Source organism: Eutrigla gurnardus (genome assembly GCF_963514095.1).
Source record: "Eutrigla gurnardus genome assembly, chromosome: 12".
Lineage (NCBI taxonomy): Eukaryota > Metazoa > Chordata > Actinopteri > Perciformes > Triglidae > Eutrigla > Eutrigla gurnardus.
The window spans coordinates 9,151,237-10,304,669 of record NC_139926.1 but is presented as its reverse complement, the minus strand read 5'-3'; the positions used below and the strand labels follow the sequence as shown (position 1 = coordinate 10,304,669).

Below are 1,153,433 nucleotides of genomic sequence, written 5' to 3'. Positions count from 1 at the left end.
AGAGCTATATTATGATTTGGATTATTTTGCGTGGATGATGCCTAAGTAATGCAATTTGTTGTGTTTAATCACATATCAACAAAGTGTTGTGTGAACACATCATTGCAAGTGTCTAATTTTGTATATAACGGTACGACTTAATCTGTCAAAGTGGAGTCCGCAAATTACATTATGTAAAATATATCTCAAAGAGACAACCAGGAAGGATTAAAATGACCACAAAGAAATACAACAGCTACAAATAGACACAAAAAGACTACAAAGAGACACAAAATAACTAAAAGGAGACACAAAGCAACTACTAAAAGACAACAAAGCAACTACTAAAATACAACAAAGCAACTATACAAAGAGACACAAAATATCTACAGAGACAAAGCAACTACAAAAAGACACAAAACATACAAAGAGACACAAAATAACCAAGAGACTCAAATCTACGGAGCCCTGGAGAGGACATCCAGAAAAAAAAAAAAAAGTTTTACAATTTGTTCCCACATTTTAGTTCATTTGTGGCCAAGTTTTAGTTAATTAGTTCCCACGTTTTTGGAGCAGTGTGAGTGGCCACAAATTAATTAAAATGTGGGAACGTAGTTAAACGTGGCCTCAATATATCCATCCAGCCATCCATCCATTTTCTACCGCTTATCCTGTATTCAGGGTAACGGGGGGGCTGGAGCCGATCCCAGCTGTCATTGGGCGAAGGCAGGGTACACCCTGGACAGGTCGCCAGTCTATCACAGGGCTAACATGTAGAGACAGACAACCATTCACACTCACATTCACACCTACGGGCAATTTAGAGTCATCAATTAACCTATCCCCATCCTGCATGTCTTTGGACTGTGTGAGGAAGCCGGAGAACCCGGAGAGAACCCATGCTTACACGGGGAGAACATGCAAACTCCACACAGAAGGAACCCGGGCCGACCCGGGAATCGAACCCAGGACCCTCTTGCTGTGAGGCGAGAGTGCTACCCACTACACCACCGTGCAGCCCCTGCCTCAATATATATATATGTATATTTACAAAAGACATACAATGACTCCAATGAGACGCAAAATATCAACAGAGACACAAAGCAACTACAAAGGGACAAAATGCAACCAGAAAGAGGCGCAAAATGAGTGCACAAAACCTTCACACACATTGCACGGACTGCAGGGGTTCCCAACCATCCAACGCCTGCAGTATATTTTTGACCCCTAACAGATTAATCCAACCACGATCCGTACAGACACATATAGAAAGACAAACAGTCCCCATGTTTGTTTCTGCTTTCTGCTGGCCTCCAGCAGATTGCTTGGCACAGTACAATGATCATAACAGTCAGCATTAATATTTTTGTGCTTGCTCTGCTCGCAGAGAGAAAGAGACAGAAGAGGCATTGTGACTAAAAGGGAAACCTTTTATGTTGTGAAGTAGGAGGTCGTTGTGGAAGCTGGGAACAAGTGCTGCAGGTTCAGTTTAAAATCCTGGTTGACATCCATTTCAATTTCCCAACACAAGTGCTGAATGGGAACAGACACAGAATCCAGTCAAGATGATGAACAGATCCCTACAAATGTTTTCATTTTAGCTAAGCATGAGAGCACATAATCTGAAAAAAGGCACACATTGCAATTGTATTTGTTAAGAGTGTAATCTTACGTGTGTTGTTACATACATGTTACATTGAAGTCTGCAAATTGCATGACATATTTATGATCAGGGTCCTGTCTGAGTTCAGCTTTTTGTGATATCAATTTCTCCTTGTTCTTGACTTCAAGCAAGCCCTATCCCACAGAGAACTTGAGATATTTCAAGTCCAAACTTTGCAGAAGCTGTGACCTCTTTAAATGAATTCTCATGAATGGAAGATCACTGGGAATTATAAAAGGAAACAGCTTCACTGTCAATAGTATGCATCATTCTTGGGTTCACTCATGAGTTAACTTGAAAAGTGATATGTGGGTCCATTTCACCATTTCTTCATCATCTGGATTAAAAAAAACTTTTCAGTAAAACGTGCATGTCTGTTTGACCGCCTTCTCAAAGCCAGTCAAATCATTGCACAGCATTTTCCTCCAGTGAGTAATTTGTAAATCTATTGGTGTTTTACCTTTATATTTAAATAAGGATTTCCTTTCAAATGTATGGCAAAGAACATAATGTGCTCTGATTGTGGCGTTTCTCACTTTGGTGGAAAACAGCACTATCTTTGAAATAGTTGTTGTTTTTAACAGTTCAAAACAAAGTCAAGTAAGGCTCATTTTATTTCTCTCAATATATCTTGGAACAAACTCTTAGATGGCAGCAATCAAGGTCTTTTGTGGAAAAATAATGGCACAATTTAGAGGAAAAACTCCACATATAGTGGCAGGTGTGGATTACTTAAGCAACTATTTCATGAATGGCTGATCTTCGTTCACCTTTGGAAATAAAAGGAATGTTTACGTGACTGCAGAGTTGAAATCAAGGAAGTCATTTAACTGGAATGTGTTTGACTTGGTCACAGAGCATTTTAACAGACAATGACTTTCCTTGTGAGAAAATGGAAAATTATCAACGCCCACTGCAGTTCTGCATCACAGAGCACTAATGAAAGCATTGTAGATAAAATTAAGGTACAGGTACAAACACCTCAGGAGAATGAGGTCGCACAAATTAATTTCAGAGATTCCCAGTCAGACAAAAACCCAACGAGCAGTGAAATCTGACTCCCCCTGCCAAACAGTATTAAATTGGCTCATTTCGTCTTCGCTCTTACTCGCTTGCCAGGTTTCTGATAACATATTCAATATAAAGCTGGCAACAAATTAATGCCTCCTGACATAATAAACAAAACTCGATACTGTTTGCTTCGCCTGCGGGCGTGAAAGCAGTTCACTTTATAAATGTTGGCAATAGACTGTCGATATCTGTAATTAACAAGGAACAACAGGAAAGTGATTATATGACCAAACTGCAATAAGTATTTACAGGTTTATAAGGTTTGTTTGACCAAAAATAAGATAACAATATTGAGAGAAATAGCAAATCTTTTTTTTAACTTCACACTGATCTTTGGCTGGAGTTAGCACCTGAGGCTCAAAGTGGCCCAGGGGCCCAAAGTGGGAGGGGTCCCTCAGGGGCCTTCACCTACAAAATGTCACTCAAAGAGACAACTTAGACGAGAATCAAAAAGACCACAAATAAACATAAAACTACTATAAAGAGACACAAAGAAGACATCAAAGAGATGCAAAATAAGTACAAAGAGATGCAAAATTACAACAAAGTGACAAAAAAGAGATGCAAAATGATCACAAAGAGATGCAAAATAACTATCAAGAGATGCAAAACAACCATAAAAAAGAACAGCAAAAAGACCAAAACAAAAAACAAACGAGACAAAAAAATGACCACAAAGAGATTGTAAACAGATGCAAAATAGCTGCAAAGAGACACAAAGAGACCCAAAGCAGCTATGAGAGACTCAAAATTACACAAAGAAACATAAAACCACTACAAAGCGACACAAAAAGTCCACAACAAGATGCAGAACTGATGCAAATATCCTCACAACAAACTATGAAAAGAGTCAAAACAACCACAGGGACACAAAAAGACCACAAAGAGACACAAAACGACCACAAAGAGACACAAAACGACAAAGAAGCTACAAAGAGACATAAAGTGATTAACAATGACTATAAAAAAGGGGCAGAACAACTAATTGACTACATAAGAGTCATGAAAGTGACAAAAAAAAAAAACTGTACAAAGAGACACAAAATGTCCACAAAAAGGGAATTTGTTGCAGACAGCCACCTGATACACTTCAATATCACACCAAGCTATAATTCCACATCCTTTTTCCAGGCCAGTTCTATCAGTGCCGACTTCATCCTTTGAGATTTAGTGGTATTCAAAGAAGGGGTCACAAATCCGGTAGAATAAAACAGGTTTATCCTTTAAGGCTGTGGAGGAAGCTTCAAAAGGGATACTGTTATAGTACGTAGCCACTGATTCATAGTGGGAGTCACATGACTTGGATATGTTTCAGTGCAACAGAATATGCAAAAGGTCTTGGTTACAAAAATCCACATATAACTCATCATTTAGTCACAGCAGAAAAGTATTTGAACCAAGATGTAAAGGGTGCTTAAAAATTTGATTGAACTGTTGAACATGTGGTTTGTTTAGTGTTAAATGTTCTTTTTTAAGGCCAACCTAAATAAATGAAGTATTTTCCTGTATGGTGGTCCATTCTTCACACCTGTACTACCAACCATCCTCAAGCTCAATTTGACGTGTTCATGACCTTTTTTCTTAAACCTAACTAATCGGTATTGTTACCTCAGCCCAACCCACAAAACAAAAAGTTCTACTCAGTGACAAACATTTTTTAATATTTGTGTCCATGTACACAAATCAATTGATGACATTTTGTGACTATTTCACGAACTGCCATGAGACTAAGCCATACACAATCAGCAGATTGATCTGGATTCATTCTTTGTCTGGTTCCAGGAGTAATCAAATCAAATGTAAATTCTGCCTTTACAAATATCTCATGAAGCTGTCTAGTTATGAAGTGAAACTGCATATTACTTTCAGAGGCTATATGGGAAGATAGCAAGTTTCTTATATACTGTATACATACAGTATACAGTATATATCATGCAAGTTCACACTACTACTATTACTGGGGATTTTTTCTTAGTATAAAAGTACTGATATTTACTTTTATTTACCTCATTTTTATGGGATATTAAATGTGGGTTACATTAAAGGTTAGTTAAATTCACTAACAAAACGCCATGTCTTCAGGTCAATGACATCAGACCATATCCATCCAAAGAGGTTTTTCTTTTCTTTCCTTTTTCTCTCTCTCATGACAGATCATGAAGCAAAAGCCTCAAAAGATGCCCTATAAAGTGAATGTTCCTTGCATTTCTCTCTCCTGCCAGATATTCTGACTGAAGCCAGTCACTTTCACTGGTTTCTGCGTCCCTGAAATCTAATTTCATGCTGCTCTCACCGTGCTCTATCCTCTGTTACGCTGCTGATCTAATATCTCAGCCGTTAGATTGATTTACAATTGCTCAGCTTCTATTTGGAATGCTTCTGTGTTCATATAACAACTGAACTTGCATGCTTTTTGTATTGATGTTTTAGGCAATTTGGGATTGGTCTTGATTACATATTGCACCACCACACTGCATAAACTACATCGATCAATACACAGTTAAAAGATTTCCTCGAAAAAGCAATCTGTGCCGAAACAGAAAAAAACCTCAAAGAACGGCACAAACTGTCCAATAGTCAAATTTGTCGAAATGACAACAAACTTTTCTGTCTGCAGCAATGTCACCTAAAAGTTCCCATCCAAAGAAATCACATTGTCACAAGTAAGTTTTAAATTAGTCTTCAGGGTGGTGCATGAGACAACAAACATAGCGTTTCCACCAAAGAGACGGTGGTTATTTTGTTGCCTAAACATAACCAAACAGTAGTTTAGATTATTAACCAAGAACTTGTGTGGCATTTTGGTTTTGTTTCAATTTCACAGTGCATTTAAGCCAATTTACAATGTTTTGTAGGAGACGACGTTGCTTTCTGAATACAGCGGTCATGTATATAATGCATCATAAGAACATTTATAACACATTTTAATGCATTTATAAGACCAAACTTCAGAATTTATAATCTGTTATGATACGTTAGAGCAGTTCTCTGTGTCTTTATAGCTGGCTTAAGTTTGGTAGTTATAATGTGCTGTGTAACACTGGGGTCACTTGAGCATGGAGGTATAAAGCTTTATGAATGCTGAACTTATAACACATGTCCACCACTTATAAACCTTGTTATAAGGTGTCATGCATCATTATAACTATTCATTACAACTTTTATAAAGCCTTATAAATGCATTATAATGTGTTATGAATGTCCTTAGGATGCATTATATACATGACCTTCGAAGAAAGTGTTACCAAAATAAGTATATAAACGACATTTCTAGGAGTCCATTTTATATCCAGAATCAATTTGGTAAAATACAACCTCAACAAACCTGGGCTCTGGCCTCTGGCCTCTGGCCAACAAAACAAGATATAACAGAGTTTATATTTTATATGCAAACTATTATCAGCGCTAAAAAGGGTTTTGAACCACAACCCTAAGCCTTTGAAGCATTTTCTCTTGTATTTTCTGATCATTAACCAAAATTGAGAGCTAAGAGAGGTCGCAAGGAAATCAAAGCAGCTTCATACAGCACAGGGACATATTTCTCCATTAACGACATAGAATTTTTTAATTTGGTCGATATTTTGCCTGAAATAAAAGCATCTCCGGGGATCGATACCATTGATTGCTTCAAGATATTTAGTTTGTCTGTCCTCTTAACCCAGGCTGAAATAAAAGCAGCCCTTCGGACCAAGTTGGTTTTTTTTCGCAACTAAAACTGTATAAACAGATCTTAGGAATAACCCAGTGGTTTGGTGTGACAACCGCCTGCCTTTTCACTTCAGCCGAATCGATTCAGCAGCTTTTTTCTTTAAAAAACCCCATTAGAGCACTTTGATTATTTGCTCTCTCTGTAAAACCAAAGTCTCTGCAGACACTCACAAGCCTGTCCCCCCTCTTTCATAAAAAAAGTACTCTCAGTCAAGAGTACATTTAGAAGACAGGTTTAGTTCAGCCCTACAAATATCATGAATATAAACTCTGGATGGGTGGACTTTTTAAAAGGTCATACTTTTCCAATTTTCTTTTCACACCAAAAACAAACAAAAAAAAAACTAATTTTGATTGAAACAAGAGGAGTAAACATAAAGTCTTATGGAGTAGTATGTATTTCTTTGAATAGTTCTAATGGCTTCCATCCTGAATCGTCATGGTTATTTTTATTCTGCACTTTTCTAAGCTGGTTTGGTTTATTTATCACATCACAAAGAGCTCACTTATATATTTTCAAGGTTGCAACTGGACCTCACATGTCGTAAATAAAAGAGGCATCTGCAGGGATTCTATTTCATAGTACTGCACTGCTTCGAGGTTCCCACACAAACACATCTATACGCAGTCCACGAGCGAGTCAGCCTGCAGGAAAGCACCAACATTCCTGATGCAACACCACCTTAAAATTCAAATTAAAAAACAACAGTCAGCTAAATAATAGGCTACACTATAGTTGCTACAAGTATCTTAATATTACTTCAGGAACTGGGGCTATTGACATTTTGGAGGCACTTCCTATTCACAATATGCAACCAAGGCAACGTCAATCCAGCACTCCTTTCAACTGACAATGATAAATTATAAACGGAGTGCCCTCCTATTCAGTCAACTGAATATAGGCCTGTAATGTCACAGAAAAGTTGGACTCTTAATTCATCACATTGACATTTTAAGTCTAAATCAGTTTTTAAATTCTGTCTGTCTATTCTGTATAAAGCAAATATTCTGCACATTTGCTGATAAAGATCAGGACACTCTCATATTATAAACATTTACAATAACTCCAGAGCATTGTAAAGATTGAAAAAAAAAGATCATCATTTCCAAAATTCACAATATGATTTTATCAAACTAAATGTTTTGCTTCAGTCCATATTTGTTGCCATTCAGCCTTTCAGAAACTACATTTTCACTGGCAGTCCATGACCTAACAGTGACCTATAGCCAGTGAAGTTAACGTCAATCACCGGCCTTGAAATGCAAGTAGCGTGTGACTACTAGAAATTATTAAATAGTTCATTATTAAATAAAAAAATACAGGATCTGTTGTTGGCACAATTTTATTTCAAGATTAAATAACAATAATAAAAAATGTATACAGTTTGTATTGGATTACGGCAGCCACGGCTGGTGAATAATAATGCACAGGTAGAAGCAAGACAGTAAAAATACAAACGCAACACAAGCTGAACACATCTTTGTTTTAAGTTCACTTTCTAATGCATAAATAAGTATCTCTGCATTCGATCCCACGATCTGCAGAAGGATAGAATATACTTTAATTATTGGAAGCTGTTAATTATCAAATAAATCCCTTCATCAAACTAAATCAACAACTGCAACAGAGTTCAGTTGAAGCTCACCGGTTAAGTGTGAGAGCACCCTTAAGCTTTGCATCCCCCTTATAGGTCAGCCCAGTGAACAGTGAGGGCTCATTCATCATCAGCGGGCCCTATTAGACCAGCACTGATGTGGTGTTAATATCAAATCCCAAGGTCAGTATTGGTGAAACACACCAGCAGTACCTTACTGATTTAAATCTACAGTGTACTGTTCATTAAATAGCGAGCAGAGCTGAGGTAATAAGAAATACAATATTCCAAAATGTATTATATAGTCAGCAATATGGGAATGAAATGAAACCACATTAGAATGTGTTACCTTCAGCAAACACTCACTGCAGGCTGATGAGATGCATGAAAGATAAGACAACATGCTGGAGAGTGGTATTCAACGCTCACTTCAATGATCTTTCCCTCTTCACAAAGAAAGAGCTATAAGAGGAAATGCTGTTCGTCCATCCACCGCCCCCGCACTTATGAGCATACAGCCCTCCTACATACTTATATTCAACCAGCAGCGAGGCTGACTTGGCTTGGTTTCTCAGTAGACGCTTGCGTTTTTTTTGAGAGTTGCCGGCCTTCTGTCTTGACTCGTGTATCTGAAGCTACTTTAAACTTGGTGGAGTAAAAATAGTTGCTTACATTTCACTAGAACTAATTAGATCTAAGTATAAACTATGATGTTCACCATGGCCACTATGGGGCCAGTATAATCGTCACCATATTAGATTAGCATGTTTACTTGCTAACATAAACTAATCTGCAGCTGAGGGATGATGGGGACACCATTATCTCACACAAATGTTTTGTTAAAATCCAAAGTATTGGACAAATTCACATTTTGACCTGATAATGGTGGTTTATAAAAAGTTAGGGTTAACCAAAGTGATGAGAGTTCATCCTGTGGGGGACATGAATGTGAGTACCAAATGTCACGACAATCATTCCACAGTATAAAACACAAATTCTAATCCTGTGTTAGAAAAACAAATCAGGGGATCCCCAAATTCAGTATAACGTACTGGAACCACGAACTGTTGCAGTTTGTGCCAATTCATCCCGTAATTGTTGGTAGACTGGAACCTGGTAACACCAGAGTAAATCCAGTAGTTCTCGAGACATTTACACATTAACTTTAGCATTTCTGTAAAGCTTTTCATAGTTTCCTAACTAAACACAATCAGTTTGTCTTTTTCCAGTTTTATCAAAGTGTTACAAAATGATTTGGGAGCAGTGGATCCCCAGAGTCCCAACAGACGCTATTATTTCAGCAACTTTGATTTGCCTTTAGAGCAAATATTACCTGCAAATCTCAGGCAAATGTCTGTACAGAGGAATTCCTCCTGTTGATTCCTTTTAATTCTTTTACTGAGGTCGAAGGCAAATTAAATAAATAATGACTAAACGCTGCAGTTTCCAGTGGGATTTCAAAGCTTCTTTTTAGGAGAAAAAATGTGAGGTAGAATAAAGACTGTAAAAAGCACTTTGATAGTGTTCTTCTGGGCTCATAAAAGGTACAGTACATTGTATAATAATTCAAGCTGGTTCAACAAATTCCCTCGCTGCCTTCAAAACAAGAGTAAACTCAAAATAAGGATAGCCTTTTCCTCAACTCAAAAAGTAAAGTAGGAGAAGTTGATTTCCACTGACTCGTGTTCAGTTCCAGTCATGCTTGTTTTACAGTTGCCAGTTTGATAACTCAGATGCTCTTGGTTTAGGGTAAATTTTTCGGTTGACTTGTACTTGATCTTGTGCTTGTTTTTTCAGGTCAGATTTCACTTTTCAGCGATTCTTCAAAGAGCCAATTTCCCCCTGCTACCGCACGGTGTACATTTGGCATCACTGATTCTTCAGTCTGCATCCTGTCCCCCCATGACTTCCCATTATGGATGCAGAACTGTAAGAAAATTAGGAAAATTAATTGAATCTCAACACAGAGGTAACCTTAGCTAACCTTAACCACATATTTGTTGTGTGTAAACCTAACCCAACCTTAAACATGCAATTTACAGGAGACATTGAGCAACATTAGTATCATTTTGGAGTTATATCCAAGTCCAATATTCACCCTCTTTTTAGCTGTTTTTCTCCACCAACTCCTTAGGGAAATATCTTGTTCTTTAGCTGCTCAATGCTCCACTGTGTTCAAAACCTTGTTGCTCAATGTGTCTGTTTACAGAGTGGTGCTTAGCAGTCAGTGTCCACTGGGTTTTAGAGCTTTTTTGTTGTTGTTGCTGAAAACAGCTGACTGCTGGGGCTGAAAATGACTGATGAAAGTGGTCAGAGCGACCCACAACCGATTGTCTGATATTTGACAATAGTCTGGTAATCCATTGATAATATAATATATTGATCTTAGACTCCCCCTCCTTGAACCGACACCTTACCGTGGTGGAGGGGTTTGAGCACCTGAATGATCCTAGGAGCTATGTTGTCCGGGGCTTAATGCCCCTGGTAGGGTCTCCCAAGGCAAACAGGTCCTAGGTGACAGGTCAGACTAAGAGCGGTTCCAAAGCCCTTAATGAAGAAGTTAAAATCGAGGAAGTTCACGTCGCCCGGATTGGCGTCACCGGGGCCCCACCCTGGAGCCAGGCCCGGGGTTGGGGCTCGCAGGCGAGCGCCTGGTGGCCGGGTCTGTGCCCACGGGACCCGGCCGGGCACAGCCCGAAAGAGCGACGTGGGCCCGCCCTCCTGTAGGCCCACCACCCGCAGGAGGGTTCAGAAGGGGCCGGTGCGGTGGGATTTGGGTGGCTGTCCTGGGCGGGTGCCCCGGCGACCCAATCCCCGGACGTGACATGGAATGTCACCTCACTGGGGGGTAAAGAGCCTGAGCTAGTGCGGGAGGTAGAGCGCTACCGGCTACAGGTAGTCGGGCTCACCTCCACGCACAGTCTGGGCTCTGGAACCCAACTCCTTGAGAGAGGCTGGACTCTCTTCTACTCTGGAGTTGCCCGCGGTGAAAGGCGCCGAGCTGGTGTGGGCTTGCTCATAGCCCCCCAGCTCAGCCGGCATGTGTTGGAGTTTTCTCCGGTGAACGAGAGGGTCGTTTCCCTGCGCCTTCGGGTCGGGGATAGGTCTCTCACTGTTGTTTCGGCCTATGGGCCAAACGGCAGTGCAGAGTACCCGGCCTTCTTGGAGTCCTTGGGAGGGGTACTTGAGAGTGCTCCAACCGGGGACTCCATTGTTTTACTGGGGGACTTCAACGCTCACGTGGGCAACGACAGTGTTACCTGGAGGGGCGTGATTGGGAGGAACGGCCTCCCCGATCAGAACCCGAGTGGGGTTCTGTTATTGGACTTCTGTGCTGGTCACGGTTTGTCCATAACGAACACCATGTTCAAACATAAGGGTGTCCATCAGTGCACATGGCACCAGGACACCCTAGGCTGGAGGTCAATGATCGACTTCGTGGTTGTGTCATCTGACCTCCGGCCGTATGTTTTGGACACTCGGGTGAAGAGAGGGGCTGAGCTGTCAACTGATCACCACCTGGTGGTGAGTTGGATCCGCTGGCAGGGGAGGAAGCTGGACAGACTTGGCAGACCTAAACGCGTTGTGAGGGTCTGCTGGGAACGTCTGGTGGAACCCTCTGTCAGGGAGGTCTTCAACTCCCACCTCCGGGAGAGCTATGACCAGATCCCGAGGGAGGCTGGGGACATTGAGTCCGAATGGACCTTGTTCTCTGCTTCCATTGTTGACGCGGCTGTTCGAAGCTGTGGCCGTAAGGTCTCCGGTGCCTGTCCTGGTGGCAATCCCCGAACCCGGTGGTGGACACCGGAAGTAAGGGATGCTGTCAAGCTGAAGAAGGAGTCCTACCGAACCTGGTTGGCTCGGGGGACTCCCGAGGCAGCTGACGGGTACCGGCAGGCCAAGCGTGCTGCAGCACGGGCGGTCGCTGAAGCAAAAGTTGGGGTCTGGGAAGAGTTCGGGGAGGCCATGGAGGAGGACTATCGGTCGGCCTCGAGGAAATTCTGGCAAACCATCCGGCGCCTCAGGAAGGGGAAGCAGCCCTCCACCAACACTGTTTACGGTGGAGGTGGGGAGCTGCTGACTTCGACTGGGGATATCGTCGGGCAGTGGAAGGAATACTTCGAGGATCTCCTCAACCCCACTGACACGTCTCCCATTGGGGAAGCAGAGGCTGGAGACTCAGAGGTTCATCCACCCATTACACGGGCTGAAGTCACCGAGGTAGTTAAGAAGCTCCCCGGTGGCAAGGCACCGGGGGTGGATGAGATCCACCCTGAGTACCTCAAGTCTCTGGATGTTGTGGGGCTGTCTTGGTTGACACGTCTCTGCAACATCGCGTGGCAGTCGGGGACAGTGACTCTGGACTGGCAGACCGGGGTGGTGGTCCCTCTATTCAAAAAGGGGGACCGGAGGGTGTGTTCCAACTATCGGGGGATCACACTTCTCAGCCTCCCCAGGAAAGTCTATTCCAGGGTGCTGGAGAGGAGAATTAGGCCGATAGTCGAACCTCGGATTCAGGAGGAACAATGCGGTTTTCGTCCTGGCCGTGGAACACTGGACCAGCTCTATACCCTCCGCAGGGTGCTCGAGGGTTCATGGGAGTTTGCCCAACCAGTCCACATGTGTTTTGTGGACTTGGAGAAGGCATTCGACCGTGTCCCTCGTGGCATTCTGTGGGAGGTACTTCGGGAGTACGGGGTCGGGGGCCCTCTGCTAAGGGCTGTTCGGTCCTTGTATGACCGGAGTAGGAGCTTGGTTCGCATTGCCGGCAGTAAGTCAGACCTGTTCCAGGTGCATGTTGGACTCCGGCAGGGCTGCCCTTTGTCACCGGTCCTGTTCATTATTTTTATGGACAGGATTTCTAGGCGCAGCCGTGGGCCGGAGGGGATCTGGTTCGGGAGCCACTGGATTTCATCCCTGCTTTTTGCGGACGATGTGGTCTTGTTGGCTCCTTCGAGCCAGGACCTCCAGCATGTCCTGGGGCGGTTTGCAGCCGAGTGTGAAGCAGCCGGGATGAGGATTAGCACCTCAAAATCTGAGGCCATGGTTCTCGACCGGAAAAAGGTGGCTTGCTCCCTCCAGGTTGGGGGGGAGTTCCTGCCTCAAGTGGAGGAGTTTAAGTATCTTGGGGTCTTGTTCACGAGTGAGGGAAGGATGGAACGCGAGATTGACAGGCGGATCGGTGCAGCGGCTGCAGTAATGCGGTCGCTGTATCGGTCCGTCGTGGTAAAGAGAGAGCTAAGCCGAAAGGCGAAGCTCTCGGTTTACCGGTCAATCTACGTTCCTACCCTCACCTATGGTCATGAACTTTGGGTCATGACCGAAAGAATAAGATCCCGGATACAAGCGGCCGAAATGAGCTTCCTCCGTAGGGTGGCGGGGCGCTCCCTTAGAGATAGGGTGAGGAGCTCCGTCACACGGGGGGAGCTCGGAGTAGAGCCGCTGCTCCTCCACATCGAGAGGAGCCAGTTGAGGTGGCTCGGGCATCTGTATCGGATGCCCCCTGGACGCCTCCCTCGGGAGGTGTTCCAGGCATGCCCCACCGGGAGGAGACCCCGAGGAAGACCCAGGACACGCTGGAGTGACTATGTCACCCGGCTGGCCTGGGAACGCCTTGGGGTCCTCCCGGAGGAGCTAGGGGAAGTGTCCGGGGAGAGGGAAGTCTGGGCGTCCCTGCTCAGGCAGCTGCCCCCGCGACCCGGTACCGGATAAGCGGAAGAAAATGGATGGATGGATGGATGATCTTAGACTCTTTACTTGTTGCAGTGGCACATGAAAACGTGGTCATATGAATACATTTTTGAAATGGCCTTATGTGACAGTAATAGGTCTGTAGCCTCAGTGGGTCCTTGAAAACATGAGGAACTAGTGTTGAAGTCTTACCCCCTCTAACCAAAGCAGCCTCCGATGACGCAAAATGATGATAATTACGTCATCGGAGGCTCTTTTTCAAAATAGAAATATGGAGATCTCCCGTCTCTGGGGAAGATGGCATGATGCACGACCATTCAAAAATACTGCTGGGTTTCTAACGATACAAAGCTTAATGCAAATGGATGAAGTATTCCTTTAAGTTCTTGCATGTCTGTTGGCTCACTTTCTCACTACATTATACGTCTTGGTATTAAGACAAATTAGCACCCTGCTGTCCTAATATATACATTAAATACATACGGTGCAGAAATGATTGGCAGAAAATAAGAGAAACTGCAATTTTCACACTATAATTCATAATAAGAATGAGAGATGTTTTAAAACTTTTGATAATCACCTTTGAATCATAATTACATGATATAATATTTCAACATTGTGTTTCCACATATTAGATTTAAAAGTGATGGATTAAAGTGTGAGTGAGTGTTTAAACGGTGATTTCCTAAAGACAGTGTTTTACCTAACTTTATTAATCTCTACGTACACTTTTGAAATCCACCTTATATTTAAAATCCATACAGCACCTCGCTCCTTTTACTTTTCATTAGTGGAAATGAAAAAGCGTGTCAGCTCAGCAGGGCTTTAGCAGCAGGCAGTGGCAAATGAAGTCTTTAGATTTTATGATCCAAATGCACAGTATGTCTGCAGATTCAAGACAAGACCATTAGTGAACCGTGCAGTCATTTTTTCTTTCCATATTAAAAGAAGGAGGGATATGGATATGTCCCCCCAATCAGCAACACTTGCTTATATCTAAATAGTTAATAGCTGAACACATGGCAAGCTGACTAAAAAGGAATTAGGGCGGTTGGAATGAATATAATATTTTTTTAGAAAGGTGTTTTCTAACGTTAGGAAATCTCGCCCTCCTCGCCTTGGCCTATCCGCATAAACAGATGCTTTAGACACATTATAGAGAAATATCTGAGCATTAAATATTCAAATATAATTTGAATATTGAAAAAATGTGGAATGAAATTTGAATAGTATTAGAGAGGAACACTGACAACTCTAGAAGGAATGAGGAGTAAAAATGAAAGGAATTATGACCAAGAAGGCTCCACTGCTCTGTGTGGATGAAAGCAGACAGATGGATAATTAGATGGATTACATTGCTTTTCCTAATATTTGAGCCTACCTGTAATGTATCTGATGTGAGAACGCGAACACAGATCAGATGAGGCTAAAAACCACATTTCCTGGGATACTAATGCTACAGAGCACACTAGATGATCTGGCTAGGAGAACTGACCCTTGCCCTCCATCAAGATGTCAGACCATGGAGCACACACTGTCACTAATTACACAGATATATTATCTTATTTCTGGAATGGTGAAAACAGGCTAAAAAGAACACCATCAGATCACGAACCAACACATCAGCTGGCGAGAACAACACTGTTCATGTGAAGCCGGGTCAGCTTTTACTCACTGTTATAGTCTAAAGCAGCTTGTGTATACATTTAGGGCGCACTCACACCAGGGCCATTCGATCTGCACCGTGCCTCGGCTCCATTGCCCCCCCGCCTCAGGGGGACCCCAGCCAGCTTGCACTCACACTACTCCAGCCTAAACGGGCCTCGGCCCGATTTCCTCTTGTACGTCATCATGTCGCAGTATGACACACGCATGGCTTGATGTTGTTTTCAAGAAGCGCCGTCTCAAGTCATCACAATTGAGAACAACACAGAGAACATGACTTTACTGACACGTCCCGTCTGCACATATTTCTAGCAAACACTCGGCCTGCATCAGCACATGTGAGTGCGAGCAATTGCGAGCTGACACCGCGACCCATGTGGAGCGGATTTTGGACGGAGAAACAGAGCAACATTTTTATTCTAAAAGTACCGGTCCGGTTCCGCTCTGGTACCACTCACACCACGAGTTTGAAGCCTCAAGCCCGACCCAGAATCCCGCTGTGTCCTACACACTCAACAACAGTATTTTCAGTCATAAATTGGCTCGAGGGGGGAAATCCGACAAAAATCCTGTATTTTTAAACACTGAGTGATAATGAGAGGGACTATCGATCAAAGCCTACGTCATGTCCACATTGCGTACCGATGTGCTCGTTCAGGCTACTCAAGTCCACCTCTTCCAAGCGTGCCGGGGCCGAGGAAGCGTACCGTTCTTAAGTATGGAATGGTGTAGTGTGAGTGCGCCCTCAGTATACCTTCAGTAGCTAGCATAGCATAGAAGTGCTAATGTTAGTTAATGATGTGCTCATGTACTCATATAAATGTGACAACTCAGAAATAGGACCCAAATGCAGACATGCTGAAGAGGAGGCAGCAGGAAGAACTCCAATGATTTATAAAGAGAAACATCTCGCAGTATGAGAGTCCAAATGGAAACAGAAATAAATCCCCCCCCAATAAAAGCATTCTGAGAATACTCTTAGAGAGATCCTCACTTAGACTAAACATAGCGCTATCTCAGGATGGATTTAAGAAACTTCTCAGAGCAACTCTGACCATAGAAGGTACAGAAACATTTGCCTCAGTGAGGAGTGTTGGACCCTCTTGCTAGGTGACTCTTTTAAAGAGATTGGATTGGTTGATCAAAGAAATAAGAAGAATGCCCTCAGGGGTCACATAATGATATAATTTAGATGCTGTAATCATGAATACTTTAATAATAATGTAGTAATTGGATGTAATGAACATCTCTGTTGAATGCACTCTAAGTCAAAGGTCTACTAGCCAATTACCATGTTGTGTTTATATGTATTTACTATGCTGGAAATTCTAATCTATTCGATATTAATAGGGGGAACATGGCTCAGGTTTCATCTGTTTCTGTGATTGCTAGCCAGTCTAAATAAGTAGCTGTGTTGATCTGTATGTAAATCTATAAACCAACCAACGCCGTTTGTCTTTCCGGTTTCCAAATCTTCGTTTTGTGAAATGTCTGTGTCTGGTTTATTGCGCTGAGAGGGTGATGTCAATACGTCCACCCCAAACATTATCCCTGCAAAAGCAAATCTGTTTTTCAGCGTTATTATTTTTTGGTTAATATTTCTCCACACATATGTCTTTCCACCATGTTCTCCTTTGCTTAAGAAACTCTTAAAGGTCATATTGATAACATTTTTATGTAAACGAATAATAATAAAAAAAAAAGAAACATCCACAATTTCCACTTCTCGTGAAAACATTTTTTGTTTGCAAAGTAATAATTAAAAAAAAATGTGTCGGCCTGTAATTAATGTTTTATTTAAATATCTATGTAGATGTGTGATGTGTGGCTGTGGCTTTGAGCAAGGCTTGTGAGCCAATAGAATAACGACGATGGTATCACGTGGTATCTTTGCGTAGTCAGGGGTTGCCAGTTAGTGTGGGAAAAAAACTTGCTGGAGTCAGCTGAAGGAGTTTCAAGGACTAAAAAGCCACACCGAGGTGGCTACTTTTCTCCTTGACCGGTAAGATATTGTTAAAGCTAGCTTTTAGCTAACACGAATACTGGAAACCCATTGAGGGCGCATGCGCTTCGAGCGATAGCTGTGTTGTGACATGAATGCAATGGAAAGGGGGAGTGCAACATCTAGTGGCTGGATGTTATCAATGTTGTCAATAGCACCTTTAAGCCTCTTACAAGTCCTCCTAATAGTGTTTCATCTTAGGAGCTCTCTTAAAGCTCTGGTCTACGATTTGAAATATTTGTCAATTGAGCCAAAATTCATTTTGCATTTACACCGATAATGTTTCATCATTCGTGGCCGTAATACACACTATTACTGCTTTGTGCATGTTGTGGAAGTCCCGGACACACCGGGAAACTAAACGGCGTCCTGTCTGAATTCATACCCAGAGGGGGATGTTCCTATTCATTGTCTATGTAAGAAGCCGTACAATGCCTTCACGTCGCGGGGAGTTCGAGACGGGCAAGCTCTCGAAAATCTTTTAAACTGACCGTTGTCGATCTAAAATAAAGACAGATTCAGCAACTGCATAGTTTATTTCCTTATGTGGTGAACTAAAGATCTGCATGGGCTGTTTTCCCTCTTCCTCATCCTGCAGAGGCGCAACAGCAATGTGTCTGCTTGAATCCACATTTGATAGCCTGGTTGTGCACGCAACCCCAATCCACAGGCTCATCAGTGTTTTGCACGTACTTTGCCAAAGGGTGTTTTTGAAGGGGCTGTGCGTTTTTCTTGGTAAGCGGAGCCTAAAAGGTGGGTAGCAAAAAGGGAGAAGCCTTCAAAACCTCTGTCTCTCACTTTCTTTCTCATTTGAGGCATGCCACACAGCCAGATTTGACAGAAACAAGTGATAACGTAACTTACTAAATGATTGATCGATTCATACGAACTGTAACCGGCAAAGCAGGAAATTGAGAGTTGGGGAGCGAGCTACATAACTGATCATCCAGCAGCAGCACCACGCCAAGTTAAAATGAACACACAAAGCATCTCAAATTTACAGTGAAGTCTTAGAAATATTACAGGAATAGGCAGTGTGTCTCTCATAGACTGTATATAAGAATTGGGTGTAGTCACCGTGACGTCACCCATTGGTTTTGAAGCCTTGAGTTCGGCATTTTGCCCATTTTGGTTTCTGGCTTGTTGTGTTGGAACTAGAAGTGACATAAGAAGCCAACCAAAATTGTTACATTTATCTTTCATGAAGTAAAAACACACTGTTAAAGGGTTAAAGTACTAATTCTGACAACTCCCAGATGGGACAATCTGCTGTATGGTCTATTTGACTCTAAATGGACCATCATTTAGTAAATGAACATCATGCTGTATTGAAGAAACCCTTAAAATTAGAGATTAAGACCATAAACTCATGTTTACAATCTTTACTGAGATAAGACATCAAGTGAGAAGTAGGGTGATTTTCGCATTGACTATTTATTTATTTATTTCGGGCATGTCAGTTAAATCATCATCATCACACATCTTTGTTCAAATAATACAATACACATGGCCGAAAGGGAAAGCGGGAGAAGCCAAGGCTTATCTAGTCCCGCCCCCATTACACACAGGATAAAATCGTCATCATAATATTATCTTATCTTTTGCATTTTTCATTTGACATAACATTTTCTTTTACTTGTGCACACCTCTGCACAGTATTGCAGGTGCGGAGAGACTAGTGCGCAGTATAACAGATGAAGTGCTTTTTGATTTAGTATTTTTCGTACTTTCCAAAGTATGGACACACTCCTGGCCAACTTCCTTTTTAATTGTGTTATGTATGGCTTCCAACTTAACATGTCATCGATAATCACTCCCAGTACTTTATTCTCACGGACCCTCTCAATATTAAATTTTAAATATTAAGTAAGTATGATCTCTATTATAGATCATACTTCTTTTTGCAACCAGGATAGTCGCCCCCTGATGGTCAGCAGAGAATGCAGCATCAGCTTCACTTGTCAGAAAAGGAGGTTGCCTTGCAGTTATAGCCCTCGCCAGTCCAGCACTCCTGTTGCTTTTTTTGTTTCCATTTTTGTGACCATTTTTCTGTAACTACTTTTCATGATCATAGCTAGCTTAGCATTCTTAATTCTTCACCATACTCAATAGGTCAACAAGCACATCATCAGATCTTTGAAATAGTAAAGTAGCAGTTTAGTTCTTCCATTAAAGAAGCAAAGCCAAAGAAAGTAAAACTTTGTGAACACTGTTTGCAAGATCATAATTTCCTCCTGAATTTCTCATTATTCATATGCAGCCTTTTAAAAAAAAAATATCCCACAGGTATTCTCAGAATCATTCTTCAATATGTTTGATTAATGACACATAGAGTTGAGAGTGACTCTTACTGATGAAATGAAATACTATATTTGTTGTTTCAGATTCAGTATAACTCCATCCACATTCGCAACACAGCGATTCACACCGCTTTATATCCAACAGCTTCTTTAACTAGTTAAGATGAAACTCAACTGGTGCACACCACATTATTGTGTGATAAAAGCTGATCAAACAGCTTTAACATACATTTAATGTCTTGAGAGCTCCATCTCTTCGTCCCACATTGACAAACACCAACGTGTTTGAGTAGTTCTAATGTGTTTATCTTTGTGCTCCAGGCCTCCGGGTGAAGGAAAAGGACAAACCTTCCTTGATAAGGTAACTGACATAATGAAACGTCACTTTCAATTAATCTGCAGCAGTCAGTTCCGACAAAACCCTCAGCTGCACCACCCAAAATCCAGGCCACGTTCATGTGGAGCTGCTGCAGCTAAGCAATTCCCTGCTCAGCTTACTTAATTCGTTAGAGGTGGCAGCCAATGGGGAAGGGCAGGATGTGAATGTCATTTCACTCTGAGTGTCATAGTGGAGAGTGTAGGATAAAAGGGTCTGTAGGATTCATCCTCTGGGAGCCATGAATGTCCGTACAAAATAGTTCAGCCTGCAGCAAATTTCTGGATCGACTGACTGACTGACCAGTCACATATCCATATAGTTATCTTGAATTATTCAGCCCTCCCTTGTATAATGTGTTAATATTACAGAACCTTGTAGCAGCAGTATATTTTTATATATTTTTACATATATGTAAAAAAACGATAAAATAAAAATGAAAAGTGGCATACGGTTATTACATTTAATAATTGATGTATAGTTTTTGTAGTGTCAAAAAAATGTAAACTATGATGGAGGTGGGTTTGCCTTATGAGGGCTTATATAGCAAATAACACCAGTTCTTATTCAATGTTTTTTTCTTACCCTTTAAAGAGAGCCAGGCAAGCTGAAACTTTCAAAGAGAAGACCAAACAGTGTCATAATCTCTGAAACTACTTGTGATGAGAGCCAGAGAATCCAGTAATGGACCCAAAAAGGCCAGCCTCGTAGGTATATTAGCAACAAATTAAAAAATAAGATCAGTGTGACAATGTCTCTGCTCTTATTTCCTTCCTTGCTTTTATTTTAGGTAATGCACATGTATAGCTTCTTCAACAACAATTGAGTTTGTTGAGCGTGTTAGAGTAGAGCACATTAGTTTGCCAAGTTTCAGTGATCATATATTGTTTGTGAATATATAAACCAAGCACAACATTCCTTTCTGGTTAAGATAGCCCTCTGTGTGGTTGTGACATTTGTGTTAAACAACACTGGTCAAAGGTCTTTAAAAAAACTCTAAGCCCTTAGCAACCTGATCTGTCTGAAGAAACAGAAGGCTTGACACTGGAGCTTTGGGCAAAAAGGTGAGTCTCCCTCGTAAATAGAAAAATAGATGTAATTTCCTAATAATTTATGAGGAAGATTCCTGGAGAGAATTATAAAATTAATTTGGTATTAATTATAGGCTAATTTGTTTGCAAGAAAATATTCATTTATCATTGAAATTATTTTATTTTGAAATTCAGATTTGCTTGTTGACATATTTTACATTTTTGTAAGCAGATAATTGTAAGTGTATTTATTCAACATTTTTGGTCAGATATGATGAAGTCCTTTTATGTCTTTTCACACCAGGTGATGGAAGAGGAAAAAACGTGGGCATTGATTTCAGAGGTGGGGGGCGATAACGGTTACCATAAAGAGCTAGTTGACATTTTGAAGCGACACTTCAGAATCATCTGCTATGATGAGCTGCTACAAAACCCCACGCTTCACGGCCCTAAAATCCAGGTCCTGTTCATGTGGAAGTACTACCCTGCAGCCGAGCCGACTTTGCTCAGATCGCTTCCCTCCCTCAGACTGGTTGCCAGTGGAGGAGTGGGCATCGACCATCTGGACATACCGTTCATTAATGGTCTCGGGGTAAAGGTGGCCAACACCCCGGGTGTGGTCACCAACTCCACTGCAGATCTAGCCATGGGTCTGCTTCTGGCATCAGCTCGCAAGATCCTTGAGGGTGAGATCAAAGCTCGAACCAATGAAAAACAATATTCATGTTATTTCATTTCCACCTACAGGTCCTTATTCCCAAGAGGGTTAATATAGAGCAACTAGCTGATCTGTCCTAATGATTACTGCACCTTGGCGGTGTGACTATCATAATAATATCAGGACAAATATGGGTGTTAAGTTATAATTAAGTTACATTAGTGATGTTTGTGACATGTTTATGTTACGTCATTTACTTTGTTTATGTAGTCATTTTATTTTTCCTAAACCTAACACTAAGTGTTTTTGTTTAAGATTCAGATTGCACTGGGCTACCCAGTGTCATATACATATATATATATATATATATATATATATATATATATATATATATATATATATATATATATATATATATGTCATGTTGGGAATCTATAACACAGAAATAAAATTGAATTTAGACTCTTTGTTTTTTTTTCTCCATCATAGGTTATCAAATTGCTATTGACCCAAAGACAATCCACATACCAAAAAGCCTCATGGGAGTTGAAGTCACAGGGTCGACTCTCGGGATCATTGGAATGGGAGAGATTGGTTACAAAATTGCCCAAAGAGGCCAAGGATTTGAAATGAAAATCCTGTATCACAACAGGACCAGAAGGTACAATAAAGAAACAAAAACACACACACACACATGTTCATATATTCATATTTGCAGACAAAAAATTTGTTTCTCGCCCACTGTGTGAAAACACTACACACAGGAGTGTGCAGAAAATCATTTACATTGACAGTGTTACTAGCTAATGCTTAACATGGTAGGATTGCTTTTGCAGGGTTAATACAAACCAACTGTAGGCTACCCATGCTTGTTAAAGCTGCCCCCATTCTTAAAAAAAACAAAAAAGCTACCTTGAAAATGGGATGCAGTCATTAACCATGTTCATTACACTGTAGAAGGCAATCAATCATTCATTGTTCTCTTCAGGAGTGTAGACGATGAGCAGGCACTTGGAGCCAGTTACTGCGAGACCCTGGACGACCTGCTGAGGAGGTCGGACTTTGTGGTGATAGCCGTCAAGCTGACCTCGGAGACAGTGGGCCTCGTCGGCCACAGACAGCTGTCCCTCATGAAACCCACAGCAACGCTGGTCAACATCAGCAGAGGTGGGGACGATATTATAGCATAATATCTATAACAATAATAATAATGCTCTTTTCATATCTCAGGTCAAGTTGTGGACCAGGACGCGTTGGTTAAAGCTCTCCAGTCAGGAAAGCTTCGTGCTGCGGCGTTAGATGTGACTCATCCTGAACCTTTACCGAGGTCTCTCACACTGAAAATACAAACACAGGAATCATGCACGACTTTTACGCAGGCCTACTTATAATGCAATACTCGTTGCTCGCTCCAAACAGACCCTTTGTTTCATTTCGTGCAGGGATCATCCACTCCTCGGCCTGCCTAATGTGCTGATCACACCCCACATCGGGATCAGTACCTACAATACGGCGAGAGGGATTGTGGAGAAGATGGTGGAAAATGCTCTGGCTGCAGTGAAAGGCTTACCTGTTCCAAATGAAGTCAAGCTCCAGTGAAACAACCAACGTTAAAGCATTCTGCAGTGGGTGTTCTCAATTATTGGCATTATCTTTTCCTTAAGATAATAAAATGTGAACCTAAGCAGTGGAAACAAATCAAGCTAAAGTTTAATTAAAGTGAATAAGCACGCCAATGTCTCTCTGCATACTTTAATGAAATTATTAGTGGTTCATACATAGCTATGCATAATTTAAGAAATGTCTTGCAGCAAGGTTAAAATAATCAGAAAATAGTCATTGTATTGCTGTTGTCAACATTGAATTTCCCTTTTAACTAAACGTAGATGTTGGATTCCAAGACCAACATATTCATTTCATGTACTTGGTATATTAATCTACACTATAGCTCGGAGCAGCAAACCAAACATTCACAGGTCCAAATCTAGCTCCATCCTGTTAAGTCTGTCACCTGAAATTAACATGACACTCAAATATGTTTTACGTGATGCTGCCTGAAATAAGTTTTGTAGCCACATGAGGAAACATTAAAGCAACTGGGAGAAACTTTCATGCTTTTGTCTTTGGCATTCCCTGTGGACAAAAGCAGTCGTGTTTTCAAGAACCAAATTCCATCGGGTAAACCTTTAATTAGACTACCCCATGGTCTGACAGTTCACTCTGCACAGTCCTGGTTCTGGTTTTCCTATGCCCCCCTTCCCTCCAGTGGGCCCAGCGAGACGGCGCTAGCCTCCGTTAGCATGGCGCCGGTTTCGGCTCCTTCAAGGAACCAGCTGAGCAGCAAGGAGAAGTTCTGCTGCTGGGCGGACGAGGAGCCAATCAACACCTTATTCCAGGCATCTAACTAAAGACACATTCAATAAACGAATTGACTTTGAGACAAAGGTACCGGAAGTGCAAAAATGCTGAGTCATTTCTAGGTTTAAAGACTCATACCTGCAGCACTCTGTGGGGACAGACAACAGTGAGGCTGCCACTCACGCTATCTATGATTGTATTTTAAAAAGGGCATGCTGTCTAGAAATGAAGGGCACCCTTTCAGCCGGCAGCCCACACAGGCCTCCCTGAAGCCCACAGCTCAGCTGACTCTGGCTGGCCTTTTCCCTTAAGGCTGCTACTATAAACTGTGAAGGTGAGAGCTACATTAGTCTATTACAGATGTGACCTTACTGAAAACTAGAAGTGTCCTTGAGATCTTTTGATCGTCCCACACCTCCTTATTTTTCATTTTCTCGACAGCCTTTTCCTTTTACACATTAAATCACCAAACGGCTTTGCTCATATAAAGGCGTATTTGCATCTGAACATGGTGGATGGTGTTTGAAAAAAAAAAAAATCTATTCCATAGCCTCTTGAATGGCATTAACATCAAAGGGGGAAGTAGGGAATAAAATATTCTCTGTGCCCCTTCTCTGTAATTCAACTCATTGTTCCAGGCAGCATTTTAACCACTGTGAAATACAGTCTGTCATAGACATGGACCGTCTGCCAGTATCTTAGCTGACTTTACAACAGCCTTTTGGATGAGCTTTTATGGGCTCTTGCTCACCTGATGTCTTTTAATTTATTCCTGTCTTTGTTGGTTCCAAATAGGCGTAAACGCTTCAGTAAGGTAAGCAAAAACATTTATAAATGTTAAAATCACCCCACCACCCCTGAAGAAATAAATCCATTCGGAATGGGCCTTATATCTACCATTTCTCTCCTGATTTATCATGCATTGCAGTCTGCTGCTAATTTATTAAATATATTACTATGGCTCTATATTTCATTACAGTCTCCGTCTGACTGCTTCTGCTCCCCACTCATGGGGCCTTTCTCATTTTTTCGATTTTGTGCCTCTTCGCTCCTCCGGCTTGTGACCCACAAATCGATCTTGAAGGACGTCCTGTTCCTAAAATGCATCTTGAGGATCGAGGATTGAGGATGGAGGATGGAAGAGGCTTGCCGGAGGAGCAATAAGCAATGAAACGCTGCTCTATCCTTTGTAGAAGTCTTTTCTGCCTCCGCTGCTGATATAAGAGGTGTGACACACAACTGGAATAATCTCATACCATGGTGGGACTCAACAGATGTAACAGTTCTTTTCCCTTCCTTCACCTTGATACAACTCATGTTTTTATCTTGAAAGAAGGATTCACCCCCTGCTTATATCAACAGCAACATTATATTGCATTCAGCACTAATCTGTTATATTCCATGCGGTCATAATGATAGACACGAGTGTTAGTGTGTTACAATACATATAACTCAATCTCATATAACATTTGTTTCTTTATGTGCATACATTTCATACATACAATTGTAGTGCTTCACACAATGAAAGGCTTATGTGTATATGTGTGTGTGTGTGTGTGTGTGTGTGTAAAAACATGTGAAATCCTTACATTCTTGTCACATTATGCAACATTGTAATCTGAATTTTAAATGTATCCGTATAATGTAAACATATTAACTGTCTTGAACACTGTAATGCTCATCTGACAGAGATTATAAAATATGACCAGACAGACGTTGTGACACACGTCATATTTAATTGACGCCACTTTAAAATAACGCTCCGCGGCAACGACGTCTCATTTTGTCAAACGCCTGCTGCTTTGACTCCTGTCTTCTCACGTCTCTTCCTCACCTCCTCTATACCCACATCAGAATCTCCCAGCAATCATTCTGTTATTTCTGAATATGCTTTTTAATTTAACAATAATTAGCTACTTGAAAGGCTTTCTGCCAGAATGCCCATGGCAGAAGGATTTAGGGGTAGCAGCAATATATAGCAACAAAGTTTGTGTAGGTGGATTAATGGGTTAAACTCAGGATTTTCACCCAGAAGACTTGAGTTTGACAACAATTTCTCTCAAGTACAGCAGTCTCCTGGACAAAAGTTGGGTTAAAAGGACGGGAGAAGTCTATTTTTGCTACACAATTATTATTGTCTGGTTGTTTTTTATTATGATTTTCAGCTTTCACAAATTGGTAAAGTGTGAGCAAATGTACAATGCCTACTGTAGAGCACTAACTAACTAACTAACTAACTAACTAACTAACTAACTAACTAACTAACTAACTAACTAACTAACTAACTAACCCTAAAATGGTAAATCGACCTGCATTTATAAAGTGCTTTTCTAGCTACTCGCTACTCGAGCTGCTTTACACTAATTCAGTCTCTTTTTGCACATCAGGAGCTACACATTCACACACATTGGCACAGCCTTCGGGGGCAATTTGGGGTTCAGTATCTTGCCTAAGGACACTTGACACAGACTGGAGGAGCTGGGATTCCAACCGTCGAGCTTCCAATTGGAGGACGACTCACTCTAGCTCTGAGCCACAGCCGCCCTACACACATACAGTATCTCATGTGTGCTGTGTTTTGGCTTCAGGCACCTGGCTGCTAATAACATCTGCTTTATTTATTTTTCTCATATTTATTTATTGTCATAAATGGCCACTATGTATCATGTGATATTCCTACAGTGTAATGATTTTTCCTCTCTAAAAAAAACAAAAACAAATACTAATAATATTTGGTGTGATATCAGTATTTGTTGAAATACTAACAAGAACTATTGCTATCGTTTGGTATAAGTTATCCCTAATTTGTACTATCATCTCTCCCGACTGTCTGCGAGTCTCTTTTGTGAAGCAGTTAACATTCACTGCAACACATTCAGGTTGGTCACTAAAGTTGAATTTTGAAAAAATATGCTTGTGTGTGTCAGTCTATTGTTTCATTGCTCTGTCAAAATATTCCTAGACACAAATGTGCCTTAAAAACACATTTTCAAATATTATGGGCCTGTTTTTCTGTGGACGGAGATCTAAACATGGCTAATTGCTAAAAGTTGGTCAGGTTTGTGGCTCCTGTCCTAGTTTATAATAGAATCACGTCAGCGTCATCACTTCAGTCAATATATTGATTTTGTGACACTTTAGAGTCATTTTAATTAGTGTTCCAACATCCTAATGAAAGGCACTTCACGTGCTCTCTCCTTTGTTGTTGCTGTATAAATCAAGTGAAACCTCATGTCGGTATGTATGTCTGCGTGGGCGGGCGAGTGGGAGGACGAGTTTGCAGGGAAAAGCTCAGTGAACTGTGCTTCAAGTGTGACTCAGTGTGCACAGTCCTCCACACATGACATTAACATAATTTTATCATGTCTTTTTTTATCTTTCTATCTTTTATGTTGTGGGAAAAAACATCTGAAAATAAGATGAACCTACACATCAGAAATGTTGGAATCTGCGGGGAATTGAAGCGCTCACAGTGAGTCACAGAAAAGGAAGTGCCTGAACCAAAAACAGACATCAATCCCTCCCTTCCTGTTTTCTCTCCGGCTCCGCTGGATGCTTTTATTTGTTCACGGCTTTGACAGTGGCCCATTCTCATGTTCCACTTCTATTTTTGCATGTTAACTACAGTAGATGAAAGCATATTGAGATTTTTCACTCAAGTTCTTCTGCAAGAGAACTTTTTTTTTGTGAGAAGAGACAGCTCTGAATTATTATCCAAATGAAGAGGAGGAATACTCCAAGCATGCGAGAAAGACCAAATTAATTGATTAAGATTGAGACTCATAGAGCTGTATGACCTCATGTTATTAGTCTACTATATGTTCAGACCCTATATCCATTAATTCAGTGATAAAGGGGGTCAGAACAGAACTTTTTATTTATTTGTTTGATCTGGTAAAAGTCCCAACAATTGTTTTAGAATTAGTGTTGCCACAAGATAACGGTAAGAACATTCACAGCAATTATCACAAATACTAAGGAATTCTGTTTTGAATTTTTTGTGTGAAGATTTTTTTTTTTAAATGTGGGAAATTAAACACTTGCAACAGATGTGGAATCGAATGAAACACATTTATTTATAAACTGAAATCCAGTTATGTTGACTAAATTTCTTCAGGTCTCTCGGTAATTTTAATTAACACACTTTGAGAATGCGCTAACAATGTTGTTGAATGTAAGAGAGCCGTTAGTTATTTATGTCAGTCCCAAGGGGATTAACGAGCTTCAAGGTAATTAATCATGGAGCTGACGGAGCTGGTGAGGCAAGGCAGAAACGGCAAAGATTCAAGCTGCTGTAAGCATCATACTTGGTGTGAAACGAACAAAAGCAGAGTTCAGGGTGTGTAACCAGCCTTTACTGCTCAATGATACCGTTCAGCTCCAGCCTCGTGAACATCCTCAGGTCAAATGTCACATCCGTGTCACATCCGCGTCTCATCCACGTTAATGTTGTGGGAGAAGATTTCACATCCTTTACTGAAGTATAATGTGATACTCTACAAGTAAAAGTCCTTCATTCTACATTCTAACCATACAGTATGTAATATCATCTAAATGTAGTGAAAGTACTTAAATGTAAATGTATTCACAGTGCAATAACATGATCCTTGTCAGTGTTTAACTATTGTATCTGATGTTTCCGGATTAATATTACTGCTGCATTAATATGTATGTTGCATATATTTTTAACTCCTTCACATAACGTTGGCTCTTTTAATCTACAGCGATGCATCATATTCTATATGGTTTGTAGCATGGCTGTCCTCTGAGAACCACGTATCTCTAAAAAGTAAAACAGCCCAGCTGTTTCCAGCTTTGTGAGTTGCATGCAAATGGAAATACTCAGTAAAGTACTTCCACCACTGGTCAACCAAACATAATTTTTGTATGTAACACATATTTTCAGGCATCCTGTTGCCTTTATTTGTGAGGAGCAAACCAACCTGAAATCTGTTTCTGTCTTTCACTGAATCCTTTTAAATCATGCTCAGTATCTCCTGAAACAACCTGTTGTTTTGATTTACTTTTAGGTCCCTAGTGGGATATGTTTTATTTTTAGTTGTGGAGGTTTCTCCCCGCTGAAGTGTTGAACCAAGATCCTTCAGTAGACCTTCAGTGTGTCCTGGGCGCTGTCAGCTGTACAGCATGTGGTGACATAGACTGTGTAGACTTCAGACCCACGTGAGAAACACAGTAAGTGATCACATCAACACAGTAAAGAGTGATTCCTAAAACCCAGAAAAGGCTTTTGCACTTCCGCTTCCTTCATCTATACATCAATAGGTTTTTGAATGTTTTTGGTCATAAATATAGAGTGAAAAAATGTCTGTGGTTAACACAAGCTTAAGAGATTTTAACGTTTTGTTCTAAGATATAAAATAAATGCTTTGAAGCTTGTATGTGTTGAACAAGGTGGTTGGTAACAAGTGGCAAAATGAGGCTACTTAACATCATCACATTCTGCTAATTTTCTCATGTTACAGTGGTGTCGCAATATTTGATTTGTACTTCTGCCAAATAGTGGCAAATTTGCACTGTGATGTTGCGTTGTGATCCATTAATTAATTAAATAAATGTGACATTCATGAGAAGTTAGCTAGCATAGATGCCGGTTGTTAGCATAAATCAACAACAAACAAATCTGCGACTTTATAATGTGGCAAATTTGTGACTTTTTTTCTCTGAATATTGCCCACCTCTCTTTTTTTTTTTTTTTTTTCTATAGTGGCCCTAATACGGCGTTGTATTCAAGAGATCAGAGAAGTATTATAAAAATACATTGGTGCTTTTTTTGAGGAAATCAGTGTGACGCTAACTTCCTGTGGCTGATATATAATCATCCCATGCATCAATTCATTAATGCATTGAAAAGAGAATTTTGAGCATTTAAGGCTGCTTGAGTGTCTCCCCAGCTGGTGTTGTGTTTAAAGAGAAGCTTGTTGCCGCACTGAGGCACATTCACTGACGAGATGACAAGTCTCCAGGCAAATGACACCACGGTCCCCCTCAACCCCTCTCACCACCCTGCCTCATGTTTCTGTCAGCTCGGATTGTGTAGCAGCCCATCAGTGTTGTGGCTGAGAGCAGAGTCCAAGGAGTCAGACACCTCTTGTTATCCTGGGGACTGAACTTGTGGGAGGACTGGCTGTCAGAATCTGGCAACGGAGCGCACAAGGCCACAGAGGGCAGTTTTTTCTTTTTGTCCAATTCACTCAAATAAAGAATGAGGCAAAAGTGGCCCAATTTTGGCAGTTCACTGTCAATTTATCACCATTCATTCTTCACCATCAACAGCATGCAGCTGGTATTGTTTTCACCTTGTGAGTCTGTGTGTGAATCATCATGGCAACATGTGGTCCTGGAGACACCTACTGTGGCGAGAAACTACCACAGAGGAGGGTTTGAGTAATTTCCCAGATGTTTATATTTCTGTGTGGCTGTCTGTGGAGAGATTTTGTCAATGCAATAGTGTCACAACCTCACTGAAATCTCACCTGCCACTGTGGAATGTTACCATTTCTACGGGCCATTCATTTTTTATTATGTTCCTCACTTCTAAAATCTCAAACAGAATAGACTGGGAATACTGAATCAGCAGACAGTAGAAACATGAAATATATCATGTAACGTTACAGGTGTGAAGGTCGAGTTTGAAGAAGGGTGTGGTCTGAGCAAGCGGCCCAGCTGGCGTGATTTCATCACAAGATGGTCTTTTTTATTATTATTATTATTATTATTATTATTATTATTATTATTATTATTATTATTATTATTATTATTATTATTATACAGTATTTTATCATTATCCAAGGCCAACCTCCCCCTGCCAACTAAACCCAGCATATTGCCTAGAAATATTAGAGAGGGATTTTACGACCGCACAGGATTCCCGTGAAGATGACTAGACAAACAATTTGCTGTCGGTACTGTACTCTTGATATTTTCACCTTGGTGGTCTGCAGCAGCTAGCAATTTATTGAATGTGGTAAAGATTGAAGGAGAAGGACGGACATACTTACTTGTCAGCCCAGTAATATTAAAGGTGACTTTAATATAAAACTGCTTCATGGATTTGTGCACTTGTAAACTGAATTAAGTTGAAGACGGATTTGTAGCTTTAAACTAGTCTAATTTAATTCTAAATTCTAAATTCTTAATGTGTATTATTGTTGTATTTTTCAACTAAAATTGTGCGCCACAATAGATTTTGTGAACGAAGGTGGACTCACTGGATGTTCTTTTTCCAGCTATCCACCAAAATAAACACTATTGTAGTGTTGTTATTTGATGCTTTACTGAATCCAAATGTGAAACTGTAACATATCTGCACATAAATAGATATAAGGTAGGGTTCAGTTACATGGTATGTACATTTAGGATAGAACAATGTAATAATAATAATAATAATAATACTAACATTTACATTTATATAGCGCCTTTTGAGGAACACAAGGACGCTTTATACACAATGAGTGTGTAACGTGGTTGGTGTAAATAAAGGTAGTTAGCAGCGTGGGGTTAGTTAGCAGGAACACTGGGATAGCCAAGTAGCTTAGACAATGGACAGAATGGAGATTTCCTATCCTCCACACTACATAACATTGACAATACAATGCCAGGTCTATGTTGTTTGTTCACTTGTCATACATGTGCAGTAGAACTTAGACAGCATAACCTGCACAACTCAGTTAACACATGACGTCCGTCAGGATATTAGCAGTACTGCCTGTACAACTCTCAACTCAACTCTTACTGCTTTAAAACATTAGGAGGCACCACCTTGTGGAGGTACTTGGCATTACAGTACTTGCACAACTCTGGCTGTTTCAAGTGCACAATTTTTTAAGAAAACATCATTTTTAGCCTAGCCGGTAAGTAGCAACATGTAGCTTTAGCATCAGATACTCAAAAGTACGTGTACTTGTAGGATTAATAATTTTTGCACCTCAAGAACTAGGAATGATTGTAGTTCTTAAAACACCATTTTTTTTAGTAGGGACCCATCACAAGAGGAGTGTTAAGTGTTATAGCCTAAGTGTATTGCGATTGGTCAAACATACAAGCCAATGCAGCATAGGCTTAAAAACCTGTCACTGTTGTCACAAATAACAGCACCCAATGAAGAAAATGGGAGAAAACATGGCCAAATGACAGGGAAGACGACAGTGAATCCTGGTAGCACAGAGGCTAACACAGTAGCGTGTAACAGATTTGTTTATGAAGGCTATTCGTATGACTATAGAGGAAGGCTTAGAGAGCTTGTAGCAAAGGTAGCAGCCTCGTCTCCAGTCGGCTTACTTCACTTCAGGGTTTCTATTGGTGGTGCGAATGATAAAACAACAACAACAAAAAAGCGAACAATGGAATAGTGGTGCGAACAATAAAAAAAGCTTTTGAAGGAATGTAGTTCTTGGTGGAACTCCCCAGCAGGCAGTTCCTCTCAGAACTGTTTGGTCCGGAAGCTTCTCTAAACATCTTTTATTTATAATGTCCTGGGTCAGCTATTGGTTGTAATGATTTAATTTTAAATCTGCAAACCTTCTGGGTGGCTACCTTGAGATAAGAACCCATAAGCTGCCATCACAGATGAAATGCAGTCCACGTAGACATGGTATACCGGGGTGATGTAAAATAATTGTTTTTCTGCTAGGGAATAAAGGGCAGCAATAACCACATCCATATTCTGCTCCAGTTTTGTTGAACACGATGGAATTATATATGAAATGTTTGTGGAAAGCTCAGCAGGAAACCCGTGGGGTAAAGGTACCTCATTACTGGGCATGCATAGAAACATTCCTCATTTAGTAAGTGCTTCTCTAAAATGTTGGCTTGTTCATCTGTTTGATGAGGTGGGTTTATGTTACTCTAGGATTTATTGAGACGTTCAATACTAAAGTGCTTTGGATTCTGTACATCAAGGTTTGTGTATGTGTGATGCAATCTGTACAGGGTATGAAGAGAGCAGCTGTTGAGGAAAATAGGCATGTGGGTGTGTGAATATCTGCTGGTGAGCTGAGTGAGGGCGAAAGGACAGAAAAAAACAGCATGTAAAAAATATGGACGCCTTGAGTGGAAATGATGGGTCAAGGGTCAAGAGACATGTTAAATACAGATTCACTGTGAAGACAAATGGATAAATTAAGGATCAATGTCATAATGGCATTGTGATACATTTATTAAGACGTTTCTTGTAACAGCAGATAAGATCAGCAGGGTGTGAGCTCATTGTTACTGGAAAATAATTCTTAATAAATCTTGTCAGTATTTTTTTGACAGTACAGGTCATTACTGTTGACGTTGCCTCATCTTCCTTCCTTCCTTTGGGTATAACCAGCTCACTGAGTTTAAAGTGCTCTGATTTGACAATAATTGGTGTCTAATGTTGGTGCTTCTTTTCTTGTTAATGAAATGGGATTCCATGGACTAGCTTCTTATGTTCAGTGGTCATGAAATATCTTGACATTTTGTCTTCGTTGGAGGGAGAATGAGCAGGAGACTCTGGGACTTGGGTATGAAGCAGTCTCAATGTAATACCGATGCCTCTATATGACCTACATAAATGAACGAGACCATCAGCGAGAAGATTGGCTATTTATATGTAGTTATTCTTGCTCCCGGGTCTGATTCCGGTGAAATCATGCAGGTTCACTAGAAACTCCCTCAGCTCTGATTCCAGCGGGGCCTCCAGCACCAACCAGCCCACCACGGTGAGACCCAGATTTGGCGGTTCCTTATCTAGCCAGGAGCAAAGCTTGCTAGCTGCTCTGCCGGTGCTCCGCAGGGAGCCGCAGACACCACGCTGCTGGAGGCCCAGGCCGTATCGCTGGGAGGCATGGGAGGACCAGAACCAAGAGCTCTTTGCAGAGCTGAATTTCATTGATTGATGGATGGATGTAATGGATATTATTGTTTTAAATTGGTTGGTTCTAGCTGATTCGCTAGCAAGTGTCATATTTTGTTTTCTAGCAATAAAAGAACATTTGATTTTGAGTTAAAAAATATGAAGAAATTGATTTAAAACATTTGTTTTTGTGTATTGTTCAATAGCTACCCTGGAATTTGATCATTTCAGCTCAAAGTTTTTGCAAGTGGTTGATGGTTTGTCTGCTTCAAACAAAATTTTCCTCATCTGTGTCCTAGTACACTGAGTACACTGAATGATTCCTCCAGTAATACTTCTTTTTATGATACAATTGGCTGGAAAGCTGTACTGCTACTGCCAGTAGAAGTACAAATTAATATGTAATGCAAAGTGCTAAAAAGGTTAAATACTGTAGTCTTTAGCAAACATCACCAGCACCACCTATCGACCACCTATCGATGAAAACAACTTACGACATCATGGGTCATGTCAATTAATGCAAAATTAAACCATACACTTACCAAAGATTAAGTAGTGTACATACTAAACAGACTTGAACCCAAAAGCACAACAATGAGTCAGAGTCAGATGCAAGAAATGTTCAGTTTACTTAAACAATTCAGGCAAGATCGAAACCAGGGGATCAGGCACTCAGGCTAGCAAATCCAAAAGGAGTCAGGCAGAAAATCCGAAATCCAAACAGGCAAGCAGGGTGAAAACAGGCAAATCAGATTATGAAGGCAAGGAAAACATTGGAAAGCGGAACAGTAAAACAAGAGACAATCTGGCACTAAATGGGAAAAAGGGACTAAATGCAAAAGGACTGGTATAAATACTGAGGGACTAGTGGGAGAATGAGCTGCAGGTGAAGAGCTGGGCAGGGAAGACCTGATCCCTGAAGCAGTATAGGTTTTCATTCCTATTAAGGTGGTAAATGGTAACTTATGCTGCACACCTGACCTGTTTCAGAGAGATCAACTCATAGGCTACAAAAGCACCACTGCCTACTGACCAATCACAACGCAATGTAAGCCGTGAGATAATATTACACTAATAAGAAGGTGGTTCAGTCATTAGTTCAGACTAAGCAGCAGTTTAACTGCCAAATGCAGAAGAGACAGCTACAAAATCACACTGTGTCAATGTGTAAATGAATAGATCACTGCAACACTAATGTGTTGCTTAAAATATATTCTCATGGTATGTATTATTCACACTTTATTCTTTCTGCCACTGTGATGTAAATCTCTTGTCATACATTGATTTAGAAGTGTCAGCTTCTTCAGCCGTATGTTGCAGTGTGTGAGTCATCCTACAGACTGCATCATTACCCTGCCTTACTGATGGGGACTTTTATGCATGCTGTGGTTGATTATAGCATGTGGAAAGAAACATTCTTAGTTCTTTGAATTATGGTATGTTTTTGTTTTGTTGATGCATTTTTTTTTTTTTTTTCTTCCAACACCAGTGTGGTGGCAGCTGAAATATTGAGGCTGAAATTGTCCTTTCCTGGCAATGAATGAAGTGTTTTCTATTCTATAAGAATATATAAGCAAGACGTTGATTTAATATAATACACAAATGCACTAAATGTCAGATTGATCATGCTTTATGGGGCAGTGATGTTATAAGCTTATTCATTTACACATTCACAGTCTGTGATTATTTTTTTTATCTGTCCTAACTGCATTTGGCAATTTTAACTGTGTTGATTTAAATCCAGATTATGAGTTTCCCACATCTTCTTTTTTGTAGGACCATTTTCAAATGTGCATTATAAACATTTGGTGTTCTCGTGAAATGCAGCAGGATGGTCTAAGTGGGTATTACTCAGAATAAATGCCCAATTTTCATTGTAACGGGGGAATGATATGGCTCATCTGTGTTTAAAAAAGTTTTTTTCTGACATTAATGTTGCTCTAAGGCACGGAGGAAAACAATATATTGACAACACAGAAAATACTAGTAGAATATTATTATATATACTGTATATATTGATACAAATCACTAGTTTTATACTATACTGAGTGATGAATTGAAAAACCGAACTTCACTGTAAAAGGGTTATTTGAGTTAAACACCACCTGCTACTATTTTATTATTCTTGGTACTCTTCCGACCAGAAACCTTCGCCCTTGTTACGGTACCTGACACCTCTGTGGGTTTTTCTTTCTGAGGCTACATTTAGATTACATTAGTGCAAACTCCAGAAAGTTAACTCGCCCTGGAGGCTCTTCGGAACATTTTTTCCATCGTTTACATTATGGAGGTTAACAGATGGACCCCATCGTGCCAGTCCCTATGAATGTGTCAGCAAGGCTAGTTTATTTCAGTATGACATTGACAGAGATGATCAGCTTATATTAACTTGTCAAAGCCTTCTCCTTGTTAGATTTATCCAGGTATTAGAATACAACTGAACACTGTTCCGCTACCATTTTTCTTTATTTGTCTTGTTCCATTTGGCAATCTGAGAACAATCTAAAGGGAGTTCATGTTTGTGTTGGGTGGGAATGCAGACACATTTAGCACATGTTGCATTTAAGAAAAAATGAAATGAAATTATGATTAAATGAAGAAAAGCATAAACGAAAGAATCCTTGAAAAGAAGACCACATTAATGGATGCTCACTCGAAGGGGACTCGGTTCACCTCTGTGGTAACAGATAATTTACTGTGGAGTGCTGAATAAATATATGGATGATTCACTCTGGATAAAAAAAAAAAAAAAAAACAATGTCAGAGTGACTGTGTTGCCCTGTTCCCTCAGCTATCCAGATCCTCATCACACCACTGCTGAGCTTTTCATTTTTATATATACTGTTGGGTGCATTCATCTATAACAAGTGCATCATATTTCATAGTGTGGGATAGTGTGATACTTGCCATGGACACATAGTCACATGACCAGTTGATTGCCTGCGGCCATGTGACCAGGTGTTAAGCAGATGAAATGCTGTGTGTCCCAGTGGAGAGCCCTTTTTGCCTTTTTGACTTGGCTGCAGCACCTGGTGTGGTGTACTCTCCCTCTCATACAGGGTGAAATCTGCAAAACGGATGGTAATGCTCAGTAGTTTTAAACATGGTTTAGCAGAGTAGCTCAGGTTTGTGCTAGCCTATTGTTTGTGTCTCAGCAAGGTAACCATGTGTCTGTGTGTGGCCAACGCTCTTTGTGTTAAGTATTTTAACCTGTGTGGAAATGCTAACATTACATGAAAGATATTTTAAGTAGATTTTATTTATTTATGTTTCAGTTCAGGACTGACGTGACCACTGAGGGATGCTGTGGCACAGATACTGGTAAACAATATACATGTGTTTATCTGTATTTTAAACATATTTTTAGATTGTGGTATTTATAACTTTGTTTCCTTTTTAAAAGTTGATGCACTGGATTGCTCTCTCTGCTCCCGCACTATTAATTACGGGAGTTTGTGTACCCTTGCAAAGTAGGCGTATCATTTTATTTTATTTTTTTAGTGTTTTACTCATGTGCAATTTCTTCTTTGGGCTGGCAAACTAATGCATTTGTGTTTTCTTTAAAGGACCAGGCCAGCCACTGTTTTCTACTGTCAATTTACTTTTTGCTGTTTATTTGATTTGTAGGCTTGAGGCAATTAGTGTATATTTTCTACTATAATTGATGTCCTGGGTGGTAGTCATTTGGATGGCAATGTCATCTAATGTTCCTGTTTTCTTTTGTATCTACAGCTTGACTCTGTGAAAAGGCCGGGTCCGCACTGACACACAGCTTCCTTCTGTGGTGGGACTGCATGGGTGACACTCTAGTGGTGTGTATATTTGGTCGTGACACTGCATGTAATTCATCGCGATAAAGCATATGTAAATAGAACTTAAGTGTGTAGTGCATGTGTGTGGTGGTAGAGTTGCTGTCTCCCTTTTTCTGTCTCCTACAGTCATCTTATGGTTGCTGTGTATGGCTGACCCGCCCTTATTGTGAGGAGAACTGATTGACTTTAACCACCCAATGAGATTGTTGTGGTGATTGCCTCATGCCTATGTTTTATCTACATATTGTAATAAAGCCAACTTAACTTTTGCACAGGATACGCCTCTGGTAAATTGTTTCTGCTCGGGGAGGTCAGAGTGGGTCATAAATTGCATTGTAGATATTAAAGGTTGAAGGGGTCCTCCTGCCCCTTAGTGGGAGGTGGCGTTGTCATACATTTTTAAAGGTAGTCTTAGTACCAGGCACTACAATAAGATCCTTGTAAAATCTTCTACTTCAAAAGTAGTTAGCCGCATAAATGTAGCGAAGAAAAAAATGCAATATTAAGGGACAAAATTAACGTAATACTCAAATCCAACATCAGATCTTCATGAAAAATGTTTTGACTAAAAAATATTTACTGATGTATGTTTAATTTGTTGAGACCAAAATGAAGTAACAAGGTTCAGAGAAAACCAAAATCATCACTTATTGAGGACTGGATTCAAAATCAGACTGAAAATCAAAGTGAAAAAAAAAATCAATCACAAATGGATCCAGCAACTCATAATGTGACTCAGTATTGTGTTTGGCCCCTGCTTGATTGCATGCAATTCCGAAAACATCTGTGCTCCTGATGAGTCAGCGGCTGGTGTCCTGGGGATTCTCCTCAAAGTCCTAGATCAGGGCATCAGTGAGCTCCCGGACAGTCTGTAGTCTAATTGGCGGTGTCAAATACACCGATACATAATATCCAATAGGTGCTTAATTGGATTTAGGTCAGGGGAAGGTGAGGGTCAGTCAATGGCATCAGGGCCTTCATCATTCAGGAACTACCTACACACTCTGGACACATGAAGTGTGAAGCTAATCATGCACCAGGAGGAACCCATTTCCAAATGCACCAGGAGGAACCCAGGACACTCTGCACCAGGAGGAACCCAGGTCCAAATGCACCAGGAGGAACCCAGGACACTCTGCAGCAGGAGGAACCCAGGTCCAAATGCACCAGGAGGAACCCAGGGCCCACTGCACAAGCGTATGGACTGACAATTGCTCTGAGGACTTCATCCTGGTACCTAACAGCAGTCAGGGTATCGTTGACTGTGACATGAAGGGTTCTGGCAGTGCTCCTCCTGTTCCTCCTCCACAAAGGAGCAGATCCTGGTCCTGCTGCTGGGTTGATGCCCTTCTATGGTCCTTTCCAGCTATCCTCATGTAACAGCCGGTCTCCTGGTATCTACTTTATGGTCTTGAGACTGTGCTGGGAGACACAGCAAACCTTCTTGTTCATCACGTATGGATGTGGCATCCTGTAGGAGCTGGACTACTTGTGCAACCTGATTGGCTGCAGTTACGACCTCATGCTACAAGTAGTGACAAGGACTCTAGCAGAACACAAGACTAGAGAAGAATCAGTCAGGGAGGAGAAGGAGAGAGAAGCTGTCTGTACCACCACATCAAAAACATTCCCTTGTTGGGGGTTGTCTTGCTGTTGCCACCTGTTCACTTTCATTTGCACCAAAGGAGTTGAAGCGGATCACTTGAGCTTCATAAATGAAAAGATTGATATCCCAGAAGTTTATCTGACTTGGTGTTATACTGTCATGATTACGTGTTCATTTTATTGAGCAGTGCAGCAGTGACAAAAATAACGGTTTATAAAATGATATTAAAGTGCATGAAGAAAATCCGTCTGGTGTGTAAAGGTCTTAAATGCAGACATTAAACTCATATTTCACAAAGTATTTTATTTTTTCCAATGCATCCTGTTTGGTCTCAAATGTGAGAGCTTAGAAACCTTGGCGGAGGATGACACTTAGTCAACAGGATGTGTTGTAGCTTGTGAGAGGGGTTTGGGAACAAAGATAAGGACCCATGTTGCAGAGCAAAAGTTTCAGGTGTGGATGACATCTTAAGCGACCCCTTTGGACTCTTTTGTAGTATAAAAGACACTTCACTGTGCTATATTAAGACTACTTAGTTAAAATATGGGAAGGAACCGTGTTGTGAACGACAGATAAAGCTGTTAAATCACATTTAAACTCTACTGCGATACGTGTCGTCACATTTTGTGATGCGCTCTCTTCATCAAAGAGACCTCTACATTGCAGATACTGTTACCAGACAACTCAAATTGATAAAGAAGTGTACATAAAAAGTACAAAGTGCATCAAATCTGCCACGGGGATTTTAATAATAGCACATAAATGATTTTCTTTGTTTCTTTTTCCATGCCTCTGCAGCCATTCATTTGACAGCCTTTGTCTTTCTGAGATAAATGGTTTTATATTCAGTCCTAGTCTGCGCTTTGAATTACTTTCAGCTCCGTAGATGAAAGAACATTGATTGAACTACTGTAACTATTTCATGAATATGGATGTAAGTACATCTTATGTATCTCCTTTGCCTTGGATAAGGAATTATTCCCATAGTTATTTGAATTACAACGAGATGCTGAAAGGATCCCCATATACTACATGTAGGCCTATATACTATTGTGAGTGAAATTTGATCAAATAAGCTGGGAGGTTACACCCTTTGATTTAAACCACAAAATAACTTAGATGGCCACAATAAAGAGAAAATTATCTTTTCTCTTCAAGGATTGTCGTGCTATGTACTTTCTTCCCCCTTCATCACAGATCTGTATTTTAAAGCCATTTAAGATTTCTTTCATTGACATTCTGCATAGATAAAAAAAAGAAACATTGTATGAGAAGGTGCAGTTCATATGTAGATACATTGCTTTCCAGTCAAACATAGCGAACATCTCAGTTGAGATAGAACATGGAATATTAAATACAATGTGGAACCTTTCAGTCCTCCTAGAACTGCTTTGTGAATTTTGCCTTGAATTCTGTTTGCTCTTGGCGTATCCCAAATACATTTAACACGAGTCAGCAGAAGACCATGTCGGGAAAAGTTTGGGCTGGTGGATGTGTAAAAAAATCCAAGGCTTTCCCCCCAGGAGACTGCTGTTCCTGTCCTGTGTGGACCAAGCATTTTTGTTTTGTGTCAATTTTATAGTAATTTTAAGCCGAACCATAATGTTTTGCCTAAACATAACTGTCGTTTTGTAGTGTTTCTGTTTTTTGTTGTCAGTGTTTCACACGTGGGTAGAAATAATTGACTGCAGTTTAGTTGTTTTGGAATGTAAATTAATAGGAGACAACACACATTAAAATGTCCATAAAAATGTCCTATTACTTCTGCATTCGCACACAACAATAAGCAAACACACACACACACACACAGACACAAACAACCAATAGCCAGAGGGCAGAAGGAAGCTTTTAAAAGAGGATACAGATGATACAGTTGAAGCAGATCTCAGGTCATCATTGTTCCAAAGAACAACACTTTCACCTGATTTGATTCTGATTCTAGGTACTTCAAGACACGCTTGATGATCTGAGGGATGTGATTGGCCGTAGAGCAGGTCGGAAAAATATTTAGGAGCCATCACATTAAGGTCCTTGTAAACAAGCAGCACTACTTGTACTACAGTACCGGCAACCGTGGACTGTCCATACAGGTGTATTGTGTTCTTTTTTCTAGTACCAGTTGCACTCTGGCCACAGCATTCTGACAGAGCTGGGTCATGAGTCGTTTTAGGAAGTCCTGCATGAACGGCATTGCAGTAACTCCCACTTTTTTGTGGGAGTGTATTTCAATTGGAGGTATCATTCGTACCTGCACCACATTTTCCTGTCAGTCGGGAGGACAACAACATAAAGTTAGGTTGAGGCAACAAAACCACTTAGGTTGAGGAAAAATGTCACGGTTGGACTTACTATAACATTCACAGTTAAGTTTAGACAACAAATGGACCGTTGGATTAAGGCAGCATAAACGTCAGGTTCACTTTGGGACACAGTATTAAATATTGGTCTCATGGTTGATAGGCCAAAAAAATTGACAATTCATGTCCCATACATAAAACCCATAGATTGTATTTCGTGACGTAACGAAATCACAACAACTGGCTGGTTGTGTTTCCTTGGTACGGTGAGGAAATATGAATAGATTGAATAACAGTTATCCAAGAACTGACCCCTGTGCAACCCAACATAAAATACTGATCTCATCATTGCCATGGGTTAAAGAGAAAGTCCTTCCCTTTTGTATGTTGACGACTACTAAAGGACAGGGCCAGATTATCCAGTACAGTTTTCATAATAATAATAAGTACATTTCTTAGAAAAAGTCCTGTTCAATAAATATGTAGAAAAAATGTACTGTGATTGTTTAAAGCCATTCCTTTCACTTTAAGTGAGTCTATAAATTATATTTTTATAAATGTTGAGTTCATTTTAATTTCCTTTTATTTTTAAACCACTGCAGAACTGAAAGGAATTGAACTCCCGATTGTTCACTCAACAAATGGATGTATTATAAAAGAGAGAGGAGATCTGGCGTTAAGGTTTTATCGGTTTATCACCTCTGGAGAACAAAAAGAGTCCATTATGTTTATTTTAATTTATCATTACTGAGGTATGATGCGATCTGGAAATGTTAATTTCATTGCAATATCAGTTAAGTGTATTTTTTTATCTATATTTCGTAATGTACCTGCAGCTCAGCAGCAGGATCTTTTTAGCATCCTCACTTTCCCCCCAATTCCCCATCCAGCTTTGTGTTTCCGAGTTGCCTCTTTAGTTCTAATGAGAGCAAAGCTGTTGATAATCTAATTGACAACAGAGATGAAGTTTTCCATCATCTCATCACATGATGACATGGTGGGCTTTTGCTCTGTACATTCATAAATGAACATATCTGAAGTATTGTATGTAGTCATGAATAAAATGCTTTTCATGAATCTGACTACATCGTCTTGTCTCTGAGGAGACGTATCATATTGAAAAAGATAGTGATAGTGATCCAGAATGGCAGTTACTGTAACACTCGGGCCTTTAGAGATAACCAGGTCGACGGGTGTGTCCTCGTTGATGATTCGATGATTGTGCTTTGAAAATATTAATGCTTCCAGCACGGGTGGCCAAATGCAGCAATTACACTGCATCAATCTTGATTTGCAGGCCACCCTGGCATCATGATGAGTTTGTTATTTAAATAGTTTCAAATTCATACTCAACACATGTTTTTGGTTTTAAGGAAAATACAAAAGCTTTTAAAGGTGCTGTGATGGAGCTCTGCTGGGTGCACTCCTCCACACTCATCATCAAGCTGTCACTGACTGTTTTCATCCTTGGGATTTTTGATAACAGTTAGTTTGGTAAAAACATTTTGTAGTCCTGTGTCCTGCTGCGTTGCTGTTATAATGGTGGCCATGTTGGTACTTTATGTGTCGCTGATGTCTTGTGTGTGAAGCTCAGCAAACAGCTGAAAAGAAGCAGACATGTCTGCAGCCCCATAAGGTTGTCTGCAATGCAGGGACAGGATGCTGTTTTTGGATGACAGTGGTCTCTACTGGGATCTGTCTACTCCCTTAAAGATACCATTTTTGTGCGACTAATTTGCACGTGAATATTAACGTTAACATCAGCAACAAAATTATTCGTAATGATGTGCGGTTTATTCCTAAAGTCAGGGTGCGAACTACGGGGGAGCCAGGGGGGTCTCAGCCCCCCTTAATGAGATGAGCTCCCCTGAAAATATGATTTGTGAAATTTTTGGGGGGTCTCTAAAATATTGGCAAAATGCTGTTTTTTCCCATGCATTTCCTTTTTGTTTTGTTTTAGTTTTTTTATTTTGTCATAATCATGGATCATGTGTAAAATTAGGCTATTTTTAATGTATGATTTGCGCATGAGGGTGAGTGATCACTATTTCACTTTAATAAAGATACCGGCCTGCATGCAATTCTTGTCCTCACCATTGAAGGGCGGTATAGTTTGCACACTGCCTAAAGTGTTCCTTTTTATTTCATCTATTAGCCTACTGTGTTTAGTTTAGATTTATTAATTATGATGTACAGAATACAGGGACTGGATGTGTCTCTACCAATGTTGAGATCAAACCTACGCCCACGCATACTTTTGATGATGTCGGCTGTAAAAGGATCTATTTTAGATATCTACATCAGTAGATAGGCTCAGACTCAGGCTACGCTTATAATATATCACTGATAATAATATTTTCAACACATTGGGCCCTAGTTTCGTAGACCAGGCGCAGTCAGCTTTCAGCGCACCTGCGCCGCGCCGACGGGGTGTGTCCGCCTGGACTTTGCAAGTTTCGTGCACCGCGCAGGCTCGCGCAGGCTCGCGCAGGCTCGCGCAGGCTCGCGCAGGCTCGCGCAGGCTCGCGCAGGCACTCCTCCCGTCTCGCCCACCGGCGCAAGTGGGAAAGAGGGAGGAGAAGAAGGCGTGAGTGGGAGACGAGGAGGAGACGAGGCGTGGACTGGGATTAATACAGCCGATTCAGATCTTCACCAATCAAATGAGCTCCTCTCCTCTCCTTTAATGCGTTAGGGGAGGTTCAGTGCAAGTTCCGTCACTTGACAACCCGATGACAGAAGCAGCGCCGCTGCTCCCACCACGCTCATCACGCGCTGTGCGCGCGTATCATAATAATAACAATGCCGATATTATAAAAAACAGGAGAGAGAGAGGGAGATGTTTTGGTCCGAGAGGCTGAGTTTCCGTTACGCGTGCCATCCGCCTTTGATCTGACGTCAGATGTGACGGGACAATCTATATAGATATAAATTCACGTGTTGATTCAATTAGTTGCATTAAATAGTGTTTGTTGTGATTATTTATTGCATTTAAATGTGCCTGGAACTGTGGAAACCTGCCTGTGAGGTCTCGGTGACTTGTACGCACTGCGCGCCGTCAGCCAAACTTCCACTCTGCCAGCTGTGATTCGCATTGAATGAATGGACTTTATTTACGCCTTGCGCCTTGCGCCGAAAGTAGACCAGGTTGGAGCTGGCGAGCTTTCAGCGCAGTCTCGGCGAGGCTTTTTGCCACGAAACTTCCGCTACGCCAAGCTGAATCTGTGACGCCTCCCTCTGCTGCGCCGCCACACCCATCTTGGCGCAGGCGATCCACCAAACTGCCAAACTGACGGTGCGCAAGGCTGCGCGGGTCGAAACTTGCATTGCGCCGGCTCCGCCACCCTGCGCCGCCCTGCGCTGCGCCACGAAACTAGGGCCCATTATGTTGCCATCTCAACTTATCTATGCTCCTTTCAAAGTCACAAGACTCCATTAAAAAAAATGAGTTTCACTTTCATTTCAATTCCCTGGTGGAAAATATTCTAAATAGCGTGGGCTCCTGGTATTTTGCCTGTTTATCCAAACTGGGGGGCGTGCCGACCGGCATACTGTTGGAGTACTTCATACAATCCACTTCAAAACATCTGAACTATCCCTTTAATGGTGAGAGATCCAGATCAAGCACATGCATATTGCTCTGCAGATTCCGCAGTGCTGATTTTATTTTTTAAAAACAATCTCATGGGTCATTTTGACTCACTTCAGATGCTGATTGCCTGCACACCTGTATCATAAGGATTGGCAAGGCGTGAGTATTGATCAAACCGAGTTCATACAGTCCATGAGGCGAGGCCTTTCTCTCACCATTTAACTGCAGAGGAAAATCCCACAGGACTCAAGCAGCATCTTTAGTTTGTGTTGCGACAAAGATGTAGAGAAAGATATTTCACAGTCAGAAGGAATGTTGGTGATGATTCTTCCTCAATGAGGTTTTGGTGGAAGAATGGTGCAAAGCGCGGTGTACATTTCAATACAACGCTTGCAGGCATGCCCTCCACTGTGCACTGCTTCCTGTAATAAAAAGACCCTGAGTCATTTTTCTGTAAAATCACGATGGCAGCCTGATAAGATGCAGTTGCATCGCTGGAAAGTCTGGAGCACAAATACACGTATATTAGAGACGGAAGTATTAAATGCATGCAGACAGTGTTAGTACATTTCTCACATGCATTTCTTTTGCGCAGGGGGAAGAATGTACAGTAAAAAAAAGTGCAAACATTTCCATGAAGATGTTTTTCCCTGTCAGCTAATCTTCGCTCATTAACTCATGTTAAGTTTTAAAAAAAATTATCAAAGGAACTGGAGAGCATCTTGAAACTAGTGTGTGAAAAGATATGTCTTTGGAAAATTTACTCTTCCAAACACTGCAGAACTTACCACAATTTCCACATACTAATGCTTCAGACCGTCAGATCTGAAGGGTTAGTATGTTACAAGTTGGGATGAGAACATGTTGCAAACATAGACTGTAGATAAGAAGTGGAATAAGTCGCCGTGACAATACCCATTGGTTTTCTGGACTACGGTTTTGAATCCTCTAGTTTGGCATTTTAACCGTCGCCATCTTGGAATTTCCGCAACTAGTGAAGGAAGTGACTTCTGGTGTGAAGCTGTTCACAACATCAGCTTCCGTAATTCAAGGTAAACTGTACAGTCTATGGTTCACACAGTTTGGTCTGGTCTCTGTAGCCCACTAATGAGCTATATATCTGGGTGACTACAGGCCGCTACAATATGTTTTGTCTCCATTTCTGGTCAATCTGAGGTCAATCACAGCGCTTAAAAGTCTTTCTGTGACAGCGTCACACATATTTCTCGCTTAAATTGAAATATTTCAACTTGCAGATTGGCGCTGAGTTATTCTCATCATCTGCGTTGCCCGGCGCAGATTCAGGTTTCATTGTTCCTTTGCAGTGACTTTTAATGTAATTGCGCTGCGTGAAAAGTGGGCTCCGCGTTTGGCATGAACACACAATGGGCCCTAGTTTCGTAGACCAGGTGCAGTCAGCTTTCAGTGCACCTGCGCCGCGCCGACACGGTGTGTCCGCCTGGACTTTGCAAGTTTCGTGCACCGCGCAGGCACACCTCCCATCTCGCCCACCGGCGCAAGTGGGAAAGAGGGAGGAGAAGAAGGCGTGAGTGGGAGACGAGGAGGAGACGAGGCGTGGACTGGTATTCGGCGCGTTTCGGATCGCATGCATTTGCGCCGATGCATGCACGAGACTTGAGAGGATCCACCGGAACTCGTCATAAACACGTCAAGTTCCCACCATGTCAAGTCGGACACAGGTGCACTTCACGGGCCTTTTTTTTTTTTTTTTTTAATTTAAACTTTATTAATAATTGTATACATAACAAAAACTATCGCGCCAGGGGAAACTTCACGGACTTTGCACAAAGAATATGGCCTGCCCAGTGGCGCTGGCTTTCTTCGTCGCTGACGAACTCGAGCCGAGGCATTTGAAGTCCCGTTGTTGACGGAGGCTGAGGAATTTTCTCACGTGGGAAATACCACGTGATAATTCTAACCAACTAGGGCAACGTTGAGGGGAGTGTCTTATGTCCGCACTTATTTCAGACCATCTGCAGAGAAACGCATGCGAAGGGAGGTACCCTGGAGATACCGCGAGTTTTTAAAGCCATGTGACATGTCGCAAAGGGAAGTTATCACCAGCATTTGTGACGTTTTTTTCCCAGAATGCCTTGTTTTGCGAGGCAAATGCATGTGCATGCTTGATTCGAAACAAGCCTATTAATACAGCCGATTCAGATCTTCACCAATCAAATGAGCTCCTCTCCTCACCTTCAACCCGATGACAGAAGCAGCGCCGCCGCTCCCACCACGCGCATCACGCGCTGTGCGTGCGTATCATAATAATAACAATGCCGATATTATAAAAAACAGGAGAGAGAGAGGGAGATGTTTTGGTCCGAGAGGCTGAGTTTCCGTTACGCGTGCCATCCGCCTTTGATCTGACGTCAGATGTGACGGGACAATCGAATAGATATAAATTCACGTGTTGATTCAATTAATTGAAAATTATGACTAGTAACAATTGGATTGAAGATATCTGAAATGGGAGTTTCTCCTAGTAAGAATTCAATTGCAGATATCCAGAATGTTCATTCTAGATATCCAGAATGTAATTGTGGATATCTGAAATTGAAAGCCCAATACACATGAATGGCAAAAGTGACGTAATCTGTCCTAGGAAGAATGCCATTGTGGATATCTGAAATGACAATTGTGGATAGGAAGAATTTAATTACAGATATCTACAATACATATCCAGTCTAGCTATTAAATGATAAAACGGCCACTTATACTTTTTAAGGATTTAAAGATATCTTGAATTTAGTTTTGACTAGTACAATCGAAGTTGTAGATATCTTAAAATATCATTTCTACTAGTAAGAATGTTATTGCGGATATCTTTAATTACCATTTCTCCTAGTCAAAATTACATTTTGACTAGCAGAAATGCTATTATGGATATCTAAAATATAATTACAGATAGGAGTGTGGTTCGATTAAATGTTAAAACGGCTTGCCATAGGCGTGAGTGGGAGACGAGGAGGAGACGAGGCGTGGACTGGGATTAATACAGCCGATTCAGATCTTCACCAATCAAATGAGCTCCTCTCCTCACCTTTAATGCGTTAGGGGAGGTTCAGTGCAAGTTCCGTCACTTGACAACCCGATGACAGAAGCAGCGCCGCCGCTCCCACCACACGCATCACGCGCTGTGCGTGCGTATCATAATAATAACAATGCCCATATTATAAAAAACAGGAGAGAGAGAGGGAGATGTTTTGGTCCGAGAGGCTGAGTTTCCGTTACGCGCTTTGATCTGACGTCAGATGTGACGGGACAATCTAGATATAAATTCACGTGTTGATTCAATTAGTTGCATTAAATAGTGTTTGTTGTGATTATTTATTGCATTTAAATGTGCCTGGAACTGTGGAAACCTGCCTGTGAGGTCTCGGTGACGTGTGCGCACTGCGCGCTGTCAGCCAAACTTCCACTCCGCCAGCTGTGATTCGCATTGAATGAATGGACTTTATTTACGCCTTGCGCCTTGCGCCGAAAGTAGACCAGGTTGGAGCTGGCGAGCTTTCAGCGCAGTCTCGGCGAGGCTTTTTGCCACGAAACTTCCGCTACGCCAAGCTGAATCTGTGACGCCTCCCCCTGCTGCGCCGCCACACCCATCTTGCCGCCCTGCGCTGCGCCACGAAACTAGGGCCCCATAAGTTCAGTTAACTCCTACATTTTAAGGCAGCAGGGGAACTTAGATTTTCAGTTGAACCAGCTTAAAATGATTTACTGTGCGAAACAATGAGGTGTTTGGAGTTAAGGCCCGACGATAACCTTTACTGACCCCTGGCCACTGATGGCAGTGGTGTACTGTCACTGAGATTCAAGCTTTATTCTGTTATTACATAAATCACTGTTGACCAAAGGAAAAACAAATTCAAGCGTCCATTTAAGCAATGGACACACATTTTACCTGGATTTTAAAAAAATGGTTTCCTTTTCCAAGATGACCACAATGACAGAAAAGATGCAAGTCTCATCTATCAATACATGTATTACATGTTTATATTCATGTTCATTGTAGAACCACTCCAGGAAAGTTCACAGTGTTACCATCCTGCAGGCAGAACAGTGGGTGGAAAAGGGCTGAGTTTCTCCTTCTCGTGGTTTTGGCGTTGCGCTGCGATTGTTGAGCAGCGGAGCGGCACAGGAGGGGAATGATCAGCAGCGTCCTGCCAGGGAAGAGCTCATGACCCCTGAGTCAACCTCATCTGTTTTCCCCCTGTGGACAAATACTGCAGGAGCTTGGAGCAGGCTGCTGCTGCTGCTGAGCTGCTGTTCATGTATCACCAACAATATCTGCTTACAGCAGCCGGCGGCACTTCACACATCACACTATAAAGAAGGCTGTGGAAGCAGCTACACCTGTAAGATATGGTAAGTCAGGTTAAAAGAAAAAAGGGAGCTGATAAAAAACTAATGGGGAAAAAAAACCTTCAAACGTTGTACTTGAAGCGTGCCTGGGATTTTATCAAACTCTCGACACCATGAATAGTGACTGTGCGGCGCGCTGATTTCCTACTCATAGATTACTCCGACTTCTTTGCTCTGTGTGTGTGTGTGAGCGTGAAAGAGCGAGAGCGCAAAACTACAGGTCTTCATTTCTCAAAGGGAAACAAGCAGTCAACAGATGAGAAACGATGCTCCCTGGATAGTATTTTCATAAGAAAAAGGCTCATATTTTGTGTCATGCATTTTAAAAGCCACATCATTCCTAACAAATACTGTTTCAAATGACGATCACTCAGTAAAAAACTGTTCATAATGCTGCAATCTGCGGTAGATCAACCTGACACGGCGGAATGAAAAGTACAGCAGTCTTGGATAATGTGCTGTGGCTGTTTGCCAAGATATTATGTGACCTTTAAAGGTTCATGGATGAGCCCGACTGATGCAGAAGAGCCAGCTCAGCAGAGAAGAAAGAGGTGGAGAGCCCATTAACAGAAAATTGATCAGGCCTGGTTCTACCCAGCGCTAATGCCAATACTCTTCCAAGGCTGATGTCTTTGCTAAGACCAAAACAAGTCATCAGCGGCCCTATTACACAGACTACAGACGTACACATGGCCCACTAATGATTTTTTTAAGACATAGAATAACGATAATTATGGTGCGAGTGAGCAGGCTGCAGTCTTTTAATTTATCCACACAGGGAAAACATCCTTTGGGTGAATTTATATCCCCTTCAAAGTAAAATAGTGAGTCACTTAATGTGTTTTAAATGATCTAAAAGACAAAAACACTGAAGATCATTTCTAAAAGTCATGGTTTGGGTTTATGGTCTGCATGTTTGGAAAGGTTGATTTTTTAAGGTTCTAAAATGATGGTGCCATCAGTATAAAAGGCATTTGAATTGTAACATTGTCAAATTTGATGTTACCATTTTTAATTTGCATATTTATTTTTTTTATATTTGATTTAATCTCCCTCTTTTTTGAACAAGTTTCTAGTGTATGACGTGGCTGTTTGGCTTCTCTATCTATTCGATGATGTACCCACTTTCGTCTACCGTTTAATGACAGAATAAAAGAAAGAATAAAAAAATTATATTAGTATTTACATAAAACAAGATGAAGTCTATGAGGTATCCTCTTATTGCCACATAAAGCCTGCCTCCCCCCTAAAAACATGGCAAGATATCAAACTAATAAAACTTTGCCTGAAAGAAAACCAATGTAAAAATAAATTGACATTAGCATTCTAAACCCCACAACACACACACACACACACACACACACACACACACACACACACACACACACACACACACAAAACAGCACAAAAGAGAGATGGAAATACATTGGCAGCTGTCTCCTCCAGAGCTTCTTGGCAAGGAGTTAAATCAAAAACAACAAAATAACCTTTAGTTTAAAATAATTATTAACCGATTAACCAGAATGTTTTTGACACTGAGCTGGCAACAACACATGAAGGAGAGCAAGATTAATGACCTCCCGACTCAAATCGCTCATTACATACAGTAGGACCCTGACAGACCATGGAAAGCAACACTGTCACTCAGACCACCCCGAGATGTAAACAAGAAGAAATGAAAATCAGCACTTTGCTTCAATATATATAAATACTGTTATATATATATATATATATATATATATATATATATATATATATAGCCTATATATATATATATAACAAGACACCTGCTCAGTTGAAATTAAATCAGCATTGTTTGAAATGCACCAGGCTGAAATCCATTGTGTTTTACAGCAGTGTGTTTAGAACAAAGTGCTGTAAAGCCACAGTGCTGTGCAGGATTGTTAAATCCATGGGGGAAGTGTGTAGAGGAACTGTGTTCAAGCTATGAAAAACAAACTAGATCTGATTCTGTTCGGTCCACCTGAACTGCTGCTGTGCAGACTTTTGTCCGAGTTTTGCACATGTGGCTCCAGTTGTGCCCGCTGCCGTTTAGCAATCAAAACTGTCAAAAAGAAAAAAAAAAAACTGTAATAACACAGCGTCTCCTTTCAGCATAAAGAGTAAATCGACAGTGTTCTGCCAGTCTTTGAGTGGGTGTGTTTCTACAGGTGCAGCTAGCGGAATACATCCATAACTGTGACGGCTGAACATGCTAATTTACTGCACTCCGGGATATTAAAGCAGAAGGAATCATTTTCTCCTCCGCCTTGTGAGGTAAACACTAGAATTACCCTACTGTGTAAGAAAGTCAACTTTTTCAAAGGCTGACTTTGTGTTTCGTGTGGTGTGTCAACCTGTTCTCCTACCCAACTTGGTAAATACTGTAGCTTGGTGAGATGCACCAGGCTATCATTTGATTCCAATGCAAACCCATCCACGTCAGTGTTAGAAGGTCAGAGCAACTGACGCAGTCGTGGGGTGAGGTACCATACTTATTTTAATTCCAACCACGACCTTTTCTTTCAGGCTGCTCTCACTCAGCTTTCGTACTAAAAAGTACGAAAAGTAAAGCACGATATTTTCGTTTGATTTCCTACGTATTACACAGAGCCGTAGTCACGTAAACGATGCGCTTTATGCTGGTAGTTAGAGACCATCAGACCTAAACCTGACCATAACCTTCGGGGGTTTAGCTCAGGAGGTAGAGGGGGTTAGCCGGCGACCGCAAGATTGCCAGCTCGATCCCAGACTTCTCCAATTCTAACCCTAACCTTAACCTTTACCCTAACCCTAACCAATAAACGAAAGATCATATACATTTACTTAAGGATTAATATGAGAACAAAATACATATTTTTCGCTAGGAATGTCATCAAAACGTACTTTAATGCCGAAACAGCTTTAAAATGCTTTCCTTTGCACATGGAAGTTTATTTTGCAAAGACACAAGTAGATGTATGTTACAAGTAGAATCCGACACATCATTTTGACATGTCAAAACTGACACAAGGGTAGAACCTAGAGTGTCATATTTTGATGAGTTGGGAGTGAAAACTGAAAAAATCATGCCATGGTTACAACAATGATAATATTGTAAAATCATAACAAATAAATATTCAGTTTTAAAGACTACATTATTGAAGTGACTCTTGTCGACCAGAGATCCAGCTTTAATTGGGCAGATGAGTCATTTTTACATAGACAAACAAGTAAATCTGGACGGCATAGATGTTGGAATCAAAGAAACACCAGTGTGCGAAGCAAGGAAGGTCCACAGAGGCATACAAAATAACCACAATTAGTCACGGTTCAAAAGGATGGACGAACATGAGAGATGATCAAAGTGTGAAGCCGAAACGCATTAGTTGGGACAGGAAAGGCTGCGGGGAGGTGCTGTTGGTTGCAGGGTAACAGATGAAAAAGCTCTCTGTAGTTCCAGGCATCTTCTGGCAGCCAGAAGAGGATGTCACATTACTTCTTCTGTGCTTTCCCAGCTGCTGCAGGGAGAATGTAGTCTGTCAGCGGCAGCAGCAGCAGTCAATCTGTTTCCAAAGCCCTCAAGCTCAGACAAAGAAAAGACTTTGGAGAGTAGGAGTCTGTATATATAGAAGCACCATCGCTCTGGTTTGTTGTATAGAGGCTGCTCATGCCTGACATGTTCAAGACTCAAGGTTATTACAGTACACAACGAGAGTGACTGAAGGCCACATCCACGAAAGCTTTACCAGCAAATGGGATACACACACACAAGACCAACTGCATGTCAAAATGGGCATCAAAGTATTCAGCCTTTGTCGAATGAAAACTCCATTGAAACTAACTTTTGGCCGGGAAGAAAAATAGGGCCAGCGGATAAGAGATGTGGACTTGCGACACTGATTTGATGTCGTACAACTTGACTTGACAGACTTAAAAGACATGGATTAGGAAGTTAAAGAATCATGTCTTACCTTGAGACATGACTCAAAAGACTGTGTTAATTTCATGTTTTCAGATTCTATCACCAGTTTAACAATACAACACTTTTTTTGGTATACTTTTTCTGGAAATTTATGTTTTAATATGCAGGTTCAGCAATGCTAATTTGCATACATTTGCTGAACAACAAAAACATGGATAAACATTGGCTAAAGCCATTCTTGTTTCATTTTTTTTAACACATCTTTGCAAGGGGGATTTGGGATAGCTCTTTGTGTCACTCAATAAATAAGAAAATACTGTCAACAGCCATATAGGAATAAAATGTTGTATAAATCAGACTATGAATGATTTATGAACATAAAAACCTTCAGAATATAAATTGGAATGAAACTGCAACATTTTGATAAAGATACGGATTGTGGAATAACAGATGAAGACACTCCAAGTGAATAGGGTGAAAAAAATATCATCATGAAACTTCCCTAGTTGAGTTAAGACAATTCTTATTAGTACACTTTTTCTGAAATGTTATGTTTAAATGTCCAAACGAGGCATTATCTAATGGTAACTTTTGGAGAATTTAGGATAAATCTACAGGCAAAATAGACAAAGCATCAAAATAAACATCTAAATGTGTGTTTTCTCTCCACTAGTCGGAAAGAAAACATGTTATGTAAGCAAATTAGCCCCAAATCTCTAAACTGATGAGTGCAGGAAAAACACATTTTTTGCCTGTTGTGTTTTCCCATAAACTATTACATTTCAAATATTAGAAATGTTCATGTTAAAATAAATGGCATTTTCATGACTGGAGGACTACCCTCTCAGTTGAGCCCCCAAGGGCCTGGGATGCATGAGATTTCTGCCTGAAAGCCTATTAAGGCAGTTTTTTCTCACCACTGTCGCTGTAACGCTTGCCCCTGGGTGATGTTGGGACTTTGAAATTGTATTGACTCTGGAAATCTTGAGCGTATTCTAGTCCTGCTCAATGTGTTAAGTGTCCTGAGATGACTTCTGTTGTGATTTGACAGTATAAATAAAATTGAATTGAATTGAGTTCCTTGAGCTGCTACATGACGACAGATATGATCAGATCTTCTGGCTTCAAGATGTTCACATGTTAAGACGTTGAGAAGTAAATTACAGCTATTTTGCTTGATTACATGAATTTCACTGGATATCAGTCATTAAAATACAAATTCATTGTTATACTTTTTAAACAGTTTCGATAAATAGGCCAATAATATAATTAAAAATAATTATTAGACATAATAACATCTTTGCTTTTGCTTAAATAAGGACTTGAAATCACTTGAAATCACTTGAAATGACAAAGCACAAATATATATATATATATATATATATATATATATATATATGGGCTGTAAGAATAAATAATATTATTAATGTATGCATTCAGACAAAGCAATTTAGCTATTGCACTATATTAACCATTTACAATTATACTAATACGCTTATCATTACCCAGCTTACATGGCCCACTGTCACCCCAGTAAGCAGCTGCATTAACGTTTGCTGATTAAGTGACTATGAGTTTATGAGTTATCAATAATGAAATCCGATTCTGTATTATGGATGTAAATATTAACAATATAGTGTATTTCTTTAATCAAAGGATTCATGGAAAAAAAACTATGAATGAACCAGTCATGTGGTACAATGTTCAAGTAAATATACAGATGAACCATAATGGATGTTTATATGCATGTCATAGGTTGGTAATTTCCACTGGTGCACCGTCTTATTTGTAGTAGCATATAACATAGGAACACATACACAGCTATACTTGTGATTTATGGTCAGTGGCACGAGCACTATATGCTAATAAGCTGTGGGTGTCCATGTGAACTTCTGCATCAACATTTTTAATATTTAACTGTGACCACCTTCAACAGGTGATATTGACCGATTAATGTGTTGCTACTCATATACTCACGATGTGTTGCAGATATTGATGGAATATCCAATTGACCTTTTTACACCGGAGACATTTTAAAACTATTTTTATCACTGTAGAAAAATACAGGTGCAAATAATAACAATTAATGGCTTTGATATATTTAATATTTTCGTTTTATGTATTTTTTGCACATTTTCATTCATAATCGAAGCATGCATTTATTCATGTGTTCATTCATTACCACTACAAGCTTATTATTATATATTTACTGTATGGTGATGTAGATAATGTTATTTATTTTAAAAAATGTGTAGAAACCAGAGATTTAGAGTTTGCACCCCATGTACGCACCCAGGCTGAGCCCTCAATGCAGCAGCCGAGGGTTCCAGTCCAAGCTGTGGTCCTTTACTGCCCGTCATCCCCTCTCTCTCTCCCCCTTCCACTCTGTCTCTGTCCTCTCTGTTCATAAAGGCAATGGGCCAAAAAAAGTATATGATAAAAACAAAGCAAGCTTTTTAAATGTGATTTGCTTGTTGTCCTGCGGCCCCTGGTCCCTGATCTGAAAATGTGGCCCCCAGCTGAATAGCCCTGGCATAGACTGCACATTAGAAGTGGACTCACTCAAGCAGAATACAATTAAATGTGACCAAAATTTCACAATCAGGTTCCATGAACTAAGAACTCACTGTGAAAAGGTTAAAGTTCCAAGATGAGAACACGGACAACACCCACACCGGACAACGTTGTGGTAGTGACCTGTCAATCCCAACGTAGCCCCGCCTAAAGCGTACCTTATGGTCTATTTGAGTCTAAATGGAATATAATTTACTAAATGAAAATCATGCTGTGTTGAAGAAGACTTGAAACTACAGATTGAGAAATATAATTAAGTGTAGAATAGGGTCATTTTCTGATAGACTTTTATACAATCAGACTTCTTTTTGTAATCAGAGTCGCCGCCCCCTGATGGCCAGTAGGGAGAATTCAGGTTGAAGGCACTTCAACTTGGCTTCACTTTTCAGATCCAGACGTTGCTGCCAGGAAAAAGGCTTTCTGGTTTCCCACCCAGTGGCGCAAAAAGGGGGTATGCAGTATATGCGGTGCATATGGGCGCACCGCCAGGGGGGGCGCCAAAACAAGGATGGGAGAAAATATAATGGGCCCTAGTTTCGTGGCGCAGCGCAGGGCGGCGCAGGGTGGCGCAATGCAAGTTTCGACCCGCGCAGCCTTGCGCACCGTCAGTTTGGCAGTTTGGTGGATCGCCTGCGCCAAGATTGGTGTGGCGGCGCAGCAGGGGGAGGCGTCACAGATTCAGCTTGGCGTAGCGGAAGTTTCGTGGCAAAAAGCCTCGCCAAGACTGCGCTGAAAGCTCGCCAGCTCCAACCTGGTCTACTTTCGGCGCAAGGCGTAAATAAAGTCCATTCATTCAAGGCGAATCACAGCTGGCGGAGTGGAAGCTTGGCTGACGGCGCGCAGTGCGCACACGTCACCGAGACCTCACAGGCAGGTTTCCACAGTTCCAGGCACATTTAAATGCAATAAATAATCACAACAAACACTATTTAATGCAACTAATTGAATCAGCACGTGAATTTATATCTATATAGATTGTCCCGTCACATCTGACGTCAGATCAAAGGCGGATGGCACGCGTAACGGAAACTCAGCCTCTCGGACCAAAACATCTCCCTCTCTCTCTCCTGTTTTTTATAATATCGGCATTGTTTTTATGATGATACGCGCGCACAGCGCGTGAGGGGAGCGGCGGCGCTGCTTCTGTCATCGGGTTGTCAAGTGACGGATCTTGCACTGAACCTCCCCTAACGCATTAAAGGTGAGGAGAGGAGCTCATTTGATTGGTGAAGATCTGAATCGGCTGTGTTAATCCCAGTCCACGCCTCGTCTCCTCCTCGTCTCCCACTCACGCCTTCTTCTCCTCCCTCTTTCCCACTTGCGCCGGTGGGCGAGACGGGAGGTGTGCCTGCGCGAGCCTGCGCGGTGCACGAAACTTGCAAAGTCCAGGCGGACACACCCCGTCGGCGTGGCGCAGGTGCACTGAAAGCTGACTGCGCCTGGTCTACGAAACTAGGGCCCAATATGTTCTTGCGCTTTTAACTCGTGACTATTCTCAGAATATGTTTCAAATAAAGGCCTGGCCACTCTTAAATTTGCTAGATGCTATATAATCAGCGACGTTACTGTGGTGGGCGCCCTCAATCTCCTTAAGGCTTTTCGTGCTTATAAGCCCCAGTTGAGCGAGGAGGTGGGGAGGGGGGCGCTGCTGAGCGTCCTTTTAGTAGCTATTTGGCTATTTGGCCATTGACGTGAGGCATGCTTGAGGAAAGATGGAGAAGGCAAAAAAGTTGTCAGGTGCACAGTGTAGGAAGAGGAAAAAAGAAAAGGAGAAGGCGTCTGAGGGAATGCGCCAGAAAATGCTGAAATGGATGAAAGACAGCAACAGGTATGAACTAACCTACAATGAAACAAATGACTTCACAGAAAACAAGGCTAACGTTAGATGTTGTGCTGCTGCTGGCTAACATAACTTAGTTGGGTTGTCATTCAAACTGAAAATGTAGGGATTTTTTGCTGATGCACACAGTTATAGGCTAGGATTTGGAAACTGTTTGTCATATTGATTGTTATCTGGGGCGCGCATTGTGAATGAAACGAAACGACGGTCAGACTAGCACCTGATCATGATTCATGATAATCACTTCACTGTTTATAGCTAACATGCTCGCGGAAAGTCGGATGAAAGTAACGTTAGGCTAGACCACAGGTGTCAAACTGATCCAGTAAAGGGCCGCTGTGGCTGCAGGTTTTCATTCCAACCAAGCAAGAACACAGCTGATGTAGTTGAGGTACTTTTTGAAGCATCTGCACTTTGCTGAAGTATTTACTTTTTGGCATGTTATAATTTTGTTCCTAACAGTATCCCTGGCCAGTGATGGGCTGGATAGTAACTAAGTGCTTGTAATTAGTTGAGGTACCTTTTTGAAGCACCTGGACTTTACTGAAGTATTTACTTTTTGGCATGTTATAATTTTGTTCCTAACAGTATCCCTGGCCAGTGATGAGCTGGATAGTAACATTGTTGTAATTAGTTGAAGTACTGAAGTACATTTTTGAAGCATCTGTACTTTACTGAAGTATTTACATTTTGGCATGTTATAATTTAGTTCCTTACTACAGTATCCCTGGCCAGTGATGAGCTGGATAGTAACATTGTTGTAATTATGTAGTTGAGGGGCTTTTTGAAGCATCTGCACTTTACTGAAGTAATTTACATTTTGGCATGTTATGATTTACAGTAGGTCCTTACTACAGTATCCCTGGCCAGTGATGGGCTGGATAGTAACTAAGTGCTTGTAATTAGTTGAGGTACCTTTTTGAAGCACCTGGACTTTACTTAAGTATTTATATTTTCTTTGGACTTTTATCTCTCCACTTACAGTACTTACTGTACCTTTGCAATGTAAATGTAAAGTACCTCAGTTGTTATAGTATATATGGAAATATGTGAAATCTGTTTCAGTAAACTTCTGTAGCCTAACTAAGATGTGCATTTTTTTGATTTTTCAAAATTGATGTTGCATACCCCCAAAAAACTGTGTAGTTGCGCCCCTGTTCCCACCTCTCAACAAATATCTTGCATTCTGTCTGCTGTAGCTCAGCAGCCACCTCTCGTCTAAAGGGATGCAATCTCTCTGACGTGCTGTTAAATAACAACAAGACTGACGGAGATTGAGCATCAAAGTTCACAGGTTTCAGAGGACCCCACAGCACAAATAGCCGTATATCATCATCATTATTCTGAAGGGCTGAAGATCAGTGACAGGAGGGCATACAGCCATATCACATTACAAGTGACATGATAACACAACAACGGAGAGAGGTCAACACGGCGAGGGGATCCTGAATCACTGCAATGTGATGGTGATCACACAGCTTTATGTAAGTATGGGGAACGTGGATTAAAATCCAATCCATCTGATTTATAGACATGAATAAAACGAAATTAAATGGAGAGCAGTGGTCATTACCTCGCTTAAATCACAGTTGTCAAGGATCTGGCAAAATTGCTCTTTCTTCTCATTTGCATGGGTCACACATCCCATTTATCTGCTTTGATTTAATTGGACAGTGACCGCAGAGCTTTGCGATGTCTCTGAATGTTAAGGTATTTTTTTTAAATGTCTCTGGCTAACTAGACAATGCCTGTAATGTGTGTCAGGGAACAAAGGACTGTAGTTTGATTTGTTGTAAGTCAATTGATGATTTGCAGATCACTTATTTAACCCTGACCAACTAAATACAACTCATTGGCAAATTGTATTGTAAGAAAAAAAGCTTTCCAAACACTTTTTTTCTGGCATAGACGCCTTTTATTTAGCAATGGACAGAGAGGAAACATGTGAGAGAGAGGGGGATGTAACATGCAGCAAAGGACCTCCGGTCGCGATATATATACCTACATGCGTACATGGGTACATGGAATGCGCTCTAACCACTCGACCACCTGCACACCCCAAACACATTTTTTATAGAAGTATACTGAACGTTCGCCAAGAAAAAAAGCCACGTTGCTTCTCCGTCACATTCTCAGAGCTACCATGGAAACCACACTGCACGGAAAACAATAAAGTGATTTCAGAGAGAAGCAGACAGAAATGTCAACAATTAAATAATAATTAAAAAAAAATAAAAAATTTAACCACAACATAGCCTGGTGATCAAGACAGAAGAAAAATTGAGCAGAGGGTCTATTAGGAAACTTTTTAACGTGATTAGTAGATATTAAATTCTATCTTTATTATCTCCCAAGTTGTGAATTTTCACGCTGAATGAAAAAGTTTTCACTGGCAACACATTGCATTTGTTGCGCCTACACTATTTACTTGTATCAATTTAAAGGTGCTATTGTTCGTTGCACAACTAGCTAGCTAGCTTTAAAGGGATAGTTCGGAATTTTAGACATAAGACCTATTTTTCAAGTGAGCCGGTGTGTTCGAGACGTCTGGAGACGTTTTCAAGAAATTTCTTTCAGTTCTTCTAGTTGCCGAGTTCGCTTATGCTATGGCTAGCGCAAGTCAACAGTTCTTAGCTAGACAGGCATTAAAAACAGTCTTGCCCACTCCACAGTGCACCCGAGGCAAATCAATTAAAACACTACACTGTCGATGTACATATCTGTGTTGATAGAATAATATTTGAAACAAAACTAACCTCGCATCGCATGAATCATCCATTTTTTGAGGAACTAGTTTCTCAGCAGCAGCGGAACTTTACTTTGCACCGTCGGACTCAAGACGCGCCGCCCGAAATACTGCACGTAAATAGGCAATCGAACCAGGACGAATTGTCGGGACTCATGCCCTCAGACCTGGGTGAAAAGCGCTTGGACCTCACGCAAACACCGGGCAGCCCACGGCCGCGCGAAGCCACAATTACGCACCGCAAAGCCGGACCTCTGCTCCGTCCATAGACCCGTAAACCCTCGGACGCATTGCGGGGAATCCCGCCGTTAAATAGAGACCTCACCCACGCCGAACTCTCAGGCGTCGTGCCCTCAGAGCTGGGTGAAAAGCCCTTGGAACGCAGACCAACACCGGGCAGCGGGCGGCTAAGCGAATCCACACATGCGGACTCTCCGTCGGACTCAAAACTCTAAGACGCGCTGCCCGAAATACTGCACGTAAATAGGCAATCGAACCAGGACGAATTGTCGGGACTCATGCCTTCAGACCTGGGTGAAAAGCGCTTGGACCTCACGCAAACACCGGGCAGCCCACAGCCACGCAAACCCACTCGAAGGATGAGACACATCGTACAAAACTGTTTTGTTGCCTAATCCTAAACACACACACATCAACATCCTACGCCTTGAACACTCGTTTTTTTTAGAAAAGTCACCCAGGCACAAATTATGTTTCTATCAAATGTATTTGTGAAAACAAAGTAGTAATGAATAAACTAATAAATAATTTCCTGGACATGGGGTTACTGTCATATGAGATATGGGTTTTCGATCTCCAATATTATTCCACAATAAATATGGGAAGATTGTAACAAGATATCACTTTTTAATATTTTACAGGAAGCTGTGTTTTCTGTTGGCTTTAGCTAATTGGAAGCAGTGACGACTTTTCCGTGGATCTTCAAAATCCTGTTGCCCCTCTAGTCCTATATACGCTGCAGCTACTTGAAACAATCCTCAGATGAAAAGAATCTGCTACGGTGAATATCTTTGATCTCATCTGATATCTTTGATCACCGGTTTTGAGCCACTGAACCTTCAGCAACTGAACCACAACGCATTGACGATCTTTCATTTTTCCACAACGTAGGTTGTCAGAAGAATTGAGTTGTTCAATTTCAATTGTTAATATTTTGTTATCAATGGAAAAACTAGAAAGGAAAGAAAAATAACAACAATGCAATAGCTCATCCATAATGGACAGGCTCCCTCCCAGAGTGTAGGGGGGCAGGCCAATATGAGAGGCAGAGAATGACCCTCAGTAGACCGGCTTCCTCCTGGAGGTCTGGGGGCGGCCCAAAGCAATGACACCCCTGAGACAAAGATAAGAAAACTAAATACAAGGAGATAAGAAGCTCTCGTCGGCTGCCTCCTTCGCTGGCACTGAATCCCTGCAAAACCCGGGTCGCCGTCATTTGTATTAATATATTTGTGTGTGTGTGTGTGTGTGTGTGTACAGTATGTCATGTATGCATTTTACTTTCATCACTCTCTCACATTCCTCTCATCTCAGTGAGGCACCAGTCCAGTTGCCAGGACTAGTTTCTGCGACCCGCACATATGGCAAATGTCAACGTTTTTGCATCAGAGCTAGTGATGTTGTACCACGAATGGTTTGTGGCTTGTTACATAACAAAGCCTGAATGTTGTTTATTTCCGTTAATTACATTGTGACATTATTTTAACAAAAACCATGATCATTTCTAACTTTAACCAAGTAGTTTTGTTGCCTGAACCTAACCAATCATTTTACAACGTTAACCATTTTGTCATTGTGCGTGATACAAAGATAATTCAGTGCTTTACATAAAACATTAAACGCATTGCAAAGAAAAAAGAAAGAAACAGAAAACTACAGTACATTTTTTTTTCTGGTGACATATATGCTTACTGGTGATCGTAAGCATATATGTACATATATGTGACACCCTTGCACACTTCACCCATGCAATCATCTAGAAATGTCATCGGGCGGAAACCTTTTATGTCCATTTTTCAGGAAATTACTTAAAAAAATTAACTCTGCATCATCAAAGTTGGTACTGTGTCCTTATATATGGTCAGATATTGGCACGTGTCATATAATTAATATTTTATCAAACTCAAGCTCAGATAAGTAATGAGGACCAGTGAATATGGAGATACCTGTTTTGTTCATCACTGATTATAACGGCAGTAAGAGCATCGCATCATATTGTCATCCGCTTACAGCTTACAAGTTTATTGTAGCAGGTCTCAGGTTCCAGATAAAAAGCTAAAAATTCAAAAATGTCATGTAAAACTCCATGTCTATTAAGAATAATACCAGTGAAATTGTGTAGCATTGTCCCATCATGCTTCTCCTTTTCTGCACTCTTCTTCCAATTACTTTAATTCTTGCACGTTCTTCCTCCAACTGCCTCATCCTCAGCTCCATCATGGTGAATCTTAAAAATGCAATAACAAATAAACAGTAGCGTGTTATGCACTGTGACTTCTGCTGTGAAATGCGCCAATCTATCAACTTAGAAATTGTAATAGCTATTCCTTTACAACACCTCTCTGTAACAGGTCACAGTAGCATCACGTCGAGGCAAGAAATTTGATATCGAGCTAACTAGATGACACATCTGTAATCTTGTGACAAAGTTTCTGTTTTATTTTCCACAAGGTTTGCAGGTGTACATCAATAAGTTACATCAGTCAATAAAATGAAGGTGTACAGGGACACTGACAGACAGGCAAATAAAAAAAAAACGAATAACAAAAATAATAACCCCCCCCCCCCCACACACACACACACACATTAAAATAAATCATATTGAAGTAGTGACTGATCAATTGAATATGTTATAACAATAGTCTGATCATTTCTTGTCATAGAGCCTGCTGCAGCAAGTTAACGTAGCTGCTAAAACCTACATCATCATCGTCGTTCCAATAATGGACCGTTTTAACAGAGTTTTCTAAAATCACAATGTTAACCTGCAGAGCTACATTTAATGAACAGGCACACTGCATAGTTTTTACTGAGTTTGCAACATTTTATAGAGCATAACTGAAACTACATCACCTCGTTAAGTGTTGACAGTTTGAGGATCCAATGGACTTACGAGATTTAGTCACAAGCTGTTTTGAATACTTTTCATTGGTTAGAACTTTATAAAACCCACACACCTACGTAAAGAGTTACCAGTAGCACTGATTTATGAAGAAAAAGAAAAATGACAAAATATGCCAGACAGCGACAACATGTATTTCATCATTGAAATAGCTGGTTAGACAACATGAATTGCTTCTGAATGCCCAATGGTAGTCTCAATTCACCCTTTGCTATGCCCTGCCCCCCACTACACTGTGATTGGCCAGTTTTCATTTGAGGGGGTGGGACTTGCCGAAGGGTCAATTGTTTTTGTATACCTGGTCCTCATGGTTTTATGTACTACTAATTCATCAAAGCCTTTATGGTCACTTGAGACAGCGTCAAAACATTGCTGCCGGTGGTCCCACCTTAATGATCTCAGTGCTTCCTGAAGGCCTCAGTACCTCACTGTTCATCTGTCAGCATTCACCATCAGGCTGTGACAGCGCAGCAGTAATGGTGCAGCGTTTCTTATTTTGAAGGTCAGTTACCAGTTTAAAGTGACAGGGGAAAGCGAGGGCCCTGTGTGTGTCATTCCGGGCCAACACCAGTTTGACATCTGCTTCCCTCGACGTTCAATCACTGTGATTTTCTGTTTCCCACTCAGGCTCTGTGATTCTGAAGCCCAGCTCTGCTCGGGCAGGTGGGAAGTGATGAATGTGACTCGGGTCTCAAACAAGCGGAAAATGATGAATGGCAACAATCACACACCTGACCATCAATGGAGGCTGCACAAAGCACCAACACAACACAAAGAAAATTATTACAATTGAGTTACTCACACATATATATATATATATATATATATATATATATATATATATATATATATATATATATATATATATATATATATAATATACAATATAAAACAATAACAATAACAATACAAATTACAAAATAAAATCAATGTCTACATTTAAGTGCAATCATCTTTTCTTCCAGTAAAACAAAACATGCTTAAGCATATCGACCAATTTCAACCATGAATATCATGACATCCATCAATCAATTAATCAGCTTTGGAGCCACAGTCTTCTGTATCTCCGTATCGCATAGAATTCTAAGCCTGCTCATTTTTTAGCGGTCCAATCAAATGCAAAGGTTTTTAAATCAATTTTAATCGCTCTTGTTGCTGTACATCACTTAAATATTCTGCCTGACTAAGGACAGTACAGATTTTCAGTCATAATTCTCATCTACGCAACAAAACTACTTTCTTAGAGCTCGAAAAAAAACATGGTTTGGTTTAAAACGTCTGTTACATAACTAAGACAACAGACGTAACATCATGTGACTCAGTGTTGTAGTGTAACATAACGCCAGTTCAAAAGAAACTACAACTTTTGGTTTTACATGGGACACAGATGTCAGTCTCCTGGGTGAAATTCCTGTGCTTGTTTTATACTGTCAGTGGCTCTGCCGGGTTTATATTGGATGTAAATGAAAGCCTGGTGTGTCACGTTTTTCCATAATATATATTTTCCTAAAACCAAAGAATCTCAATGAAAATATTTTTTAGAGGCTCGCTTAATGAGAGGAACAGCTTGAAATTATTACAGTCATTCTTTTCGAGTCATTTGATTTTTCTGTACTGTTTTTTTTAACTTTTGAATAAAGGGGGCCTATGAGAGCATGAATGTGCTTTGCAAATTTATATGGCAATCTGCACATTCCGAGCCGTATGTGCAGAGATGACTTTTATACCGAAGGTGGCACTGGAGGAAATGGAGCTAATGGAGTGAAAAACACTGTAAAAGGGTTAATTATCTGGGGAGCATGGATGTTAGTAATGTTAGTAAAGTAGTGTAAATCTTTGTTGCGTGTACACTTGAAAAAAGATCAAGGAGTCAAATATTCACAGCAGACGTCATGGAAATATGACGTGCCATTTAATAGATTCTCCCGCGACCCTGAATACAGGATAAGCGGTAGACAATGGATGGATGGATGGATGGATGGATTCTTTGTTCTGGAAAAAAGTGTAAAGTTTTCACTTTTGTTTTGACATTACCAAAATCATAAAGCTCCGTACTCTGGTCTTCATGACAATCTGCTTAGCAGTGATCGCTCTGAACCAAAATGTTCCCTGAGCCTCGGTAAAAATTCAGTATTACTTTTTCCCACTATTTCAATCCAGCAACATGCAAATTTGTCTCCTAAAGCTTTAAGCGTTATTACAGATTGCCGAATCCTTCTCAAGCAGCAATCTCAAAATATGTGATTATCTCATTCGGTTACCATTTAAAATTCAACGGTCTCATATCAATCCTCACCAACCCGAGATTGATGCTTGCAGCAGGAGAACCGGCAGGACTGTGCTACTCACATTTGTCTGGCATGCAAAGCAATGATTTATTTCTGAGGCTATTTTTTGGGATCTGCTTAATTGTAGTGGATCTTAAGTGAATGTTTAAAAACTCATTGAACAGTGAGATGTTAAAGAGTAATCAATAGAAAAATAAATCTGATGGGTTCTACCCAAAGTCGCAGAGAACGGCCTTTTAAAGAAAAGCGTATATGTGGTCCATAATGTGTGCATAAGAACATGATTTCTATTGAAAAAACATTCTACAATATGTATGTATGTGGTAAGGAAGGGTGGTTGTCAAGTTCCTGTCTAAGATCCAATTAAAAAACACCCAAAAATGAGACCTTTGGGGGAGCTTAGTGTCTCATTTAGGGAAGCTAAACTCCCAGATTAAACACTGAGCCTGAGGATACATACACATACAGTATTAATCAGACTATCGTTTAAGATTGCAAAGATAAATAGATAGACAAGATTCTGCTTCTCCTAGAATTAATCTAGTTGGTCAGAAAATGTTTAACGTGTCTGCAAAATGTTCACTAACGATGTATTTCTTTTTTTCCCCTATAATATCCACCTGTAGCAACGTAAGCGGGATGACATGTTTAAAAAGATTTTTCTTGGCAGTCAAAGTACAGGCTCTAAAATGTACCCAAATGGCCCTATGAAGGACATTTCAAATGGCTGTTTATTCTTGCAAGGCTAGCTGAATCTGGCATCATATTAATAAGAAAAAAAAAGGATATTGGCGCCAAATAGCTCAGTGGTAGAGTTGGCGCCACACGTACCGAGGCTAAGAAAAAAATAAAAATAAATACTCAAGTAAAGTACAGACACCTGGAAATTCTTCTTAAGTACAGTAACAAAGTAGTTGTGCTTTGTTTCTTCCTACCAAAATCAGAATCTTTCCCTTAACCTTTAAAGGTGCAATGTGTAAGCCACATGCTCCAAAGAAACATGGGGCAGCATTTCACCTCCATTGCTGGGTCCATACCATGTACATTTATAGTCATCTGTTATTTAAAAAAGAAAAAGAAAAGCCAACTACTGAGTAACAGCAGAGCAAGAATACAGCAGGAGAAGTCAAGATAACACTGCTGTCTTCAAATCATCATGTGTGTTCAGCCTGTATTTTACGTTAGCCATCTCAGAGTTAACACTCCCTTATCACTCCCTGTTTACTATACAATGCACTAGACCGTCCACCATTTTATTAAAAGTATCTCAATTCTGAGTGTAAACATGTATCTACTACCTAGTTACCTAAAAAAATATCACAATGGAACCAAAAAGTAGCAGCATCCATGGCATGAGCACTGCATGTGGTCATTTGTAGTTTGCACTATACTAACTAGTATTCCGTGTTGTGTCTCCTGTATGTAGGGTGACCAGATCCCAACAAACCAAATGTGGGACAAAGATTATGTTTGTGTGGGACAATGTGGGACACATTACCAATGCTGAGAGGGAGTCTAACATTTTGATATAATGTATATCTAACTTAAAAAATTAACATTTCTATTACATCCCTTAGCTCGTAGTACAGCCAAAAAAGAAAGGTAGGCTACAGTACATTTAGTTCAAGGAACTTTAATGGAGCATTTAAAGTGTTCATATACAAAAATGGCGTGTGTGTGTTTTTGTCACTTTGGAGCTGAACTATTGGTGTTTTTAATTCTCTCAAACAAGTCTCTACAGAGGCAGGTTCAAGCACATCTGTAACTATGGACGCCGCTTTTGTGCGACCACAGGAATTTTTTTTTGCAATCTCTGAGTCTGGAAAAATGACCGGTGCTAGCTTATTACCACAGTCTTCTGATCTGTATGACTGAGAGTGCTGCACGGTGTGGTAAACGTTGGTTATGGGGGAACGCTGCGATACAACCAACGGCAGCAAGGGATCATCTCCATGACATGGGAGGAATCCAGTCACTCGTTTCTTGTTGACTGAGATGGACAGCATAGCTTTGTGCAACATGTGTCTTTCAGTTTAAAGGCATTTATTTTTAAGGATATTGTTGTCGCATTTTTAATCCGTGAATTAATAAGAAATATTTTCCAAAATGTTTGGTGGGGGAACGCTGCGATACAACCAACGGCAGCAAGGGATCATCTCCATGACATGGGAGGAATCCAGTCACTCGTTTCTTGTTGACTGAGATGGACAGCATAGCTTTGTGCAACATGTGTCTTTCAGTTTAAAGGCATTTATTTTTAAGGATATTGTTGTCGCATTTTTAATCCGTGAATTAATAAGAAATATTTTCCAAAATGTTTGGTGTGTTTTATGCTTGTATATATTCCTGAGAGTTTTTTTTATTTTTTTTTTTATAATAACCGAATATCTACCTAAAGAAGGAATAAGTAAATACTCAGATATTCTGGTCCAGCCTTCCATGTGACATGCTAGTTACACGTGGTTATGCTAAATTTCCGTAGCTGTCATTCTGGTGATGGGTGGCTGAGGCCCAGCAGGTAGAGCAAGACGATTCCTAGGCGGGTCAAACACCAAAAGCTGAAGCGTTCTTTGGCACGACACTGAACCCGAAAAAGCTCTGGATAGGGTTGGTGTGTGAATGTTTAAAAGTTGGACATTGGATAAAAGTGCTGCATAAATGCAATGCATATGCCATTCATCCCTTAGGCTACATGCTAATGGTAGTTACAAAAAGCATATGGTTACGTTACAGGTTTGGCCCAGATTTGTTGGCAACCAACCACAGTGTGTTTCTTTTATACTTTAAAGCCTTGTGTTGGCGATGACAGGTGCTCTATACAGACAGTGTAGTTTTATTCCAAGATGAGTACCAAGGTCCCACTGTGCCACCTGATCTGCATAAACACACCCTCAGTTACCTCATTCCACCAACCCAAGCAGACAACACGTCTGGAGCCAGGAAATTACCAAAGAATGAAGGTGAATTGTGAAAAAAACAGGACCCCAAAATGTTTGAACTTTACTTCTGTCTTCCTGCTGAACTAGTCACCACCTTTGCTTCTGCTTGTTTGTGTAGAAAATTCACTGGATGACGAGGCAACACTTCTCTTGATTATTCTTTAGGTCGGATTGTTTTTACCAGAGAATCGGCATTTACTGTCTGAATAAACATTAGAATAACACTGCCTTCAACAGCAAATGGATTCCCAACTGTTGACTAACACATTAGAACATAACTGCTGAAATGTTGCTCCGATTGAGCTTCCCATGTTTTGTGAATGAGACACGAGGGATTATTTTTTTTTATTATTTTTATGAGGCAATTACAAGAAATGGAATGCAGCATTCCTGAATTATGCTTGTGGTCCCACTGGCTCAGACAATATATTTCAGAGAGAAACAACAGCTTCACTCCGAAGAAAACACAGCAGTGTTCCAGCAGAATGTGCTTTGTTGTCAAGCAGGATGATAGGTGCTGCTTCTTGCTAAAATGCTGTTACATTTTGCACTAAGGTAATTTAACTTTTAGTGAAAAGCTCAGGTTGGGGCGTGCAATATGATATGATACATGAGCTCGGCGGCTGGGCTGGTTTTGGAGGTTATTGGACTTTCAGCTGTGATGATACACCGCTCTCATTGTAGACTTATATATGCAGCACTCACAGATTGAAACCGAGAGCTCCTCTGCAGTTAGCAAGTCTCACAATCTACCAGCTTTGCAACTTTTTAATAACATTTCCTACTCTGCAAGATGTGCAGTATTGGATAATGTAGCACCAGCTTTATCCATAAGAGGATGATTAAAACCTGCTGCCAGCGCTGATAGCATTAGGCAGTCACCACTATGATAAACGACCTTCGCATCTATCAAGCTTATTGTCAAAAAATGGGGAGAAAATATTTAGTGATGATGTGATTAGCGAGGCTGAGAGAGGAGAAAAAGACAATGCAGGAGGACATCTGGGGGCTTCATTACCATCATTAGCTCAGATCACTCTCCAAGGTCGTTTCTTTTTTAACATTGAATCGGCAGTTCACAATAGCCAGATTTGGTCATGTTGACCCTCCCATCATCATTTTCACCTAAGAAATGTCTTCTTAAAACCCACCTACTTGCAAAAAAACTAACATTTACCAATTTTTTTTTTTAAAATTGGGATTTATTTTAAGGACAGAATCTACCTACATTCAAACGCACGCTTAGCACGCACCGCTTTTGCGGTGTGCTATAGTATACAAAGTCAATACAAGATGCAGATATACTCAAATGCAACATTTGCTTCATTCCCTTATTGGCGTGGGTCACTAAATCAGGAAAAATAATATGGTAGTGGTCTGCGGTCTCCCAGAGCTCCATGATCGAAACTAGAGGTTTCATAGATTGAGCGAAGCTATGTGTAGAAACCACAGACTGTCTACAAACAACAAGGTTGATGCCGTATTTAAGTCTAGATGATGAAGTGTTGATGGAGCAGCTATAGTATTAGTTATTTGATTATCAACTTGCAGACAGACCTAAAAAAACATGACTTCAGACTTTTTACAAAGTCGTCATTATGTAGTTACTTCGGCATCCTTTTTTTAATCAATTTATTACAATTAAATTACGACAAAATAGTATATTTTGGGATCATACCACTGTGGTTAACCAGCTGTGTCTTGCTATTCACAGTAAATACACCTCAGTGAATACAGCTCAGTGAAATTCACGAGGACAGCTCAAAAACACGGGGAATCCACCTAGACGATTGCATAACCAAATACTTTTGTTGTTTTTGTTTCATTTCATAATCATTCAAGCCAAACCATGCATGTTTATTTTATGAAACCTACCAAGTAGTTTTATTGTCGAAACCAAATTATGGAGTGTTATTCTGTTTTTTGTTGTTGTTTTTTTTCCCGTGTGATAATTGATAGTGCAGTTTAGAGCTATGGGAGTGCATTTTTTTTTTTTACTATTTATTAATCCACTACTGACACTTCTTAATATGACGGTTCATTTGGCATTCACTTCCTGCAGAAGTAACTCCCCTCAAAAGTATGTTTTTTGGATTTCTTTTTCTTTTCTATATTTACCTTTGGAGTCCAATGTTCTCCCCTCTTATGGACTTCAGTTGGACTTAATTCTCTTAACTTTTTTCTGCAGGCTCGTCACAATTTCAGAGTTCAAAAGAGGAGTGCAGAGGAGTTCAGAAACAGGTCAAATTAAGGCAAGCTTTCATAAGAGAACGCTGGTAGCATACTGGAAACAGGAAAACTAAAACTGAAGGAGCAGGAAAAATAACCAAACTATGGACAAACCGGTAAGAAACACGGAAGAAAGGCAGGAAGGCACAAGACTAAGACAAATGACTTGACACTGACAAGAAAAAACACAGGCTAAATACACAAGACATGACTAAGACAACAAGACACAGGTGGGCAGACATAAGGGCGGGATATGGAAACTGATTGTTGGGAACAAAGGGAACAGAGCGAGGCTGACGACACAGGTGATTAACAGAAAAAAAGGAGGGAAAACCACAAACAGGGCCGGGAGGAAGGAAAATTCATAATAAAACAGGAAAATAACCAAGCAAAAACCAAGACCATGCCATTCATGCCCTTTAATGTGGATTGGCAGGGAGTTTACCAGCTAAATATAATCGACTGGCACACTTCAGTTCACAAGGACAATCAGTCAGCATTGTAAAAACACAGGTACAAACTATTCTGTGATTTAAGAACACGTCCTGAATCTGACATAGGCTTTTTTTTTGTATTCACAGCTTACTCAAGAATAAGAAAAAAAGGAAGATTGGTGCCTGTAGCCCACTGATCTGGAATGTCGCACAGAGCAACATCTCTCAGAAGGCTCCAACAGCTTTATGATGATCCTCTCATCACAAACTGCAGGTGCCTCACCTGGAAATACCAGACTGGGTTTCTAATGATGAGTAAGTCGTGCCAAGACCTTTGATGTAACCTTTCTATTTCAGCTTTTTTTCACCACACACATGCGATGAATGCCATCTTCCATCTAAAGGAATTGTTCACATGCAGGTGAAGGATAGAAAATAGCAACAAAGCCACCATGACTGCTGTTCTGTAGGTATTTCTTGGAGACAACAATAGTTGATCACATGAAAAGTGGTGTGACACCTCTACTGTTTGCAGTTACAATCAGGATTGCAGGAGGCTGGAGTTTATCCCAGCTCATGCCCAGCTTAGATGAGAAGCTGCTGGTGTATCACATGCCTGCTCATATATTAGCCCTTTTTCAAGACAGGCCCTTAACAAGCCTTAACTTAAGGTCATGGGTTCTGCTTTTTTTTCCACTGTTCCCCCGCTGGGGGACGAGTTCCTGCCCCTAAATTTCAGCACAGCTTGTGTACTGACTTCTGTTTTCTCTTGTTTTTGTCTGTTGTTGTTTCAGTTGTTTTTGTTCTGTTTTTGTATAGCCTAAACAGAGCAGTAAATGAGTTGCTTATTAGAATATGCTATGTAAAAAGGGTCAGAATAATATGCTTAAGCTTCAGCCTTTCCATCAACATTTGTTTGTTTCCTATTTTGACTTTGTTTTGCATCTAAGTTAATGCCTTTTTGCTATTTATTCTTCATTAAGTGGATTCCTTTTGGAAATGTTAATACGGACTGAAATAAATGACGACTTCTATATTGGTTCTCTCAGGGGCAACAGCTGGTCTGAAGCACTGCAAACATCCTCAATTAATACTGTAGCGTTATGGATTTGTCCGTGTGAACTGAGAGGCAACACAGTCTCAGGTTCAGGAAATCAACCGCAAACATGTCACTTAACACCGACACATTGGGACATGTGGTGTCTTGTGAAAGTCATGTGTTGTTTGACCCGTCCACCTTCCCACCATAGTATTCTCATCGTCTTCTACTACGTGACTAGCTCTGGCCGTTGCCTAGTCCCGTGGATTAATTTCATTTGTGTGTCCAACACGAAAAAAAGGATCCTAATTGAAGTTCCATTGGCGTTGTTTTCATGCCGAGAGAAAATTGACAATTTGTATCCCTGTAAAATATTAATGACATTTCACAGTAATGTTCATGTTGCATTGATATTTTCAAAGTCGTCTAACATTTCGAGTAGTGAGCCATTTCCAAGACTTAGAAGTGTGACCAAACGCTGCATCGCCATATTTTCACTTTAAGAAAAAACGCTTCGTCACGTCTTCGTTTTCGAGGAGAAAATCAAGCAATGGGATGTTTTTCTGACGGTGTGGAGCAGAGAGAGAGATGAAGCAGGACTGGTGTCCAGTCAGCGTGTCCCGAGGGACGCATATGACTCTGGTGAGGGGGGGGAGCTGGTCAGGTGCAGGGATTCTCTTTTTGGGCCATTCTGTCTACCATCTACTGCAGGCTCTTCTATTAATTAACTGCACAGACATTTAAAAGTCAGCACATGTAATAGTAAAAGCAAAACCATATTCGCACCACTTTTTTCAATGTGGAAAATGAAGGAGAAGCTACAACCTAGACCTGATTGGTGTTTATAGGGGTTTCAGGTTATGGGAGACTGGATGAAAGGTCTATACAGACAGACAACCATTCACACATACCCAAATCTCAAATTAGACTACACGGAAAGTCTTTTACCTTTGGAGCCCATAGTGTCAGTGTCTCCAAGTCTGAGGTTTCTTTGTTGAAAAACGGTGGATTACGCTCTCTGGGTTGGGAGTGAATCACTGCCGCAAGTGGGGGGGGGGGGGGTCAAGTGTGTTGGGGTCTTGTTAAATTAACCAGGAGATGGGTGCCTGTGGTTTACCAGTCCAGCTATATTCCGACCCTCACCAATGGTCAGCTTTGGGTAGTGACCTCCAGAACAAGATCGTAGGTTCAAGCAGTTCCTTTGTAGAGCGGCTGGGCTCAGCCTTAGACTCGGAATAGAGTTGCTGATGATAAGATGAAAGGTTTTATTCCCAGCCTATTAGGCGATCAATAAAATGAACTGAACGGATGGCACATGCAGTTGAAAGCCATGTTTTCTCAACTCATTTTCCGACCGGTGGCAGAGGCCCACTGATGGACACTTCCATATTCAGACAGCTGACTGTGTTTAGCAGATCAGTAAACTCTTGCTTCAGTACTTCAGACTGCTGTTTCACAATATCATTTGACGCTATGTGCAACATGATGTATTTCACTGTTGGGTGCTCAGTCAGGATATCCATGATTTTTTTCTTTCATGTCAGATACCATGTCCTTGGGGAAGCATAAAACTTGTTGGTGTTTTTACTGCAAAAGCTTCTCATATCTTTAGTAGCAGAGTCACCCACAATCAGTCTCAGGCTCAGCCATTAGCTTTGCCTGTAGCCTTATACTCTCTGAGTTTCTTTCAGCTCCTTCCCCGTTTTGAGTAGATCAAAAAGTATCCAGGTTGTTAGACGGGGATCCAGGATCCTGCAACTGGGGAGCAAATCTGTTCTCCAGTTGTACACATGGCTGTTTAGGAAGTTTGTTGTTATTCCTCCCTTTAGCAGCTGTCCAGGGCCCTGTCCTGCTAGCAGGCATTGAAGAGGTGCTATGCCCGGATGGTAAAGAAGGCCAGCCGGTGGCATCACAAATCTGTGCTGGGCTCTGCCTGTTAATTGCCCTCGCATTTCTCTGGGAGGTGATTTACTTTTAGGCTTAGCACCAAGAGACTTCCAGAGATAACTTGTAGATCTATTACCTTGCACACGGCTCTCCTGTTTTTCTGTAGTGCTAACTAGCAGTGTGTTAGCATTATCTTGTCCGCTGTTTTAATGTCCATGGTAATGTGGTGTCGTTCCCACATTGTCCATTTACTTCCACATTCACTTCTAACCTGTGCATTTTAGTTTCCAGTACTGCAATCTTCTGTAGAAGTTTGTGGTAGTCGTCTGCAGAGAAGGGAGGCATCTTGCTACTAATTAGCTTTAGCTCCGTATCACATCTCCCCACGTCTCAGTGCAGGCTTGTGCTATCAGTAGGCCAAGCTTGCACAATGCTAAGGAGGTTGTAAAATTGTTAAATTAAGGCAATAGCCTACTATCTACAAAAAATGTATAGTCTCAGTGATGTATAAGTGTCCAGGAGCCACTGCTCGTAATTTATCACAAAAGAAAAGCTAAAATATCAGCCGAAAATCGCAAGCAGAGGTGAGAGCAAAGAGGAAAAACCTCTGCACTGTAAGAAAGCCGGAAGTGTACAGAGGGGGGACGTCTGGAATACCCTGCTCCCAGATAAGAGGAAGATAATGGGTGTGTGGCGGTACGAGGGGGTGGGACCACAAGAATTAATTAAATTAATAAAGTTAATGAAAAGGGAATTTACTCAATCTATAATTTCTATATCTTAAACCCACAACGCCACCTGGGGGGTTTCACCCCAGGACCTTTAAAGTGAAATGTACTTATAAACAGTAAAACAAAAAGGACACACAGGTACGTAACCCAAAATGGCAGGAGACGTGTTTCAATAAATTATAACAATACGTTTATTTTCACAACCAATATTGCAAATTTAAAAGTTAAGGGGCAAAGGAGGGAATAAAGGGTTCCTGCAACAATGAGGAGACACAGCCGGGAGGGGTAGGAGGGGAAGGGAATCCTTCAGTTTAAGAGCACCCCATTCACACGTGAACAACTCAAACTATAATGTGTAGAGAAAACAAACCAAAAGGTGTCACACAGTACGCAGAGGGAAACCGTCACCCAGGGACACCACCTCCACCGCTGGCTCTCAGATGCTAGGAACAGGAAACAAAAAGGGAACAATTAATAAGGGAACCACCATAAACAATAAACACAATCAAATAAACAAATAATATAACAGTTATCAAGAAAAACCAAGAGAAATGAAGAAAACAAACAGAAATCCTAAATCTAATGGTTCACCTGGGCCCCATCATAACCCCTGGAGTCACACACTCACATACACACTCATACTCAACACGTTTCTCCCATTCACACCCGCACGCACATGCACACACTCACACGCACACGCTCACATGGACACCAAACAACCACGAGTCCTCGTGGTGCCGCCGCTCGGCCCGTGACTGAGGATGGGGCGGAGGTAACGTTGCAGGCAGCAGGTGTCGCAGTTTATAGCGAGCAGAGAACGCGCCGAGGCGCAACGTGGAGCCGCGGTGAGCTCCGCCGACAACAATTAAACAGTCACACAGTCTACAGTCTTCACCGAGTCGCGGCTCGACTCGGGGCCCGGCGAAGCAGCAGTGATCCCAGGCTACTTATCTTTAAGCTGCGACTATTTTGCAGGCGTCCTTGTGGTCAACCAAAGAGGGAGAATGTACTGCTCCGTGGAAGATGGAGCGTCTCAGGTCTGCGGATGGAGCGTCCGGAAGCTTAGTCCTCCAGTCACAGGTGCGTACCGGAACGGGGACAGTAACCGCGGCCACAACTACCCGCTGTGTGGAAGTGGAAGGCTGCAACCAGGAAGTGGGTGGGGCTCAGTGCCATGGAGCAAGAGGAAGAAAGGGGGGGGCTAGAGCCTCCCTATATGCCCTCACTCCCCTACCTCATAGGCCAATCAACTCACATCAATTAAGGAGGCAGAAATGTGACTGCCCATACCATTACAGGTGGATGGATGGGTGGATGCCGTGTGTTCACACTGGAAAAGTGACGGAAATTAGTATATTTGAAAAGTTTCAAGTTTTAAATTGAATGTTGATGGACACTATTATCCTATCATGCATCAAGGAAATGGAGAAGCTGCTCACAGCTGTAACAGATTAGAAACAAATTAGATATAGATTGCAGACGATGGTGAGACACCCACTGAAAGACTTCCATTTCCATAAAACACATTTTGCTTTGATTATTCAATGTTTAATTGGCGATGCACATGCTGCCTCTATCGATTCCAACCTCGTACCTTCCAACTGTGAGGTGACTCACCACTGAGCTATAATGGCTGTGTCTGTATTCATGTAATAAGCAAACCAAGTCGGTCAAGGAGAAAATCCTCCTTTATCCCCATTTCCCCCGATCTGGAGAAACATCTGTATTCCATGCTCTAGTGACTTGGGCTTTAACATTTTGGCGAGAAATTGTATTAATACAATTGCAGATTTATAGTTTTGAAGATACAAGACAAATACTTACAGAAAAAGCAAAGTTGGGTTAATGGCTTCTTTCATTGTCTAGCTATGGACTCGTCTCGCTTTGCCAGCCTCTTCAGGGGGGTGGGGGAGGGGATTTTGCTATGGTCTTGTTGTTAATTTTCTATTTACTCTTTTGTTTTTTGAGTGGTTTTGTTATCATTAAGTGTCAGATGATCCGACAGGATGGGATTTGAATAGCATGTCAACAAGTAGGACAGCACAATGTTCCATCTTCCATCATATTAAAATAGTTTCATTCTGTTGTTTTAAGTTACAATCATTACCTAAAATAATTTGAGGGATGCTGGGCTCAGAGGTAGAGCGAGTGTGTGAATAGGTACAAGTGACTGAATGTAGTGAGAAGTGCCTTGAGTATAAAAAAGTGCTGTATAAATGCAGGTCCATATAAAATAAGTTTGTTATTTAAGGGATTTCCCTGGTTTGTGCTATTATGTAAGTTATGGGCATATATGAATACAGGGTTTTGTTGCATTATTTCAGTCAAGGATATACATTTAAATGGCTCAAAGCTGACTTTTGGTTTCACACCAAGTCACAGGACTGCCGCGGAGTGTTATTACATTATTATTACCAAAATCTGGGAGAAAACTTGGAGAACAGGTTTGTTATTTGTTATGTTACCTGGAAAATTCAATCAACATATTAGTCAAAAAAAAAGTCTGTCATATTGCCACCCTAATGTGAAAAAGGATCAGTGAGGAGAAGAAGAGGAGTGTAGAGCTCCACTGGCAGCAGGCAGTCAGACAGTAAGCAGATGTAGCTGTCTGTTGATGTTTAAATGCAAAGCTGTCCTGATATGCCAGTTCAATTATTTTTCACAGAAGCTGATGTGATATGGATGTTAACATGATGTACAACTTCCTTCTCATGCACTAATCGAGGCTGTTATTGAATGTGTGTGTGTGTGTGTGTGTGTGTGTGTGTGTGCATGCGTGGGTGTGTGTGTTGTGTACATACGTGTTTGTGTTTTCTTGTGCTTGACTCAGTTTTCATATTCTGAGTTAATCTCACGATACCCTGCAGGCATGTGGCGGTTATGCAGGAAGCTGATGTAAAACAAGGTGCTCTTTACAGGAGTACATTTAAAAAACTGGGTCTTTATCTTTGGATACAAAAAAATATATATTTCACTGTGGTCCTCAGCTCGGCTACATTCATATCGAGAGTCTCTCCCTATAAACAGAGCTAGTTCACAGTAATGGCTTCCTGAGGGACCGATAGGAAACAGACCCTACAGAGGCAGATAGTCCTCCTCACACAAGTCTCATCGTCTTGTAAATTTGCAGCAGTCTCAGTGGGGTGATAAAACAGATGCACAATTTACAAGCTGTGGCACAGCAACAACACACATTTGATTTATTATAGAGAGCACAAATTTGAAGCAGGAGTCATGTTTTATGCAAACAACTAAAGTATCCCTGTCTACCTCAATATCATTCATGTTTACAGTTCAAAGAGACTTTATTGTTTGTGGAAACACTGAAAAAAACAATGCCTCTTATTCTGTCTCAAGAAGTCTAAATAATAACATGCTATTGATCTCAGAGCCTTACCGCTTGTTGATAATGTCAACCTTGTCCTAAGGGTGGCGCTAGAGGAGAGTTATTAAGATAAAAAAAAAATTCTTCAGAGCATGAATGTGCTTATCAAACTTAATTGAAGACAGCGGAAACCACCATCATCGCCATACAATATTTCATCCAACAAGTTGCAGTGCAGAGATAACAGCTGACAAGCTTTCGCTTCTTTCTTGATGCAATCACTCTTTTTTTAATTAAGGAAATGTCTTTTATTAAAAAGGGGCTTGTGGCAGATCATTAAAAAAGAATCACCATTACAAACAGAGTATAATTAACCCAGATGTGAGAAAAGCAGTGGTGCTCTGAGCTAAATGCTATAGCCAGAAATTGCTCATAATGAAAATGTAAACACACCAATGTTTGTCCATTCTAATTACAATACAAATCACAGTTTGATGTTTGTCATCATAGTTTAGCATGTTAGCCTACTCACATTCTCTAGTTAGCACAAAACACACAGTACAGCTGAGGCAGATGGAAACATGGTCATATACCAAAGTATTGGAGAATTTTGGAACCAGGAAGCCGAACGCCATACACCAATCCAATAGTTGGAAAGGCCTTTACACACCGGGGGACATCACAAATAAATAACAAGAATACTCTTCTCGTTTGCATCAAAACTATTCATACCTGCAGCGTTGCAAATTTGTGACAGTTTTTTTTTTATTAAAAGGTTAAAATAGATTCACGTGGGCAACATGCCAACCAACAACCAGGATCCTATTGACCTATAGCATTTTTTTATTGAATTTCCTTTAAGCAAAATGTAAATATCAGTTCAAAACGATATATTGACCCCCAAACCCCCCAAACCTCCAGCGCGTCATGCCAGCGTGAGCTCTGACCTTCACAGCTACATCAACATCAGTGCAAATTAATCACAAAAACCTTAAAGGAAAAACCTTACTGGACTGACCACCGTCCCGAAACCAAAGTCACTTACTTAAAAACAGATAAAAACTGTGCATGCTGCAAAGCTTTTAGGGATGATTGACCAACGTGTGACTGTCACTTTAAAGATTCCTTTTTTAATGAACGAATTCCACTGTATTATTATTATTATTATTATTATTATTCTGCACATAGATTTCCATCAGGTCCGTCATTTAGAGACTCTTTTGTTGAGTCAGGGGGATTGAATGTGAGTACCTCCATGGAAAGAACCAGACTGGCAGCCACTTCAGCATGCACTTATTGGCAGATTGTATTGACACTGGGATGCTGAGAGATGAGCTCACTGATTTGAAGTCTGTGTTGCTCCGTGTCTGAGAGAGGGTTGGAGATTAAATGGTCCATGGGTATTATCCTGGTGCTGTTGTTTAGTGTCTTTTTAGCCCATGCTGGTGAGGCACCATGTAGTGAAAGGACTCTTAAAAAAAAATCAATGAGTCAATCATTTAAAAAAAAAAATCTTGTCCTTTGCAAAGTGCTAATGGTTAAGACAGTAATGTGGGCATGTTGTTGGTAAGAAACATGCATGATTTACTGGTGCTGCACAGCACCTTCACCTTGCCTCTAGTATGTGACGTTCAATATAATTCAACAAAATTTCATCAATGTCACATATGATGAATTTAAACCGAGGGGGACATATGCACTGCTGTAGACTGACTACATTTTAAGTAGGACCCTATCAATTCCATCAAATCCTCCATCACTCAGATTTTTACACTGATTATTCATGTGACGTTATTTAATGTATGGAGCAGGGGCGGTTTGTGTCTTGGGGCCATTTGGGTGAGGCAGTACCAATGGGGGAAAGGAGGGAATTTTTTTCTAATCAATTCTATCACAGCAACAGTCGTTATCAGTGTTATAGACGTTTGATCTGCCAAAAATATCATTGTCCAATCAGATTAAAGTCGTATTTCAAATGGTCCCAGCTCTTTGGGGGCGATTTCAGTCATGTTGAAAATCACCCCGGCGGTCTCTCATAGACTCTCATGCAAAAAAAAGGTTTTTAAATATCTGAGCTTTCAATGCAATCTCTATGAGTTCCGGGAGGGCTTACCCTTATGCGCTTTCATCATACAGAGAAGAAGAATCGCCACAGTCTGAGCCAATCAGAGGCAGAGTAGGGGCGGGCCATCGTCTCTGATTGGCTCTGACCCCTGTCTCGCTGAATGTTTGTGGGCAAAATAAATTGGGTTGAGTGTATTAGCCTTAATATAATACATGTGAAACTGTAGTTATCCTTCTCCTCCTTGAGCAGCTAAAATGAAGAGAACTGTAGATTGTTTTCCCTCAAGAAAAAACATTTATTTAAAAAAATCTTTATTCCTGTTTATTAAATCACTAGTATATATGGGAACTGTAAATAAAAGGTATAATATGTGTATTATTGCAGTGCCATAAGGCGCAGTGAACATGTTTGCGTGCGCCTAAATGATGTGCTGGTGCACCTAAATGAAAAAGCACCGAAATGAAAACCAGTGCGACCAATGTAAAAAGTTAGTCTGGAGCCCTGATGTACCTGTTGTATGGTTCACCTTAATCATTATCAGAAAAATTGATTTTTGACCAGAGATTTTTTTTGGGAGCCGCCACTGGTATGGAGCCTTCAGACCTTTTGGCTGAAAGCAGACATTTGAAGTTAGCTGTAGACAGGCTTGCACTGGCAATGTGGAAAATGCCACTAGAAATTTAGGGGGAAAACAATCAGTTGGTCCTGGCCCACTTGACGATGGAACAACCCATTAAATTCAAGGTTATACCATCCATGATCTGTCAACAGTACCAATACAACAGGCAGGGTTGCCAGCTCTCACGCTCCTGGCGTGACACTCATGTTCGTGTGCGTGACAGCGTGAGATTGATGGTGAAAGCGCCATGGAATGCCAGGAGCCTGAGAGTTGGCAACCCTGCAACAGGTGCAGTGGTGGCAACTTAGATGGGAATCTGACAACAACAGGTGATGTAGATTTGCAGAACCACAGTGTAGTGCAATTGTTATATCACCCCAAATTCTGAAGCTGTCTTCCTGGTGGAGATAATTCAACCATTACCAGACTCACACGACTAACTGTGTAAAGCTTCGATTGGATATGGCCTGCTAATCAAGAAAGCATGATTACCTAATGAACCAACCTGTTGTATGTCCCTTAGATCTACCAGGAGGATTCTTGGCCGTTGAAGTTGGAACAGCCCATCAAATTCAGGATTATACTATCCCAAAATTGTCAGTAGTACCTATACAACAGGTGCAGTGATGCCAACTCTGATGTGACTGCAGTTCATGTTGTGGTTTAAGGAATATCTGGAGACATTGATGGCTTATGCAGAGGCATCTATTGAAGCACAACCAAGCAGAACATGGATGTGCAGTACCACAGTGTAATGTCGCCCCAAATTCTGAAGGTTGTTTCCTAGCATTGGGGAGGATTTGACCCCATTACCAGACTTACTACGTGAGAAGATTCTATTTAATATTGGGAGCTAATGAAGAAATATGATTACCTAAATGAACCGACATATTGTATGTCCCTCAGATCACATGCGGTGACAGTCTGTTTAGGACAGATTACAACATAGCCTCTACAAGGCTGCACCAACCAGTCATCTCAGCAGACTGCCAGTAGAAGAAACATTCAGAAGTCAAACTGGAAATGAAATCAAGACCGAAAGGGTGCAATTGAATGAAAACACAATCTCAAGGCTGAAGATACATTTATTATTCAAAACTATTTGTTACAGTTGATGATGATGCCATATGAAATTCTGCTAGCTGCAATGGTGATAACATTATTAAATTGAGAGGAGAAGGCAAGTGACCCAGTCTAACCAAAACACGTATGAATGACAAGACAATTTGTATTGAGTAGGGTAGGTTGAGTGCACCCTAAAATACATTACAATGACGTGAAATGTTGTAAAAATGACGTAAAAAGTTGTGCTATTTATATGCCTTTGCATGAAGGCGTCTGTGGCCTCAGCGGGTAATTTCATGAATGTCTATGACAAATGTGATAAAGTTAAATTGAAGGGTTGAGGAAAGAGTCTGGACAGATGAGCAGCTGATTCCCGCAGAGAACAAGGGCAAGAAGAGGAGGCTGCTGCCTAGGACCTCCCTGCAGCTGATACATCAGTGACAGTGTAAACGGAGCTTGTGGAGCTAGGTCTGAGGGGAGTCAGACTGAGGAGCCTGCCATGAATTATTCTGCTTAAACTGTGTCCAGTCGAAAATGTTGTTCCCAGTCCAGTCGAAAATGTTGTTCCCATTCCGACCCTGACTGTAGACTTCTGATAGCACCAGCTCTCTTCAATCACACACCTACTTCTGAGCCTTTGTTTTTAAGCCCTGGTTGTCTTTCAAACCAACAGTAAATAAACGGACAACTAAGATAGTAAAAAAGTTCATGTTTAACCCAGTAGATGCTCGCCATAAAAGTCAAAGTGAATAATCCGAAGGGGCTCCAAATTTTTCTATCCATCTTAACTCAGGAGTTTTTCACATCTGGGATGATTCTCAAACTGTCCCTGAAGGAACAATCTGTTCCACATGCATAAATCTTAAACAACAACTAGCTCCTGTTTTGACAGGTTTGAGCATGTAGGTTATTGTAACTGTGGCTCATGTTAATTGTGGTTCGGTGTTTTCAGTCTACATCCGCAAAGCTGCCTGGGATGAGACACTGTTCTGCATGGTTCAAGGGGGATTTGCTGTAATTGGCTCCCTATGAGTTTTGTAATGGTAGCTGAATGTGTGTTTTGTCTGTTAGGCACTATTAGTGTAATGGTCCATTTGTACCTGGGATGTGCTGAGGTGAGCACAGACGAGGTTTATGGAACATAACTATTTTTTGGCTCGTAGGCAACAAACCTACCCACTGCTGTCATCAAGGGCTCATGTTGTACTTGTTTTGCAAGTGGTTAGAGGTAGGGCACACTGATGATAAAGACATTCTGGAACAGCCAGTGGAAGTAGTCTAAAAAAATAATATTTTTATATTCCTTTTACTGCATTAGTCATGCTGTTGCGACCATCTCTTCTCCAGAAACTCCACCACACTGTGTCTTCAGACCAATATATGCATAAAAAATTAAGAGGAAATAAGGTGATGTCCTTTCAGCAAGTGACCCACAAGATGAGATGCCATCTCATCTCTAGTTGTCATATTTTGCCTATAGAGCAGAAGCCCCCAGAGTCATTATGTCAACCTTTTGCGAATGGTTCTAACACTGTAATCAGTGTGCAAATTGCGGGGGGTCTGGGAGGGTCCAAGACCCCTTAATTGACAATTGAGACATCCTGAATGCCTGACAGCAAAAAGTATTTAATTAACTCCAGAAAAAAAAAAGATTCATCACTGGCACCAGACACTAAAATGTTTTTTTTAAAAGCTCATATCCAGCTAAGGCCTTATGCCATGTGGTGCTGTTGCAAATGGTGTGTCGTTGAACATTACCACTGCGTTGTTTAGTTGTGTAAGGGGCCTTGTTGTTGTACAATTGCATATAAAGTCAATGCAAAAATGCGAATAAATGTGAATGATATCAATGACACGGCGCAAATGATGCAAATTCTGCAGTTTTTTTTTTTCGAGTTGAAATATTGAAAATATTTTCAGTGTTTATAGAACATGACCTCAGACTTTTTACAAATCACTGTCATTAAGTTTTTACTTCGGCATACTTTTTATCCATTTCTTGCAATTCAATCACAACAAAATTGTTTGATTTGGGTTAATACCTCTGCAGTTATCCAGCTGATGTTTGGCTTGCTATTCACAGCGAACAAGCCCAATGAAATTCACTGAGCACCTCTGGGTGATGCTTTGAACTCAGACAGGATGACGTTTGATTACCCGGTGACTGGGAGACAACATGTACAAAGGAGGAAATAAATCAACTTTTGGTTTCACACAGGACACAAACCCTGGCCCCCTGTGTGAAAGTCCTGGCCCCCTGTGTGAAAGTCCTGTGTGTTTGCCCCAGCAGTCCAACACCCTGAGCAGACTTCCTCACTTTTTATATAATGTCCGTTGCTCATGATGTGGACGAGTTTACATCTGAGTTTGTTGAAAAACATTATTGCAAGCAGAGATGAAGGATGGATTACTGCTTAAATGATTGACTGCAGAAATAATTTGATGAGAGACTGAGGAACTATGACTCTAGACCTTGATCTCGGTACAACAACAGGACGAGTCAGCATGAGAGGGTTGTACAATGTTTCATAATGTAAGTGAATAGGAGAAATATTCAAATGGTATCAACCTACTCCACTTTGAAGTTCTTCTTCTGCTGAATTCTTAGCTTAGCTACAGACTCCATTTGAGCATTAAATGGGTCACTAGACTTTGAACTATTCAACTATTAAGTGGTTTTTTGATATCTTTTATGGTTTTTGAATTATTACAGTTAGTTTTATGCTCTTTTCAGACCTTTGATCCTCTTCTGCCCTGAAAAATGTTCTTCTACAACTTTATCTTCTCATACACAATTCATACGTCAAATTTTCAAAAACTGGTATCTAAGCAATAGGATTGACAGAGTCTCTGCCACAAAGCAACAAGAGCCTTTATTTAATTTATTTTTATATTTTGGTTTGAGCAAAAAAACAAATGTGGGGACATTTTAAATTGGGATTGCTCAGTCATTTTTCATGTCATCCACACAAATTATGGTGATGATAGTTTTGTGATTGGCCCACTACTGTAGCAGCTACAGCTCCTATGGCTAGAATGATCTACCTGCATATGGATCTGAACATAGTGACGTCTGAGCCGGCAGCCAACAGCTAACGGTGCTGACAGAACTAACAGTTTTAACCTGATATATTTTATATCAAATGCAAAAGGTTTGATTCAAATCCCTCTTGCATCTGTGCACCACTCAAATGTCTCATCCTGAGGTTTAAATCTTATCAAACATATTATTGGTATGTGTGTTATTGCTCTTCCTTCACTGTTTATGATACATCTTAAACATATGGTGCACATTCCTGTGTTGACCTTGTGTTGTTAAGGTAACTGTGTAAAAGTGCCATGACAACCCTGCCTGGAGCCATGTAGCATTCACATGGCTGTTATAAACTCAGGGCTGCTCTTACATTATTCCTGTCAGGGAGTAGAAAACTAGGTCTTAGGCAAGTAAACTGGTGTATTAAGAAACTGTTGAACTACATGCAGGTAATCAAATGGTACAGCTTTGGCGGTGGGTGGTAAATTTACCAAAGTTTCTGGGCACCTAGATGTAACTTCCGTTATTTTGGAGACACATGATGCTGTAGAACTTTTTCTGGTGAAGTAGTTCAAGTGAAAAGTGGTGAATTGTGGCATTTAGATGCCACTGTGACACTGTACATTGTGAAATAGTTGTCTGACTGTGTAAGAGAGGAAGAGGGAGTCAAAAGCCTCTCCAGGGGGTGGTAAGAGAGTTGAGGGGATGGGGTGGTGGTGCTGAGGCAGAGATGTATGGCAGAGATAATGTGTGAGGTGAATTTGAGTCAAAATTTGTAGCCAGCTCCATCCATCGTGGATCAAAATTCAGACACCTGCTTTGATACTGAAGGGAACTTCAAAAGGCTTCAAAAGCAAGCTTTTTCTATGATATCAAAGTGTGATAGGAACCCAGTCTGCGGGGAAAATGTCGACATTGTGCGACAACAAAAGAACTTGGTTAGGATTAGAGAAAAAGATCATGGTTTGTGTTTGAATACTAACACAAACAGAATTTTTCCTATTAAAAAAAAACTTTAACGAGATCCAACTTAAAAGGACATCCCTCTGGACAAGATTTAAATTACAGGGGACCACCAATTCACCGAAAAATTATAGGGAATTGTAAATATGACTTGGATGGGGGTGAAAAATGACCCATATGCACTCCAGGCAGGATTAAAATCACTGACCAGTGATTTTAATCTTCCCTAGAGAAATAAGTCTGAATGGGGATTTTGTTGTAAAATGCCTACAACTCTAAATGCCCTAATAAGAGACAATAATTTGTGATGCTTTGTAATATCTACACATATTTGAGTAGTATTTTTCTTAATGTAAATACTGTATTTGGAGAGAAACTCCCTTTTGGTCCTTAATTTAAGTAAAGAAAGTTTTTTTATTGAAAAAATATTCAAAATAGGAAATAAGACAGCAGGATCTAATTTAATGTAGGTTCAAGCGTACATGTTTCCCATTGTGGCCTGGTGGCTGTCAGAGATGGCTGTGTTCATAAACCCTCAAGCTGCAGTTAAAACCAAAGAGGCAGAACACTTCAGCTTGCGTTCAGCTAGACTGCAGGGCTTATTTTCCAATTTCCTTCAACAGAAAATACATGTTAAACAACTCATGACTTCAAAGCTATATTTGTTAACTATGCTAACTATAACAACAGATCACAACTGATCTGATTCAACACTTCATAGTTATAGTATTTTCAGGTATTACAGATGTAACCTATATATATGAACACCTGGAAAACACAGTGAAATAAACTTTGTAAATCTCATTAAATATCCTCATTTCTAGTTGCACTTGAATAACCAACTGGTTCTCACTCCCAGTCGCACCGAGGCAACCAAAATAACCAAATATACCAATTATTGTAGGGCCACTGAGCAAGCGTTTTTGACGGGTTGGGATCAGTGGCGTCACTAGGCTGTTTTATACGGGGCTAAAGCCCCGGATATTATTTAATTAGCACCGAATATAAATTTTGGGTAAAAGAAAAAATCAACGCACGACAACAGAGCAACAGTGTTTACAACAGGTTAGTAGTGAGCACAAGCTCTAGATTTCACTGTCTTTATTATATGTCAGTAATTCAAATGTCTGTAAACGTTTTGAAAACCTTACTTAAGGTAAATGTATATAATGTAAATATATATAATTTATTGTAAATGTAGCCAACATAATTTACTTTGTCTACCGTTAGAATGTTAGCTAGCTAGCTAACGTTGACTGTAGTAATGTTATTAGAGGCATTAAGCCTCTTATTATATTTATTATTTTCGTCTGTAGTCATGCATGCGCAATAGAGCATACAACATTTTTTTTTATCCTTTTCCCTCTGGGCTGAGCCCTGGATGTTTCAGAAACCTAGAAACGCCGCTGGTTGGGATGTGCTGGACTAACATATATCATTTGTGAACATATAAAAACAAAACATGTATTCTCCTTTCACTACCTTAATCAGTTATGTTGCTTCAACATTTATTTCATCACTTTTTTTTACATCAAATAGCAAAATAGAACAGCTCAGTGGTCACAAGTTCACTAATTGTACTATTCTCTATTCAACAAGAAAAACATATAGTACAGAAAAACATAGGCTAACAATATTAGACTTTGGTTCTCGGTTTTATTAGCAACATTGTTTAGGGGCTAATCACAGCAACAAGTGTCGCCCTCAGAACCATTGTTTTCCTATGTTATGGCCTGGTGAGTGCCGCTCAATTTATACTTGCATAAAAGTTGAAATATTTATTCAGAACTTTTCAGTTTCAAGCGTGTACTTGCGCCACTCATCAATGTCACACTTGACTCAGAGGCGGGCTTTACTACTGAACCACCTCCTTCCTGTTGATGCTGGTAGATGCAGACAAAAGGTTGATGTTAGTGTTTTTTTAATTACAATGAAATAAATGTATGTTAGTATGTAAGTGTGTCATGTACCCATACCTCCACTTTGAATGTCCTTTTTTCCCTCCTCGTCAACAAACAGCAGAGCAACAGCAAGGGCTCGATGTCAGCTTGAATCTATTTTATCCCTGTTAATAACATTTGATCGCCTGGTTGCTTACACACAGAGGCTCATCAGTTGTTTGCCCAACACACTCTGCCACGTATCATCTTTGAAGCGGCGGCGCCTGTTCAGACGTGTCTTTGTGTCACCTTATTTTTCAATGTATTTTTCACGACATTACTGCAAAAGTATGGAGTCTTAACATTATTTCCAGGGATTAATAACACCTTTACACTGAGGTTTATGTGTCACACATGCAGGAATGTTAATCCATGTAGGTAAAAAAAAAAGAAAAAGAAAGAAGCAGAAACTTTAGCTTCAATTTAGCTGAATTGCAGGATTTATTCTGCAGTACTTTCCCTTTGAGGGGTTTTACGTTCCTTTTCAACGATGCATGAAATCTAGAGACCATGTTTTATTATTGCGTTGCCACAGTAACAAGTAGAGGACAAAACACAATGAAATTGACATTAAATATATTTTATTATCTTATCTAATGGAATTCAGAATGAGCTTTAATTACCTTTTCTGGATGCTATTAAAGTCAAGCCTTCACACATATTCCACAATGAATCATAATGAGAATAAAGCTGTAAATTAGAAACACTGGCATTTCCACACTTATGTCACACCCTTCTTCACCTTGTGGGGTTTCAGTTAGTCTAACTTATTATATTCCGTGAGTTCAGAGCATTGAAACGGGGCCGGATCCTGCTGCTTCCCCTCGAGGTATCAGGGGTCACGGAGGCGACGGAGCGTCCCCTCTGATCCAGGAAGGCGGCTCACCATGGGGATCTGACAGGCTGACCTGCCTGGCAGCTATGATAGATACACTGGGACTGGTGTGACCTCTCTGGCTGACATCCACCAGCTCAGTGTTGGCCCCGGTCATCATCTCTGGGTTGAAGTGCCTGTTTGGGAATGGCCCATTTCTGCAGGTCTCCTGAATCACTTCTTTGCGTGCCAGAAAACGACGTGTGCTATGAGGATTTCAAAGTAACTCAGTATCTATGTGCTCAAAGGCCACAGAGAAGCAATATGTCCTTTCCAATGCTGTGCCTCCGAGGTCAAATGACCAATAACCAGGAAAAGGAATCAAAATATTCTCCTGAAAAAGATGGCAAGACTTCCAGCAGAGCCCGTGGGGGAAACGGAGCAACAGAAACCTTTGAACCATGACTTTCTACCCATAAATGTCACTGAACCCTCTTTTCACGTGTGTAATTTAAGATTCTTCCTCCCTGTTGAAAGTCAATCAGATGGAGCTCTGGGGATGGCAGAGTCGGTCTGTTGGTCAGTCAGTCCACCAGCATGAAACATCTCAATAATTATTCAATGAGCTGAAATAAAATATTGAACAGATGTGTTTTAGGCGATGAATCCATGTGCCTTTGGTGATCCCAGAGGTTGAAAGTTTTGATGTTTACTGAAATATCTCAACAACTATTAAATGGATTTACATGAAATGTAGTACAGACGTTAATTACCCCCCTTAGTTTTAATTTTAATTTTAATCTTTTCATTTTTGGTGATCCTTAGCGCCATCATCGGGTCAAAATTGTAATTGTTAGTATCAAATATTGTTTATGATGAAATAACTGCAAAACTAATGACAGTCCCATCAGCCTCAGGTGCACTCTTTGTTAAAAGCTAATCAGCAAATATCATAGGTACATTGACAATAACAATCTTTAATCTCAAGCTTCGCCTAATAATGCTCATGAAATATGCAAAAAGGGGTATGGAGGGGATATCTAACACATAAAATCAAAAGTTCAAATAGAATATAACATAGAAATTATAGATATAAATTATATTAATCCTAATATTAAATTGTGTAATTGCAAAATGAATAAATGTATATTACAAATTATATTTATATATATACAGTATATATACGTCATCTATATCAGAAAATTATTATTATTTTTCCGGTGTCGTGCAGAATACTGCTGTCTACTGTAGATCTGAATTCATGTGAATGCCGCAGTCTTTTTCATGAATAAAACCTCAACTGAACAATAGGCAGATTCAATATCGAAGCATGTTAAGAGTTTAGGGGTCATTTTAAATTCTGACCCTACATCAACAGTGTTACAGAAACATTCCAAAAGGTCATCCTTCCTGACCCGTAATGATGCAAAATAAACTAATTCTTTCTTTTATTTCAAGCAGACTGGATTATTGTAATACATTATTCATGCATGGTCCCTCTGAAAAACTCCTCACAGAATTTTGTTGAATCAAAATTATTCTGCTAGATTGCTAACTAAAACAAAAAACAGGGAAAATGTCAAGCCAGTTTGGCCAGGCTCCACTGGCTTCTTGTATACAAAGCTCTAAAGCTCAGTACATATTTCAGATTCTTTTTTATGCCTCTTCATGCTCTCTCAGATCATCTGCAATATACTGGATCCGTCTACCACTCTCAGAGGGAATTTGGCAATGTGGGTTTCATAAAAATATACTTCTAAACCATAGCACACTATGCAGTCTTGAATACAACTTGTATCTTCAACTTATTTATATTTGTGGAAATTAAACATTTAATTAGCTAAATTATTTGATTTTAATTATATATTATTAGTTTGAACCTAATTACATTTACACCTATTATTACATTTTGTGATGTATTAATTTATTTCTTATTCATTATTTGGATGTGTATGTAGAGGACTGCACACAATTCAATGCATGGATTATGCTCTATAAGTGAAATGTATTATTAATTACTGTGATTTAATTCTAGCTGAGCTTTTTCCCTTGCAGATGGAATTTGCTCTCGCCTCGTCTGTTCCCCTCCTCCTCCCTCTTTGTCTTTGTCCCCTTGACAACCACTTTCTGCTCTGTAGGACAAAGTGAAAATGATTGAAAAGTCAACAGTGGCGTTCTCCAGCGTGTATTCAAGCATACTGAACGCCCACTGGTCCGTCAAAAGCTTTGTTCTGCAGTGGACTCACACATGCAACAAACACCTGAAAAATATTAAAGGAAATGATATACAGAGACTGCTAGACACCAAAGAAATCCCTCCTCCCACCACAGGAACCTTGAAAATATGAGAATCTGTTTGCTGCACATCGAATCCCACACACAAGCAATCTAAAAGAATTGATTCAGCCAGTCAGTCAATAAAAGAGATTCAATTGTTTGGCCCTTATTCACTTAGCAGTCAGCAAAACTTAATGTTGCTCGGCTGTAATCTGAATGCACTGGTGTGAAAATGCATAAACAAATGCATAACAATAACATTTCCAGAAAGGTGGATGCTGCTTGTCTGCCTGGGGCAATATGTGATGTAGAGCACAGTATGGCAAGCTGAAATATTATTTAAATGGACGCTTCGTTAAGTCCCGTCCTTCAACACAGCCTGGCCAATCATAGTGTTGCATCAGCCCGCTCAGACCAGGGTCCAACAATGATCCGGCTCTTCCATAGATTCTCATGTAATCATTTCAGGTTTTCTTCATTTCAGGCTGGTTTTGTAGATTTCAAGCTTAAACATTGTGTAATAGTGACACTCGTTGGAGGGAGATATATATGTTCCTAAAAAGATACATTTCAATGTATAAACTTGTGGGGCTAACATTAGCAGAATCCGTTAGCAGCTAGTGATACTGAATGTATTCACATACTGATTTAGGTTTTAAATAACTGTAACAGTGGCCCTGCGATAGATTGGCGTCCTGTCCAGGGTGTAACCTGCCTTCGCCCAATGACAGCTGGGATCGGCTCCAGCCCCCCCGTGACCCTAAAATACAGGATAAGCGGTAGAAAATGGATGGATGGATGGATAACTGTAACAGTCAATTGAGACCTACTCACCTGTGTTCTTTTTCTTGATCACCAGGTGATGTGGTGGCTGACTTTTATACTGTGATCTACAGGCTTTAGCTTCTATGTTTATCTTTCTTTATCATTTAACGTTGTTTTCATGGTTGACATCCTGGATATCCTTCAAACATATTGCAGACCCTTCTGTCTGCTTCTCTCTGAAATCATGTTTTTGTTTTTCCTCAAATTTGATCATATTTCTGAAGGGAGTGCAGTTAGTGACAGTCAGGGCCCTGTGGCAGCAGCGGAGAGCAGGGCTTAGCAAAGGGTCAATTGGAGAAAAAGAAAAGTCATGCTCATGGTCATGGACCGTGAGATGAGGTCAAAAGCTCAGGGAAAAAAGATGAAATAAGTGGGCCTTGAGTTGACTTTGTCACGCTACTCTTTCCATTGGACTTTCACGTTCGATGATGACCCTCTATGTACGTTAGCCATCTTGCTACAATGAGCAATATACCATATATTACCACTGTAGTGTAGCCTTTACAGAACTTGTTCTCTTCTAATGTATTTACACTAAGATATCATTCAATTAAGCTATCTTTTGGTTGAGGTCAGTTATTTTGGGAAGTTTTAGGAAACTATTTTGATCATGGTTTTGCTTTCATTAGCCACATTGTTTTAGAACAGCAGTTGAGTCCATATGGTTTGTTCCTCTCAACACTTTTCATGTGGCAATTATTTCTGTTTGAGCAGGTTGGAATGTCCCATGAGATCATGCAGCTGGGTGACACGTAAATTCAGGTTATTACCGAATACCTCTCCTGCTGGAGAGCTACGTGAAGCAGGGCCGAAGACAGGGCGTCCAACTCCAAGCAATTTTATTATTTCAAAGGAGATTCTTTTAAATTTCGCCGAGAGAGATGGGGGAGATTGATACCACTCTTATATAGGTCCACTGAATATGAAGCTCCAGCCGGCTGAAGATTATCTTAGTTTAGCATCAATAATCAAAACAGGGAGAATCAGTTGGCTGACTGGAAGCCTTACAACGCCATATGTCATCTTTTTTCCCCACAATAATCAATGCTATTGGTCACCCTTGACATCTATCTGTTAGCTTTCAACCAATGAAAAGTATTAAAAAGGGACAACAGGTGCATTTGAGCTTCGAGCTAACTGGTGAAATTAGTTTAATTGTGTGCTGTCCCTGCAAAATATAAGTAATAAATAATATAAAAAACAAAATATAAAAGAAGTTGTAACCAAACTGAATCAGATCTTCAAACTGTTAAAGGGTGGGTTAAAAGGGTCCCACCTGACAGCATCAATATACCGTATGTAAGTGCTACATCCCACTGTTTGTGATTTAGAAGCTGGTATGATAAAAATAATTGAATGTTTGTATGTCATTATTGTAGGCTATTTCTTCATTTTCATTGGCTTAAAAATATGGAAATTAATTTTGCCTCAATCACTGTGAACAAAAGTGAAGAGTGTGACCTCTTGGTGCAACAGAAAGGATCAATAAAAATGGAGGCAGGAAGCAGCCTGAGGACGAGTCTCCATCTGAACAGAACTGTGAAGGTTTTCTCCTCAGCTGCTGCGTATTTATTCCCTGCCTGAGATAATATCAACCATGTTGTCATTCTGCCTTCCCTTATTCTCTCATCCCACATGTTGGAAGCGATCCAAATCCTGCTATATAATCCAGCAAAGCGGATGTGAAAAGCAGTTTCTGGCATATTCACTGCAGAATGTGATTAAACACCTGCACAGCATCAGCAATTCATATCAATTTATTTGCTACAATTACCAGAATTTTGCTATTAACTCAAACATGGCATGACATGAAAAACATTATTTCTTTGTCCCTGATATCTGCTGGGTCCGACCCTCGATATTGAATACAACTGTTGCTGGTCCTACATGTCTTTAGGGAGGGCCGCTGTCGGCATGAGTGGGCAAATTCTTAATGGACTGTAGAAAGAGCAGATTAGTTCCTTGACATGTCTTACCCGCGCTCTAATATTCAATTATCCTCTCTCTTGAATTAAATTATCACCTGCTTGTCAGGACAGATGTGTTGCTGTTGTAGGTGGAGAAGGTAAAGTGTAATTAGGTGTATGCTGTGTGTGTGTGTGGGGGGGGGGGGAGGGGGGGGGGGGGGGATCAAATTCAGACCGATATCTTTGAACACAAGAGATTACTTAATTCAGCTGTGCAGTAAAATATTTCATCTGTCTGGATTTAGGCAATGTTTGCTTAAGACGTGGGCCATCAAGATGTGCTGCATGATTAATCCTATGTAATGCGGGCTATTTTTATGGAGGTGACATTTGCATTTTGTCATTTTCTGCCATGGAGTACCATAAAGATTGACATTTGAGCAGCTGTGATGCTCGGGGCAGTGATGGAGTGGAGCCATTTGTTTCTGACTGCAGGGACCGATTGCATTCTCGCTGTCATAGATCCTGGAGAGACTTGTATAAATTGTATACATTTTGTATACACTTTTGCATTTATTTCTAATCACATTAAAATATCTACTGGCTAAGTTTTACCATCTTCTCAAGTGAGCAATTGTGGCAAATGGATTCAATGGCCAAAAGGCTTCTTTTAATTATTTGAGGTTGGCATGCCATCTCAATAAAACTAGGTCCTCCCAATATTTAGAAAGAATCAATCGTCCCCCTCAGTAATATAGATTTTTTGACCATTTTTATGCTCTTATAATGTGCATAAAATTTGGCACCAATCGCCATCAAGTTGAGTTGAACCTCAAACACATTTGACAGTGACGAATCTGGGTTCAAGGGAGAAAGAACCAACGCTTACTAGCGTTGTAGATTTGTTTTCAAGAATCAGGGGTGTCAAACTCACTTTTCAAGTTAATCTGTACTGAATTTGATAAACATGAACATAGCTGATAAATGTACAAGCTCCCTTAACAAGGCGAGACACTACAGACAAAAACGTTTTGCATACACTGGTCACAGAGATTTTGGGCTGTTTATTTTCCATAACATGTTTTCTTTCAGACAAGTTGAAAGAAAACATTCGAAATATACATTTAGGTGTTTATTTTCCTACTTTGTGTAATTTGCGTCTGTAGATTTTTCCCTAATGTCACTTTAACAGTTTCATGGTGATATCAAGCGGCAACTTTTGAGTGCAGCAAATTGCCATTTGAAGCGAGTCAGTCCCCATAGACCCCTGTGTTAAAATGCCCAACTTTACAGCAGAAATAAACAAGTTGGACTGTTAAACATTTTCAATCTAATAAAAGTAAATCTACCCATTTTGCTATGGGATCCCATCAGCTGTGACGCCAAATCGAGCTTGGGGCATAAAGTGGGCTGACCAAAGTTCCCTTCACCATTTCAGACCCCTTTACTTCTGGTCCCCTTGCTCGGACCACACCCGTCCCAGAACCTCTCCTGTGGTGCTCCCTGTTACAGTAGGCGTGTCCAGGATCACATTTTGTCATGATGAAACAAACTCACAAGATTAAAAGAAAAGACCAGCATCGCTGTCGCCGCTGGTAATTAAATTGATGTGGATTTATGTTGTTATTTGCCCTACGGTGACAGCCACTAGTTGGCGATTACCCATTTTTAACACAACAACTACAATCAATTTAGAAGATCGTTTGAGAGTTGTCAAGTATTATTATCTCAACTCGCTAACAGGCTGGTGGCAGAAGGGTTGATATGAGCACATAAAATAGGTTGAAAAAACTGTTGTTGGCAGGAAATGACTTGCCACAACTGTCTCCGTTGCACCAATGATTTATGTCCCAGGATATCACTGAGCCACGCAATGAATCTTCATTCGATAGAGGGCTTCATGACTCTCCAGTGTTTTACATGGATACCCAAGCATGCTGAGCTGGGAGAGTGCTGCTCTGTGGAGCCTGACATTCAGAGCAGAAAATAAAGTGTCCTTTTCTCATAGCCATCCCATTGTTTTCATATTTTATTCACTGTGTTATATAGTATTAACAATTAAACACTAACGGATATTATAGCTTACATAATATTGTTTTGCAGGCAAAATCCCAAGTATATCCAAGTTTCTCATCAAAACAAAACTGCCATGAATTCAAGCTGCTCATTTAGATTAGAGCGTCCATGTCCCAACAGCTTTCACTGTTTATTTTCCTCTGCATCAGAGTACACAATGGTATATGCGCACATCGCTGATAACAGCCGAAGTTGGCAGGCATTGGTGAAAATGTAATACATCATAAGCGCATATAACATTTGTTGTGAAATCAACCTGTAGAGAACTGAAACTTGAGTTTTGAAAATTGTCACAGTAGTTAAAACTACAGTTGTTAACTGCTTTTGTTGTCAGCATTACTGTTGATTATCAGAATACAATAGCTTGTGATTTTCACAAGGTTGAATAACTTAAACCCAGAGGGCCCTAGTTTCGTGGCGCAGCGCAGGGCGGCGGAGGGTGGCGGAGCCGGCGTAATGCAAGTTTCGACCCACGGTGCGCACGGTCAGTTTGGCAGTTTGGTGGATCGCCTGCGCCAAGATGGGTGTGGCGGCGCAGCAGGGGGAGGCGTCACAGATTCAGCTTGGCGTATCGGAAGTTTCGTGGCAAAAAGCCTCGCCGAGACTGCGCTGAAAGCCCGCCAGCTCCAACCTGGTCTACTCTCGGCGCAAGGCGCAAATAAAGTCCATTCATTCAAGGCGAATTACAGCTGGCGGAGTGGAAGTTTGGCTGACCGGCGCGCAGTGCGCACACGTCCCCAAGACCTCACAGGCAGGTTTCCACAGTTCCAGGCACATTTAAATGCAATAAATAATCACAACAAACACTATTTAATGCAACTAATTGAATCAACACGTGAATTTATATCTATATAGATTGTCCCATCTGACGTCAGATCAAAGGCGGATGGCACGCGTGACGGAAACTCAGCCTCTCGGACCAAAACATCTCCCTCTCTCTCTCCTGTTTTTTATAATATCGGCATTGTTATTATTATGATACGCACGGTGTTATTATTATGATACGCACGGTGGGAGCAGCGGCGCTGCTTCTGTCATCGGGTTAAGGGTGAGGAGAGGAGCTCATTTGATTGGTGAAGATCTGAATCGGCTGTATTAATCCCAGTCCATGCCTCGTCTCCTCCTCGTCTCCCACTCACGCCTTCTTCTCCTCCCTCTTTCCCACTTGCGCGGGTGGGCGAGACGGGAGGTGTGCCTGCGCGAGCCTGCACGGTGCACGAAACTTGGCGGACACACCCCGTCGGCGTGGCGCAGGTGCGCTGAGTGCTGACTGCGCCTGGTCTACGAAACTAGGGCCCAGAGGCGCCATAAGTAAGAATGTGGCCAAAAACGGTATGACACTCAAATTCAAAACACTGCGGCGAGTCGTATCCGCCTCCCGGAAAACGGAAAAAACGGAAAACGACTCGTTAACTGATATTAGATATTGTGTTTATGAATGGGATTCAGGGATGAAATAACATTTTTCATTCCAGATTTGCCGTAGGCCTACATCTTTTTTAATGACCCGGAAGGCTGACGCTCGCGTTTTGAACTAAACCTACTGTTTTAAACACGCACCAAAAGCGTTATGACGCGGACATAAAAGCGGAGCCTCCGCCTCTTCGCCGCCGCCACTCAGCTGTTGATCCTCGGTGTGCCGGGTCGGCTGCGCTCTGACCGACCGGGAGCCGCTCCGTGAATCGGTGTCCAGCTCATGGAGCCTGCTAACAACAGCGTTTAATTAACATAGTGTAGAGTTATGATTAGCGTAATGTGTAAGTCTTTCCTGCTTCCTAGTGTTGCGCAGCCAGGTTTTCAACCTGCGCAAGGCTGGGAAAGAGCGCCGCGGGGAGGCTGATGGAGGGCGGGGGACTTACCTGTCTAGGAGAAGTGTAGCCAATTCTGCATCCGATTTCAAATTATTCTAAATAAAGCATTTAAACTGATATTGAAAACGCGAACATGGGGAGCAGACAGTGACATGGTCTGCTGTGCTTGTTCAAATTACAAAGAAATGTTTCAAAGAAGAGGTTGGCTATACTGATGAAAAATACACAAGAATTCAGCCTTCAATGCATTTGAGTCTATTAAGGCTGCTGCTGGTGGAGAGATTGGCACCTCTGCCTCTTTGCCTGTGGATTTATCCCTGTGTGATTGGGTGCTCCTGTAAGATGGCAAGTCAAGAATGAAAGAGCCTTTGCTCTTTATAAGATTTTCTTTGGAATCGGGTTGTTGAAAAGCCTTCAGCGACATTACCTTCTGAAATAACAAAAAACACCATACAACTAATTTTTTGACCCTTCAAGGCAGAATGCATCAGCAAAAGAGAGGAGAAATATTTTCTGTAAATTAAAGTAATATGTCATTGCAAAATCATCATCTCTGGACATATGAGGGAAAAGTAGTTTCATCTTGGTGTCTGAGTGCAATGGTGGAGAAATCCAGTGTTTGTTGTGTGACTGGGATAATGGCTGTGAATCAGCCTCTTTACAGTTCAAAGATTGCACCATTTACAGTTTTTTTTTTTTTACGATTGCTATGACAATTTTTTCAATACTTTTAACAAGTTCCTAAAGTCTTACCACAATGTTAGCGTAACATCCGTCTGTGTAAGCTATACAATTATTAAATTTCTTGGTGCTTTGACACAAAATGCATACAGTTAACACCAATTTAAAATGCTTGAACTTCTTTTACACAAAAGCTCAACCATGACCAAAACAATGGATTTTTACTGCCACATTTACAAATTATTTCACACAGTAAACATCAGAACAGATAACATCATGTTCAATAACAGTATGAACAGGTTATAAGCCTGTCTGTACTGTTGTTGTTGTGTTTTACTTTGCAGTTTCTGCTTTTTGCAATTCTGGTTAGACGCTAACAGCTAAAGCTGAATCTGATCTAATCTAAACAATTTATAGGCTAAAGTCAAAGTGAACAGCTGTTCATACTGTAGATTGAAACACAAATATATGCATGCATTATTTTACATAGCTACTGAGAAACAGCAGATTGAAGATATGCAAATATATCAATCACATAGAATGTAGGAAACACACTCAGGTGTAGAGGTTCTTTCAATCACATGACCATGTGGGATCCAGTAGAAGAGGAACTCTGGGCTGATCTTGTGCGGAAAAGGAACAAAATAGAGCAACACAAAGAAAGTAAGAAAAATGCCTGCAAGAGGGAGAGGAAGACGAGTACTGGGACAAAGGAGAGGAAGACGAGTACCAGGACAAAGGAGAGGAAAACAAGTACCAGGACAAGGGAGAGTAAGATGAGTACCAGGACAAGGAAGACGAGTACCAGGACAAGGGAGAGGAAGACGAGTACCAGGACAAGGGAGAGGAAGATGAGTACCAGGACAGGGAAGAGGAATACGGCTACCATGTTATCTTGCAGTAATGTCCTCTTGCACATCAGCCTTTACTGCAGCAGTTCTGTCTCTGCCTTTTTTTTTTCATAAACTGTAAACTGTTCTATAAAGCTAATCTGAGATGGTTCATTCATTTTTTGAATTTTATTTCTACAGAAAAAGAAACAACATGCAAGCATTAACTAAACCCAACAAAACACAAATGTAGAGTCTTCAAAAGAAACACAATCTTTGCCCTATACAATATACTGTGTATTGTATAAGGGAAGACCTGACACACATACAATAATGCAGTTTCTGTAATTCCATCTGATGTTCGTCTTTTTATGAGATTGTGCTATGATCGACTAAATGTTCCTTTTGGAAGAGAACATGTTAGTGTTTGGTAGACATAATATTGTTTGAGTGTATTATTGTATTTTGAAATGAATGTTGGAGTTTAGTTTACAATGTATGATTTTGAGCATGAAATGCCAATTGTGTGTGGTAGGTGTGTTTGTGTGTTAAGAGTTAAGGAAAGTTGTTTTGGCTATCATACAGTGTCATCAAAATGAGAAGTCTTGACACCATCCTTTATGGACAATAGTCAAATGGCTTTGTCATGTTTTCATTATGACAGTTTATTCTCTCAGTGTTTTCCAATGCAAAAAAAGGTCAGAACTCAGTGACACATACCTGAAAATGCTCAAGACAGCACTATACACTACTTGTATAGCCATTTGAACACTACAGTAAAGTTACACATTGTTGTAGTTAGGGGAGTAAGTTAGTACAAGACACTGAATACTTACGTTTCACATTTTTACTGTATATGCTGTATATAATAATCTACAGCATTGTGCAAAAGAAAAATACACTACAGTCACTTATTTAGAACAAACGTAAGAAACACCCTTTTGGTAGAGCTTCAATTCACAGTGGTTCTTCCAACATTTGGTTGCACCCTCCGACCAGCCTCAGCTGAGGCCGTGATTGACAACATGGTCCACAATTGATGGATGGATCAATGAATAGATGGATGGATGAATAAATGGATGGATGAATAAATGGATGGATGAATATATGGATGGATGGATGAAGAGATGGATGGATGAATAGATAAATGATGGATGGATGGAAAGATGAAAGGATGAATACATGGATGAATGGATGGATGGATGAATATATGGATGGATGGATGGATGAAGAGATGGATGGATGAATAGATGGATGAATGGATGGATGGAAAAATGAAAGGATGGATGGATGAAGAGATGGATGGATGAAGAGATGGATGATGGATGGATGGAAAGATGAAAGGATGAATAGATGGATGGATGAATAAATGGATGGATGGATGGATGGATGGATGAAGAGATTGATGGATGAATAGATGGATGATGGCTGGATGGATGGATGGATGGATGGATGGATGAATATATAGATGGATGGATGAAGAGATGGATGGATGGATGAATGGATGGTTGGATGGATGGATGGATGGATAGATGAAGAGATAGATGGATGAATAGATGGATGATGGATGGATGGAACGATGAATAGATGGATGAATGGATGGAAGGATGAATATATGGATGAATTGATGGATTTATTGAACCCTAAACTGTGAAATGAAAAAAAAAACATACGCAGTGATTCTACACATCAACACAAGATATCTATAGAATACACAACATAAATAATACATTAGAATACAGTAAATATACGTAAATATACCAAACTACAACTACAGTTTAAAATATAAACATAGGATAATAGATTATGACATACAGTAAGTGTGCCTATTTATTGCTGTTTGCATAATGATCTAACAATGTGCAAACTCTTCATTTGTAGGTTATTGAATGAGCAGAAGAAAAACAATACAGGTGAGAGTTCTCTGTTCAACAGAGCTGAGGATTCTACAGGGTTATTGCTCTGGACAGGAAGAACCAGTCCATTAGAAGCGGAGCTCCGCTGTCTGTCCAGAAGGTGGTGGGGGGCTGCTCCGGATTATTACCCATAATGGGTAACAGTCTGTTCAGTGTCCTCCTCTCCAACACAACTTCACATGTATCTGGTTTGCATCTAATTACGGAGCTGGCTTTCTTCATCAGTTAATCAAGACTTTTGGTGTCCAGGCTCTGATGCTGCTCCCCCAGCAGACTACAGTGAAGTGCAGAGCAGAGGTCTCCAACAACCTGCTGCACACATTGAATCATCTCAGCTTCCTCATCCCCTCCTTATAAACAGCCTCAGAGTTGATCTTCCCGTTGATGAGTCCATGTGGATGCCCAGGTACTTGTAATCCTCCACTACGTCAACATCCTGTCCCAGAATGCACAGGTGTTGTGAAGCCTCCCTCCTACTTCTGAAGTAAATCCCCACCTCCCTGGTCTTGGCAACGTTCAGAAGTGTTTCTGTCACCTGGGGTCTAAGGTGGGCCAGGACCAGCCTCTCCAGCACCGTCGTCACATTAGATGTAAAGTCACTGAGAGAGTGAATTATAGTGATGCAGATTTGAAGGAAGGAATTGAAAGGAAAATGTTTCATTATCAGTTCATTTTCCTTTATAATGATTTTGCAGCTCATGTTTTACATCCATATAAACATTTTGTACCAGCCTGTAAATATGTTTATTTATACTTTAAGTTGGGCATTTTAACATGGAGGGTCTATGGGGATTAAGTTGCTTTTTGAATCGGTCTCAAGCCTTTTGGTACTTCCATGCTGGCTTCATTTCTCAGCACCAGAGTTTGCCACTTGGTTTTTACAAGCAGAACCACGATCAATCTCACTCGTTCACTGACTGTAGTTCCAAATATCCACATTCTGTCTCAGTTCATTAAAAACACCACCTGATTTACACCCAGTAGACTGGTGTTCCAGGCTGGTTTCCTAAAGAGTTGGGTTATTTTTTTTAAAGTTACCAACATTTTTCCCCCATATGTTACCTTGTCAAAATATTCAACAAATAAACTTTGCAAATGATGTATTTGAGGGAAATGCATTAAATGTGTGAGTCACAGTAAACAGAAAACTGTTTGTCTTAAAGAAAACTCCACCATGTTGTTTCTAGTTTGGTTTATTTTGACAGATGCCAGTTGTAGCTGCACTAAATAAGCCAACACGGAAAATATGATGAAATATGACAACACACAAGAGTTTACAAGGAGACAGGTCGTTAATAAATAAACATAAGGTTTCTTAGAGGCCTCTACCATGAAGCAGGATTTGTGTTTAGTTTAAGGTTTCACTCTGGGTTTGCTAACAGCTTCACACCATGAAGCCAGATGCAGTAAGGTCGCTGCTCTGCTGCTTGTGTTCGTCAGAGCCACCTGGCGCTCCACAGCGGTCCAATATGGTCACTTCTGCAGAGTCCACAAATCAACGGGGGACGTCACGATGGCTACGTCCATGAATTTTATACAGTCTGGAAAGTGCTTGGAGTGAGACTGAGAAACCTTGGAGAGACGAGTTGATAACCACCGTCGTAGGATCCTTATGTGCAGGACTGGCATGATAAGTGGCACGATGAGTGGCTCCCAGCAGGTGCATGTGGCTAAGTGATTGGTAGAGTCACATACACACACATACACACACACACACATACAAACATACAACCAACTTACATACATATATAACTTACATATATACATATTATTATTATTATTATGTTCTACATTGTAGATTGAATCTACAGTGTGTGTGTGTGTGTGTGTGTGTGTGTGTGTGTGTGTGTGTGTATATCCCAATATTTCCCTTCTTTACTTATTTTATCAATCTTTTTTTTCTATCTTTGGAATTTCTTCCTCTCTTTCAAAGTTCACCTCTTTCCTACCAACAGCTCGTTATCCCTGCTGCACTCACTAGTTACATGTGTTTTGTTCAAGAAAATGTTGACCTTTTCAATTTATTGTTAATCTGACAGGATGCCTTTTTAAACCTGCCCAACAAAGAGAGTTACAGCTTGTGTTTGCAACCCTGCATGGTTTAGCCCTGGACGTTTTCCAGATTGGACCAAATCAAACACACTGCTGGTGTAATCACAGTCTCACAGACAAACCCTGAAGTTATCAGGTATTCCCGATGCGCTAAGCTATCAAACCTCGCTGTTTAGAGGGCCTGCGTCAGTAAAATATACTCTGTAATAAGGCCATCAGGGGAACGATCCAATCCCTCTTCTTGAGGGAAAACTCCTGCAGGACAAAATTATTTTTTTATTTTTCTTTATATTTAATTATTTACCCACATTTCTTTTGACATGCTGTGCCTCTGCTTGTTACAGTAAATCCATGAATGATTAATGGCAATGCATTAATTATAGTGTTCTATTCTTAGTCACCATACTCGGATCACTGAAACACACACAACAGTCGTAATGGAATAGGCCATCACTCATAGAAAACTGCTAAAAGGCTAAAGAACCACTGAGCAATCTTTCCACCTGTCTTGGTACTGTAGGAAACGACTAAAGCAGCTGAGGCGTCCTCCTCTGTTGGAAGCTTTGTCCGAGGAAAAGCGAGCGCGAGAGTGTCAGGATGGCTATTAATTCATTGTCCTGCATGGCAGTTTTAGAGAGCTGTGTTAACGTTCCCTGTGGTTGAAGGCAAATGCATTTTGTGGGCTGAGAACACAGAAGAGCTTCCATACAAACACAAACACACATAAATCCTCTAACAGCTAAAGTCCACAGCCAAGGGGAAATCAATTACCAATTACATGGAAATGTTTGGTTTCTCTATCTCTTGACTGTAGATTGAACTGTAACGTGAAGAAGAAAATAAAAAAAAAAAAAATGTGATGTCATTATCTCCAAATCATTTTGTTCTATGAACAACATTCACAGACATCACTGTGCTCGCTCGCCGACGAGCATCGGTCATGGAAGCAGGGTTCTTCAGAGGGAATGTGCAGCGTTGCATCAGCCTGACAAAAAGCTCCTGGAGCTGCTCAATTTGCAGGTGATGCCATGATCTCACCTCTAATTGATTCAAATACCTGCGGGTGAAAATCCCACATCACTCCATCAGCAGCACTGCTACTGGAAATAGCACAGAGGTAAGGGCTTGTCATGGCTGCTACAGCTGGGTGACGGATATTCTGACAAAATAAAATTCCTGATTCATTGTTTGAACTAGGCTGCTTCTGCACTGCGTAATTTTGTGGTCTTACTCCTTACTAGAAGAAAGGCAGTTACTTTGGTTAACGTCAGTTTATCATCCTGTAGCTAACAGTTTTCAAGCTTAAAAAAGCTGTCATTAAGTTTTATTAATATCACAGGTGAGAAATTGGGATTTAGATTCCTAATATGTGTTGAATTTATCCAAATAGGGCCTATTTTGAGCTGCTGGCTGTGTGAGACCGGCCGGATGCTGTACAAAAAGCACCTGCCCACAGTGATATTTTTTCTCTACCAGATTGATAAACACAGTTCAATGCTGCATGTTTAACCATGCAGGATTAGGAATAAGACAAACGGACAGGGTAGGTTATGGTAGATTGGCCAAACTTTCATGTGGGAGACATCTGTTCATGTAACCTGTGAAACCAAAAGTAAATGTTGACTTTATGTTTGTTACATCAGTTTACGCTTGTTAGATCCTCAAATGGCAGTTGTATTTTCATCACGTTACAGTACTGTATAATTTTAACAAAAAACATCTCTTTTTTCTAAACCAAACCAAAGCAGGAGGATGCATGGTACCTTCTTGCCAGTTACATGCTAACAGGTACATGCTAACAGGTACATGATACCAGTTGGTGCCAAGAGGTTTAGCAATGATTCTGCAAAGCCAGAGAGAAGTGTAAGTTAGAAAAATGTTAACAATGACTTGAAATAATGAAAAAAAAAAAAATCTTTTATGTAACACCGGAACCACAAGAGGTCCTTGAGCATAAACTCATATCTGAGCACAAAAGAAATATGAGGCTGATTATACCTCCACATCAAAATATGTTTCAAGCTGTCCTGTTATACTTGCTAATTAATTATGTTTGTCTCTGGAAAAGAAACATCAGAAACAATTTTGCTCATAATTTAAATAGCTATATTGGAATAGCAGAAACAAGCCAACTGTGTTCGTGTAAAGGTGGTTGAGCCTTCCAGCAGCTTCAGGACCGAGTATAGCTCTGCTTCTAGGTGGTTGCATTTATTAACGGTAATGTCCACACTTGAGACACACTTATTATAATAATGAGCCAAATGGAAATACTGATTTGCATCAAGGCAGCAAACCCAGGGAAGCCTTTGAAAACAGTAATGCAGCTGTTTAAACAAACGAGCCGGGCTGAGCTGCGGAGGACGGCAGCAAATTCTCTGCTCCAAGATGAAAGTGAGCAAAGCACCAAACAGGCAAACTTTGTTTTGATAAATGAGAGAATGAAACTCCAGTAATCTGTGAAATAACTTATTCAGGTCATTAATTAAACATGTGAATTAGTAAGATGAAAAGAAAAGTCACATCAGAAAATTACCATTTATGCTGTGAAACTATAATATTTATAATCTTATACGGATAAATGCACAATACATTATTGTTCATTGCTCCAGAAATGAAGTCATAGCATTCTCCTGTAGGCTACATCACATTAATGTTAAAAGGCTAACAAGGCTAATCATTCTTTTTTTAAACTGCTTTCTCTTTGATCTGTTACAGTGTATGGGCATATTCAATAAGAACATAATTAATACACATTCCTGATCTCTACCCGTTATTATATTCCAATAAATATTAATATGTTAAAGTTATGAATGCAGAATATACTGGTGCAAATCCAGCTAGCTCCCACCCACATGCGTGCTGTTGTTATAACACATGCATATGCACATGCATATGCACATGCAGACGCACGTGCATCTTCTTGCACTCCAGTCTGATTCATAAGCCACAGAATGATTATTATTATATTCATCAATACAAATAATAATAATAATAATAATACATCTGTTGTGTAAAGTGCCTTTCCCATATATATATATTATATTCATATACAATAGTGTGGAAACATTTGCTGTGAAACACTGATTGTCACTAATGTGTTTCAAACTGAGAGCAGTGAGACAAGGAAGTGTGTTTTTCTCAGTGAATATTAACATCAGGCTGATAGTGATAAAAAATAAATAAATAAATAAATAAATAAACCACAACCCTAGCCTGTTTGAACAAAGTGACAGTATTTGAGTTTAATATGATGTCAAAACAACTCCTTTTTACGGAGAAGCCCAAAGCTGGAGGCGATAGGTGATGCACCTGACAGAAATCAGAGATCATAGGGCGCTATTTTAAGTGTGCAGTGCCTAATGCGACATGGGCATGCTAATGCACAGGTATTTTGGTTGACATAGGGTTACGGTTAGGACACGGGGTTGGGATACGTAAGAATCCATTATCATACATTAAAGATGTCTGTGTGTGTGTAGCCGGTCATATGTGATCTCACCTGCTCGTTTCAAGCCTCATGTCCTCAGCCTGACGTGACTTGAGCTGACAATTTGGTGATAGAGTCTTAACCAGCTCTTCTTAAAAGAGTCAAAATTGTTGACATAATGGAAATCTAGTAGTCAAAAAAAGTTTATGATCCACAGAAGGGTTAAACTTGGAGCCCAGAGACATATTTATCAACAAAAAACTAGGTCGGTACTAGCTGATGTAAGCATGTGCCATATTTTGTTTTCCAGGAAGTAAAAGATGTTTGATTCTGATTTTTTCCTTTTTAATTAGGTGCACAATATGATTAGGGATGTGGTCTAAAAGTGTTACACATCATGATAATCACGAGAAAAAATACTGGTTATTTTTTTCCTGCTTTAAATTGGACACAATATCAACATAAATTTTCTTTTTTTAAATATTTATTGATCTTTTAAAAGTTTGTTGGCTCAAGGCAACGTTGTACCATAATAGACCAAAACATTTGATATTTTCATGTAGAAAAAAGAAATACATTCGTTGTAAACATCAATTTATTTCATCAACTTGACAAAACGGATTTATCTGTTTTTTAATGCATTATGCATGTCAAATTTGACAAAAAGTAACATGTCGGATCAGTTGTTGTTTTCAGGCAACACTGTACCATCGTGGAACACAAATGTATCCAATGCATCATATCACCAGATTATCATATCAAAACATTATAATCAATGTTGTTTATCCTAATATGCACCTTATCCTTGCAATAATGCACAAAAACACAGAAGACCTTCATGTACAAAAGCACAAACGCACAAAATCTCCTTCCTCCCTAATGCAACCCCAATGAATTGCTCAATCTCCTCAGCTGTGACTTAGTGGATTGCTAGGATCACACTGTTTGGCATAGAGGTTGGATTGCTCCACTATATTGTCAATACAGCTGCTAGTGAGAAGGCCTCTCAAGTATTCTGCAGGATGCTTCACTTCTGTTGCCTTCGGTAATCTGCCTCTCCATTGTGGTGCTGGTAGGATGGCCCTGAATTTTTTCCATCCTTCTTAGCTCGAGTATATTGCTGCTGGGAGGCATCTGGAAAAACCACTGTGATAACATGGAAAATGTTGCAAATGACATGATTGTAATGAAAAACAAACAAATCGTCCTACTCCAATCAAGCCTGCTACTCTACCTCCATTCCCATTATCATTCCTGTTGAATTTCCTGTTGAATTTCTACCATTGTGGTGCTTCTATCTTCATCCTCATCTCCATCCTCACATTCACTCTCCCTGCCGGGTTGCCATTATGACCTCATCTTCCTCGTCACCACTGTGTAACACCTCATCCTCACTCTCATCAACTGGCAATGCCACCTGTGCTTTATAACTTGTTGATGTGTCATAGAAAACTTGTGGATTCATATCCTGCATTAAATAATAATATGTGCATGATGTGAATTACATATTCTTATAGATGTACTCCAAAATGTTATTCATGGCAAATACATTATAAAATTCTTACCTTTCCCCAAAATAAACATTTCAACAGAGTATGGCCTTTTGCGATTCCATTACGGTGCAGTTGCAGTTTTTTGACATTTCATTTGAAATTCGTTGATGTTTTTTTTTATATACTTCTAGTGAAGAATAAGTGAAGGTCACTCAGATTTTTGGAAAGTGATTATCTGGATGAAAATTTGTGAAAAATTCACTTTTTCTGAGAGAAAATAGGGCGGTGTGGGACAAATGCACATGTGCTGAAAGAGGAAAAAAAATACCCCTGTGGGGCATGTGAGCACTTATTTTTAGGGTCACTGTAGAAAAAAAAGAGTGAAAAAAGAGAGAGGTGGGCAATATTTAGAGAAAAAAAGTCTCAAATTTGGATATTGTTGCTGATACAAATATTAAAGGAGTCATCACCCGGAAATCGCAATTTCTCTTGTTAAAAGATGCATATCTGTGTTTGACCTCAGTTGAAACTTGCCTGAAAGGCTGGAGTTTGAAAGTGGCGCCGTTTTTTCGCTTCTGCTCTTTTTCCGAACAGGAATAGCACACAAGGGTGTGCATTCCTAAAGCACGAGATTTTGATTCTGCGCCTTCGGTGACGTCACCGTGGCGGCTACTTGCATAAGCCCACCCCTCTTTCACCACCCAACCCCGCCCCGTCCGCTACCTGAAATCGCCGAAGCGCCGCCATTATGTTTTGGAGTCTGCATGCAGGCAAGCCCCCCCGGCTCTGTCCTTCCTGCGGCGAATCAACGCGCGCCTCATTACATATTATACAATGCACATCCGGACCAGTCAAAACCTCGCGCGTAATCTCGCGTGATAAAATCGCGGTACGAAAAAGGGTCAGAACAAGCTCAATGTTTGATTAAATTTTTTTTTTTTTTTTCTAATAAGTTTTACGAATTGATCCAAAGCGATCCAAGGGGGGCTGGATACGTATAAAACCAGGTGATGACTCCTTTAAATATTTGCAGGTGTTTTGTTTTTGATCTCTGACGCACAGAGTGACACTGAATTATACGCCATGGTATTTGGTTATTATATCACGGCCATGGACCAATCAAATTGCTTGATTTGAGCTACCCGTTTGAAAATACAATCTTCCTACACTCTGTAGACTGGAATGAGCTTAAACTCTGTCGCCTCACATGGGCAAAGGCCCGGTAGCTCCTCGATTTTGTTGACGAACGGGGACATGCACCAACACGCCATCTGTGCAGCATTAAGGCGCTATAGAGGCTGTCATGATTGACAAAACTGGTAACAGCGACACCCATTCCAAACTCCTGTCTGGCTTTGGGTTGCCTGAGATGAAGAGTGATGGCCTGTCACCGGGGCTCTCAGCATACGACTGGAGCACGGCTGCAGACGGGGAGGAAACAAGCTCATCTCTGGTTTGGATGAGGATGACAACATGCCAGACACTTGATAATAGCTCCCTCAGTTTAGGGAATAAACAGAGGGATGTTTATAATGAGATTGTGCTGCAGGGCCTCTGATGGTCCCACGCTGCAGGAGTCTGAACACACCATTTAGTGTGGATGCTTGCACTATAATATACAGGCCTGAAACCTTTTTGAAGCTATTTATTTATCAGCACAGAGAGGAATTACAGGGAAGATGGGATAAGGTATCAGGGGGATAACATCAATCGAGATGTGCAGGTAAATAAAGACACAAGGACTGAATGCTCAATGCAAAATCCCAGCATCTATAAAGTTTAATAAGAGCGAAACAATGAAGATTTGTAGGACCAGGAGAACCAAGTGTAACAGCAGGGGAACTGCCACATTATTTTCAACATTTACCACAAAACAGGGATAACATTAAATATGCAGCAGAAGTCATATTGCAGATCACAGTGTGCATTTGTCCCTTTCCACATTACAGTATCAGAAATATTCACTTCCTGCATCAAATACCAACCGTTGAGCATTTAGCATCTGTTTGAGTGATTTAGCATCAGCTCTCTCTCAATACTGGACCAATTTTAAACATTGGTGTCCCCATTTGTCAGTTTGGACACAAAAAACAAGGGAAATTGAGTCCAGAGGCCTGTAGTAGGAAGCAAGATTTGGGTTTAGCGAGGTAACTTCAGGTTTAACTCCAGAGAAGTTTTTAGAAAAAAAGCACCGCCTACTCAGTGATCACAGCTCTAACATTACACAAAGAAGGTCAAGTTATAATCCAGAATAAAAGCAGCACAGTTTAAATCACCATATGCAGAAAGGGCAGATGGCAAATAAATCGCAGACTGTGTAAATGTGAAAATAAATACTTATAATATCACTATAATTAGCTTCATGTATGTATTAGAATAAAATAACGGGTTGCCTGTGTGTATTCTCATGACGTATGACGTGTATTTAAGCCTGCAGAGGCGATGTAAATCACTACATATTCTCTCATCATATATTCATATCATATTTCATTCATGTGTGTCAAATTCTTCAGCCAGATGTTGCAGTGAGACACGTGTGAGTCACTGGTGCCTTTCAGTCCTGTGGACCGTCTGTATAACCTTGCATTACTTTACCACCGGTGCTTTTATGTATGCTGTGGTTGATTATGAAATCAGAAAGTAAGCCTGTTCACCACTTTGAATGTTCTCATAGTCATACTATTTAGTATTTGCTCCCACTCAGTTTCACACCTCCAGTGTTGCTGCTTCAGAGAAAAGGCTTCGATATTGTCAAACACGGCATAATTCCCCCAAGGAATGAATAAAGTCATTTCTATTTTATTAGAATACATGTAAGTAGTCCAGACTCTTCTCTGTTCTGGTGCCTCAGCAGTGGAACGAACTCCCGACCAATGTCAGGACAGCAGAGTCACATGCCATCTTCCGAAAAAGGCTCAATACTCACCTGTTCAGACTTCACCTCGACTCTGCATAGCATGACCCACTAACACCCCCCCCCCCCCCCCCCCCCAAAATAAATAAATAAAAAACCTTACCTATAGCACTCTGATCATAGCACTGTTGTTCTTAAGGTATGTTTGCTGAACAGCTACTACTTTACTCGACGACCTAACACTGTTTTGTTCTATTTTTTAGCTCTTACTTTATCGGCAATGATATGTTGGGGTTTCTTTCTTTTGACAAATGTACTTATTGTAAGTTGCTTTGGACAAAAGCGTCTGCTAAATGCCCTTACTGTAAATGTAAATGTAAGTAACACATTAAATGAAATGAACAAATTCCTATAGTAACCATAGTATATTAACAGTAGTAGTATTAACAGTAGCAATAATGTTAACAGTAGTAATAATATTAACAGTAGTAGTATTAACAGTAGCAATAAAGTTAAAAGTAGTAATATTATTAACAGTAGTAGTAGTAGTATTAACAGTAGTAATAATGTTAACAGTAGTAATAATATTAACAGTAGCAGTAGTATTAACAGTAATAATAATGTTAACAGCAGTAATAATATTAACGGTAGTAGTAGTAGTATTAACAGTAGCAGTAATGTTAACAGTAGTAATAATATTAACAGTAGTAGTATTAACAGTAGCAATAAAGTTAAAAGTAGTAATATTATTAACAGTAGTAGTAGTAGTATTAACAGTAGTAATAATGTTAACAGTAGTAATAATATTAACAGTAGTAATAATATTAACAGTAGTAGAAGTAGTATTCACAGTAGTAGTCCATGGTGGCAGGCACAGCCATGTTGAGATGGATCAGTGGATGTCAGTGTTGAGCAGCCTCACAGCGGGCAGATGGTGCCACAATACGGTGCTTCCATCATCAGGCCACTTAGCAGGACCTCAGATGACAAGAAAGCACAGCCAGACTCCTGGAAGTAATCCTTGAGTTAGTAACAGTAGAGATGCATATTTTTATGAATTTCTTCAATCAATAGTCAGCCGCTTTAATAATACTAGCAGTAAGAGTCAAACAAGACCAAGGTGTCGGTGCAGTCAGGATCCGGTTCCACCATGATCCAAACCTGCGAGACGAGAAAGCACGAGGACTCCGGGGAACATACACAGAGAGAGAGAGATAGCTCTAGATGGGGCAGTGATATTATAATTCTATTCATTTACACAGAGATTGTTTTGCCAGCTGTCCTTCCTGTATTTGGCTGTTTAAACTATGTAGCTTTTATCCTGGATTTATGGTTAACTTCTTCTTATTGGTCTCATATTATATGCCGCTCTGCTGACAGTGGACTTGTCTATGTTTATCATCAGTCAAATGCTGCAAACTCCCTTTTATGTGAACACACTCATAGTCAGATTGAGAAACCCTGGTTGATTTACCACCATTTTAGGATTGTTTGTTGGGATCGTTTATTTAAATCCAAGCTGAAACAGCACTTCAAGAGCAAACTACCTTCCGTACTATGACATGAGTGAAACTGGATAGGCATGTGGGGCATAATGTTGGAGGAATTTGATTTGATGGTTAAAAGGATTAGCTCACAACGACCTTCTCTAGCTCGGTGCTGCTAAAAGATGCAGATTGATTTATGGATGGATGTCACAATATTATTGGTAGAAAATTGGTTGGTACTAGCTGAAGTAAGCATGCATCATATATTGTTTAATAGGTGTACGATATGATGGGATGTGATCTAAATGGGTTAAAAGTCCTTATTTCATTTGAATTTAATATCTTGTTAGAATTGAAAGAAATAATTTGCCAAAACTATGGAAATAAACATATTTTGCTGTTTCTGATTTTAGTATAACATCAACAAAAAATATACTACATGAAAACAGGCCAGAGTTGTATTTTTACATTTTATAAGGAAATTGTTCAAAAGGATACCACAAGCTGAAAAATGCATTCACAGAAACCAGCCTTAAAAAAAAGACTCCCCTCAAACACTGAAGGCCTGTTCACATTCTATTTACAGCATCAAGAGTCAAGAGTGAGAGAAATGCTGTGTGTATATCTGCCTGCATATGAGTAATGTTGAAACATGTAATTACATCACCAAGGCGCCTTGGGATACACCCTGTACTCGTGTTTAAATTAATTTTTCGGATGCCCTCTGCTTGACATTTCTGTGAGGAGGCTGGAACCCCGTCAAGCTATGGCTGTTGAAAACCGCCCCATGGGGCAGAAAGCCCAAAGCAGAAAGGAAATAAAATTCCACTGGCTCATACCTGCTCTCCCCTGTACTGTACCTGTATCACACCCCCAAGGTGTCCTTCTCCCTGTTTACTGACAGACCAGAGGCCTCACATGATTAATCACTGCTGAGACACACTCGTTCACTAGTTAAAACAACAGCAGCTCTCAGCTCCTTCACCTCTACCAAGGTTAATTAGCATCAGTGTCTCACTCTTAATTACATTGCCCGTTTCCAGAGAGCAGATAAGAATAATCATAAAGATCTCTGACAGAGCCAACTGCATTAAATTACTTATTCACAAATGGGGATAGGCGTTAAGAAAACACTCAATTATTAAGCGGGTGTCGGCTGAAATACGTTGTGGGTGTAATTTAGTGAGGCTGCATGTGCTGGGGAGCGATTGCTGAAAAATGCCGTTTCAGCTTCCCTTTGAAAGAACTGATTTTTGGTGAGATGGCAACGCTGGTTGGTGGATTTCTATCAAATTTTCTACAGACAATCATGGTCCCCAGAAGATGAATTATATTGTAAATGGTGCTCACACTGACCACGAGCAGGTTGACATGGATCAGAGTGAAATGTATTTCCCATCACCTGATAAAAATGTAAATCTGTCTGTGGTTATATACAGTATATCCAACAGTTTACTTTCCTTACAATGAGCATCACAGCTTCACCGAGGTGCTGGTGTTGCTCTTCTTTTCTTGTGCTCTAATAACAAACAACATGAAAATGCAAAAGAATAAACTCCTATGAACATTTTTCACATAATCCACACGGGCAGCGATGTGCATTTGTGACAGTTGCAGTACTTTTTCAAAAATATTGTGTAATATTCACGTTCTGTGTGAAAGTACTCACGACAAAAACAATTTTGAATAATAAGCGCAATTAAGTGCAAGCACACACATGTAAACACACGCAAATTCCCTGGTGTGATAAGGCCTTGAATGTCATTTTGACTGTAATAAACAACATTGATGGGAAAGAACCATTTAAACCGTCAAGGTATTCATAACAGGAGCACATGTAAACACACGCAAATTCCCTGGTGTGATAAGGCCTTGAATGGCATTTTGACTGTAATAAACAACATTGATGGGAAAGAACCATTTAAACCGTCAAGGTATTCATAACAGGAGCTTTGAGGAAAAACGGAAAACCACATTCAAACTAATTTACTTTCAACATGAGAACTCTAAGTCTACATTTGACATTCATCATTCTTGACTCACTTTTCTGCAAACTGTAATTATGATGGGATCGTTTATTTCCCACTAATTAGAGCAATGCCACCACCAAGCTTCTCTGAAAAGGTTCACATGACCCCTGAGGGGGGTTGGACCAGAATAGATGAGAAAATAACTTCTCTACGTTTAGAAACCGCCGATACAGGCGACTTCTGCCACCTTGCTCAGAAATCTCAGTTAAATGCAGCTCCTGGCAGCCGCCTGCTCTAAAAATAAGCCCTGCTTGTTCCCGCACTGTGAATATGAGATTGTCATATCGCTACCTCTTCCCATAACAATTAATCAAGTGATGAAATGATGTTATCCTTTCCCCTGGAATCAGAATGGCTGACGCTATTGTGAGGAAATTGCCTTTTGAGAAATGGCTGCATCGCCCGCTACAATATCCCAGTCAGTCCTGAGAGAATCGTTTTCCTTTTCTGCAACAGGATTGTGCCAACAGATCCTGGTAGCACTTTTAAAAGAGGAGGGCTGTTAGTCCAGGCTGAGGGATACATGTTTACTGGCAGCTTGTTCCCAATCAGTGGAGAGGGACATGCACCAATGAATCAGCACTCAATACAATCACTATCATTATATGCTTCTCTGGACCGTGTTTCTGTTGATGACTGTTTCTGTTGGACAAACTTCAGACGGCTCAGTGTTGCCATAGCGAATCATGTTACATCCGTTGTTTAGTCTGAGCCAGAGTCCCGCTAACAGACCTGACAAAGTTATCTGCGACTGGCTCTCAATTTGACGCAATTTGGTTAATTAAGTTGGCTGTATAATATCAATGTGTTGTAGCCTATATTTCTTTTAATTAACTGTTGCTATGAGACTACCGTGGAAGTAAAGGACACGTTTACTCTCAGCGGCTGGATTCATTATGACGGGAGCAAATGAGATGATGAAGAGAATCAGTTATTTTCTGGGGACCAATTGTTTTAAATTGACCAACCATCGGGATCGGACCAAATTAGTGCAATTAACATTCTTGACCATGTTCACTGCCATTTCCACATCTCCTTATATTATCTTGAAAAGGTAAACCAGCCATTGAGTAGAGAAATATGTTTAAGGTTTACCGTTTTAACTTTGTTTTGTGTTATAGTGTCTGTGTAATTGAAAACATATTAACATGTTAAATACGTTATGAGACCAAATAAATGCATTTAGCCAACGTTCAGGCTCTCATTCTTTTCTTTCCTCTCATCAGTAAAACAAACAGAATGTACACTAGCCGATCATATTAAATTCAATGGTATATGTAGGCTGCAATTATCAGAAGAATATGAACATTCAACATTCTCTCTCATATGGCTCAAAAGTGTACTGTAGATATACATGTTAAATGATGGACCATGGAAGAAAATGAGTGACCCTTATACAATCTAGACCCATGAGACTGACTGATGTAGAGGAGGTCAGGGAGGATGGATGGGTCAACATCAGACTAACATGGGAAAAAGCTATTTGTTTCCTTATTCGTTGATCATGATTGTTAACAATGTTTATTATTGTCACCATGAAGCTCCCCTAACCTTGACAAAGAACTTAATTCCAGTTGTTGTGCCTTACCTTACGAATCTTCAACGAGCACTGTGGTATCATAAAATTATTTATTATTCAACGATGGATTTGAAAGAGAAAGGCATAGACAAATGATGTGGACCCAACAGAAACCTTTTCTATGTATCTGTCAGGGTTGATGAAATGCAAAAGACCCAAATGCAAAAAGGAGTCAGACAGGTGAAACTGAACAAAAGGCACATTTTAATGACTTGGCTCAGGGAACAACAAAGTGAGGAGGAAGGCTTAGGCAATAAAAAGTGTAAAGAAAAAAATACCAACTAGAATGCGATCAGGAACATACACACGGGACCAAAGCAGACTGGGGAGACACAGGAGCAAGAGAGGAAAGGCAGAATAAACCCAGCAAACAGAGTATGGAACACAGAAACAATAAACAGCAGGGATGAAATACACAAAAAACTAATCAGCCAACAAAACACAGGTGGGCAGACAAGAGGGTAGGCTAAAAGCCGATTGGAGGAAACATGAGCCGCCCTGACGAGATTACTACCACACAGGTTACACACAGAAAAAAAGGAGGGAGAACCACAACGACAGGAAGTCAACCAAAACACAAAAGGCAGGGAACTTTTTAATAAAACAGGAAATAACTGAACATAAACCTAAGAGCATGACAGTACCACTGTAGAGTTACTTATTTTTGTTGTTGTCAAAGTGAGACATGTTCTGTGGTTTACTGTGGTAAACAGTCCCCCCTGTGTCATGCTAAGCTAAGCTAACCACTCGCTGGCTGTAGCTTCATATGTACAGTACAGATGTGAGAGTGGTAGATTCTCATTTAACTCGGCAGGAAAGGGAACAAGTGTATATCCAAAATCTCATACTATTCTTTTGTTGTTTTTTTAAACTGCAGTTGGCAGTTACAAGTTGCCAAGAACTTCTTGACTACTTGCTTTCACCAGAGCATTCAATTGCATCTCCCATCTCTCATCCGAAAATCCACGTGAAGTAAATGAAAACGTGATTCATCAGACCGTTCTACCTTCTTCCATTGTTCCATGGTCCAGTTCTGATGCTCATGTGTGGCTATTGTTTGTGCTTTCGACCGTGGACAGGGGTCAGCATGGGCACCCTGACCGCGGCTACGCAGCCACATACGCAACTAATTGCGATGCACTGTGTGACACCTTTCTATCAGAACCAGCATTCACTTTTTCAGCAGTTTGTCAGTGCTCATAATGATCAGTGTATAGTCAATTACAAAAGCTTTCTACTCTTTATTGTACCTCCTGCTGCCTAGAATGACCCCTACTTAAGAAGAATACCTAATAAGTTTATAACAATACCCAGGGCTCATGCACATTAATCTTTACCACACCACCAAATATAAGTGAAGGGGCGCCGGATCCCCTTCTCTCTCCCTCCTTTCACTATATTGACAGCAAAATGGAAAGGATTTCACGAGGGAACCAAATCAAAGAAAACCTGAGTGGCTGTCGACAACCCAGATTACAAAAGTAAACAGTGACACACGGCAATTGAGATGCATCAAGGCCTGGGAATGATCTGTCAGAGATCAGATATGGAGGTACATGGATCATAAAAGGGACACTGTGGAATCAACATTTCCTCCCGGCTTGGTTTGCAAACACACGGAGGTGTCTTGGCAGTCGGCTATATTCCATCTAAATGAGTTTGCTCTCCACTCTGGGAAGCCAAATCTATAAAGCAGTTACTTTGGCATTTAGAAAATCCATTTACCATGATTGAAACTATCCAGCTGAAACCACTACAGTCAGTCTTTTCATTCTCAAGAGCTAGTACATGGCAAGTATGATTTATTTTTTTCAAATGCATTGAGAAGAGAGGCAATCTCCATATCAATACCAAAAATATTATATATTTTTTACTATAATACCAGCAGAGTGTTGAATCCTTGGGACTGAAAGAGTGACAGCGAGATTTTAAGCACATGTAATAGTGAATGCATTGCCCCAGCAAGGCTTCTTCTCCTCTCTGTGTTTTTTGGCAAGTGTTACCTCCTGCACAAAGACATCACTTTATACTTATAAGCAGCAGTTTAGAAGAATATTCTTTCCAAGCTGCTTGCCAGCCAGATTAAAAAAGATATGGCATTTTATTTTTAAAGTTGTAAAGGCTGGATTTAATGTTCCTCTGCAAAATAAGAGTTGTAGTGTAATGAGAGACCATTTGTAGCTGTTGGACACATTACATAAGCATACTTACACCAAACCATGATGGGTTTTTTTCTAACCTTAACCAAAGGTTCTGTTGCTTGAAGAGGATCTAAAGTCTACACTTAGCATTACAATTACAGCATTTTTCTCTCTTTTCTGTGGACTTTAAATCAAACCATCAGCATGACAACGATCTGGTTAAATCTGGAGCTTCCCTCTGCTGTGACAAGACTCCCGAGATGAAGCATTAAGTTGTACAATTGTACCCAGATACATCGGTTTCTGGCTGAAAAAGGTGATTTGGGAGTTGAGTTATTTATTCGTTAACACCACAGTTTCACTACGTTAACCACATTAACCACACGCCAACCTTCAGTCTCAAGATACTTTACAGGCAAGGCTGCCCCTGGTGTCATTACTGAGGCGCCGGACGAATGAGTTCACGTTGCACTTTGAGAGAGAGGGGTGGGATTGACATCTCATTCGGGACAAATTACGATGTGGTTATGGTTATGTGTTCGTTTATAGTGTTGCACAGTGAAATATTATAGGCTGCACAGCAGAGATGAAGGGATGCTGCTTGGTTGTAGAGTGCAAGGACAGTAAGGCGTTTGATAAGAAGCTGTAAAAATTAACAACTTTGTGGACTGCTGTTGTAAGCCTGTTACGCCTCAGTTAACACCCTTCCCCCCACTATCTCCTCTATCCCCTACTTTCCTCTGGAATGAAAGACACTATTATTACTAAGTCCAAACCATTGTGCAGTGTTTCGGTGTCTCATAAGCTTCAAAAGATATGAAACTGTGACTCAAAGTGGCCTTCCGGTCCACTCCAACATGTAGAATGATGGCTTCCACCATCTTTGTTGCCAAATGTGAGGCTGTTTTGTGTGTGTGAGCAGTGCAACTCATTGAAAGGGAGGAGAGCTTGTGATTAATGGCAGTCAGCGAGTACATTTGAGGCATATTGGAATTCAAACAATGGGTCCGACTTGAATGTTTTGATCAGTCTGAACAGGTACGCTTGTTCTCAAGGTCTTTTTGATGATGTCTCTTTATGTTGGCTTGCCTGTGAATTCTGAAGTTGTGTAGTTCACCATCCAAGGTATTCTCATCTCGGAAAAGTGCAGAAAACAAGGTCCTCTGGCTGTGTAAAAAGAGGATTTTACCTGCAGATGGATTTTTTTTGGTATAATCCTATTCTCATTGGGGGGTTTGGCACCCTTGAATTCCATAACGTTGTTAAGAGTGTGACGAAGAACGAGAGACAGCGATAAGGACGTGTGTGTGTGTGTGTATCTGTGTTTAGGGAGAGAGAGAGGGTGGAGGGGAACGCAGAATTTTACGTATATTTAAAGTTATCTCCACTGAAAAGGGAGTTTTAATATTATTTTATAGCATGGCAGCAACATTCTCTATTTTTGTAGCGTTGTAGAGTTTGTTCAAGACTTTATTGCAATCAGTAAAAATGTATTTCCCTCCCTATTTCAAAACTGAATTAAAAAAAGTGTTCTGGATGGACTTTCACTCGCTATTCATAAATCCATCACTAAGCCTGGGTGTAAAATCCTTCCTGACTTCTTTACTATAAGTTTAAAACTAGTGATTTCCCTCATTTGTTGTTCACTAGTAGCTATTAAGACTTAATTAAATGACATGATAAACACTGCAGAATCACAAGCTGTACTTCCAAAAATTATCAGTTTTGCGAGGATGAATGAGAAATCAAACTTTCTATTTTTAAACGGCTGAACATTATGTTGCTAGTAGCAACCACTACTGGCAACATCTTTTATAAATACCCTTGTTTAAGTATCTTATAACTATCTTTAGAAGGCGTGGCGACGGCTTAAAGGGCTAAATGTGTTATCTGTGTGGTCGCCATATTGGGGAGGTCAGGAATCACAGCAAAGAGAGCTCACAAAAAATGCTGCAGGCTTGTGCTGCATTTGGCTGTGCAAACAACTTTTCACAAGTAAGTCATTTTTTTGTTGTTGTATTTTATCATTATGTAGGTGAGCGCACTTTGCCTAACGTACAGATGTTTATTTTTTAAACTATAACATTACATGAGTAGGGTTAAACAATGACCTCAGTTTTCTAATTTAAACTTCAGTTTATCGTCTCAATCTCTTATTTCAAGTCTTCTTCAATACATTATGATGTTAATTTAGTAAATTATGGTCCATTTATAGTCGTAGACCATAAAGCAGGGGATGATTTAGGGTGGGGCTACCTTGTGATCGGTACCACAGTGTTTGTCCAGTCGTGTTGCAGCTTTAACTCATTCACAGTGTGCTTCCAGTTCATGAACGTTAATTAGAACAGTTTGGTTGCCGAAAAACGTCTCCACCACTGAGCTCCACCAGCTCGAGTCACATCTGGTTGCAAAAAAACAAGATGGCGACGACCATGCAACTTGGTTGGTGGATGTAAACAACCGCGAGGCGGTACAGAGTTTTATGTATTTAAAGGCAATATGAAAGTGCAGCCACATCAACTCATGGAGAGCCATGAAGGGAAACAGACATTTTGAGATGCGGTAGCTACTGTCTCTGCAATAAAACAGGATTCCAATAAAAAAAAAAAAAACACTTCACAGTAAACTTTGAGGATTACCTGAACTTGAAAGACAAGTTGCTGTCAGTTGTTGTCAAGTTTCTCAAATGTCATTTTCTTTGAGAGGCACAAACAAATTTCCTCACACCTCCCCTGCATGGGGGTGGCAGCAGATATAAACAACAACAACAACAACAAAACCGTAGCAGATAAAACTAGGTGAAACTGAGAAAAATGTATTTGTGATGTGAGTTAAGAAGCCCTTTCACAGAAAAGGCAAGCAAGAGACCAAACAGCTGCAGCAACCAGATTAACATACATGCAGTGCATGACTCCTCTTCTGCTAAATTGGATTAGTAATTGCAACTTTCACTCTGACAGGAAAGTACATGACAGCACTGAGCTTCTAACAGCCTCTCAAAGTGCCCTCAGTGGATTAAGTGGTAAATATGGCAGATGAAAGGGAAGCTGACAGCCGTCTTTCTTTAATTGGCTGATGAGACACCATCAATCATACATCTTTTTCTCACACATAAAGGAACTTCCCTTAGCAAAGGCCAATTTAGCATCTAATACGGTATCATTTATTTATTTATTAGGCAGGGCAAAAAAAAGTCTCTTCTGTGCCCTCTCTTGTCTGGAGGGTACAGACACTACAGAATACGTGATCTCAAACGTGACCTTAGCAAAACTCTAGGTCAACTCTCTCATTAACCACAAACCCTAAGATGAACCCGCAGGAGAATGTGAATGTGGAGCTTTGATGGAATTTTAGTCAATTACAGGAAGCACAAAATCAAAATGAGATTGCCATATATATGAATATATCTCTATATATATGAATGAACAAATAATAATATATATATATATATATATATATATATATTTATATATAAATGAAGGTGGGCAGGCAGATGGAGAAATCATCCCAGTAAAACCATTTCCAATAATGTTGGAGAGCCAGACACACAGACTGGAATTTAATGCTCAGGATGAAATCCTGGGCTCCTGGTGTGACGTTCTGCCTCATGTATTGTGTGATGAATCCATCACCCATTTTCTGGCTCGGCACTGTCATCTGAATTCATAAAAGGACAACATTAGCATAAATGTTCATACAAACTTAAAGGGCTCTGACAGACTGGTCCACCTTGCACCAGTGGGGGAACAAATAAAATCTCTCCACAGTGACGTACAGAAATCTCAAATCAACCAGATCTCAGTGACATGTTTGTGCCGTTTCAGTAAATGAGCTGTTAATAATTCCTTTCATGCTTTGTATGACTCCATCTCGATGGCAACTCATCCATAGGCGCTATCAGCTGCCACAATGTGGGAGCATTAGTAACCCCGGTGCTGCGTCGCTCTCTGTCCTTTTTTTTTTTTTAATTCTGCATTTGTGATGAGGCCTCCCACTGTTTCTCTTTAAAGCTGCATTTCACAGCCATGGAGTCACTCTCTGTTGGAAAAGTATTTTTCCGAACCCGCAGCGGAGCTCAGTAGAGATTTGAAGGACGTCTATTTCATGTACTTTATCGTCACTATTCAGACAGGGAAGATTGTTTACTATTTGAGGCTTTGAAACATGTTATCCAACAGTCTAATGGAGAATTTATAGAATTCATGCAACCACTGGTTGTCCCACTCGACTTCCACTGTTTTCTCGAAGCAGGAGGGCAGATCGGGTTGCTGTAATGGGGCAGAGGCTGAAGACACCATCCCTTTGTTATCTCTCAGCATGAGGACATTGTCCTTCGAGAGGATGTGGCTGCTGTTATCTTTGTCACCTGACACACAAACAGCTGTGATACATCACCCTGCTTTATCATTGTGCTTTTCAAACATAGTGGCCAAATCTGGCCCATTGCAGCTGTGAACAGCACATTATTGTTTTCACAACACAAGAGAATCAGATAGCAGAGGCCGCCAGTTAGTGATTCATTACAAAAACATGGAATCTTATCGCCAAAAGCGAAAACATGCCAGCTTATCATCGACAACAAAGAAAATTGGAAAAGAGACAATATATCCATGTTTACATGTATTCATTGACCTGATGTTGATCTGGGTATCTATCAGATGGCAGAATACATTTTTTTTCCACACATGGAATAGCAATTTGTGAAAGCAGCAGGCTCACGTGGGGAAAAAAAACAAACAATAGATCCCATATCTTTCCAGGAGCCATTGCTGTGGAGGTTACAGTGTGTCCCTGAGATGATGGGTCATTAACAGCTGCCTTCTGGATGCAGCCTCCACCTTCGTAGCCGGGAGAAAAAACAGCGTCCTTCACTGTGGCCTCCACCCTCCAAAGCACAGAGACAATATTTTTGACTTTCACTGTAACAGAAGGAGACAAAGTATTTCATTTTCTTTACAATGCCATAAAGCTGCACTAAAAACCAATGCCACGTTGTTCTTCCAATTTAAATTGCTGCCAGCACAATTGACAACGTAATCTACCACATCAGCCCTGTCTTCTGCAAAATGATGCTTCCATACAATTAAACTGCAATATCAATTATGTTTCCAGAGAAACCGAATGGTGGCAGTTTTGAGCAGCAGTTTGAAATATGTGGCAAACGAACACAACTAAGAAAACTCAAAACACAAAAAGAGTTATGTTTTTTTTTATGGAAAAAAAACCCATCATGGGTTGGCTTACGTTACTATGAAATTAAAACAAAATAAAAATGAAACAAAAGTCAACAAAAACACCCACAGCAGTCTCCCGGGTGGAAACCCTATAGTTTTTTTACCCGTCTGCCACTCAGACCTCCAACACCAACAGAGCAAAAGACATCCGTGACACGTTTACCTCAAAAACTAAATCACTGTGCAGTTTGGTGGTGTGGGAACTATATTTATAAGAAGCCAGTTCGACCACATCCTAACCATGACAGAGCCCATCTGAAGAATGCAGGTCTGTAATATTCAGTAATCATACAATAATCCCGTAGATTTCACCACTGCATGTTTGTGAAATGAGTTTCGACTGCATGGGATTTCATAACTTGAACATTTTGCTGGCGGAACAGAAGTTTTCACACCTCATGTTTGAAAGGACGGAGGTTATACCTGCAGATTGGTGCTTGCAAACACTAATCTTAGGATGCCGAAGACATCTTTCACCAACGGTCTCCTTCAAACTTGCCCTCCCATACAACTAAACTGCTTTCTCAATTATATTTTGTGAGAGAAAAATATTTTCTCCCCAGGTAAGAGTAAAAGTTTTAAATGGTTTGATACACATATTTAACGATAATTGGAAAAACAACACCGCACACAAAAACTCCTTAGTTAAGTTTAGGCAACATGCATTCTGTTACTAAGGAACGTCAGTTTTAGACATTAACTGTGAAGAAAAATGACAAACTAATAAAAACAACTCCACAAGGAACCTTAACTAAGGAATAAATGAATAAAATAATTGTGTTTCTTCCAAGAGCTACAAATGATGTTGATGTTGCAACACAACAGTGGTGAAGCTTCCTTTCACAACTGCCACGTCTGACCTTTAGACATGTGGGTAACATCTCAGCCGTGGAAGTAATTGGACGGCAGTTGCTAGAGTTTTACTTTGTAATGTATCCTTATTGTTGCATTGTGACGGGGTTAAATGAAACTGACACTTTGAGCCTCTAATGCAGCTTGAGTGGGTCTCTGTGGATTAGGTAGCTGGCTCGTGGCGCTGCATCGCCACAAAATGTTGCGTTACCGGCTCCAGCGGGATCGGACACAGCTGTGCAGGCAGATGTACCGGGGACATAGTCCTCATGTGACATGTTACATTTCTCATATGGACGGTGATAAACATAAACAGAAATGGCTCCTATTTAAAACACAATGACACTTTCAAATCAACCAAATATTATATCAACAAGGTTTGCCATCTGATAGCAGAGTGAAGCAAAGCGATCATTAATAGAATATCTGCCTCGGAGAAACACAGAGCGTCTTTAGCATGTTGCTCGAGGATCCAGAGAGATAAACATGCATGAAACACAGTGGTGGAATGTAATAAAATACATTTACTGTACTACTGTTACTGCACTGTAAGTATTTGTAGAATCGAGTACATTTTAGTGGGAAATATTTTACTTTTCACTTCACTACATTTATTTGCAAGCATAATACATTATGATGTATTGTCATAGATGATACATGCAGTAGTATATAAAAGTAGTTAAAAGTATCCCCATGTTTGTCAGGCTTGGACTAGAAGGAGGACTCAGATGCAGGGCAGAGGCAGTATTCAACAGGCTTTTATTGTGAATAAAATAAAAAAAAGTATAAACAAAAGAAAGAAAGAAAAGACAAAGAAAAGAACGCAAAAATACCAACTTGAAGGCACTGCAGATTGATTGATGGATGGTGTCATGATAGGGGTTGAAATCGGTTGGTACTAGCTGTTGCAAGCATGCGTCATTTTTTATTTATTTTTTTTACAGGAAGAGAAGATATTGGATTTTGATATAAAAATACAAAGACATTTGTTGTATTTTTGTCATGTTGTATGTTGTTAAATCAGTGCACAATATGCACTGGATGTAAAAAGGTTTATTCAATCATAATCTAATTTTATAGTATATTTAGTTCTGAAATTTGCCATCCTGAGTATGCTACTTTGCATGTGCTACTTGACATACGTTATATTTTGAAGCTAATACGTGTGTATTAATTAAAGTAAGATCTTGAATGCAGTACTTCCATTGTAGTTTGCTACTTTTACTTTAATCAAAGATCCAAGTACTTCCTTCACCAATGATAAAAGTAAAAAAAATGTTTTGGGCAAAAAAACAGCAGGAAAGTATGAATTAAAAAAAAGTATCCTACATTAGATATTCAAAGTTTATTGTCATTGTAGAATAATTCTGCTGTCGCATCCAGAAAATAAGTGACCCAAAGAGTTCACCTTTATAGATTTTTGTAACAGCACATAACATTTCATTTAAATGTCATTTACTGACTGGCTCTCTTTGCATGTGACCTTATCTGGCTCTGCTCCATAGACTCTCATACAATCAATTTCTTCATTTTCAGGCTGGTTTGTGGATTTGGAGCTAGTCATGGTTAAAAGTTGTGTAATAGTGATACTTGTTACCTGAAAGGTTGGAAGGAGATATACATTACTAAAATGTTACAGTCTGCCCATAAACCTGTGGAGCTAACATTAACAGAGTTTGGTATTGCATCATTAACGAGCGTAAGTTTGTTAAACTACGCTAGCTAACATATTGTGTTCTTTATCTGTGTTGTCACTGTGTGTAATGCTGCTGCTACACTCTAATTTCCCAGCTTGGGATCAATAAAGTCTATCTATCTATCTATCTATCTATCTATCTATCTATCTATCTATCTATCTATCTATCTATCTATCTATCTAAGGTAAACTGAATGTAAACACGCTGCTTTTGCTTTTTTAGTATTGTAGAGGTCTGTGGTCCTCACTTTAGTATAGAGACTAAACCAAACTATGTGTATAAAGACTGTCTATAGTTGCAAGGTCAAAAAGGTCGCAGCCATATTTGTCTCGATGACTTTACTTTATGTGTTGATGGCCTAGCACCTATCGATCCAAACTCCATTCAGAAAAAAACAATTTAAAAGTTGTTTGCTTATCCTCGATAGGACAGACCTAACAAACCATGCCTTCAGACTTTTTACAAATTGTCATCATTGAGTTAAGTCGGCATCCTTTTTATCTGTTTGTTGCAATTAAATCACAACAAAAATGCTTGATTTGGAATCATACTGCTGTAGTTACCCGCCAAACTGTGAACATCTCCCTCTTTATTCTACGTCAGTTCATCTGCCAGTAATGCAGCGGCTGGCTGCATCAAATAGACATGGTCACATGCTAAATGAGCATCGGTGTCAGAACAGGTTGGCTTGACAGAGCTGCAGTGAGGGGGCGGTACAACGCAAAGGGTCAATTGTGTTTGACCCCGAGGGAAAATCAAAAATGCGAGAAAATGGGTTAATGTGGCAAATCACCCGTTCAAGCCACTTAAAAACGACTTTGTTCACATGAGTTAGGGGCATGAGGCCCATTGTCTCCAGGAACACAGTCAGGTTCATCCTGGAATGTTTTCGAGTGGAGGAACTGGACTGGTCTGCACTGAGCTCTGTATGTGTACAATGTTTGAAATCAGTGGTTTAAGAGAATATCAAGAAGCAGAAGAGGAGCCAACAGTTGTCAGATCTTGATTGATTAACAAGTAAACTTCAGAATGATTGAGATTTTCATAATGATATGACATGTGTGTGACGGAACCAAGCGGGTTGCGAAACACAAAAAAATTGTGGGTTTGGCCAAGGATGCAGAGGCAGTAGTAATTTTGGACAATACTTTATTAAGAGGGCTTGCAGCAAAACAAGCAATTCCAGTCCAAATATGCAAATACCAAATGACTAGATTAAATTTAGAAAATACCAAAAATACCAAAATAATAAAGTACTACAGGCAGTTCAACGCTCTGCTGTAACCTCAGGCAGCGAGGTCTACAGCTCTCCAATAACCTGTCCCGTGACCAGTACATATGTGTCTCACACTGGACTCCAGACCACTCGCATACAAGAAACAGGGGGGTAGACATATAGAAGGCGGCCAGCACCATTATGAAGACACAGGGGAACATTAGACAAACAATTACACGATGACAACAAATAACACTCTGAGACTATACATATATATCTATTGCACCTGCCCACAACAATTAATATGCAATATACATGTCGCATAATTTACTGTATGAAGTGATTCCTAACAAAAAAAGTTGGCTTGATCAGGGCCTACTCTCCCCGGAAACCCCCATACTAAACTCCACATTGGTGCGGAACCAATCACGCACGGAACCAATAAACGCTCCGTTGTTTGTCGTCGGCACCCTTTGCAGGAGCCAAACGAGACGGCAGCCGGTAAATGTTTTGTTTGTTCATTAACTTTAACGTTGTGATATATCTTTAACAAATAAAAAGGCGCAACATTGCATTTCAACATTTCATTGTTTGTGTCGTTCTTTAAAAGAAATGTCCATGACGTTGTGCAACTAAATGTGACATGATCACTGCAGATGTGGCGGTAGACGCATAGCTCCGGCCAGTAGCTTTAATGCGTCTTCCGCTGGCACCAAGTCCGTGAGTCTGTGTTGTCAATATTGTGTCGGGTCTTCACCTCCATCAGAGCACCACGTAATGGGAGTGTCATGTAGCATCAGTATAAGTGTGAGACCATCATATGTATAGAGCGTGTAAGTGCGTGCACGTGCGTGCCGCAGCTGAGTCGGGCGTCTTCCTGTGCGGTCCTCTGGACCGTCACAATGTGTTAACAGAATACACAACTTTGTAAGCACGATTCATTACTTATTCTCTTCAGCCGGTAAACATAAGACTTATTGATGCGATAGAGCTAATGACACATTAACACTGCTTAACAGAAGATAACTTAATTCATCTGATTCGAGTACATATATGAGACTTCTAATACATTGTGGTAGCATTAAAGCCTTGTGTTTAGTTCCTTTCAGTTAAGCATAATGAGGACTGTGACTGAACAGCTTCTTGAAATGAGGTCATTGTCGTTTAGTAGCCATTTCTGTGTGGCTTTCTTTTTGGGGCTAGTTGTCTTGCTATAAAAATAAATCTTCTCCCAAGTGGCAGATCTCTGTCAGACTGCAGCAGGTTTACTTCTAGGTTTTTCTCTTGCTATTTTGCTGCATTCATTCACCCACCGTCACTATCCCTGCAGGGCTTGCAGCAATGAAGCATCACTGTGGAGTGGTTGTGCCTTTATCGGGCTTTATTGTGGGGATTTTCCCTTTGTTTTTTAGGCTTCAGTATGCTCTAAACAAACTAGGGCAACAGCATGTGAGCATCCGACCAAGTTGAAGGGCAAAGTGTTTAAGCCTATTTTGAATGGCCACACTTGAAGGAGGAAAGGGGGGGGGGGGGGCATGCCTGCCAGAGAAAGTGTTGAGAAACAATGAATCGTTCACATGGGGAAAATTTGCACACTTCTGGACAGTCTAAATGCGTGAAGGCTTTCATGGTGTTCCCTCTGGTTGTACACACAACAAAGGGATGGACGTAGTTGTAAAGGATGAAATAGAGGAAGCAAGAACTATATTTGAACAGGAAGAATTTTAAGAGTATGTTGTACTAGAGTGAGTTTGAAGAATGGACCAGCATACAGGCGTTGATTTTACCAGGAAAAGACAACATTTATTTTAGACCGGCCCCAAAAAGGAGAAGCATAAATCATTTCGTTAGGTTTGACATTTAAGGTCCTCTGCAGACAATGAGAAAAACCTGCCGGAACACAGATGAGACAGGCCTTTGCAGAATTGGTCACCATTGAGCGCTGTTTGATGCTTGCTGGTTAGATTTGTGTTCAACTTGATCCCAACTTGCTCTGGCATCATTGGCAATGAGAGCTTCACGAAACCAAGGTGGTCGCAGTTTTTAGAGCCAATTTTCTGTTCTGTGTAATTATAATAATTTATGCTATGTTGTAGATCTTGTCTATTTTCCAGGCTAGGTGTTATTCATCCCGAACCAACATCCTGGCATTCCTCCAGTTTCCTTGAGTGAAAATCCACAGACCAACGGGTTTGCTATCTTCCAAGACATTAGGCTCGTTCGAGATGAGCCAGGCCTGCACAGAATCGATCGCCGCACAGTGCATGCCGGTTAGTTTTGTGTCCAACTTGATCCCGACTTGCTCTGTCGTCATGAACACGTTGGCAACGATAATCTCACCAGATCAAGGCGGCCGCAGTTTGTGGAGCAAGGCGTTACTTTTGCTCTCATCCAACTGCCATACACGGGGCATGATGGGAAACGCCTGGCTCTCACCTCATCAAAGAGCTGATTGGCTCTTAGTTTCGACAACAAACAGCACCTTCAGTAGAAAATGGAAATTTCCTGTGTGAGCCTAATATTGAACGCTAGATTGTTGGCTCATGTTGATCAATAAAAGTTAAATCTGTTAACAAACATATCTCATGTGGTTGATAATAGTAATAATAATCACTATAAAGACAATAAAAGAGGTTATTTATGTAGCCCTTATGAAAAAGAGAAATTAGCCTAGTGTGCTACTTTATATTTGTATACTTATTTGACTCGTTTCTTTCTTCTCTTTCTCTTATGAAGCAACTGCAGCTCCATAACTTTCCGAGGGATTACTAAATTATTCTGATTCTGATTTCCACAGATATTTCTGAACAAATACAAATAAATGTGAACGTGGCCGCAAACTACAAATAGCCTACAGGTTGCATCTAACAGGTTGTAACTTTTTTTATGACTTTCTCAAATCTTCAAAGGCCGATGGAAACTGTCAGACTGGAGCGCAGCTTTTAGGCTCCGCCTCCTGCTGCCTGCTCTTGTCTACTTTCCAGGTGAGGCGCAGTTCATCTCGAACAGTATAAAAATCAACAAGTCCTCCAACTCATACGACCACAGTTGTCGTTGGTCCATGCACTCGAATACGACCTCTGGGAGCGTATTGCGGAGATTCTTCCGCAACGATAGTAGTGGTTAAGGTTAGGGTTAGGTCGACGTGTGGAGGCGGTCTCTGCCGATGATGCACGCGCGGGGGGGGGGTAGGTTTAGGGGGGGGGGGGGGGGGGTAGGTGGGGGGGATGGGGGTGGGGGGGGTTAGGGGGGGTGGGGGGGGTAGGGGGGGGTGGGGGGAAGATGTCGTGGAATCGGGGTAGGTTTAGGTCGACGTGTGGGGGGGGCGATCGTCTGAGACACCGGAGTGTCGATATTTACTTGACCGCTAGAGGGCGCGCTATTTTGAAACGTAACATATGGTCGTAATTCGGTGCTTGACACACGACCTATGTGGTCGTTTTCTCGAGGAGGACAGTCTGATAAAAATCTATTAAAAACAACACTATAACGGAAATTGAACGAGAGCTATAAATGTAATTTTATTTGTAACAGCAGGGCTCCCTCTTGTGTACCAGATGTCAAATGTAGTACGAACACTGCAATTTCAATCTATGCTATCTTGTTTGAATAGCGCCATTACAAACCATTTACATAACTGAGACCTATGATGTAAAAGCATAAAAAGTCATTTGCTTTGACACCCAGATGAAGCTTACTCATTACATTTTGATTGCACACAGATGATCGCCGCACAAGGGCACTTCTAAAAACAGGTGGCTCCACCTGTGATGACTCAGCTGTTTCACAGCCAAGGGGCTAAGCACTTCTAAATATACTATACATCATGGGCCTCAGACCTGTTTTAATGAGGGTGGGACAAGTACTACTCACTTTTTAAAATATTATTTTGGACCCGCCACATTTACCGTGTCAAATGTCAGCGCAACTGTCTGTCCACTATTTTCAGTTTCATTTGAGAATCAGTTAAATTCAGCTTAACAGCGGAGTCCCTTGTAACCCCTGTGGTTTTGACACAAATAAATGACATTCTCCAATCATTTGTATTATAAAAAAAGCACCAGGATCTAAGGCCTGAGTCAAAAAGTTAGATTATGTTGTTAGCCAGTTATCTTGGTGGCATTAGAGCTAATTTTCTCAAGTGAGAGAAATCAACATCATGGCTGGTTTCCTTCCAGTCTCGTCCTGCAGGTTTCAGGGTGAAGAAAGGTGAGCTTGGTCAATAAACATTCAAGTGAGTACGTTTTAATCCACACAAAGAAGATCCAAGGTCTGTCTTTCAACAGGCAGAATGCCAGTCTGCTGCTCTGGACAAAACCATCAAACTGACCAGGTACTCACAGAGGAAAACATCTAACCATAGAGTAGTTTTTCTATGTTATTATGTCATATGACATAATACATTCTACCCAAAGAAATTTGGTCTGCACTGTAGGGTAGGCGTCATTCATTGTTGAAGGACAGTGTTGGTTCTGGTTTTGAGACTCTGGAGTGTGGTGTGCCTTTGGGGTTGTAGATCAATATGCTTCTTAGCTGTTGATAAAATGCAATTGGTTGTTTTAGCACTTTCTCAATTTGTTGTGTTTCTGATTTGTACTTTTACAGCAGGAACTAAATGAAAACCATTTAAGAGCCATTTGATCAAATATATGAATTAATTATTTCACAAAATAATCACTAAAGAAGAAAATGGAAATTCTCTTCTTGAGGGAAATTATGGGATTTGGGGATGCTGGTTAGCCGATTGAATGCTTAAACTTAATATTAGACCTTTTACAATGATAGAGAAAGTTGTGATAGTTGATATTGTAGCCTATATTTATTATATCTATGATTAGTTTTGATGTATAACGACTGTTTCCCTATAAGAGACGTTTATGATGAAGCTTGATGGGTACTGTTGTGGGGTTCTACTCCAAACTCCTCAAGACTTTACAAAAACACTGGCATAGTCGGAAATGTGGCAATGGTGTAATTTATTATGCCGGCCTCCCAAACTGCAAACAGTGAAAATATTTATGAAAGATGAGAAAGTGAAAAGAACACTATACAAAAATTACAAAACAGCACTGACAGGAGTTCCTCAATAACTCACAAACTTCAGAGCAGGGAAAAACACTGTAATTGGATTTTGTAGTCTGGACACTGAAATAGCTGTTACCTCATCGTAACCACTTTTGCCAAAATCGCCCCCTTTAAACTAATAGCCCCTCCAACCCAGGGGGAGTATATTCAATTCAATTCAATTCAATTTTATTTATAGTGTCAAATCACAACAGAAGTCATCTCAGGACACTTAACACATTGAGCAGGACTAGAATACGCTCAAAATAATATACCATTTATAAATCTCACTAGAGAGGACATTTATAGCTACATAGGCTTTAAAATGCATTTAAATTGTTCACACTCTTCAACCCAAACAAAACACAGGAAATCATAATTAAGAAAAAAATATATTTAAACTGGTCACGTCCGTTGAACATTTGGTCAATTAAAAAGAGTTATGTGCCTCGAACAAGAGTTATTATTACTAATCTTTAATACGTAATTAGTTGTGTAATCTATTTAAAATTGTTAAGTACACTTTACCTGATTGATGTGTTTTTTTGTAAAATGTAGGTAGTCTTCACTTAAATAAATTAGATAACATTTACACGATTGAATAGAGTGGAAATTGTTATGTCAATTTTATTGAGTTGGTTTTTTTATATAGTGTGTTTTAATATGAAGAAAATGCAATAATCAATTATTTAGCACAAACATGTCAGTTTGAGGGATTTCTGTTCTAACAAATCCTAAGTGGGTTTTGAGAAGAAATGTCTTTTGTTGTAAAAAACAATTAATTGGTGAATATGGATAACTAAACTCTTTACTAAACCACTATTTGTAATTGCTCATCACTAGCCAGACACTGAATGCAGAAAACATGTTTCAATTTTACATCTGCATTTATTTCTAATATTTATATTATTCCTATTTTATATATTAGTAACCCAAATGATGACTAGCCTAAACGTGTATGGGGGGGGGGGGGGGAGAAATCGACAGAATAATATCACAGCTCACATCAAAAGTTGTTTCCTCATGACATTCTGTGATTAATTAGCAGCGGTTTGGAAAATGGCCCGAAACCCTAAAGGGAACTGGACATAAAAACCAAGTTTAAAATGAGAACAAAGAAACAAAGCTGTCAAGTCAAGATTTATTCATAACGTAGAGACTCACTTCACAAGGCATATCTCAAAGGACTTTAGTGAGAACAAGTCCACCTAGATCTGATTTAAGTTGGGAAACCATGAATCAACAAAAGAGGCAGGAAGGACTCCAGAAAGTTCCCTTTTGAAGGACACCACGTCTGAGTAAAACAGAATTTACATACAGGTTTGAAATTAAGAAAACTAACAGAAGAAGTGGAGGCGTTTTCTAGCTGTTGTGTTTGTCAGGAATAGAACCAGATTGCTGCCATATTATGTATTAACACCTATGAATGCTGATCATCGTTCTTTCACCAGCACAGATGGTTCTTTCTACAGCTCACCTCACAGTCCCTGGGGTATGTGTTGGCAACATTCTCTTGGACTGTTTCTGATTTCCTTCTCAAACCTACTTTGACAACATGTGGGACTTTTTTCACCATTTGCAGGTAGTATTTATACAGATTCAGTGGGTGGAATCCAAATCTTCGTTTGATTTCATTACAGTATTTGTATATAATGTACAAAATTGGAATATTAATGTGGCAGCAAACATCGCGAGGGGGTAATGTCCACTCTGCCATTCCACTTAGGCCTGATCGCATGATGATGCATCGCAACAGGCACAGCCGCTTCAAAATAACCCCTTGGCAAAGTGCCTCGGTGCAACAGCTGATCAGCCGGGAATGCTCGCGCAATCTGGCGATCAAATGTGGATTCATTTGTGGAGCTCTTGCTGTTGCTCTTCTGTTGCCTACTTTGCTCTTCAGGCTGCCTACGCGAGCACCTCGCTTCTCTACTTCAGCTGGCCGGCTGGTACCAGCATCGCTGAAAGTCCCGACTCTTCTCTGTTCTGGCGCCTCAGTGGTGGAACGAACTCCCGACCAATGTCAGGACAGCAGAGTAACTTGCCATCTTCCTCAAGACTCACCTGTTCGACTTCACCGTGACTCTGCATAGCATGACCCCCCCCAAAAAAATGCACTTCTATGTTCTTACCTATGGCACTTTGATCATACCACTGTTGTACTTAAAGTATCCTTGCTGAACAGCTACTACTTTACTCAGACGAGAACCTAACACTTGTTTCTATTTTTTCACTCCTACTTTATCAGCAAAAATATGTTGTGGTTTCTTTCTTTTAACAAACATAATTATTGTAAGTCACTTTGGATAAAAGCGTCTGCTAAATTCCCTAAATGTAAATGGATGAGGAAGAGGGGGGAAAGCCCATAACAAGTGGAGGTTTTCATCTCCTTTTGCAACTGTCTGTTCCTACCACATGTACCAGCATCAAAACAGGAAGGATAGTATTTTAGTAGTAAAAACTGCCTCTTTCTCAATTTGATTGGCTGCCCAAGCCAATTGTGACATCAACGAGTGTTGCAACTGTGTGTCCAGTGCTGAAAAGTTGAGAATACTTTAACTTTTATGACCATATAAAAACCCCTAGACACGTGGCACAAGAGAGGAGCGCACTGCAGGCATGGCATGTGATAGGCAGGTGATTTTATTTATTTATTGCATAACATCTCAGTGTGATTGGCCCCTTACAGTTCGACTCGGCCTGCCGACTGTCCACCTCTGACCGGAGTCTGAGTGAGTAGTACCCCGAGCCTGACCCCAACCAGACAGGGATTCTTGTCTGGTTGGGGTCAGGCTCTGTGAAACCAACGGCCACACAGATAATGTTAGCTGAAGCACAGCGTTTGTGTTACAGTGGTCCATTTGTAAATAGTCACACAAAAAATATGGACAATTGGTACATGTGGCTGCACGGTGGTGGGTAGCACTGTCGCCTCACAGCGAGAGGGTCCTGGGTTCAGGTTCCTTCTGTGTGGAGTGGGTTCTTCCCGGGTTCTCCGGCTTCCTCCCACAGTCCAAAGACATGCAGGATAGGGATAGGTTCATTGATGACTCTAAATTGCCCGTAGGTGTGAATGAGAGTGTGAATGGTTGTCTGTCTCTACATGTTGGCCCTGCGATAGACTGGCGTCCTGTCCAGGTTAGACCCTGCTTTCGCCCAATGCCCAAAGTAGAAATTTGTTTCCAAATGACATTATAAATCTATGGACATCTGTGATATATGATGTGAGATTTTTTGGGTGATCTTACTTGAAATATCTCAGCCAGTATAGATAAATCCCATATTCACTCTGCATTTATTGCTCTTGATATCATTAATCATTTTGCAGTAGTTTTGTGTTCAGCAATGAAATAATTTCATATTTTATCATATTTTAAAGAGAAAATGTGGATTTCCTCATTGATTTGCATCCCTCATCCCATAATAACACTCTGCCCATGACCTCAACCTTTCACTATTCTGTTCCTTTACTGCAGACAAAACATTTTTGAATAAATAAATAAATATATATATAAAATCCCTGATCTTTTCCTTAACCTGCTCTTGCCATTTGTACAACATATAAGAGTGGAGCACTGCTACAGCTTCAGGCACAAACAGAATATTTGACAGCAGAGGAGCCGTGGCATCACCTTGATAAGGGAAACTAAAACCTCACTATTACCTATCGTGCTTCTCAAAAAGCACTTCTCATGAACCACAATCTGGAGAATACTGAAAGACTTAAAGTCTTCCATACTGCTCCCAGCGATAAAGAATTAACACTGGGAGGGCACTGACCTTTTCAGAATAAATGTGATGTGGTTGCATTTGCATCATACAAACTGTCATCCATCTATGTTAAAAGGTAACACTCCAGTCTGTCTCATGGCACATTTTCACTCAGACCTGTCACTGAGGTATATAATACCCTGATTAACAATTCACCTGGTGAGGAAGATTGTCAGCCTGTGGATCTATACTCCTCTACGCTGCTGTTATTCTATCACTTTTACACACGCTCATTCTACTTTGCACTATAGCAATATAGTTGCTGCACAAAGTTGGTGAGACTGTAACACAAGGGCATAGGTTTCAGACATGTTTTGATTACCTAAAAACACATTTAATTAATTGAGCAAACAAAACAAATAGGAGGTTAAAATTCTCTGTTGTGTGTTCCATAATAACGGGAGTAACATAAGGTAAGATAACAGCTGACCCGTTTTCCAGTCAAAGAAAACACATTGAAAGTGAGGGAAAGATTCAAATGTCCTGGAAAATCTTGTGTTGTCCTGGAAACTTCTTAGAAGATTCTCCTCAAGGAACTACATTTCTATAGGGGTTTCACATAGGTTTATCATGTTCAGGATCATATTGACATTCAAATGTAACTTAATGGATCGATTAAAGATGGTTAACATGTTTGGATCAGTCGTTGATGTGCTTCCTCGCTTGTTTTGACTGCAAACGTCAAACGCAAACTAGGAGCAATGGTTTCAAATGTATTGCATTGTACATTACCGAGCAAGTTGGATAATAATGAATGGGAAGCCAGCTCAATCAATGACTGGGAGCCCAACTTTTTACTTTCCAAATCTTGTCTTTTTAAACCCAATGCTGCTGCATTGTTGAGGTAAACTGGACCATTACACTGGGTTTGATGAGCCTTATTAAAGTCCTAATATTAATGTCCATGGCAGTTAATACTCCTAGCAACTTTAAAACATGTTTAGGTAAATTTCACTCTAGAATTGTCAGCAGGTAACTGTGTGTGTGTGTGTGTGTGTGTGTGTGTGTGTGTGTGTGTGTGTGTGTGTGTGTGTGTGTGTGTGTGTGTGTGTGTGCATTACAAGCAGCAACAAAAACCTCTGCATCGTGACCCTAAAACCACTTTATTTCATTTACTTTATTATTTCTGACAAATTATTAAAATATAAAGATAAATAAAGTACAGATCAAATATATAGGGTTTCTTTTCAACCAGGGAAAAACCCTCCGATCACACCTGAGTACTGTCTGCAAGTAATCATTACAGGCTGCATACTGCCCAACAACCTTCACCAATGGCAGCAGGTATGAAGGCAAGACCCAGGGCAAAGAGATTCCCCTGAAGCACTTGCAGCAAAGCTCACTGCTGCTCATTAAAGGTGCCCTGCAGAGTTTTCTTGGAAACAAACAAAAGTTATGTTGACATTCAGTCTTGTGCATTAAAATGTAGTGTGTGTGTGTGTGTGTGTATCCAAAGAAATGTGCCGAACGGTCTTCCCTCATAAAACATTTGCAAAGACGATCGTTAAAGTATCTTCTTTTCAACATTATTTCTGGAGCGTAATAATGTCCTTTAGGCACACTAGATGGGCTTTTGTGAGCAAGGGCGCAACTGTATCCCAATTATTTCGAATTAAAGTTCTGCAACCCAACATTTTGTCTTTCCAAAGATAAGCTCATCGTCATACTGACCCTGCAATCAGGATTCTATTTAAACAGCCACATCGATGATCATTTTACTGTTTTCAGCAACTGACCAAATAAAATAGAAAAACTCATTTTTGAACCAACCTTTGAGTTGGTTCTGTAGCAGCACACAGGTGCCATCTATCATTCCGGGCCAGTATAAAAGCCACCACCCTCCACGGGCTATTCCTTTTGCGCCTCTGTCGTCATCGGTGCGTCATTTCCGAGTCACAGGTTGTTGGCCCGACAGGTATGGTTGCCCGCTGCTCCACCACACTGGTCGCTCGGTCCTTTTCTGCGTGCTCACGGCATTTGTGCTTGTTTGTAGGGCAGCTGCTGGCGTGCTGTTTTTCGTGCGTCCCATATGTGTGGCGTAGTTTGTGTGGTAAGTGTCCTCCCTTTCTTGCCATTGTAGTTGATGCTGTCTGAGGGCTAACGCTAGTGTGGTCACAGGTAAACACCAGCCGTGGCCGCTCTCTCTCTCTCTCCCTCCTCCGGTGCGAATGGGTGTGTCCCAGGTATGTGTTGGTATAGCAACCGACCGCAGTATTTGCTGTTAAATGTAGTGACGCTAATTTATTTATTTTCTTCTATCATTAGGTGTAACGTGCGATCAGCTGATTGGGGTCGCTGCTGCTTTGTCGCTGTTTTATCTCTGCTTCAACCGCCGATGCTTTGCCCTGCTCCGTTTTGACTGTTTGTTCTGCTTTGCGTGGTCTTCACGCTGCTTGGCTGTGTGGCTGCTCTTGCTCTGCTTGGCTTCACCAGGCGGTCGCCGCGGCCTGGCGTCTGCGGCCCACATTATGCCCTAGAGCGTCTCTGTTAGACTCACACCTGGGTGTTTAGAGCCTGGCCTGTGTGTGTGTGTGTGTGTGTGTGTGTGGATAAGTGTTGGGTTATTCGAGTAATTTTGTTATTTTGGATTGATTTCATATTTAAATTTGTTTTGTTCTTTTAGTTTATTCTTCAGTTTTCAAAGTGGGCACGTATTGATATTGGTTAAGATTATTTGCCCCTTTTTGTTTTGTGATTGATCTATTAATTTGTTTATTTCTCTTCAGTTGCTGGAGACTGGTGGTGGCAGTGCTGGTGCCCGGGTGGTGGTATCCCCTTTTTGTTTGCAGTGTCCGGGGAAGCAGGCTTCGCTTCACTGAGTGTGTGTGTCACGTCGGGTGTTTGAGTTGATTTCTTTTTGGTTAACCCCCCCCTCCTGCACTACGCTCCTGTCCATACACTCAGCTCCAACCTCCCTTTTTTTTGATTTTTGTTTTGATTTTTTTTTGTATGAATGAAATTGATATTTTAAACTAGTCAGTTAACAATAAAAGTTGTATATTTTTCTAAATATCTGAACCACGTCTCATGCCTGATTGAGTAAACTTACCTGTGTGCCTTCCAAATTAATTCCCTGGGCGAGATTCCCAGGGTGGCGTTGTCGGTTCCTTTTCCTAATTTGGTTGTTGGTCAAATTATTAGGCTTAATTTTTCTTTTTTTACTTTCACCTTATCCTCGCCACAACAGTTCCTTCGAACCGTCGTTGTTTGTTTGCTACAGAATTCTTTGGCTCTCAATCCGCACAAGAGTCCGACTGTTTACAAGGGTAAACAAACACGAAACCACCAGAACAGGAAATGTTAGACCCCACATTCTGCACGACACAGATACCGTAGTGACAATGGACTGTATAAGAAGTAACACTGTGATGTGGTTTGTGGACTACGAGTTTTCTACTTCAGCACTTTGGCCGATTGCCATCTTGGAATTTTGCAAAATCACTGGGGGGATGTCGCACTGAGATAAAAGGCGGGTACCATATTTGGACTGCAACTCAGGGTTTACTAACTTTTTTATGACTTTGCTGTTACCTAGCAATGGACAGCAATTTATAGTTTACCCGCATTTTATTTCACCACGACATCCCCCCAGTGATTTTGTCCAATTACTGTTAATATCTCAGCCTCATTTGCTGCCCTGCTCTCTCCCTCGCCCCACACAGCAACACCATTATTGGTTTTCACAGCACTCTCAATCTACCTGCTACAGACAGCTTTTTCTTGTAGAAACGCAGGGAATTTATTTAAAACATAACAAGGACCTCAGGATTTAGATATGTATATTACAATGACAGCTGCAACACTGTGCACTCTCTCCCATTGCTGACAACACGTGTCAAATAAGCTGCTCTCCCCTGGTGTTGATTCAGATGAAAGCTGGTCACATCTTTGTGGTGGAGGCAAGATGATGGTTTCCAACCTCCATCCGACCGTCACTGTGCTCATCAGCTGTCCTTTCAGCAGCACGGTTCTATACATCAGTGCTAAAGACTGCAGCTGGCGCGGGTTGTCTTCACCGGGATGATGTCAGAAAAAAAATATGCCATTTAAATTATTGATCGTTGCAGTGGACATGACAGTTTTCAAGAAGACTACACATGTACACAGGATGAAAAGGGGGGGGTAAATATAGTAAACAACAGCTGAAACTAAAAAAGTATAGAAACTGAACCTGATTGTGCTATATTGTGATTAACATACTGTATTTGTGTTGAAATCAGCAAGAGGAGAGCTAGTAACGTTGCACCTGAGCTAACAGTTAACATTGACGTTCAATTGAATTCAGTTAAAATTTGTATTGGGTGAAGATACATTCTAACACCATCATGTTATCTGGTAAAATCTACTCTTAATACGGTTGTTTGAAGGAGACGTTTTCAGAGCAATATTAAAATAATTGTGGCCTAACTTCATTAAAACTTTTTTTTATCAATTTACACAGTATTTCCTAATAACTTGAATTGTGTGTTTTTATCTAAATAACAACAACAGATGACTTTAAGTAAAAGGAGAAAATGTAGAATTTTTGACTTTGAGATGGTTGATATGATGTTTTGGGACAGTGGTGAAAAGACAGACTTGTATATCAGCTATAACAATGACAAAACTGTATCTGTATCGGCTCACTGATGAAGCAATTGGTATTGGCGGCAAAAATGCGCTGTTGGAGCAGCTCCCTTTTCTTCTGCTGATCCAAACGGTGAGTTTTGTGATCTGTTGCACCCCCAGCTAAAACTAAGATTGGGGTTTTCGATGAATATTGAAAAGCATACATGTCCTGACTTACTCCAAGCTAAATCCATAACCATAAAAATGTTAATTATAGGGGCATGATTAAACCTAAATCACAAATCCCTTTAGAAAGAAAGGTAGAATGTTTGGACTCATTCCATTATCCAGTAATAAGAATAATAAAACCAAGGTTGAGATCCTTTTTGGGTTTGATGGTTTATTAACATCTAGAGAGCTAATTTGTAAAGTTCCAATCTGTCCTTATTATCTATTTGGTACGTGTTATGCAGCATTTTTGTCTCTGCTATCAACGTGGGTTCACTTAATCAGCTGCACATGTGGTGACAAAGGTGACCAAACAAATTAAGTAAGATGTTTTGTCTGAATATTTGAACCTTGCAACTGTGCATCTGTCAAAATATTAAAATGTGTATTTAATTATCGTCTTCCTTCTTGTGAACTTTGATTGGTAATTAAAAAGTCGGATGAGCTTTGCTGTCGAGGAGCATTCAAGATTATGTGTCCAATGTATTAATATGATACTAAAGGTTTGAAATAAAAGTCACAATATGCACATTAACCTGACAAATCATTAATCATGATTTAGTTGCCACAAGCTGTTATGGAAGGGTTAACAAATGAAATATGTTGACAGATTTTGCAGATATGTTGATTAAAAATGTGTCAGTCCAACATTGTACTTCTTTCAAAAACAAGATTTCAGTTTTTTTCTGTATTTAATATAATTGTAATGTGTACAATTGTAATGAGACACAGTTGCAGAAATATCTGAATGCTGTTGAAGTTGAAGGTTGTGCTTTAGAATGACTATCATCCTTTACTGTCAATATAAATCCCATTCATTATAATACTGTACATACTCACCCAGCCCACCTATATCCATTCAGTATTTGTTTATTTACAGTAATTGTATAGTTTACATCTTTTAGAGCAATAGGCTACGACTAAGACATTTCATTTATTATGTTATTGTTGCTTCATACATACATATAGTCCTGTCTGCTTTGTTGTCCTTGTCCCGAGCTCTATTTCTCTGTAGCATATTGACAGAGATGCAAAAAAAAGAAAAGACGAAAAAATGATTTTGATTCTGGTACTGTTAACTTCAGTGTGGCATGAGCCCAGAACACAGCACACAGGCTGATCCAGCGGTTGATCCAGCGGCTGAGCAGACGGGGGCGGTGAGCTGGGTCTGATGGCTGACAAGGTCAGCAGGCAGGTGAACTGGAGACTGGAGATCCAGGACAGCTGACAGGCAGGCTTGAGCACAGGCAAACAGATGATTAACTCAGATGCAAAAAACATGGCAACTCTCAGAAATTGTCTTTGTATGGAAGGATCAGACCAAAGGCTGGGAGTAAAGCTGGGGTTGCTATACTGCAGCGGTTGATAAGATGATGAGACTCAGGTGCTACAGCTCAGGAGGAGTAACCACGCCCACAAACAGACAATCCCATAGGGAGCCTTTTCTCGTCGCCAAGTTGTGTGCCTCCTAGCTCATCCTGCTAGTGACCTTGAAATCAATCTCAGCCCTACATCTTGAAAGACATCCTGAATCCTAAAGTGCATCTCAGGGAGGAAGGAGGCTTGGAGCAAAGTGAGCACACACCGCTGTGGAAGGCTTCTGAGCACCAGTGACATATTAGCTGTGTCCCTATTCAGTAGCCGCATCCTTCAGAGGACCCGGCCTTCGTCTAGTCTACGGGATTTCCCGTTTGCGTCACCTTTGTCATTCCCATCGCCTAGCAAACCAGCTGTTGACTAGAAAGCATAGAATAGGTCACAAACATCTGATTAAAATGAAGCCAGAGATCATGTTCTATTGTTTTTATTTTCATTTTATGATGGAGGATGTGCTTCTTGATGTATTTCAAGCTGAGGGTGTATTTCTTCTAAAGTAATTGTAGACGGCAGGTCGATCTGATCATCACTGGCTCGCAATGAATCTCGGGATGGGTTGGGCCGTCAAGGATCCTCTGAATCCGGGAAAAGTGCTGAATTGGGGCACAGCGATAAAAGAGGCTTGACACACAGCTGGAATGATCACCAACTACGGCAGAACTGTACAAATGAAATCGTTATTTAAGATGATGAAACTTTCTGCCCTTCACCAGTTGTGTGGCCCCCTCGCAAAGGCTGTTCCACCCGCCTTAACCTCTGTATCATTTACATTTTTATCGTGTAAGTTCAGTTGTTACAACTTGATGTTTACAAGTGCAAACAGCTGCTATGCCAAATGATTATATCAATGCCAACTTGCTCTCGTATTCAGCTCTAATTTGCTGTATTTCCTGTCATCATATAGTCCAGGGGTCTCAGATTCGCAGCCGAACAATATTTTGCGGCCCCCTACTTGAAATCAAAGCTTGGTGTTCTTCACTTTATCTGCGTGAGTCTTGCCCTGTGCGTTTTGTATTTTTTAACACCTGTGGGCTACCATTATCTCAGGCTTGTGACAACAACACCAATTAGAAATGTTGTTCAATTGTACCGTAATTTCCAGACCATTGAGCGCGCCTGAATATATTAGTAGGAGGAAGTAAGAGAAGCCTATGTTCTGAAGAACCGTTCATGTTCTGCATGTTCTGAATTGTTATAAGTAACATAGATTGGATCGGTTGTACTTTTTTTGGAATACTTGAACACAGGGTGGGAATTTCACGACGGCCATGGCGATAATGAGAGGGACTGCATAACGATTAAAGTCTACGTCATGTCCACATTGCGATTTCATACAATACGTTTTATTGCTTTCAAGTCATGATTCCTTTGTAAGATGTTATTTAAAAAAAAATCCATTGTAACATTAACTTGATATTGGTATTGAAAATGTTTTAATACATAATTCATGTTTCGTTATGAATTAGGATGTTATTGGTATTAGGATGGTATTAATCTGAAAGGTAAAACCATCTCATTTTACTCAATGGCCTTTGTGCCTGTCATGTGGCCTTGGTGCCCCTAAAAAAAAAGGAAATTGAAGGCCAAATGGCCTTGCCCCTAAAATGACGAAATTCCAACCCTGCTTGAACCCCCTTTGTTGTGGAATATTTGATGCGGCCCAGCCTCACCCAGACCCTACCTCCAGCAGCCCACAGGTAAGTTGAGTTTGAGACAGTGTCGAATCTAATACATGTCTCACTTCCACGAAAACACAAGACAATGATTCACACGCCATATATATGTGTGTTAAAGGAACAAAATAAAATGTGTGGCATGCATCTTGTCACATTATGCTGTGTTGTGCCCTGAATTGAAAGTAAATATGAAATGTAAGTCACACATCATACGCATATTTAATCTAAAAAGGATGTCTCATTTTGCTAAATGCCTGTTGCCTGGACTCTTTTCCCTTCTCGTGCCTCTTCCTGTGCTCAAATCTCCTGTGGAACCACGACGCGAGGAGAGGATATGAGGAAAGGAATGGAGGATGCACAAAGTGGGAAATGTCCTAGGGAGACCCAGGGAACACAGAAACCCAATGAAAGTCCAGAGGAGAGGCTAGACAGGAATGAGCTGTAATTTAGCAGCAGCTCAAAGCAGGAGCATGAGTGTTCAATTACAGCCACGAGGATGTTTTATCAGAGCTGTGAGGTCGTCTAAAAATAACACACACTTTCAGCCAATTATCAGTCCCCTATCTCTGTTGGCATGGTGTTAATCTATATTAACTTGTGTAAGAACATCTATTTATGAGGCAGGCACTCCTGAAGAAAAGTCTCCCTGAATTACTGCTCTCTATACGGTCTCCAGTTCTATAGTATCACAGCCCTGCAGAACAAAGTGTCAGCGACTGCCGTTGATTGGCAGACTCTCTCCTCCCCGCTGTTATCTGATCTCACAGGCCAGGCTCTTAACCGACCGCCAGTCAGCACCCGTAGACGAGGGAGCGCCCAACCCCCCCAAAACAACCACTTTGTCATCCAAGACGCCTCTCTCAAGTTCTTCATCTTAATCACATCTCCGGCATTCGCTTTTCTGATAGCACATCGAGGATTCTGACCACATCCGCTGCCATTTAGCACACGACCAAAACATCGGGCCGTCGCTCAAGTCTAGTCAGCTTTTGTAGGAGAAGAAAAAAAAACATGCAATACTTTACAGTACCTCGATGAGAAAATGTGATCATTAAGTGCCTTTATGCAAATGAGGCTGCTTTGTTAGAGTGATGGTAGGCAGGGATCTGCAGCAGCATAATCAGGCATGTAAGGTCATGAGAAGTGATGGAGCAGCAATTCCCTCTCTCTCTCTCTCTCTCTCTCTCTCTCTCCCTCTCTCTAGGAGAGAGAGCGTGCCACCTGGCTCATCTATCACAGCTGGAACTGCTGAGACGGTGAGGGCTGCCAATAAACAATCCACACAAAAATGGAGGACACAGAAAATCCACTTAGAAGCAGAGAGAGAGAGAGAGGGCCTCTGTGGATCCCATTACATCATATGTACAACTATGAGAGTCATTCACAGGAGCACGAATGCATTGCAGTGTTTTTTTTAGGTTTATCAAATAATGGATGGATATCAGTCCCTCCACAATTTCGCAGGCATTTTTGCATGTTGCAATGTTTATAAGTGTTGCTTTCATTGTTCTAAGTTACCTCAGTAAAGAAGACATTCTCACATTCATTACACATCCAAGTAGTTATTTTGATAAAGCTTTCCAAACCATGTTTGAGACTTCTTGCTCCTAAACTATTTTCTTTATCACACACAGTGGGGCTGTCAACAACAAAAAAACAACAGACACTGAATGCACTGCGTGACATGAATCATGCAGCATAATTTTCAGTTACGATCAGCTGCTGGAGATCAGACTGGAGACGTAACCACTTAACAGATGGGTGTGAAGTACTTTATATCTCCCGACGTTTGTACTTTTGAAACAGAAAACACACATTTTATATTGCGATATTCACTGGAAATTACAAACAATAAAGCCAGCAAGTTGAAGACGTTCAGGTTATCTACACCCTGCCAGCTACAACCGTATTGAGGATATTTTCTGAAACGTTGCTGAGATGGAACAAAATTGCAAGCTTGCTCATAATTCCCAGTGATCAACACAACATCCCCTGGATGGACTGGCGTATATATTTAACAATATACACTAAATGCCCAGAACTATGTGGACATTCATGTCTTTTACTTTGTGTTTTTTTGGTGCAAGGCTGTGGTTTGTGGTTTGGGCTTTTTCTACTTAGGAGAAATCTTAATGCTACAGCTCATATTTTAGTCAATACTGTGCTGCCTGACATTGTGGCAAAGGTTTCCACAAGACCATAATCAAAAGACGAGGTCATAAATGGTTTCTCCGGAGTTTGGTGCGGAAGAACTTCCTCAAAGAGCACTGATCTAAAGCCCATTGAAAAGTCAGGCCTTATCATCCTGCACCAGCTCCCGACCTCACTATGATGCTTTCAGGGCTGAATGAGAGCAAATCCCTCCAGGCAGGTTCCAAAATCATGTGAAAAGTCTTTCCAGAAGAGTGGAGGCTGTTATAGCTGCAGATTAATTCTTTCGGTTTTATAATAAGATGTTAAACACTATTGGTGTAATGTTTGGGTGCTCATGTGTTGTGTGTATCCTGTCGTATATTAATTATTACAAATTACTCTTCTGTAGTTATCTGTACTGTAATTATGATAAATGATATAGTACACATTAACTTGGCAGTACCATTACCACTAAGCATTTTGTCATCAACAGCAATGTTGTCCACCTGCTCCAAATTTATTTCCCAAGATTTAAATTATTTGACATCTTAAAAACGAAAGTAATTAAGATGTGTTCATACTTATTATAATGACAGATGAGAGCTTTCCAATCTTTTGTGCAATATATATATATGAGATGTGATAATAGCACCAAAAAATATCTTCATCTCACCTCCAAATGTTTTCTTCACTGTGGTTCTGCTCTACTGAGCCGGTGTAATGTGGCCTTTGCCATATTCTCAGAAGTAGGTTTGAGTAACCATAGAAGTAATGGATATGCTGGAACACCAGGAACATCCATCCCATCTGAACACTGGGAAATAGGGGGGCATTGTGAATCACATGCATCCCGTCCCAGAAATCCTTTGTCCACAACACCTTTGAAAAATAAATTGTCGTCATACAGGGAATTCATTCTTTGTTTGGAGGTGAAAAACATTTTCAGCCACCTTTTCTTCCTCACATTTGTCAGTTAGAGTCGGAGCCGTGTTTAACCTAACTTGTTACCTGTTCAAATGTCAATCATTTTATTCCTGTTTTGTCTTTGGTTGTGTTAAATCCTCACGAGCCAATCCGAGTAAAGTCACTGTGCAAGGGGCGGGACTAGCAGCACAGGTTAGTGTGGAGAGCAGTGAGTAGCATGAGGAGAGAAACAGATGTTATCGCCAGAGAGCTAAGAGAGGAGGCATCGTGGTGTGGGGAGCATTTAAGTTGTATCGTGAAGGTCGACTACTCGTGGTCCTGAAATACACTTCTGTGTGACCTGCAAGAGGTGAATATATGTATGCCTGTATTTTGGTGCTATATCTAACCGTTATAGTGAAAAGAGACTGGATGTACACAGTTAGCGACGTGCTAGCCAGCGGTAGCATTCGGTGCTAATTCCTGAAGCTATGCTAATTCAACATGAGATAGCATTTGATATTGTGGCTCAATTCAGATAATATGCTTCAAGGAGACGGACGGTGGAGAGAGAGAGATTGCCATTGTCTTTATCATCGTGAGACTCTCATTCCCCTTTTACTCCTACCAATAACACCATGGACTCGTGAGTACTAACATACACATGCACGTGCTTTTATTTTGTGTTCAGCTCTGAGTGAAGCAGCCATTACAGTTTTCAGGCCCCACCACACACAAGCTTCCATAAACAGGCCTGCAACGGGTTCAAATATAATTTAATGTGTATTTCATATGAATGTGTGTGGGCCCACGGGTAAACTATTGAGTTTTGAGAGTATGAAGTAGATACAGTACAGTTGCGGTTGTCATTATTAAAATAGCAAACCTTATCAAGGGTACCCATTATTAAAGTTACATTTTAAAAATGATTTTCCTACAATGAGCCCAGGCCCAGTCTCATTGTATTAACCACTCTAGCTTTATTTTAACTACATGGGACCTGGGTTTCATAAGTTTTTTGGGGGGAAGAAATAAGCCTCCAAGAGCAAGGGATTATAATTCTGTGATTCCGGTGCAGCCAGCAGATATCTTCTAATTTATCTGCAGATACAGATAAATTGCTAAATCCAATTAGCAACTTCATATGTGAGACAGGAGTTGTGATTGAGAGACACGTACGAACATAATTTGTTTCACAAGTAGACAGTTTAAACCAATAAAACCGAACTCCTCTTCATCCCAGGGAAAGACTGCCCTCACATGGACCTGTCGGTCACTGTTGAGGGCATCACAGTATTTCCTTCCTCAACTGCGAGGAACCTGGGTGTAATCCTCGATGACCAACTATCCTGCACCCCCAACATCACTGCTGTGGCCCGATCCTGCAGATTTGCCCTCTACAATATCCGCAGGATTCGGACCTTCCTCACAAAGGATGCAACGCAGCTCTTGGTCCAAGCACTGGTCATCTCCCGCCTTGACTACTGCAACTCTCTCCTGGCCGGACTCCCGGCCTATGCGATTAAACCATTGCAGCGTATCCAGAACGCTGCAGCACGCCTTATCTTCAATCTACCCAAATTCTCCCACGTGACCCCCCTCCTCCGTGACCTCCACTGGCTCCCTGTTGCAGCACGCATCCAATTCAAGACGATGACACTGGCCTTCAGGGCCATCAATGGAACGGCACCTGCCTACCTTCAAACACTGGTCAAACCTCATGCCCCGAAGCGAGCACTCCGCTCCTCTACTTCAGCTGGCCGGCTGGTACCACCATCGCTGAAATCAAACAAATGTCGCTCAGCAAAGTCCAGACTCTTCTCTGTTCTGGCGCCTCAGTGGTGGAACGAACTCCCGACTAATATCAGGACAGCAGAGTCATTTGCCATCTTCCGAAAAAGGCTCAAGACTCACCTGTTCAGACTTCACCTCGACTCTACATAGCATGACCCACTAACACCCTCCCTCGACCCCCCCCCCCCCCCCCCCCGCAAAAAAAAAAAAAAAAAAAAAAACTCGGATCGTAGCACTGTTACTCTTGAAGTACTACTTTACTCAGATGAGGACCTAACACTTGTTCTATTTTTAGCTCTTACTGCATCGGCAATGATACGTTGTGGTTTCTTTGTTTCCTTCTTTTGACAAATGTACTTATTGTAAGTCGCTTTGGACAAAAGCGTCTGCTAAATGACCTAAATGTAAATGTAAATGTAAATAAAAAGCGAAGTCATTATCAGACGACAGCCGTTGGGTTTCCACATTGCATTTCCGTGAATGCGTACCTGATTTCAACTAAAGATTGCACAAACCTGATTGGTTAATACAACTTCAAATGCAAACCAGACCACTTCAGTGCTAAAATCTTGTCCTTTTGTCTCCAGATTATACATGTTAATGCAGAATAATAGAGATTATTGAAAAAAAAAGTGATAATGAGCTTTTTCAACAACTTGGATTACATGTGCTGCTTCTCACACAAAAAGCAACATAAGACTTTTAACAAGGAGCAAAGCTGCTGTTGCAGGTCAATCCTTTTAAATTATAAATGAGCTCATTAATTGATTTTTGCAGGAAAGTGTCAGGAGTGTGTCTGGTTACATCTGACATTCAGGTTCTTCTTAGGTATCTGAGCCGTATAACTTCTTTTAACTCATGTTATATATTTTCTCATGTACTTACTTAATATGTGCTCAACTACATATGTGTTACGGTATAGAAAGGCTAAGTCCCGCCCCTTGTAGTGGATCACCATGGGATGATATTTTGGAGAAAAAAAAGTGCGTGGTGGTCAATAGCTAGAGACAAATAGTTGCTTGACTTGCTTGAATTGAGGCACAAATGTGATGTCTGTCAATGTAAAAGATAATTTTGCCTGTGGAGAGAGTCACATTTTTTAATTTAGTATAAGACTGAAAATATGCAATTAGAAAGACTACATACACAAAAGTTGCATCAATGACGTCTCTCGCTGAAGCTACGATGCCTTAAACAGAATCAAGTCTCTCGACAGTGACTACTGCACATATTTTGGGTGTTAGTGGGTCATGCTATGTAGAGTCGAGGTGAAGTCTGAACAGGTGAGTCTTGAGCCTTTTTCGGAAGATGGCAAATGACTCTGCTGTCCTGACATTGGTCGGGAGTTCGTTCCACCACTGAGGCGCCAGAACAGAGAAGAGTCTGGACTTTGCTGAGCGACATTTGTTTGATTTCAGCGATGGTGGTACCAGCCGGCCAGCTGAAGTAGAGGAGCGAAGTGCTCGCTTCGGGGCATGAGGTTTGACCAGTGTTTGAACATAGACAGGTGCCGTTCCATTGATGGCCCTGAAGTAAGAATTTACAGACAGCCAATTAAGAAAATAATTGGACTTGCTATTTACAGTCCTGCCCCTGCCACAGAGGACTTTATTAGAACCTTTTTTTATGTCAGTGCTTTTAATGTATATACACCTATCGGTATGTTACAATGATTTCAAGCAATATAACAGAAAGTGTTCTGAATAAAATCTCCTAATATGCCTTTAAGTTAAAAGAATACATGCAAATGTGACTTTGCAACAAATGTGATCATTAAATTTAGTTTAGTTTGGAGAATATTCAGTAATAAAGACCAGCAAGCAATCTTTTATTGCTGTCACTGTCACACAGCCCTATGATGTTACAGCAACTCCCCTTCACAATACTTCACATATCTAGCCAGATGCTTTTTTCCTCTGTTCTCTGAACCAATTAGGTGGCTTCTCTATAAATATCACCGTGATCCTGTCTTTCAGAATGACTAGAGCACAACCTTCGCATACCCCCTCATCACCACTGTGATCATCAGATTGAGATTCTGCTGAGGGGTTCAATTTTCCACCTACTGGTTTTTTCTGCCACCATGTTATTTACTCAGGGGAATCCTGTCCTTGTTGTCTTCATTTACCAAGATGGTATGCATCATTATAGTCTAGTAGCCCAAAACGTTATATGCCACATCAATAATTATTTTATATTCATTTCCAGTTGATCAATCCTTATTGAACTGATTTAGAAATAATTTAATCTGCAGGCTGAGCTTTCAGTCTGAGTTGCACTAACAAGGATTCATTTTTATCAGTTTTATTCATTTACATGTTGCACAGATTACATTAGCCACTGTTGCACTGCTTTTTCATTGCTGGAGTATCACTCCTTTTTTCTGCACCATCGTTATTGTAAAAGGTACTGAGACGGAATGGGGTGTTGGAATTTTCCGTCCCAAAGTTGGCAATGAAGTTAGTCTCAGAGCCACAACAGAGGCGAAACGAGAAGACCTCACTGTTGATGGTAAGAGCTGGAACGGAAGGGGACGTTCTGAAGACGTGTTAAGTGGGCGACCCGCCATCGAGGGATATAAAAAGCTCCGAATGTTGATCCGGAGAAGAAACAAAGCCAGTAGTTGCTCATGCAAGGCAGCCAATGTATCATCAACATGTTGTTTATGATATACAGTACCTTCGCTTGAGCTTAAAGAGTTGTGTAAATGTGCACGAGCAAAAGTTCACCTTCCATTGTTTTGGTGGGATTGGTGTAATCGTATTTCCAATGCATATTTAATACATCACACTACTGCAAAGCCAGGTGCTTTTGTAGAGGTAGCCACTGTGGTGGTCCCAAACCAAAGTTCTTTAAAAACATTGCAATATTGGGGGCTCTTCTTTGCGTAATAATGAGTCTCCTAAAAGGACCATACCAGTTTAATTCTGACTTCTCTCCATTAGCAGAGATTTCTCTCATCTTCAACCCATTGTGTGTACATCTGTGTCTGCAGTGTATGCTTTAGTAGAGCTCAGTTTACCAGTTTTAACTGCCGTCCACTGGCATTCATGTTGAAACAGTGTGTAGAAACACTCTACGAGACTATTCATTCTCTGCATTTGTGAAAATCACTGCATTGGTTATTTTATGTAAAATGACTTATGTACTGTAATAAAAGCCATTAAAAGTCACGCATTGATATTAAATCACGGCTGCGTCTGAAGCTAGAAGCAGGTTCTGGGTTCACTTGTTGTTAAAGTCCAGCTCCTTCCAGTTTACGTAAATGACCCGGATGGAGCTAGATGCTAATATCAAGTTCAAGAGAGTCTCATTTGGGCATACGCTGAACTCAATAACAAGTTCTCCTTTGCTACATCACATTGGCCAAGAGTTCTCTGCTGGCTCTGATTGGACTTTGTAACCAGGAAGTGTTGAGATAAACAACCTTGTCCTTTAAAATGGCCCTTCTCCTCACACACAAAGCCCTCCATCACCAGGCCTCCTCCTACATCACAGGCATGCTCCACCACCACACTCCGTAGCGCAGCCTCCACTCCTATGGTGCCAACTTCCTGTCTCCACCAATCAGAACCAAGCACCTCTCACCTTTTCAGAACTACTACTAATAAGTGTTATTGATACATTGTGGAGGTTTAACCTCTTAAATGGCTGCCATTTTTTAGATGGATTGAGCAAAAATAATCAAGTTCCCTGAAGACATTAAGGCATAGACTCAACCAATTGATTTTTATGATGCTGCTGCTGCTGCTGAATGTCTCTCAAGATACCTGTTCAGCTAGGAAACTGTTATGAGCTGAACAGGAAGATTGGACCAACTGTGCTGTTGTCCATTTTATTTTTGTATTATTTTGCTATATTGCTCCATTAATTCGGCCAACAAGTTTTTCCTCCCCTTTACAGCCTAATTACTGGGTCCCAACAGTATACAAACTTATTTATTTTAATTTGGGGAAGCAACTATCCAATCTTGGTTACTAAACATATTGGCTTGTAATTGAACAACAGAGCCCTGCTTAATTTTATATCAGGATTTACTGATTTTAGCTTTACTAAACTCAGTATATATATATATATATATATATATATATGCGTAATCTTAGTTGGTGTAACTTTGCTAAACTTTCAATATGTGAGACCTGTTTACTTGTCAACTTTATATCGTGAGAAGAATTCACCATTCACATCGCCAGAGCCTCTGCCTGTGGTTAGGTCAGCTCACCTCCTGCTTTGATGATCACTCAGCTCAGTTTTCTTACACCTGTTGGTTCCCCCACAATCATGACCCGACCTTTTCAGTGCAAAGCTATATTTGAGGTTGTACAGCTCACTGTCATCTTCTTCTTAACCTGGCACAGCATGTCTCCTATCGCTTCAACCTCTCAAAAGTGTTGCTGCCTCTCTCGGCAGTGGCTCAAAGACTTGAGAGCTCTACAAAAACAAGGTCGACAGTTGGTTTGTTCTTCACTTACAAAAAGGTTATTATGGTTAAGCTTTGTTTCTGGGCTTTTTTTTTTTTTAATCCAGCTATTTTTTTGCAAGCAGCAGGCTCACACATGAATTACCATTACTAGTATGGATATTCATAGTACCCTAACAATTATTCTTAATGGTTTGGGTAACCTCTTCTCTTGCACAATGATCAAATAAAAAGAATGTCCCCTGATCAAAACATGTCCATGAATATTAATGATTCCCAGATTTTATAGTAATGACTACTAGACTAATACTAATAATGAGGCTTTTAGTTCAAGAAGGGAGACTATTATCATTCTATTTCATCATCTCACTGGAGCTCCAACTCCTCCTCTCGGAAAAATGAAAGGATTTGAATACCGTCTACATGCTGTTATCATATTCCAGCTTCTTAAAAGAAGCACATTATAATTAAGAAGGCTTTCATGCTGAGCTGAATCATTCTGCCAGAAAAATGGGAAATATGCATCAGAAAAGCCTGCATGTTTAACCCAACCGAACATCACACACTTCAATTAGAGGTTTAAGCTATACTTTAAAGAAGAGGGTTGTTATATCTGTGGCATATTATTTACGGCACTATCAACAGATAATGTAGGGAAGAGCATGTATGAAAGTAATACATTTCAGATAAACATTTTGTTCAAAGATAACATTACAGACAGCATTTTTTGTTGTTGTGTTCAACAATTTACACATATGTGCTTTTAATACCAGGTGTTTTTTTGCACAAATGTGAATTTTTGAATGGACATTAAGCATTGTCGTGGTCGAAAGTAATCGTATGAACATTCATTTTCGATATTGTAATCCTAGCTCTAAATGCGCAGGATTCACCCTCCACTGGACTCTTTCATGAATACTCTCCTCCAATCATGAGCATGCATCGGGTTTTGCCGGCTACACAGCCCTTTCAAGGGAAACCTATTTTGTAGTGGATAATGTTGTCTCTTGGAGTAAAGTGGTAGCCCGGTAACACAGGGCTTTCATCCAGGACTCTCCGTTTGTGTCCCATGAGTACTTTTTCACCTATTTGTTTTCTTTCCATTTAATATTTTTTTCATTTTCAGCCAAACCATGATGATTTTTACTGAACCTAACCAAGGAGTTTTGTTGTCTAAACGTAATGTAGTTAGGCAACACCATCTCCTCAGCACATGAAAAGTTGATCAGTTTGTCTGATTGGATTGCGTCAAACATAACGTGCCAAAAACAGCCTACTTTATTAAGGGGTCAGTTCAGTCTCATTAATAATGAATGCACAGAGAAGGATTCACAAATGTATTTTGTGATTTATATATAAATGACTCTCTTCTCACAAATACATTTCGTTTTAAATAAATGTAATATAAATTTATAAATATATGAATTAAAAAATATTTGCAATTTTCATCAAAAATGTATTTGTATGTTGTTACATTTATATACAAACTGTTAAACTTAAATTTACATAACGCTTTTCATTTGTGAACTTGTTTGCATTTGTTCGTGAACTGGTCTGTATTTATTTGTGGATTTTTGAGACTCTCCTGACGTGGCTGGATTCACAAATGCATTTTTTTCAACAAGGAACTCTCTGTAGCCAATCAGATGCCTCCCTCGTTTTCAGCCAATCACATGACTGCATTCCCACGAGGGGTACCTCACCATGGCCAGAGCACAGCTTTTTCTTTTCTTTTTTTAATTCATATATTTATACATGTATATTACATTTATTTAAAACGAAATGTATTTGTGAGAAGAGAGTCATTTATATATAAATCACAAAATACATTTGTGAATCCTTCTCTGTGCATTCATTATTAATGAGACTGAACTGACCTCATACTTTATAACCCTCGACCGAATCCTAATATCCGCGGAACAAAGGAACACCTTGGCTGTGATCAGTGCAGGCAACAATGTTGCTGAAGATGAAGATGCCTTCAGAGAGGAACACTCCAAAGTAACCCTTCAAGAATGGCTCATGTACTGACAACATTTCACTTGATGGTGGCCAAAGACTGTCCTTGGCCCTCACAACCAAAACATTGCAATATCGTTCCACTGCAAACAAGACCTTTCTGTTGACACGTTGCCCTCTCTGTGCTCTTCTGAATCCATTGACCTTGGTCAAGCAGATGGCGATGCTGGGAGATGTGGAGGGAGTAAGGCCACCCTATTCAACATTCTCTCTTTGCCGTTGCGTTGTTTCACTCCGACTTAACTTTCCTCTAAGGCTGAGCAGGCGACAGATGACTGCTGAATTCTCCTCAATATTTTGAAAGCACCAAATGACAGATGCAATTGATCCAAAGAGCCAATCTGTGATGATGGTGGCTCCCAAGAGATCGGCCGTCCTTCCTCAGGAGGGATTTGAGCCCCAGACACACATGGTGAGAGCCGACTGTGGCGAGAAACATTGCATAATATTTTGAAAATGTCTCCCCTGTACCCAGATGTTGTTATGCCCAACACAGCAGTTGGGTTGGTGAAGGTTTGGGATAGATTGTAGTCAAGGAAAATAAAAGGTGGTTAATGAATGATAATGGTTAGCTGCTTAGGTTAAGATTTATTGTAGATTGCAGACACAAACTCTCGCCAATTTGCTGCATCTTTTATGTTATGTATTGTTGCTTAGCAGCCAACTAACGAGTGCTAATGTAAACTTGAAATTAGTGCTGTCAAAATTAACATGTGAACGCGGGATGTTTAATTTGTTGAATGCCCAGAAACAACATGTGTACATTTTTTTTAAATGCTGGTCAAAAAACAATCAGTAAATCATCATCTCATAACACGACGAAGATACAACCACACCGACACCACTGTAGCAACGTGACATTAACCTCTCACCATTGACCCTAAGCTGCCCAGCTGCAACGATAACCTGATGAACAAACATGTTAAATCAGCAATGATAAGCAGCTGCACTATGTAGATAAAAAGGTGAGTCTCCACCACATCAGTTAATTCAGCAAGTTGCAAACTGTGTCTGCTGATAGAGTTGGTCAGGGTTTCACCGATGTACTACAGCTGTTACGTTAGCGAGTGTCCGGTAGAAGGAGAGATAGGAGAGGGGGAGTGAGCATGTGTGACTGCATTACAGCTGTGAATGGAGCAGTGTTGCATGTGTGCAGTTTATTTGTCGGTGTATAAACGCTACAACTAGACAAAAGCTAAGGTCCTGTCTACAACTCTGGCTCAGGAACACTGAAGGTGGGCTGACCTTTAAGATGGACCAGCACTATTCTCCTGAACTACAATTCAGAACAACTAAGGGTTCATTTGCAGGATTGATTGCTTAATAAGCCCCATGAAGGTGTAGAACATAGCCTACATACATATTTTTATGAAGTTATTTATTGAATCTTCATTCTTTTTTTACTTTTCATGACTTTGACTTTCATTTGTAGTGATAGTCTCAAAAAGTGATTTCCCTCTGAAAAGCAAAGACCTGCAGTGTCCTCTCCCTGTCTTCACTGGGAAATGTGCATTTAGGTCCATGCGTACATCCAATGGGGGGGGGGGGGGGGGGGGTGCACATCTCTTGAATAGTCTCTTCTGAGCATTCAGAGGGCTTCCTGATGTCACTGTCTGTGTTGCTGGGCTCCCTTTGCCTGAGGAGGGTCATCCTGCATTTGGAGTTTGGAGTGTTACTGGTGTAACAGTGTCACTAGGACCACCTGCAGGCATTTCTCTCTGAAAGAATCAAGCCACGGTCTGAGTTCCATCCAGAGGATGTACTTTTCCGTATCTGGTACTGTCAAGTTGTTTATAAAATGTAATGAACTGTTGCATGGCGACACCTCAGCAACAGGGGAGTGTCGTGTCTCTGTCTCCCTATACATATGGGTTCCAGCCATTTGTAGCCTACGAGGCCCATCTTCAAGACCATGCCAAAATGTTCTCAATTTCCTTTGCAGTGGTGTTTACAGATACTCTGTGTGTTTGAAAGCCGTACTTTGTGTTTTGTGTCAGAGCCTGAATCATGTCTTCTGACACAAACTTCTGGAAGACGAACAGGTTGAGGAGGAGGAACTGGACTCCTTATCTCACCCAGGTGGTCCTACCAGGCCCTTTCTCTGGACCACCGATCTGCACTTGATGTCATGATCTGTGTTTGTTTTGATCTGTGTTGTCTTGATTTTGATTCTCTGGCTTATTTTGTAATTTTGCCCTTGGTGTGATTCCTTGTCTCGTACTTCCTGGTCCTTGTTGTTTCCGCTGTCTTGACTCCCCCTCCCTCTCGTGTTGATTACCATGCCTGCCCTGATGTGTTTCACCTGTCCCTCGTCAGCTCCCTGCCTCCCTGTGTATATAGTCTGTGTGTTTCCCCTGTCTCTTGTCGGATCATTGTCGATGTCGTTTGTCGCTACCCTGCACCACGTCATGTCCCTGGAGTTTGTTTTTGTACCTCGTCCTGCCTCCCGTGTCCCTCCATGTCTTGGTTTTTCGTAAGTGTTTCTTTCATGACCGTTTTTGCCCTTGTGGTTTCCTTTGTTGTTACTTTGTTTTAGTATTAGTTTTTGGTTTTGTATTTAGTTTATCATTGAAATAAATCCCTTTTAACTGCACTTGGGTCCTCACCTCCTGTTTCTGAGTCCACGCCTGACAGAACCGTGACAGAATGATCCGACCGCATTAAGGACCCAGCAGCTAACCATGGACTCAGCAGCCTTTTTTTATGTGGCTCGACACACGAGCTCCGGGAGGTTACCTACCGACTCCAGTGTCTCCAGGCCGAGCACCGGCATGCTCGTCACCCGTTCCTGTCCAGACGGGGGGCCGTCCTACGCCTGCTCCGCGCAGCCTTCGGGAGGTCCGCTCGTCGCCCGTTCCTGTCCAGACGGGGGGCCGTCCTACGCCTGCTCCGCGCAGCCTTCGGGAGGTCCGCTCGTCACCCGTTCCTGTCCAGACGGGGGGCCGTCCTACGCCTGCTCCGCGGAGCCTTCGGGAGGTCCGCTCGTCACCCGTTCCTGTTCCGACGGGGGGCCGTCCCACGCCTGCTCCACGCAGCCTTCGGGAGGTCCGCTCGTCACCAGTTCCTGTTCCGACGGGGGGCCGTCCCACGCCTGCTCCACGCAGCCTTCGGGAGGTCCGCTCGTCATCCGTTCCTGTTCCGACGGGGGTCCGTCCGACGCCTGCTCCACGCAGCCTTCGGGAGGTCCGCTCGTCACCCGTTCCTGTTCCGACGGGGGGCCGTCCTACGCCTGCTCCACGCAGCCTTCGGGAGGTCCGCTCGTCACCCGTTCCTGTTCCGACGGGGGGCCGTCCTACTCCTGCTCCACGCAGCCTTCGGGAGGTCCGCTCGTCACCCGTTCCTGTTCCGACGGGGGGCCGTCCTACTCCTGCTCCACGCAGCTTTCGGGAGGTCCGCTCGTCACCCGTTCCTGTTCCGATGGGGGGCCATCCTACGCCTGCTCCACGCAGCCTTCGGGAGGTCTGCTCGTCACCCGTTCCTGAGCGGCCCCGCCCGCTAGGTCGCCCTCATGCCCGGCCTCCTGAGCGGCCCCGCCCGCTAGGTCGCCCTCATGCCCGGCCTCCTGAGCGGTCCCGCCCGCTAGGTCGCCCTCATGCCCGGCCTCCTGAGCGGTCCCGCCCGCTAGGTCGCCCTCATGCCCGGCCTCCGGCCTGTGGTCTTCAGTCGGCGGCTCGGCCGACACCTGCCAGTGGTCTTCAGTCGGCGGCCCGGTCGACACCTGCCAGTGGTCTTCAGTCGGCGTTCCGGTCGACACCTGCCAGTGGTCTTCAGTCGGCGGTCCGGTCGACACCTGCCAGTGGTCTTCAGTCGGCGATCCGGTCGACACTCTCCAGTGGTCTTCAGTCGGCGGCCCGTCCGTCACCAGTCCCGGCGGAGGATCGTCCGGCACCAGCCCAGACAGGGGACCGTCCCACACCTGCTCCTCGCAGCCTATTGGGGGTTCGCCTGTCACCAGTTCCTGTTCCGACGGGGGACCGTCCCGCGCCTGCTCCACGCAGCCTTCGGGAGGTCCGCTCGTCACCAGTTCCTGTCCAGACGGGGGGCCGTCCGACGCCTGCTCCACGCAGTCTTCGGGAGGTCCGCTCGTCACCCGTTCCTTTCCAGACGGGGGGCCGTCCTACGCCTGCTCCGCGGAGCCTTCGGGAGGTCCGCTCGTCACCCGTTCCTGTCCAGACGGGGGACCGTCCTACGCCTGCTCCGCGCAGCCTTCGGGAGGTCCGCTCGTCACCCGTTCCTGTCCAGACGGGGGGCCGTCCGACGCCTGCTCCGCGGAGCCTTCGGGAGGTCCGCTCGTCACCCGTTCCTGTCCAGACGGGGGGCCGTCCTACGCCTGCTCCGCGCAGCCTTCGGGAGGTCCGCTCGTCGCCCGTTCCTGTCCAGACGGGGGGCCGTCCTACGCCTGCTCCGCGCAGCCTTCGGGAGGTCCGCTCGTCACCCGTTCCTGTCCAGACGGGGGGCCGTCCTACGCCTGCTCCGCGGAGCCTTCGGGAGGTCCGCTCGTCACCCGTTCCTGTCCAGACGGGGGGCCGTCCTACGCCTGCTCCGCGGAGCCTTCGGGAGGTCCGCTCGTCACCCGTTCCTGTTCCGACGGGGGGCCGTCCCACGCCTGCTCCACGCAGCCTTCGGGAGGTCCGCTCGTCACCAGTTCCTGTTCCGACGGGGGGCCGTCCCACGCCTGCTCCACGCAGCCTTCGGGAGGTCCGCTCGTCATCCGTTCCTGTTCCGACGGGGGTCCGTCCGACGCCTGCTCCATGCAGCCTTCGGGAGGTCCGCTCGTCATCCGTTCCTGTTCCGACGGGGGTCCGTCCGACGCCTGCTCCACGCAGCCTTCGGGAGGTCCGCTCGTCACCAGTTCCTGTTCCGACCGGGGGCCGTCCTACTCCTGCTCCACGCAGCCTTCGGGAGGTCCGCTCGTCACCCGTTCCTGTTCCGACGGGGGGCCGTCCTACTCCTGCTCCACGCAGCTTTCGGGAGGTCCGCTCGTCACCCGTTCCTGTTCCGATGGGGGGCCATCCTACGCCTGCTCCACGCAGCCTTCGGGAGGTCCGCTCGTCACCCGTTCCTGAGCGGCCCCGCCCGCTAGGTCGCCCTCATGCCCGGCCTCCTGAGCGGCCCCGCCCGCTAGGTCGCCCTCATGCCCGGCCTCCTGAGCGGTCCCGCCCGCTAGGTCGCCCTCATGCCCGGCCTCCTGAGCGGTCCCGCCCGCTAGGTCGCTCTCATGCCCGGCCTCCTGAGCGGTCCCGCCCGCTAGGTCGCCCTCATGCCCGGCCTCCTGAGCGGTCCCGCCCGCTAGGTCGCCCTCATGCCCGGCCTCCTGAGCGGTCCCGCCCGCTAGGTCGCCCTCATGCCCGGCCTCCTGAGCGGTCCCGCCCGCTAGGTCGCCCTCATGCCCGGCCTCCGGCCTGTGGTCTTCAGTCGGCGGCTCGGCCGACACCTGCCAGTGGTCTTCAGTCGGCGGCCCGGTCGACACCTGCCAGTGGTCTTCAGTCGGCGTTCCGGTCGACACCTGCCAGTGGTCTTCAGTCGGCGGTCCGGTCGACACCTGCCAGTGGTCTTCAGTCGGCGATCCGGTCGACACTCTCCAGTGGTCTTCAGTCGGCGGCCCGTCCGTCACCAGTCCCGGCGGAGGATCGTCCGGCACCAGCCCAGACAGGGGACCGTCCCACACCTGCTCCTCGCAGCCTATTGGGGGTTCGCCTGTCACCAGTTCCTGTTCCGACGGGGGACCGTCCCGCGCCTGCTCCACGCAGCCTTCGGGAGGTCCGCTCGTCACCCGTTCCTGTCCAGACGGGGGGCCGTCCGACGCCTGCTCCGCGGAGCCTTCGGGAGGTCCGCTCGTCACCCGTTCCTGTCCAGACGGGGGGCCGTCCTACGCCTGCTCCGCGCAGCCTTCGGGAGGTCCGCTCGTCGCCCGTTCCTGTCCAGACGGGGGGCCGTCCTACGCCTGCTCCGCGCAGCCTTCGGGAGGTCCGCTCGTCACCCGTTCCTGTCCAGACGGGGGGCCGTCCTACGCCTGCTCCGCGGAGCCTTTGGGAGGTCCGCTCGTCACCCGTTCCTGTTCCGACGGGGGGCCGTCCCACGCCTGCTCCACGCAGCCTTCGGGAGGTCCGCTCGTCACCAGTTCCTGTTCCGACGGGGGGCCGTCCCACGCCTGCTCCACGCAGCCTTCGGGAGGTCCGCTCGTCATCCGTTCCTGTTCCGACGGGGGTCCGTCCGACGCCTGCTCCACGCAGCCTTCGGGAGGTCCGCTCGTCACCCGTTCCTGTTCCGACGGGGGGCCGTCCTACGCCTGCTCCACGCAGCCTTCGGGAGGTCCGCTCGTCACCCGTTCCTGTTCCGACGGGGGGCCGTCCTACTCCTGCTCCACGCAGCCTTCGGGAGGTCCGCTCGTCACCCGTTCCTGTTCCGACGGGGGGCCGTCCTACTCCTGCTCCACGCAGCTTTCGGGAGGTCCGCTCGTCACCCGTTCCTGTTCCGATGGGGGGCCATCCTACGCCTGCTCCACGCAGCCTTCGGGAGGTCCGCTCGTCACCCGTTCCTGAGGGGCCCCGCCCGCTAGGTCGCCCTCATGCCCGGCCTCCTGAGCGGCCCCGCCCGCTAGGTCGCCCTCATGCCCGGCCTCCTGAGCGGTCCCGCCCGCTAGGTCGCCCTCATGCCCGGCCTCCTGAGCGGTCCCGCCCGCTAGGTCGCTCTCATGCCCGGCCTCCTGAGCGGTCCCGCCCGCTAGGTCGCCCTCATGCCCGGCCTCCTGAGCGGTCCCGCCCGCTAGGTCGCCCTCATGCCCGGCCTCCTGAGCGGTCCCGCCCGCTAGGTCGCCCTCATGCCCGGCCTCCTGAGCGGTCCCGCCCGCTAGGTCGCCCTCATGCCCGGCCTCCTGAGCGGTCCCGCCCGCTAGGTCGCCCTCATGCCCGGCCTCCTGAGCCCTGCCCCCAGACCCCCTCCACCCACCCTACGTATCCTGAACCCCTCCTCCTGGCCCCCTCCACCCGCCCTACGTATCATGAACCTTGGGGACGTCTGGGATCCGTCCCTTGAGGGGGGGGGGTACTGTCATGATCTGTGTTTGTTTTGATCTGTGTTGTCTTGATTTTGATTCTCTGGCTTATTTTGTAATTTTGCCCTTGGTGTGATTCCTTGTCTCGTACTTCCTGGTCCTTGTTGTTTCCGCTGTCTTGACTCCCCCTCCCTCTCGTGTTGATTACCATGCCTGCCCTGATGTGTTTCACCTGTCCCTCGTCAGCTCCCTGCCTCCCTGTGTATATAGTCTGTGTGTTTCCCCTGTCTCTTGTCGGATCATTGTCGATGTCGTTTGTCGCTACCCTGCACCACGTCATGTCCCTGGAGTTTGTTTTTGTACCTCGTCCTGCCTCCCGTGTCCCTCCATGTCTTGGTTTTTCGTAAGTGTTTCTTTCATGACCGTTTTTGCCCTTGTGGTTTCCTTTGTTGTTACTTTGTTTTAGTATTAGTTTTTGGTTTTGTATTTAGTTTATCATTGAAATAAATCCCTTTTAACTGCACTTGGGTCCTCACCTCCTGTTTCTGAGTCCACGCCTGACAGAACCGTGACACTTGAATTCCAAGCCGTCTCTGTCACCCTTCCTTTTAAACTCAACATCATAGTGATCTATCGCCCACCCGGTCCTCTCCATGACTTTTTAGATGAAATGGATGCCCTCCTAAGCTGCTTCCCTGATGATGGCACACCATTTGTCGTCCTTGGTGACTTCAACATCCACCCGGGAAAGCTGCACTCATCTGAATTCATTGACTTCTTCTCCACATTTGACCTCACACTCTCCCCCTCTTTACCCACCCACCAGGCCGGGAACCAACTTGACCTTGTCTTCACAAGATCCTGTGGCATCTCGGCACTCTCTGTTACCCTGCTCACCATGTCCGACCACCACTTTGTGACTTTCTCCCTCCCCATGAAGTCCACCACATCCCTCCCCTCTATGCCTTGAACTGTCACCAGCCGCCGCAACCTGAAATCCCTCACTCCCTCCGCTCTCTCCTCAACTGTTCTTTCCTCACTACCATTCTCAGAACAGTTCTCCTTAATGCCTACTGAGGAAGCCTCCTCCATCCTGATGTCCTCACTCTCCTCTTCTTTGGACACTCTCTGTCCCCCTATCTCACGACCAGCACGATCATCTCCCTCCCCTCCCTGGCTGTCCGAATCTCTGCGAACCAACAGATCAGTGTTGCGAGTGGCAGAGAGAAAATGGAAGAAATCGGGCCAGGATGAGGACCTTACTCACTACCACCACCTCCTCTCTGACTTCACCTCAACTGTTTCGGCAGCTAAATCTGCCTTCTACCTGGCAAAGATCAACTCTTCTGCCTCCAACCCCAGGAAACTCTTCTCCATGTTCTCCTCCCTCCTCACCCCTCCTACTCCTCACTAGGGATGTCCCGATCCGATATTTGGATCGGATCGGCCGTCGATATTAGCAAAAAATGCATATCGATATCGGATCGGCCTGCACGGGAAAATCCCGATCCGGACTCCCGATCCAGTTTTTTTTTTCAAAACTCCGGTCCGTGTTTTCCAGCGCACCGATGTAGGTAATCCATTCCAGTTTTCAATTCATTCATAAATCAATAAACATTTTCATTAGGAGCGCCTCCGCGCAGCACAGTAGACTTGCTCCGCAAGACGCGCAGCCACAACAATCCTCGCCGCGCGCTCCCGCTACGTTCTTCTTCATGTACTTTACGCGCTTGATGTTGTTCTGATGCCGTTCCGCCTCGTTAAACCACCACAATGTCGCTTTCTACTAAAACACGGAGTTGACACTGTATTTTGATAAGCTGTTGCACTCTTCAGACTCGTGGTGTGAGCGGAACCGGACCGGTACCGGAACCGGACCGGTACCGGAACCGGACCGGCTTCCGCGCTGCCTGCTCGCACAGATCCGCTCGTGCGCACATGCGCTGATGCAGGTCGAGTGTTGTCGATAAATATATGCACTCCTTCAAAACTGTTGTGGTCCGGTCACAGTCACAGCGACACACCAGAGACGCATCTACAATTAGTGCACCAGAGGTGACAAGAGGAGACGCTGCCGTGCAATCAGTGCCAGATTGTGCCGTCTAGTCCCGGTAGTAACTTGTGATAGCAAGACTCTTGTGTTTTTCCGCTCTCTTGTGACCCTGAGACTAGTTTTGTAGCTAATCAAAGCCTCTCTCTCTCCTCCAGACGATCCAGGACGCTTGGCTTCCTGGGCTCAGGCTGTCGGTGCCCGCTGCGTTCTCCCTCTGCCCCACGCTGCTCCTCGAGCCGAACCCAGCCAGGATTTCCCCCCCCCACACGCACGCCCCCACCTTTCCCTGCCGTGAGGGTTTTCTCTGAATAAAAGTGCCCCTGGGCCTTAACCTGCCGGAACTGTGTCCTCGTTCCTCGTCAACTATAACAGTACAATCTGGCCATGAGTAAGGAACCTGGACAGACAGGAACGGCAGCCGGATCTCCAGCTGGAACACCGACTGCTTCAGCGACCCAGTCCACCGACCCTCCTCTCCTGGTGAGACTCAACGCTGTCGTCCAACAACAAGGCACACGGATGACACGGATGCTTTCGCCCAGGTCCTCGCCTGGCTGGACCGCCTGGACCTGACGGTCCCTCCACCGCAACCCCCACCTTTGGTGAATCAACCAGGTCCAGATCCAGCCGTCGCCCTAGGTCCCGCTGCTCCTCCCCTGCTCGGCCCCGCCTCCAGAGAACCTAAGCTAACCCCCCCGAGACCCTATGCTGGTGAGTTCGACCTCTTCCGAGGCTTTCTTGTTCAGTGTGAACTGGTTTTTTCGTCACCAACCCAGCCGCTACACTTCTGATGGCGCTAGGGTCGCCTTTGTCCTGTCCCTGCTAACTGGTAAGGCTCTTAGATGGGCCACTGCTGCTCTTGACCTGAGGCCCGAGTTATCATCTGATTATGCAGCCTTTTGCAGAGAATTTAGGGGTGTGTTTGACCACCCTGTTGGCGGCAGCGACACCACAGCCCGTCTTCACACCATAAAACAAGGGGCGCGCTCTGTGGCTGAGTATACGGTCGATTTCCGAGTTTTGGCAGCGGAGTGTCGTTGGAACGATGAAGCTCTACTAAGCGCTTACAGGCGTGGTCTAAGTGAGGAGGTCAAGGATGGACTGTTCAGAGACTGGCCTGAAACTTGTAATGAACTGATCGACCATGCCCTGAAGATGGACCAGCGTCTCCAAGCAAGACGAGACGAACGAGCTCGGGCGCAGCGCCACCCTTTTCCCTCATCTCGTGCCGCGCCCCAGTCTCCTCGCCCACTCCCAAGCCCCCAGCCTGCCTCAGCCCCACCTCCCGCTCCCCCGCCGCGACCACCGGAGCCAGGGGTGGAGCCCATGGAGGTGGCTCGGTCTCGTCTCACTGGGGCTGAGCGCGAACAGCGCATGCGAGGGCGGCTTTGTCTGTACTGCGGACAAGGAGGCCACTTCATCCGAGACTGTCCCTCACGCCCAAAAGACGGGGCTTACTAGAGGAGGGGCTCCCAGTAAGCTGCACAGCTCTGCCCCAGAATCCGCCTACCCCGTCTCACCGGTTCCCTGCTTCCCTCACCTGGGGGCAACGGTCTCTCCCTGTCAGTGCTTTCATAGACTCGGGCACAGATGAGAGTTTCATTGACGGGGCTCTCGCTCGGCAGGCTGGCATCACCCTTGTCCCCCTTGACACCCCCCTGGAGACCCGTGCGCTAGATGGGCGCGCCCTTTGCCGTATCACCCTGACTACCGAGCCCCTCAGGTTAACAGTCTCGGGAAACCATGTTGAGACAATCCGCCTCTTTGTGTTCACCGCGCCCTCCTCCCCTCTGGTGCTAGGGAGGCCCTGGCTGCAGAGACATGACCCCAACATCTCCTGGTCCACCTCCCAGATCCTTGGATGGAGCGTTGCGTGCCACGCAAACTGTCTCCGCTCCGCCCCCTATCCCCCTGGAGCCCCTAAGCCCGAGCCCCCACCCCCGGACCTCTCCAGTGTTCCTGAGGTCTACCATGACCTCACGGCAGCCTTCAGCAAGACCGAGGCTCTCTCTCTCCCGCCCCACCGCCCCTACGACTGCGCCATTGAGCTCCTCCCGGGTGCTCGCACTCCACCGGGTAGGCTGTATAACATCTCGCTCCCAGAAAGGAGGGCCATGCAGGAGTATATCACGGAGTCACTAGCCTCCGGGATCATCAGACCCTCCAACTCTCCCATGGCAGCAGGTTTCTTTTTTGTCAGTAAGAAGGACGGCTCACTCCGCCCCTGTATTGACTACAGGCAGCTGAATGACATAACCATCAAGAACCGGTATCCGTTGCCCCTCATGAGCTCCACCTTTGAACCACTCACCTCAGCCACCATTTTCTCAAAACTGGATTTACGCAGTGCTTACCACCTCATCCGTATCCGGGAAGGAGATGAGTGGAAGACGGCTTTCAACACACCCCTGGGTCATTTTGAATATTTAGTTATGCCTTTTGGCCTCACGAACGCCCCCGCTGTTTTTCAAGCCTTAGTTAATGACGTGCTCCGAGACATGATCAATGTTTTTGTTGTGGTTTATTTAGACGAAATTTTGGTTTTCTCCCGTTCCCTTGAGGACCACATCCAACATGTGCGGCTGGTGTTGCAGCGCCTCCTGGAGAACCGCCTGTTTGTCAAGGCAGAGAAGTGCATGTTTCACACTCCCTCACTTGAGTTCCTGGGCCACATTGTGGAGGCGGGGCGCACTCGGACCGACCCAAGGAAAGTCAAGGCGGTGATGGAGTGGCCCGAGCCCCAGAACCGGACCGAGCTGCAACGTTTCCTGGGTTTTGCAGGTTTCTACAGGCGGTTCATTAAGGACTACAGCCGCATTGCTGCACCCCTCTCCGCTCTCACCTCCACCCTTCGCCAGTTCGACTGGACTCCTGAGGCTCAGTCCGCCTTCACTGACCTCAAGAGGAGGTTCTCCGAGGACCCAGTTCTTGCCCACCCAGATTTGACCCGACAGTTTGTGGTAGAGGTGGACGCGTCTGAGTCTGGATTGGGGGCTGTCCTCTCTCAGCGCTCTGCAGAGGATCACCGACTGCACCCCTGTGCCTTTTACTCTCGGCGCCTAACACCTGCAGAGCGAAATTATGACGTTGGCGACCGGGAGTTACTGGCTGTCCATGCTGCCTTGACGGAGTGGAGGCACTGGCTCGAGGGGGCGGAGCATCCCTTCCTGGTGTGGTCGGACCACCGCAACCTGGTCTACATCCGGTCGGCAAAGAGGGTGAGTGATCGTCAAGCCCGTTGGGCCCAATTTTTCAGTCGGTTCAATTTCACCTTGTCCTATCGCCCAGGCTCCCAGAACTCCTGTGCTGATGCGCTCTCCCGCCTCCATCCGGGGCCTCCTAGGGGAAACGACGCCCAGGAGGGCGTCCCGGACACCATCCTGCCCCCAACTCGTGTTGTGGGCGGTGTCACCTGGGACATCGAGTCCTTGGTCAGGACCGCCCAGGAGACCCACCCCAACCCGGGTAACGTGCCCCCTAACTGTTTGTTTGTGCCTGCTCCTGTGCGTTCCAGAGTCCTCGAGTGGGGCCACTCCAGCCGTGTCGCCTGCCACCCCGGCGCCACTCGGACTCTGTCCTTTCTCCGCCGGCGCTTCTGGTGGCCGACCATGGAGGCAGACGTCCGTGAGTTTGTGGCAGCGTGCGCCACCTGTGCTCGAAGCAAGAGTTCCCATCGCCCACCTGCTGGTCTCCTGCGGCCCCTCCCCGTTCCCAGCCGCCCTTGGTCCCACATTTCGCTGGACTTTGTGACCGGGCTCCCAGTGTCTCAGGGTAACTCAGTTATACTCACCATAGTTGACCGTTTTTCCAAGCAGGCCCATTTTGTGGCACTCCCCAAGCTCCCGTCTTCAGCTGAAACAGCCGAACTCCTGGTGGTCCATGTGGTTCGTCTCCATGGCATACCCCTGGACATTGTTTCTGACCGTGGACCCCAGTTCTCTTCCCAGGTGTGGCAGGCCTTCTGTAGGGGAATTGGGGCCACGGTCAGCCTCTCGTCGGGGTACCACCCACAAACCAATGGACAGGCGGAACGGACCAACCAGAGCCTGGAGTCTGCCCTGCGATGTGTGACCACCAGCAGTCCCTCGACATGGAGCTAACAACTAGCCTGGGTCGAGTATGCACACAACACTATGGTGAGCGCGGCCACAGGTATGTCACCATTTGAGTGCTCGTTGGGCTACCAGCCCCCCATGTTTCCCCAGCAAGAAACGGAGGTGGCGGTTCCTTCTGCCAGGGAACATCTACGCCGGTGTCGTCGCATGTGGAGGTCCGCACGTGCGGCCATGTTACGGGCGAATGACCGGTCCCAGCGCTCCTCCAACCGGCGTCGCACCCCAGCCCCAGTTTACCGGTGCGGTCAGCGCGTCTGGCTCCTGGCCAAGGACCTTCCCATCCCGACGTCCTCTCGTAAGCTTGGACCCCGCTACGTGGGACCCTATACAGTGGAGAGGATCATCAACCCCACTGCGGTACGTTTGTCCCTGCCCTCATCTCTTCGGGTCCATCCCGTGTTTCATGTTTCCAAGCTTAAGCCGGTCGCTGTCAGTGCCCTCTCTCCTCCTGTCACAGCTCCACCTCCACCCCGGGTCCTCCAAGACGGTGACCCGGTTTGGTCCGTACGGAAGCTGCTGCGTGTGCGCCGACGGGGAAGGGGCTTCCAGTTTCTAGTGGACTGGGTGGGCTACGGCCCGGAGGACCGGAGCTGGGTACCCCGATCCTACATTGCCGACCCTGCCCTCCTGACAGACTTCTACCTGGAGAACCCTGACGCTCCGGGGCGGTCGCCCGGTGGCTCCCGTGGAGGGGGGGGCACTGTTGTGGTCCGGTCACAGTCACAGCGACACACCAGAGACGCATCTACAATTAGTGCACCAGAGGTGACAAGAGGAGACGCTGCCGTGCAATCAGTGCCAGATTGGGCCGTCTAGTCCCGGTAGTAACTTGTGATAGCAAGACTCTTGTGTTTTTCCGCTCTCTTGTGACCCTGAGACTAGTTTTGTAGCTAATCAAAGCCTCTCTCTCTCCTCCAGACGATCCAGGACGCTTGGCTTCCTGGGCTCAGGCTGTCGGTGCCCGCTGCGTTCTCCCTCTGCCCCACGCTGCTCCTCGAGCCGAACCCAGCCAGGATTTCCCCCCCCCCACACGCACGCCCCCACCTTTCCCTGCCGTGAGGGTTTTCTCTGAATAAAAGTGCCCCTGGGCCTTAACCTGCCGGAACTGTGTCCTGGTTCCTCGTCAACTATAACAAAAACAACATCAAGCCATATTGTGTGTAGTATAAGGACGTAATGACGTGTGTACGGGCTAAAGCCCGTTTGGGCTGGAGCAGTGTGAATGCAAAGCAAGGGACTCCCTGTGGGGGGAGGATTGTTTTTGATAAGCTGTGGAACTCTGAGTTAACCTATTTCTACCTGAATTTCTATGAACTATTAGGCTGTTGAGTAAACCTATAACTTATATTTTACTTGATATGCACTCATGTCGTTGTAGTGTTTTACAGTATCTGTAGCTATTAATGTGATGCTCATCATTTTCCAGCCATATTTTTCCAGACCCTAATTTTGGATCATTTCCATCAACCGGCATTTTTAATCTTTAATACATGCTTGGATCGGCCGGTATCGGTATCGGCCGATACTTAAAGCTACAATATCGGTATCGGATCGGAAGTGCAAAAAGCTGGATCGGGACATCCCTACTCCTCACCCCTCCTTCCTCCCTCACTGCTGATGACTTTGCAACTTACTTTACCAAGAAAGTAAATGACATTAGCTCCTCATTCACTCCTATAACCTCCCAGAAGACATATCCACTAACTCTAAACTCTGATGGTCTTACCAGCTTTAGCCCTCAAACCTCTGAAGACATTCACACACTTGTTACGTCTAACCATGCCACCACCTGCTCCCTTGACCCGATTCCCTCCTCTCTTCTCCAGGACATCTCACACGACATATTGCCATTCCTCACCACCCTGATCAACTCCTCCCTCACCTCAGGTGTCATATCAGCGGCTTTGAAGCATTTAAATCTGTCAAATTTGACCAGAACACAAAACAAAAAGAATTGAGTGTAAAGTATGTATTCTGTCCATGTATAAGGAAAATCCTATAGTTTCAGACATTGGAGGGAATACAACCTGTTTGTGCCCACTGCAACAAACCTGCAATTTTGCCTACCACACCCAGTGATGTAGAATTGCAACAAAGATATAACAAGCTCTAAATGAAATTTGATTAATCTATTCCACAATAACTATGTACATGTTCTAGACATTGTTATAATAATTGTTATAATAGTAATCTTGAATCTGATGAATCCAGTCCAATGACACAAAGAGATGTTGATTGAAGGAAAACTTGAGAGGTTGTCTGAGTTCATGGTAAAGCGGGATCTATAAACTAATGTACTATCCAATAGCATTGTGAGACTGAACAATAGGACCCAATGACTATGTAAATATGGTAAACATTTAAAACTTAAAAATAAGACAAAATATAACAGATTGTTTTTTAGGATGGCTAAAAGTTATGTTGTAATTTTGCAACAAGGGGTGTTACAGGTTAAGTGACAAGCTGCTCCTCTGAGCCTCTTAGTTTTTTATCGTTAATATTTATTTTAACTGTGTAATTGATGGCAGGTAAAATGGCTGATTGCTAATATCCCTGCTGCAAACTGCTCTGTTTTTATCAGGAAAACACAAAGTCGAAAGTTATTGTTAGAACTGTAATGGTATTATTATTCATATCAGTACTCGGTATCAGCAAGTATTAAGAACTTGTAGCCTACTTGGTCTGAAAAAAGTGTTCTTTGTGCATCCCTATTTGTAGAGGCTGTAAAATTCTGGTCCATATATGCCTGCTGTCATTTATCTTTCTGTCCCCACAACAATATATGGAGAAAATGGACATGGACGGGTATATTTATGAATGGTGATTAATCGTGATTAATCCACAACTACCCTGTGATGCATCTGATTCAAATGTCTAATCGTTTGACAGCCCTACTTAGAACCTACCCTGAACTTTACCATACCTGTAGACCCTTATACAATTTGTAAAAAAATTATGATATACGTTAGTGTTCACATGCAGTTTGGCAACGGAGTGTAATAGCTTATCAAGCTATACAAGGATATTAATCACCAAAGATCGCAAATGGAACAGAAATAAATTGAGTTTACACATCTGTGTACTATAAATGAGTGGTAGAATACATTATCAAGTGGCCCAATAATTAGCGGCCAGGTGTATACATGTATCCGGTGGAGAAACCTAGCTTGTAATGTTACACCAGTGCAACATTTCAAGCATAACTCACTACACTATCTGTAATCATGTACAGAACGTCTAAAACCACGACATAGAGTTTTAAAATGAGCGCTACTACATACATATACACTACACGGACACATGTATTTGGCAGAGAAACCAACCGTTATCAGCTGTAACTGCTGTATGACAGTACAGAGCAGCGTCCTTGAGCTAGCCATATGCTCACATGTACAACCATGCACTAAAAGCACATGTGGCAGTACCAGGCATGCAAACTTGCCACCTTTCGGCGAAATTTCGCCGTTTTGAAATCAAAATGGGTCATTCTTCTGAATCGCGTAGATCCGAGGAGAAAAAAAATTGGGGGGGGGGGGGGATGAGCACGTCAACGAGCGAGTGAAACTGTGAACCTCAAAACCGTAGTCTATAGGATGTCTATGCTCAAAACACTCTAGTCCTATGACCTAGACCTATCACCGCCACTCTCTTCTCGTGACAACAAATGACTGACAAGAGTGAAGCACAATTATCACCAATCAGCAATGAGGAGGGCGAACCCCTCTCCATATCAGCTTCTCACACAGGGCTTTGCTAGTAAAGTTAGCGAACGTCAGTTGGGATCTGAATTAGGGGTGGGGAAAAAAATCGATATTGCAATATATTGTTGTGCTCTCTGTCGCAATAAATTAATCGATACACTGACGGCAAATATCGATATTTTGGGTCTACGGGTTTTTTTAGACTCCCGTCGGTGCGTCTAAGAGTTTACGGTTCTCCGGAGCGGATCCGCGGGGGCCGCCCGCTGCCCGGTCTGATTGCCTATTTACGGACAGGATTCCGAGCGTTTAGAGGCTCACGGACTCACGGACTCTGGCATCGGGTACCCCGAGGCGGAGGAGGAGGGTCCGCCGACATGACCCGCCGGCTCCCCGCCGGCGCTGCCCTCGTTTCCCCCGCTAGAGCAGCACCGGTTCAAAAATGAGCGTCATGCGCGAATGAAGCGAATAATCCAAAATGATCAAGCGGCGCGCGTCTCACGCGATTGTATTCGGTACAACAGTATTCACCCCTAATCTGAATTGTCGCCAGTTGGCTTTGTGACGAGTTATTTAAGGCCCCTCTATACTCTCCGATAATTGCGGAAAGGGAACAGTTTTGCCTTGTTGCGGAGGTCGTTTCATTTGACAGTTTACCCATCGAGAGTTTATCAATCCGGAGAGCTCCGCTACAGGTCGTATTTGAAAGTACCCCCATCCCCGCGCTGTTCGTACACACCCCCGTTCATAATGACAGCCTACAGGTGTACTTCTGTTTATCCAGTATGATGCCCTATCAATCGAAGTTAAGGACCATGGGACTAATTGCTTTAGTTGAATGTAAATAAAGTTATGATCACTACAGTTAATGCTTTTGAAGACCTGTGATTTTTGATTATATACTGTATATAATCTATATATATATATATATATCAAACACATAATAGTAAAGTGAATGGAATTGATACTGTACCTGTAAATTCATATTTTATGCTGTACAGCTGTTCTCTGCTTAATGCAAATGGGACATACTGTATATTTTATAATTTATATTTTGTATAATTTGCAACTTAATGCGTCTTATATGTTCTGATTTCAGGATGAGAGATTTAGGAGTGAAGGATGCTATTATAATAAAGCACTTTGCCGTGTGTCCATGTTACCTTGTCACCTTTTTCACCCCTAACCAGTTTGCATGCCTGAGTACACATAGCAGACAAGCTCTGATAACGCTCTCCATTCTCTGCTCAGGTAGACATTACTCCACCATTACATAGATAGATAGGATATATAATAGTTGTTTGCTGATATATTCATTCTCTGAATGTTAAATACAACACCTTGAGTGATCGTGTTAAGTGGTCGCAGCTGAATGCGTCTGTGGTTGCTCATAGTGACGGCAGCTGTTGGAAACATGAACAGTACATGAAGGTGTCCATATACAGGCCTTCAATCAATATGAAAAATATAATAATTTGGGTTCATCATCTACCCCTGCCATTTACAGAAGTTACTACAGGCAACCACACATCTGGTTAAATGTCACGAGTTTACATGGCCAGGGCACTCCTGAAACGGTCCGATCAGAGCCTTAGCCTTTCCTCACTGTGTGCACACCTCTGCCTGCACCGGCACCAACTGTGAGGTGTGGAGCTGTCCAACATAAACATACATAGTTGTGTGGTCTTTGCACCACACTAATGTGACGTGTCATTTCAGCATTTACACAATGTCTACTGAGGCTCAAAGCTGCCAGTTTATGTTTTATCATGTGCATTTGCCAGTGGCAGACAAGCTAGCATATAAAACAGAGATGAGAAGAGGGACCAAATATTATCCAGTGACTGACTCCAGCTGCGTTTGGTGTGATACCAGAGGGGACGATTATTTGCCCCCAAAGGGCCAACCACAGTTAAAACCATGCCCGGCTCCTTGGCAGACAACAGTGATAAAGCCCCATGGAGGGTTGAAGAGCTAAAGAAGCCTACTGATCCTCTTTTCACAATTCCTTTTGAAGCTGTAGTAAATTAATTACGGAAGCAGTTTCCCTCTGTGGACACTGTTGAGCTAACATCACATAATGGTCAGCTCAGAGGTTCCACCCAAACCGCCACTGGTGTTTATTATGAGTCCAATTAATAAAAAAAAAAAAATGCTGGGATGCCCTGCTTGCAAACGTCTTGGGTAATTGGATGACACTATCATCCCAAGTTAATTTCACAGACAGAAACACAGCAAAACAAACCAAGCCATTTGGAAACCTTTTTATCAGAGCTCAAGTTCTGGGGCTCAATAAGTTCTGCCCTAGTTTCCACAATTACATTTTTTTTCTGCTACCTCATTTAGCCCATCCTTTGAAAATAAATTATCTTTGCTGTACTATTTGACATATCTTAATGTTTAGCAACCAGGCGTTTCCATCTTTAAACTGTTCCCTTCAAAATGTCAGTGTTTCCAAGTAAACATGGAGGTAAGGCGGAAGGAGGAAATGGGATTTTTGTAAGGGACAATTTGTCAGATGACAACAGACTTGAGTGCGAAGATAGGAATATTGCCTTTACTTTTCAAGAATCCAAGAATTCAGCCTGATGTTGCTGTGGTTTATTCTAACAGGTTGTTGTGAGAAGAGAAACAAACAGCAATCTTTTCACACTCTTCACAAGGTAGTTTTAGTTGGCTAAACGCAACTTTAATGAAAGGGGGCAGATCAGGTTAAATGGGTCATTATGGAAGGCATCTAAATTTAGCCTTTTTTATTGCTACGTGATGAGAACTCAAATGTAATCCAGCCAGTGAACAATAGAAACCAGAATAATTCTCAGCATAGCTGTGGTATTGAAATTTAAGGGGAAATAGCCCAGCTGAATAGGATAAAACATTCAATGCATAGATATCACCACGCAACGTTTCCAGTTGAGTACAACCACGCCGACGGGATGTGTCCACCTGGACTTTGCAAGTTTTGTGCACGGTGCAGTCTGGCGCAGGCACGCCCCCCGTCACTTCTACCCCCACAAGTGGGAAAGGGAGGAAAGAAGGCGTGAGTGGGAGACGAGGAGGAGACAAGGGGCCCTAGTTTCGTAGACCAGCGCAGGGCGGCGCAGGGTGGCGCAGCCGGCGCAGTGCAAGTTTCGACCCGCGCAGCCTTGCGCACCGTCAGTTTGGCAGTTTGGTGGATCGCCTGCGCCAAGATGGGTGTGGCGGCGCAGCAGGGGGAGGCGTCAGAGATTCAGCTTGGCGTAGCGGAAGTTTCGTGGCAAAAAGCCTCGCCGAGACTGTGCTGAAAGCTCGCCAGCTCCAACCTGGTCTACTTTCGGCGCAAGGCGTAAGGCGTAAATAAAGTCCATTCATTCAAGGGGAATCACAGCTGGCGCAGTGGAAGTTTGGTTGACGGCGCGCAGTGCGCACACGTCACCGAGATCTCACAGGCAGGTTTCCACAGTTCCAGGCACATTTACATGCAATAAATAATCACAACAAACATTCTTTAATGCAACTAACTGAATCAACACGTGAATTTATATCGACATAGATTGTCCCGTCACATCTGACGTCAGATCAAAGGCGGATGGCACGCGTAACGGAAACTCAGCCTCTTGGACCAAAACATCTCCCTCTCTCTCTCCTGTTTTTTATAATATGGGCATTGTTATTATTATGATACGCGCGCACAGCGGCGGCGCTGCTTCTGTCATCGGGTTGTCAAGTGACGGAACTTGCACTGAACCTCCCCTAACGCATTAAAGGAGAGGAGAGGAGCTCATTTGATTGGTGAAGATCTGAATCGGCTGTGTTTATCCCAGTCCACGCCTCGTCTCCTCCTCGTCTCCCACTCACGCCTTCTTCTCCTCCCTCTTTCCCACTTGCGCCGGTGGGCGAGACGGGAGGTGTGCCTGCGCGAGCCTGCGCCGGCCTGCGCGGTGCACGAAACTTGCAAAGTCCAGGCGGACACACCCCGTCGGCGCGGCGCAGGTGCGCTGAAAGCTGACTGCGCCTGGTCTACGAAACTAGGGCCCAAGGCGTGGACTGGGATTAACACAGCCGATACAGATCTTCACCAATCAAATGAGCTCCTCTCCTCACCTTTAATGCATTAGGGGAGGTTCAGTGCAAGTTTCGTCACTCGACAACCCAATGACAGAAGCAGCGCCGCCGCTCCCACCATGCTCATCACGCGCTGTGCGTGCGTATAGTCATAATAATTATAATGCCAATATTATATCACTATAGAAATTGTAGGCACATTTTAGGCATGTCTATCACAAAACAGGGTCAGGGCGCACAGCAGTAGACATAATAGTGGCGAGAACCCGGTGATTGCACGAGCCGACCAGGCCATTCATCATCATCACCGTCTTCATCATCTGCGCTCCACAGCTGCACCGGATTCCCCGTCCAACACCAGAACGGTGGGACACCGGGACCTCGCGCCGCTCAGACCAGCTGCAGCCCCAACTCCGGTTCCAGCTCTCCAAGTCCAAGTTTCAGCTGTGTTAATTCAGTCAGGCTGAGTTTCCGTTACGCGTGCCATCCACCTTTGATCTGACGTCAGATGTGACAATCTATATAGATATAAATTCACGTGTTGATTCAATTAGTATTAAATAGTGTTTGTTGTGATTATTTATTGTATTTAAATGTGCCTGGAACTGTGGAAACCTGCCTGTGAGGTCTTGGTGACGTGTACGCACTGCGCGCCGGTCAGTCAAACTGCCACTCCGCCAGCTGTAAATCGCCTTACGCCGAGAGTAGACCAGGTTGGAGCTGGCGGGCTTTCGGCGAAGTCTCGGCGAGGCTTTTTGCCACGAAACTTGGCTGCGCCAAGCTGAATCTGTGACGCCTCCCCCTGCTGCGCCGCCACACCCATCTTTGTGCAGGCGATCCACCAAACTGCCAAACTGACCGTGCGCAATGATGCGCTGGTTGAAACTTGCATTGCGCCAGCTCAGCCACCCTGCGCCACCCTGTGCTGCGCCACGAAACTAGGGCCCAGAGTCTGAGAAAAAACTAATTTACTGTAGAGACAACGTCATTTAAAGATACACGATTGTATAAGTACATACACATAAAGACACTACATATGAATAGGGTAAAAAGAACATTAGCACATGGATTACATGAAGACAATTCTTACTCGTGTTACATTTTTTCCGAGATTTTCTATTTGAATATGCAAATGAGTCATTATCTAATGGTAACTTTTGGTGAATTTAGTAGAAATCTATAGACACAAAAAGACAAAACAGTAAAATAAATACCTAAATGTGTATTTTGGATGTTTTCTTTCCACTAGTCAGAAAGATCTACATGTACAAGAATACAATCTCAACATTGATCAGTGCATAAAAAATTGTGTTTTTGCCTGCAACTCCCCATAATATAAAGATGACATTAAATCAATTATATCTCAACAGTTATTAGGTTCAGGGTCAATACGTGCTGTTTACGAGGGCAGAGCACGAGGAGCTCATTAAATCAAGCTACATGATTGACGTCAGTATTTATCCCAGTTAGTATCCTGTCCAACCTACAAATAACCGTGACACAAGAATATGGCCAACACTTACAATGAATGCATCTTATGAATGCATCTTGTTCATACAATATATAAGCAGCATTTGTTAACCGAATCCTATAGTTATATTTCTGTAAATGTTATAATAGGCCTGATTATTTTTTAAATGTAGAAATACACTATATGCCAGAAGTATTCGCTCACCTGCCTTGATTCGCATATGAATTTAAGTGACATCCCATTCTTAATCCATAGGGTTTGAAGACGTCAGTCCACCCTTTGCAGCTATAACAGCTTCAACTCTTCTGGGAAGGCTTCTCACAAGGTTTAGGAGTGTGTTTATGGGAATTTTTGACCATTCTTCCAGGAGTGTATTTGTGAGGTCACACTGATGTTGGACTGGAAGGCCTGGCTCTCAGTTTCCACTCTTATTCATCCCAAAGGTGTTCTATCGGGTTGAGGTCAGGACTCTGTGCAGGCCAGTTAAGTTCATTCACACCAAACTCTCTCCTCCATGTCTTTATGGACCTTGCTTTGTGCACAGTCATGTTGGAAGGGGCCAAGCCCAGCTCCTGATAAACTACCCCACACCATAATCCCCCTCCACCAAACTTTAGGCATGGCACAATGCAGTCAGACAAGTACCATTGTCCTGGCAACCGCCAAACCCAGACTCGTCCATCAGATTACCAGATTGAGAAGCTTGATTCGTCCCTCCAGAGAACGCGTCTCCACTGCTCTAGAGTCCAGTGGCAGCGTGCTTTACACCACTGCATCCAACGCTTTGCATTGCACTTGCTGATGTATGGCTTGGATGCAGCTGATCGCCATGGAAACCCATTCCATGAAGCTCTCTACGCAACGTTCTTTGGCTAATCTGAAGGCCACATGAAGTTTGGAGGTCTGTAGCAATTGACTCTGCAGAACGTTGGCGACCTCTGTGCACTATACGCCTCAGCATCCACTGACCCCGCTCTGTCATTTTACGTGGCCTATCACTTCTTGGGTTGCTGTCGTTCCCAATTGCTTCCACTTTGTTATAATCCCACTGACAGTTGACTGGAATATTTAGGAGCGAGGAAATTTCACGACTTTGCACAGGTGGCATTTTATCGCAGTACCACACTGGAATTCACTGAGCTCCTGAGAGCGACCCATTCTTTTACAAATGTTTGTAGCAACAGTCTGAATGCCTAGGTGCTTGCTTTTATACCCCTGTAGCCATGGAAGTGATTGGAGCACCTGATTTAAATTATTTTGATGGGTGAGTGAATACTTTTGGCAATATAGTGTACATCACAGGCATGCAAGTCTGACAAAAAAGCCTGCAATAAACCTGCCTAATTCTGTCTGAGCTGCTAAAACATCATATCACATATCTTCAACAGTAAAGTTATCATTTCAATAATTTAATCTATTTGTTCAAAAGGACAACACAGCATTACTGGAAATATGCCAGCTGGCTAATTCTCAACTGTAGTCCTTTGGCAAGCTGTTTTGAAATGAGAGGGACAGGAAACAGCAAAACATTAGTGTAGTAATACATCAACATCATGTGTAAGCATCAACATTAATCTACAAAACACAACCAAGAAATACTGATTATAGCCACGTGTGGATGCTTTAGACATGCAGAGCAGCAATAAGCAACACGAAAGTTAAAAAATGCAGTTAGTAAATGATATGACAAACAGAGAAGTCTTGCAGCACAGAGTTGCAAGACACATCGATAGAAGAGCACAACAGATTGTTCTTATTACACGGTTTTGTTGAGTAGGCTACTTGACTCTAATTGGTCAATTGAGGAATTCTGCAGTCTGTTATTTCTTCATAGCAATTTCATAGATATGTTTAGGAGAAAGATTTTAGCAATAAAATAATTTTAAAACAATATTTTGTGACATACTATTGATTGATTTCTTTCTTTCTCAGGTTGTTATGCAAAATGAACCCCTTCAGGTTGACTCAAGACCACTCTGTGAATTTGGACGTTCATTTGGCAATAATAACCGGCTCGCTGTACATAATTACTTACCTTGTGATTATTCTATACTTCCCCAAGCCATGCAAACCTGACCTTCTGACATTAATCCTTTAAAAGAACCAGGCACTAGAACAAAACTCTACAAAAACAACATAATGAAAAGTATTCAAAACTCCTCTTCAAAAATCTCTTGAGCTGCGGGTGAGCTTCTGCCGCAAAGAACTCAAGCAAACAATGGCGTATATATTTAAATACAAACACAGAACAATAAGGACTGTACACACTCACAAACCGTGTGCAAACACACTCACAAAAACATAAACACACAAACTGCGAAGTAGATTATTAGGAGAATGTTATTATTGTTGCACAATGATTTGTTTAAATTTCTTTCTCCCTTCATTCATTTCTGAATGTATTTAGTCAATCATCTGTTCTTTCTTTTTCTTTCAGACATTTGTTTGCTTCTATTACTGCTGCCATTTTGTTTGCTTCTATTACTGCTGCCATTTCATTAATGACTAGAATACTGTTGGAATGCAAAGCCAACATTTATATATATATATATATATATATATATATATATACAGTGTTGGGAGTAACGCGTTACCAGAGTAATGCATTACTGTAATGCATTACGTTTTGCTGTAACGCGGTAATATAAGGCATTAAAAAAAAAACTGGTAATATTTTACTCGGTACAAATCTCAGTAACGCGCGTTACAATGCATTTTAAACCCGAAATCAATTGTCTCTACATTCGCGATCGCGAGATGGGCATACGCTCCACTTTTGGAAAAGTGTGTGGAAAGCCGGTCCGTGTAACTCTACACTATGTTAATTAAGCGCTGTTGTTAGCAGGCTCCATGAGCTGGACACCGACTCCCGGTCGGTCAGAGCGCAGCCGACCCGGCACACCGAGGATCAACAGCTGAGGGGCGGTGGCGAAAAGGCGGAGGCTCCGATTCTCCCCGTCGGTTTTGAACCGCTTTAATATCCGCGTCATAACGCTTTTGGTGCGAGTTTAAAACAGTAGGTTACTTCAAAACGCGAGCGTCAGACGCTGTCAGAGCGTTTATGAACAGTGTTTTAGAGCTTAGGTAGGCTTTCAGGTAATTTCGCAGCATACGAAATTAAGGTCATTAAAAAAGATGAACGGCAAATCTGGAATGAAAAATGGCCCTGTTATTTCATCCCCGAATCCCATTCATGAACACAATATCTAATATCAGATAACGAGTCGTTTTTTAAACGAATAACGGGATACGAGTCATTTTCCGTTTTTCGTTCTTTTATTTTGAAGCGAAAAACATCACATCCTGCTGTGTAATGAGCTGCATTGAACACAAGAAGATCTATTGAGAACAAAAAATCCATATTTCCTTTTATTTTGGCGAAAAGTAATGCAAAAGTAATGTAAAAGTAGTGTAATGCCTTACAATTCAAAGACAGTAATATTGTAATGTAACTAATTACTTTGAAATGACAGTAACAAGTAATAAATAATGCATTACGCTTTTGAAGTAACTTGCCCATCACTATATACACACTCACCGGCCACTTTATTAGGTACACCTTGCTAGTACCGGGTTGGACCCCCTTTTATCTTCAGAACTGCCTTAATCCTTCATGGCATAGATTCAACAAGGTACTGGAAACATTCCTCAGAGAGTTTGGTCCATATTGACATGATAGCATCACGCAGTTGCTGCAGATTTGTCAGCTGCACATCCAGACGCTGGCTGCAGGCATGCTAATGTGGCGAGCGTAAGGAGAACACCAAACACAGCAATATCAATTGGCCTGTGTTCGGGAGGATAGTAGGGCTGGCGGGATCCCACTCGTAACCCACCAACTGCAAACAACGCCACCTTGGGGCTTTCACCCAAATATTTAATTACACTGATTTAAGGACACGCAAGTAAGCTCAACGAATTAGGCATGAGACGTGGTTCACAATTAATACACTTTATTCAATATTAAAACACTGCAGCATCGACAAATTATAAAAAGGACTATTCAAAGCTGAGGCTCGTTGGCGTGGAGAGACTAGTGAGGGAAGGGGTCCAAACAGAATATCATAAATCACCCGGGCGCGTGACAATCACACACACACTCACACTTTGTGAATAACTAAAATAATCCCAGGGGAGCACAGCACACAAGGAAGAAGGGGACACCACCACCCAGGTCACCAGCACCACCACCGGCCTCTGCAAAGGAAATGAACAGAAAGAATAGTCACACAGTGAAACAACTAATACAAAATAGAAGCTGGTCCAATTATTATCACACCAACTAAATATTAACCAAAATAAACCAACCATAAAGAAAAGAAAGAAAATAGCACAAATTATATACAACCAAAAATAAATACCACCTGCCCTAAACAAATAAATTACACCAGTTAATTAAATCAATTTAACCACACGGATATCAAAAGTCAAGACAGGTGGGGTAAAGAAAACAAAAACCAAATTAAGGTGTCAAAATGGAACTAAACACAGGGCCATGAAGGCAGACTTAAGAGTCTCGAAGCTGCAACACAGCAGCGGCGAAGCTGCGGGCAAAGCAGCGGACAAAGCTGCGGCAAAGCAGCGGACAAAGCTGCGGAAAAGCAGCGGACAAAGCAGCGGCGAAGCTGCGGGCAAAGCAGCAGACAAAGCAGCGGACAAAGCAGCAGCGGTCAGCTGATCGTGACACTTATGTCACATCGATCGTTAGGCCCAATGGCTGTATCTCATCTAAAAACAAACAACAACATTATTAGAGTAAGCCTACCATTCCTGTTTCAAGCGCTGCAGTAAAACTACAACATACCTTGGTGGCCGGATTGGATACACATACACAGAGTGGTGAGGAGGAGAGACACACACGCAGCTACCAGCATTTAACCTGTAACCATGCTAACGTTAGCTTGAAAATGTATTGACCAAGATCGTGCAGACAGAGAGGACACTAGAGATGGGACGTTTGACACCGAGACTCCGAAGCCTGCTTCACTCTATTGAAGCAGGCTGGTTCGAAACGCTGTGTCGAGGCTTGTATCAAATCTCCGCGATCACGTGACCGATGACGTTTGACGCTTCATACGTCACAACGAACCACCGGAAATGAGGTGACTGATTCGAAGTTTTGGTGCGCCTTCATTCGTTATAACGAGACGCGAGATGCCCAGTGCTCCCCCCTGCTTCATAGCGTTCTGAGAGACCTTTGACACAACTGCTTAATAATGACTTTATTGCTTTTGTGTTGGAACTGGAAGCAATGATGTGTGAATCATTTGGAGGTTCATTGCTGCTATAACTGCAGCTGACCACTAGATGTCACTGGTAGGGTCTTTCTGTGAAGCTTTGAAGCTTCGAATCTTTTTTCGGTACAATCAGGAAGAAGCCTCAAAAGCTTCACGAGGCTTCATTTGCCCATCTCTAGAGGACACTTACCACTACCACTTAACGGGACACATCAGCTCAGCCGCTCTGAAGTAAAACATATGTGCTATAAGAACAAAAGGGCTCAACACCTGGTAACATGGAAATGACGAGCAGCGTGCAATCCTACCTGACGAAAGTCAACACATCCGGACCGGAAGTGACGCGTCAGACGGGAGCGCAAAGAGAAAGTGCCGTATTTATACTCAGTTCCGCCTACAATGAGTGGCTACCACTGGTGCTCAATTAATGACGTGATACAGAGCATTCTACTGCTACACTAACATTAGGTGCTGCTGTGCTAACGTTAGCTAAAGGTAGCTACAGCTGCTGTGGGGGATTTAGCTTGCATGCTCTGATAAACGGTGCATTCTTTAGCATGTAGATACACAGTATTCTGTCCGGCTTTGTTGCATTTCACATTACAAACACTGCAGCGACTGACGTCCGTGTGTCCTTATCGAGTCTTGACCGTTTCTGTTGCTAACAATTAACATTATTTCAGAAGACTAGTTTGGGTATGTTTCCTCGGCAGAGTTTATAACTGCAGTTAGTTTTGCTGCTATCTATAGATCTTAATGTTGTTATGACCATGGTTGTGCTCTTTTGACAAAGCAGCTCGTCAAATACAACACTGCAAATCAGCTGACCCTCACCTCGTATTTTACTGACGCTGCTTTAAAATGGCGCCGCAGAGGCACCGATTTCTCCTTCTGTTAAATGCCTGTTGCCTCAACTCGTCTGTCCTTGAGTCTCTTCCTGGCGTCCTTGCATCTCTGGAGGTGACACGTTTGCATATTGAAAAGCACCCAGTGACTTTGGGACCACAGTCTACGAGTCAGTGTGGCTTTACCAACAGTCTCCTTAACGTTAGGAAATAGGTGTGAGTCATCAAGCCAATTTTTTGCATTTATCATTGCTGAGTTTACAAGCTGTGCGGAGGTGGGCGTGGTGCAGCATCTGGCTGCTGGAGAGATGGGTGTGGAGGCGGCTCCCGGGAGCAGTGTCAGCTGTTTGATGCATCTGCAGGTGATCTGGGTAATTAATGAGCATTTAGATATTCCACAAACGGCGGCCGAGAGGGACTCAGGAGGACACACTACCACGCGAATAGAGGAGCTGTGGTTTGGGTCCGGGCACTTTAGCCGGACGCGACGTTATGCATGGACAGCAGAAAGTGGAAAACTTTTGTTTGTGTATACAAGGATAATATTCTTTCTAAGAACAGAGTTGAGGGTGCTTGCAGTAAATGCAGCCCCTTTAATCAGGTAGCAATTGTTTTTAAACTCAAGCTGCATTGGTCTTTTACTATTTCCTGTTTTTTAAATTGTCCCAGATTGCTTGTGATTTTCCGTCAGACTAATAAAGATACTTGCTTTAGTTACTTCCATCCATCCATTATCGGATTAATGGATACCTGAACAGGATAAACAGGCGAAAGTAGGGTTTATCTGGTCACTGGTCTATCACAGGGCTGACACGTAGAGACAACCACATCTCATCATGCAAACTCCACACAAGGAGTCCGAACCCGGATTTGAACCACTCTTGCTGTGAGGCGACTAACTGCGAATGTTGTTTATTACTCTATAAGCCTACTGAGGAAAATGTGTCTTCCAGTCAGTAATTTAGTCTTAAACATTTTTGCAGAGCATGGTCTCTCTCCTTCATCATGCTCAGTATACCACCATTAATCCAAGGGAGGGTGTATTTACATCATCTATATTTTTACAATGGTCAAAATTATGTTTCAGCAGCTTGTCCAACTGGACAAAATACACATTCTGAGGAGACAAGTAAAATGCTACTTATTAAAAAAATTAGTACCAACCTTTTCAATATGAGTATGAGATGCTAACTGACATGAATAAGGCTGTTTATGATTACTCTTTTCATATTTCCTGCTCTCAGGTAAATTTGCAACTGTGTTTTAATGTAAAGTTACATTCCACATTTTCCAAATGCAACCAGCAAATGTTTGCTGCAGTGTTCATTATTTAGTGCCGCATGGCTTCCACCACCAGTCAGTGCTGTCAGTGTCAGAATTTTTACAATAAAAGGTGTAGTCTCTGTGATGTCACCATACGTGCATGAAGACCCATTGTGAATATCAAAGTGGACCAAAGCCATCTTAGCAGTGACAACACAGCCTAACTCCCAGGTAACCATAAAATTGGCAAAGGGTGGAATGTGGGTGGAGCTGAGGTGGGGCCAGATGGCGCAGCAGAGGACACAGGAGCCTGGATATAATTTAAATGGGTATCGGTGATGTCACATTGCAAACGGGCTTTGAACTAGAGGTATTCCATGAGCTGTTATTTAAAGCTAGTCGTAATAGTAGCAAAACAAGTTTTTTGTTGTAAAGTGCATAAATAAAGTCACTGCAAGTTAAACCACATCCCAGCATCCACCTGTGTTTCTGACCACAACATTTGCGTTAAAAGGTTAATGTTAGAGTTTGTTTTGAAATGGTGAAAAGGGTAAGGTAGTGAGTTAACATGGTGATGTATGTCATTATTGTATCCAGTGTACAAAGTGGAGATTGTGGCCGTAGCATGGCAGTTGATGAATGAAAAGGGTTCTCTGCTGAGGAGCATTAATGTACTCATTCAGTGTCTTGACAGTCTGCTGGTTACATGTTGACATTTCTGGTGAGATAGCAGAATGGCCACAAGTTGAAGACCATGAATATCCACAGCAACGTTCATCACCATCAGGCCAGTTGTTTTTGAGCCGCATTGTTCTGGACCAAAGTGCTGGCCGGTCGCCCATCGATCAGGCGTGATGGATGGATTTGACTGACGTTGCGATTCTTCTCTTGCTTGTGGGGCAAGAAAGTGGTTCTAGTATCAGCCAGCAAAAATGAATGTGTCAGTTTTTGCTTGGTGGATGCAAGCGTGCCTCCACTTTTCTATTTATGAGAAAAAGTTATAAAAATGTGAAGCTGAATTGGAAAATGATGGCACCCCAAGCCACAAAAATGACAAAACATGGACTGAAATTACTTTTTTTTATGGCTAAGTTCAGATAAATAAAGGTGCACATCACAGAACTGGAATTGGTTGAGCAGCACATGCTGTACTTGTTGCAGGAATACCCCCACCCCCCTACCGCCTTTCACTTCAGGAGAGGAGTATTAGCTCTGCTGTTTTGGCATATTTATGTTTTACTACAGGGCTGCTGGTGTGTTGCAGTGAAGATACAGCATCCCCAAAACACACGTCTTATACACACTTTTTAAAAAATGAGCATCTCTTTTTTGAGTTTACTAATTAAAAAGTAAATTCTGCCTAGAATATGTTCAGACTTTTCAAGATTTGAAGCATACCGTCTCTCGAACCTTGCATGCGGTGTGAAAATGCTGACCTGAGGCACTGTGACATTACTGCTGGGGAGGATAGTGCACAGTGTAGCTTATAGCTGCAGCTGATGTCGGTGCCTGGGTTCACTGTATAAGAATGCAGGGGTGCATCTTGGGGTTCCATTCATGCCCGACTGACACCACCATCCATCATCTGGTTTATCAAAGTCCAAACCGAAGTGGCAGTGCTGCAAGTGTCCTACAGCTGTCCATTATGTAAAGAAATGGCCACGGGTTCTGATAGTAGAACCAGACTGCTAAAGCAGCACAGGAGCTGTTGACCTTTAAAACTGGCAAACTTCAGAGAACGGATGAACTCTCACTGGAGTTCATCCAAATTCAGTAAAGGCTTTCCACATCAATCTCCCTGGCCGTTTTGCGATGCCCTTTAATCATTGCAAACATGAAAAATATCTTTGGAGAAATTCTAAGCGCAATTTACCCTCCTTGCAACACGTCTTCATACCTTAACGACGATAGGGTCAGATAGGGACTCCAAATATGACATATCTGACAGCTGTGGAGCGGCCGCTGCACGTGAAACGGCTGGAGTTTTAAACAAAAGTTTGGAATTTGAAGAAAATTATAATCTGTGTTAAAAAATGTATGTTTGTTTTCTAACTTGTGTTACATACGTAAGTTAAGTATGTAACGTAATTCAAATACGTTGAATCCGTTGATCAGGGCCTTTTTTATTGTATATTCAGTTTTGTTTATAACCACTTAATGCAGATAAACATTTTGATTAGATGCGTTGTTTAGATTTCTCCGTTTATTTTTTCATTCTTGTGGAGATTTTTTAGTTATGGATTTTCTGTGAAGGCACTGTGATGTGATAATTGTGTTACTGAACTGAAAAGTTTTGGCTCCACAACCCAATAACAGGCAGGCTTTTTGCACTTTGCAAACTGGAACACCGTTCAAGTCCCCCCGTCTGTCTGTGTCACCTATCAAAACAAGACCTTGTGTCTTTGACATATCATTCCACTAATAGGCAAAAAAGGTAATTTAATTTATGCATAATTAAATCTCTGCTAAATGGCTGGTGGGCAGGTGTGGCTCTGACAACTGATGCACTTTGAAAAAGAAGGTTCATTTTGCAGTCTTTAAAAGCAAAACAAAAATGTCAATTTGTGGATTGTATTAAAGTTTCTTCTTTTTGGAGAACACATCATCAGTTTTGACACAGTAATCAGTCTTTCTGTATAGCCTGCTGCTTATTTCCTGCTTTTTATTTTATTTTCTTGATGCAGTATGAGCGATTGATGATCGGGGCTGATTGCATCCATCATGTCTGGGCAGGGAAGAGTGTCAATTCTCTCCACTGAGCAAGTGATTGAATGTGGCAGGGGAGCAACTGTAAAACCAGCCCAGACTCAGCAGAGCTTAACACGATATTCCCACTCAAGTAGCTCTTGCAATTCATATGTGAAAAAAAGGAGAGAGAAAAAAGCGTGTTGGCCCATTGTGAGTCCTCAATTTCAACAGCTATGCATTCCTTCGTTTGTGTTTATGTATTGTTGGTTTGGTGAGATATGGATGCACATGCTATGTTTTTGCCTTTTAAAATTCTTGTGATGTTTGACTTCAAGATAAGGTATGCATTCTATTCATCCTATTTTTTTATTTTTCATCTTATTTTCACTGCTACTTTAAAAATATGGTATCTGACTTTCATTCTATGTACTGATGTATATGCATGCTTAATTTAACCTGTGTGTGACAGATTTGATATTCATTCTACATCTTTATTTCTTTAATCTTAAGTACTTGTATGAATGGTTCTATACAAAAAAATGTGTGTTGCTATTATATTATTATTCCCAATTCATAATAAATGCAGCCGCAGTATGTCAGTTTTATGTTTTCAGGAGTCACTTATGTCTGACAAACCTCCACCTACATACAATATGTGGCGCTACAGCCCTCCCGTATGTGTTGAAACTAAAACTAAAAATCTTTATAGAAGGTACTAAAAGTTTATTATGGCTTTTAAGGTTGGGGTCTTCCATTTATAAAGCATCCCTAGCACTACGATCTTTAGCATGCACGAGTCACTGCAGCAAGATAAAAGTGGCTATAATTACACAATTAATCAATTGTATTGCTTTGTAGATGCAACACGTAGTGGAGAAAAGGCCAATTTAGCCTGCGTCAAGATGAATTGCCCTATTTTCTACAACAAGGGGATTCCAAAATCAGCCTCAATACTTCAAGTGCTCTCTTGAGCATCATCAGTTGAGCAGCAATTGCAAAGGATTGATCAATGCGTTATTTAGCTACGGTGAATATGACAAAGGGACATTGTGCTTTAATCGTGTGCTTCAAGCACCATTTGTCACTGGCACTGTTTGCGAGAGAATAAACTCGAAGGCACGACTCCCACTGTTTCAGAATCAGAAAAGCTGCACAACGAGCCAGCGACCCGCACTAGTCAACCGACTCGGCATCGCTCAGTTGTTAAGGTGATTCGCACAAAGCAGTTGGATGCGTCTTTATTTAGAAAAGGTGTGAAATTGACTGTCAGACTTTGTTGTCTTGCTTGATAGATCGAGTGCTCTTCTTAAGACTTTCACCTCAGTGCCACCAGAATAACTCTGTAAGATTAGAGTCCTGACTTACTGCAATGCGTGGCCCCATCCTTAACCTTCCTTTATGAGACCAACATCCAACACTGTAATCACCGAGTCTGCACCCAAGGATAAGGCCCCTTTTCCTCCATTGCTGCATCCCATTTTTTCTTCATTTTCAAACCTTCCTTTTTCTGATTGCATGTTCGCGGGAAATATACTGCTCTTTCATAGTGACTCTTTAACTCTCTACAATCTTCCTCCAAATGGGAACTTTTGGCACTTGGCAGCTGCAATATTACATATGAAGAAAACGTCCTGCAGCAAAGATGGAGGATCTAGTGTCATCAGCCAACCAAGCAATCTGAATGCAAATGTACCAGTATATTACCAGGGAATAAAGTAAAATGTTACCAGCCTCATCAACCAGCACACAATGCAGTTTTCAGGTATTACACACTCGCCTATACAGATGACGATAATAACATATATACATATAACATATATATTTAGTAAAAGGCAAGTTCTGCAGCGACTCAGAGCAGCACATTACCAATGGTGACCTAACAATTACGGGGGGGGGGGTTTATTAAAGGGACAGTTCAAGTTTTGAAGGGGGTTGTATAAAGCAAGGTCGGTTTAAGTGCACGCTATAATTAGTATCTTGCCACTGCTTTACCTGTCAGGCACAAATAAAAGTGAAACAGTCTTCAAAGCCATTAAACTGATTTTTTAGGTGACTAGAATATATTTTGCTGCAGCCCCCGTCCACAGCAGCACAATCCTATACTCCCTTGCTGGTTCTACTGTCTGTTTCTCCAAGCTCCATCTCCTGTTAGTAATACACTGACTGTGGGGAAGTACCTCATACAACCCCACGACATAAAGAGCTGAACTATTCCTTTAATGGACAACATTACAAACAAAGTGACCATCCTGAAACAAAACTAAAACCTTTCCCTGGAGCTGGTCTCCCTTCAATTGGTTCAAACCCACCACTTGTCGGCCCCTCCCCTCTTTACAGTCCTTAAAGGAAAGAAGTGACTTATCTCATCTGCTGGTGTGCCAATAACAACTGAAGCCTAAAAAAACAGTGAACATATTGTCTTCTATGATTCCAAAGAAGTGCCGGTCTTATGAAATGGCATATGAATGCTTTTTTCATTTCTTTTGTGTTCTTTTTAATATTATTATAAATATTATAATATGCAACAATGTAATAAGCGTTGCTATGGAGTCAGTACTGATTTAAATGTAAACTGAAACAACAACAAAAATGTGAATATGCTACGTTCTGAACAAGATCACTTATGGTGGATGGTTCAAGCAAACTCCGGACTTGCAACCAGGAGAAAGTTTTCATTTTTGTCTTTAAAATTAGGTTAGTGCTGTTTGTGACAATAGGACTTGTTTTCCTGTTACATTGTTTCAATATCTGTTCTTTGCAAACCTATTTTGAGTCCAACCATGATGTTTTTCCTAAACCTAGCTTTGTGCTTTTGTCGCCTGAACCTGAACTGCGACCGTTATAATAGATTTCTTTCCAAAACATGACTGTGACCGTTTCACACTAACAACGTGGCATTAAATGACACATGAAAAGCCACACATGAAAAGCCACACAACAAATAAGCTGTTTATATGCCTTCTCATGCAACCTGTTCATCTTCCCAAGTCGTCAAATACTGATGTTCGGTCCGTGCCCCTCAGCCTCGGAAACGGATGCATGGAAGCCCCATTTAACGGCTGTATGCATCACACCAGACTTTAAACGGTATATGCTGCTGTTGTCAATGTGGAGGCAATACGCATATTTTACCTAATTAGCCAATCAATTCAAAGTACTTCATGACCATCTGTGTTATGATGCAGTGCTCTGCTCACATTAAATATATTATTTTTCATAGATTTGTCTCAATCACGCTGCTCTCTCTACCCTCATCCAGCTGTCGTTTTTCCTTCAGCACAATGCATGATGGTATGTAAATATAGATATACTCGGTCAGTGACAATCTGTTTTTTGTGGGATGCTTTGAGTCCACGAGAGGGTAATTTGGACAGCACTATAACATGACAAACTCACTATATAGTGAGTCGTTAGTCGTGTGCCTCCTTTGTCCCTAGTCAGTCAAGTTAACGTCAATCACACTCTTTTCTGAAAGCTGGTTTTGTTGCCTATCTTCCAGTGAAGATGGAAGTTTATTTTGAAAAGACGCTAGGCATGTGAGGAGTGTATATGCCATCCGATCACATTGAAAACATATATGTCGATCTCTGATGCCAACCGGCACTGACCAAGTGTCGGTACTTCACGAGTTGGCAGTGAGAATGTGTTGCCATAAAGATCTGGTTGAGTGTTTTCAAGCAATTCTAATCCAATTTTATAAATCCATCACAAAAATCTCTCGTTGTCTATTCCTCTTTCGGTTTCTGTCAGTTACTTAGTGCACCATTGGCCCTGAGCTGTCCATGGAGGAAGTGCATGACAGAAGGGTGAAGGTACGGTCAGTAGGGATTGCATTTTGTCTGACGCAGCTTCCTCCGAAGAACCTTCACTCCACCAACACACTGTCCTCATCACTATCAACTGAAACTGATCACTATAACCCTAAAACCCTAATCACAGGACACCTGAACACACTACAAATCATCACCTTGTAGGCAGCTGCTGCTACATTATCTGTAAGTGACGGTGCGTAACAATGTGATTTGACATTGTTATGCATTACAACGTAATATGATCTAAGGATCCGCGCCTAGGCTGCAGTGTACAGCAACAATTTGGACCAAAATCAATTCATTTTGATGGAATGACTCAAAGGTGAGGAAAATCCATGTGGAGCTGACATGTACACATCCAATTTCCCCCCTAAAATTGAAAAATCTCTGCACAACCAAATATGTGAAAGGTGCATCAGAGGGAAAAGTGCATGTTGAATAGAAATAAAAACTACTACACACTGTAATTTGCTGTTAGAAACTGTTTTCCTAATAATGAATACAGTTATTAATTCGCCAGACCAAATGTTTTAAGTTAATAAATGTATCAGCCGTCAGTGTTGACCCACATAAATTTGCCATGTGAGCGTTGACCTTTTGAGGGAAAAGCAGCGGGTCCAGAACAAAGGAAGGTATCCAATTAGTGCTGTGCCACCATCCAATTTTATACAATCCAACATGGTCTGCAGGGTGAGATTGTGTTTTCGATGATGTCGTGACACCTGCCAGCCAATCAGTTTTGTGTATTTCATTGGACCACGCTGTAGTGGATGTTTACACTGTGACTGTGTTAGGGGTGGCATGCTTGTAGGATCCTGGCATACTGTAATTTGCTATCTGAATACATGCTGTGACTGAAAAGACCTCCACCAGTGCTCAAATTGATATCTTACCCCTCGCCTAATGCCGTTGAGTCCGCAGTGATCTAATTCAATGAGACATTTGTGACAAGAGGTCTCCACTTTATAACCCCAAGTGGCATATCAGTAGCAGAGCTGCACACGCACAGTATACAATCCTGCATAGGTAGCCGCTGACGGATGCTGCTTTAGATTTGTGAAAACATGTCATGACATTCTTTACAGTCATTTCTGGGTTTGTCTGTCCCATCTTTGAATTGTGGATCTGGTCAAACACATTTTGGATACTAAAATTCCCTAAGGGGACAGGAGGAACGTTAGGCTATTGGTATTAGTCACGGGTAGTTGGTAACATGTTTTATACATACATGTTTATGTTCTTTTTTATGTCATGGGAGTGAATAAAGCTACTTAGAGAGTTTTATAGACTATCCCCTTAAGGCTTCATGGTGTATTTTATTTAGTTCTGCTTAATTTGTGCCTCTTTTGTATCACACAACATTTTAACCCTTGTGGCTAGTACACAACTTAAGTCCCCAAAGGCACATCTGCTTTCGAGAACTATGTTTTAGATATCAAGCAGGCTTAATATCTGGAGCTATAGCCAATGAAAGCACAAGATACAGCTGTCAGATCATTTGGAAGGCCACAATGTTGGCATTGTATGTTTCTGCAAAGCACGGATATGTTAAAAGTCAACGTTGTTGCATTCAACCCGAGCAATGACGTGCAGAACAAGCAACATAGTATATTGATCAACTGTTATTAGAAATACAGGACTGTCACCCAGGAGACTGTCAATGCCCCATGAGAAACCAAAAATCGCTAGGCCTATGCAACATTATGTGACATTACACAACGTTATGTAAGAAAATGAACACCATTACCAAGTAGATTTGTTGCCAGAACCTGAACAAATGTTTCGGAATGTGATGCGGCATTATGCATGCAAGCGTGATACAAGGCTTTGAAATGTATTCATGGGAGGTGTGTGTTGTTCAATATTCAACGTATCTGTGGTTTGTAGAAATGCAAAAGGCCAACATTTTTTCTGGTGACTGCGTTGCGAGTTGAGGGAAAACATGGCGGCGTAGTTGCCTGTAACAACAGGAACATTACTTTATGAGCTGTATTTGCAACACAGACCAAAGTTGTTGCTGCACCTACAGAGTGCATGAGTTTGCATTTGCAATAAACATAAACAGAGCCACTTGATTGGTGGTGCCAGTGGCAGGAGGCCACAGAGCGTTCAAAACTTTTATTATTATTTAATGTTTGTATATTTAACATTTCTCTGCTTCACTTTCTCTCTTGACTTTGTTTTACTGTTTGTGATTAAAGCAGCAGCTTCTTTCTCTAATGCATTCATGCTTTGTCAACTCCAGTTATCATTTTAGCTGATAATAAATCACCCCAGGATCTCTGCACTGATGATTATCACCAGAAATTATTCAAGGTCTAGATTACAACACTTACGGTTAGGTGAATGGTAATGCCATTCTTAATGTGTTATTATTCAAATAAGAAGGTGACACCATAAATCACTGCTTGGACCGCATGTCGAGTCGAGCAGATCATCAGAGCTGCATTAGGAACATACTTATATCCACAATAGTCCTTAAGAGAACACTCATCAACATATTATACTGTATACCCATGGTAACTGGTAATGAATGTTCAGCCGAATGCATCTATGGTTGCTCCTAGTTTCTTATGTAAATGGTTGGCAGTAGATAATAAACACAGATGAGTATGTATTTAAAATTAATTGAAAGCTTTTATGAGGAAACCTACAGTTTTCAACAGCTGCTGTTGCTTCGAGCAACCACGATGCATTCGGCTGAGAGTCAGTTAACACGGTCACTCGTTATGGTTCCATTTGTTGTCATTTTAAAATTTGCACAAACAAATGTGGTTGGTAGTCCCATTTCCTACAGAACTGTACTATATTGCAGAAGATGCATGAGTCACACAGCCTGTGGAAAGAAGCTGACTTCAGTCAGTGGGTTCGACAACTGATATTTCTTTATCTCTTGCCAGACGGCAGCAGGGTGAACAGGATGTAGCTGTGTGGGTGCTGTCTTTTAATATCCTTAAGGCTCTTCGCAGGCACCCCTTGTCACCAATATCATTGATGCTCAGTAGATTGTACCAATGATGTTATGGCGGCTTTTCATCACTCACTGGAACGCTCTGGGCTGTGAACATTGTGGTGGAAAGTGAAGAAATAGAGATTGTTAAAGAAGAAACTTGTCTTTGTGTTATTTATTAGCAAAGTATCAAAGGATCAGCATACAAAAACAGAGTCAGAATATCTCACAGGAGAGGGCAGTGTTCTTTACACAGAGGTTCAGAGACAAAGAACAAGCTATGCCAGCTTTGTCCCAGTGACAGTAAGCAGATAATCTCAGTTATCTGTGACTGTCCTTCAGACAATATTTCTGCTTTCCACTTAAGCTTCCCGTCTGGAAACTAAGCACCTAGTGATTCAACAGCATCCTACTCTTCCCGGGGAAGTTGGTTGTGCGTTTCAAGATGTAGAAGTTCATGCATCGGTCAGAAGTTGACACAAAGTGCACATATGCAACTCATGCATTAAAGATTCCTGTGACACACATCCCATACCATGCAGATTCCTAGGAACTTAAAACTGATCACTTCCACCTCAGCTCCAACCACGTAGTTGAGTGTGTCTTTGCCTCCCTTTTTCTAAAACAATCAGCTCCTTGGTTGTACTGATGTTGACCAGTAGGTTGTCCTATGCACCACACTGCCAGATTTTGTTTCCTCCCTGTATGAAGTCTAATAGTTGTTTGTAATCCGGCCAATGACAGTAGTGTCATCTGAAATCATCACAGCTGCAACACCGGTGGCGTCTATGGCTGCAAGCTACTGAACGTGCTTGAAATACCTTGCTGGTGTAATGCATCTACTCCAGAACCTGATAGTAATCATACTTCCATATTAAAATAATCCAGTAATGTATCAGTGCAGCTGAGTGCCTTTCAAACAGGAACTGCTAATAGCTAATTCAGTAGTTATTTGAACACTGCCAATATGGCGAAATATGCTACAGCAACTATGCTGATGCTTTACATGCACACAGGGCTGAGGCTACACAAATATTTTTTGTTGTTGTTGTTTGCTTCGTTCTCTCTCTCCAGAGAACTGAATCAAAATGTGCTGAAATGTATTCAGCATATAGATGAACTTCCCAACCGCAGTAGGGAGCAGAAGGCCCATTAAGGTAGTAAAGAATCAGGCAGAGCCGAGATCTCTCAGGTCCCTTTACCCTTTCTCCATGTTCTTAAGTGATAACAGCAACAGACAATGTTCACGCCTCATTTCATTTCATTATCGCGTCCCGTTCGCCTCATCGCCTCAGTTCCCGGACTGGTCTTTCATCTCAGCATGCGGGCAATCACTCATAGACAGAAAACATAATGGAAGTAGGGGGGATTGTCTAATCAAAGGTTTGTGAAACCAATTTACCATGCTCTAGAAAGAGTACTCTAGAGAGAATGCACCCACCAAACTACGATGGATGAGAAAGTGTGCATAATACTGTGTGAGAGGCTTTGTTTACAGCATGGCGGAGACGGGGGGGGCTCACACTGACAGTGGCTCTCAAAAATAGCACAAAATGAGGCTGTTCATCTCAAAAGAAAACTATTAAACTGATTTATATTTTATGTACAATGTCGTGTACTAATAAAAACAATGGTTTGTTTTCAGTCAGTGCTAAAACTATGACGCCCTACATTCTTCTCAGGTCACTTTTTACTCAAATCAGTCACTGTGCGTGAACATACGTTCCTTATGTGCATAGTGTCTTCTCAAAATAAGCTTTGATCTTTGCAGGATGTCAGGTTTAGGCAATAAAACCACTTAGTCAGGTTTAGGAAAAGAGCATGACAAACATGACAAAATATCAACTTTACTTTCAGTTTAGCATGGTACAGGCCTCCTTGACATAGGTCTTTTGCTTGTTTGATCCGTCCACCTCGCTCTCGCTCTCGCTCTCGCTCTCGCTGAGGTGTCAAATAATGCAGCTTGGTGGGTACTACTTTGTGTCGGACACTGACGCTCATTTAGCATGTAAGCATTATGCCTTCCTCCTGACGTAGTATGAAGAGGGAGATAGTCCACATAGATGGAGGGGAGGTGGAAGGGTCATAAACACAGGACTTTCATCCGGGACACTGCAGTTCGTGTCCCGTGTGAAACTAAAACAAAATGACTTTTCTCATTAGTCTTGAGTAACCTCTTCAAATCATTTTTGATCGTGTTTGATTTGTACCATGAATTACACATATTATCTTTGTCCATTTAAAAGATAATTTTTCATGTGAAGAAAGTGGCCCTTTGTCGCGGTATCATTTAGGTTTATATGAAACCACTTAGTGAACTTCATCTCCCATGTTGCAGATTGTACGTCACCAACATGGCCGTTAGCTTGTTTTAGCTAGCTAGCTAACTTAGCCGTGAACCATCACAAATGTAAATTTATCCTACCTGATGTGTCCAGTGACTCTTTTTATCAGCAAGAAGGAGCGAGACCTGTAAGTGTGAGAAACGTAACATCCTGGTACCAAACCAGGCAGCATAGCTTCAGAGAGATGACAGTTACAGGACTATTAGGTATGTTTGTGACGAAAGGCAACTTTCTTGACGTGTAAAATGATCTTTTAAATTGACAAACCATATGCAAAAGATACAAATAATATGTTTAATTCATGTCATAAGTTATGGTGTCAGACACCACAGAGAACTGAACAAGCGTTATTTGATGCCTTGGCGGTGAGAATGGGTTTGAATGGTAGGAAGCTGGCATTCACTTGGTAGCCTATTTCTTGGTGAAATAGGCTACATTTGCTCCCCTTACATCCATATATCAATAGTCTTGAAGAGAATTTTCCATTCAACAATTTGACTATTAAAATTACATTTAGAGTGCCGCACATTTGTTTATTGAGGTTATTTGCATCAAAAAATGAATTCCACTGTGTGCAGAACGTTACATGCTTCTCTAAACAGTGTTTTATTTTCACAGCTCACTGGCATCAAATATGGTACAAGAAGTATTGGACGACAAGAGAGTTACAAGCCTGCAAAGGTAGTTATTTAAATCTCTGAATGGGTCGATTGAGCTCTGGAGGTGTGGTGTGGGTCGGAGTGGCCTGTTGCGGTGGGACCCAATGCAATACCTTTGCACGACCCCTGTAGACTCTCAAGGTCTGTATGAAACTGATAATTAGCAAGCTAAGTGTGATGTATTAAATTCCTGTGCCACATAGCTTGTTATTTGTGAATTCAAAATTACACGAGGGACAGCTCTCGTCTATTTTAACGCCAAAAAATGGTGATTCAGAGTATAAAATGTAACTACAAGAAGAGCTTCCATCGAGCATGCCTGAGAACTGTGTTTTTTTCTTGAGGGGGGGATAGGAAAAAGACCAGTTGGCAGTGTGACCCGTGAAGGTCAGTTTTTACTCGGCCCCTCATATCTCTTCATTTGGAGGACTCATTGAGTATCACCTGGTCAGATGACACAGAAAGATAAATGTTCCAGCCCTCAGATTTATAACATTTATCCGAACACATCAACCTGCAAACTTGCAGTCCTTGACATCAGCCCATCTGGAAATTGTACTCTCTTTTTTATTATACAAACAACACTTTGTTAGTCAACATGCAACTACAGAGCTAATGCGACATTTTTTTTTTGCCATCACTCAATTTGTCATTCACTGTGAAAATCCTATTTTAATCCTCTACTGAATCAGTGGATTTATTCTGTTTTCATTTGTGAGAAAATAGGCTGCAAATTTCTTTCGAAGAAAAGTGTGAAATTGATCTGGCAGCCAGTGAAAGGCATGTGAAGACTCCACTGATTAAAGGAGACATCCCATCCCTTCCCCTGACCGCTGCCAACCTCCGAGCTCCGGACTAATAGCCATCACTGCCACTTTTCCAGAATGGCTTTGTTACTTCTATTATTAGTCACGCTAATGCACCACAACTTAAACTTTGTATATGACTCGGAGCAACTTGCTTGCGTGATTGTGATTCAGTGGCTGTATCCTCCGATCGACCAGGAGTGTAAGATTATCAGCCTGCAGGATCGATGGAAGTTATGAATTATTAGGTGGAGAGGAAAGTAATATTGGAGGACTGAGGATTGAAGACCTGCAGCAGAAATGACCAATCACTGCAGTGCCGTGGTGTAAAACAGATATTCACATGATTTATACGGTGAAGGGAGGCCCCTGGAGGAAGGCCAAAACGTATGTATTTAAACCAGACTAGTTAATCCCAGCCTTATCACAACATTCAACCTCTATTAAGTTCTTCAGTCAGATATAAATTTGCTCCATTTTACTCAGAGCATGCAGCCTTAATGTCACTGTGCTGCCAAAACAGTCACTCATGCTGTAACCCTGTGTCCTAGAGTCAATGTTTGAATACTACCAATTTGTTTGGCACAATATTTTGAAGGACCACCAATGTGTTTTTTCCAACACATTGTTTTGTCGCTATTTATTACATTGCAAACAATGTCTCTTTATATTTTTTTCTGGAATGGTGTTGAGTCTATGAATAAAGGCATCAACATTCAAATTCAAAACAAACACTTACTCCTTGTAGTCAGAGCCAAGACGGCAAACCTTGAGAAAATCAATGCAGACCAGATCTACTTCTTCCATTCTTACTTTTCACAATAAAAGCCCAAGACATTTGCACTCAAGTATCTATTGTGTTGTTTATATGTCACTTCACGTCTGCTCGGGCCTCTTCTGGTGTTAACAATCTCGCACTGAGCTTGTGTTGGTTCATTTGAATTAACACATACATACAAGCAGAAGGAAAATAAACTAAAATACTTCATGTACAAGGTTTCTTAGCCACAGGCCATCACAGTATCAGCACAAAGGTGCTGTTAGCATTAATTTGCAGTTGCCACACTTCTACCTACATGTAACCTAGCAATCCATCTGCTTTAGCTTCACTGGCATCTGCTCTCTGGCAGGTTCATATTTGATATAACATATCAAAATGGAAAATGATGCAGTGACCCTTCTAGCAATCTCAAATGTCTTGATAAAGTTATGCAAAAATGGTTTTGCTTTACAATACTTCAATAAAAACCATATGACATTTGAAACAAAGAAGAATTTAAAAGACAGACAGTGATGCATAGATGAAGACAAAATCAACCAGTGCTGTATTTTAAATTCTTAAGCAGCCACTCATATCAGCCAAGCTTTTGTGTAGGGCAAAGTATCGTGGGTACCGAACAAATTATGTCGGCAGCCGGTGCCGAAAGTGGTGCAGACTTTTTCAGACATTCACCTGCAAGCAACGTCAGAAATATTTCAACATGTGACCCAAAGTATGACAGTGTTTCCTCTATATTCATGCACTGCTGCTAAAATTTCACACAATCATTAACAGCCTCTGCTCCCATGTTTTACCACATGCAGTTGAGATCACACACACACACACACACACACACACACACACACACACACACACACACACACACACACACAGTGGAGAGAGGGTGGGGTGATAGGGGGTAGAATGAGTGTTTAATTAATTCCTTTAATGTTGCCAACATGATGGTTAACAATGAAGTAATACCTCTTATTCACAGTAACAGTTACCTACTATTTAGGTGTGAGATTTTCATTCACACAAAGTATTTTAAAATAACATTGTGGTATCGGTATCGAATTCAAAGCATCGGAATCGGTATCAAACATTTTAAAATGATACCCAGCTTTACTCTGTATGCAACTTCCATCGGGCGCAACTCTGGACTAGCGGTTCTCAACCAGTGGTCCAGGGAGCCCCAGAGGTCGTGAAAGGAGGTCCAAGGGTCCCCAGACAATTAGGGAATAGTTTATTTTTTACTGTTGTATTCAGTATAGAAATGAGACCAAAGTGAGTTAGTCATAAGTGACTATTCCGATCATAGTTGCACTTCCTCCATGATTATCTCGTCAACCTCAGTTGATAACTATAGAATTCTGGTCTTCCACCAGACCAGACCACCATTACTGCCCCTTTCTCTTTATCCTCCACTGTGGCTGGTAGGTTAATCAAATTCACCCACGTTTGACTGTTGGTGGGTGATTTCCAACCCTGAAAATGTCACAAAGGTGACGGAGATGCCACCATCTGTCCAACATGGACAAGAAGTCCGGATCAGTGCAACAAAGTATTGTTGCTCAGACTTACTGAGATGCAAAGTGGATTTCCACGACATAGAAGGAGAACATGATATAAATAATGAATATAGCTGTGGTTGTGATTGTGTTTGAAGCTGTAAGTGGATATCATCGCTGTGCTCTGTGCTGACGTGACAGAATTGCATGGTTTCTCTCTAGTTTCCTGCTTTTGAAGAGCTTACCCATAGTGTCTGTAAAAGCTGCAAGTTTCTCTTTGAAAGAAAAAGCAGGTCCCGAGCACATGAGAAGTAGTGCTCAATATAATCTCTTACTTCTATTGAAATTCCTAGCAATGCTTTTGTTCGACTCAGCCAATCTCCAACTCACTTACCGCTGACTAAACCATTGATTCTCTCGCCGAAAATTGAACCACATTTCTCATTTACACTCTGCCAGGCTGAGACACAGAAAAGCTCATTCACTTTCTAAGTAAAGTTTGTCTCAACATTAACTCCAAAGGGGGAGAAGAGGTTATGAATCGATGTTCGTCAGACATCCTGCAGAGATCTGAGCTTCTTTCGTCACTGAGAGAAGTTCCACGCGAGAGTGGATTGATGCACATACTCTGTGTCTTCCTGGACGCGTCACGGGAACTTCCCAAACTACCACCATAACTCTCTGTATTGGCACAATCTCAATGTTTCATCATCTTTCTTCCAGGTCATTGATCTTTGTTGGGACTTTTTGTTTTTCGTCTCTTTAATATCTGTAAGGCTGTTGTCCAGATTCATGGTTGGAGGATCGATCCTCCACTGTAAACATTTCTCTCTGTCAGGGTTACAAAGTTCTGTTCCGGGCAAGTAAACTCGTTTATCGATGGATTCCAACATCTTTTTGGATCTTTATTCCCACGTGTTCCTCCACATAAGGACCGTAAGTGAAGTTAGTCCTTGTATGTTGTCTCTTTTTTGGCCATTTATGTTGAAGGGTAACACTCGTACTACAAGCACCAGTAAATAAAGCGCTACAAACAACAAACAAAGTTAATCTTAAACATTTACCAATAGACTGACACAGCACTTAAAAACCCATTTACTCCATGTGCATCACACTTGCGGTATGTGACTATATTCGCCGAGGCTTTCAGATGCTGCACTGCTGTTCTGAAACGCTTTTGTAAAGATCCTCATTTATTTGAACTAAATATGGTGCGTCCACAGTCACATTGGTCATTATAATGTGACGGTGACATCATGAGCAATATAAAGCATGTCAGTTATGTTAGTGCATGAGCAGAAGTGGTGTGTTCTTACAAATTAAATGTAGTATAGTTGAAGCGATGGCAGACATGGGGCTTGTTGAGTATCATTATTGTCCTGTTGATTATTTTACAGGCAACAATTAGCAATTAAACTCTCTTGGGATCACTCAGGCCTTTACCATGATTACCAGTAAGCACTTTACAAAGTGTTATCAAGTAACCCTTAAGGCACCTTAGGGGACCAAACGTGTACATTCCGTTTTTAAATCTCAATATATCGGTCAGTTTTAAGGCTAATTGTATGATACTTGGCCAGGATATATGTTATATTATTATTATATCCCCTATATTGCAAGGTGTATAGAATAGGAGATATTCACATATTTCACCTAGGGCCCGATTTTTTGACAAAAAGGGCATAAAAACATGAACATTTAAAAAAAAACCTTTATATCTATGGTTAGGTCTGAAGTTGTTGATGAGATTTGATGCGGTGAAAATGAAAAAGAAATGTATGTATTACATTTTTATGCATTTTGGGACCTTAAGGTGCTGAGTGTAACATCATTCTTAAGGGGCCTCAAGTTTAATAGCACACTAGGTTATATTATATTGAGCAATATTGTATGGAAAATCCAGTGAATGTCAGCACGCAGAATCCATGAAGGGGAAGCCGCCTCGCGTTGGGGGAAGCAGAACACTGTTAAGAAGTTTTGTTTTCAACCGCTCATCAAGACCTCTACTAAGAAGAAAAGGTAAGTTTAATGTCTTGAACGTACCTTTTGTGTACACAGTTATGGCCGCACTTTAACCTTTTTTTAGATTTATTTGTGAACTTTTTGAGAGTGGAAAAACACACTCTGAAATCAGTATCGCTTTGCAGCGCTTTGCCGCCCCGCTGGATTTTCACAATTTCACTCATTAGTTGCATACTTTATTCCCTTGCTTTCTGTATTTCCATATTAAATATAATGTGGTGTCCTTATATGCTACTAAGTTTACACATTATATAAACTGTTGTTTGTTAATGTTCTACACATCAAAACAATTTTAAAAATGCATGTTGCTGCTCTTACATGAACTGTTGTTGACTTGTAAATGAACAATTGAATAATCCAGGGGGCTATTAGCATACCTCATAATACAGTATGCATAATTATTTGAAAAGCCTGTTTTATGGGGATGAATGCAATTATGTAGCAAGGTCACATCAAGTTTCACCCAACACTTCATTTACTGTATCACATACAATAGATAGGACATAATTTGACGATTAAAATGTGTGAATTGCGTGAAGATTGCTCGACCTGAGAGTCCTGATGCATGCTAAAACCCCTTTCACACTAAGCACTGATATTTGTCCGAAGAAATCTGCTCGGAAATGTCAAAAAGCAATTTTGTGGGATCTTGTAGAGCCCTCCAGAACATTTATGTGGGGAAATAAAATAAAAATAAATACAGTTTCAGCAGATTTCTACGGAAGCGTATTGTATTCACTTGAGTAATTTTTTTGGGGGGTTTGTTTTTTGGAGTAATTATTCCTGTTTTTCTGAGTAATTTATTTCTGTGGTCTGTTTTTCTGAGTAATTTTTTTTTGGTCTGTTTTTCTGAGTAATTTTTTTTTGTTTGGTTGTTTTTCTGACTAATTATTTTTCCTGATTTTCTGAGTAATTCTTTTCCTGTTTTTCGGAGTAATTTATTTTCTGTTTTTCGTGGTAATTTTTTTTCTGTTTTTCGTGGTAATTTTTTTTCTGTTTTTCGGAGTAATTTTTTTTCTGAATTATCGCGATACTTCGAACTCCCGCGAGAACCTCCAACCTGCTAGTGACTCCCATGGACCTGTAGTGACTCCTGCATACACATGCCCCATCTTCAGCTATTCAGCCGCAAATTCCTCAGGTGCCTGCGTAAAGTGGATACACTTATGGTAATACCATCTATATGACTCAAAGACAGGACTATCTCCCAGTGTCTTAATCCCAGATCAAAGTAGAACTTGATCAAACTAAACAAGTCGTTCATGTTGGCCTCCATTATCGAGCTTTCACAAAGGAATGAATGCGTCTATTGTTTCAAATGCTGTCTAAACTCAGAAAAAAAATTATTCAGAAAATCAGAAAAAAATTACTCTGAAAAACAGAAAAAAAAAAAAAAAATTACTCCGAAAAACAGACGAAAAAAAAAATTACTCAGAAAAACAGACCAAAAAATTAATTACTCAGAAAAACAGACCAAAGAAATAAATTACTCAGAAAAACACACCAAAGAAATAAATTACTCAGAAAAACAGAAATAATTACTCCAAAAAACAAACCAAAATAAATTACTCAAGTGAATGCAATACGCTTCCGTAGATTTCCGCCTCCAGAAATTTGACCAATGAAATCTTTTTTTCCAACTATCATAAAAAATAATTGGCAACGTGCTCCTTTTTTCAGAGCAATGGTTTCTTGTTGTTGGGGTAACTTAACGTCAAATAAATGGGCTTTTTTTTCCATTCAATGGGACATTTTTCACACTATGTCTCGGAACATTGGACAGGTCCTTTCTGAACACCCAACTGTTGTATTGCTTGAGCTCACTCAGAAAGGGATACGATGAAGATGCTTACGTAGTTGACATGCACTTGCTAACATTACTGTGGTCATGAAATAATGCAAGCCACAATGGCTAGAGTTAGCATTACATTTGAGGCCTAATCAGTTTATGTATCGTTTAGTTAATGTTAGTCCCTTAGGCATTATGTGACTAGATAGGTTTGTTGTGTGGAGTCATTAACAAAAATGGAATGGAGAGGCTGAGTCACAGCCCCTCTTAGTCTTATTCTTCAACAGTCATATGACAAAATGCAACTTCCTTGACGTGAAAAAAAAACGTTCAAATTCATACCTGTAATTCATGACACAATTCAAACGGCATCATCGTTTGTCTCTTGGCATATTGGCTTCGTATTTCTTTCCAAAATAAGGTCCCAGTGTGCTCCACTGGAAGGGGTGTGACTTTGCTGCTCTATTCGGCAACACAGATATTATGCAGTGGAACTGCAGTGCATAGTTGCACATTTTCCCACACTGCATTTTGACATTGTGCTGCTGAGAAACGGTTTTGAGGGGAAAACAGAGAAGAATCATGTTGTTTATGATTTCTTTGTTAACTGTGCTTACAGTGAACCTGTAGGATGATGAATAATTAAATAAGGAAATGTGTCACGCTTGCCTTGATTACAACATAAGTGCCAGTGAGCAATTTTAGAATTTTAAAGGAAATGCCTTTGGTCTGTACCGTACTCTTTCTGTCCATGGGCCCTTTTTTTTGGTGAAATACCTGGAATCTTTCTCTGCAGTTCAGGCGGAACAGCATTCATAAATCATGCTCTGATTTTAAAATGGCTCCATTTATGAGTTGTTTGGCGCAGCTGCCTTGATGTGAGAGGCTTGAGCTGTCCTGTGCAGAAGCCAGGAAATAACGGCTTCAGTGTCAAAGTGCAAGTGAGATAAATGACTCACGAGCATCTGCTGTTGAGCTGTCCTGCTCTCATTGTCGCTGGGTCAGGGACATTTCCTCAGCCCTGGTTGCACTAATGAGGCTAATAGGTTGCTAGGTTACTAAGGGCGTACCCAATTCTGTCTCCTACAAAATGACGTTCCCATACAACTAAACCGCATTTTCAATCACCTATCGAGGGAAGCGTATTTTTCCTGGATTACACCCAGAGTTTTAATTGGTTGGGTTTAGCAAAACATCATGGTCTGTCTAAAAATGAACATGATTGTTACATCATTCAAGGTACAGTTGGAAATAAACATACAGTATGTCAATGTTAACTTTTGTGGTCTCATTTAAAAGTCATGTGTTTGGACTTCTGCATACTGAGTAGAAATGTATTTGTGATGCATCGAAAACAAGTGTAATCTGGGAGAAAATAATGTCCCCTCAAAGTGTGATTGTCAATACAGATTCAGCATCATTTATAAGAGACCAGGATGGCATACCGCACCCCTCTCTAAGGTAAAAGCTAATTAGTGCTTGCAACCAGTCACTGCCAGCTGTTTTTTTTATTCATAAGTTGGCAAGCAAATTGGTAAAAGCAATGGGAAGAAAATAAAACAAAAGTCAAGAAAGTAAATAAGCCGGGTTGTAAAAAAAAAAAAAAAAAAATACACTGACCACAATATTATCTATCTGAGGAGTTATACATGTTCTTTGCTCAGGAGTTGAACCAAAAGCCAGAAGAGCTGTAAAGAGAGTGTTGGACGTTATCATCAACTGGAGAGAAACAACTCCATATGAATGCTAATGTTGCATGTCCGCTATGTGTGAAAATAGGCAATTGTTCGCTGACATGTCAAGTTAATAAGGCAATAATATATCTGGGATGTGTGTCTGTCAGCTCATTTGTGGGTTCTAGAGCCCCCTAGTGGCCAAAAAGATCCCATTAATGCAGTATAAAAGGTGCCCTGTGGAATTTTCTTGTAAACAAAGTTTCTGTTTACTTTTTCTGTATCCTTGTGATCTAACAAGTGCTGGGAATGAGTCCCTTCATCATGAAACATTTGCAAGGCTGATTGTTAAAACCTACATTGTTCATCTTCATGTTTGTTTGCTTTTAGTCTCCTGTGCCTTTGTTGGTTCATTGCCGCAGGTTCATTTTGGTTGAGTATTGTAAATCTATCCTTGTGTTTTGCCTCAATGTAAGGTCTTTATTTCTATGCAACCGGTATGCAGCTCTAAAAGGTTATTGGTACCTAAGTTGCCAGGAGTACATCAGAAGAAAAACAAAACAGCAGCATCATGAAATCATCCAACATCGACCCAGAACCTGGACCAGAATTTTAAGCTTGGTTAGCAGGTGAAACAGGATCGAAGGTTTCAGATAGAGGACAGTGAAAATTCTGCTTCTCAGCCTGCTGTTAAGCTACTCCTTAATTGAGCATCTAAACAAGACTGTACCTTAAACTGTACCATATATTTTCTAATGCAGTTGCTTTTCTTTGATGCGGATGCCTCAACCAGGAGTTTCATGTCTATCCAAGCATTGGAAATACTCCAAGTACTTCAACCATGGGACTTTCCATTTTTGAAAACTTGAACGCCCAAAATAACCCCCTGTTCTTCAGCACTCTATATAACATGAGCATTTTAAGATAGGGAGTATGTTTCTCTTCCTTGCACACATTTATTACACTTCATGAACTGTTTTCCAGATCTTTATGGACTTTATGTTGTGAAAACTTTAATTGATTGAAAAAACAAACAAACAAAAAACATAAAAGCACAGCTTAGAGGCGGTGGCTGTATAGGGGCTGAGGTAAATAGGGTAAGGTCAGCTTCCCTGTGACGGACAACGGGCTGAGTGCTGACTCCTGGGAGCTCACAAAGCACAGAAAGTCAAGAAATTAGCTCCAACAGTGGCAACAGTTTGAGAAGGTCAGACAGTTTTGTAAAGGTTGCTTGGGATGAAAACCATGTATAAAAATGTACTAAGAGGGCCGTAGGTTAAAAGGTAAAACTGTAGACATTCTGTTTTTATTCCTGACAAATCCCTCGATGGACTAAAACCGACGTGTTAGTCCGTCTCTCAACACTCTCAGTGACACTCAACCCGAAGCCCATGTGCTCTCACTGAAGATGTAAGTCTACGGTGTCAAACAAGTCGCATTCACGAAGGTCAAGTTACGCAGCTCGTAAAAAACACAATACGCAAATGAATGGCAAGGTATCTGTAAATCAGGATCTATATCTGTGCCTCAAATTTACATCTCATACATCATCATTTGTACATCAATTTAACTTTTTATAAAGAAATTAATTTGTGAATCGGCATCCGTTTGTCTAGATTATTTTGTTAGCAAAATGACCAAAATGCAAGCTATATTAGGCCTACTCTTTTAGTGATGAATTCCAAAGCAAATTCTTATGTTGTTTTCTTTCTAATTTCAAACTTGACGCTTTATTTTTAAAGTAAGAAGTTCAGACCTTCAGTCTTCAAGAACATTGAAAACAGACAGACATGCAGTGTGTAGAAAGCTTCATTTTCTCAGGCAGACAAAATAATGGCTTAGTGAAGTCAGGAGAAACTTTCATCAAATACTAAATAAAAGTAATTAAGCACCTGCTGCAGATGTAATCGTTCTAGATTGACTGATCAGGCTCGGTTTCTCACCTACTCTTTTGTAACAGACGATGATAATGTGTCAATTTCAGATACATGCACATCTTAGGAAGCAGCAGTAAGTAATTAGCAGATGCAGTGATCTTCCTTAGTGTTGATGGTGTCACTGATGGAAGTCAAACCTGCGTTAAAACTGGGATTCAGAAAGGAGCAGGTTCGGAAATGCACGGAGATAGTGACGAGTATCAATGGGATTATAAATATTCATAGAATAATTCATAATCCATTGATAATAAGGGGGCACCACCCTAGGATCAGGGACCAATAACTGAACTGTAGATCTAGTCTCAAGGGAAGACCAGTATTTCTAAACTCATTTAAACTCATGGGATGAAGGATAGAGTCTGAGCTGTGACCCTCTCAACCACTTGTTATCACAATGTTCACGCAGCAATGATTATGGACAGCAGCCTTTAAAAGAAAATAATATTGTTCATTTAACTTTAGCAATAAAAATCAATGACTAATAACACCACAATCAAACATTATTTTGTGATTACACTACTATCGCACTAAAATCTTGGTACCGAACACAGCCATCGTAGCTTCAGAGGGATGGCACTTATTTGTCTTCTAATAACAATTTGAGCCTGTCAGTGGCAATAATAAGCACTTTTATTGGACGTGCATTGATGCTGAGGGATTGCCTGATAGGACTGCACTGCAACCCTTTAAACAACCAGTGACTCAGTGGTAACACATATTTTAATGCCACTTAACAACCCTTCATGGTCTATCGTTCCCAAAGGCTTTTTCACAAATATTCAAATTGCAAGTGTTCTCAAAATTGCTGGTTGGAGGCTTTTATTTAGTTTTTGACACTATAATTAACATGATTTCAATAAACCATGAGAATAATGTGTGATTACGGAGTTTGGTGCCAAGACCATGAGACTGATCGACTGATGCCGGTGTGCAATCACGGACTTACTGGGATCAGATTTTTGTCCATTTCTCACAGTGACACTAAGTTACAACCAGACTGGGACTGTGAAGCTACTTGCTGGGTGTCTGTATATTTTCCGCGTGTGGGAGTTGCACGTACGATTTACTGCTGCTAACGGAATCCTGACCACACTGATTTTGACACGACTGCTCAATAGGATACGAGACGGGGAAATGTTAATGGCCAAACTCCTGCGATTTACAAGACCAACAAATTCCCAGAGTGAAACTCCAGGAGTCCGCTGGATGGAAGCAGAAGATTTACTTTTGAATTTGTAAACCACAAAACAAACACTTCGCTGCACTCTCTCCAGCATTAAATCATAGCCACTGGCTGAACATCCTGTTCTATAAAAGCTGAGGTGATTTCCAGGTCCCAAACACTACAGACAAGAGGGAACGATTTTTAGATCAGCAAATGAATTTACTTGACAGATGAATTTAATTACGCAAGCTCACAGACGGATCAGTCGCTGATATTGAACCTGATTAGCCGACGGTTCCTATAATTGAGATACCGAGTGGAAGCTTTCTAATTGAAACGATGCAAACCAGCCAGATGAAATTAAGAATCAATTAGGGCCAAGTCCATTGATGATGTGTTGATTGAAGATCTATAAAGCCGTACATTCTGACAAACTCAACAAAATTTCTCTTCAATAATGTCCTCATTAAGAGTATCTCATTATATATTGCAGCACCCAGCAAAACCCTCTTTTCGGCCTTTTAGTATTCATTTTGTTAGGATTGTTTGGCGTCCGAGAATATGCTCATGGTTTTTCAACATCATGTTGGTTCTTGATTCATCACGACACAAAAACATTAATGTACATCCTCAACATACATCAGGTTTCTTTCTCATATTTGAAACAGTTTTACTGTTCAGTGTTGATACAAATGTAGATCTTTGCAAAACGCCCCTCATTGCATGATTTCGACGGGCCGACACCTCTTCCAGGAGGTTTTTGTGACATTAAACACCGGTAATGGTAACCATGGTTAACCCGGCGGCATAAAAACACACTCAACCATTTACCAGGTGACATCAGTCATTCAGGTTTTAGGCCTCAAAATTGAGCTGAAACAGCATTCCATGAGCATCTAGCTTCTCTACAAGACGTGATTCTGAGTGAAACTTTGATTTGATCGTTGAAAAGATTAGCTCACAAGTTTCTAGCTCTGTGCTGCTAAACGTTGCAGATTGATTGACAGATGGATGTCACAATATTATTGGTCATATTTCGTTTTCCAGGAAAAACGAGATATGAGCGTTTGGTATTCAAATAGCTCCAGCATATTATTGTTAAATACATGCACAATATGACTGATATGTGATGGAAAAGGGTTAAAAGTACATTTTCATTTCAGCTCAACTTTAAGGTCTTAGGAGGGACATTGTGGTTGGGACACTTTGACATGTAGACCACAGGGGCCAGGGACTGAACCACCATCCTACCGCTTAGTGGACGATTGCTCTACTACTGAGCCGCAGCCAGCTCTAACAAATAAAATATTCTAAATATTTTATGATTTGTGCTCAAAAAGGATACTCAAAGAGGAAAAACCTATTGAATTGCAACATTCATACAAACTGCAATTTTAACGAGAGGCATATATATATATATATAACTAAAGGAACTACATGAACCTCTGGAAGCTGTGTGATGTTTTTTTGTTTGTTGTTGTTTTACTTTTACTTTAGTGGGAATAAGATCATGGTTTGGGATGAAATAAGAATGTTTATAATGGAATGCTCATACCAAAAGTAGAAGACAGGCTCGGCTGCGATATATCAAATATTCGGTGATGAATATTCTCATAGACCTCAATCATTTATGGAGTGAATCTAACTTTAAAGTAACACTCGTGTGAGAAGCACTCATACGAACAGAATCATTCTTAATTGGCTCGTGTGAGTCAGATTTCTCACCTTTTTTTTTCTCTGAAAGGTACAAACATTATTTACAAGTGTTCCAGACATGCAGCAGTTACTCTGCTGTTATCCAAGCTGGAGTTTTCCCACAAACAAATTGTACATATTACAATATGTTATCATTTTAAACACCATTTAAATTTACACTTCATAATTGATTACATCCTGTTTGGTTTATAAGCCAGTATAATTCTGAATGTACTGATATCACCATCAATTTATTTGCAAATTTACAATTTTATGTATCATGTATGCTTGCTTATTCATGCGTTTATGCAGACACAAGCATTCAAGAGAAATGTATCATAAGACTAACCAAACCTTTTTGGTTTGACTCCACTGCATTGCTGTGCTTTTTGTAGATTAAAGCCAGAAGTTAAATCATGTGATGCCTTTCTTGAACTCGACCAACTTCAAGAAGAAAGCTTCACCTTGCCATTTATTTTCAAGTCATTGTGATTTTATTAATATCATTGAATTACCTATTATTAAGAATAATCAGATTTCGGCAGTGACTCTGTTGCGTGGATCCAGGCTATCCAGGTCACCCTCATCACTTTTATGCTATTCACAGTCTAAAGTTGCAGGGAGAACTCCCTTTAAGTGGCCATTGTGAAGCCTTGAGTTTTAGGATGCTGACCGTTTGACAACATAATTTACAGGGAATGGGAGAGAAATGACATGTAATTACCAGACCTAAGTGCAGCAGAACAGAGTCCTTGTGGCTTTATGTGGGCTCGATCCTAGATTAGAGGGCAGGAGAAAAGTACAAGATTAGTTGTGGCTTTTTCTTTGAGACCTGTCACATTGGAAAGACAAATCTGACAACTCTAGAGTTGGTCATCAGTTCATTTCCCCCCCCCCAAGTTAATTTCCATTGTATTAGCGCATGTGGCAATGATCTAAAGCACCCTAACTGCGGTTTGCATTCATTGCTCAGTAGTCAAAATGCAAAAGGCAGACTGTCAGCATTAGCATATTAACCAGACTGCGTGTTTTCAAAAAACATTTCAAAAAGAGCATGCAGCGGTGTTTGGGACAATAGCAGGGTAATAGAATAAATAATAGATTACTCAAAGCTGACTTTTAAACTGGGCTAACCATTTAAAGCACACAGAGCAGACACAGTGCTGACAGGTTTGCATTATTCATGGTACGCACACACACACTTACGTGCACACACACACACACTCATGTGCACACAGACTCATGCTCCAAAGCCACAGAAACAGGGATGAATAGCGGCTGAGTTGGATGATTTTTTTGTTATTCATAAAGACAGAAAGTGGAACTAAGAGTGATTCATGCGAATGAGTCACACTTAGCACGTCAATAAGTTTTAATGGAAGGTATCATTTCAGTGTCACCTATCTTTCAAAAGGTTATATGCTTTGCACTGCTTTTTAGGACACTCGTGACTGAGGGTCTAAATTCAAATAACTGCCTCTGTGAACTAAATGACAACATTAAATATTGAAGTAAGTAGAGGGTTTTTGTTTTTTTATATTGAGAGCATCTGTTTGGTATAGATTATCCTCAGTTAAATTGTCTGCTTGATGTTGATGTACTGCAGGATTTATCTCTGCAGTGTTGCTGAACTGGACCCAAATGCAGATAAAACAGTACGCATGTCATTTCTGACTTTATATTCTTTACTCTTCTTTGCTCAGGTCGATACAAAACAAGAAAAGAGCCCAAAGATTCAGTACCTTGGTGAGTGGTCGTGACAATCACAGCAAGCGTTCTGGGGATATGACATTTCAATTTCTTTACTGGAAAAATAAAGTCCACTTCAAAAATGAGTAAAATAAGAAAAACAATGAATTCAGGTTTTTTTTTTTTTTTGCAACTAAAAAACAAAAGTGCCCTTGGAAAGATTTCTTGAAATAAGAATATATCATTTTAAGTTTCCCTAGTATATTAAATAGCGTTAAGTATCATAATAATCCTGTACTGGTCCCTATATCTCACTGTAATGTCTGAAATGAAGTAATACAAGTTATTTTGCCTTGTTATTTGACAAATATACTTGGCGTTTTTGCAGTTTTTTTTAGTGATTCATTCTAAATCATCACCTCTACTAGAATAGCTAGAATAAATCAATAACTGATTCTATTGTGATTTTCATGGACAGGATCCCAAGCACAGCCGGTGCGAAGGACGGTGTCCAGTTTGGGGCCTTCAGACGATGATTATGTTGGCACAGTCCCATTTAGTCTGGACCTTCGTACTGTGTCTAAATAGCTGAATCTGAAACAGTCCACACTTTTCCAGCTTTCCACCGCATCTCATTGTCTTCACTGGTAAACACCAGTTATCCATTCTCAACATGTCACGTGAATATTCTACTGTCATGTATGTAAAATATAAATGTTTTCATCATTTTGTTCTTTGTTCTTACTTTGACCATATTGTCATATTCATATATAATTTCACTTTTTAAGTTTATCATTAGAAGAGATTATTTAAATTTAGATGTGCTCTCTTTGTTCCATGAATGTGTGGCTACTATTGTTTTAAATTGAGATTATGAGCTTCTGCATTTTGTCTGTCACTTAATTGTGTAGAGAAAGAGGCCTCGAGAGAGAGAGAGAGAGAGAGAGAGAGAGAGAGAGAGAGAGAGAGAGAGAGAGAGAGAAAGCAAAAGCACAAGAATCTACAGAAGCAAGGACTATACATATAACTATAAAAGTGATTAACACATCCTGATATTTTGAGGTAATTAATTGTTAGTGTCGTGACCCAGAGAAACTATTCTGATAATGTGTAATAACATTTAAAAGCTATGAAAACAAATGAGTTTGATCATTTTCGGAAACGTCATGATTACGCATGTTTGGAGCTAATTGAGTCTTTATCTTGAGTTTACAAAAGGTATAAAAAAAATGAGCAATGACATGTAAATGTAGTCAGCATTTAATTATCCAAGAAACCCAAACTTTTTATTTTATCATTGGTTTGTTATCTTTGTCATTGATAAAGTTTGAGTCAGAGAACAAACCTCAACCCACACTGTCTGCTAAATCATACCATCCTATTTCTGAAAGTCTGTCACTGTTGCAAATATGTCTCTGTACACTCATGTCTGATGTCTCCTCCCAGCATTGAACAGGTGCCGGAAAAACTTTCTCCAGCCAATTTATTCTCCCAGACATCTGTTCATTGGTGCATCAGTGCCAGTTTCTTCCAAGTCACTTGAACAGAGCAGCTTGAATTTAGCATTCGCAAATCCTGGTCATGGAAGAGACGCGGGAAAGCAGAGCTGCACTGAAGTGATGGACGATGTATAATGTGTGAGATTAACCCCTTGAACTCTTCTTTCTGTAAGATTCGTTTACAACAGACGCCACACTAATAGGCTGTGCTGCTTGTTTCATTGAAGCTGTGTGATGCCTACACAGATAAACACCACGGTTTTGACGCTACATCTTCTGGACATTTTCTGGACATATTCCCAAGTCATTGTAAAAATCAAGTTACTTGTTTGGAAAATATCCTGGTACACTCCTGGTCAGAAGGTGTGGCTGTCCACATGACCTCCCACTCCGGGTAGAGTCTAGGAAGTTGGAGTCTTCCACGCTCCATGAGGATTCGTCCCACCTTCCATGTCTCAAAGGAGAGCCAGCTCCAGCCCACCTCCATTGGGTTTTGGACTCTCCGTTTTGCTTGCCCCTGCTGGATTTGTATGCTTCCTTAACTGACCACCTGGTTTGACCTCAGCCTACTCGTCTACAAGCCTACTAATAATAATACTAATACTTTTTTTGATGTGTCATAAATTACACATAGGATGTCTGTCGTTTATAAGACGATTTGCCCCTCGCCGTTGGCTATCATGCATATATTTTTCCAAATAAGGTCCCATCTGGGACACCAGCAGGCGCGTGACTAGGCTCCTCTATACAATCAGACAATCTATTTTTGCATCCAGAGTCGCCCCCTGATGGCCGTTAGAAAGAATGCAGATTTCAGGCACTTTCGCGTTGGTTTCATTTTGCAGACTCGGAAGTTGCGCCCCGGGCATAATGGACAGCCTCTCTGTATACTCAGCATGCAGCGCCAGCTCGGGAGACTCCTCTAACAAAGTTACAGTATGTAGACGCACGAGCTTAGTGTAGTAGGAGGGCTGCGGTACTCCCCTCGCTGTGCAGATTCTCTGATAAATATTGATGATGGAAGGCAGGCCTGTTGACATAGCAAGTGGCTGTGACACAGTTACAGCTGGCAGTGAGCTGGGGAGAGCTGCACCCTTGGCACTCATCATTCTCACTGAATGCCGGGAGTGCTGAGCTGTGCAACAAACCCCTCTATTAGATCACAGCAACACAATGAAATCAATCTCTATTTGTGCCTGCAATGTAGGCATCTTCTACATGTAACACCTGGAATATGTACCTACAGTATGTAACATTAAATCCACTCCCTTTGTTTGTAACATACTACTTTTATTCAGCTTATTTTGTCAACAGAGCAAAAAAATAAAACCAAACTGGAATTAAATTATGTCATTAATTTCGTTGTTTTGAGTAATTAAATCTTAAAATCCTGAATTGTAAAACTGTGAATGTCATACAAAACACATTTAAAAAACTATGAAAGAGAGTCCTTTTTTTGTTTCATAATGGATTTAATCCAATACAGTTATTCAAAAGCATTACAGACTGAGGCTGGCAATCAGGCTGTGTTGTCTTTCTTTTCCCTTCACTAATTTGCTGAACAGTTTAGAGATGTGGGAGACGATTCAAAGGACTGGAGTGTTAGTGGCATTTTGCACAAGGACCCCGCATACACAAGCCAGTAAAAGCATGAATATTACATTTACACTTTAATTACGAACAGCAGACTCCCAAACATGCAACACTGAAAGGAAAGAAATAACGGCTAAAAAGGATACAAAGGCATCAAAGCAGCAATAAATAATTTAAAAAACAAGAGTAAAAGCCAGTTAACCCTGTAAGAACTACTCTACCATGCAGGAAGCATGTATAGTAGATGAGTTCTTAAAGAGAAAGAAAGCAAAGCAAATCAACATCTAAGATGAGCGCAGCTGTTCTATGACTATAATTTCAAATGTTTACCTTAAAAGGGTTTCAGTTCAGCTGCAGGAGGATAAAACACACTGTCGATCCGTTGCCAGACACACCTCCAAATTAGATTTTCTGAAAATCAATTAATGCTAATCAGTGGCAAACACTGAATTAAAGAGTTAATCTGCTGCGCCACCTGCAGTGTGTCTTATACCTTCCTGTATACCAGAGGAGTGTTTACCACAGCAGAAACCCAGCGAAGCAAGGCGCACAGGCTCATTTCCATAACGTGGAGTCCCACAAAGCAACTTGAGCTAAGTTACCATGGAAACCGATCCTTCAAGACATTTCTGGTCCAGCTCTCGGCATAAGCTTCAAGTCAAGCTTATCTGTGATTGTGTGCCACTTGCATTTCCAAGTGGCACAATTGTGCTTTTGATGAAACACGTCCAAATCTAGATTTCATTTTATTTGTATAATAGACAGGCTTGACTAAATAGAAAATGTGTGTTTTGGAAATTCTTCATTGGTGTATTTCTCCATTGAAAACAGTGAATGTGTTAGAGTTAACATGGGGTTTTAGAAAAACGATCACAACAACTCATTCTCATGTCTGTCATAAGCATAGACCTGTTTTTCTTTGTTTAACATAACATTACAGTGACAGATACTATATCAAGGAGATGATAGTATTTATACATGTCCACGGCTGAAATAATGATGTGATGATGCAATCTACAGGCTCGTCACTTCGGCAGTCTACCTGTATGGAGGCACAGCTGACACTTTGGAGGCTTTAATAAAGCGTTGCTCGAGTCAAACATGCCATGATTAAATTACCACACGATTCTAATTAAAAGGCTTTTACTGATAAGGGAACAATAGCACCATGTGTTCCTACAGGGCAGTGGCGGTTCCTTGTGTGATCCCGCTCAGCATCAGCGACCCTGCAGATGCAGCCTCGTCCACTCGAGGGAACAGCTTGTTTACAAAAGCGCCGCCTCTCTGTGCCTTTGGTCTTGTTACGCCAAGATTCGATTTTTTTTATTGTTCAAAGAGCTCTGTTATTGCCATCAGGGTTTATATCTCATCACAGAAATACATCAAAGGGAGATGAAGCATCCTTGTGATTCTTTAGAGAGTGCCTTCTGGAGAAAAGCAGCTCCATCTCCTGGGTAGGAGGGACTCCTGAACATCCCCTGTCCTCTGCGGGCCAGTCCCTCTCCCTCACTCTTTTTTCCCTTCTTTGCTTGTTTTGGATTGCTTGCATTTGATTTCTTTTGTGTTGTAGAGAGAAGTCAAGTTGTGTGAAAAATAAATAATATTTCCGCATTCCTGGAGCATTATGTAGACTGAAATAACTCTGTTTTTGATTGTGACATTAATGTGGATAGACAGTGTTGTCTCAAAGTGGAGTGCACAGTGGTAATGAGGGGGTGAATCAAGGACTGGAACAAATCTGAACATACGTGAAGATGAAAATGAAGTTCAACAAAAACAAGCTACCAGTGGAAGGAAATCATCAAACATTGAAAGAGATGCCGTCATGTTCCCCAGAGGATCTATACTGACTTTTCCTCCAGCAGGTTGCATTTTGGGGCTTTTAGTGAAATATTCCATCAGGTCTGCCTTGGCTGCTCTTGAAGTGTCGCCCGCTGGTTGAGAAGACACTGATTATTATTAGAATAATGTCCCCCACAAAGAAAATGCTACCCAGCTGAGTCCTGATCAGCACATAGCCTTCATCGACATGAGACACGTCACATGCCTGCCCACACACAGACACCATGCGGTCAATTTGACTCTAAATTAACCATAATTTACTTAATGAGCATCAGGGGTGATTCTAGGAACAGAGCTTTAGGGGTGCTGAGCACCCAATTATCCCCAAAAAATGTCCCTGTTTTAACAAAATACTATACACTTTAATGTTATTTTGGACTATCATTCCCACATTTGTGAATGAAGAACATCAGACTTATGGGGTAGGGGAAATCACTGTGACTGGAAATCTTACTTTAATGCTGAGCCAAAAAAGCCATCACTTGGTTTACAAAGTACTAGAAATTAAACTGAATTAAAATGAATAGATAAGGAGATATATAACAGGGGTGAATGGGGCAGGTGGGAGATGGTTTTTTTACCATGTTTAAGCTTGTCAAACACGGATTTGTGTTTAAAAAACAACAACATGACTGTTATTTTTATATTGCATTTTTCTATGTGTAGGTCGAGCAGGAGAGGTGGTATATCCGAGTCAGTGTGCTGACTCACGGATCTCTGAGTCAATCACCACGCTGATCCGGATGACATGAATCACTTGAGTCACTTGAGTCAGTATCACCCAGAGCATAGAAATCCTATCTGTAAAACGCAATATATAAATATATAAACAATAATAAACAGAACAAGCAAAATAAAACATTTATTGCACAGTGAGACGCACAAAAAGTAACAAGCACATGTTTTTCCAACAACAATTGAAACAAAAATATTAAATGTGCAAGTCAGTTAGGGGAGAATAAAATAGGCAATGTTCAAATTTGTATACTTAACTTAAATACAACTGTGCCACATTGGCTGAAATGGAGGGTTATCAGGTTAAAGATGGACTCTTGGAATTTTTCACTTGAGCCAAACTTTAGCCAATTGTCAAAACCAAAGCCAAAAATCAAACCTTTCAAATCGTAGAATACAGCTTTAAGGCGGCTTGTCAAGAAATCACCCTGGCAACAACCTTTGCTGCAAAAAAAATATTATCCTTAATTATATTCATGTTATTTGTCATTACAAATCTGTACAAAGTAAAAAAAAATAAATAATAATAATTTAAACACTTTCATTCAAATTAAATTATATTTTATTTTACAAGGATGATTTATGCTTTTAATGTCTAATCCATTCCTTAAATATCAGTGATTTAAGTTTTGAGGAAGCAGATTCACTCAATCTGTCAGGCTATGCGTTATGGTCTGTTGTTATGACGTAACTTTCACTGAGTGATCCATGCAGCGAGTCTTCCTCTCTTCCGTTCTGGTCTGGTGAATCAGCGAGTGATCCAAGTGCACGAGTCTACCGCTGAGTGATACACAGTAACAAAACCTCCGCTGCTTCGAGCTACGGCCGAAGTTTAACTCCGAGGATGTCACTGAACCACCTTCTCTTGTTCGTGTTAACTTCTAGCAGCCACTTGCTCAGGTCAGCTGATGGACTAGGTAATGTTAAAATGTGATTTTACAGGTTTTTAGGAGAGTAGCGAGTCAGGCAATCAATCGTTTGAATACGTATATTTTGATGGCGTTAGCGGCAAGTGACCCGGGTGAATGGAGACAGCAGACTTGACTCACCCGGATCAGTTAAAGGTTCTGGGTGAGTTGAGTGGGTGAGTGAATCTTCTCCCATCTCTAAGTAGCAGTGTAAAATGCTAAATATACACATGAGAAGCAATGAAATGCTGCATGAGCATATCTCACCAGGATTGAATTTCCATCTGGATGACAATCCGCAAAAACAGTCTAACCAACGAGTCCGTATCATCATCGTTTACTCTTCTCAGCTCGCCTGTAAAAATTCAGCATGACCAGAGCCAACAGAACTAATGTAATGCATTCTTTTATCTTTGTTTGTGATCAATGAGGAAGTAGTGCTCACTAATAGTTCATGTGAAATGGGCACTGTTTTTTTGGGATCGCAGTCCCCAGAACCATAAAGGTTGATGTCCTCTGATCTAAAAGGTAGTTTGCAATAAAACTGACTGAGCACGTCTGTAGTCAAAATAAGGGTTTCTTAAGATTGAGACTGATTCTTGGTATAGTGGAAGCTTGTTTTTGTTTTGTTTTCCTTCATTGAAGTTCAAATGGATGAACCTTCTGCAGTCGTGGCCATTTTCATCGTGTACATCAAAATCAGTGCTGACATTCTTCCTTGTTATGGCGTTAACACCTTAGGAAAGCATTAAGCAAACACATCACAGACTGGAGGATCAATAGACAAGTGTGAACAGAGGGCTTAGTGGAGAGAAAGGCATTCAAACTCTCTGATTTGGACACAGGTAAGTGAAGTCAGTTTGACACCAGACTGAATCAAATGAACACCAGCGATTACCAAACCTCTGTTAGCTTCACCGAACGTCTGCGTTCATTCCCGCTGCTCTTCATCAAACATTTGGTGGTGATTTATATAGGAGCTTCGTCTATTTTTCTTCTTTTTTTTGTGAAAATTTGAACATGACCTCGTTCTTGTGTTGAGTGTTGTCTTTGTCTTGCTACTGTCTGTGGTTGTTTCGCACTGAAAATAGAAATGCATTCGCTCTAATGAGGACAGCAACCATTTGGGCATGTTCTATAAAGGTTACGCCGACCAGACGCTCCCCGTGCTTCTGTGTGGCTATCTCTTCCACAGAGCAACACACAGACAGAGACAGGAAGTCGATGATGAGGTTGGGAGTGTATAATCACACTTGGGCTTAAACTATTTGTCTACACAGAGTTGATATTGGCAATATCACAGTTCTAGACATTTACAGTCCACACCATCCCTTGTGGGAATGAGCTTTCGCCTTCTCCGGCATTAACAAATTGCAGGAGACGAGGTATCAGATTAGAGATGCCCTCAGGCAGCCAAAACACGCATTAATCCTGTAATGACCCACTGTGCTGAAGTGAACACCGTTATTTTTCAGATGACATGGAGCAAAAAGTTGGCAATGTGTCTGCCTACTCAATCAACTGGTCAAGACCTTGCCTCTTATAAATAAAACTAGGGGGAGTGAGACCCAAGCTTAAAATGTGAAGCATTTCACACCAATTAAACAACATTCTGACCTTCAACTTCACACCAACGGTGACAGCCGTCCACGAGGAACTCAAAGGACGAAACTAATCTGCGCTTTGACTGAGCTGCATTTGTAAATGAGAATCCTTCTAAAAAGTATTCAGGCTGTCCCCTGTCTTATCAACAACATCGGTTTAAGAACTAAAGAATATCATTATAAAATGCTACCAAACGAAAAAAGAGGAAAATCTAAATTAGACACCCCTCATTTCATTTAATTGTTTTATCATAGTGATATGCACAAACACAACAGAAAAACATAGTATAAGCCAAAGCACACTATGTCATAAATAGTCATAGTATAGTATGTTGAAAAAAGACACAAACAAATCCACAGTATGTTGAAAAAAATCATAGTCAAACTAAACGAAATAAATCAAAAATAAAACAGGCAGCTAACCAATCCGACTTGATATAGGAAGGATCATTATTTGGTTACAATAAATATGGTGGGCATTAGTGCATGACAGAATTGACATATTTATGGGTAGCTGTGGTTCAGATGTAGAGCGAGTTGTACCCAAGGATGGAAAAACTAAATTGCCCCTGAAGGCTGTGTCATCGTGTGAATGTGGATGTGTTATCAGATCCTGATGGGCAGGCGGCACCTTGCATAGCGCCTCTGTGTATGAATATGTGTGTGTGTGAATGTTAAATGTAGTGTAAAGTGTTTTGAGTGGTCAAAAAGATGACAAAGGAGTCTCTATAATTGCAGGTCCATGTACATAATACTGTACTGAACCATCAGTTCAGGTCACACATATATTACCTATATGTCTGTCCCATGTTGATTTTTCACATGTGACATGATTTACTTCTCTGCCATACCAGTAATTTCAAAAATAAATGTGTTTAATTGGACCCGTTTCATCGAGTCTTGTTGGGTTGAAATAAAATCTACAGAGCATTTTGTATTGAATATATTTGTCTCTGATATTCTCCTGCTGAAAGGAATCCTCTCATGTTTCTCCATCAAATGTACAACCCAGGTCTTTTTCCAACAACCCACTTTTTGCAACGAAGCAACATGTCCTATAGGGAGATCATTTTCCCAGTACGTCCACCAGCTCTTCTGGCTTACCCTGATGTTTGCGTATAAAGAGAAAAATGGATGAGCGTTGGGCGCCACGTGAAGACAGAAAGATAAGAAAAGGATTTAAATCACCTTGGTCCATTGCATTTTAATGAGAATTCAATCCCCATCTTGTCCATACAGGTTCTAGGTGTTGAACCTTTTAATCTGTGAGATCTGTGAGAGGTGGCGCTGCTGTCGGGGGCTGCTGTAGCGGGTAAGGTTTCATGCTGTAATATTGATATAGACTGTAAACAGTGAATGTGGTTTAAAGGGCGCCCTGGGATAAATTCTCTTGTTTTCCTCCATACTGTTCTGGGTTTCCTCGTATCTCCTTTTGCCCTTGACTAGTTTGATGGGCGAATTCCCAAAGAATGGATTGCAGCAGTTGATGGCACCGGGAATTGTGCATCATTTGCAACCACTATCTATCCGCTCTCAAAGTTTGATTCACCAAAGATATTATGCGCATGATATTCCTATGACGTTTTGCAACTGAGTGCAATTTACCTTTTATTGACATGTCATTGCAAGTATCCGTATGACGTAAAGTATGAATGTGCTTGAGGTGAGTTGAGGAGTTGAGGTGAGTTGTGAGAGGCTCATTTGACTTTAACTTGTCACCTTTCATTGTTCCCATATACACATACAAACACAACAGGATTCACAGGATGAGCAAATTAGATTTTTTGAATCCCAGGGCAGTAGCACCAATACGAGGCACAGCCTCGACACTTCAGTGATTATTTAAATCTAGTTTTTCAGAAAATTACAAAACCATCATTGCATCCTGTCAACGCATCCCAAAATAAAACCCCCTTATGAATGTGCTTCAGTTATTCTCTGAAGATGCGCATCATTTCACTGTAACTGCATGCGACTATCAGCACTGATCATCTTGAATTGGACTGTTTTTGCAATGAGGCTCATTTGCATGGAAAGGGTCCGATTTTGCACCAATTGTCTTCATCTTATCCAAATGTAATATGTGCAAATAGCACAGGAGTAGTGAGATGCTATTCATGTGACAGCACAGTCGGAGGTGAAGATTTCCTTTCTGTTTGTATTTGTGAAGGTTTAGAAGCCACAAAAGCCACACAATCATTCTGTGAATTGGCCCCTGATTTGGCAGCAGAAAAATGAAATCACAAAAACATATTTAGCAGATACTTAACAGTCTTGGGTATATTTTCCCTACGTCTGCCAAGAAGGTTATGTTTTCAGTTTGTTTGTTTGTCAGCAGGATAACAGAAACACTCTTTGCCTGAATTTCATGAAACTTGGTGGAAGGTTGAACCATGGGCCAAGGAAGAAGCCATTAACATTTGGAGCGGATCCAAATCACACAGCGGATACACCCATTATTTTTCACTTATGGCAATGACCTTGGCAAAGGTCTGTGCTCTCTTTTTCGTTTTATTTTTCTATTTAACCAGGTGAATCATTAAGAAGAAATGCTTATTCACAACGCCGGTCTGGCCGAGTGCCCTTCTTTGTGTTGGATGAGGAGAGAAGAGAGGAGGTTTGGGTTGGGACAAAAGTTTAAAAATGTTTTGGGAAATTCAACATTACAGCAGGGAAGTTAATCATTTCAATACACTGTGTGCAAAGCATTGTTTTATTGGTGAATGTAAACCAAAACTTATGGACAAGGAAACGCAGGTGTGAGTGCCAAGGCTGCACAGGTGAGCTGCATCGGCTGGCGATGCCACCACCTCGGCCTGTCCAGCAGCCAATGCTGTTGCATTGTGTAGAATTTTACATTTTAAAAGTTAAATCGTTGTTGAACTTTCTTTAGCTCATTGGACGTGTTAGTATTCACACTGTGAAACGGCTCTTTTAAAAGAACTGTCAGTGATGGGATATAATGCTGGTTAATCATGTGTACTCTGCGTTGTTCTTTTTGCCACATGCAAGTGCACGTCAGGTCTTTGTTTAATTAACTGTTCAGTTGTTGCCATTTGAATACGCAGCCATCTGGATGTAGATGTTTCTTTTTTTTGTTCATCCACGTCATAATTGCTGTAACTGTGGTCTAATTATACCACCTTGAAATATGGTAGGGCTAAACCTCCAAGTTCCTTTTGACAGTTTTATTGCTTTTAATTATATGCATTCTATTTTTTATTTTTTTAAGACAAAACAACAACAACAACATTATGCCTGGAAAAAAAGACCCATTTTAACATAAGACAATGCCACTGTAGCAGTACGGCTCGGTGTCGGAGATGTTCAGAAGGGAATCATTATAGTGGTGATGAGACAGAAGAATGTGATCGTTACTATGAATTTTTTTTTTTTCCCTGTCTAAGCAGAAACAGAGCTTCAGTTATGGCAAGGTGGTGTGATTTGCCAGTGTCAGCCAGCCGCGCTATAGAATCCCCAGTTGGGAGCTCAGCCGCTCTCAATTAAATCCACAAGCGAGCACTTTGATGGTGGAGGGCTGCACTGTGAATTAGCCTCTATGTGAAGATTTTGTAGCTCTGCCACCGGCTGAGTGCACTCACATTGACCTCTCTCCTGTCCTCAAGCAGAGATAGAGAAAATGATAATGAAAATGTATTTTATCATACACCTCTACCATATAAGCCTGTGAAAGGGACATGAATTCATGAGACACAAAGTAATAACACCATCTGAGAAGTTGTCATCAGCAAGTTGGTTTCAGAGCATGCTGGTGTGAAAGTGTCTTAATTACCATCATGAGGTCCCAGAGCACTCAACCCTCCACCATGTGCTGTGTCTCCTGTCGTGTTCTTCAGATACTAGTGGAATTCATTTATTTTTCTTTGCCCATTGTCTTTAACAAATGCTGCATTCCTTGGGTTTGTCAGTTGGCAAACAAAAGAGCGATTATACATTCTTTTGATGAGCATGACAGAGAAGAAACCTCCCAGAACAAACAGTAAAGGTGATTTGTGTCTGGTAAGTGTCAAAATTTCTTCCAATTTCAGTAATTCATTTTATACAATGCACAAGGATTTCCTTTTCTGTATTGTTTAAACATCATGGAGGCAATTTGCTGTACTATCATAAAATATTTCAAAAAAGTTTTGAATACTGTCATTTACAAGTTTGACGTTGAGGCCAACGTTGTTGTTGCTTTTCCACCAGAACAACTCACAAACAAATATTCAAATTGAGATGGTTTGAGTCGAGCTAAACTGGAATTTGTATTAGAATTTCTTTGGCGATGGCCCATTATTCTGAAACCCCAGGTCCGTAAAAATTCCCAGGAGACAAAAGCCCATTTGTCTGACAGCCCGTTATCCTGAAAACAAATTTTCCAAAGGCCCATTGCTCTGAAAATACAAACTCTCTGAGTATTGAGTATATACCGTAAATCCTCTAATATAGGCCCAAGCCTTTATTTTCTCAAGCGCATCGCGGCCCAGACCTTTATTGGAAGGAGGCCAGAATTAGAGACAGGCTTCTATTTCTATTTGAGCAAAACGGACTACCAGTAGAATGAATAAAAATGAGTTTCTGAAAACATTTTATGCCAGAAATAAGCAATGCAGTTGCTGAATCTGTCTTTATTTTCGATCAACAACGGTCAGTTTAAAATATTTCGAGAGCTTGCGGGAAGCGGTGCCCCGTCTCCCGAAACTCGCTGCGACGCAAAGGCTTTGCATGGCTTCTTACATAGACAATGAATGGGAAGCGTGGAAATAACGCTGCCTGCAGACACCTACCTTCAGCCAAAATCTCATGCTGAACTAAGTTAAAAACTTGAGAGCCCTGCCGTAGCTATGGCTTGGATTTGTTAGCAAATATTGCGCCCCTGTGGTACTTGCATGTTACTGTCACAAGCATAATGTTGAGGCCTGCCCAGAAAAACGTTGGTTCTAATAATAGCCCCCGGCCTCCATTAGAGAGCGGCTTTTATTTACCTCCGCCGACAGCGAGACCGGCCAATGAGACCCGGCCGGTAATAGAATACAGTCCAATATTAGAGGATTTACAGTACTGTAGATATATATTATGCAAAATATATTCTCACCATTATATCTCCATCCTTTATCTGTAATCCCTAATGTATTCTTACCCTGAACCTATATAATCTAAGACCTTGTGCCAAAGCCAAATGTACCAACCCAACCAAAGAAATGCCAGGAATAATAAGAGCCAAAGTGACGGGTCATGCCTTCGCCAGTTGGGAAAAAATCAAGAAGGTCTGATGATGCTATACTGCTTTGTGATAAGCTATGTTCGTCTGTTGGATGCAGAGAGACTGCATTTGATTAATAGTGAGCAAACGTGATTTCACAGACATGTGAAATGAAAGCCCCATTATATTGGGACACGTAACATGTTAAATTACATGCTGCTACCATGGAAACTAGACCAAGATCAGGGAAAACATCATGGTTGTGCTTAAAATAAATAAACTAGTTAAGAAAAACATCATGAGTAACACTAACATAACTTCACAATACATCAATAACAACATCTCCAACACAGGTCTCCTGTGTTTGTTTGATCCATCCCCCATCTGAGTGGTTGCAGTTATAACACTATTGAACAAACTAAAACAAAACTACATAGGTTTAAGCAATAAAACCAAACAAAATTGTTTGGAACAATTGAATTTAATAGTGTCATATCAAAACAAAAGGAAACGTTCCACATCGAGCAAGATTGGAACACATTCTCAGAGTCCCAACATCACCCAGGAGCAAGCGTTACAGGACGACAGTGGCAAGAAAAAACTGCTTTAACTTTAGGTAGAGATCTGGAGCGACCAGGCTCTTGGGTTCCACCTGCATTTGGCGTTGGTAGAAGGATTAACATTAGTAGTAATACTAAGAGTTAGAGTCCATGGTGGCAGCCACAGCTATATTCAGATGGTTCTAGCTCTAACATGTCGCTGTAGAACAATATACTTTCTTTCAGGGTTAACGTACTATCTGACAAATTGGCTTTTGGACCAATGGGACTGTTCTCAGGTTGGGCCGGGTAATGGGCCGTCAGAATAATGGGCAGTTCCTGCAAAGGGATAGATGGTTGGATAGACATTAAAGTGTGTTATCAATCGAAAATGCCAGGTTTTGTTCTGATTCTCTCACTTTTAAAAACATATGGTTGATGATTTGCCAAAAAAAAACAAAAAACAAAAACAAATGGAAGTGCCAAAAAAAGAGAAACATGAAAGATTTAAAAAAAATGTATGGTGAAAATTTTGGCTCTGTACAAAATCAACGTATTGCTGCCCATGTTTCCAACCCACAAGTCCATTGCTGAAAACATCTTTAAGTGGAACACCACTGAACTATAGCATCTAAAATTGCTAAAAATAAAAAGTTTTATATTTTTAAAAATAAGTTGCATCATTGACTAGTATCAAAGGTAACATAGCAGCTCAGCTAAAATAAAATGTTGACTGCGCTGAACTTTTAAACTATTTATGAAAACACGGGTAAACATCAGGTTTTGCCAGTGAGGTCGAATCAAAGAGAAAGGGCTCATAATGCTGCAGCATTGATCAAAAATTACACAGGGAAAAACTAATCACAGAAAATAAAGAGAATGCCTAAATAAACCACAATACAGTTCAGCCATACAGAGAGAATACATCAGTTTATTGCCAGGCAGTGTTGTATGTTTTAACAGGGATAATCAAGGTCTCTTTTAAAACAAAGAGCTCAGGGACCTGCAGTCACAAAACACCCTGAACAAACAAGTAGGCCTGTAGTAGGAACTGAGTAAGGAGAAACAACTAAGGCCATTGCATGTCAGTCCCAACTTCCTGGAGAGTAAATCACAAATAATGTCAACACTACAGCCTGCTCCTATTAGACACGCTGGAGATAAGTCCGCTGCTGGTGCAGTAATTGTAGGCTTTTTTCACAGCAGACATCTTGACGTGCTCCTAGCCCAGGTAGCAACACTAACGGTGGCTCTGTGAGACAAACCTGAAATCAGAGTTCATTTTTTTACACCTGTGCTACTGTGACATGTCAAAATGTCCCCCTTGGAAAAAAAGGTTTTTTTTTTATGAGGGGATGCAAGGACCTTAACAACAAATTGGATCACAGTCCTCGACTGAAAAAAGGTGTGAATTCACTTTCATTCCCGCTTTTTTTCAGCAGGAGTATACAACAGAATAAATGTACAAAGGTTCTTTTCCATACACACACACTGTTCAACAGTCTCCTAATTTCATTATAAACGGCTCAAAAAAATAAAGGGAACACCTAAACACCAAATGCTAGTTCTCAATGAATAACATATTCTATTTGGAAATCTTTATTTATTACAAAGTGCAATGCGTTCACAACAAAACAACATAAGGATGATTAATGAAATCGAAATCCTCATCTTATGGAGGTCTCGAACCATACCGAAAATCAAGTGGAAAATCAGATCGCAGGCTGATCCAACTTTTGTGGAGATTTTTGAAGACATGTCAAAATGATCCTCAGTAGTGTGTGTGGCCTCCATGTGCCTGTATACACTCCCTACAACGCCTGGGCATGCTCCTGATGAGACGACGGATGGTCTCCTGAGGGATCTCCTCCCAGACCTGGACCAGAGCAGCAGTCAACTCCTGGGGCCTCATTTATAAAACTGTGCGTAGGATCCTTACTAAAAGTTTACGTACGCCAAAAAGCCAGTTTGCGTGCGCCAAAAAAAAATCTGATTTATAAAACTGTGCGCACGCAAGCTGTACGCAATGTTTCCTTTATAAATCACAGGATCACCTACAAGTGTGCGTACCTGAATCCCGCCCTGTACACGCCCTCATTTTACTATGTTAATGAGCCGGCATGCAATTGTTTCCGTGTGGTGAATCACGGCGACAGGTCAGAAAAATAGCGAAGAAACGTAACTTTTCAGAAACGGAGAAGAGACACTTGTTGGGGAGGTGGAGGCCCGGAAAATAATTTAATTTAGTGGTCACAGCAGCGGGATCACGAATAAAAAGAAGCAGTGCGACTGGCAACACATTGCTGCTGCTGTCAACGGCGTCAGTGGGACGGAGCGGACGGTGGCGAAACTTACGAAAAAGTCGTCCGATCTGAAGGTAAATGACATCTTTCCGCTCCTTTACCAACATGTATTTAATGTATTGCTTGAGTATTTGAGGAAGTTTGACTTTGATGTGACTTTGACGGGGATTGTGTCTGAAAAGGAGGGAGACACAGACGCGACTGAGACCAGAGGGATAAGGGTAAACAGATTTTAAACTTGTATTATATATAAAACAAAACGTTAAATCGTTTCTGTCCTTCCAGAGTCTGCAGCGTTGGGCTCAGAGGAGGGTGACGTGAGGAGGATGCCGTCCTGCAACTTCAGCGAGACACAATCACCGCCATCAACAACGTTGCAGATGAGACAGCAAACGCGCACTGTGATTAATAAAATAATACGTTTACAATGAACATTGATTGTTGTCTTCCTTATATTACAAACGCATAACATCCTCACGGATTCTTGCGCCCTGTTGATACCCCTCCAGTCGGGCAGGGGGCCGAGGCTCATCATGCTGGGGACTCTACCACCTTTGCCGGGTGGTAGATTCTGCCTCCTGAAGTTCGGTAAAGTTGCGCTCTCCACGCTCCACGACTGAGCGCGCACGAGCGTGCTACTCATTATAGCGCATTTCCTCTGCGCTCTGGTGGTTTAAAAATGAGGATAAAGTGTAACAAGTATACGATGGCTTAATGGCTGTATGTATGTGCGTTGATGATGCACATAAATAAGGAGAATATTTAGTTATTCCCGCTGTGTTCTACAGTGATCTAATGGAGGATATTTATTGTATTTATTACATGCATTTGGGCCGTCTCCTCCTCCTGCGGTGACAGCGCTGATTCAATATTTCAAAATTATTTTGATTTAAGATACAAGTCAGATTTTAAAAGAAGGTGTTAATATGAAAAACTCATCACTCATTAAAAGCGTCAAAAACATTGCTGGAGTTCATCATGATAATGCAGATCTAACGTATTATATGGAGTGTAATTAAATGTGTGCGATTCATCAAAAATATATAGTTCTTCTCACGTTTACTGCTGATTCCCTTCCAGTCTCCAGAATGTGCGTACCGGTACGCATGCCTCAGAGTTTGCTTACGGGTACGCACACTTTCCCGTCAAGTTTGGTTTTTATAGATCACAACATTTGCGTGGAAAGTGGCGTACGCACGTTTCCAGCCCCGTTTTGTGCTTACGCAAGCTTTATAAATGAGGCCCCAGGGCCCTCATTTATAAAACTGTGCGTAGGATCCTTACTAAAAGTTTACGTACGCCAAAAAGCCAGTTTGCGTGCGCCAAAAAAAAATCTGATTTATAAAACTGTGCGCACGCAAGCTGTACGCAATGTTCCCTTTATAAATCACAGGATCACCTACAAGTGTGCGTACCTGAATCCCGCCTTGTACACGCCCAAATTTTACTATGTTAATGAGCCGGCATGCAATCGTTTCCGTGTGGTGAATCACGGCGACAGGTCAGGAAAAAGCGAAGAAATGTAACTTTTCAGAAACGGAGAAAGAGACACTTGTTGGGGAGGTGGAGGCCCGGACAATAATTTAATTTAGTGGTCACAGCAGCGGGATCACGAATAAAAAGACGCAGTGCGAAGGCAACACATTGCTGCTGCTGTCAACGACGTCAGTGGGACGGAGGAGCGGACGGTGATCTGAAGGTAAATGACATCTTTCCGCTCCTAACATGTATTTAATGTATTGCTAGAGTATTTGAGGAGGTTTGACTTTGATGTGACTTTGACGGGGATTGTGTCCGAAAAGGAGGGAGAAACAGACGCGACTGAGACCAGAGGGATAAGGGTGAACAGATTTTAAACTTTTATTGTATATAAAACAAAACGGGAAATAGTTTCTGTCCTTCCAGAGTCTGCAGCGTGTGGCGTAGAGGAGGGTGACGGTGAGGAGGGTGATGTGAGGAGGGTGACGTGAGGAGGGTGATGTGAGGAGGGTGACGTGAGGAGGGTGATGGTGACGGGCCCTCGGCACAGCGTCCGGGTCCGGCGCAAAGCAGCAGCGCACCCCGGGCGCATGGCACATCAAGCGGTCGGGTGATCACTGATGCCGTCCTGCAACTTCAGCGAGACACAATCACCGCCATCAACAACGTTGCAGATGAGCTACGGCAAACGCGCACTGTGATTAATAAAATAATACGTTTACAATGAACATTGATTGTTGTCTTCCTTATATTACAAACGCATAACATCCTCACGGATTGTTGCGCCCTGTTGATACCCCTCCAGTCGGGCAGGGGGCCGAGGCTCATCATGCTGGGGACTCTACCACCTTTGCCGAGTGGTAGATTCTGCCTCCTGAAGTTCGGTAAAGTTGGGCTCTCCACGCTCCACGACTGAGCGCGCACGAGCGTGCCACTCATTATAGCGCATTTCCTCTGCGCTCTGGTGGTTTAAAAACGAGGATAAGTGTAACAAGTATACGATGGCTTAATGGCTGTATGTATGTGTGTTGATGATATATGCACATAAATAAGGAGAATATTTAGTTATTCCCGCTGTGTTCTGCAGTGATCTAATGGAAGGTATTTATTGTATACTGTATTACATGCATTTGGGCCGTCTCCTCCTGCGGTGACAGCGCTGATTCAATATTTCAAAATTATTTTGATTTAAGATACAAGTCAGATTTTCAAAGAAGGTGTTAATATGAAAAAAACTATCACTCATTAAAAGCGTCAAAAAAATTGCTGGAGTTCATCATGATAACGCGGATCTAACGTATGATATGGAGTGTAATTAAATGTGTGCGAGTCATCAAAAATATATAGTTCTTCTCACGTTTACTGCTGATTCCCTTCCAGTCTCCAGAATGTGCGTACCGGTACGCATGCCTCAGAGTTTGCTTACGGGTACGCACACTTTCCCGTCAAGTTTGTTTTTTATAGATCACAACATTTGCGTGGAAAGTGGCGTACGCACGTTTCCAGCCCCGTTTTGTGCGTACGCAAGCTTTATAAATGAGGGCCCAGGACAGTCTGTGGTGCGACATGGCATTGGTGGATGGAACTAGACACGATGTCCCAGATGTGCTCAATAGGATTCAGGTCTGGGGAACGGGCAGGCCAGTCCATAACATCAATGCCTTCATCATGCAGAAACTGCTGACACACTCCAGCCACATGAGGCCTAGCATTGTCATGCATTAGAAGGAACCTAGGGCCCACTGCACCAGCATATGGTCTCACAATGGGTCTGAGGATCTCATCCTGGTATACCAGGATGAGATCAGGGTACCTCCAGCAAGCACATAGAGGGCTGTGTGACCTTCCAAAGAAATGCCTCCCCAGACCACCACTGACCCACCGCCAAACCAGTCATGCTGGAGGATGTTGCAGGCAGCAGAACGTTCTCCGCGGCGTCGCCAGACCCTGTCACGTCGGTCACATGTGCTCAGGGTGAACCTGCTCTCATCCGTGGAGAGCACAGGGCGTCAATGACCAATCTGCCAATCTCTGTGATCTCTAGCAAATGCCAATCGCATTGCACGGTGTTGGGTTTTAAGCACAGGCCCTATTTGTGGACGTCGGGCCCTCAAACCACCCCCATGGAGTTGATTTCGGACCGTTTGAGTTGAAACTTGAACATCAGTGGCCTGCTGGAGGTCATTTTGTAGGGCTCTGGCAGTGATCCTTCTGTTCCTCCATGCACAAAGGAGCAGATATCGGTCCTGCCGTTGGGTTGTTGTCCTTCTTTAGCCCCTCCACTTCTCCTGGTGTACTGGCCTGTCTCCTGGAATCTCCTCCATGCTCTTGACACTGTGCTGGGGTACACAGCAAACCTTCTTGCCACACTGCACATTGATGTGCCATCCTGGATGAGTTCTTTGGGTTGTAGAAACTGTCTCATGCTACTTCTAGTGGTGCAAACACTGCCAAAATTAAAAAAGAAAAAAATCTGCCAGAAAGGCCGAGAACAGTGAAATGGTCTGTGGTCACCACCTGCAGAACCTTTATAGGGATGTCTTGCTAATTGCCACTCGTTTCCACCTGTGGTCTGTTCCATTTGTACAACAGCAGGTGAAATTGATTCCCAATCAGTGCTGCTTCTAAATTGGACAGGCTGATATTTCAGAAATATGATTGACTTGCAGTTACATTGTTGTTTTAGTGTTCCCATTATTTTTTTGAGCAGTGTATAATTGCAAATCAGTAAATAAAAAATGATTTATGGCAATAACAAGATGGCACAGAGTTCAGTATATACAGTATATTGGTACTTTGTAGAGCTAGTTAGTTACATAATTTCTAACTCCCACTTCTGTAGCCAAGATTTAAGTCAAAATCAAATGAAAAGTGTCTTTTTAAGCCTTTAAGATCACATCCCCTGTCAAATTGTGCAGCTTTATCACAGAAGAAAAAATAAAAAAAGTTCCAATCATCTGTTCTTTCTTTAAAACAGAAATTATGGCGTTTATCTACTAGCTACCATATAATATCATGACATCCATCTATCAATCAGTCTTCACCTTTTGGCTGCAAGTGTGTGAAGCCTCAGTCCTCTGTAGCTCTTCATCGTGCTACATTCTAAGCCATGCCCACTATTTCATCATCCAATCAAAGGGGAAGGATTTTATATAAATCACTCTACTATGCACCGCTTAAATATTCTGTTTCACTGGAGAATACTCACAGTACAGTAGATAAAGACGCTCTAACTTCCGTTTCACTGGGACTTTAATGAATGTTTTATGTGAATATAGCTCGCCATTCTTCAATTACATTTGCTTTCAGCAGCCTTAAAGCTTGGGACGGCAACACTGGAGAACCAGCAAGAGTAAGGTAGATTTTTTAAAATGATCTAGCTGAAAAATCCTGCCCAGTCGGCAACACTGACAGCCCCTTCCTCCAAAGCCACTCCCCAGAATTATCATCATGAACCTCACCAAAAAAATGCAGCTAAGTTAACCACTTATAGTTATCACTTCTGTCAAATAGATCAGTGCAAACGGATGATTATTATATCTAGTCTTTGCTTTCACAGATAATAATAATAATAATAATAATGGATTGGATTTGTATGCCAGTTTTCTAGACACTCAAAGCGCTCTGACAGGGTTCCAGATTGCCATCTAATTGACATTTGTATATTTATTACATGAATATCAAGTATGAGATCAAGTTCAGTGCAGATGACCAGCGCTAACCTGGTGAATGGCATGTTGGGAAGCGAATGTCATTCATCTGCATGTGCTGTGCAGAGAGTGGCAAGTTTCATGCAAATGCATTAACAATCCTCTTGATTTGGGCGACCTAAACCCCAAGTGCTTTCCCTGTGTGTATTCGCTTTTCCCATCATTATTTGATTGGTTACCGCAAGGCAACGTATCAAGGTTTCAAAGTAAAAAAAAAAAAAAACAATTATGTTAACCAACCGTAGTTTTAAAATATCTTTCCATATGTTGTCATGTAGGAAAAGACCCAAAATTAATGCAATCAGTGGCCTACTTGATTACTATAAGCAAATTATTTGAACAGAATCGGAGTTATTCTGTTTGATTCATATAAGTAAGTGGTTGGTTATTGTAACCATAATCACTATCAGCGGTTTACACTGTATTTACAGATGCCTGGCAGGTCACTGTAGACTCCAATGACCTGCAATGAGTGCTTGCGGTAGACAAACAGGCAGGTACGTTGACAGGCAGGTAGGTAGACAGGCAGGTGCATAGACAGGCAGGTACGTAGACAGGCAGGTAGGTAGACAGGCAGGTGCATAGACAGGCAGGTACGTAGACAGGCAGGTACGTAGACAGGCAGATACGTAGACAGGCAGGTAGCCCATCCAGTCATTTCATTCTGGCCAAATGAAATGACTGGACCACTTATTAAATTCCTGCTACACTCACACATTTTTCAAAGCATTTGATTTATTGATTGCTGTCAGGATGTGAAGAAAATACCTAATTTATACGACACCACTAGATTTCGCCATGGCATAGTCACGATGGATGGGTTTAATTTGTCTTACGTGAGGCGGTAACCTCCGGTTCTAAAAAGTAAAGCCAATGCTGCGGTGCCTTCAAACTGCATTCTCAGTGTCGGCCATCAGGCAACGACTCCTCTGGTTGCAATAAGTCTGATTGCATGGAAGTCTATGAGAAAATTACTTCTCACTTGACTTATTCTCAGTGAACATTGTTAATATGAGTTTATGGTCTCACTTTGTTAAAGTCACAGTCGGCAACATTTGTTTGATCATATTCACTGAAACCGGCACTATGCTCCAATAGAACAACATAAATCATCCGTTTTTAGAAAAAAAAACGTGCCTCTACGTGCAACTAGAGCATGTTGTTATACAAAAATCCACCGCGCCCATCCTGTCTACTTAGCGCAGTTCACAGTTGGTGCACATGCCACAGATCCCACCTCCCCCTCACGCATGTTACAATATCACAGGCACACGCCTCAAGCTAGGCATACGCTAAATGACGTTAGCAGTTGCTATCTATGAGTAAGTTAGCCAGCCTACCTCTGTGTAGCGTGTTCTCCATGCCATTTGTCGATGAGAGAAGACACGGGCGTGTTCACAGGAATCTGGTGCACGCGTACTGACGAGCACACATTGGGAGGGAGCGGAGGAGCTCGGTGGTAGAGGGGGAGGGGCGTGAGTGTTGTAAACATTCCAAATGTTTACAACACTCGAGTCAACTCGATCTGCCAGACTTGCCGACTGCAGCTTTAACACCTTCAGACCAGAAGCCAGATGGATCCAGATCGTCGCCCCTCCACAAAATATTGTTGCTTCCGTAGTTGTAAAAATTCCAAGTTAGCAATGACCAAAATCCAAGATTGCGACGGCAACAATGCTGAATTCAAGGCTTCAAAACTGTAGTCCACAAACGGATGGATGATGGCTTCTTAAATACAGTCTATAGTTTCCACCATGAAAAAAGGATTGGACCTGCAATTATATAGCGCTTTACCAGTCTTGACTACTCAAGATGCTTTACACTACAATCAGTCTACATTTACCCATTCACACACATTCATATACTGATGGCAGATGAGCCGCCTGCACATCAGGATCTAAAGTAATCAAACTCATGCACGTTGGATTCAGACGCCAATGCGCAGGAAATTAGGTTTCTGTATCTTGCCCAAGGCATGCGGACTGGAGCCGGGATTCGAACCACCAATCTTCCGATTAGAGGCTGCCCCAATAAAATGGACAATTGGTGTCCCTGTACACAAAAACCATAGATTACATTTTGTGATTAGTTCATGAATTATTGTGAGGCTGTACAATCGTACTTATGAAGCATACTGTATTTGAAATTGACTTATCTAAGAACATAAGCTCTCTTCAGACCTCTCTTTGGTCAAATAATAAACACAGCTCCTGATTCACTGTGTTTGTTTCCTTTCTCTTTACCTCCCAGCGTAGGACCACACACACAATCACTCACAGACTTACACTTAGTTGCTCTGGCTGGTTCAGGTTTGTGATTTTTCAGCCAAGGTCTTTCCATTCCCCCCCTCTCTGTAATGCAAGATGGTGGGAGCCCAAGTATGACAAAGAGTGTATGTCTCCGTGTATGACAGGGTGACCCAGTGGGCGAGCAGAAGCTTCTACAACCGAAGGAACGCATCTGGCCGACTCTGTATTATGACAAATCTCCCTCAAAATGAGAGTATGCTTGCAATATATTACAATGCTGAATAGAAGCCTCACGGCCCAGAATGATTCCAGCTGCTGCGTCCACCTGCCTCCTCCATTACCTGCTTGAGAAAATGACAGCGAATAGGTCACACAGTATGCCTTTTCCCAGTAAGCAATCGGAGGATTTATTTTACATCTTAAAAAAGGGAGCTCAAAGGAAATACATACAAAAAAAAAATTGGTCTTTTTTTTAATTGCGGGGCTGATGTGTAGCATAGTAAGAGGGAACCTTTTGTTCGTGGAATGAAGCATAACCATGAAATATTGATGTACCCTGGTCATCAGCTGTGCTGAACTGTCCTCTGGCAAACCACTGTTCCAGCCATCTAATCAAATACAGGTAGAATTGGTTTAAACTCAATTGCCTTCCTTTTATTCTAAGACAATGATGAACTTTATCAATCATGAAAATGTGAGGAAAAATAAATTAAAGCACAAGCTTTGCAGCCCCCCTTCTAATCACGTTGCTACAAACACTTAATTATTTTTAAGTTTTTAATAACACATCAACCAGCCTCAGGTAATAATCCCCTCCCAAATCACAGGATAAAAAACAACATGTAGATTTACCATCTGCCTTTGAATGTGTGGTAAAAAATAAGACAAACACCTTGTAACATTCTGTACCAGTGCCATTATTATTATTTAGAATCACCTCCTCCACCTGATTTTTAGTTGTGTTAATAATGAAATAATAACACCTGGCTGGAGAGTGATTCAGTGACTTCAAGGAGTGATGTTGAGTGATCAAATGGAACTTGAGCAACAATTTCCCCAAATTAAATGACAATATACATCATTTGTAATTACCTTCCAGAATGATATGGTTTTTCTGATACGGTACTCCAACTGGCAGACAACATAATTTGTCTTGCCTTCCAAAACCGAAAAATATGTTTGATGAGCTGGCAATGCTATGGTTAGGTTTAGATGCAAACATGGCAGGTTTAAGTGGGAAAACACTCTGGTCAACAACACTACTTGGAAAGGATTTAGGAAAATGTTTGTTTCAATTCAATTTTTTGATTTTTCCATACTATTAACAATTCTCCTAACACACACACAATTGCCAAAACAGTTAATTTCATGCTCATAATCACACATTGTAAACTAAAATCCAAAATTCATTTAAAAATACAATAATACACTAAGACAATATTATGTCTACCAAACACTAACACATGTTCTCTTCCAAAAGGAACATTTAGTCGATCATAGCACAATGTCGTAAAAACATGAACATCAGATGGAATTACAGACACTGCATTATTGTATGTGTGTCAGGTCTACCCTTTAACAATACACAGTATATTGTATAGGGCAAAGATTGTGTTTCTTTTGAAGACTCTACATTTGTGTTTTGTTGGGTTTAGTTAATGCTTGCATGTTGTTTCTTTTTCTGCAGAAATTCAATACAAAAAAGGAATGAACCATCTCAGATTAGCGTTATAGAACATACAGTTTATGAAAAAAAAGGCAGAGACAGAACTGCTGCAGTAAAGGCTGATGTGCAAGAGGACATTACTGCAAGATAACATGGTACTCGTCTTCTTCTTCCTTGTCCTGGTACTTGTCTTTCTCTTTCTGTCCTGGTACTCATCTTCGTCTCCCTTGTCCTGGTACTCGTCTTCCTTGTCCTGGTACTCGTCTTGCTCTTCCTTGTTCTGGTACTCATCTTCTTCTTCCTTGTCCCAGTACTCGTCTTCCTCTCCCTCTTGCAGGCATTTTTCTTACTTTCTTTGTGTTGCTCTATTTTGTCTTAAGACTTTTGGAAACTTGTTAAAAGTATTGAAAAATTTGTCTTAGCAATCAGGAAGAAACTGTAATAGCTACAGAAGTGACGTTTCTTCAAGGAGCAGTGTCTAAGATTTAGTGGCATCTAGTGGAGAGGCTGCAGATTGCAACCAACTGAATAGCCCTCAGCTCACCCCTCCCTTTCCAAGTGTGTCGGAGAACTACGGTGGCCTTCAGTTAACATAAAATAGTCAAGGCCCCTCTCTATACCCAGTGTTTGGTTTGTCTGTTGTGGGCTATTGTAGAATCAGCGGGTTCCAGGCTGATGGTCCATTTCTGGGCATTTTGCTGTAACGGTTGATGCCGTTTTTCTTGGGAGCTCATGATTATCATGTGATAGGTTACAACCATCTATCATCTATGTTTGTGCAGCTTGATGAAGATCGTGTTAAATTAGTCACGCTAAGGATGATTTTATCATCTGTTATATTTTGTATTTTATCGTTGTGGTTTCCTGTGTTGTTTCATCACTCAACAGCTATTCATGTTAGCATTACTTTAGTTTTTGGAATTGGCAGAACTTCCAGAATGTCAAAATGAAGTTAAGACTGTAATCATGTGAGTAAATGTGCTTTCAGGAAACAGCTGTTCACAGTAAATCAACAGCAGTCAACTGAAATATCACAAGCTGTAGCAGAACTTAAAGAAAAATAATAGTTGATGATTTTCCTTGTTTTTTCGTAGAACTATTCATGCGCTTAAAAATAAGTGTGAAATACTTGAATATGCAACTCCTTTTGTGATTTAAGTTTAAAATAATAAAATGTTTGCTGTTTTCACCATTACTACAGCATTTGTCAGGAAAACTCAAAGTCCATTATTAGACAGGTAATATTTTACCAATAGTGTTGTTGATTGTTTCAGTCAGTTTGAAACAGCTGCACCTAGCAGTCACTATGAGGCAATATTAACTTATATTATGATGTCTATAAGGATGATGAATAACTTCCATTTTTGTCTGAGCATCGAGGTTTTTCTTTCCCCTGCCAAAAATGAAGAACTTACAGCAGGTATTTGTTCGAGCATGAACGCTTTTATTCAGATTTTAGTCTGCAAAATAACTGATCTTATCTCACAGTCTGTTAGAGCCATTCAGTGCTGCTCATGAGATGTGGAACTGATGCATAGATCTGAAACGGTTACAATTCCAGGTCAAAGAACTGGAAAATGAATGACATATTTTATTTTTTTATTTTTTTTATTAGCCAGATTTACCCGTAGTCGCATCGTAGCATGTATCAAGTCCTTCTGTTTTCAGCGAAAGCCGAACAAAAATGTAAGTTGCGGGCTAAGGACAATTGCAGGGGTTTGCAGTAATAATTAGACAGTTGAAAACCCTGTGAAGAAATGAATTGGAGAGTGACAATGGGAGGTGTAGAAGTACTTACATGTGGGCTGAATATCGGTTCCATCAAAATGAGAGCGAGGTGCACTGTGGATCCATTTAATTAGCTTCTTTGTGACTACACTGCGGTTGTTAAATTGTTAGATGGAAGTGTGACGTAAGTGCCCGTTCTTACAGTGAAATGAAACCCATAAACTATGTTGCTATTGTTTGTTTCTGCAAACCGCAGGATAGGCTGAAAGTATTTTCACCAAAAACAAAGCTTCATGAAGACACTTCACATATCCTTATATGGCACTTGCATAAATTGCAAAATGGTACGCGATTAATTTTGAAACAATTTGTTAGGCATCAAAACTAAGGTTGAGGTTATAAAGTTGTTTTTGTTGCATTAAAAAAATCCCAAGGTAACACAACGACACCTAACGTCCGACCTGTTTGCAGGCTTTCTTACACAAAATTCAATATATATATATATATATATATTGCATAGCCAGATTGATTTTTAGAAAGTCCAGCAAATCGGATCCAAACAACAATGGTATTTCTACAGATGCATATTGGTCTGGACACGCAGCATCTATGCTGCTGCTAGCAGAGCGCTGTGGAGGACAACGACACACAGACGCTGAAAAGAATAGTCTGCTGGCACTTCCACTCTGCTCTCACTCTGCTGCTTCTGCCCACGCAATATGTATCTGCCTCATCCGTTGCCGAGTTTGTTTGGTGTGATGGAGGAGTTCTGCACCGCATCTTGGCGAAAGCATTGTTTTGAGGGGCGAAAGCTTCCCTGTGAGAGAGCTGAATCTCCAGCGTCGCTACTTGGTTACTGGCGCCTGCGTCATTACCACGGCAACCCATCCAGATAGTATAGTGATGGCTGGACACACACATCCAATCTGATCGCTTGCAAATAACCGAACCGAACTTTCTTTGTAGTACAAAAGGAGGAAGAGGAAGTCATGAAGGGTGAAGGAAATAAATGAGAAGCACAAATGCAGCAGTTTTAGATTATCTAATCTGAAATTAAAAGTTATGAAAAGTCTACACTCAGTCATCTCAAATCCCTGGCCAAATATGATTCTCCTGCCAAGAACAGGAACAGCATATTGTTTTGTGCACAATGTGACACGGAGGGATATAGCTGACTATGGCAGCATTGCAGGAATTAAAGGTGGAAATCATGTGCACCTGAGTGTGAAATGAATGACCAGAGCCTACAGGCCAGTGTGGGCTAACATTTGAAGGTTCATTTCATATCACAAACAGGAGTCATAAACTAAAGCCTTTATTTCAGCCAGTTCCCAAGAAAGTACATTCAAACCACAGTACGGACTGATTGTTTCTTAATTTAGTACAGCCCTTGCATATTTATTATATATATATATATATATATATATATATATATATATATATATATATATATAATATTGTTATTATTTTTAGCATCAGATCCCGACCTGGTGGTCAGGAAGTCCCTCAGGAGGCTGTGAGGGGCTGAGGAGATGCGACATCATTAAAAGGATTGGGATGAACAAACATATTATTCTAATTTTTCCTTTTCTCTGATCTTTGCATCTTGTTTGAAGTAGTAGTTCTACTGTATCCATATTTGCTTCTGAAATATACAAATTTGATTTATTTTAGCTATCATGATTTTTCTTCTTTCCTTCATAGACATCAAGAGACAGTCCAATGTGTGTTCACAGATGAATATTCACAAACACGTGTAGAAATGAAAACATCAAATTCAATAAAGATAGATAGATAGATAGATAGATAGATAGATAGATAGATAGATAGATAGATAGATAGATAGAGTTTGTTAACCATGTTTTTCGTACAATTTCAAACTGTGATTGTATGGTTTGGAAAAAAATTATTTCAATGAAACCCACACAGTTCAATATGTGATGCTGTGTTCTTAGTGATAGGCTCCGTTAATCATTTTCAACATGCTGTCTTTTGTCTTGTACTTCCTTTTGTTCACCATGCATATTGTTTTGCATCCTTTGTCTCTGCATGTGATTTTTTGATTAGTTAGGTTTTCTCTGAAGTTGCTTTTGTGAGTCAGTTTTGACTTCATTTGCTTTTCAAACACTTCCAGAGGCTATTTTCTGCGGTCCCTGGAAGATATTGTCTCCAGTGGAGAATAAAATCAAGGAGTTTTGTCAGGTTACAATGAGCGACGGGGGCACTTTTGTCAATGCCGAAACCAGGAAACACCAGCTTGAAAGGACTCAAATTTCATCCAGGTTTTTGTGTGGCAAAGAGAGATTGTTCGGCTAACCTCCAGCCAGCGGATTCCAGTCAACAATAATGACCTCTTCCACATTTCCCATGTGGGGCATTTTTCTTTGGGTGACCGAAAAAAGCCATGCGATTCAAATGGAAGCATGAAGGGACTTAATTGGCTTTTCAGTGGAAAGAAAAGCTATGAGAGAGAGCAATAAAGCATGGAAGAACGTGAAAGGCAATGAAACAAGAAACATTAGCTTTGGAAACGAGCTCCATAATCCATGCAATTAAAATAAAGTGGCTGACAATGTCAGTTGGCCATTTCCGTTTGCATTGTCCGCGTTGAGCTCCTTGCAGCGACATGCTCCTTTGATCCTTTCATGACTCTCTGGAGCTCAATGCAGAGGAGGGGAACATTTAGGAACATTTGTTTCAATGACTACAGCTGTAGGCAATTTGAATATGAGAACTCTGTTTGCATTATGTGGCCGCAAAAGCCCAGATAAAGCATAAAAAAACATTAGAGCCATTCAAGCCGAGTCTAATTACTATTTTGGTGCTGGAGTGGCAGGGCTTTTGTCCACTTGGCAGCAGTGAAATCGTGTTGCTGAGGCTATCTCGGGGAGCAAAGTGTACGCTTCCCTTTTTGGAGCTCACATATCACCTGAATCTGTGACACCTATCTGATTGCAGCTTTGTCAGGATCCTCTATCTGGCACAAAACTACTGAGTGAATCGTCCTCTGATGCAGCCACTGTGGAGAATTTAATTTGGGAAGCACAGCCACAGCTGAAAGGTTCACTCTTACACATGATGGATGAGCAGGAGTTTTTGGATGCAAAGAACTCTCATATTTAGGCCTGAGCAGTTCCCTTGATAATGCGCTTGATGGAAGCGTGTTCCTCTTCGAGGTCGGCGTCAAACTAACCAGAAAACAGGCAGAAGTTACAATTTCACCTCCCGGTTGTGATGAATTTCACCTGCCGAGTTCATGGGTGGGACTGTCTGGTCCCCTATATAAATATTTAAAACCAATATAGTGATGCTCCCAAAATACTTGTTGTTGAAGCTATAAAACTATTTAATTTAGCATCAATCAATCAAACTGGTAATACAATTAGTTTATCTCAGTGGGCATTTCAAAAGAAAAGCAAGAGGGAAATTAACTTCCGAAGGTCACAGCAACAAGATAACGCTATGCTAAAATGGAGATACTAAAATGTAGTTTTATAGTAGCATAAGAAGTGAAGAGCCAAACTGACTCAATGTCACAAACACTATCTATCTAGGACTTGCTTACAGTCAACACAAGCCGCCTAGTCATACCAGACCAAGTAAAGCCGTAGCAATGAAACCCATCTCACTCATTCCATTGTATAGACCCATCCACGTCATTATTAGACGCTCAGAGCACTGAAGTAGTTTTAAGAGTGATACTAGACAGATTTAGAACATTTTACATAGCAAACTCATTCACTTAAACATCAGAGTAATTGTTGCTAAAGTAAATAAAAAATCTAATCAAATCTCTATTGGAAGTTTATTTGGAAAAGACACTATGCATGTAACAAGTGGAAAATGACCTTGATTTAAAAAAAAAACTCCATTATGCATGTAATGAGCATGCAGTGGAGTGTCATAGTTTGCATTTGAAATGGAAAAGTTCTACTACTTACTTCCAATTTATTGTTTGTAAGAGAAGAAACATTTTATTCATTTTTTCAAAAGTTACATATAGTGTCACTTTAAAGCGTTCATTAAAGAACCTTCAGAGGTCACCTCTTGAAATCACTAGAAGAGTTAATAATATTAGTTTCACCTAACTTTAATAACTGTCATGGTAACAAGAGCTCACAGTTTCAGCAGCACTATAACAGACTTGTTGCATGTTCATAAATGCAGGGGAACTTTCTGAACTTTCTGTTTACTTACTTGTCAGTAGAAACACTGCTACCTTAATTTAACCTGATCCTAATTGGAGTAATAAAGATACTGCAAGAAAATACAACTGTGTTCAACAAAAAGGTATATGGGCGAAGGAAAAGCTGCAGCAATATGCTGTGGGTACTGGAAGACATCTTCAGATCCTTTATTTAAAGCTGCTACAAATATTTTTGCCCAAATTCAGTAGGCGGCAGCGAACGTTGCTGAAAAAACGTGCCTTTAACCATTCTTTCTAGTGGCCATCAGGGGGCGACTCCTCTGGTTGATAATTTGATTGTTTAAAACTCTATAAAAATGATTCTCAAATCAAGATTCACTTGATTTATTATCTCAGTAAACATTGTAAACATGTGGCTGGTCTCAACCTCAATTTCAAGTCTTCTTTAACACAGCATGATGTTCATTTAGTAAATTATGGTCCATTTAGATGAAAATAGATGATAAATGAGGATATGTTTTAGGTCGCTAAGACAGCGTTGTTCAGTCTGGGAGTTGTCAGTGTTTTCATCTTAGTTTTCAACATTTTTGGTTTTGGTTTGGTTGGGTCTAGCATCTTTGAAGTCATTGTATTGCTTTAATGGCTCACAGCTTAACTGTTTTGGCCCATTTATCTCATCAGCAACAGTTTTATCCACATGCAACCAATTTTTTTTCAGTAAAAAAGCTCCAAAACCTTGTCCAGCACCAAAGAGCACACAAAGTTAGCACCTAGCTACTGAACGGTGGAACCTTTAGCTGCTTTAGAGCCCGGACAGAGCTACATGGAGAGTGAATAATGGACTTCCATTCATCAGGTGGACACAAAAACTAATAGCATGACACGTAGTAATATGTCAGAGTTGTGGTTACAGCTTATAGAGCTGTTGCAAAGCAGCTTGGTGTTCTAAAGATTATGTTTCCATTCAAGGAAATTGCATTGTTGATTACTTTTTTAAGGGAAACATATTATCTTCACATGGATTACGCTTGTATTTGATATATCAATCATAGACTTTGCAAGTCTGAGTCGGGATAAGGTCGGGTTGGATGGTTTGGTCCATACCATAGTTGTTATATTACAGTTAAAGTTAGCTGATTCACATACACACACACACACACACCCACACACACACAGCACACAGGAGACCGCTTTTCGTGTCCCATGTGAAACCAAAACCTGATTTTAAACTAAACTAAACTGAATAGTTTTGTTGTGTTTTTGTTTCATTTCAATGTATCTCAAAATGAAATCATCATTATTATTATTAAAGTTGTTGATTTCCAGAGGAATGTATCTGAAACATTATTCTCCAGATATGTTGTACTGGTTTGCTCGTAGAAAGCCATTTATTCAATGTGATCTCACAGAAATACATTAAAGGACCACAATCTCTTAGAAGGCAGTGGCATCTAATGTCTTAAAAATGTTTGTGTGGCGCCTCCACACAAACAATTTGAGTTTAGATTTAGGCAACACAACCACTTAAATTGATTGGACTTGAAATCAGTGGGTAAACTAAGTAAAATATGTCAACATGTCACAATTGTAACTTCACAAAATCTCAACAAAACATTGGGACTCGAAGTAATTAAAATAAGTAATAACAAGTCACTAATAATAACTAATGAGTTTTGTAGTGTCTTCTAGGAACCTCCCAATCAATTTCCATATCTCCTTTCCAGGAATTAATGGAAAATAAGACCCCTTAAAATGAAGAAAAATGGAAAACAGCTACGGCCACGTGTTTGCTTATTCAATTTATTAATGGATCTATGAACATAAGAGAGGGAGCTGTCCACAACTGTGGTGCTGAAAGGAAATACAGAGGATTCTCCTCTCTTTGATTACTACTTGATGCCTTTCGTATGGTCCTCAACATTACACACAAATGTTAATCATCTTATAAAATTGTTTTTTTTAGGATATGTTTGCAATGACTTGTTTATGCTTCATTACTGCATGCTATGCAGCATAATGATGTAGTTGTATACCAGGAAACGCCACGCATTTGACACATTCTCGGACGAAAACAAAATTCCACATTTACTTGGGGAATAAACTGACACTGTTTGGGAAGCAGCAATATGTGTCAGAGCCTGAGGGAAAACCAGTACAACAACACACGCTGAAGCTGAACTTCTTCAAAATATGCCTAGTCCTTGCTTGTTTTTTGTTTGTTTGTTTGTTTTTATCTCTTTTGTGGATCTCCTCATAGAAAGAGTCAGAACCAGTTTTAATTCATCATGTTATGTATATTCTTTCTATAGATTCATCTTCAAGAACATGTTTTTTCTAACATTTTAGTGAATTAACATGGATGTACTTAAGTAATGTTGAATAATGACTTATATAGACATGATTTGTTTGTTCTTTTTATAACATTCAAAATATTACATTGTGTACCTTATACAAAAGCTCAATGCTGTACTTTAAGGTGCTAAATTCAAAATTCAATGCTTTACTATATCAGCCAACAACTAATATGTAAAGGAGTAATGTCTGAGCAACCTCTTCTCACTGCCAAGGTGTCAAATACTGCAGCTTGGTGTTCCTTGGCATCTGACGCGACGCTTATTTAGCTTGTGAGCGTGTTTTTTTATAAAACCATCCGCTGCATTACGGTTGGATCAACTAACATAAGCCCCTTTTACCGCAGCTTTTTTATTGTGGGAGTATCACTCCTTTTTTCTGCACCATCATTATTCTAACAGGTGCTGAGACGGAAAGGGGAGTCAGAATCGTTCCGCCTCTGAGTCGGCAACGGAGGTCGTCACAGAGCCACAAAAGAGGGGAAACGAGGTGAGATGACCTCTTTGTGAAAGAAGCGAGCCGGGACGCCGGAACACAGACGGTGTTGTTTTGAAGACGTGCTACAGCCGCGATCCGCCACCCGGGGATTTAACAAGCTTGATCCAAAGATAGAAAGCCGGTAGTCGCTGGCACGAGGCTGCCATCGTATCATCAACATGTTGTATATGATGCACAGCAACTTGGCTTGATACGTCACACAGTCGCCTCCTCAATGCATTTCACATCCTCTCTGGTTTCACAAAGCCGAGATGCACGTTTCATGTCAACTTCACTGACTCACATGACCAGACAACCATGCCACTCACCAGGCTAACGATTCTCTCAGAGTCATGTGACTAATGGCAGACATGACAAAACGAATGACTCACATGACAAATGAATCACGTCACTGAAAACAATAAATGTGACATAACAAGTTGTTTTCGTTGGCATGGGACACGAGCACCAGACTACAAAAAAGTCAGTGACAACACAAGTGTCCCCAAATTAGACGTTGAGTCCGGTTGTCACAGAAAACCTTGGCAACCCAGAGAAAAATCAGGTTCCTCAGCAGAATACTACTGAAATACAGAGAATATGATATCCATCAGACCAAAAGGAAATTGAGTGTTTACTTGGGGGAATAAAACTGACCATGCTATATAGAAAACATCCACATGGTGAACCAGCAGAACAACACATAAATCTGTAATGAGCTCCTTTGAGATCTGCTTCCTCTTGTTCCTCTCAGTTCTTCTTTGACTCTCACAATTACCATAGCACCAAATTTATAGTTCAACTAAATCTCTATAAAGGTTTTATTCCATGTTTATTATTTGTTGCAACAGTTTGTGTATGTGAAATTGCATGGTGTTTATAGTGCAGTAATGCGCAAACTACTGTAACTGTTGTCTCTTTGTTCCGGTCTAGCTTAATCTGCACTAGAGGCTCCAGGGATATTGATGTCAATCAGTCCAACACTTCTGCCAAATACCGCCAAAATGACGCTAATTCCAATGGGACACAGATCTACCTCAAATGTGTTTGCTTATTTAACTGGTTCACTTGTGTCAAACTAAATAAATGGTAAATTTTTGAAAAATCATTTCACAAGGTGCTTGGAAAATTAATATAAATGTTAACTAGAAGAGCAGCAGGAAGAAGTCAGGGGCCCTTTTAAGGGGTATTGGATGGATGACAGTGTAGAAGCCCTGTCAGGTGTAGTGGGATAAGGATAGGACCCACATGCAGACACAGTCAAGGAAGTAACTGAAACAATAATTTAATGAAAAAAAGGGGCAACAAAAAGGGAAGAGTCCAAAAATCAAAGCAGGCAATCCACAAAAACACAAGAGGTTAGCACTAGGAACAGGAAGTAACTAAATAAAACAGGAAATCAAAGAAACAAAACTCCAGATACAAAAACTACAAAATAAGGTCAATGAGACAAATGACAAAATGACAGGAAATAAACCAAACAAAAACCAAGATCATGATGAGCATGATGAACATACTGCATGATATTATTTTCTACCTTGAAGTAGAAAGTGATGTCTGTCTGTACCCAGGATTACAGAAACACTAGTAGCCCAATTTACTTTCTGGCTAATTTAGATAGAAGTATAAATGGTCATCACGCCACCAGGCAAGTGGACCTTCTCCATGTATCGGTATGGGAGTATCGCGTCTCCTTTTACCTTCTCCTTGGTTAGACTGGTAAACTGCTTCTCCTCAGGGTCAGTGTTCTGGATTGATTTGATTGGTCAGGACAAGAATGTTACGGTGGCGTGATGCACTTAATAAAACGTATGCTCTGTGCAGAGACCTGGGCTATTAGAATGGTTTGTTGGTTTGTGTGCAAAAACCTGTGTACTGCACTATATCGGTGAACCTCCCAATATGGTGAAGTAATTGCTGCAGCCCTAACCTCTGGTTCCCTTACTCGGACTACCCTTATCTTCAAACTCAACCTTCATTTTCATCTTGCCTTCACACCTGTAAATGCTTAAAGCAGGGGGAGCCAATGGCCACATAACTCAACCAACTACTGTAAAGCTTTGTGACTGCATTATGTACGGCTGCGACACTGTCGCATTGACACGATCTGTCCACTGGCACATAAACACCTGGCAGAGCAGTCAAAACCTCCTCTGCTACAGGCGGTGTCCCTAGGACCACATTTAACCGTGATGACACACACACACACACACACACACACACACACACACACACACACACACAAGGTGAAAACAATACCAGCGTTGCTGTCGTGGCTGGTAACAAGTCGAGTGTGATATTATAGGCTGCTTAATGGGGCCCCTTGGTGAATGTGTCCTCTCCCCTGCCCCCCATAAAAGCCGCTATGGCTGTAGAATCCTCCACTTGTTTATGCACATATTATGCACCTTATGCCATATTGTTTGTCAGCCCTGCACTTAATTATTCTAATGCCAACAAAATAATAATTTGACACAAAAAAGACTGATCTTTCCACAAAATGCCAAGGTGGAAAACCAAGACAAAGGTTCACAATGATTGGCTGCCCACCACAGAAAGCAACCAGTTCAGTGTCTCACGTTACTCCATATACCATACTTATATATATATATTACAGTTAAAGTTAGCTGACACACACACGCACACACACAAACACGCACACACACACACAAACACGCACACACAGCTTTCCCCTTGTGGTGCATTTTCATAGCAATGTCTGGGCATCACAACACTCTTTCTGCCAATATAGACTGAAACAGAGAGAGGGAGAGGGGCAGGCAGGAAGAGGGAGGGGAGAGAGAGAGAGAGAGAGAGAGACAGAGAGAGAGGGGGAGAGAGAGAGAGAGAGGCGGGCTGTGCCTCACAGTGAGGTCGTCGTCGGAGCGGTTTGCTCTCCTCTCTCCCACACCAGACTCCTTCTATCCCTCCGTGCTGGAGGAGCGAGGAGCTCTGTTTCTCTCCCCGAACCCGTTTCTCTCTGCGGTCACACGGATAATAACCGCACCACGGCTGGGAAGATGGTTTTTCCGCTGCGTATGGTTACCCTTTACACCCTGAGCGTCTTCGGCGGAGCGTCCGCCGCCACTCACCGTGAGTATTTCACCTAAGCTCACCTGTGCGGAGCCGCGCGCTCTCCTCCTCCGGTCCGCGCGCTGGTGGCGCGAGAGAGGAGACTGCGAGGCTGAAGTTTGGACGCTTTTGTCCTCGGGCATCGTGACTGGACCCCGACGTAGGCGCGCCGCCGTCCGCCCGCTCGGTGGTTTACTTTGAAAGCGCACTTTGAGAGAGATTGACAGAGACGGACACAAACAGAGGGGGAGAGAGAGAGAGAGAGAGAGAGAGAGAGAGAGAACTAGTTGCCTGTGTTTGTGTCGAGCAGAACGGATGAAGGTCAAGCAAACAGGTTCACGTCGTTTCATTCACCGAGCTCACTCTGCAGAGGTTCACCTGGTCGTAAAGCTGTTATGCACCCCCCCCCCCCACTGTCAAGCTGTATACGTGTTTTGCTGGTGTGTGTGTGTGTGTGTGTGTGTGTGTGTGTGTGTGTGTGTGTGTGTGTGTGTGTTGGGAGGACAGAAAGTGCTGACTGGCCACAGCTGTACTGCTGCTGTTGAGACTCCCTCTAAACACTGCTTTCCCTCCCCACCCATTTGAAATGTGCTGCTGCACACTTCTGGCCCTGCATTTAATTGCTTGAGTGGTTTCCTAATGTGCTAGAATACTTGGAGGCTGGAACAATCCGTCATTTGTTTTTTTTTTACCCAAGTCACTTGCAAAACAGGTTATGTTCTAAAAAATGATGGATTTGTCAATTATCCCAGAGCAGAGTCAAGTCAGGAAAAATGACAGTTATATGTCTATACAACCTGTTTTCTGTGTGCGTCTTGGAGCCATGTTGCAGTGGGAACAATGAGCAGAGCTAGTTCCTGCTATCCAGCCTGCCCTCTGTGATCTACTGTGCTGTTGCTGTTTCCTCGGAGTGCATGCGTTTTACAGTAGCCAGGTGGATCTGGTAAACCGGCATCCGAGTGCACTTTTATTGTCGATTTTACAGACAAGACGTTCATAAAACATGAGGGGGGGGTTCACAAAATAACATCGACACGTGCATGTACTACCGACAGTAAACCTGTTATTCTCATCACATGGCAGTGCAAATGTGTTGCCGCGGCATTTAAAAGAAAACAGTGGACAAAAAAAAAAGGGTGATTAGAAGACAAAGCGCCAACACAAGGACAGACACAAGACGTGTAACGGTGATATAAGAGCTCCTCCTGTCAGTGGTGAACCTGAATGCCACAGTGGGCTTCATTACCAGGCCAGGTCGGGATATTCACACATTTTATATTACTATGATTATTAATATTATTATTTTGCTATTGTTATATTTGTTGTACTTTGCAAATGCAATATATTTGCAAAACAATTTTATATTTGTTTTCATAAAGACATGCGGTGGATGGGACGAGTCACTACAAAAATCCTGACCAGCTCAGCTCTTTTTTTTCTCAGGGATTACACACAAGGTTTCTTGTGGAAACTCATTGATCATATGTCTACTTGTACGTGAAATAATAATGGGGTCGATTTTCAACATTTGCAGAGTAAAATTTAAGGTCATGTATGGTCCCCAGAGGTTGAACCTTCCATTTTTTTTCACCAGCTCCACTTTCAAGCCAAAATGTCAGCAGTGCACACAATGTTTATAACCTAATTTAAAATTATAATATGTTCCCATTTCAATGCTTCTTGGTGAGCTCATTCTTGTGTGCACCCAACGGGACAAACAGTTTTATTTTAATGCCTCCCTGACCTTTCCCTCTGCAGCCTTTTAACAAAGTTGATAATTTTACTCTACAAGAATAACAAAATCATCTGTATAGCTCTAATTCCGCACATTTCTGTGTTGTGCAAATAAAAAAAACAAAAACAACAGAGCTTCCTAGCGGCACATTCGACCCCACATGCCCTTTCTTGTCATGTTAAAAATGTTTAAAAAAAGTCATTCCGGCAGTAAATGGACACACCAGCTGGCGTGACATCATTTGATCTCTGGGTTTATCTTTGCTCTCCGAGGGCGAAGTGTGACACCAGGCTGGTGTCGGGGTTTGAGCCGTTTGTGTTTAGGTGAGCGACGGAGCTAAACTGACAGCTGCATTACTCATTTATGGCAGTTCTGTGGTTCTCAAATGTGTGCGGTGATCAGGTCTGACATGCTGCGCTGAGATGAAATGGTGAGATGCTCCTGGAGGTCAAACAGCCGCTCTCATATTTACCAGCAGGAGACAAAAGGACGGGGGGGGGTTGCGTCATGGCTGGTCTGTGTGGCCCTTTAGGCGGCGGCCACTTCCTGCCGGGAGTCCGTCTGTACTTTCTTTGGCTTTTACAAAGAGGCGTCACTCAATACAAAATGGGTCGATCTGCCATTTTTCAGCAGGAGTTAATTCATACAGTATTACTATGACCTTTACAGTAATGGCTCAGTGACAAACGGCAACCGAGGAGCCATGCACGGATGCTGTGTTTTTTAATAATACAATACAATTTTACTGGTGGAAATGCGTCTGGCAAACCACAAGGTTCTCAACAGCAATTTGATGCAGTAAAAGTGAGAACGCTGAGGGCTTGAGTGCTTTCTTGTAAAATACACTTTGCGTTGAAAATGCATTTACCAGCAGCGTTGACCACTTCAGCTCGAGTGGTTTTGAATTTACAACTAAGATGCCCATTGCAGGGGTCTCTGATTGTAAGTGAGCAAAAAATGTTTTTAACGCCCTGTAATGAACAGGACAAAAGCCAAAGTACTATAATAATGGATACATTTGAAAACATTTGTCCTTAACAAGTAGTCCGAGGGATTACAGGTCCATTCGTTTTTTTGACCTCTCTGGGCCCTAGTTTCGTGGCGCAGCGCAGGGCGGCGCAGGGCGGCGCAGGGTGGCGCAGCCGGCGCAGTGCAAGTTTCGACCCGCGCAGCCTTGCGCACCGTCAGTTTGGCAGTTTGGTGGATCGCCTGCGCCAAGATGGGTGTGGCGGCGCAGCAGGGGGAGGCGTCACAGATTCAGCTTGGCGTAGCGGAAGTTTCGTGGCAAAAAGCCTCGCCGAGACTGCGCTGAAAGCTCGCCAGCTCCGACCTGGTCTACTTTCGGCGCAAGGCGCAAGTCGTAAATAAAGTCCATCCATTAATGCGAATCACAGCTGGCGGAGTGGAAGTTTGGCTGACCTCACAGGCAGGTTTCCACAGTTCCAGACACATTTAAATGCAATAAATAATCACAACAAACACTATTTAATGCAACTAATTGAATCAACATGTCAATTTATATCTATATAGATTATCCCGTCACATCTGACGTCAGATCAAAGGCGGATGGCACGCGTAACGGAAACTCAGCCTCTCGGACCAAAACATCTCCCTCTCTCTCTCCTGTTTTTTATAATATGGGCATTGTTATTATTATGATATGCGCGCACAGCGCGTGATGCGTGTGGTGGGAGCGGCGGCGCTGCTTCTGTCATCGGGTTGTCATGTGACGGAACTTGCACTGAACCTCCCCTAACGTATTAAAGGAGAGGAGAGGAGCTCATTTGATTGGTGAAGATCTGAATCGGCTGTATTAATCCCAGTCCACGCCTAGTCTCCTCCTCGTCTCCCACTCACGCCTTCTTCTCCTCCCTCTTTCCCACTTGCGCCGGTGGGCGAGACGGGAGGTGTGCCTGCGCGAGCCTGCGCGGTGCACGAAACTTGCAAAGTCCAGGCGGACACACCCCGTCAGCACGGCGCAGGTGCGCTGAAAGCTGACTGCGCCTGGTCTACGAAACTAGGGCCCTCTGTCTTCGCTGTGTTGCCAGTTGGTTCGGAGGGTTGGTATTGGTATACTTGAGAGCCCTCTTTGGGTTCTGCTGGGTTGGAAGGCACGTGAGCTGTGAATGTGTCGTCGCTGTCGAGGCTACGTCCAAACTGTCACATTAGGCTGCTGCTCGTTTAACCACATTCACCGCTTGGAAACTGCTTTAATATAGAAGATGTGGCATGTGGGGCTGACAGAGCGAGCTGGGAAAGTAATTTAATAAATAATCAATTATTATAAAATAATGATATTAGAAGACAAATGTTGCATTGTGAGTACTTGATTCATTATTTTTACACATATCTTTATGAGGGCTGCATCTAGAAATTATTTCCCTTATTGATTAGCCTGTTGCATGTGTGTGTGTGTACCCTAAGCCTCCACCCCTGGTGGCAACACAACAGATGTTACAGTTTGCTTTAGTAGATCAAAATGGAGAAGAAAATAAATAAATTACATACGCATAAACATATATGAGGTGAGATCAACAGATAATTGGTTCTATGCCCTCATATCTGTCATTTGCATTTTCAAACTCCTCTTAAAAACGCTGCCTGGATCGAGGGTTGTATTTTATTGGAATGTGCCACACTATTTATTGTATAACAATAATCGCATAGCGTCTGTGACCTAGTGTGGGTGGACAAAAGCTCTTTAATTTGGTCAATAAAGGAAGCCCAGGCACTGGTGTCTGATTACTGGGCATCATGCTACCAACATCTCCATGTATAGAACATCTAATTAAGATTGGCGACGATGATTCCGACAGAGATAATGAGAAGGGTTGACAACAAAAGGCTAGCTTTTTTTAAATTCTGCTGCCAACAAACAACACATCTAAAATGGAGGTTGCAATGCAATAGGAGCATTGATAGATCAGTTGGTCTGTATACAATATAAAATAAAAGAGTCAAATATAAATTCAACCATAATTTCCAAGCGACCAAGATGATGATTTCATTGTCTATAATCGAAGAGCAACAACCTTGGATTGGAGAATCTGGAACCAACAAATGTTTTGCATTTTTATTCCTAAAATAAATTGTAATATTGAATAATTTATCATTTTTTGTTGATACATTAATCAGATAATGCCTTGGTGCATGGTATAGATGGTCTAGATGTTTGTGATTGACAGAGAGAAACAGAGTAACAATTTCAGAGAAACTTTTTTTCTTAGCGTTCACATTTTTGAACTGTTTGAAACAGTTGATTAATTAACAAAGCAGAAGAAAAGTACATAGTTGTGTTTTCTGATCCATCCACCACCCAGACCTCCACCCTGCATGGACTTCCACAGACTCATATGATACAAATTGATGATACATCAAGAGCAAACGTAATCCTCGACAAAATACGTTTCATTCTTCTTTTTTTGGGAGACCAGGCTGTGTATGGCATAATTAATTTGCTCTGCTACACCACATTACCTCTGTGTATAGAGTCTACCAAGGCCTTGTCACGGGCCAACGGGAGGCTTCTAAGGGAACATTCTCTGCTATGTGGAAGCATGAGTCTCTTGGCTGGAAGGCTTTCATTACCAGATGATATGACGCTTTCCACCACAGATCTGTGGGAGGAATATTGCTACGCCGGTGGAGACCGCTGCAGAACACATCCATCTTTTATAAGCTCTAAAGTTTCCGGTTTAGCAAAGCAACACACACACACACACACACACACACACACGTATATTTACTTTGAATGTCATGCTCCAACTTAGCTCAGCGAGCGGATACTTTGCAGCTAATTATTTTCCACCTGGAACGTGCTGGAGCAGCGCTGGCATTCGGCACCATCACGGCAGAAGTGAGCGTGTGTGTGTGTGTGTGTGTGTGTGTGTGTGTGTGTGTGTGTGTGATGGAGACCATGCAGCTGCAGATTCGCTCGTCTAATGAATCTGAAGGAGGCACTCAAGGAACACCTACCACTGTACATATTCAAGGCCTGATGAATTTATCAGAAGGTAAATGAGGCAGAGCACTGCTGTGTGACAGTGCAGGCACTTTCCCTCATGTTTAAACATTTCTTTCTTCTGAGACAAAACCAACTGGAAGGAATTGTGGAGGGATGAAGGACTGACAGTATATACAGAAGGAATATGTGATTATGTCTCGAGGATTACTCTCCTCATCATCCTGATCCCACAGAGAATGAATGTGAGCTGTTTCTACATATTATGTCTGATAGACAAATTCAGACTGAAGATGGGTATAATTTGTGCATTTTAAAATATATATATTTTAGATTTATTTTTATTTTGTCATATTTTATTTTAGTTTTGCAATAAATTAGATAAATTGTATCCTTATTTGAACAAAAATAATTAACCCTCAAAAGTAAACCCACACAAATCCTTTACACATGTAGTGTTTTCAAGTGATGTCAAAATATTATTTTTATTATTTTATTTCCTTTAATATGTATATATATATATATTAAAGTTGTTTTTGTCACAAATACTTATAACACAGATCATGAATAGTACGCAGCCATAATTGGCATAATTGTTATTCAGGAATAAGCTTGATTTTTCTGAGCTTTCACAAAGCGAGTTAAGCTTCAACCAATGGGTTAATTATCGCCTGTATATATAAAACAACACAAAGCCTCCATCAAAACCAAGGCAGAAAACGTATTATTCCTTTCAACCTTGAGAAAGGCAGTGCAGACCAGATACACTCCCTTTTGTTACCATTCTATTACCTTTCAAAATAAAAGTCCTAGATATATAATATTCCCAGGTGAGCATTTAACACGCAAGCGTTAAAAATTAAATAAAACATTAAGATAAACAGTGGCACTCTTTTCATATTTACTAGTAGAAACGTTACACTGGAATAAGAAAAAGAAAAATCATCATTATTATTCATCATGAAAACCATTGAATCTACAAAGAGAGAACCAGTTTTAGAAATAACTGAAACGCAGTTGTTTAAAAAAAAATGCTTTATGTTCGCGCAATTTCCTGTGTTTCTATACATTTTGATTTTGGGGAGAGGACTTTCACTGTTGTTGTTTTTCTGTGGTTCTGGACAGATTACTGGCTTTACTTTGTGTAAAAAACCAACAAGATAATGTTTCAGATCAATCCAGATCAATCTCCATCAGGGTGACTGGATTTTCTGAGCTGACGCTGAACAGGGAGAGCTGCTCCCGAGGTCTGTGTGTTCGTTTCGTCACATTGAGTAAATACAGTATTTCAGAGCTCTCTCTCCCTGATCCCTGAATGAGTGCAGCTCTGCAGAGACATGAGATGAAGACACAGGTCTTTCTTTCTACTCATCTTGGTCAAAGCTTTTTTGTCTTGTTATTTGGCTCCATTGTGAGAAGATGCACAGACAGATGCTGCTGTCTGCAGAAGTACGAATTCTACTTCAGCACAAGTCACGACGTGTGACATTCCATATCACAACAATCGGTGGTGGCTGGTGACTCGGGAGGACAGAAGGAAAAGAAACCCAATGCCTCTTGTTATTTTACATTAGTTGACAATTTATTTATTTATTTTACTGAGCAAAATCAGACAGATTGAATAGGGTTTAGTATACAAATAGAACAACAACAAAAGAGCCAGCAATACTTCACACACAAAAATATCATAAAACATACAGATATTAAGTGTCTTGAAAGCCTTTTTGCTAGTCGAATGAGAGACATCTTCAGGATAACAACATTATAAGCCTTTTTATTGCTACATTTATATTTATGACTAAAACTATTGCCAACATCGTTATCATATCAAAAAATATCTGTCTTCTTTGCTTTGTGTTTTGTTTGTAATAGAACTAGCTGCACATTTTCTCATGATACAGGGAAAGTGTTTAAAGATAGTATCAATGACAAATCTGCAAAGGTCTTGCCAGAATTTCTTGGTGTGAGAACAAAACAGTCTCTGAATATTCATCACAGAAAGAGCTTGTGTGTATGTTCTTCTTAATCTGTGCTTGTAGTGATTGACAGTGACGCATCAGACCTTCAAATAGCCTATACATAACAGTTCCCTACTCCCTCCATGGGATGTCTTGTGTTTCCTCATTCAAACCTATAATAAAATGTAAGTACTTATTGACATTGATTATTCATTATAATTATTCAAAAATCAACAGTGGTACTATCCATCACTAAATCTCCCACCGTTAGTGGATAGAAGTTGTTAAAATGCCAGTCTGTATTTGTTTTTATTGTCCAAGTCCACAGGAAGCTTCTACATTGTCCCCTTCAGAGCTAGTGTATCGAACCAAATGCGTTTTGATTGTAATGAATGAGAAGAGAATCTAATGGACACTTGATATAAGACTATTTAGAGGAATAATATCTGCCCAGTCTCTCGGGAGCAGGGGAAAAAAATCTATTGTGATGAATGTGGCGCCAGCGGAGGCCTTTCCATTTCCAGCTGCATTGGTCACACGGTGATGCTGCACCAATTCCCAATCCATAGAGTGCAATGAATATGCTTCAAATAGCTGTAGAGTCTGTAAGTTCCATCCTCTTATTTATTTTCACTGTTACTGGCAGAGAAGGTTTGAAAGGATTATCAACACCCACTTTCCGTCGACTGTGCCAATAAGATTGATGCAATAATCAGTAAGGGGACGGTTTCTAGGGATGAAAAATGAGAGACGAAAGAAAAAAAAAACTGATTCTGTTTGAATGTTCAGACTGAAATGAAAAGAAGAAGAAAAAAAGCAGAGTCTTGCTTTCACATTCTCTATAGCATTTATTATTTTATGTAATTACATTGTGCGATTACCTGTGAATCGGACACGGACCTGCATTTCCACACTGTATGATTTGATATCGATCATGATGTATTTATAGGCGTCTGAGACAAAGCCGTGTAATCTGGAGGCGCCGGTTCAGCGGCTCAACAAGCTGCGTTAAAGAAAAAGGAAGCTGCACTGCGATGCAGTCATTCAGTTCATTTCGGCATGAGCACACGAACGCATCGCCTTAAAAATGCGTCCAGCGGTGCCTCCGACCAAACAGGGACAATATAAAAAACGGAATGCCTGCGGTATCTACGTTAGTCTGGATATTGACAGATCAAAAAGCTTCGCATTTTGTAGTTTAATTAGCAGGCTATACACGGTGCGTACATGTGGTTTTACTGTATGTGGTTGTTGTGGCTTAGTCCACCTTTTGCAGCAGTTTGGGTAAAATAAATATCTCAAAGCAGATTGAGGGCAGCACCCTGGCACAGGCATCATATCTATAAATGTGTCTTGTCTTGAGCGACTGCTCATGCTTCACCACACACTCACATATGGAATGTTATACAGAGCTATAAGAACAAAACTCAATCAACTGCTTGCACTCCACGAACCCTGTTCCTTCGAGGAAAAACTAGTTATGAAAGCCTGTTTTTAAAAAGAAATCTATACCACGCCACGAGAAACCACTCTCTCAGGATTCTTTTTGTTCTTGTCTAAAGCAAAGTCAGACTACTAAATCAATATTATTGGTTTTTTTTTTTAAAACTCTGAATAAATGTTTTTTCAGATATTTTTACATCCAAATGATATGCAGTTTCACCTCGTTTTAGCTGGAAGGAAGCATGAGCAATCAAATCATGCTTCAAACATGGTAAAATAGTTATTGTCAATTAGTATTATGATGTGTATTATTTAGCAGTCCATCTCTAATATTACCCTATTGTAGATGCACCATTGCAACTTTCTTGGCCGATTCCGATTTCCAATCTTTTAATAATCTTACCTGTTGATTCAGATTTTTGTAAATTGAGTGTTATTTCTAAACACTATTGACAGCATGGCACCAGACTCCCTTTTGTCCTGGAACGTCCCAAGAAATATTTAATTGTCAGTCAGTGACATCATAAAATAATACAAATTGTTAATCCATCCTGAAGTTGGTGTAGGATGTCAACATTTTGTAATACTCTCTTTTTACTTTGTTAATCTATAGTGGTTATTTGCATAACACATTCAATTTATCAATAAGGCAATTCATTGTGTCCTTAATTAAAGACTTGATTTGTTTCAAAAATATCTTGGCTTCAGTAGTTTTATAAATTATGTTTTATAAGCTATTTGAAGCTATTGTTAGGAAGTTAAACATGTCATAATTCCCTCTCTAATCCCTATTTTATATTTCACTGAAAAAATAGCCTTCAAACAACTGCATTTAATTTAAGTTTCAACATTACATTTGAACACATCACGATTATATTTACCTTTGTCCAATACTCATTACTATTGCAAAGCGCTTGAATGCAGCATAATGTAATTCAATGCAACCTCCATTAACGTTAGCTCCATGTTTAGCCAAGCAGGACTGCGCTGCCCACCGGCTGCTAACAGCTAGCGGCTAAAACCCGTGAGTTAAGAATTAGCATCGAGGCCAGTTGCTTGAGTTTCTTGAGAAATCGTTTCAGCCCTATGCACTGTTAAAGTAGAGTTATTCTATTGTTAAGTTGTTTTATAATGCTATTGCTGAGCATTTATTCCATTGAATATTACCCTAGTACTTAAATCTAACCCCACTGTCACAATATATGAGGTTAATACCTAAAGGTTACTACCGATATCACAGCGGTACCCATTATTGCCCATTATTACCTTTTCTTTATCAATCTGTCGCGTATGATGCTCCTGGAAATCCTGCACTTACTGAACACAAATCCTGCTTCACTGCAATCCTGGGGGGTGAATAATTAATGTCTGGCAGATGAGATGTGTATAATCACTAAAGCTGTCGATCGCCCAGTAAAACATCCCGCTGGCTGCCTGTAAATGCTCGTAGGTCCCTTTAGATTATATGCGGTGTTCAGAGAAATGAAGTGCTACAGTAAACCGCGCCGCGTTTCTCAATCATTTGTATCGATGAGAGCTTCCTTGAATTCAGCCAGCGCTTGGGACTAATTGTCAGCCGATACCTTGGCTCTACTGGGGCCGTCGCCGAGCAGAGGTCACTGAGCCCCAAAGCCTGTTCGTGCATGCAAGGTATCGTATGAAGCTTTATCGATACCACACAGAGGTCTGAGGCCACTCCGTAACAGATACTATCACTGCCCCCTTTGATATTATTGACTCTGTGGTCTGTGTTGACTGAACCTATGCACCTTCCAACTGACTGCCTTTGCTCTCGTGGTGTTAATCAGTGCTGCAGAGGTGCTATACATGGTTTTAAGTGTTTTATTGCCCATAGCAGCAAATTAGCATTAGCCTATATATGTATGCGATATTGACCGTGTGTCATGTTGAATTATTTAGTGAATTATTTAGTGTTTCCCCAGGGTTGACTACTTTGGCCTCACACCACATTAAAAGCACTGGGGCTACTATGACACCACTTCCAGCTAACCTCACAAGAACAGGGAGAACAACGGGAGAAAAACGGCATCGCGGATCGGTTTTAACCATTATTCCAGCTGCCATTTGTTTTTATTTTCTTGTTAATCAGTGTGCCTTATCAACCTAAATGTAAACGGATGTGGGATTTTATTCTATAAAAAAAGACCTTCTCCCAGAATCAAGACATTATATAAATGAAGCACTATACATGAAGACTGCCATCCTTGGAAAAACATCGACATCATTAACCCTATCAACCTTCCATCAATCTTGTCCTATAACTTAAAGAAACTTAAAGAAATACTAATAAGGCAACGAGTATGAGCCAATCAGAGGAGAGCAGGACGGGTCTTCCCACAATGCAGGATGGGGGGGGGGGGGGTTCTCTACCAAATACTTTTAAATATCAGGCCAACAAATACTCAGCCACTAATGTATTCTGCCCACTCACTAATGGCAGAAGAAGAAGACAATTTGTTTAGGTTGCACTCCTGATTGTTGGTCGTTAATGCCATTGCATCCCTTGACAAGAATGACAAGCTATTTTAATAATCTCTGTCCGGCCTCTAGACTCTGTTCTGCTTTACTGAGACATTATTCAAAATAATCACTCACAGAACATTAACAGATGACAGCACTGATAAATTGCTAAACTCATTTATCAACTCGAAAAAAACAAAACAGCTTTGTGAATTCATACTTTGAGGAGGTTTGGACTGTGTGTCAGAAAAGAAATTAGCCATTTGTAAACATATGCCGTGGTAACTTTTGTAGACTAATAATTGAACTCATTTTATTGTGTTTCAGATGTATTTTTTTTTCAAATTTCTGCTTCTTGTCCATTTGTAGTTTTTGCTCTCATTGAACGACCGTATAGCAGTCAGTGAATTTATGGTCAATCTGCTCAATCATCATTTGCAGTCAGTTGTTAAATTCTTTATTGTCTCTTCAGTGATAATTGACTTCAGAGATCAATTGCAGTTATCCATATTTCAGTTTCTTTTACCTTCTTATTTCTCATAAACTCCTTCAGAATATAAAAAGACAAGGACTGACAAGGAGACAAGGAGGTTGTAACAGAAGAGGTAATATACTGATTTACACCCTGTAAGAATAAAATCTGTAATTTATTGTATATATAAATACCAACATAGACTCCTGTGTGTCAATAGATCAATAGATGGATCATCTTAGATTGAAGTTATTCTCAGGTAAATGGAGTAAAAAGTAGAATACCTCCCTATGAGCTTAACATGGAAATGGAAAGTGCAAATACGCACTTACATTCTGTATACCGTTGCTCAACAACCTGTGAATGACTTAATCTAATTTATCATGAGTAGTAATCAGTCAACCAATAATCCAATAACCGTTGCTTCTCTGTGAAAAGGGACTATTGGTTGCAGCTGTATTGGAGCTACAAGGTTGATGTCACAGTTGCTTGGTTTGTGAGTTTCTAAGGGTGCGAATGGATCACAAAACTCACGGTTCTGATCGTATCATGGTTTTCAGTCAGCAGAATAAACTAAAATCTAACTTTTAGATGCCTGGATCACGTTATTTTGGGCCAATTGTGCCTTTTTGGTTTTTGCTGTTTTGACTGGTTTACAGACTTTATCACGATTGTTCCGAAAAATCAGTCAAGTCAGTGTGAACCATCAAAAATATGAAATTGTCCTGCTTTTACTTTATTTTTCTTTATCTATATTTGCATAAAACATGCTATTCAAATTATTACAAAATAAGTTTTTTTTTTTTAGAAATGTGTAGTTTTAACTGTGTATTATAACCTACTTAGAGCTAGTGTGAGAGTCATAATTCTCTCTCCAATATCTATTATATATTACTGCTACAAAACCTCTTTCAAACAACTATTTATTCTTTAAATATTCTAGCCAATAACAACATTACTACATATTACATTCTGACTGTTCATGACATACATGCAATCTGATTCTGCAGCTGTAACATTAATCACGTTTTGCGCCACTCAGACAAGATGATCAGGTCAGATTGAGAAGTCTTTTCTCCTGCACTCCACCCTTGGACTATCTCTATTACATGTTCTATTTTTAGGAAATCCCTTTTGGCATTTTCTCATACCCAACTTTTCCTGAGACTCGATATCCAGGTATGAGGGGACTCAGGCCTCCTCCAGCCAAATGTGTGCTACAAATACCACTTTGTTGTGATAGTCGTATTTCTTCATGGAGCACCATCAGTTTGTGCACTTGGGTTCAGGCGGGCTTGCTAATGAGCGGAGAAGAGCATCGGAAAAAGAGCTGCATGTACAGGCTGAGTCAATATCATATATATTTTTTTATTGTCAAGAAATCCTATGAAAAAAGGAAAAAAAACAACAAAGAATTGATCCTGTGAACACGTATTGTCCGTGTAGCCATGTCCGTGTAGCCATGCCTAATGTACTGCAGCATATTCCTATGTGCCAATGAGCTTCACACTGCAGCATGTTTCTTTATTATGATAAATGCAGACACTCTTATTTATTTGTAGTTGATCCACATTAACTGTTCAGGTGCTGTAGATACACAAAAGAACACCACATGTGTGTTAATCTGCAGCTGAAAATAGTCCCCATTGAAAGCACGATTTTTAGAGAAGCACCTATTCAGCAATCGAACATCTGTGACGATATCGGCCTTGCTGACTGCCGTTGGCCTATATTGGCAAATAAGATGACATTCCCCGGTGGCGGTGGCTGATTTATATCTGTTGAGTGGGACTCGAACCACAGTAGCACATGCTGCTACTTCAGCAGCTGATTCAGCCACTGGACGCGGCTCCAGCATGATGGGGGGCAACGCAAGGGCAACGCAAAGTCGGCAGGAAAGAGGGAAGAGCTAAACAAGATGAATCCATTGGTGCCAAACTTGACATGCTAACTGACATGCTAATGTGAGGGAAAACTGGCATGGCGTTAATTGAAGTGGTCCCTTGACCTCTGACTGAAAATGGACTCTGTGTAGCCACAAGTCCCCCCTGTACAGAGATGCCCAATAATCCCATGCAGTGTTTTGCATTCATGCAGTATAAATGTGTTATTTACATTTTTTATTTGAATATTTCTGAATACGAGGGACTTTGCATTCAATAAGTTGGCACATATTGAGTCCATTTTTTTTAACTTGACGTCACTGTATAAAATGACCTGTTGTGGCCTCTTGGATAACCACAGCCTCATGAAACTGAATTATGAAACTGATTTATGACACAAACAGCTTGACACATACTGCTGAGCTGCATGTCAAATTAGTCTTCAGGTTCCCAGCTTCCAGATGATTTATGCCACTTCTATGTGGCGTTTAGTGTTGACCCCCCAGAGAAATCACCTTTCCATCCTAAAAAGAAAAAAAAACTTAAGGTATTTAATTTATACTGGCAATGTCTTTGATTTCCTGGCACAAAAGGGGAATTAACAGCAACAAATACAAAATAAAGAAACACAACAAGAAACCATCAGCTATTGGCCTCATGGTTGATTTGCATTTTGATCAGTATCAGCCCAGAATTTCACAAGCGCTGCATTCGAGAGCTATCTTAAGAAACTATGTAACACCTTTATGAAAGATCTACACTAGCAGTAGGAACCACTTAGCTAGTGAGTGCAGAACAGACAATAGGGATTATATTGTTTTTTTTATGGGATACGAAGACAGATATTAACACCTGCCTTAACCTTTAATGACACAAATTAATTAAATAGACATTTCAGTTGGAATACTAGAGTAACTAAACACCTTTGTGGCTCGGATTCAGTGCTTGCTTATTTTTAGTTGTATATAATATATTATATCGCCAACATGATCAGTGATAACCTGTAGTGGGCTGCCAACCCACGTGTGTCACCATGACACTTATGTTGGACCGTGTAGACTGAAAATCCATCCTACTAGCACTTCTGTGACTGAAAGTGAAAGCTCTTGATATCAGCTGGTGTACTTATGATTTCAAAACAGATTAAGTGTTCCCTCTCGGCTCGCATGTGTTTATGTCCATGCATTCAGATGCACGTCTGGTTCATTTGGCTGTAAGATTCGAGCCCCCGAGCCTTGCATCGAGATTGTGAGTCAGCTTCAGAGGATTTTCAGTTATCCCGCAGACCAAGGAGCAGCTTTGCAGGCAAATCATCCTGAATCCATAAGTCTTCCTGACTGACAGCAAGGCATTTGGCTCAAGACCAAATCTGTAAACAACAACAGGGTCTGGGAGATGCACATTTTGCACATGGGGGGGATTTTACTGCACTCACATCAGCTGTCAGCTTGAGAACGTGTATTGTGCAGCCCGTTTTCACTCCCAATGCCAAATACGTCAGCTTGGTGGCGCTACGCGTCAAACTGTGGCGCTTTACGTGGCCATAATTATGGTGGGAACAGAGGAGGAAGTCAGGTGATGACGTGTAAAGAGGGATAACGTCTGCATCGGTAGGAGGTTGTGGTGGATGGGTGGAAGACTGGCATCCACATCCTGTGTGAAGCCAAAAGTCAACATTAACTTCCCGTCTCTCCACCATGTAAAGTAGTCTACTTAATTTATTTTGGATTTCTTGCCCACAACTTAGCAAGTTGTTTCCTATGAAAACAGGAGTTTATTTTGAAAAGAATGTAATAAACGGAAATTGACAATTTGAAAACAAAGCATCTTAGTTTGAAGTCTAGTGAAGCGCCATTGACCAAGCAGTCGAGAATGTCTGTGTTTTACCGTCAAAATGTTGTCAACAAGAAAGGATGAGTGGATAGAGATTGGAGAGAAAATAGGAAGAGTGAGAGTTATCCTGAAGGGATCAGAAAGTGGGACTTGGGAGACTTTTGACAGATTAAGAGTGCTGTGCTTTCGTAATAACCCTGGTTCCGGTGGTGCTGTGCTAAGATGGCATGCCGCTGTTCTCATTCCCCCAATGAAACATCTGCAACTGCAGCTCAGCCATAATTTGAGTCTTGGACTAAACAGCTTGATCCACTTTAGTCACACTTGAAATCAGGATTAGAGAAATCTCTTGGCAAGCGATCTGAGAGCAGTCAAATCAGGTCAGTCGAAATTCGGTGAGACGCCCAAAAGGAGAAGGAGCTCATGCTGTCAGCTCCGCTGTGCTCTTGTCTACCAGATGGATGGCCAATTGCCACTCCAGATGTGCTCAGAATCCATCTGAACTCAGAGTAAAGTAGCATCCGAAAAACAAAAAAAGCCCCTCGCGCTCAGAAGAGTAAACTGCGCGCTGATGGAGAGGGTGTGGGGATAATTGTAATCAGGCCGGTGCCAGTTTTCATTACGTTCTCAGACACGGACCTTAATGCAGCTCCGCACTCGAGTGAAGCCAAACAAGTCGCTGCTCTTATTGTGTCGGGCAGCTCGGATCAGAGGAAGAGGAGACTGACAGGTTTAGATCACTGGACGCTTAATCTGTTCTCGCCTGTTGGACGTGATGTAATCTCACACTGTGGGATTAAAAAGAACACACACACACACACACACACGCTCATGTCCACAAAAGGAGCCGTGGAGTTTTCTGTGCTATTTCCAAGGGTCACCGCATGGGTTAATAGACTGTTTGAGGTATCTGAGAACTGGATAAGTGAGCCAGCCCTGTTATTTTCTCCAGTTCTTGCTTTAAAACTACCACCGACAGGTAAAGATGCACTTTGAACCAGCATGTTTAACTCCTCAAGGATATATTTTCTGTTGTTTGTGCTGAAAAAAAACAAAACAAAGAACAGCGAGCAGTGAAATACTTTCAAAGGTGTTCTTCAAATGGTCAGATCTGCATGTGAAATGAATGATATGAACTATACGCAACAAGAAGAAAAAAACAGGTATTGAGGTTAACGGCCCATGTGTTTTCTTTCCCAGATAACTGCAATGGTCCTCTGGTGTCCACGTTGCCACAGTCATCCTTTCAGAGCTCGTCTCAGTCCTCGGTCAGTTATGCTGCGTACAACGCCAAGCTCAACAGAAGAGATGGTGAGTACGAGATTTTCTCACACGGGTTCCATATATTCCACATGCTTTAGATCCGCCCCGCTGTACCAGCCGTTACCACAGAAACGCTCACTTGCACCATTTATTAAACGGTTCCACGGGCTGTTTTTGAAGGCAATGACGAAGCAGCAATGAGGTGTGACAACTGGCTGCATTTACCACACGTTGCACTTCACACAGGCGCTGCCACATTGTTTTAAGAGGGGAGAGAGAGAGAAGGCTGTGTGGAATTACTGGTAGACTAGAGCATTTGTTTTTAAATATCTAATTGCAATTATTTTGACTAATATTAGATATTGCGATATCTTAGGGAATGATGATTTATAACATATTAAAATGGTTAGTGTGTGTTTTTTTTTTCTACCAAACAAAGATGCAGAGGTCAGGACGTATTACATTTCTGCCTGTCACAAATATTGTGCCTCGTGCAAATTGGAAGATGGAACATGAAGACTAGCTGATCAAACCATTTTCCAAACAAAGAGATAACAAAGACAAACACTACCAACTCAGACAATTAGTATAAATATTTTAGTAATGAACCAAAACAAAAGCCAATGCAAATGCCAATAATGAACAACTATTTGCATATGAGTATAAACAGTTGCACTGACCCTGAAGTGAGGCGGCTGACCTCCACTGTGTTCGCTGGAGTGTTCCTTCACCGTGAAGCCTTTGATATGCAAACACTGGCTGTATCAGGACAAACTGAGCCCTGCGGCGGCTGAGCATAAACCACAAAAATCTGCTATTCATTGTCCAAGATATCAATGTTTTATGGATCCCCCCCTCCCTCAGGAGCGGGAGGCTGGTCTCCCATGGTGACCGACCAAGAGCCTTGGCTCCAGGTGGACCTCAAGGAGCAGATGGAGGTGACGGCTGTGGCCACGCAGGGACGCTACGACAGCTGGGACTGGGTCAGCAGTTACATCCTGCTCTACAGTGACACGGGCCGCGGATGGAAACAGTACAGGCATGAGGATGGTGTTGGGGTGAGTCTGCACACAGCTGTTTCCTTTAATCAGCTTTCTAGTATGACTTCATTGGAGGTTTTCTGTATACTGTTAAATCTAGTGTTGGTAATCTTGCAAAAATTGCAAGAATGATAAAAAATGATAAAAGAAAAAGAAAAACCCAAGCGTTTGCCAACTCTTTTCCAATGAAAGTAGCTAGCAGCATTAGCTCCAAAAGTCGCTAAATCTAGCGGGAAAGTCACCAAGTCGTCAACGTCCAAAGCCACGCCCTCAAATTTATCATTATGAAAGTAAACAACGAACATGGCTATTAGTTAGTTCTCACAGCTGTCAAGCTAGCAGCTTGCAGAAGACTCTGAAGATGTGCAATGAGTGCAGGGGCAGAGTGAACGCCCTAGACTGTATAACGTACTGACGTGGTCTCTGTGACATCATCCATAGGTCTCTGAAGAGCCACTTTGAAGCTCTAGTGGTTGGCTCTGGCTCCGGGGATAATTTCACTTGAAGTCCTGCGACAGCTACAGATAACTGATCTCTCTTGTTTTTGGTCAGAGTATTTCATTTATTGATTGCTGTTGGATGTAATCAGAATTGTAACAAATATAAATGTTTTTGAAGAAAATTACCAAACCTACCCCATCAACTGAACTCAAGAAGGATTGATATGATTTTTTTAGTAGTTTTTTTGTATTACTTTTTGTTTGAAACAATTCTGGATGGAAACGTTCAGATTCAGAGGAAACAAATTGAATTCTTGGCTATTCATGGTTAAGTGACTCAGTTAGCCTAGCTTAGCATAAAGACTGGAAGGAGGGGGAAAAGCTAGCCTGCTTCAATTCAAAGCTTACGAATTACAGGCTGGATGTCCTGAGGTCAGAATGGAAGATGATGGCCAAGCTAAGATCCTGTGGCACTTCCAGATCCATACTGACAAACTGGTGATGACTAACGAACCGGACATTGTGGTAGTGGACAAACAGCAGAGGACAGCAGAAGTGATAACATCAGGAAGAAGCAACTTGAGAAGCTCGAAAAATACGGGTATTTTATAAAGGGCTGAAAGCGGAGCTAGAGAAGATGTGGAGATTAAAGGCATCAGTGGTTCCAGTGGTAATCGGATCACTCAGTGTTCAAACCCCCAAACTGGGACAGTGGCTCCAGCAGAGTCCAGAATGAACACCTGAGATCTGTGTCCAGAAGAGTTACCAGAAGAGATACTGAAGAACCCTCAGGCTCGGGTTCTGTATCAGAGACCTGGGAGCCTGAGGAAAACACAAGACTGCCCATGGGGCGAGTGTTCACTTTCGACTGTGTCACATTTCTCCTCATTAATGAGTCAGGAGTCTGTTCTGGACAACATTTGTAGGAGTAGCAAATAATCAATTTGATAACAGTCAAATGTCAATATTCAAATTATGCATAACAGTGGGTTATTGATTAAAGCACGTAGCAATGCTGCTGAACTGAAATTAAAGGGGCCAGCGAACAAATAGCAGAAAATAAATGAATGAAAGATCAAATTACAATGGAAAATAAAAAAAATATAGCCACTAAGAAAACATATAGGGCCTACCTAACTCACTAATTAATAGGGAGTCTGGACTGGGTTATGGTATTTAATTTCAACACACACTTTATATTTAAACAGCAGCAGAACTAAAAAAAAAAAAAACAACTCAGGGGAATTGGCACCAACGTTGGCCTTTTCAAGCCCGGGGGAATTTTGAGAAATATTGGTCAGGCACCGTTGCGTTCAGGCAGAGAATCAAAGATCTACACTTAGCCACACTAACTGTTTCCAGTGGTTGATACTACTGGTTGTAGCTCCTTAATGTACAGACATGAAAGAGGAGAATATCATGTAGACCCTACTAAAACTACATCTACGCCTGTCAGTTTAGACTCGCTTTTACATGGTCCGTTCCACGCTGAGCTATTTATTGATGACATCACAGGTCTGATAACACATCCTCTCGATTTTTCAACACATTTCTAGGTGTGGGTAGTGTCTGGTGTCAATGCAATTATACTGCTTTTTATGGTCCTCCATGTACTGTCACAACTCGTTAATCCATCCCATACAAGTACTCAAGGTCTGAGAAAATAGCCTCATGCTGGCACATGATATTAATCCTTTATTGTGTTCGTCCCAGTTATGTCAAAGGCTGCTGACAAGCTGTTAAATTATTATTATTTTTTTTACGTGAGTTTTTAAACTTGGCAGTCCTATTAGCACATTGTGTAGCTGCCCACTGGTATGTCACTGGCCTTTTTTTATTGTGTTGGCATGAAAGAGCACAGAGATGTGAGGGTGTACATTGCTTGAATCACTATTGGAATTAGAGATTAAATAAAACACCGACAACATAGCACGGTTCTTTACTTCTTATATTTCCAGACAATAAGTAACATCCACAAAAAAACATTGACAACCTACATTTTAAGACAGAACAAAAATATTGAAATAAAACAAAAAACAAAGAGATGCCACCTGAAACGGCTGAAAGATAATATAACACGGTTTCAGTCGATATAATATTAAATTGAGTTAGACTTAGAAAGTGGGTATCACACAGTAGGGACTTACGCTACCTACTGGGAGAGGTAAGATGTCTAATAATTGGGCCCCAGGTACTCTCCCATTTTTCATGAAAACCACGTGTTACTTCCAAGCCTCTGAGACTAGTTCCTTCAGCCATCAGGAAGAACCAGCAGCGCTGGCAGCCTAATAATAAGACAGTTCTAACTCTGAAACACGTCCAACTCTCTTGAAGTCAGAATCCCCCCATCCCGCGTTCACACCTTTACTGTCACTTACACACTGTTTGTGTGTTTGTCCTCAGGCTGGAAATAGTCCCCAACAAATACACACCGCTGTAAACACTCGAGGTGTGAATCACGATTCCATTCACCTGTCAACCATTCAAACACACCACGCATCTCAATGTGTCGCCTCCTCAATTTCCTGTGTTACCGTGCGCAGCTCCATTTTCATCAATCAATACAAGCTGTCAGATAAATCTGAAGTTCCTTTTTTATCTCAAAAGTGCCTTCAAAAATCAGACTACAACATTTAAAAAAAAAAAAAGCATAAGTGCTTCTGCAGTGCATGTGCTGTAATCTACAAATCTAGGGTTCACATAGCCATTATAAGCCAGGTCACTTCCTGCATGAGCGGGGCCTGGGTTCCATTCTGGGTTTGGGCCAGGTCTGGGTGTGGACGTCTCCTCGGTACTCCAGCTTCCTCCCACAGTCAAGTTTTTGCAATGTGCAATTGTGAAGCACAACAATCAACTAGAAACAAATACATTTCCATTTTTATGATGGAAAATTGGAATACAACAATACTTAAACACTGAAATCATGTGCAGAGCTTTTCATATGTGTAAACTGCCAATATCGGGGGCCCCTGATGAGCGTGGGGGCCTTAAGCAGCAGCTTAGTCTGCTAATGCCTCAGATCAAATTTCATGTACCATCTGGCAAAACAGTTGCATCATTTTTTTTAAAATCACTTTTAGATATTTAACCAGACATTAATTTGGTAATATAAACAAGAACAAATGATCTGAATGAATTTTAATATTTGGTAAATATATAATATTACAGCGTTTCTTCATGTGTTACCCAGCCAATCCTCATATGGCTATTTTTAATTTAAATGTTTTGCCGTGCAGTGAGAATACAAGACAGAGATATTACAACAGGACCTGCAGCTGCCATTATTTGTAAGTGACCCGTGACTTTTCACCGCGGCCGACGGCGGCGCATCATACCAGTCAAAACGGGCATCATCCTCTGGCAAGCGTTCAAACCAGGCGTGACTGAATTATATTTACTGATGTGTGTTTTATTCACACTCACAAAGTCCCTTTGGTGCTCATGTGAACTGGGATTTATAGTATAATTTATATACTGCAGGATGAGTGTCAGCCAATTAGTCAGGAATCTCTCATTCTGAAACTCACATCCTCCACAACTACAGCGCTCACCAAGACCTTTGGCTGATACTTACTCACATCCGTCTGGCATTTTAACAAGTGAAGCTCAAAGGTAACGGCTCGCTGCCAGAAACCGAACTGAGGGGGACTAATGAGAGAGCAGCAGCTGCTGATAGGACTGCGAGCTCTCAGCCATTCTTAGCTAACGGTGAGCCAAATTAGCTCCATGGAAAAAAGAGTTCTCTAAAAACACAACAAAAAAAGTGTGCGGGGGGGCTAAAGGTCGACATTCCCGCAGGCATCTTCTAGATGCTGCAGTGTTTGAAAATGAGATCGGATGGAACAAACAAAACCCTGCCCTACCTTCCAGTCATCTGGCTTCAAATATGCAGTGCTATATGAAATAATATAGAGTTATATTACATTTGTGCAGAGTGTGATGCGAGAGAAAGGTCTTCTTAATGCATCGTCAGATACTTTGTGTGCCAAGCTGCCAGTTTGTTTCACTTAAATCTCTCTCAAATCAGTGACTTCCTCTGAGGACTATGCATATTCATATTAAATATTTCTATAATCTGGACCTTATCTATGGGCAGATCTTGCTCTGGATCACGGTGTTGGAAGGACATCGCCACCCTTAAAGGACCATACCAGTCTAATTCTGACTTCTCGCCATTAGCAGAGATTTCTCTTGTCTTCAACACATTTTGTGTGTATCAGTGTCTGCAGTTTATACTTTAGTAGAGCTCAACCTACATGTTTTAACTAACGTTTACTATCACTCTTGTTGACATTGTGTAAAAACATTCTACGAGACTGTTAAGTGTCTGGGTTTAGGATATTCAACCTTGTTAATATCACTGCATTGTTTATTTGATCTAAAATGACTGTATTACTCCAATAAAGCTAGAAGCAGGATCTGGGTGCACTTGTTGTTAATGTCCGGCTACTTCCAGTTTTACATAAGTGACCCGGGTGGAGCTAGCCGCTAATATTGAGTCTCATTTGGGCGTACACCGATCTCAATAACAAACACACTCTTGGCACAAGGAAAATCTCTTGGCTGCATCCCATTGGCCAAAAGTTCTATGGCTGGCTCTGATTGGAATTTGTAACCAGTATTAAGATAAACAAGCTTGTATGAGATAAATTGCGATCCGCTGTTCATGTAGAGCAGAAGATACTGGTCAGAGAACAACTTCACAACATGTCCCAGTATGAATATGAGGAAGACGTACTGGGAGAAGTTGAAAATCATTCATTTATGGCGACCGTTGAGCCGTGTCAGAAGTCTGAGGTGTAACTTTAAGCCAATCATTCACCTTCTTTGTACTTTCTGCCCTCTGAGCTGTCAATCACAACAGAGCCAAGACAGCCGTTTGGCTAAATGTTATTACGCCTGGAAAAATAGTTCCTTACAATAACTGAATTTCAAACTAGAATTTGAGCTAAGGAGGATTTTAACGACGAGCTGAGTTTGAACTAAACTTGACAAACATTCTCAGGTACATTCTCTAACATTTATTGAATACTCCCCCACTAGTCAGTAAGAACTAAAGAAGCCTCTTGGTTGAGAGGTGAAACGTCTTCAAAAGCTGAAAGCAAGTCTAGATAAAGCTTACGAAATTTGCCATGACCTGGATGACTGAGAATCTTCACAGACACAAAATATAAACAAACTATATCATAATATCTAAAAAATAAAGCAACTTTGGTAAACATGGTAGAGGTTTATGTAAGCTAGGTGGCCGTTGTTGTCAATGACATGTAGTAACACTGGTATGGTCCTTTAAAGCTCCACCACTGGGTATTAAAACTCACCAAAACAAGTACACATGAAATCACATGTGGGCTTTGGCGTATTGTCAAACATACAGTACAGGTATATAACCCCCTCGTACTGAGCAAACAGGATGAAGAGGTTAGTTTCTCCCTCAGTTTAACTTTTTGACGATTTGCTTGCCACTTGCACTTCTTCCAGTCTCCTGTCTGTGTGAACATTGTGAACAAAGCCTCATCAAGTAGAGAAGTAACATGTGAAACAACATGAGGTTTCCAATCTACTAGCTGATAATAACCTCATTAGCGAACGCCAGGGGAGAAAATATGAAAATAACTTTATGAGATGAAATGTGTGTTATCAGCTTGTGTGTTATGAAACTATTGAATGTCGTTTCTTATGTGAGAAAAAAAAGCCTATGGAAGATTTTTTTTACTGAGCTGCGGGATTATATATTCAGCAAATTATTGCATCAAAGCTCATTTCCATTCACAGAGAAGACTCACAAAACCAAGTTAATTTGCATTCCCAAATATGAAACATATCATATTAAAGATACAGGATTTGAGAAAAATAGTAAAAAAATAAACAAACCGTAAGGGAACGGAAATATGTCAAAAAACAAAGAAAAAAGGAAATACAAAAAAATTTTAAAAAATTAAAGACTGAAAGAGATAAAATAAATGGACAAATAAATTTAATAAATAAGACAAATGATCGTCCTTATTTTGTTTGATGGTACTTTCAAAGTGTACTTTTAAAAAAAAGGCAGAGGTTTTGTTTGAATCCGGATTTAACCTATTTTCCAGTATAATATTTGCAATCTACTCCTTGGTGAATGAACTGATGCTCCATGCAAATATTCACAGGTGGGAAGAGGATTGTATTCTAGCAGGGGGTTCTAAATTACCTCCATTATCCTTGAAAAGCCCTATTCAGAAATCTATTTTTAATACAGCTGTGAATAAACGTGTGAAACAAATTCTTCTCCGCAAGGGAGGGGAATTTACACCTTCATTTCCATGCTTGTTAGCTGTTCAGGTAGATGGGGATCTAACAAGGATTAAAATGGGTATGCATGATTGCTGATTTTATCTGAGTAATTGTGTCTTGTATCAGGATTTCACTTGCAATATTATACAGCCCAGTCCCACAGGAAATACAAACAACCGTGTGGTAACTATGTGTCAAAACAGTGATGATCCTGAGACGAACCATCAGGTTCACATGCGTGCCATGACATTTGGAACAGATATTCAAGGTTCCCAGAGGATGACTCCTACTGACTTTGGTGATGATCCGGTTCCTGTTCACACTGACTTCATACAAGTGAACCAACATTCGTAAACATGAAGTTACACAGACGGACAGGCAACTCATTGATTGGACAGTGTTGGTGATTGTCACCTTGCATCGTCAGCACACGCGTGGTTCTGTGGTAATTAGCCTATAATAAGACTGCACATGGACCACATGTTGTGAATAATCACTGGCAGGTAGAGATAGGACTATACCAAAGGTCCTTTTGTGTATTCCCAGCAACAGCGGGGAGCTCACAGTGGCGTCTTGTACAGTAATGATTCGGGGCTTATTACTGTGGAATCACTGTCACACACTTTTTAATGGACTTAATGAACTGAGAAAATACAGTCTCATACAAGCACAGCCGTTTTGGAATCTTTTAAAATATTCATTAAGGAAAGTATCCACACAGATGTGAATAAATGTCTGTTTGTATAAATAGGTTTTATACAGGCCCTTATACAGACATAGATATTGCTTCCTGAACAGACTTCACGATCAGCAGTTGGATTTATTGGTAGTTTATCTTTTGAAATCACGCTGCAATCGCATATCTGCTATCATAAAATTCTGTGGTTGGTTTTCTCACCGCAAACAAACCGCACCAGAGTCCATTTGCAAGAGGGCTTAGACTCAGTTTGCTTGTTTAGTCCGCACCAGGGTGACAGCTTTCACAGCAGCCCAACGAACCGGACTGTCCGGGTGAATGGACCTGAGTTTGATTTAAGTGATCCACACGGGTTAGTTGTTAAATCACCCAAAGATGGTGAACACAGTCAACGTCATACCTGCTACAATATACACCAGCATGTAAACCAAGCCATTGTAAAAATGTTGCCTATCAAGTCGCCACACATGTCATTTCTAACATCAAAAACATTATGTATTAATTTTCTGGAACTTACACAGAAACATAAAATAAACTCCTATGGGCAAGGGAAGTTGAACAAACTAAATAAGTCTTTGGGTCGAGGCAAACTATTGGCTAATACTCCACACTAGCAGGATTCTGCACCCAGAATCAGCACCATGGACAGCGCAGGAGTTGGCCAGTGAAATGGAAGTAAGAGCATCTTTAGCATCTGTATTGTAACGTTTTCCCAGTGAAATAGTTGAGCGGTGCAGTTAAAAGAGGGAGATAGATCAAACCATTGCACTTGATTGGACTGCTACAAAGTGAGCGAGCTTCAAGTTTATCCTGATACGGAGCTACACAGGACTGCTGCCTCCACACACCCCTCCCTCACCTGCTGTTAGATCAGGAGGAGGATGAGGGACAGAAGAAAGAGAACCCGATTTTCAACCGCTTCTGTGTCACTGCAGAGCAGACGAACGTGTTGCCATGGACACAGAGCCTGTTGAAAATCAAATTAATTCAAAGTCCCATTTGAAACTACTGTTTTTCCCACTTATATCCAAGCATGTCTACTCTCTCTCCCCATATTGCTTTGTTGGCTGCTTGGATCAACAGACGGTTAAGTGCCAACCCGCCAAATAATGCAGCTTGCTCAGTGCTCCTCACCATCTGACACATAGCATGTGGTTTTACATAAAAAATAAAAACAACTTAAAATGTAAACATAAAAAAAGCTGACGTTGACATTTCGGCACAGTCATTCGTTAGTTAAATGAATCGCTGTGTCGAAAGTCAGGTAACTCCTTTGTGTTGAAGTTAATGTTAATTACGTGTTTTTGTAGTCTCAACCTAATTAAGTGTTTTTGTTGTCCTAACTTAAAGTGGTTGAATTCACCCACCTCAGTGGTTTTGTTGTCTTAACCTAATTCAATGTTTTTGTTGTCCTAACCCTACTAGGTGGTTTTGTTGTGTTAACTTAATTAAGTGTTTTGGTTTTCTAAACCTAACAATGTTTTTGTTGCCCTAAACTAAGTGGTTTTGTTGCCTAAACATAACTAAGTTGTTTTATTGTCAAAACCTAACTAAGTGGTCTTGCTGCCTTAACTTCCTGTGAAGATGGAAGTTTATTTTGAAAAGACATTATGCATGTAACAAGCTTATATATTGGCATGTCGTGAATGACACATTGAAGAGGAACGTGGACCATCATAGTTTGAAGCTTTGGAGCTCTTACCAAGCTAGGTTATTTGATGCACTTGAGTGAAAACGTGGCAGTTATATATGACCGGTGTGGCACCAAAAATTCTCTTTTGATCGGATTATTTTTTGAAACTGTAACAAAAGCATAGCACACTCCGACTTTCACACGGACTAAAACAAAGCATCACTCACAGGGCTACTAGTGTGGCTGTACGATATTGACAGAACCTTGATATAACTTTAGACAAAATGTATTAATTGAATTAAGCCAAAATTTTTATTTTTTGTTGACAAAAACAAAATGTTGTGCTACTTAATGTATACTCTATATTGCTCCTTCAGTATAATGAAGACATGTCTAAGGCCTTGCCGATCCTGGTCAGGGAACTGGCTGTAGCATTTTCTCTCATGGCAAGGTCACACACATAGATTCCTCCTCACTGAGTGTTCCCTTAGGCTGTTTGACTGGCCACTGACCTTTTGGAACATACTGTATGCATCGCCGGCAGCAGGATTCATCCCCCAGTGAATTGATTAAAATAAACTTATGCGTTTGGGCTGTGTGCAACACAAAGGAAAAGTGACACAGGGGAGCTCATCACTGGAGAGGAAGAGTAAAGAGTCTTAATGAATGGGGAGGGTGACTGTTCCACAGTGACAGAAGCATGAATAGAAATAATGAAGTCACGGTGGGGTTAGGATTGTTTATGTGGATAAGGACCTCTCGGTCCTCTGGAAAATCTTGTGCCCCCTCAGGCTTTTAGTTGACTTAATCCCCCAGCTGAAACACACAGGATGTTCTGTTGCAAGTTTTTTTTTTTTTTCTTTTTCCAGAGAGGGAGCAAAAACAAACATCATACTCAGGACAGCCTCAGCGTCGTTCTTGTCGTGGAGTTGCTCTTGAATACTAATGACTCACACTGACGTTTGTGAGTGTTCTTAGTTAATGAATAGCTAGAACGGCTGCAGTGTAGCCTTAATAAGAGTTTGTTTGGTTCATTAGATGTTCCACACATTCAGTGGGGAGTTGGGTTGGAAAGTTAATGACTAGAACAAAAATAATAAGAAGAAAGATGTTTACGAGCGGTTTCCCAAACATACATGGACGGATTACTGAACAGGACCACCTTAGGGTGCCCTCAACTACAAACTGTCACATAAAGAGACACGTAGGAAGAGACTAACTGACGACAAAGACACATAGGTTCTTTCTCCTCACTATCCAGGCAGTTCTAGAGGACTATATAGTGAGCTAACTTTCGACTGTTACTGATCCATACTCTGAACCACTACTGTCGGTGGCCCACCAATAAGAAGTACTGGAGGTGGGAGAAATAACGGTTTCTATGATGTATCACGATGCTTTGTTGAACTATTCTGCATCGATGCAGTTAAGTCTATAATCTATAGATTTGAAGGGAAGATTCTCATTATATTTAAATTCCAAAATAGAGCTGCAGCGTGATGAATTGAAAATCGTTTAATGATCAAATCGTGACGCTCTGAATTGCATTGACTGACGATTCCCACCACTAATAAATACAGACATACCTTTTGTAATAAATACATAATGTAAGTTCATTTGATGTAATTTAAGTTTCCCCGGTAAGCAGTGATGCTGCGTATATGTCTAGGGCTTTTATTGTGAAAGGTAAGACCAGAAGGAGTGGTATATATGTGGGGGCAAAAAGCGTATTTTCCCAAATTCATAAATAAATTAGTGTGTTATGATCCAGTGCTCTACTCATATGAAATATATTATTTACTCACCACGACTCATAGATTTGTCTCTGCTGTCTCTCCTCTCGTCCGTCCGTCATGTTTCCTCCAGTGCAGTGCATGCTGGTATATAATGCTCGGTTAGTGACCATCGGTTGTACACTCCTTTTTTAAGAGGAATTGTGGGATATTTCCACTATTGTTCCACCAGTCTGAAGTAAACAGTGGAAAACAGCGACACTTCAGTTTAAATTGACTCCAATACGAGACTTGGTTAAATCTTTGTCTTTGAATAATGATGTATTTGAAGTTGTAAAATGTAATATTATAATATTACTTACCTTTGGGTTATTTTATTTGTCACATCAAACCCTGTTGTATGTTGTATTTTTGGTGGAGTTTAGTAGGACATTTTATCTCACCCATGCAAACCTATACCATGCGCTAAATCGACCCAGATTTAACAACAGTTAACAGTTGTTTAATAACAGTTTAGTTTATTTAACTGGAGGCATTGTTGTATTTCCGTTTATCTTGTCGTCGCTTGTCAGGCCGTTTCAAAGTGGGCGGTGCACCAGTGGGAAGAAGGTGATGTCATGTCCTGGCTTGTCAGTCAAATCAGATTGAAGCACTCAGTCGCAATGAGAAAGGTCAACCCCACTTTAAAAATTTCAGATTTCTAGTGCGGAACAATCAAACCTTCTTCTATTGCAGTAAAGTCAGGAAATGGCAAGGTCACAGTCAGAACCCTGCATTTAAAACACTTTGATTTCTGTTTTTTTTTTTGGGCAGTTGAAAGCATTTGGAAAACGTGAATAAGAAAAAGTGTCGTGAATATGTATGTTTAGTTTTTTTCTCAAGGCCAATGTGATTCTCATACTTCGCTTGCTCTAAAAGCTGTTTTAAGTGCTAAAGTAATACATGTGCTTGGACCGAATGCATAAGCCAGAACGCCGTTTGTTAATCCCTCCTGTGCAGACGTGAATTACAGTGCATGTGTAAATAAACCAGGCTGGTACACATGTGAAGATTCCACTACAAGGCTCTCCTCTCGGTAAATGGCTCAAAATGGGAAAGCAGTGGCATAAATCACAATAACAGCCTTAGCAGTTGCACTGTTGCCTTGATTATCTACCAAGAAGCAGCATCCTGGTTCATTTAATGATGCTCCTGCTTTGCAGCGTTCCGAAGGCGCTGGACAGTCATGTGGGTGCCGCTGGTAATTGTGTCTCCGCTGTTGCGGAAAGTTGAATTATTGGCCTTGTCTGAATGTGTTGGACTGTCAACAAAAGCCCGGAGCTGCGCTGTCAATGATATATATTTTTGCTCCTTCGTAGTAGGAGTCCTTATTGATCTGATATGTCACCTGCCCAGAATCGCTTATGAAGGAGCTGGTAATCAGTCATTTGAGAGGAGAGGCTGTTTGTCTCCCTTTCTGAATCCATCTCTCTTTCTCTGTTTCTTTGTTTATGTCCCCTGGCTTTGTGTGGTGCAGAGTGAAAGTAGAGGAGGGGTGTGGAGTGTAAAAAGAAGAATGACATCTCACAAATGGACTCAGAGGTTTTTGTTTTGGGCCCTGCGGGGGGAAAAAATGATGCGAGAGCACCTATTGCCCCCGGCTGCTTCGGTGGTGGATTATTTTTCTCCCCCACACATGAACGGATATTCTTGTATTTCTACACCACAAGATGATTCTTATCACTTTACATCAAATAGTATGTTCAAGGATGGGAAGAAGACACTGCCCTTGGCTTTGCCTCTTCAGCACTTTGTTGTCGTCTGTGCTTTTTTTCTTCGAGGATTTCGATTTTCTTTTCTTTTCTTGCGCTTATATTTCAAGTATTCAGCTTAATAACAGACCGATGAAAATATTACTATTCATGTTGGATCTGAAGTCATTTTTCTTCTGTTGAGCCTTTGGTCAACCGCAATTAATCTTTGTTCCGTCTTTGCGGTTCTGCAGAGATTTGTCGGGAATGTGAATTCGGAGGCCGTCGTCCAGAACAAGCTGTCCCACCCGGTGAGAACGCGCTTCCTGCGCTTCGTCCCCGTCGACTGGAACCCCAGCGGCTGGATGGGCCTCCGGGTGGAGGTGTACGGCTGCTCCTACAGTGAGTAACACACACATGGCGACCTCGGTACACCGCCGAGAAGGATTTTGGTTCATTTATACATCCACAGCTACACTCTCTTGATGGAGAGTAATGAGAGAGCTATTTTCTCTTCACTGGGTTTCAACACGCCCTTTGATACTCCAGACAGAAGAGAGAGGACCAATCACAAAAACCTGACAGCCAGGGATTGAAACATGTATGCGCCGTAAGGGTCATCCCGTACACAAAAACAACAAAGTGTTGAGTGGAGCTCATTTTCCTGATAGATATTGCTGCAAATTACGGTGTGATTTATAAGGATTATGATGACCTACAAATACACAGTGTGGAGACGGACAAAGGAAAAACATGCCCAATGCAGCTCAGGTCATTACTTTGCTCATACTAATACTGACGTTATTAATACTTACCATCATCACCAACATCATAATTAATATATCCTCGTCTCCTGATATGAAACTTTCATTCAAAAATAGATCAAATCATTGCAGAAATATCTTCAAGAATTAAACATTGTGTTGGTTACTATTAAAATAAACTTACATCATTATGATGCAATAATGCTCTATTCAGTAAAAATGTGTATTTGCAGATAAATTATAACTTCATGATGTGTTCACGATTGTAGTATTTTTGACAGCAATATCAGATATTAGAGAGGGATTTATGACCTAATAACTGTTCATTTTTACTGCACTGTAATCCAATCAGTAGTAGGTGTCAATATATGGAAATTCAGGTAATCAGTATTAGGAAAAATAAATCATATTGTATCATCTCTATTAAAAATAATACAGTAATAAGCTAGCTGCAAGTTGTGGGTTTGTTCTTTACCCACAAGTTTGGAGATGGGATCCTTGGCTGCAGCTGTCTGCACAGCGAAACGTCTTTGAGCTGAACCCAAAGCTGCTCCAAGACTGCTTGACAAGTGAAATAAAGTTAAAGTAGTGAAGCACGCAGCAGATGTGCCTCCCAGACAGAAGAAGTAATCAAGGTCCGGTAGCCGGCATGTGGGAACATTTTCACCTTGGAAGCAGGCAGGTGCACCCAAATGCAGAGACAGCAACAGGCAGTGAATAAACTATTTATTTGACCAAGGAAGCCAGAGCAGACACTCTAGGAAACGAAGGCAGGCAGGTCTCAAGGAGCGACGATGCGAGGAACAAAGGCAAGGCTGACGATGCTGGACACTAAGCATGTGTGCAAGGGACGATATGCATAGGAAACTCAAAACATGAAAAACAACGCATGGGCAAAAACTGCCTCTCACAGGATACGCTGTAAAAATGGACGTAATTAAAAAACACATCCGAAACCACCAAGGAGTCCAACAAACGAGTCCAACGGGTCCACACCAGCCTGTGAAGCATGCCAAGATGCTGCTGTTTCAAGTGCATCGCATGCCGCCTGCGTGTGTTGCCCGAAAATGTTTATCTTGGATGTTTTCAAAGTGGAGTTGTATGAGGTACTTTTCCATAGTTGGTATATTATTAGACAGACAAAATATGTTTCAGACACCTAAATCAATTGATATATTTCTAGTCTTAGCTTAATTTAGAATCTGTGCTAATTTCCCATTTTCAAAAATGGTTCAAGTACTCCAGGAGCTAAACCATGGCTCCCTCACACCTAACCACTGCTAGCAACATGAGGCAGACTGGGGATGAATGTGAGAGAGATATTAAGAATATTTTCACCGCTCTCCGTGGCCTCTTTATCTTTTTGACGGGTAACTGAAGCCGTTATCTGGGCACTCTTCAAAGCTGCCGGGCTACTTTGACAAAGTTTCTCCAAACTCCATCTATTGTAGTTATACACAAACTGACTGAATAAGTACCCCACTTCAAAAAACATCCCTTTAATGCCTCAATAATACCATAAGTAAGCAATTTCTCAAATTAAATTATTGCCCGAAAAAGATTTAACAATAATAGAATGCACTAAAATAATTCCATATTTCCTATCGCCGTGCAAAAACAAAGCGGACCTCTTCGACGGCACAGTGCATGATGAAAAGACACACTGTAACATTCATATCTTGAGCAATACTCCATAAAATGCATGTAATGAGGATTCACTGACACACCTCTCCCACGCGTTGGAAAGCAGCACTAACCAGATGAGCCAGTGGATTAATGCACTGTGAAACACTGTCAGAATATCCCACAATAGTCGGTTTTACGATCCCCAAACAGCACGGCACAGAGTCCATGAATGTTAGATGGGCGGGCATAAAGCGGACGCTGCTTTGCGGATGCACGCGTCTGCTTTTAAACTACCGAAAACACAGAGAGAGTTACGACGTAGCCGCTGAAAGACTGAAGTTACAGTAACTAGTAATCTGCCAAGACGGACTGAGAAAGGTCACATTGCCACGCAGCTCATTCTGCTGCAGTCTAATCTATGCGACAGTGTCTCACTGAAGCAGGATTATATAGAGGTGACACTGAGAGCGCCGGTGAATCTATTCTTCAGGATTCCCTGAAATCAATTGTACATGAATGATGAGGGTGAAACGGGGCGAGGGGAATAGAGATTCCCACCATGCCACACTGCTGTTTTCCTTCCACACTCAGATTGCCGTACAGCTGTGATCAAGAGAGCCGCACGTCTCAAAAGCCGCCTGTAAAAAGGACGATAAACCGCCGCCGCTATCCGGTGTTAACTCCCACCGTTGAAATGCGGCGCTCCTGCTGCTTAAATACATTTTTAATTGTTTTGTTGTTCAGATGCTGAATGGATTATTGTGGTGTTTAAAGAAATAAATAGAATGTATTGCATATTATCGCAGCCAGCAGTTATGTCATGCCTTAAATTAGATGGCGTATTGATCTCCAAAGAGTCGTTGCCGCAGAGTCTAAATCTTGTAGCTCGCGTCGATGGGATCAATACCAAGCCTTAATGCAGCGACGCAATAGACATTTGTTATTTGCCATTAGGGATCGTCTTGTGTTTCAACATGCATGGGATGAAGTAATTAACGGTTGATATAGTAAAGTGAAATGGCTTCGTCTGGCAGATTATTTGGAAAATGAAGAAGCCTGTTAATGTTGCGTTCGGCTCATAAATCGATGCGGGCTAAATTATGAGAGCAATTTTCCAGAGCATGACACGATAGTAACTATACTTTAAAGAACACATAGTGGCCAACACTTTCAATGACGTCCATATCTACAATGCATTATTAACATACATTTACTGAGTATATGCATTATACTCTGCTTAGAGCACTGTATAATTATTGCTATAAGCACTCATAAATATGCATCATTCTTCACACATTTTAAGAATTGTTTAATGAGGTCGAGTATCATAATATAATTGGCCTTGTTGTAATCCATGATAATCACTGTTATAATGCATTATAATGTCATCATTATAAGTTACTATGAGTGGTCATTGTTTGCTTTAAGTAAAATGAAAAAAATAGATATATCTACAGTAACAACACATAAAACAAATAAACGTTAGAATGGACCAAGATCCTTTCAATTCTGAAGTATTATGATATTCATTATTTTGTATGATTGTTTTTATAAGGATGCATGCAGAATTATGAATACTTACAACTGTTGTTGTTATTATTGTTATTATGATTATTAAGATTAAAGTGAAAAAAGGAGATAATAATAAAATATAAATACACATGGACTTTGTAGAAAATATTACCAATTTTGCATGAAAATAATTTAATCCAAACAGAAGAGTAAAATATTTTTCTCCCAATCGGAGCAGTGAAACCAGAGTGTGCGGGTTGTTGTGATTCTCTTTTAGAGTCATACGTGGCAGACTTCGATGGCAGAAGCTCCTTGCTGTATCGGTTCAACCAGAAGTCCATGTCAACGGTGAAGGACGTGATCTCTCTGCGCTTCAAGAGCCATCAGGCCGAGGGTGTCTTACTGCACGGAGAGGGCCAGAGAGGAGACTACATCACCCTGGAGCTTCACCGAGGGAGACTGGACCTCTATCTCAACTTAGGTGAACTGCTCTTTCCCTGCCTCTCTCTCTCCCTCTCCCTCTCCCTCTCAAATGTATTTCCGTTTTTTTTTTTTTTTTCATTTGAACTGAGTCTGAGAGGTATCACTGCAGCGGGTTGGTTTTCATTTGTAAATCTCACCTTACTTCCAACCAGTAATGGTTTTAATACAAATATACCAAAGTTCTGTCTTCACATTTGTCAGCGTGAAGGCAAATAACGAAAGGATGTAGAGGCTCAATTTTCTTCCAGTCACTACATTTCTAAGCAAATGTATTTCTTTACAACAATGTGAAAAAAACAATAATCAACAGCAATCAACAAACTATTACATTTGAAAAGTTTAAACGATATAAAGCAGCAGAATGCTAATTGTTTATTTTTCTGTTTAGAGAGTAATATATTACCCAGATTTAAGCGGCACAGTTGCTGACTTCACACCAATCTATTCTTGTAAACATCATCAAAGTCAATGGATTGGACATAATTGTATATTCATGATAGAGTAATATGTGTTTATAATTGTTTATATATATGATATGGATAGTTACCTGAGCTCTACCTTCACACACAGCTTGACTGTGGAAGATGTGAAGCTGCTCACTGCGCTCCTGTTGTTTTCTCTGCACCTCTACAGACGACAGCAGGCTGAGGTTCAGCAGCGGTCGTGTCGCCGTCACCGTGGGCAGCCTGCTGGACGATCAGCAGTGGCACTCGGTTCACATGGAGCGCTTTAACAAGCAGGTCAACCTCACAGTGGACTACCACACGCAGCACTTCCAGACCAAAGGAGAGGGACACTCGCTGGAGGTGGACTACGAGGTGACTAACATCACTGTTACAACTTCGGAAATGTGAATGCGTGTCGTAATGGATTCATCCAGTGAGGGTCGGATCACTCAATCCTTAATAGCATAGTAATGAGCCTTGGGGCGCTGTAGCAAACCGAGCCATGTCTATGTACTTACTGTAAACCCACTGGGAGGAGGCATGTTTTGATACGACGGCTCTGTTATGATTGATGGAGAAGAGAGAAACAGAAATGTTGCAGTTATTTTTGTTATCTCCGAGGAATAACAGGCTGCCAAGAGGACTGTCAACCTCTACGGGGTTCAGCACAGCATTTAACATTTTGTGACTCCACATCGAATGCTGTGGAAAGTATTAATATTTATACCAGTAAATCTTAAACCTATTCAAATCATATTGAGAGAGATTATTAGGCAGGCCCTCTTACAGTTAAAAAAAACATTAATTAATTCACTCAGCCCCTTCCGTGGACAACGATTGTCCGATCACAGTTTAGCAACGGAGGCATACAGTATAATATGCGTATAATTTATGAAGCGTTCATATCCAATGCATGGGGTATTTTTAAAATGAATCGGCCCGAGAGATTATTTCAGAATCAGCTTTATTTGGCCTACTGTGCGCACACATGCAAGGACAAGCAAGGACTTTCTTTTTGCATCTCTCACATTGTACTTAGCAGAAATGGAAGTTAAAGCGAGAATAATATACAAAATAAGATAAGAAATAAAGAAGTTAAGTCATGTATTCTGCAAATTGTAAACAACATAAATAGCACAAATGAATAATTACTGAATGGATATTTTTTTATATACATCTAAAGATGTCTCTCTACTGTATATACAGTGAGTTATAGTGACATGACATCCATCCATCCATCCATTGTCTACCGCTTATCCTGTATTCCGGGTAGTGACATGACATATACATTAAAAATTAAATTGTGCATTTACACATTTAAAATGATCATGGAGAACGGCAGCCATGGACACTTTGTGTTCGGAGGTATTGACTGTGTATGATGTTAAACTGTATTTGTGTCTGGTTGTTTTGGTGAATGTTGTTCTGTATTTTCAACCAACTCAGGGAGCCGCGGTTAATATGCTAGGTGGCTAGCTAGAGCTGATACAATCTGGGAACCCATTGGCTATTTGTCCGATGATGGATGAGCCTCTGATTGGCTGGTATGTTTAACCTTCGATGGCTGGATTGGTTAGGTTTAGGCACGAGGAGAGAGATTGGTTATTGTATATTATATAGAGTAAGAATATCAGCCAATCAACTTCAGAGGAAGGCGGGTCATGCCTTTGTACTAGTGGGATTTATAATATCAAATAATAAAGTGTATATTTGTAAGGTTCCTGTCTCGAGACCTCTATTTTCCCTTCACTCCTTATTGTTTACAGGCTGATAAGCAACTTGAACTGTGAGTTAAGGAGATGATTTAAAAAGCTAAATCTTCGTCAGACCTTAAATGGTGGGTTGCCAGATTGCATTTCAGCCGGTGTTCTGCCCCTTATGCTCTTGACTCGGACAGCATTCAACCGAAGCCTGCTGGAACGTGATTATTCGATGCCATTCAGTCTAAAAACACAAACCAAAATGCTTCCGATGCCAAAGTCCTGCGTCCAGGTTTTATGTGTGAATGCAGAATCATTTTCAGTTCATAGATATCAGAGATGATAAATTTGTAGCGAGTTGTCATTTCAGCTGCCAAATCTTGCTATTGCCGGTTGCTTCATTCTGCCTCTTTCTGAACACAAGACCCCATTGTTTAAAAATGGACTAAGAATAGCAATTCTGCCACCGATATTATGAACGTGTCACGTGAAAAGGGAAAGCTAAGGCTTGGTTCTTAGAAGTATCACCTTTAGAACTGCTGTTTGAATTTGCATTTGTTGAAATTCAATATGCCTACCTACTCCTGGATTGAACAAATATATGTGAACACCCGGACATTTTCCAGAAAAGGCATTAATCGGCTCCTGTAGCAGCCTCCATTCTTCTGGGAAGGCATTCAAAAACATTTTGGACACTGGCTCCATCCCTTCCATTCAGCCACAAAAGCATTAGCGAGGTCCAACGCTGATGTTGGGTGATGATGGTCTGGCTCACAGTCAAGAGCTCCCAAAGGTGTTCGGAATTAACTGGGGGAGAATAAACCCTGTTCTTTAAGGACCCCTCATTGTGCACATTGGCATTGTCATGTTGAAAAAGGGGAAAATATCTTTCCCAAACTGCTGTAGCGATACGATTTCTCTGTGTTGGAATGAAAAGAAATGCACCAAACCATGAACAACAGGTCCAGACCAGAATACTGTATGCATAACAGTGGCTCTGCAGTGTATGTTTGGATCCAGTGAGTGGGTGTTGTTTTCTCACTAGCTGAATCATTGGCTCAGCGGTTCATGCAGCAACTGGTGAGAATATGTGTGTGCCTGTATCTTGAGACTTGAATGGTTTTCCATACAGTAACGTATATATATATATATAGTGAACTATTTTGTTTTCAGACACACTCCTCTGTTTATTCCTATTTAAATGCATCAGTAGTTTTGACCAGGTGCAATGATTAAATTGTGTGTATATACTGTATGTATGTATATATATATATATATATATATATATATATATATATATATATATATATATATATACACAGTATTCCTTTTTTATGAAAATAACATGCATGTATTTTTGTACTTGTTTATCGAGTGCTAAGAGGTCTACCTATTCTGTTTCCCCTTCATCAAAGCTGAGTTTCGGAGGCATCCCGCTGCCTGGCAAGCCCGGCACCTTTTTGAGGAAGAACTTCCACGGCTGCATGGAAAACCTCTACTACAACGGAATCAATATCATCGATCTGGCAAAGAGACGCAAGCCACAGATACACAGCGTGGTGAGTGTCACGTCCTATCTTCCTTTTCAAATGTGTCCTATATACGCCAATATTTGATTTAAAAACATACATACATAAACACATTCTAGGATTTCTTAAGTCTTATTGTTGAATGTACTGAGCCAGACATGAAACCGTTGAGAAGTCAAGGTAGCTAGTAAATACAGCTGTCAGATAAATCTATTGATGAAAATAAATGCAAAATGTCTAACAGTGGCACTGTCTCAGAGTGACCTCAAATGCATCCTTTCCATATCTGTATCATCATTTCTTTTTATGATAGCAACATAACAGGCACTATATCCGAGATAAGCTATCATTGGCTGATGTGTCGACCTAGTGGTCAGCTCATTTGCTGACAAAGACAAATTCTCTTTGTACCAGGTCAGGAAAAATCTTCAGATTCCCCTGTAGATCCGGGATGTGTCTGTCCTGGGGCTTGGTACGGTCCTTGTGCTTCTCTTCCAGGAATTACCACATTTGAAAGCTCTGAGATCTGAGAAACCACTTTTCCATTTGAAAGGCATCTTACACAGCAGAGAGTCTCCAGGGATGGAAACTGATTTAATGACATTTAAAGCAAGGAAAACGTAACACATGCGGGCACATACACTATGCAGACATATACATATATATTGCTTATTCAGTGTAATTTTGTGGTTTAGCGGTAATGTGCATGGAGATACAGCACAGACTGGAGTCTCTGCTAAGAGTGATCACCAGACATTGAATGAGGTCTTGTCTCCTGTATGACAGAGTTTTTGTTCCATTAACTCAAAAGGTCATCTCACACCGGCAGAGATTGATATAAATGATATAAATATGTTTAGAATCAAATAAAAGTCTACTTAAAGAGCCAAATGTATGTAGATGTTAATATATTCAAATGCAGCTTGTGAGCTGCTGGTTGTCTGTAAATGTAAGATTATATTTAGCATTTTTCATTTTCTGTTCCAACATGCGTACATCCTCCGTGCCAGCGACAGCCGGAGGCCTGAGGAAAATGTATTAAAATTTGGCACAAACGTCCACCAAGACTAGAGATTAACTGATTTTGGTGTCACCTCACAAAAGAAAAACAAAACTCTTTTGGCGATAACGCAAGAATGAATTAGCTAATTACGACCATTCACACAAATGTCTTATAGGATAAAATGAAGTGATGATATTTTGGTCGGACATGGATGTAAACTGCAGACACTGGTTGGCTGATGCATACAAAAAAAAATAATAATAAATGCGTCACTACTGGTCCATACAGTCTCATTCTAAAGAGTATACCATGCTGTGAGGTATTTTAAGCTAAATACAAACAGGTAAACTGCTTAGCCTGTAAATTGTTTCCCTTAGCGTATTTAGTTGTTGATGTAGAAGATGATACAGCGTCTGAGGCCTATGAAAGTGGCTCAGTGGGCCATGATGCCAAAAAAAGTTAAATTATCTGGATCTTCCAGCAATGTTCCTTGGGCAAAATAGAGCAAATGATCTAGCGATTCCTTTAGTGTTTAAGTGTTCGTACTGAAAGTCGATTTACCTAAAAAATATATATATATATATCCACTGAACCACAAATCTCTGTTGCGTAATTTAATTCTATTGGTAAAAGTCTTTCTATGCCACGTGGCTTCATGCGACGGACCCTTGGGAAGTCGTAATTTCCCACTTTGTCCACCTTGTAAATTGTCTTCTAAGCATGGATTGAATTGGATATCAGGAATCTTGGAGTTTTGCTGGTATTGTGGTTTATGAATCCCTAGTCATTGAGATAGTTTACTCAAAGCCACACATGTTAACCTCATGGATGAAAAATCACCGAAGTTATGAGGATACATCACTTGGTGACAATGAATGTCTGTACAAAATATCATAGCAATTCATCCAGTAGTTAGTGAGATATTTCTGTTTGGACTAAAGTGATGGATGACTGTTTCCATTTGCTGTCACATTTTTCTCTTTTGCATTCTGGTCAACTGGAAGGATAGAATAACGTTAGGAAATTGTTACCCTAACTACTATATCATTAAGTCCAAGTGTGTGAATGGATTCTTTTGAAGAGTCAACAACCCCCCTCCCACACACACACACACACACACACACACACACAAATCCGACAGGTTGGCCAAAGACCCACACGCCACATCTCATCTTAGACACCGTCTGCCTTTAAAGTCTGATTGCTGTGTTAAAAGGCCTTCACTGACAACAGAAGCAGTGAGGCTGTCATGATGGGAGCTGTAATGGAATTTCAATGGGACTATCTCCCTGAGGTTGATGGGAGAGAATCACATTGAGAGTCAAGGAGCCGTGATTGCCGTGTGCTGCCCTGCAGGCACGGGGACTAATGGGACTCTGACCTTAGCAGCCACTGCCAGCCTGTGTTTGAACGTACCTAACACAACCTCTGCTCTAGACAGAATTAAACGGAAATTTAAAATGGAATGTTTTTTATCCTGGATGTTCTACCATGCTGGCTTGCAAATCCATCTTGGTTTGAGCCTTTTCTATATTTCTGCTTCCTTTTGAGTTTAGACAGCATGGACTACTGCAGGGGAAATTAATGTTGATTCAAATTCCTACTTTACAGCAAAGTGCTAACACACAACACTTCAATTTGCTCCACATGGCACTCTGGGAAATACACTTGTTCACTTTCTTGCCAAGAAGATGGTAAGATCAACCACTTTCTTATTGGGATGAAATATGAAGCTAAAGCCAGCAGTCGGTTATCCTAGCTATCCTATACATCCTAGCCGTCCTAGCTGTCCGAGCTATGTTACATTCTAGCTATCCTAGCTATCATACATCCTAGCTATCCTATACATCCTTGCCGTCCTAGCTGTCCGAGCTATCTTACATCCTAGCTATGCTAGCTATCATACATCCTAGCTATCCTATACATCCTAGCCGTCCTAGCTATCCTAGCTATCATACATCCTAGCTATCCTATACATCCTAGCCGTCCTAGCTGTCCGAGCTATCTTACATCCTAGCTATCATACATCCTAGCTATCCTATACATCCTAACCATCCTAGCTGTCCGAGCTATCTTACATCCTAGCTGTCATACATCCTAGTTATCCTATATGTTCTAGCCGCCCTAGCTGTCCGAGCTATCTTACATCCTAGCTATCATACATCCTAGCTATCCTATACATCCTAACCATCCTAGCTGTCTGAGCTATCATACATCCTAACTATCCAATACACCCTAGCCATCCCAGCTGTCCTCGCTATCATACATTCTAACTATCCTAGCTATTGTGGCTGTCCTGGCTGTCCTAGCTGTCCTACCAATCCTATCTTAGTATAAAGACTGGAAATAGCGCAGTTAAAAAAAAAAGTGATCTCAGCCCTAATCGCCGTATTGTTCTAATCTGTCTGAAGCCCCCTGGGATTTGTGACAGTGAAGTTTTATGCATGGTTGTGAACATTGTGAAAAGGTCACGGTAAGGTTCAGGCAACACACCTACTACTAAAAAATAAAGATAAAGGTATGGGTTAAAATAAGTTTGTTACGTAACTTAAAAGCTATGGGATATAATGCAGTGTGGCTCAGTGACATAGCGTAGGGGTTTCACATGTGACTCACACGGCGGATTCCTGAGTGAAAGTCCTATATTCATTTGAACCATCCACCAAAAGCCCGGCTTTTGCAGGCCTTTCGCTCTTTATCAATCAATCAATCAAACTTTATTTATAGAGCACTTTTCATACACCGGGTGTGCAGCACAAAGTGCTTTACACAAGAAAGATAAAAACAATAAAGAAAACCCCTCCCTCCCATCCTCCATACTACATACAGGCACATACACACACACACACACACACACCTACACCCACACACACACAGACACATCTGCACACTCTTACTACTGGCAATAGGGAGACATGGCAAGGCACTGAGGATCGAGAGGATTATAGCTACTACATAGTTGGTTGACCTCGGAAACTACATGGTGCCTTGTGCGTCGGGTCCAAGAGTGCCCTTGAACAAACATGAATATGTGACACCCTTGAGTGAGACCAGGCTCACTAAAAGGTTATAATGTTGTTTGAGATATGATGTGTGAGAGAGGCTTGATGACATGGACAGAAACGAGAGTGGTATCGATCTTCTCTGAAGATAAATTAATTGTCAAATAATTCAATTAAACTGCTTGAAGGTTACATTTAATTTTTTGGGGTTGGGATTTGCTCATGATTCTTTAACCATCTGTCCCCTTTTCTTTATGACTATGAACATGACATTTATTTCCAGACATGTCACAGAGAGCTTCCCGTGAGACCAACTTGTCCTAACATGTAGCTGAGGATCGGTGTGAATCTCCGTCCTTGGGTTTTGTCATCCTCCAGGGCAACGTGACCTTCACATGTTCGCAGCCCCAGCTGGTGGCCTGCACCTTTCTGAGCTCCAGCAGCAGCTTCCTGTCACTACCGTCAGCAGCATCTGCCACGGGGGGCTTCTCTGTTCGCTTCCAGTTCCGGACGTGGAACCCGGACGGGCTGCTGCTCTCCGTGCAGCTGAACCCTGAGCCCCACAGGCTGGAGCTGCAGATCAACAACAGCCGGCTGCAGCTGACCCTCCACAGCTCAGGACGAGCCAAATCAGAGGTCTCTGATGGTGAGTGCACAGGAGAACATGTATTGAATATTATTGTTTGTGAGGACCTCAGGGCTTCATTCACCCATCAACTTTATATTTCATACCCACAGAATATTACAATTCCAATGGAGTTGTTACCTTAAGGCTGTGGGTCTGATAAACAGTTCACTTTTGAACCACGCAAGCAATCATCAAAATGTATGTTTGAAATACTAAAGAGTGTACATTCAACATGGTCACATACCAACTCGTCACATAGGCTACTGATACTCAGTCAGACCCCTTGGCGTCACTTTCGAATAACCTGTGTAGCCCGGCCTCAAAATAAGAGACTCCAATATTCTCACAGTGAACACGTGGTTACCCTGAATTCAACCAAACTTACTGTTGGGCTTAAAATAAGTGTATAGACTAAAGTAAAACATAAACAAAGTACAGAAAACATGTCACAAACATCACTGATGTAATATTGAAATTACACTTTGGGACACTAACACCAGTCTCCTGGTTGAAAGTCCTGTGTCTGTTTGACACTGTGTCCCTTCGGCCATTATACTATGTCATCACACTCCTGCAGTATTTTTTCCTGACTTGTCACATTGTCTAATGATGATGTCGATGTGTTTACGTTGCAGTTAAAGCCTGGTGCGTCTCATATAGACACTGAAAGTTCTGCGTCGTAAGCAGGCGTATCAGTCGTAATGAGGCGTGAAATGTGGACGCCCCGGGAATGAGACCGGGCTGGTTACGTTTTGGAGTAGGATGAGAATAGCGTGTATTTTGGTTCCCTGTGGATTTTTTTTTACCTCTTCGAGCGCTACGGAGCTGTGTTTCCAACCCAGTCTCCCACAAAATTACATTCCCATACAACTAACCTGTTCGATCACATTTTTATAGACCTAACGGCCGCAGTTTGAACCCAACGTGATTCACAATGCTGGGTTGTGTGGGAACGTAATTTTTGGGGGACCAGGCTGGTGTTTCTCTGGGTGGGACCCTATTTTGTTTGTGTTGCATGTTGCAACGCTGATGCAATGCTAAGTCCCACATGGTTTCAGACTCAGCTCTTCCACTGATCGACAGGCGGCAGGAGAACCAGTGAAGACGCTTGGTTTGAAATACTTGAAAATCTGCTTTGTAAATGTTTCATGATGAAGGAATAACATAACTTTTGTCTGTTTACAAAAAAAAAAACTACACAGGGTCCTTTTAAGTGAATCAGTTACTTTGTTTCCTCCACCTGGCTGCTTGGTAGTGTGCTTCGCTCTCGGTCTCATTTCTTTTTTCTTCCTGCTCACCTCGTCTCTCCTCTGTCCTTCTGCCTTTGACCAAGGCTACCAACGCATTTGTTTACGCTTTTTTATTGAAGATCTTTTCAAGAATTGCAGCACTGTAATTCTGAGCTATAAACTCAGCTACTATGACACCCTCCCTGAGGACACGTCGGTGAAATGCATCAATCATCAAGTTCTGTGAGTTCGCAGCAGCCAGTGAGCCTTTCGGCAAGTGCAGACCAGATATAACTACGCATGTGTTTGTGAAGGACATGACGCGTGACATATTCTCTTTCAACTCGCGTTGCCTGAGACCAGGAATTCGATCTCGTCTTAAGGGCTGATGTGAGAGCAGTCTTGTCGGAGGAGCAATGAACGAGGTGTATCCTTTGAAGAAGTCTTTTCGGCAGGCGTGATGCGTAAAAGAGGTATGACACATTCTTGTCACATTATGCGACGCTGTGCTTTGAATTTAAAGCGAGTATTCAAGGATAATTTATTGTTATTGTGCAACACAGGGATGCACTGCAGAAATGCAGTTGTGGCCCATTTGCTCCCCTAGAAAAACAACGATGGATCCAGGTCTCTGTAAAGATGTGGGCACATCAGTCAGCCGCCTCCTGTTGCTGGTTTAGCCTGAGGAGCCCTCTTATTTCCCTGCGACCGAACACAGAAAGGCAGCAGCATGCTGGGTAGTGGAGTAGCATTAGGTCATAGGTTTGGTTAGCTCAGCTTCCGTCTCGGCTCACCTCCCTCTCTTCCTGGGACAGTCGACTCCATTTTCGGCGGTGTTTGATCTGGCAGGTCTGTCTCGGTGATCATGAACACTGTTATGCTCATCTGACAGAGACCATAAACCACATCGGTACAACAAAACAAAAGACAGCTGACGTAGCTGTGACAGACGTTGTCTTTAATTGACATCGCTTTAAGTTGACGGCTCGTAAACACGGATGTCTCATTTGTTAAATGCCTGTTGCTATGACTCCCTCCTCCCATCTCTTCCTCTGTGAGAGGGACCAGAGGAGGCGGGGAAAGGAATCGGCGGTGTAGAAAAAAAGGAAAAGAAAAGGCGAAACTAAGAAGAAAGACAGTGGCTCACTAATCCACGATGTGGAGACAGAATACGTCCGCTCGCGCAAGCAATTTCATCCGACTTACTTTTAACACCTCTGTCCTCAATGAACTCAAAAAAGTTGATTTTCTTGGAATTGCTTGGAAGGGATAAAAAATGGTTCCATCCTCAGCACAGGATCGCTTAGCAAATACAACACAGATAACCGTGATTGTTTGGGGAAGCCAGACTTACAGCAGATGGTGGACTGCAGGGAAATATAGACGGAGAAGGCAACAACAGCCAGGAGACAATATTCCCTTTTATATAATTCACCTCAAGCTGGATTTCATTACCTATCAGCACTAGGGACCGACAGTCTCTGAGCTGCAGGACACGAGCAGTTTGACCTGGAGACCACCTGTTATTTGCATACCTGACCAAACTAGTCACCTTTTGGGGAAATTTGCCGTTTTGAACCACAAATAGGTCATTTATGTAAATCGTGTAGATCCGAAGAGGGTTTTTTTTGGGGGGGGGGACATAGTCCCTTTATCTCAGATGATGGTGGTGTCTGCGTTTAGATAGCCCCCCGGCTTTGCAAAAGGAGTAAGATGTCACACGGCCGCGGGCTCGTCTATGGATTCGTCGGCTGTTTGACATATTCAATGAGCGTCAGAAATCTGATTAGCTCCATGCATCAAAACAACTAAGAAATGTGAGCTTTTGCTAGTCTTGCATATTTATACGACCGCAAGCCAAGTTGCGATGCATCATAAAAATGTTGCTGTGTATAATGGCGGCCTCGTACGAGCAACTACCGGCGTTTTATCTGCATCAGATCTACGCTTTGAGCTCAATAAATCCACCGGCGACGTGTCGCCTTTGTAACACGTCATTAATACATCACGTCTTTTCCTCCTCGGTGGCTCGCTCCATTGACAAATAACGCCGTATCGACAAGTCTCACCTCTGATGCGGCTCTGTGACGGAGGTAACTTTGAAAAAATAGTTGTTTTTGCTCACACAGCTCCCCACTAGACCAGTTTGAATTAATTTATAGTTTCATACACTCCAGGCACCAAACCATTTGAAAACTGATGTTAATCCAATCCAATCCACTTTATTTGTATAGCATATTTTAAAAACAAACAAGCTTCCCGGATACAAAACAGTAAAATAAAAAAAGTTAGAGTTAAAATACAATAAATTAAGAGCACATAAAAGGCAATAAAAAAAAAAATAAGATCAGATAAAACACTGAGAAATATAAAAATACAGTAAAAGACTCAACTCTCACGCTGTATTAAAAGCCAAGGAATAAAAATTTGTTTTTAGGCGAGATTTAAAAGTATCCAGGGTGGGGGCCATTTTGACGTGGGTGGGTAAATGGCCTCATTACCTCTAGTAAATGGTATCTCGTTCCATAACTTAGGAGCTACCACTGAAAAAGCACGGTCCCCCCTGGTCTTTAGCCTGCTATTTGGCACAACCAGACGAAGCTGATCAACAGATCTCAAAGCTCTCGGGGGGGTTATAGATATTTATAAGATCAGTGATATACTGGGATGCCAAATCATTTAGTGACTTAAAATCAAACAATCACATTTTTAAATGTATTAATTAATAAATGTGTCCTTTATTTTCTTCTTGGAGTTCACCAGAATGCCTAATGTTAAAATCACAAAATTTGGCTGGGGGGGATAACCCCCCCCCCCCCCGAAACCCCCCTACAAGGGTTAGTTTGTCACCTTTTTCAAAGCTCATGAGTTTGCAGGTATGTATTTGTAAGGACAACGTCAACATAAAAGTTTCCCTGCAAATATATTAGTTTGACATAGGATTGACTTCTAAGTGATTTTGAGTATTTATCTATTTATCCACTTACTTTCATTAGGATTCCTTGGCTCCTCGTCCTCCCTGGGTGGAGTTTTTGGAGGTCACAGTTGAAATCATTATTGAGCAAGAGCTGCGATAGCATCTTGGGCGGCTCATCGAGCTACACAGCGCAGAGGTCGGTAACGCTTTAAACACACTGAGAGAAGATAAGCCCTCGGTTGTAGTCTGCAAAAGTGATTAAAACTCAGATTTATCCTGAGTGAATGTGTTGCATTAAACAGAGGCATGGGGGGTACGCGCTTTAATTTCATTAGGATACTTAAGTAGGGCGCCATGCTACATGGAGCAGCTGGAAATCTTCTCCATGATGGATGTGCTGAATCATAACCAAAGCGGTGAGAACCAAGCGGAGAAAACTGGACTCACTGCTGGTAAAACCGTATTGTTCCTGTGGTGCGTAAAGACCATCTGTGTCAGTAAACATGGGCATGCTGTGCGGGGCTACGCTCGTTTAAAGTTTAAAGAGTGACCCGTCGCTGCCGTTCGGAGCCTCCGGATTGTGCAGCATTTTGTCTTTTTCTTCTTTTTTTCCCCTTTCTGTACTCATTCCAAGCTCCGTTAACACTGAGAGACGAGGGAAGTTGTGAATCTCAATCTGAGAATTTGAATAAAAAAGTGAGTCCAGTTAATTAATATTATTACTGGCCCATCCTCACCTTTCTCTCTGCTCTCCTCCCACAGTGAAGTACAGGCAGCATGTAGCTGCACACACCTCGCAGCAATGTCAAAAGCCAGATCGCAGTGTGATCATTAAACTGAGCTGCGGGGCTCGCCAAAGTTATTGCAAATGATTTCAATTTTTCTAAATTTAACTCGCTCTTCTTTTCAGTTTTATTGGAAAATCACATCTTTCTTTTTTTTCTCCCCCCAGTGAGACAAGTAGAATAGCTCTAAGGAGAAATTCAATTGGCCCCAGTTGATAAAGTGCCGTACTTGAGCTAAGTGCACAAGTGCGTTAATGTGGAAACAATATCGATCTGCATCATCCTCCGTTCGGTCCTGGAATGATGTGCGCCGGCAGTGTAGTCTTAATTTTCACACAAGCAAGCGTCTTTGTCAGATGCCCGAGTGTCTACAGTGGGTATCGGCATACAAAATGAGTCTCATTCACCACTCCTGGAAATCTGCTGCCAGTCGGGGTCGTCAAGGACTCGAAGGCCTCGGCAGCTTGGTACAGTAATGGCATGAAGCTGTCACATGAAAATGTGGAGGCTCAGACAGAAGACAAATAGGCAAATGTTTTATTTTTCTTGAGCGGCCGCTTACTGATGCAATACAAAAGAAAACATTAGATGTGTCCAGGGAAGTACTTTGACACTTCAAGCTTGGCCAGAAGCAGGGCGGCAACGAGATCATGAGACACATATATCAAGGCTGGAACCTGAGAGGGGATGGGGGATGGGGGATGGGGGGGGGCGCTCCGCTGATAGTCGCCAGCAGTCACTCGCGGCTACATTTCTGATTCCATAAACAGTCAATGGATTGCAGGAAGAAACGCCAATGGCGCTCACAGGCTTCTGGGATGAAAGGTCTTCTGGAAGTGACAGGCATCATTGATAGTGAGTGAAACTCTCAAGTTGTCCCGAGAGCCTGGACGGATCTGATTTTAGGGCCGGCTGAAATAACTCCCAGTGTGCACTCTGCATGACCGTTTGGTCTCCCTCTGAGCTCAGTCTGGATGCTTCGTCATTTCCATTCATGGCTGCCTGTACTGTCAATTTAAAAGGATTCAAGCTGAGTCAGCTAATTACTCATGGTAGACTGAATAGATTGAAACAGATTTTCAGCTTGATGCATTTTTACTCCGAGGTTTAACCTTTATTTCCTTCTCCCGCTAAACGGGCTGCAATGTGATCGCTCGGGGCAGCTCCTCACTGTCAATGTACATCCATTAAAAGTGCTCGTTTTTCTGTGTGTGACAACATTATGGAAAGGACCCTACAGAGACATAACACTTTTTTGTCTGTTTATTTCACTCTGAGAAGTTTTGTTCTGAAAATATCACTACGTTGTCATCACATGACACAATAACAAGCCGCCTGGATCAATTAGCCCTGAGCGATTACATCGCAGCCGGTTTAGCGGCTGCCATCTGCGGCGTTCTCCCTCAATACTGGACCAATTTCAAAAAACTGTTGTGCTAAAATAAATGCGATGTGCATCTTTGTTTCACAGAGGAAATAAATAGTTTAGAATGTTACCATTCGGCTGAGGCTAAACTGCAAAAAATGGGTAACAGACGTTAGAATACTTGGTAAATATGGTGCTGATTTTCTTTTGTTTTTACAGGTTATTTTTAACTATGTATATGTTTTCTCAAGTTTACAACACAACTCTGATGCTCCATTTTACACAGCTACAGTAGCTTGAAGAAAATACCTCTAATATGATGCAATCTTATAGTTTGCACATTGTCAAATTTGAAAAATAATTTGATGTTAAAGCTAACCGGCAAAGTAATAATGTACATATGTGTGTTGTAGAAACACGAATCTGCTTACTAAGCAAAAAAAAAAAAAAATGTCAAGCGAGGTTATTTTCGTAAAACAGCCATTGTAACATACAGTATATGTAACATTTCAGGCTCAGTATTAGTAGTATTAGGGAGTAGTATTTCAAAAACCTTTTCAGAAATGTGTTCCATATGGTCCATTTGGTCTGTTTTATATCCCCTTTAATTTCCCCTTCAAGGAAAAATGGGTCTCGTTTCTGATGGGTTAAGTCATTTGTTTAAAAAGCAAAGTTCAGACTATCTTAACAGAATGGGAACTATTACGCTCAAAGTTAACACAGATAATTAATACAATAAAGGTAACGTTAATTATATTCTATTCACACATCACCTCCATCTCACTGATAAAATATGCAATAACAACAGCTTTGACAAGTGGCAGCGCGGCGGAGCGAGAGACTTTTGTGTAAAGTGAGAACTGTGCGGAGGAAACTGTGTTATGAGGAAACTGCAGATTTGACAGCAGCTATTGCCAAATTAAAGTGTATCTCGAACTAATCCCCAGCCCGGATGAAATTTACAATAAACCGGCGAGTTCTCCTGTGGCCGTTGTTGCGTGCGGCCCTGACAGCACAGGTATAGCAGCGGCTGCTGAGAAAGCACAACCTCTATGGCTATATCACACTCAAATGAACAAGAATGCGGCAGGAGAAATTCTTCTCAGCCTCAAGGTCTACAGGGAAATGGACACAATATCTCTTTGTGTGCTACAGACCATTAAACTGCCATTTTGCCGAGGCTTAATGTGAAATGTTGTTCTTTAGGTCACAGAGTCAACGATGGTCTGTGGCATTCTGTGAGTCTCAACACGAGGAATCAACAGATCACTCTGGTGGTGGACGGTGAGCCGTCCTCCACCACTGAACTGTGGGAGCAACTGGAATCAAGAGGCAACTTCAACTTTGGAGGTTGGTGGATTCTCCCCATGGGTTTGAAATTGTGGGGAAAATTATATATATATATATATATATATATATATACTTAGAGAAAATCCCCCAAATGAGGTGAATAGGGGAAAAAATGTCCATATCACCTTGAAACTTCCCCAGTTGATTGCTTATATTTACATAATATATTTTTTTTGTATTATAAATTTTCTGAAATGTTACGTTCACATATGCAAATGAGGAAAACATTCGGTGACTGTAACAGAAAGCTACTGACAAATCAATCGACAAGTATAGAAATAAACAGAGAAATGTGAATTTTGGATGTTTTCTTTCCACTTGTCGGGAAAAAAGCCCAAAATGTCAGATGAAACGGGGTCTGTGCCCCCCAAACTCCATGCAACCGAATATTTCTTGAAAGGGACAATAAACGGTTGCATCATGTGTCATTTCCATCCAGACTGTCCCACCACAGACTGTCGCTCCCCGAGTCCTGACTTCCAGGGGTGTGTGCGGCTCATCTTCATCAACAGCCAGCCGATTGACCTCAATCACGTTCAACAAGGATTGTTGGGGAGTTATAACGAGCTTCAGTTTGACACCTGCAACATAAGAGACAGGTAAATTTGACTTCTTTATTTACACTTTCATTTCGGGAAGGGGAGAGTTCGCACACAGATCTCTCGGAAAACTTGGACATTCACCATTCAACGTGTATCAAACATAAAAAACGTGTAAAACATGATATAAGTTGGCAGCAGAGACTTATTCATCCCCACATTGTTAATTTGTAGATGGCAGTGAGTTGCCTGCAGAACCTGACTAAAAGTCACTGACATCTTGTCCTAGAAAGACAAATACGCTGACAGGATCAGCCAATTAAATTGCAACAGAAACTCAGAAACACCTTCTTCTGGCAGAGGACTATGCTAACAAGCTGCTCCCTGCTGTCCTGCATGGCAACTCTCGCCATCCCAATCCCTCATTACCCCGCGCAGCTGTGGGCCCAGCGAACGGGACTGGCAGACCCGCCGATCTCCGCGTGGCTCGGAACATGTAGAAGAACAAGACAAACATGCAAACTGTGGTTTTTCCTTTGCGTTCGCCCCGAGGTGAATCCCTCCTTTGTCAGAGTACCTGCTTTCTAGTCCAGATTGTTCGCCGTCAGAAGATATGCAAACACAACAGTGCTGACAGTCTGTTGCATCAGCAGGCGAAGGGAAGCACTGTAGGAAATGACAGAACAATAGAATTTTTATTTTCTTTTCCCCCGGCTGAGACATATATCTTTACCGGTTCTGTCCAAGGACAGCTTTTCTTTCAAAAACACGACATATTGATGGATGGCTGCAAAAGTGTAATTTGGATTTATATTTTAAATAAACTCCTCCAATTATATTCTAAAAAAAATAATGTTATAAATAGAAATATTATAGCTTATGAAATTGTTGTTAGCATGTATGCAAACAGTAACAGTTACCTCCTTAAAGCAGGTTAAACCTGTTTTCATTTATTTTTGAGGAGGGTGACTAGCTGCAAACGCAAGAAGAAGGAAAACCTTATTTTTCCACATATAAAAAAATACACATTTATATACATGCATTCATGTATGGAGACTTGTCAGAGAGAGAGGGGGCTGTCTTATAGGATTGCAGTGGATATGACAGGATGTCATTTTTACATTATCAACTTATCCTGATATTGCCCTTTGCGTTAACATGCATGTGTGTTCACAAAGGCATGTCACCAAAATTTTAGCCAACATGATGTCGGAATAAACCGTTTTCCTGACCATTATAAAACTTGGGTTGCAGTCAAATAGTCAAAAATGAGGTCCTAACTCCTATTCCTTGACTTCGGAGGGAAAACGTCACAAGGTCAAGGAAAGGTGGAAGGAGAACTCAAAAGGATTAAGGAAAAGACGACCGCAGTGCTCAGAGAATACGACCGGACTTTCACTAAGCTACATAATCATAATGCTGCTGATGATTGACAGCTGATGATCGACGCCGGTGATTGATGTGGGTCTGCGTTGGAGAAACTACAATAATGGACTACAAAGCGCATCAACCACTTCTCCACATGTTGTCGGATCTATAAACAGCTTGTTCACTGACCGGCTTCAGTTCCAACAGCCCCTCCTTCCCGTTGCTGTTAAAATCAACTCTGCTCTGTAAACCGACAGACCAACAATGTGTAATAATACAAATTTAACCATTCAATTAATCTTAGATATGGACAGGTCAAAAAATAAAACATATTATTTAACTTTCAAGTTTGGAACTGACTTTGAAAAAAGGAATCTAGGCCTCCAGTCACAAGAGTTTTTATATTAAATTAAGTTATTAATTGTTTGAGTTATGGAGAAGGGGTTGGATCTATTTCACTCCTTTTTGGAGATTTAATATTTGTTCGTGTTGATTATGAATGTTGTTCATAATCAAGAATTGTTATTTGACAGTTTGCTGTATTTACATTTAATTTATTTTGTTGTTTTAGTTTAGTTTTTTTTTAACATTTGTAACATGAGTGAACTAAACACATAAAAATGACATTCAATTATTATCATCATCCACACACATTCTCAACACAATTCCTATGTCTGCATGAAAGTAATTGTTAAATATGCAAATGCAAATATTGTTTAATTTCATGAACGGCCGACACTTTAAATTTTGCTCTCGCAAGGAATTCTGGGTCGGCGTGATCTCCTTTCCTTTCGTATAGGAAGGTCCATTGCATCCTATGCTAAAGGAGCTCTGAGAGGAAGTATTGGAGCTCCTTCCCTTTGCATTTAAAGAATTTCAATGGCTCTCATCATAGCGGCCACTTGTTTACTTAAGGGTCACTTCTTCAGTTAGGAACCTTCCTAAGCAAAAAAGACTATTCGACTTGGACTTTGCACAGTTTTGGTTGCGTGGTTTTATCTACTTACAATATTTAAACATCGTTCTCATTCCAATCTGTGAATAAACTTAAGAGCTAAAAATCCAACCCTGCTTGAAGGTTTGCTGCTCTTATTATGCTATTATATTAGCTTTCTATCAGAAACTATCTTGACCGACCTACTTGTAGTTTACCATTGAAGCAAAAAGGCTCTGAAATCAAAATGTGGAATGTTACATTTGTATGAACTTTTATAGATGCTGCAGAATTCTAAAGATTCAAGCATAGAAGGTTGAAGCGATATATCCTACAAACGCTGTGACCCATACATTATGCAGTAGGTGTATGTAAGTGGCAACAAAGAAACTGCAGAGCTAAAATGAAATTTGTGAGTGGGTGACACCATCCGCACTCTTCATTTGATGTGCAGTGGATGTCTTCCCGTCATCCCGCACCGTGATCCGTTATGAGGACACAACACTGGAGGCTGCTGCACTCAGCTTTGTAAATGTTAATGGCATTGATGTTAACTTTCATATCACTCTCTGTGGCCTGTTCACTGACCCCCGAGTATGAGAAAATTAACTTTCATCAGAGTTAATCTCCTTTTCCTCTGTGTCTAATTAAACATTGGGACTCAATTCACGGTCAGTGTGCACTTACAGTAGGTGTGCTGGCTACTGTAAGCCCATGACCTGTAAGGGCAGCACACAACAGAAAATAGCATGATGGTAATTAAACCAATGGCTGCAACCTTATCTGTGTTGCGGCTGGCCCCGCTCCGCTGCAGTTAATAGGTGAGAGATGAAAGTGTATGAAATTATAGATGCACGCTCGAAAGGCTGGCAATTATGTGAAACTGAAGGAGGCTCGAGGAAGGGACTATTAATCAGAAGAGTGTGGTTTGAAATTTCTGTGAAGCGCTCATTGTGGTAAAATCCCATTAGCAGGCATTCTAGTCTGAAGGTGACGGTAATGCTTTTATTTTTAGAGAAACGCCGCCATCAGTCAGCGCTTTCAAATTCAAACAAGGGCACAGTATGAGACGCCGTCATTTCACACTCCTTTGGGATTTTTAATGAAACATGAATAAACAGAAAATTAGTCTTTCGGGTGAGTTCCGAAACTCGTGTTCATAATTGCATACAAAGGAATAAAGGGAACAGTGAGAAGAGGTCTTTCTTACCTGATAAATAAAAGATCAGCTTTGCAAACAATAAAAGGAGGAAGTAGCTTTATTGGTGCCTAATAGAACTGCCTGAGGCACTTTCTATGATCTTTTGTTCTCCCCTCTAAATACTTTTTTTTTACTGTTTTGAGCCGCTCCTTATAGCTATATTTGCTCATAAAGGATGAAAATCTCGGCAAAGTGGAAAACTTTTATGATAAAAATGCATTAGGAGTAAACAAAAGGTGCAAACGTCAGGAAAATATAATAAAAAACTCTTTAAAGCTGCGTTCACTCGTAGAGTCTGGAGGTGGGATGAGATGTGTGTTCTGGTTTCCGTTTTAATCCAAGTAGTAATGACTAAATATGTTCAAGCAGGCTTTGGGTGAATGCAGCGATGCTATTCGAAGCCATTCTGATAATCAATTATCTGGTTCCGGCATTGTAAATGGGATAATTGGTCTCTGTTTTACATCACTAAACAACTGCTGCTTCGTAGTGGTGTATGTACATTTACTCAAGTACTGTAGTTAAGTTAAATTTTGAGGTACTTGTAATTTACTTGAGGGCTCCCATTTCCTGATGCTTTCTACTTCCTACTTCACTATATTTTAGAAGCAATTGTCAACTCCACTACATGGTTGAAAGTAGCAGCCTTCGCCGGCTTCATTTTTGTTATATAAATGCTCAAACTCAACAAAAATACAATGATACATTTTTTTTGAAATGCTGTAATTTGCTACAATCAGGCCATGATTCATTCAAAGGCATAATGAATCATGAAAAAAAAATGTATCTTCAAAATATGCTACAAATGATGGAGGAGTTCAAACAATGTATTACTTATTTATTTATCCAACAAATAATTTAGACGGAAATCTGTCTGTCGTCGGAGCTCTGGCACCCACGAAGGCACGCGCCTCAGTGGACTAAAGGTACAGTCCGACAATCTTGCTTGGTTGACTTAACGTCAGTGATGATGATGACCCATCAGTGTCGACACAATCTACTCTCTTACCACGGAAGTTATTGTTTACATGCTTTTAGTGAGTGATTCTACACTGGGGATTTGTTACTTTACAAGCATTTATATGTATTTTTTTAATCATTTAATACTCTCCTGATTTGAAACTGTTGTGTATAAAACTTTTTCCAGATGCCTTCCTAATCTGTGTGAACACGGAGGCCGCTGCTCTCAGACGTGGAGCTCGTTCTCCTGCAACTGTTCGGGAACAGGATACTCTGGAGCGACCTGTCACAACTGTAAGCACTCCTTTGCACTTTCATTTCTTTACTTCGCCTCAAACCAGCTGCTGCGCCCGCCGCACCCCCCTCGTATAGCCGAGGTCTACTGAGCTGTGTCATTTGATTCAGCACACATGCCTTTACCTGTCTTGCTGTCTTCGATTTTGTGCAACTGAGTGGTAAAAGAGAAACTGGTCCCGCTTCAACCTCACATGACCTTATGAACATTGCTGTTATTCTCGCTTTCAAATTTGTGAGAATGTGTGGTGTGTGTTTTTTTTTTTGAGGGGGGGGGATCTCCTTAAATAGTTTATGGCTGACTTTGGATTCACTCTGGAGGAGTTTTTCATATGTCAGTGTTATTTTTTTGACACCTGCCTTGATATTTGCTGCAGAGACAGCTCTTGGAAACTACGTGTGAACTTCCCCAGCCCAAGAATACTGATTTCCTGTTTATATACAGGCAAACATGGCTTTCTTTGCATGTTGGAGGGAAGATGACAGATTAAAGTGTCTGCTGGAGTTGAAGTCCCCCAAACCCTCCACTACACCCCCCCGCCCCCCCACATGTAATCAACATTTTCCAACGAGAGCTCAAACTTACTCAAACTTGAAGATTACCAATGGATTTGGCTGGGCTGCATTGCGTGTAAAGTGTGGAGGGTAGTGTGTCTCACTTAGCCTTTCCAAAACCCGACAGCACAAGCAAAAGTGTAAGGAATGGATTAAACAGTGTCTTTTCGGCTCTGTTTCTAAGCTCCCCGTGTTAAACTGATGGCTCAGAAGTGTGGGTGTATGAGGTACAGCCAGTGTATTACCTTCAGTAGATGGAGCTTGGAGAAATAGTCTGGAGTACTGGTGCAGAAGCAAAGCAATGTACTGCTGTGGATGTATTTTAAACACCTAAAAGTAATGCTCAGCTAAAATTAGAGATGTCTGGCGATGGAATCAACGCCAAATCCGTCCTGTGGCCGTCCCTTCACCTCTTCTTGCCCCCGTTCCTTGCTTGGAATTACGTGCTGATCCAGTTTGTTGATTTCTTACAGAGACTAATGCCATGTAAATCATGAGAAAATAACATTCGGCTCATAAATCCTGATCAAATCCTCAACATTTTTGGGCCACGTGGTTTTAACTGGATTCAAAATTGTGAATAAAATCTGATTGGCGCTTTCAGTTGCTACGGCAACGTCTGCGCATGTGCTGCGTCCGGTAGCTCCCATGAAGCCTTGTGTTTCTTACTGGACCATTTATGGCGTTTGAAAATAACATTGATCATCCATCACCAGTAAGGGTAGTGTGGTGGTTGGATTAAGTGCAGCGGACCTTGCCGATCACCGTTCAGGGCCGATCAGCCAGCCGGATCGGCCAAAACGCCAAAGCAAAGTCGTCTGCCCCAGGAAGAAAGGAAGGATGCTAACCCAGCTAGGCCCTAAGGCTATTCCACTACCCAGCATGCACCTGGCTGTCTGTCTGTCAGTCACAGAATAATACGATAAATGGTGCTTGGTGCTTGAACACAGTTTGTTGGACAACGTTTCCCTGGTGTTATGCTACTGGCTGATGTATTTGGTTCGCACTGCCCCCTCACAGCAAGAGGGGGCCCTCGAATCCGAGTTTGAGTCTGCCTCCTGTGTGGAGTTTGTATGGATTCTTCTCCCCAAAGACATTCAGGATAGGTAGATTGATGACTCTTAATTGCGCGTAAGTGTGAAAGGTTTTCTGTCTCTACGTGTCAGTTCTGTGACAGACTGACGTCCTGTCCAGCTTGAGCCCTGCCTTCGCCCAATATCAGCTGACACGACCCCCACCCCAACCCCCCGCGACCCTGAACTGGATAAGCAGTGACGTGATGGATGGATGTTTACATTTGTTCTGATGCAGATTAAAAAAATGCACTTCAGTAATGAACTAGTGTTTCAGTTTTGCTTTGTTTTTTATTGGGCCTCCGTCTTGCACAAAGCAATGCAGATGACCCTTGAATCCAGTACATATGTATTACTGCAGTATGGGGGTGATTCTTGTGCTATAATCTGCATTACAGCAAAACCTGCTAAAAGTAAATAGTAAATACAGTAAATAGAACATATAGATATGTCATCAACATGTTTTTAAGGATTGAAAACAACAACTGATAAACGGTTTGTAAATAAAGATAGATTTTGTGCAGTAGGATGACTAAGCCATGAGAAAGGTGCTGGAGCTGATTCTCTGTTTAATGTCCCCATTCTGCTTCTTCCAGCCATCTACGAGTCGTCTTGTGAGGCCTACAAGCTGATTGGCAGCTCCTCTGGCTTCTACTCCATTGATCCAGATGGGAGTGGTCCCCTGGGGCCCACACAGGTATACTGCAACATGACAGGTAAGTTCATTGCAATTCACATGTTGTCACCTTTACCCTTTTTGAGGTCCTCAGAGAACTGGCAGAAAGCTCAGTGTAGAGTCCACTCACTTAAAGATCGCACAGCCATCGATCCGCGCCACAACGGCTATCTGACAGTTAACAATCCAGTAGGAAATCATTGTGGCCACTCAGGGCAGTTCCCAAGAGTTGAGAACATATGTGAGAGTCTATCTTTCGCAAGTGTCCATGTGGTTTCCCTGAGACATTTCAGCATCTCAGTGTTTTCTCACCGAACCTCTTCGGCTCGGTTGAATGAATGAACCCTTTATGGTCTGGTGTTCTCTAAAAGCTGTCAGTTGGATGGATGGATTACTGAACGGGTCTAGCAGGAGCGGGGTCCCAAAGTGTCAGGGGGCTCCCTGGCCGTCACCTACAAAATGTCACTCAAAGAGACACGTATCGACTGGCAAGAGACTCAAAACATAAAACGACTACAAAGAGACACGAAAATACTAGAAAGAGACCCAAGCGTCTATAATGAGATGCAAAACATCTTCAAAGAGATATAACGAGACTCACAATGACTACGAAAAGGAGCAACACAACCGATAAGAAACACAAATTGACTACAAAGTGACAAAAACAACTATAAACAGACCCAAAATGAGAAAAGACAAAAATGACAAAAATATCAACTACAGCCAGACCACAAGGAGACTTACATCGGCTATGGTAAGGGGACAAACAACTATAAAGAGACACAAAACAGCTGCAAAGATACTCGCAAAAACTACGAAAAAGGGCAAAAAAAACAAAAAAAAACACAGCAACTAATAGAGGCTCAACAACAAAGTCTGTGTGTCTTGCTCCAATGTAGCGGAGTCGGTGTGGCCTTTTGTATGACTGTGCCCAGGAGCCCATTGTCTCAAAATCTACCCATGTGTGGACCAAACAACCGCAGGGTCCAGATCGGTTTCCAAGTGGACTCTGGTGCGGTTCCTTTGTGGTGTGAAAGCAAACGGACTAACCACAGTGGTTCTATGATATCTGTTTTCAAAAGCTGAAATATTAAATCCATCTGCTGGTTGTGAACCGCTCTGAATGCGAGCCTATAATCAGTCTGTATAAGCCATGTATATGTTTATGGTAATCTGTTGGTAGCCGTGGTAACACGTGGAAACGTGCATTCTTGAGTGTTGGAATTGCCATTAGGTCCATTAAATTGTCAGTGGGTATATATCTCTACAAGAGACTTGAGTAGAGACTTTTTTCATCCTGTCTCTACCTGTCACTATTCATAACAAGCAGTTGATTTGTAGTCCAATAATACCAACAACTCTCATTTTTGTTATTTCTTCATCAGCTCTTAGTGAAATCAGAGAATGTACAGAAAATATACACCAGAAGCATTGAAGTGCTGCATGACCTGCTGTGAGTCATCGGAGTTTGATTTCCCCATGCTGCTCTTGAAGACTGAAAACTGGACTTGAAACTTGAAGCACCCTCAAATAGTAATTTATTCTTTCTTAAAAAAAGAGAAAACAGGCTTCCAGCTAGAGCACAAGTCATTATGGTTCTACAACATCCTGCATTATCCTGTCTTTAATTAAACAGGAAAACAAGTGAGAAAACAGTGCTATGATAATTTGGGCTTTTCAGGTTTCACTGAAGTCAGCTATGAATAAGTTATGACTTCTCGAATGAAAAAGTATCACCATTTACCAACCTAGTCTAAAGCCCCACTAGTGGCCTCTAGAGGCTGCCGTTTTCATTAGGGCTTGGATCATTAAAGTCAAAAGGGTTAATTCCCTTGGGATCCCTAATCTGCTCAGTTAATTTCATGGCACTCTGCCATTAAATTATGAGATGTATTTCTGTGCAAGACTGACATCCTTGACTGATTGTGGTGCTGTATACAAGTGTCTTTGCATTCCCCTAAAATCTGAGGTTTAGAGTTTAAGTACGTTACAAATTCAAAAACCAATCGCTTTCAAACATGAAAATGGAGACACGTATTGACAACGCAACACGGACAACGAAACCTGAAACCTCCAGCATAGATTGGTCAGGACAGAAAGTGAGGGTTTGCATTAGCAGGAGTGTGAATTTTTTAGATGCAGGGCTGCCAACTCTCATGCATTGGCAGTGAGACACATGCATTTGATTGGCTTCACACGCTCTCATGCCACACCCGCAATTTTTCATGCTGAAGTGTCCATCCGAGCAACAAAACAAATCTATTCTGCTATCTGTTATCTCTGGCCGAGAGCATCGGGGTTTTCTCTCACATTATAAGCATTTAGTGTGTTTAGTTAAGAGCACACAGCTCTTAAGGACTTTGAGCAAGCAAGAAAAAAGAAATATTTTAAATCGGGGGGGGGGGGGGATACTGTTGGGTCAATAGGTTGTATTTGTACTCTCTGATTTGGGTAAATACATTGCGAACCACTGATAAACAGAATTAAAACAATTTTTTCTGTATGGTAATGATGCTGAATGGGCCAAACAAAAGAATGCTGTGTATGCATGCAGCAACATTTTGGTTGGCCCCACCGAATCTTACTCCAAGGTTTGTTGAAAAGTTGGCAGCCCTGCAGATGTAAACCAATGCCCGGAGTTTTCTTCCACTATCTACCAAAAAATCCCTCTCATAGAAATAGATCAGGGCTAGAGCGGACATTGAACTGTGTATGGCTAGCTAGCTAGCTACATAGCTTCTCCTTCTCTGGAGGAGCTGCGCGCTAGTTGGCTAGCTAGCTAGCTTGTTAATTCCACCATGCTTTAGCCTAATGCTACGCCAATTACAGAAATCACTCATCTGGTGAAATCAGATGAGTGATACGACTTTACTGCTCATCTGCGTTGTGACTGCAAAACCTCACTGCAGTGAGTTTGCAACATGCTGTAGTTTCTATGGAAGTCAGCCCACTACATCATCCACACACCATCCTGCTACGTTAATTCACTTGTTCTGTTTTAGTTAAATTCACATTACTCTTCTTGCTATTCTGTTTTGCACTGGTGTAATTATCATTCATATTAATGTAAGATATATTACTCTTTTGTTTGTATATGTTTTGATTGGTACTATTGGTATTTATCAATCTCCGGCACACATTTCCTACGGGATTATTAAAGTACAATCTTACATGGGAATGTCTGTTCTCCTCCTATTTTAGGTCTATGATCAGTCGTCACCCACTGCCAGTTCCAAGTTCCAAGCTAAAAAGCTCACAAACAACAAAAAGAAATAAAAGCTGCTAACTACATTTAACTTCTGACCCGTCTGAGAATCTGTAATTTTGGGGAACTACAGGCTCCATCTGAATCAAATATGTGTGGCTGAATCTGAAATTAGACAGCTGTAATGGGCCGTTTGCAGAGTTCTTTTGTGTGTGTGTTTTTTTTTTACATTTTATGTAGAGAAAACCAAGTTAAACAACATAGCTGATTTTTACAGACTTTGAGATGAGACTTGAAGGTAAATTTTGGAGTGAAGAGTCAATAAAATCAGCAATCATACACAATCCATACTAAATGCCATGGTAATATATTTACATTACCACTGACCTTATCCCTAACCCTTATTTACAGTATACACAGTAGTATAATTCACCATCTCCTTTGGTCTGAATTTGGAGACTTGGACCTTCCACTGGATCCGACCTGCTCCATAAGTGTGATCCCCTGGTGGTGAGAACACCGTGTCACCTGAATGATCACTCCAGACGTGACATTTGACAGACAGGGAGCTGGACGCAACCTGATCCAAAGCTCCAGTGACATGGAGGACAAAACACATTCAGTTAAGTTTTGACACCACGGAGACAGCATTCATCTCCGAGCTGTCACAACTTTCTCGGCCACTTTGTCCTTTGCAAGGTTAATTTATCAGTGACGTTACAGAGGAGAGCACTGCCGCGGCGGCGTTTTGTGTGTGTTCAGTCTTCCCGGCACAAAGCCGAAATGTTCAGCAGCTGATATGCCTCTACTTGACCTCAATTAAGGAATCCATGAGAAATGTAAATAGCTCTAAGCCTGACAACCTGATGTGAATAATCACATATTGGAGGGGATATTTCTCTAATGCAGGGTAAACATGAAATCCAGATACTGAAAATTGAGTGGGAATGTGAAAAGGATGAAATCCTTGTCTGATTTAACTGTACAAACATTTGATTTTTACCCCCCTGTATTGTACTATATTGTACTGTACTGTACTGACTCATACTTGAAGCAGCAAATGCAGACTATTAGCAAAGAGTGTTTCTGCTGTGATAATATTTCTGTGGAACTGTAAGAATTATATTCAGGATGTTTCAAGGACCATACCAGTTACCAGTATCAGTCTGAGCTGTCAATCAAAACAGAGCTGTTGGGCTGAATGTTATACACCTGGAAAAATTGTTCCTTACAATAACTGAATTTTGAACTCGAATTTGAGCTAGAAGGAGGATTTTAATGAAAAGGTGAGATTTAACAAACCGTGACAAACATTTTCAGGTACGCTCGCTTATTGAATATGGACAAAATGTAAACAAACAAGCGAAAATATCAATCAACTTTGGTAAACATGGTAGAGGTTTATGTAAGCTAGGTGGCCGATGTTGTTGACGACCAATGACATGTAGTAACACTGGTATGGTCATTCGTAACACCGATGTTTTGTGTAAATGCCACATTTTTTAGAGTCCAAAGGTGTGATCTGTGTGCTCAGGCTAACAGATTAACCTTTTCTCCTTTAGAAGAGAAGGTGTGGACGGTGTTGACACACAACATCACGGCTCCGGTGACGGTGCAGGGCTCCTCCGTTCACAAACCTCACATCATGACGTTCAACTACAGCGCCTCAGCTGAGCAACTCCGTGCCATCGTGACAGGGTCGGAGCAGTGCCAACAGGAAGTGGTTTACAACTGCAAGAAGTCCCGTCTCTTTAATACGAAAGGTGAGTGTCGTTTAGTATTGCTTGCACTGAACTTGAGCTGAGATCAAATCGTTTAATGCCAACGTTGTTTCGTGTTGCATTTAAATGGAGCAGGAATGCATAAAGATAGAAATCACAGCGAAACAGAAGTCTTGCTAGTCGAGAAATCTTGACTCGCAAGCTAACAGTCAAGTCGGTCTTGGGGTTATCTGGGCTTTTTTTAATGTTTATGCGATATACATCAAGAGATAAAGAATGATTGACACAGGGACACAGGGTTGGATTTGAAATTGAGCGTGTGCTTTATAATTCATTTTAAACAGCCGAGACTGCACGCAACCAGGCTGTCATGTGATGCACTCTTTGGTTTTAATTACATTACGGAAGAAGCAAGAAGAGATTTCTGTTGTCGTTCTGCTGTTGGAGACAGATTGAGATCGGCAGAGGTAGTCGCTCAGTGGGTGTTCGGACTGAAAGTAGCCCTCCGTTGGAGACATGCAAGGGCCTGCGTTGGTGGAAGCGTCTGGTGGGAAACACGATCCAGGAAGTCTATATATATATATATATATATATATATATATATATATAAAATTATTGTTTAAAAAAGGACATGTGATTGTGGAAGCACTACCACAGTGTGGTCACCCATGGACCGGGCTCGTTGCTCACAAACGTCACCTTTATTGATTGAAAATTAAATGTAGCGTCAGGTCAAGCTGAACGAGGAATAATTAATTAACAACCATAATGGCAGAGAACTCGCAGAGAGAAAGAGAGAGTCATTAATTTAAGTTTCATGATAGGCGATTATTTTATTTCTTTATTTTGTAATGGGTAGTTTAATGACAATGCAAATGTATTTATGTTGTCAATAAAACAAGAAAATACTGGTCCACTTTGTAGGGAGGTGGATACTGTAAAATGTATCACTATCAAACTTCCGCAGTTGATAACTTACAAACAATTATTTGACAAATATACTCATGAGGCATCATCTCATTTAATATGCTTATTTGCGTACACCTCCCGAACAGAAATCTGAAAGTTGGATAAAGGCAGGTTCAAAGTTTTTGGTTCATTTTGTCGACCTAGTCAAAAAGGGAATTTCGGATATCTCTTTGTATCACACCATGAATAGGAAAATACTGTCAATTTAAATAGAATAATAATCCTCTCCATATTTTTAGGAATAAAATGTTGTATAAATCAGGCTGTGAATGATATGAGTAAGGCCCTGTGTTAAAGCCTTCAGACTATAGAGAGAAAAGAAACGGGTGCGTTTGGTGGATGTAATTGCTACTGAAGTGGAGATTTCTGCCTCGTAGACAAAACTAATTGAGAGAAAATTACCTTCAAAGATGTGATAAGATTTTAAAATTGCATCCATTTTGAAGACACTACAGGTGTGAAATAAAAATTAACTAACAGATATCATCATGAAACTTCACCACCTAATAGCTTGCATTAAGGCAATTATTTTTTGTATTACAAGTCTTGTGAAATGTTATGGTTGAATATGCAACTGAAGCATAATGGGGACTTTTGGTGAATTTAAGAGAAATCTACAGACGCATAGTAAAACAAAATGTGTGATTTTGTATGAATGAATTTGTACTGTGGATGTTTTCTTTCCACCGGTGCGTGAAGAAACAATGTGTTTTGCCTGGAGTGTCTCTCTGACCTTAAGTGAGCCTGAACAAAAGCAGAACTAGCTTTGGGGCTAACTCCCTTCACTTTAAACAGAAGGTGACAAGGAAGACACAATAACTCTGCTTGAGTCTCGAGGAGTTGCAGCATTTATTGGCTGACAAATAGCCTAAACTGTACACACACTGCACTTCTACGTTCCCAGCTCTGATGTTACTGAAAAATTCACACTCACCATCATCATACACACACTCTCTCCTTCGACCGCACATTCACTACTACTGCTACTTGTAAAACGCATTTCAGTTTTAAAAACTTGCAAACCACTCCCTCTGGTGTATTGGTTTCCCCCCTTGTGGATATAATGCAAAAAAATACATATGTGAATGGTTCCAACATAGAAATAATATAGAAGTAGAACATGCACATTCAAATAAATGTAGCAGGATGGTCAGAGGCTCTCAAGTCTCACGTAATTGGGAAATTACCAGGAAAACGGCACCAATTATAAGTTAGTATTTTGGATGTCTGTGGGTTCTACGGTGAGTGGTGAACAAGTTTTTTGACGTCGAACCTGTTCTGAAATGTTTTTTGATGGACAAAAGTTTCAGAGTCAGTGTGGAAATATGATTGACATAATGTGAGGTCGTAATTATTTTTTTAACATGCAAAATCTCACTCTGAACTCTCAAAACTTGAAAACTTGACTTGGTGTCCGTTGTGATCGTTGTGTTCGGATAAAGCAAACCAACTTAGCCGAGGACTCAGTGAGGTGAGGTTTTACAGCGACGAATAGTGGCGGAGTGGTAACATCGCAGAGCACATAGTGACGGACTCAATGAGTCAAATTGATTAACTTAACTAAGACTCCTATCACACCATATGAAAGCACATTGCTAGTGTCAGAGGCGTGACAATCTTGTTGTTCATTTTCAAGTGCAACGCAGTGGAATCAGCAAGCTAGCTATAGCATACAGCTGGCTAGTTAGACAGTTTGCTAATTATGTCATACGTTAGCGCTCCAGAGAGAAAATACACTTAGTCTAACAGTGATCCACCTAGCTGCCTAGCTACCTAGCTAACTAGCTAGACATCTGTCTCCAGAGCTGCATCCACTTCTGTTCCTGCTGAGCTGTGACATCACTTTACAGCCCCACTGACATGTGTTGTCACCATAACAACAAACAACAATGGCCATTTTCCTTTTCTATTCTATTACTATGAGTTTGAACCTGTACATGTTTTTTAAAAGGACTAAACAAACCACCATCATTTTTGGCTGGTTTTGACAGCCCCATATCAACGTTTATGATTGTTCAAGGCAGCACCTCACCACGTGACGTTGAATCGGGTAGTGTCTAAGTTGAAGCTTATGTTTGCTGGCCGACCGCACACCTTTGTGCCAGAACGTTCTGCATTGGCACCCCCACTATGTCGCCAGACACAGCCCCATTCAAAAGAACAAGGGTCTCACTTTTATCAGGTCAATCCGAGGTGTTTTGTATATCGCAGCATCAGGGGAGTGTTTGCTGTTACATTGTGAATTCAAAGTCAGGCTGTCTGTGCATTGTCACATTGGGAGCCGTGCCGGCCGCAACACCCTGCCTTCTGCTTCCCTCTTTCTTGTTACAATTTTCAATATAACGAGAGAGGTGGTCTGCAATCTTTTTGTGTGCATTCATCTTGAACTGCTTTGGCGCCTACGGTGTCGCAAACATCCAAACATTTGCTCTTAAATCATGAAACATTCATGAAGTCCCAGATTCCCTGTTCCCTGGTTGCCATGCATGTGCAAACAAACAAGTCCATTATCACACCAGACATCAAAGAGAAGCTGGAAACAGCAGATTTTATAGCTGCATGAACACTTTCCGAAGTGGTCTGATGTATTTATTTATTATTTTTCTCGTTGCCTTTGCTTGAGCGCAGAAGGTTAAAACTCTCAGGAATTCACTTTGCTCAGCATGTAGACCCACAATATCACTTTTAATATCATACATAAATAGCAAATATATTAAAATGAATTATTGTACTGATCATTACAAGGGGAAAAAACAACAACAGCACCTGTTGGAAGCAGCCTACTGAATTTATAGATGCAGGCATTTGTTTAGTTGTGTAACATATCTCCTCTCTGCCATCTTTACAGTCATTTAATGCCTATAATGAATTGAAGGTGACATATCATGCTCATTTTCTGGCTCTGTCCAAACATATTTTTTTTGTGTGATTTTCTGTTATTGCAGCTATATAAATGTTATTCGTGATTCTGTGTTTGGGAATCCTCCTGGAAGTGAGTTGTGAGTGTTTTCAGGCTCCGTCTCCCGTAAACGTCTCCGTCTTCTGTCTGACTGACAGCAAACATTTACTGAAGCGAAACACTTTTCATGTCGGCTCCGCGGGAAGAAAACAACAGTGTTCGTAGGCCGGCGGATTGATTAATTGATTTTATTTTTCCGACAGGCGAGGTCACAGACGAACCCGTTAATACAGGTGCATGCGAAAGAGTGGATAGATAAAATCATGTTGTTGATTTTTGGAGATGATTACATCTTTCTTTTTTCAATAAGCTGTGACCTTTGGACTGAGATAATTACATAGCGCCCCTTAGCTGTGTGAGAGAGAGAGCGATAGTGAGAGGGGAATAAAGACATCTGAAAAGTATTTTAAGGTGACGTCCCTCATTGTATCGGTTTGCCTTTTTGTGGACATAATGTGCAAAAATAGATTTTTGGCCAGTTTTGATAGCCTCAACTTTTTTGATTGGCCAGTGAGTGAGGGGGATCTGCCTGAAGTGAGACAGGTGAGCTCACAGACAGACTGCGAGAGCCGGCAGTTAATGCAGGTGCAGGTGGAAGTAAGGCAAGGCGAGTTTATTTGTGTAGCGCCATTCCTACACAAGACATAACAAAACAGGACATTTTGGTATCTAGCACACCCTTTAGCCATATTAACCATACAAAAATCACAACAGTAGCAATAAACGTATAGGCCCACATCAGAACAACTTACCAACAGAAATACATGTGATAAACCCAACAAATTTGAAGAGTACTACATAAAAAACAGCAGATAGATAGCTAAATAGCTGAGCTGATTAAAATTCACAGGAAAAGTTGCAGGAAACAATAAAGAGTTTAGTCCTGGTTTGGATGAGCTGAGAGTTTCTGCACAGCTCAGGTGTTCTTAGAGATAGAGTGTGTGGGGGGGGGCACCCTGCTTTGTTAGTCATAGATGGATAAAATCATGGTGTGTATTCTGGAAAGGAGATAATTACATTCCACCGCTTCACAGATAGAGGGGGAACAGAAGGTGGACTATTCGTCCAATGTTTCTAAACCTCATTTATAACAATGTTTCTAATGTTAATGTGACAAATTAAGCTCCAAAGCTCTCAACAGTTCAGCCCTGGTTAAAGGTCTTTCACACCCACGGTGTGGGTGTGTGCCAGGGCCAGTTAAAAGCAGGGAATGCCTCTGTGAAACAGATAGGGCAAATTAAATCGTAACAATATTATAATAATAATATTTACAGTAGTATATTTTAATGGGTGAAAAAGACAGATCTTCTTGGTATTGGTAAAAAGTAGGGTTGCACATCTCTTTGTGATATACGGTTCAATATGCATCTAGATACACAGGTTACGATTCGATTCAAAAACGATATCCTTTATCACAGACCGATTCGATTAAAAAACGATATCCTTTTATTACAGACAGTTTCGATTCAAATCGATTCCATACAGTGTAAGAACGATACGATTCGATTCTACGGTTAATATTTGTTGTAGATATTTTATAAAATAAAGAAGCCGATTCTATGAAAGTGACAGTACAATAGTTTATTTTCAAATATGTAAAATACCACATATCCCCAAACATTGTGGCTGTATGGCACTGGCAAAAAAAAAAAAAAAAAACAGAACAACAAAATCACATGTCAATGTATTTATTTTTAGACATGGACCAAAAAAAAACTCTGTCTGAATCGTTGGATGGCGGTCACAGGACAGTGTCGTGGACGCTACCCGTGCTGCGGCCGCCTCTTGTGGCGCAAGTTGAGACACAAGCGATTGACATTCAAAGCCATCCGTCTCTCACGTGCGGTCGCGGAGTGCCTGCGGTCACACGGCAGCGTCGCAGCCGCCTACCTGTGCTGCGCCCGCCTCTCCACCTCCACCTCCTCCATGTTCCGTGTTGTCCCTTGTTTATAACTCATACCAGCTAGCCAGCTACGGCGTTTCACGGGCAGCTTCAGCTCTCACGTTGTTTTAGAGACGCTGGTGTAATGCCGCCAACCGCTTCAAAGTCTTGCGATACCCGATCCATGACTCCGTAACCGATTCATCTAGGAATTCATTGATAATTCGTATCGATTGAGGAGGCTGCTACCGATGCAGCCGTATCTCTCACTTGTTGAACCGAATATCCGGTCGCATCGGTTTATCGTTTACAACCCTAGTAAAAAGGCATCGGCAAATACACAGCTCTGTTGTTGATTCCTGTGATCTCAGATTGACGTCGGCCTGTCCAGCCACCAGATGCTTGTGTTTTTTCCAAGAAAGCATTTGTCCTGTAGTGCCCTGGAACACACGTTCAGTTGTTAGTTTGATCGATGCAGTACCAATTTTTGATGACAACTAGCTCTCGTTCTGTGTTTAAACGCCACCGCCAGAATGTCAATGTGACCATTTCAGTGGTGGCCTCTCTGTGTGCACCACAGCTGCTCTTTGTTCCCAACTCTCATTACACCATGGGCGGAGTGGACATCGCAGACATTATGCTCGGGATGCACTGACTCAAATAGCTGAATCGGGTATCTGTGACAATGGGGCCAACCTATTTAATTAGGTCTCTATACGTCACGTACTGGAATTTTAATCCCTCTCTGAGTTCTGTCCAATTTGCCGCTACGTTTAAAAGGTTTACACTTGAATTGAAATCCCTGTTCATTTTGAAGATGTTTCACCAACCTGCTGATGCAATGTATTAGTTTAATGATTAATAACAATTCACTTTGTTTATTTATTTGCTACATTTTCTTTGACAAAATCGGGAAAGCGGTATTTTTAAGGCTGACATAAATAAGTGATCCCGGTCACAACCACATAGTGAGGCATATGGGTTATTGATAAGGCATCGGATCGGTACTCGGTGTGTCATCGCTGCATCCCTGCTTTATGCAGCAAATTTAGATTTCCATTCATTTCAGCAAAGAAGAGATTAAGGCAACCCCTTTGCTCGCTGTGAACAAGTCCTGTCAATATCCAGCCAATTTGAGGGAGAGAGTCAGACTTGCCTCTCCTTCAGGAAGTATTGATTGTTGCTTATTTGTGTACCTGTTCACTGTCCGTGGAGCGTTTTAAAACAAGAAGCCTGGGTAGAGTTCGAACACAGTGTGTTGTTTCCAACCTTTGTAATGCAAATGTTAGCTTGCTGGCCTGTGTTGTTGTTCCTAGCCCACATTATTTCCTGTCGTCTCTGATTCACCATTGCATACGGCATCAGAAGCCCGTCCCATTCTGTTTGGAGACGATTTCATCCAGCGTTATCTTCATATGGAGGATTCTTTGCTATACCAGTCTCACATGTGTATTGCACACATATAAATGTATGCAGCTATAATACATTCTGGGTAGGATGAAAGCATCGTGGCATGTGACACCTGATTATGTATTGTGACATGTAACTTAATGAGCTTTTCCTTGCCTGCTGGCCTCATCTCCAGTGCTCGGTCACGTTGTGTGACAGATGATTGATGCAGGACCACTTAACCCCACAGTAGTGGTAATGAATTATGCCTTTATGCCCTCTGAGGCAAATTTGTGATTTGTGATTTTGGGCTATATCCATAAAGTTGAATTAATGCATGTTCTTTGCCTCATCAACAACGTGTCATGAAATGCCGGCGGAAAATGAAAACAAATACATTTATGCATTGAATGAGATTACCAATTTGGTTAAATTGTTTTGTATGTTTAACATGGACCACACAGATAAACATTGTCACATGCAAATAAGCTATGTAACAGATGTAGCGTATAAGTCCCTGTCCCTGGTTCGGCTTTTAAATCGGGAAAAAAAAAAATATATATATATATATATATATATATATATATATATATACAAGGATCAGGACAAAAACAAGGATGAAACCTAAACATGCATGTGTATTTATTACACACTGTATTTAAGGTGACATTTATGTGTGAAAGTGTGTGTATTTTTTCATGTGTTCAGTTTTTTAACAGCTACGTCTGTGTATATATTATATCTTGTATATTGCTCTAAAGCAGACAAATAGACAAATGAAGTGTGCTTCTATTGACTACTGAGGGGATAATGGTTGAAATGTTCAGGTAATCAGAAACCTGTGAGCTGTTGTTACTTCCCTCCATTCCCAGTTGTATTTGCTTTATTTTATGCTCATTACAATGCAACACGTCTTGAGTTTATGAGCAGCAGAGGAAGGAGGACTTGAGTACATGAAGGTCGAGGCAGACAGGGACAATCCAGTGATTTAACGTGAATAGCTTACAAGTGACAGGCAACAAAAACTCCACACAGCAACGGTGATGAACCGACATAGGGACAAAGGAGGTGGAGTGGTACAAGAAGTAAGTGACTGATGAAGGAGGCGAGCAGGTGAACGAGCAGGAGGTCACGAGTTTCCATGTACATGAGAGGTGGACCGTGATTGGCTTGTGGACTAGTCGTCCAAACCATCGCCAACTCGTTTTCTTGCACCCACAAGTGACACAAGGGGGTGGAGCTTAGTACAGCCGAACGCTGAATAGAGAGGCTAAGTCACGTCCCTTCTAGTGTTCCCCATCGGACCTTATTTCAGAACCAGAGGAGTCGCCTCCTGCTGGCCACTCAAAAGAATGCAGGTTTAAGGCACTTTGATGTTGGCTGAGGGCTGCAACAGGTGAGCATATAATGAAGTGCATGACTGAGGAGGGTGTGGCTGAAGAGGAGGAACAAGGACAAACTGTGACAATAATGTCACATATGACGGAAGTCTCTCACCACAGCTGCCTCTGACAAAACAGGATTTCACTTGTGTTTGGTGCATTTGATTATCTTTTCTTTCAGTGGACTTCCATGTGTTGTTTTTATTTTGCATTTTGAGATCAAGCCGAGCAAACCCTCCCATGACCTTGACCTACATGAGCTTGAGTGGCAGCTCTGTCCACTGTGGCAAGCTGTTGCAGCGGTCGCTGACTGTCCACTTTGTTGTCACAGATGGCAGTCCGCTCGCCTGGTGGCTGGACTGGGAGGGAGAGAAGCGGAGCTACTGGGGAGGCTTCCTGCCTGGAGTTCAGCAGTGCTCCTGCAGCCTGGAGGAGAACTGCATGGACATGAACTACTTCTGCAACTGTGATGCCGACACGGACGCATGGTTGGTAGAGCAGACACGCAGTTCTCTAAAACTTTTTTTTACTATTTGTATGTTATTGAAATAGATGAGGGTAAGCAGAACCACATCTCTGTGTTACGCAATACAATACAATTCAGATCCTTGACTTCATCCATCCATCCATCCATTTTCTACCGCTTATCCTGTATTCAGGGTCGCGGGGGGGCTGGAGCCGATCCCAGCTGCCATTGGGCGAAGGCAGGGTACACCCTGGACAGGACGCCAGTCTATCACAGGGCCAACATGTAGAGACAGACAACCATTCACTCTCACATTCACACCTACGGGCAATTTAGAGTAATCAATTAACCTATCCCCATCCTGCATGTCTTTGGACTGTGGGAGGAAGCCGGAGAACCCGGAGAGAACCCACGCTCACACGGGGAGAACATGCAAACTCCACACAGAAGGAACCCGGGGCCGACCCGGGGATCGAACCCGAGACCCTCTTGCTGTGAGGCGAGAGTGCTACCCACTACACCACCGTGCAGCCCATCCTTGACGTCAGTTAAAGTAATTCTAATACCAGTTATTCGGGGTGGAAATCGCAGAGCGGAGATACAATAATATCACAATATTTTGCCCACGATAATGATGATATCACAGCGATACACGATACATTGCAAGATAATCATCTACGATATGCATCACGATATCTGTGTATCTGAAGGAGAAAAAATACCAGTGAAAAAGCAAAAGCAAGAATTAATTGTATACTGTGTTTATTAACTGCATTGTGGTGTCAGTTTCACAGAATTTGTGAAACAATGCAGTGGATAACCTCTTTAAGACACACTGACAGAACATGTCTACGTGTGCCAACATTCCAATATAGAATATAAACTTGGCAAAAGTCCAAGAAGAGTCATGAAGTAGTGACTCTGGTGAGGAAAAATGGTGACAGGCATAATGCATGGAATCAGTAAATAGCGCCTGCATATTTTAATAAAAATCAATATTAGACAATATCAGATAATATTCCTAAATTATGAATGTCTGATGTATTTCTTCTTGTTTATTTACATATCCATTCACAAAAATTTTGTCGGAATTTCTTCAACATGTTCATCTCCAAACTGATTAATTACATTTCATATAAACAATCATGATCAATCTAAAATACCTTTTAAGCAACGAAGCAACAAACAAAGGCTGCATTATTGTTCTGTTGTATGAGAAGCTGTGAATGTCTTTGTTTGCCCTACGTTAATCCACTGCAAAGCTTCTCTCGATTCAGCTCAGTTTGCATATTTCCAGAGGCGGTTGTCTGCATTGTGATAGATTGCTCCCTTTTTAATGTGTTTACTCTGCGTTGTGCGCTAATGCAGAAGAATGGATACCTTTATCTGGACCCCCCAGAAAGCCGTCCACCCCAAAGCCACTGTGTTGCTATTTATTTATTTCTGTTTTCTGTGCCACAGGGCTAATGACACGGGGATCCTCTCCTATAAAGATCACCTGCCAGTGAGCCAGATAGTGATCGGAGACACCAACAGAACTGGCTCGCAGGCCGTCTACCACGTCGGCCCTCTGCGTTGTTATGGAGACAGTAGGTGATCACCTCAGTGTTGAAAATGCTGTGCCAGATTTGGTTGCAGATGGAGGACTTGATTCCCAGGCTCAGGGCTGATCAGAGCTCACATGATGTCTTAACACCTCATGTGGTTATCTGTAGATAGAACGGTCAAATTAATCTCTTCTGTTACAAGTCAGACAAGTGCGGACTCGTAAAATCAGCTGGACCCATGTCCGGATTCTCAAAGTCATGTTGTGCAGCCAGGCGGGAGTGCCAAAACGGGGGTAGGCACAGGGGGAGGCAGAGCTGGACAGCAGCGCTGCAACATGAAAGAGGCTGTAGATATTTACTGCCTCATGTCCCAGAGTGAGCTGTGGACAAAGGGCAGGGAATTTTTAGTAGCTCATCTGCAGTCAAATGTAGTCCAGCCCCCCATGATTTTATTTTACATGCACGTGGAGATACCAGCCTTTCCTAAAGACATTAAATATGTTTAAAATTCTGCTCAACACATTTGTAGTATATTTTCAGAATCAATATTGTGACCCATTTTAGTTCTTTCTACACATTATGAGACATTCTTATCTGGATTATTATATAATGAATGCATTAACATGCCAGTTATTATAATTTTGATCTGAGTATTATTTTGGTTTTATTAATCTTGATCATGATTGACTTTAGCTTCCCACAATGAAATGAAAACGGCGATGAAAACGCTGCTGCATATCAAATCAATCCAAATGTTTTGACTTCACTTTTGAGGAGCTGTTATTCTACGTTCTAGAATGTTGCAGCTGCAGTCCAGAGCAGAGTCATATTATTTACCATAATTAGTTTAAAATACTCCTTTGTTGCTTTAAAGGTGTTATATGTGATATTCAGAGCATTTCCACACGGCTAGCAGCTAACAGTGCCACCATCGGTAACAGTGCATTAAATGGCAAAAATGTTGACAACACGGCGTTACCAACTGGAGCCGCCGTATCAGAGCAGCACGGAACAGCGGCCATTTAGCTAGCTAGTGGCGCATGCTCACATGCATTTACATGCACTGGAAGGCCAACCAGGATGTGTTAACAAAACACAGAGAAGCTCACGTCACAACATACAGAAGGAAAGTGACTTCATTCTCTGCTAAGGTTGACATTTTTCCAATATACCTTTACATAGCAAATCGTTGTTTGCTGCTTTAATAATGCTCTGAATGTTGTATAGAGAACTTTTTGATAAAAGAAATATTCTTAGAAATAGTCGTCATCATGTAGCCCTGGTGCTACAGCATTGAGCTCTGCAAACAAAAGCTAGCAAAATGTCTTTTTATGTGCTTCAGTAAAGCAGCTCATTGAAATGCTGGCGTCTTCATTCAATGTGAAATACAAAGAGCACGGAAACAACAGCATAGGTTGTTGGATTACATCATTAAAATGCTGGAAACTATTATCCGCTGTTTTGATGTTTCCTGACTCTAGACCTCTTGTTAGAGTCATGTTGTCATACTATTGCAGACACTCAAAATGTGTGGTTTTGCTTCTTGTTTCCCTTAAGGAGTCAACACCGGTGACAGATCCTGTGTCACATTTCATTACCTTGCATACACAAATATGAGGACATGATGCAAGTGAAGTAAACACATAAACAAACAATCGAGGCTCCTTATTTGATGCATGCAGCCTCCTTCAGTTAGGACTCTTCCTCCCTCCACTGTACATCTTTCCTCTCCTTTCTCTTCCTTTCAGAGTCCCTGTGGAACGCCGCGTCTTTCTACCAGGAGTCCTCCTATCTCTACTTCCCCACCCTGCAGGCCGAGCTCGCCTCTGATATCTCGTTCTACTTCAAGACGAGCGCTCCTTCAGGAGTGTTTCTGGAGAACCAAGGCCTAAAGGACTTCATCAGAGTGGAGCTCAGCTGTGAGTCGGACCAGACTAAACGAGTGGAGAGAGAGTGAAGTACATGACAAGGACATGAACGCGAATGAATGCAAAAAGGCACAAAGAATAGCCATACATAAGAACACCCGTGAAATCTGTCAGCATCATTTCTTTTTGGCTCCTCTCCGAGGGGAAGTATTAGCCGTGTTGTAGTTGACAGTTTAATTTCCCAGAGAAGCAGCCTGTCAGATCTGCAGAGTGTGATGTAGTCCTAATGACACAGTCAACGGCTACGTCAGCATGTCGCGGGAGACGTTTAAAGCCAAGCTGAATTCCTTAATGAGCACGCCAGATGGGCGACGATTACCTCGTAGATGTACTGAAGAAGCAAAGGGGATCAAATCCTGCAAATCAGATATATTTATGCAAAAAATTGACTTGTTTACACGAGCACCAATAAAGAAATATGCTGTAGTTGTGAGGTTGTAAAATCATTTTATTATGATTGTATTAAACAATTCAGTGACATGATCTTGTACTTCCCAAACAGCATATTTTACAAGTGCGCACTTAGTCCTCTGTTCTGGCTTCCTCTCTTTATTGTAGGTGTTAAGAAAAGCTTTGAAATATTTGATTACAGTGGGTTTTGTTCAGAAACCTGAGGGAGGAGTTCTCAGGATATTTGGAGCCATTATGTATTACTGCAGCGTCGGTCGCGTTGTGAAATATTGACGAGCTGTCAGCCAAGCCCCCCTCATAAATCTATTCAGGTCATCAAGTTTTCCCAGCAGCATTGTATCGCATTGCATCAGGAAGGGAGGATAGAGAGGAACATAAAACACCCAATATCGCATTCAGTCTGACCTGGCTGTCGCATGCGTGTGTGTGTGTGTGTGTGTGTGTGTGTGTGTGTGTGTGTGTGTGTGTGTGTGTGTGTGTGTGTGTGTGTGTGATATTCCCCACTGACTGTCCAGCTCCCTCGATGGTGACTTTCTCCTTTGACGTGGGAAACGGTCCAGCGGTCCTGTCTGTGAAGTCCCACCTCCCTCTGAATGACAGACAGTGGCACTACGTGAGGGCAGAGCGCAACGTGAAGGAGGCCTCCCTGCAGGTCGACCAGCTCCCCCTCCGCTTCCTGGAGGCTCCGGCTGACGGACACCTCCGCTTGCGTCTCAGCAGCCAGCTGTTTGTAGGTAGGCTCGCCGTGAGATCTGATACGCCTCCGCTGGAGACAAGGGTTTTATTTATACCTGTATTAACTGCAGCACGATGTAAACACAGCACTGATATGTGTTGGTGTGCTGGTGATACTGGAACTTCTACTGGAACCAGAAAAACAGTGAGCTGCAGGGGATTAAAACAGGGAACTGTAGTCGGTGATGATCCTCCTGGGTTTATCATCATGAGCAACGGCATTCTTTTCCATTGTCAATGTAAAAATGTTGATTGGTGCACTGAGACTCATGGGATCACCGGCAATCCTGGCCGAGATATTGTTGCGGGCTGTATCGAGTCTTTAAACTTTAAGCTCGGAACTATGAAACTAGAAAAGCTAAGGAATCGATTGGCATCAACATTGCCACACTCGTCAAAAAGGAGATTGAATAACACTCCAATCTTCAGCTACATTTTGGCGAGGGAAAACCTGCATGGCAATTTTCAAAAGGGATCCCTGGCCTCTCCCCTCAAAATGTTTGCATTAAAATGGGTTCTACAGATACCAATGGGTGCACCCTTTTACAGATAAGCCCACGTTATGTAAATCACAGTCCATTTTGGGCATGTCTGTAAAAGGAGTCAGTATTCAAAATATGTGAATAAAAAAATGCTCTGTGGGCCCACTTTGGTATAAAGTGGGCTTGTCTGTAAAAGTCAATCAATCAAATCAATTTCATTCATGATGTTTGTCCCCATAGTAGCCATTTCATTGTTGTGAGTCACTAATCACAGCCTCATGAAACTTAACAACCCCAAACTAGAGACTGAGGGCATTCAGAGGGTTTCCTGTCCTTGGTATCTTGGATAAGGAGGTTTGTGTCAGAAGTACTTGCCATCCATTCATTCTCGCAGACAACACTAAAAGTCTTGGATTCCAAATCGTAGCTTGACTTTTTCTTTGGTGTTCTATTTAAGGTTTTGGTGTCTTCATGTGATAGTTTGGAGGGATTTCTTGGTCATTTTTTAATCAGTTTTCAAGTGGGGAAAAAAGCCACCAAATCTGTATAATAAAGGAAATCATACACATCTATTGTAATGTAACTTTCAGAAATAGTTGTAATTGATTATTTATATTGATATAAATATAAATATTATATTAATTTCTGACTGATGACAAGGACAAATAGACACTTTGCCATTTAGGACATTTACCAGATGCTTTTAGCCAAAGTGGCTTACAATAAGATAATACATTATTCAGAAGAAAGTGCAACAGTATATGGCTATCAGTACAGTAAGAATTTCACAAGAACGAGTTTCAAGCGGCCCAATAAGATACAAAGTTCAAAATACTGCTGAGCTGCATTTCAAATTGACAAAAATGGGTCTTTGTCTATGTTGGGTCTCTAAGGGTTAAAGAAAAGGTCCAGATGCCTTAATAGAACACTCACATGCCACGTATACTTGGGGAAAAAATGTGTCATTGTGATAATTCCTCCTCTCCAAACTGGCCTTGAGGTGACCCCTTTGTAGCACAACAATTCTGCAAGAGATGGGAGACAAAGGTCACAATGTTCGTTTTGGTCCAAAATGCATTCTGAAGAGCTGCTGAAGTCTCCTGCTAGCTGTGGGTGCACAGAGAACCGGCTCTGTTTTTATTCCCTAATTCTCATGATAGTCGTTGTACAAAGGTTTCTCTTAAAAGCTACAGTGGACAGGAAAATTATAGCTAGCGACACTGAAACTGCTTTGGAGAGACAAAATACAAAACCTGCCCTGTAAGCTACTGTGAAAAACTCTATTTTATTATTTTCCCATTATTGCTCTGTCTCAGCAGCATTGCTGCACTCTTTCTTCTCTCACATCTCTCCAGCAGCCATCCCCCCTTTGACATTTTAATGTGTCTCCTTAATAATACACCAGTCCTCTGGAGGGGACATACCCCATTTAAAAAAAGTGTGCTCTCCACTTTCCCGTAGGCCCACAGTTCATGCACTTAATGGGTCATTTACATTCAGAAATAATTCATCAGAGCAATGAAATGACAAATGGGAGCACTACAGAAGTACTTGTCATTAGATGAAGATTTAACTGTTTTCATAAGATGGTACAGAGGTGTTAATTGAAGACATTCCTTCAGAAGATAAAGTGAATAGTAATTTGAAATGATGTCATTTATAAAGGCTACCACTGTCGTTATAAAGCTGATTGCTAGTTTGGAAATGCAGATGATACATTTCCTGAACTAAAAAATAAATCTCACTTTAGAAATAATATCTGCAACAGCAGACCATATTTTCAATTGAACAGCTAAAATACCATTATGTGATATTGCCTACATGATACTCTAAATGTATGTTATGCAAAACCTACTTTGACATAACCAGGCAGGATTAAAAAAATAACATAGTACTCCCCCGTCAAAAACGTAACACATCCTTAATTGGAGCACTATTTGACAGATGTTGGTCACAAACAACTGTTGTAATGAGTAATACAATATTAGTGTAGTACACTAAAATCACTGTCGACTTTATTACATGATCCACCTCATTATTAATATTAAGAGTGTTTAAAATATTCAATAGCATCACAGTGTATTTTGTTACACACTACGGTTAATTGTTTATTTAAAAGCTCCTTCAGGAGGATATTGTTTCAATAGCCACCATGGAAAGAATGGGACAAATAATGGCAATGATGTGGTTCTCGTTTTAGTATTTCCAAGAGGGTTTTAGAACAAACCACAGACGATCCATAGTCCTATTTTGCAAGGGTCCTATGTTACCAGGGTCCAATATATTCTGTACCTATAGACCCTGTGTCTTATATACCGGGGTCCGGGGATCCTATGTTGCTTGGGTCCATTATCCCAGGTTCCTATCTTCCCAAGGTCCTATATGCCAGGGTCCTATGTTGCCAGGGTCCTATTTCTCTGAGGTCCCATGTATCCGCTGTCCTATGCTGCTAGATATTACCAGTAGTAACACTGGTAACACATGGAATCCCTGATGTTTTTGCCAACAAAATAAACCATTAGACATCTGCCAGACAAATCAAAAACGTATCATGAAGCCTCATTTAACTATCATTTATCAGCCTTGTGGGATCATGAAAGGAAATTATACACACCTGAGTGTTTTTTTGTTCAAGGATGAATTATTCCCATAATAACAATGTGATACATTTCCATCAAAAGTCATCAGTCTGCCACCTCTCTGTCATGTTAATTTTCAGCTGTCACCATGTCACAAACATTTGTTTTCTACCTGCGTTTCACAGTGATGTCTAATCTATTACATTGTACATTTAGTCTTAATGAGGTTTCGCAAGCTTCAGTGCCTACAGAGTTGCTATAGACTGAAATTAAGTAAATGTTTGTCATAAATCCTCATCAGCCTTAAAGGGAATAAAATCATCAAAAATGCTTCTTAGCGCAGTGAGCATTAGATGTGACTAACAGCTGTTCTCCTCACAGGAGGAACAGCGTCCCAGCAGAGAGGCTTCCTGGGCTGCATCAGGACTCTAACGGTCAACGGCGTGAGCTTTGACCTGGAGGAGAGGGCCAGGATGACGCCGGGGGTGACCTCTGGTTGCCCCGGTTACTGCAGCGGCTCCAGCAGCCTCTGCCACAACAGAGGGAGGTGCATCGAGAAGAGCAATGGCTACGTGTGTGACTGCTCCCAGTCGGCCTACGGGGGGACCACCTGTAACCAAGGTGAGTGCTGATCGACAACAAAAACTTCACACTTAATGTAATTAAATAAGTTAATGTTGATTACAACAAATAAATAATCAATCACTGCCCAGGGTTATTCCATTACAGCACATCAATAAGAATGCAAGTGATGCAAGAGGCAATTAATACTTGTCCTGGTTTCAGACTCCAAGTACATTTAAAATGCATTAGACCAAATTATCTCCTGCAGTATGTGAGCACAGACCTCAACACAACCGAAACCCACCAGAGCAGCAGGCTGAGCAAACAGCCGCATAGACAGGGGAGAGAGGAACAGTTTGAAGACGTAGCGATGGGAAATTCTGGCTGCAAATGTGACAGACCACACTGCACTATTTACACAGTTTCCTCTCGCTCATTGTGCTGAATGGGGAAGTGGCGACGGTGCCAGGATACAGCTAAGCCGACTGCTGTTCAAAGATATTTCTGCTTTATTACAACTCGGATCTTACCACAGTTAGCTGGAGTGCCTATCAGATGTGTCACCTGGAGGTTATAGACTCTCCCTTTGATCCGTGTCTATATGGGAGTTAAACTTTCAGGGGTTAAAGGCAACACTTAGATAAATGCTTTCAGCTGTATGATCGTACGATGGCAGATTTTAAAAGCTCTGAAGTTCTGATGAAATGAAAGTACTCCACAGAAAAGCCACAGTGTGATTAAACCATGAGCGTTGCCTCTTTGTAAAACAAACTGTCAGTTTTATTTTCTGGTATTTTTTTAGTGTATAAATATAGCAGTCCTTTCTCAAGCAACGGTATGCAGCAGTTGCCTCGTGTTTATCAGTGAATGTGCTAAAAGCAAGAGACGTGGAAACCTCCGGTTCTGATAAGTGAAGAAAATGCAGAAGTGCCTTAAATCTGCATTCTTTCCAAAGGCCTGCGCCGATGTCGGCAACCCACGAGCAGTCTTGAAACACGGAGCCCGTCTCGTTAACCGTGCTCTGTGGTTGTGTTTTGCTTTCATTTATATCCAACAAGTGAGTTTATGAATATTCATTTTTCGACTAGAGCACACAGATCTAGCCTTTTAATTTAGCTAGACAACATGACACATACAGCGTTCCTGTATTTTTTCCTATCGTGATTTATAATGCAGAAAAAACGAAATTGCAATCAACCATCACCATAAAGCAATGTAAAGTACTTTTGCCTGTGTTTGAATTTAAATGATACATATTATAATCGCAAAACATTTTTTGCATGTAAGCTGGTGTAAAAATATGTCGCCATGTAATTAAGTTGTAGTAGTTATTCTGTAAAATGTTAGAAAATGTGACAAAATGTACACATTGTGTCAGAAAGACATCTGTTTGTGATGGCCAGCTGTGTTTCAGGTTGGAAACTTTTCAACTGGAAACATTTCTGACCTCCGAGTCGTCTGCTTTAGCTCCACCCACGTCATGTCACTGCTGGTTCCAAAAACCAAGATGGCAACGGCCAAAATGACCACCAGCTAGTGGAGGATGTCACAGTGACTACGTCCACTAGAAACAGACTACACAGACAGTGATGCAGTGGCGTCTTGTCATGTTGGCATAATGTGGCTTCCACACTTCCTTCTCCCTCTTAACTCCAGGAGCAGCGTATTGCATTTGAAAGGGAAGGCTTTCAAAAACCAGACATGGAATAAGCACAAGCCGGCTCGTTAAGGGAGTCTTGTTGAGGTAACGGTTGTCTGAATGGTATTGATCGACAACACTTGGATCCCTGTGTGGCTGTTGCAGCCCCTGGTTCCTTGTCAACATTGCTGTTCACAGCTGAGTCATCGGCTTTGGTTCGATTAAGTTTAATAATGTGATGGGTTTAGTATTTGCAGTATGATTAGCTAGAAGCTGCTCACCGAGTGTGTGTTGCAGCAAGTTAGCAAGTGATTCCGTTTATTCTTTAGATAGCATGAGTTTCCTCCGTGCAAAAAGACCACAGAATACAATAACATGTTTTGCTGCAGCTTTGCTCTGCAAGATGGATGGTAGGTAAACAGTAAATCCACCTGCCCGGAGAGTTCTCATGTACCTGCATATACACTGCTACATCTCGAAAGAAAAACATTGTTTTTGGACAGATTTTCATTCCAAACAGCGCCTTCCCTCTAGCTGTATCTAACACAAACTACATTTTTTTTTTATCCCATGGTAAAAGTTGAATTTTCCAGCTAACACAATTTATATTTGGAGGTGTAATGAATTGCCTGTGGAGGCTGCAGCGTTTAATCTTGTTTTCAGAAACAGCTGCAACAGCGCTCCCGGCACTGAAGCCATTTGTTTGTCTGTGTGTCCCCGTGTGTGCAGAGGTGTCGGTGTCCTTTGACATGGAGTCCTCGGTGACCTACACCTTCCAGGAGCCCTTCTCGGTGATGCAGAACAGACGCTCGCAGGCCTCCAGTGTTTCCACAGAAAGCAGCAGCAGCAGGGCCAGAGAGGACGTGGCCTTCAGCTTCGTCACCTCCCAGAGGCCGGCCATGCTGCTCACTGTCAGCACCTTCAGCCAGCAGTACATCGCTGTCATCCTGGCCAAGAACGGTACATGCAGTTTTCAGTTATAGCATGGAAGTAAAAAGACCAGCAGTTATGAATGATGGCGATAACATAAATAGATGTCTCCGCCAGGCGTAAGCCTGTGGGGAGATCGTGTGCATGCGTTTGTGTATCTGTCTGTCTGTCCACTGCTCAGCTCACATACCACTGGACCCATCTGCCTCATATTTTTTGTGCTTATTTTCGACTGTATGCTCAAGGACCACTCAAGGTTGTGGTGATTTTACATAACAAAATGTCAGTCTCGCAGGCCACATTTTAACTGACATCCATAGAAACTCATTATGAACTTATATCTTCCACTAAAATTGAGCTTGATATGAGATTAATTAACTCTGGTTTGTGTTATGTTTGCTGCAATCTTGACTGTAAGGGAGCCGGTTGGGGCAGTTGAGTGAGATTCAACTCCTCTTTGTTTGGGAGGCAAGAGGGAGGCACACCTGGTGGAGAGCTGCACTAAAGTGCACCTTTCTGGTTTTAGTATTTACACACTTCTTTGTTTGTTATCTGTATCTGTGTTCATCACTGACAGGGAGAATATAGTAACATATCCCACACAGCCAGACAGATACATTTAGTTGCTACATTGTTAGCAAACACGTCTTCCACCTGGTTACATAAACCAAAGCTGCCAGTTTCACTCTCAAGGGCGGTCCACACCCATTTAAAACCATTTCAAATCCTGTCGGATAAAATGGTTTACATCAATGATTTGCTTGTTTGATGTATGAAATTGTGTGATTAATATGATGACAGTGAGGTCATAATGAGGTATAAGATGGGGGGGGGGGAGGGACAGTCAGTTACCTAGTGAATCCCCACTAGGCAACTGACTGTTCAGAATAATTCAGTGCCAATGATTCTTTTTTTTCGATCTCTTTTTTAAAGATTATTTGTGCCTTTTTTCTCTCTCTTCTTGGCATTTTTTGCATCAAATTGAGCCTTCATCCACATATTTTCAGAATGGAAGCATTTATTGCCGTTATTAGCTGTGCGTCAGCATCCAGATTCACTTTAGCTCCTCTATATGACTGTAAAAAGGCTCCACACCAGAGAATAGGTTTGCAGAGACTTATGAGACGGGTCGATTGTAAAATGCTTTTGGAATAACAAGTTATTTACCTTGTCTGGTGGTGATGAAGAGATCAGGAAGAAATAGTTGGTTTTGTGTCACAACTTCAACTGGATGTCACATGTCGCAAGATAATAACAAACATGTCGAAACTGGACCAAAACAGGACCTGGGGTTGTGGGGAAGGACACATGCTCGACACACTCAGTTTCTCATTATCATACAAAATCCCTGCACTTGCAAGCTGGCCCGAATGTGTTACCATGGTTACAAAATAATTTTGCATAATCACATGGGAGATACCTTTGACAGCGGGCTCGTCCACTTTCCACTAGAAACGAGATACACCAGAGTTCACTTGGAGATTGGAGACATTTAGGCAGAACAGTCCACTTAAATGAAAAAAAGGATTCAATCAGTGTCCCTGAACTCCAGCTGCCATATATATATATATATATATATATTTTTTTTTTTACATCCAGCAAGAACTGATTGCAAGGATATGTGTATATGTGAAGGGCAAAATGTTGGGTGTCTCAAGAGATGTAGATCCACTTAAATAACACAGGAAACAGGAAATCCTCAAAATCGAAAATTGGGGAAATGTATGTTTATTTCCTTGTTGAACAGTGTTGAGCCGAATCATGTGAGACTGACAGCGAAAAGGCATTTTATGTCTATCTTACTGTCACTCACTGCCAGCATGAATGTAATACCCGAGTCGCCCACACAAACTGATTACAGGGTAATGAATCAATTTACTTTCTGCAGTTGTGCTCTGCATCTTTCTTCAGTGTGACTCTCACAGTCCAGGTTGTTAGTCCGTATCCACAGGAAAAGTAATGTAACCAAAGGAAATAATTTTAACTGGAGAAGTGCACTCAGTAGAGATGTGTCTCCCTCTCCAAAAGGAAGAAGAGTTGAATCTGACCTGACTGTCCCTCCCGGCTCCCTCACAGTCAAGCTGGTGGTGAATACGATGAAAACAGGAATGTATTCATCTTGTATCATGCCCAAATTTAGTGGATCATAACATGTCGGGTATGGACTAACTATGCAGATGCTCCGGTTCAAAAATGACAACATACTTTTTATTCGGTTTTAGAGCCTTGACAAAGGCCAAAATGTGGCGTGCAACAGACTAGTTATGTTTTTTGTCCAGCCAATTGCTGGAAATACCTTTTGCTTTTGAAGCAGTTGTTGATCGCATTTGACCCTGTCTATGGGGTGAGGAGTCAGCCGTCAATGACGGTACAAATAAATCAGTTTTTCAAAAAAGTGTGAATCACCACAACCATGAGAGGTCCTTGAGCATACAATCATAATTGAGTTATTAATATTAGGCTGATGGGTCCAGCAGTATGTGAGATTAGCAGTGGACAGACAAACACACGACCGAACGCATAATCTCCCCACTGGCTCATGCCTGTCAGGGATAAAAGATGAGATAAGACCTTAGACTGTAAATAAAACCATAAACAAATAAAAACAAACAAAAAAGTCTTTCACCTGAAGCCTGGAGAAATGTCATCAAAGAGGTCCTCACTTCTTGCAGAGCATTTCATGCCGGCGTCAACGCAGAATCTCAGTGTTGTCAGCTCCCGACACAAGAAAGGCCTCAAAGCTTTAAGCTGACAGCCTTTAAGCTGTATCCAAACTTAGAGTATCATATTGAGTGACAGTGCAGTTGTTAGTCAGAGTCGGTGTCAGTGTCCTATAAGACTCTCTTTTGTGTAAAATCAGAACTCCCATGTTCCCCGGGTCTCCGTAAACAGTGAAGGGCAGAGGAGACACTTCATCCACGGTGACCTTCATCTATAGGAGCACTCTCAGGATTTGAAATGAATCACTACACAAAGCTCTTCACCTACAGACCAGGAATTGTAATATTGACCCAGCTCCACTTGACAATGCATAGCTATCTGACACTTTGATCTGGCAGCGATTGTGTGTGTGGGAGGAACACTGAGCATATATTGACTTTTTTCTGTGTGGGAGCGAAGAGCTATGAGATAAATATTTGTGTATCTCAAAAGGCAATTGAAGTAGCTAAGATATAGCTATTCATATATGAGCAGTCTCATCATGTCAGTAAATGAGTCTTTTCTCCTCCTGTCGTTCACATACTTGAAGCCTTGACGGGTGGTTTTCACGTCAGTGGGCTGGAGTTTGAAATAGCCTTTAAAAGTGCTTCGATGGGGTTTTCTTCTTTGTTTCCAGGGAGTCTGCAGATCTGGTATCACCTTCAGACCGACCGGAGTCCAGACGTGTTCAGCCCAGTCCTCACTAACCTGGCGGACGGACGACTCCATCGACTCAGAATCCACCGAGTGGGAAAAAACCTCTATGTGCAGGTGAGCAATACAGAGCTATGGGAATTTATTCTGTTCCCTCGCATTATATTTTTGTGCTCCTTGTCAGTATTTCACATTACCTTGCAATACATTTTGCATTCCCTCAGATCCATGAAAAAGCTAAAAGTCACATTCATATCACATTTTTTTCCCTGTTGCTGTTGAAGACAAATGACTAAAGAGAACAACCAAACTTATTTAACTATTTAAAAAATACATACAGCCATACAAAGTAAGAAAACATCCAACTAAATCTGTCCTCAAATTTAACACTTTAAACTTTGTTGAATGTTTCTTTTTTACTTACTTTTCCAAATATTTGCTAGTTAATATTTGAAAAAGAGAGTTGAGCCACTCTTCACGTTGGCATAAATTAGATCCCCAAAAATGTATTTAAAAAGAAAATGTGTCAATTTTGAAGTTGATTCATTAGTCTTGTTATTTCTTGGTCTTCTTCCAAAACGGTGGTGAAGAACTCCAAGAGCAAATGCCAGGAGTTGAGTTTTCATTAAAACTAAATTATGAGTGGTGTGTCAACTGAATGCCAAATTAGAGAGTGCATACATTTAAAAGGTTCTTTTTTTTTAATGGAGGCTGGTGCAGAGCTCACTCCCCATACAGAACATCACTCACAGCGAGCTACACGGAGAACAATGTTCTCTGGTTTGGCTCGGCTAAAAACACAAAAACACTGAATCCTTCAGCATGTTAGTGACTGACAACGTTATGTTCACTTCACTTGTCTCTCCTCTAAACTTTGGCACAGTCTCTGGTTGTTCGATCTAGAATCTCTGCACGTCGCTAACCCCGGCTGCTTAAAGCAGAGATAGTGGGTTTATTGCGTTCGGTTGAGATGTTTATCTCGCAGCGGCGCTAATCATTTAGCAGTGGCTCTGCACAACTGTAAGCAAGGGAAACACTGGAGCCATAGAACTGCAACTGATAGACTGTGCACTTCAGCACGAAACCAAAGATCTCTATGTAAAGGCAGATCATGGAAACATTTTAATCATCCACAATCTAAAACCATCAGCCTCATCTAACAGTCTTTATTAGCGGGTGGAATTTGCTACAGTGTCTTGCGTTGGCAGGGATTACAATCGCCCCCTTCAATAAGAGTGACTGAGAGGCCAAGCAAGCTCCATCTGCTGTAGAATGTGTTTTTTACCAATCTCACTATATTTGATGTTGTTCAGCTGTGAGCACCTTTGTCAACCATACAATGAAGATATGTGAAATTCCCACAACGCTGGAAAATAACAGGAAGTCCTACTTAGTGTCGGGCTGAAATGAAAAATGCCTTTTTAACCCTTTTAGATCACATCCTCTGTCATATTGTGCACATATTTAACAATATATGCTGGGAAAAAGTGCCAAATAATCTATCTCCTTATTTTTTATAGAAAAATCCAGTATTATATATAAAATATAAACCGTCAGCTCGTTCCAATCAATTTCAACCAATAATATGATGACATCTATCAGTCTATCTGCAACGTCGACACGGCACAGAGTTAGAAAAGGCCAACAAATCACATTCCTCCTAACGTTATGTCTTGCCTGCCTTTCCTGTTTCGCTCAGAGGTATGGCACGGGACACGGGAACTGAGCTTGGGTCTTGAGAAGTTGTAGCATTCATTCATTATCAACAAATACATTGTAATAAACTCCATCCAACATTTAATTATCGGTGAGCATGCCTAGCCTACTGTATCCTTGGATTATATATACCAACAAATAAACGTATGTGCAAAGTGTATATTCATGAATATAATCCTGCAAAATGACACAACTGTATCACACATCAGTAAGGAACTAAAATGCCCTACCTGCTGTCCAAACACAATGGAGACACGGTGTTCAAATGAGCTTCCCCACTCTAATGAGATCTATTTATCCGCTGGTCTATTAGATGCAGCACTGTAGGCATTTTGGAAACAGAAGTGGACGCAATCAAAATCCTGCAGATTTTTATTGCAGGTCATCAAGTTAAGTGATGCGACTGAGTCAGCATGGTGGTGCAAAAGTGAAATCACTTCAAAGCTAGTGCTGGGCGGATATGGTTGTCATGAAGCTGTAGAGAAGAAAAGTCTCAATCTATAATGTATTGCTGCTGCTGGTGTTTCCTCGGTTTAGATTTCTTGTAATTGCCTTGTTATTTGATTTCCTTCCACTCAACCAGATCGACCAGGACATCCACAGAAAGTACACACTGTCATCTGATGCAGAGCTGATCTTAATCAGATCCCTGACATTGGGCAAAGTCACCAGTAAGTCCATGTTCAGTAAGCTGCTGGAAGAAATAAAACTCCCACGTCCTCCCTGATTCCATTTCTCAAAATTACTGTTATTCAAAAAATAATGTATTTTCATGTATCGTCTGCATCTCTGCAGGGATGGAGAACGCCAATGATGAAGTAATGCAAGCAGCTGCTAAAGGTTTCATTGGCTGCCTCTCCTCGGTGCAGTTCAACCATGTCGCACCGCTGAAGGCAGCGCTGACGAATCGGGGGAGCTCACTGGTCACCATCCGCGGCCCGTTGGTCCAATCAAATTGTGGAGCGCTGGCAGAGTCCACCTCGCACACACGGCAAGGTAAAGCCCTCCTACACTTACCCATCCACACTGCCACTAAATAGTCTGGTAAATGGAGCATTCACTAAATGAACATCTTGCTGTATTGAAAAAGACTTGAAACTAGCGATTAAGACCAAAAACGTATGTTTCCAAAGTTTACTGAAGAAGAAGGATAATTTTCTCATAGAATTCTCCACAATCAACTTATTTTTGTGCAACAACATTGGCTTCACTTTTCAGACCTGGAGGTTGCCTCCTGTGTGCAGCAAACACTGGGAACCACACACCTGTTAGAGACACACTCTAGTGTGTATTCTAAATGCTGACAAAAATCATGGGAGTGGTGTGTTGGAGGTCACCGGTAGGTCACACACTTCTCAATATTAAAGGAGGATTATTCCAGTTAATCAAAAAAGAGAGTTTTCTTCAGGTCTGCAAATAGAGCTGGGCTTTGCATTGATTTTATCAATTAATTTGAATTCAACAATATTTAAAAATAAAAATACATTTTTCACGTTAACTTGGGTTGGACGGTACAGAATCCCTGCAGCTTCCCGATCTCCCATAATTCAACATTCCCTTCAGACATGGCAGAACATGCTGATGCGCATTTGCTGTAATTGAAAAATAAATTACATTACTGTACAATAGTCTTCACTGTAACCAGCCACAGGGCATGCACACTAACATGTTTAATTGTGTGTTAACCATGGTGTTATGTCTTCAGGAACACAACACTTCAAGAGGTGTCTTTAATTCATAAATAAATAAATAAGTTTGGTGAAAGGTATGTGCCGAGTTTGTTTTGAAGATTAAGATTCTATGTGATGTGATAATTGGACATGATGTCTTGAGGCCATGTTACCCACCGTACCTGCAAACTGGAATGGGAAAAGAAAAGAAAAGGTGACAGTTCTGAATTAGTTGGTAACAAAAAGTGTTGCTAATGAATCGTTAAGTTATTTATTCAGCAACGTTTCCTGATTTCTTTCATGTCCTATATCACAGAAAAAACAGGTTACGTGGAGGGAAATTATGAGCACAGATTTTCACTACTAACTGACTTAAAGGGATCATTAAAAACAAATGTTTGGCTTCATTTGAAGCTCTCAGCACATCATGTTGTCAACAAATCACCATACAAAAAAAAACACACTTGCGGGTGTTTTGATGGGCATCAAACATGAGTAGTTTTGCAGCTCTGTTTCAACTAGTGTCCACTGGGAGAAACGGCTGCTTATGGTGCCACGTGTTTGTCAGGATCCTGAAGAAATTATCTAATTACTTTGGAAAAGGTGAACTCTCTTTGAGCAGATTCTAGCTGCAGCTGCATCAGGTGCTACGATGGTCTCTCTTGGTTAAATGTGACCTAGTTGTGCTGCCAGGAGCTTCAATTCACTAATTTGTCTTTGTGTCGCAGGCCCCGGGCTTTCTGACAATAAACAAATCAACTCAAAGTGGCTTCCCATTGAACTGTTAGTCTTTTCACACTGACTTGTAACTCGTGACTTGCACATTGAATTACAGTCTGTCTCAACCAGACGTGTTCCATCTGTGTTTTTCAGTCGTGCGTCTGACAGAACAGATGCTTTTCAATTTTTAACAGGGACACAAACGTCTTTTTACACTTCAAATATTTTTTTTTATTTTCAGTTATTGGTATGCATATTTGTTTTGTGTGAACGGGTGCACTGTAATGGATCCCACTCTTCCACGGTTTGAGCATTTTAATGGAGTGCAGCAACTAACGTTCCCATAAAACAGTGAGCAATCTCAAATTTTACGGACTGCCACTTTAAATATTGCTCGCACATAGTGGGCTTGATCCAGACACTGGATCTGAAAAGGGACAACAGGAAAGTCCAACAAAACCCTGTGAAAATAAAATTTTCCACAACAATGGCACAAACCCAGGGGTGTTAAAATTCAGACTGTACCACGTCATCGGTGGTGGTCTCGAAGGCCAGATGTGATTGCAAGCAAAGACCAGTTGACTGTCGCTACACAGGGAGTAGGTAGAATCCTGCAGGGGGGGCTATAACTACCAAACTTAAAGCAAAAACTAAGTAACTCTTAAATTATATTCAACCACCTTTGTTTGCTAACGTGTTAGCTAGCTAACGTTACTTAGCATCATACCTTGGAAGAAACAAAGGGGTTTTTGTTGATCTTTGGTTGGATTTAGCTGTGAGTGAGGATATCTGTTGTTGGACTTGCAGGTTCCGAAGGCCGACCCTTTCGGCATTGTTCTTTGTTCCGATAGCTTGACAGGCCTCCCGCAACTATAACTAGTTGCCAACTTAGGATTGGACAGTGGCTGTTCTACTGAGGCTTAGCGAAGGGTCAGTTGAGCACTTATGGGACGTTATGTATCGGTGCATCTGACGCCGCCAAGTACCGCCACTGACTGTCCATGATGCCCACTGATGCCCTGATCCAGGTCTGGGAGGAGATCCCCAGGACACCATCCGCCGACACATCAGTAGCCCAGACGTTGTCGGGAGTTCATACAGGCACGCGGAGGCCAAACACTACTGAGTTGCTGTGATGAAATTCATGTTGGATCAGCCTGTGATTTAAATTTTTCACTTTGATTTAGGGTCTGATTTGGAATCCAGCCCTCGCTGGTTTTTCTTTGAACGCTGTTACGTCATTATGTTCACTCAACAAATTATACAACGTACATCAGCGGAGACTTTCAACTCGAATAATTCGCTCATCAAGATCTGATGTGTTATTTAAGTGTTCCTTTAATTTCTTTGAGCGGTGTATAAATACACATCATAAAAAATGAATACATTTCAGATGCTGTCCTAATTGTCCCGTCTGTTGAGGAACCATATTGAGCTGGCTGACGCACAGACATTCTCTCATTCAGAACACAATCAAAAATGTTGGCTATGTGAAACACCTCAGCTTGTGGAGCTCTAACATGTAACAGCCACTTGCTTCAAGGCTCGTTGGCCGTGTGTTAAATGTGTCAGCACAGATCAGCTAATCCTTCATCATCAACACCCCCGTCTGACCCTCGGTCAGTCTGAGCGTCTGAGTTCGGGATGGAAACTTCAATTGATGATATTGAGATGTTGATGACATTTAAAAGTAATTTAACCATCTACACGGATATATAGTGGAATAGAAACAGATGCTGGTGCCAATGCACATAATATATGAGAAGTGAAGCTTAAAGGTTTACTTTGTTATTTTTCAACCTGGGTCTGTTCTCCTATGTCTTTGTCTTGTCCTTCCACCGGTGTGTTTCGGAAACAAGTCACATTAAACAATAAGCGTTTAAGTTCCTTTCCCATAATGGTGAGGAATTCCCTGATATGATTGCAGCACGTTAAACAGCTGCCGTCTGCAGCATCTCCCGATTTCTAGAATTGTTGTCCACGTTAGTCAGAAAGACACAGAAACACAGGAAATTAGGGTCCAGGTTGAACGGTAGCCCCTTTAATATGATATACCCTTAAGATAATACTGTGTTATCAGACATGAGCCTCATTAATGCCTGTGACTTTGTTTATTTCTGCTTCTCCAGATCAAACTGTAACAGCAGATAAAGACAAGGAGCAGCACGGCAACAGCACCCAGAGGGATTTGGCTGTGATAGCAGGTCTGTTTTTCTCTCTTGGTTAATTTTTCTTTGCTTAGTTGAAAATGAATCCCAAGCTGTTTGGTATTTGTCATTCTTTCTATTTGCCTTCATCTTTCTCTTTTTTTTTTTCGCTTGGTTTCAGGAAATCAATCTTAGCTCAAGCTCATTTTCACCGCTGCCACTCACGCACTTTTGTTTGAAATTGAATTGAAGTCGATGGAGACGATTATGTTAAAGCATTTCCGTTTGCTTCCCAAATGACAAACATTTGCTTTGCATTTTTTTAACGCCTCCTTTCACATTGTTGTTGACAATAAAGATCAGTATAACACCAATGAAATAATGAAAAAGAATAGCTCACCATTTTGGAAAACACATTTTCGATGTGACAACCGAATTAGATATAGGAGGAATGGTTAATAGCTTTCTGGGGGAGTTTGGGATGAATAATTTAATCTTCTTGCTAACCATTAAATTGCACAGATTTCTGTTTGCACTTAACAGGAGCCCAAGAGAGGCTGATCAATCACAACCCAATAAATTACCTGAATTTAAGGCTGTTAACAGATCGACTGCTGCTTTAAAAATGATCAGTCAATATTGTGACTATATATATATATTTAGATATTGTGACTTAGATTTAATTATAGATATATAGGTTTTGAGAAAGGTAACATAATGTTTTGTAGAAATCTGCAAATTGGCTTTCTTGCAGAGTTACATGAGCAGATCATACGGGGGTGTATTCCAGAAAGCAGATTTACCAAACTCTGAGTTGACCAACCCTGAGTTACGCATGTCTGCTGACTATAAAAAGCAAATCAATGGAGCTCTGATACTACGTTTCACCATGGCAAACGGGGAGAAACGAGGTCCTCCTACTTCAGGCCATTAGAGTAAGAGATGTAACTTTGTGCTTATGGAGAAAACAAGCACAAATAGCTGCAACAAAGGAGAGCCAGTTGACGTGGGAGGCAGTTGTCAATACATTAGACTGGATGAAATAATAATAGAAGCTATATGCAGACGACTGGGGTTCAATTCCCCTTGTGTACCACTGGAATGTAACAGAATTCTTTTTGATTGAGGTGCAATCCCACTGAAGCATAAGAATTGTCAGCCTAAAGGCCTTTGTGCACTAAGTCCGTTTTTAAAAGCAATTTGATAGTTGAAACTTGCAAAGCATCATACTTTTATGTATTTAAAAAAAAAAATTGTTCCTCGTTATATTTCTTTCGTCTTAAGGGTGATTATACAAACATGATGAGGATTTTCCTGCCGTAAACGGTACTTCAGTGCATCAAATGATGCTCTGCTCCGTTAACGGAGTTGTTGTTTTTAGCAAAAGTTAGATATTTTAATCACTTCTGGATGTTTCGGAATCATTTGAAAATGAAAACGTTCGTGCGGGCAAACCCAACAACATTGCAATTACATTACATTCTAAGCATAATACTAAAAGTATGTCTGTATTAATGCTGTCATGATGTCTGATATGAGGTTGCTGTATACTGAAAGGTGAGCGTGTGGTGTCAGGTTCTTCTTTGTATAAGCACACTTTTTTTTGTGTTTAAATGTTCAAAGGTAATAATTATTGCACAATTATGTTTTTTTGCAATTGTTCTTTGTCCACACAAAAAAATACACAAAACATCTTACATCTCTTGCAAAATTGTATTTTATTCTTCACAGTTTAGCGAACAAACAGCAAATAAACAGCTCTTTCCAAATTAGCACCGATGTGCACACTTTCAAACATTTATCCAGGCAATCAACACAAATGCAATGTGTTAATTCTAAATGCTCTTGTGCTGCAAACTAAATCCGGTATATTATGACTAGACTTAATTACAGTTTCTACAAAATGGGCCTGAAACTGTTGTGCTTACCAAAGAACAAACCTGATGCTATTTCAGTGTGTTTTCACAGGTGCATGCTGGGTACAGGTTATTGATAGTTGGCATTTTTGCAGCAAAATGCAACAGACACGAACCCTTTAAATTACTCTTTCAAGGCAGCAGCAACACACTGATGTCCTTTATACCAAACCTTGCTGTCTCTAGCACTTTGTGTGCTACACTGCATTTTCTCATTTGGGCTTCTGTGAAAGATTGTTCTGGACCAGTACGTCTATTCATAATTCAATGAACAGAAAAAATACAAAGGCTTCATAAATTAAAAATATATCCACCTTTTGCCGTTGCCATTCCAGGTTTTCACGACGCAAGGAAAAGTAGAATTACAGGACAGTAATCAATACAATATGTTATTGAAAATTCACGATAAAATTACAGTGATTTGAAGTGTTTTCCCAATGATTGCAAGAGAGTGTGTTTAATGAAGCAAACCGTGTGTATTGATTTTGTTGTGGAATTACAAACGAGAAGCAAAGCAGAAAATGTGTTCACTAAGCGTTTACTTTTAGTGTGGAACCGAGCGCAAAGAAACTGGAAGTGACCTCTAGGAGGGATTTAGGAGAACTCGTCACATGCACCAACTTCATTTTTAATTTTCTCTGAGGGACGAACACAATTTGAGTGGTCCAGACCAAGTGTTATCCCGGCCTGAGTTGGTCACTTAGGGATTGTATATTTCATCATATTAAACTCATATGTAAATGACACTTCGTAATCATGTCCACAACTTCTTTGAATTATAGGCTAATATAATTCTAAATGTAATAGCATATAGCCTAATTTAAATTGGCTATTGATGCTATTGTATAACACTGTGGTGACCCACAATGGGGAAAGTAGGACTGGGGCAAGGTTGACGGGTAATGATAATGAAATTAATATGAATACATTTAATTATTAAAATTATTAATTTAAATGATTTGACCCCCTCCCGCTGCAGCCTCGATGGCCTTGCTGTGGCGAGATGTTTGAGAACGCTGTTTAATATCAGAGACTTTCTTTTATGGATCTCTGAAAGCAGGACTTCAATAAAGGACATTTGGGACAGGATGTGTAGCCTTATATGGTATCATTATGGCGTTAATTAGGTCAATTTGCAATACACATGACTTCAGCATACATTTTCGGTTTAGCATACCTCCTGGTGAATAGACAGGCTGCATGAATTAGTGGTGCCACAAAAAACACCCTGTCATCTTCTGAGTCAGAGCAGATGGGTGTCGACCAGTTTAGAAAACAGGATCTGAAGAAAGTTACAGGGGACATCCACGGCCCCTGCCGTCCACTAATGCGTCTGCCCTGCTGTGTTCTCAGGTGTGGTCACGGCGGTGGTCTTCATCGCTGTGTGCGCTCTGGCTGTGATAAGCCGCCTCCTCTACCAGCAGCGGCGGGCCCAGAGGAGCAGCAGCATCAAAGAGGAGAACAGACCAGGCACGTACACAGACTACAGGACAGAGCTGCACCTCCACAACCCAGTCAGGGACAACATGAAGGAGTACTACATCTGACCGCGATGTGCACTCTGTGGACCGAAAGCCACAAGCTTATACCTCTCTCGTGTAAAGGACTAACAGGTGGATGCGCTGCTGCTGCAGGATTTCTTACACAACAAAAAAAAAACATCTCCGTGCCCTTGAAGTCTCCCAGGAACACTGCAAACGCCTGTAGCCTGTAGTCCATTCTTGTAATGCTCCAGTACAAGCAAGTGGCTGAATCTTTACAGCTGTTAGTGTATTTGATGTTGGTGAAACTGTCAAGAATCAAGCTGCTGTGTCGTCGCAAAAATTGTGTAAAGCAAAAGATGAATGTTCTGCAGGGGTGGACGACGGAGGACACCGCGAGTGCAAAACGAGTCAAAGCTGCTGTCCATCCTGAATGCGCACAACTTTAGAAAAAAAAAAAACTTTTTTGTTTGAAACCTTCAAAATGCGGAATACTTTCACATCACAAGTGGGACCCACTAAATTGTACTTGCGAGTCAGGAAATGTAGGCCAGGCCTGTAAGATATGCGTGCGTTCGCTGCTGTCTTTGTTTTTCCGGTGGTGGTGAATGTTGTAGACGAAGAAAAAGGGGGACAACACTGCCTATACTGTATGAGTGCCTAATTTGCATACAAGTTTTTATTTGAAACATTTTCGAAGTTATTCATGTGATTTGCACAAAAGCAATCACATTTACATAGAGAGGAGCTTATTGCCATTCAGTTCTGCGACCCACTCTGCATAGAATAAAAGGACATCTGAATTTCCAGCTCCGTGCACAACGTCATGCCAGTTGACCATCAGTAATGGGTGACGTGCCGTGATTCCTCCACGACTCTTTGAAGTAGCATGGGAATTATCAAACCTGAATCCTGTAATCTTTAGTTCCAGAGACGTCACTCAACACGTTCAAGTGTTTCAAGTCTTGTCCCTAAGAAAGCATTGGACACTATTCAGACCACATTTACGTCACTTGAGGGATTTGTTTCGCTGATGATTTTATTGAATTCTACAAATTTTGCTTCTGTGTTTTATTTATTTATTTATTTTCTGCAATGTCTGCAAGGTGCGATGTGTAGTTTCTGGCCACCTGCTCCTGACAAATAGGGGGCACCGTTTAATTACTGGGTCCGTAAAATCCCAATTTACAGAGCAGAGCGAGAATACAGATACACCCAAACTGCCGGTCAAAATAACCCTGCTGTCTTATAATCTTCACGTGTGGCATCGGCCTGTAGTTTAGGTTAGATATCTGTGTTTTTACTGTGACGCTGTACCATCTTTGATGGTTGGTTTATTGGATACCATTTTTTTTAATAACATAGTTGACCAACATGTTAAATTAAAAATGTCTCTCCTGCAAGCTGTAAGCCAGTGTTGCAGACTCGTGGCGGGAGTAACTAGGGACGTCCGTTTTGGTTCATTTTGCTTTTGATAGCCACCAGTTATTCACCAGTTATTTTCTAAGCTAAAAAAATTGATATTTTGAGTTGTAAATGTCTTTTATTGAATTTTTTGCTGAAGTTTATTGCCGCATTTTGATCAGGTTACAGGTGGAGGTCATGTGGTTCTCAGCGACATCAAACGCTTTCTGTCTGAACAGCTCAATTGATTAACATATATGGAAATTTTACAACATGCATAACCAGTCAATGTCCTTGTGGTTTACCGATTAACAGCTAACCATCAACATCCCTTATCAAAACACACGCAGAACACGGATGTCTCATGGACAAGCCGCCGGGCAGCTCTACTTCTTCTAGTCCATGTTGGACTTAGGAGAGACTGGAGACTACAGTGACTCACCATCGCCTATCAGCAGGCCAAAGTGGTATTAGAAGACAGGACTGGCTGCGGCTGGATGGTTGGCACCAGATACCTCTGCAGCACAATAGATAGACGTCTTTGACAAAACGTCAACAACGTAACCTTTTCACGTTCTGTGAATAATGTAAATTTTTAAATGTTTTAAACTGAAATTCTGGCCAGATTTGACATGTACCTTTTAAATATGTAAAATTTCAAAAGCAATTGTCTACATTGTATGAAAGTAGCAGATATGAGAAACTGATGGAGAGGATTATCATATTTAAATATATACAAAGCAGTCATATAGAGAAGCAGTAAGGGGTGTAAGAATCAAGCAAACTGCAGTCAGGAATCTTGCCAAACATTGCAGGCAGCTGGTGAAAGTATCTACCTTCTAAAAACCACTGCATGAGCTGATACTACAACCACGGCGCTCCCAAGCAGTGTCTTTGGTCTTCTTTGGCAAACGGGCAGCAGTTTAGTATGTACAAAAAATGTTGAGCTCAGCAAGTAGTTACAGAAACGGGTTGAACCAGCATGCGAGTTCAGTTTGCAGTAGTATGAAACAATCGCAGCAGCAGCAAGTCAATGGGAGCTTGTACAGCTCCAGTAAGCTCCAGGGTCACGGCCCTCCCCTACTACACATTGTCACAGTGCTAAATTAAGTTTGTACCACTGTTCTAATGGTTGTTATCTCAACTGCCAGCTTGGTGATATGATATGAGAAGCACGAAGACGGAAAGAAGGTTGTGACACCCCTTGAACGCATCATGGTGCCGACCCGATGCATACCAATCGCAAAAAGTACTGATACAAAAGTTTAGTTTGTCTGTTATTTTGCCATGCTAGCCAGCAGTGCTTAGACCTTTTTGCAACCAAGGAAATGGCCACAATGTCGCCTGAAATAAATTGTTAATTTATTGATTATCTGGATTACAGGGATATGTGGTCTTTTCTATATATTTCAGGCAGAATACTTTTTATATACGTCTTACACGGGGTGATCCTTAGAAAAATAATCCATAAACACAAACAAGGCAAAAACGCTAGCCTTCTAAGTGGTCCTGCGAGCCTGTAATGCACATTACGCATCAGAAAACAACAATTAAAGCATGGGTGAAAAATGGAGACTTTTTTTTGTTTTTTTTTATATACCACAAGTTGGGCTAGAATCACTAAGTTTGACCTGCAGGTGGTGCCAGAATTTCAAAATCAGCTAGTCCGGCTCAGCTCTACATATTTAGCATATTATTCGTTGGCTTCAGCTTCTCATAGGCAGATTAGCTGTTTTTGTCACTGTCAGTTGTAGATTGAATTTAACAAAAGAGTTAAGCCCAAAGAAAAGCTGACTCTGAGGCTGACGGCAATGCAGCGATTTGTTTTACTTCCCTGTCATGAATGAGTGAAATCATTATAACTCGTCCTCTTGGGATCATAAATGTCTGTACAAAATTTCAAGGAACGTGTTACAACAATTGTGAAGATATTTCAGTCTGATTCCAATTTTTGGACCAATGCACTGATGGACTTGTGGACTGATGGATGACATCCCACCACTTATGTCTGGCTGAAGACCATGTGACTGAAAGTGATACAGCAGAGTGGCATGATCAAAAGATAGGGTCTTGATCCTTTGGGCCCCATCTGTGCATGTCCATGTTATCTAGGTATGTCTCGAGATGTGATAGCGTGCAGATCTCCAGTTATCAGTGAATGATTGCATACCTCTCAGAGTGTTTTGGTTATACTGCATTGGGTAATATCACGTGGTTACTTCTTAATGATTTGTATAGCTGCAGTTTTATTAAGGATCTATTGTATAGATGTATAATTTATTAATAAAAGTGAATATATTGATTAATCCTCTGCTGTAAAATGGCTTTACTTCAACAACTTTACACGATAAGCTTGGATAAATGTATGCTAGCAATAAGTGTTTTAGCAGTCTGTGGTCACCCAGAGCTCTATGATAGAACATAATATTTGTACAGAGACCGGATAAAGCTATTAACCTGTCCATGGTATAAACAACACGGTTTTTACGAGTTGATGGAGCAGTTACAGCTGCATTTGATTCAAACTCCACTTCAAAATAAGGTCCCATGAGGAACAAAGGAAGGGGCGTGACTTTGCCTCTCTAAATTTCAATACAAGTCCAACTTTGCTCATAGTGTATGCTGGTGGCAAGCCAGTGAGGGATTACATCCTTATTGGGATCTGGAGAGGGATTGCAATAAAAATGTTATATATATTTTTTCTATTCAGGCAAAAGAGGTAGACAAAATGGACAATCTTGCTTTGAAGTTTCTGAATTGGCATTATTTTTTTTAGACTGTGGCACTGTGTCATGGTCATTTGTGTTGAAGAAAATCCGTAGTTGACCTAAATCACGTAAAGAAATAAAAGGGCTTTGGGGCAAAAACAAGTCAGACTTCCAACCGCTGACTTAAGGGCATTTAAAATGATGATGTTGTGAGAAGTGAAATTAATTTAAAATGTGCTGGATGGTTTGGAGTATAATTGAGTTGCAATTGCAAAATATGGTCATGAGTCATGGCAGTTTATGTCAAATACATCACGCTTATGCTAATTTGGCAATTACATGGGAAACGGTATGAAATATTTATAAAACGCATTAACTATTTTCAGTTGATCCAATCATATCCTCGACTGATGCTATTGAATATTTAATTTGCCAGAGAAGAGTGGTGAAAAGACTTTTGAGATCGTATAACAAAAGCATGAAGGGTTTTGGACATGGTCATAATTACTTACTCACATATCCATAAAACACTTAATTGGGTAGACCCCATGAAAAATCGAGGAAAAAGAGGAGTGACCCGGCCCGGAGGAAGCCCGGGGCCCCCGTCTGGAGCCATGCCCAAAGGGAGGAGCCGTCAGGGACCGCCTGGTGGCCGGGCTTGCCACGGAGCCCGGCCGGGCACAGCCCGAAGAAGCAACATAGCAACCGCTCCTCAGCCATCCTGCGGGCTCACCACCCCATGGCTGGGTGGCAGTGGAGGCCAGGGACCTCGACAGACCAGACCCGGGTGGCAGAAGCTGGCTCTGAGAACGTGGAACGTCACCTCTCTGTGGGGGAAGGAGCCAGAGCTTGTGTGGGAGGTGGAGCGCTACCAGTTAGATCTGGTAGGGCTTACCTCTACGCACAGCCTCGGCTCTGGAACCGTTCTCCTGGATAGGGGTTGGACTTTATTCTTCTCTGGAGTTGACCAAGGTGTGAGGCGCCGGGCGGGTGTGGGGATACTCACAAATCCCTGGCTGAGTGCCGCTGTGTTGGAGTTTACCGTGGTGGACGAGAGGGTCGCCTCCCTACGCCTGCGGGTTATGGGGGGGACTCTGACTGTTGTTTGTGCATATGCACCAAACAGCAGTTCGGAGTATTCGGCCTTCTTGGTGATGCTGAATGGAGTCTTGCATGGGGCTCCAGTAGGGGACTCCATAGTTCTGCTGGGAGACTTCAACACGCACGTGGGCAACGATAAAGATACCTGGAGCAGTGTGATTGGTAGAAACGGCCTCCCTGATCTAAAGCCGAATGGTTGTTTGTTATTGGACTTCTGTGCTAGTCATCGACTGACCATAACGAACACCATGTTCGAGCATAAGGATGCTCATAAGTGTATGTGGTACCAGAGCACCCTAGGCCAAAGGTCAATGATTGATTTTGTGATTGTCTCGTCGGATCTGAAGCAGCATGTTTTGGACACTTGGGTGAAGAGAGGGGCGGAGCTGTCAACTGATCACCACCTGGTGGTGAGTTGGATCAGAGGGTGGCGGAAACGTTTGGACAGACCTGGTAAGCCCAAACGAGTAGTGCGGGTGAACTGGGAACGGCTGAAGGGGCCCCCTGTCCGAGAGATTTTCAACTCACACCTCCGGCTGAGTTTTTCTGGCACCCCTGTGGAGGTTGGGGGCATCGAACCTGAGTGGGTGATGTTCAAAGCCTTCATTGCCGAAGCTGCGGCGGTGTGGGCTAAGGGTCTTAGGTGCCTCAAGGGGCAGCAACCCTCAAACACCATGGTGGACACCGGTGGTCAGGGAAGCCGTCCGACTGAAGAAGGAGTTATTCGGGATATGTTATCTCGGAAGACTCCGGAAGCGGTTGCAAGGTACCGACAGGCCCGAAGCACTGCAGCCTCTGCCGTGAGGGAGGCAAAGCAGCGGGTGTGGGAGGAGTTCGGAGTAGCTAAGGACTTTTGGTTGGCACCAAAGTGCTTCTGGAAAACCATCCGGCACCTCAGAAGGGGGAAACGGGGAACCATCCAAGCTGTATACAGTAAGGATGGGACACTGTTGACCTCAACTGAGGAGGTAATCGGGCAGTGGAAGGAGCACATTGAGGAACTCCTGAATCCGACTGCTGTAGAGGCAAAGTTGAAAGCTGATGGAGGATCATCGTCAATTTCCCTGGTGGAAGTCACTGAGGTAGTCAAACAACTCCTTAGTGGCAAAGCCCCAGGGATTGATGAGATCCGTCCAGAAATGCTGAAGGCTTTGGTGTTGGACGGCTTTGATGACACGTCTCTTCAACATTGCATGGAAGTCAGGGACAGTGCCTAAGGAGTGGCAGACCGGGGTAAATGGTCCTCATTTATATAGCGCTTTTATCCAAAGCGCTTTACAGTAATGACTGACGGGTGGTGGTCCCCCTTTTCAAAAAGAGGGACTCGGAGTAGAGCCGCTGCTCCTTTGCTTTGAAAGGAGACAGCTGAGGTGATTCGGGCATCTGATAACGATGCCCCCTGGGTGCCTTCCTAGGGAGGTGTTTCAGGTGCGACCAGCTGGCAGGAGGCCACGGGGCAGACCCAGGACTAGGTCGAGAGATTATATCTCCACACTGGCCTGGGAACGCCTTGGGATCCCCCAGTCAGAGATGGCTGATGTGGCCCAGAAAAGGGACGTTTGGGGTCGCCTGCTAAAGCTGCTGCCTCCGGGACCCGACACCAGATAAGCGGTAGACGATGAGATGAGACTTAATTGGGTAGTTACTGCTCACAAAGATCAACATTCAATCCAGCCATGTATTCATTCATCTATTCATCCAACCATATATCCATCCATTCTCTTCATCAATCCTTGGACGGGTTGTGGGCCGCAGCCTTAGCAGGGTATTCCAGACGTCCCTCTTCACACTAACATTCTCCAGTTCTTCCTGGGGGAGCCCGAGGCATTCCCAGGCCAAACCAGATAAATAATCCCTCCAGCGTATTCTGGGTTGACCCAGAGGCCTCTTACCAGTTGGACGTGTCTGGAAAACCTCTAAAGGCAAACATCCAGGAGGAATTCTGATCAGATGCCCAAACCACCTCAGCTGGCTCCATTTGTCCTAATGGAGCAGCAGCTCTCCTCCGAGCTCCCTCCGGATGTCTGAGCTCCTCACCCTATCTCTGAGACTGAGCCCAGCCGAGGGCTGAAGGGAGCAGAGGGAGCTTTGCCTTCCAGTGTAGCTCACTGTTTAGCTTCAATGGTCCAGTACGCCTGCATCACTACCACACCGAACCTCCCGAACTCCTTCTATTCCACATGAATGAAGACGAGCAAATCATCTTTTCAATTCAGCAAAACAGAATTTGTCTCCACATATATCCTCTCTGTAACAGGAGGGACTTTCAAAAGTGACCTGTAATCAGGCACATTATGTGGTTTATGTATATGCATTTTGCACAACTTATCAATTCAAAACTGCCTGTATAGTATATTTTCAAAGAAAATTATTTGATGTGGTGTCCGCGAGTATCTGCTTCTCAACCCTCCTTTTTATGTTCTGTATGCCTCATAGGACCTTCTTGTGAGCACAGACAAAATACAATTTCATGCTTTTTTTGCATTTAATGGCTTCTCCTTTTTTTATGTTGACCTACTTTTCCTGTTTTTTTTTTTATTTGAAAGCATGTTTGGTTTTGCTCGGCATTATTTTGAACTGAATGCAAAGGTTTTCCTGTACATACTGTATAGCCATTTGACACAAGGACAAATACATCCTGTAATGAATTACCCCTGGAAGTATGTTGAACACGTACTGTGGTCAAATATTGGGGCACATAAAAAGGTATGATCATTTGGCGTCATTCTGACGTATTAAGAGATTGAATACACAATAGGTTAGTTTGTGATGAACTGAGTAGTTTTTTTCTGCCTGTAGTTTTATTGAACATGTTCAGATAGTTTGTAATTCTACATGTGTATGTGTCATCGTAATCTGTATTCTTGTTATTTCTGCCTTGTAAAGCACATTGTAATTACGGCTTTTGATAAGTGTTTTATAACACTTATAAATTATAATATATCTATTTGTATTATTATTAGTAGCCTATTATTATCAACCCACAAGATGTGTTTAACAGAGTAAACCCTCAAGGCACAGAATGAGAAGAATAATCTATAATCTGGTGTTACATATGACAGTAACCAGAAAATTGATTTTCTACGAAAGTGATTGAAGAGCCAATCAGCTCTTTGATTAGGCAGGAAAACAAAATTTTCTTCCTGGATATTTTGGGTCGAGACCAACTATATTTATATACTATAATCATTGATTTATTTTCAGAAAGCTAAGGAACCAGGCCAGACATTTTCCCTGATCGACTTAACCCCTTTTGCCACATTAGTTAACACATCTTTGCTAATTTGTGTTTATTGGGTACAATTTCTTACATACACTACAGATATTACACATATGTTTCTTCAAAACATAGGATAATAAAGATGTATGCCCGTTACCCTTGACACCTGGTCATTTATTAAAATGAGGAACCAGATATGGGGGAACTGAAAGAATTTCCTGCAACTCTACCTCACCTAAATGTTTGGATTAAGTCAAGAAACCGCCGCCTGTTGATGAGATAGATTGAGGGTGCTATGAAAACCAAGTATGCATCAAGAGTGATGTATTACCAGAAAGATTCTGAGAGACAGAGACTGAGAGCTTGCACGTAACCATAGTAACTCACTATCACTCCAGCATGTGTGTGCGTGGTGTAAGAGGAGATGTAGAGACGGTGATTGAGATTGCTCTGATCAACATGGGAATGAATTAAAATAATAGATTCGTGTTGATTTTTCACTTTCACCTTGATGGTCTAAATAACTTCCTGCTGCACCTCCTCGTCTGTCGGTGTCGTGCTGTTCTACAGATATAGAAAAGCCTTGTTTCATTTAAAACACTTGTTTGTCACTGCGCGAAGAATTAAGGATTTATTTGCAGCAAAATAAATCTATATATCTGACCCAACCATTGGAATCCAATTTTCTTTCCAGATGTCTATTGTCGTGACTCCTCCTGCAAATTTTTCTCATCACCAAATGTGGTGAAGAACATCTCTAGAAAGTAAAAAGTTCCATACATTTCTTGCTGGCACTCAAATGTAGTTAAAATGCTGCTGGCAGGACGTATGTATATTAGAAAAAAATGTTTAGTGCTATTGCAACTGCATTTGGCTCACGTGTAGATATGATGTCTGAGTGACCATGACAAATATCGTGCCATTTAACCAATAGGTGGCCAATAGGTGCTTTTCGAGACTTCCGACCACTCAAAACACTTTACACTATATGTCAACATTAACAAGGTGCCCTGAACTCTGAGTTGACCAACACTGAGATGGCCAACTCTGAGGTTTCGGTTCCAGAAGAGCTGTTCTGAATTAGTTCATCATCGCTCATGCCTGCCGACTATACAAAGCCATCATCAATGGAGCTCCAACACTACGATTCACCATGGCAACCAGGAGAGAGTTTGAAATTGTACGTTGTATTTATGGAGGAAATGAGCTCATCCTTAGAAAGTGCAGCAACACAGCTGCAGCAACGGAGAGACAGTTGGCCTGGGAGACAATTACTGGCTGAATTAAACCAACAAAATAAAACCAACATGTGGAGAAATGGACGACGTGCTTTTTGTAGTCAATTATTGTAGTTTCTCCAGCGCAGACGCACGTCAATCGCTGGTGACGATCATCAGCTGTCAATCATCAGCGGCCGTGTTATAATTACGTAGCTTAGTGAAAGTCTGGTCGGATTCTCTGAACACTGTGGTCATCTTTTTCTAAATCCTTTTGAGTTCTCCTTCCACCTTTCCTTGACCTCGTGACATTTTCCTACCGAGGTCAAGGAAAAGGAGTTAGGACTTTATTTTTTGACTATTCGACCGTAGCCACTGTTTCGATCAGTCATACTAAGTATTGACAAAGGGTATTGAAACTCTGTTTCACTCAGTACACACGCAAACAAAAACGATGTTTTCACAAATCTACACATAAAACCTCAGTTTTCGTGTAAATGAAAGGCCACTGCATGAAAATATATATGTTTGTGTAAACGGGGTCTGAGAGTTGCCCATCTCAGGGTTTGTCAACTCAGAGTTTGTTGAACCTGCTTTCTGGAATACACCACAAGATCTAATCTAAATGTGCATTCACACACTGATGACAGACTTCTGGATTCATTTAGGGTTTAGTATCTTGCCAAAGGACACTTTGACATGCGGACTAGAGGAGCCAGGGATCGAATCACCAATCTTCCACTAAGTGGAAGAACCCCCTCTACCTCTGAGCCACAGTCACCACCAACTATAAGAGACGCATTCTCTGTCCATCTGTCTGTCTGTAAGACTGCTTTTCACATATTTCAAGAACCAATCACTGTTCATCCAATCACCCTCACACTGGGCAGGTCGGAGCAGCCATGTCCTGGTTCTCCCAACGCTGCAAGCAGCACATCGGGGGCCAAGTAATGCAGTAGTCGTGTAAATTAGCCAGCCGAACTTGCGATATTGTGTCAATTTGCACTTTTTTCTTGTTTGAGCCCAGGGTGGGAGACAGACACAGCAGGCAAAGACCAAACTTTCTGGAGAGTTTGTCATCTTTGGAAACCGATGTGACGGTGGTTCACTGGTTTACGTCTCAAATATATTACATTATGGAAACTTTGCATGTGCATCCCTGTCGCATTGTTAATATTTTCACAGCAGTCTTGTCAGCGCTGCAAAATGCAAAACTATGCACATCAGAGGATTATTCAATATTTATTGATCTTCAGCTTTTAGCCCTCAAGTCAAGTTAAGCTTCCGAGCCTGAAGGAAGAAGCATCTAAGTCAACATTTTTATACGTATACAGCATGGGTATTCTGAAGTTGCTATGGTGATGAAAACTGTAGGCCATGCATGTCCCTGTGTAACATGCAATTATACATTTGAACTCTTATACTTCACCTCTATAAGAGCTCTCTGTCCAGGTTGGTGCATGTAGGTGATAGATTTGCTGTGTGTGGTTTTATTCTGCCCCTGACGCTACTGTTAGTTTCTCACCTAGTGTCTAACCACTTTCACCCCTTTGGTGTACAGATAGTTGAAACGCTGCGGATACAAAACAACCCTGTGCCCTTTGAATACATCTGTATGCATGCAGTAGCAATTATAGTCAATGTGCCAACATTGAAGTCAGGTGTGAAAGTCTAGCACTGCCACGGTGGTTAACATCCAATCATGGAAGGTGTCACTGTTGACAGTATTACCATTTAAATCTCCTCTTTTACTAACCTTGAGGTTTAAGTGTCTTATCCATACTAACTATATGCAGAAACTTGGTCTTGCTATGACTGGCAACCTCTGCACTCAACATCTATTCAGTTTACAATATTAACGTTCATTAGTTGTTGGTGAGTCGGAGACACAGCTCAGGGCTTTTGCCTTTTTCTATCCATAAACCATTGATTGGTCAAAAGTGAGGAATGAAATGAAAGAGGAACAATATACCATAAGAAGCAGACGTAGTACCCCATTGGTTTATGGATTATGTTGGTGGTCGGAATCTTGGATTTCGGCAGAGAGGCACCCCGAGCAGCAAGCTCACTGCTTCTGTCTCCATCTGGTTTCTGGTGCAAAGCTGTTAACAAAGGTAGCTTCATAATTCAAGGTCAATTTTGCAGTCTCTTTAGCTTCGTTTTTTAGTTCATTGCATTGGTAGTGTGGTAGCGAGGACTGTCTATCATATTAAAGCAAGATTAGAAAATAAATAATACATAAATAAATAAACGAAGACAGCTTGAACACTCAGAAATGTATAGTAGAGAGACACAACACACACTCCACTCCTCCAATCACAAACCAGCTAGAGAGATGACACTTCCTCTGCTCAGGAGGATTCTGAAAGTTACTTTTAGGAGTATTTTTCTTCTGCTGTGTTAAGTTTTTATGACAGCTAATTTAAAATGGTATCATATTTATGTCAACACTATTGGTTCCAGAAGTACATGAACAGCTGATGGTAATACAGGTGGTAAAATTACATTTTAAAAGGATTGATTCAAACACCCGTTTCATCTAGTATTGCAGCTCATCAATAACATACTTATTTGTATAATATAATGTGTTTTACGTGTTCAAACAATATTAGACATTGACGGAAGGTGTGAATGTTATGTTTTTAAATAGTGCTTTTTGTTTGAGATACAGTGGTTGATATTAACATAAAACTGCCCCAACCATTGTCTGACTTTTTGCATGAAATGTAATTCTGTGTCCTTATGAGTGAATATGTCCAATGGTATTATTAATTAGTGGATGTATGTATATATTTAAAAAAAATAAGAGTCCTGTAAAAGGGTCAGCGATATACATATTACATATTTTATGGCTATTTGCATAATAAAGCATATTATGATGGAAATGTGAATGAAGGCCCACAGTGAATGTACAAGTCGCCGAACAAACTGGACACAACAGAGCATGAGCAGACCACATTTAATGTTATTTTGTCCCAAACATCTACCAGATCCTAAACATACCCTCAGCACACTGCAGATCCAGCCACTCCCTCTCCACCCACTTACTCGCCTGCTCTCCATTTCCCTGATTAGTCCAGCACTGTATAAATGTGCCGGCTCGTCTCCACTCTCTATTTGCCAGACTCTCTAGTTTGCATTTAGCTTGCGCTTCGGTCTCCCTGCCTGAGCCACACTTTAGAATGCTTATTGGATGAACCTGCTCTGACTAGTTTTGACTCTTTTGGACTAAAGTAAACTTGAACTTTCATCTTTAATGGGGTTTAGTGAGTGGCCAATGTCTGCAGCCAACATACAAGCCCACATATCACAAAGGCCATGCTAATTTAACCTTTTGAAGTGTGTGTTCATTTCATTTCATGTGCATATAGAGGTGACTGTGCATAATTGTTTGCACCAATCATGCTTAATTGAGCAGAAAAAATACAGTACCAGACACAAGTCGTGATTATCAGTTTGACGTTAATGAAATGATTGAAGTGATGTAATAACTCCATGTTGGTAACGGCCTCACAGCTGGTACTCATTTGACATCATCACAGATGGATTCACATGTATCCCATTCACCAACTGTTGCCCTCCATGTATTTGAATTTCTACCTCCTTTTGTCCCTGACACACACACACACACACACACACACACACACACACACACGTCTAACACGCCAGTGAAATGAAGTGGTTTGAATCACCTCCACGACTTATTCATTAGTTTCTGTGTTGACTTCAGGGCCACCTACACAGACTCCTGGGAGCACAGAGACTGTTTTTAGTATTAAAAAAAAGTTGGAGACAAAAGTTTCTTTGCACTAAACTTCTGAGTTAATGAGCTGCAGTGCAGGAGATGCTCCTTTTTAAGCACACTTTTAAATTCCTGTGTGAGAGCTTCTTGGTTGAAACTCGAATATAAGAGGATTCAAAGTGAAGATGTGAATAATAGTTGCGAGGCTGTATTTTTTTACAACCTGAATGTGGCCCGACCATTGTTCAGACGGCCCATTAGTCCGAAAGCCTGAATATCCTTTTGGACAGAAAGCCCATTTGTCCGACAGCCTGTTATCCCGAAAACAAACGCCGACTGTTCCCGAAAACACACAAACCCGGCAACCAAACAAAGCACATGGCTAATTATTGTGCAGAACGACCTCATCAGACGTTCAGCTTTGTTTGCCTACTGGTGAACTTTTTATTATAGAACAATTAGCTGTCAGAACAATGGCAGGACACCGCAGGAACCTCATTTTGACACACACATATAATACAGCGGCATGGAGGTTGCTCCTCTTCAACAATTACTCAACCCAGTCTCATGCCACATGGTGACATAGTGAGGAAAATTGAAATTTAGTGATTGGTGTATGTTACGTCCCAGTGAGGTCTAGAGGCAAAGGGAAGGAACATAAGTCGTTGTTGTAGGCATAAAGTTGCCGTTTATTTAAAAAGGTTGAATCAATTTGGCAAACAGAGCCATACAAAACACAATCGGCTGTAACAAACAAAGGGCTGCGCTACGGGTGGCGCCAAAATCAACAAAGGAATAAAACAGAACGGCTGCACAAGAAACTCAAAATCACAGCTGACTAGCTGGCATAGTCAGGTACGATATTAAACAAAAGATACTCACTACGCTGGCGCTATAAACGAAAGTACAACAAAAGAACAACCACCCCTCTACCTAATGGCACTAACAAAGGAAACTCAATGGGTGGCAGTAGAACGCGTTTAACGTGTGTTAAACAAAACAAAACTAAGTTCAACACAACACAAATAGTCAAATCGTTTTTTTTTTTTCCTGTCACTCAGCACAAAAGCAATGCCAATGGAGCATTAACTTTTTAATTTCAAATTTCAATTCACTAATTTAGGGTTCTAAAATGCCAAATACTGGACACACAGGTAGAAAAAAGCAGGAACATTTTTAATCTTTTCTGGAAAACTGAAAAAAAAAAAAAGTCCCACTGACACAGTTGGAACTAAGTCTAGTCAAGTGACAGTGTGGGACTCCAGTACTTCTCAGCCCGCAGACATCCACTGATGAGATGCTTCCTGTGGAGGCTCCACACTCAGGGATGGAAATACACAGAATCCTGCGAGGCCACCATGAACCCACGACAACTCCCACATTAGGCTGCCTATGGGCTGATCCTTCCAGCTGTCAGTCCAAATGCAGATCATTGCTTCTTCCACTGTGTTTTTTCCCCCAGCTCTGGTGCAAGCAGACGAATGCAGGTGCTGCATATTATTGGAGTTACTTGAGGAGTGGGGAAAAAAGTATTTATACTAAAATATGACAGTTGCCTGCGTGGGAGCAAAAGAAGAGATATCAACAAGTCAAATTACTCGCATTTTCTCTCATGCCAGGAAGAACTCCAAATTACAATTAAGTCCTGATGGAAATCTCCAAACAGTAATTTTAGAGACAACTTTCATTAAGAGTAAAAATTAAGAAGCTAGATACATTTGTCCAAAAGTAATGTTTATTTGTACTAATAAACGTGAAAGTCAGAATTCATACTGTTAATTCCTAGCCAGGTGTGAAGTTGGCAGTGCCCCCACCCCCCGCCAAAGAAAAACAAGTGGCATGATGGCTTAGCAATTGACTTTTAGCTAAGCCCCACCCCCCACTGATACTCCGTCAAGCTGTCAGAGCTAACATGGAGCTCACTGTCACTAACTGCAATCCCTGAATAAATAACATCTAATTTTTAGAAAGTGATTTCAGACAGAAGGGTCTACAATACGCATATTGAAGGATATTTCCAGGATGTCAAACTTTTTCAGCAGCAAAAACGGGTTGAAAAGAGAAGCAAAGAAGCTGAAGCCTGCAGATCACAGTGTAAAAGTGAACCATCACATCACCTGGCGATCGAGACAGAAGACAATGACATGAAGGAACAACAACGTTCTTGTAAAGGAAGTCTTTTAACAGCAGAAGCAGCATGTGTATGCATCCAATATCAAAGCAACACAAGTCACTACCAGTGTTCCGATTATTTACACAACGACACATACATTATGTACGCGTGTGACTAAACTGGATTCCCAATTGCATTTCGACGGAACAACACGTTCTCACTCCCAACTCCTCGTCCAAAAATACCAAGCCTTGATCGCTCCCCCCTGGCATCAGAGATCGACACACTAGGTAGCCTTCCCCTATAGCGGGAGTTTTCAACCAGTCTTTTGTGATGAAAAGAACAAGACCCAAGCGCAGACAGATATGTGCAAAAATAAAAGTCCTGTTATTTACAAAAGGTAATGAAGAGGATGGGAGTCCAGGGAGTAATAGCGATGAAGCTTTAACTTAGCTTACAAGTTAAACACGGGGAAAAAACAAAAGAAGTAACATGAGAAGGATACAATATTTCAGCCGTCAGGTGTTTACCACAATAGAGTTAACAACTGCAGAGCTGACGGGGAGATTGGTGTGCTGACTGACTGTGTGAGCAGGGTGAAGCTGGAAGCCCGGGAGGTGAAGACCGAGGGCCACTTCTTTCTGGGGTAGATCATAACTTATGCTTCACACCTAACGGCTCTGGAGCCAGGCTTGTGCAAAATTCAGAATTTTAGAATTGGCCTCCGTTCAATTCAGGAATTGGAATTGAATTGGCTCCGCCCCCACAGGATGTTGAATTTGAATTGGAGTTGGGAATTACAAGTGGAATTCAATTCATGGCAATTCAATGAAATTCCACACACACAGAAAGAATGTAGCCTATTGAATCCTGTATATATTCAGAGTTAGGAAGATTACTTTGGAAATGTAATTGATTGCTATAAATGATCCATTATCAATGTGGTATATTTTACTGTATTTTGATTACTTTATCAAGGCAATATCATTTGTTGACTGTATGTAATAAGACTTCAGAATCTTTAGTTCAGCCCTGAGCAACAGGTTTCCAACAAACAAGGGCCCACCATTTTGTAGGCCTATTTGTTAATGTAAAGCATTATGGGAAATTGAGTCTTTTTTTAATATGAATGAATATCCTTTGTAATTTAATGTAAAGCTTTGCTGTTAAATCACTGCACTTAAATTAAGTACATGAATTTATTTGAATTTCATTCAATTTCAATTTCACTTCCTTTAATTCAAATTCAAATTGCAATTCTACCTCCTGATTCTGACTTCAATTCAAATTCAATTACACATTCAAGAATTGAATTGGAATTTCTCAATTCCATTCTGAATTTTGCACAAGCCTGTCTGGAGCGCCGCGTACTGACCGATCAAAGCTTGTGTGAGGATTGTGAAATAATATTACTCTAATAAAGAGCTGACAAAAAAATCACAGACTGTGTGAATTTGTAAATGAATAGTCTTCTGATAGCTACCGTTAAGGACACTGAGGTCGTGCCCACCGTATTGTTTTCAGTGAGTTTCTTTTCGTTCATTGGGCTCATTCATGAACTGTTAGTATGTGAGATGATTTGCACATAAATCACCTCTGTACTAAAAACTGCCTGGCATGCGGTAAACTGACAGGATGCTCCCGTTGCTGAGCAATAAGCATAAATCCCAGCCCATGAAACACCTTCTAAGGTGATGATTACTATGGAAACTGCATCCCGTTGACCTGCCGACATGGCACAAGCAAAGAGAGCGAGGGAGAGAAAGAAAAACCTTTTCTGACGTTGAGATTGAAGTTATTTCGGATGAAGTGGAGCTGAGGAAAAATATTTTTCTTCTGTTAGTAGTGGTGTGACGGGTAAATCAAATTACTGGAGCGAGGTGACTCCTGATGTCCAAAGATCCATCCAAGAAGTACAGAAACATTGCATGCATCAGTGGAGAGACGTCTTTGTCGGGAATGATCAGCGACATGCCTCTACTGGCGTCAGCAAACTCAGAAGGTAAGGTGGTCCTGCAGAACCAAGAGCAGATACTTAATGCAGTTGAAGAAATAAACAGAACACTGCAGGAACGTAACGCCAGCCTGAGAGCTGTTTGTCAGGCACTTTTGAACACACAAAATGCTTTGTTTCAATGCACATTTTTAAGAAAGCTTAAATATGCAAATTGCCCACGACTTCAGCTAAATGGGTGCGTGTCTATATAATATATATTTCTAATCTTTGGTCATGTTTTAAAATGTGTTTTAAAGGCATCTGCATATTGTGAATATAACACAACACATTATGTGCATTCCTTATTTACAAAAGCTCTACAAGCAGTCGGAGGCAGAGGAGTTGTTTTTTTTTAGATTTTGTTAGTAGTTAGGAAAAGTTCGGAGCTACTAACATTTTGATGAATGCCGAAACACACATTTCCCTCTGTGAACACTTTACACACAAATTCGTTCTGCTCATGTTTCATGAATGATACTCTCTCCAGGCAAAGAGATGAAGAGGAGGTGAGCAGCCGAAGAAAAGGGACAGGAAGGAGGTGCTCTACATGGAACCCCCCCACACACACACACACACTTAGAAGGAAGACACGATTGGTCCGTTTCACTGTCATCAGGAAGCATCAACTTCAACAGGTGACCTGTTTTGAACTTGCAACAATGCAATCCTAAACTCAAACACTTTGCAATACAACAGGAGCAATAGCCAATCCAGACCTCGGCATTCTAAAAATCCTGCTACAGCCTTGCCCATCAGTACTATGTGTGCTGTGGGTGATTACAAGGTAATCCTTCTTACTGCCTTTAATTATACATTCATGCCATTTTTTTGGTTGATCCAAGTCCGTTTCACACCGCCAGGGTCACAGCTGAAAAAATCCTAAATTTGTCCTACAAGCACTAATTTCTTCAAGGGAATGCAAAATGTATCTTGTACTCTTCTATTCTGTAAGAATACACCAAAGCAACACATGTATTCCTGCACTTGGCAGTTTAAAGTGTTTCTTTTGGTCTGGATTATGAATTTAACTTCTTCTTGTTTGTGTAACATTAGAACAAACATATGGGACAGTGGTCCTGTTTTGTTTGTTTGATCCACATGTATTTGTTACAGCAAAGCATGTTAGATGGACTTTTTCCATTTTATTCTGAAGTCTGGACTTTAATGTGTTTCTGTATCTGCTGTGGTCATTTTAAGAATCTCAGACGTCAGTAACAGACAACTTTGACTAGAGCTGCAGTTTTATTGTAGCTGATGAATCCAGTGTCATCTGCATACATCTTATGCCTTTTGGTAGCATTGTGAGTGTGTATTGTTATTGTCATCTACAATTGCAGATAATTGTCTTTTGGTATAATGTTACATGTTATATTTATACAGGTTATACAGATAATTCATTACATGCCAAAATATGCTGCCATGTTACATTTGAAGTAACATCAGACCTGTATAAAACCAATGGGATTTATTGCTGATGATGATGTTGCTGGCTGCCACTTGAATACCGGTAAATAAGCAGCTTTACCTGAATTTAGCTTCGTTCTACAAAATGCATTCACTTCCAGTTCTCCACTGTAGCCTAGACAGTCCTGTGTGCCTCTCCATCCAGGACCTCACCCAAACGCTGTGCTCCTTTTGCTTGCCTGGTAATATGAAGAGCATCAGCCTCTGGTTGTCTTCTGTGTGTTTGGGACGAGGCCACATGACAGTCAGAGTTCCAGCGGCGTTGTCTGCCGGTGTTAAGTTAACAAGTGTTAACAGCAGCACTGACCTTTGTATGCTGTTTGGCCTTCCTTCATTTTAGCCACATAAAAAGGCACCTGTTGACATGTTGTTTAAACTGCAGAGGAAACAGAGCGAGTTGGGGTTGCTTCTAGCAACCAATGTCATTTTCATCTCCTGTCTGGTCAAAGTTAATTTCAACTTTGTCTTCCACACGGCTTGTTTCGACAAAAAGGTTAGAGATCTTCGAAGACTCCCTTGTCATTTGCCATCTACAAAAGTCAACAACAAAAAATCAACTTGTTCTTTGAGGACGATAAGGTTGGAGTTGTCTTAAAAAGTTTTGCTTCGTGCATAATACATTTCTCCACTCTGAGGACATGTACTGTATATTTCAGGCTTTCACTGTAGGGATTTTGCCACTCCAGACACGTCAAATATTGGTACAAGTGACACCACCTGTGCCAGAACAGAGTGCTGCAGGGACGACATACTTTTGTCGGCCAACCCTGCACCTTCCCATCACACTGGCACCAGCAGCAGAGAAAACTTGTAGGCCAGCTTTAAATACTGGTAGTACAGGAATAAAATGAAACAACTCTTGCTGCAAACGTAATTAATGTTATGCACATTTAAATTGGATGCTAAAGATGTTGAATGATGCTCTTCACACCTTGCATAAATGTTTACATCTGGAAGGCATAACATGGACTGTACTGTGTACGATGTTATTCCCCTTTTCTGATTTACATACTAAATAATGGCCACCCTGTGAAAGCATTTTTCCCCCAGTAACTGCCATTGTGTGAGACTGGTGTTGTAATGTGTGCTTTGTAGTATCGTTATTTATTCTAAAATGTGTTTCAAATGTTTACGATTATTATAAGATGGCGAAAGAAACCAGGATACTGGAGCCAGATTTGCATATACACCATAACCCTGCTATTTTAACCCGGTCTCCTCCAAAAGGATGTTTCATACAACTTATACTACATACAAATATACAATAAACAATAAACCCTACACAATAGTTAGGTTTAGGCAACAAAAAAAACAAAAAAACCCCGACTTGGTTAGGTTTAGTAAAAAACCCTCATTGTTTGGCTTAAAAATCCAATGAAACATAAAATATATTTCCCTCAACATGTAATTCACAATTCCGGATTAGTTGTGTGGGAGCATCATTTCTAGGAGACCAGGCTGTATCCCAAATTTGATCGTAACTAGGATAAGTCATCAACGGGTTATTTGTGTCTCCATAATCATCCTGAATGGTATTAATGGTTCTGGCTCTCTAACCTGCTTTCTCTCACACACATTCACATCAGCACCTAATCAACTCCATCACCATAATGATAGTAATTACAAGTACAGCGTGGACAGCAATTGTAATTAGCATACACTAAGATAAATACTAATGGATGGTGTGTGTCTGTGTGTGTGTGTGTGTGTGTGTGTGTGTGTGTGTGTGTGTGTGTGTGTGTGTGTGTGTGCGCGCGCTCTGCCCGTCACAAGACGGCATGTCTACTCTTGCTGGCCAAGGGAGGAAAAAAATCCAATTAACAACAGCATGTTTTCAAGTGGAAGTGAGAGATTGAGAAACTCAGACAAAAAGCCTGAGCACAGGAGTGACTGGAATACCAATATACAGCAGCTACAACACATTCCAGTAACAAGTAACAGGATGAACTGTACTCACACTGGTTACGGTGAAATGTGCACAATGATATATAGTCCGTAATACTCATATGTATGTATGACTGTATGTGTAAGTGGATGTAACCTGGTGTGTGTCATTTTGGCCATCGCCATTTTGGATTCAGCTCTCACCAGCTTTGCTTTTTGGAAACAGAAGTGACACATGGGAGGGTGGAGCTAAGTTGTTCATGTTCATGAATGGAAAACACAGTGTGAAAAGAGTTGAAAGACGAAAAACACGGACAAATCCAGAACAACGGCGAGTAAGCGACCTGTAATTCACAAGGTAGTCACGCCCTAAAAAGGTGTGGAAATCACCAGGAACCTTATATGATATCCGAAATGATGATATTACAAATTAAAATGTTGCAATATAATGCAGTTTGTCAACATATATAATCTGTATATTTTAATAAGCCAAAATCGTATTAGATTCTGTTTATCTGACTGATCAACTTCCTACCAATCCCGTTGACATTCCCCATGGCCGCACCAGAAAAAAATCATAGCCCCATCTAGTGGACTGAAAAAGCATTTGTTACCAAAATGTTTAATGCGTATTTGCAATATTAATATCTTATAAAAAAATGTGTATTGAACATACACACAAAAAGTAACACAAACACAAAAGTAAATATTGCGTTATTTTCCCCCCTACCCCTAAAGCATCCCCTGCTTTATGCTCTAAATGGATCATAATTTACTAAATGGACATCATGCTGTACTGTTGTCATGTTTACAATGTTTACTGAGATAATAAATCATCATAGACTTCGGCCCCCTGATGGCCATCAGAGAGAATGCAAGTTTAAGGCAGTTCCGCTTTGAGACTTTTCAGAACTGTAGGTGGCCGCCTGGTAAAACTGCACTAATGAATATTTATACTGTATATCAACAATGGGGGGACTTAAATGTGTGAAGTGTGAATGGGGTCACTTGTACTGACAACAAATTATTCGTTATGAAGAAAATGATCACCCCTTGCCCTCAACATTTCCGAAAATTACGAATGAGATTGAATTTAGTTGTGTGACTCTACAGCTGTTAGTAATAAAAATGATAAGTAAGCATGCTGAATCTCAATTTACCGCTCATTATGGAGTAAACCGTTGCGTGTCCATTATATAGTGAGCAGTGAAGGGGAGTGATTTTGCACACAGCCTATAGGGGTCGTTTAGAGGTCAAAAACTTCAATATTTGTCACCATACCGAACATAACAGAAATCGGTCGTTCCACATGATACTAATCCCTATGAACCATATTTCACAGTAGAGATAGTAGGAAAACACGTTACTACTAACTTAGGCGTTACTAATAACATTAACAATGGCTCCGTTCTATTCAAGCGTCCCAGTAAGCCGTGACAGCCTGACTGTGAGGCGGCATGCACACTAGTAGGACGGTGAAATTGAGGCGGCCTAATGGAATTCAACCATCATTCCTTTTATTTTGGGATGCTTTTCCTGCTGTGACATGAAAAGGACGGTTTGCATGTGGCAGCTGCAGAAAACAACGATGGCCTGAATGCAAATAGTGACAGTGGGCTCAGCTCGGGTTTTCCTTGGATAGATATGTTTACCACTTGAATGAGCACCTGTGTAATCACTCGTTCCCTTCCCGATCAAGCGGAAAGCCTTTTTGTTTTGTTTTGTGCAAAATTCTGCATCCAGTTTAGTCCATGAATTTATTTGCTCCGTTTGGATTTTTTTCCATTTTGAGATACTTTGATTTCTTCTTTGTGTTTATTTGCTCCCACAGAGGTCCAACATTCTTCATCACCACCTGGTTGAGGATGGTGCTCTCATAAACACACACAAATTCCCAGAGAAAAAGTGAATAAATATAACGGTATCATTGGAAAAAAACAGAAATAAATGTAAAATAACATGAACTGCTCTTATTGAATGCTATACCACGGTTCCTTTGTTGTCTGTAAATGACTCTGCAAAATAACACCACCTCCTGAACAGATACTGGCTAACACGAACAGAACATGAACTGAATAATGACGAGGATGCTTCCCATAATGTTAATTTCTGTGGTTCTTTTTCAGCTCTCAAAATAGCCCAGCAACAATAACTGGAAGATTGTATTCAATCAATTACCCAACGAGAAGTAGAACACTGTCCTCCATAGACCTCCTGCTGCATGGCATCGTGAAATTCACTTTGGTGGGCTGATTAAAGTGTATTCATGTAATAGTTGCTACACGTTTCCCTGTTTTTCTTGCATAGCAGGAAGCTCAATCCCAGCGCCAAGCTGGAGACCTGTAGGTGCAGTTGTTTACCACTGTACGCTCAAGAGAAAGTAATTTTGTTTTCACAGCAAGGTTGCCGGCTTGAGATAAGAAAATGTTCTGTGATCAACATAACAAGCCATTATAGCCGTGGTTTTCATGATCACAAAAAAAAAATTGTAAGCCACAGAGACACCAGACTGTTTCCAGTGTTGGAGGAACAACAAGTGGACACAACGCCGAATTACCCAAATGAAAAGAGACCTGAATTAGGGCCGATGTCAGAATTTACTACTTTTACAGACATGAGCAGGCCAGTGGCCAGGACAAAACGTTGGCCACCACGGATCCAATGACGTTTTTGCATTCAGTCAGGGCGAGTGCTGTAATACATGAATAGTTACGCAACATTGTAAGTTTTGGGGCAACTTCTGCTCAGCTTTGTTATTTCGACGAATGAGATTCTCCAAATGTGTGAAGCTTAAACATGATGAAGCACGTCCTTGTGCTGTCTAATTCCCAAACTTGACTTCTTATTCTTAGTGAAAGGCCAGTAGGTCCAGCGAGATAATTCCTGCACTCGCAGGGGAAGATTAACAACCCCACAGAGGGCTCAGCTGCAGCTTGTCAATCAGGAAACTTCACTGCTCCTTTCCGGTGCTTTGTTCTTTGAGCTGATGCAAAGGGCACCTACTCATGTCCATCACTTGCTACTTCTTGAGAATATTCTTGCTGGAGTGCTCCGAGAGCGAGAATGGAGAGAAGAGAGAAAAAGAAAACGTCACCGCAATTGTAAGATGAAACAAAGGGATAGTTGTCATTCATCTCATGATCTCATTGCTCCGCAAGTATGAGAAGCATCGCTTTTGTAAGGGCGAGCACGGCGGAGATAAAGAAATGGCTTGGAAATTACATTTGCTATACAACCATTTGTACCAGTCACAAGATAATGAAAGGAATTTCTTTTCACGTTATCGCCCCCTGCAGACTTATCAAGAACCAATTGCAAATGCATCCTGCAAGCATGCGTCCCGCACATTAATTAGCAGAAGATTCCGGGCCATGCGGAGCGTGCGGAGGACCATTAATCAGATTCACGCTGTGCAACTTACGCAATGAAATCTTCCCGTGTTCCGGAAAATCCAAGAGGAAGTTTGGACTTGAGCCCGAAGTTCTTTGAAAATACCAGATGACACATTTTAGAATATATCTTGTGGAAAGTGTGTCAAGTGTCGTAATGAAGTCGGGGAGGAGCAGCACAGGAGGACTGTGAATATGGCACCAGCTACAGGCCCGTTGACACACTATTGCTTTCCTGCCACCACACGTCCACATTCACACAGCAGGCAGGGAGTCGACAATAGTGACAGATAGAGATAGAACATTGTTGTAACACTTATTAATTCATAGACTTGGTTTAAATGCTTTTACTCGGGAACTGGCAGCAGATGCCCATAGAAGAAAATATCAATTTTGGGGACAATAGGCTCCTTATATCTATGCAAATTTTTGCAAATATGTTTTGTATTAGGCAGAGTATTATTATTATTATTATTATTATTATTATTATTATTATTATTATTATTATTATTACGATTATAATTCCTCTTGTTTACAATGACCTGCTTATTTTTATTAAAGGCTCTAGTTTGTTTTTTCTTCGAAGAATGTTGATTAGCGTCCGCTCAGTGCACATTGTAATGCTGGTGGAAACATCCACACACACCGGAGGCACTTTCGCTCAAATATCACACTTTAACCACAACAACACGAAGTACCGGAGGTGACAGATTATCAATAACCCTATTATATAGCCTGTCAGGAGATGTGACAGAGAATGCTGCCACCGTGTCACTTCGCATCATCCTGCAAACATGTTTCCTTTTGTTCGTTCTTTTGCAGTCAGCAAATCCAAATGGATGTTGCTCCATTCACACGCCGGCGTTAGCTACATGTGTGAACATTCAAAATGAAGTGTGCTTGCTGTCACCAGGAGGCCAAGTGGGAAGCCTTCAATCAGGAGTGGGCGCCTTCCCCTCCTGTCGCAAAATAATAGTGCAGGGATTTTAAGGAGGAGATGTTATTTTGGGCAGCAGGAGACTTGAGTTCTGATCATTTTCAAGACAATAGGTTTGCTCTGTTAGCATGACTGTTTGGGCATGTGTGCAGGGACGTCACTAGGATTTAAAGATGTGTGTGTGTGGGGGGGGGGGGGGGGGGGGGGGTCTTTGCAATCACATCTTTTGGTACTGTATTATAAAGTTAAAAAGAGACATATTCTCTTCTGTTGAACAAACGTCACTGTAATGTTTTTAGACACATCAAAGCTGCATGGAGGGAACTTACTCAGGCCAGACTGGGATCCTGCTGAGTTCTTCTGTAGGCAATCACTTACATGCTTAATCTGCTCGTGTAAATGTCTGATAAAGTAATACCATATCTAATCCCTCTCTATTAGATAAGTTGCAGGTCCAAAGCATATAGACAACTAAATTATCCCCTTTCCTTCACCTCAAGTAAACGTAGCTAAAGCAGCAATTAACCAGTGAAGGAAGTGACCATCATTTTCACTGCTGAGGAGCACAAGCAGCAGAACGGCACCCCAAGCAGAGACTTTACTGGATCTGGATCCATCTGGTGTGAAGCTGCGAACACAGTTAGCTTCATAATTCAAGGTCAGCTTTATAGCTAAGTGTTGTACTTGTAACAATGGTACCAAGGACATGTTAATCACAAGCCCCGCCCAAAAGCATCCCCTGCTTTATGGTCTATTTGACTCTCAATGGACCATCATTACTAAATGAACACCATGCTGTGTGGAAGAAGATTTGAAACTATCCATTGAGACCATAAACTCATGTTTACAATGTTTACTGAGATAATAAATCAAGTGAGAAGTAGAGACATTTTCTTCTTCCATGCAGTCAGACCTCTTTTTTTTTGCAACCAGAGGTGTCGCCCCCTGTTGGCTAGCAGAGTGAACGCAAGTTTAAAGTACTTCAGCCTTGGCTTCACTTTTCAGAACTGGAGGTTGCTGCCTGTTGTGCCTCAAACAGCTGAACCTAAAGAAGTCCAAGTTCCAAGTGGACTCTGGAGTATTGTAAAAACCAAGCAACCAACCACAGGACTTTATTAAAGGCAAATATCTGATTTTAAGCATGATTTGTGCTCAGTTTACTTTGTCAGTTCATTAAGTCTATTAAAAAGTGTGTGATCTCACAGTAGAAAGCCCTGAATCATTGCTGTACAAGACGTCTCATATCTGTGTGCTCCCCTCATTTAGGAGCATGCAAAGAGGATCTTCTGTAGTCCTGTCTCAAGCTTCCAATCTGCAGTCCAAACATATTTCTTTGTGAGCTCTTTGTAATGCTAAATGACTTAAAGGTGCTATTGACAACATTGATAACATCCAGCCACTAGATGTCGCACTCGCACTCACCCCTTCCATTGCATTAACGTCACAACACAGCTGTTGCTCAAAGCACATGCGCCCTAAATAAGTTGCCAGTATTTGTGTTAGCTTAAAGCTAGCTTTAACGATATCTTACCGGTCAAGGAGAAAAGTAGCCACCTCGGCGTGGCTTTTCAGTCCTTGAAACTCCTTCAGCTGACTCCAACAATCAAACGCTGAACCAATGTTCACTCTGGTCTCCTCCTTTTGTCACTTAGCACTTGGGACTGGTACCCAAATGCCGTCCACTTACCGTCAAACTCCATTTTTCCGTTATTCTTTTCCACACTAACTGGCAACCCCAAAGACTCTTGGCCCCTGACTATGCAAAGCTACCATGTGATACCAACATCGTTGTTGAATTGCCTCACAAGCCTTGCTAGAAGCCGCAGCCACACATCACACATCTACAGAGTTAAATAAAACATTAATTACGGACCGCAACATTTTTTTTAAATGCTTAATTCACAATCAAAACATTTCTTTCACAAGAAGTGATACTTTTGATTCTGCACCTTTCTAAAACTATGTGGATGTATTATTTTTTTAAATTATACGTTCACATAAACATGTTATCAATATGACCTTTAAATATACGCATCAGGAGCATTAAAGTGCCGGTTACCTTCTGTCAGTCACAGAATTGAATATCCCCACATGGGTCCTGATGATGCAGTCTTATAATTATTTATTTAAAAGGATTACCATGACCTAATAACTGTAGCAGCACCCAATTTTTCCAGTAGAAATCCAGTATATCGTATTCTTCATATACATCATCGACACATCACATCGGTAACACAGTTACGGTGTTACACTGTGTTCAACTCTTGTTCACCTTCAACTGTGTTACATAAAGAACGCGGAGATTAGAATTTTCTCAACATTTGTTCCTTCTACATTCATTTCCATAATCTTTGGTTTAGTCTTAGAATTTGTTTAAAAATTAGCCTCAAAACAACAAGAACAATACATCATACTTGACCAACACCTCCATCAGCTGCTTCAAGGCCCAGTGAAGCAGAAGTCTTTATCTTCCGTGGTGTGATGTATTTCACTGTTAAACAAAGATGGATTTGAATGAAATCCTTTGCATTCGGTTGGACAGCTAAAAGTGGGCAGGATTAGGGGGAGTACAGATGAAAGGGAAACGTCCAACCGACTCTGTGTCACTGTGGCGCAGGCGGTACATGCAGATTAACTGTTGAAAATCCCTGAAAGTTTCCCTGGAGTGAATGAGACCTCAGCCTCATTGTTTCGGGAATAAAAACATGTCTGCTTCCTTTCTTCTATATGACAGCTGTGGCTAACTAGCCATCGAAATTCTCGTTTAAATCAATTGTTTTTTGTAAACATCCCTGAGTGCAGGGTTAGGGTCAGTCATCAAACACATAAAAGTGTTTTACAGAACAGAAAAGACAGGAGTGTAAAACTACTAGGATTCTATTCTTTTGGCACATAACAAGAGATAAATTAACAACTACCAGGATTAAAACTGAAACAATATATTTTACAGGACTTTAAGTAATGGACTCCTCAAATGGTACTTGAATGAGGATTTGCTATATGATTTACATACAGTGCTATGCATAAGTTTAGGCACCCCATGCCTAAGTTATGCTAAAGAGGAATAAAAAATCATCTTTTGTGAATTGATCTTAATTCCTTAATTAAACAAATGAGGAAAAATCCTACCTTTTAGGACACCAATTTTCTTTGTGAATGAATAATGTATCGTAAAGAAATAAATGTTCTTCATTAAAATACAGGGTGCATAAGTATGGGCACCCCTATGTTAAACTCCCATAGAGGCAGGCAGATTTGTATTTTTAAGGGCCAGTTATGACATGGATCCAGGATACTATGCATTCTGATAAAGTCACCTGGGCCTTTGGAGTTAAAATAAAATCCAAATCCTCACATACCCTTCACATACCTCGAGACTGGCACGGTGCTTTTCAGATAGCCTATAGCATGCTAGTTAGCCTAATAATTTCTCAATGCAAATCAAACCAGCTAATAGGCTAACTGAAAAGCACCATGATTTTCTCTAGGTTAGGATTGGTGTCCTAAAAGGTAGGATTTTTCTTCATTTGTTTAATTACAGCATTAAGATCAATTCACAAAAGATGATTTTTATTCCTCTTTTACATTTACATTTAGGTCATTTAGCAGACGCTTTTGTCCAAAGCGACTTACAAGTACATTTGTCAAAAGAAGGAAACAAGGAAACCACAACGAATCATTGCCGATAAAGTAAGAGCTAAAAATTTAGCTTTAGCATGGGTTGCCTAAACACATATTATATTATGTATAGGGGCAGCTATATATAGATGAATGATGACCTGCGCTTAAACCCACCACTTTATAACTCTTAAAAATCATATATTTTGTATCTTTTGCACATGTAGGCCTTCAGCTTTCCTGTCTCTATTTATCAATCATGTCTTACTTTATATCTCTGTTTATATTGTATATACTATATATTATAGTCACTGTTTATTTATTATCCTCAATGTATGCACCTTAGTCACCAAGACAAATTCCTCATTGGTGTTAAATCCTTCTTGGAAATAAATGTTTCTGATTCTGACATGATAATACAGCATTATCTTTTTTTGACGAGTTGGCCATCACCTGGTGTTATAGTGAAATGAACTGAGGCAAGGCAAGTGTGTTTCTAGCACATGTTGAGTGCTTTACATAAAACATCAAAAGACAGTGCTGGATTAGATACTGCTAGCACCTTGTATGGCCATCTCTGTCAGTGTATGAATGGATGTGTGAACGGGTGGATGTTGACATAGTGTGAAGTGCTTTGAGTGGTTTGAAGACTAGAAAAGCACCGTATGCATGCAGGTCCATTTACCAGCAGAATCATCCCCAACAAATACACTATTTCATATCTACTTCACTATCTATTGCTTTCAAACATCTGTTCTCCTGCCAATCAACTTTTGTCAGCACGTGTGTCGGCAGGATTTTTTATTTATTTATTTATTTATTTTTTGTTTGTTTCAGCAACATTTCTACTAATGATCAAAACTTTCTGCACATTCAAAATACGTCCCACATATTTGCGCTCCCTGAGATGTCGATAATTTAGTCATAATATTTTGGGAAAAATGTAAATTATGAGAATAAAGCCATGATGTTTACTTCTACCTTCTTCTGTGCAGAATTGAGCCTTAATGCCTTCGTACGGCAACACCACTTGGACACAGAACTCAGTACAATACAATACAGGGTCGTAGGAATAATTGCAATTTGTTATAGACCCTTTAAGGACAACATCTACATACATATTCCAGAAATCATTATTGCACATCTGTATATGGTTTAAAGAAAACAAAGATAATAAGAAATAATTCCTTTAATTTAATATATTTGTTTATAGTTTATCGTTTACATAGCATATAATCATGTTATAATGAAAACAGAGGTGGGTTTGCATTTTTGAGGGCACATATAGCAAATGGCTCCATTTGAACATAAATGTATTCCATTCTGTTAGTAGAATAGTCACTTAAAATGGATTTGATCAATGTTTCTACGTGGTCCCCATGTTAAATGTAATTTCTGCACTGCTGCTGTTATAATTACACTGCACCATGCATCATCTAATGTTTTTATTCAGCTCTTTTATAAATTATGTTTACTTTAACGGCCTTGTACGGGTGAGAAAATGAGTTTAACTAACGCTATAGACGGATGTTACAATTTGTAAATTGTTTCAATTATTTCCCTTGGCCCCACACTGATGTAAAAAATATGTTTCCCAGTGAGTGTCTTAACTGCGTATTACTTCAGAACAAATTCATGTCAGAGCCATTTTAAATTTTAAGTACTTGAGTTAAAAATATTGATTGTCCAGTTCAGGTAAATGGTTGCTATGAGTGATTAAATTAATCTGTGTGTCACAGCAGGTCCAGAAAGAATAGTCTCTATTATCTTCTTACATTTTTAAGAGAACAGGACTGAATAAAATACTGACACATTTTATATTTGCAATGTATTAATTGATATATTACTCAGGAATTTATCTTAAGTTTTGGAGTAATTGATAAATGAATAATTAATTGACTTAGTGCTTCAAATCAATTAAGTTTTAGCTACTGCGTCAATTTTGTGCTGTTTGTTTGTTCTGTTTCACTAATTAGATATTAAAGTTGCTGCACTACTGCTTTCTTCTCAACCGTTGCTGAGGTTCATGAGTTTTTACTATTTAGAGCCATCTGGCAAAAGAAACCGGTTCGAAGATATCTTTATTTTCAACCAAGTTGGAATAATTTAGACTGCTGAACATAACATTTTTACTGAGAAAGGGCAGCGTGAGAGTTAAAGGGGGGAGAGAGATGGCGATGACATGCAGAAAGGGCAGCTGGTCTGATTCGAACCCGCTGCAGTGAGGACATCGGTACGCAGGGCACCAACTCTACCTCTGAGCTATCCGGTGCCCCGTCATCCAGTATTTCTATGTGAGCTCACATAAGGGCATATGATAAAATACACTCATCAACATTGGAAAATAATGTGTGGGTGTTGGATGCAGGACCTTGAGACAACCTCCGCCCACCAGCCAATAGCAAAGCCAGACCTGCGGGACCAAATGCCGCCGGATGTCGACCTCCCCAAGAAGAGAGGGAGGAGAGCTGAGGTGGAAGCTGAGCTGACCCAGCTAACCCCTAAGGCTACTCCACTACCCAGCATGCTCCTGCCCGCCTGTGTTCGGTCAGGGGAATGAGATAATACTTTAGGCTAACCCAACAATGGGAGGTCCACATCTTTACAGTGACCTGGTTCCATCACGGCAAACTGGATCAAGCTGCGCTTGATGAGTCGACCACAGGACAGAGCTCAGGACCCTGGAGGGATGATAGGAAGGCGGCGGCAGAAGGCGGCGGCAGCAGAAGATGGCAACCTCCGGTTTTAAAAAGTGAAGCCAACACTGAAGTGCCTTCAGGGGCGACTCCTCTGGATGCAAAGAGAAATAAGATTGCACGGAAGTCTATCTGACAATGACCCTACTTCTCACTTCTCAGTAAACATTGTAAACATGAGTTTATGGGCTCAATCACTAGTTTTCTTCATTAAAGGTGTCCAGTTATGTTCACATTTAAAGTAAAACATATATGGGACGATAAAGCAGGTTATGCTTTAGGGCGTGGCTATTTTGTGATTGACAGGTTGCTACCACAGCATTGCTACCGCAGCATTGCTACCACGCTACCGTCGCTACCACGCTCCCAATGCAATTAGCTACTAAGATGACTGAAAAACTTAGCTATAAAGTTTACCTCAAATGATGGAACCACAACAGCTTCACACCTGAATCCAGATGGATCCAGATCCAGTATGGTCTCTGCTCGGGGTGCCGCTCTGCTGCTTGTGTTCGTCAAATTCACCCGTTGCTCCTCCGCACTCCAAATATGGTCACTTCCTTCACTGGTTGCAAAAAAAAAAATCCAAGATGACTGCTTGGTACTCAAATAGTCAGCGTTGTTGGGAAATGTTTCTCTGGTGATGAATTTGTGATGTTGGGATGCCGTCCATTTTATCAGCCCAGAGGATTGTCATTGTTGCTGCTGTCTAAAACATATAATATAGGTGTGCATTCCTGTGTTGCACACTGACAATAAATGATCCTTGAATGTTGAGAATATCAGTAAAAAGAAATCATTACAATGGAAATATGCAGTGGGAAAGTGTCTCAGTAGCTCGCGTCTCCTCTCATTATCTTGTATACAGCAGCCGAGGTGGAGGGAGAAAGGTGTTGCACACAATAACTCAAGAGGCTGGGAGCGTGCATTTCTCTATTCGGTGGTGTGACTTAGAGGCACATGTGCTGGGAGCTGCACTCATGCTGTCAAAATCCTCCCTATGGAAAATCCCCTTGTCTTCAGACTGCATGCATCCAGATAGCAACACTGCCATCTGCTGCCCCCAGACGAAAGCCTGATGGATTGTCATCGGACCAGCTTTTTTTCAAGTCTTTCCCCCTGAAAAAGACACCAAGAAATGAGTTTAGCAAGCGGTTGTTTCGAGGTGCTTAATGAATGGTAATTAACCTTGTTGATTACAGCGATTTAATTTTCCCTTTCCATCCTGCTCCGGGTTTCTCTTCCAGGCTCAGGGGCTCCCATGATGCCGAGCAGCAGCCACAACTCACTGCAGCTGAGAAATGAACCCCGAGCACCAATCATCTCCCCTCAGCTTCACCACTGAGTCATTGCAGGGCTTCCCAAGGCATTTCTGTGGAAGAAAAGTGCGCTTTCTGGTGCAACATGTTCAATATCAGCCTGCTGTATAGCGTTAAATTAGTTTTAATCCTGGAAGCTGTGGGTTTTAAATTAAATTTTAAAGTCGGCTTTTAGTGAAGTGCTCCTCAGGGATGTCAAATTCCCTAATCATTAACACATGGCAAAGCTCCTCGAGCCATCATTTGCCTCCAAAAGCTAGACGCCCATTCAGCTTCTTGGTACAGCCAGTGATTAATGACAGCATTTTTTAATCTCCCAAATTCCAGTCTTCATTCATATTCAACTGTATATTACTGGATCTCTTGGGCAAAAGCAGGGGGGAATTGATTGAGCACTGTATATTTAGTAAGTGTGTAAAATAATTGGAGGAAAAATTGGGTCAGCATTACGGTTTTATCCAGTGAGTTTCTATGAAGTCAGAAATTATTCACATCTCAGTGAATGATGGCGGGAGTACCTAATGGATGGATGGATGGATCGGTGGCAAATACAAATATTACAGTGTGTAAAACATTTTTAAAACAATACAAGGCCTTTAAATTACAGCAGGATCCATCTGATTAACCACTACAAGCAAGATCAAGTTATTTGTAGGCACAGAGTAATGTTAGCTTCCATTTTTTCGAATATAAAAGTATTAAAAGTTAATATTGTGCAGCTTCTAAGCATTGGATCATTTTACAGTCGTGTCATCTTGCTAAGAGAGTGAGCTAACGTCTGCCTTGAACAACACTGTCCCCCACAAAATGACGTTGACTTCTGGGTTTAAATGGGGACAGGAACAGATTTCTACTGGGTGAAAGTCCTGTGTTTTTAGACCAGCCTGACCCCCTTTGTCCCTCTTTATACAACATCACCGTTCCTGGCTCCAGATTATGTGGATAACACTACGGATTGATTAGGCCTCGCTATGAACGGTGGGTGAGAACAGCCTGAATCATTAGGGGTAGGAGACCTGGAGTGGCTTCCTGTTTAACAGGCATCTCACCCCATTACAGGCTGCTGGTTTTCCTGGCTTCACGCTGACACACTTGTGACATCACTGCTGCTGCATTTATCTATTTTTCTCTCTACAGTCTGTGCTTTTTACTCCCACTTCTGAAATGTGACCTTTTCTCCCCACCTGTGTCACATTAACCAGACAGGATTGTGCGATCACTTCCTTTCACCAGACTTCATGTTTTTCATCCTCCATTAGTTCAATGTGACTGCACCAAGCCGTTGTACTGTCAATTATTCACACTGCCTTTGTCTGAGTAGCCCTGGTCCTCCGGCACCAGGAGTGCAAGTCGACAACCTCCTTTCAGCTCCTGGCATGCCCCTGGCCTCCGCTGTCTGACTGTCCAGAGTTGATTTCTGTCTTTATAACACTTTGAGTGACCTGTGTACTTCTTTTCTCTCTTTTTTTGCGCTTAACTCGGCCTTACTGCATGGGATGTACAGTAATTTAGTATTGTTAACTGACAGGATATCAGATTAGGACACTTTGTGACAAGCATTTATTTATTGTCTTTATGTCTGCCTTTAGGTTGCTTTTCTTTTATTTCATCTCTTCAGTTCCTAGGGCAGTTTGAACTTGTCATAAAGGATGTGACTGACTCCGAGACATGAAATATAGCAACTGCTCAGACGGAAATTTCTCCATTGCTCTCTGCAACTTCCCATTTGACATAAAGCATTTTGTCCAGGAACCTTCTGACAGTGCTCCCCTCGGGCTCCTTTGGGGGTACCTCAGGGTCTGGAGGTTTGGAAAGAGAACAACATCATTTCTGTGGAAGGCAGAACTTCCATCAACCTCCAAGGTTTACAGAGGTTGAACCAACTCTCTGTCCTTGTGGGGAGACCTCTCTGTGGGAGTGGACGTCCTCACAGAGCTCGTCCTCGCTCAAAGCAACCTCACTATCTTGTAATAGCGACAAAGGTTTGGTGTCAAATGATTAAGAGATAATCCCTGGTTTTCTTTCCAGTAGGATGGACTACAGTAATGACCTCTTAACCGGTCTCCCCAAGGGAACCATTACAGCATTGCAGCAGGTTTTAGGACTAAGAGAACTGAGCGTTACTCCAGTTCTGAAATCCTGACACTGGCTTCCAGGTATTTCCATAATAGATTTTAAAGTGCTGCTACTAATCTATAAATCACTGAAGGGTTCAGGCCCCGAATACATCTCTCATATGCTTAAAGAATACAAACAGAGCAGGGATCTCAGATCCACGGACTCAGGTCAGCGAGCACAGCCCACAGTCCAAAGTAAACATGATGAAAGAGCTTCGAGCCGTCATGCTGCATGCAACTGGAATCCTTAAAGTAGACGTCTAGTCATTCCCATCGGGGAAGTGACATCGTAGGCTCACGGCTAAGCTCAATTGACAGTTTAGTAGGTCCCGCCCGTCAAACACTGACTGGCCAATCATAGCGCGGCATCAGCTCCGACCAGGGTCTGACAACTATCCGGATCTGCTCCACAGACTTTTTTATTTTATCATTATCTAACCAGGTTTGTCCTGTTGAGATTAAAAACCTCTTTTTCAAGGGAGACCTGGCCAAAACAGTCGGCAGCAAATACACATTTACAAACATACAAATGGAGACAAACACCTTTTAAAACACTAAGATTTACATTAAAAAAACAATTGGTGAAGAAACTTTCTGTGAGCCAGTTATGGAGCCTATTCAGTTACATTGACATCTTATGGAATCTGCTTCTAAGTATTCTGTAATAAATTCCAGGCTGAGGGAGCAGAATACCCAAAAGCTCCTTTCCCAATTTCTGTCCGAGCATTTGCGACAGAGAGCATAAAAAGGTCCTGGGAGCACAATGCATATTGTCCAGTATTTTACCGATTGATAAAATCACATAAGTTGTGTGGCAGCAGTCCAAGAATTGCCTTATATACTTTATAAAGGTGTACCAATGTGTGAGCCTACGGGCTGCCAGAGACGGCATCCTACCCGGGAGTACAACTCTTACACAAATGTTTAAGCTTTTTTGTGGCTTCAGAGCTCGTCCTGGTTAAAAGTTGTTTAATAGTGATACTTGTTCCCTGGAGAGGTGGAAGGAGATTAACGTCCTTAAAAATGTTACAATTCTATGTAAAAACCTGTGGAGCTAACATTAGCAGAGTATGTTAGCACATCATTAGTGTTGGAGGCTTACTGTGAAAAGGAGCCGGTCATTTATATATGTAAAGTTAAGTCACAATTTCTTCTTTTGTAGTCCATGACGCCTGACCCATTAGTGCAAGTACAGTTATGTTCAAAATAATAGCATCATCGCTAATATAACCAGATGAATCACTGTTTTTAGTAATTATATTTCTACATGCCAAATAATTTACTAGTAGGTATAGAATAGAAAACAAACAGGCCCAACAGTCATGACAAGCATGCTGCTGATTATGTGTAATTGAATCATTAATTGAAAGGGGCGTGTTCAAAATAATAGCAGTGTGGAGTTCAATTAGTGAGGTCATTCATTCTATGAAAAAACAGGTGTCATACAGGTGGCCCTTATTTAAGGACGAAGGCAGCAAATGTTTTCCATGCTGGTTGTAGTGCATTTGTCTCTGAAAATCAGAGTAAAATGGGTCGTTCCAGACATTGTACAGAAAAACAGCATACTCTGATTAAACAGTTGATTGGAGGGGGTAAAACATAGAAGTGCTGAAAATGATAGGCTGCTCAGCTAAAATGATCTCAAATGCTTTAAAATAATAACAATTAGAAGAAGCCTATGTGAAGCCAACCTATCGGCAAGAAGCAAAGTGAAAAAACAATTTGCCAAAGAACGCATTGACTGGCCTAAAGAGAAATGGGGAAACATTTTGTGGACTGATGAAAGCAAGATTGTTCTTTTTGGGTCTAAGGGCCGCAGACAGTTTGTCTGATGACCCTCAAACACTGAATTCAAGCCTCAGTAAACTGTGAAGTCAGTGAAGCATGGTGGCGCATGCATCATGACATGGGCATGTTTCTCATGTGGTGTTTATTGCATACCAGGGATCATGGATCAGTTTAGATACATGAAAATACTCAAAGAGGTCATGTTGCCTTATGCCGAAGAGGAAATGCCCTTGAATTGGGTGTTTCAATAAGACAGTGACCCCAAACACACCAGGAAGCAAGCAGCATCTTGGTTCCAGACTAACAAGATTAACGTTATGAGTGGCCAGCCCAATCCCCGGACCTAAATCCAGTAGAAAACTTGTGGGGTGCCGTTTCTGAGGCAAAACCAAGAAATGCAGAGGAATTGTGGAATGTAGTGCAATCGTCCTGGGCTGGAATACCTGTTCACAGGTGCCAGATGTTGGTCGACTCCATGCAACACAGATGAGTTCTCAGAAACGGAAGTCATACCACTAAATATTATTTGAGTGAAAACTAAATCTTCAGGGATTTTTCCGTTCATACAGTAAATGTTTGAGTTTGTAAAGAAAAATGCAGACACTGCTATTTTTGGAACAGGCTTATATCCCCTTTTCTTCACTTTCTGTGAAGTAAGAAAGTAAGAAATTTGAGAAATTCTTCATGTTTTGATTTGGAATAGACCGCAGTGTGTAAGGAAATAAAAGCTAGTATAAGGATTTTGAGTTTCACTCAATTTTTTTTAATCACACTGCTATTATTTTAAACACAACTGTAGGAGCCACCTATCCCTGTGATGTTGAAGACTTCGTTCATGTGGAGATAATAGATATGAATTTCATTTGACTGAAGCTGGTGGCAGCATCTTAAACTGAAACTGCGATCATTATCGCGATCAGAGTGGCATTCAGGTCAGCGGCTCCCCATGCTGAAATCATACAGAGTATGAAAAGAAAGGGTTAAATTTGACCAATGTTTGAGAGAGGTAGACTGAGGAAAATTGGCCTTCTTGAATAAAAAGAAACTCCTGTTTGGCTTATCGTAACATACTGAGCCACATTTAATAGTCAATAGTTGAAAATGAATTCCACAGCAGCACAAATACAACTGAACTCAGTCTAGTCAATGTCTTTATGTGTCTACGCAGGCAGTCTGGGCTTTTGATGTCCTGAGAAGCAGCCTTTCATTTCAAACTATCATGTGGCCATTCAAGCCGAAAGAAAGCAGGGCATCATAATTCAGCCTCTAGGTTCAAGGATGTTACAATATTTCTTTCTTCTTTTTTTTGCTCTTCCTTCATCCTCGGGGCCTCCAGACGCACGTCTCCAGCTCCCCAAAGCCATTGATATGCGACGTCTTGGATGTGTTGCAATCCATTCTCTATCCAGTGGTGAGCAATTTAATATGGCTAGATTAGATTGTACAGCCTGGACGCTGCACCGGACTGTTGGTGGTGAAGAGGGAGCCCAGATCTGGCAGCGGGAAGCAAGATATTGGTGATTTCCCTGCATTCTGGTATACTCTCCCACTGAGACCAGCTTATCCTTGTATCTGTGTTGGCAATCAATTCTTGATTAGAACAAGTGCCCCCTCCTAGCAAACAGCAGCTAATAGGCCGTGCTCTATCCCTGCCTAAAGGATTTACACCAGGCACCGCAAGAATAAGCTGAGGAGAATCATTAAGGACCCCAGCCATGCGGATAACGGCGATTTCTCCCCAGTTGAGGACAGGAAGAAGGTACCGGATACTAGGCCGGCGCTGAGAGACAACAATTAACACTCTTTTGTTTTTTGTTTTTAAATATCGACAAATGACCCAACTTTGTATCATGATCCTACGTGAGGAATGTGTCCATCGTCTCGGCATGCAGATTCAGAACAAAAGACACATTTACGATTCAAAATTTTGTCTTTTAATACATAGTTATTATTTCAGATGTACAACAGGAGAGAGGGAGTTCACTCAAGGAGCCGATCAGCCGGCAACGAGGGTTGGATCAGCGACAGGGCTGTGGCCTCACTCACTTCAGCCAGATGTATTTGTCTCCGACATCTGCATTATAACCAGGGGCATACTTCTTCCCAGGGAGCTACAAGGACAAAACAAATTGGCAATCAAACTGAAAGGCACCAGCCTTGAACATTCAAAACAACAGAATCGCATACAAAACAGCTTGTTAAGATACGATCACTCTTTTTGCTTGTTGCCAAAGAACTTTGAATTTCAACTGAATCTGAGGTTAAAATCATCAAGTAAAAAAAACAACTGTTAACTTGCCACAGTTTGCACACCCTCGGGTTTTTTGACTGTTATTCAATAGTTTTTCATAAATTTAACAGGAGCTGTAATACATCAGTGTTGAGAACGTCCTTCCATGACTTTACTTCGTCAACTCAAGTGTGCGGAGGGAGATTTGCCACCACGTGTCACAGTTCTCATTCTTTCCACTGAGATCCAGGCTCAGAACTAAATGTCAGGTCACAGCCTCCTGTAGTATTACGCAGCCTGATTTTTTTTTTGCAGCAAGGGGAGACAAAAAGTCTCCAGTCAATAAACAGAAAAGGTCAGACCCAAATGTTTCCCTGCAAGACTGATGATACCAAAAGCCTTGCAGAATATTCCACATCTGGCATTTGCCTTCTTGAAACTACGAGTTGTTCGATATTTCAGCAGAAGAAAATTAGCTCCATCGCGACAGGACATCACATGGCAAATGGTAGAGAAATAAATGATTCAATATAAAAAGAACAGAGGGGACAAAGGCAGGGATCCTCAATATCATGTTCAAATAAAGGGATCATGACAAGATAATACAGCTGTTAATTATGACAAAAAATAACATCTAATTGTTAGCAGCCAACAGCAAGAAGCAGAACCACCTTTTAATTTATCAGCATAAGCTATAACAGAAAAAAACATTCTTATTCTTTGTTTACAGTGAACTCAAGGCAGGCTAATACATGAGCCCATATTAGCGATCAAAGACACATTAACATCAACATTTGACGGAATCTTTCTCCCCGGGAAGCGGCGAGGTCAAGACGAGGGCTGCTGTGGTCGGATCCGTGAGCCACCTTCAACCCAACCGTCGCTCCTACCGCTACAGGGAAATTATCTCGCTGGGGAGGGGATCCTCCCACAGAGTGGACAGTGTAAATGATCGTAAGTGCAATTTATAGAGTTCACCATTAAAGTGGGGCGGGCCGACCTAGAGTGTAATGACCCAGAAATACTGGATCAGTCTTGAAAACGATTTTTACGTGTTAAACATAATTGGCCAACGTCACACATGCTGCAATATGACTATTACACATCCACACATTGCAATGTCAATGCTGAAGCTGTATATCATGCAGCCCTACTTGTGTTACAATATCGGTGGTTCAGGGACGGCCATGAGCTTTACAGCACCCATTATCCAGGCCTCACTGTGCCCTCTCTGCCTGTGGGGGAGGGGCGGGGCCTCCTGATCCCAGCCCACCAGATCTCCACATCTCTTATCCCATGCTTTGTGCATGTGATTTTTTTTTTTTTTTGCCATGTCATCACAATTCATGTCAACCAAATTATGATTAAATTGTGTACATCTTGTCTCTACATACCGATTTAAAGGCATAGTACTTTTCATCATAGTCGTGAGCCCCGATGGTTATCTCCGGTAGAAACTTTGGTATGTGGGTCAGCGTTGCCACCTTGTGTTTGTCTTCCACGCTGTAAAACAGAGGAAAAAGACGGCAAAAACATCAGCTCAAAGCAAAGCTTGCATGCTGATCTGTGCGTGGAGTGCAGCATATAAAAAGGCAATCTGCATTTGACTTCTCCGCGTGATTCGTTTCAGGTACTTTGCATATTTATCCATAATGAGTATGACAAACGGAGGCTGAGGTTATGAATCTGACTTCACCTGTTGGAGCGCTTCCTCCGTGCAATTTGCATTTAAATGTGGAAACGTATAACATTGGTCAATAACTCACAGCATCCTCATGTGGTGGTAGGTGACGTCGTCCTGCTCCAGCCACGGCCCTTTGTCAAACTTCAAGTAATCGATGTCTTCCGCCACCTGTGGAACAGCAAGCAATAAATAGGCCGTCGACCGAAATAGCAGATAGATTTAAAGGATCAAAATGACATCCAAAGAAATGATTATTCAACCAGATAACTAACTGTCCAGTAAAGTTTTACCCTTTCAACATCTTGGGCTTGGGTTGCATCATATGCAAGCAGTTCTGATGTTTCACTAAAGGAAATAAAACACACAAACCTTAGTGAGGCAATCAGTAGGCAAAACAAAAGAAGGAAGTAAACACAAACCAGCTACGAGGTGGTTGTTTAAAAAAAATAAAAATAAATAAAATCACATAAGAATCCTGTATGATTTATGTGTAATTTATATCTCACCTGATTTTGGGCAGGAAAGTTTTCTTGTAGCTGTCCTCAATGCTCTTCAGATATGTCAGGGGGACATTCTGAAGGTTGGGCTTATAATAAAGAATAAAAGAGATTAAAATATTTCATACTATCCTTCTCATACATTTGATTTGAAAGAGTGAATTACTTTGACAGAATGACAGCATGTTATAGAGAGGCTGGTGACTGTGTCTCACTACCTCACTGCTCTGTTGCAGCTTCTTCTGCACCTCCTCGGCTGGCAGGTCAACATAGATGACGAGGTGCGGAGGCAGGAACTCACAGATGCTAATGTTTTTGATATCGTTGTAGTGCTGCACGCCTGCAAGTCACAGGATATTTCATTAACACCTGGCTCAGACGACACCATATGTACTATGTCACATTATAAATGCGGTGACGTGGCTGAGACACATGGCAGACTTCACGTCAGCCCCCGAGTAATCATCGCTGGTCGTGATCTGGAAGGAAGTGCTTCGGACTGACTTCTGGAAACATCTTAAGGAAATAATGGTGTTTGAAGCCGCCTGTATGCGACCCCATGCTACTAATGGGTCGTACGAAGAGGACAAAACGGACTGTCGATCCTTCAAATGGATGAAAATTACGACTGTGTATTGGTCAAAGGGACGGCCGTGGCCTTGGGGCTGATACTGTGTAGGCGGAACCAGCATTAGACCACAAGCACACTTTGTTTGTGCAATACACATAACCACACTTAACATTTCTTTTCATGATCGTCTCTTTATGAGACAAAAACAGAACAGGATTTCAAGGCAAAAGGCTGCTCCTTTGAATGGCTGAATACTCACACTCCTTCCTGATGTATCCCTCTTTGAACATGGCCTCCAGGAAGACAACGTCACTGAAGGGAGAACGCTCAAGGATCACTCCTTGTCCTGAGACACAGCATGTTCAATACACTGTTAATACGCTGTAACAACCAGAGGCCCCGCAATACAATATCATCACAATACCATCGTATTCACATTTTAAATATTTTTCTATATGCGGAGTATTGTGATAACATTTACTGCGATACATTTAGATCTTTTTAATGGCAAATTATACTGTTTTTATCTTTATTAAATATGAAAAACCAAACATTTTTACTCGGTTCATCTCACTCCAAATCCAGTCTTTACCCATGACGCACCAGAAAAAAAAAACTCAGCACCATCTAGTGGTCTGAAAAAGCAACTGTTACCAAGATGTTTAATTTTTATTTGCAATATTAATAGTTTATATATTAAAATATTGATACTTGACGGTCATGTATTGATACAATTGCCATGCAAAAAAAAAAAAATGCTTTTCCCCCCACTGTAAATACTCTTTCACACACATTTCTAAATGGTATTACTTAAAACACCATCATGAGGGCTGCTAATGTCCATACATGCATTATGTAAAATGCGCTCGTAGCCATGTAAATGACCTGACTTGACACTGAGGTGCATCTGTGCGTGAGCGATACCTGTTGTGAGCAGGTGTTCGATGGCGTCGGCGTACTGCAGCAGCCTCATGACGTACATCCACAGCTGCAGTCTGTAGCTGTTCCCGTCAGCGGCTTTGGGGTCCGCGTAGAACTTCTCCAGGCTGCACATCCCGTTGAAGTCGACGGGAAGGGGCTCCTTCTCCCCGGTCATCTTGTCCATGTAGAAAGTGTCTGGCTCGGGCATGTAGTGCATCCCTGTAGAAACAGAGTTAGAAGCTGTTGGCTGTATCCAAAATCACTCACTACTCACTATACAGGGACTTTTGTAGCATTCAAATGTGAGAATAATTATACCTTTTATAGTGGCTTCATAGCATCCCACAATTCAAAGCATCCCACAATCCACGAGCTGTGATGCAGAGCATCACAACACTAATAGCCACATTAATTCACGGCATGTCGATAAGAGGCAACTCAACAAAATAAATATATGTATTTATTATGACAGCAGTGACGTAACACAACCAATGTTTTCAACACAAAATATTGTCCACATTGTCTTCCCATAGAATTACCCAAGCAGCTCAGTCAATGGTTGCTTGGGTTAATGTGACATGTGAATCAATAATTGAATCATATTACTCCGAAGACAACAAGCATTCCCCAAAATGTCAAAAGGATGCATATGCAGTTATGTATAGGAGCATGACAAATACATTTGCTGACTGATATGAGTCAAAACATTTTAGCACCATGGTTCAACAAATTATTGAAGGTTTTTCGCCTGCAAACGCCTTCATCCACTCATGCATGACTATAAACCTGAGATACCTCTGCTTGAGTAAATGCTGCTGCAAACTCTGGTGAAGGATGCCAACAGTGACATAGTTACCTAGCTTGTCAGCCAGCTTCTGGGCCAGTGCTCCTTTCCCTGAGGCCAAGTTGCCATCCAAGGTGATGATTTTGCTGTTCTGCTTTAACCGCGGCGTCGTCCTCTCGCCCAGTGCATAAGACAACCAACCATACCGTAGGCTTCTCACCGAGCTTGTGTGAACACCTGCCTGGATGACCAAAAAAAAATAAAAAATTAATCTCCATCACGATTTTGGCTTGACTGCGTTATCAACGTTTAAAATTCTCCACTCATAGAAAACTGCATATCAAACCAAGTGCTTCCTATACTAACAGAAAGGCCACTAGGGCGCGATCCAGATGTTTTTTTTTTTTAATTCACTTTTGTGTGTCATGTTGCCTGAATGTTGCAGTTGCAGTCCAGAGTGGAATAGTAGAAAAAAAAACGCACAAGTACTGAACCAGGTCAAGAAGAATCTTATTAAAAAGCCTGCATTTGATTGAAAAGTGTGTAGAGTAGCAGGGATGTAACACACCATGAAATTGAGAGCAGTTCTCTGATGGTGTTGTTTTGTATCTAGGAGAAAAAGGACCAGTCCAATTTTGATGCGGAAGATTTGAACATTAGCACAACATGGACGTGAACGCAGTGCTGTTTAAACCTCTTAAGACCTGGCGACATCACACTTTGGGTTGTCTATAGTAACCATAATACTTAATTCTGCTTAACGGGGGCCTGATGTCCACATTCATGGCCATTTACAAAAACTACATCATGTCAAAAGATTATGCTTAGTTTTTATACTAATCTGGTCCCAAATAGCAAAGAGAAAATAAAAATGCATACCAATAAAAGAGCGCAGGTCTTAGGAGGTTAAATGTGAAAGAGCAATAAAGAATATTTGTTCATAAAATAATGAATAATCTTGATCATCACTTGGACCACAATCATGCAGCCCTAATGCAGGCCAAAGGCAGATTAAGCCAGATAATGTGTGCAATTGCGATATGATTCAAGATGTTCGAGGGAATGATAATTTTTTCACACAATTATTCTCATTTTCCTGGAGATCCTTGAAATGATTTACGGTGTGAACTTAAAAAAATAAAAATAAAAAAAATTAAAATGTTTTTGTAGTTTTTAGAATATGATGTGTAGGACAGAACATCTCAGCAATATGCCGATTTGCATTTTGAAATGTCATAAAGAGATATTAAAACTTGATTTGACACAAGGCCAAGGGCCTCAAGATAAGGTAAAATGCATAAACAACCACAGGTGGCCTCCCCATTTCAGTTTTTATTGTGGTTTTATATTACCGCACATATTTGATATTAATGAAAATTACAAATTAACTGCCATGCCAATAAACTGAGGCACGGCCGGCAGCATTTGCCCACCATGCTCAGTTTGTAATCCAGCCCTGACACAGACAAGACTATAGAATATACAGTTGTAAAGGTTGTCATTGCTTTTCTTCTCGGGCTGTGATAACTGATTTGTAGTGACAACAACAAACAATACGCCGCAGAGCTCACTGATAAAATGTGACGAATAACAATACAAGCAGCAGTGAGTTCCTGGTTTCTCTGGTGCAACCAGCTAAAACTAATGCAGTGCAACATCCCTGCAATAAATACCACCTTCATGAAGGTTACAATGTTCCTTTTTTTGTTGCAAACTGCATTTATATGGGTGTTGATACAACTTTATGGTCGTTCTGGAGGCTGTAGTCTGTGATGTTGCTGAGTTATATCGAGCTATAATGAAAACAACGGCCTCAGGGCTGCTGTCTGTCGCCCATTTTACAGTCTGTTTACACACGACTGTGTTGCCAAATATGACAACAATGGCATCATAAAATTCACAGAGGACACCACAGTGATTGGTCTAAAAGTGACAGTGCCGAGAGAGCCAATAGGAGGAAAGTGGATGATCTCGCCATATGGTGCCATGACAACCTCTCTTGAAATGTCATTAAGACAAAATAAATCTTTGTTAATTTTAGGAAGATCACAGTCATCTGTTTAAAGTGTGGACCATTTCAGATTTCTTGGTTTACTGATCACAGACACCCTCACATGGTCCCTGAACTGAACTGCATGCGCAAGAAGGCACAGCAGAGACTGTGTTTTCTTCAGCTGCTCAGAACTGCAGACTGTTTCCAAAGGCTGTAAACGCAGCAACAAGAATCATCCCAACGTCATGTCAACATTTACACCCCTGCTAAAGGAAAGCCCAAAACCCCATTAAGGACACAAGCCATCCTTCTCATGATCTGTTCTAGCTCCTTGCATCTAAAACACGTTATCACACACACACCACCTGTCTCAGTAACAGTTTGATTCCACAGACAGTCAGGTTACTGAGCCGATAACGCACCTACACACCCCTTTCTGTGTTATCGAGCCCCTTGTTTTAAGGCAGAGCGCACCAACGTGAGAAGAATAGTCTCAAAAAGTCAAGTTAGTTTATACTAAACCTGCACTGACTTCTGTATTCATATTGTATATATGTATGTAGCATACACACTCTTCATTCTTTGTATTTCCCTTACTGTTTATCCCACTTCCTATTTTTCTATTGTTTATTCTGTGTAAAACTTGATCATAAGGCTGCATCTAATCTAATGTTTTGTCCACCATAATGATATCAACGGTTGCAAGGTTGCCTATACCTAATATAGTCAGAGTATAATGCTTTGTAGAAATATCAAATCATTAGTGATGGGGACAAGGACTTTAAATTGACAAAATTTGGTAGTAACTCCGCATTTGGCAACACCGAGACTGGCTAGCTTAACCAAATAGCCTCCTTACAAGGTCTCGACATGACTGGGAACGTCATGTATACTTCGACACAAATATTTTAACACGCACCCAAATGTACTGACAGCTTGTTTTCTTGGCTCTCGCCTTGCCAATAACATCGTAAACAAACCAGCAGCTAGCCTGTTGGAACTGACTGATACTAGCGGCTAGGCAGCTAGTTAGCTAGCAAAGCTAGCTTGTCCTTGTAAACTTGACGCGCTTTGCAGGACAAACGAGGGTCCGTTTGTTTTCTATCCTTACCTTCTGTGCAACGTGCACTGCTTTAAAGGCAGTTACTCCCGATGGGATCACAAGTCGGATCCCCATCAGGGCCATGATTGATCTGTCCTCCAAAAACCCTCCGATCTGACCCGAGAACTCACCGGGACTCGGCGACTGAATAATACGTCAGAGGGAGTGAGGGCCTTTGCTTATTAGTTGTCTCGTTCATTTTACGTTTGAGTGTCTAGTTATTGCCTGTTTTATTTTTGTAAACGTATTTTTTTTTTCAAAAGGCTAAAAACCTACCGGTAAGTAAGAGTTCATACATCTGTCTTTGTGAAGCAATCACTTGCTTTGTCGATGAAATGTCAAAACAAATGTAAAACTATCCATTACAATTTCTCAGAGACTAAAGTGACGTTTTTAAGCTGTTTTTTTTTTTATATGACCGGCAGTCCCAAACTCGAAGAAATTCAGTTTATTATAATGAGTCAGTTTATTAAGAAAAGCTTTGAAAAATGTGGAACCAGTTAATGGTACCTTTTGCTTGAAAGCAGAGAAGCGATTATCAAAACAGTCAACGTTTGAGTTTTGTAATTAAATATGTCTGCTAAAATGCAGTTTTCTCCATAACGATGACTATTATTTTATTAGTCATGTCTTCATTAGTCATCTCAATTCTTATGGCTGTAAAGGAAACTTAAAGCAAAATCCCAGTGCCAAGTTCTTGTTAACTTTGACAGAGGAGCAATAGAGGAATTGAAAGCATCCTTACTGGTAACATAACAAAATGGTATGTGCAGGGCCCAGAACAAGAGGGCCCTACTGATTTAAACTGCCCAGACCATCAGTGGTACCCAGCTACTGAGCATCAGTGATATTAGTGACAAGAGGTGCCTGCGAAGAGCGAGATGTTCAAATACAGAACCCACCCAACCACAGAAGGCTGCGTGAAACTGTCCGACTTGTATGCTGCTTTTGGTCTTTTGGTCAGTTGCCTGATCTCATCTGCTTTCCCAGTGAGGCACAGTTCATCTTGAAGGAGCCTAACTAATTCTTGTAAGTGTCTTTAATTCTGACGATAGGCACTTTTACCGTCAATCTGTTCATACATCCTTGAGGGCCCATATGGCTACCGGAGTATAGGACAGATACATGCTGTTTGCTTTTAAGTGCCTGAATGGCTTGGCACCGTTCTACCTCTCGGACCTGCTGGAACCTTATGTTCCTTCAAGGTCCCTCAGGTCCTCTGATCAGCTCCTCCTGGCTGTTCCTAAATCCAGGCTGAAGCTTAGGGGAGACCAGGCCTTCGCAGTGGCAGCCCCAAGGCTCTGGAACAAGCTGCCTCTGCATGTTAGGCAGGCCCCCACTCTGCAGGTGTTTAAAACACGCCTCAAAACACGTTTATTTTCTTTGGCTGTTTGACATAGCTTGAGATACTTGTCTTTTATGTGACATGCTGTGTATGTGTGCTTTTGATCTCTGTGTGATTTGTTGTTTGACTTGTACAGCACTTTGGTCAACTTTGTTGTTTTTAAATGTGCTCTATAAATAAAAGTGGATTGGATTGGATTGGATTGGAAATATTTGTCCTATACTCTGGTAGCCAAAACCAGATCCATGCCTGGTGTCTGTGTCTCTGTCTATTCAACAGCAGATGGCAGTATTAATCGGTTTTAAATAAACCCTCACCTCAGATGACAGTAATCCAAAACCTGCCTACTATAGAAAGAACTTTACTTGAATATTTTGTGCTACTTTTTTTCTTCTTCTTTACTTCACTAGAGGAAAAAATTCCACTTTTTACTTTACATGTATTTGTGTGAGGACTGGCTGGAGAGCAGCTTGGTGGATTTCCCCTCTTGGCCAATCAGGGTGTGATGACACCCTTTCTTTAGGGCTTTAGATATGTGGTGAATTGCACACTCACATCCCGATCTCTCTTGACTTAATACAAATCTCATTTCAGCAGCTATTGTTGTCTTAAGGCACCAGAGGCATTTGTTTTTCTGATTGAGGTTGAATTTGGGCATGCTGGAGTGAATATTAGGGAACATCTTTCCACTTTCCCCCTCCTTGAACCGACACCCCTCCTTGAACCGACACCTTACCGTGGTGGAGGGGTTTGAGCACCTGAATGATCCTAGGAGCTATGTTGTCCGGGGCTTAATGCCCCTGGTAGGGTCTCCCAAGGCAAACAGGTCCTAGGTGACAGGTCAGACAAAGAGCGGTTCAGAAACCCCTTATGAAGAAAAACCATAAAAGGAAGTGTACGTCGCCCGGATTGGCGTCACCGGGGCCCCACCCTGGAGCCAGGCCCGGGGTTGGGGCTCGCAGGCGAGCGTCTGGTGGCCGGGTCTGTGCCCACGGGACCCGGCCGGGCGCAGCCCGAAGGAGCGACGTGGGCCCGCCCTCCTGTAGGCCCACCACCCGCAGGAGGGTCCATAAGGGGCCGGTGCGGTGGGATTTGGGTGGCTGTCCTGGGCGGGTGCCCCGGCGACCCAATCCCCGGACGGTGACTCTAGCCATGGGGACATGGAATGTCACCTCACTGGGGGGGAAAGAGCCTGAGCTAGTGCGGGAGGTAGAGCGCTACCGGCTACAGGTAGTTGGGCTCACCTCCACGCACAGTCTGGGCTCTGGAACCCAACTCCTTGAGAGAGGCTGGACTCTCTTCTACTCTGGAGTTGCCCGCGGTGAAAGGCGCCGAGCTGGTGTGGGCTTGCTTATAGCCCCCCAGCTCAGCCGCCATGTGTTGGAGTTTTCCCCAGTGAACGAGAGGGTCGTCTCCCTGCGCCTTCGGGTCGGGGATAGGTCTCTCACTGTTGTTTCGGCCTACGGGCCAAACGGCAGTGCAGAGTACCCGGCCTTCTTGGAGTCCTTGGGAGGGGTACTTGAGAGTGCTCCAACCGGGGACTCCTTTGTTTTACTGGGGGACTTCAACGCTCACGTGGGCAATGACAGTGTTACCTGGAGGGGCGTGATTGGGAGGAACGGCCTCCCCGATCAGAACCCGAGTGGGGTTCTGTTATTGGACTTCTGTGCTAGTCACAGTTTGTCCATAACGAACACCTTGTTCAAGCATAAGGGTGTCCATCAGTGCACATGGCACCAGGACACCCTAGGCCGGAGGTCAATGATCGACTTTATGGTTGTGTCATCTGACCTCCGGCCGTATGTCTTGGACACTCGGGTGAAGAGAGGGGCTGAGCTGTCAACTGATCACCACCTGGTGGTGAGTTGGATCCGCTGGCAGGGGAGGAAGCTGGACAGACTTGGCAGACCTAAACGTGTTGTGAGGGTCTGCTGGGAACATCTGGTGGAACCCCCTGTCAGGGAGGTCTTCAACTCCCACCTCCGGGAGAGCTTTGACCAGATCCCGAGGGAGGCTGGGGACATTGAGTCCGAATGGACCTTGTTCTCTGCTTCCATTGTGGACGCGGCTGTTCGAAGCTGTGGCCGTAAGGTCTCCGGTGCCTGTCGTGGTGGCAATCCCCGAACCCGGTGGTGGACACCGGAAGTAAGGGATGCTGTCAAGCTGAAGAAGGAGTCCTACCGAACCTGGTTGGCTCGGGGGACTCCCGAGGCAGCTGACGGGTACCGGCAGGCCAAGCGTGCTCTAGCGCGGGTAGTCGCTGAAGCAAAGGTTCGGGTCTGGGAAGAGTTCGGGGAGGCCATGGAGGAGGACTATCGGTCGGCCTCGAGGAAATTCTGGCAAACCATCTGGCGCCTCAGGAAGGGGAAGCAGCCCTCCACCAACACTGTTTACGGTGGAGGTGGGGAGCTGCTGACTTCGACTGGGGATATCGTCGGGCGGTGGAAGGAATACTTCGAGGATCTCCTCAACCCCACTGACACGTCTTCCATTGAGGAAGCAGAGGCTGGAGACTCGGAGGTTCATCCACCCATTACCCGGGCTGAAGTCACCGAGGTAGTTAAGAAGCTCCCCGGTGGCAAGGCACCGGGGGTGGATGAGATCCACCCTGAGTACCTCAAGTCTCTGGATGCTGTGGGGCTGTCGTGGCTGACACGTCTCTGCAACATCGCGTGGCAGTCGGGGACAGTGCCTCTGGACTGGCAGACCGGGGTGGTGGTCCCTCTATTCAAAAAGGGGGACCGGAGGGTGTGTTCCAACTATCGGGGGATCACACTTCTCAGCCTCCCCGGGAAAGTCTATTCCAGGGTACTGGAGAGGAAAATTCGGCCGATAGTCGAACCTCAGATTCAGGAGGAACAATGCGGTTTTCGTCCTGGCCGTGGAACACTGGACCAGCTCTATACCCTCTGCAGGGTGCTCGAGGGTTCATGGGAGTTTGCCCAACCAGTCCACATGTGTTTTGTGGACTTGGAGAAGGCATTCGACCGTGTTCCTCGTGGCATTCTGTGGGAGGTACTTCGGGAGTACGGGGTCGGGGGCCCTCTGCTAAGGGCTGTTCGGTCCCTGTATGACCGGAGCAGGAGCTTGGTTCGCATTGCCGGCAGTAAGTCAGACCTGTTTCAGGTGCATGTTGGACTCCGGCAGGGCTGCCCTTTGTCACCGGTCCTGTTCATTATTTTTATGGACAGGATTTCTAGGTGCAGCCGTGGGCCGGAGGGGATCTGGTTCGGGAGCCACTGGATTTCATCCCTGCTTTTTGCAGACGATGTGGTCCTGTTGGCTCCTTCGAGCCAGGACCTCCAGCATGCCCTGGGGCGGTTTGCAGCCGAGTGTGAAGCAGCCGGGATGAGGATTAGCACCTCCAAATCTGAGGCCATGGTTCTCGACCGGAAAAAGGTGGCTTGCTCCCTCCAGGTCGGGGGGGAGTTCCTGCCTCAAGTGGAGGAGTTTAAGTATCTTGGGGTCTTGTTCACGAGTGAGGGAAGGCTGGAACGTGAGATTGACAGGCGGATCGGTGCAGCGGCTGCAGTAATGCGGTCGTTGTATCGGTCCGTCGTGGTAAAGAGAGAGCTGAGCCGAAAGGCGAAGCTCTCAATTTACCGGTCAATCTACGTTCCTACCCTCACCTATGGTCATGAACTTTGGGTCATGACCGAAAGAATAAGATCCCGGATACAAGCGGCCGAAATGAGCTTCCTCCGCAGGGTGGCGGGGCGCTCCCTTAGAGATAGGGTGAGGAGCTCCGTCACACGGGAGGAGCTCGGAGTAGAGGCGCTGCTCCTCCACATCGAGAGGAGCCAGTTGAGGTGGCTCGGGCATCTGTATCGGATGCCCCCTGGACGCCTCCCTCGGGAGGTGTTCCAGGCATGCCCCACCGGGAGGAGACCCCGAGGAAGACCCAGGACACGCTGGAGTGACTATGTCACCCGGCTGGCCTGGGAACGCCTTGGGGTCCTCCCGGAGGAGCTGGGGGAAGTGTCCGGGGAGAGGGAAGTCTGGGCGTCCCTGCTCAGGCAGCTGCCCCCGCGACCCGGTCCCGGATAAAGCGGAAGAAAATGGATGGATGGATGGATCTTTCCACTAACCTCACATCAGTGCAGTTCTTTGTGTAAGAATATGTGCCCCCTTGCCACAAATGTCTTGGCATTTTTAAATGATTATAGAGGCATTATATTTAATATAAAGTAATCATTTACATTTACATTTACATTTAGGTCATTTAGCAGACGCTTTTGTCCAAAGCGACTTACAATAAGTACTGTTAGTGGGTGGGTCATGCTAGTCGAGGTGAAGTCTGAACAGGTGAGTCTTGAGCCTTTTTCGGAAAATGGCAAATGACTCAGCTAATCATCAATTATTTTGTTTGCCTGTGAGAGATAGATTTGTTGTCAAGTAAATATTTCTGTATTATATCGTTGGGAACTGGTTCTCAGGTTTCTTCCTGAATCAGCAGCACTTATTTTGCAGGTTCAAATTAGTGATACAAAATATCAACATAGTAATTATGACGTATTATTATAGATTAAACTACCAAACCACATGTATGTATGTATATAGTAGTGAAAAGAAATCAGCTCCACCCTTATCAGCTGCTACATTAGTGATGAACACATTAATGTTCTTCTGTAGAATGAGTACTTTTTGATACTATATTTTGATGCTGATGCTTATGAACTTTTATTATTTTGACTTTTGTTTGTAACAGAGTATTTCTACACTGTAGTATTGCAACCTTTCCTTAAAGAGGACCTATGATGCTTTTCTGCTTTCCCTTAGTTTGTTATAGTTTTTTGTGCGTGTAAATGTCAGTGTGAGTGTCAAGTCAATGCCAAAAAAGAGGAACTCTCCACCACAGAAACTTTGATCATGAAGTCTGAAACGCCTCTATTAAAATATTTTCTTCTGGTGATGTCACCAAGTAATGAGTTAGCATAATATCTGCCCAGCCGCTAGTTTGTAACGCCCTCAAACAAAAGCTAGTAAGAGCGGGGCTGGGAGTGGCCATGATGAGAAGACGCTGTTTTCTGCTGTGAAAACATAAATGTCCTTTGAATGAACTTTTAGAGGAAGACGGGTTGAAGAAGTGGCTTAAATTCCTCAGCAGCACAACTCCTGTTAAGCATATTTAACATTAACTTTCCTGCAGGCATATAGTAATTGGAATTGTGTTGATAAATGTGTGTGGACAGTGATAATAATTTAATGGTATTTTTTATTTATTTCAATCATGTTACAAATGTTACAAAAAACGAAAACTAAAACCACAAATGAAATGTAAATACAGCCAACGGTCAAACAGGAAGGAGGAGCTGCTGGACCTGAAGCCGATCAGTGAACCAGCTGTTTATAAATCCGACAACATGGGGAGAAGTGGACGACGCGCTTTTTGTAGTCCATTATTGTAGTTTCTCCAGCGGAGACGCATGTCAATCTCCGGTGTCGATCATCAGCAGTCAATCATCAGCGGGCGCGTTATAATGACGTAGCTTAGTGAAAGTCCTGTCAGATTCTCTGAGCACCACGGTTTCCTAAATCCTTCTGAGTTCTCGCCTTTCCTTGACCTCGTGACGTTTTCTCCAAAGGTCAAGGAATAGGAGAGTTAGGATCTTATTTTTTGACTATTCGACTGCACCCAGAGAGTTTCAGAGAGGCTGAGAGAGCAGCTGCAGCATCTCAGCCAGGATGGAAAAAGTGTGTCTTTTGAGCATTAAAGCATTTTAACATGTTCTAGTAGTAACCCTGAAATACAAGTATGCACCAGAAAAGAAGTAATAGAGTTCATCTCCCACCGCTGACAGGAATACAGATTATCAGCTTCGTGGACAGGCCTCTATGTTTTCCTCCCCATGGTTAGCACAGACAGCTAAAAGTGGGATGAATATTTGAACTGGGCCTTGTTTCCCCACAAGAAATGTAAATGGTCATAACAATACACAGACTCAAAATGTATCTGCGGTTTGTATGTGATGGTGTGAACAGCAGAACTGAATGCACATTACGTACACTGCGTAACCTGACGTGACCTCTTTCTTCTCTTGTCACTGTGGGGCCTGACTCTACATCAAAGGAGAAACGTGAGATGTAGTAAGTAATTATACAAACGTCTCTGTTTCTGCATGAACACGCTGTGGACTGGAATTTGCATAATGCGGGGTGTAAACAAAGCCGTCATCTCGTCATTGTAGTGCTGTGATGAGTCAGCCATGGGACAGGTGTAGTGCGGCGCAGACGGCGTCGAGTCGATCTCCATAAGCAAACTGTTGCAACGCATGGTAACGATACTCAAACAAATGATTGTGAATAATTCTCTGATTTGGCATTCATACAAATGACTTCACCCCTGGAGTTGCCTTGCTATGTAGTTTGGCTCATCTTTTCCTGTCATTTCCCTTAAAGCTATAAACTCACTCCACTCCGCTCACACCTGAGTTCACTTTACATAACCCCTCCAGTCTGTCAGCATACAGGCGTGACTCACTGGCTCCTCGGTAGGCGAGCAAACCACCAATGTAAACACTGCTGGCAGGCAGCGGCACCTCATCGTGTTTCATATGCCATTCAGGGTGAGCACTAGTGTTTCAGCTTTGCACGGTTTATTCTGTTGGTGCAAAAAAACACGGGCCGGATCCTGATTAAATTCAATTGAATGAATGTGAACTCACAACTGCAACAATAGTCATATCCCGATTTTTGTTAAACACGCGCTGCATCAGGTTCTTTTTGGGACACGTTTGATATAAGCAACGTTCAAAATGTTCTAATTGAATAAGAAAAAACTAGGAGTCAAAAGCATCAGTTTGCCCCCTACAGGAGATATTTTTTAGCCCTTCAACGTTGACATTAGTGGAGTTAAACCCTTTTTTTTTTGGAAGATGGAGAATTGGGCCTGAGTGGGCAATCCTGTCTCCTAAAATATAATTTAAATAAAAAAAATCAACAATAGTGCAGTCAGTTTCTCTTACCAACGTCCTGATGAATTCTCCTGCACACCTCCCTTGACCTCGTGACGTTTGCCATCGTGGTCTAGGAAAAGTTGTGAAGAAAGGCCATGACGTCTGTGACCGTAGCTTGCTATGCTTAATGACGAATCCTCGGCCTCTGATTGGCTGTACTCGTTGGGGATGTTGCAATATCTTTGCAACACTGAGAGATGAATTCATTCGACACACTCTCACACACACAGTTATGTTACGGTACCACTTTCCTGTTCACATCCTGACCCCCCCCTACAGGAACCAGAGCAATTAGTCAACAGTAAAACAACAATACTCCACATTCAGGTCTCACGGCTGTGAGGCCAGCTGAGGGGGTTTGGCAAATTTATCTCTGCCAAATTTCCACTGGTTTTACAGCAGGTTTTCTTTCACTGCTCTGCAGTTTGGGACGGTGGCTTTAAGTGCGCCAGCAGGGAGGAGGCTTGCCTGCATTGTTTATCTTTAAAACAAGTCGAACAACAATGAAAGCTTACATATTCTGCTCTGGTCTCCACCTGCCTTAAACCATACAGAGAGACCTATACGGCAGCAGTGGAAGGCTTCAGAGGCTTCTGTGTTCCAGAAGTTTTTTGTAGTGCCATTAGAAAAAAAAAACATTATTTATTGTTTCTTGAAAGATGTATTACAATTGTATTGTTATTATACTTGGGCTATGCATTTTCCATGGAAGGCCTATGATACTCCAATAATATTCCAACTGAAACATTATAGGGCTGTAGTGGTGCTTTTGTGTATTTAGTGTTAATACTTAAAGTGCTTTCCTGTGTTATTTGTAGCCTCGAGCAGCCTGTTGCTCTATAATATATGATAGGATGCCTACAGCCTGGATCAACACCTGCCAGCCAGACAGGGTGCTCAGCGGTTCATTCAAGGTTTTAGGAGCACATTCTGAGTTCCTACAGTGAATAATCGAAAATGTTTGTCCCGTAAAAATCATATTGTGTAAATCAAAATGGCAAATTGATAAAATTATTAATTAATTATACATGATGAACAGTGTCCTGTCCAGGCTTATCCTGAATACAGGATAAGCGGTAGACAATGGATGGATGGATGGATGGATGATGAGCAGTTAACTTAATTCCACATTGAAGGTGAAATTAAAAGGTTGACATTGTGCATTGTGGACTATGGCACAACACAATATAATATTATTCTATTATAGGATTCTGATCTGTGTTTCAACAGCTTGACAAACATCCTCCAGCTCGTGCCTCCTATCATTTCCTGTTCCCTCCCTGCCAAAATAATGCACTGTCAATGTGATCATGTGATCTTACATAAATGTGTGAAATTGAAGAACACAGGGGAACAGCTGGTCGTTGCTCAATGTGAAACAATTTTTGCAGAGTTGTGAAATCCACCAGTTTTTTTTTATTAATTATTTTTTTTAAATCTTTCATCAAACATTCTCCAGTCCAACTTTCCAATTTCACAGATTTGCTGTTTTTCATTGACTTGACTGGAAACTGATTATGGTCTGACATCGCCTTGGGTGGTTTTTGTTTTCGCTATTTCCTTACATTTTATAGTAAATAAATAAAAATCAGATAAATCAACATTGACCCTATTTTTGGCATTAATTGCATGTGCATCTATAGCGCTCCATCAACTTTAACCACACTGAAGCGTTTAACGGGATGTCGAGCAATAAGGAAGCATGAAACGAAGCAGCTACTGATTCAGTGTCAGTTAGAGGAGGCATGTGGCTGTCTCCTAAAACTTTACAACTAGCGGATTGGGTTTATTTTACCATCACAGTGAAACATTTATGTTAGTGTTCGCTGCCAATGCAACAAAAACAAAACGTTTGCATAGAGGATATGTGAAACTGTGAATGCGTTTCATTTGTTTTCCCACCAGACTCACTTCTGGTTACTGAAGCATAATGGTGGCTATTTCGGTATCGTACAGTCCTGCACTTAGTTAAAATTAGGGAATAAACTTAAACACACACTTTCTACTCAAAAGTACAGTTCTGCTCTACTTTCTGATGCCGAGGTCTCCCTGCAGCACGGTTACTGCAGAAACCTCCATACCGGACGAGCAACATAACACATGAAACTCATTGACGAGCTGAAATGAACAGAAATCACACCGCTCACAGGGCGCATTTTATACGGCCTTCTGTTTATTTTAATGGCGCTGTGGTTGAGGGCATAATGGATCTCAGTTACATCTCACTCTCTAAAAACTGCCCTCTGTCCTTCACACGCGATCCTTCCCCTCCCAGAGGGCAGCCGTCCTGCTTCTTGTCAAGTCATGCCTGTTGGGAACGGACTCTGCAGTTCAGAGAGCGCTGATGGCCAACAGAGGACCTGATGCTGGAGGCAGGCTTGGCTTCTCTTCCACACGATACCAGCATCCAAACAGATGAGAGATGAAAAGGAAACTCTCTGTGTTGTGAAGCAAATCAGAATGAATTTTTTTTTAAATGATTAGAATAATTATAATACAAAAGCAATAATGCCCTCAACACAGAGATCTTAACCAGGGGTCCAGGACAACCATTCACGCTCACATTCACACCTACAGGCAATTAGAGTCATCAATGAACCTATCCCCATCCTGCATGTCTTTGGACTGTGGGAGGAAGCCGGAGAACCCGGAGAGAACCCACGCTTACACGGGGAGAACATGCAAACTCCACACAGAAGGAACCCCAACCCGACCCGGGAATCAAACCTGGGACCATCTCGCTGTGAGGCAACAGTGCTACCCACTACACCATATGAATCTGTCAACAATATTATTTTTATGGCTTAGCATTGTAAATCATCACAAAGTATTTATATACAGTATATATATATATATAAATTCTGTGTCATGATTTGAAAAAATATATATACAAAATATATATACAAAATATATATACAAAATATAATTATATTATTTCATGCAGGCTATTTAACAATACCTCAGTGAGATATAACTCAATTATGAGATGAGCTCAGTGGTTGTGATGTTGTTTCTCCGGGGCTACAGACCTCATCATTCATCATCATCATCCTCATCATCAGTCACCAGCAGCATGGGACACACCTGGTCCCACTGTGCCCCATGAATAAAAGCCCCAGCAGCAGTCCTTTGTTGGCAGATCTCTTTACGTCACACGTCTCTGGAAGCCCAGCCATTGTGATGAAAAACAAGAGAGATAGATTACTTAGAATCTCAAAAATAAGGAAAAACCTCCTTAGTATTTTTGAGATGCTATAACTGAATATTTTGGGCCGGTTTCTTCACACAGCGGAAATGAGTTGTGGCTTCTGGTTATTTTCCCTTGTTTTTACAGCACAATCCCCGTGCAGCACATTTTGACTCATGTACTCTCTACACCACATGGCGTTACGGATTCTTCCCTTCTTTTTGTTTGCCTTGTTTGGAGGATTTTGTGATTCATGTGTCACTTCAGTCATCAGTGTACCTCTGTGTCTCCCATTTCTGTCCAGTCTGAGAGTCAAGACACTTCACCTTAAATCTGCAATTGAGCGTGAAGTCATTTTACCTAATTTTGTGGTGTGTGAATTTGTATTTTTATCGCATGTATTTTACCTGGGGGGATACGCTTCCATAACGCTTGGAAAGAATTCATCACAGAGCATTTCTAACACTTCCCTCCAATTGTGCAAGGCTCATTGCCTCAGCTTTAAATACTTTGTCTCTGATCACAAAAGACCCTGGGACAAGACTGAACTGCTCAAGTGGTGAAATCAAAACAGTAAAAAAAAAAAAAGTGTGTTGTAATAAGTTTGAGGGAGTATGCTATGTGGGTGGAGAACAATAAAAGGCAGTGAGGTAGCTGGCCTTCCTGAATGGAAACCACTGCTGGGCTGAATTAAAACCTTGCTCTAAAGTTAGTGTGAAATAAAGACATTGAGCCCTGTGTTGATGGCTGTGCACCGGTGGCTGTCACACAGGAATGCAGCACGGCCAAATAAACAAGCAGGCAGTGGATTAAACGCATGGGAACAGTTGCACAGGGCCTCACCAGCAACCACACGCCAAATTCTACGGCACGGCAGCTGCCGTGTTCATATTTGCCATTCAGCTCGGTGTTGTGCTGCCGAGTGTGGGGGTCTCGGTCGCAGCCTTCAGGCAGCAGCTCGGAGGTAGCAATGTCAGCCAAATTGATGGCACTGAAAGCAACGTTATGTTCCAGTTTTAATCACCACCGTCATGTTCTGCATTACCCAGCCTGACTCTCTTCAGTTCTCCCAGTGATAACGCTGCATAGTCCCCTCCAAAAATCTGTCCGCAGCTTGTTCGGCAAACAACTTTGACTATAAAGTAGATCTTCGTCCAAATTCGTCTGTTGCACAAAGCTGTGCAGAGCTACTTTTTCCATGAATTCTGGGTAAATTAAGACTTTTATTTCAGAAACAATACTCCATCATCATTACACAGTATTTTGTTCTATTTCACTTCATTCTATTTTAATGTTTTTTGTATTCTTATATTCTAATATTTTATGTTTTGTATCTTGGATTCGCATTTTTACATGCATTTTTTTTTTTATCTCCCCCTGACATAAACCTGTGGGGAGATCAGGGTGTGTGAGTGTGTGTGTGTGTGTGTGTGTGTGTGTGTGTGTAGCGTCAGTAGCAAAAGGCATTTCCAGCAAACGGCTTGGCGAAAAACAAGCCTTACATTTTACTTCGTGTCATGGCTCATAAACTGGCATCCATAGAAAAGTTTGGTTTCATTTTCAAATGGAGCTCCTGCAGATCAACTCCATGTAGCAGCTTTGGAGGCTGAGAACAAAAATGCTTATTACCAAACGACTGCTCCACTGTAATTGTTGTGCACAGGACAACAAAGACTTGCAACATGAAACAAACGTGACTCACGATGTCCTCACTGTTGTATATTTCCAAATGGTCACTGCGGTCTCAAAACTCTCTTTCCCTTCTCTCGCTCCACGACATTGTTGTCGAACCACAATTTATGAGCCACGTTGTGCTGCTTGTTATTTGGTGTCGCTAGCCGTTTCAATGGAAACACGGGTCAGAAGGTGTCACTGATTGCTACCATGGAAACGTGACTTTCAATTGTGAGTTCGCCTGTGGGTAAGGCAAACTCTTTAAGCTCAAAAGAAGGCAGTCTTCATTTTTTGTGAAACAACTTGCAAAGACCCTTTTACAGCCGGAGTCATCGGAAACATGCATGCACATGTTGGCAGTGGAAGTGGTGTTTTGCCCCAGCCATCCAGAGCAGTTAGCAAGCTTTAAACTGAGCAGAGGATAAAGTCACTCTCCCTCTGTGCGTTGGTATCAGAGCTTCTCCTTGCTTTGTGTACTGCCACGTGTGCATGTCCGTGCATGTGAGCATATGGCTAGCTCACGGACAGCAGTTACAGCTGATAACGGCGTCCTGAATCCTATGAGTCTATGTCAAGGTGTTTGACGTGACCAAAGATAACGTTGCTGGAAGCATCTAGTGTATGCTTGTAATTGTTCACTGATTTTTGACATGCTATACTTTATAACTGGTTTCGTAGTCTACTATGACTTTTTGTGTCTTTTTCCAAAATTATATACTTTGGCTTTTTTCTGACCTTTTTCGACACATACGGTATATAGTACTACATAGCCTAGGCAACTATATGATGACTTTTTTCGATATACTATACTATGACTTCTTTTGATAGGCCTACTATACTGTGACTTTTTGGCATCAAAGGAACCGCATTAAGATTTAAGTCTTATTCATCCAATTGATCTCAGTTTGTGCATGTCAATGAAAAAGTGCTCATCGAACCCTAGCCTACTAGAGCAAAAGTAGAACGGGTGCCAGAGCTTTTTAGCCATCAAGCTCCTCTCGTCTTCCGGTTCTGGTTCGAGAGGCAGACACCGTTCCCACATTAAAGAGTGGGCTTAAAATGTTTCTCTTCTAACACTTATAGTTAGGGCTGGCTCAGGCTTACATTGGACCAGCTCTTAGTTATGCTGCTATAGGCCTAGACTGCCAGGGGATTTATACTCCGCCTCCTTTGGTCTGTATGCATTCCCTGGAGTCCACATGCTTTTCTAGTTATGCGGGTTTCCCTGGATCATGGTGGAACCTGATCCTGACTGCAATAATACTAGTAGTGAGCGTCCAATAAGAACACAGGCTTGTTGGACGCTTACTGCTAGTATTATTAAGGCGGTTGGTTCAAATCTGCATCTCAACTGCTAACTGGCCTGATGATGGAAGCCCCGTATTGTAGTGCTGTGATGCTGCTCATCATTGACTGCTTTCTAGTCCACGTTCTTCTTCTGTAAATACCAACACCAAATGCAGGTGGAACCCAAGAGTCTGATCTGCTCCAGATTTCTGCCTAAAGGCTGTTAAGGCATTTTTTTCTCATCACACTTGCTCCTGGATGATGTCGGGATTCTGAAAATCTTGAGTGTGTTCGAGTTGAGATGTGAATTGGATTGACTTGGAGTGACTAAAAGCACACATATGGATCTGAAAGTGAATTTGTTTAGGTTGACTTTGTGATCTTTGGTGGTTAATGTTCTTGCATAGCTAGTCATACTTGCATTGCCGAACTGTTTGCAAACACTTACATACGTCATGACTGTAAAAGGGTCGATTAGCACACACTAACAGTCTAAAATAGCTCTGTGAAAACAGCCCCAGCTGAAGTTCTCACTAACAGGATGCTTCTTTTCCCACTGCCTTGTCTTCAGCATGTTTCTTAATATTTGTTTCATAATATTCTATTATTTATTGTCCACTAAATATTCTTTAATTCATGTAAATTCAAATTGATTGTTACCTCGTGCAGAGGATGTACATGTACAAGAATGAATATCCTTTAGTCAACACAGGTATGATATGTATTTAAGGCAATAAACTGCTGTAATTAATATAATAATATATAATCAAAAACCCCATCATTGAGAAAAATGATAATGTGATATGAAGAACATACGTGGTAACTTATGAAATGTATTAACAGGACAATGTTTTCTTTCACAACGTATTCTAATTTCAAGTTATCATCTCGGTGGAAGTGTCATTGCAGATGTTTCGGAGTTCAACACTTTAGAGAGTCCAAACAACAACAAACAAATAAACCCAAACCCTTCAAGCTTTTTTGCATGTTTGGCCTGTTGGATGGACTGTTGCCTGACCTCAAAATCAGAAGGATGTAGCTACAACTCTGAACATGTGTTTTTAGAGTCCTAATGAGGCAAAGAGAGTCCTTCCTCAGAGACATGACAGCGCTTCCATGTCAAGATCTTCACCTCAGGCGTCTCGCCATCCTCCAGCAGTAAAACTGTCAAAGTTACACTGCACACACTGCTGAAGTTCATCATGAAAACATGTCCTCTCTGCTTTTTTCTTCCTTTCTGTCTTTTTTAAAAAATGTGTCACGCTTTGAAGTTTGTTGCTATGTGTTTGTGTTACAGTTTTTCTTTGTTTACTCAGATGCAAATTAGGAAACAACAGCGAATGTTTTGACAATAGTGACACAAACAATAAAACTGTGTCTGTAAAAACACTAAACACTCGCTGACGAGAGACAGCGAAACAAGAAACAGCCCTCAAATCAAATCGTGCATTTAGAGGTGAAATCATTTAGCTGTGACACTAAAGTTTAATTAAACATATATGCTGTCATTGTGGGGAAGTAAATACAATTCCAGGAAAGTTCCAGGTGGAAACTTGTTGGAATTAACATGACTTTTTGGGAAATGACGGGAATGAAGTAGAAATATGTGGGTTTAACTGCTCAGGCTGTCAAATGCAGATAGAAGCTAACAAGCTAATATCATAAGCAGACATATCATGGCACACATTCAACCATTTGCAGAATACATTTAATGAATGAATTTCATTTTAATTATATGGATTTTATTAATGCATATCTTCATTTTTATACGTTGTACTGTGAACCATTGCTGTTCCTTGTATTTCAATTTATTTAATACCTTACATTGTTCATTTTAATTCTACATATATGTTTCTTGATCTTTGCGGTACTTGCTTTTATTTTTAATTACATTTTTTTCTTATTACAATGATGTTCATACCAATAAACAAAAGCCAATTTCTTGTAAAGGAAACATTGACAATAAACTAACCCTAAAATGTGTAATGTGTACAATACAATTTCACTTATAGGTAGAACATTTGAGCCGACGATGTGGAATGGATGGAAACAGATGAATTAAAACTCCTCACTTAGCTCAATCAAGCTCCATCCCAATTCCATTCCATTACAATTCATTTATAGAAGTCCCAACATCACCAGGAGCAACCGTCACGTAGGACAACGGTGAGAAAAAACTGCTGTAACAGACTTTTAGGCAGAAATCTGGAGAGACCAGGTTCTTGGGTTCCACCTGCAGTTAGTGTTGGTAGTTATATTACCAGTATAGTTATATTGACAGGATTAGTAATTAACAGTATCCCACATGGTAACAGCAGGTGTCAGCCTGGGTACTTTGCTTTTGGGTTTCTATTATATAAAATATATTCCCTCCAGTCATAGAAAGTTACAAAAGTTACATGGAAGCATGTAGTCCTTTGGCTCAGAGAATATAGAAGTGTTGGCTGCATGTGTGATGGAAGGATGCACCTGCATGCAGGGAACTGATTCCTGTTTAATGGGATGTCGGCCAATTAGCTCTACATGTGATGAAAGGGCAGCTGCTGAATATAGTTTCATAAATTCCCGAGCTTCCTTCCAAAGTGTTCGCGAAGCGTTACAGAAATGTACCGAACCTGTTCTGACTCTCTGTGACTTTGTGTGCGTAGCATGCAGTCGGGGTGTCATGGCCTTCTGTGTTTGGAGACGTGGTGTCTTTTTTTGCCATGGAGGAAACATGGGTTCAGCATTTGCACCAGAGACAAACGTCAAGAAGGGAATGTGAACTTGACAGAAGGCTGTTATGAGGAAGTACAGTGAGCCTAAGATAAAGACTGCAGTTTACAGAAGAATGATGGGAAGAGCTCAGGCCTGATCTACTCCTGTGTGCCTATGCAATCTGCACTGGCTGGTGCAGGCACCTCTCATGCACTGCACGCATATTTGGTCCTGCAGCACTATGCACTCGGTAAGTTCTTTTTTATTCAGACCTGTGGTTTTCAAATCCTTTGTCAGCAATTTTTGATTCATTTAATAGCCATGATTCAGTAGTTCCATATAAGTTTGGCCCAACACGAGTTACACAACTCCATAGCCATGTCTAATGTCCAATCACACTTCAGGGTGGATTATGAGACAATGGGTCCCTGGGCAAAGACGTGCAAAAGGCTCCACCAAGACTTACACGTTATAGTTAGCCTCTTTTTGTTGCTGTTTTGTGTGTCTTTGTTGCCGTTATGCAGCTCTCTGTGCCTCTTTGTATTTGTAGTCATTCTGTAACTCCTTTTTGTAATTTGGTATCTCTTTCTATTCATTTTGTGTCTCTTTGTGCCCGGTAGGCCCATTCAATAATACAAACATTCATGTGGGCGCTGTACAAACAGATATTGAGTTGTAATTATATAAAATATGTCCTCATATGTGAAGTTATTACCATTAATAAATACTGAAAATAAATTTAAAATGTCTGTACCTGATTAAAAGCACTTTATAGTGTGTTATATACCATTTATGTATTTAATATTTAAATAATGCCTATGCAAAATACTTAAGTGTTACTCAATAGTATCCATGAATGCACTAAATCTGTACTCAAAACATGCTTAGAAAATGCAATATATGGCCAAATGTATCTGTGAGTAATTTTGGTCTACGTGTGTTTTTACATGGTTTTGGCTAGACTTCCCCAAAGTGAAGTATTAATACCACAGCCTACAGAGATAGTTATGTCCTTTCAGTGTTGTGGCAGCAGTTTGGGAAAGGCCATTTCCTGTTGCAACACGACAATACCCCTGTGCCCAAAGCCAGGTCCATTAGGAACTGGCTTTATTTAGTTTGGCATGGAAGAGCTTCAGTCTTGCTGGGCAGGAAACCTTGCCAGTGGTCAGTCTCACCACGACACATGATTATATGGCTGAATGGGAGCGCATCCCTTCAGCCAGGGCCTTTACAGCAGAATGGAGGCTCAGGCTCATATTAGCATATTATGCACTTGGGTGTAGGGTTTGGGTCAACACATAGCTTGTTTGTGTGTGGACATAGATTTGGCCATGTATGTAAAATAAAATTCTTCCACTATTTTTATTTTGTATATTGTCTTTTATCTTGTTTTTGTTCTCTTTGATTTAACTGTTTTGTATGGTGTCCTCGAGTGCCAAGAAAGGCTCCTTTAAATAAAATGTGTAATTATTAATTATCATATTTTAATAGGTTAAAAGCCCCCATCATCATGTAAACTGGACATTGCTCTGTACCAGCCAGTGCTCATATGTAAATCATTAACATGCAAAGAGACTCAACACATATCTCAAGCAGACACTTGGATTTTGCTTGTTTTTTTTTTATTGATTTAAATAAATCATTTATCATGGATGTGTAAGCATTGGCTTGTTCTCAACACAAGACAAAGTGCATGGAAGAGATTATAGCATAGGTTTAAATTACAGTATGGAAAAAATACCCTTTAGTCAGACTGGAGTGAGTTATCGCAACGTGATATGTGCATCATGACGGTTTTTGAGGAAACGTTTCTGTAACATTTCCTGGTGTGTGGCAGAGAAGGGCAGAAAGTCAAAAATCACAGCACACTCTGGATATTACCAAAGCAGAAGCAACACTTGCTCCACATCAGGGAGAGTCCAGTCCACCTTAAAAACTCTGACAGACTGTTCATACACGTTTCCTGGATACGCCCCGTGCAAGGAGAGAAAAAAAGGAAAAGGTGACTCGAAATAATAATAATAAGGCTGCGTTGGGGGTTGGACTTCTATTCAATTATTTTCTTTTCAAAATTTCCCTTTCCTCGACTCACACTATTGCCTCAATCTCCCCTCGCACACACCGACCAAGGTCAACCTCAGTGACCGCCCACGGGAACTGGCAACGCGGCACTCAACCTCCACGGACCCGGCAGTTCTTTTTTTTTTCTCTTTTGCATGAGAGTTTGACTCAGTTGCTGAGTAAACAACGGACTAACAGACTGCCCCTGTACGGATGGAGAAAGCTTCAGCAACGGAGGAGTGAATTAGCCAAACGAGCGTTAACGTCAAGTTTGTGAGCGTTAAACGAAGTGACATCATGTTGGGAAACCCAGGGTCTTATGCGAACAAGAAGAGGAAGAAGCCCGTCCTCAAACAGTAAGACTTTGCTAGAAATGGTTGTTGTGTGACTTTACAGCCTATCTCTTTTACTTTATGCCTTCAGCTTGTGTGTCTATTCAGAGTATGTGAAGCAACAGGCGTGCAATTTGAAGTTAAAAGCAAAGTTAAGTACGTGAACGCACCATTTGGACACCCCAGCCGACTTTTAGTCTAATTCAATGAAGTGTTTTTAAGTGTAGTTTTACTGTGTGCTTTCTTGTAAAAAAAAAAGAAAAAAGTTGTAATGAATTAGATTTAACTCGAGTTGGATCAAAGTAGACATCTTGTCGAACCGAGTTAGGGTCCTCCTTTTTTACTTCCGTCATCGTATAAATGATAATATCTCTAAATCTAAGGCAAAAGTGCTTCAGAATAACGAGTAACGCCCGGTAAAGTGTGGTCTTGTACTCTGTGCGGATGGTTACGGTCTCTTGTGGTTTTGTTCCTCCGCTCTTGTGGACTAGCTACCTTAGGAATGTGTCTAGCTCGGATCTGGCATGGATATCTTGCCCTCGCGCATTAATCACAATCAAGTTGGAGAGTCGGCTGCTGCTCTCACGCGATGCTCCGAGGAGGGCGGAGGGAGGGAGGGCTCGCGGGTTCGGAGTATGTTATTGTAATCTGATACGGCCTCGCGCTCCATCGATGTGGGATCACTGCCGGCTGCGTGTGTGTGTGTGTGTGTGTGTGTGTGTGTGTGTGTGTGTGTGTGTGTGTGTGTGTGTGTGTGTGTGTGTGTGTGTGTGTGTGTGTGTGATGTAGTGCCTGTTTTTCTCTTTTTTTGGTTAGCCCTCTTTTTTCTTACCTTTTCTAAAGTTTATCATAGCAAACCTAGTAAGTACTGACACGACTATAGAGAAGTACTTTATTGCATATACAAGTCTGTTAGAGTTTATATTTCATCATCAAATGTGCTCAAATATCAGTTAAAGCTCTTATTGTAATATTTACACACACGCAGTAGGCCTACTTATTTTAATGTTGGAGATTGTTCTTGTGTAATCTGACTGCTGCATTAGAGAGTATATAATGCATATATATATATATATATATATATATATATATATATATAGAGAGAGAGAGAGAGAGAGAGAGAGAGAGAGAGAGAGAGAGAGAGAGAGAATGGATTAATCTGCAGATTCCATTCTGAAATTTAATGGGAGGAAAAGTGTTCATCACATTCTCAGGTGACAAGTCCCAAAAGCCATAGATTCTCAGGAATTGGTGGAGAAAAATATAGTTAAAAGGAGAGTAAACATTGGAGATTTGTTTAAAATTAGATATGAAACTTATAATGTAAATTAATGCCACTTTTTTCTCATTTAAGTAATCCAGGCCTTGCCCTCACAATTCATAACACAACACTGCTGTCACTTTTAAATGGATTGACACTTCTTTTAATATGGGCATTCACAACAGACAAGAGAGTTAATCTAAGTGAAATTTAGGGCTAAGCGGAAGTAATATTTGTAAACACGTATCACTACTTTTAACAATGAATTTAAATCGTATTGTTTAGCACAGATGTGGCACCGGAGTGTAGTATGGCTATGTGCGCTTATAGGCTGTTCCCAGTTTAAATCCCAAAATAAAGAGGTGGCCTGTCGGCAGACGTCTGTGTTCCTGAAGATGTGGGACTGCGCAGCGAGGACTGAGGTTTCCTGGACAGCCAGCTGGGCTCAGCTGCACAAAGGCACCATTGAGCCTGACTGTAAAAAGCTGTGGTCACTACACAGGGGCATTCCGTGGCAGATCCGCACATCCAAATCCTCCCTTTTATTACTATGGACGCCTTCTGTGTGTGTTGCCAGTCTCCTTTGCCATGCATGCATGCTGCTACGTTATTAAATAGATCCATGTAATTTACCTACTGCCAGAGAACAGGCCTTTCACTCTTACAGCAGCCATTTCTTTAGTCAGTTGCAAGCAACATTGTTGTCGTGCATTTAACTGCTCAAACAATGGGTCATGTACTTAACCTTCCCCGTCAAAAATGCAGCTCCAAACTGGTGACCATCATGTGGTCACAAGCAGGGTTGGAATTTCGTCATTTTAGGGGCAAGGCCATTTGGCCTTCACTTTCATTTTTTTAGGGGCACCAAGGCCACATGGCAGGGCACTTTCAGATTAATACATCCTAACATCCTAATTAATAACAAAACATAAATTATGTATTAAAATATTTAACCATAGCATATTATACCATGGGCTGGGCAGTGGTGACTGTCACCTCACAGTAAGAGGGTCCCGGGTTCAATTCCTGGATCGGTTTCAGGTTCCGTCTGCGTGGAGTTTGCAGGTTCTCTCCGGGTTCTCCGGTTTCCTCCCACAGACATGCAGGATGGGGATAGGTTAATTGATGACTCTAAATGTCCCGTAGGTGTGAATGTCTCTATGTTAGCCCTGTGATAGACTGGCGACCTGTCCAGGGTGTACCCTGCCTTCGCCCAATGACAGCGGGGATCGGCTCCAGCCACAATGCCACAATGCGGTAGACAATGGATGGATGGATGGATATTATACCAATATCAAGTTCATTTTACATTGGAATTTTTTTTTAAATAACATCTTACAAAGGAATTACTACTCGAAAGCAATAAAACATATTCTGTATGAAATCTTTATATATATATAAAGATGCACAAGCACATACACGGGTAGGCAATGTGGACATGACGTAGACTTTAATCGATAGGCCGTCCCTCTCATTATCGCTCAGTGTTCAACTCTTTTCCCCCGCTATCGAGCCGTTTTATGACTGAAAATACTGTTGATGACTGTAGGACACAGCAGGATTCTGGGTAGGGCTTGGGCTTCAGACTCACGGCGCCATGGCCGTCATGATATTCCCACCCTGTTCACAAGCCCACACTTCTACTCAAACTCTCCTAAATTGACAGCGGGACAAGAACTGACAGTGATTTATTGCATTGCTTTTGCTACATGGTTTCTATGAACCTGCAGTGCAGGCTCACCACTAACTTTTAAAAGTGGCTGCCAAGCTGGCAACCAGGCATCAGCTTTTTGGTTGCCGAAGTGATTTTTAGTCACATTATATTTTGAATTACTAAGCAATGCTGCGTCATTTTAAGAATGGAAGTGTATGTATACATAAAACATATTCATTTCGTAGTCAAAAAAGGTGGTTGACCCTGTTGGAAACCACAAACCAATAATTGGTTGCTAATTTCTGAAAACAATGCCAACCTGGTAACCCTCACTGTCGAGCCCCCCCAAAAAACACACCGACAACCGAAAATTAATTATTTGGCCAATTTCTCAGCCCCTTACAGTATGGGTTTTGCACGGTAGCAGCCGGTTACTGTGGAAATGTGAGTTAATTATAGCGTAAAGGGCTCATTGAAGCCCTCCCACAGAGTACAGTGGTCATGTGTACTTAACACGGAGTAAGTGGATTATAAATTATACGCTTTATAGTGACTAAGCATTTGTTTAAGCCAACAATAGTTTCCTTAATAAGATGGGATAATATGCTTCACCAGTGCAAATGTGTTTTGCACAGTAATCTAAAGGGATTGTGAGAAACTCTCTCTCTCTCACACACACACACACACACACACACACACACACACACACACACACACACACACACACACACACACAGGCAGACATGCTGATAAAGATTTTTTGGCAGAAGGCCAAACACTCCCAGTGAACAGCAACAAAGTTGCTCTTTGTTCTTTGCCCTTTGTTTCATTTTCAAAGAGGAGTCTTCTGTTTTTATCATTGTCTCTCACTATTGCAGGAAAAATATCTCCGTTTAAGACAGAGCTTGAACTAAAACCTGTGTGCACACCTAACCATACAAAAATTTAAAAAATCTTTGTTGTGTATCTTAACGCTAGCATACCACACAATGTAGCTTAAAGTAAAACTAATTGTAGTAAAGTTATATTACCTTTATCTCATTAAGATTGTAAAGCTGTACGGTTTCTCGGTCAGGCTAATATATCATTATGTCTTTGTGCAGTGGAGCAGGGCACAACGAACGAGGCACTGTTGCTCTGGTGGTAAATCTACTAGTTGGTGGTGTACAGTAAGGTTGGAGGTTTGATCCCTGGCTGTACTTGTCCACATGTTGAAGTATCCTAAAGGAAGACAACGGAGCTGTAATTGCTCCTGATGTGTGTAGGTGTAGGGGATGTTCAAAAGTGTCTGCCAAATGAATGTAATCTAAACTATAGCTCGGGCTGGGAATATGGAGATTTCTTTTTCCAGACACGGGTACTATTCGATCACAATCTGTAAAAGTAAAACAAAAGAACAAAAAACACATTTTCCATGTGTGACAATAACAAGCACGCCTTCCTCCATTTCCAATTGGACAAAAGAATCGGCTCCTTCCCGGAGTACTTCTCTGCCGAGACGGTTCAGCCCAAAACACTTCCAGTCAAAGAGCTTTCAAAAAAAAGTTTTTGGTGCAAACCTGACCTGCAGCCAGTGTTTTGAAAGTTGGCTTTAAAGAGTTTGTGGGTAGTTTCAAAGGACTCCAATGTTGCCCCCCAGAGTCGTTGCAAAACAGCAAACATGCAAACGTCTATAGAAACGTCTGCATCCAATTCTCCACCATCTCGTCACATTTCGAAGCTTTTCAAACACATCCATAGCTGAATACATTACTTGTGTGTCATGCTATTTCCTCTTTGTATCACTGAAGCTCCTCTGGTTGCAGTGAATGTAGTAATTTATTGGCAAATTTAATGCCACTTCTGTGTCATGCTGTATCATGCAACTGGAGAGTAGCATTCACCACAGTGAGCAAGAGTGGTTTTGGTTTTGTTTCTTAAAGAAATCTCAGCGAGCATTAAAACCTAAAATAAAAGCACAGAAAACCTGATGTTTGGATTGATTGCAGAGTGCTACTCTTTAGGACATTGCTGCTTTTGTTGTAACCCATTCATCATATTTGTGCTTGTATGTTAATATAGAACATATGTTATTTTGTGTGAGTTCTCAATTATATATTTTTTTACTTTCTGGAAAGCTCTTGGTAGGCTGAGGCCTGCTTTGGTAAACTATCCCACTTCCAAATATGAAGAAAGCAAAGCACGCTTCCCTACTTTTGAGCCACTGAGTCACCCCTCTGGATGTGGCAGACGCTCCGCCTGCTTTGAGCAGACAAATGTGTGTCAGTGTCATTACAGCAGGCCGAGTCCAACATGGGCTGCCTTGACTCTGAGACTGAGGTGACAGGGTTCAGAGCTCTACTCTTTTGCTGTTGAGATAAGGAAAGGAAATTGAGTGATGAGGTAAAGCATCTGCCCTTCCGACAATGAACCTCCTGATGTCTGCTGATGTCAACCCCCGTGATCCATAGCAAATCAAGGTAAAAAAAAAAAAAAAAGGTTCTGAATGCTGGCTTTTGTCTCCGCTAGGCATTTCTTGAGAGTGAGATCAGCCCTGCTCCATTTCTGAGGAGGTACAGCGCGGGTCTTAAGCCAGCAATCAACTTCAGGCTGCATTCCCTGCAGCCAATTCGGTGGCAGAGTAGGAGATTTTATAGCCTATCATTAACCAAAGTTTTGGTAAAGACAGAAATTTAGGGAGGAATTTAGGTAGGGAATTTCACAGGCTGAAGCCACAGATATGCTTTGGTGGAAATAGACCCGAGCCCTGTGCTATGAAGCAAGATGTGTGGGTGGCGAGGTAACTTCAGGTCCAACTCAGGGTTTTCAGCCCAGACGGTGACTCACTTCTTATCGGGGTAGATCGCCATGGTAACTTGCTGCACTATGCTGCACACATAACCTGTTATGGAGAAGGTTATGTTCACAAGAGATGAAATCAAAAAGCACCACCTAATGACCAATCACTGCTCACTTTAGGGCATTTAGCAGACGCTTTTATCCAAAGCGACTTACAATAAAGACATTTGTTGTAGAAAGTGCAACAGTATATCGCTATCAGTATAGTAAAGAACAAGTTTCAAGCACACCCAAACTAAGTTAAGCTGTAGCTTGTATACAATAGAGATGCTAAGATAGAGAAACCCTGGTTGATTTACTGATAGCTGATAACCACCGTTTTAGGACAGTTGCGATTGTGGTTGTTCTGGTTAGTTAAGCCAGATTACCTAAAGATACCCTGTTTATGTTGACCTCGCATCCTACAGGCCTCAGGATAAGTTGCTGACAAGGATGCGTTCAAGGGCTAAAGCCAACTGATTTAACTTGATACCCATAAAACCTGGGTTATACTCCAAATCGGACACAAGCATGGACATGCTCCACTGTGCGGGTTGCCAGGTTGCCCTTAGCAGCCATTTTGAGAAATTCGCAACAGATTCTTGGCCTTTAGTTGTCATCAGTGACCAACACTTTTTAACATGTTAAAAATACAACAAACAGCAAAATCTGCACCTGAAAATAAATATTTTTTTTTCTAAATATTTGTTTCATTAGTGATGTGTTGATTATGGGCGAAATTATCTTATAAGATGATCATAAATAAATGGATAGATAGAAGGTATTTTTGTTTCCTGTATTATTTAAAATCTCTCTTTTTTTTTACTTCTCTAACATGATAGCGAGCTAGACAGCCTCACTCATAATGATATTTATGATTATCCCGATAATGGAAATTCACCATAAAACAACTTATTGTTAGTGTTTTTGTATCGCGATCCACGATTTAAAAAAATTAGAGCGACCACACAGATTTGACAAAGCTCAGCAGTTACCGGGAGGGATGCGATGATTGGATTTCTACATCATGTACATTTACTGATACATGATTGGACAACAGTGATCTACAGTCAGCCTGCAAAGTCTTGCTTTATTGGGAAAAAAACAAAACCAGCGACTGGAGTCCACTTTCCGTCTCATGCTCAGGATGTGAATAGTGGCTTAGTAAATATTTAACTGTCCTAAAATGGTGGTTATCAGCTCAGTAAATCAACCAGGGTTTTTCTATCTTAAAATGACAACAACACTTAATTAAACTTGACAACCTACAACATGAATCACTCTTACAGTGCACACAGAGAAGTGTTGGTACTACTTAGGATTTGTTAATTGCCCAGGGTTAAACTAAACGATCACCGATCACAGGAATCATAAATCGGCCGATACTGATCACAGAATGGATGGGATAATAATAATAATAATAATAATAATCGAGCCGTTTTATGACTGAACATACTGTTGATGACTGTGTAGGACACTGCAGGATTCTGGGTCGGGCTTAGGCTTCAGACCCGTGGGGTGAGCGGGACCGGAGCGGAACCGGACCGGTACTGTTATAATAAAAATGCCGCTCTCTGCAAAATCCACTGCCCGCTCGTGGCCACTTGCTCGCTCAGCTCCGCTCGTGTTGACTACAAACATGTGCGCACACTGGAGCGGAACCGGGAGACTTTCCTTTCCTTTATCTTTACATATTTTCTTTCCTGGGTGAAATGATCTTCCATGGGGAAAAAATATATACATGCTGTGTTTTTCTCAGTAGGTGCGTTGCGGGAGACTGACTATTTCACCCTTTCACTCACACTTGGTTTCATAGCATGTGTGTCTGATTTGTGAGTAATGACATGGCTCTCCAGCCAGCCTCATTGTCAGTGTGACTGTTGCACTTGATGCATGGGTGGTCTCAAACCCCGTCGACCTTAAAGTGAAAGTCAAGCAGAGCAGATAAAGCTGCCTGCTGTCATGGTAAAAGATGGTTTCCATTTAGCAGAAGGACATCGGTTCTCAATGGGACGACTTGTGGTACTCTTCTGTATTTTGCATGCTAGTTTCTTTGTCATTTATTCTGACTGGATCTTTTTGTGGTTCAATGAAAACAATGTCAAGTAGATGTCTTGCTTGATAGTTCTTAATTGATGTTAGCACAAGCAGCTAAATTGCAGGGATGTCAATAGTATTAATTGGGGCAATCAGTTGGATATCAAAACTTTTACATTGTGCGCTTGACTTTCCAGTTGTGTTTGTTGAATATTGTGCCAATGTCTATTTGTTTGTGATTGAGCCAAGTTTATTAAGAAGTTAACTTTTCTCTGACTGATGTGAAAAAGGAACCCTCTCAGGATATTGCCAACATTACATTTCACAATTATTTTATGTAGAACTATTATATTATTTAGATAAGTTTGCGACGCTCTGTATTTTTTCTGTTGCTCAATGTCCGTCTGAAGTTTTCTGATTTTAACACAGGTTGGAATATAACACAGGGGGAAAGAAACTTGAGGTTTTTTTGGGGCAAGGGTGATTTTTCTGAGTTTTTGGTTAAAAGCACACGGACATATTCAAACTCTGAGGACTATAAATCAACACGATTGCTCACCTCAACTGTTTATTCACTTCAGTACCAATGTGTTACTAGAGAGTTTCTACCCATTTAAAGAAGAGTCAACCCAACTTGAAATGATGAAACACGATACTTTTGTTTTGTTCCAAGCTAAATAAGGATCTTGTACTCGTAATTAAATTAAAATAACCATGATTGTGCTGCTATTCAGTAACTACTCATATCCTGTTGACTCACCTGAACTACAGTGTCTTATTAGTCACATTCACGGCTGCATCTTCATTGCCCGGAGTAGAATTGAAGCTGTTTGCTAAAAGTGAATATGGCTCATGTTTGATTTGGCGGGTGTCCCACTATACCACATGGCGTTATACACATGGCGTGCTCTGGCAGGGCCGGTTAGCCAGGCTTGAGCTGAGTCAGTCTTAATCACAGGCTTTCTCTTAACACTTCAATAACCGACCATAACTTTTTCTTTCTACTCCACAGTAAAAAGTCCTCTGAAAGCAATGAAGTTGTTAAATCGAACCCTTCGAAGCGCCACCGGGATCGGCTGAATGGGGAGCTGGACCGGCTGACGGACCTCCTGCCCTTTTCCGGGGATGTTCGCACTCGTCTGGACAAACTGTCGGTCCTTCGCCTCAGCGTGGGTTACCTGAGGGTCAAGAGCCACTTCAAAGGTGAGGATCACAAGCAAGAACAATCTCTGAACTGATTTTGAGAGTACCTTAGACAAAGGTACTGGCAGTGCATTTGACATTAAAGTAAGGAATGTGAATCATGCAGGAATCTGGTTTTAGGAAACAACACATCCTCAGTACTAACCTTACTCCACCCTCTCTGTTAGCAACACTTACACTAGTTGCTATTACAAAAGATAGATTTGTTTCTTTTGTGTTTGATTGTGTTTGAAGATTCAACTGTCCACTGTTGATTTAACTTGCAGACACCTTGGCTTTGGAAACCCAGTGAGTCATGCAATTATTTTTTAGTCACACTATCTTAAAGATAGATTAGGTAGTTTTCTTTGATTTTAGCAGACATTGTATCAAAGGTGTTGTCAGACAGGCTATTGGGTAAGTAGCCTTTAACAAAGAGTTTACATCTTTGTTACTTTTTGATACATTTACTGTGGATTGTTTTGTCTGTCCCATCTTGTAGTTGGACATGTTGCAATTTATCTGTATCAAATGAATGTCAGCTGGTTCAGTGTCTAGCTTGCAAGAGTATTGTTTAAGAAATGATGATACCGGTACGTATACAATCACCCTTAAAGATCCCATATTATACTGTTTTTCATCGATTCCACACAGCTGTCAGAGGTCCAACAACACTGTTTTCGATATGCATTGCCCCAAACCCATCTATGGTCCTGAATTTCAGCTGTCTAAAAGTTGCTCAAATGAGCTCTGCTGAGAACAGGCTGCTTCTGTGTCTGCACCTTTAAATGCTAATGAGCTCCGTCTGTCATCGCCTACTTGGAGGGAGACGGAGACGGCCGCTTACGCTAGCGGTAGCATGCGTCCACAAAGCGTAACACCCATCCTCCGGATGACATTGTCAGCACTATTGCTGTTGTTAGCAACGTTATCTGCTAGCCCCTGGCTCAGATATCTCCTTGTACAGAGCCATGTGCAGGCAGGGAACCCTGGTTGTTTGGATTGTAGCTGCTGTGGTAGTGGGCCAATCATATGTGGCATTACATTGAAGAATGCTTGTGTAACAGTTGTCTGCGTTGTGTTGTTTAGTTGCAAGAAGGACCGACACTCTCTTAGCTTCAGGACCGGACTTTTATTGCCTGGACAATGATACGGAAATGACTGGTCAGCTCACGGTCAAGCACAGCACTTGTTCGGCACAGCTTTATGGAGGAAAATTAGCAAGTTAGCTTAGCCTTTGAGCTAAGGTCGCTAGTTATAAACATTAAACAAAATAAACCCTCTGTAACACATTTAGTTACATGTAAAACTGTCGCCAGCTTCCTGAACATAATATCATGATAACTGCATTATTACATTACATTGTTTACACAGTTTCAATAGGCTATAACGCTGTGCTTCGTGTAACAAACCTACCATGGGCTCAATCCTTGCATACTGGCACTGTGTTTACGTCACAACCCATATTTATGTGCTGAGGAGAGCCCTGCTAACCAGTGAGCGTCCGTGATACATGAATAAAGATAAATATGATTGGCTGTCACTGTGGAAGTGGAATCAACACCAAAACTCTGTTACACTTGCAGTGATTGGCTGCGAGTAAAACTGTATATCTTTTTTTTAGCTCTAGGCACAAAAAAGATCAAATGCAGGTATCGCGTAACTCAACACCAAGATATCACGTTCAAATACCCAGCCCATGTAGTGGCCTAAATATGCACAGAATGTTTGCCATCACCCTCTTCAGGATTATAATATTATTGTTATGAGGATCAGACATGTTTAGAGTATTATTACTTTTCCAATTTCATTAACTTACACTTCTATGCGTAGATGGTGCGACCCACATTTAGATGTAGTGCGTTTACACAGCTAGTTTTTACATGTTAATCCGGTGAAACATAATGTAAGGCCAACAGCCAAAATGCATGAAAAAAAATGTTGTTCGCTGCCAAATAATGAGCCAAGTTCTTTGCAGTGTGAATGGACGTGTTACATGCAGTCAGAGTTGTGACATTCCAGCAGTGCTTGTTCTCACACCCATTTGCCTACTTTTGCTGCTGTGTAGGCGAGATGTGCTGAAGTGTTGTTGTTGCATCATCGTGTAATCATTTCAGAGAGTCCTTTCCATAAACTTTACCCAGGTTAACAGCTTAACATTTTTAAACTATGATACTTTCCCCCAGCTTTGCTTACCTGCTTTGAGTCATTTTGCAGTGGTATATCTGTTGTTTCTATTGATAGACGTGCTGATATTTCCTTCCTAGGTGCCTCAGAGATTCCTTTTATAGAGGACCTAATATGGTTCTTTTCTGCTGCTGACTTGTTTTTCTGGTATCTACTAGAATATTTTCACATCCTTTAAAACTTAAAAAAAAACATGCTTTATTTCTGCCGTTCAGCCTGTGCTTTGGCAGCTCTTCTCAGCTCCTCAGGTTAAATAGAAATGCTCTATTTAACCTCCTGCCCCTCCCTCCCAAAAAGCTCAGTCTGCTGGATCCATCTAGATTCTGGTGTGAAGCTGTTAACAAAGTTAGCTTCATAATTCAAGGTCAACTTGGCAGCTAAGTGCTAAAGTCATCTTAGTAGCTAATTGCATTGTTAGCATTGTAGCTGAGGTATCAAGGCCACTATAGTGACCTGTCAATCACAAGGTAGCCCTGCCCTAAAGCATACCCTGCTTTATTGCTTTGTTCTATTTGACTCATTTGAACATCATGAAGACTTGAAACTAGAGATTGAGACCATAAACGTTTATGTTTGTTTCCGATGTTCAATCAAGTGAGAAATATAGCCTTCCATGCAGTCGGATGCCCTCTAATGACCAGCTGACAGAATGCAAGTTTTAGGCACTTGTGCATTCACCTTGTCCATACAAAGGATATATTGCACAGCAGAAAACAGCATCTTCTCAACATGGCGTGTCCATACTCATCTCCGCTCTTACTAGCCGTAAGCCGATGTTATGCAAATGTGTTACTTGGTGACATCACAACTTTAAGAAAGAAAAGGCAAGATTTCAATTGAGGTGTGTCAAGCTGTGCAGCAGCAGAGTGTCTGTGTGAGATAGTCTCGTTGGTCATGGACACTCTGGTTCTATTTAACTAACATGGATCTCGTGGATACCAGTGAACGTTACTCATATATAGTTTGGATGTCTTCCGTTACATCAATCCAAGAACAGGATGTGTTTTATCAAGAGGGGACAAAAGTCAATTAGTAGTATTCTTTTAGAAGGTACTGTATTCTTTCAGGTGCACAAATGGTCACACATTAAAAAAAAATTGGTTTTGAGTTGCAAAAAACAAGTTTTCCGTGCAAGGCAGGTTCTATGTGGTTTTCCTCAACTATATTTATATTTGGACAGACAACACATGTGGATAAAAGTGGAGCCATGTCAAACACCTGGGGCCAGATGTTGATGTGTAAACACTAAAACTATGCGCATGCCATCTCTCACACATGAAGTGGTGTTGAAGAGTGATGAACTCTGCGTGAGAATGTGTGCACCTCACACCTCACGCACACTGCAAACCATTCACACACATGGTTTGACAGTGCCAGACAAGCACTGTCAAAAGAAGTGATAATTAAGATGAGAGACTGAATCTAATTTCTAAAGTGGAGTTCCGAGCAATTTAAATGGTGCCATTGTAAAAGAGAACAATGTGTGCATACATGTCCCTGCTTTTATGCATGTGGCCTCAGATGCTGTTGTTGAAAAGAAAACTGTGACAGCTCCCTCCACTTCCGCCCTGCTCATGTAACCCCCATTCTTGTTCGCTGTCCTTAATTTTCACCCTCAATGCTCGGGTTGAAACTCAATCAAAAACATCCCTGCACCAAAATGACATTCGCTGAAAGCCACATAAAAACACCTCATAATATGTATTTGTATCTCGCATGGAAAATGTCAAATTGCTGTTGATGGCGTGTGTGCCGATTTAAAATTCTGCGGTAATGGTACATTCATTTGCAGGCGTTTCGGGAAGAAAAATGACATCACTAATCAATTTTGCTTGTGAATGCAGTGCTGCTCTCCAGCTGACTGAGTGTGACCACAACTAACCTTTTAAAACCCTGGGAAACGCTAACAACGGCACATTTGAAATATCCAGTGGTTCTTTGAAGTACAGTGAGCAGTCTTAAAAAAACGTATAAGCTTTATTTATTCTCTTCAGACGGTCATGGAGAATTTGATTGTCACTTTTGTTGTTCTTCGATGCAGTTCTATGCGTTGCAAATCTCTTCCTGCAGTTTGTTTGTTTATGCCTCCACTCGTCTCCCTGACACCGTTACTCTCTTCCCCCGTCCTTCAGTTAATTTGACATCAGTAGTGATCTGTGCCCTGTGGCAATGGAGGGCAGGGTCAAAATCACATGTCACGTCAGCCCATGTGAAACCCATCACCCCATAAATACTGCTGCTTTGTCACTGTGGATCTGCGCTCATTGTAGGCCAGGGTTGGCCAAAGCATTTTGATTGTGGGCCAAATACAGAACAATATAAGGAGTGACGGGCCAAACAACAGTGAATGACTAGTTTTTGAACAGTCACTGCATGAAAATCAGTGTTTGTAAACCAGAAAACCCCAATATGCATTTTCTATTAAAATAACTATGCAACAGTGTTAAAGTGTTTTGATGTTCCAATCGTTAATTGGCATGGCCATATATCACAACAAGTATCAATTAAATACTTTTAAACTGCAAATCTCTAAATAAGTATAATCAAAACAGGCAGAAATTATTGGTTATAAGTAAGTATTGGTTATAAAAGATTGCAATGTAAATGTAAGATGTGAATCTTTAATATTAAGATTATATAAACAGAAGAGGCATGAATGGTAAAATGCTGAGAGGTACTTTCACCAAATGTTGTCTAATAATCTAGTTTTTAAACTAGGATGTGCAATGGACATACAAGTCATATTACAAACCGCGTGCCATAGTTTGACCATCTGTCGACCATTTACCAAATTAGATCTAAGATTTTAATGAAATACTCTGCTATCCTCTGGTTTGAGTAAAAACACATAAACTAATCCAATTCCTGCAAATAATCAGACAGCATTGCTCTGGGTATAATAAGTTGCCACCAGGATTGTTCGATTAGCATTATGATTTAGTGCTTGGGAGCCTGTTAACCTGTGAGTTATCTGCCTCTACAAGACATGCATTGTTCTCTGAGAGGAGAAATGCGTACTACTCAGTAAGTAGCTGTCAGCTGGAAGAGCATTGAGAGCATTTAAAAAGAGAGAGAAAGCAATGGGTAAAACAAGTTTGAAGCATGTAATTAACACAACATCTTTGGTATGTTTACATGTACTGTGTGAGAACACAGGCCCTTTATGACACCGACATCTGAATCCTCCACATTATCCTTAGTGCAATCATCAGCCGGATCGCATGAACATATTTATTTATTTGTTTGTTTGTTTGACAGGGACATTGCACAGCTTCTTAGCTGTAGCAGAGTTAGCTATGAGCTAATTTACATCTGTAGTCCCTGGGCAGGAAACAGAGAATACCATCTCTGTTGAGAAAATTAAAACTGTTGTATAAAAACACAATTACATACAGTACATATTCACTGTACAACAGCAACAACATCATCAGCAACAACAACAAGATTTCACAACATTAAGACACAACAACAACAAGATATCACACCATTAAGACACATCAAGTGTTTGCATATATGTGTAGTGGGTACATGATTGATTTGATTTTAGCCATGATTTCATCTTGGATTTAAAATCAGTAAAGCTGCGGCACTCTCTTATATGACTTGGTATTGAGCTCCAAAAGTTTGTTGCTTTTAGCCAAACTCAGTAGATCTGTGGTGGTTCACACAGTCACCTCTGTTTGTCATCCTAGTTGTCCTCCCATTATTAGAGTGCAGAGATATGAAATATATCTTATAAATGTACACTAAACTAGGGATGTCCCGATCCAGCTTTTTGCACTTCCGATCCGATACCGATATTGTAGCTTTTAGTATCCGCCGATACCGATACCGGCCGATCCAAGCATGTATTAAAGATTAAAGATATTTACTTATTTTGTTGTCAGACTCATGTTGAAAAGGGTTTTACTCTTAAGAACAACTAGCCAACTTAATTAGGTTAGTTTGAATAATCCACAATGGTTGGTAATGAGAAGCTGACCCGTTTATTCTTAACAGGGTTAAATAAACACAAAATAGACAAAATAATAAATAGCCAATTAACCACACAAACTGAAGTGGCATCAGTGCTCTGCTCTTGAACAACAAGAGTGTAAACCAAGGCTTAAAAAAGCCATCACTGTAAAATAATCCCACACAGCTGACATTTTTATCCTTTAAATTCTTAGTGGGACATGCACAGACAAGTCCGTCTTGTTGTTGTTTAGGGGATGCTGGACAGGTCGCTAGGTGTGCGCTAGGTGTGCTGGAAAACGCGGACCGGAATTTGGGGAAAACCTGAAAAAAAAAACTTGAATGGATTACCTACATCGGTGCGCTGGAAAACACGGACCGGAGTTTTAAAAAAAAACTGGATCGAGAGTCCGGATCGGGATTTTCCCGTGCAGGACGATCCGATATCGATATGCATTTTTTGCTAATATCGGCGGCCGATCCGATCCAAATATCGGATCGGGACATCCCTACACTAAACTAGCATCGGCAAGACACACAAGGCTGTCAAAGGTCAGGAGATTATACTTCTGAATGATGTTGCAATGATGGTAACTTGAAGGCTTTTTCTCCAGTGCCTTGATTGTTTGTAAAGTGTTTGAAGTAGAGCACGAGTTGTTTTACCAGCATGTGACCAGCTTGTGATACAGTATGAGATATGTGAAAAAATGATTGAGTGCATGTACAATTTTACGGCATCTAAGGGTAGCTGGTATTGGATAAACCTAAAGTTCCTTAGATTGAATTTTACAATGTTTAGATACCTGCTTCACATGTTTCTTAGAGAACGGTTGACAGTCATGAATTCCCAGATATTTAAAATGTGAAACAGTCTGAAACAGATTTTGAATATAGGTTGACCTTTAGTCCCGTTGCTACCTAAAATCCATCAGGTCAGACATTACGTTTGTGCATGGACCATAGCTAAGTTAGCTAGCTGGCTAGCAAGCCAAGCTAATAGCCCTGTTGGTGCTGGTGTTGCACATTGTGGATGACAAGAGATGCAGTTCACTGAGCAAAATGATAGTATGACAAACTTCATCATCGCACAATTCAAACAGGATCGAACAAAATATTTGTCTCTTGCCGTTGACAAGCATTTTTCTGAAAAAATGATCCCATGGGGGACACCGGCAGCGTGGCCCCATTGTCACAGTGATCCAGCTATCTGAGTGAGTATCGACCCGCTATCCAGACTTTGTCTCCAAGGTTGGGAAAGAGCAGGAGAAAGGAAACTGCAACTCATAATTATGTAATGTAATTGTGGTTCAGCAGTAAATTGTAGCTTGCGAACTACACTGCAGACTGAAGTCTCTGCTAACAATAACCATCAGAGATGAATCCACCACAGCTAACCTTATCGTCATATGAAAAGGTCCAACGCCTGTCTGTTAGTGGTATTAGGGTGTGGATTAACACAGATCCCATGAATACTTTAACAGGTGTCAAACGAGTTCTTATAGACAGACAACGGCCTGTCTCACTCTTTACCCGTTGGAAACAGTACATAGAGGTGACATGCTTCTAACAATATGCAGTGTCGGCCATGCCAACTCTCTCCTTGCGTGTGTGCAAAGCTATTTGATAAGTGCATAGAAGCCAAAAAAGTGTGTCATTCATGGTTAGGTGGGATATTGGATTGCAGCATCATGTATCCCAGTGTTTTGTTTGTCTACTTTTTATTAAAGTCCTCACACAGCTTTGATATCATGTTTAGCAAAGCAGGTTACTTACTGTTTCTCAGTTAGTTTGGAAATATTATTGCAAGACTAATGTGATTTTGTTGCAGCTTTTTTTATGATCGTCAGAATTTATTATTTAATATAAACAGAGGGCATTTGATCATATTAGTTATGTATATATGTAAAAAAAAACAACAAATAAAATAAAAAAAAACGCTTCAAATCTTTGAACGTTGCCATGGTAATGGACTTCCAAATGAGTATTTTCCCCCCGTTTAACGATGCCCAGTCCTGGAGGTAGGACTGGGCCATCAGGCACCAATCAAATTATGTTGGGTCCACCCATATCTTGTGTGTACCATGTTTACCTCTATATTCATGCGTCACAGCTAAAAGTTCACTCAATCATTAATATATTCGGCTCTCATGTTTCACCACGAGTGGAAGCGATTCTCCACACTGATAATTGGAGAGAAGGTAATGTCAAGTATCTTTGACAAACAGGCTCATTAGTGATTGATACAGTGTGTCATTCACTAACCATCATGTTGTGTGTTTTTATCGAGTTAGACCAGAGAAGATTCACTTAAAACAGATCCTCGTTGTTCTTCATGATGTTTGCTGGAAGTGACTCTATTTAAAAAATACCATTTTATGTGATAAATGTCAGCAACCGACTTTAAAAGTGACTTATTTTCTTTTTAAATAAGTAAGTTTAAATCTGTGTTCTGGATCTAATTGATTTATTTGGATTTTGATAAGTGAAATATTATAAGTATTTGGAGGTGATTGTTTGGTGAGGTGATAGAATGAGTGTAATTAATTTCTTTTGATGTTGCCAACGTGTGAGTTAACAATGTACTAATACCTATCATTCACAATGGCAGACTGTTTACATTATGAATTATCATTTAAAGAAAATCGAATATCGAAAATAATTTATAGAAACATAGTTCTACTTATGAGGCTTTCATTCACACAAAGTATTGAAAAAAGTATTCTTATTGAATGAATTTGCCATAATGACTGGCTCGCTGTACATTATCCTTTACTTCCGAGTTATTCTCAGACACCATGCTGAAACGCAACAAAGCCAGGTATTTTATTTTTGGCCTATATGTTGGCCTACAGTATATTTATTTATTAATTAATTTGTTGATAGGCCTACATATGAGTACATTCATCTCATGGGCTATCGCTGTAAACTGCCACAAGCATAAAAACAACTTTCTCCAGCAGCTGTATATCTGACAGAGATCTGTTTCTCTTACTGACTGACCGAGTCAGTGATGGACCCAACGCCCTCGGTCCTACATGTCTCACAAAGATCTCTTTGTTTTTCAGACCCTGTGTTGGTTGGAGAATCATGGAGACCGCTGCAGAAATGATTAATGAAAGCTCTAAAAGCATATTGGGCACAAACTGCCAGAGTTAAATTAATCTAAATGAGTGAAATTTGGACATGCAATGAGGTGAATGATGGCATGTGGTGTGCAAACAGATTGCCAGAAACATATTTATAACAGAGTGAATTGCATAAGTTATCAAACAGAAAGTAGGCTCACAAGTCTGTATTGCTAAAACTGGGTGGATCAATCAGATCTTAGAAAACAAGCTGCAGAGCAGAACCAATCCAGAGTGACGAGGGCGGCCCTTCATTTTGGGGCAGCGACATCCAGAAGTGCTTGTAAACACTGTCGTAACAGAAACACATGCACAGAACTGTTTGTGCTACAGCTGCTCTACTAACGTGCTAACAGACACACAGACGGCTCACTCACTGTTGCTGCTGTTCAATGTTTAAAAAACAAAAAAAAATAATCTTGGAGCTCTCCTGCCAATAAATGGCTCCAGAATGTGAGTCATGGACAACTGTGTTCATTCAAGGAGTACATCTGAGCCCATGGTACCGTTAGGGTTTGCCATGGCCTTAAACCTATATGGTGTGATTGGCCCGTCTAAATCCGGGACATTAGGGTTTCTCGCCGCTGTTCAATTTTGCATTTAGAAATCCCCAGACATGCATAGGGCTGGGTATCGTTTTAAACATTTCAATACCGATTCCGATACCTGTAATTTGATACTGATACCACAATGATAGTTTTTTCATGATGTGAATGAAAATCTCACAGCCTATTTAGCAGACTTTAAATAACTACAGCTCATTTCTTTACTATATATAACATAGTTTCTTATGTAAACATTCTGTTCTTGTTGAAAAGAGTTCACAATGTAAGCATCTGTCATTGTGAATGACAACAGATAAAAACAAACAAAATCACAATGTCGGCAACATCAAAAATAAATGTGTTAAATGTGTTATTTATCTCCACTCCTCTCCGATGTCAACACAGTTTTGTTGTTGACACTGTAGCATTATCAGAGTAAAATAGGATCTACGAGAGTGTTCAACCACCGGTGTGAATTACTAGTCAGCCCTCGTTTCAGTTCAAGTCAGACATGATGGTTTAGACAGATGATGGCTGTATTCCTAAAGTAAGACTAGAGTCTTTGCTGTATGTATAAAGGAGCCCGCCACGGTTGCCTCTCAGGGGTTATCCCAGTCAAAACACAAGCCTAGGATGGATGTTCAAGTGGGAGCATGCCCAGCATTCGAGATAATGATCTCATAAATCGTAAGGTAAAAGAAAAGGCTGCAGAGAAAAGAACAAACATAAGCAATTTCAGGCGATACGAGTGAGATTTAAAGACCTGATAATGAAAAGAGCTATTTATGGCAGCCTTGAGATGGCAGACCTTTTCGGTAAAACTGGACTGTTCAGCCTCATAGCGTGACTTTAAGAGTCAGCCCTGGATATTTTGAAAGGCTTGTGGCTCGCTGCTGCTGAAAAATGTGTATTTGCTTTCCAAGTTCATTGAAAACATCCAGGGCCTGTTTGCAATCATAGTTGATGTGGTAACACCGTATCATGTGCTATAATTTGATATAATTTGGTATTTGGGATATCTGAACCATGTAGGCCCGTCCACATGACACAAGTGTAACAGGCAGAATAAAGGGGTAAGAACAACATTTTTTAGTGCTGGCAAACATTCACATCTCCGAGGAGAGAGCATCAGTACAGGGAAGCCCAGTCTTGTTTGTTATTGAATCCTGATGAGGTCTGAGTTGTGCGTTTTACTTATTTGCCCCAGAAAATAAACCTCAACATAATTCACCTGTCAACTCAGTATCATAATATGTGAGAGGAGAACATCTCACTGGAGCGACAGCAGTTGCCTGTTGGCTCTTTATTCATGACTCGCCTTTCAATATATCGTGAGAATGCAACCAACCGCTGGGAGACGGATTTAATCATGTTTTCATTTTTCCCAATTTCCATTTTCTGGAAGGTTTGTTCTCAGTCGCTCCAGATTTAAAAACCACAGCATCTCCCCCCCCCATACCCAAACTTTTTTCCTTCTGGTTCCCCCAAGCTTGCCCACCAAGGCTTTCTGTGACATTTAGAGTCTTCCAAGAACACTTCTGTTTGTTTATGTCCCGAAACAGAATCAGCTGTCGTCCCGCTCAATGTTTGGTTTGGGGATCAGAAGCACAGAATATATATTCTTTCATTTATTTAAGGCCATTGATTCAAATCTGTCTGTGTGGAAGGAATTTGAAAAACCAAACAGTGATTATTTTTTTTCCAGGAGTGTGAATTCACTTTTAGTGTTGTAATTTGCATACTTGTCCAAACTTCAAACATCATCTCCGCCTACCAGCACCTTCCACATCTTTGGGTTATATTTAGGCATCTTTAGCCTCAAACTATTGCCTTAACCAGGCATCCCATCCCTCTGAGAGTTTTGATGACTGGAGACTGATAAGATTCATCTTAGTGATATGATGTGTGAGGCACGCCTAACACAGCAACCTGTATTTTGCTTTGGGTTTTTTTTTTTTTTTCCTGGACCTTGCCCTAAACCTTTGGCATTACTATTGAAGCAGATAAAAGGAGCCCAGACCACCAGAAACAGCTTAGTGTGTTGATTAAAAAAACAAACAAAACAGAAACAGATGCCCCCAGACTCCATCACCACCACCACCACCACCACCAAAACAGACATTGTATCATGAATAGTATATAATCAGTTTTTATTTTGATCATCAAGGTCTGCTTGTGGTCTGCAGCACACAAACCCTTTTTAAGCATACAGGCCTGGTTCAAGGCAGATTCAGGGGCCGTAAACAACCCCATTCAAAGGTGCAGTGTGCAACATGTGGCCACCTCCTCCAAACAAATAGGGTGCAGCATTTCAAGTACTCCGCCAAATACTAACCGATGGCAGGGACAAGTAGCCAATGAACAATGCGGCAGCTGCGGGCAATGGACTTCTATTTAGCGATTTATAAATTGGGCCAGCGCAAATCCCAGTGATGGGTGTCTGATCCTGTCTCCCTACTGGATATGAAAACTTTCTGTTGCTGCCGTAAAAAGAAGGCTGGTTGATAATTCAGTATGATAAATAGATAATCTTTAGACAGTTTGTAAACAATGATGACGTATGTTAGTGTTCCTACGCAGTTTGGCAATGGAAGTAAGACGGAGTGCAATAGCTTTTCAAGCTATGCAAGAACATTAAGCACCAATGATCGCGAAGGAAACCTAAACAAATTAACTTTTCAGATCCGTGTGCTGTGAGTGAATGGGTAGAATACGTTTGCAAGTGGCCCAAGGTTTAGTGCCCAGATAAACTGAAACACCTATTGAACCGGTCGAGATCCTGTCGGGATTCTGTAAAACTTCGTCACCGTTGGAGGAAGGATCGTAGCTTCCGACTACCGAGCATGCAACGACCAGACATTTACATGCTAGTAACACACTTCAATGTTTAAAGCTTCCTACTCGTCTAGACAGCTTTGCCATGTTGCCAACACGTGTGCGGAAGGGTATCCTCATGTGTGTGGAGATATCATGATACACAATAATGTCATCTTAAAACAAAACATGATTTAACATCAACACTGTAAACAACACCTTTAACCCCCCCCCCCCCCCCCCCCCCCAAAAAAAAAGAATATCCAAATGTAATATAAACAACATTTTTCCATAATAAACCTGTGTGCTCCTTCTTTCCCTCGACTTGCAGTGTTGACACTTGTCTGGTCATGAAAAAGTCGAGGCCGTTTCCTTCCTCTAGTCATGGAAGTAAACGCGGATATTAATCAAAAGGCTAATGGGAGGTTGAACCTACGGTCTTTGACCCAGCTCATTGGCTGTTATTTGTTGCAAGCACTGCCTTTTCCTGCACATCTGCGTGAGAACACAGATCTCTGTACAGGATCTACTGGAACTAAATGTTTTCAAATCAAGATAATATTCCCCTATGCATTGCTGGCATGCTTTATACTCTCCGAATCTGGCAGACTTCCAGCCTGTGACAACATTTCCCTTTTCTCTCCTTAGTTTCAATGCTTCTCGACTCCCCACCACATGCAAACACTTCAAAGTAGACCCTGTGTAGTTTTTCTTTTTTAGTACAACTTTAGTACAACTATTTAGTTCTTATTTTTCATTTGTTGATCAAAATACATGTTTTAAGCCAGTTTTGTCAGTGTTTCATTGTCACCATTCAGTGCTTCAGGCTTCCCTTTCACAACATTGTACTTCTGACATGTTTTCCTTTGCTTTAACTTGTTTCTCTGAATAGTTAGACTAGATTGCATGTAGAAAAACTGCTCCGCGGCTCCTCGTAGTTCTTTGGATTTCACTTAATTGCCCCATGATGAAAAGCCGTCAAATCCTTTAAAGGCCTCATTCCCTGAGTGACAGGGATGTTTGCCTGGAGTGAATTAGCATCAAAGGCATGCTATGTATTTCACCAATCCTATAATGGCTTGTTTTCTGAAACAGGAAGCTGTAGTTTGATGCACAATAGTGACCTCTGTCTTCGTGTCAAATTGCACCTTTTGAAAGTAGTAGAAGAAGTTTTAGGGTGTAAAATGTTTTGTATGAGAGAGTTTCATCGCTGGCTGTTTTTAGCCAAGAGTCATGTTAAGTTCCCAATGTGATATTGTTTCCTCTGCGTTTTGTTTTGTAGTTATCAGATGTTAAAGGCTTAACGTGTTTATGAATATCAAGTGTCATTAAGCTGAGACAATACAGGCAAAACATTGTGCTGTTCTGTATCATAGCATGTCTCAGTGTTAGTAATCAATGGTGATGATATATTTGTGGTTACATTTTTTACCCTGTTAACCTGTCGTGTGAACAGGGTGTGTCATTTTACAATCCATATCTTTAAAGCCTGTTTTCTCTAAATTAGTTTTGTTTCAGAAATCTCCACAAACTTTCCACTTTCATTCCCATATCTGAAGGTTTGTTCCTATATCGTTCATAGCCTTATTCATACAAAATGTATACCTAACAACATGGAGAAAATGCATTTATTTATATTCCAACATAACATTCCAGAAAACTTGAAATACTAAAAGAGAACTGTTCTGAAGTAAACAATCAACTTTCAATTGTTTCACTCTGTTCGCCTGTGGTGTCTGTCCCCAAACATACTCCTCCTGGAGAGCTGTGAGTGTTCAACTCAAGTAGCGGTGGAAAACGATGAGGAGGGAGGAGCCCATGCAGAGTTCACCACTGGGGAAGAAAAACTAGAATGAAAACAAGCAGACGTCCACAAAGAAGCCCACTTTCTCACGCAAGCACTGAAAAGAGGGGGAAAAAAATCAATTGGACTTGATGTTGCATGGTCTACGTTTGCCTGTGAATGTTTGGCTAAAGCACTAATAATTAATTGTGCGCGTGGAAGTGTGCACGTCTGTTTATTTATAATATGATTTAAATTTTCGTCTGCCTTGTGGTTTCAATCCCCTGCTGGCTGCACATGTAACCCGCTATGCTGTTAGTAGTCGTGTGCAAGGATCGCTTTGTGTGTCGGGCCTGCAGCTTTGTGTGCTGTGGAGACGTGCGACTGTCTGGATGTTTGTGCAAACACTGTGCGAGTTGTAGCTGAAAGGTGGGGAGAGTCATTGTGTCTGGTTTACAGGGGGAGTGTTCACAGGCCCCTTCCCTCCTTAAAGAGGTTGCGTGACAGGACTGGACAGACGGGTCGAGAGAGGTCATATCCTGGGATTTTACTGTAGTGGCGCTCTTGTCGGTTATCGCTTAGAAAAAACACGGAGAAAACAAACCAGGGGCAGATGCAAGAGGAGCGAGTGTGTTTGTGTGTGTTATGTGTGTGCAGATATGCAGGCTGCCAGATCAGATCTACAGATAGCTTGTTTGACTTTTTTCTGCTGATGCACACTCATGATCAAAACACTATATGCCAACACATAAAAGGGAACAGTACGCCACTTAGTGTGGATTCACCCTTTCTAAACTCATACCAGGGTTTTTCCTACATAGACATTTTCAAGACGCTCTTGACGTGAGTCTTCATGGAAAACATTGTTTCCTAACAAGTGTTTCTGTCTTTCATAACAACAGCGGCGCTGCGCTGATGTGGTGGCGCTGTACTGTAATCAGCACAGCGCTGCGGGGGAAAATCGCTGCTAAAGCTGCCAGAGAGGAAGAAAAGAGGCAGATCAGCTGGACCGCAGCAAAGCAGGCGCGAAACAAAAAACGTCTCTTTTCTGTGCCGTTCAGTGTTTTTATATGGTTTTATATTTCCAGCTAGCAATTATAAATGCTGTTGCAGACATGAGTCTGCGTTTCTGAAAGTCACCCATGAGCCTTCACATGTGAGCCTGAACTACAACGCCAGCGTGTTTGTTTACACAGCAGGAATCAATACGGTTTTTTATCAAGTTGTTATCTAATACAAAAGGTGAAAGATATCAGAAAAATGCGATAGTAGTTCATTACAGTAGCTAACATTTAAGAACACGACTGCCACAAATGATATTAAAACAGAATATGCTTTCTTATGAAACTGCCTTGTGAGGGGGAATAATATTATTTAAATTATTATTTTAAAATCATTTTTTAAATGCTTCACAAACAGGAGATCTTCCTCTTGTGTAAATAATATTTTGCCAGCAGAATCAATTCGTTTTACAATTTCTTTAGTAAATCACTAAACTAAAAAGTAAATAGTACATCACTTTAGTATTCACGGTCTTACCGTAGCTGAACCATATCATATAATATGCTGCTTCAGTACACAGAACAAATACAATGGAAAAATAGAATTGAGAATGTAATATTAAGGAATTCACATTCAATTGAGTTCAGTTTTCTTTATACATCGTAATACCACCCATTTGCCTCTGAGGGCTTTAAAATCTGAACATTCTGTGTCTATGAGCCTCATATCAGATACAGAAAAGCTCCCTAAAAAACCTTTAACTGGGGAAAAATACTGACTATCCATGTAATGTCATTTTCTTCAATCATATACTTATTTTTGCTTGAGCCCATTGAAGGCACTCCAACACAGTATACATGCACATGTATGTTCACACGATCAGCCTCATTTTGAGCCAGAAATACAATTTTTTAAAGCTTATGATAAGATTTTCAGAATGTGACCGAAGTTATTCTAAGTTATTATGGAGGCAGAATCCAGTACATACATAGAGCAGCAAAACAAAAACAAAATAACAACAAAGGGAAAACATGTCTTACATATAGCATGAGTCCTCCCACAAGATCCCATAGTTACCATTTGAATGTAATCACAGAACCGGTTCCAGTGAGACACCCTTCATCCTGATCCTCAATTATATTACTGAGCATATAACCACAGCTAACGTCTACTTTTACTTGTGTGTTATTTGCATTGTATCCGGGCTTAAAGCTTGCAGCACAAGCACTTTCGACCATTACAGCCATAAACCTGCAAAATGCTTGTGTGAACGCCTCTAAGTACAATAGCATGACTCTTCTGAATTCGGGAAGCAATCTAAACATGATGTGACATGGTGGGGCTGCCCAGAGAACAATGGTGAGCAGTGAGAAGGCTTTCTGCAGGGTCTGAGCGACTTATTGGAGATGCCAAGGTAAAACCCAAACAAACACTGCAGCTCAGTAGTTGTCTCACTTGGTGCAGGCTAGCTTAGTAGGATAAACAATGTGATTCGTCTTCTGCCTTTTCTGGAAGTTGGATTATCCGTTTCCTACGAAGGTACCCGAGCACCTCCCGCATCCTCCTGATATAAAAACACAACCGACGTCGCCAAGTTTTTCATAATCCCTTAAATCCCCTAAACTTGTTTAGGCAACTATTTCCATTCCATCCATCCTGTGCACCAATCAATCGGATACCGATCAAAACCCGCCCTTTTGCAACAAGTAATCACTTATTTTGTTGTTATTCATTGCCCTCATACTGCTCAGAGTAATTGCAGTGAATGACTGGTCTGCCATTAGCAGGGAGCTAACGCTAACAGTGGTAGAATTCTCTTGCATTATGGTGTGTTCAAGCTCTAGGTACATTTTAACGCTATAACGATCATGTTTTATCTGGTAAGAAACAATGAACACAGCTGCGTGAGGGAGATTTTTTTTACAGCAACATATTCTTATTTATAAAGCATCATGCCAATGCCAATATTTTTTTAGTTTTTAAATAAAACTACAATTTATTTAGTGCCTAATCTTTGAGTTGTGTGCTGCAAATACCCACTATAGATGACAGTAACAAAGTAAATGGATAACAGGACTTTCGACAGTTTATGCCAACTTGAACTGATCTTTCCGACCGGTTCTAGGATGCTGGGAGAAGGTTAGTTTAGATCCTTGGTGTCATCAAATGGGACAGAGTGCAGGACAAGAGAATCTTTACGTCAATGATGCTTCGTGCTCAAACATGCTCGGAGACAATGTTTCCCTGGTGTTACATTTTGAATGTTAAGATGTCGGCCATGTCATCTACGCAGAGAACTGTTTTAGTTGCTGCTGTTTCCATTCCTTCTGATTGAAATTAGAAAAACTTTGATTGTTCTGTTTGTCAGAAAATGAATTGCAATCGGTGCATCTCATTAGAGGACCTCTGAAATTTGAGTACAGTTTGAGTAGTCACATGTGCGATTAGTGGACAGGATTCTTAAGTGGCCTCATTCAATTAACAGTGTGGAGAGAACAAGCCCCCAGTGCTCGTCTTAGCCTCAAACATGTCAAGCCAGAGGAAACAATTCATGCGCTCAGCCTTTTTTTAACGAGTTATCAAGCAGGCGTTCTGTGCATCTGGAATGTGTAGGAGACTACAAACGGTATGTCTTCAGGCAAGATGCCAGATTTGATGCTGATGAACACTTGCCCTGCACTATGCTTCATATAAAGTAAATGTTTTGAAGCCGATGGCCAGACTACTACCATTTATAACAACCAACAAACTTGCTTTTTATCTGTTGAGTAAAACATCCATAACTTTGCTGCAGAGGAAGTGTAAATGTAAATGTAAATGAAGTACTAATGGTACTAGTAGTGTTGTAGAAGTGAACTGAAGTGACCTCCTACAACACTACTAATGGTACTAGTAGTGTTGTAGAAGTGAACTGAAGTGACCTGTTCACCATCTGATTTGACATTTTATCAGGAGAATTTTATTATTATAATGCCCTGACCTGAAAATAGAATATTCTGCTATTTGGTTAACGTTAATGTTTGCATGTCTCGCTCTCCTTGGGGATCATTTAGGGAAGAACTGTTTAGTAAAGTTCAGGACGTGGTGTATCGTTAGTAGGACGACGACACTACAAGACAGACAGACAAACCAGTGTAACTATATTGTCAAAATCAAATTATTCAAACCAAGTGAAAGGGAATCTTAAATGTTTCCCCCCCAACTGTAAGTCAGTTAGATTTCGCACGGCTGACCAATGTAGTTAAAATGTGGATTTGCGTCTGACTTGCAGTGATGTTGGTGTGTTCCCAGATCTCAGCAAAAAATAAATATGTAACGAGAGTATTACTAATGGGAAGGCCTGCCAAAATACAACAGTTTACAATGTTCCTTTTGCCCCCACCCAAGCCTGTCATCAGATCCCGACAACACAAAGTTGAGTTAGCAGAGGGATACAATGAAAATGCGTAAAGCCTTGTTATTATTACCTTGGCTGACCCCTCTTCTCCATTTGATCTCCTTTTGTGCAGCAACCATAACGAACAGTACTAGCAGTCAGATGTTTTCTGGAGTGAACGGGCAGAATGGCAACAACATGGACGACGCACACTTATCTGAGGGGGACCTTCTACTCCAGGTAAGACACGGGGCCAAGTCAAAGTTCGGGTTGCTAATCTTGAGATTAGGTAGCATCAACTGATAACGTTTAATATTTATCATGAGTTTTGATAAAATCCAACTATTGAGTCCAGCTATTGAGATGAAGCTACCTGCAATCCTTTCATGCAGGAGAACCAGGTTTTTGTAAATGCATATCTTATCTAGACATATATAGAACTTTACACACTGTCACTTTTTAATATTCCCATTCTGTTTAAAAGTACTCACGACAAATACTACAAATACCCCGACATTACACAGAATCACAGTAGATAAAATGATGATACATTAGATTGAATAAAATGAAATGTAAGTTTTGGGTGATTTTTAGAATAGTCCTGTTGTAATTAGATCGACTAAATTCAAACTAATAGTCAATGTAAAAAGCAGTAGAGGAATTCCCCATCCCTGAAATAAAGAGCTATTCTTCAAAGCTAAGCATTAAACTGTGGTGAGGAAGGGCATGGTCAGATGACATGCATTTACACTCACAGATGGTCTTAAATAGAAGTCTTAAAGCAGCACCGCTCACACAAATATCACAACAGGCAAAGAGCATTCACGCACACACAATCTACCAAAAAAGAGTGTAAATACACTTTTAAACCCTTCCATCGGATGTTACTTCTGTACGTAGCAGAAAAAAGTCCCACGGCCTGAGGCTAGCAGGTGCATTAACGCCCAGTCAGACTTTGTTTATTTATGTGCGAGGGGCGTTGTGTAGACCTAATCCAGGTCTATCCATGTGGGAGGAAGTTTTGACAGGTGAGGCTGCTTGTCTTGGAGCCTCCTGCCAAAGCTTGGCCACGCTCTCTGGCTTTTAACAAAAACACAGTGCCTTGTCAAGTGCCCTTCGCCTTGTTTATTGATGCTCACCTGTCAGGTATATGTTCACACTTTGTTCTGTGTAACGATCACAACGGGCAGTGATTGTGTTATACAAAGGGCCTTTGAGAATCAGCAGCTGTTGGTGTTATTTTGGGTTATAAACAGACCGCAGGTTGTCAGATTTGACTTCAAAACATTTTTAATTTTGACAAAATAGGATTAATTCCTTACTTGTTTTGACTCTTTAGAAACACGTGAAAAGTGGAATTATATAATGCTACTTGCAAGTCAGATCTGTAGTCTTTTTTTTATTTTAGTTAGTTGAAACTCTTTTCTGCTCCTCATCTGTTGTCCTGCTTTTTTCTTTGATTTTTTGTTTTTGATTTTTAAATATCTTATTTTCCCTTATTATTCCATATAGTATAATTTTCTATTTTGTGTATGAATGTATTGCTTTTTCATTCTTTATATACTTAACTTCCTGTCTTGTATTTAACATTATCCTATCCTAGTGCTTTTAATAAAGAGGGGAAAAAAACTCCATTTAAAAACTGCCCTCTGCTTACAGAGTTCCTCTAGATGCTAGCACCTTCAAAGTCTGCTCTTATTTTATATTATTATTTTATATTATTTTATATTCACTCCTCACCACTCACTATCCAGCGAGTGAGAGAGTCACACTTTCAAACACTACCTGGGTCATTTTATCTGCGCCGGTAATTAGGTCACTGCTGTCGCACAATTAAAACCTGCCAGATAAATCCATAATAGATGCCAACATCATGTTGTTGCAATAAATACACATTTTAAGCTACTTTGTTGGGTTACCGTTTATCACAATGCTATGAGTAAATGTTGTTGTTGTTGATGATGAGTTTGCACCTGTTACAGTTGCCATGGATACCAGGTATGCATATGTGCATGCCTCTGTGTGTGTATGCTTGTCATTTAAAGCTTTTTTCCTGTGAGAGCTGACTGATATGTCTATTCCCCGTGCAGGCGCTGAATGGGTTTGTGATCGTGGTGACGTCAGACGGATCGGTGTTTTATGTCTCCTCCACAATCAAAGAATACCTGGGCTTCCAACAGGTGACCTGCTCTCTAAGTTCTATATCAGGGTCAAATAGTCATCCTTTGTAGACTTGAAAAGTATTTTTTCCCTCCTTTGAATTCATGTCCTTAACAATCAAGAGATGGGTGACAAACTCAAGTTGTAGTGGAGAATGCTGTGTAACACTGAGATGGATCCTGAATCGTTGTGCGTGTCATAACTAAATTACCTGAATTGTGGATGAAGTTGCATTCTCTCCTCTGCCCACAGTCGGATGTGGTCCATCAGAGTGTGTTTGAGCTCATCCATACTGATGACCGGGGCTTGTTCCGACAGCAGCTCCACTTCGCTCTAGACCCCACATCTGCAGGCGCGTCGGGAGACGGTAAGAACTGCAAATGGAAAAACAAGGCGTTTGTTATTCATGTTTTTAACGTGAGCTCAGTCCCCACACCTCCGGGTAACCAAAGATAAGAGGTTGACATGAACTGCTCGGGTAAACGGATCTGACATGTCATGTTTTATCTCTGCCTGTGTTCGCAGCCTTGCAGGGTTGTGGCGACACAGTGATGTACAGTCCTGAGCAGCTTCCCCCGGAGAACTCTTCCTTCCTGGAGAGGAGCTTTGTGTGTCGCTTCCGCTGCCTCCTGGACAACTCCTCTGGCTTTCTGGTTAGTGCAGGACTCTCATTTATACTGTCAAAAATATGGGTGTAACTACCATTTTAACTCATCTCATAAACATTATGTCATGCAGTTATTATGAAATATACGGAACCATTTCATGAAAGAACACAATTCAATGTTTGTTTGTTTTTTGTTGTTTTTTTGTTATTTGTACTTTTTCTCCCTAAAGTACTGTTTATTATTTTATTCGAGGTTATACAAAATACAATTTAAAATGCAGTTTGATACATTTTAACAAAATCCCATCCCACAATTAATCCTTTAATTCGCACCATTATACGTTGACAATATGACATGACAAATCTGATTTATAAAAACACAAAGAACACAAATTAGTTAACGAAATATTTAAAAAGAGATAAAATCAGGTCAAAATTAAGACTATCAAACAATATTTTTTTATCATATTATTAAGTCATGATTTATCACCATTCGTAAATATACCCGAAAAGCCATAACATTGTGACTACCTGACTAATATTGTGTAGGTCCACCTTTTGTCGACAAAACAGCCCTGACCCGTCGAGGCATGGACTCCACTAGACCTCTGAAGGTCTGCTGGGGTATCTGGCACCAAGAGGTTAGCAGCAGATCCTTTTAAGTCCTGTAAGTTGCAAGCTGGGGTCTCCGTGGATCAGACTTGTTTGTCCAGCACATCCCACAGATGCTTGATTTGACTGAGAGCTGGAGAAATTGGAGACCTTAAACTCGTTGTGTTCCTTAAACCATTCCTGGAACATTTTGCTTTGTGGCAAGTAGGGATGTCCCGATCCAGCTTTTTGCACTTCCGATCCGATACCGATATTGTAGCTTTTAGTATCGGCCAATACCGATACCGGCCGATCCAAGCATATATTAAAGATTAAAGATATTTACTTATTTTCTTGTCAGACTCATGTTGAAAAGGGTTTTACTCTTAAGAACAACTAGCCAACTTAATTAGGTTAGTTTGAATAATCCACAATGGTTGGTAATGAGAAGCTGACCTGTTTATTCTTAACAGGGTTAAATAAACACAAAATAGTCAATTAACCACACACAAACTTCGTCTTTTAGGGTAAAATAATCCCACACAGCTGACATTTTTATCGATAACTTTAAATTGTTAGTGGGACATGCACAGACAAGTCCGTCTTGTTGTTGTTTAGGGGATGCTGGACACGGACCGGAGTTTTGAAAAAAAACTGGATCGGGGGTCCGGATCGGGATTTTCCCGTGCAGGCCGCTAATATCGGCGTGATAGGGCGGACATCCCTAGTGGCAAGGCGTGATACTGCTGAAAAAGGCCACTGCCATCAGGGAATACAGTTACCGTTACCGTGGTCCAGTTCTGATGCTCACGTGCCCGTTTCTGACGTGGGTCAGCATGCAGCCCCATACGCAGGCCCATACGCAACACACTGACATGCACTGTGTGTTCTGACACAGAACCAGCATCAACTTCTTCAGGCATTTGAGCTCCAGTCTGTTGGATCTGACAACACGGGCCAGACCACTGCAGACCGGGAACACCCCACAAGACCTGCAGTTTTGTAGATGCTCTGACCCAGTTGTCTCACCATCACAATTTGGCCCTTGTCAAAGTTGCTCAAATCCTTACACTTGCCAATTTTTCCTGCTCCTAACACATCAACGTTGAGGACAAAATGTTCACTCGCTGCCTAATATATCCCACCCACTAACATCCAAGAGAAAATGGGGATGTTAAGAAGGCATTATAATTGTTATCCTCACGTAGTATAAAATCAAAAATTTTGAGTAACTACACCACAGGTCCTGTTACCTGCGGCATTAGTTAAACAGGTTAAATGGTATAAGTGTGCAAGCCATAATCATAGCAAAGGCTTTCATGTTTTTGCTGTATAGTTTTAGTAAGAAATCTCTCAGCACCTTGCCAAATATTAATATAATGGCAAGAGGGTCTATGGATATTTTTAGCATGTCTGAAAATAATTTGAATAGATTGCCAAAATGTTGTTTATTTTGGGCCTGTTTTTTTTGTTTGTTACCCAAACCAGACACTGAAGTTCCAGGGGCGGCTGAAGTTCCTCCATGGCCAGAAGACTTTGAACGGGAACTGTTACAAACCTCAGCTGGCACTCTTCACCATCGCCGTACCCATTCAGCCTCCGACCATCGTGGAGATCAGATCTAAAATGCTTCTCTTTCAAACCAAGCACAAGCTGGACTTCACACCCATGGGCGTTGATAGCAGGTGCTTCTAATTCTTCAGTTCTTCTTTTCTTTTCATTTATGACTTTGCCAACCTGACAGGTGATCAAAAAACGTATAATTTTAAATTAAATGTGCAACAGATAATTCCAGATGCCCATCTCAAAATATCATCTTCCAATATCTTCAACTGTTGCTTGTTAACTGATGTTGATTCCAGTTGTTTAACAAACGTGGTTATGTTTGTCTCTCTCCAGGGGGAAGATTGTTCTGGGCTATTCAGAGATTGAACTGTGTATGAAAGGCTCCGGCTACCAATTCATCCATGCAGCCGACATGATGTACTGCGCCGACAGCCACATTCGGAGTAGGTTGGCATTTTCCACTTGGCTGTTATGAATTTTACAAAAAGTTGGACCCAAAAGCAGAAACAGAATACACTTGGACTTTGGAGTAAAAAGCAGGAAGTGGTTTATTCTGAGGGGTTTCAGGGGGTCCAGAGGGTTCAGGCTTGTACTGAGATGACTGCGGCAGGAGAAAGACTGAGTCTGTGGTTGGATGTAGAAGACAGATGAGCGGGCAGGCAGGTGAGTTGATTAGCGGCAGCTAGGCAGGATAAAACAGAACACGGTGAGGATTAACAAAGAGGCAAACAAACACTGTACCACAAGTGGACGGAACAATTCAGCAAAGACTAACTGCAGGAAGCGAGCATTTGGGGGGGGGGGAGGGGGTGCCACGCCCACAAACTACAGGGGGGAACAAAGGACTGACAAAAATACTGACAGCTACCATAGTGAATCATGACAGTACCCCTTCCTCAAAGACCACTCCTGCGTGGTCCCACTGGCTTGTCGGGTGTAACCTATGAAACTCTTCTTCTGAAATAAGTCTAGGGGATCCCCAGCTCCCTTCTTCTGGGCCCATAACCTTCCCAGTGTACCAGGTACTGAAAGCCACCTCCCCTGCAGTGGATGTCCAGGAGCTAGTTAACTGAGTTTGCAGGGTGGTCATCAACGAGTCTGGTGGGCGGAGGGGATGGCAAAAGGCACTGTCTGAGACAGGTTTTAAATGGACTCACTCCACGGGAATCATGATCTTGAGGAATGTGGGGAGTTTTAATCAGAGAAGGATTGATGAACTCGGCAAAAATGCCTTTAAATTCTCTGCCCTGTCTACCTGGAACGATGTGCAGAAGGACTTGAAATTGACACAGTTCATTCTTCTTTTGTGCTGCCGTCTTGACCAGGTCACTCTTGGAAAAGAGGTTTTAAATCTCAATTCGTTTTTTTTACCTGGTTAAATAAAGGATATTGATTGATTGATTGATTGGTATTATTTTTTGTGGACAACCAAACTTTCTGACCTGGTTGCTAGATCGGGGTGGCGGTCTGCAATGACACGGTCCTGTTTGGTGGAGCAAAGCAAAGCGAGCATCCTTTCAAATTGAACGTCAGTGCTGTAGATAAATCTGGACAGAGGGAACAACCCAAAGAACTGTCACAAAACCCAATGCAATATGGACCATGGTCATTGTGGAATAGGCGGGGGCTGCAGTAGGCCGGAAGGTGGTTGGTGAGAGGCCTTTCTCTAGGCTATGCAGGCGGAGACATATTCCTTCACATCGGTGGCAATGGCGGCCACGAGAATTGTCTTTTAAGAGCTTACAGGAGCTGCCAGCGTGACAGATGAATTGAGAGATGTAGGCTCACTGCAAAACCTGAGCTCTAACTGAGGTGGGCCCAAACAGACAGTGGGACCCGTTCGGGAGTCGGGTTTGATAAATCTGGCATCTGTACAAAAGACTTCTCAGGTTACACCAACCACTAGTCAGGAAGGTGGGAGCATGGTGTCGGATGAAGAGACAGCGCCCTCTGGAGCGAACTGGCGGGAGAAGGCATCAGGACAGGACAGTAAAAATGAGCAAGGCCCAGAAACTCTTTTCTAGTCTTTGGTTCTGGCCTTTCACTCTGACCGCACAAGTCTTCTCCAGGTCTGTGTGGTTCATTCCTGGGAATGCATCCCAGGAATGAAACTCAGCCTTCAGGAATAGCTTGTTCTTGAGGAGCCTCTGCAGCATTTGCTCGGGTCCTCTTCCAAGGTTATAGAAAAAACATCTAAACATCATCTAGATAGACAAAAACAGCGAGGTTCAGGAAGTCAGGGAGGAAATAATTACATGTTGCTGTGTTGTTAAAAATACATTCATCCTCATAAAAATGTATATCTATATCTCACTTTAAGTGCTTGTTAGCATGAGACACTCCTGAAACATGCTGCTGCATGTCTGGTGGAATCACAAACCTTGAGTTGCTGCGATGTCGCACCCAGAACACGTCGCAGCTTCATGATGTATTCTCATAAATCACCTGGTTTTCCAGCGGTTAATACTATAACAAACTGATAATGGTTGATACAGCAGAGTATCGCAATATTTGGCGTGGCAACATTGTATCGATGCATGGATGCCAAGTAGAAAGAATTAATATTGCAAATACAAATCAAACCTTTTGGTAACAATTGTTTTTTCAGTCCATTAGATCCATTCTTTTCCCAGTGTGGTCATTGGTAAATACAGTGGTATTGAAATATGTAGACTAATACAGAGAGTTCAGTTTACTTGTCATCTATGAGTGTGTTGGTCACTGTGTCTGCTTGGTTGAAAAACCCATTTGAAATGAGAAAAACCGAGTGAACACTAATTCTAATTAGATAAAACAGATCTTGACAAACTGCATCATTTGCTTAAATAGAACTTAAGTATCATGATAATATTGAATTGTGGGACCTAAGGGGATTCTCACCCCTAACTGATAACCTCTCATTGTGTGTTGTCTCTGTGTTTTTATCACAGTGATGAAAACAGGAGAGACCGGTATGACCGTGTTCAGGCTCCTGAGCAAGTTGAGTGGCTGGGTGTGGGTGAAGTCCAATGCCAAGCTGATCTACAAAGGAGGAAGACCTGAATTCATCATTGCAAATCAGAGAGCTTTAGTGTGAGTGTTTGATCCTTTACTAACGTCACTGTCAGTGGCTCAGTTGGGTGGTTGAAATTAGATGGCACATTATGAACCAGGATGGGCAAGAGAGGCCTCCTTGACCAGCTGACGAGTCTAATCTTGGTGTCCGTAATGTAACGTGTGATATTTGGTCTGTTTCAGCAAAGCTGAGGGCGAGGAGTATCTGCGTCAGAGGACGCTGCAGCTTCCCTTCAGCTTCGCCACAGGAGAGGGCCTCCTCTACAACACCGGCCCCACAGTGGACCTCAAACAGTTTCAGTTCAATAAAATGTTTAGCAGCATGGATGAGATGAAGAAGGATGTGAACCCCGGCTCTTTGCTGGACTCCTTCCTGAGACAGGATGAAACTGCCTATACGCAGACAGTGGACACCCCTTTACCTGAGGATCGGGTGTTCATGGACAGCCAGGTTGGCAGCGACGCGTGGCAGGAAATTGGTGCCACAGCTGCAACCGACGACTTTGTGGTCGTGAAAGAGGAAGCCAAGCAGTCGGTGATGGCCGTGATCGACAACCTGGAAAAAATGGCTCAAGACGGGGACTTCTGCACGGCGTTGCAGAATCTGGACGTCAGCGATGTCGAGCTGATGGAGTGGGAAAATACCCTCAAGAGATTAAATCAGGATGCGGATCAGCAGAATGATGTCAAGTCTGACCTGGACAGCATCCTCACTAATGACATATTTGACTACATCGATACCGTTCTGTTCAAGGAGAAGGAAGAAGATTGTCTCAACGCCAGTTCACCCAGCTGCCTCACAGCAGCCAACAACAACCAGCAGGACCCCTTCACTCAGGCTCCCCGGCTCTCAGCCCCCGGACTCGGTGAGCCACAGTTGTTTCAGACACAGAGCCCCGATCTCACTTACTCTCCGATGAATAGTCTCTACGCTCACCAGCAGGACACAATGAATGGCGCAGTGATAGCCGAGTCTGCTCAGATATTCAGCAGCACCCAGAAACTGTCCCACCACGGTCCTCTGATTACTCAGGCAAACGCCAACCTGCCTCGTCATCAACAGCTGCAGCTCCAGGACATCTTCAGCCCGTCTATAGAGCTCCCAGAGCTCACTGTGCCTGGTGCCTCGGCCCATTTTCAGTCTTGTAGCCAGGCATCCATCAGCCATATGGGCTGCCCTCAGGGGATTTCTGCACAGTCCAGCCAACTCCTGCAGAATCCTCAAAACAATTTGCCAGCTCCTGCAATGGCAGGAGGACCGTTGCTGCAGAGCTCTGCTCGACAACCAAACAATGTAGCACCCGGCGTCATGGACATTTTGCCCCCCCTGATTCCTTGCAACGCCTTTAATTCCGCCAGCACACCTAATATTCCCATTCCCTTTGCCACAACTTTCCTGCAAGGAAGCCCCGCTTTTGAAACGCACAACCACCAGGTTCAGCAGTGGCCGCAGGGCCAACAGCAGAAGCTGACTCATGCTGGCATCATGCAGAACGGACACAAGCCGATGCCAGCGTGCCACAGCCAAACTTCAGAAAGCCAAACACTCCCACGAGCTGGCCTTTGGCCGAGCAGTGTCACCGGACTGAATCACGCTCAGCAGGGAGGGCTGACCTGCGGACAGGCAGCTACTCAGGGCAGCTGCATGTTCGACCAGCACTTTTCCTCCGGTCCAGCAGGAGGCGACGTCCTGTCACTCTCTGGGTCTGTAGGCCTGAGGGGGGCTAATGAGTCTATGGATCAGAGTCCTCCTCAAGGTTCCTGCTACTTCCAATGGACCCACGGTGAGTCTGTGGTGGGCACATCAGCCATCAACCAGGAGAACATCAACATCAGTCCGTCCACCATGTCCTCTTCAGAGTACGCGCTCAACATTCAGCATTACCTGGAATGTGGCAGACAGATACAGGTAAAGACATCAGTTCCCCCAATGAAATAAATTCAATAAATTCTTGAATATTTTTAAATCTAATTATTCAATTGAGTCCATACACTTACTCTCCAAGAGTCACCAAGAAGTTGACAACTTTGAATTGCTTGTTTTGTCAGACCAACAGTTCAAAACTCAAATTACAATTGATCATGATGTTTGTTTGTTGTTGCAAAAAACAAAAACAAAAACCTCCCGTAACCATGTGTCCTCTGTGCTCTATTCAGCAGGATGAAAGCATCTCCGCTGAACGCAATGGGATTTTTGCCACTCCTGCTCATGATGTAGCCAAGTACCTGGCAGAGTAGAGTCAAGCCATGTTGTTATTCAGTATGTCTGCATCAGTGCTTACCCACAGACTCTCATGCTTACAGTTATCGTCATAATGTGTTATATCACTCTGTATCATTTATACTCTGTCCAGTCTGGAATGTTTAAAAGCTGTTTCTTGTCAGTTTTTAGTGAAGATACACTTGTAGTCATAATGAAGTATAAAGCCACAAGAGCGTTTACCAGGATGGAGCGTGAGCCAGCTACGAGGATTGGTCAAGTAAATCCAACTAGCCAAAGAAATAGGTTTTTATAAGGGAAACCAGTTGTTGTCATGTCCTTGTTTTCAGCCAAGGACGTGAATTTATCACCCAAGTGTAAATACCTAAAAAATACTATGAAAGAAACTGAACATGCAGGGTATTTTAAGACAAGCATTCTTAACTTTGATGGAGACTTTTTCTAAAAGACATTGTCATCTTTCTAAAACAAAGTGGTGTAAAATAGCACTTAAAGTGGTCGCTACGTTAAAGCACAGCTGTACCTTTTAAATTAATGTTATTACAGATAATTAAAATAAAATATATATATATATTTTAAATGAAACCCTCTAATGTGGCTGATGTAAATTCAATCTGTAGTTGAACTAGTAAGTATTTGTTTCACCAAAAGGTCTCATGGACAAAATTGCCTCATATCATACACGTGTTTGTTTGTGTGCAGTATAAAGAGTTGAGGGAGGCAGAGATATGTCCAACCCCAAAGTGTAAGAAAATGAGCAGAAGACTCTGCTTCCTGCAAACATCTGTCAGGGCAAGCAAGCCTTATTAATTCCTCACATTATGTCCTCTTTTCTTTTTTAACTGAAAATAAGCTTAGCTGCAGTTGAGTTAATTTGAATGCACTGCTGCTAATTAAACCTGTACTCTTGTGTTATTTTGAGATGCATCTAATTCATGTCTGTCAGCAATCGAGCTAAACCTAAACTGCCACTGTAGCTTTAAGAAATCAGTGAAAAATCCAGTGACTCTTCTCCAACATAAGATCGCAGATTTCCGCAAACTGCAATTATGCTGCACTCATCTCACCAAAATGCTGAGTGATTGCAAGAAAGAAGGTCTGATAACTGGATTGAACAGCAGACGTCTCTGTGATCTCTCTTCAACGTAAAAAAAAAAACCCCAAAACAAACAACACTGACGATAGCCGTGTCCCTTTTCATGGGTCGACTCCTGAGAACGACGCAGCCAATGAATGCGGGTCTATGCCGAACACGGGCGTCCGAGTCTAACAGTTAGCGAAACGAACGGTGCCTTCAGGTGCTTTTTGTTGACGCCCAAGTCCAAAACCTTCACATCCATCACTTAGAAACGTGGACAACCGGTAGACAATGTAGCAGGGTAAAGATGATATATAACCAGAAATCTCTTCGCTCATTTATTTGCATCATTTAAACACCGGATAAACGCAGCATGTAATCAACTCGTCAACTGTTTGTGTTGTACTGTTCTTGAAATGCACACTTCAAAAGGATGCGGCCCCTAAATTTGGACGCAGCAGATTAATTAAAACAGCCTCCACACTCAAATATACTTCCTTTCCATCCTCCCGTATTTTTGTTTTATATATTGCCTTAATGCAAGCATTAATTTATATGATAGCAAACAGCATGACCATATTAATTTTCTTGTGCCTTCATGCCTAACGGCAGCTTAAAAGCATCTTCCTATAAAGATGTCTTTGCCTTCTTGTATAAAGCATATTAAAATAATATTTTCTTAAGCAAACCTTTTAGAACTGCACTAATTTAAGGGAAGCTGTGTCCATATGAGCTACATTGTCTTAGCTGTAATTTAAAGGCTTTATCCTTAAGTGCATTTCAAGGCTCTGAGGAACTTCTTAAAGTCAATTTTCCATCATTCAAACGTCGTTAACAATGGAAACAAGGGAAACTAGATAACTTGACCTATCTCCATAGAGATGGTAAGATTTCTTTCATTGATGAGTGTTTAGTATCAAGAAGGTGGAGATTTAAACAAGTCTAACAATGTATTCACATCATATACTTTGCTTTGTCTCTGTTTCCTGTTTGTGCTCTTTATTTTGGCTCATCCCGCCTGGTGTTTGTGAAATAACCTGAGCAGATCAGAAATGGCAGCTTTATCGTATTCCTGCTGCACTGTGGGAAATCACTCAGTATTTGATTTCCTCAATCTCTTGTATGTTTAATTCTTAAAAATGGTGACATTTTTAATGAAAAAAAAAAAGAAATCCTAAAATTCTATGGGCACAGATTAATATGGCTTTTTTTCCCTGTGGCCTTTTTGCTCATTGTTCTTCGTGTTGAAAGCGCAGTCACAGACTCGGCGTGAAGCAGACCGTGGAGGCTGGAAGGACGGCCTATAAATCTCCTTGGATATTGGACTTTATGTCATGACTGTAGCCACTATGACAAAAAACCTGGAGCCAAATGTTTTATTCAAAGCGGTGTTGATGTTTTAATGCTAACATGTGCCTTGCCATATTTCTGTTATCCGTAAAAAAAAAAATTTGGAAAAAAAACGCACAACTTCAGTTCTCATGTAATCCACTCATATTTAGCCAAATAGTTCTAGTGTCTATATCATGATATGTTAAACAAATAACCAGCCTTGTCTACTGTTCAATGCCTTTTCATAAATATATGTCTGCAAATCGATGTTAACGGCTATTTTTCTGCGTTCTACGACCATGTGCACACATGTATGCAAACATACCAACTATACAAACTGGGAGCAAGAGCACACTCTTCACACTCAAAAAGAGCAACGACATAAGGGACATTACTAAAGATTAAACATTGGGGGAAATGAGAAAAGTGTACAATAAGGATGCAAATTGTAAATACAAAAGTAAATCAATCAAAAAACACAAGTTGTCAAGTTTTCCACAATGTGGACGCAACTTAAAATTTCAGAACGAGACTTCTTAAGTGAGACACATTAACAGACGGGAACAATTGTGAGGTAAAGAAAAGTGTTTTAATCCTCTGTAGGGTCCCTTCCATAATGTTGTCGGACACTTCTAGACACAGAAACATGTGGCGCATCTATGGCATCGCCTCTGCTTTATTCATTAAGCAAAGCCAACTTTATTTATTTAGCATATTTGATTCCAAGTTGCAGCCAGAAATACAATTGATAGTGTCACAGTTAAACTTCAAAGACATAATCAATTACCAATGAAAACGGACACATAAATGATGCATGTGAATTTAAAGTGTAAAGAAGTAGAAATAACACTAAAAACAATCAAGATTAGCAACAAATTAGTTTGAATTACAAAGACATGCAAATTAAAACCAAAACAATGAAATAAAAATGGTAAAAATCAAGCCAAAGAAAACTACCAAAAAATTAAGAGCAAAATAAAAAGTAATAACTAATCAAGTAATTCATTGTATTTGCTAATAGTGGATGTACCCTGAATATAAATGTGGGTAGTGGGTAATTGTCTTGAAAATGACCCAGTGAGTTAGGATGTCCCGTTTGGTAAGATGGCTAAGATTTTAGCAACGAGATGCAGATGATGGAGTTGAGGAGGTAAATAAGCTAAATGGGAAGCCTCAAATATGTAAACAGAGAAGTTGGAGAAGAAAAAACAGAAGTGGGGGTTTAGAGGAGGAGCACACGCTATGCAGCACTGGTTTTTAGATAGAAATCATGTTTGACCAGCAGAGGGCTCCCTCTCCACCCCATCAGTGTGATCTCGATCAGCACCAAGTTAACGAGCAGTTCTAGGGTCAGTGGAGATCTGGGGCTGAGCACTGAAATCTGTCTGGCGTCACATATCTATCCTTATTGCAATATGAATAAGGTAATAGGCATAGGTATACTACTTCAAACAGGGAAGATGTGACCATATTTGGACTGTGGGGGAGTGGCAGGTGGATCTGACCAACACAAGCAGCAGATCAGCAACCTTAATGGATGTGAATCCATCTGGCTTCTGGTGTGACGCTGTTAATAAAGTTCACCCCCTGATGACCAGTAGAGAGAATGCAAGCTTAAGACACATAATTGGCTTCACTTTTCAGAACCGGAGGTTCCTGCCTGGTTCGACTCAGACCCAGGGAGGCGTGCAAAGCTCCACCGGCTCGCAACAGAAAAATACATTTAATTTTAAGTAATAGCCTACTCTCAACTCAGAGGTCAGTGTCTGATTGAATAGTTCTAAAATGGTGTTAATTGTGTGGGGATAGCTGCATCACGCTCACAAGGAGCCAGAATTCAATGCAATGTCTCGTAGGAATATCATTTGTATTATTAATTCACAGAATAAACAGATTCACAAATAAAATCATAGACAGATAAATCAAGAAACAATATTACATGGACATCATTCAAATAAATATACCTATTAAGGCAATCACAGATGATGCAGAGCCAGCGGATGCACCTACTGTATGATGAGGACTACACCTTTGATGCTGGAGGATCAGGCTGGTTATCTGTTGCCCTGCTGCTAAAACACATCATCAGATTTAACTGCTAGCTTTGAAGAGACAATCTCAAACATCTTCCTGAGACGAAACATGAAAGCAGTCGTGAGGATGCAGTAAAAAAAAAAAAAAAGACGTGGCTGCGGAGACAGATGCATACAAATGGGAAATTGAGGAGAACCGGGGTGAGGAGAACCGGTGTGTACTCAAACTAAGGAGAACAATTCTCCCTAATGCCTACTGAGGAAGCCTCCTCCATCCTGATGTCCTCACTCTCCTCTTCTTTGGACACTCTCTGTCCCCCCACCTCACGACCAGCGCGATCATCTCACGACCAGCGCGATCATCTCCCTCCCCTCCCTGGCTGTCCGAATCTCTGCGAACCAATAGATCAGTGTTGCGAGCGTCAAAGAGAAAATGGAAGAAATCGGGACAGGATGAGGACCTTGCTCACTACCATCACCTCCTCTCTGACTTCACCTCAACTGTTTCGGCAGCTAAATCTGCCTTCTACCTGGCAAAGATCAACTCTTCCGCCTCCAACCCCAGGAAACTCTTCTCCATGTTCTCCTCCTTCCTCACCCCTCCGTCCCCTCCCCCTCCTTCCTCCCTCACTGCTGATGACTTTGCAACTTACTTTACCAAGAAAGTAAATGACATTAGCTCCTCATTCACTCCTATAACCTCCCAGAAGACATATCCACTAACTCTCAACTCTGATGGTCTTACCAGCTTTAGCCCGTTCACCTCTGAAGACATTCACACTTGTTACATCTCACCGTGCCACCACCTGCTCCCTCGACCCGATTCCCTCCTCTCTTCTCCAGGACATCTCACACGACATCTTGCCATTCCTCACCACCCTGATCAACTTCTCCCTCACCTCAAAAAAAACCCCACCCTAGACGCTACTGACATCCAAAGCTACAGACCTGTATCTCTTCCTTTCACTCCACTGAGACGGCCCTCCTCACAGTGACTGAGTCCCTGCGAGACGCCAGAGCCTCATCCCACTCCTCCGTTCTCATTCTCCTCGACCTATCTGCTGCATTCGACACAGTCAACCACCAAATCCTCCTCTCCACTCTGGCTGAACTTGGCATAACTGACTGCTCTAACCTGGTTCATATCATACCTGACAAATCGCACCTTTCAGGTCACATGGAATGGTTGTATGTTCAAACCCTGTTCTCTGGACACGGGTGTCCCTCAAGGCTCAGTATTAGGACCGCTTCTGTTTTCATTATACACCAGATCATTGGGCTCTGTAATCACATCACATTAATTCTCCTACCATTGTTATGCAGATGACACCCAGCTATTCATCTCTTGCAACTTGCATTTCGGACTGTCTGGCTGACATCTCCGTCTGGCACATCACCTCAAGCTTAACCTGCAAAACCGAACTCCTCTTCATCCCGGGGAAAGACTGCCCTCGCATGGACCTGTCGGTCACTGTGTCGAGGGCATCACAGTATTGCCTTCTCAACTGCGAGGAACCTGGGTGTAATCCTCGATGACCAACTATCCTGCACCCCCAACATCACTGCTGTGGCCCGATCCTGCAGATTTGCCCTCTACAATATCCACAGGATTCGGACTTTCCTCACAAAGGATGCAACGCAACTCCTGGTCCAAGCACTGGTCATCTCCCGCCTTGACTACTGCAACTCTCTCCTGGCTGGACTCCCGGCCTCGGCGACTAAACCATTGCAGCATATCCAGAACGCTGCAGCACGCCTTGTCTTCAATCTACCCAAATTCTCCCATGTGACCCCCCTCCTCCGTGACCTCCACTGGCTCCCTGTTGCAGCACGCATCCAATTCAAGACGATGGCACTGGCCTTCAAAGCCATCAATGGAACGGCACCATCTACCTTCAAACACTGGTCAAACCACATGCCCCGACTTCCATATTCTTACCTTTAGCACTTTGATAACAGCACTGTTGTTCTTAAGGTACGAGGACCTAACACTTATTTATTGTGTACTTGCAGCTTATTATTCAAAATAGTTTTTTCCAGGCAGTGTCTTGTAATATTTCAAATGTACTCTACTGTTGAATGCTATAACATTACTATACCTTTTCTATACTGCAGTATGAAATGTTGGCCAGTGTCAGTAGCATATTATTCTCTTATTGAAAGCTAATCTTTCATCAGCTTTTATCTTCTGGAAATCATTTAAAAACACGTCTGCAATAATTCCGTTGTTCAAGCCACATTTTCCCTCACAGGAAGTGTCTGTGGTTTTATTCCGAAGAAAAGAAAGACAAATAGTTGTGGCCTGTGAAGTTATCAAGTCCACATTTTACTTAGTTATGGTTACAATGCTCTTTCTGCCAAAAGCCAACTTGCCAAAGTTATTAGTTTGTATTCCTTGAAATCTATCAAATAACATAATAATTGTTGCTTCAGGGGCCCAAAACCACAATTTAAATGATGACTGATGATGACAAACCCACAACCCTCCTACATTTTTCAGTAGCTTGTTTTTCCCTTTGCAAGGGCACATTTTCGAGTTTGACGACAAAGCCTGCGTGCTAATGTATTGATATATGCATTGTGTGACTTGATTTCCCAGGACTCTTTCTAGCCATCCCCTTTATTCAACACTGTGTTGCTCCAGAAAACAAACTGCAGTTAGAAAATGAGTGCTTGTACTTGCTGCTTTGCACAGAAATAGTATCTCCGTGTCTGTGGCGACATTCTACTCACGGAAGTATGCTGCTTTTCATTGTAATCGGATATCGGTAACTTCCAACTGCTGAGTCAGGCCCTTTCTAGTCTAAAGTGTTTGACCGGCGCAGCCAGGTACATTTCATTACTGCTGACTCACAATGGAGGATCAACAGGCAGCGAAAGAAGACCATTCAACTTCGAGTCCCAAGAAAAAGAAACACAAAACTAATGGAAGTGAAGAAGGAAAGTCATCAAGAAGCCAACAAGGGAAAACGACGGACCTCCTTTCAGTGTGGAGCATTTGAAGGCATCACACACATGAGACAGTCAACAATGTTGCCTGCAGTTCCATCTACCGCCAAAGAGGTCGCTAGAAGCAACGGATCTCAAATCTTACGGATTGCCACTTTAAAGTCCCAGTCGGCAAGTCCGGCGGATCGAGGGCACTCTGTCAGATTGTGAATGTTTACTCTTATGCCCCTCCCCCAGGACCACCGAGCTCCTTCCCCTCGACTTCGTTTCCTTTGAAATCCCTTAGATCACACCACCTTTGAAACGCGGCTCCGATGTTGACTCTGGTTTTATCACGGGCACCGTCGCAATCTTTCTTTTTTTCCTTATTTCCACCGGTGTTTTCTTTTCCTTGGTTGTTTTGGACCTCCTCGTTTCGGTTTTTAACCGAGGAATTAGAAGCTTGTTGCTATTTCCCTCCACCTCCCCCCTGTGATAGTGGTACGACCCGAGGGGGGAGGGGCTCTGTGTGTGCACGAACACAGCCCTGCGTGCTGATTGGACAGGATGATCCGGGCACTGTCAATTTTTGCAAAACAAACAACTACAAACAACAAACAAACAAGCACGTAGAGGCACGTAGAGGCGTGCTTTTTTTCTAAAACCGGATGATTTATGGTGTTCTATAGGAGCATAGTGTTGGCTTCAGTGAATATGATCAAACAAATGTTGCCGATTGGGACTTGAATGATAAATGTTATTTACACATTTATGACAGACTGTCAATGTTGCATGCAAGACACATTACCAACAGCGTTCAAAGACCCATCCATCCACCGTGAGCACGACAGGACGTACATAAATACTACAGGCCTGACTCACAATAGAGCTTTGTTTGCTTGCATGTATGAGCGATCCATTTTTATCCCAGACGTGTGAAGAAGCGCCTCCTACTCTCCTAGTGTAAGCACATATAGATGGAATAGTGAATAATGCCTGGAAGACATGCAGCAGCCATAGTGTGGGCCATCTAGAAGAAATACTGTAACCTTCCTGTACCCACAAGCTGCTTCCAGTCTGGATGAGATACCTCCTGGATGAGTGCCAGGCTCTCCTGCAGGCCGACAGGACGACCTTGACCGGTAGACAGAGTCAAACAACCGCAGCTCTCCTCCTTACTCCTTCTGTTGAGCTGAGAGCATGAAAAACACATTTGCAGCTGTGGTGGCGTCCGTCCCGTGGGACGCACAGTGTCTAAACAAGCACAAAAACCTTTCTGGCCTGAAGGGCAAGGAGTGCCTCCGGGATTCTGTAGTGATGTGTACAGGCAAACAATATACACATAGTGAAAGGAATGCTTGTGACAGGTTACTATGAGTGCTTAAATGTCTTTGGGTCCAACTGAATGAAGGCTCACATCAATAATTTGCATGCAGTGATGCAACGGTAGCTATCGTACCAAAATACAAACAAACAAACAGGCAACATGAAACTCTTATTGGCCGATGCCGTTCCAAAGCCAGTGTTTAATAAGCTGTATGTGTCACTATGTGGACGAGACTGGGACCGTTCTTCTATACGGCAACAGCAGGCTTGGCTTTAACGTCGCTTTCCTAAATTAAAATGAAATATAACAAAAAATATGTAGATATGGTATCTGACTGCTCCCAGATCAATAAACTGTATATATATATATATATATATATATATATATATATATATATATATATATATATATATATATATATATATATATAGTGAATTTGAGTTTGATATATATATATATATATCAAACTCAAATGATTTGCATGAGATAAAATATATTTCGTGCAAAGTTTACATTTTCTTGAGGCTGAGAAAAGAAAGTCAATGAAGTATCCACAATCACAGTGTTAATCCTTTGGGAACCATGAATATCCAAAGCAAATTTCATATAAATCTATTATTATCAAAATAAATTGCTCTGGATGAAGGTCTTTGACGGACTTTAAGACAGACCAACATCACCGTCTTTGGGTCAAAAATTGGTGACTTGAAGCTACAAAATAAAAAATATAAGTCAACCTGAAAAAGACGAGAGTTCTGCTTTACAAAGGAAATTAACTGGAATCCACTACAATGCAACCTATCAGCATGTTGGCCTAGTTTTCTTTCTACATGTGTTGTGGGGGTCTTGAGCACCCGGAGGGGGTTTGATGTGGTCATGTGATTCAGTATAGGCCTGTGCATTTCCATAGCATGAACGACTCGACATATCTTTCTTTGTCTGCTGTCAAAACACAATCGTGTTTCAACCACTACATCTGTTTTCACACAATATGGCAGGGTAAGACATAAGTCATATATCCACTGTTAATTATCTGAATTATTCATTCATTTGTTCATATATATATATATATATATATATATATATATATATATATATATATATATATATATATATATATATATGTGTGTGTGTGTGTGTGTGTGTGTGTGTGTGTATATGTAGGCCTATATATGTTTCCATGCAGCTAATTAGCTATGTGGCTTGCTAAAGCACAGGTGAAATCAATGCCATTAACGACGACTCTGTTCCATCTCGTGTCCCAGTTAGCCATGGTGACAGCGAGCCAGCGTGCACAATGACACAATGAACCTCAATGAAACGCAGACGTCTTCAACCTTTTCCTCACATGTCGAAGCATCTCCCGTGAAAATGCCCATGACATCAAATGAATGCTATTCCTTTAGTTCACATGATGACGGGATCAACGTAAGAAGAAATGAAATACTCCTGGAGAATGTAAGTCCAACGTTTGCTCTGTTTGAGCTGTTTTTGGTCACCTGAGAGAAAGGCCTATCTCTTTGGCTGCTAATTGCTCCTCTCTGTGTAGGTCCAACCCAGTCTCATGGCGGTCGAGAATTGGTCACAAATGCAATCTGTTGGTTTTATGTACACAAATATTCCTCTTTTTGGTGAGGCTCCTTGTTAGTGGTTGACACACATTAAACACATCTTTGTGACTCTGCGATGGCCAAAGCTAGTGTGTTAAATATTGAAAAAGACTATGGTGGGTAGGGAGGTGGACAGGTCAAACAAATACAGGACTTTCAACCTGTGTTTGAGGCCGCCAGTCTTAAAGTATTGTTTCATGACGTTTCCCTCAACCTCTCTGGGGTTTTGAAGCTAAAACCCAACTTATTTTAATGATGTTGTCCTGACAAAAAAACTTGTTGCAGGCACGATGGATACTTAAATGAAAAAGTCCTGCATTAGTTAGAAATTTGTGCTGAGTGAACTGTAAAAAATCATGTGAAGAGACTGCTGTTGTTAGGCAGATGGTGTAAAGTGGGTTTTTAAAGGTAAAACCAAAGAAGAAATGAAGTGGACAAGCTGCCTTCTGCAGCTGAAATGACACCATGAGAGCGGTGAGAGTGAACCAGAACAACACAGTCGTAGACCTCAGCTAAACAATGAGCTGAAACTTGCTCTAATTCTCCGTAAAGCTGAGAGGAGCTTAGATACAGGTGATCCATTATTACGATTCATAATAACGCAGATCATTTGTTTTCCTCTTCTTTGCTTCGTACACACATCTTTCAAACATCCTCCTCCTGAATGTTCAGATGAGTTCAGTTCCATTATTTAAAAGTCTAACCCCTGACCCACATTCAACACGGGCCACCAGGCTCAACATAAACCTCCATCTCTCAATCTCAGCGCTGATTGGACGGCGGAACTCGCTCGGGAGCGCGCCGGCGTGGACACGCTCGGCCCGTGTTTCCAGGAGAGTCTCCCGCGTGGTCGCGCCTGCCTCCAGCCCCCCTCGCCTCCTGCCATTTTTTCCCCCATAAGAAGCTTCTCAAGCTCGACCCCGTCAGAAATCTGTGTCGGGGCGTGCCCGCCAGTGGAATGCGCGCCCCCGCTGCCTCCCCCTTGCAGCTCCCGTCCGGCGCTAATTGGAGTGCAGCACTGATGCAGATTATAAAATGTAAATACTTGAAGCTTTCTCTGCGTGTTTTTGACGGTTATTTGTTGTGTTTCTAACCTGCGGGGGAGATGAGGAGGGCTTCTCTGCAGGCTGCGTCTCTCTGCACATAATTTCATCCTTTTTTCTTTTCTTCATGAGGATGAAAACTCAACATCGCCTTTTACTTGGAACAACTTCATCTTTCCGTGAGGGCTGAGGGGACAGCAAGTGTTTCATTCTTTTTCCTACCTCGTATTTTATTTCTGTTTTTTGGCGGATTCTGCTGAATATAGATTTTTTCCTGCATATTGTGATTGAACTCCGAAGAGGATCGGCCCATTGACACAACGAGCTCCTGTTCCACCTCGTTTAGCCTATTTCGTTTGGATTTTTTTTTTATTTATTTTTTTTTTCGTGTAAGATTTAAAAAAAAAATGTTTTTAGTGTGTTTGCGGTGCTGATCTGGAGGATTCTATCAGAATATCGTTGGTGGCTTTCATGTAGCGGAGGAAGAGGCTCTGTGTGTTTCTGAGGGATTCAGCGGAGGTTTATATAAGAAGAGCCGTCATGTATGCAGGGCGCAAGCGGAGAAAACCCGTTCAGAGAGCGTAAGTTCGTTTTATTCAGATATTTTATATCTTGTCATTCCAATAATATTCAATGGAAAAAGCCTCGCATAAAATGGTGAAGTCGCCCCGGCGAATGTGTGTGAATTGTGGTAACTCCAAGCCTGCTGCACCGCAGAACATTTAAAGAAACCTGTTCCCTCATCGATTTAGAGATTTTTATTCGTTTGTCTCTTAACGCAAATTAATTGTAACGCACCTGCGTCATGATAACCTAAATCTGTATAATCATAGTTTCTACTAGGATGTTTAGTGATGTTCCATCTTGAAAAGAATACGGTGGAAGTGTTGTGCGCGTTGTAGAATGTCTTCAAAGCCTGCGGATAAACGCAGGCCTGACGGCGGCCTGATTCTAACCTTCAACACTTCTCCATGTGTTTTTTCAATGTTTTTTAACTTTTTATTTATACAGCTATTCTGACATCATGTGCAAAAAAACCCCCGAAAAGAACACACTTAAAAAAAAGTCATTCTTTTTATTTTTTTCAAAATGTCACGGAGTCACTGGGACCCTCATGCAGGTTGCGCCATTTTCTGTCAGAACGCCCTTCAGGGGACCAGAGGGACCTTTTCCCCTTGCCAGGTTCTTCTCATTGCTGTAACAAGCGGCCGTTTCTTAATAAAACGAATGAAGTCCTTTTTTTTTAATTAATCATATTTTTTATTGTCGTTTTAAGATTATTGGACCCGTTTTTGACTTGATTGTTAAACCCAGAAAAGTATTTTTCCCCCCAGCATAAACATTTGAATTTAAATCCCCAGCAGTGATGAGATCATCCAAATTAAGGTTATTATAATGTCTGAGCAGCTGCTGGAAAAGCTCCAAACTGTGCACAGTAAGACACAAGAGTCAGACAGTACTGACCTGCTGTTTAAGTGACGGCAGCTCCAACAGGCTGCAGGTTCATGTCTTTTTACTGTAAATCATAACATGAGGGAAATGTTGACTGTTTCCATTTAAAATGCTTGAATCATGGGAACCAGTTAAATTTAGGAAATGATAATTCCTTTTAAAGAAGGTGTGTGTGTGTGTGTGTGTGTGTGTGTGTGTGTGTGTGTGTGTGTGTGTGTGTGTGTGTGTGTGTGTGTGTGTGTGATCTTTCAGTGGATTCATTATAATAACATCTTTATAATAACAGTTAATACACAAAAGGCAGGTCAAATGTGCTGACATCCATCACTCATGTGGAAACAGATCTCCATTCATATTTATGACCAGTGACAACAGAGAAAAAGAAATGGAAAATGCTTGTCATTTATATATAAAAGATTAAAATGGAATGAAAATGAAAAATTGGAGATATTATCTGAAATTGTGATTTTAACCCCCTGTTTTTCTTTAAGATATGAAACTCAGCATATATATATATATATATAATATATACAGCATGTTTATGCTGGGGGGGGGGGAAATACTTTATATATATGACCAAAAGAAAAGAGTCTAAATGATGTATTATTATTATTATTATTATTATTATTATTATTATTATTATTATTATTATAATTTATAATCTTGTTGATCATCCAGTTTATGTTGCGAGATAATAATTGGAATAGTAATTATCGGACAACAATGATAAAGTAATGGGTCGGTTAAGAATATATAAATTAATACAACATGCAGAGACTTGGCCAACCAAACACAGAATGTCAGAATTCACATTAAATAATTTTCTCTGTGCAAAGACCCCGGTTATCGTTAAATCATCAGATGTTTGCTGTTACTGCATTGCTCGTTTATGACCTCAATGTTTTCAGAAACATACTTTACTCACTGTTTAGCAGAATGACATGGGTTGTGACCTGGTCGCTGAGCAAATAGTCTAATTTTACAGCTACACAGTACACAAAAGTATGCTTCTGGAAACAGAAATAGAGATGCTAAGTCCCGCCCCTCTCAAAATATGTACGATGGTCAACGGCAAGAGACGAGATATTTTTTTTATCCCATTTGACCGTTTTAATTTTGCCATAAATTACACACATGATGTTTGCCAATTAAAAAAATAATTAAGTAATAATTAAGTTCACCGTCTTAAGTATAAGACGGTGAAAATACAAAGGCATATTTGGAAGACTTTACACCCAAAATGTGGCTTTTCTCTCTGTGTGTTCGGTACCAGGATGTAACTACTGATAAAGAGTCAGCATTTGTTCCATTACTAATGGAACGTAGCTAGCTAGCAGGCCAAGCTAACAGCCGTTTTGGTGACGTACATTGTGCGACATGTAATTCACTGAGCAGTTTCACAAAACTAAATGGTACTACAATAAACTGCGACTTTTTTTCCTTGCAAAATAATCTTTTATAACAGCCAAACATCATATGTGGCACAATTCAAACAGAATAACAACCATATGTCTAAAGCCTCTCTAATGCAATACCAGAATATTGATCGATGTTTGATCAGCGCTGCCTTTGTTTGACAGTTGATCAGAGTTTAGAGCTTCACAAGCGATGATTGACAGCTGCTCTAGAGATTCCTCAGCTCTGATTGGTTGGTTGCAGGTGGAATGTTGCAAATGCCATTAGGAGACTAAAAGGAGGCAGATGAACCAGATTTTCTTTTCACAGATTATCTTTCATGGACTGTCAGGATATAGAGACAGTTTGAGTAAATATGGCAGTTGTTTTTATTAAACCAACTGTAGCTTTAAGCTGAAACACATTTTCCTCTGTTAATCATTCCCACAGTTGTTTTTTCTGCTTTTTTATTGACATTCTTTGTGTGTGTGTGTGTGTGTTGATTTTCTCATACCTTACTTATTCTTACTTTTATCATAACTTACTTATTCAGTTCAATGGGTTTGCAGTCTGAAGAGAGTTTTAAAGATTGGGGTTTTTCTACCAATTTTTTTATAGTCTTTATAATCTTCAGAGGGTAAACATATATTTTTTTTAAAAACTGAACAAATATAGTAAAATTGATAGAAATGTTTTTCTCAATGTTGATGCTGTGAACATATTAAAATGTTTGGATCAATTATTGTTCCAATATCCAATATTCCAAAATAGTATTTTAGATTTCTTTCTTTTTTTAAATTTTGTGCCATTCGGAATCTGACATTTCATCACTTGAGTGAAATGTTTACATTGTTGTGCATCACTGTCACACAATTCCCCAAAATTCAGTATGAGTCAGCATTTCTTTAATTGTTTGCCTTAATAATTCACAGTAGTACCGTGTCCTTTTTATGGAATGTGCACATACAAAAGTAAGCAAAAGGGTTATTATACCATGTCTAAATATGTTCAAACTCTCAAATCTCCCTAAAAATTCATAGCATCTCAAAAATGAGTTGATATAATTTCAAAATTTTATATTATAGATTAGACTAAAATCAATGTACGAATAGTGTTTTAATAAAACATCTGGCGTACCACCAAGGTGAATTTGTTATAATCTCAAAATCTGTCCCTGCGCCCTCAAAATACAGCCTGGTGTCCTAAAATGATGTTCCTAAACAACAAAACTCTATTGTCAATTGTATTTTGACAGGAATGTGTTTTCCTTCAAATTCTGTTTGTATTTGACGTATGACAAATACGTTTCTAATAAAACTCTTCTGAAGTCTGCCTGGGGAAGAAGTCGGGGTCGATGAAAGGGTCAACACAGGACTTTAAGGCAGGAAACCAATGTTGTGTATACTGTATGAAAAAATATGGGAAAACTTACTTATTTTAACCCAAACTATGTTTTCCTAAACCTAACAAATGCAAATAAGTTTATTGCATTTTTGTTCCATTTAGTTTTTTTTTCCAATTTACAACCACATATGTAATTACAGTGACCGTAATGCAGGAACGAATATGTTTCCCTCAAAGCGTAATAAGACTGCTGTTCAGCTGGATGGGAATGTTAATTTGTAGGTGGGTTGCTAAATAATCTTAACCGAAATTGGCCTCCTGGTGTAAGAATGAAGGAAAGGAACCCGACGAGAAGCCGTATTTTAAATGAGCTTGGGGTCTGAGTGACGACTGATGACTTTGTTGTGACCTCTTCTTGTATTCTCCATCAGGGTGAAGCAGGCACCAAGTGAAGGGGCTAAGTCCAACCCATCCAAACGGCATCGAGACCGGTTGAACGGGGAGCTGGAGCGCTTGGCCAGCCTGCTGCCTTTCCCCGAGGAGGTCACCGCCAGTCTGGACAAACTCTCCATCCTCCGCCTGAGTGTCAGCTACCTGCGGGCCAAGAACTTCTTCTCTGGTAAGTTTACTAGAGAATGGGAGTCCTTATGGCTTGGCATATACCAGGATGGGCTCTTGGTCTTACTTAATGTTGTTCTGTGTTGTGACACACAACAAAGCTGCTCATTCATCACATCTGACATCCTGCAGTTGAAATCTCTCTTAATTTGTTCGCTATCAGGTTGGTTCTTCTCTCTTCAGTCACATGGGCGCATTTGATCACGTCTGTCACATAAACCGGCTCCCAATTAGTGGAGAGACAGTTTGGAGATATCGTCTTGTGTGCCATGAAACTCAAGAAAAGATCAATATCCAACTAATGAGTCCAGTACACACAGAGAGCAACATGTTTAGCCTAGCTTAGCACAAAGACTGAAAGTAGGGGGGAACTGCTAGCATTATAGTGAACAGCAGTGGGCGAGCAGCAGTTGCCGGCCTGTTAACAAAAAACTTTTTACAGCCTAATACTAATAATTGAGGGTTACATGCATGTGGTAACCTTCGGTTCCGACAAGGGAAGCCTTAGATGAAGTGCCTTAAACCTGCATTCTTCTTAATCAACTCCTCTGGTTGCAAAAAGAAGTCAGATTTCTCAATCTCTAGTTTCAAGTCTTCTTCAATACAGCATTATGTTCATTCAGTAAATTCTGGTCCATTTAGAGTCAAATAGACCATAAAGCAGGGGGTGCTTTAGGATGTCTACCTTGCGAATGACAGTTTGCTACCTTGGCGTTGTCCCATCTGGGTTTGGCATAGTTTTTCACAGTGTGCTTTCATTTCATGAAAGTTAATTGAAACACTTTTTTCCTCAAAATGTCTTATTCAGCCTTCGGTTGTAATTTGCTCCACCCTCTTGGATCTCTCGGGGTGCAACAAAACAGAAAAAGATGGTGACAGCCAAAATGCCAAACTTGAGGCTTCAAACCAATGGGTGATGTCGCAGTGAATAGCATGAATAACAGATAACACATCATGTCCCTCTTTATATAAAACATTGAAAGTAAAGTTAATTACAAAATAACCACCACTACCAAATCACATCCACAGGTCTTAAGTAAAATAACATTTTCCGACTTAAAATATTCCAACTAATGAATCGCCGTGATTTTGACTCTGGCTTTTTTTCACTGTACAGTATATATACATATATAAAAAGAAATGTTATCTTCACAAAAATGTACAAGTCCAATAGCAAGTGCTTTACCAAATACGCATTTATGTTAGAATATGAATAATATAGAAGCCTTTCTGTCGAGTGGAAGAACCTTTTAGTTAGAGATACTGTTCCAGCTGAGTCTTTGATGGATTGGTGGTCAAGACACTGTGTAAATAATAGTTTCCCCAAACTAGTCCAGACCTGAACCAATCTCCCAAATGAACACGTAGAGTTGAAACTGAAGTGATTCATCACTTTGGTTAATCTAGCAAATGAAGATCTCCCCCAGCAGCTCTTTGCCTCTTTGGCAGAGCCGTTTTGTTTTTGATTGTTTCACTTCAAACAGGAGGAAACAGCTGCTTCTAAATGCCCTTATTGCTTTTGTGCCTCCGACCATTACGAGAATGTCACAACAGCCGAGTTGCTCGCTCTGTATTGGCGCTGGATCCGTTTTCCCACATCTCACGGCTCATCTCATCAACCAGAGATGTGGAGAAGACCACAGGAGCAACCAGCCACCGCCTTCTGCAGATGATTTCATCCCAAGGAGAAGCACTCAATATTTCAGTGTGTGTGTCTGTGTGTGTGTGTGTGTGTGTGTGTGTGTGTGTGTGTGGCGGCATCACTTATTCGAGGTTTGGGAGACGGCACTCTGCTTGGCGTCCATTAAAAACCGTATGCCAAAGCATCAGAAAGGGTTGCATGCCAACGGATGGATGTGTACGGTCCTCTCTACTATGCAGAGTGAAGACATTGTTATTTTAGGCGGCGATCTATCACGGAGAATGCTGCAATGCGGCCGTTGGAACATGAATAATTGAGAGAAACCCCGGAGTTTAAAGAATTTATGAAATGGAGGCAGGGCAATGTTTGTTTAAGGCAGCGGCCTTCTGAGATGGCTGTTTGGGGTGAGATGGACAGGATACTGCATGGCTGATACGCGTGTTTGGGTGGATGGAGTGAATGCATTCCATATTTTAAGTGTGTGTGTGTGTGTGTGTGTGTGTGTGTGTGTGTGTGTGTGTGTGTGTGGCTTCTTGTGTCATATGTTGTGTATGTGTAGAGGCTTTTGATACCCTGAAGAAACAAAGAACACAATGGCTTTCCTTTTTCCTGACCACAGTAACTTCTATTATAGAGCTATCAATAGACTGTATGTTTATTACTCCCATTCAATACCATATGGAAGTATCTGCTGTTTCTCGACCTGTCAGAGTAAATTATTGATAATGGATTTCAGCACCAATAGGTCAAAGTGAAGCCTATGGACAAGCCCTCTTGTCTAACTGCATTAGCCTACTTCCTGGACGTTCTCTAAGTAATTAACGAGCTCAGGGCTCTTACATTAAGGCAGCAGCTCCACGGAGAGAAAGCTCTGCGGATCCCGAGGGCCTATCGCCCCTCGCTGTGGTAGGCCATAATTTGTTGTGTTGTTGTTGTTATGTAAACAGCACAAATCCCTGTTGTCAAAGGCATCCGGAGCCATGACTTAGCTCCAGTACACTCTGGGAATGCTGCTATCGCTCACTTATATGCCATATTAAAATGAGCTGAAAATGAGATTAGAATCGCTTTATGCTGTGCAGAGTTTTTTCCCTCTGGTTACTTATTTTTTTACTAATGGCTGGATATATATGGGTCCTGCATCAACGGGTGCATGTGCACAATAGTCACATTGCAGGACGTGCAGCATTCGCAAAAACACGGTGCACTTCAACAACTTTTGTGCAGTTTGATACAAAGGAAAACATTCTAATTTTCCACAATTAATCCAGTATTTCTGATAAATGACCCAGAGTCGAGATCGGCCCTCCACATATATATTTACAGTTTTTACACCGGCCGGGAGGATCCTCATCCCCCTTAGGTGCTTTTCGGCGTAGCGGTGCGCTGCGACCGGCTATATTTGGTGGGCTTGGAGAAGCCCGGGTTGAGGGTGGGTGGCAGACCCACCAGTGAGCTTTACAGGACCCCTCGCCGCTGCCCGGGGCTGTGGACTTAGTGTGGGAGGGGCCTGCAGCAAAGGCGATCGGTCTTGTTAACCATGCTGTGGGTGTGACTCTTTTGAATTTATGTCTATACAACCAGTGAGTTTAGGATTTTTTTTTTTACTCAAGCACTTTTTCTTTTTATAGATCTAACTTCTTTATTTAGCTCTCAAAGTGCATCAAATTGATGCATTTCGCTTAGAAATGTACAACATTTAGGGTATTTTTTTCATATCGCAATTTAAACTAAGAAAATTTAGCAATGTCTGTTTTGTGCAGTCCTAGTTTATTTGCCGTGCCCAAACCCTCACGGTCACGGCTGTGCATGTAACCAATATGAGGCAGGAGTTGAGCAAAACCCCGGCAGAGCTCGGTTAATCTGTCTGACATGTATTATCCAGCCCAGCTGCCATCTTTGTTATTGTCAGGAGCTACAATGGGCTCGTCCCTCTCAGCCAGTCTGAGAAGAGGGGCGTTAACTCCCTTAAAACCGATAACAGTGGGATCCCCCGCTCTGGGTGAGAGGCAGCTCTCAGCCATAAGAACCATCTTCACAGCTGTTGTCTGCCTTTTGGATGAAGGTGCGTGACAACAGAACTGTGCTAGTTGACCGGAGTTGAATATGGAAATTTTGACCGGAGCCCAACATGAACTTTTTTTAAGTGGTTGGCAGGCTGGAAACCATGCTTCAGCTTTTGGTTTCTCCAAACTGAAAATATTTTTTTACTCACCTTTTTATTTGAAGTAATTAAGCTACTATGCAAATATGTCAGCTTAAGAAAAAAAGCTTCATCTGAATTTTTTGTGTTTTTTTTTTAGCTTATGTCTTAGTTAATGTGTTCCTCAATTATACAAAGCGGTAGTTGCGGTTGGCAGCTGTGGTCATGTTCTGAACAGATTACTCAAACATTTCTATTTCTATTTTAATATAATAAAAACATGTAAACAAAGACATTAAAAGTGTTATGAATGTAAACATCTCGTTGAACTTCACACAAAAACTAACAGAGGCTTACAATTCCAAAAGAATATGGAACCTTTCAATAGGAAGAGCATATATTATTTATTTTGGGGTGAATGTTTTGCTGTTTGCTGGCCCTATTTTTTATGTGTTTGCCACCAATTTCTCAATTGTTGCCATTAGCAACTGTCTCGCCCAAATGAAGTTGTGCTTCTGGCTCTTCATGCATCAGGTTTAATTGTCCACAGCAACATTTCCTGCATGATGTAGGCCTACAGTTTGGTCTGAAAGCTTTCCAGCAGGTTACTGGTGTCGTGCACTGAAAGGCCACACACAGTCTTCCCAGCAGGTTTGGTTTTGTCACAGATAATTTGGTGTGGAGAATCACTGATATGCTTATTAGGGTGAGTTTCCTAGTCCGTGTGTCTGACGCTGCTCTGGTCACATATCTTGCCGACTAGCGGTCAGATTGCCACACAGTTTACGACACATGATATACTTGAACACGTAGGAAAGCAGCTGTGATGTGAAAAGCATTGTTCAAAGAGGTGGTTGCTATATCCTAAATCTTAAAAGGAGATTTTCACCACTGGACCAAAGCATTCAGGAGTGGCTACACGGTGGATACGCACATCCCAAAAACAGGGTGCTGGATGAAAACATCAAACTAAGGCAAGACGCAAACACATCTGCACACTGTATTAAAATGCTCACAGCCATTTTAATTGTGCAACATTTCGATTTTTGGGCATTATCAAATCACCTTGACAAAGCAGAAAAGGCGATGCTTCTACTCTTGTATATTGTATTGTAGCTATTAATAAAATTTGCCAATTGCTTATCTCAATTTACCTGTATTCCTGACAAAAATGTTGTCTACGTGAGTGATGATATAGATTTGACTACTTCTTGGATATGTTATATTTAATATATCAGACAGTGGCAAGAATCATCACATCGATTCTCCACGTTTGTTTGTATGGAGAACCTGCACAGCTGACATGACACACAGACGTAAATAGTACAAAAGTATAGTAACCTTCCAAAAAATGGACCATGTAAATGTTTTCTGAGGAAGGGAATGCATTCAGAATGTTTATTAGGCCTCAGTGATGCACAAGAGGAACATCGGATACATAACTTACCTTATAAAGTTTAGCTGACTGTGTTTCATTACTCTATCAACAAAACTACGTGATTTGTTTTGGCATCTTGGTTAGGCCTGGAAAAGCTTGGTTTGGGTTAAAGCACGTTTGCCAAGTAAAGCCTACGTTTTTTAACTAAATGGTGTTACTTAAAGGCATTGTAGGTCATTTGGAAAAACCACAGACTTTGACTTTGAACGCACCACCGAACCGAAAATGATTTTCTCCGGCCAAACTTTTTGGTTTGGACAAGGTTTTTACAGTCCTGCTGAGGCCACAGACATTTTTTTTATTTTATTTTTTATGTCAGAGCATTTCATTTATTCATTGCTATTGGTATGTTACGAGGATTTCAATTAATAACACAAAGTGATTCTGAATAGAACGTTTTTTCACTTTAAACGGGAAAGTAAAATAATTAAACGGCACAATTCAATCTTATCTCAAAACATGCACCACAGTGCGGTTGACAGCGTAGCCGGATGAGCAATGGTCAGTCTGCTTAGTGAGGATTGGTCCAGTGGGGAAATGGTTATGGTGTTTACAGTGGAGAAAACCCTGACAAGATCCCGGATGACAAAACTAAGCCAATGAGGGCTCTTCTGGGTTTCCTGAAGAAGCCACCATTGCCCCCAGCCAAACGCTTTGATTGCCCTTTTCCTTTCCACATCCACTCCCTCCTCCGTCTCCAAGTGTTTCTGGAAAGACTCCCTGAGTTTTCTAAGCAGGCTGCAAGAATTCAACCTGCCATCACGTGGCTGCTGTTGCGTAACCGGGACTCTGGCAGATGCACGTCAGATGGTCATTATTGTGCCCCGAGCTTCAGATAACACTGCAGTTCAGTTTAAACCTGCAGTGGTGCAGGACAGTAAATGATGATTAATCCTGTGATTCTGTCATAGCTGTTGTTTTTGTAAATATAGATGGAGATTATGAGAAATAATCCCTGTGACTGCAGCGGGATCCACTTTGGTGTGTGTTTGATGCTGCATGTCGATGTGGGGATGTTCGAAATGTCTAAGTCTAAGTTATTCTTTCTGGTTTTAACAGACCTGGACTATTCGAGCAGGGGTACAACTCTTTAACTGATTTCAACTAATGTCCATATACGCATAAGGGTTTTCTCCTGCCAGGACAAAGTTCAGCACAGTTTACATTAATTAGATGAGACATCTTGATGAGTCATCAATTTGGGGATTTTGAGCTGTTTTCCATCTTTAACACGACATCTTTGAGACTAAAGCAGAGAAAAACCTCCTTTTTTTGTCTATTTGAGTCTATAGATTTCTCCTAAATTCACTAAAATATAATGCCTCATTTGCATATTTTAACATAACATTTCAGAAAACTTGTGATACAAGAATAATTGTGTTAATGTCGGTAGACAACTGGGGAAGATTCATGGTGATATATCTTAGACACGGGGTAAAATATATATACTGTTGCCCTAAGTTGGAATATATTGTTTTCAGACACAATCCTCTGTTTATTCCTATTTAAATGAATCAGTAATCACTTTTGACCAGGTGCAATGATTACATTATGGGTCCCATTCACCCAGGTGTAATGAATTCATGCATAACATTTGTTTGGTGCTATAAAAGACAAGACATTTGCAAAGTATTCCAACTTCATGTATATATTTTTTAAATATCTGTTGACAGTATTTTCTGATTTATGGAGTGATAAAAGGAGATCCAAAATTCCCTCTGTATAAACTTCTCTTTACCTGGCTAACAACAAGGACTTTCAACAATAAACAAGCACATAGAATTGAGTAACATTAAAACTTATCAGATAAAACATTTGCACACAGATTGCCTGCACTCAATAGATTTAACCATAGTTTTAAATTTGTCCAGGGTTTTTATATTTTCACGCTTAAGATAAGTCTATAGATTGTTCCATGCGGTGGGTGAGGTATATGTCACTTTTACTTTGTGGATGCATCGTGGGTATTTAAGATGGTGAACATCTCTCATGATGGAGCATCTTGCAGATCTTTTTCTGAGGAGTTAATAAAGACCTAAATGTTGCTATTTGTCTACTGGATGTGTAAATCGCCAACAGTTTGCCAACATATTCACCGTATGAACTGATAATGTATATTGCTCAACAATGTAAGTTTTAATAGACCTTTTAAAAATCTTTCTTTGTTTCTACCACTATCATTCAATGTTTGTGAATAAGACAACAACAAAAATCAACCCTTTTGACAGTGAAAGACTGGATTCTTTTGTTTTATATGGCCTTTCAGCGACAGTAGAGGAGAAATTAATTTTTCACAAGTTTCCATAAGGCCGACCATTATATCTATTATAAAAGCGCCGGCTTAAAATGTCTTCCATTAATAGAGAGTTGGCAAACATGGACCGGCACATCACGCATTATGCAACTCCCGCTGGACCGGGACATGAATATAGAAAATGAATTATGCAAAACACTATTCTGATCCGAGTAGAATGAAGCATTGTTGTATACGCTCAGTGTGCACACTATAGACGGATTTAATAGAAAAACACACTCCAGAAGAAGACTGTAAGTCCTGTCGATTGGCAGCCTAATTCCTGCCAATTGATGAGGATGACTTTGCTGCAGTTACTTCTGCCGAACATGTTGCTGTGGGCCGGAAAACGAGGCCGAATAACTCTGTTTAAATGAAATTAATGTGCATCCGTCGCTGCCATGACACGACACGCAAAGAATTGGCACACAACTGGAAATATCTGCAGTCCGACCGCGTTTCTATAGCATGCCGCCGTCCGCCGCCGCCGCTGCTGCTGCTGCTGCTCCAGGATTGGTTATGTAAGCTGTTGTGAAAGTCTTGTGATACGTCATGATACCTATCTGTTGTTTTGGTCTGAATGAGGGCAAGGGTTTGTTACTTGATAAGCCACCTCCCCTCCCCCTCCTTCCTGTAGGTCATCTATAGGCACACAAACGAAGGGCAGAGCTATCTGGGCTACATGATCAGCAGTGGGTCATCCCTTCATGACGACCCTCCCTCCCTTCTCTCCCTCTCTCCCTCCCTCCGCCCGTCCTTCTCTCCCCGTCCTTCCCCTACAGGGCTTAACCCCCATCCCCCCAGCCCCGCTGATCACGATACAGCACAGTGAGGAATGCAGGCCACCAAAGGGAAAACCTGGTAATCAGTAGTGACCCCTCCCCACCCTACCCCGCCCAAATCCCATCGCTCTTCACCTCCTCCTCCTCCTCCTCCCCACCTTTCTGGATCGCCTCTCATAAGCAAATATGCAACCATGTGATCGCGAAACCTCGGGAGACACGAACGCAGCACAGGGTGCGTGCTTTCCCTCCTGCATTAGTGACCGCGTGTTCATGTTCAGCCTCTGTGTGTGTGTGTGTGTGTGTGTTGCGTGCATCCATGTGTATGTTAGTGGATGTGGGGGCGGTATGTGTGCATCGCGTGTTCATTTACTGCAACGTTTGGGGGGTGAAGGAGTTGAAACGTTCTATATTTACTCGCTGCCATTCACACTCTGCTAGAATAATTAACACAAACGCACTCGCACACATACTGGATGCAGGCGGCGCACTGTACAGTGTACATGCTGACACACACATTCGGTCCGCACAGCGACGGGATGGAGATGGAGAATCCTGTTAACCTTCAAAGGTTGAACGCTGTGGTTTTGTTCCGTCACATGATGACATGTTGTTTGTTCTTTTTCATGCTTGATGCACGTTAGGACCCGGACAGATTATATAATGTTTAGTTTTTCACTTTGTAAAACATAATTAGAGCTGTATTATAAAGGGCTACAATTTCCTACACTTTTGAGACTAACTGATATAATTCCAGTTATAAATAGCGCTAATAAACAGACATGGAAGAAGCACTCGACCTTTTATGTACTTCACAAAAGTATAAGCATTTAAATATACTTTACTACTTTAAAATACTACTATCATGAGCGTGTTCTAGTCCTGCTAGATGTGTAAAGTGTCACTTCTATTGTGACATGACACTATAAATACAATTGAATGAAGAAAGTCCCAAAAGTAAAAGTACTTATATAAGTACTTAAATGTATGTGTTCATCACTCACATTTTGCAGCTGGTAAATATGGAGCTTGTTTAAATTACTTTATATTCTATTATATTGCCAACATGCAAAAATATTTAAATTGCTGAGATAAATGTAGTGGAGTAGAAGTATAGAGCATCATATAATGATTATACTTACTATACCTGAAAATTGTAGTTAAGTACATGTAGTGTAGTTACTGAACATGCAAAGAAGTACACAAGCAGCACGTCAGTTGTCACAGCTGATCTGCATCCAGAGTGCTTCCTCTACAGTGTCTCCATTCGGACCGCCACTTCCTGATTTAGCTGCTAACGTGCTACCGTGCAGATTAACACCTGAGCCGGGCGGAACGTTTCAGAGCGTATCACAGTGACTCCCTGCTGTTAGTGTGCCATCAGTAAGCCCTGTGTACGGAGTAGACTCATTCTGATCATTCATTTTTAATATAATAATAATAATATATGCAAAACTGACCCTGGATCTTCCATTTATTATTATTGTATTATTATGTGGTTATTATATGGTTTGCTGTGATACATTTTGTTCTGGTTTTTATTATGACGTATTCCCGGGACATGTGGAAGCAGTAACCATGATGTTATTGAAAGTTCCCAGTTATGTGGAGGGAAACCCACCCAGCACACAGTGTCAACCTTCAGTATGATGAATTACTGTCCGAGAAATGAAGTGCGACGTGTTTGGTCACAAATGACTGACGGCCCTCTCAGCCGTGAAAGTAAAAGCAATTGTGTATTTTGCTGTGGTCCTCCCCGCCTGCGGTCCTGGTCCTGGCGTGGATCCAAAATAAACCACAGCTCCTCCACTATGTAACCAGTAAGCGCCACGTGGGTGGGGCGTGTGCTCTAATCGTCAGCATTAACCCATAGAGGATGTCCAACAGCACGGGTCCCTGTCACCGTAACCCCCTCCCTCCACGGGGCTTAATGCGCTGGGTTAATGCTGTCCATATATAGCCCCGTTTCATGATTCAGACTCCTGCTATTGTTATCTCATGTGACTAGAAGCATGCAATATGTGGTGTAAACATACACGTTAATTCTGGGACCGATCATTCTAAATTAATTAGAACGTATAAAGAAAGACGCTGCAGCTTGAGCCCGCCATGGCGTCATGACAACTACATCCGTCTAAAAATAGATCCAACAAGACATTAGTTGCAAACACTTTAAGTCCGTTTTGGCAGCGAGTTTGTGTCATCAAGTGCACATGGCGACCTGTAACTGGAAAGATACCAGGATGGCATGTAGGCGTGGGCAGGACATTGAAGCAGAAAGAGTACAGAACATCCCCACTAATCCTTTCATAAATATCCAAATCAAAAATGGATAAATATTTGATAAATATTTGCAGTGAGCTTAATGTTGTTGGGTCCAACAGAGTAAAGTCCTCCTGTGAGATAAACCCCAGCAGTTCTGGCTCGCTGTGGAGTGGTGTCGGTAAGCTTTTTGCTGGAGGCCCCATGAAGAAGGCCGGGACCAGGGCCAAGCCGGCCTTTGGGTCACAGAGGGGCATCACTTAGTTTTGCAGGTCCATGTGGTTCTGAGAAAAGCAGACAACCTTAGAGGAAGCTAAATTCCTGCCTGGATTATGTTGATTGGAGAGTTTTTTTTTTTTTTTTTTCATGTGCCACGTTCTTCTGTGGCGGATGGTTGGAGTGTAAACTGCCTCTCGTGTGTTAGTTTGACTTGGTTGAAGGGTAACTTTGGTAACTCTGACCATATTTTCCCATTTTGTTCTAACTAAGTGACCAATGGGGGCAACTATTTTTTAAACATATTGGGCAGTTCATCACCATCAATGTTTGTCCACTAAAAGTGCTGGTAAGTGATAACATTATTATCCAGAGAACTTTACTTTTCATATGATTCGGTTTGTCTGTTCACTGGGATACAATTTTGCGTTGCATCCACATTCTTGAAATTATTAATAAATATTCAGCCATGACATTGAACATTTAAGCTAAAGATAGCAAAAAGGTTTAACCCCTCTGAATGGTTCTTTTCCATCATTTTGTCCAATGCTTATAACAATCTGAGCCTGTCGGTCGCAAAAACAAGTAGCCAAATATTCACATCGACACAAAAACATGGGAAAATAGGGTTCAGGTTTGAAAAATACAGAAGTTAACCTTTGATGCTAACTATATGGGCTAGCCAAATTAGCTAAATGCTAATTTCCAAATTGGCAAATCTTTCCAGGTGGAACTCACACTTTTGAATTCATGTTTTGCAAGTCCTGATGTGAAGAAACCGTTATTTAGTCTGTAGAACACAGCAAGCAACACGATCACAAGGCTTCGGCCGTAAAGGGGAGGAATGTTGTGGATTTTATGGGAGGCCTCACTATTTTAGATTAGATGGATGTCTAATAAATGTTTATTTCAGTCTACCTTATCCTAAACATTATGAAGTCGCATGGTTTCTGTATTGCCACCATATGAAACATTGATCCCACAGTTAAGTGTCATTTATTTTATTAGACCACACCATACTGCAGGGACTGGTGCATGAGATAAAATGAATATTACAGTAAACCTGTTCCAGCTCTTATCACTACTGCACTGAGACATCATACAATAAAAGAAGGACAGCCAAAGGCAGCTGAAGTGTCTGGTTTTCAGGGTCAGTGCTTTTCTGTCACGTTGGATCCATCAAATACTGGAGCAGTGAGAGGAAGAGCCTCGCCGTCTCCATCACTGTACAGCAGCGACCCTAACGAGTCATTTCATGTGAGGTTGAGTTTGTTAGAACAAGTGGACTTGGTGGATGCTGATTCTGCCCTTGTTTCAGGAATGTTCTAGACTTGAAAGTAGACAGCAGAGGCAACACGTTCTCCCTCCAATGTGTCAAATGGTCTAGCTCGGTTGGTGCTCCAAAGCATCAAATGCCCTAGGTTACCCTGGCAACGCTTCCTTTTGTCAGTCACGGCATTTCAATATCCGCTTGTTACATCCATGGTGTCTTTTTAAAATAAACCTTTAGGTTTAGGTGACAAAAGCACTTGTAAGTGTAGGAAAAGAGCGTGGTTGGCGCTAGCTTCAAGGACCAACTGTTAGCACCATTAGCTAGCCATGTTGAGAGCCGCGTGAAAGAGATCTCTGATGTATGGGCGCTGCTGTGGTGGTGGGTCGATCCTTTCAATCGATTGCAAGGATCGACCGCAAACAAAAACAAAAGAAATGTCCATGTCTTGCTACATGAAGGATACATTACAAGTATTGTTTGACTGGAGAAGTTCCGATACTTGGTACTGGGTTCTTTTGGTACCTTTTTATGCTATGGAATATTGATACCCAACCCTAGTCTTGAGTGGCCACTTGTGATGGTACATCGCTTCTCTGTTCTATGAAATAAGCATGTACATAATTTGCATTGCACTATACATGTGTATTTAGTTTCCTAGTGATCTAATCACATTTTAAAACCAAGTGTAAACAAGGTTATTGGCTCTGACTTGTTTAATTTAGACAGAAAAATGATGTGAATGAAATGGCTTCATCTGGACACAGATGTGGGCTGAGCTGTCATATTCTCTGTTTCCATGTATATTGTTTATTGTCCGGTAACTTTGGAGATCCACAATGGAAAAGTAAGTATGTTTGGGAAGCTTTTCCATTGAGTTGACTAGAAATGCCTCTGGTTGACTGCTGCAGTGCTATTATGCCACATGTATGTGTTGGCAGAGGGAATATAAATTTTTCATTATGTACACTCTTGCCCGCTGAAGCTTGATAACGAGATCTGCTCTTTGTCCTCCTCCTGGCCATTCAAGAGGCTTTGTGTTGCCCCACTTTCTCTGGCTGGATTACACTGCCAACGCTGCTGCGTACCTGTGGTTGCTGATGTGTAAACTATCCAAACACAAACAGAGCCTGACAGAGTAAATGCAGAGAGCACTGTGCCGTGCTATGGTTTTTATATGATCTTAACATTACGAACTTATATGATAAAACACTTTCATCTCGACGTTCAAAGAAAAGGAGGAAAATATGTACGAGGAATCACAAGTGAATAAAACATTAATATACTTCCATGTGGCCTCTCCAGTCTTCCATACATTCGTGTAGGGGCAATGTAACCTGCAATGATCATAGTGGAGACATTTTTAGTGTAGGTCAGCTGTAGTTTCTTTTATTTATTTATTTTTGGACATTAGCTAGATCTCCTCTTACATCTATAAAAACGGGGACAGTTTGCATCTTTGCCAGTCAAAAAGTATATACTAACATTATTGAATGAAATATACTGTTGAATGGAATTCATTCAAACAAATGGCACCTAAACATGTTTCCAATTAATTTAAACTGGTAATTTAATAATTAATGTTTATTTGTGTTGTAAGAGCAAACTTTTGACATACTTACTGCTTATTATTTGCAGTGCAAAGTCATAAAAAATGCTTACTACAGTTCACCAGAGACCGACATTAAGCCTTCAAAAACTGATTTTTATCTGGCCAACAGTGCAAAACTCAAATATTATGGCTGCAATATTTATATAACACAGAGAAGCGGAAAATCAAATTTGCTTTCACATTTAAGAAGCTGGCACCAGCAAATGATTGGCTTTCTTGCTCGATAAACTAAATGAGTTAATTGAAATTTAAGCACTAGTTGGCATTTGTCGATAGCTGATGACGGAGACAGACGGCAAACAAAGGAGAGCGAAGGAACGACAACAATGAACCCTCGCTTAATTAAATGGGAGATATGCCTTGACATTATATGCAAAGCAACCAGAAGTTGCCCCGAGTTGACCACATTTATTTAATCTTTGTTCTCCAAACTGCCTGGGAGTCATTGCAACTTGTTTGTTTCTCCAGCTGTAAGAAGCTCCCGTGTTTCTTTGTGAATCAAGAACGCCACATTCTAACATATCTACCATGTGCGACACCATCGCCTCACCAGTACGTTAGATTATGTCACCCATTGTTCCCAAGGTGTCTGCATGGGAATAAGGTCAGGGGTGTCCGACCAAAGCTGTGCCTCGTGTGAAGGTACAAGCCACGTCGCTCAAAGCCCATATGGTATCCAGTGTCTGCCCTAACACCGCCCCGCCCCTCAGATGGACTCCTTGTTAACTCCCCTTTGCAGACAACAAAAGATCTGACCCAGAACCCAGTCACCCAATCATGTCATACGTAACCCTCAGGATCAAAGGTCATCAGGGGTCGCAGCACTGCGCTCCTGCAGGGGTCAGAGATTAATGTGCTTAACCACTGCTCTCTTTCTCATGACATCACTGCAGCTCATCGTCTCACGTTATAGAGATAACAAATGATTCCGGGTGATATCAGCTGCTGCTGACAATTTACTTTATTATCACAAAGCAACCGAGGATCTATTGTCAGCTTTTCAGACTCCAAACTGTCTGACCAATGGCCCAAATACTCAGAGGAGAGCAGAACATCTCCACACGGAACAACTGAGAAATCAATCAATCATTCGTTAGTATTGTCAATCAAGATATGATTCATGGGCTATTTGCCTCAAAAGTAACAAACATATGTATACATTTGTTTGAGTGACTGAAGTGCTACGTTTATGCACACCTGTACCATCTCTGACTACATAACAAACACTTCTGTGTACAATGCAGCTCCATTAACTCCAAATACAGCCTCAAATACTCAAGTCATCTTTAACAGTGTCAACAAACACTGGTGGTTATCAGTCTTTGTATCGGATTGTACAGATATACAGTATATACGGAAGCCCTGAGGGGCAAGTGCAAAACTAATTCTGTTGATCCATTTTCTGATCAGAAATTTCCTCTTCATGATTAGGGTTGCACGGTATACCGGTACTAATTTGGTACCGGGGTACTGAGGCATTTAAAATGGTACTATATTGCATTTGGACGGCAGCGCCCGCAACAGCGCAGCGAACTCGCCACATGACGTCACCGCGTTGTAACTACAGCTGAGAGGACGAGGAGCGAGCCGCAGCTTTGTGAGATAAAAAGAAAAAGCAAGCAAGCCGGAGGAAACAGCTAGCAAGTTAGCGAGCAGCGAGCAGCGAGCAGCGAGCAGCGGGGACTGGAGCAACAAATGGAGCAGGAGGAAAGCTTGGAGAGAGAGACGCTGGAGAGGGGGAGAGGGGGGGAGAGGAGCACGGAGAGGAGAATGGCTTCTGCAACCGTCACCACGCCGCAACTTGTGGACAAACCAGGGTCGCGAAGTGCGATATGGCCGTACTTTAGCTAAAAACAAATGCGCAACGCAAGGCAGTTAACGCCGATGCACCACTGTGTAAACGGTGTTTAAAAACATGCATGGCTAACGGCGGAAACACCTCCGACTTAGCCAAACACTTAAAGGACAAGCACCCAGACCTGCACACTGAACTCAGGGAACGACAGGTCATTTACTCAGGTAGAAAAGCCAGCTAAAAGCAAGCGCCAGTCTTAACAAAAATTAGCTCTGGAAGAAAAATAAATAAATCTGGTTTATTTATATTATTATATTTTATATTATTGTATTTATATTTTCACATTTTTAAAATTGTGTGCATTAGAAAAGCTTGTGTTTTTTTATTTTATTTACTGATTAATATGTTATTGTTCTAAGATTTTCTATTAAAATAAAGTCAGTAATGACATTTTTTGCATTCTCTTTTTATTTGAAAAAGTATCGAAAAGTATTGAAAGTACCGAAATACATGTTGCTACCGGTACCGGTACCAAAATGTTGGTATTGTGACAACACTATACATGACTTAGGAACAAGTCTTTTCCATCTGTGAAAAGAAATTGGAAAAAATATTTTTTTTAAATCACCCAGACAGATGGAAAACATTATTTAAGAAAATGATCCTGGCAAAACGATTCTTTTACCTGGAAAATGTATGTTTTCACCACCTGCTCCTAAGTCATAAACACAGGAGAGGAAATAATACAGATCAGATTTAGAAAATGTGGGGGGGGTGAAGTGGAATCTCCTTATTGCGGCATTTCTAATGGCTTTGGCTTGGTGCTGTGTTTGAAATAAAGCTACCTTGACCCGTGTTTATAGTCTGTAGTCTTCTGTATTCTTTTGACTGTCAGAGTGTGGAATTGTGTAAAACTGAGTGCGTTCATTTTGTTAGACGTAGCCAGTGTTTCTTATTTACGACCCAGGGATCTGACATTAAGGGTTCTGTTCCAAGGAGAAGCTTTTCCGACTTATCTGGAATCCACTTAAACATGAGCAAAGCTCTCTAGATAACTCGGTTAACCTGCATCTTGGAACAGATCATGGCTTTGCCAGGAACAGATTTTTTTCTGTGATCAATTATTTTTGTAGAAAAGTAAAAGCGTAATGGAGTGAAAAAGAAGAACACTCAGCTAGGAACTGATGAGGTGAGAATATCCGAAAAACATCAGATTTTTCTTTCCTAAAAATGAAATATTTAAGATAAGGTTTCTCTGAATTGACTTGATGCACAATATTATTATTATATTCAAAGCTACTCAAATTAAAAAATCTACAAGTTCCAGGTCACTTTGTCTTTTGATCCTTTGAATGCAAGGTAACACCCTGGAATATATATCCCATGGACATAACTTTCACTACATGGTCAGTGATCCGACCACATATCTAACTCATCAGCCTGCTAACTTGGGGGGGTATGATGTCACGCTGGGAAAAAGTAGAATCCCATGACGACAACAGCTGGGGCCACCAGCCAATGAATGACTGGGAGGAGGAGTGGGGGGAGGGGGGCTGGATAGTGCAGGGGGGGGTGGAGCTGAGCAGTCAGTGCAGTAAACTGTACAGTGTCGCCTGAAGGAACAAACGCCTCATTTCACTTGAATGTGTCAACAACTAATTTCTGTAAAAGGGAGAAAGCTTCCATTTTCATTTTGTATGGTAAAATAAAAAAGCCCCAAACAAATAATTTTGGGATACATTTTTGAATAACATTTCTCTTATTCTGTCCATTTGATTTGTTGACATCAATGTTTTGTAAACATTATCCTTTGGAGAATCTCACTGCTTAAAATTATGATAATTAAAAAATAAAAAATAAATCTCTAAATAATAAATTGGTAGAAAATGCTACAAACTGCATGTGCACATTTGATGGAGAAGACAAGGTACAGAAATTAGTACCAAATAAGAACACATTTCTTGTTTAATATGCAATATGAACTGAACAAATATATTCCTTTTGTTTGCCAAAAATGGTTAGGGGGAACAAACAGAAATCCAGATATACTTCTTTGTGGTTTGGGGTGGGTAGTGCTCAGGCCGTAACCTCCAGTTCAGTCAGGACCACTTTGTCAAAAAGAATCTTTATTTATTTGCACAAGTTTCATTTGGCGGTATGGTACTGTTCTGGGACTCCCTGCTCTTCCAACGAGGGAGGTCAGGCTAGAGCAGTTTAAATAGCGCGCTCTGAATGCAATTTCCCAATAGGAAGCAAGCACGGGGAGTCAGCTGAGCCGTCAGCTGATCTCCTCGGTTTTGACAGAGCCTGTTACTGCTGATTTAGAGCTTGACGTCGTGGCCTGCCAGAACTAACGCTACGCTTGATTTGTGAGAAGTGAAGCTAAAGCTGAAGTGCCTTAAACTTGCATTTTCTCTTCTGGCCATCAGGGGGTGACTGCTCTGGTTGCAAAAAAAAAGTCAGATTGCATGGAAGTCTATGAGAAGATGACCCTACTTTTATGATCTAAGTAAACATTGTAAGCATGAGGTCTCAATCTCTAGTTTCAAGTCTTCTTCAACACAGCGGGATGATTTAGTAAATGATGGTCCATTTAGAGTCAAATAGACCATAAAGCAGGGTATGCTCAACAGTGGGGCTACATTGCGATTGACAGGTCATTATCACAGCATCACTAGTGCGGCCTCACTACCATCACTACCAAAAGGCAATTAGTTACTTAGATGACTAAGCTGTAAAGACTTGAATTATGGGGCTAACTTTGTTAACAGCTTCACACCAGAAGCCAGATGGATCCACATCCTGTAAGGTCGCTGCTTGCGGTGTCGCTCTGCCGCTTGTGTTCATCAGATCCATTCGTCGCTCCTCTGCACTCCAAATATGATCACGTACTTTACTGGTGTCAAAATCCAAGATGGTGACATCCAAAATGTCGAACTCAAGGCTTCAAACGCGTAGTCCATGTCCGCGATGTCACCATGACTAAGTAGTTGGTAGTGCTGCACAAATCACCAACACAGAGCAGAGGTCTTCAACGTTTTTCACGCCAAGGACCCCTGGCTTAAAGTGACACGGTGGAGGGACCCCATATTAGCCTACATATCATATAAAATTGTGTTTCTTATTAAACTGGGCCTAAAATAATATGTAGCGCAGCCTAGTTCCGTGTATAAAAGTACTTTGTAATGATGTATGTATACAGGTCATTAAAGTGTTAAAGTCTTGACATATATTTAGAGAACATAGTTTTATTCTATATTGGCATTTTTACATCACAATTTCACAACATACCATTTACCAAATAGAAAGATTTATATTTGCTTATGTGTATTTTTGGACATATTTTAATTTCTGGAAGAAAAAAAAGTTTGGGATCAAATCATTTTGGGGACCCCCTGCACAAATTTTGCAGACCCCCTAAGGGTCACGGACCCCCTGTTGAAGATCTCCAAAACAGCATATGAAAACCTATTGTAACATGTTTCATGCTTCTTCAAGAAGAACATTTGGGTTAAGAGAGGAGGGAGGGTTTTCTGTTGGCCTGCAGCAAACAAATGTTGTCATGACTGACAAATCTGCTGATTTTCTCACAATTAGTTGATTGTTTGGTCTAAAAAATATCTCACAATTGCTTTACACACATCTTCAGATTATTTAACAGTTAAAAAAAACATGTAACATTAGTTGTTTACCTTTAGAGCTTCTCAGTAGACATTTTTCTGTTGGAGTGAATATGACTGATGATATAGAAAGTCCTGACGTAAGCAAGTTAGACAAAATAAAAGGTTTGTTTTTGGTAATTGGACTTCCAGATTGCATGTAGTGAATGTTTAATGAGCTGGGATCGGGCGTCAGTGCAGCATCTTTAGCATACTAAACATAAGGCCATCTGACAGTCACAGCAGTGCTTTGCAAACATTATCACTGAAAACCTGACCTCTCCTCCTCCTCCTCCCTTCTCTCTGCAGTCACGCTGAATGGAGTGTCTCAAGCCAGCATCAATGATGACGAAAGCAAAACAGCAGGAGCGTCTGAAAAGAAGATCACCGAAGGCGAACTGTTGCTGCAGGTCAGTATTACAGCTGTATTAAATCCACTATATATGTATTTTTTTTATCTGATATCTTTAATTGATTTTAGGTTCAATACCTGAGATTGTCTTTGATACGTTTTGGGGGACAGCGGTTTGTTGATGGGCAACTGCACTGATTCAATTTGTGTGTCTGGATCGTCTCTCGTGCTTTCAGTTTTTTTTTCTACCCAGCAATTTCCCAAAATCTATTTAGGCCAATGGCAGAGGTTCAGGGGCTCAGGGCAGCTTACCACTCAATACGTCTGGCACTGTCTGCTGCACTCTAATCTCAATACGACCTATGTTTGACAAAATCATTCCTGCATTCTTCTTTTGCATTCTTTTCCACAGCAATGTATTATTTCAAGTTTGATTTGTGAATCTAAGACCAGATTGCAGCCCGCTAGTCCTCAAATCACATACAGTAAGTTGTCAATGACACCCTCAAGAAAACTTGGGTAATATTTTCACTTAAAGGAACATATAGTCACTTTTGAAATATCTGCTTTATTGCGTAGCGTTCGATTAGATGATCAGTACCTCTCTCTGTCTTTGTAGCTCTATATCAACGTCACCTCAAACCATAATAGTGTACCGCAGGAATGAGTCCTAAACCCAGAAATGACTCAGCAGTTTTGCACTTCCTCTCAAGGTCAGTGTGTTTGTTTAATGCGGTTTCGGCATTCTCTAATAACAAAGAATCCCATTGGCTGTTTGTGGACTCTAACGTCCAGGTTGGCCTATAAAAATACATCGTTCCTGCGGCACTCTATTACCATGGCTAATAAAAAAAAGAATAAATAAATATACAACCATATAAAAAACATTTTCCGTTTCCTGTTTCATAGACTGTCAGAAATTTAAAAACCCGACAATCATTTATGTTCTTGTTTCTGGTGACGATAAATGGTGTCATTTTTGCGATTTAAATTTATTTGAAAGAAAACATGTCTTTCAAACTCGCTGGTAAGTGCCGTTCAATATGACAAAAAAATTGGATTGAATAAAATCCAAATAACCTTCATTTGATGTCATAACTGAATATATAAAAACTGTTACATTTTGGAGGAATTTCAGGTCACAGGTCAGTTTTCTTTAGAAAAGGCGACCGACCTGTTTGGCCTTTCAGTGAACGGGAGAAATACAATCTCTCCTGGTTCATGTGTGACTGAGCGGAGAGCCAGCTCGCCGGCTGCCAGATCTTTTTGGGATCCACCGGAGTCATTGATTTTCCAGTCCAGTTCCTCCCAATGTGCATCAATCCGGCATTCCAGGAGAGGAAACAGCCTGCCAGCCATACCCCGACCCAACCAGGGAGGTTTCGTTATTATGATAAGCCTGCATTTCCACAGCTTGTTCTTAATGAGAAATTAAAGCTCATTTGGACAAAAGGCGAATGAGTGTTCTACAGGGGGGCCTCCTCTTCCTCCGCCTCTTCCTCCTAATCGTCGGGATGAGAGGGCCGATGGACAGCGAGCGGTTCACAGACTGAGTTAATGCATATTTCTGAAGCCGAGTCTGAGTCGGTTCCTTTGCTGTTCTTCACATCAGACGCCGGTTAATTATAGAAGAGCTGTGAGCATATCAATTATTCAGAATCAAAAAAAGGGGAGGAAACATGGCGGAATGTATTAATTGTGCTTTTGCTTTTTAGTCATTATTGAACATTAACCGACAACAAACCTGCTCTAACGGCCTTTATTTTGTTCTAATGAACCAAAAATCAATCGCTTGTGACTGAATCAAATCATTTGCAGCTGGAAGGTTAATGAGTGCACATGAGCAGACTATACGGCTTTAAACAACATGGCCTGCTTTCTGACAGCACAGCTTCGCACATCGCGTCAGCAGCAGAACTTTTGGGAGCAAATTGATTAACAAGAGGTTACATTTTTTGAAGAATACTGAATAACAACTGAAACTGTTTCAGCACCAGCTTGGTGGCTGTGATGTGAAACCCTCCGCCTTGACAACATTTGGATGACTCTGGAAGGGCGTGCGGTGAATCGGCGCCGCTTTATCAAAAGAATAACGTCTCCGGGTTTAGTCAACTTGCAGCGCGCGAGCTGATTTGGGGAAGAGATGATGACTCTGCTCATACAGATGTGTGTTTGTGTTTGTGTACATGTCTGTCTGTGTGTTTGTTTACCAAATGTTACCGTACAGAGGGAGGACACGTGTGCGTCTAGCGAGCTGGAAATGTTGCACCAGCTGTTCCACTGCAACAATCAGTGTGCTCCATTTCACCTAACATGCTCGCCCATCTTCCTTCCTTGTCTCCTCCTTTACTTCCTTCCTTCCTTCCTTCCTTTCCTTCCTTCCTTCTGTAATTCCATTTGCCTTTTGTTCATTTTCGTACACAGTTTTTATTTGTTTGCCTTTATTTAGACTGCTTCATTTTTGGTCCACCAAGTAAAACAGTTAGTACCTGTGTTTTGAATAAATTAATAATTAAATAATGGTTGTTCCATTTCCTTCCTTGATGAATAGTTCTCACACAATGAGGCATAATAAATTCCTCTGTTTCACCCACAGGCTCTCAACGGTTTCGTCATGGTCCTCACAGCCAGCGGGACCATCTTCTACTCCTCTCACACCATCCAGGACTACCTGGGCTTCCACCAGGTATTCTTTTTCTACACCTCGGACTCCGTGTAAAGGGCAACACCTGTCATTCTCATGCGATAAAGAACAAAAGAACATTCTGGTCAGAGTGTGGTCTGGGCCACCAGATCTCATACAGCTCCAACACCCTTTTGCTGGAATTACAGTGTAGTTATTTGCTTCGCCCCTGAGGAAAGGTGGAGAAATCTCCAAAATCAGTTGAGGGGCTGCTTTAGTGATCATGAAGAGGATTAACAGATATTGAACAACAATTGTCACTTTTTTGGTAAATTTATGGGCTGATCTCACTGGCAGGGAAAAGCTGAGCATATTCAAGCTTTTATGTAGCACACCATAGGAAGACGCTGTTTTTACAGGAGATCCATTGCTGTCTCCCTAAGACAGTATAACCTGAACAGAATGAGTGGTGAAGCAGACAGAATAACTGCTAACGGTGTCCACCTATGATTTATGGACCCTGCTTTGTGCACTGGTGCACAGTCATGTTGGAACAGGAAGGGGCCATCCCCAAACTGTTCCACAAAGTTGGGAACATGGAATTGTCCAACATCTCTTGGTATGCTGAAGCGTTCAGAGTTCCTTTCACTGGAACTAAGGGGCCAAGCCCAGCTCCTGATAAACAACCCCACACCATAATCCCCCTCCACCAAACTTTACACGTGGCACAAAGTAGTCAGACAAGTACCGCTGCTAACGGTGTCCACTTTTTGTTCTAAGTTTGCTGACGACAGAGCGTTGTTCCTTTGGCCTCGTCCGTCCAGAGGCACCCTTTGACAAATTGACAGACTGCTTCTTGATGGACGGCTTGCGTGCAGCATCTGCTGGGAGCGGCTCGGGGGTCTTGTTTGATCCATTGGTCTGCTCCCTGCATGGTGCAGAGTCAGAGGCTCCAAAAAAAAGACCTGACCTATTTATAGCTTAGCCTTTAGCACAAAGCACCAGTCGCAGCAGTGGACAGCACACCTCTGCCCCACAGCTCAGCCAGATTGACAGATGACTGTGTACCTGTGCACTCATGTTTGGAAGAAGTACACACTACGGGGGAGTTCTCTCCTGTGGGACTCCTGCTACTACTGCTCCCCCTGCAGCCTCTGCTACAACTTCTACCACTAACGCACCCTTTTACACTTTCTAAGCAACGACTTTGACAAACTAGCGTGTAACGTTACATCAGTGAGAAATTTCAAGCATACAATTCAGTAGATGCTTCCAATTGTGTTATCTGTGGTCATGATCAGAGCCTCAAACCCCATGACTCATGCATTTTGGCTTTATTGAGTTTTTAAATGGATGCTAGATTATTAAAATCAGGTTCATTATAAATAAAATCCACATACTAGTTTTTTTTTAAAGGCCTATCATTTTGCATACGTTCTGCATGTCTCTACTGGCATGTAACTTCTCCAATTTTGGAATAAGTTAATTGTTCCTCTTGTTATCCTTTCTCAGACCGATGTCATGCACCAGAGTGTGTATGAGTTGGTCCATACGGAGGACCAGCAGGAGCTCAGGAGAAACCTGCACTGGGCTTTGAATCCTCCTCCTGCCCCTGCACCTGCCATCACCCAGGACTCCCCCCAAGGTGAGGACTCTCTACTCCAACGTGAGACTTTTATTAAGACCACAAGAGAAACCCAGTGATCCTGATGGGACTGAATACTGGTGTCTAAACTGAAAGCCTTGTCTGAAGGGCAAACGCCAATCATTTTACAACATATTTGGTTTGGTTTCCTGAAATCAAGGGTCTATTTCGTGTGACTATGCCAGAAGTATTTCTGTAATGTATTATGATATGCTGAAAAGGCTGTTAAATCTGTAGAGTTTGCAGATGCTTTGTGGAAATTGTCACGGATGGATTATTATAATAAAACAATAGTGCCCCTTGACACAGACATATCTATGTCTCTTTGAGGTCATTTTATAATCGTTTTGTTTCTCTTTTAGTGTTGTTGGTCTCTATTTGTGTGTGTTTTGTGTCTGTGTTTGGTACATGGCTATTTGAGTTACATTTTGAAGAGTTGGGTGAAGGCCAGAGAGGCCCTTGACACTCTGGGCCCTCGGGCCTTTGCCCAGTAGGCCTGTTTTAAAATCAGACTATACATCGTTTTCTTAAAATTGTTGCGTATCACACCCTTTTTAAGTGAACACAGTTTCAAGCATTAAGCCATCAGACCATTCACAGGTCAAGTCACATGACCCTGTAATCTTCACCGTGGCTTAAGAGGAGATGTGGTCCCAGATCTGCATTTGGGTTTTAAGATGCTTACGGTTCTGAGAAATGTGTTTAGACCAGGACCCGCAGCTCTGACTCAACTAACCCGCTTCTGCACTCCAGCCTCTAACATGCTGTCATTTGGTGTGTTAAGACCGTTCGCTCCAGGCCTCATTACATAAGGGGGGCAGCTGATGATATGAGACACGAATGAAGTCCACCTCAATTATAAATGCAGAGTTGTGTGTTTATAGCTTCAATAATGTGAAAATCAATATGTGTGTTGTGTATCGTTGTGAGAGTAATTTAATTAAATACAATTTTGATTACTGCGATACAGAATGATAGCACGCTATGGACGCTGTGGAGGTTTGTCAGTTCACTGGGTTTTTAATGCCAAATTCTCAGGTTAAACGGACTCTACTTTATAGCCATCATCACTGATGTCAGCCCGTGTTTTTGTAATTAGATTCAGAGATGGAACCAGACAGCAGCTCGTCTGTGGTCACCTACAAACCCGAGCAGCTTCCCCCAGAGAACTCGTCCTTCCTGGAGAGGAGCTTTGTGTGTCGCTTCCGCTGCCTCCTGGACAACTCCTCCGGCTTTCTGGTTAGTGAAATGTTCAAACAAAAGAGAGCAAAGATGCAGGATAAAGGTACATTTATACTGGAGCTGGAGACGCAAAGCTTTCAAAAGGTGGAATTTTGACTTAGTTCTGTGGTGATAAGATTTCCCAGTATTTCCACCTGCTCCCACAGCTGACCCTGAAACTCCTCCCACAGAAAGGTTGTTTTTCTTAAAAATAAGTCAAGCATGGTAAATATGACTCTTATAGATTATGTGTATTACGCTAAAGGATCAAGGAATCATTTATTGTCATTGTGCAACACAAGCATGCGCAACAAAATACAGCCGTAGCCCATTTGCTACACAAACAACATGACATTACAAAAAAAATGAACAAATTAAGATTTTGTGAAATTCATGGGAGCTACACGCCGCAGCAAATCCATGTTAAGAGACTTGAACAAAAACATAGATCTTCTTGAAGCCCTCAGAAAATAACTTCAGGTTGAGAGCAGCTAAAGGAGCACATGGATGGACAGCAGAGATCTGGATCAGTCTGAAGTTCACGGGATCCCCCAAAAAATCTACAGTGGAGCCGGGTGAGGCTCTACAGTCTCTCACATATCGGCACATTTGAAGGATTTATTCTGCTTTCCTTCCAGGCTTTGAACATCCACGGCAGACTGAAGTTTCTGCACGGACAGAACCAGCGGCAGGACAACGGAGGGAAGACCCCGCCCCAGCTCGCCCTTTTCGCTATCGCGACTCCTCTGCAGCCTCCGTCCATCCTGGAGATCCGGACCAAGAACATGATCTTCAGAACCAAACACAAGCTGGACTTCACACCCTTGGCCTGTGATGCAAAGTAATGCAAAAATACACTTAAAAGTTGCATATGTGTCTAATTGTAGAAGAGATTATTTGCTTGTTGAGATGATTTTTGTGAGGATAAAACAGAATTAGCAGAAGCTTCATGCATAATTATTCTCTTGAGTATTTGTTTTGCAGCAGATCATTGTGTCTCGCACCTTGAATCATGTTTTGAAAATGGATTCTGTTCTTGTGTCGTGCAGGGGGAAGATAGTGCTGGGATACACGGAGGCTGAACTGCGGGTGCGCGGATCTGGCTATCAGTTCATCCACGCAGCAGACATGTTGTACTGCGCCGAGAACCATGTCAGAAGTAAGTCGTGTTGGCACGCCGACGTGGATTAGGGGTCAAGACACCGGCCATGAACCGTAACATTGGCAGTTTGACTCTGGATTTATTGCATCTCTCTCTCTCTCTCCCTCATTTCCTTTCGTCTGGCACTTTTTAATAAAGGCATGAAATCCTTAAAAACAGACCAACAGCATGGTCTAGTTTTATGTGAGCAAAGGTGAAACGCTTATGGAGCTAGTTTTTCTTGTGAGAGATGGGAAATCTGTCATCACATCATAATTTGTAATAACAATAATGCAAATCATCTAAACTGAACATAAGCTATCGTATGAAAGTATGGCAATAAAAGCTTTCACCAGTGGCAAAAGGGCTTTTATTTGACATGCTTTTGATCATGCAGCCATTTCCTGAATTATTGGGCTACAAAACCAACTCCCGAAAGGCTCATTTCAAGACTTAATGCAACATTTTGAGTTGGCATGTTCAATTTTCTATTTTCTGCCTTCTATTGGACAATAAAGGAAATGAAGGGAGAGAGGTGCGAGCAGCAATGACATGGTTAACACACCCTTAGACAACAAACACACCTCTGATAAATCCCATACACGGACACTTCATTGCAGTGTTTCCTAAACATTCTTTTCTTGGGTTCCATTTAAACAAAAAAGACAAACCATTGTGACGCAATTCAAAAAGGGCCTCATCAGCAAATTTGTGTGTAAATGATCTGATCTGCACTGCATATTGAATTAGACCAAATTAATGCATTTTCTCATCTCTTCAGTTAAACAAACAGAATGTACGCTAGCCTTTCATATTGGATTCAATGTTAGAATGTGTCTATCATTATCAGAACAATACAGGCTCCCTCCTGTGGATAATATTTGTACTGCTGATTTACGCCAAACCCAACTATTCTTCGAGAATAGACGCACATAGCTGTTTCACTATCAGATTTTATACGTTTAAGACTTATTTATAACGATCCATGCATCTTTCATGTTATTCTGTGACAGAAACAAGTTGCCACTTTAGTTATAGTCCTGTAGATAAAAGTTGAGGAGGTGAGTTCCAACGTGGTCAGAGAGTTCAGACAGATTTCCCAAGTAATCCTACTGGATTACGGAGCAGATTGAGCAAAGCTGTAGAGCTGCCGGAGGAGAGGATAGCAGCCACAAATCCACTGCATGAGCAAAGCATCAGAAACCATCCTTACAGCAACACACAAACACTTCAGAGGTCAACGGCGGTCCACCTATCAGTGTGGTTTAATCAAGCAAGTACTGGAGAGCCAATAGGCCTTCTGCGTTCAGCCAACATTAATAATGTGGAAGTAGGATTTTGTGACCCGAGTCGCTGAAGCATGCAATACCAAAACACAAGGAAGAGAGAACGCTGAATATATGGGCTGTGATGAACTGCTTAAAAGAGCATTTTTTAAACCTGTTAATATATTTAATCTTGTGTAAATTATCTTGATCCAATAGAACCGCCTCATTAATTTGTAAATATAAGCCCAGAAAGCACATTACTGAATATATTCATAATACCTCATAGTGTGTGATAAGATGTCACTTTCATTTATACGTTTCTCAACCATTACTGGCCAGATTTATATAAAACTCTTCTGTTGATATTCATCACTGTAACATGCCATCAACTCACAGGATTTACAGGATTTCTGTCAATTGATTTTTAAATTTAATATAAGTCCCCCTTGAAGGAAACTTTTTTTAATTTTGTGACCCTCCATTCACTGCTGAAGCATGCAAGAAACACTACAGGTATCCACCAATTTGCAAAAGTACAGTTTTGGACTCGCTGAAATAAAGTGTTTTCAGTAGGTTCCTATTAACTTTGTATGGCATATCCATGATTATAAGTGTGTTTGTGTTCCATATCTGTAGTGATGAAGACCGGAGAGAGTGGTCTGACTGTGTTCAGGCTCCTCACTAAGGAGAATCGCTGGAAATGGGTCCAAGCCAACGCCAGGCTGGTCTACAAGAGCAGCAAACCGGACTACATCATCGCCACCCAGAGGCCTCTTTTGTATGTTTTACTTTTGAATTATGCTGCGTCGTAACCCTCCAAATATACCACTTATCTTCAAAGATAAGCAAAGTAAACTTACAGCAACAGAACCATGATAGTATATCAAAGTGTATAGATGGACAAATACTAATTCCCATGTCTTTTATTCTGGTTTATGTAGGGGATTTATACCTTTTATATATGCGTGTCACAGACTCCCATTTTTATACATATTTATGATATGATATACCAAACCAGTAACAAAGCTAGCAACTTTAAATCCTGGTTAAATGAATTGTCTCCAGACAATAATCATGTTTTCTATCTTTAATAGGGATGAAGAGGGAGGAGAACACTTGCGTAAGCGCTCCATGCATCTACCCTTCACCTATGCTACAGGTGAGGCCCTGCTCTACCAGTCCAACCATCCCATAGCAGCCTTTAGAGATGGAAGCCATGACAAAAATGGCAGTAAGTCAAAGAAGAGCCGGACTGAAAGGCTCGTGAGGGAGGGCCTGGACCCTGGCTCTCTTCTCGGGGCACTCATGAGTCAGGATGAGTCGGTGTACGTTTGCCAGCCCGCCCTGGAGCCCAAAATGTCATTCCATAGCTTCTTCGGAGACCAAATGGGCTTCTCAGACTCTGAAACCTCCAGCATGCACATGAGCTGGGATGAGCCAAGCAACGGTTCGCTGGGTCCAGCCATCACGGAGCCAAGCCCCGGCTTTGACCCGCTACTGGCTACTCTGGACTCCCTCTCGCTGGAAGGCCATGGGGTCGTGGATTCGGAAGAGGGGGTGTGTTCGAATGGCGATCTGTTTGGAGCTCTGGAAGGGCTTGGGCTGAGTGCCGAGGACCTAGAGCTGCTGCTGCTGGACGAGCGGATGATCAGAGTCGAGATGGACCCGGAACGTGTGCCCTCCTTGGATGACCTTCTGACAAACGATGAGATCCTTTCATATATCTACGACTCCATAGAGGGGAAGACTGATTCCACGGAGCACAGAGGGCCGGTGCCTCCCAGCGCTGCCTCGGCACCAGCCGCAAATGTGTGTGAAAGTAACCCCACTCCAGACCCTAATGTGCAAATGCAGTTTTCTCACCATAAGCCTCCTCAAGTGGGGCGCGCTCCCATCCTCCAGCTGTCCCAGCAGATGCAACAGCACCTCAACATGCGGCCGGATAAAGTGGTGCACGACTGGGGGCAGCAGGGCAGCCATTTGGCTGACACTATAGTCAACGGGGAGCTGCTGGGGCAAAATCAACTGATCACTAATGGACAATGGACAGCCCAAAACATTCTAGTCACTGCAGGGATCCAGGTGGAACACTATAAAACACAACAGACTTTCAATGGCAAGGCCTCAGAGCTGGATGGGAAGTTTCATCAGCAGCAAACGCATCAACACTACCTTCAACAGCTGCAGCATCAGCAGCAACCCAGGGTGCAGAACCACCTCTCACAGCAGTGCCATGCCAATCAGAAGGCGGCCAACCTCAACGGACTCTGTGGCATCTCCAGCATGGAGCAGTTAGTGGGGAAAGCCCAGTGGCAGGACTTTGGATTCAGCGAGAGTCTGGGAAGCAACCCCTGCCTCGATAACGGCCAAAAACCTCCTGCAAACTCCTCACTGGATTCTTGCATGGATTATAGCATGCCCGATATTGACGATGCAGATTACACGATGAGTGGAAATGGTTTGTTTGGGGGGAGTGGACCACAGCACGGGGCCGAGTCCACAGTTTCCTCCTTCCAGGGGATGAACCACAAACTGCAGCAGGATCAGATCCCAGTTCCTTTGGCTCAGGTCATCTCCAGCCTGTCTCAGTGCCCTCCCCCCAACGCCTCCCTGGAGCAGATCCTCGGAGTGGGCAAGCCCTGCCGGCAGTTGGACCACTATGGCATGGTGACCTCTGAGATCCCTCATGACCCCACTCCCAATAAGGTGAGGATGCTGAAAAATTAACATATTGTTATGATTTGAACTAGGATGTTCATTCTTGAGTTTTAGCAACAATATGTGCAACAAAGAAATAGAACCTCAAGGTATACTTTCTGACTTTTTGACAACATGAGCTATTCTGTTACAGATGGTTCTCAGGGCTTTTCGAATGATCATGCATTATCATCGTCACGGTTTTAGTAACATTTTTCCTATTCAGCTGTACTGGTATCGGTACTTGGGATTGCTCCATACGTTGGTCTAAAACTTTCACTATTGGTCTATAATTGATCCAACTAAACTTTAGAGCTTGTGCAATTTACACCTACATTACTGTCCTTAAATGTATAGAACAATACATTTCAAACTTATTCTAATCGGATAAATAATGACAGGCAGGCCTAACATGTCTAAATGCCAGAAAAGGACAACAGTTGCCACGGCGCTGTCTTTTTTTGGACATCTGTGACGTGTTTGTTTTGAGGATTTAGGGTTGAAAAGACATGATGTGCTGTGACGTACAAAAAGGGGAAGATCTGCACTGCTTTTACTTGCTGCAGAGACTGAAAGGGTTTGCAGACACAAGAAGAGGCCTTACTTAAACTAAAACACAAAAGATGGTGCAAGAAATTATGATTAACATGAATCCCAACAAATGCCAGAGGACATCAGAAACGGACGTCTTTAAGGTTAATCTGACATGAAGATAAAGTACAATTCAGAAAGTCAGCATTATGTTAATAACGGAACGTGAAAGAAAACATGTACACGTTTTTTTCACTTTCAGTTTCGCTCATAGGCCATCCTTACGATCAGAACACCGTAGGAGCAATTCAATTACATTTTTCTCTGGGTTTTCCCTCCAAACAGTTTTCTTTCTTGGATCTCAAAGGCTATTAAATCTTTTCTACCGTAAATTTGCAACATTAATCTCATAGAATTTGTGTTTCTTGTCTGAATATTAAAGTCTCCTCTGTCTCTGTAATTATTCTTTATTTTTGTTTCCTTAAATGGGCCAAATAAGCTGTCGAGTTTAAATATTTACTTCATATTCCCTGAATCCACAGTTTGCCGGTATCACACTGGATGTGGAGGGAGTTGTGTTTCTTGAGCATTGCTCCCACTTGTTCCATATATGAGCCTATTTTCTAATATTACTTCCAGCTGTCTGTATTCATGATGTCCTCTTGCCTTGTGCAGATGGAGAACGGTTGCCACCTGAACAGTACGTACCCAGGAGGCTGTGCTCTGCCCACTAGAAACGGAGCAGCACCCCCTACTGTCCAGATGCCTGGCCCTGAGACTTTGTCCAGCGTCCCTGACCCGCCAGTGACCGGCTTCTACCTCTGACCAGCTGACCAGGAACAGTCATGCAGCAGGAAACACACAGTGACTGGACCAGCCTTATACATCTAAATAACACAACAGGCAAAGCTGAATAAACGTAGGCCTATATGTTTTTTTTTCTTCTTCTTCTTTCTTTTGTTTCTAATTTGTAAGATTTTTCTTTTTTGGTGTGTACGTGTGTGTGTATGTATGTGTGTGTGTGTGTGTGCGCGCGCGTGTGTGTGTGTGTGTGTGTGTGGGGGGGGGGTGTTTATTTCAAATCACATTATCATATGAGTCCTTTGTTTACAATAATGCAGTCAAGAGTGCTCAGCTGGGTTTATTCAAAGTGATACAGAGAGGTAAATGTGAGTTTTTTCAGATACAACACAAAGCAGAATTTAGAGTTGAGCATGAAAAATATGCATAGTTTTATTATTCAATATTTAAATCCCAAAACATTTTATACATCTGTCATTTAATGTAAGATCTTGTTTGTAGCGCGTGAAAGAGCAAGATAAAGCAAGGAAGAGATGCCCTGAAATAAACTTGGTTAATAAATGACTGATACCAGTGTACCAGTGGAGGCTGAATAAAAGTAATTACATATAATTGTAGTAGTTCATTAAAGGACTAGTCAATCAACACAAAGTGATTCATAATTGTAGTAATTTTCAGCAGTCATTTGCATCAGGATTTGCTCATTTTCCTTTATTCAATTAAAATCAATATCTTTGAGTTTTGGATTGTTAGTCTGAAGACATCGTGGTCAGCTAAATTGCTGAATCAAGAATGAAAATGATCGTTAGTTGCAGCCCTAAAATGTAAGATGTGAAAACAGTCAAGCAGAAGCAAAGAGAGGTTGTCTTGTGTCTCCACTTCATGAATGTACAGAGGAATATTACTATCTGACCACGCATAAAAGGCAGTTTTATGTTGTGACTTTAAGATTTTCCTGTTTTTAAAGAGTAACTAAACCCCAACGTTTTGGCGATGGTGCCTCTAGCCTGGAAATGAAAAAAAATGCCTCTCGTACATGAAAAAATGAGAGACCTGTGCAGGGGAGTCGGCTTACATCACAGGCCCGTTCTCTCATTTCTGTGGCCTCGAAATTAAACATTAGCATGAGAAAATGGCGAATCAGGGTTATTGAGCGACTGGGGATAAGACTGTGCTTTCCAACACTGTGACAAGAGTGTGTGGATGAAGCGTTAAGGTGTTCAGTATTACTAATTTAAGGACTGGCTAGTTAGCTAGCTAGTATGCTAATTCCTTGCTGATTTCATGCCGTTACAGAAGATAAACCACACCCCAAAAACCTCTGGGCTCGACCTACATTACTTCAACATAGCCTAGACTTACTGTTTAACTTACCGTTCATGATGGTCCTTCCATTAGCTTATGCTAATCTTTAGCATCAAGCCTAATCGCTAATGCTCATTGCTAGCATGCTGGCTGTGGTTATCATTATGGTCAGCTAGGAGCTGTAAAGGTCCGTTAAAAAATACAGTTTAAAAACTTGTGTTAACATTTGTGAATTTGAGTTTATAGGCTTGGATATGAGAAGCATTAGCGGCCACCTGGCTCCAGATCAGTCCAAATGCAAAATTCAATTGTAATAGTCACATTTCACCCAGTAGAGGGCAGTTGTTCTGCAAGCGTATAACACAAGCACTTAAAGGTCAAGATTAGGAACTAAATCAAAAACACCACCAACTACCCAGATAAATTGTTTTCTTCTGGGGAAAAAAACGTTTTGGGGTTTAGTGACTCTTTAATCATAATATGGTTTGATCCACTTTGTATCTGAATGCATCATAAAACACACACACAAAAACACACTCAAATCCAACTTGATGTCTGGTCCTGGCAGTCCATAGCATCGTTTTCCGTCATTCCACAAGAATGTAATCTTTCAGTGTTTTCTTTGAAATCGTCAACAACGAGATTAATTCATATGTGTTTGAAAAATAAGTATAGAATATGGAAATTATGGCTAGAAATATCCTGCACTTTATTTCAAGCAGCCACTTAATGCAGATGTGTAGTCCGGGATGCTGGGCTGGGCTGATTATGACCAGTTTGCTTTCTTTTTATTCTTATTTTGAGGCACATTTCAGGTGATGGGTTAATGTCCTCACAAGCACAAACACCTCTGTACAATTGTTAGTGTCATCATTTTTATCTTTCTCCACTTGAATTATTATTTTTTTGTCTTTGCTGATGTTGGACCTCTCGATTCTGGATATTTTGGTTTAATGTTTAACTGACTTGATAAGAAGCAGTCCATTTTAACATCTCTGTATTTATTCCTGCAGCAAGTAAGCATCCTTGATTATTTTGAAGTTGATGTGTTGTCATTCTCTTGTATGACAAAAAAGAAAACGTGATACTTTGTCCTCTTCTTAGCTAAGCAGGGGTTGCCCTCGCTCTCCTGAGAGAATCAGTGAATCCAGACACAACTCCATCACGTTACAATCCAAGTTTTTCAAGGAAAAGTCTGACATCTTCTGGGAAATCCTCGTGTGTGTGAAGCGAAGATTGATATAAACACACAGAGATGAACTTAAAGCAATCTTCTCCCCTGACAAAATGTGAGACTTTTTCTTTTAAATGGTAGACATTTTGGCGATATATCAGGTCATTCACTTCAGGTCTACACACAGCAGTTACAGAATGGCAAACACTGAAAAACCAAATGTATTAGTATTAAAAAAGAGAGATCTCTACTGGATGGATACAGATCTGAATGTTTCTTGTACATAATGAAACGACTGGAAAACGATGCAGAGAAGAATTATTTCATGGTGAAGTGATGCTGAAAAGAGATTTCCATTTTAATTGTTCAAATAATGTCATTACTATTGGTATTAATATTATTGTTCTATGTTTTATGTTGAAATGTGATACACGCGTGGTTACATGTCATTCGGATTGACTCGTTTTTCTTTCCCTTTCTTTTACTAAGGCGGAAATGTTTGTTATATTTAATATGATTGATGTGACTTATTAACAATGTGAAGAAAAGACGTGTATACAAAGGCAAACACAGGCTTTGACAAATACAGGTATGTACATAGTTTTACGTCAAGTCACTCGTTTCAAGCACTATTTTTAAAACACACGCTTATCAAACTCCTTGGTTGATTTTGCTTTTTAAAATTGTAAATAGTACTCATCACGAAACACTGGACTCTATGACAGCCTGAAAATGGTGCCATACTACTGAGACTTGTAAAATAGGCTACAATGTTGGAGAGTTTTCATTTTGTCTTTTGTTTAGCCACAGTAACTTTAATAAGATGCTAACGGGACAAGGTGTAGCAGGTTTGACTCGTGTCCTTTGACTGCTCGTTTCAAATGTATTATTTTTCTTCCTTTTGAAATAAAGGATTTCTTCAATCACAGAAGACAAAAACACAAACATCTTGCGAGCGTATTACTGACTCACTGGTGCGTCTCCTCCGGCTTTCTATTCACTTGGACAGTAAAGGTTTAACAGCGGGTTTCTGACCTGCATCAGCGTCTCCTGGCGTGTAAAGGTGTTATGTGAAGCATTTTGACATCAATAAATCCTTACCACATTGACTGTGAGATGTCTGCATAATTACTGTGAACAGAGTCACGGCCAGTGAGCCACAAAGATGCTCAATGTTATTGAATCACAGAAAGTGCAGGCCTTAAACACTTAAATCATTACAATGTAAATGTAAGATTAATATCTGTAAATGTAATGTTAAGATGTAACAAACAGGCAGAAATGGCCTTGAGGCTAAGAGGTTAAGACTTAAGATACTTTCAAAAAATGTAGTCGGCATCTAGTACTTAAAGTAATTCATTTTCAAATGGGCAACAGGCCGTAGTTTGGCCTTACCTCCAGTATCCTACATGGTAGTTGTGGAAATCTACTCAAGTACTGTAGGCCTACTTCAGTACAAATTTAAGGTAGGCTACTTGTACACTAGTGTTTTCCTACTCCAGTGAGAAATATTGTTTTTTTTATTATCATTACTCCATTTATTTATTTGATAATTGTGGGGTTTTTTGCACACAAAACATATGACATGTTGCAGTGGAAATTATTTGTAGATTAATTAATTATTACTATAAAAGTTTTCATCCTTAAATGATAAATCTTTCATGGTTCAAGCTTTACTATTTAATTCCTTTAATACCTTCTAAAATTAATTTTGCCATAAGGTTGAGGGATTGTTGCTTGGACAAAACACAGTGTCATTTTGAGTAGTTGTGACAGTATTTCTCACTTTTTTCTGAATTTTTATGGAAACTGAACAATGAATCGATTAAAGGGAAAGCCTACTATTGGAGCAAAAAAATATGAATAGAAGTAAATGGTGGCTGCATTTAACTAAAGCGAAACTATGTCAAATCATCCAGTCTGCTCTGCAAAGTTTCAACCATTTAGTGCGTTCGTCAGAAATGTCCCGCCCCCTACCATAACCACAAAACAGGAATTGTACTGTGAGGAATGTTGTCAAATTAATTTTTGCCTCAAACTTGTGCAAGAAAAGCAAGGCGAAAACAGTTAAATGCATGCAAGTATTAATAATCTAATGATACAATAATCATATAACAACAAACAAAATTGCGTTTTCCATGCAACTTAACTAGCAATTACGTTTCGAGGGGAATGTATTTTGTAGAAAGTCCACCACCCCTCCCTCCCTTGTATGCAGACTTTTACAGACTCTCTTCATACGAGTGATACATCAAAAACAAACGTAACGCGTCCGTCTAGGAATTACTATAATTCATCCCAGCTGGAAATTCACGAGCTGCCTTTTTCCATCAAAGTAATTTTCTGCTCCCTGAGGAGCCTCTTACTTCCCTTCCGAACAAACAGACTCTTGCATCCTACTAACTGATGTGGATGGAGGCGACATCACACATGCTGCCTGCAGAGTCACTGTAATGCGTTGTGATGGGCGGGCTGCCAGAGGGGAGCAGCAGTGGCACTATGAGAAGGTAAGAAGGGACACACAGTCACAATATAGACTTCCTCCACTTTGTCACACACAAACACTGTTCTTAGGTGTTTCTGCTATTGTTAGTGGTGCAGCAAAAGATGAGCTACATTGTGTTGAATCCAAATTTCAAATGGCTGAGGTGTTTGACAGTGAAGACACTTCAGAAAAGTCACTATTATTATTGAACTTAGTAGTAAATAATAATAATACATTTTATTTGTGGCGCCTTTCATGGCACTCAAGGACACCTTACAACAACAACAAAAAACAATAACAAAACAATAACAATAAAAGAATGCTAAATCACTAAAAACAAATCTGCAATAGACAATAATGAGAGATGCATGGGGGGGGCATAGAGAGTTAGAGGGAGTAGGCCTGTTAAAAAAGGTGGGTTTTCAGATGGGATTTGAAGGTGGAGAGTGAGTCAATGTTCCTGATGCTGGGTGGGAGGGAATTCCAGAGACGGGGGGCAGAGCGGCTGAAGGCTCTGGCCCCCATGGTGGTCAGACGGGCAAGGGGCACAAATAATACTGTTACAAAGATTATGTATGTATTAAATGCTTTAACATTCTGAGATTGTTCAATCAGTTTAATAAATGTATTCTACCATTTAAAATATGCCATATTTTTATACTGTACTTCTTTCTTCCTGCAGTATCGGTACTTCCAGGAAGATGACTTCACTTTCACTAAATTTCAGTTTTTAATCATTACAAATCTCATGACAGTCATAATCCGGACTACTTTTGGCTTATAGTTCCAGACCTGCATCAACATACACACATAGTTATAGACCATCATGTGATTCATGTGTCACTAAAAGTTTTCAGTCTCACAATGTTAAGAAATGTGTTGTTTATTCCTCTGGAGCTGCACTAGAAACGAATGACTTGTTTCTCAGCAGGTGTTCTAAATTTCATCAAGCATGTCTTGCTAACAGGAAGAGAAACACGATGTCCTCGGGAGAGGTAACAAACGTGTCCATGCAGCACAGTAGTCTCTGCACAACGGTTCCTGCTAATGAAGCAGATGATGGATTTCTATGTCAAAACTTTTCCAGAAATTCACATTACAGAGAAACAGCTGGAGCACATGCGGTAGGATTGAGTCTGAACCAAAATCGTTCAAGCCTCACAGAGGAAAGCACTTTGGTACATTAGAGAAAAGCTCGAGGCTCATTGACATCACTAGTATTGTAAAATCCAGTTGTATTATCAGTTATGTTTTACAGGACAAAAAAAATTTGACATGCAGCCATGGTGGTAAAGTTTATCTTGAACAATTACTTTTTCAAGATAAAGCCAGTAATGACTATGAAGCCGTTGAGGTGAATGTCAGAACGAGGTAGTAGGAACATCACTTTGAGTCTGAGGGTGCGGCGGCATGTATTTCCTGGGGAGGCTGGATGGCGGTTGGAGGGGAGGCGGGGTTGAGAGTCACCGAAGCTCCCTTTGTTTATGCAAAGACACGTTTCGCATTTATTTTAGTCTGACAAGGCAAAAGAAGGAACGATGGGGCTTGAGTTTGCCCAAGGCATATTGTCGCTTTGTCAGGCTGCAGACATATTTAGATAATTGGCCAATTAGAGTCCCCTCTGAAGTGGAGGGAGAAGAGACGGCTGCCTGGGACAAGTGAATCATCAGCCCAGTACATCTGCTCTCTGTGTGTCAGAGCCTCGCTGTTGTTTTCATGGACGTCAAATAGAGAACCGAAAGCTGCCAAAGAGAAACATGCAGAAACATTCCGGCCTTCACACTCCATCTTAATTAGAAGCAGTGAGACTCGATGTAGCAGGGAAAGCACATAGTGGTGAAATAATTAATTTTTTAAATAACTGTTTTTCTGGGGCATTTGGTTCTACTTTATACTTCTACTCCACTACATTTGAGAAACAAATGCTCTTTACACCGCAACATTTATTTGACAGATTTACTTTACTTTTCATTCTAAGACTCTGCATGAATACATATTATAAGCAGCATCATACATTTTACCAGCATTACCAATTTTTGGGCTGTTGGACCCACAGCAAAAGAAATATGACAACAGTTATATCAAGTTTTTTTTATTGAAAGCAGTGACGGGAGACCAAAATGCATCATGTGTCTTAAGGTGCTAGCGAACAAAGCCATGAAGCCAGCCCAGCTAAAGCAACATCTGATGACAAAGCACCTGGAATTTCAGGGCAAGACAAAATCATTTATCAATCGAAAGAGCGAGGAATACACCTGCCAGAAAACACGGATGGTGAACCTGGCCACAACTTTAGAGAAAGCCCAGAAGACTTCCGATTTGTTCGCTCACATGGAAGCCACACACAATTGTACAAGAACTTGTACTTGTGTGCTTAAATGTGCTTAATCGATTATGAGGGGGTCCTTGGAAAATGTTCTCCCCTGTAAGGGGTCCCTGGCCCCAAAAAGTTTGAGAACCCCTGCTGTAAGTTGCAAGCTGGGGTCTCCATGGATCAGACTTGTTTGTCCAGCACATCCCACAGATGCTTGATTGGATTGAGAGCTGGAGAAGTTGGAGGCCAAGTCAACACCTTAAACTTGTTGTGTTCCTTAAACCATTCCTGGAACATTTTGCATCGTGATAAGGCGTGATACTGCTGAAAAAGGCCACTGCCATCAGGGAATATTGTTTCCATGAAAGATACATGGTCTGCCACAATGCTTATGTCGGTGGTACCTGGCAAAGTAACATCCACCTGAATGGCAGGACCCAACGTTTGTCAGCAGAACATTGCCCAAAGCATCACTGCTGCTTGCCTTCTTCCCATAGTGCATCCTGGTGCCATTTGTTCCCCAGCGAAGAAAACTTGATTCATCAGACCAGGCCACCTTCTTCCATTGCTCCGTGGTCCAGTTCTGATGATCACGTGTCCATTGCTGGCACCTTCGACAGTGGACAGGGATCTGCGGCCATGCAACAGGGTGTATATACATTTAAAAAACTCAACAGTCTCTTTGCAGAACTCAACCTTGTTGTGAGCAGTTATCTAATAGTTCCTACATGAATTGCAGATTGATTTTGGGGATGAACTGTCCCTTTAAAGTCATGACAGAGTGACCAGATTGCACAACAAAGCAGCAAAATCGGATTAAGCCGTCATTCATTTTCATTATCAACACTCGTGCTTTTCCTCCTGCGACATATCCCGAAAGTCAGTCCGGTGTGAGTGATTTATCGTAGATGTGTGATAACATTGGCCCGGTACCATGTTAGTGCTCTGAGAGCTCTGCAGACCCTCACAGGTGTTTCCACTTAGTCTGGCCCATCAGACCTCTGCTGCGGTCGAAGCTGGGTGGAGCTTTGCCGGGAAACTCATGAGCTCATGAAACAGGTGCAACACAACTAACAGAGGACTGAAGATTGAAGATGTCAACCGAGCTCCAGTCCTGCAGAGGTAATGAAGTGAAAACACCTGGTACAGGCCTGAAAATGTTAGACACGTGATCACCGCTGAAGGCTTTTATACCAGGAATGTTTCCACTACCTCAACGCCTTGGGGCTAAATGAGTGCACTTTAAACTGTAACCAAGCTAAATAATACATTCAAAACCCTGTTGTTGCCTCTGATCTGAATGACCTCAGCCTATGTTTTTAATTTAAATATTTATTTCCTCAAAGATCTACACATGCCACAATGAAATGTCTTTTTGATTCGGTATTTCACAATCATTTAAATTAATAATGCTGCCTCTGTGCACACAAACATTGACACACCATTTTATAACTTGTTGCCCTGTAGGGTTCAAATGGAGCTTGTTTGTGATGATTCCTTATTATACTTCAATTATAGCTACTTAAAAGATTGGAGCTACTGGAAACATGGGAACACGGTGGTCTGAGTCTCCCTCTGTTGTTCACTTCGGGTACTGCACTGGCTTTTAAACTGTTTCCTGTTCCCTTCTCCTATCAGCAGTAGTAGTAGTAGTAGCAGTATAGTTGTAGTAGTAGTAGCAGCAGCAGCAGCAGTAGTTGTAGTAGTAACCTGGTAGTTGTAGTAGTAGCAGCAGTAGTAGTAGTAGTAGTAGTTCTTGTTGTTGTTGTAGTATTATTATTAGTTGTAGTAAAAGTAGTAGTAATAGTAGTTGTGGTTGTATTATTATTATTATTATTATTATTATTATTATTATTATTATTATTATTATTATTAGTAGTAGTAGTAGTATTAATAGTATTAGCTGTTAGAGACCATGCTGGAATAAATGGGTCCCTTAAGGAACATGGTAGACGATCCCAAGAACTGATGTGTTCCTGGAGGCTCCTAAAAGGAGGAGGCAAACTGAGGAACCCCAAAAGGAGCCTCCTTTAATGTTTACAGTGCAGGTACAAAAGGTCATCCAAGTCCATATAATAATAGTTTTAGCATCCTGTCAGGTGAAAGAAGACAAACAGGAGATTGAGGGTGATGGCGATCAAGCAACATCTGCACGCACCCACACAGTCACTGTCAGTCATGGGATAAATGGAATGTGTGGAAACATCTGTGAGGGTGAACCAGGGTGTGCAGCCAGTCTGACACCAGAGACACACTGGTGCAAGCCAGAGCATCCTGAGTGCACAAGCAAACGAGGGTGTCGGACACTGACCTCTGTGTGATTTAGGAGAATGTTTAAAATCCACTAATAGAGACTTTTACACACACACACACACACACACACACACACACACACACACACACACACACACACACACACACACACATAGACACAGACACACAGTCTGTATGTCTAGCACCCAGAGAGAGTTTATAATATGCATAAACCAAGGATGGGACACAAGGGGGACCAGAGGGCAGCAGCAATAGAAGAGAGTGAAGATAGTGGGATTACAATTTCCAATGAACCATGACCTTCTTCTGGAGGCTGCGAGTGATTTCACACTTTGTGACGCATTTTAGATCCTCCCTCTGAATTCATGTCTGTAAAACAACGTTTAGCATCAAAGAAAAGGGAACCATATTAGAACAAGATCGAAGAAAAAAGACTGGAAGTTTGTGATTGTCTGTCCTCAATGTCACTGAATAAGCCAGATGTCACGTGTGAGATGTCTATTTAGTTGAAAACAAACAAACAAACATTCACTTGTTGCAGGGCTTCTGAGGCTGTCAATTATTTGATAGTGACGTTCCAGTGACTTAGCTGTCATGTGCAATGTTTTCCACTAGGTGGCAGCAGCTTACAGTGGGCGGGCGCAGACACTGGAGCAGCTTGCGTAAGGCCTCCATGCTGATAGTGAAGTGTTCAGGGAGAGGAGGAGGAGAGGCTCATGGCAGGTACACCAGAGGAGAAGGGTAAAGGGACATGTTCAACATGGTTGTCTCTGGATGAAGGCCAACATGCAGGCAGCCTCCTCCAGGCTGACAAACTGACGTTTCACATTTCAGTCATTTTTTATATTGTAATATTGTGTGGATTAAATCACGGGCATTGTGTGAAGTGGATGCTACGCTTCATTATGGTCCAAATATTTATTTTGTATTACTATATATTTTTTATAGTAACGGCAAAGTCAGTACCATCCATCCATCCATCCATCCATCCATCCATCCATCCATCCATCCATCGTCTACCGCTTATCCTTTATTCAGGGTCGCAGGGCGGCTGGAGCCGATCCCAGCTGTCATTGGGCGAAGGTGGGGTACACCCTGGACAGGTAACCAGTCTATCACAGGGCTGACATGTAGAGACAAACAACCATTCACACTCACATTCACACCTACGGGCAATTTAGAGTCCTCAATCAACCTATCCCCATCCTGCATGTCTTTGGACTGTGGGAGGAAGCCGGAGAACCCGGAGAGAACCCACGCTTACACGGGGAGAACATGCAAACTCCACACAGAAGGAACCCCAACCCAACCCGGGAATCGAACCCAGGAATTGAACCCGGGACCCTCTCGCTGTGAGGGGACAGTGCTACCCACTACACCACCGTGCAGCCCAAAAGTCAGTACCAATAATACAAATTCAAATAATAATGCATTCAACAACTGACATACTAACAAAAATAGCTTCTTATTGTTTTTTTTAAAATTGATGATTCATCTTGTTTCTGGTTTAATCATGTTAACTAAAGCCCAAATTCATGAAGTAGTTTAAGGGGGAATCTTCTATCTGTGCAACACATGACATCCTCCATCTTCACCACCTCTGTTGGGATAAGGAAACACTTTAAATGCAGGGATTATACAGGCATCCTGTTCAGTATGTACAGGGGAGGGCAAGGAGCAGGAGGACATTTACAATATTTACGTCAAGCCTCTTCAAGGTGCCTTCAAGTCTTTGTTGGACCTGGACTAAAAAAACCTGGAAAGAAGACAGTCTACAGATTCAATCCATTAGAATGACTGACTCTGTGCGGGGTTGTGGGGAGCGGAGCATGTGGACCCCATGCATACTGCAGTAAACTAGGCTTGGAGACAGAACACAAGGATGCTGTTCACACCGAGGAAGAAGATTCAACATGAAAATTAAACATCTTTCACTGGAATAATATCCTGATAAAATAACATATCAAGGTATCATGGTGTCCTCCAATTTGACAATAACAACTCAAATTTAAACCACAATCTGATTATTCTGCATTAAGGTTCTTCATTAAATGAGGAAATGCAGTACTCTTTATTTGCCAAGTATTTAATTCACACAGCAAGTAAAGAAAATAGGATTTGCTATATATTTATGAAATGTTATTGAGATATGAAATGACCAGTATTTGGGATAGGAGATTCTGGCCATGTGCTCCAGCTCTACAGTTATCTGGAGACAACACACATGAAGCGTGAACAAGTATGAACAAGGACAGAAATCCTTAATATGAGATTTTATTGGTGCTCTCCAGAGGATGAACACTCATTTGGAGACACTGGTTTCCTTAAGTCTATTAATTAGTCTATTAATAATATGGATTTTTACAGCGGATCACAATAAAAACACTCACAATAAGTTGATCATGGTGAATTTCCGTTATCGGGATAATTGTGAATATCGTCACGAATGACTTGAAAAAGCTGTCTAGCTCACTATCATGGTATGCCTGATTTAAAAATATAATACAGAATACAAAAATACTTAAAAAAAATGTATTTATCCTTTATTTATGATTGATGACCTTATTTGTTGACTAAAAAGTTGTGTCTTATCTCTGACACTATAAAGATGATTTGTTCTTAAAGTGATTCCAGGATGTTTTAATGCAATTTTAAGAGTTTTATGGAGGTTTTGATGATTACCGGGATTATATTGTGAATCACAATTGTTTTGGCCAGGATAATCATGGCATAACATGTTCATATTGTCCCATGCCTAATTTGTAATAATGACAATTTAGGGTATGGGCCATGTAGATTACATCATGGTTATTGTGTGAAGTGGATGCTACGCTTCATTATGGTTTACAGATGTATTTTTTACTCCTTGCTTATAATTATGAATTATTGTATAATATATTTAGATGTTTTACCTGAAAAGTCAGTACCAATAACAATAATAATAATACAAATATGAATATCATTATTATTTATGTATTGTTGCTTGTGTTTGACAATAAGAAATGTCTTGCTAATAAAGGTCAATGAATTGAATTGGCAGAGAGAGGTAGAGCGCGCAAGCGAGAGAGAGAGGCTGAGGGAGGGGAGGTACGGGGGGAGAGGGAGGGAGGTAGAGAGACCCTGGCGGACAGCAGCAGAGAGGGAGGTTGGACCGGGAACAATAGAGAGAAACGAAGCCAGCCCCGAAACACCAAACAAACCGAGAGGGAAGAGAAAGAAAGCGAGCCAGCGAAGGGGGGATGGAGGGAGAGCGAGGTAAACGGACAACATGTGAGGACTAAAGAGCGGCGAGGATTTTTTTTGCTCTTTCTTCCTGCCTTTCTTTGTCGCGGGATTGTATTGAACCGGATTCCGATATGAACCCTGCAGAAGCGGCCGAGGAGGCGCCCAGCGACCCCGACACTGATGCCTTCTACAAAACAGGTAGGAGGAGCGGCTGCAGACCTCTCTCTCTAAATGTGCCACCAAAGCGGTCCGAGTGTGCTGAATGTCACCGCGAGGAGACGCGTGGACGGGCGCGTGAGGGCAAGTGAGAAGCGGCGGCAGTGTGCAGACAATCACCAGGAACCTGGCGCGCGCGTGTGTGTGTGTGTGTGCGCTCTCCCACCCAGAACACCGCTGTACGGGAACCGAAACGCTCCACTTCAGCGACAAAGCAGCAGGAATGGTGCTCTCTCTGTGTGTGTGTGCCGGGGTTTCATGTTATACATCCATTTACAGTGTGATTGCGCGTGCGTGTGTGTGCGCGCGCGTGTGTTGTGTATGCCATACTGCGAGCTCGTGTGTCTGATGCTGATGGTCTACAAGAGAAAGAGGGATCATGGAGGCAGGAGATCAGCCCATGGATCTCTGTTCGATCTGCGACTCAATGAAGATTTACGTATAGGGCTTTAATAAGCAGGCTGTGTGCGTGCGTGTGTGTGTGCGCGCGCGCTGTGTGTGTCAGTGTCAGTCATACACTGATGCATGTAGATCAAAAGCAGCAGATGGCAGCCAATTCAGACTAAACTGATGTGAAATAGTCAGAAGGTGTGTGTGTGTGTGTGTGTGTGTGTGTGTGTGTGTGTGTGTGAGTGAGAGACACTTACAGAGCATAATGGCTCAACAGGGCTGCAGCTGGCATTATTGATTAATCTCCTGGTCATTCAAGTCTTCAAACTGCTTATTCTGTGAGGCATCAAACCAAAAATCAAATCAATCTCCTGATGTGAAATCCAGATTAGGCGTTTGTTTCACAATTGCTGCAGTGATTCACGGATTAATCACTTAGCAAGAACATTCATCAGCAGCTACTCTGATTAGTGACTTCATGGTTTTGAATCATTAAATGTTTTCTGTTTCCATCTCAAAGGCGTTTCTTTGTCATAAATTAGATATTCTTGTGGACAGTTGGTCAGACAGGCAGTGTCATGTTGCACTTTGGACTCTTATCAATTTTAAAGATGAATTGATTAATCATAAATGTTCCAACAGCTCATAATCATATCATCATATCAGCATTGTACCTTAGGGTTGTGCAATGAATCAAAACTGTATGGAAATCACAAAATGGCCAGCTGCAATCTTCAAATAGCAGGAGGCAGAATAATACATTTTAAATTAAATATTGTGCCGCTGCAGAGATGTCCTGGCCTTCAGAACATCTCCTACAGACATATGTTCCGATACCATTTTTTTCCAGCTGAACTGACGCATTGGCCAATACCAAGCACCGATCCCACACCAATGCGTTAAAAACGCGTCACACACTTCCCTCTAATACCAATGCTATATTTCTGTGAAAACAACTCCTTCAAACTGCGTTCATTCAAGTTTCTCTCCAAAAAATGTACAAAATTGCATTTTGAACACATCATGATAGCAGTATATGTCACCTTCACTCAATCCTTCTTTTTAATGAATGGTGTGAACACATCATAGTGACTCAATGGAGCCTCTGTTAACATTCGCTTTTATTTCATCACCGTGCTGCCAACTGTCTAACGTTAACGCTCTCCTCCTGCCGATGTCAACGCAATGTAGCATAGTTGAACCGCAGGTGCGTAGCACCAGTTTGTGCCCAGTACGGATCGGGCAGGATGTACGGATCGGGTAGCGAGTGTTATTGTTCTTCCTGTGAGGCTTAAATGAGCAGATAATTGATATGATAACATTATGTTGGATCGCTGCACAGCCCCGCATACTCGCCGATAGCTGACCCAGCGTTTTAGGCTGTACCGATGCATTTCTCGGGTTATAAGCAAGCAGCGGCAGTTAACTTGTATGCATTGGAAGCTGCGTTGGACGCCAGCGCTGCAAAACAGGCCTCAATAATAGGTGTAAGTGTAAACTCTGAGATATAATGTTATCTCAGGGTGATATGAATTCAGCGTGTGTGTGTGTGTGTGTGTGTGTGTGTGTGTGTGTGTGTGTGTGTGTGGCAGACAGACGGAGAGAAACATGGACGAAGAAGAATGCAGTTTTAGGACCGGTTTAGGACTTCAGTGATGCACTGGCGACACGGTGCTGGAGGGAGACACACCCTGTCTCTCTGTCAATGTAATTCAGTTTAATAACTTTATCATGAACAGTCCTTCCAAGGTACATTATTAAATCAAAAGCGCACACACTGCGAAACACTGTGTGCCTTGTCTAGAGTAACAGGCCTCTCCGTGTGATCTCCTCCTCTTGGTTTTTCCCATAATATAAGATGACTGCCTGTTGGAACAATTCCAGCAGATGGACATGGAAATGGTTGACTCATCAGGACAAACAATGAGACCCTGTGCTGAAAAAAAAAGTCATTGAAATGTGGCCAAAGGTACAACGAGTGTAGGAGGGAGGTCAAGTGTGAGTCCCAGCGAGAGCTGGTGGAAGAAACGAAGGACTGACGGCGAGCTGAAGTCCTGCTACTCAAGGCGCAGTGGTGCGTCTCCCACCGCCTCCGAGCTGTCTGAGTGTGAAGACGGCAGAACGGACGCTGCCTTACAGACAACTCGAAGGGCAGACTTCTCCCGCTTCCAACTTCCTATCTCCAAGCCTTCCAGGTGCATGATGCAAACAAAACGTACACATAAAAGCATGGCTGACCATGACACGCCCATGTTCCTTTGGCACACACAACGGAAGGCTCAGCAGTGCTGCCGTCACATATTTATGGGGCTTTTTTAATGTTATAAAAATAACTCTTGTGCAATTACCTTTTAGAGAGTGTTAGCCAGCTACCTAATAACGAGGCGTGAGAATTACCAAAGGCCGGACGATACAATATTATCACAGTGCTTAAAGGCAGAATAGGTCATTTGGAAAAACCACAGAGACTTTGACTTTGAACGCATCACCAAACCGAGAAGTCCCGCCCCCTGGGTTCAGACCTCTGTTCAAAGCCACTCCCCCAGAACGCCAAACGATTGCTCGAGATCAGCAGAGTGCGCAATCAGAAAGTAAGCGTTGATAGACAGGCAAGGCCGTCCAATTATTTTCTCCAGCCTGACTTTTTGGATTGATTGATAGGGTTTTTACAGTCCTGCCACAGATGATATTTAAAGAAATGTTTTTATGTCAGAGCATTTAATGTATTCATCGTTACTATCTGTATGTTACAAGGATTTCTAGTAATATAACAGAACATGTTTCTGAATAGAATCACCTACTCAACCTTTAAGTCGATATGATACGATCCTATTGGGATTTTAATATTTTAGATATTCTAACACCGTATAGATGCAAACAATGCATGTATGAAATGTAACATAATATAACATAAAATTGTGTTTGAAAGGCTGATGATTTAGAAAAAGATTCAGAGGTTTGATTTTCATAACTTTTGACTGAAGAGGGTTTTGATACTCACACTATCTCTTCCATAAAGTCCATATTTTCCTGTAAACCCAGTGGAGGCTCCGTAACCTGGTGTGCAGCAAGACTCCAGAAGCTACCCCCCTCTTGCATTCTAAGTTGACAGCAAACAATACATTGAAATGTGATAATCATTTAAAAATTTGTTTCTGCATCAAAATCATCACACCTGCCGTAAGCATGTTGATGTTTGCTGTGGAGTCTTTCTTTAGGTAGAGGGCACCTTCTTTTGCAAAAAGAGCCAAATGAAATGATTTTTGTCTGGTATCAAAATAACAAAACAAAGCTGCATTAAAATGCAGCACAGTGTCTTAACAGCTGTGAGAGCGATGCAGAGAGGCATCTGTCTCCATCAGCTGAACGTCTCAGCACAGAGGAAATTAAAGATGTCTCCGTACCACTTCTTCATTTCTAAAAGCAATTCCACATAGTTGAGTATCTGCCAGCGCCGATGCCAACCTGCCTCTATACCCGGCTGTTAATAAGCCCCGTGAATGCGCCAGACATCGTCTCGCTCATTTAACGTCCCCTTCATTGCTGCCATCACGGATTCCTCCCTGTGCGACGCTTTTTTGCAAAGCTGAATTCAGTCCACCCAGAGTGCTGTCAGACTTAGTAATGACGTGGGAGCCTCACGCTGCTTCTAGCTTGTAAAGTACAACTTTGTCATATTTCTTCTACTTTGTCAATCCAGCACTGGATAAAAACTCCCATTACACAGTTTTCATTCTGCTGATTTTCTCTTTACTTGTTTTGTGACACAATGTAACATAATGTACACATGTAATGTAACATAGGATGCGTGTCTGTATGAGTCTGTACCAGAACTTGATGACAAGAAGTGAAGGCAGGAGGAGAGAAAACCTTCACAAGAGCGAGGTCAACTTCAGCTCAGCTGCCGTCTCGGCACTGAAACCTGATTGACGGGATTATGAAATAATTCTTGCTCGCAGCCTTTTTTTCCCTCGTCAGTCCCCGAGCTCACACATGCTACATTAACGGTGCCAATTCCAGTTTTAAAGATGAAACTTGTTCATCAAAATTACCGAATTTATCAGACGACATAGACTTAAATCTGGCGATACAATACGTATCAAGATGCAGCGGTTACTAATCAATATATTCTGATACTTTAAGCAAGGCAATATTATGCTTTTAAAATACATTTATGGTCTTAAGGATAAGGAACACACCACCATATGCATTAAATTGTAGTAAAAACCTGTTAATGATGCGCCCTAACGCTATTTTTCTGACTTTACGTTGTTACGTATACAGCGGTCGGGAGTTTCAGCATGAATGAACCACTGTCCGACACGCGTCTTCGTATGTAGACTCTTAATTAAAAATCCATACAGTATCACAAAACGTATCTATTTTCTTAGACCGCTGCTTCAACCCCACCAACTTTCTGATTTCATCTTCTGAATGAGAACACCAGCTGGACTGACACCCAATCAGAACGTCAGTATAATCTTCTGTTGAGGCTGGTGGCTGATGATAAAACTGTAAGGGCACAGTCAATATATTGAAAAGATCCAATCATATTTATTTTGTCTTTGATTTGAGGTTTCCTTTCCCCTGCACGTGGCTGTGGAAGTGATATTTATGTACTTGAATTTTGCATGCACAGGAAATGGTGGCAGCACTGAGAGAAGAATTAAAAATTAAACCGAAAAGAGCAGAAAAAGACTCACAACATGCTCACAGGAAGGTGCGGGCGGCGCGGCTGCCTATGTTATGCTAATCAGCGGTTTATAAATAGGATCCTAAATTATCAGACGGAAACAGGAAGTGACACACGCATACCTACACGCCCAATCAGAGAGCAGCGTCTGAGTGTTTATCAGACAACTGACGCCAGCTGTCTGTCAATAGTTGCTGCTAGAACACTATTTTCTCATTTCTTTTGAATTAAAGACAAAACAAGCGGAAGTTAGTGATGTCATTCCGGTCTATGTCATGTTAGAAACAGGTGAAGCACACAGGCATGCTGGGAGATTAAGACTTCTCCTTTTAAATAGAGATTTAATCTGATTTAGTCTTTGATGCTTTTCCTCATGTTTATTACTGCTTATTAATAGCTGCTTATCCTCGTGTGGTTGAATCTCAGTGTGTGTTCTTCATACAGCCATGTAAACGCACCGACCAGCCTCCGATCCCCCCGCATTGTCAGCACGGTTGCTGTTGTCAGCACGCTTGCTGTTGTTGGCACTGTTTCTGCTGTTAGCATGGTTAGCTGGCTACTAGCTGCGGGCCCCCGTGTGCAGGCAGGCTATCCCAGCTAGTGGGCCAATCACACATCGCATTCAATCAAAGATTGATTTTGGTTATTGGCTGCGAAGATATTTCCACTCTCCAAGTAGGCAAGTTGTGCACCACTGCTCCCTTTCGCCCCAATTTAAAATCTGCATACCTCACTGTGTGTTTTTGGAATAATTTTCATATGATGCCAAAACTGATCCAGGAAACAATGGATCTTTGACAACGATGTGGAGTTTGTTCTGTGAAGATGCCGAGCTGCTGGATCAGAACGGCTCACCCCAAGATGGAACCCTAACTCCTTACAGCGAGACCTAATTTCACCTGAGGGAGAGATCTCATTCCACTTTGACAAGACCTCATTTCACCCTGAAATCAAACTTGACGTTGAGGATAAAACTCTGAGGAGAGATCTTATTTCTTTCTGAAAAGAAACGTGTAGCCTTGAAACCAACAGACCTCGTTTCTACTGTCGCAGGTTTCTCTTCACTGCTGAAGGAAAGAATTAATAGGGTTGACGTGTGTGTAGGACATGGCCTGTGGATGGACGTGGGTAATCGCATGTCTGTGTTTTACATGGATGAATGAACAGTAATCCATTGATTCTCACACACACACACACACACACACTGTTTCCTCCAGGCTCATAGCCAGATGAACCTGCAACGTAAGCGCTCAGATAGAGAGAGAGTTTGGATGAATTGTAATAATGATGAGTGATTTTGTTTAGTATTGCTAATCCCACACTCGCCAAGCTGTACTTTCTGTTACTGACTTTAATGTGGTAGGATTAAAGCTAATGATAAACGCTGTTGTTTAAACGAAGCTAAATGAGATCACGCTGTCATTAACGCTACGCGGACTAATACTAATCCACCAGTAGTACCGGCACTTTCACTGATACCTCTGATCATTTGCTGCCGTGTTAAATATTAATGGACTTACTTTACAATTCAGTGAACATCTTCTGCTCTCGCTGTGCATGTAGGTGCGCTGCAGGCGAGCTTCACACGCCAAATAAGGCTGCAGCAAACTGGCTGCACGCCGGTTTGTTTTAGGGGTGGAAGAAAATATTGATACATGTGAGTGTCCTGGTAGCTTGTTTTGTGATACTGTATCATTTTGTGTTGTGTTTAAACAAGGGGTGGGAATCACCATGATACTTTAGTCATAATACCATTATATGGTTAATACAACAGAGCCGCATCTTCATACTTCATGTCAATCTTTCCAAACTTATATTTAAAAACATCACTATATCGCCTTGTTTATGGTATCGCAATAAATTCATATATATATATATATATATATATATATATATATATATATATATAAATCGCCATTACACCACAGGCAGTGGAGTCGCTGTGAATTTAAAGTGAAACCTTGCTGGGTGTGTTTTGAACCTGTTTTAACCATTTCAGCATTCAGAATTCATAAAAAAAATGGTATGTTGTCCAAACTAATTTCAAAATATTTTAACAATTAAGTTGTAGAAATGGAACATTCTTCAAGATATGAGCACGCTGTTGTCAAAAGATCCTGGATAATTTTGTTGTCGTTTACATTACAATAACGTACTCGGCATCACTGGAAATTAGATTTTCCAAGCTTTCTAATGCACCTGAACCTACCTCACATGGTAACAAGTGTTGAGGGGAAAACTAGCGTCTTAACATTTTGCAATCACTCTGACAAACAATTAGGTAGACCTGTTCAGCTGATCACATTGGTGGTTTAGGTGGCTTTGAAAGAATGGCCGGACTGGTTGGAGCGAACCACTCTTTCCAACCGAGGTCTGCAGGAGAACATCTCTGAACGCACAACACACATCCAACCTTGAAGGATCAGCTCTCTCTAACTCTACACACAGATTGTTTGATACACGTGTATATATGCAGTCCTCCCCAAGTTTCCCTTTAACAGCATTGTTCAGCTCATGCTCCAACTACATTAATCAGCAAAAATCCAGAATCTAGGCAGCAGAAATATATTGTCAGGGAAATTGGTTATTTTACAAGACAAGCCCCTGAACATGAAGTCATCTAAAGTTTGGACATACATCCTGCTTTATTTCACTTTTGGGAGAACTGGTGAAACACTTCTGGGGAAAGTTTGTTTCTTTGAGTTTATGGCAGATCAGCACTTTTTTCATTTGCTATGAAATCAAAGATCAAATCCTCATGTAATGCATGCAGTTCACAGCAGGGACCCACCAGTACCATCTGGGGGTATCATGTCATTAAAATGTAATTTCTTAAAGCAGCTTTGGGAAGGAGCTTATCCCCTTCACTTGTATGATCTGTCAGTTCACAGTTATTGCATCTGGTGCATCCACAGATTCCACACAGGCGTCGTTGGGACTGTCTATATAGTTTTAGGCTTGACTTAGCATTGTGTCAAGGAGCCAAAGCCTGTAGATAATAAAACTGGAATTGTGTACAGGCAGATGAATAACCAGGTTTCTTTATTGTTCATGTCAGTGGACCTGCAATCTTTTAAATACAAGAAAAACTACTTCACATTATCCCCATCACATCATCCACGTTTGCTCATATTTTGTCTTGTGGGTTGGATTTTCTGACAATGTCTAACATACGTACATACAAGACAAAAATGCACAAATGGGATAAACCTACACATCACAGACTCTTCATGGTCCATCTGTGGGTATCTTCTATCGTTCAGTTCATTAATGGTCTATTTAAAGTTTTTTTTTTTAACCATTATCAATATTTCTGTATACTAGTGATCTTATGTTGGAATGATCGTGTTTCATTGTATATTGTAGTGGAGGGGTGTAACAGTACATGTACAGGATGATGTACTTGCATGATTCTTGCATGTTTTAAATGACATGAATGAAATCAATGTAATGTGGCAAATGGTTTGGTACGCATCTTTCTGTAGTTTGGTATGAATGAAGTAATTACTGCCCAATTACCTTAATACACTCTAATTATGTACACTATTCTGGCAGGCATTCCCAACGGATGGACCTCAGCCGTACACAGAGATGGTTAAGGCTGACATTTTTTTGTTGTAGTTGTAGTTCATCAGTTTTAAACCCTTTGAGTAACGTGGTTAACGAACAAAACTAGGCAACAAAACTACGTAGTTATGTTGAGTAAAAAAACGTTTTATTGTGGCTTTTAGTTACGAAATTAAAACAAAACAAACATGCACAAAAGTACTTGGTTATGTCTAGACAACAAAGGTACTTGGTTCCCATAGCTCTGCTGGTAGAAGACCTGTGTTTTTTGACCAACTGGGTGCTGTAGTCTCTAGCAAATGTTACTCAAACAGGAATAAATCGCATTGTTTGTAATTATTTTTGGCCACATGTAGCACTTACATTATATTTGTAATAAGAACGGAGCAATATTGACATCTTTATTTGACATTGGTCATACAGTATAACAACAGTTTCTGGACTGTTGTGTTCTGTTCCTTTAAATGAGGCCTCAGTCCTGAGTCATGGTGATGAAACGTGGAGGGAGGAGCACATCTATTATTTAAAGTGTGTGTGTGTGTGTGTGTGGGTGTGGGTGTGATGGAGAGAGATAGAGGGTCTCTCGCCCCTGCTGTCATCAGGAACAATAAGATGCTGCTGCTGAGGAGAGAGAGGCAGGGATTCCCTCCTTCCTTCCCTCCATCTTCCCCTCTCTTTGTCTCCCACTCACACACCCAGCATCAAGAACTGTGGCAGATGGAAGTGTGTTTGTGTTTGTGTGTGTGTGTGTGTGTGTGGGGCGGGTGTTGGGGGTGACGGACAGGAACAGAGAGAGAGCGAGAGAGAGAGAGGCAGCTTAAGTGGATTAGACCTTATTACCCACCAGGGGACAAACGAGAGAGGGAGACGGAGAGAGAAGGAGTGTTAAATAGATAAATACAGAAAGAAAGGATTTCCTCTCCCCTCCCCCCTTTTGTCTCCTCCCTCCCTAAAAGCTTTCTTGTCTTTGGACAGCTGCAGCCATATGGTGTGTGCATGTGTCAGTGTGTGTGTGTGTGTGTTAATGTAATGAGCATCCGTTTTGACTATAATCGATCACAAAGACATTTTACAGATATGTATGTGAGTGTGTGTGTTACTGGCTGATTAGTGGTGCTCGCTAATAGACCTTGATGTTATTAACTGCAGTGGGCAGGTGTTTGCCTTTGTCTTTGTGTGTGTGTGTGTGTGTGTGTGTGTGTGTGTGTGTGTGTGTGTGTGTGTGTGTGTGTGTGTGTGTGTGTGTGTGAGATGGACAGACAGACAGGAAGCTTTATCCTGATTGACAGAGCTGTTAAAATTCACAGATACTGTTAAGCAAAATGGGAATAAATCATTTCATTATTGATACTGTGATTGAAAATGTACTTTGAGTACATACATATCAAATCAATGATTATTTTTTATGCCCATAAGTCATTTATAGGGCTTTATAGTCTGTACAATGACACCCTCTAACCTCTGATTTAGATGAAAATAATATTTTTTTTCTTTCTGCGCCTTCAAAAAGCTGGGTGCAAATGGTAAAATTTGATAACATTTCCTCAGTTGTGCATATAATATTTGTATGCCTGCTTGAGGTGGTTTTTGAAAAACCACGCCAAATGCATATTGGAATGGAAACGCCTTTGCCGAGTACATTCTGATGTTGCAAACATTGAACTCACCAGACTAATGAGTTAATTCTGCTGCAGCCATCTTCGCTAATATTCCCAATACCGTGTCAATGCTCGTCTTCATCTCTGGGTAGCATGAAACTCGTCAAAACACTAGCTCACACGGAAAAACAAACAAAACAAAAACATATTTTTGTATCATACATAGGTTTGATGGTCAAGGCAACCTTTTTGTGCAACTACTTCTTCTACTGTGTGTACTTGCAGATTACAGACATGCGTGGCCTATATCACCAACTTTTACCTAACTGCACAGCTTTTAGTTTAGTCTCCCCAAACAGTCATTTAAATAGTTAAACTTGACCATTGAATGGAAACAGGGCTAATAACAAAGTAATTCTCCGTCCATTCACTGAAGTGTTTTATTCCCTTTGTCTCATATGATCGTTCTCACATTGATTTTGAGCAGAGCTCTCTTTACTCTATAAAAGCAAAAGAACCATATAATTGGAAGCTGTCCTGTCCTAACAGGTGCAACTTGACACTTGGCCTGGCTTCATCTTCTTTTCCTAAATCAGCATTTTTTAACAGTAGTAACACAACCACCACACTTGGAATCCTACAGCACCTGAATCTGCTTTCTGTGTAGAAACCAGATTTCTGTTGTTGTGGGCATATCACCAAACTCCCCGAAGCAGTATGGACAGATCTTCAGCTGCAACTAAGTAACAATGTGTTTCATGTTTTTGTTGGCCTGGCTCGCTGCACTCCAGCAGTTCATCATTAATACCAAATATATGGGAAGCTTTGTGTTTGTAGCCGCAGCACATGTTTTAGTGAACACTGAAAGTGTAGCAGAGCCCTGCAAAAAGGGTAATTCTTCAAAAAGTTAAAGTGAAATATGTTTGCAATTTCGATTAAAGCTATGGTCTACGATTTGAAAGGTTTGAAAAAAGCATTCCCCCCCCCTCACACACACACCCCTCCCCCCTCCGAGCTTGTATCGTTCTCCCCTCGGAGCCTCCCACCTCCATCTTATTTTACGAAAATAGTTCACCGTTCACTGTTTCTGAAGACATTTTATGTGAGAAATAAGCTATGCAGTTGGTGAATCTGTCTTTATTTTAGATCGACAACGGTCAGTTTAAAATATTTTCGAGAGCTTGCGGGCGGCGCCGTCTCTCGAAACTCGCCACGACGTGTCGGCATTGCATGGCTTCTGACATAGACAATGAATGGGAACATCCCCTCTGGGTAAAGGTAAACTCAGGCAGGACGTTTAGTTTCCCGGTGTGTCGGGACTTCCACAACATGTACAAAGCAGTAATAGTGTTTATTACGGCCATGAATTCCCAATGTGAATGCCTTGGGGGACCTTTGTTTAGGGTTGGTCCTGGCATCACGTCCATTTTATTAGCAGCAGTCTTATGGTTTTGTGTTATTATGGTTATATATGTGGAATTTGTGGTTCTGTTTCTGGGAATCCCGAGTGGAAGTGAGACGTGAGCATTACGTCATCCAATCACCGACACTGTCTTCTGTAAATGTCTCACTAACCTGCCTTTACCAGGCAAACGTTTCCATGTCAGCTCCATGGGAAGAAAACAACAGTGTTCCCAGACATATATTGATTCATGTATTTTATTTTTCCAGCAGGCGAGGTCACAGACAGACTGCTAGACCGCCCCGTTCATACAGGTGCGTGCAGGAGACATACTGTAGATAACATGTGAATTTTGGAAATTATCTGTTTGTTTTTATGCTATTCATTTTGAGTTTTGGCCTGAGGTCAGGCTCTCTGTGTGTGTGTGTGTGTGTGTGTGTGTTTGTTTAAGAGAGAGTGACACAATGTTTCTGTAAGCTTTTAATATAAATATGTCGAATCTTTATGTGATGAATGAGGCCCCAAAACATTGAACTGTTCAATACAGCCCTGGTTATTTGTTATATTTACATCCAGATCGAGGGTGTGTGTGTGTGTGTGTGTGGGTGAGTGAGTGTGTGGGTGTGTCTGTCCAAATTTCCAGTTATATGGCGGCATGCTGTGAAACTGACCATTCAGCCAATAATAATAATAATCATAATAATAATAATAATAACTTTATAATGGTAAAACAATTGAATATCATTTGGACATGCAAGGCATCAGATAATTGACGATGGCTTTGACGAGTGTCGATCCCTGAGGGCCTGTCCACACGAAAACGTTTCCTGTTGCGTTTCGCCCTTCCGTCCATACGGATCCGGCGTTTTCGCGGCGTGAAAACGCACTTTTTTTTAAACCAGCTCTCAGGGTGGAAAAGAAAAAAACGCCCCCCCTCCGTTTCGTGTTCGTTTTCGTGTGGACGGCGAAAACGAATACACTGACGTCATCGCCCCGCTCCTCGACCCTCGAGCCTGACTTCTTCCCCCGCGATGTCTCGTAACAACAACAACAACGGCGGCCTCCGTGCTCGTAGCAGATATTCTGCTCGTCTGTACGTCGGCGTATCAGGGCCACTGTATGAAAAAAAAAACGGAGCCGAGAGAGGGAGGCGATATTCCGGGAAAAAAGTTGCAGACAGTCACTTTATTACGATCCTAACAAACAATCGCTAGCTAACTTCCCATGAATGTAGGCATTTATTTGTCTAATTAATCCATCCCAACGTGTGACAACGCCTCGTCAAGGTCCTTAGGGTGACGGCTGTTGATGCTTATTGTTGGTTTTATTTATACGGGCCAAATTGTCATCTTATGGGTGTTTATTGATCGGGTGGTCGGGCGGAGATTAGCCGTAACTCTCACGTGTTGCCATAGCAATGGCAAACATCCGGTCAAGCTCCATCTCTTCTTCTGCGTTTTTGTAGCAGAAACAGCGCCGCATAAGGGCCTGGAATATGTACTACAGCGCGCTGAGACGTTTTCAGTGGATTCGTCTGGAAACGACGCCAAGGCAAAACGGAGAAAAAAAGTTTGTTTTGCTTCGTCTGGACGGCCCCTGAGATCATGTCTATCGGCACAACCCTACTCGAAATTGACCTCACAGAGAGGATCCTTTCATGCCAATGGTCCAATCAGAATACACTTCAGTCAGCCTGAGTGGGGCTGTCAACACACACACACACACACACGCGCTCTTAATAGGGCTTCCTTGGAGATCACCAGCATGCTTGACCCTGAGTAATTACTTGGTTCCTGTGTGTGTGTGTGTGTGTGTGTGTGTGTGTGTGTGTGTGTGTGTGTGTGTGTGTGTGTGTGTGTGTGTGTGTGTGTGTGTGTGTGTGTGTGTGACGCAGAGAGGGATGGCTCTCCTGTGGCTGACTGAGCTGTCAGAGAGCAGATAAGAATCCTGAGGGGGAGTCAGTCAGACCTGTATGCCATGTTATTGATTCCTTTGTCTCGCGCTCTTTAAAGCAGAACAATATCACACTGCCCGATTTAATGTTCACCATATGTTTTACTGCTAAAGCAATTTTAGTCAGTTGATTTGCTAATGGAAAGAAAATGACTAATTTGAATCATTTACTGTTTCAGTTTGTCAGACGTGAGGCAATGTTGCTTTTCACTGGTTCTGGTTTTCATGTTTACTTAGATTGTTATGGTGTGATGGAGTAAATTAGGCAAAATAGGGAAAGCATGTTTGGCTGTTTTATTCATTGTATACATAGATTAAAATGGATTAGAGAGGAAAAAAGCCCTAAAACGTTTAATTATTTGGTAATGACTTTTGTTTTGTTTCACCGTTGCAGTATATGACCTACTGCAGTTTTCAAAACACAGGATGTAGTTAGTGCAAGACGTTCTGACCTACACTTCATATTCTATCGTCCTTTTTTAATTTGGTTATTATTATTATTATTATTATTATTATTATTATTATTATTATTATTATTATTATATTATTTGGTAAGTACATTTGGTAATTTGGTACCTTTTGCCTGTTTGCCAGGTTTGGTTTGATCTTAAACCGATGCCAGATGTAAACGTGAATTATTTGACTAATAACTAATATATTCTGTAGGGGTGGGAAAAATGTGATTCTTTGATGCTTCACGATTCTCTCTAGAATGATTATGTCTTGATGCAAATAAGTTAATAATAATTTTAAAACTGAAATTAGTTTGCCCGCTGCAACATTCAGTTCGCCTGCTGCAGACCGCTACAGAAAGTGCCTGCTGATTCTCTGCTGTACACGCATGCGCACCAAACACACATGTGCGAGTTGTTTACACCGATAATGTTTAATTATTCATGGCCGAATAAGCACTATTACTGCTTTGTACATGTTGTAGAAGTCCCAGATACACCAGGAAACTAAACTGACTTTATCCGGAGGGGGATCGGTGAATCTCACAGAGCTGTATTCACTCAATCAATCAAAAACCAACATTGTGATTTAATTACAATATTCCTTTCAGATGAACCTGAATACATTTAAAACCACTGCAGGCATTTATCATAACGGTGTATCAGCATTAGAAATATGACCTTGCTGGGAACCACCATGTAAATATAAAGACTGTATTTATCTCCAAGTTGCTTGAAGAGATCATCCCGGTCATCAATGCACAAAAGCTTCTCATTTTAGTTCAGTTTGGTCATATTTATTATGTGCATATTTATTTTGTGTCCTACCATCAGAACTGTTCATTAGTTCACTGCAGTCAGTAATTATTCTGTTATTCTGTAGTACACAGCAGTAAAACTCTTTATTGGCAGAAGGGAAACTACTGTGTGTTAATGTGTGTGTGCACTGGACTTTTACAAGGAAAGACAAATATATATTAGGGCTGTCAAACTTTAAACATTTTAATCAAAGGGTCATTCCGTGTAATTTTATCAAATGCCTCCCACCTGACCATCTCAGAATGTCCTGAAAAATTTGAGTACAAAGACACACTTGCTACTAGGACAAATCCAAAATATTAGGTCTCTACTGTCAACAGTTTTCTCATGAAACATCATTGAATGAAGGGTAGTTTAGATGGTTTTTGGCATCATTCTCTGAAAAGCCATTTTTAAACAGCAATATCTGGAAAACTATCTCACCTGTGGCCTTCAAAATGTCTACAGTGTATATCTGTTACTAATTGCCTCGAGACCTGGAATATCAGGGGTGTAGCTCAATGATAACCTAGTATGGTAGGTACTTAAAATGTGGCTTGTTGAAATAAAGTAGTACATTTGAAGAGTGGCTGAGCTCCCATTTTTGCAGATAAAAGACTTCTATCACTTCTGCCTCTATCTCTGGTGTTAGCTTAAACATTCTACAACATATGGTCTCTCTCAGATGATTAGTTTCACAGATATTAAGGCTCAAAAATGGAAGTAAACACATCTTTGCTCAACTTCAGAGTCATATTCCAAAAAACTGACAACAAGTATCAGGTCCAAACTTACTTTTTTTGAAAGATCACATTCTTGTTAAAATCATATTAAAAAATCGGGAGGGTGTTTTGCCGCATTTTGTCGCAGTGATTTTTTAAAATCCTGATATTGGTGGGGTTTTCGTGGCCGTTTTTGGTACTGCATGTCTTAATATCCTACAAGTAAATATCACAGCAGGGCAACTGCTGTGATGTGTGATCCCTCACTATGAGGGAAATCTTGCAATTCTCTGCTGCAGTGGGACATTGCACATGTCTTCTCTTCTTGGCCAGTAGAAACTCTTGGCAGGGCCATGTGGGTGCATGAACTGAACCAGTACATCTTCATCTTGATCTGAAACATCTCTGATACTTCCTATCCACCATTTCTGATCATAACTCACATATTGTCTCATAGTGAGCATAGAGACAAACTGTTATTCAATATCAAACTTTGGAGACTTTTCTACTGTAATGTAAAATCTTTATGCTCAAATTAAGATTATTATTTGATTTGGTTGTGTAATGTATGTACTTAAAGTATGACAAAATGTACAGTCTTCAATATTATGCTGTTTGCTCATGGTTTAAGACATTAAAAGCTGCTTTCAGCAGGTTTAACTCACATTCAAGGACTTATTGCCTCTGTAACTACAACTGTGCTACATTTTAATGTTTTCGTGAGGTAAATTTATCAGTAACATTTAGTCACATGTAAGTCTTTGGTAAATGGTAAAACACAATTGAATTGCCCTGCTGTGATGTTTACTAGTAGGCTGTTAGGACATGCAGTACCAAAAACGGCCACAAAAACCCCACCAATATTAGGATTTTAAAAAATCACTGCAACAAAATGAGGCAAAACACCCTCCCGATTTTTTAATATGATTTTAACAAGAATATGATCTTACAAAAAAAGTAAGTTTGGACCTGATACTTGTTGTCAGTTTTTTGGAATATGGCTCTGAGGTTGGGCAAAGAGATAGTTTTCCAGATATTGCTGTTTAAAAATGGCTTTTCAGAGTATGATGCCAAAAACCGTCTAAACTGCCCTTCATTCAATGATGTTTCATGAGAAAACTATTGACAGTAGAGACCTAATATTTTGGATTTATCCTATTAACAAGTGTGCCTTTGTACTTGAATTTTTTCAGGACATTCTGAGATGGTCAGGTGGGAAGATTTTCAGAAATTTGATGAAATGACACGGAATAACCCCAAATTAATCACAGGGTAACTATATATAATAGTCTAGATAACTTTTTTTCAGCGTTTCCTAAGAACTTAGTGTTTTATCATCATTAAATTTAAGTTTAATCATAACAACACATTGGTCTACATTGTGTAGATAGACAAAAAAAAAGTCACACCCAGAAGGTATGATAGAGAAAGTGGGGTGTGTATCAGCCATAATATATTACGTGTGAAATAGTGACAAAAATGAAGACAACTATTGATGTTTTTTCATACAGAAATTTGCTGTGCCCGTCTCCCCTTGCGGCATAAGATGCACGGTCCTGTCTCATCCATCTCCGTCCGAGCCGGTGTGGAGAACCGGGTGGTCCGGTCGGGGGTAGTTTTAAGAACCGGTCGTTTTGAAATCAGTCTACATTTTGCGGTGGGTTGGCCAACATCATACATTTACTGCAAAGTAATGATAATAACAATAACCACTGCTTATAATATCACCAAAGACAAGCATTTTAAGTTTATTTTTAAACAATTTAGGTTATTTTGATTTCTTGTTTGTTTTGAGATTAAAAATGAATAAAAACACTTATCTTTAGCTTTTTTTTTTCTTTCATTTAAAAAAAATCTTTATTCTTGTTTATAGTAGACCAAATGCACCAGTATGACCAATCTTAAAAGTTAGTCTGGAGCCCTGACCTTGGATATTAGCTAATGACAGTCCGCCCTGATTGGTAGTCGCTCTGGGAGTTTATTAGAGAAGCCAATGTGGAGGTGCCATAAACTTGCACTCTCTACTCCACTAGGGGGCAAATGGTTTTAAAAAAAAGTCAGATTGCATGAACATTTACAAAAAAATTATTTGGTTTTGATCACAAGTTTCAAGTCTTAAATCCAGCATGTTCATTTTATAAATTATGGTCGAATTTAGGGTCAAATAGATCATAAATCAGGGTATGCTTTAGGGCGTGGCTACCTTGTAATTGACCCCAGCCACACTACCAATGCGATTAGCCATTATTGAAAACCTTAATTGTTACCTCGAATTATGGTTACTCACTTAACAGGTTCGTACCAAAATCCAGATCGAGCCAGATGCAGTAAGGTTGCAGCTTGGGCTGCCTCTCTGCTGTTCGTGCTCGTCAGAAGCACCTTTCGTTCTTCTGCAGTCTAAATATTGTAAATTTCGTTTCACTGGTTGCAAAAATTCCAAGATGGGGATGCCATCTCAGCTGAGAGTAAACAAATGTATGTATTAGTCCTTCGCAAGTCATGGGGACGAGCCAAGCCAGAGACCTCGTCACTGTTCCTTATGTCGGGTGATTTGGGGAAAGTCCTGGTATGTCTGTTTGAGTTAATCAGTAATGCTGAATTATTAAGCATGACAACACTTCCTGAGCTGTTCTGAAAATCTTTCTTGTTCCCCTGAGATGAAGAGGTGCCAGACAAATAGTAAAATGATAGCTTTTCCTTGGGCATTCATTTCCAGAATAAACGACTGACAGGAGAATTTAGCAACCCCATCCATTTATTTTTTTCTCCGCTTATCTGGGGCCAGGTCGCAGGGGCAGCAGGCTTAGGAGGGCATTCCAGATATCCCTCTCCCCAGTAATAGTTCAAGCTTTTCCTGAGAGATCCTGAGGTGTTCCCTGGCTAGATGAGACATAAAATCTCTCCAGCGTCTTCTGGGTTCACCCCAGGGCCACTTCCCAACTGGACATATCCTGTTTAGATGTCTGAACCACCTCACCTGACCCTATATCTAAGGCTGAGCCCAGCCATCAAAGGAATATCATTTCAGCCACTTGTATCCACAACCTCATTCTTTTAGTCACTATCCAAACCTTGTGTCTATTGGTGAGGGTTGGAATGTAGATGAACTCGTAAATTGAGAGATTTGCCTTCTGGAAAAGGGTCTGGTACAAGGCCTGCATCACTGCTGATGCTGCACCAAACTGCCATCTCTCGATCCATTATACCCTCACTTGTGATCAAGACCCCAAGATACCAGAACTTCCTTGCTTGGGGCAGTGACTCACCCCCATCCTGGAGGGTGCAATCCACTTTTTTATGGCAGAGAATTATGGCCTTGGACTTGGACTCTGACTCTCATCCCAACTGCTTCACACTCTGCTGCAAACTGCCTCAGTGCGTGCTGCAGATCATGTTCTGAAGGAGCCAACAGAACCACATCATCTGCAAAAAACAAAGATGTGTTATTTTTATGTTTTGGCTGTAAATGTTTATGTTATGTTGCTGTCTGATGTGACTCCTTTGGTTCTGACCAGTCACTGACTCATTGCAAGTCTCCCCATAGACCCAAAATATAAGCAATAACATTGACACTGATACCAGTGATACTTGTAACTCTTATTCCACTGTTCCATTGTAGGGTATGTCAGAAATTCTGTCTCTAAATTAACAAATGTTCAAATGACTGACTGTTATACTGATTCCGTTTACTGATTTTTGTTGACTTGCTGTTTGTATCTCTCTGCGCTGGAGACAGCTGTGGCTGAAGGCATTTTATTTTCTGGTTGTTCTTCCCTCTTGTGACGTACACGCTATATCTCAGGAAAAGCTGGAGGAAATTTCTTCAAATTTAGCACTAACGTCCACTTGGACTCAAGGATGAACTGATTCTAATGTGGTTGTCAAAGGTCGCTGTGACCTCACAAAACACGTTTTCAGCCATAACTCAAGAATTCATATGTCAATATGTTAATGAGATACAATTATGGAGTGATAACATTTTGGACAGACATGGATATGAACTGCAACTGGACTGGTTGGCAGAGGCATACAACCATGAGGTGGTAATTCTACTTTATTAAGTGTCTGTTTTGCTGTGAGGCCTTATTTACCAGCTAGTTTCCTGGCTTTCTGCTCACTCGTCCTCAGTTTAACTTCAGCCTAAAACTCTGAACCTCTCAGGCATATGAAGATTTAGTATAGTGTGGTTTGGCCTGACTCACTGAGTGTGTGTGTGTGTGTGTGTGTCATAGATGGTTGGAAAACACTCATGTACAACCACAAGTAGTTCTTTGCAGGAGAGTCAGCTGTGTGTGTATGTAAATCCTGAATTCAATTCATTTTCAGTTTTATTCTGTTCATAGTTTCCATTCAGACAGATTAAATGATGCAGCTGGGACTGATTCAAAACACTCTTCCATTTAATCTGCCTTTCGTTGTGTTTCTTTGTGTGGCCATGCATTTTTAATTCATTTCTACATTTCTATCCTTTCTCCACTGATCAGTACTTCTCTTGGAATCTTTATTTTTTGAACCCAACACCAATTAAAGTTCATTCATCCTAAAAAGAGGCTGCACACACACACACACACACACACACACACACACACACACACACACACGTACGTGCTGGAACATTTGTGTCAGGCTGTAATTGAGCGAACAGAACCTGGCTTACTGAAGAGTATTAATAGAACAGAGAGAACAAGAGTGGAAACATTAATCCTTAATATTCCTCAGTTCAGGGTACAATTATCATTTGATCTTCTGGGCTTTACATCCACGATCTGAGAACTTAGTCTCACTGTTTCCTCTTTCCATGATGCTCATCCAAAATTCATTTGGAAAAAAAAAACACTCCACTATTGAGACAATATATGGACAGAAAAGGGCTGCTTGTGTTCATCCTGCCTACTGGCAGGTAGAGTCAGGAGATATGCCAAAGTCAGCCACATCATGTCTTTAACTGAGTCTATTGTTTCTAGTGTTTATCACTGCCCTGAGGGTAAGGCTAACATGCTTTAGAATCATCCAAGTGTGATCTCCCTCCTGCTGCACAACATCCTGACAAGTAAGTAACTCAACCCAACCTCCGTTAACGTTAGCTGTTAGTTCCAATAGCCAAACAGGACAGTGCTGCCATCCAGCTGCTAACAGCTAATATTAACTAGCTCCCTCCCCCCGCTGAATTCGACACTGATTTGTTCGTCACAATTAAAGCATCATCAGCAAATGAATAGGGTGGCCTGGACAATATGTGTCAAAAATTTGCAAGTGATGTGTTATTGTTTTTCCTGTGTAGCGTATATGAGCGGATTAATGATATAATGACGTGATATCGAATAGGTGCATAGACTTGGATACTTGGCGATACCTGATCCAGCAAAAAAAAAAAAACAACTCTAGTACTGATTACCAGCTTAAGGAGTGTAATTTGGACCAAATCACACATTGAAGGGCTGCAATGCTAACACAAATTCCAGATAACACTGTTGAATATCCCAACAGGTACATTATAGTATCTATTTGACTGTGGATTTGTTATGTGTTCTTGTAGGTATTCCAGCACAGTGCTTTGAGGAAATGTATTAATTCTGTTGTGGTGAGTGACTAATTATGATGGTATCCATTAGCATCAGCCATTATGGGAAAAGAAACACCACAAAAAGCTGTGAAATCAAAGTTTGAGCACAAACAACAGGAACTAAACACAGAACTGGAGTTGCTTCATAGGTCGAACTTTGATCCAAAATGTTAAAATCAGTTGCTGAAACAAGCTCAACCTCTAACTTCAGACCTGCTGTTTGCCTTGATCCTCTCTGGGATTTCTAGTTGACCTCTTTTTTAAAGTATTTACAGTGTTTTGTTTTGAAAGTGTTGGAAATGCCAGACAGCTAATATTGTATACACACACACTTTCATCCATTAATGATTACAATCAGGTATTAGTCATAACAAATTATGATTCTAATAACGGATGCCAATTGTCTGAATTATTTTCATTATCATCGAAAGAAAATGTAATATCTCTTTACTTGAAGTAAAGTACTTAAAGTGGGAAAATTAAAAGTACCAATATAGGGCTTGGGTTGACTTTTATCTAAGATTGGCAGTTCAATCCCCGCATGTTGAAGTGTCCTTGAGCAAGACCTTGAACCCAAGTCACTTGACAGCAGCACACTGCTACAATGAGTTCAAAATACAATGGTAAAATGTTGTGTATGTACCTATGGCCGTGGTAATAAAGTAGTGTTTTTGTTTTTGCTATATGCAGCAATACTAGAATACTACAAGCAGCAATACTGGGAACTAAGCAAGTTTGAGGCTTTAACTAATACTGTACGTTAATCCATTTTGGGGCCCCTTCTGAACTTTTCCTCCATTCATAGACATTTTAAGACAAATTGCAAATAGCCCCAAATAGCAACAGGTTTTTGTAGAAGTTTATAAATAGCCAAAAATATGGTTTAATCGTATTATAATATATTCTAAAAACTATCAATCTGAAAAAGTAATTTGTAACTATAGCTGTCTTATAAATGCAATGGTGTAAAAAAGTACAGTATTTTCCTCTAAAATGTAGTGAACTATCCCATTATTCTACTTAAGTACAGTACTTGACTAAATGTATGAAATGACTTTCCACCTCGACAACTATCTAATGTAATACTGGCTGTGATATAAGTCACAGATTAGAAATGTGTTTATTGTTGCAGTGAATGTGGCGCCTCTAAGTACCTAACTGTCACCAGGCTCTTCACACACTCACACACACATGCACACACACATTCCTCGTCTGACCGCTCGCCTAAGTTTTTCCTCTCCACAGACAGCTGCTGTCTGGAGACTGAAAGCTGATCCAGAGAGAGAGAGCGAAAGCTTCATCTGATAGCTGAAACACGTGTTCCATGTTTTAACATTTGGTTCCTCTCTGTCTCTAGTCCGGTCTTTCCTCGAGGAAGGCACCTCTGGCTTCCTCTTGACCTCTGACCTCTCTGGTTAATCATGTTCATGTGTGAGGTAGTGTCTCAGTAGGATAAAACAAGTGTGTGTGTGTGTGTGTGTGAGGTTGCTTTGGTCATAGTGGTCTTTGTGTAGCTTAACTTCTTTGAAATTTTGTAAGGCACTAAATTGCTGATCACCGAGACACTGTATTTGTATTTGTGTTTTTTCGGTGCTTCAGCACTTTATGACACAATTTCAGAATAGTGTCCAATGAATGGATGGTTTTCTGGAGCAGCGAAAAGGCCACATAGTCCAGCAGGTTTTCAATGAGCATCTTCATTTTCTTTGGCTTCTCTTTCTGCACACTTTAATTTGACTGTGCTGTATAAGGTGAGCATATTTGGCATGTAACTTCTGACTTGGTCTTTACTTCTTTTACTCAAGGTCTTGTAGGCGTGGGACGATGTAAAAATTTCATGTCACAATTATTCTAATAATTCACAATATTATCCCAATAATCAAACTATGCGTAAAACAATTAAACTGTCACTAAGACATATTGGAATCACATTATATTTTGTTAAGAAACAAAGATTTTGCATCACAGATAAGATGTATTTTCTTTCATTCTTCATTTGTGATAATACGATAGACCATTTTAGCGAGGATTGAGAACTAGAACTATGTACGATAGTAGTTCTATTTTAGAGAAGGTACACTTTACAGCACAAGAGGAACCATGAGTGACGTAGTTTTAGTGTGGCTGAAGAAATGAGCTATTTTTCAAAGCTGTTAGCCGTGTAAACACAATGCAACACAAAACACAGACAACAGCTCGTTAGCTAACAGAGTAGCACAATGGCTAACCCAGTAACGTTAACATAAAGGCTTACTCAGTCACATTGGCACAAAGCCTAACCCATTAGCACAAGTGCTAACCCAGTAATGTTAGCACAAAGGCTAACCAAGTAGTACAAAGCCCACTGAGCTGAAGAAGCAGATTTGAACTGAAATCACAAAATGTAATTTCATGACTAATCAGCTATTTTGGCTATTTTGGCTGTTGGGATCATCCCTCATACTTACTGTATATTGTCTTTGTCTCGGAAACATGACCAATATCACCTGGAATGAAATAATAATTAAATCTTAATTGAAACACAAGTCCTGGAGACCGAACTCCATTTTTTCTCTTGCAGATGACTTAGACGACTGAAGCGACGTGTTGTACCCGAGTTTATTCGCTCAAAATGAGTTGATGGAAGCACGTCTTTTTTGGGACATTTTAAAAGTTTGCTAAAAATGCAGTTATCTTCAGTTAGTCTGTTATCTGTGTAGTAATACACAGATCTCACTTTGAGTTTGCAAACTGCTTGCGGTGAAAAAGTCTTTATGAAATGAATACATTTTTTTAAATGCAATTATAATGCTGTCAACACAAGGAATGCAACCTTGTTTAGCTCTGTTGTATTGGGGTGGAACTAAACATCTCTAAACCTATCTGCAAGATACTATAGAGGCAAGTCTATACTGTGTGTGTGTGTGTGTGTTGTGCTGAGTCAGCAACCTCCAGATGGCATCTCTCTGTGTGCCTGGAACCAGAGTAAAATGATGTCATCTCACCCAAACTGAAGCTTTGATTTGATTGGTTGCTGCTGAATGAGTCAGATTGTGGCCATAGACAAGAGTGTATCTATTACATGGATGGATGGATGGATGCACACTCACAAACAAAATGTCTTCACTAGTTAGTCAGTTACTTTATAGGTGAGGATATTTTCTTTGGATGGCCTAGCCAATTGTGCGTGTGTGTGTGTTTGTGCGTGTGCGTGCGTGTGTGTGTGTGTGTGTGTGTGTGTGTGTGTGTGTGTGTTTGTATGTGCGTGCATGTGTGTGTGTGTGTGTGTGTGTGTGTGTGCGCACGTGAATGCACAGCAACAGTCTTGAGTCTTTAATAGGAGGAAGAGCTCATTGTTATCAGTGTGGAGGCAGAAGGGAGTCTCACAGTCAGTTAATTATCCAGAAATAAGGAGAAATAAGTCTTTAAACTGACCTTAAAGAGACAAAGACATACAGAGAGAGACCTCGACGCACACTTGTCTCTCTCATTGCATTGTATGTTGTTTTTTCCAGCAACTGTCCCTTTTCATGAGAAGAAGCTTCCCTATGGAGACTACTTTTGCTTTGTGTGTGTGTGACCTGAGTGTGATGCCTGGCAAGCACAAAACTATTACAAGCTCTCTCTCTCTTTCTCTCTCTCTCTGTGTGTGTGTGTGTGTGTGTGTGTGTGTGTCTGTGCGTTTGGGAGTGTGGTTGTGAGAGACAGAGAGTGAGAGAGCAGTGTGTGGTTTGCATTGGAAGAGTGATGGATGTGGTTTTCCTCTGCAGGGGAAACTGGAGCCGGCTGAGGACATTAAAGGGTGTGTGTGTGCGTGTGTGTGTGTGTGTGTGTGTGTGTGTGTGTGTGTGTGTGTGTGTGTATGAGAGAGAGAGAGAGTCGGATAGGAAACATATTCACCTCGCCATGCTAAAGAATATATGCAGTTTATATGCTAAAATAATGAGACAGACATGAATTATTCATATACGGTGTGATGCTTGACATTATACTGCTGTGACAATCAGGACTGGATGTGTTGTAGTTTGGGTCAGGTGCTGTTGACAGACACTCAGTGAATCTAATCATTGAAATCAGGCCGTGTGATGGATAAAATGTCCGTGCTAGCTCATTTCGTAAAGATGAGTTGCATTGTTGGCCTCTATCTTGATGTTCCAGCGCTTTGGGCTGGCAAAGAGACCAGTGGCAGTTTGTTCAAAACCAGCAAAGAGACTCAGAAGGTCGGTTCGTTGAAAATAATGAGCTCTCTATTATGGACCTTATCACGGTTTAGCAGGAGATACTATGCCGACCCGGATGAGAAATGTAGGAAATATGTGGGAAACGTTTCCAACAAGTACGGCCTCTTTAAATGAGCGCCGTTTGGATGATCACAAGTGGGAGATTAAATGTCACTTTGAAGGCGTGTAGCGATTCAAGGGCTCTCATTTCCAAACCCAGAAAGTAATTCATCAACCATCCACCACAATAAACGCCAGGATCTTTGGTTTAACACACATGCTTTGCATACTGCATAGCTGTTCATCTTCTGCTATTATAACGTTCTGCAGTTATTATTGAAGGACTTGTTGCTCCTTCTTTTGAGGCAAACAGCAAGCTAACAGAATAGTGATGCCAGGTCCATGTTTCTTGCCCTGAGTTGAGTCTTGTATGTCTGCTGGTGGTGTAGACCTATTTTGCATGCAAACACATGAATAATATCCCTTCCCCCCTACCAAACTGGCTTCAGATCAACATGGACATGGGACACGTCACACGCCTGCCCACACACAACATGACATGAGAAACATGACGCCCGGTAAGTGGGCAAAACACAGGAAGAAATATACAAAAATGAGAACGTGAAAGCGTAATTAAAGACTACAGTAAATACATGTGATGTAAAAATGGTACGTTCAAGTTGTCCATGCAGGAAGAGTGAAGAGAACGCAGCAGTGATTTGGTTCAACCTATTCCAATGAACAACAGTCTTTCTAATGTGCCAAGAAACAGTAATGCTCCAGAGAAAGCATCACAGAAGACGACGACTGACTTATAAACTATGCAGCTTTCAAAATATTTAAATGCTATGCTTTACAAATATCTTCCATGAGGAAGGGAATGTATTTAACACGTTAGATAGCCATCAAGACTACAAGCTGTGGATTTCATTGAGAAATACCGACTGTAAACATAGAGTCAACAGAAAATCCTCCACAAGGTACCCTTTCTGTTCTCACTCCCTGCAAATACCGATGCTTCATCAGTGCCCGTCGGCATCGGAGATCAACGAACCCCCTTAGTGGTTGGAAGTGATGCAACAGGGTTTCAATGTTCCCCAGCGTAAACACTCCTACAGAAAGAGGAGACGGTAAGAGCATGTGATACGGGAGTATATGTGAAGGAGGGGTGGTGGATGGGTCTAACAAACCCAAGAGGCCATCATCACCAGCTGATCCTGCAGCCTGATCAAAATGCTGCAAAGCCAACAGAAAATAAACATCATTTACAACAGAAAACATAAAGAAAATGGATGGATACAGCGCTTCAAAATGTGCCGGCAAAGCTCATTGAGTCAACGGAGCAGGGGAAGTCCTTGTATTTCCATCACATTTCAATTTGTGTTTTCGCATTACTGGTAAATGGCTATTGGGCTAACGGAAGCCAAATTAACTGAAATTGACAGCCCTAATAAAAATCATGTTGTGAGAACTGCATGTTGACAGGAGTGGAAGTGGCTCCTGAAATAAATACAGTCTTTCCACTGGCCTTTGAAACGTTAAAACTAGGGTAATGCTGGGATGTGCCGTCTGACCCCACATGCCGTTCTAGATCCAAGAGTTTATCCAGTGTTACGGACACGGTGGCACCGGGGAGACAGTGTGTGATGGCATTTGTGAAGTTGTGAATGTCGTGTTGGTATAAATGAAATCTCATGCTCAACTATAACTCAATACCGACGCCACCTTCTCTCACCCCTCGCGTCAACTATAAATCCAGCTTAATGCTTCTGCTGGACTCTACTTACTGTACTTTCCATTTGCAGAGAAAAGGCTTGTCTGTAGCTTTTCCCCAGACCTGCTTATGAAAGCAGGATTCATTTTCTAAGATATCCACATATAGATTGCGGGTGTGGCTCAGAGGTAGAGTGAGTTGTCCTCCGTTCGAATCCTGGCTCCTCCAGTCTACATGCTGAACCTCATGCAGGCGTGCGTATGAATGAGTTAGATCCTGATGTGCAGGCGGCTCCATCAGTGTGTGTGTGTGTGTGTGTATACTGCAGGTCCATTTACCATTGCATGTAAACAACAGGTATACATTTGTCAAACTTTAATAAATCATAGCACTTGTTCTGTTAACATGACCTCTATGATTCCATTACTGATAGCTTTCTGATTGGACAGATGCTAGTAGGTAGCAACTTCACACATGATGAAGGGCTTTACTAGCCAAGATATGCCGGCTCTTGTCAAACTCTTGTCAAGCTTATTAAAGACTCAAACGTAAACGCAGTAACCGATACAAACAGCTGATGCAACCCAATCCTGACAGTTAACACATGCTGACGCGACAGGGCGAGGCGTGTCGCTTCGATCAAACTGTTGTAACCCGTGGCAACGTCATTTGTTGATCCGTGCAAATGGATAATAACTGGTCAGAAGAAGCTTTGGGTGGATTGAAGCCTCCATGGCCATTAATGCAAGAAAAGTGTAGAGCGTCACTTCAAATTTCCTTCAGCATGTAAGCCAAGCAACATCAGATATGACAGACCCCAGCCCCTGTCTCCGTGGTAACACATGAGGTCCAGCAGCCGGTTGTCGGGCAGCTGTTGCTATGGGTGCAGACGGCCTCACCTGTTGCCTTCTAAAGAAGTTTAGACACACACATGACCTGTGTGTGTGTGTGTGTGTATTATAGCCCCTCTCTCACACACACACACACACACACACACACACACACACACACACACACACACACACACACACACACACACACACACACACACACAGCAGTTTGGTTTTGCATAAAACTGTCAAACTGTTCTTATCTTATCGTTATTCAAAAGTGCTGGAAAACACACACACACACACACACACTGGCTTTCATTCCCAGATACATTAGGCTCCTGTGATCTTTTTGGACTTTGGCTACAGTTATGCCGATCTGGTAAATTAGCCTCTCTCTAAGATGAATGTACATCTTATTTATACTGAGTAATACCGCCTTAATAAGGGAAAGGGGTGTCTGTTGGCTGTCTGAGCATCCTCAGTGTCACCTTCACTGTCTGGGGAAAAGCTTTCCCTCACTGGCTGACGTGAACAGAACTTAAAACTGGAAGCATCAGACTGCTTATGTCACCCCCACCGCATTATATGGGTGCGTTTCAACGATGGTTGCAGTGCTTCCTGTAAGCTTGGGTCATCATTTGGTTCCTGTGTGCTGCTTCTAGCAGTGTTAATGGTTCCAGCAGGAGCACATGTTGACCTTTAACATGTACACGTCTGGAAACGTTGAACGCCAGCTATGTCTCTCTGCGTGTGTGTGTGTGTGTGTGTGTGTGTGCGCAGCTGAGCATATTGTGACCTTACCCCTGGAGATAGACATAAGAATAGACGTAGATAAAAATGCGATCACACGCACACTGTTAGCAGTGACGTCACTTCCTGGCTGTGTGACCTTGCTATGACAAAAGAAGCACACTGTACACACCAAAGCACATTCATGATTGAATGCTTGCATGTTTTTTTTTTTCCTGTGTGAGTGTGGGAATACATGTTTCTCTGTGAAAAGTTGTATGCTTCAATCCTACCACCGCCAGGTTAACTGCCAGGTTGTCAGAGAGTTCAGGGGTAGCCATGGCAACTAGTGAGCTACATGAAGAGAGTGCTGTTAATCTCACACACGCAAAAATTGAACAGGAACAAAACATTAGAGCGCCATTTATTCCCGCTGCCAAATGAAAAAAACATGAACGCTGTGAGGGACTTCTGAGGACTTCTCTGTGTGTGTGTGTGTGTGTGTGTGTGTGTGTGTGTGTGTGTGTGTGTGTGTGTGTGTGTGTGTGTGTGTGTGTGTGTGTGTGTGTGTGTGTGTGAGCGGTTGCTTTGGTCATAGTGGTTTTTGTGTAGCTTAACTTCTTTGAAATTTTGTACGGCACTAAATCGCTGATCACAGAGACACTGTGTGTCTATTTGTGTGTTTTTTCGGTGCTTCAGCACTTTATGGTACATTAACTTTGTGATTTAGCAGTTCATATTGCTGTATAAAAAAGTAACACATCATTTTAAAGTATTATATCTTTAGAATTCTATAAATATTTTACATTATCTGCAAAAAGCTGTGGAAAAAGAGCCGATTTCACTCAGTGAAAAGTGCATCAGAAACTCTGTGGATAAGTTAGAATAAGACCAGTGTCAAAATAAAACTTATCAGCTATGATTTGTCCAGTCACCTTTCAGATATCCATCCTCAGCAGTCTTTGTTAACACTAAGCTTCTGATTAGCCGTTCAGCTAAATCAGCTGTGCAGACTTTATGAAATATAATGATCATCAGAAAGAATCATTTAACGAATACACCATTTTGTCAGCAGTAAAACCGATATAGGGTATCATAGATAGATAGATAGATAGATAGATAGATAGATAGATGGATAGATAGATAGATAGATAGATTTGCTCCAATCTACATAATCACACTTTGAAAGGGTCCTAGTAACTTGAATTGTATTTTAGTTTGCATGTGCAGGCAAGAGACTAAAAAATTACCTCAATTGCTAATTTCTCCCAATGTTGTAATTAAAAATGTTTTTTTATGTTATAGTATAGTACTTAAAAAGAGTTTAAAAAGTCATTGCATTGTTTGTCGAAATAATTATACCTAAGTAGTATTTTACGTAAAAAAGTTCAAGTGTAGCAGTGGGGGACTCATCCAGTGCATCAGAATAACACGCCTTGCTAGCAGTATGACAAAGCTACAGATTCAACATCATAGAAGTGGCAGTGAATGGCCAGTGGGGAGGACACCAAACAGGCCAGTTAAGGGTTGGGGGTGGGCGTCAGCACATGTGATGGCTGAGAGTGAGACCGACCTCCAAAATAGAGATAGGGCGGGACAAGTCTAAAACATCTGGTTGATATTGGCTGGTGACATTAATCACAAATTGGATCAGTGCCAGATGTGAGCTCGTTTGCTTTTAGACCAGTGGGCTACTTTGCATTGTAAGGCCTGTGACGGGCACAAATTATATTTTGTAATCTTAACATTTTTCCAAAACATCCAAAACACTTAGCAGCGTAATATTGCTCTGGTGCATGGTTCCATGTGATGCTTGCTCCTAACGCTCAGTGGCAGTGTAATATAGCAGTTTTTACAGACTGTGACCTGCCCCGGCTCCAGGGTCCCTGTATGTGGTGACTGAAGCGGGCTTAATTTAAATTCATTACTTTCAATCCTCGCTAGCATGTAAATGAGACCAGAGACACAGTCAGTCATTCATGGTTATTAGAAGTGTATTCACCGAGTGTTTTTATGGAAACAAGCTGCTGCAGAATGAAGCGAGGAGCCGGCTGTTGCTGCTGGTTGCCTGGCAACGCTTGCAGAGACTGAGGACTTAAAAGCCAGAGAATAAATTGGTTAAATTTCTCTCTGATGGTAGTTCAGGCTTTTTCCATTTCCTCTGTTTCTCTATGTTTCTTTTCCTCCAGTAGGCAGAGACCACATCTTTGTGCTTTTATTCAGTTTGTTGGCTGGCAAGCTAGCTGCAAAGAAACTAGCCAGTTAGCTCTTGTTACACAGATGCTACTCTCATGTGTGTCTCATTACTCACAAAGGTTTTAGAGGGAACACAAGTTGTTCATCAAAAAAGAAATCAGTAGCATACAATCCGTGGTTTGTGTCCACATTAGCACTCATTCGTTGGTTTCCTAGCAACAATAAAGATAAATAGTTGCTGCAAACTGCAAAACATGCTCTGTCTGATCAGGGCCCAAATCTCCTTATTGGGCCTTTTATCTGGATACTTAATTCAGTATTATTGGTTTGATCAGCTTATTTCCAAGCAAGATTCCATTATGCTGTTTGGGTCACCATCACGTTTGTTGAACCTCAAGGATAGCCTACACGCAATGTGTTTCAGTGAATAACACTGAATGTATACAACATTTGCATAGTCTGCTCCCAGACCTCTGTACCGCCGCCCACATCTCACATTTCTTTTGCAACGGTTGACTGTCGATCAGAACTTGGGAGGCAACAAGTTGACAAACTTGACATTGACACAGCTATTCCGGTTGTGAGTTGACTCACAGAAATAACAACTCCTAAATCGACACATTTCTTTGATGATTTAACGAGAAAACCAGTCATGGCAACTGCGACCACAACATCCGTGTCAACTGAAAATGACGTTGGTGGGATGGACACGTCACTCGCTACTTCGTTACCGGACACAACAAAACAATCCCCCCGATGACACTGGTCACTGGTGCTCCTGGCTTTAACACCAGTGGGACGACCAGACTCATGCTGGTGTATGGATGATGGAGGGTTCACTGAACGCACACGCACACACACACACACACACACACACACACACACACACACACGCACACACACGCACACGCACACACGCACACAAACACATTTAAGTCTTCTTCCATCAGTATACCAATGGCTAGCAGATGTCCCTGTTGGTTTCTGGATGATGTCAGCCTCAGTGTAAGGGGACACACACACACACACACACACACACACACACACACACACACACACACACACACACACACACACACACAGAAGGTACATTGCCTTGTTCCAGGGCAGTAAGGCAGCAAAGAAGACTGTCAAACCATTGAGGTTTAACTTTTTTGCCATAAGCTCAGTGTGTTCTAGTGTGTTATATCGTTTTGCATGTAAATGTTCTCCAGAGTGTCGAGTCAAAGTGGCCAAAGGGAGGAACTCACCCCACAGACTCAATTGAAAACATATGATATAAATATATATTTTTATTTCTTAAAAAATTGCTTTTTGACACTTGTGAATCGATTCAGAATCGTCCACGTCCACATCACGATGCATCTAAGAATCGATCCCCCCACCCCTAATAGTTTGGCACAAAAGAGCGGTAAGAGTAGTAAGAGCGGAGCTGAGCATGGAGTCTCCATGTTGAGAAGACAAACGTAAGTGTCCTTTGAATGAACTTCTAGAGGAAGAGGATTTGAAGAAGTGGCTTACATTCCGCAGCAGTACAACTCCTGTTATCTGGTTGTGGTAAGGGGTGAGACATTTCTGACAACCACACTAAGTGGTTGACCAATCTCTACAGAGTGGGCCAACTGACCAACGAGAGCAGACTGGGCATTTTGGGAGGGAGGATCAGGAGGTCAAACAGAGTGTTTCAGAGAGACGGTGAGGAGTGCTCTGCAGCACAGACAGGATAGGAAAAATAAAGTGCTGCTTCTTTGGAGCATTAAAGCATTTAAGCGTCTTCTAGTCGTAACCTGAAGTACAAGTACGCACCAGAAAAGGAGCATAACGGGCCCTCTTTAACAGCCGTATGCTGCTGTAATCACTGCTCCTGTACAAACAAATGCTGAATATGTGTATATGTGGTGAAGATCGCTGATAGGGAAAACACATGCTGGATGGATCAAAGGTGTGTGTAGTAGAGAGAAAGAAGAGTTCTGAAAGGGAACGTCCATGTGCGCCCTCTCAGCCGTTACCAAAGACCAGCGATGTATTACCAAAGTAAGCTACCACGATATTTTTGCCACCTAAAAGAAAATCAAAATCAGTTTAAGTGTACACAAAATGGAAGTTATCTTCATCGGTTTATCTTGCCGTTCGACAACCCGTTTTACGAGGAACTGAAATCGTTACATCCATCTATGCTCTCTTCAAATCTACAACTTCATTGACAAAAATGTTCCTTGCAGACCACGAGAGTTGCTGATCTACTGTGTTCTGTTGGTGGGACACTTAGTATAAGGATGAATATGTGTGTGTGTGTGTGTTCATATGGGCCTTTAATACTACTGTATACTGTATATACATAATGATGTAAAACCCTATCAATGAAAATAAATAAATAACAGACCCACCCATTTAAATCATCAGATTTAGATTAACAGTTAACTCAAGTGTGATGACTAATTACTGGTTCATTATCAGGCTGGGATTTACCACCGTGAACAGATGCTCCCCTCTGTGTGTCCACAGTCTTCACTCTTCTTTATTACATATTCAAAGTTTCAATTCTCTTGAACTTCTTGATCGGACCACACACGTGTCTCCATTTTTTTTTTTGTCTTTTCTTCCACACCTTGCTTTTCTCAATGATAGCATATATTTTGCTATCTAACTGTCTCGTGAGTTCCCCCTCAACCTTTCTCATGAAATCTATTTAGGAAGTGATGAGGCAATATCAACTGCAGCTGTATGCATCAACATTATTTTATAGCCTGAACAGAGCAGAACATCGTGTGGCTCCTGTTGTTACAATGCTCCATGAAAACACAGTAACTGCTGGCAGACGGTGATAAGTAAGACAACATTATGCACAGCTGGTGCTGAAATAAATGTTGTGAGAACATTGCTGCTATTACTTTTATTGTGCAATTTACAAGACACTAATAATTAAAAATGACTTTTCAGAAAGTCAGAATGGTCTAAAAGTCATAAGCACAATTTGACCACGTCTGCTGCATTTTGAAAGTGTGGCGAGTCAGCACCGCTCTGTGAATGACAGTCGGACGGTCAGCAGGCGTACGCTTGTAGCTTGTAGAAGCTTGCAGGGTTTCTCTCTCTGAGCCTCAGAGCCGTCAGGATTCCATCAGACCTGTTTGTTTTCTGAAGGGTGAGCTGGATGACGACAGTGAAAGTCATTAAATTAAACGTTTGAGTTAAGGGTCTGTCCACATTTGGGTGCAATTATAATCAACCTTTTACGAAGCCCCACCCAGTGCTGCTACTGCACCAAACTGTCTTAGCTATACCCCGGAGCCCACACTCTCTTACTGTACTCCCTGAAAATATATTTGCGTTTTGGAAAAGGCCATTTCAGGGAGAAGCAGACAGACAATATGAGTTCAAATGACGTTTCATTCATTCATTGTATCCAGGATGTCAAACTGATTCAGCGGTGAAAACAGGATCAAGAGATACAATGATGAATTCAGCCTGTTTGTGCATCAGTTGTCGTTGCAGCTGGGCGGTTCGTTCGGCACTTCAACCACAGAACCTCTGCATGCAAGGGGAATTCAAAATGAGCATCTCTACTCAGGGGACGAATGTAACTCCATCTCATGTCTTCCTGAGCGGCAGAAACCACTGCGTGTGCATTTTGTGCTTTTCTGCTGTTGTGGTCGACTCAATCGACAGTTGACACTATTTGCATAATGCTCCCTGTGACAGAGAAAGAAAGCAATACATACTCTCAAAAAACACATCATTTTTAGATGTATATTACATCTATATGAAGTATTTTAATAATTTAAGTGTCAACAAAGATATTTTCATTCTGGTTTCAGTAGCTCCACATTAGTTTTGTTCTTAGTGAAAATATGACTGATTTGATAGTAAGTCTGCCTTTATTGATATCAACTGTAACACAGTAGACATCTTATCTACAGCCTTGGAAATGGCCATGAAGAGGAATCAACATGTCCGTTTTCAACAAAAATGGAACATTTTTATTGCTTTCATGATAACATCAGAGGTTTGTGAGTCTTCATAGTTTCCATACAGGAACAGAACAACAGCCAAACTGGACTCTGACTCACCATCACTGTCCTGTCAAACTCCAGAGGAAAGTCACTGCTCAAAGACAACTGAAAGGGTGTGTGTGGACAAGACTGACAGCTTCCTCCCTGTGTGTGTGTGTGTGTGTGTGTGTGTGTGTGTGTGTGTGTGTGTGTGTGTGTGTGTGTGTGTGTGTGTGTGCGTGCGTGCGTGCATTGAAAAGACAAAAGCTGTTTGCTCTCAACAGTAATGGACAAAAGAGTGTGAGTCACTCACCCGCCTATCCACACACACACACACACACACACACACACACACACACACACACACACACACACACACACACACACACACACACACTGACACTACCTCTGATGTATGTATTATGCTGTTGGAAAAGAAGCTGCTGATGTTGGCAGCACATTCACTGGTTCATTTCCTGGAACACAAACTGTGTTTCAATTTAAAGCATTTAGATTTTAATAAAAAGACACAATAACACCGACTCATCTGTTCCCCGCCACCATCACGCTGAGACAGATTGGTGAACTATTTTCAGTTCATTAGCGTCATAAGTCAAAGTTTGCAGTCAACTGGCATTGATTTGTTTCTGAAGAGAGCTGACTGTGATGCTGACATGGAAGGATACTGTAGGTGCTGTGCATGTGTTTGCAGCTTTAAGATGTATGTGTCTAGCATCCTTGCTGATGTAGGATCAGTTTGGTCCACTCCAGGTCAATTTCCTGTTCACACCTGACATCATTCTGCAAATGCAAATTATTTGCAGTCAATTAAACAGATTTAACAAACCTGCGAATTCCTGAAACGAGCGAAAAGGTTACGTGTGTCAGTAGACCACAATAATGGATTGGCATTATGTCAATTATACAAAAATTGTGGTAAATAATCACACAGATATTATGTTATTGATCCACAAGATTTCCAAATGTCAAAACATTTTTTTTTCTTAACACATGAGTTATTTGAGCTTTCTACATTGTTTTGTTTTTGAGATGAAGAGGAACCACCTGCACCTGGATACGGTCCGTCCTCTGTAGGTTTTACCGCTCCATTAGGTTAGAATCAATAATATTTCTGTAAAGCATCGGCACACTGTAACATGAGCCAACATTAAACTGATCAATTAGATCCTTAACCTTCAATGACATTAACGATCGTGACTAATCGCTCAGTTGCTGAACTGTGGATCTGCTGTGATTGGTCACGTGTGTCAAGAGCGACCTCCGAGTGTGACTGAGCGATTTGAACCCATCATTCACACGTGAAATTAAAAGATGGAAATGAAAATACATAGAAACATATATACATCGACGTCGACAAATTCTCCTGACAAACTCTATTGACTGAAAATGAGGGATTTGCGTGTTGAAGTGTCTCTTTCAACTGCACTTTTTTGTGGCTCTTTTTTCTATTTCATGAATAAAAAACAGGATTGTGTTGTCAGCGCTTCAAAACATGGAATTGACTTTTCTGTCTTTCTGTGTCCTGAGATAGATTTTGCCGACTTAGCAGTCACACTGTGGAATGTTCTTCGAGTGTGTGTGTGTGTGTGTGTGTGTGTGTGTTATGCAGCCAGGACAGTGTATCACATGTACATACACACAGCAGGACATGGACATTTGGGGTTGTTTTCTACAGAAAGAGAGAGGGGGGTGAGGGGGTAGAGAGTGCATTGATAAAAATGAGGGAGAGAGAGAGATTTCATAACATGACAGATGGATGACCAGATGAACTGTGAGGGAAAGAACGAGAACAAGACCAAAGGGATGTCAAAGGGAAATCATAAAGATGTGAAGAGTTTACGAAGGGTGGAAGAATGAAGATTAACTCATATTTCACTACATGCCTGCTTTTACTACTGCTAATATTTCAACTATACTGTTCTATAACAATCAACAAAATGTGATAAATGCTTTCAATGTCAATGTTGCCGTAAGTTGGAGCAAAGAGTGCACAGACTTTGTCAAAGCTACATGTGTGTGGGTGTGTCCTCTCTCGCAGGAATGTTGATCTGATAATGGGATTAATACTAAAAGCTCCACTGTTTCTCTGTCTCTCTCTCTCCAGGGTCATTGAGGACGGAAGGCATCAAGGCGTCTGATGTTCTTCCTGTGTTGAAGGAGAAAGTTGCCTTCGTGTCAGGTCAGTGTCAACCAGTGTTGGAGTTAAATCACCAAACAGTCCAACACAGGGACCCGTGGTCACACCAGAGTAATAGAATAGGAGCAGAACGTACATTTAACTGTTGCACTAAGTCGGTTTACTTTATACGGAATATAGCCTGATGAAACAGTGGCAACATAAAAATAGCCGTCACTTTGACCATCTTGCTATGTTGATTTGAATGGGAATGTCCCTTCTGCTCATTATTTTTCTAAGGTCAAGTTGTTTTAGAAGTGCACAACTTAAGGGGGATCGAATAGTACCAACAGGTGTCCTCCTACATTTTATTTAATGTTATTAACTTACACTTTCCTTGTATGTGGAAGTTCAATCAGTGTTGATGGTAAATGTAGACGATTAAGCGATAAGTCTGTCAGTGCATGCTATATCAACTGACAAAGCTCTGATCTGGGAACCGTTCCACAGTTCCTACATGTACCAGAAAGCATTGCATGTTAGCTTCTGATGCCCAGGAACCCCATCGGCAATATGCGCTATCACATCTAATGCAGACTCGTCCTCTCTTTGCTACATTTCTTCATACTCTGGCTGGATGAACCAAATAGAGGTTTTTTTTTAGAAAGTCCACTGGCAGGCACGTAATGGCATGTGATGGACTTTCAAAATAAACCAGGAAACAAAACTGCAAGATGCATCCTCTGCACTCATATTTTGGGATGCATTTTTTGCCGTAAGAATAGTTTGCAGTACAAGCAAAGAGAAGGAGGAGTTGTGTTTTGGGGTGGCATCTAAATAAAAGTCCAAATCCAAATGCAAGATGAAATAGCAGCCTTTGTTCCTTGCATCAAACTACGTCATATGTCGGCGCTGTATGCAGGATTAAAAACAGATCTGAGGAATTTATTGCTTCATTCAACTACATTTAGCAGCTGCCGTCTGTAGCATCCTCCCGTGATACTGGACTAATAAAAAAAATGTCTCCATTCGTCACTTAGTCACGAGACATGGGAAAAAAGGGGCCATGTTGAAAGATACTGAAGTTACACTTTAAAGTTAGGACATTCAGTGGTGGTCTAGGACTCAATCAGTACCCAAAGTCTCATCCCAGACAGTAACAAGTATTCAGATGGGTGGCGTAATCACAACAACTTAGACCTGAACTCAAAACTCAGGAGCTGCTCACAGTGATCCCAGCCATCATACTTCAGGAAACTTCAGGACTGCAGAAAAGATCACCGGTGTGCGGACCCGGACTCGCACACCTCCCGAGACAGGAAGCAAGCAGGGAAAATCATCACAAGTCCTTCACACCCTGAACATGACTTATGTGAACTTCTCCCCTCTGGCAGCCGCTGAGCATCACTGTGTGCCAAAACAAGCAGAGAGCAGACACATGAGATGTTTGACTCCACAGGCATCACACCCGCGAACACTCAGGCGTGTGATGCGTTTTGATTCTGGACAAATAAGGTGTAGCATCACATGACCTGGGAAGTTGACCAATCAAAACATTGCACGAAAAAGTACAAAGGAACATTTATGCTTCAGTATTTTTTTGCTTTTATTTTTAAACATACTTTACTCCTTGTACACTCAGCTTCATGGTCGAACCTTAATGAGTCCAATGTTTTGGACCAGATCGGAACAGTCTGAAATAGACCTGATTGATAACATAGGACCCTTTCAAAACCTGATTAGACTGAATGCAAACATTGGTCTGTTCTTGCCTGGTCACTCAGTGTGGAGAATGAAGATCCATACTACATATATGTGGTTATTAAGTTTCACTGTGAGGCATTGAATGAGGAATATTTTATAAATTGTAACATGCTGGCTATATTATGTAAAAAAAAAATATATATAAGAAGCCAAACATTCCCGACTCTAGGGGTTTTGGAGAGTTAAGCACTCAACTTGATCTTTTGGAAATCTGAATTAATTGCATGTTTCATTATTCATATTTTATATTACAAAAGATTTATCAAGGAAAATAAGGGAAATAGTTGCTAGATGGTGAAAAATGTCCCAAAGTTTTAATCTGCCGGCTGAGTTTCTGATAATAAATCTATGTGAACTTTTGAACAAAATGTAATACATTAGACATCCATTTTAGTTGGGTAGGCTATTACATAATGCATGCATTATTACATTTTCATTTAAAGACTGCATCTCCATATTAAATATTGCTTTCAGGCAGTTTATCAAAAAATGTGACAGCTTATCACATCATAAAGTTAAAAAGTATTACATTTTTTTCTAGTTACACGATGCGGCCTTATTACACTAAAATGGATAGAGAGAGAGCGAGAGAGAGAGAGAGAGAGAGAGAGAGCGAGAGAGAGACAGAGAGAGAGCGAGAGAGAGACAGAGAGAGAGAGAGAGAGAGAGAGAGAGAGAGAGGACGAGCCAACAACAATCAGTCATCAAGATTCTTCCCTAGATTACAGCAGCGTGCTCCCTCCCAAATCACACACACTTAATCACATAAACACACACACACACACACACATGCGCGCGCGCGCACACACACACACACACACACACACACAGTTTTTCCACGACTGAGTAGCAGTTTCATAAACAGTGTGGTTTGTGTTTCTTACATTAATCTAACCAAAACATCTCTACTCTCATCATTTATCACAGACAGGGAGAGCAAGTGTGTATTTCGGATGTCTTTGTAAAGTGTGTTTACTGGCTGCTGTAGCTGTGATGAGAGTTATGTTACAGATCCAGAGATATTAGAGCTATTGATGTAAAGTAATGTGCCGATTAACACTGAAACAGTGAAACTCCACGGTTATAAAGGAGACAGTCGTGGTGTAGTTGTGCTCTGTAAAAATAGTTCTTCAATGGTTACTTCATTGTGATCTGTATTTTATTTTTTAATTTTAATGTCATAATAAGGTTGATATGATCTGTTGTTGTTTTGGCTAGCTCTTTAATAGCATCATTAAAATGTATGTAAGATATTTAAAAATAACTTTAATGTGACCCTATGGTACCATTAGCATAAACTACTGCTTCTCACAATACTGCCACAATACAAGCACTGCTACTACTTCTGATACTGCTACATTACTACTACTGCTACTACTACTACTACTACTACTACTACATCACTACTGTTGTTTACTACTTCTACATCTACCTACAATACTGCCAATATTATCACTGCTACTACTTTTACTTTACTTATACTATAACTGCTGCAAAATTATATATATATATATATATATATATATATATATATATATATATATATATATATATATATATATATATATATATATATATATATATACTATTGATTAGTGTTAATACCAGTACGACTATCAATACTACTGTTTACTGCTACTACAACTACTTCTTCTTATACTGTTTATTACTAGTACTGCTATCATTACTGATAACTAATACTGCTACTCCCACCATATTACTAATACCATCTAGTACTACTCACTACTTCTTTTATTACTTCTGCTACCACAACCTCTGCATCTACTGCTTCTACTTCTACTTATGCTACCACTGCGACTATACTTTCTGCAGGTACTGCTGATACTATTAGTATTGCGATTAAGAGTACTCAATATTAGAACAACTACTTTTGGTTCTAATGCCACTACTTCTACTTCTACCACTGATAATACACTGATGCACTTGCTATTACTACACTAATATTCCTACTACGGCTACCACTGTCGATACCGCTACTGCTAGCATAGCTATTACTGCTACTGCTGTTAAACCTGCTACGGCTGTCACTTACTGTGCTACTGCTGCTAGCACATTCATTGTTATCATTCATATCAAATGTTAGGTGAGTTCCCTTTATATAAAATGTGTGTATAAGCTAAATGTTTATATAAAGCTTTTGTTTATTAATTGTATGTGCTTGCTCAGGTGGGCGAGATAAAAGAGGCGGACCAATCCTGACGTTTCCTGCCAGGAGCAACCACGACCGAATAAAACAGGAAGACCTGAGGAGGCTGGTAACCTACCTGTCTACTGTTCCCAGGTACACACAAAGAACACACACACACACACACACACACACACACACACACACACACACACACACACACACACACACACACACACACACACACACACAAGTAGCATGTGTATTCTTCATTTGAAATTAGACTAACAGTTATTATCCACTATAATATTAGCTTTCTGAAGCTTTTTAGGAACCTCATTATTGCGGACAATCGGTTCTAGTGAACTAGACTCCTTAGGAGGCAGCGGTGCAGGGTGGAGTGCTTCCAGACTGTGGAACCAAACGTTCCTTTCTTTGACATCACAGCAGCAGACTGAGAGCAGCGTTTGATTTGCATCAGCATGAAAGCTGCAGTGTTCGTAGCAGACAGCAGCGAGTCTGTTGCGTTTCATTTGGAGTCCATTTATCCCTGCTGCCCCTCGTCACGGTCTGAGCATGTTACAACGGAATGAGCCGGTCTCGAGAAAACTGATCAATAATAACGATAATCCCTGTGACTCTCCGCACATGTCCTTTTCATTAAGTGACTAAATTGTTGGATGACGGAGTGTCCTGGAATGCAACAACATGGAGATGTTTTCGTGCATTCAGATGATGTGCATGTTAACACATTCACCTAGCTGATTGAACCCAATGAGTCCCAAAATCCTGTTTTATCATTTGATCCCTATCAGCCCCGCTCTGATTCCCCCTGCTAATCGAGCTGCTGTTTCCATGGTGACGAGTGGAGTTTGCGCTTCCCCAAGGTGGACTATAAGGCGCTTTTGTAGAATTTGTATTGATAGATGGTGTGTGTGTGTTTGCATGTTTGCGTGTGGAGATGAGGTCATTTCAGTATATTTTACCGTCCAATCAGCTGCAGCTGAATTTAAGGCCCATTATACTCTATAATCTGGCTTTCCATACTTGTTTCAGAGCAGATTCTGGTCAACAGTTTACAAGTAATGTGATCACATGTCATAGCACGCGTTATTTTGATTATATCTTCAACTTAAAATTCATATTGCAGTTATTGACTCCCAATTTCCCCTTTTATTGGTTTTCTTTGTTTACATATTTACGGAGACTCAATATATGTTGCAGACAACCCACATGTATACATAGATTAACATGCAACAGGCACAGCCAAATCACCATCTGGAAGGCATTCTGTCATTGCATATTGATTTGGCCCCCAAAAAAAACAAAAGAACAAAGAACAAAATGATCACTGAATTAATTTGATGAGGTGATGTATGTAATCTGGGGCATTTGTTTTGCATCAAGTGTAAATAGTTGTACATTTAAAGAACAATTCAGTTTCTTGCAGAAATATGAAAATATCAACGATACTTTCCAATAGAGTTCTCAACGGGCCTGAAAATTACTACCCGACCCGACCCGGCCCGTGGCTTTTAAAGCCCGGACCCGATGTAACCCGACACATCAACATGGATTATCTGCCCGAACCCGGCCCGTGGCCCGACGCCGCCCCCCCCCCTTCTTTTTTTTCTTCTTGTACACGTATTATCATGACCAGAAGACGGCGACGGTGAATTCACCTGCGGCAAGTTTACTTTTCACCAACTCCATCTACTTCTCCAGGCTAAAGGCGTGCACGCAGCGGCGTCAGGTCTGCCCCCACCCCTCTCCATGATGCACGTTACACGCAGCAGCCAGACGTTCTTTACGGTGAACAGCAGCGATGATTAAAGGTTGTATCAGCGATTCTGGTTGCCCTCACTTCCGTTGCGAGATCCAAAACAAACAGAGCCAGCTAGCCCCTCCCTCCCGTGTTTTGAAAATGATCATGGACGCGCATTTTCATGAACATGCCACCCACCCCTTGTCTGTGATTGGTTGGAACACTGTTTATTTTGCTTTTGAGGTGTTGGTAGTACCATTTGTTTTTGTGTGCGATCTCGGAGCCTAGGCTGCCTAGAGAGACGCAGTTTTTTGACGGCCTGCTTATGGGGCGGGCAGCTAGCGGATCGTGAGGTAAAAACAGATGAATGTGATCATTTATGTTTCGTCCCCGGAATTGCTGATACAACCTTTAATAAAAAAAATTTCACTGAGCGGAAAAAAATTAAGCCCGAGGTCTGACCCGACCCGAGTCACTTGCTTATATTTTAGACCCGAACCTGGCCCGAACCCACGGGTCCCGTCGGGTTTGTCGGACCGACCCGACCCGTTGAGAACTCTGCTTTCCAATCTGTCCTTTAAATATAGGACAACAGCAAGTATGCAGTTAGCTTAGATTAGCACAAAGACTGATACAAGTCGAAGCTTCAGGGCTTCTGGGCATATTTTGAGTTATACGAAAACTTCCTTGTAAATCAGTACAGACTAATTTAGAGTGGTTCATTGTAGGTTTCTTTGAGTAATTAGTCTGATTTAGAAATACAATCTGCAAGCCTGAATGTGTGATGGGTGGAAAAAAAGCAGGTCAGGTGTATACGTGATGAAGGTCGGACAGACTGAAACTGTGTCACTTAAATTCATATTTCAGCAGTGATTGGACAGTGTGCAGGACTTTTTCTCATTTTTATAATTATACAATCCATCACACAGTTAATACAGTCCTGTCGCCGCAGCAGATACCAGATTTTCTTTTTTTGTCGGAGCATTTGATTGATTGATTGCTGTTTGGATATAAACAGAATTTTAAACAATTATAACACAAAGTTTAGCTGAAATACATTGCCAACATTTGCTTTAATTTCGATGTTTAAGATTTTCAAGTCATTCCACCATTTCTTCTGAGCCTCTCCGTTCTCTCTGTTTTCCCCCCCTGCTGTCTATTCTGTCTCTCAGTGAGGATGTGTGTAAACGGGGTTTCACCGTCATCATTGACATGCGTGGCTCTAAGTGGGAGCTGATCAAGCCTCTGCTGAAGACACTGCAGGAATTTTTCCCGGTTGAGATCTGCGTGGCGCTCATCATCAAACCGGACAACTTCTGGCAAAAGCAGAAGACGAACTTTGGCAGTGCGAAGTTCTCCTTTGAGGTCAGCGGGCTTCATGTCTCCTCCAACATCACTTCAGATTCCATGTTTGTGGACAGAAATAATGTTGACTTGAGAGGTTCTTCTGAAAGGATTGGGTGCTAAAGCAGGAAGTAATTCACTAATATTAATAATAATGAATGATTAGAAGAAGTTTTAACATAGTTTAAAAAAGGTACTCAAACATGTCAACAACTATCATATTTTAAATGCAACTGAACTCAATTAACCCTAATGTCAGCTACAGTCGTTGGGAATGCTCCTGGCGGACCCAATGTGATGAAGCGCCAGTGATTTAATAGGAGTCATATTTTGGCATGTCATATACCATTAGTTGTTGTTTTTTAAGTATCAACAGTAAATTTTGTGATTTTCAGCTTAGTTAACCCTGAAGGTCTTGATGTTGCAACCTAGCAATCATTAACATAAGTTGTATGCCATAGCCAACAGAATCAAGTATCCTAGTTTAGTTATTAAAACATTTAAGAGTCCCAAGCCTTTCTATTTTCTAGATTGTATACAGATGGTATGTATATGTATTTATTATCAGACATTTATGGTGTCAAACCTGGATGATCCATCACTGCTAAAAACAAACAATTTTGATATTTCTCCTCTGTTTATGGCTACCAGACCAGCATGGTGTCAGTTGAAGGTTTGGCCAAATTGGTGGACCCCTCCCAGCTGACAGAAGACTTTGAAGGTTCTCTGGACTACAACCACGAGGAATGGATGGAGCTGAGGGTCTCCCTGGAGGAGTTCATGTCCAGCGCTATTCACCTGCTGTCCAGGCTGGAAGACCTGCAGGTGGGGATGGACAGATAACTGGGGAGATGAAGGGTGGACGGATGGAAGGATGGAATGCATGAAGGAAGGAAAGAAGGTTTGAAAGGATGAAAAGAACCGCTGGCGCCAATATGAAAACATTGTACTATGTGTTGCAGGAGCTTCAGTCCAAGAAGGAGTTTCCTGCAGATGTGGAGGGATCTCGTCGGTTGATAGATGAGCACACACAGCTGAAGAAAAAGGTCAGCCCACTGCCGTCAGGACAGTCTGATACACACTATAGACCAGGCCTATTTGCCAATCAGTACTGTTTACAAACCTGAAGGAAAAAGAAAATTCCCGCAAATAACGTACATTTTGCCACAATAAAACCTTAATTTTCCCATCCAAATCATAACTGCTAACATTGTGGCATGAAAAGAAGCTTTTCTTTAATGTTTCCATCTATATCTATATGAGCTGCCATAGATATAGAACATTAATTTAAGAGAGGAGACGGAGCAGCACAGAGCAGTGATAAGTGATTTAGACCATCAGGGTGAAAGTGAGAAATATGTTATATTATAATGAATAACCATGCTAATTGGAGCAATATCAGTCAGCATCTCTCCCTCTCCTCTTACACCGTGCATACAGATAGGTAGGTAGGTAGGTAGGTAGGTAGGTAGATAGATAGATAGATAGATAGATAGATAGATAGATAGATAGATAGATAGATAGATAGATAGATAGATAGATAGATAGATAGATAGATAGATAGATACGTCTAAAGAAATGATCTGCTTTTCCATTAGCTTAGCTGAATCACATTAAGGCACCCATGTTTTATGCTCTCCTGTAGGTGCTGAAGGCTCCAGTGGAGGAGTTGGACCGGGAAGGCCAGAGGTTGCTGCAGTGTATCCGATCAAGTGATGGTTTTTCAGGGAGGAACTGCATCTCTGGCTCTGCTGACTTCCAGAGCTTGGTGCCTAAGGTAAAGTCACTCCATCTGATGAGACTCCACATCAATACAATCTCTTGAAAAATAATATTTTATTCACAATGCAGTTGGGGAGAAAATGCCTCCAAACAAGCCATTGCTTCAATATTGATATTATATTGAATATTGATAGCTAAGTAAAATTATTTATAATTGCATTCTGTTCTAAACTTTGTTTACTGCAGATGCTTTCAGGCCTATTGTTAGATATACCAACGGTAAACAAACACTGAAATATTCTCTCACTAGGAAGAACATACTAGTAAATACCAAACTCTGAATAGAGTCATTTTTACCAAATATGAGGAGGAATCTTAATGTGTTCACAAGGTGAGGCTCTTCAGAAAATTCTGCATATTCCATCTTACAACCAGTGAACACTAAAAGCACACTGTACCATAATCCATGACTAGTGACATTCTTTGGTCACATGGTCAGGGACACAGCTGGTTGGCTCCCTCATTAGAAATAATGAGCAGTACTTGCTGCATGCCAGCTCATTAGCCAAAGGACTCCACAGGAATAGTATTGAAGAGAACACAGTGAGTTCCATTGCAAAGGCTATTTAACATGAATATTTAATAATAGATGGTCTACAGGTGAATTTTGAGGTATCTGGGGGAAAAAAGTCTGTACGACCATGTGGGGATATGAAAGAATATCCAGGAAATCTAAAAACTAATTGAGAACCTTAAAAACAGCACAGATCTGTCATTTTTTCTTAAAAAATATAAAAACTGCTCAAGGGTATTTCCTCAAGTCTCTTTAGAAGATGGACGTCTGCAGCATTTTTCGCTTAGTCACAAAAACCTGGAAAATATGCTCCAAGTTGAAAAATACCGAGGTAAAACGCACCCTTTAAAGTAGTCGAGAACCGGTCAGTTTACTTGGAAACAAGAGGTTACTTGAGGTATTCTTACTTGGAATTAGGTGTTTTTTTCATGATTATGTGGAATACAAGTTTTTGACAATGTACTTAACAGATAAAGGAGTATAAGCTAGGATAAGGGCACCAGTCCTGTGGGGGATTCTTCCCTGGCCGTACCTAAGAAAATAGAGTCCAAGCTGAAAAATACCAAACGTACCATTTGATGTACATTCAGATTAGCGAAACAACATTTCGACGTACTTTGAATGCATGTGAACTGATGCAAAAATGCATCTGCACAAGTCAAAATTGTTACAAATTGAACATGAAAATCAAATGAAATATAACACGTCAGGATTCCCAGCAGACAGTGGAAAACAAAGATAGGAGGATAAAAAACACAGAAGCTGTTGTGTTGTAACTAACTCTACCGTGAACCGTGAACAGCAGCATGTTTGTCTCAATGAAAGCAGTTGAACTCTGCTCCAAATGGATCGGTCGCCATGAGAAACACCATTTAACAATTCTTAATTCTTGCTTTTTGGCAGGTGGCCAGTCTGCTGGATAAACTCCACTCCACAAGGCAGCATCTCCATCAGATGTGGCACGTCAGGAAGCTGAAGCTGGACCAGTGCTTCCAGCTCCGCCTGTTCGAGCAGGACGCTGAGAAAGTGAGTCGTGCCTAAACCAGACGTCACTAAATGACTGAGAGAGAATGCAACAACTTCACAGTTTCATGCAGTGTGTTTCACTCTCAGTCCTTTTCACATCTGTCACCGTTAATGTCTCCAGATCAGAATGAACGAGCCTGTTAGTAAATCAGCCCTGCTTCATTTACACCAGTTTAGCGATTACTGCGGTTGTGACTGAAAGCTTGGTTTCCATTCATTATTATTATCACACCAGCCCTGATGGCTTTCTTTGGGGAGACTGCTGTTCATGCCCCGTGTGAAACTAAGCGTTGACTTTTTGTCACGTCAGTCGCTAGCCGGTAATGTAAGCATAATGTACGTTTTTTTGCCGTCACGGTTCGCTAATTGGGAAAACAAAGAAAATCCAGGCAATACTCAACCACACTCAACCACAGGCGTATTGAAATATGCCAAAAAATAAATAAATAACAAAAATAAATTACAGAAATGTCTGGAATGTAAATGTAACCCAATTTTCCCCTGGGGATCAAATAATGTATTTCTGATTCTGTAATGCTCATAAGACTCTGAACAGTTGATTATTCCTAAATTGGCTGTAATTTATCCATTGCTGAGGCAAAATGTACGACAAAAAACACCAGTTATTATGGCAAAGGGGCTGAATGAGGACCAAGGTCCTGTACATGGATCCAGGATGCCCTGAACCTTAAGTTTCGTTGATGGGAGCCTCTACTCTCAAACACACACAAACACAGACGGGCGTCAGCTGACTCTGTGTCGTTCTGCACAGAAATCCCTGTGCAGGAACAGTAAATATTTACTGTAACGCAAACAGAGAGGAAGAAAAGAGAAAACAGTTTTTGTCCTCGCCGGCGTGGTCGTGCTGAGGACCTGCGGGGGGCTGTGGAGGAGTTTACACTGTGGGAAACACTCAGCGCTCTCGCTGGAGCCAGGAAAAATGGTCGGATCTGACGGGGTGTTCGTTGTGTGTGAAATCACTGCCCAGCAGTAATGACTGTGGTGAATCATGTGGTAACCATGGTAATGACACGGCACCACATCCGACCTTCCATCCGTCTCCAAAGATTGATTTGAGATGAAGAAGCGAGCGTGAAGGTTGTGCTGGCCAGTAGCGGCTTTACAGTGATACAAATGAAGCGTTTCCAAGTGGTATTATTGTCGGTGGCACTATCACTAAGACAACCAGATGGCATTTTCTCGTCAGAGCTCACCACTAGCAACAAATGTATTCAGAGCATTAGGAAAAAAAGTTATAAATATAAATATCCAATGCTGCTCAGAGGAATCACAGTCTACAGCTCTTCTGCCAACATGGGCAAATGATGAGTGATGATGTCACCAGTATGCAAATGAGCATACAGCTTTTTTTGGCGACTTTTAGCTACTTTCATTGGAAAACATTGCATTCTGTCTTCCACCGTACGCCATTTTCTCTAGTGGCGAAATAACTTCAAATAGTTAACTTGATACTCTTTGATAACTAGGGACAGCTAGCGTTAGCTACCGTTAGCTACCGTTAGCTACCGTTAGCTACCAGGTAAAACAAAACTGCTTCAGACAGAACTGCACAGTGGAAACGAGGGAAGATCACTGGGAACCAATTGAAACGCAGACGGTGTTATTCTTCTCCAGCCATTACAATCAACAGTTACTTCATAATGATACGTTATAGCAAACAAATTGTCCGTTGCCACTTTAAATGGATATTCCTTTGTTTGTTTACAGCCCGGGTCGTGTTTATGTCACAGCTTCTCTCAGTTATGGCTACGTTTTACTCACCAGCTCTATTGTAGACACACGATTAGTCAGAGCAGCCGCTTGAACGATGCTAGACATGATGTTATGAACTTGAATACAATCCACTTAAAATACATCATGGAAAGGGTTCTATCAAAAAACAAAATGTAGTTTTATCTTAATGTTAAGGAGATGGGTCAGCTCTTTTAAAAATATTATTTTCTTATTTACATGCTGAGAAAATTCCAAAGTGTTTTATTTTTGCGTTAAAAGTTAATTCTCAGCAGTTTTCACAAATAAATCTAAACTCAAAGTCCACTTACTGGTTTTCCAGAGCTTTCAACCACCAAAATCTTTTGAGCACCAGTGTTTGATTTTAAGAAATCCATTAAAATGCATCAAATGATCTCTCACATGTACTTCTATAATAATGCAACCAGTACAAAACTACACACAAATAATAATATGAATAATGTACTTCATAGTTTGCAATGTTCTAATTGTTGCTTTGTGATGTGTGCAGATGTTTGACTGGATCAGCCACAACAAGGAAGTGTTCCTGCAGAGTCACACGGAGATCGGCCGAGGGTACCAACATGCCGTGGAGCTGCAGACTCAACACAACCACTTTGCCATGAACTCCATGGTAGCTACTGTAATGTCATCTAAGCCCTAATTCTCACATTACATCACTGTCCATCACTCACAGCAGATAAGAGGAGGTTACCAGCATAGGCAACACATGTTTATTTGCCCTCAGAATGTAGTCGCATAGTTGGATTGTGCTGTCTTAGATGACCTTAACTTAGTACAGCTGCTCCACAAGTCAATGAAAACAAATCAATACAATTGAGCAAGAACGACACTGCAGGCAGAGAGTTTTAAAAATTAAAATCTCCTGATGTAGAAAATAAAATAACAGAGTAGAAGAGAATAGAGAGCTGTTCATTGATGTGCATGCTGCAAATATGAGTACTGATTTATAAAATATTAACTATTTCTTCTTATTGTTATTGTTATTATTGTTCTTGTTATTGACTGTGTTTTATTCTCAATCGTATTTCCCTGATTTTATGCTCATTATATGTCCATTTTCCCTCATTGTAAAGTAGTCGGTGCTTAGATGAGGACTCTTAATATGGCACTAAAAACATACTGGAATCACTTCATCATCAGGATTTCTTTTTATTGCAACACAGACAGACATCTGTTTTTGTAAACATAATGTTTTAGTGAAAAACATATAATCAAAAACTCTTAAAAAAGATCATTATAAATCAAATACATTTTATAATATCATAAGGCCCCCCTGCGTGAATAAAGGTAAGATAAATACATAAAAATACAAACATTCTGTTACAGCTTTTTCAAGTGTGACAATATTAACGATTATCCCAATAAAGGGAATTCACTCAATTCATTGTGAACGTTTCTTTAATATACAAATCAAGTTTATTAAATATTATTATTGTTATGTATTATTATAACAGGAGAGAAACTCTAGCGATGCCATGAATAGAAAAATACACATATTTTAAAATAGATTTTAGTAAATTCTCAGCTAGATTCAGTTTAGTAACAACAATAAGACATCGTTTATCTATTTAAATATTTATAATTTCCCCCCTTCTTCTTTCCAGAATGCCTATGTAAATATCAACAGAATCATGTCAGTGGCGAGCCGTCTGGCGGAGGCCGGTCACTACGCCTCCACGCAGATCAAACAGATCTCAAGTCAGCTGGATCTGGACTGGAAAAGTTTCGCTGCTGCACTCGACGAGCGTTCCACCATCCTCGCCATGTCGTCTGTCTTTCACCAGAAGGCTGAACAGGTGAGACCATGAAGAAAGAGAAACGTACTGAGACCTCTTTAGCAGACTTTTTCTTCTGAGCTGGCAGGGGTGAGGAAAAAAAATCTAGTCATTAGAGGACAAGCTGCTCTGCTGTGAGACTGCTTGTGCTTGCTGATTTGGTAACTATCTCATCGAGGAATCTCTCTGCAGCAGACACATGACCAGAATGTAAAATGTAAGTGGGACATTTTTACGCGCCTGATTATATTTAATAGATCAAACTGCTCCGCCACTGATTCTTGGAAGGTTGACATGGCAACAGATGGGGCTTGTTTGATTCCTGCTGGGCCCTTGACATTAGCTACAAGTGTACATTTGTGAGAGCCGGAGATGAAGGGCTCAGAGAGAGAGAAAGAGAGAGAGAGAGTGGTGGGAACAGAGGAGGGATTGGCTGAGACAAGAGAAAGCCTAATGAAAAACAGAGAAACAAAAACATGTTAAGATGAAAAACGCAACACTAGATTGGGAGAGACACGAGCAAAAGAAACTCGACAAGACTACAGAGAGAATAAACGTTAATAGTATGAAAAAGAGAGGGAAATTCAGTCCATTTTTGCAACCACATTAGCCCTATTAGCAACAACGCTGACGTCCTCCAGAGTTTGCAGTGTTCATATGTGACGTTTTAGATGAAAAGCCGGGTGTCATTAGATATGTTATCCCTCCACGCTGGGGAGACCGAAGACGTATTTTTATGAGTTGTCCTTCCTTCCATCTGATTAGAATTTGGTGCTTTAAAGTCGAAGGTCAAAGGTCACTGTGACCTCACAAAACAAGTTTTTGGGCATGACTCAGTTCAAAGGCTTACAATTATGACACAATGATGAACATATCATGGACAGACATTGATGTAAACTTTAACTTTCATCGGTCCTCGGCATAAAATGTATCGAATAAAGATAGATGTAATAATGACCAAAATCCAGGTTTCATAGATCCATGTTTGTTGGTGTTTAGCCTTTTAAAAGCAACATTTTCACTAAACTCACACTGTTTGCGTTCCTGCTCGCTGCACTCAAAGCAGGCTTGCGTCTGTATTAATGACGATCCAGCAGCAATATAACTGTACCATACATTTTATTTAACCACAGTAACACAATCATTTTTTGCCATATGTATAGGGTGATGACATCATCAAATATGGCGACAGACATTCAAAGCTTCATTCCAGACCAAACTTCAAACAATAGGAGCTTTGAATACAAATATATATTTTTTAAGTCCTATGATATTTAATGATAACTCTGCACATCTATCTACATTAGTTTGGTATCAACGAATATAGGAACATTGTAAAAAATGAACTACCTTCTATTACATCCCATTTTTGACAGAGGGACATGCACACATTGCTCACAGAAGGGAACGACGTCCCAGTTACTCCGTTACCAATACACATTAGAGTAATTAGAATGCATTGCATACAAACGGAGCACACAAAGGAGAACAATGTCCCAGTAACTCAGAGTTTCCATTACACATTAGACTAATTAGAATTCATCACATAAGGATGATGAATATCTGCAGCGATTGTCATGGTAATCTGGCCTGCAGTTGCTCAGATATCTTGTTGGATGGGAACCTGGATGGATTATGGAATGGGCCAACGCGGGGCACAGGTCCAGGGGTCACATAAAACAATGACAAATAGACACAAAATACTACAAATAGAAGCAAAAAGCTGTAAAGATACACAAAGAGGCACATAACAAATATGAAAAGGGGAAAAACAACCACAAAGAGGCACAAAGCAAATAAAAAGAGTCTCAAAAGACTACAAAGAGACTACAAAGAGACCGAAACAACCACAAAGAGACATTAAACTACAACGAGGAGAGGTGAAACAACAATCACGTGTGTGTGTCTTGAGAGGTGCTGGGGCCATTGCATATCTCTGCCAAGGAGCCCATTGTCTCATAATCCACCAATACATGGACAGACGGAAACATGGCTGACCAACCGTCACGACTATCCTGTACTAGTACTGATACTTTATCAGTATACTTTATGCATGTATTCATAGGCTAAGTAGATCCCCATATGAATGCACACTTTGCATGACTTTCTATGTGTATCTGTGTTGCTCCCTCAGTTCCTGTCGGAGGTGGACGCCTGGTGTAAAGTCTGCAGTGAGGGAGGGTTACCGTCCGAGATGCAGGAGCTGGAAATCGCCATCCACCGCCACCAGAGTCTGTACGAACAGGTCACCCAGGCTTACACTGAGGTAGGCCAAAAGCAAAAGCGTGCGTGCACGCGCAGACACACACACACACACACACAATCTACCTACCTACCTACCAACTTCCTACCTACCTACCTACCTACCTACCTACCTACCTACCTACCTACCTACCTATGTTCCTTCCTTCCTACCTACCTAACTTCTTACCTTCCAATCTACCTACCTACCTACCTACCTACCTACCTACCTACCTACCTACCTACCTACCTACCTACCTACCTACCTACCTACCTACCTACCTACCTTCGTTCCTTCCTACCTTTGTTCCTACCTACCTACCTATGTTCCTTCCTACCTACCTACCTACCTACCTACCTACCTACCTACCTACCTACCTACCTAACTTCTTACCTTCCAATCTACCTACCTACCTACCTTCGTTCCTTCCTACCTTCGTTCCTACCTATCTACCTACCTACCTACCTACCTACCTACCTACCTACCTACCTACCTACCCACCTACCTACCTACCTACCTACCTCCCTACCACCCTTCGTTCCTTCCTTCCTACCTACCGACCTTCGTTCCTTCCTACCTACCTACCTACCTACCTACCCACCTACCTACCTACCTACCTACCTACCTACCTCCCTACCACCCTTCGTTCCTTCCTTCCTACCTACCGACCTTCGTTCCTTCCTACCTACCTACCTACCTACCTACCTACCTACCTACCTACCTACCTACCTACCTACCCACCTACCTACCTACCTACCTACCAACCTTCGTTCCTACCGACCGACCGACCTACCTACCTACCTACCGACCTTCGTTCCTTCCTTCCTACCTACAGACCGACCTACCTACCGACCTACCTACCTACCTACATACCTACCTACTGACCTACCGACCTACCTACCTACCTACCTACCTACCTACCTACCTACCTTCGTTCCTTCTAGGGCCGAGCAATTTCATCGATTCTGCAATATAAATCGATATTTTGTTTCCCATTAAAGTATAGATTTTTAAGCCGCTAGTATCGATACATAAATCCCTTTCATATCCCCCGTGTTTACCCCCCCGTTCGCTCTGCAGGAAGAGCGATTTGGTCCGCCAGCCGCTAGTGTCACTGTAGAGCAAGTTACCCGTCTAGATACTCTCTTTGCACAGACGCCGACGTCTACCTCTACCTGTTTGCGGAGTCAGAGCGAGGAGATTCAAGAAAATGGCGGCGTATATAAATCTAGCACCTTCGTGCTTAAAAGCAGACGTGTGGGAGCACTTTGGGTTTAAAAGGAAGAAGGAAAGTGACGACTTAGACAAAAGCATCGCGGTTTGCAAGCTGTCTCACACAAACGTGAAATACTCCGGAAACACCACCAACCTACGAGCCCACTTAAAACGTCACCATCCGGACAAGGTAATGTTAACGGAGGACCCCAAGAAGCTGCGGCGTGACCCAAAACAAACCATGCTGGACATGGATGGCGGTTGTTCACACAAATTTCCCTCTGCTTCACCAAGGTCGCAGAAAATTACCGAGTCCATTGCCTACTTTATTTGTCAGGATTTGAGACCGTATTCGGTGGTGGAAAACGCCGGCTTTAGGCGCATGGTGAACGCGATGGAGCCCCGCTACCCTCTTCCAACCCGCGAACACCTCACCAAGGTTTGCATCCCCAGGTTGTACGCTCAGACCAGGGCACACGCTACCTCACATACTTATAGGCCTACAGGCCTTAAACTACTCGGCTAAGAGACGGGTACATTTTAAGTTAAATGTTTAAATGTTTTTCCTAGTGACTTGAATTATTGGATGTTTTGGAGAAGCCATGGTACTATGTTTACTTACCTGGTGGCTAGACTGGTTACCTCATATGTTCAGTTTCAAGCTAAAAAAGCTGTCAAAGAATCTGTTCAGAACAGGCCACTTGCTGCACTTTTTAACTCTCCATTGTTAATTGTAATACTGCACTTTTCAAAGGCTTGTAAGATACAGTTTGCACTGTTTCAATAAATGGAACTAATTTTCTCAGCACATCTTTGATTAATTTTGTCCAGCATTTGCAAGCTGTAGACTCTCTGTCCAGTCAGACACATATTGTGTAATTGATGTTTTTAGTTTTCAGTTCAATTAATTCAATCCAAGTAAATGGAACACTCACAAGATGTCACCAAAATCACACTGTACCTTTTAAATCTTTCAGAAAATGATGTAAGTGTATCGAATTATATCGAATCGTATCGAATAGGGGTGTAACGGTACACAAAAATCTCGGTTCGGTACGTACCTCGGTTTTGAGGTCACGGTTCGGTTCATTTTCGGTACAGTAAGAAAACAAAATGCAAAATATAAATGTGCTAGTTGTTTATTACTTTTGTGCTTTTAACAGTAGGAACATGCACTGGAGCTAGAATGCTGCTCAAAAATATAAATACAAGTATTTAAAATATTTATTTAAAAAATAAAAATAACAGACTGTTTCTTTAAAAAATATATTTTCTCCATCTGATGTGCAAAATTGAACAGTTGCAACACTAAACAGTTTCAAGTTGTTGCTCAGATTAAATAACATGAATAAGGCTCAGACTAAAAATAAATAAAAATAACAGACTGTTTCTTTAAAAACAAATATTTTCTCCATCTGATGGTGCAAAATTGAACAGGGCAGGGAGAGGCTGTTTAAATGAGGTGGGGAGCTATGTTTGCACTAACGTTACGCTCGTCTTTCTCCTCGTTGTAGCGATGTTCACGTGGGGGTGGTGCCGTTTCAAATGCGTCAACAGGTTTGACGTGTTGCCAGAAATATACCCGACCTCACATGAACAATGTCGGCAAACCGCTTTGGTTTTATCAACCTCTCTTTGTCCCTGTTTGTATCTCACCGGGAAGCCGAAGTGTTCCCAAACGGGAGACCTTAATGTCGCGGGAGGGTCCTCCAACTCTGGCTTGTTGCCAACGCTAGTGGCATTAAGGTACGTGTCCACAGGGGCGATTTTAAACGCGAGTGGACGCGCCGCTTCCCAGTATTGCACGCTTGGCGGGCTGCCACTAGAGGATGATTGACAGGCGCTCTCCTTCAAACATAGATTTTTGCGAGCGTTCGCGAGGCAGCGAGTCGAGCCCGGTGCCTCTGATTAGCATAAAGTAGCTGCATGTGCGGCTGCAGCATCCTCCACACATGCGGTCCTCTACTTAATATGTCCGTATGGAAACTCGTTCGGTACGCCTCCGTTCCGAACCGAGCACCCCGTACCGAAACGGTTCAATACAAATACATGTACCGTTACACCCCTAGTATCGAATCATATCGTTGACTGAATATCGTGATATATATCATATCGTGAGCTGAATATCGTATATCGTATCGTATCGTGAGATTAGTGTATCGCTACAGCCCTAGTTCCTTCCTACCTTTGTTCCTACCTACCTACCTATGTTCCTTCCTTCCTACCTACCTACCTACCTACCTACCTACCTACCTACCTACCTACCTACCTACCTACCTAACTTCTTACCTTCCAATCTACCTACCTACCTTCGTTCCTTCCTACCTTTGTTCCTACCTACCTACCTACCTACCTACCTACCTACCTACCTACCTACCTACCTACCGACCTTCGTTCCTTCCTTCCTACCTACAGACCGACCAACCTACCTACCTACATACCTACCTACCTACCTACCGACCGACCTACCTACATACATACCTACATACCTACCTACCTACCTACCTACCTACCTACCTACCTACCTACCTAACTATCACCCCCTGGTTTCCTGACCGAAGCTATGAAATTTTAGTTTACTGCTCACGGCCACCTCTCTCGTTTATTGGCACCAGTTACTTCCGATGTATCTTCTTTTGGCTTTTGCTTACGCAACATTGCTTTCTCCAATTTTCTGTGGATTTGCTGCTCCCTGTGCATGGTGAAGAAGGGCTGCATGTTGTGCCCATTCTTTTTTATTGTGACAGTGACGATTAAGAAAGATGGTTATATCCACCATTACCATCTATGTGTATAACACTGTCCCGGGAATACTTGAATGGCCTCCTGAACAAAACATACCAGAAAATGAGTTCCTGACTGAGGAGTGTTAATTTTGTTAGCATTTATTTTAGTTGTTAGGGAATGGTAGTGGTAGTGAAAATGGTATGTTTGAATGCGTTAAAAATGGCACTAGTATGGCCCTCGGCGAGGGACGGGTACTCCAGAATACAGTCTAGAGTCTCTTGGGTGCTGTAACTGCTGCTCTGCGGCAGCTCAGTGATGCTGGCTGTGATTGGCTGTGATGACAGGGTGCCGTTGGTCACCACCACTGTTCAGATCGTTTGTCTGAAAACCCTCCATGTTCTACTAAATTTAGTCTGGGAACACTCCCACTCTTCTCTGCTCTCTGCTCCAGTGGAGCCAGCGTTTTATCGTTAGACGGGCTGTTGCGCTGTTAGCTCAATTCATGCTTATCTGTGAAAAGATACTCCCTATATATGTCTATGTATACACACACATACACACACACACAGCTCTGGACAGGGGCTCAAACTGACAGGGTTTACAAGCTATGACAGTTACCAGTGAGAGCGCTGCAAAAAGTGACACGCTTTTAGACTGGCAAGTGGTTTTTATCTTGTCCTCTTGACTTGATGCATTTATCTAACAAGGTGAGAGAATTTCACGGCGTTAACAGGGTTCCTTTTTAGGTTTCCAGCAAAACTATGCTGACACAAAATAAAACTGTGAGCAGAAGCTCTTCTTGTTTGACGTAAATTGGTGAAGATGAGTTACAACATAATTTTCTCTGTTCTGTGACTACAGACATTTAAGATAGCAGATACGATGAAGATGCAGGTGTCTCCGCTAGGTGTGCGCACATGTGCGTGTGTGTGTGTGTGCTGAGGCGACACTTTGCTTGGCTGCCTTAAGTGTGTGTAATCTCTGCGGTTTTTGTTTTATCACTGTTCAAAAGAACCAACTCCCTCATGGTGTTTTAGCTCCCGATGAAGGCGATAGCATGCATTGGCTCATCTTCAGAACAAACCATATAAAAGGTGCTTTTATGCTGGTATTCCCTCTTGCATCTCATTATGTAAATCTTCTTTATGTCAAGTCTGTTCAATCTCTGGAATGGTTCCTTCTCAAATACAAAGCTATTGTGCTGAAACAATTAGTTAATTAGTGAACACAAGGGGAAACATATGAATAGGGTATAACAAAAATGAAACATTTCCAGACTAGATTAATAAACATGAGTGCAAGCCAGGCTCAAAAATATTGTTTCATTTTGTTGATGTATTGTTGTTGATTAGAGCCAATTTTAGATATCAGAAACTACTGTCAACAGCCATAAAAAATCTATTTCTGTCATGTTTTAAGGAATAAAATTACAAATGACAAACATTGTAAAATTACATGGATTGGGCATAGAGTAAATAGGGTTGAGGGACTAGTGTTAACAATGAACTAATATCAGCAGTTGATTACTTACCTGAAGAGGATTGTTTTTTGTCTTAAAATGTGTCTTAAAGTTTATGTTATGATGAAGTGTGTTGAGTGTTATGGAAGCAAAATCTCAAAACTGATCAGTGCAAGAAAAATAATGTAATTGCTTGGGGTGTTTAAACAAACTTTCATCCTGACAGTATCTTGAAAGTTCATTATCGGTTTGTTTTTAATCATATTAAGTGATAATTAAAAAAAACACTGGCAAAAGCAAGTGGCAGAGGGTTGTAGTTTGAATCTTTGGAGCTATGACCAACCGGAACATGCTTAACCTGAAAAAAGTCACTCCAGTTCTTTATAATAAGCAAACAAGTTGACCTCTTTGCATCTGTCTGTGTCCGTCTATCTGTGTAGCCTGTCTAACCTCTCTGGCCTACCTGTCTGTCTTCCCAGGTGAGTCAGGATGGTAAAGCCCTATTGGACGTCCTCCAGAGGCCTCTGAGTCCTGGCAACTCTGAATCGCTAACAGCCACTGCTAATTACTCCAAAGCGGTGAGTGCCACAGTGTTCCTTTGTGGGGTTCTCTTGGGGCTTCTTCTTCTCTGAGCCAATTACAAAGAGAGGCAGTTTTAAAGGGTAACTTTCAGTATTTTTCAACCTGAATGTTTTTGTGTCTAATGGGAGCTACGATGTTTGAAATTGGTTCAGTATTGAGGGCGAACGCTGCCGACTGCAGCTCTGAAACCTGCTGCGAGGGCAAGTGAGTTGAGTCAGTTATGTCCAGTAAATGTGCTACTTGTTTCCACTGACGGAATCAGATTGTTAATATAAGTGTCTGGCAGCATTATGGGAATGACCCTCCAGAGAAATAAAACATTTTTATCATTACCTTTAGCTTGATCCGGTCTGTTTATTGTGTCCGAGTCCCGCTCGAGGAGAAGTCTTGTTCTGGAAGCTGATAATCAGACAGCAGGAGGTTCCTCTCTTAATAGCGTTCCTCCTCTGTGGTGTGTCGGGTCACAGCACCCACAGGAGCACCACCAGTCTCCTCCACACTCATCCATATAGCTGACTCTATACATATACATATAGCAATTTCAAAAATAGTTTTCCCAATTAGTGACTTAGAGATGAAAAACATGGGGAAGTAGGACTGAAATAATACCAAAGTTATCCTTTAAGTCTTTTATATTAAATTGAAATATAATGAATTCAAGTGGTCACTGTGGAGTTTGTGTTATTCCGCAGGTTCACTGCATCCTGGACGTGGTTCACGAGGTTCTCCACCATCAGCGGCGACTGGAGAATATTTGGCAGCATCGAAAGGTCCGACTGCACCAGAGACTGCAGCTGTGTGTGTTCCAGCAAGACGTCCAGCAGGTACATTCACAAACACACATGCAGAAGGAAAAAGGAAGTGTGTTCGCGAGAAAGAAGCAGGAATGTCTTGTGGATTGGCGTGTTTTTGGAAACTGAGAAAAACAACTGTTTTAACTTTTTATAGCAGTTTTGAATTTACTGAAAGGGACTTGTAAGTGTTATACTCAGCCACGAGGTTAGAGAATTATGCCAAACCTTGGTCGTCTGGTATGTAAGCATGTGATCAAGTGAACTTTGCATAGCAGAACCGATGGGAATCACACGCTCATTGATCTCTTCTGTCCTGGAGTCAGTGTGTAATGGCAAAATTCCTGAGATAAAATGCTCAGAGCAGATCTCTGCTCCACTGGTACCACTGCTCATGTTTCCCAGACGAGCAGACAATGCGGTTTTGGAAAGGTGTCAGCCCAGATTCCTGGGGGTTTTAAAGATAATCGGGAGCTCCAAAAAATGTTACATCCCAGCTGTGTTTTATGAAGGGTATTTTTAACCAGCAGAAGGGATCCTCATTGGGGTAGCGGGAGGTCTTATTTATTGCATTGCTTTCTTTAAGGTGATTATGGCTCTGACAGTAATGCAGTTGGAATGAGGTACAACCAAATACCACAGGCATTACGGAAACCTCTGGAATCTCAGTAAAGAGTTCACATGTGTACTCTCTGTAGTTTTATAAACAGATGGACTGTAACAGGGACACAGTGTTGCCGATGCATGAAACCTGAAACTAATGGTGGAGATGCACCAATCATTCATATGGAGAGCACGAGAATCGCCCGCACGTTGGTGGATACGCTTCGGTGAATGGACTGACCACTCAGCCCATCTGAAATCGCATAATCATGACTGGAATTCGATTTTATTTAATAACAAACCAGCAGGCTCGCGTAACTCATGTCAAGTAGTCAATGAGACTCAATTATAAATCAGCTCTGTGTTACCACGTAGCCTCAAATGTTTTCAGAAACATATTTTAGTTACTGTTTTTGGTGAACCCAAGTGCAGACATGGGTGGTTAGCAAAGTGAAGGATTTAATTAACAAAACTTATAAATGTGCAGAGGGAGTCCAGGAAAGGGGGAGCCGATCCAGAGAGAGGTCCAGAGAGTCAGGAGTGGGTCGATGTCAGGTGTTGGGCTGAGCATGGCTGCAGGCAGAGGGAAGTTAGATCAGGCAACGAGACGAAAGGCAAGACAAACTAGACTAAGTGGGCAGCATAGTCTACAATGTGGTGTTGGAAAAGGAGCCCAGTATTTAAAGCGAAGTTGATCAAAGCTGGAATACAGCTGCTGCCCAACACCAGCACACCTGATCCCACCATTGTAATGAGAGAGAGAGAGCATCTGTAGGAGGAGATAGAGGGTGTGATGAGTTCCCATGTTTTAAACAGTTGAGCCAAAAACTTAAGAGCGCCCACAGGCCAGAGCAAACTGGACCGATTTGGCTTCTGCAACATCTTGCTGTTTGTTGGCAGGATTTGATGCATCTCCACTATGAGCCAAGGTAATATCATCCAACTGTAGAGATGCAGCTTCTGTAGTTTAACACCTGCAGCAATAAACGTCTATTAAAATGGCCTGCAGACTCCCACAGTACACCAGCATCCATTACATCCTCAGTATTCTCTGGACTGAAATCCATCCAAGAGAGAAACATTATCCTCACAGATAAATACATACAGAAAGCCATTCACAGCCCAGCACAGATGCAGCCAGAACATCCCTCCAAAGCAAACCATCAAAATCCTCCCACCAACAGTAACCCATGAATACGTTTAACTTCCAGGCCACACCTCAAACATAATGCATATATTTATGTATTATTATATAGTCTTTCTCTAATTTGATTTGCACCCGAACTGCTAATCAGTGATGGTGATCCCTGCAAACACCACGCAAAAAGTTTCTGTGCTTTCAGAAAGTTCTACCTCCCAACCCCTTTTTGGCCTTTTTGGGGGGTAACGTGTACCCGGAAATTAATTTAGATCCTGGTTCATGTGGTTGAAATGCAATAAGTTCCTCAAAAGTTTTCCAAGTCTCTGGGGAGTTTTCCTTGCGGTCAAAAAGGGGCTTATGGAAAAAATGAATGTGAATTTTACTTCTGTAACTCGGGGAGGTCTGGAGGACACACATGCACAGTAACAAGAGCACATTGAGTTGATTGAACACAGGTCCATTGTAACTGAAGTCATCGTGTATAAATGAACGGCCCTGGGGAGAGAGAATCAGGGCATCAGGCCGACTACAAATTCTAACATGGAAACTGAGCACGGACGCCATGCGAACATTTATATGTGACCCACGAGAGAGTGGGAGATAGAAATAGTGAGTGAGGAAGAGATTGTGTCAGTAGGTTATAAATTCTTTGAAAACAGAGCTTCGCCAACGGTGCTCGTCATACATCAGTTCCTATGAGACCCCAGAGAGAGACACACACGGGGGGCGGGAGGCGTTCATAGAAAGTGAGACAAGGAGCAAGTGAGAAAGAAGGCTCATACCAATAGTCTATAAATCACTAAAAACGGGGCTATTCCAGCCAGAGTAGTGATGCTCCGGGATATATGTGACCCCGGAGAGGAAGAGGCTGAGATGCACAAGTTAAGGCTGAAAGGGAACATATTAGGTGTGTCGTTTTGTCTGGCAGTTTGAGCCGCAGGTTCAAACGAAGAAAGCCCAGCTGCAGTCAGCGTGCTCCGGCTTGTGTTTGTTAACTCGTGACCTTTCGCTGACCTCTTTGCGGCTCCAGCTGGACTGACTACATTACACCGACGTCATGGATTTCAACACCGTTGATCCCTCCTCACTGCTCCTTCACGGTGCTTTGAGATGTCAGTGGAGGGAGAAGTGCTCAGATCTTTTACTTCAGCACAAGCATCAGTTACATCATCAGTGTATAAGTACTAGAGCCCGACCGATAAAGGGTTTTGAAGGCCGATACCGATACAAATGTTTGTTGATTTAAAAATCTGATATTCCAATATATCGGCCGATATTATTTTTATTTCAGAATCGCGTAACAAAACATTAACAGATTTCCCAAACATTAGTTAGTTATTTATGAGTCTTCACTAAAATAATATGATAATTCAGTTTAAAAATAAACTTGTTTATTTTATTGTCACAACGGAACAGATGAACATCCAAATATATTAAAGTTCTGATAAATAAAATGTATAAAAATACAAACTTAAGATATAAAACTTAAAGTCCTTTGAACAAAAACACAATAACAACAACAACCAAACACAAAGTTACCAGTATTAAAAGACTTGGTAAGCTTCATAAATATAACTTTGAACAAGACTGGAGACAAATTCTGTTAAGTTCTATAAGGGTGTTTCGTCCGTTTTTATTTTATTTTTAAAATATTAATTTATCGGCCATTATAAATGCCAATACCGATAGTAACCGATAGTTTGGAAAATGCCTAATATCGGCCAATAATATCGGCCCGCCGATATATCGGTCGGGCTCTAATAAGTACTTTATTACAAGTATTTAATTGAAGTGTTTGCATTAGTAAAGTTGAAGTTGTATAACAGTGAAATGAATCAATTAAATATCATATTAGACATACTGGTTAATAGTGAAAATATAGTCCAACCATGTGCCAAAACACTACAAAATAAACGACTGGGTCATCCACAATCACAAAGAAAAACTTAGAATACTATGTGTTGAAGATTATATATATATATATATATATATAATACCACCAATGAAGCAAATTAACAACGCATCAAGACATGCTACCTATCAATGATGACATTTGGTGTGCAGTAGTTTTTAAGGCACATAATATTCAACGTCCTGTTCTACACAGCTGCACTGACCTAAATGTCCCACACAGATCATGAAGGTTTCATCTTTTCCAATTCTTAATTCATGAGGTTTGAGACCATGTTGTACTTGAACAGACGATTCAGCAGGTGACCTTTCATACTGAGTGTTAAGAGGTGTTGTGAAGGCGCTCTAAAGTTCTCTTCTCATCTAGGTGATGGACTGGATAGAGAACCACGGCGAGGCTTTCCTCAGCAAACACACTGGTGTTGGGAAATCCCTCCACAGAGCCCGAGCCCTGCAGAAAAGACACGACGACTTTGAAGATGTAGCTCAGGTGAGTCTGTCTGTCCACATGGGCTTCCATTCCAAGGCTATTAATGAAGAACGACTGATTTAAATGGACAAATGCCTCAGTGATTAATACTTTTCAGTAGAAATCATCAACACCATGTGTTGTGTTTTCAAGTGCTGCATTTTACTTTGTTTACGCCTTCACAGTCAGGTTATCATTAGATGTAAGCTGCCACTAAAGAGCATCTGTGGTACTTCAATGCATTTCTGAATGCATACTTGTGTAAAAGGAGCAGTTTGTCCCCAAATGAGAATGTTGTCATTGTCTAAACTCAGGTACGGAAGTGAGAAAATGAATCTGGTCTAAATTTCTTTTCTCTCTGTTAATGACTTAAGAACAGATGCCAGGGTACTATTTAGTATAATAGTATTTACTATTTAGTATAAACTCATCTGTGAAACAGGTGAATAAATCAGTTTTGGCAGATGGAATCTTTATTTTTCTATGTAACACGAGAGGCGACCCCATGTTGACTGAAAACCTTCATGTGTTCTTTCAGGTGAGTTTTAATTTCTCCACTCTAAACACAATGCGCTTATTCTGTGTGTCAGCGAGTTATGTAAATCATAACTCACCTAGAAGAACACATTCATTATTGAATTCATATTTAGTGCATTTAGAGGAAGTGGTGCACCTCAGCCTCTCGGGGCCAAAGTATTTTGATGTTAGTAGTTTTTTTTTATCATCAAATGTTTATTCGCTTGCAAACATCTGCAAGTAATCTTCCTTGATTAATCCCAAATTTGCAAAACCACGGTGCCCGGTGGCGGCAGGAAGCATGAAGACATGCCTCTACACGTAACCATTTATGGTCACAAGGCTTTCCTGAAGGATCTGTAGAAGATGTTATCCATTCCTGAATTTCATTCCAGTTCTACAGTCTATCATGTAAGAAGCACTGAAACTGGACTTTTGGTCATAAAGATGAAAACAAAACAAAGACACATGTGGAAGCTCTCAGTAGAGATTTATACAATTATTAGTAAGAATGTGGCGTTCTGTGCAAAGTCGGTGTTGCAATAGAAATGGTTTGAACATCTGCTATGGTAAAATAAAAATAGATAAAATAATAATAATAATACCCACATTATTTACTTTGACATCATACAGTGTTAGTAATGACATTTCGTTATAGTATAGTATATTTATATAGTAGAAAAAACCCTTTGCCTCTGCCTCCTTATTTATGTTTGCCAAAAACCAAATCAGTAGCTACAAGCCAGGGTCAGGCACACAGAGGATTTACATCATCCCTGGAACCTTCACCGTTTTGGTTTGAAACTGTATGCACTTGTCCTAACAGTGAATTCTCTAATTGATGCAATTTGCTGGTTTGTTTGAAGTCAACTCACATCTTTATTGTTGTGCTGCTAACGGGGTTGTTGGGGATAGCTTGTCATTGCTTAGGCATTTGAATAATGTTATTATGTAGTGGCTAGATTATTGTTATTATTTTTTATTTTACCAGGGTATAGATTTAGTCCTGGCCAAGACGGAAGCATAAAATGTTTTACTTAAAATCACAAACAAGAGCATAATTCATTTAGGGAGGAAAAGAAAGAAAGAAAACGAGCTGAAGACGTAGAACTTAAAACGGTGAATTGGCCGTGTTCAGAAACGGGACAAGAACATTCAGTGGTCAAATAGTCCTTCATCCTGATTTTATAATCCTTCATGCTTAAAAAATAATCAAGTTTAAAATGTCTCTGTCGCTCTCACCAAGATGAGGGTTCAAACACTTAAAAGCACTTTAATCAAAGAGGGTGCAGGTTTGAGGAATGACAGTTATCCACAAGATCGAAGGTGGCAGCTATTGATAGATAGTTAGAGTGGAAAGAGAAAATGGATGAGGAGGCAGTTTGTGTAATATGGTTTTATACTTAAAAATGTATCAATGTATGTTCCATTCTACCGTTGTATAAGGAAGACAAACCAACCTAGTTTCACCCCGAGTTAAACTGAGTTTGTTTTTTGTTTTTTAAGTATGTATTTTTTGGCAGATTGTTTGTTCAATTTATTCACGAAATGTTGACTTTATTCATTTATTTATTAACTTTTTTCACCATTTAATTAATTCACGTCTTAAAAAGTCAGGCTTGGTCTTCTATAGTATATTCAGGTGCCTGGGATGATTCTGCTTTCCCGTCAGCTTCCTGCTTTAATCCTCACCCTGAACCAAACCAGTGAAGAGTAATAATCTCTTTTAAATTATAATCTTTATCTGCTGACTAATCCCTCTAAAATGTGAAATATCCAGACTGTAAGCCGTCACCTAAACTCATTTTCTTGAATAATTGGGATCATAACATAATGTTGTTTTTCCCACTCTAGCATCACACCCCTCAACCTCCAGTCACCTATAATAATGCGGATGTAATATATGTCCTGAAGTGAAATATTCCAGCGATAATCTCCTATTTACCAGAATGGACCGACACTAATCCATTGTGTTGTCCTGATGAATGCTGAGAGCTTTAACACTCAACAGGATTTAGTCCCTTTTTGGTGGAGATAGATGTAGAAAGAGGAAACCGCACACTATTGATTTACAGAAAATAGAATTAACATTTTAATACATGATCTGCCCGTGCGTGTGTGTGTGTGTGTGTGTGTGTGTGTGTGTGTGTGTGTGTGTGTGTCTGTGTGTGTGTGATCCAGTGATATCTCTGTGCAGCAGTGGTGTTTAGCTGTAAATCTGATTTAAAAAATCTGAAACATCACCGGAGATGTCAGGATGCCACAGATTCTCCTTCATCGGAAAATATGATATTATTGTTAATAATAATGTAAAGCTACAGAAGCCCTGATAGGCAAGTGATAAAAACAAATCTGGGGATCCATTTTCTAAGTCTGATCTGTGTTTATGACTTAAGAACAGGTGGAAAACAGGTTCCTTATTTTTTTTCCTGTGAAACAGGTGAAGAAAAAACGTATATATATATATATATATATATATATATATATATATATATATATATATATATATATATATATATTGTGTGCTAGCAAGTGAAACCCACCTGAGAGACAACGAAAACAGAGAATATAGGGTATTGGTGCACTTAAGCCCCTTGTGGCCGATATGGGTATTACAACAACAGACACTTCTACAACACAACCACAGAAGAGAAAACATTTCTATCTGCCTACAGTATACATACAGTAATATGTACATATAATAATTTGCCATGGCCGTGGTGAAGGCTAAGATGAAGCTTATGCAGCTATTGATCATGTTGATGGTGTTGCTGTTGTTGATGAAGGTCCCTCCTCCCCCTCTCAGAACACATACACTAATGCAGACAAGCTGCTGGAGGCAGCTGAGCAGCTGGCTCAGACCGGAGAGTGCGACCCCGAGGAAATCTACAAGGCAGCCAGGCACCTGGAAGTCCGAATCCAGGACTTTGTCCGTCGAGTGGAACACAGGAAGCTGCTGCTCGACATGTCCGTCTCCTTCCACACTCACACCAAAGAGGTGGGAGCACACCAACACACACAAACCCCAAAAAGCAACACATTCTCAGACATCCTCCTGCTGCCTGGCGGATCTATCCACATTCATTATTTATTCATCGTTGACCACAGAGACTGTGATTTGTGATAAGTGGTGTAATGGCAAATTTGAGTCCCAATAGGACAAACAGTTTCCTTGCTCTAATTAGTGGCACTTGAAGTCTGCCATGTAGTTGTTATTTCCTGTCTCCAGTATTTTCAGACACAGCAGTAAAGTTGAAGTGGTGGAGTGGAAAGAGAATACGGTGTTGATGGTTTTGATCACACATCCACTAACTACTGCCAGTCTGTCCGTTTGCCCATCTGTGTGTCCAGCTGTGGTCGTGGATGGAGGAGCTGCAGAAGCAGCTGTTGGATGAAGTGTGCTGCGATTCGGTCGATTCGGTTCAGACTCTGATCCAGCAGTTTCAGCAGCAGCAGACGGCCACGCTGGAGGCAACGCTCAATGTGATTAAAGAGGGAGAGGAATTAATACAGCAGCTCAGGTAATAATAACATTCATATTGTTATTCATGATGGCGTTTGAGAGGCTCAGGTAATGATATTTATAATGTTATTAAAGTGGAAAGAAGGATTTATTCAGCAGCTTAGCGAATACTATTCATACTTAAAGGTGCATCATACGAGATTGGGAGCATTTTTTCTTGCCTCTCAATGTGAGTTTGGTTGAGATTCAACTCATTTTGTTTGGGAGGGGGAGGGAAACACATGCAGTTAGTACTTATTTTCTTGCTTTTTTTGAATTGTCATTTAAATTTCATATGAAAAAATATACAGGAATGAAAAGTTTTTTGTCAGAACTTGTTGTGTTGCCAAAGCAGGTCATGTTATAAGAGGTAGGCCTTGTGTTCAGGCCTATATGGTATCATATCTCCCTCTGTCTCCACAGAGATGCAGCCATGTCGACCAATAAGACGCCTCACTGCAGTTCCATTGCACACATCCAGGGGGTGCTGCAGCAGCTGGACGAGGCTCAGGGCCAGATGGAGGAACTGTTCCACGAACGCAAAATCAAGTTGGACATCTTCCTCCAGCTACGCATATTTGAGCAGTATACCATAGAGGTAAGAGTGTGTGTTTGCTCAATATCAAAGTGGAGGACCACTTGAGGATTGACCAAAAATGTTCACAAATTACATTTATAACACAAATCCCTCCAAAATACCACATTTAGTCACCAAGACTGGTCTCAGTACAGTGAGATGACTCATTGGATCCACAAGAGTTTCAGCTTGCTAGTAATACCCACTTTATGAAATTCCAAGACCAGTATGCAGAAATATTCAAATACGCCGTTTCTGAATAGGTGAAAATATAATATACTGCATGCAAAACCTGCAGATATTCACACAGAATTAGTCCTAATTCGTTCAGCAAAAAAAAAAGAGAAAAGAAAGAGAAAAAAAAAAGTAAATCTTCAGAGATTATTCAAACGTTATGATGTGCTCATAACATAACCTGAGAATGTGTCTTTTGAAAAGCTGCACCTGACATTTCAAAGGGACATTTTGTCTTCAATTTTCAGCCGGTGGTTTTTTGGATGTGGTCAAAAAAAAAGAAAGTCCAGGTGAACAACATGTGTGAAATCATTTTCTAAGCATAGCAAAGGGAGCTCTAACCTTTCTCTTACAGCCTACACCGCTGATTCAGCATCCCCAATTGGACCACCAGCCACTTATAAGAGCCAATTAGAGCCAATGTTGACATACCACAATAAACCACCCTAGCCCGTTGTGTCGTTAAACGTGTCTGCTGATCCAACGTTTCTTCTGTTCCTGCAGGTCACAGCGGAGTTAGATGCCTGGAATGAGGATCTCTCTCGTCAGCTGAACGACACCGGCCGTTCAGGCAGCAGCAGTGGCAGCAGCAGTAGCGGGGGAGGCAGCGCCTCCTCTGGCGGCGCAGAGGACATCGGCCTGGCAGAGCAGCGGCTGAAACGACACGCAGAGAGGAAGGCGGCCATGAACAACATGACCTATGAAGTAATGCAGCAGGGTCAAGACCTGCACCAGTACATCATGGAGGTCCAGGCTTCAGGTAAATCACACACAGACACCCTGTTACTCTATGAGGTAAAACATGGGTGGACACAAAGTGGAGGAATACAGAAAGATGGAAACCCATTTACGACTTTATTAAAATAATAATCTAATTTCACAATTACATTTTATATTATGTGTTATTTGAGTAAAAGTGAAAATGAAATAATCCAATTTTAATACTTGAATTATCATTTAGTAGCCTCATAAAACCCAATATGAGTATTTGAAAATGCACACAAAAATGGATTGGAAATTGGATTTTCATTTTAACTCAAATAATACATGCATTTGTGAAAACAAAATACTACTGTTCAAAGTTCACATTATCATTTTAATACAGTCCCATATGGGCTTCCATACGGAAGCCATGTCGTTTGCTTTATAATGAGCTGTCAGAGATAAGAGCAAGAGTTCATACCTGGAGACATGAGTTCACCACCGGCATCATTATGCATCTAACAGACTCCAAAGTGACTAGATTCTGAGCTTTGGCTGAACTGAAAAAATACACGTTTGGTACCTTATGTTTAAACTTTTAAACCTTAAAAAATCCACTACTACTAGGCAGTCATCCTCTACTCTTTGCATTCACACCGATGTGTTCCGGTTGCCCACTGAGCAGGCACATTTGGATTTACAGCTGCCCATTGTACAATGAAGGAGAGAGGGAGCGCTGACATTTTGGTAGAACCACGAACTGTGTTCCCAAAAGAAAAGGTGTTGTTGGGAACAGGGAAGGAATAAAGGTTAAAAATCTGTCAAAATCCTCTTACTGTGTGTGAGGTTTGTGTCTGCATCAGTCATGCTGCCCCCTGGAGTGATAAACCTCCCTCCACCATCACACACACACACACACACACACACACACACACACACACACACACACACACACACACACACACACACACACAGGGTATTAATGGTTAACTGATTCTTCAGTCTGTGTATAGAGACACTTTTATTAAATGCTTCAAAAAAACAAACTGCATTTTCTCAGCATGTAATATCTTTTTAAAACTGGATTTATAAAAAGATTTCTTGGTGACATAAGTCACAAAAAGTGACTTTAAATTGGCTTTTCATGATGTTTGTCATGCATTACATTAAAGACGTTTCCACCGATATTAAAGAAGCAGGAGTGGTTAGTTAGGGCTCATAATTTGATTCACATGCAAGTAAGTTTAGGAATTAAGTTGAATTTCTGTGTTTTATTAGTGTAGGTAATGCATTCTAAAAACTGTTTCTGTTATATTTGTTGATGTTCTCTTTACAGCTTGATAATTAAATACATACATACATAAAAAAATCCTGTTAATCAGCTGTCAGGATTGTAATATGCCCTTCCAATCATTAAATCTGGCCCTAAGTACTAATGCAGATTTGTATATTATTTATGTTCATTATGAACATTTTGGGGGTGTGGCTTTGGAGTGAGGCCTGAAGGGACAAGCTGTCAGCGCTGCCAATGTTCTTGATGGATTTTGAGCGACCTTTGGAGCTAGTACTGCTTCTTTGGGTACTTCATTAGAAAATAGTTGGCAACACTGGGCTGGATTTTTCTGTTGGATCATTTCAAAATCTAGCTTTAAAGGAAAAGTGACATGAGACGACATATTATTAAAGACAGACTGAGTAGGATTTTTGTGTCATTTTTTGAACATGCTCTTGGATGCAGAAAGCAGGAACAGACACCACCAGATACTTCTAGTGGTTTATAAGTGATGATTGAGAGGAATTACTTACATTACAGTCCATACATTGTTTTTGACACTCATTGTGTCTTCGATGTCATGGGACATGTTCAGCCTAGCATAGCGTTAAGACTGGATACACCCATACATAAAACATAATGTAAGAGTAATGGTTTGTCATACACGAGTGTTGTGTTGGTGCTCTACACTGAGGAATGAGTCCTGTCTTAACAGAGCTGCAGGGGAATTAGAGTTAATACCATAGACATCATACACAACATTCCTTCATCTGTGATTGGAAGGGACAGCATTTTGTGGAATGAAGGATGGGACAGTCACGGCTGTGTGTGCGTGTGTGTGTGTGTGTGTGTGTGTGTGTGTGTGTGTGTGTGTGTGTGTGTGTGTGTCAGGCATCGAGCTGACGGGGGAGAAGGACATGGACTTGGCCTCCCAGGTTCAGGAGCTGTTGGAGTTCCTCCATGAGAAGCAGCAGGAGGTGGAGCTCAACGCGCAACACACGCACACGCGTCTGGAGCAGATCCTACAGCTACGCCACCTACAGGCCGAGGTTAAACAGGTACATATACATGCCAGCACCGGGCACTGACATTTCCAAAGCAAAGCTCACTTAATCCTTTTTTCCCCTCAATTTTACTTTTGCATCATCATTTTACTTTCTTTCAGAGACATTTGAAGTTCTTGTGTGCATTCATCTCCAAAATATCAAGCACATTATTCTGATAGTGAGCTAGAAGATCCTACAGAGGAAATAATATGGTGGTGGTTTAATGGAGCGAGGTGGGATAGCTTTTATTATTAGAAACAAAGGAAATAAACTTGAAATGTCGTGTCGGAAGAACTCCTCCATGTTGGAGACAAAAGCAACACACAGCTGTTCGTCCCAGTTAAAGCAAAGAAGATGTCTTGTGTGTTTTTTCTTGAAGAAGCTCCTGCAGATGTGAAAATGAACATGCTGTGTGTTGAGACAGGAAACACACTGCTGCTACAGATGGATACAGCTGAATAATTGATGGGGTGTATGGCAATGTGCTAATAGCACACACGCACACACACATGTGCACACACACACACCCACACACACACCTACTGCTTCACACTCTTATCTGTCCTTGAATTCTTCTGGAATATGCTCAGTGAAGGTGCTTTTGGAACAGTGACCACACATGACCTACAACTTGTCTAGTTGTCGTAGAGGTAGTGTCCCGGAGACGCTGGCCTCATAGCTCCTTGAGGACAGGGACTCTGATCAGAGGGCATGGGAGAGTTCATAAAATAAATAATAAATAATAAAGTTTAATAATGTATAATGTATCACTGTTTCTAATTTTGAGTAGTTAAGTCAAATAGACTGGTTAAGCTAAATCGTAGCATTCTGGTTTATATGTTAAATGAGTGTTATCTAGGTCACAATAACTAGAAATACACTGCAACTAGAATCAACAATTATTTCATCAAAATAGCCCTCTAGTGGCTAAATAATGTAACTGCAGTACTGGAAATGGCCTCACAGCGAAACGCCGTTAATTAAATAGAACATGTACATTAATATCAAAAAGCCAAGTTACTGAAAAAAAAACACTCAATAAAAATATTATGTAAAATTCAAGGTAAGTATTGCCATAAAGCCATTATGCCATTTAAGCCTTACATATTGCACCACGCCCAGATGTAATATGCATTACAGACATACAGATTGTGAAAAAAATTGTCTAAAATAGGCAAGAGGCGGTTTCACACTTGTGTTAAGTATCACATCATATATAAAAACAATTATACCAATGGAAAATATAAACCAGTAGAATTTCAACACTAGCATTAGTTGTATTTATTAGTTTTTGGTGTGGAGGTTGTGTGCTCTTCTTCTTCTACTACCTTATAATACATACTTGACCATTGAGGTCAAGTCAAGTCAAAGTAGTTAGGAAAATACATTAAAACTAAATTATTAAGTCCAAAACCTTCTTCTTTTGATATTTCTTATGTCCAACTGCTGTTCGTGCACATTTCATTACCATTAGTCAGTTAATCAAACAGTATGGGACATTTTTACTCTTCGACTGCCGGACCGTGGTCCGGGGAAAAAATATTAATTTTGTACATTTTTATGAAGATGAAGATACATACTGACTATTCTTCCTAAATCTAAAATAATTTAATTCTGCTACTAAAACCTGCACACCAATAAGCTCTGCATCTGCATCATTCAAACTTGTTTACTCTCTCGTTGAACATATAACATTTCTGTCCTTAACCGATGTACCTATTTTCATTTTGTTTATTAAAGACATTGTGTCAGCAATATCCCCCACAGTATACACTCACAATATGTATCCGTCTTGTCTTTTGTAATGAATCTGCGTTTCTGTCTCTAGGTGCTGGGTTGGATACGTAATGGGGAGTCCATGTTGAACGCCAGCATGGTGAACGCCAGCTCTCTGTCTGAGGCCGAGCAGCTGCAGAGGGAACATGAGCAGTTCCAGATGGCCATCGAGGTACACACTCACTCACACACACGTCCTAATTATTGCTGCTCAGTCCAGGCTTACTGTACTTGAGTAATAATTATTTCAGTATGCGTCGGTTTGAATAGTAGGAGCTGACCGTGCAGGCTGATACGCAAGCACACACTTACACACACAGTTTTGTTTTAATGACTTTTGGGGACAACACATTGGCTTACACTCATTCCCCGACTTAACCCTAACCAGAACCACTACCAGCTCATTCCTGACCCTTACCCTCACCTTAAACCAAGCCTTCACCCCAAAACGTCATGACGTGCAATTGGTCTAAAAAAAATGCAAGTCCACACATTGTGAGTGTGTTATCAGATGGATGTCCCCACATGGTGCTAAAACACGCCCACACACATGCACACTGAGTCTTTGTCATCTGTGTGGACCAGGCTTGCCTCAATAATCATTTTATTTTGCATTGATTTTGAAAAGTAACACACACACACACACACACACACACACACACACACACACACACATGTTGCATCTGTGTACGTGTGTTTGTGTTGCTCCTTTAAATAGCTGACTCCAGAAGTGTGTAAGCACTCACAGGAGTGGAAGCCCCTTGGTCAGCACTGTACTACACACACACACACACACACACACACACACACACACACACAGACACACACACACACACACACTTAATTTTGGCCAAGACCCAACATGTTCTGGCCCGGTTTCTGCTCCTGTGGAACTCTGATTGGTGTGTGTGTGTGTGTGTGTGTGTGTGTGTGTGTGTGTCTGTGTGTGTGTGTGTGTGTTGTGAAGTGACTCCTGCATCCTCCACCAGACTGATGTTTTATTGTTGTTACTTATAGCACAACAGAACTGAACAACATTCATGTTTGAGTCCGTTCTCAAGCAGAATGTTGACTGTAGACAAATACGAACACAGACTCTGACGTAGCCTTTAAAATATGATTATGTATATGAAATATGAAATATCATATTGCTCTTGCTGCCATTTTCAGCCATCACAAAGGAGGAACAGGAGACGGAGGTTATTTGGAGCGTCGATGTGATAATCAGATGCATCTGACTTTGATAGGCTTAGACAGGAAAAACCCACCCTACACACACACACACCATAAAAACATACTTCTTTGGATTTCTTAATATAGTCTGTATGGGTAGGATGATTTGGGGTATTCGACGTCTTGAATACACTTCCTTCTTTATAAAACATTTGCAAAGCAGATGTTTCTTGACTTGAACCACCTATGATTGGTTACATCCACGTTGACCAGCTTCTCCTTCACGGCCTTAGTTGACGCATGTGTGTGTTTCTTGGCTCGTTGCTCAGACCTGTAGACGGACTGCTGGAACCTGCATGTGTGTCCACGTGCAAACAAAGACAGCGACGTGCACATACAAATGGCTCCGTAACGTTAATAGTGACCATAAAACTCCACAGGGAGCCTTTGAACAAATGAGTCAATGATTTGTAATCCTTTCTCCTGTCTTCTCTTCCCCTCCAGTCTCTCTTCCATGCTAACTCTCTGCAGAAGACTCATCAGAGCGCTTTGCAGGTCCAGCAAAAAGCTGAGGTAAATTGATGCTTTATCAGTTACTGTGTCTTGTCCTGCGTATTGTCTCTCTACATTCCTGCATCCAGCTGATGTTGCATCATGGCCACATATTGCCCTGTCTCACCCCCCTCCCCTCCTCCTCTCTCCCAGATGATGCTACAGGCCGGCCACTACGATCCAGAGGCAATCAGAGGCTGTGCAGAGAAAGTGGCGGTTCACTGGCAGCAGCTGATGTTGAAGATGGAGGACCGCCTGAAGCTCGTCAATGCCTCTGTGGCCTTTTACAAGACGTCCGAACAGGTTCACGTCAAACACACGCACGTTTGCAGAGGCCGGTGTTGTTGTCACGGTGTCTTCAACTCGTCGTTGTCTGTCCAGGTGTGCAGTGTGTTAGAGAGCCTGGAGCAGGAGTACCGCCGGGATGAAGACTGGTGCGGCAGCCACGATAAACTGGGAATGTCGGCCGACTGCGAACACCTTCTGCCTCTGATCAGTAAACACCTGGAGCAGAAAGAAGCCTTCCTCAAGGTGATTCATTCGTCATTGTCTCACATCAGGAAACCAACAAAATAAGAGGAAAATAAAGGAAACATCATATTCAATAAATAATGACACCCATGTCTTCAATGCATGATGAACATACCTAATGATCTGCTTATAGCATAAAGCTAGCTCAATGCTTTCTAAATATAATCTACAGATTATAAAGTATTGTATAATGACCTATAAGGTCAAGTATCATAATACTTAATAATTGCGGGTCGTAGTGTGTTAGAATGTTCATAGTTGCAACACATTATAACCTTTTTTATAATGCATTCTAATCACTGTCATAATGTATTATAATGCCATTAGAATTTTAATAATTACTTGCAGTGGTCATTGTTTGCTTCAAAAAATAAATGTTTTAATTGTAATTTTACTTAAAGCAAACAACGGCCACTAAGAGTAACCTATACTCACTTTATAATGAATTATAGAAAACTCATTATGTATCATAAATATGACAATTATAATATACTATGAGACTTGCAACAACAAAAAAAACATCAACAGGAAATTATGAAGGATTATGATACTTGACCATATGAGTCATTTTAAAATGCTTCATAATGTGTTATTAATATTAGAAAGCACAAGAACATTAAATACGTGTGTCTCTGGGCTGCAGGCGTGCACTCTGGCCCGGAGGAACGCCGAGGTCTTTCTGAAGTACATCCACAGGAACAATGTGAGCATGCCTGGAGCCGCCGGTCACACCAGAGGGCCCGAACAACAGGTCAAAGGTCAGTGCAGCTGACATCCAGAGTATGGTCAAACAAATGATGAAAGATGGAAAACGAAACATATAGCGACAATCTTTTATGAAAGATTAAATATTGCTGTGAAGCTTTATTTTACTGTTGTACTGATTTTAACTGATCATGGTAGTTTATTCTATTTGCAAACCAAAGAAAACCAAGCCAACATTATATAGAAAAATACAATAAACTAGATGACAACAAGAAGCATGCAAAATAAGGATGTTTAGTTCAACAACCCAAATAACCTAAACTTAACACATAATATGATAGTATTTTTCTGTCTTTAATCAGATGTTTTATGTTCCACTCTACTAAACATCTGCATGCAGTTGGATCTCATGTGCTGGGAGCACATTTTGGGATTAGGGAGGAAGTGCATGTTTAATATGACTGTTATGTGTGTTTTTTGCGTGCAGCCATTCTGAACGAGCTGCTGCAGAGAGAGAACAGAGTCCTTCACTTCTGGACGCTGAAGAAACGAAGGCTGGACCAATGTCAGCAGTACTTGGTGTTTGAACGCAGTGCCAAACAGGTGTGTGTGTGTGTGTGTGTGTGTGTCTGTGCACTCTAGAAACAAAAAGAAAATAATTCCGACTGGATTTTGGCTTTGGGGAAATGTGCAGCACTAAAGGCACATCTGGTTTATTTGATCAGGGAATGAGTTTAATAGGCACAATTTATGGAGATTTAGGATCAACTTTATCTTTCTGTGTGTGTGTGTGTGTGTGCGTGTGTGTGCAGGCGTTGGATTGGATCCAAGAGACGGGTGAAGTTTACCTGGCCACACACACATCACCTGGTGACAGCAGCGAGGAGACGCAGCAGCTCCTCAACGACTACCATCACTTCAGACTTACAGCCAAGGTACACTGTGTGTGTGTGTGTGTGTGTGTGTGTGTGTGTGTGTGTGTGTGTGTGTGTGTGTGTGTGTGTGTGTGTGTGTGTGTGTGTTGAGCTACTGACAGTTTTATAGCCTCTCAAAGGAACTGCTAGGAACATGAAGCCAGTAGAGGTAATACGTGTAAACTGTATCTCCTTTTACAGTCATTATTACTGACATTGCTGTAAACTTGGATTCAAGCCTCAAACACTCTGGAAGTGTCTGGCGTGTTCATTTTGAAGTACACTTATTGTTTCAAACGGCGTTTTCCCCAGAGGATGATGTTTGTCTCCTAGTCCTGTCGCTTTCACTCATTCAAATGACAAATGCCGGTGAACACTTAACCCTGTTTACACAAGCATTTCCAGTCACTTATCACTTTCAGTGCGTTTATACTTGTGAAGCTTTGCACACTAAATAAGACATGAGAGTTTTACGTGACACATCTTTTTAAGACAGGTGATGATATTCAATAAATTCAATTATTTCAAGTGTGAAATATACAGGTAATGATATTTTCCTAAAAATGAGCGAGATCACACACTAAAACAGTCAGTCAATCAGTGAATAATCAGTATATCGTGTGTGTGTGTGTGTGTGTGTGTGTGTGTCGGTGTGTGTTAACTTCCTGCAGCAAATCAAGGAGAAGGTGAAGCTGCTCATCCAGTTGGCGGACAACCTGGTGGAGAAAGGCCACGCCCACGTGTCGGAGCTGAAGCGCTGGATCAGCACGGTGGACCGCAGATACCGGGACTTCTCGCTACGCATGGGCAAATACCAGGAGAGCCTAGAAAGGAGCCTGGGGGTCAGCTCTGAGGTGAACACACACACACACACACACACACATTAGGCCCTGATCACACTGAGGTGCGTTGCAACAAGCAAGACTGCTTCAAAAACGGCCCTTAGAAAAGCGTGCCAGGCGTAACAGCTGATGAGCCTGTGGAGTGCGGGTGTATGCACGACCATGCGATCAAATGTGATTAACGGGAAGATGCTGTTGGAAGATGAGGAGAGATAAAAATGTCTTTGATTCTAGACGTGCTGAAAAAAGTAAACAGTATGGGGAATTCATCTCTTCTGCAAGTCGTGTCTGGATGACTAACTTCCCATCCTTCGTTCTGCTGCCCGGGCCAAGTATGACATTGACGAGGGGTACGACTCTGCGCCTGGAGATGAGCAGTTCTATTTTTAGAGTATTCTAACTTTCATACGCATCGAAGGAAAAAGGCTAGAAAAACACAACACATGGCACAAGAAAGGAGCACAAGGCAGATGCACCGTAACACAGGAAAGCGATGGTTTCTAGCGAGGCGTCTCAGTGTGGTCAGCGCCTTTTTAATCCATTTTAGAGAATTGACTCCAATCCACTGTATGTCCCTCTATGCAGGACAATAAAGACTTGGAGTTGGACATTATCCCTGCCAGCCTGACGGACGACCCCGAGGTCAAACTGCGTGACCCCAACCACGAGGTCAATGAGGAAAAGAGGAAGTCCGCCAGGAAGAAAGAGTGAGTGCAATGAGGGAAGAGAGAGAACAAGCGTGTCGTCGTTGCTGCTTCCCAAATAGGAATAAAAATGACATCATGAACGTCACTTTCTCATCAACAGAGAGGTGACACATTCACTGTTATCCTTATTCCCAACATTAATACGTTCACACTGGTAACACGGAAGCCAGCGAGCCAAACATTGCTACAACTCTGTCTCACATGTTCATGGTAGATTTATCATTTCACTGAAACTCACTGAAACTCACCAGTGTTGGCCGACTCCTGTCAATCTCCTGTCTCGCTATCACCATATGTTTTTTTCATATTCCTTCATATCACTTCATCATGTGTTATGGCTGGGTGTACATTTACTTTGGATTATGTGCTTTTGATATATGAGAAAATTACACTCTCGCCTTTATTTTTCCTTTTGGATTCACTTCGTCGTCCATTTCGGAGACGTTAGTTAACACTGACAATAATGATGTCAAAGAATGATGAGATGAGTGAAGCGTAACCACGGAAACTGATGTGCCGTGTGATGTGAAATGCTTTGTATAAACCCTGAGCGCAGGGAAATATTTTGCATCCAAATGTCCTCTCTGACCTGTCTTAGGGTCTGAGTGTCCTCTGTGGCGTCTCCTCTGGTGGTCTGAACTTTTTTCTTGTCTCAGGTTCATCATGGCAGAGCTGCTGCAGACAGAGAAGACCTACGTCAAAGACCTCCACGAGTGTCTAGAAGTATGAATAAAAAAACATCTGCGTGTCCCATCTTGTTTTTTATACAACAAATTTAGTGCCGTCTGCCTTACCTGTCTGTCTGTCTGTCTGTCTGTCTGTCAGAACTACCTGTGGGAGATGACCAGCGGCATGGAAGAGATTCCTCCAGGCATCGCCAACAAGGAACACATCATCTTCGGCAACATGCAGGATATCTGGGACTTCCACAACAAGTGAGAGATCATTTTGGCCGGATATGAGAATCAGCCAGTCTTTGTTTCCACCAGTGTTAGACTTTTCTGAATCCATATTTGGGAATTCCCTAGCAACAAGCACACAGCACAGCCACAGCCGTTTAAGCTCAAACAGCATGTTAAAAAAAAAAAAAAAAAAACCCTGCCAAAATCATATTGGCCATCTTTTGCATTAGTGAGCAATGAGCCAACTTTTTTGCACTTAGCTTTTAGAGATTTACTGTGAAACATTTGACCACTTAAACCCTTCCTCGCAAAGAGGAGCTTTGTGTTGGGTTTTTTTCATGTTGTAGATAGAAGGGGGCTGCATTAAAGTGTTTGAGGTTTAACTTCACAGGCAGTTCATGTACTGCCGAAGGTTCCCTGAGGAAGCCGTTTGTTTCTGATCTCTTTGTTTTATCTCCGGAAATCTGTGTTGGTTCCTCAAGGAGCGACAGGAAACACAGGCACATCCAGTTGTCTTTGTTTGAGATGATTCTTTTCATGTAACCGTATATATATATATATATATATATATATATATATATATATATATATTATTGTAGATATATATTATTTTAGACATCTCTACTGTATGTATGCTTAATGGATCACTACTTATGTGCAACAGAGGTGATATAACACAACATTTTCACATTCCGGGTCACGTCATAGGATGTGGTAGTGTACAAAACAGTGTTTTTCATTATTATCTTATGAAGTTATATTGAAGAGAAAAACAGACACTCCATATAAAAAGTGTGCTTTGTGATCTTTAACTGTGTTGTTTTTGTTTCTAGTATTTTCCTGAAGGAGCTGGTGAACTACGAGCAGCTACCGGAGGACGTCGGTCACTGCTTCGTCACCTGGGTGAGAGTCGGCCCTTTAATCCTGATGCTGTCAGAGCAATATGACCAAGTGACTTGTGTTCTCTGTCCTGATAGGGGGACGGGCTTGAATAGAGAATAATAAAATGATCCTGTAAGATTTTGAAAATGTTTCTTGCCTCCTCTCCTGTTTTCCAGGCTGATAAGTTCCATATTTATGTGGATTACTGTAAGAACAAACCCGACTCCAGTCAGCTCATCCTGGAGCATGCTGGTACCTTCTTTGACGTGAGTAATCCCTTCATCACTCTGCAACAGATCCTTTCACTTCACCGCATAAACAAGACTCCCACAAAACCTTTTATTCCATCTAATCATTAAAAAAACAACTAATTCCAAATAAAAGAGTCTCATGTAAACTCCTCCGTCTGAGGAAATGGACTGGTCCTGGCCTACTTTAAATGATAACTTCGGTATTTTTTTTTTTTTTTTAAATATTCAATCTTATGGCAGCAGGTCACATGACAATCTGAGCCTGTCAGTGGCAAAAACAAGCAGTTGGCTATCAGGATCAAAGTGTTGCTTCAGTACAAAACCCAGCAGTTCACCAACGAGGGCTTGATGTGGGGATTTTGTTGTGATGGATTCTTACAGTGAATCATGAACAAGATTAACAGGACTCTAATCTATGATTTGAATTAAACACTCCTGTAAGCGCCCTGTTGAGCAGATGGCTCAGATTTAGAAGGGGAAATTGGTTGTGTTCAGCAGCAGTTTTCTAATTTCCCTTCTGCAGCTCCACATGGTGATGATTGTGTAGCTCACCTCTTCTGTCAGTAGGTGGTGGTGTTTGGTCATAGAAGACATGCTGCATTGACTGTTCATTGACACATTCATGACAATTTTCAACAACATTCTCTGCATGTACAAACAGGACATTCAGCAGAGACGTGGATTGGCTAACTCCATCTCCTCCTACCTCATCAAACCAGTCCAGAGGATCACCAAGTACCAACTACTGCTTAAGGTGGATACACAAACACACAAGGGCTCATGGAATATGTAGTCTTTATGTGTGCACACCAGACAAAATATTGTTTTAAGTAAGTTTGTGTTTTCCTGCTCTGCTGATATCCTGTCGCCTCCCTCTGCAGGAGCTACTGTCGTGTTGTGAGGAGGGTAAAGGGGAGATTAAAGATGGTTTGGAGGTGATGCTCAGTGTTCCTAAGAGAGCTAATGATGCCATGCATCTCGCCATGTTGGAAGGTAAGATACTGTCCATATTATTATAACGTTTTCAACATGACATCTTTTATTTTGACAGTCTGGAAAGTGATTTCTTAACTCCTAAAATGTTTCTCACTTTAGTTTGGCAGAATTCGTTTTTTTTTATTATATATATATATATATATTATATAAATATATATATATATATATATATATATATATTTACTGTTGATCATTTTCCAAGACATACCAAATGACTGTCTGTTCAGACTTTGAGCAGCTTGGTTGACATTAAAGGGGACATATCATGCTCATTTCCAGGTTCATACTTGAGTTTCTAATACGTTTACATCAATTCATGTAAAAAAAAAAACCAACACATTTTGCTGATACTGTGTGTCTGAATACACCTGTTGTCCACCCTGTTCGAAACTTGTTTTAGCGTCTGTCTCTTTAAAACCTCCCTACCTAGTCTCTTGATTGGCTTGTGAGAAAAATGTGGTGCAACTCGTTCTCGGCCGTGGGTTTATCTAATGAGCCAACACATGAAATAGAAAGGAACTGTGACATCATTTCACAGGTTGTGGGTTGGTAGGAACTCCTGACACCCAAATGTGTGCACAAGCACTGGAAAAATATGTCCCCTTGGTCCTCCTCTTCCTCAGGCTTTGAGGAAAACCTGGAGGTGCAGGGCGAGCTGATCCTGCAGGACAGTTTCCAGGTTTGGGATCCACGCTCGCTGATCAGGAAGGGGCGGGACCGACACCTATTCCTGTTTGAATTCTCACTGGTCTTCAGTAAGGAGATCAAAGACTCAGCTGGCAGAACCAAATACCAGTACAAGAACAAACTACTGGTGAGTGTGCATGTGTGGAGGTGTGTGTGTGTGTGTGTGGAGGTGTGTATCCATCCAGTCCAGAGGTCACATCACTGTTCTACTGTTTTCATCTGCTCTTTTTGCATTGTGTGTTCGGATTGGAAGATAAGCTATTGTGTGTTTTAATCAAATGGACTCACGTTTTTGATAATTATGCATTCTTCCTTTACTTGCTGCCCTGCAGACGTCGGAGTTGGGGGTGACCGAGCACATTGAGGGCGATCCATGTAAATTTGCTCTGTGGGCAGGAAGAACCCCCTCCTCTGATAATAAAACGGTGCTAAAGGCAAGTAAAGCATTTTATTTAAATGAAAAAACATTGTATACTGGTTTGTTGATCTACGTTAATAATAGTAATTATGTTATTTCTCCTCCAGGCGTCCAATATGGAAGCTAAACAGGAGTGGATTAAAAACATCAGGGAGGTGATCCAGGAGAGGATGACTCACCTGAAGGGGGCGCTCAAGGAGCCTGTTCATCTGCCTAAAACACCATCACTGACCAAATCCAGGAATAATAACACCAAGAGGTGAACAAGTACACACAGACATCGTCTACACTTGTTAAAAGAAAATTGTCACTGACCTGTCACCATGGTAACACATTCTCACTGCTAGCTCAGCTCTCCTTGGCGTCTGACACCGACGCTCATTTAGCTTGTCAGTGTGTGTTTAATGTTAATGTCAGGAGTCATTAACATGTTTTATATAATAATAATAATAATACATTTATTTTGTATAGCGCTTTTCAAGGGATCTCAAAGACACTTTACATATACGGTTAAAAAATATATCCACCTCTGCTTTTTGCATCTGCACTCCAGATAAAAATTAATTGCAATGTTTCTTTCATCATCTTCCAGAAAATGGTGTATATTTGATTAAATTAATAATAATAGAACACAATAAAGTGGCACTAAACTTAAACAAAACAAAGAAAAGAAAAATGTATGATAACAGCAATCATTCCTGGAACTTCCTGGGATTTGGGACGAACAACTAGAACACTAGATCACAACTAGAAACATCATCATTGTAAACATTGCCTCTGTGGGAGGAAACCTTATCACCATTTGGATTGAATATGCTGTAATTATTTTGCTGTTTATTCTGTAAAAACAACATCGGTTGCACTTCGTGAGTACTCCCTGAGGTGTCTCCCTTTTTCTCCCCTGTTAAAAGGGAGTTTTTCCTCATCCGATGAGAGCGTCCCGGGACGGAGGATGTCATATGTTGTACGGATTGTAAAGCCCTCTGAGGCATATTTGTGATTTTGGCCTATAGTAATCAAATTAAATTGAACCTAGATGACTACATTCTCACACTGAGACAGTTTGTGTTTGCCAGTGATTTAAACAGAGATATTGTGATTGTGTGTGATCAGGGAGGGAGGTGAGGATGGAGACAGTCAGGGAGACGGCAGCAGCCAACCAGACACCATCTCCATCGCGTCCAGGACGTCCCAGAACACTGTAGACAGCGACAAGGTGAGAGACACTCACGCAGACATGCCGTCACTCTGTGGTCCTTGATGAGCTGATGACACACAGCTGTCTCAGCGCTACAGGGTCTCCCGTGAAGCTACAAGGGGCAGAAGCAGGGGCTGTGCATTTGCCAGTGGCAGAAAGAGACTGTGCATGTGCTCACTCCAACTAAGTAGTAATGTTTAAGCTTATACTTGAGCTCAGGTGAAGGTTGTGTGTGTGTCGAGCTATGTGTGTAGTTGATGTGTGTGTGTATGAGAAGTATCCAGCAATGCCACCATGTGAACAGAGGAGCTCTCAGCGATGAAAAACCTCTTCAGGTTGTGTGCAGGCGTTTGTGCTGATGCCTCCTACCAACCAGCCTCTCACATCCAAGTAAGCCTGTCTTTGAACTTTTATTTTGACAGTCAACCAGAATTTGAGTGCTTACATAATTAGAGGGAACACAGGAGTCCCCTTTGGTGTTTTTTTCATTAGAGGAATGCATATACCCTCTCTAAACTGCACCTTGATTACATTATTAAATTAAGCAGGCTTTACAACCTCTGTCACGGCACTTTTGCTGTGTTTAAAATGAACTTTTCTGTAACTACTTTTGGCAGTGTATGTTTTGGAAAATGGATCAACAGGCAGACTGGGAAGTTATGAGGTAACCCAAACTGAATTTGGCGGATGGAGCTGAATTACAGAGTGACTACTGCTTTGTGAAAAAGCTCTTTGTTGCACAGTTTAATTTGCCAATTAGAAAAAAAACATGACAATTCCAGATTTTTAATGGCGTTTGGTGTCGCAGCTATTTTGGCGGTTCTGATTTCACAACTGGATGCGTTGTTTTGATTTTTAAATGGGTCGTTCCCCGGTGCTGGCACTCTTCCTCTATTTCCACTGCTGTGGACACACATCCACCCATACAGATCCCCATCATGGCCTCCCACTGTAGTGTTACACAGTGTGGCCTTTTCACCGTGCAACCCCACGCCTACTCACCATCCAGCCTCTAAATGTCAGTGCAATGCACACACACACACACACACACACACACACACACACACACACACACACACACACACACACACAAACGTTATATAATTTATAAGCTAATTTATGCTACACGGGAAGAACAACACGTGTAACTTGCTTCCCGATCCGTACATCCCGCACAATCAATACTGTGCGTGTGCAAACTAGTAGTACACCACTGTGGCTAAACACTCTTGTGCTGCCTATTGTTTCCCTGATGATGCTACAGTGTGAAACACAAATCAGTGTTGAAATGGGCAGGAGGAGAGCTAGTCAATGTTAGCTGTTAGCAGCCGGTGCAACACTGTGCTGCCCGGCTAAATAGTGGTTTGTTCAATAAAAAGACTTCCGGCGAAGGTAAATTGTAATGTGATGATGATGTGTTTGAATGCAATCTTGTAAAATGTTGTTTTTGGTTAAATAGATATTGAGGGAACTGTTTTTGGTTTTAATGTACTGATATCGGATTGGTGTCGGCCAATCAGCCGATAGTTCAGAATTGGCACCTGGAAGGTAAAAATGCAGCTGTACTTTACTGTAACTCTGCATATGTGATTTTATATTGCATGTCTGTGTTGCTCTGCCCACCTCCCCCTTTCCAATGAAAACATCATAATGACTTTTTCCAGCCTTTTTTTCTTTTTAAGTGTGGGCGTGTTGTTGTTCTCGTCCAATTTATTATTTCTAGGTTTTAGAAGACTCTCTAGCTTGCTATTTTTGGATCCTCTTCTCCCGTTTTCCTGAGGCATCAAAGAAAAAATGAAGTTCCAACATTTTTGTTTTGATACGTTTCATATTTCACATGCTGACGCTGCAGAGCACGGCTGTAACCGCGTGCTGCATTTCAATAAGGCAGACAACAATAAGGACTTGGCAACATACAAGTTGTAGAAAGCATATAAACAGGGCTGTGTTTTAAACCCTTTTTGATAAATTGTCATTCTCCTTATAGATCTCCTTTGTCTACAGCAGTTAAGTTTAGGTTCTGTCGTTCAAGTACAAATGTGAAGGCCATAATAAGGTGTCACTGGAGACTCATCTGGCTTGAAAGATTACAGCATTTTATTTTTTCCCAGGAGAGTAATGGAAGCATGGCATTACTTGCCTTGTATGTGAAGGGCGGTGGTGCTCCCTTTTTTCTGTGCCGTTCCCATGGCTCTGCCGGCCCTCCAGGGATGTATTATCACACAGTAGACAAATTCCTTGTGTATTTTGGAGTTAAGGCGAGTCGAGATAATAATGTTTATCGAGTCAATTATTGGATCAGGCGCGTTTGTTTAACACTATGCCACTCTTAAAGTGCACTTTGGGTTTAATATATATCTATGGATAGCTTGCACTCCAGTCCCGTGAAATAAACACCGTAGTTTGTGTGATTTATTCTTGCTGCAGCCGCGAGGATCGGGACTGAACGTCACACCATCAAACACAGCCCGTAACAGGGGCTCCATGTGGCAGGCACTCACCTGTCCGTGCACTTCCAATATTTTCTAACTAAGCGAATTGGTGGAGAAAACGTTACCTGCTCTTTGGCAGGTGTTTTAGGGCTGCTGCCATCTTGAGCAACTTGAAGAATGACTCATTGCACATATGAGAGAGCAAGAACTGGAGGCAATGATTTCCACCTTTACTATTCTTGGACATGTTTATTGGAAAAAAGGCACTTGTGACATTGTATAAAAATTCCTTTTATTATAACACTCTATAGTATACTATTCACTCACAATCACACAAACCATTTTCTCTATGCCTGATTCCCTCAGTGTAATGCAAGGCCATGGACCAGACACTGTTGCTGAACCCAGGGTTCTGCCCTTTAACCTAGACATAATGCAGACACCTGCAGCGTCCTCAAGATAACTTGGCCATCCTTATAGCCTTTCCTTAAGGACAGTGGTCAGACTTGGGGTTGCCACTGCACTGTTCATTTCAACTGTTGCACCGCTCAAACCTCAACGGCAAATGCTCAAAGACATACCGTCTCCAGAGGTCTCCTTGCTTCGACTCATAAGAGTTTCCATCACTGTTCTTCTTCTTAAGCCCTTTGCTCCTCTACAGAGCATAGACCATTTACAAATACCCTCCATTTCACTCAGTTGTTGGCGATTAGATCTCCCCAGTTGCGCCCACTCCTAGACATTTCTGCCTGGACACCTCTTCTCCAGGGTGTATCCAATCCAACTCCACGTTCTCCTTAGAAAGTCAATGGGATCCTGGTTTGTTCTTTTCCACTGGGCCACATTGCTTACTCCACCAGATGTTGAGTATTCTCAGGCAGGTATTGAGGACACCAACATCACAAAGTATGTGAACACTTCCACCTCTAGGGCCTTGTTGTGTATGATGATAGTGTTGCTGGTTTTGGAGTGGGTCTTCGTGACCTTCGTCTTTGCTTTATTGGGTATCAGACCAAGGTATGACGCAGCTTGTGAGAGCCTGTCCGTCTTCTCCTGCATTTGTATCGGTGTGTGTGAAAGGAGAGCTATGTCGAACGTGAAGTCAAGGTCATCTAGCTGCTCCCACATTGTCCACTGGATCCTAATTCTCTTCCCCACAGTTGTTTGCTTCAGGATCCAGTCTATGGCCAAAGGGAAAAGGAATGGTGACAGTAGACATCCCTGCCGCACACCCGTCCTGACATTAAAGCTCTGGGAAATTTGGCCTGCATGGATTTTCATATTCATTTGTGATTATGTTTTTGATCTTGGTGGGAATCCCATTGTGGCAGCAAGTGGAAAACATGGAGCGGGGGAAATGAATGAACATGGCAAGCTTTTTGTTGAGACCTGTGTCTGTAAAAAGTTCAGAAGGACCATGGAAGATGTCAGAACAAGACGAGGCGCCGATGCAGTTTCAGATCACCATCTCCTGGTAGGGAAATTCAAGCTAAGGTTGAAGATACATTACTGCACCAAAAGCCAACGAGTGAAATACAACACCAAATACCTCAACACACAAGTGGCAGAGAGGATTAAGGACATTCTCTCAAGGGAAAGCACTGAGTTACAGCTGAAGAGGAGGGCAGGATGGGCTATAAACGAGGAGTGGGAACACCTAAAAGCTGCTTGGAGCTCAACGTCTGAGGAGGCCTTGGGGAGGAGGACGCAAAAGCACAAGCAGTGGATAAAATCAACATAATCCAACAGAGGAGAAAGCTAAAGGAAAAGTGAAAAATGAATACCCACCAAGAACACAAACACTTGAAAAAATTGATGATATAAATCAATGTACTGGGATCATTTAGAACGATTATTGGTGTAGATTGTCAGTACGGCCCATGTCTTAATGAGAGCCGTGCTCTTTCAAGGTGTAGGGTATTGATCGACTCATGAAGGCAAAGTCTGGCTGAATCACCTTTTTTTTTCACATTTCTCTCATTGCAATCCATCTCTTTTTCTTCTCAATTTTCACACATATTTCTCTCTCTGTCTTGCTTTCTCTGCCTCTGTCTCTCTCCCCCGCTCTCTCCCTTACACTATAATAACAGCCCAGTATTGGCCTAGTCAGATGTTCCACTGGCTGTCTGGGTCTAGTGTGTGTGTGTGTGTGTACAGGGTGGGAAGCCACTGTTTCTGGTGGTTTTTGGTGAAGTTTTATATGACAAATGTCTCCGTTCCCTCTATTTTTCTCTTTGTCTAGTTTTTCTGTTTGCCACTTGCCTCGTCTCTTTCCGTCTCCTTCGGCCGTTCTTCCTCAAGAGAAAAATGCAGCCAGTTAAGACACACTGCCCTGTAATCTCTGCTTCAAACTGCTGTTTGACATTAAGCAACACTTCCGACAGATTGATCCTCCTCTTGAAATAGTGAATACAATTTTATCTTGCATCCTGTTGCAATTATTGGGCTTACGCAGGCCTTACACACTTGTATACATACACGCTGGCGACATGTGTTTTGGAGTTGTCCGTGTGTCCCATTCTCGCAAAGATGATATATAAAGGCCTTTACACACAAGTGTGACAAATGAACAACACAAAAATGGAAAATCTGTGGATATTTTACGTCAAAACATTTAATTCCAGGTAGCAATGTGAATTTGTTGCATCGTTTGTTCAATAATAGGTTTGTTTGATTTTGCACAGGCAGAGGAGAAACTACCAGGATCCTATTGACCCAGAGCACTTAAATGGTTGTGAAGCTTAAACTATTGATATATATTTTGAGTTTCCTTTTAGTAAAATGCTCTGATTGAATAAGAGTTTCCTCTAGGTATGCAGTTTTAATGTATAGGGCTTTTATTGTGAAAGGTAAAACGGAAGTAGTGAATCTGGTCCTCATTGGTTGATGCCTTTAGTCATGGTGCGAATGCTTGCAGAGTAGTATTCATGACAAAAAGCACAAACAGTTGGGAAAAATATATATGCATTATATATTATATGCGCGAAATAACGCAGCAACATGCCCTTCAAAGGTCACAGGCCATAACTCAAGAATTAGTAAATCATTACAATTCCACACAAAGTTCAATAGGATCAAATGACAAAGTGAAGTCATTTTGGACAGATGTCAATGTAGACTGCAACTCGACTGGTGGCAATAATTTGAGATTCTTAGTAATTGTGCTCTCTACTAATGTGTATTACATTTGAAATGACACTGAGATGAAATTGCCTTAATCTTTTAAGAATACCGGAGGTGTTTCCATCCATGTTGTTCACGATAACTGTAGGAATTAAAGCACTTGATTCCAACAAGTATTTGAGTGCAGGAGGACAATGAGGCAACTCCAGTTGTTACGACACTCCACACTGATGGAACGACACTCAAATCAAAGCTGCAAGTCAGAGCTTTAACCATATCGCCATGGTTCCAGTTCAAACCGTATTTGTTCAAACACTGTTTTTGTGACCTTATGCTCATGGGAATGATGACTGCCCTCTGTAATTAGCAAAGGTGGAAGTAGCAAGATGTCAAGGCAAATTGTTGTGCCTACATCATTTGTTATTTTGACTTTAGTGACCCTCATGTGTGACCTTTTTTTTTTACCATCGGTTTTCTTTTATCCATGAGGGCTTTGCTTAACAGAACCAGACCAAAACCCTTCAAACTGTCAGAAACCAGTCATATAGTCATTTAGGTATAAATACTTGTGGCCATGTCCAAAGTACTTCAGTGTATACACTCGTATACCTGTATTTATGTGATTCAGGATGTGTCTGCCCTGCATATTGTTCTTGGCATACTTAGTTTCCAGCCAGTTCTGTAACATCTTGTTATACAGTATATGTCAGTTCTGTGATGATGAGTGGAATTCTCTTTTCTGTGACGTTTCTTGGTGCAGTGAGTCAGCTGTGGTTCAGCCTGTGGTCTGCGTGTTATTTAAAGCATCGTTCCAGCGGTTGACAGCTAGGCAGTCCTCATGGCTCTACCACAGCCCTAGGTCAGAGGACAAACACTTTTTTTTTTTTTTAGCCTCCAACTACTTCAGTTGGTGTAAAACATGTTTTCCCGAGAGCCAGAACCAATAAAACATGTTACTCCTGTAGGACTGAATATGCAGCACTCGTTGCTGAAGCAATTGATGGAATGATCCTGAGTTTGAATTGAATCAACGAGTCTGTTCTGACTTCAGCTGACTCTCGCTCCTCACAACCGACGCATTCGCCTCAAGCACTTTTATACTGTGTCACATGGATCCTTGCAATCAGATGTAAAGAAAAGGGCCAACTGCACTCAGCTGCACTTTATGGCCGTGTTTGCACTGTTATATCATAGCACATATTTTATGGATCGGAACAAAACGATGCCTCTTAGTCTTGTTTGACAATATGTAGTATATTTAGCGCCATAAATTCCATTTAGTTGCCATTGTGTTGGATTGCAACCCAAGCATTCTGCATGGCAAGAAACAATACAGTACATGACATGTTTTTTTTTTCCCCTTGAATTTTGGTCAAGCTGACCCTATAATTAGTAAAAGGCAGACGGCCATTGAGAATTATTTAAATCAAATAATTTCCCTCTGGTTTCACATGTTTTTAATACAACATAGTATAAGATAACTTAATTCCCATTATACTGTACATGTGACATATTTGGCATCACTGTCACGTGAACATTAAAAGTAGTTATTCAATTGGATACAGGCCACATCAACAGGGATTTTTTTTCTCCCCCTGTATGCTTTATGCATCAAAGGCGTGGAGTGACTCATGACTCCTGCCATAAGTTAGATTAGATTGGTAGATAGATAGTAGCCGGAGCTCGTGTGTGCGTGTGTGTGTGTGTGTGTGTGTTAAATCATCATTCTTAAGCAGCTGCAGTATGAAGCGAAACAGTCAAGTGAGTCTCCATCAGTTCATTAAACTGTGAAGTTGTCAGCTGTGTGTCTGCTGACAGAATCAGTCAGGGTTTCACCGATGTACTACAGGCGTTAACGTACCGTTAGCGAGTGTCCGGTGGAGGGAGCGAGAGAGGGGGAGAGACCGTGATTATGAAGCTAAGTTCCTGTCTTGTTGTTAGCCGGCTGCTAATTAAAGTGAAGGTTATAGCCCTGAAGTTAGCAACTACTCTGGCTGCAACACTTAAAGTGGGCTGACCTTTTAAGGTGGACCAGCACTATTCTTCTTTAAGTGGCAAGCTGCTCCTCTGAGTCTCTTAGCTTTTTATATCTTTAATATTTTTGTTCAACTGTGTAACTGATAGCACATTAAACAGTTAATTATTAATATCCCTCCTGCAAACTCTGCTCTGTTTGAATATGGGTGCTTCAAATTTAAGTTCATATACACTTTCTGTCATTTATCTTTATGTTTCCACAATATTTTTTGGGTATAATTACAAATGCAAATAATCTTGATTCATCCACTGCTACACTGTGAATGAAATGTTTAATCTACAGCCCTAGGATTATAGTATTTTTTGATGGTCATTATATAGGACTGTTTTCAGCATACAGCTGCAGGACAATGGCTAGTGTGTGTGTGTGTGTGTGTGTGTGTGATCCACATGAATCAAATGCATTCAGTGTCTGGTTCTGACTGAAGCCTTACAGTAGCCATCTGCCGGTCATATGACTTGTGCGCATGCACACACACACACACACACACACACACACACACACACACACACACACACACACACACACACACACACACACACACACGGAGTCCTGGAAAGTGTTTTAGTGCCCCAGTAGCTTCCAGGGAGTGGGAGAAATGTGAACACACACACCAAGCAGAGTGCCGTCCCCATCTAATACAAAGCTATGGCTGTTTGTTCAGAGAGAGAGAGAGAGAGAGACGGTGTGAGGGCGTGTTTGTGTGTGTGGCAAAGACACAAACGAGGGAGTTGTCAAAGACAGAGAGAGCGACAGAGAGAGAGGGAGACAGAAGAGGAGAGGTCGACATGCCAAAGTGGATGAGCTTTAAACTGTTCAAAGGGAGCAGCAGAGTGAGTACGAACTGCTGGACTGCACACTGAACACAGACAATTTACATTGTGTTCAACTCAAGGACTTTGCTGAATTTTGCTGGCATAGAAGTAGACTTGCTGCAGTTAGAATATAGTCAAATGAAAGGGAAATGACTCAAAATGTGTATGATATATGTGTATGATATATGATATATTCAGCCCAACTGTTAAAAGTGGCTGATCTTCTGTTTGCCATGATTTTTACTATTTTAGAATACATGTGATTTGCACTGGAAAACAATGAATAAGCTACTTCTGCCTTTTTGTATACAGTCATAGACAACACACTCTTATTCATTTGATCATAGAAGCAATCCCATAAAAGAACATGTTGAAATGCACTATTTCAGCATATGTTACTCTCCTTGCAAACATTATTTTTAATTCACTTGCGACATGAGTTTCTGCGTGAATGGAACGGCGGAGAGAAAAGACGGCTTGTGTGCGGTCAAGTTTCACAATCTTTTTACTTCGGCGCCCTTCGCTGTTGACTGAAGACTTTGTTAAAATGCTGTCCTCATATGAAGCAGTGGCGACTGTATCAAGAGCTCATCTTTGTGCTGCCCCTCTTCTCCTTTCATTGGTTGCTTAGTTGCTTCTTGAATGTTGTTGTCATGTTGTTGGGCCACTGGTGTTGACTTCTACTTGGTGTGTTGTTAAGTTGGTCTGCAGGAGTGTCGGTGTGTGTGTGTGTAATTGGGTAGGTTAATGGTTTCGGTGTGTGTGTGTGTGTGTGTGTGTGTGTGTGTGTGTGTGTGTGTGTGTGTGTGTGTGTGTGTGTGTGTGTGTGTGTGTGTGTGGCAGACAGACAGGAAACGGGTCATTAGCTGTCACAGAGGGAAGGAATAAATAAAATGTGAGCGTCTCGGAGCCAGTTTGATTCAGATTACAGTGCAGACTAACTGCATAAACAGTGTAAACACTATCAGGCTGTGATTCTGCTGATTTGATGCACCACCCTCCCTCCACTCCACCGACGGTAACAAACATTTAGCGTGCAACTGGTGCATTGTGAATAGTCAGCTTTGGAAAAAGCCACAGCATCGCTAATAAGATGACCTATGCGTCGTGCGGCGTGTGAGCACATACTGGTGCTACTACAGAACTGTCACTTTCTGCCACCAGTTCGACTCCGCCCAGGAAACGCATCATCGCTGTTTACAAACAGAAAAGGTGTAACCAGCCAGTCATGTTCTTATCTCATGTTTCCAATGCAGCCTGCTCAGTCAATATACGCTTTACATAGAAAGTGTCTTTTCAAAATGAACGTCTACAAAGTTGCTTGACTATATGAAAAATGAAAATACATCAAATTTTAGGAACTTCAATGATAGAAATGTCCCATTGCTCTCCTGAAATATATGTTAATGTATAACTCTGGCATTAGCTTAATTTGTCAAGATTTTTTTTCTTAATTATCTCTGCATATTTCATTGAATTTCCCAGAAATAAAACGTGATTTTAATGCTATGTTTGGGCGACACTTGGTTAAGTTCAGGGAAGGATTTTAATCTAATATTTAATAATAAAAAAAAAAAGTAGTAGTTCAAAGACAGAACATGAGCCTCTCTTCTTCAGTGTTGTCAGGCACTGCGGTGGGGAAATACGCCACACACTTCTTGCACTGGATTCATATGTTGCCAGTGAATGTAAGTATTGCAAATGAGCAGCATATGAGAGTGATGGTGATGACGCTGGTGGTCCCTGACTGTCAAAACGTTTTCCAAATAAGCGTACACTCTGGCTTATGTCAGCAGTTTTTACTCCCTGGCAAACATGTTGAGAAGCCTGTGTGCGTGACACAGAAGTGATGACCGTAAAAGTGGCAGATTTTTCACATCAACGGTAATCTATATCGCCCACTTCACAGGCCAGTCGTTCTTTTTATCTTTTTTTCATGTCTTCCTCTAATTATCATCTGCTTTATCTATGTTTTTCTATCACTGCTTGTTTTCAAAAAGAATGGCCTGGATGTCTTTGAAAGCTTTTGTTCCCTGAAAAAACAGCACAACAAATCTAGTTTGCCACTGGAGCCTGAATAATGATGAATTCCCCCTTTTCTCAACATAAAAGCTCCATGAAATATAGACTAGAAGTTCTTGGAAGCAAACAGTTGTAACCTCACGCTGCCATTCCTGAACTACTTATAAACGAAGGCTGCTGTAGGACATTCAAGCATTTCCGCCCGTCGCTAGAGTAACAGAAGAATCTCCGGCTCGCCATTCACTAGATCGGGACGAGCTGAAAGTTTCCTTCACGCAACAGTTGTGTGTTGTGTTGTTCTGCTCGGTCACAAGCTGCCGCGTGAATGTGTGGTTTCAGTGCACACAGCTGGTCATATGACAGACACACCCTCTGACGGCTGGATGGTGATGTCGGTCTGTCAGGAGGATCCGTGCTGAAAACTGTCTCTTAATTCTCACCTTGAATGAACATCTTGTTTCATTCTCTGTCTGGTTGTTCACACGTTTGATGATTCTAGTCCCCATATGCTGACTGATATATGGAGAGATATATTCAGATAGAAAGGGGAAAACATTCCATTTTCGCAGGATTGTTTTGAAGTTGGCTGCTAGATTCAACGTTTCCACAAACAAGCCACTATGTAACCAGCGGCACGCCGGCGCTCAGCAGTGGAGCGGATGCAATTCTTGTTGGTGCATGGAGTTCAGTGGCGTCATAATTTCCTTCCATTGCTCTGCCTTCAACGTAAGCCGAGGTCTAATCAGGCAGAATAAGTGGCGGCACCTGCGTGGGGGCTGCAGGGCCTTTTGACCCTGGGTGTGTGCGCGGCCATCTGTCAGGTATAAACTCACCTGCACCTTTCAATAGGAACCAGGGGTCTTCGTTGCTAGGAGATCTTTAGCCTGGCAAACAGTGCCTGCTTACACATGTGTGCACACAATCACCCTGACATTTCCCAAGACAATGAGAGTAGATCAGACAAGGCAGGTAGAGGAAGAGGGGGGAATAGATTACTTTTACATCCTAGAATCACTTTTCATTATCGTTATACGTATAGATTTATCTTTGACTTTTAGTGTTCAGTTAAGTCTAGTCAATTTTATTTTTAAACCTTAAGGCACTTTACAATATGTACTGTTTTTCAACACCTTCTGTCCTTTTGACCGTCACGTCAGATCAGGAAAAAGGAAAGAACAAACTAATAAGAAATGACGTGGCTATTAACCATCTGACACTGGGACAAGGAGCTTAACTTCTGCACAGAAAAGTGATGTTTTTTTCCCCACTTGGTGGACCGATAACACTTTTTCACATATGATCAACCAATTTTAGTTGTCAAAATTCACATGAATGTAGCTTAGCTGATAAAACACACGTCTGTGTGTCACAACAGGATGTGTTCTCCTCACTAATTCCAAAATATACACACATTTAATTTGTCTAAAGACCGATAAGAATATCGGCAAAATGACTTTCAAGTAAAAATAACATTTTAGACGTGATAAATAATTTAAATGCACTTTACTATGCTAAATGAATACTTATTTCTCACAAAATACAACTCAAAATATGTTATGATTGTGATAAACGTTTTTATTATCTAGGGAAAATACTTTTTTCTGGATGTGCCTGCAGTCCACTATAGATGATGTGAAAACACTGCAATAGGCTTGAAGACATTAAAACAGAAATGCCTTCATATTCACATCTAATGCTAAAGGCTGTTGTTGTAATCCGCTCGGTCAGGCAAACAGCGGATGTGGCTTTCAGGCAAACCGTTTGTGTTTGAGTGCTGCCTGACGGCGAGCGAGTCAAACACGGATGGATCCAGCCGATGTGCTGTTATGTGTGGCTTGGCTGGTTGACACACACTCCACAGTATGTACACGTAGCCCTGCTGTCATCATCTGACGGCGTGTTTCTACAGTACACAGGTGCCCAGGTCATCTCAGCACAGGAAGCTTTATCAGTGACCTCGTTTGTTTTGAACACACACATTTAATTTCATCTACAACTTTTTCTGCTGGATTCTGTTGCATTCTACGTTCCAGCATGCATCTGTGTGCTGCTGCACTTTGACTGTAGTGTGTGTGTGTGTGTGTGTACGTGGGTGTGTGTGTGTGTGGGTGTGAATATTACATAACAGGTTTATGGGTCACATATTCACCTCGTTTTGCTTTCAGTCAATCATATCAATCATTAACTCTGAAATTGTCCGGCTGATAAAAACTGCTGCTTGAGATGATTTCCTTGAGGTCACAGTATCCAGGTCAGTGTGACCAATAGTCATCAGCTCTGTGTGAGTTTGAAAAACTTGTGACTGGGTTTGAGTCTCATCCATTTACATTTCTCCAATGTGAAGGCATTTTTCCAGCTCATGTGGAGAACGGTTAGGAGCACAAATCAGGATTTAGCAGTAAGTCAATTTGCTGACAGTTGGCAGCTTGTGTGGTAACTATCAATCAAAGCTGATCAAACTATGCCCACACGGCCCGATGAAGCAGATAAGCTTCAGAGTTGTTGAGTTTTAAAGAGACAGTTCACTCCAAAATGTAGAAAATAACATGCTTTTCCCAACAACTACAGTAGAAAACTCAACAGTAGAAATCATGACCCGGTTACTCAAGATAATCCACAGACCTTGTTGTGAGCAGTTTCATGTAGGAACTATTTTCTCTCTAACAAACTACACCAACAGCATCATGGCCACGTGCGTCTACTCATGGATGAAAGGCTTGTGGCGGAGCAAGATGTAAACATAAATGGCGTCCCCCTCGGCTAACGTTGGCTAGCTCAGTGGTGCTAGGTGTGCTCGCAGTATCGAGTCGATGAACGCTTCCTTCTGCAAGCTGGCATGGTTGATGGGTGGAGGTCAGTTGAAACAAAATAGTTCCTACATCTGTGGATTATCTTGAGTAACTGGTCTGTGATTTCTGGAAAGAGACGTTTCTGTTGAGCACCAGAAGCTGGAAAGACGTCTCTCAACAGTCTAGATCTATAAATAGCACTACCGCTAATTGGAAAAAGAAGTTATATATATATATAATTTTGGTGTGAACGCTCCCTTTTAACCTCTTTATCAATAATACAAAATATGTTTTTTAAATATGGTTGTTACTTTAATGTGTTAATATTAAATACTATAGAGAAATACAGGTGTAAGGCATATTTTCATAAAACTGGCTCAAGCTTCTGGGTAGATAATGCTGATAAATGGCATCACTGTCTTGACAACAGGGATATTGATCTAACAGATTACATCTCCTCCTAAAGGTCAGTGAGCGGTGGTTCATATTGCCTGGAAACATTTGTGGCAACAGAAAGCATAAAAACAAACACTAGTCCTTTTGTCCTTGGCTTGAGGACTAATTAAGAATTTTGTTCACACAATTTTTTTTTTCATTTTCAGTTCAGCTCTTTCTCTGTGTTGTTCAGTGTTTGTTATTCAACTTTAGAAAGTTCATGTCCCCCAGCTGCTTGTTCATCCTGTTCCTCCAGCCTGCGGACAATTTAGACTTCAGTGTGGAAATATTCAGTGTTTGTTGTGCAAACACTGACGGATTAAGTTTCTCTTCTTCTCCCATCAAGTGGATTTAGAACCTCACATTACATCTTTGAGGCTAGAAGTTGGTGATACTTTGCCTCACACATGGGAGCAGGGCGTCGTTTGAAAGCACTGGTCGCGTTTTGAGACTGCACAGGTGTAAATGTCTCGCCCCCCTTTGTGTCCGCAGCTCTCTGGTGGCTGCGAGTTGACCGTCGTCCTTCAGGACTTCACAGCAGGATGCAGCACGGAGATGTCCGTCAGCACCGGTGAGACAAACCTCTCTGTCCTTCTCTCACATTTGAGTCTAAATCTGCCTGTTGACTGTGTTCATTCATAGGTAGGTAAATTCAGTGATTCTAGGTCATTTGTATTAAACTCGAGTACATCAGGTTAGCTTTGCTTTATGCACATTCCTTAGGTTGGGCTGAAAGGAACTTAAAAATCTAAGAATGGGTTTTACTGTTTGAAACTACGATGCATAACATATTTACCTGAAACATATCTCTTGTAAAATGAGATTGTGTGAAGTTGCAGCGCCACCCTGTAACACAGCTGCCTGCTCTTGTCTCCAGGCCAGACGGTGGAGCTCCTGGAGCGGCCGAGCGAGAGGCCCGGCTGGTGTCTGGTCCGGACCACCGAACGCAGCCCGCCACAGGAGGGACTGGTTCCCAGCTCGGCACTCTGCGTGTCCCACTCCCGCTCCAGCGTGGAGATGGACTGCTTCTTCGGCTCGGGAAAAGGTAGGAAGGGCAAACCTGAAGTCCCACCTCCGCACTAACCCGTCACTTTGTAGTTCATGCCTCGGTTTGCAACAATAATCAGAAGCTTTCTTAGAAGATAGCATAACACTTTGAAAAGTAACATTTAGAACATAAAAAAAATAGAAAAGACGTAATACGATTATGTCTTTTTTTCTGGCTCAGGATCATCATGTTCTTCATGGTGTGTTGTAGATCAATGTAGTTCAGTGGATGCGTGTGACAACCATGTCGTCACTGAAGAACGGTCACAACATCTTCTTTGTCCATGCCATTTCTCTGGCTCCGCTTTCTCCACACATGGCCGAAACAGAATAAACTATGTCATGGATATCATCACATGATGTTTAAATAGAAACTCTCTTGACATCAACACAGTTTCACACGTAAAGCCAGTTAGCTAAAGGGTCCTGATTGGATGGATTTCAGTCTTATGTAGTTCCAGCTCTGATTTGTTTCAGCTGATACTCAAAATACAAATCTCTGGAGTGAAATAATGCTTTCTTTAATTTTCATCATGCTTTTCTTTTTAGTCCACAAGAACTAGAGAACATTTTCTTTAGTCAGATCAGGTAATCTGGCATCGACCTCTATTGGTGAAATGGGGGCATTACAATATACATGAAACCTGTCTAGATGGATAGATGGATAGATGGATAGATGGATGGATGGATGGATGGATGGATGGATGGATGGATGGATAGATAGATGGATAGATAGATAGATAGATAGATAGATAGATAGATAGATAGATAGATAGATAGATAGATAGATAGATAGATAGATAGATAGATAGATAGATAGATAGATAGATAGATAGATAGATAGATGACTTATGATTAATGAATAATAATGACATAGTATTGCAAAGCAGGCTACCTATCTTACAATCTTACAATAGTGAATTAAGTAATGACTTATCTTGCCAGGTAATGGCTGACTTATCATAGAATAATGTATTTGTATCTCAAAGGACTTAAATGAGTAATTACTTACTTATCTCAAAATAACAACTTCTATCTTGAAAAAACAACGTATCTCAAAATAACGACTTATGTCTTGAAATAACAAGATACTTATTTTGAGACAGTTTGATTATAATCAATTTCAGGATTTTTTTTGTTTTTGTCACATTGGTGTAAATGGGATTCCTGTACAGAAATCCTAAAAATAAATGCTAAATTACCATCGTCCATGATTGCGTTATTTATAAGGACGGCATCTAAAACAGATGGTCTTAAAATCCATCTCACTGATGGATTGAATGGAATGTCAGAGAATGTGGAGAGGACGCCTCCTTTGCATCCATCGGGACATTTTAGAGAGACATTAGAAAGATACTGAAAAATGAAATGATGTGGTTTTGTTGTTTCTTGTACCTCTTCAGCGACATGTTTATATTGTCAGCTGATGTTTGTGACTGTCTACAATCTGCCCAAGACTTTAAACCTATTCTTCATGGTTACCATGGTGAACACTGACACACACAGACGGATTGGAGTGTTCCTGTTTGTTCCCACAGAGGGCAGTGTGGAGTTTCTGTCACACCTCCCGCCTGCATATGATCCACCTGACATCAGACTGTTATCAATGCTGGACACACAGCAGGTTGGGCCGGTGTGTCATTATGAGGGAGTTTAACAGCAGAGTGGGCGTGGATCCTAAACATGATTACTCACTTACTTACGTTCAGAGTCATGTGTGTTGGCCCCCAGATTGAAGCAATGATAGCACATCATCCCACCCTCATTTCCTAACATCTTATCAGGACTTTCCGATTACCGAACGTTGAACAAACCAACCATAAACTTCTTGCCTCCGACACACACACACACACACACACACACACACACGCACACAGACACACACGCACACACACACACACGCACACAGACACACACGCACACAGACACACACATAGTATAAATAGCCTCAGTGCAACCACGTTTCCAGTTTTTGCATTGCCAAGGGTTATAAACATCAGGTAGGAAGTTTGCGTGAATAGGAGATTTCTCTTCAATGTAGTCACACACACACAACCACACACACACACACACACACACACATAACCACACAGTGTGAGATCAGCTGATTTGCCTGTCGCAGCCACGGTGTGTTTAATGTTCTCGCTGATGAAAAGAATGTTTTGTGTTCCTGTAGAGGGATGCAAATTGGACAACTGCAGCTGCAACACGTGGAAATGAACACACACACACACACACACACACACACGTACGCACCTGTTAAAGAAGCCCGATGCTCGCCGAGGGACAACTTCATTCAAAATGAAAACAACTAGTTAACAGATTTTAGATCGACTTTAACTCGTGCAAATGGTCAACATGAATGTAACTTGAAATCTAAAAGGTGCCGTTTCCTTCTGTTATCATAAACACATAACAATGTGTGATTTATTTCTTCTTTAATTATCTGTTAGTTTGCTTAATCCTCGGCCCATCTACAGCTGTCACCCAGAGAGTCTCTTACATAGTTCCAGTTATTAGCAGAGGTATGGACTGGAGTCACATGGCTTAGATTAGTTAGTAGATTAGTTAATTTGGATGACTTTAGACTCGACTTGAGAAAACCAAGAAAGAGACTTGCAACTCGACTTGGACACCAGTGAGTTGCTTGAGCCTTTTGATGTGAAAATAACTTCCCCCCAAGACAAAGATTGTAAAGCATATAAAAAAGTGTACAACCAATCATGTACAACCAATGCATTTGTCTTTATTTCCTAAATCGACGAACATCAACACAATTAATTCCCAGCAAGTTGACCCTTAAATCCCCACTAGTTTTTTTTAGATAGATGTTTTAGATCTTCATAAAGTTGTATTTATTTGAAAAATACCCGTTCAAAGTTAAAGAGCCTTCTCAGTCTTAGCTTGGAACTCAGGACTAGTGTGCAAAGACTGGAGACTTAGTTGTGACTTTCCAAACAATGATTTGCTCCGATCTCTGGTCGTTAGATGATCTATAACAATGTAACGTTAACTACAACAGCTCCCAGTAGCTTAAACCCATCTGTTGTCACAATAAAGTGGAGTATAACACATATGTCAAACTTTCAACCACTCAAATTCTGCCAGTTTTTGCATTATTTGCTAAACCATGCCATATCATTAGCATTTCTGCAAACATCCTTACAAATAGGGGGCTTTGTTTTCCTTTATCTACTCTATTTGGAGGGCATCGTGCATCTGCTGGGTATCTGGGTATATTTTGCTGTGAACCGTACTTTCAGCTGCAGTCAGCAGTGAGACATGCCGAGCTGTATCACATTGAGCATCACAGGACATAAATCCTCACCAGCTGTGTTTATTTCACCTGGTTCCCCTGCAGGCTTCCCCTCGAACACAGGAACGCCTCGTAGGATTGTTTGATGGTGTGCATGCAGAACTGGGCAGCTTGCTTACTCAACAGTGAGGTGGTAATTAATGAACGAGTCAAAATGTGAGTTAATCTTAAAGAGGTAATTAGGTGGGCTGGATTTAAGCCTCTGAGAGGTCTTTGGAGCTTCAGCGTCTTCCGTCTGTCCGCCCCGTCCCGTGTGTGTGAGTCTTGTGACCGCTCTGTAAAGTAGGACTCCTTGTCCTCTCTGAAAGACTGTGAAGACACTGAAGCTCTTAAGTGAACTGAACTGAAAATCAGTCACGTTGGAGTTTGCAGATGGAACTAAGAGAGAATCATCGTTGTAAACGTAACGGTGAATAGCTGTGACTGAGAGTTACACCGTGCTGTAAGTCTATTTAGTTTGTTCTCGCTTCCCGTTGAGGCAGATTTGTCCTTGTTATGAGATTGTTCCCTGGGTGTTCATTTAATTAACTGGCACAGAGTAAAAGACCGAAGTGTGCAGTCATGGCCGGTAGTTCATAAGAGCTTGCTGAGGAACATAAGCTGAGGTACACGGTGTATAAAATGGGACACTGCAGGGAAACGGAGTTGCTGTAAGCACTTTATCTAGGCTAAGTTCATGTGTGTGTTGTCTTACCTGCTGCTGCTGCTGCACTCATCATCGCACTGCTGTGACAATAGATTAAATACACAGAGAGAGATGTTAAATGTAAACTTGAATAACCTGCAACACAGTATGAAAGTGCTAATAGTGAACCTGTTCAAACTTGTAGAGGAGATTTGTCTCATGTTGGTCCGTGCAGAAGAGCGATTTAAAAAAACATAATCATCGGACCATCATGGTAAATCTTTCATTCATTCAAGCTTTACATTGAGCAGGTGGTCAAATATCCACTAAATGAGTGAAAACGTCTTGTCATGGTCCGGTGGGACTGCAGGCTAACAGGCAAAATATTTGAGATTGATGAGAAAGTGTATTAGGCTTTATGCACACCCCAGTTCTTCAGCATCGTCGCTGTTGGCGAATGTTGTGTAAGCGTTGCCGATCCGTCTACATATTTGAATAGTCATTAGAGCACATTTACGCGGCGGGTCTCTACATTGCCAAAAGGTGATTACTTCCACAGATACATGATGCCAACAGTGTTGAGATTCTGACTGAAACGGGCTGAAAGGAGCTTAAGACACACATTCCCTCACTTTTCTCCCCGACACACGTACAAAACCACACACAGTGTTGGGACCCGAGTCTCTGATCTCCACAATGGGGGGGAAAGTAGCCCTCCACGATTATTAACATGGACTTCTGTTCCAGAGAACTGAAGTGTGCATGGGAGGGAGGGAGGGAAACTCAACAACTATGTCTGAGAATGAAAGGAGGGTGTGTGTAGGCTCCTCCTCCCTCATTCTCTCCCTCGCTGTGGTGAATGTCAGCAGTGTGGATTTGAAGTTCTTGGTGTGCACACACACTCTCCCGGTCAGTCTGGTTGACAAGTTGGGACGGCCACTTTCAGTGGTGTGACTCAGACGGTGTGTGTGAGTGTGTGTAGAATGTGTGTGTGAGGGAGGATGAAGCGTTGCTGTCGATGGACCCTCGCCCGCTGCTGCTGCTGCTGCTACAATGGCACAGGTGGGACGAGACGTAGGGGACTCACTGTGTGTGTGTGTGTGTGTGTGTGTGTGTGTGTGTGTGTGTGTGTGTGTGTGTGTGTGTGTGTGTGTGTGTGTGTGTGTGTGTGTGTGTGTGTGTGTGTGTGTGTGTGTGTGTGTGTGTGTGTGTGTGTGTGTGTGTGTGTGTGTGTGTTGCATGCTTTACAAGTTAGGATGTTTGTTTTGTACATGTGTGCAGGTAAGGACAGGTTTCTGTCTTCCAGTAATCTTGACACTTCTCAGGTGTGTGTGTGTGTGTGTGTGGGACGGAGGCAGAGCGATACATTTCATTTGAATTGTGAAACAGGAAGTTGTGTGTTGCACAGACAGACGGAGGGGTGGAGGTGGACTGAGGGAGAGACGCACACGGAGGAGAGGACAGATTCTCTCTTTGTCTCTGATTGTGCAATCGTGTTTTTTTCTTCTTCCTGTAATTCAGTCAGGCGCTGGTGTGTGTGTGTGTGTGTGTGTGTGTGTGTGTGTGTGTGTGTGTGTGTGTGTGTGTGTGTGGCAGGTTTTGACGCAGCCTTTGGCCATCACTGTAGGATTTACCGCGGCTCCACTGGAGTCGTCATAGTAATCATCATTTTCTGATATTTCCAACCACCGTCTGTACAAACAGGGACAAGACCTGTGTCTTTCAGCGCTGTTGGCTGGTTCATGAGTGTTGATCTGTCTGGACCTGTTTGTCACAAGGTTACATTCAGACATCCGGCTACATGACGTATAGACTGTAAGAGTGAGGAAACACCATACAGTGTGAAAGAAAGCTAGATCTAGCTGCAGATCAATCATGATGATGGATATTTATCAATGAGGCAAAGCGACAACGTAAATCCCAGTGCAACAGAATGATTTAAAGTTGTGTTTCTGCAGAACTGTGTTGAAACGTTAGCCTCAGGTCCCAATAGTCCCTTTAGACTGGGACTGTAAAGTTGATTTGAGTCCACGTCTGTGGTTTGTGTGTTTTTGGGAAGAAGAGGTCAGAAGTAGTTTAAGGCAAATAAGTAACATGTGCTTTTCAGGGAGACTATTGGTTGATTGTTTGTTATGCTTTCCTCTTGAGCGACCTCTTGGAGACAGATACACGTCTTTCCTCTCAAAGTTGACAATAGAATCGGTCCAACTTCAAAAGAGTCCAACCTCAACACCAGAGAATGATCACAGGACATTTGGGTCATTTCAAAAGGCACTTGGTCATTTGGGGTTTAAGATTTTTTAGAATAATGGGAAATACCCGACTCATTAAGAACATCATGACGTGCCGGAGGCTTAAATCTGCTCAATAAATATCATGGACATTTTTGAGTGAAAAGTAAAGTAGCTAATGCCATTGCTGGTAACGCTATCAAATAAATGTTTTCAATGAGGTCATTTCAGGACTAAAATACAATACATACTTAACTGATGGATCATTTAGGGCTGCACATCCTTTGACATTTTTTTGATACTGATAAAAATCTGCTTTGGGTGTGTTGCCATGAGAAGGCACGGTCGTGTCTCAGTTTCTCTTTTCTCTCCGTCTCTCTGTGTGTATAGATCTCGTTGCACTTGAGACTGAAGCAGAGGATACAGCGAATAGCTGTTAACGTGTCGTTCACTATCGAGCATGTTCGTAAACAGTACCGACATTACATTCCCTTCGCCTGTCTGTCCTCCGCTGTGGGTGTTTGTGCACGAGCATGCAGCTAAAGTTTAACTCCACTCTGTGTGGACAGACTGTGGACTTTGGCCCCGGAGCCACTGATTTCAGTGAAAGCAAAATGGGTCCAATGTGATCTATTTGGCTGTAAATAGGAGAAGATGGAGCCAAATGTCATTCATAGTTGTATAGAATCCATCAACGATATAATTGTTGAGTTTATTTTCTCAATAGCTAGTTTCAAGTCGTCTGCAGTGTTCATTTGGTTAATTATGGTTCCACATCGTCAAATAGGTGATAAAATATGCTTTAGGGTAAAGCTACCTTGTGACTGAATTGATGATGAAACCAAAATGCCAAACTCAACATGGTGACTACGTTCACTTCTTATTCACATATATGTATTCATATATATGGCTTATTTTGGAAAACGTATCTACGGTAGTCAACAACAGGAAACAAATCCATTTGTGATCCCATTTGAATTTTGCTCTGAATTACCAATGTAAAATAAGAAGAAATCTACACCTCCAGCACCAGGTGTCTTGTACATCCTGGTCCGAAAAAAACGCCAGGCAAGTTCAGAGATAGACAGTTATGAAGTCACATAAGTGACTTTTGGCTGTGTAGTCGTTGTAAGTTTTCTGTCTTATACTTTCACAGTTTTAGGACAGACTTTATTGATGTGCAAAAATTATCTTTCAAATTAACATCATATGTGCATTTCATGGCAATTCATAGAATCAGGATAAAAAAGGTGACTGTCTGCCTTAGTTAACTACTGTTCACAGTGGTGACTTCATGAGTGACAGTCTCAGAGTTTGAAAGAAAATCTATGTCTATATATATTTATTCCCAGAATGGAAAATGATTCCCTCAATAATGTAGCTTTTTTTTTTTGTATGAACTTAACTATTCCAAGCTTTGTTTTGGTCAAGACTCACTGCTGCATTCAGTCTCTTTGATATGATGGAGGGGGGGGGGGGGGGGGTCATTTACCTAAATGTAAATGAGTCATCAAGTGTTGATTTTTAACATTTCCCAGCAGAGATAACAGAGAGAGCCAGCATTAGCAAAATCTTCGCACGACTGCTTCATCAGCTGTGATTCAGTGTGGCCAGACTGATCTTCAGTTTTAAATTAGAACCAAGACTCTAAAACGTCTATTTGTATTGTAGAAGTCTGGTCAGTGTGAGTGGTGGCATTATTAGCAACGGTGGAGTAACAGGACTATTTTAATTTAATTGTCCCAACATCATCTCAACATAACAATTCCTGTAAATACACTTTGTAATCTGACAGTTTCCTCTGCAGCTTTAAAAACAAATGTGAGAAAGTGATGTGGAAGTGAGACCAACATCTCTTCTGCCTTTTCTTAGTTACTTATCTTCATTTCAGTTTTCCTTCCACAACTTAGTTTATCGTCTCGTTTTGATTTGTGACACTAGACATTTTACGCAATCATTAATATCCTCTGCTCTCATGTTTAACTGTGGAGAAGATTCAGTCTAACTGTGCTCCACTAAAAACATGTGATAAATAGCTTGTAAGCAACCAGCTTTAAATGTGACTTTTAAATTTGCTTTCTAAATTGAACTGTCAATTTAAGAAAACGGACTGTTACAATTTTATGTAAAGTAGAGAAATGTGCTGTAGTCATTTATAGAAACACCTATTATGCCACGAGGTGTTCACACAAAGTACTGCAAAACGTACCGTTGTGGTATCTGAAAAACTTTGATACAGATTCCGATACCTTGAATTTGAAACAAATGGTACGCAGCCCGATTGACGAGTTGGGGCGGCCACGTGCCCTTCTACTGGTCAGTAATTCTGTTTGCATAGAAAGTGTTTGTGTTTGTTGTCAAATATGTAGAGAGGGAGGGAGGGAGAGAGAGAGGTATGAGAAGAATGTCATCTTCCCAGATTACGGTCACTTCCCATCATTGACCAAAGAGCATGAGGGGAGGAGATCAGACCGGCTCAGGGAAAGACAACTACATTGTCAGTACTTTTCACATACTGTACTTACAAATACTACACTACTTCATCATCTCCCTTCGTGCTTTTGTTCATGGTTCATGGTGCGTTTTTCTGATTTGCAGTTAATTCCATGGATTTTTCGGTCTACTATGCGTTTATTTAACAGGGATAGTTAGTGTTAACTTCTCTACCTGGAGTATGTTTGTCATTTACCTGCAATCCTGTGTGTGGAGTTTCAATAGTCTCATCAATAGAGCCATTCAAAGAGTGTGTGTGTGTGTGTGTGTGTGTGCGTGTGTGTGTGTGTGTGTGTGTGTGTGTGTGTGTGTGTGTGTGTGTGTGTGTGTGTGTGTGTGTGTGTGTGCGCGTGCGCGTGTGCGTGATTAAAGACAGTGAGTGATGAGGATTTATAACAGAAGACAGTCTGTCTTTCTATCAGCTGCCGAACAAAAGCTTCCTTGTTTGGTCTCACCTGACTTTGGCCGTCTGCTGTACTCCGTAGTACACACACTATTCAATGCCCCCCCCCCCCCCCATGAAAATCTCATTAAGTACAGCTTGGGTCCTCTGTTACCGCGTCATGCAGACCTGGAAGTCTGGGTTAAGAGCGCTAGTCTGGTTTTCTGTTACTGATCCTTTCTTTGCTGTGGCATCCACAGCACCTCGACTCTTCCTCTCACAAAGACAGACATGCATGAGTCACCTTTACTCCACCAGTGTAACAAAGTTCCCTCTCTCCTGGCGCTGTTCATCTGGCCTCCTTATCCGAGATCATGAGTCCACCTGAGGAATGTCTTCTATGAAGATGCATCATTACCTGATCGTCCAGTTTGCTCGATGACAACAGGTGATGAGGCCGAGAGGAATGTTTTGTGGGCCACTAAGTTCAAGTGACACATACTTTACTGACGATTTAACAACTGAACCACTACGACGCAGAATAAGTGCACCTTGTATGTAGGGTCGAAGGAACCAGTGCGATGACAGACGTACGTCATCCCTGCAGCACTCTGTTGGTAAGTGGTCGGCTCCCAGCAGCCGGCGGCAGCACGACATGCTTCTCCAGCGGCGGCGGCGTCCTCTGAAGGAGAAGTTACAGCGGTGACGTCTTATCATTCCGCTCCGTTTGTGCGCACTCAAGTCCGAAATGAGTTTCTGTCGTCAGCCAGCTGTCGGGGCCACTCAATGGCTGACATTGGTTTCTAGTGAATGCACACGCACAGGGGAACAGGTGACCTATGACATGTTTTCCTCTCTTAAAAACACATGACTGGATTTCGTGAATAGCACTTCAGTAACCACTGGGACACGGTGGCAGGGCGATGACGGGGAGGAAAGCAGTGAAGTGGTGATCGGGAGAAAGGAGCGAGCCTCGATACCGACTTCATCCTGATGTCTGAGTGATGTCCCGCTCAATGCTGCAGCCGTGGGGCAGAATTTGCAATTAGCAGACAATGTAGTGAAGACCAGGCGACGGCAACGACTCGATAGAAGTTTGATGGTCAAATAATTTAGGTCTTTCTTTTCATTTGTCGATTGCTTGTGTATTGTTGGTTTGGAGGGCTGTCAAATACATGTTGTTGCTGTTTATGCTTTTGTCTAAATGGACTAATATTATCTCCACTTTTATAAAACCGTGTGTGTGTGTTGTGAGAGGAGGCACCTTTAGTAGCGCTGGGTGACCTTGGCTGCTGTTTTGAACACACCGTTTTATCTCCGTCACTCGGCTGACACAGTCGGATAACAACTAAAACACAGCGACCACTAAAACACACTCATCAACCTGCAGCGCTGCACAACATGAAGTCAGGTGACCTCCGCTGTCAGACGAAAGCACGGGGATGCTTTTATTTCAAGTACGTTACGTTAAACTCCCCAGTTTTTTATTCAATGAATTAACCGTATTTTCAGTTTCAGTCAGACAACTCACGTTAACGAGTAGAGTTGGCGTCCAGGCTCCCCAGATATAATTACTTAGAGATGATGGGTAGTGATGAGAAGCCTGCAGGTGGATGCTGGGGTGGTGGATTGGGTTGAAAGAAGCTGACAGCAACACCTGCAGAGGCATGAACAGCTGAAAGAGGAGATGGGAAATAGTGTAGCCTGAACTAGCTCGCAGGCTTCATGCCATTCAATATGAAATGAGGTTGAGATGAATCTATATTAAAAAGTATTGGGTAGTACGTTAACTAGCTCACATCTTTTTGCACATTGTTGCAGTGCTGACCTTTTGACTTGTTCTGGCGTATAATACTTCCTGGAAGTGAAAGGGATTTTCTTGTTGGTCTTACAGGGAACATTGATACAGAAATAACAGAATATCACATGGGGGTTTTTATGCGGTTTACAGCTCAGCAACAGACATTTGTGAATACAAATAGATGTTCAGATAAAAAGCAGGTCGGGGATGATGAGGAGGGGGATCAGGGTGGGCATGGATAGGGAGAGAAAGTTAAAATGGGATTAAAGAGTACAACAGGAACAACTCAGGAGAAACCATCGACTCTTAACCTTCCAGTTCCTATCTGAAACACCACAGCAGCTGCAGCACATAGCTCCCAGCTGTGTGTGAGTGCAGCTGATCCACCACACTGCTGACACATGACAACCACACACACACACACACACACACACACACACACACACACACACACACACACACACACACACACACACTGTTGTGTTGTTTCAGGCTTTGCAGACAAAACATTTTCTCTAAACTCTGCAGAATGACGACATCTGGTCCAAATGGTTATATATGGATAAATATGTCATACAATCTCGGTAAATAATCAACATGTAAATGATCGTATGTATTTGCTGGTTATCTTTAAATGCAGTACAATGCTTCTACTTTCCCAATTGATTATCTACATTGAGACAATTCTTTTTTATATTATAAAAATAATATTTTTTATTTCTGAGATTGCGTTTAAATGTGCAAATCAGGCATTTTCTTAATAAATATGTGCAGATATCTGAACATTACATAAAACCAGGTATTTTTATTGTCAAAGTTTTTTGAAGAGGGAATCTTGTATCTCTTTTCTATCATCATCCACAGCCACAACATTTTTTTTCTATGTGTCTATATGTTTTTAGGAATAGTCATAAGTGGAGATTTCTGGTTAAAATCCCTCCCAACGCTGTGTCCCGCCTCCTGTTTCACGGTCAAATACGTCACCATACAGAAGATAGAGACTCTTGAGCTTTTACCTTAAGTTAGAAAACATTGAATGCTGTGGAAGCAGAATACAGACAGTTGATTGGTTCCCACTTAAATGTAAACTCAATCTTACTTCTTTCAGAAAACTATCCCGTTGGCAGCTCTGACGGAAAGACCGAGTCCGTCGCAAACCTTCAGCCGCAGGCATCCCTCACCTCTCTTCAGTCCAGCTCTCCTGGACCCAAACGCTCCGGAAACACTCTGAGAAAGTGGCTCACCAGTCCGGTCCGCCGCCTCAGCCACGGCAGCTCCGTCAAGAAACTGCCCAACAACAAACAGAAGAAGACGGGTAAGACATCAACAAACAAAACCACAGCGATACCAACACTTCGAGTTGAAGGTCACTTTGCTGTGTTCCAACCTACAAACACATTCCCCCGTGTTTTTGTGTCAAACTGACTAACGAGGACAACAATTTCAGAAATTGGTCACACTGCAGGCAGCCGGCCGATGAAGTCTCTTTGTGAAATCTGAATATCCGTTTACGTGGCTTAATTAAATGCTGGCAAGCCATTCAATTCAAATCCCTCACCCACATTGTTGAAATGTTGGTCCAACATGTTCAGCTGTGACATTGGAAATAGTTTAGATAACACTTAGCTACACTTTCTGTGCTCTAACACAACAAACTCTGCCCATTCCACACTTAGTGTTTTCACCGTCCATAGCTTATACACAAGCAGAGCCTGTCATGGCAAAAACACACACACTAACACTAGTATTAGTGGATGTAAATGACATTCCCCGCTTGCCTGTTTGGCAGCTGCTGCCTGTCTACAGCTCTTTCACTCAAAATTTAAGAAATGGTTATAGTCAGGTTGATCAAATAAGCTCCTTCGACATGAATTTGAACTGAGATTTACTGCTTTACAGCTAAAAGACAGCTCTCTTCGGATACAAATTGCCACATTTCAAAGCAATACCATACATTTTCCCTTTCATGGAACGGCTACAGCTCGTTTGCAGCCATTGGTTTTGGTTTGTTTGATAAACTGTGGAAATCAGCCTGGTGATACTGTTGCAAAGACCTTAATGAACCTGCTCTATGGTTCATGGTGTTGAATAACACTCACCAGGAAAGTTTGCATGCAAGATCCTGCTTGCACCTGCATCACCGTGTGTCTGGCAAAATAGTATTTCTTTGCATTGAATCTGTCAAAGTGACTCCATGCTGTTTGAAGTGAGACATACTGCCAGAATGTATCCTCGGTAGAATACCTAGATGCTAATGAAGTGGTTGATTTGACAGGAACAGGACCAGGAAGAGAGGAAAGCAGGAAGAGTATTGACCTGGGACAGCCCGACCCTACCCTGCAGGATGACATCGATGAGGTAAGCAGTGAGAGTCAAGAATAGCATGTTTCTTTGGGGGGGGGGGGGGTTGATAAATGGTATTTCAGGGTCGGACTCCTTTTCAGGAGGGAATGAAAGTATTTTTTGCCTACTTGTATCCAGATGAGTTGGTTCTTAGTCTTGATGATTTTGCAACACACTTGCGGTCTTACCCAGAGTACCACAGCAGCAACACTAGTCATCAAAATACTCCCTTCCCCTTTTTTGTTTTGTTTTGATGTGTCGACAGGTCTTTAAATAACCTTTCTAACATCCAACCACAACTTCATCTAGGTCATTGCATTTCTGTTGCTGTTCAGGGTTTGCATCAATAATGTGTAATGTGTAAGTCAGACTCACACATGTAATGTGTGATAAAAACGACATGAATTGGTGTCCTGTGTTAAAAAATAATATTTTCATTTAATGTCATAGTGAGTAACTAATACAGTTCTTTTGACATACAAATACACCCACGCAGACAAAACATGTGACCAAACTCCTGACGATGTAAAAACTCTGGGCTGTCTGATGGCACAGTAGAAGTGACAATATTTTAAATAATAATAAAAACCATCACGGTGTATATACACTAACTATGAATAAGTACCTCATACAACCCCACTTAAAAACAACTCAAACTATCCCTTTAAGCCTGTGTTTATTAAACAAACATGTATTTCATTCAAGTCAAATGCGGCTTTTTATAGGTTTTTCGACTGACGAAATTGGCTCAGTTTTACTCCACAAATGAGGGACTAACTCATCGGCCTGACCAGAACTATGCAGATGAATTTATCTGCGATTCATCAGCTCTTCCCCAAACTATTTAAAATGCAGCATGACTCAGCATCCGCATGCTCTTTTACTCATTTCTCGTTCCCGAGCAACGTCAGAAGGCAATTGTAGGTATCCCATTCTACAGAATTTGCTCAAACTACCCTTTTGCCTTTTTTTCTCACTTCCTATTTTTAATAATGTTAATCTGTATTATTATTTTAAACCAAACACCCTACTAGGGACAAGCGTCGTGAATTAGCTTTTAATTAAAAATACTATGATGCATACATCAGATGACTGTTCAAGAAAATATAATTATCCAGGGGAAATGTTGAAAGTTTTGTTTTTTATCAAAAATTAGCAGCAAAGACCGATGACAGCCAAGAGAGTTTGTCTAACCAGGTGTGTGAGACACCTTTCACTCCCTTATCTTGCTTAGGATGAATTTGCTCGGTGTTTGAAATGGAGAATGGTAAAAAGGGATGTCTCGTTAATAGGTGTGTATTCTGTCTCTGTGCCCCTACAGGGATCCCTCAATAAGGAGGGTAACCTCCTCTCTAAGACCCCGTCTGGGATGCAGAGCGGCGGGGAGGAGGAGCAGGACGAGGAGGCCCACAACCCTCTTCCACCCCCGATGAAGATCATCAAGGACCCCTCGGCTCAGGATGAGAAGGTGAGACGGGGAGAGGAGGATGATTTCTCCTGATGTTGGTCATTTAGAACCTGAACTCGATCTTCACTGGATGTTAAAAAGCATGTGGGCTGAAACACCTTTATTTAGAATTTATCCCTCCACTAACAACTTTTTTCCCTGTATTTTACCTTTTCATTCGGCATTAATCCTGCGGTGTGTCCACCTGCTTTCCTCTCTTCCACTGCCGTTTTTCTTTCCTTTTTACTCTCCTGCAATAAGTCGACTTTGTTTCTTCCACATCCTGCCTTTACATCCGAATCTTTCTAACATGCTCTTTGCTTTTGATCCTCCTCTTCCTCTCTCAGTCTTCATCCTTGCTAACGTCTCTGCAGACGTCCTCTGAGGTGCCCAGCGCTGCAGAGCTGGTTAGCGCCATAGAAAAACTGGTTAAAACCAAGATGGTGAGTGTGTATGATCGTCGGTGTCAAAGTAATCCAGCGGTAGTTGTCTGTAGTTACATCACTGCAAACACAAACTACTAATGCTTTTAATGATGCCATTTTGCCAACACTATTACCTTCCTGTGGCTGACTTTAACATGCTCTTGCTCTCCTGATAGATTTTATTTTTTTTCCCTTGCCTGCATGTTTGTGTTAACATGTCTATCAGAACGTACACAGACGTTGTCCTGGACCAGGGCCAAAAAATCTGAAATATGTCATAAATCCAATTAGAATGAAACAGCCATTCATGATCACGCTCCTTCTGAACTTGGTCATGCGGTTAACAGGCTGTATACTATCCTTCTCAAAAGAATACATTGATATTTGCACATAAATTGTATATATTAGGATGTGTAATGATTATGTTCGGCCTGGATCAAGGCCCTGTGGGAATCCACAAGTTGAAGGAAGAAGCATCATTTTTAAATAAGAGCTGATGTGGTTTCGGTAGCATCATCATGTTGTGATCTACTGTATGAAAATATTGTTTGCAGGTAAATAAATTCACTGTGAACTCAGGAATCGGTTGATGGGATGAGATCTATGAGGCTACTAAAGACCAGGCTCCTGCTGCTCTTGAAAGAATTGAGTGTATTAAGATGATGGGTGTTGAATGTTTTTCATATTGGAGACAAATCTATGATTCTGGCCTTTTGAGATAAATCACTTCTGTGCTTTCCTGATTCTATGACAAAAGGAAAATAGATTGAATCCTCATTAAAACACTAACCTCCTCTCCTGTCGTCAGACTCTGGAACCAGGAGCGTACCCTGGCTTCTCCCCCATCACTCCGCCGGAGCAAACCACTCCCGTCCAGCCACGAAACCCTGAACTGGAGCAGAGAGCCAAAGCTATGAGGGGACGGATGTGAGTACTGTAGCGTACTACTACAGAACTGCTGTTACTACGTTTACTGCCACAACTGCTTCTAATTCAAGAAATACTACCCTTTTCAAGGGTTCTTTGTAAGACCCTTGTCATCAAAATGTTGTGAGTTACGTTGCCCGAACATCAGCCCTCATCCAACTGGGTGGGTTCTAGATGAAACCTTTGCAATATGAAAGGGTACTCACTAGAACCCCCTCGGTGGTTCCTAGAGGAAACCCTTGGAATTCGGAAGGGTAGGACCCCCTGTGTGGGTTCTACCCCTAACCCTCAGAATGTGGATAGTTTCTGCATAGAACCTCTAGAGAGAGTTTAGGGTGCAACCATTGCACCATAGAAGGGTTCTCTGTACAACACCTTTAGGGGGATCTCGGTAGAACTTTAACAGATTGTTCTAGGAATAGCCTTTTATCTTGGGTTTGTGGCAGAACCCTCTGAAAGGGTTCCATGTGGAACCTTTGTAAATAGTTCTAGCAGGAACCAATAAGGGGTTTCCTATGGGGAAAAGCCAAAGAATCCTATGTGCTTGTAGTTAACGCCTTTAGTGTACTTCTTCGTTAAATGCCAAGCATCGGGTGAGGTTGAGTGACCAGTTGCACCAGTAAGTCCTGGTTACAGTGATAATGCTGGAGGTCCATGTTTGTTCTGCCCAGGTTTGTGTTGAACGAGCTGATCCAGACAGAGAAGGACTACGTGAAAGACCTGGGCATCGTGGTGGAGGTGAGTCACCAACTTCATTAGGGTTAGGATAAAAAAATGAGGCTAACTGCAACTTGACTTCTATAATCAAAGCCTATTGGCTGTCCTGCTGAGGTTCAGCTTCCATTTACACCCAAGGTCATAATGTTTAAATAACTGTCCAACAATAACTGTGTACTACTACGACCTTCTGTGACCCTGCAGGGCTTCATGAAGAGGGTGGAGGAGAAGGGCGTCCCTGATGACATGAAAGGAAAAGACAAAATCGTCTTCGGGAACATCCACCAGATCTACGACTGGCACAGAGAGTAAGTTCAGCTCGGCTGTCCAAAGACTGGAAGTTGACCCAAACAGGGATCCGTGGTGCTGACTGAAAACTCCCCTCTTCTTCTGTCTCTGGCAGCTTCTTCGTAGGAGAGCTGGAGAAATGTCTGGAGGACCATGAGCACCTTCCGGAGCTCTTCATCAAACATGTTAGTGGAGCACTGTGGTGGTGACGACGACGATGACTTTGTGCTGTTGCAATACATTTGATCGGCTCTCTGAACAAATGTTTGTGTTACAGGAGAGAAGACTCCACATGTATGTGGTTTATTGTCAGAATAAGCCAAAGTCAGAGTTCATCGTAGCAGAATATGACACCTTTTTTGATGTAAGTTATGTTTTCACTTTTTTATTTCTGTGAAGAAAAAGCTTGAAGTCTGTTTTATATAAATATATGAGTGTGTTTTTATGACAAATCATAGCGACCCAGTTAGGTCTTCTCTATAAATGAGAATGACTGTTCTTTTATCACTTTATCATCTTAAATAGGTAAACTAGCCATTTTGAAGGAATTACTTTTGATAAATCACAACTTTGTTTTATATATGTGTTATTAAAAACAAACAGATGGAGGTTAAATAGAGGTTAAATACTTAAGAAAAGCCTTTTTGCTCTCTCTCTCTCTCTCTCTCTCTCTCTCTCTCTCTCTCTCTCTCTTTCTCTCTCTCTCTCTCTTCAGTAAAACAAACAGTATATATGCTAGCCCTTCATATTAGATTCAATGCTATAATAGGCTATAATTATCAGAACATTCAGGCTCCCTCATGTGGCGCAAAGGTGTACTGCAGATATAGATATACTGTATATAGATATAGATATAAGATCTCCAGCCACCCACCTCTGCGTCCTGACCCAGTCTTTGTGAATGACTGAATCAGGCAAATGGATGAAAGAGAAGCTGTTGGTGTTTGTCTTCCAGGGAATCCAGCAGGACACCCAGTCCAGGTTGACCATCAGCGACTTCCTCATCAAACCAATCCAGAGAATCACCAAATACCAGCTGCTGCTGAAGGTAACATACGCACACATTCTCTGATTGAATGGCAAAAGAGATTTGTTGGGAATCTGATTAATCACATTGCCTTTCACATGCAACTTCAATAATTGGAGAATTTATAAATAATTTATAATAATCACCTTTACTTTCATCTATAATGCATTTTTTGTAATCCCCTGCATGTACGTGGACTCTCAACTCACTGTGTTTGGTTTCTGTGTGTAATAAGTTGCCTGAAATGGTTATTGGTAGGCTCCACAACAGGTTACGCTGTAAATATTTTCATTGAAATGTGTCATCTCCTATAGAGTTTTAATTGTGTGTATAGAGGGCATCTTCATTTACCTAACACATGCCGGTGTGACATTCCGGGTACAGTGACTTATTGAAATCATAGCGTTGAAGTTGTGGTCATGTTTCTCCTCAGGACTTCCTGAAGTACAGCTCCAAGGCAGGCATCGACTGCGAACAAATCGAGGTAAAAACACGACTTAATTGCAAATGCACAAAGTATTCGCCCTGCCTGAACCCAGGACGTGTAGATTTAATCTGTTAATGCTCCCACTCATTGTCCAGCCAAAGACGGGGACACACACCTGAAGTAAACACATAACCAAGCATTTCAATAATCCTCTCTGGCTCTTACAGAAAGCAGTAGATTTGATGTCTCAGGTCCCGAAACTGTGTAATGACATGATGAATTTGGGTCGGCTGCAGGGATACGAGGTACGTTCAGTAACAGATTTGCACTCAGCGGCGACATGTCATTTCTGTACACCCTCCACACGTTTATTTTTTTGGAAATAATTCTAAAAGAAAAACTGGCCAGTGAGTATTGAATGAATTGTGTTGAACGATTCATTGTCTTTACAGGGTAAATTGACCTCTCAGGGTAAACTGCTGCAGCAGGAAACCTTCTTTGTAACAGAGCAGGACGCCGGCGTCCTGTCGCGCTCCAAAGAGCGGCGAGTTTTCCTCTTTGAACAGATCGTCATCTTCAGCGAGCTGCTCAGGAAAGGATCGACCACGCCGGGATACCAGTTCAAGAAGAGCATCAAGGTGTGCAGACGATGGGTCTTTTTGTTTATTCTGGGGGGGGGATTTCATTATGGATGCCCATTTTAAAGTGTGACTTATTTTATCATATCATAGTGTTTGTTTTCCTTCGTCCACTTGCTGTCTGAAACATCTCTCAAACACATAACCTGGGACACAACAATGTCACACACACACACTCGCCCTCCAACATACAATATGCAGCATGCGTCACCTTGCGTCACCTTGCCTCCCCTCCCACACAGTTGTCCTACCTGGGTCTGGAGGAGAGCGCAGATAACGATCCCTGTAAGTTCGTCGTGTCGTGCCGCGGCTCGTCGGAGCGCTTCACCCTGCAGGCCGCCAACGTCGACGTCAAGCAGGTCTGGGTCCGACACATCCAGGACGTCCTCGACGCTCAGAGCAACTTCCTGTCTGGTGAGAAAACACAGACGTAACACGCACATTTACACACACACCTACAATATTGTCCTCTGAAGCATGACGTCGCCCAGCAATCGACAATGGACCTATGTGTACATAAGTACATTTAAATCAACGGCGGCAGTAATATGTATAATCCGCTAAAACATGCACAAACTTTGTCAGACTTTAACGACAGCACATCAAACAGGATCCAAAACTCAGGAAGAAAGAACAAAACATCTGGAGCCTGGATACGAAGCCACAGAAAGTATAACTGTTCCCTCTGTGTGTGTGATTGTAGCTCTCCAGTCTCCCATCGAGTACCAGAAGGAGAAGGGCGGAGCAGGTAGCAGCTCCTCGCTGACCAGAAACCGCTCGTCCTCAGGGAACCGGCCCACCATGACGTCTCACAGCCGCCCGTCCTCGGCGGTCGGGCTCGGCGACAAGGAGGCAGAGCGGGGGAGGAGCCAGATGAAGGTGTCTACCTCCAACGGCGGGTCGACGTGTTTCGACTCCAGGGTGAGTTCCTGCAAACATCCTGGTGATGGAAGAGGAACTTTACATTTGTTCAGGGTTTTTGTCAGAAGTCTGGATGATGTTTCAGAATTGATCTGCAATTCAAGAGCAGCCGCTTTCAGGGCGTCGGTTTGGACGCACAGCTCCTCTACTTTTGGCACTTTTATGATTTAGAAGTCGCCAGCCGGTGAACTAGGGCATGAGGCACACTTTTCCCCCTTCATGCTGTCTGTTCAACTTCCTGTTCCCTAAAAGGCGAGGTTAAAATCTGGGCTACTGCAGGTGTAGCAGCATACTGTGTGGGTTGATATATATATACACACACACCGAGCTGTTCTCTTTCTGGCCTACTTGGACTGAAAACTGGTTGCAGGCTGGACACTCGAGCTCTACTTCAAAGTACCTTGACCCTCCTCAAGGGAGAAATGTAACAAAGAACTTTTACTTTTAGAGTTTTGTAATCTTACGTTAAATGACATTTAAAATGATGGAACACAAGGGAACGCTCTTTAAGGTTATATAGTATGACAGCCTTTAAAATGAGTCCCTTGTGGCCTCCAACATGCAGGTAGTTGGAGATGTGTGCCGCTGATATTTATATTCCCCAATAGGAAGATGAATGGTCAGCTGTTCTGTTGGGGTTGCAGTTTTAGCACTTAACTTTTCTAAAGTATGTCATGTGGATTTAAGTTGTTATTTCTGTGAGTCAACTTACAACAAACATGGCTGTGTCAATCTCTCCCATACTTACACCATAATACCTGCAAAGTATTTATTGGCCGTTAACAGTCGTCGGTACATATATGGGCGACGCGTCTCCACATCCTCCCACTGTACAATCGGGAAGCTGAAATATGCCGGATACATGAGCTGCCATCTTGAGATTTTTATGTAATTTTGAGTCCGTGCAGTAGTGATCGGATCACTGGTTGTCAAGGTATCGAGGTCCCGCCCACACACCTGCCTGAGCCAATCAAGAGCCAGACATGGCTACAACTTTTAAGGGTGAGCCGGCGAGCTGCTATGCTAGCTATTTTCCCAAACTGGACAGATGTGCAGATTTGCCTTACTTTGTTAGTAGCCCAAGCACCTAATTTTACCCCTGAAACGCATAAAATAATAATGAAAATAAAAATCTTTCCAGTTTCAATAGGGCCTTCGCCTAGCTGTGTGGGTGCTCCGACTCTAATAATAATAATAATAATTAAAACTGCGAGCAGTGATAACGGGCCCTCGCATGGCACGTAACTCGGTTAGTGCTACGGCCGCCTGACGTGTCGGACCGCTTGGCCTGGCCACCGCCACGGGGCGGGTCGTCCCCGGCCACCGCCATGGCTGGCGCCTGTCGTCCCCGGCCACCGCCACGGCTCGGGTCGTCCCCGGCCACCGCCACGGCTGGCGCCTGTCGTCCCCGGCCACAGCCACGGCGCGGGTCGTCCCCGGCCACCACCACGTTGCCGGTCGTCCCTTGCCTGAGTCCTCTCTTTTGCCTTAATCGTCGTGTTGATCATTGTATCAGATGATTGAAGTCATCACGCTTGACTGGGGTGCAAAGTTCCACGACACTCTGACCTTATACGGGTGTAAAAACATGATATTTCATGTCGCCAATAGGTGGCGCTCTGATTGTGAGTCAAAATTGCAGTGCAGACGTGTTCAGGGTGGGATTCTCATCAAATGTGAGAAGTTTGAACATGATCGGACAATGGACACTGAAGTTATAACAGTTTAGAGTATTGTGGCAAAGCATGAAATTCGTCCATGTTCAGGGTGCCGTAATTGCGCTCCCGTAGGATTTATGTAAGACCTTTTGATCATTTTTAATCGTCGAGGCCTCTAGAACAGGCTCAAAAAGTTTGGTAGGAATCGGATCAACGGTGTAGGAGGAGTCAGTTAAAATACAAACCTTACAATTGAAAAATGGCTGATTTACTGTAGCGCCCCCGAGTGGTCAATTTTAATAAAACTTTCAGGATATGTTCCAGGGACATATGTCAACATAATCTGCAAGTTTAATGATGATTAGGTTAAATATTGTGGAGTTATGTGTATTGATTTTTAGAGCCCCGCCCCTCTGACGTTCATTGGCTAATAACTTCTGAATGCAACGACATTATACAAAGCTTTTGATAGCACTTGACCAGCTTGGTCTAATGATGATGCACAGCAAATTTGGTGAGAATCTGATCTACGGTTTAGGAGGAATTAGCAAAAAGGCGTTTTTCACAAAATTCAAAATGGCGGAAAATTTCGGTAGGCGGACTTTGGTGCCATAATTTAATTTTTTGTAGAGCTCACGGATCTGCATATCTGTGCAAAATTTCAAGTTAATTGGAGTTACGGTGTGAGCTGGCCATCCTTCTTTGCGTTAGGTGGCGCTAGCGAGCCACTTTTCTGTGGCCAACTATGAAACCTTTAAAATATCAAAATTTTCGCCGTTTTCTATTAGCACACCAAATTTGGTAAGCTAATTATTTTGCTAAGGCCCCCAAAATGGCACGCAAAGTGGCAGAAAAATAAGAATAATTAAAACTGCGAGCAGTGATAACGGGCCCTCGCATGGCACGTAACTCGGTTAGTGCTACGGCCGCCTGACGTGTCGGACCGCTTGGCCTGGCCACCGCCACGGGGCGGGTCGTCCCCGGCCACCGCCATGGCTGGCGCCTGTCGTCCCCGGCCACCGCCACGGCTCGGGTCGTCCCCGGCCACCGCCACGGCTGGCGCCTGTCGTCCCCGGCCACAGCCACGGCGCGGGTCGTCCCCGGCCACCACCACGTTGCCGGTCGTCCCTTGCCTGAGTCCTCTCTTTTGCCTTAATCGTCGTGTTGATCATTGTATCAGATGATTGAAGTCATCACGCTTGACTGGGGTGCAAAGTTCCACGACACTCTGACCTTATACGGGTGTAAAAACATGATATTTCATGTCGCCAATAGGTGGCGCTCTGATTGTGAGTCAAAATTGCAGTGCAGACGTGTTCAGGGTGGGATTCTCATCAAATGTGAGAAGTTTGAACATGATCGGACAATGGACACTGAAGTTATAACAGTTTAGAGTATTGTGGCAAAGCATGAAATTCGTCCATGTTCAGGGTGCCGTAATTGCGCTCCCGTAGGATTTATGTAAGACCTTTTGATCATTTTTAATCGTCGAGGCCTCTAGAACAGGCTCAAAAAGTTTGGTAGGAATCGGATCAACGGTGTAGGAGAAGTCAGTTAAAATACAAACCTTACAATTGAAAAATGGCTGATTTACTGTAGCGCCCCCGAGTGGTCAATTTTAATAAAACTTTCAGGATATGTTCCAGGGACATATGTCAACATAATCTGCAAGTTTAATGATGATTAGGTTAAATATTGTGGAGTTATGTGTATTGATTTTTAGAGCCCCGCCCCTCTGACGTTCATTGGCTAATAACTTCTGAATGCAACGACATTATACAAAGCTTTTGATAGCACTTGACCAGCTTGGTCTAATGATGATGCACAGCAAATTTGGTGAGAATCTGATCTACGGTTTAGGAGGAATTAGCAAAAAGGCGTTTTTCACAAAATTCAAAATGGCGGAAAATTTCGGTAGGCGGACTTTGGTGCCATAATTTAATTTTTTGTAGAGCTCACGGATCTGCATATCTGTGCAAAATTTCAAGTTAATTGGAGTTACGGTGTGAGCTGGCCATCCTTCTTTGCGTTAGGTGGCGCTAGCGAGCCACTTTTCTGTGGCCAACTATGAAACCTTTAAAATATCAAAATTTTCGCCGTTTTCTATTAGCACACCAAATTTGGTAAGCTAATTATTTTGCTAAGGCCCCCAAAATGGCACGCAAAGTGGCAGAAAAATAAGAATAATAATAATAAAAAACATTCGCATTTCAATAGGGCTTCGCTGCCCGACGTTGTCGGCGCTCGGGCCCTAATAATAATAAAAAACATTCGCATTTCAATAGGGCTTCGCTGCCCGACGTTGTCGGCGCTCGGGCCCTAATAACTTTTAAAAACAGAGTTTACAAAGTACTTTGACAGACAAAACAAAAGTGAGATACCAGGCAATATAACACCAGAAAGCCAAACTAGAGCAAGACAAAACTAAGACAAAAACTAACATTTCAACACTGATAAAACAGTACGGTTAATGAAAAAATAAAACCAAATCATTGGAATAAATTCAAACAAAAAGAGAATGCAGTTAATTTATGAACGCATGCCTCATTAGATCCCTGAGCGTCCAGCTCCACGTCGACTACATCACTGAGCAGCTGTCCACCTCACCTCCCCTTTTTACATCGTCAAACAACTAAATAAAACCCTCAAAGAACACTTAAACACACATCAGACTAGGCCATGGTCCCATGCACTCACATGGAGGGGGCGGGACTTAGTGTAACTAACATGGGAATATGTGTATAGACATTTACTGGTTAAATGAGAACTGGAACATGAAGACTCGGCGGCAGCAGTCTCAGCAGCATTCACCTTTGTTCTGTCTGTGCCTGTTGTGAGCTGGCGTGACCACAGCTGGTTAGAAAGGAAAGCCTGAACAGAATGCTGATGCTCTGTTGTCATTGTCTTCCCTCCTCCTCGGTCCTGACCTCCCACCGCTCCTTCTTCAGTTTGGGTCAGCTTTAACGGCGTCACAGCCCGCCGACCCACACAGAGTCACCTTAACCTTGTCCTCAATTGTCCTCATCCTCTCTTTGTCCGTCATTTCTTTACTTTGGTCTCCTCTTTGTTTTCCTCCCCTCGTCTCCCCCTCTCCTCTCTCTCTCTTTGCCATCGTCTCCCCCTCAGGACGTTGAAGGCGGCTGTAACGGCGTCTCCTCCACCATGCTGATCTCTCAGGACTACGCGGCGCTCAAAGAGAACGAGATCTGCGTCAGCCAGGGAGAGAAGGTCCAAATCCTGGCCACCAATCAGCAGAACATGTACCTTGTTTACCGGCCAGCCAACAGCCAATCACCGGCCGCGGAGGGCTGGGTGCCGGGACACATCTTGGGCCCGCTCACAAAGTCCATAAAAGACTCTTCTTCTACTTCCTCCTTCTCGGCGGCGGTGGCCGATGCCAACAACATCAAGTAAGTCTCCCACCCACCCAGCACTTCTTTACCTGCAGACAGACGCACTTCTGGTTGGCCTTCAAACCAAGCACTCGGATTGGATGAGAGAATTGAGGTGACAAACTCTTGCCTACCTGTTTTGTTTTTTTGAATCAGCCCCCAATCCCCAGTTCCTTACTCCTCCCTCCCTCATATACTCCCCTTCCTCCTCTTCCTCCTCCCGTTAAGAACGAACTCTTGGATCTCACAGGAGACTTTTTTTTTTTTTTTTTGTATTTTAACTCCTGATTTTGGTCTTGTTGCTCCTCGGAGGTAGAATGTACAGAACTGGTCTCTTACTGTCCGTCAAGCTGCTGCAGTGACAGTTTAATTTCTGAGCCATTGTCTCTTGACGTTTCTATGGCAACTACATGAAAATGGATTTCAGGCTTGCAACCGAACGCTTGCATACACACACACAAACACACATCCAAACACTGATGCTTTTCATGTAATGGAGTACTGAGGATTTATCCCACAGAAATAGACTGGATAGAAAATCTTGTAACGTGTAGCTGACTCTGGAAACCAGAGAGAAAAAAAACATTGAAACTCATGTGGAGCTAAAACCGGACTCTTATTTCAGTTCCTAACACCCTGTTTTTGTCTTTTTTTTGTCTTTTTCTTTTTTTGTATATATATATATATATTTTTTTTTTTTCTTTAATACTGATTTTGGAAAGAAAAAGAAACCTCGCCTGGGGCATTCAGGTGGACTCAGCCCTGTTCTCCGCAGTGGAGAAGATTTATTTTGTTGTCTGTGGCAATCTACACACGAATTTGGGTTTATTCCTCTTGTTGTTGTTGTTGTTGTTTTTCTGCCTTGTTAATTATTATTTTATTTTACGGACAAAGTTGGATTTTGTTTCCTCCATGTTGATTTTGTTTATTATGCCGGCGGTTCACTGTACAAAGTTAATTTTGTTTTTTCAACCAAGGCTCTAGAACATTCCTGTTTAAAAAAAAAATCCCTTTTGCACTATTTAAGATAAGAAAAAATATGAATGAAGTCAGGCTGTGCAATATGTTGCATTTAATGGCAACGGTCAGCATTGTACTGTTGGTAGTCTAATACTAATGATTTTAAATGTATTTTAAATATGTAAAATAAACCTTTTGGACTTGAGCATGAGTTAGCAAAGCGACGTGAAGGTGAAGTTGTTTTGTTCTGCGGTAGGCTGAAGATGATTGTAGTTTTTAATATTTGTAAATAAACTACAACAGCAAATGTTAAACTGAGCGGTCTGCCTGCTTCTGTGTGCACTGTCATACCACTGGATGGAGTTTCTCAGTTAGAAGGGCTAATGTGTAGCATTTCAAGCATCTGTTAGTAGGAATGGAATAAAATATTCCAATCACTGAATCTAAGTATGGTTGTTTTCACAGTTGGAAGAGGAGGAGTCAGCAGAGGGGTGTTCAGTCAGTTGCAATGTGCAACCACACCACTAGGTGCCACTAAACCCTACACTTTGTCCTTTTTAAGATGAGGGAGATTTAGGAGTGAAGTGGCTAAAGGTGTTGGTTTAGAAGGAAGAATTTAAAAGGAAGAAGATAAAATCGACGGTTATTAAAGTCATATTTGATTTAAGGTTACTTTATCTCAATTATTATTTAATAGATAACAGGGTTTCATTTATCGAGAATGTGACTATAAAGATTAACAGCTGACATTTTCTTCACCTAACAGTAGAGCAGGTTCACTATGCACTATTCACCTTTTCCCTGTTTGTTTAATTTCAGCTTTTTGTATTTGTTGTTACTGTAGTGACTCTTTTTTTGACCTTTTCAGTTTGTTTTTACTAACCTCAACGGTTTGAAACTCCACAGATGGCACACAAATATGAATCAATATTAATTTAAAATGATGAGAAACATTTTTTCATGTTTTTCAGTGTTTACTGCCTAGAACTGCTTTACGTCCATGAATTGACTGAAATTATGTGAGCAGTGATGATGGAAAGAAAAATCTTCTTGCAAGTTCATCTGACTCGACTAACATGGCAAAGTGGTTAATATGTGACATGACACTGAGATAAAGTAGTAATATTAACGATGTAGTATACAGTACAGTCATTATCCGAAAGAATGGAGTCTACAGTTCTCATGTGGGACATAAAGGAACATAAATTAAAATGAATTGGTTATAAATCTACAGGAGACACGTGTTGAACTGCAGGTGTGAACAGGTCACAGTGTTGTGTTAGAGGAAGGGTACAGCATGTTTCTGTTGCTCCAGTCTAACTTTATGTCCCTCTTAATAAAGTGAGACCAGTGTCTATGTCCTTCTGTCCCTCTGCCCTTCCTCTGCTGTATCCTAATGGATCAGAAGAGTCTGGCTGCAGCTTCAGGCAACAGCGATGCTGTCAGGACCCTCTGCCACAACACAAACACATCAAGACTGTACTGACAAACATGATGGAATTAGAGGAACCTATGGAGGCCATAGGCTGACAAACACAATATATCATCATTCCTTCTTTTTTTAAGAAAGCTTCTTAAAAAGAACAAAAATCTGTAATTATACAATGAAAAAAGTATCTCTGACGAAAAGCTTCTCATAAATATAATGTGAATCATCTTTTAGTATATCATAATAATTAAAAAAAAAGTTTCAAATAACATTTCAATTAAAAAAAAAAAAATAGATTGGGTAGATTGGAAAGTGATTTAATGATCACGTCTGTCCGGTCACGAAAAGCAGATAATCATTATAAACGGTTAATTTTTCTTATTTAATTCTCATGATTATAGATGATGTGTGATTCACATGATTATATTTATTGCAAACATATAAAGTAATACAATGGAAACATTTGCTATTTACTGAATTGTATTGACTTTTCAAAATGGACTACTGTTTCAATTTTCAAATGACTGTTTTGTACAAATTAAATTACTGTACAGTTTAATTCAAATACTAGAATAGCTGCATTCTGCTAACGATTTTCCCAGTTTAAATGCTAAAGTTAGCATGCTAATACTACTCAATAGTAAATAGGAACTGAAATAATTGGTGTCAGTGTCTGTCCAGAATGACCTTTAGAGGTGCAATACATTAATGAAGTTGTTTGCCCTCCGTGTGTGTTGTAATTCATTAAGTACATCTGTGTTTTTCCTGGTCTGTATCCCCTTTTTGTGTATAAATACAATGAAAACACACAGCTGAGAAGTGGGACTGAATAGAATCGAATGCATAATTATGTATTATTATGACAGAACACTAAATGTGTAGCCTGTAACTTCCCAGCCACTTGAATGCTACAGAGGGTTCTGAGAAAGTCCTGACAACAAGTTGCCTCTACAGCCAGACTCGGCTGGAGACGGCTGAGCTTCTCTCTGATTGGCTGGTTGATGTTTCTTGTTCCTGTACCGAACAGGAAGTCTCTGTCATGGAACACACTGCGTGCCAGGAAGCGCGCTGAAGCCAAGGACTCCTTGGTGGGGGTCAGAAGTCAGGAGAACGGCCTCCTCCGTAAGCCCAAAGAAACCACACCCCCTCCCCTCGCCTCCCCAGCCACCAGGGCGAAGGGAAAAGTGAGTAAAGCAGCCCTATGGCGCACGCTGGTGATGTCATATGTGTGTGCCGAGACCCCTCACCTGCCCCACTTGGTTTTTATTTTTCTTCCTAACCCGTGTGTGTGCAGACCTGCAACAAAGTAGTTGTTCTGTCCTTATTTGACTCCAGCGATGGTTCTCAACCTGCAGCGACGTGAATTTAGAATTTTGCTGACCGTGCTGAGTGTGGATGTGGTAAAAGCACAGCCAAACCAGGACTTTAGGTTTCGGGGTGACTTACTGTAAGTAAAGCTGCCACTTTTGTAATCCTTCCACACTACATGATTGGTTGATGCCTTTATTCGTGGTGCAAACACTCAAGAAAATAGTTTTTACTTTTCCCCCACAGAATATTTACATTCTTTGTGAAAGTACTAAGTAATACAGCACTTTAATGTGTTTCTAATCAAGTGTCAACTACCTCGCTGTAATCATTCTGCTTGTAAATATGAGTAAGGTTTTGCTTTGAAGTTCACAGAAAAACTATTTGAATAAATAGATTAATTCCATGAACAAATCCACCAATCAGAACAACGCCATTGCAGTTGATTCCAGTGCAAACTGTTATGTCGTAAATGCTTGTGTGAGCAGGCCCTAATATTTAAGATGGCTAAAAAACAAAAACTAAACATGGAAAGTGACATTTCAAAATGTCTGACGGTTGAGAACCATTAAACTAGAACACTGCACATTGTTTTCCCTCATTTTGTTTTACCCCCGAATCCTCATATGCACTGACTGGAAAATAAAGTCTGATTTATTTTTGTGTTGTGATTTATTTCCTCCTCCGTGTGCATGAATAGAGGTAGAATTCACCGACGGATATCCGCTTGATTTGAAATGTGTTTTCCTCTGCTGTGCTAACCAGTGTTTGCTGTACACCGTAGTGGACTAACATGGAGCAAAAAAAAGTGTGTTTATAACTGACACGTCATGGTGATTAGTCCCGTGATTTTAAAGTTTATATGATAGTTGCGGTTTCAAAGTTAACACAAATCATTTTTTGTTGTCTTTTTTTTTTTTTTTTTAACTCGAAATGCATTAAACCACATTATCTTGTATGGAACTTTACTTAAATTGGACTTTTAAGGGCCATATTCCTTTTGGAAACGCTTCAGTCACTTTGTTTTTCTCGATACTGGTCATTAGTGAATTGCCGTTTGAAGCACTTTGACTTCAGCAGTTAGTAGTGGTTGATTGCTCCCTGATGAATTGTGGGATATCATTCTTCCTAAGAAGGAAATGGAAATAAAACAGTATAAGGAAGCTAAGCACAAAAAAACACATCCAAAACCACAACAGCTCTCAGGTGAGTATCAACAGGGTTCTTTGCAAGTTCCCCCGGAACCTGGAATCCCCTTCACAGATAAATAAAGGAGTGTTTTTCCTGGTTTCCTTTACTCCTGTAGAGTAATACACACATACTCCTAATATTCTCTTCATCCGCTTCACTTCCTTTTTTCCATTTATTTCCTCTCTCTCGAATATTTATTTTCTTTTTTGTTATTTTCCTCCCTTATTTCCTTTCTTTCCTCTTCTTCTTCCCCTGCTCTTTTGCTTTTGAGTTGTCTTCTCAATGCTCACCCTTTTCATTCATTCCCTTGTTCTTCTTGTTCCTTTGTTGACAATTTCTTCTTATTTCCTTCTTATTTATCCCCTGCCCTGCTTAAACGTATTATCTCTCACTCTTCCCTCCCATGCATCTCCTTTCCTCTTCCTCCTCCGTTCTCCCCCAGGACGTTCACACTTCAGATGAGTCCGACTGTGACGATGACCTTGACCCAAAAACAGGCATGGAGGTATGCAGGGTTTTTCTTTTTTTTTTTTTTCTTTTTTTGTTCACTTGCATGAAGTTGCAAAACCAGGTCATTTAGTCTTTCTACAACCAGTGGGCTTGTCAGAGAATACATTTTTTAAAATTAGATTATATATTCAAACAAATAGTGTACTTTTTATGGGTATTATATCTTGAAAACTTAACCTCAGCTAAACTTCAACCTCATCTGTTTTCCAGCTTCTCAACCCAAATTTCATCCAGGAAGGTAAGTCGGCCATTCAAAACTTGGGTTTAGATTCTATGAATACTCATTCTGTCCACATGAGGCTGGAGTGCAGGACAACCCCGTGTTCTACATGGGACTACAAGCATTTGTGTTTTCTTCCCGGTGCATTTTAATTCCTCCATGTCACATCCCCAATGACTGACTAAATCTGACAGCCGTTTGAGCCAAATTGGGATAATATTTAATCCAGTGCCAGAACACGTCTGAGTGTGCCGACGCCATGCCAGAATTAGGCTTCACTTGGCTGGTTATCCGTCATGCCTCAATGCCTGCACAAACTCGAGGTGAGAGAAACAGTTTGTAGAAATTGAATCAGACGTTCCGGTCTGGTGGGACATGATGGGAAAGAATGAAATCCTGTTCACAAACCAGAGGGCCACACTGTGTTAGCCAACCACCTCTGCAGTCACATGGCTCAATGGAGAGTATGTTGCTCTCATCTGAAGTCCACATTTAAAATAATATACAGTGTATTCCATGAATTATGATATCTAAATATGTGTATTTTGTGATGCGTATCCTGCTGCAGTGGCTCCAGAGTTCCTCGTCCCCCTGGCAGACGTGGTGTGTGCGTTTGGGGAGACCGTGGTCCTCTGCTGTAAAGTCTGTGGACGACCGAAACCCTCCGTCACCCTGAAGGGCCCCGACCAGAACCCAGTGACCAGCAACAACCGCTTCACCATAGACATCAGGTAACAACACCTGTGTGCAGATCCCTTACTTCCATACCGGCTATAGTCACTCTAATTCCTACTAAACTGTCCTTTTCCTTTTCTGCACGTCCTGCTTCCCTGCTCTCTTCCCCTCCACTGGTTCCTCTCCCTCCCATTTCTTGTCTCCTCTCTCCTTCTTTACTGCTCCACTTCTTTGTCTTTCCTTCAACCCTTGCCTCTCCTCCCTCCTCGTCTCCAGGGATACAGGTGACATCTTGTTGAAGATCTGTAACCTGATGCCTCAGGACACTGGCATCTACACCTGCGTTGCTGTCAACGACCACGGCTCTGCTTCCTCCTCCGCCACCATTAAAGTGCAAGGTAAAGCGCTGGGGTTAAAAGGAGCATTTCACCACAATAAAATGGTGACCGGTCAGCAACAGACTGAAAAAGGTGGAAGTCTAGAGAAAGATTTTACGTTTCCGAAATCATTTAAAAAACTTTAGATGTTCAACAAAAGTTCCTGTCATTGAACCTTCAGAGCAGCTGCTGTGGTTTGTTGACTGCATGTTGCTGTTTTTTCCCCCATCTCCTGCAGGTATCCCAGCAGCCCCTGGGAGACCGGTGGCCCAGGAGGCCAGCAGCACAGCAGTGATGATCCACTGGCCGCCTCCAGCTTCATCTGCTCACTGTACTGTCAGCAGCTACACTGTGGAGTACAGACAGGAAGGTGTGTGTGTGTGTGTGTGTGTGTGTGTGTGTGTGTGTGTGTGTGTGTGTGTGTGTGTGTGTGTGTGTGTGTGTGTGTGTGTGTGTGTGTGTGTGTGTGTGTGAGAAATATGCAAAGAAGTTTTTTTTGTGGTCACATTTTTTTAAAATTTTATTTCAAAGAAAATATGCAAAGAAGTTAAAGGTATAATATGTAACTTTTCTGCAGTAACATTCCTAAAAATGAAAAATTATAAAATAGGTTAAATAAAATAAGGTTATCAGGAAAACTAGCTGAATAGCAAAATTTAGCAACAGTGTAGAAAGAGAAACATGAATTTCTTGCGTGAAACTGTTTTATTCAGTTTGTTGTACCAGTTTTAATCAGCGGGTTGGTTTGGGAGACGAGGAGATCTCTGTGGTCAAAACAGAATCCTAAAGGGATAAGCTTGCTGCAGCGCCGACAAAGGTGGTGAAGACAACATCTCCCATGATCCCACACTACTTCACGACGGCACCAAACGCCGTCTTGTGTCATTGTGTTGACCGAGCCGCCCCTACAGGCAGAAAATTACATATTGTGAATTTAAACCTCTTATCCTCTCTCACCCTCAGACTCGTTGCTATGGCAGCAGGTGGCCAGCAGCAGAGAGGAATGTGTTCAGATCGACGCTCTGATCCCCGGAGGTCATTATCAGTTCAGAGTACGAGCCTCCAACCGCTGGGGGGTCGGCCCGCCATCCGAACCCTCAAATATGATCACACTGCCCAGCAGCAGTAAGTCAAGACACACACAGACACACACACACACTGATGGCTATAAAGCTGATCTAAGCTGTCGGTGTATTAACGGCATGAGGTCGTAGCAAACAAGGGGAAACCACTGGTCTTGCTCCATCCAAACACATCTAATGCTGATACTGACGAGATTTCTTTATCCCCAAACAAACGCCCTTTCCCTGTTGGTTTTAGTCTTTATGCTAAGCTAGGCTAAGCGTGTCCTCATTCCAGCTCCGTACTTAATGCAACGACTTGAGATTAATACTGGTCTTCTCATGTCAAGCTATTTCTATTTCAAAGCAGCTTACAGTAAAGGCATGTCCAGTTTGTTGGACTAAAGTAAAACCAATGTCGGCTTGTTCCGTTACAACTAAACTGCTCCCTCACTTAGGTTTTTAGGTTTTTCCAGAGCCACAGTTTTAGACAGACAACCTTGTTGTGAGGGACATCATGTTTAGGAGTCCAGTCTGGCACAAGACATGTAGTGTTGACAATGAAACGTGTAGAACATCTTCAATCTTCTGCTCCCGTTCTCCGTCCAGACTCTGGGTATGATGGAACAGGGATCCAGTGGAAAGACAACTTTGAGTCGACTTATTCTGAGATCTCTGAGATTGGAAGGTAAGCCGTCCCAAATCATTGAGCTTCAAAATGTCCCAACGTGGTTTTCAGCCCAGGCGTTGAATGTTGCAACTGTTGATTGAGCCTCTGTTGTCCTGGTTTGTTTCACCAGAGGACGGTTTTCAGTGGTGAGAAAATGTCTCAACAAGACTACAAAGAAAGAGGTAGGGCATCCTGACAGACTGACTGATCTCATGCTGTTGTAGTGTGTATTGCTTTTCACTGTTCAGGTTACAGGTAAGGTGTTCTTCTTTGCAGTGATGTTCATATTCAAGATTACAATACATTTTTTCAGTTTTAAAAAGGTCATTGTATGTTTAAAGTTACAGTCAAATGTAATTTCAATATATTTCAGCTTGAAATAAAGGCTGTAGTTTGGTGTATGTTGTGGTTTTCAGATGCAGCATACTGCATTGAGTTTACACACACTGGTCCTGTTAGTTTTTCTATCTATGAATATGTATTTATTTTGATGTGTTTCAGTTCCAGTGAATATTGTGTTTGTGGTTTGAGGTTTTGCACATTACCGTATGCAGTGAGTTTTATCATCTGTGCTTCCAGTGTGCTGTCACATGTCGCTTTTATATTGCGTTCAGGTTGCCGTAAAGTTTGTGAGTAAGAAGATGCAGAAGAAGGAACAGGTGGCTCACGAGGCCGACGTCCTCCGTCATGTACAGCATCACCAGCTGGTGGCGCTGTTGGATACGTACGAGTCTCCCAGCTCTCTGATGCTGATCCTGGAGCAGTAAGTCTGACTGAATTAAAGGAACTCCCGCTTTTATGTGCAATTAGGTACTGAGTTGACTTTAAACCTTTAACACTAATCCAAGATCTTACAGCCAATTTCAAACTGCAGTCCCCAAGCCAATGGCAACCTTATGATTGAACAGCGGATCAGATATTATAATACAGATGGCTGGCTAGGAACATGACTGTTTCTAAGCTGTGTGTGTGTGTGTGTGTGTGTGTGTGTGTGTGTGTGTGTGTGTGTGTGTGTGTGTGTGTGTGTGTGTGTGTGTGTGTGTGTGTGTGTGTGTGTGTGTGTGTGTGTGTGTGTTTCAGGCTGGAGGATGGCCGTTTGCTCGATTACCTCGTCGCCCACGATGAGCTGATGGAGGAGAAGGTGGCGTTCTTCATAAGAGAGACACTAGAGGCCCTGCAGCACCTTCATACCTGCAGAGTGGCACACCTGGATCTGAAGGTGAGAACCGCGTGTGTGTCTGTGCTACATCTATAAAGTCTGACTTGATTAATCAGTGGACTTAAGAGTTATTTTTACTCTTAATTATGTATGTGTGCCTGAGAAATGTATACTATTATCTGTAGAAGCTGACATGTAAATTGTGACATATGGAAGATGCAATTTCCAACTTTTTGTTATTTTTTTTTGTATAATTTACAATAAATAATTAGCTGATTGATTCTGCATTTGTTTTTCTCTGCTGCAGCCTGAGAACATCATGGTGGACCTCCGCTCTCACACCCCGGGCATTAAACTCATCGACCTTGGCGATGCCGTCCAGCTGTCTGCCCACCGCCGCTATGTCCACCTTCTCCTTGGAAACCCTGAGTTCGCGGCACCTGAGCTCATCCGCGGGACGCCCGTCTCTGTCGCCACTGATGTGTGGAGCGTCGGCGTGCTCGCCTATGTGATGCTCAGTGGCGTTTCCCCGTTTCTGGACGAGTCACCGGAGGAAACCTGCGTTAACATCTGCCGCCTGGACTTTTGCTTCCCGGATGAATACTTCCACGGCGTGAGCCAGGCAGCGAGGGATTTTGTGTCCTCAGTTCTGCAGCAGGATCCCAGAAAGAGGCCAAGCGCTACTTCCTGTCTGCAGCACCCGTGGGTGGGCCGTGGGGGTGCACATGGCGGGGATTACTCCAAGACGCCCCTGGACACGACGCGGCTGGCCACATTCATTGACCGCAGACGCCAGCTGCATGACGTTCGGCCCGTTACTAATATCAAAGGGCTGGTGAGCAGCAGCATGGGCAACACGCTGTGACGGAGAGGAGCTCCGAGTGCTTGGACGCTCAATAACAACCCAACTGTGACCACCGGGGCACCCACAATAACACGACAATGTGTTTGAAGCATTTAATTCTCTTTAATATTTAACGATGTGTGAGTGTGAAAGAGATGCGGTGTCTGAATCCTTCCATTGGGTCGAGATTAAGTTTTGCTACGGGACCACTAGGCCACTTGACTCAAATATGAGCAGAAGAAATAATTGAAAGTTATGGCTGTACGATATTTAGATATTGACTAACACTTCCTTTGACCTTTTGTTCACCTGATATCAACCATTAAATATGAAGCAGGTCCCATAAACTGCCTAGAACACCCCATAAGAACCCAAAGAAATGACCTCAAAGTTGAGGAAATGAGCATTTAGAAAACACACTGTGATCAGGCATAATGGCAACATATTAGTTTATATTTGTAATATTTGTTTTAGATGATATATTTGAGGCAAGAGCTCTTTGTTAGAAGCTAATCATATCTTGCCTCTTTCACTTGGATCTGCAGAAGGCCTGTTGCTCAGGAGCACTCAGGCAGCACTGAGTCCTGCAGGGATCAACCTCACTAGCCAACTGGCCAGCAGAATCGTATTCACTGTGAAGCATTTTACCAACTATGCCCAGCTAACATGCTTTGGCAAACATAACATATTAAAGGTTGTGTGAGTTTTGGACAGTGATACTTTGCCTGGCCTGTGCTCTCATAGGGTTAGTCAGTAGCAAAAATGTGAGTGCACTGTGACAAATTTCATTTTACAGGTGCAGTGTGGATGATTTGGCGACATCTAGTGGTGAGGTTTCAGACTGTAACCAACTGAAACCAAGAGTGTAAAAGAACTAAAGTGGCCGACGCGAATACGATACCAATAAATTGGTCGGGTTCGAATTTAGATACAAACGGCTTAAACATACATGTTATAGTCCATTTCTGCCTATATATCCTCCTAAATGTTACACACTGTACCTTTTTAAATAGTCTAAACTGTGACAAAGGGAATCTCATGGATCATAACTAGATGTATCGGAGGATTATACGATTTTTCCTGGGTAAAGAACACGTTGACTGGGACTGTCACTGCATATTACTTGACGCCTGCCTCACACAGTAGCTGCACTAACAAAGTAGACCGTTAATTAGGGATTATTAGGTCATTATGAGGAACAGTGTGATGGAGGAGTTTGTTGTAGAAAAACTGTGTGAATTAATTTGGGTCTAACAATCAAGTGCTTCACTCGATAGCATGGACGTTCTGGTTATTGTGGTGTTGAATGTGTGGTGGTTTACTGAGGAGGGAAAGGTCCACATCCCCACTAACCAAAAACGTTCTACATTCTCCTTGCTTATCTAAGTCACTGGTGGAAAATCCTTTCCACAAAGGAAATATAAAAATGTCTCCTTAATGGCAGAAAGCAAAGAACTGGACTTAACTCGTCTGGTCCATCGCAGGATAACAGACTACTTATTTGTGGAGACCGCAATGTTACCTGTAAAATTTAAACCACTGACATGGAGAGCTTATTGGACTGGATGCAACAGCACTGAACATTGCTCTAATATAACTTTTAATTTATTAAATGTTTATTTATTTTATGACTGAGGTTGGGAGTGAAATCATATTTTCAATGGTGGCCTGGAGCAGTTTGGCCGACGCTAACGTGGAGTTAACATAAGATGAGTGACTCGAAGTTACTGAACAGCTGCTGGACTGCGCAGCATCAGAGTTTACTTTGTCAAATCACAGACTGATCTATACTGAACTGTGCTGTCATGAACTACAATGAACTGGGTTCAAATGGGCCACTGGAAGCATCACTTCATGGAAGGTGAAGCTGGACCTTACACAGGAACACAGAGACGACACCATGGAGACTGAAACCCTTTCTATAGGACACCTAGAATTTGTTCGTATCACTGTTTACAAATGCTTACGTAGTTTACAAATAAAGTAGAATAATCAGGGAAATACCTGCATGTAAATTCACCAGGGATGGTTTAGAAATCAGGTTAGAAATCTGTCCAGTTGTTGAACAGAAAACATGTTGTGTAACGGTGGGAAATGAAACCTTTCTGTTTGTACATTTGCCTACCAGCCACTGTGGTAAGTCACCAACCATAGTGTTTGGGTCCTGTTCATTTGTCTTGTAAAATAGTTAATGTGGCTGCTGAACTGGATTTAGACAGAAAAGTCCATTTACTGTCTTGTTTCTACTGATGAATGTAAAAAATATTGTCGAATGTGTTCTGCCATCACAAGTGCTGTCCTCTGCTTTCACCAAATGCTTACGCCTTTAAAGTGCTCCCTTCTGACCGCTTTGCATCCTCACCTCCCCCACAAGCATTTAGTGTACAACAATAGTAGGCCTTTATTTTCATGAAGCGGAACAAATGAAACAAATATAAGCACGCCACTGTCCTGTAGAGGCGACTTTCACCTTTGTCTAGTATAACAACCTCCATGAAAATCTTCGGCTGGGTATCAGTACTCAATACCTTTAAAGGTATCAGCCAAAAAAATGCAGTAACAAGAACTGTACGATTAGTACAATATCTGCAATTGATCCTTTTTGTACCCAGATCTAGAAAAATCTTCTGTTAAAGCCACGTTCACCAATGTCTGTTACAGCAACATCCATGCAAATCTAGGGCTGGGCATCGTTAATCGATACCTTTTCAGGTATCGGACAAAACAACCCAGTATCAAGTTACATACGATAAGTTTAATACTTACATTTATCCTTTTTGTGCAGATGTAGAAAAAAATCAACTATGTTTATGGTTTTGCTCACAGCCAATCACTGCAAGGGTTACGTGTGATTGGCCCACTACCGCAGCAGATACAACTCATATCGTCTGTGAACGATATGTGGTGAAGTCGAGCCCTGGGGTTTGTTTGTGTTTTTTTTTTCAAAAGTATGGCTATAGCCTACCTGCTTGTGACATCTGATGAAAATAAATACAGTGGTGGTAGCATTTTATGCAACTGAATGCTTCCATTCACTGGATGGGTATCAAATTAAGTAAAGGTAAATGAAGAACTCAATCACTTTAAGTACAGGACTGTTTATTGTACCGGTATAACTATTTTTTTTAAATGATATCCTGCCCTATATGCAGCAGCTGCAATGAGATCTATTCAGGTATCGGTGAAAAAGAGTGTTAATCTCATTGGCATCTTCTCAGCAGGGACTTTGGAAATGTTCAGCTTCCCAATGGGAGAAAGAGTGAGGTTGGGAGCACATGTTTCACCTTACTAAAGTGTCAGAGATACAATTATCTCATCATCAAACATGGCAACATACATAAACAATACAAAGCATTACTTTTTACATAGTATAACAATGTATTCCTTATACAAGGAACAGTGTTTTGTTTAATGGTTAAAAATGATAAGAAGTACTTTGAGGTAACTGCTAACGATCATAGTTGAAGCTGCTACTGTATATGCTGTTGACAACATTAGTGAGGAAACAATCGGCATATTAAATAAAACAATGGCGTAATCAATAAACTGCAGCTCAGCAAAATAACAGTTGTTGTATTTTATCTTGGTTCTATGGAGACTCAAAGTGTTATATTAGAATCAAACTTAGAGTTTTTCAATATTATGTCATCCATGTTTTAAACCAGACAAATAACTATTTGTGATAAAAATTCTCATCAGAGGAAATTGGAATATGAGATTCACACACATGGACTCAAAAGAAATGTTGAAATTAAATAAAAATAACATGCAGTAATGTTTTTGTGAAAAGTAGCGGGATTATTCAAAGGTGCTATTGACGACATTGACAACATTCAGCCACTAGATGTCGCACTCGCACGCCACCCTTTCATTGCATTCCACGTCACAACACAGCTGTTGCTCGAAGTGCATGCGCCCTCAATTGGTTGCCAGTTCATGCACAACCTGCGTTTTCATGGTCGAGTGGAGTAACAAAATCATGTCAAGCGATACATATTTCGTGGTATGAATTAATTTTGCAACACGTGGGTTGCATACATTTGGGTTACTTTTCCGGTGGTATTTCAAAATGCATGTAACGTGATCCATCAATAATCCATTTTTCCGTTTTGTTCAGACTAACTGGCAACCCCAAAGACTCTTGACCCCTGACTACGCAGAGATACCACGTGATACCAACGTCCTTATTCTATTGGCTAACAAGCCTTGCTAGAAAGCGCAGCCACACATCACACATCTTTTTCTTTTCTTTTTTTCATCACACATCTACACAGAGGCAAACAAAACATTCATTTTAGACCAGTCAATTTTTTTTTAATTATTAATTTATAATCAAAAATTATTTTTCATGAGAAGTGATACTTTGATTCTGCACCTTTCTAAAAGCTCTGTGGATGTATTCTTTTTATTATTTAAAAATTATTCGTTTAAATAAAAATGTTATCAATATGGCCTTCAACAAATTTATGTTTATCACATGTTGCAGCACACGCATTATTCAATAATATCTTATTTTTATTTATTTAATAATGAACAAGTTTGGCCTCCATACATTCAGACCTTGCCAATTTAGTGAGGAGATTCAGAGTAGATTCTCTTGAATGGAACACTCTCACTGCCTTCAACAAAAGTGCTTTGACTGTACAAGAAAACAAACACTGTTTATCAACTGTTGAAGGTTATCCTGGTTTCAACTGAAACAGTGAAATCTGTTCTCTGCATCCGAGTAATTTAGCCTAGCACTCACGGTATTCATGAGAACCCAGCCTTAAAACGCATAACATTTCAGAAACTCAACAAAATATTTAGGATTTCCTGGGGTCTTTGTTTCTGTGTTGTTCAAATGAATAGTTTCCCGTAAAGACTACCATTCATTCTTTTCCAATTTTTTTCATTCCCAGTCTGCCCATCTAGATTTAAAAATATGATAGTGCAGTAGTAGTGTACACTATGTTAAGTACTACATAGTACAGCATCACCCTGCGGTTTGCTTCAGTTGTTCTCTTAATTCTCTGAAGAACAGAGCTGATCTGTCAGTTATCTAAACCTGAAAAGTCAAAGTCGTTCATTAATATAGGCCCAATTCACACCTGCTTTTCATTTTAAGGTGGTGGATTATATTAAAATACAAATTATAGCCAAAATGCATCAAGAAACATATTCTGATCACAGCAAACATGTCACAGGTCGTCTGAGATATGATTTCAAGACAAGCAAACAAAATTTGCATGGAATAAACGTTACTCAAGTGCTCAACATGGATATTAGTAGGCTATTCATTCAATATAACGTTATCGAGTAAGGCCTATATTGAGTCAATATTGAGTCAAATTTGCAGTTTCGGTCATATCTTTCCGTCTCAATAGTTGTTGCCAAGGTAGTTAACAGCGACCCTGGTGTGAATGGTGGCAGTTTGCATGTGTTGGCATGTGTTAGCATAACGGCGTTGGCCAGTAAGCTAGTGGGGTTCACTTCACCAGATGTTTGTCTCAAATACTCAAGTACTTAAATAATTAAATGCAAGTACTGAGCTTAAAATGGTCATAACAGTGTTAAGTTAAGGTAAGGTAACCTTGTCTGAAGCTCAATGTTTCACCTGTTCAGGAGAATGTTAGCCAATTCTACGTCAGTCTTAAAAAGTCCTTCTGCACTCTAATGGTCTCCATCTTTCAAATGCATCTCCAATGCTTACCTGTGTTGTGTACCAGGTCTCTGGTCATGTCAATTTTTATAAGATGCTGTGGCTTTTTAGGTGGGGCACACTCCAATGCTATGACCCAATTTGTGTGTTTGCTTCTATGGCTGCAGCACGCTGTGTTTGCATATTTGGAGATGTCAAAGGAGAATTTGCTGCCTGTAGCACTGTTCTTGGAGAAGCCAGTGTTTTCAACGTAGCCTATAGCATGTTGACGAATATTTTTTTGATCCTGTTTGAAATACACCATTTAAAAGATAAATGTGCAAGTCAAGAAAGCTGCAGTTTGTCAAAGCTTCATTCAGTTTTGTGTGAAAATGCTCAGTGAACTACATCTCCTCTCTCGCGCAATGTGCGTCACAAACACCGCAGTTAGCCTGGCTTGCTAACTTGCTAGCGAACTTAGTTATGCTCCATCACAAATGTAACGTCATCTTACCTGATGTGTTTTATCCACCGATTCTTTATTATCAGCTGGGAAGTGAAAGAACATATGGAAGCCCGTTTCCGCCAGTGTGATGAAAGAAAAATAATCCTCCTAAGCCTATCTCAATATATTGACTTAGTGTATCTCAAAATAATGACTTAGTATCTCATGATAATGAGATAGTATCTCAAAGTAATGACTTAGCATCTCAATATATTGACTTAGTATCTCAAAATAATGACTAAGTATCTCAAAATAATGAGATAGTATCTCATGTAATACTCTGATAAATGTCAGATGTATTTATTTCATTTTTTTATGGGAATAAGTTACACATAAAACAGCAGTCATAATGGTGAGGTTAAAAGTTACATAAATAATAACATTGATATAAATAACATATTAAAAGGTATTAATTATTTATGTTTAAAATGGGTGATATTAAAAATATCATTTCATGGGTTTGAATGCTTTAAAAAGAAGTTAAAAAGTAATTCTTATTACTTTGTTACGGGCGTGAGTTCCTGACCTCAGTTTTTTTCACTTCCGGTTAGACGAAAAAAGGGAGAGGGAGAAGAAGAAGAGGGAGCAACGTGAAATGGCGTAGAGTCGTTTGTATTGGACTGTTTTGGTGTTGGACTGTGGGTTTCGTTTCATCATCGGACCGTGAACTGTTGTCGGAAAACGCGTTGTGTGGTTGAGTTGGACTTTTCCCTGCCGCGTTTATGTTTGGAGGACACGAAGCAAGTTCGGCTAAGTTAGCTAGCAGGAGCTAGGCTAATGGCACGGTCATTGTCGAAAGGAGGCACCGCCTTCGCGGACGGGAGGAGCTTCGCCGGGTCGTCTAGGAGAGTATCGCCGACGAAGGCTGCTTCGCTTCTGCCGAGGGAGACGAAGCTTCGTAGCCGCGAGCTGCTGCGGGCGGAGACCGTTGCGACCGCGACGAAGGTGCTATTCGTCAGCTGCGACCGGGTCCCGCTGATTTCACCGACACACGGAGGTACCGTCGTTATCAAAGGTTTCCATCATGAGCTCCAACTAAAGCGCGCCAACGAAACTAAACTAAGAGTGCACTCAAAATTAGATAGTCTGAGGGACAAACTATTACTACCCGGGTTTCTATTTTCTTTGTTTTCTTAATGATGAACGTGTTTCTCCTGCATACTTTTTGAATATTTTTTTCTAAAATTGATATCCTGTGTTTGTATTATTGCATTGTGTTTTTTCCTTTTGAAGTATACTGTGGTGAAGTTAGTTTGATGTTGGATATTCGGCAGATATTCGGATATTCATTTTGGGTCCATCAGCCATTCCTATTGTGCTTTCACTGAGGCTGTATTTGAAACCGCATACTACCGTACTGCCTACTACATACTGCCTACTACATACTGCGTTAGTATATACTGTATACTGCGTACTGAATGTGGGATTCAGTATGCTACTTCAGCAGACCGACGCCGTTCACACCGCAGTATGCAGTATGTAAGTTTCCCAGAATGCATTTCCTGGCGACCGGCAGCGGTAGTTGTAAAACAGGCGCAAAGCTGTTTTATTTCCCGCTGTAGCGCTGTTACTATGTCACTTTATTACATTTTAATATTTTTTTCGACAGTATGAAAGGTGAGCAGAGGCGGGAAAAAACTGAGGGAGACAAAGGAGAAAATTGAAAACAGCAAAATAGATACTGTAAATGTCGTATTTATCAGTCGTAAGAGGCCACAATGTGGCACAAAGAAGATGAAGGAGGGAGAGGACCAGGATGAATCTTCTTTCAATCATATGTGAATATGAATATGAAGCCAATGTGTTGTAAACCAAACATTTATAAGTGTCAGTTAGGGGCAGTTGTAGTTCTTAACCTGGGCATACAGTTGTGTCAGATAAGTCAATAAATAATATTCAGAGATAAACACGTTTATTAAGAAACAATTTATAAGGCCTTCTTGAAACAGTTAACTTAAAATAAGAGAACTTGAACAGTCATGTGAAGTGATACAACAAAGAAAAAACATTTGCCCCTGCTCCCACAGGCTGCGCCTCGAGGGCAATATTTACAATTAAATGCCCACACTCCTGTGGTCCGCCTCTTCTTGGGAGAGGGGGACTTAAGGCGAGACTTCCGCCTTTCAAGGCGGACAGTAAATGCCTTGGTCCAGGCTTTGGGGTGTGGCAAGGACCACAGATGGGGAGACGCCCTGGAGGTTGCAGTCTTCCTCTCCTGGCTGGCCAGTGCCACCTCGTATCGGGTGGTATCGGAGGCCTTCGATATCCCCACCAGCACAGTCCACGATATCGTGCATCGGGTGGCAGACAGCATCATGGCCATCTATGCCAGGGTGGTGCATTTTCCTGCTGCAGATGAGCTGGAGGGCATTGGGGAAGGCTTTGCCCACCTTGCTGGCTCCCGTGCCTTTTGCCGTGTTGTTGGCTGCATCGACGGGACGCACGTCAGGATAAAGCCACCTGCAGCAAACAAGGATGATTACCTGAACAGGTATGCTGCATACAAAGTTCTATTTAATCCCATCTTAATTAGGGCTGCAACTAACGATTATTTTCATTATTGATTAATCTGAAGATTATTTAAATAAGGAATCGATTAGTTGTTTGGTCACTAAAATGTTAAAAAATGTTGAAAAATATCAATCAGTGTTTCCCAAACCACACGATGACGTCCTCAAATGTCTTGTTTTGTCCACAAACCAAAGAGATACTCAGTTTATTGTCATAAAGGAACAAAGAAACCAGAAATATTCACATGTAAGAAGCTAGAATCAGAGAATTTGGACTTCTTTTTTCCACTCAAACCGACACTTTGAGTATCAAAATAGTTGACGATTAATTTAATAATCGATTATTGTTCAATTAATCGATTAATTGTTGCAGCTCTAATGTTAATGTGAACTATTTAGTGATTTTTTAAAATTTTTCTTTTTACACAGGAAGCTTTTCCACTCGATCCAGCTTCAGGCGGTCTGTGATCATAAGGGTTTCTTCCTGAACACATTCACTGGTATGGATGGTAAATCAATATTTAACAGGATGATAATAGGCCTAATTACTTTGACCTGGATTACATTGATATGTGATTTTTAAATTTTTTTGAGGAATATCGATTGCTTTTATTTGTGATTTAAAAAGGTCTGTATCAGAAGTGTTTACAATCAAGTACTCATTTTCTTTTTTTTCACGACCACTACTTTACAGGCCTACCTGGTGCAGTCCACGATGCACGGGTCCTGCGGTGGAGCTCGATGTACCATCGGCAGCTCTACCCTCCTCCGGGCTGGATCATCCTTGGGGATGGGGGTTATCCCTGCCTGGCGACACCTATCTCCCTCATAACCCCGTACAGGGAGCCGGTGCAGAATCCTGTGCAGGCCAGGTACAACCGGCATCACTCCAGGGCCAGATGTGTGGTGGAGAGGACATTTGGGATGATGAAAACCCGGTGGCGCAGCATCTTCCTGAAGGCTCTTGAGGTAAAAGAGAGCATAAGATGTGTGTAAATGTAACTAGTACGTAATGGCTGACAGCTGAGCAGTACATTATACAGAAGTACAGGTAAAAAAAAATAGTTTACACAGCATTTTAATAAATTAGGATTAAAATGATTTTGGTTTAATAACTATGCAGTTACATAACTCACCTCTTTGTTTCTGTAGGTTAAATCTACCTTTGTCCCGGTGGTGGCGTCCACCTGTGCCTTCCTCCACAACCTCTCCATCCACAACGGGGATTTGGTGGAGCCAGATGTGGAGGAAGGGGTGGACCATGGAGACGAGGAGGAGCAGGCATACCAGCCCGGAGACCAAATGCCAGGGGACAATGTCAGAGACAGACTGGCAGCAGAGGTCTCAACTCCTGGAGCCGTCATCCCTGCACTGCAGGAGCATGACTATTAGTCACAAAGAATTTATTTGTATATATTATTTTGTATATAGTTGACATAAGTATAAGCCTGTGAAGACAAACTGTAAAAATAAAATCTACTATACAAATAGAATGGCACTGCCTCGCCAGGATGTTTTTAGTTAAGGAATTTTTGGAAATGTACCTGAGGGTTAATAGTAACCATTCTCAAAACAGTATTAGCAACTAGGCAATTAATGTCATGCGTGTTCTCCCAAAATCTTTTTTTTTTTAAACAATGTGCCTCATCCACCTTCATTGTGATACAAAATATAACATACAATAACATTTATGCAAGATGTCATACTGTTTTCTGGGATGACATAATTTGAACACCAGTGACACTAGAAACAAATATAACCAGACAAATGCAATTTATTTTTTAAAAACTTTCTCCAACATCAGCATCAATGACTTCTCCCTTCTCTCCTCCCTTTCTGCATTTTCTTTCTCTCTGTGCTCAGTCCACTCTCTCCATTCTCTCTCCCTCTTGTCTTCTCTCTCCAATCGCTCTCTCTCCTTCCTCTCCTCTCTCTCCAGTGCTTCTCTTTCTCGTCTTTCCTCCCTCTCCATACATATTCTTTCCCTCTCCTCATCCTTCTCTGAAACTTGAGAGAAGAGCTGAAGCCACTCGGACCCCCTCTTCCTCTTGGCCACTGGTGGCTCTCAGGTGGCTTCCCTTGGAGAGGGAGGAGAGGCCACTACCACATCCTGGCTGGATGAATCAATTGAGACCGGAGGCACAATGCTGGGCCTCCGGCCCAAAAACTCATCCATCAATTTAAACCACCTCGAGGATGCGGCAGTGGCCTCTCCTCCCTCTGTGCTTACTCCCGTCTTGGGGGCTTTCAACTCCTACACAACACAATACACACACACTTGAAGCATCTTAAACATTTATACAACCTCATTTATCTTTTATATTTTCTAATTTAACATGTCTTGTGTACCTCTATGTTGACAAGTGATTGCATTGCAGAAGGTCTAACAGAACGTGTGGAGGCCACTTTGCCAGCTTGATAACTTACCTTATATTTTTGTTTCAGGTTCTCCCATTTTCTTTTTACCTTGGTGGGCTCCACCTTCCCCACCAAGGCATTTACTCTGACAAACTCTCTGAAGAAAATAACATAAACGTAGTTACTTCAACAACAAGTTAATCCAACGTACCGGTATTATAATTCTAAAATCTAACAGAGGAGCACGACAAGATGAATTATGTAAGACTATCGCCTTCATTAAACGGCTTCTGAGTAATTATGATGGTTAACTGACTTATTGCAGGAGCTACCACGTCTCCCTCTGTCCCTCCCTCTCCCGAGCAACATCAGCGCCCACGAACCGATATCCCTACCAACTGTCCCTCGTCTCAGCGGCACCGTGACAGAAATGCGCGCCGTAACATGTAAATTATTTAGCTTTTATATACTTAACTATTCAATTATTCAACTATTAACCACCAAACTTACTCGACACCCTTTTGGGCGGCATTTCGCCTTCCGCTGAAAAGGCTGTCGTTGGCTGTGCGCCACTTGATCAGCCGCTCCGTGTCCTGCTCTGTCCCTAATAAAAAAGAAATAAAACACGATACGTAACGTTACATTAGTGTTTTGTTGTTTTCTGATCACTCACGTACACCAAATTAAGAAAGAGAAAATTTAAATGTGATACTTACATTTGTATTCCCCTGGAACGCTCTCTTGCTCCGCCATTACTCGATTTATCCAGGCTCCAGCACATTGCAGTGTGGGAAACAGTAGGCAGAGTAGACTGGTCGGATGCATACTGGAAATATTCTCCGAATCAGTACGACATCCGGGAACTTTTCGCATACTGCAGATTTTGCTTTTGTTTGCATACTGCATACTGCATACTACATTTTGGCCAAATCAGTACGTACTAGCAGTATAGTATGTGGTTTCGAATACAGCATGAGTCTTTGCAGGAAACAATATGACACCCGTATACCCCCAACTGCTAGGTTTTACCTAGGGACCGTCAATAAATTCTCCCATTCATTTCCTGTTGTAAAACACAATTTTCTCAATAGCATCCAAGATATAGGACTCAGACACCCCAGGCCAACGCAGGCCTCTCCTCTCATGTGGTACCAACAACACAACTCATCAAAAATTAATATTTAGCACCCCCTATTTTATTTGAATTTTTTTAGAATTCCATTCATTTCCTATAGAAAACTGCTATTTTCTCAATAGCATCTAAGATATAGGACTCAGACACCCCAGGCCAACGCAGGCCTCTCCTGTCATGTGGTACTAACGACACACAACTCATCAAAAATTAATATTTAGCACCCCCTATTTTATTTGAATTTTTTTAGAATTCCATTCATTTCCTATAGAAAACTGCTATTTTCTCAATAGCATCCAAGATATAGGACTCAGACACCCCAGGCCAACGCAGGCCTCTCCTGTCATGTGGTACTAACGACACACAACTCATCAAAAATTGATATTTAGCACCCCCTATTTTATTTGAATTTTTTTAGAATTCCATTCATTTCCTATGTAAAACGCTATTTTCTCAATAGCATCCAAGATATAGGACTCAGACACCCCAGGCCAACGCAGGCCTCTCCTGTCATGTGGTACTAATATGAAGCTAGAACAGTCTCATAATTCATAAATGCACACAGAAATTCATAAATGGGTGATTCTCACGAAACTGTCCTAACTTTTGCAAAAAAAAATTAGGTCAATTTTGCTAATTTTTTCTCTCATTAGTAGCAAGCAGGGTCTCAATTTACTGGCTCATTTAAAATTAGTGATCAATACATGTTTTTTAATACATTTTCTGAATGTTTTATTGAGTCATTGACCAAATAAGTTCATTACCGTAACACATTTTCAATTGATGATAACTGAATATGTATGGAAGTGAGACCTTTTATTGTTTTCATGCATGTTCTATTAATAGTTCAGAATAGACACATAATGTAAACATTCCGAATTTTTTTTATTGATACAGTAATTTTAGTTATTATGTTCATTACCGTAACAAAATTACACGTTTTACACTAAATCTTTCCTGTAGTGTAAATTTCACTAATAAATAAAAAATGTAAATTCAGTAATCTGAAAACACTTGACAAATAGTTCCTGTACAAAAATAAAATTTGAAGTTATCACTCATTCCCATCCAAATATTTACATATACAGCAAGTGTTACGGCAATGAAAAGCTGTTACGGTAATGAAAAGTTTTGTTACGGTAATGACCTCACACGGCATTCATACACAGAAGCCATGTTTTTAGTATTCACAAATTAGGCTATATGGTCCAATCTTTTTCACTGTTTATCATGTAAGGCTACATTAGAAGTACTGAATGATTAGATTGTCTTCGGTAATGAGAAATTAAGCTTGACTTTACAAAAAACAATGAATCAAGAGCAATTCATAACAGAATAACAGAAGGTTTAATGTAACCACAATCAATACAATGTATACAATAACATTTTAATTCATTTTCAATTAATTAAGAGCATCTTCTAAATGTATTTATAACAGACCCACCATCAATATAATGTAATAAGAATCAATACAATACAATACAATTATCAAACAAACAATAACTTTCCAACCCTCCTCCCCCTTTCAACCCTCCCTATGATTTGCCCAAATCTCTTCAGCAACACTGAAGTGCCTCGCCGACGATGTAGTTGGCATAGGCTCAGGGATCAGGTCCAGGATGCTTTCTTTGTAGTACCACACTTTGTCCCTTGGGATCCTGGTAGAGGGGGTGTAGAACCGATTCCTACCTGCGGACTCCATGGTGTCTACCTCGTATTCATCACCTACGATCTAGAGAAGACCAAAAAGAAATCACACTCAGTGTGAAGTGAGCAGCCCTACAATAGCTCAAGCAATGAACAATCATGCTTCAGGCGAATGGATAAGCCACATTAAGAAACATCCAACCCTGGTCGAGCAGCTTAACTCATTGAGTGCCGCGATGTTTTCCAAAGTTTTAATCCTGGTACCAGCAATTTAGACCATCGTTGACGATTTTTGTAGAGCCACAGTGTGATGCTCTCTCGGCCGAAGCAGGCCGGGAACACCAGCCCCACCGGTGGTTGCAGGCCTGCTGCGGCACGGGTCGGTGGTGCCGGGGTTCTCGGCCTGCTTCGGCCGAGGGACCATCACACTCTGCCGCAGGAGGCTGTGGCACGACACGGTGTGAAGAGAAATTACCATGTCAGCAACACATTCCTACCTGTGTTACAATACCAGGATACAGGCATCCGTCATACTTAACGAGCACCCATTGCCCAACTCCAATAGAGTCCTCATTTTCCTTCTCTTCTCTGAGAATTACTTCTTTTGGAGCGTAGCAATCACATGCAGGCTTACAGAAGCATGAGACATCCCTCACTCTAATCTTCCCTGGTTCTGTTGCAATAAGCTGAAAAAAAAAAACAGAAAAATATACGCGTAACGTTACACATTTATCAGTGAACATAATGGGAATCGTCTTAATTTGATTGTTTACTGAGTGACACCTTACTTGATGTACTTTCAGAGTGCCCTGCACTGTCTTCAGTGATGGGGGCACTAACTCTCTACATGTTTCAATGTCCTCTTCAGTCACCTTGAAGAGTTTCACTGAACTCTGCTCGGACAGGTTGTGCAGCAAGGCCTCAGCATCAGGTATGTCCGTTCCATAGGCTACCAGCCTGTCGGCAAGATTTTTCAGTGCTCCTCCGACGCCGTCTGGAGCACCTTTCCCGTGTGATGTCTCTGTAAAATTCCAGGTCACGGACTTGAAACCCTTTATGAAAGGCACTGTGGATGCCAAGTAGAAGGAGACCTGGGGGTGGGGGGAGAGAAAGATAGAGAGGTTGAACGTTGGGAGTGACGGAATCAGAAAGTGAGTGAGTGAGTGAGTGAGTAAGTGAGTGACTGAGTCAGAAAGTGAGTGAGTGAGTGAGTAAGTGAGTGACTGAGTCAGAAAGTGAGTGACAGTGATTGAGTTAGTGAGTGAGTGAGTGTCAGTGAGTGAATATAGGGTATTTTTGTCTGTCTCATGTTTTACTGATGGATTTTTAAAATTCTGACCAATCAATCAGTCCGAAAGTTATTGCTCATAACAAACCTTGTTGCGGTATTGGGAAGTTGGCCCATCAGACACCAGGTGGACATGTTTTACTGTGGGGTGACTGGATTTTATATGCTGCCACACTGGATCCAGGTGTGCCCACGTCGCTACAGCATCGTGCTTTAGACTGCTGGATACCGTGGCAAAGGCTTCCGGCTGTCCTCCACTCACATACAGGACACCAGTATGCAAAGTAACCTGTTTGTGACCTCCACCAAAGTGAGTGTCGTTTATTTCTTTGCTCCACTTACAGTTGTAATTTTCACTGTAGTCAAAATGTACAACTGCTTCATCTTCCACCAATCTCTCTTTCAGCTGCCTGATCTCTCTGAACTGGTGTGCTATGTTGAAGAGGTGAACCTTAAAACGTGGCAGGGTGTTCTTTGTTTGCTCCACCAGTTTTTCTAGGCTGGCCGCTTTCGTTTCCAGAGCGATGTGCTTGCCTTCAACCTCAGTTGTGGTACCATCAGGAGATTTTTTTGAGTATGGTGACGTTTTTGTCACCCACTCATTCCATCTCACAATGTTGTTCTTTGTGGCTGGGTCCATCACAACTGGCAATGGGCTGTCTTTGCAGGTGTTGCAACGGTTATATGCGCAGTTGATGTTGCTTGAGTCACACACAGTTAATGTGACCAGGTCTGCCGGCTTATTGGAATTTATCAATCCAAGCTGCTGCAGCTTCTTCACTTTGGACGTGAAGTTTTCATGTAGTTTGCAGGCACACGTCTCCCTATCCTGTACTTTTGGGCTCACAATCCAGAATGGACGATGCTTGCAGAACTGCGAGCGGGAAATCTTCATAGAGGGATTTTCGCTCAGAAAGACCTTGTGGAGATTCTCTAGTGTGTCAGTGAGTGACCTCTTCCTAAAGATTGCACCATTTCTCCTGATTTCTCCAGTTTTTCCATTGATCACGGTCGTGATGTCATCTCTGTGAAGGAATGTGTAGATCTGCCTTCTCATGTCGTGGCGTCTGTTCTGTGCAAGCTTCCTTCTGTCTGCCAGCTTCCTTTTTGTCTGATGCAGCCCTGCAGCATTCTTTGCTTCAAGACGTTTTATTTTTTTTCTCAGGTTGTCGAGCTCCTTGTTTTTCGTCTCTAGCTTTGTCAGTGTGATCTTCAGTTTTTTAGTTAGCTGGAGTTTTTTCTTCGCGGACATTGTTCTTTAAGGGGGTTGATGTCGTTGGACCAGAGGGTGATTGTGTTGCATCACTAATGGTCTGAGTTCTTCTGGTTGATGGAGTGTCCTCCTGGAAGAGAGAGTGAGTCAGTGAGTGACTGAGTAAGACAAAGTGTGAGTGACTGAGTGAGTCAGAAAGTGGGTGAATGACTGAGTCAGAAAGTGAGTCAGTGACTGACTCAGAAAGTGAGAGAGAGAGAGAGAGAGAGAGAGAGAGAGAGAGGCAAGTGAGTGATCGATTGGTTGAGTGGGTGAGTGCTGAGATATAAAAGCAATAACACCTTGTTACAGGATTGTGGGGTGTAATTTTCGTCCCTGGGCTGTAGCACTGGTCTGGGCTGTAGGGGTTGGTCATCTGTGCCGGAGACATCAGATGGAGGGCTGTTGTTCAGAATTGCCTGGAGGCATTTTTTCTTCTTCTTGAACCTCTTTGAGTTCTCATTCCACTTTGCTCTTTGTTTTTTTTTGCTGTTTAGCAGTTAGCTCTCCGATAGACTTTAAAAGTCCCTTCTCTTTTCTCTTCTTATACCTGCATGTATTACAGAATATCAAATAATTCTTCATTTCAATTACACATTTCTTAAAATTGAATTGCAACTTTATGTGTTTTCTTCTCCCAAATCTCAAATCAACCCCTAAAACTCAACCCCTGAATCTTAATCCTACCCTCACTGATTTATCTGGAAAGTGATTGGATAAGAGAGCCTCAGGAGTCCTGGTGCTTGCTCTCACTCGCACCCCCCCCCCCCCCCCCCCACACACACACACGCACACACACACAGTTCTAACCTCTCTCTTTCCTTCCTTCTGTATTCTTCTACAAGGTCTGGATCAGACCGAATCTTTTCTCTATGCTTCTGCACCCTTGCCTTTGTTGCTTCTCTGGCTGCTCTTTGTTTCGCCACATCTCCTGATCTTAATTACAAAGGTTATACAACATTATAGAATACCGCCGGTCTTAATACTTAATAATGTACAATACTTGTATATTTCTAATATGGTAACACTTTACAATAAGGGTCCCTTAATTAACGTTAGTACATTATTAAGCATAAATATATAAACTGTTAATTAATGCTGAAAATAAATGAAAAAAAAAAAAAAAGCTAAAATGGCTACAGCTAGCTAGGTAGTTAGTAGATATGAGAAGGAATGCTGCTACAGTACAGTATAACCCCTAGAAAACGAACCACAACATTTGTAGCCCTGATTATACATATATAATAAATTACCGTAACACTTCATTTCATTACCGTAACAGCCTTGCATATGTTACGGTAATGAATGCAGAGCGTTACGGTAGTGACTGGCAGTTCCATGTAGCTAGCAATAACTAGCATAGCTAGCATGACTGGGCAGAAATATTTTCACTAACAGTTTGGCTCTATAAAAGTTACTTTTCCACAGAATATAAAATAATTACCTACAAAACTATTTTAAATATACCTTATTACGGTAATGAACAGTAGTAGTGTGCCAAGGGGTGTATATAATTACAATTTTTAACATATCTACTGGAAGAACTTGAAAGATGATCTTACCTGGTAGCCATTTTGCAACTTCTCTTCCACACAAGGCATCATGGGACAAAAAAACTTTATTTGTTGGTACACAGGGATTTTAACCAAGCCAAATGTCTTTGTTACGGAAATGAACTGTTCATGCCCCGGACACATGTATTTGGCCCAGAAAATAATTATTCACAAGTAGTTGGCCCAAAATGGTAACACTGCTAGTTAAAGGGTATAACTCCAACCATTTTTTGTATTAATATGTATATTAAATTATGGGGATGTATTGTGATAATTTGGGGTTTAAGATAAAAAATAAAAGCCCGGACACATTACGGTAATGAACTTCAAGGTTGAAATGTTGTCATAAAATGTAGAGTAATCCATCAAATGCAAAGACAACAGTAGTCCTACAATTAGTACATACCATAGTTTGATATACAATGCAAAAGTATGATTTTTTTAGTAGTTTAGTCTATCAAATCCTTACAGACATGTCAAAATGCAATTTCGTGAGAATCACCCTAATGCACAAAAAAGATTTACAAATGTATTTGGGGATTTGTATATGCATGTGACTCAAAACACAAATACATTTTCAATGCACACACAAATATGTTTCATTTCATATGTAAGTAAAAATATTCACATATAAAAAACAAGATTCATAAACATATTTCCAATGCACACACAAATCTAAAAAAAAATCACAAATACATGAATGTTAAAGTATTTGCAATCTTCATCAAATACGCATTTGGGGCTTGTTACATTCATATATGAACTGTTGGACCTGTATTTACGAAGTGCTTTTAATTTGTAAACCTCCCTGCATTTGTGTGTGAAACTTTTGAGACTCCCCTGACGTGACTCTGATCCACAAATGCGTTTTTTCTAAGAGGAGGTTGTCTCTAGCCAATCAGATGTCTCCCTCCTTTACAGCCAATCATGTGAGTGTCTCCCCCACGAGGGGTGATTATGACGTCATTAAAACGCGCACCGCAGGCAGGTAGGCAGGCAGGCAGGCAGGCAGGCAGGCAGCCCGTCCGTGCTGTAGTGTAGAACATCTCTGCTGGAAGCTAGCCGGACGGCGGAGACGAAAGATGGCCTCTGGCAGTTCAAATGTAAGTAAAAAGTACTCATTTCTTGTGAATCTTTTACATAAGTCATATTCCAGAATTATGAATGACTGTTTAGCATGAATCGTGACGCTAAATCAGGTCTGAAACCTGTTTTCAGTGACAGAAAGTAAATGCATTCAGCTGTATTTTTTGTTTGGTTGTTTATCGGCTGTGTTTACCATTTCGGGTGCTACCGTATGCTGGTTAGTTAGATAAATTAGTCCTCAAACACATCATACAGTTTGACATGTTAGAGTTAGCATTACAGAAGCAAGTTAGGTTTAAGTGTCAGGAGTCATTCACGCAGCGGCGTCATCGGCCGTAGCTTACGGCTCCGCTAACGTTCATCTTTCCTCTGTCCTGTGTACTGCGAAGCCAGTTTAGTGGGTTAGCGAGGTATGTTGAGTCTGTACTACAAGTCAGTCAGTCAGGCTGTACTACAAAGGTGGCTCTCTTTTAGATCACCACGGTAACTTATGCTTAGCTCATAACCTGGTCCCGACCAGGTTATGTTCAGAGTTTAACCCTCGGGGCACTTTGGGGGACCGTTTGGGTACTTTTGATTTTTGAGTATCAATATCTCTGTCAGTTTAACGCCTACTTTTCTGAAACTTCTCCAAGGAATTTCTTTTAATTTTTAAAACATTTTTTTTTCATCCATTTGATTGCAAGATGTATAGAATATACCATAAAAAAAATTCCCACACCTGCCACCTTCGGGACCGTGGCGGGCCCCATTAACTCCCATTATAAAACCATAAAATTAGTTTTTTTTGACATACTGTGAAACGGTCATTTTTTTCTCTAAAGCCAGCATCAATGTGACTTCCCAAGCTTCTCCCTTCAAAATAACAGAAAAAAAGGTTTGAGGTGTGCTGACTCCCTCAAACCACTGGGGGCAGTAGAGCAAACAACACACAGTTTCAATGGATGGAATGGTTGTCATATCCTGCAGAATGCATGCCAGTGAAGAGGCTGAAATCCACAAAAATGGTCTTAGTGTATTGGAATTAATATAAAAGAGTGGTGTGAATGTGTTTGAGAATAAATTGTGTGTGTGTGTGTGTTTGTGAAAATGAGCTCTTCACAGGCAAATGGAGATTTGTGCATGTCTTTTTTTCTTGATCAAAAGAGAGACTCCACTGCACTGTTGGCTGTGTGGTATAAAATATCAATGCTGTTGCTTCTCTGAAGTCTGCAAAACTAGTTTGCAGCCTGGTCAGACTGGTCATTTGTCCAACAGACAGCAGACAGTCATGAGGAGCAGCCTGAGATCAGAGCACAGTGTCACAATAGGAGCCTAGTTCGTATTCTGCAAAATGCATGACCAGAACGGCTCAAATATGGTTTGGGTGTGTTGGGATTGATATAAAAGAGTGGTGTGAATGTGATTGATTGTGTGTGTGTGTTTCTGTGTCTGTGTCTGTGTGTGTGTGTGTGTGTGTGTGTGTGTGAAATTCAATTCCGAAGGGCCAGGTGGGATTTGTTTATGTTTTTATTTCTTGATCAAAAGAGACCCTCCTCTGTAGTATTGGCTGTGTGGTTTTACATTTACATTTAGGTCATTTAGCTTTTGTCCAAAGCGACTTACAATAAGTACATTTGTCAAAAGAAAGAAACAAAGAAACCACAACGTATCATTGCCGATAAAGTAAGAGCTAAAAAATAGTCACCACTGAGGACCATAACGGAGAAGAGTCTGGACTTTGTTGAGCAACATTTGTTTGATTTCAGCGATGGTGGTACCAGCCGGCCAGCTGAAGTAGAGGAGCGAAGTGCTCACCTCAGGGCGTGAGGTTTGACCAGTGTAAATGGCCTCATTTATATAGCGCTTTTCTCCAAAGCGTGTTTGGAGGTAGATGGGTGCCGTTCAATTGATGGCCTTGAAGGCCAGTGTCATCATCTTGAATTGGATGCGTGCTGCAACAGGGAGCCAGTGGAGGTCACGGAGGAGGGGGTCACATGGGAGAATTTGGGTAGATTGAAGATAAGGCGTGCTGCAGCATTCTGGATACGCTGCCATGGTTTAGTTGCAGAGGCCGGGAGTCCGGCCAGGAGAGAGTTGCAGTAGTCAAGGCGGGAGATGACCAGTGCTTGGACCAGGAGTTGTGTTGCATCCTTTGTGAGGAAGGTCAGAATCCTGCGGATATTGTAGAGGGCAAATCTGCAGGATCGGGCCACAGCAGTGATGTTGGGGGTGCAGGATAGTTGGTCATCTAGGATTACACCCAGGTTCCTCGCAGTTGAGGAAGGTAATACTGTGATGCCCTCGACAGTGACCGACAGGTCCATGCAAGGGCAGTCTTTCCCTGGGATGAAGAGGAGTTCGGTTTTATTCAGGTTAAGCTTGAGGTGATGTGCAGTTGTCCAGACAGAGATGTCAGCCAGACAGTCCGAGATGCGAGTTGCAATGTGAGTGTCAGAGGACGGGGGAAAAGAGAGGAACAGCTGGGTGTCATCTGCGTAGCAATGGTAGGAGAATCCATGTGATGTGATAACAGAACCTAGTGATCTGGTGTATAGTGAGAACAGAAGCGGTCCTAATACTGAGCCTTGAGGGTAAGGGTTAGGGTCCAGAGAACAGGGTTTGGACATCGAGCTATTCCATGTGACCTGAAAGGTGCGATTTGATGATGTGAACCAGGCATTTTTGTATGAAAAAAGGGCCTAAAACATAAAATAATAATACTAAGCTTTAAATCTATTGTTAGGTCTGAAATTGTTGAAAAGGTTGATGCAGTGAAAGTGATTTTTTTTTTTTTTTTTTCATTTTTTACGACACTTTTATGAGAGGGACTCCATTTTGGCCCGAAAGTAACAGGTGTAAGTTTTTTGGAAAAACCTCCAATGTCTCCAAAAATAATAATGCATCAAAAACAATGATGTTATCCATTTTTGACCTAGTCAAGGCTGTAATAACTTCATCCCCAATAATCCTCTTTGCACCTAATTTTTGGAAAATATTGCATATTTTGTGTTTTTTGCATTGAAATTACACATTTTTTGTATGAAAAAAGGGCCTAAAACATAAAATAATAATTATTATTATAATGAGCTTTATATCTATTGTTAGGTCTGAAGTTGTTGAAAAGCTTAATGCAGTGAAAGTGAAAAAAAATTCATTCATTCATTTTTTATGACACTTTTATGAGGGGGACCCCATTTGGGCCCGAAAGTAACAGGTGTAAGTTTTTTGAAAAAACTCTAATGTCTCCGAAAATAATAATGCATCAAAAACAATGATGTTATCAATTTTTGACCTAGTCAAGGCTGTAATAACTTCATCTCAAATAATCCTCTTTGCACCTCATTTTTGGAAAATATTGCATATTTTCTGTTTTTCGCATAAAAAGTACACAATGTTCGTGTGAGAAAAAGGCTTAAAAACAGAAAAAAAAGTTAAAAACTAATAACAAACTTTATTTCTAAGGTTAGGTCTGAAGTTGTTGAAAAGGTTTATGCAGTGAAAGTGAAAAAAAAAAAGTTTTTTTTTCTCTTTTTTATGACACTTGTATTGGCGTGGCCCAAACAGGCCCGAAGGTAGTGAGTGTGCGTACATTTTTAAAGTGCCCCGAGGGTTAATCATAAAACCGGCTATAAAATCGCTGCTGTTTCACTATTTAACTAATTTACAGCTTGCGGCACCTTTACTTTGAAAGTCCAGTGGAGCTGGATCAGAACGGAGCGTTTGTACGGAGGGAGAGATCAGCTGATCCGCTGCTGTTGACTTTATCTCTGAGCGTCTCCGCCTACAGGTGTTCTCCTCACCCGTTGAGCTGAGCGTCAGGAGCTCATTATATATTAGACTATAGTCTATATTTTACTTTTATATACAGTCAGTCACCACTGATAGAAGTTGTTCGCTCGCAGCAGGACGGATAATCAGATGGATAATCGGTTAAGTTAATAATTTAACTTAATGTGGCCGTGAATAAATTAATTCCGATGTTTCGCCTGTTATATTTCAGTGTTGCCCAAACGCAAATCTTGAATAAGTCTCCGCTGTTTTCACATTTAAAAAGGTCTTTGTTTATGAGATTTGCTTGTAGCTACAGCACCAAAAAAAAAACCTCACTGTAACCTATCCAGCCTCGCTTCCAATAAAACACACACTCGCGTTATAATTGCGATCAGTGAAATATATAACAATATAAAACACAATTTAAAATGACAGTTGATGATGCTCTAGTTTATTTAGTTTAAATGGATAAAGCTTCATTTTTAAAAGTAGCACAAGAGCTGCGAGAAAAATTAAAAGCAGCCTCCTCTCGTCATATTTGCAGCAACACTGTTGCTTCAGGCTGCGATCGTGCTTTTTTTTTTATATCGCTCATACTCTCTCCATTAAAACAATTGCACTCCTCTGGGCTGAAATCAGCCCGTTGTGGATCCATTTCGTGCGGAAGTTGAATCATATGACGCCAAACCCCCTTTGATGTGAACGTGCACAGACCATAAAGCTGAGAGCCGGACTTAACAAACCAAGTTGATAACCAGCTTCGTAGTAACCGTGGTAACCCGGGCCGGGACTAGAGGTTTTGTTGAGCTGGAAGATGAACACAAAGCCTGGCCATGTTGAACCTCCTTCGCAGTACAGGGTGTTGGAGTTGGGATCATGTTTTATGTTAATCCCGCTACGTATTCCCAGCTGTTCGGGAGTAAACAAAGAAAGATGCAGCTGTACATGCAGACAGACTGGCTTCATGTGTCACGAGCGCTCCCGTTCACAACACCTCAGCTGTCCATAGTATTTAACATGGTAAAGGTCTGAGATGGAAACGCACTTGATCCGGGGCATTATTTGCATTAATACTTTTTTTATCGATCTACAAGTGGATGGAAACGTACTGTCGTGTCGAAAGTATAGTTTTCTTCCTCTGCACATTAACACCGAGCCTGTCTGTCACTCTGTGGGTGCCGCGGTGTGTATATTTTTCATAAAACTATATCCGATGGGCTCCACACCATGACCTTCTGCTTTTCAAACCTGCAATGACAGGTGCTGAGCTCTCTGTGTTGCTGTCTCTGCCCTAAAACTTAAAATAAAGTCAGGATTTTCAAGTTTTTCTTTGTTTTTATTTAAGCAGTGTTATACAAGTTCTCACAGAGATTTATTCTGTGCAGCGATTAATTCTGGTCCCCTATCTATTCAGGCAATAGTCATAAAGCTCAGAAATCAATGTACTTCTTATGTATTTACTTGTAAGAATGAGTTAATGTTGATACACACTCACATATAAAGATGAATATAACACAAAATATATAAACATAAAATAAAGATGTACTAACCTGATAAACATTTTTTTTAATTGATCTCTTTTTTTTAATATATCCCCTAGGAATCACTGAAGCATGACATCTTTCAGAGACTGCATGACCAACTGATCCAAGTCTTGGAGAGGCAACCCCTTGACCTGGAAGGATTGCAGTTTGTTTGCCATCAACATTCAGTTTTGTTCAGTGCTCTTGTTGACCTGGTGGATGTGGGAGAGCACATCCAGACAGCACTGGCCGATCTGAATTCTCTCATCCAGCGAGAGAGAGAGAGAGAGAGAGAGAGAGTGAACACACATTTGCCACACTTGATGTCCAGCGGGGATCTCTTGGACGCCCACGGTTGACAGTGTCAGTAGACACTCTGTCGCATTTAATTGAAATTTGTCTGCCGTCACGTTGTATTGCCAGGCTCCTTGGTATGTCAAGAGCCACACTGTTTAGGCGTATGGCGGAGAACAACCTGTCAATATCACAAACATACAGTGGCTGCAGTGATGATGAGTTGGACTCATTGGTCACAGCAATTAAGAACACTATGCCAGATGCTGGGTGCAGAGTCGTTCGAGGTGCTCTACTAGCACAAGGACACCGAGTGCAGTGGGACAGAGTCTATGCAGCCATGCATCGTGTGGACAGTCTTGGGGTGTGTGGAAGAAAATATTCATTTTTGATGTAACAGAACTAAGAGTTCCTATCCCTGCCCCCTACTGATTTGCTATGTCTCAGTCACACCCTTGCACAATACACTTTCTCGTCTGTGTCTTTGTTTCTCTGTATACTTGGTACAGCCGACTTCCTCTTGATGATTAAGTTATATGCCTCATGCTAATTCAATCAGAACCTTGAGATGTAAATGCCTTCACTGTCCATCTTGAAATGCAAATACCTTTTGTAACCCCTCCCTTCCCAAAACTGTATATATGTATGCCTTGACCTTCATTCTGGGTCAGTCTATGGTTGCAAACACTCTCTGTATCATAGACTCACCGTTTTCCGGAATCCTATTAATTTCACCACACATGGCAAACTTTGGGATCTGAACTTGTGATTTTTCTACAACAGGTGCTCTCTAGGCTGTCCTCCCTGGGATGTATAGTGAGGAGAACATACTCAGTCCCTTACCCCAAGTACCTGGTCCACATTGACACCAACCACAAGCTAATTAGGTATGGCTGCATGCTGTTAAGATGTAAACATTCTGAGTGTTTTTCTGTTGTATTTTTTTTGTTTGTTTGTTTTTGTAATGTCATACCACCAACCTTGTCTGATTTCTATTTAGGTACAACTTTGTCATCTTTGGGGGCATTGACGGCTACTCAAGAAAGGTAAGACTTTCATTTATACAACAATAGATACACTGAATAAATGGATAAACAGACAGACAGTAACTTTAAAATACATCTAAAACAAATGCAACACAAACAAAGTGCATAAAATACATACAACTGCCTTACACTAGTGAGTTGTGTAGCCTGATTGGCCTGGTGATAAACGATCTGTCAAGTCTTTCAGTTGAACAGTTTTGGGATCTCAATTGCCAAATAATGTTCTATGTTATGTGTAGATCATGTACCTGAAGATAGCAAACAACAATCGGTCAGACACTCACTTGGCCTTTTTCAATGAAGCAGTGAATGAGCACGGGTTTCCTCAAAGGTAATTTTATATACAAACTGAACAAAAATGTAAACACTTTTGTTGCTCTTTGCTCCCATTTTTCATGAGCTGAACTCAAAGATCTAAAACTGAATATCACACAGGTGTGTCACCTGTGTAATATTCATTCTGTCTAATCAGCATCTTGATATGACACACCTGTGAGGTGGATGGATTATCTCAGCAAAGGAGAAGTGCTCACTAACACACATTTAGACACATTTGTGAACAAGATTTCAAAGAAATATGTCTTTTGTGTCCATAGAAAAAGTTTTAGATCTTTGAGTTCAGCTCATGAAAAATGGGAGCAAAAACAAAAGTGTTGCGTTCAAATTTTTGTTCAGTATAGTAGAGTTGTCACGATACCAAAATGAGTAACCACGATACTATACCAGACAAAGTATCACGGTTCCGGGTAATATCACGATACTGCAGCCTTTTTTTTAAATTATTGTTTTTATGAACTGCAATGTATTTGTACAAGTTAAATAATAAAAAAATAAAATAAATACTTATTAATTACTTAGAATGTTTGGTGCATGATAAACATAATACTGGTGAAGTAAGAATTAGACTGGAACAAATATTTTTATGAATAACATTTATTAAAAAGTTAAATTTAAGAAAAACAAAAAAAAGAGGTTTGATGTGTTCCCTCCTTTTGCTCCTATTGCTTGGTGGCAGCGCCTGCACAGTGGACGGGCATCGTCAATGGCTTTACCGTCTGCCCCTTGTTTTAAGCCAAAATAGCTCCATATGTGGCTTTTGGAGTTCGTTTTTTTTAGCAAAATTAGCGGTGCCACTGACGACGACAACGCCACCGCGGCAGACTCGCCGCTCGGGCCCGGTGCTTCTGCCATGGTGCGTGTGTTGTATTGTGTTGTGTTGTTTGTGAGTGTGTTGTGTTGTGTTGATTGTGACTGTTAATAAGCCGGGCGCGCGTCTGGGCGAGACAGAACTTGTTGTGAAGCGGAGCTGTCTTGAGTTCGTCTTCCCGGCAGAAACACACGAACAGCCAATCAGATAACAGACGGGCGGACCCAGCGTACGGAAACAGCCTATCATATCCCTGGACGTCACAGTAACAGGCAAACAGCCAATCATTCAGCAGCTGTGTAGTTAGGTTGCAGTAGTTGCCATGTGGGTCTGTTTACATGCAGTGAGAAGCCGGGAGGAGAGGAGAGGCGGCTGCTACGTAGCGGAAACTGGCACCGGTAGTAGTAATCCACGGTAGTACCGTCGTGTAGAATTTCTAGTATAGTAGGAACCGTTACGTTTTGGCACCGCGGGTTACCGTGGCTACCGTGGGTATCGTGCAACTCTACAGTATAGTTTATAAGTCTAAGTTTCAGGGTAGCTGTCAGCCATCTGATGCTCAGTAGAGGTTTGGAGATGTAAACAAAACATGCCCCTAAACATTGAGGAAACATTATTACAAAATATTACAAATAATAATTTCATGTTTTTATTTTCAGAGTAAGGGGAGATCATGGAGGAGAGAATGTTGGAGTTGCCGAGTAAACTGATGTTTACAGTTCGTGGCACTGACAACAACAGCTTCATTGCAGGCAAAAGTGTACACAATCAGCGGTAAGTTAACCTTCATTTTGGAAGCTTTTAGTATCACATTAATTGTTAAGATGCCTACATTTGTTAAAATATGAATTAAATTTGGAGAAGTTCTCAATCCACGCAGTTGAATATTATTTCTGCTCCTGCTCCTTTCCTTTTACATCTCTTTCTTGGCCCCTCTCCTGCTCTTTTCCTTCTCATCTTCTCTCGTCTCCACATGTTGTGCACCTCTCCCCTTCTTCCTGGAATAAGAGCATTATCTTTTCTGGCCTATGACTGCCAGAGACCCTTTACTTTTTAAAGTGAAGGAAATAGGACTAAATATTATGGAAAATTATATAAATACTTTGAAATGTGTGCAAACCTTGTAAAGAACAGTTCATGAAAAATGTCACCTTGCCCCCAATACAGAATCGAACGGCTCTGGCGTGATGTGTTCATGAGTGTAACTGGAGTGTACTACAACATCCTGCACTCTCTTGAAGAAGAAAACATGCTTGACATCAGCAACATCATACACATTTTCTGCTGCCACTACATCTTCCTCACACGGATCCAGGCCAGTCTGGACGTGTTCTGTGAGGCATGGGACAACCATCCCATCAGAACAGAGGAAAATCTGACACCTAATCAGCTGTGGCAGGTGGGACAGGCCCTGAATCCCATTGAAGATCCTGATCCTGATCCCCAGGTAAATAATTCTTGTTAAAAATTAGTCTTTTTTTTTTTTTCTAGAAAAACTTAATTAACATAGTTACATACAGTCTTTCTTTGTCAGGGTCTGTTCATTCCAGAGATTGAATGGGAGGAGAGTGGATTCATCAATGACATTCATCCCAGCGTCAATGTCCCTACTCTGGAAAGCCCTCTCTCAGACCCTCAAATGATGGAACTGCAGGACAACATTGACCCACTGCAAGAGTCAGATTGTTTTGGGGTGGACATATATCTAAGCACTGTCCAATATGTTGAGAACCTACTTCAGGATACATGAATGCATGCTGTAGATTGACATCTGCATCCTTTTCACTTGAGCCTTGCATACCATCTGTGAAACACAATAAAGAAATGTCATTCAATGTAGTGTTTTGTTTTTTTAAAGGGTATAACATCAATACTGGACAATTATATTTTTCCAAAAAAATGTATTTTAGAAACATATCATGCACAAGTTAGGTGTACAACCGGTGGCATTATTACAAACAAATATCTCACTCCCCATAAGGAACAAGAGGGGCCAAAATATCTATTCATGATCATGTCACAGTAGCACCTTGGCAGCTAGATTTAAGGTAATGACAAATGGCAATAACTGGAGAACGAGTGCACAGATTGAAAAAAAAAAAAAGTCAACATAACCAGTGTACTGGTATAAAGGCCTGATTATGCTTCCGCGTAGTGATAACGCAACGGCAACGCAACGGCAACGCAACGGCCACGCAGTTGCTTGGAGAACGTGATGGTTCTGCGTTGGGTTTACGTGTCGAAATGCAATTCAAAGCCACACCGGTAAAGGGCGCTATGGTTTTTGTAAAGACTGACCGACCGACCGAGACTCTTGGCGTATATCGTCGTAGCTTCGTTATAGCGTATTTGTTTACTTTCCGGCTTTAAACGTCCACAATTTTTCAGAACTTGGTGTTTTATTTCTTTGTGCAAAAGCGAGAAGGTGCAAACAATAAAACGAGGTGAAAACAATAAAAGTAGCCTTTTAAAAGTTTAAATGGCGGTGTTTATGAGTGGAAACCGGATAGCGGTCTCCAGCGGATGTAGTTAGCGGACCAATCACAGCCAAAGCCGTTGCGTTGGTGTTGCGTCGCCTCGACGCGCGTCTAGGATTTTTGGGAGGCACACGTCAGGCCCTTGCGTCGGACGCAAGGGGGGTCCGCAAGGACGTAAGGGGTCCGCAAGCCCCCTTGCGTTGTGTCGACTCGGAAGCATAATCCAGCCTTAAGACAAACACCAACTCAACATCCACATCTCTCATTAACATTTAGTAGGACAAGCTGCCAGAGAATTGGATGTAAGAAGGATGGCAAGAAAACCTCTGTAACTCAATAGTTAATGTAGGATACAGGTTTGATTTTAGAATGTTGCATGAAGTACAAAAACTTTATGGAATGTGCACCTACACAAGCCCAAAGCCTGAACTAACGGAACTAGGGGCCATCATATAAGTCACGATGGAACATCATCATTATTACAACCAAATATCTCACTCCCCATAAGAAACTAGAGGAGCCGAGATATCTGATTCATGATCATGTCACAGTAGCACCTTAGCAGCTAGATTTAAAGTCCGTGTAAAGCAGCAAAAGATTTGTGTTATGAGTTTGTCACACCACAGTAATATGCATCATTGACCACTGAGCCAAATTTGAAAGATTAAAAAAAATGCTAAGCATATAAAATTAGGTCTCAAAATCATGGAAAAACAAGCACTTCTCTCTGCTGTGAAACGCTGGGGGCGTGTCAGTTAGAGGCGCTGAAACCACGCCCACCGCGGGAGGGGCGCCGCCTCCGTGTGCTGCACAAGGAGGCGGCCTACAGCAACAATGGAAGCTAGTGCTAGCAGCATCATTGGGAGGACCCAGCCCTATCTGTTTGAGCCATCGGAGCCAGAAACTGACTCTGAGTCAGACACCAATAATGCTCAGCCTTGTTCCTCATAGTCTACATCAGAATGGTAATTTAATTCTCCCATTTATGCAATTTAGCAATATGTATTACTGACTAGAAACGTTATAGCCTAGCCAAATGGTTAGGCTATCAATAGATAATAATAAAGAACTAAAGGTATTTTGAGAGTTTACCAGATAGTTGTCTGTTCGCAGATTAAACAATACTTTATTTTTATAACTTACCTGTCTTCTGATTAATTTGTGGATTGCTAAGTGTCATACATACAGAAGCATATTGCTGCTTTTACAACACACACTGAGTAAGATAATATGCTTCAACTGTTTAGGTCATTTTGTTGTACCATGCTTCATAATTGACAACTGAAATGGTTATTAGTCACAGTGAGATTAATAATGTGCTTGTTGTGCAGGTGCACATGTGGAGAATGTAGAGCCATGCCCACAGAGGTGGAAAATGTCTGCTGCAAAGAGCTTAATGCTGTATGTTAAGAAAAACAGTGTGTCACAGTAATCATTCAAATAATGAATACATAAACAGCAGTATACTAGATGTCTAGCACTAAAACACCTTATTACACATACTCCTATAGGTTCAGAATCGATGTGGAGAGCTGCCTGAAGAGCCACGCTGCACGACTCTTCATCCAGGCCTTGAGCCAGTCTGCCTGAACCCCTACTCCCTGCAGAATGCCCTGAACATTTATAAGGCAGACCATGGGCCACTGGAGGCAAAGGAAAGATCTGTGTAAGTTAGACAATAAAATATTTTTTATTGATTTTGGATGTTTTTAAATTACACTGCTCTTGAACAAATCACATGCCTTTCAAAGACCAGTAAGGTTTAGTACCTGAGAATAAACTTGCACTGTTTATACAATCATAATAGTGATGCTGACTAATGTATACAGTGTATTTTATATAAACTGAAAAAAAGGGGTACTGCTTGACTGTAACCATTTTAAAGGAAAACACCACCGCATTTCCATACTGAACTATGTTCTGCTCTGATCTTAGACGAGGTGATACATACCTCCCTCTCCTCTGTGCGTGCACAGTTACATAGTTACACGACCCAAGTTTGGTTACACAAAATGAAACATGCTAATTTTTCTAAGCGGATAACAAGGATAACTTTATAGTATGGCGGAATAACAACTGGAAGCACTTCGACGTCGGCGCAGTAATATCATCACTCAAAACATGACGGGACTATATACCTTCTGCTTGTTTTCACAACCCTGTACGATGCACGTTATAACCATGATGTTTGATTGTTCACAAACTATCTTACTACAACCTGATGCTTCCTCAACTGTGCACAAACTACTACAGGTAGTGCAGGCGACGGCGTGCAGGTCACGTAGGTTCTATTGGCGGAAGTAAGAGGGGGAGCGGAGTGATGATATTACTGCGCCGACGTCGAAGTGCTTCCAGTTGTTATTCCGCCATACTATATAGTTATCCTTGTTATCCGCTTAGAAAAATTGGCATGTTTCATTTTGTGTAACCAAACTTGGGTCGTGTAACTACTCACGTAACCATATTTAAATAGGGACAACGTGGAAGTGCTTGGTCGCTTCTAACTTCACCCCCCTTTGGATCCTCAGGAATATACTGGGACAAGCTACATGCTAGCAAATTAGCGCTGCGCGGAGTGCGCGCAAGAGCCATTGAGTGCACGCACAGAGGAGAGGGAGGTATGTATCACCTCATCTAACATCAGAGCAGAACATAGTTCAGTATGGAAATGCGGTGGTGTTTTCCTTTAATCCCTCATCTTCCTCAGCCATATATATCCACTCTCATGTAGGACAGATTGCTAACAATAAAGACTGGCTCATTCTGGAGCTGTTTTTCACATGGGTCTCTAATCATATTAAATCAACCAACATGTACATTACACTGATATATAGATGTATATATTAAATGCACATGATTGGACATTTTTAATCACTAGATGATTATTCTTTCTGAAAATGTAGATGTGTGGTTGTGGAAGTTCCATGGAATAAAAAAACTGCTGTCCATTTTCTTGTCCATCCATTCAGCCAATATGATGAGGCAGACTCAGGTTGATGAATCAAAGTCATCTTCTGAGGTCCCGATCTGTAAGACATGACAAAATGTGGAGGGAAGGGCTTTTGTTTAGTACATCAATCAAATTTTTCAAGTTCAACTTGGTTTCAGATAGGTTCTTCTATAAAGACATCACATATTGATAATGTTTTATGAAAGACAGCTCCACAGTGTCAAATTTGATCAAACAGGACATTTAAAAAAAAATAAAAAATGTATTACAGGCGTGCTCGCTATCTGGCCTACAGGAGTTTTGTGTCGTGGTGCTGGGGATATCTGGGAAAGGACAACCGGGTTGTCATCCCTGCCTGCGTTGTCCTCCGTATACAGCAGGAGTACCCAGATGAAGATGGGGAGTACACTGGTTTTAAACCCCCAATTTAAATATTGAGAATTTATTGAGTTTAGTCTTCATGTTTGTTTGTTTTTTTTGTTTAAAAATGTATCCAATGTTATAATGCACTTCTAATAAATTAATTATTGAGTAACACTGAGTCCTGTACATACCTTGTGGCTGTGACTTACATGTTTGTGGGGTTAGATGGGTGTTGACTCATCATGTCCAGGTGAGCGTGACGTGAGCGTGAACCTGGAAACATGGCTGTCAACTGCATCTGCCTTCTCAGGTCGCTCATACTGTGAGCACAGGGATCCAGGGACAGACACTGCTTTCATCTCAGCGACAAAGGGTGCAGGGTCATGGACGATCTCATTAAAAAGGAGGTCCACAAGCTCAGCAACATATTCTAAAACAAAAGGAGAGAGGACAAAACATAGCACATTGTTTGAGTAATTAATACAGTCTTAACTCTGGCACAATGGCAAAAATATATAATTTTTGTGTTTACAGCCATGATATTTATACCTCGTCCTATATACCTTCCCAAAATGTTGCCAGCTGGGTGAAAGGGTTTTGAATTATACATATTATAGAGATGACAACTTAACCTGTAGTATAGCTTGTCTTCACCACGGACACAACATGTTCCCCTCTCTTGGCCTTGGGAAATTTAATTTGGAACCGCCGTGCTCCTGAAGCAGTCCTTGCTTGGGTACGTGCAGAATTCTCATTGAAATGCAGTGCAGCCAGGTAAAGCCTGATAAAAGAAGGATTTGTATTGGATTACTACAAAAACATTTCAAGTGCCACGGTCACTAGTGTAGACATAAAATGTTGTGATTTTTTCACTTTTCAGTTTTTCACTTGCATAACGCACAAGTCAAATTGCATCTTGGAATCTTTTAACTACACAATATTGACATGATTACAGCACAATTTACCTGCAGAGCATTCCCAGGTATGAGAAGACCACATTTTTGGGTGCGAAGCGCAGAATCACGCTGTGGAACCCCTCCAAGGCAGATGTTTGATACAGAGGGCTCAGCTTCTTTATATCACCGAGAATGCGCTTGTTCATGAGCACCTTCTCCAGCCTGTAGGTCGGCTTTGTTGCTGGAGGAGAAAAAAGTTAGAAACGTGTTGATTAGTGTATAGCTGCTGAGAACATATTAGAGAAGTACAAGTAAAATACATAATGCTGTTGAAAAATGGAATATTTGGCTTCAGCCACTTCTTCTTATCATTGGAATGGGCGTGGAGGCACTCAGGGAACAGAGGGTCGTCGTGAACATGCACATTCTGAATGTGGTTCAGAAGTGATGTCCACTTTGCCACTGTTACCTCTCCGCTAGGTGAACCACATGCTGACCAGTAGAGGTGATTTTTTATGCTTTTTTGCCACGATTTCACCTTGTGGCAGTCCTTCTCCTTGGAGATGGCTTCCACCTTCTTGTTGAGGGCTGAGAACAGTTTGTAAGGATGTAAGAGAATTTTCACAGTGGGTGTTAAAGTTGCACAGGATTAGCAGTCATACAAATAATAAATAAATTACATTTTCCATATTATCTCACCTTTACATAAATGCCACACATCATAAAAGTGGTCAATGTTTGGTTTCTGTTCCCGAATGAACTTTTGGACCTGCGTGTGTCGGTCTGTCACCAAGGAAGCCACTTTGACACCAGATTTTTCAAGGAAGTCCAAACTCCGGATCAGCCCTTCCTTTTCCATGCGGACACTGCTTCCCACTTCATTGCTCTGTGGATCAACAGACATAACAAAGTTACTTCATTTAAAAATAACAAATTTTCAAGCAAATCTACTTAGTCTCTATTTACCTGTACAAGTTGGATATCAACAACTTTGTTTGTTTTGAGATCCATCAAGGAATATGAGCCATACTTAGCACAATGGCCAGGACTGTCGGCACGCATGTCACCAGCAAGAGATACAGTTTCCCTCTGTTTCAGTTCCTCAAGCTGGTCGGTCTGGTGTGATCGCCATTTATGCAGCACGGAAGCCAGAATGTAGTTATGCACATGATTACGGTGTGTCATTCTTGAGAAGGTTCTCACGTGCATTGCATTCAGCACCTGTAATGTAAAATCAGAGTAATCAGTAGCACTCAAACAATGTTCACAACATGCACTACATCTCTCAGTAGCACTGTGGGATAGTAGTTTTTTTTTTATTATTTTTTTACATTATTTCATTGTTGTAACAAACCTTGTTAGTCTGGATGAAAGAAGAGCCTGTGTAGTATACAGCGGCTGACAGGTGCAGATTCCCTGCAGGAGAGCTGCCCAGAAGTGGTTGACTCTTCCACTGTCTGATGTAGAAGCACCTCTGGTGGAGGCACTTCTGGGTCACAGAAAGGAATGTTCCTTTTACAAATGTCTCTACCTTGCATACTGTTGAGCAGGTGGGGCAGATTTTAAAAAGCTCAAGCAGACACTCCTCGTACACCAAATACTTCACCATGTCCTGCACTGGCTTGGTTGTTGCTCTATTGACAAAGAAAACCACAGGCAATATTTGTTACAAAGTATATTATTACACATATCAGAAAGTAAATGCTGATGTGAGAATATATATACAAAGTTATCTTACTGTTCACTGGTGGTGTCAACTGACTCAGACATGGGGAGGTAGCTGGAGTCATCAGGATCTTCAAAGCTCACACTAGGTTCAGACTCCTGAATAGATGGAAACTCCAAGTGAGGACGCTTTGTTGGTGAGTTCTCAGGTATGGCTTTCCGCTTTAGTGGAGTTGAAGATTGTAGCGGAAGAAACTGGAGTGTTGTGTCACCCACAGCAACACTCTTTGTTGATACTGTAGCCTGAGAACCTGGAAAATATATATTCAAATTATGATAATGTATGATAGCAATGTAATAATCAATCAGTGTTTCCCCCCCCCAACTATTATGCTATTTATACCCAGAATATGGCAACACCACAGACATTTGAAAAGTCAAACTGAGAACAGGTACACATACCTGTACTGTTTCTGTTGACAAGTGTTCCTTTGGACAGTTGTGTTGCCACAGTCCTTTCCCCCACAAAGCGGTCTGTTTGACATCCAATTTCCCTGGTGTCTCTCTTCACGTCACCACACTGGCACGCTGCTTCTCTTGTGATTGGAGGAGACTGCTTTGTCAAAACGAGACAACAGTAAAAATTACTTGTCTAATAAATCTTGCAGTGATGGAATGTCAATAATACATTTACTTTACAGTTATTTGTATATTACTTGGGCATTTATACTTTATGCTGTTTTATCTATAACTACTCTTACTTTTCAGAATAAAATTTCCTGTACAGTGAATCTCCACGTGATTATTTTGAATGTCTGTGATAACTGAAGGATTGTATGTAAGCAGATACAATTTTCCTAAATTCTAAATTAAACAAAATATAAAACCCTCTTTTTATCAGCTGGAAAGTGCATTGTTTCTGAGCTGACATCACTAGTATACCTTTTATAGATACGCAGTTCTCACAGAACAGAAAGGCGCCAAACATATCATCTTCTAGAATACGATGCATTACTACATTGATATAACTATACAAAATCATGCTGTTCAGTGACAGTAATCCAGAATACCAGCTGTGGAGTAGCTTCAGTTTTGAAATAACTGAATCATGTTTGCTGCATGAGCACAGAAAATGATAACTCACATATTGACTCCACCTAAGCTAGCTGCTCCCTTCTGTGTAAAAAACCGCGCTCATTTTAGGTGTCCCTCGGTCCATGTTTTACAATACACACAAACGTAAAACCCCGGTCTACATATAATTCCTTGTCATAGCTATATATTGATGCACATAAAATATTACCTGTGGATTATCATTGTGCTGTCAGATGGACTCGGGGAATGAGGCCAATTCATGTCATGATTAAATGCAATAACATTTGCTAACATTACATGGGCATGACTGAATGCACGATGTAAAATCACTTTCGGGATTTGCACCTTCAGCAAAATGCATTTAATTAAACGAGTACAATATTTATAACATAAGCACACACTTACACTCTCTGGCGGGCACGTAATGCCGGTGGTCGTGATGGTGGCAGCCGCTGTCCGCGGGAAGAAGAGGGTCGATGGCGGGCACGTAATGCCGGTGGTCGTGATGGTGGCAGCCGCTGTCCGCGGGAAGAAGAGGGTCGATGGCGGGCACGTAATGCCGGTGGTCGTGATGGTGGCAGCCGCTGTCCGCGGGAAGAAGAGGGTCGATGGCGGGCACGTAATGCCGGTGGTCGTGATGGTGGCAGCCGCTGACGGCGGGAAGAAGAGGGTCGGTGGCGGGCACATATTGCCGGTGGTCTTGATGGTGGCAGCCGCTGTCGGTGGGAAGGAGACGGTCGCTGGCGGGCACATAATGGCGGTGGTCGTGATGGTGGCACTTGCTGTCGGCTGGACGGGAGGATGCAAGCCGGGGACGGAGAGGGTCGGTTCGGCCCCACTGACCAGCATCAACGGACTATTCAGAAATCCAGACTTTACCTGGTGATAGTTGCTGTAACTATCGGGGGTAAAGTGGACACTGCAGAGACGGGTGTTGGTGGTGATTTTGAACTCTCCACAGCTCCTCTTGACAAAATCGATCCACCGTTTCCTTAGGTCGTCGTTGGTAGGAAACTTAAATAAGCTAACTGAGCCATTACCCTGCACACTGTGGCATCCAGGAAAGATGCAAGAGCGACTTGGAGGAGACATGACTGGTTAGCTGACTGGTTGACTGGTTAGCTAGCTGCAAACTATAGTAAGCGATGCTAGAGACTCGAGACGAGAGCGAGTGGGAAAACCACCGAAGCTAGTGCGCTGAACGTATTTATACAGATGGCGCAGCAGGGCGGGGTTTATGCTAATGATAGCCGCGTTACGTAACGCGGCTATGCTTAGCTGACCCGCCCATTAAATCCTGGACACAGAAATGTAGAGAAACAGTTTGGCAGCCTAGCTCCATAATTACATTCTAAATGGTTGAATGACTTTTTACATGTTTTAAGGGAATACATTTATGACCTATTTAATGTGTTTAGAAGAAAATGGCTGAATTTGCTTTACACGGTCTTTAAGGTAATGACAAATGGCAATAACTGGAGAACAAGTGCACAGATTGAAAAAAAAAAAGTCAACATAACCAGTGTACTGGTATAAGACAAACACCAACATCTCTCATTTATATTTAGTAGGACAAACTGCCAGAGAACTGGATGTAAGAAAGATGGCAAGAAAACCTCTAACTCATCATGTTAATCAGTTAATCATGATCACCTACACAAGCCCAAAGCCTGAACTAACGGAACTAAGGGCCATCATTAAGTCACGATGGAACACTGTGTATGTCTGGTAGTGGCTGGGGAGCTTCAACTTGAGGAAGCAGGTGAGAGCCACAGGGTACGTTGAGGTGACAACCTCAACCACAAGTTTTTTCGTCAGCTGCTCCCACCCGACCCAGAACTTCATGAGATCACGCAGCACCTCTGGAGATGCTATGGAAGAGAAAAATTTGACACCTCAAATGCATTGCACCTCATATTTCTGTGCATCAGCAGGGTCCGACGTTAAGGTTTTTTCCTACTTGCCCGTCGGGCAAGTACTTTTCAAATCTACTTGCCCTGCCTAAATTCTTACTTGCCCTGCCTAAGAGGTTCTTTTTGTGGCGCCGCGGTGTTGTGCAAATTTTCTTCAAGACTTATATCTTACTAAAATCCATTATCTGTTGACTGTAGACGACACTACACAACACTTCTTCTGTTCTTCTTCTGAATGTTAATCACTCACCTCCGGCATGCTTGATCTGACCCGTATCTTGACCCGACGTCCACTCCATTTGTCGTCTGGAGATTTAGAAGAGATGCATACTGCGTGAACGGCTGCTCCGTTTTGGCGACATGATAAGCTGTCGTTAGACATTTTTTTATCTGGTTGTGGCTCTCCAGGTAGAGTCTTTGGACACAATGGTCCATCGGTCCGGGAACATTTCGGTGTTTTTTAGCCTGTACGCAGGCCAGGTGAGGAAGTGACTTGCTATGGCTGTCTAAATTTTGTTTGCGATAGCTGTCGTTCCCGCGGAAGAAAGAGCCGTTTTTATCGGCTTTCGAAGGAAACTCCCTGCACACCGTACAAAACATACAGGCCCCGTCGTACTCCACCCACGAATAAATTTCCTTCCATGAAGGCAGGAAACTTCTTTTTCTTTTGTCCGTTTCGTATGTTGTTTTTCCTGTTTTTTCCGAGCCGTCCGCCATTTCTGTTACCGCCGCATGTGAAACAACGTCACCGTACGTCTGCGTCGGTACGTCAGCACGTCAGCACAGAGGCTCAGCCAATCGAAGCACAAAAAAAAAAAAAAAAAAAAAAGCAGCACACTGCAACTGCCGCCTCCACAGCAGCAGACAGATGATACGAATTTGTCGGAGTTTGTGCTTGCCCGACCGGGCAAGTCTGAACAGGTTCTTCCTGCCCGCCGGTTATTTTTACTTGCCCCGGGCAATCGGGCAACCGTTATTGTCAAACCCTGATCAGTACTGCCATCTCTTAAGCTGCAATATGTTTGCTCTTATTCTTAGTCCCAGCATCCAAGCAACTAGGTGCAAAATGAGATGATGAATGCAATACAAGGAACAAGGACCGTTACCTTCCTCTATGAACTTCCTCAAAAATCCAGTGATGAGACTGACTTTCTCCAGTGGAACAGGGTCATCTTCATCCTCGTCGCTGTCACAACTGGATTGTGGCCAGACAATGTGCTGGATCACAGTCTACAGGGTATCAAATACAAAGGTGTTTCATGTTAACACTGAAACAGCTGTGGAATGATTTTTTTAAAAAAAGTACTGATGACTTGTTTATGAATTTACACACAACTGTAACAGATTAGAAAAAATTAATTACACAGTCTTTGCAATGGGCTATCCATGAGTTTCAAATGTAGTCCTACAACCTGCCATGTTGAGGACCCACAGGTGTTTCAAACTAATTAATTGGTCCTACGCCAATCAGAAACACAACTCAAATTGAAACACCTGTGTTGGTCCACAACATGGCAGGTGTAGGACTACATTTGAAACTCATGAATATGCCGAGCTGGCTGAAATCCAGGAAGTAGTGGTACTTCCTGGTTGGTACTACCTGAATTTCAGCCAGCTCCTTTATTTCCTGTCTTACATGATTGGCTAACTGATGTGTGTCTGACTACAAAAAAAAAATTTAAAAAAATCTGACACACCTGGCTGGCTGAAATTCAGAAAGTACCAACCAGGAAGTACCACTACTTCCTGGATTTCAGCCAGCTCGGCATATAGCCCATTGAATACATCCAATAGACAAGAGGGAGCTTACTTGTGAGTTAAGCTCCTCGTGTCTTGGAAAGATTACGTGATGGACATCTGGCCTTTCTGAAAGAAGTGGCCAGATTCCTGTTTGTTTAAGGCCTTTTCGGATCTGTTTGATAGGCTGTTTGATGCAACGAAGTACCTGCAAACAGATTTGACAGGTGGAAGGACAACATTCCTAATAAGGGACAATTAAAGTCTGAAGTCTAAGTCTACTACTTTATCAAGTCACAATTGTGGATTTGTGAAATGCTTACTGCATGTGTAAGGAGTTCCTGGAACAGCCAGTCATGATTGGTGGAGGTTGGAATAGGAAGATCCCAGGACAGGCAAAGATCAGTCACACGGCTGGTTTCTGCTACAGTAAGTTCTGCTTTCTTGAGCTAAATCAGGTAGACAAGACATTCACAAAAAGTAATATTTTAAGAGTGACATGCAAATATAACTTGAAGGTACAGTATAAACAGCCCAAATCTGGACAGGAAATGCTTTGCAATTCACATCAAGTGAGTGGTACTCACAAAACCAATAGTTTCACGATGATCAAGATCAGGACAGTCTTGCCGGGTCAGGGCTGCTGCTGCAGTGTCAGTGCTCCCGCCAGTCAACAGAGTCACCACAGGCAAACTGAGTCCTGATAAACCGATACCACTATGCAAGAAAGAATGGAGAACAGTGGTTAGGAGATTTCAGATATTGCTGTTTTTGGGTTGTTTGGCCTGAGTATTGCGGGGATTGGACATGGCGGCGTGCGGTCAGGCAGGTGCTGCCTCGCTGCCATTTAGCTCCAACAAACTCAACTCTCAAACTCATTCTCTGAACAAGCGATACAGTACACATGGTAATGTATCTAGAGGCACTTATTTCAAGATTACCACTCTGATCGCCATCTATACTTTCACTCTTTTGGCGAATTCTGTACGGCCGTGTTTCAATACTACAATCAATCAACGCACGGGGAATGACAACAGCTGTTCCAAACTTTTTGAGCTCCCTTTGTTCTGTGGATATACTGCTGACATATGTTTGCCTGCCGGAAATGTTGCTTTGTATTGGAAAGTCCTTAACAACGGAAAAGCGACCATCCCAAATACTACTTTTTCAAATAAAACGACTACGCGCAAGGCTCCCCAACTACTGCGGAAACTCTCTGGCTACCTGTTGTTTACCCTTCTGCTTGCGGGAGATGTTCATCTTAATCCCGGGCCAATCGAAGGAGATATGTGTCCAGATTACCATCGAGATGCGGAGAATATCCATCACTATCCTGAGATGGATTTTACGCCAGGGTATGAGTTTGCTGTTTTAAACAACAATCTGCTTGAAACCGAAGCCGCCAGTGTGGGTGAGTTCTACACTGACTTCACTACACCACCAGCGGAGATTTTACCGTGCGCTACGACACCATGCAAGGAAAATCATGTGCAATACATTAATTGTAGATCAATAAACCAGACAAAGCGCAAAATAAATCCTGCAATTGTGAAACACCGGGGGATTAAACTTTTCAGAACTGTAAACCACGCTCGCATGCTGTGGGATCCTCAGGCCAAACCAAGCGGATTATTAGGGGGACATTTAAATATCCGAAGTGCTATTCCGAAAAATGATCAGCTGCAGCATCTTTTATATGAATCAAACTTGGACTTCCTCTGCTTGTCAGAAACATGGTTGCATGAAAATTCTCCTGCTGACATACTAAATGTTCATGGCTACAATATGTTCAGAAGAGACAGACCTAATGGTCGGGGTGGTGTTGTATTATTTTATGTCAAAGACAGTATAAACTGTATACAAATTCACTCTTCTTGTGTTAATGACATGGAATGTATTGTTCTCAAATTAAATCTCTGTGCCCAAATGTCATTCACTATGATTGGAATGTATAGACCACCATCCACAAAAACTGTTTTCTATGAACAATTGAATGCCCTTCTGAAGGAATGTGATGTTAAAAGTGAGACTATTTTATTAGGAGATTTTAATATTAATTGGAGTGATAAAGTTAAAAGGAAAGAGCTCAAACGTGTAACAAGTAATTTTGATTTTAAACAGGTAATCGAAGGGCCGACTAGGATAACTAGCTCCTCAGACACTTATTGATATGGTCTTCACTAATAGACCAGAAAGAATAAAGAAATCCTACAATTTGATTACAGGATTGTCTGATCACAATATGATTTTGATAGTAAGAAAGTTATCCAAAATGAGATCAAATCTATCAACCCAAACAAAGCTAGATCAGTATGGAATTGCTAAGAGCCAATTGCCCAGACTTGAAAATGCAATTAGAGAGGTCAATTGGAATGAACATCTAGTCCATAAAAGTGTTGACGATAACTGTAATTCTTTCATGTTTAAACTTGAAACAATCATACAAAGTTTTAAGAGAAAAATTAGGTGTAAACCAGGTAAAAAAAAACACCTACCTTGGATAAATGAGACTATTCGGTCACTAATGAAACAGAGGGACCATGCCCTTAAAATGGCTCTTAAAAATAAACTGGACCATGAGAGACGTCTTTATACTACACTGAGAAATAAGGTTATAAAAGAGCTGAGGCAGGCAAAAGCAACATTCTTTATTAATGCTATTCGCGAAGCCAAGGGAAATACCAAAGAAATCTGGCAGAATTTAAAAAAACTGACAGGGAAATCAAATGCCACTAGTAAACCGATAGAAATTAATATAGAGGGAAATTTAACTCGTGATTCGAGTAAAGTGGCAGCCGCATTTAATTGTTATTTTATTAATTCTACAAAATCTCTATCCCAGAATTTTTCTGGATCAAATTACTCTCTCACTCCCTTAAACAATGATGCTCCCACTTTGGTCTTCAAGGAAGTGATAGACTCTAAAGTAAACATGATTATCTCTTCTCTTAGTGATTCAAGGGCTAAAGATATATATGGGATGGACACAGTATTTATTAAAACTCACAAGGAGGCACTTATACCTTCTATATAAAAAATTGTAAATTGGTCCATCAATGAGGGAGTGTTTCCCAACTCCTGGAAAACTGCTATAGTCACACCAGTATTCAAATCAAGCGATCACACTGTTGTTAGTAACTATAGGCCGATAAGCATTCTTCCAGTAGTATCAAAAATTGCTGAGAAATGGATCTCTGAACAGATTACCACCCATTTAAATATAGGATCTGTCCCATTGCATTCTATGCAATTTGGGTTTCGGAAAAATCACTCAACGGAAATGGCTAACTGTTTTCTTTTAGAAAGCATTAAGTCAAAGTTGGATAATGGTGGAGTTGTGGGAGCTGTTTTCCTTGATTTAAAGAAAGCCTTTGATTTAGTTAATCATGAAGTTTTAATTGCCAAATTATCTAAGTTTAACTTTTCATCTGATGTCATTCAATGGATAAAATCATACCTAACAGACAGGAAACAGTGTGTCCGTGTGGATCATACAACTTCAGATATAACTGACATTCATGTGGGTGTACCCCAAGGTTCTATTCTGGGTCCCCTGTTATTTAGTTTATACATTAATGACCTACCTGAAGTCTGTCCACCTACTGTTACCTGTCAGATGTATGCTGATGACTCAGTCATATATGTTCATGCTAAGAACAAGAGGCAAGCTGCAGAAGAGTTATCAGCTACAATGGTCAATATCTCAAATTGGTTAGCAAATTCATGTCTGCACCTCAATGTCAGTAAAACAGTATGTATGTTTTTTTCAAAATCTGCAAATAAAGATCCAGATTTTCCTGTTACGGTAGAAGGAACAACACTCTTAGTGGTTCAAGAGTTTAAATATCTAGGAATATTAATAGATTCAAAACTTACATTTCAATCACAAGTTAAAAAAGTCGTGAATAGAATCAAATTTAATCTAGCAAATTTTAGATACATTAGGAATAATTTAACTACGGAGGCCTCAAAGTTGTACATGAATGCCATGATTTTATCACACATGAATTACTGTATCACCAGTTGGACACAAACAGGACGGATCACATTAAGATCAGTTGAGACACTATATAAACAGACCTTAAAAACGCTGGACAAAAGGTCAAACTCATATCACCATTGTAAAATCCTAACAAAATATAATTTATTAAACTGGGAAAACATGTTCAATTTAGCTGACATTTTACTTGTATATAAAATCTTTCATTGTATGGCTCCCCCTCCACTCAATGAATTCATTAAACAAAATCTAAATACATCTACCAGAGCATCTGCAAGAGGGGATTGTAAAATTCCTTGTAAAAAAAGTAGTTTTGGGCAGTCAGTCTTCTCTTATCGAGCAGCACATACTTGGAATACTATACCCACAGAACTAAGGAACATTACATCTTTGAAATCGTTCTCCAAATCGATAAAACAATGGCTATTTGAAAATCAGATATGCTGCCATAAACAGGATTAACGTACTTTACTCTGTCCTTACTTGTAGTTTGTACGCTTATGCTCCTTGTATGTGCTTATACTGTGTATGCTCTTTGTCTGCATGATGCTTTTGTCTGTGCCTAAATGCGAATGTATTTAAATGTGCTATATGTCACACATTTTTATTTCATGTCTGTGCACTGCTTTATTAATTGATTTAATGCGGATATGTTATATTTTAACTAACACTTGTGTTGCTTTATTTGTTATGCTTATGTGTCCTTGTGTCTATGTCTTTGTATTGCATTTTCCTGTATGCTTTTTAATATTTTCTTAAATGTCATCAACCTGCCAGGGACTGCAGATGAAAATTAGCCTGCATGGCTAAATCTGGAACATTTACATGTGTGACTCCGTTGCTGCTGTTAATTAATGTGCATTGTCCCTTTTAAATAAAGAAAAAAAAAAAAAAAAAAAATGACCCATCATCCGACCTGCCATCTCAAATAGGCTGCTTTCCCGAAGCACAGCAGCTGCAGAGGGAACCTGATGTTCTTTTTCCCCTTCGAAAATGTTTGTAAGAGCAGCAGAGCCTTAATAAAAAAGGAGAAAAGTATTTACAGATCAGTGCAGATCTTAACGGGTACTGTAATTGGAATCCTACTTTGTCATTCTCACACACTGTACTCAAAGTATGGACTTTTACCGTCATGTCAAACAGAGTACACCGAGCTCAGAGGTGTAAAATGAATCAGTTTAACTAATTTTTGTCTGTTTTGGTGTAACTTTTAAATAATGTAACATTAGCAGAGGTTACAGAGGTGGTCCTGCAGTATAGAATAATGGTCTGTTTGGCTTGTGATTGCTTTTTCTGCATTATACATTTTGTGATCTTTTGTGTTCTGTCTGATCTTTGATATAATCGGTCTGTACTGTTGATTGTCCATGGATGCAATGGGTCTAGCTTATAAGTCCAAGTCAAAGTTTCCCATGGGAACAATAAAGTATATCTATTATCCAGTGCCATCACATGTTGGTCAAGCTGTTTGAAAACATGCATGATCACAATGACAGACCAAATTCTTTGGAGTTTTATCAAAATGTAGCTGAATGTTTACATGTCAATATTAGTCATTGATGAAATTAGTATCAAAGGAATAGGCTACAAGCAAAAGAGCAAACACATGTTTAAAAATGCACATATTCCTACAGAAGGTAATATGTACACTCTCTACACATACAAACCTAAATTTATAACGAAGCCAGTCTTGAGTTTCTGCATGGCCATTGACAAAACATGTCTTTTGACACCGATCCTCCCCGATGGTGCAAAAGGAACTTCCAAATGATACACTCACATCAGCTAACATCACTTAGAGCATGGGTGCCCAACCGGTCGATCGCGATCGACTGGTAGATCGCGGACTAATTCTCAGTCGATCGCGAGAAGTAGCCTTGACAACGGTAAATAAAACTCTTGTAATCAATCCACGCTTTAATCTTTTTTTTTTCTTTCTTTTTTTTTACAGTCTATGGCTTTAATAGTATTTTTCTCATGGCTGCGCCAGCGCCACGCCCCCTCTCCGTTTTGGCTGTCAGGTCAGGTCACCAGCGTGCTGCCAGACGCTCGCTAGTACGGTAGTTAGCGCTGCAGCTAAAACGAAGGAGGATGGCAGACGCAAAAAGACGGAAAACTTACAATTTTCACCCGGAGTGGGAAGATGATTACTTTTTTGTCTACTCAAACTCAAGGCCCATCTGTCTCATCTGCAAAGCCAGCGTGGCCATACCAAAGAAGGGCAATCTGGAACGACATTTCAAGACGGTACACAAAAGCTATGAGACGGATTTTCCTGCTAAAACACCGCTACGCTCTCGGAAAGTGCGGGAATTGAAGAGTCAGCTTGCCGCACAGCAGTCTGTTTTTACCAGACCAAACACCAAGGGTAAGGCTGCAACAACGGCATCTTATCGAGTTAGTCATGGTCTTGCGAAACACAAGAAGTCGTTCAAGGACGGCGAAGTTGTTAAGGAAGCCTTTATTGAGGCTGCTGATGCACTTTTTGGCGAGTTTAAAAACAAAACAGAGATCGTTACCGCCATCAAGGACATGCAGTTATCACGGAATACTGTCACACGACGCTGCGAGGGAATGGCAGAGGATGTTGAATCACAGCTGAAGATGGACATCGATGCATGTGAGTGTTTCTCCCTCCAGTTCGACGAATCAACTGACGTGGTGGATGTGGCACAATTATATGTTTTCATCAGAATGGTTTTTGAAGACATGCGTGCAAAAGAAGAGCTACTCACGATTTTGCCACTGAAAGGACACACAAGAGGTGAAGATATTTTCAACACTTTCATGGACTTTGTTAAAAAGAACAAACTGCCCCTCTTCAAGCTCATCTCCATTACAACTGATGGTGCACCAGCTATGGTAGGCCGAACGAATGGGTTCATTGCATTGTGCAAACAGAGTGAATCTTTCCCAGACATCCTTAATTATCATTGTATTATCCATCAGCAAGCATTGTGTGGGAAGATTTTAAACATGAAAGAAGTGATGGATGTTGCTATGAAGATAGTGTGCTCTGTTCGGGCCAGGAGTCTACAGAGAAGGTTATTCCGCGCTCACCTGGAGGAGACAGGCGCAGAACACATCGACCTGCTGCTTCACACAGACGTGAGATGGCTCAGCAGAGGTAAATTCTTGGCAAGGTTCACAGAGTTGTTACCTGAAATTAAAGACTTTCTGAAGCTTTCAAAGCACACAGAATATGCACAGCTGGAGGACTCCCAGTGGCTTTTGGACTTGTCATTCCTGACAGATATCACTGAAATGCTCAATGATTTGAATCTAGAGCTCCAGGGTCAGGATAAACATGTGATCAACATGATCAGTTCGGTGAACACATTCAAAAGCAAGCTGCAGCTGCTTTCAAATAGGCTGCAACGCTGTGACCTGCGAAACTTTCCTCACATGCAAGCAGAACTTCAGCGTCAGGGCAAAAACTCTTCACAGCTTGATGGAGCCCGTTATGAAAAGCAAGTTCAGAGCATCCTGTCAGAATTTGAGAGGCGTTTTACTGACTTTGCATCCATTGAGCCTGTTGCCAGTTATCTGTGTTTTCCTTTTTTGGAGGATATTGATGTGGATTCCATTGCTTTAAAAGTAGCATCACTGTTTCACCTGGAAACCTGTGCAGTTGAGAGTGAGATTCTCACACTGCAAAGTGACATTGAGATCAAATCCAGGGCAACACCTGGCACAAAAGGAGACTTCTGGCACCTACTCCTGGAACAAAAGTATCCCAACCTCAGAAGATGTGCCTTCAACCTGACAGCACTTTTTGGATCAACCTATTTGTGTGAGGCTGCCTTCTCTCACATGAAGATCATCAAGTCCAAGTACAGGTCCACAATGACAGATGACCACCTTATGGCCTGCCTGAGACTTGCAACCAGCTCCTACTGCCCTGACTATGAGAAACTAGCTTCCTCTTCCCAGTGCCAGAGGTCACACTAAGGTAGAAAAATTAATTAATTGTCATCTGGATGTGTCGATTTCTTATGTGCATTGTAAATAAATATGTCACTGCAAACACTATGGATGACTGTGTGAGCAAGTAGATCTCAACAGACTAGAAAATTTTAAAGTAGATCTTGGTTTAAAAAAGGTTGGGCACCCCTGACTTAGAGACTACATCTGTCATATAAACAATGACAGTTGCATCTGCATTTTGAAGGATTATTTTACAGTATCAAACTTAATGTGTATGTTTTAGGATTACTGTTCTTAAAGATATTGGTTGTAGCTCTTTTTTGTCACCTGCTGACACTGGTGTTGGTAAGTGTGGAACTGAGGGTCCTGGCAATTCCTCTCCGTTGGCTGCTTCACTGTGGTCAGCAACAGCCATTCTTATGACAGACAGAATCAAATTTAAAGATTACTTGAAAACAGAGACAAATCATGATCACATTTCAGTTAGACAACTCTTGAATGAGAAAAAAAAAACATTCACTCCACAATTCCCACCTCTGGAATTCACAGGATATAGGAGTAATATAGTTAGGGGTCACACACTCTACACATTCTTCATCCCACTCAAAGAAACGTCTTTACTTTTCATCTTTAACATAAATCTGTTTAACTTCTTACCCATCACAACAGGTACTTGCATGAGATGGGAGTTCATCTGTAGGAAAAAAATCCTCACAAATTGGGCAAAGCTGGAAGACATGGAAAAAGGTAAAAAATGTAAAAGAAAGAAAGGAAGGATCTAATTATAATCAGAAAAATGTCATGATTAATAAACCTCTCTGACATGTGATATTTGCTAAGCTAAGAAATAGTACTATGACAACGTGAATTTGGTGAGATGTGTTGTCAGGGGACACCCTTTCTATCCAAAGCACCGCTGTTCCAAACAATGAAAAAGAAGAATAAAAAAGGTATTATTACTAAATTGAAATTGCAAAGTAACATAAAACAGCACTGATTACCTGAATCTCTGTGGGTGGTGCGTCTGACAATTCGACGTCTGGTGCGTCTGACAGTTCGACGTCTGAGCTCGACATCTCCAAAAGAGAAAAGAAAGAAAAAAAAATTAAGACAGCTGTTGCTATACTGGAAAGTCATGTGCACAAACTTTAATTAAGTACATACTTATTTGACAAATGAGAGAAATATTGTAATAACAGCTTACAGTTGTTGCTACATTGCTACATTCCTCCACATGTAGAGGCAACAGCTACAGGGGCATTTTGGTGCCACATGTTATACATCTCGAGTGTGGCATCTTGGAGAACTCTTCACAGTCATACGGCAGTGGCTGTGTGTCTAACTGCTCCTGAAGTGGAACTATACACACCATGTTTTTGCCATTGTTGGTTGCAGCTTTGAGGAGACGAGTAGAGTAACCTTCCGAGTCGGTGGGAATTATTGAAAGTCTCCGCCGCCCACTACCACCTATTTTAAAATGGAAAAACACAGGTGCCCTTTAAAACCTTGCAATAACACAATATTAGTATATAGGAGAAATAGCATGCTGTTCCATATTTTAGACCATCCTTACAACATTATAATGTTATATATCCATGCAGAACCTCTGTAAAGTTGTACAACATGAACTAAGGGGATCTGCCATGATCCACCAAAGAGATTGCAGAAAAAATATGCATAATATGTCTTCTTAAAATACGTTGTACCATGTCTGACAACTTACTCTACAACATGAAGAGTGATGTGTATAATAATTCAAGTAGGGCTTTGAATGTGAATAACATTACCTGCCATATTTTACATCAGTGGAGATTGAGAAAAATTCTACCTGTGCTCTTGTAGAACATCCACCCCCCTTTTAATGTTTTTAGTTTGGGGAACTCCTCCTCCAGTACAGCCACAAGCTATGAAACAAAGGCAAGTCAGTAAGTCAGTGAATGGGCCCTTAATGCCCCCTTATCATAAATCAGCATCAATGCTGACTTATGGTATGGAAATTACCCACCATACATACAGTTGTGAGCAGGGCTGGACTGGGGAAATTTTTCAGGCCGGGCATTTTTAACCAAGAGCAGGCCACCACCAGGTATTGACGGGGAAAAATGTAAGCGCGCTGTGTGACAGCGTGGGTTTTTTCCCCAACTGCTTTTGACATGCGTACCCCTTAAGCCTTTTTGTCACACCATGAGTACCCCTTCACTCATGCAATGACTATGCTGCACACATTCGTTAATTTATCCACATACCCCCTGCAGTTTGCTTGCGCACCTCAGGTGGTATATGTACCATATACCCCTTGTTGGGAATCACTGCCTTAAACGATCAATGTGCACTAGGAGACACAAACATTTTAACACTATGAGAAGCATTATGAAAAGTTCTCCCAAAATACTGTTAGGCTTATCAAAAGTATGATCTATTGACCGTAGGTCACATTACTTTTTAGACATGTCATTTCTTTCAACCTTGTTACTTAAATTTAAGTAAAGGAATTATATTAAAAAATATTAATTCATTCATTTTAGTTAATATAATTATAATAAATGTAATACTGTAGGCTAAACTATGAATAATATATCATTACTTGTGTGATACAATGCATTATTAAAGCAAGAAATGACTGGATGACTGTACCAATGACTGGATGCAAAGGCTGACCTAAAATTGCAATACACAAAAAGGCCACAAGATGTTTATCTCACTACAAGCTACAAGTAACAGCAAGGATTTCTCTTATTACCAATTTGTGTTGCTAATCAACTGTCAATACAAAATAAAATGTTAGGTGTGTGAAATTATGCCAGGACTTGGAAAGAATAGGATTTTCATCCATCTAATTTTGAATATAAAATAAAAAGTGATGACACACATAACAATTGAAGTTAAACACTTATATTTACAATGAGTCAATAATTACTTAACTGTACAAAATAAAATAAATTGCTTAACTTAACAAATCACTTAACTGTACAAAATAAATAGAAAAAATAAAGTAAATAAATACACAATTATACTGTATATTAAGAATATGAATATCAATAAAACAAACATTAAAACGAAAAGGAATGGGTAACTTACATGCAGCATGCAAACCAATGAGAGCTTTCAAATGGACCAGAACACACACACACACACACACGCACACACACACACACACAATCCAACAAGTGGGAGAGATGCTGATGCTATCCCATCTGCCTCTTCTCAGCAGCAACACCCAGCACTCCTTAAGCATGGGAACCTTAAAAAAGATGAAAAGACAAAAGAAAGATAGAAATGTGAGAAAAATAACACAGGTGATCATAGTAGTGCATTTCAACTCTACAAAAACGTTCTAAGACTGTGACACAGTAAATGCGTATTCAGATCTAATGTTTTAATTCTAAATGACAGTGATTCTAATATAAGGTCTCATGTGCACTAAAGGTAGATACTGCTTTACATTTTCTCTGCAATGTACTTTGTGCAAGGACAGAGTTTAACTTAATCTGATCCACTATGAGTGTTTCAAGTCAGCGTATTATTTTACCTCATCACAAAAGCAGCCTTTTCATCAGATCGCTCTTCTCGGCTACCCTGTCAATGATGACATCTGTATCAAGAGACATGAGGATGTCCTTTTCAGTAGCCATCAGCATAAATGCCTCCAACTTGTTTGCGGACAGGCTGCTTCTGAGTCTGCTTTTAATGAACTTCAGTGTTGAAAAGCTTCGCTCACAGGCCACCTGAGTAAGGGAGAGGGTCAGAAGGTATTTGTACGCAAGCCCAAGGAGATGATAGGCATCTGAGAGCATGTTGAATCTCCGAAGTACTTGATAGCAGCAGAGTGGGCAATCTTTGCAGGAATTGCAGATTTTGGTTACTATGCCACCATCTTCTTCAAATTCTGCTGAGGCTTCCTCTGCTGTTCTTGTCTTATACTCATCCACATGGGACTCCTTCAGCCTGTCCCACTGTGCGGCAAAACTTTTCAGTTCCGACTGTAGCTCATTCACTGTAGCCCTTGAGTCGAATTTCAGGAGACACATGCTGAGGTTTTTAAGTGCATTGCCCGGAAGAGTAATGGCTCTGATCTGATCAAACCTCCTGGGGTCCAGCCAAGCCAGGTCAGCAATTAGGGTGCCATGCGTGAGGAAACGCCTGTGTATTGCCTCTATAGCCACGTCCAGGATGGGGTTGTGCACCTTAACCTCGTACAACTTGCCAGCCTCCATGGGGACCTCATCGTCTGCCATCTCTCCAGCCATGCGTCTTCTTTTTTTGGCCCTCTTCTCAGGCAGTGCAGCCTCCACCTCCACATCTGTGTTTTCCTCCCTCTCCTCCAGTTTCTCATTTGCCCATTTAACAAATGAGTCTGCGGCCGCCCTCACACTTCTGAAGTCCCTCGCAATGCCTTTGAGGCCCTCTTGGGTGGCAGTCACCATACGGTGGGCAGAGAGGATGTCCATGCCCTTGGACTGGAGGTATTTTGAAAGAGGAGTCGTATGCTCAAACACCCTGAGAAATATCTGAGCAGTCAAGACAGTCTCATGTCTTAAAAGGCCCTCTTTAAACCCTCGCGCTCTGGCACGTACAGCTGGCTTTTCTTTTTCTTTCTTCTCGATGGCCTCCAGGGTGAGGACGGCATCGATGAAGAGACCATCCTCTGGCTTCCCGAAATGCCCGAAGATTTTCTTCAGAGCCTCGTGCTTTGCCCACCATCGTGTCTCCCCAATTGGGCTGAGGCGCTTGTGTCTTGTCTCCTCCTGCTTGGTTTTCTCCCATAGACTGACCCTCTGATATGACTCCCTGATGAAGACAGCAATATCATTGATAAGACCAAAGAGGGAGCCACTTTCAATTACAGCCTGTGTTGTATCGGAGAGAACGAGATTCAACACATGTGCATAGCACCACACATGCACATGTGTTGGAGACTGTGCAGTCATCAGAGCCGAGAAGCCTTTGTATTGGCCCTGCATATTTGATGCCCCATCGGTTGCATTCCCAATGCACATCTCCTTGTCCAGGTTCAGGCGCTGTAAAACTCCTGAGATTAAATCAATAAAGGACTGTCCTGTGGATGCTTCACACCTTACCACTGCCACCAGCCTCTCCTGCACAGCCTCATTGACGTATCTCAGTATTACGGAGCACTGGTCATGGCCTGTTATGTCCTGGGTGGTGTCTAACTGAAGAGAAAACATCCCTGCTTCCCGGACATCACTGGCGATGCTTTGTTGAATGAAGTGCCCAACAGCGTCAATCACTGAGTCTACAGTGGTTTTGGAAAGTAGGGTGATGAGGGAGCCTCTGCCTCTTCCACTCGACTGGTGTGCCTTGCTCTTCTCAATGCACTCATTAAGGTGTTCTCTGAGGCAGATATCATATTTACCCAGCACCAGCTCCAGGAAATTGCCATGGTCTATTGTTTGGTCGTCCAGGGTGTATGCGGCTTCATTGGCTACATGCCTGTAGCTCAGCCCTCTCTTGCCAAGCACTTTCACCACATCAACCACACGCTCCAAAACTTGGCGTCTCTTTTTGACTTGTTCCCTGTGGGCTGATATCTGGCTTCCAGCGAACAGGGTGCTGATGTCACTTTTTGAGCATCTTAAGAAAAATGCCTCAGCACAGGTATGGTGTGTAGTGCTCTTCTCGTGCTCCATAATGCGCACATGTACATGTCGCCAGTCAGTCATGCCAGTAATAAATGGGCTGGTATCAGTTGTCTTCGCAAATGCCAGACACACAAAACAGAACAGTGAATGACGTTCTTTGCAGTATGTGACCCACTTCCTGCTCGTCCCATCCTTACAAGTAAACACCTTCTGAACAACTGCACTGGTGGTGTTCTGCTGTGGGTGGTGATCTAAGAATGCCTGTAAAAAGGCAGGCTCTGGGCGAGCAAAGTAGTTGATGCCTTGGCTCTCTCTCTGTGGCTCTTCTGCATCTCTCTGCTCCAACTCTGTACATCGAACCGTCTCACTCTCCTGCTCTTCCGTCTATCTCTCTCTCTGACTTGTTCTACCAACTCACTCTCCTGCTCTTCTGGCTCTCTCAACTCCTCCCTCTCCTCACTTGCCCCCTTCTCTAAGGATGGTGAATCAACCTGAAGTAACAAACATTATCATTATCACAGTCACAACCTCAAGGCCCACATTTTTCCAAAGAAAGTAGCAGAGGCCAATATAACATTTTATACCATGAAATTGCACAAAATCACATGCACACTGAAACATTTTGTTTCATGATTATAAATGGATTTAGGATTGTGGCCCAAGTAGGCATTAAAACTATATTTGAGCTTTTCATAAATATTTACCAAGTAATAAACTGGGCCCACTATTTACTGATCTGACGAAAGTACAGTATGTTTTGCAGCTTCTGGAAACTGGCAGCAGCCTGGAAGTAGCCTACTACTACAACAACAACAACACCATATCCATACCACAAACACCATACACGACCTTTAAATGAAGTATCTTATGCAGAGTTTATGTTTATTTTAAAATGATAAAACTACATTACTTTTAATCCCGTGCAGTTATTATAAAATTTTATACACATGTCAGTCTATGTAATTACTCCCCTTTCCCTTCCCTCTGTAACTGATACACCTTTGGAAAGCACACGAGCAGTCAGCAAGTTGGGACAATAGAGCAGAGTAGTGCTTTTATTAACCCCGACGGAAATTAAGGAGTTGAAAAGTTGGCTAAAATTGACGAGAATCAAAGATACAAACACAGAGCTGATCAGACTTTCTGCCGCACTCGTCGGCGCCCAGATTCTTGATGAATGACAAAATACATTCTACACAGGGAAGCCGTCATACCACACACCAGCAGACGCCACCGCATCACAGACGGTGCAAAACAGCAAGCTTTTACTTCGTAAGGCAGACGCACGACAGTCACACAAACAGAATGAAGTATAAAGAAACAACCTGGCGGCAGCCACCGCGACAGTCACACAAATGCAATGAAGAATAAAGAATAAATAAACAACCTGGCGGCAGCAGCGTTGTAACTAGCCATGCACACAATTTGCACAGGTTACATTGCTATGCTAGGTTACGTGACTGCACTCGTAGGTGCCCAGAAGTGAGGAGTGAGAAAATACATTAGTTCTGTTCTATAGAAAGGGACCGTCCACCCCATCGCTCAGTAAGACTGTGCAAAACAGCATATTTCGTAAGGCCGACGCACGACAGTCACACAAACAAAATAAAGAATAAAGAAGCAACCCCGCGGTGGCACAACAGTCACACAAATACAACGAATAAAGAATAAATAAACAACCTGGCTGCGGCAGCGTTGTAGCTAGCCATGCACACCATTTAACCTAGCCTAGCCTACATTGCTAGGCTAGGTTACATGACTGGCAGTGAGCAGCACCAAAATGATATCCGACGGTCCGACATTAATTCATATCTGAGTGACAAGGTTAGACAGCACTTAACTTCGACAGAAGATCAATATTTCTTTCTCACACATAGATGTCTGATTTATAAACATTTTGCTGTTCATTAATTAATAGCTGAAGTTAACCTTGACTTACCGTCATGGCCGCCTCGTCCACCTGCTGTCGAGCATCTTCTCCTCCACTACCTGTTGATGCTGCTGCTGCAGATGTGGAGGCTCCATGTCCACGAGCAGCAAACATATCAGCTATTTTTAGGCATTTCGTAGCATCTGCCTGAAGGGCTGCTTTTTTCTGGTCCCTGGCTCTTTCAGCGCCACCCTTTCTTTTCTTCCCACTAGGGTCCATATTGCCCGTTTTTGATCTGCCTGCTAGCAGTGGCTAACCAACCAAGTCACCAACGGAGGCTGATATGAAGGGGTAGGCGTAATTGGCCTGCCCCTCACCTCATTGGCCCAGGCTTCAATCAATCATGATAAAGGGCAGATCTGCCAGTTTAACTTGCATTAACTTGAACTGACGTTAATGTGGCCTGCATTGAAGTTAACGTGGCCTGCTACGTTAGACGCGAGTTTGGCATGAATAAAAAAATAAATAAAAGGCTTCAGGCCACCGGGCATATGCCCGCCATGCCCTATGCCCAGTCCAGCGGTGGTTGTGAGGCAAAATACAGGGGAACAAGGGTGTTAAAAAATGTAAAAAAAAAAAAAAAAACAGAGGGACCCAGCTAGTGTCAACAACATTGTGTAGTCAAGGTAACGTGGAATTTAAGTGCTGTCCCATTCCCATCACAACATCTGGACCCTTTTAGACTCTCACACTCCCTTACAGCTGATGTCAGTTAAATCTCTGAAGGCTCACGGCCCGAGTTTTTAGGGGCAGAATAGAACTGGGCCCATGACAAGTTATCAAAAATCCAGTAGTCCATCCAACAGTCATACCCACAAAATTGTTGCTAGATAAATATTACAGTATTTTGTCAAAACTTTCATATTGCCCTACATCAAGCGTTCTACAATGCTGTATACAACATAATATGATTACCTCATCGTGTTTTAAGTTGTCTGCCATGTTTATCATTCTTTTCCCAAGGCCTGCATGGGCAAGTTCCAATTCCTCTGAACCTTTTGGGGTCAACTGTGTAGGTTCAGGGAGGACATAAATATGGAAATCCGTCTTCTTCGCAGAGAATTAAACTCTGAACATAACCTGGTCGGGACCAGGTTATGAGCTAAGCATAAGTTACCGTGGTGATCTAAAAGAGAGCCACCTTTGTAGTACAGCCTGACTGACTGACTTGTAGTACAGACTCAACATACCTCGCTAACCCACTAAACTGGCTTCGCAGTACACAGGACAGAGGAAAGATGAACGTTAGCGGAGCCGTAAGCTACGGCCGATGACGCCGCTGCGTGAATGACTCCTGACACTTAAACCTAACTTGCTTCTGTAATGCTAACTCCAGTGTTTCCCCTACCATTGTACAGGCCTGGCGGCTCGCCAGGCCAAGGAGACCTGCCGCCAGGCCAAAAAAAAAATCAATATACCAAAAATAAGCCACCTATCAATTCATTCATAAATCAATAATCATTTACATTAGGAGCGCCTCCGCGCAGCACAGCAGACTTGCTCCGCAAGACGCGCGGCCGCAACAATCCTCGCCGCGCGCTCCCGCTACTTTTTTCTTCGTGTACCCTACTTTACGCGCTTGATGTTGTTCTGATGCCGTTCCGCCTCGTTAAACCACCACGATGTCGCTTTCTACTTTGAAAACACGGAACGTTGACACTGTATTTTGATAAGCTGTTGCACTCTTCAGACTCGTGGTGTGAGCGGAACCGGTCCATAGGGTCCATAATATTTATTTTATTACATTACATTATTATTTATTTTTACATAACAAAAATGCCGCTGTGTGTCTCCGTCCAAAACCCGCTGCGCTCGCGCTGTCTGCTCGCACAGATCCGCTCGTGCGCACATGCGCTGATGCAGGTCGAGTGTTGTCGAGAAATATAAGCAGAGACGGCGCTCCTTAAAAACAACATCACGCCATGGGTGCAGTCGAATAGTCTTTTTTGCTTAGGAAGGTTCCTAACTGAAGAAGTGACCCGGAAGTAAACAAGTGGCCGCCATGATAAGAGCTGTTCGAATTCTCTAAATGCATAGGAAAGGAGCTCCAATGCTTCCTTTCAGAGCTCCTTTAGCATAGGATGCAACGGACCTTCCTATGCCATAGGAAAGGAGATTACGCCGACCCACAATTCTTTGCGAGAGCAACATTTAAAGTGCCGCACACCTTGGCCGTTCATGAAAACAAACGATATGTGCATTTACATATTTAACAATGACTTTCATGCAGACAGAGTAATTGGAATAGTGATGATAAATGTGTGGACAGTGATAATAATTTAATGTTTTTTTTTTATTTATTTCAATCATGTTACAAATGTTTGACAAAAACGAAACTAAAACCACAAATGAAAAGTAAATAAAACAACGGTCAAACAGAAAGGAGGAGCTGCTGGACCTGAAGCCGGTCAGTGAACCAGCTGTTTATAAAACCAACATGTGGAGAAGTGGAAGATGCGCTTTTTGTAGTCCATTATTGTAGTTTATCCAGCGCAGACGCACGTCAATCGCCGGTGCCGATCATCAGCTGTCAATCATCAGCGGCCGCGATATAATGACGTAGCTTAGTGAAAGTCCGGTCGGATTCTCTGAACACCGCGGTCGACTATTCCTAAGTCCTTTTGAGTTCTCCTATCGCCTTTCCTTGACCCCGTGACGTTTTTCCCAGAGGTCAAGGAATAGGAGATAGGAATAGGAGTTAGGACCTTATTTTTTGACTATTCGACTGCACCCCATGTGTGTGTAGTATTAGGACGTGATGACGTATGTACAACCGGCCAAAGCCCGTTTGCCCCCCCTCCCCGGGGGCGAGGATTGTTTTTGATAAGATGTGGAACTTTGAGTTAACTGCTGTTGAGTAAACCTATAACTTATATTTTACTTGATAAAATAAGACAATATATGCACTCATATGTCGTTGTAGTGTTTTACAGTATCTGTAGCTATTAATGTGATGCTCATCATTTTCCAGCCATATTTTTCTGGACCCTGATCATTTCCATCAACCAGCACCTTAATAAGTCACTCTCTCCTTGTGATCTTGAATACACTCTGGTTGAACAAAAATGTTGAATGCAAATATAATAATTGCAGAATTGCAGACTGCTGTGCCACCTGACTTAATCCAACTGCACCAATACACCATCCGACACGTCTCGTCTGTTTAGGGTTTTTTCGGTGGGTACCACCGGGCCTGAAAAAAATTCTAGGGGAAACACTGAACTCTAACATGTCAAACTGTATGATGTGTTTGAGGACTAATTTATCTAACTAACCAGCATACGGTAGCACCCGAAATGGTAAACACAGCCGATAAACAACCAAACAAAAAATACAGCTGAATGCATTTACTTTCTGTCACTGAAAACAGGTTTCAGACCTGATTTAGCGTCACGATTCATGCTAAACAGCAGAGGTGTATAGTAACGAAGTAGATGTACTTCGTTACACTACTTAAGTATTTTTTTGAGGATTTGTACTTTACTTGAGTTTTTTTTTTGATCAGGACTTTTACTTTTACTTCACTACATTTAAAAGTTAAAAAATATATTTTTACTTCGTTACTTTGACATTTGCTACCTCGTTACTCGTTCCAAATTAAAATAATCAAAGAATTATCTGGAATGCGCGGGTCCGAGAGGACGAGAAGAACCACGTACGGTACTCTCGCGAAGTTTAAGGTAAATGCGGGATGCGCGCGGGGCGGCAGAGACGAGCAGCACTACAAACATGAAACATGGCAGCCGCAGACCATTTCGACGACGAGGGAGACACAGAAGACGCACAGCGTACAGCTTCGGCAGAAGACGACGGTCACCCGTGGGCATACCTGGGAACTATGTTCAGCTACCTCGGGATGGGGGCAAATTCCAAAACCTACCGAATGAAGTGCATGTTATGCCTTCCGAAGTGCCACGAGATAAAGGCGTTCAGGAACTCGCCGTCCAACCTCAAAAAACACTAGTTAGTAACTAACTAGTAAGAGTTAGTTTGTGTGGTGTTACTGTGCATCAGCTCATGATGATTCCCCCACCATAGTTAAAAAGTGGAAAAAGTGGTTCTTATGTTAAAGACATTGTTTATTTGTATTCTATACCACATTGGTATTCAGTGGTATTCTATACCATATTTCATTCACCTGAAAAAGTGAAATAAAAAACAAGGGAAAATAATTTTGGGTTGTTTTGCTTCTTTTCATGCATACTATAAAATACTTGTACTTGTACTTTTGATACTTGAGTATATTTCTTCACAAGATACTTTTGATACTTAAGTACATTTAATGTGAGCTACTTTAAGACTTTTACTCAAGTAATTTTCCTTTAGGTGACTTTAACTTTTACCAAAGTCATTTTCAGTTATGGTACTTATACTTTTACTTAGTTATTTTTTTCAAGTACTTTATACAACTCTGCTAAACAGTCATTCATAATTCTGGAATATGACTTATGTAAAAGATTCACAAGAAATGAGTACTTTTTACTTACATTTGAACTGCCAGAGGCCATCTTTCGTCTCCGCCGTCCGGCTAGCTTCCAGCAGAGATGTTCTACACTACAGCACGGGCTGCCTGCCTGCCTGCCTACCTGCCTGCGGTGCGCGTTTTAATGACGTCATAATCACCCCTCGTGGGGGAGACACTCACGTGATTGGCTGTAAAGGAGGGAGACATCTGATTGGCTACAGACAACCTCCTCTTAGAAAAAACGCATTTGTGGATCAGAGTCACGTCAGGGGAGTCTCAAAAGTTTCACACACAAATGCAGGGAGGTTTACAAATGAAAAGCACTTTGTAAATACAGGTCCAACAGTTCATATATGAATGTAACAAGCCCCAAATGCGTATTTGATGAAGATTGCAAATACTTTAACATTCATGTATTTGTGATTTTTTTTTAGATTTGTGTGTGCATTGGAAATATGTTTATGAATCTTGTTTTTTATATGTGAATATTTTTTACTTACATATGAAATGAAACATATTTGTGTGTGCATTGAAAATGTATTTGTGTTTTGAGTCACATACAAATCCCCAAATACATTTGTAAATCTTTTTTGTGCATTTATGAATTTCTGTGTGCATTTATGAATTATGAGACTGTTCTAGCTCCATATACTAACAACACACAGTACCACACACCAAAAATGTATATTTAGCACCCCCTATTTTATTTTATTTTAGAATCCCATTCATTTCGTATGGAAAATGGCTATTTTCTCAATAGCGTCCACATTATGGGACCCAGACACCCCAGACCAAGGGCAGGCCACTTATATGGTACTAACACAACTCACCAAAAATTAATAGAGAGCGATATATCAGCTTCGTGTTGAACGTCCCCCAGAGGTCAAAGGTCAAGAAATTTGTTGAGTGTTCCCAGGATGATGTCATGAATCTATATATAATGTTTGGTTATGATATTTTGAAGGGTTGCTGAGAAATGGGTTTAATTCCTGAAATGGGCTGATTGATTGATTGATTGATCAACCACCATGGTTGGTGCCCAGCCCTCATGGGCTTATTAGACACTGATCAGTATATTCATCATTCATCCATCCACAATACCATGAAAGCTAGTAAAATTAACACACTACTGACTGATCAGTGATTGGAAGAAAGACTGTAAATTAATTTAATTTTGACTGAATCTCTTTCGGTATCTTTCTACTTGAACCATGCACTTTTAGTAATCCTTCATGAATTAAAAAAACCCAAAAACTATTGGCCTCCCACCTCCCGTGCCCACCTGCAATACCTCCTCTGCCCACTAGAGAACCACTGCCCTACATGAAGAAAGGCTTTTAAGGGAAGCTTGTCATGATGCTAATGTAGCTAACAGCTAGTGTTAGGTGTTGCTTCAGTATGATATTGCTAGCTGTTTAGTGGGGGATGCCACGTGCAGTGGTGAAGTGGGGCACCAAAATCCACAGGGAAAATTCTGACCGCACTGGCCCATCACTGGCTCTCCACTATTCTATATGAAAATCCAGATTAGGATGGAGTCTAATTCCTCCATTTGTTTTAACACCAGCCAAGTCTACATGTGACCACTAGATAGTAGGCAAATGCACATTATTGACAATAGTGAAGGTTTAAAGCTCTTATGGGGTTTCTATTAGTAAACAGATGCTGAAATATAACATCAAAATTAAATGATGAAACTAGGCTACAGTGTATTGTATGACAGACCTGGAACTATTGGCCCAGCTCAATTTTAACACGACAATTAATGTTAACATAACAATGACCATGACCACGTAATTTTCTTTCAAAAGACTTAATATGGCAATTTTTTTCTAATAGCGTCCATACATTTTGATAGCAATGTGGAAATGTCCTTAAGCATTAATACCGGACTGGTTACCAGCTAGTACTAGGTTGTTGCAATGTCAATTTTGGCCAAGGAAATGTCACTGTCTTTCAAGTAGAAGTGCAGTTGTTTTTAAGAGAAATAACATATTGTTTAATTATATTTTACAACCCCAAACCAGAAAAAGTTAGGACAGTAAGAAAAAAACAGTAATTTATACATTTATCTTAACTTGCATTTCATTCCAGACAGTATGAACACAAGATATTTCATGTTTTGTTTGGTCAACATAAATTGATTTGTAAATAAATATCCATTCTTGCCATTCAGGCTTGCAACACATTTAAAAAAAAAATTGGGACAGTACAGCATTTACCACTTTGTACTGTTCCCATTCATTTTGACAACACGTTTAGGGACTGAAGTGAACAAGTGACCAAGTGTTAGTTTGTCCCATTTTTTTCTGCAAGCAACTTTTTAGGTGTGCAACAGAACTGGGTCTTCGTTGACGCAGTTTGGGTTTCAAAATGAGCCAAACATTGGCTGTGTTCGAAATGCCATACTAACGTCCTACTCGTACTCAATTGTGACGTAAATTTGAGTACGTAGTGCGTTCACATACAATAGTACGTGGATTTGTGTACGCGAGAAGTGCCCGGATGTATACTGCATTGGCAAGAATTTCTGAGTATACAGCGGACCTTGCTAAATCTACTCAACTTCCCCAAAATGCATTGCGGCTCCTCTGACTGCTGAAAAGTTTTTGGTAATGGCGGACGACAGTGGCGATCCTGGCGTCAGCAATACTCAAACCACGTACAAATGTAAGTATACTGTAACATGATTTTTATGTTTCCAGCTGACTTTTAAATCGTATTGATAATGAACGTTACTTTATTGTTGTTGGAATTGTACGTTAACGTTACGAATCGAAGGTCCTGCCAGCCGGCTAGCCTACAGACGGTAATTTACCATAGAGGTTAGCGAGCGTAACCGAAGCGGCAAATGTGCCGTTTTTACCGACGTTAACTAAGAAGATGGTGCTTATGTTAAGACGTGGTTATATAATTACTAACGGTGATTAATAATTAATAACGCCGTGCATCGTTGTTCGTTAAAGGGACCGATGCAGACACTGAACGCCTCATCCGGTGGAGGGGGCAGAATGAGGAGAAGTTTACCGGCAAGAGAAATGCTGCCATCAAGGGCTTTGAGTAAGAACATGTGGTATTAAATGTTATAATTCTCATATGCAGGGCTTAACTGCTACTGGTGCATATTTAGCTTCTCAATGATATAAGGTATAGATGGGAGATGTACTGCTCTCCTGAGATGTCTACCTGGAACGTTCTGTTGAACACTTATTTCAGTCGGCAAGATATCACCAATGAGCTGTAACACTTTTGTATGTGCTGATCTTCATAAAGGATATTTATCAAGGAGCATGGAATGGAGGGGAAGGTGGAGCCTGGATGGGCAAAGAAAAAGTGGGAGAATGTCAAGCAGAAATACAAGGTGAGTGGGAAGTAGTTTAAATAATGTAGCACTACATTCTTGATGTGAAACGTAAAATAAACAAGGTGATGTTGTCTTTCTTCTAAATAATCAGGCAAAGTCAGTGTTGGGTAATATCTACAATGTGTTAAAACATCGGTGTCCATTAAGTTTATCCCATGTGGTACAGTATTACAATTCATATTATAATAGAAGACTAGTGGTGAATAGTGTAGCTAAATCATGATTATGATAAGTTATTGTATATGTTGTTTATAGGAACTGAAGACCCCACGCACGGGTGTGAGCACTGAGGGAGGAGAGGCCACTGCTGCAAACTGGAAGTGGTTTGTTATCATGGATGAGGTGATGGGTCAAAGACCGGCAATTACCCCACTAAACCTCATCTCCTCATCCATGACGACAACCACTGCAGCAGTGGTCTCTCCTCCAGAGCAGGAGGTAGAGAGTCCTGCTGGAGGAAAGAGGAAACGGGAGTCTGAGTGGCTCACGTTCCTCAGAGAGTTCCAGGAGAGAGAGGAGGAGAAGGAACGGCAGGCTGAAGAGAGGGAGGAGAAGAGAGCGAGAGAGGAACGTGAGAGGGAGGAAAAGAAGGAGAGAGAGAAACGAGAGAGGGAGGAGAAGAAGGAGCGAGAGGAACATGAGAGGGAGGAGAAGAGAGAGAGGAAGAAAGGAGGCACAGCGAGAGGAGGGACTGAGAGTGGAGAGAGTGGATGGAGAGCCGAAGCAGAGAGGAACGTCGAGAGAGAGAAGAGAGAGAGAGGGAGAGTCATGCCAGGGAGGAGCGGTTAATGACATTGTTGGAAAAAATTGTAAAAAAAATAAAATGGAGAGAAAAAAGGATTCACAGTATCGTATTGTTTTTTATTATTCTTTTTGAACACTCAATTCAATGTTATTTTGAGTGTTATATCACAACAGAAGTTAACTCAGGACTCTTTACACATGGAGCAGGACCAGAACACGCTCAAGATTTTTGGAATCCCAACATCACCAGGAGCAGTACAGCCTGACAGTGGCAAGAACAAACTACCTAGAAATCTGGAGCAGACCAGGCTCTTGGGTTCAATCTGCATTTGGTGTTGATGGTTATATTAACAGTAGTAGTATTAACAGTAGTTATATTAACAGTAGTAGTATTAACAGTGGTTGTTAAAATAATTTTTCCGTAAACAAATAAATTCACCCGAGGAGGAGATCGGAGACATAAGTAAAGTCGACGTCTGACTTTAATCTTGTACAAGAGGAGCAGTTACAATGCAAAAACGTGTGAGGATGCTACAGAGGAAGTGCTCAAATCACTGTTGTGACTTGAGTCTTTTAAAAGGCACGGAGATAACGCGTCACTGACAGTTAACCTTCATGTAGAACAAGACATCCTGACTACCAGGCCTCTGATAACATTTAGGTCAGCCATGGGGATACTAAAGTAATAAACAGTTCAACACATAAAGCTGTAACCTGAACTAAGAAAACTTTAAGACATGAGGTTATACAAAATTCTTATAACAGTGGTACTATTAACAGTAGTAATAAAGGTAGTAGTATTAACAGTAGTTATAGTTGACGCGTATTAAACAAACAAACGTAACAGAACATTACATGAAATATAACAGTAAAACTTAACTAGGAAATATTAGAACATATCCTCTCAGGGTGTGAACTCAACCGCTGACAAAAAAAACTGCAGGACAGGGATCACGACATTTGGAGCAGACACTGCAGCTGCAAGCCTGCCTCTGAGGAGGTCCCCGGACTGCTGGAGTGGCTCGTTGGCATCATGGCAGTCATCCCCATCATCTCCATCACCACCTACATCTGGCTCCAAGATGTCCCCGTTGTTGATGCAGAGGTTGTGCAGGAACAGACAGTCAATGATGACCTCTGAGACAAACTCCACCTTCACCTCTAGAGCCTTCAAGAATATGGAGCGCCACCTTGCCTTCAGCACCCCGAAGGCTCTTTCCACCACGCACCTGGCCCTGGACAACCTGGCATTGTACCTGCCCTCGACAGCATTCCGGACAGGCTCACGGAATAGGGTCATCAGGGAGATGGGTTGCGCCAGGCAGGGATAACCACCGTCCCCGATGAGGCACCATCCTGGAGGTGGGTAGAGCTGATTGGTGTAGAGCGGGCTACACTTGAGGACCCTGGCATCATGCACCGAGCCAGGGAACCCCACGAAGACGTCCAGGAAGCGACCCTTGTGGTCACAGATCGCCTGAAACTGGACCGAATGGAAGAGTTTGCGGTTAAAATAATCGGCCGCAAACTGACCAGGAGGGACAATGCGGACGTGGCACCCATCAATGCTCCCCGCCACTCTGCCAAACACCGGGGAACCAGAGAGCAGCTGGAACCCAGCCCCAATTTCCTCCAGCTCATCCCTACTGGGGAAGTGGATGAGCCTCTTCAAGATGCCTTGGATGCCCTTGCTGACCCGGTGAACAACATTGTGGCATGTTGTGCGAGGTATGTCGAAGGCTTCTGAGACGACCCTGTAGGAGGTGGCACTAGCCAGCCAGTACAGGAAGACAAGCACCTCAAAAGCCTTCCCCCATCCATGGTCAGTGTCCTCCTGTAGGCACTGGATGAGGTTCTCCACGGAAGGCCTGGAAAGACGGAAGTCCTTCGTCAAATCCCCTTCCCCAAAGTACAGACGCAACAGGGGAACATGAGGATTCACCCTGCAGTATGGCCCTCTGGCACCAACCTGTAAAAGAAAACATCATATATTAATTACATTTATTCTGAACATTTTCATAATAATTTCTTGATAAACACTTCTTCACACTCCTATTTCTAATACTACATTTATGCAACCTGTATATATTACATGCTTATTTGTGTAATTAATTACTCACTATTAGCCTGCTAATAATTTTTTCTGTGACACCAAACTGTCATACATGATATGTATTAAACTACTTATATCAGCTATATGTCTTTTAATAATTTCGTTTATGAATGCATACATAGGCCTGTCTATTGATGATCAATATACTACAGGTAAACGTGTAAACCACTTAAGTGCTGTTAATATTACTTACTTAAGAGAGAAATCCAGATGCCATGCACATGTTATTAATGTACCGCAGACGACGAGCCGACTGCCTCCGTCGTCTCCGCGCTAGTGTTCGGCCACTGGTTGATGGCATAATGCCAATAAACAATAATCCCGATGAAAATTGAACAGCTAGCTAACTCGCGAAAGAACGGAGCTGCAGGTAAGCGGAAGACAGGAGAGGGAAAGCGCGGGAGCTCACATTAAAAAAACTATTAAAACAATTAATTATTTTAATTGTACTTAAATAACATTGAGGAATATTTCATAGAGTAATAATAATACCGATTTATATTTTTAGAATTAATTTCCATTCAACGCGAGTTCGGGCCGGAAACGGAACGTATTCAATCACGTGAGAGAAGATGAGTATACTTCTGTGTGAACAGTCTGAGGCAGGGGTGTCAAACTGATCCAGTAAAGGGCCGTGTGGCTGCAGGTTTTCATTCCAACCAAGCAAGAACACACCTGACTCGACTTATTCACCTACCTGATTGGCCTTCACACCTTGATTGGTTGGATCAGGTGTGTTCTTGCTTGGTTGGAATGAAAACCTGCAGCCACACGGCCCTTTACTGGATCAGTTTGACACCCATGGTCTGAGGGAAAGGCATACTCAATCGTTGATTTAGTAGGCAGTATGTAGTACATACACGTTGAGTATGTAGTAGGCAGTACGTTAGTATGGCATTTCGAACACAGCCATTCTCTATAGGAAACAGACTGGGCTGCAGGCAGGCCAGTCAAGTACCTGCACCCTCTTCTTATGCAGCCATGCCTTTGTTATGTGCACAGTTTGTGGTGTGGCATAATTTTGCTGAAATAAGCATGGGTGTCCCTGGAAAAGTCACTGACACAACCCAAAACCATGACTGACCCTTGCTTCTGGACTTGTAGCTAGTAACAGTCTGGGTGGTTCTTTTCCCCTTTGGTCCGCAGCACACAGGTCCATTTCTTCCAAAAAAGACACGAAAAACTGATTTGTCTGACCACAATATTCGTTTCTACTGTGTGATGGACCATCTCAGTTGCCTCCAAGCCCAGAGAAGTTGAGGGAGCTTCTGGACACTAATTAGGGCTTCGTTTTGCCACAGTACAGTTTTAGCTGACACTGTTGTGTCACTTAGTGGCGAATGACAGTTTTTAATGCAGTGTCATGTGAGGGCTCGGAGATCACAGCCATTCTGTTTAGGTTTGCGTACTTGCCTATTGCGTACTGCAATTCCTCTGAACTCCGTGAATCTTTTCACCCTGTTATGCACCTTAGAGGGATAAATGCTCTTACTATCTTTCATTGAGAAATGTTTTTCTTCATCATTTCAATGATTTTTTTCACGCATTTGGTGGTAAACTGGTGATCATCTGTCCATCTTTGCTTCTAAAGGACTAGGCCTTTCCTGGATGCTGCTTTTGTACTAAATCATGATTACAATCACCTGTTGACATCCCTAGCTTCAAATGGCATCATTATTTAGCTATTATAACACATTACCACTAGGGATGCAAACAATTAATCGATTATCGATTAATTGTCGATAAGAAATTACTCGATTAAAATAAATGAATTGCAATTAATTGCGTTTTGAACCCGTAATTCCCCGCCAGTCCACGTGAGGGCGCGCTTGACGCCAGACGTACTTGACGCACATTCGCGAACACAAGCGAAGCAGGACTCTGACGAAAACAACAGGCAAAACGAGAAGCGGGAGCAGTGTTTCCCACACATTAACGAGACTATGGCGCACCGCCAATTAAGGCCGCCATAGTCTCGATGTTCGCCCAAAATGATTTTGATTCCGCTTCCGCAGCGCGTATTATAAGGGGAAATCCTCGCGGCTGGTTTGGCTCATCAACGTTCTGTTTTCCCCCGTCGCCATGGCAAGGCGTCGCCCGCGCCGACCCCCCCTCAGCTGGCCAGTTTGACGGCGCGTTCACATACGTCGCTACTCGCCCGTCACTCGCTTTCTCGCTGAATTCTACTCGCTGGCAAAAAAACATTCACTGCCGCCGACGGCTAGTTCAAACGGCAACTCTCTGTTGACGTCAACTGTCAATCATCTCTATTCTACATTCCGATTGGTACTCGCTTCACTCGCATCGCAGAAAAACTTATTTTATTTTACACATTCACATTTATTGACAGCTGTCGCTCAGAGATGGGCGAGTGGTGACGTATGTGAACGAGGCTTTAGTCAAAACCAAAACACCAAGGAAGGCTGAGGAATAGTCACCCACTTATATTAATAATAATAATAATAATAATAATAATAATAATAATAATAATAATAATAATAATAATAGTCATAATAAACTAATAATATAGGCTCAGCACTGTGTTTTAGTCATTTTTGTTTTCATCTTTTCTTGAATGCTTAAACTCCTCAACCCCATTTAGTATGTCAACATTTGGATCAGAACCAGCGGTTTGTAAGAAATTGGTCAGGAAACGATATGTCATATTTTGGTTCTCAAAATCCCCCAAATTAATGCATTAAAATGAAATTATTCAAAATATGATTTGCATTTTTCTTTATATCATAACATAGGATTTTATGTTACGTATACAGTAGATAGAACCTATTCAGAGGGAAATTCAGCTTCTCAGAAGAATTGCCGCTTATCAATTAATCGATCATCGATCGATAAGATGAAACAACTATCGATTAATGAATTACTCGATAATTTTCATCCCTAATTACCACCCCTAAATTGCCCCACATTTTTTAGAATGTATTGCAAGCCTGAATGGCAACAATGGATGTTTATTTACAAATCAAATGATTTTGACCAGACAAAGCATGAATTATCTTATGTTCATACTGTCTGCAATGAAATGCAAGTTAAGATAAATGTAAATTACTTTCTTTTTTTATTCACATTTTCCACACTGTTCCAACTTTTTCTGGTTTAGAGTTGTATTATGTACAGTGTATGTATATTTATATTTATCAATAGCATTATTTTCTTTTTTATCAATAACATTACATTTCTTTGTGCACGTCATCATATTAAGGGAGAGAAGACGATGAAAGGGAGACAGGTTATACAGATGTCAAGGTTCAGAGACATCCAGGGACATCACAGTCTCTATCAACAGTTGACGGAAACAGGGGAAGTGACAGTGAAGATGAAGAGAATTCAGAGACAAAGATGAGGGAGAGAAAAGTGCAAATGTCTAGTGAAGACAGTGATGAGAAAAATGGAGAAGACACAATGACAGGAGAACCACCACCAACAGTTGAAGAACACATAGAAAGTGACAGTGAAGACAATCAATTTCACAGACAAAGACAAGGGAGAGAAAAGTATAAAGAGCTGTTGAGTCTAGTGAAGACATAGAAGACACAATGACAGGAGAACCACCACCAACAGTTGAAGAACACATAGAAAGTGACAGTGAAGACAATCAAATTTCACAGACAAAGACAAGGGAGAGAAAAGTACAAACAGCTGTTGAGTCTAGTGAAGACATAGAAGACACAATGACAGGAGAACCACCACCAACAGTTGATGATCACAGAGAAAGTCACAGTGAAGATGATCAAATGTCACAGACAAAGACAAGGCAGGGAAAAGTACAACAAGCTGTTGAGTCTAGTGAAGACAGTGATGGCACAACTGAAGGGAGTGTTCAGTCATCCACACAAAGATCTGTACCAAGGGAAGTAGAAACCAATGATATGTTGAGGACGTGCAAAGTAGGCCCAAAACATTTTAAATTGAAGATAACAAGAAAAAATTGGAACAGAATTAGACCAAAAAGAGGACAGAGAAAATTGAGATCCCCGTGGACAGATGTGTTTTATAATGAATTTCGAAAACATAACCCATCCTGCACATTAGCTTTTAGGTATCAGAACATAAAAACATGTGACAGCAGAAAAAAAAATGCACCATACCTCCGTGCCACAGCACGGTGCACCTTTGAAGGTTGTGAGGCAATCTATAATTTCACAAGGAGAGGCCCACCAAAAGTAAAAGCATGCAATGTAAGTGTTATGGTGACACGGTTTGGCAAAGTCACCCACCTAAAGACTCAAAGAAAATTTAGGCCTGCAAGGTTCCTGAGGAGAGGGAAAATTGCCAAAGCTGTGAAAACTGGTGTGAGCAACTGCTACTACGCACTGCTGAAGAACACACCTGTGGAAGAAATCATGGCTGGGAATATTACCAGAAGCCTTACGAAAGATGTTTTGAAAAAAATATCTTATGAAATACGAAGTGTTGCAAGGCTCCACAATGATCAAATGTTGGAGCTCATGCTCACACAGAAGATCATCAGGGAGAGTGGTCGGCATGCATCGTCATCTGCAGCTCCTCCAGATTGACCCTTTTGCAAACCACTTAGATTTTGTATATAGAGTTTGTTACTAACAGCCATAGCGTACCATCTATATCTCACTGGCTTATGGAATTCCACAGGAGGCTGGCTCACATCACAAGGAAAAGGATTGCTCAGATAGAGACGGATTACAGCTGGGCGTTGATGAACAGTGTACTCATCTCTTTTAACAAAGAGGATATCTCTCTACCTTTACAGAGCATTCCAGATTTTGTCGGGACAACTGGAAGACATTGCACGTTTCACTGTGCTCCATTTATGCTCTGCACACATATTGAAGGCAGTCTCCCAGGCCTTTGGGAAGACAACAAGTGACAGAGGCATAAAAGAGTATGCAATGTACAGCTTTGCATACCTCCTAAACTGCACAAGCATGCCAGAAGCCCTTGAGGTGTTCTACCATATGTGTATGCTGTTTGATGCAACACACCATACAGAGTCCATCAGCACCAGTGAAAGGTACCTGGATAAATGCATTTTGCAGAGTCGGCATATGGACATGGACATGGAAGAAACAGAGGAGGGCACTAGTACCAATGTCTCCCGTGATCCTGGCATTCTTGCAAAGTCCCCCTTCGTGCAGGCCTTTGTCCAACAAAGGGAAAAAGCCCAAACTGATGTCCTGTCTGATGAGGCAGTTGTGAAGGACAACCATTACCACTGCCCAGGGATAGTTGATGTCTTACTTAAAACATACATGGGGATCTTTCCATACTGGAGTGGTATATTACTTGGGGACTTATCAAGGCACTCTAAAGGCACAAAAGGAACATGCTGGAAAACCAGAGAAACCAACTGCCATGTGGAACTGTGGTTTGGGTTGGTGAAGCACAGCATCCTGTGTAAAAAGAGATACCTGCAGAGTTTATTTCGAAAATGTTTGCCTCAGTGCAGGGGAGGTATGTTGAACATGTTATTCAACACAGCCTGCCACTGGGGATACTTGAAAGAAACCAAAGCTTTGCTAAGAAAGAAGACGACCCAGAGGAGCAATGGGGCAAGAGGGAGACCTCAACCAGCAGTTCCAAGTCAAAATCAAAATATTTCAACCCTCCAAACAACCTTCAAAAACCAAGACTAAAACCAAGAAAATAAAAGTGGAGTCGAACCAATGGGTTGAAGATGCACAAGTAAGTAATGTTAATTACTGATGAAAAATGACAGGTGTAAGGTAAAGGGCAATGAGGAGACAGTGAGGATGCAATGGAATTACTGCAGTTTTACAGCAGCTCACAATTCACATCATAGACTTAAACAATAGATCACAGACCTTAAGTGCTACATGGATTTCAATCATTATTCTGACTTTCAGTTAAACTTGCTGTGGAAAAAGAGGGCAACAGAGATCATTGTTGCAACCCTGCCATCCCAAGTGAAAGGTCGAAGCATCTTGATCCACCATGCTGATCTATGGTGTCTACGACCCCATTTGTGGTTGACAGGAGAGGTAGGCATATTAAAAGGAATTCTTCTCACTGCTAGTCTATCTGTCTTTCAACTAGTATTCCTCCAAACTGGTGTATATACTGATGTATTTGGAGGACTAAAGACCCTAACTCAGACACACACACACACACACACACACACACACACACAAAGACATGCAGACACAAACACACACACACAGACGCACATAGGCATTAACATTTCCTATAAAGGGAGTTGGAGTAAATATGCATATGATGCTGTGTGTTAATGCTAATCAAACAGTTTGTTTTGTTTATCAGATAATTCATGGATTGATGCACCTTAGTGCCTACACCTATAACGTGGTGGACACCATTTACTTAATGGATCACTACACCGCGGGTGTAATTTTATTTGGTGACAGAGATGATGTACGTCGCCAAACATTACCTAAGGTAATATGTTCAGTGCCTGTTTGTGCTTTTTATGGAATGTTGCGTGATGGTTACTATAGTGCATGAAATAGCTGTGATGTGAAGGTAACACTTGATTTAAAGGTATCTACATAATATTGACATGACACTGTCATGAACTTGTCATAAAACTTCTGTCATTCAGTTTTTGTCATGATAAGTTGACATTGTTGGCGTTGTCTTGAATGTCACTTTGATTATGACAAATGACATTAATCAAAGTGACATTACCAGAAGCTGTGTTTGTAGTGACAAGTTGTGATTGAATTTGTTTGGAATGTCCTTGTTATGACAACTTGACAATAACCAGGAAAGGATTTGTTTGTCAAGACAACTTAACATTCGCAGAAAATTCACCTCTTTTTGACATGAGGACTATTACAATTAGAGGTGCAAGGTTACAGATAAACTCTAGCACTTGTTCAGATAGATGTATGATAGGATATGTCATAACACTGGCTGTCATAACACTACTATGACAGTGTAATTGATACATTTTTAGACCTCATGTAAAGTGGTACCATTTTGATGTATCATTCTGAGTGGATTCACACTTGGTCCCTTTCAACCCTAAACCAAACGTGATTTGAGAACATTGACAGTCAATGATCAGATCAATTCAGCGTGGACTGTTCCCAGACCAAGTTTAGGGTTGAAGGGGACCAAGTGTGAATCCACCCTAAGAAGACATGAAGGATAAGTGTCTTTGAATTGTTATTGCTCATTACCTTTCTAATACATTGTGTTGTTAGAAATCATCACCAACATAGTTTTTTTTCATGCTGTAGGTAAACTTTGAAAAGTTTGAAGGAATCCTGTCATTCGTCCATGTCAACAACAATCATTGGAAGATGCTGGTTTGTAGATTTACTAATTTTCATTCATTCAGATGTTTGTTTTCATGAAGTGAAATAAAGTTAAATATAGCCACAGCCACCGATGGCAGGCCAGAGCACCTATGGTGTAGTCTTCATGACAATTGACAATGAGTTCAACGTCACAGGTTTTGAAAACTCAACTTGCATTGGGATTCCATGAGGTTAAGTTCTGGATTTGCCCAGACTGATTGCATGTTACTACATGGGGTGCTAAACATACCTACTGTATAATGCCCACTTTCTGTGAATGTGTATGTACTCTCGTGTGCTTGGCTGTAGTGGAGGCTAAATGCAAGTAACCAGAGTTTACCCACCTCTCAATATCAGAAATAGAGTTTAACAGAGTGAACAGAACTTAACTAATGTAATCGGTAACACCTTATTTCATGGACACCTCTTGTTTGATTCTTCATGTCATGTGGACTGTTGGCCCACTGCACTTGTACCTCTCTCTCTCTCTCTCTCTCTCTCTCTCTCTGTCTCTCCATTGCAATTTCCAGAGAGGCAATTTCCATTTCTGGAAATTGCATCTCTATTCAAAATATATCTCTTTTTTTTCTCAGTACATTAATGCACAGTCTGGGACTGTGTATATAATGGATCCCTCACCAGAATCATCCGAGCTTGAGGACTCCAGACATGCGGCTCAGAGATTAAAGTAAATGTTCAAGCTAGGATTCATGTTTACTTTTATTCAACAATGACAGCTGTTTAACATATTATCATATAGCTTATAATTCAATACAAACGTTGCTATGTGTCTGTGCATGGACAATGTTTTGGTAGCACTTAAATAAAAGTATCAAATCTCTTCAGGGAGTACCTAAAGATGAGAAGACGGACAGGGAAAATGGAGAGGGGGTGTGATGTCCCACCCTGTGCAAAGGGACGGATGTAGCTGTGGGGTTATTGTGGTGAAAGTAAGTTGATCTATAGAGGAAATGTTGCTTTCCACACACATACGGCATGTCTTTAAGGGATAAGTTCACTATTGTGTAATTTTAGCCCCCTTTCTTGGTTTTCTAGGATGAAATAGAATGGTTGTCAATGAAATGTCAAATGAAAAGTCTCTGGGCATTTGGCTTATTTAGAATCACTCCTGCCAGCTTCAGAATAGTTGCTTATGGGCATTTACCATGCATAAAGTGCAAAATTGTGAACTTATCCTTTGGTTTCTTCCCCACCAAGCATGTGTTGACAAATTGATTAGTTATCCATTAAAAGAGAAAGACAAACACTTCAGTTTTGTTCATTAAGATGGCTAAAGCAGTCATGGAAGCCTCTCCAGAGATCCCCAACATGAACTTTGCTACAACAAGGAGAGCCATGGAAGAGGCGAGGAGAGATATGGCTCTGCAAGTCCTCAAAGCATCAGGTATACAATCGAGTATTTAAAACTGTTTTGAATAACTTCAATTGGCATTCCAAATATATTCAGAATAAGGGCTCAATTTCAAAAAAAAAAAAAGCACATACCATTTGCCAATACAATTCCCAAAATTGGGCCCAAATGTGTCATGCAAATACACTTTCTTTCAGTCTTTGACATGGAAACATGCGCCTTGTGTGGAGCGGACAAGCCGCCTGGGCAAGGACCTCCTGTCACAGACTGGGTGAGTTAAATGGTAAATGGCCTCATTTATATAGCGCTTTTGTCCTAAGCGGTTTACAGCAATGACTGACATTCACCCATTCACTCACACATTCACACACCGACGGCAGAGTCAACCACGCACAGGGCGACAGCCAGCTCGTCAGGAGCAATTGGGGTGAGCTTCTTGCTCAGGGACACCAGGCACTCAGCTAGGAGGAGCCAGGGATTGAACCGGCAATCTTGCGGTTGCCAGCCAACCCGCTCTACCTCCTGAGCTAAACCTCCCCACAAGTAACAAAGATAATTACAGGGTTTGCCCCTTGGGTTTGCCCCTTTGCCGCTCTTGCTCAACTCACAGGCTACATTGATTGATTGCACTTGAATTTAATCTAAATTGGGCTACCTCTCTGTGCTCCTCACCAATTTCTTAAAACTGAGAGAGATGGTAGTTCTCTCATTGATGCCATAGTAACACTTCCAGGCTAGGACTACATCTTAGGGTCGGGACTTTTCAGGAATTTTCATGCTCAAATATCGATAACGTTATCAAACAAATACTTGATTATTTGCTAAATTACGTTTGCTGCTGAAGTCTTCTGCTGCTCTTCCGCTTCTGCGCAGTGACATGACTTGAGTGGACTCGTAAGATAAAGTGATCAACGCAAAAGTAACCAGTGACATAAGGCATTACTCTGTGCATGGAATAGCTAGGTAAAGTAATGTGATGTAAGCAGAAATATGTAAAAAAAAAAGAAAGAAAATAAACCGTTTTTGAGTAACTTCCCCAACACTGGTGACATACCAGTTAAAGCTAAGTGTCCTACCAAATGACAGTCATGTATATGAATGAATCATTAATATATTTTTTTCCAATTCAACAGATCCAGTGTGACAAATGCAACAATTGGTTCCATATCCAGTGTTTGAACATGAAAATCAAGAAGTTGGAGCAAGTCAAGAAAAGGCAGTGGCTGTGTGTTTTATGCCGATGACAAGTTTTTGTTGTTGTTGTTGTTGTTGTTGTTTTTATCCCACCACCCCTTCTCTCTATATTCTGGGGACAACTTTATTTTTGTTAAAACTTTTGAAAGGATGACCAGGTTGAGGAAAAAATATTTCCATTGGCATCTGATTCCCACAACATGGAAGCCATGAAGCAAAAAACTGGGAAAAGCTTTAAATGGGAAATTAATGTGTTTTCTTTAGAAAAAAAATAAAACTGAGCTGGGAAAATATATTAAAGTGTGTTTGATATGTACATCATAGCTGAATAGTTCTGCATTGATTGGCCTGGGGTGTCTGAGTCCTATATCTTGGATGCTATTGAGAAAATAGTGTTTTCCATAGGAAATGAATGGAATTCTAAAAAAATTCAAATAAAATAGGGGGTGCTAAATATTAATTTTTGATGAGTTGTGTGTTGTTGGTACCACATGAGAGGAGAGGCCTGCGTTGGCCTGGGGTGTCTGAGTCCTATATCTTGGATGCTATTGAGAAAATAGTGTTTTACATAGGAAATGAATGGGAGAATTTATTGACGGTCCCTAGGTAAAACCTAGCAGTTGGGGGTATACGGGTGTCATATTGTTTCCTCCAAAGACTCGGTGAAAGCACAATAGGAATGGCTGATGGACCCAAAATGAATATCCGAATATCTGCCGAATATCCAACATCAAACTAACTTCACCACGGTTTGAAGTATTGCATTCTGCATGACATCAGAGTTTACAGGTCTGAGTGTATTCCCTATAGCCTCTGAACGGTTATTGGTGAGAGTGAGAATCATATATTACTGTAAGGGAGGTAGGGGAACTACAGCTGACTCTTTAGGTTTATACAGCATCCAAGATGGTGTGTCGGTCAGGACACAAGAAGGAGGGAAGACCGGCGTCTCTTCAAGGCAGTGTTGCTTTATTATGACACTCACATGTACACACAGGCAGTTGTTTGGCAGTTCTGAAATAATAATAAAGAATATTATTTCTGTCTTGATAATTTCCATGTTTTCACATGAACCGTAAATATACATTTATACACGTGTCTCCTGTGTATTCATCTAGATTAATACTTATTAGATAGACATGGTAATATGTACACACACTCCTCTCAGCGTCTGGCAGGGATTTCGTAAAGAGATGTTTCCCGGTGGCCTTCGCTCTTGTCCTTCTGTCTCCCTCCCTTCTGGTGTGAGCCGCCCTGAAGAAGATCCATCCTTGGTTCCTCAACGACCAGAAGATTCCGCTCCCTCAACCTCCGGCTGCAGCTCGTCCACAAAGAGAAGCATAGAAGAGGACGGCCAGGTAAGTGCGAAGAGGCAGAGGATCTCTGAGGAGAGCGATGAAGAGGATGACTTCAGACCTCAGCAGGACCTTCCTCTCAGCCTCTTGCAGGGATTTCGGGAATTGATGTCCCAACCTTTTGGTGTGAGCCGCCCTGAAGAAGATCCATCCTTGGTTCCTCAGTAGCCAGAAGATTCCGCTCCCTCAACCTCAGGCTGCAACTCGTCCACAAAGAGAAGCAGAGAAGAGGACGGGCAGGTAAGTGCGAAGAGGCAGAGGATCTTCTAGGACAGCGATGAAGAGTAGCATCTTGCACCGAAGCTTCTTCAAATACTATATTGCCATAAGTATTCGCTCAGCTTGATTCGCGTATGACATCCCATTGTGAATCCATAGGGTTTAATATGACGTCCGTTCACCCTTTGCAGCTATAACACCTGATTTCATGGCAATATCGCTTCTGAGTCATAGGGAAGTTCACAATGAATGCTTGTTGTTATTGTGTTATGTATTGTATGTGTTTAAATTGTAGATGGCGATAAGACAAAGGTAAGTCAACATTAAATTACAGCCATAACACAAAGATTGTTTGTTTTACTCACTCTCTGTCTTTTTATTTTTTTTAAGTTAGGTGTTGGTGGCTGTTCCTGACAGAGGTACGGTCATAATTACTAACATGAAGAAAAGTCTCCAAGTCTCTTTTTACTTGGGTATTGATGGCATTAGCAGACCTTCAGGATGATACACACTGCACCAGCCTCCCAACAAGAAGAGACCATGTGGAAGACCTAGACTCAGCTTCCAGGACCAGATGAGAAGGATGGAGGACTACAGGATCAGATGAGAAGGATGGAGGACTACAGGACCAGATGAGAATGATTAAGGACTACAGGACCAGATGAGAAGGATGGAGGACTACAGGACCAGTGGGCTGAGTGAGTAATCTTCTACAGAGACTAATCTATGTAATCTCCTAAAACTACAGTACCAGTAATGACATGAAGTTAACTTTACATCAGTGGATTGTATTTATTATAGGAGCCTTTGAGAATATTATTCCATTGTTTATAATATAATTTCAGAATTGGTGGCCATATTTAACACTAGCAACTAATCTGAAACTTTGTACAGACTTCAATGTTTTCTCCCGGGAAGTCAAACAATGGATCCTAAGAAATCAGACATGTCAGCGTTAATCATGAGCCTAAATTATTCTTAACCTTGGCAAAGTGTGAAGTATTTTAATAACTGTATGTTTTGTTAACTGATATGAAATAGGACTATGTCCTGAGTGTTTGTGATGTGTGAGAGGGTGTATATGCATATGTGTATGGATGTTTAGAATGCTATGTAAATTGATAATTCTTATATTTCTATTGTTCTTATTCACCTGCCCAGGGACTACGGATGGAAAGTAGCTAGTAAGCTAAATCCGGTACAAGGCATCTCGTCTCATCTCGAGACTAATGTTATTTTGTACATTGTCCCTGATACAAATAAACTTATTAAATAAAATAAATAAAATGTAACTGTTGTATAGTTGAGTTCATGGGTTTTCATCTCTGGTGGTTCTGGTTCATAGGTCAGGACTCTGTGGTTTTGGATCTCCTGGGCAGCTGAGAATGGACGTCAACCAACACATCATCCAACGAAGACCCAGCACCACAGCAGACCCTGAACTGCTCCCCTACCTTAGTGAGCCCGAGACCCAGTGTGTGCCATTCCAACCTCCCTGCCCAACCTCATTCCATTAAAAAGTGATATTAAAAAATGTCAGATAAATTCATAAAGTCATTGCATTGTGTCTAAAAAAAGTTAAAGTGTAGTATTTTGAAATAATTTGTGAAGAGTATTATATTCACATTATTATATGTCAAAAAAGGTGATACACGTTCCATCTCAAAGAGGTCATAGTAAGTAGGTTAAAAAGTCATAGTAGAGTTGGTCAAAAATAGTCAAATAAAAATGGAAGAGTTGGTATAAAAAATCAGGGTATAAATGTGAAAAACAGTCCTAAGAAGCCACAGTGTCGTTTATAAAAAACATTTACAAAGTGATGGTGTTGTCTGTCAAAAGAGTGATATTTTATATAAACTAGAACCAGGCAAGCCTAGTAAAGCCAGACCAGCACACATACCAGTGGAGATATGGGTGGATGAATTAGGATTAATGTACACAACTATCTGTGTATCGTATGTCTAACACAGCAGCCAGAGTCAGTTTTTGAATAATAAGGTCTTTTAAAACCTAAATTCTGCGATAAAATGTAATGCGGTTTGTTTGCCGAATAGCCCACTAGATGGCGGTATTGGTGCTCAAATGGCCCGTTGAAGTTGAAATATCATGAGCCGTTTAATTTGATGTGATATGTTCGCCATATAGCCCACTAGATTGCAGTATTAGCGCACAGAGGGTGTCGCTCGATGTAAATCATGCATTCTGATATAGGCTACGCAGTGCTTGTTCTGACTCCTGTGAAGTAAACACCATTCCTCCGAAGTAGCTTGCCTGCTAGCTTTCTTTTTCATTCATACATCACAACATATTGGCGACGAGGATGGCTCTGCTTGGGATTTCGCCACCTCCGGCATTTTTACAAAGCCCAGGTGAGCCTAAGGTGGCTTTCGAAGCATGGATTAAATGCTTCGAAAGCCTGTTTGATAACTACGTGCTTGCACTGGCCGACAAAATGGAGGATAAGAGGAAGCGTGCTTTGCTAATACACACGGTCGGCGCGGAGACTCAGCGGATCTTCTACATGCTGCCAGCGATTGGTGATTCCTACGAAGATGCATTAAAGGCTTTAAAGACATTGTTTGTACCCAAATTGAATGTCGTCGCGGAGAGGTATGTGAGGATTTGGATTTTATTTTAACTCCAAAGGCCCAGGTGACTTTATCAGAATGCATAGTATCCTGGATCCATGTAATAACTGGCCTTTAAAATCTGCCTGCTTCTATGGGAGTTTAACATAGGGGTGCCCATACTTATGCACCCTGTATTTTAATGAAGAACATTTATTTCTTTACAATACATTATTCATTCACAAAGAAAATTGGTGTCCTAAAAGGTAGGATTTTTCCTCATTTGTTTAATTAAGGCATTAAGATCAATTCCCAAAAGAGGGTTTTTATAACTCTTTTTATTCAACTTTAGCGTGGGGTGCCTAAACTTATGCATAGCACTGTCTATGCAGCTGACCCCAGTTCGAATGATAACTGGAGGTCCTTTGCTGCATGTTACATCCCCCTCTCTCTCCCATGTTTCCTCTCTGTCCACTGCTAAATAAAAGGCGTCTATGCCAGAAATAAATCTTTGAAAAAAAAAAAATATACAAAAACAAAGGGATAGTTCAATATTTTGTCAAATTGGCCCATTGCCATAATCCCTATAGTCACAGCAGTAGGTTCTTTACCTTAGCTATTTTAGCTGCTCAGAGCTACGCTATGGAGGCTAATGGGATTCCCTGGTTTCCCTCATCAAACTCATCAAATACACAATCCAACAACTCCAAAATGCTTTCGTGGACAAGTTGTGACCTGCACATTCACCACGCTATGAGATAATAATGTAACGTTACGAGACAGAGCCATTTTAGAGGTAAATTCATGCAAAATCGCTGATGCGCGTTCCCTTCAGGGACAGTGTTTTAGCAAGCAGTCTCTGTATTTGCCTCTAAAACAAGTCTCGTTTGAAATCTCTGAAGAATCTCATCATAATGTACACACTCTGGCGGTAGCATCCGTGGCCCTTTCAAAATTTCCCCAGAGGGAATTTTCTAGTTGATAATATCCTATTGAGTAAAATAGTCCAATATTTGCTGTTGAGTTGTATTGAAGCAGAAGCATGAAGTAGAAGACAATGAAACCACTCAAGTAAAGTACAAGTGGCAGAAAACATGGCTGCAGACAGGTGTATTATCATTTTCCATTCTAGATGCTCACATCTTCTTCTCCACAGAGTTATACTTCAGGCCGACCATCCCGGTGTCGATTCAATTCCCACAATGCATCCGTCTTGGGTTGGTGAGCCGCGTAGCACCTTGGTGGCTCCACCCTGTTGAATGCTTGAGCCTGCGCTGCATCCTGATAAGTGTTCATGCTGAGCTTCGCCCATAGAAAAACGTTATGCGGATGGCTTCATGTCGCTGTGTGAAGCATCACACTTGTGTATGGGCTGCCTCTTCTTACTCCATACAACCTGCGGGTTTGTTACTCTTTGCTAATAAAGAACCGGTTTGTTTGTAGCTTTTCCTCTTTCTGTCTCATTACAGGTTCTCTCTTTGTTTCCCCACTGGGTGGTGCCTTGACATTTTGGAAAGGTCAACATTAGCAATGGGTTATTGCACAAACCAGGTGCATCGTACCTCAGACCAGTCAGGATTCGAGGATAATCTATGTAACTTTTAGCCGATTGACTGAGTTCAGTATTATTACAAAAAAGCTAAATACATCACATGCCCTGCACATTTTCAAGCTACCACTAAGCTTCAGAGCTGTTTTAAGAGGCTGAGTGAAAAGGTCATGAGATTATAAGAAACCAGAATGAAAAGAGTGTGCATTCTGGGACATGAGGCTGCACTTAGAGGTATGTAGATGAGACAACAGCAGAAGGTCAGACTGATTTAGTTTAATTTGATCACGCAGGACTACAGAATTGTGAAATCTATAACTGCAGGAAGGTAGTGTGAAAAGCCAAAAAAGTCAGATTTAATTGTAGGCTAGACAGAATGGTAAAGGTCACGGTTCCTTATATTGTTGATAATGTGCATTGAATGGGCTTTGAATAATCAATCGCCTTCCATTTATTTATTAATTTATTATTTAATGTTCCACCGAAAGGTCTGTGTGTATTTATATCTTCCTGAAGGTTTAAGAGCAGCTAAAGTTAAACACCCATAAATGTTTTGGAAACACAGTGTAACATATAATAGTCAGATACAGTCTATACTTGATTGAAGCTCTGTCAATATATTTGACCTTGTAGCCTAAAATGTAGAAATGCAGTGTTTAGTTTTTCAATCTTTTACAAACGTTTTACGCCCCTGTGTGTGTGTCTCTCTCTCTCTCTCTCTCTCTCTCTCTCTCTCTCTCTCTCTCTCTCTCTCTCTCTCTCTCTCTCTCTCACGCACACACACAAACACACACTGCCCTGCTCACAGCTCAAAACAAAATGCTGACCATAGCTACTTTCCACTAAAGGCTCGAAACACAACAGAAGTGTGTGTGTGTGTGTGTGTCCGTGTGTGTGTGTGTCATTCTGTTTTAAAACCCATCACAGCAGGTTAAACTCTGAGGCACTAATTATAATGCTCTAGTTAATGGCATACTTGCTGGTAATCCTGTAGCTGGGATGTGTGTGTGTGGCTTGTAGTTGTTCTGTAGTAACTGGAGGTGACTCCGATGGCTGACGTCACTGTGAAGAGCGCAAGAGGAGGAAAAAGAGGAGTCATAAACGTTGAGGTGAGCATCACAGCATTTCTTACAAAATATTCTTTATGTTTCAGTTAACAATGGACGCACGCTTTGAGTCACTTTTTTCACAGTCAAGACATTTTCGAAGTTAGAAAAGAAATCGGGCTTCAGGCTTTTAAAACAATTGTGTGTCCGATTTTTTTTTTATTGTAGTGCTATACTAAATCCATGGAGCACACAGCCCTGATGAGTACTGACTGCCCAGTTGTTCATATGGAACAATTGCGTGCTGTTCTTTATCGGATGTGGGAGTGTTAACCTGAAATGGGTTTGTTGTTCTTTTGCTGCCCTATCAGGCATGTCAAATCAGAAAATGCTTCAATGTGTCCTACTTGAGGGCAGGCACAAATACCATCATTTTATTCGGAGGACCTCAACTGTCAACGTCTGAGCTTGTTGACTTGATAGTTGAGGATTAATTGGTTGCTACATAGCTACAGCAGGCAGCAACATCCGGATCTGAAAAGTGCAGCCACTGCAGAAGTTCCTTGAAGTTGCATTCTCTCTACTGGCCATCAGGAGGCGACTCCTCTGGTTGCAAAATGATATCTGATTGTATAGAAGTCGATGAGAAGACGACCCTACTTCTCTCTTGATTTATTATATCAGTAATCATTGTATAGAAGAGTTTATGGACTCAATCTCTCGTTTCAGGACTTTTTCAACACGATGTTCATTTAGTATATTATAGTCCATTTAGAGTCTAATAGACCATAAAGCAGGGTATGGTTTAGGGCGGGGCTACCTTGTGATTGAGAGGTCGCTAGCACAGCGTTGTCCTGTCTGAAACCTACTTGGTTACGTTTACTAAAAAACATCATGGTTTGGCTTGAAATGTCTATGAAAGTGAAACAAAATCAAATCACTAATGTTCTTATGTTTAGGCAGCAAAAGTATTTGGTTCTAATGGCACCTTTGTGGAAGTCCACCTCCTCCCTACGCAGACGTTTGTAGATTCATTTTAAACACATAATGTATCAAGAGCAAATGTAATGCACGACAAACTATGTTTCCCTCCAGAGATAATTTACAATGAAGTTCAATTGAAGAGTTTTCAGGAGTAGTCTGTACATTGTGGCCGCCCAGAAGTACAATTTGTGTAAATAAAACGAGATGAAAATTCAAAGAGGTTCAGTCTGATGTAATCTGCCTCTGGTGATGATAAAAATAATACAGGTCCAATTTACATTAAAAAGAGTTAACAAGAGAACAAAACAAAACAAAAAAATAAAGCATTATAAATTACAATATGAATAATTTAAAACTATGTTACCACACATTACAAAGAATCTGCATCCCTTTCTAGTAAGTTTAGTTCAAATCCAACTGTTGTTGCTTTGTTGGCTGACACCATGTCATCACTGCACACTTCTGACTTCCTCTCTCCATCCAGATCCAACCCTCGTCTCCCTCCTCCTCCTCCTCGTCTCCGTTGCCTTCTGTGTGGCAAGGCCTTGGGAGGAAGGTGCAGCTGTTACTGCCATACGTCTGGCCCAAAGGCGCTGCAGCACTGCAGGGACTCGTGCTGCTGTGTGTGTGCCTGCTTGCAGCAGAGCGACTGGTTAATGTGCTGGTGCCTGTTTACTCCAAGAACATTGGTAAGCATCCGAAAACAGAGAAGCTGCTGCAAAGGAATACAAGAGCCTAGTCTTTCTAAGTCCACTAAATATGTGTTTAAAAATGTGTGTTTTGTAGTGACACAAAGAATAATAAACAATGCAGAGCTATTTGCTGCATTTTATCGTCCAAACTGTAGATGGCAGTGTGCTCATGTTTTTTAAGTGTTGTTGCCTGATGTCCCCCCTTCATCATGATTTCTTCCAAGTGTCTTGTACAAGTGAAATGTCTCCTTATAGTGTGTCCGTAACTTCGTGGATGTCAGGTTGTCATATTGAAGCAGAAGTTGGAGTGGTGCTGAAAGAAGGAATGAGATTTGGCTACCTTGTTTATTTATAATAATTACAACAATGGAAGAAGTTATGAAACCAGTTATTTTAGCCATATATAAACTAGTAAAGTTATTGTAAAAATGAATGCATGGGAAAACTGGATTCACTAAAGTTACTGTCAAATTAGTTACATTTCTCTCCCGAGCAACTAAACGGAACTGATTCATGTCAGAAAAACATCTGCAATTTCTGCATTACCCAAAGAGAAATTCATAGCACTTGAAACAGAAATGATAAAAATACTGACCATTAATCATTTACTGAAAGTGAAGATTTTTATGTGGATGTCCAAGCAGTGTTGATGGTAAATGTAGTCAATTGAAGCAATACTTTTCAAAGTGTGTGCTATATTGACCGAGAAAGCTTATTTCTACTGCTCACAGAGCTTTCCCAGCAGAGCCTACATGTACCAGAATGCACTGCTCAGACCTTCTGATCCCTGGAGTTTCCCTTTCAGCAATGTCCTCTATTGTTGGCTGACATATATGTGACCATTTGTTGCTTCTGTGTCCTACTTGTAAATAGGAATTTCAGCCTAAATAACAACACATTTTACATTTTATTAGGCTATTGCATGGTTAATTCATTAATTTAATTTCATGGGGAAAAAATTTACCTCACAATTTTTAACAGCCCCATTAGTCACTTCATCCGGGCACCAGGCCTGGCTTACAAGCTAATCACGATTTGGTATCGATTCATTAAAAAAATCCTAGTAAGCACAAAATTATGGGTGGCTGCATCACTTTCAGTCGTTGAAAATTTGTCATATTAGTGCCAAAACAGTAGGTGGTGTCGCATCCATCCATCCATCCATCCATCCATCCATCCATCCATCCATCCATCCATCCATCCATCCAGGGCAGGGTTCACCCTTGCCAGTCTATCAACGTGCTGACACATAGAGACAGACGACCATTCACACTCACGTTCACAGTCATCAATGACCATGGCCATGGCGTCGGCCTTTCTTTAGCTGCACACTATCCAATAATAAAGCTGAATATGTGAGTCAACTACATCACTGGCATGTCAAATGACGGCACTGGAGGCAGGAAGAACAACAGATTTTGCAACTGCAAACTCAGCTTTGTGGCTCAACATAGAATGCGCTGAGGACTACTTTAATGGACTATATTTACCATCAACACTGATTGGACTTCCATATAAAAGGTGGAGGATTTTCCCTTTAATGCTGGTATGTCCAAAACCCAACAACAACTGAAAGGATACATAAAACTCAAACAAGTATCAAGTGTTTTAATATGTCAACCAATCACTTCATAGAGCATGGATCTGATAACACAACATACTTTGCCATAAACCAAAAAAATAGTTTGTGCTGGTGTAGTCATGTGTTATTAGTGGTTCAGCTGCTGTAGAATGAGATCTTAGTGGGTTGAAGGAGGAAGCAACCATCAATTTTTAGGGGGGGGGGGGGGAGGGCGGGAGGGGTCATCATTTGCCAGCCTTTTGTACCCTATTTTGTAAACAGGACTGCATCCACCACAAGGCAACAACCCAGAAGTCTCCACTTCAGAGGAAGTCAGCATTCAGTTTGTCTTCAGCTACTTTTCCCTTTAGAAAACTGGCCATTTGGCTTTTGGAGCAACATGAAAGTACAAGCCAGTGCTGCGAGAATGAAGCCGAGCGCTGCTTTGTGTGATGAGGGAGGTGGAGGAGCTCAGAGAGGGGGAGTTGTTGTTGGTGTGTGTGTGTGTGTGTGTGTGTGTGTGTGTGTGTGTGTGTGTGTGTGTGTGTGTGTGTGTGTGTGTGTGTGTGTGTGTGTGTGCGTGCGCGCTGAGGGTTTTCTGGGAGGTCACCCCTCCTGCCAGTCATGCTTAGCCGGCATTAGCGGCCTTTTTCGTGGAGTTAACACACCGGTACAACGGACGTTTTGTCTCCGGGTACGACCCCGCCTCCCACCCTCCGACTCCGGGACCCGATGCCAAAGAGTTGAAAATACCCCCCACTGAAATCACACACTGGAAGGTTAAAGAATGTAGAATACACACATTTCTTTATTCATTTCTCTCCATCATTTTATCATCTCTTCCATCTTATTTTCCCACCATGTCCATCTCTCCATCTGAATCGTCACTCTTTCTTCTTCTTCCTCTTCACCTCCTCCCCTTCCTGTTTTTTGGTGTTTTTTTCCCCTCATTTATATCCTGATTCCCAGACTTGTACAAAATGGTAATGAATGTGAATGAGAATGCGTCTGTGTGGCCGAAAGGGGAGTGTGTGAATGTGTTCATGACTGTGTTTGCGTTTCAGTGGGTGATGTACTTTATACTTAAAATAAACGTTTTAGCATCAGAATATAATTAAAGTACCAAAAGTACCTTGAAACTAGCTATTGAGACAATAAACTCACGTTTTCCATCTTTACTGAGATAATAAATCAAGTGAGAAGTTGGGTCATTTTCTCAGAGACTTCTATACAACCAGACTTCATTTTGCAACCAGAGGAGTCGCCCCCTTATTATTAAATTATTCAAATACATTTAGTGCATTAAAAAGTACAATATTTTCCTTGTAGTGGAGAAGAAGTATAAAGTAGCAGAAAAGGGAAATACATACAAGCACCTCAAAACTGTACTCAAGTACAGAACTTGTTTTGTGTGGCAGTGAATGAGCTCTCGTCAGGAGGCGGCTGGACCTCCCTGATTACAACCGTCTGTATCTACACGCTGCTGAAGTTCCTGCAGGGAGGAGGGGCAGGTGTGTATTCACATATAGAGGAATGTGTACATAATAAGACATGTTTAAGTCATTGAATTCAATGGTTCAGAGCGAATGTGAACAGGAAGTTATTTTCTCTCATGTCTTCTCTCGGTTGTTCCTTGCAGGTACATCTGGTTTCATCAGCAACGTTCGTCAGTTCATGTGGATCAAAGTGCAGCAGTTTACCAGCAGAGGCGTTCAGGTCAGACTTTCACTTCTTCCTCTGTGTCTTTTGTGGGTTTTTCACCTTAATGTCTGACTTTCAGTTGTAATTGGCACTGATATGCTCATTTACACTTTACAGTATGATTAAAAGATAATTCTGGTTCATGAGTAAACCTGTGTCTTGTTTTTGGAGTTTTGGCCATCATGATGCAAAAGGATGCCTCCCGTGCGTGTAGGGGCACGTACCAACCGTTGATATTTGAGAGGTTGTGACGTTATGAGGCCATATTGATATGTTTACACGTGAAAAACATTTGGGAACACAATGTTTTTGGTCAATGTGTTCTTCTTCCTCCTCTTTGGGTTGACAAAACAACAAAATGTGTGTTCCAGCTGTCATTGTGAACTGCTCCTCTGCTTTGCAGATTAAACCTCACTCCTCTGTTGTATTGTACAAATGACAAATGACAAATGTACGGAGATACAGACACATTATATACATTATATACAATGCATGTTATATTATTGTATTAGAATTATTCATAAATTAATGTTAGCAGCTAATAAAGGTTCAGCTTCATAGCTTAATCTACAATTATATGTCATATTTAATTTGTTGCTAATATTCTGTATTATTAATCTTAATCTCTAAAGTAACAATAAAAAAAAAATATTTGCCTCTGAATTGCATGTGGAGTTTAATTACCCCCTCGCTCCACTTCAGGTGTGTTTGTTTTCCCACCTGCATGGCTTGTCTCTGCGCTGGCACCTGGGGCGACGCACCGGAGACGTGCTGAGGAGCGTCGACAGAGGAACTTCCTCCATCAACAACCTGCTGAGGTAAGAAAGGAGGAGGCTGATGGATGGAGACATTTAGCCTCAACTCGCATGTCCTGGGTTCAAAGATTAAAACAACGTGACACGGTGAGACTATGGTACCAAACACACACGTGTAACGGCAGAGTAATATTTGGGTATTTTCTGTCTTTAGCTACATCCTGTTCAGTATCCTTCCCACCATCTGTGACATCATCATTGCCATCATCTACTTCGTCTCCTACTTCAGCGTCTGGTTTGGACTCATCGTTTTCACCTGCATGGTCCTCTACCTTAGTGAGTCGTGTGTGTGTGTGTGTGTGTGTGTGTGTGTGTGTGAGTGTGTGTGTGTGTGTGTGTGTGTGTGTGTGTGTGTGTGTGTGTGTGTGTAATATGAGGGTGTTTTCATATATATATGACATGATGCCCATATTTTGGGGCACAATGTCAGATTTTGGAGACATAAATAATGTAAAAACAAAAATGCTAAATAATTGAAACATTATATAAAACTGAATATATCTTGTATTGTTCCAATCATTGTGTAGATGTTTGGAGCAACACTTACGAAACCAACCGCAGTCTAGTTTTCCTGCTACAGAAGACCGCTATGAGAAATCGATTGGATTCATGTGAAACCCACCAACACACTATTTATTAACTGACATGCTTAATTTTCTTTTATATTATTGATGTTAAAACTGCAAGATAATAAAGTAGAAAGAACAACATAACATGTTTCCTTACTGCATTCAGAGAGTCTGTATGAAGTTAGGGAAGTAGGTATGTTTAAAATGACAAATACAAAGAATAGATGGAGTATATCTGTCAAAGGGTTGAATGCTTGAGTGGAGTGTGGATCACTTTGCAAACTTAATAAGAAAAAATTAAGCATAGCGTATGGAAATTTGCAAACTTTGTTTTGTTTTTGTATAGACTAAACCTAAGAGTGTAAGAAGGGTAGGTGTAATAAGCTTAAGCCAACACCTTTTCAGTCAATATTCAAAATAAATGACTATTACTACGACAAAACAATCTTGCCATCTGCAGCACCAACATGATGAACTTTATACTCTTGTTTGCAGCCTGCACCATCCTGATCACAGAGTGGAGGACGAAATACAGGAGAGAGATGAACAATCAAGACAATAACGCCAAGTCCAGAGCCGTAGACTCACTGCTCAACTTTGAGACGGTATTTAGCACATTTTCTGTTCATTTCCTCAATTTGTGAGAAAGGTATTTTGTAATTTAGGTGGAAGTTTTCTCCCTTGTTTCTTTAGTACAACAAAGCAGGAGTGGATGCAAAAGGTTGGAGATGTGTGATTTCAGAAATCACTGGGATATATTTTGGGATTGTCCAGTGATAAGACCTTTCTGAGCAGAGTTTCACAAAGATTATACTCAACATTGATCTGCAAGTGCAATTTTACACATTTTTTGTATGGCCTTTTAATATAAGCTTGTAAAAAAAGTGCTTGCAAGTTACTTCCCGAACCCGTAGTGGATAGGTATAGTAAATTATATTTATGTTATGGAAAACATTTTTTTGTCTTTGTCTGAAAAATAAATTCTGGACCAAGTGGGTTAAATTAATGTTGCGTGTTATTTTAGTTTAGCAAAACTCATTGATTTGTATCCTATTTCCCGTCAATTCTCTTCCAGAGAAATGTTTGATTCCTCTTAATTGTATGATTTATCTCTCTGAAGATTTTAAAAGTTACTTAACTTTGAAACCATCTGCACAGCAGAAGATATAAATGTGTCCCTGTACTGATGTATCTTTTGTAATTTGTAAAAACAAAACAACAGTTGAACACTGAACCCCACGAAATCTTGTCTTTTGAAAACAAGATGATAAATGTGGCCATCTGGGACCTCCAGGAAGTTTTGTGATTTTCCACTGTATTCCAGATGTTTCCAGAGGATTTTAACACAATCTGAAATGTAAGTTGCAGGTAATTTCACTCTACTTTGATTTATATTGCAGGTAAAGTATTACTGTGCTGAGGATTATGAAGTCCGCTGCTTTGAGGAAGCCATTCTGAAATATCAGGTAGTTCTACACTTTAAGAGTAAAATCTCCTGTTACCAAAGTAAATGTAAAGTATTAGTAAAATGTAATCCACCTACAAATCGTAAGTTTATTGTTATTGTATTTCTTCTTTTCAATGAACTGTGTGTTTGTTTAGCACTGTGAGTGGAAGAGCTCAGCCTCTCTAGCTCTGCTGAATCAAACCCAGAACATCATCATAGGATCAGGACTGCTGGCTGGATCTCTGCTATGTACCTACCTGGTCTCAGAGGAACAATTCCAGGTATCAGTAAAAATAAATCAAACTACCGTTGGTTGCTTCTAGTGATGGGTGATGTCTCAGTTTACATGACCTTTCTCAAGCTCCTTTCAGACAGACGATTCTGCTGTAATGGTGGAAAGGCGAGTCAAAATATGCCGTAAACCGTTGCGTTTAGATGCGGCTTAAGGCTGTTCCGGTGTCTGCGTTTAGATAGCACCCTGGCGTTGCGGAACGAGTGAGACGTCCTACAGCGCAGCCGCCGTCTCGTCTGTGAACTCCTCGGCCGTGTGACGTATTCAATGAGCGTCGGAAATGTGATTAGCTCGATGCATCAAAACAACTACGAAATGTGAGCTTTTGCTCATCTTGCATATTTACGTGACTTCAACCGCAAGCGAAGTTGCTGTCCATCATAAAAATGTCGATGCATATAACGGCGGCCTCGTACGAGCAACTACCGGCGTTTTATCTTCTTCCGATCTGCACTTTGAGCTTGTTAAATCCGCCGGATATGCAACAATGAACATAATCTCTATAAATCAGAAATTATGTCGACAGTGAAACAAAGACATGACCTCAACGATTTGAACTTGACCTTTGTGACGTAGCCGTGGCCTCTGTAACTCAGACCTCTGTGAGACCTTCTCCATATAACTCCATAAGAAGATGACACGTCAAACTTGTGTTCTCACAAGGGGGACAGTGGGAGGCTCATTGATACGGACTGCCATTAACCTTCCATTATAATAGGATCAGTAACGTTCAGTATGTATGTATTTCTTATACCTCATGCAGGTCGGAGACTACGTTTTATTTGGCACCTACATCATCCAGCTGTATACTCCTCTCAACTGGTTCGGTACTTATTACAGGTAATTTTAATGCCATACAAATGTCTGTGTGAACAGACAATAAAGATCTATGTAATCTTATATAATGCACAGTAGAGAACTTCTTCTACAGTACTTTCTTCGTGGTTGCAACCGTATTAGACCTGACCTATCAACACAGGGAGACGGGACCTTCAAGATTCAAGGGTTTATTATCATTTGCACAGTAAAGAAACGTGTTTTCCTGTACAATTAATTTATTTGTTTGCTGTCCACAGAATGCCAAACAATGTAACATCTAAGTATAAAAATAGTTTGCATGTTTATTAATGACAGTTAATACTGCTGGTAGTCAATATTAGTTTATATACAGTTACTAATTACAATATATTAATGTAAGAAAACTGCAAATAGAACACTGTCTGATCACACTTCTTCGACTACTAGTAGTAACACTACTTCTCCTAGTGCTACTGTTACTACTACTGCTACTACTACTACTGCACGTAATAATGCTGATTGCGTGTCATGTGTCTCTGCAGGCTTATTCAGAGTGCATTTGTTGACATGGAGAACATGCTGGCACTGTTGACAGAGCAGAAAGAGGTCAGTCATAAACATATCTGATTATTATTATTAGCATTATTGCTATTATTTTAGTAGTTTAATGCATGGACGTCGGAGGCAAACAAAATGTCAATGTTTGAACAGATTAGTTGTCATTTACTGTATTCTCACCCTGGTCCTTAGAGCCTGATGTTTCTTCAGTATCTTAGCTGGTCTTAGGACTGCACTCTACTGGACACGGGATCATGGATGTTGATCCTGGACTCTGCTGGAGCCATTGTTCCAGTTTGGAAGTGTTCCAATTACCACCAGTACCACTGGTGCCTTTATTCTCAACAACCTTTCAGCCCTTTGGATTTTTCATGATTCTCGTGTTCATGCTTCCTGATTTTGCTTTAGCTTGGGATAGCTACAGCTATCATTTACATTTAGGGCATTTAGCAGACGCTTTTGTCCAAAGCGACTTACAATAAGTACATTTGTCGAAAGAAAGAAAACACAACATATCATTGCCGATAAAGTAAGAGCAGAGCTGAGTAAAGTAGTAGCTGTTCAGCAAGGATACCTTAAGAACAACAGTGCTATGATCAAAGTGCTATATGTAAGGTTTTTTTTTTTGGGGGGGGATGGGGGGTGTTAGTGGGTCATGCTAAGCAGAGTCGAGGTGAAGTCTGAAAAGGTGAGTCTTGAGCCTTTTTCGGAAGATGGCAAATGACTCTGCTGTCCTGACATTGGTCAGGAGTTCGTTCCACCACTGAGGACCAGAACAGAGAAGAGTCTGGACTTTGCTGAGCGACATTTGTTTGATTTCAGCGATGGTGGTACCAGCCGGCCAGCTGAAGTAGAGGAGCGAAGTGCTCGCTTCGGGGCGTGAGGTTTGACCTGTGTTTGAAGGTAGATGGGTGCCGTTCCATTGATGGCCCTGAAGGCCAGTGCCATCGTCTTGAAGTGGATGCGTGCTGCAACAGGGAGCCAGTGGAGGTCACGGAGGAGGGGGGTCACATGGGAGAATTTGGGTAGATTGAAGATAAGGCGTGCTGCAGCGTTCTGGATACGCTGCAATGGTTTAGTCGCAGAGGCCGGGAGTCCGGCCAGGAGAGAGTTGCAGTAGTCAAGGCGGGAGCTGACCAGTGCTTGGACCAGGAGTTGCATCTTTTGTGAGGAAAGTCTGAATCCTGCAGATATCGTAGAGGGCAAATCTGCAGGATCGGGCCACCGCAGTGATGTTTGGGGTGCAGGATAGTTGGTCATCGAGGATTACACCCAGGTTACTCACAGTTGACCAAGGCAATACTCACATAGTCAGGTCAGCAGATTAGGAGATCAACATGTGTTTGTGTCTGACTTTGTGTGTGTTTGTGCACTGAAACACAGAGTCTGTGTGTACGTCTGTCTGTGTGTGTGTGTGTGTGTGTGTGTGTGTGTGTGTTTCGGTGGGAAAAGGCGTCCTCCGGCTGCCTCACTAAAGGCTGCTACATTCACAGGCCCTTGATATGGTAAACAGCCACATGAATGTAGACAAAAGCATTAGAGCACCTTAAAAACACAGCAGTCCTTTTCTTTGGCTTGGGAAGCTGCAGGCGAGGGGAGTCAAGGAGGAGGAGGGTGAGGAGGAGTAGGTCAGAAAGAAGAGAGGGATCGATGATGATTTAAGGAAAGGGAGAGAAGAAGAGAAGGAGGGATATTCTGAAAGACGAGGAGGGAGCCAGTGAGAAAGGGAACAAAGTTTGATGGGAGGAAGAAGAAGGGGTGAAATACAGGAAGAGAAAATGAAGGGATGACCTTTATTCTGTAAAACACATCTTACTTTCTCCTCCTCATTCACTCTCTTTTTCTCTCATCAATCATTCTTGTCTTCTTTATTTTTTCCCTCCTTTCTAAACCTCCTCCCTCTCTTCCTTCCCATCTCCTCTTTGTCGTCTATTGTCCTCTCCTCCTCTTCAATCCAACGAGAACATGAAACAACCTTACTATTTACTTCAGCCTTGAGTTTGTCAGTTAAATTTCCCCCCACGTTCACAGCTTTTGAACATGCCATCTGGTTTTCATAGGCATGTGGAGCTTGCTCACTGGTACAGATGTTCAAACTGACCATCATGCATAGGGTTTTTTAAACCATGTGATCATGTGATACAGTCGAACATGCCAGTTGGAGCAACATGAGTTGAGATTGAGCTTTTCTGTTGTCTTTACCTTATATTGTTGGCACTAAATTGAAGAATGAATCCCGTTCCTCATGTGTTCCTTCTCTTTACTCTGGTTTCTCCTTCTGTCCTCCTCCTCCTCCTCACAGGTTCAGGATGCTGCTGATGCACAGGACTTGCAGCTCACTGTAGGTCAGGTGGAGTTTGACAGAGTCTGTTTCAGCTACGTACCTGGGTGTGTAGGCAACAACAAATCTGTTTACAGTTTACATCTGGGTCATTCCATGCCAACTCAGCCACCCATGTACATGGTACCTCTCAGATTTTGCTGAAAAGCGGTGAAAATATGCCTTATGTTACCAAACGAGGGAATCTGAAGTTTCAGGTCAATATCTCATCACGGTTTGCCCGTGGCATCCATTTGAATTTCAAGTGCCACACCCCTTTTTGACACATTGGAATTTGGCATTTCATTTGTTTGCATTTTTGGAGGCCCATAACTTCTGTTCTAGTAGTGATAGAGGGCTGAAAATTGGTCTGTTATTTCATTGTAGTTTGTACTACACAATTCCTGCAGAATCAACATTCCTTACTGTTTAGGTGAGAGGTGGGTCACTAAAAGTCCTAAAAGATTTTGACGGCATGTGTGATTTTTCACTTTTTGGGTGCCCCTAGCACCACGATTAATGATCATATTTATTCTAAACAGGATTATTTGTTATATTTGGGAACTCTGCTCTTGCCAAACTGAATTTGAAGGGTATGGTACCACTGGTGGGGGTTTTATGGGGGTCCAAAAACCCTCCCGGGCAGAGGTGACTCTTGGAACCCCATATTTGGACCCCCAAATGACCACGTGGGCACTTGATGATCCTAATGGGTTTTATACTAGATAAAGATACATATTTGTTCTTTCTTTTAGTGAAATTAAACCTTTGACTATAAAGCTCCATCATATGAATTTTATTCTTCATAATGCACCATTTTGGACAATTTTACCAGAAGTCTGGAATGTAGATCAGATGATGGTAAAGCATGAAAACAGTGGAAATAACTTAGTATTATGCTCAGTGATGACGTTTGAGATATTGACCTGAAACTTCAGATTTTGCACATTTGCACCACATAACTGTTTGTTTTAACCATTTTATTATCTTAACCAAAAAGTTTATGTTGCGTGTTTATGTTGGTGGCAGATCAGAAAATATTTAGCTGAATCACTTGCTAATCAAATCCATTTAAGACAGCAGTGACAAACCATGTATTTGGTCTTTTAGGTTGGAGGAGGTTTTGTTAAAAATGATGTGAAGCATGTGCATTTCCATTTAAATATTAAATGAAAAAAACAAGATCCAAGCATGTTTGGTTCCCAGTTATTTGGGATACATGTTGAGTCACAATTATTTTGTGTTATTTTGTGTTTGCAGCACTGAGATTCTTCGGGATGTGTCCTTTACAGTGGAGGCGGGACAGACAGTCGCATTGGTACGTTGTGCTCTGTTAACTACATCTATCGTCTTATCGAGTGTAAGTGAATAGGTCACTATGACAAAAAAAACTAAAAATCTTTACTCATATTCTGCAATTCTAGCTGTCACTGAAGTAAAAGCTTCAGGTATGTCAATCTGTTCATTTAGGAAGCTCAAGTGATTGTGAATCAGTTTAACCTGCAGGTACAATGGGGAGGCAAAAGTGATGGCACAGACAGCTTCTCTCTCCTCCTCCTTCCTGACTGATTCTTCTCTAGTCTTGTGTTCTACTCGTGTCCTCGTCACTATTGTAGCATAAGGTCATGAGGTCGTACCTGCAGCCAAATCAGGTTTACAGGTAGTCCAGCTCCTACAGGATGCCACATCCATACATGATGAACAAGAAGGTCTGCTGTGTCTCCCTGCGCCTGTGTGTGTGTGTGTGTGTGAGTGCAGGTTGGCCCGTCTGGATCAGGGAAAAGCTCCATCCTGCGTCTGTTGTTTAAATTTTACGACCCTCAGAGTGGTAGCATCCGCATCGATGGGCAGGACATCTCCAAGGTAAACACACATGAAACACATCCGAGGTGGCGGTCGGCAGACAGAGCCAGGCTAATTTGTTTCCAGTCTTTGAGCTAAGCTAGGTTAATTTTCTGCTGGCTCCATTTTCAAAGCATGTTCAGCCATGAAATTGGTGTTGATCTTCTCGTCTAACTCTCAGCACATATTTCCTAATTTTGTAAGTATTCCTTTAAACTGCAGCCAGCATCACAAAAAAAAGGGTTGTGACGCTTTAAATCATTGGCTGCAATGTGTTTCTCTATGATTCTGTCTCTTCATCTTTCTTCATTTCTCTTGTTTTTATGTCTCTCACTGTTCACTTTTGTATCCTGCCTTTGCCTCATAAACCTTGACTTCCACTTTCCCCTCTTTCTCTTGACACACACAACACACACACATACACACACACACACACACACACAGTTGGCCTGAGTGTGTGAGCTCGAGTCACACTGTGAATAAATCATAGTAAAAGGTTCCTGAATAATGCAGCAACGTGTCCAGACACCAGATGTGTGTGTGTGTGTGTATGAGTGTGTGTGTGTGTGTGCATGCGTGTGCATTTGCATGCTTAAATAACCCTGTTTATGATCCCGAATCTCAATAAAAACCAAACAGCGTGCCTGTTTTATTAGTATGGACATGCCTGTTCAGGTGGGCAAGCTGGGGATGATTATGACCGTGCTTATTTATAATTATGCAGGACAATTTAAATCAAAACAAACACGCAAACATGTGGTCGCCTCTTTAATCAGATTCAGTTTTTGCTTTTCATCAGACCGGGTCTTTTAATGCTCTCAAGGAGGAGGAGGTGTTCAGGAAGTGGTAAAACTCCTCAGCTTCCTCCCCTTAATGATTCCTTCTTTTGTTGTGTTCAAAGCATTTGGTTAGTCAGAACTGTCATATGTAGCTATTTAACCTCTTCACCGGCATCCTCGGCCAACTTGACTGTCTTTCAGAGGCTGTAACACGCTCAGTTTTAAGGTACTGGTATCATATGTACCTAAGCAATCCATTGATACCAACCATGTCATGCTAGCTTGTTAGGAAGGAGGCTAAGTAACGCTCAGTAGTTGAGCTATAGTTTGTAATAACGGAAAAAACTGTCATGTCATCTTCACATAGGTCCCTTGGCCTCTCACCTAATATATGTGAATGAAAAAGGGTTCTGTGGGTACCCATGAGTCTTTGCTTTAAAGACATGCCCACTTTATGGCAATACAGTATGAATCCGTTATTTTCTCATATTCAAAAACATTGTACTCAAATGTTTATCATTCTTGGACTTCCATACATTGGATCTGACTAGAAAACTGATACTCTTGTGGATCCAGTGATCCCAGTTGTATTCATTGATGATGCTAGTCCCCATAGTAGTCATTCCACATGGTGAGACCATCTTTTGAAACTTGACCTCACTCTATAAAATGACCTGTTGTGACCTCTAAGATAATCACAGTATAATAAACCTTCCAGTGGATGGATGGCTTTCCAAGGTACACTGACAAAAAGGGATTTTCTGTGCAGCTTCCTCACCTTCCAATTGCCAAATTTTACAATTTTTGCTGAAACCTCCAAATATTGGAAGTTTTCTATTCTAAATCACAGCACACATAATTGAGCATGGGGATAAACATACCTCCATGAATCAAAGCCCATGCACTATAAACTCCCCCCAAAATCAAAAATGGGTCCCTGGTAAATGGGGCTTAAGCTGACTTTTGATCTGATGTAATTCTCCCCGAAAAAAAACAGTCAGGACACTTGCAGCTCATACGCCGAGCCGTGCTAACCGCAAAGAAATCCTTAAGATATACAGCAGTACATTTTAATAGCTACATGACCTGTGAGTTATTTTTTATTCATAAGTCACAATTACACAATGAACTTAACGGTTAAACAGAGGTGTTTGTATTTAATAAATACAATCGAAAGACGGTCATAATGTCTCACAGCTGTTACGGAATGAACAAGGATAATGTTTTGCTTTGATTTTGATGCCAGCGGTTTTTACTTAACATCTGCTTCACATGTTTCCTATTGACCCTCAGTAAAAATCGGCCATGTTTTTCAGTTTTTACTCTATAAATTATTTTTAAATGTGTCCTATCAGAGGACTCATTGACCTGTTGTGCCCAGTAAAAACAACCAACATCCATCTTAATGAGTCATTCACACAAGCCTCAATTATGCTCACCTGGCATGACTCTGCATGGTGAGATGTGCCGAGTCCAGGGAAATTTCACTGGATGCAAAAATCTTTAAAGGAATAGTTTGACATTTCAGGATGAGAAGTTCAAAACCACTCTCACCTCAAAGGAGTGCTGCAAGAATGAGTCCTCAAACCTGGAAATGAGCTTGCATTTTTGCACTTCCAAGACCATTGTCTAGACATCTTTTCCATGTCTTAAAAAAATGGCTAAATGAGACTACAATACATCACACCGACTAGTCCGCCAGCCGTGTTGTGTACACGACGGCGTATTAAAGGTCCCATATTATGAAAAACAGTTTTTCTCTGGTCTCTTCACCTATAAACTGGTCATTCCTGAGCCTGTCAACTCCCAGAATGAGGAAAACAAGCGACTCCTGCATGGTCTCTTCAGCCCACCCACTGGTACAACAGCACTCTTACAGGCTGTTCAGATTCAGCTCCATTCGTTACGTAATGAAGGGAGTCATTTGCATAGGCTGGACTCCTCTGCGCGATGATAGGAGATATCCGAGAGGAGGCGTTCATCATCGAGGTGAAGTTCAATGTGTCCTGCGGTGAGATAGCAGTGAGATAGCAGTGTTTTACAATGTTTGATGACTCTAAATTGCCTGCTCAAACGGGCAATTTAGAGTCATATCCCCAAATTGAGCATGAATGGTTGTTTATCTCTATAGTGATGGAGTGGCGTCCTGTCCAGGGTGTACCCTGGCTTCGCCCAATGTCAGCTGGGATCGGCTCCAGCCCCCCGTGACCCTGAATACAGGATAAGCGGTAGACAATGGATGGATGCTTATATTATGTCCCAGCAGAAGAACAGAAGAGACAGTGGTTGCGTTTCATTTTTAATGACAATTGCCTCGACACTGACCCTCGTGAAAGGGTCTGTCCTCATTTGAGCATCTTTTAGACAGCTGAAATTCAGGACCATGGATGGGTTTGGGGCAATGCATATCGAAAACAGTGTTGTTGGACCTCTGACAGCTGTGTGGAATTGAGGAAACAGTGTAATATGGCACCTTTAAGGCCACTGTAGCAAAAAAAATGGAGCCAAGGGAGGTGGGCAATATTCCGACTTGTGCTACTTTATTATGAAGCTAACAACCAGCATCTATGCTAGCTAACTTCCCATGAATATCGCATTTATTTTTCTAATTAATACATCACAACGTGTGACAACGCCTTGCTAAGATCCTTAGGGTGTTGATGGTTATTTTTGTTTTTTTATATGGGCCAAATTGTCTTCTTAGGGGTGTTTATTGATCGGGTGATTGGGCAAAGATGCTAGGGGTAGCTTTCACCTGTTGTCTTTGTTACGGCAAACATCTGGTCAAGCAACGTGTTTACTTCCTCTATAATAAAGTAGCAAATCTGCGAGTATTGCTTCTATATCTTTTTTATCTACAGATTGAAGTTTTCACGAGACCTTTAATGTGATGGCAGGAGACTCTGCGGTGAGTTCGGTTAATACAAGATCCTTAGCAATGATTTTGTCCACATGTTGCCCCAGCTGAATCTGTGATTTGTTCTGCTTGTTACATACAGCTGCTTCTAAATTGTAGGGTCTTTTCTGTTCAGCTGTTTGTAGGATTGGTTCCGATTTTTTTCCATAGGTCTCAATATTACTCACATGGCCATATGTTGTACATCAGTTATACATCACTGTTGTCATTCCTCCTCCCCATAAATCATTATATCACTACCATGCTGTAACAAGTAGGGGGCAAACACTACAGTCCTGTGTAAAAATGTATTAATCTGAAACTATAGGTGGACTGAGTTCGCCAAGTCAAGGCTTTTATATATTACAATATTTAATTTATTTAAAATTGTGTGTAGAGAGTTTAGATTTCAGTTTGTGAATTTTAATATACATTCATAAAATGATCTGTAAATGTGTTTTCACATTTTAAATTGTAAATATGACCTCACACAAATATGTGAAATGACCACGACCAGCATATGATATATGGTGGTGGCATGTAATGTGCAAAATTACGTGCCACCCCCATGGGAACAATTTATCAGTTTAGCAAAACCATTTAGGTTTAAGAAAAACATCATGGTTAGGCTAACAATAAGTACTTAAACTAATTAAAAGACGTAAACACATTAAGTACTTCACTTCATAACTTAACCGTTCGGGACAACACCGTCTGACCATAGGTCTCCTGGTCGAAAGTCCTGTGTCTGTTTGACCTCTCCATCTGCCCCCCCTCCCACCCATGATAAGTACTATTTATCTCTATTCATACGAGCCACTAGCTCGGAGCACTTTTGTTACTTTGCAACGTTCTTAACTTTGTTGCACAGCTGACACTGTGGACCCAGCTAAGTCTCTTGGACATCTTGGGTTTGTTTTTAGCCCATCGGTGCTCTGCCACTCTGTTTGTCCATGCATATGGCAGCCACATGGTGAAGCGCTGATAAATGTGACTCTACCGGTCCTCACACTGCAGACTGATTACTATAGTGTAAGTCATCAGTGTGCTTTTAAAGGTGGCCACCAGGTTTCCTTTTATATTTGTAGATTCTAACAGATATGAACAGCAGTTTCTATTAAGTTTAGTCCCTGTTCAGCCACGTTGTCAATCACTGCTCATAATTTGTTATTTTATGACGCACCTTCCCCGTTGTCAGAAAGTTGACAGCACAGATTTATTAAAGCACATGGAGAAACCTTCAACAATAACTGCTGAATCGTTGAAGTGTTAGTAGTCAGTAGTTGGTGCTAGTCTGACTGGGGTCCAGATAAAGCACATACAAAATCAACACGTTGCAAAAACCATACGAATACAAGATTAAAAACTTGCAAACCCAGACTCATCCAACAGATTAGAAACAAAAATACATATTCATAATATGTATAATGAGAAGTACAAATAAAACAAACAACAAATAGGACACCTAAGATAGCCTACGGAACAAAACGAACATCTGAGAGAGAGAAACTGATCTATAAATGAAAGATCGTAGTAACCCTTCGCAATTTAACACCGCTCTTATGATTTTTGAAGCATTGATGCATTTGCCAGTAGTAAAAACCTATCATAAAGCTAAATATTATATTATATAATACTGCATCATCTTAGATATTTACTATAATGTTAGTCCCAGTGTGTGAGGACAACTGTCTTACTGTTATATGTTCCCTTTTGTTCCGCTGTTGATGTCTATTGAAATCATTAAAAGGCTCTTTTCTTTTCCCTCTCCATCTGTCCGTTTCGTGTCTTTCTGACATTTGGTGTTGGAGATCTATCAGCCCGCCCCGATCAGAAACAGATGCTGTGTTGTTCTTCAGTGGAATAAATACCAAAAGTAAATGGCCGCAATCAAATTAAGGGAAAGTGAGTGATAACCCGCCAAGCACCAGAGCTGGTGCTGCAAATGGAATTGGAATGTGTTCTTATTATCGTTGAGGCTGCACGGGAAGTACTGCACATTCACCATAGAGTCATTGAAAACCCGAAATGAATTCTGGAGAGATCAAGAGCCAGATTCAAATAACGCAAAGAAGCTTCTTCTTAAGAGAGATGTAATCATTTGTCATTTTGATATAGGAACAATTATTGGATCAATCATGCTCACTTGTGCATTGCACATTGTTTTATGTAGTTTGTACAGGAACTTCACTGACCGTTCAGCTCTCTCTGCAGTGTTAACTGTCCCTGCTGTCGAGTTTTCTTTCAAAAACATTTCTTTTCCATGGAAGGATTGGCTGTTTTAAAAGTATGCTTTAGGGTCTAAAATATAGACCAAATGACATAATATTGTTTAGACTGAATGAATGACCCTTATGTGTCACCTTTAAAGGAACAAGCATCATGAAAGTTTTCTTTAGCTGCTAAATGCTCCACTTTATTTGTCTTTTGTTTGATGCTGAGCAGCCAAAAAAACACATCCATAAACTGAAAGATGCTCTTTTTATAACTACAAGCAGCCCCTGTCACATTTGGTGTGAAACTTGTTCCATTGTTGGTTTGAAAATATGCAGCAGTGGAATAAGACAAACACCACATAGCGTGTAAAACAGCCATGTTAGGATAGGAGTCCCAGGACTCAGCTGGATGTGGTGTTCGGGTGATAATTGAACACAGAGCAACTCAAACTTTTGTGACATTTAAATTAAATGAAATAAACATGAGCTGTTGCTGCCCTACGCAGCCATCTTATTGCATATGTTACAATAAGAAGCGAGAACATGTTTTTCAAGAAGCAAAACTGAAGCATGTCTTCATTCACACATGTGGAATGAAGTTCCGATGGTTGCCCAGCACAGAGAGGCCTGAGTTGAAGGGGGGCTACTTCATAACTACTAGGCTTAAATTATAAATTGAGACAGCAAGTGACTCGACAGCTGGATAATGAAAGAATAAGCAACTAATTGAAAGCTAAGACAAAAAAGATGAGTTTGGAGTTTGGATTTCAAGGCATCAAAGGGAACAAAATGTCTCATGCCAAAAGGAAGATTATTTCGTAAGAAGTGTGTATGATAGGAAAAAGGCCCGTTGGCTGGCTCACTTCTTTTTCGGTCTGGTTCGGGTTCCTTCTGTGTTTGCATGTTCTCCCCATGTAAGTGTGGGTTCTCTCCGGGTTCTCCGGCTTCCTCCCACAGTCCAAAGACATGCAGGATGGGGATAGGTTAATTGATGACTCTAAATTGCCCGTAGGTGTGAGTGTGAGTGTGAATGGTTGTCTGTCTCTACATGTTGGTCCTGTGATAGACTGGCGACCTGTCCAGGGTGTACCCTGCCTTCGTCCAATGTCAGCTGGGATCGGCTCCAACCCCCCCAGGATAAGTGGTAGACGATGGATGGATGGATGGATGGATGGATGGATGGATGGATGGATGGATGGATGGATGGATGGATGGGACAGACAGGAGCCCAGTATTCTGAGAGCGGAGAGTCCTGATTGGAGTCTTAGGTTTAAAGTTGAGATTAATCCAAGTTGATCAGGTGCAATACTATTTTTCTTATGCCTGTGTATATAATCAGGACCCATGCATGCACTACTGTCTCTCTAGGAGAAAAACAATCATTCAATTCAACAATCACATAACACATGCTAGTGTGCTTGCAGTGTCAACAATATTAAACAATGTGGGCAATTTACTGATCTATATACAAATAATTCACCAAGCAGGTGTGCATTACATTTCTTTACAGCGGATCAGATTTCAGCTCCTCAAATGAGATAATACCAGTGCAAGTATTTCCTATACACCACTTTCTCATGTGTGTCAAACAAACACACACACACACACCTGCTGCCTCTTCTCTTTTTGGAAGCAACGTAAAGGTAGTCTCTCTGTTGGGTTATACCGCTCTTGAAGGCGCGCCGTCATCCTTGCTAACTCCCATGATTATCATCTTGTGGCGAGCTCGGCTTGTGTGAAGAAGCCACAGACATAACTTTCCTTTCTCCTAACAGCTTTATTAGCAACCTGTGCTACCACCAACAGTGTACACGTTATAACATGGCCCCGAACAATAACACCCGTCCCTGAATATATTCGCCTCCGGCCGCAAGGCATAATGCGAAAAGGAGTCCCCCTCCGGTGCTACAATATTTAAGCAACACATTTCTCTGTTATTGGAGTGCTTTCTCCTTCAATCGTGTCCTTGATTCAGATCAATTCGGTGGTTTAGGCATGCTGCAATATTTCCTTATTCTCACATTAAATTTGTTTTGCTTTCTCTCAGAGACAATTGGAATTGCCATCGGACTTGGCTGTTGGCGATTGACGATTGACTTTGCTTAGCATTTTGTTGTACTTAGAGAACGCACAGATCCCGAGACTGCAGTCAATGCGATTGGTAACGCCATGATTCTGCTCATAAATAGTGGGCACCCATCTGGCCAACCTGCCGCCCACAGCAGTTGTCTAGTTCGCCTATATGGACTTACATACAGTATAATGTACATAACATCAAGGCTCCACTGCCTATACACACAGTAAAGCACAGGATTGTCGTCTTGTTGCTAGAAGTCTGATATAAATGTTGATTTAGCCCTCATGCTACAGTGTTCAAACAATAAGTAAGGACATTGGTGGTGCTAGAGAAGCAAAAAGAAGAAGAAGGCAAGTGGGTAAAAGTCAGACGTGAAATCCCAGGGGACAGACGAGGGAGACAGGGACAGAAACTGGTTCAGGACGTGTGCTGTCTGTGACCTGGGGCAGCATGCATTATATAGTATAGGATGAAGTAAGCCATGCAACATTCATGTAGATGTATGCTGTGTGTGTGTGTGGTAGAGAAAGACCTAGTTAAATACAAACATAAAATAAGTCTGTATCATGATGTCCAGATCTGAAAATGAGTGTTTTCCATTCAATGGGTACAATAATTGGTCTGTAAGGCTTACAAAAAATATAGACTTCATGCCTATAGGGTTGGGTCCAATACCATTTGATTCCAGGTTAGAAAAACATCTGTAATGAGGTTTCTGTGTCCAAGGTGCGCCAGTCTTCTCTGAGGTCGTACATTGGCGTCGTTCCCCAGGACACAGTTCTCTTCAGCAACACCATCGGCGACAACATCCGCTACAGCCGAGTTACAGCTAGCGACCAGGAGGTGGAGAGAGCTGCCATGGCTGCTGACATACACACCAGGATACTGGAGCTTCCTCAGGGTCAGGCTGGGGTGTGTTGATGATGATGATGATGATGATGATGATGATGATGATGATGACAAAAATGCTTTCGTTGTTTGACTTTGATGTTGACTGAAGCCGACCTGTAGTCGTTTGCCAAGTAGAATCCTTCGCAAACGACCGTTTAACTAATAAAAAAATTAGGATTGACTTGAATTAGGTTAATAATCAGGTGGGGCTTAAGCAGTTCCATAAACTCAACTCAAATGTACGGAGCCCCCCTGGTGACATTGGATAAAAAAAAAATAACGCGTGGCCACGCATTACTATCTCGTGGCCACGCGTTATTATCTCGTGGCCACGAGATAGTTAATGCGTGGCCACGAGTTATTATCTCGTGGCCACGAGTTATTAATTCACCTTCAGTAGCGGAATGGTTATCCATATGGAGCTGCCTGTCAGTGATGCTTATTCATGAATAAAGGCAATTATAGTCTGCTTTTGTATTCAAGAGTAGCTTTGTTATTATTGTCATGGCAACTGTAATGTCAATAATAATGTTATGAAGACTACCGCGGTCATGCCAGCCGCAACTCCGATCTCCGTGGTCAAATCAGCCGCACTTAAATTTCGAGTGTACAAGTATTCTCAGCATTGCGGTAAATGCGGAGAAACGTCGTATTACTTTTGGTTTTCAAAATAAAGGTATTAAGAACAGTAACCATTTTTACTGTACCAATTAAGAGAAATTACATCTCTGACTACATACAGACTGGAAATCAAGCATTTTTACTGTACAACCTATTATTCGTTAAATGTAGGACTTTAACTTTGTAATGTCTCTTAATTGGTACACTAAAAATGGTTCATATTAAACATACTTGTAGTCCTCTATGTGTAGAAGTCAAATATACCACCCATAGCCAGGAATTATTGAGCAAAGTGTTTTTACAGTAGCTCAAATATGGGCAAATATGCAATCTCCAGATACAAATATGGGACTTTGTTGTTGAATTTCTCCACATTGGTACAGTAAAACAAATGATAACAAGTGTTTTTTATTCATCATAGGCGCATGAATCACTTTAATGTAACATTTTATTTTCAATGGTTGGTAGGTTCGATATATAGCTTACTGTTCTTAATACCTTTATTTTGAAAACCAAAAGTAATACGACGTTTCTCCGCATTTACCGCAATGCTGAGAATACTTGTACACTCGAAATTTAAGTGCGGCTGATTTGACCACGGAGATCGGTGTTGCGGCTGGCTTGACCGCGGTAGTCTTTCATAGCATTATTATTGACATTACAGTTGCCATGACAATAATAACAAAGCTACTCTTGAATACAAAAGCAGACTATAATTGCCTTTATTCATGAATAAGCATCACTGACAGGCAGCTCCATATGGATAACCATTCCGCTACTGAAGGTGAATTATCTCGTGGCCACGCATTGACTATCTCGTGGCCACAAGATAATAACGCGTGGCCACGCATTGAATATCTCGTGGCCACAAGATAATAACGCGTGGCCACGCATGAACTATCTCGTGGCCACGCATTACTATCTCGTGGCCACGCATTACTATCTCGTGGCCACGCGTTATTTTTTTTTTATCCAATGTCACCAGGGGGGCTCCGTACAAATGCACACAATGAGACAAATTTAAGAATTCTACCTACCCCGACAGCAGCAGTCCACATGAGGTGATGTGGAACGCTGTGATTGGCTTATAGAAATCCAATCAAATACATTTGTGAATTTGGGTGGAGTCAAATGCCAGTAATGATAGATAAAAATTAGGGCTGTCAATCGATACAAAATATGAATCAGATTAATCACAGGGTAGCTGTGGATTAATCCTGATTACTCACCATTCGTTGCTAACTTCAAGGCTAACTGCTTCATTCACACCTGTAACGCCGCCACGCGTTCTCTCCTTAAGTGCGCTGGAGCAGCCAGCGTTGTGGGCGAACCCCCTTCACTTCTATCAGCTGTCCGACAACAACACGGGAACTTAGCTCGTGTCTACTTGTAGCATTTTATTCACAGACAAATAAGCAGAACACAGACTGACCTGCTGCATTCTCGCTGTAAAGTTACTGCTGACTTAATACTCACTGTCACACTCTCGCTCTCTCCCAACCGGACACTCGCTAACGTTACACCGTTTATTGATCGTTCCATCTTTGTTCTCATCCAGAGAGCCAACGCATTCATTCCACAAATGAATCATCCTGTGTTAACGCGTTAAAATGAATGAATAAATAGAATTAGTAAAGCCTTAAAGTGGCAGTCCGTAACATTTTCATCTATTTAATTGTCTTTTAAGTTACTATCTATCAAAGATTGAGTTAAAATAATGGTGATTGATCATATGACCCGCTAATGAAAGTGCTTGTACGTGCTGCTTTGCCCAGAAATAGGATCTCTGTGTCTGTGGTGACATTCCCGCACCAAATTCAAAATTACTACTCACGGAAGTATGCTGCGTTTTCTTGTAATCGGAAATCGGTAACTTCCAACTGCTGAGACAGGCTCCCTCTAGTCTAAAGGCCAAAGAGGCCGCTAGAAGCAACGGATCTCAAATCTTACGGACTGCCACTTTAATGTAAGCAAATGTATTAATCAATAGTAAATTTGCTTTCCTATCCTATTCCTATAGTCACTTGCTGATGGCGCCAGCTATCCAACCAGATAAACACTCCCAATAAACTCAACAGATGAGGGCGTGAATTCCAGTTAAGTTTACTGAGACTTAAACACAATCCATGTATCAGAGCTATTACACCACTAAAACACAAGCGGGCATTACAGGAACTAGCCTCCGGCTTATCTTGAGTTGTTAGTCTGGCCCGGGCCAGGTTATTTTCCCATCATAAGTTGCCATGGTAACTCAGCTTGGCCTATGCTGAATTTGCTTTATGGAACTGAATTCACTGAAAATGAGCCAGAGCAACTGAGACGAGCCTGGCTTATTTGGTAGACTCACTGTCATGGGCCCCTGATGTTCGAAAATATGGTGATAATGCAGATGATGGCATTGTGTCCAATCAGGATATGACACGGAGGTGGGGGAGCGGGGTCTGAAGCTGAGCGGAGGGGAGAAGCAGAGAGTGGCGATTGCTCGAACCATCCTGAAAGAGCCTCGGATCATTCTGCTGGACGAGGTGAGGATGAGGGGAAGCCAGTAGCTGACTCACAAAACGGGGTTACTACACTTTCTAACAACACGTTCAAGGTAGTTTGTACAAACATGAACAGTTAAGGAGACAAAAGGCAATTCATCATTTTACGCCAATACAGAAATATCTTGCAAACTTTCAAAGTTCCTTTGCAAGCCTAATTTTCTATCTCTAGCAAATCAATATTTCATTTGACTACTTACATTATACTGTTCACACGGATATACTGTGTTTGTTCCACCAGGCCACGTCTTCACTGGACACCCAGACTGAGAGGAACATCCAGGCGTCACTGGCCAACGTCTGCACCAACAGGACAACTATCGTGGTCGCACACAGGTGACAATACTACACAGCTGTGTGCCGTATAACTGGGACGCTTCCTGATAAGTTCCCTTGTTTTACTCGAGCAGAACACATATTGCTGGCATCTCAATACACCAAGTGCTGCAACCCATAGCTGCTAGATGCGATCTATTATTAAATCAGATTAGATTCAATGATTTATTTTCATTGCACAGAGTGCAATTGTACTGAGACAACACAATGCATAATTGAACTCAAATACAGTCAGTTAACCTTCCAAAATGACTGAAAAAGTACAACATTGGTCTTAACAAAAATAAAATAAAGTGTAGTTAAAGCTTAAACCAATACTTGACCCCAAAATGACCATTACTTTATAAATTCCTCACGCTGTGTTAACCTTGAACTCTTTAAGAAACCATTTCTAGCAGGACTCCACGATGAATGGAGAATCCAAAAACAGAGGTCTTGATGAATTGAAGTGAATGGGGGCTGCATTCAACAATAGCTAAACTATATCTAAAGATCTGTTTAAAAACTCTCACACAATTTGTGTAGTATAATCCACGTCTAATGTATCCAGTCGTATGCTCATCACTCCTACATAACAGTCTCGTGCTTACACAGACATGCTACTCATCCATATGACTCCAGATGAGTCCAATGTGTTTTGACTTAACAAGAATAAGAGTCCATAGCCATGTGAGCAGCTCCGTGAGCCTGCATTTAGGCACAGCTTTGCATTTAGGCACAGCATGTTGATATGCAAAGCTGTGCCTAAATGCAGCCTCATGGCCTTTTGATCATGGACTCTTTGCATGTCCATATGCAAAGCTGCTTTGCGTGTTGTTATGCAAAGCTGTGCCTAAATGCAACTCTGCGACACATAGCTTTGAATAATAACAGTGACTATGTGAATTATTAGGAATTATGAGGAAAACCATTAATGTATCCTCTTAGCATGCTAACATAGTTGCCACTAAAACCAAAGTGCAGCTGATGATGGCAAAGTTCACCAATATCATTATAATTCATCTTGAGGGGGACATGAATGGGTGTGCCAAATGTTATGGCAATCAGCCATATTTGGTCAGCCTCATGGTGGTGCTAGAGGAGACAGAGAAGCAAAGTGAGTGGGATACATTCTCTGGAGGCCATGAAGGTCTGTACCACATTTCATGGAAATCCATTGAATGCATGTACGTAATGAGGTTTCAATTAGCCCCTTTGGAATAAACAGAAACATGGCATCAATATACAGCAACATCCACCAGGCACCTGTAGACATTCAGGTGACGCTATATACTTATATACTTATATACATACTTATACTTATATATATATCCATCCATATCCATCTATTGTCTACTGCTTATCCTGTATTCAGGGTCGCGGGGGAGCCGATCCCGGCGAAGGCGGGGTACACCCTGGACAGGACGCCAGTCTATCACAGGGCCGACATGTAGAGACAAACAAACATTCACGCTCACATTCACACCTACGGACAATGGATGCTACAAAGCTCTTTCTTATTGCCTATAAGTTTGAGTTGTTTGATTTCAACACTGAATGCACAACCGCAAATTCTGCCATAAAAATGACAGACTGTTACAATGTGATTACAGTTGCAATGCAGGACCACACTGAAAAGAAAAACCAAATGTGAGTAAAGGAGATGAAAGGAAAAGGACGGGTGATTGATGTGGTGAAAGGACAACAGGATTAGAGCAGACACAAAGAGAGGGATGGAGAGATTAAATAAAAAGCTGATTGGAGGATATGAGATGACGCGTGATGACAGGTCAACAAAAGCAAAAGAAACAGATGTCTGGTTATTCATTAGTCTGAGTGATATTGACAAAGACTTGAAAGGCTCAGATACTCAGGTTACATTCAAAATACATCAGGAGTGAAGTAGCCTGTGGTGCTGGTCCTATTACCGTTTTCATTATTTCCTCATTGTTCTACATAAAAAGTACAATGGGGTTCATTAACAAACATGTTTTCTATTGTATAGAAGATTGACTCAGTTGGTCAAATGCAAAATGGGGATATTTTTTTTAGAATAATGTTGACCTGCAATGAATTGATCCATCATCTTCTTAAGCTTTCAATAGCAGCAACAGATGGAGTCTGCTTCTAGGATCAGGACTGTTTATTCACTTAATCTGTTGGGCTTTAAAAACAAATGAAAACACAACACTCACAACAGTCAGGCTCTTTGGATGAAGGGAATGTTACCCCTCTCCTGAGCATGGCAATCTGCTGATAAAACCAATCCATTAGATATAGATTATGTTCAACGACTTGGTGGAACACCAAGGATGGCTTACTTGAAGTCAGTCCTGCATTTCCCCCTGAAATGTTATTGTTTTAAAAATGCAAATAAGTCCAGAAAACAACAACCAAAGTGTGTTTTTCTCAAAAAAAAAAAGTGTGGATAAGTTAATATGTGGAGGTCAGCAGAGCACAAACTGCTTATTATGTATAACAATTTACTTTCAAACAAGTCTGTGACGGGAACACAGAAGACAGCTGTTAAATCCCAAAGTGAACCAAGTAATTTTGCTGCCTAATCATAACTAAGTCATTTTGTTGCATTTTATTTTGTTGAATTTTTATAGTAATTTTAAGACAACCATCATGTTTATTATTTAACATAATTGTAGTTTTGTAACTTGGGCTGCCGTCTAGTATGGAAAGAACACGTTTTCCGTAGAAACATAATTGGGAGTTTAGTTGTAAAGGAATATTATATTGTAGGAAACATGGTTGGTAATATAGGCCTTTAATGTGTTTTGTTTTGTCATGGAATTGAGCCATTGCTCATTTTATTATTTACACAGTGATTTTAGTGACAAGTGTCTCCCCTAAAAAAAAAATGCCTATTTGATATATCGTAATGTGATGTACGGAGGCTTCATACGTCACAGCAAAGTGCCTGTAGTTTATTATTGTTTTGCAATAGTAACTTTAGGATGTACAGTATTTCACTTTTTATCATACAGAGGAAAATTGTTGGAAAGATTAGTTAGATTTCAGACCTTGAGTGTAAATGGGGGTACTGTCCTTGGGTCCCTTCGACCCGACCAGCTGTTGTCTGTCAGGGTCGGAGGGCCATGGGCACTGGTGCCCCCCGTGCCACAGCCTGTGGCTCCTCCCAGCGTGGAAGGCCCCAACAACGGCGGTTCCTCAATTCTCAGTGCCTTGCCATGTCTCCCTATTGCCAGTAGTAAGAGTGTGCAGATGTGTGTGAGTGTGTGTGTGTGTGTGTGTGTGTGTGTGTGTGTGTGTGTGTGTGTGTGTGTGTGCCTGTATGTAGTATGGAGGGTGCGAGAGAGGGGTTTTCTTTATTGTTTTTATCTTTCTTGTGTAAAGCACTTTGTGCTGCACACCCGGTGTATGAAAAGTGCTCTATGAATAAAGTTTGATTGATTGATTGAAATGGGAGCTGAACCTCAACAGCACAGGTTGTAAGCCTTTATTACAACAGACAGAAAAGCACAGGGCTTAACAATGACTTGTTGTGTCCCAGTAATGCTGCAGAGCCAGCATGCATAATACCTGCCCTGGAGAGGGTACAAATGCAAATCAAGCATTATTAATAGTATTAGTAACATCTGTGTTTTTCCTGCTAAGTCAAAAATATCTGCTGTAAAAATAGGCCTTTGTGTAACTCCTGGGGAGAGTATTTATTTGTTCAAGTTGGACTACAACCATGAAAGTTACGTTAAAATAATATAATGGGACTAAGAGGTAAATATTGTATTAAATTCCAGTTGTTAACTTCCCTGGTATTATGTAGATTATTGATTTTTGTCATCAAAATTCCCGTCTGCAGATAGCTAACAATGTGATCTTATCCTTGACTGCATCCCAGCCTAGGAGAAGATATGCAGCATAAAGTTTATCCTGAGAAACCCTAAAAGCAGGACATGAATGACCCCATAAAGTATAGTGCCTGCATGTAAACACACTGGGTGTTTTCTTTTTGCTGTAAAGCCAGAATGAGTGGATTAAAAAAACCCTTGACGTCTGCAATCTCTGGAGAGAGATATTTCTACCTTTGACCGAGGTTTTCTATCAAATATTGAAGGTGGATGTCCAAAGATAGCCTTGATGACACTAAAGCAGAGTGGTGGCTCTGCTGAAGCTTAAAGTGACATTCAGCAGTTTGGAGAGGCATGAACTCTATGGTTTGCAGAACCTTTTTTTTTTGTCCTGCACAAAGTGTCATGTGTAAGGGGTTAATATCCCCTTGACGAAATGTTCCCCTTACTTTTGGAAAAGCTATTTTGAGATGCATAGAAGATACATTTATCTTCGAGAGACTTCGAGGAGACACCCCGGGTGAACAGGGTAAAAGCTAATAGATAGCTACAGACAAGTTATTATTATTTAGTTATAAGTTATATAAGTTTAGTTTAGTTATGGCTTAGCCCGAACTGCCAGATGGTTTGTTACACAGAACCGTCTGAGAAGTCATCATTACATGACAGTACATCATCATTATCATCACTAAATGTCATCTCACACACGCCCCTAGCCATTAGAAAACACCGGTTTTGAGGAAACAACTTCAAAAGATATTGATTGTAAAATTACATTTTGAGGAGTAATAACTTTTACCTAATTGATATCACCATGACACCTCCATGGTTAATTAACTACATTAAGACAATTATTTTTTTGTATTATAATTTTTCTGGAATGTTATGTTGGAAATACAAATGAGGCATTATCTAATGATAACTTTTGGTGATTTGAGGAGAAATCACCAAAGTAGTAGTAGTAAGAAAGTAGTAAAATGAACACCTATTGTGTATGTATTTGTGTATTTCTAGTCTGAAAGAGGACATAATAAAATGAACAAAAAAGCTCAAAATATAAAAAGTGGGGAAAAAAAACATCAAAAAACAATATTTTTGCCTGTGGTGTTTACCCCATACAGGAAAGCACTAAAAAGGAATAATTACACATCCATGGCTGTCTTACAAAACCCTGGAAATAATTCTGTGAACCCTCATTGGGTCACATCACAAAGTCTGGAGCTGAGAGCCAGTTGTCTTTAATCAGAATCTCATGAGAGATCATAAATATTAACTTTAATAATTTACAGATAGGTTCATATGGAGTTCTCCAAACCAGAGTAACATACTTCGCTGTGTGTGTGTGTGTGTGTGTGTGTGTGTGTGTGTGTGTGTGTGTGTGTGTGTGTGTGTGTGTGTGTGTGTGTGTGTGTGTGTGTGTTTGAATGTCGGTTAGTTATTACTGAGGAATGACTACATATTTTACTTTTATAAGACAGCTGAACACATTTAACATTTAACCTCACATCATGACTCTCACAGCATGTCTCCCTCCCCTATTCTTTTTCATTTCCTCATCTCATCCTCTTCCTCCTGAATTTCTTCCTCATTCTTAAGAGCAGTGAAGAGGCTGGTTGGTCAAAAGTCTTTTATCTGCTTCCTGCTCTACACTAAGTGTAGGTCACACTTTTTTTTTAAGAGTATTTCTGGAAATATACTCTGTTTAATGTGAGTGGAGCAGAGCATCACAACACAAAAAGCCATAAAGTACTTTGTATTTATTCATTAATAAATAAATAAAATTGATCTGTCACATTTTAATTGTTCCCTGCAGTGCAACGTTTTTTTTGACAAGCTCACCATATAGTCACCTGTAGAACTCCCTGAATGGTCAACAACCCTAGTCTATGTAAGCAGCCCTGCAATGCATTCTGGATGAGCTGTGGCCCGTTTAGAGAAATTGCATAAAGTTGTGGTCTAGGCTACTTTATGCAAATAAGGAGTGTCCAGCATCACTCGCCCATCATCATTTCTTCAAGAGATGTTTTTAAAGTAGACTACTGTATCTTCGGTTAATATCTAGAATTAATAGGCGGAAATAATACTAGTAATATTACTAAAAATGGTGTTGTTATTATTATGGCCCCAGGTAAATATCATTGCGAAGAAAAATAAATTCCATTGCCTTTTTTGTTAGTGAGGACATTAAAGGGTTAAAGTTGACTGTTTTCCATCTACAATATAGGGCTAATATTACTTTGCTCAGTTATGATGAGTGAGTGAAAGGAGAGTTTCGAAGCGGCACCCATGATGACAGCTGTTTGAATTACACTTAAAATTACAATAAAATGTAGGCCATGTTATGTCTGACGGATAACAAAACAGTATGACTTAAATAATATTGTTTAAATAACATTTGTGTGGTGTTGCAGGTTGTCCACCATCGTCGGAGCAAACCAGATCCTGGTGATTCACAACGGACAGATAGCAGAGAGAGGAAGGTATGGTTGTGTTTCGGGGACTTTATCAGAACATTTTTAACAGCCACTGATGCGTTAATGTCCCCAAAGGTCATGTAAACATGACTGTGTGTGTGTGTGTGTGTGTGTGTGACACACTTCAATGATTGTGTGTGTCCTAAGTGCTCGCAAATTTGTTATCAGTAGATCAAAAACTCAGAGTGTGTGACCTTTAAACCCTTGTGGTATCTCTGTCAGCCCCGGAGGCTGATGGACAACACCACACACACACACACACACACACACACACGATGGAGCTTCCACTTAACTGCCGATGCGTACGGCCCTTTGATATAAGAGCTGGTAATGAAGACTGAGGTCACACACACTCACACACACACACACCTGCAGTGGCAAGCAAGATTTGAAAGAAGTGATCAAACTCACTCTTTTAATTCTGATAAACATTGTTGTATTAAACACAAATGGTAAGCTATTTTTTGAGTTGCCACGTATCAAAAATACTGTGAGTAAATTTAGGTTGAGGGGGCAATAAGTGTATTTTCTCAAATTAATAAAAAAAAGAAGTACTTTGTGGCCATTTGTGTCATGATGCTCACATCAAATACATTATTTTAGCCCCACAACTCATGAATTCGTCTTAATCACGCTGCTCTCTCGTCATTTTTATTCAGCGCAATGCATCATTGACCATCAGTTGTGCACTACTCTGCAATATGAATTGTAGGATACTTTGATAGAGTATAACAATTCTCACTATAAATCAGCAAAGCACGACCAAACTCATTATATAGCCCTCTGCATATAAGCAGGGAGAGAGCCACAGATCAACCAGCTGAATGTTGTACCAACACTAAAGTATCGATAAGGACACACCTGAGAGGTGAGTTGGTCACATACGGGGCTGTGGTGCAGGGTAAACACATGCAGGCCCCTGCAGACATGCAACACCAACCGAAAACCATTCATCTTTTGATTGTGATGTAAACACAAGGCAGGCCCACTCAACCTCCGGTGTCCGAATACACACACTTTCTGCCACAAAGTGTGGGAGTGTATCATGAAACAGACACAGGAAGAGGCCTCATCCCGTCCCCAGGCTGTCCCTGTGCTTAACATTCTTTACGAGGACTACGTCCCCGCCAAGATGGCTCATCTGGAAACGCTGTTTATATGTGAATACAACATGCGACCAAAGTAACATTAATAGGTGCTTTTGTTAACATCTGCACAATCTCCTCTCCTGGGTTATCATCTTTTGGCCAACATCTGTTGAGCAGTGGGACAGGCAAAGCCCAGTTACTCCGCTGAGTCTCAGCTGGTTCAACTTTAGTTCAGCAACAGAGCCAAACTCCTGATTTAGTTGTTAACATTTATGTATTTTTCTGTGACTGACAGTGATTTTTTATTTTTTTTATTTCGGGCATGTCAATTAAATCGTCATCATCACACTTCATCTTTGTTAAAATAATACAATACACATGGCCGAAAGGGAAAGCGGGAGAAGCCAAAGCTTATCTAGTCCCGCCCCCATTACCCACAGGATAGAAATCTTCATCATAATCTTTTCTTATCTTTTGCATTTTACATTTTGACATAACGGTTTCTTTTACTTATGACATTTTGACATAACATGCTTCAGCATTACAGAGCTGAGGTCCAGCTCTAGACAGTACATACAGATTACCTGTGTGTCTGCACACGTGTCCATATTTGTCCGACATGAGTGAACAACAGTCTCATCTTATAGCCGGGCATGACACAAAGTCAGTCAGTTTCTGGTTCAACTAATTGTTTGGGTACAGAAGGCTTTTTGTTATGCTCCCATGCCGTCTCAACACAGTGTCTGCTGATTTGTACCTCTGACCTTAATCAACCCTCATGTATTAATAAGTACCGGTCAACGATTGAATTTACATACTTTTTCTTAAAACCCCTTAGTGTTGCTGATTTTTTTTACTTCTTCTTCTAACACATTCCATTGTTTAACACCTGTGGCCGTTAAGGAAAAGGATTTTAAAGTAGTTCGTACCTTCCTCATCAATTATGATCGCGAGCTCCAGTTTCTCATGTGAGAAAATGTAAAGAGAAAACAGGTGAGTGTGGACAGTCCAACAAAATGAAAATGAATATTTTAAAATTCACATTTATATTTACTACTGACATTGAAAAGATCATGGTTTGTGTTAAAATAAGCATGTTTGTTGTGTCACTGAGTTTATATGTTTTGTACGTAGCTTAAAATAAGTCAATGCTGACTTCTGCTTTCATGTGGGACACAAACAGCAGTCTCCTGGGTGAAAGTCGCTGTGTGCTTGACCTCTTCATCCACGCGCGACCTCCTCTCCACACAGTATCGCTCTTTCACATGGCTTTCCTGCTCCATCCTCTTTCACTCTTTATTTCTCCTCCTTCTCTCTGCATTTCTGCTCATCTCTTCCTCTCTTCTTCCTCTTTATCATTCTATGTTGCTCAGTTTCTGTCCATATCCGTAATTCTGACCCTCTCTGTGTTTCTCTCTCTCTCTCTCTCTTCTCTCTCTCTCTCTTTCCGTCTGGCAGTCGAGACAGTGACACACTTGTGGTTTTATTAATTCATAGTAAAGTTGCTTCAAGTCTGCAGGAAGATTTTATACAGCTCAACTTTGTTTTTAAAGCAGCTCTGGTGTCACAAGACATTATGAGTGACCCACCTTCTCCTCTGCCTGCTTTTCTTTTCCTTTCATTTCTATTCCGTTGTTTTTGAAACAATCTTCCTCCTTTTGTAACATATTTTTGTTCCTCACTTTAGCAGTGTAGTTATATGTAGTTATTGTGAGAAAATAAATAAGACATGGTTTGTTACAGTAGTAGACAAACATGTTTGCAATGAAACAGGCACATAGGACCTTTAATAAAAACATGTTATGTAAAAACAAAAAAACATGATTATACTGTATGTGCACATTACATCTCTGTTTTGCTTGTGTCGTCCCACATTCTCCTTTTGTTCAGACATGAGGAGCTGCTGGTCCAGGGAGGTCTGTACGCAGCCATGTGGATTAAACAGCAGAAAAGTCACGACACACCAAAAGAAGACACTTGACACCGACATATGTATGGACTTATTTTTTAGTTCAGTACTCACCACATCATTTTTTTGTCATATTTGATGAATTGTATCTGCACCTACAGCCAATATCTAGCACCTTTGGTAAACATGGTAGAGGTTTATGTAAGCTAGGTGACCAATGGTATCTGTGGACTATGACATGTAGTAACACTGGTGTGGTCCTTTAACTCTTTCTCTTAAAGTGGGCTTGTAAAGTGTGCCAAAGTGTGTAAATGACGAGTAAACATGATGAACACCGCCTGTGCATAAACGAGTGCACGTTTATGAGAATTGTAAATTAGCATATTGACGCCCTCATGGATGACTCCAACGAGGATATTGCAGTGTTGTACAATAGCATCTCTAGCCAATTTAAATGAATATTGTTAGGCTATTTGAATACATCTAGAATTATATAATGCTACAATTTGAATTGCAGAGTCAAACAGGATAATGTCGACATAATTATGACGTGTAATTTATGTACGGTTTTCAAATATACAATCTATAAATGAAAAACATAACTTGGATAACACAAGTCCTAAAAACAGGTCTGCACCACTCAGAAATTGTGTTCGCACCTCAGAGGAAATTCAAGTAATCGAGAAAATTGTTGAATGTGGAATCACTTCTGCAGAATTGATTGAATATCCAAGTGAAATCTCCTCTGCAGCACAAGAATCTGGACATAGTCAGATATTCTGTTTGTGAAGTTTCCACCAGAGCCATTCAAAGCCGAGGAGATAATGTTACTGTGATTGTTTTGGTAAAAACATCCGGGATGGGATGAAAATGCTGGTGTCAAAGGTTGTTTAGAGTAAAACTATTTCAGCAGCCTGGGGGCCAGAAGGAGGAAGACAGATGGAGAGTGTGCTGTAGCTAGAACTGTGTCTCGTTAGCAATAAAAGCCTCTGAAACAACAACTGTGTCACGGCGTTTCTCTGTAAGATGATATTTCACTTTCAAGGACATCACATCAGGACCTTCAGAAGAAGACCAATTTTATGTGGGTTTAATGTCAAGATAAATATACGTAGTAGGGCCATTTTAGGAAAAAAAAAAAAGAATTATGAGTGAAGATATTGATTTTAGCTAATAAATTACTTAAAATGTTACACACTGTCCCTTTAAAGTCATTTTTGGCCATCGTCATCTTGGTTTTTGGACGTCACCATCTTGGCTTTTTGTGACCAGACGTGACATGAGAGGGTGGAGCTTAGTACAGCCAAATGCTGAATGAGACATTTTTAGGTGACCAAAATGTTACACTGAACTGGTTAAAGTTCTAATACGACTTCCAGACTGGACAAAGCCTTGGTAGTGACCTGTCAATCACAAGGTAGCCCCGCCATAAAGCATACCCCAAACTATTTGACTTTAAATAGACCATCATTCACCAAATGAACATCATGCTGTATTGCAGATGACTTGAAACTAGATTGAGACCATAAACTCATGTTTACAATGTTTAGTGAGGTAATACATTAAGTGAAAAATAGGGTCATGTTCTCATTGACTTCTATGCAATGTGTCAGCCAGGTCATGGTGATCTTTGAAAGCTTTATCATTGGCAACTGGTCTTTAAGATTTGAAGGCTGTTCTGAACTGAAGAGGATGAGCGGCGAAATGTCTTCAAAAACCTAAACCTAAAAACCTGTCCAGTTGCCTACAATAAAGCTTTCAAAGACTTTCATGTAATGACTTCCTTTTGCAACCTGATGAGTCACCCCCTGTTAGCATTAGAAAGAATGCAGATTTGAGGCACTTTTGCGTTGGCTTCACTTTTCATAACTGGGGGTTGGTGCCTGGGTCAGGTGGCAGGATTTCACAACTTGATGCAAAATGTTGCTGGGTTGCACAAAGTCAAAAGCTAACCCGGAAAGGTTAATATGTACACAGGTTTAGCTCACGGCTGCAGCTATGCATTGCCATGTTATTCGATTCAGTCACATCGTAGTATGGCATCTGCAGAATTGGTCACTGCTAAAGAGTTGGACAAATAAATCGCAGCTCACTGGTTTCTAAAAGTACTTTATTGACTAGTTTTTGTGATTTGCTGCATGCAACTAGAAACATTTCTGCTAAATTACATCTCATACTCTGTACAGATCATTACACAAACTGTGAATATGCACACGTCAACTTTTTCGACGCAGTTCTGGTCCAAGATGCCTGACGCATTTGGAAAGCTGTTCTCCCCGATCAACTTCCATCTCTTGAATAAACAGACCTCTAAAGTAATACAGACCAGTACAACGACAGGCATCAGTATAACACACAGCAGGGAGGGGCCGAGACGTACAGCAGGGAGGGGCCGAGACGTACACTGGACCGTGGTATATATGCTGATTCGGCTGGAGAAAGGACAGGAGTTAATGTACAGACACATATCACAAAGTACCACCACACGTAGAGGACAACATGTACTTGTTAGTGTAGGGACGGATTGATAAGAGAATGTGTGTGTGTGTGTGTGTTTCATGTGCTGCCTATGTGATTGAACACGCACATACATACACACAGTTGCAACTTGCGTGGCCTTATTTAAATGCCATAGCCGGTCTGTGTAGCAGTGAGGGCAGTCTCCGTGCTTCATATCTTAATCATGATCTCTGCCAACCAGTGTCTGTCTCCCGTTTCCTCGCTGTCTCAGTGTCTCTCTCTTTTTCCCTCTTCCCTCCTAAAAATTCCTCCATATTTCAATTTACTGACTTCAGACGTCACAACTTCAATTTTACTCTTGTAGTTTTGGTGCATAGGTTTCCTGTTGGTCATTTTAACACGACTTGACTAGAATAGAACTGTGTATTTATTTAAAATGTGTCTGGTCGCCTCATCACTCAGGTTGGTTTCCCTCTTGCCAAATGAAATCTTGTTGAGTTTATGTCCCATTTCCTATTGGTTACTTTTTCTTTTGGAGTATTAGAATCTCATTAAACAGGCTGATTGAGTTTTTTTAGTGTAAACTACAATGGGACACAATTTGGATGAACCAATTGCCTTTGCAATTTATTTTATAAAGAGTAGTTCTGCTTGGCAAATATGGAACACATTTTCAATCTCAACTCGTATTCAGCTTGGTAGGAAGTTAGGTTTAAGCAACAAAACTACTTAGTTTGTGTAAGGAAAAGATTGTGGTTGACGAACGACATGATGTGGGTCAACATTGACTCTTAGTTTTATATGGGACACAAACAGCGGCCTCCTGGGTGAAGGTCCTGTGTTTGTTTGACTCATCTTCCACCCTTCCCTCACACAACAAGTGGATTATCTTGCTCTTTATTCAGTTTATTTGACCTTGTTTGTCTAATAATGATTTACATTGCAGTTATTTGAAAGCCTGGTCACTAAAAGGCCTCGGTGGGCTCAACAAACTGGTATTAGATGAGTTGAGAGTGAGAACGGGCTGAAATATGGTGTAAGGACATCCTGACAAACTGATTTGTAAAGGCAGAGGTTCATGTGTCGCTTCACTTTCCAAAAATATTGCCAGTACTGAGTGTGAAAGTTTAATCTTGACTTTGGAAAGATTAAACAATAAATAAATCAGCTCAGGAGATTTTCACTGTGCGATGCAAGTAAAAGATTGCAAGTGGACCTTGAGGTCTTTTTTTTGTCAAACTGTGTTTTTTTTAAAAAGTCCCAGTCAGCAAGTCCGGCGGATCGAGGGCACTCTGTCAGATTTTGAATGTTTACAACTCTCACGCTCCTCCCCCACGACCACCGAGCTCCTTCCCCTCGCCTCCGTGCCCTTTGAAATCCCTTAGATCACGCCACCTTTGAAACGTGGGTCCGATGTTGACTCTGGTTTTATCACGGGCACCCGTTGTAATCTTTCTTTTTTTCCTTATTTTCCACCGGTGTTTTCTCTTGGTTGTTTTCGACCTCCTCGTTTCGTTTTTTTTTACGAGGAATTGGAAGCTTGTTGCTACTTCCCTCCGCCTCCCTGTGATAGTGGCACGACCTGAGGGGGGAGGGTCTCTGTGTGTGCACGAACACAGCCCTGCGTGTTGATTGGACAGGATGATCCGGGCGCTGTCGATATTTTGCAAAACAAACAACAGGCTCTACGTGCTCGTAGAGGCACGCTTTTTTTTCTAAAACAGGATGATTTATGTCGTTCTATCGGAGCATAGTGTCGGCTTTGGTGAATATGATAAAAAAAATGTTGCCGACTGGGACTTTAAAAATGTTTGAGTATTTTCATTCACATTGCAAAATGCAGAATTTTCTCCATACATTTTAGGGTATTGTCAGTTCTGATGTCTTTGTGACTAAATTATTCCAGTATTCAAAAAAAGGAAATTAAAAGAAACATTGGAAGTAGTTTAAGAAAGAAGAGGGAGAGAAGAAGGGGGGATGGAGAATACCAAGAATGGAAGGAAATCAGATGGAGGCAAGAAGGTAAAGTAAAGTAGAGAGGAGGTGAGAGGAGGATATCAAGAGAGGAGATGGGATGGGATGGAAGTAGCTGACAAAAGGTGAAGCAAAGGACAAGATGAGGAGAAGTACAGAAGGATGAGAAAATAACTGTTGTAAAGATAAAAATAGAGTAGGATGATTGACTCTAAAACACACAAACACACACACAACCTGAGTGTAAGCTAGCAATGGTCTCAGAGAGTGGTTGTCCTCTTGCTGAACTCACAAACACACACACACACACATACACACACTCACGGTTCACATGGTGTTCAGGACACTCCCGTTGGGATGAGCTTTCATCGTCAAGGTTACTGTCTGAGTTAGGACAGGAAACACACAGACACACCAGTGTCCACCAAGCACACTAAAACTAAAGTCCTAAGTTATGTGTGTAATGCATACACTTGTGTATGGTGTGTGTCTGTGTCCATAATGAATTTGTTTCCCTCTCTCTCTCTCTCTCTCCCTCCCTCCCAGTCGGCCTCAATGTCTCTCTCTCAGTTGGTCCTCCGGTGTTTCTGGTGCCACAGTGCTGTCGGCAGGTTCTGGCAGCCCTGATACTCTCGCCGCATCTCGCCATCCGTCAGTGGCGGCGTGGCATTGCAGGGGGCGCCGGCCAGCGTCACGTTTAAAAGGCCGGCCCACGGCTCCAGTAGGCGAGACATCCCAGGACCCTAAAAACATGGTCGGTAGAGGAGGTGTTTAGCAGATTATTCAGAAGAGTTTAAAAAACAACAACCCTAAAATGTGATAAATGACCTTTCCGAGGTGGTCCAGCAGGCAGCTTGCAGGGCTAATGTAGGACCAGTTGCTCTCCTCCAAGCCAGGGTTCAACCTCTGGTGGTTGTGGGTCTGCCGCATCTGGCTCTGGATCAAAACCACGTTGAAGTGTTTCTGGGACCCTCGCAACCTCTTGGATAGAACGCCACTGTAGCTCTGATCCACAAACAGCAGCACGCGAGTCGCTCTGCAGCCAGCCAGGTCGGCCAGCAGCTCGTTGACCGAGTATCGCTCCTTCAGGTCAGCCTGGAAACAGAGAGGAAGGAGGGAGGGACCTGGTGTAAGAAGTGCAACGCTGTGTTTTGAGTGGAGCTCTTTTAACTAAAGCTGCTTTATAATAACATTGTCTCATCGTCTTCACCTTGGTAGATAAATGGTTACAGGACGTAACTACAATGTTCACTATACATTATGCATCTCCCTTACAATGCCGTTGAGGTTGGCATCCCACAGCAGCATGGTGCCGTCATTGCGTGTTGGCGAGTTCAGGTAGAGAACCAGCGTGTCAGCGCAGTGCTGCTTCCTGCAGACGTACGACACGTGGTTACGAATCACGGCTTTCTCCGTCGCTGAGTAGACTCCCTCTATATCGTCTGTGGGGGAAGTGAGACATGTAGAGATGGTCAGTCCGGTGTTTGATGGATGTATTGGACTCAAACAGACTCACAACTATTGTATGCTGACAAAATCTTCTCTAAAATAATGGCAGCTTCCATGCAGTGGTCTGTTTTCAAAAATACATTTCATTAGAAATATGTGCTCTGTGGTTTGTGATGGGGCTGGGCCATATGGCCAAAATCTTCGATCACAACATAGGTAATTTCCTATCCCGCTAACGATATATATTATGATATGGCATGTTTTCTGGTAATACAATAAATAACTTGTCTTTATGAAATAACCACATGGTTTTGTATACTCTTCTGTGAGTTAAATACTTGACAAATTAAATGTATTGAATATTTTCTCATTTATAATATACATATATCATGATATACTGTATGATTTCATCAAAACAATTCCACTGAAAGCGATTAAGGATCATGTGGAATTAACCATGGATTGGTGAGAACAGCAACAGAAGAAGTTGGTGTTTTTTTTTTTTTGCCATGTTGACTGAAAAAGCAATACAATTGTAAACGTAATTGAGTGTTCACACAGCAACACTGTCCTACCAGGAAGCTGTCCACTGCTGGCGAAGAAGGTCTTGATGTGTTCCTTATGGAAGCCGTTGTTCTGCAGCATCCTGTAGAAGCTCTGAAGATTCCGAACATGACGCTGGAACGTCATCTGCTGCTGCCAGCCGCCTGCAGTAAGTTACACACACACACACACACACACACACACACACACACACACACACACACACACACACACACACCAGTCCAGAGGGCAGCGTGACTACTCCTGTCTTTATTAGCAGTTTGGTTTTTATAAGCGCCAGAGAACCAGGCTCTCTGTCTGTCTAACATTAGCTACACGTAGTTTATGGCTGCTGAGTCGCAGCGTTCATTGATATTTAATCGTTATAAGGCTGCGATAGTCTTCAGATATGTGGGTGGTGCTGGAGGCTTAGAGATCAATTTATCTGTTCCATGACTCATTGCTATTATGACCGATATTTCACCTATTTCATCGACTTTTAATACCAAACAATTAACGCTTTGAAGTTCTTAGGTGGGTTGGGTCTTAAACATCGTAAATAAAGTGGCAATCTGCTTTTGTTTATGGCACAAAATGCTTTTTTCCCCACAATAAATTGTTGGTGTAATTCATCTATTTAACAGTTTAAACCGGGTTTAATGTGTCAGGGTTTCCACTCTCTAGAGTCATTTTCCAGGACTTTTCCAGGGCATTTTCAATGATGATCTTGCTGCTGTGACAGACAGGCATCACACTGATATGTTCCTCTCTGTGGAAGTCTGATTTAAAGGCATGGAGTCTATGGCTATAACTTACGTATGAATTATGAAAATGATGACAAATTGATCATATAGAATAACATAAGTGGAAGTGACTTAAATTTGCAGGGAAAATGTCCATTTAAAATGCCAACTGCATAAACTACCATTTGAACGATAATGTCCTGAACATACCCCTTACAGATGGCAATATTATCCATTTAAATATATATACACATCAAAAGAGGCACACAATTGTCCTACCTGAGATGAGCACTGCGTGGTCACAGGTCTGGTAGAGTCGACAGGAGAGGTGAGTGGCCAATGGCTGCTGGTGGCAGCGTCTGGTGTTTTTATTGAGCTCACAGCTTGAGACGGGCAAACTGGGCGAGCCCATTGGCAGCGGCTGAGGGCACCTTGCAAACTCTGCATGGTCTGTTGGAGCAGGGAGTGTGTTAGATTGCACAGTAAAGCAGAGCCTCGGTGCCGAAACATTCAACACACCTCTTGACACAAGTCCAATCAAATCATGTGTTGTTTTACTGCGTGGACAGTGGGTGGCACGTTCAATAATTAAGGAATACTTGATCTCCACATATTTGTACCATGCCAGCTTGGTTTGCGGTTTTATCCTGTGGCTTGTCTATGATTGCCATAATAGCATGATAACATTTTCCCAGCAGTTTTTCTCACAAGGCCCAGGTGGCTGGCAGAGGATGCAGGTGTGTGTGGTCTTGGCATAAAATGAGAATAATTCTACATCTTGCTCAGAAAGCCTCTTTCCAGGAATGGTGCAACAGAATGCCACTCAACCGATAAAGTTTAATTTCGTTAATGTTACCGACTATTTCAAATCATCTTAGTATGTTTTTTTTCCACATCTAAAAGATTTACAACAAAATCAGCTTGTAGTGAAAGTGATATCCTGTTACTCATCTCAATATATTGGGTGGATTATCATCCAATTTCTGATATTCAAGGTCCCCAGAGGATGAATCCCAATGATTTTGGTGATCTCCCAACTCTTCTCTTGCACCACCAGCAGGTTGACATTTCCGGTTGTGAGTGAAATATCCCAGAGATATCATTTGTTTCAGACATTAACTGTATGTCCCATGTAGAATAATAACACAACCCACAATTTTCATTGGGTCAATATTTTATGATTTCCAGTATTTTTGTTTGTGTCCAAATATCCAAATATTGTGTGACCATAATATATGCAACACAAATGACATTCCCATGAGTTTAGCTGTACTTTATGTTTAGCGCTCACTAGCACATCTCAGCATGCTAACACGCCAAATTGAGATGGTGAACATGGCAAATATTAGCATGTAAAAGGTTCTCTTTATGATATTCAGCTGATGAGACGGTCCCAAACGATGGTATCGTTGTTACAGTGGAGCGGCCAACCTCTGGTTCATCCTCAGGTAAATACTGTTTCAAAAGGGTGTTGCTCAGCCGGACCATATGCACTGAATTTTGCATTGATTACCTTTAACGTTGTCATTGTGAGCATGTCAGCATAATGACTTTACCTTAGTCTTGTTAAAACTTTCTTTTTGTGTGTTCAAGGATGCTCCCTCTCTCAGAAATAGCTCATTAAAGTTGATGGTTCACTTGTACTTAGATGAAAAGACTGATATCACCTCAATCGGTGTGTTCAGTTGAGACTCACATAATGTGTTAACATTTAGACACCTCCATCCATATTTGTTAGTTGAATGGAGTTCCTCTGAACCCTGATAAAGGGAGCAATTTAAGACCTACCAACACATCTGAGTCTCTGTGTTCGGTTGTTGTCTCCGACTCCAACCACCAGTGGAAGGAAGTGGACTTCGCAGAGCCCTCCAATGGCCCGCTCAACCAGACGGCTACCGCCGCTAGTGGTAATGGTACCACCGCGCAGAGCCCCGCCTGCCAGCCGAACGTGTCCATTACCCATGAGCCTCTCTGGCCCGGCTTGCCGACGCTTCAGCTGGTTCTGACAGCGCCCCTTCAAAGCCAGAGTCAAACACTCCTCGCCTGAAGACACAGAGAATGAAAGACATCTTGATTAAACAGTTTCCTGCATTGGAAATCAAATCGACAGGTCATCACTGTCAGCTTGGCCTCACCTTCTGAGCTGAAAAGGTAAAAAAAATTAAAAGGTATGTAGGCTTAACCCGTTCATAAGGAATTTGCCCTCCTTCCTTTAGGCCGTTGCTGCAGGGCCCTTATAAGTTAATCTGACCTTATTAGCATGGCTAATGAGTGAATTGTAATATTAAACAAATCATAAAGTCTAGTGTTTTGGGGATTTGCATCCTGGATTATTGTAACAGCTTTTCCTTTATGTTGTCTATACTTCGCCCATTTTCTCTCCTCCTTTCTTCTGATCTTCTCCTAACCTCTGTACAAATTCTGCCCTTTCTTCCTCACTCTATGTCTTCCTGTCTTCACCGGGTTAAATGAGGTCAAAAGAAAGTTTTGCTTTAAAAGTCTTTGGTCCAAAACCATCTGCAGGACCCAGCGGGGGCACAGTGCTGTGTGTGTGTGTGTGTGTGTGTGTGTGTGTGTGTGTGTGTGTGTGTGTGTTTGTGTTTATGAATAATTGACAGGTATGTATTCGTGTAGCACAGGGCCAAATTCACCTCAACATCTGGCCCTAACCTCTCTCACAGCAGGAGGTCAACAACTTGCACTTTCAAAAATGTCTTTTTTACAGGACTCGTGAGGACCATCACACAACACATGCCCCCTTGGACTATTTCTACATGAATAAAGCGCTTAGGAAACACTTCTTTCACTCTCACTCTTGGCCTTTTATCCGCAGTAAAACGGTTGTTAGCCACCGCTGAGAGTGAAGCTTTTTCAGAAACACTCATGTGATTGTCAGCCTTTTATAGCCAAATATAGCCAAAATACTCTCACTTTCCCTTTAGTGTCACGGAACAACTGCTGGTCTCCTCCTGAATTTCTACTTATATTGTCATATCTTTTATTTCTGATGTCAGATGATTGTCAGAAGTGCAAAATTGCAATTTAATTCATTGTCAAAGTATGGCATGTTTAAAGTAATTCCCCGGTAAGAAAATAATTATAGATTTAGTTTTTTTCTTTTTTAAATAAATAGTGCATGGATGGAAAACAACAACATTTTTGGATGTATCCCTGTAAGTTAACCATTTATTTTATTGCCATTCTTATGATATTATGAAGTTATTTTATGATTGTGTTTAAGCAACAAAACTATGAAAGGTTTAGGAAACAAACATGGTTTTGGTTAAAGTAACTGTGAAAATTGTATTACTTAAGTACAGAAGTAGTATGATAAAAAAAAAGTCAACTTTCAGGGCCAAATATTTACAGGAGTGGCATTACTTAAATACAGAAAGTACATAACAAATAGGTCAACGTTAAGGGAATAATAAATACGGACGTGGTAGTATCCAAGTAAGGTAACAAAATGGTCAGTGTTTAGGTTCGAATAACTATGGAATTGACATTACTTACATGACAAATCAATGAATATTGACTTCTGGCTTTACACAGGACACAAACAGCAGGTACCTTCTTGGTAAAAGTCCTGTGTCTATGGACCAACTCATCCACTAATACCTATTAACTTTTTTAATCTTTTTACTACATCACCTGTGCTAGTTCACGATTTCATGGATTACATATGAATTGATTACGTGGGATACATATGTATTATAGTGCATTACTTCTCGTAGGTATAGCTACAAACAGTGTATATGAACAGCTTCCATGAAACCTTACTTGCTCCAAAAGTTATACAATTTGAGTCTTATTTTCAGTGCTTTTATAGCTTTTACATTTTGGAGATAAACTGAAATAATAATTTAATCTAATTCTAAAAATGTAATTCTGAAAGCACATCCTAAAACAGTACAAAGAGAAGTGATGATCAATCAAAATATCCTCACCTCGCAAATGTACTTTAATTTTAAAGCTCATGTGGTTTCCCCAAAGATAGAAGTCGGAGAACACACAGGCAAATGCACACACAGAGATATATTTGAGTTTGTTATGGGCAAAAAGTGCTTAAGATGGGTCGGACCCCCTCTGAGCAGAGAAGTGACCCGGGTCACACAATAAGCTATAAATGGAGCTTTCAGGGGGTGAGATCATTTACGTCCAACTTTTAGTTCCTCTTCTGCTTCATTTAAAGGCAGAACTTTACACACACAAACGGTAAACACACACACACACACACACACACACACACACACACACACACACACACACACACACACACACACATACAGACACATGCACATTGGGTACCACAGATTCAAACTGAAATTCATAGTCACGCAGAAAGAACAGCAGCAGGCTTATGGACCTTACAGGTAGCCTAATATGACTGATTGTATTACTGTTAATACTGCTATACAATACCATCACTCCGGCTTCCACTATAGCTGCTATAATATAACTTCTATTTTTGGTACTACTACTATCAGGTATCACTGGTGTTAACACTAGCTTACTATTTTATTACTTCAACTGATGTTATTATGAATGCTGTTGCTACTAGTTTTAATTTGTTTAATCAGGTGTCTTTGAGATTCAGATCTCTTTTTTTAAGGCATTCATAGTCAGGCAAGAAGAAAGCCAGCAACAAAATCAACACACAAAAACCCGACAACCAAAAATCCAGTTTTAAATAGCTAACATGATTACAAGAGTCATAAAAACAACACCTGTCTCCTATGAAATGGCATTGCCCAACAACAATTTAAACTACATGCTTGATTATGTTTCCAAGGAAAACACTGTTTGCTTTTATTCCCTGAACAAATGGTTGCAGTTAAAAACAATTTGAAACACATGTTTAACGAACAAAACAAAACAAAACAAATCACACTACAAAACTACATAAGTTAGTTAGGTAACAAAACTAATTGGTTAGGTTTAGTTAAAAGAACGTCATGATTTGGCTTTAATTGTAACAAAGTAAAACAGCAACACAAATACTTTCCAACAGGGCAATCTCCAGGGTGGAAGTCTTTTTTTTTGCCCCATCCACCGCCCCAAACTCATCCCTTGTGGACTTCTGTAGACTTGTTTAACACTATTTTGTGATACATCAAGACCAAACATAATCCGTGACATTCATCTTGGTTTACCCCAATACGCAATTCACAATGCAGTTTTGTTAGGTAGGCCTACGGAGGCCTTTTTTAGGAAATAAGGCTACATAAAAACATCACATGAATATGCCTTAAAGGTCCCATATTATACTGATTTCCATCAATTCCACACAGCTGTCAGAGGTCCCGCAACACTGTATTCGATATGCATTGCCCCAAACCCATCCGTGGTCCTGAATTTCAGCTGTCTAAAAGTTGCTCAAATGAGCTCTGCTGAGAACAGGCTGCTTCTGTGTCTGCACCTTTAAATGCTAATGAGCTCCGTCTGTCATCGCCTACTTAGTTTGCTTAATTTTCCAACATTAACCATGTTTTTCAGAGAAAATCAGAGAAAATATGTTTCATTGCACAAGTTCATTGCACATTGAGAGACAGGTATTTAATACAAGGGTATTAAACAATTGAATCCAAGCTATAATGTTGTTTAAGGTTTGTACACATTTGCTATATTTGTTAATACATCCAAAAACTAACTTTTCAGTTTCACAGCCAAATACTCTAATGAGTAATGAGTAATTTAACCAATGTTAACAATCGCTTAACAGTGTCTGCTGACTCACCCAGGTAAATGCCATCCAGGTGGGAGCATCTCTTCTTCGTCACATTCACATCCATATAGAAGAGGACCACTGGGTGTCCAAAGTTCTCCCCAGGGCTCGGATCCAGCACCAGCACAGCATCGTGGGCCGTGGAGCCGGGGAAAGGCTGCTGGTGTCGGTGGGGACCTTCCCCTCCATTCAGCACCTGGCTGACGCTGAAACCTCCCCGTGGTTTGGAGCTCACTGATCCACTTGAGGAGTCGGGCAGGATGGCCACAACCTTGTCTGAGTTACCTGGTAGGTTTGGAAGAATAGAGGAAAGATAATTGTACAGGGATAAAGGTGCATTTAAAAGAGTTACAAGGATATTAAAGAGAACAATGTGCACCCTTGTGCACAAGTTACTAAATGTTTTTTGGTAACTCTAAGTAATGTGACATTGAAATACCTCAGAGCACAATAAATATAAGCGTGTACAATGTCCACAATGTCTTCTCCTTTATTCCCATTGTACATCAAATGGAGTGTTTTCCAGGGTTGGGTAACTGGCACTGGCCAATTTGGAGATTTTGGGCCATTTTGCTTCTGTAACGTGTCTTCCTTTAGGCTAGTGAAGAAAACATCCCAAAATACAAATTTAGGTGTTTATTTTAGTACTTTTTTAATTTGTTTCAATTGGCATTCGGTAATGCCTCATTATATTTAAACATAACATTTCAGAAGAATTATAGAATAAAAGATAATTCTCTTGAATGTATTAATCAACTGATCTCGACAATGTGTTTCATGGAGATTGTTTTACTCAATCACCTGTATCTTCAAAATGTGTGGAATTTCACAATATATATCTTTACATTTTTAATTTTGAGAAATCAAAATTTGTTCTGAGCCTGAACTCTCAACTTCAGTGGAACTTACATTTCACTTTCACACTTTTTCATTCCTATTTATATTTTATTCCCCCAAATCATGGAGAAAATGTATTTTTCTTTTTTCTTTGTAATCCAATAGATTGTGTTAACAAAAAAAAAATGCCATGCAATTTGTTTCCATGTTTTTACATCTTTTTAGCATTTTTTAGCATTAACACAGGTATAAACAAATCTAAACCCTCACTCTCACAAACAAACAAACCAACCCAGTGAGGTTTGACCCTCTTTGCCCTCCGTACCTGCAGCTGTGCGTGGCTCCGAGACGTAAACAGCCACAGCGGACAGTGGCAGGTGGGCGAGCCGCCTGCACTCAGCCTCAGAGAGGGAGGACATGCGGAGGCACCGGTCCAGCTGGTCCCACTGCAGCGACTGGAGGCCTGAGCGGACCCAGCGCTCCAGCCGGCCCGGGGCCATGCTGCCTGCCGGGGCCACCACTGCAATGTGGAGGGCTAGGATGGAGAGAGGAGCTGCAAGAAGCACCAGGAGCCTCATTGTCACACCTGGTTCTCCTTCTCCTTCTGGTTCTTTACTCTTGATTTTCCCCCTTAAAAAGGATATTTACCTCCTTTTTTGTTTACTTTCGTCCTTTTTTCTTTTGATTTGTCCTTGTTTCACTCTTTACTCTTTCTTTTCTTCTTGGTTCATCCTTTACTCACTTTTCCCCTTGATTTTTCCTTTTCTTCTCTGTGTCCACTTTAAACCTCCTTCTCCTCTTTTTCCTCCCTTCCTTTAAATATATTTCTCTTTTCCTTTTTATTCCTCTGTATCTGTTTTATTCCTTCACCGTTGACTCTTCACTCCTGATTTTCTGTAGCTTCCTTTGACTTTTGTTGGTCCTTGAACTTTTTCTGCTGCTCCGTCTTCAGCAAACCAAATTCAGACTCTTTTAGTTGATTTCTTCTCTTTCTTTCAGAATAATTTATGAAAATCTCCTGCTAAAAAGTGCAAATTAATTATTTTCTTTGATTTTTTTTCAGTTGACAAGCTGATATTCCTTCTTCCTTTTCTTTTCTCCCGTCTTTATCCGGACTTAAGCGAGTAAAGTTCACTCAAATGTTGTTCTCTAACATATTTGATCATCTATAGGATGACAGGAATAAAACTTCCTTCTCTTCTGTCGCTATCTTTTCTACCTTATTCCTCCTTTTTGTCTGGATTCGAAAAAAAGAACCAAACATAAACAAACACTTGTGATGATGCTTTTCTTCTGTTACTCAAAATTATTTCCTTCTTTCTATATTTTTCTTTCTATATCATCTTCTTTGATCTCTTCTTTTCTTTGCGTCTGAGTGGATGCAACATACACCCACATCCTCTTTTTGTTGTTCATACAATGAAACCCTTTTCCTTCTTTTATTTATTCCTCTTTTCTTCTGGTTTTCAGAGGGAACAATATATCCAATAGTCCCCAAAGGCGCCAATTTAGACTTTTTTCGGTTGTTCTTGTCTTTTGTTGATAGATTGACTTTTCCTCCCCCTCCTCCTCTTCTTCTTCCTTATTCCTCTTTCGGGGGAATGATTTATTCAACCGAGCCAGATAGTGCAGCTTCAGGGTCTGTGCTGGTTTGGAAGGTGATAGATCATACTGGACTCAGAAAATGTTGTCCGCATAAATGAGACTCAGTTCCCAGACGACCGATCCTGTTTGTTGTTGTTCTTTCTTCTGGGACAACCAGCTTGTCCTGCAGACTCTTTGCTCTCAGCGGCACTTGAGACTAGAACGTCCTCAGCTCCGAGAGACAGAAGTACTCCTGCTGCCCAACCTGCTCACTGCTCAGCTTCAGTCTGCTCGCTCTCTCATGGTCTCTCTCTCTCTCTCTCTCTCTCTCTCTCTCTCTCTCTCTCTCTCTCTCGTCCTCTGTCTGCGAGCCCTGACATGCCAGAGGGAAAGGTGGGTGGAGAGGAGAAATGATGAAAGGATGAGTGGAAGAATGGATGGGAAGATGAGTAAGGGAACGGAGGGAAGAAAGGGGGAATGGATAAAAGAGGGAGTTGGAGAGTAGGGAAGGAGAAAAGAAAGGAAAGGAGGGAGAAAATTATAGAAAGGTGTGAGGAAGTGAAAAGAAGAAGGACGTGCAGCATGAAAGAGGAAAGGAGGAGATTCAAAGTAAAAGAAAAGAAAAAAATTAAAGAGGAAAGAATAGGAAACTTCAAAGAAGTGAGACAAAGAGGGAAGACAAGGACATTTGGGGAAAGGGAAGGTGAGGAGGAAAATGGAGGGAATGGAGAGAGGCAAGGAAACAAAGTGAGAAGCAGAGGACATGGAGGAAGATTTAGGGAGATGATCGGAGGAAAGTAGTAGAGGGAGAGAGGAAAAGTAAAGAGGAGGGAAAGAATTCAAGAAAGAAAATAAATAAAGGTGAACTGATGAGGTGATAAGGAGAGAGGAAAATAAAGGGGCAGGAGGTGGAAAGAGGAAATGAGGGATGTATATGGTTAATAATAATTAATAATAATCAGAGTGAGGGGGAGGTTAATGTGAAGAGAAGATTAATTTGGCACAATGAGAAGAAAACCAGAGGAGCAAGAAAGGAGGAGAGGACATAAGCAAAGGCAGTAGGATGAGAGGTTTGCCACGGTATTCCCTCCAGTGAGACCTCTAGTGGTCAGATATGTGATGTACAAGGCTGTTTGGTCCTTAGCAAGGAAAAAGAAGCCAAGGGACCAATTGAAGTGTGAGGCATAAAGGCACTTTATTGAGCACTCGAGTCCCAGAAACTTGCCTTTGCAGTCCAAATTTTACAAAATGACTTCCTTGTTATCTTTCCAAAAAGAACCCCCCATGAAGCCAAATACACTGAAACCAGATCTCACTTTTTGAGGCAGCTGTTTTTAACTAGTTTGTGGATTAATCTCTTGATATAAACTTGGGGCAAAACCTATTCGACAAAGAAATTAATATTGTGACATGACTACATTTTGGCTGCACGGTGGTGTAGTGGGTAGCACTCTCGCCTCACAGCAAGAGGGTCCTGGGTTCGATTCCCGGGTCGGCCCGGGTTCCTTCTGTGTGGAGTTTGCATGTTCTCCCCGTGTAAGCGTGGGTTCTCTCCGGGTTCTCCGGCTTCCTCCCACAGTCCAAAGACATGCAGCATGGGGATAGGTTAATTGGTGACTCTAAATTGCCCGTAGGTGTGAATGTGAGTGTGAATGGTTGTTTGTCTCTACATGTTGGCCCTGTGATAGACTGGCGTCCTGTCCAGGGTGTACCCTGCCTTCGCCCAATGACAGCTGGGATTGGCTCCAGCCCCCCCGTGACCCTAAATACAGGATAAGCGGTAGAAAATGGATGGATGGATGGACTACATTTTGCCCAGTAGCATCATAGTCAAACAACTTGCCAACAGAAAACTTCACAGGACCCCTGCTTATGTGAACCAGGTCAAACAAACTTACAAAATAAATCTTTAATTTTCGTACTTTTCCCAATTACCAAGGACCATAAGTATACCTGCCACCACCATCTTGTTTTCCAAATGTTATTTATAGACTAATGACTGGGGTGCTTAACCCTACTGTCAACATTTCTTTATTTTATTATCTGTAGAATTTTGGAATGTTTTTTAATTAAAAAATATATATATATTTTTTATCTATCTTCAACTATCCAACGCCTCTTAATTTACAAATGTCATTCCCCTGGAGTCACGAAATTGGACCTGTGAACAGCAGCTGACTGAATGATCTCCAACCATTTAGGTGTTAAAATATCCACCCTCCATAGCTTCTATTCTGCTCCATTACTCTGACAGTTCCTTTGTTTTGGTATTTAACAGAAATGTTGTGGATAAAGCTAAAATCACCAAGAACTGAAATAAAGTTTACACAGAGGCTGAATGTCATGGTGAAAGCAGCTGAGGATGCATGTGATGATTAGTGTTATACAAAGCCAAGCCTGTGCAAATCGATATACCAGATGTCATGACATGACTTTTAACGGCATAAATATGCCTTCATAATAGCCAAAGTAAGATAAACAGACCGCAGTTTAAAAAACAAAAAACAAAATGCTCACTGGAAATGATTAGCGATGAATTACATATTGTATATTCATGCTACTTGGGATGTTATTGTGTAGCTATTTAATAATATGTCTATTAAAAACTTTTTGCGAGAAAGGGTTGCTGAATGTCGGCGTTATCAACCAGAGGAGGGAGCTCTTATTCAAAAGCTAAACAGGAAGTGAGACGGAGATTGGCACTTGAGCTCTTGTCATAACAGAAGATCTTTGGCCATGATGTACCACTCGGACTTTTCAGCTAGTGTTAGGTAGCTGACATTACTCTAATGTAAAACATCTACCGAGAAGCCCTCCCCGGACCAACGGAGCAACGTGTTAGGGACACTACAGGGGCCGAAGTATGTATGGATATATACTTGTATAAACCACTGGCAAGGCTGTGTTTTACTGTTGACATCGGGATCTTTTAAACATCCATATGACAGTTGCTGTTGGTCGTTGTTGCTAAGCTAACGCTGCCTGGGCGGTGAGGTAACAACAGAAACGGACATAAAAACTGAGCAGCGTTTACTGACAAGTCTGTTCTATTACACCACGAGGGCGAGTGTACTGTTTTCAAGAACACGTTGATGTTGACGCAAGTCACACCGCACCCTACGTTGTTATTTAAGATACGTACAGCATACTTGTTAGTTAATTGAAGTTAGCTAACGTAAAGCTAAGCGTGAAGCGATGGTTCCTGGAAGCAGACACGTGAAACGTAGCGGTGCTCTCTGGGTACTTTACAGGACATGTGTCTCATTGACGGCAGTGTTGGCTCGCTTCGGCACACAGTGCAACGCATGCTGCAAAGAGACTTCGAAAGACACGAGTGAAGATGACAAAATAACTACTGGCAACATCTGTAAATATAAAGCACATCGGATTTCTTGCTTTAGGGATACGGACTACCTAACTCATCGCACGCTTAGCTAGCTGACATTGTTGAATTAGACCATCCCTATTTTTTCGACGTTTCTAACAATAACATCTTGAGAGAAAAAATAGTTATAATAATAAACTGCTGTTGAAGGGAAACTTCAGGTATATTTTTGGAACTGATAGCGAACATATCTCACATAAGACACAGTTACCTAACAGACAATAGAGGGACTTGTTTTCAGGCAATGCATTTTAAATATCCAAAGTTAAAACATACTACTTTTGAGCATTAATATGCTTATTATGACACACAACACTTAGTGATATGACTGTAATATAGCTAAACATGAGTTTCCCCTGCTGTTTCAAGCTCCCCTTTTAACCTGAAAGACCTATATATTACATATTATTACAATCAATAATACCAGACACAATTGACTTTTTCCACTGGCCTTCCTTTCTTTCGTTTTTAAAACTTGCAGTGGCATTTCTATACGAAAAGGATATTGTGTGATTTTCTTTGCGTAAGAGGGAATACTTCCTGGTCTTCTGATAAGTAGAAGATAAGATAAGAAGAATTAGAAGACTAGATCCTCTCAGACTGACTATCTATTTTTGTGTACTTTCAGTGGTGAAAGCTGTTGGTTTATTGCCTCCTGTGAATCAACTGAGGGAGATGTTAGAGCTCCAAGGACACCACTAACTCCTCTACGACCTGACGCCTTGGTGTGACGCAAGTTCTTGTGCAGTCTGAAGCTTACATTTCATCCGCAGAGTCGTTGAGAAGAAAGAGTCGAAACGGCTTCCAGCTCAGTCTGTATCAGCAGTGTCTTCAAGACCCCTTGACTTGCCCTTGGTCATATTACAAACTCGGAGTCTGTCCGTTAGTTGGCGTGGAAACCACTTTGCCTCAGGAGAGAAACCTTACGTGCCTGCCTGTCTGAGCCTTATGTGAAGGCTTATAACCCTGCATCGCTACTAAGATCTTCGCCCTGCTGACGCACAGGTGCTCCCAAGTGTTGTACTGCTGTCACTGCATCTTCGGCAGCAGTTATGTTTACTGTTGACCAGGACTCATCAAGAACTTGTAGTCAATCTACAGTGACCAACAGCAAATTTACAGCTCCATTCCACTGGAGCTAACATCTCAAAAGTCATTCCTGTAGAAGAACCAGGGGGGAGCTTCCAGGAGGAACAAGGGGTCTCTTAGGGAAGAATCCTCCACCTCAAGCTTTGCTATTGGTGCGACTGTTATCCCCATCCTGCCTTTTAATCTCCACCCAAGACATTTGCCCCTAAACGTAGCCCTTCAGAAAAAGTCACATCTTCTGTGGTTAGTGCCATGCCCACCAACCAGTCCTCCCCCTGGGGTGGGGGGAAGCTTCGGGCTAGCTCCAACGCAAATAGTCCCACCAATAGAACCTCTGTCAGTACACATGCCAAGGCAGTTGTGGCCACGAAAGTGCCTTTTGGTCAGACATCCATAGAGCTGTCAGGGAGAAAAGATCAAGTCAAACCTATCTCCTATAAGGTTGCCTCATCTGGTTCCCCCTTGAGGCATTCAACAGTGGCCCCATCTGTGGTTGTTTTAAGGGAAAATGGGGACAGAAATAAAACCAACACCCAGAGCCAATTCACCGCTGTGCCACATGGGTCTCCAAACGTGCCCCAACAAATGAATGGGATTCAAAACCAAAATCAGGCATTGGCAACAGGACTGAAGCACATTGTTAGCAGCCTCACAGAGACCAGTGCCCCATCCTCCATCCCCGAGAAGGAATATCAGATTGGGTTGAATGTCCAGCTGACGGGTACCATGCAGAAATGTATGTCGCTCCAAGGCTCACAAGCTGGAAACGGTTCTACAACAAGCGGAAGTAAGGCTGTCACAGGTGACGCAGCGCGGGGATTGGAGACTCTTTCGTCAGTTTGTCATCAAGACCTGTTCATCAGAGGGCAGCCCACTCTGCAGAAAACTAACAAGTTGATGGTGAGTACAGATGTTTCATCAAGTAAAGAATAAGAACAGCATTATTGTTGAACCAAAGTGCTTTGGCTTGTGGTCTTCATCAGGGTCATCAGTATTGATGTTTCTCAATGTGGAAGTTTTCCCAAAAGTAACAAAAAATATCTTGTTTTTTCAACTGTAAACATTAAATAAACTCAGGGAATGTATTAGTGCAGACAGAGTGACCCTAAGAATGTTTAAAAAAGATGCTTCCACTTCCATTCCTGCTAATTAACAAACTGCATCAACATAAGACTTTAAATAAGGTGGTTAACCTGAATTCAATGCATTTTCATCATGCCCATAAAATCTACACTCTTCTAAGGCAATTGTGCAGCCTTACTGATGGGCTGATCTTTCAATCATAAAATGTAACAATTGTTCATTCATTACTCATTACCAGGCAATTACAGATCATGTTGGAGTTCCAGAAGCTTTATGTCCTGTAAGTCCACATCTGACGTCTCCTTGTTTTGTCTTCTTAGCCTGAAGCTGCAGACTGTTCCTCCTTGCCATCAGTGCCTCCTCTACGCCTTACTCTCTGTGAATATCAGGGGCCAGCATTGGGAAAGGATGCCACCAGCACTCACGGCACAAACGTAGAAATAAGAAGCACATCAACAGAAACAACAACAACAACAAGGAGGAGCCATTCAGCCAAAGCAACAAAATGCCGCAGTGAGACGCAAAACAGTTGCCCAACAATAAGTGCTTTAAACGATCAGTTGGTAATAAGAGGTGGTCCTCCAGCAGGGGTGGCAGCAACCACAAACGGCAAACCCCAAACAAGAGCATCACTAGACCTTAAGAAGCAGGACCCTGAAAGTCAATGTCCACTGGGAAGCACCTTGTCTTCATGCAGAGTAATCGGTCCTCCAGCAGCCAGTTCTCTTACAAATGGACCCATGTCAACTGTGCTCAGTGCCAATGTCAGTGCCACACCACCGGGTGCCATCCCAGGTAATAACAGTGAAACTTACTCTGGTAAAACAAGGATAAAAGAAGGCATGTCTGCTTATTGAATCTGCAGATTCAAGTATGAGAGTTCCAGTAATAATGATTTTATGATTAGAGATCAAAAGCAATAATAAAACCCTGAAAAAGCTTGCCTTTCTTTAGAGACAGAATGCTATAATTCTCCCCAGGATGTGTACACAGCAATATGTCATCTTGGAGATTTAGACACCTGCATATTTTGCAATAGTTTTGCGAGAATGTTTTGTTGATTGTAAAGCATTTATCTTACACAATATAATTCCGGTTTTAGTTGGACTGCGTTTGCCTTTTAGTCATAGAAGAAAGGATCTTTAAAGAGAGACATGTACGTTTGTGAGAAAGCTTTAATGTATGATGTTGGTTTGTTTACATGCACATCCGCAGTACTAAATTGTTTTGGCTTAATTTAAGGAAGCAGGGCAATAATGTGTGTGAGTGGCCCGAAAAAAAATAAGTTTCTTACTATGATCCAACCACTCCCACCCGTTGAAGCTTGAGTTTGAGGATTTAAATCTTCGGTAATACTGTTCCTCATTTAGTCATGAATATTCAACGAGAAATACTTGTGATTTTAAGCCCAGTTTTCAGAGTCAAAGTAATTAACAATAACAACTTCAAGGAGGAGTTTGCAGTTACTTTCTTTTCCTGTGAATTACCATGAAATGTCATTAAGTCAACTAGGCAGAAAGACACATGATCTACGTCTTGAGAAATCATGGACACAATCGCCATACTTAATCATAATTAATCAATATTCAATTCCTATGTACTGCTACTGTAGCAGGAGTATATAAATGGCCACACATGGATGTATGACTGTTCTTTTCGTGGTAGCTGTGGCCTCTAGTCCTGCAGGAGCCTTGGTGGGCTCCGTGACCACTCAGATCTCTGCCATCCACCTCACCAGGCAGGAAACGCCTTCCTCACCCTCACGCACAGAGGACTGTCTGGTTGGAGAGACTCGGCTGTCTGGGTGAGCAACTGCTAATTGCTTCAATCAATACGCGGTTCTGTAGGTTTTTTCCCCTCTTTTAATTCTCACGCTGAATATTTCACCTTGTTTTTGTGTATTTTTCCAGCCAGGATTGGGTAATGCAGGTGGATGGAGTTGAGGAGGAACTGCCTGATGAGCTGGAAAATGCCTGTAGTGATGAAGGTAAGATAGTAAAACACACATGCATTGCAGACTATACTCTGAGAACTGTTAAGCAGCTGTTCTGGTACATACTTGTATGTTTACATGCTTTAATCCTAAAAAAAATACAGTTTTTCCTATCCTGGCTGTGCTGCTGCAGCTCTCCTCACCTTCTCTCTGAAAGGCTCTGTTTGACCTCCTGCCCCTCCCTCCTAAAATGCCCAGTCTGCTCTGGTTGGGCAGCTGGCCTGCTCTGTTATGATTGGTCAACTGCTTAGTTTGTTTGTCAGAAATGTAATGCCCCTCATCATAACCAGATAACAGGGGTTGTCCTGCTGAGGAAGAGTGATAAAATTAATTTTACCCACTTGTTCTTCAACTCCTCTTCCTTTTAGAAGTCCATACAACAGACACTTAAGTTTGTCTTCTCCACATGACGACTTCATGCTCAGCTCTTACTAGCTTTGTTTGAGGGTGTGACAAACTAGTGGCTGGACAGATTATGTTATTATGCTTACTTTGTGACATCACCACTTTACAGGAGATTTCAATTGAGGTGTTTCAAGCTGTTCAGAAGAAGTTTGTCTCTGGAGAGTTTTTACACATACAAAAAAATAATAATATTTATATATATATATATATATATATATATATATATATATATATATATATATACACACACACACACACACTATAGGAAAAGGGGAAAGCGGAAAAGAATAATAGATCAATCTTGTGCTCTATGTTGTAAAGTGCTGACTTTAGTTGTCCTCTGTTGTCTTCAGATGATTCCGACTGTTCGTCCATCAATGGCACTTCATCTACAGCATCCATCGCTCCCCTTTCTGGGTAGGATGCACACTATAACTCCACACGCACACACCTTTCGTTACAACATTATTTTCATTACAATTTCACATTTAAACAAACAGCTTTGCTTTAACTTTCATGCTGTTACGTTCCCGCCAATATACAAATCATTAGAACTATATCTAAGTGTTTTTCAAGCTCCCCTGTATTTTCACTGTGACCATATAAATAACTATTTTCTGTCTGTATATATATATACTCCTTATGTAGTGTACTCTATTAGACCAATGCTTTTGGTGTCTTTTTCCCTGAACTTGAACGACTTTAAAATGTCCTTGTCCTTTCCTTGGACCGCCCAACATCCAAGCCCGGTTTCTAATTGGTCTGTTAACATGGAATAAAACGAATATCCATCAGATCCTCTGGACTCTTTATCCCTCTCTCTTTTATTCTCTCTCACGGCAATTGTTAAAAGAGGCTGAAAGCAGCAGAGCGTGGTGGAAAGGTCGGCTGTTTGTGCGTCACATTGTTCTCCACTGTGATGGCCTCAACAATAGAACTCCCTACCAAAGACTCGGCGCTGTTTCTCTGTTAAAACAGCCTGGATAGGGACCGCTATTGTCACCTTTCCCCCCCACCCCACCAACCAGCTGATTTGTTTATGTGTTCATTTACATACACCCCATCACCTCCCCACCCTTTCCTGAAAGCTATAGTTCCTGTACATCTAGTATAGTGTTAAGTTAGCCTACCCAGCTCTAATGCCAATGTATACTTGGGTCTGCAAGAGGATAACATCGTCCCCTGTTCCGTCATCCAGCTGTTTATCCATCTCTTCTTCGTAACTATATGACTGTCATGTGAGTGTGGTTTTTCTTTCTTCTTTTTTTTCGTGAGAATATTTTTATTATTTTCAAATCCTCTGATATGAATAAGTTATTTGAATTGTTGAACTTACTTGCAACCACTTGTTAGAGAAAAACACTTTACCGCTGTGTAAAAGCACACATCACTGATGCTGCTGGTTCTCATCTTGCTACAGCACTAGTTTGACTTATTTGAGTTGAATTATGTTTTTGGCTCTCCAGTGGCTACATTGTCTAACCTCTGTTAATAGTATTGACATTGTTGGGAATATTTATTTTTGGTATATCAGAAAGTCTGCTTCTAGAACGCCTCCTTCATTTGACACTGACAGACGAGACAAAGTGTACTTGTACTCTCCGTGTAGGGTCGCTAACCTCAAATTCACACAAGCGTCCTGTTACCAGCACGTAATCAGGTTCCCCACAGGACTTGTGTTACAAACTAGAGCATGCCAACTTCCGTTTGTTAGCCATCCAGTCAACGTAACTCGAGCACCATTACTTTTTAATTGTGTTGTGAGCAATTTGCTCGTTTAAAAGTAACAAGGTATGCCGACCTTTGGTGCTGAAAGGGCTGGGACTTCAGCAGAAAACAGAAACCATCATTGTAGATTGAATTTATGTGCAACATCTAGAAAGTAAATGTGTTATGTGAATGCATGTGTACAGAGTTTGTGCTTCATGAAGCACACATGGTAAGATGTTGCTTTTTGACACATTTCTCAGATGATGTGGTTTGATGTGTTTGTTGAAATGGAAGCAGAATGGGGCAGATACAAATGATGCCTTCTCCCCTTTGATATAATCAGCAAAGTATGGTGCTATCATGATTAGTGGTCGACCCATCGGTCGTCTGTAATAGGTCTGTAACGTTGGTTGGGCCCGCCCCCTATAGCAATTTTGTGTCTCATTTGTTGTCATTCTTAATTATTAATGAATTAATACCTGAGAGAGGATGCATGTATATGAATGTCCGCTTACATAACCTGCTTGCCTTCACTCTTTTTCTCAGTGTTGAGGAGCCGATGTCATTGGAGTCGGAAGATGATCGTGAGGAGAGACCAGCTTTGGTTCCCAGTTTGTTCCCCTTCATCCCGCCAACACTCTATTTCAGCACTGCCAATGAGAAAGGTCAGAGCATGCACTTCTGTGTGAACTGGACGGTAGCTATAACAGCAGGCTGTAGGAGAGATCATTGACAGGATGTCATGTTAGAAGATGGTAAACACAAGCAGACAAAAACGGAGAGAAAATGGTTTGACAATCCCAAATCCATTTCCCAAGTATGTGACGGGAGAATGTGTCTGAGTTTGGGACTGATAAACAGAATGAAGGGAAGCCCGTTACAAAATGATTTTATTTAGCTAAAACCTTAAAAGATCATCACACAGCCACTAGCCACAGAGTTCTATGTATGGGACCGTATAGTGAGTTTCTCTGCTAAAAGAAAAAGCACTGATTACATTAGTATTATCACAGATTCGTCTCAATCGGGCTGCGCTCTCAACTCTCGTCCATCTGTAATTTTTCCCTCAGCGCAATGCATGATGGTAAATAGTGCTCGGTTAGTGACAATTGGTTGTACCGGTACACTACTTTTTTAATTGTGGGCTACTTTGACTCCACTGTATAGGGTTAGGATATCATTTTCACAAGCCCTACAACATGGCAAACTCACTCTATAGTGAGTGATTTCAGACACAGCCGTATTGATAGCTGAGTTCAAGTCAGTTTTGTCTGTCGTAAAATAATGTCATGAAAGTTTAGTCAAATTGAAAATGTCCTATTTGCTAATTCATCATCAAAGGCAGTATGTTATGCGTGTTGTTTTATCATATTTTGAATGTGATTTCTGTTTTATTAAATTATTGTACTGAACAGTTGACATCTTATACCAACATATTGATTATTTTCAGTAGGTGCTATCACAATAGTTGCAACCAGCCGTCTGCAGTCTGTGTGGGAGTGATGTGTACTACTTGTAGCATAATGTGGTTACAAAATGTAAATAACTTTATGGAACTCTTGTGTTGTGTGCTCTACAGTGGAACTGTTGCCAGCTGAACAAAGACGACTGTTAAAATGGAAGATAAGCACCGTCACTCCAAATATTGTCAAACACACCATCGGCAGGTCACACTTCAAAGCCACAAAAAGTAAGTCATCACAGTGTGTTGAAGAGAGCTGCTGCTGATACATTTTACTCTGCATATTTAATCCCTGGTCGCCATGATTTAAATAGGATATCCACTAAAAAAACAGTTAATGTAGTCTTTGTGGATTGATTTCTAAGGTTCGTCAGCTACACAGTGGTCACAGTATTAAGAGGGGACAACGTTTGAACGCCTATTAATAAGTGAAGAGTGCTCCTATTACGACTTTTTGGGCTAATCGCCAATGGCTGAGCTCTGTTTCATTTAAAAATTCAGATACCAATATCACAAGAATACTTTTTTCAGTACTTTGTGTGAAAGAAAACATCATAGACATTCCGTTTTCTTGAAATTACATTATCCACCCACCCATATCGATCCATTTTCAGCCTCTTATCAGGGGTCAGGTCACAGGGGCAGCAGGCCTAGCGATGCTGTCCAGCTCCTTCTGGGGGACCCTGATGCATTCCCCAGGCTGGATGGGATATATAATCCCTCCTGCGTGTTTTACTTCCCAGCTGGACGTGCCCATAAAGGGTCTAATGGGAGGCATCCAAGAAGCATTCTGGGCAGAGGCCCGGCTCACTTCACATGGCCCCTTGCAAAGCAAAGGAGCCGTGGCTTTACGCCAAGCTCCCTCTGGATGTCTGAGCTCCTCATTTGATCTATATGGCTGAGCCTATGGAGAAGGTAAATTCAGCCAGTTGTATCCTAAATCTCATTCTTGCAGTCACTACCAAAAGCTCATCACCATAGATGAGGGATGGAACAAAAATGGACCGGTAAATCGAGGGCGTTGCTTTCCGACTCGGCTCCCCCTTCACCCTGAGATAATTGAAATCCTTGGGACAGAGACTCACTCCCAACCCGTACGGTGCAGTCCACCGTTTTCTGGCAGAGCACCATGACCTCAGACTTGGAGGTACTGACTCTCATCCCAAATGCTACATATTCGACTGCAAATCACAGTCAGGATTGGCAACAAGGGACAACCCCTGGGAACATATTTGCCTTTGTGCCGAGAATATGAACACAGCACTCACTTTGGTTAAACAAGGTAGGGATGGCTCGTAGCAACAGCCCGGTACCCCATATCCCTGCAGCACCCCCCCACAGGACATGGATTAGACTGGATGAGAAAAATCCCATGCTCCCTCCAACAGACCTGCAAGGGTAAAGAGCTGGTCCAATGTTCCACAGCAAGGACAGATTCTGCATTGTTCTCCCTGTATCTGAGATGGGACAATAGGTTGAAGCCTCCTTTCCAGCATCCTGGAATAAACTTTCAAAGGGAGGCTGAGCAATGATACCCCGATAATTGGAGCACAAGCTCCAGTCCCCCTTTATTTAAAACTAGGAACCACTACTCAGGTCTGCCACCCCGCAGGCACTGTCCTCGACCTCCATGCAACAATGAAGAGGCATGTCACCCAAGACATCCCAACAATGTCCAGAGCCCTCAGCATCTCAGGGCGAATCACATTCACCCCTGGCGCCTTGCCAACGAGGAACTTTTTGACTACCTCTTTGACCTCTGCCAAGAATGTGGGCCAGACTCCCCCCCCTAGTCTTCAGACTCTGCCTCCTCTGTGGAGGACATATTTGTCGGGCTCAGGAGTTCCTGTTCTTTCAACCACTCAACAATCCCTGGTTTCCCGTTTTGAGCTGTCTAACAGTTTGCCTTAATCAACTTGTGAGGCTCGAGTCACACGTCTAGTAAGCATTTGTAGGATTTTTACTGGATGATTCAAATCTGTGTGTGGCTCTGTTGTTCATGTAGAAAGCCATGACTGGTTGGGCTGTTGGGGACACCACATGAAGTCTCCTGGCTTCAAGGCCCTCGGGGAGCACCAGAAGGTGAGAGGCTGTAGTTACACTGCTCATTCCAGATTGTGCTCCCAATTTGATCCTTTCACTTTTAAGGAAGGTGAAATGATCAAATTGCTTTTTAGATCTCCTGTCCAGAAATACACTTAACTTGGCTCTATTTTTTCTTTTGTCCTAGTTGAACCACTTCCCGGGAACATTTCAGATTGGCAGAAAGGACCGGCTGTGGAGGAACCTGTCCAAGATGCAGGTTCGCTTCGGCAAACAAGAGTTCAGCTTTTTCCCCCGCACCTTCGTCCTTCCCCAGGACATCAAGCTGCTACGCAAGGCCTGGGAGGATGGTGGCTCCAGGCAGAAATGGATCATCAAACCTGTATGTTATGCCAGTAGATCATTTTGTCAGTTTTACCTATAACTGTATCATAGCTACAGAGCTTAATCAGTCTCAAAACAGAGGGGGAACAACATTAACATCCTGCGTGTAGGTCAGATTTATAGCTTTATTTAATAATATTTCATCATATATTTTGGGTTTCTGTATTATTAGTTGCTCTGTCTAATGGTGATGATACTTGGCTTTATTGCTGTAAAATGTGAAACAATTTCGTTGTTTGGTAATTAATACATTTTCTAAATGAGTTATCCGCATCACAATGCTTAAGGAAAACAATGTTTAAGGAAATGTCTCCTTTTGTTTTTGTTACTTGTTAATTCCATTCCGTCTGGATCCTCTCATCTGTAACAGCCTGCATCAGCCAGAGGAATAGGTATCCAGGTCATTCACAAATGGAGCCAGATGCCCCGCAAGAGACCACTACTGGTCCAGAAGTAAGTAGACCAGAATAGACTGCAATGCTTAGTTGCACAGGGAGCGTTTTCAAGAATTAAGATCAAACATCTTGCTCCTGGTTGTGTTTTGCAGGTACCTTCACAAGCCCTACCTCATCAGTGGTAACAAGTTCGACCTGCGGATCTACGTCTATGTGAGCTGCTACGAACCGCTCAGAATTTACATCTTCTCGGATGGACTGGTTCGCTTCGCTAGCTGCAAGTCAGTTTTCATCAGATTAACTACAGTGAAGAGGTCAATTACTGAGTAGTTCAAGGGTAACTTTTGGTATTTTTCAACCTGAACACGTTTCCCAAGGGACTGATGAGAAATTGATGTGTTAAGATGTTCACCTAAAAAAAGATTTTTTCTTTTCTCCGTCCGGTCCTTTCCATAATAATGTGAGACACTTAAAATAACAGTCTGAGCCTGTCAGTGTAAAAATGATTTGAGTAATAATCATTTTCTAAAATATCATTGGTTGAATTGCCCAAAACAACATGCAGCGCCGCTTGCACTAAACTATCATGGGACCTTATTTTGGAAAAAAAAATACTTTCAAAAACATTTACATTAGTCACATAAACACAAAATCATGGGAAATAGTGTTCAGTTTTTTAAAGAAAATACAAAAGTTACTCCTTAATGTAAAATGGGACATAAAAGCAGAGAGAAGTCTGTCGTCTGGTAAGATGTGTGTTTATATATTTATGTGATCTCAAAGTCAATGTGGCTGATTGGTGTTATTTTTAATACGATGTGAGATACTTGCAAAAAGCTGATGATAGTTCATATTTGATTTATTTCTCTGGTTTAGGTATTCGTCTTCCATGAAGACTCTGGGTAACAAGTTCATGCATCTGACCAACTACAGCGTCAACAAGAAAAATTCTGAATACCAGGCTAACAGCGATGACAAGGCCTGCCAGGGACACAAATGGTTTGTCAAAGGGAGACTCAAATCTGTGACACATCTTTGCTAATATTATATTTATGGTGTCTGAACGCTCATGTTCCCCAGCTCCTAACAAAATGTGTGCTTGTACTTGTGTGTTTCAGGACTTTGAAGGCCTTATGGCAGTATCTTGGTTCTAAGGGAGTCAACACCAGTCTGATCTGGGAGAAGATTAAAGACATTGTGATCAAAACCGTTATTGGGTAAGTTTTCCATTCCATCATTTTGATTTATAATGTTAGATCTTTTTATTTATTTATTTTTTATAAAAGTTTAAGTGAAAACAATGTCAAAGACGGTCTTCAAAACTGGTGATCACGTTTATTTCCTTTCATACAGTACCTTTTACTTATGGCAGAATGAGTCGGATTTTCCTAAGAAACTATGTATAGACTCGTAAAGTTAACTTAATTTCTGGCTCACTAGCGACCAGTTACCAGATTATACGCATGCATGCAAGAGGAAGCTACGAAAATGTTGAAAGGCCAAATTTAAATACTGTGTTTACAAACCACAACCCACAAATCCTACTCATTCTACCTTTTTAATCAAATAATAATAAATCGGTTGACAAATATCCAAGGTTATTATTCATTTTATATGCAGTAGCTTAAATTACACCACTTAATTTTAAAGTCATGTAAAAATAAGACATTAAAATAGCCAATATTTTGGAACACTGCAGATATAATTAACTTTTCTTATTGAATAGTTAGTTTATTAACAAAACAAACGAAAACAAAACAATATAAATACACAATTCACTGTCGGGATTTATTTAAATTTTAAATAGTAGCTTGAACAAATCTCAGGGTTCTTCGAGTCCATGTCGGTGTTTTTGACATCACTAAGACTAAGGGAGTCTTAGGAGGGTCTGCAGTGGTGAATCACTATGTTTGAAAAGTCATCTTAAATTGAATTGAAATGGTAAAGATTATGAAATATTCTCCTGTGTGTTGGTTTTCAGGTCCGAACCGTACGTTAACAGTCTACTGAAGATGAACGTTCGAACACCTTACAGCTGCCACGAGTTGTTCGGCTTCGACATCATGCTGGATGAGAAGCTCAAACCCTGGATCCTGGAGGTCAACATATCACCAAGGTTACACACACACACACGCACACACACGCGCACACGCACACACACGCACACACACGCGCACACGCACACACACACACACACACACACGCACGCACACACACACACTCGCTCACTACATCTAGTAACGGTTGTGTTTCTGGTCTAGCCTCCACTCCAACACAGCGCTGGATGTTGCAGTTAAAGGTCAGATGATCAGAGACCTCCTGAACTTGGCTGGCTTCCGTATCCCTGAAAGAGATGATGTGGTAGCTCCCTGCAGTAGCGCTTCCAGCTCCACCAGCAGGTAGGGAGGAGGTACTTCACCTCACAGGCTACACAAAGGGTCCTGTGACTTGAGAAGAAACAAGTTGATTATCGTCACAATTTAAGAAGAGCTTTCAATATAATTAAATCCAACACCTGTGTGAATGTAGTCTGTCTGGGGGGAACAGGGAGAGGACCAAGACAGATCTGTCCTCTGATGAGAAGGTCAAACGTGCCTTTTACCTCACACAACGCTACGCAGACAAGGTAAATGAATATAAACACATTTAAGATTTGGACCAAGGACATTGAATGATAAGGCAATACATAATGTTATGCTAGTTAAACAAGTTTGTCTCTTTCCTTCCGTCTCTGTCAGGACTTCCTCTCGACAGTGTTGGATGTCATGACTCCAGAGGACGTCCGCGTGCTGGCAGAGAGTGAAGACGAGCTGACTCGTCTTGGACAGTTTGAGCGTATTTTTCCATCGCCATCATCATCCCGCTACCTTCGCTTCTTCGAATGTCCGAGATACCTCAACATCCTGCTGGACCAGTGGGAGCAGAAGTACTGGAGCAACAGGACAAAAGGTATGCATATTTTTAGTACAACGATATTGCTGTCAGTGGCGTTGATTTATTAAGGATTTAAAGGGTTTTTTTCAGACTGGAATGGCACAGAGATTGTTATGACAGCCGTGGGCGAAGGCAGAATTATTTTCAGGTTGTCCATCTGTTTATACTATTCTTATGAACGCAATATCTCAGCAACACTGCCTGATTTGAGTACTTGTACTCGGTCTGAAAAAAGTGGCATCCCTATTTGTAGAGGCCTCGGTTTTTAGCTGTTTCTTTATTCTGGTAATATTTGTCACACAATTTGTCTGAATGTAACTTTGCCTGACCTCAGATTTATGGATTCATTTATGTAATTAAATTGATGTCCGTTTGCGCCCATGATGATATTTCCAGCTGCTTCATCCCTAATTATCAGTGGATGAAGTGGTTCATGTCATTGAGGCTACATGGTAGTGAGTGTACAGAAGTGCAGCTGGGAGTTGAATGGTCACTGCAGTGAACAATTACATCTCTGGGTCTCCCACAGTCTACTGAGGAAGACTGAGATGTAATTGAAAGCTCTTGTGACTTTAAGCTTTTTAATATGTTTTATAACCTTTCACACTTCACTCTCGAACCATCTGGTCCTAATCGGAACAAAGAATGAGGTTAATCTCTGCCATAGCTGACATTGGGGACACAGGATCTCCTCATCTCAGATTACAGATCTATAAAGGAAGGAAATAACCTACAGAGAAAACACTGACGACGCTGCTTGGAGATTAATCCAAATTCTGCGTGTCTACGTGCAGGTATCAGTCTGCTAACGAGTCTTTGTGAGAAAGGAGTCCATCTGGGAACCAATGACCCTGCTCACATGGTGCGTAAGCGTGGAAATGAAATGTGTATAAATTAATATTAATATGAATAATGAGCGACGTGTTGAACTATTATTGTTTGTCTCTGTGGGTTTGTCCTCCTAGTGGTCCAAGTGTAGCTACATCTCTACCTTTGAACCCCACAGACATGACCTCATCCGCCCATCTCAATCCAGGTACACACACACACACTGTCATTTTAATTAATAAAACTATAATGTATTCACAACTAAAAAAGTTTCCCTTTCTAAGAAAAGGTAAAAGACAACATTTATGAAGCTACTATCATGTAAAGTCTTGACTAATAATTGTTTCGTCCAGCGTTCTGCGTTGGTTTTAGTAACATGTCCGGATGTGTTGATGTGTGTGTCAACGAGTTAGAATGAGGATTAAGTCACTGTCTGATTCAGGATTGTCAAACTCATTTTAGCTCATGGGCCTCATACAGCACAATCTGTTCCCAAGCACACAGTAAATTATCTCCTGTCTGGTTCTCCAGGGTGGTGGTCACCCATCAGCACCGCTCCCATCACGACGACTGTGATGATGGCTCGGACATGGAGGCTGTTTCATTCTCCAGTCTGCCTGTTTCCCCAAGTCCTGGATCCAGTGTCACCAGCAGTGCCTGTGCAAGCCCTCAGCCCAGCCTCACCCAGAGCCTGCTGCCCCAACAGTTTGCCTCTCTCTGAGACTCTGTTTGCAACACGATCGTCAGTGCCCAGAACAGACTCAAAGCTCAGGGTCTAGGACTTAGCCCTCACCTTTCCTCAAACACCCTTCTATTCATCTTTCATCTCTTTAACTCCGATAAGAACTTTAAGCTCGAAGCCCAGTCTTAAAAACACTGTAGAAGGGAATGGATTTTGGTGTTTTACAGAATTGTAGTGGGCTATCAGAAGGAAGTACACACAGAACAGTAAGTGCTGTATACTAAAGGGGTTTTGTGCAGAATGTGGAGGCTCTTTTAGTGCTAAAGTAATTTGGTCACGGCTGTTTATCCATTCTAGCCTTGAGATAAACCTCTACTCTACTGCAACACAGGACACTTAAAAGGCCAAATCCATGTTTATCTTGTTATGTTGAGATTTCTGTGCGGTATCAAAATCACCCTGCAGAAACTTGAAACATGCTGGAGATGCATAAGGCCCCGATAACACTGGGACGCATCGCAACAGATGTAACGGAAAACAGCCTGTGGAGCGGGGTGCGTTCACAACCAGGCAATCAAATGTGGATTCAAGCAGACCTGGAGCTCTTGCTGTGGAAAAAGGCCCATAAAAACACGACATGCTGAAAATGTATACAGCAGGCATGACAGGTGCTGAAATACCTTTCCAGTAAAGTATTACCGTTAGTTAATTAACATCATCACGTGAACATGCTTATTAAGGCTGTGTGCAAAAGTACCATATTGAGACGGCTTAGAAACAAAAATGCAAAAAAAGTTTTCCATCAAAATTTAAAAAACCAATACATTGGCCAACCAACCAAATCAGATGGAAAGTGTTTTTCGGGATGCCATTTGTTGCACAATCAGATGGAGCCTTTTTTTAGTTTGCTGCGTCTTTTGCTAGGCAACCACCGACTTAGTTAGCACAAACCTGAACTTCAGATCGTAGTTACTAAAGTTGGTGAAGTCGTACGGTGGTGGTTATCCAGCAAAAAGTCAGAACATGAGAAAAAAACGCTAACCCATGAGTGGGTGTTTATCCGGTCCGAGTTTAATTTATTCCAACGTAAGGTGATCAGGGCGCTTTTGAAAACACGTGAGGAGCATGGAGCTGAAAAGCAGCAGGCAGGAACACTTAACTAAACTACAAAATGTACAAAAAGCTCATCCAGTTGCAAAACAAGCTCCGTTTTACCAAGATTGTCTCGATTTTCAGAGATTCCTGAAGAGATTATAATCCACTGAGCAGTGTTTGGTATTAAAAATCATAAATGTATTACTCAACTTAGATGGCCCTTGGTCTAGTTACTGGCACCTGTACTAGCCACCAGTCCAGCAAAGCGCCACTGTGCCATTGTGCCTGCTATGAACGAGACTGTCGTATCCCACCTGCCTGAACGCGTCAGTCCTCGCTGGCCTTTGGTACTAAACTTAAACTGTGAATGCGACACACTGGGCTTCCTCACAACCTCCACCACAAAGTGGCATCAGCATCAGCCGTTGGTTTGTGTGTTTTTATGCACTCACAGTACCACACACTACTGTGACTTCTCCGACGTCTTAATTCCAAGACTGTAGTCGGTTTGGGGTTAAAAGGACTGTTGAGAAACTGATTGCACAAGTTTCACATTCCCCACCTTTTGGGTTTGTTGTGAAGTAGAGAGGGGGAAGAAAAGATAACTCAGTAGACAAAGGGAGGGAGGGACGGGGAGTTGGAGAAGAGGAGCGCTGCAGAAAAAAGACTATTCAGAGCTCACTAGACATTGCGTGGTGTGCTGAGATCACTGCAGCATGTTTTAAACATCAAGTGTCGGTAATTTAATTTTCTCTGGTTGATGGTGTTACTAGTGTTTCAAAACCTCATTTGACTTACATTATGTTAGAGATACTTGAAGATGGACCTTATATTTATCGGTCTGACATGCATGTTGGAAAAAGTTAGTATTGCCAATGCCATTTGTAAATTGAACTTGAAGCAGTTTAACTGTCGTATTGAAATAATCTTCTAACAACTAATTTGACTTTTCAAAAGGGCTTTTTTTTCCTGTGTGACCATTCATTGTACACTAATTTTGGGAATTCTGTAGAATATTTCTTGAAGGCTGCAAGTGTACCCATATGTTCATTAACACAAAGTTTTTTCTAAGTACCTCTTAAACGCATCAACACGGTGAGCGGTTTTAAACTGAGTGTGGAATTAGGGTTCAGTGTTTGCGGGGAACCTGTTCTTATTGTATCCTCAGGAAAATAAGTATCTAACTAGAAAATTCCCCCGCCGGGAAATTTTGAAAGGGCCACGGGGGCTACTGCCGGAGTGTATATACATTACAATGAGATTCTTCGAGATTTCAAACGAGACGGAGTTGTTTTAGAGGCAAATACAGAGACTGCTTGCTGACTTAACTGTCAGAGCAGTCCGTTTTGAGTATTTTGACGTACTGTAATTCAAAAACTTTAGATGTCACCATTCTTCTTCTCAGCCACACAGCTCTCGACAACATACCTGAAACATGAATACGGATATCTGACAACACAAACCAAGCTGATTAATTAAACAATAACTAGTAACTAGAAAATTCCCCCGCCGGGAAGTTTTGAGAGGGAGGCAGTGGGCCGCCGCCCGGGGGTGTGTCTGTAAAAGTTTAAAGTTTAAACTGAGTTTCTAGGTGAAAGTATGCCCCAGCAGAAGACATTTGACGAAAAAAAACTACATTTCCCACTACTAAATGTAGTTTTTAGTACATTCCTGTCCACCAATTAGAGCACACCACTCGTGTCTCCATTTTAAAGTTTAAATGGAGTTTCTAGGTGAAAGTATGCCCGAGCAGACGACGTTTGACTAAAAAAAACTACATTTCCCACTACTAAATGTAGTTTTTAGTACATTCCTGTCCACCAATCAGATCACACCACTCGTGTCTCCATTTTAAAGTTTAAATGGAGTTTCTAGGTGAAAATATGCCCTGAACTCAGCTGTCACTCAAGTACTACCGAGTACTAGCGAGTACTACCGAGTACTACCAAGTACTACCGAGTACTACTGAGTCTCAAGTACTGAGAACTACTAGGTACAATGTATTGTCAAACAGTTGAGGCTTTGCCCCGAGCACTGGCCCCTACAGCTATGTAATAGCTGAGGGGACCAGTGCGATTGCACCGTGGCCCTAATAAAAAAAAATGTATACATCTACTGTGAGGCCACTTTTGAAAAAGAATACCTCGAAGTATAAATGCTTGGGCACAGTTTGTATTAAAGCCCACGCCTATTGTTACAAACTGGGAGGTAGCAGATGAGAACCATGAAAAAGTCTAATTCCTCTCAGTCTTACCTACGTGAATATTTAAAATGCTCCAAACAAAGTCATTATAATGTTCTTTATCCTAGTGGACATGATTTGAAAAAGTTTTATTTTCCTGCTGTCAGAAGTTGAAAAGAAATTGGGAAAGCTAACTTGTTTAAACATGAGTTTTATTATGCAATTTGTAGCAGACATTTCTATATTAATGCAAACTTTCACGAACACTTTATTGTACATGGAGTAGAAGGAGAAATAAGAATATAAATGTAGTAAAATGCTAATTTTGATTGCATTTTAAAGAAAATGGGATGCAATAAGGTAGCACAAAGTGGCGATTGAAGGCTTTACTGCTCTTCATGGAGCTATCAAAGCACACACTAACAGAGAAATGCATTTCAGGCTGGACTGTGACCAGTGTTCATTTTCAACAATCTTTTTCTTACTTTGTGAAATGTTGAATTAATCCTTTAGTCGAAGAATAAACCACCAGTCTCCCAGAGTCCACGGTGAAGTCTTTGTTACATTTACAGTCAAGTTCAATTCCAGAAATATGCTCTTGGAAGTGAATCACCTTCGTGCACATTTTTTAATCCTACGCCCACAGTGGCATCTTCAGCTCAGCTGCCTCTCACATTCACCATAAGGGACAAAAAGTTGACATCAGTAGGCAACACAGGTGTTTTTTGTATGCTTTTGCTAATTCAGAATATGCCAAATTTAATATGTATAATTAAAACGTATTCTGCTGTTTTGTTAAATATGGTGCAACTGAGCTAAAACACAAACAAAACCATCAGTGGATTCCTTCATCCTAGATTTTCAGTCTGTTAAGCTGCTGCTACGACCCCGGAGGCATAAAACCAATGAGTTTACAAATGACCATGAACTCTGCTCTATCGGGAAAATCATCATTAATTTCCCCTGAAGAATTAAAAAGCTGCAGTGATGCATTTCGTAGTATAACACTGCGTTTGAAGTTCTTTTTAGCATTACGTGAATAAAAGTGGAAATTATAATTTTTTACTAACTTGAAAATTCCTGCAATAAAGCTGTATGAATTGCTCAGGGTGACGGTTTAAAAATAAAAGTGGTGCAAATATTTGTGGTGCAAGTCTCATGATTGGGGTTTAAAACCATATATCCTCAGTTTTGTAAAAAAGCGTGTTCCTTTCTTTTAAACTACTGTCTATTTTTTTGGTATCCGATGATGTCACAAGGCCATAGGAACTTGCTTTTTTTATCAGCTATGAATACAAGGTTGATTTATTGTCATGCAAAAAGAGTTCCATCCATCCATTGTCTACCGCTTATCCTGTATTCAGGGTCACGGGGGGGCTGGAGCCGATCCCAGCTGTCATTGGGCGAAGGCAGGGTACACCCTGGACAGGTCGCCAGTCTATCACAGGGCCGCAAAAAGAGTTGTGCAACTAAATTCAGGTTGTAGTCCTGTTTTGCTACATAAGAAAACACAAAAATGAAACTATTTTATGTGGAGGATGAATTTAAGAGTCTCACAGCCTAGGAAATAAGTGGCAGCAGGGTAAAGGGGCTGTGTCTTTTATTTTCCTTAATGCCAGTTTACAATGTTTCCAGTCAGGATGCTTTCTATTGCTCCTCTAAAAGTTTCCTTAAGAAAAGCCGTTTATGAGCTTGTTTCACCAGCATGGAGATTTCTGATGACCATGTCAGATTGTGATGCTGATTCTCGGGAACTTAAGGTCACGTTTACACGTAGTAGGGTACCAGTATTTAGAGGAACGTATCAGCTCCTTGGTTTTACTAAAGTTGAGCAGGAAATTGTCCAGATTACGGATTTCCTGTCAATACTAAGTCTCATTGTTCTCTTCATGTCCGGAGTAGCAGTCCCGGTTGCTGGATCTGCAGTAATGCAAGTCCTCTAGTGTTGCTATTATTTTGTTTGTTTGTTATTTGTGTTATCGTTTCATTCAAAGCAAATTTACATTACCTTAAGTAAGTAAAACAGTTAATTTAACTATGTTGGGTTCAAATTTCTATCCTCATACTTGGCTGAATGTGCATCAAGAAACAGTTGTAAACTATAAATAACTGAGCTGCTCTCTCTTAAGCAGCAGTGACAGGCTAATTTTCATAACGTCATCTATTATTAATAAGAGTACTATAATTTCTGTACATCAGAAATAAAATGTGCAAACTAGATTCAGTGCACTTTTTAAGTTCTGATTTGAGTTTTCCTGGAAACGGTGAATGAATGCAGTTTAGCCAACACGTTTCACCACAAAGTGAATTGCAAGGATCCCCTGTGTTCCACATATTTAAGATAATTCACATAGTTGTCTTCTTTGACCTAATTGACTGTTATAATTATTGATTACACATTGTTCAGTATCTTCATGATATTTAAGGCGGCATGTCAATTCACAACTGTGAAAAGGAGGGGAAAGTCTACTACAGTTCAGTATGCCTATAAATAGTTTGAAATGCAATGGCCCAGTGAAACTTGAACATCTCCCACAGAGTAGGACTGGCGCAGCCTTAAAGCTGCACTGGTCTAGATTTATTTATTTATTTTTTGTTAACAATTGATCAAATAACTGTGAAATGTGAAAGTTTTCACTTGTTTGTACAAACGCAGAGTTCACCTCTATGGAGTCTTTTAGCATCTCTCAGCCCATTGGTTTTGGTTTGACAGCCTGCAACTTCCATTGTTTTTCTGTTTAAAACAACTAATCTGTCATGTGGATGCTACCTGCCCAACACCAAACCAAAGACAAAGTCAGCAACGAGTGAACAAAGTGCCACATTTAGCAGGAGCCTCCATCAGGAGGCAGTGAAGTAAGGGAGTAAATACTCCGCTTACATAAGTCAAGTGTGCAGAAACATGACTCCTAATATCGTTATGTAATGGACGTGTATGTTTTCTAACTCATTAGCCATCACTATTAGCGGATTTGCCAGTGCTGTGTTCACAGCGTGCTGCGCTGCTCGCAAAGTGGCAAAAAAAAAAAATTAGATCATGCAACAGAAGAACCAGCTGTTTGCTGCACAGCTCCCCCTATTGAGTAAGACTCCCTCATAATTAGATCAGGTGACACATCTACCACACTATCGATGCAAGTAGCTACTAAGATGACTTTGACGCTAAGCTGTAAAGCTTGAATAGTGAAGCTAACTTTGTTGAGAGCTTCAACCAGTAGCCACATGGATCCAGATCCAGTAAGGTTGCCGCTCTGCTGCTTGTGTTCATCAGATCCACCCGTCGCTCCTCCACGTCCAAATATGGTCACTTCTGTTCACTGGTTGCAAAAAAACCCAAGATGGCGACGGACAAATTGCCGAACTCAAGGCTTCAAAACCGGAGTCCATGTCACCATGACTACGTCCATCTTTTATATAGCACAGTCTATAAACTAGATAAACTATGTTAATAAGTCCCAATTAGGGCAAACCCAGAGAGTTTTGCAAGACTACCTTGCATTATTAACCATAACTTTATTTCCTTTCTATTTTTACAATTGAAGTAACAGGGTGAGGTTTGTGCTCCGAGTGCTTTCTGGTCCAAGTGTTCTATGCTGTCACTTGAAGTTGTCACCAGTGGGTGGTGAAGATGTACTTAATAACGTCTGTCACCATACTAGGGTATGTATCTGTCGTTAGCCCCCCCAATACTCCCTGTACACGTTTTCCCTCCTACTCTCTCTCTCTCTCTCTCTCTCTCTCTCCCCCTCCCTCCCTCCCTCCCTCTCTCCCTCTCTCTCTCTCTCTCTCTCTCTCTCCCCCCCCCTCCCTCCCTCCCTCCCTCCCTCCCTCTCTCTCTCTCTCTCTCTCTCTCTCTCTCTCTCTCTGTGTGTGCATGCCACAGGCCTCTCACCCTTCAGTCCAGATTTAGATCTCAGTCTTTCCCAGACATTCAGACACAGCTGGTAGTAGCTGGCCGCTAGTGCACACATTCTCTTGTCTCCACTTGTCTTTTTGGTCCCATACCGTCTCCTTTCCTTCTTCCACTCCTGCTCTTCTTCACTGTGCCTGGACTTCTTTATCTGAAATGGTAGCAGTGGCTGCCAGATGCCCGAGTCGGCCAGCAGCTCAAGGGTGGTAGTGTAGTGTTTCGCCAGTCGGTCTGGTTCCACAGAGGCAGACTTCCTGCTCCTCTTCCCCAACGATGGAGCCTCTTGCAGAGGTAAGACACGGCTGACTCACCCCCACCCCTTCTGATCACTCCTCTTCTGCTGACCAGTGTGTTTGTGTTGGTAACCGAGATATTTGTGTTTGGATATGGCTTTGTAACTGAGAAGCTGCAAAAAGAAAATCCACCAGGTCTACTTTTCCCCTTTCTTTGCATCATCTGTTTTCATTTAACCTTTTATAGTACAGGATATTCACATCTTGGATGTGTGTGTGTGACACCTAAACAAAGTGTACGTGTGTATGCACTGATTCTATGTTTGTCGCTGTTAAGCTGTGAGATGTCAACAGAGCCCCAGCTTGATTTCAATTTCATTATTGTTTGTATTTATTCTGTTCAACCTAGTTTTAGTATCCTAGTTTTTTTCATTTCCCATTTTGTTCATATATCTTATTTATAGTTGTGCAGTTTATAATATTTATCTTTATCTACCAAGTTTAACGAGAGTACAGTAGGTCAGAACTTGGTATATGGCTTGACCATGTGCATAATCTATTGTGGCCAAATTGGCATCAGGACAGTCTGTGGTAGAGTCTATAATGTGAGTTATTTTAAATTTTCTGCAATTTTCTGCAGTGGTCCCAGTAACATTTAGCTGCTAAAGTTGCTTTTCATATGGTTAAGCTACATCTGAGACAAATAACGGAGGACTGCTTGAATAAAGTCAACAATATAATCATGTTATTATCAACAATTGGCTTTTCTGGATTACTCATTTGAAGTTTTAAAGCGCAATTTATGTTACTTTGTTAAACAGACCAGACCTAGATGGCCCCATGACAATGCAGTGTTTATTCATAACAAACTGAAAACTACATCGACTGCACATTTACGACCACTTGTCAGCTTTACTTATACCTCCTCTGCTCTGATCGCCAACAGCTGTCTGCTTTTGGCGCATCCACCTCCCTCTCCCTCGCTCTACCACACAGCTACGCTCAAACTCTTAAAATATACATACAACTACAAGATTTGACCACATTTCAAACACATTATACCTACATATCCATAAAATATAAATTTTATATGAAAAGTGCCACTTTAATTTCTCAACTGAGGCTCCAAGGGTCGACCTTAGTTGGTAGAGAAGCAACAACAACTGTCTGTATTAAGAAGTGGATGAATGCGGAATCACTGATGATTTTGAAAGTGCAACGGCTAATTGGAAAACACCAACTTGACCGACCAATGGTGTAACTTCATCACTCACTCACTTCACGTTTATAAAGGTCGGCAGGGACATATTTTGGTAAGTCAACCAAGAAGTCGGCCTCGCACTGGTTCACTTGACAATCAGCCAATGAGATTGTTTTCCTTTTGATTATCTCAGAAGAATAAGTTCAATTACTCTGTGGTAAACATAGTATTATGATACTTTTTTTACCACTAAGCTAAAGGGGAACTAGTGTTTGGCGTGATGACAATTAGTAGTCTAATTCAACCACTTGTTAGCAAACGCCTTTTTAAAGAAGCGTAAAAGCTTCAAACTCACAAGAGGGGTATGCAATGACATATTTCATGCTGTGGAACAAAGCCTTTAAATCTCTTGAGCTTGTGTTAACCACACACTTTATTTCAGGCATCTAACCAAAAACCATAAAAAAAATAGCTTTCTCAATTACCATTTGAAACCATGTCAGAGGTGTGTAAAGATGGCTTTTTAATCATCAAGTGAATATCAGCAAATGTAATTAATAGTCCTGAAACATGTTCCAGATGAAGGTACTGGTTGTGGAAACGTTCCTTTAAATATAGTTTGATTTGCTGCGAGGCCATACAGGCGGATGGTTTCTTGTCTTTGAAGGCAACATAATGGACAAAAATAATTTCATAGACATACTAGACAGTAGATCCATCTAACCTTTCCCCCAACACTCTTGGTGGAAACAGAGCTGCTGCCACTTCCTCCCAGGCATGCTGGAAGTTGTAGTCCTTCCACAATATAGCCATTGGCCATATAGGGTAATGCCAGAGGCACCATCTATCCAAAATGAGGTTTGAAAAGACATTTTTTAAAACCTTTACTATTCTTCTGTTACTAAACTGTTGATATACTACCTTGACCAGGTCCCGTTATTTGAGATGGACCAGGAGGAGAATGAGGAAGAGGATGTTCTCTCTATGAAGTGCAGAGGTAATGAAGAGAATATTTTGTGTGTCTGTGTATTGTTTGACAATAGCCACTATTCCTGTACTACTCCCAGTATTTCCACTACTCCTACCTATGCCATGCCATCACCATGTTGGCTTTCCGCAGCCACGTGACACGAGAGGGTACAACCAAATGCTGAATAAGACTATTTTTGGCGACAGAAAAGATTCACAATGAACTTTCAAAACACAACATGAAATGGTTAAAGTTGCAAAACAGTGACAACTCCAAGACTGGACAATGCTGTGGTAATGACCAGTCAATCACAAGGTAGGCACACCCTAAAGCATACCCTGCTTTATTATCTGACTCTAAATGGGACTATAATTTACTTAATGACCACAAGCTGTTGTGGTTTCTCGGGCAGCTTCCCCAAAGATGTACATGTGTAGATTTGTGATGAATGAATCTTCGGAGTCAGGCAGGTGTAATGAGAATGATCTTTATTTAAACAGATATTGAGCCTGCGTCCGAAACCGTACATGTACACCCGGTTCTTCCAATCCCTGGCAGAGTCCTTCCTAGAGCTTCTGCACCTGTTCCACCTGAGAAGTCCTTGCCCAAATCTAAGGAAATCTAACCTCTCGCCACATGCCTTTATTTTAAAATGCTCTCTTTCCTGATCTGCCCTCTTCCCGCTCATACTGTCACCTTAGTAAATGTATCCTCTTACTATCCAATGGAAGAGAGAGGTTGCCAGGCCCTCCATCCTAAAGCTATATAAGGTCATGTGTAGCTTAACGATTTTGGAAGCAAAAAGATTATTTGTATAGTCTGACTTCCTATAGCTAACTTCTAAATGGACCCAATGAGAGACACCATTCATTTATGGCCCTAGGCCCTAACACCTTTGGCTTCACTTCTCAGACCTGGAGGTTGCCGGCTGTGGACTAGCAGGGTGAATCATGAATCAACACATGCTCTTGCACCCCTGCAGGCACAGACCCTGATACGTTCATATACATGAACTTCATGAAGAATCACTGTTGCTACGATGCCATGCCAACCAGCTCAAAACTGGTAATATTTGACACAACACTAGAGGTATGGGACACATTCTTTTTTTTTAACAGCAAAAAGCATGACAATTTTTGGGTTGTAATTATTGATGACTGTTTTGTCAGGTGAAGAAGGCTTTCTTTGCTCTGGTGGCTAACGGTGTGAGGGCGGCGCCACTGTGGGACAACAAGCTTAAATGTTTTGTGGGTGAGCCATAATACGTCTGTTTTTATCTCTCTTGTATATGCATACACTCGTATATTAGAGGTGTTGCGATTACATATAATCTAAGTGTATCAACTCATCAGTGTCACCCATATTGAAAGTCCTAGTGGAACAAAAGTTAGAGCATCTTTAGCTTGTGTAGTGTGAGTATTCCCCAATTCAATTGATAATTTAAGTGGTGTACAGTTACAGTTTGTGTCTTCCAAACATAATTAGCCAGTGTAAATCAGCCAGACATGTTTTCCTGAATAAATACAGAGGATAATGAATTTCTGATATGGACAAACATTCAGTGCCATTCTGTACTCTCATAGACTGCTGTCAAAAATGATTTAGTAATGAAAAAGTGCTGCGGTTGCATGCTCGCATTTAATAGATCTGTGACCTACATTAAGCTGACGCTCAGTAATGTGAGGGTTCATATTTCCTTCATGTGGATAGGTGGTTTCAAATGATGCTGGCCCAGTCTGTGTCCTCGCATTTAGAGGAAAGAGGGTCAACTCCTCATTTGTGTTACAAAGATCATCCCCCCACTTTACATGCAGACCAGGCAACTTCAGCAGGAAGTGCTCATTTTCTGCTCGTAATGGAAATGGGCACAACCTTAAACATGTGTGTCAAGTGCATCTCCATCAGCCTGAGTGAACTGACTAAATCCCAAAGATTAAAAGCAGACTTTGAGCCTAAAGTCACAATAGCAGCACAGTGAGGTTAAAATTCTTCCCAGACACAAAAAAACATCATTTTTGGATGAATAAAGAATGGAGTATATGCTATTTGTAGATTGTTAGTGAGCAACAACATAAAGAGAAGAGTCGAATATGAGATACTCATTTACCTGACAAGGATCTTCGTCAACAACTGATTCTTGTCTTTACTAGTGCTTTTTATATGTGTCAAAACTGTGTGTATGGTACATCGTATTTTATTTTGCCTACTCTTCTTTCTCTGCATCCTATGTCAGGTAATTGAAGTAGTAGTAAAACAAGTATAGAAGAGATCTGTCATTTGAATATATCTGCCACACAAGCGGTAATTGATTATTGAAAGATAAACAGAGCCAACACACACGTGTATATAATACTTATAAATCCACTTTCTGATCTCTTTGTGTTCTCAGGTATGTTGACCATCACTGACTTTATCAACATTCTCCATCGCTATTACAAGTCTCCTCTGGTGAGCTATGACCTTCATATTAAAGCATCGGCCTATAAATTTGATCTACCTGTGGCCACTTGGTGTTTTGTTGACATGCCATACAGTTAAGAATAACAATAGTAAAATACAGACTATGCGACTGTTATTCTTAATTTTTATCCAGATGCTGAGCTTTTTTTTTTTTTTTTTTTGTCTGCAGGTTCAGATCTATGAGCTGGAACAACATAAGATAGAGACATGGAGAGGTCTGTACAATACAACCATATCATTACATAAGCACAGCTACATTTGTTTTTGGTCATTTGTACTGACCTTGTGTTTGTCTCTCTCTCGGCAGAGATCTATCTACAGTACAGTATCAACAGACTGATCAGCATCACTCCTGACTGCAGGTGAAACCAGCCTTTGAAATATCTCATTAAACTCATGGTCAGTTACATTTGATTGTTTCAAATGCACAGCAGTTATAATTTCAGCCTAGAAGATACACTCACTCTGGTATTCAAGGGTGATATTTCAATCTTCCTTCGACCTTCACCTTCCTTTATTCCTCAAGTTAGGTCTGTTTTCATCAGTTTAAATAATATTTTAATAGCTGTATTCATAGAAGTGGGCCTAGTCATCGTGGAGTCACTCCTTGGTTTGTGACTTGGTTTTTAAGCTTTGCAATCTTCTTGGAGGGTTTTCTGGAGCCAGAAGTGACAATATTTGTATAAGAGGATGGAGCTGGCAATGTTAGCAAAAGCTAGCTACCTAGCTTGATCAGTAGGTGCATCCGTAACAAGGAAAATTAAAAAAGGATATTCACACGTCATATCATCGAGGGTATAACACAGTTGGGGTACAAAACCTGGTCTGCACCCGACGAAAGTAGCGCATAATGTGTCTTGTCCATGTTCCATGTCATTCAATGAAGTTATCCTGATCTTAAACTTGAGCTTTATTGTCTCCTCAGTCTGTTTGAAGCCATCTACTCATTGTTGAAGAATAGGATCCACCGGCTGCCCGTCATCGACCCGGCATCAGGAAACGTCCTCCACATCCTCACTCACAAACGCATCCTCAAGTTCCTGCATATCTTTGTAAGACATCTTCCCTTTGTGTCACTTTTCTGAGAATATTCCAAAGCCAGAGCTGGAACATTTTATACACATTTAATATTGTTTGTATTCCTGCTATTACTTCACAACAAAACACATTCATGTCTTCACAATTAGATTAAAAAAAGTTTTAGATACTGCATACAAGTTCTCTTCCCTCCATTCCAGGGATCTATGATTCCTAAACCCAGGTTTCTTCAGAAGCGGATCAACGAAGTGCCGATCGGTACCTTCAAAGAGATTGCAACAGTCCAGGAATCGGCCTCTGTCTTTGAAGCTCTGACCATTTTTGTAGAGAGAAGAGTGTCCGCTCTGCCTGTAGTCAATGAGCAAGGTACGGGTCATTAAGTTTGTTTTATGTATTAGAAGCTTTCACTCGAAAACACTTTGGATGCATTTTATTACAATTGAACTGAATGACTTGAAGCCTGATTTGCTTCAAGCTCAGGCCAGCAGTCAATAATCAAAAGTGGATGCCATTTTTGTTATTGTGTGTTTCTGGTGTTAAAGTTGCCTGATTATCTGTCATCAACAGCCAGTAAAAACCTACTTTTTTTTCTCATGATGATTGTCTTTTATGCATAATACGTTTTCAGTTGATATTGTCTGTGTGTACCGTCTATGGTCCCTCCACCTCTGTGTGTCTCCTCTACAGGTAAAGTTGTGGCGCTGTACTCCAGGTTTGATGTCATTGTAAGTTGGTTTCACACATCCTATAAATCTTGAGATTCCCATTCCTTGTCATGCTCAATCATATAGTTTGATGGTTGTTGTTTTTGTCTGGTTGAAATTTTATTGTGCTCTCCCTCCACTTTGGAAATACACAAATACCACAAATTCAATAGTGATTACAAGTCAGAAAAAAACTAAATAAATAATAAGAAATAACAATTATAGAGTGATTACTTGCCAATCATACAATGACTTAGTAGAATCTAAGAAAACCAAATTCACAAAAGCATAGATCAATGCCCTCATGAGAGAAGGACTCAAGCATTTTAAATCTCCCAAATGACTGCACAACACAGTAATTCACCTTGTAAACATCTAGAGTATACACATGGCTCACTTTAGTCAGGACTACACTGATTGAAGAAAACTCATTTAATATCACCCAATCCCAAAATGCCTGTGATGTATGTCAACATTAAATCTGGTAAAACATGGGATGTAATGATATCACTTAACATGCTATGGAATTCCACAATTACTTTTTTTTATTATTTCTCTGTCATTCAGAACTTGGCAGCCCAGAAAAACTACAACAACCTGAACATGACGATGCGGGAGGCTGTTGCCTCCAGAGCCTGCTGTGTGGAGGGAGTCCTCAAGTGTTACCCTCACGAAACCCTGGAGACCATCATCGACCGCATTGCCATGGCTGAGGTAACACACATGCACTCACCGTGTGTCTGATATAGATTTATAAATGCAGGACCAATCATGTTCACATATTGATTGATGAAGTCATGTTTTTAGCAAAAAAAAAAGTGGCAGCTACAGCATCTTTAGCTTCAAAGACACCAGACTCCAGTCAGACAACAGCAATTTTACCTCGCTGATCACAGAAATAAAAATTAAGGGACACAAAATAGAACCCACCAAAATTATTTGGTTTGTCTTTCCGCTGATCCAAGAATCACCAACTGTGGTTAGGCCGAAATAAACCTTAAATTCACCAAGTTAGATGTGAGAAGAAACGTCAGTTACATGAGCTTCTCAAAATGTTTTTTACCTTGCTTATCATTGTAAAACACACTCATCAAAACTGTCTTTCTTAGTCTCTCCCATGGGCTTTCCACTGTTGCAACAACCACCAACTGTGGCTTGAGCGTTTGAAAGAGAGTGACTAAGTGACCAAATCTTGTTTATTTTTGTTCCTCAGGTGCATCGATTGGTGTTGGTTGACGGTGACGATGTGGTGAGAGGCATAGTTTCTCTATCTGACCTTCTCCAAGCCTTGGTTCTCACTCCGGCAGGTATTGAAGCACTGTATTCCTAAGTCCAACCCTTCCATTCACTCCTTTCTCTTTGTCTCAATCCTCCGGTTATTCGTCCGACTGCCTTCAAATCCTTCTGGCCATCTATGCATCTGTCCTCCTGACAAAACCCTTCTACATCTTCAACAATTCTTATATATCATTACACAAACTACACCATGCTGCCAACTCTCACTTGATCCATCAAACAAAATTCTCCTGGAGTGGTCAGTTTCCTTACCTTCCAAGTTCTACAAAGTCCTACAGTCCCCCAAAGTCTTCATGCTGCAGTTCCTTCTCTGCAACCACTATGTCACCAGCACCTCTTAGCCAACAAATCCCAGGTAGGAAGCCCGACCTGAGCTGCTGGTGGCTACCTGTCTGAGCTTGCATCTTCATTTTTCCTTTAAATTACAAATTGTGCTGCTGCCTGTTGTGGTTCGTCTGTAGATTCTTGAAAAGGATGATTTGAGGTAGAATTAGAACCAATGTAGTTATGTCAAAATTAATTAAAGGAAACATGTGCCTTGTTCACAACTACAATCCATTTTTTGCTTGCAACTATAGAGGCAGTGAATCCCAAATAATTTGCCATCAAGGTGCACACATGCTGTGATTTTCATTCCAATGTTTTACAATTGCTCTAAGAATCTGGGGACAGATGTGTCTGTACACCTGTAACTGATGTGATGATAACTTTTTTAGTAGAAATTTGTTTCCTGACAGATCTCAAGATTTAGGTTGTCTGTGTTTCGGGAATCAAAATTAACTGGTGCAGTGTCCGTTGAAAAGAAGCCTGTTCAGAACGGGCTAGTTGATCTTGCAGTTTTCTTAAGCACCACTCATCTAAACAACTTCATACTGTGTTCCCTTGGGTCCCCAGCAATATACACCCAAGTTAGACCTCTTCTAGCCTGACATGTCAGAGTATCCAACCATGTCTCTTTTGTCATTTCTTCATCGACTAGACTGAACTAAATATCGCAAAAGTTGAGGTTCAAAGTTTATTCGAATTATTATTATATTATATTATTTTGGAAAAATATTTTCGCTTTTGCCCGGTTGTCACTAAATTGTAGATTTTTGTTCTTTGAGAGCTTTTAAGTCTCCTCATCCATGTTGGCTTAAAACATGGTAACTGGGCAAACACTGGGCAAATGTGATGGAGCGTTTAAGAGCAATGATAATTAATTAACATTGCAAGTCTGCTCTATCATCCTTGTCCTCTGTCCGCATGTCATGCTGCAATTACATCATATCAGATTTACCCTCGATACGAACAGCCATCTTGGAGAAATTATTTGTACCTTTCGGATGTGCAGCTCCAACTTAGTTTTCGCTGTGCTCCCTGAAGTCAGTCAATTAGTTTATCAAGGAACATATTGTGATCAACACGACATGACACTAATAGTTGATATTAGCTCTTTAATCCACCCAGGCTGTATAATACAATATCGTCCATATTTTCTGGTTCCTCTGATATGATGTAAACATGTTTTTGATTGTTGATGACATCGACTGCAGTATTAGACTGTGTGTTTAGTGCTTGCCTTCTGTCTGCAAACTAAATATTGGATAGATTATTGATTTAGTATTGTCAATGTGTATTACATTGTATAACATTGTATTCTGTAGTTATATAACAGCACTCTAAATGTTCAACATTGGTTGAAATGAGTTTATAGTCACGTACAGTTACATTCACTCACTGTCGTCACAAAAGTTAGACTTGGAATCAGAAATTAAACTTGAATGAGTGAAACATTTTTCCTCTGTTATTTGATGTTTTACAGATATTTACGAGAGATCATGCTGTCAAGAATGAAGAAAACAAGATGGACTCGTCCAATGAGTCTACGAGATGGCAATGTTAATGAGAGGTTCGAAGAGACGGACTGGTTTCAACCCCAGTCCAGAAGACAAATATGGAAAGTAAAAAAAAAAAATCAGTTCTCTCTATGAGTAGCAATAATTTGCCCATTAGCGAAAAACTATTTTTTTTCCAAATGAAGCTGCTTAGTGGTCTTAGTTATTAGTTATAATACCGCCAAGTCCCACCGCACTGTACTGTGATTGGCAGATTATCTGGTGAAGGCAATTTGCTTTCTAATGCTGTGACAAGGTGGGTGGATGAATTGTTACATTTTACTCTAATTCCACCATGCTTTCATATTTGTTACAGAAAATTAGTTGAACAAAGTTATGACTCTCCTGGCAACAGCAATATGTTTTCTACGCTGTGACAAGTGTGTGACTTGTTACATTTCAATTATGTAGGAGCTGACATGTTTGCTAGCTAACTTGCTAATTCAACCATGTTGGTGCGCTAACATTACATTAGTGAGCACAGTGTTGTTGAGCACAACAACGTTATCACTCATCTGACGATAGCAATCTGCTTTCCTACGAAATATGTGGGGATGAATCATTAAGTTGTTAAAAAAAATTAGTGGCTGGATAGTATTCTAACTTACATAGGTATCAATCAATGTCATCATATTGATTGGAGGGCATGTTTGTTAAGTTGTGTTAGAATATGGGGGGGAGAAGTGATGTTATGTTTAATGGTTTGTACTTGACTTTCCAGTCTTAGAATGATAACACATTTTCATATATTGAAAATATTCGATCTTGGAATTGTGATCATGTTTTTGTAAATGCACTTACGGGCCAGTCATAATTTATATATTACTCACATGTTGTGCACATTATATTGACCCCAACTATCTTGTTTTTATTTGACTGGATTCTTCGTATTCATCCAGCATCTGTGCAAGGTATCCTCTATTGGACGTTCTTCACCATATTAAAACTTAATCACTTTATTATAAAACAAAACGATACTGTCTCTGAAGCTACGTATTGTAGTGATCAGTACAATTCAAAGAAAAGTGTTTCTTCTTTTTTTTTTTTTTTTTTACATAAAATTTATACTTGAAATTGTGTTGTTTTTTTCTCCATGAACATGCATCAGAAAACACATCCTCACAATGTATTGGTAACAATGCTATAAACACCAATGCCTGAGGTAATTTCCTGGAAACACATATAGCGGTTTCACCTGGTGATATGATCCATCCATCCATCGTCTACTGCTTATCCTGTATTCAGGGTCGCGGGGTGGCTGGAGCCGATCCCCGCTGTCATTGGGCGAAGGCAGGGTACATCCTGGACAGGTCTGGTGATATGATGTCAGTACTAAAAGCACATTATAGTTTTGGGATTTTTTGTTCACAAGTCAAACTGTGATAGGTGAAATTTAGGTATTTGTAATGTTAATGTGGTCCAGCTGATATATGATACTACATGAAGCCCACTCTACCCGGTGATAAGACAGCTGATGTGTGTGTCTGTGGGCCTGTTGTCTGCTGATCCAGGTGTGACTGCTCTGTTTACCAGGGGTGGATTTGTTGACTCTACCACTTTCATACATCCTGGTCACATGATTACCAGGCTGCCTGAAAACACACACACACACACACACGCACATGCACACACACACAGTAAATACCTCTGCTTCTGCTTGTATGTCAACGTTCCTTCATATGTGATGCAAGGAAGATTACAACTAATGAATGTTAATTCATTGTTAATGTCAACTTCAACAAGCAGCATGTTTTCTAACCAATGGTAAGAAGTAATATCAATTCCATTGATAGTAATACAATCAATACCACAGTGTTGACTCTCGTAGCCATACTACATCTGCTACTGCCACCAGTACTGCTACTTAGTATAGAAACATAATTATGAAATTATGTCATTTATTCATACATTATTTATTTAAATTATGTAAAATGAAATATAAAAAATAAGAGAAAAAAACAGAAGTGATCGAAATTAATAATAATATAGAGAAATAATAATAGAAAACAATGAACGTGAACTACTTTTAGAGACTCTCTGGCTCTTGACGTCCCCAGCAGGTAATCAAATAACAATGAATGAGCTGGCCATGCATCAGTAACGTGCTCCATCTGCTTTACAACCTCATCCTCTGAACAAACAGTTCAACCACCAACCACTAGTCCAGGCTGTTACTATACCTTAACATCTGACTCTGAGTCACCACACGCAACAACATGCAGTTGTCTTGCTGCTGCAACTAAGTGATACTTACTTCTGTCTGCAGAAATGGATCCCAAACTCAGGTAGGAGACCGCCTCTGTCCTTTGATTACTGCAGCTGATCAGTCAACTTGGTTGGATTTTACCAACCTGAACTGAATGTATGTAAAGTCTGTGTAGTTTAGTTTCTGTGAACCACATACAAATAAGACAATAGCGGTTTCCTCGTCATTCATCTCAATGAGACCACTGCTTTAACACAGCAGAGGGTCTGAAAAGAGAAGAAAAAACAATTGCCACATCTCTTGAGACAGCCAAATGCCAAACCAAATGGGGGGCTTAGCTCATGAGGTAGAGCGTTTGGCTGGCAACCGTAAGATGGCCGGTTCGATCCCCGGCTCCTCCTAGCTGAGTGCCTGGTGTCCCTGAGCAAGACACCTCACCCCAATTGCTCCTGACAAGCTGGCTGTTGCCCTGCGTGGTTGACTCCGCCGTCGGTGTGTGAATGTGTGAGTGTCATTAATGTAAAGCGCTTTGGAGAAAAGTGCTATATAAATGAGGCCATTTACCATGAATGAAAATGTGGTAATTCAGCTGTTTACCTGATGACCATTGAGACTGAGGATGTGTCAATTGTCACCATGGTAGCACTGTAGAGCTGGAAAATCAACAGTGAACATCTGATATCCAATCGGAAGATCGATGGTACGATCCCCGGCTCCTCCAGTCAGAAGTCTCGTTGGGAAAGACAATGAACCCCAAATTGCCCCCGCAGGCTGTGCCATCAGTGTATGATTGTGTGAGAATGGGTGAATGTTGTCATGTGGTGTAAAGCACTCTGAGTGATGGGAAATACTAGAAAAGTGATGTATAAATGCAGGTCCATTTACCATTTTTCCATGCTTCCTGGATTGTACTCCGCTGGGAAGCGTAGCAACATTTCTGCACTGACCAGACACCTAACGCAGAGCTATTCTCAGTCTAAACACCTGTTTAGGAAAAATACATTTGATAAATTGGCACCCAATTCTAAATGTTAGTGTTGAGTCCTGAATGGTTTGCTTCTATATGATCTGTGAGATTCACTGTGCTGAAGATGATATGCCATTTGACACTAGGATGTTTTCACTTTCATCCAGTGAAAGAGGAAAGTTTCTGTGTTCAACTTAAAGCCTTAGTTTATCTGCTCTAGAAGCCTCTACTGCACATACACTGAGAATGGGCTTCTTAGTGAAGTAGGAAACTGGAAATGATCAATATTTGCATATTGATGGATTTGGGATTTTTCAGTTAGGGAGATTGAGTAGATGTGTTTTTAAGTATTTTTGTATATGTCTTTAAACAATTCAGCCTTTTGGGGGATACAATACTTGTTTGCTGTCTCACCAAGAGTTACATGGAATCAGAGTTACGAAATAATGTGATGTTGACAAATTGATAAATTTGATGAAGAAAAGACAAAATCCAACAATAAATAAATCCTAGAAACAATGCATGATATAACTATTACATCAATCACACTGCAGGAAATTAATTATTTTGGGCATCAAACCCAAAGTGATCCATGGCTGAGATCCCCAACGACTGCACTATTTCCTGCTCTTTGCATCCTGTTTGTTAAATAAAACTACTGTGGCCAGTAGTTTGAGGAAACTACTGAACCTTTTTAAAAATCAAAACTATTTATTTATAACTTGTTTTCAGCAATTTATACCTTCAGTAGGAACCAAAGGGCTTGGGACTGAGTACCACAGACCAGAAGAAGTCATAGAAAGTTCAAGTCTTGAGAGGGAGTTTTGAGCGAGACTAATGCATTGCTGGTTTTAGTCTTGTCATGGGATTTATTTGAGCAGCCTCCATGTGTATTAATATTGATCCACGCCAACCTGTTCTCACTGCCAAGGCTTCAAATAATCCAACTTCATTCAACTGAAGTATGAAGAGGAGGTAGTCGACACAAGATGGACGGCAAGGGGAGAGGATGTGGATCAAACAAACCCAGGACTTTAATCCAGCAGGACGCTGTTTGGGTCCCCTGTGAAACTAAGCATAAATGTTGACTTTTTGCCGCATCAGTTATGAGTACCGTGAATCACATTTGTGTCATGTGACTAATACTCCTTATTCACGTGAGTCGTGAGTCAGTGAAACGTCAACAGCTCTCTTTTTATGAAACCTCTAAGCGAAAGCTCTAAGCATTTAATAGCATGTGTTGACAGGCTGTGGCTGACACATGCAGAAGTGATGCTAGAGGTTTATATAGAGCTTCACAGTTTGAAGCTTTAGCGACTGACCAAGCTGCGTTGTTTGATGCATTGGAGAGACAACTTGTTGACCAGGCACCAGCAGCAGTCAAACTAACCTAATAATAACAAAATATAACCTTCAGATCACTCTGTTCTGATGAAAATGGTAGCCAAGTTCAACTTCAGTCATATTCTTCTACCTGTGTTTTAATGTTAAAGGAGCGAGGTATTTTCATCATCACTCTCAGTGATAACAACTGAAGTGAAGGAGAAAACACTGCTGAGTTGAAACACTCTTGTGGGAACATTCTGACTGTGATGCTGTGTTAATAAGTGAGGTATCCTACTCTCATCTACATCTGAATAGCTCTTAAATAAAGTGAGAAGGGCAGGTCCCTTTAATTAAAACCACAAACTAACACAACACTTAATGAAAACGAGCCGCTGAAACCACAGCAAGTTAAACATGGGGCCAGATAGGATCCGAATGTTGTCTTTGGACCAAGGAGTGGAGACAGTCAGGGTTAAGGGATATTTAAAACTGGATCAAGTTGATTCTTTCACGCAGGCTTTGGTGACGTGTTGAAGGATGTTTTGATAAGTCTCTATTTACAGTGTATGTATAATGATAAAGGCAGTTGTAGTGAAGGAAGGGCTGTAAGGAGTGAGAACTATGAGAGACCTGAGAGCTGAATGATTCTGAGCTGGAAAGTAGGCAGTGTCGTATTATTCAGCTTTTTCCAAGAGAGGCAATGTCTTAAATCTTAATCTGGGCAGAGAGAGAGATGAGGAGGAAGCTCTGGCAACATTTAGCACTCAGACAGCAGAAAAGCAACCAGACGTGTATTGCTTGTGGGGGAAGTTGGTGTTTTGTTGTGAAGTGAAGGACCTGAACCGTTCTGGTGCCTGTTAGTAGAAGCATCTCTGGACTTCAACAGAATGGATCCCAAAGACAAAGGCACTGCAACCAAGCGGCGGTGAGCACTTTAAAGGATCTTTTGCGTTGGACATTTTATTGCATCTATATGACTTCAGAACATTGGAATTGGAGGTGAAGGAAGATTAACACTGAGTGAAAAAAATAGCTCTCAGATTAATATTCAGAAAGAAAAAATCAATTATTGGTTTACAACCCCACGTATTTAAGGCTGTTTCTTTTTTTAAGGAACACTTCAAGGAGTTTTAATGCAATGCTTTTTTGCTTTTCTTTCAAATGTTGAATGCATTTTTGAGGGAAGTCTACTGTAATAATTAGAATCAGTTTTCAGAATCACAGTAAGTGATCTGACAAAGTAAATGACATACATGCATTTCAGAGTGAGAATATCTTACTTATAAGGCAACTCAAACCCAGAAACAAAACCCAAATGACCAAAATAGCACATTAAGATAAAATTGTAACCATAGAATAGAACGGAAGCATCACTTGAAGAACTAAAGAAGATGGCACTGAGGCTTCACTGACCCTCAAAAGGAAATTATTACTGCTGTATTATAATTACTCCTCATTTAGAGCAAATAGCAGTGATACAAATAGTGCAAGTGAGAGGGAAAGAATAAATAATACTAAACTAAACAAAAACAAAAAAACTCATTACGCATTTATGATGCAAAATGATTGTATTGAGCCTGATGCTTTTCTGATTCAGTGCTGACAGATGATTCTAATGATGCTCCAGCAGCAAAGTGGCATGTGTCGAGTGCTTTCTGAGTTTCTTTTTGCATAGGTCTGTGCTGGTAGCATGACATAGTAGTTTATTCATCTTGCAAAATGAACAAACAAACTTATCATACTAAATATTTGATGCAAGTCAATGAATGTGTTAAGTCTTTGAACCACCGACCGTAGGCAGTAGGGTTGGGTACCGAAACCCAGTACCAGTATGGCACCGGTTCCAATGTAAACGGTAGTAACCAGACCGAATAAGAAGGAACATTCCGGTGCCTCATTTCGGTGGTGTATTACTTGTTGAGGATCAAACAAAACTAGCAAAGATGCTAAAGGCAAAACGCTCAAGGTCTGGCGTCATATCATGCCTCAGGATGCAGACTACTACGATCAGTAATTAATGCTGTAAAACAATGTCATGCAAGGGGGGTAACACGTCAAATTTAATAAAACATCTGGTGAGTCCCTGGTCGTGATCCCCACATTAATCTCCAGTATTATTATATTGTTGTTTTTGATATTATGTAAACTGTGATTTTCTTTTAACAATTATGCTATTGTATAACTTGTTTTAAGTTAATTGCATTTAATTTGGCTCTGGAAATAAAAGGGCATTGTTTTTTTACAAAGTGTGTGCATTTTGAGGTATTTAAGTACCGGTTCAAGTACTGTTTAAGCACAGAAACCGTTTAAAAAATAGCGAGTAGGCACCGGTATCGGAAAAAACCCGACCGATACCAAACCCTGGCAGGCAGACACTTTCTTGACTGGTGAAGACCACCAAGCCTGCACTGCGGTCATCTTCACCTCTTGGGCTACTTGCTTTTGGGGGGTTTTGCTCTCAGTCTGGCCACCAGCCAATAATAATCATGTTACGTTTGAGGCCAGCTGGATGACTTGGCAAATCAATAATCGTGTGCAATTTGGCCAAAAAACATAATGAAAACTAAATGACCAATTAGTTGATTTGCTGATTAAAAGTCCTAATCAAGTCCATTGTCTTATTTCAGTGCACTGCAATTGTAGGTACATCAGCTGGTAAAATAAGATTTGACTGATTGAAAATGATCTTCTTTTCTGTGAGCAGAAAGGCCAAGTTGATGTTTGGCCTGAAAGTAAAGAAGAAGAAAGTCAACAAAGACTTAGTCCTGGCAAATAAGGGAGCTGTGGGTAAGGCCTGCAAAACAAACACTCTCTCTCCCACACACACACACACACACACACACACACACACACACACACACACACACACACACACACACACACACACACACACACACACACACACACACATTTTCATGACTTTTGAGGACATTGCATTGACTAACATTAATTTCCTGGAGACTTACCGTAACCGCTACCAGCCTATTCCTGATCCTTACTCTAACCTAAACCTAACATTACCCTAACTTTAACAGTCCTCACCCTGAAAATGTAATGATTTATGTTATAGGGACGTGCAATTGTCCTCATTTAGTCTAAAAAAAAGTGTGACTGCTGTCAGATGTACTGTATGTCCCCACATAAATGGTAAAACAGAACACATGCACACACAATCTCACAATCTTGGTTGTATTAACAGTGTTCAATAGAGACTAACCCTTGTCAAACAGTCACCTGTTGAATAATGGTGTGACAGCAATTATGTGTCATTTAGGTTTTTGGGAACAACACAGAACATCAGCCATCACACAATGTAATTGTCCCCGTTAATTGCAGTGCTAATTGATGTCTAGTGAAAGGATTTAAAGATGGTCGGGACCTTCTGTGGTTTTCACATGTTTCAGCTTCAAACAAGATGTCAGTGTGGACTCCGACATGAACATCTGCATTTGATTGATTATTCCAAAGTCTTTCCAAAGCCACACAACCACAATCAAATAGGACTTTATTTTCAGACACGCCTTTGTGTTATCACTATTGCTGGTTTTAAAAAAATAAATAAACATAACATATAACGTGTCATATTTTTGTATAATTTAATATCCACTACTGATACTACAAAATATGACAGCTTGATGTTGACTTCTTCCTTTTTTGGGGGGAATTTGTGACTTTATTTTTTGTTTTATGTCGTTTCCTGCCCTTTTATGTGGATTGGCGCTGCAGGCCATTAACCAATGCTAATGCAGATCACAGGCACTTTCAATTGAGGATTTAGGAGAACAGCATAATTCATCATTACGAAAACACAATTGACCCTTCGCTAAGTATCACCCCTCGAATGCAGACTGGCCATAGTGTAGCATCGGCCTGCTCTAACCATGGTTGTGCTCCATATTTTATACTGGATTGTTTTTCACGTTTACAAATCCGTTTCAAATGAGTCTGCCAAAATATTACCAAAGTAATTTTGTTGTGTTTACCAAAGTATTTTTTTTTTTTTTTTGCGTTTTGTTTTGTTTGAATTTAAAATGTTAACTACATGTTTTACCATACCAACCATGATCCCGGAGAAAATCATTTTCTAAGCATAATCGAGAGTTCAGATCATTTTTATGGGAACAAAAATTTGTCGGAGAGAGCGTTGCGATTTGAAAAAAATCTCCAGGAAATGAATGTTAATCTATGTAATAATAATAGCATGTGTGTGTGTGTGTGTGTGTGTGTGCGTATGTGTGTGTGTGTGTGTGTGTGTGTGTGTGTGTGTGTGTATGTATGCAGACAGTGAGGTGGAAATGCCCTCTGAAGTATCTCCCTTGCTGGAGGAAGAAAACATTGAGGACCAACCCGGAACCTCTGCAGTCAGAACCAGAATAATTCCAAACAATAAGAGGTATGAAATATTTACATAACTTATTGCCAGACTTCCTAAAATAAACATGATATTTGGAAGCCCTGTCCCCCATGTGTGTCCTTTTCTCTTTCATCTTGTTGGTCTGTTGGTGGTTGACTGTGCTGTGATGATCAGTCTGGCTAACCGTTTACTGCTGTTACAGACAGTTATTGCTGTATTAATCTATTCATGATCAGATTGAGAAACTGACCTGAAGTGAAACTTCTCCAGGGCCAAACTGAAGACTCGCATCCAGAAGTGTGAAGGAAAACCACAGAGCTTCCAGGTAACAGCATACAGAAAACACAGCTACGGACTATAATTGTTGATATGATTTCAAAGGGCAGATTAAACTTAAACAATTCTCATTGGACCTCTGTGGAGTAGAAACTGCTCATCAAATGAACAAATTATACTTTTAATAAAGAAAGAGGAATAATTAGGTACAACATTACATACAACAAGTAACCAGTGCAATGCAGCAACAGCAAAACATAAAACAGTACACATGTATGATGTACAAGTTGGTGAAAGGAATACAAATATTAAAATGTGAAGGAAACCTTTAACAATAAACATGCAAAAGCAGCTGAGATAGGCTCCAGCACCCCCGCGACCCTGAATACAGGATAATCGGTTGACGATGGATGGATGGATGCAAAAGATGTTCTTTACAGTATGAGACATGTGTGTAATATATGACGTCTTTTAACTCCTGACAGAATCCTCCTCATCTGTGTAATGGTATGTAACCTTTCTTTGTCTCGCCGGTAGATTGCCTTTAACATCACAGAGGCCAGGCAGCTGGTGGGAGAAAACATCGACCCCAGTGTGGTGATTGAGATCGGTGATGAGAAGAAACAGACTTCAGTCAAAGAAGGAACCAATGCTCCCTTTTACAATGAGGTAAGAATAAACCCTGAAAAACCTTGTGATTTTACTTTTATGGTAGACTTCATTTGCATCTGTCTCGAGACTAATTGTCCCCTCTCTTTTTCCTGCAAGTATTTTGTGTTTGACTTCTTTGCCCATAAAGAGGTCTTCTTCGACAAAGTCATCAAGCTCACGGTGAGTAAAAAAAACTACTCTGTGAATAGAAGATCAAAGTCAGTTGTTTTTGTTTGCTATCATGGTAGTTTCGGGTTGCCAGGATCAGATTCAAGCTTGAGCCCTGTTTCTTTGGTGTATCTAATTTTTTCAAGGTCATGCACTCTAAAATGCTGAGGAGTTTCTGTGTTGGGTCCTTTAAGCTGGATGTGTGGACAGTCTACAAACAGCCAGGTAGCTTGCCTCTTTCTGACATATCAAATCAAATCAAATCAAGCTTTATTTATATGGCACCTTTCATACTTTGCAGTAACATAAAGTGCCCTACAGAAAATAAGAGCGAACAAAACAAAAACAAAACAAAATATGAACAACAAAGAAACACCATTAAACCCAAACCTCCCACCCCCACAAATATACACAGCTCTTAGTTTACTTAGAGAAGAGGTAAAAAGCAACACCTTCAAGGGTATTTCATTCATTTTCCCACCCAGAAGTCAAGCTACTGTCTCTTTCTCACACCCCCAGGTCACCAGTTCATGAATAAGTGGGCAACGCTGACCAATCCTGGTGATATTAGCACTGGGGTCAAAGGTTATGTCAAGTGTGACATCAGCGTCTCAGCAAAGGGGGACGCCATGCAGCCAGGACCAAAAGCAAGTGATGCTGAGGAGCAGATAGACAAGTATAATACCCATCTTATTTTTCTGAATTGTGTTTTGCAGTAATACTACTTTATTGAGGGCAGTTGTTTTTTCTGGAAGAGGTTCAGAAACAGGACCGATATTTAAGAGATACCTTATAGTTGTTTTGAGGCATAATCTAACATACAACATCATGTGCACCTTTGGAACTGTTTGTTTTCACCTCTATCAAAAATCTTCAGAGATACCAAATATATCCACTTCAATAATGATACAAATCACTCAATATGAGATGCTTTCCACTGAGAGGTTTGTCCATTATTGTCTTTTTACAGCATATGTTTGATATTTCCATTAGTTTTTGCCATTAATGCCTTATTCTCCCTAATAACAAGTATAAGCCATTTTGATCATATCTCTCTATATGCAGATGACGGTCTACAATTTTACAACGGTCAAACGTTACTCATGATGGCTCGGCTGATAAACTGTAACTTCTCCAAATGAATTGAGCAAAATGGTTAAGTAATATCAGATAAAACAACGGGCAATTGCACAGTAAGGAAATTGCAACAAGCCCTCCAACTCATACGACCAAATAGGTCGTGTGTCACGTCCTCAAATATACGACCTCTGGGAGCGTATTGCGGAGATTCTTCCGCAACGATAGTAGTGGTTAAGGTTAGGGTTAGATCGACGTGTGGAGGGGGTCTCTGCCGATGATTGACGAGGGGCAATCGTCTGCGCACGCGCGGGGGGGGGGGGGGGTGGGGGGTGGGGGGGGGGTAGGTTTAGGTCGACGTGTGGGGGGGGTCTCTGCCGATGATTGACGGGGGGCGATCGTCTGAGACACCGGAGTGTCGATATTTACTTGACCGCTAGAGGGCGCGCTATTTTGAAACGTAACATATGGTCGTAATTCGGTGCTTGACACACGACCTATGTGGTCGTTTTCTCGAGGAGGACAGTCTGGGAAATTACCATAAGAAAACAAGAGACTGCCTGTTCATCCAGTCTTCTTGTTCAGCTTTCCTTGCTGAACTGGTATCTTGACACAAAGTCAACAGCAGCAGCATCATAAAACCCAATTGGATGAATTGGTTATATCATTATGGGTTTGCCTGAAACTTAATTGTGTTGCCATGATGTCCTCTTCTTCAGAAACCTGCTGATACCAGAGGGTTTTCCCTCTGAGCGGCCCTGGGCCCGTTTCTTTGTGAAGGTGTTTCGAGCTGAAGGCCTTCCACGGAACAACTCCAGCATAATGGCCAATGTCACCAAGGCTTTTATAGGAGACAACACAGCACTCATCGACCCATATGTTGTGATCAGCTTCTTCAAACAAGTGGTGGGTTGATTATCGACTTCTTGCAAATGGCATTTTTACATACACATAGGCTTAAAGTTGTACAGGGATTATTTACTCACAGATGTGTTTTAAGGAAGGGGTTTTAAAAATGATGAATACAAGAACAAATTCCAAGTAGCAAAAATGTATTTTACTTCAGACACATTTGCAGAAATATCATGTTGAAACTAAGCATTGTTGATGGTTGCAGACATGGCAATTATTAATACAAACACCATCAACACAGCCCCCAGTAGACCGCATGTAGCGTCAATGTTTCTACTTATTACATTTTGGTTTTTACTGTTTAATTATTTATTTTACCTTTATTTAAGTGTTTTTTTTTTTTTACTTTTGCATTTTGTGGTTGCACTTTAACACTGTAAACTGTAACACTGAAAATGTCCCTGCTGTGGAACTAATACGCGATTTCTTTATCCTGCCCTCATAGTTTTCGACCAAAGCCATTGCCACGGCATTGTCTTGAGAAGACACTTTGATGTTGTTGTTTTTTCTTAAACATATCAGCTCCAACAACAACTAGGGCCACTTTCAGTCAGCTTTTTATCCATGTTTGAAATTCAGTGTAGCAAGTTGTTTTATGCGAGTTGAAATTATCTTTACGTCTCCTTACTTTTCCTCTCAGGGTCGCACATCTACTCAGAAGTCTACCGCAGACCCGGTGTGGAATGAGCAGATCGTCTTCACAGAGATGTTTCCCCCTCTGTGTCAGAGACTAAAGCTCCAGGTCTGAACATTATTACATAGAAGGTGGAAGGATTGAAGTTTCACCACAATTTATAGCTACATTTAAATGAACAATTGCATTATTTAGAACAAATGGGTGCTGGTTTCTCTCTCTTTACAGGTTTGGGATGAGGGAAGCATGAGCGATGTTGCCATAGGAACCCATTACTTTGACTTGAGGCGCATCTCCAATGAACAGGATGGTGACAAAGGTGAGGAGAGATGAAGGTAGGGATGGGAGGAGAGATGAAGTCATGTAGAAAGGAGGGTTTAGGGGAAGGAGAATATGTGCTGGGATTGAAGGACAGACAGTAATCATATTCCAGGTGGGAAGAATTGTTGGTTGACTCATGGTGCCTCGTGTCACTCCATTTATTTTCTCTTTTTCCAGGGTTTTTACCAACTTTTGGTCCTGCTTGGATTAACCTGTATGGCTCTGCCCGCAACTCTTCATTAGGTGACGACACAGTGGAGCTTAACGAGGGCATCGGGGAGGGCGTGTCCTACAGGTCAATGACAAATAAATTAAATGTTGGGAAAATTTGATAGACTGATGATTTATAAACAACTTACCAACAACAAGTTCTCAAATTCTTGCTGGTGTCAGGGGTCGGCTCTTCATGGAGCTGGCAGTGGAGATCCTATCAGCAGGGATGGGTTCGGAGTCCAAACTCAGCAGAGTGATCAAGCCATTAAAGGACGCCAAAGCAGGAAAAGGTGGAGGCAAGGATGGTAAGACTCCTGCAGGAGGAGCAGCAGGAGGAGCAGCAGGAGGACCTGCTGATGATGACAAAGGAAAAGCTGTGGCTGCAGAGGTCCTGCCCGTGGAATCTCCTCCTGTTGTAAGAAGTTTTTTTTCTTTTCATTTAATAATATCCTCAATGTTCCCCAACACAGAAACTCAATATAGTAATCTAATAATACAATATGGTTTGGTCACTCAAAGCAATGCCTTTCTTTTGCTATGGGGAAGAGTTTTGTGAATATGTCAGATATACTGAAAATATGGACATTGCCATGCCGTCCTCATGCTTGGTGTAAGCGTGCTTTGCATTTTACATCTGAAAAAACAGCAACCCAAAGTAAAGTTAATCTGAGTCTGCTCTGATGATTGCACCAGGCAGCATCTGCAATGGACACATTTAATTATCAGGTCAGGGAAGTGCCTCATGTTGTGGAAATTATCTTTGACAAACAGATAAATTAATAAATGTTTGTTGGCGGAAAAACAATCTCCAGGTTCATTTTGATATATTTAAAGAAAGACTTTGAATCTACAACTTTGAACTGAGAAATGCAAGGCAATCCTTCTTCTCTGACATCATTGCCAAAAAGAATAATAACGCACATGCCTTATTTACTACAGTTGACAGGATAACAAACCCTCCTGTGTCAGTAGCCACTGAACTGCTTTCCACGAGGGCCTGCAATGACTTTGCCTCCTTCACAGAAAATATTCAGAAAATTAGGCAAGCAGTCAGCGCCTCCACATCAGGTGAAGGACATGTATTGTCCATGTGTCCACTCAAAATCAATTCAAAAACCATGGCACAATTTCATGTGATTAACCATTAAACCTTAGAGGACATCATACAACATCTGGACTCCTCCTCCTGCTGCCTTGATATTCTGCCAACAGGCCTTTTCAAAAAATGTATCAAACTGCATGACCCCAGCTCTTTTACAAATTGTTAACACGTCTCTTCTGTCAGGTGTCTTCCCACAGGCCTTGAAAACTGCTGTTATCAAGCCTCTCTTAAAAAAGATAAATTTAGACACTTCACTAATCAACAATTATAGACCAATAACAAACCTCCTAATTCTGAGTAAAATCATCAGCAGTGATGCTTAAAAAGCAGTTTTTAAGCAGCTGAAGGACTTCATGGTAATTAACAACTGTTTTGATGTCTTCCAGTCAGGATTTAGACCACACCACAGCACCGAAACAGCTCTTGTTAAGGTCTTCAATGACATCCACTTACACACAGACAATGGTAGAATTTCAGTCTTCGTATTACTGGATCTCAGTGTTGCGTTCGACACAGTGGATCACAACATACTCCCAGACTGTCTAGAGAACTGGGTGGAACTTTCTGGCACTGTATTAAAATGGTTTGAATCCTACTTGAAGGACAGGGACTACTTTGTGTCTATAAATAATAACACATCTGAGCGGGCAAAAATTACATGTGCAGTTCCCTAAGGCTCCATTCTGGGGCCTCTTCTGTTTAATATCTACATACTTCCACTGCCTCAGATCACGAAAAACAACAAAATATGTTACCAAAACTATGCAGAGGACACACAAGTTTACATAAGCATATCATCAGGGGACTATTAGTCCAATATCAGCACTGAATAGATGCATTGAGCAAATCAATGATTGGATAGAGCAGACTTTTCTCCAATTAAACAAAGAGAAAACTGAAATAACTGTTTTTGGAGCCAAGGAAGAACGGTCAAAAGTTAGCTCCCAGCTTCAAACGGTAATGCTAAAAACCACAAACAAAGCCAGAAGCGTAGGTGTAGTCATGGACTCAGACCTGAACTTCAACAGCCACATTAAAACAGAAGTCAGCCTACTATCACCTAAAGAATATATCAAGGATTAAATGAGCTATGTCTCAGCAGGATTTGGAAAAACTTGTCCATGCATTTATCTTCAGCAAGTTCGAATACTGTAACGGTGTCTTCACGGGTCTCCCTAAAAAGTCGATCAAACAGCTGCAGTTAAAGCAACACTAAAGAGTTTTTAGTGCCTTAAAATAATATTTCCAAAATAGTTCCAGTGGTTCATCACCTCAAAACCGAGTGAACGGCACTTCCGCATTCGCTCTGCGGCCCTCTATTGGCTGTAACCGCACTATGTAACTTGTAGTTTTGTAGTTCTAATGAGACTACAAATTTGACCTGCTTTACGGCAAGTGTTACAAAAGCCGGTAGGTGGAGGCTCTGCGTAGAGATCAGTGGGAGAACACCCGGCAGGTGCGTGGAAGATACCTTGCAGCTAGGTCGTTTTTAAATTGGCCTCATGGCAGAGCCTGCAAAGAAAAGGAGGAGTATAATGATTAATGAGGCAAAGAAAATAAGTATTTAAAAATACTATTGTTGGTTTACAAAACACTGAATGGTTTTGGGCCTAAATTCATTTCTGATCTTCTGCTTAGCTACGAACCATCCAGACCTCTCAGATGGTCTGGGACAAGTCTGCTCTGTGTCCCCAGAGTCAGAACCAAACATGGACAGGCAGCATTCAGTTTTTACGCACCACATATCTGGAAAAAACTTCCAAAAAAAAAAAACTGCAGGTCTGCTGCAAATCTCATCTCTTTTAAATCAAGAATGAAGACTTTTCTGTTTGATGCTGCTTTTCAGTACACAATACTATTCATGTACGTCTTATACTGCACTGTAATTTCTATTGCTTTTAAATTGTTCTTTTTATTTCTTTTTATTTAATTTTAATTGCTTGTTTTTCCAATGCTTTTAACATTTTATGTAAAGTACTTTGAATTGCCTTGTTGTTAAAAGGTGCTATACAAATATAATTGCCTTGCTTTGCCTTGCTTTGCCTTACAGATGAATGCAGACACCGAGAGCTTTCTGCTTTTCGGGGCATTGTTTGAAGCAACCATGATCGACAGGAAGATCGGAGACAAGCCAATCAGCTTTGAGTTCTCCATGGGTGAGTTGCCAAATCCACTCTTCTTCCTCTTGGTCTTTACTGCCGTAAATCAAATGTAGTAGTCACAATAAATACTGTTTTTTATAGAGCTCATGATGTTCAGTTTAATTCACACTGTGATACAACTCTTTGAGTAATTTCTGTTGTTATTTCCTTGAATTTGGGGATTTTAATGTGTCTCTGTTATTTTGTCCACCCTGTACTGAAGTCAAGAATAAAATCCTAGTAGCGTTGGTTTAATTCCTAAAACAAAACATTTGATGGCATTGGTTTCCAGTGGTAGAAGAAATATTCAGATATTTCACTCTCAGAAATAGCCAGAGGTGGGAAGTAAGTAAGTACAGTATTTTTCTGACAACTTTTTAATTTACTCCTCATGTTTTAAAACAAAAACTGTAGTTTCTACTCCTTAGATTTTCAAAACAGGCTTGTTGCTTTAGTTTTAATGTTGAATATACAGTATCAATAAACACCCATAAGATGATATTTTGACCCATACAAAATTAACCATCAACAGCCATCACTGTAAGGACCTTAACAATGCGTTATGTATTAATGATGTCCATCCATCCATCGTCTACCGCTTATCCTGTATTCAGGGTCGCGGGGGGGGCTGGAGCCGATCCCAGCTGTCATTGGGCGAAGGCAGGGTACACCCTGGACAGGATGCCAGTCCATCGCAGGGCCAACATGTAGAGACCGACAACCATTCACGCTCACATTCAGACCTACGGGCAATTTAGAGTCATCAATGAACCTATACCCCATCCTGCATGTCTTTGGGCTGTGGGAGGAAGCCGGAGAACCCGGAGAGAACCCACGCTTACACGGGGAGAACATGCAAACTCCACACAGAAGGAACCCAGGGCCGACGTATTAATAATGTATTAATTAGAAATATTAATGAGGCCATTTAATATAGAAATAATAGCTTTATAATAAAGTAGCAAACCTGTGACTTTATAAAGTAGCAAATTTGCAACTTTTTTTCTCAGAATATTGCCCCCTTTTGGCTCAGTTTTTTTCCCTACGATTCAACTAGCCTTGCAAAAAAAAACAAAAAAAACCAGCCAGGATAATTTTTACTTTTTAATTTGAGTCCATTTCAGATCCGTACTTTTTCACTTTTAATTGAGTAAAGAAGTTGAATCGGTACTACTACATTTACCGTAGTCTTTTTGAATACAGATATCTATATTTCTACTTGAGTATATATGTCTGTTCTTTTGACACCTCTGGTAATAGCACAGTGCAAAAATATTTACTTAAGTAAGACTTAAAAAAAAAGAAATACATTTTTTTTTTATTTAATTAGATTATATTGTATTACCTTAATGTGCACATCACTTAAATCTTGAGAGTTAACAGTTATTAAACAATTGTAGTGAGTTATTAGTACACATACAGTACCTGAGTAAATGTACATAGTAACTTTCCACTACTGCTGCTGTGGCATTAAGACATTCTTCTTTGTGTCTTTTATTGTTTCCTCCCTCAGGTAACTACGGTAATGTCTTGGAGTCTTCAGAGAAACCCAGCATCCCTGCACCCAGTCCTGCTGTCAGGAGGAATAGAGCGACCCTGGAACCCTCAGACAGTGGTGACATGAAGGGCCTCTCTCCTCTCAGCTCTTCCCCGACCTCCCCACTCCTACCCAGGGAACCTCAGGAATACCCCATGACCTCTGTGTCCACCACACCTCCACAAAAACCGCTCAACGTCGAAGGAAACAGGTTGAGACACTTTATTGTTTGGTTCTTGACGCTCTGTTGACCCTTGAATGTTTGATGTGATTCTCTACGTGTCATCTTGTGTAACATAGGCTGAGAAAATGTGATTGACCTTTTAATTAGTCTTTGCTTGGATTACAAATTGTTGCGGCCACTTTGACCAATCAACTATAAAATGATCAGTTTATGAATACAACATCTGCTGGACATCTGCTAAGGCGGTTTCTTTGGAGTCAAGAAATTACCAAATGAGCACAAAAAGTCTACTACCGCAGGATGTAGATAGCATTGTAACTTTGTGCTTTGGATGACTTTGGATAAAAAGAGGGCCTTAAAGTGACAATAGATGTATCATTTTAGCAGAAAAGTGGCAAAAAAAATAGCATAATGACACATTGAACTTCAACTTCATTTTTTAAGAATATTTAATGACTACATCCTTGATTGTGAAAGCACAAGTCCAATTACTGATTTTTTTCAGGCACTTTCTACCACATGCTGAAACCACCATTTTCCTGATCTTTTAAAGGGATAGTATGGATTTTTTTGAAGTTGGATTGTATAAATCACTTATGTGTATTCAGTGTATTACCTACCGTTGATGCCCCCAGTTTGGAGAAGCAGATAGGATACCAGCACAGGAGCAAAGCGATGTACTGCTGTGGACAGGGCCAGCAGCAAAAAAAAAAAAAAAAAAAAATTTCAGTTTAAGTGTGTGCTATATTTCATTTTGTGCTTTCCCTTACCGCCAGACAGCTCTTTCCAAGAGGGATCTGAAGCTGTTATATGATTTTACCATGCAGAACATGGGGGTTGCTTTTCTTCCGCTGCCTAGTTTGTTTGTGTTACTGAGTGAATTGGTGAATCTGAACTAACCCTTTAAAGCACCAAACGCAATAACAGGAACAAACCAAGTTGAGGCAACTGTGACAAGCAACTCCTGTGTTCTGCGAGATAAAAATGTCTGTCTTGGTCAATGGAGTCTTGTGTCTTTCGAGAGAAGTTAGATAACGGCTTCAGTTCCTCATCAGTAAGAGCTGTCTGACAGCAAGATAAAGTGGTGAAAATCTTAGCTTAAATAGAGTGTGCACATGACCTGATATTGATTTATTTAGCTGGGTCTTGTTATTGTGTCCTTTTGTCTTTCAATAATTGCAACCTTGCTTTAAGAGTAGACATTCTAATTGAGCTATCCAGAATTTAATAAATGGATTCTCTAACTTTACAATATATTGTTTTCTCTCAGCCCATTGCATGGATAATTGTGTCGGCATGTTTGTGTGTACACTTAGGTACTACATGTATCTTCCCCTGGAGAAGGAGAAGCCCTGCATCAATGTGCTGAGTCAATGGGAGAACCGAACCTACCGGCTCTACAACTCTAATATGCTGGACAACATAGCTGTGCTGTTTGTATGTTCACACTCACACGCCCTCATGACATTCACTCCATGTTGCTCTTCTTCTAATGCATCAGGTCATACTGAATCTTTGCAGTTTGTTCAGGAATTTATAGCGTTAGAGCGATCACAGAAAAACCTACCTAATAAGTCTATGAACAGTTTCACAGCCATCCAATTAAAAACATATTTTCTTTTAGGAGTCGGGTGTTGCCAATGCAGCCGAGCTGCACAGGAATTCAGATCCAGGGGCGGCACATATGCTCAAAACCATCCTCAAAGAATTCTGTTTGGACGCCAGGTATTCAGACAATCTAATCTCACCCCGATCACACTGTTTGTGTCTCGCCGCATCAATGGTGGGGAAGTCTAAACTACATGCTTTAGGAAGAGGAACATCGCTGTTTTTTCATTCATTGGTCAGTTTTGAGATTTTGGGGCATTTTGTTCCCATAACACATATTTTTTCTCTGACTTGTGCAGAGAAAACATCATAACACACATGTATATGTTTATTTTACTACTTTGTCTATTTGTGTCCATAGATTTCTCCTACATTCATGAAAGGTTACCAATAGATAATAAAGCCTTATTTGAACTTTTGAACAAAACATTTCAGAAAAGTTTTAGCATAATAAATAATTGTGTTAATGTAAGTAACTAACTGGGGAAGATTCATGGTGATATCTATTGTCTAAACTTTTTATTTTATCCATCTGTGTCTTGCTGAATGTATAGGATTTTTTACATAACATATAAAGACCAATTTCCTCAAAATAGTTTTCCCCCTCTCACCTGATTTATACAGCTTTATTTTACAATTTTTACAACTAAAGACATATTTTTTTATGGATGTTGACAGTATTTTCTATTTATGGAGTGATGTACAGTGTAAAAACATTTGACACATTGTATCAAATGTTATTACGTCTGTCTGGAAATGTATACAAATTACCACATATAAATAAGATAATACCTATTTTGCATATTGAAACATACAGTTTTAGAAAAATTAAAATACAAAACAATCATAATAATAACACTGAAAATGATCGGCAAGATATTTAAATGTTCGTAACAAGCGAGCTTTTGCAGGAGTGATAGCTTAACTGTTCTGTGTTTCTGCAGGAGTTTCATAGCAGCAGCAGAGTCCAAGTTGAAAGCGGAACTAAAGTCGAGCTACCTAACACAGCTGGACCGGAAACGCCTTACCATGTGTAAACAGGAACTGGTAAGAAAGTCTGATATAACACACACACACACACACACACACACACACACACACACACACAGAGAGAGAGAAAATACTTCCTTTTATATAAACAGCTACACTTTTGTCCTGAGGCGTAATGTTTTTTTTCTCTTCATTTCATTAAAGTGTTTTACATTAAATTGTTTGTCCACATTCAGAATAAAAATATTTAAATAGGGCTGTTCGATGCCTCAAACTATGACGGAATATTAGGGCCACTGTAGGAAAAAAAAATGGAGAGAGAGGTGGCCAATATTCAGAGAAAGAAAGTTGCAATTTGCGAGTTTATAGAGTAATAAAACCTAACAATAACCATCAGCAGCCATCACTGTAAGGACCTTAACAAGGCGTCACGGGTTGTGATATATTAATTCGAAGAATAAATGCGTACATTCATGCAAAGTTAGCTAGCATAAATGCCGGTTGTAGCATTGTAATAAAATAGCAAATCTGTGATTTTATGAAGTATCAAATTTGCTATTTTAAAACTAGCAAATTTGCAAGTTAATAAAGTACAAAATTTGCCACTTTATAAATTTGCAAATTTGTGACTTTTTTTCTGGGAATATTGCCCACCTCTCTTTTTCATCCTTTTTCCTACAGTGGCCTTAATAAGCGTGTGGTAGCAAACTCCAACTCAATAGTTTGTGGCCAGTTAAAAAGTCATGGACATTTTTTTTGGTTTGACCTATCATCCAAAACGTTGGTTTACCTACTAAGACTATTTATTTTTTGTATTACACTGTCGTTTTTGGATTTGTTATTGATTTTGAACATTGGTTAATGTTGTTTGAGAGAAAAATGTGTTATATAATGTAATATAATGTGTTACATCAAACTACATCAAAATGTATTTTGTATTTTTTTATTATAGCATTTGCACCAATGAAGTGCGTGATTATTTCAATTTCATGTGTGTCTGTGTTGCAGGAGAGTATGATAGGAGAAGCCCAGTCCTTGATGGAGAGAAAACAAAAAGCTGGAGGTGTAAAAGAAATGCTGCAGCATGCAACAAAACTTACAGAAAAACTACGTTTTCTTGTGGAGGAGGTACGGGGGGTTGTGTGTGTGTGTGTGTGTGTGTGTGTGTGTGTGTGTGTGTGTGTGTGTGTGTGTGTGTGTGTGTGTGTGTGTGTGTGTGTGGGTGGGTGTAAGACACTGCTGTTTTTTTTATTTACCTTGTACATCCAAACTTTTCTTCCACATGTGTGCATGCCTTCCCACTCTTCTGCAGCCCCAGCACACAGTTCCTGATGTTTTTGTGTGGTTGCTAAGCAACAACAAGCGTGTTGCGTATGCTCGGGTCCGTGCCAGAGATTTGCTCTACTCCGGCAGACAGGAGGCCCGAGGAATCCACTGTGGCAAGATATTAACACTGTTTCTAAAGGTAAATGCAGAAACCCCAGATACCAGTATAAACCTGAAAATGAACATGATTTGTCGACTTTAACTTTAACGGACAAATCCTACTCATCCTGCCTTTAAGTATTTTTCAGCGTAGGACAGCTGGCAGAGACAAACTGATATGTATCTATTTATGTATGTGCAGTCTCCAGGGAAGCGCACTTCAGACTTGTCAGTCCAAGCGAAGATTGATGTGTATCTGTGGTATGGAACCTGTTCAGACTCCATCCATATGTTGGCTGACCTACCTGCAGGGTTCACTTCGGCCACAGGGGGCTCTGACTCCAGCTGCCCTCCAACAGCCCTGCTCTACACAGGTGAGCTACAGACAGATTAGTACAGTCCTTCCGTTTGTCCGTCCGTTTTTTGTCATTTTGTCTTTGAACATCACACTTTGCAAATGGCAGCGCTGTTGTGTTTGGCTTCTATTGACTTTGCATTTAGATGTTACAATTACAATCGGTAAGAAATGTGGGAAACTTCTTGACTAGTCACACTAAACTACATGTTATGTTGTGTGTGGGTCCGTGTCTCTAGGGCACTATCAGTTCGAGTTGAGGTGCCACATGTATCAGGCCCGTGGTCTCATCGCTGCAGACACATCCGGCCTGTCTGACCCCTTTGCTCGAGTCACCTATCTGTCACACTGTCAAACCACGAATGTAAGTGTGTGTTTGTGTTCCTAGAACGTCCCTAATGTTTCTCTGGGATGATGGAGTTGGAAGTGGAGCTTGTGCAAAATCAAACATAGCTACTGTGGCCTATATTGCTCTAGATTCTTCTGCCACTCCTAAAATGGCTGGTTCAGTGTACAGTGACTTAGTATTTTGCTTGCTGCGCCACCATTCACAACACACACAAACAAAGACAGCCACTGGAAATCCGTGGGATGATGAGTGATGCAGCTTGTGGAAAAGGTCAAAGTGCTACTCCACTGTAACCTGAGTGTTGTATTCTTTGTTATGGCACGGCAGAGGACTATAAGGATTATACACATATCTTCAGAAACATGTGGCAGGTTTTGTAACAAGTGACAGTGAAGACAGATTCACTGAGTGGCTTCTTCATTAGTTACACCAATACAATCCATACATGTACAATTTCATGTACAAATACCAGAAAATGCAGTTTTGGACCGAGAACACATGACATTTAAGGACATTACTTTGGACTTTGAGAAACTGGGCATTTTTTGCTATTTTCTGGCATTTAAAGACCACACTAATAATTGATTAATCTAGAAAATAATAGGTACATTGTTTGCTAATGAAAAAACAAAACTGAGGTGGCCAATGAGTGTACAATATTAGATCTGGCTAAATATGCGATGGTGTGGGAGGTGCAACAGTTTGAAATGGGTGCTGTGTTCATCAGTATGAATATAATTTGACAAAGTCCGCTGGTGGCCAATCAGCTGATCCAGATTCTTTGAGATGGGACTTTATTAGACAGTAATGGTGTTTTTTCTGGGTTGTGTTGTACACTTTCAATCATAGTGTAATAACTTACTGTGTTGTTGCCAGGTGATCAGTCAGACTCTCAGTCCAACGTGGAATCAGTGTTTGCTGATGAGCCGCCTGCTGCTGAGCGGAAATCTGCAGCATGTCCAGCGGGAGCCGCCACGCATTGTCATCGAGGTGTACGACGACGACGCGCTGGTAATGCTACGTAGACAGACCGTCATTTTCAGGTTCAATCGTTGTTGTGAGCTTGTGACGTGCTCTCTCCGATCTCATCCCGCCCCCCTGCTGTGTGCAGGGTAAGCCGGAGTACCTGGGAGCCACGGTGGCGGTGCCCGAGGTTCGCTTGGCCTCGGACACCTACACTCCTCCAACTCTGCAGTACAGCCCGCTGCACTGCGGCAGCCAGTCAGGAGGAGACCTATTGGCTGCATTTGAACTTCTGCAGGTTTGTCAATGACCATTTAGTTTCCAAGAATGTAGAGTGAAGCCACAATAATGGAGTGTCATTGTGACGAATGTGTAGATCGAAGAGTCTGGAGAGCAGAGCCTGCCGGCTTTGGAGGAACAGGAAGGAGGCATCTACACGGTTCCTGCCAACATCAGACCTGTTCTCAGCACCTACAGGCTGGAGGTTTGACTGTCTGTGTGTGTGTGTGTGTGTGTGTGTGTGTGTGTGTGTGTGTGTGTGTGTGTGTGTTTGTGTACGTGTGTATGTGTGTGTGTGTGTGTGTGTGTGTGTGTGTGTGTGTGTGTGTGTGTGTGTGTGTGTGTGTGTGTGTGTGAGTGTGTTGAGGACACTTAGGCTTCGAACTATCCGTATTTTTGTGACCCTGTCTTCTCAGATAAAGTTTTGTTTCACCTGGTCCACAAAAACACTGAGCTGAGTTGGTCTTTTTAATATATTTACGTTCCTCTGGCAATGTTCCCTTTAGATGGTTTAGATGGTTTTAAGAGGTACAAATACTTTACCCAGCAGGGTTTTAACTTATGTGTCTGTTCTGTCCACTAGGTGTTATTCTGGGGTCTGAGGGAGCTGAAGAAGGTTCAGTTCCTGTCTGTCGATCGCCCACAGGTACACACACACACACACACACACACACACACACACACACACACACACACACACACACACACACACACAAGCAAGCACATAGCATAGCAAGTGAGACAACTTTTTCAAGTCACTTGTAAGGATATTCATGATGATATGTGGTAATGGAAGTTCACCATGATGAACTTATTGCAAGTGTTTTCTATCACAATCTGTGTTAATCCTATATTGTCCCATCATATTAAAATCCCATGTATCATCCCATCAAGATCTGCAATACAATCCTATATCATCCCATTATGATCTGCGATAAAACATTGTCCCATCATGCTCCATGCTAAAAATCCTATATGCCAAGTCGCTATCATTTTATTTATACAGATCCATTTTGCAAATTACAGATTTGAGTCTTTACAATATTTACAGTAGCCTATATGGTGCCCTCTATCATTAGACTGTTGATTTGGATTTGAATATGGAAAAACATGGAAGAAACCTCAGGAGGGATCTATCACAGGATTCTAATACCAAATGTAGTTAAACATTAGAATAAAGGATCTCGAGAATGTGATTTAATTACCAACCCTTTTCTCTTTCTCTAGGTTTTCATAGAGTGTGCAGGTGAAACATTGCGTTCCTCCGTCATTCAGAAGTACAAGTCCAACCCAAACTTCACCACCCTGGTTGATGCCATAGAGCTGGTAAGACCAATAAAGCTCTCATAGAGCTCACTAAATAATTGATAAATGCTAAATGGGAGCAAATTTCTGCATTGAGGTTTCTTAATCGTATTCAAAGCTGATACAATCACATACAGTACCTTCGGCCATGTAGTGTACTATGAACGATGGTGTCCTTGGATTGAGTCCGGCTGAGCAATCAATCAATGATCATTTCTGCCATCCTTTAGGAGTTACCAGAGAATGAACACCTCCACCCTCCTCTCAGCATCACTGTTGTGGATTGGCGGGCCTTTGGGCGCAGCACATTGGTTGGAAACCACATCATCAACAACCTCATGGCTTTCAAATACACTCCACCTCCAGCCCCACCTGCTCCCTTACGCAAACCACCCAAGGTCACGTACAGCCTTGAACCTGCCCTGACCCCAGAGACACAAAGCACTGAGGGTAATACGTGTGTGTGTGTGTGTCTAACCAATGTACTTTTTTTTCAAATCATTGCTATTATTAGCATCGTTGACAACAGCTACTACATTTTCCTCATTGTCTGCTGTCTAACATTGTGATTTTACCTCCAGTAGGATCGTCACAGTTATCTGGAGAAACCAGTTCAACTGAAGCTCTCACAAATCAAGATTTCTTGATCACCGTGGAGGATGAAGCCCCACCTCCACCTCCAGCCCCACCCACAGCCAAGGGAGAACCCAAGATGAAAAGGGTGAAAGTTACTGTAAATATATAATGCATATATATATATATATATGTTGTTATATATCTATAACCACATTGATAACTCAGTGATTATGGACCACTTACTATGTTTGTACATTTTTAAATCCAGGACAGCAGGGCGAAGAGCACTCGTGGTCGTTCCACCAAGCGGAGGAGGCGGACCATTGCTGATGAATCAGCAGCGTGTGTCATTGACTGGTGGTCAAAATACTACGCATCTGTGGAGAAACAGGTAGCTCTGATTCTTGAGTGTTGTTGCAGAAGTTCTAAAACATATTTTAAGAAATAGAACATGTGAACATGCGTGCTCCTCTTCTAGGCCAAACAGGAAGGCTCTCCATTCCCCCAGGTCTTTGAAAAAGGTAAGAACTCCTCTCAAGTGACACTGCGTTCTCTGTGAAGACCTGGTGGTGTCCATATTAGTGGACTGGGTCCCTGTTTACTGGGATGTGACTGAAGTCTGAAAGACTGCGATAATAGTTACTCTCATCTCTACACATTGACCCTGAATGCTCCCTATTGGGATACTTAAAATACCTTTTTTCGGCGAAACATTGGACCATTTACAGTGAGCATTTATCTACATATATCTTAGGCCCCGTTTACACGTGGACGCTTGCAGGTAAAACCCACAAAATATTTTATCGGGAGTGCCTTTCGTTTAGACGGTGACTGCGTTTTTGGGGCTTAAAAACGCTAAAATCTGAAACCACCCTCCAGAGTGGAAAACTTACGCTCCACTTGAATACGCGTTTCCGTCTACACTGCCAAGATCTGCTCACGTTGTGTACGCGTTTACGTCACGTTTTGGTTTTCGCGGCGCAGTTAAGAGAAGAAGGAAGATTCTATGCATGCGCTCAGACATGGCGGTGTTGTGTGATAGTGTATCACAGCACCACCTAGCCGCCTGGCATGCATACCCAATTGAATTCCACACACTTTTGCGTTACCGTGTACACGCACATTTCCTCCCGAAAACGCTTCTAAACGCAAAAAAAAAAAGAAAAAAAAGTGAAGACGCAACACCACTTTTGCATCTTCTGTTCAGACCATCATCATGTAAACATAGCCTAAAAGTATGTTCATAGTTGTTTTGCAGCTAACTCGCTTCCATCCCATAAAAAGCAAAGGTGATGGGAGATTTACAGATTTTATTGTTTCAAATAATAAGAACTCATAAACACAAACCAAACGAATGGACGAACAATAGCTTTGAACAGAAAGTTTCGCTCCCCCGTGCCCACCCAACCCCATGATCCCAACCATGGTGAAGTGAACAGGTGAGTACCATTAGTAATAACTACAGAGGCCACACCCAAAGTGACACACCCACCACCTCAGTGCCAATGCTGTGTACACAAACAAACCAAAGACACGAATAAGCAGAAAACTCTCAATTTGGCTCCAACAATAGTAAATTGGTGAAATCTTCTAACACTGCTTTTTGTCGACATGTCGTGTGTTTTTTCCTGGGTCTCTTAAAAAATGTCAATACGGCTGTTATTGACCTGTGTTTATATTTATACCATCAAAAGTCTTTGCAAAAATAATTGTACTCTGATCATCATCATTGCAGCAACAGGAAATACAGTTTTCTACTATTTTTTTGTTTGACACCAGCAACATTACAATTTGTTTTACCGTTAGGTGATCAATGTCCACAAAATTGAATCAATTACCATCCATCCATCCATCCATCCATATTGTGAAGAAGAAACGATATCTGTATTGCTGATGTTCAGGCGTTTCAGCATGGATGGAGATCTTTGCGAGTAAAATGGTCTTAGGAAGGATGATCCCATTATTTTGACCCCTGACCCACACACACATTGTTGTGCATTGCAGCTTCGCCGTATGAAAGCTTGCTCAACGATGGAATAGACTCTCTGGGTAAGGACACATGCAGCTGAAGAAGTTGTGTCACATTTAATGACATAGAGCCCTTTCAAGCAGTTTTCAGCCTCTGTTACGGTAATTGTAACCGCCTCAGAGGAAATCTTCTGTAACTCTTTTACTGACGGATGGAATCTTTGGGGACCGACTGTATCTTAATGGTTTCTGTGGCACAACCCTGCAGATAGATCTGTTAGGCTCTGTTTAATGTAGTTCACTGTTGTTGTCCTGGATGTTTGGTTCTGTCTGCCCTGCATCTACTCTGCTGCGTGTACAACTACCTAAGATTTGGTTCTGGGCGGATCAGTGTGGTGTTCTTTCATGCTCAAATGAGTAGCATTCATGAAATGTAAAAAAAAAAAGATATGGTAATTAATAATAATTATAATAATCACAGAGAACTTCTTGTGGAGATGAGTGACACTTTGCTTTCTCTTCACATCCATGCCACGGTGCTTTGAGTCGGTGTTTACCACTGAAAATATGTGTCGTTGTTCAGTCAGCAGCTTCTCGGATGGAGACAAGAAGAAGAAACAGAAAGGAAAAGGCACCCTGGAGCCAAGCCTTGGTCTGCCGGCTAGATTAGCCACACTCAAGGTACCCGACATCCCAAGTCTAGTAGAATAGCGGAATATTTTGACTGTTTTTAAAGCACTCCAAATGTCAGAGAGAAAACACTTCAATGCAGTGATGATGACTATCTCTCTGCAGCTATACAACAAGGAGCTGGAGGCAGATTTTGGGCCTTTTAATGATTGGGTGAACACATACGACCTATTCAGAGGGAAAGCCAATGAGGAAGAGGGAACAACTGAGGAGAGATTTGTAGGCAAATTCAAGGTGAGACAATAAGGTTGAATGTCCTCGATGCAAACCACTGGTATATCTTCACTATTGATCTAATCCATGATGTGCATAATCTTTTCTACAGGGGCGATTCTGCCTGTATAAACTGAATGAGGACGAGGCAGAGGACTGGGATGACGACATGGACACTGGGGAACTCAGAGTCGATAAAGGAATCCCTTCCAACGAACCGGTCCAAGTCCTCATACGGGTGTACATCGTCTCGGTGCGTGCCCATTTCTAAGGATCGCTTTAAGACGTTCAAAGAGTTTACTGTGAAAGTTCTTAAGCATTTAGACTAAATGCATCTCAGCATAACTGTTCATAGTGTTGGAAAAAATAGGCTTTATTAAAAATATCTGAAAGGCATTTCCTATGCATAACTTTATGTGTAAATCATGAAAATGAAAAAATGAAGTGTTTAGTCAACAGTCAGGTCTTTCTGTTTTTTATATTTCCCAGTTAAAATTTGCAAGAATAAAGGCAATGTACTTTTATCAGTTATACTGGCAGATTTTGCCCTTAAAGCTTGAATCAGGAACTCTGATGGAGGGAGAGTACGACATCTAGTGGCTGAATGTTATCGATAACACCTTGAATAATATCAGATAAAAGCAATAAACATGAACAGGCCCAACTTATCTTTATTCCACACTCATTATTTTCAAACTAACTCATTAACCTTAATTTTAGTTGAAAGACACTAGGACTACAATTAAACTATAGTTCTTTAAACAATATCTGACCTTAAATCTGGTATTTTACTGCATTTAATAGCTGCAATTGCATTTTAGTTGTAAATGCTTTTGTTATTGGAAACGTTAAAGGAACCTCTTACAACATGCAATCACTCAAATGTATATATATATATATATGTGTATATATATATAGTGTCCCAACAGATCCCGATCCTCCTACATTTCCTACCTACCTATTTTAACCCACTCTCCCTCCTGGGACAGTGCAACATCTAACCTTCAGATCTCTTAAAGCTAGGAAAGCCAGTGAAGTCACTCAAACAGGGAGAATCTGCAAAGTTCATACACAGGATTCAAATCCAGAACCATTTTACATGTGTGAGACTAAACCCTACCAACCTGGTGATGTTTGCTCCTCCTACAGGCGTCTAACCTGCACCCAGCTGATCCAGACGGGAAGGCGGACCCTTACATTGTTATTCGGCTTGGCAAGAAAGAAATCATAGACAGAGACAACTACATCCCTAAACAGCTGAATCCTGTGTTTGGGAGGTAAGTGGCTGCTGGCTGACTATATCCCTGTGTTTTGAAGCAGAGCTTGTTCCACGTATGCCGACACAGAACTTCTCCCTGTCTTCCTGCTCCCAGATCTTTCGAGATGCAGGCGTCATTTCCTCGGGAGTCTCTGCTGTCAGTGGTGATCTATGACCATGACATGGTGGGAGGGGACGACCTGATAGGAGAGACTCGCATCGACCTGGAGAACCGATTCTACAGCCGACACAGAGCCAGCTGTGGACTCCCTACTGAGTACAGCATGTGAGTCTGGGCTTTTGCCTTCCTGCAAACAGAGTCTCCCTTTCTGCCAGATTTCTGCCTTGCAGCTCTTTATTTATTTACTGTTTGTTTGATAGGGATATAGTTCACACATTGACTAAGTGAAAACAGCCATCTGATGCAAGTATCACAGTGTTTATGATCATGTGCAACACCTGTCGCTAGAAGGGATTTTTTGAAACTAGGAGATTGGAACAGTGAGGCAAACCAAAAATTACCTGAATACAGCAGGATACATATTTAAACATTACATTTGCATAAATCCAGGCTTGTCACTGAATAAACCAGGATTTGGTAGCTCTCTTTAAGGGGGCAAAGTGGCTAAAGCTCTGTCATCTCATGATGTATGTGTAAATTGATCCCTCAAGTCTTCATCTGTACCTCATTATTAATTATAACATTCACGGATTCTGTTACTCTGTTACCAGATTTTCTGGTTTCCACATGGTTAATTTAGGTTTAATTATCCCTCCTGATCCTACCTGAGTAACTCTTACTTCATACCCTTCATCTGTGCTCTTACTTCTCATTTTCATCTGAACAAGCACATTAAAGGAGGAAAGATTGCAATGTTTGGAAAAACCTTGTAACTTACATAATATTCATACTAAAACTGTTGGTCTGTTAGTGATGGCTATAATGCCTGGAGAGACTGTCTGAAGCCGTCAGAGCTGCTGTCTAAGATGTGCAGAGACAATGATTTGGACGATCCTCAATTCAGACCAGGACGCATCACTGTGGCTGACAAGGTTTTCACTGGCAAGACGACCTTCATGGATGAAGGTAAAGATTGGACATAATACATATTACTTTTTTTATCTTTTATCTATACTATTTTTTTTGTAATATTCTATACCTAACAGAACAAGTTTTGGCTTTAGCTCAAGATTCATGCTAGTTATGACAATTTCACACAAATAATAGGGTCAAATGCTGAAGTACTAATAGTCGTGTGGTGTGTGCATGTCTCAGACGAGCCAATGGAGTCCTATGAGCCCTTGTCCCTGAAGATCCTGCACCGGTGGGCAGAGATCCCAGCTGTAGGATGCAGGCTGGTACCAGAACACATCGAGACCAGAACTCTGTTCAACAAAGATCGGCCTGGCATGGACCAGGTATTGTTTTCGCACTATATAACACGATACAGTTCTCTGAATGTAATATGTGATAAAACCAATATTTACAACCTTTTCTTTAAAAGTAAAAACTAATTTGGCATTTTAGTGCCTTTCTTTGTCCATCAATTTGTCAGAATAAACGCTTAATTTCAACAAATGTAATCAGATAGAAATGATAAATCTGCAAATTATTTTTCAAAAAACACTTCTGGTGACTTTATCCTCACACCATTAAACAAAATAAAAGAGATGTCCAACATATTGAGACATCGTAGGCTCATTATAAATTTAAAACTGACCAATAAATTACTCTTTTATTCTGAAGGGCCATAGCTAATACTAGCAGTATACTAACAGCTGCAGTTCTGTGTGTGTGTGTGTGTGTGTGTGTGTGTAGGGCCAGGTCCAGATGTGGGTAGACATGTTTCCCATGGACTTACCTAATCCAGGACCTTCAGTGGACATTTCACCTCGTAAACCAAAAGGGTGAGACACTTGAAGGCCAATCTTGATTAAACTACATTTGTTTTTTAAATGGCGTCTTACACCCCAATGTGTGTGTATTCAGATACGAGCTGCGTATCATCATCTGGAACACAGAGGATGTGATTCTAGAGGACAGCAGCTTCCTGACCGGTCAACAGTCCAGTGATATCTACATCAAGGGGTAATTACAAGCTCCTTCTTTATCCATTCCAAATGAAGAATAATGCTTTTAGTTGCAAATTCTAAACAATATATTTTCTTGTACAAAAAGCCTACTTGACTCTTCCCTTTAATAATAACAAATGTGAACACTGCTACTGTCGATCTTTCTCTGTAGTTGGTTGAAAGGTTTAGAGGATGACCGACAGGAGACGGACGTCCACCACAACTCTCTGACCGGAGAAGGAAACTTCAACTGGCGCTTTGTGTTCCCCTTCAGCTACCTGCCTGCTGAGAAGGTACTGACAGACAGACAGACAGACAGACAGACAGACAGACTCACACCTTGTGAACCCTGCTGATATAAGTATGACTTGCAAAACAATATCGCAATGTCAACACATCTATGTCTTCATCCCTCTCTCACAGGTATTAGTGGTGAGGAAAAAAGAGCATATTTTCTCTCTGGATAAAACGGAGCAGAAGCTTCCTGCCATCCTCAGTCTGCAGGTCTGGGACTTTGAGACACTCTCCTCTGACGACTTCCTAGGTGGGTGACTGCTTCTCAATGTGCATCTGCGTTTCTCTATTTGTACATGTGACTGACACATGTGCGTTTGTGTGTGTTGCGTAGGCACGGTGGAGTTGAACCTCCACCGTTTCCCACGGGGTGCAAAGACAGCAAAGTCATGTAAGATGGACATGTTGACGGACGGGACAGAGAGAATCTCAATCTTTCAGCAGAAGAGAGCAAGAGGCTGGTGGCCTCTCGGCAAGTCTGGAGACCTGACGGTACACAAACACACACACAGACACACACATAAACACACAGTACAAACCAAGTCATGCGGACTGACAAAAACACTTTTTGAGACGTTGACTGACAGCTGTGGAAATAGTGATTGACGGGTGTGTTATTTGCATCAGGGGAAAGTGGAGGCGGAGTTCCATCTTGTGACGGGCGAGGAGGCCGAGAAAAATCCCGTTGGCCGAGCACGTAAGGAACCGGAGCCACTACCAAAACCAAAGTAAGAGTCTGGCCAAATTCCCTCTCAACAAAATCATGTCTGGTGCATGTGTTCTTACTGTGAAGGAGTACGTGTTCAGAAGTAGGACCTCATCAGAACGAGAAAACAGTGACTTAACACCAAAACTACTATGACTCTACTGAAAATATGCCATTCTCATGATGACCTGTTGCAGGTGAAAGTGTACAAGTGGTGATAACTAGCTGCCTTGTTCCTTTCTGGTAGTTTGTCTTTGAGACATAGCAGTATTATTTAGATTTGAGTACACAACTGACCTCAGACCAAAAGCCGTATATTGATTTTGTAATTGGCTGGCTTTAACGGTAAATGAGTAGAAAAGAATAAAAATGAACATTGGTAAATTGATTTTGTCTGAGTTATTCTCTCTCCTTTAATTAAGTTATTTAAAACAAATAACAATTCCATAAATGTCCTACTGAATGACACAAGTTGATTCTCGCTTCTCCTCTCTTTATTGCCCAGTCGTCCAGACACTTCCTTCTCGTGGTTTGTCAATCCGTTCAAGTGTTTCTTCCACTTGGTGTGGCGAAGCTACAAGAAGTACATCATCATCGCCCTGGTCATCCTCATCACAGTGCTGTTCCTGGCTCTGCTGTTCTACACACTGCCGGGAGCCATTTCTCAAAAGATAATCAATGGATAACATACAAACAGAGACTGTAATCACACTGCAATTCAAAATTAAGGATTATTTTTGGATTATTCCTTTCCCTCTCTGTGCCTATCAACAATAAGGGTTATAAATGCACATGTCATTACAGGCCTCTTGTTTTGCAGGTGACACACCTGGTATATCCTTTACAGCTTTTTACTCCCATTTGAAGAATGTTTGCTAAAAACTACAGTGCTCAGATAAACGTGAAGCTTTCTATATATATATATATATATATATATATATATATATATATATATATACATATAATACATAATCCATGTTTCCTGTGCATAGGAGAATAATGTTATACAGTGTAAGCTTCTGAATGTTAAAGTGTCTTTATTTGTATGCATGAGTCTTCTGATATAGTGGATGTTATGTGTAACTGAAAGGCTGGCAAAGGCATGGTGATCCATATCAGTTGAGCTATTGTTTTTCTGTCTGTGTTTATATGGGAAGGATCCGTTGCTTGTACGGTTGACCTGATGAATGTCCACCATGAATTAAAATGAATTGAAAAAATGTTCATGCAATTGTGATCTTAATTTTTGGCCAGCCTATAAGTGGCTCTGTGGCTGAGTAAGTACGTAAGTAAGTCAGTAAGTAACTCACTGACTGATCAAGTTGCACCATTAGTCAGTCGCGTGTACTATACCACCAAGGGGGGATGCTCATGAAGCTGCACGCAGAGTCGCCCGAGGGAATCAGAGCGACCAGAAGTAGCAAAGCTGGAGAAGTCAACACGTCGAGAAAAGAATACGATGAATCTGAAAGCTAAAGAGTTCACCTTTTATCAGAGCGTGAAATATAAATCATGCACCAGACATGATTTTGTTGAGAGAGAATTTGGCCAGACTCTGACTTTGTTTTTTTGTAGTGGCTCCGGTTCCTTGCGTGCTCGGCCAACGGGATTTTTCTCTGCCTCCTCGCCCGTCACAAGATGGACGGGAGAAGTCAACACGTCTAGAAAAGAATACGATGAATCTGAAAGCTAAAGAGTTCACCTTTTATCAGAGCTTGAAAGATAAATCTCCCGTGGCAGCCATAGCTACCTTTAGCACAACAGCTGTAGCTAGCATTAGCACATCTTGCAGCCAGAGTCTAAACAATCTAATTTAACCCCTAGGCAGTAAAGCTCTAATCGAAGGATCAGAAACTTCATCAATATGTTTACGTGATTAATTGCCTTGTTGGATATGTTGTTGTTGCAGGTAACATGGGCCGTTTACTGTGATAACTGTAATTAGTGCTGGAAAATCCTCCAATGTATAAACCATGCTATATTATGACCATTTTCATTCATTTCTTTGACATACTAACTTTTTGACATTTTTTGACACACTATACTTTTATTTTTTGACATACTATACTATGATGTTTTTCTGACTTTTTGACACACTATAGTCTACTATGACTTTTTAATGGATTTTTTTCAACACTATACCATGACTTTTTGGGGGATTTTTTTCGACACGCTAATCTATGACTTTTTATTAATTTTATTTGACACAATATACTATGACTCTTTATGGATTTTTTGACAAAATATGCTATGACTTTGTATGTATTTTTTTACACAATATACTGTGACTTTTTTATGGATTTTTTCAACACACTATACTATGACTTTTTTATGGGCTTTTTCGACACACTATACTATGATATCTTTCGACATACTATAATTTTTCACTTTTTCAACAATCAATACTATGTCTTCCTATGACTTTCGACATACTTTTCTGTCTTTTTTGTGGACACTTTATAATTTTTTTACAACATAAATGTAAATGTAAACATTTGTAAATGTATAGTATGTCGAAAAAGTGCTATATTACGACTTTTTCGACATACTATACTATGACTTTTTATGGATTTTTTCGACACTATACTGTGACTTTTTTCAACATACTATAACTTTTTTGGACATGCTATACTATGAATTTTTCAACATATATTTTGACTTTTTTATGATTTATGATTTTTTACACAATACTATGAACTGTTATGACTTTTTATGGCATACTATACTATGACTTTTTAATGGCTTTTTCAACGTAGACTAAAAACCTATTATACAATACTTTTTCGATTATTTATTTGACATACTTAACTGAGACCTTTTTTCATGACTTTTATCAATGTACTATAGAGTAACTTTTTCGTCAAACTATTCCATTACATTTTATGACTTTTTTCCTCATACTATATCATATATCATTCTGACTTACTATACTATAAGATTTGTTTAAATTACTTTTGTTAAAATCCTATTCTAGACATAGAGTAGTATGGTATAAAAATACTATACTATACTATAATAATAATATATCTATTAAGCATTCTTCCTAATTTGCATATGTAAACGCCCTGTCAAAGCCTATGAAAGGGCCGTGTGCACTCACAGAATTTGCATACAGAACTTGAGAAGAAAGTTGAGACAGGAATAAAGAATGCAGAAACCAAAATCTAAAGACAGTAAACAAGTGGACTCTAAATGTTAGAAAACATCAGTCGATCTGAAGTGGAAGAAGCCGACTGCTGCAGGAAGTAAACAGCAAACGAGCTGTTACATTTTGTAGTGTCAGTAGTGAATATTAAATAATACTAAAACAAGATGCACGGGATTCTGGTACTCGTTCAGTGGTTGGTTCGTCTGTCCTCGCCACCTGCTGTGTACAAACACATCCAGTATCCTATTAAGATGCTGATAGTGTGCTCGATGGCCCCCAGACTGAGGGCTGGTGGTGTCATCAACCAGGGGGCCAGGGTAGGTCCTCCATCTACTAATAAGAAAAATCATTATGTGCATAGAGCCCAGTGGAATTTCTGATGAATTACTCAAAGATGCGTATATGAGCCATGCGTCTCCAGCTCCTTGTTTGAGTTGCAAACCCACAGAACTGTTTAGTAATGTATAAGAATGAATGTGTTAGTGTAGTTTAATTTCAAAAGGTCATAATGCTTTGTAAAATAATGAAAATAATAATAAACAAGATGATTAAGAACGCTTGTTGAATAAGGCCCAATCAAATTAGACCGGTGTAAAAACTAGAATCTGCACTTCAGTTTGACTCATTTCTCATTTATTTTAAATGCAACAGCAGGTTTGACACCAATAGCAGCCATGGGCTCTGCTGGGTGTCCTTGAGCAAGACATTTTAAGACATTGATCAGTTTTAAACTGTATGTTGTTCTTGAGTGTCTCTGATACACACCACGATGTAGGCCAAGTGATTATTTTTCCTGCAGGGCAGTGGACATAGGAAGTACTTCTCTCGGGTGAATTCTCCCCTCTAACAATATCACAAAACACATTTGATGTCAAAATGAACTGAAATCATGATGTAACAATAGTAATTATACATTCAAATTAAATCAGAGTACTTCAAAAACAGAAACGATTGCACATTAAAAATCAAAACTGGAGTAGTAATAACACATTTTTGGCATCTGTGCTGTTGCACCGGTGGTGACATGTCATGCAGATAATTTACTGCAACGGCGATAAAAACAGGAAGGTAGAAACAGACCGAGGATTCGCTGCACATAATATCTAAAAACCTATGATCGCTGAATGTGTTTAGAAAGCCTTTATCAGATGATCTGGTAAAATGACAGACCATGTCATTAAAATGACAGACCATGTTTCTGCAACTGTAAGAGTGGAAGGATGCTTGGATGGAGCAGCAGACAAGCGAACTATGACTGTTTATCCAGCTGGATATCTAATCTGAAGTATCTACCCCCAAAAAACATACTATTGTGACTATTTTCTAATTAACACACTTTTCCCCCGAACATGTTGCTAAAAACAAGAATCACGCCTCTCAGATTGATTTCCTATTGATCAGTTAATCACATGATTTCAACTCTAAATATCTGGCTGAATGATTCAAAGAGGGTGTTGTGTTTGTCGCTCATTAAAATATCTAACAGAGTACAGGCGGCTGCACTTTAAAGTTACGTCGTCACTGGTTACAAAAGTAGAAACAGAGGCAAACCACCAACATCACCCCAAGTTATACGGGAGCTCATGAATTTAGTTGCGACTGTAAATAATTGACAGGAGAATCCTGTTAATCCATGAGGCCTCTGGAACGGGCACATTTTCTTTTTTTTTGATACTACCACTGGGTGGTGCTAGCTAGAGTACTACCAGTGTTAGCTGCTGCTTGTTGTCCCACACCAGCTCCTCCTCGACTTTTGCCCGAATTCAGATTTTCTGGCTGCAGTATTTGACAATGGTGGCAGTGAGGGAAAGGTAAACCTAAACTCCAGGCTTCAATATGTCAGAAAGCTAATAGTCGGCATCACAGCAGTTACAGTCTGCACAGGATATCTGCATGGTATAATCATGTGACACACCTGTGAGCAGTTTGAGCATTTCATTTACCAGGCACTTGTTCCCAGAGCATTCCTTTGGGCTTAGTGGACACACACACTTTAAAAAAAAAAAAAAAAAAAAAAAAAACTAGCAAAGTGATGGACCAGTTGTTTAGATGAAAAGAACAGAGTCTTCGGCTGAGCTCAGATTAAAGGAAGGTCTTTGGGACAGTCCTGACAATTCCAAACTATTTGATATTAACACATTTGAATCTGAATGGGGCATTTTGACAGCTGCCACCAGGGAAAGATAGATCTGAATGTGCATCTATGTTCCAGTGGCCTCCAGGACATCTACCTTTACACAGAGAAGTGAAGACATGAGAACAAATGGTAGTGATATAACCTCGGAAAGTAAAGACATATAATTAGATGTAATGATCCAAATACAAACTCAGTGACTAGTTTGGTGACTCAGATATATTTTATGAATACAGACCCATGTCCAGTCAAACTCATTCTCTTTTAACACTTCTTAAAAGCTTAAAATAATTATAATAATAATATCTTTCCAGTATTAAATAATCTTTTATAAAAACACACAAAAAGTTTGAAATAAACGGCAATGCCCCCCCTTCAGTTCACCACATACATTTCTATACACATCATCCCACTCTCACTTTTCTTCTTCCTTCAATTGATCACTCCTTCCTTTCACCAGTAGCGTTACTTCCATTGCCACGGCTCCATGCAGTACCAGTTATTGTGCAGCAAATTGTCTCTGTTGCTGTTGTCATTCAAGTCTTGTTTTTGTATATTTCAATGCAAAGCGGCATGACCATTGTCAAAAAAGCTTGATAGGTGATTTTTCTGGCTTGCTTGTATACATATGTATGTGTATGTATATATATATATATATATATATATATATATATATATATATATATATATATATATATATATATTCACTCATGTTGTTGGGCTAAACATGTATTGGTAATGATAGTAATAATGAGGATATAGGAACAATCATAATCTGAGATTAAGAGTAGGAAAGACGGCTTGCTACTTGCTCGGAATCCAAGGGTGGATGGTTTAGGGGAGACGGACAAGTCAAGACATACATTGATTATTTCTTTTCTGCATGAGACCTAAATAGTCAATTCAGTTCCTTAGGTTCCACCCAGTGTCCTTTCTACCAGTCACCGGTTAGTTTGGTGCTTTGGTCCCGTTTTGGAGGAGCGGGAGGCGGGCCTCGCCGCAGCGTTGCATAGCCTGAGATGTTGGCATGTTTGGTGGAGTGGGAGTGCGTGTGGTGGCGAGACAAAGTCTTGGAGTGTCCTCGGACACCCTGCTGCTGCAGGAGCTCAGGGGGAGGAGGCGGTAGGAGCGCCATGTCGTCCATGGTGCCCACAGGCTCCATTTTAGAGGAGGAGAAGAGGGAGGTAGACGTGAGCGAGCCATGGCGGGACACTGACTTCCTCTTAAGGGTGCGGTTGAGGTCTTCCAGGAAGTGGGGCTTCAGTGTCAGGGAGCTTGGCCCTGGAGATTTTGGGGAGGTGGGGGGGACAGGAGAGGAGGAAGAAGAATAAGAGGAAAGAGAGGGAGGTGGGGTCTGAGACAGAGGAGGCGGCGAGAGGGGCATTGAAGTTGTATTGTCATACATGGTCGTGTTGCTGGTCCTCCGGTTCAGCGTTGGTGGAAGGACTGCCCCCTTTTTCAGTGAACCTTGTTTCCATGACGACGACGACAAGGAGGAAGGTGCTGACTGTTGAGGTGGATGCATCTGAGGCTGAGGGTTCACCACAGCGACCTTTGGTGGGTGATGGAAGTCTGATGGGTGGGGAGGAGGAGGGAAAAGCTCAAAGTCACTGGGGGGAGGCGGGAAGTAGTCAGGTGATGAGTCGAGGTGAGGAGGCTGGGAGGGGGGAGGTGGGGGAGGAGGGGATGGAAACTCAGAGGGCTGATGGTGCTGGCCTGTTTGCAGCCCCTGGATTGCCAGCGGGAGGTTTGCCAAATTCAGTTTCCCAGGCTTCGGCAGCGGCGCAGGAAGTGCTGAGGAATCTATTGAAGGAGACCCAGTCGCAGACGAGGAGCTAGACGAGGGACCAGTTTGAGGCGTTTGACCAAATTTGTTGACCAGGCTCTCTACCTTCTTTGGCCTCTCATCCTGGGTCTCGCCTGATGAGCTAGACCGGATGGAGGAGGCTCTTTGTGGGGCCAGTGGAGGCCCTCGCTTGGTGGATCCTGTGGATCCTGTGGATGAGGTGGATGGTGACTTTTTTAAGGGGGAGCCCGTCTTGGAGGAAGATGAAGAGGGAGGAAGAGGGAAATCTCCCAGGGAGTTTTCAGAAGGAGGTGGGGGAAACTCTGGGGACTGTGGAGCCACAACGCCCCCTGGCTGCCATTTTGGTTTGGCCTTGACCGCTGGAGGAGACTGAGGAGCAGTGAACTTAGATCCTTCCATGGAGTTGGAGGCGGGCAGAGAGGAAGGGGCAGAGTTTCCTGGGAATTGATTGACAATCTGTTTGACCAAAGAGGATGTAGCGGCCGCGATGGAGACTGAAGAAGAGGAAGAGGAGGGGGACAGTGTGAGGTTTTTGGAGGAGAGGCTGTGTTGCTTTGGCAGAGTGGGAGGTGGCTGATTTGGGGAATGTCCTGTTGAGAAGCTCTGCTGCTTTTTAACTGGCCCATGGCTGCTGTAGGGTTGTGTTGGTGACACAGGGGAGAGGGCGATTGGAAGGGAAGAAGGACCTGAGGGTTTGCGAGCAGTTTGAGGGGGAAAACCACCAGTGAACGTTTTGGGAGGTGCAAGAGGGGGTGCATTTGGCGACAGAGGCCGGATTATTTGCAGGGAGGCTGGAGGTGAAAGCTCAGCTGGAGGTGGAGGAGAATTATCCTCACTGATGTCTTGGCTGAAGTCATACTGCATGTTCGGAAACTTCTGTGACAGGAACTGCTGGAGACCACTGTTGGAGAGGTTGGTGCAGGAGTCGAGGATGGGGTCTGGAGGGGGAGGCAGAGGTAACCCATTGGCCTCCAGGCTCTCCGGTGGAGGAGGCGGGAGGTAGGAGGGCATGTCCTCCTCGGGCGGGGGTGGTGGTGGGAGAGCAGAGGGACTTGACAGACCAAATTTCAGTGCAGCCATAGCTGAGCCAGGAGCTGGCGTTATGGGTGGAGGAGGAGGTGGAGGAGACGGTGGTAGTGGAGGGGAGGTGCTGTAAGCTGCTGGGAGGGTATTGTAATTGGATTTAGGAGACTGGGTGGGAAGGGTAAGTGGGGCGGCACCTGCCGGCTGTGTCCAGGACTGGTTCTGGCCTTGCAGGCGAGCCAGCGTGCTGTACTTGATGTATGAGGGGGTAGTTGCTGACTGATGGGCCAGATTTGCAATGGGGGCAAGAGGTGGAGGTGGAGACGGCGGTGACGGAGAGGAATCCTCAGATGGGACGAGGCCATCGGTGTAGCTGGTCCGGGAGGGTGGGGCTGAGGGCTGGGGGGGGAGTATCTGGACAGGGATAGGTCTACTGATAGGGTCGATCTTCATCATCTGGAGAGAGAAATGTAGACGAGGGAGCATGGAGGTAGGGAAATGGAGAGATGGAGGTGAAGAGAAGGGAAGGAGACGATTAGAGGAGAGAGAAAGGAGAAACAAAACTACAAACAAACTCAACCACTGTCATGTTTCTAAAACCTAACAATCCAAGACCAGATGCATGTAATCAAACAGTTAACCAGTGCAGTCACACAAAAAGAACAGCTATTAAAACTCCAAGCACATTGCAACAGGGAATAAGGTCAATGATAGTCAGAACAGATAGTCCACACTTCCAGAGGGCATGGAGTTTCAGAGCATAGGCTAACGCTACATCATTATCGGTATCTGATAATTAAAGTAGTGCGATGCAAACTGGTTTCAAAGACGGGTCAGTTCAAAGCACCAACACAAACATCTTAGTGTGTTACAGGCTGCAGTCAAACTGTTAACATTCCTGTTACATCGCTTCCTGTCTAACCTCCACTCCCTCCTCCTCCTGCACAAAGAGGAACTGGCATACGTCCCTTCATCTTTGACCTCTGGCAGGGAAGCAGAGGGGAAACATGGGAAATGTAGTCCACAGGTAAACAGGACAATGACAGGACAGAGTGAGGGAGTGAGTTTGCGTGTGTTCACACCTCTCCTTGTGTTCCTCTCCTCCAGGCGTCGGAGAAGATGGAGCTGACAACACTCTGGGAGCGGGTGTGGCCTGATGATGTCATCTCTGATACGCCACTGTCTGATTGGCTGGAGTGGTTGGACTGCGACTCTGCGGTGAGGACACACACTAAAAAGTAAGTTTTGTTTAACATTTTGATGCCAATTCCATTTTATTCATTGATGACTATTATTAGTATTGAAAAATGACTGTGGTGAATGTTTTGCTGTTTTTGTGACTTGTGGAAAATCTCTTATAAAAAATAAAGAATGTGGCTGTTGAAGTGTAGAAATGTGTCAACCAAATCAGTCAGACGGACAGACCTGGAAGGCTGGAGGAGCTGGATCCTGACTTGATGGAGGAGGAAGAGAGGGAGGACCAATCGTAGGCCGCCTCCGTCCTCCTCATTGCCTCCTGGAAGTTGATGTACAGCTGCTTCCCGTACTGATAGACAGACAGACAGGCAGACAGACAGGTATTGGCATGTAATCAACTAAATGGAACTTACAATAAACCCATTAACTGCACTGAAGGAAGTGGTTCGGTATGATTTACTGCATGATCATCTCACTAAACACAGTGCAGCATGGCAGCAACATTTTATGTTTTAACGGCTGGAAACGATTTTACCTTGGCGATTCGAATACTGTTGATCCATTGTTGGAGGGTTCTGACGTCATCACAGCAGAGGTACTTGATGTACTGAGACTTCTTCTGGATCTGAGGATGCTACACACACACACACACACACACACACACACACACACACACACACACACACACACACACACACACACACACACACTGTGTTAGGGCTTTAATGATAATGATAATTAGTGGACCGCGCCGTGAAGAATTCAGAATACAGAATATATCTACTACTGGTATTCAATTTCACAACAATTTATAGGCTTCTGTGACCTGTAGCCTTTTGAGAGAGTGTTTATCCAATGTTCACACATTGTAATACAGAAGTTGTAATACTGTATTATATACATTTCTATCTTGTTTTTATTATAACAAAAAAAGTTTACTTGAGTTGCCAGTGAGCAAAATGTTTTCACGACACAACGTCATCAGTTATGAATTTGTTAAATTTGATTTATTTGTAAACAGAACTGACCAGTGGCAGTTGAGTAGGCCTGCTCTACAGCATACTTAGTACTATTACTACAATCCCTGTCACTTTTGCTGCTACAAACACTTCGATGTATGTATTGTCTTAAAATAAAAAAATCATAAAAACACTTTAGTATACATGCAAATACAACGGAAATACTTTTGTTGTATTTATCGTAATAGTTTCTGTCTTTTCTTTGAAATGGCTGTTATTACTCTGTCACACCACTAGGTGACACTGGGAGCCTATGGTGCCACAAACCAGACAGTAGTAATTCATCCCAAATGCCACCACGCCTGTGTGTATGTGTGTTTGCGTGTGAATGTACCTTCAGCACCATGCAGTAGTCAGTAGGAGCCTTGTACTTGCTCTTGTAGTCCTGGCCATGGTAGACATTAACATGGTCCAACTGGAGAAAACACACCAGGTCTCTGGATGCCTAAAACAAACACAGTTTTACAATTAAACAGGCATCAACACTGTTGTTTTCTCCTCATTGCCCTCAGCATCTTGTCATCACACACCTTGGCTTTTCCCTTGGGAACATAGTAGATGCCAGAAGCCCTCAGCAGAAAGTAGCGCTTCTTCCACGACTTCTTCCCGTCCTCTTTCAGCCACAACACTCCCTCCATCTCGGGGACGGACACAGAGCTGCCGCCAAAACACTCCTGGCACACACAAACGGAGAACAGCAGATACTTGTTATCGCTTGTTCAGTTTCAGTGGACACCATATTTCACACGTTGAACTAAAGAATGAATGCCGACAGACTGACTAGTGAAGAATTATTCACCACTGTGAGAAGAGGTTTGCTTTCTAGATCTTCTACGCATTCATGTACATTCAAGAAGAACGACTGGATAAACGAGACTTGGATTATACGGTTTGAAAGTTTCTAATCGGATGTTTTGATACAGATTTGCTGTTGTAAAATGGTGCCCGATTTACTAAAATGGATCATTCACTGTAGAGGCATGCAAGAATAACAAAGTTTTCTTCAAGAAGTCATAACACAACTAAGGTAAGGTAACACAACTGATATAGAAATATTAATTTTGTGGATGAAGCATTCCTTTAAATGTATGAAATGAGCACACCACTATTGCTATAATTGTTGTGCTAGCTGAATGTGAAAGTGTCAGACTTTTACTGAAATGGTGTGCACATACATTGGACTGCCAATTCAATATCAACACTGGTTAACATTCTGAAGATGGTGAGATGGAAACTTTCCAATTAATTTCTGGCTGAAATTGAGCGTTTCTGGTGCATTTGAGGGAAGAGAAAAACAGACTAACCTCTAATAGAGCCTCTTTGTTTCTTTCAGCCATCTCGCATGTTTCCTTCCGCCCCAACAAATAGTTCTGCAGCAGACGGAGCAGGAGAGACTGGTTAGCGATATAAAAAAAACATCTGCATATTTAAGCAAACAGTTGTCTTTTAGTAAACCCCTCGATGTGTTTGTATGTGTGTGTGTATCTCACCTGGGGGTTTTTGAACAGAGCATACTTCTCGATGCGTTCAGTGAACATCAGGCGGTTCTGGCTGTCTCTGGTCCAGTTGAGCAGGTTCTCCACCAGGTTCTCATGATCCTCGAAGATACGCTCTGCACAGAGGGAATGAGATGTTTTAGTTAATTCTGCTCAAAGCAGGAAAATCAGATCAAATTCAAGGGGGTGTTAACTTTTATTTAATTTTACCAACATAAAACACTCTTTTTTTGAATGAACACTCAGATTTTGGCACAAAAAGACAAACTTCCACAAATATGACTTTTGGCCTTTTAAAGTTTTGGATTCAATAACATCTCCTTGATCTTTCAGTGGGTGTGGTCCTACAGACTTCTGTCTCAGAGGAAAGATGTGGATCATCAATTTAAAAGTATCTCGTGTAAACATAATGCATTATTCAATGAAATAACCGAGTTAATGACTACACACTCTATGAAGAACATATGAAGGAATAATATCTAAGGTAATAATGTCATTCTTCAAAGCAGATGAGCAGCACTAAGTACACTTAGTACTAAACACTGACTGTCAATGGCCCTCTGTCTGGCTTGAAGAATCACTGACATCCTTGAAATCAATTCATAAACGTATACTTTCAAAAAGCCTGGTATTCGTTTCAGTCCATTTATTTTGTTTACCTGCTTTAATTTGAAATATTTTAAACTTGGTTCAACCATGCAATAGTTTATAACTTCGGTTTGAAAAGCACTTCATTAATACAGTTTATTTTAATTATTAAGTAGAAATATTAGCAAACTTTATTGCTACTTTTATAATATAATACTTTTATATACAAATGTTTTAAAATACATTATTATAAAAATGCTGCTTCTTCTACTACTATATTATAATAATAACAACAATAATAATAATATTAAAGGCTTATTTTATTATTATTATTGTTTTATAATCATATAAATAATAGTTGATCATTGTTATTGTATGTCACTCTGCTATTTCCTGTAGGCAAACAGTTTAGAGGTTATGATTTGACAGGAAGTCTGTGGTTTGCCAAAGGGCACTCAGCAGGGTGCTGGTGGTGCTGGTGTGTGTTTGTATGCCTGTGTGTGTGTGTGTGTGTGTGTGTGTGTGTGTGTGTGTGTGTGGTTTTGTGTGTGTTTGTGTGTGGGTGTGGTTTTGTGTGTGTGTGTGTGTGTGTGTTGGAGGGGGTGCTGTCAAATGGTTATTCTATTAACAAGCACAGGGGACAATTTAAATGATCCTAAGGCCAGGTTTTTTAGGAACCAGAGTGGAGATGATTTATGTAAAAGAGAAAAGGTTTAGGTTTGGCTGAATGTGGCAGAACAAGCACTACTTTTCCTCCTCTCTATGTTTCATAACGGAGCTCCCTGGCTGTTCAGCAGAAGCCCTGAAGATGTAGGTTATATCACACGCATCACTGCCCCGGACCTACATAAAGACTGTGTGTGTGTGTGTGTGTGTGTGTCAAAGATTGTTAAGTGGAGTTGAAGCTCGTAGTACAGTGTCTGCTGGCAAACACACATTTCACCCCCCCGGGGGAGGAGTGTATGCATGCGCTTATCTGAAGATCTGTACTGTCTGATAGTCATTGCTGGGCACAATGTTACTGACAAATGTACTCAATAATAATAATGTCCTTCCCTCGACACACACACACACACACACACACACACACACACACACACACACACACACACACACACACACACACACACACACACACACACACACACACACACACACACACCTGGAAATCTGCAATAGGTTGTGCTAGTGATTCATTTAATCAGGCTTAAAAAAGGCATGAGTGTCTTAGCTCGCAAAACCCTTCGAAATGTCTGTTGCTTCAAATCATCTTTAGCAATGTCAATTCAGCACGTCAAGCTGTCATACTACACTTTACACACCTGCCTTTCTGAAGCTAGCTAATCCAATTACACCATGTAAGAGACATTCATTATGTATTTAATCAGCTGAAATCTGCTATTTATGGCTGGGGTTAGGGGATGCGAGTGTCAATGAGTGTCCTCACAAGTACAGAAGTATACGGTTGTGTGTGTGTGTGTGTGTGTGTGTGTGTATGTGTGTGTGTGTGTGTGTGCGTGTCTGTCTGTCTGTCTGTCTGTCTGTGTGTGTGTGTGTGTGTGTGTGTGTGTGTGTGCTCACCCATCTGCAGCTCGTTGATGGTTTCCACCAGTGACCAGTCTGGACTGTAACCACAGTGAGATTTCTCCAGTAAACTGTCCAAAACCTGAACAGCAGAAGAAACTGTTAACGATGCTACAGTAGTAGTACTACTATTACTACTACTACTACTACTGGTACTACAACACTTAATGATGCTTGCTACTCATTTTGCTGGTACTACTATGGTTAATGATGCTTGACCTGCTGTTAATGATGCTAGTACTACAGTTAATGATGCAAGTTGTACAGTTAAGGATGATAATACATACGTTAATGACGCTAGCAATACTGCCAATGATGCGAGTACTATTACTGTTAATGATGCTAGTACTACAGTTAATGATGCTAGTACTACAGTTAATGATTCTAGTACTACAGTTAAGGATGATAATATGAATGTTTATGACGCTAGTAATGCTACTAATGATGCTAGTACTATTACTGCTAATGATGCTAGTACTACAGTTAATGATGCTAGTACTACTACTGTGAATGATGCTAGTACTACTGTTAATGATAATATGAATGTTAATGATGCTAGCACTACAGTTAATGATGCTAGTATTACTACTGTGAATGATGCTAGTACTACTGTTAATGGTAATATGAATGTTAATGATGCTAGTACTACAGTTAATGATAATATGAATGTTAATGATGCTAGCACTACAGTTAATGATGCTAGTACTACTACTGTGAATGATGCTAGTAGTACTGTTAATGATAATATGACTGTTAATGATGCTAGCACTACAGTCAATGACGCTAGTACTACTACTGTGAATTCTACTGTAGCTGCTGCCTTTCAAACGTCACTGCTTCAGCTACTTGCATCCTTACTGCACACAGTTACAGAGTCAGAGTCGTACCTGTCTGACTGTCTGTCTCTCGTCCACCATCATGGTCTTTGAACTCTCGTCTGACAAATGTACGCGGATCACCAGCTATGAAGAGAGAGAAGATTATTATTTACATTGTTGTCAAAGTGTGGCACCTCTGAATTCTTGATATTGCTTGTAGAGGTAATTGCTTTTTGCGCATAATCCAGTTCAATTGTGTTTTGTTGTTTTCGCATTAAATTAAATGGAGCTATACGTTGTGGCTTCCAGGCATCACACTGTCCATCAATCGAGATTGCTCTGTGTGTGTGTGTGTGTGTGTGTGTGTGTGTGTGTGTGTGTGTGAGAAAGATCCACTGTCACGGTGCTTTGTTTAGGATCAACTTACAGACAGTTAGACTTATCAGACATCACAGACAGGTGTAGCTGGTGTTCTGTTTCACTGTGCAATACATCCAGGTTGTTAATCCAGTATCTCCCTCCCTCTCCCTCCCTCCCTCCCTCCCTCCCTCCCTCTCCCTCCCTCCCTCTCTGGGATTGGGACTTAACTTGCAATGGTCATTATGCTGAGTGCTGTGTGTATGTGTGTGTGTTGACCCCAGCTGTTATTGACCAGAGCTGTCCATGTGGAGTAACACTGACCTGACCCAGAAAGCCGAGTCCACTGGACACGTGCCAGATACAACACACACACACACACACACACTTTCTGTAGCATCTTTCACGTGTGTGTGTGAATCAGACTTACCTTTTTAACTTGGGCCTCCTTGATTTTTTCCAGGGCGACTCGAATAGTTTCTGCCTTGAGCTTGGCAGCCTGCTCCTCCTGCTCAAACACACACACACACACAATGACGACAGCAAAAGAAATTATACGCCAGCCAGTCAATACAAACAAACAGCACTGACAAATTCCTGCAACACTCGCAACCCGTAGTAAGGACACACATGCACCACTCTCACCTACCTGATTCCTCCAACAGGAATTCATTGTTAACTCTCAGTTGATTTCTCTCAAACAGTCCAACGCTTCTGTGTCTGCTTAAAGCGTCAAATAAAACTCCACAATCTGCTATTAAAAAAAAAAAAAAAGTCTGGAAAATCCCACTTTTTATCGGCAGAGTTTGAACAACGTATCAGTGTATTCCCAGTCCCGTCAGCTCCCTGTGCACATTACTCCGGTTTTCTTCGGCCTCTTCCAGATGGATATTTATCTTGCTAATGAAGTGAAGGAAGAGCTAAAACACGACGACATGAAAGGAGAGATTATTCCCTCAAAACGGCAGTTTAGTCCCAACAAGACAGAGGTGCACTGCCCAAAGAGCACCCGCTGTGAGGAATCGTCAGACATGTCTGGTCGGTGGCACAAAACCTGTTTCTCCTCCTCCACCTCCTCTTCATAATCATCCTCATCATCATCTAGGCATTATTGTGACTGCAGAGGAATGTGATTGGATTAAAGCTCTGACGCTACATGTTGGCTGATTGTCGTTGTCTCTCTAAAGGATTATCCAAATTCCCCCAAACAAACACACACACAGTCAAACTGGAAGCAACGCCAGTGTTTCTCAGCCACCGCAGGCTGACCAAACTAGAGGACGGATGGAGACGTGTGAAAGTGGAAAAAAAAGAGAAGAAAAAGGTATTTTCCACGGACACGCCGGCAGCGAGACGCACCGATCTGCAATCGCAGCTTCGTTTCGGTTCTGCACAAACGCCCGGATTGTCCGACTTCAACGAAGTGATGGAGCCAAGATAATCAGCTGTGAGGAGAATAAACAGTAGAAGGAGGCGGTGGAGAAGGATTTGCGGTAGAGGTATAGTCAGACAGCCTTGAATCCAGCAGAGCAGACTGCGGGCACTAACACGCGATCTGGAAGCAAATATAAGAGTAGAAATAGAATGCAATAGAGAACGAATGATAGAGAAATACTGACTGGCTATCTGACTGGCTGTTTACACTCAGACTGAGTTGAAGGTTGACTAATCTAGTTATCCGCTGACTGAGAGCCAGATTTACTAACCAATTAAACAGCAAAATCTACTAACTGCCTGTCTAGTGATGCAGCTGACTGTTTGGTTCACTGACTGACAGACTAGCTGACTGACTGACTCATTCCCCGACTAGCTGCTAATCAAAGTGAAAGATGCTACCTTGTCCTGTCACATCCTCCCAGGCCGAGGGAGACGGAGGGAATGAGAGGAGGAGACAGAGGGAAGTAGAGATGGACGGTGGTGGGGGAGGGGCGTTTTTTTCTCTCTTTTTTTTTGCTGTGCCAACTTGCATGCAGAAGCTGTGATCTCTTTATCTCAAGCTCTTATGGCCCCTCCTCGCAGTCTCTCCAGTCCTCTCATCTTTCCACTTCTCTCCGCTGATTTGTTTTTCACTCCTCGTCGTTTTGTCCTCGTCTCACTCTCTAATTCACTTTCTTAGTTTGAAGTCAATTTCAGAAGATCTTCACATGACTGTCTGAATGTCCGCGTATGCCCTCACGGAGGTGCTCCACTTTCAGCTTATCACACACACACACACACACACACACTAGGATCCATATTGTGAATGAGCGAAAGAGCAGAATGAAATGAAAAGCATGGGCAAAGAGGAAGAGGAGATTAGCAGCCAATCTCCTTATCTGCACCCTAAAACCCCTGGTGTACACACACACACACACACACACACACACACACTAGAAGCAGCAGCAGCAGAGTATCCGACAACATAAGCTCATAAACAGCTTCATAATGACTGGCCTATGTTTTGTTGGCCCGGTTTAACGTCTGAGGATTTACATTAAAAGCAGTGAATGTGGAATGTTTTGTGGTGTTGCTGCATAGATTTCATAATTTTAACCTAAATCAAACAGTGACCACATAGTGTAACTTAGAATTACATTATAAAGCATGAAAACATTGACATGAATTATGAGCATATTATAATGTAGTAAAACTAAAATATTATGATCCTTGAAAACTCAGTGATATGGCCACCAATTAGGAAGTATTATGATATTTGACAATATCATCAATTTCATCAATGTAATTGAGAAATGCTTTATAATGTGGTATTGTTATAAATCACTTGGGATATTTGGGTGTTTATGATATGTGTATATGTGTTTATGTTTATTGTTATTTTTTAACATATAACCAACCAAACCCCCAGCCTGATGGTGTAATATAGGGGCATATGTGTCTCTGACCTCCTCCTGCATTTGGGTCCCGACAAATAAAAGCAAATCATGTGACCGAGTATATACACATTGCCATGACAACATTGGAAGTCAATATGCGTGTAAAAGTATTTTTTGATGCACTCATAGTCTTATTTTCTGTAATTTTGTGTACTTGTGCACTTGAGTTAAACTCATTATTGTGTTGTCTTGTCTTGTGTGTTATATCAAGGGTGAACATGCTTTATTATTGTAAGTCACATGACCAGGACTGGGAAGTTTGTGCAGTGATGCTCAGAAATGGATCAAAAGCTACAGTGAAAACAATCGTTTTAACGCTTGTCTTCCACTCTAATGCAGGGCTACCAGGAAATCGAATAGTCGCAATCGATGAAATTACTTTATTAAGTACTGTTATACTTGATTATATAAGGAGCTAACGTTTCTTTGTTGCTTTTGGACTCTTTTACGACCAGTGAAGTTACATCTCAAAGCAGATTATAACACATAAGTACATGTATAATTGTTACGTCCCCTGTTGTGACGTCCAGGGGAAGAAGGGGGAGCAACAATTAATAATGAAACCGGGTGATTGAAGAAAAGGAAGATAACAGAAATATTTGGACTATTAACCTTTTATTCTAATACAAACACAAAACCACTTCCTTAAAAGTAAGGAAGGGAACACACAATTCGAACTAAGCAAACCACTGGTCCAACCACTGACATTATCCCTCCACTGAGGGAGTAATGCCCGCCGCAGGGGTTAGTCGTTCTCGTCAAGAAAGTACACCACACAGCTCCGATCCACGAGTTGAAAGAGTTACCAATTATATTAACAATGCAGTAAAATTATTGTGTCGAAATACATCTACACACAGACCTCTACGACATCAATCTTCTCGTTTGTTAACCAGTAAACCTTCAAATAAAACGGCATGTGATAAAAGCATTCTGCCGTGTCAGCTACCACGTAATATGTCATGTTATTAATGTGTTAGTGACTGGTAGCACTTATAAAAGGGACTTTATAAAGACAGGACAAATAAAGCAGATTTGGTAATTGCGGGTTACAGTGCATGTCTATTATGTATATTACATAAATCAAACATCATCTATTAGCATTAGCAGCTATTAAAGTACTCATTGTGTGCAGCCATTAGACTTACATAACAACTATCTGGGCTTAAATAAACCTAAAAAGTAGTAAATGGAGACAATAAGTAGATCAGCGGATTACATTTGACAAAAATTATTTTACATAACGCATCATCTGTTTGGACAAAAGTGTCTGCTAAATGCCTTAAATGTTTGTGCCTTTTAGGAGTAACTATGATAATGACTGATATAAATATGAATTAAAATGTTAGAGTTAACACGCAACTACGTGAATGTACAAAGTATTTTATATAATATAGAATATTTTCCCCCCTCTCTTGCCTCCGTTTTCTTTTGGCATATATTCATCTGTAGCTGATATTAAGAAGTTGCTTGGTTCTGCTAACACTGGATGTTTGCTGTTCCTATGATAACAAGTGAAAACTACCGCTAGAATCTTAGCCAAACCGCTCGATCAAAAAACACCCATAAGATGACAATTTGGCCCATATAAATAAAACCAACAATAACCATCAACAGCCATCACCCTAAGCACCTAACAAGGCGCGAGTATTAATTTGAAAAATAAATGTGTGCATTCATGGGAAGTTAGCTAGCACAATGCCGGGTGTTAGCATCGTAATGAACTCGCAAATGTCTTTTGAAGGATAAAGATCTGTTTTTCTCTCAACTCTGATTCGGAAGCAATATAATGATAAGTGTCATCTGCACATGTTGCTTAGTTGGCAAAGGTACATTCTTTATTTATTCATTCAGACCCTCTATCACAACAAAACCAAATCATGTAGGTTATATGTTGGATAACTATAAGTATGTTAGTGGGATTGTAAGGGAATAATTCATTAATTGGTCTAATTGGAGGGTGTTTATCACTCAAAAAACCTTTTATCGCTTCATTAAACCGATTAAAACCCATTCATATATGATAATCCCTTAATTCATCCATTCAGCGCAAATCTCTCTTTATTGGTATAATTTAGCATTTTTATTGGCACATGGAAATGCTCAGGTTCTATTCAATATTAACATTTTTTTCAGCACTATTCTTGTTGTACCGCCCACCACAGCCCACTCAGGGTGACAGCGCTGTTCTTTGCCTCCTATTTCCAGCTTGCAGCATTAACGTTTTCTCATAGATATTCAGTTGACCTACATTATAGAGCCACTAAAATTAGTTTCTGCTCAGGAAAGATGCTGCCGCCTTTTAAAACCACAAGGAGTGTGTCCCTTCTGAGCTGCCATAGGCTCAGAGAAAAGCGGACTGATCTAACTATAGAGAGGCAGCATAAGTGGGCCAGCAGTGTGTATGTGTGTGATGGAGAAAGTGTGTGGGTGGATTGCGTTCATTGCTGAGGACGTGTAACACTGACACAGAAAGAGTATGCTGTATGCAGAACATGCCAGTAGCTTAATACAGTACGACATTTACATACTTAACATGCATCTGTGCTCTAGAAGCAGAGTATATGATTTTTCTAATTGCACCCTCATTCTAATCACTACTGCAGGAATTAGACGGGACCGGAAGCTCCTAATCTGCCTGGAATCTCAGGGCGCCCCTCGTTCTAATCAGAGAACAAAATTCAAAACAAAATCACGTTTTAAAGAGCATTCATTACCAAGACTCTACCAAGAAGAAGCTGCTCTCAGAGAAATCAATGTTTCAAGTAAAACATTCAACTGACTCACTGCGGCTAGACTGATGTCTGGAGCCACTTTCGTTACTAAAATTGTAATACTGTTGGTGCATCAGTGGGGTAAATTACAATTCAAGGTCGTCAACAAGATTATATCAAACTATGAGCTTTAGGAAGGTATTAATTTTTTTCTCTACAGGTGGATAAAATGAGGATGAATTGTAGCAAATGTATAAGTCAGTGTGCTGCCATTACAAAGACAGCAAAAGCCAAGAACTCCAAACAAGACAGTCCATTGCCAGCCAGCCAACCACTGTGTGTGTGTGTGTGTGTGTGTGCATACATGATGCTACAGAGAATCACCCCCTCCCTTCCACAAAGACGATTATCCCTGCAGATCTGGCACATTCCTGTAACATCCAATCAAACTGCCTCGTCTGCTTTATCATCCAATCAAATGACAGCACTGCTGATCCAATCGGAATAAAGCCTCCTTACTTACTTTCTATTTAGCGCCCATACACACAGATAAATACAACTGTGCCTTTAGCCATTAAGAAGCCTAAAGCTTAACTAGAAAATGTATTTCCTGCGGAAATACGTGGAAATGCTTTAATGCTGAAGCAACACTGAAAACAAAGCTGAATATTTGAAGAAAATAATAAAAAAGCAGAATATTTGAAGAAAATATTTAAAAAGCTGAATATTTCAAGAGAATATTCAAAAAGCTGAATAAGTGCAAAAGTATGAAAAAGCTGAATATTTGAAGAGAATATTAAAAAAAGCTGAATATGCAAAAAGTTTGAAAATCTGAATAGCTGAAGAGAATATTCAAAAAGCTGAATAAGTGCAAAAGTATGAAAAAGCTGAATATTTGAAGAGAATATTAAAAAAAGCTGAATATGCAAAAAGTTTGAAAATCTGAATAGCTGAAGAGAATATTCAAAAAGCTGAATATGTGAAAAGTATGAAAAAGCTGAATATGTGCAAAATTATGAAAAAAGCTCAATATTTGAAAATAATATTAACAAAGCTTAATATCTGCAAATGTATGAAATAAGCTAAATAGCTGAACAAATATGAAAAACCTGAATATTTGAAAACAATATGAAAGGGAAAAAAATGTTGAAGACACGTTGAAATGTCCTTAAAGAGCTGAACATTTTAATATTTGAATGTTCTTTTTGTTTGTAGTATTAGTAGGGTACTAATAGAAGTAGTAGGAGTAGTATCAGTAGTAGTAGTAGTAGTAGCAGTAATACTAGTAGTGTGCTGAAGGGTCTGCAATTTGGGTGGGATTCCATAAAAGAGGGCATGTTTTTCATATGTGGAAGTTTGTTTATTATAATTTCCCATACTTCATTGTCAGTTGTATAAATAAGTTCTAGTTTGTTTCGCGGAGGGTTTGAGGTTTTTTATTTGATTGTGTTTACGTACAATGTCATGTGACTGTTAAGTGTATGAATATCAGAACGCGCGCGGTGAGTTAGACAGTTGTTTTTGAGCATGTTCGTGCAGTGGAGGAATTAAGCTGTTACGAAGACAGATCGAGTGTAGCTTAAGTGGTAGAAGTTGTTGTAAGTACCTCCACCTTGACAAACGACGTGGAAGTGTCGTTACCGAGGAAGAGCGAACACGCGTCGAGAGTCGATCGCGTGTTCTCAGCCCGGCTGCCTGTGGAGGAAAAGCGAACACGCGTCGGGAGGCGATCGCGTGTTCTCAGCCCGGCTGCCTGCGGAGATACCCCGAGCGAGGTAGCGTTTAAGCTAACTCACCCACGGAACCAGAGAGGACACCCATCGCCATACGCAGTGTGTCGCAGTCTGCAGGGGCAGACTGTGCATCCGTTGGACTGGGCAGCGTCTTCCCGATTCCACCGGCACCGCAGCAGTCAGCCACTCTCTACAGCCGAGCACCTCACCGTCTGTCAACAACAAGGTGCACTCGCTCTCTCTCCAGGCGGACGAACAGTTTTCTCCGCCTCTCCTCTCCAGTAACCGCGGCAACGTTGGCCAGAACATTTTTTGTATTAGAATAATAATTTGGGCGCCCAACTAAATTTAGATTTGATAGGATTTAATTAGGACTCATAATTTTAAAGTGATAAGTATTTCAACATTAACCCTTTTTTCTCAATAAATTGTGATTAAGTGTTGATTTGGTTTCCCCTCGCTCTCTTTATACAAACAGTTGAATTAAGTTTATTTGGTTTGAGTAATTTTGGTACATTTATGAAGTAGTTAAAGCATCCGCCAACCCCCCTAAGGTGAAACTCTCATACAGTCCTTTAAGCTCCAGCACAATTTTGGTCCTTCGAGCCGGATTTAAATCAGACTAGAATGTCTAGAGAGAGCGAAGGGTCTCCAATAAAAGGTCTTATCTCCCCTGTTGAAGTGAAGTCACGTGGTGTTAGAGAGCGCAGAAGGCCCTCTAGACTAGAGGACTATGTCATGAGCACACCAGACCAAGAGACAGACAGTATTCCTAGTCCAGAGAGCAATCAGCGTGTGCTAAACACACCGGCTGACCAGACAGTAGTGGACTTACGTTCTACACTGACGGTAGACACACCCCAGCCAGTAGAGGGTGTTACAGCCACACCGCAGGAAGACATGACTTCTAATGCAGACTTACCTGACACTTCCCAGCTGCTTGAAGTGGATGAGAGACAAATGGTGGCAGGCCAGACTAGTAAACCCAGACTCACTCCTACTAATCCCCTGCCACTGAATGCTGCCAACCAAGGTGAGTCTAGGAAAGAAGAAAGGGAGGAGAGTGACTCAGAAGAAACCGATTCAGAGTCCAGCCAAGAGATCTCTCCCCCAGACTGTGTGAAGCCACACAATGGGGAAGATTTCAATCACTTCCGACCAGGCAAGTTCTTCCTAGACACCCACAGAAATGGTAGGCCCCCCAGCAGAGTGTCTTGCTTATCCCGACGCAGCCGTGGCAGCCACCACTCAAGCAGGTCAAGCATTCGAAGTACAGGCTCTGAACTCATTGTCCAACTCCTGCAACAACAACGCGAGGACGCGCTCACAAGAGAGGAGCGGTTCCGCCAAGATGCGCTCGACAGAGAAAGGAGAGCCGCTGAAGCATTGGAGAGGGAGCGTGATCGAGCGGCAGCCCAAGCCTTGGAGAACACACGGCTTGCAGCCGCACAACTGCAATTTGTCTCAAGAGCATCCACGAGGGATAACTCACCCACGAGCTGCCAGCCTAGAAGAGAGGAGCAGCCGGCGAGGGCTCCCAGACCCCCAAGGGGGGACCAAGCCGATTCTGAAGACCTGGAAGGGCGACTGGCTCGCCTACAAGAAGAGTGTCAGACATCAAACCACGGTGCCACCCCCTCCTCAAAACCAGCGGCTCCTCACTACACCTCTGGCCGGCTCCAGCCCAGAGCGGCCCCCAGTTACGACCCACTCCCACAACGCCCTCCAGGGAGCGCCATCCCATTCTTTAAAGATGACTCCAGGAGCCAGTATCACGACATGAGGATGTGCCTGGAGTTCCTCTTGGGTGGCGCCAACCACAGCGAGCAACAGAAGTTCCTTGAGCTGTCCATGCACTGTAAGTTACCAGCAGCAAAGCTCATATGCACTGCCAATGCATACTCCCCCACCCCCTACACTTCATCCATCCAGGCTCTTGACGAGCGTTGGGGACGCCCGTGGGACCACATATTGGATGAGCTCCATGAGCTGGGAGAAATGGCAGACATAAGGGACGACCAGGCTCTGGACGTGTACTCCCTGAAGATACAGGCTCTGGTGAGCCTGCTGAAGTTCCAGGGAGCCGCCGGTCACAGAGAGCTATACGCAGGCTCCAACGTAGAACGCTTCGTCAGGAAGATTCCAAGGGAGAGGGAAGAAAGGTTCCGGCGGGAACATGAGCGTCTCTACCCCAACCAACCACTGTCTAGCCTGGTGGAGTTCTCTGAGTTCCTGAAGTCAGAGATGAGGCATATCCGCCTCCCCAAGCAAGACGAAGCGAGGCGCTGTGGACGAGACAAGTCTGACCGAACCTCGAGCAGCAAGGGACGGTCCACACGGGTACTGACGACCATCCCTGAAACCCCAGCAAGGGAGCAACGAGAGATCCCGAAAGGTAACCGGGGCGGCCTCTCAAAGAAAGGAGAGAAGAGACCTCCACCCCCGTGCCAGTGCTGTACTCAGACCCACTGGCTAGACCACTGTCCCGTATTCAAAGAGAAGACTACGGAGGAGAAGAAACAGTGGATACTAGACAATAAACGGTGCTGGAGATGCGCCCGTGAGCACCTAGCGAAGGACTGCACACTGAAGGGACCCTGCAGACAGACTGGATGCGGGAAGACCCACCTCACGGCCCTTCACGACCTCAACACCAGGGAATACAAAGCTAAACCTGATGTTGTGGAAGCCCAAGGTGAGCCACCAGAAGGGATCCGCACCTACTACGTGGGCCCTGTGAGGGGTAGCAATCCCTGTGTGCTGTTGAAAATGGTGCCAGTGGTACTGCGGCACCGGGAAAGGACTCTGGAGACCTACGCGGTTATCGACGATGGCTCAGAGCGCACGCTGCTGATGCGCGAGGCTGCCATAGCGCTAGGACTCAGGGGTCAAGCAGAGAAGATGGATCTCCTCACCATCCAACCAGGGCGCACGACCATCAGTGGAGAGAGTGTGGCCCTTACCATCACACCGGCCGGACGGCCAAAGGAAGCCTACAAAGTGAGCCACGTGTTTACAGCCGCTGAGTTGTGCCTCTCCAGGTACGGCTACCCCATGGAGTTCCTGATGAAGAGGTACCCTCATCTCTGCAACCTGGGGATCGACTCTGCAAAGGAGGTGAAGCCAACCCTCCTGTTCGGCTCTGATAACGTGCATCTTACTCTACCCAAGCACATCACTCAGGGTCCACCCGGATGTCCTGTCGCACTGCAGACCCCGTTGGGCTGGACCCTCCAGGGCCCTATCCATCTGAGAAATGGGAACACCCGTCAGACCCACTGCCTCTACATGCCGGACATGAAGACGGGGCACTGCTGGAGAATGTCCAGAAATTATGGCAGATGGACGTCACTCCATACAAGAACGAGAAGATGCACACTCGCTCCAAGGAAGACAAGAGTGCTATGGATCTTCTCCAAGCGAAGACCAAGCGTGTCTGCGTGTGCGGTGTTCTTAGATACACCACACCGCTCTTGAGAAGAGAGCCCATGCCGATCTTCAAGGTTCCTCCGGGCGTAGTGATGCCGTGCCTGCTTAGCACAGAAAGAAGACTCAGCAAAGACCTATAGACAGCTACCGCCTATGCTGAGGAGATGCACAAACTCATTGAGTCGGGACTGGTCAGGAAGCTGGAGCCTGCGGAGGCGGAAAGGAGTGCTGAGTCATGGTACCTTCCCCACCACAACGTCAAGCACAATGGAAAGAATAGGGTGGTTTTTAATTGCAGCTTCCAAGTGCGCCAGCAAAACCTGAACCTCCACCTCCTGCCCGGCCCTACTCTGACCCCTCCTCTCCTCGGTGTCATGGTGCGCTTCCGAAGGCAGAAGACCGCGATCAGTGGTGATATAAAGCGCATGTTTCATCAGGTCTGTCTGCTCGACGAAGACAAACCACTTATGAGGTTCCTGTGGAGAACAAACCCGGACGACTCAGAACTGTCCATCTATCAATGGGAGGTGCTGCCTTTCGGGACGACTTGCAGCCCATGTTGCGCTACCTATGCCCTGCAGCGTCACGTCGACGGCGGCACCGCCCCCCCAGGAGTCTCCGATGTTGTCCACCACAGCTTCTATGTGGACAATTGCCTCCACAGCGTGGAGACTGCAGAAGAGGCACACAAGCTGGTGCATGATTTGCGCACCTTCCTGGCCACCGCTGGCTTTGATGTCCGCCAGTGGGCCAGTAATGACCCTGAGGTCATCCAGGACCTCCCAGAGGAAGCGAAGTCTGACAGTAGCGAGACCTGGGTCTCCCAGTCCAGTGACAACGCCCAGGAGATGACGCTGGGTCTCCTCTGGTGCTTCAAATCCGACACCCTGTGCTACCGGCACAAGAAGATCGAGCCTCGTCACAACATCACCATGAGATCGATCTACAGTAAACTGGCGAGTCAATATGACCCGTTGGGTCACATCAACCCCTACACGACCCGCGCCAAGGTTCTGGTCAGAGAGCTTTGGACAGAGAAGAAGGGATGGGATGACCCTCAGCCTGAGTTGCTCGGGGCGAAGTGGAAGGAATGGGAGGAAGAGCTCCCCACCCTCCAACAGATCGAGTTCCCCAGGAGCTACTTTCCCCCGAGTGTGAGTCTGACCAGCAGCAAGATCTCCCTTCACGTGTTCTGTGACGCGTCCGAGATGGCGTATGGTGCAGTGGCGTACCTGCGCGCGGAAGAGCCCGATGGTACAGTTCACGTCTCCTTCATCCTCGGGCGCTCAAGAGTTGCGCCCAAAAGGCAGCAATCGATCCCCAGACTGGAGCTCTGTGCTGCTCTAAGTGGAGCCCAAATGGGGAAGATGCTAAAGGAGGAGCTCCACCTGCAACTGTACGAGGTTTGGATGTGGTCTGACTCCACAACCGTCATCCAGTGGATCCAGTCGACCTCGTGTAAATATAAAGTCTTTGTGGGGACTCAGGTGACGGAGATCCAAGAGCTTGTGGGAACCAGCTGCTGGCGATACGTAGCAACCAATGTCAACCCGGCAGACGTGATCACCAGAGGTGCGACCCTCAAGCAATTGGCCCGTCCCAACCTCTACCACCGAGGACCCGATTTCCTCCGTGAGCCAGAAACAGAGTAGCCTCCTCCCCCGAACCTGGATACTGCAGAGGTGGAGGCGGAGCTAAAGAAGTCCATCTTCTGCGGACTCACAGGACTCCAAGACCTCCAGACAGACGATCCAAAGGTTGAAGACTGCCAGACCCTAGAGGAGCTCCAAGAACGGACCTTCCGCCATAGGAACCCCAACCTGGGAGACGCGACCCCCCTTAGCGCGGACAACTATGCCGCCGCTGAGATCATGTTGCTGCAGAGGGTGCAGCGGGAGGTTTTCTCAGTCGAGATGGCATGTCTCAAACGGAAGGTAGAGCTACCACGAGACAGCAAGCTGAGGCTACTGGCCCCCGAGCTAGATGATAAGGGCATCCTACGTGTCGGAGGCCGCCTGCGACGGGCTCAGGGCCTCACAGAGGACAGCAAACACCCCATCCTACTCCCCTCGAAGCATCCAGTGACCAACCTGGTGATCCGCCACTATGACACCAAGCTATATCACCCTGGAGCGGAGCGGCTCTTTGCTGAGCTTAGGAGGAGGTTTTGGATTCTTCGCGGACGGGAGGCTGTACGATCATACCAACGGTCATGTACAGTCTGCCAGAAGCTAAGAGCTCAGCCCATCATACCACGAATGGCTGACCTTCCACCCTGCCGCCTCCGCCTCCAAGAAGCGCCCTTCTACAACACGGGCATGGACTGCTTCGGGCCATTCCCCGTCAGGGCAGAAGTTGGGAGAGGAACTGCAAAAAGATGGGGAATTATCTTCAAATGCCTCACCACGAGAGCCGTCCATCTGGAGGTGCTGGCCGAAATGACAGCAGACAGCTTCCTCCAGTCATTTCGTCGATTCACTGGAAGGAGAGGGCGACCCCACACCCTCTGGTCTGATCATGGGACAAATTTCCGTGGAGGAGAAGCTGAGCTCATCAAGAGCTACAACCAAATGAGTGAGGAGTTGAAGAAAGAGCTGGCCAGACAACAGGTCACTTTCTCCTACAACCCTCCAAACGCACCCCACTTCGGTGGGGCCTGGGAGAGAGAAATTAGGTCCGTGAAGTCTGCCCTCCGCGCTGCACTCGGAGCTCAGGTCCCTAAAGCAGAGGTCTTCAACACCGTGCTGGTGGAAATTGAGGCGATACTGAACTCCAAGCCACTGGGGTACGTCAGCAGTGACATAGCCGATCTCGACCCTATAACACCCAACAGCCTTCTGATGGGGCGGCGAGACGCGGCCCTCCCGCTTGCGGTCTATGCCTCCACCGAGATCATCGGCAGGAGACAATGGAGGTATAGTCAGGCCTTAGCCGACCAATTTTGGAAGAGGTTCACCACCGAGTACCTCCCATCACTGCAAGGCCGCCGCAAGTGGCTCACGGAAAGAGGCAACCTGGAACCGGGAACCCCAGTCATGATCGTGGATCAGGCACTCCCCCGAGCTCGCTGGCTCATTGGACGGGTGGAGAACGTAGTGAAAGGGGATGACGGAAGAGTTCGCTCAGCGGTGGTGGACACTGGAGGAAGAACTTACCACAGACCAGTGGCACGACTGATCCAGCTACCCCAGTACTCTGACTCTGACCCACCTGACTAGACTGACTGACCACTAGACTGCAGACCTTCATGTAGTAGTTACTGATTAGCGCCGCAAATCAGGGGGCGGCTGTGCTGAAGGGTCTGCAATTTGGGTGGGATTCCATAAAAGAGGGCATGTTTTTCATATGTGGAAGTTTGTTTATTATAATTTCCCATACTTCATTGTCAGTTGTATAAATAAGTTCTAGTTTGTTTCGCGGAGGGTTTGAGGTTTTTTATTTGATTGTGTTTACGTACAATGTCATGTGACTGTTAAGTGTATGAATATCAGAACGCGCGCGGTGAGTTAGACAGGTGAATGATGATTCATGGTTGTGGTTGTACCCAAGAAAAAAGTGGACCGTGTATATACTGTATATACTGCATATACTGTATATATACAGTATATATTAAAAAAATGTGTGAAATGTTAACATAAAACAAATACAATTCTGGTAGACTTACTAAATAGTTGGAAATATTATATTATATCGACACAAGCTGAAGATTCCGTGCCATTCACACCCATTATAACATCTGAAACTTCACCAAACTCAAACTGCGATATCGGGAAAACCGTATGGACCATCGACATGAATGTTTGACCCAATAAAGTCCACAGTGTTGTGAACGTTTTAAACGTTTAATCACGTTTGGAAGTTAAAGTATGGCGAACTTTTGGGGTGCTGAAGTCGATGAAAAACCAAAAAAACAATGTACACATGTTTAAGGGCAGCGGTTACTATGGCAACCTGAAAGTTCTTTTCTTTTTTTTTCATTTTGGAATGTACAATGTGCTTTGATGTCTTGATGTCTTTGATGACTGGTGACATCACGTGACCCTGGACTGTATAAATACAAGCAGCGACCAGAACTCATCGTGGAGTTTTTGGAGTTTGGAGAGAGAGAGAGCTTTAGAGAGATAGTGATTGAGAGTGAATAGATAGTGATATTTTGAACTTTTTGCAACTTTGTGAGAGGAACGAAATTTTATCTACGTTCAAACAGATAGTGACAGAACTTTTACATCTGGAGCGGGCTGTCTCCACCAGTCTGCTCTTCTCGTCCATCTGTTCATCGGCGAAAGCCAGTTTACATTGTACCGTCTTGTAAACTATCATTCCTGCAGCCAAGATGCAGCAGGGAAACAGCAGGAGGACTCGTGTCCAACTGACCCTTCAGGAGACCATCAACCAGCTGCGTGAGCAACTGCGTGAGCAGAAGCGAATCAACGCTGAAGAGTACGGCATTAGGATGGGGCTCACTGAGGAGCTCAAACGGCAAAAGACCCTGAAGGAAATGCACATCAATCGGGGCAAGGCCATCCGTGGCGAACTGGAGATGCTCAAGAAGGCAAGTGAGCCAGAGACTCTGAATAAAATGGAGATCGCCTCTGCAGTCCATTGCACCGTGAAGATAAAGAAGAAGAAAGATCTTCAGAGGGAGCATGAGGACCTCAAGGTGTCTCATTTAATCCTCCAGGAAAAGTTTGAACAGCAGGAGAAGGCTATCCAGAGCCTCAGGCAGGAGAACTTTGAAAAGGAGGAGGAATTGGAGTACTTGAAAGTACAGGCCTCAATCAACCTGGAGACAACCATTAATCTCCAGGCTGAGATGAAGGTCGCCCAAGGCCTCAGAGATCAACTAGTTCATCTGCAAGAAGAGCTTGATCAGAGTACTCTGCGCCATGACCTCGCGAAAGAGGCCCTGATAAAACAAGCCTCCGCCAACCAGCAGTTGGTAAATGACCTCCAGACCGCCACGGAGGACAACAAGGACCTCCAAGCTGATTTATCTGAAAAGACCCTGGACCAGGAGCTGGCGAAGGAGGCCCTGATAAAACAGGTCTCCACCAACCATCAGCTATCAAATGACCTCCAGACTGCTGAGGAGGACAACAAAGACCTCCGAGCTGAATTCGTTCAGCTAAAGGCAGATCTCCAGGAGAGGACCCTGGACCAGGAGCTGGCGAAGGAGGCCCTGATAAAACAGGTCTCAACCAACCAGCAGCTCTCAGATGACCTCCAGACTGCTGAGGAGGACAACAAGGACCTCCGAGCTGAATTATCTCAGCTAAAGGCAGAACTCCAGCAGAGGACCCAGGAGCTGGCGAAGGAACCAGAAGACATCGAGGCTGTGAATGGTGCTGATCTTCAGGGAGCTGAGGAGCTGCACCAGACCTCACCCGACCAACTGGTGACTGAGCTCCAGGTCGAAAGCCTCGAGCAGAGTCTTCCTTGTGTGGAGCTGCCAGAGGAGGTGCAGCCCCCCAAGAAGAAGAAATCTCTTTTCAAGAGGTTCCGACACAGCATCGGTCTGCGCAAAAGGCGTTGAACTGGTGCTGTGTCCTAATTTGGCCCTAAATTTATAATTCGGAAAATAATATATGCTGTAAAAAAATACAGCTATATATTATTGTAAAAAAAAAGGGCGACACAGTGAATTGTACTGTGTCGTGTGGGTTTTCTCCGGGAGCGCCGGTTTCCCCCCACTAGAAAAAAAACAATTTGGCCCAAAATTAAATATCTCCTCATCCCCTCCCATATTACCCCCTCCCCTGTGGGTGCTCCGGTTTCCCACAACCAAAAAAAAAAACCTTTGCTGCTTGAGCAGCAGCGAATCAATGCTGAAGAGAACAGCATTAGGGTGAACCTCACTGAGGAGCTCAAACGTGGAGCAGGCGATGGAGGCCCTGAGAAAACAGGTCTCCACCAACCAGCAGCTCTCAGATGACCTCCAGACTGCCGAGGAGGACAACAAGGACCTCCGAGCTGAATTATCTCAGCTAAAGGCAGAACTCCAGCAGAGGACCCTGGACCAGGAGCTGGCGAAGGAACCAGAAGACATCGAGGTTGTGAATGGTGGTGCTCTTCAGGGAGCTGAGGAGCTGCACCAGACCTCACCCGACCAACTGGTGACTGAGCTCCAGGTCGAAAGCCTCGAGCAGAGTCTTCCTTGGGTGGAGCTGCCAGAGGAGGTGCAGCCCCCCAAGAAGAAGAAATCTTTCTTCAAGAGGTTCCGACACAGCATCGGTCTGCGCAAAAGACGTTGAACTGGTGCTGTGTCCTAATTTGGCCCTAAATTTATAATTCAGAAAATAATATATGCTGTAAAAAAATACAGCTATATATAATTATAAAAAAAAGGGCGGCCAAATTAAATATCTCCTCAACCCCTCCCATATTATCCCCTCCCCTGTGGGTTTTACTCCGGGTGCTCCGGTTTCCCACAACCAAAAAAAAAATCCTTTCCGGGAACCATCACCTTAACGCGGTGGAGAGGTTTGCGTGTCCCTATGACCCTGAAGCCTGTGTTGTCTGGAGCTTTGTGCTCCTGGTGGGGTTTCCCATGGCAAATTGGTCTCAGGTGAGGGGCCAGACTAAGAATGGTTCAAAAGACTCCCATGAATAACCTAGGAAGAAGAGGAGTGACCCGGCCTGGAGGAAGCCCGGAGCTCCCGTCTGGAGCCATGCCCAGAGGGAGGGCCCGTCAGCGAGTGCCTGGTGGCCGTCTTGCCACGGAGCGCGGCCGGGCGCAGCATAAGAAGAAGAAGAAGAAGAAGAAGAAGAAGAAGAAGAAGAAGAAGAAGAAGAAGAAGAAGAAGAAGAAGCGACGTGGCAGTTATAAGAACATTCACTTTATATATAAAAATAAATGAAGTTAAAATATTCCCTTTGATAGAAAAGGAAAAAACACTTGAATGCTCTGTCTGAGTTAATAGTCCTTCGGTTCAGGGAGTATTTACCCCATAAATATATAAAATAAAATAAAAATAATCACCAATCAGGTGTTTTATAAAAGAGTCTTTCAATTGTCCTTTCAAAATAAAAATAAATGGCTGGCCAGCAAAAAAAAAATAGAGAGCTCTCTTTTTATTTATGTTGATGTATATACCATCATACATCAAGTTCAAAGTCTTGTAGGTTGTTTAAAGTTTAAATGGAGTCTGTAGGTGGAAGTATGTGAAACTAGTCGGAGTTCAAAGATGAGGATGTTAAAGAGGTTTTTAGGCTGATCTCCATAGGAATGCATTGAAAAAAAAATATGGAAAAGGCTGAATATATGAAAAAGTATGAAAGGCAGAAAAAAGGTTGAAAATCAGCACAACAGAGCTGAAAAAGCTGAACATTTTGATAGTTGAATGGTTTTTGTAGCTGAAAGTATGCAGAAGCTAGAGACGGCCAAAAAACGTACGGAAGAAGAATAATAAACAAAATGGCCGAACAGGATAACATAGGTTGGAAATGCTTGAAAGCATTTCCACCAATAAGAGCAGCAGCAACACTAAAGAACACTGCAGTCACATTATCAACAGCGGACATTCACATCAGAAATGCTAGATTTTGATTAAACCTCCTCAAGATTGTGACGATGAGCAGAGCAGAGGAATGGCAGATCTCAACCAGCATCCTGATCCTGACAACAACAACTAGAGTAGAACCTAGTCCCATTATTTGCATTGATTGCTGTGAGCAGCACCAGGCTCATCAACTAAGCTCCATTACAGCAACTGGCTGAGCTCCAAACACTCATTAACAAACCAAGGCGGCTTAACAACTTCCTCTCAGCTCCCCACCGCAGGCTGCAAACTACACGCTGCAAACTGCATGCTACAAATTACAAGCATCAAACTACACGCTACGTAATACATGCTGCATTCTACATGCTGCATACCACACGCTACACTACACATTGCATACTACACACTGTAAACTACACACTACATGCTACAAACTACACACTGCATACTACACGCTGTAAACTACACACTGCATACTACATGTTCCAAACTACATACTGCACACAACATACGGTAAACCGCATGCAGTAAACTACACATTGCCAACTGAACACAATGAACATGAACTTTGAGATTCTTGGGAAACAAAGGAATCAATGGTATCAAGCATACTGTGTCTGATTCTAAAACTTAGTTGCACATCAAGGCCCAGCAATACAGTTTGGAAAAAGTGCTTTAGAAAGCTTCATGGATTCCCATCACAGAAGGCAGAGTCTGAGAGTAGTCTATTATAATTTGATATTTCAAAATTGGAAAAGCACTTCACATAGGCATCACTGTAACAGAACACATGCTTCCCAGAAATCAGTATGAAAGACTGATTTCCAAACACAAAACTTGCCGTTTTTAAATAACAATGTGATGGAAAACCTCTAAAATATGGTGAACTCATCCTATTTGTTGAAATAGTAAATGCAGTTGTCAAATAAATAATGGTGTTTTGAGGAAAAGTGTTTGTTTTTTCCCAGATGGTTTCACAGGAAAATACGGTGCAGTCGTCAGCTCAGCTTAGTTTAGCAGATAAAAGCAGACACAGAAGCGCTGGCTCTCACACTTACCTGCTGTTAGTTTCTTTAAACACTAGTAAAATCCCCAACATCATCAGTACTATTACAACGTTTCAGTACGACGACAGTGCTGTTGAAGCAGACTTACAGCACGATCACACAGGATGTCTTGTCAGCAGCTTACGGTGACATTCGATGGGACAGTTTTACATTTTTCTGAAACCAGTTGGGTGCCATCGCTGGCACTTTATGTCTCTATTGTCCAATCAGGGGCAGGCCTGCTGTGACAAATCGATCAGTTGGATCCTTTGTGATTTACTAGCAAATCACACATGTTTATCCAGCATTGATGTACAAACTAACAAGTTTGGAATGTTCTCGTGGGATAAAGACATGCTGGCAGAACTGTTGAAAATGACTCCTGTGTGATCTCATCCTTGTAAGACGCTCAGCCACTGGCACATAATAGGCATATATCACACACAGTACACATGGAGTCATGCTTTTTCTTGTTCTAGAACAAAGCAAACCATCATGCTTCGAAAAACAACGACCTTTGGACTCTGGCAACTCTGTCATCACTGAACAAGAGCCAATAAGATGCAGAAAGATGAAGAAAAGAATACTTTTACCCCCAGATGGACAGGTGAACACAGCGGTGGTCAGATAGACGCAAGGCTTTACAGAATGAAGGCTCATCACACTGAGTTAACTTATGTTAGTAATGGTATTAAATAGATGGTAGTATGATTTATTGTGTTCATATTTGGACACTCAACATTTATGTATAGTTCTATGACAAATGAAATACTCATCATGATACTTATAGCTACTCTGATTCCTTCACCAAAGCTGGTCAAGTCGACCAAAACAAATGCAGATTTATTTTATGCCCATTATGAATTTAAAAATGTTAAAAGCATGTATATTGGATATTTTACATGTCTGGGGCAATGTGATTATTTTGTGCTCTTTTGAATTTCTATTTTTGGACTATTATCACCATCGTGTTGCACATTTTCTAGTGTCTTCAGAGCATAATGTGCTGCAGGGACGATGTATGATCGTATTACAACACCAGAAGTTAGCATTACGCTGGTTCCCTCAACAAAAGGCCAACTGGATTTTTGCATTGGATCTTGGATTATAGAAAATAAACTATGATTTATGAACTACACCACGGTCACATGAGCATGAGTATACACAACGAGGCTGTGAGGCAGATTACTCAGCATTACATTTCGCCACTGCCTTGTTTAGACACAAAAAAGATTCAAAATTCACGAGAGATATGGGTATTTACTGACATTTTACATCGTGGGAAATTGTGTTAGCTTGTGTTAACCATTTAACCAAAAACCTATTGACTTTGACATGAGGGAACTGGGGAACAATACTTCTAAATAATAGACTTATATGTGCGTTTTAGGACTCATTCCTGCACCACTCTATACTGGACTTCCACAACAGTAAGGGATTTGTGATGCAGCATGGGGTCGCCACGTTGTATCGCAGTCTCTGTAAAGCTTTGGGATTACACACAAGCATGCTGCAGCCAGGCAGGACACGCCATGACACTGTGCATTACACGGAAACACACACAAAGCAACCCTCGCACTACTGAGAAGGAGATGGAGAGAAAGGGAGGCGGAAAGAAAAGGCGTTAATGTGCAGGGCGGCAACGAGTCCTGATGCATGCACAGAGACACAAAGGGGGGAGAGGAGGGGCATGCAGTAGTGAATGGAGCGTCACCTTTGTCAGCAGGTGGGTAGGTTTCCCTGCTATGTTTCTCAGAATCAGAGAGGTTTCCCTGTCCAGATAGGAGTGCTTTAAAGAGAGACAGAGAAAGTCCTAGTGAATTAATCTGGTGCTTGATTGACTGGATGTGGCAGTTGAGCAGAAAGCTGTGTGGTGAAGCAGATAGAAACCTGTGAAGGAGAACTGTACACATAATCAACAGATTACAGCAATGAGATTGGTGGAAAGGATATGTTAAAAGACACATTTACCCACAGTCGTATAAAGTAAGATCATAAGAGCCAAAGACTGTTCTATATCATCAACACACTAAAGCAGTTATTTTGTGATGCACTTTTCCCGAAACTGCCCAGTCTACTCAGATTTTTCTCCCACAGAATAAACTTATATATATATATATATTCTCTTTTTTATCATTCACTCTTTGATCTTTGTGTGTTTCAATCTCTAGAAACCGTTTTATAGAAAGCATTAGTTCTCTCTTGATAACGACAGATTAAAAATAATATTTAGGTCAAACATGTGCACGCACGCACATGATTACAGGCAGCTTTTCCCTTCAGCCAAGATCCGACCAACGACATCCAAGTGTGTGTGCACGCGCATGTGTTGATCCTCTCTAGGACACATTAATAAGAAGAGAGAGCTGCTTCAATGCCACACAGGAAGACTTTGTTAGTGTATGTGTGCATCTTCCTGTATGTTGTGTAGATCTTCTTGCGAACATTGTGTAAAAGTCTGACTGTAATGTTAAATAGTCTGTGCAATCGAAATAGTCAAATTCAGTATCTGATGTATCTAATTTAACCCGAATGTCAAGCTGCGCACAGATTTTGGTTCCAAATTACTTTTAATTTAAATCGACCAGGAATTAAATATATACAACAATAAATATGCCGACTTTATCATTACTGAGTATGAGTAGTAGGAGGGCTGAAAGTTACAGGCTATTCACTATTATGTTACAATCACAGTTTGCACATTATAGATATGCTATCACCACGCAGAGAGAGTATGATGAACTATCGTGGTAAATCAAGATGGACGACTTATCGTTTAAATATAGACATTGTTCTGTTCCTATGTGGCCCAACAACGATGACCTCCCTAGTCCCGATGATGTCAGTATTCGTGACACAGCACTACTCTGACGATCAAAACTCAGTTTAACCTTTATTTCTCCAAATGGGGATGTTATTTTTTTGAGTGAGGTAGTAAAGGAAAACAAGTCTCAGAGATTCAGATTGCAGTCTTTAATGAGCTGGACTAATGGAAGCAGCGCTCTGGGCAGAAAACACTACAACACATCCTCTCCTCCATCGTTTCCTCTCTCCTCCTCTTTCTCCCTCGTCATCATCATGGTCATGTGCTGACTCACGCCGGCCTCTCATCTCATGATTCTAATTTTGTTCGTTCCTTCACTCCTCTCCTCCCTTTACTCTCAGATTTCGACGATAGCACTGGATGAATCTGGAGCAGTAACCCAGTTTCCTTGTCACTGAGCAGGGTCTGTGCTCTCAGTGCAGCTCATTTGGTTTCTTGTTTGGTTTGAGCAACAGAAGCATTAACAGGGCTTAGAGTTAAATGCCCTGAGCAGCCACCAGAGTCAGAAACAAAAGAGGGATTTGGTGAATAAATGCTCAAAAAAAGGCTTGTGACATGAGAAATGCAGAAGAAAAAAAAAACGCCCCCTGTAATTGTTATGAGCTCTTCCTGGTATTTTATCCTGCCCATGTTTTTGCGAGCACAGCTGCGTATTATTCACATCTCACGACGTAGGTGATTCCAGGATGATTATGACCATGCTTTTCTTTTCAGTGTATCATTGAAGAAGACAGGAGCAGTTTTTGATCTCAAAGGAAGCGAAGAAACAGCCTGAAGCAGCAGAAACAGTCAGCAGGAGGAGAAAACGCCAACCAACACAAACCCTATTAAAAAACCTCAACAGTACGGAAGGGTGGACTGTTGGAGAACACTTGTACCTGATCTGCAGCTCTGGGAATCTAAACTCATTTACAGATAAAAAAAAATAGTTTAAGTGGGACTTGAAGCCTAAAATGACACTCAGGTTCATCTAGTTGGAAATGCAAAATCAAACTCTTCTAAATTTACAGGTTGTAATAGTTTTCAATCTTTAAGTTATTTACATGTCATAGCAATAAGTCCAGTAATTGTATATGATACAGAATAATGTCAGCAGGAGCATTTAGATTGATTGTAAGCCTAGCTTTCTTTGATTCTCGTGAATCAATGTGATCATATGAAATATATATTTAGCTGTACAATGTATTGTAATATTGAGAGTATGAAACACATTTCTTTCTTTCTTTTTGTTTTAAGCCTTGCTTTTTTGGAGTCCTGTCTGCCACTGGGGACGACCTCCTGGGAAAATGAAGGCTCACGGCACAAAGGAAGTGCATCAACCATCGCTAAACCACAACAGGAAGATGATGGCGCTTTTGTTTTCCACGATAGCTTTCGGTAGCCATGCACAGCTACCGAAGACTATCAATGGCAGTTCTTTGCTGTTACTGCAGTGGAACGACCAAAGTTTGTGGAAAAGCAAAATGCAGTGTTGCCAACTCTTTTCCAAAAGGCGACCAGATGGTGTCGTGCACTCATTTCCATATCGGTGACGTCGTCACACATGATTTGCATAAAGCTTAGTGGTTGTGTCGACTGCAGAAAGGCATGAGAGGAGGGAGAGAGAGCAGAAGAGGTGTGAACATTGGGATGTTTTCAAATCTATTATTTTTTCTGCTTTTTCCCAGAGAAATCGCTAAATCTAGTGAGAAACGCGCTGGTCTTGTGACGTCGGTCGCTTGCTTGGCTCTGAGTGAGTTCAAATGTTGTCTTTTGCCACTTCAAACAATGTCTTTCCAGATTCCAGGAAGCAGTTGGATGAAAATAACAAGCAGTGAACATCTGGTTTTATTGTTGTGGTAATGCAGTTTGATATAAGGTCACTTGGACAATAGTTCATTGTGACGGATTTCTGCAAACAAGATGCAGCCTAGAGGATGAGAACAATGCAAAAGTATAATAAAAGTAATGTAAACCATATGGTCCATTCCAATCTTAGCCTTTGAGTCACTCGTTCTTTTTTACTGCATTTCCAAAGAAATTTTCAGATGAAGCACATAATCTCCTCGTAATGTGCTTGAAACCATAGCAGATGTATTCTAATCCCAGTGAGTGGACGGGTTCTAGTGAGGTAGATCCACTTAAAACACCATCAGTTTTTGGTAACGATTGCATTTTTCAGTCCACAGCCATTTTTCTGATGAGATTTTGCTGCAATAAAAATGATTAAGTGAGATGAACTGAGTGAAAACGTGATCTTATTAGATAAAGTTGATATGGGTTCATGAATCCCAATATATCACAATGTATGTTATCAAAATTCTCCTGAAAAGATTACGTATGAAGCATCACGTTTTCATCATTAATGTCTGAAAGAAGAAGGTGAGGATCAGACATACAAATCCTTCATTCATGTACCTCTGTGTGGTGATGACCGTGACTGGCTCCCTCAGCTGACGGCATAACTGAAGGCTGCTGACCGTCTGATTCATTGGAGCGAAGGACGCTGTCCAACGAGTCCATGGAGGAGGCGGAGTTAACAGAGACCCCAGATGCCGAGGTGACGGAGGAGCGCGAGGAGTGGACGATTGAACGCGCCTGAAGGGAAAGAGAAGTTGAGGTTCAGAAAACAAATCAGGTATTTCAAACCTGGAGAAACTAAAAAGCCAGGTGGAGACATCCTGTCATATAAAACTGATAAGTTAATGGGAACGTATCATTTATGACCTCGTGTTCGCTGACTGTGCCGACGGATCCCGTGCGTCGGTGTTGGCGCTGAGACGATCCGGGCCGTCGCATTGTGGCTGATGTGTAGGAGGAGGCGGAGCTAAGGGAGTGGGAGGAGGTCTGACGAGCCGCTTCATCCATACTGAGAGACGCCTGATGGGTGAGCAGGGCAGCAGATGGTAAAGGTCGGGCTCATACGTCAGACAAAACAAACACAAGTGAGCACAGATGATTTTACTTTGACTCCCAATAGCAGGTACTGTACCCATCAGTGGCATCATCTCTCTGTAAGCTAACATGAGGCCTGGGATTGTTGTGACACTCAGAACTGAGTTGGTAGTCCACCAACACTGAATAAAGGCCACGGAAATCAGAGTAAGCCAATTGTTTCCTCTCTACATCCAACAGCTTAACAAGCTCAATATTGGTCCAGAAAACGATCCGGTGGCGGTGGATCAGAGCATCCATCATTTTCTGCCTTTGCAACCTGAACTGGTTGCATTCAAGTGCCGCCGAGACCAAAGCACATGCTGTCATGTTGGCTTGGCATAGCCGTTTAATGCCTATTTGAAGAAAACTGCAGTGCATTGAGGTCCTTGTTGCAAAAACATTGGTACTAATTGGTTTATTTGTGAAGAACTGAATGGCTTTGACTCCTCTACAAACCGTTTCAGTGAGCAAATGTTGCCCCTCGGTGTGTTGATGGCTGTTTTGAACACTAATGTTTCAATAAACACCGTTTTCTCGCTGAGCTGTTGCATTATGAAGAGAGCCCCCCATCAAGAAACGACGGGTTTATCAGTTCACTCAAAGGTTCACTATACAATACTCAAAGCATGTTTATAGTATCAAACAACTATTAGCTATGTATAGTGGAGTAATGTCTACTTGAGCAAAGAATGAAGTGGGTCTCCCTCTGTTTGCTGCCGGCTCAGCCGTCGCAGTGTTGAAAGATGTATGGAGCAACCAGACATGCTCTGAATTTCATATTGAGAACCTTTAAAGTGGAGATGTCCTTCAATCCCTTTTTGAACCGTATCTACAGTCATATTGTTCACCTACTTACAATAAATGCCCCCAAAAAATTACAAAGAAGTATTTCTTATCGTATTTCTTCTGTTCACCTAGGACTTTAACGTTTGAAATGTTTACCTTTTGACAAAAGTGCCCTAAGAAGACCGAGCTGTCCGATCTTTACAAATATCAAAGCATAGCATTTATGTTGTTTTTGAGGAATATGAGAAATGAAATGAATGATGGATATAATAAGGCATATTAAAACAGTAAAATGATAGGTTGTGTCCTAAAATGTCAATCACACACACATGTATAATAAAATAAATTCCCACACTTCACACACCTTCTCCAGCTGGGCAGTGATGTCGTCAAGACTGAAGTTAGAAGCCAGTGCCGGCCTCCCGTGATGCCCTGTGGGAGCTCTGATGGTGCCAGCAGGTGACGCTCTTGTGCTGCTGCTGCTACTGCTCGCCCCGCTGCTGCCCCCTCCCCCGCTAACACTGTTGCTGCTGCCGCTGCTGCTCCCTGCTGGCTGCTGCCGGCTACTGCGCCCTGCTGGAGGCTTCTGACGGACCTGGGGATGGAAAGAAAGAGTGTGTATGAACTGAGCGAGAACTAGCTGACCACACAGACGTGATCATAGCCAGAACCCACGCTATGAGAACCAGACCCAAGCTTTACTCGCTGGATAAGCAGTTGGGTGTACCTTGGTGTCTGTCAACCCCAGGCGAGCCATGCTGCCAATGCTGTTGGGCTTGGTGTTGATGGTACTGAGTTCCTGTTCGATGGAGCTGAGATCCGCCATGAGGGCGTCGAGGTCCACGTTCTCCCCCTGATTCAACGCCTCTGCAGACACAGAGACATCAGCGTGTGAGACGAGCAGGGATAGACCATAACACGGAAGCAGAGGAAATGTTTGAAATGAATCAACCTCAAGGGAGTTAAAGTGTCTGACCGTTGATGTTGTAGATGGAGAATCTGTAGGAGAAGTTGGCCATGTTGGTCTCTTGTCTGAGGGGAGCTTTCTGCTGCGGGGGTTGCTCCGGGCGACCATCATCCAGACTCTGAATTGACACAATATTATCACTGTTGTATCTGGATAGATGAAGTAATGTGCTGCATGCAGATCAACAAGGGACCACTCTTACTTTGTGTACCTGCGTGAGTTTGTCTAGCTCTCCCAGCCAGGCCCCAAACATCTTATCCAGGTCCTGGTCCTCCTTATCACTGTCCTCTTCTTCCTCATCCTCTTCCTCCCTGACCTCCACCTCCTCATCCGACAGCTGATCCATCTAAAGGAAAGGACAGAAGGAAGAAGAGAAAATAAATAAGGAGAAAGAGACAGGGGTTCATTTTTCTGCAGTTTCTGGGCAGAGTGTGAGCTCTCACCTCCATCAAGAGGCCAACAGTCTGCATTACTCTACAGCCAGTCATGTTACGCCCTGATTTCACCTCATTTCTGTGTATCTCTTGCAATTAAACAGAAGCAGAAGGTGCTTCAACTCTTAGATCTACATCAAGACAAACAGCCAAGAGTAAGTACATTAAAGGTCACACAGGATGTTAAAGGTCACACAGGGACCAAGCACTCCTGAAATCGATCAACCAACGCTTTCAGAAATCACAAGAGAAGGCTTCTTAAAGCCCAAGTACAAGCTTGAAAGCTGTAATAAAACAATATAAGATGACAATAAAAGTCTGTTTGTGACAAATTGCAACTGGTGAGAGTCATTAAAGTGTGACGAATGGACAGTCAGGAAATGACGGCAGGAATCCAACACTTAGAGTGTTACTATCCATAAAAAGTGATGCAACCCACTGGGGCATGTAACATGATTGTCAGACATTTGAAGTACTCATAGAAGCCAGGGACATAATTAGGAACTGGGCAGAGAGGGGGTTGTGGCTGGGGAGTTAGGCAGGCATAGCATCACAATATTTTTGCCATATTGTATCGATAGACACCATGTATTGACCTTTTCTTATATAAAGAATACTCAACATATCACAAAATGTTTAAGATCACAATAAGATCATATTGGGACAATATCGTATCGTGGGACCTCTGGTGAAAAACACACATGGAATGTAGAGTGCATTCAGGCTCCCAGAAGGTTAATGACCATCAGGGACCTTTTGTCTTCACAGTGTTTCATTCTGCACAACGGTTTTGCCCTGATCAGAGAATAATGTTGAACATTTTACAACCATAAAACACACAAAGACTTTATTTAAATATGTTGATTTTAACAGGGTCAATGATTCTATTTGACTCTGTTTGCAAGAAGACAGATCGGTCCAGATTGGAACCTGATTTATAACAGATGAATACGACGGAAATCAGGGGAAAGGTTATGAGAAAGTGTGTGTGTGTGTGTGTGTGTGTGTGTGCGTGTGTACTGTTAATGTACTATGAATAAGTCAACACACTTTTGGAGAGAGTGTTGCTGGGATTAATGATGGAAATAGTGATCCTTCACTCAGAGAAACACACACACACACACACACACACACACACACACACACACACACACACACACACACACACACACACACACAGTAATGATAATAAATGGCTGCTTAAGCTGGAACCAAGATCCAAGACAAAGCAGCAGTTGAATTCTTCTGTTGACAACCAGTAGCAGACCTCATGATGATGATATAATACGCTTTCAAACTATTTATCAAACTAAAACCTTCAGGGCTTGATGATTTATAAACTAAAAGTATTCAACATTTAGTGCATGGAAACTAAAAACCCTGCACGTCAACTTGATGATGTAAATAAATGTGAAAGGAAAGCCGTAATCGGACTCAAATATAGCGACCTTTTGGGCAATACGTTTATCCTCTTGCTTGTCAAAAAGATCGATACAACTCATTACATATGAAGTTGCAGCCAGGAGACGGTTAGCTTAGCTTAGCATAAAGATGAGATACAGGGGGAAAGTGCTAGCGTAGCTCTGTCCAGAGGTAAAAACACATGCCTACCTGCACAGTAAAGCCTATTTGAATAAAATTTGGTTTTAAGTTATGTTCTGCACTATATTTGTCATCACAATGAGGATTTTTGTAAACCTTTGGACAGAAACAGGCTTGTGGCAACACCATGTTTTCCGTCTTCTAAACTAAGATAGCCGAGATCTCTGGATATCAGCTTGAAATAATGTTTACATTTCCAAAAGAGCCCAGTTGCTATGACTGTATCAATACATTAATCAATCTCCTCCCCCCTCACTCCATTCATTTCTCTCCCTTCTGTGTGCTCCTCTAGTCTCTGCTCTCCTCACCTCCTCCTTTTACCTCTCCTCCAGATCTCCACCCAGGCCAGCCATCAGTATTGCCCAAGCGCAGCATGCTATTCCTGGATAGCCGTTTTGTCATTGCCCCCCCTGTCCCTCTCTGGGGAGGGAGAGCTAGCCAACACACACAAGATTAGAGAGCAGTGTCCCACAATCACATACAAACACATTGAAACACACACACACACACACACACAAACACACACACACACACACACGCTGAGGAGCGGCGCTACAATTAGATCCCTGTGGTTAGCCAGGTCTGTCATTTAGAGTGGAGGATAGGCCGAGAGTGTGTGCGTCTCTCACAGCTGCACTCTTGTACAACAATCTGCTGTTTGCACACAGGCGAAGGTTAGACGCCGGCCAACAAATGAACCTTTTTTCTTCGCGGGGCGGAATCTAAGTGAGAAGGAAATTCACGTCACGTTGCATCTGAACTCCGCTTCCTCCTCTGACAAAAAACACTTTGTGCAAATCTGCCTGCAGCCACATAAACCGGATAACTGTTATGAAATTGCAATCCATTTTTCTGTTTCGCTATTCCTACGGTTGTGCATGCCAGAGGAGATAATTAGTTACACATAATTATGTGATTGTGATTTTATTCAGAAACTGAGAAGCTGTTATATTACTAGGGTTGCACATCTCTCTGTGATAAACGATTCGATATGCATCTAGATACACAGGTTACGATTCGATTAAAAAATGATATCCTTTTATTACAGACCGTTTCGATTCAAATTGATTCCATACAGTGTAAGAACGATACGATTCGATTCTACGGTTAATATTTGTTGTAGATATTTTATAAAATAAAGAAGCCAATTCTATGAAAGTGACAGTACAATAGTTTCTTTTCAAATATGTAAAATACCACATATCCCCAAACATTGTGGCTGTATGGCACTGGCAAAAAAACAAAAAAAAAACAGAACAACAAAATCACATGTCAATGTATTTATTTTTTAGACATGGACCAAAAAAAGTCTGGCTGAATGGTTGGATGGCGGTCACAGGACAGCGTCGTGGACGCTACCTGTGCTGCGGCCGCCTCTTGTGGCGCAAGTTGAGACACAAGCGATTGACATTCAAAGCCATCCGTCTCTCACGTGCGGTCGTGGAGTGCCTGCGGTCACACGGCAGCATCGCAGCCGCCTACCTGTGCTGCGCCCGCCTCTCCACCTCCACCTCCTCCATGTTCCGTGTTGTCCCTTGTTTATCACTCATACCAGCTAGCCAGCTACGGCGTTTTGTGGGCAGCTGCAGCTCTCGCGTTGTTTTAGAGACGCTGGTGTAATGCCGCCAACCGCTTCAAAGTCTTGCGATACCCGATCCATGACTCTATAACCGATTCATCTAGGAATTGATTGATAATTCGTATCGATTGAGGAGGCTGCTACCGATGCAGCCGTATCTCTCACGTGTTGAACCGAATATCCGGTTGCATTGGTTTATCATTTACAACCCTATATATTACTTGAAATCCTCATAACAAACCGATAGCTATCAATACATTAAATCCTCCAACATCCATCCATCCATTGTCTACCGCTTATCCTGTATTCAGGGTCGCAGGGGGGCTGGAGCCGATCCCAGCTGTCATTGGGCGAAGGCAGGGTACACCCAACATAAAACATTTAAAAAAAAAAAATTCATCTGTGGCCGTGGCAGGACTGTAAAAACCTGTCCAATCAAAAAAAATATCAGGCTGGAGAAAATAATTGGACATCCTGCCTGTCAGTCTGCTTACTTTCTGATTGTGCACTCTGCCGATCTCGAGCACTCGTTTGGCGTTCTTGGGGAGCAGCTTTGAACAGAGGTCTCAACCAAGGGGGCGGGACTTCGGTGATGCATTCAAAGTCAAAGTCTGTGTTTTTTCCACATGACCTACTCTGCCTTTAATCAGTGATAAGTTCAATTTTCATACCAAAAGTGTGAACGTTTAAAGCTGTACTAATCAACCCACAGCCCACATACCTATAAATAAATACGTACAGATCAAAAAAAGGGATGCATACACTCAGTAAATTGGATTAAAGTGGTTGCTGTTCAGCTGCGTATCAGATAGCAGTTGAACGCACCACCAGGAAGTGTCTCAAAAGCAGCAGTCTGTCAAACAAAGCTGATACAGCAAGTCGTCGTGATGGGCTATAAGAGCTGCGTATGTATGTCCAAAGTAAACAGTAATTACTTTGCTGCTGCAGCCACACTCCTCCTGTCTGTCACACTGAAACCATGCAATCATACTCCCATCCTTCATTCCTGCAACTTCTCTTCTTCTCTCCCTTCTTCCTCCTCTATAACTGTTTTCTTCCCTCCCACTTTCTCTCCTTCCTTAGTCACCCTTCACCCTCCTCTCCTTTACTTTACCTCACCTCGCCTCCGCTTTAATCAGAGAGAGTGAGACAACAAATACAAAAATGTATTACCGCAGTTTCTTTACCTCCTGAAGCAATGACAGAGTAGCAACTCGAGAGGAGAGAAGAAGAAAAAGGAGAAGATAGGAGATGGAAGGTGGAAAGGAGAGGTCGGGAAAAGAGAAGAGATTAGAGAAGGCAAGAGAACAGCAGAAGAAAGGAGACAATGAGACAAGATGAAAAGAGAAGAAACAAGAAGAGATGGAGGAGAGAAGAAAAGAAGAAAGGAGAGAAGATGGAAAATGAAGACAAGAAGAAAAGAAGGGAGGAGAGGAGACAGGAGGAGAGGAGATAGAAGAGAATAGAAGACCAAATGGAGAGGTGACAAGAGGAAAGGAAAAGAGAAGAGACAAGACGAGAGGAGATAAGAGGAGATACAAAAGATGAGACAAAAAAACAGTAGTCAACTCTTGACTCCACCAATACACAATACGCAATACACTCCATCTGCACTGGGCAGCTCCCAGTTTCCCACAGCGCATCACGGAGCCTCAACTGGTCCACTGCCACAACAAAACAGAAAAGGCTTTAAAGTCCCTTCATTGAATGTGACCCGTTCCCACGGCTCTATATCAGGACATCACACACACGCTACAACACAAACACACACACACGCTACACACACTCGCTCGCACACACACACACACACACACACACACACACACACACACACACACACACACACACACACACACACACACACACACACACACACACACACACACACAGAGAATGGTATTTTAAGGGTTGTTGGGTTTTTGTGAAGCAAGCTATAAATCAGAACTGGAGAAAAAAGAAGCAATGAGTGAATCCAGACAGTAAGACGGACCATTTATCTCTCTTTCTCTGTCAACACACACACACACACACACACACAAGAGGACACAAGTGGGTAGAGCCAAGTATAACAGAATGCTCAACAACATTTTTAGACGACCATAATGTTACAAATTAACTTTCATTAACTGAAAACAAAGTCTTAAGACGATAACACCCTCCAGACCAGACAAAGCCATGGTAGTGGCCTGTCAATCACAGGCATAAACTGCTTGATCATGTATTTTACTCTAAATGGGACCATTATTTACCAAATAGGCACCATGCTGTATTGAAGGTGGTTTGAAACCAAGTGGCAACCCCCAGTGCTGAGAAATGAAGTGCCAAAAGCTGCAGTTCCTCAAATGGCCACTTGAGGCTGGCTCCAAAGTGTATTTCAACCTGCAATATCTGCATTTCCTATTATCTGTTCCGATAATAGGTAAGGTAAGGTGGTAAGACTCCGCGCCTGGTGCTGAAAAGTTGAGAATATTTGAATTTTTATGTACCTTGAAAAACTGTGAAAAAAAGTGTGAGGGAGGAGTGAACGCCAGGGACACAACACAATCAGATCTTACAATCAGGGAAGTCGCCACCTGCTGGATATCAAGAATATAAAGGATATAAAGAAAATCCCATATAGTCTTAAGAGATCAAACAGAGTAAATGTTATAAATAACAGTGTTAAATTGATGCTATTCACACTCAACTAGATGCAGTAAATAAACTATGCACAGTGTGTGTGTGTGTGTGTGTGTGTGTGTGTCTCGCCAGGGTACATAATTAACCAGCGAATTCACACTGTGACACCAATGACAGGAGTGTGTGTGTGTGTGTGAGGGGTCGGGACGCTGTGGTGCAAAAGCCTTTCAATGTTAAGATTCCTCTCCTGTCGTCACTGATGTCCTGGCGTTGCTGAATCAAAAATAGAGGGAAAAAATAGACAGATCTCTACGATAGCATGTCGTATTTGTACAGAAACCAAACGAAACTATGTGTAGAAATGTATGTGCTTAACAGACCAGAGACTCTCTATGGTATAAACAAGGTCGCTGCCGTATTTATGTCTAGATGACCTTATTTGGAGTGTTGATGGAGCAGTTACAATGTTGGCATCCACCAATCAATCCTAAATCCAGAAAAGAAGCATTGTTAAAACAGGTTGCTTATTGTCTTACAGACAGACCTAACTAATCATGACTTCTGATTTTTTGCAGCCGACATGCGGCTCGCTAGATGGTGAAATTCAATGAATTCAGAATGGCATCTGGGACTTCCACAACATGTACAAAGCAGCAATAGTGGTCATTTCAGACAGACTGATGAAACCGTGTTGGTGTCTACACGGAGGTCTTTCAGTGGCTGCTTCAGTGTGTGAAGGAGAGAAACCGCAAGTCCTTCCTTCCTGCTGCTGTCAGGCTGCAGAATAAACACTGCTCCCAGTAGACTGCACGTACAAAAGACTCATGATTCACTCATTCCATCATCGACTCACGTGCAATAACAATATCAATGTCTGGTGGACATTGATATTCGTATGTGCAATACCTTTTATACACATTATTACACAATAATGAGTCTGTTCATGATTTTATATATATATATATATATATATATATATATATATACTATAAATAAATAAATGTATTATTTATTCAAATCTTTGCTCTGTCTCTTGCTTTTGCACTGCTTTAATACTGTAAATGTCCCACTCTGGGACTAATATTATATTATATTATCGCTTATCTTATCGCGTTAACAATAGTGACAGTAGCTGTGTTAGCCGAGTATTAGCAAAGCCGAAACAACTGTCCATTGTAGCATCTATTTCAGCCATTAGCCCGTACGGACAGCGATCCAAAAAGTGCAAGGAGATAAGTAGCACAGTTTCGTAATGCACAGCAGTGGACCAGCCGCACGTCTGAGCCATATCTGAGCCTCAACAATATTCACAGCTTTCAGTTTTCCTTTCTTTAACATTATTAAAGTAGCAAGGCAAGCGACTTGTATTGTTTTCTTAAAGCAGATGTTTGCACTTTTAAATGTTTAAATTATGTAATTTTGCACTTTCTACTGAGATTTCTTTCTCTAAAATATTTGAGTTGTAAAACCAGTACATAAACAGTTTATATTTTTTTACTTTATTTGATATTAGTTCTATCTCAATATGCCAGGTCCTATGTGACCCACTTTTTTTACTTTTTCTGTCTGTTATGTACCTCTTTAAACTCTTTAGACGTTTGCTGTCCTATCAAAGTCATTTGTGATTGAATTCACAGCTTTTATTTCATTATTTTAATATGTTACAAGGAAGGCTAACTTGAGTTGCTTCGTTAAGTCAGATACATTTTTGCACATTTAAATGTTTCCATTATGTTGTTCTACTTTTTGTTAATAAACTTTACTAAAGTTAAATAATAAACCCTCTGGTCTCTTCAGGCTTCAGTCATTATAGTATTCAAACTGGCAGCATTGTCAAATGTTATAGCCTTCATCGAAATCAAACATGTCACGCCCAGCCCTACGGACAAGGATTGTTCTTTTATCATACAAACTATTAATATTGCAAATAAAACCATTTTGTAAAAATTACTTTGCAGTCCAGCAGATGGTGCTAAGCTTTTTCCTGTGCAGCTGGATTGACAGGAAGAAAGGAGTGTTGGTCAGTGATGAATCGAATGAAAACTGCATCTTATTAGACAAAACAGATGTTGACAAACTGAAGAATTTGCTTTTTGAAAAAGGTTTTATTGTGATATCTTAGGACTTCTGGTGATCCCCACCCCTAGAAATGATGGGTTATCTTTTCAGTAAATTTTAGTTATTGGTATCGGCTGAAAATAAAAATCTCACATCACATCTATTTGAATAGTTCTGTTTTCAGCCCGAGAGCCGATCACAGTGGATGACAGCGTGCGTCAGGATTACACTTGTTTCTAGAGAATTTCTGTCACTCTATCACTCTCTGATTAGTTAGTTGACTTTAAAAAAATAAGTGTAAATAAGCAAAAATATACGACACCAACAGCGTGCTTTTTATTCAGACGAAGTCATTCATGTTTGTTGTTTAAATGTAATTCAAACGTTCCCATGGTAATTCATGACCTATTTCATAACTAAGCATAACTGTTTGTATCACACAGGGAGAGGGGAGGGGAGGCAGAGGAAGCAGAGGATGAGGAGCCTGCTGATCCAGCAGCAATGATATCACTTCCCCTGAGAGCAGCAGGGGGGATTACATCATTTCCTTTTCGTTTCTCTGCCTCATATCGACATCTCCCTCCGTCGCTCAATACAAGGAAGGGAGATTAATACAGGGAGTGGGAGGTGGAGGCAAACTGTGTGCTGCTCTTATTTTACACTGCTCACACACACTGTGTTGTTCTTTACTCCAAATACTTCACATTACTATATATAACCTGCCCTGCTGTATTCGGAATCCTCTGTCTTTGCCTTTTCTCTTCAAGAAACACACAGGGCAGGGCCACGGAGGTACTTCTCCCCGGACCTTTATTGTGTTCTCCATTTCCATCTCCATGAAGGTATGTTCATGTCTGTAGCTCTTTATGGTGCACGGCCAAAAGCTAATGGCACTGTGTGAGTCAAAAGCACAACAAAAGAGATGCACACACACCACACACGTATGTATGCATGTGATGTGGCCCAAATTACGCCCCATTGTGTGTGTGTGTGTGTGTGTGTGTGTGTGCATTTGAACCCCAAGGCTAGTCCCAGCAAATCCCAGGGGTACTCAGCTGCCGCCATGTAACGTGACACACACACACACACACACACACACACACACACACACACACACACACACACACACACACACACACACACACACACACACACACACACACACACACACACACACACACAGTCGTGTTCCAGATTTAGGGACTGAACAAATGAGTTCTATTTTTGCACCAAAAGAAACAAACAAGAGGCAGCAGGAAGTTGGTTCTACTGTAATTGAATGGATTTACCATGGATGTATAAAAGCTGAACATGGTCTGCAGAGTTGCTCAATTTGCTCCTATGGCCCAAAATACTTCACCCATACACAAGCAGGCTGGATGTTGAGGCGTATGTTGCAGATCTATATGTGTTCAGTCCCACATGATGGATGGAAAGTGAAGGCACGACTCTTCTACCTTCGCCACACCAGGGCCAGAAATATCTGGCCTGAGGGTGGTAGGGCTTATGTTAAGCTGTCACCAGAATCAAAAGGGTTTATTTCATGGCTAGCAGGAAATGTTAAGAGATTTACATTACATTTGCCCTTATTTTGTTTGCCCTAAAGGCCTGGTCACATGAACATTTAAGAACAGCATATTTTCCAGCTAAACCAGTTGATTTCAATTAAATGGCCACAGTCAGTAGATTTGTTCCCAGCAGCAAAGTAAATCCGCTCCAAATTTTCATCTTTGGTGAACTTTGAAATACAATTTTGCACCATGAACAAATACCAAACTGACTTGACGCTGCTGACCTTGAGGGAGCAGAGATCCAGCTGTGTTACACCGCCAGATTTGTATTTAACCTCTTCTGTCAGAGTATAACTATTCTACAAAAGAGAGCTTATATTTGCTTGCAAACAAATAAGAAACATGAATCGATGGTGCAAATGCATTTCTTGAATAATATGTGTAAATGTATTGCCTCATTAGCATTCAAGCTAAAAGTGTTGCTAACTGTTGCCAAGCTAGCTAGCTTTTTGAAATGATGTTCCTGGGTTGAAAGTGGGTTAGCGGTTAGCTCGCCAGCTGCAGTCGTTCATCAACCAGCCCTGCAAGTAGTCAAAACATCACCAAGCCTCGGGCACGGCTTATTTTGAGACGACGAGTGGATGAACTTTGCTGCGATTTTTTTCCTGGTGCGACCGTGAATGCCCTCCTCAGCTTCAGTCACATTCAATTCTATCATGATTAGACATTACTTGATATATTTTTACCTTGCTATATGTTGCCAAACCTATAGAGCTCCTTATAAGGAACACAAGAACATTACCCACTCCTTCCCAAATACCCACAAGCACACACTGTGTTTATATTTATATCTATATGCTTTGATATGATCATCACTGCACGGGCGGTGCAGCTGTGTGTGTGTGTGTGTGTGTGTGTGTGTGTGTGTGCAGCTAAACTTACTACGAAACAGAATGATAACAGGGCAGCATCCCACCAATACCCGCACGCACATGCGCGCACACACACACACACACACACACACACACACACACACACACACACACACACACACACACACACACACACACACACACACACACACACACACCCTTTAAGTTTCTGAACAAGCTGTCCAATCTTTACAGAACAAACAACATTCCCAACTAAGTGTTTCCAAACATTCTCCAAACATTCAGATATGCCTTCATTAGTGGTCCCTTATTAGCTTAAACATGCTACATCAGAGTTGTAACTTTCACACGCTGCCTTCGGTTGAAATAAATAAACAAATGTGGAATACTGTTGAGCTGAATGTTAATTAATGACTTCGGAAATAGTAATAAGATGCCGGATGTTTAAAGGCACAATGTGTAGGATTTTTGACAGAAACAATGTATAGATTCAATACAAAAGTTATCCCTCTCCCTCCCACCTGAATGATCACTTATGACCCGCCAGAAGTATGTGGTGGTGTCTGGTTCTGCAGAGACCCCGCCCTCTGCCTGTATTTTCTTATTTTGCGGGATGTTTGTGGGCGTCGACCTCTATGAAAACACAGCAACCAGCGCCACATTTTAAGTACAGATCCAAGAGGAATCTATGAAAGTGGCGAAACGTGTTCCAAAACGAGAGTGAATCCTGGGTTGGCTTTCACCCGTTGGTGAATTTTGTGTTTACAAACCACAACCGACAAATCTTACTCATTCTGCCTTTAGATGTTAAGCATCGTGTTAGAGCAGGGCTTCCAAGTCAACTACTTTTTCTTCACTTTGATAAACTGTTTTTGTTCAATATAAAGTCAAATGCACATGTATAGTTTTACATTACGTGTGTGGATAGCACATGGATATATATATATATATATATATATATACATATATATATATATATACACACATACAATTTAGTGGCTGCTTTTTTTTATCTGTCCTATTTTCAATTCATCAACTAAGAGATGAACAAAATGGCTCTTTAAAGAAATCTTGGATTCACCTTCTCAGTTATTTTATACAAGTAAATGCAGGTCCGTGCTACTGTTGCAATTTTTAATGATGCTTGTTTCACTTTGAAATAAAACTCTTTCTGCAAAATTATCTAAATAGCATTAATGGCATAATCTTTCCCCTAGGTGGCAGATTTAATTTGGATGATTTAATTTTGATTTAACACAGCTAAAATGGCTTTTAACCATTATATTAATGTCTCTTATACAAGTCGGCAAACGCTGACTGGCAAGCATGAGTTTACAATACTAAATGTTAAGCTGTTCTTAGTTTTAGGAGACAGCAAAGAAAAAATTCAAAACATGAAAAAGATATCATGTCACTTTCCACTATTTATACCAAACCCCTTCGGGCTGTTAAACAGAATAACATGACTTCTGTCTTAAATATCCAGGAATTAGTTTGGGATGCCCACAGATTTATATTTCTGGCTCTCAACAGTTGGCTGTGGTTAAACGTTGGAGCCTCTCGCCACAGAGACATTTCGTTTTCCACAGATCTCAACAAGGAAAGAACGCAATCACAAACAACACAGAAAAAGGCCCTACACGGACATTTATTTTGGAAATTACTTTCTAACCATCAGCTGTTTTTTGTTATTTGTATTGACTTAAAGAGAATAAGTGACATACAGGACATTAACAGAAAAATGTACCATACTTTGGGTATGCCTCAACTGTGAACGCTGGGATTATGACAAATGTAACACATTAGGTCTGAAACAGATGTCAGCTAAAACTCTTCCAGACCCCAAAGTCAGTTTAAATAACATTACAGCCAAGACCTGACACAGTACGGCTCAAAAAGTGGTCTGCAAGTCCTGGAAACAGGAAGAGCAGTCCTAACATTTTGGAAACATAACCAATTTCACTATATGGCCAAATGTATTTGTTTTATTATACCCACTTCACATGATTGTAGAACATCTCATTCCAAAACCACTAGCATTATCTGCTGCTATAATGGGGTCTAGTCAGCTGGTTTCAGGATTTCCACCAGACTTTGGAAGCTGCAGGCAGCAGGAATTCATGTACAAGGACACAAGCAAGGCCGGCTGCTACTGACAAAGTCTGTGTTCCACTTCATCTCAAAGCAGCTGGATGGGGTTGAGGTCGCGGCTCTGTGCAGGCCAGTCAAGTTTTTCCACACCAAACTGGGAAAACCATTTTTTTTAACGGAGCTTGGCGGCATTGTGATGTTCCCCAAACAGTTGGGAAACAATAGTAACAGTACAGCATCGGGTCCGATACTGTACTCATGTACTCAAACTTGTACTCATTAAACTACTCAGGCTGTGATACCACGTTAACCTCTCATCAGTTAAGCCTAATAAACTGCATAAGTTGTCAGTTTGATGTATGATGTAATGTTAGCAAGTGTACAGTCGAAAAAAGAATGTGTAACAGTGAGGGAAGGAAACAGTAACATTACAGCGTGAATGTGGCAGTGCATTGTGAGTACAGTTTATTTGTCAGTGAATAACTGCTACTACTCCTTAAGACCAATGAGGAGACACAAGCTAAGTCCCTGTGTTGTTTCCAGCTGATAATGAAAGTGAAGGGTTAGCCCTGAAGTTAGCAACAACTCTGGCTGCTCCGGTTCAGGAACACTTAAGGTGGACTATACTTTAAGGTGGATCACCACTTTTCTCCTTTTAGTGATAAGGTGCTCCTCTGAGTCTCTTAGATTTTTATCTTTAATATTTATTTTAACTGTGTAACTGAAAGTACTGTTAAACTTCTGCAAACTCTGCTCTGCTTGTATTACCCAAAGTAGGGCTGTCAAAATTGGCAAAAAATGTATGTTGGCTCTAACCCCCGACCTAAAAAAAAAAAAAATCAGTTCAAACTATTCAAATCTATTTTGGGCATTATGTCCATGACAATGTGTCCTAACTGGCCGGGAGCATTGCAACATTGTACAACGCGCCCGTTTTGACCTGACAAATGGATAAAGAACTGCTGATTCGTGAAGTTGAAATGAGAAGTTATGTAAATAATACCTCCGCATTTAACTATAAAAACCTAAATAAGGGAGATCACCAGAGAGCTGAAGGTTTCCTCCTTGCTGTTAAAAAAGTTAGTTTTCTCTGTAAAAAGTACAAATGTCAGAAAATAGTAACATTTTGAATATTCATTTTAATATTTTTTTATTACCATTTTGATATATATTCAAATTTAACATATTCCATGAAAGCTTTAATGTCGAAAAACAGAGACAAATATTCCACGTGACTAGGGGTGAAAAAAAGTTGATTGTGGTGAATTTTCATTATCAGGATAATCGTAAATAGGCCTATCATCACAAGTGATTTGAAAAAGCTGTCTTGCTCGCTATAACATTAGAGAAATCAAAAATAGAGCCCAACTTTAAAAAATACAGGACACAACAATACATTTTTGTGAACATATTTGGTAATATAATATATTTGGTTGTTTTTCAATGAAATGTTCACACAAAAAAGGATTTGTGTCTTACCCGCAGTAAAAACATTTGTTCTTTCCTAAATGTGAAGTAATTCCAGTACGTGTTGACGCCATTTTAAGTGTGAGTGTTAAGAGTGTTAAGCATGTTGTGATGATCATCGGGTTAATATTGTGAATCCCACACTGTTAGAAATTACCAGCATTTCACAATAATTAACAGTATTATTTTACAGTAACTTGTTGTAATTTAGTTCCCCTGTAATATCCCAATGAATACCTGTAAAAACTACAGTATCTTTGGATTTTACAGCATCTAACTCTAATGTTACAGTAAAATCCTGCAATCAAAAAACCCCTGTTATATCACAACAATATTTGTAATATCACAGCAACACAGTAAAAAAATGCAAGGATTTCACAGCATTCAACAGTGAAATACTGTATTGAACTATCCTGGGAAGTCACATGACATAACCGAACTTGGTTTGAACTGAAGACGCGGCGGTTTCCCTCTTCTCATCCCGGCTGAATGGAGAAGGTGAGCAGCATGCATAACTCTGTTTGCAGCACTTACACCCATGTTATTTAATATGATGATAATATTTACTTTCACATGAACGTTATTCGCATGACACAGTTCATATTTTGTTAGCAAGTGCCCGAAATTGTTGAACGTTATCTCACAGCATTTGCTAATAGCAGTAGTAATAATACTAGCTAGCAAACGGCTGCTAGCACGATTAGCAACGATTTGCTACGTGAGATAAGAACAATAAGACGAGAGAGAAATAAGAAGGAAAACGAACGGGAAAGGAAGTGAAGAAGTTCGTGTTTAATGTCGCTACGTGTACTTTTCAGTGTGTTATATGGTTAGACCATGTAGCCCAGGTTTGATTTGAAGCCGAACTGGTCCGTAGCGGGCCGTTGTTTCCACTCGGATGTCTTTTCGTTCCGGACTGTTACTGGTACTGTTGTCGTCATGTTCGCTCGCGGGGCTGGTCTGTTCTGGGTTAGCGTGTGCGGGGGTACATGGAAGTGTTTTGCTGCATATTAGCGTAACGTCGCCGTCACTATTCTCCTCTCATGAGTGGTCTTTCCGCACCGAGACAGTGGGTTACCCGTGTTAGCCGAAGCTAACAATACACCCGCATCCTCCAGTTCAGCTTCATATCAAACCGGGGCTACGTGGCCGAACATAACGCACTGTAGAGTACACGTAGCGACATTAAGCACGAACTTTTTCACTTACTTTCGCGTTCGTTTTTGACTCCAGAGCAAAAGCGGTTTTGCCGAACGACAGCCGATCTAAGCTGGCTAATGACTAGCTAGTCTATGGGGAATATAGCGGCTCCCTGCATCGTTAGAGATATTCCACATAGACCAGCTGCTCGCCATGCATGGATAGGCTACTATTCTGCAAAAACGCTTTTGCTCTTGGTCAAGTTTCAGCTAGGGATAATATTGCCTTACACAGGTGATGTAACTCCAAAAATGTCCATTACATTTATGTACAGATCATGTTTTTTACAACATACTCATGATCATAATCTGCATTCAAACTGAAATTCATATTGTTGGTTGCCTTTGTGTAATTTCTCCTTTTTCTTTTTTCCAGGTCAGCAGATGGCCAGGCTAACCATCCTGTTCAGTGTCAGGCTATCAGGTAAATAGATCAGGTAGGTGACGAGTTAAAATGCACCACAATGTTCCACTGTAAATTGGTTGGATGTGAGCATGTGTATGAGAATGTGTATAACTTCGTTCAGCACACAAAACAGCATACTAATGCCCCCTATTATTACTAGTGTGGGGTGCCTGACTGCTACAGAAAACACACAGGACTGCAAATTCATGTTTAGGAAGCAGAGGTCCTACCTGCAGGCTGCTGGGCCTATACCACCAGCTCTACCAACCTGACCCATCAGCTCTACCAGCTGACCCATCAGCTCTACCACCTGACCCATCAGCTCTACCACCTGACCCATCAGCTCTACCACCTGAGGCATCCTTGAAATGTAAAGATTTTTTATTCAAATATTTAAAATGTAAAATGAGTGATTACATTAGACGCCATTTATTACCTTGTATGATTTACTACCTCTGACCAATGAACAATATTTATCCTTTAATGTTAAATCCATGCTATTGTGTGTTACTATGTTACAGCCATGTGCCACTGCTGTGGACATCAGTACTCCAGAATGCCCCAGCACCTCCTGCTTGATCATTCAAGGTAATGTTACTTGGATCTAGTATCAACATTTCTAACTCAGTATTTTGTTTTGATTCTAGAAATCTACATCACCACAATAAATAATGATAACAAATTACATTTGTATAGCCCTTTGTATCTGAAGCAGATCTCAAAGTGCTCATAACACATGATGTTGTATCTATTCATTTTCAGGTGACATGATGAAGCCCTCTGGATGGCTGATATCCATCGAGGGACATGTCGTGATGGGCCCACACCCTTTGTTTTTACACGGAGTAGCTGCTTTCTTCAGCAGCTATTCAGTCTTCAACCTCGAGTATCCTGCTGCTGGATCGGCGACGCTGGAGTTCATTCAAAGGTATTGTATAAAGATCTCTTTTAACCTTGTAATTCACATTATAGTACAGGCTTCCAACTCAATGATTATCTTGAGTTCTAAATTGCTGACAATGGAGGTACCTGAGGCTAGCCTGGTGAGACCATCCTGATCTCGCGAACTCATCCATAAATCTATTTAAAACTGAAACTATCTTTGCTTATTAACAGGTGCTTCCTGGGCATCAATCCTGGAAGAGGCTCAAAGACCAAGAAGCGGACAACAATGAACCCTCATGCAAACGCCCTTTTGAGGAAACCTATTGACTTTGAGTGGCCATCATACTGAGACAGGTAGTTCACTCGCAAGTTTCTGCACAATTTATCTGCATTTTAAGATTGCTTTGGAAAGTTTGACTAGGAAGTTGAATTTCTTGTATTCTTGAATTTCTTGACATTTGCTGTATGTTGAAAAATATTTATTTGTTAATAAATATGCCATTGGGCTAACATTGACTTTACCTCAGAGTTGTTTGTTCTTTTACAACAATGCATTGTAATATCACAAGACTGAAATCACAGTAAATTGCTGTAATCCTTACCGTGAAAGTCATGCAAAATTTATCCAATAATTTATTGTGAATTCACAGTAAAAGTACAGGGCCTTGTTGTAATGATGTACAGCAAAAGGTTGTAATTCCCCAGTAATGTACTGTAATATCACAGTAATTGCGTTGCAATAGAAGCTGTAAAGTTACAGTATACAGTTGTGCTTTTACAACAATGCATTGTAATATCACAATACTGAAATCACAGTAAATTGCTGTGACTTAATTTACAATATATTGTTGTAATCCTTACTGTGAAAGTCATGCAAAATTTATCCAATAATTTATTGTGAATTCACAGCGTAAAATTTTGCAGTGCAGTTATTTCGGCCACATTAATGGTGACATAAAATGTTCATATCCTCCCATGTCTACATGTGAGAGTGGTGTATGAAATGTTAAGTGTGGTTCTAATGCTGTTTACCTTTGATCTGCTTACAGTGCTCAGTCCAGCTCCAACACAGCACACAGTGGAGGAATTCAATCACCCTGCAGAGACAGAACGAGAGAGAATTATTATCATAACACGACCCACACTTCACATCTGGCTTTGTTTTTGCTGATGCCTTAATATTTGGGTGTTGGATAGCCACAGTTTTTAAGGAAATATGCATGTTTGTGGTTTCACAGATCAGATTGGACACACACACACACACACACACACACACACACACACACACACACACACACACACACACACACACACACACACACACACACACACACACACACACACACACACACACACACACACACACACACACACACACACACACACACCAGCTGTCTACACAACAAATACACTGTCTGCAGGTGGCATTAGTGTGTGTGTCTCTGTCCTGCTGAGCGGGCTGGATGTGTGTGACCTAAAAATAACTGACAGGCAGCAGCATTTAAATACGTTGCCCGTAGTCTCTCTCTCCCTCTTTCCCCATGTGTCTCCGTCCCTCTCGGCATTCTCTCCCTTTCTCTCCATTTTCCACACTCATTTCCCTTCTCTTGATCCGCGGTTGCTGATTCAGCTGAAATTGGTCATGGCTCATTACATGAAAACGTCACCTGGTCAGATTCGATCAGGCTGTGGTCATGTCTGACCTTTATTGAGAATTTATGCAAAAACACAGCGAGCCAGTGAAGTGTGACTGTAAAAGTTAAATGTATGCGAGTTGCCGTGTGTTCATCTGTCACATGGATGCATGCATGAATGTGTGTATGTGTGTCCTCCTTTCACAAATTAACCAGGTCACAGAAATACAGAAAGAATGTCAACATGTCACATGCTCAGAGGAAAATCACACTCCAATCTTTGCTTGCATAAGGTCATTAGCAGCTCTCATATGATCAGAAGCTGATGGCTGAAACAACAACGCCGTTGTTGGGACAAACACACACTTATCTGCTCTCTACCAGCATACCGCTCATGTGTAGCACATCAATGTTATTTAGGGACTTCCATCTAACACCATCTAAACCAGTCCGGGGATTCAAACCAGCAACTGTCCCACGACGAGCAGACATTTCCCAAACTGGACAGCTGACTGCAAGGTGTATTCCTGTTTTATAAACAATGGTGCCGTTTATATTTATTTTTTTTGCCAGCAAATTTCCTAAAAAAGACCTGATATAGCTCATAGCCCTGTGCCACTGTCGTGCAAAAACTAACCCATAATAAAAGTGCTCACTTGATGGGTTTTGGTAATGAAAAATAACTTACATGGATATGAAGAATGATAAGTCCATAGATATTAAAGCCAAAGGATTGAAGACAGGGGTGGGGCGAGACGTTATTACTAAATAGCAACTTTGAACAGAAGTGGACACAATAAAATATAATCAGTTCATATCAGAATCGGATGAGATATTGTAATGAATGAATGGACTGTAAAATTCTCCCTAATACCAGGAAGACACAAAGTTCCCATGACAACTACAAATTAATAATAAACCTAGAGCATCCACAAGAGTCCACAAGATTACAGTGAAAATACCAGTATTCATACTTCATTGTAAAAATGAAAAAAGTAAAAGACCTCAAATAAGGTAAAAATGTAACAGTATCAAAATAAGTGAAATGTAAGAAAGTGCTCCTCTTGTTCACACATCTGGCAACATGCTGGATGTAAAAATATCAGTGAAACTGCTATGGAGCTGTGGACGGAGGGGTTGCTACAGCAACCGTCTTTAAATGAAACCAAATGATGCAAGCGGAACAATTTGCTCTTCCCAAGATCCTGTTGTCCTTAATGTGTCCTCCCTTAATGTGGCAACTGATGTGGTTGTGACATGATGTGTCATTTAAAATAGTTCCTCATCCAGCTGGATTGCAACAGATTACTTCACGAGGAAGTATTAGGAAGAATTAGCCAATAACGCGGTTTCAAAACAGCTCATGGTTGACCATCTGCACTCTATAAATCTGAAGGAACTGGTGTGCTGAATGTCTTTGATTGTGGGTAAATCCTAATGGTTTAGGACTAAAACAAGTTCCCCAAAATATTTTTAGATCATCTTTCCTGCAAAACATCATTTCTTTTGGCGCGTTAGTTTGGAATTGTTCATTGTCTTTTGTCATCCAGCATTTAGAGTCAACAGCTGGATCATTTCACCACTCTGGCCTTCACACCTTCACTGTGCACGGCGATAGCTTTCAGCCAATTTCAGCCGGGTAATTCCCTCTATAAGAGAACTGCATGGGGCAGATCATGCTGCAGTAAAAAGGGAGGTTTTCTAAAGGGAATCTTGTACTGAGAAACGCTAACACTTTTGTCTACAGGGACCACCAAAATTAAAGAAAAAGCTCCTCATTGGGACTGTTCAACAATGCTTGCCAGGCCACCAATCGAATTACAGAAGTATGCACCTGATTTTGATTTGGTTTTCTTATCTTGGTAAATATCATTTTTACTTTTGAAGTCATCTTCTCCCGGTGAACACTAAATATGTTTGTTAAGGCTTTGTGATACTGAAGCTCTGGTTCTCCTTCCAGGCCAATGTATGACTCCTCTGTTGCCCAACAGGCTGCATTAAAGGGTATTATGAAACAACATGGCCTGCCAAAACAGAGGCTTTAAAATCCCAGATTGAAAACTAAAACGTGTAATTTAAGGGGGCTGCTCAGTTAATAGTGTGTATAATGCCATGATTACAGTTTCCCCGACAAATTACCTGAATAATTGGCAAACTGGGAAACATTTAATTGAAACAATAAAAGGCATTGTTGCAGCATTTCTAATGCATTGCTTCATCATTCTGATTCCTCAAAGCATGAATTTGAAAGTTCAGTGCTGCTCTGCGGCATCTTATCATGTGACTACAACATGTCAGTAAGAAGTCAACAAAGTTTCAGACAAGGCTCAAACAATGTTGTTATTGTCTGGATACTTAGGGTTGTAGATACAGGCAATGTCCAGAGACATTATGTGGTAAAAAGTGCATAGATGCAGCACAGGAAAACGGAAGCCGATACTTCAGAGGATGGTAGTTAACTCCAACCAGAAGTTTGCCCTTTTAAAACTTCTTATGGCACTGCAAGTAAATGTCAGCGTACTCATTGTGACTCCAAATATAATCATCTATTGCAGACTACATCCAAGAAAGGAGGCTTTGAAAATCAGACCAAAACAGACTCGACCTGTGAGCTCCTCATAACACTGAATGAAGTAAAGTAGGAGTAATAAGCCTGGATATGTTTGGTTGGACATCACAATGCATCAATTTCAATATTGCAATTGCATCAAAACATATAAATTAACTGGGAATTTGTGAAGAAAAGGTTACTGTTCTCAAAGAAAGCAGAAAATGTGTTTAATACTGAAACTGAATGTGTGAGTGCAAGTTGTGAGACTGGGGCCGTCCACTAAACACCACATAACTGGGAAACATGAGCTCATTTGAGCCTGGAGGATATGGTGTGTGTGTGTGTGTGTGTGTGTGTGTGTGTGTGTGTGTGTGTGTGTGTGTGTGTGTACGAGGGCTTGCATCGCTATTTTAGTGAATACCGATATCAGTTTCAAAGAGCCATAGTGAGAAGTTTTCTGGATTTTGATGACATTTGAGGTGTCCTCACTTCAAAAGGGACTGTTTGAAGGTGTTTGGTTTTGAGATCAAGGTTAAAAAAAAAAATAAGATATAGGATTGGCTTAAGATACAGTGAAGCTTTAATATAACACTCCTCCAATGCTAACAAAAAAACTGATAGATACTGGTTAGGTCTTGGGGATGGGGAATGAAGCACAGATCCTGGTCTTTTCTGCAGTCTCCCCTCCAGGCTGTGATCAGACTCAACCTTGACTCTAACTTTTAAACGAGTTGTTTTGATGCTTTTGGTGAGATTCAAATTGTGGTTTGGACACTTAGTTGATGTTGAAGGTAAGAGTTAGTGGCTATTGTGTGCAAATGAGGATCTCAGGAGTATAAAAAGACAATGTGTGTGTGTGTGTGTGTGTGGGGGGGGGGGGGGTAGATAACCCCCCAACACACCTATTTAGAACAGCTTGTCTCCTGACATTGGACAGTTTAGTCTACAGCAGCTGAAGGCCACAGACGCATAGAGTCAGGTCGACATTTTAAATCTAGCGGGTCTCTGATGCTGGAAATCACCGTGAACAGCATGCATGACATCAGCTGTCTATACTGAAGCAAATTTACAAAATTAACTCTTCCTCTTTCACAAAAGGCAAGAACATACAGTATATTGTGTTATATAACCTTTGTTTAACTGCAACTTCAACACATTGTAGCGGCTCAAGCACTTTGACCGTATGCTTTAGCTCTGTATCGTCTACGATTGAGTGTGTCACATATACGCAGTGAATAACACGATAACATTAGTTACTTTGGCTCAGTGGGAATCTGCAGTGGGAGGAGCCTGTCAGAAACAAAATGTCTGTATCAGATGTATGTATGAATGTAAGTATCGGAGGATGTACCCGACTTCAGTTTAACAGTGTTGGCACGCTGTTTTGTCAGCCGTTGAGCTTAAAGGCAGAGTAGGTCATTTGGAAAAACCAGAGAGACTTTGACTTTGAATGCGTCGCGGAACCGAAATGGCCCCCCACCCCCTTCGTTCAGACCTCTGTTCAAAGACGCTCCCCAGAACTCCACAACGAGCGCTCGAGATCAGCAGAGTGAACGCAAAAGGACGCAAGCATTGACAGACAGGCAGGTCAGCCAATTATTTTCTTTGGCCTGATTTTTTTGATTGGACAGGTTTTTTACAGTCCTGCCACAGACAACATTTTTATGTTACATTTTTTTTTTTATGTCAGAGCATTTCATTTTCATTGCTATCAGTTTGTTACAAGGATTGCAAGTACTATAGCAGAGAGTGTTTCTCAATAGAATCACCTACTCGACCTATAATTAAGCAACCTATAACCAACTAGCATACCTCAACTCACAAAAATGTTTCCGGCAAAACTCGCATTCCAGAATTTCTGTTCCGCATGTGCGAGGAGAAAAAACAAACAGCGGTTTGCATCACAGGGCGTACAGAAAGGAAGTACCGACCTGAAGGTCCTGTACTGGAAATTGCCACTAAGAATATGTGTACTGTTAGAGCCCTAAATACCTATACGTTTGTTTTAAGCTGTAAAGGGTGGTTTGGAAGGTTTAGTTACTCTTTAACAAATCCAGTGGGAACCAAATCGTCAACCATGCCAGTGTCAGTGCATGGATGCTGACCTGCAAGAAGAAATTACACACTGGTCTGGCTGGTAACTAACACACATAATTCACAACCCACTTAATACAGCACTGACAGACACACACACACACACACACACACACACACACACACACACACACACACACACACACACACACACACACACACACACACACACACACACACACACACACACACACACACACAGACACCCCCTCTGGTTAAATGTGCATCCTGCATGTATTATTCAAATGGGGCACAAGCTGCCAGCACTGGAGGGTAGAAGTTAAAGGCATACTTCACCGGTGGAAACATGAATCTGTATTGAAAGTGGGTCATACATGTAGGCCTAGTCAAAATGTAAAATACATTTCTAATTTGGTGCCTTCCTGACCGAGAAAAGGCAGACAGTGTCTTTTTGGCACATGTGGATGGAAGATAACAATGCTTCCCGGTCCCCCGCTGGTTTGCACTCACACTGTTCCGAGACCAAACGGGCATCGGCCAGAATGCCTCTATACGCCATCCCATCGTAATACGACACACGCATGGCTTTACGTTGTTTACCACCGCGGACCGACCGGCGCTGGCCACCACGGATTGGGGACAGAGTGAACAGCTGCATTTTTATTCTAAGTCCGGTTCTGCTGACACTCCAAGTCTGAAGTGAGGTCCCACCACTGATCTGTAATAGGTCTGTAGCGTCAGTGGGTCCCACACCGTAAGCAGGTTGAAAACATGAGGAACTAGTGTTGGAGTCTTACCCCTCTAACCAAAGCAGCCTCCGGTGACACAAAATGACGATATTTGCGTCATCGGAGGCTCTTTTTCAGAATAGAAATACTGAGATCTCCCATCTCTGGAGGGAATGATCCGTGACCAGTCAAAATTACTACCAGGCTTGTAACTATACAAAGCTTAATGCAAATGGGTGCATTTCATTTTCTACATCGAATATTTTAGAACATAACTTAACTCAGAAAATACATTATAAATTAGACCAACTACTACCTGAGATCTATGTAAATGACATGTCATTTAAAATAAAAAAAAATCCTCTTCAGTATAGGCGTTCACACCATAAGTGAGTCCTCTGGTTTATGTGTTGGCATGGAGTGCTGCTGTAACCTGCAGTTAAACCATTCTGATTAGAATAAATGAATTCAAATATGAAAAAGTGGCCGGGATGTTCAGCTAATCAGTTTACCATCATGTAAACTATAGCTGAAACAATTAGTCTTTTAAACAATTGAAATGACAAATGTATCTAATTGATGATCAGCTGCTGAGTGTGAAAAGCTTTCCGAGGCTTACAGTGACAACACTCTGTTTTTGGAAAGACCAACATGACGGCGACCTTACACAGAATACTTCAAAAGATGGGTGTGTTGAGATGTTTCCTCAGAAACGGAATAAGCACACACACACACACACACACACACACACACACACACACACACACACACACACACACACACACACACACACACACACACACACACACACACACACACACACACACACACACACGTGCTTACACACACAGGTTTAGCATTGCTGCAGTGGAGTCGGTCGCAATGCAGAACTGTCAGGAAGATCACAGCACACTGTGCTTTGACACACACAATACAAGGTCACTGAGCTACTGGGTTAAACTACTGCTAAAGGGAGGAAGAGGAGCATGACAAGCTGACTGCATGTGTGTCTGTATCCAGTGAACATTACAAATCTGGGCTGACCGTGTTACAGACTGAATAAAGAAGCACATGATTGTGTGATCACAATCAGACAAACTCACCATTTTACTGAGCTTTTATACTGAAGAATCCAATCTCATCTTTCCCTGACTTTTTTATTCCATATTCAGAGCAATGGCATCAAACACCGATTTAAAGATATAGAGGAGTAATAATCTCCCAGAGCAGAGAATGAAGTCTCTCTCTCGCTGGTTGTGTTGTAATCGGAGCTTCTCCTCATTTTGTTTTATTTTAGTCCACGTGAGCTTGCCCCACTAGTTAGCTCACGGCCGCCGTTCATTCAGTGCTGAAAACAGCGTCCCGGAAGTGTACCATCAACCCACCGCTTACCCGTCAGGTAATCACTGTTAGCCCCCACTGGAGGCAGTGCTTTTTTCGTATTGATAACCTTTATAGTTAGACATACTGATGTACTGAAGACTTGGCTGCCTGTTCAATGCCAATGTGACATATTCAATCAGAAACATAAATATCAAAGTAGTAAACGACTGAAGACCAATGAAAAACATAACCGCTGATAGTATCGAGCCTAGTACTCTAATCAACTAAAACAACCCAATATCCAATGTCTCATTTCATTGATTTCATTTCATATGTATCATCTTTGTGGTGATGTTCAAGTAATTGTTCTATAGCTTTGGGGTCATTCCGTGTCATTTCATGAAATGCCTCCCACCTGACCATCTCAGAATGTCCTGAAAAAATTCAAGTACAAAGACACACTTGTTAATAGGACAAATCCAAAATATTAGGTCTCTACTGTCAATAGTTTTCTCATGAAACATCATTGAATGAAGGGTAGTTTAGACGGTTTTTGGCATCATGCTCTGAAAAGCCATTTTTAAACAGCAATATCTGGAAAACTATCTCATCTGTGGCCTTCAATTTTTTTACAGAGTATATCTGTTACTAATAGCCTCCAGACATGAAATATCAGGGGTGTAGCTCAATGATAACCTAGTATGGTAAGTACTTAAAATGAGGCTTGTTGAAATAAAGTAGCACATTTGAAGAGTGGCTGAGCTCCCATTTTTGCAGATAAAAGACTTCTATCACTTCTGCCTCTATCTCTGGTGTTAGCTTAAACATTCTACAAAATATGGTTTCTCTCTGATGATTAGTTTCACAGATATTAAGGCTCAAAAATGGAAGTAAACACATCTTTGCCCAACTTCAGAGTCATATTCCAAAAAACTGACAACACGTATCAGGTCCAAACTTACTTATTTTGAAAGATCATATTCTTGTTAAAACCATAATAAAAAATTGGGAGGGTGTTTTGCCTCATTTTGTCGTAGTGATTTTTTAAAATCCTGATATTGGTGGGGTTTTTGTGGCCGTTTTTGGTACTGTATGTCTTAATATCCTACAAGTAAACATCACAGCAGGGCAATTCAATTGTGTTTTTTTTACCATTTACCAAAGACTTACATGTGACTAAATGCTACTGATAAATTTAGCCTTACGAAAACATTAAAATGTAGCACAGTTATAGTTACAAAGGCAATAAGTCCTTGAATGTGAGTTGAACATGCTGAAAGCAGCTTTTAATGTCTTAAAAACCATGAACAAACATAGCATAATATTGAAGACTGTACATTGTGTCATACTTTAAGTACATACATTACACAACCAAATCAAATAATCTTAATTTGAGCATGAGATTTTACATTACAGTAGAAAAGTCTCCAAAGTTTGTTATTGAATAACAGTTTGTCTCTATGCTCACTATGAGGGATCACACATTTTTCATCTTTTAGATCCAATTCCTTCGTCACATTCATTAATTTGTCAGTCACTTTACAAATTGTCTAATGTACATCTCTGCTCTGTTGTGCTCATCTTTTTTGATGGCATACATGCGCCCAGTTTCTGTAGAGGGAATGTCAAATCTTGCAATTCTCTGCTGCAGTGGGACATTGCACATGTCTTCTCTTCTTGGTCAGTAGAAACTCTTGGCAGGGCCATGTGGGTGCATGAACTGAACCAGTACATCTTCATCTTCATCTGAAACATCTGATACTTCCTATCCACCATTTCTGATCATAACTCACATATTGTCTCATAGTGAGCATAGAGACAAACTGTTATTCAATATCAAACTTTGGAGACTTTTCTTCTGTAATGTAAAATCTTTATGCTCAAATTAAGATTATTATTTGATTTGGTTGTGTAATGTATGTACTTAAAGTATGACAAAATGTACAGTCTTCAATATTGTGCTATGTTTGTTCATGGTTTAAGACATTAAAAGCTGCTTTCAGCATGTTTAACTCACATCCAAGGACTTATTGCCTCTGTAACTACAACTGTGCTACATTTTAATGTTTTCGTAAGGCTAAATTTATCAGTAGCATTTAGTCACATGTAAGTCTTTGGTAAATGGTAAAAAAAACACAACTGAATTGCCCTGCTGTGATATTTACTTGTAGGATATTAAGACATGCAGTACCAAAAACGGCCACAAAAGCCCCACCAATATCAGGATTTTAAAAAATCACTGCGACAAAATGAGGCAAAACACCCTCCCAATTTTTAAATATGATTTTAACAAGAATATGATCTTACAAAAAAAGTAAGATTGGACCTGATACGTGTTGTCAGTTTTTTGGAATATGACTCTGAAGTTGGGCAAAGATGTGTTTACTTCCATATTTGAGCCTTAATATCTGTGAAACTAATAATCTAAGAGAAACCATATTTTGTAGAATGTTTAAGCTAACCCCAGAGATAGAGGCAGAAGTGATGGAAGTCTTGAGTCAAAAATGGGAGCTCAGCCACTCTTCAAATGTACTACTTTATTTCAACAAGCCACATTTTAAGTACCTACCATACTAGGTTATCATTGAGCTACACCCCTGATATTTCATGTCTGGAGGCTATTAGTAACAGATATACTCTGTAAAAAAAATTGAAGGCCACAGGTGAGATAGTTTTCCAGATATTGCTGTTTAAAAATGGCTTTTCAGAGCATGACGCCAAAAACTAAACTACCCTTCATTCAATGATGTTTCATGAGAAAACTATTGACAGTAGAGACCTAATATTTTGGATTTGTCCTATTAACAAGTGTGTCTTTGTACTTGAATTTTTTTCAGGACATTCTGAGATGGTCAGGTGGGAAGATTTTCAGAAATTTGATAAAATGACACAGAATGACCCTTTGGGAAATTATGCTTATTCACTTTTTTTCAGAGATTTCAATGAGAAGATTGATGCCACTTGCATGTCTACAAAGGACATATGAATCCAGGGGGCGTAGCTTAGCTCAGCAAAAAAAGAATGGAAAGAATGGCAAGCAGCTAGCTATGTCCAAAAAAACATAATCTTCCTCAGCATTTTCTTCACAAATCATGAAGGAAGTTGATGGAAACACAGACTGATTCACATTCTATTTTGCAGAACTTTCAGAAAATCACTTAAAACTTACATGACATATGACAGAAACATAACACATAAAAAGAAATTTCCCATTCACGTTCGATTAAAAAAAATATCGGTATGAAATAATCAGTATCCATATACTGGGCAGTTTTTTGCTCAGGCTACCCTAAGTATCCACACCTTGTTTCAGACACTGCTGACGTTAAACAACCCCACCAAAAATCATTTTAGCTCCCAGTGCATGACAGTGGTAAAACAGTAGACTTTTCCTTCACACACACACACACACACACACACACACACACACACACACACACACACACACACACACACACACACACACACACACACACACACACACACACACACACACACACACACACACACACAGTGACACCCAAACTAAATGCTTCACAGTATGAGAAAGGTTAAACTTTCCACTTCTGTCCGTCCTCAGCTGAAAAAGTTCATGCCAGAAACAACATCTGCAGCAGCAGGAACCAACAAGAGCCTTTTCAACATGAGAGAAACAGGAAAATAGTCAACAAAGAACAAGAGAATGTGCGTTCTGTGGATGTTCATTATGTCCACAATAAGACGTTCAGTCAGTGATTTCCGCTGAACTCTTACCATAGATGAGGATGAGGACAAATCGGCACTTCTACTGAAAAACCTGCTCAGACACATATACGAATAGATAGAAATGACACACACTTCACTTGTAGAGAGTTATGAAGCTAATCATATAATGACAGAGCAGAGAACAAGCGATTGAGTCTGACTCAGCTAAAAACCATCAGCCCTGCTCCAGTTCTAACAAGTCCAGCTCCACCTGCCACCAGCGACTTAAACTAATCCAACATTTGCATTTAGAAACTTCCCAAACGCCTCGTCAGTCTGTTGGCCTGCAGTGAGTTTTATTTCACGACATATCGGATGCTTCCACTGTTGTGGCATGAACCTGGATTCCTCCAACGCATGCATCTAATTGAATGCACACCAGCTCAAGTGTCAATACAACTGCAACTTGAATTTCTGAATAAAGACTTACCAGTGTTGTTCTCACTAGGTGATGTGGTGGTTCACTTTGACAATATGATCTGACTTCAGCTTCTATCTTAATTGCTTTTCCTATTTTCACTGCTGAATCAGATTGACACCCTGCATACATTCTTTAAAATCATATAGTAAACCCTTCTGTCTGCTTCTCTCCGAAATCGCCTTTTTTATTTTTCCAGAAATTATAATACATTCAGGGAGTGCAGTTAATGACAGTGTGGGCTCCATGGTAGCTCTGACAGCTTGGCGGAGTGACTACAGTTCTTACACTACAGGTCAACAGAAAATCAGTCTGATCATCACACTGAACAGCCACCTGCTATCCAGTTATATCATTAATGCATGCAACTTCCAATATGCATAAAGATGTCTAAGGGATGAGAAAGCCCAGAGAGAGAGAGAGAGAGAGAGAGAGAGAGAGAGAGAGAGAGAGAGAGAGAGAGAGAGAGAGAGAGAGAGAGAGAGTCCATCTCTATTGGGGTTGCTGGAAATATCAGTTGGGAACTTCAACACAGGAAGAAACATACAAGCGAAGTACATCTGTTTTCTAAGAGTTGAGGAGTTTTGGGTGGACTGTTCCTTGCTGAAAGACACCTACACAGTAATTGCTGAAGTGGGCGAGCTTATTCCTCGTTCACTTTCCATCCACACATTTTTCCGAACCAGTTGGAGGATTTGAGCTGGCAAGCCTCCATTCACAAACCGACCACACTTGTGCAGATACTGTGTAGTCAATTTCCCAAAAGTCAAAAAGTGATATAAATCTGAACGATTACATCTGTCACAGCTGATCCAGCAACGCACTCTCTCCACGCAGACGGCAGAGAGAGGCTCGCAGTATTAATACACATGCACACCGTTTGGATTCACACTGAGACAAGAGTCGGCAGACAGACAGGAGGCTCACATACTTTCCATCTCCACCGGAGAGCCGTGTGGATAGAGGAGGCGGCTGCGGTTCGGTCTGGACCCGGTTCACGTGAGAGTGCGTGTGTTTTCATGTATGGAAGAGCCAGCACAGAAAAACAGTGGCTGTTCCAGGCGTACACCAAGCCATAACATTAACACACACACACGCGCAAACACAGACACATGTTCAATGCCTGTACTTTTCTCTCTTAGTATGAGAGCAATGGAAAACAGAAAGGCTTACAGTATCAACAGTTTCATCAAACCAACGGACACCGACGTGCACGCACTCACAACTCACTGCATCAACAGTTACTTCAAACCAGGCCGGCCAACCGACAAACCCCAGGCACACTCTCACTCTTGTTTCGCCCTCTCACACATAAACACTAACACACCCATTTTAGAATAGCATCATCTCCTTCACACATCAATGACACACACATTAAAGGCTTTGTGGCAGAGCTCAGGATGTAATTAGCACTGCTTTTGTGACTTATTTTACTGCTTTTTGCTACAACTTAAAGCTTACAGGCGAACTAACTGCTAACTTTGCCCTCTCCAACTGTAATCATGCTGCTAGTGGAAATGTCGACGTTTGTTGCTTTTTTCTACAAACAACTAAATAAATACATGTAAATAAACTACAGCAAAACCATTAAATACACCAATAGCATGGAAAAGTGCTGCTAGCACGCTAAACGATGCTATTGTTATTGGTCAACGCTGCAAAGTGTCAAGGTTTGAAGCAAAGATTGAAAAAGGAGAAAAAAAGTGTGTGCAACCCCAAGAGCACAGCAATTTTAATGAAAATGATTTATGTTGGCAAATGTTTATTATTTTACATAAACGGATGACATAAATATTATTAAAATAAGGATAGATTCAATTTCCGTTTCGTTTATTAATGAGTAGTACATTTTACTGTTGAAAATTAAAACTGCCGGTGGAAAAACTGTACTTGTGCCACACTAAACTACTGTAAATATATATTTACTATTTATGTGCTACAATTTTTTTTATTGGCTGATTTACTGTATGCACCAGGATCAATATTTAAGTGCTACTTTTGCTAGATACGCTAATAGTGGCTTATATAAATCTATAAACGTTCCAACAGTATATGAATTAGCTGTACCTTAACCAGCTACAACAATCAAATTCTTAATTAATATAACATTCTACCTTCATAAGTAATTCTACTTTGTATACTTTCTTGAAAAATGTTTATACTGAAGTAAAAATTTGCTATTATTGACTACATTTACGCTAGTTTTTAACTACTATGTGTCTGTTTCTACACTGTGTATTCCGTAGTTATTTTTTGTTTTGTTTTGTTTTTTTGTTTTTTTTACTTGAGGGTCAAATAAAACATGTTTGGATGTCACAATAGTTAACAGACATTTAGCAGTTGTAAGTAGTATTAATACCAATACCCAATAAATACCAACATACACTCCATTATAACCTCAAGTTTCTCACCAAAAACAACATTTTACAAGATTTCCATTGTAACACATCATGATAATGTTAGATTTGCCTTTGCCAAATTCTTATTTTTTCAGATTACAGCTTGTCAATCTAATGCAACTCAATGCAAACCTCCGTACCTTGGCCGTTAGCTCCTGGGACAATGGGACGCTGTTAGTTTCCCTGATTCCCGATAAAAAACGTCACCTTTTCAGAACTGTCTTTCTCTCGTTGACATTCCTATTCAGATGGACAATAAAGGTTCCCTGAATTTTTATCTTATGTAAAGAATTAGCTTTTCTTCTCCCACTTAAGGCAGACTGTTCAAGGAAAGTCCAAACTTTTAAAAACAAGGGAAACCACTTGTGTGTTGAACACAGTCAAAACGACAGTCCTGATTCCCAGCTGCACAGCCTTCTCCTGGATCTCCACGAGGGTCGAGCGACATAAGAGAGACAAAGAGAGAGGGAAGTGGCTTGGTGAGAGTAATGCAGCTGAGAGAAAAGACGAAAGGGAAAAATGAAAAAAAATAAATAAATAAAAAAACACAGAAGAAATGAGATTGAATTTTCCAAGAACGAAGGCTGTGCAGTAACAGAGCAACAGCAGCTAGAATGACTCAACATCTGTCTGGAATTAGAGGGCGACAGAGACAGACAGTACTGTGCTGTTGGTGGAAAACGGTATTTGAACTTCCAGTCCAAACAAAACAAAACACTTTAGGACAGTATGAATATAAATCTAAAGCCATGATGTTGCTATATTTAGAAGCTATATGTTCTCAATTCAGAAGTTTCAGCTGTGGATTGTGCATTTTCTAAATTTGATTGCTTTTAACAATTGGACTCATTAACTGAAGATAATTAAATGACCCGGAATCTTGATCTGAACATCCATGTGATTGAATATCAGATCTCAAACATTTTTTGGTACCAAAGTATTTGGTTTGTGGATCAAACCATAGAAATAAGATTGAAGCAGAACAAAAATTCCAATTCAAATCAATGCTGCGGGATAATTAGAATGACATTTTTTGCGTACCGTTGCCATAGCATCTGTTGTAGCAGGGCTCCTCTGTATAAAGTAAACCGACTTACCATGATAAACCGACTCGGTTGGGTCACTGAGGTAAGGTTTTGCAGCAGTAGAGTAGTAATGTTATAACAAATATGTTATATCAAATTTTAACATAATGCTTCATGCACACACTCTCGTCCCACCGTAGAAATGCACATTGCTATTGTCGGATACTGGTAAGTGAGAATTTTGTTTGGCTCATTGTTTGTACCAAGAGCATTAAAGCAGTGGAAATGGCAACATAGGCACCTTACTAGTGGATAACTGGCTAGTTAGCTATCTTGCTAATTCCGCCATTCTTCAGGGCTACATAATGGTCTCTCCGACTCACTGCCCGCCACTTCAGAGAAGGACAAGCTACACAGCTACCTAGCCAGACATCTGTGTCCTCCAAGCTGGGTCTGCGATCATCCCGGTGAGCTACAACATCACTTCACAGCCTGGCTCATGTGTGTGGTCACCATGACAAATACCAACAATCGCCATTTTCTTTCAATGACCACAGCAAACAGTTCAATGTCCGTTCTACTCCTATTCTATTTCAACACTGTCAAACCACATCTTTACTTCTACTTTACTTGGGCCACATTCTCGTGAAGCAGCAACATTTAAAATTTGTTTTGTTAAATAAATAAAGCCAAGTAGCAGTTTGTATCCATGTCTCGTCTCAAAATCTCATCACTTTATCCCATTAGACATTTGCCATGAAATTGTCATAACAAGCATATAAATTCTGGGGTTAGGGCCAAAACGTGTGTCGTGAGGTCAGTGACCTTTGAGGTCAGTGACCTTTGAAAATAATTTCATTAGTTCATATTTCTTAAAGTAAAAGCACTGAATGTAGACCTTTATCAAAGTGTTCTTTGACACTGCGACAATGAGAGGAATGTCCTTTAGACCAATATCAGTAACGTGCATCCTTGACCTCTGAACCCTGAGGGGTTAGTTGCACATAGAAATCAAAACTGGGAAATCCAGATTTTCTTAAAATTTGCTCACATTTGAAGATACGATACGAACAACCATTTATTTTTCTGCTGTTTGTCCATTGTGTTCAGTCTACAGAGCAGTTACGGGGAGACGGAGGAAACTCGAGTAGTTACCTCATCTGGATACTCCATTAATACTGTGTGTGTGTGTGTGTGTGTGTGTGGGTGTCACCCACAGGCTGAGTCATTGCATTCAGCTACCAGTCTGTTTAAACAACAAACATCAGAAAAAAAACATTCATTGTTATCAGTGCATGCACACACAAATGCACGCAGAGCAGCATTAATATGAGATTTAAGGAGATACAAGATACAGATGCAACTATTGATTGCCACACACAGTTCACCATCTATTCAGGTTTTCCTTTAAAACTGTATCCAATATTTAACATCAACTTGACTGAAACTAGGCCACTTTATTACTATACATTTGAACATAGCTGTTAATCTATATGCTGGTCAGCTGATTCATGCTTGTGAGACTTTGGTTATCTGTGCCACCCAGAGGCCAATGGAGCTGAAACTCAGAGCCAATAATTAATTAATTACCATAACAAACTTAGTAAGTCTCCCTTCAACAGGGCCAAATAAACACTGTTGTAGCTGTTGTATTCAGCTACTTTCGTTTAAGCTAGGTGCCCCTCATAAGTTCCTTTTGTCAATGGAGTCTGTGGCTTTGAAGAGAGCATTCCCCATTAGAAAGAGCTATCTGATGGCCAGGTAAAGCAGTGAGAATATTCAACATATATCATGCACTAAAACCAATATTAATTGCTTCAGGTGGTCCGTTTCTAGGTCCCTAAAAACATTTTGCTGCTGCCCCCATCCACAGAACTACATTGTTTAGCTTCCGAACTTTTCCCGCTTAGATTCGACCTTTAATTGAATCCTAGCACTCCGCTCCTCAAAAAACTGTTCATCTAGACAAACAGAATGTAGCATTCAGGTAAGCCAGTTAGTATGATTGAACCTCCATATTACACTCCATGCAGTACATACACTAGCCAAACTAGCCACCCTACATAAGGCCAGTTAGCCATAAAGCCTTATGTATATCAGCCAGGGTGCCTTGCAAAACAGACAAAGTCGTGAATGAAGAACACATTCCACACAGTTAGCAGCTCCAGTCCTAATGCTGTTTAATGTGCGAGTATCTCGGCAGGCTCAGCACTGACACAGCAAAACAGACTGCACTATAGACATCTACACTGGAGTGAGTGCTGCATTACAATATACACTACAGCTTAAGACACTGTACTGTGGCTAAGTGCTATTAAGTCCACACGCAGGCACTGGTTTTGAATCCAATTTCAGGTACTGGACTTGTGAAATAGGATCATGTTCACGTGTTTCACAATAATGTGTTTTTCTTGCATCAACTGATGGCTTTGTACGGGGCCAAATGTTACATCTGAAATGTCTGACATGTCTGAGCTTTCTTGAATTCACCAAGAGCAAAAAGATGCACTGATCAATGACAATGACTTTAAAAAACATGATATTTTAACATATAACTTTGTGTTATCCTCATACAAACAGAGCAGACTTTGTTTGTTTGTTTCAGTAGAGGAATTAATAATTAACTGTCCTAATCAGAGGAGGGGCTTATCACTTAAAGGAGAACAGATCATCCACCTTAAAAGGTCAGCCCACCTTTGGTGGAAACCCTGACAGATTATGCCAGGCAGAAACACTCTGACGTCGCAGTGAAACTAATTATTGCGGTGGAGACTAAAGTAGCTGCAAGTGTCCACAACAATGTGACAATGCACGCAACTTTGTGGCTGCTAACACTCCCTGATGGATGAACTGGGAGTTTCAGTTTCCCGAGTTCTGCGTGAACTGCAGCTGGCGATAAATTATGGATTCAGTCCATTTGTGCGTTATTGTTGGGTGGCTTGTTACTTTCAACTAGGTTCAATTATTGTTCCACCAACCTGCACAGCGACTACAGGTGGAAAATAGCAAGTTTGCTAAAACCTGGTGCAATGCATCTCTCCTTGTTCTATAAGGCCAATGTTTTTTGTGCACTATCCCCGTTTAAATAAATACAATGACAATTACAACATCATATTGCTGTTGCATCAGAGTAGTTTTACCAGTACAGTACAGTACTGGGCTGATACCAAATACTGGTATCTTAAGCTGACAGACCTTATTTGAGGAAACTAACCAAAGACCTGTTCAAAAAACGCATCAACTTTGAGACGAAGGATCTAGAGGTGCAAAAATGCTAAGCAAGTCTTAGGACTCATTGCTGCAACACTATAAAAGAGACTAAATAAATAGCCTAGGCCTGGATGGTCTGTCTGTAGCAGCTTTGCTCTGTTGCTCCTTCACACCCTCTCTAACTGTCTGTCTGTCTGTCTGTCTGTCCGTCTGTCTGTCTTACCCCTGGGACATGGAGGAATTTCCTGAGAGAAGGGGGGATGACTTTTCCAGACACTTGGAGGAAGAGAGACATGCAGAAAGACAGAGGAAGAAGAAAACAAAATCAGATGGTGACCTGGTTTGCCCTCTTGTAGCCACCAGTGAGACTATTCTGACAAACTGCACCAGAGCAGCTGATACAGATGTTACCAGTACAGCAAGTCTGTTTACAAGATGAATGCGGAACTTCCAGAGGATGCACACAAGCAGGCCTGGGAATGCAGATGTACAATTCCCACAACAATCATGTATTTAAATATCCCTGAAACCGCATGACCTGTAGAAAAGAGCAGTATTACTTTGACCACATACATCTCCAATATCTTGGATGCAAAGAAGACATGTGGGTTGTGCTTGTACCTTTGCATTTTCATACTTTTCATCCACTAGAGACTATTTATGCATCATAACACAAATATATGACCAAGGTCAAATCATACAGTACCCCACAAAGCTGATGCAGCTGTCATTGGGCGAAGGCAGGGTACACCCTGGACAGGACGCCAGTCTATTGTAGGGCTGACATGTAGCGACAGACAACCATTCACACTCACATTCACACCTACGGGCAATTTAGAGTCATCAATTAACCTATCCCCATCCTGCATGTCTTTGGACTGTGAGAGGAAGCCGGAGAACCCGGAGACAACCCACGCTTACACGGGGAGAACATGCAAACTCCACACAGAAGGAACCCGGACTCGCCCTAGGAATCGAACCCGGGACTCTATCGCTGTGAGGCGACAATGCTACCCACTACGCCACTATGCAGCCCTACAGCAAAAATCAAAGAATTCAATCCTCCTGTTCCTGGGTTGATGCCCTTCTACGGTCCTGTCCAGCTCTCCTGGTGTAACAGCCAGTCTACTGGAATCTCCTTTATGGTCTTGAGACTGCTGGTAGACACAGCAGACCTTCTTGTTCATCATGTATGGATGTGGCATCCTGTAGGAGCTGGACTACCTGTAAACCTAAATGGGCTGCAGGTACGACCTCATGCTACAAGTAGTGACAAGGACTCTAGCAGTACACAAGACAAGAGAAGAATCAGTCAGGAAGGAGAAGGAGAGAGCATCGGTCTGTGGCCACCACATCAAACCATTCCCTTTTTGGGGGGTTGCATTTCTTTTGCCTCCTTTGCTACTTGGTGTTATACTGATGTTCCCTTCATTTTATTGAGCAATGTATCCAGCACATTAATGACGATTACCAACATAAACTAACGAGATATTTAAGTTACAAACACTTAAAGTACAATTACAAAAGTAATATTTGCATTTTGGGACCTACAACAGAAAACGTTATAATCTACTCAGTCCAGCATTTCATACGTAAATTAGCCTTGCAACTAGCGGACTTTCCCTTACCCATAGCTCTTCTGCCCTTGGTTTTAAGTCACTGAATCTCCTGAAAGAACACTGCGGTTACATTTTAGCCTGCATGTACTTTCTTTCAGGCTAACTTTGTTCTTCCAAAGCAGCTAATGCTGGTAGTAAGGGCAACAAGTTAGAGGAATGACCATATTTTGAATGCAAACACAGAGGGCATACTAAAAGTATACGCGACTTATATGGGATTATGACTATTGCCAATATTTTGATATCAGAATTATTTACTCAGCTCCAAAATTCATCAGTCGGTTTACTTAAGTACAAGTTTCATACAATTGGGACATTCTACTTTGTCATAGAATTGCACCTTGAACTTGACCCCCTTGCTCATGCAACCAATGTTCATGATATCCTAAAATGAAGTGCCATCTGTCAGTGCCATCTTGGCGGCTCAGTCAAAGTGATGTATGTATCGGTGTGCAGAGGATTGTGGGTCAGCATAGCCAGTAAAACATGCTGGCTTGCATTCTGCAAAATGCAACTGGATGCAGTAGACATCCTGGTATTTTTGCATACCGCATTTGACACACTGTGTATCAGCTTTGTAGTCAAGCCCACCTAAACCGAGAGCAACTTGTGACCATGAATCGAGTGTATCAAAACAAAGACTTTGAGGGGTTGAGATCAAGACCGAGTTATGACCAAGACCAGGCCAGCAACAACAAATCCAATGGCACTCCTCAAACTGATCTGAAAGATCCACATTCCCATAAAAAAAATGATTCCACTTCATTCACCTCTTGTATTGCCATATACACTGTATATGTCAGATGTAGCCGTTGTACCACGATGAGAAATGTCTTGAAAACATTTTGAAAAGAAATTGCAAAGATTCATTTTTAAGTGTGGGAATTTTCATTTGATTTCTGTGAGTAATCACAGCAATGATGTTGACAAATAAATCAGACAACGGCAACCCAGTCATGACCTCGTAGTTGTGGTCTTGACCGGTCTTCAAAATTAAATCTGGAGTCCTCTTTGTGTCCCGAGTAAAAATGCAACCGACCGAAAATCCAAAGATAATGTCATGCTGCTTAATTGAGAGATGGATGACTGGGAAGTGTGTTGTAGAGACACCATGGGATGAGACCTAACCAACAGTGAAGGGTAATAAAGAGGAAACCAGGATGCTGCAGGTCTTGATGTGAAGCTCAAGCCGACGTCCTAGCAGCCTTTAGTTGAAGTAGGGCAGTCGGATTTTTATACTCCAGTTAACTCCCAACACTAGGGAGATGCTGAATTTTGCCCCACTTTGCTGCACGCGAGATGGGACGTCTCCAGTCTGTCCAGATGATTACACACTACAACTCTGACATGCCTGGTCCCTGATTATAGCACTGAGAAGCCCCCTCGTCACTGATTTCTATTTTATTTTGTTCAAACAGAAGTAGTAACCTTTGCAGGAATATTGTTTGAAAATGACTATTGTTTTTGTCACCATAAGATCACCATGTAGTTCAGTGTGATGGTCATCAATTGTTTCATGTTGGGATCTGTATTTTAAGGATGACAGTGTAGAACAAATAAGACTAGTCTTGGCAAAATTCCAGAAATGTCCTCGACTCATTTTCCATGTTCAGAGGTGACAGTGAGGTGGAAGCCTATTCCAGTTTGATTTGGACAAAAGGAAGGGAAACATGATGACTGCTCACTTTTGATGGAAAGGGCAAAGATTCTCATAAAAAAAAAACTTGATAATTAATGCATTTCCAGGTTTTGTGCAGTATAAACACTTAGCATATTGAAAACTATCAGGCGCCTCTTCTTGCTTATTAATTCATTGTTTAGATGTAAATACATTTTATTTTTGCCAATTTTAGATTATTCTATTAAGACATCTAAGAAAAGATGTTTAACTTGGTCAGTCAGATCATTCATTTTAGTAGCGGATATTGAAATTAAGAGTCTGTCATGTAATTAATTTCAATTATGAGACCCAGACAGAGAAGTCGATCCTGGCTCAACTTTTGCCAAAATGCATTTCATGGTCAGGAGCAGCACACTGCTGGAGCAATGCTGCCAATGAATAAAATCATTTGCTTATTCATGTTATACTTGAGGGATCTACAGCGGAAGTGCCGTGCCCCATGGCGCAGAACTATAAATCCACTTTAAATCTATAATTACACTTTATTGGAAGGAATGTTCCCACATGGCCCTGTGATGCTGTGATCGCACAGGAGGAGAAAATGGCACCGCTTCAATGTAAACATACATTTATGGACAAATAGTGCAAAGAGTAAAACAATCCACCCAGACACTGAAAAGGTGCACTCCCAATACCAACACCAACAGGAATCACCACATCCATCTTTAATCTTCAACACTGAAAACCTATCGTTTTCAAAACCTTTGCCTACACAACAATTCCTAAAGTGTACTAATATTCAGTGTGGCAGGCTGATCACAATATTAAATACCAATAAATAACAAAGTTGGACATTCCCATTCTGAGACAGACGCAGGTCGACCAGACATGACCGACAGGTTTACTAGTCAAACAGTGAGACTGTATAGGCTAAAGGAGGAGGACATGTTGGTGAGACAGGTCGACCCGCAGCAATACAGACAGATGGCAGGCCTGCATGTCTGATGATGCTGAATTTTAAATGTCTTTTTAAACGGGACTTGGGGCAAAACCCTGTACAGGCTACGTATCAAAGACGATGCAATTGAAAACACTAATTAAGTCGTAGAGGGTCGCGTGCGTGCAACAGACGAAATTCTATATTGAAAGTGAGGAGTGTGGCAGCTGCGGGGGAACACGCCTCTGGCCGTGTAACGCTATATACGGATGCCACGCCTTGCTCGTGTCAGCTCAGCACGGCCGGCCTCCGAGCTGCAGCAACGAACGCAAATCTCCCGGCTGAGAGAGGCGCTGTCAGCCGGCCGCTGCTCCCCGGCGAACCTGCGCATCCAGGCCGGCAGTCCGCGCTCTGCAGGCCCTGCGGCGTCTGACACGGCACTGAACGAACACGCACATGCACGGCGGACAACGGCAGAAATGACACATACGTGAGCGCGTGCAGCCACCACGTAAATGCATTTAAGCTGCTGATGTGAACGAAAGCCATTTTTCTATGGAGCGTTTCGTTTTCTCTGTCACCCCCCTCCCCTTCACCACCACCCCTTCTCCTTTATCTGCATACACATGCTAACGGGATTAATTGGCTTTTATGGCATCGGATGCTAATTAAAGGATCCCCTCTCCCTTCTAATGGTCACACAATAACGGTCCAAAATGTCGCGGTTTTAAGTGGACGAGAATTTGATTTAAATTATTTTTAAAAACAGCGATGGAAAAGGAGAAAGCAGGTCGAATGTGGTGGGATGTGATATGCGTTTAGGTGAAGAGGAATTGGGCTACTTACTGTGAGGATCCAGGGAGATTTCTGGGAGAAAAACCGCAGCCACCAGCGGGGAGGGAGACGAGAAGTGTCCGGTAGGAAACCCCACAGTGTGACGGCCAAGGCTTCGTCGGTATTTCTGCCGGTTTAGTCCCGGTTTTCACCGACTCCCCTTTCCCAGATATCCCAGATTTCCCCTGCTGCCACACTGAATCCCAACACCGTTTACACCAGCGTCAAGCTAGAGGCAGGAAAAACGGTCAATTTCCGGAAAATACTTTCAAAATAAAACATCTCCCTACTGCTTTATTTAAACCAAAATGTAATATAAATATATTTCTAGATTTACACTATCAAGTGTAAAGACTTTAAGGCTAATCATGTTATTTACAAGACCAAAAGCAATCATATTATTGTAAAAAGAAGTATTTCTGCTCTGCTCTATCGGCTTACTGTTTATCATGTCACAGTCCCTCATCCTTGTCAAGTGATCAAGGTCCCAACCCCTGTGTTTAAAATCCTTAGCTATGTGATCAAAACAATTTATGAAAAAGGACAACCCTTGTTAAGGAACACACATTTTGAAAATAGTACAGCAAGTAAAACCGGAAGCGTCCATTTAAAGAAATGTCGGTATTTTATTGTGAAGCCGAAATTAGCTCACTTCCGGTGTTTTACAGTCCGATTTGACGCATCTTCAGCTCTACACCGGATCCCAAAAATCGCAGCGGGAGCGCGTATCCATGCCCTGCGCGTTCCCGATGTTTTGTTTCCTGTCCTGCCCAGCCCAGAAATCAGCCTCAACCAATCAGTCTGGATGAGGTCACTCTATTCTATTCCACTCTATTCTGTGCTACTCATTACTCATTACTGTGATATATATACACACACACACACACACACACACACACACACACACACACACACACGCTTATATACAGAATATAATGTGAAGGTCTATAGTGTGTCTATGTACAGAGATCAGCTCAGTGCAGATGGTCAGTGTAGATATACACAGATGGCCTTCAGCCTTCAAGGTGTTTTTTTGCATCAGACAGTCATTTCCAAAAGCTCAAGCCTTGCTGCTGTATTTGCACATTGTCGTATTTCACCCAGTAGGTATGGACTTTTTTCATTATTGGTCATTTTTTTCAAAAACCTTTTGTGTGTATGTCTCTGAAGTCTCTGTACAGTTGGCCGCTAGTTAAAAAGTAGTGCAGTAGGTGCACAGTCTGTCCTCTTTAGGGGTCCAGTTCTGCCTGGGGTGGCCTCTCATAACCAGGCTGTGATCACTGATCAAAGTACCTAGTCAAAGATTTCCTTCGTTTTGGCTCAGTCACTGTTTTGGACCAAATAGCATTCCAGTTTGCTCTCGTTATTGGTTGATTGTTTTCCAATGTATTGTAAGGGCTTTGTTGTGGAGCATCTCCATCTCTCTCTCTCTCTCTCTCTCTCTCTCTCTCTCTCTCTCTCTCTCTCTCTCTCTCTCTCTCTCTCTCTCTCTCTCTTAAACTTGACTAACACTGCTTTTTAAATCAAAGTGGGACCTCTAGTGGTCTGAGGCGGCGTGTGTAGACAGTAGTGAAGCAACAGCAAACAAATAGCATATTTTGACTTTTTATGTAGAGGGGCCCTATACAGGATTTACAAAAATTCAACATAGGCAAATAGGTTCAACTCTAAACGTCACCCATTGACATATACTGTGTTGAACGTGGATCTATAAAGATAACTGGAGATTGCATTATTTTAATTCATGAAAAGTTCCTCAGTGCAGCATGAAGCAAAAAAAAAAAGGTTCAGTCATTTTTATTATTCCTAATATTCAGCTTTTAGTGCATTTTACCACATTTAGGACCCAGTGATTCAAATACAGACCATTGGTTGCTGCCTGGGTAGGGACTGCAAGGTGCTTTATGCTGAAAGATTAATGGTAAAGCAATATATTTGAAATGGCCATTTCACTCGGAGCTATCGGTCCATGCAACCTGGTCTAGGACATTTATTGTTCCATTAAAAAAAGATGAACTTTAAATATTACCCTAATTTTTTTTTTTTTTTTTTTTTTTTAAGCCTTTTGTGGTTTGCCTTTAATAGACTGGCGACCTGTCCAGGGTGTACCTTGCCTTCGCCCAATGACAGCTGGGATCGGCTCCAGCCCCCCCGTGACCCTGAATACAGGATAAGCGGTAGACAATGGATGGATGGATGGATGGATGGATGGATGGATGGTTTGCCTTTAAAGTGTCAATGCGAGTAAAACCAGAAGATGGCAGCGTAAGCAAAATTACTTTGAAGTAGAGCTCCAGCTAGTGTGAAGAATTGGGTCGATAAAATAAGCTTTTCTGTCTAGGAATTGGTGAGGGATTTTAAACCCTCATTTCAACCTGATAACAACCTGTCCAAAACGATGCCAAGATCATCAACAGTTATGTAGATTTCTCCAACTTTGACCATGGCTCATTTTATTTTAGAAGGTAAAGGTGCTTTTTCTGTCATACAACCAAATTTCAATGGTCAGACGGAGGTTTAGTCCTGAGCTGCTCCGATTCCTAATACACATGTTTTTGATGATGGGAGGAAACCTACACATGCAAACTCAACACAGAAAGGACCTGGGACGGACCGGGGTCCCCTCGGTTTGAACCCAGGACCTTCTTGCTGTGAGGCAACAGTGCTAACCACTGTGGCACCGTGAAGTCCGGTAGAACCAAAGAGAATGGCTTCAGGTTTCCCCAAATCTATTATGTCATCTACTTTTGATGATCCTCACTGAGATCATTCTCAACCACTGTTTTAGGACCTTTGTATTATCAGAGAAGATGATAAAGTAATACTGTACACATGTATGTCTGTATGTTGTATCCCTCAGCAGAAGAATTGCATGATGTTAGATGGACTCAGGTAAGAACAATCAGGCAGACAGAAAGAAAGGAAGAGGAGGTGATGGAAGCTGCAGCTGTAAAGCACAGTATTACATGCATGTGTGCTCAGTGTTGCAGTGAGTGGGTGGGGGAAAGTCATTTCTGCGAAAACGTAATGGTTGCTGAGCTTTTCATTGTAAATTTAAATAAAAAGTACTCAGATGTATGACTTCAACAGCAGCATTATGTCACCCAAAGGTTTCAGTAGGAAACATCAGAAAATAGTACATTTTCCATCATCTGAAAATGTATGAGGAGCCACAATTATACATATCATGCACACAGAGACAGATATATATGTGGCTGTGCAGGCGGTTGAAGTGGGAAATTCCCTGTTGGCTTCTAGTGGAGGGAAAATGGAATGAAAAATGTCCATCCATTTCTTTGGAAGGTAAAACTAACTTTAAATTATTAAAAACAAAATAATCTGCATTACGTATCTCAGTGCCTTGACAACTTTTCCTGCCCACAACCCAGATTGCTATCTCATCTTATATGCAAAGCAATCTCGGTCCACCTCGGTCCAAATACATGAAAGGTGAAGCCGAGGCCAAGACGCTGGTCTCTGGATTTCACCATGCTCATGGTATGCCTTTGTGTCTAGGAGCCATAGATGGGACCCACATCCAAATAATACAGCCATCAAGTAACTTCATAGACTACATAAACAAGAACTATTTCCTGAATGTCCAAGCTGTGAGCGACTACAAATCCAGGTTTATGGATGTCGTCGGAAAGCAGATTGTGGACGACGAGGAGGCCGTACACGTTTTTCTCCTTGGAGACCCATTCACAATTACTGTGAGGCCAACTAGGAGACTGTGGATGATCTGTGTGTTGGGAGCCATACAATGTGTCCAAGAATGCCAGCCTCCGAAACGGAGCAATAACTATCTGATGGACCGTAATGAAGGAGGTGGAACGAGAGTCAGAGGTCACGATAAAACAGGCTGAAAAGAACATTTGACACTTTAGAGTACCTTTTGTTGATCAGGTAATTGTTGCAGTTGTAATGTTATAGTTAGTTATGGTTATGGTGGATATTGTTAATGCACATTGTGTTTTGTTTTTGTTTTTATGCTGAAATGACGGCAGACAGTTTTTTTTTTCAAAGTTGTATCTGCAGCATCAGTCACTTCTTCTAAAAAGAAAGTATAACGCAAGAAATTTACTGCACAAATTGCAATATTAAAGCACATCTAGGATGGTAAACTTGCAATATAACTCCTTCCCAAAGTGAGGTATTGTTTCCAGAGGGCTAATATGTGGCTGCACTGAACCTCATTAGTTGACTATAATACTAATACATGCAAAAGGCGCCACCGCCTGTCCTACATAGGAGCAAGACACACTAGTTGAGCATCTTTTTGTTGTTGTTTTTGGTCTCTTTGTAGTCATATTGTTTATTGTTTTGCTCCTTTTCATAGTCATTGTTAGACCGTTTGAGTGTCTCTGTGCAGCTATTTCAAATCTTTGTGGTTGTTCTAGTTTCTTTGTTGCCCCTTTGAGTCTCTTCCTTGTTGGTGTGTCTGTCAGTAACATCTTGCATATTGATGGTATTATAGTATTATTATTATTTTATTTGCAGGTGAACGTTGGGTGGGGGGCCCTGTCACTTTGGGCCACTTAGCCTGGTAGGCCATTCAACAATGCATACCTGTTCTCCTTATTACTATAGAGTCTTGAGACATCACTGATGTGCAGGATGCAGAGTTGCAGGCAGGGTTATTAGACTCGGAGCGGTTGATCTTTAAAGTCGAGGATCTAGCTTCCATACTGTGACATACTTGCAGGTTAGGGTGCATCAAAAAACAAAATTTTTGAATTTTGATACGGCTGGGTGCTTAAAGTGTTCCAATATATGTAGAAACAACACATGCAAAATATTTTTCAATAGATGATGATTTAGGGGTGCCACCACACATCTGATTTTGCTGGATAGTGGTAAACAGTGATTAATGGTCGCCGTAGAGCTCTGAGGTAATAAAGACTGCAGCTCAAGAAAACTGTGGTGATCTTTATATTTGTGTTGGGTATGTATACTCTTATTACATATTACTACTATATATAAATAGTTGTGTCTTTGTATATTTACATACTTCGAATGAAATATATATTCATCATCAGTCATATTCATAGGTATTTGGTGGTCATTACATCTAGCTAATAATACCTAGCAACAGTTTGCTAACCACAGTTAACTAGCTATGTTACAGTATTCCAGAGTAGACATTAGACAATATCATATTTAGAGTATTGATGTCTGTTTGATGTATGTTTATTGACAGTAGTATTGTAGTTGTCAAATTTGTGAGCACAGCTAGCTACTCTGGTAGTGATGTAACGGTATTTCTCATTGTAATGATTAAGTTAGATGATGTTAGACTATGTACAGCTAGAATTTTAGGCTAATTCAAGCATGGTTTATCATAATTGAGTGATATTACTTATGCTTGTATCCTTGTCATTCTCAGACACTGTACAACCCAACCCACCCTAGGATCCATCTCTCCTAAGATGCTGCTGCATGACCGCAGCCAACAGCCAAACCTTCGGTGCTGCAAACGCAAGCTACCCCTGAATAAGAGGGTTACACTGGGGTACTCTGGGGTGGCAGGTGGGGAGACATATCTGGGGGGAACACACTGGCTAGGTTCAGGTTCCATTTCCTCTCTCTCGCTCCCTGTTGATGTTGCTCAGTGAATTCCGCTTATCCTGTATTCAGGGTCGCGGGGGGGCTGGAGCCGATCCCAGCTGACATTGGGCGAAGGCAGGGTACACCTGGACAGGTAACCAGTCTATCACACGGCTGACATGTAGAGACAGACAGGTCTTTGGACTGTGGGAGGAAGCTGGAGAACCCGGAGAGAACCCACAGAACATGCAAACGCCACACAGAAGGAACCCGAACCCGACCCAGGAATCGAACCCGGGTCCCTCTCGCTGTGAGGCGACAGTGCTACTTATTGCCCTTGTGTTTCACAATAAATTCAATTAAACTTTATGTGTGTCCGACATCTATCACTGCTGCACAAAACTCAGGGAAAGGCCACGTGAACATGTCCCATTGACCTCCATTCATTTTGTCTATAGGACAAATGAATGGAGAATCTTGAAAGTTGAATTCTGAGAAATACCCAAGTTGCCCAAAGGGCAAACAAACTAATTTTACTTTGATAACCCTATAGAACATGTTACTGTATAAAAGTTCACTGTACTCAACATTTCCGGATCAACTCTTGGCAATTAGACTAATTGCACATTTTTCGAAATTTCACAAAAGTTTGTGTGTTCGGTGGCACCCCTAAATCTCAATGGATTTCCTCAAAACTTTGCAAAAGTCATTTTTATAGTAATTGGAACAAAATGCAATGCCAGCCAAATTGATATTATGAAATAAAAATTTCCCATTCAAATTTGATGCACCCTATTGCAGGTGAAACATGATGATTTGATCGTTGAAAACATTGGCTTCACAACCTTTTGTAGCTCTGTGCCACTAATGTCATGATCTGTGTTTTTATCATGTTCTGTTTCCTTGGTTTTGATTTCCTGTTTTATTTTGTCCTCAGTGTCATTTCCTGTCTCGTACTTCCTGGTCCTTGTTGTTTCCGCTGTCTTGACTCCCCCACCCTCTCGTGTTGATTACCATGCCTGCCCTGATGTGTTTCACCTGTTCCTCGTCAGCTCCCTGCCTCCCTGTGTATATAGTCTGTGTGTTTCCCCTGTCTCTTGTTGGTTCATTGTCGATGTTGCTGTCACTGTCGTCATTGTCTTCCCCTGCATGCTGCACCACGTCTCGTCTTTGGATATTTTTGTACCTCGTCCTGCCTCCTGTGTCCCTTTGTGTTTTGGTTCCTTTTCGTAAGTGTTTCTTAGATGGTCGTTTTTGCCCTTGTGGTTTTCTTTGTTTGATACTTTGTTTGAGTCTTAGTTTTGGTTTTGTATTTAGTTAATCATTTAAATAAATTCTTTCCTTTTCTACTGCATTTGGGTCCTCACCTCCTTTTTTGAGTCCACGTCTTCCCCGAACCCTGACAACTAAGAGATGCAGATTGATTGATGGATGGATGTCCTGATATTAGGGGTGGAAAGTGATTGCTGCAAGCCAATAAAATCATTTTGATACAAAATACGAAGACATTTTTTTTTTTTTTTTTTATTGTTTTGGCATGTGAACAATATAAGCAAGGATGTGATCATAAAGGGTTGAAAAGGCATTTTTTTATTTGACCAACTACTATTACAAGACAAAACCACAGCAGCAAGGTGAGAGAAAAGCAGCAGTTTAGCAGAGTTTTGTGTTTTAGTCCCCTTCTTCCCAACCACCTCATAATGCTGTATGTATTTATTCTGGTATGTTTTGTTCTGCAAGAGGGTGGCAATTTATCCTCCACCATTCATTCATATATGGGAAATATACAGTAAGTTCTGATCAATTCATAAAACATTTGTCAGATTTCCATTCATACCAGAGGAGGCGGGTTTGTTACAAGTTAATACAAGGAGATACTGAATGTATAATAACAGCACACCACAGTACATTTAAAACGGGTAGTTTAAAAATGTAAAAAGTCAGTTATATAGACGTTTTGTGCCTGGATCACTTGCATCTGTATTATGTCAAATATGCATATGACAATCGATGCTTTTGACTTGACCTTGGTTTGGAACTGGAAAAGCAACATTATTGCCCTCCATCTGCTTTCCTTCCCCAGTCTATCGGTACTTGGTGTTAATCACTTTCCTTTGGTTACTGAAACAGAACTGGCCTCATATTTTCAGATTGTAAAACAAAGTCGGATCCAGTTTTGAACCAGGTGTTGTGCTGTGATGTGGCTCCTGGGAGCCGTTTACTTCAACTTCAACTTTACTTTATTTATAGAGCACTTTTCCTACATAAACATGTAACACAAAGTGCTTTACACACACAATAAGGAAAATAGAAAAAACAATTACAAATAAAGCCCCTCCCTCCCACCCTCCATACTACACACGTGCGCACACACACACACACACACACAAACATACACACACACACACACCTGCACACTCTCACTACTGACAATAGGGAGACATGGCATGACACTGATGATTGAGGAAACGCTATCTTTGGGGCCATCCACACTGGGAGGAGTCGTAGGCTGTGCCACAGGGGGCACCAGTGCCCAGGCCTCCCGACCCCGACAAACAACAGTCAGCCGAGCCGAAGGGACCCAGGGACAGCGCCCCCAGCAGCAGCCCAGACACAGCTCCCAGTGTGGAAGACCCCACTATACAGACCTTGTATAGTTGTGCTATATACTTATACTATCTCAGTGAGTTGGACTGTGTTTTTCAGAGTTCTGTATTTAAAGTTGAAATGTTTATGATATTGTACGCTCTCTCATTATGGTCCTTAATCCACAAGGCTGGCAATTCGATCCCCCGGCTCCTACTGTCAGCACGTCAAAGTGTCCTTAAATGAGACACTGAACCCTAAGTTGCTTTACGGCACCTCACTGCTTCTAAAAATGCCAATGATGGGTTAAAGTTTAAAATTCATGTATGTTTATGATGATTGCAATAAAGTTGAAAACTACTGCCAAACAGGGCTGCATGGTGGTGTCGTGGGTAGCACTGTCCCCTCACAGTGAGAGGGTCCCGGGTTCGATTCCTGGGTCGGGTTCTCCGGCTTCCTCCTGCAGTCCAGAGACATGCAGGATGGGGATAGGTTCATTGATGACTCTAAATTGCCCGTAGGTGTGAATGTGAGTGTGAATGGTTGTTTGTCTCTACATGTTAGCCCTGTGATAGACTGGCGTCCTGTCCAGGGTGTACCCTGCCTTCGCCCAATGACAGCTGGGATCGGCTCCAGCCCCCCGTGACCCTGAATACAGGATAAGCAGTAGACAATGGATGGATGGACTACTGAGATACATTAAACATATTGTATTATTTATTTAAACATTCTATATTGAAAAAAATGTAACACATGTAAAACATTTAATTTGAAAATATGTCGCGTGATTGAAAAAAGGGATTACTGTCATTTCAGTAGTAGGCTACTGAAATAGATTACAGGCATGAGTAATTATTGTCTTGCATTATGTCTCATGCATGAGGCAATTTACCCAGAAATGTTGAGAATGAAAATACAGATCGTGTGCGATAATCCGCCAGTGTCAAGTTTAATGCTCATGTTCCATTTGAAAGAGAATAATAGAACAATGAAAATTCTTTCAACATGACTCTGCACTGTAAACCCGGATAAATTCAGAAAACTCAAAATTGATGCTGTAACTGATTACGTGAAAACTTTGAAGTTAACCTAATACATTTTTTGAGTTACACTTTACTTAAAAAATATGTGTTCAGTTGACTTAATCTATATTCTAAGTTCAATATAATTTTTTTAATTTTCCTTAACTTAATATTTGTCTTCTTCATACTTACATTATTTCAATTTAACTTTCATTAAATTGAAGTGCACTGTACTTAAAAAGTATTTTAAGCAGTTATTAAAACTTGTATGTATACAAACTTAAAATTTTACTTCAGTCTTACTCAAAAAACATACTTGTACATAACTCATAAGCTCATGAAAATTGTATTGATTTAAGTTCTGAATACTCAATTTTTACATTAAACACACACACACACAACTTCAGGTACAATTTCAGTTTGTTTTTATTTTGCATTAACATTGTTTATCCAAACAAGTATGAACAATTACAGCAATATTTCTTTAAAACCCTGCTGCAAATGTAACTGGACATTAAACAGCTCAGTCACCTCCTGAACAGGTAAGGTGTCTGTGTATGAGTGTGTGTCTGTATATCAGTGTGTGTGTGTGTGTGTGTGTGTGTGTGTGTGTGTGTGTGTGTGTGTGTGTGTGTCCATCTACATGTCATGACATGACTGAGCATGTTAAAGTGCTTAAAGTAAAACATCTGGCAAGACTTTGTACACAAATTAAAAGGATCTTACAGCTCATCAAACTGCAAAGCAATTTTAAACATAAATAAAACTGAAATAAATAATACCACTGGCCTTTGTGCATAAGTCTTACAACAAAAGGACCAAGAGCTCTTTCATAAAATAAAATAAAAAAGAAATAAATACATTATTGTAAAGGGCATATCTCACACTATTCCGATTTACAGTTGTTGTTTTTTTAAAAAGGCAACCATGAACGAAGGACCACTTGGTGGATAAGGGACATGTAAAAAGTGTGTGTCCTGCTTGTGCTCCTTCACTTGCACCAGCTCTACACATTATAAAGGAATTTTCAGTGAATAAATGACAGAAATATACAATTGCTAACAATTAAAACTGTAATCTTTTTTTAAAGTGCAAACATGATTAGGTAGCTTTTGTGGTTAGTAACTGTGTCACAAAGTAGGAAAGAATCCTTGTTTCCCTGAGGGAACAAAGCCATTTCTGGATCAATGTCCTGTTCCCCAAATTGTCATGACCATGAACATTATTGCGCCTTGTATAGAAGAAAAAATGTAGACTGGAAACAGCTCACTAAAGACATGTAAAGTAACATTTTGCTCTCCATCCTAAAAAAAATGTTGACGTTCTTTGACTTTGGTTAAATCTTTCTTAGTGCATGTTTAATCCAGTCCACATCTGCTGCAGCAGCAGCAGCAGCAGCAGCAGCAGCAGCAGCAGCAAAGATTCTTCTGATCATATTTCTGCACATGCAAACCCATAGTGAAACAACGACAGCAGCAAAGATAAACCACTGTTTTCCTGGTGACTGAAGGCCGTAGTGCTGACTTTAACGTCGGTAAGAATGGGGCGCAACCCCACAGTTTCCAGGCGAAACACAGGCGTGACGTAAGGAGGACTCAGGATGTCAACATCAGCGTTTTCACTGTATCTGTATGAAAACACTAGCGACTAGAATTTGCGATTTTCCACTGTTGGTACTTTATCGTCACCTTTCAAGTGTGTTGGCCATGAAAGAAATGCAAACGTAAGATGTCAGCACTTTTATATTCCAAATAAGAATGACTTTTGATGAAGTAACAGAAACTGTTGCTCATAATCACATTCAAACATTTGATTGCATCACACACACTCAACTTCAACACGCATTAGAAACTGCCGGGCTTATTTTTCAAAGGTCTTTATGGTCAACAAATGAACAAAGATTAGAAGGTTTTCAGTAAATGTCTGTATTGACTGAAGCCACATTCAGTCAATGAAGGAGCTGATGTGAATTGAAAAATATTTTCACAATATTAACGAATAAGTAGAAGCTATTTCCACATTTACAAAAACAAAAACAAAACATGAATCTATTCTTTTGTATTTTTAAATAAAAACTAGATGCCTAACTTTGGCCTGTTTCCAGAGCCTACAGTAGTTTCAGGGACAGTAGTTTGCTCTTATTTGATCATTTGTTTAATTAAATAACTGTAAACTTTTAATTATTTTTTTATTTGTTTTGATAATAAGTTATAAATTAATTAACATTTTGACTATTCAATTGGGTAGATGTGGTGTGAGGTTAACTGAGGCGCTACAGGCCGCAGCTGGACCATACTGGAGTTGAGCAGCACTTCTACCTGTATAGTTGTGACATCATCACATCCTTTACATGCTGACGGCTTGTTTCAAAGTTTCTGGATGTGGGCTGTGTGCACATCGCTGTGAATCAAGTGTTTTGATACTTCAGAATTAAGTTGTGTGCACTGTGCAGTCTTTGGGAAGATTATTCAGGAAGTATTGACCAAGTTCAACAAATGTAAAAAAGGATTTATTTTTATCAATTTGGGAACAGAATACAAAGAACTGAACTACTATATTGTTCAGTCAAACCCCTTTTGAATAAAACACACACCTTGTTATAGACATTTGAGACATAGAATTCTAAACTAAATCTCGCAGGGAAAGAAATTGAAACTTGATATCAAAAGTCATTTGAGTTTCAATACAAAACCTTTCATGCCAGTTATCTCCAAAGAGGTTCAATAGACTTTTGTTTCTGAGGCATCTCAACCCAACCCTGTTATGATACAAAGTTACTCGAATACGCTTCGAGGGATATTCTCTCAAATTAAAGCAAAACAAAACAAAAACGCAACAAAAGTACTCCAAAAGTACTACAAAGTATATTTCTTTTCTTTTATGTTCTTCATAATTAAAAAACCCTGTATTATGACTTACATACAAAATAATACATTGTTAGTGTTCAATTCAAATTCTTTCACTTTTTGGGGAAAAAAAGGCAGTTAATAACAGTGGGATGACACTGGTTTAGTAAATCCACCGCATTAAGTTTTCCTCAGCTCTGCTGCAGAACCACAACATCTTGCCGTATCCCTTTACCGACAAACACCATCATCATTTCCTGTGCTGTCATGGAAACTCCATGCCAGACTGAAATGCACGACTACAGTATAAAAGAAGAGTTTCGCTGTATATTAATACATTTTTTTAAGTGTGAGGGTGTGAAGTTTATTGTCTGTGACTTCCTGTGTCAGTGTGTGAGATACTGTAAGATGCTCCCGTCTCACTGTGTGATGACCTGGATGGCCGTAACAGTCCTCAGCCTCGGCCTGCCTGTGTGGAGTGGTGAGTAGAGACTGTGTCGTGGACTGCATGCTTGATAACCATTTTGCTGGACCTCTGTTGTGCTTGCGCAATTAAAATCCTGACCTTAGCGACCCCATAGCTGGGGTGAAAGCCTTATGCCTTCTATACTTATCCTTGATTGGTTCATTTCTAACAAGATTCCATAATTATGTGACAACTGTACTTTAAGAGTACGCTTCAGTAATTACCTGTAGATTGAGCATCTGATGTGTTGGCTGTCTTATGGGAGTTGGATGGGAGGGTTGATATGAGTATTATTTCTGTGTGTTCAGAGGCTGCTTAGCCTGCATCTGAGGTGCCCAACTGCCCGCGGGTCAACTGTAGTCCAACGCTTAGTAGCTTTAGCATATTTTTAATAAATTGCACTGATTCTTCATTGCACATGCTAATTTAAACCACTAGATGTCTACTAAATTATCCCTGTCTTAACCTCTTGGCACAGAAACAAATATTTTACCATGTCTACCTGTTCTGTTAGGCTATTGTAATATTTCGGATTCACATCTTAAATTTACATTGTAATTTTTTAAGTTAAGCCATGAACATGCCAAACCAATGTTTGGCAATTGTTGCCTCATTTACATATTTACACATAGCATCATAATATTTTAAGTAAATAATAATATTGTACTGAATGAATATAAATTAAATTTAAGAGCAGCAGATACAGAAATACTCTGTAGTCTATAAATAAAGCGCTGTATTTTGTTTGAATTGTATGAGGGACGTTGGGGTTTTCTGGTGTAGAAACTCTGGTAACTGGTTGAACTTCAGCTGCTATGTGCAGTCAAACCACAATGTTTCATTTTTAATGTGTGTAATGTGTTAAACACAGGAAGTGGGTGTGAAGAGTTTTGGGATATGTAGGTCACCTCACAACAAAAAGCAAATTAACAAGTAGTGGAATTTCTCATGCCACTGTCAAAGGGCAAATTAAAAGCCAATGAATATTTTCTATTGTACACCTCAGTCTCTAAACTTAAAATGAATTTGTTAGATAGTCTGCTCCAGACATTTGTAATACATTTGTTCTCCCTTAAACAGATATCTATTCCATCATTAAAAAAGGTTAACTGCAAAGGTTGAATCCATATTCATTAAGTAAAGAATCTCTATCTATAGTTTCCACCTGACATTCCCTTTTTTCTATGCCAGCTGTGAAAGTGACCCAGCCCTATAGTGTGGTGAGCACCAATGGTACGGCACTGGTCCAATGCTTCATCCAACCCAGATCCTCCTACCACCAGTTCCAACCCTCCGATGGCCAAATCCTGCCATACCCCTACCCTGACCCTGAGGAGCTCCGCCTGACCCTGCTGAAAGGCCTCCACGGCACCCAGGAACTCTGCTCGTCCATCCTCAACTTCACAGGGCAGAGAAAGGCAGCTGTGGAGGAAAAGGCAAAAGTAAGTGTGTGGGCGGATCCATGTTAACAATTTACAAGTTTAACCAAAAACAATCTAACATCAGAAGAAAACACATGTTTTATATAAGATTTAAAGACAGGCAACCTACATCAAAACAAAATGTGAAGTCAGAACAGTTTTTGCATTATGCAAGGTTTTTTTGTGTGGACAGATTAGAATCTTTGAGTGTGAAATTATTATTATTTTTTTACATAAAATGTCAAAAGCATTGAAACAAAGTACAAAAGAAGCACACGGCAAAAGGACATTCAAATACAAGCATTAAGGCGCCAAGAGAATCAAGCTAAAATAGAATAAGACAGGTATAATATGATAGTAAAGAATAAAAGAGGTTTTATTTTATAATTTTAAAGAATAAAAGTTACAGTGCAGTGTAAGACATGAATAATTATTCGATTCAATAAAAGGAGGAAAAAAGATAAGTCTCCAGCTTCGAAAGACCTGAGAGTTGCAGGTGAGAAAGCCGACCTGTCCCAGATGAGCCGAGAGGCCTGGATGGCTCATAATGTAGCAGTTTTGTTTTATATCTAGGTTCTTTAGACCCCAAAACTAGGGGACAAAACTGTGGAATGTTTAGTAAGGTGAGATGCTCCAGGTGAATATGGTCAAACAAATACCTTGAAACTTCCCCAGTTGATTACTTACATTAAGACAGATATTTTGGGAATTGTAACTTTTCTGAAATTGCATGTTTAAATATGTAAATTAGGCATTATATTATAATTTCAGCCAGAACCAGAATCTGAACATTGGATTAAGGCAGGTTCAAATTGGGTAATTGTTTCATTTTGTTTGAGGGCAGAGGGAACTTAAAATATCTGATATCAACAGCCATAAAAAATGATATTGTTGCGTAAAAAACTAAATCTAGACACTCAAGTGTATTATTGGGAATACATCTTTAATCAATATGGATATTTTATGTTAATACTCATGCATATGGGTGCAAATGTTTTCCTGTCTGAAACAAACTTAATAACGGGGATGTATTTATGTCATGCTGCATCCTATCCATGGAGTCTGGCATACGTATTATATGCATTTCCCTCTTTCCAACTCAAAGAGCAGAGGACACAAGAGGCAGCCCTTGTTACCTTTCTTTCCCCGCATGTCTTGTTCAGATGGTTTTGGATCATTTCTAATATAATTTATTAAACTAAAGTTTACTCAAATGAACAGTAGAGTCAGCAATGAGAACCAAGCATGAATGTGTGTCAAATGTGCTATGGAGTTGTAAAAACCAACAATGAGAGAGATAACGAGCACATGGACCAGCTTTTATAGCAAAAAAGACCCAGGTGAGCTTAATCAAGCTGACGACCCTCCCCTGTTAGCCAACTGTCTGCTGATTGGCCAGGACAGCTTCCAAGACTTGTTTTTGTGATCATCTGCTGGAATCAAACTCAGGTTTTAATGTGTGTTTAGGTGCAGTGCTCTGCTCAGCTGAGAGAGGGCGCCGTGGAGATGACATTGTCCGGACTGAAAGCCAACGACACGGATATGTATCGCTGTATGATAGAGGTCTTCTTCCCACCACCATACCTGCGGCTCACAGGAAACGGCACACTCATCCACGTCTTAGGTAAACGGCCACACGTAATCTGCAGACACACACTGAGCTCACAGTTCACACATCCTTCTGGTTTACTTCCTCTTCATCCATGTCCTTTGTCCACAGAGAGCTCTGACTGTCCCGTGCCGGGAGCTCAGAGACAGACTGCACACCACACCCATGATGGTGAGGGCGATGAGGAGATGGCACCAGTCAGTGTCCCTGTGGTTGTACTGGTGATACTGGTCTTGTTTGTCCTCATCATCATTATCTTCTTCCAGGTTAGACCATTTTTATAATATTATTATTCACACGGTTTATTGTGTCTGGAGGATGCAGCACACACACACACACACACACACACACACACACACACACACACACACACACACACACACACACACACACACACACACACACACACACACACACACACACAGACAGAGTTGTCTTCTTTGTCCTCTTTGCTGTTACTCTCCATGGTATAACATCTAATAAAATGTATCCATCATCTAATGTTCACTACATGAATCTGCATGTTTTTTTCCCATTCACAGGCTCTCCAGTGTGAACGAGGGAGGAGGGAGACTGTCGAACTGGTACATGGACCGGGGCTCGGTGTGCTTCACAAGATGGACGCTGCTGCATTTTCATGTTAAAACTTTGGATTCAAAAAATACACTGAACAGTCACCTTGGGCCCATTATGCCCAAAGCTGCATTGTATCATTGATTTTTAATGGAGGGTTAGAAGAATAGTGGCACTATTTACCGTTTATTAAATATCACCTCTCTTGTGATTGAGGTTTTATCACAGCTAGGGAAAAACACCAAAATTACATTTTTGGTGCCTGAGCATATTTTACTTATTAAGTATGACAAATAATGTTTACATTTTTGTAAACACATGATATTCAATTCTTGATTGAGTTTCCACTTATTGAGTTGAAAAGGATCTCTCAGTCTAATTGCAGCTAGAACGCTTGTATGGCTATACTGTGTACAAACTACTTGTTTGATGTTTAAATGCTCCAGCTAAGAAAATGCAACTATTTGAATCATTAGGCTGCATTAGAGCTATAGTATTTATTTGCATGTGAATGTATTGTTAAGGTTGTTTATGTCCATATATTTTGTTGCCATTGCAATGTTCAGCAATGTTCCATGTTGGATATTTCATTAAAATAAAATGTCTTCACATACATACATCAGCCTTTTTCATATTTCCTCCAAAAACCAACCAATCAATTGCAACAACAACAAAAAAATCACAAGATGAACATTTTGCACGTCAATAAAGTTTGTTGTAGAGTCAATTAGTTGTGTGTGAATCCACTCAGTGAACTACATCTCTCTTCTCGCACATTGTACATCACTAACATGACCATCACCATAACTTGCTAGCTAACTAAGCTTTGACCCTCGCACAAATGTAACATTATCTCATCTGATGTGTTTTATTCAGCAACATTTTTTTCCCCAAAAAAATAAGGTTCTGTGGTGGTAGGGCTGGGACTTCGCCTCCCTATAGACCCCAATGCCCAACTTTACAGCAGAATTCAATATGTTAACAATTGTTTTGGTCTCTATCGCTAATGTCATGAACAGGATAATATACACAATATACACACTGAGCTATTGCCGGCCCTAATTAAGGGCATGGCCAATTTGAGTGATAGATTGGTGCCATCTCAGGTCGCTAGCCACTAGCTGTCTTCTCTGCTGCGTTGCCTGCTCCACCTCAGCTACGATCCAGTGCCCATTTTTAGAGTGGGGCTGTGTCATTACTGCCAAGATGATGATGAGTGGAACCACACAACGGCTCTTCAGAAACCCATGGGTAACATAGCGAAGACTTCCATATTTTATACACTCTTTTTATCAATTTTTGAAATAAGAGCTACAGCGGATCCCCTGAACTTTAGAAATTGAAAAATGTGATAAGCAGCTTGCTATAAAAAATATACTGAGCAGATTCATGTTCCCCAGAGGATGACCCATGTTTATTATAATTACTAATTTCCTTGAGTGCCACATTCTGGACAAACTTTACATGTTTTGCCACATTACAACTGATGGAAAAAAGTAGTATTATGTTTTTTGTTTCATTCAACACTCTACTGAAGACTCTAGAAGCTGCTAGAGGGCCTTTTGAAGCCCACAGTTCAACCACATTTCAGAGGCATTAATAGCTCATCTACCCCAGAAGCATATTTTTAGATTAATCCAGTTTCATTTTGTTTTGGGTTTGAGACATTAGGAGAGAAATTTATAAGAGACACAGATGACAATTCCTCTCATCTCATATCCATTTTTCTTTTTTATATGTACGCCAAAACTGGAAGTCTTCACACTTAAGGTAACTCATTCATTCAGCAAATCAGAGCAAACATTCAAAAATATGTGTCTAATAATTACGAGACAATTATCTCGTTAATTCAGAAGAACAGAGCAATTTTTTTTTCTCAAGTGAATGCAATACCCTTCAGTACATTCCTATAGCAACATACAGTAAACAAGTCAGTACACTAACACCCTCACGATTCATTTATAATCTACAGTATGTCCTGCATCTAATTATTAAACTCATTCATCTAATCTTATATCCAGTCTCACATAATAGCATGAAAAGCGTTTTTTGTTGAAAAAAAAAAAAGAAGCAGCAGCAGCAGCAGCAGCAGCAGCAGCAAATCATGCTGGCTTTTTTTTCCCTTTTTTTTTAACTGATAAAAGTGATAAGACTTTCAGGTTGCTGTCTTGCTGTATTCCAGCCACAATGACACATTTCCTGACCACATATGTCAGTCTAAAGGTTGTGCTTGATCAGAATTAATGTGTGAAACTGTCATGAAGTGAAACATGATGTGGAATTAAGTACAAATGTACGATGAATAAGACATTTTTATGAGAACAAAATGTTACAATTAGCTTTCATGAACTTAAACACACAGTGAAAGGGTTACAGTTGTAAGATGAAAATATGGACAAGTTGCAAACCAGACAACGTTGTCAATCATACGGTCGTCGCACTCTTAAGCATACCCTGCTTTACTTAATGGACCATCATTTACTAAATCAACATCATGCTGTATTGAAGAATACTTGAAACTAGAGATTGAGACCATAAACTCATGTTGACAAAGTTTACTAGTATAAATCAAGTGAGAAGTAGGGTCATCTTCTCATATACTTTTATGCAATCAGACTTCTTTCCAATCAGAGGAGTCAACCCCTGATGACCAGTTGAAAGAATCCAGATTTAAATCACTTCCACTTTGGTTTCGCTTTTCGGAACTGGAGGTTCTGCCTCGGATAATAAGCGGACATATTGAGATGTGGAAGATGTTGCTTGTGTCAGATGGTCACATGAAAAGTGACAGAAAGAGCTGCAGAGAAGCTGAAACCCTAGCTCCTGTACAGCTGTGTCATCCATACAGGAGTCAATAGGATAGGAGGTTTCATTATAATGCTGCCAAAAAGGAGCACATTTTAATGAAAAACAAATGGTCCAATTGTTAATGCCTGTGGATGGAACCAGAAGCTCGTGTAGTATTTAAGAATTTGATCAAAGCCAATGAAGGTTATTGCCTGGTGTAGTGTTTAAAACTTCTGTCTCATAATATTTAGGGAACATGATTTTCAGGCAAAGGAAGGTACGAACTACGTTAAAATCCTTTTCCTTATCAGTCACAGGTGTTAGACAATGGAATGTGTTAGAAGAAGAAGTAAAAAAAATCAGCAACACCAAGTGTCTTCAAGAAAAAGTATGTAAATTCAACCGTTGACCGGTACAGATTATTGCATGAGAGTTGAAAAAGGTCTGAGGCACGAATCAGCAGACATGGTGTTGTGTTGGGATGGGAGCATAACTAATGAACATTCTGTACCCAAACAATAAGTTGAACCTGAGAAGCTTGTATGGTACGATGTCAGTTGTACGTAGCAGGGAGTACAGCTCTCTGTACCACCTACTGCTGTAACATGTTATGTCAAATGTCACAAGTAAAAGAAAATGTTATGTCAAATGGAAAATGCTAAAGATAAGATTCTCCTGTGGGTAATGGGGGCGGGACTAGATAAGCCTTGGCTTCTCCCGCTTTCCCTTTCGGCCACGTGTATTTGAACAAAGTGTGATGATGATGATTTAAAGTGTAAGTTTGGCGGAAATTGAAGATAAAGCTATTTTCTGAATGAAAATACATCAACTAAGCCGTGGAGGAAGTAATTTTCGCTCATCACGCAGTTCAGAGCTAGCACGGGCGGGAGCTAGAGTCCAAAATCGCAAACAGTGGGTTAGCATCGGGCCTACAGCCACACGCTTTCAAAATCGCATTTTTAAACCACTAACATTGCTCAAAACAGCGCCAAACCTCGTCAGCAGCTTGCTCTGGGTGTCTACACATAAAACGAAGCATCAACAACTCAGTTCATGAACCCGAAGTTTATAACAGAAGACAGTTAAGAACACTCACCAATTCTACCCCTGCCAGCTCCTCGCGAAGGATAGTCCGTATGTGTCGATTACCGAACGAGTTCCCGTGTGAGATCTCGCGTGACATGTATGTGCTTCAGATAAGGCTGCTGTCTTGAACTGATTGGAAGTGTATACAAACTATCCCAACGTTTTTACCCACCGTTATTAACTTATATTTGGCCAAACTGCCACTAATTTAAAAGTATACTCGTTTTATTCTGTGCGAAATCTTCAGTGGTCTCCCTCGTTTTGCATTGCGTTCGGTAATCGACACTTACGGACTATCCTTTGCGAGGAGCTGGCAGGGGTAGAATTGGTGAGTGTTCTTAACTGTCTTCTGTTATAAACTTCGGGTTCATGAACTGAGTTGTTGGTGCTTCGTTTTATGTGTAGACACCCAGAGCAAGCTGCTGACGAGGTTTGGCGCTGTTTTGAGCAATGTTAGTGGTTTAAAAATGCGATTTTGAAAGCGTGTGGCTGTTGGCCCCATGCTAACCCACTGTTTGCGATTTTGGACTCTAGCTTCCGCCCGTGCTAGCTCTGAACTGCGTGATGAGCGAAAATGACTTCCTCCACGGCTTAGTTGATGTATTTTCATTCAGAAAATAGCTTTATTTTCAATTTCCGCCAAACTTACACTTTAACTGACATGCCCGAAATAAAATAAATAAATAAATAAACACTAGTAATCATGCTTCACTCGGACAGTCATTAACATGCTTTATTTTCCCATACCATTGACATCATCACGCCACACAATGTGGGTTGCTTACATTACAATAACTCTTGACATACCAATTAACAGTAGTTAAATTGTTGACAATGTCTCAACCTGTAATAAAGTACATACCCTTGTAATACTGTTCTCTAAAGAGTTCATATTGTAACAGATTCCATTATAAATTTACCATGACACATCTTCGTGTTCAATACGCTTGTATAGAAAACATAAATTACACTTCATTCTACTGTAACCAAAATACTTCTGTTAAGGCTAGAAATATATTCAAACATATCAATTTATTCAACAGCCTTATTAAACTAATACATTCAGTTTCACCAAAACTTCTTCAGTTTACTCAAAATATACCACATACAGAACTCTTTAACTTAGAAAACTTTGATTGCTCCCTTCAAGGAATATATCAATAAATAATCTTTAGCTTACAAGTCTGACTTTACTTCATAGTGTATTTTTTTTTTAATACATAACAACCTAAATGGCGAGGGATAGACTACCCTGCCATTAAGACATATGCCGGCAATTATTCTGCCCACCTATGGCACTGTCTTTCTAAGTGACAAACTGTATGAGATGAGTTGGCAGCCTCCTGGTTCTTTGAGGTCTCCGTCCTGTTGGGGAAGGTCATCAAGCACTATCTCAGCAAGTCCAGGTCAATATTCGGCTCAGCAGTGTCTTGTTCAGGCTCAACCCATAGCTTCACAAATGATATATGACGCATCATCTTCTTGCCATCCTTTTCAATAATGACTGACTGACCTTTTCGCTCTCTCAATGTGTAGGGGTCACGTTGTTGAAAGTTTGTTTTGTTTCTGCTGCCGTAATAGTACTCTCACCCTGTTTCACCATGCTTTCTTTTGCTCTTCTGACCTTGTTTTCATGTAAACGTCCCTTCTCCTTCCTCACAGCATCAGAGGTACAAACAGCAGCATCCTGTCTTGCAGGTTGCAAATTTATAAATGTAAATTTCAGACTTTTAATGGAGAAATAGCAATATATGATGTAGTGTGGTGCTAACGCAGCGGTGCTGCTAACACCACAATAACAAAGACAGGAAGGAAATCATGTGATTCTTCCACGTCATCAACAACAGTGTTGCCATGGTGACAGACTGACAGGCTGCAGGTTGTAGAGACGGTTTGAGTCGAGAGAGAGATGGATATTAATTTGTGTGGTTTAATCGTTGAGGTTGAGAAGTTTAGCTTATCTGCAAATTAAGCACATTGACCAACACACGATCCAGCCATAGACGAGATTTCACCTAGTTTTGTTTGTAAACTGACCTCAGACCCACTGGTGTCACTTTCTATTGTGCAAGGTAGGCCACCACGTCAAACTTTGACGCTCGTCTACAGCCACAGTAAACATGTGGTTAACATTGTGAATTCAAACACAAACACTGCACATTGCTGAGGTTTAGGCTACAAAATCTCTTAGATGGGTTCATGAAAATACAATGGCGTATTAGGGCCACTGTAGGAAAAAAAAAAAAAAAAAAAAACGGAGCCAAGTGAGGTGGGCAATATTTAGAGAAAAAAGTCACAGATTTGCTACATTATTACAATGCTAACAACCGGCATCTATGCTCGCTAACTTCCCATGAATGTCGCATTTATTTTTCTAATTAATACATCACAATGTGTGATGTCTTGTTAAGGTCCTTAGGGTGATGGCTGTTGATGGTTATTGTTGGTTAATTTTATATGGGCCAAATTGTCGTTAGCTAATGGGTGTTTATCGGGCATTTGGGCTAAAATGCTAGTGGTAGCTTTCACTTGATGTCATAGCAATGGCAAACACGATGTTAGCAACTTGTTTATATTGGCTATATGTACACATGAATATATGCCAAAAGAAAACGGAGGCGAGAGAGGGGGGCAAGATTGTAAAATTTGCAGAAAAATAAAGTTTTATCTTGGAATATTGCCCACCTCTCTCGGCTCCGTTTCCCCCCCTACAGTGGCCTTAATACGCTGAAGTGGAAAAACATTGATTGGATTTAAAATAGCCTAAATATAGGCGAAAACCTGGTCTGATTGGGAAATGGCATCCACCCACTTTGGATGGAGCCATTCTCCTATCTAAAATTATTGCTGATTTTATTGGTAGTCCTAAAACATGACAAGCCAGAGTTGAGACCAGGAAGCAGAGTTGCAGTCTTACACACTTCTCTGCACTTCCATTAGAGCAGTCACCCACCCAAAACCACATAAGATTGGTGTCTGTCCCCTGACCATTTAAATTAATTCAGTCCAACAGAAGAGGGATTTCACATGAAAACCTAATAAAAATGAACACCTCTGATGTAATACAACAAAATAAGAGAATTAAATGTGGACTCTTAAACATTAGATCTCTCTCATCTAAAGTATTAGTCAATGATTTAATATCAGATAATCATATTGATTTATTCTGTCTGACTGAAACCTGAGTGATGAAGACTATGTTAGTCCTCCCAGCCATATTAATACTCAAATATCTCGAGGCAGCAGTAGTGGAAGAGGAGCTGCAGTCATTTTTGATTCAAGCCTATCAATCAATCCAAAATCAAAACTAAAAAATAACTCTTTTGAGAGCCTGATTCTCAATCTTTCACATCCAAACTGGAGTACAACGCAGCCAATTCTGTTTGTTATAGTGTATCATGCTCCTGGTCCACATTCTGTGTTCTTATCTGAATTTTCTGAGTTTCTATTAAGTTTAGTCCTTAAATCAGATACATTGTGGGAGATTTGAATGTCTATGTGGAGATTGTAAAAGCCTTAGTGTAGCATTTACTTCATTAATAGATTCTATTGGCTTCAGTCAGAGTGTACATAAACCAACTCACTTTCATAACCACACTCTCGACCTCGTCTTATCTTATGGTGTTGAAATTGAACACTTATAATCTTTCCTCAAAATTCTTCTGTATCTGACCATTACTTGATAACTTTTGAATTATTACTCATGGACTATGCTCCTTTTGGAAAAAGCTACTATTCTCGGTGTCTATCGGATAGAGCTGTACCTACGTTTAAGGAAGTGATTCCACCGATCTTCATTCAATGCCATGTTTTAATGAAATGGAGGACTTCTCTGTTCACTTTAGTCCCTCCCAGGTTGATTATCTTATAGATGATTCTGGAAGCTTACTGAGAACGACTCTCGACTCTGTTGCTCCTCTAAAAAAAGAAAACTGTAATCCAAAGTTAGCTCCATGGTATACCTCTCAAACTCGTAAATTAAAGAAAAATTGCGTAAACTTGAAATCAACTGGCGTTCCACCAAACTGGAAGAATCCACCTAGTCTGCCTCAAAAACTACACTCTTAGAAATAAGGGTTCCAATAGGGTTCTTCTACAAGGGCTGAGGTTCTACCTGGAACCATTTGCTTCTGAAAAACCCTTTCCTGAAGAAAGGGTTTTTTCAAAGGTTCTTGGTAACACTAATGGTTCCAGTAAGAACCATTTTGATCCAGAGAACCCTTTAAAACCCCTTTCCTGAATAAAGGGTTTTAAAAGGGTTCTTGGTAACACTAATGGTTCCAGTAAGAACTATTTTGATCCAGAGAACCGTTTTTGGAAGAAAGAGTTCTTCAGGGATTGTTGAAAGCATGGGTATAAGATCCTGTGTCACCAGGGCCCAGTATTTCAAAAGTGATCCGACAGGATTATCCTGGTCGGATTGGATTAAATCGTGATTTGATCTGAAAACTGGGTATTTCAACACAGATCCAGAGAATCCCGATCCTGAAGATCAGGATTCAGCTTTGGTAATCCAATCCTCCCTTGAATCCAGATAAAGGGCTGGATTTGGGTATTTCAAAACATAAGGCAGAGATCTGGATCAGCTTGATACCAAAATTTCAGGATCATTTGGATCCCACCTCAGAGGTGGATTTGACTTGGATTGACAATGTCTCAGCTCCGCTTCTCCTAGATATTGTTACTCAAGATGTTCATTACACTTAATCTAAATTGTCAGTGCATTACTTGAAACAAATTGGAGTAATTTAAGAACATTTAAGGTGTAGCAAAAGTGTTTGGCTATGTTTGTGTACAAACTGATTAACAAATCAGATGCTATTTTGCTTTAAATTACCACAATTATGTGTAGTGAGAGCCTTCTACATAAAGGGACACAAATTTCATCTAATTGTGTCACTGATTAAGCTATAATACATGAAAATAATGCAACTACAATTTCAAACACTTACCAGCACTTTATTCAAAATCCAACAATTTATCACTGCAATTGAAGCATTTCCAAGGATTTCCAGCACTCATACAGACCATGTCCTTATAGCTGAGTGGGCTCTGAAAGTAGAAGAAAGGGAAGGAGTATGAGTAATATCTTTGTCTTCATTTGGAATCCACAATAGTCGCAGAAATTGTGTGCATGATGATAACGGCATGATTTTCCCAGCATTACTGTAGCATTCTGACACTTCTGAATGAACTGCATAATTCATACACAACACACATACACAGTGTAATGTTAGGTTTCCAAAGCACTGAAGCAGTCTGGTCTGTACACATGTAGCCTATTTTAAGTCTGCTGTGTTGCCAATGACGTAACGCTAATAAACTCAGAACAGGTTGATGTTAGTTTAAACAGTTATGGTATAATGTACGTCCAATTAATTACCTTGTAAATCAAACCATGGACCGCAAAATTCGTAAACAAAGCTAGCTACCGCTAGCCCGCTAGCTGCTTAACACGCAAGTCAATGGAGCCGAGTTAGCTACCATGGCCGCGGCTCAATTAGAGATCGATACAGCCTGGTTTTCAGTACGTGACAATTCATATAGTTAGCTAGCATGATATGTTGGTTGGCGTTCATATGGTCCTTAAACCGCTCAACATTAGACGACGGTAAACTTACATTTTTTACGTGAAAGTCGTGCTCCCAGATGCTCATTCCGTGAAGTAGTCCGCCATGTTTCAGATTCGGAGGCGGAGATTTGAGACTTGGTAATCCGTATCCAGCCAGGTCGGGATCACGGTGATCCACCCGGCCAGTGTTTTGAAATACTCAGATAAAGTCAGCAGGATCACCTTGATCCATGACTGAGAAAAGGAGGATTTCATTATCCGGATTATTCTGATCCGGTTTTGAAATACTGGGCCCAGGTCCACCACACTAGTCTATTACCTTACACCTTCTGATCAGACATAGAAATAATGGCAGTCCTATAACTGAAATGTTCTGTTACCAATTTATTTTCACAACCATTATTTTCACAACCATAAGAAAGCAAGACCTTCATCAGCAAATCTTGTTGACCCAGGCAAAGATTAGCTGTGATGGGGGATTTTAACCCCCACCCTCCAAATCTAAAGTAGGTACCATTACCCACTGAGCTATCCAGCAGAACGTGTAGATCAGGGACTCCTCTGACTCGCGACACTCACTCGCACAGCCAGGTTGACAGCTCCTTCATGTCAGAGGTGAGACAGAGGGAGCTGATCATGTGTCTGTTTAGCTCTGTCTGTACAATGTGTGACTTCTGCTTTCAGGTCACAGGTTCAATTCCCATGTTGACAGATATCATAACTTGCTGATGCACTTCCAGACAATTAGCGCAGTTGGCTAGGAGCTGATTCTTGGTGCCAGACGATGTGGGTTCAAGCCCCAGAAAGGGTGATAATGGTAATACATCAAAATACCTGGTGGTCTTTGTGAAACAAATGTATACAATTTTAGAGTCATGGTAGATGATATTTGACAAAAACATATCAGAATTTTTATCCCAAAAACTGTTTTTTTTTCTTTTTTACAGTGGTTTCAAATCTGCATGCGCGACAGTGAATGGCTTACTCAATTTGTGAAGCCACAGCTGAGTTGCCACTTGTCCATTAGCTCAGTGCGATAGACAATGGTCTTTGGTTCCAGAAATTGTGGATTTTAGCCTCAACTGGTGCAAAATGAACATTATAATGTCAACTGTCTTGCCTTCCTATTCTCTTGTTTGTTGCTCAGAATTGCCTAAATATGCCAAAAATAGCCCGGACCCGACCCATCGCTGCGCAGCAGCTATAATTGTGTTTATTTTTTCAAGGCCTGGTTGATGCAGAGTGACCATGTTAATGCCTACTGAGGTGATCTGTGGATTAGTGACAGACAATTTGAAAAATATTAAACACCTATTTTACAGACAATTTTACTCATGTATTTGTCTCCTCCTCATACTTTTCCATGATGGGCCTCATCCCATGGCTGCTGTACCCTGCTGACTGGCTTAGTCAAGTTGTGAAGCTGCACATAAGTTCAGTGATAAAGAAAGGTCTTTGATGTCAGAGGCCAAGCCTTAACTAATGCAAAAGTCATATTGTAACACTGACTTTGGGGCTACCGCATCAGGGTTTGTTGATGCCGGGAATTGAACCATAATCTCCCAGGGGAAAGGGTGAGGTTTGGTGTGTTGGGCCTGGGAGCTGGCCCCATGGTGGCTGTCATGTGTGAGTTAAGAGCTGGTTGCCCCATGGATTGCACCATATGGTCTGGGGCCTGTACTACGAAGCAGGATTTGGGCTTAGCGAGGTAACTTAAGCGTTAACTCTGCGTTTTCCGTCCTACGACGCTGGTTCACTTCTTACCGGGGTAGATCGCCATGGTAACTTACGCTGTGGAGCTAACCTGCTCCGGAGCAGGTTATGTTCTTGATAAGAGATTAACGTGGAGAAACACACCACCTACTGACCAATCAGCTGTCTTGGTGAGCGGATATAAAAAAAAGAAGCTCGATGGATCGTGAGAGGGTCTCGTAGGAGAACTATAGAGTGTACAGAGACCGGCAAAACCCTTTTTCTGTCCCTGACGATGTTTTTTATGAGAGATACAGATTCTCATTGGAGGGAAAGACTTTTCTTTGTCAGCGTACAGCCTACTTACCACTTTGAATTATGTTTTTATATTTATTTGATTTGGTCCCAAGTCCATACACCGCCGGGATTGCAGCTGAAAGAATGAGGCTGATATTGTCATAAACCATGTTATAAGATTACATCCAAGCAACACATTCATTATTTTAAAGTTATATGTTTGGCCTTTTATTGCGGAAGGACATTATAAGACTTAAAGGGACGAGAGAGAGCGACGACATGATTTAAAAGAGGGCCGTAGGGCGGATTCGAACCGGTGCCGCTGCAACGACTCTACCACTAAGCTATCAGCAAAGTGAAAGAAGTAATGTAACCAGTCAGGTCTACTAGTGTCCTTATGATGGGGTAGTCATATTATACTACTACTAATACTATTAATACGACTTCCGCATTCACACAGTCGGCGAGTTTTTGCCAGCTGTCCTTCCTGCATTTGGCAGATGAAACTGTTGCCTTTTGCCTGTATTATATGTTTTACTTCTTCGTATTCCTGTAAGATTATGGTTCGCTCCTTGTACGTGAAATACACCGCTCCGCTGCGTAGACTGATCCATGTATGTGATTGGTCAAATGCTGCAAACGCCGCCTCTTTCATGTGCACGCGATCATAGCTGGACAGGTAAACCCTGGGTTGAGTTAACGAGTTGATAACCAGCTTCGTGTGACCGCTTATCTCCGATTGCCTTTGTTAGGGTTACTTAAGCTGGATCTCTGAAAGATACCCTGGGTATGTTGAACTCGCTTCGTAGTACAGGCCCCTGGTCTTCCCCCTCTACAAACCAGGGGCCCGTACTACGAAGCGAGTTCAACATACCCAGGGTTTCTTTCAGAGATCCAGCTTGAGTTACCCTAACAAAGGAGATCTGAGATAAGCGGTCACACGAAGCTGGTTATCAACTCGTTAACTCAACCCAGGGTTTTCCAATCGAGCTATCAGCGCGTGCACATGAAAGAGGCGGCGTTTGCAGCATTTGACCAATCACAAACATGGATCAGTCTACGGCAGCGGAGCGGCGTATTTCACGTACGAGGAGCGAACCAAAATCTTACAGAAATACGAAAAAGTTAAACATATAATACAGGCAAAAGGCAACAGTGTCATCTGCCAAATGCAGGAAGGACAGCTGGCAAAAACTCGCCGACTGTGTGGATGCGGAAGTCGTATTAATAGTATGAGTAGTACTATAATATGACTGCCCCATCATAAGGGCACTAGTAGATCAGACTGATTTGACTCCAACGGTAACTTTGCTGATAGCTTAGTGGTAGAGTTACCGACTCGTGTTACGAGGCTCCTTACAGCGGTCCCGGTTCGAATCCGCCCTGCGGCCATCTTTTAAATCATGTCGTCACTCTTTCTTTAGTCCCTTTAACTCTTACGATGTCCTTCAGCAATAAAAGGCCAAACATATAACTTTAAAATAATGAATTTGTTGCTTGAATGTATTCTTATAACGTGGTTTATGACAATATCAGCCTCATTCTTTCAGCTGCAATCCCGGCGGTGTAAAACGGACTTGGGAGCAAATCAAATAAATATAAAAATATAATTCAAAGTGGTAAGTAGGCTGTACGCTGACAAAGAAAAGTCTTTCCCTCTGATGAGAATCTGTATCTCTCATATAAAACATCGTCAGGGACAGAAAAAGGGTTTTGCCGGTCTCCGTACACTCTATAGTTCTCCTACCAGACCCTCTCACGATCCACCGAGCTTCTTTTTTTTTTATGTCGGCGCACCAAGACAGCTGATTGGTCAGTCGGCAGTGTGTTTCTCCACGTTGATCTCTTATCAGGAACATAACCTGCTCCGGAGCAGGTTAGCTCCACAGCGTAAGTAACCATGGCGATTTACCCCGGTAAGAAGTGAACCAGCGTCGTAGGACGGAAAACCCAGGGTTAACGCTCAACTTACCTCGCTAAGCCCAAATCCCGCTTCGTAGTACAGGCCCCAGGTGTGACATACCAATAGTGATTACTGTGAACAGAACAGAACAGAACAAAGAAGAACAGAAGAGAGAGAGAACAGAAGAAACTTCAGAGAATCAAGGTGAGCTAAATATAATATCTTATTTCAGCATGCTTGACCCTAGCTGAGGATTTTTATGGTGAAAGGTGGACTAAGCATTTGTTTCTTGTTATGTTTTGTTCGTTTACTTGTTTGTTTGTTTTCTTGTGGAAATGACTTACACATCTTGGACGAAAGCCGAAGTGTGCCATTGGCTTGAAAAAGAGGGCTTTGCCGAGATTTCCATTATTGTTACACTACGTAACATTTTGAGTACTTGTTACATAACACTGAAAAGTATTTCAACATTATTTAAATCAATGTGAAAACTTTGTGGGGTTCCCTCACTTTCTCATGATTCTGTTCCACTGTCACAATTAGTACGTACAGTATGTACTCTGATTCCTTTTATTGGACCATGCATTATTTTATTGTTTGTACATAGCTTACAATAAGGCGCAGTAAGTGCATCTTGGATTGATGGAACTAAAACTCTTTTTTGTCTCCCCTTTCTGCTATGTCACTGTTGCTGGAGATTACACAAATTCATCGACTGAGGACAGCATGGTGTGTCTGGCCTGTCATGTTGCTGATTCCACTGGACCTATGCTAACTTTTGACCTATTCTCCCCTGGGACCTACACAGGCTGTTCTGTTGGACTATCTTTAAATAAATGTTTTTCTCATTAAAATGTTTTGAATGTTTGTTCAATGTCAACATGATAAGATATGAACTAAACTGATCTGTAGAATACAATATGGTTCTTTATAGAACCCTCAGAAGACAAGACGGTTATTTGTGAAAAGCTTTGAAAAGGGATGTTTTTAGAACCCCCTGTGTGAGGTCTAGATGAAACCCTTGAAACATGAAAGGGTTCTTGATGGAACTCCTTTTGGTGGGTTCTAAATGAAACCCTTAAAAAACGAAAGGGTTCTTAGTGGAACTCCCTGTGTGGGTTCTAGATGAAAGCCTTGAAATATGAAAGGGTTCTTAGTGGAACTCCTTGTGTGGGTTCTTGATGAAACCCTTGAAATATGAAAGGGTTCTTAGTGGAACTCCCTGTGTGGGTTCTAGATGAAACCCTTGAAATATGAAAGGGTTCTTAGTGGAACTCCCTGTGTGAGTTCTTTGTAGAACCTCTAATGAGGGGTTCTGGGTGGAACTCCCTGTTTGGGTTCTAGATGAAACCCTTGGAAAATGAAAGGGTTCTTGGTGCAACCCTCAGTATGAGTTCTTTGTAGAACCTCTCATGGAGGGTTCTGGATGGAACCTTACACACACAGTTCTAGGTATAACCCTTTATGTGGGGTTCTCGGTAGAACCCTCTGGAAGGGTTCCAGGTGGAAGCTTTATAAAAGGTTCTACCTGGAGCCAAAAAGGGTTCTCCTATGAGGACAAGCCGAAGAACCTTATATGGTTCTACTTAGCACTTTTATGTGTATTGAAGAAACCTTGGAGTTATCTTTGATCAGGACCTGTCCTTTGACTCGCATATTAAACAAACTACTTTCACCTGCGTTAGAACCCACACAGGGAATTCCACTAAGAACCCTTTCGTTTTTCAAGGGTTTCATCTAGAACCTACAAAAGGAGTTCCACCAAGAACCCTTTCAAAGGTTTTCACAAATAACTGTCTTGTCCTCTGAGGGTTCTATAAAGAACCATATTGTATTCTACAGATCAGTTTAGTTCATATTATATTGTGGTCATTTATCATGTTGACATTTAACAAACATTCAAAACATTTTAATGAGAAAAACATTTATTTAAAGATAGTCCAACAGAACAGGCTGTGTAGGTCCCAGGGGAGAACAGGTCAAAAGTCAGCATAGGTCCAGTGGAATCAGCAACATGACAGGCCAGACACATCATGCTGTCCTCAGTCGTGGATTTGTGTAATCTCCAGCAACGGTGACATGGCAGAAAGGGGAGACAAAAAAAGAGTTTTAGTTCCATCAATCCAAGGTGTATTTACTGTGCCTTATTGTAAGCTATCTACAAACAATAATGCATGGTCCAATGAAAGGAATCAGAGTACATACTGTACGTAGTAATTGTGACAGTGGAACAGAATCATGAGAAAGTGAGGGAACCCCACACAGTTTTCACATTGATTTAAATAATGTTAAAATACTTTTCAGTGTTATGTTACAAGTACTCAAAATTTTACGTATTGTAACAATAATACTCAGGATTCAGTCTATATTTAAACATGTGTGCACTAAAAAATCCACTGGCCCGGACGGCATTTCTGCACTGCTTTTAAAGACATGTGCAGAAGAGCTTATTCCAGCTTGGTGCCCCATCTTTCAGCGGTCTGTGGACTCGCACACTGTTCCTGCTTTGTGGAAAAAATCCACCATAGTTCCTGTAGCTAAGAAACCGTGCCCAGTTGATAATAATGATTTCAGACCTGTGGCCTTGACTTCAATTGTAATGAAAAGCTTTGAGAAATACATGCTATCTGTGCTTAAAGCGGAGGTCAACTTGGCACTTGACCCATACCAGTTTGCCTATAGGCAAGGGAGGGGCACTGATGATGCCATTAATAGCATCACTCACTTCACTGTCAAGCACTTGGAATGCCCAAAAGCATATGCACGGATCTTATTTATTGATTTTAGCTCGGCTTTTAATACACTTCAACCCCATCTGCTTATTTCTAAACTGAAGCAGATGAGTGTTAATCCTTTTTTAATCAAGTGGTATTTTTCCTTTTTAACCAATCGAAGTCAGCAGGTGAGAGTCAATAACACGCTCTCAGATTGCCAATCTATCAGCACAGGTGCCCCACAGGGTTGTGTGAGCTCCCCGGTCCTTTTTACATTGTACACTAATGACTGTACAAACAGCCACACAGGGAACCTTGTTTTTAAGTTTTCTGACGATACCGCCATCCTTAGTCTACTGCACAAAGACTCCAGCACTTTAGCCTATTTCTCTGAAATAGAAAACTTCGTGCAATGGTGTGATGCTCACTACCTCTATCTGAATGTTAAAAAAACTAAAGAGTTGGTCCTGGACCCTAGATCAGTAGGGGACCATAGTCCTGTTGTCATACATGACTCCCCCATTGAGCAGGTCAGCTCTTACAAATACCTTGGAGTTCATTTAGATGACACCTTTAGTTGGTATGTGCATGTGGATAACTTGTGTTCTCGTCTACAGCAGAGATTGTACTTTCTACGCAGACTAAGAGTATATGGGGTAGACAAAAATATCATGTTTTTATTCTACCAGGCAGTGCTTGAGAGCTTAATCAGATATGGGATGTCATCATGGTATGGCAAACTCTCCATAAAACTAAAGACTAAGCTTGCTCGCCTAGTAAACACAGCCATGAAGGTCATTGGGAAAAGCGACAATCAGACTCTGCAGTCCATGTACGAGCAAACGGTTTTTAGACAAGCCCTGAGGATAGTGAATGACCCCTCCCACATCCTTCACTCAGAGTTTGACCTCCTACCCTCAGGTAGACGATACAGAGTCCCTCGCTGTAAACTCAACCGTTTTAAGAATTCTTTTATCCCAACTTCTATCAAATTTCTTAACGAGTCTGTGCAATAACTCTTATAGTGCTCTTACCATGGTGAATTTATGAGGTGTATGTATGTGCTATGTTGTGGGATGAGTGCAATATGTGTTATGTTATGGGATGTGTGCAATATGTGTTATGTTATGGAATATATGCTATGTTATGGGATATGTGCAATGCTGTTGGATTAATATGGCTGAGGTGTATTGTTCTTTTGTTGTTTGTTTTTGTCATTGTGGCCGTTAAGGCATTTATGGCGCAGCTACAGTGTCCAAGACAAATTTCCCTGAACGGGACAATAAAGTTTATCGTATCGTATCGTATCGTAATAATGGAAATCTCAGCAAAACCCTCTTTTTCAAGCCAATGGCACACTTCAGCTTTCGTCCAAGGTGTGTAAGTCATTTCTACAAGAAAACAAACAAACAAGCAAACGAACAAAACATAACAAGAAACAAATGCTTAGTCCACCTTTCACCATAAAAGTCCTCAGCTAGCATGCTGAAATAAGATATTATATTTAGTTCACCTTGATTCTCTGAAGTTTCTTCTGTTCTCTCTCTCTTCTGTTCTTCTTTGCTCTGTTCTGTTCACAGTAATCACTATTGGTATGTTACACCTGGTTTGTAGAGGGGGAAGACCAGACCATATGGTGCAATCCATGGGGCAACCAGCTCTTAACTCACACATGACAGCCACCATGGGGCCAGCTCCCAGGGCCAACACACCAAACCTTGCCCTTTCCCCTGGGAGATCAAGGTTCAATTCCCGGCATCAACAAACCCCGATGTAGTAGCCCCAAAGTCATTGTTACAATATGATTTTTTTCATCAGTTAAGGCTTGGCCTCTGACGTCAAAGACTTTCCTCTATCACTGAACTTATGTGCAGCTTCACAACTTGACTAAGCCAGTAAGCAGGGTACAGCAGCCATGGGATGAGGCCGATCATGGAAAAGTATGAGGAGGAGACAAATACATGAGTAAAATTGTGTTTAATATTTTTCAAATTGTCCGTCACTAATCCACACATCACCTCAGTAGGCATTAACATGGTCACTCTGCATCAACCAGGCCTTGAACTCACAACTTCAAACTGTATCTCTAGATCACGTGACTTGTAACAAAAGCCTTTGTCCAGTGAGTAGTGTAGTGCAAGTATCCTTGCTGTAGGGACCCAGGGTTCAATTTCCCTGGCTGCTTCTTTGCTGTGTGTCAATTTCCTCCTGAAGAAGGGAGTAGTGTAACTAAACTTTAAAAAATAAACACAATTATAGCTGCTGCGCAGCAATGGGTCGGGTCCGGCAACTTTAGGCAATTCTGAGCAACAAACAGGAGAATAGGAAGGCAAGACAGTTGACCTTGTAATGTTGCACATTTTGCACCAGTTGGGGCTGAAATCCACAATGTCTGGAACCAAAGACCATTGTCTATCACACTGAGTTAATTGGCAAATGGCAACTCAACTGTGGCTTCACAAACTGAGTAAGCCATTCACTGTGGCACAGGCAGATTTGAAACCACCATAAAAAAAAAAATCAGTTTTTGGGATAAAAATTCTGATATGTTTTTGTCAAATATCATCTACCATGACTCTAAAATGTTGTACATTTGTTTCACAAAGACTACAAGCTATTTTGATGTATTACCATTATCACCCTTGATGGGGCTTGAACCCACATTGTCTGGCATCAAGAACCAGCTCCTAGCCAACTGAGCTAATTGTCTGGAAGTGCATTCAGCCAGGTATGATATCTCTCAACATGGGAATTGAACCTGTGACCTAAAAGCAGAAGTCACACATTATACAGACAGAGCTAAACAGACACATGATCAGCTCTCTCTGTCTGACCACTGACATGAAGGAGCTGTCAACCTGGCTGTGCGAGTGAGTGTGGCAAGTCAGAGGAGTCCCTGCTCTACACGTTCTCCTGGATAGCTCAGTGGGTAATGGTACAGACTTTGGATTTGGAGGGTGGGGGTTAAAATCCCAGTCACAGCTAATCTTTGCCTGGGTCAACAAGATTGGCTGATGAAGGTCTTGCTTTCTTATAATTAATGGTTGTGAAAATAAATTGGTAACAGAACATTTCAGTTTCAGGACTGCCATTATGTGTATGTCTGATCAGAATGTGTAAGGTGATAGACTAGTATGGTGGACCTGATGACTCCACCCAGCTAGCAGGTTAGCTCAGTCACTACTGCCAGAGTGACTGGGTGGCAGGTGTTCAAATCCCAAGATCGGCAATTATGTTGCAGTTTGATCAACAGGATCTGGAGAAGAAGAAAAAAACAAATAAACAAAAAAATGGATATGAAAAGTATTTGTATCAGTAGTCACAAGGAATTCTATTTTGCACCATTATTGGTAAGTGTTATCAGGAAGTATGTCCCTGGTGACACAGGATCCATGCTTCCAACAATCCCTGAAGAACTCTTTCTTCCAAAAACGGTTCTCTGGATCAAAATGGTTCTTACTGGAACCCTTAGTGTTACCAAGAACCCTTGAAAAACCCTTTCTTCGGGAAAGGGTTTTTCAGAAGCAAATGGTTCCAGGTAGAACCTCAGCCCTTGTAAAAGAACCCTATTGGAACCCTTATTTCTAAGAGTGTACAGTCTCCAAATGTAGAACAGGTGCCAGGTTTTCAGCTATCAAGCTCAGCTTAAAACTTTCGTCTTTGTTAGAAGAATTTTGTATAACCTCATGATTCTAGTGTTCTTTGTTATGGCCGGAAAAGGGTTGCGGTAGTTTTACGACTTTGACATCCACGGTGACCTAGGAGGTCCCGCGTCTTAGGAGGCCCCATATCTAAAGCATGTATTGAACTGTCCATGACTTTAGTATGCGTATCAAACTGTTTATGACTTTATTATGTGTATCGAACTGTTTATGGCCTTAGTATGTATGTGTTGAACTGTTTATGACCTTAATATACCCACTGATGACCTAAAAGATATAGAACCATCGTTTGAAGCAGCTAATTACAATCGGGGGGACCTTGGGCACATGATGTCTTGCCCTACATGTTGTCAATGACGCATTATCTCCTGGACCTTTAAAAGACTCAAGTCACAACACTGATTTGAGCACTTTCTCTGTAGCATCCTCATACGTTGTTGCATTGTAACTGCTCCTCCTTGTACAAGATTCAAGTCTGACGTCGACTTTACTTCTGTCTCTGATCTCCTCCTTGGGTGAATTTATTTGTTTACGCACAAATTCTTTTAACAGTCTTTGACAATGCTTATAGTTAGGGCTGGCTCATGTTTAACTTGAACCAGCTCTTAGTTATGCTGCTATCGGCCTAGACTTCTGGGGGATTTACAGTGACACACTGAGCCTTTTTCTCTTGCTCTCTCTGTGTATGTTCCCCCGGAGTCCATGTGCCTTCTCATCTAGCCGGTCTGCCTGGACCGTGGTGGAACCTGATCAGGACTGCACCGACACTGTGTTCTTGTTTGACTCTCACTGCTAGTAAGGCAGCTGACTATTGATTAAAGTTACTGACTAAAATCGGCATCTCTACTGTTACTAACTTGATTACTCCCGGGAGTCTGGCTATGCTTTCTGGTCCAGCAGAGTCCACTGAGGTCCTGACGGATGTGCTGACGGATGGATCCATCTCAGCTTGGCTGTGCCTGCCGCCATGGACTACTGCTGTTGATACTATGGCTTCTGTTAATACTACCACTACTGTAATACTACTACTACTACTACTATACTACTAACACTAATAAACTACTACCAACACCAAACCCAAGGGCCTGGTCTGCACGAGATTTCTGCCTAAAAGCCTTTGAGGCAGTTTCTTTCTCGCCACTATCGATGTTACACTTGCCCCTGGTGATGTTGGGACTTTGAAAATGTATTAACTCTGAAAATCTTGAGCAGTATTCTAGTCCTGCTCAATGTGTTAAAGGCACAATATGTAAGAAATCTAAAGCAACTGGCCGTAAAATCATCCTAATATGTCATAGAGACTCAGGAATAATGATCATATAACATACTGAACTCACCAACAACGACAGTACAGCCAAAATATTTGCATTTAAAAAAATATTTTGCGGACCGCAAATCATGTTTATGTTTTGAAAACATGTTTTGGCACGTGGCGCCACCCACTGGCGTCTACAAATCATTGCTGCCGAGCAACCACGGGTTGCCAGTTTCGACTGAGCTACAATGGCGGAGGCAACGAAACCCGAAAGAGCTCGTTATGATTCACAAAAACGCCAAGATAAAAACCGAGGCAAAGCGAGGGTCTATATAGGGCAGGTGTGTCAAACTGATCCAGTAAAGGGCCGCTGTGGCTGCAGGTTTTCATTCCAACCAAGCAAGAACACACCTGACTCGACTTATTCACCTACCTGATTTGCCTTCACACCTTGATTGGTTGGATCAGGTGTGTTCTTGCTTGGTTGGAATGAAAACCTGCAGCCACAGCGGCCCTTTACTGGATCAGTTTGACACACCTGATATAGGGGATGCATTTGAACGGTGGAGACAGTTGAAAGCTGAGGGGAATTTGAAATCGGATGCAGAATTGGCTACTCTTCTCCTAGACAGGTAAGTTGAGCTTGGCTAACTAAGTTAGCATCATAGCTTGACGGGGATGGACATTAAGAATACTTTGAACTGTCGAGTAACGTTATTCATTTCGATCATAGAAACAAACATTGCGGCCGCACCCCCTCCCATCCGCCCCCCATCAGCCTCCCCGCGGCATCCGAGTGCTCTTTCCCAGCCTTGCGCAGGTTGAAAACCTGGCTGCGCAACACTAGGAAGCAGGAAAGAATTACGCATTACGCTAATCATAACTCTACACTATGTTAATGAATCGCTGTTGTTGTGAGCTGGACACCGACTCACGGAGCGGCTCCCGGTCAGTCAGAGCGCAGACCCCGGCAGTCACCGAGGATCAACAGCTGAGTGGCGGCGGTGAAGAGGCGGAGGCTCCGCTTTTATGTCAGCGTCATAACGCTTTTGGTGCGTGTTTAAAACAGTGGGTTTACTTCAAAACGCGAGCGTCAGACGCTGTCAGAGCGTTTATGAACAGTGTTTCAGAGCTCCCCCTAAATGTCTCAAAGTAGGCTTTCAGGTAATTTCGCGGCATAACAGCGCCTTCTGGGTAAAAAAGACGTAGCCTACGGCAAAATCTTGAATGAAAAATGGCACTGTTATTTCATCCCCGAATCCCATTCATAAACACAATATCTAATATCAGTTAACGAGTCGTTTTTTTAAAACGAATAACGGGATATGAGTCATTTTTCCGTTTTTCGTTCTTTTATTTTGAAGCGAAAAACGGGAAACGACTCGTTATCCGTTTTGCGATTGTTAACTTCAAAACGAAAGTCGGATGGCCGCAACGTACACGGACCGTTTATCCCATGGGTGTCAAACTGATCCAGTAAAGGGCCGTGTGGCTGCAGGTTTTCATTCCAACCAAGCAAGAACACACCTGATCCAACCAATCAAGGTGTGAAGGCCAATCAGGTAGGTGAATAAGTCGAGTCAGGTGTGTTCTTGCTTGGTTGGAATGAAAACCTGCAGCCACACGGCCCTTTACTGGATCAGTTTGACACCCCTGGTTTATCCACTTAATCATTGTGTGCGTCTCTCCCCCGACCGCCGTCCAGCTTGCTGATGGAGGATACGCCAACAGCTCTGGCAACCTCGAGTCTGGAGGGGAAGAGGTGGAGGGGGAGGCGGATACGACTTGCCGCAGTGTTTTGAATTTGAGTGTCGTACCGTTTTTGGCCACATTCTTACATATGGCGCCTTTAAGTGTCCTGAGATAATTTCTGTTGTGATGACACTATAAATAAAATGTAATTGAATTGAATTGAAATTGAATGGGTTTACATTGTAGTTACTTGAAAGCGGGACTTGAGAACGGGCTGGCTCTACATCGGAACCACATGCTTTGTGCTACTTGCTTACGTCAGTATGTAAACATTCACACAGTGACAATTTAACATGCAGATGTTTAGCAGGTATACTGTTTATCATGTACGACATCTTAGTTTAGCGTTGTAACATGCCAACATTTGCTAAATGAAACATAAATGGCCCAAAAACCACAAGCTTCAACCTTGTGGTAGCGATGGAGGAAAAAGTCAATAAGCTTCATCCTCTGGGGCCTATAGATGTATGAAATCTTATGGCAATCCTTCCAGTAGTGTTTTATACTGACTAATAACAACACTTAAGGAAACAAGCAAAGATTACAAGCAAGATGATTTTGTTGTACAGCCTTAAACAGAAATAAATGAAAAAGAACACAACCCAGTTATTGACAGAAGGACAGTGAATTAGGTCTTCAGCTCATCTTCTCTCAAAGAAGGACCTGACCTGGATGGACCAATCAGGCAGATAACACATTTCAGGCTTCTTATTCCGATTATGTCTGTGGTTTCTATTGGTCTCACACGCTCATGCACAACAATTTCACAGAAGCACAAACTCTGAAAAACCAAGTGCAAAACAGGATGTGGACTAACACTGCTGACTATGCCAGATAAAATCAGAGGACTCATTTTCTCATTGTGATAAAGATAATGGAAAGACACATGCAGCTACCATATCATGCAGTGATTGCTTGTGTAAGGAGCAACTTAAACTAAGTTTTTGTTTTATTTTATAAAAATGACACTTCTTCAGACACCAAGTGCAGCCATTGAATACAAAATGCATATATTAAATCCCTATTTCACTTAATGATAATGATCTGGCAACAGTCACCTGCTGTCACACTTATCTTAACTTAACTACTGTGGGTTCATCTATTCATGCATGCTTTCTTGTCCTTTATACTTCCGTTATGCTAGAATCAAAGCTATGAAGCTATAAAGTTATAATTAACATTATACTGTAATTAGCCTCGCTAAAGTTCAAAGTTAAATAATAACCTTTTTTTTTTAAAGCATTTAAAAACTTCTACTACCACTGCTTTGCTAAATAGGACAATGTTTTTGGAGATGTTGCTGTCAAATATCAGTTTTCAGTGCTATGACAACCAGGCAGTTCAACTGACCCTTCATTATGGAACGTTCATCTCCTCCCGGGCTCTCCAGGTTATCGAGTATCACGATTACACAACATTTAACCAGGACTAGCTCCATATCCACAAAACCAGCTTGAAAAGGAAGAAATGAAATGCATCAGGGTCTTTTGACCAGAGGGAGATGGTTGTCGGATCCTGGTCGTAGATGGCCGATGCTACACTATGATCGGTCAGTCTGCTTTTGAGGGGCGGGACTTAGTAAAGGGTCAATTGCTTCCCATTGTATTCCTTAAGCTTTCTAATAACATCTAGTGTGTTAAAGTTGTAATCCAAGGAGGTCTTGTCATAGGTTTGCTAGTCTATGTTAACTCCAAGTCACTTTCAACCTAAAGCTTTTCAGACAGAGGGTGAAAACAGGCTCATTCAGAAATGATGTTTTTTGAATATTAAAACATGTAAAGATGTTCTAATAGAAATGCAAAATATCCCTTAATTAGTATTAATAATAACAACTCAACTAATGGGTTGTGTATGTAAATTAAGGATTCATGCTGTTTGGGTATTGCTGCAATTTACATATATCATCAAAGTATCTTAAATTTTTCAGGATTTTATGTTGAAGAGCTACTTTTAGGTACAAAAAGTAAACTTAAAGTATGACATTTTCCACTGAATCAGACAAATTTAATTCCTGCTCTACAGGAAATTATTTACAATGTATGTTGGTCTCTAAAAAACCATGACATTCATAGGTATTGCATGACACACAGGAAACCCCTCCCACACAAACTACACAAACAACATCAGTTTGAGTGACAGTTGAAACTGAGTATGGAGTTCTTGCAGCAGTGACATGAATGCGCCATGGAAACAGAGAAAATGGTTAGATCAGCATCAAGTCCCACCTCAAAATGTCCCTTTTCCTGTTGAATAAATAGCTCAGTATCAGAATGAGGCGTTTGTGATTGTGATGTCTTGTGCTGTGATAGGTTGTTCTGTTCTATCCAATTTTCGCCATGGTGAAGGAGACGGAGCAGAAAGCTGAGATGACAGCTTGCATCTTTAATACCTTCCTCATCTTCACAACTTATTTGAACTTCATCTTCCACACAAGCCATGGTAGGACTCTCCATTTCACCATCTATATTCTATAGGAACATTATGTATTAAAATATTGAATACAAAAACAATCTGTTCAATCCATTACAAGAAAAGGGGAAAATTATAACAGACTGAAAAAAAAAATATTTTTAAATTAAATTGTAAACGATTTTCTCATGAAAAAGGTAAAAAAAAACAACAACTACAGCTTGGTGTGTTTTCCATGAGTAGGTGAATCATTTTCATTCTTCAGGTTTTGAGGTGATTCAGCCAAAGAGCCGGACTATAAACCCAGATGGGACAGCCTCTATCAGCTGCGAACACACTGCAAATGTCAGCTCTGTGGAAGATGTGGAAGATGTTCGACTCAACGCCATTCCACTGTATGTATTTAACACAGCACCACTTTATCTGCATGAACACATCACCCAACGTGCAACTTTAAATCACTATTAAACCCCAATTAAAAGGTGTAAGAATGAAAACCAACGATGTGGTTGTTGAATGTTTAAATACAATTTCTAAAAACATACTAAACTAAAGCTACTACTAAACATGTAGCTTGACTTCTATAGGCAAATCAGCACTATGGGAAGTTACTATTTAACACTTTCTTTGTTTAATTCATCTAAAATGCCAGTTTGCCCTTTTCTGTCGGTCCATTTCTTGGCCTAGTTTGCTATCAGTCTTCTACCTCTTGGCCTCTGGAATAAGTGTATCTCTAATTCGTCAACTAAACTTGAACACTAGACTAGGTCTAGGTGGGAGACATACTCTGTCTAATATATCTCCGTCTGCTCTCAGAACAGGCAGCCCTAGACTACTCTGTCAGAAGAAACAGACAGACTGTAAGAACATCACCATGCATGCAGAGAATCCCAAAAAGTGGCTTTTTATCATACTCAACATCGGGCCAGAGGCCATGAAAATGAAATATGAGTGTGAGTTCACAGTGAAAAAAGATGATATCGATTGCACCAAGACAGGAGCACCAACACTACTACAGCAAGGTATGTTGGACCCTTTGGATGATTTTTAGTACCAATGCAAAGTTAGAGTCAAAGAGGGGAGGGGGGGGCACATTTTAATGTACTAAAATGTGCCCTCAATATATATATATATAGGCTATATTCTGGATGGCCTCTCCGGGGCTCCGTAAACAACAGTTATTTACCTTTTTGTATTTTATTACTGAATGAAATAGTATTGTGACTTCAAATTTGAAAGCAAGGGACTTTAACATGTATTTCTATTTCATTTTAAATATAACATTTCTTTATCAAACTTCTCTGTTCATTATTGGTGTTTTGACATTTAGATTGGAACTCCATTTGAGTTTGTGCTATTGGTCAAACACTTCAACCTTGTATTAGTGTGTAAACCAAAGTACAAACAGAGAACTACTACACTTTTTAATATTATGTATTATTAGGTCAAAAGGAAGCACCTGGCATACCTCCCCCTCCACATCCACCACCTTCTCAGTCTCAACACCTCCGGTGGATTCTGATTGGTCTGCTGGCTCTGACGTTGCTGTACAGCTGTGTCATCACCTCCTTCTACATCAGACTGAGGGTCTGTCTGACAGCCACTCTCACTGTATGTCTTGGTATCTGTCTGACTGTCTGTCTCTGAAAATAAAATATACTATTGTCCATCTATATGACTACATGGAATACAGCAAATTAGTGCTCAATGTTGTAAATAACATAATATTTTGACATAAGCATAGTCACCCAATCACCATTTATGTGAGAGCCAATATGAAACAATATTATGTATAAACATTCTTACGCTCCCACTTCTACTATCTTTGTTCATGCAATTTATCTATTTACTCTAATCTGCGTTGAATCAAAAGAAGCTATAACTAGTACTTTTTTCTTTTCTTTTTAGAAAGGAAAATTAGCCTGTCTGCATATCGGAGCTAGAGGAACCTGTGACATTGTCTTTTCAAGAGTAATACCTCTATCTCCAGCATTGTTAAAGGAATACCTTAACGAATGTGTTACTTTTCTGTTTCTGTGTTTCAGTGCAGCAGCAGAGATCCCGAGAACTCCACCTACGTAGAAATGAGGAAAGCTTCTCCAACCATGGATTGGTAGATTACTCATATTTCTTCACAGCTGGCCTCATGCTAAGTGTAATGAGGGTGTAAACTTTGCTTTTTCATGGGCTTTGAATGCACTTCAATGCCAAATCAGTTGGAAACTCCTCCAATACCGGGGATAAACACCAGGGTGAGACAAAGACTGTCAATAGTTACCATTCTGCCTGCTGTACATCTATTGTCTGTGCTTTTACAGGTGTATGGAATGTGTCTGTATCCATTGTGTTATAATGATATATGTACAATTTATTATAATGTTTTTAACTTTCAAAAAGTAATGGAAGCTGTATCATCCTTATGTATACCCTCATCAATGAATCGGTGCCACTGTTTGGTTCAACTTTAATGAACAGTTTTTTTTTCTCCCATTTCAGTAACTACCCCTTTTCAATAACTTAATATTGAATGACATGGTGGCCCATGACTTACACAATACCAGGGGAAAGTAAACAGAACAGGAAAAATAGAGAAGCTCCAGGAGCTGTCAGTGGCCCCTGGACCAGCAAACAACTTTGTGGTATGATCAATAGATTTGACCTCGCAACATTGACAAGAATACATACGATAATTAAAGGGTAACACTAGAAAAAGAGAGGAAATGAGGATAATATAATACTTTTTATTGATATACATTTTTACTGGCTGCTGGTTGCGCCAGGAGACTAGGGCTGTGTATCGACCAAAACTAACCTAATAGCCTAGAAGTAGCATCGTAATTTCAAACTACCTGCAACAGAACCTTTTTGTCTCGCAAAAAAGGATAGCCTGCCTCCATTGACATTGAACACAGAGATGTGGAAGCTAGCAGCTAACGATGCTAACTGCTGACGGAGCAAACTGTTTTAACCTGAGGGAGTTACCATCGGGTGGGCATTAAACCTACTTTATGTTGCTGCATCTGCAAGTCCATCCATTTATTCATTGGCAGATTCATGCTTTTACACATCCCTTTGTGGATGGACCTGCTCCTGAATTGGAGGTGTTTCAAGATGGGAACAAGGTTGAGTCCTGCTACAATTCACCAAAGTGATTCTGCCATTGAATAAAACAGCGAAAGATAGGAAGGAGGATTTTAAATACATACATAACTGATGAACATGGACTCTCCCACCACCTCCCCCCCGAATGCATGTATGAACAATTTTGTCTGTTTTATCCTGATGTCTGAAATGTGTCTTAAATCATCAATAAAATGATAAAGGAAAAGTTAAAAACTATACTTCTGAATGAAAAGTTAAAAAAAGATAAAGAGACTTTAATGTAATCCATCTCTATAGTGCAGTACTGTACATAGAGGAACACAATTATGTTTCCATGGTTCCTGAAAAACAAAAGATTTGAGTATAAACTTGTTTAACAATATTCATATAGACACATTTACATACATGAAGTGCTGTACAAAACGAAAAAGGAAACATTCTATAATCGTCTAAAATACAAGTATAGGTAGAGCATTATCGAATATACTTTATACCTATACAACTGACTCTCATGGCAGTTTGTGATATTGTCACAAACCTAAAATTTCAGGATTCGTGCACATGGGCACACATTTTCAAATTCATTTTGAGCTGCTGAGCACGACTTTCAAGCTAATGTGTTTCAATTAGAAGCATCATTTTTGCCTGAACCATTTCAGTCGGGACAACATTACGCTCAAAGGGAACGTTTTAGGAAAACCAACACAAATCACTTAACAACAACACATTTGGAAGCACAGCCTCGATAAGTCTTGTGATTGAAAGTCCAGAAGTATGGACAAGTCGAGTGCCTGTACAGGAAAACCAATGGATTGCATTTGGTGACTATTCCACGACCTGCCATGAGACTGGGCTGATGTAAGGTTAAAGGGCAGCAGCATGTTGCATTGATGTAACAGAACAACAAAAACCGGCCTGTAAAACGTGACTGGAAGCCGTCGAACTGGTGAGATTATAAACATGTAAGTGAGGGTGTGGAGCTGTCTGAAGCGGAAACAAAAGCGTGTCATGCAACTTGTTTGAATGGAAACATTTAAGCTGTCATACTTAAATTACATTTAGAGAGAAACATATTTTGTCGTGGATTATGTTTGCTCTTAACCATATCACACAGGGCTTCCTAGGGAACGCTGGTTGTGTCAAGTTCAAAGCAAAAAGCTTGGTTTCCTAAACATGACCATCCTTACACACTCTTATTGTAATGCCTAGTATTACACGTACCACAAACCACATAGAGCTACAAAAAGATGCAAAGATGAAGGACGTACTGCAGCCGCTGTTCAGGGTTTCCCTGGTTCTAGAAAAACAAGAGAATGTATGAAAACTTTGTGACAATCTTCATATACAGTTACATGAAGTTTGACTTCTGGAATTAACACAAAATGTTAAGTTCATGTAACTTGGGATTCAGTGTTTCGCTTAAGACCAGTAGGAATTGGGAATCAAATCGTCAAGCTAATGGTTAAGGACTATCCACTCTACTCACTGAGCCATGTAAGACATGGGGAATGACGAAAAACAACACAACCGTAATCCGTGTCTGGAGGCCTGTGTACTGGTGAGACTGCAAACACGCTAGTGAGGGTGTGGAGCTGTCTGAACCGAAACAAAAGTACGTCACGTCACTTGTTTCAATGGAAACATTCCAGCTGTCATCCTTAAATGCCAATGTAAAAAAGAAAACGTCAAAAGAATCAAACAAATGCACACACATAGCTACAGTTCCTTATTCTAATTGTTAAGCGCATATTTTAAAGAGATTTATCATAATGTAAAATATTTCTAACTGCATAGATAGTTGCATCATGTAATTAAACTGAATCAAGGTCTTGCACAGTGTAGCGTAGGTATAAGGATACAGTATGTTCTATTATATATTATAATCAAGGGGCTGCACGGTGGTGTAGTGGGTAGCACTGCCGCCTCACAGCGAGAGGGTCCAAGGTTCCTTGTGTGTGGAGATTGCATGTTCTCCTCATGTAAGCGTGGCTTCCTCCCACAGTCCGGGGATAGGTTCATTGATGACTCTAAATTGCCCGTAGGTGTGAATGTGAGTGTGAATGGTTGTTTGTCTCTATATGTTAGCTCTGTGATAGACTGGCGACCTGTCCAGGTGTACCCTGCCTTCGCCCAATGACAGCTGGGATCGACTCCAGCCCCCCCGCGACCCTGAATACAGGATAAAGCGGGGTAGACGATGGATGGATGGATGGATGGATTATATTCAAACCCAGAGTTTAAAAAATGAATCGGGCGCCAGACATTTTTTTTTTTTCTAATTATTTGATGTAATCCAGATAGCTGCTGCCTAGCTACAAAAGGAAAACAATTTAAAAAAAATCCACAATTCATCCATTTGTCTCCATATCATTCATTTTTCGATAAATCAAATCAACATACATTAATTGAATACAATGCCTCTTAATTAAATATATAAATCAAAGACTGGTCATCATCTCTATCTCCCACACCCAGAGGTGTGCAGTAATGCATTACATGTCCTCTGTTACATTTACTAAAGTAACTTTTTTGGATAAATTACACTTGTAAGAGTGGTTTTAAAGCAACATACCTTTTACTTTTACTTGAGTATATTTGTGAAGAAGAAGAAACACTACTTTTACTCCACTATATTTGGCTACTCAGTACTTGAGTAGTTTTATCACTAAATACTTTATTAATCAAGTAACTATTTGGATGACTAATTTTTACTTGAGTCATATTATTCTAAAGTTTTAATATTCTTACTCGAGTAAAGTTTTTGGTTACTCTACCCACCTAATAAAAATAATAAAAGAGGTATATGGAGTACTCTATACATGCTGTTTAATATTATAAAATAACAAAAAACATACTTTAAATTACAAAATATTATGCCAATAACATTTGACTAAATGAGTACATAACATCAGTTTCAGTTAGCTCAGATATTCCCCTCTCATTATAAACTGCCTGAATATTTTTTTCTCTGAAACATATATGAGTCACAAATATATAAAATACCTTATACTTCTTTCTCCTTTATATTTTACTATTGAGCTCAATGTTGGGTTTCCCTATCATGTTTCAAAGGCAAAGAGCTGCAAAGGAGACCATGTATGAATGATTAATCATCTGTTTGCAGAACATCTGTAAAAAAAAAAAGGCCTCTTCTAATGAACCTCAGGTCATAAGTTTATGGAAAATAGATTTTTCAATATTAGAAACGCATTACTTTATATTATGCATTCATTAATCCATCAATCAAAGCGTGGAGTTAGACTTACATGGTCTAAATGTTAAGAATGCCAAGCAACCAAGTTAAGATTTAAATTACTTGTAACTTCATAAACATTTGTTTTTATATACTGAGAATTGTGTGCAATTGTTGGTCTTGTCAGATGAGGTTGCATCATATGTTTGTGAACATAGGTTAAGATGGATGATTTTCTTAACACCAGCTTGGAATGAGCCCTCTGAGATTAGAGACAAGTATATGTGGATGTTTGTTGTGTTAAGGGTTTGACATGAATTATGTCCCTTGGGCTTGGGTCAGTGTGTGTGTGTGTGTGTGTGTGTGTGTGTGTGTGTGTGTGTGTGTGTGTGTGTGTGTGAATGAAAGAGAGAGCGATGGAGAGAAAAGAATATTGTGGGTTTCGTAAGCATAACAAAACAAAAGTATATTGATAATGATGATGATGATGATGATGATGATTTTATTTAAGGGGAACTTTCTGAACACTCAAGATTACCTTACTGTTCTTACAGTTTGAAAGTATATGTTCATCTGGAAGTGCATCCAGCATAAAACCTCATTTGAATCAAATATAACAGTCTTCAATATTATGCTATCATAATGTTTGTTCATGGTTTAAGACATTAAAAGTTGCTTTCAGCATGTTCAACTCACATACAAGGACTTATTGCCTCTATAACTACAACTGTGCTACATTTTAATGTTTTCGTAAGGCTAAATTTATCAGTAGCATTTAGTCACATGTAAGTCTTTGGTAAATGGTAAAAGACACAATTGAATTGCACTGCTGTGATGTTTACTGGTAGGCTATTAGGACATGCAGTACCAAAAACAGCCACAAAAACCCCACCAATATCAGGATTTTAAAAAATCACTGCGACAAAATGAGGCAAAACACCCTCCCAATTTTTTTATATGATTTTAACAAGAATTTAATCTTTCAAAAAAAGTAAGATGGACCTGATACTTGTCAGTTTTTTTGGAATATCACTCAAAGATGTGTTTACTTCCATTTTTGAGCCTTAATATCTGTGAAACTAATCATCTGAGAGAAACCATATTTTGTAGAATGTTTAAGCTAACACCAGAGATAGAGGCAGAAGTGATAGAAGTCTTTTATCTGCAAAAATGGGAGCTCAGCCGCTCTTCAAATGTACTACTTTATTTCAACAAGCCACATTTTAAGTATACCCTTCATTCAATGATGTTTCATGAGAAAACTGTTGACAGTAGAGACCTAATATTTTGGATTTTTCCTATTAACAAGTGTATCTTTAAACTAGATTTTTTTCAAGAAATTCTGTGATGGTCAGGTGGGAAGATTTTCAGAAATTTGATGAAATGAAACGGAATGACCCATAGGCAATGAATACTTCAGTAAGAAATAGAATAGTAATAAACTTATCAAGGCCCGCCACTATTATATAATTTACGGTAATAGTTCCCAGTCAAAACAGGTGATGAACCAAGAAAATTAAACAATGATATAATTTGGACAACCTTTAAACTAGTTAAATAGCAGCCTGACTCCCAAAAGAATAAGTAAGTAATATGGGTGAAAAGACAGTTCAGAAGTATGTTGCCTTTACATTTACCTTGAAAATGTTTTCAGCTTTTTGTTTTTGTTTTAAAAGTACATTTTACTTAACCAGCAAGGATAAAATGGTAACCACAATCCCCGAAAAAGTAAAGTTGTCTATGCTAGAACAAACCAAGTGAGGGATGGAGGAAAGTAAACTAAACTAAATGAGGGGAGGGACTTCAGTCTCTGCTGGAGAGAAATAATAATAAGAGCAGAGACGAGAGATACATCTGTGGTGCAAACAGAGAGCTTCTCACTACCTCTCACTGAAGATGGAGCTTTCAGAAGGAGCTGAACTCTGCTTTCCACTACTCCTCAATATTTCCTGCAGGAAACCCATGCCGTCTCAGTACAATGGCATGCTCCTTGACATTCTGCTGTTTATCATTTCTCCGATCACTGCAGCTCTTAACCTGCTGGTCATCATCTCTATCTCCCACTTCAGGCAGAGTAACACTCTCAGCATGAATTCATATTTCCAATATGAATGAATGAGTGTTCCAGTTAATACCATAATAATGCAGTTTGTACTATTGATGTTGATGATCATTTTCTAAGTGATTATATTCTTTTTCTCCAGGCAGCTCCACACCTCCACCAACCTCGTCATCCTCTCATTGGCTTTCTCAGATTTCCTAGTGGGACTCCTGCTGATGCCGGGTCATATTCTTTTAACAGAGGCTTGCTGGTTTCTGGGTGAACTAATGTGTGCTCTGTCTCAATATGCAGATTATGTTATCACTGCTTCTTCTGTTGGAAATATGCTGCTCATATCACTTGATCGTTATTTGGCTATTTGTCACCCTCTACGTTACACCACTGGAGTTACTCTGAAAAGAACAAAAGTGTGTATTTGTCTGTTTTGGATTTGCTCTTTACTTTATAGTTTAGTCATTTTATATGAGTTTTTGAGGCAACCTTATTCACAGAATTCCTGCTATGGAGAGTGTGTAATGATCCACACAGTTATCACAGGACCTGTTGATTTTGTCATAACCATTGTTGGCCCTGTTACTGTCATCATAGTTCTACATGTGAGAATATTTGTGGTGGCTGTGTCTCAGGCTCAAGCTATGCGGTCTCATGTTGCACAACAGCATTCAATGGGTGTAACTGCTAAGAAATCTGAGATGAAAGCAGCCAGGACTCTTGGTGTTGTTGTGATCTCGTTTCTGATATGTCTTGTCCCATATTACTATGCCATGTTCAACGAACAAAAAACATTGATCTTAGAGACTTGGCTGTTCTATTGTAACTCATGTCTAAACCCAGTAATCTATGCCTCTTTTTACCCCTGGTTCAGAAAATCTATTAAACTCATTGCAACATGTAAGATACTTCAACCAAACTCCTGTGATACTAAAATAGTGTAGAGACAGGCTGGTGAGGAACATCAATAATACTTTCTATGAAGATGGAAATGTATTTGCTCTTGTATAGCCACTGAACTAAACTGTGTTATACTTAAAAAAAAATTCTGAATGCCTAAACACTAAGGGCCCTAGTTTCGTAGACCAGGCGTAGTCAGCGCGCAGCGCACCTGCGCCACGCCACGCCGACGGGGTGTGTCCGCCTGGACTTGGCAAGTTTCGTGCACCGCGCAGTCTAGCGCAGGCACGCCTCCCGTCTCGCCCACCAGCGCAAGTGGGAAAGAGGGAGGAGAAGAAGGCGTGAGTGGGAGAAGAGGAGGAGACAAGGTGTGGACTGGGATTAATACAGCCGATTCAGATCTTCACCAATCAAATTAGCTCCTCTCCTCACGTGTCCAATGCGTTAGGGGAGGTTCAGTGCAAGTTTCGTCAGTTGACAACCCAATGACAGAAGCAGCGCCGCCACTCCCACCACGCTTATCACCCGCTGTGCGTGCGTATAGTCATAATAATTATAATGCCGATATTATATCACTATAGAAATTGTAGGCACATTTTAGGCATGTCTATCACAAAACAGGGTCAGGGCGCACAGCAGTAGACATAATAGTGGCGAGAACCCGGTGATTGCCTTGTAACGTCATAAACATTTGTTTTTATATACTGAGAACTGTGTGCAATTGTTGGTCTTGTCAGATGAGGTTGCATCATATGTTTGTGAACATAGGTTTACTTTGGAAGATGGATGATTTTCTTAACACCAGCTTGGAATGAGCCCTCTGAGATTAGAGACAAGTATATGTGGATGTTTGTTGTGTTAAGGGTTTGACATGAATTATGTCCCTTGGGCTTGGGTCAGTGTGTGTGTGTGTGTGTGTTAATGAAAGAGAGAGCGATGGAGAGAAAAGAATATTGTGGGTTTCGTAATCATAACAAAACAAATGTATATTGATAATGATGATGATGATGATGATGATGATGATTTTATTTAAGGGGAACTTTCTGAACACTCAAGATTACCTTACTGTTCTTACAGTTTTAAAGTGTATGTTCATCTGGAAGTGCATCCAGCATAAAACCTCATTTGAATCAAATATAACAGTCTTCAATATTATGCTATCATAATGTTTGTTCATGGTTTAAGACATTAAAAGTTGTTCAACTCACATACAAGGACTTATTGTCAGGTTCGTGGCAAGACGTGGACTCGAAAAAGGAGGTGAGGACCCAAATGCAGTAGAAAAGAAAGATTTATTTAAATAATAAACTAAAAACAAAACAAGAACTAAGACCAGAACAAAGTATCAACCAAAAACCACAAAGGCAAAAACATGACCGTCAAAGAAACACTTACAAAAGGGAACCAAAACACGAAGGGACACGGGAGGCAGGACGAGGTGCAAAAATATCCAAGACGAGACGTGGTGCAGCATGCAGGGGAAGACAATGACCAGCGACAGTGACAGCAACATCGACAACGACATTGACAATGAACCAACAAGAGACACAGGGAGGCAGGGAGCTGACGAGGAACAGGTGAAACACATCAGGGCAGGCATGGTAATCAACACGAGAGGGTGGGGGAGTCAAGACAGCGGAAACAACAAGGACCAGGAAGTACGTGACAGGAAATGACACTGAGGACAAAATAAAACAGGAAATCAAAACCAAGGAAACAGAACACGACAAAAACACAGATCATGACACTTATTGCCTCTGTAACTACAACTGTGCTACATTTTAATGTTTTCGTAAGGCTAAATGTATCAGAAGCATTTAGTCACATGTAAGTCTTTGGTAAATGGTAAAAGACACAATTGAATTGCACTACTGTGATGTTTACTGGTAGGCTATTAGTAAACATCACATGCAGTACCAAAAACAGCCACAAAAACCCCACCAATATCAGGATTTTAAAAAATCACTGCGACAAAATGAGGCAAAACACCCTCCCAATTTTTTAATATGATTTTAACAAGAATTTAATCTTTCAAAAAAAGTAAGATGGACCTGATACTTGTCAGTTTTTTGGAATATCACTCTGAAGTTGGGCAAAGATGTGTTTACTTCCATTTTTGAGCCTTAATATCTGTGAAACTAATCATCTGAGAGAAACCATATTTTGTAGATTGTTTAAGCTAACACCAGAGATAGAGGCAGAAGTGATAGAAGTCTTTTATCTGCAAAAATGGGAGCTCAGGCACTCTTCAAATGTACTACTTTATTTCAACAAGCCACATTTTAAGTATACCCTTCATTCAATGATGTTTCATGAGAAAACTGTAGACAGTAGAGACCTAATATTTTGGATTTTTCCTATTAACAAGTGTATCTTTAAACTAGATTTTTTTCAAGAAATTCTGTGATGGTCAGGTGGGAAGATTTTCAGAAATTTGATGAAATGAAACGGAATGACCCATAGGCAATGAATACTTCAGTAAGAAATAGAATAGTAATAAACTAATCAAGGCCCGCCACTATTATAGAATTTACGGTAATAGTTCCCAGTCAAAACAGGTGATGAACCAAGAAAATTAAACAATGGTATAATTTGGACAACCTTTAAACTAGTTAAATAGCAGCCTGACTCCCAAAAGAATAAGTAAGTAATATGGGTGAAAAGACGGTTCAGAAGTATGTTGCCTTTACATTTACCTTGAAAATGTTTTCAGCTTTTTGTTTTTGTTTTAAAAGTACATTTTACTTAACCAGCAAGGATAAAATGGTAACCACAATCCCCGAAAAAGTAAAGTTGTCTATGCTAGAACAAACCAAGTGAGGGATGGAGGAAAGTAAACTAAACTAAATGAGGGGAGGGACTTCAGTCTCTGCTGGAGAGAAATAATAATAAGAGCAGAGACGAGAGATACATCTGTGGTGCAAACAGAGAGCTTCTCACTACCTCTCACTGAAGATGGAGCTTTCAGAAGGAGCTGAACTCTGCTTTCCACTACTCCTCAACATTTCCTGCAGGAAACCCATGCCGTCTCAGTACAATGGCATGCTCCTTGACATTCTGCTGTTTATCATTTCTCCGATCACTGCAGCTCTTAACCTGCTGGTCATCATCTCTATCTCCCACTTCAGGCAGAGTAACACTCTCAGCATGAATTAATATTTCCAATATGAATGAATGAGTGTTCCAGTTAATACCATAATAATGCAGTTTGTACTATTGATGTTGATGATCATTTTCTAAGTGATTATATTCTTTTTCTCCAGGCAGCTCCACACCTCCACCAACCTCGTCATCCTCTCATTAGCTTTCTCAGATTTCCTAGTGGGACTCCTGCTGATGCCGAGTAATATTCAGGCTTGCTGGTTTCTGGGTGAACTAATGTGTGCTCTGTTTCAATATGCAGGTTATGTTATCACTGCTTCTTCTGTTGGAAATATGCTGCTCATATCACTTGATCGTTATTTGGCTATTTGTCACCCTCTACGTTACACCACTGGAGTTACTCTGAATGGAACAAAAGTGTGTATTTGTCTGTTTTGGATTTGCTCTTTACTTTATAGTTTAGTCATTTTATATGAGTTTTTGAGGCAACCTTATTCACAGAATTCCTGCTATGGAGAGTGTGTAATGATCCACACAGTTATCACAGGACCTGTTGACTTTGTCATAACCATTGTTGGCCCTGTTACTGTCATCATAGTTCTACATGTGAGAATATTTGTGGTGGCTGTGTCTCAGGCTCAAGCTATGCGGTCTCATGTTGCACAACAGCATTCAATGGGTGTAACTGCTAAGAAATCTGAGATGAAAGCAGCCAGGACTCTTGGTGTTGTTGTGATCTCGTTTCTGATATGTCTTGTCCCATATTACTATGCCATGTTCAACGAACAAAAAACATTGATCTTAGAGACTTGGCTGTTCTATTGTAACTCTTGTCTAAACCCAGTAATCTATGTCTCTTTTTACCCCTGGTTCAGAAAATCTATTAAACTCATTGCAACATGTAAGATACTTCAACCAAACTCCTGTGATACTAAAATAGTGTAGAGACAGGCTGGTGAGGAACATCAATACTACTTTCTATGAAGATGGAAATGTATTTGCTCTTGTATAGCCACTGAACTAAACTGTGTTATACTTCTATAACTATACTATACGTCTAGCGCAGGCACGCCTCCCGTCACTCCCACCCACGCAAGTGGGAAAGAGGGAGGAGAAGAAGGCGTGAGTGGGAGAAGAGGAGGAGACAAGGTGTGGACTGGGATTAACACAGCCGATTCAGATCTTCACCAATCAAATTAGCTCCTCTCCTCACCTTTAATGCGTTAGGGGAGGTTCAGTGCAAGTTTCGTCAGTTGACAACCCAATGACAGAAGCAGCGCCGCCACTCCCACCACGCTCATCATGCGCTGTGCGTGCGTATAGTCATAATAATTATAATGCCGATATTTTATTACTATAGAAATTGTAGGCACATTTTAGGCATGTCTATCACAAAACAGGGTCAGGGCGCACAGCAGTAGACATAATAGTGGCGAGAACCCGGTGATTGCCTTGTAACGTCATAAACATTTCTTTTTATATACCGAGAACTGTGTGCAATTGTTGGTCTTGTCAGATGAGGTTGCATCATATGTTTGTGAACATATGTTTACTTTGGAAGATGGATGATTTTCTTAACACCAGCTTGGAATGAGCCCTCTGAGATTAGAGACAAGTAGGCTATATGTGGATGTTTGTTGTGTTAAGGGTTTGACATGAATTATGTCCCTTGGGCTTGGGTCAGTGTGTGTGTGTGTGTGTGTGTGTGTGTGTGTGTGTTAATGAAAGAGAGAGTGATGGAGAGAAAAGCATATTGTGGGTTTCGTAAGCATAACAAAATATTATATTGATAATGATGATGATGATGATTTTATTTAAGGGGAACTTTCTGAACACTCAAGATCACCTTACTGTTCTTATAGTTTTAAAGTGTATGTTCATCTGAAGGGCATCCAGCATAAAACCTAATTTGAATCAAATATAACAGTCTTCAATATTATGCTATCATAATGTTTGTTCATGGTTTAAGACATTAAAAGTTGCTTTCAGCATGTTCAACTCACATACAAGGACTTATTGTCTCTGTAACTACAACTGTGCTACATTTTAATGTTTTCGTAAGGCTAAATTTATCAGTAGCATTTAGTCACATGCCCATGCCGGCCTCGAGGAGGTGCGGCACGAGGAAGCGAGCCTCCCCGATGCTGCTCACATCGGTTCTGACGGGCGTCCGTCCGTCACCAGTTCCAGCGGAGGCCCGCCCGTCCAAGCAACTAGCCCACGCCACCGTCACAGCCAAGCAACCAGCCCACGCCGCCGTCTCAGCCAAGCTACCAGCCCATGCCACAGTTCCAGCCATGCTACCAGCCCAGGCCTTAGCCACAGCCAAGCTACCAGCCCAGGCCTTAGCCACAGCCAAGCTACCAGCCCATGCCGCAGTTCCAGCCATGCATTCAGCCCAGGCCTCAGCTACAGCCATGCTACCAGCCCATGCCGCAGTTCCAGCCAAGCTACCAGCCTATGCCTCAGCCACAGCCAAGCTACCAGCCCAGGCCTCAGCCACAGCCAAGCTACCAGCCCAGGCCTCAGCCACAGCCACAGCCAAGCTACCAGCCCATGCCTCGGTCACAGCTACCAGCCCATGCCTCGGTCACAGCAAAGCAACCAGCCCATGCCTCGGTCACAGCCAAGCAACCAGTCCATGCCTCGGTCACAGCCAAGCAACCAGCCCATGCCTCGGTCACAGCCAAGCAACCAGCCCATGCCTCGGCCAGTGGCCTTCAGTCGGCGGCCCGGTCGACACTCTCCAGTGGTCTTCAGTCGGCGGCCCGGTCGACACCCTCCAGTGGTCTTCAGTCGGCGGCCCGGTCGACACTCTCCAGTGGTCTTCAGTCGGCGGCCCGGTTGACACCCTCCAGTGGTCTTCAGTCGGCGGCCCGGTTGACACTCTCCAGTGGTCTTCAGTCGGCGGCCCGTCCGTCACCAGTCGCGGCGGAGGATCGTCCGGCACCAGCCCAGACAGGGGTCCGTCCGACGCCTGCTCCCCGCAGCCATCCAGGAGTCCGCTCTTTGCCCCTTCCTGTTCTGACGGGGGGCCGTCCTACGCCTGCTCCACGCAGCCTTCGGGAGGTCCGCTCGTCACCCGTTCCTGTTCCGACGGGGGGCCGTCCTACGCCTGCTCCACGCAGCCTTCGGGAGGTCCGCTCGTCACCCGTTCCCGTTCCAACGGGGGGTCGTCCTACGCCTGCTCCACGTCGCCTTCCTGAGCGGCCCCGTCGGCTAGGTAACCTTCATGCCCGGCCTCCTGAGCGGTCCCGCCCGCTAGGTCGCCCTCATGCCCGACCTCCTGAGCGGTCCACCCCGCTAGGTCGCCCTCATGCCCGGCCTCCCGAGCGACTCCGTCCACTGGGTCGCCCTCATGCCTGGCCTCCTGAGCGGTCTCCTGAGCGGCCCCACCCGCTAGGTCGCCCTCATGCCCGGCCTTCTGAGCAACTCCGTCCACTGGGTCGCCCTCATGCCCGGCCTCCTGAGCCCTGCCCCCAGACCACCTCCACCCACCCTACGTATCCTGATTCATTGTTGGTTTATTGTCGATGTTGCTGTCGCTGTCTTCCCCTGCATGCTGCGAGGCAAGTTCTTTAAATATGACAACATCCACTTGGACTCAAGATTTAACTTATTTTTTGATGGTGAAAGATCAACGACAATTTCGCACAAATGCATGTTTGAACTAGGGCTGTAGGAATGAACTTCGGGAATCGAATATAATTTGAATAGTAAAAAAAAATCAGTACTATTCGAATGCTGAAATTTACGACGTCGTATTAGGGCCACTGTAGGAAAAAAAAACAGAGCCGAGAGAAGTAGGCAATATTCTAAGAAAATAATTCGCAAATTGGCAAATTTGCTAGTTTATTACGATGCTAACTACCGGTATTTATACTAGCTAACTTCCCATGATTTGTCGCTTTTATTTTTTTAATGAATCAATCCCAACGTGTGACAACGCTTTGCTAAGGTCCTTAGGGGGAGGAACTAGCAAATTTGCCACTTTAAAACTCACAAATTTACCACTTTAAACTGGCAAATTTGCCACTTTAAAAATGGCTAATTTGTGAGCCTTAAAACTAGCAAATTTACTAGTTTAAAGTGGCAAATTTGCTAGTTTATTACCATGCTAACAACCAGCATTTATTCTAGCTAACTTCCCATGAATTTCGCTTTTATCTTTCTAATTAATCCATCCCAACGTGTGACAACGCATTGCTAAGGTCCTAGGGTGATGGCTGTTGATGTTATTGTTGGTTAATTTTATATGGGCCAAATTGTTATCTTATGGGTGTTTTTTTCCCTACAGTGGCCCTTATATGCCGTTGTAGATATTAGTATTCAATTTTTTTTTTTTTTAGAAACATGTTTTCTAAATTTCAAATTGTTTCAAATTTTACCCTCGCCTTGGCCAATTGCATAAAGAGATGTGTTTGACACATGAAATCTGATAACTGATACATATTTCTGAAACACAATCTCACCATCAGAAATGGAGCAAAGCCTTTGAGGTAGTTCAGGCAGACAACCTGAGCTGCACCTTTATACTCATGTGACATGCCTCATTCTCCAATAATCTTCTACCATCCACATCCTCCCTATCCACTCCAGAAACAAAACGGATGCCCAGCGTCTGCGCCGTAGCTCCCGTATTAACTGTAAACCACTCGCTGGATGGCCCGTGCACCGCATCCTCCTCGCTTTACGCCCGCAACATCACAGTTCCATCAGGCCTTAGTCACGAGGAACTCTTTGATTACCTCCTCAGTCAAGGAAAAATGCGTAGACTCCAGAATCAAGCGCAACCACCGGTAATCCAAGCAGCATTCCTCCCTGTTGACAGAGTAGACGCAGCGACATTACTGACTTGCAACACACAGCCGCAGCTGTGCTCACTCAAGGTGATTTATTGAACACCCAATCACGATACATGTACACACCCACATTAATAATCATGTGTCAGTTCAATCAACTCAATAAAGTCAAAACTATCAATCAATAAAGAAAACAAAAACCGCATTCTCTCATTTGCGACCTTAACAAGACAAAAACATAATGCACATTGAGAGCACACCGTTAACACCCCCACTTGCTCTCACATTAACATACAGTAACATAATTTCCCAAAAATAAAGGCAGCAAACTTCAGCAACTTACACTTGGTTGCAGGCTTTGTCAACACATCTGCTACCATCTCATTAGTGGGACAATACTCCAATATAATTGTACCATTATTTACAGAAGACCTAATAAAATGATACTTGATGTCTACATGTTTGCATCTCTGCCTGCTCACAGGGTTTTTTGTTAAGGCTATTGTACCTTGGTTATCTTCATATACCTTAGGTGGTGAGTACTGACATTTATCAAGATTTTCCAACAGCTGTTTAAGATGGAGACACTCCTGTATGGTTGTGGCTAGGGCTATATACTCTGCTTCACAAGTGGACAGTGCGACAGTTGGCTGTTTCTTTGTCTTCCATGAAATCAAAGCACCACATTCAGTTAGACTTACACAATAGCCAGTTGTACTACGTCTGTCATTACTAGCCGCCCAGTCTGCATCACTGTATGCTTTTATTCCCAGTGTCTCATTACATTTTCTGTAACACAGCTTTTTGTCAATTGTACCTTTAAGATACCTCAGTACATGTTTAACTGTGGCCCATTGCTCAACAGTTGGCTCTGTGGAGTACTGTGACAGTTTGCTTACCACAAAACTTATATCAGGTCTAGTACAGATAGATGAGGCTTCCCACTGCCTCTCTATATTTTTTCACATGAATCATCTTTTCAGCATCATTAGTATAGTCTAGTTTTTGTTCACACGGTGTCGATCTAGGTTTGCAATCCTGCATGTTAAACCTTTGCAATATTTTTGACACATATTTTGCTTGAGACATTCTCACACAGTTGTCACTCTGTTCGAAATCAATACCTAGATGCCTTAGTTTGCCCAAGTCCTTCATTTTGAATCTCTCTGTAAGCATGTCCTTCACATCTCTGAGAACATTTTCATCACTTCCAGCAATCAACAAATCATCAACCCATATTACAATTATCACTTTTCCATTTTCAGTTTCCCGTGTATAAACACAGTGGTCAGCTTGATTCTGCTCAAAATGGTTTTTGGTTAGGTACTCATGTAGCACCTTGTTCCAGTTTCTGCCAGATTGTTTTAACCCATACAATGACCTTTCCAATTTACAAACCAATTTTTCATTTGTGCCAGATTTCACCTCATAGCCCTCTGGCTGTTCCATGTAAATTTCATGATCTATTGGTGCGTTCAGGCAGGCAGTTTTTACATCCATTTGGTGCAGAATCAGGTTTTCTTGTGCTGCTTTTTGTATTATCACTCGGATACTTGTCAAGTTAGCTGTAGGGGAAAAAGTCTCTTCATAATCTACACCTCTCTTCTGACTGTATCCTTTTGCCACATAACGTGCTTTGCACTTTTCAGATCCATCAATGTTGTTCTTGATTGCATATACCCATCTACCCCCCACTGCTTTCTTACCCTCAGGCAAGCTACTTAGGCTAAATGTGTGATTTTCTCTAAGTGACTCCATCTCCTCATCCATTGCAGTGACCCATTCTTTTGATCTGTCTGAGGTTATAGCCTCTGTGAAAGTTACAGGTATGTTACATGTCACTCTATAACAGTAATCTATGTTAATCTGCACCTGATCAGTTTCCTCATCAGATGCCTGTTGAGAAACACAGTCATGGAAATAGTCTGGCCTCTTCCTCTCTCTAGAAGGGTACCTTGTAGGCTCAGACGTAGCTTCAACTGTCTGGGTCTGAGGACTGCTACTCAGTTCCTCCTCTTTGACTGGAACCTGGTCACTTACTGGACTTACATTCTGCCTTGTCCTATTGACCTTCTGCTCCAGATCATCATCATCATCATCATCAACAATGCTAGTTTGAGTCTGTCGCTCAACACAGGTCTTAGAAAGAAACTTAACTAACCTGTGTTTTTGCACTTTCCTGCTGTCAGGGAAATAGATAATGTATGCTGGACTGCTTTTATCATAACCAATAAAAACACCTTTTTCACATCTTGGATCCAGCTTTCTTTTATCTTGTCTATAAGCAAAACACTCTGAACCAAACCTTTGCATCCTGGATAGATTGGGCCGTCGCCCTGTTAACATCTGAACTGGTGTCTGCTTGGTGCGTTTGTTAAAACACCTGTTCCTGATTATGGCTGCTGTCTGCACTGCATAAGGCCATAAACCTTTAGGTAACTCACTCCCTATCAGCATGCACCGTGCCATGTCAAAAAGTGTACGCCAATTTCGCTCTGCTGTACCATTTTGGTGGGGAGAATATGGTGCAGAAGTCTCATGTCTAATACCATTCTTAACCAACAGAGTTTTGTAATGCGTTGCCGTAAACTCAGTGCCATTGTCAGATCTAAGACGCTGAATTTTACCATATGGGGCCGTATCTGCAAGAAACCTCTCTGTTGCGTGTAGTGTGTCACTTTTATTCTTAAGGGCATATACAAACACTGCACTGGAAAAATCATCAGTGAATGACAAGACATATTTGTACCCCTCTCTGGACTCTGGGTGAATTGGACCTGCCAAATCTGTGTGCACTAGCTCTAGAGGTCTTTTAGCTCTCACATCAGGCTTTCTGTTTCTGGTTTGCGTAAACTTGCCTTGGGTGCACACTTCACAAGTTGGAGGTTTGCTTATTGGACCTTCAATTTTCATGCCATCAACAACACCTTCCAACCTTTGCACATCACCAAAATTACAGTGCCCCAGTATCTCATGCCATGTCTTTAAATCATAACATCCCTTCACTCGGTCATCACATTCATCAGGTACTGTATGCAAGTAATATAGTCTATCATGTACATGAATGGGAAATTTTGTACCGTTTTTGTGCACCAGAATGTCCTCGCCTTTCTTGAAAGTCACGCTTGCTCCGCTGGCAGCCGCTGCTTGCACCGAGAATATGTCTTGCGGGTAAGAGGGAATGTACAGCGCCCGTCTCAATATTGTTTTGAGGTGGTGTCCGCGGCTGTCAATCAAGCAGACCTCAGCATCACCTCGGCGCTCTGCTACTCCCTTGCATCTTGTGCCGTCAGCTAGCTCCATGCAATGAGTCCCGGCCTGGAACTCGTCATCGAACCTCTTGAACTTGGCGATGTCGGTGACTATATGCGAGGTTGCCCCGCAGTCGACCATCAGGCCCCTCACGTCGACACCCTGGCTGCTTGGCTGGGATCCTGCCGCCCCATCGGTCACCAGGAATACGTACTCGTCGGTCACTTCCTCGGTGGTTCTTCATGTTGCGTCCTGGCGCCGCCTCCTTCTGCAGGTTGTGTCGCGGTGTGTGCTGCTTTTGCAGTGGCTGCACCACAGTTTGCGCTGGCAAGCGCGGGCAATGTGTCCTTTCAGGCCGCACCTGTAGCACACCACATCCGCTGCAGCCCGTTCAGTTGGGCTTGCACTGGCGGGTCTCGCAGGCCTCTGTCGTGCCCGCACCGCCATTACATTGTCCTCTGCGGCTGGAGCACGCATCTTTTCGATGTCCTCGTAGCTTCGAAGCTTGGTTTTGAATTCAGCAAACGTTATTTTCTCATCCGATTGCATTATATGGATGGCAAACTGTTTAAAAGTCTCAGGAAGCCCCTTTAGAACCATAGCCACCAGCAGCCCGTCACTTAAAGTCTCTTCAGCATTTCGTAATGCCGTGATAGCAGTTTCCGCAAGAATAACATATTCCGTCACACTCTCGCTGCTTGATTTTTGAAGCGAGGTTAACTCAGTATACAGACTTATTACTCGTGGCTTTCCTTTACCTGCATAATAGTCTCTCAAAATCTTTAGTGCTGCGCGCCCATCGTCGGCTGCTTCTCGCATCACTAGTGATAAACTTTTATCGTCCAAGAACTGGATTAATTCAGCATATGCCTCAGCATTTGAGTCCGCTTCTTCCGCTGTCTCCACACCTTCGGGCTCCACAGTAATAATTTTTTTCAGGCCTTGCAGCCGGAGGTGGCCCAAAAACGTAATCTCCCAAAGTTCGTAATTCTTTTCATCCCCGTCAAACAAAAGCCGCGACCAGCGACCGCTCTGTTCTGGGGATCTTCTAGCATTAGGCCTACTCATAGCGCTACTAGAGTACGCTAAAAAACAAAGAAAAACTTCTTGACTTAGACTGGGCCCATAACCTGTTGTCAGAGTAGACGCAGCGACATTACTGACTTGCAACACACAGCCGCAGCTGTGCTCACTCAAGGTGATTTATTGAACACCCAATCACGATACATGTACACACCCACATTAATAATCATGTGTCAGTTCAATCAACTCAATAAAGTCAAAACTATCAATCAATAAAGAAAACAAAAACCGCATTCTCTCATTTGCGACCTTAACAAGACAAAAACATAATGCACATTGAGAGCACACCGTTAAGGATAAGGGAGAGCCCCAGCAAAGAAGCACTCCGCTTATCAGGTGGCTTCACCTAGACCAGCGGACGATATCCGCTCAAAAAGGCTGAAGAAATCTGATCCGGGCCCCTAGGCTGAAGTGACCTTCCTGTCTTCTCTCCAGGAAGTGACAGCCACATTGAAAGTAATGAATGCAAGGAGTAAATTGCTGAAAAAGAAACGCTTTTCCCGCCAACTAACATATACAACCCGGGGCCATCTTCCGCAAATGTTGGCTTGGCACCCGCTTCCGTGTTCCCCGCTGAGGTCATGCCCCACAGGACTCTGGGAACTGCAGTCCCCGCTCCATAGATGGACTCCAGGTTCCTTCCCCCCACAGCAGCAATTCCCAATAACATCAGGAACCACATCCTAGCAGGCCATGATTTCAATCTGGTGAGGATTGTTTTGTGTGGTATGGAATGTGCAGACAAATGATTCGTGGATTGTGGGGATTTTTCAGTTATACTGAAAGACAGTGATCCGAGATCATCCAAAACTCTTACATTGGCAGAGTTCAACGTGGCCTTCGGTGTTTTAAGAGATACAAAATGTGAAGTTTAGGCTATCCTCAGCGCAGGGAGGAACTCGACACTTATTTGGCCATAATCTCTGACTTCGCGCTCTCATATGGTGGCTAGCTCTTCTACGAGTATCATAAATCCTTCTCTGATAAAGCAGCCATGTTCATTCAGAAATTAAATCAAAGAGTAGATTGGTCTGTAGTCGACCTGCCATTGATCAGCCACCATAAAATCCTGGCCTGTTCCATTTTTGGTTCCTTCTCCTACACTCCAACCATTATGGGGAATGGCCACACGGCGGCTGGTGCCAACGTCCACATATAGCAGTCACTAAGAAGTATATTCTCCTATTAGCCAAGGTGCTTGTACTGTTCCCCCTGCAGGTTAGGCACTTCTTGTACGTTATTGCAGTTTAACAGCAAGCCAAACTCAGGTATAACACTGCTACACTTGAGCCAGGATCAGAGCGTCTTGCTCCCTTTATTTCCCTTTTTATATGGTCTTGATATACCAAGAGTGAAACTGCAAATAGAAACAATTCAAAACCTTAGTTTCCTTTACAGCATTTCGTTGATAAACAGTATTGAATTAAGCTATGGAAAAACAGTTGAAAAACTATGCACCAAAAAAAGGGTCTGCGCTTATTAACCATAGGCTAATACACCATTGTATGCTAGCGTATGCAACGCACATTTTACGTTAGCTCTTTCTCAACTTCTTACATGACTACTGAGCAAACAAACATCACATTTTTGAGTGCTACACATTACATTTAATATTCGTTTTCATTCAAAGTACTGCATTTAGAAACTCACAGTATTGCTTTCATGAGCGTGAGAAGGGAAGAGAAGATTCACCGAGTGACTGACTGTCTTTCTTACTGCTGTCTGCTACAGTCGCAATTCCGCAACAACACCAAACATCACGACTACTATCACCCTTCAAAATAAAAGTTCTACACATGTAAATATTACTGTGTGTTTTTTCTTTCACAGTTTTAACTACATCATATTCATTAAATAATTTGCATTAAGAACATGAATGTAATTCTGTTGTTTTACCTTCTTCTTGAAACTTCATGGAGGCAGTGAATTGATTCCTCCGACCAAACTGAAACCAACGTCTTTCTGGCTTGTTTCTATTCAGGATGGATTTGTAAGACAGAATAAAATACACCACACTGTGGTTAGACTTTTGACTTTAACAGATCCAAAGCAAAGGTCCAGAGTAGACACTTAATATGCAGAGTTGGACAAGTCACATACAGCCAGAAGTACAGCCAGAAGTACACAAGTACTTGGATTATTTGTGTTGGGGAAGTAGCAGGAGCCCCAGGACCCTGAATACAGAATAAGCGGTAGACAATGGATGGATGGAACTAGCAGGAGCAGATTTGGTTATTAATAGATAATTATTAATATCAATAGAATTATTGATATTAATGGGATTATTAATATAATTAATAATCTACAGGGCACCCCCCTGCAATCAGGGAAAAGATAACCAAACCTGTATTCAGTCTCATATAAAAGGCTTTGTACTCAAATGCCAATAATTAATAACTATAAGCATATGAGTACATACAGTTGAAGGATTTGTGAATTCTTTGCAGAGAGGAGGTTGATATCACTCACAATTATACAACATTAATAACACAGCAGTATGCTAAAAGGGGGGTTACGAACAATAAACATACACTATTCTAAGTGGCCTATCTAACTAAATACTATACAAGTGTGTGTGTGTGTGTGTGTGTGTGTGTGTGTGTGTGTGTGTGTGTGTGTGTGTGTGTGTGTTACAAGATGGCGGCTGTGGGTGTCGACCAGTCAGCCATGTGGAGTGGGGGTGTTCTTCGTGGGAGGCCGTGTGGCCCTGCCTAGAGAACAGGTTTCTATATACATGTATAATTAGTATAATATATGTAGAACCGTTAGGAAAGTTGGATTAGTGAGCATGCAAACTGTTTGTTCTAGATCACTAACAACTGAACTAAGGTTACACACTTAACTCAACAATACATCAAATAGAAAATCACTTTGAAACATTAAAGGGATAGTTCGGAATTTTGGACATAAGACCTATTTTCCAACTCAGCTGGTGGGTTCGAGACGTCTGGAGACGTTTTCAAGACATTTCATTCAGTTCTTCTAGTTGCCGAGTTCGCTTGTGCTATGGCTAGCGCAAGTCAATCGTTCTAGTTAGCATGGCATTAGAAACAGTCTTGCCCACTCCACAGTGCACCCGAGGCAAATCAATTAAAACACTAGACTGTCGATGTACATATCTGTGTTGATAGAATAATATTTGAAACAAAACTAACCTCGCATCGCATGAATCATCCATTTTTTGAGGGACTAGTTTCTCAGCAGCAGCGGAATTTTACTTTGCACCGTCGGACTCAAAACTCGAGGACGAAATCCAGCCGGTAAACACACACCTGAACACCGCCGATTTGTCGGCACTTAAGCCCCCAAGGCTGTCTGAAAAGCCCTCGGAGCTCACTCAAACACCGGGCAGCACACGGCCCCGCGAACCCACAATCACGCACCGCGAACCCGAACCTCTGCTCCGTCCGGAGAACTGTAAACCCTCGGAGGCATTGCGGGGAATCCCTCCGGTAAATACACACCTGAACAACGCCGAATTGTCGGCCCTTATGCAACCAAGGCCTTCGGAAAAGCGCTTGGACCTCACACAAACACCGGGCAGCACACGGCCACGCGAATCCACACATGCAGACACATGCAGGGGTTTAGAAACATACACTTGAAAAAATGAGCCCCAAAACACACAAACCAATTCACTTACACTCCAATATTATGGCACTAACAACCCTCCATATGGCTGCACCATTATTTACACTGGAAGTCTCTAATTTGACCATTTTCAATACAAACAATAATGTTAGTTCAGTCCGTGGTCACCTGACCCCTTGAAGCGCGCCACTTAGCGCTATTTACGGCATGATCCGGGACTGCCTCGGTTCGGCCTGTGAACCCGAGACCGACCTCCGCAGCAGCAGCAGCAGGTGAGCGTGTGTGTGTGTGTGTATGTGCATGTGCCACGTAGGCGCCGAGTGTGCACCCTCGACGTCCTACCATGGGGAGAACAGAGTCCAGGAACTGGGAAACAGTATAACTGTATAGCTGCTGAACTGCGAGATACAGGTCCCGGTCCACAGTTTTACCGGCGACTTCCTCCGGCACACGCTCCCGGCCTGGTCTCCGAGCTACGGAGCGAGAGAGAGAGAGTGCGCACAGGTCCGAGCATCACCGACGCTCCGCCACATTATCCCCCTCCTCCCAGAGGTTGGCGATGTGCGGCAACCTGGAAAGATAGTCCGCCACAATGTTGGCCTTGCCCGCCCGATGGCGGATCTGGAAATGGAATGGCTGGAGGGAGAGTTACCAGCTGGTGAGACGGCTGTTGTGATCCTTCATTGAATTTATCCAGGTCAGCGCACGATGATCCATCTCCAGGTCAAACTCCCTCCCCCAGCAGGTAGTACTTCAAGCTTTCCAGGGCCCATTTGATGGCCAGGCCCTCCTTCTCCACAGTGGAGTACCTGGTCTCCCGAGGCAGCAGCTTGCGGCTTAGGTACAGCACCGGCCGCTCGTCACCCGGCTCACCTTGGGCCAGGACTGCCCCCAGTCCTACCGCGGAAACATCGGTCTGGACCAGGAACCGCTGGCTGAAGTCGGGGCTCCTCAGGACTGGCGAAGAGCACAGACAGGCCTTGAGAGCATGGAATGCCGTCTCGCAGTCCTCATTCCAGATAACGGGGTTTCTCTGGTCCTTCGCTGTCAGAGCTGTCAGAGGAGCTGCGATTGTGGCGAACTGTGGGACGAACCTCCTGTACCAGCCGGCCAAGCCCAAGAAGGACCTCACCTCCTTCTTTGTGCGAGGCCGTGGGCAGCTACGGATGGCCTCAACCTTGTCCACTTGTGGTCGGACCTCCCCTCATCCAAGCCGGTACCCCAGGTACTTCGCCTCCTCCCTGGCCCACTGACACGCTCCAGATGCTGCAGGTGCTGCTCCCAGGTGGCACTGAAAATGACCCCGTCATTGAGGTAGGCAGCACTGCAGTCCTCACACCCCTGCAGAACCCGGTCCATCAGCCTTTGGAAGGTGGCAGGTGCCCCGTGTAGGCCGAAGGGCATCACTGTGAACTGGAAGAGGCCGACAGGTGTCTGGAATGCCGTGCAGGGACGACTGGACGCTTCCAAGGGTACCTGCCAGTAACCCTTGCAGAGGTGGTGGTGGTGATGAACCTGGCCCGGCCAATCCTCTCCAGCAGGTCATCGATCCGGGGAATTGGGTAGGCGTCGAACTCCGACATCGGGTTGAGCTTCCTGAAGTCGATGCCTATGCGGAGGGAGCCATCCTTCTTCACCACAATGACCACCGGGCTACACCACTCAGACTCCGACGGCTCGATCACCCCCAAGCGCAGCATCTCCTCCACCTCCTTCCGAAGCTTGTCCACCAGGTGTTGGGGCACCCGGTAGGCCCTCTGGCAAACCGGCCCCTTGTCTTTCGGGCGGACCACGTGCTCGACAAGGTCAGTCTTCCCCGGGCTGGCAGCGAAGAGCTTGGAGACCCCCTGGAACACCTGGCACAGCTGGCTGGACTGGGTGGCCGAGAGATGGTCGAGAGCAGGTGCAGCTGACTGGTTGAGGTCGGCGAGGGTAGTCTCCTCCTCTCCTTCACTGTCCACCTCCGTCACCAGCAGGGACGCCACAGGAACCCGAACCGGAGCCTCCTTCCACTCCTTCAGCAGGTTGACGTGGTAGATCTGCTTGGCCTTTTTCTTGTCCGGATGGTGGATCTCATAGGTCACAGGGCCCATCTTCCTGAGGATGGTGTACGGGCCCTGCCACTTAGCAAGCAGCTTGCTGTTGGAAGACGGCAGGAGGAGTAGAACCTTTCTGGAGGGGCAGCAACGGAGAGAGGAGGTGTTGTTGGCAGAGCTCAGAGGACTCCGAGCTTCATTTCCAGCGACAGGTACGGTTGGGTTTGGGTGGAAAAAAACTCCTCATCAGAGTCTTCAAAAGTTTCAGTATATTCTCCAAAAGTCTGTGAGATTGAAGAAACTAGCACTGCAGGCTACCGGTAACTTATAAGTGCTAGGTGATATCAGTCCGCCACTGCCATAGACTACTAGGAAGTATGACACGCTGCTGCTGCTGCTGAGACATAAATCCTTAAAAATGCAAGGTTGGTTTTATTTAAAATGTAACCGGGTGGTAAAACCCGGCATGTTTGTGTTTTCACTTTTGTTGTTAAATACCTGAGAAATGTAACGTTTATTTCATATGTCATTTGTTGATTTATTTTGATTGTGCCATTTCTAAAAACTGTGAAGGAGATTGTAAATGTTTCGCCACAGTCAGTTCTTAAATATGGTCACTAGAGAGCAGCATTTAGCCTGGGGACTTGTTACTGCGCAAAGTGCATTATGGGTTTTGTTTTGTTGCGTGTGGACCACGGAGAGATTTCAGCCAGGAAGGACGGTGATGTGATGCCAGTGTGTGAGGAAGAAGGTAAAAAACGAACAAATTGTGTTGCATATCGCTGTATAAAACCCTTAAAGGAAAAGTTCCGAATTTTGGACATAGGACCTCATTTCCAACTTACCCGAGGTGATATAGGTCGGTGGAGACCGTTTTCAGCACAATTGGTCCAGTCCTTATAGTTGCACAAGTCACTGTTGCTAAACTGGTGTTGAGCTAGCGCACGTCAATGGTAACATCCAGCCTGTCTCTAAAAACAGCTTTAATTGCTCCGCAGAACACCCGAGACAAATGTATTATGACGTCGGACTATCGATGTACATGTCAGTGTTGGTAGAATAATTTAAAAAAAATGTTAACGCTGCTACGAGTACTAGCTGTCACGATTGTAGGGCGCTTAGGTTTCGTTTTTACGCACTACTACTAACACGCAAAGTAAAATTCCGCTGCTGCTGAGTCCCTCAAAATGTTTTATCATTGAAAATGCAAGGTTGGTTTAATTTCTAAAATTATTCTACCAACACTGACATGTACATCGATAGTCCGACGTTATAATACATTTGTCTCGGGTGTTCTGCGGAGCAGTTAAAGCTGTTTTTAGTGACAGGCTGGATGTTACCGTTGACGTGCGCTAGCTCAACACCAGTTTAGCAACAGTGACTTGTGCAACTATAAGGACTGGACCAATTGTGCTGAAAACGGTCTCCACCGACCTATATCACCCCGGGTAAGTTGGAAATGAGGTCCTATGTCCAAAATTCCGAACTTTTCCTTTAAATAAAGGTACCTGTTGATATTTGTAACCGATGATTGTATTTACTGTTGATCTCTGCGGATTTTGGGCGCGAGTCGCCAATGCACTAATGTTCAATGACATAAGCATGCTAGCTAGTGTAACGCCGTGCGGTGTGATTTTGAGTTTGAATGTGCGCAATGCTATTTTAACTACAGTTATTTTGTCTAGAGAAAAGACTAAAGACCACGTGGCACTAAAAGTTCAAGATGTAAGTCCTCGAATTCATTAAGCGACATTTTGACATTTTCTGAGGTTTGTGATTTTGAAATGTATGTTTAACTGATTGCGTCCTTCATTTGCAGTCGTGGCCACTGTCATATTTTATCACGTTTTATGTACTTTATTTTATCACATTTTATTGTATTTTATTTTTAACAACACCCTCTGTCATAAAGGTGGAAAATGGTGTTCAACAAATAAAACTAAGGCTACAAAAACCCCAGAAGTAATTGTGTCCTGTGTGGCATCAAATTCCACGGGCTACATAATTTTGGTACCAGGAGTGGGGTGTTGCTCGAACATTTATCATTTTGAAATTGGCAGCAGAGTGGTTAATCTTTATTTGATAAAATATGGCGGTGGTGAAGATATCCGATCCAGTGGTGTTTGAGTCAGTGAGGCCAGCCTGCGGTGGAGGTGTTGAGCAGCGAGAGACGTCCTGAGGTGCTCCAAGGTGTGCTGCTGATCCCTAGTGGAGACGACTCATCTGTACCAAATTGTCCATGCAGAGGATCTCCAACACAAACTTCAGCGGCAAAGAGCAACATTCAGCCCGGGCTCCAAGTGAAAGACTGTCTTCACAGTATCCTTAACCCATATTTTGGACTTGAGTGTTTCGCATTCCTACTGAACTGTTAAGTTAACATTTCATCATGTCAAGTGAGTCAGATGATGAGGGTGCTGTTGGGTATACAAATGACCAGTCAAACCCGGTTGCAGGCACAAGTAGTGATGCTACAGAAGAAATGCAGAGTTAATTGCAAGAGCTCACTAGATTGAAAGAGGAGCTTACCAGGTTAAATGACCAAACAAGGGCTCAGAGGGAAAATAGTAACCTTGCACCCACACGTTCATACATCTATGTCCCACGAGAACGTCACATCCAAGCATTTAGTGGGGAGGGTGGTGCAGATGCGAGATCTGTGGAAGACTTAATTGAAGAGGTTGAAAGGGTTTTAAGGTCCAGAGAGCAGACACCAGCAGAACAGTGCGACTACATACTATCTCTTCTACGTGGTCCGGCTTTAGAAGAAGTTAGACTGTGCATGAGGGGCCAGTCTGTGGGCCCTAGTGATTTATACTCTTATTTGAGAAACGCTTTTGGGAAGAAGCGCAGCACCACACAGCTTTTGCAGACCTTTTACAACCGTAAACAAGCTGATGGGGAAGACCTCCGTGATTACTCACATGCACTGTCCCAGATCTTGAGCTCTGTAATAAAGCAGTCCGCAGGGTCAATAGCTAATGAGGAAACTGTTCTTAGGGATCAGTTTATTGAGGGTTTAAGGGATGCTGCCCTTCGGCGTGAAGTCCGGAAGATGGTATGGGACAAACCAAATTCCACCCTTTTAGATGTGAGGGACGAAGCCCTCCTCGGGGAGATGGAGGACAGCAGGTCCCATAGGCCCCGAATTGTAAAGAGCAGCCATGTTAAGTCGGAGTTTTCAGAAACACAGAGCTCTACTATTAAAACAAACTCAAATGCCCAATGTACGGTACTGGATGATGTTCAACGAACAGTAGCCAATCAGGAAAAGTAACTGGCAGAGTTAGCCAAAACACTTGCTCAGCTGACTAGCGCTGTAAGTGAACTGAGTAGACGGAGCACTCAACCCACATTTCAAGAGCCTCAGCATCAAGCTAGATCCCAGCCTAAGTTCACATCAGATGGTCAGCCTATCTGTTTCAAGTGTAGAGGCGTGGGCCACATTGCAAGAAAATGCCCACAGGCCAGAAGGGGCCAAGAAGTTAATGTAACTGATCCTACCGTAGCACAGGAAAACTTGTACCCTCGGTTGTCATGAGCCAAACAACTCGAGGGGAAGCAGTGGGCTCATCAAAAGACATAACAGAGAGAAGTCAGTTCTGGGTCCAAAGCTGTTTATCTTATATATAAATGATATATGTAAAGTGTCAGATACTCTGAAATTAATAATATTCGCGGATGACACAAATATTTTCTGCTTGGGGAGTGACTTGAACCAGCTTGTGGAAACAGTAAATCAAGAAGTGGCTAAACTTCAAGTGTGGTTTAACATAAATAAATTATCACTAAATCTTGGTAAAACTAAATACATGCTATACGGTAAGAGAGGCTGCAACAACAGTCCCAACATTCACGTAAACGGAGTTAATATTGAGAGGGTCCGTGAGAATAAGGTTCTGGGAGTTATTATCGATGACAAGTTGGAAGCCACACATAGCACAATTAAAAAGGAAGTTGGCCAGGAGTGTGTCCATACTTTGGAAAGCACAAAAAATACTAAATCAAAAAGCACTTCATCTGTTATACTGCGCACTAGTCTCTCCGCACCTGCAATACTGTGCAGAGGTGTGGGGACACACATATAAAGGCTCCACACAGGCCTTGTTAATTCTCCAAAAAAGAGCCTTGAGAATTTTACACTACGCCAACTGCAGGGCACACACAAATCAGCTATTTATCGAATCGAAAATACTCAAACTATATGATTTAATAAACTATCGCACAGCACAAATGATGTACAAAGCTTCTAACAGAACTCTCCCCCAGAACCTACAAAAATTATTCATACACAGAGAGAGACACAATCTTAGGGGGGACATGATTTTCAGGCAAAGGAAGGTACTAACTACGTTAAAATCATTTTCCTTATCGGTCACAGGGGTTAGACAATGGAATGTGTTAGATGATGAAGTAAAAAAAACAGCAACTCTAAGTGTCTTCAAGAAAAAGTATGTAAATTCAACCGTTGACCGGTATATATTACTGCATGAGAGTTGATAAATGTCTGAGACACGAATCAGTAGACATGTGTTGTGACGGGATGGGAGCATAACAAATGAACATTCTGTACCTAAACAATAAGTCGGACCGAAGAAACTGTATGGTATGATGTCAGTTGTATGTGGTAGGGAGTATCAACAATTTGTATATAAATGAGGTATGAATACCAAGTGTAACTGTTACTCCTACAATTCACGATGGAGTTACTGAGCTGGTCACTGAATGCTATCGACAGAGTATTCTCAACACGGCGTGCGGGTTCTGGTGAACCTGCGTGCCCGGATGGGACCTTCATGTCCGGCTACATCATGGATGGTTGGGGAAAGTGGGGAGTCATCTGTCTTGCCACTCTGGATGTGGAAGACGTCGAGGACGTGTACTTGTTCGCGTTCATGACAACTGGAATAATCGCCTTGGGATGTGGAATCTTCATGCTACATCGGAAATTGAGAAAGATCGCCACGGAGCTGACCAGTGTGAGGGCGGACAACGCCACCACTCGGTCTACTGTGGTCGGGATGGGCTCTGACATCTCTGCAGTTCGCGATTCCACGGCACTGGTGCGAGTTGAAGTGGCCACTAACCGGGAAGAAATAGTGATCAATCGGTCAACCATGGTCGGGATGCGCTCTGACCTTCCCGCACTTCGCGAGTTCCCTTCACGGAAGCGAGGTGAAGTGGCCAATAACCGGGAGGAAATGGCTAAGTCGAGGGCTGCGAGAGCTGCAGAGGACAGTGATGATTAATAAAAAATAAAAAAAAGGGGGGGCTCACACACCATCTCAACAACTAGTAGCTTCACTGGACTTTTATTTTTATCTTTATCTTTATTTTTATTTTTTATTTTTCATTTTTCATTTTTCTTATTTTTTGCTTGTTTTTCTTTCCTTTTTTTTCTCTTTTCCTTCGGACCTTGTTACATGATGAGACTGTTGCTCAATCGTGATGAATAAATATGGACACGTGTGCAGACACACACGTAATCTGTATGCACTGGACTTCAGCTCTCTGTACCACCTACTGCTGTAACATGTTATGTCAAATGTCACAAGAAAAAGGAAAAGTTATGTAAAGTGAAAAAATGCAATGATAAGAAAAGATAATAATGACGCTTTTCTCCTGTGGGTAATGGGGGCGGGACTAGATAAGCCTTGGCTTCTCCCGTTTTCCCTTTCGGCCATGTGTATTTTACTATGTGAACAAAGATGTGTGATGATGATTTAACAGACATGCCCGAAATAAAAATATAAATACAAAATAAATAAATAAAAAAAGTAAAATCTTAGAGAATGCAGTTGGGGAATGCAACTGTTGAGGTGAAACTCCGGGGTGTTACAGTATCATGCCTGCTTGACACAGGTAGCCAGGTTAGTACCATTTCAGAGGGTTTCTTCAGAGAACACTTGGCAGTAGAGGGTGAAGATTTGCATCCTGCCTTCGAGTGGTTAAAGATAACTGCGGCAAATGGATTAGAAATACCCTATATAGGCTATGTGGAGTTTGATGTAGAAGCCATGGGTTTGACTATCCCAGAGCGAGGGTTTCTTATAGTCAAAGATTCTGCACACTCTTCCTCTGTTCCAGGTCTCATTGGGATGAACGTCGTCACAAAATGCAGAGAGTTAGTACACACAGAGTTTGACATTACATGGCAGAGTGGACTCGACTCACACTGGAGGGAGGCTTTTCATCGCCTTCATGCTGTAAATGTTGCAGACAGGCTTTCTTTTGCTAGGGTGGCTGGTAAGGATGTAGTCCATGTACCTGCTTCATCTGCTGCTACAGTCATGGCTAGGGGACTTACTGTGGGTGGGGATGTTCCTTTGTTGTTGCTGGAGCCTGTGAGTACAGCTGTGCCTGAAGGTTTGGTTGTTGTGCCTAATTTGGTTTCTTCTGAGAGCCACAATTTCCCTGTGCAAGTCATGAACCTGTCAGATGAAGATATCTGGCTGAGGCCAAGGACAAGGTTAGGAATTTTGACTCATGTGGATAGTGTGAAAAGTGATGAGCTTTGCGAAGTGCAGTTTATAAGAGTCTCAGCTGACACTGAACAAATTAGTATTGACAAATGCCCTGAAACATCAGCAGATGTACAGTCCATCCTCACTGAGCTGAATGTAGGTGGTAGCCCAGAACAGCAAGCACAGTTGGCTTTGTTGTTGGAGCAGTACTCTTTTGTGTTTGCAAAAGAGGATGATGACTTGGGTTACACTGATAAAGTAAAACATGAGGTCCATCTTACAGATGACATACCTGTGACACAGCTGTACAGACGCATCCCACCCACACAGTACGGTGAAGTCAGGGAAAATATTGGCAAGCTGTTAAAGAAAGGGGTCATCCAAGAAAGCACCAGTGCTTATGCTTCGCCGATAGTACTTGTGAGAAAGGCAGATGGCAGTCTGAGACTATGTGTCGATTACCAAAAACTCAACTCAAAGACAAGACGTGATGCATTTCCTCTTCCGAGGATAGATGAGAGTTTTGATTCACTGAGGGGTTCCAAGTTCTTTACAACCATCGATCTGGCGAGTGGATACCATCAGGTGGCCATGCATGAGAGAGATAGGGCTAAGACAGCATTCACTACACCATTTGGCCTTTATGAATATGTGAGGATGCCCTTTGGCATTTGTAACGGGTCAGCTACTTTTCAGAGACTTATGCAGGTTACTATGAATTACCTAATTTTTCAGATACTCCTGGTTTATCTCGATGACATTTTGTTTTTTTCTGAGACATTTGAGCAGCATCTGGAAAGACTTGAGACAGTGTTGAAGAGACTAGCAGAGACAGGTCTTAAAGTGAAACCACAGAAGTGTGCTTTTTTACAGCAGTCAGTGAAGTTTTTGGGACATCAGGTGTCAGCAGCAGGTGTGGGGACTGACTCCTTCAAGGTCTCTGCTGTTAAGGACTGGAAGGTTCCAACCACTGTAAAAGAGCTGCAGTCATTTCTCGGGTTCTGTAGTTACTACAGGAGATTCATTCGAGGTTTCTCACAAGTTGCTGGACCACTGCATGACCTAGTCAACAAATGTTCAGGTGTAACAAAAACAGGAAAAGTAAGTCACCAGATTGGTGCAATGTGGACTTCCGAGTGTGAATCTTCTTTTGAGCAGTTAAAGGAAAAACTTACTTCAGCTCCCATTTTGGGTTTTGCTGATTTCACACAACCCTTTGTAGTTGAGACAGATGCTAGCCAGCATGGATTAGGCGCTGTGTTATGTCAACAGCAGGGAGACACCAAACGAGTCATAGCATATGCTAGCCACCGACTACGTCAGGCTGAGAGAAATGACCGAAATTATAGTAGCATGAAGTTAGAGCTACTTGCCTTGAAATGGGCAGTTGCGGAAAAATTCCGGGGCTACTTGCTGGGTGCGAAGTTTGTTGTCCTGACTGACAATAACCCTCTCTGTCACCTAAAGACAGCCAAGTTAGGTGCAATAGAGCAGAGGTGGGTAGCACAACTGTCTGTTTTTGAGTTTGAGGTAAAGTATCGGCCTGGTTCTAGCAACGCTGCGGCAGATGCACTCTCTAGGCAGGAGTTTGCAGGGGAGCCTGACACTGACCCAGATTCCGAGTTTGACCATTGTGTGGCTATTTGTAACCCAGTTTGGCGAGGGACAGTTCTGGATCCTGGTCTTGCTACTAAAGGTCTCGAGTGTTTCAAGGTGAGACAGATCCGGGTTGCAGAGTCAGTGTCTGGTGAGAATGGTGCATGGCAAGGCAATACGCCCACACTGCCAGGTTACACCAGGGATGAGCTAGTGGGTTTTCAGACCAGTGATCCCACCCTAAAAGGGTTTAGGGCATTTTGGGATAGGGGGAGGAGACCAGGACCCCGAGAGAGGGCAGCGTTTTCAGGTCAAGTAAAAAAACTGTTGAAACAGTGGAGTTACATACAACAAAGGGAAGGGTTGTTGTATAGGGTTATTCATGATCCGCGTCATGGTGAGGTGTGGCAGTTACTTGTGCCTAGTTGTTTGAAAGACCAAGTCCTGGGGAACGTACATAACAATATGGGACATCAAGGCATAGAGCGCACTATAAACTTGTTAAGAGAGAGGGGTTTCTGGGTAGGGTTATGTGTGGATGTTGAAAACTGGGTTAAAATCTGTAAGCGGTGCATTCTTACCAAGATGCCCCAGCCAAAAATCCATGCTCCTGGTCAAGCCTTCCTGGCCTCTCAACCACTAGAAGTAGTGGCGGTTGATTTTACAGTGTTGGAGCCAGCCTCAGATGGCCGCGAAAATGTCCTGGTTGTGACAGATGTGTTCACCAAGTTCACCCAAGCATATCCGACCAAAGATCAGAAAGCTGACACAACAGCTAAAGTTTTGCTGAGGGAGTGGTTCATGAAGTATGGGGTTCCTGAGAGACTACACTCAGACCAAGGCAGAAATTTTGAAAGTGAAGTTATAGCAGAACTTTGCAGACTCTATGGGGTTAAAAAGACACAAACAACTCCTTACAGGCCACAAGGAAACGCTCAGTGCGAAAGATACAACCGAACACTTCATGATTTGCTTAGGACACTTCCACCAGAGAAAAAGAGGCGTTGGCCAGAGTATCTTCCTGAACTATTATATGCCTATAATGTCACTCCTCATTCCTCCACAGGGTACTCATCCTATTTTCTGCTTTTTGGGGTGCAGCCACATCTTCCAGTAGATGCATTACTAGGGCGTGAGTGTGTGTCAGACAGAAAACAGGACTGGTTGACTGTTCATCAGGAAAGACTTAGACCGGTACATGAGAGAGCCCGAGTGTACAGAAGGCAGCAGAGAGAATCACCATACAAAATGAAAAAGTGTATTGTCCCCCGGTCGACATTGGTCAGTTGGTTTTTCTGCGTTACAGACCGTTAGGTAAACACAAGATTCAAGATGCATGGAGTCCAATAGTCTACAAGGTAGTTGACATCCTAGGTACCACACACACAGTTGAACCTGTTGAGGGAGGTCCTATTAAGAGGGTTCATAGGTCAGAGTTGCGACCATGTCCCAGACCAGTCCCTAAGCCCAGAACTAGAACTAGGTTACAGACCAGAGCACAGCCTGTAGCCGAGGACATGCCAGAGTCACCGGGGCCTGATTTTGTTGTTGTTGAAGAAGTCTTTCCTTCTCAGATTGTGCAACCACCAAATATTTTTCAGGTAGCAGAAGGAGTCGATGTATCAGAGACAGCACCTTTAGGTGAGAGTGATAGAGTGGGACCTCAGGGAAGTTATCCAGATGTGAGAGGTGTTGACATAGAAACAGAACATGTGACCAGTGATGTGTATCCAAGTATCAGTGACAGTGATTTTCAAATCACCAAAAACAGGGACGAGCAAACACTACCAGTCATTGCAGGTGGGGTGGGAAGAAAAGCCGGTACACCTACATCTGCTGTTAGGAAAAGCAAGCGGGTGACAGCTGGGTCTCATCCTAACCCATTTCACGGCATTACAGGGAGCGTTTGAAACAGTTCAAGTGTTATAGTCACCGAGGGCGTTGACTTGCTGCAGGGGAGTATGTAACCGGGTGGTAAAACCCGGCATGTTTTTGTTTTCACTTTGGTTGTTAAATACCTGAGAAATGTAAAGTTTATTTCATATGTCATGTTTTGATTTATTTTGATTGTGCCATTTCTATTTGTTAAAACTGTGAAGGAGATTGTAAATGTTTCGCCACAGTCAGTACTTAAGTATGGTCACTAGAGGGCAGCATTTAGCCTGGGGACTTGTTACTGCGCAAAGTGCATTATGGGTTTTGTTTTGTTGCGTGTGGACCACGGAGAGATTTCAGCCAGCAAGGACGGTGATGTGATGCCATTGTGTGAGGAAGAAGATAAAAAACGAACAAATTGTGTTGCATATCGCTGTATAAAACCCTTAAATAAAGGTACCTGTTGATATTTGTAACCGATGATTGTATTTACTGTTGATCTCTGCGGATTTTGGGCGCGAGTCGCCGATGCACTAATGTTCAATGACATAAGCATGCTAGCTAGTGTAAAGCCGTGCGGTGTGATTTTGAGTTTGAATGTGCGCAATGCTATTTTAACTACAGTTATTTTGTTTAGAGAAAAGACTAAAGACTGGTGAAATCTATGGTGAAAGGTCCACGTGGCACTAAAAGTTCAAGATGTAAGTGCTTTGAATTCATTAAGTGACATTTTGACATTGTAGCACCGGTATCACACCACTAACTGCGCCACTGGACCAGTTCTAGGCTCTAAGGAGTGGGGAGCAAGAATAATCACACCAGAGACCGTTTCTTTAAGTATAAAAGGCCGGCAATTTACTGAATGCACAAAACACATATAAAACACAGTACACAAACCCAAAAATACCCTGCAGGTTCCCAATATTAAGGTAAGTATAGATGAAAAAATGTATTTCACCCTTTCTTTTTGTTCTTTAGTGCACCTAGTTTATTTTAGTAAAGCTAATCTAATTTAAGTTAGACCAGTCTCTTTTATTTCCTAGGTTGTACCTATTTTAGGATTCCTATTTTTCTTCTTGAGTCAACTCTTTTCTTTCTTTTACAGGTAAGAATAAACCTTCAAAACACAATCAAATCAAAGTGGACCACAGTTATTCAATCACATTCAAAAATATAAACATGTGAAAATAAAAAGTATGACACTTTAAATTTAAGTTCAAGTCCAAATGTGAATCTAAATGTTCAGTTCAAAGAAAAGTTTCAGTTCGATTCAATCCAAAAATAATTCAAATCAGCTCTCAGTTCTGTTCAGTTCAGTTCAAACTAGTTCCTGATACTCCTACCACTCTGGCAGCGAGTTACCACACGCAGAGGATTTCCTCAATGATGCGATGGAGAAGATGAGCTGAAGGTCTGGGTCTGGCTCGCCATCTTGAATCCCGTCCGTGAATGTGCACGCCCGCACATGGCAGACCAATCTTCGCTCTGACCGAGCTTCCAACCGAGCAAAAAACCTGACCTGAGTAACAGGTCATAAACACGACAAATCTCTTTTTAAATCCTCACGTTACACAAATAAATATTTCACAGTTTTCACAGTTGTAACGTTACTGCTACGTTGTTTTTTCAACTCAAAATGGCAGCGGAGCGGCCTCTTTTATCTCACGGCTCCGTCTCCCGCACTAATTACTGCACACATCTTTCATTTACACAGCTTACACACACTTTTATAACATTCACAGTCTTCATGAACCCAAAATATTAACTAGTAAACAGTTTATGACGGAGCATTTCCTCGTAAACAGCTACGTTTTTAGCGCTAGCTCTCCGCCAGAGAAAAAAGTACAACACGGTGAAAATGCAAGAAAATAAACACAAAACTCACCAAAACCGATGTGGTTTAATTCCCATAAAATCCCCGTCAGTTCCCGACCAGGTAAGTTCTGAGGCGCTGCGTCTGTGTCGCTGGTCCCTTAAAGGGGCAGCAACATTATTTTCTGTCAACAGACTTTTAATCTTAAACACTAAATGATTACTGTATTAACATTTTTAATTAACTCTGATGATTAATTGACATTAAATAAATCACTTTTAACTTTCAAACTTATTTATGCAGCTTTTATTCAACTATTTATTCTTATTCATGTCATATTTTAACATGGGTTACATCCTCCCCTCTTTACCTAATGCACGTCCCTGTGCATTTTGAATTTATACTGTCATAACTCTAGGGTTTTTTGGAAAGCTAGGTTCTTCAAGGGAGTCTGTAAACACATCACTCAAGGTTTGAAATAAAGACTGAACTATTGTAACCAACAGGTTTCCTAGCTCAGGGTAAGTCAGTCTTTTAGTCGCTTTTCTGTCTCTGATAGGTCTTCCCGAACAGTCACTTTCGTTCTGGTTATCAGTTTGGTCCATGTCACTTGTGTTTTCTTTGCTCTCCTGAGCAGGTTGAGTAGAAAGATGGACATTTTCCAGGTCTTCCTCAGGTAGGTTTCCAGTTTCCTGTCCAGCAGTTGAGTTGCTCTCTTCGGGATCAGGTAAGTCTTTTTCTTCAGGATCAAGTAAGTCACAGTCTGCAGGATCAAGTAAGTCTTTCTTTTCAGGGTCGGGTAAGTTCAGGTCACAAGTCTCTACTGGAGAATCCTCAGGGAAAGCTTTGGCTACGTCTGAAGGATCTTGCTCAACAGCAGGCAACTCTTTGGAAGGTTCCGGTTCAATCCTTTCAGGTAAGTGTTTCATGGGTTCAGGGGTCAGGTCGAAACCTAGTGTTTCCACTCTTAGGTTTCTCTGATAATGATATTCCTCAGAGTCAGATTGGGATTCATCCCCATCAGCTCCATCTGATGTGTCATTTTTAGGATGTTGTCGAGTTCTTGGTCACCTCACTGCCTTTGGCGGGTTAGTTTCACTTTCGATTGGGGTCACAGGAAGGAAACCGCATGGCAGCAGGAGGTCACGATGAAGAGTTCTTTGTGGACCATCTCTTGTCTCAGGTTTCACAACATACACTGGAACGTCTCCAGACTGTCTCAGGACAACATACACATCGGACTCCCACCTGTCGGCTAACTTGTGCTTGCCTCTAAGGCGGACATTTCGAACCAAGACTCTGTCGCCTTCTTCCAAGGTGGAGTCAACAACATGCTTGTCAAACCTCGCTTTGTTGCGACTGGCTGTCTTTTTAGCATTCTCAGTTGCTACTCTGTAACTGTCTTCGAGTTGGGATTTCAGGTTACGGACATATTGCGAGTGAGAGCCTGGCTGATGTGGAGAAAAATGTAAATACATAAGCTAATCACACATGTTTTAAATTACTACACATAGACTCAGATGTTCAGGCTAGTGGAAAACTATTGTGAGGGTCAGAAACTGTGTCAGGGCATTCCATCTGTACGCCATACGTTGAAAACAGGAAACACAAGAGAGGATCACATTTGGGTCACACACACACACATGACAAGCTCATGATATACATCCCGACAACATACAATGAACGGACACATTGTGTAGCTGCACCCGGAAGGAGCACATGACAAGCTCATGATATACACCCGACAACACACAATGAACGGACACATTGTGTAGCCGCACCAGGAAGGAGCACATGACAAGCACATGATATGCATCTCGACAACATACACACACAATACATAGATGACAGCACCCGGAGGGATGGACCGTATGAGCCAGTGTGGGTGGAGATACCCAGCGCTCCAACCAGGCCGCGGCATGCTAAAATTACGCTCCGCCTGCATCTATAGAATGAGCCAATCAGACTCATGCGGAGTCTCTTGAAATACGCTGCGCACTCTGTTGTAAAGCGCCTTTTGAGTGAATTCAACCCTATGTTGAGTTGACTACTAGGTCCGTGCACGTTTAACTGCCGGAATATGTTTTCCTGATATTTGTGCTAATAAAGCGCTGTTATTGATACAACCCATAGACTCTCCTCCTATATTCAAGCTTACTGTTTTTTTCACAACAAATCTGGTAGCAGAGGATGGTTGGGAGAAAAGCTTGAGGAGGAAAGAATTTTAACGACTACCTCCTGTCTTGCAGAAGGAGGGGGGCTTCCTGAAAGAAAGTGGAGGCCAGAAGGATTCATCCATTCTCGGGAACGTTGATCACATGAGCGCTCAACCGAAAAGGTAAGCAGAAACCTATTTAATTGAATTCTGTATATTGAAAAATATAAATTAGGTGATCAACAAGTACCGAGTGTGAGTATGAATACTTTAGACAAAATTTAACTAAAGGATAAAATGTTAAAAAATAGAAGGAAAACATATTCTGCAAAAGTGATAAAATAAACCTGCCATAGTGTGTACACATGTGTGACTGAACCTAACAGAAAACACGAGATGAAGGACGAATAGAAGGGCTTTTATGTGTACAGTATCGTGAAGTAGCGGACCCACCATACTCCGTGAAACATGAGAATTCTTGCACATAATTAAGTCACTCTATTAACGAACATAGCGTGTTTTGGGTTAACCAACAGACTGCATAAATAGTACTTTGTAATTTGGAAACGATACAACTCCTCCGGGACCTCGCTGTCGAGCAGAGAAGCGTAGGCAGTGGTTGTAATACAGGAAAACTTATAGTAATTTGGAAACGATACAACTCCTCCGGGACCTCGCTGTCGAGCAGAGAAGCGTAGGCAGTGGTTGTAATACAGGAAAACTTATAGTAATTTGGAACCGATACAATTTCTCCGGAACCGCGCTGTCGAGCAGAGAAGCGTAGGCAGTGGTTGTAATACAATAGAAATTTATAGTACTTTGTAATTCGGAAACCGATACAATTTCTCCGGAACCGCGCTGTCGAGCAGAGAAGCGTAGGCAGTGGTTGTAATACAAGAAAATTTAGACATGGCATGGAGTTTTATGACATAGACATAGAAGAGTTCAGAGATATAGATAACAAAGAAGAAGAGGAAGCAGCCGACACCCTGTTGCACGCTCTAGGAAGTGACACTCTCCACTCAGCAGCAACAGCAGAGACACACATACCAACGATAACGGAAGTGAGTAGACAGATACTAGAACTAGAAAAACTTATCAAGACGAGTCTGTTAAATAAACCTAGTGGGATTGGGGCTGGTCTGGGTAACGTTAGGAGCGATTCTTTTGATTATATTGAGGGATTGAACGAGGGGGAAATGGAAGACTTCGTAGAGACCTTGAAGGCTAGAGTTATGACTGAGGATAGAAGTAAAAAGGGAGATGGGAAGATAGTTAAATCAGTAGCGAAAAGGTGGGAGATAAAGGGATGGATCACCAAGGACGGGCTGCCATCAAGAGAAGCTATGAATATAATGGTGAATGATGTCAAACAAAGATTAGAGAGAGCTCGACAGAACATGGAGGCTGAAAAGGACAAGCGATCAGTTTTCAAACCACTCAAAAAGATGTTTGAAGAACAAGAAGAAGAGACAAGAGTAACAAACCTAATGCTAAAAGATCTATTCCAGCAGAGAAAAATGGAGAGGGGAGACAAACATGAAGAGACACAGGGAGGGGGAGGGGGCATATATCCAGTCCTGCCAGAGAAGTTAACAACTGGGCCTCCAGAAACGACACCTCCCCCAACAGCCCCACCTCCCTACACCCACCAAAGATTTATGCCTGCACAGACCACAGACACAGCAGTACAAGCACCAGTACTAACATTGGCCGGCGTGGAAGTCCTCGTACAAGACCAAGACAGAGAGGAAATGAAGAGAGAAGTGGAAAGACTGCAACAGCGAATAACGGCACTGGAGCCCCCTGGAGGATCAAGGAGTCAAGGCAGTTCAGAAAAGACCTGGTCAGAAAGTGAACCAGAAGGACCTCTCACAAAAAATCCCTCGAAGCCACCTAGTGGTGGAAGCCATATCGACCCAAGGAAGGAGGGGTCAACCAGAGTAAAGTCACCTGCCAGCAGTATTGGCGGCCAGAAAGAGGAAGAGGAACGGGGAGCGGCTGGAGGATACAACCCTAAATCAGCGGCATGTGGATACGATCGGGACTTCATGAGAGAAAACGAGGACCACTTTGGCCTCCCCACAGGAGGGGTAGACATATCTCAATTGACTGATCTAAGCAACATGGCCGCTCCAAGTCCAAAAACCCCAGAAAGGAGCCCAAGCCCCACCAGAAGAAGATATGTGGTGCTTCACGGGCCCCCATACCACGGATGTCTCCCTCCCAGAACACATACTACTGCCAAGACAACATGGACTCCCATGTACGGACCACCCAGGAGCCAGAGCGGTTTTGAATGCGGTGAACTCACGATTTTGGACTATAACCCCCCATGACGTAGGAGCCCTGGAAACACAACCAGTGATTGTCACCCTGAAAGACCCAGATGCACCTCCTATTTATCGACGGCAGTATCCCCTAACCCAAGATCAAATGAAGGGAATTGCCCCCACGATACAGGGCCTTCTGGACGTCGGGGTAATATACGAGTGCCACTCCCCATGGAATACTCCCATATTACCGGTACAGAAAGCAGGGGGAAAGGGCTGGAGAATGGTACAAGATTTCCGCCCTATAAATGATGCAACGACTCCAGATGTTCATCCAGTACCAGACCCACACGTAGCACTCACGAGTTTAAGCCCAGCATTTCGATACTTCACTGTCATAGATTTGGCAAACGCTTTCTTCAGTGTTCCACTGGCACAAACATCACAAGCCATGTTTGCTTTCACGTTTGGGGGCAAACAGTACACCTACAATCGGTTGCCACAGGGGTTCAGGGACTCGCCAGGTCTCTTTAATCAGGTACTAAAAGCACACCTACTAGAACTCCAATGGCCACCAGGGGTTGTGCTCATCCAATATGTAGATGATCTTCTCTTGGCAGCAGAAACATCTACCCTCTGCCTGGAGGCCACTGCCCTACTGTTCTCAGTTCTGCACAAAAAGGGCTACAAAGTCAAGAGAGAAAAAGTGCAGCTATGCAGAGAAGAAGTCCTATTCCTGGGCCGACAAATCTCGGCATCAGGATTGGGAGTATCTACGGCCCACAGGGAATCAATCCTACACCATCCAAAGCCCACCACGGTGGCAGACATGTTGTCATTTCTGGGACTAACGGGCTACAGCCGATCCCACATACCTGATTACTCCAATCGGACACAACCTTTGCGGACAATGATCAACGAGGTAGGGGCTCGAAACCTCACAGAACGACTACCCTGGACTTCTGAAGCTGAACAAGCATTCACTGACATGAAACAAGTACTCTCCCAAGCTGCTGCACTCACCTCACCGGACTACACAGAAGTGTTCCATTTGGATGTTTCTGAACAAAATGCATTTTTAAATGCTGTTTTGTATCAGAAAAAAGGGGGAGAGAGGAATGTGCTGATATACTACTCTTCAAAACTCGACGCAGTGGAAACCGGACAGTCAATGTGCGCCAGATATGTTGCAGCGGTAGCAAAAGCTCTCCAAAAAACAGCACATGTAGTGATGTGTCACCCATTACAGGTCCACACTGAACATGGAGTTGCAGCGTTTTTGGCAAGTAAGGAGTTTACTTTCAGCATGGCCAGAAAAACCAAGATTCAAAGAGAATGCACCAGGCCACATATAACCTTTGTCGCAGCCGAAAGGAACATGGCTGGAAACTTTGGGAAAGGAACCCCACATTCATGTGAAGAACTTGCGGTCAAGGAAAGTAAGCTCAGACAAGACCTGAAAAATGACATAGATCCCAAAGCAGAACTCTGGCTCTACACTGACGGATGCTGCTACCGAGGAGAAAACGGACTGAACCAGGCATCATATGCAGTGGTTCAGCAACACTCCAATGGAAGACATGAGACGCTCAAAGCAGAAGTAATACCACAACCCGCTTCAGCGCAAATGGCAGAAGTCAAGGCGCTCACCGAAGCCTTGAAACTGGCCAAAGGAAAGACGGTGAACATCTTTACAGATTCTGCTTACGCACATGGGGCGGCACAAGTAGATGCACCCATGTGGCAACGGAGGGGATTTGTAACATCCAGCAACGCCCCAATCAAACACCAAAGAGAAATACAAGAGCTGGTGGAAGCAATCACCCTACCAAGAGGAGTATCCATAATGAAGTGCAAAGGACATGAGAAAACAGGCACCAGGATCAGTCAAGGAAACGAGGCTGCAGATCAGGCGGCCAAAAAGGCAGGAGGATATCAGCCAAAGCAAATGATACTTAAGCTGACGCCCCCCCAACCTAAACTCACCGAAGAGGACCTAAAAAAGATACAAGAACAAGCAGGCCCGTACGAATGGTCGACATGGACACAAAAGGGGGCCACAAAGAAAGAAGGTCTCTGGAGATCACATGATGGAAGGATAGTGGCACCAGCAAAATTAGTAGCGACCCTACTAAAAGAAGCCCATGGACCAACCCATGAAGGACAAAGACAAACACTGTTGAACATTTCAGCACTCTGGTGGCACCCACACCTAGACAGCATGGCAAAACTATACTGCGAAGAATGCGTCGTCTGTGGAAACCACAACCCAAGAAAACCATTCAAAACGCCCATGGGATCCTACCCCGTACCTCTCGCACCATTCCAAGATATTAGTATAGATTATACAGATATGGGACAGGAGAACGTAGTACAGGGAAAGAGGTACATCTTGGTAATGGTAGACAGATTTTCAAGATGGGTAGAAGCAATCCCCACAAATAGAGAAGACGGGAAGACAGTAATAAAGTGGTTGCAAACAGAGCTAATACCCAGATATGGGGTACCGAAACGTATCAGATCAGACAACGGGACACATTTTAATAATCAGATGCTGAGTGAAGTGGAGGCATTCCTGGGGATTGCACACAGTTTTGGTTCGGTCTACCATCCACAGTCCCAGGGACTGGTGGAACGCGCGAATCAAACATTGAAGGCTAAAATAGCCAAGGTATGTGCGGGCAGTAAGATGACATGGTTGGAGGCCCTCCCTTTGGCTCTCATGGCCATGAGAACCTCAAAAGGGGGAGGCACGCACCTGTCGCCCCATGAGTTGTTGACGGGAAGGCCAATGCCTGGCCCGCCACGTGATGGAGGACATATACCTCCTTTAGATGTGTGTCAGATAGAAAAATCCGACTACATGAGAGAACTAATATCTCTTGTCTCAGCCCTCTCAATACAGGTGCAGAAGGCACAGGAGAAGGATCCCGAAGAGCAGGGGACGATAGTCAAAGTAGGAGACTGGGTCAGGGTCAAGGTTCACAAAAGAAAGTGGACAGACCCCAGGTGGACTGGTCCGTACGAAGTGAAGGAGGTTACTTCACACTCGGTCCAGGTCAAGGGAAAAGCAGGAGCTCCCTGGCACCACCTGACACATTGTGCCCCAGCATCACCACCTACTCGCTCACTCCAGGAAGTGAGAACAGATTTGGCCCAAAATGACGACTCCGAGGAGTTTTAGGAGACTCTCCGGAGATCCGTCTGTTGCACCGGAGGAAAGACGGAGGTGGAGATATGCAGACTATCTCCCATGGGGGAAAACGATGTGCACCGTGATCATGGGTGTAACCGGGGTGGCGGTAATACTCCTTCTACTAGGACTCGAACTAATAAACAAAGAGCGAGACAATTCCACCAACATTTACCTAACACGTCCCAAAAGGGAACAAACGAAAACTTTCCAGATCCCCGAAGTCGCGTGCGGTGCTAAAATAGTTTTAAATTATACTGCCGGGGATACCACAATGTTCACATTCGACCTGTGCTCCGTGATAGACTGCGGGGAATCCCAAGCAAGTTGGCGGGGCTACGATGTCTATCTGTGTAATAGTCCACGAATAGTGGAGAGCTGCGAGGCCACTGGGAATGCTTACCAACATGGGTTTGGGTTCTCGGTGGATTCACAGCCATTTTGTCCCGATTGGTATCAAGTAACAAAGTTCACTGGGACTTGGTCCGGTTTTACCAGACACACACACAGCGAGTTTTGGGACCACATTTCGTTCCAAAGAGATTTCAGTCCAACCGGCAATCCGCTCACTCTCTCTATCAATAACATTAAGGCAAGCTCCACGGGAAAAAATCGCATATGGATCGCATTAGGAGTAGACGTCACCGGAAAAGACCAGATACGAGGAATACAAGTAAACATATACCCGCCCAAATACGCCCCCACTAGTAAAGGTAGTGCAACGAATACGACCACAGCTAATTCCACTGCCCTAAAGCCGCCCACTACCAGTCCGATAGTGATGACCCAGGATTACACAGAATTAACTCCTTTAGACGTCGTAAAAATGGCTACAGGCTTCGGAGAAAGTAACATTTGGTTAAGGTGGATTACGGATAATGCTAAGCGCCAGAACATGACGGGATGTGTAGCATGCGCGGCTGCGCGTCCTGCCATGTTCGTCGAACCTGCCCCCTTATATCCAGACAAAGACAAAGTAGGTTATGAATGTATGATGAACTTAACCAGAAAAGCCACACCCTCAGGATGCCAATCCCTGGCATCAGTCTTCCCACCCATTGATAATAAAACTAGGGCCGGCTATTTTACCGCCATAAAAGGAAAAGATCCCAGGTATCAGTGTTTCAACTTCGCCAGCAGCAAACCAAAAGTTAATGTGGGAAACATACCCTCAGATTGGTGTAATAGGACAACATCTGGGGATGTGATAGGACCATGGGCCCGAGCGGGACTGTTTTACTATTGTGGAGGGTTGCGTCTCTATTCTCGAGTAGAGGCCGACACCACCATAGGCACCTGCGCCATGGTCAGACTAGGGATGCCCCTTACGTTAATAGGCAGTCGAGTGATAAAAAACCCCTCAGGACCTAACGCCCTCGTCCGGCGAAGAAGAAGACATATACTTGCTAAAAGGGACACAAGCTTGCAAGACCCATTTGGAGGGACCACATACGTGGACGCTATAGGTATCCCTCGAGGCGTGCCAGACGAGTATAAATTGGCCAATCAAGTAGGGGCAGGGTTCGAATCAATCTTTCTCTGGATACTCCCCAATAAAAACGTAGACCGCATTAACTATATCCACTATAATATTTTGCGCCTCGCTAATGCCACTAGGGATGCAATGGAAGGGCTGGCGGAGCAGCTCGCACCCACATCGATCATCGCTATGCAAAATAGAATGGCGCTAGACATGCTCCTAGCTGAAAAAGGGGGTGTCTGTGCCATGTTTGGAAAACTTTGCTGTACCATAATCCCCAATAACACGGCCCCAGATGGCTCAGTCACTCGAGCATTAGAAAACCTAAGGGCACTCTCCAAAGAAATGCACGAAGCATCAGGGGTCGATGACCCGTTCACCAAATGGATGGAAGTAGTGTTTGGAAAATGGAAAGCGGTAATAATATCTTTAGCAGCCTCAATAGCTATCTTCCTGGCCATACTAGTCACCTGTGGGTGCTGCTGCATTCCATGTCTGAGAACCATGGTTTCCAGGTTAGTGCAAACTGCACTGACTAAAGAAAAAGACCCACCAAAATATATGATGCCTCTACTAGCTAATGAGGAATTTGAGGATGGGAGCCTGGACATGGAAGACGAGGAAGGAAAAGAGTACCTTTAAGCAAAATGTTCACACCTAGTTGGTGTGAAAAGGGGGATTTGTGGAGAAAAATGTAAATACATAAGCTAATCACACATGTTTTAAATTACTACACATAGACTCAGATGTTCAGGCTAGTGGAAAACTATTGTGAGGGTCAGAAACTGTGTCAGGGCATTCCATCTGTACGCCATACGTTGAAAACAGGAAACACAAGAGAGGATCACATTTGGGTCACACACACACACATGACAAGCTCATGATATACATCCCGACAACATACAATGAACGGACACATTGTGTAGCTGCACCCGGAAGGAGCACATGACAAGCTCATGATATACACCCGACAACACACAATGAACGGACACATTGTGTAGCCGCACCAGGAAGGAGCACATGACAAGCACATGATATGCATCTCGACAACATACACACACAATACATAGATGACAGCACCCGGAGGGATGGACCGTATGAGCCAGTGTGGGTGGAGATACCCAGCGCTCCAACCAGGCCGCGGCATGCTAAAATTACGCTCCGCCTGCATCTATAGAATGAGCCAATCAGACTCATGCGGAGTCTCTTGAAATACACTGCGCACTCTGTTGTAAAGCGCCTTTTGAGTGAATTCAACCCTATGTTGAGTTGACTACTAGGTCCGTGCACGTTTAACTGCCGGAATATGTTTTCCTGATATTTGTGCTAATAAAGCGCTGTTATTGATACAACCCATAGACTCTCCTCCTATATTCAAGCTTACTGTTTTTTTCACAACACTGATGATTGACTGGTAGGCCGAAGGCTAGGTCAACTGGCAATCTTGGCTGACGCCCGAACATTAACTCATAAGGGGTAAAGCCAGTTGTCTCGTTCTTAGTACAATTATAAGCGTGTACTAACGGCTTGACGTACTCCGCCAGTGACTCTTTTTCTGGTTCTCGAGAGTTCCCAACATGTTAAGAAGGGTCCTGTTGAAACGTTCTACAGGGTTCCCTCTCGGATGGTAAGGAATGGTTCTTATCTTTTGAGTGCCAATGAGCTCACACAGTTCTTTTATTGTTCGGGACTCAAAGTCGGGACCTTGGTCACTGTGGAGTTTTTCAGGAATGCCATAATGGACGAAAAAGTGGTCCCAGAGGGTCTTGGCCACTGTCCTGGCTTTCTGATTCGGGGTGGGGACTGCCACTGCATATTTCGTAAAATGGTCGGTAATGACCAGAATGTCCTTCGTGTTACTGGAGTCCGGCTCCACACTGAGGAAATCCATGCACACGAGTTCGAGTGGTCTTGTGGCCACGATGTTGACGAGTGGTGCGGCTTTCTGGGGCATGGTCTTACGTTGTATGCAGCGGTTGCAGGTTTTGACCTTAGTTTCCACCTCGGCTGACATTTTGGGCCAATAGAATCGCTTCCGGACGAGATCTAGGGTGCGCTCTGTGCCCATGTCGTCATGGAGGCTCTTGAGGACTAAGGATCTCAGGGCTTCAGGGAGCACTAGCTGGTAGTGAGTCTGAGCGCCCTCTTGCCGCCTGCGATACAAGATGCCATTTAAGACCTCAAGCTTGTTCCACTCTCTCAATAAGAGACCAAGCTCAGGAAGTTCCTTCCTCAAGGGTGGTGGGGGTTTCTCTCCTGACTCCACTTGCCTGAGGACTTCACGGATGTAGGGGTCAACATTTTGCTTGTCTCTTATTTCAGCTGGTGCTAACGAGGGGATGACAGGTAAGCCACCAAGCTGATCCTCCTTTTCAAAGCTTTGTGGGAGAGCCTTTGGATGATGGGCAAGTGACACAACCAAGGTGGTGCTGGGTGATGTTTCTCCAGAGTGATTGTTGATCACTTCGCGGACCAAGTGCTTCTCACAGATGGCTTTGATGGTGTTTTCATTCAGGTGTGCATAATCAGCCTCTGACAAGTGTCTTTTTGCGAATTGTTGTATCCTCTCCAACTCTTTTTGTGATGTTGTGTCATCAGGTACTCTGCTGTGAGGACTTCTGGACAGCCCGTCCGCGTCTTGATTTTGCTTACCGGCTCTGTACTGTAGCTGGAAATTGAACGTCGACAGAGCAGCCAACCATCTGTAGCTCGTGGCGTCGAGCTTAGCAGAGGTAAGAATGTATGTTAATGGGTTGCTATCTGTGACAGCAAGGAAGGTGTTCCCGTACAGGTAATCCTGAAATTTTTCCGTTACTGCCCACTTAAGGGCAAGGAATTCTAATTTGTGCGCAGGATACCTGGACTCACACTTCGACAGACCTCGACTTGCATAAGCAACGACGCGCTTCTGTCCCTGTTGCTCCTGGTAGAGGGCAGCACCGAGGCCCAAGGTGCTCGCATCTGTATGTAAAATGTAGGAGAGCTTGGGGTCAGCAAACCCGAGGATGGGTGCGGTTGTCAGCTTTTCGATTATGGTGTCGAATGCTGCTTGGCAAGTAGACGTCCATCTGTCACCAAAGGAGTCCTTTGGGTTGAAGTACTTCTCAAGGTTCACTGTGGTCTTAGCGTGCTTTCTCAGCGGCGGATAGCCAGCGGTGAGCTCGTTGAGTGGCTTCACGATCTTTGAGTAGTCTTTAACGAACCGGCGGTAATAACCGCAGAAACCCAGGAAGGTTCTTAGTTCTTTCAGGTTGTTTGGTTTTGGCCAGGTTTTTAATGCTGCTACTTTGTCAGGATCGGTTTTGATACCTTTTTCAGACACGATGTGGCCGAGGTACTTTACAGAGGTTTGGAAGAACTTGCATTTCCCTGGCGACAGTTTCAAGCCAAACTCTTTCAGTTGGTTGAGCACGCGCATCAACCTTTCCTCGTGCTCCTCCAGTGTCGAGGAAAAGATGATGAGGTCATCCAGAAAAACTAGGGCTTGCTTCAAGTTCAACTCTCCCATACAACGCTCCATAAGCCTCTGGAACGTGCTATAACGTTGGTTATCCCCTGAGGCATCCTGTTGAACTCGAAGAATCCTAGAGGGCAGACGAATGCAGTTTTGTGTTTGTCTGCTTCCTCCATCTCTATTTGATAGAAGCCTGATTTGAGATCGAGCACCGAGAACCACCTGGACCCGGTCAACGCCGAGAAGGACTCTTCAAGATTAGGTAAGGCGTATGAATCCTTTACTGTTTGTGTGTTCAATTTTCTATAGTCTATGCAGAGTCTGACGTCGCCATTCTTTTTCCTGACGACTACAATCGGCGAGGAGAAAGGTGATTCCGATTCACGGATGACTTCTGCATCAAGGAGTTGCTGGAGGTGGGTACGTACAGCCTTTATGTCCTGGGGGTGTATAGGTCTTGGCCTATGTTTGAATGTCGTCTCGTCACTGAGTGTTATGTGGTGTTTGATTTTGTCAGCGCGGCCAAAATCGAGCTCGTGCAGTGCAAACACCTCCGGCATGGAACTTAATTTCTCTGTTATCCTCTCTTTCCACACGTTGGGTACAGGAGAGCCAGTGAAGTCAAAGTCAAGGTTTGGGCCGTTTCTCAATATGCGTTCTTCTCTGTACTTCTGTTCTTGTGGACTTGAGAAACGTCATCAGCGTCGGACCGAGTACTGTTCCAATTCAAAGTTTGCATCTGGCCAAGTACGGTCAAATACCCCGGATGTGTTCTTGCCCCGCCCATTTCACCGAGGATGCATCGGAGGAGACTTGTGTGGACTTTGGGCAGTTACGTATCCCAGAATGCATTTCAATAAAGCAATGGCGGAGGAGAAGACGCACAATTGTAAGTTAACGTTAGAAGTTTTGAAATTCTACTGTTTTGGGGTGAATAAATGTTTTTATGTATTTTTGCGGGAATGTCATTTTTACAACTTCAAATCGGTGCTGTGGGTGATTTATTACTGTAGCACGTAGTTTTTATTCCGACGTTTTCGCCGCTAACGGCTATCACGGCTAGCTACCTCGCTAGCCGCTAGCAAGTTGGCCCGGGCACTTAGCATTACTGCTACCCCGCTGATGACTGCCTTGTCCCGGCGTGACCCTCTGAAATCTGACGCTGGTCTTGTATGATTGTAGTGTGGTAAAGCAATGATGTTTTCTGTGCGTCTAAAAGGCAGACTTTGGTCTCTGAACGAAACACTTTAGGCTGTGATATCGGACTAATCGGTCCGTTTTAAGGGAGGGTTTTTATATTTTTATACAACTATAACGTTATACTAACGCGTTTTGTCGTGTTTACGTAATCCGCCCGTATTCCCGGTTGTTCCCGTATCAGTTATCAGTTACTTAAACCCACGTGTAGAAAATGAAGGTATTATGCATCACAGCTGACGAGCTATATTTTGTTCAAGGGACAGCTGAAGAGACCCGGGCCCTGATCCAGTGGAGGGGGGCGAATGAGGCCCTCTTCACTGGGCGGAGGAACTCCGCCAAGTCAGGATGGGAGTGAGTATATTAGTTTGTTTGTCATTGCCTGGATGTCTGGAGCAGGGTTACATTTTGCGGTTTTAATCCATGCTGGTTTAAGGTTGAACATGGAGATTGAGCAGAAAAAGACTACCTATTGATCAGAGATAGGAGAACAGAAAAATAATTCCAGCAGGAAGTTGCTTGGGACGCTGCTCTGATCAGAGTAGCACAGAGAAGAACTATTCAGGATATTTACCTTGTGTTTCATTTTTACCGTCATTAAACAGATTCAGATTAATTGTGATGGTAGATGAATGAGTTGTAACTAACTAAGCCTGCTGATCAGAGCCTCTGATCCGGGCGGTGTCACAGACCCCTCTAAACGCACTGTGGACGTATTATTTTTTTGAAAAAATCTAGCTTTACATACATATTATCCATATTCAACCTTTAATATGTTTTGGAAGGAGTAGGCTATGTCCTCAAATGTATTTGTGTATTATTGTCCAGGGACTTTGTTTCAACTTCTGGCCTGCCTATAACGGCTAGGCAGGCCAAGAAAAAATGGAACAATTTGAAGGATAAGTACAAGGTACCAATTATATCTTATTTGATTTTCATTTGTCAGGTCACAATTTAACATAGACATTCAGTTTCACAATGTGATAACCTGTTTTCAGGAGCTGAGAGACCCACCAACGGGTAAGGGGGTAGAGGCCGGGAGTGTGACCGCTGCCACCTGCCAGTGGTACGGTGCCATGGATGCCGTCCTCCAGGGGCAGCATGCCATCAACCCGCCCCTGGTTGTGGCCAGTGCCACTGCAGGTGGTGTGGTCAGCACCCCGGCCTCTACCTCCACTGCAGAGGAAGAGGCAGGAGAGGACATGAGAGAGGAGAGCAGGACAGGCAGAAAGAGGAAGAGAGAGGGAGAACTGCTGGACTTTCTAAAAAATCAAGCAGAGAGAGAGCATGAGAGAGAGAGAGAGGCCTTGGTGAGGGAGGAGGAGAGGGAGAGGGCAGCGGCTGATAGGGCCGAGAGGTACCTCTCACTCTTTGAGAGGCTTGTAAATAAGTTTTAGTTCGTTTCGTAAATAAGTTTTATTTTGTTTGTGTTCTGTTCTTCTTGTTATTAAATTTTGGAATGTTTAAAATGTGTTTAAGACAATTCGTATTTAAGCGATACTGTACATATTCACAACAAAAACAAAATAGTAGTGTGTAATTATTTACATTTATCCAAAAAGAACATTGGATAGACAACATATATATATATATATATACAATTATTTACAGTTGTGTTTAAATTAGAATGAACCAAAAAAACAAAAAAAGATTAAACAAAACCGATTACATTGAAAAGAAAAAATACGATAGTTATTTACAGTAATTTCATTGAATTTAAATTTGGGCTATCTAGAAAAAAAAACAACATATTTACATAGTTTACATATTTACACCTATACAATCTATATTAATCTGATTCACACAATATATACATTGACATCTAACATATTTACATATTTACACACTCCCAGGTGAACATGACTACATCTAGAGAGCGGGAGTGAATATTTACTCTCTAGATGTAGTCATGTTCACCCAGACATGCAGGCAGATCCTGAGGAGCAGAAAGCTGGGCAGCCAGATGTCCCCGGACCTCCCTCCCGGACAGGTCCCTGTCGTCCCCCTCTCCATTGCCCGGACCATCTCCGCCATCTGGGACCTCCGCCATCTCTTCCTCCTCCGGCTCCACCTCCTCCTCCTCCTCCTCCTCCAGGATGTCCTCAGCTGCCACACAAATGTTGTGGAAGATGCAGCAGGCACCCACCACCTTTGGGGCAAACACCGGCCGGATCTCCAGGGCCCTCAGAAAAATTGAGCGCCACCTGGTTTTGAGGACCCCAAAGGTGCGCTCCACCACGTTCCTTGCCCTTGCGTGGTGCCTGTTGTAGCGGGCTTCAACTTGGGCTATTCAAGGTTAGAAAGAAATATTTAAATGTAAAATGTGAAAATGTATAGTGTATTTCAAACTCACCAAATTATCTGTGTGTGTTTTCTTACTTGCTACAGGCTGGCGATATGGGGTCATGATGGCCACGGGGCGCTGCAGGCATGGATACCCTCCATCCCCCAGCAGAAAGTACCCAGCTGGTGGATAGAGGGCCTGGTGGTACATGGGCGACCTCCTGAGGACCAGTGCATCGTGCACTGACCCTGGCTGACCTACATAAATGTCCAGGAAAGAGCCTTTTGCATCGCACATTGCCTGGAGGATAATGGAGGGGAAGAGCTTTCTATTAATATAGCTCCTTTTTTGTGGCTCTGCAGGAGGAACAATCCTCACATGGCACCCGTCGATGGCACCAGCAGCAGCCCGAAAAGCCTCATACCCGGCAAGCAGCGCGAAGCCAGCTCCCACCTCAGCCATCTGCTCAGCCCTGGGGAAGTGGATGACTCTGGGCAGGATGGTCATCATGTCATCCACAACCCTGTGCACAATCCTGCACACAGTGGCCAGAGGTACAGAGAAGACGTCGGAGGTGACCCGGTACGACGCTCCAAAGACGAGCCAGTAGAGCGTCACCAGCACCTCCAGCTCATGGCTCCATCTATGGCTCTTCTCCCAGGGCAACATCTGGAGCAGCATGGTGATGCTGTCCCTGGAGAGCCTGAATGCCGGCTTCACCTCAGCCCCGGAGAAGAAGGTGGCCAGGATAGGCACCTGGTCATTCACCTGTGCATACATACGCGCAGGGCCTTGCAGGTCCTGAGGAGGAAATATTCGATTTATTAGTTATTTATTATGATATTGTATGTATTGTATGTAATCATCTATTTATTATTATGAAGTCTGTTTTTAATCATGCATTTATTATAATGAATTCCCTTTTTTAATCATCTATTTATTATGAATTCTGTATTTAATCTATTTGTTATTATGGTTTTGTATTTAATATTTATTGAATATGTATTTATTAAATTGTGTTGAATGCCAAATGTCAATCATTTATAGACACTTACATGAAGTTTGCTTAACTCCATATTCAGTTGCTTTATTTCCCGTTAGAAAACCATGACAAAAAGCTGTACAAGATCTTTCAGACTGAATATCAACATCTTCATGTTTGAGTGCTAAGACAGAGGACAGGTAAGTGTGTAGGGCCTTGGCTGAGGGTTATTAAGTAGTAAAAGTAGTTGAGTTAATTTGACAGGGACCACATACAATAAACTGTTAGACTAGAAATTGTATGCATTATATAGTTAAGTGAATAAACCTATAGCCTAGGTGTTGTAGTTAAACATGACAGCAATTTAAAAAGGTCATGTCATTTTTTTAAATTAGGACTAAATAAAATATGATTACACAAACTAACCAATCCAGAGAGACATGCCAGGATGGCACGCCTCCTCTCCATCCGTCGCCGAATGGCGGCTCTCCTCCGGCGGATGCTCCTCCTCAAACGCTCCGCTTCCTCTTCCGCGTCCACGTACATCGCCCCGGCGATAAAAGTAGCGGCCAACTGCGCCATATGTCGTCAATTTGACAACAACTGACACGTGACAACAACAATTAACAATATAAATAGATAATTAGCAAAATTTCCGCTGCGTAACTGCTCTGTCCACTACAACAATAAAACCCACAACATTTTCCCGCCACTCGCCCTTTATATAGGCAATTTTCTGAAAATGTATATTCATATTTGTATAAAAAGAAAACATCATATTATATCCTCATATAATATATAATAAAATATACAAATGAAACGGAGTTGTTTTTTATAGTGTTTATTTTATTTTAACCAGTGAAAATAACCGGAAGTTGAACGCCGTCAACCGGCAAAAACGATGACGTCATCAAGTATGTTCCTGTTCCAAATGCAGAAAAAACACCGTCCTCCCGTACCCCGGGAGTTCGTTATTCCAACTGAACTCCGCAAGTCTAGACTCCCGGAGTTCACGAGTTCGAACTTGGCGTACTGGGTATTGAGAAACGGCCTTGGTTTTTGGTCAGGTTTTGTGGGGGAGTCTGAGTCAGGGGTCTTGACAGGTTGAACACTCTTGACAGCGTGTATCTCTGCTATGACAGCTTTTGGAGACAGGGTGATGTCATGGTGTGACTCATTCTTGAGTGTGACTGGTATGCAGTGTGGCAGCTTTGGTGGTAGACTTACCAGGCTATCTGTCACCAGGATGCCACCAGGCAGGGACGATGACTTTGGCGACTCTACTATCACCCACTTTCCAACATCAGGTGTCCTGCAGCTCACTGATCCTTCAAGGACTTTGGTCTGTCCGGCTGCGATGGTCTCAAAGTCTCTACTATGAAGCCTCACCTCTCCCAGGCTGGAATCAACAGACTGTCTTTTCCTGATTTCAAGGGTCTTTAAGACAACTTTGTAGCCATAAGGAAGAGACTCATAGTTCTGAGGTGCGATGTCGGCATACTCTTCATAGAGAACATCCAAAGTATTTGTGCCTATAAGCACTGATGACAAGGTGGAGCGCATGTCAGGTACAACCAAGACCAGCGTAGGTACCTCGATGTCGGCTCCAAGCAAGCTCTTTGGGAATCTGATGGTGGCTTGAACATAGCCAAGGTAAGGGACGCTTTGACCGTTGGCTCCTTCCACTTCAAGCAGGTCATTCAAAGAATTGAGAGGTAAGTGAGACAGGTTCTCCAGATAGAAAGAGTTGGGGATCGTTGTTACTTGGGAGCCTGAATCCAACAAGCAACTGCAGTCTTTGTCACCTATGATCACTTGTGCGGTGCACTTGGCTCCAATCAGACCTTTTGGCAGGGTTACTGACTGTCTCTGTGTGTGAGAGTACACATGGGCTCTGTGCAGCTTCTTTTTGGGACACTTTGTCTGTGTTCCAGTCCCCGTTTGTCCCACAACCGGAACTGGGTCTAGTTTAAAGGATCAGGCTTTGAAGCGCCATGTTGACTGTCCCATGCTAACTGCTTTTCTTTTAGCTGCTTCCTCTTCTCAGCTACAAGAGATGGGTTCGGCTCACTTTCACACTGAGGCTTGATGTGTCCGTCCTCTCCACATCGAAAGCAATACCAGGGCCTTGGTCTATTGCTTGTGTTGTTGTTTGCATCTCGGCTGTGGGGCTGCAGCCTCTGAGATGTGTGAGTGATAGCTGGAGAATATGTGCTAGCTGTTTGGGGAGCTACTGGTCTGGCAGCCAATTTAGCTTTTCTACTGTCTCTCTGTGTGATACGTGTGAGCTGGGACTGTAAATCAGCTATTTGTTTCTTTAGGTCTTGGATTTCAGACCTGTGATGAAGAGCTGGCTGAGATGAGTCGCAGTCTTCTTCACTCTGCACATAAACACCTTGATAATGAGAAGACACTCTTGGCTTTGAAACATTGAAGTGCTGTTTCATGCGGGATGCTTTGGAAGAACGCTTATCTTCTGCTGTGCGGAGTAACAGGAGAAGTTCAGCAAGGGTAGGTGGGTTCTGCTTCTTTTGTTCTAGCTGGAGTTCAGCTATCAAGATGTTATCCCAGCAGCCTCTGACGAACTGTCTGAGAAGATGCCGGTCAAGGTCGCTTGCAGTTACACCTCCCCTCCTGAGGGTGGTGCTCAGCATCACCTGCAGCCGTTGTAGATAGGCTGAGGGTTTCTCACCATTATCTTGCATTGTGTTGAGATACTTTGCGAAAAGGTCATCTCCGTCCTCGACGGTGCCGAAAGCGGAGTCCAAGATCTCTAAGTACACATTAAGAGGAGATTCAGGTGTCAGGTGCTTCACAATATCAATAGCAGGTGATAAGAGACTTTCAAGAAGCTTTCGTGACTTGTAAAGATCAGACTGTGTTGTATCTTTAAGAAGAAGTTCCACGTTGGAGCGCCATGTCTCATAATCCACTTCATTGTTGGGACGTGGGACACGCCCAGAGAAGGGTCTGAGTCTCAAGGAAGTGTGCAGAGCAGAGTCTTCATTTCTCACTATGTGCTCGACGATTACTTTTTGTATGTCAGGTGGATTGACGACAGAAAGTTTCAGAGCAGGCTGTGTCTTTTCTTTAGATGGTGTCGGTGGTGGAGACCAATGATGTTGAACATGCTGCTGTGGGGCCGTACTGGGCAGGGGGCTTACCTGTGCAGCATTTTCAGTGTCATGTTGCTCTGGGGTATCAGGTGAGTTCTGCTCTGTATCTTCATCTTGGGTCTCCGAGTGATCCAGATCGACAGTCTCACTGATGAGGGAGAGCTCTTCTTTGAGGACAGCTGCAAAGTCTTTGCCAGTCTGCTTTGCAATGTCCTTTAACTCTGAAAGGTAAGTCTGTGTAGCTGTTTTGCTAGCTACAGGTGTGTAGACACTAGCTAAGGCTCTGATGTGGTATGTGACATCAGTCTTAGTCTTACTGTTAAGTCTGTATGGCAATGAAGGTAAGAGAGACTGTATAGCTGTACCATACACATACTCTACAATAACCTGTTTGCCTGACTCTTGTTCAGTGAAATCTACTGGAATTATCCTTTGAATAGAACCATATTGTTTCAGAAAGTCACTTAGTTCGTCATCAGTTTCTGTACCGGTTAGACCGCTAACTATGACTGAGTTAGGGATTTTTACACTACTTGTTTGAACAACATCCATTTTGAAAAACTGATAACAATACTATACGGTCTCTGGTTTCTAGTTTTAAATGCTTTAAGCCACTCCTGGCTGGCTCGCCATATTTGTAGCACCGGTATCACACCACTAACTGCGCCACTGGACCAGTTCTAGGCTCTAAGGAGTGGGGAGCAAGAATAATCACACCAGAGACCGTTTCTTTAAGTATAAAAGGCCGGCAATTTACTGAATGCACAAAACACATATAAAACACAGTACACAAACCCAAAAATACCCTGCAGGTTCCCAATATTAAGGTAAGTATAGATGAAAAAATGTATTTCACCCTTTCTTTTTGTTCTTTAGTACACCTAGTTTATTTTAGTAAAGCTAATCTAATTTAAGTTAGACCAGTCTCTTTTATTTCCTAGGTTGTACCTATTTTAGGATTCCTATTTTTCTTCCTGAGTCAACTCTTTTCTTTCTTTTACAGGTAAGAATAAACCTTCAAAACACAATCACATCAAAGTGGACCACAGTTATTCAATCACATTCAAAAATATAAACATTTGAAAATAAAAAGTATGACAATTTAAATTTAAGTTCAAGTCCAAATGTGAATCCAAATGTTCAGTTCAAAGAAAAGTTTCAGTTCGATTCAATCCAAAAATAATAATTCAAATCAGCTCTCAATTCTGTTCAGTTCAAACTAGTTCCTGATACTCCTACCACTCTGGCAGCGAGTTACCACACGCAGAGGATTTCCTCAATGATGCGATGGAGAAGATGAGCTGAAGGTCTGGGTCTGGCTCGCCATCTTGAATCCCGTCCGTGAATGTGCACGCCCGCACATGGCAGACCAATCTTCGCTCCGACCGAGCTTCCAACCGAGCAAAAAACCTGACCTGTATAACAGGTCATAAACACGACAAATCTCTTTTTAAATCCTCACGTTACACAAATAAATATTTCACAGTTTTCACAGTTGTAACGTTACTGCTACGTTGTTTTTTCAACTCAAAATGGCAGCGGAGTGGCCTCTTTTATCTCACGGCTCCGTCTCCCGCACTAATTACTGCACACATCTTTCATTTACACAGCTTACACACACTTTTATAACATTCACAGTCTTCATGAACCCAAAATATTAACTAGTAAACAGTTTATGACGGAGCATTTCCTCGTAAACACCTACGTTTTTAGCGCTAGCTCTCCGCCAGAGAAAAAAGTACAACACGGTGAAAATGCAAGAAAAATAAACACAAAACTCACCAAAACCGATGTGGTTTAATTCCCATAAAATCCCCGTCAGTTCCCGACCAGGTAAGTTATGTTTCTCAACTGTAATATCGACTTTCTCACTACTTTTCCTGCTAATTTACCACCGCTCGTTTTCTCGTGTTTTCTCCTCCGTTTTCTCCCTCAGGTCTCCTGCTGCAGCGTCCTGAGGCGCTGCGTCTGTGTCGCTGGTCCCTTAAAGGGGCAGCGACATTATTTTCTGTCAACAGACTTTTAATCTTAAACACTAAATGATTACTGTATTAACATTTTTAATTAACTCTGATGATTAATTGACATTAAATAAATCACTTTTAACTTTCAAACTTATTTATGCAGCTTTTATTCAACTATTTATTCTTATTCATGTCATATTTTAACATGGGTTACAACATTATCTGAGGTTTGTGATTTTGAAATGTATGTGTAACTGATTGCGTCCGTCGTATTTTATCACGTTTTATTGTACTTTATTTTATCACATTTTATTGTATTTTATTTTAAACAACACCCTCTGTCATAAAGGTGGAAAATGGTGTTCAACAAATAAAACTAAGGCTACAAAAACCCCAGAAGTAATTGTGTCCTGTGTGGCATCAAATTCCACGGGCTACACAAACATTCTATCAACACAGATATGTACATCGACAGTCTAGTGTTTTAATTGATTTGCCTGAATGAAATTTCTTGAAAACGTCTCCAGATGTCTCGAACACACCGGCTGAGTTGGAAAATAGGTCTTATGTCCAAAATTCCGAACTATCCCTTTAATGTCATCACATTCAGTTTCTGTTCTAAGCTATGCCCGGATTGTTATCAGTCCTTGAAGAAGGGTTCAACTTTCAACTTTACTTTATTTATAGAGCACTTTTCCTACATAAACATGTAACACAAAGTGCTTTACACACATAAAAAAGAAAATAGAAAAAACAATTACAAATAAAGCCCCTCCCTCCCACCCTCCATACTACACACACGCACGCACACGCACGCACACACACACAAACATACACACACACACCTGCACACTCTCACTACTGACAATAGGGAGACATGGCATGACACTGATGATTGAGGAAACGCTATCTTTGGGGCCATCCACACTGGTAGGAGTCGCAGGCTGTGCCACAGGGGGCACCAGTGCCCAGGCCCCCCGACCCCGACAGACAACAGTCAGCCGAGCCGAAGGGACCCAGGGACAGCGCCCCCAGCAGCAGCCCAGACACAGCTCCCAGTGTGGAAGACCCCCCTGAGGAAACACTGGAGTTAAAGCTGAAAAAAACTAAAAGCATAAGATAGGATTTAAAAACCATGAAAAAATGAGTGAACAGCTTAAAAGGATAAAAACATATAAGATAATAAAATAAAACAATACCAATGATAAGTAAAACAACTTAAATTATTTAAGATCAATATCATCTTAAAAACAAGATAGAAGCAAAAATATAAAATAAGATAAAATCCCATAAGAACGTAAGAAGAACTTAAAATACTAGTTAAAAGCCTGATTAAAAAGGTGTGTCTTTAACCTTCCTTTAAAAATATCAACTGTCTCTGCGGTCCTGAGGCAGGCTGTTCCACAGGTGGGGGCCATAGTAGCTAAATGCCGCCTCACCATGGGTTTTAGTTCGGGGTTTTGGTATGGATAAAAGGCTGGTGCCGGAGGACCTCAGGGTCCGCGAGGGTTGATATGGTAAAAGCAGGTCAGCTAAATAAGAGGGCGCAAGGCCGTTAAGACATTTAAAAACTAGTAAAAGAACCTTAAAATCGATCCTGAAGTACGGGGAGCCAATGCAGCAACGCTAAAACTGGTGTAATGTGCTCCCGCCCTCTGGTCCTTGTCAGCACGTGTGCGGCTGAGTTCTGTAATAATTGGAGATTTAAAATACTCTTTTTGGGAAGACCAGAGAGCAGGGCATTACAATAATCTAAACGACAGGAGATAAAAGCATGCATCAGCACCTCCGTACTGGCCTGAGAGAGAAACGAGCGGACACTGGCTATGTTCTTAAGATGATAAAAACCTATTTTCGTCATATTTTTGATATGTGGAATAAATTTCAGCTCAGAGTCAAAAATCACGCCCAGATTTTTTACTGACTGTGCTGGTTTAAGATCTTGTAGTTTTGGTAAACGTTTCTCTCTCTGGCTTTCAGGACCTATAACTAAAACCTCAGTCTTGTCCTGGTTGAGCTGTAGGAAATTCTCTGCCATCCATGACTTAATGTCTAAAATACAGTTAAAAAGGGCGTCAATTGGCCCTGTGTCATCAGGAGACACGGCGATGTACAGTTGTGTATCGTCAGCATAACTATGGAAGCTGATGCTGTGCCTCCTGATGATGTCCCCAAGGGGCAGCATGTAAAGATTAAAAAGAAGTGGACCTAAAATTGACCCTTGGGGAACCCCACATCCAATTTCATGGGTTCCTGAGGAACATGTATCCATATTACATAAAAGCATCGGTCTGTGAGCTAAGAACAAAACCAGTTAAGAACAGTACCAGAGATGCCCACCAGGTGAGCCTATTTAATAAAATGTGATGGTCTACTGTATCAAAAGCTGCACTTAGATCCAGTAGAACCAACATTGTGAGCTTTTTATTATCAAAATTCCACCTGATGTCATTTAAAATCTTTAAAAGTGCTGACTCGGTACTGTGGTTTTTCCTAAAACCAGACTGATGCTTCTCTAAAATGTAAATTCTGTTTAACTTAACTTGGTTAAAAACCAGTTTTTCTAAAATTTTACTTAAAAATGGTAAGTTGGATACAGGTCGGTAGTTATTAAAAACACTTGGATCTAAATTGCTCTTCTTCAGAAGGGGCTTCATCACAGCCGTTTTAAAGGCGGTGGTGAAGACACTCGTCTGAAGAGAGCAATTCATGATGTTTAAAAACTGTTCCTCGAAGAATCCATAAAACGATTTTAAAAGTGATGTGGGAATGGAATCTAAAAGGCAGGTTGTTGGGTTTACTTGGGAGAAAACTCGACCATGTGTCCTTGCATCAACCAGGGCAAAACGCTCCAGTGTTACCTCAGGCAAGGACAACAGTTCAGTGTTAACAGATAAAACTTGATGGGATAAAAGGCAGGATCTGATGTCCTTGATTTTGGTTCTGAAGTGGTCTGCAAAGTTCTCACAAAGATCATCTGTTGGTGTCTTAAAAACTTTATTAGAATTAGAGCCTGTTAAAATATCAAAAGTGGAGAAGAGGAACCGGGGGTTGTTTTTATTGATGGTGATGAGTTGTGAGAAATGTGAAATTCGTGCCTTTTTGACTGTATTACTGTAGGTTTTGAGTTGTTGACGTAAAATCTCGTAATGAATTGTCAGTTTACTTTTCCTCCATCTTCTCTCGGCACTCCTGCATTTTCTTTTCAGTTCATTGATTTCAATGTTTTTTCTCCACGGGGGTATAGGTTTTCTTTTTATTGTTTTAGTTCAAAGTGGAGCTACTGAGTCCAAAGTTGACTTCAGTCTGCTGTTAAAATGATCAACGATAAAATCACAAGGTGCAGGTAAAATTTCAGCAGGAGTGCTCTGTAAAATCCCCATACAATTTGCAGCCACTTCAGAAGTAAGGTAGCGCCTCCTCACCGTTCTCACCGGGGCCTCCTCTTGGTTAAAGCTGGTGATGTTAAAAAATACACAGTAGTGGTCAGACACAGCCAGGTCGACAACAGAGGACACACCGATGGACAGGCCATGGGTTATGACCAGGTCCAGGGTGTGTCCTCTGTTGTGAGTTGGCTGAGCGACGTGCTGCTTAAAATCAAGACAACTTAAAAGATTTTAAAACTCTCTGGATATCGGATCCGAGATATCGTCAACGTGTAGATTAAAATCATCAAGCAATGTCATTTGCACCTGTGTGGATGATAATCCTTCTTGCCTGCAGATGCACGCTCAGGATGTCAGGTATTTTCCCGGTTATGTCCGCAACGGTGGCTCCGGGAAACGCAATGGTGAACGCCCCCCTCATGCGGACGTGCCTCGCAATCGAGTCCCCGATGACCAGGGTTGTGGGAGCGACCGCTCGGTCTTCAGGGGGGCAAGCCAGCTCAGCCACCCCGCCACCCACACCAGGACCCCGGGTGTGATCCCTCACCTGGTGGGGAGAACGGGAACGGGATGAGTGCCAGCGCACCCCGTCCTTGACGAGCCGCCTGCGCTGGGATGAGGAGCAGGACGGGGGAGGCGGACAGCCCCGAGTTGGACACCCACCTGCTGGAGGGCAGCTAGCCGTGAGTGGAGGGAAGGCTGTGGTGTCTGTCAGCGGGGGAACAACACAGGCACCAGCAGAGCGGCTTTGGGGACCTCCAGAAGACAGCGGGGGAGATGTTAGACCAACCTGGTGGTGCAGGGCAGCTGCCTTGCTTCCCCCAGATGGCGAGGGACCCGCGGGCCTGGGTGGCAGTGCGCCACCAGGGAGTGGAGCTGTGGACACCGCGCCGGTCGGAGGAGCCGAGCCCGGACCCCGATCATCGCCCAGGGCGCCAGCAAGCTGCGACAGAGCCTCATAGCGATTGGAGAGTGGGATTGGAGGCGAAACAGCTCCAGGTGGGGTCCTCTTTCGGCCATGAGAAACCTGAGCCCATGATCGCTGGAGGTGCGGAGTGGAGCAGAAGGATGGCCGCGGACAGGTGGGATCCCAGGGCACCGTGTCCTGGAGGGCCGCTGACAGCGATGAGATCCGGAGACTCTGCTTGTGAGCTACTGTCAGAGACTGCTGTAGCAGGGCGTCCTTGCTCCTCAGCTCCTCGGAAAGTCGGCGAACATCATCCGTCAGGTCACAAACTTTTTGTAAGCTTTCTTTAGTTGTTGATGATCAGCCGGGGACGTGGAGGTAGCCATTTAGCTTAGCCTTGCTTGGCTAGGTAGCTTGTACGCCGGCGGCTGTCGCCGGCTTAGTGTCCAGTAAAAGCAGATAAAATAGCCACTGATCGCCTTAAAAACACACAGTATAGTAGCTGTGAGTATAAAAAGACTAAAAGCAACTAAAATCTGCTAAGATACTGGAATAAAAGCCCCTTAAAAACAATTAAAAGGGAGCTAGACGCAGGAGACACCAGCGGGTCCACTCTCAGGCACTCTCTCTCAGCTCGCTCTAACAGTAATGACTATAGTTGTTCCTCTGAAGAAAGGTTGCTGTCTTCAGGTTCCTGTGAGGAAAGTTGATATCCTTGAAGTTGTGGATGGAGGAATTTCTAGTGAGATGCGTCTCGACTAGGAATTCTTGTCTTTGTTGCAGAAGCAGGCTCCAACAGCCAGCTTGTTGGCTGTTTTGAGGGCGCTGCTTGGGGCTTGAGACCTGTGTTCCAAATCCCAGGAGAAAGAGCAGACCTCTGTTCAGGTCGAGGTTGCAGGAGGAAGAGGATGAGACCTCTGTTCAGGTTGTCCCAGTGGAAAGAGAAAGATTCCAACTCGGTCTGCTTCGTAGAAAGCCAACTTCCACTGCAGTTGACTAATCAGTATGGAATCTGGAGTTCACAGGTACTTGTCACTTCCAGTGAAACAGGCCTGCAGGCAGATGGGGGAGGGGGAAAGACCCCCTGTGGAGGTGCGTGGCTGTGTTTCCACACAGAGGACGCTCCAATCCAAATGTTCAGAAACAATTAAATCTGCATCCATGAATTGTTTCATAGACACAAACCCTGAGGTCCCAACATTTGCAATGCTTTAAATCCCCCATGATGACGTTTGGTGCGCCCGGCGCAATTCCCTGAAGTTGCTGCAAGGATTTTAGCATAACATGACGAGCTTCATCAGTATTAGCCTTTGGATCATAGTATAATTGTGTAAAATTCCCTCGGTAAATAAAGGGATATAGAACATGATTATCATCATTCCAGTCAGGGGTACACAGTTTCTCCCTAACAACCACCATGCAGGTGCTCTCGGCGTCAATTCTTTTCCCCTACAGTGGCCCTTATACGCCGTCGTACAATTGGAAGATTGGAATTGAAGAGGTGAATTTTATTATTTTACTTTTATAATAAGAATGCCGCTCTGCACTCTGCCCAAAATCTGCTGCCCGCTTGCTTCCGCTCAGTCGTTCTCTCAGGCTCCGATCCAGAGGCTGAGTGTTTACTGGAAATATGTGCAGACGTGACTCAGTAACGTTACAGTCATGATCGTTGTTCTCTCTTATGATTACTTTAATAATTCGCTTCTTGATTACAATGTAAAGCCATGCATGTGTCGTATTACGACGTGATGACGTATGTACAAGAGTCAATCTGGGCTAGCTAGGCCTGTTTGGTCTTGGAGCAGTGTGAGTGCAAACCGGCAAAATTTTGTTAGAAAAACAAAATATCTGCATATCTTGTATATTTAACAATTACTTTATACAGACATAGAATAATTGGACTTGTGTTGATGAATGTGTAACTGGACAGTGACAACCATTTTTGCTTCCCTTTATTTGTAGTTATTTATTTTGAAAAAAACAAACACAAATATATAAAATGAAAAGTAAATATAACTGTGTCGAACAAATTCTCATAAAAATATATTTATTATCAGCATGAATAAATATTACATGTCTGAAAAGGAGGACAAATAGATCTGACCCCTTCTCCATAACTGAACATATACACTTTTGTGACTGCAAGCCTATATTTCCCTTTTTGGTTTGTCAATTTTAACCTCAGAAATGTATTTAATATGTATGATGTAATATGTATGACGGTAATGTATATTTTTCACCGAGTTGTCCAAGATAATCATTTTCTATGGTCCTAAAGCAGGGACATCCGCTGTGTTACAGCAGTAAAAAAGCACTGCTTAAAAACCAAGATATCCCTATAATAAGTAATTAACAAGTAAAAAGGTTAGGAAACTATGTCATTTGTTCACTTGTTGACTGGAACCATGATGTGGGTAGAACTGTTGCTTCACAATAAAAAGGATGTGGGTTTGACCTTCACTATGACCAACTTTCTTTTTGCTTGATAACAATCTTGCTCAACAAAATGCTCATAAAGTTCTATTGTAGTAAACACGGGCCATAGGTGAAGCAGCTTGATCAGGGATTTGAAAACACTGAAGCACTCGTCATGCTAAATGAGGGCACTGAAATTGTTTTTATATTATGTATGCCTTCTTTTTCTTAATGCATCAGACATTTACAAATATTGTATTCTTGACTCTACTTTGCTTATTATGTTTTATTCAACATCTTTAGACATTTTTATTGTTTAAGCACTCTGTAAGATGTTTTAAAATTAACATGTTAACTAATCCTATTTCAATAATAATATTTATCATCATGTATATTGTATAAATATACTATCATATTTACTAGTCATTTAAACAAACATAAACAGCAGAGACTCATTTTTATCAATCACTATTTCATGATCCTTTTACAAAACATTAAAGGTATTCCTTTGTCAGTTTCTGCACATATTTAGGTTGTGTAATTCACTGATCTAACAAGAAGAATAAACAATTTAACTGCATAGAAAATGTCACCTTTGTTACCCAACAGCATTACTACTTAATACATTGGCGTCACAGGAGTCAGTTCGCAGTATCTGAAGTGTAACAATCAGTTTAACAGTTTTTCTAAACCAAGGGTAAAAAAAGGCATAGATCATAGGGTTTAGGCAGGAGTTGATATAGAACATTAATATTATAAAGGCAGCAGATGAAGCACTGAGCCTGGAGTCATGGCCTGTAAGTGCAACACAATAATAGGGGCACAAACATATCAAAAACACTACAATGACAACCCCGAGAGTCCTGGCTGCTTTCAGCTCAGATTTCATTGTAGTTAACCTCATTGAATACTGGAGTTTGAAAGTTACAAGGTGAGACTGCATGACTCGAACCTGAGACACAGCAATCACAAATACTCTCATGTACAGAACTATGATGACAGTGACAGGCCCTATAAATGACACAAACAGATCAGCCTGTCCTGCAATGTAGGTAATGACAACGATACACTCTCCAAAGCAGGAGTTATACCTGCCTGGTTGTTTCAGGTTATTCATAAACCGTACACAGTGGAAAACAGCAGGGCTTATCCAACACAGACAAATGAAGACACTAACTCTTTTCTGAGTGATTTTGGTATGGTAATGTAGAGGATAACAAATAGCAACATAGCGGTCAACTGATATGAGCACCATGGTTCCTATTGAGGCAGAGGTTATAATGTAGTCCGAAACATAATACACAGTACACGCGATGTCACCAAAATACCAGCAACCCTCTAGGAGCATAATTTGAAGCACTATGAGGAAGCCCACAAGGAAATCTGAAGCAGCCAGAGAGAGGAGGAGAAGGTTGGTGGATGTGTGGAGCTGCCTTGAGAGATAAGAGAATTCAACATTCATCATTATTAGTACTATCAATTATCATCCAAGCCATGATTGAAACATTAAAAAAACGTACTTGTAGTGTGAGATGGAGATGATGACCAGCAGGTTTAGAGTAACAGTGAGCAGAGAGAGGAAAAATATCAGAATGGAAATGAGCGTGACTAGAGAGTGTGGATGCTGTGTCTTCCTGCAAGAAGTGTTGACGAGTTGTGGATAGCAGAGTTCAGCTTCTTCTAGGGCATTCATCATCACAGAGAGGAGGACATGAGAGTCTGCTCAACACATGTTGCTTTCAAGCATTCTTATACGATCCTCACCCCTCCATTTTTTAAGTCCTGCCTACTTTATTTTCTGCAGTAGAAATGCACAAAATGCGCAGAGAAAAAGCTGTGCTCTGGCCATGGTGAGGTACCCCTCGTGGGAATGCAGTCATGTGATTGGCTGAAAACGAGGGAGGCATCTGATTGGCTACAGAGAGTTCCTTGTTGAAAAAAATGCATTTGTGAATCCAGCCACGTTAGGAGAGTCTCAAAAATCCACAAATAAATACAGACCAGTTCACGAACAGTGTTGGGAACGTTACTTTAAAAAAGTAATTAGTTATAGTTACTCACTACTTGTTCCAAAAAGTAACTGAGTTAGTAACTGAATTACTTTATAATAAAAGTAACTAGTTACCAGGGAAAGTAACTATTTGCGTTTAGTTGCTAGTTTATTACGATGCTAATGACTGGTATTTATGCTGGCTAACTTCCTATGAATGTCGCTTTTATCTTTCTAATTAATTCATCCCAACGTTTGACAACGCTTTGCTAAGGTCCTTAGGGTGATTGTTGTTCATGGTTATTGGTTAATTTTATATGGGCCAAATTTTCATCTTATGGGTGTTTGTTGATCAGGTGGTTTGGCTAAGCTAGCGGTAGGTTACGATGCTGACAACCGGAATTTATGCTAGCTAACTTCCCATGAATGTCGCTTTTATCTTTCTAATTAATCCATCCCAAGGTGTGACAACGCATTGGTCCTAGGGTGATGGCTGTTGAGAGTTATTGTTGGTTAATGGGTCAAATTGTGATCTTATGGGTGTTTTTTTTTTTCTTTCTACAGTGGCCTTTATACGCTGTCGTAGAAAAAGTATTTGATTTTTTTAATTTCTTTTTTTTTTAGAAATTATGTTTTCTAAATTTCAAATTTTCAAATTTTACCCTTGTCTTGGCCTACCCGCATAAAGAGATGCTTTTGACACATGCAATCTGATGAACAGTTTCATTCAGTAACATTTTTTCTGAAACACAATCTCACTATCAGAAATGAAGCGAAGCCTGCAAGCTAGTTCAGGCAGACAACTTGAGCTGCACCTTTATACTCATGTGACATGCCTCATTCTCCAATCATTTTCTCCCATTCACATCTTCCCTATCCACTCCGGAAACGAATCGGACGCCCAGCATCTGCGCCGTAGCTCCTGTATCAACCGTAAATGACTCGCCGGATGGCTCGTGCACCGCATCCTCGAAGAGCTTTAAGCCTGCAACATCACAGTTCCATCAGGCCTTACTCACGAGGAACTCTTTGATTACCTCCTCAGTCAAGGAAACAATGCTGAGGCTCCAGACTTAAGCGCAACCACCAGTAATCCAAGCAGCGTTCCTCCCAAAGGATAAGGGAGAGCCCCAGCAAAGAAGCGCTCCGCTTATCAGGTGGCTTCACCCAGACCAAAAAGACAGAAGAAATCAGATCCGGGCCCCTCCGCTGAAGCCAACTAACATAAACAACCCGGGGCCATCTGCCGTAAATGTTGGCTCGGCACCCGCTTCCGTGTTCCCCGCTGAGCTCATGCCCCACAGGACTCTGGGAACTGCAGTCCCCACTCCATCGATGGGCTCCAGGTTCCTTCCCCCCGCAGCAGCAATTCCCAATAACATCAGGAACCACATCCTAGCAGGCCATGACGTCAATCTGGTGAAGATTCTTTTGTGTGGTTCGGAATGTGCAGACAAAAGATTTGTGGATTGCGGGGATTTTTCAGTTATACTGAAAGACAGTGATCCAAGATTATCCAAAACTCTTACATTGGCAGAGTTCAACGTGGCCTTCTGTGTTTTTAGAGATACCATGGGCCCTAGTTTTGTGGCGCAGCGCAGGGTGGCGGAACCGGCGCAATGCAAGTTTCGACCAGTGCAGCCTTGCACACGGCCAGTTTGGTGGATCGCCTGCGTCGAGATGGGTGTGGCGGCGCAGCAGGGGGAGGCGTCACAGATTCAGCTTGGCGCAGCGGAAGTTTCGTGCCAAAAAGCCGCGCTGAGACTGCGCCGAAAGCCCGCCAGCTCCAACCTGGTCTACTCTCAGCGCAAGGCGAATTACAGCTGGCGGAGTGGCAGTTTGGCTCACCAGCGCGCAGTGCGCACACGTCACCAAGACCTCACAGGCAGGTTTCCACAGTTCCAGGCACATTTAAATGCAATAAATAATCACAACAAACACTATTTAATGCAACTAATTGAATCAACACGTGAATTTATATCTATATAGATTGTCCCGTCACATCTGACGTCAGATCAAAGGCGGATGGCACGCGTAACGGAAACTCAGCCTGACTGAATTAACACAGCTGAAACTGTGATGCAAACTAACAAGTTCACATCTCTCTCAGCCATCTGGCGCTGCTGCTGCTGTCTTCTGTCATTGGGTTGTCAAGTGACGAAACTTGCATTGCACCTCGCCTCGGCGCATTAAATGTGAAGAGAGGAGCTCATTTGATTGGTGAAGATCTGAATCACACATATCCAAAGTGCCTAATCGATCATCGAACACACATCCAAAGTGCACTGTAATGACTTTTTAATCACTGTACACATGTTTTTATCACCTCAAATGAATTGTAACGGTTTTTAACTCTTGAACACATCTTTATAACACTGTAGGAGAACAACAAGGTTAATACCTAATGGTACCTACGTAAACTGTGTATGTAAGGAAACTACGATATTAAAATATGTATATCAATGTATATAAATCTACAATTTCAATACCTGCTCTCGTAAAAGGGGCACCATCTGTTGGTCAGACAGAACTTTATAGAATTCACGTTAATGACTCTAATGACCACTTATTAATTAATTGACAATTAATCAATATCATTTAATAAATCAGTCTCATTTCCTTAGATCATAAGTTCTTGAAATAGGGATCTTTGTATTCTGCACAGAAGAAATATCCACGGACAACGACTTTATGCTTTAGGGGAATTTATTGATTAACTAGGGATTAAACAAAAGTGAATAAAACAATAACAGATGTAAAACACCAATACAACGCCAGGAATATAACTGGAAATGTGATTAACAGCTCATCTAGCACGTTCTCTAAATGTCCCGGTGTGAATGTCAGTGTGAATAGTTGTCTGTCTCTTCATGTGATGGACTGGCGACCTTTCCAGGATGTATCCTGCCTTGGCTGGGATCGGCTCCAGCCCCCCCGCGACCCTGACAGGATAATCGGTAGACGATGAATGGATGGAAGAGTCCAAACAGGCTACCTAGGGGCGGACTCGGCAAACTTTGTCCAGGATGTGGTGTTGGAGCCACTCATCAGTGTAAGTAAGTAAGTGCAGGTAACCTCATGCAACCTGGTCTCACAGACATCCGTGAAATGGCCACGGCACCTCCGTGAAATGGCCACGGACCGTTAACTCAAAATCCGTGACAATATAACGGAAACACCCGAAATTCCGTGAAATGACCACGCAAATCACGCCAACGCAAATCAATGCCACTGACCTCCCGTGGTCTACACACGGATTGCCCCTTTCAGTGACAAGTACAGATCTCACTCGATGGACGTGCTTTCTGACTTGGAAACATTTGAAGCAATATTTAGTTCATTTTCAACACCAATATATCACCCTGACTCTCACAGTTGTTGAAGGGTCAGCTTGTTGTCCTGTCATCATAAAACGTCAGTTCAATTCTGTTCCCTGAGCGAGATTCTGTGACAGAGACGCGGACAGTGAGTTTCCGTTATAGAGACACGGACGGCGAGGTTCCGGTTCCGTGATATAAACACGGACCGCAGTTTGATCGCATTTTACAGCTCGGTAGGATAGCCCGAACTCAATTCTGTGAAATAAGCACAGATTAGCCTATTCTGTCATATGAACACGGATCTGGACGTCCTCCTCCAACACTGACCAAGCGTCGGTTTTTGACGTGCTGGGTGTGAGACTGTGTTGCATTCCAATGTAATCCCATCCGCGGCGATATTTGAAGCTCAGAGCGAGTGCCCGAGCTGTTCATTCATTCAGTATTAACCCGACCACGGCGCACACAGACGCACTGAGCATCCGTCCCATTGGCTAACGGAGGACCTGAATCCCGGAAGTATTCACCTTGCTGTCAGTTTTTACGTTAACGGTGATTTTACAGTGATATCTGCGACATTTCTCAACACAAAAACACCAGTGTACCCTTGTTAATTACACAAAAGTGACGGGTTAATTGTATGGGCATTATTGTCTTTGTTTTCCCCTTCGATTTTGAGAAACACGCAGTTGACATAGATAGATTCTCGTAGTAGTTTTGTCCTCCTCTTTTGGGAGCGTTTTCGGTTTTCAGCCTTATAGTGCTTTGTTATTTTCCTCCCTTGTTGGAGCGTTTTGTGTTCTCGTGTTTTTCCTATTTTCGATATTTGATATTCCTGTAGTAGTCTCGTGTCCTCCCTTTTGGAGAGTTTCCGTTCTTGCGTTAGCCTCAGAGCCAGAGTAGTTAATCTTTTGTAGTCCCGTATCCTCCCTTTTGGAGCGTTTTTCGTTTGTTAAAGTTTATAATTTAGTCTCTGTTAGAGTAGACATTTAGTTAGCCTTTTGTTTTGTATCCTCCCCCGCGGAGCGTTTTCCTTTGTTGTGTTTGTACGTCCGCCACCTTCCCTATCCCCGCTCCCCTTTCCCTTTTCCCTTCCCTCTCTCTCCCCTTTTCCTAAAGATAGGAATCTAGTGAATTTTCATAGCCATTGTGTTGTCACTCGTTTATTGGAATTCGTGTGAACCTGTAAATAAAAGCTTGAATCTACTGTCCTCACTCTGCGCCTGAGTCCTCCTTCTAGCCCAGTCCTGACAATATCTCAGTCTAATAATATGCCAAAATTAGTATTACATTGTGTTACATATGACTACTGTATGTATCAGAGGCAATTCTTTGAACAATTCCCTATGTTATGATTGTGCATTTACTGATTATAAAATAAGGACCAACTGGAGCGGTGTTATTGTATATAGCTATCCAGGTATGTCATATATTGCCCAACCCCCCACAATTCAAATAGTACATTACATTAAAGGAGAATAAGTTTGCAATTTTTCAGGTTAATACTTTTATATATGGTTACTACTAGAACATTTTTCCAGGCTTTAATGCTAGAAAACACAATATCTTTCCCATACTGTCCATTGCTTTGGATTGCTTTGTCTTTACCTTCTGTCAGAGACACTCCTCTTGATTCTGTCCCAGACATGTAGTTAATCAGGTCTGCTCTGATTGCAACGTTGTCCGGGTACTCAGATTGGAAGCAGTATTATTTAAATAAGTCCCATATGACATATGAAATAGACCAATATCTGGATAGCAAGTTGAGTCTCATGATTTCAGATTGAGGCAACCCACAAAAGATAAATGGATCGTCTTCTTTCACAGTTTGTGGGTTTGTAGGCACTCCAGGCACTCAAATGTATGTGCTCAAGTGTTTCATAATATTTACCCTTCAAGTCATGTTGTTATGTATGGTTAAACAGTCAGAGCCTAAATTGCATTTTAAAGGAATGACTGTGTGCTGTCCTCAGTATATGTAGTGTATATAATTTGACAGCCAGATAAACGCCTTCCTGACATCAGGACTCTGAAGACAGTTGTTCCTTAGTCCACAGGTTTATTGATGTTGCAAGGAAAGGTGAAACTAAAACACACAAAAAACATAATCAACACTATGCCTAATTTTAACATGTACAGATACACACAGTGCAAACATAACAACACAATGTCCACTATTAATTAAATCCCTACACCCCCACAGCTTCTATGGTTTTACATATTTATTCTACATTCAGCTTCAAATGCAACGCACGGCCCTGTATTTCAACATGTTAAACAATGTCTGCTCATCTATTTATTATTCCCATGAACCCCCAAAGGCCCAAGAACTGTGCATTCATCAGTAAAGGCAACCCGGTAAATTTCCAACATCAAACTTCACGGAACGTAACATTGTCCCAAAAATAATCATCTGTGATTACAGGTAACACATAAAATGATAAATACATACCCACGATGCAACCAAAAGGCATAAGATGTATGCAGATTGCACTAGATTAGCTCAGATATAACAACAGCAGCTCTCAGAGTCATGTTCACTCACTTCCTGTTTACTAATCACATGTGCAACGTAACTTCCTGTTCCTGATCACATGCACGACATAACCTCCTGTTACTGACATACTGTGACTCTTAAAGTGACCACAATTAAATACACAAACATAAAGAAATTACTTAAGCAAGTAATAGAAACACTTTTAACATTTAGTTGTAACAAAACACTCCCCGCCTGGCGTGATTACACGTCACAAATCCATGACACTTCATCTATCTAGGCATCTGGGGGAAGAAGAAGCACAGTCTCTGTAACAGGCCTAAGAAAGAGTGTAGTCCCTCCTGGTTTGATGACCTTCACTTCGACCTGGCGCACCCTTTCATCTTTGCTAGGAAAGGTCTGTGTTACCAGTCCAAGAGGCCATTCATTTCTTGGTACTTGGCTGTTCTTGAGGAGAACAACACTTCCTGGCTTAATGTTTGGATGAATGGACTGCCACTTCTTGCGTGCCTGTAGCATTGGCAGGAATTGCTTCCGCCATCTGTCCCAGAAGGTGTTGGACAGATGCTGAACTTGCCGCCACTGATGCTTGAAAAGGTCTGAAGCTCCAAATTCACCTGCAGGTGCAGGAACAATGTTCACCTTTTGTGTGAGAAGAGCAGCTGGAGTGAGTAGGAACAAGTCATCTGGGTCAGTTGTCACAGGGACCAGAGGTCTGGCATTGATGATGGCTGCTACTTCTGCCATGAACGTCACCAGCACTTCATGGGTAAGTTTGTCTTTCAGCTGGAGAAACATGGAGTCCAGAATTCTCCTGGCGAGACCAATCATTCTTTCCCATGTGCCACCAAAATGTGAAGCATGCGGTGGATTAAAGGTCCAACAGCAACCTTGATCTGACAGGTAAGTCTTCACAGTTTTGCTGTCAATGTTCGAAGGTATCTTCAAGTCCTTACAGGCACCAACGAAGTTAGTGCCACGGTCCGAACGAATATGTTTGACTGGCCCACGCAAGCTAAGAAAACGCCTTAGCGCGTTGATGAAGCTGGATGTGTCGAGGGATTCTATGACTTCAATATGAACGGCTCTGACGCTCATACATGTAAAGATTACAGCCCACCGTTTACTGTGCGAAAGTCCTCCTCTGGTCCGACGTGAGGAGACATTCCAAGGGCCGAACACGTCTAACCCAACATTTGTAAAGGGAGGGTCCGTTGAAAGACGATCTGCTGGAAGGCTGGCCATTTTTTGGATGCTAAGTGGAGTTCTGAGCCGTCTACAAGTTATGCATTGGTGGATGATGCTGCTCACTTTTCTCTTCCCACCAACTATCCAAAATCCAGCTGAACGGACAGCCCCTTCTGTAAAGAGACGACCTTGATGTTGGATCTGCTTGTGGTGCTGTCTGATGAGTAGAGTTGCAATGTGATGCTTGCCAGGAATAATCAAAGGAGTCTTCTCACTCTGATCAAGGCTCGAATGGTGGAGGCGGCCTCCGACTCTCAGAAGTCCGTGTGCATCAATGAAGGGATCCAGATTTTTTAGAGGACTACTTTTAGGAATCCTCTCATGCTTTTGGATACATTTGATCTCTTGACCGTAGGATTCCTCTTGTACTGCCTGAACGATGATGACTGAAGCGTGAGTGGATTCCTCAACAGTGATTTCTGCTTTGCAGTAATGCCAGCCCTTACAAAAACTGTTCTTCTCCAGGTTTGTGTTGAAGAGACGTGCTATGTGTACAAGGATAGTAATAGCACGAGTAAGTGACTTCCAAGAAGAGAACTTGGCAAATCGTTGGGAACCAAGCTGCCTGGATGATGTTGTAGTGCTCAAAGTTGCCACTAGGGGCCGGACGTCCGGGTCTGCACTTGGATCGACAAGGTCTCTCTCAGAATAGCCTTGCCTTGTATTGTCACTGGCGCTACAAACCCAAGAGGGTCGTAGAGGCTATTGATGGTCGATAAGACACCCCTCCGAGTGTAAGGTTTTATCTCATCAGAGACTTGGAAGAGGAAACGGTCTGTTTGGAGATTTCAGTTGAGTCCAAGACTGCGTTGTATTGGCAGCATGTCTGCATCAAGGTCCAGGTCTTTGAGGTCGCTTGCATGATCTTTCGATGGAAAGGCTTCCATGACCTCTTTGCTGTTCGCTGCAATCTTATGCAGCCTCAGGTTTGACTCGGAGAGAACTTTCTGTGTCTTTTTCAGCAAGTTGACTGCAGCTTTGACAGTAGGCAGGGACTTCAGACCATCATCTACATAAAAGTCACGCATCACAAAGTGCTTGACATCAGGGTCGACATGGTGCTCGCTGACCTGAACAGACTGTTGTAGGCCATGTATAGCCACGGCAGGTGAGGGGCTATTACCAAAAACGTGGACCCTCATGCGGTAATCCACAACGTCTTTGGTGAGGTCATTGTGTTGAAACCAAAGGAAGCGTAGGAAGTTCCTGTCAGACTCCTTCACCAAAAAACAATAGAACATCTGTTCTATATCAGCTGTAAAGGCAATAAGCTTCCTTCCTGAAACGGATCAGTACGCCAAGCAGTGTGTTGTTCAGGTCGGGCCCAGTTAACAGCACATCGTTGAGCGATACACCGTTGTATTGGGCACTAGAATCGAACACGACTCGGATTTGCTTGGGTTTCTTTGGTTGGTACACACCAAATGTTGGCAAGTACCAACGTTCTTCTCCCTCCCTGAGAGGAGGGGCTAGCTCAGCATGGCCTTTTTTAAACATCTTGTCCATGAAGCTGATGAAGTGGTCTTTCATTTCAGGCTTCTTCTCAAAGTTGCGCCTGAGAGACATGAGACGCTTCAGTGCTTAGGGCCTGTTGTTGGGGAGCCGTTGACGTGGACACTTAAAGGGTAAGGGTGCTACCCAACTGTTGTTTGAATCTTTCCGTAGTTCTTTGTTCATAATTTCCATGAAGGAGGCATCCTGAATCAACGGAGCCACCTGGTTGTCATCTTTGGTCCGCTTAAACACAGTGCATCCCAAGTGGTCAGCGTCACAGGAAGGTTTCTCCTCAGGACATATTGGAGGGTGATTGGTGACCTGGATGTCACTGTATTTTTCCTTAACACGGAACACGTTAGGGCATGGATCAAAGAGAGTGGGGCGTTTTAGCTCTGTGGTGTTCGTGTAGAAGGTGCTGATTGTTGGTGGTTTGTGGACGCTCCCTAGACACACATTGCCCACGATGACCCAACCCAGATCGAGCTTCTGTGCATAGTGTAGGTTGTGTGGGCCATTCACCTGTTTACGGACTTTATGAACTCTGATAATGTCCCGACCTAAGAGAAGCACAATAGGGGCTTGAGAGTCAATGACTGGGATGAGGTGTGCCACTGACCTCAGGTGTGCGTGATGAAGTGCTGCATCGGGGGTTGGAATCTCATCTCTGTTATTTGGAATGTCATTACATTCTATGAGGCTGGGTAATGGGATGTGGACAGTTCCATCGAGAGATTCCACTTCGTAGCCACTGGCCCTTCTTCCTGCTGATTCCTTCACTCCAGCACATGTTCTCAATGTGTAAGGTGCACTTGGACTTTGGTCACTGAAAACTTCAAAGAACTGCGAGCGAACTAGTGACCTGTTGCTCTGCTCGTCCAGGATCGCATACAGTTTCACTGCTTTGTCTCTCTGGCCAGCTGGATATACTTTCACAAGACATATTTTAGAGCAGGATCGGTCCGTCAGATCTCCACCACAGACTTTTGTGCATTTGTTGGTGACATGAGATTGAGGTGAGATTTCCTCCTCCTCCCCGCCGTGCTCTGTAGCAGGGTCTGCCTGTTCTGCCCAAGGTGCAGGTCCGGGGTGAAGCGATGTGTCATGTCTTTCACTCTTACATTCAGAACATTGAACTTTGATTTTACAGTTCTTTGCAATATGTGATGATGAGGAACAGCATTTAAAGCACATTATTCTCCTTTAAAAAAGTCTTACGATCTTCAATGGGCTTCTGTCGGAACACACGACATTTACGTAAAGGGTGTGGTTTTCCGTGGATGGGACACAGTTTGTCGCAGTCATCAAATTTTGTTGGGGGATGGCCAGTATCAGACATGGCTCTGGGAAATATCTCTGTTTTGTGAACAGAGACTTCTCTAGGTTTGTTTGGCTTCCAAACAGTTCTCTCAGTCCTGCTCTCTGTCCTGGGAGTCATGTCCATGTGAGAGATGAAGTTGAAGCTTGGATCGTTCCCAATGCTAGCCTCCTGGCTAACAAAGTCTACAACGTAGGCAAAGGGAGGATAGGGAACACACCTCTGCCGCTTGTAGGATGCACCAACTGACGCCCATTTTTCCTGCAAACGAAATGGGAGCTTCTGTATTATAGGGTTGACGCCTCTTGCCGTATCGAGGAAAGAGAGGCCAGGCAAGTCTCCTTCAGCCTTGGCTGACTGAAGTTCCATTAGTAGATCGCTCAACTTTGTTAGTTTATGATAATCTCGATTTGCTATTTTCGGAAAGGTGTCGATTCTTTTGAACAGAGCGTCTTCCATAGCTTCTGCTGAGCCATCAGTTTGCTCGAGTCTGTCCCATATCATTGCCAATCCTGCCTCTGGATGGTTGATGTGTATTGCTCTTATCTGTTCGACATGCTCTGCTGATTCTTTGCCGAGCCACTTAAGCAGAAGATCCATCTCCTCACTTGGTGTCAGGTCTAAACCACTGGTTGCAGTTTGAAAAGAACGTTTCCAGGCTCTATAGTTCTGAGGCTTGTCATTGAACTGAAGTAAGCCTGTAGCCACAAGCTCACGACGAGCAAAGTATCTTACAAAGTCATTTATGTTCGAGCTGTTATAATTGGAGTTTGGAGACATGGGATACGAGGAGGGAGTAGGACGACTGTTGTAGTTTTGAGGTCTGAAATCCTGCAGAGAAGTAGCATGGTTATTCTCAAACCTTACTTTCCGTGACTCATGAACATATTCATCTTCATGGAAGCGAGGCTGCTGTGAGATAAGCTGAGGTGATTGAGGAGCTGTTTTGGTTTGGTCTGGGAAAAAGGGTTTGGCTTCAGGTTTGAGATGTGGAGGTGAAATGCTGAAGCTAGGGCTTGGCTCTGTTTTTGCTGGGACCCCGTCCTCACATAGCTGGAGTTCTGTCTCTCATACTTTGGCTTGGTCAATAACATATTGTTCAGTGCGTTTTGTGGCTTCCATGGGAGTGGAATCTGAGTTTAAGTTGCAACTATGTTTCTCACTATTTGAATCAACAGCAGCTTCGAGTGCTTCTGCTTCAGCAACGGCTGCAGCTGTCTCTTTCTTATAATTAAGCATTTCCATCGATGCTTCCAACTTTGCTTTTTCTAGCTTTAGGTTAATTTCCTCTTCGGCATAGGAGAGACGTGCTTTTGCTGCTTCTGCTCTTGCCCTTGCCTTTGCTGCAGCGGACCCAGTTGATGAGGAACCTGATCGTGCTGAGGAAAATGAAGCGCGGGAGCGCGTCTTTAGTGAAGATGCTCCCTCTGCCATGGCACAGTCTGGTGGTGTATCTCTGTTTAGACACTGCTCTGACGGTCGTCCACTGGCTGCGTGTGACGATGTTGTTATTATCTGCCAGCTTGTACTGCGTTATCTTGCCCACTAGAAAGCCGTGGTTTCACTGTGCTGTCCTCAGTATATGTAGTGTATATAATTTGACAGCCAGATAAACGCCTTCCTGACATCAGGACTCTAAAGACAGTTGTTCCTTAGTCCACAGGTTTATTGATGTTGCAAGGAAAGGTGAAACTAAAACACACAAAAAACATAATCAACACTATGCCTAATTTTAACACGTACAGATACACACAGTGCAAACATAACAACACAATGTCCACTATTAATTAAATCCCTACACCCCCACAGCTTCTATGGTTTTACATATTTATTCTACATTCAGCTTCAAATGCAACGCACGGCCCTGTATTTCAACATGTTAAACAATGTCTGCTCATCTATTTATTATTCCCATGAACCCCCAAAGGCCCAAGAACTGTGCATTCATCAGTAAAGGCAACCCGGTAAATTTCCAACATCAAACTTCACGGAACGTAACATTGTCCCAAAAATAATCATCTGTGATTACAGGTAACACATAAAATGATAAATACATACCCACGATGCAACCAAAAGGCATAAGATGTATGCAGATTGCACTAGATTAGCTCAGATATAACAACAGCAGCTCTCAGAGTCATGTTCACTCACTTCCTGTTTACTAATCACATGTGCAACGTAACTTCCTGTTCCTGATCACATGCACGACATAACCTCCTGTTACTGACATACTGTGACTCTTAAAGTGACCACAATTAAATACACAAACATAAAGAAATTACTTAAGCAAGTAATAGAAACACTTTTAACATTTAGTTGTAACAAAACAGACTGTATTGACAAATAATTGAAAATAATTCAATAATAGACATCAAACATAGCAGAAACAACATTTTATTACATAATTTCTCCATTGTATTATTTGAAAAGTCTGTGTAAGTGTGTGTGTGTATTTGTTTGTTTAATTTTCAGGAGGTTCCATTCGAAGTTCGAAGTTCCACTTCTTAATGACCGCTATATTGTTTGGCTGGCTCCCATGTATCGTCCCAGGCCTTGCCGCTGCCAGGACATGAAAGAAAAACACATATACAAAAAATAAAGGTTATAGGATGACCTTGCTTCTGACATATTCAATTGTCTATAATGTCCTTATTAAAGATGTATTATATATTAATATGTCATGCTACTGTCAGTACTTCTCAAAAGCAATTAAAAGTGTTTGTGAGCACATACTCAGCCCAAAATGTAACTTTAAAATGGGAGGGTGACCAATGGTTAATGGTTAATTTTCATTAAGGAAAAACTTACCACTTAGAGCATGGTGTCCACCTTACTTTGACTTCTTTTTTTTTCCCTGAAAGAGATGACACCAGAAAAAGTGACTAGTATATATGAGAGAAACACACATTTCTTATGGAGACAAATCTTAAATATATGTGCGATGTAAAAACCGGTCTTGAATGAAAATGTGTCGATAAAGCAAAAATGTAAAAATTGTACTAAATAGAGGCACTTACAAAACACAGCCATAAAATGTATAGACACAGAGTTTCTGCATTGGTGAGCTTGGATGCATTTAAAGTATTAAGTTAGTACAAAATTTATATTTAAGTATATCTGTGAATTACTATTATAAATGGAAATAATGTTATTAAAAATATATTATAAGAAAATGGGTAGGAGACATTGTTGAAAAAGTAGCAAACACTGAAGTGGAGAGTCTTATGTGGGTTCTGGAAGAATGGCTGAAGCATAGTCACTGGAAAATTCCGGTACTTAGAGAGTGGGAACAGAATTCCATGAAAAACGTGACTTTAATCTAAAAATCAAATAGCCTTGATGGACATAATGTTGGATGTTTAAGAATGTTACTTTTTGAATTACAAAGATACATTTACATTAAAAGATAAATTTACATTAACGAACAACTTAACACTTGACTAACCTTTTCAGTGCTTTTACACATGTAATGGATAATACATATGTAATACATAAAAACTACACTCTTGACTTCAATCAGAGACATTGAGAAGAACTATAGTCAAAAATGAGGATGACACCACCATTATTGGCTGCATTAAACAGCAATGACTTTATAGGTGTGTTTCCATTAGGCTCGAATGCCCGGAATGAGGTGGATCTATCTCGCCAAAACGCCCCTAATTTGCATGTGAGTCGCTTGAGCGATCGTTTCAGCGGCCGTTTGTTGGCCCTGTGAGAGAGCAGGGCCGTTTTTCTCCCCTGAGAGAAGCCCAGTTGCTGATTGGATGTAGCTCTCAGCAGGATGTGACGTGTGGTAGTACAGACGCCACAACAACACGGCGAAGTAGAGCAGACACTTTTATCCAGTGGTGTAGTAGAACACAGTGCAGAAAATGATCTGTGCACGCACATCTTAGCACGGGCTTGTTAAAATGAGTGCTGCAGCGGCCAGGTTGGATTCTGACCTGCGGCCCTTTGCTGCGTTCTCTCTCTCCCTCTCTCTCCCTCTCTCTCTCTCTCTCCCTCTCCCTCTCTCTCTCTCTCTCTCTCTCTCTCTCTCTCTCTCTCTCTCCCATTTACACACAAACGCACACACACCTTACTGCAAGTGGGGTGACAGCCTGTCTGTCAACAAACACTTTTACAGCGCCTCAAATTTTTAAGGTGGAGTGTTTTCTTAATTCTTCCATGTTACTTGTACATAAGTTGACGTTGTGAATCATACGGCGCACCTTAAATCAAACTACAACGTTTCTGTATTTCTCACTTTGAGAAAGAGCAAAACCAAAGAGCCGATTGAAAAAAGAAAAAGGAAAAGACACACCATTCTGTCTACATAAGTGGAGCTGAGGTGGAGCAGGTCAACAGTTGTAGGTTATTCGGAATCAACATAAACGAGAACCGGGTGGGTCATCATACATCACCACTTTGGTTAAAACACATGAAAGCACAGAAAAGTCTGTACATCCCCTGAAATATATTTTTGAAGGCTAAATTTCAGAGCGAAACTATTGATAACTTTTTCAGACGAGCAATATCAAGCATCCTGTCAGGAAACATCACAAAATAGCACGGTCTGTGCACAGCCCAGGACAGGAAGGCTCTGTAGCGGTGAGAAAATCTTACCAAAACATTGGTACAATCTACAGACCATCAGTGATATCAGTGAAGTGAGATGTCTGCACAGAGCCCAAAAGTGACATACAACAGCCACCCAGCCACAGTGTTCACACTACTGCCGTCTGGATGAAGATAATGAAGTATCAGCTGCTGTACCACCAGAGTACAGAGCAGCTTGGGAGAGTCCTCAATCCATCCTCAACACTACACCATTACTTTTTTTTCTTGTGAAGCATAAAATGACAACCCTTTGCTTTCCCTATACAACCCTGTAAATGGTTTGACATTGTATTTTACGATAAAACCAAGAGAAAGAAGGAAAACATACTTACATTTAAAACCCTTTTGTCCACAATACTTTCAAACAAGAACACCTTCTGGGTCCTGTGTTTTCTGCATTCTTAAAAAGACAAAAAGATTATTAAAATCAAGAGTAATGTAGCAAACCCACCAACTTGATTTGAAATTTAAAGGAAAACTAATTTTAAGTACATTTATGAGATAAAGAGTAAATCTTACCTTTCATTTTGGGTCTTTTATTTTTTGGGGAAGAAAATGTGGTACACAGAGAGGAGACTGGAGATGGAGGAGGAAGTTGAGAAGAGGAGAAAGAAGCTGAAGGAAGAGGCTGAGGCGAGGAGAAGGATGGAGGAAGAGGTTGCGGCTGAGAAGAGGAGAAGGAAGGAGGAAGAGGCTGAGGGTGAGAAGAGGAGAAGGAAGGAGGAAGAGGCTGTGGCTGAGAAGATGAGAAGGATGGAGGAAGAGGGTGAGAAGAGGAGAAGGAAGGAGGAAGAGGCTGTGGCTGAGAAGAGGAGAAGGAAGGAGGAAGAGGCTGAGGGTGAGAAGAGGAGAAGGAAGGAGGAAGAGGCTGTGGCTGAGAAGATGAGAAGGATGGAGGAAGAGGCTGAAGTTGAGAAGAGGAGAAGGAAGGAGGAAGAGGCTGAGGGTGAGAAGAGGAGAAGGAAGGAGGAAGAGGTTGTGGCTGAGAAGAGGAGAAAGAAGCTGAAGGAGGAGGCTGAGGCGAGGAGAAGGATGGAGGAAGAGGCTGTGGCTGAGAAGAGGAGAAGGAAGGAGGAAGAGGCTGAGGGTGAGAAGAAGAGAAGGATGGAGGAAGAGGCTGAGGGTGAGAAGAGGAGAAGGAAGGAGGAAGAGGCTGTGGCTGAGAAGATGAGAAGGATGGAGGAAGAGGCTGAGGGTGAGAAGAGGAGAAGGAAGGAGGAAGAGGCTGCGGCTGAGAAGATGAGAAGGATGGAGGTGGAGGCTGAGGGTGAGAAGAGGAGAAGGAAGGAGGAAGAGGCTGAGGGTGAGAAGAGGAGAAGGATGGAGGAAGAGGCTGAGGGTGAGAAGAGGAGAAGGAAGGAGGAAGAGGCTGTGGCTGAGAAGATGAGAAGGATGGAGGAAGAGGCTGAGGGTGAGAAGAGGAGAAGGAAGGAGGAAGAGGCTGCGGCTGAGAAGATGAGAAGGATGGAGGTGGAGGCTGAGGGTGAGAAGAGGAGAAGGAAGGAGGAAGAGGCTGCGGCTGAGAAGATGAGAAGGATGGAGGTGGAGGCTGAGATGGGGAAGATGGTGAAACAACAGGTAGAAGGTGAAGAACAAATTCTCCTTCTGGTGTTGGCTCTGGTGCTGGTTCTGGTTCTGGTACTGGTTCTTGTCCTGCTCCAGATTGATTGTCGACAGGGGGGGCTGGTGGACTGTTATTTTCCTGGGGCGCAGGACCAGCCGTAGGTGTCCCAGTTGAAAATATTGCAAATAAATTATTAAAAGGCTCTCAAAAAGGCTCAGGATGGATTAAGTTCCAATGCTACAATGGGCTAGATGTAACATGTATATTTACATTTGTTTAATGTAGTGACACAGAGCCCATGAACAGATACACTATGGGTTAGGGGTGTAATCAGTATTGTATCGCTCTTCTAGAACGATACAATACGATGCAATAACTTGAAATTGATAAAGTAACTTTTTTGGCCAAATATTCAGGGGGAATAATAATAATACCTGGATACTGGACATTCAGGTGAGGATTCCTATTAGTTTTTCTTGTAAATGAATCAGGGGTAAAATAATTATGGATATAAACAAGTAAACAACATTTAATGGCAAAAATAATTCACTTTTTATTTGAAAATAAAGTGCAACTTCAGTAACTTTAAATTCAGTTAACATTCAAGGTAGCTCAACATTTAACAACTTCTGTACAGGTGGTTTTTATACTTCACCCCTGCGGTGAAGTGAACATGAAACGTTATAGCCTATAAGTACAATAAAACCTTTGTGAGTATCAAGCAATTACTTATCAATACACCTATTCAACGGGCATACGTTAAACATGTAGAAAACCGATATTTCAATCTGCTCTTATCGGATGCTGCTGTATGTAGTCTAACTGTTTATCTTACTAAGCAAATCTTGTACACTCAGCTGGGTCCACATGGGTCCTTAATATTCATGTGATTATTATGAATATTAAGTAGCTATGTGGACCACTGGCGGAGAGAGCAGACCAACGAGGTGGGAACATCCAGTCTCCTCACAATATGATGTATATATATATATATATATATATATATATATATATATATATATATATATATATACATATCATATTGTGAGGAGACAATATGACCTCAAATGTCGGTTGAAGATCTCCTCGCCATCAGCCCTCCTTCATTCTGTTGTCACTGTTCTTTGTAACAGCAGGCGAAGGCTTGTTGTCACTGCGGGCTTGTTATTGCTAGGGGATCATGCTGATGATGTCATATGAGCAGCGCCTTTGAGAGAGGCACTGACAGAGAGTTAATCTTTATTTACTATTGAAAGTGCTAAAATACATCCATATAAAGTCTGTTGTGCTTGAAAACAATGTGCAATTTGTTACTATCAATACAATAGATTATTTACGTTACAGGTTGATTTTATATTGATATATGTCCCCAGTTAAGGACAACTTGCAGAGCACCTATTGATGTAGTTGGATCGTAGGAATATAAATCGATACATTGATGGAGTGGATGAATCATTACACCCCTACTATGGGATAATAAAGTATAATGTATTCATCTTGTACAAGCATGATCTTACTTTTGAGGAGGTGCTCATAGAGTTTCCTCATTTTCTGCATCTCCTGGACAACCCCATCAGTGAGAGAAATGTGATGGACCATGTCCCCGTAAATCGCCCCGTTGCGGCCCTGATGCCCAAGAAAAAGAATTGGGTAGCATCCAAGGGCATTTAGTTTAAAAACCTGCAAGATATACAGTGAAGAAAAATATATGCATTTACACCGTGGCTTGACAAATAAGCATAACAGGAGTTTAGACATGCATAAGCGAGGCTAATCAGCACCAACTCAAGAGCTTCAACTTACTTTAAAATAATATTAAATTACTTGTTGCTCAGCTCTTAGCAGTTAAGCTTTGTACAATCTGTCACAATATTTCGATAATTTATATATGCAATTAAGTTAAATTGTTTTTTTTACAGTAATGCAGTAATAGTGGTTTCACATTCACTAAAAGTAAGATCGATAAATCAAATCATTATGTAATTGTCTGATGGGCCAAAACCCCTTGTTAAATTACAGTGATTAAAACTCACGGATAGCTGGGCCGACTTTATGGTCCTGCTGGAGTTTCTGTGAGTCCTGACAGAAGAAGCCCATTGACAGTCCTTCAGCTTTGTTTGTTTATTTTTTAATTTGTCATCCACTGGAAGAGGGCAGACACACTCGGACCATGTCTTTCTCCCAAGGGAATTTGGGGCCTGGCATGAGGGGCACAGCTTTTTTTTGGCTTCGTCATTCTGCAAATTAAAGTGAAACAGAGGGTTTATTTAAGTTGTTTAAGGTTCCTCTTATCTTGTCTTATCGTATCGTATCTTAGAAATGTTTGCTGTCAGTTGATGACAGTATCAAAGACACAAATATAGTATGTGCTTTTGTTCATGCATAATAGTCTTGTTGCAATTGGGGTCATAGAAAATATAATATGCTGTCAATACGTGACATAGTGTGTAACCTTCCACTGCGATATCACTGTAAAATCACCGTTAACGTAAAAACTGACAGCAAGGTGAATACTTCCGGGATTCAGGTCCTCCGTTAGCCAATGGGACGGATGCTCACTGCGTCTGTGTGCGCCGTGGTCGGGTTAATACTGAATGAATGAATGGCTTGGGCACTCGCTCTGAGCTTCAAATATCGCCGCGGATGGGATTACACCATATCACTTTACAACATTAACATAATATCATTAAACCAACACAGTCTCACACCCAGCACGTCAAAAACCGACGCTTGGTCAGTGTTGGAGGAGGACGTCCAGATCCGTGTTCATATGACGGAATAGGCTAATCTGTGCTTATTTCACAGAATTGAGTTCGGGCTATCCTACCGAGCTGTAAAACGCGATCAAACTGCGGTCTGTGTTTATATCACGGAACCGGAACCTCGCCGTCCGTGTCTCTATAACGGAAACTCACTGTCCGCGTCTCTGTCACAGAATCTCGCTCAGGGAACAGAATTGAACTGACGTTTTATCATGACAGGACAACAAGCTGAGCCTTCAACAACTGTGAGGGTCAGGGTGATATATTGGTGTTGAAAATGAACTAAATATTGCTTCAAATGTTGCGTTTCCAAGTCAAAAAGCACGTCCATCGAGTGAGATCTGTAGGGAGACTGGGGTAAGTTGAGCCAAAGGGTAAGTTGAGCCACCCCTTGTTGCTAGGAAACGGTAAAAAACTTTGATCATGTGACCAAATATTTAGGAGGGAGGCATCATTTCATGGAGTCTGTGAAGGTAAGAACCACATGGGTAAAGTGGTTAGACATTTATTCCCAGAAACACATTTTTCACTCTTGAAAGTGAATTGAGTCTATCATAAGTTTCATGAGAATTGTGTTTAGACCAAAATAGATAATTTTAAATTTGTTTTATACATCAATTGTGGTATCTATGAGCTACAACATGAGGTCATAAACCTAGCATAACAGTGCACCATTTTAGCTGTGGGGACTAATAAAGTCAAAATGGTAGCTCTGGGGTATGTTGAGCCATTTGGCCAGGGGTAAGTTGAGCTGTGTAAGGGGTAACACAGCTGTTAATGTTCTCTTCCCAAGCGCACTTTAAGGCATTCTCACTTGTTCTCTTCCTAAGCGCACTTTAAGGCATTCTCATGTTAAAATGTTTTTGTTACAAAACAGCTGTTTAGCAGTAATATGCAAAAAAAGTTATTGTGCCTGTTGAATTGTGTATAATAAATAAAAATACACATGAATGTGAAGAAGTGACTGTTATTTAGGGATGGAGAAGGTGAGGGAGGGGTGGGGTGGAGGTGGGGAGGAGGGTGGGGGGGAGTAGGGATACGGCTCAACTTACCCCGCTCCTATGCTCAACTTACCCCATACACGGGGTAAGTTGTGCCACGAGACCACTTTTTTTGGACATGCTATATTATCGAAACAGTTATGTTTACACTCATTCTGTTTGTTTGAAAGGATGCACAACATCCTGAAATATATGCAAATATATTAGTTAGCAACAAAACTATGATTGCCTTGATGTAGTGATCCTAAATATGAAAAATGGCTCATCTTACCCCAGTCTCCCCTACTTGTCACCAGTGGTGTAGTGGAGGGTATACGCAGGTATACGGGGTATACCCACCTCTTTTTCTGGCAGTTTGCAGTATACCCGCCTATCAGCCAGAAAGCCATTGGACTATATAGGAGAGTATACACAGTTTCTCCTCTGTAACCTCCCATCTACCTAGCAGTACACCCACCTCATCAGCTACCACTACACCACTGCTTGTCACTGAAAGGGGCAATCCGTGTGTAGACCACGGGAGGTCAGTGGCATTGATTTGCGTTGGCGTGATTTGCGTGGTCATTTCACGGAATCATCAAAGGTATTCAGTTCATTATCATTCTCTTATAAATAGAAGAGAAACAGAAAGCAATTCACTGTTACATTTGTTAATGTTGTCATTTTATACAGTAGCTTACATAACACAGACAGCAACAGTTTTCTTTTGCTGAAGAAGGGAGATATAATGTATTGTTTTGAGTTCGCATTTGCCTTTGGGCTTCCGTAGACGCCCACCTGTGTGTCCCTCACTGTACACTGTTCTGTGTGTGTACGCGCGCCAAGCAGAAGTAAAGTCGAGTCCTGTGCAAAGTCGGTCTCTTTATTGTGTCTCCACACTATGTACGCAAAGTGAGTACATTACACTGAGAACATGCTGCTTCTGTGTCTGCACCTTTAAATAGGCAATGTTTACGTGGATGTATCACTATGGCTTGCCTATGTGGCTCAGGTGAAGTTGCTGGGGCCCATATTGTGGGGACAGATACTTTTACTAGGGTCAGTGTCTAGCCCTAAACGGCCATGCATACATACATTTTATTTCGTCCGTTTTCTCGTGATAACGAGATAATTTTCATCCGTTTTCTCGTGATAACGAGATAATTTTCCTCTGTTTTCCCGTGATAACGAGATAACAAATGAAACGTGATAGGCGAGATTTCAAATTCGGTAAAGTTGGAAAGATATTCACAGATTCGAACTGACCTTAAAGAGACCCTTGATGTGTGTAGTGATTTTGGAGTCTCTGTAGGCCTACTGTATAACAGTGGAGTTATTTATTGTCTTGCAATTTGCAGACGGTGCCTGCGCACTCGCCCGGCTGCCGGTTGCGCATGGAGATCAATGTTCTCCGTTCAGCTCGCAGGACGGCTTATTTATGTAAAAAATCGGGGTTTTGGTGCTTGTAGCTCGTAGTCTTTGATATTACGGTGAGACAGAGGCATCATTTGTGTTTGAAAAACGTTTCACTTCTGATTTATTGATCCCGGAAGTTCGACTCTGTCTTTCCAATTTTACCGAACTTCAAAATGATCTCGTTATCACTGGAAAACGGGTGAAAAATGATCTCGTTATCACGGGAAAACGGAGTAAAATTATCTCGTTATCACGAGAAAACGGAGGGAAATTATTTCGTTATCACGAGAAAACGGAGTAAAATTATCTCGTTATCACGAGGAAAACGGAGGAATGATCTCGTTATCACGGGAAAACGGAGGAAATAAAATATATGTATGCATGGCCGTTTAGGGCTTCCGTACCTTAGTCTAGGCAAAGCCAGCTTTGTACTGACCCTCGTTACTGAAGCAGCCCGATGTGAAGTGGTTAGCACACACATAGAAGCTAACACGGACCGTAGCCGTAAGAATGAAACCATGCACGGTGCTCTGTCGGACACACGCCCCCGGGCACCGTCCGACTGGAGACAGCAGAAGACGCACCAGAGCGCGTGAGACAGAGGGAGGATTGTCTCCAGCTTCACCTGCACAGGGATTTATTCACGGAGCACCAGCCGGATCACCCGGCGCAATGACCGGTAAGTTGGGCTGCACTCTCCGTGCACGCTGTGGGTCCGTGCGCGCTGTCTACCCGTGCTCTCCGTGCCGCTCTCAGTGCACGCTATGGGTCTGTCGGTCGCGCTCTTCCACGCTGTCTGCCGTGATGTTGGTCCACACTCTCCATGCTTGCTGTGGGTCCGTGTGTGCTGTGGGTCCGTGTGTGCTGTGGGTCCGTGCGTGCTGTGGGTCCGTGCCCGCTGTGGGTCCGTGCGTGCTGTGGGTCCGTGCGTGCTGTCGGTCCGTGCCGGTCCGTGCTGCTGTTGGCCGGGCTGTCAGTCCTGGGTCTCTGCTTGGCGCTGTCTGTCCGCTTTCTCCGTCAGCTCAGTCGGCTCTCAGTGCTGTGTTGCAAAACGCCCCCCTTTCGGATCTCCTATCATCGTGCAGAGGAGTTCGGGCTTATGCAAATGACTCCTTTCGTTACGTATAGAAAGGAGCTGAATCTGAACAGCCTGTAGGAGCACCGTTTTACCAGTGGGTGGGCTGCAGAGACCATGCAGGAATTGCTTGTTTTCCTCATCCTGGGAGTTGGCAGGCTCAGGGAGGACCAGTTTAGGTGTCAGTTTAGAGACCAGAGAAAACCTGTTTTTCATAATATGGCCCCTGTAAAGGTTTTAGGATTACAAAAACAGATTACATCATTTACATAAGCAATACTACCGGTCTGTTGGGCAGTGGGCCCGGCAGGGAATAAACCTCGATAGAGCCAAAGAAGGTGGTGAACAAACACATCTGGAATTACCTGAATATAGTGTAAAGCACATTGAGTAGCTAGAAAAGTCCTATATAAATGTAGGACTGCGTGCTGTATTGTATTTATGTAACCAAGCTATTTAAAATGCACTGCAGGCATTGAATATAATGTGTTTTCTGTACTTTCTTGCAGATGCTCAATATGAACCAGAACACAATGCAATCGCCTGAATTCTCTTGTGATCCATTTCTGTCCATGACCCATAATAAAATCCTCTATCAGTCACTACATTTTTTGCTCAAAACCACTGATGTTGATTCCACTTATTCACTTTTAAACTGAGGGCCATTTTATTACAATTGCATTTGGACATTTAAAATGACCAGTCTGAGGCTTTCAGTCAGTGCTTCAACTTTAAAGGACCATGCCGTACGAACTTCTTGTGTTAGTCCTTGGCCTTGTCTCAGTCCTGTGAACGTCTGAGACACCGAGGTGCAGCATCAAAGTAGGTTTCCTACTTATACTACTTGTTGTACTTGAGCCCTTAATACGGAAAACAAAGGTGGAAGTGAGTAATAAGTCATGTAAGTATGTGTGGCTATGTTCGAATATCTGTAGAAGACCAAACCAAAACAGCAGCCGTGTCAGGAATGGAAGAGAGAGGGAACTTGTGTGAAGTTGTGAGCAATCACATTGCAGGTGTGACTCAGTAAACAATGACGAGACCAAGGAAACAGGGACACCTAGTGGAGACTCAGGTCGTCACATGCCACCTTACTGGTACTTGAACGTGATGTGATAACTCTAAAGCTCAGTGTTTGGTGCACAGTGTGTGACTAGCTGGCCACACCTGGGCTTTGCATCTGTCAGAGTTTCCCCTGGAGGTAAAAGTCATCCTTGACAGCACTTATAATTGAGCTGTCAAACTCTTTCCTGCCCTGTTACATTCCAGAACAGATCTCGCTTGGTTTGAACTGAAGCTTTGGGTTCTCCTGTTTCTCGTGATCTGTTTTTATCTTTTCATCACATCATTTTTTTCCATCACCGGCCACAGATCACGCACATGCAACGTGTGTTTAAAAACTAGATATAGACTTAACTAACCTGACCATAAACCCAAACTCACTAACAACTGCTAAATAATACATTGGCAGAGTTTTAAATGTCGGCCATGTTAGTACTGTATTATATATGCTCTATTATATAGTCTATGTTTTACAATTTTCATTAAATATAAGGCTCTTTAATCTGCATTTCTTCGTGATACACGAGACAATATAGTTGATAAATAAAAAAAATCTAACACATACAAAATTAGCTACCTTAATATGTTTTTGTGCTCCTTTGAAATGGATCCCATTCTGACTGTAATGATTATTGATAAAGTTCAAACCTAACATTGTGAAGTCGGCTTCTACATCTCTCAGTTAATTACAGAGTATTTGGAGACTGGAATGTTCCGTGATAGAAGCCAGTTTGAAGAAAACAAAAGGTTACAAGAATGTGAATTTCTTCATTTTGATGGCGGGTAAACAAGATTGTGGACAATGTGCAAAGACAGAGAGAATGCTGGATCCTCACACAGAGAGGCGAGGCACTGCTGAAGCATCACAAGAGAAATTTCTCAAACACAGAGCTGCGTGACTTCGCTGCTCTCCTATTATTCCTCCAGAGGGTAAGGACACCTGGAAACTTTTGGTTCGAATCTGGTCTGCACATTTTTAAATTAGAATTTATCGCTATTATTTACAGCTCTTTGGGTAGCTAAACAAGAAAACATCAAGAAAAACAGTTTAGGGTCATCTTTGCAGGTATGTATACCTACAGGGAATAAATTAATTATTATTGTTCTTCTTCAGCTTAATGAGGCCATTTTAACTGCTCTCAAATATATAATTTATTTGTCATAACTTACTAATAAGAAGGACAGGGTCATTTTTGCATAAATATAGGTTTGGAAAATCTTACATTTTGCCTTGGCTCTATGATGATGTTGAGTTGATCTGTCCGTCACCAGTACAACACTATGGCCTCAAGGGAATTATTGCATCTATGTCAGCATTAAGGTTGAAAGAGAGTTAAGACTGGTACATGGGTCATTAATGTCAGCTTTATTTTGAAATGGTTTGAGCTAAAGTTTGGTATAAAGCTGTAATAAAGAATATAACTGGATGCTCTAGTCACAATGGAAAAGAATCGAACATATTACATTTGACCTTGCAAGAAAGAAAATGTAAACGTGAGGGAATTTTCTATATACCTGATTCCCTCAGTGTAAGATTATTATATGTCATCTTATGAATAGGTTCACATTTAATTTGAGTTATTAAGTGTGTGCTTCTCCAGGCGAGGCAAGGTCACAAACAAGACACTAGCATGTCTCTCATGACCGAACACAAAGTTCTTACCTTTAACCGAGACATAATACAGACGCCGTGGCTGCATCCTCAAGATGACTTGGGCTTTTATGCTTTCCCAGGAGGGACAGTAGACAGACTTGGGGTTGGCACTGCACTGTTTTGTTCATAACTGTACTGCTCAAAAGTTGATTCTCACGATGATCATCGAGCATCAATGAATATTTATGCGTAAGACATCTACCATCTCCTGAGGTCTCCTTGCCTCGATCATACAAATGTCCATCACAATAAATGCAATTTAAAATATTGCCTATATATTTTGCATGAGGATAGACCATTCACTATGAAAGTTTAAATTATGTCTATTCCAACTCTGTTTCAGATCCCTGTCAGCAGAACGCCAACATGCTCTGCTTGATAATTTACCTGACTGCACTCAGCCTGCTGGCAGGTAAGAAGGCTTCACAACTCAAACGTAGTGACACTGACTTTATTCACAGGCAATCAGTGTAGACAGCAGGAAGTTAAAAAGTAGTCCAGCACATAACCCCCCTGATTTGTTATTTTTGTATTTTGTTAAGTACATGATGCTAGCAGACAGTTTTTGTTATGCTTGGACCATAGATTCTCTAGTAAACGTAGTCATGATGACGTCACCCATTGGTTTGTGGACTATGGATTTGAAACCTCAACTTTGGCATTTTAGCCATATGATATAGTCCTTCGCCATCTTGGAATTTTTGCAACCAGTTGATGTAAGTGTATTGGGAATGCTGAGGAGCGACAGATGAATCTGATTGGCAGAGTAGCACCCCGAGCTGCATCGCTATTCAATCTGGTACAATCTGGCTTCTGGTGTGAAGCTGTTAACAAAGTTAGGTTCCATAATTCAAGGTTGACTTTGTAATCGTAGTACCTTATTGCATTGGTAGTGTGGTAGCGATGGCATTGAGGCTGCGGTAGTGGCCTGTTAGCCACAGCCCTGATTTATGCTGTCTATTTAACTCTAAATCACCATAGTTCATCATGCTACATTGAAGAAGACTTGAAAATAGATGTTGAGGCCATAAACTCAAGTTTACAACATATACTCAGATAATAAATCAAGTAAGAAGTAGGGTTATTTTTTCAGAGACTTCCATGCAACCAGATTTTTGTTGTTGCCCCCTGATGGCCAGCAGAGAGAATTAAAGTTTGAGGCACTTTTTGAGGTTTCTGCCTGGTTTGGACAGAGCCAGGCTAACTGTTTCCCTCAATTTCCAGTCTCTATGCTAAGTTGAGGTAATCAAGTGCTGAGTCCAGCTTCATATTAAGTGAACATGAAAGTGGTAACAATGTTGTAACTCTCTGCAAGAAATCAAATTAACATATTTACCAGAATGCCTCACTACTCCTCTCACATCAGTCACAGAGTAGTGAGTTTTTTTTTCAAATGATAGGGACATTCATGCATGTAACTAAATATTAAAGGTTCACAAAATGTTAACATGTGTAATGTGTCTCCATATCTTCAGGTACTGCTGCAACAAACCAGACATTTACCAGTTCTGGGGAGATGAACATTGTCACGTGCCCGATCACCTACTATGGACAGAAATATGACAAAGTCTATGTGAGTAATATAAATGCTTACTTACTTTGCATTGTGCCTGGTAGGCCTGTTCAGTTATCCATCCATGGTCTGCTCTGTGATTGTTCAACAGGTTGCCTTCGATGATAACACATTTTCAGTTTGCTTCAACGGCTTATTCCAACCTGGAATAGAAAATGACTGTATTTTGGTGTCTGGAGGGACAGCTGATAGAGGTGACCTCTTAGTTCTTACTAATGAAGTTCCCACTGGATCCGGGGTTCATAAACTGCTGCCAAATCTTAAGAATGCTGGGAAATGTGTCAACATAATACCTTTAAAAGACCGTCAACAATCAGAAGTGAGTGTTTTTTTTTTCAGTTTCAGTGTTGCTGACAGTTAATAATTAAACATGCAACAAGAAGGAATTTCACACCACAAACTTGTTTTAGTAGTCTCTGTGTCTTTTTGTCCATTTCCTATTGTCAGATTGAACAAGTTGAACTTGGCAACTTTGGGACACAAGCAATTCTTGCACTGAAGACATATTCTGGGTACCAAAATGTTAATGTTGTAAGTATATGTTTATTAAAGCAATAGAGGTGATTTTATACATGTATTTGGGGGGGGGGGGGGGGGGGGGGGTGATGTGAGTTTTCGGATAGTGAGGCAAACCAGCTAACTCTACTTCTTGAAGATTTTGACCACATTTAACCTGTCACAATTTCTTGAAAAAGCTGGATTCAAGAACGCAACCCTTTCACAACAGTTGTAGACAGTTAATATTTTTTCTGGCACCTTCCAGGAGGTAGACACACAGGTCAGTGGTCTTAGCGTTTCTAAACAGACATTCCAGAGAGCTGATACAAACAAGGGTGTCATCGCAGATGTGAGTGGATGTAGACTCTCAGGTAAGTAAAGTCAGTGGTTTCTAAAGTATAATTTTAGGCCTCAAAAATTACTTATAATAACTGAAATTGTTGTTATGTAATTGGCTTCTCTTACGTCCTAGGTGTTGTTTATAAGATAAATACAACAGTAAGGGACCCAAAGATATGCGCTACTGTAACCTGTGATGTGAATGGAATCGCTACTGCCATCAGTGATTGTGGGCCCATGGAGCGTTGCCAGGGTGATGGGAGGTAAATAATTGAAGAAATTATACAAAGGATATCCCCTAAAAAAAAATACATATCAACATAATATTCAACAAAATGATGTCACTTTTAAACAGCTGAACTTGTTGATAATGTAGTTTTTCACATGAAAGCTTTAGCTGATTAAAGCTCAGCTTTAATCAGTCTGACAGGAAAAATAGGAGTTACATTACCTTTTATCATGTTGTGCTGTGTTCACACCACATCATGTCTGGGTTCATGCCATCATCAGAAAGCGTATGTGTTAATATTGTATTCATAAACAATATATAATAGGTGGACGTAGTTGCCGTGACATCACGCCTTGATTTGTGGACTACAGAAGCCTCGTGTTCAGTATTTTGGCAGTCCCAATCTCAGTTTTTGGAAGTAGGCATTTAGTTTTTTTGCAACCATAAGTGACAGAAAAGAGTGGAGCCCAACCGAATGCTGAATAAGACATGATAATAAATAATAATATCGCCTGCCACAAATTTGTGTCTCTGCATGGTTTTCGTTGATGTTCTGTGCCATCACCCCATGTGAAAAGACTGCTTTTTGGTGAGAACACACCATAAAGGCATGGTCACACATGCACAAAATTAAAATTTGCCTCCCTTTTCCTCATATTCTCTGAGAGCAAAAGGAAAAAAATATTCACTTCCAGTGGCGAAGCACATTCACATCTTCACATTCATTATTCGGTTTGACTTTGGTGAACTTACAGAGTGAATGTTGCTTCAGCAGGCAATGATCATGTACTTCTTCATTGTTGGTTGCATTGTGTTCAGATAAACCGATTTTTTATTGTGCCATCAACGTCGATATAATTCCTATATACATTTTCTTGCCACAGGTTAATATAATTTCTCCTTTATTTGTTTCATTTTTGTTGAGTGTCTCGTTCTTCATCAAATTCTGATTGTGTTATTTTCTGTTTATGTCTCTCCTCACCTCCTTTAGTTGCATGTTGAACACCATGTGCTCTGTGACCGGCTTTACTGTCATTGACTTCATTGGCAGAGTTCACTCTGTCCCAGACCGGTGTGGGTACACTCTAATGGGGACCTCATCGATCCCAGGCGTCCGGGTGTTGGGACATTTCCAAGAAAGACGCCGTAAAGATGTTAGTTTTTTGGACCGTGTCATACTGCAGCTGGAAAGGGCAGGTGTTCAGATTTCCCTGGAACAAGGTGGCAGGGTTCAGGTAAGTTACTTACTGCCATAGCTGAAGTAACGTGGTTTCGATGTCACTGATCACTGCAGGCAGTGGCTGATCAAAGTTGTCATGGGCCCTTAGGCTGCATTTTTAATCAAAGTGCAAAAATAAAGAGGTGTTGCTTACCTCTGAGGTTAGGGTTGGGAACAATGGGAGGTAATAGTAACATGCTTTAATACCTTGAAATTGTTTAAGGACAACAGCTTTTGTAAACCTAAAAGGAGAAAGAAAAGAACAAATATTAGACTAGGCTCATTTCATGATAGAAAGTGGGAGACACAAATTTGCAGTGTAACAGTACACAAAATTCACGGTTGATACATATCTCTATCTATGGGTCATTGTCCGTCACATTTTCAGCAGAATAGGGAATACAAAGAAACTGTTACACTCCTAATATACATTATTGGGAATGTAAATCAACTATAGTAAATATAATAATACTGATAAAGTCTTTTTATTTTTTTCCTAAAACTGTGCTTCCCAAATCTTGTAGTCAGTGGTGGAATGTAACTAAGTTCATTAACTCAAGTGCTGTATAAGAAATATTATACTCTTTAATCCACTATTTTTACTTATTATTTGGATTATTAATACAAAATGTAAATCAACTAATAGCCTACATTGTCATATGTATAGCATAAACCACTCAAGTGTAATTAAAAAGTAATTAGCTTGAATTTTTGCTGCACCACTAGTGTTGAACACATTAATAATATTAATACCAAAATATGTATTATGAATATGATATCTGAAATAGGCCCTTCTGCATAATGAGTACTTTTACTTTCGGTACTTATATTATATGTTGATGCTAGTACTTTATTCAATTAAGATTTTAATTGCAGGACTTGCAGGACAGAGTATTTTCCCATTGTATTATTGTTATTTTCACTTAAGTGAACTAGCCGAACATTGGTAGTAAGCATTAAATGGTCTCCAGCACTGATGTGAAGCAACATTAGTGCAGAAAAACATGGTGACTGCTTTGTGTCTAAGTGTCTCCTCTGTCATTGTGCTCCTCTGCTGGCATGAAGCTGAATGACAAAGTGCTGACGCTCAATGCCACAGCTCAGGTGGTCCAGGGAGTGGAGCTCTCCAGGGACCAAAAAGGAGTGACTGCTAAAATATCAGCCTCCAACTACACAGTCGCTGTCCTCTTTGATGGCTACACCACACTAATCCACATGACAGGTACACAAAAATGTAAACCTAAAGGTGATTGTAAAGCCTAATAACATTATGGTTCATATCATATCTGCTGGTTTATTAATCTACATATTTAGTAGAGAAAGCAGGCAGCGACCTCCATTCTGAAAAGTGAAGCCCATGCTGAAGTGTATTAACAGGCATTATTTCTAATGGTCATCAGGGGGCGACTCGTCCGGCTGCAAAAAAGGATTTAATATTAGAAATATGGTCTCAACTGTTCATTAAAATCCTCTTCAATGACCCCACATTGTCCAGTCTGAGGCATTAATTAACTTTAATCATTATCACCTGCTGGTCAGCAAAAAGCAGGGAAAGACAAAACACCACAAGGTAGCCATGAAATTATTGCAAAACACACACACACACACACACACACACACACACACATACACACATATATATATATATATATAACATATATACAACAAACAATACAGTGCATTTAAATATGACAGAAAGACACATTAATAGAATAATAAAATGTTCATAAGAATGAAGAATATGGTAAAAAAAAAAAAAACAAGTGTATAATTATCAATAAAGGTTACAGGCAGCTGCCACAAATGCTTAAATACAATAGCCTGTGTGGGAAAGAATACATATAACACACAGCATATCATTGACCTAGCAAACTAATTTAATTAGGAGAGGGCCATCAATATCACAATGCAACAAGTAAAGAAAGACTCTCATAGGGGATAGATCATGAGATTATTATTTCTTTTTTCTGAGATACAAAGAACATTGATGAGGGCAGAATTTGGGCACCTAGCACTGGGTTTACTGCAACAGAATATAACATTACTGATATCCTCAACTACTGGGAGGCCTTATCTCAAGTTAAAACCAGTGAATACCTGTCCTTTAGTGTGCTGCTGTGTTCATACTCTAAAAGTTTATTGATCATCACACATTCGCTTCTTAAACTGGCCAGGACCAAGTGGAGCACCTGTACAGGGTTTATGTGGCAATTCCAGCCGGTCTTTGATTGAAGAGAGGGTTACAGGACACTCAACCCCTGGGTAAGACAGCAAACAACCATTTGAATGAATGTGTTTATAATAATGGAATTTAAGTAAGACGATGTTCTCCAGTGTTTAATCTTTTGCTGTTTGTTTCCTCATAGCTGTGAGATACAGTATAATGATACTGCTGACAGTTCAATCAACTGCAACACCACAACTGAATGGTAAATACAAACTGAACTCTTTCTTCTTTGAAGAACTTCTTCTTTGTTTCCTTCTTTTGACAAATGTACGCTTTGGACAAAAGAGTCTGCTAAATGACAAAAAAAAAAAAAACTCTGTTTTGATTTACAAACAGGCTTAATGACCTTGTATCTTGTTTATTCTGGAAAGCATGTACCTTACTGTACTTGATGACTGAACTTTCATGTCACATTTTCACTTGGACAGGTGTAATGTTCTGAAGCAGGCTCCTTTCAATGCTTGCAATAAGCACATCAACCCAGAGCCCTTCATGACTGCCTGCAAGTCCACTTTGTGCAAATACCCTCCAGTGGATGGTCTCAAGTGCCAGTTCCTGGAGGCCTACGCCAGGGCCTGCAGCCACCACAACAAAGTCCCTGTGGAGAGTTGGAGGACAAAGACCAGCTGTCGTAAGGCTGTCTTTTTTGTTGTTTGCATGTTTCTAGGATGACATGCTTCCATTAGGGCCACTGTAGGAAAAAACAAAACAGAGCAGAGAGATGTGGGCAATATTCTAAGAAAAAAATGTCTTTCTACTTTTTAAAGTTGCAGATTTGCTACTTTATTACGATGCAAATAACCAGCATTTATGCTAGCTAACTTCCCATGAATGTCGCATTTATTTTTCTAATCAACATCAAAACGTGTGACAAAGCTTTGCTAACGGTGATGGCTGTTGATGGTTATTGTTGGTTTTATATATATGGGTCAAATTGTCATCATATGGGTGTTTATTGATCGGACAGTTGGGCTAAGGCGCTAGCGGTAGCTTTCACTTGTGGTCATAGCAAGGCAAACATCCAGTATTAGTGGATCCAAGCAACTTGTTTCGGCTATATGTAAACTTGAATATATGCCAAAAGAATAAGGAGGTAAGAGAGGCGGGCAATATTCTTTATTATATAAAAAAAGTCGCAAATCTGCAACTTTATAAAGTCGCAAATTTGCTACTTTTTCTCAGAATATTGCCCACCTCTCTCGGCTCCGTTTTTTTTTTTTTTTTTTTTTTTTTCATGCTGTCATATGCTTCATTTAAGCACCTTCTATGAAGTTTTCTATGAACGATTTTTATGGACCTCACGTGTCAGAAGCATTTTAAGTGGATTTCAAGGATTCTTATTAAGTCATTTATGCTTAAAAAAGTGGCACATTTCCTTGAATGATACCAGCCAATTTCATAATTTTCTTATCGGTGGCTTCTCTTGTTGTGTGTTTGCAGCTGCGGCTCCTCAAGCATTCTGTAAGGACAGGTTCTGTAGTGCTCATGAATTCTGTGGTGAAAGCAATGGAGAATCCCGCTGCCTCTGTCGGGCTATTTTTGCCTCCAAGTACAGATCAACAAGCACTTTTGGTGAGTCAGCTATATGGCACAGGAAAATCACAATTGTCTCAACTACTATTTAATTAGAGGCTGAAGGGATTTCTCTGAGAGAGAGCTGTATAGGATTTATGGAATAACTGTGGAATATCCATAAACCTCATATGGCAGGTTCGACCAAGATGTTGGGTCAATAACTACATTAAAAATTAAGTATAACAATTAAGTAGCATTTGGAATTTGCTGCCTTCTGCACAGCAATAAAAATGCTATATTTAGGCTTCAGTTATATATATATATATATATACAATTTTGTTTTTATTTTCTTCTGTTGATTTGACTTGACTGCGTCAATTGTAATATATAATTATAAATATCAAGTATTGATTTTCCAAATATTTTTCCTGCATATAATAATATTCAGAGTTATGTTAAAAAGATACAATAAACAAGTGGACAAAAGAGTAATTTAAGGAACTGTAAAAAAGACCCAAAAGATGTTATTCAATGTTGAATTTTTGCGTTCATTTTTCTTATCTGTGCCTTTTGGATCAATTCATGTAATGTTTTCTATCGGTGATCAGGTGAGCCCACTGTCTGCACGCAGAACTCTGCTTTGGTATCTTTGGCAAACTGTCTCTTGGAGGACAAAGGCATCGACTACACTGTCTTACACCTCAATGACGAGGCTTGCAGAGCTGAAATGGACACGCTGACCCACATGGTGACATTCAACTTCAAAAGAAACAGTTGTGGTACAGTGGTCATGGTGGGTATCCTTCTTTAATTTACTCTCATGAAGCAATCAAATCCCTTTGACAACACGAGAGACATTTGTAAAAGTTGGTGATTAAGGAGAATGTGTCGATTGTTGCACTGCATCCGCTACTATACAGTAGCTTAAAACTTTCATATTTATTACTTAGAATCTAAAAGTGGCTGCACTGAATGTCCAGTAACAATGTCTGTCTCCATGTGACCATTAAGGCAAACAACAGTCAAATTATCTACAAGAACACCATCATGAGACAGAACATCTCCACGTTTGGCCTAATCAACCGTCACAGGCCAGTGCTTATTGACTTCTTCTGCTGTTACAGTCAGCCAGATATCAAGAGCTTGGCCATCAAACTCAAACACAGGTGTGTGGTTGCTGTACAGTATTTAGCTTCAGAGCTGTCACATTTTTGTTACCAAGAGAGGGCTGCATTTCATTGGTTGAAATCCTGTTGCCAGTGCATGGCTCAGCTCTGCTCGATTCAGTTTTTGGTACCAGGTCCTTTTCTATATTCATTTTCCACTGTGGATAGTAATTAAGTGTAGGCATGATTCTCAGTTGATCACCATAAAGATGCCGGTGAAACTGCCGTGACATCATTTTTTAATTGGATACCAAACACCAAATAGAAGAACGTCTGCACTTTGTTTGGTGTATGACGTATCGTATGGAACAAGTGAAGTTAAAAAAAGTGTGGTCGCTTTTATGCAGCAGCTTTCCAGTGTGTCCCACTAGCTACGATTCTAGTGATGATTCTCTGTGGTCTGCACTATTTTAACTCCACTGTCTAATATCAGCTCAACTCGCTTGGAACCTCGACTGAGGTACTAATGGTACTAATAGTAATATAACCATTCTAATGTGTAACAAATTACACTGGACTGCTTGGGAGAAACATGCCTATAGTGTAGTTAGGAAATATCTTTGCTTTTCAGCTCTGTGATCCAGCAGATCACTTCTGGAGAATGGAATTATAATCTGACTATGAAGGCCTACACCAATGCTGACCGCACGAACGCTATCCAGTCAAGCACTGAAATCCAACTGGACGAGAAAATCTGGGTTGAGCTAAAGACGAATGGGTTGGATGAAAAAATGGTTGCTGTGGTGACCGACTCCTGCTGGGCAACTGATCAGCCTTCACCAAGTGGAAACCTGAGATATGACCTAATTATCAAAGGGTGAGACACATGGAGATGCTTGTGGTTATTTAACATATCTTTGTTACTGTTGGCAAGTCCCTGACATCCTGTTTCTGAGCAGCTGCCCTAACCCTGCTGACGAGACGATGAAAGTGGAGGGCAATGGACTGGGAACTTCCAACTACTTCTCTTTCAACACATTCCAGTTCTCAGGCAAGACGGGTGATGTCTACTTGCACTGCAGATTGGAGCTGTGTGTCAAGCACAGTGATGGCTGTGCCCCGGTATGCCCAGTTCCTGAATATATTCACATAAATGGACCAATAAACATGCAAATTGAAGAATATGAAACTCTCCTTCTTTTAACTGCAGAGGTGCAGCCAGTCTACCAGAAAGCATAGATCTGCCCTGCCAAAATATGTGGATGAAAAGCCTGCCTTCATCACCATGGCCTGGACTTATTAGGTACGTGCAACTCTCCTGCTGATTCCCACCTCCCGTTTCTTTGAAGCTTGACTAAAAGCTCATGATAACCACTTTACCTAAACTCAACTCAACTCCAACACCAAGCAAGTGTGGTGTGGAGGAGAGCTTGCACTGCACTCCTTCAGCATCTAAAAGCCTGTCCTCAGCCTTTCATGTAAAAACACAGTTTTTCTCTAACTGGTGAGTACATCATGTTACTATGATTCTACGGGCATTGAGCATGAGTACAGTCAAAAACAGGTGGCCACCTCCAGTTCTAAAAAGTGAAGCCAAGCCATAAGGGCTTTAATCTTGCATTCTCTCTGCTGACCATCAGGGGGCGATTCCTCTGGTTGCAAAAAGAAGTCTGATTGCATTGAAGTCCATGAGAAAATTACCCTACTTCTTACTTGATTTTTTGTCAGAAAACATTATAAACATTAGTTTATGGTCTTAAACTGTAGTTACAAGTCTTCTTCAATACAACATGATTTTCATTTAGGAAAAATTGGAGCAAAATTAAAAGTGTTTATATTTTGGTTCAGTGTATAAACATGGATTATGTAAGAACCAATGTAACGGATTAAGCCAGGATTTTCCAGTTATCCTAGCTAAATTCACTAGGTTTCTGACCATGTTTGGACAAAGTTGTAAGGTCTTCAAAAAACGTGGGAATTGTTTGACATCAAAACCTTCCGCCTGTGGCCTCAACAAGATGACAACATGCTGTATACTTTATCTAGTGTATAATCAATAAAAAAAAAAATCATGTATGGGAATATGACATGAGCTCTCTGCTTTTTCTTTTTAACTATACAGAGCAGTCACTCCATTTCTGGTCTAATTCTCCCTGCTCCTTAAAGGGACAGTGTGTAACATTTTAAGTAACTTATTAGCTAAAATCAATATCTTCATTCATAAATAGGTCCTCATAAGTGTATAATTACCTCTGCCAATAATCTGATTTATCCTCGTAGGCAAAGAATTTCTTATTTGGATTTACATTAGACGGGTAAGTCTCAGCAGGCTTCCATGTCGTTCCGCCATTTTGAAGACTATAACCGCTGGAGAGGGACAAAACACCTAAACGCGATTTTGTTCAGAGCCAGCGTGAATGAAAGGAGATCACATCAGCGAGAGGCGCTTCCAGACACGTAGGGTGCGTGCGCAGGACCGGCTCTCCCCCCTGGAGTGGACAGTGACTTTGGCTGACTTTTTTTTTTCGCCTGTGGGGCACAGATCCCGGATACTGGCTCACCCACGTCCCACTGTTCCCCCTGGAGCTCCCAGAGAGCGACTTTTACCGAGCTTTGTTATTCGACCGTGGTGGACGACCTCTTGCCTTTAACAGTCAGTGTTGTAGAGCAATATAAGCAAAATACAATTTCACCACTAGATGGGAGTAATTCCTACACACTGTCTCTTTAGTGAATTAATGAATACATTGCTTAAAATTTGAGCTTGAGATGTCATTTTTCACTAATAAACTATAAATATACATGACAGAAGTTGGCTGTAACCATGCAAACGTACCAGTTGGTGTGTGTGTGACAGCTGGATTCATCTTAGTCAAGGAATAGCAAATGAGACAATTTCATTTCCACATACATCAGTGTTTGTTTTAGTTTGGAAAATATCAAATATAATAATAATATAACACAGACAGACACACACACACACACACACACACACACACACACACAGTGTGTTGTTAAGACCCACTGGGCTGAACAACTGTCGCCCATTAACTGCTCCTAATGGCTGTGTACATCTAAGACAAGTTTCACACCTGCTTTCATTAGTGTCACATGACGACATCAGCGCAATTAAAGGTGTTACTGTAAGACAAAACAAGCTCTCACATCAACACATGATGCAATCGTTGCTAAATAGACCAACAATTAAAAGTATACAGCTTCATTGTTTTTGCTAAAATCTTCTTTCATGACTAAATATTTATGATGCAACCTCAGCACATTTAAAACATGGTGTAATCTTTGTTTAAAGGATCTGATCACCCAAATCACAAACATATAATGCTATATTATAAATGCAAAACCTGAGAAACAAAAAGGACTTTTTTGTTGGTGAATACACATATAAGACACATGTATTTTCTACCTGTTGCATGTTACAAAACTGTAGAAATCCTGTATATGGCTGATTGTATGGGTAAATCTTTTATGGAATAAGAATCATTTGGTGAGTTACAGACTATAGAAAAGGCAGACATGTAGAGTTGATACAGACTGTACTCCTCACCCTGCAGGTACAGAACACTACATAGGGCTCACTTGTGGAGCCATAGGGGCCCTCAACAAGAGACCTCACATGCCTGAGTCTGTCAATTCAGCTTATCAGTGTGGTGCTGTTTGTTCATGCTATCGGCTGTTGTGTAGTTCTATGTCATTTTTCTTTCATATGTCTGCCCTTTGTCAATGTATGAGTTGGTACAGTACTGTGGAAACACATTTCCTCCTTTGGGGTCAATGAAGTCTAAAGTCTGTAAGTAACTCTGCAGTACTGTGTGTTGTACAGTGAGTATCCATGCAGTACTGTGGATATCTTTGCAGTACTATGTGTAGTATCTCTGTAGTACTATGTGTAGTATACTGAGTATCTCTGCAGTACTACAGAAAGAACTGCAGGGGTACTCACTGTACTGTGTGTATGGTGAATATATCTGTAGTACTGTGTGTAGTACAGTGGATATATCTGCAATACTCTGTAGTACAGTGAGTTTACCTGTAGTACTCTGTGTCGAAGAGTGAGTATATCTGTAGTAGTTTGTACAGTGTAGTACAGTTAGTATCTCTGCAGTACTGTGAAGTAGGCTATCCTACCTAAGTTCTCGGCTCCCCTGATCCCTTCACTGGCCACCAGGAGCCACCCGCATCCACTTAATAGGCTACTTGCGTACCTTGCTGCTAGCGGATCAGGCCCAGCATACATCCAGGACATGGTTAAACCTTACGACCCAGCCCATCCACTCCGCTCTGCACCGGCCAATGGCTTGCTGCGCCGTCACTGCGAGGGACACCAAGTCACTCGACCAAATCACGACTGTTTGCTGTCCTGGCTCCCAAATGGTGGAACAAGCTCCCCATTGCGGTACAGACAGCAGAAAGTCTAAAAAAGCTAAAAACATATCTCTTCAGACTGCAGCTTGGCTAATAAGATGGTTTATATATTTAAACAAAACTGCACTTACATGTAGCACTCTGTAATTTGGCTTATTTGAAGCTTACTTAGGCCTACTTACATGATTCTTGCTGTTCTGGGTTTATACCCCACTGTTGAATGCACTCATTGGAATTCGCTTTGGATAAAGGTGTCAACTAACTGAAATGTAATGTAATACAGTGAGTACTGTGTAGTGCAGGGAGCAGTACAATGAGTATTCCTTACAGTTGTGTGTAGTGCAGGGAGCAGTACAGTAAGTATCCCTGCAGTACTGTGTGTAGTTCAATGATATGTCAGCACCTCCCCGACCTGTGCATTTAGTCAAGTAAGTCTATGTGAACTAGCATTCAGGTTTGCTGGTTAACTTAATCAAACCAAAAGTCATTCTGCAACATGTCAGCGCAGCGCTGCTATTGCAGCTGAATATAGTATTTGACACAGGCCTCCGCTCTGACCTGAGGAAGAACTACACACTGGCTATAATGGGGTTTATACATTATGGAAGTTGGATGTATGTGCACTTACTAGTGTGAATGGTGTGTGTGACAGCTGTATTCATCTGCTTCATAATGGTGTAGAAAATATATAAAAATGTTCATCTTAGTCAAGGAATAGCAAATAAAATTTCATTTCCGCACACATCAGTGTTGGTTTTAGTTTGGAAAATATCTGTTCGCAGTCTTTCTCTCCCTCTCTCTCTCTCTCTCTCTCTCTCTCTCACACACACACACACACACACACAGTTTGTTATTAAGACCCACTGGGCTGAACAACTCTGTTTGTCACCCATTATCTGCTCCTAATGGCTGTGTACGTCTCTGGCTAAGACAAGGTTCACACATGCAATTAAAGGTGTTACTGTAAGACAAAACAAGCTCTAACATCAACACATGATGCAATTCAAAATAAACAGCTTCATTGTTTTTGCTGAGATCATTTCTTCTTTCATGATCAAATATTTATGATGCAACCTCAATACATTTAAAACATGATGTAATCTGTGTAAAGGATCTGATCACCCAAATGATAAAAATATAATATTTTAATATAAATTAGATACCTGAGAAACAAAAAAATGACTTTGTTTTGTTAATGATTACTAATTAATAAATTAGGAGGTATTTTTTACATAATAACTTCAGGACAAAAAATAATAGAACAGAAAATAAAGATGATTTTTGGTCCTCTAGGGAGGAGGTGGTGGTCTACATCAATAGAAGGGCCGGGGTTTGATTCGCTGCTGTTGCAGATGGCGGTGAGCCTGTCGTTGTGGACCTCAAAGCACAGTGGTATCTGAAGGGTCTGCATTCCCGGTTTGGCGGAGCTACGTAGAAACGTTGAAGAGCACCGTTTGTGACTCGTATCCCTTAACGCACTTTTGCCCAAACAGTGACGCATTCAGTCACTGGTTTGATTTCCAAAGTCAGGCTTTATGTTGTCCAGCATGCCAGCTACACCCACTCCAGGCAGCAGGCCAACATGACCCCCAAGGTTAAGAAAGCCATTCAACCCAGCAGCAACACAGGAAGACTTACAAGCTCCCAAGGCGGTTAGAATCCCGGCTCCTCCAGGATGCATACTGAAGATACTCAACCCCAAATTGTGTGAATGTGTAGCTCCTGATATGCAGACGGCTCCTCTGCCATCAGTGTATGAATGTGTGTGTGTAAACGGTTAAAAGAGACTGAATGTAGTGTAAAGTTTTCCCACATTATCAAAATTTGTATATGAACAAATTAAGACGTATAATGAGAGTATATAGTGACAAACCCACAGAGAGTTATCACAGTTGGCCTACAACTATATTCTAATGAACTGTAAGTCAAGTCAAGTCAAGGCAATTTTATTGAAGCACCTTTGAACAACCAGGCAATTCAAAGTGCTTTACACAAAATATTAAAAGCATTTGAAAGAAACACATACAAAATAATTATAAAACACATTAAAAGCAAGCAAATAAAATCAAATAAAAAAATCAAATAAAAACAAGAATAGCAAAGGAATAGAAATTACAGTGCAGTATAAGAAGTTCGTAAATAGTATTGTGTACTGAAAGACAATACGATACGATGTGTTTTTTATTCATATCTTGCAATCATACATGTAGAAATATACATCTCGTATGTAATCAGGATATGAACTAGGAAAAGGCCCCAAAAAGCTGCAAAGAGCTGCTTGTCTGCGGGGAAACCTGAACAGAAGAGTAATACACAGTGTGGACAAGAAACATAACAAAAACATAAACAAAAAAATACAGTACATAAACCCCAGATATTGCAGCAGTATCCAAAAGGATACTGCCACGCCATCTCCCACCCCCCAGATCATAGTAGGAACATACTGGAAATTACAATCAACAGTAATCAGACCAGGCGGCCTTAAGTTAGTATAGCATGATTGACCAGTGGACATTTGGACCTTAGACACAATTGGACAGAAATTGCTTTTTTACATACATCTTTACATCATTCTCCAAGTTATTCCATAACTGGAATCTCCGGCAAGTGACACTAAAGTTTGTGGTTTTGCGTTTCCGTGTTTTCCCATTAAACAGGAGTTTATTTCTGGTGTTGTGACTATGCAGGGGACTGCAGATGGGAACAAGTGCACACAGACTTGCATTGGATTGGTTTAAAACCTGATAAACAGTACATACGTTTTGAAAAATATTCAGGTTGGCAAGCTTTAATACACCTGAGCTCTCAAAGAGAGGACCAGTGTGCTCTCTGAAATGTGACCAAAAGATGGTGCGAATGACTTTCTTTTGAAGTGATTGTAATTTATAAAGATTGCTCGGAAAGGTGTTACACCAAATTATATTACAGTAAAGTAAATGTGGTTTGAATAAAGATCTGTACAGGGTGAGTAGTGCTGAGAGAGGAAGGTAATCTCTTAACTTAAAAAATAGACCTGAGTAACTAGATAATTTCTTGGTGAGTTGCTCAATATGATGTTTAAAATTTAAGTATATTCATCAATGTGGACCCCCAGGAATTTTGTGTTTTTTACTCTTATTTCATGTCCGTCAATGTTAAGGCACATGTTCTCTACCTGTCTATTTTTATTAGATCGAAAAATGATATAATTAGTTTTTTTTACGTTCAGAGAAAGGTTGTTGCATTTAAGCCATAAGTTCACTTTCTCTATTTCTTAATTTGCAATAGATTGTAATGCAAGCGGATCTTTGTGTGATAAGAGCAAGTTAGTGTCATCCGCAAAAAGTACTTTTTTGAAAAGATTGGTTGAGTGGACAAAATCGTTCATATAGATAATGTAGAGTAACGGCCCCAAAATTGACCCCTGGGGGACCCCATGGTTTATGATTTTTTTTACTGGATTCTTTACCATTTATACGTACATACTGTTTTCTCTCATAAAGATAGTTTCTAAACCAATCCAATGCAACACCTCTAATACCATAAAAAGACAGTTTCTGAAGCAAAATTTCATGATCGATGGTGTCAAAGGCTTTTGACAAGTCTAAGAAGATGCCGACAGAGAGATCACCTTTTTCAATAGTATCATATACCTTTTTAGTTAGATCAAGAACCGCCATACATGTAGTTCTTTTTTTCCTAAAGCCATACTGAGAAGAATCAAGAATATTAAATGTGTCTACGTACTTAATTAGTCTGGTGTATACAATTTTTTCAAAAATTTTAGAAAGGGAGGGTAAAATTGAAATGGGTCTGTAATTATTTAAATCATTTTTATCACCAGACTTGTAGACCGGAACAATTTTTGCTATCTTGGCCATTTTTGGGACAAACCCCAGTGATAGTGACAGATTAATGCAGTGGGCCAAAGGATCCGCAATTTCGTTAATAATGGCTTTTAGGATAGTACTGCAGATCTTTTCATGCTCCTGATAGTTTCAGATACTTCAATATAATTTGTTGGCATGAAGTAAAATGAATTCTGTTTACCATCTTGTAAAAACTGGCTAAAAGAGGTATTCAAAGGTTGGACTATGTTCTGGGCAAGATTTTCCCCAATAGAGACAAAATGAGAGTTTAGAACATCTGTAAGGTCAGCATCACCTGCCGCCACGTTTCTCTCACAGTTCAAGTCATCAGGTAACACAGGACTCTTTGGGCCCCTCCCGAGAACGTTGTTGAGCACCTGCCAGGTTTTTTTCCCATTGCCCTGTGATTTAGCCAGGAGTTCCGAGAAATGGTTTCGTTTGGCCTTTCTAATCATTTGTCTAAGTTTGTTTCTAAATTGTGTAAATGTTATTTTATTTTCATGTAATGGATTTTTAATGTAACGTTTATATAAATTATTTTTATGAGTAATAGATTTTTTGATGTCCCTCGTAATCCAGGCATTTTTAATTGTAGTGCCATTTGCAACAACTTTCTCAGGGATGGTGCTCTGCATGGAGTCCGTTATTTCATATTTCAATGAGTTATAAGCGATATCAGGATCACGGCAGCTGTAAATATGATCCCATGCTTTGCTTTGCATGTTTTCACGTAAATTTGTTAGTCTTTTTAAGTTTAGAACCTTGGCTTTTTCTTTATATAGTAAAAGTTTGAATTTGTTCGACAGATGCATGAAAAGAACAATAGGCAGATGGTCAGAAATCGCCGAGAGTATTACACCAGAGTCAATACTCACGTTTTCAATGTTTGTGATACAATTGTCAATGATGCTTCTGCTTCGATTCGTTACTCTTGTGAAAATATTAATGGTGGGAAAGAAGGAAAAAGAATGAAGTGTATTTATAAAGTCATTTTTTGTTGTATCATCTTTAGCAATGTCAATATTAAAGTCACCGAGTATGATACAATCTCGATTTCTATTATTTATGTGATATAGTGTTTCTTCTAGTTTTAGTCTAAATATGTCCGGGTTGAAACCGAGTGGTCTGTAAATGATACCAATGATACGTTTTTTTCCGTTTATAGTATTCATCTCAACAAAGAGCAAGTCAGAGTAACCATCATTCACCATTAAATCATCACATACATTTATACAGTATTTGGATTTTACATACAAGCATACTCCACCTCTGTTAGAATAAGTTCTATTTCTGACCATTAGGTTATATCCATCTATATTTATGCTATCAAGGTGAGAGTTTTCGTCAAGCCAGGTCTCACTGCAGCCCACAATGTCAAAACTATGGTTTGTAGTAGATAGAAGGGAGTCAAGTTCCGTGTGGTGTTTATTAAGGCTTCTAATGTTTGTGTGAAATAAGGAAAAATTGTGTTTCTCCTTCTTTTCTATTTTTTGATCAATAGTGTAGGTTTTACAACTTATGTGTTCGCCCATGTCAGAGAAATGCTCATCATCTCTGTCTAGATCTTCAAAGCCCATTATAGGTCTGATTATGGAATACTCCTGGTTCCCTACTGCTTTCCTTAATCCCCCTTTCCCCCTCCCTTCCCAAGACAGACATTACAGACAAAAGTAACCTAAAATACATAAAACATATAATCTTAAAAATTAAATGCATCAAAGTCAAAGTGTAGCATTGGTCATGCGTTACCCACTCACGTCCCTACATATTAGTAAAACAAAAAGAAAACAGGAAAGTGACTGGCACAGTATAATAAGTCCCAACAATCATCATGTAGAAAATGTATAGTCAAGTATAGTCAAGGAGGAGTCTGTTGAATGTTGAGTTTTTTATTCTTTGTTTGTTTGTTTTTTGGAGTGAGTGTGGGCCTACTGTTTGCGATGTGTGTGTGCGCGTGTGCATATCTGTAGTAGCCTACGTGACATTGTAGCTTGTTAATAGCGTTTGTAGCCCGCATTCGCAGGGGGGATGATAGCAGTTTACTCACGGCTTCAGCAGTCTAGCAAAGTTAATGATCATGGAGTTTTCTAGATCTGGTCGAGTGTAGAGTCTCGCAGCTGTGGATGAAGCCGTGGAGCTGGTCATCAGTTGGGTTACAGTCATGGTGCTGTTCGTATCTGTAGAGCTATTAGGCTGCTATGTGTGATGGTCGGGTCCACCGACGAAAGAAAAGAGCATTCTGCGGAAGTGGGCGGCTAATTGTGTTGCAGGTAGGGTGATGGCCGAAGCCCCAGCCATGATGAGTGAAAGTAGCCCCTGGAGAGCTGGTCAGCCTGCTGCACCCCATAGCCGTACAACCGCTTTATCACAGCCAGTTGATTTTGGTGTGGTCTTTGTAGAGCTCGTTGTTGACATACAGTTTATCAATCACCAGTTTCACCTTTTGTTTCTGTTTCCGCTTCTCCTTGAGTATGGGAACAAGAATGCGTCTCCTATCCATGATTTCTTTGGGATACTGGTCGTTCAGTCCAGGGGTGAATCTTTTAGCTCCCGTCCTCTTCTCATGATAGCGTATCTCATTTTGAAGTGGGAGAGGCACGCTACGATAGGCCGTGGCTTGTCGAGGGTCACTGCCCCAAAGCGATGAACCCTCTGGAAGTCCACCTTAGCCAAGTCAGCGTCCGGCATTTTCAGAGAGTCTTTCAGGAAAGTTATCACCTTTTGCTCAGTTATGGTGGAGTCCTCCTCCTCGTCTTCCTCGAGCCCCGAAATGACAATGTTATTTCTCATACTCCTGCACTTAAGTTCAAGCACAGCGTTGTTTAGTTGTTTGTTCTCCTTTTGAATCGATGCAGTGGTAGTTTTCAGCTCCTTTATATTCTTTTCCAGCGCTTTGTTTTTCCGCGTTTTGATAGTTTGCGAAGTCAACGGAAGCTTTCAAGGCTAAGATTTCGGCAAGTAGGTTTTTTATTACCTCCAGGTTATCAAGCTTGGCTAATTGAGTTTCAATATTTGTTAGCAGGCCACTGATCTCTTTCTCGAAGCTCGACATGTTGGTTTGTTAGAAAGGATGGCCCTCTTCCGTCTCACTCAAAGAAAGTATTTGTCTGGATCTTTTCCTGGCGTTAGATTTTTCAGGCTGCATGAAGTTGACGAAAAGTGCTCAAACTTTTCCGATATAGTAGGCTAGATCAAATCAGTAACTTTGACCTGTTTAATTAGTATTTCATTTTCCAACGGGGACGCGGTGAGCTTCGCATGCACCTGCTACCTCATACCGGAACCAGAAGAACGCTACATTCCAGACGAAACCAAAAGTCAGTATTGAGTGAGTATTCCTTACAGTTGTGTGTAGTGCAGGGAGCAGTACAGTAAGTATCCCTGCAGTACTGTGTGTAGTTCAATGATATGTCAGCACCTCCCCGACCTGTGCATTGTGTCAAGTAAGTCTATGTGAACTGGCATTCAGGTTTGCTGGTTAACTTAATGAAACCAAAAGTCATTCTGCAACATGTCAGCGCAGCGCGGCTATTGCAGCTGAATATAGTATTTGACACAGGCCTCCGCTCTGACCTGAGGAAGAACTACACACTGGCTATAATGGGAGGGGTGGGTTTATACATTATGGAAGTTGGATGTATGTGCACTTACTAGTGTGAATCGTGTGTGTGACAGCTGTATTCATCTGCTTCATAATGGTGTAGAAAATATATAAAAATGTTCATCTTAGTCAAGGAATAGCAAATAAAATGTCATTTCCGCACACATCAGTGTTGGTTTTAGTTTGGAAAATATCTGTTCGCAGTCTTTCTCTCTCTCTCTCTCTCTCTCTCTCTCTCTCTCTCTCTCTCTCTCTCACACACACACACACACACACACACACACACACACAGTGTGTTATTAAGACCCACTGGGCTGAACAACTCTGTTTGTCACCCATTATCTGCTCCTAATGGCTGTGTACGTCTCTGGCTAAGACAAGGTTCACACATGCAATTAAAGGTGTTACTGTAAGACAAAACAAGCTCTAACATCAACACATGATGCAATTCAAAATAAACAGCTTCATTGTTTTTGCTGAGATCATTTCTTCTTTCATGATCAAATATTTATGATGCAACCTCAATACATTTAAAACATGATGTAATCTGTGTAAAGGATCTGATCACCCAAATGATAAAAATATAATATTTTAATATAAATTAGATACCTGAGAAACAAAAAAATGACTTTGTTTTGTTAATGATTACTTATTAATAAATTAGGGGGTATTTTTTACATAATAACTTCAGGACAAAAAATAATAGAACAGAAAATAAAGATGATTTTTGGTCCTCTAGGGAGGAGGTGGTGGTCTACATCAATAGAAGGGCCGGGGTTTGATTCGCTGCTGTTGCAGATGGCGGTGAGCCTGTCGTTGTGGACCTCAAAGCACAGTGGTATCTGAAGGGTCTGCATTCCCGGTTTGGCGGAGCTACGTAGAAACGTTGAAGAGCACCGTTTGTGACTCGTATCCCTTAACGCACTTTTGCCCAAACAGTGACGCATTCAGTCACTGGTTTGATTTCCAAAGTCAGGCTTTATGTTGTCCAGCATGCCAGCTACACGCACTCCAGGCAGCAGGCCAACATGACCCCCAAGGTTAAGGAAGCCATTTAACCCAGCAGCAACACAGGAAGACTTACAAGCTCCCAAGGCGGTTAGAATCCCGGCTCCTCCAGGCTGCATACTGAAGATACTCAACCCCAAATTGTGTGAATGTGTAGCTCCTGATATGCAGACGGCTCCTCTGCCATCAGTGTATGAATGTGTGTGTGTAAACGGTTAAAAGAGACTGAATGTAGTGTAAAGTTTTCCCACATTATCAAAATTTGTATATGAACAAATTAAGACGTATAATGAGAGTATATAGTGACAAACCCACAGAGAGTTATCACAGTTGGCCTACAACTATATTCTAATGAGCTGTAAGTCAAGTCAAGTCAAGGCAATTTTATTGAAGCACCTTTGAACAACCAGGCAATTCAAAGTGCTTTACACAAAATATTAAAAGCATTTGAAAGAAACACATACAAAATAATTATAAAACACATTAAAAGCAAGCAAATAAAATCAAATAAAAAAATCAAATAAAAACAAGAATAGCAAAGGAATAGAAATTACAGTGCAGTATAAGAAGTTCGTAAATAGTATTGTGTACTGAAAGACAGCGGCAAACAGAAAAGTCTTCAGTCTTGATTTAAAAGAGCTGAGATTTGCAGCAGACCTGCAGCTTTCTGGAAGTTTGTTTCAGATATGTGGTGCATCAAAACTGAAGGCTGCCTCTCCATGTTTGGTTCTGACTCTGGGGACACAGAGCAGACCTGTCAGATAATCTGAGAGGTCTGGATGGTTTGCAGCTAAGCAGAAGATCAGAAATGTTGGTCCTAAACCATTCAGTTTTTTGTAAACCAACAATAGTATTTTGAAATCAATTAGACAGGAAGACAGGTAGCCAGTGTAAAGATTCAGAATTAGGAGGTTTGTTATTGGTCTATAATTGTTGATTAGTGAAGTGTCTAAATTGATCTTTTTTAAGAGAGGCTTGATAACAGCAGTTTTCAAGGCCTGTGGGAAGACACCTGACAGACGAGACGTGTTAACAATCTGTAAAAGAGCTGGGGTCATGCAGTTTGATGCATTTTTGAAAAGGCCTGTTGGCCGAATATCAAGGCAGCAGGAAGAGGAGTCCAGATGTTGGATGATGTCCTCTAAGGTTTAATGGTTAATCACATGAAATTGTGCCATTGTTTTGAATGGATTTTGAGTGGACACATGGACAATACATGTCCTGCACCTGATGTGGAGGCGCTGACTGCTTGCCTAATTTTCTGAATTTTGTCAGTGAAGGAGGCAAAGTCATTGCCTGGTGGAAAGCAGTTCAGTGGCTACTGACACAGGAGGGTTTATTAGCCTGTCAGCAGTAGTAAACAATGAAGTGTGGAGGGGGCAAAGGGAGGACAGTTATAAAAGAGTTGTGGCATTAAAGCTGGCAGTCTTCAGCAGCCATTCCTTTCTGATGATGGAGACACTGGAAGGAGTTAAACTCTGCTTTCCACAGCTCAACTCCTCCTGCAAGAAGCCTAGACATCCACACACGGAGGCCATGCTGATTAATGTTCTGCTTTCATCCATTTCCCTGATCACTGTGGCTCTTAACCTGCTGGTCATCATCTCCATCTCCCACTTCAGGCAGATATAATCATCTAAAATATTATATATAACCTGAACAGTTATTTCACAGCTGTATTGTGGTTCTTTGACGATGATGTACAGTGTGTAATAACAATACTGCATGTTTGCCATTGCCACACTGCATTTCTCCATTTAAAGAATGACATGTTTTATTATGGATATATGATTACAATATGTCGTGATGTTATTTTTTCTCTGCAGACAGCTCCGCACCCCCACCAATCTCCTCCTCCTCTCCCTGGCTGTCTCAGACCTCCTTGTTGGCCTCCTAATGATGCCGGTTGAAATAATCTACATAGAAGCCTGCTGGCTTCTTGGTGACATCCTGTGCACTCTTTATTATTTTGTAGACTACATAATTACGTCTGCTTCAGTAGCCAACATGGTGCTTATATCAATTGACCGCTATATAGCTATTTGTGACCCACTGTCCTACCCCACCAAGGTCACCAATAGAAGAGTAATACTCTGTGTTTTTTTGTCTTGGATTTGGTGTGTTTTCTATAGGATTTTTCTTTTACATGATCACCTGCAAAAACCAGGCAGGTCCAACTCCTGTTTTGGAGAGTGTGTAGTTATCATCAATTACATTGCAGGAGTGGTTGACCTTGTTTTTACTTTTATTGTACCCGTTACTGTCATCATATATCTGTATATGAGAGTATTTTTGGTGGCTGTGTGTCAGGCTCGAGCCATGCGGTCTCAAATTGTCGGCCAACATTCAGTGACTGTAACTGTGAAGAAAAAAGAGCTGAAAGCAGCTAGAACTCTTGGTATTGTTATAGTGGTGTTTTTGTTATGTTTCAGTCCCTACTATTACCCAACTCTGGCAGGTGAGGACACTTCAGTTGATGCTTCTTCTGCAGCCTTTGAGATCTGGCTGACACATTTTAATTCCTGCTTGAACCCTGTCATCTATGCCTTTTTCTATCCCTGGTTCAGAAAATCTATTCAAATCATTGTGACACTTCAAATACTGAAGCCTGGCTCCCGTGATGCTAAATTACTATTGTGAAACTTACGGAGTTTTTAAACTAGAGTTTTCAACTGAGGTGTTCTTTGTGAAAATGGAAATATAATCATTTTTCTTAGATCAAGTGAAAACCTGCTGTTGTCCTTTATTCTATTGTTATCTTGATTAAACTTGGTCTCCATTAAAAACTCTGCAATCAATTTTCAGATGTCATATACTGTATGTTTATTTTTTATTTGACCTTTATTTAACCAGGAAGTCCCATTAAGATCAAACATCTGGGACACAAAAATGAGTCTCCTTGGTGACGGTCAGGTGTTTGTTTGACTCATCCATACACTTCAACCTCATCCTAACACAGACTTTGTCCAAAGCACTTGCTCTTAATGTCATGTGGTGTGATTATAGCATGATTTCAAATGCAAAACTCCTAATAAATCCATCTGCTTATTGTGAAATCATGAAATCATTCAGGAAGCAATACGCAAGCTATATTTAAGGCCCTATATAAAGCATATCAGCACCGGTAATTCTCCCTGATGTATAAAGCTGTCAAAGGCTGCTAAAATCATGCTGGTATCTTGTAAACTGTCAGTTCTATAAGTCCATTAAAAAGTGTGTAACAGAGACCCCATAGTAATATGCCTCACGTTGGGCCACATTTCATCTTGGTGTGCGTATTTATACAGTCCTGTGTCTGCCTTTATCCATCATAACATGCGGACACTTTAACAATACTTAAAATGCTTATAATCATGTATTAATCAAAGGGCGATACACATCAGATGCATTAAAATGCTGCAGAAACTGTCAGACACCAAAATGACATTTTCCCACATGGGTCCTGAAGGTGAATGATGGCAATTGCCAAAACTGTCCAATCAACCTGTCGATATAACTTCATGTTTACTCCTCTGGATCATTTGTAAAAAGTCAGTTTAAACTGGAAGCGGAACTAAAATGCAACAATGTATAAGTTAACCTGGTTCCAGACCAAATGAATCAAACTACAGGTGAGAGAGCAGCCTAAATCCAACTCTTAAAGAACTCCTCAGAAATCCAAGCAGTCTTTCTGTCATAAGGATTCTGCTCTGAGAAGTCAACCTACAGGATAACAGACACATTCAATATTATACACAGTAGTATGAGAATTATTGGTTTTCTACACAAGGGCTTTAAAGGTGCTATTGACAACTTTGATGACATCCAGCCACTAGATGTCGCACTCCCCCCTTCCATTGCATTCACATCACAACACAGCTGTTGGTCTAAGCATGCACCCTCAGTGGGTGGCCAGTTTGTTGCACAACCTGCGTTTTCATGGTAGAGTGGAGTGACAATCAGACAGACTCAGTCATGTCAAGTGATGAATCTTTCGTGGTATGAATCCAAGAGAAAAGAAATGCATCCAATCATCTCTTATTTCCTTTATCAGAAATACATGCTTGACTCTTGTGTGAAGGGTTGTTGCAGCAGTATGGTTTGGCCAACATCAACTAAGGTTTTGAGAATGGTGTGTACTGAAAATTACAATAATAATACAAATTACAAATATAAAAACAATTTTTTTCTAACTGGATTTATTAACGTATTATGTGTCAAAATGGGTCTGTACCTTTTGGGGCACCTGGAAATTATATAAACTATAGCTTTGGACTCAGATTTGGATTTTGTGAGAATACATTCATGTATTACTATCTTTTGGTTTTGGTCAAGCACTGTTAATGAAACGCTCATCTGCTCTCATCCAAGGCATCTCTCTATTACTGCCAGCAGGCAGCAGTATCTACTGTGAAATGTAATGCTTTTATGCCTGTGTTCATCTCAACTCACTACTTGCTTTGTTGCAGATGAGTGTCTACATGGTAGTCGCTTTTAGTTTATCAGCTGGATATTAGTGTTGGACAAGGCAGCAAGGCCCAGCTATTTTTGTTTTTTTTGCTTTGGTCTAGTCTGGTTTTGTTGCCTATAGGGCTTAGACAAATAAAAAATAAAACAAGAAAAACAAGATAAAAAGAAAATTCAATAAAAGCAATTAAACTATAAAAAACATTAATAATATGTATTTTGTAGTTTGTATTGGGTGGAATGGCTTTACAGGTTGATTCAAACACATCATACAATAAATAGCAAAACATTTACAGTACAGACAAAAACAAAAACAGATATGGCCCCAGTATGATGGTGTTTTTAATGTTGTCTCAGTTGCCCGTGTTAACAGTATTATGATTTTTTTGGAAAGGAGATGAGCCGGATCAGACACAATTTGTCAGTCTTGTCAGTCAGTGAAAGTCAAACCATTCACTGAGAGATGTCGAACGATGATTCACGATCAATCAGCATCTGCAGGTGGAAAACTTTACAGACAGTTGTCCACATTAAATGCTCAATCGACCTTCAGAGGTTGCCATCACTCCGACCTGATCCATGCCATAAATGGCAGAGTAAGGCCTAAATGTTGTACCAAAAAGAAAAACTTACCACTCATACTAAGTTCTTTATTTTTAATTTTATGGGGACTTTTTCATCAGGAGTTTGGCGTTTTTGTTTTCACTTTCATAATCCTTTTAAGCTAAACCATGATGCTTTTGTATTAAAGCTAACCAAGTAGTCTGTTTTTTGTTTGTTTTTTTGTTGTTGCATTTTTGCTTTGTTTGTTACCCCTTGATTCAACTTGTTTAAAACTATGACCGTTCAGTCTGGAAAAGAATATGTTTCATGTTCCTGGCTGCCAGCAAACCTTTGACATGCAATTGTAATTGTCAGGTTCATCTTCAGTTCAATAAAGAAACTGTGGCAGTTTGTTAACTTAAGTAAATTGAAAAAATGAAGGATTTGACATCCGTTGAGTTCACCTTGTGGAGGTAGACCTAACACATCTTTAACAATGCCTTGGTTTGCATGAGGTGTCATTACAGTATTGTGTCAGTACGGATTGTGTAACCTAGACAGGAGGCAACCTTTGAAAGTATTAATCTCCTTTGTGTGTGTGTGTGTGTGTGTGTGTGTGTGTGTGTGTGTGTGTGTGTGTGTGTGTGTGTGTGTGTGTGTGTGTGTGTGTGTGTCTGTGTGTTTTCCAATGTATGTCATTGCAGCCAGGGCAACAGAAACACCAAGTACCGACTCTGGACAACCTAGCAACAGGGATTAAACACACGCACATACACCGAGGGCAGTCTTTGGGAGACAGAAGGTACGTCCAATATTTCTGTTTTTTAATGGTTATTTCTGCTATAAAACATAAAACAAGATGTGGCAAGTTGCCGACAAACTACTACTGCTAACTGGTCTACCAACTACCAACATACAAAATTGAAACCTCATTTACCTACTTACTTACTGACTGACTGACTTACTTAATTATTTCCAGGTAATTCATATTCAGTAATTTTTGCAGGGCTCTAATCATTGTCGTCCTCAATGGTTCCTTCTAATGTTGGTGATTGAGGAAATTAGGTAAAATTTATAGTCAGTCTGAATCAATAGTTGAGCTGAAAGTTTGATGATTCATGACTTTCACAAGAAGTTTGCCTCTTCTGTGCCATGTGCTGCCAGCTTTATATATTCAGGCAATCTCAAAAGCCTAGTAGCCAGTGGATATCAGGGCCATGACTTCCTTCTCCATGTGCTGCTCATTCACACTCTATTAGCAAATTGAGACTGGATACTGTGTTGGAGGTGAGAGACAACGTGTAGCCTATGAGGTTGTTGGTCAATATGTCTCAGACTACAAACTGAAAACCAGAACGCTTCCACTGCCAAAGTCTTATGGTTGCCTTGGTCTGTAGCCTAACCCAGCACATGTTGGATGATAGGAAACAGGGTACACCTGAACAGGTGTCTCTAACAGCACCAACACACAAGATTCAATCTAATTCACACTCACAGGCAAACTTACCATAACAAAAACTCAAGTCAAGTTTTATGTTACCAAATCAAGTTCAATATAGCACTCATGGGAATCAATTGATAAACTAATTATGGCCTCATGGACTCTACCGTCCTCCAGGATGATACATCATGAAGGATTTGTCTCTGTCTCCGCTGAGTCGTGGGTGTGGTCGATTTGTCTCGTCCAACAGAAACACAGGGAGACATGAAAGACGACTGGAGGTGTGCATCACGCCGCAGGTACTGATATGGAGGCAAAGGCTGTAGTATGTATTCTAATGTTGGAATACACTTTAGTGTTGAAATACACTAAAGTAGCATATTGTTCAGGTTGTTTGTTGTTGTTGGTTTACTGTCTTTGTTACAGGATAAACATGAATGTCAACCAACCAATTAAAAGTTCAGAATTAATATACCTGCAAACAACTACAGTATTTGCTAAAGATATACTGGAGTAATATCGAACTGAAAAGTTACGACCGATAATGCCATCCTGACCACAGCGTTGACGCAAGAAGCGTAGCACCCACCATCCAGTTCCCCCTCAAGGTTAACACTGGTGGCTACGACGACGTCTAAGGGAGCCGAGAGAGGTGGGCAATATTTCTTGTCATAGAGGAAGTAAACAAGTGGCTTGACCGGAGGTTTGCCGTTGCTATGACAACAAGTGAAAGCTACCGCTAGCATCTTAGCCCAACCACCCGATCAATAAACACCCATAAGATGACAATTTGGCTCATATAAAAAAGAACAATAACCATCAACAGCCGTCACCCTTAACAAGGTGTTGTCACACATTGTGATGTATTAATTAGAAAATAAATGCGTACCTTCATGGGAATTTAGCTAGCATTGATGCCGGTTGTTAGCATTGTAATAAAGTAGCAAATCTGCGACTTTATAAAATCGCAAATTTGCGACTTTTTTCTCAGAATATCGCCCACCTCTCAGCTCCATTTTTTTTCCTACTGTGGCCATAATATGCCCTTGTAGTTAGCTCTGTCAGCACTGTTGCCGTTTTTTTAATTTACTCATGCTGTTAGCATTGTTAGCTGCTGACTCAGCCGTTGCCATGTTGAGAGCTGTGTGGAGACAATCACTCAATTCATATCCTCTAAATTTAGAATGTAGCACCTTGAATCAATACACCACTTCATCCATCAATGCACTGATCCAAACAATAATTAATCAATAAATCATTCCATCCATGATATGCATATTATCCATCACTCAACCAACAGGATTACTACATCTGGAAGTCCCAGGACTCTCTCCTGCGACTGTCCAACAGCGGCCGTCTGCTTGTGGAGGCAGAGTCGGCCCTTCCAAAGACCTACAGCACCCGTAGGGGGCCACTCCTACTCTACTCCCAGGTATCTGTGTGTGTTTATGTTAGTAACAGCATAGCCACAGGCATAAATAAGGGAAATTCAGCCAGGCACAGTTAACAAGGCGGACACAACCACCAAACCTGTACTGAACTGCATAGTGAGCTACGTAGACCTTTGACATATAGAAAGTATGGAAAGTTCCATTTGTTAAGGTTGACCTTCTTCTGTCTTCAGGACTTTGTTACTAGTGATACCAGTAGTCTCTCAGAGACCACAGAGAGGAAGCGGGTTGTTCAGCGGTACACTCAACAAGTGGGACAGCAGCTGAGAACGGTCAAGGAGTTATCGGCAGCCATCTTGACCTACAACAAAACTAAGGTAAATCCTGTTTCCAGCAGCACGGCAGCTCTTTTTCGAAACAAGTGAAATTATTTCTCCCATAGCAGTTTTACAAACTATTCCAGCTTTGGTGGTACCATAACTTTGTTGTTTAATGGTTATGATTATGTTGCCCTATGTCTCATGGATGTGAAAACAGACACTTTTTAAAACTTACAAGGAGATAAAATGTAGGACCTGGGTATCTGTCAGCTTGTGTTGTTATTCCGTAAGAATGAATTGACTCATACAAATCTCATATGTGTCTTCCTTCCAGTTCACTTCCTCCAGACGTGGTCCACTCTTCTATCCTCCTCTTCATCTCCCTCTTGCTGCAGACCTTCATCATCCCAGTCCTCCGGCTCTTCACACGACACAAGAGCAGCCTAGTCTGGAGTTGCTTGTACAGTCGAAACCCCAGTTGCTTCCTGCAGAGAGAAGCACTGCTCAACTGGGGAATCAAACTGAAGGTAAAAGATGGACATATGGATAGATGGATTGGTACAAACTGATATAGTCAGAGATCCAAGTCCAAGAAGAAACTCTCTATAGTAACTCTCTTAGTAAATGATGGTCCCATTTAGAATAAAAAGGCGATAAACCAGGCTACCTAAAAATGTCTTATTCAACGCTCATTTGCATTGAGCTCAATCCTCTAATGTCACAAAAAAAAACATGATGCGACAGCCAACATGACAAACTAAAGGCTTCAAAACAGCAGTCCAGAAACCAAGGGGTGTCCACTTAATAAACACAGTTCATTGTGAGGCAGTAAAAGGACAAGAGGTCCTTGAGCATGGAGTCATAACTGGCCACCTAAAATATTATGCAGTTTGCTGCAGCACAATGCAAGATTAGCTGTGGACAGACACAGAGGTGCAGGCTGTGCTCTCACACGTGAGTAAGCGCATGATCCTAGATAGGTTTAAGTTTAAATCTACAAAATGTCTCCAGCAGAATAACAAATGATCAAAACTTTTCACATCCTGCTTCTTAATAAAATAAAACTGGCAAAATAGAAGAATGCAAATCAAATCCCCAAAACTTATTGAAAGCAACCCAGTATGATTAGATCATAATATTTCATTTCTACGCAGATAAAGAGGAGGGGCATGGCAACAGGAAGAAGATCAGGCTGGATCTCTTCCTCCAGTCACACTGCAATCCCAGGACTCCAACTCCACAGATGACATCTGAAGAACCAGAGGAACCTCAGGTCACATGCTTATGACTGAAGTGATATAAACATGTATTAATGCCCCTATATCTCTGGGAATGTGCGTGAATTGTTGTAATGATGTTGGCCAAATGTCTTTCCTACCAAATGCAGCCTTGCATAGACATGTGTCTGCAGCATACTGAAAGTTCTACTCATGCTGCAATAAAACACCACAGTATAGGAGGGGAGCAAGTTCATCCAGTCAAGACTTGGGTCAGCGACATGGCGGACAATCAAGGCGGTTCCATGATTCAAGACAGTGGAATGACCGATGATAAGGGCAACCATGTAAACTCACTAAGTGGGAACAGACATGGAAGGATAGGTGCGTGTGTGTGTGTGTGTGTGTGTGTGTGTGTGTGTGGTATTTTCCTGACTGTTCTCTAGTCAGACTACATGTAGCACACACCAAACCTTTACCTCCTGTAGTGTAAGTTGATAAGGATGATGTTCTGATTGTCTTCCCAACACACAGGCCTCCTTCCTCCTCTGACAGTCGGACATTCAGTCTGTAATGGACCCTGCTGGGAGAAGACAGACATGGTAAGACAGTAGTTTATTCTACCAAGTCAGGCCAAAACATCATATCAGTATAACTAAGATGAAAATATTTTCCAATTATGTTTCCCTTAAATACCTATGGTCACCAAGGCTCAAGGTAAAACAAGAACATAATGTGGAAGCCTATTTTTGGAATCTTAAATCCTTATTTTTGCGTTCTTACGATCTGTAAGGCATCACTATGTTTTTGTAGAGGTTGAAACCCACAAAAGCCCCAGACATAGTAAAAGAAAATCCAGGCAGAGGGCAGGGTCTCTGCAGATACAAACCCCGATAATGATTATTAATGATAATAATTGCACTTTTTATTATCGGAGCTCTCGGCACCACATATGGAAAATGCTAGTGACATAATCCATTTCATCTGGTGCAACAATTTAAATCAATATGCTTGATGAATGACTAAAAATGAAAAAAATTATATAATCTCTCAAGCTAACTTTTAGTGATATTGATTGGTAGTTAATTGCTTACATTCTTAAAGAATACTTTATTTTCTACGTCACTAATGGAAATAGGAAAGGATGTGTGTGCATTGTTTGTATCTCATCTCGAGGACATCAATATTGCTTTTATTTGAAATACTCACTGAAATACTAATTTCCTTCGTGTGGCATTTCATTTCCTTTTTAGTAAGATATTTAATTGCAAAACTTTACAACCAATAAGCAGACATGCCTCTGTTGAATGTTTCAGCTGAGATGGGAGGGCCCCAGCAGTGATGATTACCATTGTCGGCGCCTACCTCCCATAGCAGAAGGTCGTACTGTTGCCCCAGGCCCGGCGATCCAGACTCAAAGCCAGCAGGATGCCCAACTAAGGGCAGAAAGTCTTGTGTTTCAATCCCAAGGAATTCAGAAGAGACCTCATCAGTGGTTTCGTCCTCTGCTGTTTCCAGAGAAGGAGGGTAACAAAGACACATAGAGGAAGACCACGCACACACTGACTCGGTTGAGCTATAGATTGGGATAATGCTTCTAGTTGTTTAATGATTCCACAGGCTCATTTGCTCCCCGAAATGATTTGAACCCAAGCTTTATTTCTTCCAAAACTTTAAATATGTCCAAAATAAAAACATATTAACATGAATACAACCTATAATAAGTAAATATAAATCTTCCTAAATATTCAATGTTATGAGGTGAAGTTGTGATGTAGAAATGCCAACATAGAATTAAAATATGTTCTGTAAATATTTGAATCATTCAACAATTATTATTTTAACGGCATAGCATGGCAAACATACATCATTACGAAGTACTTTTATACCTGGCACTATAAGCTGCACTACACCTTATTATTGACCAGTTTAATAAAAACATGATTTTATATGATATGTAATAGCGGGTCCCTCCATCGCATCACTATAGGCCTAGGGGTCCTTGGCCTGAAGACCTCTCTTCTAATCCTGCAAGTATCTTTAACTTAACAACACCCTCTACTGGACAGTATGGGTAATACTCATTTACTCAATACTCATCCTGAACAAACACACATTCAGCCAGGATAAATGTGCGTGGATGGCTAGTCAGGACGTGCCAAACCTAACTTATGTGGACCCCACAGTAAGGACCACACTGCTTTTTCTCTGAGGCGATTTGACTGAGACTGCCACTGTCACACACACAAAATCCACAACACCAAATACAAGAGACAGAACTACAAAATAAGAGGAAATCACAGAACAAAAACCCAGATCATGACAAATCTTACTCTTCTCCTCTGTCTTTCAAAAGAGATGAGTGAGAAGCAAAGAGGAGGAGGGGGGGAAACGGAGGGACAATACTATAAAAAAGAGACAATTGAGCTGGAGGGAAGAAGACTACCATCTGAGAAAGGCTCTTTGATTCTGCTGGAGCCTTGGGAAGGTACAGCACACACACACACACACACACACACACACACACACACACACACACACATACTGTACATGTTACGCTGTCATTTAGATCTGAAAAGATACATTCAGTCTGATTGATCTGAATATTACAAGGCACACATATTGAAAATATAGTCCCACTTTTTAGTCTTAGTTCTGTTTTTCCTTAAGATTTAGGTTATTTTTATACCCCTGTAATTCCCTACCTCTTCGTTTAAAGATCTTTTAAAATCTGTTTAAAGAAGTCTGATGCTGAGGATGGAACACTCTTTACCACCGAGCTACTGTATAACCCATGACAAGCAATACTTATATGATCAATTTAAAAATGACTTAACAGCAAATATACTATTTTACTCTTAATATATCTACACGTTTTGAGAGATCCCTGTGTCAGTCAGTGGTGTGACGACCTGTGTTGCTTCTAAGGAGCTGGAGAACTGAACGCTAGACGTAAAGGATGTTAAGCACAAACTGCTCCACTGAGCTACATCTGCAAGTGATCACTCCAGTTGGAGAATATTTTCTACAAAGGTTCATCATATTCTTCGTGTCCATCACGCTGTTCTCCTATGTTATGTCCTCTTTGTCAGAGCCTCCTCCTCCAGGAGGCGTGTTGGGTGGTGTGGCAGGACGGAAAGGCCCAGGCAAACAGAGCTCATTTGCCTTCTTACAGAACCGACTGCCAGACCTCCAGGATCCCTGTGGATCCAGTGATGCTAACAGAGGCGTGGTTCGGGGCGTTCTGCCTCTGGAGCTGAGAGGTACGGTAAGCTAATCCAAGTCAAGTGGATGATAGCTATGTGTTTAATGCAATCTATTCTGAAAAAGCTACTTAAGCTCTGTCTTTGACCACTTTGACCAACACAATTTGTTGCAATTCATGTTCTTAAAATTATGCATATGGTTACTCAACTTCACCGCCCAGTTGACCTCCTTTTTGTCATAGAATTTCATTCCACTTTCATTCACACATCAAAGGTTGTCCCCATTCTGAGTTGTGGTGTGTTGTCAGATTTGCAGAACGGCAAACCTGTTGGCTGCCTGATCCTGGGTCCCGATGGGGAGATCATTCGACTGTCGCTGTACGACAACAGCTCACGGGAACCATCTCACGCCGACAGTGACACACATATACTCAGCGAGCCCTCAAAAATTCCAGTCTTCAAGGAATCCAAAATCTGCACAACTAATCTGGAGGAGAAACATATAGATTGTGAGTCATGTTTTTATGAAAATCAGAGCAAGGTTTATTATCAATAACTCACTCCTTCTGTCAATCAGCTCACCAGGTTTTGTCTGCAGAAGGAGAGAAGTTACCCTGCGTCATTGTGCTGGAGCCTGAACAGACACCTACAGGTCTGCACACACACGCACAGACACACGCACACACACACACACACACACACACACACACACACACACACACACACACACACACACACACACACACACACACACACACACACACACACACACACACACACACACAGTAGTGTCTAGTGGTCATTTGTAGAGTGAGGGCTGTGTGTGATATGCAGCACTCTTTGATGCTCTTCAGGGGAGGACTTCTTTAACAACTTCTCCATGTCTATCTGTTGGCTTGAATGTCATCCTTATGGAATGGGTCTGTGTCTGAGTTACATGGATGCCCTTCCAACAGACAGCAGGGACGAACAAAAGGAGGGGGAAACAAGGGGGATGGCCTGCAAACATGACAGCCTACTCTATTATTTACATATTTCAACAAATTCATGAATTTCCTTATATTAATGATACCTATGTTTGCTTGGTATTAAATTCCCTTTGCACATGTTTAACACATTAGGTATCATCTAAAAATATCTGCTTTCTTAGAGACAGATCACATTATGACCGTACTAAGAGATTGAGATTGTCAGCTTGGTCTGCCTGTGTTTTTTCTGTCCTGAGTTATATTAATGTCGTAATTCTTAGATCTTCATAGATCGACAGAGACTAATGGGTGCTCACCCAGAAATATCACAAATCCAGGTAAAAGTCTGCTGTTCGCCTCATTTTCATTTTTATTTGAATGAATATGCCAAACCTCTGATGATTCTTCTGTTTGTTGTGCGTAGTTCCAGCAGCTGTGACCAATAAAAAAACAAAGGGTGCAGAAGCAGTGGCAGAAATATTGGGAAAGGATGCTCAAAACAATCTTAGGATGCAGGTAGGGGGGGAGGAGCCAAGAGGAGGCAACAGTGAGGCAGAGGAGGAGGAGGAAGAGCTGATCAGAACAGGACAGACCAGCCATTTGTCCGGATCATATCAGCCAGGGTTGGTGTAATTCACATTTAACTTGTGGGAGCTTTCTGAGAGTGAATATTTGCCAATATCTCAGTCACAATCCTCAAAAGTTGCACGCTAACGTTTCATTAGATTTATGTGACCCATATTTGTCCACTGTGTCCTATCCAGCAGGCAAAAAAACAACAAAACATTACACCTCTCCAGAAGTTGTTTCATTGATTGAGGATTACTGGGCACTGAAGGTCTCAAATTTCCATCTTGCTGATTCATAGATGTATTTTCCACATTATTTATGTCAGATTGTGGACATTGATGATGCCTCTTATGTTTGAAATAGACATGTTGAGAGTAATCATTTATATGTGAGATCAAATCAATAGGATCCCAGAGGATCACACTGAAGAATCATGTTTTTTTCTTCTTCCCATAATGGAAATGTGAAACATTTGGAGTCTGTTCGTCCTGAAAGAAACTGATTATAGATGATGTATCATGTAGCCAGCAGAACATCAGTCCAAATGAAGCAGCAACAGAGGACGACGTGGACAAAAGGAAGAAGAATCCTAAGAGGAAGGACACTGACAATGCAGCAACAACCACAGGGTGGACTAAGAAGACTTCTTACCAGATTAAAACAAAACAGACACATTGACTTCTTGAATGTAGTAACAAGCTGCACAAACTCACACGCATCAATGTGCTGGTTTTCTTTTGGAAAAGGGAGATGAAAACAGCCAAAGGTGCCGCATCAGATAGACAGAAGACATCGAGGACGAGGACAGAAGGAAGGCAAAAGACAAAAAGTGATATTCCATCAGTGAGGAGACAGAAACAAGAGGAGCGGACCAGCAGAGACACAGCAGAGACTCAGGGCCATTCAGCTCCCCCTTCTGTGGTGAGCATTAATTCATTTACTTCTGATATCTTGTTTATAAAGTACGTAAAATACTTTCAAATAAAAACCAGACATATAGGAACACTTATAAGCAATGCACGAAATGAGATGCCATAAAACTTTACAATTACTTCTCTGTCTTCCAGAAAAAGAGGATGACAGACGTGAAAGGAGAGAGAGGAGAAGTGAAGATGAAAGAGGAGAGAGAAGTGAGCGGAGAAGTGACGAAGCAGAAGGAGGAGTCAGCTGGGAGGAGCAGGAGGAGGAGAGGAAGATTGAAACACGAAGAGGGAGTTGTTGGTAAGATATTGCGAACATTCAGGCAAAACAACTAAATGACTCTTTAACATGTTGAGAGGACACAGATCTAAAATGTTCTCAATGTTCTCTAAAGCAACAGCGATGTAATAAAAAGAAGGGAAGAGAGCCAATGATACAGAGCAAGTCTAGAGGCAAAGTTTTCTCTTTAAGTTGGGAATCACATCATATTGCGTATATGATTCAAAGTGTTTTGGAGCAGAGACAAAGAATTTTTATTACCAGTGGACCCTGAAATGATGATCTAGAATAAACATCTGAGGTGAAAGGGTTGAAGCTTTCTAGTAGTTACATAGCCAGCGATATTTCCATGTGTGGCATTTCTTTTTTTTTTGCCTTCCTATCCTGTCTTTTTCACTCTCCTTTCATAATTATTTTCTTTTCCTGTAGGAGACCCAGAAGACCCTTTGGAGAAAGTGGACGTTGAAATCGGCCAGGAAATACCCATTAAAAAACGCCCTGCAACACAAAGACACAATAAGAAAACAAATGCAGAGGAGGACACGGAGGCAGGGCATCTTTCCACCAACGCTGATGAACACAAGGGCGTCCAAGCGTCCCAGTCCAAACGCAGGAGCTCGAGGAGATCCGCTGCCTCGCCCTGCGAGGAGGCTTCATCGCATGGCCGCCTGTCCTCATGTTCAACCGTCAAGGTCACGGAGCAACAGCTGATGCTGAACCCAGTAAAGCCAGAGGTAGGTTGAAGCACATACACAGAACATGCAAACCGTTGATGCACAGTTCTAAGGCATTCTGAATGATACAAACATGATTATTGGTGATGCTATCATACCACAGTTCCTCATAGAGAAGACGCAGGAGGAGAAGAAGGAGGCCGCAGCCCTGCGTCTGGCCCAGCGAGCGGAGAGACGGAGGCAGGAGGTGGAGAGGAAGAGGAGGGAGCGGGAGGAAGAGGAGAGGAAGCAGCAGGAGAGAGAGCAGACAGAAGGGAAGATGAAGCGCGAGCTGGAGGAGGAGAGGAGGAAGAGGGCTGAAGAGCTCAGGTTACTTTTTACTCCAACATTCTAAAGATTCACTCACTCAAGTTTTCAGATGACAACAATAGTGAGGTGTCCATTTGAACACGCAAAGGGAGGACAGCCACTGCCACTTCATTGATATTCAATGTCCTTTTCCAGGCTGAAGAAACTGGCGGAGGAGGAGGAGAGGAGGAAGCGCGAGGAAGAGGAGCAGGAGCGAGCGAGACAGGAACAGGCGCACAGAGAAAGGGAGAGGAGGAGACAGGAGGAGAGGAGGCGGCAGGTGGAGCAACTCCAGAGGATGAGAGAGGAGGAAGACCAGAGGAGGCAAGGTGAGAATGGGAAGAGAGGAAAAAGAGAGAGGCGTGATGAAGGAAAGGTTGAAGAAGAGAGAGTGGCGATCTTTGTTTTGAAAAGTGGTGGGGACACTTTTCAGATTAAAAAAATAAAACAACAAATTGTAGGCCTACATTACTGCAATACAGTAGTAACGTATCTTCTATCATACAGGATTTACGGCCTACTCAATGGCATAAGCACACACTGTCCCATCCACCAACAGAGCGGGAGCAATGTTTGCTTTTCTATTTTCTATTCTAACTGTTAAATGTGTCCATTCTTATTCATTAAATGTCTTTGTGCACATTTTTTATAAAATTATAATTTTAAAAAGTGGTGGGGACTTGTCCCCAGAGTAAATGACACCTATGGCCGATCAAATGAATTATAACACTTTATAATCATTCAAAGTTATGGATGTGGCAATGTGAACTTTGTTGTTCAGTGTCTGCTAATTTGGTAGTCACTTAACTGACAAAAACACTAGTTTGTGGAGGAGCTGACAAGAAGTCGGTGAATAAAAGCAATTTTACGATATACATTACATGTCGAGATGACAGATGACTTTTTTTAAAAAAGCCCTAAAAAGACGAAAAAACAAAGTAAGCTGGAGAAGCGCTTTGTTAATGTTAATAAGATACTGATTTACAGCCGTCGTAATTTCTCAGCAGCAGTTTTCATTTTCATTTCAGGTAAATTGGATGAAAAAAAAGGTTAGCTGATTGTCATTGAATTAACTGGAAATGTTCCCATCCAGCTGAACTAAAGCGTCTGCGCCTGGAAACGGAGAGGAGTCAGGAGGAGGAGGGCAAGAAGCTACAGGAGATGGATGAGGGTGAGAGGATGGACTACCTCTGTAGGAAGGAGCAGGAGGAAGAGAACAGGAGTAACAAAGAAGAGGAGGCCGCCTTACAGGGTGCAGAAGAGGCCAAGCTGCAGGCGGAGCTGCTCGCCAGGTCTGTCTCCTAAAGCTTTTATGAATCCATATACATTCAGATGTTACAGAAGCTTTTTACCTCGTATTCTCTTACAATTTTATGAGAAATATTAAGTAAATGAGAAATAAATGTTTCTCTCTCGCTCTCATTCTATCCTCCTGCAGACAGATGGCGCTATTGCAACAGCAGTTGGCCTTTAAAAGGGATCTGGTGTTGGAGGCTGGAGGTCTGGAGAAGACGCAGGGTATCTCCAGACCGTGGATCTACTCATATTTTACTTTGTTAGAGCTGCCGGGTGGAAATCCAGCTAAAGCTGTGACCGTGGCCGCTGACCTTTAACCTCAATGAGATCATGATGGACAAGTGGGAAAAGATTTTGATATGATGAAAATGGTTCACTCATTTGGGAAGATCATTAAATCAAATGAAATTCAAATCTTGCTTTTGTCCTTGTATTTTTTGCTGTATATTTGAAGGTTTACAGGTTTTGTTGGATATAGATTGTGTGCGTGTTTATATACTGTTTATATTAGGGCTGTCAATGAATGCATTAGGGTGGTATTTGTGGAAATAACACGTTCATTTTTCTGACACATTAATGCTGTTTGTAAGTAAGTTTAGTGAGTAAGTAAAGTTACATTACAATACATGATAGAATGATTAAAAATGCAGTTTACATCTAGTTAAAGAAATATTCAACTAACTAAAACATTTGCACACCTGGAAAGGTGTGCAAATGGAATGGAATTCTGTCATCTGCGCTTGCAATAACAACATTTACTGTATTGCTTTTCCATGAGCAAGAACATGGTTGTTCAATGTAGTGTTGTGAATGTAGTTTAAAAACTGGGGTTTGTGTTTACAGTTTAGGGAAATGTGACTTACTGTAACTGTCTCCATCATTTATACACGAAGAAGATACGAGGTTCTGATTTCATGACAGAGTGATCATCCTTCTAACAGGCGAGCTTTGTTCACCCGGAAACACTTTGTAGCCTTGGTAATTGCGAAAGTGCAGTGTTGTTCCGACGTACACCCAAATGTAAGTTGAACAAAACTGTTTTATAATGAAACTGGAGACTGTTTAGAGGAAACATATCACTGAACAGTTTTTAAGATTAGGTAGCTAGTGTCATGAATGCTACGTCAGCTAGCGTACGCTCTATAAACGGCGTCCTGTTGGCTGTTAGCACTGAGCTAACTGGCTAACCTGTTTCATCACCAACAGGCATAAAGGGTAAGTAAAATATCTTCACTTTCATCCTAATTTTGACTCTAATAGGTGCCATTCACCACAGTCTGAATGTGTCAGCTCAAGTTTCTGAACTGTAGGATTGTTGCAAAGTTTCACAAAGGTTTACATTTCTAAATAATAATACTAACAATAATAAATGTTATTTATAGAGCGCTTTTCGTGGTACTAGAAGTCACTTTATAGTTAAAATAGAAACCGACAATCACTACACAAAAACACTGCATAGCGTGTTACTGTTTACTTATTTATTATACCTTTACTTACGTATTCATTATATTAGTTCTGTTTTGCCTCTTGTTGTTGCTGTAATACTGTACATTTACTGTGGGACTAATACAGGATTGTCTTATATAGCTCATCTTATTCATTCTCTCAATCCTGTATATAGAAGCTGTTAACAAAAACTGTCTTTCTCTGCATTAGAATATTTTTAAAGGCCTTTGGATTAAGTGCCATAGTTGTAGACAAAGATTTGGCTGGGTCCAGGCCTTTGAATCCACCCACTTCACTGAAAGGTGGGAGTAACATGTTTACATTTCAGTCTGATATCAGACAAAACAAAGAGGTGAATAATTAAACTACACTTCTAAACTATGTTGTAATTGTGCATGCAGGTAAAACTTTGAAGAAGCTTCTCTCGCCGTTTTGAGGGTCAGAGGTCTTTCCAAAATGGATGTCAGTATTGCCGTGTCGCTGATTCGAGGCCAGATGGGTGCTGTGGTGGAGCGAGCAGTGAACGGGGCAGTGGAGACGGTGCTCGCTGAGATGCTCAAAGTGGTCGGAGTCAAATTCGAGGAGCTAAAATCCCAAGTGGCATTGATGAAGAGGGATCTCACGTCGTTGCAGAAGGAAAAGGCCCAAAAAGACAAGGAGAATGACAACATTCGAGCCAAGCTGCGCTACACTGAGCTGAAGCTGAAGTACTACAGGCAAGGAGTGGAGGAGGAGCTGCAGCAGAGAGCCTCAGCCTCCACTCTGGTCCGCATCCACCCGTCCTCCTTTCTTCAAGCAAAGAGAGGTGGTGCAGGTGCTTCCTCCCCCGAGGCCTCTCCATCATGCTTGACTCAGTCCAGGACCTCTGAGGGAACACTGACGAGAAGCAATCAAGGTAATGACCAAATTCTACTTCCCTTCCACTTCATGGATGTATAATAACAGTTGGATACCGTACCCCAACTATTTAGTCCAATGAGAAATGCTTGCCTGGCGCATATACCTGAAAACATTTCTATCTTCCGGATTTACTTGTGCCCCATTAATATGTACGGTAATGTTTCTCCAGCTGGCCCTTCAAACAAATTTTCTCTTGGCCCATAATCTTTACATTGTGATGACGTGCAATGAAAGATTTTTAAAAAGCTTTTCTCGTATCGAGGAAAGTTTTACAAATATAAAATCTCCATAGATCAAAATGCATGCAGTTCTGCATACATCCACGGTCCACTCCAAAGAGTCTTACTATCCTCCCTGTGTTTGTACTCCCAGAATGCCCCTCACCACACAGCACGAGCAGGCATTCAAACCGAGTGTGCTGTCATTCAGATGTCGAAGACATGTCCGACTCGTTGCTGCCCGTTTCATTCCCTGTGAACACACCAACAGAATCTCTGGACAGCAGTACAGGTACAGCGCTTAGGGGTTGGAGTGGGACATATTAATACTTCAATGATTAAAATTCAACAACATAGTAGATTATTATTCTAGGCCATTCTGCATGATGAACACTTTTAATTTTGGTACTTTTAGTATATTTTCATGAGAATCTTTTGTACTTTTCTTAAGTAATATAAGAAAACACTACACTCTGGTGTTGCTAATTTTACTTTCTCAATATTTGTTTTTGTGCAGCAAAGATGTTTGCCCCTAATGTCTGTGTTGGGATCTGCTTTAAAAATGCACTACTGGTCAGCCTCTAGTCACCAACAACTAATGCTAATAGGTCATTTATTAATGTATTATCGGTTGTTTTTTAAGACGTTTAAGTTAGGGTAACTGAATTGCAGATATTGCTGGGTGGTATCTGTGTTTTTGACACACATGGCTGACATAATGTAGTCATGTAGAAGATGTGTTTGGTGTAAATTATAAACATTGTGTCCATTTAACACTTGTTGTCCTTTTAAAGAGCACTGATTTCGAACATCAACATATAAACTCGAAAAAAGTTTATATGTTGATGTAAAAAGTGAGTATAAGTTAATATGCTGTTCAAATATTAATAACTGGTATGGCCTTAAATCCTTAATACACTGAATAGAAAAAAATGAGACCCTAAAAAAGATTGTCACAGTGTATCCCTTGAACTCGTCTATGTTTGTACAGTTTTGTTCTGTCCTACAGGGCGAGACATGACTCCGATCAAGGATCAGGAGGACTGTGACTGGACCATCTCTCTGCAGCCACACACAGAAGGTGTGGACGCTGCCGTGGTCTCTCCTCCAGCCCAGGCCCTCGATGTGGATCCTGGGCAGCAGTCAGCTGCTGACTCGCTGCCCCATGATGGTTCCACCCAGGCTGATAGCTCCACTCTGCCCTCTACAGCTCCACAGGTGACAAAACATGTTATTCAGTTATCATCCTTGTGCTGAAACAATACTGATAAGCATTCAACAGGAAGTAAACTGCAATCCTTTTAGTCAATGAATAAGTAATTGATTCAACAGAAATTCTAAACATTTTCTTGTTCCACATTCTCAGACATTACAAGGATCTAGACAGAAAGATGTTTAACTGACTGACCTACACACAAAGCATTGGTTTGGCAACCAAACTCATGGAGAGCAGATGAACTAGCCTTTTCCGGACTTGCCCAGTGTGAGATGCACCGGCTTGTGTAGGGATACTCATAAGCCCCAGGTGGAGAGCCGTAAGAGGAAATCTCAGTTTTCAGGCTGTTGTTTGTGCAAAAGCTCATCAGTGCCTGTCGTTGCGGCACCAGTGGTGAAGGAGACTGTCAAGCTGAAGGAGGCCTTTTGGGCGGAAACAGCAGACCTGTACTGGTTGGTCAGAAATCCTGTTGCTATTGCAGTTGTTAAAGAAAAGAAAAAATTAATGTGAGACTAGTTTGGGGATAATATTCTCTCTGTTTGGCTTCAAAAGAAGTTGTGGAAAAACAGCAGGGTTCATCTCAGGCTTTGTTCAGCAGGAGAGGAGACCTGCAGACCCAGACTGGGGATATTGTCAAGTGGTAAAAAGAGCACTTTGAGGAACTCTGAATCCAACCATATCCTCAGTTCAGGAAGCAGAGCTTGAAGATTCAGCAGAAGACCCACCCACATCCCTGGCAGAGGTCGCTGAGGTACTCGCAAAGCTCCTTGGCATCAAGGTGTTAGGGTTGGATGAGATCCAGCCTGACATACTGAAGACTCTGGACATTGTCTCTCCTGGCTGACAGGCCTATTTTCGCGTGGTGGTAGGGGAGGTCCAATTATCTGTGTATCGCACTGCTCACTGCTACTGGAGACATTGTTACAAGCCCATCGGTCCTTGTATAACTAAAGTAAGAGCTATGTCGAAACATGTTCCCAGTGGGTGTTGGCCTCCACCAGGTTTATCTCAAGTCACCAATCCTTTTTTGGATTTTCATGGACAGGATTCAAAGGCACAACAGGGGGCAGGAGAGGGTCTGTTTTGGGGACCTCAGAATATCTCATCTGGCCTGGGAGCGCCTCTGGGTTCCCCAGTAATAACTGGAAAGTATTGTTGGGGAAACGGATGTCTGGAATGCTCTCCTACGCCTGCTGCTATGCGACCCGACCTGTGGATGGACTTATAGTCTCCCTAACTACCAGAAGACTGGCATTACAGTCCTAAAGTCCCTGTTGTCCCCTGTTGTAATGCAGGTGAAGCAGGAGCCCCAGGAGGAGCAACAGGAGGAGGAAGTGATCTGTATCAAGGAGGAGCCAGAGGATGTACATGATGTGATGGCCAACCTTCTGCTGGACTTCCAGGTGCAGCAGGCTCATCATCCAGAGTCAGAGGTAAGGCAAGACAATACCAAGTCGGCACACAAGCTCATGTGAGAGAAGGTCATTTTGTTTTAAACAACAGAAAAGTGTCTCTGCACAGTGTGGTGAGATTTTCACAATGGTCAACAAAACGCTATGGTGTCATTCAGGGACGAATCGATTTCTCTACCCATGGAAAGGAGAAATTGATTAGAGTGCTATGCAGCCACGTGGCAGAATGTAATCTGATTTAGGATAGAAAATCAAACTAAGGGAATTAAGATGCCTCATCACGAGAGAACTCTGGGAATGAACTGAACATCACAGGCTGCTCTCAGTGAGCTGTGGAAGAGAATGAATGTGTTTCTATGTTCCTCCAGGGTCAAATGTCAGTGACGGAGTGTTCAGGACTTCCAACAAGCCAGAGAAATCACACTGCAGCCTTCAGCTCAGCCGGACCGAGCACCCGTGAGTAGATCTGGGTGTGTGAGAATGTGGACGTCCTTCTGCTTACTGAGCTTTTAGAGCTACTAGCTACCATAAAGCACTATTGATCGCTGCTATTTTCATTTATTGATTGATTGATTTGGCAGGGACAATACATGTAGGCATTGTTACATTAAATAAAGTGCAACTAATGTATTGTGTGTTGGCCTAAGTTAGGCTTTTAATACCTGAAGGGCAACCTTGATTATAAGCATCCTGGTTTATTGATGTACTTCTAATCTGTATTTTAGTTTGTTCACTGAAAATCACTGCAAACCTCCCCATGTATGCTCTCAGATCTGATGCCTCAGCCTGGGACCTACCTGCAGTCCATGGTAGCTTTGCCATCCGGCATCCCACCTCGCCAGGCGGTGCGTCCCTGGACTAAAGATCTCAGTCTTTATGAAGAATACAAACTGCGCAGGAATGAGCTCCGCAGGCGAAGCATCGACAGACGCAGAGAGCTGGAGAAGACGCTGCCTCAGCCACTGCTGGCAGATTTGGTGAGTGAACCTTAGTGTTCATGGCAGACTCTATCCTTACAGAAAAATTCTATATACACTTATATTAAAATAAGAAAAATAACAGCTGATTCTGATTCAGTTGCTTATATTTAATGTAATGTCTGATGATTTTGTTGTATTGGAGGTACGAGAGCGCCGAGAGAAGACCAGACTGAGGGTGGCCAGATGGAGAGCAAAAAGGAAACTCCAGGCCTGTATTAACCAGGATCAGGTCAGTACTGGCTTTTTGTCACAGAAAGGAAGATATGATGTAGGAAATAATATTTTTCCAGGATTTCTAGCTATTTCGTTCAGGTCGACTTGCATGCAAATTCTTTTTTTCAGGGGGTTTGTCTTTTGTCTGGTTTTAAATTAAACATTCAGTGATTCATCTTAGCTCATTCTGTGTAAGAGATTTTAATATGGATGTGCAGAATTTTACTTGAGTGCTGTCAGTGACGACACGCAAGCTAGTAAGTGATATCTTCACCAACACTGCAACAGATGATACTTAAATGTTTCCTGGTTAATACATTACCTAATGTCACAATATCCGCTACATGGTTTAGTGTTGAATAATAATCATATAAGCTGCTACCTACAGACCTCATTATTTTCCGCAGGTATCATTTACATAGAAGGAGCCCTCCTTCCCAATGAGACAAACCCTGTCTTGTTCTCTTTCTCATTTCTAGGTTCTAAGTGGCACTGCAGGTCTTTCTCAAACTGGCTTTTCCATCAGCAGCCAGCATCAGCAGCTCAACCTGACTTGTGGTAGGATGAGACATGAACTTCTGTTTGTGATCACCGTGACTGTTGCCTGCCTGTATCGATCCTCGGTCACGCAGTTTTGAATTGTGCTTCCAAAGCAGAGCACTTTGGCAACATGCAGAACCTCCCATTTCTGAAGGTCACGTTTAAGTGAGGCTGTTGTTGACATTCTGTAACTAAATTCATCACAAGAAATTCTGTTCATTCACCACCTTTAACGCCTCTACTAAGCGATTTCCTGGCAGAAACCCAGGAAGGCCCATTTGACATTATATCTTATAAACAAACAGCATCAGAAAATAATCCAAGTTATAGGTAGGGCTGTAACTAAAAAATGGTTTTGCATTATCGGTTAATCTGCCAATTTCTTTTCTGGATTAATCAAATAATCCTTAAGGCTGTAAAATCAGACAGTTGTGGAAAAATCCCAGTCCATCTCCGTTTTCAAGTTGATCTCTTTAAATGTCTTGTTTTGTTAGTGGAGAACCCAAAGATATTCAGTTTAATATGATATAAAATGAAAATGAAAAGCAGGAAAACTTGTATTTGCAGCCATTTTTGCATGACAAATCAGTTATCAAAATGGTAGGTGATTATTTTTCTATCAATAATATGTTAATCGATAAGTTGACCAAAATGTATGTGTGTGACAGGCCAAACTCATTCAATCCATTTGGGACATGAGGCTAGCTGTCTTTTCTTTTGGAACATGGATTATACCAACGCAGATTTTGTAAAGAAGTTCTGAAAACTTTTGAGATTCAGTGTAATTTATAAAAACTCTAATGACATTCAAGTTGATTTAATATGAAGTTATTGTTTTTCTCTGGAAAGTGTAGAGAATCACTTGCTTATTGTGTTTCAGCTTCCACCTCCAGCAGTCAGCAGAGGCAGAGCTCAGCGCTGCCTCAGTCCAACAGTTTCCTCAGCAACATGTCGTCAGGAAACAGCATCTCTGCCACTCTCCCCTTCACACCGTCAACCTCCTCCTCGTCTCTGCTCCTGATGGGCCCCAACATGGCTCCACATCAACATACTGTGACATCGTCGTCATCGTCATCCTCGTCTTACTCTCAGGTCAACCTGTTGCAGCAGAGTATCTCTCTGACGGACACCGATATCTTGCAGTGAGATGTTTGAAGCCAGAGTGTGTACGGAGACATTTTTAAGAATATGTTTTTCAAATATGCCAATGTTGGTATTCAGGAAAGGTCAATCAAACCAAATAGTTTGATTGTGCATTGCAGTTCTGTTCATTCCTTTTAAACCTGGTGTTTCTGCACAGTTGCAGATAACAATGTTAAACTAATACTATTAATATATACTTTTTGAAGAATGAGATTCCAATGATGGTTGTGTAGGATTGTTTCTGACTCGTATGATTCATACTTTCCAACACCAGAGCATTGTTAAGTCCTAAATGAAAATGTTATTGAAACACATTAATTTTACATCAGTAGCACATGTGTGTCTATTATCAGATGACCAATTGTAAACATCCTTTAAATTAAAACTTCAACAACATTCTTATACAAACAAACTATCCTATACACAGGAAAGAGAAATCATTTTAATGTGTATGTATGTAGAAACCTCCATCCATCCATCCATTTTCTACCGCTTATCCTGTATTCAGGGTCACGGGGGGGCTGGAGCCGATCCCAGCTGTCATTGGGCGAAGGCGGGGTACACCCTGGACAGGCCGCCAGTCTATCACAGGGCCGACATGTAGAGACAGACAACCATTCACGCTCACATTCACACCTACGGGCAATTTAGAGTCATCAATGAACCTATCCCCATCCTGCATGTCTTTGGACTGTGGGAGGAAGCCGGAGAACCCGGAGAGAACCCACGCTTACACGGGGAGAACATGCAAACTCCACACAGAAGGAACCCGGGGCTGACCCGGGGATCGAACCCGGGACCCTCCAGCTGTGAGGCGAGAGTGCTACCCACTACACCACAGTGCAGTTTAGAAACCTTTTAAATGTAAAATATCTTTATTTCTGTTGTACATTTTTACTGTTGATGTATTTTAAAGTGATATAATTGTTTGATTTGTGTGAAAAATGGTGCAACAGGGTGAATTTATCATTGTTTTCAGTGTGCCTGTGGCTCTTTTAAATATTGGACAGAATGAGCTGTCCCAATTGAACTTATATATTATTTGTGGAGTTTAAATGGTTACGAGAGGAATGGAAGAAAAAAAGTATTTTCTTGACTTCCAGAGTTCTTTACCAGAAGCATATCAAGGCTGTTGATGAGGAAAATAATGTTATGTTTGTACAGAATTAATTGAAGATTAACAATCATCACATGAAAATAAGAAGCCAGATACCTGTTAAGTTATAATAAATGCAGGTGAAATAAGCACTGTGTCCAACTTTTTATTGTAACTAAGCTTGACTCTTTCTTAACAGGTAATATGTAGATAAGCTAAATGTATACATTCAGATTTTTACCTTTTAACCATTTCTTACTTTCAAGTGGCGCAACAACAGGTTCTCTCCATAGCCAGTATGGCAAGGACAATGAATTACAATGATGAAGAACTCCTTCAATGTATGTATGGCATGTGAGTGTCGTGTTTAGACTTGAAATAATCCTAACTTTTGTAAACAATTCCCATGAAAATACCAAAACCTAGAGGGTCAATATCTGATGGCTTTCACTCCCATTTGTATCTATTGGTGTAAAGACTACAAACATGGAAGAAAAACATTAGTTTATGTTATTAAAAAGCCATAGTATAGTATGTTGAAAAAAAGTCAGTCATAGTAAAGTATGTCAAAAGAAATGATAAAATCAACCTAGTAGTCGAAAAGTTCATAAAAAAATAATATAGTATGTTGAATAACTATTATAGTATAACAGTTATTGTGTAGTATTTCGAAAAAAGTAATAGTATAGTGTTTCGAAAAAGTCTTTAAAACAATCATAGTATAGTATGTCGAAAAAAGTAGGAAAACCTTCATATTCTAGTATGTAAAAAAAAGAAAAGTTGGAAAAAAGTCATAGTATGTTGAAAAAAATTGAGAGACATCATATTATAGTACCGGTATGTAAAAAAAAAGGGAAGGAAAAAGTCAGAATGTAGTATGTCGAAAAAAGAACTTAAGAAGAATATAGAAGAGTTGAAGTGTTGAAAAAAGTCACAGAAAAGTCACAGTATATTTTGTCCAAAAAGTTATAGTATAGTATGTCGAAAAAATCATGAAGAAAGTCATAGTATAACATGTCAAACGGTCAGTATAAGTAAGTACAAGTTTAGTATGTCCAAAAAGTCAAGAGTGTTTCTAAAAGAGTCCTCCAGCCTTTCATTTCACATTACAAACACTGCAGCGAGTGATCGTGTCGAGTGTTGAATACGTGTTTCTGCTCGCTCTGATTACCTCAGACGACTGTGCAGATGAACTTAAGTTAAGTACCTCATAATTGTAGCATTTGATTAAATGTACTTAATTATCTTCCAATCAATCTCCTTTGAAATGAATGACTTCTGGGCATCCATGGATCACTGCAGCAGCAGCATAAACTGGAGGATACATTAAATAAATCATGTGTTCCAGATCCAGGAAGTAAAAGAAATAAGTTAATGGTAGTGTGTTACCAAAGAGAATCACTGAACAGAGGACAGGCCAACCTTTATTTGACATGGGTAGATTTTCCGGACCCTGATCACACTCACTAACATTCACAACAGCGTCCCACAATCTGCCCTATTGGCCACTTAGCAGCTCAGCTGGGCCAGTCAGGGTTCAGGGTCTGGGTTGAGTGGAGCGGGGTCGGTGTCTGGGTCCTTCTCGTCCAATCAGGAAGCAGCATGGAAACAAAGAGGAAGAGATAATGAGGATAATGTATTTTACATTAGTGTGACTGCTTGACCAAATAAAGGGCGACTCATCCACTCATTTATTCAACATCACTGTTTGTGTAGCAATTCCATTCATTTTTCACAGGCCTCCAGCCGTAGCTACCAGGACGTTAATCCATTGAGATTGGGAGTAGATGAACAGAGCCTTTCTGTCTGTGCGCAGCACCATCACATTCTCCCCCCGCAGCCTCCTCATCTGTTTCTCTCCGTCTGCGACAAAGACCTGCAGTGAGACGGATATGAGCCTGTTTTACACAGGGAACAAACTAACGTTGTCATGGAAAGTGAATATTACACAGGGGAAAAGATTGAATTTTTCCTTTGCTGAGTATTCACACAAACCGAACACATTGTGCAGAACTGGTTGAGTTCTGAAACAACAGGGAGGCAACATGGAAAACTTCATCACTTCTTTCAACCTTGGCAAAAGCAGCACAGACCAGATCCACTCCTTCTGTTGTAACCTTTCACAATAAAAGCATGCAAAATATAATATTCATATTTCTGTGTTATGTATTCTTCACACCCTCGGTGTAAAGACCTTGAGGCACATCTCCATGGCTGTATATAGCCGTGGATATAATCTCTTTAAATAAGCATAAACCTTTCGAAAAGGCAAATTAATGAGGAGATTGAGAGCTTGCGGATTATATCATCAGCAATGCCGACTTGGACGATGCTATCAACCTTATAGTTGGTCTCTTGGAAGGCCTCATAAGTGGATGTATGTAAGCCAGCTGCACTGAGAAAGGCTGGTCTGCTGTCTGGCTCTCTGAATATATATACATATCATGTGCACACAAATTAACCAACACATAGAAACAATTTCATTAAATCGAGGCCACGAATTACATCACCTGTGCACACATGAATAAACCACTATAAGGCCACTCCCAGGCTGCATCACTAACAGCCTTCCATAGACATTTATGAGAAGTGAGTGAACAAATAATAACTGTACTCTTTGTTTCAAGATCAACCAGACAATTTGAAGAAGTTTCATTCAGCAGCGTATGTGTGACACTGACCGTCTGGACTCTGTCCAACTGTCGCTCCGGGGTTTGAACTCGTGAACAGTTGCATTTGGCTGAAGCTCCTCGGTTCCCTGCGTCTCCCTGCAGGCCCGGTAGGACGTACACTACAGCACAAGGTATTAACAACAGTATGTGACAACCAGGAACAGGAAAGCCAACCAGGAACAGTACAACACTTTGTCCCCGACTGTAACATCTGACCAAACCTTCCTCCCTATCGCCGGAGCCACACCACCATGAAGAGGAGTCATTTTGAGCAAGCTGACAATTTATGTTGATAGTTAAAATCAATTACCACATTCTGATCTGTGCTTATAACCTGATCAGGCAGGTCTTCTTACTGTACCCAGAACTATGCAGGTCCACTGAGGGTGCCTTCAGTTACTGTGGTCCTGCTCTCTGGAAGAAGCTGCCTGATGACATCACAGCTGTGTCCACATTCAGAAATAAACTAAAAACTTTCCAATCCTTGTAAAATAAAATAAAAAATCCACTTGTGTGTAGGGGTTTCTATTTGATTGTCTTGCTCTTTGTATGCTTGTGTGTATATATTTATGTTGTCAATGCTAACTTCTCCTCTTATACCTTTATTCTTGCGGTATTTCTATAAACGAAGGGCCATGTGTCGGATTCGGCCTTCGTACATGGAGAATGCCAATTGCCATTTATCAGCAATGCTTTATCTATGTTCTTGTCTCCTATTGATATTGATTTTAATAACAATATCTGAGTGCTGGGGTCAAGTTCCCATACACCTCTGCATAAACCTGGTGCTTGAGTCCTGGTTTCTGCCCCAGCGTTGAGGTGGAACTGGGCCTCTACCTCTCAGATTTAACAGAAACTGTGTTTCTCATGTGGATACAGGATCAGATTTGCTACTGCCGGTTAATCTTAAACCTTCCTGCTGTCACGCACCATGTCCAGGTAGTCCAGGCTCCCCAGTCAGACCAGACAGCCCTACAGGACCCTGATGACCCTGCTTTCCTGCCGGTCCACGAGATCCCCTCAACCCCTGCGCACAATCATTCATCAAATACAGGAAATGACTGAACAAACAATTAGCCGGTTGGCACAATTAGCTCCGACAAGCACCATACATCATTTCTTGAAATAATAATCATAATCAAACTGCAGTGATGGAGTTACAGGATCATTGTGATTAGATGATGAGTTTCCTGCCAGATAAACAGTTGGTATCGTGTATATTGTAGTACATATATCTATTTGTATATGCATCCACGGTATACCGTGTGTCCTCTGCCACCAGGCTCTCCTCTGGGTCCTTGCTCCCCCCTCTGCCCTGCATCTCCCCACTGGCCTGGGTCGCCCTGGAACAGCACAGAATAGCATGCCTTCACAGCTTTGCTTGCATTCACTCTGGGCTCTACGTTGATGGTGTTAGCCGGGCTTCTACCTTCTCTCCCGGCGGTGCAGCGACGCCACGCTCGCCCTGCAGAGACACACAGGTCAACCGGTAACAATCCGCTTCACTTGTATTATAACGTCACATTTCCAGCAACAGCAAATGAAAGAAAAGTTTCCCCCTCACTTTGTTTCCACTAGGTCCTCTGGTTCCTCTCCCACCTTCATCCCCCTGATGGAGGGAAAGGAACAGCGATGTTAAGCGTTGCTCTTGTTCAAAGCGTATGAAACAAAAAAGGAGGCACACGGCGGAACTGTCTCTTACCCTGAAGCCCTTACGTCCCTTGTTGCCCTGTGAAAAAAACACATGAGTTAGTTCTATCATTTCCTTTATCTTTATTTCATCTACTTTACTATCACACACGGGGAAATTTGTTTGGTCCAGTGCTTCAGACGTGAGAACAACACAGTAAAAACAATAGTGGCCATCAGGTCAAAAGTGAATGTATTTCCACAGTGGCATGACGGCACGAAGAAAGGTCTGGCTCCACTCATTCAAGTCTAGGTGAGAAAAAACACTCTGGCTTGTATTCCTTTGAGTGAACGGAAGTGGAAAAAATACATTCATTATTATTTTAGTTATTAAAAGTTCACATATAATAGCCTCAATGTGTGTAATTTGATTAAAGAGGTAGTTCAGAGTTATAGTAGTTTTAAGGAATTTGACTGTTTTTCCCACTTTCCCAGAGTCAGAAACTAATAAATGCTTCAGGACAGACCTCTTTGATGCATTTGTCGGCTGAAGTGATGCCAAACAGCAATATTAGGCTATCTTGGCTCAACTGTTGAGTGTTTATGGGAGCAGAACTAAGCCAGTAAGTCTCAGACTTTGAAAATGCCTGTTTTAAATCAATGACAATAGTCTTGGGTGGCATTCCGTCCAGGATGCACTGATGGTGATCTTGCGGGGAAAAAACAGAATCAGCAGACTTACACTCACGGTCTACATGTGGTGTGTGGAGTGGGGCATTATGTGAACAAAATAACAGCTTACATGTGGTGATGCCTAACATGGGGCTCAGAGGTAGAGCCGGTTGTCCTCCAATCGGAAGATCGCTGGTTCCAATCCCTCCAGTCTGCGTACCTTGCCCAAGATACTGAACCCCAAATCAGGCTGTGCCATCGGCGTGTGAATGTGTGTGAATGGGTAAATGTAGACTGAATGTAGTGTAAAGCACCTTGAGTAGTCCAAAAGACTAGAAAAGCGCTCTAGAAATGCAGGGAGTAGTAGCGGTCTTTGTTGCTACGACGTACCTTTATCATCCCGGGAGTTCCTATGTCTCCATACAGGCCCCTCCAGCCTCTGTCCCCCTTCTCTCCCTGTGGAAACATCAAACCACAGCATGTTAAGTGATATGTTATGTATATTCATGTAAATCATTCATAAAACCGTATCGTAACCAAGACCAGACTGTGACAAGACCAAGACTTTGAGGAGTTAAGACCAAGACCGAAGCAAGACGAGACCGAGTCAAGACCGAGACCAGCTCCGGTCACACACTGTCCGACACACTTAATGATAAAATGTGGAACGTGCAAAGTAAAGGCACCGATCTGAAGATCCACAAGCCCATAAAAACACACATTCCTCTTCATTGACCTGTCACTGCCATCCAAAGCTTAATATGCTCTTTTGAACATGTGTAACATATTTTAAAATAATGTCAACGTTAGATCCGAGAACACTGGATGTGTATGATCGCTGGTTGTCTGACAGACATGGATGGCTTTTTTTTTACCTTTCCACCACGTTGTCCCATAGGTCCTTGTAGTCCAGGTTCTGCCTCTGGACCCGGCACACCAAGTCGTCCCTAAAATATACAAAAGCAGTTTGACACAGCATGTTCTCACACACACACACACAAACACACACACACACACACACTGGAAGATGGTGTTGAATGCATTTGTGTGGGTATGATGGTGAGTGTTACACTGTACCTTGGGTCCTCTGGGTCCTCTGCAGCCCTTTAAACACAAACATTAAAAGTGTGCTGTTAATTGTAAAATGGTAACAGTGAAGCTAGCCTACTATATGTGTGTGTGTGTATATATACATACTGTACATATATACATACACATATATACATACTGTACATATATACATACTGTACATATATACATACACATATATACATACTGTACATATATACATACATATAACACACATGATTAATGAAATTAGTTCCTTAAAAGAAGCAGAGTTTAAAAGTGAGGTCTGTCGTACCTTTTCCCCTTTTGCTCCCGTGATGTGTTCTGTTACGTCAACCTGAACAGATGATGGAACATCAGCATGATTTGGGTTAAAGTTGTGCATTTACAATAGGTTTGTTGACACATTTTAGATTTTAAAGCTCCAGTGTGGAAGGATTAGGAGTATTATTCAAAATAAGACACTGGGGTAAAAAGTGACGGCTGATGAATTCTGCACACAGGCTTTAACTGAGCTGAACAATGATGCATGTGAGTGAGTGTGAGTGTGTGTGTGTGTGTGTGTGTGTGTGTGTGTGTGCGTGCGTGTGTGTGTGTGTGTGTGTGTGTGTGTGTGTGTGTGTGTCGTCACCATCAGCTCTGCATTCCGTTTGACCGTGGGAAACACAGGTGGTGGAGGTGGAGGAGGGAAGAAGGCCTCACATTTCGGAGGTGACCACCTGCTGCTGTCTCTGCTAGATAGAAGTCCTACATGGACAGACAGACAGACAAGGGACATCAGTCGTCAGTAACTGTGTCTATCTGGACCACAATCATCCATCCATCCATTATCTGAAGTCATTTATCCTATTCAGGGATGATACAAAGAGAAGGAAGCTGGAGGAAAAGCCCACGTTGACATGGGGAGAAAAGCAAAAAACACACAGAATGCGGGCTTGAACCCGTGGCCCTCTAGCTGTAAGGTGACAGTGCTAACAAGCTCCGGTCCACAAGCTCGATTGAGATTTTTTCCAATGTGAGCTGTAACAACCCCCCCCCCCCCCCCCCCAAAAAGAAAAACATTTTTTAAAAAAACCTGCAAAAAACACACCCACTTCACAATGTAGAAATAATAACTGGAAGTGCTTTCTTACTGTAACATACACATTGGATAAGACGTCTTCACACTGCTGTGAGAGACGGGTAACTGTGGTCTCTGTTTGCCCGCTTAGTCGTAGTGGATTTGTTCTCTTTGTAGTTTTGTTAAGTCTCCCTCTGGTTGTTTTGCCTCTTTTCATAGTTGTTGTGAGACTCTGTTGTTGCTTTGCATCTATTTGTAGTCATTGTATGTAGCTTTTTTTCATCTCTTTGTGTGTCTTTGTGGTCATTTGAAGTCTCTTCCTGGTTTGTTCGTGACTCTTTGAGTGACATTTTCTAAGTGGGGCCTGTTTATCCATCCATCCATGGTTTGATCTCAAGGTCTGGTTGCCTCTGGCTCATGTTTGTACTCACTTGTTGTGACAGAGGCAACAGCTGGCTGGAGGCCGCTGAGCAAGGCAGTCCATCCCAAAACCAGCTGAGTCAGCATCTCCTCTCTCCCTGCAACAACCGGTAAAAACTTCAGGTCTAACATAATGACGAAAAGTAAGAACTTCTTGCATGTGTTTACTCAGGTTTATATTTTGTCCACATATCTGATCAGAGGCCTTGTTTATAAACCCTTGTTGTGCTTGAGAATGTGCAGACATTTCTAACCAGTCCTGACGATTCCAACAAACAAAGTGGTGCAGCAGGTGGATGAAGAGCAGCTGTATGCAAACAGATTTGTTCTCTTCATACTTTGATAAATAACCAAATCATCTGAAATGCTTCCCTTTTGCAAGGTTGCAAGTCTCGTATTCAAGCCTCAAATCTCATTCTTGTCACAAGAAAATACTGCAAAAGTCTGCGGTTGGGAGGGGAAAACCTCAGTTACTTCAGATTCAACGTTTGTATATATGTTTACAGAAATCTTATTCTAGAAACAAGGCAGAAAAAGACAGATCACTCTACTGTTAGTAGTAGTGGTTGTAGATTTTCTCATGCAAGCTGATTTGAAATTGAATTTACAGTTAGTGTTCAGAGACAAAGTAACCAACTTCGGTTAAGACAATCACAGCATGATTATAGCGTACACATAAATCAACAGACTAATCAATATGGAAAACCGCCTCAAAACGATGATGGTGCATCTCAAGATATTATACTGACACATAATTCAACCGCTTGGCCAACTCTGGCACGGACCCTGATGCTTCTCACAGTTCACATGGTGTGTTCTCATGCACTGTAATCTGCGTTGCGTCTTACCTCAGTGTCGTCTCCCCTCCGCAGCGCTGTCTGGCGGCTCTCCTCCTGCAGTGGAGAGGTCTGCTGGAGCTGCTTCTCTTCCTGGTCATCGTCCAGCAGAGCTGGAGCCCATTCTGCTGGGCTTGCACGCTGAGTCCGACTTATCAGTAAACGGTGGAAATGCAACGCAGCCTCTGGCAGCGCTCTGCAGGAATAATCAGATAATTACTAACGCACCAAGCCAAAGAGAAGCCTGCTCATCAGGCCGCGCTGTAGAGGAGGAAACGGTGCAAGAAGTCAGTTATTGGATGAAATCATTGCTTTCCTTTTCCCCACTTACGATCAAGGCGATCATATAGGTTCATGTCATTCTAGAAACGTAGCTGATGCCGAGACCTCACAGTGAGGTCAACGGGAGAAAAGGCCATTTATATGTACACGTTTAATTATGTCTGCTAATACATGCAGTATTGTGAGTAACACACATTTCTACAGTGCACTATAAGAGAAAAGGTGTGTTATTGTACTGTAGGTGACTGAGTGTTGCACATAACGTCAAAAAGGTATTTCAGTGTTTATCTGAACCATAAATCCACCCAGAGTGTTTGTGCCATTAAAGATGGGGTATGTAATCCTGTTCAGAAGCACTTTTTGTTATACTGGGTGAAATGGCCCGTCTAATTTCAGAGGGATCAGTACATTATTAATTATTATTATTATTATTATTAATTAAACAGAGCTCTGTGGCCGCCGTGGGACTGAGAAAAACAAACAACCAATCTGCGCCCCTCGCACCGAAGGGCACGGATTGGTTGGAGTAAAAAAAACAATCAGATGCCTTCATGTCTAGTTCTGCACCCGCCCTCCCTGACAAAGCACGAGTGCACAGCCTTCACGTCTCGCTGATGCCAGGCAGGAGGTGGTGCCATTTTCAAATCTTGCTAGTTCTCTTGCTAGCTTTCCAACATTACATACCCCAGCTTTAATTGCATTTGTGGTGTAGTGTAGGACAAAAAAAAAAAAATGGTTTCTCCAGGTTACTGCAATATCCTAACCAATCTTTTTGAAATCCCATGGAGATCTTTAGTGTGAAAGAAAGACGGTGCAGAAAACCACAAAAGGGAACTTTTGATTGATGACAGCTAAACCCTCATGTTATCTTCAGGTAAACTTTTGAATACATTTCATTAAGATGATTCAGAAAGGGATCTCTTACTGGCCAGCAATGATGTCCGCATTATTTCAGGCTTTAAAAATATCTACATGAAAACCACTTGTACTGCGCACCCATCAACGCAAGACCATCAATTCTAGTCTTTAAAATAAAGTATTACATAATGGTACATCAGCCTCCATTAAAAAAGGACTTAAAGATTCCTCGTGCAACAATTACTCCTGTATGCAAGTAAGTCAAACAAGCTAAAAAATGCAACTGAACTTATAATAACTTATAATAGGCTATCCAAGTCGCCCTTTATTGAAGAATTGAAAAGCACAAATAAAGACTGCAGTGCAGACAGTATGCATCACGACTTTAGAAAGGCAAAAAGACATTAACCTTACGAGGACAACAAGGTTTACAAAGAATTTGTTAAAAAATATACAAGAGCACTGTGTTAAATTGTAAACAGCCTGATAACAGGCACATGGGCTTTAAATGAGTGCGACAGTAAAGAGGTGTACAAAATATGAACACATGGGAGAGAAACACGAGTTTTCTTCGACATACATTTGAGGTCATCCATCAGTCCTTAGAATAGTTTGCAGATTGCAGCTCTAAAAACACGGTGTCTTCTTTTGTGCCGAGTGTTTCTTAAAATCATATAAACAATCCAACAGCTTGAGCTGGGGGGGAGGGGGGGTGCTACTGGAATATATGTTTAAAAAAAAACTTCAAAAATCAAACAAATCAAAAAGGTGGAAACACTTATGCATTCTGAGTTAAAACCTTAAAATATCCCTTTGTAAAATTTGTGGATTTAACACGTGTAGGATGAGAGAAAAAGGTCATCCTCTGCTGCCGATTCGTCTTGAATAGATCAGTCATGCGTCCTGTGTGTCCGTCTGATCCAGCAGAAGCCATGTCTCTTAGGATTTGTCTGCCTGGCCGAGGCGCGTCTGCAGCTCGACTACCACGCGGCTCATCAGGCCTCCTAACTGATCGTGCATGTGAACTAGCTGCTGTGGAGAGCAGGCGCCGAGTTCTAGTGGCGTCATCCTGCAGGCCAGGGCGTCCACCTCCGATGGCAGCGGTCCTTCAGGGTGCAGCTGTCCTCGGAGTCCCTCTTCTCCGGCCGGCGTGTCAGGTGTCTGATTCCCGGAGGCGTCTTCATCCAGCCTCCCTTCTGCAGGAACGGGCTCGTCCACCAGTGCTGTTGCTGCAAATAGAAAGGTGACGATTAGGGAAAGGTCCACATTGAGAGATGGATGATCAATACCACTTAAAGACAATCAATATCCCTTTTATAGCAGAGATCATCAGAAGTATCCGTTTGAGTTTTTACACACCTAGCGTCTCTCCTGAGGTCTTATCCTCCTCATCCTGGTTTTGAGGAGCACTGGTCTCCTCAAGTTCAGAGGTCATCATCTCCGTTTCATCAAAACTCTTCAACTCATCACCACCTCGACCTTTACGCTAGAAGAGAATTGTCCAGATGTCAAAAACAAGAATTCCCCTTGTAATGTTTTTTGTGAAGTTGATGTTCTCATTTGTGCTGTGTGATCTCAGTGCTGTTGCAGCCCTCGATCCCCCCGGCATACCTGTTGTTCATAGATTTTAAGTGCCTTTTTGACATTGGAGATCTTCGGGGAGCGAACCGGCAGAGTCTTGATTTCATTAGGAGTAAGAGCACTGAGGTCACCGACCGTTTTGATGTTTCTGGCTCGAACAAGCTGCCCGAAGCCACGAGACCTTTGAGGAGAATTCAAAGCAATAACAAATAGATGCACTGGATTAGACGATAGATTAAAAAAATAAATAAAAAAGGATAAATATTGGACAAAATATTTTCTCTTCATTAACCCCGTGGTGTACTCACCACATGTTGGAGCATATCTGAGGCAGCACAGCTTCTACCGGCGTGGAGCAGCCAACCAGGGCCGGGTAGATACAGTCTCTGGAGACGGGCCGCGGCTCTTGGCTCATCTCAGCAATCTGGGGGGGAAAGTGTTGCACCTACCCGTCAGGACAAATAGCCTCAACTAAAATAATTCAAAGCAACACTAATCATTATGCATGTGTTCACTTCTAGATCAGGGCTATTCATCTATAATGTTAAGGGGGCCACGTCTTCAGAAAGCCAAGGGACCGGGGGCCGGACATTTCCCCTGACCCACTCGACCCCTTTATGGCTTCATGAATAAACACTTTTATTAATCATTTGTTTTTATTGGGTACAATTCCTGACATACACATATATTAGACATATTTTTCTTCAAAACATAATGAAGATTTATGAAAATATTGTAATAAAAGGAGCATGCCTCCCATGTTTTTAACCACAGTGAAAATGTTTTGAAAGGCTAACAAGGTGAATTAATGTTACTGCGTGTCTCCTGGGTGTGGAAAAAGCCCATTATACACATGTTCTTTGTCAGATACAGTCCTCTCTAATGTGTTGGCAGCTTGTTTGATTTGCTTCTGACCCTAAGTAAGTAAATAATGACAATAAAGCATGTTGATTTTTCAATTGGGTGCATACCAGGCATTTCTTGGAGCTCTTGTAACCGGGACTGTGCAGATTTCTGGGACTCAGGATCAGAAGGCCCTTTGTTGGTGTCGTAATATACTAGAATAGGGAGCAAAAGGGTGTCATGTTAGATCGAAGCGGGTCATTTGCTAAAGAAAGGAGAAATGTGGCGATGAAGAACAACGCTGGCCTCGTTCATACCTTCGGCTGTGGGATAGCGCTGCCTTTGGATCTTCTGGGGGAGCTGGTTCTGACAGCAGGGCTGCGACGATCGATGTCGTCTGCCAATTCCTGATGTTGGATTGGATCAGCAAAAGACACACGTCTGGACTGAAAAGAAAAAAATAAATAAATAAAGATTAGTAACAATAGATAAAACTTGTAGATTTGAAATGCATTTTTACATGTGCCTTGTCACTCACTTTGACAAGAGGTGAAGTCGCAATCGTCGTCGTGGTCTCCTCCTCTAGCGGTCTCTTCAGGCCCTTCTTAAGAATACTGGTTGATGGGGAGGCTGAAGGAGACCAGGTTCCTTTGGTCCTGCCACTGCTGGGGCTTTCGCCAACATCTGCCCCCATTAAAGCCTCCAGGTCCTTCTGCTTCACCGGAGAATCCGGGAAAATATCTTTGCTCGTCGGTTCTGACAACACATGGTCAACCTCGGCCAAAGCAGCATCTGAATTAGCGACTACGTCGTTCTCCTTATCGTCGTTGATGGTTTTGTCGTCTTCGTTGATCTCCTGTATTGGTGTGATGTCATCACCCACACTGTCCTCCGTGGGCTCGTTTGTTGATTTGTCCTCTGCGTTGGAGGCAGACTGCTCCACTTCCTTTGACAAGTCCATGTGGTTTTGTCCAGAGGACGTACTTTGACCGTCTACAGCGATGTCATCTACTGGAACAACTGGTTTTTCTTGGTGGTTTGAATCCTCTTGCTGTGCTTGTGTAACATCGTCCCCAGGCTCAGACACTTCTTCAACTTTCTCCTCTGAAGACTCCGAGACCTGCAGTTTCTCCGTTGTCTCATCGCAGGACGCCAGTGTGTCATCAACAGATAACACAGATGTGTCACACGGTAACTTTTCTTGAGTCTGTTCAGTACTGATGACAACCGATTCAAGCATTTCAGCAGGTGGCAAATCCCCAGTGTCACCTTCCTGTGAAGACGTATCGATGCTCGAGTCCTTTTGTGTTTGCTCCTTGCGAGGTGAGACGCTGAGTGATTCCCTCTTCTCCGTCTCATCCGTCTCAGTTTTCTCTACAACAGCATCGACCTCTACCTCCATTGGAGATTCTTTGTTACTTTGCTCCTCAGTGTTACATGTGATCCCCAACGATTCAGAACCCTGCAAGTCTTGAGAATACTGTGAATCCTCTAAATCGGTTGCCTTTTTTACTTCTATGGTTTGTGACTCTGTATCAGAATCCTCCTTTACCATAACCTTATTAATATTGCCTTCTTGAGATTCACACGTGAGGGGACTCTGAAGAGACGCTCGAGGTTTCCTTCCTCTCTTTTTGGGCACAGGGGGATTTTCTTTGACCTCTGAGGATTCAGACCCTGAGGACTCCATACTGGCTACTGACAACGCTGGGGAAGATCTCCTTCTCAAGTATTTGCCCCTGCCTTTGGAGGATTCTGCTGACCCTGCAGTATCCAAGGACTGAGAACTCTCCGGGGTTGTGTTAGGACTCAACTTTGACTGCCCCTCTTGAACCTTGCTCCTTCTGGTCCTACCTCTGATTCCAGCCTCTGGCTGACCGACAGCTGCCTGAGTTTTATCCTCGGACGATGCCTTGCTTCTTCTGGATCTACGCAGAGACTGGCTCTCTGAGGACGAGGGTGTGCTCACTTGTGAGTCCTCTTGACTAAGGTTACCATCTGTGCCTTCACTCGTCTTGAGTTCGTCTTTGAGCTCCGATTCATTCACCAACTTGTTTGGTCCATCTTGAGACTCAGTAGTTGGAGAAGCAGCAGTTATCTGAGAATCTCCCTTTTCCTTGTTGGCCGTTTCTATAAGCTCAGCCTTTTGAGATTGGTCATCAGTTTGAGGAGAGGTAGTGACAATTTGAGAGGCAATCTTCAGCTTATCATCTTTTACAGTCTGTTCTACGGTCTCAAACTCTTGGGATTTGCCACACGTTTGAGGGGAAGAAGTGATCATTTGAGCTTCGTCCTTCGGCTGATGTTCATCCTTTTTGGCGTGTTCTACAATCTCCTGTTTGGCCGTTTGGCTGTACTCTTCCTTGTCAGGCAAAAACGTTTTCTTCATCCCACCATCCTCCTTGGTCTCCAATGATGGTGTGCTCTGCCGTCTTTGCCTCCCCTGTGACTGGCTTCCGTAATCTGACTGCGAGTCAGTTTGGCTGGACTCGTGCTGACTGGCGCTTCTCCTTTTGGGGTGAGGTTTATCAAGGAAGTCCTCTGAATTGTTGAACAGTTTGATCTTCTTGTTTGCTCTACCCTGGGAGTTTGTTTGGCTCGACTCACTCTTGTCTCTCTGTGACCTTCGTAATCGGTCTCGGCCACTGTCCTCCTCAGTGGCCTGCTGACTTCTGGTGGTCCGTCGGTTTTGCGCCAAGCTTGACTTTGGAGAATCAGGTTTAGGTTCCTCTCCAGAACGTCTCCTTTTCAACGAGTATTTCTCTTCCCGATCCTCTGGGTTCTCTCCAGGCAGCAGAGGTCTGACTCTGGAGCGTCCAGACCTTCTGGGTTCAACTGGTGAAGTTTGGCTCATAGAAGATTGAGAATCATTCAGAAGCTGTTCAGATTCCTCTTCCTGGCTTGAGAGTGCAATTTCCTCCGACGAGGAAGCCATTTTTGTACTCTCTTTGTCCTCCACATGAGTCTGGGTGTCGGGGATAACGTCTTCATCCTCTGTTGGGTCACTGGGCAGTCTCTCAGTCAGCCTTACTGGCTCACTTCTTGTACCAGAGTCTTTTGGCCTTACAGGAGAGTCGAGGACATTGTTGACAGGACACTGAGAGTTGATCTTTCCTGTCTCAGAGGACTGGGAATCCTGAGAGTTAGGACCACTGGATGTCCTGGAGGCTCGAGATGAAGACTTCTTGTTTGAGCTTTCTTGGCTATTGGAGGTCTTTATGAGGGGCCCTGTGAACGTGGACGTGCTGCTGGGGCTGGCCGGTTTTCCCTCAGCATACTTCTCCAGGGTGATAAAGGACTGACGGCGACTGTTGGGTTTCTGGGGTGTCCCTGAAACCAAATCTGAAGAACCAGAGATATTAGGACTTGTGCTTTCTTTAGATTGCAGGTCCAAGTCCTCTGCTCTATCATCACTCTTGGCAACATCCTCCATAGTAACATCTGTTGACTCAGGAACAATCTCTTCCTGCTGTGGGTTTTCTGGCATGTTCTCTACTGCTTTTGGGCTGGCATGATGTGGAGTCTCGTCAGAGTCCTCTTTTTCTACATCATCTTGAGGAAGCTGAAAAAACAACAACAAATGGAAGTAACTAAATCGGTCGGCAAAGGACAAAACATACTTTCTAAGTGTGAATATGAAGATGATGTAAGATTGGTGACATTTTCACTGATAATGATGAAATGATTTTCTATTCTTTGAACCAAGGACTATTTTCAAATGCTAGTCAAATTCTGATGATAATGTTTCAGAGAAATTGTCAGTTATTTAAAAAAAAAAAAAAAAAAAAGCAATTGCAATAGATTACTACATGAATTAAAATATCTGATCTGATGCAATTAATCTCAAAAAACATGTCAGGCTGTGTTGGTGCAAAACAGTAACAATGTACAGGGAGTCTTGTTTTATTCGTTCTCTCCTGGGCCAAATGAAAGACAGAACAAACCAGCCTCAAGTCTTTCCTGGCAGTGTTTTTGTTTTTTTGATGGGGTTGTGTGTTTCATTACCTTGCCAGGAGCCTCTTTGGTTATGTTGTCAGTCTGTTCTGTTGCCAGTTTCTCCCTGTGGGGAAAAAACAATTATATGAATTCTGTGTCTTTATGAGAAAGCAGGGACTCATCTTGTATCTGGTAGTAGTGGCTCAGGACTTACAAAGAGTCTTCTTGGCTCTGTGTGTACTGGGTGAAAGCCGTTGTATCCAGAGAAGCATCAAGGTTATTATACATGGCAGGAATGTCAACCCTGTGGGCCAAAGAAAACATTAGCTCCACACAAGATACCTTGCAACACCATCTATTTTATAAATGCCACTGATGGACAACCAGACAAGAGGGCAAATCTCACCTTTTAGTCCTTTTCACCTCCTTTTGGTGCTCCGTCAGAACTCGCTCCTTTGTCTCAGGAGGAATGAAGACAAAGTCGATGGTGGCATCTTCCTCCAAAACTCCTCTAGGGGGAGGCTTCGGTGAACCAAAGTCCAGCTTTGTCTGTTGAAGTGAACATAATGAAAACCAGTTGTGTAATGGTGGGAGAAGCAACTAAAAACCAAAAGGAAAAAGCCGAGTAGAATATATAGTAGCTGTACTCCTTGTGTCGAAACAAAATGCTTCCTCTTATTGCCTAATGGAGATTTCCCACCTGTTTAACAAGATTAATGAGGCATGTAAATATCTTCAGGCATCTTATGCTTGAGTATATTGGAGCAGATTGGACAATGTAGATTGAAGTTACAACACTTCTTAAATGTGAAAAATTTGCTAAAATGGCAATGTAATTAAAAATGTTTCACTTTCTCTTGAGTTTTGGTTGTCTCCACATGTTACATATGACTATCAAATGTCATACATGTAGGTGAAGCTACGATGAGGGGCTCAATTATAGTGTCTTTGTTGGGGGCACCACCATTTTACCCCGTAAAATATAAGACTTATCATGTGTGCGATGACTATAATTGCGCTCAGGACCCAAAAAAAAAAAATATTTTGCAGTACTCCACGCTGCCAGTGATAAAAAAGTGCACATTGATGTAATGAAAAACAAAATGCTATATTTTGATTTATGCATGTGTAAAATACATTTCTGCCTCTAATATATACCTTAATATTTTGTGCAACACAACATGCCTCTCATGAAACTGGTCTGGTCCGAGTCTCAACTTACAGAAACTGGTTTGGAGGTCTTGGTGGAGCTCCTGTCCTTGTCCTTCAGCTCAGCAGTCTTTCCCAGCAGCGAGTCCCTCTTCCCCACAGATGAAACCGGCATCCCACTGAGCTTCGTCTCCAACTGAGAACTCTCACTCTGAAGATGCAAACAAGATCAGCCACAACAACAACTAGACTATATCTGAAATATAAAAACACTAAAAAGCAACTTACAGAATAAGGTCCACTGAGCTCATCAGGAATACAGACAACTTCAAAGCCGGGAAGAATGATCGGCGTCTTCTGCTTCACTTGGCTCAATATTGGTCTGTGTCAAGAAAATGGCAACATTGATAGGATTGCTGTAAGCAAAGCTAAATTCATCACATTTCTACCATTTGGCTTGTGATAAAACATTGTAATTCATGAATTCTCATTGCAGCAGCATGCGCTTGTCACCCATTCAGAATAATCAGACAAAAACTTAAATAATATCACGCTTTCCTTTTGATCCGAGGTGAACTTGCAACCAGATTCGATCATCTCCATCACAATTAATAAAACGTACATGACCTTTTGCTCGGGTCAAAATGTGAAGCGGTCTTAAATGTGACCTGGAGATTTTCACCTGATCTCATCGGGGTAGGTGAGGCTGACCGAGTTGCCGAAGGTGGAGTTCCAGAACTGGGCGACGGAGGCGCGGAGCTGCTTGTTCTTGTGAGGAAACGACACACAAAGCAGAGGACAAAGCAGAGCCAGGAGTTCATCGTCGTACGCCAAAGACGAGCGGGTCTGCAGGCAGCCGAGTACGTCACAGAAAAGCTTCTCCAGCTGAAAAACAAAAGCAGGCCGTTATAACTTAAAATGCTTTCATGTAAAAACAACCGAACTGAAGAAAAGCTGTGTACTCACTTGACAAAGAACCCACCTTTGCCAGAAGCTGTGAGGAGAAATGAGGCAACTCGCTGGCTGCTTGTTTGTAGAAGAGGGTGAGAGATTGAACCAGAGAAGTCAGAGCTTCCTTGACAGTGTTGGCGAGAGCGAAGTTGGTGAAGAGAGCCGACAGGACGGACACCAGGGCCAGTCCCGTGGCTTCAGAGGAAGCATCGGGGTCCTTCAGGTAAACCTCTAGACATTGTACCAGCAGGGACTGGAAGGTGGACAGATTCCCCAGGACCGTATTCCTCTTCTTCATCCAGTTTACTGGAGTGTGAGGAGCTGAAAGAAACACGAGTAAATAAATCATAAATCCTCAACTTCATCCAAGTGCAATGACTGAAATAAGGTTTGTTTAAATTCTCTTACACTTCAGCTTCTGCTGAAACTGAGGAGTGTACGGTGAGAAGTCCACACACTCAACCATGACTTGGAGGAAACTGGCAACAGCATTTAATGTCGAAGGAACCTGGGAGATAACATCAATATGTTAAAGCAGGCTTGTTTTCCAAACAAACCTCAACCTCAAGGCATAGATGAAATTGTTGGAAACATCTTCCTGATCACGGCACAACAGCAACCATCATAATAAATATAATTTTGAAAATAGGATTTAGGGCAATTAATATGCAGCTTTATATTCCACTGGTTGCAATCTGCAACCTCACAGCGAGATGCCACTACATTTAAAGGCACTGGTCCTTTAATGTGAATAGGAATAATTTAAAGTAAATTCTGAAAACATTGTGAGACATGGATCCTATCATGGCAACTTTCTACGTTTGGGAGTAATTCATAATCATTTATATTTTAGATCACACATCATCGTGGTTGCTTTTCCTCCTCTACCCTCACCATTAGAGCATCTCTTTCTATTGCTGTCGTCATCTTTGCACAGAGCTCCTCGCAGCAGATGTTCTCCTCAGCTGTGACCACCAGCGCAGAGCAGCGGGCGAACACTTTGTACAGTTTGGACCACGACATCAGCAGTGACTTCTGGGCAGCCTGAACACAATACAGGGGTCAGAATGAGGTTCCTTTGGTTACAGTGGAAACAGGATGCTGGACCAGTGCTTCATGGTCTTCCAAGGACAAACGTTTGTTAAATGATGGTCCTGGAGGTAAAATGGCATCTTAAGGCAAACAGACCTGCTGTAGTGGTGTGCCATGTAGGAGGTGTGTGATCGGGAACAACAAGGCAGAGTGCACAGCGCTGAAGTTGTGCTCCAGAGCGTCACCTTGGTTGACTTCATTAGACTGTTAAAAAAAAAAAGATTAACAGATCAGAAGTGTGTTTAGTTTTATTATGTTATAGCTTATATTCTGTGTAAACATTTGTGCTGGAAGAATAGACTGAAGTCATGAAAAAAGCAGCAAGCAAAACTGCAAGATGTTAAATTAATGCAAAGAGACTCCGGTAACCCACGGGGGCATGGCTCACTTTGTTTCCCATTATTGTTGATAAAGTTAATTTAAACCGTTTGTGTTGCTCAGTGGTATACTCCTCAATGTGCTGCACAGAAGCATTTTTGAGGGGAATTTTATCCTCATTCCCTATAAAAAGGTATCCATTGTCACCACTAACTTCTTTTCATAAGCCAGATCAGCTGTTGCCCAAGGTTCATACGGCCCACACTGATCCTTTCACAAAATGTCTGGATGAGACTAAATAACACTCAGGTGTTGTCCTCCACTTCCTGTGGAGCTGGAGGGAAGTTTTCTTCTATAAATATAGCCACCAGATGATAACGATATTGTCCGTTTCTCTGCCTACCTTTGTGATTGTGTCGGTTAGTGGGCTGACCACCACGCTCCACATCCTCCACAGCTGCTCCTTGTTCTGCACAGACCCAGCGCTGCGGCTGATGGCGCCCAGCACCGCCTCGGCAAACGCCAGAGAAGAAGTGGGGCCCGAGAGACCACAGGCCACCAGAGTCTGAAGGCACTGAAAAAACCTGCGGATGGAAAGACACCACTTTATAGGCTGTAGGAGTATGTACCACATTGATAAATCCAATAGCTCCAATGCACAAAATGAGGAAAATATCTTATATAGCTTCAAGATGCATTACGTTAGTTATTTATTAGCGGTGGGAAAATATAACAGTTTGGCAGTAGTATAAAATAAATGATTAATACTTGGGAAATTGGAAAGAATACATTAGCAGGCCATTCTTCTCCAAAAAGACTTTCCTTGTAAACATGGTCAACATAACTCAGGCTGGCAGGCAACTTGTGTTTATTAAAACTAGAAATGTTTAGCGTCTAAAAGACCAGATCAAATCAATCAAACATCGCTTCGTGCAAAGATTAAACAGGCATAAACAATAACAGCCGTCAGACCGACCTCTCGTCCTCTATGTAGGCTGAGAGCATACTGCTGTTGTAGAGGAGAAGAATGAGGAACAGAGCCGGCGTTCCCTGAGGAATGAAACAACAGTTTAACCAATCCTCTCTTAAGGAGCCTTTTCATCAATACTGAATGTACTCTCATACACAAACACTCACATTTAGCACATCCATCTTCCCCACTTGATAGGAGGCAGAGCCAAGAACTCGCTGGGGAATACCCTTCACTGTGGCCTCGAACAGAATCTGAGGGAAAAGGCTCAACAGTTTAATGGAGCAGCGAAACCTGCATACTGGGCTATTACTGGAAAGCTGAGACTCTTCTGGATCCAATGAGCCAAATTTGATGTTAGTCTTTTTTTTTTTTTTATTATATATATTTTAAATATATATTTTGAGAATTAGAGAACTTCATAACTCATTTCTTTCTCTAATTTCATCCCTTTGTGTTTGTGCTAATTGTACATTTGTTTTTTCCACACCATTTTGTGTGTCAATGAAATGCAACGAAAGAAAATATGAAATTTAAATGAGTTGCATTATTTCACTGAATAAAGTAAGGTACATTGAAAAATTCAAAAGGCATCGGACTTGAAGGTTTTGGATGTCTGTCTTACCAGGACTTTGTCTGCAGGCAAAGCTTCTGAGGCGATGATGCTCTGCAGAGCCTGAAGCATCAGAGTCAGCACTTCACTGCCCTGCCGATCCTTCTTGCTACTTACTGACAAATGTAAACAAAAAAACTGATTATTGTAAAGGCTTTCATGAGCAGGAAATGTGTCTAATTTAAGAGAAAAGTCATCATTGGGGACGGACCCCTCAGTCTTTCTTTCTCTTCACAGCAGTCCAGACCACGAGGATCTGACTGCTCCGACTTAAACTGATGTGACAGTGGGAGTGGGTCGGCAGGAGACGAGGACATGGTCTCACTGGTCCTCCTCCCAAATGACAAACCCAGACCCAATCAGAGTGCTCTATGTGGCGCTACGAGGTGGGAACCAGAACTTAAAGATCCCCACGCTGTTGAGCAGCAGCCACAATTACAGATGAAGGTTCTCTATAAGACTAGAAAATATATTCGATTGTTTCATTATGTGAAAACTAACCTAACAGCATTGCCTTTTTTTTTGATAGTATAATCAAGACAGCTTCAGATCCAAATACTTACCAGATTCTATTGTTAGGTTGACAAAGCGGACGAGACTCGACCATAAGACAAGCAGAAGAGAATCTGTCGGACAAGAAGAGATCAAAATCTTACAACATGGGCTGCAATAATTGACATGCAGATCAGAAAACAGCCCTCTTATTTTAGAACAAAGGCACATTTTGAGTGATAAGAATATGTTTTATTTTAACACAGGGGAACACTGTGAACTGAGCATTTATGCAAGCATGGGCTCCTGTAGTTTATACGGAGCTCCTGACAATAAAACAGGCTTCATTCAACTCAGGAGGAGGTGGAGTGGCTTTTCAATTTAACTGTTTAAAGTCACTGCTGAATTGTGGATTTCAATTAACTCATTTATTATTTACCTGGAGCGTCTTTGCCACCGTTAGTGATTCCATCTCTGATGTTCGACGTGAGCATGGCGGCGTGTTTCGTGAAAGAGGAAGCATTAGAGAGGAGAGGGTGGTTCAAGGGCTCTGGAAAGAAAAGACACTCTAGTTTATGTGGGAAATGCAATCAAATAGCAGTTCTTTTTATTCATCTACCCAACATACATACATTACGCAAAAGTTGGAAACCGCTCCTTTCTATAACCTTATTTCATATCATTACTCGTATTCAAAAACTATGTATCAAAAGAGACAGGCTAGGGTCATGTACAAGTCGGTAATGTGTGGCTCTGACTCACCAAGACTCAGGATGAGTTTTTTCTTCGCTGCCGTGGCAACAACCTCTGGTCCCAGAAAATAGTGGAGCAACATCTCCAGGCCCAGCAGCCGGATGGAGGAGAAGGTGGAGGGGATCTGGACGCTGGAGTTGAGGCTCAACCGAGACGTATTGGCGGGGCTGTTGAAGCCTGCCGTGGGAGGACAAATAGAAAGAAAAATATTACAGTCTGAACTAATGTCCTGCATATACTGAGGAGGCTTGACGGGCCTGGGTGGAGGAGAGGTGGAGGTGTAAATGTACCAGTCTTGGGTGTGCCAGGCGTGACAGCACTATTCTGACTGACCGCTCTAGAAGGAGTGCCTGGGACTAAGGAGGAGTCGGATCCAATGGTGCACTGGAGCAGAGGAACAGAAACCTGGAGACAAATAATGTTGAAAAAAATTATGACACGGGGAACATTTAACTCACATAACCGCTCTGCAGTTTCTGCAGAAATCTTGCTATAACTATAAAAGTCCAGGGCATTATGAATGAATTTGAAATCAAAACAAAAGAGGATGGGGCAAATCATGACTACATGTGCCTTAACAGAGAACATTTAATGAAAAAAGTTGATCTACAGCAGAAAAAGATGGAAAAGTGATACAGAATGCTTGAGAGCCTTTCTACATTATATTCCTCCTCATATTCTGAACAGTCACCGCCTTTTATTTATTTATTTATTTAATGTATTTTTTTGTATTTTTTGTCTTCCTTTACATGAATAACGACATTTCCACCAAAAATTGGTGCATAAAAAAAAGAACAATCACCAGAATGCAACAAATGAAGTGTTTGATGCTCAGAATTGAATGAGGGAGGAACCCTGCTGAATATTATGTATGAAAAGAAAAAGAAAATCCAATCATGTGGACTCTACATCTTGTGTTTACTGATGCAGACTGGCAGGGCCAGATGAACCGTGTTGAGAGGTAGTAGAAAGAGAAAGAGAGGCATGTCTAACCTGATCAAAGTTGGGCGACAGGTTGGGCCCGAGTTGGACCACCAGGTACCACCAGACCTCCACCTTGGTGAGCAGCAGGACTTCTGTCCTGACATTGATGGACGCGAGGGGCTGCATCAGGAGCTTCATACGTTTGGCACTGGACAGAATGTCTACAGGAGGGAAAAGCAAGACATTAACACTCATCCATGACGATGTGCTAAGCTGAAAAGCTCAAAAACAGAACTAGTCTGTGGAGAAAGTGTGAGCAGAGAGAGGGTGGCTCACCTGGATTGAGGGCAAAGTTATCTATGAGGCTCTTCCAGGCAATGAAGGCGATCTTCTTGATGGTGGGAGAGGAGCTGCGGAAACCAAGTTCCTCCAGATGCAGCAGAGAGTTGATGAAGGGACCTCCTTTGTGCAGCAACTGTGACGGAAATACATTTCAATACGTCTGGTGTAACCAGCTGAAGCTGAAAAGTGTCCTTTGCACGTGCAAACATCTGAGAACTGTCAGATTTGTAGAAAAAAAAGGCCTCGTCTTCAGTTACACATTCACATACTAATATTTCAGACATATACACACCAGACATGGGACGATATGAACATTTCATGCCATGAATGTCCTTACAGAATGATTGAGATTCAGGTAAATATCCCAATCAAATTAGTCATCTTTCTTCAAAACATGATTGAAAATAAAGTATATTGGTATCACTTTACATTATTAATTAATATTACAGTATTACATTAATATTTGTATTGCACAGATAAAAAAAAGTGAAAAAACAAAACAAAACAATCTTAAATAAGATAAGATAAATCATAAGGTCTCCCAAACTAATTAAATTAAAATGTACTTATCGTCCCATCCACTTTACCTTCCCGAGCAGTTTCACAAATAAAGGCCAGAGCTTCAGGACATTGGCTTCATTCTTTGTCATGAACAGCTTCTGGAGCTCTGGGATCAGTTTCTGTGTATGCAAATAGAGGCACGTCAGAGTTACACAATTCCTTTTCTTCTTTGCAGGTGTTCAATATCTAAGTCTGGCAGTACTGAATATTCATCCTCAAGATCTGCTGTCGTGTTCAAACTGGGGCAGAACGGACACGCGGAGATACTCACAGAGGACATCAATGGTTCGATGATACCAGCCACCTCCATCTGTTTTTCCAGGAGAAGAGGCATGCCCAACTCCATGGCTGCTGCGGCCCGTAGACGCACCTTGGAGGCAGAGTGGACCACCAGCGGGATGATGAGCTTCGCCCACCGTAGCGCTCCATTGCCCATCTCGGCTGGCACTTGCTCCAGCATCCTACCAACCGCAGAAACCATTAACACGACTCTTATGATCACAACCAATGTTTCTGTACGGACATCACAATATGCACATAGTGCATAGTCAAGGGGGAGACAAAATGATCCTTTGATATCAACACAGCATCTCAGATTGATCTGGCACATTTATTAATCACTCGCCAATACCAATGGAGATTTGTAACCATCATCCAAGGAGGATCTGACCCATGTCCTGTCTGCAAATATAAATATTCCCATCCAATAGAACATTAACATGACCTAATGTTCCTTTTTAAGAAGAAAGACCTCCCTAGCTTTCATAAGTTTAAAGGTTTGAGAAATGTAGTACAGCGTATGGTCACAAAGGCTAAAGGATTTTTTCCATCGACAGGATCATGGAATGTAAGAATGAACCAAAAAAGCTTTGGAAGTGCCTAAAAGGAGGTTGGCTAAAATACCAAAGTAAGGAGTAAAAATAAAATAAAAGGGAAGTAGTTAACAGTTTACGCTCACTTTTCCACCGTTGCAAAGCAGCTGGTAGAAAAACTCCCTAAACCGAATGGGGCTTATGGTGAACAACATAACCGATTACTACAGGATGGAAGTCCCACCAGACTCATTTAAACTTGACATGGTCTCTGATGCTGCCGTCTTTAAGCAAATTAGTGAACTAAACCCCACTAAGGGCACAGCCGTCCAAGTTTATAAAAGGGATACTGCAGATGAAATCACTCCTTTCGTTAAATATATTATTAACTTTAGTTTTAAAAACAGGAACCAGGATACCATTATATAAAAAGGGAAGCAAACACGACCCAAACAGGCAAGGTATCCAATTTGAGTGTACTGTCAAAATTAATGGAAAAAGCTTATTCTAGAAGAGCTTAATGATTTTATTGATTTATTTATTTTTTAAAAGGGACCTTTTAGTAGAGTTTTAATCTGGTTTTAGAAAAGCACACTCCACAGAAACTTGCCAAAGTACCTATTAAATCATTTTTCGATGGTGGGTAAGTGCCATAAATATTCCACTCGTGGTAGCTTCACGGACATCGTACCCTGCCGTTTTAAAACCATGATGGGTAAAAACTGTTTTTTGTAGTTTAGTGCAGTGGAACAAATTAGCTAATTAAAACAAGCAGCTTCTCTGATTGCGCTTTAAAGTAATACAAATTAACACTTACAGTAGTAGATTTGTTTGTATATAACTACCTTAATAGCTTTAATATTATTTTATCTTCTATTCTAATTACTAGTTCAAACGCTCTAAATATTAACGTAGAAATGTTATGCTTATGTATTGTTTTCATGTTTTTTATGTTTGTTTTTATGTTTGCGGAGGACCACAATGGAAATAAGCCTTTATTGTGTTTTTATCCTGGGTGACGATGTCTAGATGTTTAAAGTGCTTTTGTGCTCTTTTCTGTGCAATCACCAAATAAAAACCAATCAAAAAAAGAATCAATCAATTACCTGATGATAACGTTCAAGGCCTCATGCTCCATCACCACAGACTGGATGTCCTCTCGGTTCCACACACTCTCCAGTGACCCCAGTATAGACGACACCTGAGAGAGTGAAGCAACGTGTATAAACAACAGTAGCATTATGACACCTTTACCCCGAACAACAACCCACCACTGCCTTGTTTTCAGTCATACTTCTCTGGTTTAAACCTCTGCTGATGCTCACCTTTTTGCCAACCACAACAGGAGGAAAGCTCTGTTTGGAGATGACCCATAATGCTCTGGTGCATGTGTTCTTATCTGTTGACTTTACCACCAGGGAGCAAAGTGCTGATAGTACTTCTGTTGCAAAGGTTTCTGGGAAATAAACAAAAGAGAATAACCCCTCAGCAGCAATTAAACTATATTACTCCCATAGAATTAAATAACATTTGACTATTTTTTTTTAAATATGTAAAACATACCAGGCACTGCAGAAACAACGTGAGAATGGTACAAACAAAACCCTAAAGCTTGTAATGCTGCTTGGCTCAGCTCCTCAGTGGGACTGGTTATGTGAGTCTAGACAACAAGAGAAGAATTATGCATCATAGACTTTATACAAATATGGGACAAATATGCATTAATGAGGTGAAGACTCACCAAGATGGTTTTACCCAAACGAGAAAAGTGCTTTTCAACTGCAGGGAGAAACTGCCGGCCTTCCTCTCCACTGAGCCGACTGAAGAGGAAAAATAAACAATATTTTTAAAACTCATTCTAGTTGTACGCGAGTCAAATCTCTGCCACAACACATGCTCCGATATATCCAGAGGATGTCCAAAACGACAGACAAGCAAAGCGCTGGCAACATACTTGGCAATTGTGAGGTAGGCGTCCGTCTGCTCAGACTGTCCAGCAGCGCTGTCCTCTAGAGACTCCAGCAGGGGAAGGAGGCTGGAGCTGCTCGGAGGCTCCGCCGTCGCCATCATTATTACGCACCTCCTCAAGGCCTTTAAAAAAAAGACACACGCCAGAATGGAGATAAGCTGGGGTTTGTAACCAAAACTAATCCCAGTGTGTCACCAACACTGACAGCCCATCCCTTTAGGCTCCCTCCAAAGCCACTCCTCCAAAATGATTATGAACAGTGTTGGGCAAGTTACTTCAAAAGCGTAATGCATTATTTATTACTTGTTACTGTCATTTCAAAGTAATTAGTTACATTACAATATTACTGTCTTTGAATTGTAAGGCATTACACTACTTTTACATTACTTTTGCATTACTTTTTGTTCTCAATAGATCTTCTTGTGTTCAATGCAGCTCATTACACAGCAGGATGTGATGTTTTTCGCTTCAAAATAAAAGAACGAGAAACGAAAAATGTAAAATATTACCAGTTTTTTTTTGTAATGCCTTACATTACTGCGTTACAGCAAAACGTAATGCATTACAGTAATGCATTACTTTTGTAACGCGTTACTCCCAACACTGATTATGAACATAAAAAAACATGGCTATTATTTATACTCATGGTAACTAGCAGTCAGGCTAGCAGCTTGTGGAAGACTGGTTTTGAGCAATTGGTGCAAAGACAGAGTGCATGCAGGCAGGTGGTTGAGAGTTTCAAATATGACAACATTTTTTGTGCAGAACATTACTAACACTAGTTTTGAGGGAGAACAGAAGCCATGTTTCTAAAAAGGGAGAACGAACGACAAGAACAACACGCGCATCTTAAGAGTGACTGATTACTGTAATCATTCCTCCGGTCCATCGATGAGTCACAAAGTGATCCGTTTCTGGTGCAACAACTGTACTTTCTGTGCAAACATGCTTTAAAAGAATCCTTTATTAAGCTCCAGTAATATGAATTAGCCTTGGTATTCATCCTTTGTCTCTTTGTGGTTCATGTAGTCCTTCTGCAACACAGGATTGCACAACAAACTACAAGTTGTAGTCCCTTTATCCCACACAAGATTAAACAAAATAAGAGTGCCGAGGATGAGTTGAGGAGTCTAACGGCCTGAGGAAGGAAGCTGCTCTGAACTCGGGTTGAATGACAGCTGATATCTCTGAATCATTTGCCAAACATCAGCAGGTTGTGGCTGGCTGGGTAATATCCTTTGGCATCTTTGCCGGCACCTCGACAACATTACTGATGCCGAGTAGATGGGTACCTATGATGTTCTAGGCAGTTTTAATCACACTCCTGTCCTGGGCCATGCACATCCCATGCCCGTTTGCAATGTTTCCAATTGGGATGCTTTCTATTGCTCCTCTTTTAAAGTGCATCTTACTGTAGAGACAAGCTGCCTTCACAGCCAGCATGTAAAGGAGGAGTTCTTACAGTGACCAATAACAGAATGCAGATGCAGTATAAGTGTTGCATTAACATTTGAAACAATCCTCTAAACTGCTGGATAGAGATATTCACTTAAAAAAGTATCACATCTCTGCAGCTGTTATCGGTTAAGTGTGGAGGAGAAGCTTCATAGTTTTTAAACAGCATGTAAACTAGTGATTAGCTAATCCATGAGGGTGGTCTGACCTTAGCAGATCTGGTACCAAGCCAGACTTTACAGCTGCAACTTACGTTTACTTTCATTAGCTTTTAATCGACTGATTATTTTCTTGATTGTGCCAATCACATAGTGGAAGCCAGGTTGATATTATAAAATTGCTAGTTTTGTCGGACCAACAGTCCGACCTAAATAAATTCAGTTTACTATGACATAAGACAATGAATCCTCACATTTTAGATTAGTCACGATTTGATTGTATTTTGTCGATTGACTAACTGACCTGTGTTATGTGTGTGGACTGGTGTATTGCAAATGTTAACATGGATAAATAAGTAAGTGTGTGTGTGTGTGTGTGTGTGTGTGTGTGTGTGCGTGTTTGTCCTATATTTGGTGATGGTAGAACTGTCAGTGGTTTGCACCAGCTTTATACACCACGGCGACCTCAAATAGCTGGCATAATGTTTAGGAACAAGCAGGGACAGAGAACAAAAACACATGCACATACCTCAGTGAGATTTGTGCAGAGCTGCGTTCACCCTCCACTGTATGCAGATCTGCAAACATGAGACACATGAAGACAAAAACGTTAAATCAGGACAATGTGTGAGCGGGACACACGTTTTGTGGCTGCTGGATGCTACCTGAGGCCAAGCAGAACCATTTAGCAACTTCCTCTCGGACACCCAGAGGAACCAAACACTAGTGTCAAGCGTGTCCCGCTGTAAATACCACCATTAAAGCGTAATGAATACACTCTGCCACATCGTACATTTCAGAAATGTAAATACACAGGGCAGAGGGACCAGGCGCGTCTCATTAGACAGCACTAGCAAGCAGCCTGCTAATGTTAATTAGCTTTAACAAGTTAGCCATCAGGCTGCAGACTGGAGCTAGCAAAGTTTCGTGCGGGGGGGAAAGTGGACTAACAGCGGGATGACGCCGCCTCACATCCCGACTCGCATGTCCTCCATCAGTGAGACTCACCTACAGGCAAATAAACAAAGCTAGCGAACACATATTTACACTTTTAGACACAACACACACTGTCTGCTCACCTCGGAGTTCAGGACGAAACACAGGAAGCAGAATCACCTTCACAGACACACCATTAAAACCAGTGCAACCACTGGCCGTAACGTTCGCCTGCTGGTGACAACTATATGCTCATAGTTTGTTGTTCGATATTTTTTCGCCTCCTTATTCTCTTGTGCTCTTTTTGCCCCGCGAAATTGCTGGCGCCAAACCACCACGCCGACGTACAAATTTACCTTTGACCCCGCATACGTCATATCCGGGTCCGCCCATTTCGACTTATAAGGAGAACAGCAAACTAAAATAGCAAAAATAAGAGGGCAAGGTGCTTCACAGAAGACATAAAACAAAACGTCGATCACACAGCACAAAAGATGAATGAATAGGAATACAAAAAATAGAACAATAAAACATGCAGTATTTACTCATCATGAAATGCTACAGAGTATACTCTCTTACAAATAAAAGTAATTTGTTGTTGGTTAACATGATGAGATATCTCATGTCACACAATGTTGGAATCAGAAACTGATTAGCCTACAACATTTGTGGGGTAAATCCAATCAAACCACATCCACACAGTATTATAGAGTATTATAAGCATAATATAGGCTATAACACCTGCATATGTTTCTTATTTTCCAAATTCAAGCTCACTTTAATGTTACAGGGAAAACAAACGTTTTTATGGCTTTAATTGAAACTATGGGACCTCGCTCAAACTGAAAGCCCACAGCAGCAGCAAAGATACAGTCCACAAATGCATAAGCCAGTAAAAATGTAATTATGATGAATAATGATCAACATAAACACACAACTAAAATGCAAGTAAACAGCATTCACCAGACTGGGTTTGTGAGTTTTAAATCTGCTTATTCAATGTTTGTTTTTCATTTTTGATCATTGATGAATTAATGTGTTCATTACTTAAATCGTGGAGCAGTTAAATTGTTTTATATACTGCTGGGTAGTTTGTGAATATAGGAATATATTGTATTAATAATCAGCAAGGTAACAAATAACTCCAACTGTCAGACAAATGTAGTGAAAATACTCCAGTAAAGTAGTAAAACAATGTACTTGAGTAAATGTACTTAATTAATGTTCATCATTGAGTCCAGGTAATTAAGTATAATAAATAAATAAAGCCACAAAATAAATCCAACAAAAAGCAGCAGTGGCACTGAAAGGTAAGATTATGACACATTAGCACTTTTTCCATTCATGTGGTGCTTGTGATTTGGGCAACTAAAAAATAATATCCACTTCTTTTTGTCTATTAATCTAAAAATGGTCTATTAAGCGTTACAAAATTGTGGAAAATGCCACTGACAGTTTCCTGTAGTAGCCCATGGGAAGTCCTCAAATGTCTTGTTTAGTCCAACAAACAATCCAAAATCTAAAGATATTCAGGTAACAAACACAAAACAAAGGAAATAGTATTAATATTAATAATTGTAGTTTGCATTTATAGTAGAAATAAAACAAGAATATAGCCAGGAGCTAATTTTCAGCACAAGTACACAAAATAAAAGTGAATACTAAATACATGTGACTCTTTCCCTTTTCCAAAATTTCAAACAGATGGCAACAATAACAATAAGAAATTATTTTTTCTTCAGTTTAAAAATAAAAATCAGTTCGGGGGCAACATGCCACAATACCAAGCCCATCTAAATGGAACAGGACCATAATTAATGTTATCAATTACACCTGTGTGATTACCTTGTATCAAAATGGCTACTACACATTGAGAAATAAAATGACTACAAAGACACTCAAATGTTTACAAAGAGACACAAACCGACTACAAAGACATGCAGTATGTCTACAAAAAGGGGACAAAACAAATACAAAGAAAACTACAAAAAGACTGAAACATACAGTTAATTAAAAACTGGAGATAATGTACCATATTAATCCATCCATCCATTGTCTATGCTTATCCTGTATTCAGGGTCGCGGGGGGGCTAGAGCCGATCCCAGTTGTCATTGGGCGAAGGTGGGGTTCACCTGGACAGGTCGCCAGTCTATCACAGGGCCGACATGTAGAGACAGACAACCATTCACATTCACATTCACACCTACGGGCAATTTAGAGTCATCAATGAACCTATCCTGCATGTCTTTGGACTGTGGGAGGAAGCCGGAGAGAACCTACGTTCACACGGGGAGAACATACAAACTCCACACAGAAGGAACCCGGGGCCAACCAGGGAATCGAACCCAGGACCCTCTCGCTGTGAGGCGACAGTGCTACCCACTACACCACCGTGCAGCCCTGTACCATATTAATGTTTTTTTAATTGTATTGGAAATAACTGATGTCAGTCACTAATGGTGAGTGTTTAAATTTTTGGCTGCACGGATTATGAGAACATTTACAAATAAGAGAACGATCGCTTCTTCACCACTAGCTGAGATGTCAAAATGCAGCAAATGACCATGAAGGAACAAGAACAACATAAACACTCAGGAAAATGTAAGATGTTCAAAGCCTAACAATGTTTGGTATAATTAAGCACAAAATGCATTTTAAAAGTATAAAAGTAGACATTGTCCTCTCAGATTTCCTTTAATTACAATCATTTTAATTTAATGTCACACATTTGCAAAATAAAGTAATTTAGAAAAGTGGTAAATTCTAAAACATTATCAATCCATGAGTGCAACAGACTTTTATAATTCGGTTATATGTATGTATGTGTGTACATAAAGAACAATGATGGGTCATAAAAACAAAGAATCAACTGTTAAAAGTTAACCCAGATGCTTATTCACAAAAACATGAGAGTACAATGGTTGGCACAAAGTCAGGATCTCTTTAAATACATCTAGAACATAAAAACAATGTCAGAAACTGCAACACAAATCAATGATGAGTCGTTTCTTTAATCAGCTACTAAGACATATTAATAGTACAGTACATGATGTTAACAATCGCATCATGAATACAGCAACATGATTACACCAGTGTATTAAACCGTGTATTAAACCATCAGTTAGTGGAAATAAATGGTGTGATTCTGTGAGAACAGAGATCCATCAAAGGCAGTATATTGTAACTGGAAGCCTCCGGCTGTGACTGAGGCATCAGAGAGGAACTTCAGCGTCATCACGTTTCCTGTAAAACCAAAAACGCCAAAGACAAATGATCAAGAGATCCATATGTGCAACAATGCGGTATAATGATGAGGACAACTCACCTGTACTGATGATATCATCAGGTAAATAATCGCCACAGAATCTGTAAACGAACAGATTTAAGATAGTAAAAATAAAGAAAACGTTGAACTGGTACTTGTATATTTATATATAGTTTCAGTTTGATACATCCTACTTTTCCCCTCACCTGCCAGCGAAGCCAGAGACGTCATCATAGCTGTCGTACACCTCCAGGTAATCTGCCAGACACCCCAAGTCATCCTCCACGTCGAACTCCAGGAAGTGGATGCGGATCCTCTGGCCCAGGCGCACACGGATGTGCCAGTAGCAGATGCTTTCGTCCTGGTACTCCTCAGGGAAGCCGGGAGACTGAATGATCCTCTGCTGGTCTGTCAGCACCCCACCACACTCCTTGGCTGTAAGACACATAAGTGAATGTGATGTCTGAAATAGGCATGTGAAAAACTGCTACCAGCTACTGCTACTGCATCTTCTGTTCAGGAACTTGTGTTATTTACATCAGTCATTCCCAAAGGATGGGTGCTTTATGTTCCCGAGTCATCTGCAGTACACCTGTGAGTCACACGAGGGAACCTGAATGTTCATATTTTCCTAATTGTAGACTACTTGTAATGTTGAACTTAATACGACACATCCTTTTACAAATTCACTCTTGTGGGTCTCTGGAAAAAGAAAAAAAGGTAAAGTCAGATTTCCATAATCAATGCACAACCTGGATGTGTTTGTGTCAATCACAGTGCATACTTGCATACCGGTTACCTACGTGTTATCAGAAAGTAAGAATGCAAAGAAAGATCATCGTGACCTTCGCATACCAGAGCGTACGTGTAACTCGGCTCAGTGAGTGTTGGTTAGTGAAGGAACGTCTTTGATTTGCCTTGTTGCTGAAATGTGCTTTAGAAATCAACTGGCCTTGCCTCACAAAAAAATGTGCTCATTGCACTGAAGGCATTACATTGGAAATGTGTCAAACACACACAAACCAACGAGACATTTTACATGGCTGCAGTAAAAGGCAGCTCCAGACCATGGTCAGCCGAGGACATGTGAATACATACTCGGGTGAAAGGACCACCTTAAAGTCCCCCTGTGTGCTCCTTTAATCAGCTGGTGGGATTGTGAAGGGTTTTGGGTTGAGGGGGGTAGGTCTCTTGCGTGTGAGCTCTAAATGAATTCAGAACAGGAAAATGAAAATTGTTGTTGAATGAAGGAAATGAAACACACATGTTGTGGCCGGTGACAATGACATCAAAAGCTCTTCCAGTGGAGGTCCGGCAGCGAGAAGAATGTAATCTTGTTTGACGTTGTTTCTCAGATGCGGATCATTAAAAACAAAGCATCCATCACTGGGGCTCAAGCAAAACAAATATGTCTGATGTAGACACCGAGACGGCTTCACTGAGCAGAGAGTGATAGAATAATAAAATACATTAGGCCATGCCTCCATAGGATGAGTGACTATCTCGTCTAACAATACACCGCATAACCACAAAGTCTGAAATGTAAATTGTTGGGAAAATAGAGAAATTACGTTTAAATTCAAGCAAATTTTTTGGAGCAGTTTGAAAATGTTTCATGAATTTTACCTGTTTTGAGGGGAACAAATCAGTTTATAAACTTGGCCTGAGCCAATGTTATCATATCTTAGCACATATCTGTAACGGTATGTACAGTATATCAGCCATAGACCATAAGAATTGGACGTAGTCACCGTGACATCATCCACTGGTTTATGGAATACGGTTTTGAAGCCTTGAATTTGGCATTTTTGCCGTCGTCATCTTAATTTTTGCCATCGTCATCTTGATTTTTTAGAAGCTCATATCTACAAACAGAGTGGGTCTTCTTCACAGAGACAGCTGCCCTGTTTCTACAGTAGCCCGGAATGGACAAACCAAACCTTGGCTGGGCCATTCGCATTTTCCTGTTTTCATGTCAACCTCCAATTGGTTCCCCTACACACTTGGCACACAGGATAAGTTAAACACGGACAACTTTCAGACCGGACAACTCGTGGTAGCGACCTGTCAATCACAAGGTAGCCATGCCCTAAAGCATACCCTGCTTCAACTCATGTTGACAATGTTTACTGAGGCGATAAATCAAGCGAGAAGTAGGGTCATTTCTCATAGACTTCCTTTCAATAAGACTTTTTTTTACAAGCAGAGAGGTCGCCCCCTGATGGCCAATAGGCCAATATGGCCTTTTCAGAAGGGGGCTGCCTGTTGTTAGCCAAAAATATATCAGAAATGAGTGTTGCAATTACATAGTTTATGTAATTTTACATAGTAGTACATCACAGGGCCGACATGTAGAGACAGACAACCATTCACACATTCACGGTAATTTAGAGTCATTAATACATGTCTTTGGACTGTGGGAGGAAGCCGGAGAACCCGGAGAGAACCCACGCACGGGAGAACATGCAAACTCCATACAGTGTATTAATTACAATTCTTTAATAAATTTAAAGTCGTTCCTCCGCCCACCGGTGCCCATTGAACTTCCACCCTTCACCGCCCCATCAGCAGCTGGTTCCTTTTCACAACACTATACATTAAAAACTTTTAGACATTGTTAGAGTTGTTTCTGGGTCCAACTAAAACAAGCCCCCACACTTTTAGCTCATTGTTTTGTTTGTGTTGGTTCACTCTCACAGCTGTCATAGTTGTTGCTCTAAAACCACCAGTACACTTCCTGCTCAGCATCACTGCGGCGTCCAACCTTACAAATTGAAGCCATGTAGTTCCCTGATAAAAGATAGGGCTTTTTTGTAATTTTGTGACTAAAAGGACGCAAGATGTGAACAAAAACACAATAAAAACAAATCACCACCGATTGTAAAATCGTAATGGGGTTGACGTTACACTGAATCATTCAGACGTGGTGGTTTTTAAGACCACTGACTCACTGGGGCAGTCTGTGTGTCAGTTAACTCTTACTCAGTTACTCCACTGACATCTTATCCACACTGAGGTTCTCACGTCCTCCAGGTTTATTCCTGGTCCCATCATGATAACTCACAGGGTGGGACAGAGATTGTGGCTTTAGAATCAAGAACTCCCTCCCACTGTGTTGGTCACTTCTCCATATCATTACTCACATTTGACGTGAAACATCCTGAGTGAGTCTGTGCAGCCTCAGACTTGATGACTATTTTTAAACCGTGGGCTCGAGTCCCCCCACTGGGACTCTGACATTTAACCACAGACATGCAGTCATCACTTACTCTTTAAACCACACCGTTTCTTTCAAACCATTCAGATATTTTACTTAAGATATTTTTCTTTTAACCTCCTTATAAATACTGTTGCAAGCAAAAGTCCTGTATTTGAAATTGTACTAAACATTCAGTAAACATTCAGAAATATTGGCATTAAAGCGCACTGCATAAATCAATAGTTTTCTTTATTAACATGAAATTGAATGCCCCGGTTTTAATGTGAAACCTGCACCCATAGATAAGGGAACTAGGAGACATCTGTGAAGTCTGTTTCCATGAATGAAAACTAATGTTTGTGTATCCAACCCATGATTTGTTACCACCCCAAAATGTAATGTTTTTTTTTTCTGTAATCCTGCAAATAGACAAACCAACCAGTGAACCGAACCAAAAAGTTCACAATTACTCAACTCGACATCTTTAGCGATCTTCTGTGCTCTTTAAGCACATTGTTTGGTTTTATGGCCGAGTTTGCTATAATTCATAACATATTAGCCATTACAAGTTTTTTTAAGTTTAATGTCGGGGCGGTGTGTTTGTCAGCTTTTATTGTTTTAGTTTAGTAGGGCAAAATGTGAAGTACTTATTATTCAGAATGTCCTTCCAGAGTTTTAGAAACAGCAATGAATCATATTATTTGAGTTTTAATTATTTGTTTAGCACGTAAAATCACAGCTTGTTAAGTAAACATGAAAAACCAGAAAACCAGAAAACCAGAAAACCAAAACAAGAAAACCAAAACAATCAGCAGAAATGAACTGCAGCCAGTGATACATCTCTGTGGGTTTATCATGTATGAATCTACATAAAATAAAAGTATAAATCTATTATGTACAGTACTTCAGTAAATGTGCTGAAGCCAGCGTTTTCTACCATGTATTAAACCTGTACTTACAGTTTGGGTTGTAGCAGTACACATCCCATCTCTCACTTTTGTTCCGCCTGCGTCCGTAGTCGACGATGCCAACCTTCCCAAAACCACAGTTGGCGCCAGCTTTGACGATGGGATAGCCAACATGTCCTCTGTCAAACCAGCCAGCAGCACACACATGGAAACCTGAACAAGAGCAGAACAATACTGGACAATAAACTACTGTATTCTGCCAGCCAACCACAGAGACTCTTTCTTTCAACTCAGGAGTCAAACCCTGGATAAGAGTTTGTTTTTCTGCTGTTCTTTTTTGTTATTCGTGGCGCCTCAAAGTTAAGAGGTTTAAACAGCAGACGCTCAGCCAAAACAGGCCAGATAAAAGCAGGACCTCCCAGGTCGACCGGCTGTGGGGAAACTCAACGGTAGCCGCTGACGAGGAGAGTTCATCGAGTGACTAGAATCAATCTCTGGACCGAGGGAACGCTGATGTTACCCACCCAAGAAGGTGTTAACAGGCTTTTACTATACTCCGGGGGGGGGGCTAAAACCTGGCACGGAGTCATGAAACAGTAAAGTTTTCGTGACCTTTTACCCTATGACCATATGAGGCCGATTTTCTGCATGCTGTTGTACATCAGACATGATGTTTAATGCCTCTCATGTTTCACTTGGCATGGCTATGATGAAAGAGTCTGTCACGTGAGTCGCAGCGAACCTATTTCACGAGCCGCCTCCAGTTGTTCATAGGTGGCCAGCGCCCCGCCCTCGTATTTGCAGACCGCCTTGGCCTCTTTATACGTCAGCTGGTATCTCCCTCTGCGTGATTCCCGGTGGTAAACTCCAGCTGCTTGTTCTGTTAAAGAGAGAGAGAACAAAAAAAAGTTGCTACCACTGTCTGAAGCCGAGAGCGGAACCGTTGTGTGGTGCAACCTCAGCGATCTGCACTGGTGGAATGTGACTAAGTACTGAGAAAATTGCACTTTACTTGGGTATTTCCATTTTACTGTATGTCAGTTTATACTACTCCACTACATCTCAGGGGTGAATATTGTGCTCCACTACATCTGTCTGACAACTTTAGTTACTTTCCAGATGACAGTTTTTCATCCCCTCCTGTCCGGTGAAAACCACCTATCCTCCTACTTCTTCAGCTAAATCACTATGTTAAAAGCCTCTTGGATCAGCTGAAAAATGCATCATCACAAATCTGAAAACGGGGATTTTCTGCACTTATGAAAAAAAAGTGGTTTTCACAGAATAGCAACGCTTCAAACATATGATGGTCTTAGAGAATATGATGAATCGCCGTAGAGGAGTTAGAAACTAAGACATCCATGCAGAAACATCTTAACAGGAAAAACCCTGAGAGGGAACTTTTCTACTGCACAATGAATACTGATGATGCTCATACTTAATTAAGGTGTTTTAGGGCTTCATCTCTACCCGCAGAGCCACAGCCAAGCAGGGGACACATTTTTAGCGAAAGGGTGAAGGTCAAATTGAGCTAAACATCAAACAAGGAGAGGATATAAATGTGTGACATTTTTCCAGATTTTGAATGTTCACCAAACAATTTGGTCACTTTGCTCCCTGGTCTCATCGGCGGGGATTCATGTGCTGATCCTGTTTTGTCTTTGGGTATGCATGACTGCAAAACCGGGCAGAAACAGCTCAGAAATTAGCCTCAAATTGAAAGTGTTAATCTGTTTAACCTGCTTGATGAATGCTTTTCTACACTAATTAAACGTTTGTGCTCACAGCTACAGGAACCCGCTGACTTCTAACCCCTTCAGGTTCTGTTACGGTGATCGACTTTTCAAAAGAAATCCCCCCCAAAAAAACCTGTAATAGAGGACAGACGTTGCATGAATATTACAGACTTCAGGAACCCATTATCTGTTAGCTCCCCTCCCTCCTCATAAAAACAGAAAGAATGGGGTTCAGAAAGTGAGAGTCAAAGGTGAACATGAGTGACCTTTGCAGCTTGTATGACTTGTTTCACACAGCTGTGATGTCATAAGCATTTCAGCGGCTAATTCCAGTATATTGCCGTATAAATCAGCTGAACAATCTTTTTCTTACGACTCTAATCTGTTTGCAGTTTGGAGGGCCCTGGGGTGAAGTCATTCCTGGCCCCATGCTGTTTGGCACAAGGGAAAGCTGCTGGACTGGTGTGTTGCTTTAATTGCTCCGTGTTACTCCTCATCATGTGCCTTTTATGTGAGGATCTGTTGTTACTTGCAAAAACGAACAGGAAAAAAGTGTGAAGTGCGAAAAGTGTGTTACTGGTCGAACTTCAAACTGAACTGTGATGAATAATAATTGGGAAAAAATGATTATACTGGTTTTGATAATTAGTAAAACAGGAAGTCGTCGTGTCTAGTAATCCGTTATAACACTGAGTTTAATATAATTGGTTACACGATCATTTGCGCATTTAACTTCAACACAGGGGGGTTAAATTACACGCGGTCCATAAAAAAGTAGTCCCTTATTATGTCCCTCCGTAGGCGGTATTATTTTTCCAGCGACATTTACTATGACAGCAAGAAAGACGGTTGCTCACCCAGCCATATTGAGTTATGAAATATTCCGTCTTTGTAGCCCCACGCCTGCGCCTCTTTCAGCAGGAACCCGAGCGTCCCGAGGAGAGCGAAGAAGCGCATCCTGCAGCTCTCAGTGCGCAGCTGCTCTCTCCAGATGTTTCCAGGAGCTCTGCCCTCTGCTGCTGCCTTTATATAGGGAGCTGACTGCTGCTGCTGCTGCCCCCCCAACACCAGAGGCAAGCTACCAGTTTCACTCAAGTAAGTTCCGTTTCGGATCACTGAGACGGTTATTTACATGTAGTTCTGTTCCTTTTAATAATATTGTACATTTATGTTACAGATAGGGGTCTGTGTCATACTTTTACGACATTATAAGTCATAAATACGGCTGCTTCCCGGAGAAGAAAGTCCAGTAATTCTGAGATGTCAACTTTCCT

The 1,153,433-nt window shown here is 41.6% G+C and overlaps 26 protein-coding genes, 4 long non-coding RNA genes and 3 pseudogenes across 54 annotated transcripts; 23 read left to right on the top strand and 10 right to left on the bottom strand.

The window, feature by feature from the left end:
* Nucleotides 1-21,050: 21,050 nt before the first annotated feature.
* LOC311022541 (putative 2-ketogluconate reductase) lies at nt 21,051-23,634 on the top strand. The gene is made up of 6 exons (XM_084023852.1): nt 21,051-21,114; nt 21,386-21,767; nt 22,229-22,400; nt 22,728-22,906; nt 22,970-23,066; nt 23,182-23,634. Exons 2-6 carry the CDS (start codon nt 21,389-21,391, stop codon nt 23,336-23,338), a joined length of 984 nt encoding a protein of 327 aa, XP_083879978.1. The 5' UTR covers nt 21,051-21,114; nt 21,386-21,388; the 3' UTR covers nt 23,339-23,634.
* Nucleotides 23,635-249,729: 226,095 nt separating this feature from the next.
* Nucleotides 249,730-349,868, top strand: cntnap5a (contactin associated protein family member 5a). The gene is made up of 24 exons (XM_084022448.1): nt 249,730-249,872; nt 266,818-266,928; nt 267,745-267,938; nt 280,681-280,828; nt 284,606-284,809; nt 285,445-285,629; nt 288,373-288,516; nt 292,870-293,137; nt 300,623-300,766; nt 301,206-301,365; nt 305,956-306,062; nt 308,287-308,406; nt 313,134-313,334; nt 322,205-322,361; nt 323,801-323,928; nt 325,635-325,805; nt 326,741-326,959; nt 330,403-330,642; nt 332,954-333,184; nt 336,492-336,625; nt 338,808-338,895; nt 339,020-339,220; nt 342,744-342,818; nt 346,031-349,868. The coding sequence occupies exons 1-24, from the start codon at nt 249,800-249,802 to the stop codon at nt 346,222-346,224; spliced, it is 3,897 nt and encodes a 1,298-aa protein (XP_083878574.1). The 5' UTR covers nt 249,730-249,799; the 3' UTR covers nt 346,225-349,868.
* LOC311021713 (uncharacterized protein) lies at nt 335,970-777,327 on the bottom strand. The gene is made up of 9 exons (XM_084022457.1): nt 776,981-777,327; nt 775,831-776,103; nt 771,882-772,136; nt 770,373-770,543; nt 769,383-769,514; nt 768,634-768,800; nt 768,187-768,453; nt 767,917-768,101; nt 335,970-335,985 (listed from the first exon to the last, which is right to left on the bottom strand). Exons 1-8 carry the CDS (start codon nt 777,231-777,233, stop codon nt 767,925-767,927), a joined length of 1,695 nt encoding a protein of 564 aa, XP_083878583.1. The 5' UTR covers nt 777,234-777,327; the 3' UTR covers nt 335,970-335,985; nt 767,917-767,924.
* Nucleotides 384,794-392,802, bottom strand: ndufa10 (NADH:ubiquinone oxidoreductase subunit A10). Its single transcript, XM_084022458.1, has 10 exons — nt 392,663-392,802; nt 389,631-389,799; nt 388,778-388,993; nt 388,113-388,199; nt 387,501-387,622; nt 387,292-387,371; nt 387,076-387,130; nt 386,868-386,953; nt 386,496-386,604; nt 384,794-384,982 (listed from the first exon to the last, which is right to left on the bottom strand). The coding sequence occupies exons 1-10, from the start codon at nt 392,735-392,737 to the stop codon at nt 384,914-384,916; spliced, it is 1,068 nt and encodes a 355-aa protein (XP_083878584.1). The 5' UTR covers nt 392,738-392,802; the 3' UTR covers nt 384,794-384,913.
* LOC311021711 (aryl hydrocarbon receptor-like) lies at nt 411,810-452,805 on the top strand. 2 transcript variants are annotated; one of them, XM_084022455.1, is made up of 11 exons: nt 411,810-412,216; nt 420,974-421,164; nt 440,063-440,169; nt 442,020-442,109; nt 442,342-442,456; nt 442,615-442,742; nt 444,776-444,972; nt 445,187-445,296; nt 447,784-447,925; nt 448,091-449,816; nt 450,068-452,805. In XM_084022455.1, exons 1-11 carry the CDS (start codon nt 412,158-412,160, stop codon nt 450,143-450,145), a joined length of 2,943 nt encoding a protein of 980 aa, XP_083878581.1. In that variant the 5' UTR covers nt 411,810-412,157; the 3' UTR covers nt 450,146-452,805. The 2 variants fall into 2 exon arrangements, with proteins under 2 accessions (XP_083878581.1, XP_083878580.1); XM_084022454.1 differs by having other exon boundaries at nt 411,811-412,216; nt 450,065-452,805.
* Nucleotides 461,525-498,446, top strand: LOC311021712 (aryl hydrocarbon receptor-like). The gene is made up of 11 exons (XM_084022456.1): nt 461,525-462,060; nt 466,102-466,289; nt 485,710-485,810; nt 488,349-488,438; nt 489,888-490,020; nt 491,120-491,259; nt 491,880-492,082; nt 492,291-492,400; nt 494,287-494,428; nt 494,745-496,356; nt 497,554-498,446. The coding sequence occupies exons 1-11, from the start codon at nt 462,020-462,022 to the stop codon at nt 497,701-497,703; spliced, it is 2,910 nt and encodes a 969-aa protein (XP_083878582.1). The 5' UTR covers nt 461,525-462,019; the 3' UTR covers nt 497,704-498,446.
* On the top strand, nt 510,461-648,854 carry kalrna (kalirin RhoGEF kinase a). Of its 4 annotated transcripts, none has more exons than XM_084023806.1 (68): nt 510,461-510,654; nt 547,596-547,670; nt 551,559-551,673; nt 554,455-554,647; nt 555,278-555,451; nt 555,589-555,672; nt 556,272-556,403; nt 557,826-557,948; nt 560,212-560,343; nt 561,329-561,520; nt 563,634-563,765; nt 569,622-569,720; nt 570,417-570,548; nt 574,538-574,660; nt 577,962-578,153; nt 578,507-578,676; nt 579,081-579,255; nt 579,973-580,228; nt 582,335-582,501; nt 584,318-584,437; nt 585,943-586,011; nt 586,144-586,293; nt 586,372-586,521; nt 587,165-587,279; nt 587,714-587,829; nt 588,039-588,161; nt 588,812-588,994; nt 589,568-589,689; nt 590,346-590,412; nt 590,515-590,624; nt 591,425-591,494; nt 591,650-591,739; nt 592,386-592,478; nt 592,606-592,717; nt 593,344-593,534; nt 593,740-593,841; nt 593,933-594,084; nt 594,939-595,041; nt 609,170-609,248; nt 609,555-609,722; nt 621,681-621,887; nt 622,848-622,930; nt 624,237-624,383; nt 624,710-624,805; nt 625,596-625,714; nt 626,386-626,452; nt 626,636-626,739; nt 626,835-626,904; nt 626,997-627,083; nt 627,675-627,767; nt 628,180-628,230; nt 628,401-628,478; nt 628,626-628,811; nt 629,054-629,225; nt 629,515-629,732; nt 634,517-634,800; nt 638,199-638,355; nt 640,113-640,175; nt 640,391-640,418; nt 640,969-641,131; nt 641,352-641,473; nt 641,691-641,822; nt 642,416-642,577; nt 643,123-643,201; nt 643,314-643,365; nt 643,798-643,946; nt 644,264-644,402; nt 644,650-648,854. In XM_084023806.1, the coding sequence occupies exons 1-68, from the start codon at nt 510,588-510,590 to the stop codon at nt 645,205-645,207; spliced, it is 9,084 nt and encodes a 3,027-aa protein (XP_083879932.1). In that variant the 5' UTR covers nt 510,461-510,587; the 3' UTR covers nt 645,208-648,854. The 4 variants fall into 4 exon arrangements, with proteins under 4 accessions (XP_083879932.1, XP_083879933.1, XP_083879934.1 ...); XM_084023807.1 differs by having other exon boundaries at nt 510,462-510,654; nt 560,212-560,334; nt 644,650-648,853; XM_084023808.1 differs by lacking the exon at nt 624,710-624,805 and having other exon boundaries at nt 510,463-510,654; nt 644,650-648,851.
* On the bottom strand, nt 653,219-655,185 carry LOC311022379 (uncharacterized protein; the record flags this gene model as incomplete). Its single annotated transcript, XM_084023581.1, has 3 exons — nt 653,219-653,771; nt 654,522-654,784; nt 654,958-655,185. 3 exons carry the CDS (start codon nt 655,183-655,185, stop codon nt 653,435-653,437), a joined length of 828 nt encoding a protein of 275 aa, XP_083879707.1. The 3' UTR covers nt 653,219-653,434.
* On the top strand, nt 669,874-672,605 carry LOC311022378 (uncharacterized protein; the record flags this gene model as incomplete). The annotated part of the gene is made up of 5 exons (XM_084023580.1): nt 669,874-670,071; nt 670,491-670,594; nt 670,708-670,753; nt 670,993-671,084; nt 672,560-672,605. 5 exons carry the CDS (start codon nt 669,874-669,876, stop codon nt 672,603-672,605), a joined length of 486 nt encoding a protein of 161 aa, XP_083879706.1.
* LOC311021702 (uncharacterized protein) lies at nt 672,613-673,764 on the top strand. The gene is made up of 3 exons (XM_084022438.1): nt 672,613-672,674; nt 673,068-673,347; nt 673,435-673,764. Exons 2-3 carry the CDS (start codon nt 673,096-673,098, stop codon nt 673,648-673,650), a joined length of 468 nt encoding a protein of 155 aa, XP_083878564.1. The 5' UTR covers nt 672,613-672,674; nt 673,068-673,095; the 3' UTR covers nt 673,651-673,764.
* On the top strand, nt 719,712-721,393 carry LOC311021974 (uncharacterized protein). Its single transcript, XM_084022930.1, has 3 exons — nt 719,712-719,821; nt 719,986-720,059; nt 720,922-721,393. Exons 1-3 carry the CDS (start codon nt 719,719-719,721, stop codon nt 721,030-721,032), a joined length of 288 nt encoding a protein of 95 aa, XP_083879056.1. The 5' UTR covers nt 719,712-719,718; the 3' UTR covers nt 721,033-721,393.
* LOC311021715 lies at nt 725,749-800,450 on the top strand. Its single transcript, XR_014598037.1, has 2 exons — nt 725,749-725,919; nt 799,027-800,450. It is a non-coding gene; the product is annotated as an uncharacterized lncRNA (long non-coding RNA).
* On the top strand, nt 727,722-763,012 carry abcb6b (ATP binding cassette subfamily B member 6 (LAN blood group) b; the record flags this gene model as incomplete). The annotated part of the gene is made up of 19 exons (XM_084023115.1): nt 727,722-727,781; nt 729,187-729,391; nt 732,374-732,466; nt 732,595-732,671; nt 733,359-733,474; nt 733,626-733,747; nt 734,536-734,645; nt 735,441-735,506; nt 735,643-735,768; nt 736,543-736,619; nt 737,120-737,183; nt 739,438-739,523; nt 740,716-740,773; nt 741,214-741,318; nt 749,992-750,166; nt 753,190-753,302; nt 753,562-753,656; nt 759,865-759,933; nt 762,906-763,012. 19 exons carry the CDS (start codon nt 727,722-727,724, stop codon nt 762,994-762,996), a joined length of 1,908 nt encoding a protein of 635 aa, XP_083879241.1. The 3' UTR covers nt 762,997-763,012.
* On the top strand, nt 780,967-799,020 carry ttll4 (tubulin tyrosine ligase-like family, member 4). Of its 4 annotated transcripts, XR_014598036.1 has the most exons (22): nt 780,967-781,100; nt 782,253-783,613; nt 784,117-784,591; nt 785,462-785,600; nt 785,707-785,783; nt 786,548-786,611; nt 788,451-788,569; nt 789,484-789,594; nt 791,372-791,448; nt 791,597-791,791; nt 792,164-792,246; nt 792,341-792,469; nt 793,065-793,187; nt 793,307-793,405; nt 794,170-794,304; nt 794,450-794,587; nt 794,718-794,814; nt 794,927-795,137; nt 795,917-795,984; nt 796,088-796,158; nt 796,482-797,854; nt 797,902-799,020. XR_014598036.1 is itself a non-coding variant. In XM_084022453.1 (21 exons), the coding sequence occupies exons 2-21, from the start codon at nt 782,966-782,968 to the stop codon at nt 796,669-796,671; spliced, it is 3,180 nt and encodes a 1,059-aa protein (XP_083878579.1). In that variant the 5' UTR covers nt 780,967-781,100; nt 782,253-782,965; the 3' UTR covers nt 796,672-799,020. The 4 variants fall into 4 exon arrangements, 3 of the variants coding, with proteins under 3 accessions (XP_083878579.1, XP_083878578.1, XP_083878577.1); XM_084022453.1 differs by having other exon boundaries at nt 784,186-784,591; nt 796,482-799,020; XM_084022452.1 differs by having other exon boundaries at nt 794,736-794,814; nt 796,482-799,020.
* A 3,389-nt stretch (nt 800,451-803,839) lies between the features above and the next one.
* Nucleotides 803,840-814,613, top strand: prkag3b (protein kinase, AMP-activated, gamma 3b non-catalytic subunit). Of its 3 annotated transcripts, none has more exons than XR_014598097.1 (13): nt 803,840-804,110; nt 806,184-806,250; nt 807,206-807,312; nt 807,393-807,474; nt 808,613-808,671; nt 808,853-808,898; nt 808,991-809,045; nt 809,609-809,735; nt 809,922-810,087; nt 810,409-810,446; nt 810,993-811,139; nt 811,639-812,076; nt 813,526-814,613. XR_014598097.1 is itself a non-coding variant. In XM_084023328.1 (13 exons), exons 1-13 carry the CDS (start codon nt 804,093-804,095, stop codon nt 813,555-813,557), a joined length of 1,038 nt encoding a protein of 345 aa, XP_083879454.1. In that variant the 5' UTR covers nt 803,840-804,092; the 3' UTR covers nt 813,558-814,613. The 3 variants fall into 3 exon arrangements, 2 of the variants coding, with proteins under 2 accessions (XP_083879454.1, XP_083879455.1); XM_084023328.1 differs by having other exon boundaries at nt 811,639-811,732; XM_084023329.1 differs by lacking the exons at nt 807,206-807,312; nt 807,393-807,474 and having other exon boundaries at nt 811,639-811,732.
* Nucleotides 814,614-815,775: 1,162 nt separating this feature from the next.
* fer1l6 (fer-1 like family member 6) lies at nt 815,776-847,943 on the top strand. 4 transcript variants are annotated; one of them, XM_084022086.1, is made up of 46 exons: nt 815,776-815,883; nt 820,802-820,884; nt 822,379-822,490; nt 822,722-822,776; nt 823,265-823,396; nt 823,496-823,558; nt 823,693-823,771; nt 824,066-824,222; nt 825,343-825,529; nt 826,176-826,277; nt 826,398-826,488; nt 826,668-826,785; nt 826,884-827,118; nt 829,856-829,961; nt 831,460-831,694; nt 832,984-833,104; nt 833,292-833,392; nt 834,220-834,322; nt 835,274-835,393; nt 835,578-835,730; nt 835,893-836,064; nt 836,285-836,409; nt 837,271-837,405; nt 837,506-837,655; nt 837,734-837,841; nt 838,220-838,282; nt 838,864-838,962; nt 839,172-839,391; nt 839,523-839,662; nt 839,786-839,908; nt 839,996-840,038; nt 841,522-841,566; nt 842,069-842,166; nt 842,281-842,409; nt 842,501-842,641; nt 843,538-843,665; nt 843,762-843,932; nt 844,579-844,733; nt 844,923-845,065; nt 845,466-845,554; nt 845,637-845,735; nt 845,892-846,012; nt 846,143-846,263; nt 846,348-846,505; nt 846,641-846,741; nt 847,225-847,943. In XM_084022086.1, exons 1-46 carry the CDS (start codon nt 815,867-815,869, stop codon nt 847,403-847,405), a joined length of 5,628 nt encoding a protein of 1,875 aa, XP_083878212.1. In that variant the 5' UTR covers nt 815,776-815,866; the 3' UTR covers nt 847,406-847,943. The 4 variants fall into 4 exon arrangements, with proteins under 4 accessions (XP_083878212.1, XP_083878211.1, XP_083878210.1 ...); XM_084022085.1 differs by lacking the exon at nt 815,776-815,883 and adding an exon at nt 818,679-819,022 and having other exon boundaries at nt 839,526-839,662; XM_084022084.1 differs by lacking the exon at nt 815,776-815,883 and adding an exon at nt 818,680-819,022.
* Nucleotides 847,944-850,503: 2,560 nt separating this feature from the next.
* raph1a (Ras association (RalGDS/AF-6) and pleckstrin homology domains 1a) lies at nt 850,504-929,715 on the bottom strand. 3 transcript variants are annotated; one of them, XM_084023816.1, is made up of 20 exons: nt 929,532-929,715; nt 906,454-906,518; nt 888,880-889,023; nt 888,687-888,795; nt 888,438-888,577; nt 888,075-888,305; nt 886,715-886,867; nt 886,406-886,585; nt 882,899-882,973; nt 862,321-862,398; nt 861,603-861,677; nt 860,713-860,797; nt 858,538-858,659; nt 858,352-858,417; nt 857,578-857,721; nt 857,382-857,492; nt 856,564-856,662; nt 856,257-856,377; nt 855,914-856,044; nt 850,504-855,287 (listed from the first exon to the last, which is right to left on the bottom strand). In XM_084023816.1, the coding sequence occupies exons 3-20, from the start codon at nt 889,021-889,023 to the stop codon at nt 852,936-852,938; spliced, it is 4,416 nt and encodes a 1,471-aa protein (XP_083879942.1). In that variant the 5' UTR covers nt 906,454-906,518; nt 929,532-929,715; the 3' UTR covers nt 850,504-852,935. The 3 variants fall into 3 exon arrangements, with proteins under 3 accessions (XP_083879942.1, XP_083879943.1, XP_083879944.1); XM_084023817.1 differs by having other exon boundaries at nt 888,889-889,023; XM_084023818.1 differs by lacking the exon at nt 882,899-882,973.
* LOC311022523 lies at nt 862,569-865,781 on the top strand. Its single transcript, XR_014598117.1, has 2 exons — nt 862,569-865,272; nt 865,557-865,781. It is a non-coding gene; the product is annotated as an uncharacterized lncRNA (long non-coding RNA).
* On the top strand, nt 904,512-905,760 carry LOC311021849. Of its 2 annotated transcripts, none has more exons than XR_014598046.1 (3): nt 904,512-904,571; nt 904,697-905,464; nt 905,653-905,760. It is a non-coding gene; the product is annotated as an uncharacterized lncRNA (long non-coding RNA). The 2 variants fall into 2 exon arrangements; XR_014598047.1 differs by having other exon boundaries at nt 904,518-905,124; nt 905,299-905,464.
* Nucleotides 929,716-941,878: 12,163 nt separating the features above from the next.
* cd28 (CD28 molecule) lies at nt 941,879-946,224 on the top strand. Of its 2 annotated transcripts, none has more exons than XM_084022673.1 (5): nt 941,879-942,001; nt 943,178-943,428; nt 944,875-945,031; nt 945,128-945,187; nt 945,559-946,224. In XM_084022673.1, the coding sequence occupies exons 1-5, from the start codon at nt 941,929-941,931 to the stop codon at nt 945,570-945,572; spliced, it is 555 nt and encodes a 184-aa protein (XP_083878799.1). In that variant the 5' UTR covers nt 941,879-941,928; the 3' UTR covers nt 945,573-946,224. The 2 variants fall into 2 exon arrangements, with proteins under 2 accessions (XP_083878799.1, XP_083878798.1); XM_084022672.1 differs by having other exon boundaries at nt 945,128-945,282; nt 945,559-946,222.
* A 24,224-nt stretch (nt 946,225-970,448) lies between these two features.
* Nucleotides 970,449-974,055, top strand: LOC311022078 (uncharacterized protein). Of its 2 annotated transcripts, none has more exons than XM_084023103.1 (6): nt 970,449-970,511; nt 970,619-970,748; nt 970,984-971,113; nt 971,535-971,740; nt 972,163-972,305; nt 972,764-974,055. In XM_084023103.1, the coding sequence occupies exons 1-6, from the start codon at nt 970,494-970,496 to the stop codon at nt 972,833-972,835; spliced, it is 699 nt and encodes a 232-aa protein (XP_083879229.1). In that variant the 5' UTR covers nt 970,449-970,493; the 3' UTR covers nt 972,836-974,055. The 2 variants fall into 2 exon arrangements, with proteins under 2 accessions (XP_083879229.1, XP_083879228.1); XM_084023102.1 differs by having other exon boundaries at nt 972,163-972,329; nt 972,764-974,054.
* Nucleotides 974,056-978,909: 4,854 nt separating this feature from the next.
* Nucleotides 978,910-979,952, top strand: LOC311022377 (annotated as a pseudogene). The gene is made up of 2 exons: nt 978,910-979,482; nt 979,941-979,952. The product of its transcript is annotated as an uncharacterized misc_RNA (transcript).
* A 3,035-nt stretch (nt 979,953-982,987) lies between these two features.
* LOC311022376 (trace amine-associated receptor 13c pseudogene) lies at nt 982,988-984,013 on the top strand (annotated as a pseudogene). The gene is made up of 2 exons: nt 982,988-983,094; nt 983,230-984,013. The product of its transcript is annotated as a trace amine-associated receptor 13c pseudogene (transcript).
* Nucleotides 984,014-1,035,353: 51,340 nt separating this feature from the next.
* Nucleotides 1,035,354-1,040,085, bottom strand: LOC311022375 (trace amine-associated receptor 13c-like; the record flags this gene model as incomplete). The annotated part of the gene is made up of 3 exons (XM_084023579.1): nt 1,035,354-1,036,265; nt 1,039,015-1,039,822; nt 1,039,910-1,040,085. 3 exons carry the CDS (start codon nt 1,040,083-1,040,085, stop codon nt 1,035,354-1,035,356), a joined length of 1,896 nt encoding a protein of 631 aa, XP_083879705.1.
* A 5,627-nt stretch (nt 1,040,086-1,045,712) lies between these two features.
* LOC311021672 lies at nt 1,045,713-1,048,074 on the bottom strand. Its single transcript, XR_014598034.1, has 2 exons — nt 1,046,149-1,048,074; nt 1,045,713-1,045,782 (listed from the first exon to the last, which is right to left on the bottom strand). It is a non-coding gene; the product is annotated as an uncharacterized lncRNA (long non-coding RNA).
* Nucleotides 1,048,075-1,048,086: 12 nt separating this feature from the next.
* On the bottom strand, nt 1,048,087-1,052,574 carry LOC311021671 (uncharacterized protein). Its single transcript, XM_084022379.1, has 2 exons — nt 1,052,312-1,052,574; nt 1,048,087-1,051,945 (listed from the first exon to the last, which is right to left on the bottom strand). Exon 2 carries the CDS (start codon nt 1,050,127-1,050,129, stop codon nt 1,049,023-1,049,025), a length of 1,107 nt encoding a protein of 368 aa, XP_083878505.1. The 5' UTR covers nt 1,050,130-1,051,945; nt 1,052,312-1,052,574; the 3' UTR covers nt 1,048,087-1,049,022.
* An 11,935-nt stretch (nt 1,052,575-1,064,509) lies between these two features.
* On the top strand, nt 1,064,510-1,088,880 carry LOC311021670 (alpha-tectorin-like). 2 transcript variants are annotated; one of them, XM_084022377.1, is made up of 19 exons: nt 1,064,510-1,064,644; nt 1,065,712-1,065,780; nt 1,066,844-1,066,941; nt 1,067,033-1,067,260; nt 1,067,389-1,067,472; nt 1,067,705-1,067,810; nt 1,067,912-1,068,041; nt 1,068,999-1,069,242; nt 1,070,292-1,070,448; nt 1,071,401-1,071,488; nt 1,071,593-1,071,655; nt 1,071,882-1,072,084; nt 1,072,894-1,073,025; nt 1,073,577-1,073,761; nt 1,073,980-1,074,134; nt 1,074,706-1,074,951; nt 1,075,034-1,075,196; nt 1,075,285-1,075,377; nt 1,088,741-1,088,880. In XM_084022377.1, the coding sequence occupies exons 2-18, from the start codon at nt 1,065,735-1,065,737 to the stop codon at nt 1,075,375-1,075,377; spliced, it is 2,421 nt and encodes an 806-aa protein (XP_083878503.1). In that variant the 5' UTR covers nt 1,064,510-1,064,644; nt 1,065,712-1,065,734; the 3' UTR covers nt 1,088,741-1,088,880. The 2 variants fall into 2 exon arrangements, with proteins under 2 accessions (XP_083878503.1, XP_083878504.1); XM_084022378.1 differs by lacking the exon at nt 1,064,510-1,064,644 and adding an exon at nt 1,064,651-1,064,780.
* LOC311022374 (trace amine-associated receptor 13c pseudogene) lies at nt 1,088,367-1,089,725 on the top strand (annotated as a pseudogene). The gene is made up of 2 exons: nt 1,088,367-1,088,536; nt 1,088,741-1,089,725. The product of its transcript is annotated as a trace amine-associated receptor 13c pseudogene (transcript).
* A 3,802-nt stretch (nt 1,089,726-1,093,527) lies between these two features.
* Nucleotides 1,093,528-1,104,917, top strand: kiaa2012 (KIAA2012 ortholog). Its single transcript, XM_084022901.1, has 21 exons — nt 1,093,528-1,093,643; nt 1,094,645-1,094,776; nt 1,094,969-1,095,112; nt 1,095,390-1,095,582; nt 1,096,210-1,096,328; nt 1,096,443-1,096,656; nt 1,096,807-1,096,874; nt 1,097,589-1,097,799; nt 1,099,365-1,099,535; nt 1,099,787-1,099,987; nt 1,100,056-1,100,123; nt 1,100,727-1,100,784; nt 1,100,871-1,101,069; nt 1,101,541-1,101,645; nt 1,101,763-1,101,937; nt 1,102,084-1,102,237; nt 1,102,646-1,102,950; nt 1,103,054-1,103,259; nt 1,103,395-1,103,567; nt 1,104,332-1,104,530; nt 1,104,677-1,104,917. The coding sequence occupies exons 1-21, from the start codon at nt 1,093,533-1,093,535 to the stop codon at nt 1,104,849-1,104,851; spliced, it is 3,381 nt and encodes a 1,126-aa protein (XP_083879027.1). The 5' UTR covers nt 1,093,528-1,093,532; the 3' UTR covers nt 1,104,852-1,104,917.
* A 596-nt stretch (nt 1,104,918-1,105,513) lies between these two features.
* On the top strand, nt 1,105,514-1,112,623 carry LOC311022182 (uncharacterized protein). Of its 3 annotated transcripts, none has more exons than XM_084023274.1 (10): nt 1,105,514-1,105,749; nt 1,106,382-1,106,875; nt 1,107,253-1,107,390; nt 1,108,108-1,108,316; nt 1,109,610-1,109,747; nt 1,110,095-1,110,182; nt 1,110,498-1,110,703; nt 1,110,849-1,110,935; nt 1,111,399-1,111,477; nt 1,112,340-1,112,623. In XM_084023274.1, exons 2-10 carry the CDS (start codon nt 1,106,437-1,106,439, stop codon nt 1,112,603-1,112,605), a joined length of 1,650 nt encoding a protein of 549 aa, XP_083879400.1. In that variant the 5' UTR covers nt 1,105,514-1,105,749; nt 1,106,382-1,106,436; the 3' UTR covers nt 1,112,606-1,112,623. The 3 variants fall into 3 exon arrangements, with proteins under 3 accessions (XP_083879400.1, XP_083879398.1, XP_083879399.1); XM_084023272.1 differs by having other exon boundaries at nt 1,108,090-1,108,316; XM_084023273.1 differs by having other exon boundaries at nt 1,105,539-1,105,554; nt 1,108,090-1,108,316.
* Nucleotides 1,112,624-1,115,104: 2,481 nt separating this feature from the next.
* LOC311021981 (uncharacterized protein) lies at nt 1,115,105-1,122,215 on the bottom strand. Its single transcript, XM_084022942.1, has 15 exons — nt 1,122,068-1,122,215; nt 1,121,231-1,121,317; nt 1,120,371-1,120,486; nt 1,120,035-1,120,076; nt 1,119,749-1,119,775; nt 1,119,547-1,119,618; nt 1,119,062-1,119,127; nt 1,118,073-1,118,099; nt 1,117,935-1,117,979; nt 1,117,800-1,117,835; nt 1,117,633-1,117,713; nt 1,117,301-1,117,397; nt 1,116,380-1,116,489; nt 1,115,455-1,115,574; nt 1,115,105-1,115,276 (listed from the first exon to the last, which is right to left on the bottom strand). The coding sequence occupies exons 2-15, from the start codon at nt 1,121,304-1,121,306 to the stop codon at nt 1,115,229-1,115,231; spliced, it is 963 nt and encodes a 320-aa protein (XP_083879068.1). The 5' UTR covers nt 1,121,307-1,121,317; nt 1,122,068-1,122,215; the 3' UTR covers nt 1,115,105-1,115,228.
* A 1,292-nt stretch (nt 1,122,216-1,123,507) lies between these two features.
* Nucleotides 1,123,508-1,143,376, bottom strand: rif1 (replication timing regulatory factor 1). 2 transcript variants are annotated; one of them, XM_084022633.1, is made up of 36 exons: nt 1,143,194-1,143,376; nt 1,142,632-1,142,692; nt 1,140,487-1,140,612; nt 1,140,274-1,140,352; nt 1,140,096-1,140,192; nt 1,139,858-1,139,988; nt 1,139,639-1,139,733; nt 1,137,992-1,138,181; nt 1,137,747-1,137,839; nt 1,137,154-1,137,292; nt 1,136,887-1,137,038; nt 1,136,184-1,136,298; nt 1,135,903-1,136,070; nt 1,135,580-1,135,690; nt 1,135,212-1,135,274; nt 1,134,661-1,134,764; nt 1,134,203-1,134,289; nt 1,134,042-1,134,115; nt 1,133,469-1,133,649; nt 1,132,844-1,132,951; nt 1,132,550-1,132,699; nt 1,132,064-1,132,163; nt 1,131,687-1,131,976; nt 1,131,387-1,131,589; nt 1,130,993-1,131,086; nt 1,130,778-1,130,915; nt 1,129,962-1,130,104; nt 1,129,770-1,129,859; nt 1,129,625-1,129,679; nt 1,126,158-1,129,181; nt 1,125,937-1,126,065; nt 1,125,748-1,125,834; nt 1,125,085-1,125,200; nt 1,124,807-1,124,957; nt 1,124,555-1,124,681; nt 1,123,508-1,124,424 (listed from the first exon to the last, which is right to left on the bottom strand). In XM_084022633.1, exons 3-36 carry the CDS (start codon nt 1,140,600-1,140,602, stop codon nt 1,124,135-1,124,137), a joined length of 7,290 nt encoding a protein of 2,429 aa, XP_083878759.1. In that variant the 5' UTR covers nt 1,140,603-1,140,612; nt 1,142,632-1,142,692; nt 1,143,194-1,143,376; the 3' UTR covers nt 1,123,508-1,124,134. The 2 variants fall into 2 exon arrangements, with proteins under 2 accessions (XP_083878759.1, XP_083878758.1); XM_084022632.1 differs by having other exon boundaries at nt 1,140,487-1,140,623; nt 1,142,644-1,142,692.
* Nucleotides 1,143,377-1,145,923: 2,547 nt separating this feature from the next.
* On the bottom strand, nt 1,145,924-1,153,204 carry tnfaip6 (tumor necrosis factor, alpha-induced protein 6). Its single transcript, XM_084022505.1, has 6 exons — nt 1,153,017-1,153,204; nt 1,151,166-1,151,303; nt 1,150,475-1,150,636; nt 1,146,523-1,146,751; nt 1,146,377-1,146,417; nt 1,145,924-1,146,294 (listed from the first exon to the last, which is right to left on the bottom strand). The coding sequence occupies exons 1-6, from the start codon at nt 1,153,114-1,153,116 to the stop codon at nt 1,146,173-1,146,175; spliced, it is 792 nt and encodes a 263-aa protein (XP_083878631.1). The 5' UTR covers nt 1,153,117-1,153,204; the 3' UTR covers nt 1,145,924-1,146,172.
* Between the last annotated feature and the right edge of the window lie 229 nt (nt 1,153,205-1,153,433).

Coding starts and splice junctions, on each gene's coding strand:
- LOC311022541 (XM_084023852.1), top strand. CDS start 21,389: ATGGAAGAGGAAAAAACGTGGGCATTGATTTCAGAGGTGGGGGGCGAT. Junction 22,401..22,727: donor TATCACAACAGGACCAGAAG/GTACAATAAAGA, acceptor TGTTCTCTTCAG/GAGTGTAGACGATGAGCAGG. Junction 23,067..23,181: donor CATCCTGAACCTTTACCGAG/GTCTCTCACACT, acceptor CATTTCGTGCAG/GGATCATCCACTCCTCGGCC.
- cntnap5a (XM_084022448.1), top strand. CDS start 249,800: ATGGTTTTTCCGCTGCGTATGGTTACCCTTTACACCCTGAGCGTCTTC. Junction 308,407..313,133: donor GGTATACTGCAACATGACAG/GTAAGTTCATTG, acceptor TTTCTCCTTTAG/AAGAGAAGGTGTGGACGGTG. Junction 339,221..342,743: donor CACCTCGCACACACGGCAAG/GTAAAGCCCTCC, acceptor CTGCTTCTCCAG/ATCAAACTGTAACAGCAGAT.
- ndufa10 (XM_084022458.1), bottom strand. CDS start 392,737: ATGGCCCTGATGGGGATCCGACTTGTGATCCCATCGGGAGTAACTGCC. Junction 387,623..388,112: donor GGGATACATCAGGAAGGAGT/GTGAGTATTCAG, acceptor TGTGACTTGCAG/GCGTGCAGCACTACAACGAT. Junction 387,131..387,291: donor ACTTTCCTGCCCAAAATCAG/GTGAGATATAAA, acceptor TATTTCCTTTAG/TGAAACATCAGAACTGCTTG.
- LOC311021711 (XM_084022454.1), top strand. CDS start 412,158: ATGTTGGGAAACCCAGGGTCTTATGCGAACAAGAAGAGGAAGAAGCCC. Junction 412,217..420,973: donor AAGAAGCCCGTCCTCAAACA/GTAAGACTTTGC, acceptor TCTACTCCACAG/TAAAAAGTCCTCTGAAAGCA. Junction 442,110..442,341: donor AATACCTGGGCTTCCAACAG/GTGACCTGCTCT, acceptor CTCTGCCCACAG/TCGGATGTGGTCCATCAGAG.
- LOC311021712 (XM_084022456.1), top strand. CDS start 462,020: ATGTATGCAGGGCGCAAGCGGAGAAAACCCGTTCAGAGAGC. Junction 492,083..492,290: donor CCCTTGGCCTGTGATGCAAA/GTAATGCAAAAA, acceptor TGTGTCGTGCAG/GGGGAAGATAGTGCTGGGAT. Junction 494,429..494,744: donor GCCACCCAGAGGCCTCTTTT/GTATGTTTTACT, acceptor TATCTTTAATAG/GGATGAAGAGGGAGGAGAAC.
- kalrna (XM_084023806.1), top strand. CDS start 510,588: ATGAACCCTGCAGAAGCGGCCGAGGAGGCGCCCAGCGACCCCGACACT. Junction 582,502..584,317: donor TACAGGCCGAGGTTAAACAG/GTACATATACAT, acceptor TTCTGTCTCTAG/GTGCTGGGTTGGATACGTAA. Junction 628,231..628,400: donor TCGACTGCGAACAAATCGAG/GTAAAAACACGA, acceptor TGGCTCTTACAG/AAAGCAGTAGATTTGATGTC.
- LOC311021702 (XM_084022438.1), top strand. CDS start 673,096: ATGAGTGTAACTGGAGTGTACTACAACATCCTGCACTCTCTTGAAGAA. Junction 673,348..673,434: donor ATCCTGATCCTGATCCCCAG/GTAAATAATTCT, acceptor TTTCTTTGTCAG/GGTCTGTTCATTCCAGAGAT.
- LOC311021974 (XM_084022930.1), top strand. CDS start 719,719: ATGGAAGCCTCTCCAGAGATCCCCAACATGAACTTTGCTACAACAAGG. Junction 719,822..719,985: donor GCAAGTCCTCAAAGCATCAG/GTATACAATCGA, acceptor ACTTTCTTTCAG/TCTTTGACATGGAAACATGC. Junction 720,060..720,921: donor GACCTCCTGTCACAGACTGG/GTGAGTTAAATG, acceptor CCAATTCAACAG/ATCCAGTGTGACAAATGCAA.
- LOC311021713 (XM_084022457.1), bottom strand. CDS start 777,233: ATGAGGCTCCTGGTGCTTCTTGCAGCTCCTCTCTCCATCCTAGCCCTC. Junction 770,544..771,881: donor ACAGAGACTCAGATGTGTTG/GTAGGTCTTAAA, acceptor CTGCTCCAACAG/ACCATGCAGAGTTTGCAAGG. Junction 768,801..769,382: donor CAGCAGTGGACAGCTTCCTG/GTAGGACAGTGT, acceptor CTTCCCCCACAG/ACGATATAGAGGGAGTCTAC.
- ttll4 (XM_084022451.1), top strand. CDS start 782,966: ATGCCCACCAACCAGTCCTCCCCCTGGGGTGGGGGGAAGCTTCGGGCT. Junction 792,247..792,340: donor AGACCACTACTGGTCCAGAA/GTAAGTAGACCA, acceptor TGTGTTTTGCAG/GTACCTTCACAAGCCCTACC. Junction 796,159..796,481: donor ATCCGCCCATCTCAATCCAG/GTACACACACAC, acceptor CTGGTTCTCCAG/GGTGGTGGTCACCCATCAGC.
- prkag3b (XM_084023328.1), top strand. Junction 808,672..808,852: donor GCTATTACAAGTCTCCTCTG/GTGAGCTATGAC, acceptor TTTTGTCTGCAG/GTTCAGATCTATGAGCTGGA. Junction 811,140..811,638: donor ACCGCATTGCCATGGCTGAG/GTAACACACATG, acceptor TTTGTTCCTCAG/GTGCATCGATTGGTGTTGGT.
- fer1l6 (XM_084022084.1), top strand. CDS start 818,985: ATGGATCCCAAAGACAAAGGCACTGCAACCAAGCGGCG. Junction 826,489..826,667: donor TGAACAGGATGGTGACAAAG/GTGAGGAGAGAT, acceptor CTCTTTTTCCAG/GGTTTTTACCAACTTTTGGT. Junction 845,066..845,465: donor ATCGGCCTGGCATGGACCAG/GTATTGTTTTCG, acceptor GTGTGTGTGTAG/GGCCAGGTCCAGATGTGGGT.
- raph1a (XM_084023816.1), bottom strand. CDS start 889,023: ATGGATCAGCTGTCGGATGAGGAGGTGGAGGTCAGGGAGGAAGAGGAT. Junction 886,586..886,714: donor GCACAGTCAGCGAACACGAG/GTCATAAATGAT, acceptor CTTTCCCTTCAG/GCGCGTTCAATCGTCCACTC. Junction 856,045..856,256: donor CAGCTCCTCCAGCCTTCCAG/GTCTGTCCGTCT, acceptor TCCTCACCGCAG/AGTCGCAGTCCAACCACTCC.
- cd28 (XM_084022672.1), top strand. CDS start 941,929: ATGCTCCCGTCTCACTGTGTGATGACCTGGATGGCCGTAACAGTCCTC. Junction 945,032..945,127: donor CACACTCATCCACGTCTTAG/GTAAACGGCCAC, acceptor CTTTGTCCACAG/AGAGCTCTGACTGTCCCGTG. Junction 945,283..945,558: donor TCATCATTATCTTCTTCCAG/GTTAGACCATTT, acceptor TCCCATTCACAG/GCTCTCCAGTGTGAACGAGG.
- LOC311022078 (XM_084023102.1), top strand. Junction 970,749..970,983: donor CATCTTCCACACAAGCCATG/GTAGGACTCTCC, acceptor TTCATTCTTCAG/GTTTTGAGGTGATTCAGCCA. Junction 971,114..971,534: donor CGACTCAACGCCATTCCACT/GTATGTATTTAA, acceptor GTCTGCTCTCAG/AACAGGCAGCCCTAGACTAC.
- LOC311021671 (XM_084022379.1), bottom strand. CDS start 1,050,129: ATGTGCTTTAAATGCTGTTCCTCATCATCACATATTGCAAAGAACTGT.
- LOC311021670 (XM_084022377.1), top strand. CDS start 1,065,735: ATGCTCTGCTTGATAATTTACCTGACTGCACTCAGCCTGCTGGCAG. Junction 1,067,811..1,067,911: donor GAGTGGATGTAGACTCTCAG/GTAAGTAAAGTC, acceptor CTTACGTCCTAG/GTGTTGTTTATAAGATAAAT. Junction 1,070,449..1,071,400: donor CACACTAATCCACATGACAG/GTACACAAAAAT, acceptor TAAACTGGCCAG/GACCAAGTGGAGCACCTGTA.
- kiaa2012 (XM_084022901.1), top strand. CDS start 1,093,533: ATGAAGGATTTGTCTCTGTCTCCGCTGAGTCGTGGGTGTGGTCGATTT. Junction 1,096,657..1,096,806: donor GAACAGACATGGAAGGATAG/GTGCGTGTGTGT, acceptor CCCAACACACAG/GCCTCCTTCCTCCTCTGACA. Junction 1,097,800..1,099,364: donor GCTGTTTCCAGAGAAGGAGG/GTAACAAAGACA, acceptor CCTCTTTGTCAG/AGCCTCCTCCTCCAGGAGGC.
- LOC311022182 (XM_084023272.1), top strand. CDS start 1,106,437: ATGGATGTCAGTATTGCCGTGTCGCTGATTCGAGGCCAGATGGGTGCT. Junction 1,106,876..1,107,252: donor ACTGACGAGAAGCAATCAAG/GTAATGACCAAA, acceptor TTGTACTCCCAG/AATGCCCCTCACCACACAGC. Junction 1,109,748..1,110,094: donor CTCATCATCCAGAGTCAGAG/GTAAGGCAAGAC, acceptor ATGTTCCTCCAG/GGTCAAATGTCAGTGACGGA.
- LOC311021981 (XM_084022942.1), bottom strand. CDS start 1,121,306: ATGCTGACTCAGCTGGTTTTGGGATGGACTGCCTTGCTCAGCGGCCTC. Junction 1,119,128..1,119,546: donor TGGGACAACGTGGTGGAAAG/GTAAAAAAAAAG, acceptor ATGTTTCCACAG/GGAGAGAAGGGGGACAGAGG. Junction 1,115,277..1,115,454: donor CTCAATGGATTAACGTCCTG/GTAGCTACGGCT, acceptor TTGGACGAGAAG/GACCCAGACACCGACCCCGC.
- rif1 (XM_084022633.1), bottom strand. CDS start 1,140,602: ATGATGGCGACGGCGGAGCCTCCGAGCAGCTCCAGCCTCCTTCCCCTG. Junction 1,137,293..1,137,746: donor TTGTGAAACTGCTCGGGAAG/GTAAAGTGGATG, acceptor TTTCCGTCACAG/TTGCTGCACAAAGGAGGTCC. Junction 1,132,700..1,132,843: donor ATGGCACACCACTACAGCAG/GTCTGTTTGCCT, acceptor TATTGTGTTCAG/GCTGCCCAGAAGTCACTGCT.
- tnfaip6 (XM_084022505.1), bottom strand. CDS start 1,153,116: ATGCGCTTCTTCGCTCTCCTCGGGACGCTCGGGTTCCTGCTGAAAGAG. Junction 1,151,304..1,153,016: donor TCATAACTCAATATGGCTGG/GTGAGCAACCGT, acceptor TCTCTTTAACAG/AACAAGCAGCTGGAGTTTAC. Junction 1,146,295..1,146,376: donor TGATGATATCATCAGTACAG/GTGAGTTGTCCT, acceptor TTGGTTTTACAG/GAAACGTGATGACGCTGAAG.